The 1,069,200-nt window shown below is 41.2% G+C and overlaps 24 protein-coding genes, 3 non-coding genes and 1 pseudogene across 54 annotated transcripts; 16 read left to right on the plus strand and 12 right to left on the minus strand.

Annotated features, from left to right (window-relative positions):
* The first annotated feature begins 942 nt into the window (after positions 1 to 942).
* Positions 943 to 3,198, plus strand: Dnajc5g (DnaJ heat shock protein family (Hsp40) member C5 gamma). The gene is made up of 5 exons (XM_026414907.1): positions 943 to 1,055; positions 1,469 to 1,730; positions 1,878 to 2,022; positions 2,924 to 2,988; positions 3,182 to 3,198. The coding sequence occupies exons 1-4, from the start codon at positions 943 to 945 to the stop codon at positions 2,965 to 2,967; spliced, it is 564 nt and encodes a 187-aa protein (XP_026270692.1). The 3' UTR covers positions 2,968 to 2,988; positions 3,182 to 3,198.
* A 1,838-nt stretch (positions 3,199 to 5,036) lies between these two features.
* Positions 5,037 to 23,039, plus strand: Trim54 (tripartite motif containing 54). Its single transcript, XM_026386506.2, has 9 exons — positions 5,037 to 5,524; positions 18,185 to 18,357; positions 18,863 to 19,034; positions 20,792 to 20,887; positions 21,541 to 21,774; positions 22,103 to 22,125; positions 22,237 to 22,361; positions 22,479 to 22,571; positions 22,892 to 23,039. The coding sequence occupies exons 1-9, from the start codon at positions 5,357 to 5,359 to the stop codon at positions 22,900 to 22,902; spliced, it is 1,095 nt and encodes a 364-aa protein (XP_026242291.1). The 5' UTR covers positions 5,037 to 5,356; the 3' UTR covers positions 22,903 to 23,039.
* Positions 23,040 to 23,126: 87 nt separating this feature from the next.
* Positions 23,127 to 24,290, minus strand: Ucn (urocortin). The gene is made up of 2 exons (XM_026386622.2): positions 24,218 to 24,290; positions 23,127 to 23,954 (listed from the first exon to the last, which is right to left on the minus strand). Exon 2 carries the CDS (start codon positions 23,939 to 23,941, stop codon positions 23,558 to 23,560), a length of 384 nt encoding a protein of 127 aa, XP_026242407.2. The 5' UTR covers positions 23,942 to 23,954; positions 24,218 to 24,290; the 3' UTR covers positions 23,127 to 23,557.
* Mpv17 (mitochondrial inner membrane protein MPV17) lies at positions 23,953 to 36,226 on the minus strand. 4 transcript variants are annotated; one of them, XR_003300290.2, is made up of 9 exons: positions 36,155 to 36,222; positions 35,592 to 35,666; positions 28,575 to 28,690; positions 28,251 to 28,343; positions 28,071 to 28,166; positions 27,845 to 27,877; positions 27,542 to 27,594; positions 27,206 to 27,367; positions 26,261 to 26,347 (listed from the first exon to the last, which is right to left on the minus strand). XR_003300290.2 is itself a non-coding variant. In XM_026383978.2 (8 exons), exons 2-8 carry the CDS (start codon positions 35,659 to 35,661, stop codon positions 26,278 to 26,280), a joined length of 531 nt encoding a protein of 176 aa, XP_026239763.1. In that variant the 5' UTR covers positions 35,662 to 35,666; positions 36,155 to 36,226; the 3' UTR covers positions 23,953 to 26,277. The 4 variants fall into 4 exon arrangements, 1 of the variants encoding a protein (XP_026239763.1); XR_003300158.2 differs by having other exon boundaries at positions 27,184 to 27,367; XR_003300319.2 differs by having other exon boundaries at positions 26,267 to 26,347; positions 27,219 to 27,367.
* Positions 36,227 to 37,783: 1,557 nt separating this feature from the next.
* Positions 37,784 to 62,491, minus strand: Gtf3c2 (general transcription factor IIIC subunit 2). Of its 2 annotated transcripts, none has more exons than XM_026400879.2 (20): positions 62,238 to 62,491; positions 52,367 to 52,452; positions 51,587 to 51,854; positions 51,102 to 51,423; positions 50,062 to 50,344; positions 48,755 to 48,849; positions 48,060 to 48,137; positions 47,820 to 47,918; positions 46,911 to 47,138; positions 46,654 to 46,765; positions 46,330 to 46,438; positions 45,210 to 45,235; positions 44,920 to 45,049; positions 42,206 to 42,350; positions 41,948 to 42,109; positions 41,666 to 41,753; positions 41,290 to 41,418; positions 40,465 to 40,617; positions 40,210 to 40,317; positions 37,784 to 39,249 (listed from the first exon to the last, which is right to left on the minus strand). In XM_026400879.2, the coding sequence occupies exons 3-20, from the start codon at positions 51,828 to 51,830 to the stop codon at positions 39,133 to 39,135; spliced, it is 2,628 nt and encodes an 875-aa protein (XP_026256664.2). In that variant the 5' UTR covers positions 51,831 to 51,854; positions 52,367 to 52,452; positions 62,238 to 62,491; the 3' UTR covers positions 37,784 to 39,132. The 2 variants fall into 2 exon arrangements, with proteins under 2 accessions (XP_026256664.2, XP_026241960.2); XM_026386175.2 differs by having other exon boundaries at positions 39,159 to 39,914.
* A 4,617-nt stretch (positions 62,492 to 67,108) lies between these two features.
* Positions 67,109 to 71,728, minus strand: Eif2b4 (eukaryotic translation initiation factor 2B subunit delta). 7 transcript variants are annotated; one of them, XM_026409948.2, is made up of 13 exons: positions 71,601 to 71,728; positions 71,181 to 71,224; positions 70,732 to 70,867; positions 70,338 to 70,544; positions 69,991 to 70,073; positions 69,720 to 69,811; positions 69,387 to 69,501; positions 69,122 to 69,198; positions 68,839 to 68,941; positions 68,462 to 68,589; positions 68,164 to 68,341; positions 67,463 to 67,643; positions 67,109 to 67,352 (listed from the first exon to the last, which is right to left on the minus strand). In XM_026409948.2, the coding sequence occupies exons 1-13, from the start codon at positions 71,629 to 71,631 to the stop codon at positions 67,153 to 67,155; spliced, it is 1,575 nt and encodes a 524-aa protein (XP_026265733.2). In that variant the 5' UTR covers positions 71,632 to 71,728; the 3' UTR covers positions 67,109 to 67,152. The 7 variants fall into 7 exon arrangements, with proteins under 7 accessions (XP_026265733.2, XP_026265652.2, XP_026265956.2 ...); XM_026409867.2 differs by having other exon boundaries at positions 70,338 to 70,547; XM_026410171.2 differs by having other exon boundaries at positions 70,338 to 70,547; positions 70,732 to 70,863; positions 71,601 to 71,645.
* An 82-nt stretch (positions 71,729 to 71,810) lies between these two features.
* Positions 71,811 to 77,500, plus strand: Snx17 (sorting nexin 17). 2 transcript variants are annotated; one of them, XM_026410527.2, is made up of 15 exons: positions 71,812 to 72,109; positions 72,533 to 72,607; positions 73,556 to 73,673; positions 74,177 to 74,241; positions 74,523 to 74,633; positions 74,740 to 74,830; positions 75,003 to 75,090; positions 75,336 to 75,405; positions 75,706 to 75,798; positions 75,890 to 76,093; positions 76,207 to 76,332; positions 76,474 to 76,551; positions 76,720 to 76,794; positions 76,883 to 76,924; positions 77,009 to 77,500. In XM_026410527.2, exons 1-15 carry the CDS (start codon positions 72,047 to 72,049, stop codon positions 77,120 to 77,122), a joined length of 1,413 nt encoding a protein of 470 aa, XP_026266312.1. In that variant the 5' UTR covers positions 71,812 to 72,046; the 3' UTR covers positions 77,123 to 77,500. The 2 variants fall into 2 exon arrangements, with proteins under 2 accessions (XP_077648236.1, XP_026266312.1); XM_077792110.1 differs by lacking the exon at positions 72,533 to 72,607 and having other exon boundaries at positions 71,811 to 72,109.
* Positions 77,501 to 77,611: 111 nt separating this feature from the next.
* Positions 77,612 to 80,924, minus strand: Znf513 (zinc finger protein 513). The gene is made up of 4 exons (XM_026410341.2): positions 80,799 to 80,924; positions 80,398 to 80,550; positions 78,854 to 79,441; positions 77,612 to 78,769 (listed from the first exon to the last, which is right to left on the minus strand). Exons 1-4 carry the CDS (start codon positions 80,851 to 80,853, stop codon positions 77,943 to 77,945), a joined length of 1,623 nt encoding a protein of 540 aa, XP_026266126.1. The 5' UTR covers positions 80,854 to 80,924; the 3' UTR covers positions 77,612 to 77,942.
* Positions 80,925 to 81,494: 570 nt separating this feature from the next.
* Positions 81,495 to 101,549, minus strand: Ppm1g (protein phosphatase, Mg2+/Mn2+ dependent 1G). The gene is made up of 10 exons (XM_026389721.2): positions 101,247 to 101,549; positions 86,992 to 87,061; positions 86,000 to 86,085; positions 85,617 to 85,749; positions 84,552 to 84,967; positions 83,809 to 83,967; positions 83,258 to 83,492; positions 82,740 to 82,869; positions 82,410 to 82,512; positions 81,495 to 82,111 (listed from the first exon to the last, which is right to left on the minus strand). Exons 1-10 carry the CDS (start codon positions 101,364 to 101,366, stop codon positions 81,908 to 81,910), a joined length of 1,656 nt encoding a protein of 551 aa, XP_026245506.1. The 5' UTR covers positions 101,367 to 101,549; the 3' UTR covers positions 81,495 to 81,907.
* Positions 101,550 to 102,749: 1,200 nt separating this feature from the next.
* LOC113176090 (U6atac minor spliceosomal RNA) lies at positions 102,750 to 102,874 on the minus strand. Its single transcript, XR_003300037.1, has one exon. It is a non-coding gene; the product is annotated as a U6atac minor spliceosomal RNA (small nuclear RNA).
* Positions 102,875 to 127,383: 24,509 nt separating this feature from the next.
* Nrbp1 (nuclear receptor binding protein 1) lies at positions 127,384 to 137,797 on the plus strand. Of its 2 annotated transcripts, XM_026396449.2 has the most exons (19): positions 127,384 to 127,505; positions 130,650 to 130,879; positions 131,055 to 131,177; positions 131,356 to 131,457; positions 131,852 to 131,941; positions 132,096 to 132,136; positions 132,498 to 132,592; positions 133,070 to 133,093; positions 134,095 to 134,178; positions 134,369 to 134,427; positions 134,588 to 134,686; positions 135,728 to 135,860; positions 135,999 to 136,104; positions 136,249 to 136,299; positions 136,396 to 136,531; positions 136,713 to 136,766; positions 136,860 to 136,923; positions 137,114 to 137,169; positions 137,256 to 137,797. In XM_026396449.2, exons 2-19 carry the CDS (start codon positions 130,670 to 130,672, stop codon positions 137,358 to 137,360), a joined length of 1,632 nt encoding a protein of 543 aa, XP_026252234.1. In that variant the 5' UTR covers positions 127,384 to 127,505; positions 130,650 to 130,669; the 3' UTR covers positions 137,361 to 137,797. The 2 variants fall into 2 exon arrangements, with proteins under 2 accessions (XP_026252234.1, XP_026252313.1); XM_026396528.2 differs by lacking the exon at positions 133,070 to 133,093 and having other exon boundaries at positions 127,388 to 127,505.
* Positions 137,798 to 137,992: 195 nt separating this feature from the next.
* Krtcap3 (keratinocyte associated protein 3) lies at positions 137,993 to 139,495 on the plus strand. The gene is made up of 7 exons (XM_077791840.1): positions 137,993 to 138,020; positions 138,139 to 138,323; positions 138,421 to 138,480; positions 138,638 to 138,844; positions 138,955 to 139,089; positions 139,196 to 139,308; positions 139,432 to 139,495. The coding sequence occupies exons 1-6, from the start codon at positions 137,993 to 137,995 to the stop codon at positions 139,301 to 139,303; spliced, it is 723 nt and encodes a 240-aa protein (XP_077647966.1). The 3' UTR covers positions 139,304 to 139,308; positions 139,432 to 139,495.
* Positions 138,800 to 176,320, minus strand: Ift172 (intraflagellar transport 172). 2 transcript variants are annotated; one of them, XM_026392624.2, is made up of 49 exons: positions 176,158 to 176,320; positions 172,656 to 172,799; positions 172,340 to 172,452; positions 171,554 to 171,593; positions 171,203 to 171,268; positions 170,910 to 170,989; positions 170,623 to 170,710; positions 169,653 to 169,867; positions 168,624 to 168,747; positions 168,113 to 168,208; positions 166,444 to 166,605; positions 166,047 to 166,100; positions 165,764 to 165,867; positions 165,508 to 165,593; positions 162,291 to 162,403; positions 161,008 to 161,175; positions 157,192 to 157,328; positions 156,913 to 157,020; positions 155,026 to 155,110; positions 154,702 to 154,794; positions 153,935 to 154,012; positions 153,262 to 153,510; positions 153,070 to 153,148; positions 152,759 to 152,879; positions 152,145 to 152,289; positions 151,541 to 151,630; positions 150,863 to 150,960; positions 150,608 to 150,743; positions 150,408 to 150,524; positions 149,811 to 149,953; positions 148,581 to 148,674; positions 148,169 to 148,233; positions 147,793 to 147,973; positions 147,477 to 147,586; positions 147,255 to 147,384; positions 144,882 to 144,980; positions 144,594 to 144,703; positions 144,397 to 144,460; positions 144,098 to 144,184; positions 143,699 to 143,815; positions 142,816 to 142,926; positions 142,398 to 142,517; positions 141,605 to 141,700; positions 141,349 to 141,408; positions 141,171 to 141,269; positions 140,479 to 140,632; positions 139,949 to 140,040; positions 139,671 to 139,763; positions 138,800 to 138,822 (listed from the first exon to the last, which is right to left on the minus strand). In XM_026392624.2, the coding sequence occupies exons 1-48, from the start codon at positions 176,194 to 176,196 to the stop codon at positions 139,674 to 139,676; spliced, it is 5,250 nt and encodes a 1,749-aa protein (XP_026248409.2). In that variant the 5' UTR covers positions 176,197 to 176,320; the 3' UTR covers positions 138,800 to 138,822; positions 139,671 to 139,673. The 2 variants fall into 2 exon arrangements, with proteins under 2 accessions (XP_026248409.2, XP_026248558.2); XM_026392773.2 differs by lacking the exons at positions 168,624 to 168,747; positions 169,653 to 169,867; positions 170,623 to 170,710; ... (4 more) ...; positions 172,656 to 172,799; positions 176,158 to 176,320 and having other exon boundaries at positions 138,803 to 138,822; positions 166,444 to 166,636; positions 168,113 to 168,202.
* On the plus strand, positions 150,091 to 150,163 carry Trnaa-ugc (transfer RNA alanine (anticodon UGC)). The gene has a single exon. It is a non-coding gene; the product is annotated as a tRNA-Ala (tRNA).
* A 2,037-nt stretch (positions 176,321 to 178,357) lies between the features above and the next one.
* Fndc4 (fibronectin type III domain containing 4) lies at positions 178,358 to 181,285 on the minus strand. The gene is made up of 7 exons (XM_026405682.2): positions 180,975 to 181,285; positions 180,663 to 180,806; positions 180,463 to 180,578; positions 180,016 to 180,220; positions 179,470 to 179,559; positions 179,038 to 179,162; positions 178,358 to 178,850 (listed from the first exon to the last, which is right to left on the minus strand). Exons 2-7 carry the CDS (start codon positions 180,754 to 180,756, stop codon positions 178,815 to 178,817), a joined length of 666 nt encoding a protein of 221 aa, XP_026261467.1. The 5' UTR covers positions 180,757 to 180,806; positions 180,975 to 181,285; the 3' UTR covers positions 178,358 to 178,814.
* A 1,955-nt stretch (positions 181,286 to 183,240) lies between these two features.
* On the plus strand, positions 183,241 to 204,675 carry Gckr (glucokinase regulator). Of its 2 annotated transcripts, none has more exons than XM_026403755.2 (19): positions 183,241 to 183,300; positions 183,569 to 183,724; positions 183,903 to 183,971; positions 184,586 to 184,654; positions 185,053 to 185,126; positions 185,475 to 185,541; positions 185,718 to 185,771; positions 186,851 to 186,945; positions 189,959 to 190,064; positions 191,390 to 191,508; positions 191,891 to 191,989; positions 192,188 to 192,285; positions 192,610 to 192,686; positions 193,051 to 193,147; positions 193,331 to 193,428; positions 193,527 to 193,610; positions 200,325 to 200,474; positions 203,566 to 203,700; positions 204,373 to 204,675. In XM_026403755.2, exons 1-19 carry the CDS (start codon positions 183,241 to 183,243, stop codon positions 204,541 to 204,543), a joined length of 1,878 nt encoding a protein of 625 aa, XP_026259540.1. In that variant the 3' UTR covers positions 204,544 to 204,675. The 2 variants fall into 2 exon arrangements, with proteins under 2 accessions (XP_026259540.1, XP_026259713.1); XM_026403928.2 differs by having other exon boundaries at positions 200,325 to 200,366.
* Positions 204,676 to 212,632: 7,957 nt separating this feature from the next.
* Positions 212,633 to 253,824, plus strand: Spata31h1 (SPATA31 subfamily H member 1). The gene is made up of 9 exons (XM_077791735.1): positions 212,633 to 212,776; positions 234,395 to 234,473; positions 235,755 to 235,809; positions 236,003 to 236,098; positions 236,436 to 238,283; positions 239,100 to 239,107; positions 239,432 to 246,220; positions 246,545 to 247,057; positions 247,526 to 253,824. The coding sequence occupies exons 1-9, from the start codon at positions 212,633 to 212,635 to the stop codon at positions 253,642 to 253,644; spliced, it is 15,651 nt and encodes a 5,216-aa protein (XP_077647861.1). The 3' UTR covers positions 253,645 to 253,824.
* A 324-nt stretch (positions 253,825 to 254,148) lies between these two features.
* Positions 254,149 to 287,368, plus strand: Znf512 (zinc finger protein 512). Of its 4 annotated transcripts, XM_077791786.1 has the most exons (16): positions 254,149 to 254,247; positions 254,775 to 254,833; positions 264,091 to 264,171; positions 266,529 to 266,564; positions 266,747 to 266,931; positions 267,724 to 267,819; positions 268,242 to 268,325; positions 268,816 to 268,940; positions 269,319 to 269,405; positions 269,801 to 269,899; positions 271,117 to 271,284; positions 273,530 to 273,724; positions 279,899 to 280,000; positions 281,085 to 281,147; positions 282,277 to 282,375; positions 285,278 to 287,368. In XM_077791786.1, exons 1-16 carry the CDS (start codon positions 254,218 to 254,220, stop codon positions 285,584 to 285,586), a joined length of 1,818 nt encoding a protein of 605 aa, XP_077647912.1. In that variant the 5' UTR covers positions 254,149 to 254,217; the 3' UTR covers positions 285,587 to 287,368. The 4 variants fall into 4 exon arrangements, with proteins under 4 accessions (XP_077647912.1, XP_026260922.1, XP_026260988.1 ...); XM_026405137.2 differs by lacking the exon at positions 264,091 to 264,171; XM_026405203.2 differs by lacking the exons at positions 264,091 to 264,171; positions 266,529 to 266,564 and having other exon boundaries at positions 266,744 to 266,931.
* A 3,027-nt stretch (positions 287,369 to 290,395) lies between these two features.
* Positions 290,396 to 293,410, minus strand: Ccdc121 (coiled-coil domain containing 121). Of its 3 annotated transcripts, XR_003301575.2 has the most exons (3): positions 292,813 to 293,410; positions 291,284 to 292,309; positions 290,396 to 290,707 (listed from the first exon to the last, which is right to left on the minus strand). XR_003301575.2 is itself a non-coding variant. In XM_026397097.2 (2 exons), the coding sequence occupies exons 1-2, from the start codon at positions 293,166 to 293,168 to the stop codon at positions 291,367 to 291,369; spliced, it is 1,299 nt and encodes a 432-aa protein (XP_026252882.2). In that variant the 5' UTR covers positions 293,169 to 293,410; the 3' UTR covers positions 290,396 to 291,366. The 3 variants fall into 3 exon arrangements, 2 of the variants coding, with proteins under 2 accessions (XP_026252882.2, XP_026252999.1); XM_026397097.2 differs by having other exon boundaries at positions 290,396 to 292,309; XM_026397214.2 differs by having other exon boundaries at positions 290,396 to 292,309; positions 292,809 to 293,001.
* Positions 293,411 to 293,466: 56 nt separating this feature from the next.
* On the plus strand, positions 293,467 to 315,898 carry Gpn1 (GPN-loop GTPase 1). The gene is made up of 14 exons (XM_077791991.1): positions 293,467 to 293,583; positions 294,230 to 294,323; positions 298,114 to 298,153; positions 299,486 to 299,552; positions 300,362 to 300,399; positions 301,343 to 301,421; positions 301,788 to 301,882; positions 303,265 to 303,310; positions 303,739 to 303,885; positions 304,519 to 304,601; positions 305,703 to 305,742; positions 307,722 to 307,812; positions 312,564 to 312,671; positions 314,812 to 315,898. Exons 1-14 carry the CDS (start codon positions 293,473 to 293,475, stop codon positions 314,895 to 314,897), a joined length of 1,125 nt encoding a protein of 374 aa, XP_077648117.1. The 5' UTR covers positions 293,467 to 293,472; the 3' UTR covers positions 314,898 to 315,898.
* An 89-nt stretch (positions 315,899 to 315,987) lies between these two features.
* On the minus strand, positions 315,988 to 327,892 carry Supt7l (SPT7 like, STAGA complex subunit gamma). 3 transcript variants are annotated; one of them, XM_026379524.2, is made up of 6 exons: positions 327,669 to 327,892; positions 326,797 to 326,900; positions 325,587 to 326,199; positions 321,357 to 321,681; positions 320,095 to 320,332; positions 315,988 to 318,495 (listed from the first exon to the last, which is right to left on the minus strand). In XM_026379524.2, exons 3-6 carry the CDS (start codon positions 325,997 to 325,999, stop codon positions 318,233 to 318,235), a joined length of 1,239 nt encoding a protein of 412 aa, XP_026235309.1. In that variant the 5' UTR covers positions 326,000 to 326,199; positions 326,797 to 326,900; positions 327,669 to 327,892; the 3' UTR covers positions 315,988 to 318,232. The 3 variants fall into 3 exon arrangements, with proteins under 3 accessions (XP_026235309.1, XP_026235235.1, XP_026235378.1); XM_026379450.2 differs by having other exon boundaries at positions 327,626 to 327,892; XM_026379593.2 differs by lacking the exon at positions 326,797 to 326,900 and having other exon boundaries at positions 327,626 to 327,892.
* A 194-nt stretch (positions 327,893 to 328,086) lies between these two features.
* On the plus strand, positions 328,087 to 382,799 carry Slc4a1ap (solute carrier family 4 member 1 adaptor protein). 3 transcript variants are annotated; one of them, XR_003299932.2, is made up of 15 exons: positions 328,087 to 328,840; positions 329,070 to 329,265; positions 331,367 to 331,489; positions 333,390 to 333,450; positions 333,780 to 333,919; positions 336,659 to 336,819; positions 337,562 to 337,631; positions 337,990 to 338,176; positions 344,970 to 345,081; positions 347,253 to 347,490; positions 349,633 to 349,719; positions 351,066 to 351,133; positions 352,727 to 352,796; positions 354,530 to 354,759; positions 382,746 to 382,799. XR_003299932.2 is itself a non-coding variant. In XM_026379294.1 (14 exons), the coding sequence occupies exons 1-14, from the start codon at positions 328,178 to 328,180 to the stop codon at positions 354,577 to 354,579; spliced, it is 2,226 nt and encodes a 741-aa protein (XP_026235079.1). In that variant the 5' UTR covers positions 328,087 to 328,177; the 3' UTR covers positions 354,580 to 356,027. The 3 variants fall into 3 exon arrangements, 2 of the variants coding, with proteins under 2 accessions (XP_026235079.1, XP_077648116.1); XM_026379294.1 differs by lacking the exon at positions 382,746 to 382,799 and having other exon boundaries at positions 354,530 to 356,027; XM_077791990.1 differs by lacking the exons at positions 352,727 to 352,796; positions 382,746 to 382,799 and having other exon boundaries at positions 354,530 to 356,027.
* Positions 359,521 to 359,624, plus strand: LOC113175580 (U6 spliceosomal RNA). Its single transcript, XR_003299994.1, has one exon. It is a non-coding gene; the product is annotated as a U6 spliceosomal RNA (small nuclear RNA).
* Positions 382,800 to 394,878: 12,079 nt separating the features above from the next.
* On the plus strand, positions 394,879 to 395,431 carry LOC113192427 (cofilin-1 pseudogene; annotated as a pseudogene).
* Positions 395,432 to 425,568: 30,137 nt separating this feature from the next.
* Mrpl33 (mitochondrial ribosomal protein L33) lies at positions 425,569 to 434,524 on the plus strand. Its single transcript, XM_026411660.2, has 4 exons — positions 425,569 to 425,656; positions 426,481 to 426,499; positions 428,798 to 428,904; positions 434,222 to 434,524. The coding sequence occupies exons 1-4, from the start codon at positions 425,569 to 425,571 to the stop codon at positions 434,269 to 434,271; spliced, it is 264 nt and encodes an 87-aa protein (XP_026267445.1). The 3' UTR covers positions 434,272 to 434,524.
* Positions 434,525 to 436,313: 1,789 nt separating this feature from the next.
* Positions 436,314 to 523,902, minus strand: Rbks (ribokinase). 3 transcript variants are annotated; one of them, XM_026393936.2, is made up of 9 exons: positions 523,084 to 523,279; positions 505,902 to 506,034; positions 492,280 to 492,343; positions 491,293 to 491,355; positions 487,397 to 487,561; positions 476,136 to 476,227; positions 469,724 to 469,912; positions 459,713 to 459,819; positions 436,472 to 436,556 (listed from the first exon to the last, which is right to left on the minus strand). In XM_026393936.2, exons 1-8 carry the CDS (start codon positions 523,170 to 523,172, stop codon positions 459,751 to 459,753), a joined length of 864 nt encoding a protein of 287 aa, XP_026249721.1. In that variant the 5' UTR covers positions 523,173 to 523,279; the 3' UTR covers positions 436,472 to 436,556; positions 459,713 to 459,750. The 3 variants fall into 3 exon arrangements, with proteins under 3 accessions (XP_077647820.1, XP_026249644.1, XP_026249721.1); XM_077791694.1 differs by lacking the exons at positions 459,713 to 459,819; positions 523,084 to 523,279 and adding an exon at positions 523,837 to 523,902 and having other exon boundaries at positions 436,314 to 436,556; XM_026393859.2 differs by lacking the exon at positions 459,713 to 459,819 and having other exon boundaries at positions 436,314 to 436,556; positions 523,084 to 523,278.
* Positions 523,552 to 920,143, plus strand: Babam2 (BRISC and BRCA1 A complex member 2). Its single transcript, XM_026391012.2, has 12 exons — positions 523,552 to 523,655; positions 527,046 to 527,197; positions 566,797 to 566,873; positions 613,399 to 613,493; positions 655,152 to 655,346; positions 672,861 to 672,935; positions 744,041 to 744,150; positions 835,085 to 835,184; positions 838,487 to 838,557; positions 841,694 to 841,776; positions 890,908 to 891,061; positions 919,761 to 920,143. Exons 2-12 carry the CDS (start codon positions 527,070 to 527,072, stop codon positions 919,822 to 919,824), a joined length of 1,152 nt encoding a protein of 383 aa, XP_026246797.1. The 5' UTR covers positions 523,552 to 523,655; positions 527,046 to 527,069; the 3' UTR covers positions 919,825 to 920,143.
* A 48,069-nt stretch (positions 920,144 to 968,212) lies between these two features.
* Positions 968,213 to 989,308, plus strand: Fosl2 (FOS like 2, AP-1 transcription factor subunit). Of its 3 annotated transcripts, none has more exons than XM_026383868.2 (4): positions 968,213 to 969,128; positions 979,172 to 979,423; positions 983,164 to 983,271; positions 985,587 to 989,308. In XM_026383868.2, the coding sequence occupies exons 1-4, from the start codon at positions 969,027 to 969,029 to the stop codon at positions 986,103 to 986,105; spliced, it is 981 nt and encodes a 326-aa protein (XP_026239653.1). In that variant the 5' UTR covers positions 968,213 to 969,026; the 3' UTR covers positions 986,106 to 989,308. The 3 variants fall into 3 exon arrangements, with proteins under 3 accessions (XP_026239653.1, XP_026239724.1, XP_026239806.1); XM_026383939.2 differs by lacking the exon at positions 968,213 to 969,128 and adding an exon at positions 969,519 to 970,243; XM_026384021.2 differs by lacking the exon at positions 968,213 to 969,128 and adding an exon at positions 970,881 to 970,980.
* Positions 989,309 to 1,069,200: the final 79,892 nt, after the last annotated feature.

Consider the following 1,069,200-nt stretch of genomic DNA (forward strand, 5'->3'; position numbering starts at 1 on the left):
GGGGGGCTGGAAGCAACGCTCAGCCCAGGGCCTGCGGGTCAGGGCTCCCGCGAGCGAAATAAGTCTCACGGCCAACGTGGCCTCTCTGTGTAGCTCTTCCTGCAGCGCCAAAAACCACCCGCAGTCTACTACCCAGCGCGCAAGCGCAGTGGGCCGAGGAACCGGCGGTGTGAAGTTTCACACCTAGAAAGATGGAGGGTGAATGAGGCCTGCCTGGTTTAAGAGCCCTACTGGGAGGTAAAGGGCCAAACCCAGGAGGGAGAGGGCACAGAGCTGGAGCTCCCCTTCTGCTTGGTTCTCCCTGCCGAAGGTCTCCCAGGCCTCCACCCTGCTCTCTTTGGTCCTGTCCCTGGCTCCCTCAGTCGGCCTACCCCGCAGCAACCCCTTTCGGATCACCTATCTAGCCCCTGAGGCATCCTTCTGCTCTGTCCCCTACCTGATTTCTAAGGGGCAGGGATGGGGTGGTTTGAGGGCCAGTAGCTGCGGGTGGGGTCGGGGGAGGACAGAAGTCCCTGGCCTACCTGCAAGCCCCGCCCTCTGACCCTGCATTGGGACCCCTGCCCGCCTTAAACAGTGGAGGATTTGGTCTGAATTGTTTCTTCCTTGGCTGTTGTGGATCTTCCTGATTCTGGACCCAATCTTTAAAGGGGCTGGGGCCACCCTGGTCTTTCAAACCTAGTCATCATGAACTTGGACATGAGTGGGGCTGTTTACTTAAGACAATAGGAGCTCTAGACAAAATCAGGTCCTTCCATGGCTTCCTCTACTTGCTTATGCCTCTCTAGTCTGTGGGGTCGCTGGAGGTCTGGGTAGATGGGGGATCCTGAGAAATGTAAGGGGACGACGTCTTCTCTTTAAAATTCCTTTCTGGTCACCTGCACTCTCCTGGTAGTCAGAGTATCAGCTCACTAGTGTCTTATTCTTGTCCTTTTGGCCCAGAGTATGGCTCATGTGGATGAAGCAGCCCGCAGGTTGTCCCAAACTGGGACAAGTCTCTATGCAGTGCTGGAGCTTAAGAAGGGTGCCTCACCTGAAGAGATCAAAAAGGCCTACAGGTTCAGACCCCAGCTCTTTATTGAACCTTGAGATTTCCCCCACTTAATCCCTGTTATTTCTACCTTGATTTCTGACCCATTTGTAAACCCTCCCAAGAAGTCTTTTTTAAAAAATATTTTTATTAGTTGTTGATGAAATTTTTTATTTTATTTAATTATTTGTATATGGTGCTGAGAATCGAACCCAGTGCCTCACACATGCTAGACAAGCACTCTACCACCGAGCCACAATCCCAGCCTCCCCAAGAAATCTTTATTTGAGGGACAAAGGAGGCTATCAGCCTCTTTAACATGATATGAGAAAACTTTTAGACCTTGACTACTTACCTCCATCCTTCATACCACATTTCATGCATTCCTCTGCACTAGCTAGAGACCTATCCCTGCCATTCATTCTAACCTTCCCTTCCCAGCCATTCCCCATCTCCTCCCTACCCTCCTTTTGGGTATTGCCTGGGTAGGAGACTGGCCTTGCAGTATCATCCAGACAAGAATCCAGGGAACCCTCAAGCAGCAGAAGTCTTCAAAGAGATCAACACAGCCCATGCTATACTGAGCGACCCTAAGAAGCGGAAAATCTATGACAAGCATGGCTCATTGGGAATATACCTGTATGATCATTATGGGGAAGAAGGAGTCACATACTATTTTACACTGAATAGTTGTTGGTTCAAGGTACACAATTTCTTCCTAGTCTCTGTCCCTCTTCTCAGACAAAAGTTTCTATTGTCTCATTTTCTGGGTGTGAGGAGGAAGGAAGGAGGGGAGCTTGAGTGAAATACAGAAGAACTGCTGGATTGAGGGCCACCTTCTACCTTTTAGACACTTGTCCTCCTCTGTGCACTGCTCACTTGTTGTTGTTGCTGCTGCTGCTGCTGTTTTTGCTGTGGAGCCCTACAACCACCTTCTGAGGAGACAAGTAAGAGGAAATATCAACAGAATGTCCGTACTCAGCCTAGGAGAGCAGGTGAGGACCACAGGCTGGGACTGAGGTCAGATCTGGATCAGGAATGAAAGAAATGATTGGGGGTAAGAAAGACCTGTGAAAATGGCAGGTCAGCCTCTAAATATGGCAGTTTCAAGTCTGGAATTGAGGCAAAGTGAAGAAAGGGAAGGCATTTGATATTTTTCTGTGGACCTCATGCCACAGACTGACAGCTTGAATATAATGTTGGCCTCTCCTGACTGTTAAGCTAAGGAATGAGGTGGGAGAACAATAGCTGAGGACAGGTTCGAGGTTGCAGTTTATTGTATCTGCTCAAAAGAAAGATGAGCTGAGGTTGTAACACTTGTGCAAAAATGAAGAATGATATGTCTGAGATGATTCCTACCCCCAATTGTTAAAACTTTAAAATGGTGGATTGGCTGAGGTTTACACCAGTGCCACCTTGTGATGCTAATGAGTAACTGCAAGGTAGTGGTTTTCTCATCTGTATATTAAAAAATCGTTAATAGGAGGGCACAGTGAAGCACCTCTATAATCCCAGCAGCTCAGGAGACTGAGGCAGGAGGATCACAAGTTCAAAGCCAGCCTCAGCAAAAGATAGGTGCTAAGCAACTCAGTGAGATCCTGTCTCTAAATAAAATATAAAATAGGGCTGGGGATGTGGCTCAAGCGGTAGCGCGCTTGCCTGGCATGCGTGCGGCCCGGGTTCGATCCTCCAGCACCATATACAAACAAAGATGTTGTGTCCGCCAATAACTAAAAAATAAATAAATATTAAAAAAATATATATATATATAAAATAAGGCTGGGGTTGTGGCTCAGTGGTCAAGTGCCCCTGAGTTCAATCCCCTGTACCAAAAAAAAAAAAAAAACCACCCCAAAAATGTTTACATGTATAAATATGTGTGTAATTCCATCATAGGAGCAAGAAATAGCTCTTCAGATGATGACGATAGTGATGATTAATAAAATATGAAGAAGATTGAGGTATGTACACTGAAAAGCAGCAATAATTAAAGAAGAAAAGCGTATAAGCTAACTTGAGATGAGTCCTTGGTAGAAAGTTTATATCTTTATAGCATGGGCTCCAGGTGTTTATATCCTTACATAGAGGGGTTGCTTTAAATTCTGCATGATTTTTCTTTGTGATTAATAAAGTGCCAACTTCTTCTGCCATTAGGTGCTGGCCCAGTTGAGGGTGCCCTCTGCTACCCAGTCCACTGGACATTGAAGAGAGGAGCAAGTAGCCCTGTCCTGATGTTGACCCCAATTTGACTCCTCTTATAAGAACCTCTACATTAAAAGCATTGATAATGTCCATCCCAGTAAGAACACCATCGCTGCCCTCTATGGTACCACTAACTCTGGCCATATGGGGTCTCTCAGCTACTCTTCATTTTAGCCCCAGTCCTACTTTTAATCTGTGAGAGAGCAGTCCTCCCTTCCCTACCTGTATGAGGTCTCAGGCAGTGATGGCAGAATTTTCCTGAGGATTCTTTTCCCCGGTGTCTGCCTTGGCATTTAAGCCAATGTCAGCCAGGACCCTGAACCACTTGCAGCATCTCCACCAAGATTCTGATAGTAGAGCATGGTGGGTCCTATTCCTGGAGCTGCTGCACCAGTTAATCCTCCTTTGCTGCAACTCGTAGCATCAATCAGCCTCATTTCTAAGCCAATACATTTCTCTGAGGCTGGTGCCCATACCATGGGTGTTGCAGCCTCATCTATGCCACCAAAAGTCAACTTGGGAAACACATGGGTGCATTTGAGACTTATGGGTAGCCATCCCATCACGGATTCTCCTTGACATCACTTACCAGCACAGCAGCCATTGTTAGCCCTGGTTCATGGGGTTGACTGCAGTCCCCATGACAGTGCCTGCTTGCCTCTGTCCTTCACCAAATCTTGTGCATCTTATACATTTTGTTCTTAAATCAGGGACTGAAACATGATGGGAAAAGCTTGTGCTTTACAATTGTTCCTTCCCCACTCTTGCCTCTTTGGCATCCTCTCCACATCATTTATTTCTCATCCATGCAGGGTCAGGGGTGAGGCACTTCTCTTCTCTTCTCTCCCTTACTGGGGAATATCAGTAAGGGAATATTAGTAAATAAAAGAACTTTTGTGCAATCCCAGTGCATGTGTTGGGCCCGAAAAAAGACAAGTTGTGCTGTAATAGAGAAAACGGCCAATTGCTGAAAAAGACAAGACCGGTGCTTGCATCTGGGATGAGCCCGGCATGGGAAGTAGAGTCCAGGACAGCGGTGGAGTTGGGGCCAAAGTTTCCCAGAACCTAGTGACTCCAACTTCGTCAGAGCTCTAAGATTTCCCCGGATACTGATTCCCTGGTGCCCAAAATAGGTCCCTGGCATTCGAATCTCCCAGCTTCTCCCAGTTTCCAAGCAAATTTGGTCTTTGGAGTGGCCTTAGTGACGTGTTTGTGGACCAGAATCACACTTCTCCAGGGGCATGCTCATATGACCTGGAGCAGCAGCCACCTCTAGCCTCTGTAGCTGCTTTCCTAGGGTGACATAAAAAAAAGGGCTGGGCAAGAACAATCACAGGCCTGAAGTTTGGGACAAGAGGCTATCTCCCTAGTCTCTGGTGCCTCTCTTCTGAATCACACAGTCTTGCGGAGGAGTGCCAGGGTCACTGGCTAAGCCTGAGGAGAAGACTGTAGATCCAGCCAGGTCTTTCCTCCCACCCTGAGCCATGTGTGGTGCTTCTCCCACAACCTGATTTAGAGACTGCCACTGACTGTATGAAGAGGCCATGCCAGAGCATAGGGGTCCAGGGCTCACAGGAGCCTTCACAGCGAGAGCCAGTGAGGAACCCACACCTTTGCTGGTCACTACGTATCAGTAGTGACACTTGCCCCGGTTGTTGCTCCAGGGAGTCACCCATTCCTGAGTGAGTCAGGGTCACTTACTCTGCTGACAGCTGTGGCTCGCCTTACATGAGCTAAATTGGGAGTTGGAATGTCACACAGATGCCCCTTGTCTCCCCACCCCCACGATAATATTAATCTCCTCTCTGGGGAGCAAGGGACAAACAGTGCTGCCCAGAGTGAACCAGAGTGGTTTGGGGAACAAAAGGAGAATCGCCCAGGGAGGGAAGGATAAAGCTACATGTGCCTGGCAAGGACACCAAGCAAAGAGCAGACGTGTCTGGAGACAGCCAGGGCAGGACGAGTTTCAGAGGAAGGGACAGAAGATAGAGCAGCACTATTTTAAGAGGGAGCACCAGAAGGGAGCCTAAGAACCCACAGATAGTCTGAGGTGAACAAGGAGGGTCCAGAGGCAGTAGAGAAGGCCAGGACCAGGGCCGCAGCCAGGGCCAGCAGAGCACTGAGGGGATGAACTTCACCGTGGGCTTTAAGCCGCTGCTCGGGGATGCGCACAGCATGGACAGCCTGGAGAAGCAGCTCATCTGCCCCATCTGCCTGGAGATGTTCTCCAAGCCCGTGGTGATCCTGCCCTGCCAGCACAACCTGTGCCGCAAGTGCGCCAATGATGTCTTCCAGGTGGGCTCAGGGCAGGGGTGGTGAGGAACCCCAGAGGGTGCTGGGCAGAGTGCTCTGGGAGGTGGGTGGGGCCACGGTGGCTAGGAGCAGAAGAGCTGGGGTCCTAGGATCCCAAAGTAAGCATGAGTCAGCATTTGCCCTGCAGGCTGGCAAGCATAGCCTGTGCCACAGTGGCTAGAAGGCTGGCATCCACAGGGGACAGTGTGCCCAGCACAAACTGGATGGAGGTGGTCTCACACTGGCCTCTGTGGGAGCCGCACTAAACTCTGCATTCAGTTTGGGGTTTCAGATTTCGAGATCCTTGTGGAAACTCCAGAGAAGAAATCAATGAAATGCTGAAACATTCAGAATGAAATAATAAATCCTGTGATGAAGCCCCAAATGATACCAGAATTACAGTAAAGCCCAAAGCATCAGTTTTGGGGGACAAAGTTTGACCTAATGACAGGATACTGGGATTTCTCCCCAACTTCAGCTCACACCTGTAATCCTTCTAGACTGTTCAGTAAAGAGGCCTAGAGGCTAACAGCTATTGAGGTCAAGACTTACCACACAGACAGAAGGCAGAGAAGAAATTCCCCAAAGTGCAGCCAGTTTTGGTCCATCTTTGGTCATAGAGCATAGTTGAGCAAAGTCACAGATATCATTTTGGTACTGATTTCAAAAATAAAAGCAGCATATACCAGAATGGTTTATAAATGGAGGTTCAAGTACAGATCAGAGGTTGGGGAGAGTGATGGGCAGTTTGTGTGTGTGTGTGTGTGTGTGTGTGTGTGTGTGTGTGTGTGTGTAGATGCATGGGTACACCCAAAACCTTGAAAATGAAATGAAAATTCTTATCTAGATAAGAGCCATTTGGCTTAGTATGCATTTCAGTGATAAAAGCATCATTAATAAGTCTTCAATATTGTTAGTATGAGGAAATGTGCCAAGCACACAAGTAATTTATTTCTTTTTCTTTTTCTTTTTTTGTGTGTATATTGTGAGTTGAATTCAGGGCCTCAAGCATGCTCTATCATTGAGCTACACTCTAACCCCAACACAAATGATTTTTTTTTTTTTTTGTATCAGAGATTGAACTCAGGGGCACTTAACCACTGAGCCACACACACACAGCCCTTTTTATTTATTCACTTATTTTTATTTATTTTTTGAGACAGGTTCTCATTAAGTTGCATAGGGCCTCCCTAAGTTGCTGAGGCTGCTCTCAAACTTGCAACCCTCTTTTCTCAGCCTCCCAAGTTGTTGAGATCACAGGTGTGTGAAGTGATTTTTTTTAATTTATTTTTTAATTTTAGATGGACACAATATATTTTTTATTTTTATATGGTAGCTGAGGATCGAACCCAGTGCCCCATGCATGCTAGGCGAGCGCTCTACCTCTGAGCCACAACCCCAGCCCAACCCAAGTGATTTTTAACTTAACTAAGAAAATACTTATCTTTTAGGTTCCTTGGGGCAGATGTTTGGGGGAAAAAAATGGAATAACTAAACCAGGCCATCACACATTATTGCCATCTCCACTGGGTGTCCACAAACCTGAAGTTTCTCCTGCTATCTTCCTGCTGAGACCCCTTCCCATCTCCTTTTATTCTGAGTGTTCAAATGTGGCTCCAGAGCCATGCCTTTCCCTCTCTGGGGGCCTAGACTGAATGCTATGCCCCCTCACCCCAGGCTTCAAGTCTTGTCCACCACCTTGGTATTTCCTTTGGTCTAACTAACTCTCCCAGGCTGAGATGCCTGGGAAGGAATTGCAGAAAGACTTTGCCACCCTTTCTTAGGAATTTATAGTGAAATATCCTCTCTTCTAATGAACCTGAAATATATAAATCAAAGAGAAGTTTGCAAAGTTAAGTTAACATGTCCTTTAAAAAACTGGCCAGCATGTTAAAATACAAATCATACAGTGTTATCTGACAGTAGGACCCATGAAAAGAACCTGTATACAGAGGCAAGAAGAAGTTGAAGTGTCCCCCATTATTGGAGGCAATCCTCTGTATACAGGAGCACTGTTTGGGTTCCAAGAAGCTCTAGAATACTGATATGGGCCCAGAGAGACTCGGAGATGGTCTGGGTCAAACCCTATGCAATATCAGGACACATTGGTTTGCTTCTGTAGTCCCAGCTACTTGGGAGGCTGAGGTGGGAGAATTGCTTGAGCCTAAGAGTATGAGGCCAGCTTGGAAAACACAGCAAGACAGTGGCTCAAAACCAAACAACCAAACAACCAACAAGCAAGCAAACAAAACTTGTGCTGACTCTTTGGGAAGTAACATGATTCCCAGGACTCAGGAATGGTTTTATGGGTCTGGAGTGGTATACAGCATTGGAAGTGCAGAGCACCCCTGGACCCTCCACAGAGAGCAGAGAACATCTGCCTTCCTTGCTGCTTTATTTGGGAGGGCTTGGGGGAGGCTGACCCAGTTACCCAGCTGCAACTATGTATATGCCTCCTGGCAGAACTCAGCAGATCTCTGTCTGAAAGATGAGCATATTTAGTTTTTTCACACATTGCCTCCACGTTTTGACAACTCCAGGCATAATCAGATTGTTTTCTAAGTATGGCGACAAGAATAGGACTTTGAGTTCCTCTATCTTCAAACCACTTAGGAATAAAACCTTTAGAACATTGCCTAGAAAGTTAACAGTTATGAAAGTGACACCAGTACACCATATTTAAACTTTCATATGTACATTTCTTCCAAGCACCATAGGAGTTTATATCATGAAAAATGAATCTGCTACTTACCTTAGCCCCTCAGTTCTCTTCACCAGATAGAAGCAACCATTACCAACTTTCTTGGGAATCCTTCCAGGAAATGTTCACACTTAGGTCCATGTTTGCACATATAAACATACTTACACTGGACTAATGGCCTTGTTCACTTTGCCATGCTTGTTCCATAACCACACATTCAGCTCTCTGCTTTCCTCTTTTTTTAATATTTTTTTAGTTGCAGATGGATAAAATACCTTTATTTATTTGTTTATTCATTTTTTATGTGGTGCCAGGGATCAAAGCCAGTGCCTCATGCAGGCTAGGCAAGTGCTCTACCACTGAGCCCCAGCCCCAGCCCTCTGCTTTCCTCTTGAATAGTGGTCTAATGTTCCATTGCAATGAGTGGACCACAGTCTATCTAATCCATCCTCTAGAGCCTGTAGGTGGTTTTCAGTTTTTGCTGGGCTAAAAACTTCTATGATGGACAACAAATAGGAATTGGGGGGAAATGTGACCTTGTAAAATGAGGTTTGCTAGACAGCCAGGAAGAAAACTTTGAATAAAATATTTAGTTGAAAGTGTTGAACAGGATTAAGGATTTGGGAGAAAATCAGCCATAATCCCCCTTTAACCAATCTAATTTTCTTCTTCTCCTCCTTCTCCTTCTCCTTCTTCTTCCATATTACTTTCAAGTCCTTATCCCCACACAATATTTTCACATAGTTGCCATTATAATGTGACTACTTCTCTTTAGAGCTGTAACACATCTCTCTTTCTCCCTGAACTGAAACAGAAAACAGTAAAATATGACATTATCGCTCTCTAATTTCTCCCTCCCTCTTTCTCTGCACTTGCGCCCACTCAGCCACTGAGAATTTTGACTACAGCAAAGCTGTTGGTGTGGGAATTTGACACAAACATCTTCCCATGTGTTTCTGTATTTGTAAACTCTATTCGCGTCTGAACTACTTTAAAGCAAGCCTTCAGTTTATTTTTGTATCTGCCCCCACTTTACTGTGGGCACTTACTTGTTTGAGCTGCAACCTGTTGTAGCTCAGCAGAAGGTCTTGTAAGAAGGTTGCAGCTTTTATGGAGGAGGTTCTGCTACAGAGGGACTTGCAGAGAGGAATAGCAATGAAGAGACCTCCTTCTCCAGAAAAGGGTGGTCCGACAGAGAGGAGACCTTGGTTTCACTCCAGTCCTATTCCAGCTATCAGTTAATTGTCTGGACCTGGTGTCACCAGGTAGAAGCTTCCGGTGAAAATCCCAGCAGCCTGTCTCCTGGATCCCACGTACCTGCTGCCCAGGTCACTAGAACTTCTTAGCTCTGCCTTGGGCAGGTCTCTTGTATGAGAAACTGGTTCACCAAAATTTTGTAGTTGTGTTAACCCACTAGCAGTGCTCTAACTTCTGTAGGGAAGAAGCTTGGTTTCATGGGAACAAAAACCTAGACTGAGGTTTAGCACTCCTGGCACCACTGTCATTGGCAATTTGACACATGACACAAAGCAAGAGGCTAGCTGGGCACAGTGGCATACACCTGCAATCCCTGCTACACAGGAAACTGAGGCAGGAGGATTATAAGTTCAAGGTCAGCCTGGGCAATGTAGTGAGACCCTGTCTCAAAATAAAAAGGGCTTGGGCTGGGGTTGTGGCTCAGTGGTAGAGCACTTGCCTAGCATGTATGAGGCACTGGGTTCAATTCTCAGTACAGCATATAAATAAATGAGTAAAATAAAGGTTCATCAACATCTAAATTTTTTTTTTAAATAAAATAAAAAGGGCTCAGTGGTAGAGTACCCCTGGGTTTGATGTCCAGTACAAAATACAAAGAATAGCCTGTTTACACATCTTTAGATTAAAAGGGTATTTTAAAAATGATTTTAACACCCTTGTAATTCTACCAATCTGCTTTCACAAATTCAAGAAATATGATTTTTTTAAAGGATTTTCCATTCTGTCCCCAGCATTCCCACTTGGCCTCCTCTTCTGCTTCTCTGTGGTCCGTTTGGTAGCAGGGCTCAGTTTGTCACCCCGTGAAGGGGCAGGGGCTCTTCAGTCATGGCTAGCCCTCTTCTCAAAATCCCTGTTAAAGCTGCTGCTCAGCTTTTACTGAAACCTGGATTTTTCCAAGGCTTTGCAACTTTTCTCCAAATGTCTGGACTTCTGCCCACCACATTCCTGTAGTTTCTCCAGTGTGTTCTGAGGTCTGACTCACAGAACCTGCCTGGTCCACCATTCCTCACTGGCAGATCATCAGGTTGGCCTTGCATCCTGGGCCTGTGTCCCACATTAGCCTCTCCCTGGTCAGGTAGAGAAGAGGGAAAACATTCTGCAATAAGTATGGATTTCCCAAAGTAGTAGCAGTTACAGAGATCTTCCTGGATGGAACATTTCTACCAGAGGTTATGGAACCTACAATAGAAGGCACCATGCAGCCTACAAGAGACAGCTAATGGCATGGATGCCAGCTAAAGCCTGAACAGAGCCAGAATTAAATCCACTTGGGGGGGTGGTGGTGTTAGGGATTAAACCCAAGGTATCATGCATGGTAAGCACATGCTATGCTGCTGAGTTGCACCCCCATCCCTGTTCCATTCCATTTTATCCTTCACAGTGAAGAACAAACAGTTATTTCATGCCCTGTGGTTCTGTGTGATCTTTATTGTTAAGGTCTAGATTAGGATTGTTACTATTTCCTTTGTGTTTACACAGTGATTTATAATTTATAGAGTACCTTTGCAGACAGGATTCCATTTGAATTAGATAGAATGGGTCAGAGAGAGAACAGAGGAAGCAGGTTACGGTCACACAAACAAAGAGATAGGGTAGGGACATAAATCTAAGTGTTGAGTTCTGTTTCCTAGAGTGATAGAATTTCCTCTAAACATCACATTGTTGGCACATAAAATTTTACTTCCTGGGGATGACTCTCTTGTCTAAAGGTAATATTTAAGGAAAGAACATACATACAATAAAGCTTATCAGTTATATTTTGTCTTGAAACAGGAAAATAAACAGAAGCAGAATGTAAGATTTTGCTAACTGGAAATTAGTTGGCAGAGAGATTTTTAGCCCAGAGTAGAGACTGTCGACTATGATGATATAGTAAGGAGATTATCATCACTACCCTAGAGCCCAAGATTCCTATTTGTGATGAGAAAAAGAAAAGACTTATAGTCAGAACAGAGAGTAATTTCTTTTTCTTGCCATGGAACTATTCAGTCTATGAAATCTACGGATCCATTCCAAGACCGATGTTTTTAAATGCATATATATAATATGGTGTTTATTTGGGAAACCAGTTGCATTAGAATGCAGAAGCACCCTCAACAAGGGTGATATTGCTGCTAAAGAGGCAAAACAATCTTATGCTTGTTATGTATAAAGCACACAAAAAAACATGCAGTATACAAGCAGTGGATCTGTGGTGTAGACATTTAATGGGGCAAGGGGAGCTATTAGGAGAAAAATGCCTAGCTGTTTGAGGTGGGACACCCCCGTAATCCCAGCAACTCAGGAGGTTGAGGCAGGAGAATCACAAGTTTGAGACCAGCCTCAGCAACTTAGCAAGGCCCCAAGCAACTTAGTGAGAACCTGTCTCAAAAAAATAAACATAAAGGACTGGGGATGTGGCTCAGTGGTTAAGCACCATGAATTCAATCTTTGGTATTTTAAAAAATGTCTAAACAGAATCTTAGAGAGGGCAATAAAGAAGGAGGTTTGGAAGCAGGTGCAGTGGCAGATACCTATAACCCCCAGCAACTCAGGAGGCTCAGATGGGAGGATCACCAAGTTCAAGGCCAGCCTCTGCAAATTAGTGAGGCCATAAGCAACTTAGCAAGACCCTATCTCAAAATAAAAAAAGCTGGAATGTGGCTCACTGGTAATGTGTCCCTGGGTTCAATCCCAATTCAAAAAAAAAAAAAAAAAAAAAAGGAGGAGGAGGAAGAGGAGGTTTGGGAATTACTAAATTGTTTATGTGCTTCTTTTTAAAAAAATTTTTTTAATTGTTGATGGACCTTTTATTTTTATTTATTTGTATGTGGTGCTGAGAATCGAACCCAGTGCCTCATGCATGCTAGGCAAGCGTACTACCACTGAGCCACAACCCCAGCCCCTGACATATGTGCTTCTTGATGAACCCATTAAATAATGAGATTTAGCAGTGGCCTAATAACTACTGTAACTTAGAAGTAGTGTAAGTGTAAACTGTTTTTTGAGATTTCAGCAACAACTGTAACATGATATGAAAACAACTGTGATTTCTGTTGGTGACAAAGTCACAGGTGCTGCTAAAACTCCTGTTTTGCGCCTGCATTCATCACTGAGGGAAATGCTCCGTTTCTGCTAAAGATTAATGAAAATAAAGATGTAATTCTTCTCCCACCCAAGTTCATAAACTCCCTGAACTCCATGGATCTTTTGGTGTCTGTGGCACCCAAATTAAGTACACCTGTGTTGGGGACATCAGTGTCTTCCCAAGTACCCTGGCTTGCAATTCCAGAGTTGTCTTTGACTCCCTCCTCTCCCCAACACCCCAAATCCAAGTGACTGACCAGTCCCACTGATCCCATCTCTGGTCTCCCTCATCCCTCTAGTGCTGCCATCCCTCTAGTCAGCCCTGTGGCTGACCTTGACCATGGCACTTGCTTCCTAGCTGATCCTTGCCTTTAGCTTCTGTCTGTCTCATCTATCCACATTACTTCTGTTTGATTAATATTTACCACCTTTTCACTCCCAACTTAGAAACCCAGCCTACAAAATCAAGTTCACGTCCTCACCTTGTTCAAAGTTTTCCACGATAAACCCATCTTTCCAGCTTCCCGCATGCTCCTCTGTTTGTAACATGAACTTCTACAGTCCCTCTGCTCCTGAAACTCTTTCCAACCTGCCATCTCCTGCTGTCTACCCTGATTTCAAGTCCGTTACAAGTGGCATCTTCTCTTCATACTAATATCCTTCTAGTTGTGTCCCCTGAAGTGTTTTGTCCTGTTGGCACCGTTATATGGCATTCTAGCGCCCCCTTTTGTGTCATATCTGAGCATATCATTTTTTGTTAAAGGAAGGAATTTTTTTAAATACCTTTATTCTATTTATTCATTTGTATGTGGTGCTGAGGTTTGAACCAAGGGCCTCATATGTGCTAGGTAAGCACTCTACAGTTGAGCTATTGCCCCAGCCCCGAGCTTTGCATTTTTTAAATTAAGGGAGACCCCACCCCAAATCCTCATAGAAAATTTTGAAATCATAAAAAAGAAAAAAGGGAAAAGGATGAGACCCACAACACTACTACTCAATAACAATTACTTCAAAACTATTTAATTTTTGTTTTATGTACTTAATCATTTGTAGCATATACAGAGAAACTTGGGAAATGCCAATGAATACCAAGAAGAAAAAATTGAATCACATGTAAATTTATACTGTATATATAGATTTGTATCTTTATTTTAATTTTTTTAATTTAATTTTTTTTTAATTTTGGGGTACTTGAACCCAGGGGCATTTAACCACATCTCAGTACTTGACTATTCTATGTACATCATATAAGATAAATTCCACGACAGTTGTCCTTTTGTATCTGGTTTATTCGCTTAGCAGAATATCTTCAGGGCTGGTCCATGTTGTAGGCAGGATCCTGATTACTTTTCTCTCTTCATTTCTGCTATAATCCAAATGGCTTTTAATGGCATCATCCATTCTACTGTGCCAGATGTGGGAGGATTCTCTGTTAAAAATGTCGTTTGATTCCTCTCCTTAATTCTGTTAGCTCTGTTTAACTCTCCAGCTGCCATCACTTAGATCTCTTCTTCAATTAAATAGACTAAGTTTTCTTCATTTCTTTACAAACGTTAGGTTGAAGTTGTATTGATCCTTGAGAATGTCTTCTTCTGGAAGAGTCCTTTGTCCTTTGGGCTCCTCTTTGAATAGGGGGTTGTTTTATCTGCCCCCACCCTGTGAATTCTTTTTTTTTTTTTTTTAAGTGAAAGTGAGATTGAGCTGGGGATGTGGCTCAAGCGGTAGCGCGGCCCGGGTTCGATCCTCAGCACCACATACAAACAAAGATGTTGTGTCCGCTGAAAACTAAAAAATAGATATTAAAATTCTCTCTCTCTCTCTCTTAAAAAAAAATAAAGTGAGAGACAGAGAGATAATTTTTAAATATTTATTTATTTATTTTTAGTTTTCTTTGTTTGTATGTGGTGCTGAGGATGGAACCTGGGCCCACGCATGCCAGGCCGAGTGCGCTTGAGCCACATTCCCAGCCCAACCCTGTGAATTATTGACTCACCCTGAGTGTTCACCTTGTTTCTTTTGCTGTTTCAAATGCAAACTGGCTGGCGGGCCGGATGTTGTCATCAGTTTGCAATCTCTGTTTAGTCATTTAGCTTCTCTGGTGAATAGAGGATATGACCTGAATTAATAGGTAGCTGAGGTCCCATTTTGGCTACGTTGTCTCAGCATGTTTTTCACAGGGAATCCAGTGAACTGTCTCCCGTGGAGGTATGCACAGATCCCTGGGAAGTGCTCTCCCCCATGAGACCTTTCCTTTTCTTCTCACAGACAAGTAGGTCATTCTGGTTGAAATCTCTGCCCTTACATGCAACACGGTACCCAAGGTTTTGATTTGATGGGTCATCTTCTGTTTATATAACTTAAATAAGTATGCTTAAATAACTTCCATCCACAGTTGCATAGATGATTTTCATCTTGTGATTTCTTTCCTCTGTGAAGGACAGCTATTTAATTCTTCAGAGTTCCAGAGTGCCTGAGTTCAAATGTCATCTCTGCCACCTTTAGCTGATATCCACATGCAGTTTATCTCACTTCTCTGGGCCACAGTTTTCTTTGAAATGGGGCTAGTAGTAATATCTGCTTCAGAAAGTTGATATGAGAGCAAATCTGACTTAAAGTAAGTTCTCAATAGTTGTTAGTCACTGTCATTACATTTCTTGTAGGGGTAAATGGGTGCATGTTCATCTTTTCACTATCTTTACAAGAAGCTCCACAGGATGAAATTCAATAATGTCGGAAAAGTCCAGGGCACGGTGCTTGACACATACAAATCCTCAAAACAATGGTAGAATGTTAAGTAATGAGTCTCCTGCACCTGTTTCCCAGGGAGAGGACAGGTACAGGGAGGAATGGAGGTGGAGAAGAGAAGACATCCCGGAGTTTGCCTTTGCTCTAGGCTAGATGGAGGTCCCTTTTCCTCTCTTCCAACACTTAGTGAGCATCCCTATATCCCACCATGTGCAAATCAATTGTGAGTAAGATCTTTCCAGGAGCTTGCAGCCTTATTGTTCTTTCAATACCTCCTTACCCACTTGGATTCTAAATATTGATAGGTAATTTTATTAGGCAGACAAAAGTCTGTGATCATACTCTTTAACACATTCCCTAAATTAAACCCAACAATAGTCATATAATCCTAGTTACTGAGAAGGACAGATGCACAATTCCAGCTTGGATAATCTCAAATTCCAGGCTTATGATAGCTAAAGTGTTAATTTCTTATGACTCTCAAGAAATTCTAAGAAAAATGTTGGATGCATAGCACATGTCAGTTACTCTCCCCAAGCTAAGCTGCCCACTTCACATATTTGGGCCGTGTTTCCTGCCTAGGACCCTTGCCACCAAAGGAGCAAACAAGTCTCCTGACTTGGGTACACCTTGTGTGTGATGGGGTGCTGCTGTGCACACCAAAGAGTCCTTCCAAACTGGTCTTTCAGTGGTGTGTTAGGATTTAGAGAGTTTCAAGGAACACATTTGTAGGAAACACATCTAAAAATGCAAAGTCAAAGGTGATTATTTTCTCCATTTCTCTCTAGGAGTGAATGGCCTTCCAGCTTGTCAGGTTGAAGTGCTGGGGGTGTAGCTCAGTGGCAGAGCATTTGTCTGGCATGCACAAGGCTCTGGATTCAATCCCCAGAACCAAAACAAACAAATAAAGTCAGGCATGCTGGTACGTGACTGCAATCCCAGTTATTCAGTAGGCTGAGGCAGGAGGACTGCAAGTTGGAGGGCAGCCTGGGCAACTTAGCAAGACCCTGTCTGAAAATACAAAAAATAAATAAAAAAGACTGGAGGTGTGGTTCAGTGGTAGAGAACCCTGGGTTTAATTCTGAGTACCAGGGGAAGAAAAAAAGAGAAGAAATAACAGTGGCTTGAAGAAGGAAAAATATGGATGGGCAGTCTAGGACTGCTTCGTCAGAGACCTGCTTCTTGATTTTTTTTAATATTTATTTTTTAGTTATAGGTGGACACAATATCCTTATTTCATTTTTATGCGGTGCTAAGGATTGAACCCAGGGCCTCACATGTGCTAGGCAAGCGCTCTACACTGAGCAACCCCATCCCTGCTTCTTGATTTTGTTGTCATTCTCAACCTGTATCTACTACCTCATGGCTCAAGATAGCTGCTTCAACTTGACCCATCCCATCTTCATTCCAGGCAGCAGGGAAGAAGAGGGAAAGTAGGACATGCACCTCCCATTAAAGATACTTCCTAAAAATTATACCAAACATTTCTACTTACCTCCTAGAACACAGTCACTGGCCACATCCAGCTGGAAGGGAGGCTTGGATATGCAGACTTTATATCACTTATCTTGCTAAAACTCAGGGGCTCTATTGAAGAAGAGATGAATATGGGGGAACAATGTGCAATCTCTGCCAGTCTTTCATCTCTACTTCTCTCCACAGATTGATTCTTTTCTCCTTCCTGTAGACGGGCCTACTCTATTCATAGTTTCTGACCATCACACTTTCTGGGATGGCCACAGTGTACACTCTTAGCTCCACCCACAAGCCTTCTTGGTTCCAAAGCAGCACATGATGTAGCTAGCTCGGTCCCCGGGTCTTAATTCCAAGTTTCTGGGAGAACAGTTGATTGGTCCTCAGCTCTGAGCCAATCACCTCTGGTGGGTATGGCAGGGCACTCCCTTTTAGAATGGGATGGAGCAATTCTCTGTTAGCCTGCTTTCCCTATGATCATGCCCCTTGCACTAGGTGCAAGTTGTCCTCTTGTCCTCAGGGCAAGGGTGCATTGTTGTTGTTGTTGTTGTTGTTGTTGTTATTATTATTATTATTATTATTTTGGTTCTGGGGATTAAACCCATGGGCACTTTACCACTGAGCTATATCCCTAGTCCCTTTTATTTTTTTTTTTTATTTTGAGATAGGATCTCACTAAATTGCTGAGGTTCTTGCTAAATTGCCCCAACTTGTCACACTCTCACCTCAGTCTCCTGAGTCACTGGGATTACAGGTGTGCTCCACCTCACCTGGCTAAGGGTGCATTTTCTTCACATACTTAACCCAGAACATAGCAACTACTTGGCATACTCCATATCTAATGTAAAATGAATAATCCAATTTAGTTTTTAACTACACAGGTTGAATGCTTGACAAATTTACAGAGTAAAAAAATAAAAAAGTGCCAGGGGCAGCCCAAGAACCAGGACTCCTGACTCCCAATGCCTGAAGGGACCTTCCAGAATGACCTGGTTAATTATGGTTTCTCTGCCTCATTGTTCAGCACTTGCATTGTGTGCACTCCTGCCTAAGACTGCAGAGACTCTCCCCAGACATGGCCCAGAGGGTCCTAGTCTAAGGAACACTGGCTGCATGGCTCAGCCTTCCTACCAAAGCTTTGAGCTGAGCCCCTCTGCAGAGATCTCATCCTCACTCAGCCTTAGCCAAAGCTGCAGGGATGTTCAAGAGCTGGGCTGAGTAATGAGATAAAGGCCAGAAACCAGCTTCTGGGCCACCTTTCCCTGAGCTGCTTCCAGGGGAAGCCCAGCCATAGTAAAAAAGAGCTAATGCCTCCCCAACCACAACTGTCCTACTCCCCAGCCCCCAAGACCCTTCTTCCTTCCTCCTCCAAGTTCCTGCACCCTCACTGTCTTGTTCTCTCGTGCCATCTGTTTTCACAGGCCTCGAACCCTCTATGGCAATCCCGGGGCTCCACTGCTGTGTCTTCAGGAGGCCGTTTCCGGTGCCCATCTTGCAGGCATGAGGTGGTCCTGGATCGACACGGTGTGTATGGCCTGCAGCGAAACCTGCTAGTGGAGAACATTATAGACATTTATAAGCAGGAGTCTTCCCGGTAAGCTGTTAGGGACTCTTGCCTCTCACCTCTCACAAGATCAGGGCCAGGGACTCTGCCAAGGAACCCATCAGGGCCAGAAGGGAGGGAAGGGAACAATCAACTGCCTCTTCAGTTTAGAGAGGAGAGGCCCGGATCCACAGAGGGGAGGGACTTGGCCCAGATCATGCTGGGATGCCAGACTCTGATTCCCTGGTAGTACTTCTCCTTCACCCTCTCCTCTTGGGGTGGGGCTGGGAGTCTACCAGCAAGACTCTTGACCTTGCCAACCCTCGATGACTTCCTGTCCTATGGGACAGTCTTGCCCCCAGGAATAGAGACTTGTCTTGGATCCAGATCTCCTCTACCTCTTAGCTGCATCCCCTCCCCAAATTGACATGGAAACCACTCACCCACCCACAGCACGAGCTGCAGGGAGGTAATGGCAGTTGAGTGGAGACTCAACACTCTGGGCTCACCTCCCTGGCCCCTGACCCTCACTGCCACCCTGCTTGCTCCCCTCAAGGCCACTGCACTCCAAGGCTGAGCAGCACCTCATGTGTGAGGAACACGAGGAGGAGAAGATCAATATCTACTGCTTGAGCTGTGAAGTGCCTACCTGCTCTCTCTGCAAGGTCTTTGGTGCCCACAAGGACTGTGAGGTGGCTCCACTGCCCACCATTTACAAACGCCAGAAGGTATCAAGCAGGGAGGGGAGTTCGAGTGGGAGCTTAGGACAGGGTCAGCCTTTTCGCTCCACTTGCTTGTGCAGTCTAGCGGATCAGGCTAACGGCGCAGTTCTAGGCCTGATCCTGCTTGGCCCAGAGTAAGTTACTTGACCTCTCTGGACCTCACTTTCCTCAATTATAAAACAGAAAGTGGAAATACCTACTTTTGAGAGCTGTTATAAGCATAATATTAGATAATGGATGAAAACAGATTTCAGTGTGGTGGACTAGATATGCTCAAGGTCCCCTCCCTATCACACAACTAATTTCTGCATAAAGCATAATTTTAAAATTAGATTGGTTGGCACATAGGAAGTGAAAGGAACCTCCAAGTGGAGTGGGGCAGGGTGAGGAGGAGAGAGCCAGATGAAAACAGAGCCCTTGGCAGCCAGCAAAGACACCATTTCCCAGAGGGTCGATGCTGGCAGTGTCACTGAGCTTGACAGAAGAGGCGATGCCTTCAAATCTCTAAAAGGTGGGGGAACTGCCTCTAAGACTTCCAAGACCCCAGGTTAAACTGAAACCCTGGAGCTAACATCATCAGCTGCGCCACCTGGCCTTTGACAGGAGCAAATGCAAATTCTGCCTGGAGGAAAATATCCTCAATTTAGCACTTAGGTTTTGTTGATTAAAATCAACAAAATATTAGTTTAAAATTGAAGATACACAGAAGAATGTACTCCATGAGTGAAGTCAGCAGAAACAAAAATTATAATTCGGGGGGCTGGGGATGTGGCTCAAGCGGTAGCGCGCTCGCCTGGCGCGCGTGCGGCCAGGGTTCGATCCTCAGCACCACATACAAAGGAAGATGAAGATGTTGTGTCCGCCGAGAACTAAGAAAAATTAAATAAATGTTAAAATTCTCTCTCTCTCTCTGTCCCCCCCCTCTCTCTCACTCTCTCTTTAAAAAAAAATTATAATTCGGATGCTTGAGGAATTCAGATATTGGAATTATTTTTATAAAATATTTCGTAGTTGTTAATGGACCTTTATCTTATATGTGGTACTGAGAATTGAACCCAGTGCCTCACACATGCTAGGCAAGTGCTCTGCCACTGAACTACAACCCCAGGCCCAGATGTTGGAATTATTAAAGAATAAAAAGTCACTATGAAAAAATGCTTTTTAAAAGATGGGATATTTTTTAAAAGCAATTATAGAACATTAAAAGTGACCATGAGCACCAAATAGAACTTTTATAAATTAAGTTACAATTATTTAAATAAAACATTCAATGGATGAATTGAATGAAATTTCTCTGAAGAGAGAATTAATGAATATGATAAAAGGACTGAAAAAAACGACTATAATGTAGCACTGGGAGGTGAGAAGGTTGAGGATGAGAAGGCTTAGCATAAGTCTTATCAGATTCCCAGGATGAGATAATAAAGAGACTAGAGAAGAGGCAATATTATCTGAATGGATATCACAGAATTTTTTCAGAACTAATGGAAGACAAAAATCTACAGATTAAGCACCAAGTCAGTGCCTGGCACATGGCAATATTAGGAGAATGTTTATTCCTTTTTCATTTGGTGGTGGGTCTCTCCTCTCTACCTTCTTCCAGATTTCATAAAATGCGTCTCCATACCTCTTAAATAGTTTCAAGCCTCCTAGATCTTTGATGTAGAGAGTTCAGTCTTCTAGGCAGCACTGGCTGGGGGTGACAGGGGTATGACTGCAGGACAGGTTCTCCAGCTCTAAGAGCTGACCTTTGTGTGTGGTAGAGTGAGCTCAGCGATGGCATTGCAATGCTGGTGGCAGGAAACGACCGTGTGCAAGCAGTGATCACACAGATGGAGGAGGTGTGCCAGACCATTGAGGTGAGCCTGGGCTAGGGAGGGAGGAGAGGATGGAAAGTGGCTGGCCTGGAGACCTCAAGCTCCAAAGATAGTTTTTCCTCTCTGATTGCTGGTCAAATTGGCAAGACAGATTCTGGGCTCCTGGAAGTGGTGGAGTGTGCTTAGGCTGCTGGATTGAATCCCAGATCTGCTGCTCACTAGCTCTGTGACTTTGGCCCAGTTATTTAACTTATCTGTGCTTTGGTTTTGTTTTTAATTGCATAAAATAGTGACGATGATAATGATATACTGGCTGTCTCATTGGGTCTTTTTTTTTTTTTTTTTAATGGTGCTGGGGATTGAACCCAGGGACTTGTGCATGCAAAGCAAGCACTCTACCAATTGAGCTATATCCCCAGCCCCTGACTGGCACTTTTGTGAATTAAATGGAATAAAGCCAATCAAAACCAAGGCCAGGGATATAGATAGCACCCAGGGAAGCTACTTTGAGATGTCATGTTATCTAAAAGATCTGGGTTGGATACTGGCCATACCCCTAACTCAGGTATAGTCATGGTCAGGTCACTTTATTTCTTGGCTCTCTGTGAGTTCTGTTAAGTGGGGAGCAGACGAATATCCAGCTCTCTCAGCTATAGGTCCCAGCCACACCTTCCCTCATGCTCCGGGTCTTTCAGGACAACAGCCGCAGGCAGAAGCAGTTGCTAAACCAGAGGTTCGAGACCCTGTGCGCGGTGCTGGAGGAGCGTAAGGGCGAGCTCCTGCAAGCGCTGGCTCGGGAGCAGGAAGAGAAGCTGCAGCGCGTCCGCGGACTCATCCGTCAGTATGGAGATCACCTAGAGGCTTCCTCTAAACTGGTGGAGTCAGCCATCCAGTCCATGGAGGAGCCGCAGATGGCACTATACCTGCAGGTTGGCCCCTGGGGAAGGCGGCAGCCCGGCACAGTGGCTGAAGTCAGGGGGGCATTGGCACCTGGAAACCCAAATTCAGGTCTTATCTCTTGTACCTATTTGCCCCCATGAGCCTGGCCAGGTCACTCCCTCTGCGGTTGCTTTCGCCTAACGACTTGTGACATGCACTAAACGACTTGTGATATGCACTAAACGACTTGTGATATGCACTAAACGACTTGTGATATGCATTCCCACCTACCCTACAGGACTGTGGTAAGAATCAGAAACTGGGCTTTGCCGGGGCTAGCCCAGCACTTACTCTCACCCTCTTTTTTCTTCCCTGCAGCAGGCCAAGGAGCTGATCAATAAGTAAGTAGGCTCCGCGGGAAGGGAAAGGAAGTGGCCTAGCGGATTCCTCTGGCTCTGGGAGGGGCTAAGGGTACCTGGGCGTTGCCCGCTGAGCAGCTGTGGCCACCGCAGGGTCGGGACAATGTCGAAAGTGGAGCTAGCGGGACGGCCGGAGCCAGGCTATGAAAGCATGGAGCAATTTTCTGTGAGCGTGGAGCACGTGGCCGAAATGCTGAGGACCATCGACTTCCAGCCGGGTGAGGGAGCCAGGGAGGGAAGGAGGGACTGCACTTCCAGAACCTCAGTATGGGGGTGAAGTAATATGATGTCCAGAACAGCAAGGACTCCACCTCAATGGCTTTCTTTCCTCCCAGGCGCCGCTGGGGAAGAAGAGGATGAGGAGGTGGCGCTGGACGGGGACGAGGGCAGTGCAGGACCAGAGGAAGAGCGACTGGACGGGTCAGAAGGTGAGAGTGGCGCAGAGGGACTTGGTGCGTGGTCTGGCTGGCACTCTCATGTTCCGTCCTCTGGTGATTGCCTTCCCAGCCACATCAGGGCTCACCGACAGCCCCCAATAAAGTGCCATCTAATCCCAGTGCTACAAAAGAGCGCCCCCTAGCGTGAAGAAAATAACGCTCTTTCCTCCCATTCATTCTGGGGCTCTACGAGATCGGGTTGAGTTTGCAAGAAACCAACCCGGTGACTGGCGAAAGGCAGTGAGCCGAGCTTCGGGGCTACCATTGTTCTTGGAGTCACCCGCCCATCGAGCTTTCTTTGCCTGGCACAGGGCTGCACTGACCCGATCCCTAGTCGAGAGCCCACGCGCACGGAACCTGGCGCCAGCGTCCTGGAGTATCTGTACAGAGACCACCGCCGCCACCCACTTTGGCGCCAGGCGCCAGGGGAAGGCCTCAATAAAGGAATTTTGCGTCCCAGATGCGTATCTCGTTTCGCTGCCTACTCCCCCATTCAGGGCTCCGGAGGCGACTTCGCCACCAACGCGCCCTTCCCCGCCTGAGATCACTTGGGGGGCAAAAATGAAATGAACCTCTATTTGAGCACCTCCCTGATGCCCGACGCGGACTCGTGAGCCCAATGACCTGGGGTCGAGGGTAGCGTGGAGGTTGCGGGACCTCTGAATTTAGGAATTTGGGAGAGGGGGAGGTAATGGGACCCCTAGAGACTTGACTGAAAACAGTTCTCCCTGACCTTCTCCCCATCAAGATTGGGGCCTCTCCTGCCTCTCCCACGGATTCCCTGCTGTGCTTGCCCGAGCCCCCACGACAGGAGTCAAAGGCTCTTAAGCACTTTTATTAAAAAATAGACAAGCAGAGGTGCTCAGAGCGTCTCTGGGCCACTCTGCATCGCGGGACTGGGTTAGTTCCGGTCGCGCACCTTTCAGCCTCGGGGTGGGGGAAGGGGTCAAGGTTTTCGCAGTCCGGGACTGGGCGGATCACTTGCCCACAGAGTCGAATATGATGCGGTTTTGCTCCGCACGCTCACGTTGACTCTGCGTCCGGGCCAGCTCCAGCAGGGTCCGCAGCAGGTGGAATGTGAGGTCGATGGACAGTGGAGGGTCGTCGCGTCGCGGCCGCTCGCCTGCAGTCCGGGATCCCCATCGGGTGAGCCCAGTGCGGCGCGGGAAGCGCTCTGCCAGTAGCAAGAGAAGAGCGCGAGCCCCACCACCCTGGTTCCGCGCCCCGGCGCTCCATCGAAGACTCGGGTCCTGGACCTCGGTCCCAGCTGCAGCCGCCGGGCTCCACTGGCTGCCCCCGGGACGCAGCTGGGCCAGAAGCAGCAGCGCCACCAGCAGTGCTGCGTGTCCCGCTTGCTTCATGGTGCCACCGGCCCTAGACACACGGGTTGCGCAGGGTGAGGTGCGCCTGGGACAGCCGCAGGTGGTGTGACCCTTATCAGCGCATGCCTAGCATCCCCGCCAGGACCCTCCAGCTTCTGCCCAGTGCCCCAAGTCTGCCTCCCAGCCCCAGCCGCTGCGCCAATCCAGTTCCACCCCTCTCTCCCTTCTTCCCCGCCTCCCGGAGGGCCGCGGTTGGTGTGCTGAGCACTGAGTCTTGGTGCTCAGGCAATCTAGACGGTCGCTCCCTTCACTCACAGGTTATCGGAGAGTGTCTGCCTGATGCAAGACGGAGCTCCAGTCTCTGTCCCTCGGGCTGGACTGAGGGCTCCTTGGGGAGCACAGGGTCTGTCCCGGGACTGCCGCCAGCCTTATATAGCGCTAGGACAGCTCCGACTGACGTCAGCCAAGAACATGAACTGATTGTAGAAGCAATGACAGCAACTTTGAGTCCAGAGGTTTCGAGCCCCCAGAGCGGTACATTTCTTGACATTTGACTTAGTGTCCCTAGGGCTAGCACTGGAAGCAGCATTAGAATTGGAAGAGTGAGAAACCGGCTCCTGAAGTCTAGGCCATGAAGATTGCTCTACGACCCGAGTCCTTCTCCCTGTCTAGAACAGACAGCAGAGACTAGAGCTGGTTGCCACAACAGACTAACCTGGGTTCCTGGCCTCTGGCACACAGAAGGGAGGTGGGACCGTGGCGCTGTCTATGGTGCTGACCCTGTCTTTAGATGCGAAGAACTGTCAAGAAGCCTGGGGGAGAACTCTGGGATGCTCAGATCCAGTCCCTAGCCCATTATCAGGTTGTAGACTGGGGGAATCCAGAACCTATGCTGGCACTCAGCCAACACTATAGGCAGCCCGCCACAACTTAAGTATCCCCAGACTCTTGACCTTATTATAGTCCTGGAATCTAAATTCTACAGCTGTCTGAGCACCAAACACGAGGATTTCTGGCTGGGCCATTTGTTTCTGAGTTTCTTCAAAGTGGAAGTTTAACAAATACCAGTTTTTCTCCCAGAAATCATAACAGCAGTATTATGCCTTTGCCCCTGTAGTTAAGATCAGTAGGCAGGAAATAAGAAAATTGGGTTCAAGTTTTTATTCTGCCACTCTTGGACAGGTTACCTCACTTCCACAGACCTTAGCGTCTGCATTTGTAAAAGAAGACTTGGAGGATGTAGGCTTCTTTCCATCAATAGCTATTTTTATAGTTTTCTCCTGGGTCTTACTCCTGACCTCTGCACGTTCCAGATTATGTATTTAAAACATTTACTGAAGCACAATAAAGAGTTTGAAGGGATCCCAAAGAGCACTAGGGTTGGGAAGGGCTATAGTAACAGACATGTAAATGAAAAGTTGGCATGAGTGGGAATAAGACTATGTCATGTGCCATAAACAATGTTTCAGTCAATGACAGACCACATACATAATGGTGACCCTATAAAATTGTAATGGAGTTGGAAACTCCTATCCTACCACCTAGTGACATGGTAACTGTTTTAACATCACAGCACAATGCATTAATCCTATGTTTGTAGTGATGCTGGTGGGAACAAACCTACTGCATCACCAGTTGCTTTAAAGTATAGCATGTATGACTTATGTGCAGCACATAAAACTTGATAATAATAATAAAGACAATATTACTGGTTTATGTATTTACTCTACTTTATCATTATTTTATGACTCAAAGTTTTTCTTGTTGTTGTCTTTTTGGTGCCAGGGATTTAACCCAGGGGTGCTTAACCACTGAATCACATTCCCAGCCCTTTTTATTTTTTGACACATGATTGCTTGCTAAAGTTGGCCTTGAACTCCTGCCTCAGCCTCCTGAGTTGTTGGGATTACAGGAATACACCACAGAACATGGCTTTTCATTATTTTAGAGTCTTCTCTTATTTAGCAAAAAAACCTTTATGTGGTGTTAGACTTAGACGGGTAGCAATCCTCATACACCTCATATTTACCATGTCTCTTCTCTGCATCAAGAGGCCACATCAAGTGACTGATCTATACCACCTAGGTTTGTGTAAGTACACTCAATGATGTTTGCATGACAATGAAATTGCCTAATGATAGTTCTCAGAACGTACTGTTGATAAGCATTGCATGAATGTATTATAAAGGGCTAGTGATTTTCAGAAGCAATTTACAGTTTAAAATGAAATGTCCCATTTCAGAGTGCTCATCTCATCAAGTTCTGACCAGCACTTCCACCCCCATGGACATTGATATGACCATTTTGAGGAGACTGTCTGACAATCCCTGGATCATGGTGAATCACTGCAGGTGGCAATGATGAAGCAAGGCAGGCTAGAACTGATGTGCTTTCCACGACAGGTAGGAGTTCCAAATGACAGCAACACACTGGACAACAGCCAACCTAGGAACAGGAATGCATTGTGAGGAGGGAGACTAGGAAGCATGGAAGGGGGAGCAATGGAATAGGATAGGGAGAGTGCAAAGGAAAAGGAGGCAGCATTCTGAGAATTTCCAGATTTGAGTCTTCTTCCTCCAGCCCCTATGGAGGGACTACGTGGTGCAGACCAGAACTAGCTCAGATTCTCATTCTCTCCCAGGGCCCTGAATTCCAGATGAAGGTCTCAACAGTTAAGAACCCAGCAGTTCTTGTCAGGCACAAGTCTGTTATTCATAACCTGTCCAGGCCCCTTCAAAATACATTTATCTGTCCATCTTGTACCAACTGAGGAGATTCCACCTTCCAAAAAATTTGCTACCTGTGTATAAAATAGAACCTTTTCTTGTTTGCTTTTTGTAGTGCCAGGGATCAAACCCTTGTACACACTAGCCAAATGCTCTACTACTAAGCTACATCACCAGCCTTTTAATTTTTTTTATTTTGAGACAGGGTCTTTTTAAGTTGCCCAGGCTGGCCTCAAGCTTGCAACCCTCCTGCCTCAGCCTTCCCAGTCACTAGGACCTTCTTTATTTTAACTTGACTTTGCTCTAGTTTCAAAGACTGCTGCAAAGGACACTTATGTTTAGAAATTGGTTTGTAAGTAGGTATTCCTTTAACTATGCTATTCATGAAAAATTTGACCATGTCTTCTCGGAAGAGTTTCAGAGTTTTTCTGTTTCCAAGATACCTCACCTGCAAGCATTTTTAACAACTCATTTTGAGTTCCACACTATTTTTTATTGTCTCTCAGCAAATGACCTTTATTATTAAAGCAAAATAATGCTTTGCAGTAAACTAACCTGGCAAAGCCTTTAGGTCTACCTTTCTGTCTAACCTAGGATGCAGCACCCCAGTGAGGCACTGTCTCTGCAGATATGCCATCAAAGGTGGAGAGCTCAGGTGGGATGGAGACAAGAGTTGTAGAAGCAGGATCCTCCATAGCAAGATGATAGAAGGTCAGTGGGGGACACTCTGGAACAGTTTCTGTAAAGGGCCAAAGGTTATGAATAAAATGCTTGGATGTCTGAAGAGTTATGACCAGAGCAAAGTATACTGGTGGAGGTCTAAAGGAGGTGAAGGTTGAAATGAGAATCATTTTTTTTCCAATTGTTGGTAACATGGATCTTCCCTGAAGGGTGGGGTGGGGGTCTGTCATACCTGTAATGCAGGGGGACTAGGTAGAAGTTGGCTAACTGCACAGCAGGCCAGAGCTACAAAAAGAGAAGGCAAAAGTTGAATGGCTCCCTCCCCGACAGGACTTCCAGACTCACTGCCTCACCTGGCCCTGCCCTGACTGCTGCACACAAGAAAAGACTGGAAGTTAGTGTTTCTCTGAGCATAGGGCCCGAAGGGGGAATGAATAATCCCAAGGGAAGGATTCCTATGCCAGGAGAACCCCAATCCCAGGGCATTTCTGGACTTAAGGGAGCAAGAAAACAGACAGAAGGGGTCAGTTCTTACATAGTAGTTGGTGAGGAGGGCATCAGGATAATCCTGAGGAGACAAAGAAGGAACAAATTCACACTTGTACCTCTAAGTGACTGCTACCCCCCCCCCAACATGAATATCATATACAAACTTCTGTCCCAAGAGCACACCTCTAGCCCCACACTCCCTTCCTCTCCTGGCTCTCCCTGCCTCCACGTTTTCCTGGGGTTGCCAGCCTACTAGCCACAGACTCACTTACCCTCCGTAATTTGGCCCAATTATCCTGGGCTGACAGTCCATTGAGTGTCCCCATCAATGGGAGGAAGCAGCCTAAAAAACACGGGGCAAACCCCCCCTAGGGAAGAGAAATTAAAGCTCTGTGAGTTACCCCATGTCCTAACCCAGCTCGGCCTTCCAAACACCCTTTTCCTTCACTCACCTGATCCAACAACATCTTCTTTAGCGCATCCACCTTGGTGGTGCCAGGGATGAGCCGGTCCAACACCTTGTACCAGCCTCCTAGTACAGGGGCCTGGAAGTCAACCCCAGTTGGGGCCGCAGGATGCAGTGAAGGGGCACTTGATTTTTATGCCACAATGTTCTTCCCCCAAGTATCAGAAACCAAATCTCAGGGGAAGCATACACTGAGACACTATGAAGGCTGCAGGCTGACCTAGGTGTGACAGGCCAAGGGAAACTACAGGATGACAAAGAACTAGACCTCTAGTGAGTTCAGTGCAGCCTTGCTGTGGGCAGAACTTACCACAAAGCCACAGCCCAGGGACACCATGGTTAGGGTTCGGCCTGTCTGGTGTTCCTGCAGACCCCGCCTCTCCACCAGCTGCTGTGAGATAATGTCACCTAGGCCCATCAGGGACCCTGTGCAGGGTACACAGATGTTGTCAGGATAGCTCCAAAAATTTAAGTCTGCTGACAGAATGAGGCTCTGGCACTCTGAGCCCCAGGACTTCATTCTGGGCAAATGACTAGCCCCACCTGCTACCACAAAACCACCTGTTCTTCAAGAATGGTGACACCTCATGTATATCCTGAGTAGGCCAGAACCCAAGAACTCTGCACTGACAGGCAAAGGGAGGTCAAGTCAGGAAATAGCAGATAGAAGAAAGAGAATTTAAGGTCCTAGGACTGAAAATCATAGACAGAATTAAAAGGGCCTACTAGATCATTTCTTTTCCTTTCTTTCTCTTTTGGTACCAGGGATTGAACTCAAGGGCACTTAACCACTGAGCCACATCCCTAGTCCTTTTTTTAAAAAATATTTTTTAGTTGTAGATGGACACAATACCTTTATTTTGTTCATTTATTTTTATGTGGTGCTGAGGATCAAACCCAGTGCCTTGCATGTGCGAGGGAAGCGCTCTACTGCTGAGCCACAACCTCAGCTCCGTATCCCTAGTCCTTTTTATTTTTATTTTGAGACAGGATCTCACTGGGTTGCTTACAGACTCATTAAGTTGCTGAGGCTGGCTCTGAACCTCTGATCCTCCTGTCTCAGCTTCCTGAGTCACTGGGATTACAGGAATGTACTACCATGTCCAGCCTAAAAGATCATTTAATCCAAACTCCTTATTTTATTTAATACTTATCATTTGCTAAATTTAAACTGAGTTAAAATAACATTAATTTATTGTGTAAAGTTATTTTCATCTATATTTTTTATTTTAAAGTAAGTATTAGCAAAATGCAACATGGGAATATAAAATAAAAGCCACCCACCTCACAGTCACCTAATAAAACCCATCTGATCCCAAATCCATTATTTTAGAGGTAAAGAATCAAAGGTCTACGATCTCAAATAACCTGTAACTGAAGAGGCAAGCCAGAATGAGGAGGCTTGACTCCTAGACATATGTTCTTTCTAGGACACTGTACTACAAATAGATCATGTATAGAATAATAAAGAACCCTGTTTCTTTCTCCCTCTGCCCAATACAAGACTTAGCCCACAGCCTTTACCTTGGTCTTGGGATCTCTATTTGCAGAACACAGCAAGGATAACTCTTTTCTAAGACATTAGTGCTCAAATGGTCCTGGGTGGGAAAATGATTGAACTGAAAGAGTTCCCAACAAGAAAGAGTCCTGGCCACCTTAGCACTGTCAAATCCAGACTTCCCCATTTGTACCCTCAGACTGAGTTGGCAATGGGTATTAGAGCCATTTCTCCCCAGGCCTCTGCTTCTGCTTCCCCCTTAATTATACAGACACTCAGATCCATGCAGCCCCAGTGAGACATCCACACTCAAAAACCAAGACAGAATCATCATTGTTTACAGAGCCCCCATCAGTTATGATGGTTTCTAGCAAACACACACTTATAGGGGCCGCTTGGGATTGACCATCTGATCTCCAGCTTGCCCAACTCTCTCACTGAGTAATGAAAGTCCCCTCCAGCCACAAAGCCACCACTGTCTCTATGCCCTCAATTAGCACTGGGCAAACACATCCTGCAACCCTGTTCCTTGGCCTGGAACTGGCTCTGACGTCCATGCTGGCTGCATGCTCAAGGCACTGCTCTTCTCTACCACCCTCTGCACAGCCCTGCCCTAGCAGCCTGGTCAGAGGCAACAGGGGAAAGCTGGGGGCTAGGGCTGGGGACAGGCATCCCTAGATGATCTGGGCTGCTGACCCCTGAATAGCTCTGGTCCCCAAGGTACAAACTATTTCAGATCAAGGCACCCCTGAAACTTTCAGTCATTCTTCCCAGAATACTGGTAGACATAACCTCCTCAAGTGCAAGCACAAAATCCTAGACACTTTTGTTTTCTTATTCCTCACCATACTTAACAGAATCCCTGGCAATTGTACAGAAATAAATAAAGGAAAAACATCAAAAGCATGATCCCAAACAACAGGAGTGCTCTGGGAAAAGGCATGAAGAATGTTGGACTCAAGGTGTAAAAATCACAGGGAAGTGAGGGCTTGCTCCCTGCTCTCAAGTAGTTAGCATTTAATTCACTATGTCTTCCCCCAATGTGGGGGCACTGGCTGTGCTCCCTGGAAGGACAGGGAGCTTCTGCAGCCATGCATAAAGGAAGAAGTGACCTTGGGAAGACCAAAGGCACTTCTTTAATGAAGGCACTAACAGTCTGACAGTGTACTTTGGCCAGATGGTTACAGATAACAATGAATGCTCACATAAATCTCACAAAAGGTCTGGAGGTAGAGGGAGCAGAATTGGGACAAATCCAGGCCAGGAGAGCAAGAAGGCCAGCATTCCAAGTAGAAGCTGAGACAAGCTTGGAGGTCAATGGGCAGCCATGGGCTCCTGTGGCTGCTCCTCTGCAGTGGTTCCTGTCCAAGCAAGGTCCCAAAGAGTTTACATATAAGAAATGCTTCCTAAATGAATGCATTTCCTATTCTTACTCTCCAATATTCAGCACCTTTGTTCCCTGTCACCTTGTAGGGAGGGCAGGCAGCAATGCTCCTGGGGAAAAAAAAATAGTTAAAGAGAGGTATATATTTCTACTCTTCATGACTTGCTGACAGTCATCTGACAAGCTAAAGGCAGAGTTGGAATGAAAGTCCAAGTTCCTGAGCTCATAATCATGGAAGCCCACAGCCATTGAGAAATATGGATTCTAGGCCCCAAACTGTGCACATCAAGCCCGAGGGACTACCAAGCGACATGGCAACAACAGGAATGAGTAGGCACAATGGCTGTACAGCCCCTGCCAGGTCTTTCAAATAGAACAGCACCCAGAAATTCATCCTCTGCCCACAGATGATCAGGGACTTGGACCTACCTACAGCAACTCCAGGATAGTCTAAGGCTTTTCCCAAACAAAGAGAAAGACCTACATTTATGGCTCAAGTGACCCTTTGAGCAGGAAGGAGTCAGATATTCAGATTCCTCATTTCATCCTTCCCAACCCAAAGCCCAAACAGACCCCAAAACCCCAGGCTCTGGGAGACCCGAGACATATTTTGCTAGTTTTGAGCTTCTATGATCTGGCTCCCTGCTCCTTCGTCTTGGGATTTGGGACTAGAGGGCTGCAGGAACATAATGCCCAGAGCCCTGATGGGGCAGGGCAAGGGGCTGCTGGGCCGTGATGCCCAAATGCCAGAGCTGGGCACAGAGCCCAGCCTACAGATGCTGGTGCAGGTGTGACATCATGCCCTTGGGTAAGTGCCAGTTCTCATGCCGTCACTCCCTGCTAGAACCAGGGGAAGGAGGTAGGAGAGCCTATCTCTGGGCATAGATCTACTTGGACCCATCCCCTGCCCATTAGTAAAAAAGTCCCAACTTCCACACCTTCTTCCAAGGTATATTTTGTTCCTCCACTGGCTTTTGTGTGGAATCCTATGTACAAGAAAATAAAGCACTAATGGAAGATGAGAAGACAGAGGGACAGGAAGTAGCTTCTTGGAGTGAGAGAAAGTGTGCCCTCGAGCACAGGAGGCTGGGTTGGCAGATAGACACTACTGGCAGGGGGCCAGCAGTACTGCCCACTCAAAAGCTTCCCTAACTACCTCCCTGGCTGGGGTAGGGACTTGACCCTGGGTAGGACAGAGTACATCCTCTGGAATGGGTCTGAGGGCTCTCCTCACACCTGGCCTTAGCCCATCCTTCTGCTGGAAAACAAGACAAAGTGGATGGTTCTGATGCTTGCCAGATTTCTAAGCTCAGACCAGCTGGGACAGCACTCAGCATCCTAAGGACCCCATAGTCTCAAGTGCAGGGCAGTGCAGTAGGTAGTACTCTAGGTTCTAAAGACAGCCCTATAGTGACCATATAAGACCTCAGCACATGGCACTCCCTACTCTTGCCTTAATTTCCTCTTCTGTAATATTGTGGGTAGGAATGGTCTTTAAGGTCTGTTGAGCTCTCACATCCTGGCTTAAGTCAGACTTTAGGGAAACCAGGGTCTACAGGAGCTCAGATGCTCTCATAGTAGTACTAGGGTGGCCGAAGATGAACAGAACTGGGCCCTGGGCCCACTGGAGACTGGAAGGGCCCTCAAGAAAGGAAGGGATAAGGCTGACTCAGACTCTACAGAACATGCAGCCAACCTTTCCCTAGGCTGCCCTGTTCCTGACTCTGGCTTGGCCAAAACTGGTGTATTAGACACTTCCGTTGAACTATTTCAGATCTTGGCTCACTTATCACTTGGTCCAGCCATTACTGTAGTACAACCTAACAGACCCTTGCTTTGGGCTCATGCCATACCTGGGGACTCACTGTTAATGTCTTCAGTGACTATGCTTGTGTAACCTGGTAGTGGAAGGGGAGCTAACACTTCCTAAGGTGACACTTTGGCCAATGTGAGACTGGAGCTAGGGAATGAAGTTCTCTTCTTTTCTCCAAAAATGACTATTCATCCAGACAGTCCTAAGAAGCATTTCAAAGAGGTTCTTAGTTCCAAGAGATTGAGCCACAGTGAACAGAATAGTGGACAATTTAACCATATATCCTTATTCTGGTTCTCCCTCTTTTCCTCTGTGGGATTACTTCCTACTCCCTAACAAAGTACCTGCACATAAGTTTTCTGCTCTACTTTTTGGAAAACCAAGGCTAACATACTATTCATGAACAGATTTATGGCAACTGGGACAAACTCAACCCACTATAAAAAGAATGGCTTGTTGTGCTTGGGTTGACTCATAGAAAGGGTCAAACCCCTTGAGCCTTGAAGTCTGTTGTGGATTTTTAAAAGAATTTCCACATTGATAATCCTTACACTGACCCTGTGAAGTCCTAAATCCCTTAAGAAAAAAAAAAAAACACTCTGTGTTAAGGGCTAACTTTAAATAGATCAACTCAAGTTCTAAATGAGGAAACTGAGGCCCAGTGAAGTTTATTGGCTTGTGCTGATTAAAGCAGTTATAAAGTACTATGGTTCTGATTTTCATATCTTGGTCTTTTTAACTCCAATTCTGAAATCCGTTTTCCAGTGTGATGAGCTAGTCCATGGGACCTTAGGAACTAATTGTGCTGGGGTCCAAAAATGGCTCAGTAAGCTAAACCATCTTCATTTATAATTTGGTCCCAATATACCTAGCAGCAGTGATAGACTGAAAGTTTGGGGAAATTTAAGAAAAGTGCTAGGAAGCTTCAGATTGTTTCAGGAATGAGTTGTCAGCATAGATTCAGAAAGATTGAGGGTGTGAAGCCAAAGGACTCTAATATCAAAAGACCAGACCCTTGTTCCACCACATTTTTGCATTTGGGACCCTTTTCAGCTTTAGCTCCTATCCTTGTCAGCTGCAAATTCACTGGGTATGGAAACACAAAGGCTATCATTCCCTCCCTCTCTATTCTTGATGACCACAAGGGGGAATCTTCTATCTGGCAGTTATGGGCCCTGAGGGAATTTGAGGCTGGGCAAAGGGCCCAGCGTGTCAGTTCCCATCACAGCCACACAGTCCAGCATGAGTCACCACACACGCAGCCAGGTGAGTCATGCAGGCTGATGGACACTGAGGACAGGACAAGAGGTCTTTGGGCACAGGAGGCTGAAGAGAGGCCCAAGGAGGGGCAAAAGAGTCCATCCATCTCTTGGTCAGTCACACAGAGAAGTTGCAAATTTTTGTTTGAGTAATAGGATACCAGTTCCATCTTAGCTTTCAGTAGTGCCCTATCCCTTCTAAAACTCTTTCTTCTCAGAATCCCACAGTCCTCACATAGGCAAGGCCTCATCTTACCCTGATCACTCTTTGCACTGCCTGATAATTTTCCCTTCTAAAGCTTATCTCTGAGTTATCTCCTTGCATTAGCTAATCTGCAGAAAGAAGATAGTAACAAATGTAGGGATATCCTTGGGTTACCTTCATGAAGTTGCTATCTAATCACTGGATTAGAGTAAAAAATCCTTGGTTAGAACAGTGTTTGGGGATATACACATAGGTAATAAACAGTAAGAAAAGCAAAAGAATGATATAAACAAAACTCAGAGTTCTCATGGAATATGTGAATTAGGGAGAGTGCCACAGGAGATGCCAAAGCTGAGTACTGATACAGGAGTGATCAGTTTTAGTACAATGTAAACTTCAAATGTATATATTTATTCTGGCGCATATTTCACAATAAAAATGCTAAGAAAAATAAACTGGAGTCTTGATATCAGCACTTACTGGGTATGTAATCTAATCTGGAGTCAAGTAATTCTAACTCTGAGCTTTGTGGAGCCCCTGTGGTACGATGCATATGAAAGTGCTTTGCATTCTATAAAATGTTAAAGGAGGGGCTGGGATTGTGGCTCAGCTGTAGAGAGCTTGCCTAGCATGTGGGAGGCCTTGGGTTCGATCCTCAGCACCACATAAAAATAAATAAATAAAATAAAGATATTGTGTCCAGTTACAACCAAAAAATAAATATTAAAAAAAAATTTAGGGGCTGGGGATGTGGCTCAAGCGATAGCACACTCGCCTGGCATGCGTGCGGCCCAGGTTCAATCCTCAGCACCACATACAAAGATGTTGTGTCTGCTGAAAACTAAAAAATAAATATTAAAAAAAATTAAAAAAAATTTTTTTTTAAATGTTAAAGTGAGTGTTTTAGGTTTCCAAGCGGGTTTTCCTGTAGCAATGTTTTTATCCTTGAGATCAACTGCTCAGCTTTTTGAGAACTTTCGTATCCTACTTTACAGGTAAGCCAACTATACATAACCCGTTAGAATAGCTTTGGGGACAGAACAGATTGAGATGACAGTCAACACTTCCGGGAGGCTAAACAGAAGCAGGAAATAAGGGCAATACCTTGGAACGCACCCTTCTCCCTAATCAGCCTGCTCTGTTCCCACTTTGGTTCCCAGACACTCACCAGCCGTCAGGACCTGGACTTTCCACGGGTGAGCAGCCAGGGCCCTTTGGTACGCCCGCCAGAGTGCCATGCCTTCTGTCAAGTCAAGAGGAAAGGGTCACTCCCACTGCCCTACCCACGATGAGAAAGACACCTGACATTTCCCTCGCACCCACTCCCTCTTTCCACTTCTGATACATAGGGAATGGGCAGAGGCTTCCGGAGGGATGATTCCTGACAGTGTCGCCTTAGACAAGTGGAGAAGAGGCAGACTGTGCAGCTATGGACACCTAGTGGCAGCCAGCCCTAGTTCTGAAACAGGGCTGGGTGGGTGTCTCCAGCCCCAGCCGAAACACTCAGAACAGGCTTTTTCCAGCTTTCACTTTGAGCCAGGGTCCTCCGAAAAGGAGACCCGACAGACTCCAGATTCAGACTTAATTGAATTTGCCCGCATTTCTCCCGGGTGCAATTCCAACTGAAAACAGGACCCATCGTTGCCTGGGCCTGGAATGGTCACGTGCCCTATGGGGCACTGCAGGTGCGCGGCGCTGGGAACCAGCGACTGTAGATCACCAGCCACTCACCTGAACCCTAGCTCTGCGCGCCGCAGGGCCTCCCGCGTGACCTGAGACGGCAACTTCCGCCGCAAGCACCGCCCCTTCCGCTTGGTGTCCTGTGAGCCCTCGCAGCAGGCGCAGGACTGGAATGTCACCGGGCCACGGAATCCCATGGAGAGCATCTCTGCTGGGTCACCCACTCTGTGAGCAACCCCCTCCGGGGAACAGCGCCGAGCGTTAGCATGGGGTTCGCCAGCCCTTCTGCCCACGAGGTTCGACCTCTGCCTGTCTCTCAAGCCCCGGCTTCTATGGGGTCTAGGGGGACCCCACTTTACCGCCCACAGGGCTTCCGCAGAGCTGGCCAAGGTCCTGACGTCCTTCTTAAATCTCAGGAGTGGTATTTTGGAAACAAGTATAGTTCAGTGCGAACGTGCGTTATTTTTTGTCTCTAGATTCTTCATTAGCCTAGCTCCTGAGTGGGGAGAACTAGAACTTGTTCAGATTTGTCGTCTTCATAACTAGTGGAGTGTTTTGATCACAAAGTCCCTTTTGGAAATGCTGCGTAAGGATGACTTCCATGGAAAGCACGGGAATTACAGAACTTCTGGAATGAATTTAGGTACTAACACGCCTTGATCTTTACTAGACTTGCACTTCAGTTTCATCATCTGTAAGAATGATGGGGTTACACTGTTTTTCAAACTGGGATCCTCAGTTCTAGGGGATGTTTGTGGAATGGGGGATGGGAGGAAGATTATCACTAGATTCTTCTACCTAAAATGTTTTGTTCTTCAAAATATATACTTCTGGAAAGTTATTTTTAACAAAGGGATTCATGACTATTTGGAAACCAATAGGGAAGGTGATCTTTTAATCCCCTTCCAGCTCTAACATTCTAAGATTTTGTGACAGTAGTGTAGAATTCTTCCTAGGGTGGTGGGAATTTCTACAGTATGCCTGGCAGGGAATTCAGCAGGCTGTGCCTTTGCTTATCTCCAGGTAGCTTACATTTCAGGAGGCAGACTTGCAAACTCTCTACCTGCCTACCTCCAGGCCCGGTTTACTCAATTCCTATGCAGGGGAATCCTCTCTCAAACACTGGAGAAACAGAATAAGGATGCAAGAAAACTCAATGTTACAAACATTTGACTAAAAGTTTCCTATATACAAAACACCATGGTAGATTGAGCTTACACTAGCAAATTTAATAGGAGACTAAATATGGTAGTTTGGGAAGTTATATTCTCAAGTCAGACTGAGTCAAAATCTCAGCACAAGTACTTTGTAGTTACATGTCTTGTTCAGATTGCTTAACCTCAGAAACTAATTTTTAAGTAAAACAGCAATACCAGACTGGGGTTGTAGCTCAGTAGTAGAGCACTTAGCATGTGTGAAGCACTGGATTTGACCCTCAGCACCACATAATACAGCCATTAAAAACAAAAACAACAACAAAAAACAAACAACAACAAAACAGCAATACCTACCTTACAGGACAGAAATATGCCAAGTACCCAAAATATGAGTGCTTAACATTTATCTTTTTTCCTCCTTTCTTGGAAACACATGGGAAGAATGTTTTTGTTTTTTTTTTTTTAAACGGAAACTCCTTAGTGAGGGTGAAATTTCAACTTTTTTTTTTTTTTCCAAGCCGTACTGGGGATTGAACCCAGGGCCTTGCACATTGCTTAACTCTTGCTCCACCCCCAGAGGTACACCCCTGAGCCAGGATCTTGAAGGATGAATAGATTAAGTTGGAGACAGAAATGACAGTACTAGAGAAGGCAATAATGTGAACAAAAACACGAAGATAGAAGGGTGCAGGAATGGAGTATAAACTATATATATTGAAAGGATAGGTTAGAAGTTAAGTGGCCTGGAGACAGTATTTATGGGAAAGAAAAAGATCAAGACCTGAAAGCATCATTCTTATTTTCTTTTGGAGGTTGAGATTAGGGCTGACACTCAACAGCAGGAGCAACTATGGCTGGCACCAACCTACAACCTAACTATATGTATCACCAGGTCCACACATTTTCTATTACTGGAAATAGAAAAGGGGCTGCTGAATGGCATCAAGAGGTTGCTCTGTAGAGCAAAGCTTCTCTTAGTGCAAGGCACTTTCCTGTCAGCTCAAAAAGCAAAACTGGTACAACTTGAGTTGGGTTACAATAGGAGGGTGCACGCTTGGTGCCTCTGCACTGATGTGAGTTATGATTCCTTGGCTGCTAAGGAACCTGGGTTTTCTGTTTTTCTTTTGTATAGGACAGGGACTGAATTACTCACTTGATTGCCTTCTTAAAGGTTTTCTGATATATGATAAATTGACTAAATTAAACAGGAAGAAATTTGTTCCCAGATATATGACCAGTTTGGAGCATCAGAGGTCTTTGTTTCAGGCAGACACTAAGCTCTACTCCCTCCAACAGGCTTCCCCCTCCCCATTCCTTTAGGTCATCTAACTACTTCCCTCCATCTGCTTCCCTCCAAACCACAGCCATTATTCCTATGCATCTTAAGTCTATGGTTTTCCTATTCTACCTTGCAGGGATCAATTTGTGCTTAGGAGGCAATATCATAGTCACTACAAGTCTACAGTATCCCACAAGAGGACTCAATATCAAGATAATACATTACTGTACTTATTATGTTCTAAACACTTCCTATATGTAAAGTTTAAATAAACGTTTTTAATAAGTCAACAATGTGACCATATCATGAAGGATCAAGAATCATGACGTGTAAAAGAATGGTTGAAATAACTGAAGATATTTAATCTAGAGGAAAAATACTAGGGAAACACATGATAGCTATTGTTAAATACTTAAAAGGGCAATCACAGGGAAGAATGTCTAGATTTCCTAATACCCAAAAGTAAAATTAATAAGAGGTATACTCTGACTTGATATAAAGGAAGATTTTTAAAACACGACTGTCTAGGAGTGTTCAAGTAGGGTCAAGTGACCAATGATCAGGAATAGTTCATAAGCAGGAGCAAGTAAGAGCTAAGCCACTGTTCTACTGGTAGGGTGTTTGTGGTGTTCTCCAGTTAAAGAGGTACTATGAGCAGCTTCAGTCCAATAAATTACTGTCACTCCTCTTGGGCTTGTGTGTTGGTTACTCTAAAGAGGAAGTTTGGGAAGGCAGTAACATTGGATCCTCGAAGACAGACAGAAGCCTTCATGCAGATAAGTCTTTGTGATTCTCCAAACACCCACTCACAAGTGGTCTCAAAAACACCCAGTACCTTTACTTAGCTTTACCCACTTCACAATATGCTCAATATGAGCAATTGGACTCCCAAGCCTATGTTAGGCCTGAGTGTTACTTGTGAGCCATAGTTTTAGGCTTAAAAGCCTTTGTGGGGGGAGAGCCCCCCTGCCCGCAGGGGACTGTGACCATAGAAGTCAGTAGAAGGAGAGGGATCTAAGGAGTCCTGGGGAAGCAGGCCTAAAGGTCCAGTCCTAGTGCCATCACTGTCCAGGAAGGCCCCAGTTCCTATGGCTCTGCGCATGGAGGCCATTTGTTCTTGGCAGATTTCATTCCAAGGGTCCTGTGTGGACTAAGACTAAGGATTGGACAGAAGGCGATGACTGGCTGGAGGGAAGTTGGGCCCTTTAGTTGGGGAGGATGATTGGAACATAGCACTGAAGTGTGCTCGGCTTTCAAGCTGCATACGGTGGCCCAGTGGGGAGGTGAGTCCACGGACAAAATGGATCCGAACCAGCCCTGACTGCCCCCCAGATACCAGCCATCCATAGGAGTCCAGGTTTGGGCTGAAACGTACCTATATGAATAGAAAACAAGAGAGAGGCTCACAGGTGATGTTTTAGGGCAACTCTTAGCTCTGTAAGAAAAAAAAAAAGTCACAATCTGAGAAGGCAGGACTATAATGAGGTGGGAGAGGTAGGAATAAGAAGCCAATGAATGAGGTATGTCTACTATATTCCAGAGGAGGTTGCCAAAGCTACTTCTCCTCATTAACCATCTATATTGCCTTTTTATTTCCCATTTCATTGATCATAGACCCAAAGTTGGGGAAGAATGAGTGGAGGGTGGGGAAGATGAGACAAGGTTCTTACCTTATGAATAGCCTCGAGCTGCAACCTATCCAGGCACAGCTGAGAATGCCCTTCTCCTTCCTGCATGCGCAGCATTGGTTCTCTATGGAGCAAATTGTGGAAGGAACCCTGGGGATGGAAGTGGAACAGGAGAGAGCAAGCAGCTCCTTAATTTTGCATGTTTGTGATGGAACTCCTTAGGATTTCCTATTATACAAGGACTAAAGTTTTCTACCTTTTCTAATACTACACCCTATTTTCCTGGACTTGACTTACCAAATCTGTGTCTTGAAAGAGCAAATAGTGATGGTTGACAGTTTCAGCATAAGTTCGAGCTGTGGGAGGATTGGGGACCCCAGATAAAGCAGAAGAGTGGTCTTGACCTTCAGGACTGTCCTGATATGGCATCAGATCAGCTTTATATATAGGCTAAAAAGGAGACCATAAGATTAAGTTCTATAATGCTGAAGACAGAGCTGGCAGCAGTGGCACATGCCCATAATCCCAGCTACTCAGGAGGCTGAGGCAGGAGGACTACCAAATTTGAGGCTAATTTGATCAACTTGAAGAGACCCTGTTCAAAATCTTAAAAATTTAAAAAAGGGCTGTGAGGTAGTTCAGTGGTAGAGTGCTTATTTAGCATGTGTGAGGGCCTGGGCTCAATTCCCTGTACCAAAAAAAACAAAACCCCCCAAAATCTGAAGACAGAACAAAAGTAGAGGAAATTGGTTTGAGGCAGGAAAGTCTTAATAATGGAAAAAAGTAGTATATTTAAATATATGCTCAGCTGCAATAGAATAAAAAAGATTGGGGCTGGGGTTGTGGCTCAGCAGTAGAGCGCTCGCCTAGCACGTGTGAGGCCCTGGGTTCGATCCTCAGCACCACATAAAAATAAATAAACAAAATAAAGATATTGTGTCCAACTACAATTAAATAATAAATATTTTTTAAAAAAAGATTGTACATAATTCTGTGCCAAGACTTTCAGGGACAATGTCAGGGCTTGGAGACTAAGTACTAATTCGTATTCTACAAGGAATTGGGAGGGCAAGTGGTTAAGATCCAACAGATGGTGTTGCTGTTAGATGTTCATATACGTACAAATCTTCGCTCTGCAGGTCGCTTGACATTTATTGGGTTCGATGCCATATCAGGCAATATAGCTGCAATGAGCTCCCCAGATATATCTCCTGCAGCTATTGTCCCAAGCCAGTCAGATCCTGAAAGACTCTAATAAGAAGAGACAAATTTCATTAACTTACTCATTTCTATGAATTGATAATAAGTCTACAGTCAGAGGACAGAGAGAATGCAGAAACAAAACTGAGTTTACCATAACCCATGTCCCTGATGATACAGTTGCCATATATCTGAATTCTCCTTCTCCCCAAAACCACTGTCACTTCCTGACTACCACTAAGGAATAATAATAATGACTATCCTTCTGTGTAATGAAGACTGCAGAAGACAGGCTCACCCAAACAGTGCCTTTTCGAGGAGCTGTGAAGTAGGCCTTGAAGCCAAGATAACCAGCATCAATATAATGAATTCCACAAAGTCCATAACTGTATGAGAAAGAGAAATAAAATAAAACCTTCCTTTTTTAAGATTAGATTAATATCTTCTCAATTCCTTCCCAAAATCAAACTGCCTCAGCAAAGCAGCTCAACGTATCTCTCCCCACAACAATCTGGCATGCCATGCAGCCCAACCCTTAGGGTCTGGCCCCAGAGTTCTTCCTATCTCCATCTTGCCGTACGAGGCATAGCAGTTGTCCTGAGCCACAGTGACACCATTGTAGGGGACCAGCCAGGCTAGCTCTGTACTCAAGAAGCGCTTGATAGAATTGATTGGTTCATAAGGTCGTCGAAGGTCCCAGAATTTGATTTTCCGATCACTTCCCGCGGAGACTAGGAAATGACTGTAAAGATGGGAGAAAATCAAAGCTAAACAAACCTGGAAGAGTTAGCCTGCCACAGTTTTCATCTTCCCCCTCCACAGATCTTCTATTCTATACCTGTTAGCTTTGCACCACTGAAGTGTACGTACAGCTTGGTCATGGGCTAGGAAACACTGGAAGGGGTAGAGCTTTAAGGAGCCATCAGAGAGCCGTATTCGCTGAAGGGGCGAGTTAGTGGGAAGGTTCCAGAAAACCACCATGCCTGAAGTAGGAATAGAATGTGTAGGCATTAAAGGCACTTTCTCACTGCTTTGTTCTAATTTCTTTCTCTGGGGTCCTAGGACCCTGGTCCTCTAACCTCAGATGCAAACTGCAATAGAAGAATGTAAGGATCATGATAAGCTATTCAATACTCCCTCTATGGTTTAAAGACTCAGTCTGACATTTCTGTTGCAATTCTCATCAACAAAAAGTAATAGCATAGCCTGGAATCTGCAGTTGAAAGATAGGCTCAATGTTCTTAATAATCTCTACTGCCTATTAAATCAAAGTAAAGAGTTTTTTTTTTTTTTTGGTTGTAACTAAACACAATGTCTTTATTTTATTTATTTATTTTTTATGTGGTGCTGAGGATCGAACCCAGGGCCTCCCACGTGCTAGGCAAGCACTCTACTGCTGAGCCACAATCCCAGCCCTAAGAGATTTTCTTTAAAACAAGCATAAATACTCTAGGAAAGGGTTGGTATATTAGAGCTCAGGGGTCAAATACAGCCGGCTGCCTGCCTGTTTTCCCTAACAGTTTTTTTTTTTTTAATATTTTTTTTGTTGTAGTAGTTGCACACAATATCTTTATTTATTTATTTATTTTTATGTGGTACTGAGGATTGAACCCAGGGCCTTATATGTGGTAAGCGAGCGCTTTACCGCTGAGTCACAATCCTAGCCCCTTCCCTAACAGTTTTACTAGAACAGTCCCACCCATTAATACACCCAATGTCTATGGCTGATTCCATGTCATAATTTGCAGAGTTGAGTTTCTAACAATGGTCAGCCTGTTTACAAAGCCTATAATTATTACGACCTGAGTCTTTACAGAAAATATCTGCCAGCCAGGCATGGTGGTGCATGCCTGTAATCTCAGCAACTTGGGAGGCTGAGGCAGGAGGACAGCAAGTTCAAGGCCAGCCTTAGCAACTTAGCAGCCAAGAGCCTATCTCAAAATAAAAGAGCTGGGAATGTAGCTCAGTGGCAGAGTGCCCTGGGTTCAATCCCCAGGATATATATATATATATATATATATATATATATATATATATATATATATATATACACACACATATATACGTTTACATATATACATATATACATATATATACATATATGTATATATGAAAATTATCTGCCAACTCTGGTCTAAAACAAGAATAGACAAGGAGACAAAAGCAACAAAATGTGGAGGAAAAGAAAACAAACAGACAAACAGAAACTAATTTGGCAGACCCCAAATAAGCTGACCCTTGACAATGCTGGCAAGAGAGAAGGTACTCAAAAGTATAACTCTGATAAAAATAAAAGACAAAGAAATAAAAATCGTGAAAATAAAAACTGGGAAAAATATTGGTAATTAAAATCCATTTTATATGTAAACTCAGGGAATGTAGCACCCATGAATCTTTCTCAAGAAAAAATTGACAGTGATTTATAGGTAAGTAATAAAAATAATTCAATAATGACAGGGAGACAATCATTAAATCACTTAGGAATTAAGATACAGAATAGCATGAAGCAAATTCATTAACAACTTAAGAATACTTTCACAGAAGAAAAACAGAAGATGGAAAGAGGGATAGTAAAGGAAGTTCAGTGCTAATTTTCTTATCTTCCTAGAAGAAAGTATACTGAGGATGTCTGAATAGGAAATTGTTATTTAGAAACAGCTAATAATTCCAACTTAATGTTATTCATCATCTTTCTTCTTCTTTTTTATTTTTATTTTTTTGGTACTGGGGATTGACCCCAGAGTGCTTAACCACTGAGCCACATCCTCAGCCCTTTTTACATTTTACTTTGAGACTTGCTAAACTGCTGAGGCTGGCTTTGAACGCTCCATCTTCCTACCTCAGACCTCCAAGTTGCTGGGATTACAGCTATGTGCCACTGTGCCCAGTATTTTTTTTTTTTTTAATCTTAAAAATAACTTTGAGGAACTAATGTCTCCTGTGGTGAAGAAAGATTTATTAGGAGTTAGCTAATCTTTCAGCTCAATTTCAGTGTCTTTTTTTTTTATGAACTGTAGTTAAATTTAATACCTTTAAATTTAAAGTAGCTTATATAGTATGAGCTCATTTTTTATAAAATCGTCTTTTAATCTTTGTATATGCATAAAGAACTGTATGAAATTATGTTCATCTACTCTTATTTTTTTCTGATTAGAAAAATTCTATTCATGGGGCTGGGGATGTGGCTCAAGCGGTAGCGCGCTCGCCTTGCATGCGTGCGGCCCGGGTTCGATCCTCAGCACCACATACCAACAAAGATGTTGTGTCCGCCGAGAACTAAAAAATAAATAAATATTAAAAATTCTCTCTCTCTCTCTCTCTCTCTCTCTCTCTCTCTCTCTCCTCTCTCAAAAAAAAAAAGAAAAAAAAGAAAAATTCTATTCAAAAATGTATCTCTCTTTTTTTACATTTCTTGAATATTTGTAATTATATATAAAATGCCCAGTTCTGAACCAAAAAGCAAGCATATATGACAAAATTAAAGAGCAATAGCACGTGCGTGCGCACGCTCTCGCTCTCTCTCTCTCTATATATTTTTTTTTCTTTTTTTACCATTATAATATCCAGCAGCCAGGTGGTGGTGGGGCCTGGTGGGCATCCAGGCCAGGCTAAGGCACTGACCACACTCAGAGGGATCTGAAGCTTGCATAGATCCCACCTGAAGGGTTGCCACACATTGTACCTGAAGGGACAGAAGAGAATGGGATTAGGGTTAGGGGTAAATCAGTGTTTAATTTAGCAGGAGGGGGTACTTTTCAGAAACAGGGGACACACTGTGGAATTAATAAGATAAGGCTTTAAGAAGATGAAGTTTCAGCTAAGGTAGCAGGTTCCTCACTCACCTTATAGATGGCGGGCTTCATCGCATCTGTGAGGGAAGAAAAGCAGTAGCTGATGTTTTGGATCCACAAGTCTGAGCTTCTACTCAAGCCTTGCTCTAAGATCAGGACCCCACGCTTTGGACAATGACCTTCCCGCATCATTTATTCAGAAATTTCTTTTCCCACCATCAACTTTCTGACCCTACCTCCATCTGCCCCCATCTTCTTTCTTTCTTTCTTTCCAGTTGACAGTACCCTTCCTCCTATCAAAACCATAATCCTTCCATTCTGGTCTCGTCCTCTCTCACCATTTCCAGAACTTTACTCATTTGGTTATTCTTTCTTTCTTCTGCATTATCCACTTGCTCTCCACCTACTGGGTCATTCCCACATTCCCATGTAAATGCCCTATAACCTCTTCTATAAATAAACAGACAAAACTTTCTTTTACCCTTTAATCACCCCAGCCAGCACTCTCAATTTTTTGTTCCCCTTCATAGTCAAATTTCCTAAAGGAATTGTCTACAATGACTGTCTTCATTTCCTCACTTTATATTTCCTCCTCAACCCACTTCTCTACCACACCAACAAATATGGGACCTTCTCAGGGCTCAAACCTAGGTGCCTTCTTCTTTAAATACTCAGTACTATTGAAATACAAATAGAAGCTATCTTTCCTTGACCTATTCCTCTGCTTTCTCAGCTTTAACTCTAATTCTTTCCCTCTCCTCACAATCAAAACCAGGCTGTGCATGTGTATGTGTGGGAAGTGGGTGGTAGTGGTGAGGGTAGGAGGGATGAAGTCAGAGGGGAGATGAGCCCTATCTGTCAGCCTCAGCTTTTAGCAGCTCTTTACCCAGCCAATTAGGGGATGAAGCAAAAGGGGGAATAGCCTAAGGGTAAAGAAGAATAGCTTAGAGGGGACGATAGGAGCTAATGTGCTAAAAGACTGCAGTTACGAGCCTGAAAAAGGAAAAGCAAGCTCAAGAACAAACGAGAAATCACAGTGGGGGTTTGGACATGACTAAGTAAGACTTTGTGCTAGAGACTGAACCCAGAGGAGTTTCAGGGGAAGTGGGTATGCCCTATGAAGCTCTGGCCATTGCTACTGCAGCCCCATTCTCCTTGTTGAATTACTTACCTGGGGGTTGCTGAGCCAGGAGGGCCTCAGGATGCGGCAGACTAAATAGCAGCACCTTCCCATCTGAGCAGGCAAGAGCCAAGAGACCCAACCGAGGCAGGAGAGGAGCCTAGAGGGCAAGACCAGATCTGTGCTGAGGCTTGCTGCCTTCAGGCGCCTCTCAGAAAACTTTTGAGGTTCTGGTCCCTGGGATACGACACAGAGTTGCTGGAAAAACACTGTCTACCACACTCCAACCTTCTTTCCTCCGATGCTGAGAACTCCCAGAGTCCCTATTTCCTAGCTTCAAGTCCCATGGCCAACTCATAGTCAACTGGGAAGTACCTTTCGAAGGGTGCCTGGAAGTTCCCATGCTCCACTGGGGCAGAATTTGAGGTCCCAGATACAGCCGTGATCACAAGCAATCCCATAGACAAAGTGGGCCCTGTTGCCAGGACTGGAGACAGAAAGCATGTGGAGACAGTAGGTAGGAAGGAGGGGCCTAAGGCTGCCAGAGCTGTTTGAGCCCAATTCAAGCCCTCCCTCCATCCTTCTCTCTCCCTCATATACCCACCCATGGCAGCGTCCCAGCCCCACCTCACCAGCTTTCTTGCTGCAAAGTCCCAAGGCCCCAGAGCTGCAGCAACCCAGGGCCTGAATGAAGCTGACTCAGTGGGTGTGTCTCGTTCATATCAGGGCTTGAGAAAAGGGCAACATATTGCGAAGCTGCTGACCCCTCTGGCACTGGGCACCAGTCCAGAGCCCAAAGTGGTCCCCCTGTGAAGAAGGACACATCCCAGCGCTCTGGATGTGCTGTGATTGAGCTAAATCTAGAGAAAAGTCAAAGAGAGAATGGAGAAAAAAGTTAATAAAAGGTAATGACAACAGAACGGGAGCTCTACCTGGAGTATGACCTGGCTTAAGCAAGGACCTGAAAATCAAGAAATCTACAGGTAAGCACAGTACTTAGCTACCACTTGTACCTCCCTCCCTTCTTTCCCAAACTCTTTTTTTTTTTTTAAAGAGAGAGAGAGAAAGAGATGAGAGAGAAAGAGAGAATTTTTCAATATTTATTTTGTAATTTTCAGCGGACACAACATCTTTGTTTGTATGTGGTGCTGAGGATCGAACCCGGGCCGCATGCATGCCAGGCGAGCGCGCTACCGCTTGAGCCACATCTCCAGCCCTTTCCCAAACTCTTTATAGATCTAGCTCATCTTCAAAGATAAGAGGCTGTTGATTCTGGTTTACTGCAATGTTCTGTCAAGGACTGAATACTTGTGACCTTGTAAGCTGGCTTGACTCTGAGTCTCCTTAGCTTCTCTCAGTCTGGCTGGCAGCACTGAGCACTAGAAATTAGACAAGATTGACCAGCTCCAGCCAGAACCTCTATTCTTGGGACCAAGTAGACCAACTTCAGGGAAAGTGAAGGGCTAATGTGTCATCCCTTTCAAAAATTCATCTTCCCTGTTTCCCAAGAATCAGAAAAAAGGTTGAGCTGCAATCATCACCTGTTTATTCGGTACAGTGTGCCATCCTCAGGAAGCCCTTCACGTTGTACAGAAAATAGCGGAGACTTCTCCTCCTGGGGCAAGTACGGAGCTGCCTCACTGGGGCAAGACAAAGAAAAGAGCCTGAATTTGGATGAGTTTCACCCATCCCAGGATTCCCATCATAAACCTAGAATCCTCACTCTTCTGTCTCCAGTCATGTCACTCCTCCTAAGCTTCAGAAATGTCACTTCAACTTACAGTTCAGACAACAAGTGCCACTTCCAGGCTAGAGGAATCCATTCAGCAAACTCCCAGAATGAATGTTTCTGTTCTCGGCTGGTGAGAGAGAGAAGTATCAGTGGAGGAAGAGAGAGATTCTCTAGCAGCAACTCTAACACAACTTTCTTAGGATCAGAAATGATCTGTTGTCTGTACTGTCCAATATGCTAGCTGCTAGGGGCAAGTGGCTACTGGGTCCTTGAAATGTGTCCAGTGCAACTAAGAATTGTAACTTTCCAATTCATTTTATTTATTTATTTGTTTGTTTGTTTATTTATTTATTTATTTAGTGGTGCTGGGAATCTAACCCAGGGCTTCATACATGCTAAGCAAGTATTCTACCACTGAATTACACTCCTGGCTCCTAAGAATTGTAACTTTCCAATTCATTCATTTTTTTTATTCATTCATTCATTCATTCATTCATTTATTTAGTGGTGCTGGGGATCTAACCCAGGGCTTCATGCATGCTAAGCAAGTATTCTACCACTGAATTACACTCCTGGCCCCTCATTTCATTTTAATTGAAGAGCTCTAGAACTCTTGCCTTTGTAGTAGTGCTTTTTGGTAATGAATATCATTACCATGCTCTGCCCATTAATGCTTCTATCTTTTTAGATCATCTTTGCATTCCTGTCACCCCTTCCCCCACAGCCTCTGTCCCCAAGTCTCACAGGTCCTTGGTGAGATGGAGGCACTTCCAAACAGGGGCCATGATGTAATTGGGTAAGCCATTGGGAGCCACTCCCCGGCAGTGTGGCTTCTGCTTCTGAGGATGAAATGGGAGAAAAATTAAAGGGAGAGAATTTTCTAAGCTAGAAAAAGTCCCAGAAGGCAACTTTCTTTCCTAATTTTTGCTTTCCTGGCATTAAATACCCTACAACCACTGCCCTATCAGCATCTTAAAAGATTTGTGTTTCAAACATTAAAGGGACTTCTCCACTTCTGCTCCTACTCCTCTATTAGAACTGTATGTTCTGCTGTCTATTGTCTGTTCATCTTCCTTACCATCTCCAAGGCATTTGGATTCAGAGGACTCCCATATACTTCTTAAAACCTTTGCTCCATGGGACAGTCACCCCCTATTCCCTCCACCTCTCTAATATATTTTTTTAGGCTCTTCCTCCTCTGATGGAACTGGTCATTGACGGTATTCTCTATATACATACTCTTGGAAACTCATCTCATGTTCCAGGGCTTAGATTCACCTTTATGTCTAATTATAAAGTTTACATCTCAGTACTAACATAAAATTGGCTCAGACCCAAGTTTTCTATAAGTTCTAGATCTATATGATATTGGGGTAAGCCATATTAGCCTGCAGCAAAAGAAAAATCAGTAATCAGTTAACAAAGTTCTTGTCTTTCCACACATACAACTGGATACTCTTGAGGCCACTGAGTTGTACATTTTTCAGTGGTTAAAATGTTAAGTTTTATCTTATGTATATTTTACCACAATTAAAAAACAAACAAAACTCAGCATTGTTGTTGGCTCCTACCAATTTTAGTCCTATTATCCTCTCTAGTTTGATCTCCCTTAAAATTTTATCCAGGCCCTATCCTTCAGCTGCAATATATTTATGGGAAAACCATTATTTCTGACAAGTTTGTATTCACCCTTCAAGACCCACCTCATTATCATTCTTCTATGAAACCTAAACAGTTCATCACCCTCCCACTATATGCCTAAATCATTTTGTTCACTTCTAGTATAGCACGCACTGTCGCACTGTACTGCAAACCTTGTGAAACAGGGCTCTCATTCATGTCTATGCTTCCTAGCAGACAATATTCAGTTAAAAATAAACAATCTTGCTTACTATATCCCTTGCCCTATAATCTTCCTAATAGCTCAAAGGACTTCCTAATAGTCCCTTTTCTTACCTGTCTTGGCCAACATAATTACTATCCTTTTAGGTATCTGGCTAACCCCTTAAAAATCCTATTCTCCCATTCACTTTCTTGTCCATTCAGGTTACCCCTGAAGTGGATCCTCGTGGGTTGCTTCGGGGTGCCACAGGCTCAGGGTCAGATGAACTCTCGCTTGGAGCCTCACTTTCTTCCCCCTCTTCAGCCTCAACCTGGAGCACAAAGTCTTCATCCTGTGCAGCAGTATTCTCTTCTCCACCCTGACAGATTGCCTGCTGCTGGCTCTTCTTCGGTTTGGTAGGGCTGCTCACTTTGGGGCTCTTAGGACAGGAGACTGAAGCAGGCAGGGCAGAAGAGAGTTCTTCAGCCAGTTCCTGAAGATACAGAAGTGCCCTGTGGGATAGGGCAGAGTCAAAGCCATTCTTGTAAACACTTAACTGAGAACCCAGAAATCCAGACCTGGTTGATTCTTATCTCACTGGATCCTCCCAGTAACACTATGAGGCTGCTATTAATTTCCCTTTCCATGTTGACAGATGAAGAAACAGTAACTCAGGAAAATTAAGTGATTTGGCAGAAAAAAGTCAGATAACAAATGTAGAATCTTAACTCAGATCTTCCAAGCCCAAATCCAGTGCACTTTTCATCTACTACAGTCAAAGAACATTTAGGGCAAGGGGAAAGAAAGGAAGGGCACATAAATAATGAAATAAGCTGGGTGGTAAACAGCAATGAAGAACTGGGTGAAGTCTGTGAAAAAAAAATGTGATGGAGTACAAGGTACAGAAAGAAGCCTCTTGAATTAAAAAAAAAAAAAAAAATCAGAAAAAAAAAGCCTGCTGTGCTGAGAGCTAAAGGATTGCCCTTGGGCTGGGGTTGTGGCTCAGTGGTAGAGCGCTCGCCTAGCACGTGCGAGGCCCTGGGTTCCATCCTCAGCATAAATAAATAAAATAAAGGTATTATGTCCAACTACAGCTAAAAAATAAATTAAAAAAAAAAAAAAGGATTGTTCCCATATCCCCAGAGTGTAGGTACCACCCCTGCTTACCTGATACCTACTCATAGTCTTCCCATCTCTCCAACATCTGTCCCATTCCCATCCCTTCAATCACTACCCCCCCTCCACCAAGCTGTTCCCCACAATCCTTACACTTGGGCAGCCCTTCGGCGGGGTCGTTCCCCAGAAGGGGTCTCAAAGTCCTCAGGGGGCCTCTTTGAAGGTGGAGACTCTGGCTGATCTAGGCCTTTTGACAACTTCAGCAGTAGCAGGTCTCCTTTGGACTTCTGACTTCTTTTCTTAGGCATGGGGGCAGATAGAGGGTTGGATTGATCTAAGAGACCAGGAATCAGAGGGGCTGATGGAAGTTTACGCTGCTGGGGCCTTTTGGGGCCTTTTCGTGTCCTACTACCTCTCTTCCGGGCAGGCTTTGAGGCCCTAGGCTTTGAGACCTTTGACATCTCTGAAGAAAGATCTGTAGAGAAGAATATGGGTTTGTGAGATGAGACCAGAACTCAAACCTCTTTGGAACAGATTATACTGCACTCAGATTTGTAAAATCCTGTGAGCTCAAGCTGTTTTCTTTCATCTTAAGCTAAGTATAGGGAGATGAAAAGATGAAAGGAAAAGGTACACACCTTGCTGTTCCAGTCTGGAGAGGCTCTCTGGCTCTGGAGGAAGACTCCTCTCATCAGGAGAATCCTCAAATCCAGGCAAAGAGGGAGGTAATGACATCTCTATGGAAGCCTCCACACTGGTCGTTTCTGAGGCCTTGACATCAAGCTGGTTTAGCACTTCTCGTCCAGGAGAGTCTACCACAGTCATGCTTCCCACGGGGCCGGCCTCCCCCAAGGCAACACAGCCGACCCCATAGGTATCCATCAGCACCCCCCAAAATGGCTGCACCTACATACAGAGACACACCAATGAGCAAAAGGCAAAAACTGTTTGTATAGTCTCAGATTTTTCTCTTTTCCTGCCCTTTATTCCCTTATCCCACAACCAGAAACCCAAGCTTCCTGATCATTCATTCATTCAACAATAATTACTAAGCATCTTCTATGGCAGACACTGGTTATATGACAAGACAGACAAGGTCCCTGCCCTCATGGAACTTTCATTCTGGTGAAGCAAACAATAAACAGTCTACCATTTATCAAATGCTTACTATGTGCCATACATAAGAGCTTTATATATATTATTTAATTTAAAGCTCATACATTTTTTTGTAAGAAACTGCAGTGAATGCACAATTAATTAACCCCACACCTTGAAAGCCAATAAAATGAAATATACATGCCCCACCAACCTCATGCCCAAATAGCAAGAAAATAATGATTATGCATCTAGGGAAAGGTAACAACTTTCTATAACAGACTACCAAGAATAGCTGCCACTCCAGGCACAGAGATACATACCTATAGTCCCAGCTACTTGGGAGGTTGAGACAGGAGGATCGCTTCAGCCCTGGAGTTCAGGGCTGGCCTGGGCAACAGAGCAAGACCTGTGTTTCATAAAACAAAACAAACAAAAAGTGAAAAGGATAGCAGCCAGACACTATAAAACTTGGACCAAACTGAAGGACGATGCCTAGAGCTAACATCCATTTCTGTGAATACTAGTGAAGGTACAAATTCATTTGAGAATAAATAACAGTTCTCTGGAGTCTGGTTATCAATCTTTCACTTGAAATGGAGAAGGGGGCTAGATTAGGAAACAATTAAGGAACATCCTATTACATTAAAAGACCATTTCCACATCAAAGAATGAACTAAAACTACATTTTCATAAATATTTTCTTTGAGCCCAGAAAATCAGATGTGCAACCATGGCCCAAAGTAGGCTAATAGAGGGAGGTAATGACACTGACCACCAAACCAAAAACGTGAGCAACACAGAACTTTGCAGAGGTCCAGTTTTTTGGCAAGAATAACTTGCTTGCCTGTGACAAAAGGAGACATATAGTTTAGCTACATATGGAACTATGGACAGTCCTAAATGATGTACCTAAATGATGAATTCATCACCAGTGGAAAGTACAATATACAAAATAAAGTTCCTATTTATCTCCTTTGAATAAGATAGTTTAAACAGATTGTAAACTGTAACAATAGCTAACCCTCTAACTCAGCTGGTGAGGATACAAGGTAACATCATGTTCCAAAGATACTTTATAACAGTGTCAAGATACATACATACAGTGAGAATCAACTCATGTTGTAAACAGAAGCCCTGACAGAACTAACCCATTCAAAATAATTAGCAAAAAGGATCCAACTGAGTCCTATGCACAGATCCTACAGAAAGAATTAAAAAAAAAAAAAAAAAAACACAAATAAAGGTGAAAAGTACTCTTTTGAAGAACTGCTCAGGCAAACAAAACAATTTCCAACAAAAACTTCCATACCTTGAAAAAAAAAACCCCATAAGACTATGGAATCCAAGAAAAGAAATCAAAGAAGAGATTAACAAAACGGAAATGTAAAAAGTAACCTGGCAACCAGGCGTGGTGGTGCAGGCCTGTAATCCCAGTGGCTCAGGAGGCTGAGGCAGGAGGATCATGAGTTCAAAGCCAGCCTCAGCAACGATGAGGTGCTAAGCAACTCAATGAGACCCTGTATCTAAATAAAATACAAAATAGGGCTGAGGATGTGGCTCAGTGCTCAAGTGTCCCTGAGTTCAATCCCTGATTCACCCCACCCCAAAAAGTGTTTCATTTGTAGAACTAAAAACAGAGTATAGTGGGCTGGGGATGTGGCTCAAGCGGTAGCATGATCGCCTGGCATGCGTGTGGCCCGGGTTGGATCCTCAGCACCACATACAAACAAAGATGTTGTGTCTGCCGAAAACTAAAATTAAATAAATAAATAAATATTAAAATTCTCTCTAAAAAAAATAAAAAATAAATAGAGTATAGCATACAAACACACATTTTTAAAATAAATAAATTATATACATATAAATTTTAAAATATAGATAGATATATCTTGGTTGTACTAGGGTTTGAACTCAGAGGTTCTCTATCACTGAGCTACATCCCTGCCCTTTTGTATTTTTGTTTTATTCGGAGACAAGATCTCATTAAGTGCTGAGGCAGAATCAGACTTGTGATCCTCCTGCCTCAGCTTCCCAAGTTGCTGGGATGAGGGTATCTGGCTCATAGTGTAATATATTGCTTCCAAAATACTTTGCCACAGAAAGCTCAATTCATGTGTGTATGTGTTTGCTGGGATTTGAATCCAGGGCCTTGTGCAGCAAGGTAAGCACTCTACCAACTGAGCTATATCCCCAACCCAGGAACCTCAAAATTTTTTTTAAGATCACACAATAAGACTGAAGACCATGAAAAAAAAGAACAGAAGGGGGGGGGGCATGTTGGCAGGAAGAAGAAACAAAGATGACAGAAGCAAAATTTTTAAAAACAGGGCTGGGGATGTGGCTCAAGTGGTAGCGCGCTCGCCTGGCATGCGTGCGGCCCGGGTTCGATCCTCAGCACCACATACCAACAAAGATGTTGTGTCCGCCTTAACTAAAAAAAAATAAAATAAAAATATTAAAATTCTCTCTTTCTTTCTCTCTCTCTCTTTAAAAAAATTTTTAAAAAACACAGGCATCATGATAATAAATATGTATCAGTAAGTTCATCCATTGAAGAATAAAGATTCAAATTGATTTAAAAAGCCTAATAACTATATGCTTTACATGACACATCCCAAACAAAAGAAGTCAAAAAGGTGAAAGTAAAACGATAAAATTAAAATATAAAAATAAATAAATAAATAAAATAAAACATATAAGGCAACTGGGCATGGTGGTGCACCCCTGTAATCCCAGAGACTCAGGAGGCTGAGCAAGATCACAAGTTTGAGGCCAGTCTCAGTAACTTAGGGAGACCCTGTCTCAAATAAAAATCAAAAGGTCTAGGAATATAGCTCAGTGATAAAGTGCCTTGGTTTAACCCCCAGTACCAAAATAAAATAAAATAAAAAATATGTGTGAGCCAGGTGCAGTGGCGCACACCTGTAATCCTAGCAGCTTGGGAGGCTGAGGCAGGAGGATCATGAGTTTAAAGCCAAACTCAGCAAAAGTAAGGTGCTAAGCAGCTCAGTGAGACCCTGTTAATTAAATAAAATACAGAACAGGGCTAGGGATGTGGCTCAGTGGTTGAGTGCCCCTGAGTTTAATCCCTGGTATCTACCACACACACACACAAAAAAAAAAAAAATCTGTGTATGTATGTATACATATAAGTGTGTTTACATATACATTATGCAGGGCAAATGTAAGCATAGAGAAAACAGGAGTTTTGACGGTTAAATTCAATGGAAAAATATTAAATGGAAGAGAAAGTGGAATACTTTATAATGAACATAAATTCAAATCATATAAAAAGATAAAAATGTTAAAAACATTAAATAATGTAACTTTCAAATATATAAATCAAAATCTTCAGAAACACACTAACAGCTTCTTTTAATTATTGACCAATCAAGTAGATAAGGACAGATAAAGATGAATAAAATAACCACTGACCTTTATATTGCTAAGGTTCAATTGCAAAGAACAGAATTCTTAGGCTGGGGCTGTAGCTCAGTGGTAGAGCGCTTGCCTAGCATGTGTGAGGTACTGGGTTCGATCCTCAGCACCACATAAAAATAAACAAATAAAATAAAAATATTCTGTCCATCTACAATTACAAAAACTAAAGATAAAAAATAAAAAAAGAACAGAATTCTCTCTAATCTTTTCAAGCAGAAAAGGATTCAGTATAGTCTATCAGTGTCTTCTCAATACCTCTCCCAGTGCCACTTCTATACCAACAGTCTATTAAGTGGCTCACCTACAGCCGCAGCAGCAACACCTACCCTAGATTTATTGAGTCAGAAACTCTGGATGGGGCCAGCACTTTGAGTTTTAACAAGTGCTTTAGGGGATTCTGATGCATGTGCATTTCCAAATCCCTTGCATAAATGACCACTGGGACAGATGGGGGAAAACACTAAGGAACAGAAATGCTTGTCAAATTGGAAAGTTGTTTTTACAGCTTTGGGTTAAAAAAACCAGACAGCCTTCCCTATGCTGTGATGGGGAGCCACCTGCTGAACCAAAGCACTTGCCACAGCTGATGGTACCACAGACAAGCTGGCTCTACAATAATGAGAAAGTGACTAAATGAAGAAGCCACTTCTGTCTCACCCAGAACCAAGCACTGCCACAATCTGCACCAGCAAAATGCATTCCTCCTTAGCCTGCCTCTCCCCCCTCTAAACTCAGGTCCAAATCCAAGCTCTCCAAGAACACATTTGTTTTGTGAATGATGAATCATATTCAGAATCTTGAATGCAAAAAAACTGTAGGAAATACATTTCTAGGTTTCCAGGCTCTCAAGTGGAAGTTGTTCATTCTCTCTGATCCCATTTACTTCAAGGTAGAAAGCAGGATCGGTGTCTTCTCAATTCCTCTCCCAGTGCCACTTCTATACCAACAGTCTTCCCTCTCCTTTGAAACTCAAAACATTCAGCTCAACCACTGTTACTCCACTATCATACCCTGAACCTCATCAGTACTCCATATCTCTTAACCTTCAGAATCATCAAGATATCCCACTGGTGTGTGTGGGGTGGTCACAACTCCCATCATTATACTAGACTACTATTACGATATCTATTCTTCAACTCTATCAAGACACTATCCCTTATCTCTCCAGTTTCTCCCTAGGTCTGCCAGATCCAATCTAGTTTAAATCCCTTCATTTCAATCAGATTCTTATTGATATTAAGAATTTCGTTTCTTTTTGTCTTTTTATCCCATAGAATTAGAAAAATTTAAGCCCTGGATGAGCCAAATCATCCTTTTTTCTCCATTTATACACCTCAGGCATTGGGTATTGGCAACCCCACTTTCTCTCATCAGTTCCCTTATGTACTCTCCTCAATTCTGATTCCCTGGTTTTCTGCAGATGATGTTGCTTCTGATTTCTGAACAAACATCAGATGGAAAATACTTCCATGTCCTAAGTAATCTAATACTTCCTACACCTGATGTGCTCATCTCATTTGTGTTCTAGCCCTATTTCTCTACCCCCAAAGGAAACTTGAGTTAGTTTATCCTCTTCCTTTCCACTGGTTCCTTCTAAACAGTGTTTAAGGATGTTTATGACTCTCAACTTACCACACACAAAAAGCTATCTTCAAAACATATTCCTCCCAACTAATATCCCTCACCTCCCTCTCTCAAACTTTTTTTTGGGGGGGCGGGCAGGGAGTACAAGGGATGGAACTCAGGGGCACTCAACTACTGAGCCACATCCCCAGTCCTATTTTGTGTTTTATTTAGAGATAGGGTTTCACTAAGTTGCTTAGCACCTCACTGTTGCTGAGGCTGGCTTTGAACTTGTGATCCTCCTGTCTCAGCCTCCCAAGCTGCTGGGATTACAGGCATGCGCCACCATGCCCAGCTTCAGCCAAACCTTTTTTTTTTTTTTTTAAACATATTTTTTAGTTGTTAATTGACTTTTTTTTATTTGCTTACTTATATGTGGTGCTGGGAATTGAACGTAGTGCCTCACACCTACAAGGCAAGCACTCTACCACTGAGCTACAACTCCAGCCCCTAGCCAAACTTTTTAAGTTGACTGTCCTTGGTACTTTAATTTCCCTGCTTTATCCTAAGTAGGCTACTGCCCCTAGCTCATCACTAAAGCAAAAATTGTCAATAATTATTGTATCATTCATCCAATGAACACTTCTTAGCCTCTTTAACTTGACCTCAGCAGCACTGACTACTTAACATTTCTTTCTTGAAACAGTTTCCTTCCCTCTTCTTTTTCTTCTCCCCCAGCCCTTCTTTTCTTTCCTTTTCCAGTCTTGCAGAGTTGCCAAGCTGACCACCTGGCAGCCAACTCCTAGGCTCAAACAATCCTCCTGCCTCAATCTCCTGAGTATATGAGGTTACTGGCATGTACCACAATGCCAGGCCACCAGTCTCTTTTTCTTTGAAACAATTCAAGTACAGCTACCTTCCAGATTTTTACAAATTTTCCTTAATCTTTTAAAGTTGCTTCATTCACACCTGTTTGGCAGCTTTTTTTTGTTTGTTTGCCAACTCACCTCTTTTGTTTTTTCAAAATATTCAATTAGGCTGATTTCTTTTTTAGAATTGTTTTTTTTAAACATTTATTTTTTTAGAAGTAATTGAAAAAAAAAGAAGTAATTGAACACAATACCTTTATTTTATTTATTTTTATGTGGTGCTGAGGATCCAACCCAGGACCTCCAACGTGCTAGAGTGCTCTACTGCTAAGCCACAAACCCAGTCCCTAGAATTGGTTTTTTACAAAACTTAATTGATACAAAATACTTATAAATTATATGTGTAAAATATAAAGAATAGCAATAAAGCAAACACCTATGTATCTACCATGTTTCAACTTAGTTTTAATAGAAACAATAACTTTTTCATACTAAAATTTCCTTAAAAGCCTGGTGTGGTAGTGGCAGAGGCCTGTAATTAAGAGGCTGAGGCAGGAGGATGTCAAGTTCAAAGTCAGCCTCAGCAATAGCAAGGCTAAGAAACTCAGTGTGACCCTGTCTCTATATAAAATACAAAATAGGGCTGGGATGTGGCTCAGTGGTTGAGTTCCCTTGAATTCAATATCCCAGTACCAAAAAAAAAAAAAAAAAAAAATTAAAAGTCAAATATATTCAACATTTACATAAAGACAAATCATCTCATGCACAAGGCCCTGGGTTCAATCCCCAGCACCACCAAAAAAAAAAAAAAAAAAAGAGAGAGAGAGAGAGAGAAATCATTTGACGTTTTAAATAAAACCAATACAATGACTCTTGATAAGCATATAACTTTTACGGGCAGCAAAGTAAGTAGGCAGTCAGGAGAAAAGTCCACAAGCTTCAGTGTGCCTTAGGCATCTGTCTCTAGACTTTAGAGAGGAAATGGAATGAGAGTTACCAAAGGAAACTAGTTAAATGAAGGGCAGTTTTTTTTTTTTAATATTTATTTTTTAGATATAGGTGGACACAATATCTCTATTTTATTTTTATGTGGTGCTGAGGATCGAACCCAGTGCCTCACGCATGCTAGGCGAACGCTCTACCTCTGAGCCACAACCCCAGCCCCTGAAGGGCAGTTTTTAAAAAATAACAAAATAAGTCAGGCACGGTGGTACATGCCTATAAAATCCGAGTGGCGGGGGGATAGTAGAGGATAGGAAAGGTAGCAGAATACAACAGTCACTAATATGGCAGTATGTAAAAATGTGGATGTGTAACCGATGTGATTCTGCAATCTGTATTTGGGGTAAAAATGGGAGTTCATAACCCACTTGATTCTAATGTATGAAATATGATATGTCAAGAGCTTTGTAATGTTGTGAACAACCAATAAAAAATAAATAAATAAATAAAATGGACACATAAAAAAAAAATCCGAGTGGCTCAGGAGGCTGAGGCAGGAGGATTTTAGGTTCAAAGCCAGTCTCAGCAACTTAGCAAGGCACTTAACAACTCAGCAAGACCCAGTCTCTAAATATAAAAAAGGGCTGAGGTTGTGGCTCAGTGGTTGAGCACCCCTGGCTTCAATCCTCATTAAAAACAAAAACAAACAAACAAAAAAACACCTATTTATACCTTAAAGATTTTCCATACGAATACATACACACTGATCTTTTTTTGTTTTGTTTTTCGTACTGGAGCTTGGGATTGAACTCAGGGGCACTCAACCACTGAGCCATATCCCCAGCTCTTTTTTTTTTTTTTAAATTTAGATATTAAAATATTAATTTAGGGCTGGAGTTGTGGCTCAGTAGTGGAGCGCTTGCCTAGTATGTATGAGGCACTGGATTTGATCCTCAGCACCACATAAAAATAAAACAAAAAATAAATAAAGGCATGCTGTCCATCTACAAGTACCAAAAAAAAGAAAAATTATTTTTTTTTTAAAAAAGCTAACATTTGGAAAAAAAGGAGAACCCACTTATATCCCACCACCAACTGTATATCACACCCTTGCCAATCCCCACCCCCCTCAACTGGGGATTGTACCAGCCCACTTTATTTCTGCTACAGGGTCTTGCTAAGTTGCCAAGGCTGTCCCTGAACTTGTGATTCTAATGCCCTGGTCTCCCCAGTTGCTGGGATTACAGGCATGAGCCACCATGATTAGCTTTGCCAATCTTCTTAGTGTTTGACAATCTGATAAGTTAAAGAATTCTTCCTTCTTGTAATTATTTGCATTGTTCTGATAATAACTGAGGTTAGCAACTGGTTATTTTTGGTTTTGGAACTGAAAATTAAACCCAGGATCTTGCACATGCTAGGCAAGTACTCTAGCTACCAATAAGCAATGCCCTTTCTATTTTATTTCATTTTGAGACAGAGTCTCACTAAGTTGCCCAGGCTGGCCTTGAACTTTCAATCCTCCTGCCTCCACATTCTGAGTAGCTGGGATTATAGTCATGTGCAACTATATCTAGTTAGCAACTTATTTTTACATGTTGGACATCTATATCTTTTATGAATCATCTGTACGTATAAATTTGCATATATTCCTATAGGGTTTTTTATCTGTGAGGTGTTATTTATGTTGCGAATGTGTTCCTCCTGTATAATTTTTACTTTTAACTCTGTTTACATTACTTGCTTAACTGGTTTTCAGATTTTATGTGTTAAACTCCTCAATTATCTCTTTTATGATTTTTAAAAATATTTTTATTTTGGGGGGTATAAATGGACACAACACAATGCCTTTATTTTTATGGGGTGCTGAGGATCGAACCTGGGTCCCACCTGTGCTAGGGGAGCACTCTACCAATGAGCCACAATCCCAACCCGATCTCTTTTATGATTTCTTTTTGTGTCTTTAAAAGGCATTTCCTACCTCACTGATATATTTTCTTCTAATTATTTGTCTAGTTTTGGATGTTACATGTGCCTTCTTAGTCCATCCAGAATTTTCATATAAAGGTGATATGAGTATGAAACATTTATACTTTAAAGTTTCACAACAAAAAAGAGTTTTGCCAATCTCATTCACTACTGTATCTGCAACTTGGTGAGGTAAATGCAATAATTGACCCTTAACCTCTGTCAATTGAATGACTGACTCCTCAACATTCTTCAGTTCTCATGAAGGCAGCAGTAGTGTGTAGTGTATTTTCCATTTATTATTTTACAATACAAATTTTGAACACACGGTAAAGGAAGAGATGTTTAGTCAATTCATAGTACAGTTTTTGCATCCCAACCTGTCTGGTTTTCTTGCTGCTCCAGGCTGCCAAGCTGACCTTCCTTCCCCCCAGAGGAAAAAATAATTAGATAATACTGTACCTCAAGTATGGAAATTAAAACATACTAGTTTAATACACTGTTTCCCAAAGTATTCTTATGGTGCAACTGGTGGCATGCAAGATGATTTTAATGGTATGCAAACTAACATTTTTTTAACTTGCATAGAAAACTGTAGCCCACGATTTCAGTACGTATTTAAAGTTTAAAAATAAACCAATTTAAATGAAACTATTATGAAAACAACAGTACAGCTGTTAAGGATGGCAAAAACAGTGATGTTGGCAAAGGAATGACTTCAATTTGAGTAAAAATACGCTGGGGCCAAGAGGTTTGGTCATATTTTACACTCCTCCAACAAAGTGAATTACTTATGGTGGGCTAAAGTCACCACCTGTGTTCCCCCCAGCAGATTGCCAACTTGCCACAAGATAAAAGAACTAGATAGGGAAACATAACTGGCCCTTGGCTGCGCCAATGGGGTTACAGCGCGCGGGGCACAACCCCCGGGGTTAGAAGAGCCTCCTCGAGCAAAAGGCTGAGATACCGCAGGAAGAAGCGTCTGATTGCAGCCACCATAGAGGCCGCCTACCATCCCGAGCCCTGGCCGTGGCAGTAGCTTTCGCCACCTGCCTGTGCGGGAGGAGAACCCTGATTTCCCTAAGACTTGAGGACTACTGTAGGTCCGCTAATCCAATGGACGCGATGTAAGAAAGCAGAGGCTGGGACACAGGCTGCAGCGTTACGCACAAAGCGTGAGGAAAGGGCAAGACCCGGGGCTTGCAGAGATGGGGATGCTCGATGGCCACAGTGGGCAAGGAGGTAGGCACGATGGCTTTCTGTTAAGAGCGCAGAGGCCGGAGGGCGCGCTGCCGTGCGCAGGGGGAGAGTAAAGTCAGGACTCCGTCCTTAATACCCTAGTGCTACCGCAAAAGAAGGGGAGGAGTAATCGCTGGGTCCCCCACACACCCCGCTGCGGTACACTCACCCCGCCAAAGTCCTTCCGGAAGTCCAAGTTCGAAGATGGCGCCGCCTGTCTGGTCGCGGTTTTATGACGAATCTCTTAGCGGCTCTCCCTCGCTACTACCCCACCCCCCGCCCAGGCTCAAGGTAAACACGCGCGCTCAGCCAGGAGTTGGTGCCGGGCTAGGCTTTTCCTTAGACTTTGAGTTCCATAATGCAGCGCGCTGGTCGCCGAGTCCTCGGCGTGGGCGGGACTCCAGTGCGTCTTCCGCCGCGCAGGGCCGCTGCAGAGCCTTCTGGGAATTGCAGGGACAAGGGCCTTCTCTGCGCCTGCGCAGCCGGGCGGGCTCCCACGCCGCAGAGCTTCGCGCCCGAGCACTGTATCCGCCCCTTCCGCACAGACTAACAGGCCTGTGACGCGAAGCACCCGGCTGCGTCTGAGAGTCCAACTGCAACCCTACACCGTCCGAACCTGGACAGAAATGCGGAGATCAAGAGACCCTCTCCCACGGCCTCCAGCGGATGAGTCTGGTTTCTACCACTAGTGAAGTCAGGGATGCACCCGAGACAGGAAGAAAATGAAAGGGGGCTAGGAAAGAGGACAAAAAGGAGTAAGAGCAGTAGAAAAGTCAGGCCTGGGACAGGGACGCAGCTCGGTCTTGTTCAGAGGCTTTGCCTTACTCCCTCATTGAGTGGTGTGATGCCGTGGAAAAGGGTGTGCATCAAGTTTCTGTCCTTTCCAGAGGTATTTAAAGCCGCATAAATTTAACAGATCTCCACACACCCACTAGGAGAGAGCGCAGGAGATATCGACATGGACAGGAAGAAGTGGAGTCAGCCAAACTTTCTCTTCCCAAATAATATAGCCAATTAAATTTCCTTCCTTGCACAAAACATTTAAGAAAAGTATGGGAGAAGCTGGGCACCATTGCTAATGCCTGTTGTCTCAGCTACTCTTGAGGTCAAAGAGGAGGATCGCTTGATCTAGGAATTTGGGGCCATTCTGGGCAAAGTAGCAAAACTGGTCTTATTAAAGAAACAAAAAATACTGCAGGTGTTAACTAAGATCTAAATAAGGAGATATCCGTTCCACTCCTGTTTCACTCCCTTAGAGGCCAACAGTCTTGAATGGGTGTCTTCTTTCTCTTAGGTGTTAGCTATCTCTTAAACCCTTGTGTGATGGACAGCTCTGTTTCTAATATTTAATTCTATAATGAACAAATCTGTCTTTAAATCCCTGCTGCCTCAGATTTGGCTATCTTTGACTTAAACCATTGTGAAATCTTTTTAAAATGAATAATCATTTATTTTAGAACAAAACAGTCATATGGCTAAAAATTCAAGATACAAAAGGGTATAAAGTGTCTTCAAACTGTCTCTAGCCACACAGGCATTTCTTATTATCTGTCCAAAGCGTTTTACTTTTATATGTATCTTTCCCCCTTTTTCATTCAAACAGCAACTAACTACCACATTGTCCTGTATCTTCTTTTAACTGAGTGTATTTTATATGTGGGAGGCCAACCTTACGGGTGACTGAGTTACATTCCCCAGCTGGGTGCTGAGGCGCTCAGTCACAGAAATGGGTGTGCCTTGCTACAGCCCCATGGGTGAAGCTATGCTCATCTGTTCCTTTGTAATATAACCCCTTGCCCTGTTTAGGATAGAATCTTCCATGGAAGTGCCTTGTGTGTGTCCCCTCCTCTTACTGTGCCCTTGGGTGTGGCCTACCCAGGTGTCAGTCAACCTGCTGACAGTGGACATCATGAAGATAGACTCAGCCTCCTGAAACCTGACCCCTTGCCTCATTTGAATAGCTTCTCCTCAATAAAAGGGGTCAGCGTGTGTTCTTCCTTGCTCTCTCTTTCTGCGGACCCTTAAGGTCAGAGGAGCCGTCACAGCAACCCCAAAGAAAAAGGTACTTGTGTCTCTTTTATGGTTATTTCGTGCAGCCCAGTTAGCCCAGTTTAACTAGAGTGACCCCTGAGCCTTTTAGTCGTGAGAACAGAAACCCAGCATTTTATAGATCTATTTCTGTACATTAAAACCTTCTGCATTCTTTATTACTGCCCAGGATTTAATTTTTTGAATGTAATATGGTTTAATTAGTACATTACTGATTCTAAGGGGTATTTAGGTGGCTTCTAATCTTTTGCTGTTATTAACAATGCTGCTATAAATAACTTTGTATCTAAGTTACTTCAAACACTCAAGTATATGAGTAGGATGAATTCCTAGAGGTGAAATTGCTGGATCAGTTTTTTTTATTTATTTGTTGGGTAGCAGAGAGTGAATCCAGGAGTGCTTAACCACTGAGCAATATGCCCAGTCTGTTATTTTGAGGCAATCTCACTAAGTTATTGTGGCTAGCTTTGAATTTGAGCTCCTCCTGCCTCAGCCTCTTGAACTGCTGGGATTACACGTGTGTGCCATGGCAACTGGCTTTATTTATTTATTTAAATATTTTTTAGTTGTCAAAGGATCTTTTATTTATTTATATGTGGTGCTGAGGATCGAACCCAGGGCCTCATACATGCCAGGCAAGTGCTCTACCACTAAGCCACGACTCCAGCCTGGCTTTATTTATTTTTTTGTGCTCTGCTGGCCCTCAAACCCAGTATCTCATGCTATGCAAGAGCTGTGCCACTGAGCTACACCCCCAACCCTGAAAAACAATCTTTTTTGTTTTCTATTTTTTTAAGTTGTTTTTAGATGGTGTTAGCATTGAACATACTAGGCAAGCACTCTATCACTGAGGTACAACTAGAGCCCCTGAAAAACAATCTTAACTAATATATTTATTTCTCTAATCTCTACTATCTTTCTAAAGCATAAAACTGACCCTGCTTAATTTTGATGACTGATTTCACACTGATCTTGAAAAAAAAAAAAAAAGAAAGAAAACGGGAAGCCCCCCCCCAAAAAAAAAAAAATCAAGACATGCTCATTGTAAACCATTGGCAGTAACTAGTGACCAATTCCTGAAAACTGGCAAATAAAAAGAAAAACTTAAGTATTTATCCTGCGTTTCCAGTATGAACTGTAGTTCAGAATAACTAACTGATGAGAGGTAGTTCTTTATAGATTATCATCCAGTAAACATACAAAGAATGATAGAATAATCACCATTTTGCATCTCCCAAAGAAATTATTCAGGCAACAATCATCAGTGGATGAAACCACTAAATGAAAGGTTTGGGGAAAGCTTTAAAATGCCTGGACCCAATCATCACTGAACATGAAACAACCATTGTTTGCTTCCTGATGAGATACAATATAAAGCATACAGAACCACTTATTACTCTCCTTACCCAAAAAGTTGAAATAGAAACACAGAGCAGAGAATAAATTAATACTACGTGAAAGCAAACAAATACAGAATGTGGAACATTTTATACTGATAATTGACTGGGTTTCTATAAGTCAATACCATGAGAAAAGCAGGACTTTTTTTTTTTTTTTTAATGCTACAGATTGAACCCAGGGCCCTATACATGCTAAGCATGCTCTCTACCACTGAGCTACAACCCAGTCTTTTTGTTGTTGGTCGTACCTTTTATTTTTATGTCATGCTGAGAATGAAACCCAGTGCCTCAAATGTGCTAGGCAAGAGTTCTACCACTGATTGAACCCAGGGCTTCATGAAAGCTAGGCAAGCCTTCCAGCATGGATCTGTATCCCCAACCCTTTTTATTTTATTCTGAGATAGTCTTAAGTTACCCAGGCTGGTCCTGAACTTGTGATCTTCCTACCTCAGCCTCCCAAGTCTCTGGGATTACTGACATGAACCATTGCACCTGACTCGGTCTCCTTTTGTGATGCTTAAAAATTTTTAATAAAACATGCACACAAATGGAAAACTTTCCATTTTGAAGCTAAGCAGTGATTCAACTCAGTTTAGCCTCAATTTGGAGCGCTGTCATGCTTAAGCCTGTTCTAACCTCCTTACACTACTTGACTCTTTTAAATTGGCAACTTGTTATAAGGCCAGTTTTTGTGTTCAAGCAATCTCCTCCGTTAATTTGCCTTCTGATTGTTTTCCAAATGGGAAATGACTTAACCTTTCAGGGATTGGGTCGAATGTTACTTGTCAAGTCTTCACCAACTTTGCTAAACCAAATGGCATCGTATTTTGGTGTTTCCAAGGAATTTTGTTCATACTACTAGAATTTATCTCATACTGTAGATATGATTTGACTATCTTCCTACATCATAAAAAAGTTAAGTCTTTGGATTCAGACTGCCTATGATCACATCCTGGTTTAGCTGTTTGCTAGCTGTACTACCCTGGACAAGTAACTTTCTATGCCTTAGCTGTGTTGCCTCCTATTTTCTCAACTATAAAATATCATTTATTTCTTGGCAATATATTGATTTTTCTGAGTAGGTGATAAAGGACTCAGAGCAATTTCTGATACACATTGAATACTTAACAAATACTAACTTATGGGCTGGGGATGTGGCTCAAGTGGTAGCGCTCACCTGGCATACGTGCGGCCCGGGTTCGATCCTCAGCACCACATACAAACAAAAATGTTGTGTCCACCAAAATCTAAAGAATAAATATTAAAAAAAAAAAAAAATTCTCTCTCTCTCCCTCTCTTAAAAAAAAAAAAAAAAAGAAGAAGGAAAAACAAATACTAACATTACTAAGGTTAGGACTCTTATTTGTCCATGTGTTTCTCTTAATACCTAGTTCAGTGTCTGACATGAGATGCTCAATATTAATGACTAAAGATCCGGATAGGTTTTGATCTCCATAAGGACCCTCACCTTGGCCTCAAATCACTGGCAGTCACCTGAGAGGGTCTCTACAAAGGCCTAAAGTTATCAGCAGGCACAGATTCTTAACTTAAATGGTGGAAACACTAAAAGAAATACAAAGGAGCAGAGCTGTTGAATGTAGGGCATATACTGTTTATTGAGCCAGTGTTTCCCCCTCATTGGTCACTGCTCTTGACTCGTAGGACAACAGGAACAGAACTGCAAGGGATCATGCCCAGCTCTGTGATCACCAGATCCACAAGCTCTGGGGGAGTCACATCATAGACCAAATTCAGCAGCCGTAGAGATGGGTGGTTCTGCCAGTTAGCCAGGGCCACATGTTCTCCCCGCTCACACTGCAGATCATCAGGGTCATCTGCAATGGGAAGTACACTCTTTTTATCCATTTAGGAAAGAAGTTGTGGTTTAGTTTCCCCTTTACCTCTTTTCTTGGGTGCTTGGAAGCTTCTCTTATGCCCTGCTTACCTAGCTCATTAGAGACAAAGGCATCAGTTTGCACACGCTCACAGAACTTGTATGTTTCACAGCAGACCAGGACTGGGACGTTATGGGCTCGAGCCACCAAGGCCAGCTGTGCTGTCCCTACCCGTGACATCACAGATCCATTGGCCAGCAGTGCATGAGCTCCCAATAGCACCTTAGAAACCTTTTGTTTTGAACAGTAAGGAAAGGGATGAGAAAAAATGCCATGTTATATCAATGCAGAAAGTTCCCCCATTTCTGCCCAGGACAGTAACAAATCTTAATGCTTGCTGTTTTTGGAAAACACCTAACTATTGATCCACCAAGCCTCCTACAGGAAATCTAAACCTTAAGGTTAGTTTTGTTCTGTTGGTAGCTGCCAGGTTAATATAATGTTCTTGTAATAGCTACATTATACTAGAGCATACTACATTATACTAGAGTATCTAGTAAGTATAAACAGGGTTATATTATTTTTTTGGACATAATACCTTTATTTTATTTATTTATTTTTATGTGGTACTGAGGATAAAACCCAGTGCCTCATACGTGCTAGGCAAGCACTCTACCACTGAGCTACAACCCCAGACCTGGGCTGTGCTAGTCTAATGTTTTTAAATAACTAAATCTAAAGAAGGTGGGATTATGTCTATTTATTACACCATTTTACCTCCAACCTTGGAGTCCCTTTCCTCTGCCCTCACCTCTGGGAGCACATAGGAGGCAGCAGGAATCAGCAGATAGGAGGCAGGGACTCCAGCACGGACCAGAGAACGTAACATGTGCCTTCCCTCTAACCGGGGCCGACTGTCCACCACTACTACCCGAAACCGCCGGCCATTAGACCAAGCCTCCTGAAGAATTCCTGATACCAAAGATGAGCTAGAAGGGATGCAGAAGAGATTCAGTTATAAAAAGTCACTAGTTTTCAAAGGCAAGAGGATAATCCTATCTTCCCACCATTCCACTCCCCAGTTTCTTAGTCATGGAGTTGGATCATACCATCCATATACCAGAATCACATCTCCATTATTGATTTTCTTGTAGGCAAAGCGTGAAATTGCCTGAGCTGCAAGCACAATCTTCTCTTGCACATACCGATCAATGGCTGCTCCAAGTTCTGACTTGGCCTAAGTGGAGTATGATGTTTAGAGAACAGGAAATGGATACTTTTCTTCCTCTAATTGTCATCTGGATGCTTGAATTTATGTATAACAATGGGCCTGAAGGGAGCCCACAGGTAGCACAAGTAAGAGATCAAAAACCTCCTTAAGCCTTGCTTAGGGCAGGTGGCCTGTGCTGGCCTTCCTGAGTGTTCCAAACATGCTTCTAAATCATAACTACAGGTGCATGCCTCTCCCATTCCTCCTATTCATCACCTCTTCTTCCCGCTTGGAGCTGCTCACACTGGTGATTTCCTTGTTGAGGAACTTAATGGCGTTGTACATGCTCGCGGACAGGGGGCGGCACTGAGTCAGGAAGCTGCAACAATAACACCTCAGTTTGTGCAACTTGTTAAAACTTAAAAAGCTGTCACTTTTTTTTGGAAGATTCTTAGAAAATAAGACAGAACATAAAGTGAAACAGAGTAGAAAAGCAAGAGAAAGAGGACCTGCAAAGGCCTGGATGAAATGGGAGTGGACTTGTAGTGGTTATCCTTACCTGATATAGGGTTTTAGTTTATTCACAAGATCCCTTGAGAGCTCTTCATTGGGAGGTGTTGTGTAATCTTGAATCACCTATAGAGTATACAAACCGATCAGCATAGTGTTCCTCAATAAAGATCTCTGAAAGGGACGTCAGGGTAAGCTTCAGTGAGGAAAATGTTCTGAGGGTGGGAGTCATTCCCTTTTCATCTAAGAGATTACCTCGGGTGAGAGAAGCTGGGGTAGTTTGGGGGGGTCATAAGAGAACAGGATGGGCATACCTGCTGTAAGGCACGAAGCAGGGCAATACACCGGGCATTGGAGCCACTGACCAGGCCCTGGGAGTACTGAAGGCCGAGTCGCACCATGGCTGGGTGGATCACAGAGGATGGAATGCTGATGGGATGGCGGTGTCACATACTTTGCAAGGGAACTTGAGCACCTATTGCCCCCTTGCCCCTGATGAAAAGGAACTTTCTTCGCTAATAGACTCCCCATTTCCTCTAGAGTTTTGTCTTGAGTTCATATTTCCAAATATCCCATCTCAAACTTTCAGTCTTTTAATGACTGAGTTACTAAACCTCAGATTTAAATGTTATGACACAGGATCCTACCTCATATACTGGGTCAGGAAGTTTTGTCTGCTGTACTGGGGTAGGTGGGAGAAGAGACTGACTTTGGATCCATAATCCTTTCGTGTAGGAACCTTGACAAAATGGGAATAGGACCAATGGCCCAGAGTTTAAAACAATGTGATGAAGCTGGGAAGCAAGTGAACAATGACACTACTTTGATCCAAGTACCCATCCCTTCTCCAGGGTCTCACTTTGCCCAGAACAATTTTCCTCCCTCAGCCCTATCTACACAAACCAACCTACTTCCTACCTGTTGCCGCTCTGTTTTTTTAACAAGCCTTCTCAGAAGTGTGGAGTCCTCAACCTGAGTGTGCTCTGGGAGACGCTTTACTCCTAAAAAATAATGGCTGTTTTCAAGATATAATAGGCCTCGAAATGGGTAATTTACTCTTAGGGCATAAGGCACATCAAGAAAAATAGGATATAGGGGCATGGAAAATAAAGTAGAAGAAGAAATAGGGAAAGGATGGGGTTGATGGAAGAATTTTGAACTTTGGGTTCCAAGGTGAGAATGGGAGGGAGAAAAGTGTTTTACAAGGGGAAGCCTTAGCTAGCACAGAATTAGGAGCAAGAGATTTTGAAATGAGGGAAAAATACCTGAGGGGATTTCTCCAGCTGTGCTGGGACAGGTCTGAGGAGGTGGCCCTCCTTGTTCCCCTTTTCTTGCCTGTTTCAGGGCCCGCTCAGCCTCCTGTTTAGCTCGACGCTCAGCACGAAGTTCAGCCTTACTCCGACCAGCTGGAACTTTCTCCCCAGGAGTGCCCCCCAACTGAATGCCAGTTCCTGGCAGTTCTCTGGTTGTGCCTACTAAAGGTAGAAGGAAGAAGTGCCCAAGCCCCAGACAGGTGATTTCTACCCTAACCAAAACTTCTCTTTTAATTTATCTGAACCTTTTCACTTTGCATTTGCTCAAACCAATTTTGTGTCCTATCACATCAACACCTCCCTCTAACCAATTTCATACCCCAGCCCATTAAAAAAGACCTCGCACCTTGACACTGTGCTGTAGATACAGCACAGCCAGTTTCTGGTTCTGCCCCCTTGTCCTCCTTCCGTCTCTTCTTCTGCTGTTTCTTTTCCTTCCGAAGCTGCAGCTTCTCTTCTTGGGTCATCTCCCTCCCTGCTGCCTAAGACACAGACATAGGACATTGCTCTTCACCCAACAGTTCCAATGATGAACCAACACTCTTGGATATTTAGAAGATTCCCACAAGGTTAGGTACCTAAACCTCTCTCACATCCACAAGCTAACTTTTACAAGCTTACATCCCGTTCAGGGATGGAGGTTTCTCCTCAACTATCAGACTGAAATACCATTAGGCTCTGTAAAAATTTCGCTGTTTTAACTGAGAAACTGAACAGGATGGGAGATAGGGTAGAACGAAGCAGACAGTCCTGCGTAGCATTTGACAGGCAGCTTGGAAGGGCACCCTCACTTACCCTAGGTCGAGGCGAAAGTTCCTCCTTCATTCCGGATCCCGAGTCTGAATTAGAAAACAGGTCACAAAGTGAGCCAGAGAGGCTCCGAGAGGGTTTGGAGGGACTCGCACTCGGCGCAGCTGGCTGCTGGGTTGGCATGACCACGGCTCCGCCGCCAGGCGCGAGGCAATCCAGGGATCCGCGTGGGGACGCACTGCGCGGCAGGATCAAAGGACAGACAGGGTGGGAGGAAGGAGGAGTCACCCACCCTTCTCACGGGAACCAGCCGGGACGCAGCGTGGGGCTGCACCCGAGACTAAGCCAGAGGCCGGCGCGGCACCGGAACGGAACGGAAGGGCCCAAAGGAGCTCAGGGCCCAGCACTAGCCGTCCGGAGCTCGTCGGCTTGCGTACCAGTTGGTGCGCCCGGCCCTTCGCTCACCCTCGAGAACAGCCACAGCCACCGCAGCCATCGCGGACCGTCCTAGGCTCCGCCCACCGCAGTCACCGGGCTTGCTTCGCCTACACTGGGACTACAGCGCCACCCGGGCTGGAGGTTCCACCACCGACACCCACTGCGCACACTACAGACGAACTACAATTTCCGGAGGTGCATCGGGTCCCGCCCCGGACTACGGGTCGTGATGAGGGCCGTCTCAATTTTGGGCTCCCGGTCCTGACAGCCTCCTTCTGCCTATAGACTACAGTTCCCAGAATGCTGGGGTCTCTACGCCCAGAGCCGACGTCCTACCGTCTTCCCACCACGGATCCCAGGCCCCCCAAAATGGCGAGTGAAGCCGCGGGGACGTACTGAGCAGCGGAGGCGAGCGTGGAGAGCCGCTGGGGCCCTCACAATCCGGACCCCGGAGGGGCCCTGCCATAGGGAACATGCACTTTTCCATTCCTGAAACCGAGTCCCGCAGCGGGGACAGCGGCGGCTCCGCCTACGTGGTGAGGAGCAGCCAGAGCTGGGCCGGGGCGGGGATAACGGGCCGGAGCTCTGGGAGCGGCCTCCAAGGCCTGGCAGCCACTCTTCGGGCCAGATCCAAGGTCGCTACCACACTGAGAGCGTTTGTCGTGTCTCAAATTCGTGTAGAAGTCTCCCCAGCTCCAATAGGTCCTTTGTTCGACCAGTCGCCTCCCCTTGCTAGGTTGTGGCTGCTCTGGTGGGCGTCTCAGGCCTGTGGGGAGGGAGACTGTAGCACAAGTGTCCCCGTTTCCCCAGGCCCTTCTGCTTTCCCTGGGGAAAACAAACTAGCAGGGGATCTCGGTGCGTTACTCTGAATGAGCTGTGCCGGACAACTTCCGGCTAGGGTTCTCGAGATGTTGCCAGGACTGCCACCCTAAAATGCCTGCCTACTTTTGCGTCCTCAGGCCTATAACATTCACGTGAACGGAGTCCTGCACTGTCGGGTGCGCTACAGCCAGCTCCTGGGGCTGCACGAGCAGGTGGGACTAGCACTCCTGCCTGAAGGCAGCTTCCAGCTCTTGCCTGCACATGGACATCAATATCTCCATTTTTTGCTTCATCCGGTTCCTCTTTAATCACTGCCAAAGGGAGGGTGAAGTGCTTTATCTTTTCGTCTGACATTTTCTGGGAACTCCCCAAGGAACTTCATGTTTGCCACAATAACTGCTCCTCCCTATACTTATCATCCTGCTTCCTGCTTTTCTGTACCTTCTTAACTGTTCTTTTAGCCTTTGCCTCTGCATGGAAAAACAGAACTCTCCCTATCTACAAAAGCACATTCCTTCTGTCATCTGAGCTGCAATTTTAAATTCTTTTCCTGCTTATACAAACCATTCACTGACTTCCTTGTGTGTTCCTTGGCTCATTTCAATGTGTATAGCTGTTCCAATTATTCTTATGTGTGCTACGATGTATTTCTGCTTTCCTTACCAGATGGTGAACTCTGTATGTAACTCAGTAGAGTGGCCTGGTTCTACTGATAATTAATTGCACAACCCCAAGCAAGTTACCTAATTTCTTTGAACCTCAGTTTCTACAACTGAAACATGAATTTCTTGATCCATAAAGTGTCTTTAAGTCCTATTAGCTACTTTATGAACTTACTTAGTTATGGCATAACTATTTGTGCACATAAATGTCCCTGAAAAGTCCTCTGCTTCCTGTGAAGGTTCAATGAAGTCTTGTTAGATAATAGAGGGGCTCCCTTTAGGACCTTTTTCCACAAAAACCCTCCCCACCATATGAAGAGATTGACTTATACACACTAAGATAGAAAAGAACTTGTATCTAAGACAGTTCCATTGAGGTGCTAATTCTGCCACAGGAATTATTTCCCAGTTGACCAGAGTAGATCCGATGAACTCTGTCTCAATAGCTTCCTTCATTTTCTGTGTTTACAAAAGGGTTGTATCTCTTTCTCTATGTAGCTTCGGAAGGAGTATGGGGCCAATGTGCTTCCTGCATTCCCCCCAAAGAAGCTTTTCTCTCTGACACCTGCAGAGGTAGAACAGAGGAGAGAGCAGTTAGAGAAGTACATGCAAGCTGGTGAGTGATTGGAGGAACTTTAGACTATTTTGAGATTATAGGGAGAAACTAAAACAGCTGGCTCTGTAAAAGTCCTACATGAATTTCTACATGTGAGAAGCCTCTTGTCTGATCTGTTATTTAATGTTAAGAGCAAAGTAGGGATTTTTAAGTGTATACTAGCAAAGCAATTTGGGCACTAACACCTATGAGAAATACAAGTATTACACTAAATAGTCTTAAGGCAGTTTAGTTTGGTGGGGAGAAATTAATTTCTATCTGATGTGCTTTAGATTAACATCATTGTTATTTCCCTAGTTCTATAGACTGGACTCAACTAGATGGCAGCCAAGGGTGGGGCAGGTGAAGAATTTATGCAAACATTGAGTGAGGTGAGGCCAGCTGGGGGATGTGGCAGGCCACCATCAGCCCAGGAAATGGGGTCGGGGGGACCTACTAAGAAGAGGATTGGGGGAAGCCAATGAATCCTAAAATACTAGAATATCATTCTCTTGTTCCCACAGTTCGACAAGACCCATTGCTTGGGAGCAGCGAGACCTTTAATAGTTTCCTTCGTCGCGCACAACAGGTAAGGTTTTAAGTGAGACTAGATTTAAGGGAAAGATTTGCTGGAGGGCCATGTCATTTTAATGGTATGGTTGAGAGGAGTCATTCTGGAACTTTGATAATGGAATGGAGTGTCTGCTGTACCACTGAAGTCAAAGGCAAGGAAAGCTCAACCTATGTTTAAGCAGCTGAGAATGAAACACAAAAGGGGACTAGAAATAGAGAGTTGCAGACGGAACAGAGCTGGTCTGGGGACAGGTGTTAATAAGGCAGAGCTTCCCAACCTCATGTATGCTCACACAGGAGACACAGCAGGTCCCCACAGAGGAGGTCTCCTTGGAAGTGCTGCTCAGCAATGGGCAGAAAGTTCTGGTCAACGTGCTAACTTCAGATCAGACCGAGGATGTTTTGGAGGTAAGGTGCTTTTTCAGCACTGCCCCTGCACCATCTGCACCCCAGGTCCTGGGCTTGGGGAAGACTGGGACCAGCCAATAGGATGAGCTGTACTTCCTGTCCCCAGGCTGTAGCTGCAAAGCTGGATCTTCCAGATGACTTGATTGGATACTTTAGTCTCTTCCTTGTTCGAGAAAGAGAGGATGGAGCCTTTTCTTGTGAGTCTTTTTAGACTTTACTACTTCATTGTGCTTCCAGTAGTGAGTTTCTGCCTCCCTGTCACCCCTTAGAATGGAACATTTTCTCACGGTGCTTCTTTCTTGTTTCCTTTTTTTTTTTTTTTTTGAGGTTCATCACATTTTTCCTTTTTTTTTTTTTTTTAATCCATAGTTGTACGGAAGTTGCAAGAATTTGAGCTGCCTTATGTGTCTGTTACCAGTCTTCGGAGTCAAGAGTATAAGATTGTGCTAAGGAAGAGGTCAGGGCTGGGCCTGAAAGTGGGGACAGTGCTGAGTGTGATTATTGGGCCATATATGGAGACAGAATAATCCAGACAAGGGAGTAGTGCCATGTGTTTATACCAGGCCTCCCAAACTTCCTCTCACTATCTCACCATTAGCCTGAGAGTTCCAGATTGCTCCTGTTTTGCCCCATTTTTCCATTCTATCTATTGCCTTACCCCAGCTTAGCCCCATTACCCCTTTCCACCCCTTGGCCTCACAGTTATTGGGACTCTGCCTATGATGACGATGTCATGGAGAACCGAGTTGGCCTGAACCTGCTTTATGCTCAGGTGAGCTTGGAGCTGCATCAGAACCCTTGCCCTGAAAATGACTCTGGTGTCCCACTTGCCTAAGAAAATATTTGTCTTTGTGCTCACTTCTTAGAGATATTCCTAGAATACTGTCAGGACTCTTATTAAAGCATCTCTAATTCTCCCTACTTTTATTATAAGTTGATAGGGTCAAGGTCTCACTTTAAAGAGGTCACTCAAGTGTGGGGCTAGGGTCAGACTCAACATTTCTAACTCTGGACACTTTCCAGGGGGGCCACTGACTGGAGCCCCCACCCCCATCCCTTGTTTCAACTGTAGACGGTGTCAGATATTGAGCGTGGGTGGATCCTAGTCACCAAAGAGCAGCATCGGCAGCTCAAATCTCTGCAAGAGAAGGTCTCCAAGAAGGAGGTGAGCTCTTCCTGGCTGTCCTTGCATGGGATTGCATACTCTGAGCCTCCACTCCCCCTTCTAATCCAGGACACATGCTGACATTTTTCAGTTCCTCCGCCTGGCTCAAACCCTGCGGCACTATGGCTACCTGCGCTTCGATGCCTGTGTGGCAGACTTCCCAGAGAAGGATTGTCCAGTGGTGGTGAGTGCAGGCAACAGTGAGCTCAGCCTCCAGCTCCGCCTGCCTGGCCAACAACTTCGCGAAGGCTCCTTCCGGGTCACCCGCATGCGATGCTGGCGGGTCACTTCCTCTGTGAGTAAGGTGGGAGGGAAGGCTTCCCTGGGTCGGGGTACAGCAAGCCTTCAGCTTCAAGGATGGGCTGTAGTGGTTTGGAAGAGGTAGCCTAATTCTCTTTCCTCTCTTAGGTGCCACTGCCTAGTGGAGGTACAAACAGCCCAGGCCGGGGCCGGGGTGAGGTGCGCCTGGAACTGGCTTTTGAATACCTTATGAGCAAGGACCGGCTACAGTGGGTTACCATCACTAGCCCCCAGGTGTGAGACCACCCTCAGACCTCCTCTGGAGCCCCTTAGATAACCATCTAGGGCTTCCAGGACTCCATGTGAGTGGGAGCCCTTGTCTTAGGGTGCTGGGCTCAGGATGAACACCTTAGTCAACAAGCTCTCTGCTCTCAGGCTATTATGATGAGCATCTGCCTCCAATCAATGGTAGATGAACTGATGGTGAAGAAATCTGGGGGCAGTATCAGGAAGGTAAGCAGCAAGCAGGGACCAGGCAGCTGAGTGTGGGGACAGCGCTGAGTGTTATGCTCTCCCTACCTTTTGTCCCGAGGTTTCTCTTGAGGGGATATAATTAAGATTCTGACAGAAGCGATCCTGACTTCTGTGACCCTGATCAGCATATTGGATTTTTGTCCCCAGATGCTGCGCCGGCGGGTAGGGGGCACCCTGAGACGCTCAGATAGCCAGCAAGCAGTGAAATCCCCACCACTGCTCGTAAGTATCACCCCGGGTCATTACCCTGGCTTCCAGACTTGCCTTACCTCCCCCAGTGAATCTGATAACTCTGCCTCCTCTTCCCCAGGAGTCACCTGATGCCAGCCGGGAGTCCATGGTCAAACTCTCAGTGAGTTAACAGGGTTGGCGAGGTTGGTGTCTGTAGGAGTCCTCCAGGCTCAAGCCCTCTGACCCCACCCTGCCTTTGTTACAGAGTAAGCTGAGTGCTGTGAGCTTGCGGGGGATTGGCAGTCCCAGCACAGATGCCAGTGCCAGTGACGTTCACGGCAATTTCGCCTTCGAAGGCATTGGAGATGAGGATCTGTAATCTCCACTGCTTGGATGTCTACCCCAGAGGAATTTACAGAAATGTGCCCTGTGCCCCCAAGCTAGGGGGAGTTTTCTCCTTTTCCTTTCCTATCTCTCCTTTTCCTTCTTGGCCAGGGGCCTCCTAACCCATTTTCCCTCCCTGCCGGGCTGGCTGCACAAAGAACTGCCCTCTTTTTTCAGAGCAGGCCCTCGATGCCAAATTAACATTTAGTATTTTGCACAAAGTCCAAGGGACCATGGCTACCTGCCTTGGGGAGGAGCCAGAGCTCCCCCTGGTCTGCTTCTGGCTTCTTAGGGCCATGGGCAAGGGGATGGACAGAGGTCTATGTATGGTCTGGCCCAGCTCCTCATTAAACTCAAGCCTGACTGCTGCCTACCTCTGGTTCCCTCTCACTGCCCCTGCTGCCCCCATTGCAGCACGGACTGCTGTGCAAAGGACAAGGCCAAAGTGCTTGCCATTGCCAATTCAGCGTAGACATGGCTTTGTTAGTGTTTCCTTTATTATAAAGCACTGAAATAAGTTAAATAAACAGGTGGGAGGCTGGGCAGTCCCCAGCCAGTTCTTCCACAGCCCCTGAGAGCAGTGGAGGTGAATACAAGGCCCTTCTCACTGAGCTCATGAAGTGCATCAGTCAAGGCAAGGCCCCCTGGTCCATATGGGCCCCTACCCAGAGAGTTTGGGCTGGTCCATATAGTGCCTAGGTTGGTCTGTGGAGCCCCTGGCCAGCGGGGGAAAAAAGAAGTTGGCTTCTGTTCCATCTGTATAAAATGCAGGAGGAGCAGGGCTTATCCATAGGGGCCCTGGGGAAGGACCTAGTTCAAGGTGAGTCTGTATGGAGAGCCCGGCTACCAGCAGTGCCCAGGGCTGTTGGACCCCGAGTGCTCAAAACAGAGGGTGGGCTATGAGGTGGTGCCCATCCCTCTGTGGCAGAGAGGCCAGGCCCTCCTGCCCCACCATGGCCATGCACCTTCTGGTGGCGCTTGTAGTTGTCCCAGTGGCCTGTGGTATAGGCGCAGGTGGCACAGCGGAAGGGTTTCTCGCCTGTGTGCCGCAGCATGTGGCGTTTGAGGTTCATGCTCTGGTTGCAGCTGTAGTTGCAAAGGCTACATCGAAAAGGTTTGTCGCCAGAGTGGATACGACCATGACGTTTGAGGTTGGCCAGGTTGCCACAGGCATAAGGGCAGAGGGGGCACTTGTAGGGCTTCTCTCCTGTGTGGACACGCTGGTGCCGTTTCAGGTTATCCAGATGAGCAGAGGCATAAGGGCATCGGGCGCAGCGGAAGGGCTTCTCACCACTGTGCGTCTTCATGTGCCGGGCCAGGTGGTTGGGATAGTGAGTGGCAAAGGGGCAGAGGCTACAGGCAAAGCCTTTGTCACTGGGGCCCTGGGGCACCCCACTGGCACCCCCTCCAGCCTCTCCTCGCATGCAGCGCCCACACATGGCAGATCCCAGCCGACTACCCTCACCCTCCTCCAGCTCTTGTCCACAGCCCCGGCAGGTCCAAGGGAACAGCAGCTCTGGCAGTGGTTCTGATCCAGTCCCACACAGGCCCTCCCCTTCACCCCGCAGCTGCCCACAGTCTGGCAGGAAACTGGCACCACCTGGTGGCACATGGAGACTCAAATCTGGAAGGAGCAGAGCATCTGTGGGAACAATGAAATTTGAGCTATTAATCCAAGTACCGCTAGTGCTCCCCACCACAGGATCTTTGGTCTCTGGCTTTTTACCTTCAGATCGCCGGGGCACTGCTCCCTCCTGTTCTGTGGGACTGGGAGGCCGGGTTGGTCGTGGAGCACAGCAGCGGAAGCCACAGGTCGGGCAGGGAGGAGTGGGGGGCCCTGCATGGGTACGCTGATGCCGCCTCAGGTTGCCCAGGCTGCTGCAGGCAAAGGGGCAGTGGGGACAGCGGTAGGGCTTCTCGCCAGTGTGGGTGCGGGTATGTCGTGTCAGGTTGACGAGCTGGGCGGAGGCGTAGGGGCAGCGGCCACAGCGGAACGGCTTCTCCCCGCTGTGTGTCTGCATGTGCCGCTTCAGGTGGCTCGAGTAGTGGGACACGAAGGCGCAGAGGCGGCATGAGTACAGTAGCCGTGGGGGCAGCGGGGGCCCCCCACCCGGCCCTCCTGCCCCACAACACGGCCCCTCACCTGTCAGCCCCCCACACAGCTGGCAGGCTGGGCCTGGCCTCTCACCCCTGGCCTCCCCTGGACCCCTGGCTGGCTCCTCAACTTCACTCTCAGCACTTAATGCTCGGCCGCCCCCAGACTCGTCGTCGCTCAGCCCGTAGGGAAGCCCAGGCCTGGCCCCCAGAGAGTCTCCTGGCAAGAGATACATAAGAAAAAACATCAGTATGGGGTAGGACCAGCTCCAAACTCCCTTTTTTCCACCACCTATGGTCTCACTTGCTTAGCCCCACCTCACCTTTCTCTTGGCTTTGATAATCCTTTTAGTTCTCTCCTAGGGATTAAGGTCTCCCTTATAATGCCTCCATAAAATTCAAAGTGAATTGTCTACCTCTGAGTCTGCACTAACCTAATGTCAGTAGAGTTGAATTGAATGGAAAGATCAAGGGCTCACAGTAGATTGCAAACTGAGATGATTAAATAATGTAATTAATCCTTGAATAAAAAAGTTAAAATAGGTCTCAGGAAGGACCTGGGACCTTTTTCTATTCTATTAACTTCAAGTACAGAGTTAATTATAAAATAAAACCCACCTCAGGAAAGAGGCAAAATTTGGAGAGAAGCACAAACAAAGAAAGTAATGTGCATTACACTTAAGGGATAGGTTCTCTTTTACTTGAGTTCCTTGAACGATTTTCAAAATATCCTTCATAAGTGAGTGGGTAATGTAATGTTAGGGTAGGGTGATGCTAAGATCACACAAGGAGGAAGGATATTTAAGGGCAGAAGCTATGAAGTCAGTACAAAAGGAGCTTGAGCTTCAGGTGAAACAAAGTTAAGAGCAGACCTAAGTACTAACTAAAATGATTAAAGAGAGGGCTTTCCCAAACCTCTTTACAGTACCCACACAAGGAATGGACTAGGGAGGATATTAAAAGAGTACTTAACCACCTTCCTCAAACTATCTTTGACCAGTCTCCAGAATTTCTCATCAAAGTGATGGAACCATAAGTAAAGGAAGTAATAGCTCCAAACTAAAATCAGCCTTGGGTTGTGGCAGGAAATGGTGTTTTGGTCGCTGACACTAAACCCTACCTAACCTGTCTCCTAAAGGGCTACTAGTCCTTAACCAAGTCCCTAAAAAAACCCACCTTCTGAGTCTCTCTCAAAGCCCATGAGCTGGTCGCTGTTGCCGTCACCTTCCTCCTCCTCTTCCTCCTCAAACTCCAGATCCTGGCCTAGTAGCAAATCACTTTCCAACACCAGTGCCCCGGGTCCTTCGTCGAGAGAGTCTTCTGTATCCACTAAAGAAGGGAGGGGGCTTATGGTTCCTCTCTCCCAAGTGGTGCCCATCGTCCTCACCCAGGGAGCCAGCCCTCGTGGACGGCGCTTCCCGTACTCGTTGACCCTCTTGGGTTCCCTTAGTACCTGAGTGGGAAGCTAAGAGCCCAGGTCGCCCGCCCCATCCCTCAGGAGGCCCCCTCCACCATGACCTGAGCCCACTCCACTGACCCCACCCCCGCTCCTCCCCCCAAAGCCCCTGACCCCTGACCTTTGACCCCCTCGCATTTCACGGGCTGCGGGTGGCTTTGCTTCCTTCGGGGCATCGTGACCGGCTCCAGCCCGACGCGCCTCCGGCCCCACGGCCGCCCGGCCCCGCCCCTCCCAGCTCGGCCCCTCTGCCCGCCCCTGCTCTCAGGGCCCTCGGGCCGCCCCCATGCAGAGGCGCAGGCCCTGGGCAGCCCCCGGCCCTGGCCCCGGCGCCCAGCTCAGGCCGCTCCCGCCGCCGCCGCCGCTTCCATTCATGGAGCCCCCTACCCCCCTCCGGAGACCAGCTGGTACCTCCGTACCCGCTTCCGCTTCCGCTGCCGCACAGCCGCACGGGAGGCGTAGTCCGCGGGACGCACAGTGCTGAGAATGGCCCAGCGTGACCGGGAAGTGATTGTGACGCGCCACAGACAAGCCAATCAGCGGCCGCAGAAACCGGGCCGGCCAGCCGGGCAGGAGACGCCCTGCCTCTTCCCGGGGGGAACTGGGAAGTCATTCCGACTCCAGCAGGCTGTGGGGGCGCGCGACGTCAGACCGGCCTGCCAGGCAGGAGCTGGCTCTGGAGTTAACGCCCGGCCCCTGTTCCCCCTACCCATGCGCGCGACACACAAGCACGCGCGCAAACAGGGAGGAGCTCGCTAGATGCTTCTAGTGCGGTCATGTCTCAGGCCACGGCAACAGAAAAAAAGGACACCAAGGGCACAATTAGGTTTTGGCCTTTAGTCTGAAAAAGTGTTGATTGAAAGTGTACAACAGAGAGCGGGTGCAAGCGGCTGGGGGCCATGGTGCCGCCAATAAAAAAGAATGTCCTTAAATAAAGTGTTCACAGAGTAAAAACCAGAACCGCCAGTCCTTCCCTCCAACACAACATGAGCACAGGCACAGAACCGGTGATGAGCCCGAAGGAGCAAGGAGGCTGGGGAGGACAGCAGAGGCTCCCGGACTGCTGTGCGGAGGGAGAGCCCTCTTTGGAACAGGCTGGCCGAGGAAAGCTACCCAGCTCCCCCTGCACACCTCATACCCACTGCTAAGGCTAAAGGAAAAAGACAAAACTCAGTCTCAGGTCCGGAGGGCTCAGAAAACAGTCTAGATGGGCAGGGATCTAGATGACTGCTAGTCCCGCTTGGCCTTCTTCTTGTCGCTGTTGCCATTCTCTTCTGCTCCCTCAACAGAGAGCACCTCCTCAAGTTTCCGCTTGCCACTCTCTGGCTGAAGCTCTGCTGTGTTTCGGGGCTTGAAGCAAATGATGATGCAGGTCATGTTGTCACACCCTGTACCATCCCCAGAAGTGTCTGGTGCCAGGCACTGATCCAGCAGCTACAAAAGGGATGGGGCAACTCAGCCACAGGATTTGAACACCTTCCTGGGAACCTACAATCCCACAAGAGGGCTGGCACTGCTAAGACAAGGTGCCAGAAGGAATGGAAAGGACAACAGATGTCATGAGGAATAAAGCTAAGTCAGGGACGTGAGGGAAGGTAGAACTTTCTAGTCAGGATCTGGTGCCTATCAGTAATTAATAGTTCTCCCAGGGTCTAGTCTTAGCCCAAGTGAAAAAAAGAAAAAACCTTGGCTGTGCAGATTAGCACCTTCTCTTCTCCACCCTTAGACTCACCTCTTCCACGATAGATGACAATAACCGAAGCTCCCCATTTTCATCACGCTGGCTGATCTTTGATTGAATAAAGTCTACAACTTCCTGGCTGCTCATCACATTCCTGGGGTCAAAAACAATAGTCAAAATCTTCTTTGGTCCCACCAAGGCAGAGTAGAGGAGTGTGGACAGAGGCCAGGACCCAAACTAATGTCTACAACTAAAGAAATTCTCCTCAGCTCTGCCTTGTCTTGGTCTTGACTCACCAAGAGATCTCCTTACAGCAGCTCTGAACCCTACAGAAGTATCGCTGCAGAAAGAGCATGTGGAGGGCATTCTGCCAGTGCTCACCAGATTCCATCACAGGCAATGACCATGAATTCATGGTCATCTGTGAGAGTCAACACCTTGATGTCTGGAAGGGCTGAAATCATCTGTTCCTCAGGTGGCAGGTTCTTGTTTCTCTTGTAGAAATGGTCTCCTAAAGGAAAAAAAGGGTTGGCTGGCATGGAATTTGAATACTTTCCACAAACTTGTGTTTTCAATGTTAAACCTTGTCATTGCCATTCATTGTTTTCATAGTTCTACAATCCAGTGAAATGGAGAACTGGGTTCTAGTTTTTCTAGTTCCAGCCTTATGGTTGCTGAACTCTTAATTCTCACATGTCTTTTTCATCATCCAGAAAGTAATCAAGATAATGATATCTCCCTTAGCTATTTCACAAAGAAAAATTTAAGGACAGAGGTAGAAGATGTGAAACTACTTTGAAAGATCCAATGGCTATGAAGATTAAATAAAGTTCCCTATTAGGTAGTCTCAGACTGAAAACAAAACCCCAGAAGTCTTTCCCCAGTTTCTTGGTCCTTACCAATAGCTCTGGAGAGGTTCAGGCCCCCATTGACTCGTCCATCCATGGTGACCTTGCCACCAGCATTCTTGATGCGTGCTAGTTCCACTTCATCCTCTGGTTTGTGATCATAGGACATGTCTAAAGCTTTGCCAGCCTCAGACACCACACAGCGAGAGTCTCCTGCATTGGCTACAATCAACTGCTTGCCTCTTATGAGAGCCACCACCGCTGTCGTGCCACTGTCAGAGCCAGGCTTAAGAGGAAGAAAGGAAGCATTATAGGAGCTTTAGAACGACAGTCCCTCCTTGGTGCACTCCTGACCAGTCACCTATGCTATGAAGCTTTAATAAACAGGAGAAGCACAGATTTCATCTCTCCAGAGATAGCAACATGTTCCCTCCCCTTTTTTAGATAATTCTGCCCAAAAGATTTACTACCTAGTTCCCCTTGAAGAATAAATCCACTTGACCACAACTGAAGATAACAAAGACATCATCTCAAAATAAATATTAGAGGATCTGCATCTGCCTCTTGGCTTTTCCAGACTCACTGGTCCCCTCCCCACACACCTCCTCTTTGCCTTCCATCCCAGGCACCATCATTTCTTCTTCTTCCTCCTCCTCCTCCTCTTCATCATCATCATCCTCTTCAGCCTCCTCAGTGTCATCTTCTTCTTCCTCATTTTCTGCCTCCTCACTGCTGTAGCCATCCTCTTCTTCACTACATTCCTGCCAGGAGGAGGATCCCAGGCTGCTGAGACTGGGATGATGCCCTGCCCCCCTACCCCCACTCATACACAAAACACCAAGAGGCCCTAACTCAACACAGACCCTCAAAACACTGAAAAATACAACTGTATGATCAAGCAAATCATACAGTGGGGGAGAGAGGGCCCTCAGATGAATGTAACTGATATCCTGAAGTATACTCAAGCAGTCACCACCAAGAAGCCCTAGGAAAGGCCAGGGCTGCCAAAAAGCACCTTCTAGGCAATGTGGCCAGAATATAAATTATCCAGAGACGGAAACACCTAAATATCCAAAGTAACAACTACCTTCTTGTTCTCTCTAGGAGACAGACTCTGAAAGGCCAGAACTAGATCTTTCTGTTATAGTATCAACAAAGGAAGAGATAAGAGGGCTAATGGTTCGTGTAATGGTAGAGATGATGCCTTCAAGGGTAAAGCTTAGAATACAGTGGGTCTTGGGGGATGATGTCAAAATAAGAGAAGGAAGAGAGTTGAAAGCTACAATGGTAATCGAACAAGCCCTCTCTTCAACTTCATCATCTGCCTGCCCTCACAGGCCCTTACCTCACTGTCTTCCTCTTCCTCCTCCGCCTCATCTGACTCATCCTCACTGTCCTCAAAGAACTTGGACTTAGCAACTCGAGGCAGCTTGTCAGAGGCTGAAGAGCAGGAAGGCCCAGCCTCACCAGTGGGAGTGCCAGGCTCACCAACTTGGCCTGCCTCAGTCCCACGTTCGGAGTTGGAGGAAAGGCCTGTGTGGGCCTTGGCTGTGGGGCCATTTTCCTGTGATGGAGTTTCCCTAGATGGGTCCTCAGGTCCTGCCTCCCCATTGAGGCCCTGGGACCCTGGTTCCTCGCCTGTCCCAGCTCCAGATTTGCTGTGGGGAGGGCCCTTGTGACAGTTCTGCCCGTAGCGTGTCAGCAGTTCTTCAATAGTCATGGTAGCCTCTTCATGCAGCAATGCAGCCTCCTCATTGTCCACTGCAGGGAAGAGGCTATATCAGAGCCCCCATGCCAGACTTCTCATGGGATAAGTCTCTCTCACTACACCAAAGACATCCGCACAGCCTGAATTTCAACTTCCCCACAACCTCCCACTCCTGAGGCTCCTTGCACTTATCAGGTCTCAGAAGAACACCTCCTAGCTTCCTTCTCCTCCACAGACCTCTTTTGGTCTTTATCTTTTACCTGCTTCTTAGTCAAGGGAATACTAGTTACTGTATTTCCCCTCTCATTTTCGTTTGTTATTGTTAAGCTGAAACCCCTACTATCCTGGCTGAGAACCCAATAAGCCCACGATGCTACTTTAGGCCTAGAGTCCAGGCTTAATTACTGGCTACTGGGGCTAATGATTACTCCAGTCTTAGAAAAAAGGTCACATAAATAACAACAGGAACCATGTAGACCCATCACAATGCCAAAAGATAATGTATATAAAAATGCTTAGAATTATGATACTAAGCACAACAAGATTAATTCTCTCCCTCCTTTTCAAAACCACATGGAAAACAGGAGAACACCATAGGGTTCGTCATTGTGAGGACTCCCCAGATCCCTAGGAAAAGCCATTCTCTCTCAGAATTGATAATAAAATGCTAATTTCCTCTCAAATAGAGTATGCCACACTCACCATCATCTTCATCAGCTACTTTTTCTTTTTCATCTTCATCCTCAGTGGGTCTCCCAGCAATCTGTGCCAACTCCTTAATGACTTCCTCAGTGGTCAATTTGGCATCAATAGCCAAGAAGGCATCTTCTAAAGCCTGAATATAAGCAAAATGGTATGAAGCAAGAACACACTGGGAGATACCCACAGACATATAAAATAATTCAGAGACCTGGAAATAAGAAGGCAGACTGAAAAAGACCCAAGTGGGAAAAAACTTCCTTTAGGTAGACACATAATTCTTTAAATAAGCAACAGGTAGAAGTCAAAGAGAAAGGGAAAGCCAAGGGTTAGAAAACAAGGGAAAATCCATACAAGTGGCAAATGAACAGTGTAGGAAAACAGACCTTCTGTAGCTTGCCTTCCTTATAGGCCTTCTGATCTTTGATGATATCAGGAAGATATTTGGCACAGTACAAGGCAACTTCCTCCCCTAGAAGAAAGGTTAGGTTATCCAAAGTACTGCTTACCAAACACAAAGTGATATAAGTCACACATGATGGCACTTGCCTATGATCAAACTACTTGGGAGGCTGAGGCAGAAGGATTGCAGGTTTGAGACCAGCTGGGGCAACTTACAAGACCCTATCTCAAAATAAAAAAAGGCTGGGGGATGTGGCTCAGTGGTATAGCACTTTCCTAGCATGTGCTAGGCTCTGGGTTCAATCTCCAGTACTACCACCAAAAAGAAAAAAAGTGAGCCAGGCACAGTGGCACACACCTGTAATCCCAGTGACTCAGGAGGCTGAGGCAGGAGGATCGCAAGTTCCAGGCCAACCTCAGCAACTTAGCAAGGCCCTGTCTCAAAATAAAAAATAAAAAGGACTAGAGATGTAGCTCAGTGCTAAAGTTCCCCTGGGTTCAATCCCCAGTACCAAAAAATTTATTTTAAAAAATATATATTTATATACCATACTAAAGTAAACTCCAAGGGTAGAGGGGAACCAACATCTTAGCAAATCTAAAACCCATTTGAAGAACAATGTTTGGGAAGTTCTGACACAGAAAATGAATTTCACCAACACTGCTGCTCTCAGGGTACATTAATATGTCTTCTCTTACCTGTACACTTAGTTCTTCAGTTTAAAAAAATAAATAAATAAATGATAATTTAGGAAGAGGATATTTAGATGAATTCAGGAGTGGGTATATTATTAACCAAACAAATACCCTATGGGGGGAAGGAAATGGCAGGAAAAAAAAAAAAAGGCAAGAAATGTTATCTCAGGGTCAGAACCCTGGAAATAAAAAATATAAAAAGCTATTCTTGCCAAGTCAAGTCTGCAAGTCTGGGAATTGGTGATCCTACAATGTTACCAATATGATCTGCTAAAGTTACCTCCATGTCCATCGTAGACAGAGAACATGGCTGTCTCACTATCCAATTCAGGTATACAGTTGTGAGCATCCTAGGAAAAGAACATAATCAACATGTCTCAAGATCAAGAACATTCTTCCTCATAAACCTCAGATCATAAAAATTGGGTTTACATCTTATATCATGAACCTGGCTGGCCTAAATGGCCTAGGAAGAAGGAAGATGTAATGATAAAATAAGAATACAAAAGAGAGATTGGGAAGGAGGAAAAGTATGGAAGGGGAAACAAAGGAAGGGAAACAGAATCAGATCACTATTTCTACAATCTAGCAGCCTCTGCCTAAGAGATCACAGTCCAAATAAGAAAATATTTAGCTCCTCTAACCAAGACCTAACCATTTTGGACTTGTGAGAATTATAGGAAGAATCAGGGAGGAAAAAAAAAAAAGAATATTTAAAGTTATTTCCAGACTCATTCTTTGAGAAATCAGTGACCTTCAAGGAAGAAAATATTAAGTCAGCAAAAACAGACAAGGCCTTACCAACCTGAAAAGTTTCTAGGAGAATCCTAAAACACTAAAAGTCAAATAACTAGAAATTAAAACTACACACATACTTAAACACACACACACACACACACACACACACACACACACACACAGTTATCAAACTGTTTCGCTGAACACAGTGGCACAGGCCTATAATCCCAGCAATTCAAGAGGCTGAGTCAGGAGGATCACAAGTTTAAGGTCTGCCTCAGCAACTTAGCAAAACCGTGTCTCAAAAATTTTAAAAATTGGGCTGGGGATGTGGCTCAACTGGTAGCGCACTCGCCTGGAGTGCGTGCGGCCCGGGTTCGATCCTCAGCACCACATACCAACAAAGATGTTGTGTCCGCCGAGAACTAAAAAATAAATATTAAAAATAAAATTCTCTCCTCTCTCTCTCTCTCTTTAAAAAAAATTTTTTTTAAATGAAAAACTATACTATGTTTAGTCCTTGTCAACTATCAACTAGAATTTATAACACTCCCTACCTTCAGCCTTTCCACCTCCTACCCTTGGGTATACCACCTAAAGAGAAGCTGGTAATGGCCTTGACACACTAATGTTTTGTTGGAAGGCAAAGTTGGATCAAATTCTAAGATCTACATAAAACTATGTGGCAGCTTACTTTGCCCCTTCCTGAAAACAATCCAACCAGGCTGGAATGTGGCTCAATGATGGAGTCTTGCCTAGCATGCATGAGGCCCTGGTTTAATCCCCAGCAACACTTAAAAAAAAAAAAAAAAAAAAAGGTAAAGAGTTCACAATATATTGTGATAAAAAAAAATTAAAGGGGCTGGGGATGTGGCTCAAGCGGTAGCGCGCTCGCCTAGCATGCGTGCGGCCCGGGTTCGATCCTCAGCAGCACCACATACCAACAAAGATGTTGTGTCCGCCGAGAACTAAGAAAAAATGAATAGATGTTAAAATTCTCTCTCTCTCTCTCTGTCCCCCTCTCTCTCTCTCACTCTCTCTTTAAAGAAAAAAAAAAATTAAAGGTATCTGTATGTGTATATCAGCATGGAAGCTCATACATCAAACAATGGAAAATGAGATTTTGGTAATAATTATTATTTTCTACTTTTCAACATGTGTTTTCAGCTTTTTGTAAAATAAGCCACACTGTTCCATTATAAATAATCGTAAAATGAACCTATGAACTGGCCTTGAATCACCATTCTACTACATACGATTGGTTATCCCTTAGTATCCATGACAGACTGATTTCAGGATCCCTTATGGATACCAGAATCTGTAGATGTGCAAGTCCTTTATACAAAATGGCACAGGGGATGGGGTTATGGTTCAGCAGTAGAGTGCTCGCCTAGCACATGTGAGGCCCTGGATTCAATCCTCAATAGCACATTAAATAAAATAAAGATATTGTGTCCAACTACAACTAAAAAAATAAATATTAAAAAAAGGCACATAATTTGCATATAGCCCATACACAACCTCCTGTTTACTTTAAATCATTTCTACATTACCTATACTAACAATGTAAACGCTATGTAAATAGTTGTTACACATATTCAGTACAACCACAATTTTTTTCTGAATATTTTGATCTAAGATTGGTTGAATCCACAGATGTGGAACCCATGGATATGGAGGACAAACTATTCTGTATGATCTCTGGCCAGCTACCTGTGGTGTGCCTTAATTTTATTCTCTGTAATATAGAATAACAACACCTGCATTTCTTATGTTATCGTAGGATTGTTGTGAGGATGATCAAAAAAAACATGTAAAAACCTTCCTAAACTGGAACTTGGCTTTTAAAATATATATCCTACTTTGAAATTTAGCACCTGGTTCACAATTTTTTCTCTACCATTTTTCTCAAAGAGAAATGACCACAATCAAGATTCATCTTATATAGAGATTTTCTCACTTCCTAGAACTATTCCACATTACTCTCTCTTTTACTTCTTGGTGAGGTTTTATTTTTTAATTTTTAGTTGTAGAAGGCATAATACCCTTATTTTTATTTATTTTTATGTGGTGCAGAGGATCGAACTCAGTGCCTCACACATGCTAGGCAAGTGCTCTATCACTGAGCTATAACCCCAGCCCTCTTGGTGAGATTTTAATCTATATTCTCACTTGGAACAATTCCATCTTCTCAGAGCATTTCAATTTCCCTTCACATCTTTGTTTATGACCTTTACCCTTGGCTTTCTCTGTCTCTTTCTGAGCCAGAGCCAAGTACTTCTACACTGTCACTTAGCAATCTAGAATAACCCCACCAACTGCTTTCTTTACCCTTGAATCAGAAGGTATTAATCACTAAATATTACTAATCATAAAATGCATGAGATCATGTTGACTGTGACCACCACTTCCAGTCAACATTTTTTCTTATTCTGTAGTGACTCTTAGTACACTTAGTATACACAGCCAGTTGCAAACCTTTCCCACTCCACTGAAGTTCAATGGTATTATACTCCAGAAATACCTCATCTTCCCCATTCTACCTCAAAGCTACTTTGTAGATTTATCTAGCCTATCATTTACCTCTGGCTCCTCTCTTCCTAGATTAACATTTTATACCTCTAATCTAAATTTTTTTTCAGTCAAGATCTTACTTTATGAGAAGGTAATAATCATAACAGTAATCCAAATAGCCCTTTGGCCTTGGATTCTGGAAGAAACTGTAGTTATATATCTCCAATTGCCTTTTTCTACAGGAAATTTCTTCTCTACTTCAAAGTTCTTATAAACTCAGAACTCAAACCAGTTCTTTCTCTACAGCTCTTCTTCCTTCCAGTGGGTGGGGATAATACCTAATAACAGTTATCCTTAACTTCCTGGCTGTCTTTCACCATTCACCACTGAAACTTCTGAATTTTCCTTGATAGCTTTCATCACATAGTTTCTGAATTACTTTCCTTTAAAGCACTTAAGCATGTTCCTATCCATTTTATAAACTAATCTCTTAATTCCCAAACACTCCCCAACTACTCCTTTCTTGACACTGACACTCCCTTCCCTCCCCAGCAAAGTAGAAAGCAAGTCTACCTAGTCATTTCCTCCTATCCCTCCAAACGTTTTCTTCTCCCATTTTTCTATTATACTCTTTTCTTACATCACCACCTCCAAGAGACATTTCCAAATCACACTAATGCTCTAAACCCTTTTTGTATTTCTTGCCTCTCCCATAAATGAGCATTCAGCAGATGCTACCTTGTATTGTCAGCTAATATTCCATGGGAGAGAGAGGGAGTCTTAAGTCCAAAACTGGATTTAAATCAACACGAAAACAAAGGGTATATTTTAAATCTATAACTCTGGGGCCCTTATACCACTGCAATACAGCAGACTTTCTACCTCTGCCCAGGATGGGGCCAGAGTTTAGGTATGGTTTGCTGCCCAGAAGTTCATACTGAAGGCTTAGACCCAGTATAGCGGTAACCTTAAAGAGGTAGAGTCTAGTGGAAGGTAATTCGGTCATGGGGCTCCATTCTTATGAATATTAATGCTGGCTTGCAGGAGTGGGTCAAATCTGGTAGGAGTATATTATTAGTTCCTACAAGATTGGGTTGTCATAAAAAGAGGGAGCCTAGCCTCTCTGAGCTCTTTATTCCTGTCTTGCCAAATAATCTCCTCTACTTGTGCTCCTGCAAGCTGCCTCACCAGAGTCAGGCAATTCAAGCACCATGGTCATTAACTCTATAAGTGTGAATTAAATAAATCTGTGTATGGAGAAGGGTATTAGGGATTGAACCCAGGGTGCATGCTAAGCAAGTGCTCCACTATTAGTTACATCCCTAGCTGTCCTTTAAATTTTTATTTTGAGAAAGAATCTTGCTAAGTTGCCCAGGCTTTAAATTTTTATTTTGAGAAAGAACTTGCAGTCCTCCTCCCAGCCTCCTGAGTAGGTAGGATTACAGCCAATGCTCCTGGGTAGCTCTTTCTTATAAAGTATCCAACTCCAGGTATTTTTTTTTAATATTTATTTTTCGGCGGACCAAACATCTTTGTTTGTATGTGGTGCTGAGGATCGAACCCGGGCTGCACGCATGCCAGGCGGGCGTGCTACCGCTTGAGCCACATCCCCAGCCCCTACTCCAGGTATTTTTGTTGTAGCAACACAAAATGGACTAAGACAGATGATGAGTTCTCAACTGTCCTAGGACAACTACCTTACTTAATGAGGCCCGACCCTTCATTTCCTAGATATATCCTCACACAATAACCACTATGATGGTCTAGAAGAGACTCACCTGAGTCAAGGCTATTAGTCCTGGCCTTGATGAATCATATCCCACAGTTCTTCTAACCTCCTATGCAACCAACACATCCAGGTTATATTCCCTAATGCCAATCTCAAGTTACAAAAAAAATGCTCCTGTTTTCTCAGAATCAACCACTTTGATTTATGACACATACATTTATCTAATCTTTACATATCAAGATAAAAGACTTGAAGACAGTTGGAAAGGGAACTACGTTTTGATTTTAAAAGTCTTCCAAAAAAAAAGTTATGTGAGGTCTGGGTTTGTACTGTTCGGCCCTTAAAAAAAAAAAAAAGATAACAACAATTGTTAGTGAGGATGTGGAAAAATTGGAACCTTTGGAAACTGTTGGTAGGAATGCAAATTGGAACAGCTCCTGCTGAAAACATTGTGGCAACTCCTCAAAAAATTAAAAATAGAATTATATTATGATGCAGCAATTCCACTTCTGGGTAGTACCCCCCCATTTGAAAATGATATCAAAAAGATTTTCTACACCCGTGTTCATAGCAGCTTTATTCACAGGAGCCAAAAAGCAAAGGCAGCCCAAGTGTCCAATAACAGATATGGACAAAATATGACATAGACACTTAATGGAGATTATTCAGTCTTTGTTTTTTGGTACTAGGGATCGAACCCGGGGGGGGGGGGGGCTTAGCAACTGAGCAACATCCCCAGCCCTTTTTATATTTTATTTTGAAGCAGGGCCTCACTAAGTTGCTCAAGACCTTGCTAAATTGCTGATTCTGAAATTGTGATCCTCCTGCCTCGGCTCCTGAGCAACTAGGATTACAGGTGTGTGCCACTGCACCTGGCTCTCATTCAGTCCTAAAAAGGAAGATAATTCTGACACAGGCCACAACCTGGTCAAACCTTGAAGAGAGTATGCTATATGAAATCAACCAGCACACAAAGACAAATACTGTACAATTCCACTTATATGAGGCAGTTAGAAAGTCAAAATCACAGACACACAAAGTAGAATGATGGTTGCCAGTGGCTCAGGAAAATGGGAAAGGGGAATCATTTAATGTGTACGGTTTCAGTCTTGCAAGATAAAAAGTTTTGGAGATTGGCTGCACAATATCAATGTACTTAACACTACTAAACTGCATATTTTTTTTTAAGTAATGAAGATGTAAATTTTGTTATGTATATTTTTACCACAATTTTTTAAAAACTAGCCAGGCCAGGTAATGCAATCCAGTAATCTCAGCAACTCAGGAGGCTAAAGCAGGAGGATCATAAGTTCAAGGTTAACCTCAGCACCTTAGCAAGACCCTATCTTAAAATAAGAAATAAAAAGGGCTGGGGAAGAAGTTCTGTGGTAAAATGTCCCATGGGTTCAATCCCCAGGACCAAACAAACAAAACCTTTTAACAAAGAAAAGCCTACTCAGATAGCTTCATTGGTGAATTCTTCCAGATTAAAAATAATAATAATAATAATCATTAATATAGTTGGCTCTCTACATCTACAGGTTCCATATCCCTGGATTCAAATGACTGTGAATCAGAAAACTATTCAGAGAAAAAAAATTTCATCTGTACTGAATATATGTAGACTTACTATATTAGGTATTATAAGCAATTTAGAGGTGATATTTTGGTATTGACAGTAGCTCCTGGAATATATACCTTTTGTGAATACCAAAGGACAACTATAGCAGTTCATCCAAAACAGAAAAGGAGGCAACACTTCTCAATTCATTCTATGAGGCCAAATTATCCGATATCAAAATCAAACAAACATATCACAAGAAAACTATAGACCAATATCTCTTATGAATATAAACACAGAAATTCTCAACAAAATAGTAGCAAACCAAATCCTGCAACACTTAAAAAGGATTACACACAATGACCAAGTGGAATATGTAAGGTTGGTTTAACATTCAAGAATTAATATATATCATATCAACAGAATAAAGAACAAAGCCACATGATCTCTCTTTTTGGCAGTTCTGGGAATGGAACACCCCCCCCCGCCCGCAACACACACACACACACACACACACACACACACAGGCACTCTACCACTGAGCTATATCCCTAGCCCTTATCATTTTTCATTTTGAGGGTCTCATTAACTTTCAGAGGTGGCTCCAGAACTTGCAGCAATCCTGCCTCAACCTCCCTGAGTCACTAGGATTACCACATCATCATCTCAACAGGTAAAAAACATTTCACAAAATTAAATGCCCACTCATCACAGGAGAATAAAAGGGAATAAAAGAGGACTTTTTCAGCCTGTTAAAAACTGAGTTCATCTACAAAAGCCCATAGTTAACACACTAGCGAAAACTTTCCCCCTAAGATCAAGAATTTTATCAAGGATGTCAGACTTTCACCACTGTACTTGGAGGTCCTAACAAGGGCAATTTGGAAAGAAACATAAAAAGCATTTATTTAGATTGAAAAGAAGAAAGTAAAAGTCTCTATTTGCAGATAACATGATCTTGCATAGAAAAAAAAAAAAGACACCAGGAAATCCTGTAAAATCAACTATTAGAATTAATAAATAAGTTCAGCAAAGTTTCATAACATAAAATCAATATACAAAACTCAATTGTATATCTATCCACTAGCAATGAACAATCCAAGAGGTTAAAAAGCAAATTTATTTATATAATAGATCTGAAAAATCTAACCAAAAGATCAAAACACCAAGAAATAAATTTATATGGGCTGGAGTTGTAACTCAGTGGTAGCGTGCTTGCCTAGCATGTGTGAGGCCCTGGGTTCAATTCTCAGCACCACATATAGATAAGTAAATAAAATAAAGGTCTATCAGCAACTAAAAAATATTTTATTTTTTAATTTTTAAAAATATTTATTTATTTATGTTTCTTTAGTTTTCGGGGGACTCATTATTTTGTTTTTATATGGTGCTAAGGATCAAACCCAGTGCCTCACGCATGCTAGGCGAGCACTCTACCACTGAGTCACAACCCTAGCCCAACTAAAAAATATTTTTAAAAAAGAAAGTTATATACATCACCACAAAAAAAGAGGGGTTAAATTTAACAAAAGAAATAAACGAACTCTGAAAACTATAAAGCATTGCTGAAAAAAATTACAGATCTAAATAAATGAAAAAACAGTTCATGTTTATGAACTGGAAGACAATATTACTAAGACAATAATACTACCCCAATTGATCTACAGATTCAGTAGAGTATGTCAAAACTCCAGGTACCTTTTTGAAAAATTGACAAGCAAATACTATTGACATGAAAATGTAAGGAACCCAAAAAAGAAGAAACAAAAATAAATTTGGAAGACTCATACTTCCCAACTTCAAAACTTACTACAAAGACACAATGATCAAGGTTGTGTGGAATTTGCATAAAGCCATATAGATCAATAAAACTGAATTGGATGTCCAGAAATAAGCCCTCATATATTTATTTGATTGATCTTTGACAATGATGCCTATAAAATCCAAGGAGGAAAAAGAATAAGTCTTTTTACCAAACAATGCTGAGACAACTAGATATCCACGTGGGGGGCAAGGGGAGTTGGATCACTTACGCCATACGCAAAAATTAAATCAAAACAAGATCATAGTTGTAAATGTAAGAACCAATAATACAAAACTGTTGGGAGAAAACCTAAGAATAAATTTTTGTGACTTTGGTTTAGGCAAAGCTTTTTAGATATATATTCCAAAAGTACATAAGACAAGGTGGGGGGAACAGTTAAGTTGGGCTACATCAAAATTTAAATCTTCTGTGCTTCAAAGGACACTACTGAGAAAATGAAAAGGCGATTCAAAAAATGGAAGAAATATTTGCAAATCATACACTTGAGACTTGTAACCAGATATACTCTTACACCTCAATCCAATTAAAAATGAACAAAGACCTATATAATCTCAGCAACTCGGGAGGCTGAGGCAGGAGGACCAAAAGTTCAAAGCCAGCCTCTGCAACTTAGCGAGTCCTTAAGCAACTCAGTGAGATCTGTCTCTGAATAAAATATAAAAAAGGGCTGGGAATGTGGCTCAGTGGTTAAGCACCCCTGGATTCAATCTCTGGTACCAAAAAAAAAAAAAAAAAGGGACAAAAATCTAAATAGACATTTCTCCAAGGGAGCTATACAAATGGCCAATAGGCACACTAAAAAAATGCTCAAACATCAAAACCACAATGAAATTTCACTTTATATGCACTAGAGTAGCTATTATAAAAAGACAAGTGTAAGTGAACATGGAAAAAATGGCACACTCATATATTACTGGTGGGAATATAAAATGGGGCCGGCCACTTTGGAAGTTTAGTAGTACCTCAAAATGTTAAATGTGTGGTTACTACATGGCTGTCAAAGGGGGAAAAAACAAATTTTTTCTCCTTATTTACTCTACAAGGTAAAATAATTAAATAATTGTGACCTCAAGGTGTTTCCTACTTACCAAGCAAGTAGTCCTTAGGCAGTAGACATTATCTGAGTGTTCTCTAAATCACCTCAATTCTGACACTGTCTACCTAGATGGAGATGGCATCAGATCCCACAGGGTGAGGGCACAGTCCTACAAAACTGCCCCCCACTCCTAAAACCAATCACAAACCCCAGGTTGTTTTACTTGTGCTTCAGATAAACTGGCAAAAAATCTAATTTTCTACTCTCCCTTCCTTGGATTAAAATAATTTGCTAAAGTGGCTCACAGACCTCAAGGAAACACTTATATTTGCTGGTTTATTATGAAAGATAATACAAAGAACCTGTGGCACAGTGATGCACACCTATAATCCCAGCAACTTGGGAGGCTGAGGTAGGAGGATCACAAGTATGAAGTCTGCCTCAGCAACTTAGCAAGATCCTGTCTCAAAATAAGAAAGAAAAAGGACTGGGGACTAGCTCAGTGGTAAAAGGTTCTGGATTCAAGCCCCAGCATTAAAAAGAGAAAAAAAGGGGGCTGGGGTTGTGGCTCAGCCGTAGTGTACTCGCCTAACATGTGCAAGGCCCTGGGTTCGATCCTCAGCACCACATAAAAATAAATAAAATAAAGCTATTGTGTCCAACTACAACTAAAAAATATTTTTTAAAATAGAGAAAAAAATACGGGGCTGGGGATGTGGCTCAAGCGGTAGCGCGCTCGCCTGGCATGCGTGCGGCCCAGGTTCGATCCTCAGCACCACATACCAACAAAGATGTTATGTCCGCCGAGAACTAAAAAATAAATATTAAAAATTCTCTCTCTCTCTCTCCTCTCACTCTCTCTTTAAAAAAAAATAGAGAAAAAAATAGATGAAAATACGTATAAGACACTGATGTGGGAAGGTGAGCATGCCACCTTTAAGAATCTCACATTCAGGTACTCAGAAGCTCCCCAAAGCTCTCCTTTCAGTTTTTTGTTGTTGTTGTTGTTTTTAAGAGAGAGAAAGAATTTTAATATTTATTTTTTAGTTTTCAGCGGACACAACATCTTTGTTTGTATGTGGTGCTGAGGATCGAACCCGGGCCGCATGCATGCCAGGCGAGCGCGCTACCGCTTGAGCCACATCTCCAGCCCTCCTTTCAGTTTTTAATGGACGTTTCATTATATGGGCATTGTTGATTAAATCACTGGCCAAGGGTGCTCAACGTAAGTGGTAGTAGCTCTACCTGTAGGGTAGTCACCAGTCAATTCATGAACATATAGTCACTTTGGTGACTTTAAAGATTTTAATGGTTATATGTCAGGAGACAGGAAAAGACCAAATATATATTCCACAATATTGCACCCGTCAATTCCAGTCTTAGGTGTATACCCAAAAGAAATGAAGATATATTTTCACAAAAATTTACTCATGAATGTTCATAATATCATTAGTCCTAATGGCCAAAATGTGGAAATCCAAATGTCTCAACTGTCATATGGATTAAAAAAATTATGTACACACATGCAGATACAATGGTGTATACCTATAATCCCAGCAGCATGGGAGGCTGAAGCAGGAGAATCAAAAGTTCAAAGCCAGCCTCAGCAACTTAGGGAGGTCCTAAGCAACTTAGTGAGACCCAGTCTCTAAGTTATATATATATGTGTGTGTGTGTGTGTGTGTGTGTGTGTGTGTGTGTGTATAGCAGGACTGGGGATGTGGCTCAGTGGTTAAGCACCCCTGGATCCAATCCCAAGGAACCAAAAAAAAAAAAAAAAAATTTCACATGAACACACACACCCACACCCACACAGTAATATTAACAACCCTTAAAAAAAAATGCTTAGTAAAAGCAGTCAAGTATTAAAAGTACATATTGCTGGGTGTGGAGACACAGGCCTATAATCCCAGCAGCTCAGGAGGGTGAGGCAGGAGGATAGCAAGTTCAAAACCAGCCTCAGCAACTTAGGGAGGTTCTAGGCACCTTAACAAATGGCACTGATTTCAATTCCTGGTACCAAAAAAATAAAAAAAGGCTGGGAACATGGCTCAGTGGTTAAGCACCCTTGGGGATTCACTTCCCAATATCCAAAAATAAATTTTAAAATTAAATAAAAAACAATAAGGCACATATTTATCATTCCTCTTAGATAAATGTTTAGAATAGGTAAATCCACAACAGTCTACAGAAAGCCATCAAACATCACGGATGTTTCAGATTTACTTCCAAAGATTTGTTTCCAGAGAGCACAAATGTTAAGAGCAGCTTGGGGGGCTGGGGATGTGGCTCAAGCGGTAGCGCACTCGCCTGGCATGCATGCGGCACGGGTTTGATCCTCAGCACCACATACAAATAAAGATGTTGTGTCCGCCGAAAACTAAAAAGAAATATTAAAAATTCTCTCTTTCTATCTCTCTCGCTCTCTCTTTAAAAAAAAAAAAAAAAAAAAGAGCAGCTTAGGAAGCTGAGGCAGGAAGACCAAAGTTCAAAGACAGCCTCAGCAATTTAGGAGAGCCTGTCTCAAAAATAAAAAGGACTAGAGATGTAGCTCAGTGGCAAAGACCCTGGGTTCAATTCCAAGTACCAAAACCAAGAACAACAAAGACTCACTCCAACCCATATAAATTTTTGTTCTTTTTGTTAGATTTTGCAGATCTATTATATAAATAGATTTGTTTTTCTAACCTCTTGGATTGTTCATTGCTAATGGATAGATACACAATTGAGTTTTGTATATCGATTTTATTCCTGCAACCTTGTTGAACTTATTTATTAATTCTAATAGTTGATTTTACAAGATTTCTTTGGATTTTTTTCTATGCCAGCTATGGATGGCTGCCTCAAGAAAAGGGGTAAAACAGTTCTAATACTGAATCTATGCATCAGTCAGAATATTAGAAACCTTTGTAAGGTGTACTGGTATGATAATTTTACCTTAACTAACTCATTAGGGCCAATATATACAGTAAACAGACTTAATTAAGTCTTCATATAGGTTAAGTGTTCTATAGGAATTAAGTTTCTATAGGTTAGTAGGAAATGAAGCACACTGTATATATGTTTAAAACCATTGAGCTATATCCCCAACTCAAAAGTATACTTTCTGAAGAAAAGATTCACTTAAAAGGATACAAGTCATAGTTATTTTCTTGCAATAGCAAAGAAACTATGTTATACTTTAGGGAGAGAGAAAAGGAAGCCAAAACAGGATCTCAAACTACTCCAAAAGAACATAATTAGGTATATTTAACTATTCAAACAAGGGTGGGTTCAGAAATATCACATTAGAAGATTCAATGCCATCAGTTAACCCTCAGAAGGAAGACTAGGATCCAAGAAATAGTCTAATAAGATCTCTCTCTACGCACCAGGAGAACCAAAAACAAATAGAAATGGCCAGCAGAGAAGCTGAAGCACAGAAACCCTGGGCCCAGGACCTAGAAACAGAATATCCATGCAACTCAATTCATAAGGAAAACTAGCAGGGTGGGAGGGAAAGAGCTCCAAAGAAATGGAAAAACCATTTCCATTCCACAGAAGGAAGTGGAAAACTTGAAGAAAAAGCCTTGTGGAGGATATTCATCTCGAATCTCAAACAGAAAATGCCATAGAAATGGAACTTGCAGACTTCCCACCCAAACTTCAGCCTTACATTTAGGCTTTCCCTTTTAAGCTTTATCTGGTCACTTCTAACTCAATTACATTTACCAAGCACCCATTTATACTGTGCTGGCTGGGAAATATGAATTTTATGCTTCAGTCTGTCACATATGATGTCTAGTAAGTGCACTACATCGGATTTTTTTTTTTTTTTTTTTGATCCTTTAGACTCTTTCCACCAAGGCACAAGTGTCCTAGTCTTTCTGGGACTCAATTTCCTAGCTGTAAAATGTGGCAACCAAACCAGATGGGAAGAACTATAGGATTCCCTCCATTCTTGAAATTTTATACCTAGTGACAGAACTATTATCAAAGTCTACTGTGGGTATAAAATTTGAGTCCAAGAACAAACCATTTAAGTCTACACTGTCATTCCAGAGCTAACCACAGGGAGGAGCGAGGGACTTGGAAAAAAAAATTCCCAAGGGAGTTGGTATTTGACTATTACCTGAAAACTAGTAAGTGAATAAACTCTCAATTCCAGAGAGAGAGCATTTCTCTAGCCCCTCTACCTAGACCTCACAATGCGCTCCACAAAAGTATGGATTGTCCGTCTTTCTCCCCCTTCGTTTCTAGCAGTTTTTCCTGTTCTTTGTAATTTGACATCCATTTCTCCAACACTACTCTTTTTTATGTTTCATTTTTCCAAAGTGAAATTTTCTTAAAAAGAAAGAAAATTTGTTTTCAGTAGATCGTGACGAAAAAATAATAATAAATAATTGAAAATCAAAGAAACTGAACTATAACAAATGCAGGCAAACGACAAGTACTGAATAAGTTTTAGAGAAATCCCGAGAAAAAGAAAATTCCCAAGAGTAATAAAAAAGTAAGTCTAGTGATTGACATTAATTTGTTTTCCAAAGGTAGTAAAAGGCACCCAAAACAGAGTACAAAAAAGTGACAATTCTTGGAGGTCAAGCTGAGTGTCTTGAAATTAACGTGCGATGCCCAAGGCCAGGCGATTTAGGTGTTAATAATTAGAGACTTTTGCCCGGCTTCCTTTCACTGTCAAGTTCCTCGCCCAAAGAGGCCTGCACATCACACATTTTAAAAATAAAAAAATAAAGTCATTCCCATCTATTTGGCTCTTCCTGGAAAAAACAAACGAATAGAGAGTCCCTCTTTCCATCTTTACTCCAACACAAATCCTCACACCACTCATGAGCCTGGAAGGCTGGGTGGCACGAGAGGATGGCGCGAAGACATGGGAGAGAGGGCAGTTCAGTGGGCGGAAGGTGCCTCTCCCCACATGGCAGAGCCCTTGCCTCCATTGGCCACCGGTCCACGGTCCCCAAGCACGGAGGTCCCTCTCGGCCCCGATCTTACGCGCGCTACCGCTCCCCAAACTGCCGCGGCAGCAGACTCTCGACTGGAGACCCTTTCCCGGGGAGGACCCCATCTCCCCGACTCCCTTTCTCCGTCTGGTTCCCGCCGTGCAGCGGCCAGCCTATGGGCCCCTGCCGCCTCACCTCCATGGAGACGCGCCAGCCTTGCATGGCGGAGAAGCCATAGGGCAGCGGAAGGCGCGGGGCGCCGACCCCGTCCCCGGAACACTTCACTGTGTTGGGCTGGGAAAGGTAGGCACCCATGGCGGCGGCTGGCCGGCGGCCTCGGGGACAGGCGAATGGGGCGCGACCCGAGCCGGCGCTGGAGCCGGAGCCCCGGGGGCGCGCGTGGCAGAAGCGGGCCCGGCTGCGGGGCCGACGCAGGGTGCCGGTGAAAAGCGCGAGGCCGGCCAGGAGGCGGTAACGGGACGGGAGTAGTGAGGGAGCGGAAGCGGAAACGGCCCCGCTCCAGACCCCGCCCGGCCGGCGCGGCGCGGCGCGGCGCGGCGCTGCAAGCAGTCATTTCCTTAGCAACTCGCCCCGCCCGCGGGAACAACGGCCCTCCCAACCGTCGCTCCCGCGAGACTAGCGCGGCCACGCCCGCCAACGGCCGCGGCCCGCCTCCCGCGGTTAGGGGAGGGTGGCTCGTCTCGTCCAGCTGCCACCCAGTTGCCCCCCGCCTCGTTCCCTGGTCTTGGACCCTTGGCGTTTTATGTGAAGCTTCTTTGTGTCTGATGCGGCGCTTCCGGTCCGTCCTGCAGCGTTATCAGCCTTGTGGTCCCCGCCCCTGCGCCCTCAGCCTCGGCAAACCCCGCCCGATTCGGTTCAATTAAAGTTGACTAGTATTTGTTCCCAGCTTACACGGTTTTGGGCCAGGCCCTGTGTGAAGCCTTTATGAGAAGAATGTGAGTCTTCTGACAAAGGAAGATGAAGACCTCGATCTGTGACATAATTCGAGTTAATACAATATAAAAATATTTGGTGCAGACCTCTGGGTGAGAAGAGATCAAAGAAGGGAGGAGGATTGTTGCTTGGCGGATTAAAAAGATTGAGACCCCAGAGAAAGCGCCTCAAGATTGCCTTATGCCAAGGGGAAAGGGAGTAATGTTAGTGTTGAAGGAGTGAGGAAAGAATGTAGACTTCATTTGGGAGGAAGCTGACTAGCCTTTGGAGAAGGCTAGTAATATTAGAGAGGTCTAGAGATGGTCATAAGCGCCAAAATGGGTAACTTGGACTTCATTGTCATCCATGCGCAATCTTTTATTCTTTTTTTTTAATTGTTGGTTGTTCAAAACATTACATAGTTCTTGATATATCATATTTTACACTTTGATTCAAGTGGGATATGAACTCCCATTTTTACCCCATATACAGATTGCAGAATCACATCAGTTACACTTCCATTGATTTACATATTGACATACTCAAGTCTGTTGTATTCTGCTGCCTTTTCTATCCTCTACTATTCCCCCCTCCCCTCCCCTCTTCTCTCTCTACCCCCTGTACTGTAATTCATTCCTCCCCGTTGTATTTTCCCTTTCCCCTCACTTCCTCTTGTATGTAATTTTGTATAACCCTGTGGGTCTCCTTCCATTTCCATGCAATTTCCCTTCTCTCTCCCTTTCCCTCCCACCTCTCATCCTTGTTTAAAAACGATGGTTAGATGCCAGGAAGTAGGTGGCAATGCCTTAACCGTATGCATGCGTGTTGTCAGGCCGGAGGGCCTCTTCCATCCTTGTCAAGTGCTAACCTTCTCTCCTTTCATACAACACCATGCGCAATCTTTTAGGATCGTTGGCCTAGTCTTTGTGCATAGAATACACTGAAGAGAGAATCGGGACTGTAATTGGTTCAAGGGCTTTTAAACTGAGATGAGCTGGGACTGGGGTGCTGGCAGTTTGCTTCTGGAGTAGATAAAATGAAAGGAATAAATTAGATAATAATAAATCTAGCCGATAGTAGATTGGATTCAGGGGATGGAAGGGAAAGGAAAAATTCTCCAAACTATGAGAAGATCCATTTATTTAAATACATAACTAATCATGGCCTCTCCCTCTTGCTCTTAGATAGTCTAGATTCCTTAATTACTAGCAAATCACTAGAATGGACCTTCTAATGAGATTTCTTAACATGGTTTTACAAGACCATTTATGCTTGAATGGATTCTATAGTATGTCTCTCCTATTTCCATTTTCCCTACAACTCAGTGCTTCAGCACTTCTGCTGTGGATGCCTTCAAACCCATGCTTTCTCTTCTTTGCTTTCACCCTTGGAACACACCTCTTCATTGACCCTACTTGGCCATCACTTTCTCCAGTAAGTCTTCTCTAATATCTCTGTATTAGTTTAGATCCCCACTTCTCTTTCCTGATAGATCAGACCATAGTGTCCCAGTATACCTAGCACAGTTCTTGTATATTCTTAAGAGTTGGGTGAGGTATGTATGCTGGAGATTGAACTCAGGGTCTCATGCATGCTAGGCAAATGCTCTACCTCTGAACTACATCCCCAACCCATCAATAATATTTAAATATTTATTGAATTAATGGACAACACCAGGGTTTTGGCTCTGACAAAATTTGGAGGAGCCATTAACAGAAAATAGTGCAGTTGTGGATGAGTGTGTTTATTTCAGGAGAAAACAGTGGGTTCCGTTCAGGGTAACATATACAAATATTGAAAATATTAGATTGGGGCTGGGATTGTGGCTCAGTGGTAGAGTGCTCCCCTAGCATGGGCGGGACCCAGGTTCAATCCTCAGCACCACATAAAAATAAAGGCATTTTTTTTTTTTAAAGAGAGAGTGAGAGAGGAGAGAGAGGGGAGAGAGAGAGAATTTTTTTTTTAATATATATATATATTTTTTTTAGTTCTCGGCGGACACAACATCTTTGTTGGTATGTGGTGCTGAGGATCGAACCTCGATCCGCACGCATGCCAGGCGAGCGCGCTACCGCTGAGCCACATCTCCAGCCCAAAAATAAAGGCATTGTGTTAAAAGAAAATATTAGGTTGGAGTTAGGCCAGGAGAGTAAAGTTTTGTTTTATTTTGTATGTTTTGCCACATTCCCAGTACTTTTTGTTTTTTTAAGACAGGATCTCACTAAATTACATAGGGCCTGGCTACAAAATCTTTACCTTTGGTTGTGATGTGCTGAGTCTGACCTCAAACTCGCAATCCTCCTGCCTCAGCCTCCCAAATAACTGGGATTAGAGAGAAAATATTTTAATGAAGCTTACAGGTTGTAATGAATGGGGATAAAATCTCTGACCTAAGCATAAAATTTCTCTGCTGCTGCTACTTTTTCTTTTCTGGTTTTTTATTTTCCCTAAGAATGGAATGTGGCATTGTGAAAACAGCATGAGTTTTGCCATGGATCACCTATGAGACCTCTTTAACAAATTACTTATTCCCTCTCAGGCTGAGTTCCTCATCTGTAAGACAACGTCTAATTATCAAAATGGCTTTAAAGAGCTTAATGTAAAGTGCCCAGTTCTTCCTAAATGTCATATTGTTAGCAAAAGACTACAATTTATTAAGTAGCCATGTACACATGCTAAATATGGAGTAGAAATCACATCAGATTATTCTCTCAAAAAAATAGGAGACGGTTTGAAACAAAATGGAAGAAAAACAGACAAGAAAAAAGTGGAAAAGAAAATAATGATGAAAAGAAAAACTAAGCACTGGAAAAGTAGGGTGTCAGGAACTAAATAAATACTAAGGGGGCTCATGGAAAGCTGTGGGGGGAGACAAAAAGAATCAGATGATTATCCTCCTACCCCTAAACCCATTCATTTCTTCCTAAATCACTACAGAACACTTGCCAAAACACAAAAGATTTCATGTATTGAATGGGGTATGGGGGGAAGGGCACAAAATGAGACATTACACACAGATTGATAGTCCTTTAAAATGAGCTGCAAAAATCTGACTAATCAAATATTCTTAAGGGGCTGATCTGAACAACAAAAAAAAAAGTACCTCTACAATATATACCATATTTGATCAACAGCAAAGAATGAAGACATGGGATTGATTTGTTGTGGATAGGAAATAACCAATTTTAAGAATTTGGCAATTCCTACACGTATTCACAATATTATCTGAGTATCACTTTTGCTTTATTAAAATCACTAGATAGTTTAGTAGCCATTTCTTCAGACTGATCGTTCTATCAGGTAACTGACATACTAATCATTTTTAAAAACCTTTTTTGTCTGTTTCCATTTGCCTCTCATGAGAAAAAGGAGAAAAGAAGATGCTTTAAGGCAGTGTTTTTTAAACATAAAGGACTGGGAATTTAGCTCAGAGGTAAAGCTCTTGCCTAATGTGTGAGAACCTGGGTTTCATCCCCAACACAACAACAATAAAAAAAAAAAAGCAGAAAAGGAATCATGAAAACTTATACATTTTCATATCCCTTGGAATTCAGGGGACCCCAATCTAGGCAATAGTGCCTTTAAAGCTAAAAGTTTTAGCTTTCAAGTATAAAGTGACACCAATTCAATTATAAATGGAAACAGAAACTCAGGATCACTCAAAAATAAAAAGTGTTAGTTCACATGATCCAAAATATACTGATGTGCTTATATTTTATTTATTTCTATTATACTTACATTTGTATTATAAAAATTAAAACATCAACCAGACATGAGGGTGCATGCCTATAATCCCAGCAACTCAGAAGGTTGAGGCAAGAAATTCAAGGCCAGCCTCAACAACTTAGCAGACCCTGTCTTAACATTAAAAGGGGGGGGGGGGACTTGGAATGTAGCTCAGCAGTAAAAGGCTCCTGGGTTCAACCCCAGTACCACAGACACACAAAAGTTAAAAGCTTTTAAATTCTTATGGAAAATTCAAGGTGTCTTGAAAATACAAAACCCTCAGTGGGCAATAAAACAGATTGAGAAACATGACCTGCATATGAAAAATGTTATCCAAAGAGTGAGAAAAGGGTGAGAAGGTGAGATGGTGATTCTCCCTAGCTAACCCCAACTCCAGGCTTTTCTTGGGATTCCTACTTTTTGTTGTTGCCGATGGTGTTACTGGGCTGTGAGCCCAGGGTGTTGCAAATGCCAAGTATGTGATCTACAACTGAACGACATCCCCATCTCTACTTCTGTTTTTGATCCTTCCTTCATATAGTTTCATAACTGATTACACTATTCATAATATATTACCTTTGGAAATTCAGCAGTTTGGTTTGGTCTAGTTTAGTTGGTGGCATTGCTGGGGGTCAAACCCCTGCACACTAAACACGTGCTCTACCACTGAGCTATTCCTCCAGACCTCAGCAGTTTTTGTTTGTTTGTTTTATAATTTTTCCTCTGAGAAATAGCAATTTGATATTGTATCCCTCCCTGGAATGATTAAAGGTGAAAGACTGATCACAGAGTCCATTTCTTAGGTTTAGGGCTAATCTTATCTTCCCCTTTGTATTTACAAATTTTAAAGAGATGGTGTATTGCATATATTTTTACATTTTCTGTATTCTGTAACAGCTTTGAAAACCCTTTGAGAAGGAGAAAGACTACCCCTCCCAGGGGTAGACAGTCCTTAGAGATAACAAAGAACTCATCCAGGAGCATGCCTTTGATATACAATTTGACCAATCTGGAGCTAGATCTCCTTTATCTGGTCTTTACACCCCAGGAGCCAATATTCTTCCCTAATCATCCCAGGCAATTAGGCAGTACCCCAAATGCTTAGAACCAGTCGTATAAAATCTTTGCCTTGCCCTGCCTTGCCTTTCCCTTAGAACTGCAATAAAGGCTCTGGCCTATATTTTCCCCTTGCTACTGTCCTTCTACCTAACCAAACTGTGGCATTTTTCCTGTAAGACTGCATGGCATGTGGCACCTCCTCTCTACCTGTGGGTATAGAAGACTTTGTTTTCTTGTGCCTCACCTGTGTCTCCTCTTGTGGTCACACCTGACAGTCACCTAAAAGAACACAGAACAGGTATCCCAAAATTGAGACTTTGAACTCAGAGAAATGTTATATTTTATAGTTGCATTGTCATATTTCTAGAAGATGAGACATAAATCTTGAAGCAGTCTGTTTACTCAGGGAAATCATTAGAATGGACCCTGTAAAATATATAAAGGAAATACCTTTTTTAATATTTATTTTTTAGTTTTAGGTGGACACAATATCTTTATTTTATTTTTATGTGGTGCTGAGAATCAAACCCAGTGCCTCAAGCATGCTAGGCAAGCGAGCTACCACTTGAGCCACATCCCCCACCCCAAAAGGAAATATTATCCTAAAGAAAACCATAAAAGGATCATTAACCCGTATTCACATATGTCATCTCAATATGCTGGAGTATTATCTATTTCAATAACAAATTTTGTCCATAGCAGGATGGTGCCCTTGCGGGGAAACATCTTTTTTTTTTTCCAAAATAGGGACAAAGACAGAAATGTTTTTTTAAAGTTTCAATTTTCTCTTAGGTATCCTATGTATTTTTTATCCAAGTGTTGTGCACAGGAGATCACATGTTATCTGAGAGACTGAGAAAAGGTTGAGAAGGTGAGATGGTGGTTCTCCCTAGCTAACCCCAACTCCCGATTAGAGTGCCAACCTAATTCCCACACTTCATGCAAGAAGACAGACTGGCTTGGACCACTAGTCTCTCACAGGTGGCATGCTATAAAGTCAGATTATCCAAACACTGGAAAGTGTGAGCAATTCGTGGGATTGCATTGGCCAGGCCAAGGTAGAGATAAGTGTTCTTCCTAAGGAAAAGTATGGTCCCTTCATTAGACACTGTAGAGTGGAAATAAGCAAATTATGGACTGAAAAAAAAATATCTTTCAGATGGTTGGCTTGTCACTGGCATTAGATTTCCAAGGTGTACCACAGTCTGGAGATTCCTGGTGGGAGTAGCAGGCAGGGTGAGCCAGCTCTGTTATCAGGAATCTGAAGAACAGCCACTTCTAGTGGCAAAAGTGAGCTATTCTTTGCTTGTTGTGTCTGGCCTCTATGTGTCCCTCTCCTCTCATCCCATACTAAGTAGGAATTGAACCTAAGGGTGCTTTACCACTAAGCTATCCCAGCGTGCGTTCTCTCTCTCTCTCTCCCTCCCCCTCTCTCTCTCTCTCTCTCTCTCTCTCTCTCTCTCTCTCTCTCTCTCTCTCTCTCTCTCTCTCTCTCTCTCTCGGACAGGGTCTTGCTAAATTGCCCAGGCTGGCCTCAAATTTGCAATCCTCCTATCTCAGTCTCCCAAATTGCTGAAACTATAGGCCTATGCCAGCCACCACACCTGGCACCTTTCTGCCTTGTTAAATGGAACAGCCTGAACTGAGCTGAGTTTTGGGGAATAAGGTGAGAAGATGGGGGCTCAGTGATAGCATGTGCAAAGACTTGGATTCAGTCCCTACCACCAAAAAATTAAAAAGTGAGATCTATGTCCATTGGGGTAAGGAAGAGTTGGTATGAAGCCCAGAAGAATCAGTGGTCTGGAGCATGGCAAAAGTGAGAGTAATTTCCAGGGAGGATCTGTGGTCCACTTAACCATTTCCTAGGGACTCCTCATAATCTCTGAGTAAGAGTATTCCTTTGCTGTATAGGCCCGTGAGAACTGAGGGCTTATAGGCTGAATCTGGTGGATTGGCCCAAGAAAACCCTATTGTGTTACCTAGCAAAGTTCTGTTGTTTTTTAATGGTTGTCACTAGGGCAAAACGTCTTAAAACTGAGGGTCACAGTGAAAAAAAAAAAAAACTATAAAAAGGTCTGGGGTTGTGGCTCAGTGGTAGAGCCCTTGCCTAGCATATGTGAGGTACTGGGTTCGATTTTCAGCGCATTTAAGTAAATAAAGTCCATTGACAACTAAAAAAAAAAAAAAAAAAAATGACCTCTGAAGCCAATGACTTGGCTCTACAATCTGCTAAAGACTAAATAATAGTGATGGAAAACCTGTCAACTGGAATCCTGCTACCGGGTCTACCAAAATGGCTTTTTCTCCACTTCACATGTGGATCTATCTCCTGGCTTCTCTCAGTGATGGCAGACTGACCTGCCACTTTGTGTGTTTTTAACCTTACTGGTTATAATTTAAAGTTATGGAATACAACAATGCAGCTACACTTTTAGAAAATCCAACATGAAAGTTTCTTTTAGTGAGATTAATTTCTTAATATCTATTTATTCATTTGTTATTTTATTTATTTTTGCTGGTACCCAAGAGTGTTCTACCTTTGAGCTACATCTCCAGTCCTTTTTATTTACTATTATTATTATTATTATTTATTTTTTAAATTTTGAGACAAAGTCTTGCTAAGTTGATGAGAGTTTTGTAAAGTTGCTGAAGTTGGCCTTGAGCTTGCTTTATCTTCCAAGTCACTGGGCACCCTATATCAGACCCTTCTTACTTATTATTTTGAGACAGAGCCTCACTGAGTTACCTAAGCTGGCCTCAAACTTGCAATCCTTCTGCATCAGCCTTCTAAGAAGCTGGAGTTACAAGTATGTGCCTCTCTGCCCAGCTACCTCTCACAGTGTGTGTGTGTGTGTGTGTGTGTGTGTGTGTGTGTGTGTGTGTACATACTATTAGTTGTAGATGGACACAGTACCTTTATTTATCTTTATGTGGTGCTGAGGATCGAACCCAGGGTCTCACACACATGCTAGGCAAGTGGTCTACCACTGAGCCACAATCCCAGCACCCCGTTCACAGTTTTAACATTCACATATACTATAAATATTATAAAATCTGGAGTTATCAGTGTTTGTATCTGCATCTTGAAAAGATCTCAGCTTTAACTACCTCTAATCTCTCTAATCTTATTATGATTATTTATAGATTTAATTTCAACTTTTTAAAATTTTATTGTGCTAAAATATAAATAACAAAATTTACTGTTTTGTTGTTGTTGTTGTTGTTGTTTGTTTTTGTTTTTTTGGTACCAGGGATTGAACTCAGGGACTTGTCCACTAAGCCACATCCCCAGCCTTGTTTTGTATTTTATTTAGAGACAGGGTCTTACTGAGTCACTAAGAGCCTCATGTTTGCTGAGTTTCTTCTGGCTTTGAACTCACAATCCTCCTGCCTCAGCCTCTGGAGCCACTGGGATTACAGGCATGCACCACCGTGCCTGGCAAAATTCACTGTTTCAACCATTTTTAAGTGAATGGTTTAATGACCTGAAGCATATTCCAGTTGTAGTACAACCATTTCTGCCATCCATCTTCACACATCTTCAGAACACTTTCTTTCAAATGGGAATTCTGTACCCATTAAACAATAACAGACATTATTATTACTCTGTGTATATATGTGAATGCATGACCAATGTGATTCTGCAACCTGTATACTCAGAAAAATGAAATATTATATACCATCTGATTCAAATGAAAGATATGTCAAAATCATTGTACTGTCATGTGTAACTAATTAAAACAAATTTAAAAAAATAACAACTCTGATCCAGCCACAGTGACACACACCTGTGATCCCAGCAACATGGGTGGTCGAATCAGGAAAATTGCAAGTTCAAGGCCAGCCATGGCAATTTAGACCCTGTATAAACTTTTTAAAAATATTTACTTTTTTAGGTGTAGTTGGATGCAATACCTTTATTTAATTTATTTATTTTTATGTGGTGCTGAGGATCGAATCCAAGCCCTCACACGTGCTAGGCAAGCTCTACCGCTGAGCTACAACCCCAGCCCCAAGACCCTTATAAATTTTTTTTTTAATTGTTTAAAGAGCTGGGGATGTAGTTCAGCAGTAAGGCAACCCTGGGTTCAATCCCTAGTTCAAAAAAGAAACAACAATGACAACAACAACAACAAAACCCAACCCAAACAATAACTTCATTTCTCACTCCCCCACTCCCACAAGCAACCACCACTATCTTTTCTTCCTCTTTTCCCTCTCTTTCTTCCTCCTTCCATCCTTTTTTTCTTTCTTGCTTTCTGTGCTGGGGATCAGACTCAGGACCCTGCATGCTAGGCAAATAAATGCTCTACCACTGAACCACATCCCCAGCCCACCATGATACTTTTTATGAATTTTACTAATCTGGGTACCTCATATAAGTGAAATCATACAATATGTATCCTTTTGTATCTGGCTAGTTTCCACTTAGCATACATCTTTAAAGTTCATTTATATTGTCCATTGTATAAGAATTTCATTCTTTTTTTAAGACTGAAGCCTGTGGAAGTTGATCACACTTGTAATTCCAGTGCCATGTTAGACTGAAACATTGAAGGATCATGAGTTCAGCGCCAGCCTCAGCAACTCAGGGAGGCCCTAAGGTACTCAATGAGACCCTGACTCTATAAATAAAATGCAAAAAAAGGGCTGGGGGTGTTGCTCAGTGGTTAAGTGCCCCTGGGTTTAATCCCTGGTACCAAAAACAAAAACAAAAAAAGAAAAGAAAAGAAAGACTCTTTCTCTCTCTCTCTCCCTCTCTCCCCTACAAATACACACATGTGTGCACTAATTTTTTCTTTTTTTCTTTTTTTTGTTTTTATTGGTGTTTTACAGTTTGTACATAATAGTGGGGTTCATTTTGACATAATCATAAATGCATATAGCATAGTTTGCTCATTTTCAATCCCCAGTACCTCCCCTTTCCCTTCCCTCAACCCTCCTGACCCCCTTCCTCTGTTCTACTGGTCTTTCTTCTATTATTTAGTGTTTTTTTTTTTTAATTGGTGCATTACAGTTATACATGAAAGAGGGAGTCATTGTGATGTATTCATACATGCATGTAGCATAAATTGGTCACTTTCATTCCTCAACTGCTCCATTACCTACCCCTTGTTTATATATTTTATGTATGACACATTTTGTTTATCCATTAATTTTTTGATGGCCATTTGGGATATGTCTACCTTTTGGCTATTGTAAATAACACTTTTGTGAACAATGGGATACAAATATCTGCTTGAATCCCTGCTTTCCATTGTTTTAGGTGCATAGCCAGAGTGGAATTATGTAGATCATATGATGAGCATGTTACTTCACCAACTCCTCTTAAAGAACTCATTTTTTAAAATATACTCTCACTTATTTATTTTTATGTGGTGCGGAGGATTGAACCCAGGGTCTCGGACTTGCCAGGTGAGCGCTCTACTACTGAGCCTCAGCCCCAGCCCTAGTTCTCCCTTTTCAATCAATATTTGTTAAAATCTTTTCATTAATCTCTATATTCACAGTTATTTCTTTAACCGTACATCATCTTCCCTTCCTAATAATAGTTCTTCCTCCCCTCAAGATCCCAATGTCTCTTGATATCTATCTCCCCACCCCCCTCACTCCCCCCACTCCCCTCACTCCCACCCTCACCCCATCCCCCATGCTGGGCACTGAAAGATTTTTCTCTTAATCTCTTATTGTTTTCAGCAATTTCCTTATTATGTGCCTCAATGTGGTTTCCTTCTTTGTTTCTTCTGTTTGAGGTGCATTGAGATCCCTGAAACTGTGTGTTTCTCAGATTTAAAATTTAAAATTTCTATTTTGTGTGTGTGTGCTTAGGGTTGAACCCAGGACCTAGTGCATGTTAAGTATATACTCGGTCACTCAGTTACACCCTCAACCCCTCCAATTTTAAAGTTTTTGACTACTATTTCTTCAACTATATTTATGACCTTCTCATCACTATTTCTGAGACTATAGTTGCATGTAGGTTAGAAAGCTTGATATTGTAGCATTAATACTCCAATGATTTTTTTCAGACTTTTTTTTTAACCTCTGTGAGTTTCATTTTGGATAGTTTTCATTGTAATGTCTTTGAGTTTACTAATTTTTCACTCTGTAATATCAAATCTTCTGTTAATTCCATTAAGTGTTATTTTCTTTCATTCTGTGTGTGTGCACACGTGTGTGTATGCATGTGTACATGTATGGAGATGGGTCCCAGGGCCTCACAAATGCTAAGCATGTTCTCTACCATTGAGCTACTCCCCAAGCCCTTTCATTTTTGATATATTAATCTCTAAAAGTTCAATATGTGTCTTTTTGTATCTTCCTTTTTTATTGTTACCATGCTCATGCTTTCCTCTATCTTCTTGAATATAAAAATATGTAATAGCCATTTTTTAATCCCTTAGTTGTTTCTGGAATTTTATTTTGTTAATTTTCTCATCTGTATAATTTCTGGGTTGATTCCTTTTTTCTCCTTATTATGTATTATATCTTCCTGTTCTTTGCTTGCCTACTAATTTTTTAAAAACATCTTTTTAGTTGTCAATGGACACAATAACTTTATTTTATTTATTTATTTTTTAAATGTGGTGCTGAGGATCAAACCCAGTGCCTCACACATGCAAGGCAAATGTTGCCACTGAGCTACAACCCCAGCCTCCTGCATAGTAATTTTTTAATATTTATTTTTTAGTTTTCAGTGAACGCAACATCTTTATTTTATTTTTATGTGGGTGCTGAGGATCGAACCCAGTGCCCCACACATGCCAGGCGAGCGAGTTACTGTTTAAGCCACATCCCCAGCCCCTGCCTAGTAATTTTTTATTGAATAACAGATATTGTGAATTTTCCCTTTTTGCTCAGAAACAGTACAATCTTTTTAAGGCTTAGTTTTAAGTTTTGTTAGGATTTGTTAGGTTGATTCACACTAGAACAAATTTTACTCTTCTACATGGGCACTACCCTTCTGAGGACTCCATTTGATGCCCTATGCATTAGGAAGCCTCTGCTTTCTGGCCAATGGGAACACAAATTATTCCCTGGCTTTCATGCATTCTGGAAGAGTATTCCACCTACTCTTTTTTGTCCCAGACTTTGTAGTTTTCTCACATGTAGGTTTAGCTCAGTACTCACACAAAATCTTGAAAGGATTCTTCCGTGGGTCTTCATAGTTCTATCTCTGTATAGCTCCATCCGTTCTGGTAATTCTCCCCTGAAAATTTTAGCCACCTGAACTCCAGAATTGATCTTCTCAACACAGTGAGTTTGTCAGGCTATGTTAGGGTTGTTAGGGTTCCCACTTTCAACACAATGGAAATGGTGGAGGGAGGGGAGAAAAGAAGGAAGGAAGAAAGGAAAGAAGGGGTTGATCCCAGGGACACTCTATCACTAAACTTCATACCTAGCTTTTTTTTTTTTTTTTTTTTTTTTTTTTTTTGAGAAAGGGTGTCACTAAGATGCAGAGGCTGGCCTTGAACTTGCAATCCTCCTGCCTCAGTCTCTCAAGCCAGTAGGATTACCTGCCTGTGCCACTTCACCCAGTTTACAACCTTATTTTTATCCTTGAAGTTGAGCAAATATTCCTTTCATGTGCTGCAGTGTGTGTCTTAGTCCATTTTCTATTGTTATAACTGGATACCCAAGACTGGGAATTGTAAAGAAAAGGTTTATTTCTTACAGTTCTGGAGGCTGAAAAGTCCAAGGTTGAGCAGCTGCATCTGGTGAGAACCTTCTTGCTAGAGCAGATTGTATGCTGAATCCTGAGGCGGTGTATTGCATCACATGGTGAGAGGCCTCATCCAAAAGAGGAAGCCAAATTGATTTTTAAGACAGATTCACTCTCAAAATAACCCATAATGAGGCATCATTACTTAAGCCCCTTTAATAATCTTACCTAGTGCCACCTCTTAATATTTCATAATGGGGATTAAATTTCAACATGAATTTTGATAGGGACATTTAAACCATAGCAGTGTATATTTGTTTTATTAGTCCTAAAGGCTTACTTTTAAAATTTAATAACTAATGTCTTTTGTCAAGTGCCCCTGAGTTCAATCTTGGGTACAGACAAAACAAAACAAAACAAAACAAACAAAAAACCCCACAGATGTATTCATTTACATGGGGAACAGATAGATGAACTTGGTCTAAAATGAAGCTACCTACAGCTTTGTTTTCTTCTGGAGACTGTAGGGAAGAATCTTTCTTTGCTTTTTCCCACTTCAAGAGCTGCCTGCATTTCCTGGCATCACTTCAATCTCTTGCTTCAGTGGTCACATATTCTTCTTTTCTGTAGGCAAAATTTCCCTTTTATATGGACATTGGTTGTTACTTTTATTTATTGATTTTATTTTTTTACCACTCAGCACTAAACCTAGAGGAGCTCTACCACTGAGCCACATCCCCAGCCCTATTTTGTATTTTATTTAGAGACAGAGTCTTACTGAGTTGCTTAGCGACTTGCTTTGACCAAGGCTGGCTTTGAACTCATGATCTTTCTGCCTCAGCCTCCCAAACTGCTGGGATTACAGGCATGTGCCACCATGCCCGGTTCCCAGTCCTTTTTATTTCTTATTTTGAGACAGAGTCTTGCTAAATTCTCAGGCTGGGATCCTCCTGTCTCAGTCTCCCAAGTTTCTGGGAATATAGAAGTGTGCCACCACACTTTTGTTTGTTATTATACTGCCTTCCATGGTCAAAACTAAATCAATATTTGTTTAATAAAATTATCATTATATTCAGGGCAAACTCTGATCATCCAGGATAATCTCCCCGATCTCAAAAGTCTTAATTTAAACATGTGCAAATCTCTATAAGTAACATTTACAAATTTCAATGATGAAGGCATGGATATCTTTGGGGCTTATTTTCCAGCCCAAAACATACCTTCCCAGGTATTTTTTGTCCATGAGGTCAATCAATCCTTTATTCATCTATGTATAGATGCTCCTCCACTTATGATGACATTGCATCCCAATAAAACAATTTTAAGTTGAAAATATTCATAAGTAGAAAATGCACTTAATACACCTGACCTACCAAACATCAGTTTACCAAAACTGCATGTTGTCTGCTCTCATGATTGCATGGCTCACTGAACTGCCCAGCAGATTACTACCCTGGGAAAAAATAAAAATTCAAAACATGAAGTATTTTTTTTACTAAATGTGTATTGTCATTTGGTACCTTTGGAAGAAAATATAAGGTGAGCCAGTGTAAGATGGAGACTATCTGTACTTCATATATCTGTTGTTGGATTTGTCAAGAAGTTACACAGATATATTTTCAAATAAATATGAGCTCTTTAAGGAACTTTGTCATATTTGTTTGTTATTGTACTGCCTTCCATGGTCAAAACTAAATCAATATTTGTTTAATAAAATTAAAATTTGCTCTTTGATTCAGGCCTGGCAGGACAGCTGTAAATTGTGAAATAACGGAGTCTTAGACTACTAATGATAAAGTGAACTCCAAAGCCCTTAAAGTCTGAATCTGTTTTTTTCAGTGAACCATTTTAGATTTAGGAAAGTTGTCTTTTTACTACAACAAAGGTAAGTTAAGTATGTAAAGCAAATTAAAAGGTTTACATTCTGGGTTTTGTTTTGTTTTGGTTTTGGTTCTGGTGATTGAATCCAGGGCACTTTACCACTGAGTTACATCCCCAGGCCTTTTTATTTTTAATTTTGAGACAGGATCATTTGACTGCCAAGGCTGACCCTTGAACTTATGATCCTTCTGCTCTAGTTTCCTAAATTGCTGGGATTATAGGCCTGTGCCACTGCACCTGGCTGCATTAGGATTTTTTTTAAGAGAGAGAGAGAGAGAGAGAGAGAGAGAGAGAGAGAGAATTTTGTTATTTTTTAGTTTTTGGCAGACACAACATCTTTGTTTGTATGTGGTACTGAGGATCGAACTCGGGCCGCACGCATGCCAGGCGAGCGCACTACCGCTTGAGCCACATCCCCAGCCCTGCATTAGGATTTTTAGCCCAGAAAAAACTGTGGAATGACCTGATAATTATTTTAAACTTACAACATTCCTGTGAAGCAAGACAGGTATTATCTTTATGCCTATAAAATACAGAAAAAAATAATAAATGAATTTGAATCTAACATAATGGAACACAATTAGGGAAATCATATCATCTCAGTGAATTCTTAATTTAGATGGGATGTGTTTATGAGATTTTGTTTTCCTCTTCAGTGACCCTATTTATGTTTATCTTGGAATTTGGGTCAAAAAGAAAGAAGTTGGCTCAATTCTTTATTAAATATTATGATATGACTACCATAATAGAGCTAAACAAGTCCCCACTTAATGAGAGGCCTAAAAGATGAGGCAGTGCCCTAAGGGATCATTCCTAGACAGGGATCGGGGTGGAGTAGGTGATGGTTATGACCCTTCAAACTAATAGAATCTGGCTACCCGTATCAAATAATTCGTAGACAGAAAGCCAAGTCTCTTCCCACTCCCACTCCTGAGATTCACAATTATTTGATCCAGGGAGGGTCTTGGGGATGTGTATGCTTTGGAGCACCTTAGATAATTCATAATTATTAAGAGATCTAGGTTTCTCTAAGTTGGATGTCCTATAGGAATATAAATGCCAAGCTTGGAGTAAGGAGCATTTTGATCATGTTTTCAATTTGAAGATACTCTTTTGAAAGAAAGGATCCACACCATATCCCTTGAGGGATGATTAGATGAAGATATAGTTATTGAGTCTCATATTAAAAAAGAAAATCTTAGGGCTGGGGATGTGGCTCAAGCGGTAGCGCGCTCGCCTGGCATGCGTGCGACCCGGGTTCGATCCTCAGCACCACATACCAACAAAGATGTTGTGTCCGCTGAGAACTAAAAAATAAATATTAAAAATTCTTTAAAAAAAAAAAAAAGAAAATCTTAGGGGCCAGGGTTGTGGCTCAGGGGTAGAGTACTCGCCTGGCACCTGCAAGGGCCTGGGTTCGATCCTCAGCACCACATAAAAATGAATAAAATAAAGGTATTGTGTCCAAATACAACTAAAAAAACAAATATTAAAAAAAAAGAAAGCTTAAGTAACCAGTTTTTCCAATTACCCTGATCTATGGAAACCAAGACCCTGAAAGAGTCTGTATGGTTTTATTGGTGCATGTGATTTTCACACCACCAGATTTACTCATTATTAATTTAATGATTTGCAGTAAAAGACAGGTATTGTGGTGTACACCTGTAATCCCAGTGACTTGGGAAGCTGAGGCAGGAGAATCTCAAGTTTAGCAATTTAGCAAGGCCCTCAATCAACTTAAAAAAAAAAAAAAGACTTCTCAAAATAAAAAAAGGGGGACTGGGGATGTGGCTCAAGCGGTAGCGCGCTCGCCTGGCATTCGAGCGGCCCGGGTTCAATCCTCAGCACCACATACAAAGATGTTGTGTCCGCCGAGAACTAAAAAATAAATATTAAAAAAAAAATTCTCTCTCTCTCTGTTTAAAAAAAATAAATAAAAATTAAAATTAAAAAAAAAGGGACAATAAAGCTTAGTGGTATAGTGCCTCTGGGTTCATTCTCCAGTACTGGGTGGGGTGGTGGGGAGGGGAGATTTTTGTAAATTCAGAGTTGTACAACTGGTGTGTCACAATGCAAGCTATAGTCAACTTGGAAGATCAGACTATCAGGTCACCTGAGAAGCTTAGAATTAGAGGAAATAGAAATGTTTCAAGGAAAAAAGACAATTAGGTTGCATCAAACTAAAAAGCTTCTGTACAACAAAGTAAACTAATAACAGAGTGAAAAAAAATCTTATGGAATAGGAGAAAATATTTGCACTGATAAAAACTTTACATCTGATAATACCAAAACATAAGGAACTAAATTCAATAGCAAGAACACAAATAACCCAATTACAATGGGCAAAGGAACTAAATAGACATTTCTTTTTTTTTTTTTAATATTTATTTTTTAGTTTTCGGCGGACACAACGTCTTTGTATGTGGTGGTGAGGATCAAACCCGGGTCACACGTATGCCAGGGGAGCGTGCTACAGCTTGAGCCACATCCCCAGCTCACTAAATAGACATTTCTCAAAAGAAGATAGACAGATGGCTAATAGGTAGATGCAAAAAAAAAAATTCCACATCACTAATCATCAAGGAACTGCAAATCAAAACCACAATGAGTTATCACCTTCCACCTATTAGAAGGTGATCATTTGTTATCAAAAAAGACAAAAGGCGAGAAGGAATCCTTGTACAATACTGTGGAAATGTAAATTGGAACAGTCATTATGGAAAACAGTTTGGAGAGCCTCAGAAAATTAAACAATAGAGCCAGGCACAGTAGTGCATGCCAGTAATCCCAGCAACTTGTGAGGCTGAGGCAGGCTGATCACAAGTACAAAGAGCCTCAGCAATTTAGCAAAGCCCTAAGTAACCTAGTGAGACCCTGTTTTAAAATAAAGAATTAAAAGGTAAAGTGCCCCTGGGTTCAATCCCTGGTTCCAAAAATAAAGATAAAAATAGAACTACCATATGATCCAGAAATCCCACTGGATCTCAAAGAAATGTCTGCACTTCTGTGTTCATTGCAGCATTATTCACCATAGCTTGCTCCCAAGAATATAGAAATAGCTATGATATGTAATCAGCCTAGGTGTCCATTGGCAGATACATGGGTAAAGAAAATTATACATGGAGCTGGAATTGTGGCTCAGTAGTAGAGCGCTTGCCTAGCACCTGTGAGGGCCTGGGTTCAATCCTCAGCACCACATACAAAAATAAATAAGATAAAGCTATTATGTCCAACTACAACTAAAAAATATTTTTAAAATAAAATTATATATGTATAGATAATAGAATATTAATACAGTCTTTAAAAAGAAAAAAATTCTGTCCCTTGTTACATAATAATATAGAGGGGGCTGGGGATGTGGCTCAAGCGATAGCGCCCTCACCTGGCATGCGTGTGGCCTGGATTCGATCCTCAGCACCACATACAAATAAACATGTTGTGTACACCGAAAACTAAAAAAAAAATAAAATTAAAAATAAATAAATAAATTTAGAAGACATTATGTTAAGTAAAATAGGTAGGCTCAGAAAGAGCCTATCTATTTTGATGATCTCCTTTATTTGTGGATTCTAAAAGACTCAAACTCCTAAAAGCAGAGAGTAGAATACTGATTGTCAGGGACTGGGGAGAAAAAATGGGAAATACTGGTCAAAGTGTAACAAAGACTCAGTTGTGCAGAATAAATAAGTTTTGGAGGTCAAATGTACAACATAGTGACTATAGATAATGATAGTGTATACTTGAAATTTGCTGAGAGTAGATCTTAAATGTCCATATGTGTGTGTGCATGCGTACGCACACACGTAACTATGTAAGATGATGGAATATGCTAAATAGCTTGATTGTGATAGTCACTCCACAATGTATACATATATCAAAGCACCATATTTTACACCCAAATATCAATATTTGGAATTGAGATTGAATGCACGGTCACACTATCACTGAGCTACATCCCCAGGTCCTCTACCTTTTCAATTTTATTTTAAGACAGGTTCTTGATAAATTGCCCAGGCTGGTCCCAAGGAATCCTCCCACCTCAGCCTCCCAAGTATCTGGGATTACAGGTGTGTGCCACTATGCCCAACATACATTTTTGTCAATTATATCTCAATAAAGCCGGGAGTATAGCTCAGTGATTAGAATGCTTGCCTTGTATGCATGAGGCCCTGGGTTCAATCTCTAGCACCACCAAAAAAAAAAAAAAAAAGATTTGCTCCTTAGAAACACACACCACACACACACACACACACACACACACACACGGACACACTCACGGACACACTCACATACATATACAATCCAGGAATAAAGAAAGTGCCTTGAGACTACCCACTTCCCCTCACCCCAGCTTTTTTTCTTTCTCCAGTACTGAGGATCAAACCAGGGCCCTATGAATATTAGGAAAGACCTCTATTACTGAGCTATACCCCCACCCCCTATTTCACATTCATTTAATTAACTGTTCCTTGGGCCAGGTGCAGTTGTGCATGCCTATAATCCCAGCTGCTCAGGAGGCTAAGGCAGGAGGATCTTGAGTTCAAAGCCAGCCTCAGCAGCATCCAGGCGCTAAGCAAATCAGTGAGACTTTGTCTCTAAAAGGATTTAAAAAGTGGTGTATATACAAAGTGGAATATTATTCAGCCATAAAGAAGAATGAAATCCTGTCACTTGCAGCAAAATTGATGAAGCTGGTAGAAGTTATGTTTAAATGAAGTAAAACAGACACAGAAAGACTAATACCACGTTTTCTCTCTTGTGTGGAAGCTAAATTACGTCAACATGAATGTGGAATAGTGAGTAGTAGAGGCTGGAAGGTTGTGTGTTGGGGGGAGAGAGGTGGATCAAGGGAGGTTGGATTTGATCATTACATGCAGTATGTATGTATAGAAATATCACACTGAATCCCATTAATATATAGAATTAATAAACATTAATCAAAAATAAAAATGTAAGTGACATTCAATATTATCTTGGAACTTAGTCAATAGGCAACTACTGGAGATAAATATAAATTTAATTTAGGTGATATATTAGAAACTCATCAATGGATATATTTTCTAAAGGATTGTAAAGAAAGAACAACAGATATAATTTTGGGTCTCTAAGGGGCTGGGGATGTGGCTCAAGCGGTAGCGTGCTCGCCTGGCTTGCGTGCGGCCCAGGTTCAATCCTCAGCACCACATACAAAGATGTTGTGTCCGCCAAAAAATAAAAATATTTAAAAAATTGGGGGGCCTCTTGATGACTAGGAGGAGGAATAGAAGGTAAAGATAGAAGAGAAAATTTAGGATGAGAAGTCAAGGGCTGGGGCTATACTCAGTTGGTAAAGTGCTTGCCTTGCATGCAAAAGGCCCTGGGTTGGATCCTGCACGGAAAAAAAAAAAAAAGGATAAAAAGTCAACAGAGAAATGAAATAAATCATCATTATGAAAAGGAAGGGGGCTGGGGATGTGGCTCAAGTGGTAGCGCGCTTGCCTGGCATGCGTGTGACTCGGGTTTGATCCTCAGCACCACATACAAACAAAGATGTTGTGTCCGCCGAAAACTAAAAAATAAATATTAAAAAAAAATTTTAAAAAAATGAAAACGAAGGGAAGAGAGAGTTTTAAGTCAGAACTATTCACTGGTTCCAAAGCTATGAAGATCGTGGAGAATAAAGAATGAGAAAGAACTGGGCAAGGTGGTGCACACCTGTAATTCCAGCAACTTGGGAGAATGAGGCAGGAGGATTGCAAGTTCAAGGCCATCTTCTGAAATTTAGTAAGACTCTGTCTTAAAATTAAAAATTCAAAGAACTAATATGGCTCAGCTATAAAGCACCTCTGATTTCAATTCCCAATACAACATACATGCAAAAAAAAAAAAAGAATGAGAAATATCTTTTGGAGTAGATCTAATAAAATTAGAGTAAAATTTGAGGATCAATAGGATGAAATTCACATTGTAGGGAACTAGGAAAACAACAGAATTTTCCTAATATATATAAAAAGTTCTTATAAGCCAGTGCAGAGGGGAATCAACTCAGTATAAAAATATGTAAAAAACTTAAAGAAGGAACTGAAGGAGGAAATATAGTTTCACAACAAAAACATGAAAAGTTATTTCACTTCACTTATAATTAGCCACAACCCCAGCCCACATATTGTTATATTTAAAAAAATTTTTTTTTAGTTGTAAATGGACATAATACCTTTATTTTTTTTTTTAATGTGATGCTGAGGATTGAATCCAGGACCTCACACATGTGTAGGCAAGTACTCTACCATTGAGCTACATCCCTAGCCCCTCACATTGTTATTGGACACCTTTTGAACAATTTGGCAATATCTATTCAAATTTAAGAAGTTCTTAGTTCATACCCTGTCCCCTCAGAAAGTGAAGATTTAATTTTGACCTTTTAATATCTCCTTTTATCTTCCTTATTAACTTTCAAACAGGATGACGTATTTTGGATGGGGGATTGGGGGTCCTGATTGGTTGTTATTGATTTGATAAATGCACACATTCCAGACACACACACACACACACACACACACACACACACACACACATACACATACACATTAACAAGCAGGGTGCTCAGTACAAGTCAGCATGTATAAGCTCTTTAATTTTGTCTTGTTTTTAGGTTATTTTTTAGAGCAGTTTTAAGTTCACAGCAAAATTGAGAGGACGATACAGAGATTCCCCATCTACCCCTACCCCTGAACATCCATAGTCTCTACCATTACCAATGGTCCTTATAAGAGGGTACATTTGTTCCAATTGATGAGCCTATATTGACACATCATACTTAAAGTCCACAATTTACCTTTGGGTTCTCTTTTTCACATTCTATGGGTTTGGATAATATATAAGCGTATAACATCGTTATGGTATCATACACAGTATTTTAACTGCCCTTCAAATGTGTTCTGCATATCATACCTCCTCCTATCTCCAAATCTTTGGCAACCACTGATCTTTTTAATGTCTTCATAGTTTAGCGTCTTCTAGAATGTCACATGACTGGAATTACACAGTATTTAGCCTTTTCAGATTGACTTCTTTCACTTAGCAATATGTTGTAATTGGGGTTTCTCCATATCTTGATAGCTCATTTTGAAAAAAATCAGTGTATATTCCATTGTCTGGATATACCATAGTTTATTTTTCCACTCAACTACTGAAGAACATATTCACTGCTTCTAACTTTGGGCAATTATGAATAAAGTTGCTATAAACATTCATGTACAAGCTTTGATGTGGACATAAGTTTTATCTCTTTTGGGTAAATAATAAGGGGTACAATTGCTGGATCATGTGATAAAGAGTATGTTTAACTTTTGGTTTTGATTTGGTGCTGGGGAATTGAACCCAGGGTATTGCATGTGCTAAGCAACACTCTACTGCTGACCTGTGCCACAAATCCTGAGTATTTGGTTTTGTAAAAAATCACCAAACTGAACATAGTTCAACTCCACATTATGTACAATAACAAAAATGGAAAGTTATACTCCATGTATGCATGATATGCCGAAATACATTCTACTTTTCACTAGGTATAAGTGAAAAGAACAAATAAAAAATTTAAAAAATAATAATAAAAAAAATCATCAAACTGTCTTTCAGTGTCTATCACTTTGCATTCCCACCACCATAAATGAGAGTTCTTATTGCTCCACTTCTCCACAATTTTTGGTGGTGTTAGAGTTCTGGATTTTGGTCATTCTAATATATATGTGTTCTTATCTTTTGACTCAGCAATTCCATTTGTAAGAATGTACAAACATAATTTTCACAAGCAGGCAAAGATGTATGTAGCAGAATATTTCACTGCAGCTTTATTTATAATAATAAATGTTGTAAATTACTCCAATATCCACTAGTAAATATTAAATGTTGGCACATATGGGCAAAGGATTACTTTATTAGTAGAGTAAAAGTCTTGAAATACTTTTTAGCGGTATTTGAATTGCACTGAAAAAAAGATGAAAATATAAATTGAAAAAGATGATGTAATATAAGCTTGTTTTCATTTTATATTATATATATTAATATGTTCATAGAAAAAGAAATGGAGAAAATATATATCAAAGTTTTAATCATTTTGAAGAATTAGTATTACAAAAGATTTCACTTTCTATAATAATTGATTTATATGATTTTTGTGAGGATTAAATGAATTGATACATCATAAGGCAATTAAAACAGTGCCTAGCTCACAGAAGCTACTGTCTAATTTTTTAATTTTTTTTAATTTTTAATATTTATTTTTTAGTTCTCGGCAGACACAACATCTTTGTTGGTATGTGGTGCTGAGGATCGAACCCGGGCCTCACGCAAGCCAGGCAAGCACGCTACCGCTTGAGCCACATCCCCAGCCCCTCTAAATATTATATTATACTGAAACATATATATTTGGTACTGGGGACTGAACCCAGGGGCACTTAACCACTGAACCACATCCCCAGCTCTTTTTTATATTTTATTTAGAGACAGGGTCTCACTGAGTTGTTAAGTGCCTCACTAATCTGCTGAGGCTGGCTTTGAACTTGAGATCCTCCTGCCTCAGTCTCCAGAGTTCCTGGGATTACAAGTGTGCCTGGCTGGTAAATGCATTTTTAAGCCCGTTCCTTGCTGTCCTGGCTGTTCCCAAGTCTGCCCTACTTGTTTCAGGAAAAAGTTATGGCAGATTAACTTCAAGAACTACATCACTACACCATTATCATCAGAGATAGCACAGTTGAAATTCATGCAGGGAGGATGCAAAAGAGCAAAATACCCATGGTATATCTTTGTGGAATATCAGTTTTACTGCAAGATTTGGAAGACATGAATTTACTTGATTTCCAGGGTGGAGACTTTCAACCCTGGAGATGAACTCTCAGAGAATTCCGTTGAGACGGTGGCAACAGAAAAGCCAAGAAAACATCAGGAAAGCACAGAATTGTTTTTGAGAGCTATAAACTTGCTTCCCTAATCATAGCTATCATCCTATAATGAATTTGAGGGAAATGAAGAATATGTCCCTTGAACTTCAGGTGCCTGAACTGGTCCACTGGGGGCCCTTTGCTACAAGACATCACTCTCTAATGCATGAATGTAGAATTTTTTTCTTTCTTTCTTTTTTTTTTTTTTTTTTTTGGCAGTGGGGCTTCAACCCAGGAGCACTTTACTACTAAGTTATGTCCCCAATCCTTTTTTTTTTTTTTTCATTTTGAGACAGGGTCTGACTAAATTGCTGAGGTTGACCTGGAATTTGGAATCGTCCTGTGTCAGCCTCCAGAGTCGCTGGGATTACAAGTGTGTGCCACCATGCCTGGCTTGAATGCAGAATTTTAACATAATAGATTTAAGACAAACTTGAAATTCTGTAATGTTCGAAAATATATTCAGGTTTTCTATTGATGAGATTTCTTGAGCTGTTAATGCCCTTATTGATACAAATGGCCACATGTCCATTTTGTTTATAACGTCATGTTTCTGATCTTTCTGGGGAAAAAATGCAAAAGAAGGTCCATAACTTTCATTATATTTATAAATAGACGTTTTGAGTCCTCTCAAAGGTAAAAGAAGGAGGAAAGATTATTATTATAATTTACTTTAGTTGTAGGTGGACACCAATACCTTCATTTTATTTTTGTGTGGTGTTGAGGATGGAACCCAACGCTTCACGCATGTCAGGAAAGTGCTCCACCACTGAGCCACAGCCACAGCCCAGGAAAGATTAATTTTTAAAATAAATACTTTGAGGTGAAGAAGAGAGAAATTGAGTGTTTGCCAGATTTCCTTTCTCCCGGTGAAGTACCATTAGAGATTCTCTTTAAGGACGTGAAATTTAGTGATTATGACATTCCCGAGTTCGGATGATTGATTCATCCTCCTCCCTTCATAATACATTTCTAATGGCAGAACCAACTTCCATTCCTCAGGCTCTGCGTTTAGTTTTCACAGATTAATGACTCACGCAGAATCTATCATCTTTTCATTCCATTTTCGCGCAGCTAATCTAAATTCTTTCCAAATAGCTTTTCAAGGAAGACTTTGATAAATCTGTTTCGTATTCTAGGTTTATTCTCCACCCTCCGTATCAGGGATTGAAATTAGTGGCACTCTACCACTGAGCCACATCCCTAGCCCTTTTTGAGACAGGGTCTCCTAAATTGCCAAGGCTGGCCTCCAATTTGCGGTCTTCTTGCCTCCGCCTCCCGAATAGGGCGTGGGGTACCACCCCAGGCTACATTTATCAATTTAATTTCTTAAATACCATAAGGCCTCTGATTCTTCTTCTTCTTCTTTTGCATTTGTCAACTATCAATAAATAATTTCAAAGATAACTTCAATGAGTTCATTCTTGTGAGGACCAAATGAGATAACATCTGTGAGAACCTCTTGCAAAGTTTTGGCAAATAGTGTTATGCAGAGTTAACTATCAATTTTCAACGTTGTGATTTTTTTTTCTTTTTTAAATTTTTATTGGTTGTTCACAACATTACAAAGCTCTTGACATATCATATTTCATACATTAGATTGAAATGGGTTATGAACTCCCAATTTTACCCCAAATGCAGATTGCAGAATCACGTTGGTTACACATCCACAATTTTACATAATGCCCAATTAGTAATTGTTGTATTCTGCTACCTTTCCTATCCCCTACTATCCCCCCTCCCCGTTGTGATTTTTTTTAAAGCTTCCTGAAGAACTGGTGTCCAGTTGCACTGTCCCCAAATAGTGAAAGTGGGTGGGCTCTTCCCTCCAATGAAAGCTATATCTTTTGATCCTTTTGTCTATTCGTGAGATTAGAACTGTCATGGCGCCTTCAAGAGGAAGAAGGCCTTCCCCTACTCCAGCACAATCACTGGGGGGCACCTGGACTGGGCGGAGGGGTGGACAGCGAAACAAGCTTCGGTAGGAACCGAAAACACCGAAACCTCGGCGAGGCTTCTGCGGGAGCGGCGCAAGGGGAGGAGACCCGGCTGAAGATCAACCTTCGAGCGACCGTCTGGGGCACCGCCCCCCACCGCCCTGTCCAATGGAAACCTGGCGGCGGTGCGGCACCGCCCATCTGTTGGTCCGGACGCCGCGAGGGCGGGGCCCGCAGTTCGGTTGCGCTGCGGAGCGCAGCTGTGAGGGAGTTGCTGTGATCCTGGGCCGCGGAACCCGAGCTGGAGCAGAAGCGCAGACTGCGGGCGCGGAGTCGGGAGGTGAGCGCCCGGGGAATGAGGCCCGGGAGGGAGGGGCTCGCGAGAGGACAGAGGGGTCGACCCCGAGCCTCAGGACGGCCGTGCTGCAGGCGGCCTTGCTCATTCGGCAGCCAGGCCCGGCTGGGCCCGATCCTCCTGAGCGACCTCGGCCCCGCTGTCGCTGCCCGCCCGCTCGTCTGCCCGCCCGGCCTCCCTGGTGTGGCGCCGGCGGCGGAGGCGGCGGCCCAGAATTCTGCGGGCGCGGGTCGGGAGACCCCAGCGTTCGCTTGGAACTCCGGCTGCGAGAGGCGGGGCCGGCGGCGGGGGCGGGGGCGGGGGCGGCAGTCGCGTCCCCGCGGCCTGCGGAAGGAAGCGCGGAGTCCCGGCCTGGCCTGCTCGCGGGGCGGCGCGCCGATGGCGCGGGGGCGTGGCCTGCGGCCTGACGGCGGTGCGGGGCTGGCCTTTGATGAGGTGGCCGCTGCGCGCGCCCCCGCCCTCCAGGCAGGACTCCCTCCCCGGCCGCCGCGCGCTTCCTGACCCTGGCGGGGCGACCTGTTGGAGTGTGAAATTCTGAGGGCCATCTTCCACCCTTGCTTTATTTCCGACCGGACGGTTCTGCGGGCCTCAGAGGTTTTCTGCAGTCTGCTCAGGGTGAGGACTGAGGTCTGTGACTGAGGGCGTTGGAGAAGTTGACGTACAGAGAGCTTGCAGTCTAGTAATGATAGGCCCCGGGAACAACTTTGCAGGACTGCCAACGCTGAGCGAAGTGAACGAACCGTGTGCCTCAGGGTGGCTGAAGGCGACCAGGAGAGCCTTGCGATCCAATCCGCCTGTGATCTTACTGAGCCTCTAGATACCCCTGAGCAGAACCCCCAGTGTTGCAAAGGTTTCTTTATCAATAGGAGGGGCACTGAAGGATCTTGGGCTCTGCCCTCGTGTTCCTTATAGGGGCAAGACTGGGAGGAAGGAGACAAGCACATTCCTGGGGCATCTATTTCTTTGATGACGGTTTGGTTTCTCCTCTGGTGAAACCCAAGTGGATTAGTTGTCTGTGCCCTGGGTCCAGAAGTTTCTTCAGATCCCATGGGCTACAGCCTTTCTGTATTGAAATTCCATTAGTATCTCCTATTGTAATCTAGTAATTTTACTAAAAGATAGACACATTCAGCTGCTTTAGGAAGTAACTGATACAGATGTTCTTACTGTTTTCTTATTTTCTGGGGAAGAAGAAAAACGATCTCTAGCCCAACTTTTCTAGTTGATTACTAAAACAACAGATACTATAGTAGCTTTCTAGGCTGACAGAGTTGAATCTCTCTAGGATAGGCAAGAACCTAGAAATTAATATAAGAATCTCTTGTCAGATTGTTTTTTTCTGTAGTGCTTTTTTGCTCCTTGGTATTCGCTAGAATACAAGTCTCCTGACTTGTGTTAAACTTCCTTGTACCTTGGGGGAGAGATGGACAGAAGTGAGAATCATTTTATCTTTATTTTGTATTTATGTGGTGCTGAGGATCGAACTCAGTGTCTCATGCATGCTAGGTGAGCACTCTACCACCTAGCCACAATCCCAGCCCTAAAAGATTGATGTCGATTGGAGGCTTCTGGCATTCTGAAATGACTTTGAGGTGCAGATGTACTTTCCAGGATATTACTTTCATACAGAACAGCAATCCCTTAAGCCCACAGATTCAACAGCCTTGTTCTTAGAGGTGAAGAATAATATTCAGTGATTGTCCTGTGACTTTTTGCATGGGTAAATGACATTATCTTTTTCCTTCAAGTACTATACCCCTGAAGAAATGTTATATTGTATAACACTTTTTCCTATAAAAGTTAGGTCTTGAGCTTTTTAAATTTTTATTACTTTTAGTTGTAGATGGACACAATACATTTTATTTTATTGGTGGTGCTGAGGATTGAACCCAGTGCCTCACATGAGCCACAACCCCAGCCCTGTCTTGAGTTTTTTGTTCCCAAAAGAAATACCTATGTTAGATCCAGTGCCCAGAGAATGGACACTTCAGAACCTTTGAGCAATGTGAATGAAATGAAAACTAGAAGTTTAAAGTCTTAGATCTGCCTTGAATCTGTGGCTTCATAACTGTGGATATCTCATTTATTTTGTTCACTGTTGTATCTAAAGCACCTGCCCAGTGTGTGATCCACACTAAGTGCTTACTAAACATTTGTTGAATAATTTTTTAAAATGTTGCTAACCAATACCCATTTGCCATACTCTCACATCATAGGGAAGGTCAGGTCATCAGGGATTCAGTCACCACTGCCCTGGTGAGGTCATCAGGGATTAAGTCACCTGGCCTAAAGGTAGTCTCACCATGAGCCAGCAGGCTTGTTCTGTGTATAGGAGGGTTTGGATAGTGGATGCCAAGGTTAATTCAGCTGTCTAAATCAGCTAAGGGTTTCAGTTGGATATGTTGGCTGGGGGTGGTACAGGTTTAGCCTTAAGGATGGTTCTGTAGAACATTTTGGAGTCTGGAATCATCTGTTCTGAATATCACCTATGTATCCTGGTTCTTGAGCACAGGGCAAATAGGGATATATGGGGATTCAATGGGAAGCCTGTTGGATGAATATTTGCTGAGAAAGAATGGAACATCTGATTCTGCTGTTCTTTTGGACCTTACTAAGTGGGGTTATGCTGCCATAAGTCTTGTGTTTGTCACTCTTGAGTGAGTCATCTTCAACTAAGATAGCTCCCTTTCTGTAGACTGGAGTTAGAGTAGTTAATTTTTCAATGTTTAGATAGGAGTAATTCTGATTTTGGATTTAAAGGAGACAAGGGGAATTACTTGTTTTATATTTCTTTGATCCTGCAGATGAGATTATTAAGGTTATTAAATGTAGATCCATCTTTTTGTTTCTTTGGTACCAAGGATTGAACCCAGGAGCACTTAACCAACAAGACACATCCCCAGCCCTTTTTTTTTTTTTTAATTAGAGACAGGGCCTTGCTGAGTTGCTGAGGGTCTCAACTGAGTTGCTTAGGGCCTTGCTAGGTTGCTGAGGCTGAGTTTGAATTCGTGGTCTTCCTGCTTCAGCTCCCAAGTCACTGGAATTACAGGCTTGCACCACCATGCCCACCTTGTAGATCTGTCTTGACCTTCTCTGCCTTCTCCCTTTGTCCTCAACCAACCAATGCAGGCCTGAGTGTTTGTTCCAGCATGTCGGAGGGGGAGTCCCAGACAGTACTCAGCAGTGGCTCGGACCCAAAAGTAGAATCCTCATCTTCAGCTCCTGGCCTGACATCAGTTTCGCCTCCTGTGACTTCCACAACTTCAGCTGCATCCCCAGAGGAAGAAGAAGAAAGTGAAGATGAATCTGAGATCTTGGAAGAGTCACCCTGCGGGCGCTGGCAGAAAAGAAGAGAAGAGGTACGATGATAATGTTACTCTTGGGATTGTAAATTCTAAGAGAATAAGGACTGGTGGAGTAGTCTCAAAGGGGAGATCAAACTTTAACAGTTTGGGGATTAGGGGAGGATCATATGGAGTATTAAAATAGAGAAGTCATGGAGTAACTTGGATTTCTATTTGAATTGCTTCTCAGGTAAATCAGCGGAATGTGCCAGGTATCGACAGTGCATACCTGGCCATGGATACAGAGGAGGGTGTGGAGGTTGTGTGGAATGAGGTACAGTTCTCTGAGCGCAAGAACTACAAGCTGCAGGAGGTAGGTGATGGTGAAAGGAAGCCACTGAATGGTTCTAAAGAGGAATAGATGTCAGGCAGCTGGCTATGAGGAGAGCATGTTGGGGTTAGACCATTTCTGGGGAGGAATGGGAACTGGCTTTTTAGAATTATTACAGTGATTTGTGAGCTCCATTATCCCATTGTCTCCCTTGTTCCAGGAAAAGGTCCGTGCCGTATTTGATAATCTGATTCAGTTGGAACATCTCAACATTGTTAAATTTCACAAGTATTGGGCTGACATTAAAGAGAACAAGGCCAGGGTAAGAATTTTTTTCCTGGTATTTCCTGAGTTTAACTGCAAGATTCTAGCTACATTTATTGTTCTTTTTATGCTCAGTGATCGAAACTGAGTAGTTTTGAAACAACTGGAATCAGCTGCTGTGGTGGTGAGAGTAGAGCTTCAGCTGCCACCCATGCCTGTTATCTGGATATAGATGGAGCAAAAAGAGTGAATTTTTGCTTCCTTTATCCCATAGGTTTTATTGCTGAGTAGTTTTCATGGTGCTAATCAATCTAACTAAAGAAACAATGCTAAGAACAAAAGGAGAGAAAGTTGGGAAAAAATTACAAATTTAATATATATCCGTGTAAATATTTTCAGGTAAGAGATCATTTCTACTGTAAAGCCTTATAATGAGTGCTTTTCTTCCCCAGGTCATTTTTATCACTGAATACATGTCATCTGGGAGTCTTAAGCAATTTCTGAAGAAGACCAAAAAGAACCACAAGACTATGAATGAAAAAGTATGAAGGGAGGGCCAAGTTTTAGGCTGGTTGGGATTTTAAAAGATTGTATTAATTATAAATCTGATTATGGAGGTTATGGAAAGATGGAAAGACTGGTGGGAGGGTTAAGAGAGGGAGTTATTGCTGACCTTTCAACCAAATTCTCTTCCAGGCTTGGAAACGCTGGTGCACACAGATCCTTTCTGCTCTAAGGTAAGTAATATTTGCTTAGTTTCTTTCCCATATTTCCTAATGTAGTTCCTCCAGATTGTAGGGTACTACTCTGATGTTCTATTCTGCCTTTCCCCACTTTGACTGATGTACTGTCAAGATTAGGCCCCCTACAAGTTTTGTAAAGGGTTTCTCTTATTGTCCTAACTGCAACACTGTCTCCTGCCTCTTTCTCTTAATGCTTATACATCTATTTAAATCATCAGGCATAATCCAGATTCAGAGTTTGGGGATTATCTTTATGGTGGTCAGCAGGAAACCTGACCCTTGCTTCTCTTAACCCTTGGGTTCCCCTTGCCCTTAATTTCCCAGTGGCCCCTCTAACAGCCCAGTGCCCCCACAGCTACCTGCATTCCTGTGACCCCCCCATCATCCATGGGAACCTGACCTGTGACACCATCTTCATCCAGCACAACGGACTCATCAAGATTGGCTCTGGTGAGGGGAGGGAGAGGTTCTGGGCAGGGGAGCCTCGGGAATTTGGGAACTAGGGGGTAAGATGAAAAGAATGGGAGAGAACAGCAAAATTCTGAGGTGTGGGCTGGTGATAATAGATAGGATCTTGCTAGAGATACTACATAGAGAACAGCTAATTAGTGGAGATGGGATAGAGTATATAATTTTGTACCTTTTTTGGAGGAAGATTGGGGTTAATACAGAAATATTGATAGGAGGTTGGGAAAAGGCAAGAAGTGGATGTGAGATCTGATTTGAGCCCCTGGGCCCAGACCCAACCAGAGGAGGTTCCGGGCTGTGCCTGCTGTGAGTGCTTTCATTTGCTGTGTATTTGTGTGCAGTGTACATTTCCGTGTGTTGTGTTTATGTATCCATTTGTCTGGGGCTTGGCTGCTCCATCGCTCACAACTTTTCTCTGTTTTCCTCCCTCCCGCTTACGGGCTGCTCTGTTCCCAACAGTCTTTCATAGGATTTTTGCTAATGGTGAGAGCTCCCTCTGCCCCACTTGGGGCTCTGTTTGTGCTCCCTTTGCTCCCTGTGCGGCTGCCCAGTGCATGCAGTCGTGGGAGCAAGGCCTGGTCCCCTATCTCCCCTGCCTAATTTTGCTTGCTTAGCTTCTGCCCTGCCAGCCTTCTACCTGCTTGCCCCTCCATAACCTGCTTGTTTCCTGTGGATTCTGCCTGGCTGGACACTTACTCCTAGATTCATATTCCCCCTCATCATCAGGCTGGTTCCCCAAATCATGCTGTGCTCCCAGATTCTCTGTGACTTGTAATCATTGTTATGATTGGAGTGAGTCCAAATAAGGCCTGGCCCTGGTTCCTCGTGCAGCCCTGTAGCAGGCAGCGTTGAGAAAGAGAGTAGAACAGGGGTCTAAAAAGTTTTGGTGGACTCAAAGTAAAACTGATTCAAGGGTATTGATTTAATTCTGAGTTATTCTTGAGTTTCTGGCAAAGGTGGGTAAGAAGGAGGCTAGCCTCCTCAGTTATATTTATTGCTTCTTCACCATTTTTATCCAAGTTCCTAAGGTCTCCAATCCTCTCAGATTAGGAAGGGCTGCCTTTTGTTTTATGTTAAATTGAAAGGTGGATGAAAGAAATAAAACTGAATATTTTCATGGTAATCGGAGATTAGATAAATTTGGGACTATGGGAAGATGAACAGGTCACAAGTGAAAAATTTCCCTTAGATATATTGCTTCTTGACTAGCCCAAAACTAGTGTCTGTTAATGTTATCTGAATCCTTTGTTGTTCCTGAGTTTGGGTCCTCAGATATGAAGCAGTGGGCCTGAAAAAGGGGGAGGTAGGTAGAGTCCATGTATGGTCTGTAGTTCAGGATGAGAAAGGGGATAGGTTTGTGTCTGCTAAGGGTTAGAAAGGAGACTTCAAAAAAAATTTGGCTTTTGGGGGCCTCTCTCTCTCTCTGGAGTGAGACTATGCTTTGTTGATGGTGGTCAGATTATGGGTATCTTCCATACTCCCAGTGGCTCCTGACACTATCAACAATCATGTGAAGACTTGTCGGGAAGAGCAGAAGAATCTACACTTCTTTGCACCGGAGTATGGAGGTGAGGCATCCTGGCTTCTCTGTCCTGTCCTCATGCCCTGGTGTTTTGCACCTTATAACCTGAAGTACAGTGGTAATACAACCAAAACTTATATAGTCTACTTTACTAGCATACAATTATGTTTTAAAGGCCTATCTGCCACTGCTTGTCCTCAGTCCTCTGTTTCACTAAGTCCTTTCTGTTTTCCTAGAAGTCACTAATGTTACAACAGCAGTGGACATCTATTCCTTTGGCATGTGTGCACTGGAGGTGAGGAACTAAAGAGGGAGGGGGGCAAAAAGAAATGGTGAAATTATAAGACAGAAGAGGGAAATAGAGGACAAGGAAGATGCTGATCTTGAGGGAGTGACTGTGGGAGCACTGGGGTTCTTAGGTCTCTCCTTTTCCTTTGGATTCCTCCTCACTGCAGATGGCAGTGCTGGAGATTCAGGGCAATGGAGAGTCCTCATATGTGCCACAAGAAGCCATCAGCAGTGCCATCCAGCTTCTAGAAGACTCATTACAGAGGGTAAGGCTCTTCAGGATTGCTGCCTTCTTAACTGACTTTCAGGTGTCTTCATATTTTTCTTCACTTAGACTCTTTGAGCAGGAAAACATAAAGCAGAAAAAGACAAAAATGTAAATTTCCCTAAGAGGTGTCTACCTTGTTTTTGTATATATACAACGGGTTAGAGCTTAAGATGGTAATATTGGGGTTAAAAATTTTATGTTAATTGAAGAGTGTCTAAATGGAGGTAAACTAATTTGATGGTTACTGTACACAGTTGCTAAATTCTCTTGATATTTGAAAGCAAAATAATCACTTTAAATTAATCAAATCAGTCATTTGGGGATTTCATATTTATATAGTTTTAGTTAGAAGATTCCTGGAAATAATGACTTATTGAAAGGACCTAAGGACTATGAATCGGTAGATAGACTGACTATAATAAGTAGAAGCTGGACAAGAAAGTCCAAACAAGACTAGTTTGTAACTCATTAGAGATAAGTATAACGGGGAACAGGAAAGAAAAGAAGAAAAACTAGAAGTCTTGAGTGCAGTGTGAAATAAGTTAGTTCACATTGTGGTAGAATATTCAAGTGAAAAATGAGATATCAGACCTTATTGCCTTTAAGACTGAAAGTAAGAAAGGTTATATGTCATGGGACCTCCAGGAGGTAAAAAAGGATTAGCATGGTTAAAGAAAGCATGGGAAATCCAGTGGATTTCAGTGATTGTAGTAGACAAAAAATTGTGATACTAGGCCTGGGAAATAAAGTGAATTTTACCACAATGGGTAAAATTTGGGAAGGGAAAAGTTGAAAAATATTTAAAAGATTGTGGTTCGAGAATAAAAAATAATTAAGACCAGAAAGACAGTGAATGATATCTTTTGATATACTATCTTATATTTTCAAACCCCTTTCAAGTACATTTGTCAGTGTTCTCTCCACAAGTGCTGAACACCTAGTGTGTGCAAAGCCTTGTTCTAAGTGTAATGAGAGCTTTAAACATGAACTCGGTAGGCTGCTTGCCAAATGCCTGCTCCAGTTCTTATCTCTTTTTTAGGAGTTCATTCAGAAGTGCCTGCAGTCTGAGCCTGCATGCAGACCAACAGCCAGAGAACTTCTCTTCCACCCAGCACTATTTGAAGTGCCCTCACTCAAACTCCTTGCTGCCCATTGCATTGTGGGTCACCAACGTGAGTCCCCTTGACCCTACTAGGAATTTTCTTCCAGCTCTCACTGGCATGCTCTCTTTCTTCTATTTCCAAAGAGATTCTTTGGCCCTGTGCTTCCATTCCACTATTTATAACATTCTACTCCATCATGCCCTCCAGACATGATCCCAGAGAACGCTCTGGAGGAGATCACCAAAAACATGGATACCAGTGCTGTACTGGCTGAAATCCCTGCAGGTCCAGGAAGAGAAGCAGTTCAAACTTTGTGAGTAACCAACTGAGAGGGTCTAAAAGGGACAAATGGGTCACTACCACTCTGAGGATCTGTAAAATGCTCGTTCTCAGGGAAAGGTTGAGTCTGCTGTTTTGCTTGTTCCCTTACTTTCATTATCTTTCTTTTCTTCTTTAGGTATTCCCAGTCACCAGCTCTGGAATTAGACAAATTCCTTGAAGATGTCAGGTAAGGGAAGAGTGAGGCAGGCTTCCTTAAGGAAGCAGGGGCAGGTGTCCTAAGGCACTCCAGAGCCCCATGTAACCTGTCTTTACCTCCTTCCAGGAATGGGATCTACCCTCTGACAGCCTTTGGGCTGCCTAGGCCCCAGCAGCCACAGCAGGAGGAGGTGACATCACCTGTAGTTCCCCCCTCTGTTAAGACTCCAACACCTGAGCCAGCCGAGGTGGAAACCCGCAAGGTGGGGGCTATGTAGGTGTGAATGTGTCCATGGTCACTGGGGAAGAGGCAGCTCAAATAAGCCTTACCTATTAGAGAAAAAGTGTGTGTTTCTGTCCTCTGGTCATCATGTCGTGTGGCCTATGAAGGCTTCCAGGTGTGACTGCTTTCTATTCCAGTAATTGTCCTGTCTTGTGTCCTAGGTGGTGCTGATGCAGTGCAACATTGAATCAGTGGAAGAGGGAGTCAAACACCACGTAAGGCTCAAGGCCAGGACTGCACAGGACTGGGTGGGCAAAGGGTGGAGGAAGAGGAGCCTTATTTATTTATTTATTGGTCTTGTTCTCTAGTTAACACTTCTGCTGAAGCTGGAGGACAAACTGAACCGGCATCTGAGCTGTGATCTGATGCCAAGTGAGTCTCTCCTTTTGCTTGAAGGATGGAGGGAGGGCCTGTGAGTTTTATCTTTAAGGGACATATTCAGGGGTGGGAAGATGACAAGTCAGTAAAATATTGCTCCCACAGAATAACTGTCTTAGCCCCTAAAATTTGAAGAGCTCTGTGTCCCTTCCTACTATACTCAGCCCTCCTGTTTCTTTGTCAGATGAGAACATCCCAGAGTTGGCAGCTGAGCTGGTGCAGCTGGGCTTCATTAGTGAGGTGAGGTTCCTGCCTGCCTTCCTCTACCCTGGCTGTCTCCCTGCCTTCTCTCATCTCAGCCCACCTCACTGAGCTCCTCTTCCCAGGCTGACCAGAGCCGACTGACTTCTCTGCTGGAGGAAACCCTGAACAAGTTCAATTTTGCCAGGAACAACACCATCAACTCAGCCGCTGTCACCGTCTCCTCTTAGAGCTCACTCGGGCCAGGCCCTTATCTGAGCTGTGGCTGTCCCTGGACATGCTGCAGCCCTCCTGCCCCTCCCCCCAGTCAGTATTACCCTGTGAAGCCCCTTCAGTCCTTTATCATTCAGGAGGGCTTTGAGGGCTCCCTGGTTCTGAGCATCGTGCTCTCCTCCCCCTTTCTTCCTCCCCTCTGCACTTTGTTTACTTGTTTTGCACAGACATGGGCCTGGGCCTTCTCAGCAGCCGCCTTCTAGCTGGGGGCTAGTAGCTGACCTGGCGGCTCCGCCCAGCCTGTGTGGGACCGGAGGCCCATGGGCACTGGGGGAGCCGAGTTCTACAATCCCGCTGGGGCGGATGGGCGGGAGAGAAAGGTGGTGCTGCAGTGGTGGCCCTGGGGGGCCATTCGATTCGCCTCAGTTGCTGCTGTAATAAAGTCTACTTTTTGCTAAAACTGTCGTGTGTTTGCGCCTCCCAGGGACAGTGCAGCAGATTGTGCAGCCGCCCATTGGGGCGGGGCCCAGGTAGAGCTGCCTTAGGGCTGTGGAGGCTGGGCCTCAGGTGGGGGGCGGGGCTGAACTCACGGTTGGTGGGGCGGAGCCAGACCCAGGTAGAGCCGCCGGGCGGCTACGCGACCCACAGGATGAAGTGCTACCGCCTCTGCGTGTTTGGTAACTTCCGCCCCTCCCCTCCGTCCCCGAGACCCCTCAGCCTGTCATTACAGGCGATAGCTGGCCCTACGTGCCACCTGTCCCTCCGGGTTCAGGTCTGCCCTCCCCCGCTTTACAGATGCAGCCCGCGGGCCCCGGCGGCTGATGCGCGTGGGCCTAGCGCTGATCCTGGTGGGCCACGTGAACTTGCTGCTGGGGGCCGTGCTGCACGGCACTGTCCTGAGGCACGTGGCCAACCCCCGTGGCGCTGTCACACCGGAGTACACCACCGCCAATGTCATCTCTGTGGGTTCAGGGCTGCTGGTGAGAGCCTTGGGGGGGGGGGTCGTGACGGGGTGGGGGGCGGGGAGGGAGCGACGTGCAGAGCGCCAGTGGGCCAAAGGCTTGGTATTTTCCGCAGAGTGTTTCCGTGGGACTTGTGGCTCTCTTGGCATCCAAGAACCTTGTTCGTTCACCACTGGTGAGAGGGGACTTCTGGAGCTTGAGAGGGGTAGGGCGGAGGAACTGTCTCAGCTTTTTCAATGTGAAGAAGGAGCCTCAAATAGAAAACTGTCTAGTTATTGGCAGACTTTGCTAGGCCTAGGCTGCTCACCATTATTAATCTTCTGCTCTGCCAGCACTGGGCCCTGCTGGCCCTGGCTCTAGTGAACTTGCTCTTGTCTGCTGCCTGCTCCATGGGCCTTCTCCTTGCTGTGTCACTCACTGTGGCCAATGGTGGTCGTAGACTTATTGCTGACTGCCATCCAGGACTGCTGGATCCTTCCATCCCACTGGACCAGGGGTCTGGTCACACAGACTGCCCCTTTGACCCCACAAGAATCTATGTGAGTGCTTTCTTGCCATTCACAAAGCCTTGGTCTTGCCCTTTTAATTTCCTCATTTGCGGCTTATGTCACATTCCCTTTTAGCCCTCATCCTTGCTTTTTGCTTTTAGGATACAGCCTTGGCTCTCTGGATCCCTTCTCTGCTCATGTCTGCAGCTGAGGCTGCTCTATCTGGTTACTGCTGTGTGGCAGCACTCACCCTGCGTGGAATTGGGCCCTGCAGGAAGGAAGGGTTTCAGGGGCAGGTAAGGAAGAGAAACCGGAAGGGTTCATTCAATACAGCCAGTCTGTGTTACAAAGGAGTTGATGTATCATTCAGGGCCATGGTACAAACTCCACCCTCTCCTGCAGCTAGAGGAACTGACAGAGCTTGAACCTCCTAAATGTAAACAGCAGGAAAATGTGCAGCTACTAGATCAACATCAAGAACTCCAGGAGTCACAGAAAACCTGGGTTTAGGACAGGTAAAGGGCCCTGAGAGTGGGGGTCTGGGTTAGAAAGGGGACACGGAAGTGTTCTTGGGACCAGGGCTAGTTCTTTACTGTGCTGCTCCTCTCTCTGACCTGGATTGGTTCTTCCTTTATCAGGCAGGTGATGTTCCAAGGCTCAGTCCACAAGTGTTTTCCACTAAATACGGGGCCCTGACACCAGGATGGTATCGATAATTGTAATAAAAGAACGTCTCTTTTTTCTACTTGATTATAATTCTTTTTTTGGGGAAAGGGTACTGTGCGGGTGTTGGGGGTGATTCATCAAAGAATACAGTGGTATCAATTTCTTATAGAACTTTAATGAGGGAGAGGCTCAAACTCTTCCTCAGTTTTACCAGTCACTGAAAGGAAAAGCTGGTGCTGGGGAGCCCTCCACACCACTGACTGATGAATTTCAGCACATCCTGGCATACTGGGCTGTGGGAGGTCTGTGAGTAAAGGGAAAGAACATCACAGAAACTCATTAGAGCTGGTACAGAGGACATCAGCTTCATCTCCATGTCCTGGGGAGCAAATGCAGGGTCTGCACCTATCTTCTGAAAGAATCCCAGCCTTTCCCAGCCCCTCCAGCAATGCTGTTCTCCCTGCCCGCTTTCAAGTTTCCCTCTCTAACCTTAATAGCCATAAGAAACTTATTCCAGTTGTCCTTGTTAGCAGCCTTCCCTGGACGCTTAAATTCAATTTTGTTCCTCAGAATGGGGTAACCTGTGGGAGAAGAGAAAAAAAAGAACTAGAGTTTGAGAGAGATTGAAGAGGGTGGAAATAAAGAGAAGCCTGGGGATAAAGAAGGCTATCATTTGTTTTAGGTGCCCTTTACTAAATTAAAGTGAAATGATGTCTTTTTTTTTTTTTTTTTTGGTTCCAGAGATTGAACTCAGGGGCACTCAACCATTCAGCCACATTCTCAGCCACATTTTATATTTTATTTAGAGACAGGGTCTCGCTGAGTTGCTAAACGCCTTGCCGTTTATAATTTATTTATATGTGGTGCTTTAAACTCGCAATCCTCCTGTCTTAGCCTCCAGAGCTGCTGGGATTATAGGTGTGCGCCACTGCGCCTGGCAAAATAAAGTTTCTTGATCCTTCTACTTTCCCCTCCTTTCTACGTGCCATAGGATAAGGGGGTGCTGTGGGGTTCTATACCTGTGATAAGGCAGGGAAGTGCCCGAACTCCAGTGCTTGCTGCCACTAGGGAAGCCTCATAGGCACCACGCTCATCCCGAGGCAGAACCTGCTCCAGCCGCTGGTCCATTGAGACTGTGAGTACCCAGTCTCGAACCTCTTCTCTCTGGGCTTCCTTGTGGGGACAGAGGGAGCAAGAGCTTCACAGATGGTAGGGAAAATGGCTCGGGGGATGGGATTTCCTATACCCTCATCCTGTACACCAGCTTTTCAGCCATAAATGATCCTCCTTGAATTGAGGGACAATAATGAGAGCTGAGGTCCTTCTAAAGATGGCAACCCAAAGCTGTCCTCCTTTCTTCTATACCCTAGCTCTTTTTTATTTTTATTTTGAAACAGGTTCTTGCTAAGTTCCCTAGGATGGTCTCAGACTTGAGATCTTCCTGCCTCAGTTTTCCAAGTTGCTGGGATTACAGGTGTGTTGCTGGGATTACAGGTGTGCGCACCCCCTGTAGCCTTTTTGTAAATATTTTTTGGTTGTCCATGGACCTTTATTTTATAATTTATTTATATGTGGTGCTAAGAATTGAACCCAGTGCCTCACACATACTAGGCAAGCACTTTACCACTGAGCCACAACCCCTGCCCCTGTCCTGCCTTCTTAATGCACTCCTTTGTTGACACCTTCCCATTTTCCAACCTTGCACCCTTACCGGTATGTGCTGCTTGGCTGGTAGTGGCACCTCAAATGGAATGTCTGTATCCTGAAAATCAGAGTGGTCAAGGGCATCCAGAGTCCCTTCTTCGATTGCCTATGGCACAGTGGACACCATAACATAAGTATAGCTTGTGACAGGCAAAGCCTCCCAACCTCTGCACATGATTCCTTACATCGGTAAGATCCAAAAAGCGGTTGAGGAAGATGAAGGCCATGTTCTCCCAGCCAACTGCCTATGGCAAAAAAAAAAAAAAAAAAAAAAGCAAATGGGAAGAGCAAGCTGAGCTTGGATGCCACTGGATACAGGGACACACTGCAAGCAGATATAGGAGACCTGTATCCACCCCACACTCAGCTTAGCTCAAGGGATATTCTCTATCTTCCGACTCTGTTCTAGCTTCAGCCCCACCCTTCCTTGTTCCAGCTCACCTGGGCAGCAATGCCTGCTTCATAGAAGGCCTTATCTGCAGGTAGTAGCTGGGTGTGACGCAAGAGTGAAACAGAAAGCCTGGCAGCCACAGTTTCCTAGAGATTGAAAGCAAAGCTTTAGGATCTTGGCACTAGTGGCTGAGCTACCAGATGAATGATCCTGTAACTAATAGCCACAAAACTATAAAACTAATAATCAGTATTAAACTGTTCTGTATCTCAAGCTGTTTGGCTCTTAGTTTCTTTCACTGGCACAACAGAACTGGGCCTAGATTATTTCTAAGCTTCCTTCTATTTCTAGAATTCTGTCATCCAACTACATGAAATAAATACACAGCAAATTATCAAAAATAAGTCAAAAGCGTGTATACATGGTGGGGATGTAGCTCAGAGGTAGAATGCCCCTGGTTTAATCTTTAATTAATAAATGAATAAGTAAATAAATAAAATAATGTGTGCATTATATGGGTTGAATGAAGAAATCATGGAATTTGAAGGTTTAAACATACTAAAACTATACTGGAGATGTGGGTCAGTGGTAGGGTGCTTGTCTAGCACGGGTCGGGTGCTGGAGATCTAACAACGAAAAAAAAAATCTGAAGCTGTATGGGCCTCGAGCCCTAAGAAGGTCAAGACAGTATGGGAAGAATACCCACTTCAGCAAAGGTTGAAGACTGATTTATATAGAAGAGGGGAAGTCCAAGAATCTAAGCTCAGGAATCCAGAACTTGGATTCATTCAGCTTCTTAGGTTTGAAGATGCCTGCACCTCATCTCCCCGCACTGCATCTCACCAGCTGTTTGATGCTCTGGGCTGCAGAGCGAGTGGCGTAGTAATGAGCAATCAGCAGCATCGTTTCAAACTCCTCATGAGCTGGAGAGTTGGCCTCACTGGATTTCACCAGGTTTTCACACTAGGGAAGGAAGAGAGCGAGGCTGGCTCAGGGGTCAGAGAAGGGCCAGTGTGACAGAGAAGTCACTGATGGCTACCTGGACAGAGGAGAGTAAAATACATCTTGAGAGTAACAGTTTATGGTTTATGTGCATGAAAGAAGAGACTGGGATGGGGACAGGTGGAGGAGTTTTTCTTTTTTGGCAGTATTAGGTAGGAATTGAGCCCAGAGCCTTGTACATGTTAGGCAAGTGCTCTACCCATCACATCCCCAGCCCAAGAGAAGCCCTTTTACGCCATTGTGGACCCAACTTCCTCACCAGATTAAAAAGGACATCCCGAAGATCGGCCCAGCTATGATAGGCCTCAGCACTGTTGGTCCCAGGAGAGCTGACCATGTCCGTGAAGATTCTTTTGTAGATGTTGAAGTTCTAGAGGTTGAGGGAGAAGGGGGATCAGAGTGTGGGGCTCAAGCAAGAGAGAAAGTCAGTGGAAGTGGAGCCAAATGGAGGAGAGTGTTTATGTGTGGGATTTTTCTTGGGGGGGGGGGGGTGGAGTACTAGGGATCAAGCCCAGCCAGAGGTGCTCTATCACCAAGTTATATCCCCTGCCTTCTTTACTTTTTATTTTGAGACAGAATCTCACTAAATTGCTGAGGCTGGCTTGCCTCAAACTTCTGATCCTCTTGCCTCAGCCTTCCAAGTTGATAAGATTGTAGGTGTGCCACTGTGCCCAGCTGTGTGTGTAGAAGCAAAGGGACATTGATGAAGAAAAGTGCTGATTATCTTAAGAGAGAGAAAGTAACTACTTATAAGCTGGTACTCTTGAGTTTGGGAAAATACATGAATGAGAATGCAGTCATAATATTAATGGACTAATATTCTAGAGAGCTGTGTTTCTCTGATAGGAGGGCAGTGTTTATTCTCTGAGGAAAGTCAATAAGTAAGCCTTGGAGGGGTGTGCAGGACTCCTCTGAAAGACAGGTCCTTGGGTACAAAGAGCACAAATAACTCATTGAATGTTTCTTCAAAGGGTAAGTCTTCTTGAGAGGTTACACATCAGGAGAGGTTGGATGGGGACTCTGGCCATGATGTTCTCAAAGGGCAGAATCCTTTGAGAAGACAGTCCCTGAAGGGATGGGTAATTCTAGAGGAAGAAAGAATCCCCTGGTGGAAACATTTGCCTCAAGGAGAAGGCTGGTACCTGTGGATTAGCAGGAGCTCCATGTTGCACATAGAGAGCCAGTGCCTGGGCAGAGCCACCCTCCCGGATCAGGTGAGTTGCATACAAAGCCACGTATTTGTGCAAAATCTTGTAGTTCTGTCCAGGGATGGAGGAAAAGCACAGATGAGGGTAGGGATTGGTAAGACAGGCAGGGAGGAGGTGGTAACTTAAAGCCATGGACTTGTTTAGGAGGCAATGGGCATATGCAACTCTGACTCCAATATCAGAATATGAAGCAGCATCAGACTGTACTTTCTGGTTCTGATTAGGATCTCTGGAGATTAGATTCTGGTAGAGGTGAGAGAGGCAGCTCTGGAGCTGGCAGAAAATCAAGGGAATATGTAGAGAGGAGCTGGAATGGGGAGGAGAGAGGAGCACCTGCTTGGTAGCTGTTTCAATGCATTTGTCCCACTGGCCCTGCTCCACATACAGGTCCAAAGCAGCAATCACGTCCACACCCACCAGCTAGAGAATAATGCAAAAGATAGTTCAGAAGAGATGACCAGAGGGAGAAAAGAAAACTTCTCACCCACATTCTGCTTCTAATCTTTTTGTTGATTTTGCAACACTGGGGATTGAACTCAGGCCTCACACATGCTAGGCAAGTGCTCTACCACTGAGCTAACCCTCCAGCCTTGTTTCTGCATCTTGTCTCTCACTAACTCTTCAAGTCTCACCGAGTCCACTTTGCCCTGGTTCTTGAGGAATTCCTTATAATGCTGGTCCACATAGTCTTCATACCTGTGAAGATGGGAAATGGATAGAGATCCCAAGCTTCATTATCTTGGGATGAAACCCTCCCCCAAAGAATGTTTTCCCTGTATTTACAAAAAAAGTAAAACAATTTCCCAATGAGAAGGGGTCATGAGCTTACCGGGGATCTAACTCCTTGGCCACACGCTTAGCCTTGTTCCACTCTTCACCCTCAATGAAAGCATCAATTGCTTCCTTGACAAGGTCTAGGTTCAGATAGAGCTCTGCAGCCTAAACAGTGGGACATCAAAGTGGAGACCATCTTTCCCCTGGACTCCCTAGTTTCTTCTTGGTGAGCTCTCCCTCATTGCCCCAGAACATTGCTGCACCTGCCAGGAGGCAGGTGTGATGTCACCATTCCACTGATCTCTGTGGACCTGTTTTTTTTCAGTCGTAGCACTCTACTTACTGCATTGTGCTTTCCAATTCCAATCAGCTGGGGTCCTACTGCCCGAATTACTTCCAGACTGCGCTGAGGAGGCAGAAACTTGATGGAGAGTTCAGCTGCCTGAGTGGTTGAAAAGAAGATGGAAATGAGTAGGAGAAACAAACACTACTAGGGCTCCTTGGTCTCACCCCTTTCATACATTTTCCCCTCCAGATGCCAACTTTCTCTCTGTGTTCTCCTTCACCTTCTACCTTCCTGGGCAAAGCCTGGTTCATGACTTTTTGGTTGGCCATCAGTGGTCTAATCTGTTCTGTTCTGTCTACTGTAACTCTTCCAGACACTTCCTTTGCTGTCTGAGGTCACTGCATTTGGTGCTGGTACCTGTGATAAAGTGGTTTCTCAAGTTCTTTGTCACAAATAGAATCTTGGTATTATGGTATATAGGGAAATAACTTCTTAAATGAATAGTCCAGGCATTCGGCAATTATTTGTGTTGGGCTTTTACAAGTCTCAGTTTCTTTACTTACATGCACTAGATTTTGAAGATAGTACCAAAAAAAAAAAAAAAAAAGAATTAAATCTCTTAACAATGTTAAGCTTGATGAGTATATGTTGAAGTGGCAATATTTTAGATAAATTTGGTTAAATAAAATAATTATTATTTTTTAACATGGCTTCTAGAAAATTTAAATTATATATGTGGTATACATTTGTGACTTACACATTTCTAGCAGACAGTGCTGGTCTAGATGATTTTGATGATTCCTTTCAACACTTAAAACTCAGTCATTCTATAAATCCAAGCATCCTAGAAGGCCACTCTCTTTTCAGTGTGAGATTGATATCTTTCCCAGATTTTAATTTCCACAAGATGCAGTTTAGCTACAGTCTACCCCCTGCTCTTTCCCTCACCTATTCTTGCCTTTTTTGGCCTGACAAACCCTTCAAAGTTTAAACAGTATTTCCCTCCCCCGCCATCCTCTGACTAATCTGAAGAAGGGCAAGCCATGCAAAAACCCCATAAACAGTGCTCCAGAGTAAAACACAACAGATATTTATAAATACTTGCAGATTAAAATTGGCTAGACTCTCATAACCCGTCATCAGCCATCTTTCTACTTCCTTTGTTCAAATTTCTAGGGGCTATTCAATGATAAGACCTCAGAAACCTAAGAGACATCTTGCAGGGGCATCATCACACCAACATTGAATTTAGAGGGACAATCTCAACTGTCCATGATTCCCAGTATCTGAGGTACATTCTTTAAACTAAACATGCATCCTGATTGTGATACGTGTGATGGTTATTTTATGTGTTACCTTGGTATATGCAGTGTCCATATCTGGTCAAACATTATTTTGGGTATTTCTATGAGGATTTTTTTTTTTTTTGCTGAATTTGTTGTTTTATAGACAGTAGAGTGTATTTTGTAGAGTGTACTTTGACATATTATACATATATGGAGTATAGTTTCCCATTCCTATCGTTGTATGTGATGTGGGGTTAACTGGTCATGTATTCATATATGAACATAAGAAAGTTATGTCCAATTCATCTACTGTGTATGAGGATGTTTTGGGATGAGGTTAACATTTACATTGTAAAGCTGACTGCCCTTCCTAATGTGGAAGACCACAATGAAGTGAAGACCTGAACAGAACAAAAATCTTGGTCCTTCCCCATGTAAGAGAATTCGTCCTGTCTGGATGTCTTTGAACTGGGAAATTGGCTTTTTACTGTTTTCAGACTGGAATTTATACACGGACACTTTCTGCATCTGGAGTCCAGACACCTTCAAACAAGAACAACACCATCTGCTTTCCTGGGCTTCCAATGTGCCAGTTACCCTGCAGACTTGCCTACTTCCATAAAATTGTGTGAGCCCATATCTTATCTCTCTCTCACATACACACACCTATTGGTTGTTTCTCTAATATCATTTGTCTTAGAATTAGGGAAATGTACTGGACTGGCTTAATCTGCTGGAGGGTTCTTTTCAGGAGCTCTTGGGTAGAAGAGGCGGAACACATGTTTTTGTCATGGCCTCTCTCTCTGGCCATGAGTCTGGACTTGATTTTCCAGCTCTGGCCCACAGAGATCTCACCTTCCCTGAACTCCACTTTAATTCATATCCTTTAGTCTCTTCTCAGGTACAATATTAATTAATTGAGACATGTCTTCCTCTAACTTCTAATTTCTGGCTTTCAGAGCTCTGTCTTACACCCCCCTTTATCATCTTTATAGGTTCTGGCTCTAGCATACAGCAGGCCCTCAACAGATATCTGTTATCTGATTAAAAACAGACACAGGAGGATCAAGACGAATGTCTGAGAAGGTGAACTGAGCACAAAAGGACCCAGGGAAAGGAGAGCAGGAAGGTCTGGCGCCCTCACCTTCATCCAGCACTTTTCCATCAGGCTGCTGCTCCCAGAGTCCCGCACTTTGAGGTAGCAATCAACTGCACGGCTATACTCTCCAGCCTGCTCCCATTGTCGAGCTTGTTCCACAAGTCCCTCCACGCCCCTGTGGAGATGAGGGGGCACGGTCTATCCTGTGCACCTCATGACCTCTATCCTCCAGCACTGCCAATGTTGCAGGGACCTCTGGCTTCATACCTGGTCCCCTTCTTTGTAGCTTCTCTTTCATATTCTTCCTGCAAGGCCTCCAACTGACCAGGTACATAGTCCTTGCAGATCCGAAGAGCATCACTCCATAGTCCAGCTTCCTACTCAGAATTTCAGGTATCAGGAGGGCAGAGGGAGGTATGGAATCATCCTACTGCCACATAAAGACCCACTGATTTCCTGGCCCTCTCTTGTTATTGTTTGTCTTCCCACTTCTCCAATCTTTTAGTACCAGGGCCAGCATGGCTCTCTATGGTCTCTCATACTCTCTCACCCTCCCTTCGTGGCCCCAAATCCAGTATCCCACCTTATAATAATTGAGGGCAAGGCCTGGTCTCTGGGCCCGAAGCAGCAGCCCTTCTGCTTTCTGAAAGTCCTTCTCTTCCAAGGCTCCCCGGGCCTGTCCTACAAGCACCTCCGCGACACTGTCTGGGTCATGGGCCTCGGCCACACGCTGAGCTGCTTCCCAATTCTGGTTGTGGACAAACCTGCCCCATGGGGAGACAAAAGAGATACTGAGTATAAGACTGAGGCCTTAATAGCAGGATACAAACAGCAATGTCACTGAGGGGGAGTCAGATTTTTTGGTACTGTTTATTGGTCTGAATGAAGGTGAAGATGACCTGAAAGATCCTGGGGCTATGACTGGGAGAACAGGATAAGGAATTTATGGGGTAACTTACATGAGGACTGCCTCCTTGGGTTTACCAGCTCTGATGAATTCTGCTTCAGCCTCTTCAAACTTACCCTATGGAAAAAGAAAGGGTAGCCACATGTGATGAAAGGATGGCTGGCATTATAGGCAGCCAGGAGATAGGAGTTTGAACATCTGGCATCAGTGGCTAGGGGCAGAATAGAGTGGCAAAATCATATCTATGCCAGGTGTGGTGGTGCATGCCTGAAATCCCAGTGGCTTGGGAGGCTGAGGCAGGAGGATCCTGAGTTCAAAGCCAGCCTCAGCAACTCAGCAAGGCCCTAAGCAACTCAGCAAGACCTTGTCTCTAAATAAAATGTTTTAAAAAGGCTGAGGATGTGGCTCAGTGATTAAGTACCCCTGGGTTCAATCCCCAGTATAAAAAATAATAACATCCATACCTCATCCTCCAGGTTCAAAGCATATCTGAGATGAATCTCGGGGGTTTTATGCTTGAGTGCTAGCCGGGAAAGCTCAAAAGCAAACTCAAAGGAGCTGAAAAAGAAGGTACAGACAGGGGTTTGCTTACTTAATACTTATAAAAAGCAAGAGAAAACAGAAAAAGACCAAGAATTGACAGGAGAAAAAGGGATAGCCTTTTAAATAACGGATATGAAGTGATAAGAGAATCATGGAGAGATATAAAAGAAGACAGGCTGGCAGCCCTATGATGATTACATCACTGTCACCATGGATCCAGAGGTACCTGGACAAGTCTATGCTTTCCCTGAGATCAGAAGGAGGGTGGGCAGACAAATAGGAAAGGCAGAGGCAAGGAGGGCTCCTGCTGCTCCACACCCTCTCCTGAGCCCCGTCACATTAGCAAAAAAAAAAAAAAAAAAAGGCTTCTCCAAAGACAAGCAAGACTACCCTCAGTGATCTGATTCTGTTCCTGGTCTTTGTAACTTTTGCTTAAGAAAAGCTCATTTTGGGACTGGGGTTGTGGCTCAGTGGTAGAGTGTTTACCTAGCATGTGTGAGACACTGGGTTTGATTCTTAGCACTGCATATAAATAAACAAAATAAAGGTCCATTGGCAACTAAAAAATATTAAAAGGAAAGAAAGAAGCTCATTTTTCTGGGCACGGTGGCACATGCCTATCTATAATCCCTGCAACTTGGGAGGCTGAGGCAGGAGGATCATGAGTTCAAAGCCAGCCTTAATACGTTAGCAAGTTCACAGCCAGCCTTAGCACGTTAGTAACTCAGTGAGACCCTGTCTCTAAATAAAATATAAAAAAGGGCTGGGGATGTGGCTCAATGATTAAGTGCCCGTGGATTCACTCCCCAGTACTAAAAAAAAAGAATATTTCATTTCGCATTTAACAGACTCACACGTCCATTATCCAGAACTAAGTTACTGCTCAGTGCAGTCCCAGCTTTCCAAACTGCTCCCTTTCAACCGTTCTTAGAACAGCCAAAGATGAAACACTGAGTCCCCAGAAAATGGGAGCAGAGTTATTAATTTATTCTTATTGTTTTATTGTATCCTTCCAAGGATCTCTCCTTACCACATTTCTTCATTCTTGACTCAGCTTTTGGAAATATTTCTCAGTTAAACATCTATTTTCTTTCTCTATGTAGGGGCTCTGATTGGGATGGGGCCAGTGGAGGATAAACTTCAGGCCTTACCAATTGTCAGCAGCATGGTCAATAGCAGCCTCCAGGAGTCCCAGCTTGTTAAGCAGTCTAACTGCAGCCTCTCCTCCCAGGCTCTTTGCCCAAAGGTAGGCCACATGTTTGTGGGCATTAGCTCCACCATGAGCCTTGGCCACCTGCAAAACAATGTCATTGGACAATCCCCCACTGCGGAGTATGCTCCCTTCTCATCTCTGACCTCCTGACCTCAGCTCTAATGAGGATAAGGTATATATCCTAAACCACCAACAAAAAAAGGTCTTTATGGGGGGCTGGGGATATAGCTCAGTTGGTAGAGTGCTTGCCTTGCATGCATAAGGCCCTGGGTTCGATCCCCAGCACCACCAAAAAAAAAAAAAAAAAAGGTCTTTTAACTTGAATTGAAATGCTTAGGGATCATGGTTGGGCTTTAGGAAGTCCACAAACCTTTAAAATTGTAAGTGAAATTTTGTGTATACAGATGTGAATATGTTTCTGGCAAAAGAGGTTCTGGTCTTCATTATAATTTCAAAGATGCTATGACCAGTTTAGAATTAGTCACTTGAAAGTGGAAAAGAGGAATGGTGGTACCTTGTGGTGTGTACTCCTTACCCGGTAGGCCTCTTCCCAAAGCCCACTGGAGCGGTACATGTTCACTGTTGCCTTCCATTCCTGGGCCTCAAGGTAGTGGTACTCAGCTTCCTGCAGTCGGCCTTCAGCCTCCAGCTCCTACAGGAAGATAGATCAGGATAGAGAGGAGGCAAGGAAGCCTGGCTGGAGAAGAGCTGGGCAGGACCAAGAGAAGGGCTCACCTTGCCCAGATGGAGGTGTGTGTCACTGAGTAGATCTGGGTGGTGCTTCCCTACCAGGCGGATCATGTCATCATACAACTTGTGTTTTTTGAACATGGTGATGGCAAGATCAGGCTCTTCCACTGTCACATACAGCCTGGGGACAGGAGATACATCAGTGGCCTCCTATACCTAGATGCCTGCTGCCATTGCTTTTGGGCAGAGGGCAAGCATCCTCAGATCCCATCATCCCTTTTTCTGGCTCTGATGCCTCACCTCTCAGCCTCACGGTACTTGCCCTGCTTCTCCATTTCCTGGGCTTGTGTGATGTACAGCACAGACACATCTTCTGGTCTCATGCACTTCATTGCTAGCTGTGCAGACATATAGATCCTGGGTAGCCTCAGGAGCCAATTCCCAAGGGAAGCAGGTCTTCGGGGGAACCTATCTGCTCAGGAACTCTGAACTCTACCCGCAGTCACAAGAGTTTGGTTACCATTCATTCTAGTCAATTCAGGGAATTCCAAGTTCATAAGAAGCAGAAGCAAACTATATTCTGCTAAAATACATTTTGAGATCTTTTCAAGAGAGTTTGTGAGGCTTTGTACTGGGGAGCATGTGCTCCAAATTTTATGTTCCAACTGCCCCCACTGAGCTCTAGAGTACAGGCAAAAAAACAAAGTTACAAGTGACCAAAGCTCAGATCCTAAATCCACCTGCTCTCTTATGAATTATACTCAGAGTCAGGAGCTTCTCCTCATCTCTTCTTTCCCCTTGATTAGGGAATAAAATTATCCAGACTATATTTTGGAACTCTTTCTTAACTTTCCAGGAACCTAGTAAAGGAGGGAGATCAAGTGAAAGAGACCTAGTGAAGGAAATCAGAGACCAAGGAATGAGGCAACATAATCACTAAGAAGCCTTCTTTCATCATGGATTTCACCCATTTTCTACCTTGTGGGCTTGCTCCCAGCGGCCAGCCTGGGTGTACATGTCTATGGCATCTTTGGTCCGGTCTCCCTTCGTATAGAGCTCCTCAGCAATCTGCAGTTGGAGAGGCAGATGCAAAAGGTCAGAACAACAGAGTTAAAGCAGCTTTTACAAAGAAGAAACTAACTCCAGATGGATTGATAGAAAGACTTGGATACTATCTTATAATAATAGAGAAGAAACAATAAGTATAGATGAATTGTACCACCTACTATTTAGAAAAAAGACCAGCTCAAAGCAGTATGAGAACAATACAGTGGAATTTTAAAGGGCCTCACAATACTGCAATGCAAGGCAATTCTTTGTAGCTATGCTGAGTTATTCATAAAGAATACTCATGCTGGCATAGGAAGAGTTAGAGATCACCCTGTACATCTGGAAGGAAGGTCTGTGTCATGCTGGGATGAAACTGGGGAAGTGAATCATTTTTCTTCCTACTTATGATGGTAGTGCTGTTTGGGTCCCAGAAAGAAGGATTTGGCAAACTGGACTCTACTTCCTGTTCTGGGTGCTCCTCTTATTCCCCTATACTGCATTGCCTCAAGCTACAGAAAGGACTTTTCCTTACTTCATACTCCTGCAGAGATGCATAATGCTGGGCCACGCGAGGATAGTATTTGGACGCAGTGTTTCGGTCCTGTAGATCTAATATATAAATTGCTTTCTTCCACTGGCGGGCACCCAGAGCAGCTTCAATTGCCTTAATGGAGCACCTGGCATAGTAGGGAAAGACATAAATATGTATGAGGAAAGAGGAAAATGAATGGAAGTAAAGAGCCCCCTCATTTATTTGTAGTACTAAGCACTGAACCCAGTGGTACTTTACCATTGAGATACACTACCAGCCCTTTTTTTGTTTTTATTTTGAGATATGGTCTCATAAGTTGCCAAGGTTGGCCTTGAACTTGTAATTTTCTTGCCTCAGCCTCCTGAGTCACTGGGATTCAGGTGAGTGCCAATATATCCAGCTAAAGTGCCCCTTTAAGCACATGTCAATCTTTTTCCCCCCTGCAGTGCTAGAGATCAAACTTTTGCACGTTAGGCAAGTCTTCTACCACTGAGCTACATCCCCAATCTCCAATTACATTTTTAGATCTTTTCTTCTAGACTGTGGTATCCTCCCCTGCCCCAGTGCTTCTCACTTCAGGCCCAAATCTCTATTATACCTCCATGCTACCATACCTGGCTTCAATGTAATGATTAATTGCTGCATCAAGCTGCTTCTGTTGCACCAAGTGGTCCCCCCATGCCTCCTCTAGTCTCACCACCTCCACTGGGAAGGCCAATCGAGCCAGCTCTACCGCTGCCAGGGACAGAGACACACTGGGCTCAGAATTACAGGGATGGAACACAGAAAAATAGGACAGGGAAATGAAGCATGGAGAATGGGTAAGAAATGGAGAATTGAAGCCAGTCAACATTAATAGATACTCCAAAAGAGGTGCAGAAAACTGGGTGAGCACAAGTGTACAACAGTAAGGGACAGCTTATACCTTTCATGAATGCATTGCCTTTACAGTAGCACTCAAGGGCCCGCTGTGGATTTCGAATCTTCTCAAAGAGGTCACCTGCCTATTAACACATAGGAATGTGTTAATAGAAGGAATGCACCCCAAGACTCCTCTGGGTGGGAAATGTGTACACAGTGCAAATGATAAGGTCTAGGAAAAGGAAATCAGCCCTACCCTTTCATAGAGCTCCCCCTTGATGAGAGCTGTGGTGATGTGCTCCACCAACTCTGTGTTGGCCAGTAGCTCCTCCCGGGTCAGTACCAGCCGAGCAGCTTTGGCAGGGAGCCCAGCTTTGAGGTAGAGGCTGATGGCTGCTAGTCCATCCCCTTGGCTCTCCTGTAGTTCACCGGCTCGCTCCTCTTGCTGTGTGTCCATCAGCCACTGGTAGTAATCCCGGCGTAGCTTCTCCAGGGCTGGGTGTCCCTGGATATACACAGAGGAAAACTAAAAGTCACATCCCTCCTTCTTGCCCTTCTGCTTCTCTTGCCTCCCCAGTCCTTCTGTAAAAGTGAAAATCTTCCCAAGTCACCCATATCTTTATTTGGGGGGTAGGGAGGATGGGGTACTTTGCCACTGAGCTACATCCTCAGCCTTTTTTGAGGCAGCATCTCTCTAAGATGATGAGGCTGGCCTCAAATCTGCAATCCTCTTGCCTTAACCTCCCAAATGGCTGGCATTACAGGCATGAGCCACTGCACCCAGTCCCATGGGCCACCAGTATCTCAACTTCTTACCTTGTCAGGTCCCAGCCCCAACACTATTCTAGTTCCTACAGTCTCCTTGACAAAAGGAGGTTTCTGAAATTGGTGGGACCAAATTCTGAACAACTGTAGAGAAGACACAATACCTTAGCCTCAGCCACAGCGATACACTCATCCCAACGGTGAAGCTCCTGGTACATGTCCATAGCCTCCTCAACCGCATTCTTGGGGAACCAGGCAGAAGAAGGGACACCAGAAAGATATGAGGGTCAAAAACCAGTGTTCCCTGGTCAGCCTGTTTAAGATGCCTGGCCACGAGGACTAAGAGCCTCACCCTTTACTTATTGAATAAACAGAGGTAGATTTCTCTTTCTCTCTCTTTGTTTTGTTTTTATTTGTTTATTTGTTTGTGGGGGTCAAACCTAGGACCTTGTGCTACTAAGCACATACTCTACCACTGAGCCACACTCCTAGCCCCAGAGTTGGATTTACTATGAAACTAAAAGAAACCTAAGTTTCTTGTTTTTTACAGGACTCCTTATTTCCACAAAATCTTCAAAGGCAATTTTTCTTAAAAGAGGGCTCCTCAAATTGTATAAGTTGGGGCTTCACAAAGCCTGACACTACTCTTGTACATAAGAATTGCAGAGAGAAGCTCTTGAATAGAGGGAACATTGTAGATTGTTTATAAAAGGAAGAAGAAATTGAAGACCTAAGGAGGAAGTCTGTGAGATTAAAGACTAATACAAAAGAAGGAAATAAGGAAGGAGGGAAATTAATTCTATAACCCTCTAGAAGCTCTCCCTCAAACCTCTGGGGAATGCTAGTCAGTCAGTTCTCTTTCCTTCTCTGATTTTGCCTCCACTTTCCCCCATAGATTTTCTCTTCTGTCCTGTTCCTCTTTTCCTGTTACCTGTTCTAGAAAGATCATTTCAGCCAGTTTGTAGTTCTTCTCCAGCATGGCTAGACGTGCTCGGACCTGATAGAAATCTGTTCCTTCTCCACCCTGCAGGGAAAAAGAAGGTTTTGTCATTCTGTCTGTGGGTTGAGACAGGAAGGCAGGAAAGACACAGGATGATACACTTAAGGAGCAGTTCCAAAATGGTCCAATTGAGGGTAGAGGAGGGATGGACAGGGTGAAAGAAACTAGGGATAGCTAGAAAGTTAGGAATCACAGGAGTGAATATTAAGAAATCTCAGCTTGGGAAACTAAATGAGTCAAGAGAATAATACTTGCATATTCCCTGGACACCTGATCTGCAATCTCATTGGTCTCATGCAGGAACCGGGCTTTTGCTACATGGCCCAAAGCAGAAAAGCACCTACAGCATGGAGGCAATAATATTAACAGTAATGTTATCACACAACTATCAGTAAGCCACTGGTTCAGCAAATACACACTGAGCATCTACTATGTGCCAGGCACTCTTCTTGTCACTGGAGGCCCAATGGGGGAATAAGGAAGATGAAGGCCCTACTCTCAAGAAACTTCCATTCTAGTATAGACAAATAATAGTAAGCAAAAAAACAAGGAAAACTTGAAAAGATGAAAAGTAAGAAACACCAGGGTGATTCTGTCATTAGTAACTGAGTGAATGATTGAAGTTGGTAGTCAGAGTCTGAGAAGCTAATTTTTGAGCTGATAATTGAGTATGAGAAAGAGCTAGTCATGGCAAGATGGGGAAAAATCATTTCAGGCAGAAGGAATGACTAGTGAAAAGGTCCCTAAGAATAAACATGGATGCCAGACTAATGGGCAAGTAGCTAACAGGCACAAGAAGAAAGCAGAGGCTGAATATTTGCAGGGCCACAGAAGTCTGGTCTGTTTTTTTTGTTTTGTTTTGTTTTGTTCTTTATGGACAGCATCTTTATTTTATTTGTTTGTTTATTTATTTTAGAATTTTTTTTGGTAGTTGTAGATGGACAGAATGCCTTTATTTTATTTATTTATTTTTTATGTGATGCTGAGGACTGAACCCATTGTCTCACAAGTGCTAGGCCAGTGCTCTGTACTGAGCTATAGCCCCAACCCCAGGAGCCTGGGTTTTATACTAAGTATTAACAGTAAGCTAGTGGAGGGTCACAAAAATGACTACAATCTAACTTTTTTTTTTTTATGGTACTGAGATTGAGTCCAGGGGTGCTCTATACATGAACTATATCCCCAATCCTTTTTTATTTTATTTTATTTTATTTTTGAAGCAGGGTCTCACTAAGTTTCTGAGGCTGGCCTTGAACTTGTGATCCTTATGCCTCAGTCTTCCTAAGTTGTGGGATTAGAGGAGTGTGTCATTATACCCAGCTAACTTATGTTTTAAAAACAAAATTACCTCATCTGCAGTAGAATCAGTGAATTGTAGGGGTCCAAGACTAGTATCAGTGAGGCTCATAATACTGCAGACAGAAAATGGCAGTGGTCTGCACTAGGGGCAGGTAGTAGGGCTGGACCAGATATCAGATATATCAGGATATATTTTGAAGACTGAGTCCTTAAACTTGCTCAGAGTCTATGGGGGTAATGGGGGAAAAGGGATCAATGATGGTTCCTAGCCAAAATAGCAGCTGACATTTATTGAGCACTTATAACACTATAAGCTCTTTGCAAGATTCTTTCATTTATTCTGCTGTTACCATTATTCTGCTGTTACCATTCTTCTTTGCCATTCTATGAGGTAAATATTATTATTATTTCTATTTGACATAGAGAAAAATAAAGCACAGGTTTTGAAAGGGTAAATAACCTCTCTAAGGTTACACAAGCTGGTAAGTGGAAGGGAGGTTTGAATTCAAGGAGGCTAGAATCTAAAGTCTTATTAACTCCTCTCCTGGAACATCAACATACATGGGACTGAAGGGTTTGAGTGTTAAAAACTCTTAAGGGGAATCTAGTTGCAAGAAGGGGAAGCAAAAATAATAAAAGGCATTCCCTTATGATCTAGGATAGGAGGGTGTTGGGAATAAATGCCCCATAGAAGGGCTCTCGTACTTGTTGGCAACAGAAAGAGAAGCAGTGCCTACACACTGGGCAGGAGCAGCCCATGGGTAAACTGCTCATGGGGTCAGTCCCTATGAACCCCATATCAGGCTAGCTGCCAGGCACCTCAGTTCTACACATCTGCGTTACCTCTCAGCAATGTGTAGCTGCCTTGCCTCTAGGGCCAGTTTACTCAAGGTTTTCCACATTGCCTCTGTTTCTGGGGTCATTTCCAGGGTCTCCAAGAAGGCTGTTGCCCTGGAGAAAAAAGAAAACACAGGATAAGGAAGGAGGGCAGGATCTAGAAGACACAGAGGAATACTGGTGCTGGGGCATAGGGAGGGAAGAGGCCAGGTTATTATTCACCCTATTTACCCTTCTCAGACCCAGACTCTCCCACTACCACATTAGTTATCAGCAGCCTCTTACCGGGTGTAATTGCCATCATCAATTGCTGTTCCAAACTCAATAAGGCCCTCATCCAGCGTGTAGGCAACGGTAGTCACACCTTCTGTCACCATCACCTCTGTCTTTCCCCCGCCCCGCTCCAGACCTATAACATCTCCCTGTAAAAGTTCATAGCCCCATCCCCCCAAATTCCAGGTTAGTGTTTCCACCAAATCAACTGCAGAACAGACCCACCCTCACCCAACTGTAGTGCTCACACGTGGAGGGAATTATACTTGTCCTTATTTTCCTAATCTTTTAGTTTCTACCAATCAGATAAAAATGCCTTATCTATGCAGTATCAAAAGTATCAAAGTGCACTCGAAGATGCAACAGCACCAAAGCAAAGTCTGGAGGTAAGACTTTTAAGTATGGTATCTGCTTCTTTAGCAATACCACAGACTAGGTATTCTTTTTTATTTTTCGTACCAGAGATTGAACCCAGGGGTGCCTAACTATCCCCAGTTATTTTTCTTTTTGTTTTTTATATTGAAACAGGGTCTTGCTAAGTTGCTTAGGGCCTCGGTACATTGCTGATGTTGGCTTTGAACTTGCAATCCTCCTGTCTCAGCCTCCCAAGCCATTGGGACTATAGGTGTGTGCATCATACCTGGCTTGAAATATACTTTTAATGGAATATAGTTTTTAATGCATTGTTGAGTTCACCTGAAGAAATCACTAAGAATATTCCCTACCTGTATCCTACCTAACCCTCTCAAAAAGAGATCAGACAGGAAAACAAAATTTGATATGATAAAAAGTCTGAGCAGGAATAATGGAAACTGAGCAAGGGGGAAAGTGAAGTTGCCCTGAAGGCAAACACAGTATCAGGAAAATAAAACTAGAGCCCTTCAGTGGAACATGGAAGCTGAAAGAGACCTCTCCTTAAATGTGGGGTCACTCTTTAGTGAAGGCAACAAAACCGAGTGATCAGATAATTAACATGCTGATTCCTGCAAAAGCAAATGTGAATTATTTCTCGTAGAAAACATGTCCATGAGTCCAAAAACTTGTCTCAAAGTCCCAAAAGATTACACTGAATACACGAGCTCACAACTAAAATATCACCAAAATACAAAAAAAAAAAAATTATGAAAGAGCAAATGGTAATTAAATAGCAGTTTTAGACCTTCAAGAATTTTAGATATTAAAAATAGCAGTTATAGATAATGCATTGAAAATTTTTTTTAAAAAGTTACAGATTATAAAATAATTATGAACTAAGTATGAAATGCTTAAAGACCTAAAAGACAGAATGGAAAATTAAGCAAGAAATATAAGACTAATGCTAGATATGGTGGTGCACACCTATAATCCCAGCAACCCAGGAGGCTGAGGCAGAAGCACTGCAAATTCAAAGCCAGTCTCAGCAATTTAGTGAGGCCCTAAAAAACTTAGGTCCTTTCTCAAAATAAAAAACAAAAAGGGATGGGGATCTAGCTCAGTTATAAAGTGCCCATAGGTTCAATTCCCAGTTTTAAAAAATAGAAATAAGAGACTATCAAAATAGTAAGGCATATTAGAGAAAGAACCAAACAAAATTTTATGAAATATTTAACTTCTGAAGTAAAACTTCACTAGATGGTTTATAACAAATTAGACAAGAATGAAAAGTGCATTAAAGAACTGAAAGGTGGGTAGGTCTTAAGAAATTATCCAGAATGTAGCATGGAGCTACATTCAGAAGAAAGGAACTATGAAAGAGAAGTTAAAAAAGCAAAAAAGATAGAATAAGAAGTCTAACATATGCCCAATAAGAGTGCTGATAAAGAGACTAGAGAAAGGGACAGAAGAAGCAGTGTTTGAAGAGATAATAGCTAAGAAATTTCTAAGACTGATGGATAAAAATACAAATATTCACAAATACAGGAAGCACAATATATATCAAGCAGAATTAATTTTTAAATAATTTATATCTAGGTGACTCAGCAAGTAGAGCTTGTACTTAGCATGAACAAGACCCTGAATTCAATCCCCAGCACTGTGGGAAAAAAATTATATTTAGCTGGGTGTGGGGTGCATGCATGTAGTCATAGGTGGATCACTTGAGCCCAGGGATTTGAGGTTAGCCTGGGCAATATAATGAGACTCTGCCTCAAAAAAAGAGAGGAGCATGATGGCACATGCCTGTAATCTCAGAAACTTGGGAGGCTGAAGCAAGAGGATCACAAATTCAAAGCTAGCCTCAGAAAATCAGAGAGGCCCTATCTTAAGATCAAAATAAAAAGAGTTGGAGAAATATCTCAGTAGCAATGCATCAAATTCAATCCCCAGTAACACCCCCCACACACAAAATAACAATAAAATAAGATAATAAAAAGGGCTGGGGATTTACTCAGTGATACAGCGCCTTAGGGTCTATCCCTACTACTGCAAAAAAAGACAGTAGGAGAGAAAAAATTTGTATCTAGAGATGCTGCAGTGAAACTTCAAAATACCTAAGAAAAATAAATAGAAGATTTTAAAAGCAACTAAAGAGGGGCTGGGACTGTAGCTCAGTGGTGGAGCATTTGCCTACCTTGTGTGAGGCACTGGATTTGATCCTCAGCACCACATAAAAATAAATAAATAAATAAATAAAAGTCCATCTACAACTTAAAAAAAAAAAAAGTAACTAAAGAGAAAAAACAGATCACCTATGCAGAAAGGGCTGCTAATAAATCTGTCAGAATGACAATGGAAGTCAATCATTGGGATAACATATAGAAAAGGTTAAGAAAACTTAGAACTGTCAACCTAGAGTTGGGTACTGAGTCCAAGTGTCTTTTCCGAATAAAAACAAAATAAAAACATTTTCAGATAATAAAAAACTGAGTACTTCTCAGTTTTTAAAAATTTCTTGTCTTTTGCTAAAGAAATTTTCACAAATTTCTAAATGATATTCTTTAAGAAGAAAAATAATTCCAGAGGGCAGACTGGTACTGCAAAAAGAAAAGGTGAACACAAGAAACTGATACCAGGATGATAAATCTATATTCTACCTGTACAGATAATGTCTAATTTGAGGATAAAAAAAAGATTAGAATTAAAATACTGGACAATAATTGCAAAAGCAGGATAGGTTGAAGTTAAAGCCTTTTAAAGTCCTTGCATTATTTTCAGGGGAGAGAGGGTTACATGCTGATTAATTTGAGACTTTAGTGCTGATTAACTTTATACTTTCAAGGGTAATTTCTATAGTACTAGGATGTATAATCCCCAAACCTCAAAGTGAAAAAAGCGTATTTTTTTTTTAAAAAAGACAAATTTTAGATTTCAGTCTGAAATGAGGCAACAAAGTAGAAAAACAGAGAGACAGAAAAAGAACCAAAACAAAGCATCAAGTTTCTATCCACACTCACACCATCATACATACTAGCCTAGCACAGGGTCCCATGTCTCTTCTCTGTTCATAGATTCCTCTCAGATTTTGAAAGATTACTGTGTGTGTATGATGTTTTGATGGGACAGCAAAGAGAGTTTTACTTGCAATCTGAGATAGAAAGGAATTCTGATGACTTAAAACATTGAACAGCATAGAGCCACCCTTCCCACCAGGGATCTATCTTCCAGCCTAGAGAGAACTCAGTGAAATCCCAAGTCCACTATAATGAGGAACCGTATACCAAGGGTCTAATATAATATCAGGAAACTGAATAAGGATAGTTTTGGAAGCCAGTCCATTAATGGGGATACCTGCCAACTGCATCAGAGATTATGGATGGTGGGCAGAGAAAACCAAGTAATCTTTATAGTCTCCTCAGGGCTCTAATTAATAAGCCTGACATAATGTCTGAGGTTCCCTTAGTGTCAACATACCCTGATAGAGGACATGGTAACCCTCTCAGGTGCCTCAATGTTGTACCACACACACAAGCTGTTTCGGTTCTGGGCTACCAGCACATCACTCCCAGGAACCCACTGCACATAGGAGCAGAAGTTGAGGATCATTGTCTTAGTGCAGCTTTCAATATCATACAGATGCAACTGAAAAAGGAAGAGGCAGACAGCATAGTTAGAAGGGGCTATAGGGGAATTTTTTTCCCTTATGATAAAATGATCTGACCTACCAGTCAGGTACATGCTGAATTTCAAAGTTTATTGATCTACCCCTTAAAGTTTATGCTGAATTTGTATATCTTGACTCTGGCCAAATAAGAGATGACCAAAACAGTAAAGATATACATCTAAGGAGTTAAAGTTAGGTGAAGATCAGATTTTCATTCTCAGAATAACTCTGGGCCAGAATTACCAAAAGGAAGGACACCAGACAAATTAGGTGATATGGAAATTTGTAATGTGACTTTCACTGAAATCAACAATCACTAGATTGTTTCTTTGACTCTAAGGTTGAATTCCTTGGTGATGTCATCCAAATATACATACACACATACATACACATACACACACACACACACACATGCGCGTGCGCATATGTGTGTGTGTGTGTGTGTGTGTATTTATATATTTTTTAAATTCCAGGGATCGAACTCAGGGGTGCTTAACCAATGAGTCACATTCCTTCTATATTTTGAGACAGGGTCTCCCTGAGATGCTTAGGGCCTTGCTAAGTCACTAAGTTGCTGAATCTGGCTTTGAACTTTCGATACTCCTGCCTCAGCTTCCACAGACACTGGGATTACAGGTGTGCACAATCGCACCCTGCTGGTAACATCATATTGAGAGGAGAATCAATAAGGGATTAGGAGGAGACTCAAGCCAGCTTCAATGTCTTCAGGAACGTGTGGCTGAAGAGCACTGGAGCAGCAAATCTGGGCAAAGATCAGCTAGGCACCAGGAGGAGGAAAGCAGACAGGGAGGTTTCATGAAGACATAAACTTGTGACTAATAAGAGAGAAATCAGCTCTCAAACTCCCCTCTTGATATGGTTACCATCATAATACAGTCTCCTCGAGGGTAATACAGGACAGTCTGTGATTCTAAATACAGAGAATATTGATTCCTCTATACCTTTTGCTATGCTAATGGCAAACAGAACAAAGAAATTATGCCCCATCTTGCCCCCACCCAACCCTGGAAACAACTTATCTCACACCCTCTATGGGCCAGCCAAGTCCTAAGGCCAAAGTAACCCTTCTCACACGAAGTTTCCGGTCCCTGAAGAGGAGTTTGTGCCCAGTTTCATTAAGTTCCAGCCAATCCACACGGCTCTCATGGCTGATGGTACCAATGTTATAACCACCAATCAGATCCACTATAGAGTAAAGGAGAGAGAGGTAAGAAAGATTCCGCATAGTAATATACTAGGCAAGAGGTAGTAGGTAAAGGTCTGGTCTTAAAATCATATGTTGGGCTTTAAGAATGTTACATCATGGCTGGGGCTGGGGCTCAGTGGTAACGCTTGCCTCGAATGTGTGAGGCACTAGGTTCCATCCTCAGCACCACATAAAAATAGATAAATAAAGATATTAAGATATATATATATATATATATATATATACACACACACACACACACACACACACACACATACATATATAGATACATACATACATATATGTGTGTGTGTTAAAAAGAGAGAATGTTACATCAGTCTAAGTGTGTCACAAGGAAATGGAAATAACCAATACAGTAAATTGTGCTAGGATGCTTGAAAAATTATCTTATCTAGTATTGTAGATGGTTTTGTTTCACTCTATAGTTAACTCAAAAGGTCCAGATCTATCAAGGAATGTGATTCCTCTCTGGAACTCCTGCATTTTACCTCATAAGATCAGAACTACTGTATAAGCAGTTTCTACTACTTATGAAATCCTCTGGAAGGCAGCACTGAGCACATTAAGGATGAGCCAGTTTTTGTATACCAGTGAGAGAAAGCTAATGAATGAAATGATGACCAGATTTGCTCCAACAAGTTACTTGCACATTTGTGTGCCTATGGTATAAGAGCTCTGAAGGGTAAAGAATGGGAAAAGCACACAGACAAAAGTAGGAGAAGCCTGTGACTAAAGTTAGGCTGCTCAGTGCAGAGGATTAATATTTTAGTTTTATCTGAGTATTACAAACAATATTAAAAAAAATGATCACATCTAAGGCAGACCACTCAGGGTTGGCTGAGACGCTTTCAGAGTCTCCTGATCAAAGCTATTCACATCTCCTACTGATATACATTATTAATGAGCAATGTGCCTGCTTTTGTTACATAAAAAGACCAAATGTCAGCTAATGTATATTAATGGGAAGATCAATTTAAAGGAAATTTTCTTTTAATTAAAAATCAAAATGATCAAGTCATGTTTTAATGCCCCAAATACAAGTAAATCATAGAATGCTAGAACTTCATGAACCCTGATATCGTATACAAATTATGGTGTACATACATTTTTCTCATAGAGGGTCATTATTTTATTAAACACTCAAAGGGGCTGGTGACCCAAATATGTAATAGAAGAACTATGTTGTTCTACATACATTGACAATGAGAACTAAAGAGTGACTGGACTTCTATAAAGTCTCATAGCTTATTATTGTCACTAGAATATTGGGCCTCTTGAACTACATTATTGTTTCCATTATAGATATTTATATTTCTGAGCTCAGGAAGCTGATGTGAAATATTCATGAAATGTAAAACTACCTTATGAATAGGCCCACATGTATATGGAAACTTGATTTATGAGAGAAATGGCATTACAAATTAGTGGGTGAAAAATGGACTTTCAATAAATGGTTAAACATATGGAAAAAAACAAAATTAAATCTACCCACATTATACATAAAAATAAATTCCAGGTGGAAAGTAAAATTTAAAAATCTTAAAATACAGGAGGGAATAGGGAAGAATTTCTTAAATAGGACCTCAAAAATCACAAACTATTTTTTTAAAGTGATCAAATAGACTACATTAAAAGTGTCTGAACGCTAAAACACTCAAAGGAGAAGAAAAACAAGCCACAGTGCAGACAAGATATCTGCAATGCAAATAACCATCAAGGGTTACATATGCATATTCAAAGAACTTAAAAATCATTAAGGAAGAGACAACTTGATTTTAAAAATGGATAAGGGATAGGAACTGGCAGTTCACAAAGAAATCCAAGTGATCAGTAAATAAATGAAATTAATAGAAGGAGATATTGTTTCATATACAGCAATGAGCCAAGTTATGAAGTCAGGCAATTTCAGTATTGGGGAAGAGACTGAACAATGGCAACTCTAATTGCGAGGGTGAGAATACATTGGTACAATCTATTTGGAGAGCAATTTGGAAATATTTAGTGAGTGAAGACACATCTCCTCTATGATTCAGCAATTCCATTCTAGGTATAGATCTTAAAGAAATGAATCACTGTAATAGTGAAAAATCAACAACTTAAATGCTCAACAATAAGAGAAGAGATAAAAGATATAAGGCAAATGTAACAAAATGTTAGGATTTGACAGAACTGGGTATGGGTAAATAAGTAATAATATCATTACTATTAATAGCTAACACTTTTATGTGCTTATTGTACATCAGTCTGAGTATTTTTCATATGAAGTAGGCACTATTTTTGTCCCCATTATTGGATAAGGAAGTTGAGGGACAAAATGGTTAAGTAACTTAGGTAAGATAACACAGGTAGCAAGCAGAGAAGTGGGATGGTTTGATTCCAGAGCCCCATTCTTAAATATATATTGTATAGGTACGTTATCCTCAAATTATTGAGACATTTCATGACAAAAAAATATAAAGTAAGATTTATAATTGCAAAATATAAAAATATAAAGTAAGATTTATAATTGCAAACACTTGTGAAATGCAAAAAAAATTCTGTCATTATTAGTCACATGGCAAACTATACAAAAAAAAAAAAAAATAAGGACTTTTCCAGTTCTAAAAAAGTCTATGATTTTGGGGCTGGGATTGTGGCTCAGAGTGAGAGGGTTCACCTTGCACGCATGAGGCACTGGGTTCAGTCCTCAGCACCACATAAAAATAAAAATAAAGATATTTTGTCCACTATAACTAAAAAAATAAATATTAAAAGAAAGTCTATGATTCTGTAAAGTCTAAACAGGAAAACTTATAAATTTTCTAATAGTTCTTCTTCCCAATTTGCAGGGTCTAAGATATATCTCTAGAGAACACAATAGTTATATGGGCAGGTTTATGCAATAAGTACCCAATTGTGTACATCTAAACAAGGTATAGAGACACACATATGGACTCAAACATTTCACATAATCTCTCTAAGAATGGGATTACATATTTACCTGGTGCCTTTGACTCCTGGATTCTCCACTGAATATAATCCTGTGATATGGAAGTGTAATACAAACATCTCTTTTGTTGTTAAAAGTATGATAGAATCTTACCAATAGCAATAGTCTTAATATCAACAAGATAAGCCAGTTTCTTATTATCTTCCATTCCTCGCTGGTGCCTCTCATTAATACGGACACTGAAACATAAGAGGTGAGGTAAAGCAAAATGGGCTTAGTTGGGGATTTTATTGAAGCCTTTGAAGTACCACATGGGATGGTTTTTAGAGTAACCCGAGGACATAGAATTTAGAAGTCCAAAAGAAATCCTTTTGGCTTGTTAAGTATTCAAAGAACCTCATGAGATTACCTGATGAGGTGAGGGTTCATGAATTCAGTGCGTACAGAACCTAAGGTGTCATTACTCCCATATTCTACCAGGGTTAGCTCTCCAGCATTGAAGATCATGCAAACCTGGGAAGAATGGGAAAGGAAGCATGAAGAAAAACAGTGGAATTAGGTGTACTGTATTCACAGTGACTCCCACTTTTCTCCTTGCTATCTTACTATCCCTTGTCACTTGCCCTTCTTCTGACACAGGAGCTAGAAGGGGGCTAATCAAGATGGTAACAGTGAAATCAAGCTCTACTCACATTCTCATTTTCAAAGAAATATTTCTCATTGCCACCAGATCCCTGCCAGGCTACCTGTGAAGTGGAGGAGAAGACATAAGAATGTAGATAATTATCCAAGGTGAGGCTGAAAGAATGACAGATGGGAAGCAGGGAGGTCAAATTTAGAGAGGCTTTGGAACCATGCAAAAGATGCTTTGTCAGATTTTGCTTTGGTACCTATGTTTCTGAGAAATGGCATAAAAACAGTCCAACTATGGAGATTCTTAATCACTCCAGAATTCTAAACCTCTCATTCCTGAAACCAGGTCCCCAGAATATTAGAGCTTCCTGAGGAGTTCCTACCCCAAGGGCCCTGGTCCCCAGGAGTAAAAAGCCAAGATGCCCCATTACCCACCCTTCCATTCTTGGTTCCTACCTCACTGAGGCGATTAGTGTTCAGGTCTCCCAGAAGCAGTGTGTCTGACGTGTGAGCCACCAAGTAACGCTCCTTTCCCAGGATTTTCACTTCTTCCACCTCATAGCCATAGTGTGACTTGAGCACCACCCGTGTTCCTGATGATAGGTTCTTCACAATCACCTTGGTAAGGGACAGGTCCGAGCTCCTTAGGCTTCCCCAGGCCAAAAGAGGTGTGAATGTGTTGTGGTCTTTGCCCACCTCCATAGTGCTGAACATAGCTAATACCTGTTTCTTCACCTGGCCTAGGACATTGTTGGCAATGATGATACCTTACATTTACACAGAGCTTTAATATTCGTGAAATGCTTTCATATATTATCTCTTTTGCTACTCATAATACATACAATTCTGAAAGTTCCATTGGGTAAAACCAATCACTATGTTTATATAGCATTTTGTGGAAACTTTTTATAAGAGTTCGAGAGTACTGTTATTATATTCTCATGTAATAAGTTATAAGAGAGTACTGTATTACTTATTATCATTATTAGGTTCTGGGACTTTAACCCATGGACGCTTTACCACTGAGTCACATCCCCAGCCCTTTATATTTTTTAATAGTTGTGGATGGACATGCCTTTATTTTGTTTATTTTTTTATGTGGTGCTGAGGATTGAACCCAGTGCCTCACACATGTGAAGCAAGCGCTCTGCCACTGAGCAACAGCCCCAGTCCTTATTTTTTATTTTGAGACAGAGTCTTGCTAAGTTGCTAAGGGAGTCTTCAAACTTGCAATCCTCCTGCCTCAGTCTCTTGAGTTGCTGAGATTATGAGTGTATGCCACTGTGTCCAGCATGTACTTTTTTTTAATATTATTTTTTGATACATGTCCTTTGCTATAATGATTTTTTTTTGAAAGGCTAAAGAATTGCTAACATTTTGGCACATACTATCACTTAGCCTTCATATATATATATATATATATATATATATATATATATATATATATAAATATTATATATATACATATATAATATTTATTTAGTTAGTTAGTTGTAGATGGATGCAACACCTTTATTTATTTATTTTTTATATGGTGCTTAGGTTCAAACCCAGTGCCTCACAAATGCCAACCAAAGTGCTCTACCCCTGAGCTACAACCAGCCTACAATGATCTCTTTAAGAGAAAATATCTTACAGATAATTATATTTATATTCTCAATGCCTAATGGTGCTAATACATAGGATAGAAAGAATAAAATGTTTCTAGAGACACTAAAAGAAAGAGGGAACCAGTGAATAATAAATGAAGGAAAGAACAGAGGTAAAGAGAAAAGTAGGCTGGGGAACTACAAATTAACTTGCAACATCATATATGAGCATTCATGGGTCCTAAAACAACAGAGTTTACTTGCCCAGTTTATAGTGGATAGGCAGCAACATTTTAAACAAGGAAGATGGAACTGGCAATCTCTGTACTTCTTAAGCCTGGTGATTAAACCTCTTCTTACAATATGGTGGTGGGAGAACTATAGCAGGAAGGTTGCTAGTGAGTTTCCCTGACACATTCTATCCCTCAGAATAGCTCTGTCAGATGAGTGAAGCTTAAATTTGATACTGTGGTTGTGGCTAGCAGGCAGGGAAGTGTTAAAAAGGTGAAAGAGCCAAGCAAGATCTTGGTGTTCACCTGGCTAGGTCCCACATATGTTAACTCGAACTTGTTCTTGTAAATACTCCTCCGAAGACAGCAGTCAAACTGTTCCACCCCACCACAGAGTGTGCCCTAGAAAGGAAAGTGACAGCATAAAATGTAAGACACACAGTACACTGGCATGGAGAGGCTATCTAGAGACATCCCCCAAATCTATGCTTTAAAATCTAGAAAAGAGTTGTTACAAAAGGGTTGGTGTGTTTCAGAAGTCCAGAAGAAAAGAGGCAGCAAACACAGGCCTCGAGGACATCATACATGCATGGAATAATGAGGGAGAAATAAGCCCTGCCTACCAAACTCTGTCCTTTGGAGCCTCTGAAAAAGGATATATCTCCCTCTCTTGGCTTTAACACCAGATTTTTAGATTGGAATTAAAAGGAAAGACGAGATTCTCTAGTGCCAAGGGAGAGTGTTTTAGGGTAGGCAGGATTTTTTTTCCTAGTTTGGAGAAAGTCACCAATCCAGAAAGGGGCTACTAGTAACATACTGCACAAAGTCTTGAGCCATCCCGCTTCCAGGCCAAGGCAGTGACAGTGTACAAATTGGCAATCTCCTTGGGCTTGGCTTCTTCCCAGATGCTTCTTCGAGGGCTCCAGTTGAGTACCCGAAGTCTGAAATGAAGTATGTGACTTTTAGAAGAGATGAACATTGAGCAAAAGAGTGAAAATAAACTAGTAACTGAAGGAAATCAATCTTGCTATATCAGAGAAGAAAGGAAATCAGAGAATAGACAAGCTAGGCAGTCTACTGAGGGAGGACAAAAAAGTGGTAAAGGAAGTTGGGAAAAATCAAGGCAAAATGTAATGGAATAAGAGTGATGGGAGTGGAGAAAACAACAGATGAGGGTAGGTAAGAAAAATGAACAGTCAGTAGTACAGAAATATAAAAAGAGAATTGGAGAAATGGTAGGAGTAAGGGAAGAAAGAAAAGAATGTGAGGAGATACATACGATAGAAGGAGATAGAAACCAAGACTGACAAAGCCAGGGTAAATCATGCTCCCAAGAAGTGATTGGTCCCAGACCCTAGCTGTTTATCTAATGTTAATATTCACTATGTTCATTCATTCATTTCTTCATTCACCAAACATTGACTGTATATCCTGCACTAGATGCTAATCTAAGCACTGGAGATAAGAGGGTAAGTAATAAGCCCTTCTCTCAAGGATTCTTCATTATAGCCACAGACACAAGCAATAAACTATAATATAATGTGATAAACTTTAAGCCAGTGGTCTGAAAGGAGCAATGGCAACACAAAGAAATAGGAAATGATTCTGCTGTAGAATCCCAGGAAGAGGCACAGAGACAAAACACAAGAATGGTACATTTAGAAGTGCCAGTATGCCAAGGCATGGTAGAAACAGGAAGGGGAAAGAGCATGATTTATAATCTGAGAATCTCCTTCAAAATATACTTGATTCTGACTAGTCTCTTACTCTGGTTCAGAATAATTTGACTACAGCAGAGGGTTCACAGGAAAAGGAGGCAGAGGATGACATCATAAAGCCGACCTACCTGTCATAACTTCCAAGCACAACGGACTGACCCCCAGGACTTGCTGCAGCTGTGGTGAACTCCCTCTCTTGAGGGTCACGGCTATAATCAAAAGTCTGCAGCACATGGCCTTCCTTTCCATAGGCCACAATCCTCCGATCACAGCCAGCAGCTACAATGCTGTTGGTGGCCCAAGCCAAGGCATAGGGTGGGCATGGGTGGTTAACCAACTTTCCCTAAGATAGAAGTAGAGGGTTCTGCCCTGAAAATTCCTCATTCTCAGTACCTCATAACCCACTTGACCATCCTACCCTGTAGAAATATTTCTTCCAACATTTTCCCACCCCAACACATCTTAATCCTGAAGATTCCACAAGTTACCTTTCTGTCTCACATATATACACACAACATATAAAGTTATGGCCTTGAGTTCTAGGCCATATTCACAAAATAGTGACATGCTGGAGATCTCTAATATGAACCTAGCAAAGCCATATAAGGGAGATGTCTTGCACATTAACCAATATAGTCTAGGCCCACAGAGAGCATATGGTTCCTCCTTTTTTTTAGGAGGGCTAAATTTAGTTATTATATGAGTAATTTATAGGGTAAATGATTCAAACAATACTGAATTATACAGAGCAAAACATCCATGTTGTCCTTTTCTAAACAGTTAACTTTTTTCTTATGAATTTATATATGTAAATGAGGATAATTTTCATTTTTCTTTCCCCTCAGAGTCTTTATTTCCCTTTGTCTTAAGGTTCTCCAGACCTGAATCATCCCTTCTTATAAATAATAAACTCCAGCTTTCTGAACATGATTCCTCTCTGTGGCCACATCCAACTCTTTCTCTCCCTGAGATCCTCAGATCTCATCCTCCAGCCTCTTCCCCTAGTGCTTCAATTTTAGTGCTTTAGATGTCCAGTCTCCTCTAGGAGGGCTCCTGAAACTTCCTTTAGTCCTATTCCAGGGCATCCTTTATTTATACCTGTGACTCTCCGGAGCCTTCATCATCAAAGAAATACCTAACGATGGTACCATCTGCATGACCAGAGAGAATCCCTTTCCCAGAGCAACTAAAAAACAAAGAGAGAAAAGGAGTAAAGGTAAGAAGTAGAGGAAGAGGTTATTCTGTCTCTCCAAGAAAGTTCTCTTCTCTGTCAAACCCTATTCTATATGTGGTTCCATATTTCACACTATGATCTCCCAATCTAGACCTCCAACAGCTTTATCCTGACATTTCCAAGCTCTCATGATATTCTCTTTCTTACTCACTTTGTTGTCAGTGACACAACATAAGAATCTGTTCCATAGATAGTAGATGATTTATTAGTTTTAGTGTTTGCTAAACGAACCTGAAAATGGAAGAATGGATACAAGTCTGGTTAGGCAACTTTCAATTTCACCCAGGCCCTAAGAAAAAAAGCAAAATGCACAAAACTGGTCCCTATGTATTCTCTATCCCCAACACACAACTTGGTCTGAAGGGAGAAAATGAATCATATTTCTCTTTCCAGACCCATTATCTCCACCTACCACTTCTCTCGTGTCTCCCTTCCCTCCTTTACCTTGCCTTCAGCCAGTCCAAAGACAATGATGTATTCTGCAGGCCACTGCAGACAAGTAACAGCACTCTATGTGAAAGAAATGGTGAAAAGGGTAACTCTGTTTGTGTGGCTTAGCACAACCTGGCCACCCCACCACACACTACCATCCTAGTCTTCCACAGGGAAGGAAAGAAGGGGACACGACTGGGCTCATAGAAGGAAAGCAAACGAGCTGCCAGGCAACCTTCATCCTTGCAGTAGGAAAAGTCATATTGACATGTTATAAAATGCCAACTCCTGGTTACATTTACAAGCAGATATATCAATATGTTTTGCTCAAGTTAAGCTCCCAGGGACTGGTCTGAACTTTACCGTCTGGATGAACTTGTTGCAGATGACTTTCTTATCACCCCTGCCAAATAAAATGAGAAAAACATTAAAAACCACTTCGATACTGGGTGAAGTATCGAAGTGACCCATACCTGTAATCCCAGCAACTTGGAGACTGAGGCAGGACAATCATAAGTTCAAAGCCACCCTCAGCAACTTAGTGAGGCCCTAAGCAACTTAGTGAGGCCCTAAGCAACTTAGTGAGGCCCTAAGCAACTTAGCAAGACCTTGTCTCAAAATAAAAAATAAAAAGGGCTGGGGATTTGGCTCAGAGGTTAAGTGCCCCTGGGTTTGATCCTCAGTACCAAAAAAACCAACCAAACAAACAAACAAACAAAAAACAAAAAAACCCACCAAAAACCCACTTCCATATATAAATTGCCAAAAATGATGCTGAGGCAAGGAAGGAAAGACCAGATAACTTTCCTGGTCCTAGTGTATCCTGCCCCCCCCTGGAGGAGTTCTTAAAGGAGGCATGAGAGAGACCCTGAAAATCTCTAGAACAAAACAGCAAAGAAAAAAACATCACACTGGGTGTCAGGATCTCATGGGGGACTTCTGGTGACCTTAGACTCATTACTCAGGATAGGATTGCAGAACACATGGGACAGACAAAGGTACTGAAGCAACAGCAACAGACTCCAGAAAGTTTCTGCCTTCCATGCCTTGCTTTTGCTCCCCGTCCTCTCTATTCTTCCCCAACTGAGGCATTTTTCATGCCTTCCCTTTCTTTTCTGGGCCATCCCATGCCCCAATCTCTGCCCTCACCAGTCTTCTCCAATCTTGTAGACATAGATGATGTTGTCAGTTTGTCCTATGGCAATTTTAGTGGAATCAGGAGAAAAAGCCATGCCCTTTACCATATAGCTCTTCCTGCCATACTAAAAGTAAAAAGAAAAAGATAATGAGTATACATGAAAGAGATAAGGAGAAAATGTACATGTTTGCTCTAACAGGCTCGATTCATACTGAGAAAAAGAAGTGTAGGCCATTTCCTAAGCCGATGGCTAGGAGGTAGGTTAAGAAGTTTTCCAGGTTTGTAAAGCTACCTCAACGGGTTAAGGTACACACAAGTACTCTTCACCTTCATGTCAGCTGGTTTGGTGGAGAATTTATCTCTCCGCTCCCCATGTTCATCATACAGCAATACCACTCGGTCCACTGTGCAGACAGCAAATTTGGCATTGTTCTGGGACCAGGCCATGCAGGTCACCTTTGCAGCTCCATCCTGTAGAGCAAAGGGATATTAAAAAAAAAAAAAAAAAAAAAAAAAAAAAAAAAAAAACACCAGGTGCTAGTCTAGAATGCCAAAAGTGTTTCCCATTCCCTTAGTTTTATTATGATTTTGGTCCATTTTCTTCCCATCACAGTGTTTTCCTTAAAATAAAAAGACACATATGTTCCATTCTGGTTTCCAAGGCTGTCAGATCCTGGACAATGTGCTTTTTTTGTTTTTAATGGATACAATACCTTTATTTTATTTTTAGGTGGTACTGAGGATTGAACCCAGTGCCTCACTAGTGCTAGGTAAGCGCTCTACCACTGGGTTACACCCCCAGCCCCAGCAATGTGCTTTTAGACTCATAATACAAAACATTAAGTCACTTATACCAATCTATCCCTGCAATGGCCTCCTTGTTCCCTTATATCCCAGGACTGATACTGAAATAAATTTAATTGGTCTAATAAGTTTTAGTCTTTAGCTACTTATTAAATTAATGTTTTTGAGCACCTACTGAGAAAAGTAAGACACACCCAGCCCTAGGATCTCATAAGATGATATGAAATGGAAAAGTCCCATAAGAGAAGTACATACAGAATGCAGTAATAATTTGGAGAAGCCCAAGATAATTTTATGCTGAAGTGGTCAAAATTTTGAAGAATGAATGCAGTTGAAAGGGAAATTACCTGGAATAGAATGAAGAGCATGAGCAAAGGTGAATTCTGGATGAGAAAAAGTAATTTAGTTTAGATGAATAGAAGAGACAAGGCAGGAAACAGACTGAGGCCAGATCAGAATGGATCTTTGAGGACAGGCTAAGGAGTTTGAGTTTATTTTGCAGTAAATGGAAAGACAGAGAAAGTTTTGGAATGGGAAGTTACATAATTAGAGTTGAGACTTGGGATGAGCAATGCCACTTTTCCCCTCCTTAACCACTCACTTCACAGAAGCCCAAGTTAGAAGTGATCAGCACCTAATGGATTATTCTTTTCATGTCTGACCCTCCCACCACCAGCTCTGGTCTTCTATTTTTCTATCCCTAAAGGTTTTCCTCCTTGAAATAAAAATTAAAATAGGGCTGGAGATATAGCTCAGTTGGTAGAGTGCTTGCCTTGCAAGCACAAGGGCCTAGGTTCAATCCCCAGCACCACAAACAAAATAACCTAACTTTGGGGCTGGGGTTGTGGCTAAGCAGTAGAATGCTTGCCTAGCACATGTGAGGTTCTGGGTTTGATCCTCAGCACCACATAAAGATAAATAAAATAAAGGTATTGTGTCCAGCTACAACTAAAAACAAAATTAAAATAATAGCTTCAATCCTGTTGTGATTAATTACATGGAATCTAGACCTCTGGCTTAACACATTGTCAATTTTTACTCCTAACCCACTTACATCCAATATTAGGCTTTTTTGACCAAACCCCAAAGTAGAGCCAGAAAATGGTTACACCACCACCACCACTGTCATCCTCCAACTCTTCATTACATTAGGTTAGAAGTGCTGAGGACAATTCATCAACTTTGGCTGATTATCGTGCTCCATGGCTGTGCCTGATCCTGGGCATGTGGCCCTACCTGCATCATGACATCATCTTATTTTAAGAGACTGAAGGAGGAATCCATTTCCAATTTTTCCATTAGGACAAAGCAATTTTTAAACTATAGATTCTGGAGCAACTTACTGAGTAAGAAGCACAACTTTCTTTTTTTATAATTTCCTTTTTATTTTCCAAATGCCACATTCTCTGTGAAGTACCATAATCAATTAATTCTCCTTCCTCTCTCTCCTCCTTCCTCTCTCCCTTCCTCCCCTGCCCCCTCTCTCCCTCTTCTTCCCTACTAGAGATCAAATCCTGGGGTTCTTTACCATTAAGCTATATCCCCAGCCCTTCTTTATTTTTGGTACTGGGGATTGAACCCAGAGATACTTCACACTGAACCACATCCCCAGCCCTTTTTATAATTTATTTACAAACAGGGTCTCACTAAATTGCTGAGGTTGGCTTTGAAATTGCAATCCTCCTGCTTCAGCCTCCAGAGCTGCTGGGTTTATAGGTGAGCACCACCACATCCAGCTCCTTTTTTATATTTGACTCACTAGGTTGCCCAGTTTAACCCTGAACTTGTGATCTTCCTGATTTAGCCTCCCAAGTAGTTGGGATTACAGGTGTGCACCACCATGCCTGGCTAATTCTTTTTCCACATTTTGTACCCCACTGGACTGTTGTAGGATTAAGCGAGATAGAGAATAGAACAATAGCAGCTAACTTTTGTGTGTGGGGGGTGCTGAGGATTGAACCTAGGGCCTTGTGCATGCAAGGCAATATATTTTCCAGCCCTAAGCAGCTAACTTTTAACAAGCACTTCCATAGAGTAGCATTTTAATAAGTGCTTCACACACATTATCTCATTTTACCTCACAATTTCAAGATAGAGCTGTTTATGCTACTTTTACAGATGGGAGAAATTGAGGCACAAAAAGGCTAAGTAATTTTCCCAAGTTTCTATACACAGTTTGTAGGTGGCAGAACCAAGATTTAAATCTATGTGTGTCTGACTATAATCACAATGCTAACATTTTTAGTTATGCTGCCTGGGTGTATATTGAGCACTCAATTATGACAGATATTCTTACTACTGGCCTTATGGTAGCCCTTTCAATTCTGAATGTTCTCTCTTGTGCATCAATTTGCACATTGCCTTTTTTTTTTTTTTTTTACAGTTTGCAATTCTCTTTTGTGTATATTACTTCATTAACTCTCACCCAAGTCTCTAAGTTTGCTAGTATTGTAAGCTGGTGGAGTGCTCAGAAACTGCGTGATAAGGCCTAAAGTCAGAGGTCATACGGCTAGATTAGTGGTGGAACTGGGACTTGGATTCTGGTCTTTTAACTCCAAAACCCACCCTTTGTCCGCCATGTTCAGGGTTCCTTCCCTAGTGCCCAGCCTCTATGAACTGGAGGCGACGAAACTTCATGATCAGAATGAAGGTTCAATCTTCCACCCTTCCCTCTTTCGGGTTTGCACCTAAAGCGCTTATTTCCTTCTGTGTAGAATTATGTTCGTGGCCTACACGTGCAGGTCTTCCTCTGGAATGAGGCTCTTGAAGGCAGGGGCAGCGATTCCTTAGAGCCCCAGCACCGAGCCTGCTGTACAACGGATTATGAAATGTACGGAAAGCTACGGTGATTAGCGGTCCACCTCGCCTACTGAAGGCTGTACAGACCCAGCGGAGTCCGCATCATCGCTAGATCCTTTACAGTCTTCTGCGCACGGCGGGCGCTCATCATTATAAACTTCAGTGCCCCGACTTTTATAGGAACGCACTGCGTCTGGGGGGAGGGAAGAGGCACGCAACTCCTCACCTGAGGGCTCAGCAGGGTCCTCAGGTGCTTCAGCTGCATGACGCACACCTGTCTCTCAGAAGCTACAGACAGCGACAACTCCAGCGGTTACCTGGACAACCCGCCAAGCAGCCGATGCGACTAAGCTGCCGCATACGCGACCGGAGCGCCGCGCACGACGCAAGGTCACGAAATGGATTCTCGGCGAAGCAAATAGCGTGCGCAAGCGCAGTGAGCTTTTGGGCGGGCCCGAGAGGATTCTTGACGAATCCTCTCCTCAACCAATCCCGTTGCTGCATGCAAACCAAAGACCAAGTCCCACCCACAAGCCTTCAGCGAGTCCCCGGCTCGCAATCATCTTGCTCTTTGATACATTTCAGCGTGGCTGAGAGTGTTCTCAAATTCTCGGGGTGGGTGACGCGGGCGAATAGGACAAAGAATAAACACAAATAAGTAACCCGACTTGCACAGGATGTGTCTGCGTGGTACTGGGCAAAATATTAATCATACATTATATTGATAAAGCTCAAAGCTACTTTTAAATAGGATCGCATTATTCTATCTTATATATCAGGGGTGTCCCTTGCTCAAGTTAACACAGCCAGTAAGGGGTGGGACTGGGACTCAACCCAGATATGGAAGATTTATTTATTTATTTATTTATTTTAAACAGGTTTTTTTTTTTTTTTTTTTTATAAAGAGAGAGTGAGAGAGGAGAGAGAGAGAATTTTTTTTTAATATTTATTTTTCAGTTCTCGGCGGACACAACATCTTTGTTGGTATGTGGTGCTAAGGAGGATTGAACCCGGGTCGCACGCACACCAGGCGAGCGCGCTACCACTTGAGCCACATCCCCAGCCCTGGAAGATTTAAATACTCTTTATATTCCTTCTGGAGTCTTAGCTCACTATCTCCATGCGAGGTCACTATAGCCTGTAACACTCCTGTCCCAAGAAATGATGGTTTTCAGAGTCTGAGGGAAGTGTTTTAGAACCAGTGGCCAGGGAAATGAAAGATGCCCTACTTGGGCACTGGATAATGGTGAGTTCAAGATTGCTGCTTATATAAGGATGTTTTATGTGTCAGACCAGAGGTCTCCTGATAGGTTAAAGCTTGCACACCTGGGGTTGGAGATTGGTTAAGTACAAAAGGTACTGATTTCTTGATCTTTGTTAGGATTAGGGTGCCTTTCAAAATTTTTGGTTTAATTTCTTGTAACATATCAGAGAGATCAAAATGCAGTAAAGGAGTTACTCATAAGCCTCCTGTGGAATGATACAAGATTGAGTAGACTTATAACTCTCCTGAAAGTGTCACATGTTCACTTCAGACATATTCTGGGTTCAGAAGCCTCTCCTCCACAGTAGTCACCTGTGTCAACAGGTATTTCTCTTACTCCCACCAACTCCTTCTTGGAAAATAGGGAAGAGTAGAGGATAGCCCCTATTTTCACAGGAAACAAATACATCATAGAGCCAAAATTATAATTCTTTTGGCATGGAACCCCCCTCGATTTTATTTCTAAACTCCTCCTCTGAATATGGTGGCAGGTTGTGTAAATTTATGCATTACAATTATTACTGACTTTGAATGAACAAAGGTAGAGATGGAGATGAAGGGAAAGACAAAGGCAGGAAGAACAGGCAAAAGAATGTACAGGATAGGAGAATGCAACACAGAGGGATCCATTAGTGTAGCTGCTCTTTCATTAGTCCCCAAGACACTGCTCAGTCTTTTATAGGGTTGACAGAGGAGTCAACAGAATTATGATGTAGAGATGGGCCAGCGATGTAAGCAGTGAAGATGACAAGGTTACTGGCTCTGTCATATGACATAACTTAATTTCCATTAGCACAGGAAGAATTTTGTCTTTTCTAGTATTATCCCTTCTCATTCAACAAAGCAAAGAAACTGGGGCTCTAGTTTTCTATGCCCCTTCTTCCTGGTCTCTCTACACTCATTTCAGACCAGAGAATTAAAGCAAATGCCTCACAATACATCTGCCCCTGTCAAGTTGGTGATGGTGTGAGATGCCCATGTATAGTCAAATATAAGTGATGAGGTGTGGAGATTATCTTCAGCGTACCATAGAATATAAACTCAGCTCCAGTTTGTTCAAGAACCTTTATTGGAAAAATGTCCAAGGAGTGAGGTCACCAGCAGCTGGAGGGGCTGCCAGGTGAGGGGGGAGCACCAGAGGCTCCATGGAAGACATTGGAGTAGTGCAGTGCAGCATCTGCCTCTAGTCCCAGGCGATTCCTGTTATTGGTTGGGGAAGGGCTAGTACCCACAGAAACACCCCTCTCTAAGGCCCAGAGGCAAGATGTGAGAGCAGCTGGGGATGCCAAGAGTCCTGATGCAGGTGAAATGGGGCCCCTATTTGGGACCTAATGGGAAAGGATTGAATAAATGACTCTCCCTGGGCCTGGGGTATGGGAGATGCTTCATCTGATATCCGCTCTCTAGGTCCGGAGGTGCAGACTCTAACCGACCTACCTTCTGTCCCTGCTCACGGTGGAAAGAGGATAGGCACCAGCTTGAGATCATGGGAGTGTGTTACCCTCTGGAGTCTTGGTTAGATCACCTTTATATACTCTCCCTGATCCCACCCCATCCCCATCCCCAGGTTGTTACTGCATCTTTCTTCTAGTTCTGTATCTTCACTCACATATCTTCACTCAAACGTCAATGGTGTTGATTGATGATGATTTTTTCTGTGAAAGAAAGTGGCCTGGGTCTTTAATTTCAGCAAGGTAGTAGATGCCATCCTTTCTCTTTGGCCTCCTCCATCCCAGACCTTCCATTCTCCCCTTTTTCCTGCCCCTCTTTGGTCTCATCCCTTTCCCTGGCTGCTCCTCTGGGCCCATATTATCCTTCCCACCTTCATTGGCCCAATATCACCTGTCTTGTTCCCACTGGCCTTCCCTGAGGACTCTGTTCTGGCCCCTTCCCCTTCTCCTTGGGGTTGTTGTTGGAGTCATTGTCCTTGATGATGTCATACTGACGGCAGAACAGCCCGATTACAGCTGAAACACAACAATACCATCTAAGCCTTGATGGCAGCCTCTCCACTCACAACCTTGAGAGTAACAACATACCCACACAACTTCTAGAAATTGGATTCCTGGTGTCCAGGCAGTCTTTGTCTCTGGGCTCTCAACAGCCTCCTCTCATTCTCTTTAAACTTGTCTTGATGATCCTCCCTCAAACAAGCATCTCCCCATGTAATTTTTCCCACTCCATTTTCTCCTAACAGAAAAACCTTCGCCACCTCCCCCCTTCACTGAGTCCCACACCCTAAGTACTTGGTCCTCCAACCAGCAGCTTACTCACCGGCCCACATGAGCAACACCACCACGATGATGACCACTTCACCTGTCTGCAGTGGTCGCTCTCCATCCAGCCCCTCCACTGTGATGTCACCTGAGAAGACAGGAAACAGACTCCAGAGTTACAGAGGACTCACTAAAACTGCAGAATGGAGATGCTGGGGATTAGAATCAGGTTGGACCCATCATAGTGTGGCCCCTGGAGTTGTAAGGTAGCCTATCCCTGGGAGGAAGCCATTGATGGACAGGTGGTTAGAGACCAATAGTCAGGAGGGCTGCAGGTCAGGTACAGAACTCACTCAAGCAGGCTGCAGCTGAAATGACAGGAGGTTGTGTGAAAGGAAGCTTAGAAGCCCTTCCCCCAAAGAATTCATTAGCAGTGCGTCTATACCCAGTCCCCTGCCCACCTGCTTTTCCTTCCTTTCCTGGCAGTACAATGAATAAATCATCCCTCTATTCATCTAAGCTAGATGATTGCTTGCCTTGGGGAGCAAATATGAGGTTATAAGTCAGGTAAAAAGCCAAAGAACTCATTAGCCCAGACCCTCACCTGGGCTGGAGCTGTTGGAGGGCAGTCGGTCAGAACCCTTGAGAGTTCGGAAGTGCACCCGGGGCCCTGGGGGGCTCTCTCCCCGAAGGCCAATGCTCCTGACCTGCACTGTGTAGTCGCTGTCTTCAGCCAGGCCCCAAAGGGCACAGGCCCTAGTGGTGGTGTTCACCTCCCGGATCACACGCTGCCCAGGGCCATTCTGCCGCTGCAGGGAGATGATGGGAGAGGAGGGCAGCCTCACCCCAGTTCCTGGCCACAGGGCTTAACCAGGGCTTCCGGACTATCCAAGCACTCCAAGGGAGTAGGGTGAAAATGGCAGCTTGAGCCAAGAAACACCAGCTCCCAGATTCCCCCACCTCTGGGAGGGGAATTTAAAGGGTGGATATAATGAAGGAATGTGCAGAGATCCAAGGACACAGGTCGGGGAAGCAGAAGGGTGATTCATACTTGCTGGGAAATGGAGTAGCCAATGACGATGTTGCCTTCCGGGACGTCCCAGGACACAGTGGCCGAGTTGGCTCTGAGGTGAGTGACCGTCACATTCACAGGAGAGGGAGGTCGGTCTGTGGGTGCCCAGTGTTAACAGGTTAACAGGTTTCACTCACTCACAGCTCCGGTTGACCTCACCCCCATTGGTCTTTACTCACCTGCTCGCACAAAGCCCAGGTCACAGCTGACCAGCAGGAGGACCGTGGGGCTTAGATATGGGGAGAGAGGCATCAGCGAAGCCATGGTCCCCATAGTCCGTTGAGGGGGCACTGGAGCATCCGCTTAACATCCAGGCGGGGCTCCTGGAAGAGGCAGGAGTTGTGAGGGTCAGAGGCTGCCCAGAACGCATGGTGGGCAGCAGCTCTCCCAGGCTTCCCACGGCCCACAGCAGCCCGGTTTTCCGCTCGCCTTCCCCGCCCCCGCATAACCCGCGGCAACCCCAGTGCGCGGTTCTCCCTGCCCACACCCACCTCCGCCGGTCCTCGCGATCGGTCAGGCCTCCGGGGGCTGCTCGGTGCCCAGGGGGCGGCCCATCCTCCGACTCTGGCGTTGCCCCTACCCCATTCCGGCACTGGCCTTGCGAAGCCGGCAGCGCGAGGCCGAGTTGCCGGCAGAGGACAGTGGCGGAGTAGGCACGGCTGCCGGTCTGCGGACCCCAGAGTCCGCGCGGGTCGCGCCGTCTGTCCCAGAGCTGGGGGCGTTGCCTGCGCGGCCTGGCCGCTGGCCTGGGTCCCCGGTGCGGAGGGCAGTGCGGCTCCCTCCGCCGGCCCCTGCAGCGGGATGTGACCGTCCCGGCCAGCCAGCCGCCGCCTTCTGCAGAGCTGGCCCCGCGCGCTCCGCCGCAGCCCGTCCGGGACGTGAGGGCCCGCCCCGCCCCGCCGGGGTTCTCGCCGCCGTCATCCCCCCTTCGGCCCCCCCACCTCGGTTCTCTCGGGGCTCCTCCCACGACCCTCCCAATGGCGGCCTCCCGGGCCCCCAATCCCTCCTCCCCGGACTCAAGCCGATGATCCGGCGGGGGCGCGGGAAGAGATGCAAGTGCGAGGGTCTTGGGCACCTGGAGAACCCCTCCTTCCCGGGGAGGAATTAGCCAAGTTGGGAGGAGGGATTCCACCTCCGGTGCGGGCGGGGACTGAGAAGAGGAGTGATGGAGATAATTGTTTCAACAATCTATTACTTGTAGACTGCGTCAGCTTTTTAAGTCTCATTCATAATCTTATTTGATTCCCTTCGCTTTCTCATTCATTCTTTCATTTATTCGGCAAATATTTACGAAGTATCTCCTATGTGTCTGGCATTATGTTAAGACCCAGTGATGAAGAGATTGTTAAGAGTGCTGGTCTTAGAGGGAGAAGTAAAGAGCAAAGACTTATGGCTGGCTGGCTATCTCTTGTCTCTGTCTTCTCTGTCTTGTCTCTCAAATCTTCCTGTCTCTTAGTTCTGCCACTTTCTGTGTGGTTTTAGAGAAATTGGTTAATCTGCATCTTAGTTTTTCCACATATAAAGCAAAGCATATGAAACCTAATGGGGTTGTTGTGAGGATCACATGAGACAATATTGGGGAAAGATCTCTCTAAATCTTATAATACTATGTGAGTGTTTATTTTTGATTTGCACCCTGTTAGTTGTTTCATTCATTCAGGAAATGAAAGTCCCTAAATTATTTCACGCTTTGGCCTAGTATAATATCTGGAGATTTTAGGTGTATCAGTTCAGCCAACTGTGTGATTTTAAGCAACTAACTGCTAACTGAACTTCTCTGAGTCTGTTCCACGATTTGAAAAACAAGGGATGTCAAACAATATTGACCTTTTTTTTTTTCCTTTTCCCAGTCTTGGTGATTGAAGCCAGGGTACACCACTAAACTACACCCCAGCTCCCCCAGCCTCCCCCCATACTTTTTGACAGGGTCCTGCTAAGTTGCCAAAGCTGGTCTCCAACTTGTGATCCTCCTACTTCAGCCTCCAGAGCCGCTGGGATTACAGGCATGCACCACCATGCCTGGCTTAATATTGATTTCTTTGTGTTGATATATTCAATGAGATACTGTATGTAAAAAGAGCATGGCTCAGAGTAAATAAATGTTGAATAACATTGTATTTAGGGCAGAGTCTTTTGTTCTCATTGCAGTATTTCTATTTCTGTAGCATTCCCCCCCCCCATACTCAGTTCAGTTTGTGCACACCTGGGGCTCTGAAGCTTCTGTTGCTTTCCTTTCTGAGAGGAGAAGTAAAAATGGGCCAGTAGAGCAGGAAAGAACAACAGAGTGCTGAGCATGTGATCAAGCCATGGCCCAGGTCCTCTGACTTCTGCTGATCCAAGGACCCTGACCTCTGGCCTCTTGGGGCATCCAGAGATTGCCCAGAGATTCTCTCTGGACTGGGTATTGTCCTGCTCTCCCAAGCTTGAGGTCTTCCAAAGAAGAGAGCATTGTATCTAAAGGGAAAGAGTAATGAACCTCTGCTCTTCCTCTTCTGAAAATATAGAAGGGGCTGGCAAGTTTTGAGTGCATACAAAGAGGACCCCAGAAGCTCCCCCAGAGTGCTGGGAGCCTAGTAACCAGGAAAGAGTGGTGTAGCCAGAGATGCTGGGGGAGGTGCTCAGAGAGGCCAGGGTTCTTGGGTTAATCATCTCTGTGGCTCAGATAAAGCCCTGCCAATTGGAAGCAGAGTCATTGTGACCCGAGGGGTTTGTGTGGCTGAAGAGGCAGGCAGAACAGTGTGTCCATATTAGAGGACCATGCCAGGCACAAAACGGTTTCAACACGTGATTGAGACCCCAGAGCCTGGCGAGTGGGAGGTGAGACCCTTCTTGATATTGGTCTTCTGCACTGACTCCTTTCTCTCCATCCTGGGTTTCTGCCCGTTCCTTTTTCCTTCCTATTTTCCCTCCTGATCTTCCTTCCCTAATAGGCTCAAATAATCAAGAGAAGGCTAAGGTCCTGGTGTGTGAGTATTGGGGGTGTGTGTGTGGTTCAAACACTGTCTGCTGCTACTCCTACCTCCAGCGCAGCAGGCATGAAGGAGGCATTGGCTTCCTGCCCCATCCTTATCCCCTTCCTCTCTAGTTGTCTGGGTATGAGGCAGCTGTGCCAATCACAGAGAAGTCAAACCCACTGACCAGGGACTTGGACAAAGCAGATGCCGAGAAAATTGTTCGATTGCTGGGGCAGTGTGATGCTGAGATCTTCCAGGAGGAGGGGCAAGCCATGCCCACATACCAGGTGACCCAGCCCCAGCCCCTGGACACAGTTGATAAAGATGCTAACCCCAGCCCCCTCTCAGCCTCTGCCCTCCCAGACAATGGCTCCTGATTTTGGAAACCCCGAGAACCCTCTCTTCTTCCATCCTGATCCACTGACCTCCCTTTCTTGGCTTCTGATTCCTGCCTCATCCCTGTAGAGACTATACAGTGAATCAGTTCTGACCACCATGGTGCAAGTGGCTGAGAAAGTTCAGGATGTGCTGAAGGTACTGATGATTTGTTTGTCCCCTGCCTACGCTATTCTGTTTCTCTCTTTCTCTTTCTTTGGTCTCCATTTCTTATTTTATGGATCTTAGTTGTCCATTCTTTCAGTCCTCCCTCTTGGATCCTTATTGTAATCTTATTAATAAATAATAATAATAATAATAACTATTAACTGCATAATACTTTATAATTGACCCTGCACTTTCACATCCATTATCTGCACAAAGACTTGTGAAGTTGGTGTTACTGTCTGTTTACTTTCAGATGAAAAAGAAAAGACTTAGAATAATCACAGTAGTTTGCCCAAATGCTAATAATTATTGGATAATACTGCTTTTAAGTTTTTATTTGAATGACAAAGCTGCTCTCAGCCCCTTCTAGAATAAATTAGGGACTGAATAAATAGCTATGTCAGAGATGGGAGTCAAACTGAAGTTTCTTTCTCCAATCCAGTGTTCCTTTGACTACACCACATAGCCAATGTTGTGTTCAGTTTTGTGATGCAAGGAGGGATAAGGAGTCCCTTGAAGTCTTCTTCCATTAATGACAAAGAAAAGAAAGTGCTTCCCTATATTCCAGCTGGGTCCTGGCAATCTAGATATCTTTCCTTCCTCAGGAGCCAGAGGAGGCGCTGGTGGTACTTAGTGGAGGGGGCACCTCTGGCCGGATGGCATTCCTCATGTCAGTGAGTACCCTGTTCCCCAGTTTTCTTTCCTCTCTCTCCCTTCTGCAGATGATCCCCCAGGTCCATGAAAGTCATCATAGCTAAGTTTCTAGGTGGACCCTTCATTAGACTTGGGCTGCATGCCTCACTCTCTCCTCCAAAAGTTAGATCCCACCATGGAGTCCCATTTCTCCTGAGCCCATTGGAGACCCACCATTCTATTGGTAATGTCTCTACATCCCATGCATCCCTAAATAATCATCTCCAACTAGCATCTTTAACTGGCAGATTCCAAGTAGGAATGAGCTAAGCACTGGCCTAAGAGATAATTATACAGTTTTTACCCTCTAGGAGTTGAAAGTTCAAGTTACTTGTTCCTTCACTGTCTTTACTTCTTCACATATTCTCCCTGTTGACAGGTCTCCTTTAACCAGCTAATGAAAGGTCTAGGACAAAAACCTCTTTATACCTACCTCATTGCAGGGGGTGACAGGTAAGTCACTTTGGCCTATAAATGTTTCATTTGGCCTGAATATGTGTTATTTTAGAACCTGAATTTGAATGACTTTAGACAAAGATTATTTCCAAAATACCTCAGTCCCCAGCATTCTTTATTGCCTTACTTTTGGCCTACTTTACATACTTAGGTAATCTGACTGGCCTTTGTAGGTATTTGAGTGTTTCAACTCTATGGAGTGTCTATCATGGTGCCCAACAAACAGTAGGTGTTCATTCAATGATTGTTTTCCTTCATTCCCTTCTCTCAGCATAACTTGCCCTAAATAAGCGATAGACTTCTGCTTTACAACCAGTGCCTCTGACCTTAAATCTGGCCTTATAGGTCTGTGGTGGCCTCTAGGGAAAGGACAGAAGACAGTGCCCTACACGGGATTGAGGAACTGAAGAAGGTCTGTGCTTCCTACTAATATTCAACCAGAGAACTCTGTCTGTTCCTTCTCATGGGGACATAAAAGCCCCAACATTCAGATCAAGTCTGTCCTGGCCCCGATAACTAATATTACTATTGGGTGGGCCCAGGAGTCCTCCCAGTTATTTAACTTGCTCATCTTCCTGCCTGCCCTAGGTGACTGCTGGGAAAAAAAGGGTGATCGTCATTGGCATTTCAGTGGGACTCTCTGTAAGTGTGAAGGCAGGTTGAGTGGATCAATTTTACAAGAAGAAAAGGGATGGGAATGGAATAGTATGGAAGGTAGACAATGTGGGTGCTAGAAAACAGAAAATTTGCACAAGGAATTTTAATTAGTTTTACTAATTTAGATCCAGTTGTATGAATGTGGGAAGAGGGAAAAGAGATCCTATCTCAGAATAACTGTGTATTGATCCATCATCAATCAAAATATATGGACTAGTCCAGGGGTCAGCAAACTATGCTGGCAGCCAATCTAACTAGCTGCCTCTTTTTGTAAACAGTTTAACTGGCACATAGCCACTTGTGTTTTCATACAGTTTACAGCCTCTTTTGTGCTATAGCACTAGGGACGACTAGTTGGACAGAGATCATAGGGCCCACATAGCCTAAAGTATTTATTCCCTGGCTCTTTTCAGAAAAATATGTCCCTTGGGCTAGTCCTTTGCTACATGAACTTTAGTCCTTGCACCACCAACATCATCACCTGGAATTTATTAAAAAATTCAGGATCTCAGATTCAAGCCTAGACCCACTGAGTCCAAATCTGCATTTAACAAGATTCTCAAATAATATGTTTGAGAAGCACTGAACTAGGGACCCCAAGGTTCCTGTCAACTCCACAGCTCTCAATCAGAGAGAATTCAGTGAGCAGAAATCTAGATCCCAGCAGTGCATGCCACGGAGGAAGGCATACAAGGAGAAGAGGATACTGATTTCCAGAAGCTTGCAGTTTAGTTCAGTAATTTCCAAACTTTACAGAATAGAAAATTTCCTTAGAAAAACTTACTAAAAATGTAGGATCCTTAGGATATCTGTTAAAAATGTGCCTCTGCTTTAAATTTAAATTTTTTTCTTTTTGTGATGCTAGGGATTAAACCCAGGGCCTTGTGCATGCTAGGCAAGCACCCTACCACTGAGCTACATCCCTAGCCCCCAATTTAGGATCCTTTTAATCGCTAGGAATCTCCCTTTTGAACAAGCATTCTGGGGGATTCTGATGCACAGGGGCCTTGGAGCAACACTCAGAGTAACCCCCTCCTCATGTCCTCCTCTCTCACCACCATCAGGCTCCCTTTGTGGCAGGCCAGATGGATTACTGCATGGACAACACAGATGTCTTCTTGCCTGTCCTGGTTGGTTTCAATCCAGTGAGCATGGCCAGGTGAGCCTTTTGTAATGACTGGCCAGCCCTGGGGGAGGTTGGGGCCGACATGCCAAAGTTTATAGTACAATCACAAAAGGAGGACAGATGGAATAGTTTTGTTTGCCAAATCTCAGAATACTAAAGTAAATATGGGGTACCCCTAAGTTTATGAAGTTTTTTTTTTTTTTTTATTGGTTGATTGAATTATTCTCCCCTGGTTTCAGAGAGGATGGAAGGCAGTTTACAAAGGTTACATAACAAATACACAAGTTGGCATACATTCAAAAGAAGGATTGAAGAGTTAAGGAAAACAAGGGCGAGCAGAAAAATTGGGGTGAGGAGAATGCATACCACAAAGATCTGTGCTTTTATTTAGGGTGAGCACCAAGGGTCTTTTCAAAGTAGCAGATGCCAAGTAGCACCTACTCCTATTTATTCAGCTCTCTTATTTTCATTCCCAATATCTCACATCATTCCAAGCACCCTTTTGTTCCCCTCTGGCTGTTCAAATCCACCCCCCTCTTCCTTCCCTGAGAGCCCTGTGCTGTCAAACAACCTCCCTCTTAGTCTTTATCTAAATGGCCATTTTGTCTGATATCAGAGAAAGTTAACCAATAGTGTGCAGATGTGGATCTATACTTAGGGTGCCTGGGTATTAACAAATAAGAGGGAAGAAAATTCTTAGCCCCTTATGTTAGAGATCTGATTTTATTGATTTGGAGGTAAAGCCCCAAAATGTCCATTTTAAAAAGTGTCCATGGAGATTCCACTGTACAGCCAGTTTTAGAGGAATCTGCTAAATAAACTCTTGGAGTGGGCCACCCGATATGACTGAGGGCTTCCTGTCACTGAAAGGATCACAACATTGGCTTTTTGATTATTTTAGAGCAGCTTTGCATGTTTTGTGGTGGTCTTGGGGAGGCAAATGAGTTGGGTACTTTTGGAGGTATTTTTCCAAGTTTCAGACTCTAGATTCGTAGTATAATTCCTACGAAAGGTGTAAATGAGTCTGAGATACTCCTAACCCTGATCCTTTTCATGGAGGACTCTCCTTCACCAAAAATATATCTGCTGCAGTGGATGCTAATTTCAGGTCCTGTGACTAAGTGAAATGAAGAATTTCAAACAATGTAGGCGTGGAGATCTTCCAGTTGTTCCTTAAATCAGTGACTCCCAAACTTGGCTGATCTTCAGAGTCATCTGAGAAGCTTTTAAAATATACTGATTTTTGGGTTCTGCTCCAGAACTATTGGTTCTGAATCTGAGGGTGAATATGACATCCAGAAACGGATAATTATTAAAAACAAAACTCCCCTGGTGATTTCAATATCCAGTCCAAGTCTAGGAGTTTGAATTTTAAATCACACCATATAGACATTATTTCATTTCTTTGCTTAAGTCTCCTCTTTCTTAAAGGTTCTAGGAAGTTTTAGAAATAGCCTGAGGATAAATGGTTAATAAGAAATAACTTTATGCAATGGATATAAAATACGCAAAACTTGTCTGCTTTAGAAGTCACAAAAGAGCTGCCGGAGGCAGGAGGATCACAAGTTCAAAGCCAGTCTCAGCAATTTAGCAAGACCCTAAAACCCTAAGCAATTTACAGAAGTCCCTGGGTTTAATCCCTGGTACAAAAAAAAAAAAAAAAAAAAAAAAAAGAAAAAAATTGAAAAGAAGAGAAGGAGAGGAGGAGAGAAGGAGAGAAGGAGAAGAAGAGGAGTTATACAAAAGAAAAAATATATCAAAATAGTTCAAGAAGGGAGAGAATCTTTGCAGGGATTGAAAAGGGGAAGTTAGGGATGTGATGTGCAGAAGTGACTTTTTAAGGTCCTGTCACAGTAGGTGATTCACAAATTGTTCCCTAGCAAGCAAATACAGGAGATACTCATTCTTTGACATTCTATGATTTGTAACTAAGCAGATAACAAGCCTGTAGCTCTCTTATCTCATTAACACATTGCTTTGTTCTTGATTAATTTATTCAAGGAATGCCTGCCAATTGTCAGGTGCTATGTATGCTTCATACCTTGCAGCTAGCCAAGCATAGTGTCGCTTGTCTTCTACCCCAGTGTCTTGGTTTGGCTGGAGAATCATAAGTTCAAACCTAGCCTGACTCTGTCTCCAAAAAAAAAAAAAAAAAAACAAAACCAAAATTACAGTCTTATTGGCACACACCTGTAATCTCAGCAACTCCAGAGGCTGAAGCAGAAGGATCTCAAGTTCAAGGCCATCGTCAGCAATTTTTCAAGGCCAGCGTCAGCAATTTTTCAAGGCCCTAAGCAACTAGCAAGGTCCTATTGCAAAACAAAAAATAGCTGGAGGGCTGGGGATATAGCTCAGTTGGTAGAGTGCTTGCCTCGCATGTGCAAATCCCCAGCACCATCAAAAAAAAAAAAAAAAAAAAAAAAGAAAGAAAGAAAGAAAGAAAGAAAAGAAAAGAAAAAGAAAAGTTAGTGGTGGGGGTTTGGAGATATGGCTTAGTGCTTAAGCAGCCCTGGGTATAAATTCCTAGCACCCCCCAAAAAACAAACAAACAAACAAATAGTATCTTGTAGCTTGGTTCCCTCACTATGGACTTATCCCTCCCTCCTCCTTTGGAAGGATTTCCAGAATGTATTTCCAGCAATGGGAAGGGCTGCTAAAGGACCCTAAGATAGAAGGCAATTCTGACATTTGGCGATGGGCATTCCCCTAGTGGGCCACAGAGAGCAAGGTTAGGGTGGCCATGGCTGTGGGTTTTATGGCAGTAGGGCTGATACTAGGGCCAGGATACAAGGTTCTTGTCTCCTGCTAGAACTTTAAACTTGAGTATTAGCTTTGCTCTGCTAAAAACTTTGCTGAAAGTATTATTAATCCTATCCTTGGGGTTCAAGGACACACTACCCCATGAGCTCCAAAGCATATCTCTCTACAAAGTTGTTGACCTCTGACTCCAATCTTAATGTGGTCATTGACCCTGACTCCCAGTGGAAGCCCTGCCTTTAGATCCTCACAGACAATTCTTCTACCTCTGTGTCTCTCTGGACTCCAGAAATGACCCCATTGAAGACTGGAGTTCAACATTCCGGCAAGTAGCAGAGCGGATGCAGAAAATGCAAGAGAAACAGGAAGCTTTTGTGCTCAATCCTGCCGTAGGGGTATGGCCTCTCTCTCCTTTTTCTATGCCCTCCCTCAAGCATCTGGGAATTGCTGCTTAGGGCCTCTGATTTGTGGTTCAGTTCATCTTGCTCAAATTCCTGAGGTATTGTGTGTCATCTAGCATGTCTTAAATGAAATCCTATTTTCATTTTGAAGTGTTTTATCTTTATTCCAACTCTGATTCTCAAATCAATAACTATTAAACACTTCAGTGATCTAGGGTAGCTTTTTTCCATCTGGGTATAGACAGCCTGGTCTAGCCATTGTTGTCTCATTTAGACTCTTTCATATATTTAAATTTCAAATATGGGATGCTGTTCCATTCCTGTCTTTCTGCATCCTCTCCAGGATGGAGCAGGCCTTAGCCTCTGGGCTCCTATTTAATTTTTGTCTATTTAATTTTTGTTTTCCTCTTTTCTGGGTTGCGGATGCATCTTACTGGTACCATCTACCCTTATTCTGGCCTTAGCCAAAGCCTTGCCATTGCCTCCCTCTGCCTGTGGTGGGCACATTTATGACATTCTCCTTGATCTTCCTTGTGTGAGATAAGAAGAGGAAATTCCATACCACAGAAGCTTTCCACCACCTTCTCTCTTCCATGCTCATCTCTTCCTCCACTCTACAGGCTCTCAATCTTCTTTTCTCAATCACTGCTTTTTAAATTATCTTTGCTGTAGTTTTTGGAATGCTGTGTTACAAATCGGTACTATTGCAATGGCTGCTTCATGGGTTTGTCCAAAGCATGGGAACTGTGACATTTGGGTTGACAAACTACCATAAAACATGGTAGTTGAGTATTAGCTTTGCTCTGCTAAAAAACTTTGCTGAAAGTATTATTAGTATTAAAGTGGGGAGAAAGTTTCAGAAAAAAAACACTCTCTGTAAAAACCCTTGACTCAATTCAGAAGAGACCTCCTCCCTGAGAATCCTGAAGCACCACAAGGATGACCAGAGGTAGCCTTTTCCCTCTTTATTTCAGTTAAGCCTACCCAAGCATTCCTCTCCACAACACACTGGAAGCCACCACTATTGAAAGCATGTTCAGGGACACTAACCAGAGTGCATCCCCAAGGTCTTTAACCAGGATACATGCTCAGAGGTCACTAACCAGAGTATATGCCCAAGGTTCAAACCAAGATACATGCCCAGGGGTCACTAACCAGAGTGTATGCCCAAAGTCATTAACCAGGGTACATATCCAGGGGTCACCTACCAGAGTTCATGCCCAAGGGTCACCAACCATATTCTGTGTCCAGGGTCACTAACTGGTGGACTCCAGGTTCCTTCCTCTATCAATCCCTTCTGAGTATCATTGCCTCCTCAGCCTGAGGGTCTCAGCGGTTCCTCCCGGATGAAAGGCGGAAGTGCCACCAAGATCTTGCTGGAAACCCTGTTGTTAGCAGCTCATAAGACTGTGGACTGTGGCATTGCGGCATCTCAAAGGTATGAAGGATCTGGGCAAGAGATAGATCACAGTCAGCTGGACGGTGGAGGGGGAAATGGGAGGACCAGGTCCAGAGGTTATTAACTTGGGCATGATCCAGGTCATACGGGCTGGAGACCATCCCGTTATGGCCAACTTCCCTAGTCTCTAGTCTAACTCCCAGATGGTTCACTTACTTTCTCATCTACTCTCTGATCCCATCCTCCCCAAAATCTCTCTTGATGCCCTTACACCTCTCTCTGCTCTTTAGTTTTATGCCCACCTCACCATGGACCAGCAGCTTTAGTTTTATGAGAATTGTGCCTTTCCCTAGATGGGGTGGGGAGTACCTAAATTTCTGAGATGTTGGGCCCTCCTGGGAACTGTTGACTTTTCTTCTAGATGCCTCCTGGAAATCCTCCGGACATTTGAGCGGGCTCATCAGGTGACCTACAGTCAGAGCTCCAAGATTGCCACCCTGATGAAGCAAGTCAGCACCAGGTATTTGGATTTGTGTTTGGAAGGGTCATCCTAGGAGCAGGGGAGAGTAGGAAATCTGCGAGATATGGTAACATTGGGAGGTGAATGGATCTACCTGAAGGGTCATGGTTGACTCTTGTTTGTTTACGCCTATGCTCTTCCATATGTATTTCTGACCTCTGGTGATCACTCATGTCCTGATCTCTGATGCATTGTCAGCCTGGAGAAGAAAGGCCGAGTGCACTTGGTTGGCTGGCAGACCCTTGGCATCATTGCCATCATGGATGGAGTAGAGTGCATCCACACTTTTGGCGCTGGTGGGTTCCCAGTCCCAACATTCTTCCTGATTCCACCTGACTCCAACTAATTTGTCCACTATCCAGATATTTTCCTGCCAACCCATGGAGGATCTCACAGAGGTTCCTCAGTGTCCATCCTGCCCTACCTAAATAGGCATTTCAATCAAATTATTCGTCCTCAGTCCCTGATCTCTCAACTCCCACCTCTGCTCATGACTATGGCCTCCCACATGGGTAACTCCTCGCCCACACCCCACTTTCTGCTTTTCTCCCAGCTCCTAAAGCCTAGAGTCTTCCTTTCCTATAAACCCCATCACTTCTCTTTGTCTTTAAACTTTCCAGATTTCCGAGATGTCCGTGGCTTTCTTATGGGTGATCATAGTGACATGTTTAACCAGAAGGCTGAGCTCACCAACCAGGTCAGAGGAAGACAGTTGGAGAAGTTGTGAATTTCACTGGTGTGCAGGGGGAGGGAGAATAGGGGAAGGTGAGGGTGGAAGTGAGAATACGATGGGATAAACTGTCCAGAGAAGGGAATATGGATTAGAGGTCACTAGGCTTTGAGGCAGCTCGGGGGGTGTGGACGGCTCTGGTTTTACTTCCTAAAACCTGGCTCCAATCCACTGACTTGCTACATCATCTTGGGCCAAAACACTATCTTTCTGAACCTTGATTTTTACATCTGTAGTCCAAAGGGCTGCACTCATGTCCTCTAAGTCTTCTTCAGTCTTGTGCTCTAGAGTGTTCTCATGGAAGGGACTCTCCCATCATCTTCTGCCCCAGGGTCCCCAGTTCTCCTTCTCTCAGGAGGACTTCCTGACTTCCATCCTGCCTTCTATCACGGAAATTGACACTGTACTCTTCATTTTCACCCTGGATGGTAAGAGGGGAGGTGGGAGTGAAGGGGTGAAGGGCTGGAAGTGGTAGGGTAGCAGAGAAGCTGTCCTTTCTCTGGATCTTAGGACACCTGTTAAGAGGGAGGGATGGGGTAAGTGTCCTGACTGGAGCTCAGGGTGGCAGGAAGGAGAGTAGCACATCTTTCAACTCTGATGCCCACCCCTAGACAACCTCATGGAGGTGCAGACACTGGTGGAGCAGGTGAAAGAGAAGACCATTAACATCCAGGCCCTGGCACACAGCACTGTGGGGCAGTCTCTGCCGGTGAGGCTCCAGCCTTGAGGAGGGGACGTTGGGTGGCAGTTATAGCCAGGCCTTCCTGGACATGCTACTCACTCCTGCTCCTCTCTGTTTACCTTCAGACCCCTCTGAAGAAGCTCTTTCCCTCCATCATCAGTATCACGTGGCCACTGCTGTTCTTTGAATATGAAGGGAACTTCATCCAGGTAAGGGGGATGAGAAAGTAATATCCACAATGAGGGGATAAAAGAGGGAAGGATTCCAGAAATTGAAAACCCAAAGCAGGAGGAGAGAGACATCTAGCCCCCCTGCCAATTCAGCCAGACAAGTTCTTGAGTTACCAGGTCACTAGACAGAGTTTCCAAGGCAAAGAGCTACTGGGTTCAGGTCCCTCTAGGAACAATCAAAACGGGCAGGATTACTTAACAGATGCTCATTTATCCTGCCTTCTATCACAGAAATTGACAGGTTAATTGTGGATACTCTAGTTATCATCACAATCTAAAAACCTTTAGGGCATGGCTTTTTGGCAAGATATTCTAAGCTGGACTTAGTGTATATATATTGCATTGATATGGTCCCCTGCTTGATAATGAAATTATAATAAAAAAATTATAATCCAGGACAAACACTGATAATAATCATAGAAATAATAATCAGATTGTGTACTTTGCATTTTAGTTTAGAATGGGCATCAGGAAAACTGGGTGCTAGTCCAGCTCTGCTGTGTAACCCAAGGAAAAAAGCAATTTTACATCGCTGGGTCTTAGTTTTCCCACTCACCATCTGCCCACTCTCCATGGGGCAGACCCAAGACCTTGAAGGGTTGCCCTGGAGGGATGTGGTCTCTCATCCATTATTTGAACCATCTCCTTCAGGAAGTTTCCCCACTTGACCAGACACAACTGGCTGCTGCCTCACTGGCCCAAGAAGTCTGTGGAAAACTTTTTTCCCCTGAGCAGTTCTCATTCTAATGTACATCTTTGTCTTCTCCTCCAAGTGGTGTGCATTTGTTACCTCTCTGCTTCTTGTCATGCTTCCCACATTCATTGTCTCCTGTGAGATTTGCCTGTCTTCTAAAAAGTCTTCTCTAATTGATCTCGTGTCACCTTGGCCTTCCTTCATGTTCTCTACCTCTCCACACATCTAGGCTCCTTGATGGCATCATAATCCCTAATACACAAAGTGCAAAGTTTCTTGTTTCCTCACACCCTTTGAACATTGGGTAGCATATCTAAAGATATGTATTGGCCATTTGATCCTTTTTCTTTTAGTTCTTCCTCTCTTTCTAGTATATTCTCTCATTCTTTTTAGGAGTTGTTTATTTTCTTTCTGGTTTATAAGGAGATATATAGACCAAGTAACTTTTTTTTTCTGTTTTATAGTTTTCCAGCTTGTTATGTTTCTTTGATTTCTATGTTTTTGATATGGAGATAAGTTATTTAAAATTTTCTGTACTCAAATCTATCCACTTTGTTAGTTTTTATCTTTCTCTAGATGTTGAGTTTACCTTTCTAAATGGATTGGAATTGTTTAAAAGAAGGAGGCTTCCATTAGGGCTTGTGAATCTTTAGTAGTAGAAATATTTTTTATGTAAACTACACTCAGATTTTTATTTTGAAAATTTCAAACTTGGAGAATAATTTGCAAGAATAGCTCAATGAACACTCACAGGCTTTTCCCTAGATTCACTAACTCCTCTGGCCACATTTGCTTTATCTCTTTTCCCTGAATCGTTTGAAACATAGCTGGAGCTATGAGGGCAAGTCATCCCAATTACTTTAGAATGTGTCCCCCAAGAACAAGGACATTTGCAATATAAATATGATACAATTATCCATTCAGGAAAATGACCGTTATTGCACTTCTATTAACTCATATCCAAGCTATATTCAAATTTCCCCAATTATCACTGTATTGTTTTTATTTTCTGATTCCAGGATCCAATCAAGGATAATGCGTTGCCTTTATTAATCAGGTCTCTTTGGTTTCCTTTAATAGTCCTCAGTTTTTCTCTTTTTTGATTCTTATGACAACGACATTTTAGAAGTCTAGTTCAGGTATTTTCCAGAACATGCCTCATTTTGGATTTGCCCAACTGTTTAGTCATTATATTCAAGTTGATAAGAGTACCCACAGGTGGGGTTGGGCCCTGTCACATCAGGAGCAACTGATATCAGTTTGTCCCTTTACTGGTGAGGCTATATTTGATCATTTGGTTGGGAAGATGTTCATTAGATTTCTCTGCATCCTGTTGGTCAACAATCTTCACCCATAGTTTTAGCATCAACTGATGATTCTTGGTTGAACCAACTATTGTGGTTTTAAACTGGTGACTTTTTATTTCTATCCCTTCTAGGTATTTTCATTGGTTGGCATTGTTCTGTAAAGAAAACTTTCTCTTCACTATGCACCCCATCTGTGTGTGTTTAGTGTCATTTTGGACTCATAAATTTTTTGTTTGTTGTTGTTAAATGCATGTGTATGTGTGTCCGTGTGTGTTGAGGTACTCAGGGCCACTGAGCTACATCCCCAGACCTTTTTATATTATTTTGAGACAAGGTCTTGCTAAGTTGCTCAGACTGGCCTCAATCTTGGGATCCTTCTGCCTCAGTCTCCCAATAGGCTGGGATTATAGGTATGTCCCGCATTAAATGTGTCTTAATACATTCCTGTTGTTACCTGTTGGTTTGTGTGTGTGTATGTTTTATTTTGTTTTGATTTCGGTACCAGGTATTGAACTCAGGAGCGCTTTACCATTGAGCCACATCCTCAGCCCTTTTCATTTTTGAGATAGGTTCATGCTAAAATTGTTTAGAGCCTTGCTAAGTTACTAAGGCTCGAACTTGTGATCTTTCTGCCTCAGCCTCCCAAATTTCTGGAATTACAGGCGTGTGCCACCTCAGCCAGCTCATTTCTCTCCTTTTTTTTAAATTGGAGTGGGGAGCACTGGGGATTGAACTCAGGGGCACTCAATCACTGAGCCACATCTCCGACCCTATTTTGTATTTTATTTAGAGACAGGGTCTCACTGAGTTGCTTAGCACCTCACTTTTGCTGAGGCTGGCTTTGAACTTGAGATCTTCCTGCCTCAGCCTCCTGAGCCACCGGCTTCACAGGCATGTGCCACCTCACCCCGCTCATTTCTCTCTCTCTCTTTTTTTTTTAAACTTATTTATTATTTATTTGGTTGTTGATGGTTTTTATTTTATTTATTTATATGTGGTGCTGAGAATCAAACCCAGTGCCTCATACATGCTATCCAAGTGCTCTGCCACAGAACCACAACCCTAGCCCATCATTTCTGTTTTTTTTAATTAATTAATTTATTTTTTTAGTTGTAGCTGTCAATACCTTTTATTTATTTATTTATTTATATTTTTAAGAAATATTTATTTTTTAGTTGTAGTTGAATACAATATCTTTAATTAATTTATTTATTTTTATGTGGTACTGAGGATCAAACCCAGGGCCTTGTATGTGCTGGGCAAGTGCTCTACCACTGAGCCACAACCCCAGCCCCCATTCATTTCTCTTTTTAATGCTCAAAATTAGAGCTCATTCAGGTTGGTTCCCTGGGGCATGTTTATATCCATATTTGAACATTCTTTGTTGTGTTTATTTTTGCAAAACAAATACAAACCACCACCAACAACAACCAAAAACCTTTCTTAAGCCAAGGGTGGCATACCTTTTATATCTTTCCTGTTTTGCTTAACAAGATATTCTGAAAATGATTCCACTGCAATTAAAGCTCTCTTTCTCATTGGTATTTAGCTTTTTGGTATGTGCCCATGTATAATAGTTTGCCCAGCCAATCTCCTGTGTAGGGCATTTAGGTTGTTTAGAGTATTTTGCTACTGCGAACGATGATGCAATGAATGTGCATGTATTTTTGTAATCTTACAAGTCTTTGGGGGGATAAATTCCCAGAAGTATTAGAACTGGGTGAAAGGGTAAATACATATGTAATTTTGTTAGATATTGCAAAGTGATCCCCTATAGGACTGTACCATGTTGCTTCTCATGCCAGCAATGCTTCTTCCACGTAGCTTTTCTGAGAGTGTTAGTCAGATTTTCATCCCTGTGACCAAAATACCTGACATAAACAACTTAAGTAAGGAAAGGTTTATTTTGACTCACAGTTTCAGAATTTTCAATCCAAGGTGAACTGGCTCCAAGGCAGAAATATGTGGAAGAATTTGGCAGAGGAAAGCTCATAGCAGGGGGAATCAGATAAAGAGACAGAGGGAAGAGTCAGGGACAAGATATAGTCCCCAAGCACGCATCTAGTGACCTACTTCTTCCAGCCATGCACTGCCTGCCCACGGTTTCACCTCCTCCCAGTAGTTCATTCAAATTATTAATCCACCCAATGGATTAATCCACTGATGAGGTTAGAACCTTCATGAGCCAGTCATTTTCTAAAAGCCCTTCCTCTGAATATTGCTGTACTGAGGACCAAAACACAAGAATTTGGGGACTTTTCAGATCCAAACCATAACAGAGAGTACTGTCCAGATTTTGCCAATATGATAGTTAAGAAATATCATTTCTGTGTAGTTTTCATTTGTATTTCTTTTATTATGTGTGAAGCTAAGCACTTTTCACCTGGTTAAGGGACTTTTGTGAATCTTTTTTATTCCCTTTATGAATTGCATGTTAATGCATTTTACCCCTTTTTCTGGTGAGCTTTTAATCTTTTTGGAACCTGACTTTGAGTTATTTATAAAGACATTAGCCTTTAAAAAAATTATTTTAGTTGTAATGGGCACAATACCTTTATTTTATTTGTTTATTTTTATGTGGTGCTGGGCATTGAACCCAGTGCCTCATGCATGCTAGGCAAGCACTCTACCACTGAGCCACAACCCCGGTCCCAAAGACATTAGCTTTTTTCTGAAAAAAAAAAATTTTTTTTTAGTTGTTAAGGTACCTTTTATTTTTTTATATGTGATGTTGAGGTTCAAATACAGTGCCTCACACATGCTAGGCAAGCGCTCCATCACTGAACTACAACTCCACCCCAAAGACATTAGCCATTTATTTATGATATATGTTGTAAATATTTTCTCTAGTTTTTAACCATGCAAAAATCTTTAATTTGGGGGGAGGAGGCTGAGGTTGTGGATCAGTGGTAGAACACTTGCCTAGCATGTATGAGGCACTGGGTTTGATCCTCAGCACCACATAAAATAAATAAATAAAATAAAAGTATTGTGTTCATCTACAATTAAAACAATGTTTTAAAAATCTTTAATTTTTTTGAGGTTGACCTGATTAATCTTTATTTTAGTCTATCCTTTCCTAAATGACTTGGGATACTACTTGTATCACATACTCAATTTCCATATTAATTGGTCCATTTCTGGACTTTATGTTTTGTTCCAGGGGTCAGTCTATTGATGTGCTGGTATTATATATTTAATAATAGAGACTTAATAGTATGTTTGTTATCAACTAGGGATACTCCTCCCTTCATTTCTATTTAAAGATTTTCCCAGTTATAATTACAGATTTACTGTACTTTATAAACTTTAAATGAATGTATATCTAAATTATGTAAAGTTTAAAATGTTTTTGTGTTAATCATATAAATGGTTAGTGGTACAAATGGCTAAGAACATAACTCACAGTTAGCTGACCTCTGTCCTACAGGGTAGTGTGATATGTAGCCATAGCATGAATGCTAAATAATAGCCAGCCTTGTGCTGATTGGTCAGAATGGTCAGATTTCTGTTTTTGTATTCAGTGTCCTTGGCAGTGTTTACAGTATACCCTCTTCCAGGATTTTGTGTGACTAGTTATTTCAGGGGTTCCAGAATAAAAAAGAAAAATTCATAGTGATGTCTTGTTTCCTCAGCCTTCTAGTACTGTGTGACTCCTCTCAACATGTTGGCTGGATCCCTGTTACAACAAATGCAGTAATAGATAAGGGCCACAGTGTGAACAAGATATCCTGGCTAAGGTCAAACAACAGTTGATACTCACAGTACCTGTCCATACGTTTTAATTTTCAACATGCTTTCACATGCACTCTCTCATTCATCTAGGAGATAATTGTGGCAAAGTAGGAAATACCTTCATCATTGAATCACAAGACCTGGATTTAAGTCCTGATTCTGTTTCACTATCATATAAGCTTATCCAAGTTAGTTTATTTTTGACTTCTAGTTTCCTCATAGGTAGAAATGGGATAGAAATACCTATTCCAGCCAAGCTCAGTGGTGCACACCTGTAATCCCAGCGACTTGGGAGGCTGAGGCAGGAGAATCAAGAGTTCAAAGCCAGCCTTAGCAAAAGCGAGGTGCTAAGCAACTCAGGGAGACCCTGTCTCTAAGTAAAATACAAAATAGGGCTGGGGATGTGGCTCAGTGGTCAAGTGACCCCGGAATTCAATCCCCAGTCCCCCAACTCAAAATAAATAAATAAATAAATATCTATTTCGTAGAGATAATGTAAGGATTAAACGAAATTCATTTTTCAACAAACATGTATTTATTAGGAGCCATGTGTCAATCATTATCAAAAGGTCTGGGGCTCCGGAGCAGAATTAGACACCATCTCTGCCTTCAGGGAAACTGTGGCTTAGTGGATGAGTCCAAGGACTTATATCCTCCCTTTTCTGGTACTCAAGGAGCAAAAAGAAATTTTTGGCAAGAGCAAAAACCTACTATGGAAGGACTCAGAAAAAATATTTGCCCAGGGTTTAAAAACACAAATGGGTACAGCTGTTAGGTTTGCTGAGATGTTCTGGTTTACACCCATTATCCTAGTATTTAAACCCTGTGCTGCTTAAACAAGTGTCTTTTAGTTCCTGGTTTTCCACCCTTAGTTCTTGTCTAGTAATGCAGCCCTTTCTATCCTGCTGCTATCCCATCTTCTAATTTTCCGTTTCCCCATGTGTCTGCCATTTTTAGAAGTTTCAGCGTGAGCTAAGCACCAAGTGGATACTGAATACAGTGAGTACAGGGGCCCATGTTCTTCTTGGGAAGATCCTACAAAACTACATGTTGGACCTCCGCATTGGCAACTCCAAGCTGTTCTGGAGGGCACTGGCCATGCTGCAGGTAAAGTGATGGGGTGGGCCTGGCCTTAAAACCTAGGCTGCCATTGGAAGGCATTTTGCAGAGGCAGAGAGATGTGTAGTGGTAAGGGCTGATTTTTCTGCTTTGTGCCTTTCCTTCTCCTTGTGTCAGATGCATCCCCCCCTCTGAGTGTGTGTGCACACATTGGTTCTTGTTTGTGAAACAAAAACTAGTAGGCAAGATTCTTTCAGCTACAAGTATGTAACACAAACCCCATTTATACTGGTGTAAACTAAACAAGGCAAATGATTGCTCCTATAGATGGAACAGTCTAGGGCAGCCAGATTCTCTGATGGTGGAACTGAGAAACTTCACCTCTTACCTCTACTTTCTTCTGTTGCTCTCATTCTGGGACAGATCTTCTCCAGTAGGTGGCAAATTGACCATAAGTAGTACCAGTCTGATATCCTTGCCAGTTTAGCAACCCCAGCAGGAAAAGACTCCATCTGTCCTGTGAGTCCCACAAATGCCTGGGGGAAGGCTCTCATTGGCTTGTCTTTGGTCCCCTGCACACCCCTGAACCAATCACTGCCCAACCTGATTCGTGTACTTTCCCTACAACACGATGATGGAGGAAAGGGTGGGAGGTAAGTTTCACAAAACTTGTGGCCTGAGCATGGGAAAACCATAGTTCTCCAGAGGAAAACAAGATGCAGATTCCAGAAGGAGGAGGAACAGATGCTGAGCAGCTAGCATGAAGGATGACCTTGAAAGTAAAGTTGCCAATTTTAGCAAATAAAAATTCAGGTCAACCAATTAAATTTGAATTTCAGATAAATAACGCTTTTTTTTAAAGTATAAATGTTCCATGCAGTATTTGGAATGTATATGATTTTTTTTCTCATTATTTCACATACAACTGAATATCCTATATTTCTGTTTGCTAAATCTGGCAACCCTATGTGGAAAAAAAAATCAATATATCCAACATTTAATGAGCACCCATTGGGGTCCTGAAACAACCCATGGATCTACTGAAGTCCAATAGAACTTCAAAGAAGATGGGGTTGGTTTGCACTGTAGCAAGCAGAAGGCTTCATGGAAGAGGTGATATTTGATTTAGACTTGGTGGTTTTGACTTGGATAGTTGAAAGGCAGAACTGTATTCATATTAGTAAACACATTAGCCAAGGGTCAGAAGGAGGACTAGGTGTGCTATGTAGGGAACACAGACATGACTAGAGTGGAGAGTAACTTTACATAGTAATGAGGGATTAAAAAGGAGCAGGAAGAGAAGGGATTGTGAAAAGTTAAAGCCATTCAGGAATTTGGACTTGCCAAATATACGTAGATCTGTGCTGTCCAAAACAATGGTCAGCAGCCACATATGATTCTAGAACATTTGAAATGTGGCTAGTGTGAATTTTTAATTTTATATAAAAATTAAAGTAGTGAAATTTTTCTTTCTTTTTTGGTACTGGGAATTGAGACCAGGGTTGCTTAGCCACTGAACTACATCCCCAGTCCCCCCTTTTTTGGTAAGTTTTATTTTGAGACAATGTTAGGGCCTTGCTGAGTTGCTGAAGTTGGTCTCCAAGTTGGAACTCTCCTGCCTCAGCCTCCCAAGTTGCTGGGATTACACTGCACCCAGCTGAAAAAATTTTTTTCATTAAATGCAACATTATTGTGTTTGTAGGACTGAACTTCACTTTTTAGCCTTGCATATCAAACACTCAAATTGAGGTGTGTTGTAATTGTAAATAAACCCCATATTTCATGGGGCTGGGATTGTGACTCAGTGGCAGAGCACTTGCCTAGCACGTGTGAAGCCCTGGGTTCAATCCTCAGCACCACATAAAAATAAGTAAATAAAATAAAGGTATTGTGTCCACCTACAACTAAATTTTTTTTAATAATAAAAAATAAATTTCAAAGATTCATTACAAAAATATCATAAAATATCTCATTCATAGTTTTTAATATTGCTTATGAGGTTGAAATAACTTTAATATGTTGGGTTGAATAAAATGTATTAACAATGATTTCACTCTTTTTTTTTTTAACGTACCTATTGGAAAACTTAAAAGATTCATATGTGGCTTGCATTTTATTTCTGGCAGTGCTAAGCTAACAGAAGGATACTGACAAAATGGAAGCATTATTTACTGATAGCTAGACAGCAATGTGCAGGGTGGATTTTATTAGGAAAGAAACTGGAGGGAGGGACTTCAGTTTAAAATTGCCTATCTATGGGGTTGCTGGGATGTCGTTGCAGAACTAATTCATCATTAATTCCAGTTTAACCCAACCTCATGGCCCACCACCAACTTCTTTTTTGTTTTATTTTATTTTTTTTAAATACATGACAGCAGAATGTATTACAATTCTTATTATACATATAGAGCACAAATTTTCATATATTTGTATAAAGTATGTTCACGCAAATTCACGTCTTTATACATGGACTTTTTTTCATTACAATTCTTATTACACATATATACCACAATTTTTCATCTCTGTAAAGTAGGTTGACACCCAGTTCATGTCTTCATACATGTATTTTGCATAATGATGTCCATCACATTCCACCATCCTTGCTAATCCCCTGCCTCCTTCCTTTCCCTCCCTTCCCTCTTCCCTATCTAGAATTCATCTATTCATCCATGTTCCCCCTCCCTACCTCATCATGAGTCAGCCTCCTTATATCAGAGAAAACATTTGGTGTTTGTTTTTTTTGGGATTGGCTAACTTCACTTAGCATTATTTTCTCCAACGCTATCTATTTACCTGCAAATGCCAGGATTTTATTCTCTTTTATTGCTGAGTAAAATTCCATTGTGTATATATGCCACATTTTTTTAATCCATTCATCCACTGAAGGGCATCTAGGTTGGCTCCACAGTTTAGCTATTGTGAATTGTGCTGCTATAAACATTGATGCACCACCAACTTCTTTAGCCCAGTTTTTCTTTACATTTGGGGATTTCAGGATTGCCCAAAGGGACAAATTCCCTGTAACCTCTATAGTCAATATTTAGGATCCTAGCCTCCCAATTCCCCAGTTCTTTCTTCTCTCCATTCTTAGTTCCCTTGGTCTTCTAGCCGACGCTGATCTTAACCACTTCTTCAACAGCGGTTCTCTGGGCAGTCCAAGGCCCGATGCATTGAGAGTCTCCTCCAAGCGATCCACTTTCCTCAGCCTCTTTCTGATGAAATTCGGGTTGCTCCCATCTCCTGCCACATCCAGGTTGCACAGGAGAAGGAACAGGTAGCCTGCCCTCTGCTGGTGACTCAACAAACACTTACTGAGTACTTTTAGTATGTCAGGAACTTTGCTTAATATTTGGTTTACAAAATTCAGTGATATCCTGCTGAGCCTTCTCTCCAGGAGCTCCCCATTCATGGGGAACATGACAGTGCAAGTGATAACAGAGGTGTGAAAAATATACCAAAAAGGAATGCTCCCTTCTGGCTTGGAGGGGAGTCAAGAAGAAGAGTGGGGTCTTTGAGCTGGATTTTGAAGGATGAACAGTTTACTGGGTTAAGATGAAGTTTTCTTTCTGCTCTTTTTTTGTGTGGGGTGGGTGGGTACTGGGGATTGAACTCAGGGGCACTCAGCCACTGAACTACATCTCCAAACCTATTTTGTATTTTATTTAGAGACAGTGTCTTACTGAATTGTTTAGCACCTCACCGTTGTTGCTGAGGCTGGCCTTGAACTTATGATCCTCTTGTCTCAAGTACCTGAGCCACTGGGATTACAGGCGTGGGCCGCCACACCTGGCTTCCCTCTGCTCTTGAGCCACCTCATTACCACTTTCTAGTATTGAAAACATCCTATTTTTGCATCCAGCCTGAGGGATGCTCTAGCTTCTCCAGGGTTCTTTCTTAGATGACTTCACTTTCTCTATCTTTACTTCTCCTTGCCTCTTCCCCACAGGTAATCCCTGTAGCCTTGCTGAGCCTTCTCTTCAGATGCTCCATCCCTGAGGCTCAGGCACACCTGGCTGCAGCTCCCTCTGTCTGTGAGGCTGTCAGGAGCGCCCTTGCTGGGCCAGGTCGGAAGCGCAGGACAGACCCCCTGGAGTCTCTACAGCCTGCTGTGCAGTGACCTGGCATTTTCGGGTGTGAGGGAACCCAGCCCAGCTGAAGGGGACTTGTGCCAGCAGCACATGTGGTAGGAGGAAGAAATCCAGTTTCCAGGGGCACCAGCAGCACTTGGTGGGGAGAAAGATTTTCTCCATCTCAGGGGAGAAATTCTTGCTCTTGACTCAGTGTCTCTCACTTCCACTGGCTTTTTCTGATTTTAGAAATAAAACTAAATTCCTGTTTTGGAAAGTTATCCATCAAAGTCAGTAAGTCAGACTCAGTAGACAAGGGTGGGACAGGATGACTGGCTTGAGTTGGTCCTAATGGCAGATTTGATTTTTTAATGATTTGTCCTATTCCTTTGCCCCCTAGTCCAAGCCTCTTCCGACATCCCTGTATTCTCTCTGCAATAGGCAGGCATGCCTGCACAAGTTTGTGACAGACACATAAACAAGGAGAGGTGGGAAGTTTTAGGTCATTCCTGGGAGAGAGGGAAGGAGTTGAGTCCCTAGCATAGGTGTCTCGAGGGGGCAAAATTGCGACGTATGCAGTCGAGGGGAGAAATAAAGAAGGTCCACGTGCTTCTGCCCCTTTCAGTGCTTTATTCACTCAAACTACTCAATGCAATTTCACTCTATAGATTCTTTAATATATATATTTTAGTTTTAGGTGGACACAATACCTTTATTTTTTATTTTTATGTGGTGCCGAGGATCAAACCCAGTGCCTCATGCATACTAGGCGAGCACTCTACCACTGAATGCATCCTTGTTTCAGCTGGCTGAATCCCTGTTCATCAGCTCTATTATTTATACTAAATTTGGGGGCTTTTGACCCCCTTTCAATCCTTTACTCTGTTTATCAAGGTGAGCGGAAATAACTTGTTTATGGCCATACTGGAGGGCTCTGTGGGTATGCCTGGTGAGACTGCAGGTTTCAAACTGCAGTTTTTAAAATGGAGTTGCTTAGGCTCAGGCCTAAGGCAATCCTCACAATAGGTCACCCAGAAAAAGGCAATCCCAATTAGTCATGAAAGGCGGGGTCCTTATTACTGGAATGAATTTGGCATCCTCACATGAGACCCATTGAATACTGAAAACCTCTGTAGTCTGTATTTTATTTTAATTAGCTTTTTTTTTAGTTGTTGACAGACCTTTATTTTTATTTATTTATTTATATGTGGTGCTGAGAATCGAACCCAGTGCCTCACATATGCCGGGCAAGTGCACTTCCACTGAGCCCCAGCCCCAGCCCCTCAGTCTGTATTTTAGACTTCAGCTGTTGCATGTTTTGACAAAGCAAAGGTCCTCCTTTCCTCCCAGATCTATGCCAGCTCTTCAGTACCTGTGACATATGGCTCCAATGGCAGAGAGCTGGCTCCCCCTTTTGGCAGAGAAATATCCACATGATGGACACCCAATAATGCTTCTGGAGATAAAACCTCCCCAATTAAAGAAGAACTTTCAGGCAGGGGGGTGACTGCTAAGGGGCCAGTTTTCAGTTTTATGAGGATAATCATGTTCTTAAAAGCAGCCATAGGCTCCTCCATATATCCGCAGGCTTCCAGATGTGTGGAGGGGTCTATGTTTTCTTGTTCTATATGTTCACATTGCTGTCTTAGATTTTAACCAAATCCCTTCCCCCAGTACCACTCTTACAGTGCCTTCTGAGTGCCATAGCATTGCCTTTCATTCTACATAAATACTTCTTCCTAACTCTATCACTCAAGATGGCTGAAATTAGGCCAGGATGCTATGAAGGCCCTTTGCTTCTCTTTACCCACAATGTCTCCTGTGCTTCTTCACTGGATAAACCCACCTCTCATCTTGTGACCATGAGCGAGGTCATCAGAGAAGATATCCAGATTTCTAGAGCCCCAGGCAGAGCAGGCTTGATCCTATAGATGATGCCAACATGTACAGTAGCCCACTCCTGCTTGTGGCTGGGAGATAGTACAGGATTAGATTTCCCCCACACTGGATGCAAGAAAGCTCTAGAAGCCTCCAGTTCTTTGACTTGCCAAGTTCTTGGATAGTAGAAAGATATCAAGTGAATTTAATTCTTAAATAGTTGGATGTGATATTCAGGTATTGTGAACAAAGTAGAGTGTGTGCCTTAACCTTGGGAGACATTGGAGACTAGACATATTCTGGCATTGCAGAGGACACAAAGATGACTAAGCTCTGATCCCTAACCCCTTAGAAACTCACAAGCACTATAAGCAATTCTAATATAAGACAGATGAACTGGATTGGAACAGCAGGGTAAGTACAGAGAGCTGCCAGAATTATTTTGGGAGATTACAGGGTAATCCAAGAATCACCAAAAATTTTGGAAGAAAGGAGGTTAGAGTGGGGTAAAGGAACAGTCAAAGAAAACCTGGGAATGTTTGAGACTTCCATTGGAATGCGAATCCTGTATCAGAAAGTCAGATCATTGTCAATGGAATTTGGACTCAGAAGAGCTAAAATAAAGATTCAAAGATTTGTGGGGGCTGGGGATATAGCTCAGATGGAAAATTCAAAGATTTGTTAGAATTGCTTAAAGGTAAATGGTAGGGTGACAACTTTTAACATTATTTGGAGAAAACAAACATCTGGCTGGGTGTGGTGGTGCATACTTGTAATCCCAGAGGCTCCGGGTAGGGGTGCTGAGGCAGTTCAAGGCCAGCCTCAGCAACTTAGTGCTTAGTGAGGACCTAAGCAGCTCCACAATGACCTAAGATCTCCACAATGATTGGAATATGCCAAAGGGTCATCAGAGCCAAGGAGAAAGAGCTCCTAATGGCTAAAGTTGGAATGATGGAGCAACAATACAAATAGCCTAATATTGGACTATAACACAAAGTTTTAAAAACAAATACACACAACTTCATACCCATAAAATAAATGACGGAATAAATAGAGTGTGGTGAACTGAGACAAACCTTTCCTGCACAAGAATTCCAAATAATACAAGAATCTATGCCCTTTTCAGGAAATGGAGCCTAATCACTCCATACCCCCTACATCTCCAGTGTGGCTTAAAGGAAAATAGTGGAAAAACCTGGCAAACACTACCCTCACTAGGTAATCAAGATGAGCATCACTGCTAATATCATGTACCTCCTGATATGATGTAATGAGACCATCATGCCACTCTGTGGTATTCTTCCCCCCCAAAAAAAATACATAACCTCAGTCTCTATGTATAAGGAAAACATCACAGAAATCCAAATGAAGAATATTTTACAAAATATCTGCCTGAGGGCAGGGGATATATCTCAGTGGTTAAACACTTACCTAGAAAGTGCCAGGCTCTGGGTTTGATTCCCATACTGGGGGGGGGGGGAGTGGGGAGGGGAAGGACTAAATGCAATGTGGTAGCCTGCAGTAACCCATACCTGTAATCCCAGTGACTTGGGAGGCTGAGGCAGGAGGATTGCAGGTTCCCGGCCAACCTGAAAAAGCAGGGGTGGGTGGGATGCAGCTTAGTTGCAAAGCGCCCCATGGGTTCAATCCCAAGTACCACATACATATAAAAAGCAATGTGGTACCCTTTGTTGGTTCCTGGACAGATAAAGATATTAGTGGGAAAATTTAAAATAAAAATGAAGTCTGAAATTCAATTAATGGGTAAATGTACCAATGTCAACATCATAGTTTTGACAAATGCACCAAAGCTATGTAGTATTAGCATCAGGCAAGAAAGGTGAAAGGGATGTGGGGACTGACGTACTATCTCCATAACTCTTCCGTAAAAAAAAAATACTAAAATTCCTGACTACATTAACATATAATATATGGGAAGGGGTAAATGGAGCTAAAATATTTTAAGGGCCTTGAATTATCCATCAGAGGATAAAAGTTGGATGGGCTTGGTGGCACATGCCTGTAATCACAGTGACTCCAGTGACTCCGGAGGCTGAGACAGGAGAATCGAGAACTCAAAACCAGCCTCAGCAATAGCAAGGTGCTAAGCAACTCAGTGAGATCCTGTCTCTAAATAAAATAAAAAATAGGGCTGGGGATGTGGCTCAGTGGCCAAGTGCCCCTGAATTCAATCCCTGATACTTCCCCCCAAAAGAGGATAAAGGTCTTGATTAAAACTTTGATAAATTAAGTGTGCATATTGCATTTTTAAAGAATAGCTACCAGAGTGGGTCACAATGGCATATACCTGTAATCTCAGCTACTCTGGAGGCTGAGGCAGGAGGATTACAAGATTAAGTTTAGCCTGGACAATTTATCAAGACCCTGTTTCAAAATAAAGCAAAATAAAAAGGTTTGGAGATGTAGCTCAATGGTAAAGAACCCCTGGGTTCAATCCCTGGTTCTGGGGGAGGGGGGAGATTTCCACTTGGATTTGTGTAGGCAGAGTACTTGCCTAGTATGTGGGAGGCCCTGAGTTTGATCCCCAGCACCATGGTGGGGCAGACGGGAGAAAAAGAAATAGCTGGGCACAGTGGTATGTGGCTGCAGTCCCATCTACTTGGAAGGCCGAGACAGGAAGATCGCAAATTGGAAGTCAACCTTGGCAATTTCATCTCAAAAATGAAAATTAAAAAGTGGCTAGGGATGTAACTCAGTGGTAAAGGGTGTCTGGTAAAGTTCAATAAGAGAAAGAAAGAAGGAAGGACGAAAGAAGGAAGGAAAAGAAAAAGAAACCCATTAAAAGTAGCATTGGCAAACTTTTTCTATAAAGCAATAAATAGTGAATAGTTTGGTCTTTGCAGGCTGACAGCCCTGTGTATCTACTTGACTCTGTTGTAGCATGAAAGCAGCCATAGACAATACATAAAATGGGCATGATGTATGAAGATATGTCTTTGTTTGCCAAAACAGGCAGCAGGCTAGGTTTAACTCACAGACCATAGTTTGTTAACTCCTACATGAAAAGAATAAAACCAGAGTGTCTAATTTCCAATTAGTAAAGGGGAAAATGGAGTAATTTAAAAATAGTCATCTAAATACAAAGCAAGAAAGGAGAGAAAAAGAAACAAAACAGGACAAGTTAGAAAGTACAAAGTAAGATTTTGATTTGGTATTATAGTAATTGCATTAAGTGTAAATGGATTACATGCTCTAATTAAAATCATTTTTTCTTTTTTTATTAGTTGCTCATGACAATACAATGATCTTGACATACATTTGAGTCAAATGCATTTTTTGTTCTTGATATGTCTCTTGTAATTAGCATATATTTAGATTTTGTTTGTTTTATATCCAGTATTTAAAGGATATAGAAAGATTGAAAGTAAAAATGGAAAAAAGAGCCAGGCGCAGTTGTGCATACCTGTAATCCCAGCAACTCAGAGAGGCTGAGGCAGGAGGATCACAAGTTCAAAGCCAACCTCAGCAATTTAGCAAGTCTCTAATTTAAGACAAAGTGTTTCTAGAGAGAAAGAGGATCTTCATAGTGATAAAAGGTTTAATTCACCAGGAACATATTATGATTTTAAAAATAATTACCAATAAATAAATTAAAATCTAAAGATTTCAAAGAAGAAATAAATCCATGCAAATGATTTTACATATCTGTCTTAGTAATTGATGGAAAATCAAACAAAAGCTTAGGAATAATATAGGCTTGAGCATTAAGATGAGAAAAATTGAATGAATGGACACATGGAAACACTATTTCTATCACCTGCAAAATATAATTTTTAATCATGTAGATTTTTTTTTTTTTTTTTTTTGCTACCAGGAACTCAACCCAGGGGCATTCAACCTCTGAGCCACATACCCAGTCCATTATATTTTTTATTTTGACACAGTGTCTCACTAAGTTGCTGAGGTTAGCTTCAACTGAGATTACAGGCGTGCACCACTGTAACCAGCTAAACGTGTAGAATTTTAAAAATATTTTATTAGTTATTTATGGGCCTTTATTTATTTATATGTGATGTTGAGACTTGAACCCAGTGCCTCGGACGTGCTAGGCAAGCGCTCTGTCACTGAGCCACAACCCCAGCCCATAGAATTTTTATTTTTAATTTTATTAGTGGTACTGCGGATAGAACCTGGGACTCCATGCCTAGTAGGGAATCCACAATGAGGTACATGCCCAATGTGGTAAGTAAATATTTAAGACATAAATAATATATTTTAACATATATATTATATTGGCTCATTTTGTATTACCATAACAAAATACATGAGGCAGGCTACTTCATCAAGAGAGAGCTTTATTTGGGCTCACAGTTCTGGTCCAAGGTTGAGGGACCATGCATCCGGGATGGCCTTCTTGCTAGCAGTTCTGATGTGGACAGGGTATCACATGGCAAGAGACAGGGAGCATGTTTGTGTGTGCAAGGCTATTTTGACCTCTCTCCCTCTTCTTGAAAAGTCACCAGTATTCAATGGGAATTAAATTTTAATGCATGGGAGGAATTATCCTTTTGGGGACACACTTTAAGCCATATCCAAACCATAGCACATATGTAGAAAGGTACTGGTCAAACTGCACACATATGTCTAAAGAACCCCAAACTATACCTTCAGTCCTCATCTTCTATTGAACTCCAGGCTGCATATTAACTAGTACCTACTAGTACCTGCCACATTTTTTTCCCCTCCTACCGTGCTGGGGATCAAACTCAGGGACTCTCACATATTAGGCAAGCACTCTGCCACTGAGCTCAGTTTACATAATAGATCTCATTCATATATATATATATTTTTTTTTTTAAAGGAAAGGGAGGGAGGGAAGGAGAGAGAGAGAGAGAGAGGGAGAGAGAGAGAGAATTTTTTCTTGTAGATGGACACAACACAATGCCTTTATTTTGCTGAGAATCAAACCCAGGTCCTGCCTGTGCTAGGCGAGTGCTCTACCGCTGAGCCACAATCCTAGCCCATCATTCTTATTTATTTTTAATTGATTAATTATTTTTTATCAGAGATTGAACCCAGGGTGCTTAACTACCAAGCTACATCCCCAGTCCTTTTTATTTTTTATTTTGAGACAGGGTCTCTCTATGTTGTTTAGGGCTCACTAAGTTGCTGAGGGTAGCTTTGTACTTGTGATCCTCCTGCCTCAGCCTCCTGAGCTGCTGGGATTACAAATATAGCACCATGCCCAGCTCATTCTTTAAAATTATCTTTCCCGTACTGACTGAAGAGTATTTTAAGACCATATTTATTTAATAACTTTCTTCATGATGGGCTTTCAAAGAATATTATTTAAGTTGCCTTTGTAGACTGAAACTCTTTAAGGTAAGAGACCATGTCTGTCTCCAAACAGTGTGTTTGTTAGTGGTTAAGCATCCCTGGGTTCAATCCCCAGTACCAAATAAAATAAAATAATGTCTGCTATTCAATAGTTCATTGGATTGATTTTCCAAATTAATGTTCTTATAAGAAAAGAGAATGTTAAAATCAGTTTTATTAATCTTAATTATAATAAAAATTGATTCCTTATAAATTTTGTTTGCAGTGCATTAACCTTAGAGAAGCCAGTCACCTCTGAGGGTAAAATAAGTGATGATAAAATAAGTGATATAGACTTGAAAATGAGACCATACATTCTGGGGTGGAATGATCCTCTAAAATTATTTCATCTCCCTCTGTGACATTTCTTCTGTTTTGGTACAACAGCAGCTAGGAAATGTGTCAAGCCATGGACTCAGGAAATCATGTCCTTCAAATTTTCTGAAAGTACCTACTTCAACTATTCTAGCTTTCTTAGATTTATTTGACCCTGCATTTTTTGTTTTGTAAGTTTTATTTTAATTAATTAATTTATTTATATTAGAGCATTAAAGTTGTGCATAGTAGTTTGGAACATATGACCCCACACCTGACCCTTTAGGAAGTGATTGGCTTGAGAGAAAATGTCTGTGGGGAAGAACAAAACACTTGGAAGATCTGCTCCTTTGAAACTCTGCCTCATTACACTCTACATAATGACAAGTTGTCCAGCCTAATCCTAGGAGAGTGGTAAATGAGTCCTTCCCTGTTCTTTGACTGTCACAGCAGAGCCCTGGGCAGTGCAGGAAGGGGCAGCAGATGGTGTCAGAGCATGCACATTGGCTGGATCCTGTCAGATTCACCTTGGAATTCCTATTGTGATGTCATATGGAGGCCCAGTCTTGAGGCAGAAAACTTTGGTTGAGAAGGGCATGGGGTTGAGTAATGGCGCCAATTTGGGGACTGGCTATTCCACTGCCACCATATCTCAGCCTTCTACTATTATTTAGTTTCCTTGTTAGTGGGGTCTGGGTACTGTTTTCTAGGTGCAGGGGTTGGAAGCAGGTGGCAGCTGAGACAGACTCAGAGGTATGTGATGTAACTCTTCCTTGAAACTCATTGCTCCTTTCTGTGGGCTGTGGGAGGAATTGGATAGAGGGGAGAGGGGAACTGAGACAATGCCTATGAATGTCTTCCCAGAGATTACTACAGAGCCTTTACCCTTCTATTCATTTTAACAAGATAGTGCACCTTTTATATATGGCCATGTACTAACATTGAGGAAAAATAAAACACCATCCCCACTCTCCAGGAGCTTGAGATGAAATGAGGGAGACATTTAGACAGATAGATACATGACTTCAAGGAAATAGAATGTTACAAAAGAGAGGGTGCTGGGGCCCTAGCTCAGCAGCAGAGCACTTGCCTTATATGTGTGAGGCACTGTGTTCAATCCTCAGTACCACATAAAAATAAATAAATAAAATAAAGGTATTGTGTCCATCTACAATTTTAAAAAAAATTTAAAAAAAAAGGAGTAAAGAGCAGGTGAGGGCTGGATGAGTGACTCACACCTGTAATCCTAGCAGCTGGGGAGGCTGAGGCAGGATTGCAAGTTCAAAGCCAGTCTCAGCAATTTAATGAGACCCTAGGCAACTTAGCGAGATTGTCTCAAAGAGAGAGAGAGAGAGAGAGAGAGAGAGAGAGAGAGGAAAGAAGTTTGACTATTGCTGAAGACATGGGAGGTAGGCTAATCTATAAAATCCCTTCTGGAAAACCTCAGGGTGAGTTGTGCTTCAGAGGAAAGGTAGCATTTTGAAGGTGAATGTTGTGGATAGAGGAGGGAGGAGGGTGATGTAAGGCTCTTTTCAGGAGGGAATAGATTTGGGAAAAGTGTGGGAAGGAGAAAAGTACTGATGTGTTTTAGAAGAGATGAGGACACTAAACTGAAGGGCATGTTGAAGTTCAGAGAATGCAATGAGAGAAAAGGGTGGAAAGTGGACAGGGTTTTAAATGCTGGTTGAATATTTTGCACAAACATGATTCTATATACAATTAAAGAAATTTTAAAGATTTTTAAAGCTAGGCAAAAATGCACTTAAATCTGCATTTTAGAGCAGTGTTTCTCCAACTTTAATATGCATACAAATCACCCTGGGGAGGGCTTATTTAAAAAAGTATGTTCTGATTTAGTTATTCTGGTGTAGGGTGTTGAGATCCTGAATTTCTAACAAGATCCCAGGTGATGTCGCAGCTATTGGACAGAGGACCAAACTTTGAGAACAAGGCTTTAAATATCTCCTATAAATTTATGGTAGTTTTCTGACATAAATAAGTCAAGTTAATGGTTGGTGGGAAAGAGGGAGGAAATAAAATGATCAGAGCAGGAAGAAGACATGGATTCATTTCCCAAACACTTATCGCCCACCTCCACCACCATATGCACTCCTCTAGACATGATGGGTACAGCAGTAAATGGAAGACACAAAAATCTCTGCTCTCAGGAACAAATGAAAGGGAATGAGGAAGAGAGGAGAGTGAATGTTTGGATGTGGGAGTTCGGAGGTGAGGCAGAAGGAGAAGGGACTAAACATTTTCCTGATGCAAAGAGTTAATTATAAATGTTATAATTTCTTATAAGAACTGCATTAATTTAGTGTATGGCTTGGTGTGTATAGTAAGTGCTTCACATATGTTAGGAAATGAATAAATTGCTTCTCAATTTTAACCCTGAAAGATTGTCAAGATCATGACATTTTAATTTTTGTTTGTTTGGGTTTTTTCTTTTCTTTCTTTGGTATCAGAGATTAAACCCAGAGGTGCTTAACCAGTGAGCCACATCCATAGACCCCCTCCCCTTAATTTTTTTTTTTAAATTTTGAGACAGAGTCTTGCTAAGTTACTTAGGGCTTAGTTAAGCTTTGAGGTGAGCTCTGAAATTGTGATTCTCCTGCCTCGGTTTCCTGAGCTGTTGGGATTATAAGTGTGTGCCACCATGCTTGTCAAGATCATAACATTTTAAACATGGGAACATTAGGAGTGCAGTGGGGTGCAAAAAATGATCTACAGGTTGAGTATACCTTATCCAAAATGCTTAAGACTATAAATGTTCTGGAATTTGAAAGTTTTGGAGGATTTTTGAAATATTTACATAAACATAGAATTATCCTAGGGATGGGACCCAAAGCTAAATAGGAAATTCACTTATGTTTCCTATACACTTTATTCACATAGCCTGAAGTTCCTTTCATACAATATTTTAGATAACAAAAATTTTCATGGTGTGGAATTTTCCACTTGTGGCATCACATTGGCTTTCAAAAAGTTTTATATTTTGGAGCATTTCAGATTTGGGATTTTCAGATTAGGGATGCTCAACCTGTATGACATTGGAAGTGCTTGTACACTTTAGGAGATACTCATCAGGTGTCTCAATTAATCATTTAGACCTCTGATGTCCAATATGATATCCTCTAGACACATTTAAATTGATTAAAATTTAATCAAATGCACTAACTATACTTCAAATACTCACATGTGTCTAGAGGCCATAATATTGAACAGGTTTGACATAGAATATTTCCATCATCATAAAAAAAGGGCAATACCAGCGTAGATTGTAGATGTTGGAGATAAAGATGTATTAAGTCCCACAAAGTGGTGCATGTCTGTAATCCCAGCAGCTCAAGAGGCTGACGCAGGAGGATCACAAGTACAAAGCCAGCCTCAGCAATTTAGCAAGGCTAAGAAATTTTGTGAGACCCTGCCTCAAAATAAAAAGGGTTGGAAATGTGGCTCAGTGCTCAGTGGTTAAGTGCCCTGAATTCAATATCTGGTATCAAAAAAAAGTAAGTATTAGATTGTTGGTGAAAGCTTGATCCTTGTCTCCAATGCTAATCCAATAACAAAGACACAGTTTTGAGAAAAAGGAGAAAGAAGGTTTATTACTAGCAGAGAAACACAGAGGATGCCAGTCCCGAAGGCTGTGATTCTTCTCATCAGCAGGAACAGGGAGCTTTTATAGAAGTGACTAAAAGACTACATTTCCACATGTCTCTGTCTGGAGTTGAAATTCACTTGTTTATTTGGGAGATAGTCATTTCTAAGATCTTCTGGATTACTTTGTTCCTATGGTAGGTGTGTACTCACAGAGAGATAATTCGCCTAGGATGGTGAAGAAAGGTAATTCTGTTTCCTCTGAGATTAGGGAGGGGGAGAGATCAGGGAGGAGCAGGGAGAAAGGAAGAGAAAGAATCAAGTCCATTTTAAAAATAAGTTGTAGTGACAGAACAGCAAGAGCTATATTCAAAGCAAAAGTGGACCATTGTTACATTTCCCCACTGTAAAAAATTTCTACATTCGATTTCTATGGAAAAACGGGCTATGACATCTCCAAACCACTTCCTGCTGAAAGGGGGTGAAGTTGGGGGAAGTAACCCAAAGTCCTTGTTGTCAATCATATGGGGTGTGAAGAGTTAAGGACATTTAGCATCAGAGCAGTCCAGAGGTCCACAGTGGCACATGGCAGGTGACTGTACAAGGCATACATAAGGCAGGGATCATGCTAAGACAACAATAAACCAGACAGCAAAGCATTACTTTTTTGTAAACAATTAGCATTTCAATCAGTCTCTGAAAACCATGAGGACAGTAATTATAATCTTATTGGTGAAAAACAATTCAAGTTTATCAATGTAGGAGGTAGGAAGATTTGTAGGTCTATGAGATCAGACTCAAATTAACTCAGGATAAATTTGTGACTCTAGAGTCTTATGTGATCATTATTATTAGGCTCTTCCATACAATGACTGTTCCTTTATACTTTAGGCTTTACTTTTGGTTGGACTAACACAACTGTACATCTTAAGTTATATTAAAAAAAAAGATTGTTTTTCCTTTTAAATGTCCATGTAGGACTGTGCTCAGGCTATACTCTCCTGACGGGTGTTTAAGACCAAGTTGGTCAAAACCGACCTTGTTTCTGACCACTCTTAAGAATAAACTGAGATTCCTCAGAGATCACTCTTGGAAACATGTATAAAGCCTTTTGCCTTTTTTAGCTTTTCTTTACCAGTGATGCCACTTGCCAGGATGGGTCAGGGTCTGGCTGACCACATGTGGCTTCTCTTGAAAGCATCAGGGACATTTCCTTTTCAAATGACCCTCCTCTGCAGAATGTGCACTGGTTTGCTTTCTGTTCTCTAGGGTCTTCTCCATTTCCCTGCTCAGCAGATTGGGTGACTCAGAGTTGCAGGGACCAGAGAGGGGTCCCATTATTCTCTGGGTCCTGGTTGACCTTAAAGGGCAAGGGACAAAATGTTGGCAGCTTTTTCCTTGGCCCTTTTATTTCCTTGACTTTGGTCTCCAAGTTTTTGGTTTTAAACACCCAAAAAGCCAGTTTACCAGTCTTGAAGAGGGAGTAACATGGGCTGGGGTTGTGGTTCAGTGATAGAGCGCTTGCCTAGCATGCGTGAGGCACTGAATTTGATCCCCAGCACCACATATAAATAAATCAAATGAAATAAAGGTATTTAAAAAAGAGTATTTTTAAAAAAATAAAAAGAGGGAGTAACAGGTTACAGCTTCAATATCTATAATTCTACAGTTACCCCTTTCATTTAATCAGGGTCAGTATTAGTATTAGAAGTCAGCATTATATACTATATGTCTGGTATGATGGCTTATTATCTCAAATTAACACAGGTTTTTTTTTTTTTTTTATTAGAAGAGTACCTCTGCCAAACACTAAAAGGCACTAGTTACAAAGTTTAAAAGGAAAATACAAAATGAAATTAACAGAGCAAAAACAATGTGTAATAGCTATGAATCAAGTAAAATAATTTTTAAAATCTTAAACCTTTAATCAGTTATACATTGTATCCTGTTTATTTTGAGTTCACAATAATCTTTACAACAAAATTTGATCTTTTGAACACAAGTCTAAATGAGCTCAAGTCTAGCCTATTTTGGAGCCATTCTAACATGGAGTAAGATGAGGTAGAGCCTTATATCAGGTAAGGTGGGGCTCTTGACAAATAACACAATACAATATTACTTCTAAAACATCCATAAAACAAAGGCCAAGAGAGCTTTTAACTTTCTTTTTGTGGAAAAAGTAGCAAAATGCTACCGTGTTTTACAGTGTCACCTTTAAACAGATCAGGCTGTCCTTATTATCTTTCAAAAATGCATTTAAATTCCAATTCCAGTATGAAGAGTAACACAAAATTGTATATATAACTTATTGACAATAGATTATTTTATCCAGCTATAGAAATATCAAATGACATAAATAAATCCCAACCAAGTTTGTTATTTTTATATAAATCCAAGACTTTTGCTAAATGTAATCTTAGTTTGGAGAACACTAACTTGGCAAAGTGCTCTCCTAAGCTTTACATTTATCTACATTAACTTTTAAAGTACGATTTAGAATCTAGAGTATACAATAACAATGATCACAGTTCTGCATGGGTTAACAAAAATCAAAGGATAGCCTTAAATCTCTTATACTTTTAGGAATCAGTATTAATGATCAGAAATTGAGGGCTGGGGATGTGGCTCAAGTGGTATCGCGCTCGCCAGGCATGCGTGCGGCCCGGGTTCGATCCTCAGCACCACATACAAAACAAAGATGTTGTGCCTGCCGAAAACTTAAAAAAAAAAAAAAAAAGAAATTGACTTATTCAAAGCAAATAGATATAAGACAGATCTTCAAATGACAGTGTGGCCCTTCTGTGTCAGATACAATGTATAAAAAAAGAGCGCTCATTGGTTACCTTGCCAGTAAACTTACAAATCTTTAATTTTATAAATTTTTACATAATACTTAGATAGATAGATCTCAGATGTATATATATACCTAGTCACATATATTTTGGGTGTCAACAATATTGTTATAACTTAAATGAGAGTTGTGTGTTTAACCAGTTACAAAGTAATCATTTAAGAATTTAAAACAGGTACAAACCTAATTCCTTCAAGACTTAAATTCCCCAAGTAATAAAAACCTAACAAATGCAAGAAAATTATCCATAGATAAGAGCAGATCAATGATTCAGATTTTGCTTCATATCAGTACATTGAAGTTCAAATAACTTTGCGCTAATTATAGCCAAATTAATCCCAAACACAAACTTTTTGAGATTTACCTTCCGAAAACCTTCTGAGACTTACTAAAACATTCACAACTTCTTTTCATCCTTAGTTTTGTCTCTTTCATCTTGGACTTCAGCACAAGAACATTACTTTGCCAGACAAAATACTACTTTTTTCACCCATAAACATTTCTTATACCTTCTAATTTTTTATACTAAAATATTTCCATACATATAACTTCTTTTTATATTTTCTAGTTTTGGACCATTTCTTAAATTCATATTCTGAAACCATCTTTATGAATGTTATCGGTGCATTTAATTTACACAACATATTCATCCCAGGAGAGAGTCGGACAATCCAGCAATACAAAAACTGTGCCTTAGTCTTTAGTTTCCTAGGTTGCATTCAAGGGGTTGGAGCACAGGATATTTTGGGACCTGACCTGTCTCCTTTATCATTATCACAATTTCATAAACTTTAAGTGAGTTCCCTTCTGTCACTTGTACTCAGAGATTGCTTTTAGGCCTTTTTCTTGTACTAGGCAAATTGATATGCAATGGAGGAGGCCCTTTCCACCCTTTCCTTTAGGCTTCCTTGAAGATCCCTTTGCAGAGGCTGCCTATAAAACACAGGTTGGACTTAGTTTCTGTCTTTTTCTTTTCTGGGTGCAGTTATTTATTCTGCCAGTATTCCTAGGCATTTAGTTCAGTGGGATACTATTATAGCAAGAATTGCTTTGCCCCAGTGATGAATATCTCCTAGCCAAATGAGGTGTCCTCTCAGATCTTAAAAGGGGAGACTTAGCCAGGCGTGGTAGCACATGCCCGTAATCCCAGCGGTTGGGGAGGCCAAGGCAGGAGGATCTCCAGTAGAAACTCAGTAAGATCCTGTCTCTAAATAAAATACATAAAGGGCTGGGGATGTGACTCAGTGGTCCTCAGTTCAATCCCTGGCACAAACAAACAAACAAACAAACAACAACAACAACAACAACAAAACCAGGAGACTTCCTGTCCCCAGGTCATAAACTGACAGTTCTGGAACCTTCTACCACTTCCTTTGTGGCCAGCCTTTACCCTCCCCACAAAAGGACAAAAGAGGCTGGAAGGCCGGGCAGAATTTCTATAGCCCAGGCAGCTTTTCTGGGATTTTCCCCCCAGTTTACTGACCCATAGTGAGAGGATGCCTGGAGCCAAGCTGAGAAACAATTTTGGGAGTGCCAGCACTGGGTTAAAAAGATTTAAATCTTTTAAACCCTTTCTTCTTCTTTTAAACCTTTTCTCTTTGAACACCAGAGGCAGTGCCTTTTGGCATCTTCACCTTTATCCCAGATGGTTCAGACCCCTTCTCATGCAACTGCATAAATGCCTGTACAGACAGAATCTCTTTCAGGTACTTTACCCTTGACAGACCAACTTCAATGTCAAGATTATATAATAATCCAGAAAAACCATTCAAAGACAAGATTGAGTTACTGTAAACTGATTTCGTGTAGACAGGCTTATACTTATAGGTGGTATATAACTATAGCAGCTGCTGGGACAGTCTCTCAGTCCCTCCCTTTACTTATAGGAATAGTTTTCTGGTTGGACTCCAGGCACACTCACCCATCTCTTGACTTTCCAGCAGTCAGCTCTCAAAGAGTTCACCTTATGTCCTCAGCATGGAAGTAGGGATCCTTGGAAAGCCAGGCCTACCCAAGAAAGCTGGAGTGGGGACTGCTCTCGGGTCCCATCTGGGGTGCCAAGTTTGTTGCTGAAAACTTCGGTCCTTGTCCTCAATACCAATCCAATAATGAGGACATGGTTTTGAGAAAAAGGAGAAAGAAGGACTATTGCTTTGTTAGCAAAGGAGAAACACAGGGACTCCTGTCCCAAAGGCTGTGCTTCTGCCTGTCAGCAGGAAGGGATGGGGTTGAGGGTGGGAGTTATAGAGGGGATTCAAAGGATACATTCCACATGTTTTCTGAGGGAGTTGTAATTCACTTGTTAATTTGGGGATAGCAATTTGAGATCTTCTGGTACCATCCCCAAAGTCTGGATTACTTTGTTCCTATGGTAGGTGTGTACTTAAGGAGAGAGAAATCTGCTTAGTTTGGTAAAGAAAGGTAATCCTGTTTCCCTTAAGATTAGGGAGGAACAAGAGAAAGAACCATTCCATTTTAAAAATAAGTTGAAGTGGCAGAGCAGCAAGGGCTATATTCAAAGCATAAAGTGGACCACTGTTACAGGACCTCGGAGTCTCAAAGTCTTTTCAATTTCCTTCTCCAAAACATCTCTCAAATACAGCAATCCAGATCTAGTGTTATTCTTTTTTTTTTTTTTGGAGGGGGGGAGGTGGGGGTGGATACCAGGGATTGAACTAAGAGGCACTCAACCACTGAGCCACATCCTCAGCCCTATTTTGTATTTTATTTAGAGACAGGATCTCACTGAGTTGCTTAGAGCCTCACCATTGCTGAGGCTGGCTTTGAACTCTCTCGATCCTCCTGCCTCAGATTGTTATACCAGATTCATGGGACCTCAATAGACCTCCAAGGAGCCGAATCAGATGCAGTCACACAAGAGTCTTTATTGCAAGTTCGAGCCTGGACTCACAACTGTTTCCACACAGCGGTCCCAAGGAGTGAGTCCAGGCAAATCATTTCACACCGCAGGAAAATCAAACAACAACTCTTAACATTCATTGGCACATTCATTGGCAAGAACAAGTCAGGTAAGGGTGATTATCAATCACAGAAACTACTAGGAGGGCTGCCTGGCATTCCAGATATCTTCCCTGTCTCACGATGATTGGTTGTTGCTGTAGGTCATTACAGTCAGAACTTAGGCCTCAAGCATTCTTTGGTCTTTCCAGGAACTTGCATTGCTGAGTAAAGGACCAACGTCTGGCACTGCAGGCAGGGATATCTGGCTCCACAGGCCTTTCCAGTTATTCACGGATAAATGACTCAGCAGGGTAGCTATGTGCCTAGTAACACTCTGTGGGTTTTCCAAGAACAAGGGTCCCCTCAGTTTCTCAAGATCATCGCCTCAACCTCCCTAGCCACTAGGATTACAGGTGTGCACCACCATGCCTGGCTTTAGTGTTACTCTTAACTAAGACTTTATTCTTTAACTATTTACAGTTCCCTAACTGGTTTCCTGTGAACTTTTTTTTTACAGCTTAGGTTTAGACCCTGCCCTTACAAAACAAAATGACATACACAAAATCCCCAAAGCCAATACTATCACTCTGCTACAAGTAACTAAGTCTCTTAGTACCTCACTGCTTACAGTAGCATTTCTTAACTTTTTTTGGCAGTACTAGGGAATGAATCCAGGGATGCTCTACCATTGAGTTACATCTCTGTTTTATTTTTTATCTTTTTTTTTTTTTAGTTGTAGATGAACATGCAGTATCTTTATTTATTTTTATATGGTGCTGAGAATCGATCCCAGTGCCTCACACATGTGAAGCAAGTGCTTTACCTCTGAGCTACAGCCCCAGCTTATTTTTTACTTTTGAGACAGGATCTTGCTAAATTGCTGAAGCTGGCCTCCAACTTGTGATATTCCTGTTTCAGCCTCCTGAGCAGCTGGGATTATAGGTGTGCACCACTAAACCTTGCTTCCCAACCTTCTTTGACTTTCAAACTACTTTTACCATCATAATCCATCAGCTTCCTTAGGAATTTATTAGTACTTTTTTTTTTTTTCAATACTGGGGATTAAACCCAGGGCCTTGTATATACTAGGCAAACACTTTATCCCAGCTATGACCCCAGCCAACTCCTTAGGAACTTAGGAGTCATTTCAGTGTCTGTTGAAATGTGTTAATTACCTATCATGGCATTAAAAAAGAGACCGAAAACTTGCTTTATGACCTAAACTTTCTGGAATTCTTGCATTTCACATTTCAAAAAAGTCAACTGTTTATTGTTTCTTTTTTAAAAAAAATTTACACCTACATAATAAGATAAAGAAAGCTTCAGAATATTAATCACAAATGACACATCATTCATGAATCCTTATTTTCAATAGGAAAGAAATTATTCACCATTGTGGAGTATCTGTTTAATTTTATTAATGATGCCAATTTTCTAAGTGATTACACTAATTTGCACTCCCATGAGTGGAGAATGAAGATCCAATTGCTCTACATTCTGGCCATCCTGCCAATGCTTGGCATTGTCCATCTTTTTTGTTCTAGTTACTCTGGTGAGTACTATACTCTGTGGTACTGTACTCTGGTTTTACATGCATTTACCTGAGACTAATAATACTGAGCAACTTCTCATGTTTATTGGACATTTGGAAATTCTGTTTTGCAATCTGCTGCTTCAAATCATTTGTGCATCTTTCATGATTAGGTTGTCAGTCTTATTTTTTTTTCATTATAAATTTTTAATTTTTAAAATTTGTTCTTTTTAGTTATACATGACAGTAGAATGTATTTTGACATATCATGCATACATGGAGTGTAACTTCCCATTTTTGTGGTTGTATATGATATGGAGTTATAAGTCTTTTACTTATTGATTTGTAGGAGTTCTTTAAACATTATGAACATGAGTCCTCTGCCAGATACCGGTATTAAAAGATAAATTCTCCCACTTTGTGGCTTACCTGTTCACTTGCAATGATGTCTTAATGAATAGAAGTTCAGAATTTTAATGAAATCTTATTAATGTATTTGTTTCTTTTTTGGTTAGTACTCCCTTCCTCTGACTCCTACTATTAGAAATCTTTGATTATGACATGAATATACTCTGTTTCTTCTAGAATCATCATTTTTTCTTTTCTTTTCACATTTAGATCTACATCCATCCCAAATTACTTTTTGTGTATGGTGGGAAATACGGATCACATTTTTTTCTCACCTCCACATAGATATCTAATTCCTCCAGTAAGGCAGGGATTGTAGGGTGAGTTCAGAGGAGTACTTAGACACAAAATCTAAGGGTCACTGGAAAACACAGTAATCAAGACAATATTTAATTCAGTATTATTGAAAATTCAAGGCCAGGCATGATGGTGCACAACTATAATCCCAGTCACTTGGGAGGTTGAGACAGGAATATCACAAGTTTGAAGCCAGCCTGGGCAAGTTAGTGAGACTCTATCTCAAATCAAAATAAAAGAGGACTGGGGCAATAGCTCAGTTGGTAGAGTGCTTGGCTCACATGCACAAAGCCCTGGGTTCAATCCCCAGCACAACATACACAAAAATAAATAAATAAAAATAAAAGGACTGAGGATATAGCACTCTATCCCATCCCTTTCCTCTAGCACTATCTATTGAAAAGATCAGCATTTTCTCATTGAGTTACATTGGTGACACTGTCATAAATCTGGTAAATGTATATGTGTGGATCTATTTCAGGACTTTTTTTTCTTAGATTGGTCTTTATCTTTTTACCAAAACCTCCCTGTCTTCAATAATGTAGCTTTGTAGTGTCTTGATATTTACTCTTACTATAAGTCTTCCAACTTTGATCTTTTTTAATAGGTCTGGCATTTCCATAAACATTTTGGTCTTGTTAATTGTCACACATAGCATGTAGGGGATTTTGATTGAGTTGTATTGAATTTATAGTTCAGATTAGGGATAACTGACATCCCAAAAATGAGTTTTCCAGGTCATGAATGTGTTCGTCTTGTTTATGGACTCCTTGATTTCTCTCAATAATATTTAGTTGTCAATAGATGGTTTCTGTAAACTATATAGCAAATGATTTTTTTATTTTTAAAATATTATTATTTATTGTTGGTGGGTGGGTACTGAGGATTGAACCCAGGGGTGCTTTACCACAGAGGTACATCTCTAATTTTTTAATTTTTTAATTTTTTAATTTTAAGACAGGGTTTTGCTAAGTTGCCAAGGCTGGTCTAAAATTTGCCATCCTCTTGCTTCAGCCTCCCAAGAGTCTAGGAATACAGGCTTGTGCCACAATACCCAGAATTTTTTTTCATTTTTAAAGGAAATTTTCAAACAAATCAAAAGCACATGAAAGTGTATAAATGAATCTCAATGGCAATTGTCCAATTTCAACTCTTTGCCACATTATTTTGAAGCAAATTTCAGATTATAAAATTTCATTTATAAATGTTATAGTTTGTGTATCTAAAAGATAAAGGCTCTCCAAAAAAGCTTGATCAAGTCAGGTGTTGTGATGCACACTGATAATCCCAGATACTCATGTTCCAGGCCAGTCTATGTGACTGAGTGAGACTATCTCAAAATTTTAAAAGGTGTCAGGGGCGGGGTGGGGTGGGGTGGGGTGCGGGGGTGGACAGAGATGAAATTTAGCTCACTGGTAGAGCACTTGCTTAGCATGTGTGAGACCCTGGGTTCAATCTCTAATACTTTAGGGAAGGAAAAAAAAAAAGTACCTAATAAGTCAGGTAATGGATGGTACCTGTCTGTAGTCCCAACTACTTGGGAGGCTGAGTCAGAATCATCTCTTAAGGCCAAGAGTTTAAGGCCAACCTGAGTAATGGTGAGTGTCTATCTCAGAACAAAACAAAACCCTGAATTGTAATACCATTATTTATTACACGTTAAAAATTAACAATAATTCCTTAATATCATCAAAACCCATCAGTATTAAAATTCCAATTGTCTTATAAGTGACATAAATTATTAAAGTCTGTGTGACTCAACACCACATATTAAGATTGTTTGGTGCTGGATATGGTAGTACACATGTGTAATCTCAGCAGCTTTGGGAGATTGAGGCAGGAGGATCACAAGTTCAAAGCCAGTCTCAGCAATTTAGCTAGGCCCTAAGCAATTTAGCAAGAAATTGTCTCAAAATAAAAATAAAATAAAAGAAAAGAAAAATAAAATAAAATAAATAAAAATAATAAAAAGGGCTGGGGATGTGGTTCAGTGGCTAAATGCCCCTAGATTTAATCCCCGGTACCAAAAAAGAAAGAAAAAAACTATTCATGCGTTTCTTTCTTCTAATTTTTAGATACTCCATCTTTCTATTATTCTTTCCATCAAAGTGTTGAGGAAATACATTGTTGGCCCCTAGATTTTGCAGTCAATGGTTTACTGGTCAAATGTCAAATGCACATGTTGTCATTTGACAGGTTCTGTTGCTTTTTTTTTTTTTTTTTTTTTTTTCCTAATTAGGTGGTATGGTTAGGATGTGGTGTATTCCTGCTTAAATATCTGTTGAAATTTGGTAAGCAAAATAGCAGCATTGGGAGGTAGGGCCTTCACTAGACTGGATAAATTCTCACAGGAATGAGTTCTCACTCTCTCAGGACTGATTAGCTATCAGGGGAGTTACCCACCCCCATCTGCTCTGTGTTTCTCTTCTACATACATCCACTTGCTCTTCTGCCCTGAGTTGAAATTGTATGAGGACTTCACTGGAAGCTGAGAAGATGCTGACACCATGCTCTTGGACATCCAGAACTGTGGGCCAAAATAAATCTCTTTTCTCTATAAATTAGTCACACTTATTCTGTTCAAGTAACAGAAAATGAAGTAAGACAGTGGGGAAGTTGTATCAAACATGTCAGAATTAGTTTTTTGGGGGAAGGATTAGTTATCAGATAGGTGATGATAACATCAGGAGGTGGTATGGATTGGTGTGGATTCTTAAATGTCATTTTCTAGATAATGCTGAAACTTGGAAGTACAATAAATTTTTCTATGTTGATCTTCTACCTAGAGGTCTTGCTAAATTTGCTTATCAATTCTAATTGTTTATCTGTAGGTTTTTGAAAAATATTCCATATAATTGTATCATATATATATATATATATATATATATATATATATATATATAAAACAATTTTATTTTTCCTTTCCAATCCTTATGCTTTTTCTTTCTTTCACCTTATTGAATGATTGGGACTTCCAGTACAGTGTTGGATAGTACTGGTATAGTGTAGATCTCCTTTTTGTGTGTAAAGGAAAGTTTTTAATAATTCCCTATTTATATATAATGTTGTTATGTTTTTTCAACATTATCAAATTAAGGAAGTTCCTTTTTCTATTTTGCTAAGAGTTTTAGTATGAGTGTTAATTTTTTCCTTTTTTAAATTTAAAAATTTTAATGCACACCCATAATCCCAGTGACTCGGGAGGCTGAGGCAGAAGGATTTCAAGTTCAAAGCCAGCCTCAGCAATTTAACAAGGCCCTAACCAACTTCACAAACTTTGTTTTTTTTTTTTTTTTTTTTGCAACTTTCTCAAAATAATAAGTACAAAGTGTTGGGGATGTTGCTCAGTGGTTAAGCACTCTTAGATTCAATCCCTAGTACCAAAATTAAATTAAATTGAAATTTTTATCACTTTATAAAAGGCTTATGTTTTATTAAGTACTTTTCCTACCTCTATGGAGATGGTCATATGGTTTTCTTTGTTAATTCTATCAATTTTCTGAATTAAACAGAGATTTTAAAATAATAAACCGGTGCGTGTAGTGGCACTGCATGCAGGAGAACTGTGAGTTCAATGCCAGCATCAGCAAAAAGCAAGGCGCTGAGCAACTCAGTGAGATCCTGTCTCTTAACAAAATACAAAATAGGGCTGGGGATGTGGCTCAGTGGTCAAGTGTACCTGAGTTCAATCCCCAGTACCAATTAATAATAATATATAGATAAAATACAATAACAAACCAACTGTGGGCTAGGTAGTGGTTTACACTTCTAATCTGAGCAACTTGAGGCAGAAAGATCACAAATTTCAGGCAATCAATTTGGAGAGACCCTAAACAACTTAGTAGACCCTGACTCAAAATAAAAAATAAAAAGGGCTGGGGATGTAGCTCAGGAGAGTGTTGCTGGGTTTTAGTCCCCAGTATCTACCTCCTGAAAAAAACAAAACAAAACAAAAAAACCCAACTGTCAATTCCTAGAATAAATAAAACACTTTCTTGATGTCATTCATAATATTTTTTATATGTTACTGGATTGAGTTTGCTGATATTTTGTTTGGGGTTTCTGCATCTATGTCCATGAAAAAGATTGACCTGTAATATTCCTCTCTGGTAATGTCTTCATAAGATTTTAGAATCAAGGTAATCCAATCCTCCTAGGAGCAGAAGCAATCCCTCTTTTTCATCTCATTACAATAACAGATATCTCTAATCATTCATTAAATTCTAAGTTTTTTTGACGTTCAAAGAAACAAAAATTCTCCATAAAACACAAGAACATGGACACAACTCAGCCAAGTTATTTGCCACCTTTTCATCTTTGTCCAATAATCTGTTTCTCATTTCTATCTCAGAAATCATCAAGAATGGTCTTTACTGTCCATATTTCTTTTTTTAAAAAGTTTTACATGAAGTTTAGTATCTTTTTAAAAAATATTTATTTATTTTTTTAGGTGTAGATGGAACAACACAATGCCTTTTATTTTTATGTGGTGCTGAGGATCGAACCTGGTCCCGCCTGTGTTAGGCGAGCGCTCTACCGCTGAGCCACAATCCCAGCTTCTACTGTCCATATTTCTATCAGCATAGAAATATGATGCTGATGGAAGCTTTCTCTACAACTCTTCTACTTTTTATTTCTGAACTCTCAACAGAATCACTTTTGTAGGTCTATTCATATCAAAGTAGAATTTTTCTAGCAGGAACTTCAGAATTCTTCCCACCTCTTCCTATTACATACTTTTAGGTATTCATTACCCTGGTACACCTACTTGAAAACCAATTTCTGTCTTTGCATAAGTTCCTATAACAAAATGCTAAGTGGCTTACAAGTAACAGAAATTTATTTGACATACTGTGGAGTCTGGGAAGTTCAAGATCATGGTGCCAGCATGGTGAGGGCCCTTTCTTAGTTGTTGACTGCCTATTTCCTAATGTCTGTACATGGCAGAAAGGGTGGGGGATAACTTTGGAATCCACTTTATAAGGACACTAATCCCACCTCATGACCTAATCAATCACCTACAAAGGACCCACATATTAATAATATTACCTCAGGGCTTAGGACTTAAACATTTATTTGGAAAGCAGGGTGGGGAAGCATAAACTGCTGATCCATTGCAATGTCCTTTATCATGTTGAGGAAATTTCTTTCTATTCCTAGTTTGTTTACTACTTTTATCATGAATGGGCATTGGACTGTCAAATGCTTTTTCTGCATCATTTGATATGATCATGTTTTTCCCTTTATATTATAATATTACATTGATTTTTTTTAGTTGTCAATGGATCTTTTATTATTTTATTTATTTATTTATATGCAGCCCTGAGGATTGAACCCAGGGTCTCACGCATGCCAGGCAAGCACTGTACCATTGAGCCATAACTCCAGCCTAGATTTTTTTTTTATGTTGCATTCTTGGAGTAAATCTTGCTTTCACAACTTCTATTCAACATTCTTCTGGAAGCTTTAGCCAGATCAATTAAACATGCTATGTAGTTTGCTTTTTATTCTATTTCCCTTTGTTGTTGTTGTTTATTACTCGATTTCACCTTCAAATTTGAAGGGTAATTTCACTAGTATAAAAGTCTAGCTGGGCATGGTGGCATACACCTGTAGAATACCAGCAACTTGGGAGGCTGAACCAAGAGGATCACAAGTTCAAGGCTAGCCTCAGCAATTTAGCGGGCTCTCAGCAACTTAGCAAGAACCTGTCTCAAAAAATTAAAAAAGGAATGGGGATAGAGCCCAGTAGTAAAGTGCCCCTGGGTTCAATCCCCAATACCCAAAACTTAAATAAATAAAATTAAAATAAAAGGGGATTGATGGGGATGTAGTTCAGAGATGAAACACTTGTTTAATACAAAAAAAAAAGTCTAGGTAGGTATTTATTTTCTTTTAGCACATTAAAGAATATAATTCTGTTGTTTTCTGTCTTTATTTTTTTTTAATTTATTTTTTTAGGTATAGTTGGACACAATACCTTTATTTATTTCTTTTTATGTGGTGCTAAGGATTGAACCCAAGGCCTCACATGTGGTAGGTGAGCGCTCTACTGCTGAGCTACAATCCCAGTTGTGTTCTGGCTTTATATAAATATAAATTATATACACACATATATACATATCTATATATACATATATACTTCACTCTCTCTATATATATATGTACCTATATATTTCTCTCTCCCTCTCTCTGTTACACACACACACACACACACACACATATTTTAGTAGTAAGGATTGAGTCCTGGGTGATCTATCACTGAGCTATATCCCCAGCTCTACTTATTTTTTATTTTGAGACAGGATCTCACTAAGTCACTGAGGTTGGCACTGGCCTCCCAAATACCTAGGATTTATAGGCTTGTGCCACCATACTTGGCTGTTTCCCAATATTTCTAACAATATATCAACTATTCATCTTATTACTCCTTTGAATATAATGTATGTTTTATCTTTGGCTGTTTTAAAGATTCTTTGTCTTTTCAGCATTATACAGTGAACTTAAGTTTGGCTTTTCTTTATGTTGTTTGATGACACCTCTTGCATCTAAGGCTTGAATCTCAGACTTTCTAAATTTTGAAAAGTTCCAGTTATTTACTTTTTTAAAAAATATTTTATTTACATTTTTTAGTTTTCGGCAGACACAACATCTTTGTTTGTATGTGGTGCTGAGGATCGAACCCGGGCCACACCCATGCCAGGGGAGCACTCTACCGCTTGAGTCACATCCCCAGCCCCTCCAGTTATTTACTTTTAAAAAAGACTATTTAAAAGCAATTTTTAGATTCATGGCAAAATGAAATGTAATATTTATGGGGATTTTATTGAAGCCTAGGATGAAGGTCTTCCTTAGAGAATATTTCATTTACTTTGACTATGGCATTATCAATGGAGGACTTAAAAAGGTTTTGGGAACCATTCAGATGGCATGAACTTGAGCTTCAAATTACACAAAAGCCAGCCTATTGTTATAGCTTCCCAAGGACTTATCTCTAGTCCCCTAAACTTTTTAGTGTGAAGGCAGCTTTCCTTGCAGTTCCTTTGGGGTTAGCAGTGATAGCAAGTTTGTCTCTCTTGTTTTTTTTTGTTTGTTTGTTTGTTTTGGTACTGGGGATTAAACCCAGAGGCATTGTATCACCAAGCTACATTCCTAGCCTTTTTTATTTTGTGACAGGGTCTCCCTTAATTGCCCAGGCTGGCCTCAAACTTGTGATCCTCAGCCTCCCAAGTAGCTGGGATTAAAGGTGTGTGCCATGATGCCTAGCACAAGTTTGTAATTTTAATGCTATTGTGAAGGAGATATTTTATTATTTTAAGTGATATCTTTATAGATTTTTGCTGCTATAGAGAAAATTATATTGACATCTGTAAGTTGTTTGGGTATTTGCAAATCTTGGTGAATTCTTTTTTTTTTAAACTAAGAATTTAATTCAGAAGCACTTAATCACATCCTCAGCCCTATTTTATTTAGAGACAGGGTCTCACAAAGTTGCTTGGAACTCCTGCCTCAGGCTCCTGAACAGCTGAGCTGGTGGGATTGCAGGTGTGTACCACTATGCTTGGCTTCTTGACTGCATTTAAAAAAATTATTTTCACCCTGATTTTCCTTTTTTTTTTCCCCACAAGAGCTAAATTCTGCATTTAAAAGAATGTTGTATTTTATTCAGCATTTCCAGGTGTTTTGTGATGTGTTTTCATATTATTTAGGTCTATAATATGTATTTGAGATTAATATGTACACAGATGTCAGGCATATATGGTGGCTAATCCCTGCTACTCAGGAGACTGAGGCAGAAGGACTGCAAATTTTTTTTTTTATTGGTTGTTCACAACATTGCAAAGCTCTTGACATATCATATTACATACATTAGATTGAAGTGGGTTATGAACTCCCAATTTTACCCCAAATGCAGATTGCAGAATCACATCGGTTACACATCCACAATTTTACATAATGCCCTATTAGTAATTGTTGTATTCTGCTACCTTTCCTATCCCCTACTATCCCCCCTCCCCTTCCCTCACATCTTCTCTCTCTAACCCATCTACTGTAATTCATTTCTCTCCTTGTTTATTTTCCCATTCCCCTCACAACCTCTTATATGTAATTTTGTATAACAATGAGGGTCCCTTCATTTCCATGCAATTTCCCTTTTCTCTCCCTTTCCCTCCCATCTCATGTCTCTGTTTAAAGTTAATCTTTTCTTCTTGCTCTTCCTCCCTACTCTGTTCATAGTTGCTCTCATTATATCAAAGAAGACATTTGGTATTTGTTTTTTAGGGATTGGCTAGCTTCACTAAGCATAATCTGCTCTAGTGCCATCCATTTCCCTGCAAATTCCATGATTTTGTCATTTTTTAGTGCTGCGTAATATTCCATGGTGTATAAATGCCACATTTTTTTTTTATCCATTCATCTATTGAAGGGCATCTGGGTTGGTTCCACAGTCTAGCTATTGTGAATTGTGCTGCTATGAACATCGATGTGGCAGTATCCCTGTAGCATGCTCTTTTAAGGTCTTCAGGGAATAGTCCGAGAAGGGCAATAGCAGGGTCAAATGGTGGTTCCATTCCCAGCTTTCCCAGGAATCTCCAAACTGCTTTCCAAATTGGCCGCACCAATTTGCAGTCCCACCAGCAATGTACAAGTGTACCCTTTTCTCCACATCCTCACTAGCACTTGTTGTTGTTTGACTTCATAGTGGCTGCCAATCTTACTGGAAGGGACTGCAAATTTAAAACCAGCCTGGGCAATTTAGCAAGACCCCTTCTCAAAGTAAAATAAAAAGGGTGGTGGATATTGTTCAGTAGTAGGGTCTTGCCTAGCACATGCACGGCCCTGGGTCCCATTCCCAATAACACACAGAAGTGTATAATATACATATATATTTTTTACATTTTTGAAAATATAGATGTTGGGCTGGGGATGTGGCTCAAGCAGTAGTGCGTTCGCCTGGCATGTGCAAGGCGCTGGATTCGATACTCAGCACCACATAAAAATAAAATAAAGATGTTGTGTCCACCAAAAACTAAAAAATAAATATTAAAAAAATTCTCTCTCTCTCTAAAAAAAATATAGATGTTTATATATACATACACATTGGTATATTCATTTCACATATATAGGCATATATGTAAAATGTATATATCATATATATGTGTGTATGTATATACTCTAGTATATGTATTTCATACATATATTCATAATTTTTAAGTATATTTATCTGCATTGATGAACCCAACCAAATTCCATTTTAAGCTTGGGAATCATCTTGTTACAAAGTTATAAAAAGTTCATTTCTTTTTTACTATAAAATACTAAGATTTCTATTTGGCCTGACAACCTGATGTTTAAACTTGTTTGAAATTCCTGCCCATGCTCTGAACTCACCCATGACTGGGTCTCCTTGACCAGATAATAACCCTCTCTGAAACCTCAGCAGTGCCTCATAAATTCTCATGTTGGGATCTGAATTTACCCCTACCTTGAAATATCATGCCATGTAGGTCATTAATCTGCTATCTGCCCTTGTATTGTTTGCCAGAACCCTGTTAGTTACAAGTTCCCAAGACACCCCACTTTGTAACTTTTTGTGCTATATAAACCTCTTCTTCCCTGAGAGCTGGGCTGATCTCTAGCCTGGTTTTGGGAGACAGTCGCTGGCCAGCCTTCTTTGTGTACACAATATAAGCTTGCTTTAATTTGATCTAAAATTGGAGTTGGTGATCTTTTCTTTGCGTCGTGGTTCAACAGCATTTCAAAATTGGTTTTCCTTTTGCCTTTTATTTTTAATCAATGATCCATTGTGGACATAAGTTCTTAAATAATATACTAAATAATATATGACTAAACAGAAAGTCAATTAAAAACTGTCTAAAGGTTCAAAATTACCATTGCAGCCAGAAGGTATTTGGCTGAGTAGTAAATTGTGTTATTGAGTTCTGAGTGTTCGTGAAGTCCCCACTAAATGTTGTGTAGGCTCTTTTGATACTTTCAGGAGACTGATGCCTAGGTTTAAAGAGAAGAAATAAAGTGCTTTATTTAAAATGGTAACAAATGTTATTACTGTCTTTGAAAAGACCTGTATCACCTTTGCAAAAAACCTAGAATTTACCCACCACTCTTGGGAAACTATGACCTGTAGAACAAAATTAAAATTCTACTATTAGGCACAATCTTGCTTCTACCTACCTTTTCAGCCTTATCTCCCACAACTTAGCAAAAGTGCACCTGACAACTGTGATATGTTGATCTTTTCAGTGATTTTCCCATTTGTCCTCAGTGATCTTTTTTTACCTAAAAATCTTCTGCTGATTCTTCAAACTCTACTACAAAATGGCAATTTATTAAGTAACTTTTCCTTTCTCACAAGAAGCTAATCACTCTTCTCTGCATTCCCTAATTTTTATATTTCTGTTATAACACTTACACATGGTATTTTAACTTATCTGCTTAGATGTCTATTTTCCTTACTAACATAAGTTCAAAAAGTATAGGAATTATATTTATCTTTGTAGTTCAGCACCCGGCTTAGCAAGTACTCAAAAGTCATAATTAAATAAACAAGGTGGTAATTAATGATATGGTTATAGATGCCAGCTGTATCAATATCTGATATATAAGATATATTAATATCTGCTATATGTGAGATGTGCTGTCAATAAATCTCCAACCTAGAACATAACCCAATTTTATTTTTTTTCCTTTTGTGCTTCTCTAGACTTCAAACCAGCATAAATCGAAAAAGATCCAGAAACCCACAGGTCAGAAAAGTCCTATCCTTTACTCTTCAGTTCAAGGCTAATGATATATCAACTGTGGATCTGCTTTAAATAACAGAGGGAGGTTGAAAAAGAGAATATAAACGAAGGGAGTGTGCCTATTCTTTCTAGCATCTCCACTTCCAATGAGACAGAAACAACTCCATAATTCCTTCCATGATGGCTTTCCTCTTGCTTCCTTTTTTCATCTACTTTTATGCAAAGCCCAGTATGGGAAAGAAACTTGGTCACATAAGAGAATGGACAAAGACTCACTACTAAGAGTTTGGTGAGGGAAATTTCAATATATTTTTTTACTAAAAGTTTGGTTCTTGTCCTGGATGTCAATCCAATAATGAGAACACAGTTTTGAGAAAAAGGAAAAAGAAGTATTTGCTACCAAGGAGAAACACAGAGACTCCTATCCCAGAGGCTGTGAGTCTCCACATCAGTGGTAACAAAGAGTTTTTAAAGAGGTGGTACAAAGGTTATATTTCATGCGTTTCCTGTCCTGGGTTGTAATTCACTTGTGAATTTGGGAGACAGTCATTTCTTAGATCTTCTGGCACTATCCCAAATCTGAATTACTTTGTTCCTGTAGTGGGTATGTGCTCAAGGGCAGATAACTCTGTCTAGGATTGGAAAGAAAGCTAATACTGTTTCCCCTTAGATTATGGATGGGAGTTTAGGAATGACAGAGAAAAGAAAGAAACATGTTTTTTAAAAATAATCCACTGGTGGACATGGTAGCACACACCTGTAATCCCAGAAATTTTGGAGGCTGAAGCTGGAGGGTTACAAATTCAAAGCCATTTAGCAAGGCCCTAAGCAATTTAGCAAAAGACTTGTCTCAAAAAAAGAAAAAAAAAAAAAAGAGCTAAGGATGTGGCTAGGAACCTAGGAACCTAGGAACACTCCTAAATTCAATCCCTGGTAACAAAAATAAATAAATAAATCACAGGTGCAGAGCAGCAAGGACTGTATTCAAACATGAAGTGGACCTGTTAAACCTTTATTTCCCTACCATAGATGCTGGGTAGACTCCTTTGAAGGAAAAGACAAATCATCAGGACCTCTGTTTTACCACTCCAATGTCCTATTCCCATGGCTATTCCTCCTCTTCCCAATGGCTGACATCTACTACATAATGAAGGCAACATCTTTTTTTTTTTTTTTACTTGAGATCTGATCTCTACCACTCATTAACTTTATAACCTTGGGCATGACTTCACCTTTGTTTCCGTATTTGCAAAATGAGGAGGTTGTGCTAAATGATATAAATAGTCACTTTGCTAATAGATTCTTCACTCCTATTCCCAGTTCCACAGTTGGAAGAAAACATCAGGATGGATTGCACTGAAGCTAATCCAACATGGTGAGTGAGTGAAGCCTGTCTTCAGCCTGTACTACCGATAAATTATCTTAATCATAAAATTTAGGAATAAATACCTGAAATGCTAACTTCCTTCATTGTAATTGTTGTCTCCTTTCTAAGTTGTTTCTTATTGTTTTGTTTACTGGTATTTTAATATCACTTCAATCATACTGATATATTCTGTTACATCCAGTATTTCAGAACTCCCTGTGAGCTGGACCCAGGAATATATACTCTGGTCAATGGGGAAGAGTCTTCAACATATCTTCCAACACCTGGAAAATGCAAGGTCAGGGAACATAGTTTCTGGTTGGGGGATTGAAGATGGAAAAGCATTTAAAAGGATTTAAGAGGGAGGAAGGAAGAGAGTAAAGGCGGGAGGCAAAAGGGAAGGAGAGTTTTAGTTCTGGCAGTGAGCAAAATTCTGGGTTCAAACTAGTTTAAGGATCATATCTGAGTAGAATGGGAATGTTGTTTCTCTTTGTCCTGGTGGAAGAACTCTTTGTACATGTAAATGATGTTGGGGAAAACAACTTTTTCCCCCCAAATCTCCCCTGAAGCCAAACATATTTTTCCTTTTCTGATTCCAAAGCAAATAATTGGAAACTTGTCTCTTTATTTCTTAGATCAAGTCTTATGGAACTGGGTTTGCCTGAACCCCAGGATGTGACTTCTTCCTCCTCTTCCTCCTCCTCTATTCTTGTGGCTCAGGAGGCTGTTCTACCCAGTTGTGACTGTATGAAGGCAGAACTTTCTACTGACAATGTTATCTCCTCTGGATCATCAAGCACCAGCTCCAGCCTGTCTTACCTTCCTATCTTTTCTGAAGGAAGAACTTGGCAATTCCAGAGCAAAAGTTTACCTGTTTCTCCTCAAAAGCAATCATCAGTATTCAGGAACCAGGACACATCCCTGCCCCCTTTTTGGCTATCAGAGCCTGAGAAATCAGAACTTTTTCAGAATTTGGCAGCTCTTTCATCTCTGCAGCCTCAAAATTCTTTTATTAACTCTATTTTTGAATCCCAAGGTCACTGCAAACAACAACAGAAAACAAAAGATAAGAAAAGGAGCAAGAGTCATCTGGTAGCAGATGAGGGGCCAAATTCGGTTTCAGATGAGAGACCACAACTCCCAGGTTGGGCTCCACTCCAGCTTTCTCCTTTGGCTAGAGGAGAGCTAGAAGGGCATATGTCTTGGAAGGTCTGTACTTTGCGGGAACAAATAGTGCCCTCACCTGTGAAGGAATCATGGGCAATGCTGAATTATTTAATACAAGCAGGAGTCCCTGGACCAGAGAATACCCAAACTCAATTATCTATGCCTATTCATCAAAGCACTGAACAAAATACCAATAATAAATCCCCAGACCTTCCATCATTTCAGCTCCATGTGAACATTGGTGTGGAATCTGGATTAAATAGGACAGAAACAAAAATTTCACAGTCATTTATCTCAAATAAGCAGTTACAACCTGGGGATGATCCCCAAATTCTTGGATCTAAGCATTTAGTTAGGTCAATGGGCTCTCCACCTCCCAGAAGTTTAGGAGTTAACATAATTCAAGAAGAAGCCACTTTATTGAAGAAGGACCCAAAGCATGTGCTAGAGCTTAGTATAGAACAGAGAGTCATAGGTCTTCCAGAAAAAAGGATACAGCAGCATAAGACACAAGTGACTGATGTGGAGCTGACCCCAAGGTTACCATATCAAGTCACAGATAACCTAAAGGTAACTCCATTGGCATTGCTTCAGGTCATGAATTCAATGGGAATGATCCCAGAATCACATTCAGATGTGATAGAATCTATGAATTTGTTTCCACAGCCGCCAAATCAAGTTGTAAAACCAATCCAGCCCAAGGAAATAATGAGGATAACCCCCAAATCACCAAATCAATTAATCAAATCAATGGAGATAACCCCAAGTCCTCAGCAACAAGATGTGGAATCAAAGAGGATGAACTCCAGACGGAATCGGGTCCCAGACAATGTGAAGATAACTCCTGTAGCATTGCTTCAAGTCATGGATTCCATGGGGATGACTAAAAAATCGCATCCACATATCATAGAATCCATGAGAATGACCCCAAAGCCACAACATCGAGTCATGAAGTTAGAGAAGATGGACACATTGTTGGACCAGAAAACCATAAAACCAGAAGAGATGAGTCCAAGGCCACAAAAGACAATGATGCAAACTGTAGAAATGAGTCCAGGGCCACAGCATAAAGTCATGGAGTCAGTGAGCATGACCCCGGAGTCACAAAGTCAAGCCATGGAACAAGTGAAGATTACTCCAGAGCCAGTACATCAGTACACAAAACCATTGGAAACTGTCTCAACACCATTACATCAAGTCATGGATTATAAGAAAGTAACTCCAGTGGTGTTACTACAAACCATGAATGCCATGGGGATAATTCCATTAGCACAGCCACATGTTACAGAATATGGGGGTTTGACCCCAGATTCACAGTCTCAAATTACAAATTTGACCCCAAGGTCAACTCAACCAGTTGGTTTAACTTCTTCCCTTAGCCCTCCTACAACTCTTGCCCCACTAAAAGTTGTAGAATCTGTGATTTTACCTCCAAAGCTACCATCTAACCTCACAAAATCAGCAAGAATGATTCTAACACCATCATATCAATCTGTACATTCTGTAAAGGTAACTCCCGTAGCATTGGGGTTGCCCTTTGGAATGATCACAGTACCACAGTCACAAGTTATAGAATCTCAGAGTTTGACCCCACAGCCAATATCTCAAGTCAAGGAATCTTTGGAATTGACTTCTGGGTTACAGAGCCATGTGCACAACTCAGTGAACATGACTTCACAACCACAGCATCAAGGCACAGAATCTGTGTCGTTAACTTCAAGAACATCTCATCAGGTCATGGATCCTTCAAGGTTGAGCCCATGCTGTCAAGTCCTGGAATATTCAGAGATGAGCCCAAGGCAAAACCATAAAGTAACAGAAACTATGGGGTTGACTACTGACACACGGCTAAAAATGAGCAAATCTACACAGCTGACAGAGTCACACCATCAAATAATGGAATCTTTGGGGACAATCCCAGGAAAAATAGGTCAAGGTACAGAATTTGTAGGAATGAACCAAAAGCCACTGCATCAAGTCACAGAATCTGCTGTAATGACTACTACATCATTGCTTGAAGGTGTGAAATATATGGAGGTGAAGCCAATGTCACAAGTTAAGATTATGGAGTCTATGAAATTATCCCCAGAATTGCAAGATTTAAAATCTGAGAACCTGGTCCTAGGACCAAGGTTGCAAAGTATGAAATCTGTAGATACAACCACAGGTTTAGTTCCGCAAGTGGCAAAATATGGACAGCTGACACCAACTATAAAATCTACAGGCTTGATCCCAGAGTGTCAATGGCAGAGTATAAAATCTGAAGAGTTAACCTCCATACCACAGCTGCAACAAGGTGAGAAATCTATGCAGTCAGCCCCAGAGTCTCTGCCTCAAGATGTGGAATCTATCCAACTCGCTCTAGGACAACAACTGCAAAGTGTAAAATCTGCTGAGTTAACCCTAGCACCACAGTTGATAAGTAGGAGATCGATAGATTTGAGCCCCCATTCACAGTTTCAAGATAGAGATTATGATCATTTGGACCTACCACCAGAGTTTAAAGATACAAAAACTGTGGAATTGACCCTAAAGACACCACTGGAAGATATAAAATCTATGGAGCTGACCCCAAAACCATCAGTACAAAATATCAGCTCTGAGAAGACAGCCCCAGTAGCATTGTCTAAAGACGTAAAAACTCCCCAAATGGTAGAATATAGAAGAGTAATTCCTGAGTCACAAGTGCATAGTGTGAAATTTGGGGAAGTAATTCCAGGTATACAACTTCAAGCAGTGAAATCTGTAGAGTTGAACCTCAAACCAAATTATCAAGCCCTAGAGCCTGAAAGATTGACTCCATGGCATCAAGTCTCAGAATATTTAGGAATGATCCCAGAGCCAGAACATCAAGGCACAAAGGTAAAACTTACCTCTGACATTTGTCACCAGGTAGGAGAATCTGTTGGGTTGACACAACCATATTTAGAAATTACCCCAGTGCCATTAACAGAATCTATGAAGATGAGTCCAACATCATTCAAAGACACTTGTAAGACTGTGTTCCAACTTGTAAAAGTGATGGAGGAGACTCCAGAACCTCAACACACAATAAAACAATCTCTGGACTTGATACCAGGATCAGAGGTGCAAAATGTAAAATCAAAGGTGTTGACCCCAGAGCCACAGTCCCAAGGTAGGAAATTTGTTCCTCTAAATACACAATCACATTCAGAAGTTACCAAATTGTCAGAGATACCCTTAAAGGCAGAATCTGAAGATGCAGAAACCATGGGGTTGGTATTCTCTCAAGCTGATAAGACCCAGAGGGCTGTCCCAGAACTATATTCTCTGGGGTTGACTCTAGGATCAGAAATATGCTATGAAAAATCAGGGTCATTACCACAAAACTTGAAATCTGTTAAACTAAATTCTGAGCCACCCCCACTAGAGGTTGGATCTAAAACTTTAATTACAGGATCAAAACCATATCTTAGAGACTTGATCTCAGGGCCACAACTCCAGGGAGTAAAGTCTAGGCAAATTGATCCAGAGTCTCAGTGGAAAGGTGCAAAATGTGTGCATTCAGTCCAACAGTCAACTACCAGAGTGGCAGAATCTGAGAAGCCAAAACCAGAGCCAGGGATACAAGGTACATTATTGGAGGAATTGACTAAGGGGGCACAGAAACACAGTGTGAAATCTGCATATTTAAATCTAGGCCCATGGCAGCCAAGTGTCAAATCTTCTGGAATGACTCCAGGTCCACAGTTGCAAAGTGTTAGATTTTCCAACTTATCTCCAGATACACTTCTTCAAGAAGAACCTATGGATTTACTCTCAGGGGCCCCACATTATAGTGTGAAATCTGATGAAATGACCCCAGGTTCCCCAGTACAAGAAATCAAATTGTCTGATTTTATCACAGGGACAAAGCATCAAAGTGTCAAATCAGTACCACTGATTCCAGAACCACAGCCTCAAGGTGTGAAATCTGTGGAACTAAGCCCAGGACCAAGCTTGCAAGATGTCAAATTTTCTGATTTGATCCCTGAGCCAAAGCATCAAAGTTTCAAACGTATACAGTTTATACCAAGGGATGAGCTTCAAGATATAAATTTTCTAGGGTTTGTACCAGAATCATCTTTGCAGTTAAGCCAACAGCCACAGGTTGAGGATATGAAATCTGTTATGTCTACTGAAGGATCACAGTTTTACAGAATGAAATCTATGATATTGACCTCAAAACTACAAAGTGAAAAACCTGAGGAAGAAAATCTAGAGCTATGGCAGCAAGATACCAAATTTTCTGGATTGACCTCAGGGCCAAAGCTTCAAGGTGTCAAATTTGGGAAGCAAACCCCAGGGTCAGGGATTGAAATGACTCCAGAGTTAGGGCTGCCTGATTACAAATTAGCAAATGTGTCTTCAGGGCTTCCAGACATTAAACAGGCTGGGCTTAACATAGGGCCATGCCTACAAGATGTTAAATTTTTGGATACAACATCAGGAACTCAACCTCAAAGAGTGAAATCTTCACAGTTAATCTCAGGGCCACAGCCTCAAGGTGGGCAATTTTTGGAGTTCACCTCACAGCCAGAGAGGCAAGGGTCTAAACCAGAGTTTTTAGTACCAGAACCACTGTTTCAAGATGTAAAATACGTAACAATGAACCAAGTGCCACACTTTGAAGGTGAAATTTCTTATAAATTAGTCCCAGAGCCACAGATAGCACATGTAGAATTTATGGAGTTGATTCCTAGGATGCTGTTATCAAGTGTAAATCATTATGAGTTGGCCAGAAGACTACAGTCACAAGGTATAAAATCTGAATTAGTCCAAGTACCACAGTTGGAAAATGTAAAACCTGTGGAACAGACTCCAGGCTCAAAGCTTCAAGACTTAAAATCTGAGAAACCAATCCCAGAAACACAGCTAGAAGATAAGATATCTGTGGAACTAGTCCTAGAGCCACATTTGGGAAATACAAAATCTGTGCAGTTAACACCAAAGCCAGAGCTGGGAAAAGTCAAATCTATGGTGTTAACTCCAGGGCCACAGGCAGAAAGTGTGAAACCTAAGGAGCTCACCCTAGCTTCAAAGATTCAGGTTTTAGAATCTGCATCACTACCTTCAGGACCACAGTTGGAAAATATAAAATCTGTGGTCTTAATGCCAGAACCATGTCAGGAAGGTATAAAATCTATGGAGATAACTCCAAGTTCTCAAAAGGAAGGTGTGAAACCCATAAAGATAACCTTGGGACCACAGACAAAAGATTTCAACTCTGTGGAATTTGCCCCTTATTGCAAGGTTGAAGATATGAAATCCATGGAGTTGACTCCAGGTTCAAAAATTCAAGATTTGAAAACTGTGGAGTTGGTCCCAGGTATACAAAATCAAGATATAAAAGCTATGGAATCAAAACATGGCTCAAAGATGCAAGATGAGAATTCTGTGGCTTTTGTACCTGAGCCATTGCTTCAAGGTGTTAAATCTATGGAGATTTCTCAACAACCGGAACTGCAAGGTATTAAGCCTAAGGAATTGGCTTTAGAGCCACAAATGCAAGATTCCAAATTTGTGGAAATTACCCCATGTTTTAAGATACAAGATTTAAAATTTGTAGAGGAGACTCCAGATTCACAGCTGCAATATGAAAAATCTGTAAAGTTGACTCCAACAGTAAAAAGGCAGGTGAATGTAACCAGAAGAGAAGGAGTTCAAGAAGTAAAATCTGTGGACTTAGCCACAAGGCAACAGTTTCAAGGGATGGCACCTGTGGATTTAACTCTTGGGCCTGAGCAGGATGACCAGATATTTGTAAATTCACTGGCGAGGACATGTGTGGATTTAGAGCAACCAAAAAGGGGATCTGAGTCAGAAAGTATAATATCTTTGAATTTAAAAGGGCCCAAATCTAAAGGTATAAAATCTCTAGACCTCAACTCTGAGCTACCACTGAAAGATACAAAATCATTTGAATTGGCTCCAGAATCAATTATTCAAGATGTAAAAGAGAGAGAGTTCAAATGTGAACCTCAGCTGCAAAGTATAAAATCTTCCAAGTTGATCCCAGGACCACAGTTGTACCAAGTGAAACCCTTGGAGTTAACTTTAGAGCCACTGCTTCAAGATGCGAAAATTGTGGAGTTAGACAAAGGGCTGCAGTCTGAAGGTATAAAATATATTAACTGGATACCAGAACCAGAGTACCAAGGTGTGAAATCTGTAGAATTAAACTTTGGGTCACAATATCAAAGTGTCAAACCTGAAGAATTAAAAACTTCAGAAGTGATGCCATCTGAATTGTCTATAGGGCCAAAATTTCAAGGAGCAAAATCTATGGAGCTTAATCATGAGCCACAGTTGCAGTGTATAAAAACCTCTACACTGACTCCAGGACCAGAGGTACAAAAAAGGAAAATTTTTGCATCAACCTCAGAGCCACAGCTTCAAGGTGTGAAAACTGTGGAAATACACCAAAGGCCACAGCTTAGAAGTAGGAAATCTGTGCAGTGGATACCAGGACCTGAGTTCCAAGGCCTGAAAGCTGTAAGATTAAATCTTGGGCCACTATCTCAATGTGTTAAATCTGCAGGATTGAAAACTTCCATAGACTTGAAAAATACAAAAGTATGTGAACTGACTCTAAGGCCAAAACTTCAAGGTGCAAAATCTATGGACTTTAACCTTGGGCCTCATGGTCAGTGTCTGAAAACTCCTGAGTTGTCCCCAGGACTAGAGCTGCAAAAAGGGAAAAAAATTTCAACCTCAGAGCCACAGCTTCAAGGTGTGAAAGCTGTGGAGTTAGACCAAGGGACACAGTTTGGAAGTAAGAAGTCTGTTCAGTGGATTCCAATATCTGAATTCCAAAATATGAAATCTGTGGTAAATCTTGAGTCACAATCTCAGAGTGTCACAGCTCTAGAGTTAAAATCTTCAATACAGTTAAGAGATGTGAAAACATCTGATTTGACTCAAAGGTCAAAGCTCAGAAGTGTACAACCTTTGGAATCACTCCAGGAGTATCAGCCTCAAAACTTCAAATCTATTGATTTGAAATCTGAGCTGCAGTTGAAAAGTACAAAATCACGTGACCCAACCTCAAGGTCAAAACTCTGTGATATAAAATCAATGGTGTTCAAATCTGGCCTTCATTTGCAAAGTTTAAAATCTTCAGAGTTGACCTCAGGACAGCTGCAGGAAGTGAAACCCTTGGAGTCATCCCCAGGAACAGAACCTCAAGGTGTGAAGTCTCTAGTGTATACACAAGAGCCACAACTTTCAGGGGTGAGATCAGAGATAAAAAGTCAAGGACCACAATTACAAAATGATAAACTTGTAGAGTTGAACTCTGTAATACACCTGAAAAGTATGAAATCATCAGAATTGGCTCTTCAGACAAAGCCTCAAGGTATGAAATCTGAGGAGTTCAACTCTGGGCCCCAGAGGCAGAGTGTAAAATGTTCTAAGTTGACACCTGAGACAAAGTCCCAATATATGAAAGGTACTGAGTTAAGCCCTAGTTCACAGTTGAAAGGTATACCATATTCTGATCTGACAGAGAGAACCAAGATTCAAGGTGTCAAAGCTGTGGACTCCAAACCTAGGCCACGTTTGCAAGGTGTAAAATCTAATGAGCCAATACTGAGGACAAAGCCTCAAGAAGTAAAATGCGTGGAGTTGAACTTGGGCCCACAGTTGCAAGATGTGAAATCTTCTAAATTGATCACAGGAATAAAGCTTCAAGATGTAAAATCTATGAATTTCAGTTCCAGACTACACTTACGAGGCGTGAAATCTTCTGAAATGATCACAGGGAGAAAGCTTCAAGATGTGAAATCTGTAGAATTCAAATCCACTCCAAAGTTGCAAGGTGAGAAATCTGATTTGACCCTGGGGAAGAAGCTTCTAGGTATGAAATCTGTAGCGCTAGACTCAGACCCTCAGTTACAAGATATGAAATCTTCTGAGCTGATCATGGGTATAAAACTTGGAGGTATAAAATCTGTGGAGTTCAATTCTAGAAAATTCCTTAAAAGTATAAAATCTTCTGAAATGATACCAGGGACACAATTTCAAGTTGTTCAATCAGTGGACTTCAACTCTGGATCACAAATACAAGGTGAAAAATCTTCTGAGTTGATTGAAGGGATGAAATTTCAAGATGTGAAGTCTGTAGAGTTTGACCATGGTTCAAAGTTACAAGGTGTGACATCTGAGTTAATACCAGAAGCAAAGCTTCAAGGTGAGGAATCTGTGAAATTCAATTCAGGCCCCCAGTTGCAAGATGTGAAATTTTCTAAGCTGATCCTGGGGACAAAACTTCAAGATATTAAATGTAGAGGGTTCAGTTCTGGACCATACTTACAGGGTGTGAAATCTTCTGAAGTGATCCCAGGGTCAAAGCTTCAAAAAGAGAAATCTGTGGGATTAATTCCTCAGCCACTGTGGCAAGATGTGAAATCTCTTGAATTGTGTCTAAGTAAGGTACAAGATAGGAAATCTTTGGGGTTCAACTCATTCCCACAGTTCCAAAATAAGGAATTATCCAGGTTGACACCATGTATAAAATCTATGGAATTTAACCCAGGAGCGAAGCTCCAAGGTGTGAAATCTGATTCCATAAACCTTCCAATAGAGATCAACCATGGCTCAGAATTACAGGTTGTAAAACACTCTGAACTGCCCTTGGAATCAAAGATTCATAGTGTGGTATCTTCTGAATTCAGTACCGGAAATCAGCCAAAAGATGAGAAATCTCATAAATTGAGTCAATGGCCACAGTTTCAAAGTGTAAATTTTATGGTTTTCAATCATGAGCCACATTTGCAAGGGATAAAACCTTCTACTCCAGATGAACAATCTCAGAAATTCAAGAATAAGCTTAAATTGAAAGGTGAGGAATCTTCTGAACTGAATCAAGGGTCACAGACTCAGTATAAAAATTTTATGGCATTTGACACTGGGTCACAGTTAGAAAGTTCAAAATCTTTTGAATTTATACCTGGGTCAGAGCTTCAAGGAGTAAAATCTCAGATGTTCTGCTTTGAACCACATTTTCAAGGTGTGAATTCTGTATCCCTTCCAAAGCCCAAACCCCAGTGTGAAAATTCTACTGGGTGCCACCCTGGGCCACATTTTCAAGGTGTAAATTCTGCATCCCTTCCAGAGCCCAAACCCCAGTGTGAAAATTCTATTGGGTGCCACCCTGGGCCACATTTTCAAGGTGTGAACTCTTCTTCTGTTCCAGGGCCCAAACCTCAGTGTGTAAATTCTATTGGGTGCCACCCTGGGCCACATTTTCAAGGTGTGAATTCTGCATCCATTCCAGGACCCAAACTTCAGTGTGAAAATTCTACTGGGTGCCACCCTGGGCCACATTTTCAAGGTGTGAATTCTGCATCTCTTCCAGAGCCCAAACTTCAGTGTGAAAATTCTACTGGGTGCCACCCTGGGCCACATTTTCAAGGTGTGAATTCTGCATCTCTTCCAGAGCCCAAACCCCAGTGTGAAAATTCTACTGGGTGCCACCCTGGGCCACATTTTCAAGGTGTGAACTCTTCATCAGTTCCAGGGTCCAAACCTCAGTTTGTAAATTCTATTGGGTGCCACCCTGGACCACATTTTCAAGGTGTGAAGTCTTCTGAGTTAACTCCAATTGCAAAATTTCAAGGTATAAAGCCTCGTGAGTTGAATTTAGAGAGGGAAAAAACTATGATAGTTAACTCTGGACTACATTCACAGGATTTGAAATCTGAACTGACTCCAGGGTCAAGGTTGAAATCTGAACTGACTCCAGGGTCAAAATTTCTAGGTTTAGCACCTATGGAATGCAGCCCTGGACCACATGTACACTGTGTGAATTCTTCTAAATTGAATTCAGAGCCAAAATTAGAATTTATAAAGTCCATGGAATACAAACATGGGCCAGTATTGCAAGATATTACAACTTTTGAATTGACTTCAGGAATAAAAATTCCAAGTATGAAATCTGAATTTCACCTAGGGCCAGAGCAACAAGGCATAGAATCTGTTGTATTCAACTCTGTACATCATGTACAAGATATAAAATGTGAATTGACTTCAGGGACAAAGTTCCAAAATGTGATACCAATGGAGTTCAACTCTGATCTTCAACTTCAAGGTACGAATTCTTCCAACTTGAATTCAGAATTTGAACGCATAAATTTTAAGTTTAGTCCAGGGCCACAGGTGCAAACCATGAAGCCCTCTGAACTGAATCTTGGGTCAGAATCTCAAGGTACAAAATCTGTTTTGTTCAACTCTGGGCCCTATTTGCAAAGTATGAAATCATCTGAGTTATCTGCAGAAACAAAGTTTCAATTTTTGGAGAACCAACTTGAGTCAGGGCAGCAAGTTGTACAATCTCTGTTCACTTTGGGTCCTCAGTTAAATGGTGTGCAATCTTTACACCTGCATACAGATGTACAGTCTACAGAGATGAGTAAACAGCCATTGGCTTTTGGAGAGAATTCTGTAAAATTGATTTCAGGCCCTGGGCTGCAGGACTTGGAATATGGGGTATATGCAGTAGAACCACGTTTTCAAAGAGTGAAATCTGTGGAATTAAACACAGAGTCACATCCTCAAGGTATGAATTCTGAGAAGTTGCCTTTACACCTCAAGCATCACAGTATGTTTGCACCAAAGCCATATTGTCAGGCTATGACATCTCTGGAGTGGAAACCAGGGCCACAACTTCAAAGTGTAAATTCTTTAGGGTTGACATCATGCCTCAGTTCTCAATGTGTTAAACCTGTGATCTTCACACCGAACTCAGGTTTTCAAAATGTAAAACCTGTGAATCTGAGGCCAAGGTCCCAGCAATATGAAGATATGGACTGCCAAGAGTTGACTTTAGGTGTAAAATCAATGATGTTGACACCAAAACCAAATAGTGAGTTTCTAACAGGACCAGCATTGGCTAGTGTCAAATTTTCAAATTTGTGTCCTGAATCACAGCAACAAGATGTAAAAACTTTGGAGTTTACTCCAGAGCCAAAGTTGCAAAGTATAAAACATCTGAAATTGTCTTCAGTGTCTCTGCAGCAAACTGTAAAATCTGTGGAGTTAGCACCTAAGTCACTGCCTCAAAAACAGAAATCTGGTAACCAAACTCCAAGAAGTGATCAAACCACAGAATCCTCTGAAGTTATCTCTGGCCCAGGGAAACAGATTGTAGAATATTCAGAGATGATCCCAAAGCCAAATCAGCAAGTCCCTACAACTGTGAATTTTAATTCAATATCAATTTACCAAGCCCCAGAATCTCCAGAAATGACACAAGAGTTGGCACAAAAAGACACAGAAACTGTGGAGAAATCTGTGGGATTGACCTCAAAGCCAACAGATAAAGCCACAGAATTTTCAGAAATACCTCTACAGCTAGATCTTCAAGTACCAGAATCTGTTGATCTGGCTTCGGTGCTAAGGGATCAAGGCTCAAGATCCTTAAAATTAACCTCAGAGAAAAGCTACCAAATCCCAGAAACTCTGGGGATGCTCTCTCAATCATGGCCTCAAGTTAAGGATTTGGGGGAGTTATATATAAAACCATTACAGCAAGTTATAGAACCTGAAGGGATGATCCAAGAATTTAAGCATCATGCTACAGAAGACATAGGGTTGATCTGTGAAGCAAGGTTGCAAGGGAAAGAATTTCTTGGAACAATCCCAAAGACAATAAGTCAAACTACTGGATATGCTGAGAACTCTCCAAAGCACTATCCTCAAACCTTAGAACCTGTGGGGATGATCTCTGAGAAAAGAATGCAAAGGGAAAAAACTGAAATATCATTGCCAAAGCCATCATATCATGTCCCAGATTCTGCTTCAGGGATGACACCATGGCTAGGACACATTCAAGGTCCTGAATCTGTGGAGCTTACTTCTGAGGAACCTATGGAATTAACCCCAAAGTCACAACATCATGTGGGATCTTTAGGAATAACATTAGGGTTAGGAGATAAAGTCCCAGAATCTGTAACTCTGATCTCTAAGCCATCACTGGAAATAGAGGAATCTTTAAAGTTGGCTCCAAAGCAAAAAAGTCAAGTTGTGGGACATGCAGAATCTATAGAGCTCAACTCTGAGACATGGCAGCAAGATAAGGTATCAAGTGGGCTAACAAAGTCACAGAATCAAAGAAGGAAAAATTCAGGGATAGCTCCAGCAGGACCACCGAGTCAAATTATAAAAGGTAAGAAGATTAGTCCAAAACCACTGGATCATGTCACATCACAGATTCAACTTGCTCAATCAGTAGGGGTGATGCCAGCAGCTCCCCCCAAAGTTGTAGAATCTGTGAAAGTGACCCCTAGGCCACCACTTAAACATGCGGAGTCTGTGGCAACACCAGGGCCAAAACCTCAAATGGCAGAAAATATTGAGTTGACTACAAAACATCAAGACATAAGATCTTCAGAGTTGACCTCAAGCCCATGGTTACAGAATATGAAATATAAAGAATTAATCACAGAGCCAACACATCAAATTTTGGAAAAGATTGTGTTAACCCCAGGGCCATTGTATCAAATTGTAAAATCTGAGGAATTAGCACCAGGACCAGTTCCTCAGGTTGTAGGCACAATAGGAGTAGCCAGGGGATCAGAGATTTATGTAATGGATTATTTGGATTTAGTCCCAATGCCTTATCTTCAAGAACTGGCACAACCTGTAAAATTAACTCCCAGGCCAAGTATTCGAGTGATGTCTGCAGAATTAGCCTCAAAACAAACATCTCCATTTGAGGAACCAACAATATTGACTCATGAGCAAAAGTTGACGCCTGCAAAATCCTCAGAGATAAAAACAGAATCTCCTAAAGTTATGAAATCTGAGGATTTGAATCAAGGACAGATGTGTCAAAATTGGGACTCTAAGGAATCAATGTCAGAAGAAGAGTCACAAGTAAGTGATTTTTTCTTAGAGTCCCTAAACAGCTCTTCAACCCCACTCATTTCAAGTTCTGTCAAAACATCTGAATTAGGAAGCCTTTGGGGTTCTGGGATCTCAGAAGTATCAAGAGCTTTGGATATGAAGAACCTTGGGACATATATTTTGCAGCCAGAAGAGTCCTATTCTGACTCTGTTATGATGCAGCCATCATCTCTTCTCTGGGACCTTCAAAATGAACCCTCTGATAATATAGTGGACATTGTGGAAACCCCACATCCTGAGACTGTGGGAGTGGATATCACATCTAAGGAGATAACTAAGAAGCAGCAGATGGAGAAGTCAGAGGACTCACTCCAGAACTATTCCCAACATCCATTACGAAGCCGGAGATCACCATCTGGGACTTTCCAGGGAAGATCAGGGTCTCAAAGAGGTTCTGCTCGGCCTTTCTTGGGCAGACAACAGAATGTCTGGGAGAATCATGTCAATAGGCAGCGACTACCTAGAAAATATCTCTCTGCTATGCTAATGCTAGGGAATGTCTTGGGGACGACTATGGAAAAGAAGCTTTGTTCTCGAATATGTTTAGCAGAAAGAGCCACTACAGATATCTGTAAGTCTATTCAGAATTTATTTGGGGTTCCAGCTGAACTGATGGAATTTTCCCAGAGCCTGCTAGAGAATGGTCCATGTACTATTTCACAGCATTCAGTGGTCAAAAGTTACATTCAGAGACATACTTTATGCCACAGTCCTGATCAAAGAGGGACTCTAAGGATGTGGACACGTGGTTCCACGGCTTCCATAATACGGCAATACTCTGGGACCAGATTGGGCACAAAGAAAACAGACTCAAAGCTCAGTAATATATCCCAGGAAGTCACTCAGCATATGCCTATCTCATATGCCGAGGGCCAGCTTCCTGCCCTAGCAAAGTCAGAGTCTTCTATCAAGATATATTATAATAGGGAGGATCCTATTTCCCAGGAAGAGAGTGAAAACACACAGAGTGATTCACACAGAAGAATTTTTAAGTCCCAACACTCCTTCAAGCCAAGTTATCTTTCTCCGGTCAAGACTGACTTTTCAGAACAGTTTCAATTGCTACAAGAACTGCAGCTAAAAATAGCAGCAAAACTCTTAAGGAGTCAAATACCCCCCAATGTGCCTCCACCTCTAGCTTCAGGTCTTGTCCTAAAATACCCTATCTGTCTACAGTGTGGCCGATGTTTAGGATTTAATTGCTGTCATAAAATACACACCACTTTTGGGCCTTATCTTCTTATCTATCCACAGATCCACCTTGTAAGTACTCCTGAAGGCCATGGTGAGATTCGGTTGCATCTTGGCTTTAGGTTGCGGACTGGAAAAAGATCCCAAGTTTCAAAGTATCATGGAAGAAGCAGACCCATGACACCAAATAGTCCTATAGCACCATCAAAAAGGAAAGCTAAAATTTATACTCCAGTTTCTAAGAATCCTACTCCCACGAGAGATTTCCAGTCTAGAGCTTTCCAGTCCCCTGCTCCTGTACAAGTCTATAGCAAACAAAGGCAATGGGGTAGCCCTGGTCTAGTAGGAAAGACAGAAATTGGAGAGTTTGGGCAGTATGAATTGTCTCATGTGCACTCCCTATCAGAGAGTGACTCTGTAAGCTGCTATCAGGATGAAACATGGGCTCGAGTGAGAACCCAAAAATCCTGGGATTCAAAATTTCCAGTGAAGAGAATCAACAAAGGAACACCAAACACAAACACTGGAGCCACAATACAGAGTCCCTCTAAGGAATTCCCAGCCCCTTTAAAAAGAAAGAGGACTGTAGTAGCTCATACAAGTTCTGCTTCCTTAAGAAGACCAATTAAGAAATCCCCCCAGCCCAAGTTCCTGCGACTGCTCTTTCAGGGCCTCAAGCAGGCATTCCAAACAGCATGCAGAATGATAGCTTCTTTTGGACAGAAGCCTGAGGACAGGACCAGGCCAGATGATCTGTGGTCAAGCAAAAGCTATGATTCAAAACAAAAAGCCAGAGACTACTGTTTACCAAAAGATAAAAAAGGAGACGGGACACCAGTTATCAAGCAAAGGCCACCTAGTCCAAGCACTAAGAAGGAGGACATATTGTTGGAGGACACAAACCAAAGCAAATCCGCCCCACAGTCACAAACAGAGAGCCCTTGCCCATCCAGACCTCTCCAGCTGCCCAAGCCCACAGTGTCCCAAAGAGAGGTCACTTTACAAACTGCTACTTTCAGGCAGACTTTGGGTGTAGTTCAAAATGACAGCAGCAGCAGTGCCAAGAAAACCCTCCATAAAGATGAAATTTCCAGTCAGAAGCCCAAGAATTTGCTCAAATCCGAAACCAGACTTCAGGTGAAGAGAAACCGGAAAGGCCCTCACAAGGAGGCCAGCTGCCACCAGGGGGACAGAACCCCACAGAACGCCCCTGACAAGAGCCAGCGCAGCCCTTCCCACAGAACCCTTTCCAGTGTCTCTGAGAGGAGCCATCAGGGACTCTCAGAGGGGACACATCGCAGTCCCTTGAAGAGGAGCCATCACGATGCCCCAGAGAGGAGACGCCACAGTCTCTTAGACGGGAGTCAGCAAAGCTCCTCAGAGAGGCCACCTCACAGTCCCTCAGAGAAGAACCATGTCAGTCTCTCAGAGGTGGTATGTCCCAGTCCCTCAGAGAGGAGCCGTCCCAGTCCCTCAGAGAGGAGCATTTGCAGTCCTTCAGAGAGAAAGCAGCATAGACCCTCAGAGAGGAGCCCTCGCAGAGCCTCAGGGAGAAAACATCACAGTTCCTTAGAGAGACGTCGAAGTACCTCAGAGAGGACTCAGCGCACTCCCTCCGAGAGGAGCCGTCGCAGTACTTCAGAGAGGAGCCATCCCAGTACCTCAGAGAGGAGCCATCCCAGTACCTCAGAGAGGAGCCGTCGAAGTACCTCAGAGAGGAGCCGTCGAAGTACCTCAGAGAGGAGTCGCCAAAGTACCTCACCCAGGAGCCACCGCAGTTCCTCAGAGAGAAAACGTCACAGTCCCTCAGAGAAGAGGTGTCGCAGTCCCTCAGAGAGGAGACTTCGCAGTCCCACAGAGAGGAGCCGTCGAAGTACCTCAGAAAGGAGCCCTCGCAGTCCCTCAGAGAGGGGCCGTCGCAGTGCCACAGACAGGAGACGTCGCAGTCCTCGCAGTCCCTCAGAGAGAAGACGTCGCAGTCCCTCAGGGAGGAGCCGTCGCAGTCCCTCAGGGAGGAGACGTCGCAGTCCCTCAGAGAGGAGAAGTCCCTCAGAGAGGGGCCGCCGTCGCAGTCCCTCAGAGAGAAGCCGTGGTAACTTCTCTAAGCTATCCTTTGGCAGTCCCCCTGGGATAAGAGGACACAGTCCTTCTGGGAGAAGCCATCACAGTCCCTTTGAGCTGAGGCAACACAGGCCCTCTGAGAGGAGCAAGCATCGCCACCCTGAGAGAAGCGACCACAGTGCCACTGACAGGACCTGTCACCGTCCCTCTGAGAGAAGTCAACGTCGTCATTCCAAGAGGAGACACCGCGGTCATTCTCAGAGAAGACACCGTGGTCACTCTGGGAGGAGACACCGCGGTCACTCTGGGAGGAGACACCGCAGCCACTCTGAGAGGAGACACAGCAGCCACACGGAGGGAATCCATCAGAATCTCCCCCAGGAGAGGCTCAAGCACAGCTCCCCTAAGGAGAGGCCCAGACATAGTTTGTCTAAAGATTCCAAGAGTTACTCAGCCATGCCTCCCGCAGACCCAAACGACAACTTCAAAAGCAAGACGAGTTTGGAGGCCCGAAGCTAGTAGATGAGGAGAGCTCTGCCCCTGCTATAAATCGTCTTCCTTGAATTTTCACCCTTTCCCGGCTTCTTTCCTGCTCAGCCACTGCCTCCAATTCCTGCACCCTCAGCAATGAAAGGGCTGCTTGATCTCTCTACCTGGGGGAGGGGGACAGAGAATGAGTCTGTAATTTCTCTAAGATCAATAAAGGGGCAATAATTGATCTCCATGTGCATCTACAGGACCATGACCCGGGTGGGTGCGGAAAGCTGGGACAAGTGTTGTCGTACAAAGGGACAGAGCACCGGGCGCGAGGCCCGGGCCGGCTGGTCTCCAGACCCCGCCCCCTCGCTGGAGCCCCGGGCTCGCGTTCTCCCAGGCCCCGCGCCGCAGTGGGGGGTGGGGTCTCCGGAACCGAGGGGGGCACGTCACGTGACTCTCCAGCCGCAGCCCCCTCGGAAGCTGCTAGGCGGAAGTAGACGTTCAGAACCGGGCTAGGCGGCGCCGAGGCCACATCCGGGAGAGGCGAGGAGAGCGGAAGTGGCGTTGGTCTGGCCGGAGCCCTTGGGTGAAATTGTTAGGCGTGGAGAGGGAGTGATGTCTTCCAGACTCGGTGCAGTCCCCGCTGTGAGTTCCTTGGGGTGACCATGATGCTTTAGAGGGAGCGCTGTCGAGCCTGGAGCACGCGGCCCCTCGCTTTTGTCCCGTGCTCAGAGTTGGTTTTTATCAGACCCCATCGTAGGCCCCACCCTTTTAGATCAGATCCACCTGCCCCCCTCTTTTTTCCCCACTTTTTTTGCTTGTTCCCCACCTCCCTGGATTCAGTTCCTCTCCAGATTGCCATTAGTTTCTGTTTCTTTTACATCCCCCAATGCCGCCCATAGTCGTTGTCGTCTTTTTTCGCCTCCCTTTTAGAGCCTCTGCCTGGGACAGAGCTTTGGGAATGGGGGAAGATGAAGGCGCAGGTATTGTCACCCGCCTGTGCGTTGTAGGAAGGGAGCACCGTATACGTTTCCTGAAAAGTGCTGCCTTTTTCCGTTTGAGGTAGTTGCCCCGGGAGAGCCTCATTTCTTCTGGGCACAAGGGGGGAATCATCTCTTTGTGGTCAAGGTCCAGAGGACCCTAGCCCTCACTCTGTGCTTATGATTTGCTAGACCCCGGGACCCACGTCCTTTAAGCAGCAGAGGAGCACCAGGATCGTGGGAGCTAAGAAGTAAGTGAGGTTTTTCTGAGGTCTTTTTATAATTGTGTCGCCAGCGCTGTCCATTGGATTGATGAAAATATCCCGTGTCCGCACTGCCCATTATCGTAGCCACCAGCCACGTATGACTCTTAAGCACTTGAGGTGTAACTAGTGCAACTAGCAAATGGATTTTAATTTTTATTACATTTTAATTAACCAAATTTAAATAGCCACCTGTAGCTAGTGGCTACTGAATTGCACAGTGCAGGTCTAAACCTAGTGTAGTGGAGGAAAACAGCTTGCAAAAAAAAACAAAAACCAAAAAACCAAAAGAACAAATTATAATAAAAATAGAACATATGATTCAGTGGTAGTCCAGCATTTCTCCCCACATGAAATTCGTGCTCATAAATACATTGCTGATCTTGGAAGGAAGAGAAAATATGGCTGGGAGAAATTCTTGTATTTTCAAACTATTTGGCTGCAAGGCTGGCTTATTATTTTGTATGCTGAATGTGCTAAGTTTTTCATAGTTAAAAGAAAAAAATTTGAGACTCATTAGATGGATTAATTCATTCAGATAACATTGACTAAATGTCTGCTTTTTGCCAGCTGTGTATTTAGATATACAGAAATGGAAAACAAAAGTAGAAATCCAAAGAGGGGATTTGCAAAAAATCAACAAAATACAGTGTAATAACTAAATATTTTAAAGTAAGAATTTAATATAGCTGTTAGGGAAAGGGAGTGAAAGTCTGAGCAATAACCACAATAGATCATCTGTAAGCCTAGGCTTGAAAGTGGAGGAAAGATGCAGTTAGCCAGGAGAAAGGATTTTTCAGAAGAGAGAACAACATTTGAATAGGTAAAAAAGTAAATGGGATAGCAAGGTGTTCTATATGACTGGAATGGAGAATGGGGGTTAGCAAAGTGGTCATTCAAAGAGGTTAGCCAGATCATGAAAGGTCTTTTTTTTGTGGGGGTGGGGGGGGAGGGTACCGGGATTGAACTCAGGGGTGCTTGACCACTGAGCCACATCCCCAGTCCTATTTTGTATTTTATTTAGAAACAGGGTCTTACTGAGTGTTAGCGCAGGCTTTTGCTGAGGCTGGCTTTGAACTCGAGATCCTCCTGCCTCAGCCTCCCAAGCCCAGCTTGAAAACAAGCCTTTTTTAACAGCATGCTCAGGTGTTGGACTTTTATCCTGGAAGGGAAAGGTCACTCTGGTAACTTTATGTAAGATGGATTAGGAAGTATGTTGGAAAACTGGTTCAGAGGCTATTTTAGGAACAAAAGAGGAATGAAGAATATGTGGGGAACAATACATAGGAAATATACATGATGATATAGGCTAGAGCTAAGCAAAAGAAAGTTAGGATGTCTGTGGGTTTCTGGCACTGGCAAACAGCTGAAGGTTGGAGTAATTCACTGAACTGGGAATTTCTGAATGAGGAGCAACATTTGGAACAAACATAAATGGATTTGGACCTCAGGTGAAGGGCTGGTCTGAAATGAAAAATTGAGAATTATCCGCTATAAAAGTTAACTGAAAACATATTTTTTTCTACAAAATGAGTATTCATGGGCTGGGGATGTGGCTCAAGCGGTAGCGCGCTCGCCTGGCATGCGTGCGGCCCGGGTTCGATCCTCAGCACCACATACCAACAAAGATGTTGTGTCTGCCGAGAACTAAAAAATAAATATTAAAAATTCTCTCTCTCTCTCTTTCTCTCCTCTCTCTCTCTCTCTTTCTCTCCTCTCAAAAATAAAAAAAAAAAATGAGTATTCATGAGATCTTCTAGGGAATGTGTTTAAAGCAATATTTCTCAATGTGTACCTTGGTTTACCCAGGGATGATTCTTAAAAAGTATAAACATGGATGGGCTGCCATCCATTAATCAGAATCCAAATCATTGGGATTAGGGTGTGGGAATCTTTATTTAACTAGCTTCTTTAGAAATTGTAAATTTGAAGAAACAAAGGTGAGAAGAGACTAAAAAAGAGTAGAGGATGAAACCATGGAGAATATTAGCCTTTATTTTAATTTAATTTTTTTGGATTGAACCCAGGGGTGCTTAACCACTGAGCCACATCTCCAACCCTTTTTATTTTTTATTTTGAGACAGGGCCTTGCCACGTTGCTTAGGGCCTTACTGAATTGCTGAGGCTGACTTTGAACTTGTGATCCTTCTGCCTTAGCCTCCCAAATTGCTGGAATTACAGAATTGCTGAGAATACAGGCATGCACCACCTGGCAAACCAGCCTTTATAAAGATTTTGTAGAATTAAAGAAGTCTGCACACTGGGTGCAGTGGCACATGCCTGTAATTTCAGTGGCTCGGGAGGCTGAGGCAGGAGGATCATGAGTTCAAAGCCAGAAGAAGCCAGGTGCTAAGCAACTCAGTGAGACCCTGACTTTAGATAAAATAGGGCCGGGGATGTGGCTCAGTGGTTAAGTGCCCCTGGGTTCAATCCCCCTGTACCATAAATAAATAAATAAATAAATAAATAAATAAATAAATAAATAGTCTACAAAGAGTACTGGGATGAACTAAAATACTTTTTTTTTTTTTAAGTGAAATCTAAATATTTACATGTAGAAGAATGAACTAGAAGGTCTTAAAAAGACCTAGAAGGTCAGAAAAGGGTTGAAAATTGGCTTAACTTTTCATCTTTGTAATCAGAAGCAGAGACTTGCCACATTGGTGATAAATTATAAAATCACCATAATTATGATAGCCATTATATCATAACAAAGCTTTTTCTTGTTATGTTTATGGAAAGGGAAGTTTGAGATTAATCTGGTTTCAACAAATGGTCAAATGTTCTGAATTGATAGTATAAAATATTTAATGGTTTTTGTTGAGTCCTTTACAAACAAAAGACAGACTTAGAGACAGGGATTCCCTAGCCATCATGACTTAATCTCCAGTATATTAATCAAGTTGATCATATGATCAACTCTGGATCTTTTACTGTGTTCATGCTTATTCATGAGAAGAGATATATGTATTTCTGTGTCTTACACTAAGAAACTTGTATAGATGGGGCTGGGGATGTGGCTCAAGTGGTATCGCGCTCACCTGGCATGTGTGCGGCCGGGTTCGATCCTCAGCACTACATAAAAACAAAGATGTTGTGTCCACCGAAAACTAAAAAATGAATGTTAAAACTCTCTCTCTCTCTGTCTCTTAAAAAAAAAAAAAAAAAGAAAAGAAAAAGAAAAGAAACTTGTATAGAGTTTCCTGAGAGTAGTCACATGGGACTTGGCTGTTACTGCCTGGTTGGTACAATCAAAGACTTTATTGAGAAATGATTGATCCCATTGTTTAGGATGGTGGGTTTCAGCCCTAAAGGACTGCCAATTTCCATTTGAAGTATAATTGATATAAAATAGACTGTACTTATTCAAAGTGTACACTGTGAGCTGGGGGAATGTCTTGGTGGTAGAACATTTACCTAGTGTGTGGCAGACTTTAGGTCTAATCCTTACAAATAAATAAATACTACCTTACAATCAGTTTGTTTATAAAATGCATCTCTGAAACCATCATTATAATCAAGATAGCAAACCTTTCTATCTAACCCCAAAGTTTTTTTTTTTGTTTGTTTGTTTCCCTTTGCAGTCCATTTCTTTCTCCTCTCCCATCCTTAGGCATTACAGTCCTATTTTCTGTTTATGTACAGTGGTTTACATATTCTAGAATTTTATAAAATGAAATCACATAGTGATTCTTTCTCTCTCTCTCTCTCTCTCTCTCTCTCTCTCTCTCTGTCTCTTTCTTGTGCCAGGAATTGAACCCAGGGTTGCTTAACCACTGAGCCACATCCCCAGCCTGTTTTTACTTCTTAATTTGAGACAGGGTCTCACTAAATTGCTGGGGGTCTTGCTAAGTTGCCGAGGCTGTCTGAACTTGAGATCCTCCTGCCTCAGCCTCTCAAATCACTGGGATTATAGGCTTGCATTGTCGTGCCCATCTCATAGGAGTCTTATATGGACAAATATTTCCATTTTACTTGATTAGTACATAAAATAGTATCTCCCATCCTAGGTTGACTGGATTATGTGGCAGAGTATGTTTATCTTTTTATGAAACTGCCTATGCAAAATAGTATCATTTACATTCACACCAGTAACATAAGAGTTGATCCTTTTAATATTAGCTAATTTAATAGTTGTATAGTGATGTGACTTTAATTTTTGTTTTTTATTCATTTTAAATGATGTTGAGCATCTTCTCATGTTCTTGTTGGTCATTTGTTTATCTTCTTTTGTAAAGTATTTACATCTTTTACCCATTTTTTAAAAAATGGGGTTGTCTTTGTTTTAATATTTAAAAAAATCTATACTGAATATAATTTCTTTGTCTAATAAATATGTCTTGACAAACAAAATCTGGTTTGTTTTTCATTCTCTGAGTGATGTCATTTGAAGGACAAAAGTTTTAAAGTATCATTAAAAAATTGTTTCATTTGCCAGGCATGGTAGTATTCGCCTGTAATCCCAGCCACTCAGGAGGCTGAGGCAGGAGGATTGCAAGTTCTAGGCTAGCCTCAGCAACTTAGTGAGGCCCTAAGCAACTTAGTGAGACCTTATCTCAAAATAATAAGTAGAAAGGGTTGGGGATGTGTCTCAGTGGTTAAATGCCCCTGAGTTCAAGTCCCAGTACAAAAAAAAAAAAAAATTGTTCATTTATGTTTCTTGCTTTTTTATTCTCTTTAAGAAACCTTGCTTCCCCTAATTGCAAAGATTTTCTCCTATCTTCTAGAAGTTTTATAGGTTTTTATACATTGGTCTTTGACCCATCTAGAGTTAATTTTTGTGTGTGGTGTGTGGTGAGGGTCAATGTCAATATTTTTACATTAGTATATTTAACAACTGTTGAAAAGGCTTTTCTTATTGAATTGCTTTGATACCTTTATCAAAAATCACTTGAAGCTGGGCATGATGGTGCACACCTGTAATTCCAGCTTCTTGGGAGACTGAGGCAGTAGGATCACAAGTTTGAGTCCAGCCTGGGCAACTTATCAAGAACCTCTTTCAAAAATTTTTTTTTAAAAAGGTCTAGCTACACCACACACATATATAAAAATTCAGTTGCATAGAGTTGGAGATTATAGTGCATTGGTAGAGTGCTTGCCTGGCATTTGAGAGGCCCTGGGATCAGTCTCCAGAACCTAAAAGAAAAAAAAAAAATCAGTTGAACATGTATCTGTATAGGTCTGTTTCTGGATAGTTCTTATTCTGTTCTGTTAATGTTTAGAGTTAAAGTCTTGAAATTAGATAAGGCATTTAAAAAAAATAATTTTAGTTATTCTAGGTTTTTTACATTTTTATATAAATTCTAGAATTAAGTTGCCAGTATCTATAAAAAGAAACATGTTGAGTATTGATTGGTATTATATTGGATCTATAGATTCATTTGAGGAAAATGCCATTTTAACATTTTTCTTATTTATGAGCATGAGGTACTTTGCCATTCATTTAGGTTTTCTTAACACTCTTAGCAATGTGTTGTAGTTTTCATAGTAAAAGCCTTTGGATGTCTTTTGTTAGATTTGTTAGTATTTTATGTTATCGTAAATGATATCATTTTTACGTCACTTTCTAGTTGCTGGTTGCTAATATATAATAATTGACTTTTTTTCCCTTTCCTTTTCTCCCCCTTTGTTACTGGGTATTGAACCCAGGAGCACTTTACCACGAAGCTATATCCCCAGCCCTTTTGGTTGTTGAGGGTCTTGCCTAGTTGCTGAGGCTGACTTTGCATTTGTGATCCTCCTACCTCAGCCTCCTGAGTTGCTGGGATTACAGGCCTGAGCCACTGTGCCCCACTTAATAATTGACTATTGTATCTAGCTTTGTATCTTGCCACTTGCTAAATTCCCCCCCCCCCTTTTTTTTGTGGTGCTGGGTATTGAACCAAGGGCCCTGTGCATATGAGGCAAGCACTCTACCAGCTGAGCTATATCCCCAGCCCTGCTAAATCCCTTTATTAGTTCTAGTAATTATTTGCAGATTCCTAGTATCTTTCTTTGTAAACAGTCACATAACCTGAAAGTGTGGACAGTTTTACTTTTTTCCTTTTGATTTTTTTTCCTTTTTGTAACCTTATTACAGTGTGTTTCAACATGAAATAATCTGATCCTTGAGGTTTTTTTTGGGAGAATTTGACAATTTCAGTTTAATAGCTGTAGGGCTATTCAGATTTCCAGTTTGTTCTTTTTTTTTAATGTCAGTTTAATTTATTGGCAAAGAGTTATTCGAATTATTCTCAGTACTTTAATGTTCATATGATATGTGATAATAACCTCTTCAATTTCTGATATTACTTATGGTATCTTTTTTAAAAATTTGATCAGTCTAGCTATAGGATTCTCAATTTTATGATCATTTCAAAGAACCAGATTTTCCCTATTGTCAGTTTCCATTGTCTAGTCCATCGATTTTTCATTTTTTCTTCTTTGTATTACTTTGCTCTTCTTAAGTTATCGTAAAGTTAAAACTTTAGTTATTAATTTTTAGTCTTTCTGATACATGCAATCAAAACTTAAGTTTCCTTCTAAGTACTTTAGTTTCAGCCACACTTTTTTTTGTACCAGGGTTTGAACCCAGGGGCACTTTACCACTGAGCCACCCCAGCTCCCCAGCTGCCTCCCCCTTTTTAAAAAATTTTTTTAAAATTATAGATGGACACAATATCTTTATTTTTTTGTGGTGCTGAGGATCAAACTCAGTGCCTCACATGTGTAATGCAAGCGCTCTGCCACTGAGCCCCAGCCCTCCCCAGCCCTTTTTTATATTTTATTTAGTGGACAGGCTCTTATTGAGTTGCTTAGTACCTTGCTGAATTGCTGAGGCTGGCTTTGAATCCTCCTGCCTCAGCCTCCTGAGCTGCTGGGATTATAGGCATGGGCATGCGCCACTGTGCCTGGCTCAGCCGCACATGTGTATAAATTTTTCTTGTTTCTCCAAATATTTTCACATTTCTCTTGCAATTTAATTTTTGACCTCTAAATTATTTAGGAGCAGATTATTTAATTTCTACATAGTTTTATTTTTTAAGTATTTTTCTTTTTTTTTTTTCAGTAGTTTACTATTATTGGTTTCTGATTTCATTTTGATGTGGTCAAAGAATGCAATGTTATTTTCATTCCTTTAGTAAAAGTTTAAAGTTTATGGCCCAGTCTGTAATCTTTCTTGGTGTGAATGCACAATGCATTCACTTGAAAAGAATGCATATCCTGTATGTTGGGTGTAGCATTCTATGAATGTTAGTAACTCAAACAAGGTGGCTACTAATGTAGTTTAGTTCATTTATGTGTTCGCTGAATTTTTGTCAGAATTCTACCAGTTGCTGAGAGGAGAGATTAAAATTTCCTAAAATTGTGGAATGTCTATTTTCCCCTTTAATTCTGTCAGTTTTTGATTCGAGTACTTCGAGGCCCTATTATTAGGCACATACAACAGGTAATTATGTCTTCCTGATAATTTGACATTTTTGTCATGAAGTGTCTGTCTCTGGTAATCCTGTCTGTCTTGAAGTCTGTTTTATATGAAATTAAAATAGCTACTCCAACTTTCTTATGTTTGCTGATTATCTGGGATAGGTTTTTTAATTCATTTACTTTCAATCTGTCTATGTCTGTATTTAAAGTGTGCTTCTTGTAAGCAAATATATTAGTAGAGTCTGCCTTTTTATTGATTATTTTAATCTCTGATTTTTACCTGGAATGTTTAGACCATAAGCATTTAAATTAATATCGGTATATTTGGATTTAGGTCTGTCCATATATTATTTGTTCTCTTTCTTACTTTTTTCCCTTTGTTGTTCTTTCAGAGTATTTGAGTGCTTAGTGTCCCATTTAAATGTATTTACCATAACTGGGTTTTTGTCTATGTCTCTTTGTATTTTTTTAAGTGGATCCTTTAGGATTTATAATATTCATGTTTATCCTTTAACAGTCTATTTAGATTTAATATCTAACACTTTGCTTAATTGTAGAAACCTGGGCTGAGGATGTGGCTCAAACGGTAGCGCACTCGCCTGCCTTGCGTGCCGCCCAGGTTCGATCCTCAGCACCACATACAAAGAAAGATGTTGTGTCCACCGAAAACTAAAAAAAAAAATAAATATTAAAATTCTCTAAAAAAAAAAATTGTAGAAACCTTACAGCCATATAGATTCTTTTAATCTTTTGCCCACCTCCCATTATAGTATAGTTGTTTTATGTATTGTACCTTCATAACATATATTGAAAAACTCTACAAGATAATGTTAAAATTTTGCTTTAAAATTTTAAAAATACTTACCCAGTGTTTACCATTTCTGTTGCTTCATTCTTGAAAATCCAAGTTTCTCTCTGGTATCATTTTTCATCAGCTGGAATTTCTTCAGCTTTAGCATTTCTTAAATCTCTTAGTTTTTATTTATTCGAAGAAATATATATATAATATATATATATATATATATATATATTTTTATTTGTATTTTTTTAGATAACTTCATTTTATTTGTTAGAATATTCTTTTGTGTGGTGCTGAGGATCAAACCCAGGGCCTCACACGTGCTAGGCAAGCACTCCACTGAGCCACAACCCCGACGCTGCCCCCCCACCCCCAAAATATTCTTAAGTGTATTTTCACTGAATGTAGAATTCTGAGTTGACAAATCTTTTCTCTCAGGATCTTACAGATTTATTTATCTGTTTATTTATACTGATTCTTTTTAGTTATACATTGCAATAGAATCCATTTTGACATAATTATAAAAGCATGGAATATCTCTTGTTCTAATTCAGTCTCCTTTACCTCTCCTTTCCCTTCCCTCCCTCCACCCCCTGGGATCTTACAGATATTGTTGCATTGTCTTCTGGCCTCCTTGATTTCTGTTGAGAAATCCATGATGGTGTGAATCTCTGGTCCCTGTAATGTAAGATGTTGCTTTTCTGAAGCTGTTCTCTAGATTTATTTTCAATCTTTGCTTTTAAGTAATTTTGTTTGATTAAGATGTGTCTGTGCGTGTTTTCTTTGAGTTATTCTACTTAGTGTTTGTTGAGCTCCTCGAATCTTTTAAATTTATGTCTTTCATTAAATGTGGGAGGTTTTTTATCATTAGTTTTTCCAAATTATTTTTCTTTCTCCAAGGAGAAGAGATGGTATCTCTTCTCCTTGAACCACAGCTACACTTAAGTTAGAACTTGGAGATTGATCCACAGGTTGTTGAGTCTGTGAACTGTTTTTTTTTTTTTTTTTTTTCAATTTCCTTTTTCTCTTTGTTCTTCAGATTGGATCATTTCTATTGCTCTGTCTTCAAGTTCACAGACTCTTTCCTCAGTCATCTTCATTCTGCTACTGAACCCATGCAGTGAGTTTTTATTTCAGATATTGCATTTTTCAGTTCTGAAATCTCATTTGATTCTTTTTTATGCTTTCTGTTTGTTGATAATTCCTGCCTTGTCTTTCATTTCATGTGTGTTTTCCTTTATAAGCAATTTTAATAGCAGCTTGAAAGTATTTGACAGTTCTGGTATCTGTTGATGATCTATTCCTTTGAGAATTACATTTTTCTGGTTTTTTGTGTTGCATGATTTTGAAACTTATCTTTAACATTGTGAATATTATTTATATAAAGTTTGGATCCTATTGTAATCTTCTATACGAATTTTGCTGTTTTTCTTTTAGCAGGCAGCCTGTTTAGGTTCAAGCCCTAAGTTCTGCCTTACCTTCTGAGAGCAACAGTTAAAAATCTCAAGTTTTGTTCTTTACATTTTTGCTATGATGTAAATGGGGGCTCATCTCATTCACAATAGCCCAAGAGTTAGTTTGAGATTTCTTCAGGTGTCTCAGATTGTCAGTTCTCTAGGCTTTTGCTGCATTGTTTTGGGTCACTTAGTTCAAATTTTATTTCAGTTTTCAGTCTTTACTAGACTGATTTTAATATGCCTCTCACATATCTTGCTAAGGTTAGGCTGTGATTTGTATGGCTTCAAATGCAAAATTATGGAATCGCCTTCTGTGCCTTTCTTCTCTCCAGAATTTTCCATACTCTTGCCAACAGGGACTCCTTTTCCTGATTATGTAACCAGAAAGTTGGGGTTTCTGTTGGAATTTAAGCTGCCCATACTGCTCTGCACATAGGCCCAGCATTGTTGCAGAGTCATGAAACAACTGGGAAACTCATTCCATATAGGTAACATCTCTCAGTTTTTACTCCCCTGCATAATCCACTGCTTTTGTTTAATATCAGAACCCAAAGTTTATCATTGTAATCAGCAGGAAGGATGGGCTGAAGTGAGCTTATGCTACCATACCAGAACCAAGACCACTCTATTGAATTTGTAATACGGGACCTCGTGCAGAGAACTGAAAATTGTTCTTCCCTACTCATAGGATACTGAAGCCATCTTCTTTTATGTTTATGCTGATTTCCATCCCCTTCCTCCCAAAGGAAACCATGTAAATAAGTGTCATGTTTGTCCTTAAATATTTATGAATCCTTTTAAAACTGGAAGAGCTGCTTTATATATGTATTTATTTTTAATTTACTGAGATGACATTGTAATAGATTCTTTCTATTTCTTTTTTCATTCATCAGAGAATGCCTTTTAGTTAAATTCTGTGTGTAGAATTGGCTTATTGTGTCTGACAACTACATAGTATTTCATAATTGGTATCTATCACATTTTATGTATTTTCCTAAGGAAGGTCACCTGGGATAATTAACTTTCATTCTCTACTCTTACAAATGTAAGATATGTGTGATTTTTTTTCTCCTCCCCAAGATTGGGGATTTAACCCAGGGGTGCTTTACCACTGAGCTACTCCTTAGTCCTTTTTTTCTTAATTTATTATTTTGAGAGAGTCTAAGTTGCTATGGATCTCACTAAATTGCTGAGGCTGGCCTTAAATTTGCAATCCTCCTGCCTCAGCCTCTTGTCACTGGAATTACAGGCATGTGCCACCATGCCCTGCTTATTAATTTTTTTAGAAATATTTTTAAAATTTTTGATGAACCTTTATTTTATTTATTAATTAATTTATTTGTGGTGCTGATAATTGGACCCAGTGCCTCAAATATGCTAGGCAAGTGTTCTACCACTGAGCTACAGCCCCAGCCCCTCAGTAATGTTTTTTAATTGATATACTCACTAGTCTTAGATTTAGGAATCTAGATCTAGCTTTTTATCAGGAGTCTCTAAACAGTGTAACTTAGGCAAGATAGCATTTTATCTTCAGCTGTAGAAACTAAGCATTGTATTGCCAAGTTAAGACAAGGCAGCTCTCATTATGGTTTATAGAGGAGACTGAGCAAGAAGGAAGATGGATCAGATTAGTGTCTATAGACTGGTTTTTTCCCTTTCTATTCTCAGAGATATCCTTTAGTTACTGTCCCTCTAGCAGAGAGAGAGGGAAACTTGGACATATCTAGTTACTGATCTAGGGGATCTGAGAGTCACAGAATACCCAATTACATTGCTTAAAATTTATTTTTCTTAGATAAATCCAGGAAAGAATTTCTTCCTTCTATTGCAAAATGGACTGCTTACTCTTTCTGATTATAATGAAGTATAATAATAATTATATATGTTGTGTTAGACTGATAAATGTAATTTTTAGATTACAATTTATAATTTTTTTAAAAATTAGCCTTCTTTTTATATATGTATATATATATTTTTAGTTGTTGATAGACTTTTATTTTATTCATTCATCTATGTGCAGTGCCGAGAATCGAACCCAGTGCCTCACACATGCCAGGCAAGTGCGCTACCACTGAATCACAGCCCCAGTCCCCAAATTAGCCTTCTTAATAAAATAAAATTAGCTGCCTTAGTTTTTTGCACAAGTAGCCGACTTGATTATCTTCCTATGATAAAATAATTAATAAGGGTTTTACTCCAGACCCTCATTGGTACATGATTTTTGTGTCGTGTTAGTAGCAGGACCCAGTGCTCCATAAAGGATAATAGTTTCCAGTACACTATCCCTCACGATGATTCCTTAAGCGGCTCATCATCTGCCTCTTCATGTGAACCAGTGAGTGATTTTCCAGCATCCTTCCGAAAATCTACCTACTGGATGAAAATGAGGAGAATCAAACCAGCTGGAACTTCTCGTACTGAAGGTATCAGAATTAATGTCTGTTTCCAAAGACAGTGTGCTCTGAAGTTATATTTTGAGATAGTTGCTATAAGTGATTCTTTTTTTTTTTTTTTTTTTTTTTTTTAGTTGTAGTTAGGCACAATACCTTTATTTTTATGTTGTGCAGGGGATTGAACCCAGTGCCTCTCACATGCCAGGCAAGCGCTCTACCACTGAGCCACAACCCCTGCCCTATAAGTGATTTTTAAAGTATTAAATGCCACAGACGTTTAACCTCATTAGTGATTAAAAGATTTTAACATGGTAGGCTATTTCGTACTGTTAGCTTCATGAATTGTCTAATAGAGTAAAATACTGCTGACTCTACTCTTCTAGTTTAAACTTCAAATCAGCCTTCTTCTATATGGGATTTGAACTTCTTTCCTGTGTTCTGGTTTGCTCTTTTTTTGCGGATATAAGGGCTGGATAAAGAGTCATGGAGTATATTCTAGAGAGTCACAGTCACAAGTGACTGGTAGCTCTCTATCTTGAACAGTTCTTCTACTTCAGTGATAGCCTCAAATCAAGAAATAAAATATTTCCTGAAGACTTTTTTTACTCTTAGGGAAGAATTGATGATTCCAGAGTGGAGGGTCAGTCAGTTAATTAGAAATTACACCAGTTTTCCTAAAAATACCACAACACTTCTTTGAGGCCTGCATTCACTAGTGATCTTTCTCTTTCATAGTCTTGTGAATGATGTCTTGAAGACAGACCCAGAAGTTCATTTACAAACTGTACTGAGTTGGTGTTTTGTTTTTGTGTGATATTTCAGGGTCAGGTGGAGTATCAGCAAAAGGAAAAAGGAAACCCAAGCAGGAAGAAGATGAAGATTATGGTGAATTTCCTCAGAAAAAGCATAAGCTTTATGGTAAGGAGTTCATTTTGCTACTTTTTCCTTGGGTCACTAGGCTTTATTCTTCGAGGATAAAAGAGAATGAGACTTTGGGGGCTGGGGTTGTGGCTCAGTGAATAGAGTGCTTGCCTAGTATGTGTGAGGCACTGGTTTGATTCTCAAAACCATATTATAAATAAGTAAATAAAATAAAGGTCCATCAACAACTAAAACAAAAAGAGAGAGGTTTGGGCCTTTGGTTTGGGCCTTTATTGTCTTTAGAACCCTTTGAATTTGGGGGTGGGAGTAGCTTCATCCTAACTTTTGTGACTTAAAGGAGGCAGGCAGTTGAATGAGTGGGGTTTTGTGACCAGGTGAAGGGGAGGGAAGAGATTTTGGTGTTAGGGAGGGGTTAGTAAAGGTAACATGTTGAACTCCATGTCTCCATCTTGTGTCAGGGAGGAAGCAACGGCCTAAAACTCAGCCTAATCCCAAATCCCAGGCTCGTCGTATTCGGAAGGAACCACCAGTTTATGCAGCAGGTATGCTTTCTTTTGGAAGGTTTGCGGGATGTAGTATAAACTCTGGTTTATTTTTGTTGTCCATGAGGAGTGATGTACTCGAGCATTTCTTTTTTTTTTCTTTTTTTAAAGAGAGAGTGAGAGAGGAGAGAGAGCGAGAGAGAGAGAGAGAGAGAGAGAGAATTTTTAATATTTATTTTTTAGTTCTCGGCTAAACACAACATCTTTGTTGGTATGTGGTGCTGAAGATCGAACCCGGGCCGCACGCATGCCAGGCGAGCGCGCTACCACTTGAGCTACATCCCCAGCCCTCGAGCATTTCTTAAGGAGGCATTTGTTAAGTGTTTTGGAAAAAGATAACTTTTAGAAGTTATATACAGGAAGAATCTGTATAGAATAGCCAGGAAGGGGAAAAACCATTTTATGACACTTTTCCTAAATTGTGAAATTATGATTTTTGTTTCTTGAGAATACCGCAGATCACAAAGTGTCATTTTTCTCTCCTTTGTAGGCAGTTTGGAAGAACAATGGTACTTAGAAATCGTGGATAAAGGCAGTGTTTCCTGTCCTACCTGCCAGGCAGTTGGGAGGAAGACCATAGAAGGTTTAAAGAAACACATGGAAAACTGCAAACAGGTTAGATATCTTATGGCATTTCATAATGGTTAGGACTTTTTACCCAAAATTTAGACCTGGTACTGTGTATAATATGCTGAATACAGCAGGTTAGGGGGAAGCATTGTGTGGCAGAGAGAATGTAGACTTTTCACTTGACAGACTTGGGTTTGAATCCTCACTTAGCTATGTGTTAGTTGTGGCATTTAGCTTTTTATATGTGGACTTTAGTTTCCTCTTTTGTAGAATGGAGAAAAAATAACTACTGTGGGTATTCCATATGTGGATAAGAAAGAAGTAATTAATGCATGCTAAGTGTTTAGCCCACTGCATAGCAATTTGTGGTATTCTGTTTCTCTGTTGAACAGTGGAGTACTGAGTACTATGTTTTTCTTTTAGGAAATGTTTACTTGCCATCATTGTGGGAAACAACTTCGTTCACTGGCAGGGATGAAGTATCATGTCATGGCGAATCATAATAGTTTGGTAAGAGTGTCTTCTCTGTGAGCTCATGTGGTGTGTGGATATCTTTTATTAGGTGAGTGTTCATATCTCAGTGCAGATGATTGAGGTTCTGGGACCTCATAAGTGTGTAAGAAGACTCTATTCAAGATTTATGCACAATGAAACCATGGAGGTAGACCGTAGATACTTGTGTGGGTAGGTTATCCCCAAAGGCTCATATCCTGGGAGGAAGAGGCTCAGACTCTTATTTATATTCTCTTTACTTCCTTTGTCCGTCTAGAAGATGGAGAAAGCTAGAAATTGGATAAAACCAAAATATTAGCTTAGCTGCTAATCCAGTTCTTCATTTTCTGTGTTTCTTTTACTGTCTGGCATTTCCATGAATCATCTACTTATTTGCTTCTCTTGATTTCTAGCCCATTTTGAAGGCTGGAGATGAAATAGATGAACCAAGTGAGAGGGAACGGCTTCGAACAGTCCTAAAGAGACTGGGAAAGCTCAGGTGCATGCGTGAGGTAAGAGCTCAAGGACAGCAACTCCTCCCTGGAGTCCCAGGTCATTGTCTTTCTTTTGTTGTTCTCTATTTCTCCTTCTTTTCCTTTATGGACTTCCTAGTTCTTACAGCATATGATGGCCCCTGCTTCTCTAGGTCTCTTTAATTCATTTATAGTTCTTTATTTTCTTTCTCATCCCCCAAAGTCCCCTCCTCTTTGTTTAGAGGGATTTCTTTACCAACTTTTTTTTTTTTTTTTTGGTGTGATGAAGAGGATCCAAGTAACCTCACTGTGATGAACAACTTTAATGTTGCTGGCTGTTTGATATTGGGGTGGGGTTGGATCATAGACCAAGCAGGAAACTATGATACAAAGTAGGTGCCTGGTTATAATTCAGCAAATGCCAACTGTATTAGTCAGCTTTTTACTGCTGTGACTAAAAGACCTGACAAGAACAATTTTAGAGGAAGAAAAGTTTATTTGGGGCTCACCATTTCAGAGGTCTCAGTCCATTTCTTGGGGCTCAATTAAGACATGGTGAGTGTGGTGAAGGAAGGTAGCTCACATGATGATCAGGAAGCACAGGGAGGCTCCACTTGCCAGATACAAAGGTATACCCCAAGTGCATATCCCCAGTGACTCTTCTCCTCCAGGCATACCCTATCTGCCTTCAGTTTCCACTCGGTTAATTCCATCAGGGAATTCACTGGTTGGGTTAAGGCTCTTATAATCTAATCGTTTCTCCTCTAAACCTTCTTGCAATGTTTCACACATGAGCTTTTGGGGGCACACCCAAATTACAACACTAAATAAACTGATTGAATATCATGGCTCACAGATAGGACATCCAGGGAAAAGGAAGGATTGTACCAAGGGAAATGTTGGAGAAAGTCTTATAACATCACAGTGTTTTTTTGTATTTTCTGGTGGTGAATGTTATAGCTTTTTATAAATTTAGGGATCATGTCAAAAGATTAAGATTCTAGCTGGGTGGGACGGCATGGCACATGCCTGTAATCCCAGTGTCTTGGTAGGCCGAGGCAGGAGGATCACAAGTTCAAAGCCAACCTCAGCAACTTAGCAAGGTCCTAAGCAACTTAGTAAGACTGTGTCTCAAAATTAAAAAATATAAAGATCTGGGGACGTGACTCAGTAGTTAAGCACCCTTGGGTTCAATCCCTGGTACCAAAAAACCCCAAGATTTTAGATTCTAATGTGGGTCTGTTTCCTGTGTTTAGAGTTGCTCCAGTACCTTCACCAGCATTATGGGATATCTATACCATGTTAGAAAATGTGGCAAAGGGGCTGCAGAGCTGGAGAAGATGACTCTGAAGTGTCACCACTGTGGAAAACCATATAGATCGAAGGCTGGACTTGCATATCACCTGAGGTCAGAGCATGGGCCTGTGAGTATTGACTCCTCTCTAGACCCTTTTTTGGGGTTGTAGTTGGTGGTGTGTACCTCTACCTCTTTCTGTATATCTTAGTTTGTCCTTTTGTGTCAACTTTTAATCTTTGAATGCTTTTGTTTTCTCTTTCTAATTCTTTTTCTCATTCTTATTTCTGACTTTGGAACATTATTAGGTTAGGGAAATGAAAATTCAAAGTATAGTCCAGAGCTGGTGATGTTGCTCAGTGGTAGAGTACTAGCCTACCATGTACAAGGCCCTGAATTCTACCCTGGTACCACAGAAAACAAAACAAACCAAAAAAACTAAAGTATATTTAAGGAAGAAGTGAATGTTTTTTATTTTTCCTTGGTACTGGAAATTGAATCCAGGGGGCTTTTTCTATTGACCTGTAGTCTCCTGCCCTTTTTATTTATTTATTTATTTTGAGATAGGGTCTCATTAAGTTGTGGAAGCTGGCCTGGAACTTATAATCCTTCTGTCTCCCAAGTAGGTGAAATTACAGGGATGTACCACCACATCCAACTTTATTGTTGCATCTTTTAAACTAAAAGCATTCCCCTTTAATTGGATTTTTTTGGACTCTGTCCAGCTTGTCTCTATTCTAATTTTTGTTTTGTGTAAATATGTGTTGACTTTTTTCCCTTAATTACATTTCCAAGCTTCCCTGTTGTGTGTTTTTGAGAGTCAAGTTTATTAAGATATAATTTACATATGGAATATTTGCCCTTTTTTTTTTTTTTTGGTGATGCTGGGGATTGAACCCAGGGCCTTGTGCATAGGAGACAAGCACTCTACCAGTTGAGTTGTATCCCCAGCCCAATATTTGCCTTTTTAAATGTACATTTAAAAAATGTACATTTTGGCACCTGTATTCATGTAACCACCACTGAACTACACGTCCAGTGTAGTTTTTTGGTACTGGGCATTAAACCAGTATAAAAAAATATAAAAATATTTTTTATTTTGAAACAAGGTCAAACTAATTTGCTTAGGGCCTTGCTAAATTGCTGAGCCTAGCCTGAAACTTGTGATCCTCCTGCCGTAGCCTTTTGAGCCATGGGATTACAGAAATATACCATGACTCCCAGTAGCCCTTTATTTTTCATTTTGAGAAAGGATCTCACTAGTTGTCAAGGCTGGCCTCAAACTTGGAATCCTCCTGCCTCAGCCTTCCGAAGTTACTGGGATTGTATGCATGTGCCACAGTACTTGGAGGTAGTTTGTGTTTAGTGAAGTGTCTGTTCAAACCCTTTGATCATTTTTTGGGCAGATTTTGGGGGATTTTTAAATTGTTTTATTAAGTTGTAAGTATATTTAGTTATTCATATATTCTGAATTCAAGTCCCATCAGATATATCATATTTTACAGGTTTTTCAAATAACAGAATTTTACATTTCAATAAAGTTCAATTCATACTTTTTTTGTTTTTGTGGGTTTTGTATTTGTTTATGTAGAAAATCTTTTCTTTTTCTTATTTGTAATTTTCTGGTGTTGCTGTAATTCACCACAAACTTAACGGCTTCCACAACACAAATGTTTTACATTAGTTCTTTAATTATTATTATTATTTTTGGCAGTGGACCTTGAACCCCGGGGCGCTTAACCACTGAGTCACATTGTCAGCCCTTTTTTTATATTTTGTTTAGAGACAGGGTCTCGCTAAGTTGCTGAGTCTAGCTTTGAACTTACAATCCTCCTACCTCAGCCTCCCAAGCCATTGGGATTACAGTCATGCACCACTATGCCTGGGTCCCCTGCCTCTTCTGCTGCATCTCTCCTACTTAAAGTCAACTGATTATGGACTTGAATCACATTTAAATAGAATTTCCTCTTATCATCACCTAGATTAGTTTGATTGATTTATGACATTAGCCTAGCCAAATTGACACTTTATAATCACAAAAATTTTTTCCCACAGTTTCTTCTAGAATTTTTATAACTTAATATTTTACACTTAGAACTGTGGTTGTTTTGAGCTAATTTTTGTATATAGTGTGAGGTATGGGTTGAAGTTTATTTCTTTGTATAAGAATGTGTCTTGATTTTTGACCACTTTTACTTAATACAACAGAATAGATTTATTTTATCCTGATAAGAAACTTTTTTACCGGTAAAATATGCTCTAATCTGGTGGGCTCAATGTTAGTGGTAAAGTTAGTAAATAGCTCTTTTGCTACTTAGAGCAGAATGGACAACTTTTAATTGCTGGCCTATGTTTTGTGTGTCTCATTCTTGCAGATTTCCTTCTTTCCAGAGTCGGGACAGCCAGAGTGCTTAAAAGATATGAGCCTGGAGCCAAAAAGTGGGGGGCGAGTTCAGAGGCGTTCTGCCAAGATAGCTGTATACCACTTGCAGGAGCTGGCCTCTGCTGAACTGGCCAAGGAGTGGCCTAAGAGGAAGGTGCTTCAGGACCTGGTACCTGATGATCGAAAGGTATGGTAGAGACTTGTATTAATTTTGGAAACATTATGTTTAATATTGTGTTTACTGTACAGAAAAAAATCCAGTGTACTTAAGTTCATGATAAGCAACATTTAGCTTCTTTACCCCTGGAGTTGGAGTATATCTGATTTAGCTTAAGTGTTTGGGGTCAGGTAAGGCTTAGCATAATAGTCTGTTTCTGAAGTTTCTCAAGTAGCCCTCTTAATTTTGTATTACTTCCAGAGAGAACCTGAATTCTCGGATTAGATTTTTGCTTAATCTTTGTCTAGTATGTTTCTGGTTTGTTAGTTCAGATATAGTAGTTTACGTTTAGTTTAGGTAAGTGGTTTCAATTTGGTTTTGTAGCACTAGAACTTCCTCCCCACCAAACAAAAGTTTATGCAAAATACCAGTATATAAGCCGGGTGCAGTGGTCCACACCTGTAATCCCAGAGATTTGATAAGCTGAGACAGGAAGATCATAAGTTCAAGGTCAGACTCAGCAATTTAGTGAGGCCCAAAAGCAACTTAGTGAGACCTTGTTTCAGAATAAAAAATAAAAGTGTTGAGGATATGGATCAATGGTAAAAAACCTCTGGGTTCAATCTCAGTACCCCCATCCCCTGCCCCCCCCCCAAAAAAAGAAAGAAAAACGACCAAAGCAGTCCATAAAATAACTTAAAAGCAGATCTGCTCTGGATAAACTGAAGGTCATGAGCCCAAAATTTATCTATTTGGCCTTCCCTTTTATACTTTCATTACTCCCCTACCTGACCCCTAGTATCCTTTTGAGGGATGCTAACCTGTTTGAAAGTCATTGGATTAGAGTAGACCTTAGAAGAAGGAGCATCAGTCAAGAGGAGACAGAGGCCATAGACTCTGGGATCATCAGGGAACAGTTTGAGGGCATGTACAATATACAATTAAGGTCTTGTTACTCTCCAGAGTATCATGAACAGTTTATATTTGGCCTAGGACATTGACTTATGTGACAGGAATGTTATGTCTTAGAAGAAATAAAGTCAAATCCTAGAATCTAACACACCTCTGTTTTGGTCAAAAAACCAGTCCTGTCCAAGGAATTGGATCTTGTTTTTAATATCAGAGCATCCTTTTTTTGTTTCAAACTTACTTCTTTATTTTTTTTCCTCTTGCTACAGGCTATCTAAATTCAGTTTAAATGTGAACTTTGCACAGTGATGTGTATCTTGTGATATTACAGTCAAGTTTCACTGAATCTGGTATGTGGTAGGGAATTTGAAATAAATATTTAATTCATTGATAAGATTTAATAGTCTTATTTAGCAGATACTCTCCTAAAAATCACAAAACAGTTTTATATTTTTGACAGTTATGGGTAAAGGGCATTATTTTATTTTATAGCATAAAATTTAATTTTGAATAGATAATATATATTCTACTGGTTCAAAAATTAAGTGATGATAAACATTGAGCTATACCACTCTCACTCTCTCCTTGTTATGATTACCTCCTCTGATTGGCTTCTTGTGAATATTTCTAGTGTTTCTAAATATACATGTAAGCAATATATATTTTCTCAAAAAAAATTATTTTTTGGTACCACGGATTGAACTAGGGCCACTTAACAACTGAGCCACATCCCCAGCTCTTTTTTTTCTTTTGAGACAGGGTCTTGCTAAGTTGCTGAGGCTGACCTTGACCTCTTTAAGTTGCCTCAGCCTCCAAGTTGCTGGGAATACAGACATGTGTCACCACACCCTGCTCAAAAGTTTTTAGTTTTGAAATAATTTTTAGATCTATAGACCAGTTTCATAGTATAGAGTTCCCATGCACTCTTTTTTTTTCATTATTATTTTTTTAGTTTTAGGTGGATACAATATCTTTATTTTATTTTTATGTGGTGCTGAGGATTGAACCCAGTGCCTCATGCATGCTAGGTGAGCACTCTACCACTCTACCACTGAGCCACAACCCCCTCCAATGCACTCTTTACTCAGCTTCCCCTAATGCCAACACCTTAAATGGCTATGCCACAGTATCCCACATTTTATTTAGTTATTGTATCACCTTAGTTTTCTTCAATTTATGGTTCCCCTCTTTGTCTCTATGTCCTTGATGCTTTTAAAGAAGACTGACTGGGCTGTTTTATAGAATGTTTCCCCACTATGGATTTGTATGCTGATTTTGAAAGATCAGCTTGAGGATTATATTTTTGGCTACAATACCACCACCCAGGAAATATTGGCCTTCTTTATGCATCATTTCAGAAGGTATATGATATTGATATGTCCTTTTTTTTTTTTTTTTTTTTTGGTTCAGGGATTAAATCCAGGATCTCATAACCACTGAGCCATATTGCCAGCCCTATTTTTTAGGTTTTATTTTGAGACAGGGTCTTGCAAGTCTGTAGGGCCTCAATAAGTTGCTGAGGTTGGTCTCGAACTTGCAGTCCCCCTGCCTCAGCATCCTGATATGTCTTTTTATTGACAATAGTAACTAATCAATTGGGTAAGGTGTGTTTTTCAGATATCTCCAGGGTTAAATTAAATAATCTTCTCCTTAATTACTGGGTATTTTGTGGGGAGATTTGAGAATATGAAAATAACCTGTATCTTATCATACTGCCCACTTATTAGTTTATACTAATGATTTTTGCCTGTAACAAGTATTATTATAGTATTTACCTAACGAAGATTTTTTTGTTTCCATCATTTCTTCTACAATTATTAATTGAAATTTATATCATTATAGTCTTCATTCATTATCTCTGGGGGATTGATTCTGGAACCTCTCAGTTACCCAAATCCTTAAATGCTTAAGCCCCTTACATCAGGTGGCATAATATTTGCATAGAACCTATGTACTTCGTCCTATATTTACTTATTTGTTTTTTAATTATTTTGGTGCTGGTATTGAGCCCAGGGGCACTTAACCACTGAGCCACATCCACAGCCCTTTTTAATTTTTATTTTGAGACAGGGTCTCATGAAGTTGCTAATACCCTGGGTAAATTGCTGAGGCTGGCCTCAAACTTGACATCCTCCTTCTTCAGCCTCCTGTAAGCCCCCTTGCTGGGATTACAGACATACACTACCTCACCCAGCCTCCTATAACTTTAAATCATCTCTAGACTAGTTATAATACCCAATATGGTCTAAGTGCTGTGTAAATAGTTGCTATAGTATGTTGTTTAGGGAATATTGACTAGAAAAATGTCTGTACGTGTTCAGTACAGATGAAATATTTTTCTGAATATTTTTAATCTATAGTTAATCGATTCAGCACATGCAGAAGCTAAGGATGTGGGGATGCCAGCAATATACTCATAGATACTTAACTTATTATTTTGTATAATTCATTGTATTATTTATTTTGCCGCTCAAATTGTCCCAGATTTAGGTACTTTTGAAAGATATTTCAAGTGGGCCTCTGTGTCTCTTTGACATTCCCCTATCATTTTTTTGAACAGTTTTAAACTTTTTACACTGTGCTCAGCTTGCATTTTTCCTGCCCACATCTGGAATCAACCATTTTCCAAGGAACACTCCTTCCTTTTTAGAGATTATGTTTATAAACTAAGACTTTAGTGGTAGGTGTGCTCTTTCCTACTGGGCTTTCATTGTTTCTGGGCTTTCTTGGTACCTAGAGCTAAAAGGTATATATGTTTGTATATTTGTGTATGCACACAAAATCCATATTTATTTCTATGCCTATCTGTATGTATATTAAAAGTCATAATACCTTTAATTCCAGTCAACACCTCAAATTTCATTCTAGTTTTCCTCTTCCTTATTTGTTACTCCTTTGTCCAAAAGGAGTTTTTATGAGATAGATGATCATATGTCTATATTTCCCTCTTTTTTTTTTTTTGCACTCTGCTCAGATCTGACTCTTGTTATGTCCAGTATCATTACACATTTTCTCAAATCTAGTATGACATCCAGTAGTTTCAGAATTGCTGACACATTTCCCTGTAGAGTAAAAGAATTACTGGAGAATGTTTACATGCAGTTTTTTCACCCTTAGCCTTATAAAATATATAGTAAAAGTACAGTTTTCCAAATTTACTTAGCTTGATTTTTTTTCTTCCTCACCCCCTTTATTATGCTACTCATTTGTAATAGGTTCATGTTTTATTCTCTTATATTTGCGTTCTCCCGCTTTTCCCCTCTTCCTCAATTTAAATCATTTATTTTTGTAAATTTGTGTAATATTACCATATTTCTAGGTCAGACTTAAAAAAGATATACTTCAAGAAGAGTCACAAAAAAAATCACAAAAAAACAAAAAAAAATAAAACAAAAAAAAAAAAAAAAAAGAAGAGTCACTACTCCTTCCTCCAACTATTCCATTTCCATTTTCCTTTTCTTTCTGTCTGTTCCCACCCACCTTCAAAGATAACCAAACCCATTAGTTTCTGCTTATTCTTTCTAAGCATTTTAATGAGATGGATGATCATAAGTCTATATTTCCCTCTTTTTATTTTTCTGTGTCTCTTTGACATTCCCCTATCATTTTTTTGAACAGTTTTAAACTTTTTACACTTTTTACACTACGCACACTATGCTCAGCTTGCATACCTACTCTGTGCTCTGGTTTTTTTTTACACTCTATTCTATTTCACTCAATAATACATTCCTAGAAATCACTCCATGTGTATTCACAGAGATTGTCCTCATTTTCTATTCTTTATTTCTTTTTTAGTTGTAGTTAGACACAATACTTTTATTTATTTTTATGTGGTGCTGAGATCTAACCCAGGGCCTTGCATGTGCTAGGTGAGTACTCTATTGCTGAGCCATATCCCAGCCCCTCATTGTCTATTTTTAAGTGCTACTTAGTACATAATTTTTATAACTAAGGTCGTTTATTGTATAAAAGTAATATTATATAAGTATTCCCCTTTCACCATAAAAGAATTTTAGATGGGCTCATTTGTACTAGCTACTGAGAGAATAAATGCTTATAAATAATACCTACTTTCTGCTCTGGTTTAGCTTTACCAGGGCCTCTTTCAGCTACTTTTTTTCCCCCATTACCTCTCTGGGCTTTGATTTGCTTTTCTCAGAGTTCCAGTTCCTTTTAAGATACTTTATTGTTGAATCATGGAGACTGCTTGCCAGAAGTAAAGCTCTTATCCAGGTGGACTGTGCAGGAACTATCTCTGCAGGTGCTGTCTCTGAAAGCTCCACTTGCAGTTGTTGTACATGTAACTCATGTCAAAGTATGTGAAAGGAGGTCTAGAAATTATTCTGCTTTTGCAGATAAGCAAAGATTACATGTTATGTTTCCTAGTTTCTTTGCATCTTTTAGATTGAACTTCAGTTGTTTTGTTTTAGAATTTAAAAAATATCAAAATTTAGCATGTTATAATTGAAGAATAGAAATACAGATTAAGGGCTGGGGCTGTGGCTCAGTGGTAGAATGCTCGCCTGGCATGTGTGAGGCACTGAGTTCGATCCTCAGCACCACATAAAAATAAAATAAAATATTGTGCTCAACTATAACTAAAAAAAAAGAAAAGAAATACAGATTAACAGAGAAAAACATTAAAATCATCCCAAATTTGATTACCCAGAGAATACTACTGTTAATATTTAAAAGTTTATGGCTTCTTTTTATCATCTACATATATGAATGACTATATGAATACATCTTTATAGTCCTGTCTCTTTTTTCCCTTCTTTTACGAGGTACTGGGGATTCAACCTAGGGGTGCTCCACCATTGAACTACATCCCTAGCCCTTTTTATTTTTTGAGATGGTGTCTAATAAAGTAGGCTAGGCTGGCCTGGAACTTGGGATCCTTCTGCCTCGTCCTCTTAAGTAGCTGGGATTATAGGTGTGCACCACTGTGTTCAGCTCCTTGTGCGTGCACTCTCTATTGCTCCTCCTCCCTTTGTCGTCCTCCCTCAAATATTTTATTTCTATGTATATGCTGTACAGCTTTAAAAAAAAAAAAAAGAACAGAAGAATGTTTTAACAACAATAAAACTTTATATCCAAAAGTCTTCTAAGCCTAAATGAAGCCACTTATATTTGTCAGTTTTGGGTACTTTAGAGGGTCTTACATCTTAGATGTTTTTCTATATGAAGATAAACGTGGATTACTGAAATATATAACCTAAAGAGGTGGGTGTGAAGCTTTTGGGATATTTTCATTGGGAGTTGCAGTCCTGCAATAAAATGTTTCTTATCTTCTAGTTAAAATATACTCGCCCTGGGCTACCTACCTTCAGCCAGGAAGTACTACACAAGTGGAAGACAGATATCAAGAAGTATCATCGTATTCAGTGTCCTAACCAGGTAGTTCTTTCTCTTTCATTAATTCAGTAAATGTTTCTGAAGGTCTGCTCTTGTTTTCAATTATTTATTCCTTCATAACAAAGCCCTTGAACTGTAGTGGCTTAAAACAACAGTTATTTTTATTTCTTCACAATTCTGTAAATGAATAATTCTTGTCAGATGAGCAGGCCAGTGCTCGGCCTGGAATGTCCCAGATGGCTTCTTTGCAGTTGCATTCAGCTGGGAACCTGGCCCTCCATCTGGCCTCTCTTTTTAGCAGGATAGTTGGACTACCAGCAGGGTCACAATGACTGTTCTAAGAACAGGAAAGCAGAAGCTGCATATCTCTGAATGCCTCACTTTAAATTTTCACAGCATTACTTTCATGGCATTGTATTGGTCAAAAACATCACAGGGCCAACCCAGACTCGGAGGGTAAATAGACTGCACTTCTTGATGACAAGAGGGGCAGAGATTTTTTAGCCATCTTTAAGATTGTAATCACAACTATATAAGCAATACTTAGGAAGAAATAAATAAAAGGAGTAGGAGACACATTTGCACTACATAAAAAGGATTTTTAAAAAATCTAAACATATGGGGCTGGGGATGTGGCTCAAGCGGTAGCGCGCTCGCCTGGCATGCGTGCGGCCCAGGTTCGATCCTCAGCACCACATACCAACAAAAGATGTTGTGTCCGCCGAGAACTAAAAAAAAAAAAAAAAAAAAATATATAAAAATCTAAACATGGAATTTTCTGTATTTCTATTAAGTATCACAGAAAATACCAGGAAAAGAAATGGATTAAACTTTCCTGAACAATTTATTGACTTTCTTTTCTTTTTCCCTTTTTTTGGATCCACCTGTAGTCTTAGAGATCATATCCAGGGCTTCATGCATGCTAGTCAAGTGTTCTTCCACTGCATTATATTGGCATTCCTTGTTTTCCTTCATGCTTTTGTGACTCACATGTAGATTCATTTTGTGTTTGTTTTGGGGCACTGTATATTGATCTTCTAAATGTACAGTTGATCGTATAAATGGCCAGATTGCTAAGAGAAGGATGTTTTTGGTGTAGCCTTCACCTTATTCTTTTCTTTTTCAGGGTTGTGAGGCTGTCTACAGTAGTGTATCTGGCCTTAAAGCTCACCTGGGCTCTTGTACATTGGTTTGTAATTTTTTAAAATTAATATCTTAATATATCCTTTAAAATAGTCTGACATGGAAGAGAACTCAGTTTAGGTGAACAGCTAGTCATCCTGTTTACTGTTATCTTCAGAGGCTGCTTTAAAGGCTTCTGTGTTGCAAAGATTCTTGGTCTCATGTTGGATGGGATTCCAGGGTATGCCCAAGACACAGAGAAGGCCAACATAGCTATACGCCATACTCAATAAAGGAATTTGGAGAAAAATACATGAGTTCTGAGTCCCTACCAGAGATTCCCTCTGAGCCTCTCCCGCACTGGACCTGTTCTGTCTTATTGGACCTTAACTTTCTGGGGAAAAAAGCTACATGTACTTATCTGGATTGGTGAAGATCTTCCAAACCTATTTGAACTATATGGCCTCTGGGGATGGGAGATGGGATAGGGTGTCAGACTAACAGCCATTCACCTCACTGAATCTTTTCCATGTTGACCCAGGTGTCCTACAACCCACGAGCCATGGGAAATGCTGCCACTTTCCAATCTCATTCAGAAGTATCTCCTCACACAAAATGAGCACCATGGAAACCTGAAGCTTCAGGAGGGGAGAGAAGTCTCAGTTGAAGCCAATAAGGGAGTTGTAGGCATCCCAACCAGATCTGTCCAGGAATGCTTAGGAGTTTGTCATCTTGATCCTAGTTTTTGAGTCCTTAAACTAGGCATTATGGATGGTATTCTTCTAATTCTGGATTTCCAAGACACTGTTTGCAGCAGTGGATTACAGTGGGAAGAATTGCATATTGGTGCTTCTGGTGAACTTGGGGAGTTTGCTCATTTGGGGGAAGAACAAAAGAACCTGAAAGTGAAGTGAAAGGAACCTGAGAAAGTACAAAAATGTGGCATGGTACATAATATAGAAGTAGAAAGACATCAGGTCTTATTGAAGTTGGGTAGGTATTTGAATAGAATTGCATTAGGACAGATTTGCATTGGTGAGAGTCTAAGCTGGTTTTCCTAAACATACTGCTGTTTTGGATCTTTTCCTTTGCTCTAATAATATCTCCCTTTTCATCTCTAACAGTCCCTGCACATAATCCAGGTGTGTGTTCCTGAATTTACCAATAACTTTATTTTGTTTCTCTTTTGGAAATAGGGAAACTTTGTGGCTGGAAAATACAAGTGTCTTCTATGTCAGAAAGAATTTGTATCGGAGAGTGGTGTCAAGTATCACATCAACTCTGTCCATGCTGAGGTGAGGTCTCTGCTTTCCCATAGTGGTTTTGTAATCCTATGTAAGCCGCAAGAGAGGTGGACTTTGTCCCTGATTTTATGGTCTAGGACTGTCAAAAGAAAGTAACTATGGTACCAACTGAGACACTAAAGCTAAAATACTCTCTAAAATTAGACATAATTGTGTTTTTCTATGAAAATACATGAAATCACTATAATTGAGAGCATCCTTAAGCTCTTCTCTTAAATCCAGACAGATCAGGAATTGGGGAATTATGTTGAATTTACATGTTTGACATTATTGTTTCAAACAATCTCCATACACACTGTTATGCTTTCTGGTATTCTAATGTCTATTAGCAGCCTATTTTTCTATTTATTTATTTTGTGGTGCTGGGAATCAAACTCAGGGCTCATTCATGCCAGGCAAGCACTCTACCACTGAGCCACATTCCCAGCCCTAGCAGCCTATTTTTAATGCTGTTTAATATACTGCATAAAACAGCTATAAAGGAGGGCTAGGGATGTGGCTCAAGTGGTAGCGCGTTCGCCTGGCATGTGTGCGGCCCGGGTTCGATCCTCAGCACCACATACAAACAAAGATGTTGTGTCCACCGAAAACTAAAATAAATAAATAAATATTAAAATTCTGTCTCTCTCTCTCTTTAAAAAAAAAATTCTCTCTCTTTAAAAAAAAAAAAAACAGCTATAAAGGATTATTGCAGATTCCATATATCATGTTAAGTGTAAATGATTCTTTTGATATGTATCTCTAAAAGATAAAAATTTTTAAAAACATATATCCACAAACATCATTATGCCTAAGAAGAGTTACAGTGATTCTTTAGTATCTTCATATATTGAGTCATTATTTAAATTTCCCATAATTGTCTTGTTTTTTCCCTTCAGAATTGGCTTATTCAAATCAAAATCTAATATTTGGTCCATATACTGCAATTTTTTGCTTTTATCTAGAGCATTTGCTATTGTAATAGATATGGAATGTGAGCCATGTATATAAAGTTTTTTAGCAGCTGCATTTAAAAATATATAATTAAAACAGGTAAAATTAATTTTAATACTTTATTGAATCCAGTATATCCACAATATTATTTTTAACATGTCATTAATTAATAAATTATGAATGAGATATTTTCATTTTTTTCATGCCAAGTCTTGAAATTTGGTGTAAATTTTTCATTGAAAGATTATTTCAGTTTGGACTGACCGCATTTCAAGAGCTCATTAGCTACATGTGGGCAGTGGCTGTTCGACTATGCAGGTCTAGAAGCTTTTTTCTGGTTGCCATTTACTGGTTGGAGAAACTAGATCATTCATATTCTGGATTTTTTTTTTTTTTTTTTTTTTTTTAAAGAGAGAGGAGAGAGAGAGAGTGAGAGAGAGAGAATTTTTAACACTTATTTTTCAGTTCTCGGCGGACACAACATCTTTGTTGGTATGTGGTGCTGAGGATCGGACCCGGGCCGGACGCATGCCAGGCGAGCGTGCTACCGCTTGAGCCACATCCCCAGCCCCCTCATATTCTGGATTTTGCTGATTGCATCCTCTGGTGGTATTCTTCTATCCTAGCTGTTTCATATAAATTGATAGTTAGATCTGGAAGATTGATGACATCACTGATTAGATTCAGTTCTTTTTGTATTCTTTTACATTTTTGGCAAGAATACTTTCTAATTTGATTTCATATCCCTTACCCATTAATTTTTTTAATATTTATTTTTTAGTTACAGGTGGACACTATCTTTTTTTAATTTTTTATTCTAATTTGTTATATATGACGGCAGAATGCATTATAATTCATGTTACACTTATAGAGCACAATTTTTCATATCACAATATCTTTTATTTTATTTTATGTGGTGCTGAGGATCTAATCCAATGCCTCACGCATGCTGGGTGAACGCTCTACCTTTGAGTCACAACCCTAGTCCTACCCATTAATTTTTTAAACTGAAGCTCAGAGAGGTTAAGTAACTTGCCTATAGTTACATAACTAAAACAGAACTGGGAATTGCACTGAGGAGCACTGGCTGCATAGTTCATGTTCTTGGCTGGTGTGGTGGTGCATGCTTGTAATCCCAGTGGTTTGGGAGGCTAAGGTAGGAGGATTGCAAGTTCAAAGCCACCTCAGCAATTCAGTGAGGTCCTAAGCAACTTAGTGAGATCCTGTCTCAAAAGGAAAAATAAAAAAGGCTAGGGATGTGCCTCAGTGGTTAAATGCCCCTGGGTTCATTCCTCTGTGGCCCACCCCACCCACACCACACAAAAAAAATCATGTTCTTGTTCACTACACTGTCATGAAATAAAAATCTTCTGTGGCTCAGTGCTTTACATCTCATCATGAGATTTATACAAAAGAATGAAATGGGTGGGATGATGCTCAATAAAAAGACTTTGTAGATCATTTACTAAAAGTACCCATAATTGGGGCTGTAGCTCAGTAGCAGAACGCTTGCCTAGCACATGTGAGGCACTGGGTTCGATCCTTAGCATGGCATAAAAATAAACAAATAAAATAAAGGCATGCTGTTCATCTACAACAACAACAAAAAGTATCCAGAATCATGTATTAGGTTTCTTCAATTTAAAATATAAAGTTCTGGGGTTGTAGCTCAGTGGTAGAGTACTTGCCTCCCACACATGAGGCCCTAGGTTTGATCCTCAGTACCACATAAACATAAATAAATAAATAAATAAATAAAAATAAAGGTATTGTGTCCATCTATAACTAAAAGAATATTAACAAAAATAAAATATAAAGTTCTAAGGTATGACTCTGTATACCTGTTTCTTCCTTACTATTTTATGCCCTAACCACGTTTTTTCTTTCATTCTTCCTATACCCCTTCTGTATGTTCTTTCTGTGTTTCTCTCTAGATGACTTTTCTGTTCTGCCTCTCTAGGATTGGTTTGTTGTAAATCCAACAACCACCAAAAGTTTCGAAAAGCTGATGAAGATAAAGCAGCGGCAGCAGGAAGAAGAAAAGCGGAGGCAGCAGCACAGGAGCAGAAGGTCTCTTAGAAGGCGGCAGCAGCCTGGCATTGAGCTTCCTGAAACTGAGCTGAGTCTTAGAGTAGGGAAGGATCAGAGGAGGAATAATGAGGAACTGGTCGTGTCGACCTCCTGTAAGGAATCAGAGCAGGAGCCAGTGCCCGCACAGTTCCAGAAAGTAAAGCCCCCAAAGACGAATCATAAACGAGGAAGGAAATAGGTAGTCAGTGAAAGTGCTCCTAGGAGAGTGAATGTGATGCTCTTGTCACAGGGAACTATGTGGGGAGGCCTGAGTGGTGGGGCTGAGCGAAGATGCTTTCAGCTATTCGTGTAAGGCTGTGACTTTCTCAGCTCCTTTCTCCTGTGTAAATTTCATTGTCTTCTCTACTAACTCACTTTCATTCTCCCTCTTTCCCCTTTTAGTAGGTTTTCCTACTATTCCTCTTTGGAGTCCTCTTGTTTTTCTCTTCTCTTGCCCAAAGAGCTCCCTCTTAAGGCCAAGTATATGCCCCTCTTGCCCTATTCAAGATTAAGAAACCTGTTTGGTTGTCTTTTCCTTCCTGGGGTTTGAATGTTCTTGGAAGCTCCATTGATTTAGTAGCCATTCCATCATCTAGCTTATAAAACAATTCCAAACGAATTTTTTAAAACCATACTGGTTTATCATTTTGTATTTGTGATATTGTTATAGAAGCTAGAACTGTTGTCACTTATATAGTAGGTTACCCTGTCCTCTTGGGAAGCAAAACTTTATGGAGGCTGTTGTGTGTCCTCAATATGGTTTTAGGATTGAAAGTAAGAAAAGGACTTAGTAAGAAAAAGTTAGAACCTCCCTCCACTGGTTATACTGGGAAATCTTTCTACCAGGTAGCAGTGACTAACTAGACCCACAGGCATGAAAAGCAGCCTTAGGAGTAATGTGGCCCAAACATTAAAATGACTAGAAAGAAAAAAGTAGAAGCAATAAATACTGCTCCAAACTTTCTGGGGCCTGAAGTCTCATCTGTTGCAATGATGCCCTCCTGAAGCTTGCTTTTGCTCCCTTGATTCTAAGGATTGAGAAATGTCACAATGCCCCTGACACAGTAGCCTACTGCTCCTGGTAATGCCATTAAGATTGGAAATCATGGTGCACATTCCTTCTGCCCTGGATTTTACCTCACTTGTTAGTCTATAATCCTGCTAAGTCCTCATCCATTCCTTTAGACAACCCTGTGTCTGAATTTTCTGAGAATATTGTCCTTCTATCCTCTTTTATATATGAAGTTCTATCCTCTTTATATTCTGACACTTTGACACCAGATGTAGATATTAATCTGGAGCTGGAAAGTAAAGTTCTTTTTCTGTACCTCATACTTACCTGGTAATGTTTAATGGACTCTTCCCCTTTGAAGGTGGCTTTCTCTGGAGTATTGGTTAGAGCAGCATTGTGTTTCTGGATTCTCTTTCCCCTTTTGCATAAAATGTTGGTCTTATATATTCTTGCCTATTTTGTGGCATATGCCACTTAAAAAATTAGACTTGATGTGGATGAATACTACCTTTCAAATTCTGAAGGCTATTACCACCCTTTAACTCTGTTGTTTGTGCTCCTCTGAATAGCTTTAACATGTGGGCTTTTGTGAAGACCACTTTCAAACAAGGGAGCATTGAAACCTGGATTAGATACTGCCAGAATAGGTAGTTTTGAAACAAGTGAAGGAAATGGAATGTCTACACTACATTTTTATTGGTAGTTGCATCCTTAAAACCTTTCAGTAGATGAGGGTTGTCAGGGAGGAGAAATGAAGAAGCTATGTTAATTTCTGGTGAGTAAGACTTGGGGAATGTTTGGCAATGACAAAAGAAATAAATGGCTCTCTCTTAGAATGGTGTTTCCAGTTGTTTTTTGATTTCGACCTGGACCTGCTGCTTGACTCTTTGCTGGTGCTGTATGTGGGGCTAAGAAGATGGCTGGAGGTGGGGATGAGTCTGAAATAAGTCCATATGCAATTGTCTCAGTAGTTCTATAACTCCTCAAATGAAGAATTTGAGGCTAAAGTGAAATGATACAGGAAATATATTGTCCTGTTTCATCCAGGCCCCTTGTAGTACTCCTATTCTGTTTGCTTCTCAAGGTTGAGGATCAGCAGGAGTCAATATAGATCATCCTCATTACACTACTCAGTTTTTTAAAAAAATTCATTACAGTAACTAAGTTTGGCGGTATTGAGTATATCTAGGATGTTTAGTAGTATAAACTTTCATGCTCAATTTTGGAGTGTTAATTGGCCTAATCACTTTGAAAGTGATTTGGCAATATCTAGTAATAATATAATCCTGAGGCTGAACAGCTTTGGTCCTGGGTATAGATAGAGAAATTAGTTTTGCTCACTTTAGCAAGAGAGTTGAACAAGGTTGATTATTGCAGTACTGTTTACAATAGAGAAATATTGAAAATGTGTATCAGACTACCTATCCACCTAAATCTGCTCTCATCTTCTGAAGTTATAGGCCTGTAGGACAAATGGCTAGACTGCTTTTCCCACTTTCCTGTCTTCTGGCAGTAAAGGGCTTGCCAGTTGAGTTCCCTCTATGGAATGTGAGTGTAAGTGATAGGTATCACCTTCCAGGCTAGCAGTTTGAAGACAGTAGTGTACCTCTAAGCTCCCTTTCCCCTTCTGCTATCTAGACACAGATGATGTTGGGGAGAACACAAAATGGAAGATAGTTGACTCCCTGAGTCACCCTGTGAAGGAGAATCATATGTCAACCAAGAACATTTATCTGAGACTGTTATGTAAGCAAGAAATAAATGTGTATTTGAGACATTATATATTCTTGGGTCTTTTTGTTAGTCTACTATAATATATAACCTTGTCCATCAAGAAGATGGATAAATTGCAGGGCAGTTACACAGTGGAATGCAAGCTATAAAATTAGCAAGGGCTTCTTGTTATTATGAATAATTATCTCAAAAGTGATGTCTGGTTAAAATAAGTTACAGATACTTTGTACTGATTACATAAGGTTTAAAAACATGGAAAACAATGTTCTATAGTATTTATTGCTATAAATATGAAAACATGCACAGGAATGTTAAACACTATATTTGGGATAGTGTTTCTGGAATCTAGAGGGACTTCAACTGAATTTGTAATTTAAGGTTGTGACTTGCAGCTTTCTATATATATTTTTTTATATTTCTGTAATATTTATTTATTTATTTAATTTTTAAAAAAATTTTTAGTTGTTGATAGGCCTTTATTTTTTATTTTTTTTAGAGAGAGAGAGAGAAAGAATTTTAACATTTATTTTTTAGATTTTCGGTGGACACAACATCTTTGTTTGTATGTGGTGCTGAGGATTGAACCCGGGTCGCACGCACGCCAGGCGAGCGCCCTACCGCTTGAGCCACATCCCCAGCCCAATATTTCTGTAATATTTAAAAGATAGTTGATACCAAAAAGAATACTGTATTCTACCTCCTCTTTGTTATTTATTTTTTTGTGGTGCTGGGTAATGAACCTTACCACTAAGCTACATCCCCAGCCCTTTCTTTATTTGTAATTTTTGAGATAGGGATCACTAAATTATCTAGGCTGGCCTTGAACTTGTTTTTTTTTTTTTTTTTTGGTACCAGGTATTGAGCCCAGGAATTCTTAACCACTGAGCTACAATCCCTAGCCTGTTTTTTTTTTTTTTTTTTTTTTTTTTTAATTTTGCAACAGGATCTCATTAAGTTGCTCAGGGCCTCACTTAAATTGCCGAAGCTGGCTTTGAATTTATGATGCTCCTGCCTCAGCCTCCTGAGCTACTGGGATTACAGGTGTGAGCCACTGCCCTGGCTTCTTGTGATCATCTTGCCTCAGCCTTCCAAGTATTATGGGATTATGGACAGTGCCACTGTGCCCAGCTTACTTCCTTCTTAAAAGGGAACCCTTAAGAAATTTTACTTCTGTTTTATCTTAATTTTGATTTTCTTTCACCCTATAGTCACTTCTTACCCAGCAAAAAGTACCACTGTGTATCCAGAAGCTGCAGCCCAAAACATACTTTTTGTCTCGTAATAGCTTCATCTTCTTTTGCCTATATTCTTTAATCATTCCCCAACTATACTTGGGCCACATGCACCTTTCTGTTCTTTGTACTTAATAAGATTTTTCTGATTTTAGGGCCTCTGAATCACTGTTACCTCTGCCTGGAATGTTTTCTTCCCCAGTTGTTTGCACTGTAGACTTTATCATTCAAGTCAGCCTAATTTTTATCTCGGACACTTTATATAATATAATCACCCTGTTTAATTTTCCTCAGATAAAAAGTAGATTGACATCTTAGTTGGCCAGCCTACTGCTCACATTGGGGTATGAACTTCAAAGTAATTTACTAGGTTAGATTCACCTTACATGTCAGGCCCTTGTTCTGAAAGGAATGGCCACGAACAATATATTAAATCCATTCTCTGGAATGATAATAAATTAAAATACTGAGATCAGATGGAAGTTACCCACTCCTGAATGAAGATACTCAGGACTGCAATGGCAGAAGTGAAATTAATAGCAGAATAGTATAAATGTAAGATCCTAATAAGTATTTTCTAACTATCAGCCTGAGAGAGATGTCTTCCTTTTTTTTTTTTTTTTTTTTTTTTATATTTTCTAGTTGTCAGTGAATCCTTTCCTTTAAATGCAGTGCTGAGGATCGAACCCAGGGCCTCACATCTGCTAGGCAAGTGTTCTACCAGTGAGCCACAACTCCAGGCCATTCCTGGGGTTTTTACATCCACAGAAAATAGAGCTTTCAATTTGTCTTGAATCCCATGCCTACAAGTTCAGACTTTCTGTATTTTGGCTCACAAGTAGGGATATTTAGGTGAAGGCAACTACATGTGTCTAAAGTCCTAATTTCTGAATTAAAACTAGTTTTATTATTTGCACACTAGTATAAATAAGACATAGAAGTGGAAAATAAGAGTGATGAGGTAAAAAAAAAGTCCAGTTATTGAAATAATAAAAATCAGTGTATAAATTATAAGTAGGCTTTTATTTTTAGTTAAAACATTGTTTAATAATAAACTACATACTTAAAACCAGAAGTTAAAGGCATATTGAGGGAGAATTTTTTAAAATTTAATTTTAAATGAATTTATTTTACATATGAATGAACCCAAAAACTCAGAAATTTTTAAGTTTTTCTGGAAAATATAAAGTTGATTATATCTTCCATTAGAGAAGCAATGTTAAAATATGGGATCAGGGGCTGGGGATGTGGCTCAAGCAGTAGCGTGTTCGCCTGGCATGCGTGCGACCCGGGTTCGATCCTCAGCACCACATACCAACAGGGATGTTGTGTCTGCCGAGAACTGAAAAATAAATATTAAAAAAAAAATATGGGATCATACTCATATGTGCAAGGATTCACATTCCAATAAATCACTGGTCTAGCCTCAGTCAAATGCAAAAAATACAATTCCTCTAAAAGAAAGTCTACACTAATTTAAAATTAAGAGTCCTAGTTCTAAATGAGCATAAATATATGGAACATACACATTACAAAGGAACTTTGTGTACCACAAAGTACATATGTAAGAAAAAACTCATGACCTGAAATACTTAGAATTTTTGTCATCTTTAGAATTTCAAATGCTGCTACAGAAAATAAATGGAACAAGACTCAAGAAAGAAAAAAGGTATCCAAATATCTTAATACTTGTAAAACAGTATTTTAAATTAGTCTTTTAAGGTAGTTGTATTTTTTGTATTTATGAAAGACTGAGGCTAGACCAGTGATTTATTGGACTGTGAATCCTGGAACAGAGTATGATCCCATATTTTAACATTGTTTCTCTACAGGAAAATATATTCAACCTTGTTTTAGAAATTGTAGTGATGAGAAATATCAAAATGATTTTCCACAACGGATATTTTAGCCTACTAACCTGCAATCCAAAAGCCTTCTTAGTACGTTTATGTAGTAACTAAGAATATTTGCTCCAATTCTTATTTCATGTTATTTTAGCAATTACTTTGGATTTAATTCTTTTTTGGTGCTGATAGGGCTCAATGTGGTCTTTGTAGCACCTTCTTTTGGGCACCAGTGAGGCCTTGCTTGCAGTCTTTGCTTCCCCCTGATTAAGCATTCCTGATACCACTGTTCCTGCTCCAGCTGCTGTTTCTGGTTTTCTAACTGGCTTCGAGCAGCCTTCAACTTCTTGGATACCTCGAGTAGCTGCAGTAATTCCTCCTGTAACTGTAGGTTCTCTTTGTAGACCCCACGGCAGAACTCAAAACTAGACTTCTGTGCTATGGACTCCAAGGTCTGTGCCTTAATAAATATTTTTCTCTCTCCTGACTGCTTCTTGTATGGATCAGTCAGTTGCTTCTCCAGGAGTGCTTTTTGCTGGAGGAATTGCAAGTGTGCTTTCTGGTCCTTTAGTGGTGTTTCAGCTTTGATTTTCTCTTTCTCCTTTTCTAAGGACTCTATTCTCATGTCCTGTTTCTCCTTTATTTTTGAAATGTTCTTCAAGGCCTTCAACTGCTCTTTTAAATTGGCTTGTGTCTTTTTCCCCTGCAGTTGTTGTGCTTTAAGGTCTGAAGTTTGCTTTGCATATTTGGAGGATAATTCTTGTCTCCTTTTTTCTATGGCCCCACATTTTTGAAAATACTCCTTCCAGAGGTCTTCATGTAGCTGTCTACAGTGCTTGTTTTTCTGGGCTAGGTATTCCAGAAAGAATTTGCTGTCAGCTTCAACAAGTAACTTTTCCTTGTGTAGTGCTCTGCATTCCTCCAGTACCAGGTCCCTGCGGATTTGAACTTCTTCCATTTCCTTGTTTAGCTTCTTCAGTGCCAATACTGTCTTTCCTTTAACCCTTTTCTCCCACTTTGTTAGCTTGTCTGGTGTGAAAAATTTATGTAACATACTTAGATATGTTGATGTATGAGGACTCATGTGGGTCTCAGCAAACCTGAAGAACAAATGAGACATTTGTCAGTTCTTAGTGACAATTTAGGAAATAAAAATAAACAAAACCCCCACACAATTGTCCTTTATTCCTAAAAAAAAAAAAAAAAAAAAAAAAAAAACAAAACTCTTCCAGCACCTATTATATTCCAGACACTATGCAAGTTATGGAGGAAACAACTAAGTGTAGAGATCAGTAATGTAGCTTACAATCCTCAGAGATGTACTCCCTACAGTCCCGGGAGGTATTAGGTCAATTTTAAAAAGGAGAAAACAGGTTCAGGAGTGTAAGTGATTTGCCCAAGACTTAATGCTGTTAGCAAGTGGCAGAGCTTGGGTATGAAATACTGACCTTAGGAGTTACAGAACACTGTAGAAGCTACAAAGGGTCAAAGAAACAAACGGGTTGATGGGACTATGAATAATTTTCTCAGCTCTTTGATCGTATTTCCCGTTTCCAAGAGCCCTTCCGTGCAAACGAAGCTACCTCTCTGTATACCTACCTACCTGCTCCCGGAATCCAAGCGTTCACTAGGGCAACTCTGTAATTCAGTGAGGGTGACTGCGGAAGACCGAGCGCTAGTGTCAAGGGTCCGGCGCGGCTGGAAGCTTTCATATACTGGAGGTTCTCGAGATCGTTTCTTTCGGTGGTCAATGAGACTCTGCTGTACCCGGCAACTCCGGAGATCGCACACTGCCATACTTGTGGCTGGTACAGATATTAGCAGTTTAAGCACCTCCGGGGACAAATGAGGCCTAGCAGCCGCCCCTCTAGCAGTTTGGTATCCCGCTGCTTTGGGGCAGACAACGAGGTGCTCCCTTCTCGTTTTCGAACACCGGGAGTCCTGCCCGTGAGATGCCATCTCCTCTAGCCCTCCTGGGACTAGGGCTGTGCCCCTCTCAGTTCCTACTCGACTACGTCAGTGCCCTCTTCCTGGCTACCTACAGTCCTCCTCTAGTTTGTCCAACGTCCCCACCTCCCCGCCACTGTCACTAGTTGGCTCCAGCGGGGTCGGACGCACAGAACACGCTCCCGCGTCGGCCCAGCACCTCAGCCCTCGGTTTTCTGCAAATTGGATTCTTTGCACAATCGCAGTCTCGAACATCGCGGAAGACTCTCTAGGAGGGCAGCGTCTCTATGGTGGGGTGGGCGGGGCCAGGGGAAAGATGGCGGCGCCCGTGGCAGCGGCGGATTCCGGGACTTCGGGAACTTCTAATCTCCCTGTGTGTCTGTTGGTGCTGGGAATGGCAGGTTCCGGAAAAACCACTTTTGTACAGGTGACATATATGACACGGTCTTTGTAGGGGCGCACGCGAGGTTGCCTGTGGCGGGTGGAAGGCCAAGGAAAAAGGGAGGTCTCTGGATATTTGGAGGGTGCTGGCGCGTGGCTTTCAGGGGACTTCCTATCTACTCCACTTTCTTCTGCGAAGTCTCAGACCCTAGTCTCCACCTGCATACCTCAGTGCCTGATTAGTTCAGTTTATCATGTTTTAAATTGTCCTGCTCATAAAATTGCCAACTTTTTGAAGGCCGGAGCTTATAAGTAGCTAGAGATTAATACACAGCTAGCACAGGTTTTCAGTGAAAAGTTGCCAAAGCATTATTTCTTGTGCACCTCATGTTCTAAGCAGTGAAAATGAAGTTGACAAGGTTCGTGCTCTCATTTTGTTAACGTTTTCATGAAGAAGAAAACCGTAATGTGCATCCATAAGTGATCTAGAGCATGGGAGGCACTGTTCGATGGGGATAGGGTAGCATTTGAAATGAGAATTGAAGTTGTGGGTTGGACATAGCTTGTGGATATTTTAGGTAGAAGGAAATAGTGCCGAAGTTTTCAGGTAGAGTGGATAAAAGAGTGGAAGTTCTCTCGGTTCCCCTTACCCCTTTCTTCATCTTCCTCCAACCCTCTGCGTATTTCTGCAGAGGCTTACGGGACACCTGCATAGGCAAAGCTGTCCACCTTACGTGATCAACTTGGACCCAGCTGTACACGAAGTCCCCTTTCCTGCCAATATTGGTGAGTAGACCGTCCCAAAACTTGTATGAAGTGCCTAAAAAAAAAGCTTCCATCCTGAAAATCTCAGTGCCTTCAGCTTGCTTGCTTCCTTCCTTCCCCCCTTCCTTCCCCCCTTCCCCCCTCCCTTCCCTCCCTCCCCCCCTTCCCTCCCTCCCTCCCCCTCCTTCCCTCCCTCCCCCCTTCCCCCTTCCCTCTCCCTTCCCCCCTTCCCCCTCCCTCCCTCCCTTCTCCCCTTCCCCCTTCCCTCCCTCCCTTCCCCCCTTCCCCCTCCCTTCCCCCCTTCCCCCTCCCTTCCCCCCTTCCCCCCTCCCTCCCTCCCTTCCCCCCTTCCCCCCTTCCCCCCTTTCCCCCTTTCTCCTTTGACTTGATTTCCTGGAGTCCCTAAACAAACAAACAAAAAAAATTTGATACTAGGAATTGAACCCAGAGGTGTTTTACTGCTAAGCTATATCCCCAGCTCTTTTTATTTTGATACAGGGTCTTGCTAAGTTGCACAGGGCTTTGCTAAATTGCTTGGAGCTTGTGATCCTCCAGTCTCAGCCTCCTGAGTTGCAGGGACAACAGGCTTGTGCCACTGTGCAGGGCTAGGCTTGTTCCTTATTCACATTTTTCTCTGTTTACTCCTTCCTCTTGAAAGGGTAAAGTTTCTAAGCTGGAAAGCTTGAATGTAAAAGATTAGGTATTATTAAGTTCCTCTGTTACACCCAGATTCCTGAGATAGTTAAAACAACGCCCTACTGGCCGTTTAGCCTAGGGCCCTGTGCAGTTCCTCACAGGGCCCGAACCAATCAGTTTGAATGTGTAACCCGCTTACGAATGACCAATCACCCCCGCCTGGCCGGTTCCCACCAATGATTGTGCCAATCACATCTCAGAGTTGTTGTTCAATTTCCCTGCACCTCATGATGATTTGTTCTGATGTATGCAAAGCCCACTGCCCTCTCCAAAAAGTGTACTTAAGCTCCACCTGACCTCCGTTCTGGGCTCTGGGCTGCTCTCCCTTCTTGAGTGAGCACAGAGTCCCAGCGCGCTGGAATGGATCCCCAATAAATCCCCTTTTGCCAATTGCATGGAGTAAGTCTCTTGTGTGGTCTCTCCCTCCGACGCTCCGCCGGCCGGACCCCTCTTACACTCTTTCCTACATTTATTTGTGCCCTTCCCATTCATCTTTATCCCTCCCCTCTTTCTAACCCTAGTGTGCCAGGTTATTGTAATTTGGGAAAGTGAAATGACACAAAGTCAGTCCATTGGAAAAAAAAATTCAGTTTAATAAACATCTATATCATAAACCTTTCAGTTGACTTTAATACATAGACCTTTTCCACTTAGTTCCTTTTCTCAAAGTTTATCAGAGTGTACGAATTCTTTTGCTATTGTTCACTCACTAATCTGTAGGACCTTTTTTCCACTCCCAAAGTTACATAGGAAAATGTGTGTATATATGCATTGTAAGGGTCCCGCGAAGCATCGGTGGAAGAGACCACATAAGAGACCGGCTTCATGTAATTGGCAGGAGGGAGTTTATTGAACCAGCATGCTGGGGCTCAAGGCTCACTCAGGAAGGGAGAGCAGCCCAGAGCAGAGGTCAAGCAGAGCTTAAGTACACTTTTTGGGGAGGGGGGGGCTTTGCATACATCAGAACAAATCATCATGAGGCGTGGGAAAATTGAACAACAACTCTGAGACATGATTAGCACATTCATTGGTGGGAACAGGTCGGGCAGGGGTGATTGGTCACTCCTAAGGGGGGGGGGTACACATTCAAACTGATTGGTTATGATTGGTTCCGGCCCTGTGACAAACTGCACTGGGCCCTAGGCTTAATGGCCAGTAGGGCATTGTCTTAACTATCTCAGGAATTTCAGGTTCTAGGTGTAGCAGAGGAACTTAACAATACCTAGTCTTTTACATTTTAATTCAGGCTTTGCAGCTTAGAAACTTTACCCTTTCAGCATCTCTGCATTGTTCTGAGGAGAGGCTCCCAATATTCATCAGATTTTTAAGAGGAGTTTGTGACTATAAAAAAGATTAAGAATAGATGTTGGATGTGGTTGTGCACACCTTTGAACTCTGTGACTCAGGAGGCTGATGCAGGAGGATCACAGATTTGAGGCCAGCCTGGGCAACTTAGCAATAACCTTTCTCAAAATAAAAAATAAAAAGGGCTGGGTAAGTAGCTTAGTGTGGAACACCCCTGGATTCAAGCCCAGTACTAAAAAATAGAAAAAGAAAAAGAAAAAAAAAAGAGAATGGGTGAGTGGTCCAGTGTGATGATTCTTGATAAGATCCAGTAGTTCTGATTTTTAAGCTATTATTGTGTGATAAATCTGATGCTCTCCCTTCTGATGAAGCCAGAATTTGACAGGCTGGTAGGAGAGGGTCAGATCTGAGATCAGAGGAATTGAAATGTTAATTCCTTCAGAGCCCTTCCTCCACCCTATCTAGATAACCTACCCCTGCTCCAACCTGTTGCTAAAGTAACCTGTCCCAGGAATTGCCCTTCCCTACTGGGAGTTATAAATTTGTAAATTAATGTGTCCTGGGCTGTTCCATCTGCTTCTCACCTTTTGGTCATCCCACCTAGAGCATCTCTTGGGCCTAGTCACTTACTTTGGAAAGACAGAGATAAGGGAAACAGAGCAGGAGAACAAAGGAAGTCTAGGACATATAAAAAAGGCAGAACTGCCTGGCTTCTTGGGAAGTGGGATACCAGTATACCAGCTATGGCCCTCTTCTCCCTCTTGGGAAAAGTCTGTATTACCACTTTTTAAATAAACCTTTCATTATATGCTTGCCTTGGTGTGCTTCTCTAATATTTTACTTCAACATGTGAGGGAGCAGTGAGGCAACCAAGGTATCACTGTCACTTCTTAATCCTATTAAGCTTCTTGACCCCAAACATAACATATAGAGGAAAACTTTATATTAAAAAGCAGATATGATTTGGAGAAGAGTTGGGGAAAACATTTCTTATCTTCTCACTTAAAGGGTAGAATTTTAACAGTTGATGGGGGAAAACAATAGGCTGGTGGTTAGGTTTAGGTAGTTATTAGTGGGTTCATTTTTAAAAATCTTGTCTGTATTGTTTTTGTCACCAGGAGACAATTAATTAGTTACAAATGTTTTTTTCTTTTTTTTTTTTTTTTTTTTTTAAAGAGAGAGTGAGAGAGGAGAGAAAGAGAGAGAGAGAATTTTTAATATTTATTTTTTAGTTCTCTGCGGACACAACATCCCTGTTGGTATGTGGTGCTGAGGATCGAACCTGGGCCGCACGAACGCCAGGCGAGCGCGCTACCACTTGAGCCACATCCCCAGCCCACAAATGTTTTTTTCTTGACTTTAGCTTCTCTTTTTCTGGGCATAGGACTACTGATATTTAAATCGTATAACTTTTCACCTTGTTTAAGTCCATCTCTACCGTAACTTGAGAACTCCTAGGTAATGTTTTTCATGGGTTACTTGGCAGTTGTCTTTTGTAAGGAAGGAAACTAGGATAGAAGTAGAGAAATTAGAAAAAAAGAATGTGGAAGAAAAACTCAAAAGGTTAGTTTTAATTTCTTGCTGGTAGGGAAGGTGCTAATAGGGCAACTTTTGTCCTTCTATTTTATCTTCTTATGGTCTTCTTTTCTAATCACAATTCGATGATCTTATCTTCAAAACTTAGAAAATATGTGAAAAGTTACACAGATTCCAAGAGAGAAATTTTTTTTTTCAGAAATGACTTGAGAGACCACATTCACTGTTTTTTTTGTATTAAGTTTCAATTAATTCTTTTCTTCCCCCCATTCAGATATTCGTGACACTGTGAAGTATAAAGAAGTCATGAAACAGTATCCTTTTCTGTGGCTACTATGGTGTTGACCCATTCCTGACTCCTTGCTACGTGTTTTATGGTTTTGAGAGTTTTTTTTTTTTTTTTTTTACATTTTCTTGTTGAAATATATAAGTAAAAGCATTGATTGTTTCAAAGTCATCTATTTCCTTTCTTCGTCCCTCCCTCCCTCCCTTCTTTCCTTCCTTTCTTTTTGAATCCAGGAGCACTTAACTACTGAGCCACATTCCCAGCGCACCCCCCCCACTTTAATATTTATTTTTTAGTTGTAGTTGGGCACAATACCTTTATTTTATTTTTTTAGTTTTTTATGTAGTGCTGAGGATCAACCCCAGGGCCTTGCACATGCTACATGAATGCTCTACTGCTGAGCCCCAGCCCCAGCCACTTTTTATATTTTCTTTAGAGACAGGGTCTCACTAAGTTGCTTAGGGCCTCATTAAATTGCTGATGCTGGTTTTGAATCTGCAATCCTCCTGCCTTAGCCTCCTAAACCACTGGGATTACAGGCATGCTACTGCACCCAGCTAAAGTAATTTTATTAGGAAGATGATTTTTAGGGTTTTTGTTATTGCTGTTTGTTTTTTGCAGCGCTTGCAGTCAAACCCAGGACCTTGTATGTGCTAGGCAAGCACTCTACCATTGAGTTATACTCTTAATCCCTAGGAGGATGGAAGATGAATAAAGGAGAAGTATTGTAGTTGATTAGAAATAAAATTTAGTCTTATGATTTCGGTTTTCTTTCCATCTCCGAAGACCACAGACTATTGTAATTAGAACAGAGAAAAATGAGGGGCTAGCTAGCACCTCCTTGGGTCCCACAAGGTGGTTTTGCCTTGGAGGAGAGATACATTCATTGATTACTATCTCTTCAGACTGGAAGGCTCAAAATGAGTATGTTTAGTGGAATTAATTCTTAGGACCTTGCTGTGTGAAATGTGCACTCTCCTTATAAGTAAGTCTAGGTAGGAAGATTAATTCTAATCATCTTGATTAGTTGCTTGATTAGTGAGGATCAGTGCAAGGAGTGTTATGGAGATGGTTTTAATGGCCAAAGCCAGTAGGCTGTCACTGCCTGATAGATATGTTTATTACATTTGGATCACTTTGCTTTCTTCATCTTTCCTGGCCATTCCTAAAGTGATAAATGAATGGGAAAACCTTGATAGCAAATGTTTGCCTGTTAGACAAAGGTTATATGATCATCAAGGATTACTTTGCCAGCTTTAAGTAATGGAACACTAATATAATGCTGCGTAGATAAATAATGCTCTGGTTATGAACTTCATAATCTAATCTGTGCAATTGAAATCCTCAACTGAGTGTCTAGATATGGCCTTGGGCCCAACGGTGGCATAGTGACCTCTCTCAATCTCTTTGCTACCAGATTTGATCAGGTATGTCTGTCTTTACATTTATAGACATTGCCGTATAAAAAAAAAATCCTGACTCTTACATGCCTTATCTTGATCACATTTCAGCAAACCTGAACAGAGCAGCAAACCTGAACAGGAAAATAGAAAATAAGTTAGCGTTTTGGTAGACAGAGAATTAGACTAGGAGAGAATGACCAGTATTGTGAGACAGTTCTCATTTAATATTTGTGATAGCCAGCAAAATAGATCTGACACCTGGGTTCTTTTCCTGATCTTATTGGCTTGTTGTATTACCCTGAAGATGAGATGAGGTCTGGGGAGTAGAATGGGCTACCAGGCATGGAATGGCAGATAATGATGCTTTTTACTTGTGACAGATGAGTTTTTTAATAATCATTAGGTTTTTTACTCTTATGAGATAGGCCATTGACATTTGACCAGAGCCACCTACTATTGGTCTCAGATACTCAGGAAGCTGTGGCAGGAGAATTGCTTGAGCCTAAGAGTTTGGGGGCTAGCCTGGGTAACACAGCAAAACTTTCTTTAAAATAAAAACTGGTTTTTTTTTTTTTGGACCAAAGTGCCAAGATGTATAACTTGACCGTGACATGTCTATAATTAAGCCTCTTAGGTTCCTTGAGTTGTGCCCAGAATGTTGTAGTGCTGGTGATGTGGCTATGTTTCTTTGGCTCAATGAGTTTATTAGTTGGTGTCCTAAGAATGAGAACAGATTCAATAGGGATGTTTCCTATGAGGTGTGTCACCCTGGAAAGGCATATGATTTTGTGTTGAAATCAGTTCCTGTTGTAATTGGTATGTCTTCCTTTTAGGTGATGAAATTTATTGAGAAGGCCCAGAACACATCTAAGTAAGTGATTTCAGTTGAACACCTATTTATTATCCTTTAGTTGACATATTTCTAGGCTTTTGAGAGGATCTGGGCTACCATCAAGCTCTGAATCTAACTTAAGATGAAGTCATTATAAGAGGGGAAAAATAAAAAGATCTTGGAATGCAAGAGAGGCACACTGTCCCTCTCTTCTCTAAGAGGACTCACTCCCTTAAGAGTGTTCCCTTTCCCTTTTCCTATCCCTTCAATAAATTCCTGCCTGTTACAAGTAAATAGGGCTGGGGATATGACTCAGTGGCTAAGCAGCCCTGTGTTCAATCATCCCTGATGCCAACAAAATAAAACAAAGGGCTGGGGATATAGCTCAGTTGGTAGAGTGCTTGTCTCATGTGCGTAAGTCCTTGGGTTCAATCTCAGCACCACAAACAAACAAACAAAAAAATAGCTTTATTGGAATCAATTCACACATTACCTAATTCATCCATTTTCAAGTGTATAATGCAGTGACTTTTAGTACTCACAGAATTATGCAGCCCTCATCATACTCATGCCCTATATTGTGCATTTCTGTTTCTGCATCCTCACTCTCTCTCCCCAACAGTCTCCCATTCCCAAGCAACCAGATGGTTTCCCAAGAGATTTGCCTTCTGGTTTGAGTCTCTCATTATTAAGTGATGTGTTTCTGTAATTATCAATTTCCCCTGTGATCCTTTGTTGCACTTCATAGTCTTTTGCTCCTGTTCATGTAGCATGAATATTAGACATGGAACAAAGTCTGGAGGAGTGTGGTATGCCTTATTAGTTGAGGACTGTGGCAGGAAATTAAACTTGGTAGTGTACAAAGGTTATTCCAGTCTTGGATCACCAGATATCATTGGCTTTTAATTTTTATTTTATGTGATGGAATATCTTTTAGCAATGTGCAAATACAACACTTTATTCATGGTCTTTCTTGGCGTAGATATGTCTTGATTGACACACCTGGGCAGATTGAGGTATTCACCTGGTCAGCTTCTGGGACAATCATCACTGAGGCCCTGGTGAGTATTCTGGGTCTTGTAGCTAGAGGGCTAGACTGACTTAGCATCTGTTTAATTGCCTGGGATTGTACTTGAGGAAATTGCAGAAGCTCTGAACGCTAAAGTGGTTCTCCCTCACTGAGATAGGTAGAGAAAGAGCTCCCATGCCTATTCCCAGCCACTTGGGAAGATGAGACAGGAAGACAAGATGAGAGGATTGCAAGCGTGGGCAACTTAGTGAGACCCTGTCTCAAAAAATAAAGTGGGGATGTAGCTCAGTGGTAGAGCACCCCTGGGTTCTATCTCTAGTAATGCCATAAGAAAAAAAATATATGGGAATAGGTCATGAACTCTTTGACCAAGCCTTTAATTATTTTGTGGCTTTAGGCATCCTCATTCCCAACAGTTGTCATCTATGTAATGGACACATCGAGAAGTACTAACCCAGTGACGTTTATGTCGAATATGCTGTATGCCTGCAGGTAACTGATTATTGGTGGGCATAGTGTTCCATCAAAGTATGCGGCCTCCTCTTCCCTTCTGCTTTTTTGTTTTTAAGTCCTGGTTGTTTACTCCTGAACTTGTGCTTATTTAGATTTTTCTGCTCAGTTGAGTGGCTGTGAATAGGGGCCAGGTCAGAGAAGAAAAAAGGTACATGTGCTATTGGCATTCTCTCTCAGCTCCTTCTTATCTTCCTCCCTTAATTGTTATAGAAATAGGTGCTGTATCTGAAACTCATGGTAGTTGTTCCAAACTTTGTGGTAGTTGCTCCCAGTTGAATGAAATCCAACTCTGAATAGATATGAGCCTTTTGGTCTGAATTATGCTCTTGTGTTTTATAATAGGTACAGGGAAATGGTAGCATTAGGAGATACTATAAATGAAAAGGTTTTTCTATAATTCAGAGTGCACAGGTTTGCTGCAAATGTTGTACCATTAGGAGAGGAAGAATTTGCTCACTAGACTATGTCAGTGCATTAAGGCTGAGGAGCAAGGCAGACTGTTATGAAAACTTAGAGAATTCATTTTGGAACTACACAGAAGCCATCTACCAACATTTGTCCATCTGATATTGAGTAGAAATGTCCATTCTTGTTGAATGCTAGAAATCTTAGAATTGACAGCATTATTTCATTTTCATACTAATTGTTTGAAATACAACCATTTGATTAGCCTAATTATGATAATCTGTTCACAATGTATATGTAGATAAGAACAGCACAGGGACTGGGAATGTAACTCAGTGGTAGAGCACTGGGAAGTCCCTGGGTTCAATCCCCAGCACTGCAAAAATAAACAAACAAACAAGTAAATAAATAATAAAGATCTGCTCTTTCCATGTATTTTATTATTTGTACACCTTAAATATATATAATTTTAATTGTCAGTTATGCCTCAATAAAACTGGTAAAAATATTTAAAAATTTTTAATGTGTAATACAATATTTTTAAGTTTCTCCCTCAGCTTTGAGATATGAATAACAATTAAAAATTGTATATATTTCATGGCATTGGAATTAAAGGAGACAATACATATAAAAGTAAGCATAGGGCCTGGACCATAATAAGGTATTAATAAATGCACATTTGCTCCCCTGGAAACAAAAAAGACAATTATCTGGTAAACAATTAAAACCAGGATCAGCAGCAATGCATTATTACTCTGAGAGTGAGTGCCTTCGTTCGTGCGTGTTTGTGTGTTGTTGACATTGCTGGTTGTTTACCTCTGCAAGAGACTATGTGAATGCCTTGTTTTTACGTCTGCATCCATTCTCTTTCTCTTTACGTAGTCCCAACAGACTGACACCAGGCAAGCAAGAATTTACGTGCTTTAATTCATTCTGTCTCAATGTTTGATTTTCAGCATCTTGTACAAAACCAAGCTGCCTTTCATTGTGGTTATGAACAAAGTAAGTGAATCTTCCATATTTTGATTTCAACATGTCTTTCATTAGAACCTTGTGAATTTTAGGTTTAGATGGGTGAGAAGAAGGATTATTTAGGTCCTGGAGGACAGATTCAGGTTTCACTGAAACTGGGTCATAGGCACTTCTAGGAAATAGATTCAGTCAAATGGAATGAATGTTTATGATATTGGCTCTTATCCAGAGTGATTTTGGGATAGAGTAGCCCCTCAGAGCTGTGTAAATAAGGGAGACACAACCAATCTATTGAACGTAGCAGCTTGTTTTACTAGAAGAGGAAATGGGGAAGGCAAAGAAAGAAAATGCATGAATGATATGCTCTTGTGGTCACCACTTGATTGAAGAAATGATTTTGCCATTATCTAGTATATAACCTCATCTCTGGTTGCTAATTTGACTTCTTTCTGGTATAGACTGACATCATTGATCACAGCTTTGCAGTGGAATGGATGCAGGATTTTGAGGCTTTCCAAGATGCCTTGAATCAAGAAACTACATATGTCAGTAACCTGACCCGTTCAATGAGCCTGGTGTTAGATGAGTTTTACAGCTCACTCAGGGTAAATTTTTTCCCTTGGATCTTACTGACATTCTCTTCAGATTATCTCTAAACCTATAGAACTGTCTTTGAACCTAGCTTAGAAAAGAAGTTCATTACTTTCTGAAAAGTAACTTTTAAAGCATTGTTCATTGAAAACTGGAAGTTGTAGGCTGGGCAAGTAGCTTAGTAGTAAGTAATTATCAGTAATTCTACTTATTCTATAGTAGAATTCTTGCCTAGCATATGGATTCATGAGGCTCTGGGTTCGATCCACAACAAAACAAGACACAAAAAACTGTGGAGGTTTACAAGATAAATAAGAACCCTACCTTCAGAGAGTTTTGGGTCCGGTTTAGGATAGAAGACTTTATACAGAATTAAAATATTGTAGTAGATGCCTTGGAAAGTTTAGCCTGATTCTTGTGAGGACAGATCAAAATGAGAGACTTTGGAGGGTATAGCAAGGATAAGATTTATGTAAGCTAAAGTGGGTGTTGGTTGCAGAGTATGTTGATTGCTTGGTTTGTTAGGGAATAAATCATAAGTCCTGGTCCTTGTTATGACAATTTTATGATATTTGAATGAAATAGGGCAAAACCATTTAAAAGTATACAGTAGTTTCCTCAGTGGTTTTTATGATGCTTTTTGGCAGGTGGTGGGTGTCTCTGCTGTTGTGGGCACTGGCTTCGATGAACTCTTTGTGCAAATCACCAGTGCTGCAGAAGAATATGAAAGGTGAGAACAAAGGAAGGTTCTAATGATGACATCTTTTAAGTAACCCACAAATCTGATGATAGCAAGTTTTGCCAGGTAAAGCTTTTCATCATATATGCAGTATGTTTGCCTTGCTTATGTGTACTGGACCTGACCATACCTAGGAGTAACAAGTCTCCATTAACCTCTTTGAAAAATAGAGGTATAATATCTTCATTGTATTGGCTGATTAAGAGGCAGGGGTCGCCAGTCTTTTTCTGTAAAGAGTCAGTTAATAAATAATTTAGGCTTTGTGGGCAATTAAACACTTCTGCCATGGTAGGACAAAAGCATCCATAGCTAGTTTATAAATGGTCAGTGCTGTCTTCATAGAAAACATTATTTATGAGGTCAGGCATTGGGCAGTGTTTGGCACTAAAGTCCCTGTGAGATTTATTTGAGAAAATATGTGTAAATCCTTAGCACAATTTTTGACACATACTAAGCACATTTCCTAATAAATGGTTGTTATAATTATTGTCATTGTTAATAGTTGAATTTCATTTACCTGAAAGAAAGGGAGTGGTCAGAGCACCTGTACACATAAGGCTATGGCCTGATAGGCTGCTTGTTAGCATTCTCCTTTGGCTTTATATATTGTAATATACTGACAACCACATAACCACATTTTCAGTTTCAGACATATTTTCATTTCAATCATCAGACAAGGGTGTGTATGTTACCAAAGCCTCAGGATAGACTCTTTTCTGTATCCTTTCATGTTGTGATTCAGGTACATCACTTTGTTATGCATTGAACTTCACGAACAAAACAGGCCTGTGTTTTTTACACATCTCACACATTTATCTCAAATAAATGTTAAACTCCTCAGTCCTGGTCTTCTCAGTGCTAAGCTTTGCAGCCCAGCAGTCAGGAGTTCATTTCTTTCCTCAGTTTTCAGCTTGGGGCAGTTACCTTGGCTTTAAATTTCAAGGGATAGACTCAATGACTTAAGACATGGTACATTGGATGTTCAGTGATGTCAGATCTTATGACAGAGTCATAGGAAAATACAAGTTATAGGGGTTGGGGCAGGCAGGTTGGATTATTAAACAAAGAAATTTAGAGTGTTTTTCTTTCCAGGGAGTATCGTCCTGAATATGAACGTCTAAAGAAATCGTTGGTAAGAAAAGATGCTGTTGCACATGCCTATAATCCCCAAGCTTGGGAGGCTGAGGCAGGAAAATTGAAAGTTCAAAGCCAGCTTAGTGAGGCCCTGTCTCAAAAAATAAAAAATGGGGGGCTGGGGTTGTGGCTCAGGGATAGAGAGCACTAGCCTAGCATGTGCGAGGCACTGGGTTTGATCCTCAGCACCACATAAAAATAAATAAATAAAATAAAGGTATTGTGTCCAACTACAACTAAAAAAATTTAAAAAAAAATGGGGGGCTGAGATTGTGGCTCAGCGGTAGAGTGCTCTCTAGCATCTGTGAAGCACATAAACCTTAGCACCACATAAACATGAATAAATAAAATGAAGGTATTGTGTCTAATTACAACTAAAAAAAATAAATATTAAAAAAAATGGGGCTCAGTGGTTAAGCACCCCTGGATTTAATCCCTGGTACTGAAAAAAAAAGTGTATTTTAGGGCCATTAAAAAAAAAAAAAAAAACTGAATCTGAGTGCCTTGGTACATACCTGTAGTCCCAGCTATTGGGGAGGCTGAGGCAGGAGGATTGCTCAAGCTCAGTAGTCTAGGCTAGCCTGGGCAGCATCTTTTTAAAAAACACAGAAAAAAACCCAAAAAACTTTAAACCTCCTGACATCAATGCCACTTTTTTTTGGGGGGCGGATGGTGGTGCTATCCTGTGTCTCTTATTTAACTTATTTTTCCAACTTTATTGAGGTATAATTGACTAATAAAATTTCAGTGTATCTTTTAATCCTTGTTAGTCTTTTTTGGTTATATTGGTTTTGTTTGAGACAGGGCTTCACCATGTTGCCCAGCTGGCTTTGAACTTTCAATCTTCCTGCCTCAAACTCCTGGGCTCAAGCAATTTTCTCATGTAGCTAGGACTATAGGTGTAGGCCACTGCATCAGGCTTTAAATACTTAAGTTGGTAAATTTGTGTTTGTTTGCAGAAAGTTCCCTTAATTATTTTTCTTTGTATTGGAATTTTTTAAAATGAGATTTTTCCTGTTGCACTACTAATAAGCTCTTCTTATGCCCCACCTCCATCCCTACTCCAACATAAATTTAAAGGCTACTTGTAGAATTTTGCCTTTAAAAAGAAAGGTGGCTCACAACTCTTCTAAATGGCCAAATATCCTGTCCTAAGAGAACCTGGGGTCCTTCTTGCTAGGTCTACTAGGAGGTTCTTTGGATATGTTTTTGTATCTTAATTTCTGAATTCTCTAATCCAGCTTGAAGAATAATCTACTCTGAATTTATGCTATCCTCTGGGCTCACACTACTCAGTGTTTCTGCCCCTATGTCAGCCATCCCTATTTGCTTCTAGAATTGTATGATTTTCTGTCCTCACTTAGAAGTCTGGCATCTAATTTGGCTCCTGTTGTGGTTTAGATTAGGTGTTCTGAAAAAGTGTGAGACAATGCAAGAAAGTTTAGAGGTGAAATGATTGGGTTAGGAAAGTTTTAACATAATCAGTGCATTGATTTGCTGATAGGGATTAACTGTAGGCAGGAAGGATGTGGCTGGAGAGGGTGGGTCACTGAGGGCATGCCTTGGGGGTATATATTTTGTCCTTGTTGAGTGGAGCTCTCTGCTTCCATGTTGTAATGGCCTAAGTAACTTTCCTATATCACACTCTTCCACCTTGGAGTTCTGCCTCACCTTGAGCCCAAAGAATGGAGTTGGCCTTCTGTGGACTAAGACCTCTGAAACTGTATACCTCAAAATAAACTTTTCCTCCTTAAAATTGTTCTTGTCAAAAAAAAAAAGAAAAGAAAAGAAACAAAATTGTTCTTGTCAGGTATTTTGGTCACAGCAATAAGAAAGCTGACTATAACAGCTCCTTTTTAATTTCATTTTTTGGTGCTAGGGATTGAACTTGTACATTAAGCATACACTTTGTCATTTAACTTCCACTCCAGCAGGGATCCTCTTTTAATGTGATGACATTTTCCCCTATGTATATAGGCCAATGCACAGAGTGAACAGCAGAAAGAACAACTGGACCGCCTTCGGAAAGATATGGGCTCTGTAGCCTTGGACACAGGGACTGCCAAAGGTATCGGAAGAGCTCTTGGTATCAGAAGTAAAAGGAAAAAAAGAGAGTGGACTAATTTTTTTTATTCTGCAGGAATATGCCTATGTGAGAGGGAGAAGGTGAAAAGGATGATGGAAGTATGGAGATAGCAAATGGCTTGGAAAGGCAAATACCTGAAAATTGTATTAGAAGCTATTCTAGATCTCTACCACTTATAGCACTTAAGAGTTTCTCCTTTAGGAAGTTGTTATTTCTTGATTTTGCTTTTCTTTGGCATGATAACTGATGTTTGCTGTGACTTTTTTTTCCCTACAATTTTAACCACTTTTCCCAATTCTTTTTCAAGTTTTTCCAATTTTTTTAAAAAATATTTTTATTAGTTATTGATGGACCTTTATTTATTTATTTATATGTGGTGCTGAGATTTGAACCCAATGCTACACACATGCTAGACAAGTACTCTACCACTGAGCCCTAGCCCCTCCAGTTTTTCTTGATGTAATTTTAGATTTATAGAAAAATCGCGTGAATAATAAGTAATTGCCCCAATTCTTCAGATTCCCAAAATGTAACGTTCTACTACATAACTTTTTATTATTTTTTCTGTGTGTGTATACATATAGCATTATATATATATATATATATATAATATTTATATATATATAAATATATATAAATTTATATATATATTTATATATATATATATATAAAACCTTTTCCTGAATCATTTAACTTACTCTTAAAGACGTGATGCTCTTACTTTAAATAGTATCTGTTTCCTAAAAACAAGGATACTATTTCATATAACATCAGCACAGTAATAAAAACATTAGGAGATTAATATTGACACAATACTATTATTTCATATATAGACCTTATTTAGATGAAGCCATTTTCTCTTTCAAGCAGGAGAAAATCCTATATGTGCATTGCAGTTAATTCTCATGTGCCTTAATCTTCTTTAATCTAGAACAATTCCTTATTCTTTCTTTCTTTTTTTTTTTTTAATATTTTATTTTTTTTAGTTATCGGCAGACACATCTTTGTTTGTATGTGGTGCTGAGGATCGAACCCGGGCCGCGCACATGCCAGGCGAGCGCGCTACCGCTGAGCCACATCTCCAGCCCCCTATTCTTTCTTGTATTTCATGACATTGACTTTTTTTTTCCAACATAAAGTATCAAATATAGGGCCTGATCCACACTAGGCAAGCACTCTATGGCTGAGCTACATCCTCAGCCCTGATAGTGATAGTATTTAAGTATATAGGACTGTTGTCTTATAGAATGTCCTTCAATTTGGGTTTATCTGGTATTTCTTAATGATATGATTAAGATGGTTAATTAATGGCAGAACCTTATAGTAGTGAAGCTGTAGGGTTTTAAATGTTTTTATTAGTGCATTGTAGTTATACTTAATAATTGGTTTTATTTTGATATAATCATAAATGCATATAGTTTGCTCATTTTCAATCCATGGAAGTTGTGTTTTTTAATATATCATGTGAGGAGTCACCTGTTATTGTAGGAAGTAGAGTCTACCAGGTTTTCTCATCACTAAGCTATTATTTTTTCCTTTTTTTTTTTAAGAGAGAGAATTTTTTTTTTTTTTTTTTTAGTTTTCGGTGGACACAACATCTTTTTTTTTTTTTAAAGAGAGAGAATTTTTTTTAATTTTCATTTTTTAGTTTTCGGTGGTCACAAATCTTTATTTTATTTTTATGTAGTGCTGAAGATCGAACCCAGAGCCTGGCGCATGCCAGGCAAGTGCTCTATCACTTGAGCCACATCCCCAGCCCAATTATTTTTTTCCTTTGTAATAATAATTTTTGGGGTAATGCTTTGAGACTATGTAAGTACTCTTAATTTTCAAATGTTCACCCATTAGTTGTTTTTTTTTTTAATATTTTTTAGTTGTCAATGGACCTTTATTTTATTTATTGATATATGGTGCTGAGAATCGAACCCAGTGCCTCACACATACAAGGATTAGTTTTAATATTACTGTCATCTGTGACATGTTGCAAGTACTTTGACTCTCTTTAACAATTATCTTTTGACTTTTTTCATGGTATTATTTTATCATGTAATAATTTTTTTCATGGTATTATTTTATTATGCAACAGTTTTTGTTTTGATTGGATGGAGTCAGATTTTTCTTTATTGTTTCTGAATTAAGTCCTAGTTAGGAAGTCTTTACTTAGTCTACACTAAAGGAAATTTATCCATGTTTATGGTAGTATTTAGATGTTTCATTTTCTAAATTTGATTTCTTACTGGTGATGGTATGAAGCACACCTCTCTGTGTTTTTTCATCAGCAGGTATATCTGCACTATTGATTTAAAAATCTACCTTTTTTTTGGCCTGTGATTTGAGATGCTACTTGTATAATATGCTGAAGTGCAATGTGATCTTGGCTGTTTCTGAACTCTATATTTTTTCCAGTAGTTTATTTACTTATATACCTCTACCATATTGTTTTAACCATGTAGCAAGTTCCCCATGTGTTTCCCTAGCTATTTATTATTTATTTATTTATTTTTCCATGGGCACTTTAGCTTATGGAAACTTGCCTAGTTCCTTAAAAAAAAGTTTTTTTTTTGTATTAGTATTGTGTTATATTCATTATTTCAGCAAGAACTTACATTTATATGATCTTGAGACTAGACCTACCTAAGAACAAGAAATGTTTTCATATTTGACAGATCTATTTGTGTCTTTCAAGAATGTTTTAGTGGTTTCCTCAAGTATGTGTTGGATATTTCTTGTTAAATTCATTTCAAAGGTTTTGTCTTCTTTGTTGCATTGAAAATAGGATTTTCTGAACCATTTTGTCCTCTATTTGGTGTATGTTTGTATGTAAGAAGGCTTTTGATTTCTGAATATTGGTCTTTTTGTCCTGCTACTTTTATTGAGTTTTTTGCTGTTTGAGTTAATTTTAGTTTTATCATTGACTCTCTGGGGGTTTCTAGGTTGGTGCTCAGCCACCTACCAACAAAAACTGCTGGACCACCCTCTAAGTGAGTGTGGTATAATGTGTATAGGATCAGTAGGATCAACTTGGGTTGATTTTTTTTTTTAACATTATGCTCCATTTAACATTTATTTCGGTAATAAGTTGGATGTACTTTCATTTTTTCTTTGCACCAGCAATACTGGCATTTTTTCCCCCCTCTGGTATATATTTGTTAAAGCAGTGCAGTTTCTGTTTGTGAAAGTATTGGTTGATGTCTGGAAGAAAAAAAATCAAAGCTGGAAATTGGGCTTACCAGTTAACATGAACTCACCTGTGCCATCCTTTGCAAACACCTCAGAATCACGAATTTCTGTGTGTTAGGGGCCTTCAGAATCACGAATTTCTGTGTGTTAGGGGCCTTCAGAATCACTCCTGAGTACATGAAATGGCAAGTGATACATTTGTGGCTACATAGGATCTGCTATATTCAGCTAAGCTGTTCAAGATTAAGAGAGTTTCAGTGGGTCATTTGAGGAAAGTCACAGTATAATTGGATAACTCTCAGTTGGGCACAAAATGAGCAATTTTTTAAAAAATGTTTTAGATGTTGATGGACCTTTATTTTATTTATTTATTTTTATGGGTGCTGAGAATCAAACCCCAGTGCCTCACACATGCTAGGCAAGCACTCTGCTACTGAGCCACATCCCCAACCCCAAAATGAGCATTTTTTGTCAGCCCATCTTATCTTCTTTTCAGGACCATAGGCCCCTTGAGATTTGTGTCCCTCAATATTGCTGTCTTCAGCCACCCTTATTCCCTAGTTGAGCTCTTAAAAGCCTCATAGGCTCCTGAAGAGAGAATGATTCACCCCACAGGCTGAATCCCTGTCAACATACTTAATTAACTAGACTTTCTTCTGATTATTGGGGCTCAGCCCTTTACTAGTTTCTCTGAGTAGGAAATTTTACCTCTATCAGTATATTTGATTTTCCATTGTTTATTTTCCCTGCCTTTCTTGAATAATAGCTAGCTTCTCTTCTCTGTATCATTCTGCCCTGTATTTTCTTCAGACCCTCTCTGAACTTATATTCCACCAGGAGACTTCCTTAGCACTCCATACTTTCACCTTGAGTTATCAGCACTAGATCTGCTCACATGTCTTTAGCCTTCATAGGAAAAATCATTACCCTCATCCAAGCTGTGAGCTAGTGATAAAAAACACTGCTGCTCCTAGGAAAAGTGTCTTGGGTTTTCTTGAACTAAAAAAAATGGAACTCCTTACACTCATGAAAGTACTTGGTGAATTAAACTACTATAGAAATGTTAAGTGTGGTTAACAGTACATTTAGGAGGAGCATAATCCTGCATTTATGTTTATCGTGTACACTTTGATCTTATCATTATAATCAGTTACTGACTGGGCATGGTGGTGCATGCCTGTAATCCCAGTAGCTCAGAAGGTGAGTTCAGAGCCAGCCTCACTAAGTTAAAATATTTAATAAAATATTTAAAGGGCTGGAGATGTGGCTTAGTGGTTAAGTGCCCCTGGATTCAATCCCTGGTACCAAAAAAAAAATATATATGTGTGTGTGTGTGTGTGTGTGTTACTGATTCAGAATCACCTTTCTTTTTTTAAATTTTTATTATTATTATTATTTAATATATTAATTTTTATTTTTACGTGGTACTGAGGATCGAACCCAGGACCTCACACATGCTAGGTGAGCGCTCTACCGCTGAGCCACAACTCCAGCCCCAAGAATCACCTTTTTGAAGAGACACATATACTTATCAGTAGGTGTTTTCACTCTAGAGAGCGGATCTCCTGTGTTGGACCCCTCTGATTTAATCCTGACTCGAGGAACCTTGGATGAAGAGGATGAGGAAGCTGACAGTGATACTGATGACATTGACCACAGAGGTAAGAAGTGGCTGAGGTGGCTCATGAAAAAGAATAGCTGCATTGTTTGCTCAGGAGTTTCTCATTGTTAAGAGAGGTTGCTAGTAAAGAGGGAAAGAGGAGACAGTAACGGATGCAGTACTAGCAAAGTTTCCTATATTAAGTGTAGGAAATTTTAGCCATTCCTACTGAATGGCTAAGATAGAGCTGACTTCATGCCTTTTATTTGTGTTGTGTTTTCTTATCCTTATGTCCTAATTCAGTTTGAAGAATTCAGGATTTTGGCTAGGATTGTGGCTCAGTGGTACAGTGTTCGCCTAGCATGCATGAGGCACTGGGTTCTTTCCTTAGCACCACATAAAATTAAAATAAAGAGGGCTGGGGTTGTAGCTCAGTGGTAGAGTGCTTGCCTTGCAGGTGGGAGGCACTGGGTTCAATCCTCAGTACCACATAAAAATAAAATAAAGGTATTATGTCCATCTACAACTAAAAAAAATATTTTTAAAAAAGGTATTGTGTCCACCTAAAACTAAAAAATAAATATTTTAAAAATAAACAAATTCAGGATTCCTTTAGGTTGCTATTAGTTTCTTTTGTTTGTGGTGGAAACCAGGACTTTATACATTCTAAGCACCCACTGTCGCGCTCGCCTGGCATGCATGCGACCCGGGTTCGATCCTCAGCACCACATACAAACAAAGATGTTGTGTCCACCGAAAACTAAGCACCCACTGTACTATATACCCAGCCCCACGTTTTAAGAATACATAAGGAAGTCTTAGCAGAGACCTGAACAGTCAAAAGTACTCTTAACAGTGAGCACAGAATGGGTCTGGAAGCCCAGTTCCACTTGGTATAGTTTTTAGGATTGTTAGCAGGATATAATTTGTTAAACAGCTCCAGGATGTAGGTCCTAGCTCCGACAAAGAGCAAACCTTTTTACTCTCAAACTGGGAGCTAACATGAACACTGCTTTATTAAATCAGATTTATTGAGATGGAACTTACAACCAGTAAAACTAATCCCTTTAAGTATACAGTTTGATGAGTTTTAGCAAACATTTGTCATTACTATGATAATTAAGATACAGAGCACTTTTCTCTCTCCCAAAAGTCTTCTCATGGCCCCTTATATTTGGTCTCCTTCCTGAACACCTAGTTCCTGGCAACCACTGGCTAATTTCTGTTCCTATACTTTTCTTTTCCAGAACATTCCATAAATGGAATCACAATAGTCAGTCTTTTGCAATAAATTTTTTCCACTCAGCATAACAAATGTGTGATCTTTTCATAATGCTGCATATATCAGTACAGCAGTAAGTTCTGTATTTTATATATTTTTTTGATACCAGGAATTGAACCCGGGGTGCTTAACCATTGAGCCTCATCCCCAGCCCTATTTTGTATTTTATTTTGACATAGGGTTCACTGATTTGCTGAGTGCCTCACCAAGTTGCTGAGCTTTGAACTCTCAGTCCTCCTGCGCTGCTGGGATTATAGGCATGTGCCACTGCATCCGGCTATGTTTGTTTATTTATTTATTTATTTTGCTGAGAAATATTCCATTATTTGAATTTACTACCATTTGTTTATCCATTTGGGCCAACTGGAGCTGTTATGAGGTGCAGCTGCTATAAATATTTTGCCACTAGGTGTGGTAGTGAACATTGGTAATCTCAACAATTCAGGAGGCTGAAGCAGAAGGATCCCAAGTTTGACGTTAGCCTCAGCAATTCAGCGAGATCCTCAGCAACTTAACCCTCTCTCAAAAATAAAAAATAAAAAGGATTGCAGGTGTAGCTCAGTGGCAAAGTGGATTCAATCCTTAGTATCAAAAAGAAAAACAAAATCAACCAACCAAACAAAACAAAACACCATTTTACAAATAGTGTTATGTGGACATGAAATACCTATGAAGTGAGACTTCATTTAGCCACTAATATATAAGGGAGCTCTTTTCCCCTCCCTCCTTATACTGAAGCTATACATTTTGGCAACATGGTAAGTAGAGCATGCTTCTGGGAGACATTTTCTTATTGTGAGAAGCGAGCACCTTAGTTTCTTAGAAATGAAGTATTGTTTTTAATGGGTAGATGACAGGAGCTCTGATCCACTAATCTACTCAGAGTTTTAAAAGAATCATCCTTCTTTTTCCCTTGCAGTTACAGAGGAAAGTCATGAAGAGCCAGCATTTCAGAATTTTATGCAAGAATCAATGGCACAGTACTGGAAGAGAAACAACAAATAGGAGATTTTAGGAAATTTCAGTTGATTCTAGAAGTCCCAGATTCTGGGACTCCATATGAAGAAACTATTCTTATTGCTGATTCAGGACTAGGATGAAGAACAATTTTCTTCAGAGTAGCAGAATTTTTCTTTTGAGAGAATCTTATGACTCAGAAGAAGTCAGGGAGATGATTCTTGGAGCTGGCAGGTAGATATGTCAAGTCTGCCTTGGCCTTTCACTTACATTTATGCAAGGAACGATATACTGACTGCTTTTGGAAGCTGACATGCCTTCAAGCCTAAGTTTTATCATTTGAACTTATATACTTCTGCTGGTGATATAATACAGAGAGAACTTATCCTGGCAACCACTTTAGATCTTAGCCTCTACTTCCCCAGCACCATGTCCTCAGCTTATAACTGAGGACATGGTGCTGGGGAAGTACCATGAGTTGTTCTTTTAATAGAAAGGGAGAGGGGGACACATAAGCTTGTCCAGGGTAGCAGTAGAGTCTCCTTGGCAAGTCAGTGTTATGAAATATGTCTCACACTAGTAGCTCATTAGAGGACACCAAGTTTGTTGAAGAAAGTGGGCAGAACGTAAGATTTCTGAATAAGAATTCTCTTAAATGGTAACTTGGATAAAGAGTTTCTAATTATAACTTTATTCTAACCCTGCCTGCCTGTCATGATTTCAAATTAGAAAATTATATAGTAACAAATAGATTCCCTTGTAATTGAGGCTTAAATTCACATGTCTAAACCTGCCTGTTAAGGGGGTGATATTTACTGAAGCTTCCCACATATGCATAAGTGGAAACCAGGTACAGAGTCAGGCCCTGTTTGTATTGACTTTGAAGTTAATGCAGAGTATCCTTGGTGATTTATTGAAAGGCTATAGACTTTAGTCAGGTGCACATTCCATGCATAACAACCATTATAAGGGTTTGGCTGCTGACTCATTGGTTCTCAGAGCACAGTCTCTGGACCACAAGCATCAGAATCACTTGGGAAATTGTTAAAGGCATCTCAAAACCTACTGAATTTGAAGCTCTGGGAGTGGGGCCCAGCAACTTGTTAATAAGCCCTCCAAGTGATTCTGATGTACATGAGTTTGAGAAACACCTCTCCAATTCAAACAGCCTATGATAATTTCAGGCTGGGTGAATCAGGTACCAATCTTCATATGATTTACTTTATCAAAATAGCCTAATTTAAACATTCTAAACCAACAAAAGTTATTTTACCATTAACTACTAATTTCAATATTCTGTACTTAGCAGGAACCATTGGTCTAAAAATTTGACTGGTTCTTTCAGGGGAAACCATTAATAATAAAAGTCTTGATTTTTCTCTGTAGTGCCTTTGATCACATTTTCTTCCTTAAAAACTAACCTGTTTCCTCTAGGCTGTCAGTCTATAAAGGCAAGGAGTGTCTTAATCATCTTTGTATCCCTTGCATAAGATCAACATATAACAGGTGCTCAATAAATGTTTGCTAAATGAATGAATCAAGTACCCAGATGGCAATGTGATTAATAAACAAGGGGAAATGAAGTTAAGACTAGAACAGGAAGGCTTTAGTTGAGTGTGCTGACTTATAATTAGCAATAACTTATAAATTATTTAACAGTTAAAATATAACCACATTTTCTTGGCATTCACATCTTATTCTCTGCCTGGGACACTTAAGGCACTTAATATACTAATGAAAGCTGTATCTTAACTTTGGTCTCTTAAAGGAGTGGTCTAAATTTTATAAGATTTGTGTTCTGCATTAGATAACCAAAGCAGTTTATTTAACATGCTGGTATCCATGACCAAATTATTTGCTTTTATTCCTAATCATTTCAATGCTACATCATTGATAAATGTGGGTTGAGACAGCAACCATATGTGTTGGATGAGTAATACCAGTAAAGTTGTTCAGATTTGATGTGAAGTTGAAAGGTATATATTATTTTTTTTTTCAAGGCTGCCCATCTATATTAGCAGAAGCACAATGTGTAAGTTTGGAACTCTGGCAGAGCAATGGACCACTGATGACCAAGCAGATAGAACAAAGGAAATAGGCAAAGTCAATCCTATTCAGCCAAGTTTGCTTCATTCACAAAGGAGAAAATGAAAGGAACAACTGGAAAATAAATGGTGAAAATACTGGGTTGGGTGTTGAGAGCCACAGCTGAAGGGGCCCCAGCAAACTTCCAGCTGCCAGCTGATGATTGGTTCACAGCGGCCCCAGCAAACTTCTAGCTGCCAGCTGATTGGCTCCTCTGCGTTGATGCTCATTGGGCTGTTTCCCCGCCCTTTCAGACCACGCAACTGCTCATTGGGGGACTTTTTGGCTCCGCCCATGCGACCCAGCCATTAGCCTCAAGAGCAGGAGGAGTTGGGGGGGGGGGGTTGAGAGGCTTGTGGGAAGCTGGTGGTGGCAGTTGGGCTCTGAGGGAATTCCTGAAGAGCTCCTGTGGTGTGGCATGTGTTCTAAAAATAAAGTTCGTTTCTGCTTGATAAGTGGCTCGTGAATTGTGCCCAGCCAGACTGTGGCAGCTGGGGTTATGGCTCAGCTTGCCTAGCATGTGCCAGGCCCTGGGTCTGATCCTCAGCACCACATAAAAATAAATAAAATAAAGGTATTTAGTTCAACTACAACTAAAAAATAAATATAAAAAAAAAAAGTCTTGAGTCAGTAGAAATATCAAAATAAAGGCAAAAAGGATGAGAATCGATGGAATAAATCTAGAGAATAGGCAGGTGACATGATTGGGCTATTTGAATAAATAAAAACGCTGTTACATTACCACAGACCTCTGATTTTATAAAAGACTTCATAGACAGCAAAATCACTTTACAAAGATTAATGATAGATAAGTTTTGCTGTGTTTAGTTTCCTATGAGGAATTGGTACTGGATTCCCAATGACTTGAATCAAAAGAAAAAGTGACATCTGATATTGGCATATATTCCTGAGTCTATTCAAGTACAGTGTAATAAACATCTCAGTATTCCTCTGTGCAAGGTAGGTCAAAGTGGTATGAATCTTCTCAACTGTGCAATAGAAATGGCTGCAGAGAAGCTAAGAAATATGTAGTTACGTAGTAAAGACAAAAGTCGGGGACAGACGATATATATTACCATTGTGATCCATGTGTGAATGGTGGCTTTGTTGTTAATGAAAACTATAAAACATGATACCAAAATAAAATGCAACTTTTTTGGGTGAAATCCTGTTTCTCTGAAATGAGGAAAACCCACTGTGTTTAAGAATCAAATCACTGTTTATAGAAACAAATTAGACTACATCAAGGTTTTCTGTTGGGTGTTGTATGACTGGACTGAAATGTCCCTCTTTCACTTTTATATTTTCCTCATCCTCTTCTTGCAGTGCTGGTTGAAAACAGGGGAGGACCCCATGAGGCTGTCAGTGGAGTGGGAACCATAGCTGCTGTCTGAGTCATCAGGGCTCTGAGGTATTCCAGCTTCACTCATGCCTGACATAGGCTCCTCAAAGACATCACTGCCCAATACACCATGGCCAGAGACATTGCCTTCTTCACTCTCTTGGGGCTCCATTTTCACATGAGCCAGGTTCCAAAGAGGAGAGGCATTTACCTCTGCACCTAGAAATGTAGGCAAAAAACACACACCTAGTGGTAAGCCACCAAACAAAGGAGAATGAATATCCCACCAAGGGTCCACTAATATACTTTGAGCTCAGTTTTCACTCTAATTGTGTACTTGGCTGGAGAATGTGGTTGTTATTCTCTGCTTCAAAATGTCAAAAATATCTTCCTTATTCTTCTACCTTACCTTTATCTCACCTACTTGCATTTTTCCCCAAACCAAGGAAGTAAAACAATACAGGTGGAACAATCCCCTGCCTTGTCTCAGTGGCACGAAGGCAGGCCTTGTTCAGTTCATTACTTTCCCTGTCCTTCCTTCCTTTTATGGGGTTATCTTATGCCTCTTCCTTTTGTTTGGGTGCCTTTGATGCTCTCTAAGACTATGAATACTTATTGATCACTACAAAATGCTGAAAGCAGTTCCCTTCCTCTTTCCGCTGACAAGAGACATGCTCCCTGTGTCTTTGCCTGTCTCCCACCCCATGTATTCCAGCAAAGCTGTTCTGTGATCATTACTTCTTTTCTATGGTGAAAGGCTCTCTTCCCTATATTTTCATGCTTGTATGTTTGTTTTTATTTTGCTGTACTGGGGATTGAACCCAAGGGCACTCTACTACTGAGTTACATCCTCAGCGCCCCCCCCGCTTTTTTTTTAAATTTTGAGTCAGGTTTCACTAAGTTGCTGAAGCTGGCCTCAAATTTGTAATCCTCCTGCCCCAGCCTCCTGAGTTGCTGGGATTATAGTTGTGTGCTAGTGTGCCCAGCTATTCCTGACACTTCCAACCAAAAGTATGGCCTTAATTCTATTGGGGCCACATTTGAGGATTTGTTATCTCAGTCAGTTGAGCATTGATAAAGTGACTGTATTTGTAAATAACTGAATGCCTAGATTAATTTCCAATTTAACTGACTCAAGTTATGGTACTTTAGGTAATCATAGCATTTATCTGGAAGAAGAGGCCATCTGCCTCTAGCTGGGTAGCCTTGTTTCAATCTCCAATTTCTTGGAGTATTCTAGCAAGGAAACTCAAGTTTATCCATCTATCTGGCAGCCTCCTGATTCATAATTACAAGCATCAAGAAGGACTAACACAGAAGACTAAAGAAGAGATATCTACCCAATCAGCAGGATCAGCTAAATCCACCTTGGTCAACAGGACAACACACATTGCATCCATACCCTAACTGGATGGGTTTTTAAAATTTTGTTTTTGATGTTGGGGATTGAACCCAGGGGAACTTTACCACAGTTACATCTCCAACGCTTTTTAATTTTGAGTTGGGGTCTTGCTAAGTTGCCAAGACTGATCTTGAACTTGTAACCTGTCTCAACCTCCTAAGTCTTTGGGATTATGGATGTGCACCACTGTGCCCACCCTGGAGATTATTTTATAGAATGCCTATAAAGTTGTGCTAGTCCTCTGCTCACTAATTAGAAGAATTTTGCTATCTCTAGATCACTGAAGCTATATTTGTTTTAGGACTTTCCATTCTGCTCACTCCTATTTTTGTTCTCCCACCTGATTCCAAAATGCCACTAAGTTCTTAGATTGGCAGATATCCTAGAATCAAAATGAGTATGTTGATTTCTCTTACTTGAAGCCTGTGGGGAAGCTTCCACTTCCAGATTAGATGGGAAACGCTCACTCTGAGCCCCAAGGACTCCCATGGGCAGGGACTGGTCTCCAGAAGCAAGGTCAGCCTCCAGTTCCTCACTGACAGGAAAGGTGATGTCACTCACAGGTTCCTCCTTGATCTTCACGGGTTTAGTGTCCTCTGTGGCCTTCTCAGGATTGACAATCCTTTCATATTCTTCAGAGAGTTGCTTACTAATCTGTTGGCAAGCAAGAGTTAATTTTCCAAGGATATGTTAGAAGCAAGTTGGAGAGTCAACTTGCAGCATCCCATGGAAAAGCCAACAGAATATGAGTTAACAGATGAGATTTAAATTTCCACTGCTAGGCTGGGCATGCAGCTCAGTTGATAGAATGTGCAAGGTTCTGGATTCAGTCTCTAGCAGAGTATAACAGTTAACAACAAAACAATTTCCACTGTCAATGGAGGGAATCTATTTAAAGTAGTAAGTTCCGATTTATGTGGCAAAGATATATGTAGAAAATTTGTCAGAAAATTGTGTATCATTAAATGGAAGTTATATAAAAGCAAAACACTAAACACAGACTGTTTTACAGGTAAATCAGAACTAGGATAAAAGATTATATTTTTGTCTACAAAAACTAACAATTGACACTTGTACTCTGGGTAGATAGTGAACAATGTGGGAAATCTGTATCACTTAGCTAAGTCTGTTGATTAGTGTTAATAATTAACAATTAAATTTTAGATTTGGGGAAACTTGAAACAATGCTTAAGGCTCTAGGGGTTGGAGAAATATCTGTAGTCTAACAAAAACTGGTGCCCCCATTCTGAGGGCAATATCACCTCACCCTGTCTTGTTTTTCATAGCACTTAATGTTACTGAAAACATTAGTTTTTTGTTTATCTGCCAGATTCAGGAACTTGTTAACTGCCATATTCCACAATGTCTGACTCACAATTAACTTCAAGAAATTTTTGTTGAATAAAAAAATGCTAACCACATTCTCAGACTCCATATCCTTGTGTATAACTTCTTCCAGAGAAATTATCAATGAACAGGGCCATCCTTGATTTAAGGAGGCTGCTGGTACCTGCCAGGTCAGTGATGAGGCCAGTGGAACACAGTGAGGGCCATGAGAACAGTATAAGTTCACTGTTCCCAGATACTGTGCTCTATACTCCAGAGCAAATATTGTGGGATCCTGCTGAACACCCCTAAGCTGGACCTCTATGCCCACTTCTCCACCATGTCATCTCACCTGTAGCATGTAACTGTGATAGTCCTTGATGCGGTGTTGCCAGAACTTCTGGAGGGAGAGCACACTGCCAATACCCACTTCATGGAATACCTGCTCCATAACATCAGGGAAAGGAGTGTGTCCCAGCCGGGCTTCCCGATCCACAGCAAAGCGCAGCAACTTGGTGAACTTAAGGCAATACTCATGTGCCACATCAGTTAGTGTTTCCAGGACACTTTCATTAGCACATTCAAAGCCTGCATGAGCCAGGATTGTAGCCACTGCCTGGTAGAGGAGCTGCCGACAGGACTGCCAGCTGAGTTCAGTCACAGGTTCCCCTTTCCCACTGAAAGTAAAGACACAGTAGTGTTACAAGTGACCTATCCTGTTTTCCTGGAGGTTTTACAATTCCAGTCCAGTCACTAGCCCATATTTCCAAGGAAATTCCATCTAGGTATGCAGCTCAGTTTCATCCTGCTCTCAGGGCATGTCTCAGCAACCCCATTACAAAATTTGAACAAGGAATACACATCTATGATAAGCAGTTCAAAGGTTATCTAGTAAAAATGAAGCTTCTTCTCCTACCAACTGCTCAATTTTGATCACTTCTAAGATTCATTTTAATAGTACAGTTCAGATACTGCTCCATAATACTCTAATTTTTCACCACAACATTAGTTTCCTAGGTAATATTTGTTTTTGTTTTTGTTTTGGTACTGGGGATTGAACTCAGGGATACTTGACCACTGAGTCATATCCCAGCCCTATTTTGTAATTTTAGAGACAGGGTCTCACTGAGTTGCTTAGTGCCTCACCATTGCTGAGGCTGGCTTTGAAATCACGATCCTCCTGTCTCAGCCTCTCAAGCTACTGGGATTATAGGCGAGTGCCACCACACCTGGATGTTCTGGGTAATATCTGAACTTCCAGAAGTGTATAGTTCCAATTAGAAGATTCGTAAACAATTGTAAGAGAAGCTCTTTAACTGAGATGTCAAATCAATTTTATAAAAGCAATTTAATACACACATACCTAAAAAACGTTTTCAACCTATCCTATGCTGTGAAATGGTCCATATTATTACATTCCTATTTGTCAAGTACGGAAACTAAAGTCAGAGGGGATGACTTGCTAGAGGTTGTTTAGGTATCGTTACTAAAATAGTGGAGCTTCTGATTTCAGATCCCATATTCTTCATATATTTGCCCCTAACCATTATGGCAAAATGTTAATTTTCCCCCCCCCAAAAAGCTGTCTACTTGACTAAAAATAACTTTTAACAAGCTTTTAATAAGTTACTGCCCCTGAAATTTCCCATCTTGCTTCTGTCCCTCTTTGACAAAGGAATTTATTGTATAAATAAAAATAAAACACAGCATAAAAAACCATTAGTTCTTTGTCCATACCTGGCATATGTACATTGTGCCTGAAATATCCATTTTACTATTTTCTCTCTAGTAGCAACTACTGCAATTCACATAATAGTTTTTTTTTTTTTTTTTTTTTTTGTGGTGCTGGGGATTGAACCCAGGGCCTTGTGCATGCAAGGTAAGCACTCTACCAACTCAGCTATATCCCTAGTCCTCATAAAATAGTTTAAAAATATAAGACAACCAATGGCCAAGTAACCCACTTAATATTTCCATTATCATCCCCATAACCGGGCTAAAAAACTCAGGAATGACTAAAAAACAGCTAGACCAGTATCACTTTACTTGATTCATACATGAACTTTTTTCAATAGAAAAAAATTGGCACCCTATACCTGTTGCAAATTATTTTTGTTATATAGTTTCTTCAAATATGCATAAAACAAAAATAAGTATAAACTTTTAACAATCACAATTCTCATTAACGATTAAAATAGAAATTTGACACACAACTACAAGAGTAATGAATGTAATCCCAGCTACTGGGGAGGCTGAGGCAGGAATATGGCCAGTTTGAGGCCAGACTCAGTAACTTTGTGAAACCCTGTCTCAAAATAAAAACTTAAAATGGGGATGTTGTTCAGTGGGAAAGCATCACTGGGTTCAATTCCTAGGACAAAAACTAACCCCCCCCCCGCAAAAAAAACCAAAACCAATAACAACAAAACTCTACAAAATTATAAATGAAAGCATCAATTTAATATGATGGTCAAGTAGAAACTACATTGCCTTCAAAATGTGAATTTGGTACTGACTGCTACATAGCAGGTTTTTTGATAGTATTCATGTTAGTTTGTGCATATATGGAATAACACAGTTATCCCCCTCCCACTTTCACTATTCAGTGATGACTGGCATATGTACATTGTGCCTGAAATATCCATTTTACTATTTTCTCTCTAGTAGCAACTACTGCAATTTACATAATAGTTTTTTTTGCCATGCTGGGGATTGACAGAACCTTTAATTACACAATGTGTTTTGCCATCATATGGCCCGACCACAACCCTTACATATTAAGTTTATTTCTGTTTTTTTTTTTTTTTCTCTTATTAGTTTGAAACAGTTAAAACAGTAACTATTGGGCTGGGGTTGTGGCTCAGCAGTATCACGCTCACCTAGCACGTGCAAGGCCCTAGGTTCGATTCTCAGTTGAAGTAAACAAAATAAAGGCATTGTGTCCAACTACATCTAAAAAATTTTAAAAAATAAATAAAATCCCCCCTCTTCTTCCTGACGGGGAGAGTCACAGCCTTTGGGACAGGAGTCCCCTGTCCCACTGTCCCAAAGGGGACTGTTTCTCCTTAGCTAGCAAAGCAATAAACCTTTTTTAAAAAAAATAGTAACTATTGAGCTGGAGTTGTAGCTCAGTGGTAGAGTGCTTGCTTAGCACATGTGAGGCCCTGAATTCAGTCCTCAGTACCACATAAAAATAATGAAAATAAAGGTATTGTGTCCATCTACAACTAAAACATATTTTTTTAAAGAAATAGTAACTATTATCACGAATAGGCATATGTAATAAATGATATATGTAATATTCTTGTCAAACATCTTTAACTTGAATTTAAACTTGAGGATATAACCAGCAAATCCAGTAAAGAGGACATTCTACAAGACCAATGACCTGAACCTGTAAAGATAGTAAAGAGCCATAAAAATCATATGCAATGCATGAATCTTTGAATTGGGGAAAATATATCTATAAAAGATATTTTGGAGACAACAGGAGAAATCTAAATACGGACTTTTGAAACAACATTATTTAATATTCATTTACTTTGGTGTGGTGATAGTATTGTGCTTACGTAGGAATATTTCTTTATTCTTAGGATATGCATGCTAAAGAATTCAGGGGTGAAATTATTGTGACATGTAAAACTTACTTTAAAACGTTTGGCATAAGCAGTATGTGTATGTGCATAACATGTATTTATTGTGTGTACATGTGTGTATACAAATTATACATGCATAATGTGAGAAAGTTAATTAATCATTGTTGAATGTAGGGAAAGGGTATTTGGATGTTTGTTGTACTACTATTTGAACTTTCCATAGGATTGACAAATTTAAAATGAAAAAGAAAAAAATTTGAAATGAAAAGAAAAAATGTAACTGGCATTCTGAAATCTAGTAGTAATGCTAGATTACAAAGCAGTCATTCAGAGGATCTGGACCAGAACTTCTCAAACTTAAATGCCTATATCAATCTCATGAGAATCTTGTTAAAACTGCAGATTCTGATTCAGTAGATCTGGGTGGGATCTGAGCTTCTGCATTTCTAAAAAGCTCCCAGGTGATGCTGATGCTCCTGGTCTTGGACCAGATTTTGAGCAATAAAGATCAAACATTTTGGCATTATTGTTTCTTAAACAATGTTATCAAAATGAAAATACACAATTTAAAAATTCTTCTATAGACTTGCAGATTCCTAATAATACGAGAATAAGTCCATAAAATCCAATGTGAAGCTAAACCCATAATATTCATTTTATATTAAATAAACTAGACTCTGAAGTCTACAAGGCCAGGGCCCTTTCTACATACCAGTGTATTATCTTGCTCTTAGTAAAGTGCTTGGCACATAGTAGGCACTCAATAAATTTCTGTTGTGTCAGAAAGTCTGTAACTACAGACTCTGGATTCTGAAGATATGGGTTCACGGTAGACACTTCTCACTAATTGGAGGAGCAACCTTGGCCAAATCAATCACTCTTATCCTCAGTTTCTTCATGTAGAAATGGAAATTCTATTATAGGCTTAACAGCATTGCTGGGAAGATTACTTGAGAAAAATAAGATACAGCAAAGTTTTGCCTTACCGATAAAAGTCACTCTCTGGGTCACTGTGCCGGATCTGGAATGGTGCATTGGGATTCTTACAATCTAAAGGTAGGAGATCATCAGGTAGAGGAGGTGACCCAGGGCAGGAGGGAAGAGGTTCACTCTCCTCAGTCTTTACACCTTCCATCTGTTGTTGATTCTGGGCTTGAGCAGCAGCAATAAGGTTGCGAAGACGTCGGTTATGCTGGATCAACTGAATGGTATGGATGGTGAGGCTGCATGGCTCTGAGGGGATGTCTAACATAGTGGGGGGCTTGGGTTTGTTGGCTGAGGGTTGGTGCAGGGGTGGGTCATGTACTTCTACCAGACGGAACTCTCGTGGGAGCAGATCAAAGGAACTTCTGTTGGTCTGGCTTGAGGACATTGGTATCTCTCCCCAGTATCTCAACATTTTTGGAATAAGAAGGGAAGAGCTCTCAGGTTAATGTAGAAGCTATCCTAAAAATAATGTTTAAATCTCTGGCAACTGTAGGTTATAGGCTTCTATAGTGAAAAATATGAAGTCTAGCCAATTATTTACATAAAAAGCAAGTTAAGAACACTTCAAAAAATGTCAGTATTGGCAAAACTGTAGGACCAAAGATGTTCTCCCTGGAGAAATGAAGAGAAATAAAACCATTAGATGTAGACAAAAGACACACAAAAGACAATTCCTACTAGACTGAACCACAAGGTAGAATCTGAGTTATTAGTAAATTAAGAGCTGCAATGGTGTCTGGGACTTAGTAACCATGTTTTCTATTTCATTTCACTAACTCATTACCAGAACTACCGTCATGACAAATTCTAAACAATTTGCAAGGCATGATACTTAAATATGAAACCTGGAGTATTTCTCAGAACATTTTGACACAACTGTGCTAGATCAATAGGAGGAAGGAAGTAGTAGGAGGGGTTCTTTTTGTGTGTGTTAAGCATGGTAACATTTAACTGATCCTTGTGGGAAACTTGTGAACATCTAATCTAGTCTCATGCTTTCAACTTTTGACATATCTAGGGAAGAATGTAAGATCTCTCTGCTTCTCATTGATATCCCTTACTCTGGTCTCTCTTTGTATCTAATCATCATACTGCAGCTAGAAAATCTTTTAAAAACTCAAATTTAATGACTTCCCATTGCCCACTGGAAAAAGTCAGAATTTTTTTGGCTTATCAATCAGCAAAATTCACTATCTGGTTTCAACCCACCTTTCTAGATTCATTGCCCATATGTCTCTTCAAGTTTAACAAGTATTTATTGAATGTCAGGCATTATGTGAGGAAATGAAAACCAATAGTGCAAGTTCTCTGTCCTGAAATGCGAGAGAGAGAGGAACAAAATACTTGTGTTAAGTACTGTTCTAAAGACATAGACCTGTTACAGTAGAAGCAAAAAGAAGGAGCTCCCTGAACTAAATGGCCACTTTAATTCTAACAATATCATACTGCTCCAAAGCTAGGCATTCCCACAGTTTTGACCCTTTAAACTGTGATCTCTGGCAGAAATGCTCTGCCACACAGAATACAAGTCCCTAGCAGACTTGTATTCACCCATTAAGTTACCACCTTCCATCACTTCCCCAATACATATCCCTAATACATATGCTAATGTTCATTGCATGCCTCTGTCACAGCCTTTATCCCTTAATTTTAATCTGTATTTAATCAAATTTCTTCTTCCACGTATGGGAGATTATGGCTATAATTTGGGTACAGAGTCTGGCATTTATTGATACCTTATTATGTGCTGGACTTCACCTTTATTATTTACTTCAATTCTCCCTAGAACTCTACAAAGTAAATGCAAATATCCCCATGTTTCAGATGCGGAAGTTGAGGCGGAGTCTTGTGCAATGTCACAAATACGGAAGGTTTAAAGATCAAGACAGTCTCCAGAGTCGGCACTCAACCACTAAACTATGCTACCTCAATAATTCATTTCGGAAAGGAAAAAAAATGAATAAACGAAACAACAACCACCAAAAATCGCCCTCTTCCCTAACGTCACCGAAAAGACTAGGAAGGACAGGTACCGAACCTAAGGAATGCCCAAGTTCCTGGGGGGGGGGCTCCTCGGTCACCGTCAGCAGGCGCAGGCGCCAATCACAGGATCCGGGGGACGCCTGACGAGAGGGCCGCCGGGAGATGGGCAGGTGGGGGTCTGAGGCCAGACGATGAGACGCCACAATTCACTGCCGTGTTCCAGGAGCCGGCTGGGGGCCTGTCCGACTCCGAGAGGTTGAGCGAGGGTCGGGTCAGGCCCGGAAAACTGATTTGTTGATTAGCGGTCCAACACTGTGCCGGAAATGCTTCTATTCTATCAGGCTATGCCACAGGAAGTCATTACAATCCTGTTGCAACCTCTAAAGATGTCCCCATTATGTACGGCACTACGACAGCCTTTTCCTGTCATTATGACCTGCCTGGGCCACGCACCCCTTTACAAAGCTCTGGGACTTGACGGAGCAACCGAATCATCCCTGCCCAGAGAAACCGCTTCGAGTTGGGACGAGGGCGACACGGTCAGGAACGTAGAGAGCGAAGGGTGAGGATTCCTAGGAACATATTTCGACATCGCACTCGGTTAAGGATGGCAGATATTCCCTCTCTGTCAGAGCCTCCAGTGTCGCCAGAACTGAGTGGCGACTTTAAGAAGCCAGCCCTGCCGGCGACCCCAGCAGTGCGGAGTAAGGCTCCGACCGCCAGTCCCGCAAACCTTGAGGAGGTGAAGAAGGAATGGCCCACGGAGCCGCGAGACTCGGACTCTACGGAGCCTGACGTCCCGCCGCCTCGGCGGGACAGCGGAGAGACTAGGAGTGTCCAGGAAGAGCAGCTGCGTCCCCCCACCGCGGTTTCTTCCCCTGGCGGCCCGGCTCGAGCTCCCCCGTACCGAGAGCCGCCGTGGGGCAGCCCAGCCACGGCCCCCTATAGCCTAGAGACCCTGAAGGGTGGCACCATCCTGGGCACCCGTAGCTTAAAAGGGACAAGTTGCTACCTTTTTGGGAGGCTGTCTAGCTGCGACATGTGCCTGGAGCACCCTTCGGTGTCTCGGTACCACGCGGTGCTCCAACACAGGACGTCCGACCCGGACGGAGAATGCGACGGCCACGAGCAGGGCTTCTACCTCTACGATCTGGGAAGTACCCATGGCACGTTCCTCAATAAAACTCGAATCCCTCCCCGCACTTATTGTCGAGTCCATGTCGGGCACGTTTTCCGCTTTGGTGGTAGCACCCGGCTCTTTATCCTGCAGGTAAGTAGAAAAACCAAAAATTGAAATCTCGAGACTTCACCATGCTGGAATCTTGAGCTTCATAAGCTTTGGTTGAGGAAGGGTATTCTCCCAGTCAGCAGTGACAAAAGTGGAGAAATCAGTCTGCATCCTATTTCCGGACCTTTGTACTTACTGCCTTATTTCTGAAAGTAACTCATTCTTGAGCTCTAAAAGTTTGTTTTGTTTTTGTTTCGGTGTGGATCATCAGGGACCAGAAGACGACCGAGAGGCAGAATCCGAGTTAACAGTAACACAGTTGAAGGAACTGCGCAAGCAGCAACAGATGTTGTTGGAGAAGAAGATGCTAGGAGAAGATTCGGATGAAGAAGAGGACATGGATAACACGGAAAGGAAGAGGAATACTAGTAACCAAGATGATGAGATGGGTTGTACCTGGGGAATGGGTAAGAAATTAAAATTGCTGCCTGAGGTTAATATTTTGAGTTACTGGTGGTGTGATTTAATGTTTTTTATATATGACTTTTCATTACTCTTTCAACTAGGACAATTTGCACACCAGGTACCCAAATTCCAGAGAGTCATTACCTTTACTGATGTTAAAAAAGATTTAAATCAAAGACACTAGGATGTATATACACACACCCCTCCTCCTGCCCCATTCCCTTTCTGGGAATTGAACCCAGGTGCACCAAGCTATATTCTCAACACCCCCCCCCTTTTTTTTTTTGGTGCTGGGGATTGAACTCAGGGGCACTTGACCACTGAGCCACATCCCCAGCCCTATTTTGTATTTTATTTAGAGGCAGGGTCTCTCTGAGTTGCTTAGAACCTCTCCATTGCTGAGGCTGCCTTTGAACTCATGATCCTCCTGTCTCAGCCTCCGGACTGGCTGGGATAACAGGTATGTGTGGTGACCCCAGTGCCAACCCTTTTTATTTTTAGATAGGCCACTTGTTTGAAATCCTCCTGCCTCAGCCTCTCTGAGTAGCTGAGATTACAGGCATGTCCCACTGCACCCTGCTTCTGTGGCTATTTTAAAATGTGTTTTTTTTAAATATCTTTTTTTTTTTAATTTTTATGTGATGCTAAGGATCGAACCCAGTGCCCCGTGCATGCCAGTTGAGTGCGTTACTGCTTGAGCCACATCCCCAGCCCCCGAAAATGTGTTTTTAATTCACTTTCTGTTTGAAACTTCCTGAGCATACAATTATGCTCAGGTGAAAATTACATTTTTCACCATTTAAATATATATATTAAGTGGGCTAGAGTTGTGGCTTAATGGTAAAGCACTTGCCTGGTATGTGTGAGGCCCTGGGTTTCAGCCTCAGCACCACATATAAATAAGTAAAATAAAATGAAGGATCCATTGACCAAAAAAAATACTAAAAAAGAAAAAAGATATATATATTAATTACTGACCTCATTGCTATTCAATTATCACTGGAAGAGGTGTAACTACATCCAATCAAATAAAATAGAACGTTATTCAATATAGAATATTCTCTTGAATTTTTGTAGTTTGTTAAAAATACCCCAAAAGGTAAACCATCATTAGAGAAAGCTGGTCCCTTAGCCAAAGGAATGAATTGAATTTCCCACAAACACTGTCATTTTAGAGGATGGATATTCAGACAGTAGGACTATAAAAAAAGGAGAATATGTCCTTAACATGTAGGATGGAGCACAGGGTAAATATTCTGAAATTATTTGTGCTAAGTGCCAAAGTTAGGAATCACTAAGGGAGCAGTTACTGAGACTTCCATATACCTTTGCTATCTAGCATGGTAGCTACTACCACATGTGGCTACTTGTAACATGTAACATGGTTAGTCCAAATTTTTAAGTTTTGTAAGTGCAAAATTACACTGGATTTCAAAGACAGTGTGAAAAAAGAATGTAAAATATCTTGGTCATGATAGTCTTGTTACATATTGAAATGACAGTAATTTAACCTGTTTTTATTTTTTCAATATAGTTAATAGAAAATTTAAGATTAACATGTGGCTTTCTGTTGGACACCACTGATTTCTTAGTTTCTTGGAAGACTTTATAAGTTTATAAGCAGAAGGGTTTTTGAACTGGAACTTAAAAGAAAGGAAAAGTAGCTCCTATGAAGCTGAGTGTTAGAATTGGTACTTAGAGTAAGGACTGAGGATTTTAAGGTAGTGAGTTTACCAGTCTTTTTGACAGATAGGAGAAGTACTAAGAAATTATATTAGAGATAAAAATATTAGACCTGAGTTTGAGAGAAAGAGAATGCCAGGCTGAGGAACTCAAAGTGTGGTAGATAAATTTTGCCTTTAAAATAAGTGATGGAAAAAAATTAAGGTGCGACGGAAACAAGCTTTGACTTGTCATATAATTTAGAAAATCTGAAGATACTCATAGTGCTGGCTTTGTGGCTATTTCACTTCCCACACCCAACTAACTTTCTTTTCATCACATATAACTATATCTTTATGCAGAATAAAAGAATATTGGGTATATTTCAGACAATGTCCTCTCATGTCTCATTATTTTTCCATTCTTTCTTATATCCTGCAGGAGAAGATGCTGTAGAGGATGATGCAGAAGAGAATCCCATTGTCTTAGAGTTTCAGCAGGAAAGGGAAGCCTTTTATATAAAGGACCCAAAAAAGGCTCTCCAAGGTTTCTTTGACCGAGAAGGTACATAAACAGTTTCTGACTTAACAGTAAAATGAACTTCAAACTTAGAAATGCTTTATTTTATTTGCTGCCTTCCTTGTTCAGTTCTTGCCCTTATAGTCAGTTGCTTCAGGCTTATTTTTGGTTTATTGGTTGCCGGGTTTCTGTTCTTGTGACTAAAAGGCTCAGGGGTCACTCTAGTTAAACTGGGCTAACTGGGCTGCACGAAATAACCATACAAGAGACACAAATACCTTTTTCTTTGGGGTTGCTGTGACGGCTCCTCTGACCTTAAGGGTCCGCAGAAAGAGAGAGAGCGAGAACACGTGCTGACCCCTTTTATTGAGGAGAAGCTATTCAAATGAGGCAAGGGGTCAGGTTTCAGGGGGCTGAGTCTGTCTTCATGATGTCCACTGTCAGCAGGTTGACTGACACCTGGGTAGGCCACACCCAAGGGCACAGTAAGAGAAGGGGACACACACAAGGCACTTCCATGGAAGATTCTATCCTAAACAGGGCAAGAGGTTATATTACAGAGGAACAGGTGAGCATAGCTTCACCCGTGGGGCTGTAGCAAGGCACACCCATTTCTGTGACTGAGCGCCTCAGCACCCAGCTGGGGAGTGTAACTCAGTCACCCGTAAGGTTGGCCTCCCACAATTGGTTGGTTTGTTTTTGAACCCAGAACCTCATATATGCCAGGCAAGTGCTTTACTACTGAGATATACCCCCAGTCCCAGATTTATTTTGAAAATAATAAAAAATCTTGTTAGCTTTTCTTCCAATCTTAGAAAAAGAAAGTACCTTTTTTCTTAACTCATCATTCTTCTTAGAAGATCTTGGACTTTGTTGATAGGGAAATTGAGCCAATCCTTTATAATTTTTTGTTTCTAATGCACCTGATCGTCATAGTTCTTAACATGGATTTCAACTTTATGTGATTTTAAATGTTTCCACAGAAGATTGTTTCAGTAGAGGTACTTTAAGAGAACATCTAGTATGGCTCAGCGCTAGAGCGCTCGCCTCACACATGCAAGGCCCTGGGTTTGATCCTCAGCACCACATAAAAATAAATAAAAGTTATTGTGTACAACTATTAAAAAAATAAAAATATATTTATTTATATGTGTGTTATGCATATATGTATATTATTTTACATGCACATGAACACACATACACAGAGTCATTCCTGTGCATCCTCAGGGATTGATTCCTCCTCATCAGGATACCAAAATCCAGTGATGTAAGTGGCATGGTATTTGCATATAACCTACTCTCAGCCTCCCATGTACTTAACATCATCTCTAGATACATACAATATCTAATATGTGTAAATGGTTGTTATACTTATTGTTTAAGTAATAATGACAAGAAGAACAAGTCTACATGTTCAGAACACAATTTTTTTCCCCTCTGAAGATTTGCAATGGATTGAATTTTAATAATATGATATATAATTGTGTGTGTGTGAGAGAGAACTGGTTGCTTTCTATACTTAATATTTATGCTTCTAAAAATGAACTGCAACAAAAGAACTTAAATCTACAACTTATAGAAAGTGTGAAAACTACTATGGAGTGAACAAAACTGTGTATGGAGAGTTGGTTTATTTTTGTTTGATTTTTAGTGGTACTAGGGATTGATCCCAGGGCCTTGCATATGCTTAGCATGTCATCTATTGCTAAGCTGCCCACCCCCCTAGCCCAAGTTGATTGTTTTGATATGAGTTTGCGTTCCTCTGTATCATGCTCATTCTAGTTTTATTATCAGATGGTAATCCCTAGGAATGAGAAGTAAAATGTATTGAAATTTAGTATTCAATGTGATATGGAAATTTGATTTCCTCATTTAACCTTTGCTCTCTTATTGTATCAACCCCTAATTTTTAGATCCTATTTTTAAAATTATATTTCTTCCACAGGAGAAGAACTAGAATATGAATTTGATGAACAGGGACATAGCACTTGGCTCTGCAGGGTGAGGTATGTTCTTTTTTAGTAATATCTATTTCTGAAAAAGACCCAATTTCAGGTTAATTTATGGTTGTAGATAACAACCCAAAGAGTAACTTTAGTCTAAATTTTAGACTATGCCTAAATTTGTGCCTTGATACTATAACTACACTTATGTTATTGGAAGGGGGATGAGATTCGTAAGAGGTAGAAGGAAAAAAACTTGAAGTCTAACCTTGGCAAAATAGAACAAAATTGAGAAATTGAAAAGCCATCTAAAAAACATGACTGTCATCACAGCATATTAATTGTTTTCATATGAATTGGAGCTTTAATTCCTTCTAATTCCCCCAATGCAGATTACCTGTGGATGATTCAACTGGGAAACAGCTGGTGGCTGAGGCCATTCACTCAGGAAAGAAAAAAGAAGCAATGATTCAGTGCTCACTGGAAGCTTGCCGGATCCTTGATACTTTGGGATTGCTGCGGCAGGAAGCAGGTCAGCATATGGGGTCAGTTTTCTTCAAAAAGGAAAACTTAAAAGGCAATAAAATCTCTTTTCAGGAGGAATATGTAAATTGTATAGAATGTTTTAAAGAAAAAATTCCCTATCTCAGTATCCTAAGGTAGCTATTGTTTATGTTCTTCCAAACATATTCTATACATACGTGTTTAGAACTAGATCCTGCTGAGGTTGTAACTCAGTGGTAGAGTGCTTCCTAGAATGTGCAAAGCCCTGGGTTTGATATTTAGAACTTTAAGAAAAAAAATAGAACTAGATTCTCTAATAAGAAACATACACTTGTCATCAATGCAGTCTTGTTACTTATGCTTTTTTTTTTGACTTTCTTAACATAAGAATGTGTCATGGATTATTTGTATCAACACAGTAGATTTTCCTCATTAAGAAAAAAAAAAGTGGCTAGCTGGGTGCTGCGGCACACTCCTGTAATCCCAGCGATTTGGGAGGCTGAGACAAAGGGATCACAAGTATGAGGTCAGCCTCACCACTTAGCAAGGCCCTCAGCAACTTAGTGAGACCCTGTCTCAAAAAATAAAAAGGACTGGGAATGTAGCTCAGTGGTAAAGAGTCCCTGGTTAAATCCCCAGTACCAAAAAAAAGTGGGGGGCTGGCTATACAATCATTTATTAATGAGGTCTATATTATATTTTCAAATATCCTAAAATTTATTATTATTATTATTTATTTTTTTTTGGGGGGGGGGTATTGGGGATTGAACCCAGGGGCTCTTAACCACTGAGCCACATCCCCAGGCCTTTTTAAATGTTTTATCTAGGGACAGGGTCTAGGTGAGTTGCTAAATTACTGAGGCTGGAGATGAACTAGCTATCCTCCTGAGGCTGGTGATGAACTCACTATCCTCCTGCTCAGCCTCCCAGCAGCTGGAATTAAGGCATGTGCCACTGTGCCCAGCTTCCAAAATTAATTTTTAACATTGCCAAGTAACTTATGGCTGTCTTTAAACTGTCAAAGGATTACAATAAAATGTACCTGTTCCCTGCCCTAATCCTGTTCATTTGTCGAGTTTTTCAGCTTTTTTCAGACATTTCTTCTGGCACTTAAAAATACCTGTATTCCCAAGAAATAAGAATATAGTGTTTTATTTTGAGTCACTTATTTTAGACATTACCTATTGACTCCATTTAATTATTCAATATTTATTTGATTATGTTGATACAAATAATAGTCACAGCTCAACAGTTTTGTTTTCCCTAAAGATAATGTTTATGCTTTTTTCTCCATGTGTTTGGATTTGTTTTTTTTTATTAACCTCTTTCCTATTCTTCTCATACTTTTCAATAGGCTTTCAATATATTTTTTCACATTGTTCAATCATATTAATTATCAGTTCTGAGTATTTTTTGAGACATTCCTTCTGAAGAGTATTACTTTCCTTCTTTTAGACCTTTAGGCATATTGCTTTCTAGATCTGCTGCAAGACTGTCACCTGAGACTTGACTTGCTATCATCCTTGAGGATTTCCTTTCACTTTCTCTAGGATTGGATTTTCTGTTTCTTAATTCTCATATTTCTTGGCTTATTCCTTTGTTTTAGTGGTCTTTTTCTCATTTATCTTTTTCCTTTTTTATTTGCTGATTTTTTTTCATTACTCACTGATTTTTAAGAGCCTTTTGCTCAGTAAACTGACCATTTGTTTTAATTTTTTTAAAACATTTATTTTTTAGTTGTAGTTGGACACAATACCTTTGTTTTATGTATTTATTTTTATGTGGTGTTAAGGATCGAACCAGGGCCTCGCACATACTAGGCTGAGGCCCTGGTTCGATCACTGAGCCCCAATCCTAGCCCTGTTTTATTTATTTTATTGTTGTAAAATGTACATAAGAGGGCTGTATCTTAGTGGTAGAGTACTTGCTTAGCATGTGCAAGGTCCAGGGTTCAATTTCCTGCCAAAAAGTAAAAAAGTGTATGTGTATATACACGTGTATATATATATGTGTGTGTGTGTGTGTGTGCGCGCACACGCGCGCGCGTGCATGTGTACATATATATATATATATACACGTGCCTGTGTGTATATATATACGTATATACACATATATGTATGCACACACATACACAACATAAAATATACCATTTTAAATATATAATTCAGTGGCATTAGGCGTATTCACATTGTTGTACAACCATTACCACTGTTCATCTCAGAACTTTTTAATTATTCTGTGTTGCAACTGTACCAAGTTCTTTTTCCTCTCCAGAACCTTGAGAACTACCATTCTATTTTTCCCTGTGTGAATATGACTACTTTAGGTACCTTGTATAAATGGAATCATAGAATAAGTGTCCTTTTGTGTCTGACTTATTTTACTTAGCATCATGTTTTCAAGGTTTAGCCCTTTTTTGTTTGTTTGGTTGGTGGGTTTTTATTTTTTTTTTTAAGTGTACCAGGGATTGAACTCAGTGGCACATCCCCAGTCCTGTTTTGTATTTTATTTAGAGACAGGAGGGTCTCACTGAGTTGCTTAGCATCTCATTTTTGCTGAGGCTGGCTTTGAACTTTTGAACTCCTGGCTCAGCCTCCTGAGTCACTGGGATTACAGGTGTGCACTACTGTGCCCAGCTAGCCCTTTTTTTGTGTGTGTGGGTTGGCAGCTTGTGGAAATCCTGTTTAATCTGCTTGCCTTTTTTCTCTTTATAAAATTTATTTCATTATTATTATTCATTATCATTCTTTCATTTTATGACCTCTAGTATCTCGGAAAAGGAAAGCCAAGAACTGGGAAGATGAAGATTTTTATGATAGTGATGATGACACATTCCTTGATCGCACTGGCCTTGTGGAGAAGAAGCGTCTTAACCGAATGAAGAAGGCTGGGAAGATTGATGAGAAGCCAGAGACCTTTGAATCACTGGTAAGTTTTACTTATAAAATAAGCTGTGGTAGCATGTTTGTTTTTGTTTTTGTTTTATAATCAATGCATTATAGAACTCTCTTTTGTGATAATTATAATTTTAAGGTAGTATCATTAAAATCTGTAATCTATAAATTTAATGATAACAAACACTAGTCTTATCCAAGATGTTGGAAATAAAAATATGACTTGCTGCTAGAAACTTTGCTCCAGGATTATATTAATCCATTAATGAACTTTTTTTTTTTTTAATATGATATTCCCCAAAAAGAAAAGAAAAAGTTCCAAATTAGGGCATCCAAGGTAAAATTGACTTTAGGACTGTGGTAGTCAAGAGGAATCGAAAGGATTTTGAGAAATATAGTATAGTGTCAGTCTGGAACAGTATATCTTTCATGAAATTATCATAAGGTGTGGTATGCATTTAACACTGTGTAGTAGAATTCAGAGCTTAAAACATTATCCAACATCTGTTCTTTCGATTCATCAATGAAAACAAATGCCTGGAAGTGCTTCCTTTGAAGTAAAATCTGAGTTACTTATTCTGTTTAATTCTGAATTCTTTCATTTAAAAATTAATTCAGCTAGAATTAAACCAGTAAAAAGTAATAAGGAGCAGATTTTGCTGGACTTTTGAACTAATCCGCTTAAAGTTTGTAGTAACAATAGTGAAAATATGAGGATGATAAACAGTTGCAAAGAGGGAAAACATTTGCTAACCCTGTTGATCTGGATGTTACAGGTTGCAAAGTTAAATGATGCTGAAAGGGAACTCTCTGAAATTTCTGAGAGGCTCAAGTCCTCAAGCAAAGGTAAGGCTGTCATCAAATACTATTGAGCACCTAGTATATATAGTGCATTGTGTTAGGCTCTGGTTAATAACATATATAGAATATGAAGGTTTTCTAAGGAGCAGTATAGCATTTTGGAGCTAGAAGGAACATTGTAAATCATTTGGGCTAACCTCTTTATTTAACAGTTGAGTAGAATGAAACTCATTCTAAGTCATTTCCCAAGGTCACATAGCTATAATCTGTTTTCTTATTCCTAATCTCAGTGATCTTCTCTAACTAGCTTTATATAAGTGATTTTTTTCTCTAGAAATTTTGGCTGAATTTAAAAGTATTTGGAGTAATCTGCCTAAATATATATTATCCCTTTCTTGGACAGCTCTGTCAGAGTCCCCACCTCAGGATTCTTTAGATGCATTCATGTCAGAAATGAAATCAGGGAGTGCATTAGATGGTGTGTCCAGGAAGAAACTTCATCTCAGAACTTTTGAACTGAGGAAAGAACAACAGAGGCTTAAAGGGTTAATAAAAATTGTAAAGCCAGCAGAGATTCCAGAACTAAAAAAGTAAGTAATCCGTTGATATTTGGAATTTTAAATAAATGTGGTATTTAATACCCTGAATTTCTCTTTTATCTTCTTAAATAATTATTATAATTATAGAATTTTTTTTTTTAAGCTGTGCTGGAGATTGAACCTAGGACCATCATGCATGCTAGGCATGTGCTCCCATATCCCAGCCTAGCACAGAAAACCTTTAAAGCATTGGTCTTATAGAGTAACTAAAACCCCATTTAATTTGTGAACTATGGATTGTTGGAGGATTTTCAAAAGAAACTATGTAGATTCCTGATTCACTGGAAGGCTCTAAAGTTTTTTACTTCATCTTTTGCTGCACAATAAACTTTTCATAAAAACAACATGCACAGAAACCAAATTAAGACCTGTGAGCCTTACATGTAATGCACACCTGTAACCCCTATTTGGGAGACTGAGGTAGGAGAAGTTCGAGTTTGAGGCCAGCCTGGAAATTTAGTGAAACCCAGTTTCAAAATTAAAAAAAAAAAAAAAAAATGGGGAGGAGGGCCTGGGGATGTGGGGATACAGCTTAGTGTTAGAGCAGTTGCCTAGCATGTACAAGGCCCTGGCTTCAATCCCAAGTACTGGAAAACAAAAAAACAAAAACAAAACTATGAATGATAAATAGATAACCAACAACCCAAGAGAAAAATAGGGAAAGGATATCAACCAACAGGCCTCAGAAAAAGAAATACAAATTATTCCTAACTATATGAAAATATGTTCGACCTCACTTGTTGTAAGAAAAATATAAATACTATAATGTAACATATTTTTTATCCATGAAATTCACAAAAACTCATATATACTGTGCCAGTGAAGCTATGACTAAAAGACATTTCTTGAAAGGCAAATTATTATTATTTTGTTGTTTTTTTGCTTTGTTGAAAGGCAAATTGTGATTTTTCCCTATACAGGGCAAATTGGCAGTTTCTATCCTGGTTGCAAATACATATGACCTTTGAGCTAATTATTATTAGATGTAATTATAATTTCTAGAAATTGGTTCTTCACATTCTTAGGAAATGAACAATATATATTGTAGCATTATTTATAGTAGTAAAAGATGAGAAACTACCTAAATATTTATCAAAGGGAATGGGCTAACTAAATTATAATATACATATATAATTGAATATTATGTAGCTGTAAAAAAATAGGCAACTAAGTAAAATGTGGAAACATTGTCAGATATATTAAGTAACAGAAAAATGTGCATCAAGGATTGTCTGTGGTAAAGAAAGAATACATCAGTAGGCCATTGCTTGATTATGTGTATGATCTGTTTAGGTCAGGTTCTCTAAAAACAGACTCTAAGATAGATATTTGTCTGCAAGTGATTTACTGAGACAGTGCTCTTGGGAGAAATTTGTAGAGGAGTGAGGGAGCAGGATAGGTAGAGGAAGAAGCTGGGCAAAGAAGTAGTTTCAAGATCTGTAATGGCATCACAGATGCCTTAGAGACTCGGAGCTTGGGCTTTCGCCACCCAACCTTTTATTGACCATGGATAGTTGAGAAAGGACACACAAGAATTCTGAGAAAGGTGCAAGTGTGGACCTTTAGCCATCAGTGTCTGCGGTACTTGGTTGTCCTCATTAAGAAAATCTGAGAAGGATTCCAGCAGCATATGCTACTGTTTATCTGGCAAGGTTTATAAAAAGCTGATAACAAGGGGTTGGGGTTTTGGCTCAGTGGTAGAACACTTGCCTAGCATGTGTGAGTCACTGGGTTCAATCCTCATTTATTTTATAAAAATAAATAAATAAATAAAGGTATTGTGTCCACAACTAAAAACAAATTTTTAAAAAAGCTGATAACAATATGCAAATATGGTACAACAAAGCCCACTATTTTGAATAATTATTATGCACTAATAAAGAAAAAAAAAGGTTTCAGGTGCTTTGGTACACACCTATAATCCCAAATACTCAGGAGGCTAAGGCAGTAGGATTACAATTTTAAGTCCAGCCTGGGCAATTTCGCAATAGAAAAGTATTGGAGATGTAGCTCAGTGGTAGAGCACACCTGGGTTTGATCCTCAGTAACTCTCTGCCTCCCCTCTCAAAAAACTTTTTTTTTTAATGAAGCTGATAACATAATTGACCCCTGGGAATGGGAACTACAGTGGGTGGGGGTCAGCAAAAAGAGAAAGACTTTTCACAATATAAATACCTTTATATACTTTCTGAGTTTTGAACCAAGTGAGTATACTTTCTATTCAAATATATTGATTTTAAAAAGAAAATGCTATGTCAAATATCCATACTGCTGTAGGTCTAAATTTATTGTAATATGGTTACAGTTTTAGTTTTAAATATTAAATAGCAGGAAAATTAAATATCATACTAACAACTGGAGATGTGGCTTAGTGTAGAGTGCTTGCCTAGCATGATTGAAGTCCTGAGTTCCATCTCCAGCATTGCCAAAAAAAAAAAAAAAAAAAAAAAAATCGTATTATCATCATATTATCAGTTTTGTTGTAGTGAAGCTATTTCTTAATAAAAGCAAATCTATCCCTTGTGGGTGGGGAGAAACATCTCACTATAGATGTGTGAATATTTCTTTGGGTACATTAGGCATATAGCAGGCAAAGGTTTAAATGCCCTTTTTATTAGAAAAACCCCAGTTCTAACAATGAATGTGGAGAGAGAGAAGAGGGAGATACCTATGATGAGGGACCCCAGGAGCTGGACCCTGATTTACTTCTGAAACAAATGGCTGGAAGTTGTGAAGTAGGATGTAGCTTGCCATCTTTCTCGTTTTTCTTTTCTTCTTTCTAGTTGTAAATCTGGGGTTAAACCAGCAGAGCTAGGTTAGAGCTCACTAGATTAGCCTGGACAAGGGCTTGACACAGCTGATTTTCATAATCAGGAATGATAATCTTGTAAAATAGTTTTACAATTTTTTTTTCTTTTCTTCTAATGTTGGGAATTGAACCCAGGGCCTTGGGCATGCTAGGCAAGTGCTCTACCACTGAACTATATTTCCACCCCCTTCCATAGTTTTAAATTGAGTCTGTACATGTCATTCTTGACATTCTTTTCTCAGGAGTGATAAATCTTGGACTTGGATGCTTCTAAAAACCACAGAGCAAAAGCACAAATTGGCTAACATTTACTAGACATTGAACTCAGGGGCACTCAACCACTGAGCCACATTCCCAGTCCTAGTTTGTGTTTTATTTAGAATCAGGGTCTCATTGAGTTGCTCAGTGCCTCACTTTTGCTGAGGCTGGCTTCAAACTCGTGATCCTCCTGTCTCAGCTTCCCAAGCCACTGGGATTACAGGTGTGCACCACCATGCCTGGCTTACAAATTGTCTTTTAATTCCTATATTTATCATTCTTAAGAACCAGTTGAAAATTGTTCAATTTGTGTGAATTTTTTTTTTAAAGCAAAATCTCTTCCTTTAAAGGAAGGAAGCATAATCTAGAAGTGAATTTTGTTAACTTTGCATTTGGGAAATTATTGGGTTAGATTAATTCAAATTCATTTGGAGACATCTAGAAGATTATCAAGTCATTTCTTTTTTTTAATATTTTTTTAAAGAGGGAGAGAGAGAGAGAGAGAGAGAGAGAGAGAGAGAGAGAGAGAGAGAATTTTTTTAATATTTATTTTTTAGTTATTGGCAGACACAACATCTTTGTTTGTATGTGGTGCTGAGAATCGAACCCGGACCGCACGCATGCCAGGTGAGCGCGCTACCGCTTGAGCCACATCCCCAGCCCCTCAAGTCATTTCTAAGTCAGATTTTGAGGATAATTTATGAGTGAGAGAGTATGTATAGGGGCTGGGAAACGATCCAGTCTTTCAACTTGACAGTATTTAAAATTTTATTCTATATGGTCTCATTAAATTTTGAAAATGTAGAATAGATTGTTATAGAAATAAACAACCCCCAGGAGCACAGTTCAGGTGGGATCTCAAAAAGTAGTACTGGCTACATGGGTTCATCCACTTCTGAAGGTGGTTAACTGCAGGAAGTTTCTTATTTTCATTAGATAATACTGTTCAATATAGCACCCAATAGGTAGGTACATGTATTATTAAAGCTAAAATTTCTTTTTTTCTTCTGTTTTTTGTTTGTTTTTGTGGGCTTTTTTTTTTTTTTTTTTTTTGGTTTTGTTTTGTTTTCAATACTGAGATTGAACCCAGGGGTGCTTTACCACTGCGCTACATCCTTGGCCCTTTTTTTTTTGTTTTTTAATTTTGAGACAGGGCCTTGCTAAATTGCTGAGGCTAATCTCAAATTTGTGATTGTCCTTCCTTAATCTCCCAAATTGCTGGGATTATAGGTATGTGCCACTGTACCTAGCTAAAATTTCTCTAAACAACATTAACTGTTCAGTTTTTCAGTTATACTAGCCACATTTCAGGTGCTCCGTAGCCACATGTGGCTGGTGTCTACTGTATTGGATAGTGCAATATAGAAAATTTTCATCATTGCACTTCTGTTGGACTCTACTCTAGTTTGTCAGTAAATACTTAAGTCCCTCATCCCTATTATGAAATTTGTAACCTGATGGCATTATATAGGAATATCTACATATTAAAAGGTACCTTCTCAAGCCAGGTGCTATGGTACAAATTTATATTCCTAGCTACTTGGAAGTTTAGGCCTTAAAGTAAAATAAAAAGGGCTGGGGATGTAGCTCAATTATGGAATGCTTTCCTAGCATGTATGAGGCCCTGGTTCAGTCTCTGGTAACATACCTACACATACAAAGGTGGAAAGACAATAAATTTGTGAATGTATGTATAAGAGAAAATAAATAAAGAGCTTAGTGTTATCCATAGATTTAGGCATCTACTGGGGATCAGAGAGGACTACTGTGTAGTGATTCCTAATCCTAATTCCTAATCCTAATCACAAATGTCCAGTTAACCAGTATGACATCTAAATTACCTAACTTAATGATGGTAAGAAATAGGTTCCACAGAGTTAGACTTTCTAGGTTTAATTCTCAGCTCTAGCAATTACTTATTGGGTATTTTGAGGCAAGTTAATTTACTTCTTTGTTCATCACTTTTTTCATTTGTAAATTGGAGGTAATGAAGATGCAAAGATTAAATGGATAGCACTTAAAAGTGCTGGTATACGTATATTATTGTCATGATTGTCTTAAGTTTTACTATTTCTGTTGTGTCTAGAAACTATTCATAACATTGTTTTTGTAAGTAAGAACTCAGGGGACATAGGCAGGGTAAACAAATTACTTGTGAGTTTAATTTCACCTTGATCATCCTTTAACTTGTTAAGTCAGCCCCTTGGGTGGTGTTCTGAGCTAAAAGACATGTTTCCACTTCCTCTGGAGGCTCCCTTCTTGTTGGTGGTCTGTGTGGTTGCCTGGTTTCTCTTTTCTTTCCCTTCTTGGCTACTGGCCTAGATGCTCTCTACTTCTCCCTCCACTTCTCACTTCAGAGTTGAATTTCCAAAGTTTCTACCTAACTTGCCTCCCAGACTTATCCTCCAAGCAACTCCTAGTTGTGTTCCTCTCTCCTGCTCTTTCATTTCCTTTGAGCCAGTCTTTGCACATCCTCCAGACTAGCCCAGTCATTTAATAGCTATTAAATATCTGCTATTTAATGTAGTAGAAAAACATCTGTGTTATTACCTTTCTCTATGAGGCTTATAGGGATGGGTGCAAAGGGTCATGATTTAGCAGAGGGTATTTCAGGGTCAGGCAGGCAGGATTTTTCTGGTGGTCTTAAGAAGGGAATGGGTTCTGACACTGATAGGGAGAAAGGTGGTGAAGCTGGGTCCCAAGAATGCCACTAGGGAAGGGGACAAGACTTAATTCAAAGATGGCAGGCAGCAAGTGAGCTTCAGAATAGGCCAGGGTAGTCAGTTTCTCATAAGGTCTAGAAGTGTCAGTCCTGTCCTTATATTCCAGTTTGCAGGAGTGTCTCATGGTCCAGGTGAAGGCAACATGGGGCTTTTTTCCCTGGTCTAGTTTGGTTCTTTTAAGTTTTCCTCTGTTTCCTTAAGCCATCTCCTCATTGCCTTTGTGACCTCTGCTTACTTTCCCGTGTCTTCATACATCTTCTAATTATTGCCTTTGCCTACCTCTCATTGTCACCTTTGCTACTCTGACAAGTTCAGTGTCTTGTTAACTGCTGTCTTTTTTGTTTTTACTGTTCTCTTCCTTCTCCTTTCTAATTTCTGCTGTCTCTTCTTTTTTATTCTTTTTCAGCGTTACTCTCTTGGTCTTGGCTTTTATAACCATCTCTAGCCAATTAGAATGTTGACAACCTCAACAGTTGCTCTCTCTTAATTATGCAAGCTATCCTACCTACCCCCCACCTATGCACACACTTCCTTTTTTTTTTTTAATGTCTTTGCTCATAGCACATGGTTATGGTTAAGTGTGAACTCTGGATAAGTAAAGTAAGTCACTTCAGAGATTGGTGGGAAATAGGGCTTTACACCATAGATCCATCTCCTGCTACTTAATGGAAATGGGGTCATGCTTAATGTATTCTCCTTTACCAGTGACCTTTGTACTATAGTCATCATTTGATGCTGACTGAGCATGTTGTAATTTATTCATCTAAGGGAGCAGTATCATCTTGCCTTTAATAATTCTGTTCATGATAGTCAGCAATGTCATTGTCCATTCAAACTCTGCTTGTCTGAATACCTCCTTCTTGTTGTATGCTCCAGATACTCATTTTGTAGTCACTTTTGTTTTACCAGAAGTTCCTTTGTCAGTGTTACAATATTTATAGATAAAATCTTGGACTCACCAGAATAGATATGTATAATTGTTCTTTCTTCCTAGGACTGAAAGTCAGACTACAGATACAGAAAATAAAGCTAAGAAACTTACACTGCCTCTCTTTGGTGCCATGAAAGGAGGAAGCAAATTCAAGTTAAAAACTGGAACAGTAGGGGTAAGTTGTGAGTCAAGGAAGAGTGTTAAACTTTTAACTGGTGAGTTATCCCTGAGCCAATTTTTATTTTACAAGTGCAAATGACTCATTACACCAGTGTGTTAAAAAGAGTTATGGGTTTGGTATAGTCATATCTTTCTCAGAATTTGCTTGTTAGCTTTTTCTGTTCAATTTAGAATTATAAGAATTGGCAAATTAATTCATACCAGTCAATTTGTAAGTAACTGATTTGTAAATTCAAGTAATAGTTTGTTAATTTCAAATGAATATTGGGTTTAGAAATAGATCTACACTGAATGCTTTTTTTTTTTTTTTTTTTTTTGGTGGCGGGGGGCAGGGGGAGTAGGTGTAGTAGAGATATGGTCTTGCTAAGTTGCCTGTGCTAACCTTGAATTGTGATCCTTCTGCCCCAAATTTCCAAATACTTGGGATAACAGGTGTGCACTACTACATCTGACTCAGTTAAATGTTTTTAACCTGGTGAATGGATGTAATAGTCAGACTCAAATAATATTAGGAATGTAACGTATATGCTTGTCTCTGCCATATGATTTTCCATACTCTGTTTAATCCTTCCAATACCTTACAACTTGTGGGAAATACTATGTCTTAAAGAAGAAAAAACAGGTAAAATACCATATAACACCATCAGATCCATCTTTTCTCCTAAGTTTTATGATCTTTCTACTCTTCTGTAATGTCTCACTGATGGTTGTTTTTGCTTTACATATATTCCTATTTATAGACTTAGCTTTTAAAAGTTTTTTTTATCACCCTAAAGAACTGAACCTGTGGGGTATTAGTTTGCTAGGGCTGCTATAACAAAATGCCACAAAATGGGTGGCTTAAAACACACAAATTTATTTTCTCACAGTTCTAGATGCTGGAAGTCTTAAGATCAAGGTGCTGACAGAGTTGGTTTCCTTCTTGACTTGCAGATGGTTGCCCCCTCTTGCTGCTCTTTCACTTGATAGTCCCTCTGTGCATTTGCACTTTGGGCGTATCTTCTAGTGACACCAGTAATATTGACTTAGGGCCCTGTCCTAAATGCCTCATTTATTATTTTTAAATGCAGTCACATTCTGAGGTCCTAGGGATTAGAACTTCAAAATGTGAATTTGCAGGATATGGAAGTAGGGAGGATTCAGCCCATTAATACCTTGTATTGGGATATACTGCCCTCTGGTGGCAGAGATGAAGTCTCAGCTATGTGTACTGAATGAGTTGTGTGGTTTATGGAAGAGGGAAGCTTTGGGTTAGGGGCAGTGTTTATGTTTTAAATAGACGAAAAATGCTTTCCTAAAATAACTTTCTTAGAGGATTACCAAACTAAGTTATATATATTTTTTAAAAAGATATAAACAAGGTATACTTTGAAACTTCTGTTCCACAAATATGATCAACTTTTCCTAATAAGTGCTTACATTGAAAGGCCTTGATTTAAACGTGCTTTTCTGGATATGGTGGCATATGCCTATAGTTTCAGCTACTTGGGAGGCTAAGGCAGGAGGATCACTGGGAGCCCAGGAGTTCAAGGACGGCCTGAGTGACATAGGAAAACAGTGTCTTTAAAAAAAAAAAAAAAATTATGTTGCTTTATACTTTAAGAAATGTCTTCCTATTCTTCAGGATCAGTTTTACTGTTTTACAAGTCTTATTTCCTTGAAATTACATTAAGTCTAAAAGGAAAAAACAGTATGATGACTTCTTTCTTGGGAATGTGTGTCTGATTTATTCCCTAGAAGATTTTGTAATAAATTAGGGTCCTTTAATATTAAGAGGTCAAATAGGATAGAATTCCTACAGCTATTGCTCATCTGGAATAAATGTTTTATTTCCCTCTGAGCTGTTTCAAATGTTTCAAACCACTGCAACCCACATTGCTGGGAATCAAACCCAGGGCCTTGTACATGCTAGGCAAGCACTTTACCATTGAGTTACACCTCAGTCCTAAAAATGTTTTGATTCTATAAACTAATAAACATACTTGTTAAGAGTCCATAGATGGATACCATTTTATGTGAAAATTCTACATCCAGCCTGCTTTTGCAGGATTTATCAACCTAGAGAGTTAGACATCCTATGCATTTGGTTTAACCTCCTGGAAGAAATTTGCCTCTTTTTTTATCATTGTGTAGAACCACACATTTGTGGTTTTGTTTCCCTCACAGAAATTGCCCCCCAAGCGTCCAGAACTCCCTCCGGCTCTAATGAGAATGAAGGATGAGCCTGAAGTAGAAGAGGAGGAGGAAGAAGAAGATGAAGAAGAAGAGAAAGAAAAGGAGGAGCATGAAGAGAAAATGGAGGATGGAAACAGCAGGTTGCCACAGGAGATAGAGCCAGAAACTTCAGTGCAGGAAATGAGTTCTCCCATAGATCTCACATGTTCTAAGGAAACAAAAAACCATGGTAATATCTTTCTCCACCCAGTGCAATTCAGAGGGCCAGTTGTATTACTTATGAATAGGGTTAAAAAAGCAAACTAGTTCTTGTCTATGAGTTTTGACGTTATATATTTGAGACACTGACTCTGTACTAAGGAAATGTAGTTAGTCCTCTTCCTTTGACTGCCAGTCATTGTTTATTCTATTCCAGTGTGTTCCAGAATGATAGAGGATTGAAATCCGTAGATTCTGTCATCACGGCTGCTGAGGAATGACCCTGAGCTGATGCCACTGTAGAGGTGGAGGGCAGGGGAGTAGTGTGAGTGTTGGGGCTTGATTAGGTGATCTCTGGATGAATCTCCCCTTACTCATTTTTCTCCCCACCCTTAAACAAGCCTAAGCCTAATGAACTAAAGTTCTCAACAAGAATCATGCCTTATTCATCTTTTTGTCTATAGTATCTAAAAGAGAATCTGGCACATAACACTCACCTTCATGAGAAAAGATTTAATGAAAAATATTGAGAGAGGGAATTGATTAATTTGAAAATAATTTTTGTGATTATGAAAAGAATATTTATGCATTTTAGAAATTTTAGATATAAAAGTACAAAGAAGAAAAAAGAAATCTTTCCAAATCTCAGCTCTAGAAATTACTATTTATCTTTTAGTCCCTCTTATTCCTTATTAACTGTAGGAGTTATTTTCCTGCAGGTTGCCAAATGGTTTAGCAAGATTAAGATCTCACAAAAAATAGGGAATGTGAGGAAAAGTAAACACTGGTGTTAAATGTGTGTGGGAATGTGTGCATATCTACTTCAGAGAGACTACACTGGTGTACTTACAACAGTAGGCCTGGAGTACAGTCTTCCTCTTGAGTCACCTTCAACTGTGTCTGAGGAACAGAAAAGTTACTGTTTCCTCACCTATTTGCCTTCTTTGTTTAGTTGTTGGCAAAATACTTGCCTTTTTAAAAATATACTTATATGTAGTTTTGTCTGCGCCTGGGACTTTGGGCCATACCAGTAGGAAGGGGAGCAATAAGTATTATATTTTATTGTTTAGGGACCAAAGTATACCTGTGTATGAAAATGGAATAGGTTTTAAAATCTGATTTATAAACTTAAATTGGTAAATCCGTGACTGCTGAGGGATTGTTCCAGGCCTTTTTTCCTCTACTTTTTTATTTTTACAGCATGAGGATCCTATTTTACATGCTATTTTTTAGCCTGTTTTTTCCCTATGTCTTAAAATGTTTTTTATTTAATTTTGTTTTGTTTTGGTATCAGGGATTAAACCCAGAAGTGTTTAACTACTAAGCCACATCCTCAGCCCTTTTTCTTTTTTGAGACAAGGTCTTGCTAAGTTGCTTAGGGACTCAGTAAATTCCTAAGACTATCTTTGAACTTGTGATCCTCCTGCCTCAGCCTCCCAAGTCACGGTATGGCAGGCATGTGCCACTGCACCTATCTTAAAATGCTATTTTTAAATGTTGCTTTGTACTTAGGGGTAGGGCATCACTTGGATGTGTCATAATTTATTAACTTTTACTTATTAAACATACAAATCACTTCTTAATGTTTGCTATTGTAAACATTTAATCTTGGTGCTTGACTCTGGTTTTTTTTTTTTTTTTTTTTTTAAATATGTTCCTGGGAGACACCAAGAAATATGTATATTTTTAAGGCTTTTTGTAAGTTTTGCCAGTAAGTTTACCTCAAAGTTGGCTGGGTTTTTTAAGTGTAAAATTGGTCTTGTTTGATATCTAGAGAAATACATTTATTGGAAACCTCATTAAAGTTAGTTGAAGCTGCCAGGCACGGTTGCACATGCCTGTAATCCCAGCAGTTTGGGAGGCTGAGGCAGGAGGATCTCAAGTTCAAAGCCAACCTCAGCACCTTATTGAGACCCTCAGCAAATCAGTGATACTCTGTCTCTAGATAAAATACAAAAAAGGGCTGGGATTTGGTTCAGTGGTTGAGTGCCCCTGGTTTCAATCCCCAGTACCAAAAAAATAAAAAAAGTTAGTTGAAGCTGATGACAATAAAACTAGATTATCATATATAGGCATAGATTCTTTTGCTTTTTGTTTGTTTGTTTTTTTTTTTTTCTTGTCTTTCCACCATTAACTAAATAATAACAGTAGGCTTTGGTACTGTTTTTTGTAGAAAACATGTCTCAAATCAGCCACATGGAACAGAATAAAAATTATCAAGAGATTAATGAAACATCTTCATCATGCAAAGAACCATCAGGTAAGTAGCGTAGCAGATTCTTTTGCCTCTCTGTGTGCAGATGCATCCTAACTTTAAAAGGAGGGGTTGGCAGCTGACCCTAAGGCAGCATAGGAAATGGCCATATAGACCCTAGGTAGGTGCAACAACCAGCACCCTGAATGAAATTGGAGTATGTGAGAGGTTTGTGTTTGGTGCTATCTCATGTGCCTTTTACTCCTCTTCTCCCTGTCCCACAATGCACCTGATGTCTTGATGCTTCCCTCTAGCCATACAAAGCCTACCCCAATTTTACATCTCCCAGTTGAATATGTCTTACTATGGAAATGATTCCCAATCTATTAAATTGCTTGAAAGGTTGGCAGTGCTGAGGATTTTTGTTGGGAATTGATCACATAGACATTCCCTGCCTCACATATACCCAAAATCCAGACTCCTAAAAAGAAAGCAGGTTCAGCATTAACCACACTATTTGTACAGTAGAGGCACATTGAGCCTGGTAAAAAAGGATTGCTTGCTGGGTGCAGTGGTGCTCACCTGTAATCCCAGCAGCTCGGGAGGCTGAGGCAGGAGGATTGGGAGTTTAAAGTCAGTCTCAGCAACTTAGCGAGGCCCTATGCAACTTAGTGATATTTAATATTTTAATGAAATATTAAAAAAGGACTGAGTATGTGTCTCAGTGGTTAAGCACCCTTGGGTTCAATCCCTGGTACAAAAATTAAAAAAAGTGCTGAGGATATAGCTCAGTTGGTGGAGTGCTTGCCTCACATGCACAAGGCCCTGGTTCAATCCCCAGCACCACAAAATAAATAAATAAATAAATAAATAAATGAATAAATAAATAAATAAATAACAATAAAACAAAAGGGACTGCTTTTATCTGGTTTTACTTATAATGTGTGGAATAATAAAAATAGCCTCATCATACTCATCATACCTCAAGCTTGTAACCTTGTTTTAAAAACTAGGGATATCAGTGAAAGAAAAATGTTCTCCTCTTAATATGTATTTTTTGTGTGTGTGTGGCAGGGGGACAGGTACTAGGGATTGAACCTGATCAGGGGCACTTGACCACTGAGCCACATCCCCAGCCCTATTTTTTTTTTTTTTTTTTTTTAGAGACAGTGTCTCACTGAGTTGCTTAGTGCCTCACTTTTGCTGAGGCTAGCTTTGAATTCTCTTGCCTCAGCCTCCCAAGCTGCTGGAATTACAGGCACAAGCCACCATGCCAAGCTCCTTCATTTTTATAGTAGTAGATTGTCACTGATGTTTTCTTCAGTAATTTTAACACTGTCTTAGGAGAAGATCTTTCTTTGTCTATTACTTTTTCAGAAAATAGTTATTATCATTTTTCCCCCTTAAATTAGCACCAAAGAATGAATATGAGAAAAGCAGAGATGAATTGAAGAAAAAGAAAGCTCCTGGTCCAGGCAAGGTAAGTACTTTTCTTTGAAAGTTGAAATGAATGCTCTTATGACAGACCACATCTAGGAGTGTGAATCTTTGGAAACTGACAGAGTTCCCAACAGCCTTAGCCTCCTCTCCTAGAAATCTGAATTCTTTAATTTTTATATTTTTGAATTCTGTATTCTTGTCTCCATTCACTCTATTCCCTATAACTGCTCACATACATGCTACTTTTTTTATATTGTGAATTTTTCTTCATATCCTAATATGCTATACAGACATTTGAATAACATGCTGTTTTCATCTTTTTATTACACAAAAGATATAAATACACTCCATTTTGTATCTTAATTTTTTTTAATCTATCATGGAAATCATTCTTTATCAATATATCAAGAGCTTCTTAGTGCATGAATATACCCTATTTAGCTAGTACCCTTTAGATAGACACTTGAATTGTTTCTAGGCTTTCATTACACCAGTGCTATAGTGAATAATTTTATGAATACGTAATATTGAATGGATATGCTAAGTTCCAAGAAGTACAATTTCTGGGTTGTGTTGGCAGGCCCAAGACACCTCTCTGTAATTCACAAGAGGTCTCATAGGACTCAACATATGGTTGTATTTGCAGCTATGATTTCCTACAGTAAAAGGATACCAGGCACAGTTGGCAATATGAACAGGGTTGGGGTGGAATCTGGGGTAAACTAAGTATAAGATTTGAATGGTCCTTTTCAGTGAAGATACACAGGACATGCTTAATTTCCCAACCAATAAGTTGTAACAATTGTGAAATCTTGCTAACTAGAGAAGCTTGTTAGAGACTCGGTACTGTTTTTGGTGGGAATGGATCATATAGGCATTCCCTGATTGGCGTGTACCACAAATCCAGACTCCCAGAAAGAAAACAGATGTTCAGCATAAATCACATTGTTTGTACAGTAGAGGCACAATGAGCCACCTTTATCAGTTAAGGTAATAATAATAATCCTCCAGAAGCTGGGTGCAGTGGCACGCACCTATAATTCCAGCGGCTCCAGAGGCTGAGGCTGAAGGATCACAAGTTCAAAGCCAGCCTCAGCAACGGTGAGGCGCTAAGCAATTCAGTGAGACCCTGTCTTTAACTAAAATACAAAATGGGGCTTGGGATGTGGCTCAGTGGTTAAGTGCCCCTGAGCTCAATCACCAGTACCAAAAAATAATAATAATCTTCCAAAAACTCAAGTTCCAGACACCAGCCAAAGATCAATCCTATAAGCAAGCTTTCAGAGAATAGCAGTTATTCTTGCTCTGTTAATTTTTTTACACTTAGGTCAAAAGGCAAATGCCAGATTTCCCTCTCCAGAAGTTATTTTGTTAAGCACTTATATCTGCCTTGTGTTTACTGCCCCTTTTAAAAAGCATGACATCACTCTCACTAATGAAAGCTCAGCTTGTTGAGGCTTTATGAGGAAAAAAAAATCAAGACTCAGACAATGTTCCCCCAAATGGATTATTAATGTCCACATCATTAATGAAAACTGTGCTTAGTTTTTGTTTGCGAACAGGCAACTGTAAAGCCAGTAATTTCTTAGAGTTAAAATTCTTTTGAGTAAAATAGTCCATATTTTCTTTGCAGTTTCCCCCAACACTTTCTTCTAAATATCCCGAAGATGACCCAGACTACTGTGTGTGGGTTCCACCTGAAGGTATATTTAAAATTTTTTTTTCCTTTCCTCTTAGATTTCTTTATGTATTTGAATAAGTCATACATGTATAAGGTTCAAAATAATAGTTACAAGACTATGTAGTGAAGGTTTCCCTTCTGCAAGAATATGTAGATTAAAAGATCTGAGAAGACATATCAACTAAATATAATCTGTGCACCCTGTCCTTACTTTAAAACAGCAAATAGCTGTTTTAAAAATTATGAACCAGCTAGATAATTTTGAACACTAGCTGGATATTTGATAGTAAGATACTAAGAAATTATTGATTTTTTTTAAAAAGTGAATGATGTTGAGTTACGTTTTTTGAAAAAAGTCCTTATATTCTAGACAAATATACAAAAGCGTTTATAGATGGAATGACATCTGGGATTTACCTTAAAATAATCCAGATAAGCCAGGCACAGTGGTGCACACCTGTAATCCCAGTGGTTTAGGAGGGCTGAAGCAGGAGGATCGCTATTTCAGAGCTAGCCTCAGCAAAAGCAAGGTGCTAGGCAACTCAGTAAGACCCTGTCGCTAAATAAAATACAAAATAGGGCTGGGGATGTGACTCAGTGGTGGAGTGCCCCTGAGTTCAATCCCCATTACCAAAAAAAAAAAAAATCGAGAGAAGGTACTGAAGTGGGGGGTAAGAGATAAAGCAGGATTGGCCACATATAATAATTATTAAAGCTGGATAAGGGGTAGATGGGGCTTATTATATTTTTCTATTTGCTTTTGCATATATTTCAAATTTTCTTTATCAACAGAAACAAAGTCTTCTGTCTATGCCTCAGCTATTCATTTTTTTCCTCTAAAAACAACAAAATATATTATCAGCTTCTTAATAATTCCTATATATTAAACAAAATGCCTATATAGACAATAAAACACATATTTCACCACTTTGCACAAGTGGAAGCATCTTCTACTCCTTGCTATTTTGTGCTTAGCACTATATAGAAAGCCTTCCATAAATACTTAAAAATTTATCATTTTCTTTTTACATTAGCATAATTTTTTTGTTTTTGGTTTTTTTAATGGTGTGGCTATACCTTTACTTATTTAAATACTGTGTTTCCAGTCTTTTGCCTTTATAAACAACTCTGCAAGAAGTAACTGCTAATATAATAAGTGAAGTATAGAGGTCCATTTATAGAAAAAACTAATATAAGTTAACATACTAGATCACAGTTATTTTTAAGATATTGTAAATTGTATTCTATAAAGACTACCAATTTTGTGTTCATACATGCACACCTAGGGCAATATATTAGATGCTTATTTCTTCATATGCTGATTATATGTTGTGTTTTTTATGGATGTTATTTTTGTTTACTTATTTATTTATTTTAGTTGTGAATGGACACAATACCTTTATTTTGTTTATTTATTTTTCTGTGGTACTGAGGATTGAACCCAGTGCCTCACACATGTGAAGCAAGTGGCGCTCTACTACTGAGTCATAACCCCAGCCCCTATGATACTAATAATAAGTTACTAATAATCAGAAGAAGTTTAGTTACTAGAAATGTTTGCTTCTTATCTACTAATAAATGTTAGGATAGACATGAAAAAAGGACTATATTCCAAAATTGTATACAAAAAGTAAAGTTTCTATCATGGAAGGAAACCTCAATATTTATTTTACTTAGGCCTACAAATATGTGAATATCTTTTTTCCTCTCGACTTTGAAAGAGTAAATATCTTTCCTTTTTATACTTTGATTTAGGCCAAAGTGGAGATGGCAGAACTCATCTTAATGACAAGTATGGCTATTGATTACATCAGAGTCCCAGAGGAAGATCTTGTGGACTATGTGACATTGAGTATTTGGAATAATATGTGAAGTTGAATGGCCAAAGAAGTTCAGATGATCTTATGTAAAATCTGGTGACTGACTTTTTCTTCCATGCTCTTGGCTTCTTGAATTTATCTTGTTATCCAGTTCTCCTGATTTGGGTATTTATGTTTAAAAGTATTTATGTTTGTATATATGTATGTGTGTGTGTGTGTGTGTGTGTGTGTGTGTATGAAGGGAACCATATATCTTGAGAAATAGTAAAGTGAGAAACAGGATGCTATTATAAAATGAAAAGTCAAAGTGCCCCTAATACTGATTTAAGATGATAGCCTGTTTGATTTAAGATTTAGGGACTGTGGGTTAGAGGTGTAACTTGTCTAACATGCTTGAGGCCTCGGGTTCCATCCCCAGAAACACAATTTTTAAAAAAAGATGGAGAATTGTGCTTTCCTGAGTATTAGGCTATGTCTGGCAGTTAGGGTGTAGAATTCACTAATATTGCTTCCTCAGATAATGTGAAATATGAATATTTCATGGATCTGACTCTGGATGTCCTTGTCATTCTTAGAACTAAATTTAGATTGACAGTGAAAGTTTCCTACTGCCTCCAACTCTAATCCTCCCTCTACATTTGAGAATAGACCCTGACTTATCAGGACAAAGTTAACCATAGCACCATCTCATATACTCAGGCCCCAGTCTGATAAAAACTCAGCCCATTGAATATCTTGGCTCTGACTAATCAATTAGTCATCCTCCTCTTACAGAAGGGTGCAAATATTGTTATGGAATGAAAAGTTGAATGTGTTCTGCCCGGTGTGTGTTTTCTCACCTCTATGTTTTCTCTTCCTCTTGGGAACAAAGAAATGTAAAAAGATGTCTTACTCTACCCCTTTTCCCCATGATTAATGCCTCACTTTACTTCCATAGATAGAAAGCGGGAAAGTGAAGGGATGCAGCAAGGTAGAGAGCATTTGGGTTAGGCTTAAGGCAGACATTGGGGAGAAATGCTCTGGCCCAGCCAGAGAGTGAATGAGACTGGTTGCTTTCTTATAATGGATTACGCAGTATATACAACAGTAGGCAGGAAGAAGTAATGAGCCATTCCAGTTACCATGGCAGATGGGGGAAGTTCTGGTCTACTAAAAGTAAGTCCTTCATCTTTCAAAAGAGAGTGTTGGTATGCTGAGAAACTTACTTTTGACTTCATTCAGACCAATAGGGAGAACTGATTGATGATGTAAGAAGTGTCAGGAATTTGGGGGCAGTGTTCGTGACATTTGGATTAAAACAATGGACAGAGGTCTGAGGCACATCAATGGTCTTTGCATATGAAAGTCTATTCAAACACAGTTGTATGTGTGAGCCTAATATTTGAATGGAGGAGAGGACGTGTGTAGTAGCTCCAATCCCTGCACCTTCACTTCACCCGGAGCAAAAGTGAGGCACTAAGCAACTCAGTGAGACACTGTCTCTAAAAAAAAAAATAGGGCTGGGGATGTGGCTCAGTGGTCAAGTGCCCCTGATCAGGTTCAATCCCTAGTACCTGTCCCCCTGCCACACACTCTCTCTAGCGTAGCTGGAGCTGGGTCACAGTAGGCTTTCCCTCACCCAGAAACTGGAGATTAATGTGTGCTATGCTTGTCTCTTAGGACATTTGAGAAGATCAAATAATGTACATGAAGACACTGAATACCATAATTTGCTATAAGGTGTGTCTCTTGTATTTGCCCTCCCCCTCTCCTCCAGTGATCCTAAGGAATCCCAGGAGCTATAGGAGGATAGACAGCTTTAGGAGGACAGATTTCTAAGGTTCTGGGAACAGTAGGTATGCTTTCGTGTCTACAGAAATCCCAAGTGGGATTCCACATGCCAAAATAAAATCTAAATATGTAATTTGTGGGCAATGGATTTGATTTAAATGACCTACACGTGTTTCTTAGCCACCTTTTACTAAATAGGAGACTGGGAATAGGACTAAATTCTCTGAGTCTCAATTTGTTATCTCAAGCAAGGCTAGCAAAGCTTCCTGCTCCTAGAACCTCAGATGTACTTAAGGATTGGATGAGATGATGGAGGTGGATTTAGTACCGGACTTTATAGATGTTAGTAGTTGTTATTTTAAAAAGGGGACACAAGCCAGGCATGATAACGCACACCTGTGTAATCTCAGCAACTCAGGAGAAATTTAAGTTTTTAGTTATAGTACTTGGATCTTAACTGCAGACCAATTGAAGCAGAATCCCTGAGGTGACCCCTTCTACAAGGGGTCTCTGATGTACAACCCAGAGTGACAAACCTCGAGAGTACTTTTTTCCTACAGCCAATTTTTTTCTATAAGGGCCAGGTGTTTTAGGCTTTGTAAGCTGTATGATTTGTTGCATGCAACTACTCAGCCCTGCTTTTGTAGTACACTTGTAAATAGCATTAACAATATATGAGTAAGTGTGACTTCTTTCTAATGTGTTTATTTATAAAAACAAATAGCAGGCTGGTTGGCAGACCCCTGGTCTAGACTGATTCATCTTCAAGGTCTTATTTGGTTCAAAATGTTCTCTTATATCTTTTTTTAAAAAGCATGTCCCAGTTCATGCATATTTGGAAGATTTGTATTCAGAATACCAATTATCTCCTCCTGAACATATGGGTTGCAGTTTATGGTTACCAGAAGTTAAAGTAAACCAGTCTCTCTGCCACGAGACCAGCCCGAGCTTCATGAAAGAAGGTTCGGTTCATAAGAAATTGCTAATGAGTTTTAAATTAAAGAGACTCTAATTACCTTTAACACAGATCCAAGATGGCTTCTCCTAGCTCCCACCTCCAGCCACCTAATGCGGTGGTGAGGTTTACAGAAGAGACTAGTTAGAGAGGGAGAACATGCCAGGGAGTGAGATTTTATTGGAGAACAAAAAATTCCAGGGAAAATCCCATCCAATGAAGGTTAAGGGGGGCAGCATCCCAAGGTCAGGGGCGGAGATTGGGTCTTCAGGTCAGTGGCCAGGCACGTCTCTGCACAGACAAGCCCTCGGACTTGAGAAAGGGTGGGGAAGGCTTTTAACACTGCTGTGTTTAAGCGCCTCTCACCCAGCCAGGGAGGTAACTCAAATCACGTGCAAAGATCGCCTCCCACAAGTCTCCTTTTCTCAGAAATAAAAGTAAGGTTATTTAGTCATTAGAAAAAAATACTTGGTCGCAGCAGGAACACAATAGTTAACTGCAAGCAGGGTGTCCCTAGTCAGCTGTCCTGGACAGGAATTCTGAACCTTGAATTCTCCATATTCAACCTATAGTGTGGAGAAAGAGTGAAAAAAGGTGAGAAGACTCGGGGACCAGTTAGGAGCCAGTGGCAGCAGTCCAGCTGAGAGATTATGATGGCTTGAATTCAGTGGAGATCTAGAAGGAAAGAGACACATGGATCTTAGCAATATTTTTAAAAGTAGAATGGCTGAAGTTGAGTGGTGGGGTTGTGTAGGGTGAACGAAAGGAATCCAGGAAGATTCCTAGGCTGCTAATTTCCACATCTGAGTGGATGATGGGTCATTCATTGAGGTAGGGGAAGTAAGAAAGAAGGACTGGTGTAAAAGTGGAGGGGTCATGAATTCAACACTTTGAGGCACCTAAATAAAATGTCCACCAGGCAGTTGAATACATAGGTCTGGATCTCAGAAGAGAGGGCCGAGGAACAGTTATGGCTGTCCAACAAATGAACCTCAGCATTGGGATGGGGAGATCCAGTAGGATTCATTAGAATCTAGGTGACCGACAGGAATTATGCAGAGAAACCACTGTCTTGGTCAGCTGATCTTCCTATCTTGGTGCAGGGAACAAAATTTTTTTCCTGGTTATAGGTACTCATTTGTTGTAAGAAAAAGATAAAGTGTGGTACCATAGTGAACAATGGAGAAAAAATATCAGTGTATGTATTTAACATCAGAATAAGTCTCTTGATTCACATAGGAATTAGGGGCCTAAAACTTACCTAAAAGGTCAAAACTTTTCTTAACTGTTTTTTATTTAAAATTTCCAAAAATAGCTAAGATTTATTTAATGTCCCCAGTGTGTCAACACTATGCTAACTGCCTATATGATTCATTTAATCTTAGATCACTGAAGTAGTTCTATAGTTGAGGAAACTGAGGCCCTGAGAGTTAAGACTTGTCTAAGGCCACTCAGTAGTCTGTGAATTAGACTGAAGCCCAAACAGTCTAATATCTAAGTCCGGCTCTTAACCCTCCAGTACATTGCTTTAACATTTTTAATATACTGTGTTTTAATTTTTTTATTTTTTTAAATATTTATTTCTTAGTTTTAGGTGGACACAGTGCCTTTATTTTATTTTAATGTGGTGCTGAGAATTGAACTCAGTGCTTCACACATGCTAGGCAAGCGTGCTATCACTTGAGCCACATCCCCAGCCCAATATACTGTATTTTTTACAGCAGTTTTAGATTCATAGCAAAGGTGAACAGAAAGTACAGACTGTTTCCATCCACGCCCTGTGCCCCACACATATAGTTATCCCAGTCCCTACCAGAGCCTGCATTTGTCACACTCAAACCTACACTGATATGTTATCACCTAAATTCCATAGTTTACTTTAGGGTTCTCTCTTGGTGATGCACATTCTGTGAATTTTGATAAATGTAAATGACATATACTCACCATTACAGTATCAAACAAAATAGTTTCACTGCCCTAAAAGTCCTGCATGCTCCACCTGTTCATCTTTCCCTCCCCACCAATCCCTGGCAACCACTGATCTTTTTACTGTCTCCATAGTTTTGCCTTTTCTAAACTGTCATATTTGAGTATTACCTTAATTTTTAAAAATTCCCTGAATAATTAAACAGGCCTCACAGAACATTCTTTAACCTTTTACTAAGAATATTTTCTTTTCTGAAATAATATTTAGTGAAGAGGTGCTTGCTTCAGCACCATATATACTAAAATTGAAATGACATAGAGATTAGTATGGCCCCTGCACAAGGATGACATGCGAATTTGTGAAGCATTCAGTTTTTTTGTGATTGAGTTCTACGCAGGGCCAAGTTCAAGTTCCCTGGCTGCCAGAAGATACACATCTCAATGAAATGGAATTTTACCAAGTTTAGCTGATGAATTTGAAGATATGATGGCTGAGAAGTGGCTCATTCCTGATGACTATAGGATCAAATATATCCCCAGATGTGGTCCCCTGGACAAGTGGTGAGCTCTGCATTCATGATGGCTTCCACTGTGTTATCCCTTTCTTAATCACACCAATAAATAATTGTTGTAACCAAGAAAAAAAAAAAGAGAAGAAAGTATTAAAAGAAGCATAGTCATTTTAAGGATATTTAGAGAAAAGAGAAGAAATGAAGCATGTGTAAAGAAAATTCAAGATATAAAAACCGTAGCATCACTGGGCACAGTGGCACATGTCTGTAATCCTAATGACTCTAAAGACTGAAACAAGAGGATTGCAAGTTCAAGGTCAATCTCAGCAATTTATGAGGCCCTAACCAACTTAGTGAGACTCTGACTCAAAAGGTGCTAAGGGTTATGGTTCAGTGATTGTACGTACCCCTGAGTTCAATCCTCAGTCCCCCCCACCATATGCACACACACAAAAAACTTAGCATTGCCATGACATGAATACTGGTAAGGTCCATTTATTTCAGTGGAAAATTGGGATTTCATCTTGGGAATGGATCACTTCAAGTCCCATCTTCATATCATAAGCACAGACTTTGTCATTTGTATTGTAAAGTAACCCCTTTCCTAATTTAGAAACCTGTTCTTTGTGGCTTCACTGCTTAGTAGCCTCTTGACGGAGCACAGCGTGAGAATAGGCTGGGATGATGGGAGGGATCTTGAGGATCACTCATCATACCACCTTGGTCTGCAGAGGAAGAGACCTGGGCTCTGAGAAGCTGCGGCTCACTCACAACTGCAGTCCCCATCTACTCTCTCTAGCGTAGCTGGAGCTGGGTCACAGTAGGCTTTCCCTCACCCAGAAACTGGAGATTAATGTGTGCTATGCTTGTCTCTTAGGACATTTGAGAAGATCAAATAATGTACATGAAGACACTGAATACCATAATTTGCTATAAGGTGTGTCTCTTGTATTTGCCCTCCCCCTCTTTCTTTTATGCCTTTCTCTGGGGGTTAGGAGTGATTTTCCCAGTGCCTTCCTCAGTCCTCCCCTCCAGGTATGCATAGGGTTACTGTGGGCATTTGAGGTCTCTTTTGTAATTGGCTCCTGATCAGAGTACATTTTCAAAGTATTTTTTAGAGAGAGAAGATCTTATGTGACATTCTTTTAGGGCTATGTTCAAATATATATTCCCTTAAAAGGATCACTGCTATGAGGTTTTTGTTGATTCGTTGTGTCTAAATTTTGTTTTCTTGGACACAGCACTCCTCACCAAGTGGAGTGGCTTTGGGTGGCTTCAGGGCAGTAGTATCCAATAACAAAAACATTAAGAAACTAGTGAAGTAGAAAGGCATTACCAAAACTTTGGGAAGGGAAAAGCAGAGTAAAGAGATTAGCTATAAGACTCTTGCTAGAATTAAAACACCTCGAGAACAGGGACTCTTGGTAGGTTTTTGCATAGTGTCTGGCACATTCAATTAATATTTCTTGAATGCTTGCTGTGAATATTTTCCCTGGAATTGTCCCAATTGTTTAGGAAATATGAAGCCTAGCTATCTCCTTGAAGTCCACACCCTTACCCATTACTACTTCACTGGAACTGGAATGAGTTAGCCATTTTTAGAAATATGACACAATTCCCAACTGACTTTGAAGCTGTTAGCCACAGTCTAAGGATCTGTTGCTACTATTGAAATGCTGCCACCTCCCGGATAGGGTGTGACAAGTGGCCAGCAGCTGTGGACGGATTCTTGAGAGAGGGAACCAGAGGGACGCCTGCCAGCCCTGTGGCAATAAAAAACAGGAATCAGTCTTGGGTAGGGGGAGGGCTGAGTTCCCATACAGTATTTAGTCCAACCAAATGCTGGACTGCTGGGAAATGACACAAAACTCTGACTTTTGGTGTTAGGAAGATGGGTCATAGCATCAAACTGGTATGGTCCCTTGTGACTGGCTATTCAAGTCCTGAGAATCCTCACTTGATGTGGGCATTGAGAAGAATTTTCAAGACAACTTCTGGTGCCTGAGCAGACTTTGCTCTGCTTTGGGTTTAGGTGTTTGGTACACCATATTTCAGGGTGGAACTGAGACAAATTCCATAGGAGACCAGAAATTTTTCTCCCCACTATGATCTGGCATTGATGATGATGCAGGTCAGAGGACTCAGCACATGATGGGACAGTGATTCTCACTAAAGGTAGCTCTGCCTTCATCTCTCAAGTCTATTTTAATTTCTCTATGTAGAGGTTTTACATTTCTTCCTTTGCCTTGCCCACTCTTCTAATCTGAGCTCCCCTCACCTCTTAGAGGTCTTCCTTCTTGGTCTCTACCTAATTAGCTCTCCTCCACATAATCTTAAATACAACCATGAGTATAATGCCACATTTTGAAATCTCTAAAGGTTTTCTAGTATCCAGAGGGTGAGATCTAATTCCCTTGTGGCTTTAAATTCCCTTACAGAGTTCCTGTAGTTTTCATCATCATGACCCTACAATGCCCTTATCCTCCCTCCCTTTATACCACCTGATACTCTAGCAATTACAGATTGTTTGCCCTAGACACACCCTTTGCTTTTTCTTCTGCCTATATTTTCTATCAAGGCTTTGCCCTACCAGCCTTGAACCACAGTTTCTTTGTCTATTAAGTAGAGAATATAGTACCCACCCAATAGTATTGTGGAGATTAAATAACTGAAATATTTGTAAAAACTTTAGCCATTCCCAAATGAAGCTGATATTAGTGTCATTATGGTCTTCTGTGCTTGTGTTTGTTAGGTAAGACCACATATTTTTTTATTGTTGTTCTGTTTTGTTTTTTGGTACTGGTCCACATCCCCAGCCCCATTTTTTATTTTATTTAGAGACAGTCTCATTTGAGTTGCTTAGTGCCTTGCTAAGTTGCTGAGGCTGGCTTTGAACTTGAGATCCTCCTGTCTCAGCCTCCCAAGCCACTGGGATTACAGGCATGCACCACTGCACCCAGCTAAGGTCCTGTTTTTTTAAAATAGACTTTATGTAAATACTGTGCTGTGTTATATAGGGACTTAAGTATCTGCAGATCTAGGTATCTGCAGAGGGTCCTGGCTCCAAAACCCCATGGATATTGAGATGACTATACTTGAGATTTATTTATTAGCAGAAAATTGCTAATATTTAGCATCTTTTTCAAAAACTGGAATTAAGCTAGGCATGGTGGCACACACTTTAAATCCCAGTGACTAGGGAGACATCACAAGTTTGCAGATAGCCTCAGCAATTTACCAAGGCCATGAACAATTTAATAACACTCCGTCTCAAAAAAATAAAAAAAAAAGGCTGCAGATATGACTCAGTGGAAAAGCACCTTTGGGTTCTATCCTTAGCACCTTCACCCCCAAAAAACAAATGGAATTAATACATTGATTCTTAAATCTCTTTTCCAGTGATTTTGGAATACTTTGAGAGTAGAGTTTTAGGTTTACAGCAAAATGGAGTGGAAGGTTGAGAGATTTTTCCATGTATCCCTGCCTTCACACATGCTTAGCCCCCCATTATCAACAACCCTCACCAGAGTGATACATTTGTTATAATTGGTGCACTTACACTGACACTTGGGGTGATGACTTGGGGCAAGGAACTATTACTTCCCATCAAGTAGTTCTGGATTTCAGCATCTAGCTTTCACTTGGGTTTTAAGTCCTCTGCTCGCCCTGGGAAATCCTGATCTTTGGCTCGGGTCTCCTCAGGTCTGCCATTGTCATATACACCCCTTCAGAAGACTATGCAACCATGGCAGGGAGTGACCATACGAGGGCAGTAAAGACCTGTTACTGTGCAACGAACTTGCACATGTGGCTGAAAGATGATAAATAAATGTTTGAAAACGGAACAAAGAGTAAAATAAAATCAGAAACACAGGATTCCGAAGGAGTCAAGGGCAGCAAGCGATTCAGCTCAACAGTGTCTCCCTGGGCCCAAGACCTGAAGTAGCAAGGTAGCCAGGGACATTGTTGAGGTCTAAAGGCTGCTTTCCAAATCTCTTCCCAACCTGTGTTACTGTGCTTAGTTACCCCTTAAGAAAGTCATTCTCCAGTTATGATTCAAATATTTTGTGGAGGAATTAGGATATCACCTATTTATTCCTTATGTCCTGTATTGCAGCTTTATAGTTTACAGAGCATTTTTAAACACATTTTTTAATCTGAATCTCTTTTTATCAGTTTTGAATGGCAGAAAGAGGAGATATTATCACTGAAGGAAAAGGGGATTGGAAACATGAATTGACTTGATCAGAGGCATACTGAGTTTGTGGTAGAACCATGTCTAGATGAGTTTCTTTAACTCCAGAGCATCTGCTTATTCCTTCTAGATTTCAGTTGTCCATGTTTGGAAGTTGAGGTTTGCTTGTTTTATGGTGCTATTGCTCTACCACTAAGCTACACTTCTAGCCCTGTAAGCTGAGTTGTTAAGAGCAAGGACTTGTTCCCTGACTGGTACCCCTTAATCTTTAGGGCTAGGACTGAGTGTGTTACATAAGGTCTGTCCCTTAGGATTCTGATCCTATAATTTATCTCTTGTCCTCCTTAATTCAATGATTCTTTGACTTTAAGGCACAGCTCTGACAAAGATAGCCTTGGCCTTTAGTGATACTACCAGCTGAGCATTTCAACAAGGGCACCCATTTGGCTGGCAGCCTTTCAAGGTTCATCCTTAATGATGCAGGGATGGTGATGGAATAGAACATATTAAATATATATCAAAACACACACGATTGCGAAGAATGAGGTCAACTTTTAAAGTGAGTCTATTTAAGGAAAACATTAAGTAAATAATAGTATGGTGATATGCAAAAGAAGAAAGCATGAACTTGCCAATGACAAATTCAAGGAATTGTGATGAAGTAGGAAGATATAACAAAACTAATTAGTCACAAAAATAATTCTAAGTTTGGCTCTGTCATTCTTAAGCCATGTAACCCTAATGAAGCTGCTGACCTTAAATGAGCCTGTTTCCTCATTTATGAAGTCGAGAAAGAATTCCTACCCTCCTTCCCTTGGAATGTTGTGAAAGCATGTTAAAGCCTGGAATGTACCAGGCTAATGTCTGGTGCTACTGATATCCTAAGTCCTTTTTACCCACATTTTTCCAGGACCTCCTCTCTGCCACCACAGAGTATGCCTCCCACCCAGCCTCAATTTCCTGGAAGCCCAAGGACTGATTCCAGTTCAGTTTGTTGTCCACACCTGGGTTTGCTATTCTGAAGGTGGGGAGGAGGGAAGGGCTGGAGAAATGCTGGAATCAGTCTGGGAACAAGTCCCAGCACATGTCACTGTTTGCTTTGTCATCCTGATTCAATGACCTCATACTAGGAAGGGAGGAGCAGCAGGAGCTGTTCAGTTCCAGATACCTAAGGCGGCTTCTGACATCTACTGTTTTCCTTGGCATGAAAGAGCAGGCACTGGGCTGTGATTTTTAAGGTCTGAGCTAATCTGGGAAGTGAAGAACAGCACCTCCTGGAGCTGATCAGACTCCTCTTCTTGGGAGTTGCTTTGAACAAAGGGGTAGAGGGCACTGGAGAGGCATCAGAATCTGTGCTGTTGCTCCTGCCCCTTGGAGGGACTCCAGAACACAAGGTCTATTCCTACATTTTCATCCTTCTTAGTACTACCTGAGTTGAGTGCTAAGAATGGGCATATTGCCCAGTTAAAGGAGAAAGAGCCTGGGGCTTGGACAGCTGCTGAATTTGTTCTTAGCCTGATCCTTATAGGATAGCCAACTAGCGTTCACAGAGGCTCCAATCCAGAGAGCATCCTCATCCTCATGGGCTCACACATTCACTAAGCATTTTGACAGCATTTACTATGTACCAGGTCTTTTGGAGAAATGAGGCAGTCATGGTTTTACCACCAGGATCCCTTATCCCACCCCACCTGGCACCCTGGGCTTAATTGAGGTTTAAATAATTTTGTTGGCTGAACAATTTGGCTTCATTAATTATTAATTTCCAGGTTTTTGATAATAGAATATTTGCATAACTAAAAATAAATGTTTCAGATCAAATTTTGTCTTCATTGGACTTACCAGCTATTTTTAAAAGTAGCTGGCAAGCCAGGCTTGGTGGTGTATGTCTGTAATTCTAGCTACTTAGAGGCTGAGGCAGGAGGATCTCAAAATTTGAGGCAAAAAAAAAAAAAATAGTGAGGCCAGCCTGAGCAACTTAATTAGGCCCTGTCTCAGGAAAAGAGAGAAGGGAAAAAAAAAAAAAGTCTGGGGATGTAGTTCAATGGTAGTGCTCTTGCTTAGCATGCATGAGGCCCTGGGTTCCATTCTCCAGTACCACACACACACAAACACACACACACACACACACACACACAGCTGGTAGAATACAGGGGAATGAGTTCAAAATTTTAGAGTCTTCAGCTGGATTTTGAGGGATAAGAGTTCATTGGGCTGGGGATGTGGCTCAAGCGGTAGCGCGCTCGCCTGGCATGCGTGCGGCCCGGGTTCGATCCTCAGCACCACATACCAACAAAGATGTTGTGTCCGCCGAGAACTAAAAAATAAATATTAAAAATTCTCTCTCTCTCTCTCTCTCTCTCTCTCTCTCTCTCTCTCTCACTCTCTCTTAAAAAAAAAAAAAAAAGAGTTCATAGGTAGAAAAAAAGAGGACACTACAAGCAGAGGGAGCAGAATGATCCAGGTTCTAGCCCCAAAACCTGTCCCAAGGCCAATCTGTTGTATTGGACTGTGTCTTGAGCTCAAAGGCGTTGAACATTATATAATGTATTTTGTACTGGAGATCAAACCCAAAGCTTTGCACATGCTAGGCAAGGGCTCTGCTACTGAACTACATTCCCAGCTCTTTGAGCTTAGTGGTTTAGAAACCAGAGTTTAGAATAGAATTGATGAGGGTGGAGATGAGAACCGGAAATCGTATGGTTAAGTGTTCCAGTTTTTCCACATCATCCTTTTGAGAAATGGAGGCAGGAAATCCCATTGAAGTCCCTTTGGTTCCCAAGGGCAGAGGTGAAAAGAATATAGCAAAGGGTAAGCCAAAATTTTGCCCCAGAGCTGGCCTCGAAACCTGTCTCCCATCTGACTGCCCCACCCCGTAGCTCTAAGAGCAAACCATTTATTTTGTATGATTTAAAAAAACTGGCTCATCTCATAAATGTTCCAGAGTCAGAACAGGCTGTGCCATGGCTGAAATAAACCTGCTGAACAAATAAACAAGACAGGCTGTGGGCTGGGGAAAGCACTAGACATGGGCCCCATCAGATCCAGACTTCAGCAAGGCTCTCCTGAGTCTGGGCCTCTGCTTCTTCCCTTTAACAGGAAGGGTGAGATTTTGGGGGTCCCTCCAGCTCTGTGCTCTAGGCAAATCATACAAAGGAGAAAACTATGAGCCTTCTTCAGAAGCCTCCTTCCCTCCACATCAGGAGGCTAGGGGCTGAAGAGGGCGATCTCTTCATGAACAAACATTGGAACCAGAGCTCAGCCATTCTCTTGTTCATTTATCATATACTACCTGAGAGTCTAGTCCCTGCTAGGTGCTGTGCTGCCCTGTCTCTCAAGGTACATACAAGGAGTCATAAATGGGTTAGCAGAAGAGAGAAGACTGATAGTTCCTTACACACACCTATCTCTTGCCCCCTGTCCCTGTGCTTGTTCCTGCTGTTCCCACTGCCCAGATTGCCAACTCCTCCCTTCTCCTTCAATTTCAGTTTAAATGTCATTTCCCTGACCACATTATATATGGTAGGGTACCCCATCTCTCCCGTCACTCTCACCCTTATAGAATTTGCAGATCTTTGTAAGTATATATGTCTGCCTGTGTAGTTTGTCACTTATTTTCCATCTTTCTGGCTAGAATATAAATTACACAAAGGCAAAGATTCTATTGTGTTTATCACTTCTGGACTCTAAGCAGCATACATTTATAGAGTACATGAACAATTTCTTGGCAGATACCATGTTTTTTACATAGTCTTCTTCATTTAGTCTTCTTACTCCAAGAAAGAAGCATTCTTTTATCTTCTTTAGAGTAAAGTTCATTAGAAGCCTCTGGATGGATCTTACAGTTGGAAGATTGAGAGATTGGGTTCAAACCTCCTCTTCAAGTTGGGACTGTTTTTACTTCACCAAACTGCAGGGACAGATGATATGAGGCTCTGAGCATGGCATCTGAGCTCTATTTTTTTTTTTTTTTTAAGAAAACAAAATTTTTTTTCAAACCCAGGGGCACTATGTCACTGAGTGCCACATTCCCCCACCCCCTTTTTATTTTTATTTCCTGGGACAGGGTCTCACTAAGTCGCTTAGGGCCTTGCTAAATTACTTGGGCTGGCCTCAAATTTGCAATCCTCCTGCTTCAGCTTCCCAAGTTGTTGGGATTACAGTCATGCACCACCACACCCAGTTTATTTTGACATCATTTTAATTTACCTAAAAGCTGCAAAACCAGTACAAAGAACTCTAGTGTATTCTTCACTCAGGTTTACCAAATGTTAACATTTTGCTACATTTGTTTTAATAACTGAGTGTATATATACATATTTGTACTTATTTTCTTTCTTTTTAACCATTTGAGAGTAAGTTGCAGACTAGCAATTCTTCCCCCTTAAATATTTCAGTGTGAATTTCTCAAGAACATAGATACTTTCTTACATAAATCAGGGAACTTAACATGGATATAAAGTTATTACTTAATATATAATGCATAGTAAAGTTCATTCAGTTTTCCAATAATGTTCTTAACAGAGATGGTCCAGGATCCAATCCAGATCACACATTCCATTTAGTTTCATATCTCTTGAGTTTTTACCATAGAACAATTAGTTCCTCAGCCTTTCTTTGTCTTGCGTGACATTGATATTTTTCATGAATACAGGTCAGTTCTGTAGTATGCTTCTTGGTTTGGGTAGTCTGACTTGGGCTCACAATTAGATTCCAAGTTAGGCATTTGCTGGCAGGAATCCCACAGAAGTGATGTTGTATTTTCAGTGTGTCATATATCAGGAGCCATATGATGTCTCTGTCTTGGGATTGATGATATTAACTTTGATCACTTGATTTAGGAGATGTCTGCCTGGAAAAGTTACTCTTTCTTCTTATAATTAGTAAATAATTGGGTGAAGGATCATTTAAGGCTGTGAGTATCCTTTCCTCATCTAACTTTTACTTCCTTTGATGATTCTTGCTTGAATCAATTATTAGTATGGTAGTTGCAAAACAGATCTTAGTTCTGATTTTAAGGTTGATGTCTATCAGGATAAATGGGTAGGATGGAAGGGAGGAGGGAGCAAGAGACCTAATTCTAAAAACACCTGGTTTCTCAAATGTCTACTGAAATAGGAAGTGACTGATATTAATTTCCTAACCTTACTAAGTAAAAAGTGAAAGAATGACATGGGATTTTTCATGAAAAATAAAAGATGTTCCTTACTAGCCAGGTGCTGTGTGTACACGACTGTAATCCTGCTGAGGCAAGAGGATCATAAGTTCAAAGCCAGCCTCAGCCACTTAATGAGACCCTAAGAAACTTAGCAAGACCCTGTCTCAAAATAAAAAAAGAAAGGGGGGGCGGCCGGGATTGTGACTCAGTGATTAAGTGCCTCCTGGGTTCAATTCCTGGTACCTCTCCCCTGCAAAAAAGAAAAAAGTTCATTCCTAATGGAATAATGATTTCCATTTTTCTAGCACAGAATAACTCCCACACACCACACCAACCATTTAGAATTCATTATTTGACTCAGTCCTATGAGACTGTATTGTTGCCTCTGATTTATAGACAGGAAACTTAAAACTCACTCAGAAAGGTTTAAGTGAATTTACCTAAAGTCATACGGCTAGAAAGTAGAAGAGTCGGGATTCAAATCAAGATCTATTGGGCTCCAAAGCCTTTACTCTTTTCCCTAGGAAGAAGTCTTTTTGTGTCATGGTAGTCAGCCTCCATACATTCCAGGCAATGCCAGTTTCCAACTGTTTTCCAGCCTAAGGGTGAGTTATGCTGCAAAAGGGAATGTTAAATATGGGGGTCTGAAGCCTGCAAAGAGGCAGGTGAGGCCCTCAGTATAGTTAGTTATGGCATCAGCCAGGTGGCTCCTGATTTACAGACATCACTGCTCCCTGAGCAGCCCCATGGCTGGCAGTGGTCTGAGAGGACCTCCCACCAATTCAGCTATGACCCCCTGTAGCCCAAGTGGCAGAGCCATCCCTAGACATTGACTCATCAGTTCCCCTTGCCAGGTACTGCTGCATCTCCTGTGCTTAGAAAAGCAGGAAGCTGAACTCTGACATTTTAGAAAGTCTTCGAACAATACCTTGATTGAGGGGATTTTCCAGTTAACCCTGGAGAATTTCATTTAACCAAAGGCTTACTGTATTCTTGTTCTTTGAAATGTGGTAATTCACGTACACTTCGTGTTTATGATAATTCTCATTAATCAGTCAAGTCAACCAAAAGTGATTTCTTCACCAGTTAGGATACACCATAGAACCACAGAATTACCAAATTTAAAAGAGCTTTGAGACTCATTTAATAAGACTTCATGGTATAGGGGGAAACTAAGGCCCAGAGGGGATAAAACTCATTCACATTTATATAGCCTATTACTGGCACAACCAGAACTAGAAATTCTCAGTTCAAAGTGCTTTCTGCCACATCAAAAAAAATTTTTCTTTAAAAAATGTTTTTGTGGTTGTGGATGGACTGACTGCCTTTATTTTATTATTTTTTTATGTGGTGCTGAGGATCAAACCCAATGCCTCACAAATGATAGGCAAGTGCTCTGCCACTGAGCCACAACCCCAGCCCCCCCACATCAAAAAATTTTAAGTCCAGGGTTTCCTGCAGGTTGAATTTAGACTGCAACCATGTTTTGTTTGGGTGTCATAGTATTTTGGAAATTGGGAGATTTCATGTAAAAATCCAAATTTGGTGAGTTTTTGTTTGTTTTGTTTTAAAAGTAGGAAATATGGCCACACTGGGCCTGATGGCAGTGGAACTACTCATTCCCCCTCTAGACTGAGGCACTAGAATCTAGAAGCCACTTCCTATCACTCCCTGTCATCGTGCACCTGATCTATTTCATGACCCACCTGACCTACTAAGCACCGGAATTTGGCTTCTGTGCTTTCTGGTGAAGGGTGCTCTTTGGTTTAAAAAAAAAAAAAAAAAGGAGGGGGGCTAAAGTGAGTCAATTGAAAAACAGGGAAGATAATAAGATAATAAGAAATTAGAAGCTCTTGATATGGAAGTGATCTATGTTAAAGGATGGAGAAGCTGTGGGCAGAAAAAACATCCAGGGAGCTACTGGAAGGAAGAAATGGATGCCAGAGATCCCAGAGGAGGTATAGACAGGATTTGATGCCTGCATGCAGGTGGGAAGAGAGGGAAAGAGAAGAATCAAAGCTGATGGAACCTTTGTGTTGGATGATCAGAGGAATGGTTATGGCCCAAACAGAAAAGGGAAACCAAGAGGGAAAGCTGGTTCAGGGAAAATAAGAAACTCATTTTTAGGTATGTATTATTGGAGATGACAATAGGGCTTACATTTAAAGTTGTGCAGTGGGCAGCTGAATTTGGGACTGGAATTTGAGAAATCAGAGCAGGTAACCTAGAAGAGATAGCTGAGCCCATCAAATTCAATGTGATCTCTTCTCCTGAAAGGCAGAAGGCCAAGAACAGGGAACTCAGTGCAGCATGATGAATACTGGAAAGTGGCCACTGTTTAAAAAATCACAGAACAGCAGAAGGAGCCAGCAACAGATAAGGAATCCGTGAGGCAGGAAGAGATTGAGGTTGGGGTATCACTGTAGAAGACATAAGGCAGAGATAAAGAATAGAAACATAACCAGAGAGTATCCTAGAGAAAATGGAAGGTGGGAGGGAGGTATGTTTGTAGGTTGTGCTTTGTAGGAGTCATGGGGGGGGGGGCAGTGAAGTGGCCCTCTTTTAATAACTATGGAAAAATGGGGGAATCAAGATCAAGTAGATTTCAAAGGCTGATTCTCATATTAGCTACTCTGTATGTGCCTGGGAATGGGCTCCTGACTTCTCATTATTCCAGAGATAGCTCATCTCACATCATTTCCTTAGTTTGGACTTAACTCTGTTTTAGACCATTTTTAAAAACATTTACTTCATAGTTATAGGTGGACACAATATCTTTATTTTTATGTGGTGCTGAGGATCAAACCCAGTGCCCCACGCATGTGAGGCAAGCACTCTTCCTCTGAGCCACAATCCCAGCCCCTGTTTTAGTCCATTTTGACAATGAAACAAAATACTTTATACTGGGTTCTTTATAAACCACAGAAATTTACTTCTCAGAGTTCTGGAGGCTGGAAAATCCAAGATCTTAAGGCACCAGCAGATCTGGTGATCTGGTGAGGGGCCATTCCTCATAGATGGTACTTCCTACGAGTCCTCATATGGTAGAAAGGGCAAACAGGCTCCCTCAAGCCTTTTTGTTTTTAAATAGGAGCACTAATCTCATTCACAGAGGGAACACTTCTGATCTGATCACCTTCCAAAAGTTTCCTGCCTCTTAGTAATGTGGGGGTAGAAGTTAGGTTTTAATATGTGAACTTGGCAGTGGGGAGGGTGAGGATGCTCTCATAGACCATACAGCTTTAACTAAAATGTGCTTGCGCGCGCGCGCGCGCGCGCACACACACACACACACACACACACACACACACACGATGTTGCCCATGCTGAGGGGCAGCAAATTATGTGTAATTTAAAAGATGCAAACTAGGCCTCTTCCCTTGATAGAGGACAGTTATGAGATGCCTTCCCTTGTACCATCTCATTTAGTCATGTGATGAAGCTTTATTATTAGAATTTCCATTGTGTAAACACAGTAGAAGTTCTGGGAAGTCAAGATAGGTGTTAAATTTGAACCCAAGTCTCTTGGAGTCCTAATGTAGGGTCCTTTCCACTACTAGATGCCAGCAGGACCCTGTTAGCAAACTAGCATGGAAACCTGGATATGCTACTACCCTTAGGAAGCAGTGTACAATCTAATCTTCACTTATCCACTTGCATGTGAAATGCTTGCCCATAAAAATACATCTTTAAAAACACACATTGATTATAATGAGGGAGATCAGAGGGTAGGAAGAGAAAGAAAAGAGTAATGAATCTGGGTGGGTGAAACTCACAAGAAGAGATAGATGTATGCAATTCCTGGGACTGAGCTGCGGCTTTTAACCTGGAGCCCTCGGATCCCCAGGGCTGGATGGTCCAACTTCAGGAGTTGCACACACCCGAAATTACAAGCATCATTGTAGTGACTTGTGTGCGTGTGGGTTGCTGTGGTTATTTTCTAGGAGCAGGGCGCATACTTCATCAGATTTTCAAAAGGGCCCTTGCCCAAAAAAGTTGAGAACCACTGACGCGGAAGCATGTACAGCCCCTTCCTGGATTCAGAACACAATGGCACAGTTTATACCCGGTGCCTGTCATTTTTTTCTAAATTCTCGCCTAGAAATCTATTCCAACTAGACTCTTTCTACCCAGGGGGAAAATCCCTCCTCCTGAAATCCTATTTTTAGGAAAGCCTGGCCAAGTGACTCCCCGCAGTCGCAGGGGTGCTGCGCAGGCCAGAGGGTGCCCGTGGCCCTGGAAGGATCAGCCGCGCCGGCGGGGGCTGCGGGCGAGCGGATGTCACGGCTTACCTCAGAGCCCGAATTAGAAGCCTGAAAAAATCACAGCAGGAAATAATGTGGTGCCTAAAATAGAAGCATCAACTGGGAGAGAGGCCGGGGAGTAGGTGGCATTTGAGGCTCCTGCCGCGTCCCCCCAGCGGCAGCCTGACGAGCAAGCGCCTCGGAGGCGTGAGGATGTCACACGGCCCGGCCAGAGGAGGCCGCCAAGGCCCAGCCGCTGTACTTATGGCTGCTGGAGGAGGGGACTTACTACAGTCACACTGGCAGGTGCCCCGCCAGTCTCCTCCAACCTTCCCCGCTCCCTCCTCCTGTCCCCCACCGTTCCTCCCACCACCTTCCCTTCAGCCCCTTCCTCCTCTCTCAACTTCCCACCATTTCCTCCTTCCCCTCCCTACACCAAGCCCCTCCCTTTCTTCCCAGTCTAGCCTCTGCCCCCTCTGCTCTAGGCTGCCAGGAGGCCCTTGGTGCACCCTAGGCAATCAAAAGTCACTTAGCAGCAGCTTCACCAAGGTCAGCCTCCTCTCCTGACTGGAGTAATTCCTCCATCATCCTGCCCTCAGCGCCCTTGCCACCTCTTTGGGAGAGGCTGGCAGGGCTAGTATTCCTTCCCTGGGCCCCTGCTTCAGGAAGGCAGAGAGAAAGCCCAAGCTTGCCTGCTGACCTGGGCTGGCCACAGGATATTCCTCAAATAAGTACCCTGGTTGGCTGTGAGGTTTGCTAAGCCAGAGGCACTCTGTTACCAGGCTGTCAAGGGCAAAGGGCAGTGGACAAAAATAAGGAGGGCCAGCACTTAAGAGTTTACCCATAATTCCATAATTCACTTCAGTTACTCCTCAGGACACCATGAGTTAGGAATTTCTATCATTCCTGTTTTACATATGAAGAAAGGGAGACACAAAAAGATGAATTAACATGGCATGTTCATAAAGCACGCTGGTGGCCAGGGAAGTTTGACTGCAGCATCCCTAAACATCCTACTGAACTTGAACAGACCTGTCAGCTTAGTGCTCTTGAACTTGAATTAAGCTTCTCCACTTAGTGTTCTGCTACTCAGCTTTTCTAAAAAGTAATTGATAATAAGCATTATAAATATGTATGCTTGGAAATTTCAGATTTTTTTAAATCCCATATTCCTGTATTCTTATTTTTACCTCCTGAGTGTCCCCCCCAACCACTACCACCACAGCTGTTTTCTACTGAAAACAAGCTCTCTTGGTTTTTGCTAGTTTGAGATGCTGTGAGTCCTCGGTACCATCTGGAATGGAATGGGCATTCATTTGTGCTTGAGTGCACTGCCCACACACATGTGTTCCACTTGTTCCCTCTGCCTCTTGCCTTTGTGTCACTCTGGGGTTAGTGGTTTATGATTTACCAAACATTCATAAAGAGGTATGTGGCTAATGTGGCATCACACAAGCATTGTTCCCTGGAGTCTAGATATTATTGGGATAAATGGTGAGAAAAAGTGACTGAGATTGTGGGTAAGGGTGCAGGGACCTCCAAAGACTAAAAGAAATGTCAGAATAAAAAATATAGGGCTAGGGTTGTAGCTCAGAGGTAGAGCACTTGTCTTGCACATGTGAGGCGCATTAAAAATATAGTTAGCATGCATTAATATGTTCTGAATGCAAGGTTTTGTTCTATATATTTTATAAGAATTATCTCACATAAATGGTAATAAGAATCCTGTGACATGAGTATCATCACCATTTGATAGAAAACTCAAGTCATATAAAGCTTAGAGCTAGGGTTCTGATGCATTTAATCAGCCCACTAATTGCAAACAAAAACAGGGTGCTGTTTTTTTCGTTTTTTCCCTCCAAAATAGAAATATCTTTGTCTTTTTGCTAGCTTTGAGAAGGTTTACATGCTCACTGTGAATGATTAAAATGATACAAAGTACATAAAGAAAAAAATAAAAGCCTTTCTCCATAAGCCCCCTCCTCATGGACCCACATTTAAAGGTTTCTGATATTGCCATTGTATTGAATCGGGGGATCAGAAAGGTATAAACATAAACATTTTGGCCATATACTGAAATGGACAAGTTATTTTATTTCAGCCTTATAAAATGAAAGGTAAGGGTGTAGTAATAGGCTTCTGTATTGCTGGTGACAGTTTAATTAGTACAATTTTTTTTTCCTATACTGGGGATTAAAACCAGGGTTGCTCTACTGCTGAGCTACAGCCCCAGCCCTTTTCATTTTGACTCAAGGTCTTCCTGAGTTGCCAAGCTGGCCTAGAACTTGTGATCCTCCTACCTCAGCCTCCTACCTCAGCCTGTTGCTGGGATTACAGGCATTTCCACCAAGCCCTGCTAATTAGTACAACCTTAAAGCAATTTTTAAATATATATTGAGTGACTTAAAAATATTCATACCTTAAAAAAATTCATACCTGATACTTTATACCAATTCTACTTATGAGAGAGAGCCTATCCCAAAGAAATAAATAAATGAAAAGCTAATATGTAATATTTTTATATTCAAAATTTTGGCATAACTTCATTATCCTTCAAAAAGAGGTTAAACCAGGTGCAGTGGCACATGATTGTAATCCCAGCAGCTCAAGAGGTTGAGGCAGGAGGATTGCAATTTTAAGAGCAGTCTCAGCAACTTAGCAAGGCCCTGAGCAATTTAATGGAGACTGTCTCAAAATAAAAAATAAAAAGGTCTAGGGGATATGGCTCAGTGGTAAAGTGCCCCTGGGTTTTATCCCCAGTACCAGAGAGAGAGAGAGAGAGAGAGAGAGAATGGTTAAATATGTCATAAAAAAAATTAGAGCCCTCTCCTTGCTAGAATAACATGCAGTCATTTAAAATTATGTGTAAAGGCTCTAATAATATGATGGAAATGTTTAGAATATAAAGTCAACTAAAAAAAATACACAGCCTGGTACTGTGGTAATATACCTTTAATTCCAGTGACTTGGGAGGCTGAGGCAGGAGGATCGAAAGTTTGAGGCCAGCCTAAACAGATTAGTGAAGCACTGTGGCAAAACAAACATGAAAAAGGCTGGGAATGTGGAAAAGTGCCTCTGAGTTCAATCCCCAATAACAACAACAACAAAAAAAAATATATATATATATATACACACACAGATACACACATATTTATACTGCATGATTAAAATTGTATAAAAGGAAATAATAGCAAAATGTAGAGTCTAGGGCTGGGCTCAGTGGTAGCACACTTGCCTGGCATGTGTGAGGCACAGATTCGATTCTCAGCACCACGTATAAATATATAAATAAAATAAAGGTCTATCAACAACTAAAAAAAAGAAAAAGAAATAATAGCAAAATGTTACCAGTGGTTGTATTAGTATATGGAGAGTAATGTGGTTTTCCTTTTTCATTATTCCTGTAATGTGGTTTATTTTTGTAGTAAAAATTATATCTGCTTAAAGACTAGAAAATAGATGGAAATTATCAAAGAACTCTTATTTCTTCTCTCCTCTCTGAATCTGAGATTTACTTCTAAAATGAAACAGAATTAGATGACTTCTAAATCATGCCAGCTCTGATATTATATATTTCCTGATAGTCAAGTGACTCCCTCTGTAATTGATTTAGAGTCAAAATTCATCTTACCATTATGTACAATAATGCACCAATAAAAAATATTGAAAAAAAAACAAAGTCAACATTCAAGCTACGTGCACTTATAGTCCTAGCTACTTGGGAGGCTGAGGCAGGAAGATCCCTTGAGCCTGGGAATTTAAGACAAGCTGGGCAGCATAACCAAGCCCCATCTCTTAAAAAAATAACAAAAAGCCAAAATTCAGTCACCACACTGAAATTGAACAGATCAGAGTAGAACTTGTTCTGTGACCATTAATTTAGGTTCTGCCTACCTTTATCAGAGTATTCATTCATTTAAAAAAAAAAAAAACAAAGTTGTTTGGATCTGCATAGAGGTTCAATCTAGGTTCAGTGTTCCCACTAGAAAGACATTTTTTTTTCCCTTAAAAATAAAGATATCTTTTTCATTCCCCACTGGGAAGGAGAGAATCCCAAACTTGGCAGTCCCAGAACTGGATAATTGGGGCAGCGACTTCTCAGCTTATCCCCATTTTGAGGGACTGTGTCCCAGCTTGGCTCTTTTATTCCTCATTCTATGAGCTGGGATACCAAAAAAAAAAAAAAAAAAAAAAATGGTATATGAGGCTCCCATGGCCCTGCCTTGCCCACTCCTCTGCAGTGGCAAGGGATGGATGGAAACTGTTTACTAGGTGGAGAGCTCCTTGAAGGCAGGGACCAGGGTTTTATCCTGGCACCTGAACATGGAATGAATGAATGGGTTATCAACTTAAGTGTGAAGAAAGCCCATTGCATGGGAGATCCAGTAGGAGTTCCATGTATCTGTGAAATAAGTAAGGCTAGCAGTCAGAAGAAGTATATTGTGAGGTCACTGATCTGGAGGAGTTGGGGGTGGGGGTGTGTTTAGGAAGGCACAAGGCTGGCACAGACTTCGTCAGAGCCCTGAAAGGGGCTGAGTGGGCTCTGACTCAGCTCCATGAGTCACTCACTGTACTGCTGTCTCCATCCTCTGGGCACATCCTCTGGACCATTGAGCTCAGCCTTAAGTGGAGGAGGGTGAAATTTGGGCCTGCACTTCCAGATGAGTCACCTAGCTGAGCTGGAAGGAAGGGGTTGAAGCACCACCCTCCTGTCCCCCATCAACACCTGTGCTTCCTCAGGGGTTCTCATGCAGACTCAGACCTCATGAGTAGGTTCTAGTTGCTCCATTAATAGCCTACCTGGCTCTGTCACACTCCTCTGCTCAATCTGCATAATTTCCATGGTGCCCTCACAGAGTTGATTCCTGGGATTCTCATGGGCATCTCAAGTGAGCTTATAAAGAACTTTACATGGCTGCCCCATACCACTTGTCATTCTATTCTTTACCTCCCCCCAAACCTTTTCAGTTTGAAAAGCAGTTTTATATTCCTTGTCTCATTGATTCTTCTGAGACCCTGGGCAGCAAATACTGCCATTCTACAGGGAAGAACATGGAAGCTCCAAGAGGCACAGGAACTAATGAAGGGATTCATGAAGGGCCTTGAAGGGCAAAGGCATGCCACAGAAAGGGCAGAGCTGGCCAGTGGAACTTCCAGGCACTGGGTTGGGCAGTGGGCTGGGGAAGAGGGACAGTGCTGGCCATTCTGTGACATGACAAAAAATATAGCTGATTGGGAGCAAAAGACAGATGAGGTACTTTGTCTTTTCCTTATGATGAAAGGGAAGCCATTGCAGGGAGCAACATAGGTTTTAAAAACTTGTCTTGGGTGGAGTGTGAGCAGGGAATTGGAACAGGGCCAGCCAGGAGCTGGCTCCACAGTTCAGGGAGGGGCTGGCCTGGTCTGCCTGTGGGCAAGTGCAGAGGAGTCAGGAAAGGAGGGGGAAGCACTCAGAGATCTTCTGGAGGCGGGCCAGGAAGGCCTCTAGGCTGGTGTCACACAGGCAATTGAAAGTAGGGGTCTGAGGCTGTTACCCCTGAATAAATTATATATATTTACTCCACTATAAAGGACCTGGCATGCTAAGTAGGATACAATCCACATGCAGATGTGATTGTTTTCAGTCAGGGAATGACAATGACTCAGGGTAGAAGGATGGTCACTAGGGCCACCAACCCCAAGGAGCTGAGCAAAGGCAGGTGCAACCTCTTGACAATGCTCCTAATAGAGGAAGTCCTTTTGTAAAGTTAAAGCACCTGCCCACCCATTAAAAGCCCTATAAAGGAGACAGGTGACTCTTGCCTCTTGGTGGCTCAAGAATGAAACTATGTTCCTGTTCCTCCCTCCACCCAACTTTGGGCTCTGCAGATTACCACCCAGGAATGAGGACACAGCCCTGGCAGATAGGCAGGCAGCCAGGAAGGGGCCTCTTGGGAGAGTTCCTAGAACTTCTGGTGGAGTGTGGCTCTGGATTGTAGAGACAGGTCTGGGGTCCTTGAGCCCTTTAGCCCAAGAGGGTTGGGGAGGGGTTAGTATTTCCAGATAAGACCAATAAAAATAAATAAGGCCAATAAAAATAAAGAACAGGGCTGGAGTTGTAGCTTAGTGGTAGAACGCTTGCCTCACAAGCATGAGGCACTGAGTTGGATCCTCAGCACCACATAAAAATAAATAAATAAAAATAAAAATACTGTGTCCATCTGCAGCTAAAAAGAAATATAGAACAGACACCTAGTTAAATTTGAATTTCAGATAAACAACAAATAATTTTTATAAGTATATCCCAAATATTCCATGGGATATACTTATATAAAAAATATCTGATGCTTATCTAATTAGGTATGTGTCCTTTATTTGTATTTACTAAATTTGGCAACCCATAAGGGATGCCTTACTACTTCTGCATACCAGGGCCTTGGGAATTTTTCTCTGTCTAGACCATGGAAATAACTAGCTTATGCATGTCCTGGAACTTATGTGGGCTTCAAGGTCACATTAGGAGACAAGCCTGTCTCTGATGGCCTTTCAGTTTCTGGCTCAGCCTAGCAGTCATCTTGTAAACAGCAGTCCACTTCACGCTTTGACTATAACCCTTGCTGCTCTGATCCTGTGGTTTATTTTTAAATTGACATTCCCCCCATCCTTTTCCCTCTCCCCCTCCCTACCCACAGGGGAAGCAAGATTAACCTTCCTGTCCTAGGCTGAGTTATCTGTCCTACAGCTCATAAACCACAGGAATGAAGAAATCCAGACTTTGGGGCTGGCACCTACAGATTTAAGAAACAGCTATCTCTCAAGTCTACAAATGAATTATAACTCCTGACAGGGTACAGCTGGAGTGTAGCCTTTGTATCCCCTCTTTAAAAGCCCACTGTTCCCCCCAATACTTAGAATCATAGCCTCTGGGAGAGAAGCCCATTTTTTTTTTCTTCTTTTGTACCAGGGATTGAGTCCAAGGATGCTTAGCCACTTAGCCACATCCCCAGCCCTTTTTATTTTTTTATTTTGAGACAGGGTCTTGCTAAGTTGCTTAGGACCTCGCTAAATTGTTGAAACTGGTTTTGAACTTGCAATCCTCATACCTCAGCCTCCAGAGCCACTGGGATTACAGGTGTGCGTCACTGGGCCCATCTAGAAACCAACTTTTCTAGCAAAGCAATAAAGCTACTTTTTCCTTTTTCTCAAAAACCTTGTTATTAGGTTGGCATCAGGGACAAAGACTGAGCTTTCGATATCAATCTAACCCATGCTACTGTGGCCTTCCACAATAGATAGATGAATAGCTGTCACCTCTGATCATGATCATGTGACCTAACAAAGAGGGGATCAAGGTTCCCTTTCTCTAGCCAGCAGCATCTGCCAACCTGTCACATCCTGGCCCTGATGTAGGTGCCCCAGAAGCCTGTAGCCCTCATTCAGTCAGAACTTATACCAAGGTCCAGTTCAGAGGGCTGTGTAGGAAAAGGGAGCTGAGCTGTCCTAAGTCTATGCAGTACAGATCATGGAATTCATTTGTTAAGAGGCTAGCTGTCAGGAAATAGCAGCACCACAGCTTGGCTGGACCCTGCAAAGTTCAAGGAGTTTGCGTTCTAACCTCATTTGGATCAGACCACATTGGATCCTCACCATTTCATTGTCCCATGAGCAAAGATGGTATTCCAGTTGCATGATGCATGATCTGAGACTGACAATAGTTAAGTCTTCCCCTGTAGTCACAGATCCTATCACATGTGAGCACTGAGGCTTCACCCCTACTCAAAGGAAAGTGATTAAGGATGCTGGAACTCCAAGGAGCCAGTTGATGCCCTGGGTGGAGTTTCTTGGTTTCCACAGTAGGGTACAGCCCTGAAGTCCTGCCAAATGGGGTGGCAGACCTGTAATCCTAGCAACTCTGGAGGATGAGGCAGGAGGATTGCAAGTTGGAAGCCAGCCTCAGCAACTTACTGAGACCCTGTCTCAAAATAAAAAATAAAAAGATCTGGGGTATGGTTCAGTGGTTAAGCACCCCTGGATTCAATCTCTAGTACCCAACAAGCAAAACAAAGAATCAGGCTGAAAAGCCCTGCCCTGGCTACCTGCAAAAGACAGAAGGCCAGCAGTTCCTGTGCGCACATCTGAACTCTACCTGTCCCACAGGTGAAGTGGACAGATGAATCTTGATGAGGACCTGCCTGGGGCAGCAGGACAGGGTGCTATGAGAGCTGTGAGTGGGGAGGGAACCTGGAGTAACTGAGAGGAGGGCACCAAACCCACAGTCCTCCTGCTCCCCAAGGGGAACCCAGGCTTTCAGTGCTAAGCGCAAGAGCAGGTTAACCACAACAGAGTCTGTGGATGTTAAAGTAAACTTTGAAGAGGAAACAGAGGAGTGCACGGCAGATATTGCAGAGGTAGAGTTGTATGTGTTCATTCCACAAATATTTCCTGAGTATCTGCTACATGCCAGACACCATTCTAGATACTGTGGAATCTAGCAGTGAGCACCGATGTCTCACAGACAGTCCTCTTGCTTGAGAGTTGACTGTTTTGACTCCAGCCAATGTAGTGTAAAACCCAGACCCTTGACAATCTTCCAAAAAAAGTATTTTCTCACCAAACATGGAGCAGAGGGTTAATTTTACTAAAGATTTACTGGGTCATGATGACAGGCAGTTGCTCCTCTCACAGCCTGGCTATGAGGTCCTTCTCCCAGGTCTCTCTTGGCCATGGGCAGGGGGGAATCACCTCCTCTCCTCCAGCTCCAGCCCCTTCCAGCAGTTTGCTTCACAGAGGCCTGGTGGTGTTCAAAGGGGAAAACATTTCTCTTTGCTCTCTCACAGTTGGGGTCAGAAGAACACAGCTTCTTTCCCCCACGATCCTCCTTTCTGATATAAGGCCATTGATCTTATTCCATTTCTGCTTCTGGGGTGAAATGAGTTCACACCTAAGAATGGTTGTACCCACAACACTCTAGAACAATGGATTACATCAATCACTGATAGCACAGCTTCTACCTCACAGTGTTAGGTCAACCAGAAAACCAGGCTCCATGTTTTAGATGTGGGGCGGGGGGAGTGTTGAACTGCTGCCCTTTTATTTTGGATTGGATATACTTCAGCACCTCCTTCTCACTCTTTTGTTAATAAAATAAAACAATAAACACACACTGCAATAGAAGAACACTGACAGCCTGTGTTTATGTGTTTATGTTGCGTCTGTCTCTAAGAAGCTGCAACTGCTATGTAGATTTTCAACAAAATGAGTTTTCCCTCAGTGTTGGGGGGTATGATAATTCAAAACAAAACAAAACAAAAAAAGGAGGGCAGATTCTTTCAATATGTCTTTTAATTGTTGCTCTCTTCCTTTTTCTTTCCCTTTTTCTCCCCACTCCTCACCCCGCCACCCCTTAAAACAGGCATTGACCTGCTTGCGGCCATCTCTGACAAGGCCTAGACAGAGAAACCAGGTTCTGAAACTCTGTTCCCTGTAGGAAGATTCCATCAGAGTCAGCACACTGCTCTTTCCATCAGTTGTTCCCAGTGGCTTTGTTCTTTTGCTCTGCTTTTCTCTCCCAAAAAAGGACCTCAGGGTGAGTAGAACCCCCTGAACACGGCACCTGGGGGAGGAACATGTAAATTAGGAGACTAGAGAACAGGAGACGAAAGAAAACTAGAGAATCTGTGTGAATCTAGAAACAATCCTCATCTGTACATTTTAATCAGAAATTCAGTCTTTTGGGGCTGAAAGTAACAGAAACACAACTCTTATTAGCTTGAGCCCCAAAGGAGAAGGTGTTGGCTCACATAAGCTTACTGTGGACACAGTAAGGAAGGAATGACCAGGTTCAGGACCCAGATGTCCTCTGATGTGGGAGTATCTAATCTGACTTTAAATGTGGAAATGTGGATACTAATGCTACTTCTCAAAATCCAGACTAAGGAAACATACTGGAGGATGTTACTTGAAGTATTATTTACAGGGCAAAATTAGGAATAATCTAAATGTTCATGTTTAAGCCATGGCATATTTTGTACTCTGAAAATGTGGAAATTGTTCAAAAGAATGAAGTTATGTACTAACTTAAACCCCTAATACATCTTGGTAAATGAGAAAAGTAATTTGTAGAATGATACATACAATATGGTCTTGCTCAAGCATCAGCAAAAGCAAAACCAAAACCTTGAAATAGTACTAGATATTTCTATATGTGTGTTTGCAACATATATTTTTCTTTTCTTTCTTTGTACAGTGCTGGGGATTGAACTCAAAGCTTTGTGTATGTTAGGCCAGTGTTCTGTCACTAATCTATATAATTAGACTTTTGTATTTTATTTTGAGACAGGGTCTCATTTTGTATCATAGGCTGGTCTTGCACTTGAGATCCTCCGCCTCAGTCTCCTGAATAGCCAGGATTATAGGCCTGTGCCACTCCTCCTGCTTGCAAACATATCTTTCTAAATGAATGCAATGCACAAAGAAAGGTCTGAATTCACAGACCTTCATTTCCTCCAAACAGGTAAATTTAAGGGGTTGGGATTGAAGCAGACTGTCAAGTTCATTTTTATTTTCTTTTAATTTTTTAAAATATTTATTTTGTTTTAGTTGTAGTTGGACGCAATACCTTTATTTTATTTATTTTTATGTGGTGCTGAGGATCAAACCCAGGGCCCCACACGTTAGGCAAGCGCTCTATCGCTGAGCCACAACCCTAGCCCTCTTTTTATTTTTTTGGTGCTTGGAATAGAACCTGGGGCTTCGTACATGCTAGCATGTTCTCTACCACTAAGTTACATCCCCATCTCTTTGACTTTTTTCAATGATAACATATCCATTTATAATTTATATACATAATTAATTTTTAATTAATTAATTTTTAAAAATTTAAAGGAAAAAGATGTGGAAACTTTCTGACTGGATCAGCTTGGGTCATCTGACTTTTCCTAGACCAATCAACTACAACCAAAGGGCCACTAGAGTTTGTGATTGCCCAAGCTGTTTTATAAGCTGTGAACACTGGTGCAATACACAGATTGGCAGCTCCCAGTGACATGTTTGAGTGAGTGATATGAGAGCAGTTCCCCAAAAAAGGGAATAAATATCGATAGGGAAAGCTTTTGGACATCATTGTTTTCATAAGTTTGTGCGTCATCCAAATCCAAAGTATTTTGTTCAATATATTTCTATTACAATACAGGTAGAGCATCTCTAATCCAAAAACTTTTAAATCTGAAATGTTCCAAAAATCTGAAACACATCACAGATTGTCCACATTGGTGACCCAGTGACTTATGACTCAATGGTGCTTCCTTTCTAGGTGACAGGGAGTTTGCAAATGCTCCCCTAGCCCATGTCAGAGCCACTGGGCAGCAGTGGGAGACCAGCCACTATGCAAGAGAAGATGGTGAGAAGGGCAGTTCACCCAGGGCTGGTTCATCAGAATCTTCTCTCATCCGAAAAGTCTGTCCCTTATCTAGGGGTGAGCACGTCCTCTACCTTCACCTTGTAGTTGTAGAAGTATCAGTCAAAACGTTTCTGAGGAAGCTTACCATGAAGAAGAGCAGAGTCCCAGGGACCAAGCATTGGGGACCCCACAACAAGCGGGGCAGGTTTGTAAAGAGTCCAAGAAAGGAAGAAGGGTGTTCTGAGGGAAGAAGAGGGGTTGAACCCAGGGTCTCCCACATGCTAGGCAAAAGCTCTACCACTGAGTGACATCTCCAGTTCTTAACTCTGTGCTTTCATTCTCGCTCTTGCCCCAGCCCCAGTGATCACCACAAACCAGGCTGCATTTTTCAAGTTCGATGGGTTTTTCTAGACAGACAAACTGGGGAATTTTAGGGCTGGGGATGTAGCTCAATACAGCTGTTGCCTAGCATATGTGAGTCCCTGAGTTCAATTCCCAGCATTGAAAAAAAGAAAAGAAACAAATAAACTTTGGAATATTAAATGCAACAACCAAACCCATTTAGGTGCTGAACCTTGGGCTGGGTTTGACTCAGCTGAATTTCCCACAGGGAACCAAGGGGAAGGGGAAAGGTGTATGACCTTAAACTGCAGTCTCCAAGCTGAGCAGATTTCAGTCTGCATTTTTAGATTACACCTTCTCTTTATTCCCCATCACCCTAACCCCTTACCGGCACTGTCACTGAGCCATTTCACTCCTACCACTGAGACCCTGCACCAACATCCACCTCCATCCCTCGCTGTGGTCATATTCCAGCATTTATGAGTGTCTTCATTCATTTAATATCGAATACCGACTATGTGCCACATACTATGCTGTACTGATGTTAAAAGACACACCATCACCCTCAAGAAGCTTCCATCTACCCAACACCCAACTCAAGGGACCACAGAGGTCACCTAAACTCATCTGGGTGACCTAAAGATAGCGTTGCACTCCTTTCCAGAAAAAAAACACACATGCACAGAATATTGCCTACACTTAAGGGTGGCACCAATGCCCTGGAGCCCATTTATGATTGGAGGGTCTGTGTACTCCACAGTGATATAATTCAACCCTCTCATTTAACATAATCAAAATGGACTGAATTACCTGACAGAAAAAAAACTCAAGACCTAGAGAGGAAAATGTCCAAGGTCACACTGTGGGTAAGGAGCTGAGTGAGTCCCAGAAGCCAGGCCTCCTTGCTCCCCAGATGCTGCTCTACCAGGCTTTTCCCATCCCTTGTTGGCTAGGAGAAACTGGATGGGGGGAGCGCGAGTGCCCTGTGCCAGTCCCCTTTCCAGCTGCCATGCCTGGGATTGCCAAGCCCATAGCCTCCCTTTTCCAGCACCTCTCTGACACCTCTGGGAGGGGCCAGTGGCCAGGAACTCCCTCAATAGTGGCTTTGACCCTGACCACCCCAACTTGTTCCAGACATCAGGGGAAATGCTCTAGAGTGAACAGGATGTGTTTTCCTACAAAATCATTTATCTCACCAGATAATTTGCATATGTGTGGGGACATAAATGTCATTCCTTGCCCATTTCCTCCCTAAAGAAAAGGGTTCCCATCACAGCTTTCTTCTAAGAGAGGAGGCCACCATGCAGGCCCAGCTCCAGCCCTGGAAGATGATGCCTTCCTGATGGGGGTGGGGACTGGGGGATGAATGCAGAGGTGGGGCCAGAGGTTAGTCAAGGCACCCAGAAGTGATCTGTAATAAGGCTCCTTTCTCGACCTCTCTTTTCTCAGGGCTTGGCTCCTAGGAGAGTCCCAGCTTTAGCTCTGGCAAATGACATGCTCCTGTTACCCCAGGACCCTGGGTATCCCACGTTGTTCTTTATTGCACTTTCTTGGGGCTTAGTTATTGAATATTCAGTTGCTACCGAAGAGGATTGAGGCTGGGCATGGTGGCATACACCTGTAATTCCAGCTACTTGGGAGGTTGAGGATCCTAAGTTCAGGGCCAACTTGGATAACTTAGACCCTGTCTCAGGGGGAAAAAAAGAAAGAAGGAATGAAGGAAAAGGGGCTGGGTTCAATCCTTAGTACTAGGTGGAAAAATAGTAGGAAGTGCTTGTGCTATGTTTCAGACATTGATTTAAGCATACTACATGTGCTGAAAATTCACTTAATCCTCACAGCAATCTATAGAAATTGACTCTTATTTTTCCATTGTCCACATGAGAAACTGAGGTTTAGAAAGGTTAAGTAATTTGCCCAAAGTCACACAGCTGGTAAGAGGCACTGACAGACTTTAAACTCAGTCTTCCTGGCTCCAATATCTAGGACTCTAAGTACTATGTCATAAGAGAGATATTTTGAAGGTTGTAAGTCTCTTTTAACCCTTGAAGGCAGTGTCGTACTATAATGTTGGTGTGACATTTAAGGCCCTTTATGATCTTCTTCCATGATCCACTTGTGGAAGCAGCACACGAACATGCGGGGCTGGTCCCCACAAAGTTTCATTTGCTCCAACAGCACTTTCTCATTTCTCTGTTTGAAACTTTTCTTGAGCCTCTGAGCTTCTAACATGTTTGGTTTCAACAGGGCAGGCCCTTCTTTTCTTCTTTCCCAAGGTAGCTTTTATCAAATTGTCCCCTCTAATTATTGGTGAATAATAATTAGAGGGGATAATTTGATAAAATTGTCTCTTATTTCTAGGTTTCACTTACTTCCAAGGGTTGGGTGTCTATCTTACTCATGTCAGAATTCTTAGCTTTAAGTTTAGTGTCTGACATGTGGAAAATACTCAGTAGATGCCTGTTATGTACAGTAGACAAAATATGTTACAAAATAATGTGTTCATATGCTAAATACTGTGTAACATATACTATGTATACTGTACATAACCCAAAATATTAGCTAATAGTGATTTTTTTCACAGAATTTTAGGGGTTACTGATTTTTACTTCTTTGCTTATATAAGTATATTTTCCATCATGAACATGAACTACCTTTGTAATAAGAAGCAATGCATTATTTAAAAATTGTTGGTATATAAATAATAGCTAACATTTATTGAGCACATACTATATAAAAATTAAGAGCTTTGCCAGGCACAGTGGTGCATACCTGTAATCCCAGCAGCTCAGGAGGCTAAGGCAGGGGGATTGCAAGTTCAAGGCCAGCCTCAGCAATTTAGCTAGGCCCTCAGCAACTTAGCAAGACCCTATCCCAAAACAAAATCTTAAAAAAAGAGTTGGGAATGGCTGGTACAAAAAAAAATACATGTGGAAAATACTCAGGGGATGTGGCTCAAGCGGTAACGTGCTTGCCTGGCATGTGTGGGACGCTGGGTTCGATCCTCAGCACCACATAAAATAAAAATAAAGATGTTGTGTCCACTGAAAAATGAAAAATAAATATTAAAAAATTTCTCTCTCTCTTTAAAAAAATCTATAAAAAATACATTAAGAGCTTAATGCATACTGTCTCTAACCCTTACAAAAGTTCTCCTAGGTTTGTACTATTGGTATTATTACCATTTTACAGATGAGGAAACTGAGAGGTCAAGGTTATAGGATTAGTAAACAGTGGAGTTGAGTCCTGGTCTGTCAGACTACAGAGATGTACCACAAACTCTCTATAGACCAGCCTCTGGTAGAAGATGGGTAGATGACTAAGTTTCTCTCTTTTTAAATATCATCTTTTAAATTTTGAAATAATTTCAGATACAAGAATAGTACAGTGAATTTCTGAATATCCTCCCAGTTTCAACAGTGGTTAATGTTTTTTACCACATTTTATCTCTTACTTTCTTTGGTTCTCCATGTGTACATATTATTATATCAGCTTGATTGAGGTATAAGTCACATGCCATATAGTTCACCCAAATTATATAATCCAGTGGTTTTTAATATACTCACCCAAATATGTGCGACCATCACCACAGTTCCATTTAGAACCTTTTCATCACCTCCAGAAGAAACTCTTTACCTTTCAGCTATTACTTTCCTACACCCCATCCACCTGAGCCCTAAGCAACTGCTAATCTACTCTGTCTTTATAGATTTGCCTATTCTGGAAATTGCATATAAATGGAACCATATGTCATCTTTTATGACTCACTTTTTTTCACTTAGCATAATGTTTTCAAGATTCATCCATAACGTAGCATGTACCAGTACTTCATTCCTTTTTATGGCTGAAAAACAGTCCCATATATGGATAAATCACATTTATCAGTTGATGGACATTTGCGTTGTTTCTACATTTTGGTTATTGTAAACAATGCTGCCCTGAACATTTGTGTACAAGTTTCTGGGTGGACATGTTTTTTCGTTTCTCTTGGGTATATAAATGCTGGGTCATACAATATCCGTGTACACTTCAAGCCTTGTCCATTGGCGGATGCTGAGGTCAAGTCTCTTGGCTGCACAGGGAGGGGAGAGACAAGCCCTGGTCTCTGCCCACTTTCTGCAGCCACAGGATCCTACAGCAGGACGCAGGGAGGGGACACGGGCTGTGGAACATTCCTCACCTGGAAGATTCACTGGGAAGTGTCAAAGCAAAGAAAGAGGTTGTGTGGGCTTCTTCCGGGGCCTTTCCCAGGGACACAACGGGGCCAGCCATGCAGGAGGGAATGTCTAGGAGTGGGTGCGGACGCAAGGGTTTCCCGAACCTTCTCTGAAGACTCCGCGCCTGGGAAAGCCGCAGCGAAGGGTGGGGGGTCCGGGGTCGGAGGGTCGCGAAGGCCGGTGGAGCCGGGAAGGCGCGGCCTGGCTGGGAAGGGCGGGTGCAAACGCCCGCGGCCCCGCTCGCTGCAGGGCGCTCGGAGAGGCAGCGAGGGGAGCCCGAGGAGCCTCCCGGGCTCCCAGCCAGAGGGAGTCCCTTCCGATGGGGCTTCGGGGATTGCTGTTTGTTGTGGAGAAGAACCGCGAGAATCTCCCTGCTGCCCCCCAGCTCCTGCGCTCTGCCAGAGGGAGGCCGGAGGTTCCTTGGTCCCTCTGTGGCGTGGCCCTTGCTCCTCTCCCTTGCAGGTGACAGCCCTGAGCCCACTCCTGCCCAGTTTACAGCATGGGTGACAATGGCTACCTTCAGGGAAGGGCAGGACCTCCATGGTCCAGCCATCCAGATATGAAATGGGCATGAGAGGCAGTAAAGGTGAAGTGGCACCCCCTTTCTCTACAGAAAAGCCCTCTTCACCATGGCTGATTTTAGGACTGACAGCAAAGAGTTTTTGCAAAAGTGTTCAATGTAGATAAACTTCCTATTTTCCTGTCGCCCTGTTTACTTGGCCACTGGCCGGGAAGATACCAGCACTCCAGGTGCTGGACACCCCTTACTAGTCTTTCACAAACATATCCACTATAGTACTTTGAAGAAATGTGCAAACAAGGCCTCTGGCCTTGAGCTGGGCTTCACAGAGATGTCTACATTTTTTAAGATAAGTTACAACTGGGCTCCATGGTAACAGCTGGCAGGGGGAGGAAAGAAGGGGAGAAGAAGCTCTCCCCTTCTCAGGTGTTGTCCTTGAAGGGTTAACTTGCCCCGAACAGTGAGAGAAAAAGCTGCTTTTATGTGAACTTCTGCAGACTGTGAACTTCTTCTTTTTTTTTTTTTTTTTTAAAGAGAGGGGAGAGAGAGAGAGAGAGAGAGAGAGAGAGAGAGAGAGAGAGAGAGAGAATTTTCAATATTTATTCTTGTTGGTATGTGGTGCTGAGGATGGAACCCGGGCCGCGCGCATGCCAGGCGAGCGTGCTACCGCTTGAGCCACATCCCCAGCCCCAGACTGTGAACTTCTGAGCCCTTCCCCTTACATGCTGGGTATAAAACTCTGAAACTCCCTGAACTCGGGGTTCAGGGGATTGATTGATTACAGAAAAAGCTGTGTCCTCTGAACCTGGCTGCAGCCAAATAAAACTGTTTCCTGCTGTCTTTGGTGCCTTGCCTCCTTTGTCCCTACAGCAAAAGGAGCGAGTGCTCCGAAACCTGTGGGACCCGTGGCCATGCGCACCCCCACCTGATGACCTGCAGACAGGTTTTGAAGTTTGGAAAAGTTCACATGCAAATCAAGATTTCTGATTTTTCTGGACAAATAAAAAGATTTGGTAACATCCAGCTTGTGTTTCACGCGGCAGCCATTGCTGAGCCAGGAAGCCTCCTGGCACCTGGCAGTTCCCACCCTCCTGTTTGTTTAAAACTCTCTGGTCCAGGGCCTGTGAGCTCCCTGGGTCCTCACCACCACCCTGGGGGACGACAGAAACATTAACTCCAGGTTATACCGGAAGAAAGCAAAGAGAAGTAAGCCACTTTGCCCAAGGTCACTGCCAGGAAGAAGCAGGGCTGGACTCTTCATCCTCCGCCTCCCTGGTCCTTCCTCTTGGCTCTCCCCTCTGCTTTTGCTTTTCATTTTCTCTCTCTCTGAGAGCAGGTCCTCCCAGCAGCAGTTGGATGGACTGCGGATGTGAACAGCAAATGACAACGCCTTAGTGACAAAGTGTGGGGCCTTCTAGGCCATTGCAGAGTCCTGAACTAGGCCAAATAGCTCTTAACTGAGACTCTGGAGAGGCACTTTCCCAAAGCAGGAAGGCTTGGTCAAGGAACCCACAGTAAACTCAGGCAGGCTAAGGAGACCCGGGCTCCGGTCAGCCTCAGTGGTGCTCTCCTTTCCTGGCTTCCCTCTTCTCATGGAAACTGAGGGAGAACAGAGCCAGGACCTCCTTAGTTTCTAATCACAGTTCAGTCCAGCCAGGCTTCGTTGAGCAAACTCTGCTGGTCACTCTTACTTTCTCTTCTTGGAAAGGCTTGCTAATTCATTTCCTGTGTGGGTTTATCAATACTCCCTAGCAGTTTTTAGAAATGAATCAAGGAACAGTATCTTAGGTCTCAGAAGGTTGGTGGGAGCCATTGGAACTGCTTTCTAATAGTTCAGCCATCTACGGCACTCTACAGTTTATAAGACCCTTTCACATCCATGCGTATTATGTAGTTCTCACAATCTTCTGAGCCAGATAAGAGTAATTTGTAAGCATGGTTCATATAAGTTAGGGCACAGAATTCTCAGTTCCTCTCAGTCCTGCAACTTACCTTGAACAAATTCAAGTCATTTTATTTTTCTTTTATTTCCTCATTGATAAAAAACAAACAAACAAACAAAAATCTACCTGAGGCAAGTCCACTGTGTTTTGTATCTCCAGGGAGTGCTGTTCATATCAGATATCATGTGATTGGTTCCCTGGGATTGTGCCATGGGTGGAACTCCTCTAATATACATCACAAGGATTAAATGACATAATTTATGCATTAGAACAAGGCATGGGAGACAGTAGGTGATTAACAAATGCTTATCAGGTGAGTGAACTCAGTCATGATGGATTCTGAGGGACACTCACAGGAAGAAGGAAGTAGTACTGGCTCCCTGTGGCTGTTGTTGCTTTTCCTGCCCATTTTTCTGTTTCTTGCCAAGTTGCCCTTTGTCCCAAGTCTCTGGACTCCCAGCCGGCTGGAGGCACAGTTATCTGTGGAGCCTGGAGTGCTGGGTCTGGGCTGTGTAATGACCAGCCTTCCGCTTGCTTGAAGTTTCCGTTGGGGAGCTGGAAGCCACAGAATCCAGATGGCTAATTGCTTTGTGCCTGTTTCTGCAAATCACAGTGATTCACTGTCCCTGCTGAAAACATGCTCTCTTTTCAAAGATTTAATGGTTTCCAAAATTAATTTAGCCTCATCTGTTATCCCCCTGCCCTTCTGCACTGTCCCCTCCCCACAAAGCTTTCCTTCCTTTCTCCCTGCCCTCCCCCCAGGATGGAGCTTTCTGTTCCACAAAGCTGGCTTTGACTCTGAGGGCCCTTCCAGGGTCACCTGAGCACAAGCCCAGTGTGGAGCAGTTGGCTGGAACCCCAGGAGGGAAGGGCTGGTGCCAGTGGCACACTTACCTCCCACCATCCTACGTGCCACCCAGCAAGATACCCCCAGACAAGAACTCCAGCAGCGCCCTGTTTGCATTGCTTCACTCCTAAAACTCCCAAAGAATCACCTGTGTTTTTACACGTGAATTCTTGTTTGTTTTTGGTGGCACATTATGTGTCCAGGAGACTTTGGCCAGAGTCCGACTAAAAGGGCAGAGGTTCAGGGAGTCTGCCTCCTCTCATACTGACTCGCTTCCTGATCATCTTGGGGCTTCTGTTCTTTCCCAGTAGCATAAATATTACCTTCCTCCAACTTCTGCTCCCTGTTTATGTATTTGATAAGCATCTATTAAGCCTCTCTATATGCCAAGCATATGCTAAGGACTGGGAATACAGTGGTAAAAAAAAATGTAATCCTGGTCCAGTGACTCAATCTAGAGAAAGAAAAGGCTTGAGATCTACAAATCTTTCTCTTTCTAATTCTACTGGATTTTGCTTTATATATTTCAAGGCTGTATAGTTAGTTAAGCATATTGAAATTCCCAATTATGGGGCTGGGGTTGTAGCTTAGTGGTTGAGTGCTTGCCTCGCATGTGTGAGGCACTGGATTTGATCCTCAGTACCACATAAAATAAATAAATAAAAGATATTAAAAAAAATTCCAAATTGTACCTTCTTGTTGAATTATTGCTTTTATCAGCATGAAGTGTCCCAAATACTTTTTACCTTAAATTCTATTCTATTTTGCTCATCAGCAGGGGGCTGGTTAGATCAATCATGATAGATATCCACAATGGAGTAGTATACAGTTGTGAAAAAAGAAGAGATAGCCCTATGTGCTATTTAGAATGATTTCCAGCATGTCATTAAGATGAAAAACAGCAGGGTGGAGAAAATATGTATCATATTCTACTGTTTAATTTATATGTATGCGTATATTTGCTTATATACCAAAAAGCAGAATAAATCATATATCAAAAGAAAATTGTGATCCCAGGGTTTTAGGAGGCTGAGGCAGGAGGATCACATATTTGAGGTCAACCTCCACAGTTTTGCAAGGCCCTAACCAATTTAACAAGATCCTGTCTCAAAATAAAAAATAAGAAGGGCAGGAAATGTGGCTCCATGGTAAATCACCCCGGAATTCAATCCTCAATACCAAAAAAAAAAAAAAAAAAGCAAATAAAATGAGAGGGTGAGGAAACAGGAAGATGTTGGTTAAAGGGTACAAACATTCAATTATAAGTTGAATAAGTTTTGGAGATCTAATGCAGAGCATGGTGACTATATACAGTAACATTATTAATTTTTGTTGGTGGTGGTGTTTTAGTTTTGGTACTATGGATGGAATCCAGGGGGCACTTAACCACTGAGCCACATGCCCAGCACTTTTTATTTTTTATTTTGAGATAGGGTCTCACTAAGTTGCTTAGGCCTTACTAAGTTGCTGGGGCTGGCTTTGAACTTATGATCCTGCTGCCTTAGCCCCCCAAGCTGTTGGGATTATAGGCATGCACCACTGTGCCCATCTAAAATACTGTATTGTATACTTGAAATTTGCTAAGAATAAATCTTAAGGGTTCTTATCACACACAAAAAAGGGTAATTGTTAGATGTTAGATGTGTTAATTTGATTGTAGCAATCATTTCAAAATATATATGTAATTATGTATATATATATATATATATATATATTTCACCACATTGTGTGTGTGTGTTAGTGTGTTAGTGGGAATTGAACCCAGGAATGCTGTACCACTAAGCCATATCTCTAGCCCTATTTTGGGGGGGCATTTACTGGTACTTGGCATTGAATTCAGGGGCACTCGACCACTGAGCCATATCTCCAGCCCTATTTTATATTTTATTTAGAGACAGGGTCTCACTGAATTGCTTAGACTTTGCTTTTGATGAGACTAGCTTAGAATTTGTGATCCTCCTGCCTCAGCCTCCTGAGCTGCTAGGATTACAGGCACGTGCCTCCACACCAGGCTCTCTAGCCCTTTTTATTTTTTATTTTGAGACAGGGTCTTGGTAAGTTGCCTAGGCTGTCCTGGAATTTGTGATCTTCCTGTCTCAGCCTCCCAAGTAGCTGGGATTATAAGTATGTGCCAGCCTCAAATCATCATTTTATTTACCTCAAATAGATACAGTTTTTTGTCAGTTATGCCCCAAATAAAATTTGAGGGGAAGGGAAGAAAACATAAAAAAGTTGCTCAGGAAAAATTTTTAAAAATTTAGGGCGTTCAGTTGGATCTCGTCTTTGTAGGCTCTTCTGGCCGTCTTCCTTTCGCTTCCGGAAACATGGCTTCTGGTGTGGCTGTCTCTGATGGCCTCATCAAGGTATTCAGTGATATGAAGGTATGCAAGTCTTCAACGCCAGAGGAAGTGAAGAAGCGGAAGAAGGCAGTGCTCTTCTGCCGGAGTGAGGACAAGAAGAACCTCATCTTGGAGGAGGGCAAGGAGATCCTGGTAGGTGATGTGGGCCAGACTGCGGATGACCCCTACGACACCTTTGTCAAGATGCTGCCAGACAAGGACTGCCGCTATGCCCTTTATGACGCGACCTACCAGACCAAGGAGAGCAAGAAAGAGGACCTGGTGTTTATCTTCTGGGCCCCTGAATCCGCACCCCTTAAGAGCAAAATGATCTATGCTAGTTCCAAGGACGCCATCAAGAAGAAGCTGACAGGGATCAAGCACGAATTACAAGCAAACTGCTATGAGGAGGTCAAGGACCGCTGCACCCCGGCTGAAAAACTGGGGTGGGGGGGCAGTGCTGTCACCTCTCTGGAGGGCAAGCCTTTGTGAGCCCCCTCCAGCTCCTTGCCTGGAGCATCTGGCAGCCCCAGACCTGCCCTAGGGGGCTGCAGGCTGCCCCCTTTCTGCCAGACCGGAGGGGCTGGGGGGATCCCAGCAGGGGGAGGGCATTCCCTTCACCCCAGTTGCCAAACAGCCCCCACCCCCACCCCCGGACCTTCCTCCTCCCTCCATCCCTGTTCTGGCCTTCCCAAACTGCTTTTGATCTTCTGTACCTCTTGGGTTGAAACAGACCAAGTCTTCCCCCAGGCACCCAGTTTGGGGGGGCCTGTATTTTTTTAAGGACACCCCTATTCCCACCTGTTCCTCCCTCATCCCATGCTGCCAACTTCTAACCGCAGTAGTGACTCTGTGCTTGTCTGTTTAGTTCTGTGTATAAATGGAATATTGTGGAGATGATCCCTCCCTGTGCCGGCTGGTTCCCCTCCCTTTTCTCTTGGTCTTGAACATTCATGGAAGCAGGACCAGTAAGCGAGCTTCAATTAAAAAACAAACAACAACAACAACAAAAAGACAACAATAAAAAGGCTTGTTAATGCGGTGAAAAAAATAAAAATTAAAAATTTAGAATTTTCACTTTGGGAAGTGGCAGACACTGGACAGAAGAGTCAGGGATAAAAGTTAGACTGCTCTAAATAGATAATTTTACAGATTTGACATTGAATTATGTGTATATTATATATGACTATAAAACAAAATTAAAGTGGAAAAATTAGTTCTTAAAAAAGACAATAATAACTATGTAAGAACTTGGTTTCGAAACTCAGAATTAAATTTTAAGAGGTTCTAAAACACAGTACTTTGATTGTATGACTATTGAGGGATATACCCTGTGGGACAACAAATAACAGCAAAAAAAATACTCCTTTTATCCAGGCGCATGGGGCATACTTGTAATCCCAATGGCTCTAGAGGTTGAGGCAAGAGGATAGCAAGTTCAAAGCTAGCACCAACAACAGCAAGGTGCTTAGCAACTCAGTGAGACCTTGTCTGTAAATAAAATACAAAATAGGGCTGGGGATGTGACTCAGTGGTTGAGTGTCCCTAAGTTTAATCCCTAGTACCAAAAATAATAATAATAATAATACTCCTTTTAAAAATCATATTTTAGAAACATTATTGACATTATAATTCTGAAACTATTATATATGGGGCAGATGAAACAAATAAACAATTATGTTAACATTATGAGGATCCAAGATTTTCAGGGTAAAGAAAAAGAGATATAGGGCTGGGGTTGTGGCTCAGCAGTAGAGCTCTCACCTAGCACATTCAAGGCCCTCAGTCCAATCCTCAGCACCACATAAAAATAAACAAAATAAAGGTATTGTGTCCAACTACAACTAAAATAAATAAATAAGTAAATATATTTTTTTAAAAAGAAAAAAGAGATATAGAGAGAAATCAAAGTGAAGTGAAAATCTCAAATATGAATAGGAAATATAAGTGTGGACTTGGGATCAGTTTAAAATAACCTATTTCCTATCAGAGTCAATTGAGAAGACCTGGAAACAATCATCAGTCTAGTAATAATGAGCACCCTCTAGCCCACAGATGTGGTTTCTAAATTCCATGTCAGATAAAAGGACCAGGGCTCCCTGGGGAAATTTTTCATGCTTATCTTATATATTATCTTATCCTGTGTGTTACAGGATACAAATATGAAAATTTTGTGAAACCAGATAGAAGGAAGTTGCCAAAGACTATTAGGATCAAAAGAACCTCGCACCAACTTGTAGAGGCTCCCATTGGCCAAAGATGTGATAATTAAGCATCGATAGAATGATAACTATCGCATTATTCAGAATAGCCAAGATGTGGAATGAACCCAACTGTCCCTCCACTCCTCCCTCCCTTTTTTCAGTCTCTCTCTCCATAGATTGTTACTTTAACTCTTTTAGCTGTTTTCTTCTGATAATTTCTGCACGTTAGGCAAGTGCTCTCTCTACCACTGAGCTGGACCTCCAGTCTGCTCGTTTTTTCAGCATATGCTTATACTGATATATTTCTCCATACCTCAGGAGCACAGCTCTACCATGGTGTCTGATGACCTTGCATATATCCAAATAGTCCTGTTTTGTTAGCTTTTTGTTGCTGTGACCAAAGTGCCCAACAAGAACAATTTAGAAGAGGAAAAGTTTATTTTGGCTCACAGTTCCAGAGGTGTAGTCCCTTGTCTGCTGAGTCCATTGCCCTGGGACCAAGGTGAGGCTGAACGTCGTCGTGGAGGAAGGGCATGGTGGGGGGGTCCTGCTCCATTCATGACAGCCAAGAAACAGTGGGAAGGAGAAAAGGGCCACAGGGACGATGAACCCTTCCAGGGCACGCCCCCAGTGGCCCACCCCTCCAGCCACGCCTCACCTGCGTACAGTTACCACCTAGTCAAGTCAGCCCATTCAAGCAAGGATGGACTGATTTGGGTATAGCTCTCATCATCGAATCATTTTACCCATAGACATTCCTGTATTAACATGAGAGTTTGAGGGGACACCTCATATCTAAACTACAATTCTTATCAGGGGCAAAGAACTGAACACAAATAATGTGAGACTTGGTGAGATACCGTGTGATGGTCTCAGAACACAGGAGGGTAGGAGACTTGTTAGGAGCTGCTAAGAAACCACGTTCCACCCACCTCCTATCTTCCCTTCCATTTTCATATTGCCTTCTGGATTTTGAGGAGATATGAGACTTTCTGCCCTTCCTCTCCCCACTTTAGGTAATTAGTTTTTTCACATTCTTGATGTTCTCTAGTTTCTGTTAGGAAAAACTTGACACAGGTGATGCTGTTTTGAAACATGTCCTCCGTCTTAGAACAAGAGTCCCCTCCTGGTCACTCTGACTCAGCCTGACCTAAACCCCAGACAATACTCTACCCTCAAACAAAGAAAGGAAATTGTTACCTGGGACTGGAATCCTGAAAACACTTGGTTCAACATGGAACAGTGATCACTTCAAAGAATGGAGGTGATGACCATAGGACCCTTCACTGACAACCGCCTAACCACAAAAATTTTCCCACCCCCAATAACCACTCCAGGCCAGAGGCAAAAGACAGTCTCAGTCTCCACTAGGCCCCCTGCCACAGGTTTGTCCTGAATAGACCTAAGTCACTGTTGAGCAATCTCCTCTCTCGTTATTTCCTTCATTTGCTTCTTTCCTTACCATTTCACCATTAATGATTTTATATTTTCCTCCTGATTTTATATTTCCTCATTCCTTGAAAATTCTCATCTTTTTTTTGGAAGAAATGGCTTTTAGACAACCTTTCTACTTTCTCCAGAATTTTGTTTTGTTTTGTTTTGTTTTGTTGTTGTTGTTACTAGAGATTGAACCCATGGGCACTTCACCACTCAGCTACTTTTATTTTTTATCTCCAGTTCTTCTAATTTTTTATTTTTATTTTGAGACAGGATCTCACTGAGTTGCTTCAGGGCTTGCCAAATTGCTGAGGCTGGCCTCAAACTTTTGATCCTCTTGCCTCAGCCTCTCAAATTCATGGGATTACAGGCATGACTTCTGGATCTCCAGAATTCTTATTACAGGAATCCTGAGGTTTGGGGTGTATGTAGCTCAGGGTTAAGTGCTAATCTAGTATGTGCAAGGCCTAGGGTCCATACTCAGAGCTGAAAAAAACAAACAAAAAATCTTAACATTTCTTTTCTTTCTTTTTTTTTTTTTTAGTTGTAACTGGACACAATATCTTCATTTTATTTATTTTTATGTGGTGCTGAGGATCGAACCCAGGGCCCCGCACATGCTAGGCAAGCGCTCTACCACTGAGCCACAATCTCAGCCTAACATTTCTTTTTTTATCCCATTTCTTTTGTCTTTCTTACTCTGACTTAGGAGACTTCTTCATTTTGATTTGGAAAATCACTTTGTCCCCATACCTCAGAAGAGCTGAAGAATATAAAAGTGCTTGACTACTCCAAAACTCCTCAGCAAACATACCCTAAGCCCATCTTTCAGTCACTGGTTCCTTTTGTTTTAGTGGCACCCTTTTGTGGTGTGTGAAAAGGATCACAGGGAGCTGGCTCTTTTGGCTTGTTCTTATTTTTGCTCTCTGTATAAGTAGGAAACTGCCTAAGTCTAGAAGTGGTTCTTATCTTTGCTGGTTGAATCTGCCAGGCCTTTCCTTGTCTTGAATGCATGAGTTTGACAGATAGTATCTATTGATTTCCTGCATGATAATTAAAATTTTAGTTTTCTTACATTTTCCCTTTTTCATAGTCCCATGTAAGTGTAATATGATTTTTTAAATGAAATAACTAGTCAATGTTTATGTTTTCATGATTTTAAATATTATTCACTGCCAAACAATGGCATCGTATACCTGTATTCCTTCCAACTTTGTGTTTTTCCTGCAGTTAATAGTTATCACAATTTTTCTTTTGCTTCCCTTTAAAAATAGCTATTGATAATATTTTTGAATTCTTTAAGTACATCTGTTAAATATCTAGCAAAGTTTTGTTTGTTCATTTAGTACTGGGGATTGAGTTCAGAGGTGCCCTGCTACAGAGTCATATCCAGGGTCTAAGTTGCTCAGGCTGGCCTTGAACTTGCAATTGTTCAAGCCTCAGCCTCCAGAGGAGCTGGGATTATAGGCATGCACCACCATTTCTGCTTCTAGCAATTTTTTTCCCCCAAATGTTCAAATGTGTCAAAAAATCTATCACTACCCCGTCCCTACACACCCCATCACAGGCACACAGCTGGAGGCCTCCTTTCCAAACCTACTGTCATCTTGATCCAATTTGCATGGGTTACTCTACACTTGGGGCTCAGGTGTCATCTTAGGACTTCTCATCAGTGTTCCCTTTGGGTTGCCACTTCGTTTTCTGGAGCACCTTTGTTCCTTGTTCTTGGCTTAGTGTTTCATTTCACTGAATCATATCTCTTACTATCTTCCTAAGAAAAGCTGTGTGGGAGGTAAAATTTTTGAGTTCTTACGTATCTGAAAATATCGTTATTCCATACTTATCCTTTATTTGGCTAAGTATAGAACTCTAGGATAAAAGTGATTTTCCCTCAGAACTTGGCGTGCCCAGTACTACTTTCCCCAGCATCATGCACTGCAGTTAAGATGTTTGATGCCCCCACAGATTCCTCCTCCTTCAGACATGACATGATTTTGCTCTCTAGAAGTTAAGTTCCCATTATCCTGGCATGCTGAATTTATTGCTTTGGTATTTTTCCCCATTGTATTGAACATATAGTGGGCACTTTTAACTAGGAGATTTATATCTTTCACTTCTGGAAAATTTTCTTTTTTCTTTTTTTTTTTCTTCAGTGGAATTGAAGATTGAACATGGGATGTCTTATGACTGAACTACATTCCTAGTCCTTTTGATTTTTTCATTTTGAGACAGGGTCTTTCTAAATTGCTGAGGCTGGCTTCTAACTTGGGATTCTCCTGCCTCAGCCTCCTAAATCACTGGAATTATAGATGGGTATCCCCACGCCTGGCTTTTTTTTTTAATATAGAATTTTCTATAGATGTTGAAACTCCTTGAATCCTAACACTCTTTCCTAGGTTTCATTTTTTTTTATTCTTTTATTCTGCTTTCTGGGAAGTTTTTCAACTTTATTTTCCTATGGTTTTGTTGAATCTTTTGTTTTAGCTACCCCATTTTTAATTTCTCAAAGCTTTTTATCATCTTCTAATCATTCCTTTTCCCCACCAATCTATTCTTTTTACTTTTTTTTTATTTCCTTTTTTCTTTTTGACCACCGAGTCACATTCCAAGCCCTTTTTATTCTTTATTTTGGGACAAGGTCTTGCTAAGTTGTTTAGGACCTTGCTAAGTTGCTGAAGCTAGCCTTGAACTTGCAATCCTTTTACCTCGGTCTCCTGAGTTGCTGGGATTACAGGTGTGTTCCACTGCATCTTGCTTTTTTCTTTTTCTTTTGGTACTGGGGATTAAACCCAGGGCGCTCTATTTTTTGAGACAGGGTCTCATTAAGTTCTTAGGCTGACCTTGAACTTTCAATTGTCCTGCCTCAGCCTCCCAGGTCTCTGGGATAATAGGTGTGCTCCACTGTGCCTGGTCATCCTATTCTTTTTCATAGATGTGCATCTTCTTTTAGATCTCTGAAGCTATTAGTTAAATATATACATAAAACTTTGAAAATATTTTCTTCTCACATCAGTTCTATCTCCTTTGAATTCTTAATTTTTTTCCTGTTTGCTTGTTTTGGTATCTCTCTTCGTGTATGTGTATATATAGTTTTTACTTGTAGGTGAACACAATGCCTTTATTATTTTTATGTGATGCTGAGGATGGAACTCAGTGTCTCACACATGTGAGGCAAGCGCTCTACCACTGAGCTACAACCACAGCCCCTGGTATCTCTCTTTCTGTGGGATACTTTTTACCAATGATTGGTGATCCTGTATCTATCCAGTCATATGGAATATGATTGGCACCTCTGTGGGGGGGGGCAGGGTTTTTGGTGGGCTTTATACTCAGTCTAGTTCATTGGGAAACCATAAAAAATAAAACCTTAGAAGAGTTTTCTCTGGGGTTAGTAAGTTTTTTTTTCCCTCCAATCTGACAAGAAATGCCACAGTCTGGCTGGGTACAATTCAGGAGCCACTTGTCAAAAGAAACTAACTTTATTTTTAGAACTACACACGCCAAACAAAACAGCTCCTCAGGAAAACCTTCAGAGCCCAACTGCCACCACCAGCTTCCCACAAGCCTCTCTCACAACCACCAGCCTCTCCACCTCCCACAATCCTCCTGCTCTTGAGGCTGATTGGCTGGGTCACGTGGGCGGAGCCAAAAAAGTCCCCCAATGAGCAGCTCCGTGGTCTGAAAGGGCAGGGAAACAGCCCAATGAGCATCACCGCAGAGGAGCCACTCAGCTAGATGTTGCTGGGGCCACTGTGAGCCAATCATCAGCTGGCAGTCTGAAAGTTTGCTGGGGCCCCTTTGGCTGTGGCTCTCAACATCTCCCCCTCTCTGTTTAAACAACAAGCATGTGGCTTAGGGACCGTGCCTGCCTTAGGTTGTCCAATAGTACATATGGTTCTTACCCGTTATCGGATGAGCTGACCTCAAGGCGTCAGCCTCCTGTCTTAGGTTGGTACCATTGCAATTGGATCTTACCTGTCACTGACTACTGGTCCAGTATACAGCCACACCTGTGGAGAGGTCTTTGTACCAGCATGGGGGTGAGGTTCTTTGCCTCACCTCTGTTGGCCCCCAAATTTTAGCTGAACGATCATGACAAGCAGAAGGGAGGAAGATATACCAAGCCAATTGACGGCTCCTTTTGGAAAAATTGTACCACCGATGACATCATCAGCAAAAATACCCCAACACTACCACAAGTCGCTGCACCAACAGATAGTTCACAATGCATACAGGTGAGTTCACAATGCATACAAGTGATACATAGTCCAGGCAAGTTCTGCAAGCAGTTCAGTGATGGCTATTGCAGAAGCTGTAGATTGGTTTTATCTTTGTCTTCACCTGCACTGGGATGAAGATAGGAATTCTGGCAATAATGGCTAAAGAAAAAATTATGTAACATTCCAGAAGGCACTAAAAGAAAACAATTTTCTTAACAATTTACATTATCTTGAAGAGAATTATTAAATATAATGAGAAGGAAAGGTGAAAGTAAACAAACAGATCTGTTAACCTCCTTTTTTGTTCACATATTAAAACAATTCTCAACAGCTGTTTACCCAATTTAAATTAAACCATTTAAATCACGTGAAAAAAAATTTGAATCCATTTTTTCATGAGCGCTCATCATATATGATATATGGAATATGTACATTCAAACATATAACACAAAACACAAGTGTGCACACATAATATAATACATACAACACATAACATAATAGTAAAGGCCTTATAACTTTTTACAGGTGAAATCTCCATTGCAATGTTTAAAAACTCTATAGTCAAAAAATAGAACTGATCAGCAAAACATTAACCTAGGTCTGTATGAGCTCAAAAAACAAAATAGAACTTCATGATATGGGAAAGGGCAATAATAAAATAGATATTGAAAAAAGCATCCTGGTTCTGTTGCAGATGTAAGAATAGCCAAACTGGAGTTCTGGATATCAGCTGTTATGGATTTGAGCCAAATCATCTTTTTGTTGGTCTGTAGAAATCACTTTAGTTAATCTCTCTGGAATCCAAATCGGCTGCTGTTCTTCCTGTGGAAACACACAAACAGACCCCCGACTCCAGACAATTACTGGATCAGAACCTTTCCATTGTCCTGTTAGAATATCCTTCCAAAGTACCTTGGGCTTATGTACATTTTTTGGACACATATGCCTTTCTGCAGCACTAAGCCCTGATGAATCCAAATTTAAAAAGTTTAGAGTAAAAAGGGTTATTTTAAGTTTATCTTTGGGGAATATATACCCCTTCCCAATTCCTTCTTTTTGCTTTAATAAGTACATTTTAATAGTTTGATGAGCTCTTTCAACTATGCCTTGTCCCTGTGGATTGTATGGGATTCCTGTTATATGAGTAATGCCAAATGTTGAGCAAAATTGTTTAAAAGAGGTAGAAGTATAACCAGGGGCATTATCTGTTTTTAACTGTTTTGGAACGCCCACAGTGGCAAAATTTTGTAAGCAATGAGCTATAACATTTTTAGTTTTTTCTCCAGCATGAAGGTAGCCCATCAAAAATCCAGAATAAGTATCAACTGTAACATGCAAATATTTTAATTTTCCAAATTCTGGCAAGTGTATGACGTCCCCCAGCTATAGTAGTTTATTATGCTTGTGTTAAAATAGATTCTATGGGCTGGGATTGTGGCTCAGCAGTAGAGTGCTCCCCTAGTATGGGCAGGACCTGGGTTCGATCCTCAGCACTACAGAAAAATAAAGGCATTGTGTTGTGTCCATCTACACCTAAAAAAATAAATATTAAAAAAATAGATTCTAATGTTATAAATGATTATTTTAATTATATTTTTATAATCTATCATGAATAGTATAAATATGTGATAGTGTATGTTTATGCTTATATTATTATAGAAATAATATTAGTGTAATTTTTATGTTAATATAAGACAGAAGTATTTTAACCATCAAATGTCCACTTTTCCTTCCCTTGGTTCCTGAAACCTGTCACCCTAAACCTGGCAGGGCATGCATTCTTACTCAGGGAGATCCAATTTTTTATGACAACTTGTTCAAAAGAAAGCATTTTTATCTTTTTACAATAAAGTATTTAGGAAAAAGAAACAATTCAAAGTAAAACATTTAGGACCCAAGAGTTTATACTGTCAGCTTGCTTTGGGAAGGAATGGCATCTGGATAGGGTTGGTGCTGGCCTTCCCCCCTCACAGAGCACAGTGGGAAGATTCTGCTCTCATGGAGGGCTGTGGCAGGGACCAGAGATGACTAGGCCAGTGTCACCTGACTTTGTAGCCTTTTGAGAGGGAGCTCAGTGGGTTCTTTTTTTTTAATATTTATTTTTTAGTTTTAGGTGGATACAATATCTTTATTTTATTTTTATGTGGTGCTGAGAATCAAACCCAGTGCCTCACGCATACTAGGCGAGCACGCTGCCACTTGAGCCACATCCCCAGCCCCCTCAGTGGGTTCTTGAACTGGCTTGGATGCTCTTGGTAACCCTGCCATGGAGAGGAATAGAGTATAACTCCCATCCACCTGTTACCTGCCTTCAAGGTCGAGGTCCTTCTAGTTACCAAACAGGAAGAGCCCCAGCACTGTCCTGGCCTCCCTGGGTTCCTTCTCCCAGGGTTTGTGAGAACTCCTGGATATTTGCACACTTCCAGTCACTTCTGCTGGCGCCTGAGGAAACAGCCCCTGCCTGAACTCCCCATGGCACAGCTTGAACAGAACTTCCTACCTGTGAGATGCCACTGCTTCCCACAGCACACCACCTTTCACCAGACACCAGAGCCCTGCTCCACACCTCCTCACACCACCTTGCCTCCTTCCCAGAGGAGGAGGTTCCCATTTTATCCCTGTATAACCCAAAAACCTATTAAAATATTTTCCTAAAAATAAAAGGGATTACTCCCTTGAGCAAGTTACTTCTACAGGTGACAGGGGAATTGGAATAAAAATCCAAACCCTTGCAGCTTCTCATAGCAAGCAATTTGTCCCCCTTTTGTACCACTGTTTTATTGTTGATGTTTTGTTTTTTAAAACAGCAGAGGTCACTTTCTGCTATTTACGTATTTAGAATCCAGAGACAAAGCTTGAAAAGGGGGCAAGGGCTGGTTTGGGGGGTTATGGGAGACACTCAGGAGGAGGGAGTGAGGTCAATGGGCACAGGAGTCAATAGCTTTTTTATACTGGAAACTTTCCTTTTGGGGTCAGATGCAATGATTAAGGTCCAGGTGTCAGCTAGCTCTAGGATCATGAGCAAATCTTGGAAGCACCTGGAATACGTGGATTTTCAAGCCTCTTCTAGTCTGAAAACTGCACACTTTGTGGAACCTTTGCTCCCAGGTGTGGTTTCCACCTGCCTCTTCCTGGATTGCATCAGTGCTGCACGAAGATTCATTCCCCACCCCCATGGCACCCACGCTCCTTTCTCCCCCTCCCAGAGCTCTAGATAACATCCTTTTGTTCTCCCTGTGACTCCACACCCTTGGGGGCAGGGAATGAGGAAACCTCCAGGGAAAGTGCTGCCATATCTGATAGAGGGAGGAGAGAAGAGGGGCAGCCCTGTGCTGTGTGCCTTCCAGGTAGCTTGTTCCAAGGGCCACCACCAGTTCACGAGGCGTTTATGGGCTGCCCTTCCTGCCAGCGGGGAGGGCTTGGGGATGTGGTGGAAGCCCTGACTCACAGATTTTTATTTTGGGTATTCAGTAAGGATTTTTTCCCTAAGGAATTCTCCAGTGAGGTGTTGGGTACCTTCCAGTAGCTTCATAGCAGACTCAAAATTGGGCTCAAACTCCTTAGGAGGGCATCCGGGATTCTGCAGAATCTTGTCCCAACCTTCCTTGCTAATCCTCTCCACGGACCCAAGGAGCTCTGCCTACATAGAACCACCTACTATTTCCCTGGATATGTCATTCATTTCCATGCCTCTGTGACTACTTTGCATATGCAATTTCCTCTGCCTGGAGTGCCCCCTGTCACTTCTTGTCTTAAAGCTTGGCATGGTGGTTCCTACCTGTAATCCCACCTACTTGGGAGGCTGAGGCAAGAGGACCACAAGTTTGAGGCCAGCGTGGGCAACTTAGTAAAGAAGCCCTGTCTCAAAGTAAAAAATAAAAAAGCTCTCGGGGAGGGGCTGGGGTTGTGAGTGCAGCAGAGCAGTCACCTAGCACGGCCGAGGCCCTGGGTTCCATCCTCAGCACCACATATAAATAAGTAAATAATTAAGATATTGTGTCAACTACAACTAAAAAAAAAAATTTTTTTTAAAGGTCTGGGAATGAAGCTCAGTGGCAAAGTGCCCCTAAGTTCAATCCCCAGTACCAAAACAAACAAAAACTTTATTTCATGCTTTAAAACCCTACTTAAAATTCAGGTCCCTCTTCAAAGCCTTGCTTGACTCCCCAGACTGGGTTGATTGTTCTGTGCTTCAAGGAATAGGGTTCTTTTCCTGCATCATTACCCATTAGGGCAATTATTAGGATTTGCATGCTTATCTTCCTCCTAGTTGCTCCTCCAGGGCAGGGACTGTGTCATTTACCTTTTGCCAACCTAGTACATAGTGCCAGGCCCTAATAATTCCTTAAGTAATAGTTATGGAAGGATAAACACTACTTCTTTTGGATTTGTTTATTTTTGAGTAGCATTAAGAGAATGCTTCTGTCACTATGGATAGTCCTTGGCTTACAGTGCCATCCCTCCAGATGAGTCATATAATCATGAGTCTATGTACTCACACAGTATCAGTATGGTACTCCTCAGGTAATCTTACATCTGATTTCTTTTACACATTAATCCTATGGGTAGTTGTTGTTACCATCATAAAATAAGAAGACTGAGATGCCAAAAGATGAAGCATCATGCTCAGGTAACAGGACATGGTCCCCAATGATGGAGGTCAAGTATTCTGGCTCCAAGATTAGTGCTCTTTTGCCTGCCCCAGAGATTCTCAATAATAATCTGCCTTTGAACCAGCAGATTAGCATCACCTGGAAACTTGTTAGAAATGCAAATTTTAGGTGCCACCTCAGACCTATCAATTAAAAAACTCAGAGGGTGGGTCCAGTAATATTTTTTTTTTAAAAAAATATTTATTTATTTATTTTTTTAAGTTTTCGGCGGACACAACATCTTTGTTGGTATGTGGTGCTGAGGATCGAACCCGGGCCGCAAGCATGCCAGGCGAGCGCGCTACCGCTTGAGCCACATCCCCAGCCCCCAGTAATATGTTTTAACCAGGCTACAGGTGATTCTATTGCAAATTCAAGAACCTTGGCCCATATCACAGGTGCACCAGTGGTTGCCCAGAGCCAGGGGAGGGCGCTCCAAGGCAAACTATCACCCCTGAAACAGTCCTGGCAGCCAGGATGGAACTTGTTGGACAGGATGGAAGGGGAGGAAAAGCATGGACTGAGAGTTAGGAGCCAGAGTTCTGGTCCCACCAGTTCTGCAGCTATTGCTTGGTGATTTGAGGCACATTATTTAATATTTAACCTCTCTTAACCTCAGTTTTCTCATCTGTAAAATGAGGATGTTGATGGAATGTTCTCATTTCTAATTTCCCTTTAGATTCTGATATTCATTTCTTGCTTGGAATAATATATTGTCTGTACCAAGAATGGAATGAAGAGAGAGTGTGGAGTGTGACTATTCATTTTTAATAGATTTCCACTCCTAGGCTTTTTTTTTTTTTTCTCTCTCCCAGTATTGGGTATTGAACCCAGGCCTTGGGCTGTTGGGCAAGTGCTCTACCAACTGAACTACTCCCCCATACCTTTTTATTTCATTTTGAAATATTGTCTCACTAAGTTGCCCAGGTTGGCCTCAAACTTGGGATCCTCTTACCTCAGCTTCCCAGGTAGCTGGGATTACAAGTGTGTGCTACCATGCCTGGCAGATTTTTTCCATTTTTGGAAATGGATAGTCTGGTCAGGCTGATGCAAGCTAGTTGGGCAAGTGACTACTTCTTTGGGCCTCAATTTTATCATCTATAAAATGGAAATATTGTTTCAGAGGTCCTCTGAGATCTTCCAGCTCTAATGTTCTGAAATTCTAGGGTCCATTCTGGCTAAGGTGGAAGGCTCAGAGGTTTTGCTTGTCACCCCACGCATGCCCAGGCGGAGGTGGGAGGGAGTCCACTCTATCAGGACAGTGGGGTGGACTCTGGGGCAGTGGAGGACTTTTCCTTCATGGACTTGAACTTGAGGACAGCCTACTAGGTGGAGCCTGGCTGGAAGGAGTGAGGTAGCTTCCCTGAGACTCTGGCCTCCCTGAGTGGTTGCCTCACAGGCTCTTAACTAATCCTCCTTACCACTTCCTGGGGTGGGGAAGGGCAGGGCAGATGGGTAGCAGCTGATGCAACAGGCACACCAGGCTTATGTTGTTCTTCGAGGACAAAGGCAAGGTCAGTAGGGGTGAGCCAAGGAGGGCTGCAGCTGCAAGGTCCTGCACTTAGCAACTTCAGCTTCCTCTTCTGTCCTTGATCTTCTTCTTCTCTCCTTATTACTGAAATGGGATTCACCCTCTGAGCATCAGAGCTGATACATGATACTTTATGTTAGGATTCGCCCTCATTCATCCATTTGCGCTCTTTAACCTGCAGCCGCAAACAACAGCCTTGCCGGCTGGGAACATAGACTGTGGGGGTGCCCAGAGTGGGATGATAGTTTTCAGAATCTGCTCCCACCAGACCATGATTCCCATGAACTCTTCCAGGAGGAAATAGATCCAGCCAGGAGTATCAGAGAGTGTCACAAGGTCCAAAAATGCTCTCTGTATGGCCAAAGCCTCAAAATATGCCCAGGGGGACGGCCATTTCCATTCAGGCCCAGTCTCTCCAATAGAAACGACACTCTAGGCTACTTTCCCATCTGCCAAGAATTAAGATGCCTAGAACATGTAAAGTCGTCTAATATTTTAAATTAAAATAAATTCTGTAGTAGGGAAGAGATGGTGCATCAAGTCTCTGAGAAAAGGCAAGTTGCTAAATATCACACTGGAGCCAACTGGATAATAAGAACTATCCTTTCATCATAAATTACAGAGAACTTAGCTGAGGCAGGAGGATCACAATTTAAATGCCAGCCTCAGCAACTTAGTGAGACACTGTCTGAAAAAATAGAAAGGACTGGGGATGTAGCTCAATGATAAAGAGCCCCTTCGTTCAATCCCCAGTAACAAAATACATAAAAATTATAAGTCAATTACAAAAAACTTTATCTTACTAAAACCATACTTTAAAACTGCATATTCCCTGGAAAAGATTCAAGAAAGAAAGTCCAAGTGCAAATAGGTCCCACATCATTTGTACTTCTCATAAGTTACTGAGTATTTACCATATTCCAGGCCCTGTACCAAGTGATTTATATGAATTCTCATATTTCACTCTCAAAAAATACTATTAAAGTCTATTTCTATCTCCATTTTATAGATGCAGAAACTAAGGCAGAGAGATTTGAGTAAGTTGCCTAAAGATGTGCTAACCTGTTCCCTGGAGTCTGGATCCTATTCTCATAATCATCAGAGAAGCACACATATATAATAAATATGTGGGATACAATCCTCCAGATCACAAAAGGATTCACCAGAATATTCTCTAAACCCTAAATCTCCTATAACTTTAATAAATAAAAACACATAATTTATTTATTTATTAATATTTTTATTTTATTTTTATGTGGTGCTGAGGATCGAACCCAGTGCCTCATACATGCTAAGCGATAGTTCTACCTCTGAGCCACAATCCCAGCCCCCATAATTTATTTTTTAAAGTTTCTTAATGTCCACCTTTTAAACAATATATATATACATATACATATTTTTTTTACTATAACATACAGAATTTTGCTCTTCATGGGAAATCTCACTCCTAAGCTTTTCACTGAATCAAGTTAATTTTGATATGATAATTCTGGCAATAATTAGTTAATGATTAATTTTTTTATTGGTATTGAATAACTAAATTTAGAAAGGTGCCTTCGGCAAGGTAGTTTATAATTTAAGTATGAATTTTATAATTATACTTTCATCCGCATATAGTCATACATAATCAAATTTAATCAAATGGACAGCCTGAAAGAGTCCAATTATAGTATTAGTGTGATAGAGCAAGAGTTAGGGGCTTTCTTCTTGCATCAGCCTTCAACTTGATTTATAGATGTTTTATCTCATTAACCTTTAAGTCATAGAGGTAATTAGTGACTCTGGGAACAGCAAAATGCACTGAAGCAATCACGTAGCTCTTTAACTTTACCATGCACCAGATTAAACCGGACCCAATTATTCCAAATCATGGAAGGCATCTTTTGAAAGGATTTGCTTCTTTTTTTTTTTTTCAAATGGCTCACTGTATCAAAAATCAAACTTGATGTAGACCCTGATTTCCTCTCCTAACTGCATACCATATTGCATTAAAACCATTTAAATCCTTCAAAAGTACCTGCTTTACAGAGAGAAGAGATGCAGAGTGTTGTGATTAACCCTGTTTGGATCAAGTTTTTCCAGGACCCCATGGAGAGTGTCACTCTGAGGACAGCATTGTCTGCCTTCCACCTGCAGTTAGAGATCAGGGAAGCTGGATGGGACCCAGCTGCTCAGGAGGCCTCCATCTTGAGGTTGGAAATATCCCTTAGGTACTAGCAGACTTGGAGGCATTCTTTCCTCTTCCTTTCCCTGTTCCAGCTTCTGAGACATAAACCTTCACACAACCGAGACAGGGACCAAGACCCTGAGGTCTGAGTAAATACAGCCTTTCTTCTCTCCCAGCCTTTCATGGGAGGGTTCTGAACTGCTTGGCTCCCCACTTTTTGTGGCTGGATTAAGGAGATGGTTAGTATGGAATATTGATAAAAATCTACCAGGCTAAATTAATCTGCAGAAGAAAAAGCAGGACCCTACTCTCTGGATTGAGAATGGGATAGGTATAGCTAGCTGCCAAGGGGACTTTGGTTCCTAAAAATGGCCACCTCTTCAAGACACTTACTGAAAACTAACATTATTTTAGGGCATTTGGAGTTAACTTTGAGTAGAAAACCACATGAAAGTGAACCTTCATAAGGGAGAAAGAAGGCTCCAGTTTATTCAAGTTACAGTTCTAATAATTTTCCAAGACAGGAAAGTGATTTGGGTAGAAAAAACAATGGCTTACAGTGTGCTTTTCAGAATTCTCATGGTCTTAGAGTAAGTCTATGAAGTTAGGGAGTAGAAGGATGTGATGTTATCATAGTGGGGGCTTTGCCTGCCCCACACTTTTGGGTGAAGCTGAGATTTCTTTTGGGTGATTCCACGTGAAGAGCAAACTCCAATGCTGAAGGCAGGTGACACCAAATTTTAATTTCTTTTTTTGGTTTAGTTTGAAAATGATCTACTTTGTTAACATATAGAAGAATTTTTTGTGTGGGTTCTTGCTCTTTAAGTGCCAAACTGCTGTTCTAATGCCTTTTGACAGATCTCCAGCTGAGTGACTCAGCCCCAGTCTCATGGACCCTCCACAGGCTCTCCCTCCCTCAGGGATGCAGGTGTGTCCCCACTTGGGGCAGAGGCCAGGAAACTAACCACAATCTCCTGGCTATGAGACCAGGCTCCTGCCTTGAATGGCAAAACAGGGTGAAACACAGGCAGGCAAGAACCCAAACCACAGAAGCTCAAGTTAGGTCACTCTTGTGAACACGACAACTCCTTGTCTCTTTAGGTCAACAAAGTAAAACACAGGCCCATTTGAAAATGATTTTCAAGGACTGAGTGCATGACTGTGGCAACTTTCTGACTGAGGAAATTAATTGGCCATTCTTTCTCACAAGCCAACAGAGGTACTGGGGTATATTCACATGGGTCTGTAGCAGGAGAGTTGAGTACTTGGCACTTAAGTCACTTGTTCCATAAGTGGTGAGCATGATGTTGATTTCTTGTTTCCTAATCACATGCACCTGGCAACTTGGGAGAATGCACCCTCGTCAGGAACCATCTTTCAAAGTCCCAAGAGAAGCTGCAGAGGATTCTTTTTTTTTTTAATATTTATTTTTTAGGTGGACACAATATCTTTATTTTATTTTTATGTGGTGCTGAGAATCGAACCCAGTGCCTCACACATGCTAGGCAAGCACTCTACCACTTGAGCCACATCCCCAGCCCTGCAGAGGATTCTTTAGGATTGTCCCTCTGTGGGACCAGGCTTTTGGGGACAGTTAAAAATGAAGTGAGGCTGGTCGCAGTGACTCAGGAGGCTGAGACAGGAGGATCACGAGTTCAAAGCCAGCCTCAGCAATGGCAAGCACTAAGCAACTCAGTGAGACCCTGTTTCTAAATAAAATACAAAATAGAGCTGGGGATGTGGCTCAGTGGTTGAGTGCCTCTGGGTTCAATCCCTAGTACACTCCCGCCACTCACCCCAGCAAAAAAACTGAAGTGAGGATCAGGCCAGTGGAGAAGAAGAATAGTGGAAAATTATTGTTTTCAAATGGTTATTCTTGGGAACTCTGTCATGGCTGGAGTGGTAATTTCATTTTATCTTAAACATGGGATCCAGCCCAAGGTGGAGGTAGATGTGTCCTTGGGAATGCACAATTACTGTCTATTCTGTTCACTGTGGGAACAGCAGTCTTATATTCACAGTATATTTTTAAAAATCATTAGAAAAAAAGACCTAGTATTTTGAAGAATTTGTCAGAAATCTATGGCTCTATTCTTTCTAAGGCATGATGAAAATGGGTACAATTTGGCTGAAATCCTAAATTTTTTCAAGTTTATCCAGAGAGTCTGCATAATATAATATAAAGAAAAAACAGAGATGCTTCCTTTTCTAGACTGGAATCCCTGAGGTCTAGGAATAATGATTACTTCAAATACATTCCTCCAAGGTTAGTTAATAGTAACACTGTTGTTCTTTGTAGGATTTAACATTTGCCAACTCACTTATTTTTTATTTTTTGATATCAGGGATTGAACCCAGGGGTACTTATCCACTGAGCCACACACCCAGCCCTTATTTATTTATTTTTTTAAATTTTGAGATAGGGTCTTGCTAAGTTGCACAGGGCCTTGCTTAGTTGCTGAGGCTGGTCTTGAACTTGTGATCCTCCTGCCTCAGTTTCCTGAGCTGCTGGGATTATAGGTGTGTGACTGACTCAACTCACTTATATCACAAGGAATTTGGACTTAATCCACAAGAGCCATATTGGTTGGCTTTGACCCTGGGAAATGTTATATTGACATCTATTTTGAATGCAGGGGAGGACAAGATTATTCTGAGTGTATCAAATTCTACCCAGTATAAACATGATTTAGGCAGGTTCATGGAATCACCCTACAGACCACATGAGTTATTTCTTAGCCTGGAGCATCTCTGGTCACCCACTTTTTCACTGGTTGGCCACCCACTTTTTCACCTGGTTCTTATATCAGAACTGCCCGAGAAGGCCAGTTTATTTATTTATTTATTTATTTATGGCAGTGCTGGGAATTGAACCCAGGGCCTTGTGCATGGGAGGCAAGCACTCTACCGACTGAACTATATCCCCAGCCCCTAGGCCAGTTTATCTCTGTGGCTGATTTTCCATGTAGCCTTTTAAAAATAGTTTTTCATTTTCCTTCAAACCCAGAGCTTTGTGCATGCTAGACAAGCGCTCTACCACTGAGCTGCATTCCCAGCCTCTTGTATGTAGCCTTTTAATATTCACAGATGAGATGACATACTCTTGCCTGTCATGGCCAAGAGTTCTGTTCTCTACAAGCATAAGGATCAAGCTTGTCTTAGACAGGGGCAGGAAAGACTTCCGTTCTAGTGGTTAGCATCAAGCTGTGGTGATTTCTGGCCCTACACTTACCTCAAGCTCTGGCTCTAGAAACTGGACTCTTGTCTATTTATTTGACAGATATATTTAGCACTTATTATGTACCAAGCACTGTATCAGGCTAAAAAGTATAGCGGTAACCAAAACAGATGCCCTTCTCTTATATTCCACATTATTATACTTCTCAAACTTTAACATGTGTTCAAATCATCTGAGGGCTGTTAAAGTGTAGATTCTGATTCAGCAGGTCTAGGGTGGAACCTGAAATTCTGAGTTCCCAGAAAGATAAGAAAGAGTTCCCCAAAGATACTGATGTTGCTATCTGAGATTCCCCTGGGATTATACTTTGAGCACTAAGGAGTCACAGCCAGCAGCATGGGCAGCATCTACTAACTTTTTTTTTCCATCTACTAATTTAATGGAAAAGCAGAATATCAGGTCTCACTTCAGAAACCACTGATGGTGACCCTTTAACAAGACCCCAGGGTTGAGAAACCCTGATCTAGAACATGATTCCCAAAGCACATAGCATTATGAATTGTCCCCAGACCATCCCAACCTGACTGAATTGTGTCATCTGGAGATGAGACGCCAGGTGATTCTGATGGGTACCCGGTTTGAAAACAAGAACATTTTAAGAGGAAACTTTTCTTGGTTTATGGGACCTCACAAAGTAAACAGCCTTAGAAATGATTTGATGATGGGACTGGGGTTGGGGCTCAGTGGTAGAGCACTCGCCTAGTACGTGCAAGGCGCTAGGTTCGATCCTCAGCACCACATAAAAATAAATAAATAAATAAAATAAAGGTATTCTGTCCAACTACAACTAAGAAAAAAAATTAAAAAAGAAATGATTCAATGATATCATGAGCTCTTCTGAAGTTTTACAAATCCCACTCTAAAAAGGAAGGGCCAGGGCCCCCACTCAGCATCATGGGGCTAGTAAAAAGTGGCATCAGCCTTTAGGTGGTTTTTAGTTCTCATTGGCAGCCTCTCCTGCTGCTGAGGCCCAGCCTCCCACCCACAGCAGGAATGCCTCTCCTTGACCATGACCCCAACGTTTTCCTCCTTGGGTTGAGCAATACAGTCCATTACCTCTAAACTGCCACACCTCACAGGTGTTTTATTTCAGTACCCACATGCTAGTCTCTCTCACTCTTGTCACTGACCAATCAAGCCACATGTTCACTTGGTTGACTTTCCCCAAAGACTGATTCTGTCAGCCTTTGATAGTGTTTGCGGCTCTTCCTGAAGCAGGTGAAGCATGTAGGTGGGAAGGGTGTCTGATGAACTTCCATTCATCTTTCCAGAAGGCAATTATACTTCCTGCTTTCGGTCTTCTGTCTCAGAACTTCTTCTTTTGCTAAGGGTTTCGTAGCCTTCTAGAATATATGTGAGCACTACTCTTTGCTTACAGCTTCAGGTCTTCCTCATTCTTTCAAATTGGCCAATTTCCCCACTTTCCTCCCTCCCTTACCCGATAAATTGCTGCTCATCATGCAATGTGAATTAAATGGACACACCTGGAACTTATGTTGTATGATAGTGGTCTTAGCCTGGAATCCATGAATCCCTGGCTCAGTACTTTTTGATCTTGGCTATATTTTTGAATCTTCTGGGAAATTAAAAAAACTCATGGGGGCTGGGGACATAGAGCAGTAGAAGATCACTTGCCTCACTTGCATGAAGCCAGCACCACAAAAAAAAACCAAAACTGATGTCCAGAATTCATTTACATTAATTGAAGAAGCCTTGGGGATAGGAAGCAGGCATGAATAATGTATAAGATTGCAGTCAAGGTTGAGGACCACTGGAAAGTGCAGGTGCCAGGCATGTGGTGCACGCCTGTAATTACAGTGACAGGGGAAGCTGAGGCAGGAGGAGCACAAGTTCAAAGCTAGCCTCGGCAACTTAGTAAGACCCTGTTTCTAAACAAAATATTAAAAAAAGTCTTGGGATGTGGCTCAGTGGTTAAGTGCCCCTGGGTTCAATCCCAAGTACCGAAAAAAAAAAAAAAAGAAAGAAAATGCAGGTAAAATTGTTTGTGGGTGGCTTTCTGGAAAAGCTGACCTAGAGCTTTTATTAATTTATTTTTTGTGGTACTTGTGATTTAGTCCAGGAGCATGCTACCACATCCCCAGCCCTTTTCATTTTTTATTTTGAGAAAGTGAGTGAACTCTGCATTAACATAGACCACTTGTTTGTGTCCTTCCACATGTCAGAATTGTTTTATGTAATTTTTTTGTGGTGAAGGGATCAAAACCCAGGGCCTTATGCAAGCTAGGCAACCACTTTACTGTGGAGCTAAGTCCCCATGTAATAGTGGTCTACTTTATGTGCTTTGAATAAGTCCTTGCTGCTCTGCCACAGCAACTTATTTTAAAATGGACATGTTCCTTTCTCTTCCCCTCTCCTCCTCCTGTAAGGGACCGGTGAACGACGGAGGAAGAGACCACCAAGAGACCGACTCATGCAACAGCAAAGGGGAGTTTATTGCAGATCCAGCGCGCTGGGGCTCCGTGCTCACTCAACAAGGGAGAGCGGCCAAGAGCCTCGAGCAGGGGTTAAGCAGTGCTTAAGTACACTTTTTGGGGAGGGCGGGGGCTTTGCATACATCAGAGCAAATCATCATGAGGCGTGGGAAAATTGAACAACTCTCAAACATGATTAGCACATTCATTGGCGGGAACAGGTCAGGCGGGGGTGATAGGTCAGTCCTAAAGTGGGGTATACATTCAAACTGATTGGTTTAGGCCCTGAGGTGCCTACGTACTAAGCTTCTCGGGGTCCGGGTTATCAAGCAACTAGGTAGTCAAGGTTAAGCAGCTAAGTGGTCAGGGGGGAATTTCAACACACATATAATGGGCAGTTCTGGGTATTGTCTTAACTGCCTCAGGAATTTCAGGTTCTGTGTGCAGTTCAGAAACTTTACAATACCTGGTCCTTTACATTTTAACTCCGGCTTTGCAGCTTAGAAGCTTTACACTGCCTGGTCCTTTACATTTTAACTTCAGTTTCTTTTATCCTTTCACTCCCTAATCTCAGGGGAAATAGAATTACCTTTTATCCTGGGCAGAGTTGAGCACAAACCCACTACAGGAATGAAGTAATTCAGACTTTGGGAATCGCACCAGAAGATCTCAGAAATGACTATCTCCCAAATTAACAAGTGAATTACAACTCTGGACAGAACCCGTGGAATGTAGCTTTTGAATAGCCTCTTTAAAACCTGTTCCCCCATGAGGAGAATCATAGCTTCTGAGACAGGAATCCCCTGTGCCTCTCCTTTGCTAGCAAAACAATAAAAACTTCTTTTTCCTTTTTCTCAAACTGTGTCCTTATTATTAGATTGACACTGGGGACAAGGACCAAGCTTTTGGTAACACCCAGGTCCATAACTTATTTAATATAAATTCACAAGTTATTTTCAATGGTGGCAATTCATTGAATAATTGTGGGTCACCTGATGGTCATAAGCTGTTCTCCAGTAAAATACACACATTAGTGCAAAAGGACCAGGCCAGATGCAAACTTTACGGATTGGCTCAGCACAGCTTTTATTTAGGAATGAAATGACGCCTCTGATGGACCCACTTTCCTGGTGGAAGATGAGCCCCTGGCTAAAGTGGGGTTTAGGGCCAGTTTAGGGTGGGATCAATGCTTTGGTCTCAGAAACTGTCATTTCAGACTTGATGGAAATTTCCTCCTTAGGGCTTGTCTTGTCACTGGGAAAGAAAGTGACCCCTTCATTCCTTCTCCTTGGGCCACATTATTTGGGGTTTGTCTTTTTCCATATCTAACACACACACACAATTTGTACCTTAAGGTTGTGCCAGGCAGATGGTGGTTGTTTACTTGTACAAACAATGTGTAGTTATTCTATCTTGGCACTTTTGCTCAAAATGGAGTAGCTTGTGGCAAAATACTGCTTTACAAAATGGAGTCACCTAGGGTAGGAACAGCCTGAGAACTGCTTACTGTTCTATATATCATGGAGTAACTCAGAGGAGGGCATAGCCAGCTATCCACTTGTAGGATCTCATTAAGTTTCTGAGACTTGTCTCAAATACAAGATCCTCCTGCCTCAGCTGCCCAAATCCCTTGGATTACAGGTATGCACCTCCACACTCAGCAGGAAGAAGTTACTTTCTGATCAAATAATGAAGGTTGAAAAGCCAAAGCTTTTAGCAAATTGTCAAAGGCATCTGGGACACAACCCTCCATCCTTTTCTCCCTCTCAAAAAGGTAATAAACATGAAGAATTTGCAAATTGTTAAGGAAACACCAAATAAATGTGTTAACTATTAAACAGTCATTAATATGCACGGCAGGGAAATGACTATGGGAGGGGGGCCTTTGGGTGGGATTGGAGAGTCACTGCCTCCTTCCCAATTAGGCAAGAAAATGGCATGATCTCAGATGCTGCTACTACAGAGTCTGAATGCATCTCCTAACTCTTAAGGCTTCCCGCTGCACACAGAACTAAGGCCTGACTCCCAACTCTACAATCCTGCTTCCCTGATTACCTGGCCCCGGGCCTTCCTTTCTAGTTGACCTACTTCACTTATTCCCACTCTACAACAGAAAGATGCTCACAGTCTATTTTCTAGGTCTGTCTGTACCTTTGCTTTTGTCCTGTCTGTTCTTCCCACTAGGTATGGTTGAGGAGACAAAATGACCTGAGGCAGAGTTCCCTGGTGTAAAAGGTGGCCAGTTCCTACTTGTCAAAATTGTGAGTAGCACAGCATCTTTGTCTTCGGAAGTCCTGCTTGAGTGGAGCAGTGACATACAGAAAATCAGAAGCCCTTAGATCCCAGAGTAGGGAGCAGACTGGTGACCCCAGGAGCACAGGGAAGCCAAGCAGGTACTCTGAGGTCAGAAGGTACAGGGTCAGAAGATTCCCCAAGGGTACTGACACCCAGCAGGCCCCAGTGAAGAGAGATGGGCCAAATTGGGAAGGGGGCAGATGATGAGAGCACTGAATATCTACCTGAGGATATCTGCTACACACAGATTGAACCGGTGGGTGGCCCCAGCTTTCATCCTTATTCCTTCAGGAAGTCTTTGCTGTAATACTAAACAATTGAGGCAGAGCACCTAATTTTGATGATATCTGATCTGCCTGGAGGCAGCCGAGCTTGTAAAGGTAAAACTCTCTGCAGGAAGCCTGGGCTTCTCCCACAAAGTCACCCTTCCATCACTACCCATGTTCCCAGGTCCCTGGGATAGGTTAGAAAACCAACATTACTAACACTATGGCAAGAGCCTGGATGTGCTCCCTGACTACCAGGCAGGCAGGATGTAGGGGTGACAGTGGGCTGGACAATGGGCAGTCAGGGTCCCACCAGCACAGCAGAGGGAAAAGGCACAGGCTCCAGATCCCTGGGCTTGAATCTCATCACTAAGTGATGGCAACAGTCTCTGCCAACACAGTGCAGATGCCTGGACCCAGAATGGGTGTTCTCTTCCTTCATCTGCTTCTCTGGGCTGGGAATCCAGGCTGAACAGCTCCATCTCCATCTTTTCCTCCCTTTGGCACCCCATCTCCCAAAGTTGGTGCTCCTCCTCTAAGGCCTGCACCTTTTACCTCTGGACTGCCGCAGTACTGTAATGGTTCTGCACTTTTATAAGGTACAGAGGGCTTATTATGTAAATTCAGGTGAAAAAAATAATGAATTACATTTGTATTAATAAACATTTTAATTAACACTTACCAGCTGCCAATAGTGTGTGAGGTGTAAGTAGCAGGTGGATGCTGCATGAACTAATGAAACTAGAAAGCCATCACCTCCTTTCCACTTTATTCAAGAATTTAAACCTGGCGTTGTGGCGCAAGCTGGTAAACCCAGTGACTTGGGAGGCTGAGGCCAGGAGAATCACAAGTTTGAAGCCAACCTCAGCGATTTAGCAAGGCCCTAAGCAACTTAGTGAGACCCTGTCTCTAAATAAGATATAAAAAGGACTGAAAGCTGTTGGGAGTCTTCCTGAGAACTCCCCGGGCCTTTCAAACATGGCGGTGGGCAAATTGCCATTGGGCAGCTAGAACTCCCTGGGCCTTTCAGATAAGGAGCCCCTAATGCAACATGGCGATGGGCAAGTTGCCAGTGGGCGGATAACAAGTTGTTTTGAAAACCTTTTTTTTTTTTTTTTTTGAGAGAGAGAGAGAGAGAGAGAGAGAGAGAGAGAATTTTTTTTTAATATTTATTTTTTAGTTCTCGGCGGACACAACATCTTTGTTGGTATGTGGTGCTGAGGATCGAACCCGGGCCGCACGCATGCCAGGCGAGGGCGCTACCGCTGAGCCACATCCCCAGCCCTTGAAAGCCTTCTAATTGGTCCTCCCGTCTTCCGTGATTGTGGACAGCTCATGCCCCCCATGAATCTTATGCAGGGTGGACGTGTGTGCACCGTAGGTGATGATCTGACCTTTACTATGATTGGCCCCGGGAGCTTCCTAGTTTAAGATAATTGACTCTCACTTTCTATATAAGCTAGAACCAGCTTGCAGTAAAGTGCTTCATCTTTGTCACTGCTATCTGTGTGTGTGCATTTTAATCTCTAACGACGAACCTTGGCCTTTCAAAAGCTGTGCATGGTGGTGCATGCCTTAATCCCAGCAGCTCGGAAGGTTGAGGCAGGAGGATGATGAGTTCAAAGCCAGTCTCAGCAAAAGCGAGGTGCTTAGCAACTCAGTGAGACCACTTTCTCTAAATAATATACAAAATAGAGGGCTGGGGTTGTGGCTCAGTGGTAAAGCACTCGCCTAGCACATTGGAGACCCTGGGTTAGATCCTCAGAACCACATAAATGCACAAATAAAATAAAGCTATTGTGTCCAACTACAACTAAAAGATAAATATTAAAATAAATAAATAAATAATATACAAAAATAGAGCCGGAGAGGTGGCTCAGTGCCAAAAAGAAAAAAAAAAAAAGGACTGGAGACGTGGCTTAGTGGTTAAACATTTCTAGGTGCAATCCCTGGTACCAAAAAACCAAAAAACCAAAAAGAAAACAAAAAAACAGTTCACATGGTATCTTTTTTTGTAAGTATTTATTTTTTAGTTGTAGATGGACATAATACCTTTATTCTATTTATTTATTTTTATGTGGTGCTGAGGATCGAACCCAGAGCCTCCCACATGCTAGGCAAGTGCTCTACCACTGAGCCACAAGCTCAGCCCCAAACATGGCATCTCTTTTAAAAGTATTTCCTGAACTATGAAACTATTAGCAGTATAAAATATGCATCTTGTGTGCAATTTAAATGTAAATATTAATAACTTAATATTTGATGCCTCTCATCTCAGATTTATTCATTTATTTGTTTGACAAATATTTGTGGATGTGGCAGACATTGTTCTAGGCCCTGGAGATACAGCAGTGAGAAAAAAATAGACAAAGCTTCTAATCTTAAGAAGTTATGTTTTGGGCTGGGGCTGTGGCTCAGTGGTAGAGCACTTGCCTAGCACATGTGAGGCACTTGGTTTGATTCTCAGCATCACATAAAATTAAAGAAATAAATAAAATAGATTGTGTCCATCTACAGCTAAAAATATTTTTTAAAAGTTCTGTTTTGATGGACACAGACAAAAAGGAAATCAACAAGTACACAAATAAAATTAAATGACAATAAGTGCCATTGAATAAAAATATAAAGCAGAGTAAGTAGAATAGAGAGTTGGGGGTAGAGTTCAAGAACTGCTATTTTACGTAGGGTAGGTAGAGAAGTCCTCACTGATGAGTTGACATATGAGTGACAGGACTTACTGATGGATGTGAGATAAAGAGGTGACAAGTTGTTTTTTGACTAGAACAACTAGAATAGAATTGTCACATAACTGAGGTGGAAGAAGCAGTAGAGGACGCAACACAAGTTTGAAAAATTGATTTTGACATGAAAAAATCATAGGTGATGCTCTAAACTTCATATGGCAACATGTTGGGACCATAGTTATAGAGAGTATCTCTTTCTGTGAGTCTGTCCTCATGCTTTTGCCTCTGCCTTTCCATGGAAACCACTTTTGTAAAGACCCCCTGAAAGCTGCCCTGCCAAATCCCATCTCAGGACTCATATTTTACTTGATATTCATCAGTATCATTTTACACAGTTGTCCACTCTCTTCTCTTTGAAACGTGCTCTTCACTTGGTGTCTAATATTCTTTCTATGGTAAGGCAGTGTGGGAAGGAAGTTGCCCAGAGTGGGAACTATGGCAAGGGTTGCAGGACCTTGTGTGTGTGTGTGTGTGTGCGTGTGTGCGTGTGTGTGTGTGTGTGTGTGTGTGTTGCCTAAAACTTTGAACTAGAATCCAGGGAAATGGGGCTAAAAGAGAGTGTGGCCATAATGTATTGTAGAGCTTCTGGCAACCATGGAGTCCAGGATTCTGAGAATATCTCTTCAGAAATGTAGCTTCATTTTATTTTTATATTTGGTATCAAAGACTGAACGCAGGGGTGCTCAACCACTGAGCCACATCCCTAGTCCTTTTTAAAATATTTTGTTTAGATACAGGGTCTTGCTGAGTTGCTTAGGGGCTCACTAAGTTGCTGAGGCTGGCTTTCAACTTGTGATCCTCTTGCCTCAGCCCCCTGAGCTGCTGGGATTATAGGCATGCACAACCACAGCTGGCTGCAGCTTCATTTTATACTGTAAACTTTTGAGTTAGATTTAATTTTAATAAAGATTCCATGACTTTATTTTATTATAATTATTTTTAAAATATTTTTTTGGTTATTGATGAACTTTATTATTTTTGTGTGGTGCTGAGGATTGAACCCAGTGCCTCATGCATCCTAGGCAAGCACTTACCACTGAGTCACAACCCCAGCCCCTCCACAATTTTAAATAAAGTTTAAAATCAACTAATCTAGATGGGCACAGTGGCACACACCTGTAATTCCAGCAACTCAGGAGGCTGAGGCAGGAGGATTGTTAAGTTTGATGCCAGCCTCAGGAACTTAGCAAAACCTTAAGCATTAGCGAGACCCTGTCTCAAATTAAAAAGGGGTTGGGGATGTGGCTTGTGGTAAAGCACCTCCAGGTTCAATCCCAAGTATACCTCCCACCCCACAAATCCACTAATTTAGTCTAATGACTGTGTATTAGAATGTATCTTTGAGAAGGAGGAGGAGGGAGGCGGAGGGAGGAGAAAAGGAAAAGAAAATAGCGCACCTTGGGGAAATAGCTGATTCCAGGTTTGGTTTAGGGGAAGAAAGGGAACATGTCAAAAGAACATAGGATTAGCTGTAAGAGGCTCCTAATGATCAAATTTGGGGAAATCTGAGCATCAAAAAGAATAACACTTTGGATGATTATAAAACAATGAGTAAAAATCTATTAAGATGATACTAAAAAAAGTTAAAGGGGAAGAACATTTTTGTCACCATTGAAAACAACTGTTCATACTCTAATTATTGATAAAGAGAAAAAATAACTTACTTTGCCTTTTTAGGAGGATCATTCAGCCTCAGGTAATGGTGGAAAGTTTTTCTCTACAGAAACAAGCCAACTAATAAAGAAGAAGGAATGATAGAAATTAAAAAGTCGCCATTGTGCACCCCCAAATGAAATTACAGAATGAAGAAAGGATCATAAATGAATGCCTAAAGCCATGAGATTAAAATTTGTTGTGGAAGAGAATATTCTTATATACCAAGGTATTTTTCCAGAGAAAGCTGCAAAGAGAGAAAGAATTGTATTGGATAGCATCTCCTATGAAGTCCCCTTATTCTAAGCTGAATTTTCTTTTAAATAATTTCATTGCTTTCAGTCAAGATAATCCATGAAATAAAATCTTATTTGTATAGGTCTGTAAAACTTAATTAATAAATTAAAACAGATTAGAATAAAGCCCCAAGTCCTGATTATTAGTTGGGAAATGAAGTTACTGATGAGGTCCCTGATGTTGGAGGAACCCAGTCCTTGCAGAGACATGAAGAATTAATGATGACAAAGTGGTAGGTCTCCATGACTAGCAGGAAAGGCACTGGTGTTTGTAGCAGGTCTAAGATCTGGGTTTAAATTCTGACTCTACCACTTACTAGTTTTGTGGTATTAGGCAAGTTATGAGAGTGCACCCGATCACAGTTATTCAGCCCTATTGCCACGCACTGTGCTGGGTGTTTGGATATGGCAGTCAAGGATGCACAGGGGCCTGCTCTCCTGGAGACCCGACAAGTAATTCAGGAATAGAAGGTACTCAGGTGCGGTTCCTGACTCCAAAGGGACTGAGAATAGGTCTCAACAAGATGGATGGAGATAGAGTTGAGTAGGAGGAGGCTTTCTAAAAGGGGAAAACACTTTAGTGAAATACGTGGGGGCTGATGGTCTGCTGATAGTCCACATAGCTACCGAGGCTCTAAAGCAGGTGGTTCCCATTATTTAACGAAACAAGTAAGGAAAGCGCCTAATTCTGACTCAGGGGTAGGAGTCTGGGCGCGAATCCTGAATGCTAACGATGGCCATTTCCAGACGGTGGTTCCAAATTCTACTACAACACGCAAAGAACAATCAGCCCGGCTGGGGTTGTGGCTCAGCGGTAGAGCGCTTGCCTTGCATGTGTTGAGGCACTGGGTTCTATCCTCAGCACTGCATAGAAATAAGATGTTGTGTCCATCTGAAACTATATATAAAAAAAAAAAGAACAGCTTTTTTTTCCACATCTTGGAGCCTGTGGAGGCCTGCTGGGAAAAGGACTTCTGAAATGCAGATACGTCTGGAAAGTTGTGGTGCAAAGCCATTTTTGATGGCTATAAGCGGGGTCTCCGGAACCAAAGGGAACACACAGCTCTTCTAAAAATTGAAGGTGTTTATGCCAGAGATAAAACCGAGTTCTATTTGGGCAAAAGATGTGCTTATGTGTTCAAAGCAAAAAACAAACAAACAAACAAAAAAACAACAACACAGTGACTCCTGGTGACAGACCAAACAAAACCAGAATAATCTGGGGAAAAGTAACTCGTGCTCATAGAAATAGTGGCATGGTTCGGGCCAAATTCCGAAGCAACTGAAATGGTGTGTGATGCTGTACCACTCAAGAATGTAAACTAATGGAAAATAAATAAAGATGGATTTGTGCTCTTGTATTTAAAAAAAAAAAAGAAGAAGAAAAAAGAAAAAGAACGGTTAAAAAACAACCAATCAGCTAAACAATGTACGGGTTCCAGGTGGGGGCGTGGCTTCAGGCAGCTCCTGGAAATCCTCTTCCGGAACCGGCCCATGCCCCGGAAGCAGTTGTTGGTTGGGCGCTTAGCGCGTCACGGAGACCCCAGGGGTGCGGTCGCCATGTTCCTGTCGGTGGTCTCCTGTAAGTGCACCTGGAGGTGGCGGCGGGGGCTTACGGCGAGGGCGAGGGGGCCGTGAAAGGGCCCCCGGAGGATGAGGGGCGGGGAAAACGAACCGGCCGGGATGTTGCTGGTTCGCGGCGGCCTCACTGCGCGGCCGAGTGAACTGCTGGGGTCTGCGGGACTAGTCTGGATTCACTTAGCTTTTGCGGGACTTTAGAGTCTGGTCAGGAAGCGTGGGGCGCTTTCCCTCAGGTCTCTGTAGGGATGTGTCGGAAGAATCACAGGACGTCCCGGTTGGGAAGGACCTCAGAATTTCTAGCTCACATATTTCGTGCCCTAAAGGTGAGGAAATCAATCCGGAGAGGAGCAGTAGATGGCCCGAAACAACACAGTTGGGCAGTGGAAGCAGGCTCCCGAGTCAGTGCTCCCCTGCACCTGGCCGGCTTCTTGTTTAGACTTACTTTACCAACCCACCTAAAACGACGGTTGTTGCAGTTGCACAGGTTGACCTGTCAATCAAGACGCTTGTTCCATGCAAATAATTTAAACTTTAAAAGAGGAGGAAACAATGAAGTAGATGCGACCTTAGAAAGATTTAAAACGTTTCCAGTCCATCTGAAATGATGGTACAAAGCATTATATTCAGAATAGCGTTGATCCGATTGGCTCTTTTACTCTTTCAATAAAATGCTGTCGGGTTCTCAATATCTAGGGTGAAAAACGATGATATACTTAATGAATTAAATGTTTTTGGTTATTACTGACGTTTGTATTAACTTTGCATAAGATAATAAATTTGTTTTTATTTTCTTTCCCAACCTTTTCTCTACACATACACAAAAAGTTGCCAAGAGCAAGTCAAAGTAAGTGAAAGTTTTTAAAATTGAGCTTTGCTTCTTTATGTTAGTTTTTTTTCAGTTCAGTTGCTGCTAATGTATCCATGTATTAAACATTTAATCTTGATTTTTCTAAAAGTTGTTTTAAGGGTTATTTGTTGGATTTTTGTTCTTAGAGCTCTTTTAAAAACTGCAGATGTTTCTGTATTTATGATGTTGTTACCTCTGGACAAACTTGTTGTAAGTGGAAAATATTATAGCCAAAAATGGATTTAATACACCTCACCTACAGAACACTTGTGCTGCCTGTGTGCTGTATCTTGCTGCTTATTACTACCTTAAGAAATGATCAAGATTTGAAGTTTGGCTTCTACTGAATGCTCTTCTTTCATATCATGGTATAGTTGAAAAACAATAAGTTGAGAACCATCTTTATTTCCCTCCTGTCCAATGAAGCAGCTTCTGTGAGCATTCCTTTTTGCTTAAAGAACTTTCATGTCTTTTCTAGGCCCAGGGTTTATGAGCTTATTTTCTTGTTTCTAAACAAACCATTGGTGTGCTGTTTGGACTATCACCTTGTTTTCTATTTCCTCAAACTGGAGACCAGGGGCCATTTGTCTGAATCTAGCAGAATAAGTTGTAATCTGGTTAAATCACAGGGCCTGTTTTATGAGTTTTGTAATCTTTAGCATTCATGGTATAAGCGCTTTAAAAATAGTAAAGAGTAAAGATTCCATGATACCACAGAGACTAGAAATAACAGACTGGTAAAGATAAATTTTGTAAACAATAACTGAAGGTTTTCTTTTAAAAATAAAAATTCTAATGGCTGTTTTAAAACAGCCTTTTAAAACAGTAAGATGTTAGCTGAGCATGGTAGTGCATGTCTGAAATGTCAGCAATTTCGGAGGCTGAGGCAGTTAGGATTGAAAGTTCACAGCCAGGCTTTGCAATTTAGCAAGGTCCTAAGCAACTTAGCAAGAACCTGCCTCAAATAAATAAATAAAAGTAGCTGGGGATGTCTCTCAGTGGTTAAGTGCACCTGGGTTCAATCTCTGATTTAAAACACAAAGCAACCCTTAAAATTAGTTTTTTTTTTTTAAATTAAAGTTAATGAAAAACATGTATCTAAGTGTTTTTCCCCCCAGTACTTTTTATTAAAAAGATTTTTTTTTGTAGATGTAGTGGACAGAATGACTTTATTTTATTTGTTTTATTGTTATGTGGTGCTGAGGATTGAACTCAGTGCCTCATGCATGCTAGGCAAGCGCTCTACTGTTGAGCTATAGCCCCAGCCCCCTTTTATTGATTCACAAAGTTTTTCCTACAGTGCTTTTTATTGATTCACAAATTTTTTCCTACAATTCGTTTATGTCAGAATTTCCCACTGCTACGTTCTGTAAGTTTCCCATGCCTTTGGTTTTTGTTGAGGTATTCCCTGCCTCTTGCGTTCTTTATATCTTGTGACATTTGTCATATATGTATTGCCTTTAGACCCTATACACCAACTCAATTTTCATAGCATACCTTTATTTCCTGGAGGACACAGACAGATACAGCTTTATATTTTCCATAGTGCTTTTCTCAAAGTAAGCACTTGATTGAGATTTATTGTCCATCTTAGCTATAATCAACAAATGTATGCCTCTTTGGAAGCACCATGTTGAACATTGAAAGCAATGTAGTGATGTGGAACGTGGTCTAAAGTGTTTCAAATTTAGTTTGAAAAATATATGAGAAATGACATGGTCTACATAGGGAGACAAGACACATGAAAAAGTATAGGAGAGTTAAAAGGTCTTTATTGCATGAACTTCATCCTTTGGATGACTGTAACTTAAAGTATGAAGGGACAAAAGGTTTGCTATGTAAGTGATATAAAACTTTCTGTTTCTTTATTTTGTTCCTTCCTTAATTGTGCTCTTATCACTCATACTCTAGAATAGAGAGGGCTCTTATGAGACAACCATTTTTACAATTGCCTCACTTGGTAGCTGTGATCATCAGTACTTTTCTATTAATACCCCCTCCTCATGGGTTCCTCATGAGAGGTGGATGTCTGAGGCTAGTTCCCCAATGTGGCTTGATTGTTCTTACTATTTTCATAGGTCATTACCAAATCACTGTGTGTTAGATCAAACCCCCCAATTCAAACCATTGAAACTGCCCTATGGGAAACATAGGCTGTGTTAGAACCAAACTTTCTCAGGGTCAACTAATGTCCACAACTAATACAACTCCTCAAGCTTCTCAAAATGTGCCGTCCACTTATGACTGAATTTAGTCCATTTCCTCAGCTTGTAACAGCTTACTTTTTAATCTTAGAACCCTTCTGGTGAAAATGGTGAGCCAAGCTGGGACAGGTTTCTCCTTCAACGCCAAGAGAAGCCGACTCCGGGAGAAACTGACTCTTTTGCATTACGATCCACTTGGTAAGATTCAGAGAATTACTGCACCGTAGGTTCAGATGCTTTTAAAGTCTGTTGCCTTGGAATATACCAGGACACAAAGCCAGATTAAGACCTTGTGCTCTTGGCACTAGATTCAAGTTTAAATAGAATATGTCAGGGAAAATCTCCAGGAAGAGATAATTAACTAACGACATGAAGGTAAGAAACCAACCATGTAAAGAGAATAGGCAGTATCCTGCTAGAAACAAAGAGAGTGTCTTGCGAAGGGGAAGGTATGGTCTAACAGTGGAAAGTTATAGGGTCTAGATGTAAGTTAAGGAAATGTAGTGTCTTTTTTTTGGTTTTGAGAATAGGAAATATTATTTTCCATTTTGTGCCCTCCATTAAAAGACCATCATGCAATTTTAAGTGGTGTGTATTTGTCTAAAACAGACTTGTGTTCCCAAAGCCAGATAATCTGCTCAAACCTGATTGCTGTTGGTGGAAGCCCATCCTGTTTCTGCATTTGATGTGAAGGTTTATGCCAAAACAAAAACCAAAACCTGGCAAGCAAAATTTTTTTTTTTTTGTTTTGTTTTGGTATTGGATATTGAACCCATGGGCGCTCATCTGCTGAGCCACATTGCTAGCCCTTTTCTTAATTTTTAATTTTATTTAGAGACACGATTCTCATAGATTGCTTAGGGCCTTGGTAAGTTCCTGAGGCTGACCTTGATCTTGTGATCCTGCCTCAACCTCCCAAATTGCTGGGGTTACAGGTGTGTGCCACTACGTCTAACCATAATTGCTTCTTAATAATATTGACAAAGACTATGTTAATGTCAGGAAGTGCTTTTAAAAAGTTCTGAGAAGTCCATTTGTCAGCTTAAAATTGCTTGAGTTCCATTTGTTAGTAGAAATACAATTTCCTGCTCATATTGCTGATCATTCATTAACATAATAAAAAGGGAATTCTAGTTTTATACCTGAGAATTAGGAGTCTGAATATCAGGATGATTCCTCATGTGGTAGAAAAATTAGTAGAAGAATAGTTTGATAGCTAGATTAGTGTTGTGTTTTTCTGCCTGATTTCTTTGTATTAGCTGGTGAAAACTCAAAAGTGGTGAACTTTATACTGAAGTAATTTTATTGTACCATGTTAACTCCTTTAGAGTTTGTTTTTTAGGAACTTGCACACTACTAATAAATATTGATTGAAAAACCTTTTGCAATAATAGGTATGAAAAGGTATTGGAGTTTTCATCCTTAGTATGGAGTAGGTATCGGGAACTTATTTGTCACGTTGATTTTAAGATTGGGAAAAGAGGGCTGGGATGTAGCTCAGTGGCAAAGCATCTCCCTTGCATTCGCAAAGCCCTGGGTTCGACCCCCCAGTTCCAAAAAAGACAAAAGAACCCCACCAAAAAAAAAAAAAAAAAAAGATTATAGCCATAACTGGTTTTGATCATAAGTTCAAAAAATGGGAGAAAAGACTCGTATATAAATTTTAGATACAATTAGGACTTTCTAATAAGGAATGGTTTGAGCCTTGATAGCACAATTTTTGTCTTTTCTGAAGAAAAGGATGTTCTGGGATAGTAGACTACCTGCCTTTCTGTCCACTTATTGGATCCTTTGCAGACTTTTGTGATGAAGATGTTTGCCTTGGAGCCTGTCGCATTGCCCAGGGTACCTAATAGCTTGGCAATTTTCCTAGCATATTTTACTGACATGAGTTAAGTTAGTTTGAGGATAATGTTTTGTTTTATGAAGGAAATCAGGTAAGGAAATAAATATTCCCAGTTATTTGAGCATTTTCTAGTAAACTCTTTGGCAAGAACCAGCTGTATCTGCTCCTGTCCTTTCAGACTCAACTTTCCTAATGTAAAACTAGATGCTAATATCCAGGGAGGAAGGATTAAAGCTGAGGCCTAAGCTTATTAAACTTTGTTTATCATAAAGAGAATGAAAACTTGTCAGTTTTAATTCCTTGGGTGACTAAACAAGATAATATAGACTTTAATTGAAACAGAATAGATTTAGGTTAGCTGAAGGGAAAGAACTTGACATATTAATTCTTCTATGAATTAAGCAGCAAATATTTTGACAGAAAATTTATGTTTACGGTTGTGGATAGCATTGTGTCATTTCAGCTCAGTAAACACATATTGAGTCCTTCTGTGTATCTGGAAACAACTCTATAAGTGAGTTGGAGTTCTCTCTCAGGGAAAGAAATAGGATAGAGTATTTTGGGAAATTTGTCCAGGGACTCAGAGCTACAAATGATAGAGCCAAAGTTTGAATCAATGATTCTAAACCCAATTCCCTGTTCTTTCTGTTATAGGGAGCCAGTTTGATCTTTCTAAACTTTTAATTTTTTAAAAAATCAGAACTTTCCCCTGTGTTCAGCCTAGTATCTAAGATCATGAAGCCTCACTGTGATTCCTGCCACCTATCACTTTTCCTGCTTTAGTCATCCAAATGCTGCTCCTTTAAGGGCTAAGTTTTACTCTGTTGGGCCTTCTGTCACTATTACTTTCACCTTAATCTTTAGGTTCTTAAAGGGTTTATTGGAAATTCATATGGGTACCTCATGAGTACTAAATCAGGAACTCTTTTTTTTGTGTGTGTGTATGTTGGGAATTGAACCCAGGGGCTCTTAACCACTGAGCCACGTCCCCAGCCCTTTTTATTTTATATTTTGAGACAGGGTCTCACCAGGTTGCTTAGGGCCTCTCTAAATTGCTGAGGCTAGCTTCAAATTTATAATCCTCCTGCTTCAGCCTCCTGAGCCACTGGAATTACAGGCAGGCACCACTGTGCCTGGCTTTTTGTTTATATATTTTTCCTAAGACAGGGATTCACTATATTGCCCAGGCTGTCTTTGAAAGTGCAATCCTCTGGCCTTAACTTCCTGGAGGGTTGGGATTATAGACAAGTGCATCTCATACTTTTGTAAACTTTGCATTGTCTAGCACAGTTCCTTGGAATAAAATGTTTGTTCTTTTGAATTAAAGGAATTACTACAGTGAATGAAAGAATTTTCCTGAATAAAACCTTGTTGTATTAATCTTATTTGTTCCTTCTCTTGGTCATTTAAATAATCTCCTGATTGCTTCTCAGTGAGATAAGTCCCCTGCCTCCCTTTGTTTTCTTTTTTGGTGGTGCTAGGGATTGAATCCAGGACTTTGCAGATGCTAAAGTACTCTTATCACTGAGCTACAATGCCAACCCTCCTTTTAGCTCAACTTTTGCCTTCGTGAAGAAAAACACACAGAAAATATTTCTAAACAGCATTATTTTGGAAAGTGTGTTGTGTCTTTACTAACATCTGTAGTGCTTTGTAGGTCCTCCTTAGAGGAGTGGAGTCTTAGGAGGAGCAGTTCTACTTATATTTTAGATGATATGAAGTATGCAAAAAATATCCCATATATTCAATGTCTGTATTATGTAGTATTCTTATTCATTTCTTAGGTGAAGTTCTGTTAACTGGTTAATGGTTTTTAAATTCAGCTGCCTTTTAGAATTGTCTAAGGAGTTTTTAAAAATGTTGTTTTCTAGTCCATTTCTAGCTCTACTGAACCAGAATTAGTGTAGGGGTGGAGGTGAGAAACAAGAATCTATTTTAAACAAGCTACCTAGCTATTTTTTTTTTTATAGTTATAGGTGGACAGTATGTCTTTGTTTAATTTTTTATGCAGTGCTAAGGATTGAACTCAGTGCCTCATGTGTGCTAATAATAAGCAAGTGCTCTGCCACTGAGCTACAGCCCTAGCCCTATTTGGCTAATACTTAATCACACTTTGGGAATCTCATATATAGAGATTCTGTCCGTTGTGATAAAGAAGAAGAAAATACAAAGCTAAAATTATTTTGTATGGTAGAGACTATTGGGGAGTTATTAGGTCACATTCCTTGAGTTCCTGAATCTTCCTTGGGTGCATTGCCTTTTTTGGCAAAGAGGAATCAAGTGGGGTGAGTGTAGGGGGAAGTGGTTAGAAGTTAATTGTGGGTTCTAGGGCATTAGGGGACTCTGGAACCCTTATTTTCCTAGCATGTAGCGTGTGCGCGCGCGCCAGGCTTCTGTTCTCACAACTAAAAGGCTCAGGGGTCACTCCAGTTAAACTGGGCTAATCGGCCTGCACAAAATAACCATACAAGAGACACAAATACCTTTTTCTTTGGGGTTGCTGTGACGGCTCCTCTGACCTTAAGGGTCTGCAGAAAGAGAGAGCATGCGCTGACCCCTTTTATTGAGGAGAAGCTATTCAAATGAGGCAAGGGGTCAGGTTTCAGGGGGCTGAGTCTGTCTTCATGATGTCCACTGTCAGGTTGACTGACACCTGGGTAGGCCACACCCAAGGGCACAGTAAGAGAAGGGGACACACACAAGGCACTTCCATGGAAGATTCTATCCTAAACAGGGCAAGGGGTAATATTACAAAGGAACAGGTGAGCGTAGCTTCACCCATGGGACTGTAGCAAGCACACCCATGCACGATGACAAGACCCTTGTACCCAAGAAGGGTGGGGAAAGCTCTGCCACATTTCTGTGACTGAGCGCCTCAGCACCCATCCGGGGAGTGTAACTCAGTCACGTGTAAGGTTGGTCTCCCGTGTGTGAGTGTGTGTGTGTGTGTGTGTGTGTGTGTGTGTGTGAGAGAGAGAGAGAGAGAGAGAGAGAGAGAGAGAGAGAGAGACTGGGTATGAAATCTAGGGCCTTGTGTCTGTTATGCAAGTGCTCTACAACTGAGCTACATCCGCAGGTAGCTACCTGACTTTATCCAAGAAGATAGGGATCCCCCATCCCAGGGAACTATATTCTTGTCATATTTACAATGTTGAGATTTTGGTTATAATACTTCATTACTAAAGTAAGATGTTCCTATTTGGGTTTATTAGAACAGCTCTGGAAAGTAGAAGTACCGTGGTATTTACTCTTTCCATTAGGCTGCCTTTTCTTCCTTGTCCTGCTCAGTTCTTGCTGCTCTGGTTCTGGGTCCAGCTCCCAGCCTGCTCTTGCTTACTTGCTCCTGGAGTGGACCTCAGCTGGTGAAGACATTGAGTGTTTCCATGTTTGTCACTTTCTTTTTTAATGTGAATATTTCACACTGATTAAAGTATGACCTTGTGGAATACTAAGGATGCTACTAATTTGCTGGTGAGTAGTCTTTCCCTCTAGTCATTTCTTGACTCTGGAATTGAGGAACTGAGTTTACAGATCACCTTCAAACTCATGACAGAGGAATAGTAAAATGTGAGAGAGGAGAGGTCTTAATGGCCTAATAACATATTTTTATTAAAAATGTTGATGACACTTTTTAGTTTTCTTCTACAACCCTTTTTTCTCCCCCCACAGTGAAAAAAAAAGTCCTCTTCACGGAACAGAAAAAAATACGCTCTCTCTGAACAATGGATTGAAAATGAACTTGATTTATAAATGAGAAGACTGAGGGCGGGGATACTGATTCAGAAATCCCACAGCTTGTAATAAAAGAAGAGGAAATGGCGTGGCATCACTGCCTCCTGTGATTTCAAGGCCATTGTGAAGGGAAACAATGCAGTGAAAGAAAGTTCTTCATATTAGGACAGACATCGTTGCTTCGCGTTTATTTATCTTTCTGGATATTTTTATAGCCCTTAATAAAAAATATTAAAATAGCCTGTGCCATTGTCTCTTAGTGATGTTTTCCCCTCCCATTTAAAAATTTAAAAAGCAACCACATTCCTAAGAAAAAAACATTGTTTCATATTTTTCCATGGTGAGACTTATGCAAGAACTTCTAGATTGCTGCTTGTATTTTATAGAATGGACAGAGCAGCACTCCAGGTGATCTTGAAGACCCCCCCCTCCCCGTATAATGATGGAATTGGGTGACAAGGATGAGCAGGAAGGACAACAAAGGAAACTAAGAGAACTTCTGTTTGTGATTTGTGCTTATATAAAATTAGGAAAAATGCCATTGGTTCGTATTCTCAAGTCCAGATCACCAAAGCAGTACCTAGGATTTTTAGACAGTTTCAGACTCCTTTATCTCCTAGATCTCTTTTTTTTTTTTTGGTGATACTGGGGATTGAACCCAGGGCACAGTGTGTACTAGGCAATTGCTCTACCTCTTGAGCTATGTTCCCCAACCCTAACTTCCCCCTTTGTTTTTGGACTGGGGATTGTACTCACAGACACTTTACCACTAAGCTAAATTCCCGGTCCTATTTATTTTGAAACAAGGTCTTGCTAAATTGCTAAGAGTGGCCATGAACTTGTGATCCTCCTGTCTCAGCCTCTTGAGTCACTGGGAAAATAGCTACGCACCACCATACCTGGCCATTCCAGATCTTAAAATTTTATTTTGGGACAGGGTCTTACCAGGTTGCCCTGACTGGCCTCAAACTTGGTAATCCTCTTGGCCCAGATCCATATATTTTCTTGCATAGGCTACTGTTACCCTCATATTTTCAAAACATTCCAGTTTTCTCCTTTATTTCTCAAAATTCTGGCTGAAAGGATTATTTTTTATTTTTGTCCCCTCCTTCTCTTTGAACTTTGCTGGTTCATATCCTGTCCTATCTTAAGCACTTGTATGGGAGAAAGATGAGTGCCTGCCCTGGCCACAGCATTGAGAAGCAGTGCTGTTCCAAAGTAGCAGGTGTTCCCTCCCTATGGCCCAATCTGCCTCTAGAGGAAAAGCAGGCACAGCTCTCTGGAAATGGAATTGGATGTGAACAGTTGTTGAGTCTTAAGGGCTTGTGGCATTATAGTCAATCAGCTATTTTATGGCATCTTTTGTTAAAGCTGTGGTTCAAAGCAGTAACAGGTGAGATCTCAGTTATATTTAGATTGAAACTGTACACAATAGAGTCTAGGGTTACAAGAGAAGTCTTACATGATCCTAATTAAGCCATGTGAAGGATTTGTGTCCTGCATGAATTGCTTTAAAAAACAAAAAGCCTTAACATCTGACCTAACAAATGTGTATTCAGCCCTTAAGCTGAACGAGGCCCACAGGGTGTTTACATTTTAAAAAAATAAGTTGCTGATATATAAACAATATCAATAAATATGGAAACTTTTGGTTTATGTAGAAAACCTGAAGTTTGATAATACTTGAGCTAAAGAATGAGTATTGGCCACCTCTAAGTACTTGGGAGATTGAATCCTTATTCCTTTTCTCCTTATTGAACATTCTGTTCTCTGGCTCTAGAGGCTGGTATCCACCACCCCTGCTGTATGGTGCCACATAAAATTATCAATCTACAGGCAATAGAATATGCTGGTCCTGAGTAGTGATAAGTTTTACACAGATCCTGATTGTGGAATCTAATTATAGTTGGTTCTTGTGAATGTATGAAAAGCAAAGGATCATCCTTATAAATAAGTAAATGAAAACTTGAATGTGATTCCTAAATGAACATAATATTTACAAAGAAGAGAGAGGACATTTTCTAGTAAGTGTTAGCTAGGAATGGTCACCTCAGGTTCATTTTATTTCCAGGTATCTTTACTTGAGGGATAACAGTAATCAGAACAGAGTAGGAGGAAGGTCTTTTTTGTATGGATAAGATGACTGTGTTCCTACAGCTTGTACACTGACTGCTGCGATGAAATTGGATCTCCTGAGCATTTCTTCCAAGGACAAACTTGGGTAATAAGCCATGTAAAAGGCCAGAGCTCCCACAAAGCTGTCACCAGCACCCTGTAATGAAAAACACAGTTGTGAAGATAAGCATGTGGTCAACCTGTTGTCCACACTGTATAGTTTAAAAACATAATTTTAGAGTAGTTTTAGATTTATAGAAAAGGGACAAGGACAGTGGCGTTTCCATATATCCCACACACAGACCTGTTAATATCTTAATGTGGTACATTTATCACAATGATGAAATGGTACTGATATATTAACTGAACTCTATTAGGATTGTGTTTTTCCTTCGTATCTTTATTCTGTTGCAGGATCCCATTTAGTTGTCATGTTAGACTCCTATGGGCTGACAGTTTCTTTTTTTTTTTTTTAAAGAAAGAGTGAGAGAGAGTGAGAAAGAGGGAGAGAGAGACAGAGAATTTTTTAATATTTATTTTTCAGTATTTGGCGGACACAGCATCTTTGTATGTGGTGCTGAGGATCGAACCCGGGCCGCACGCATGCCAGGCGAGTGCGCTACCACTTGAGCCACATCCCCAGCCCCTGACAGTTTCTTAGGTGGTTTTGATGACTTGGATAGTTTTGAGGACTGATTAGGTTTTGTAGAATCTGTTTCATTGGGATTTGTGTATTTTTTCCTCATGGTCAGGCTGTGGCTATAGTTTTGGAAGGAAGACCACAAGAGTAAAGTGTCATTCTCATCGTATCAAGGGTAGATACTGTCAATATGGCTTACCACTGATGATGCTAACTTTCATCACTTGGCCAAGGTTTTGCCACTGTAGTCACTTTGCTCTCTCTCATTTTTTTTTCCTCGCCCTTTCTTCCTTCCTTTCTTTCTTCCTTTGTTTCTTTTTGTCTGAACTGAGAATCAAATCCAGCTTTGGCTAAGTTGCTGAGGCTGGCCTCGAACTTGCAACCCTTCTGCCTCAGCCTCTCCAGTTGCTGGGATTACAGTCATGTGCCACCACACCCGGCTTAAAACAATTTAGATGTTACATGATATTACTTGAAAAATTATTCTGGTATTCAACAGATTCAGGGGGCACTTTCCAGTTTTCCCATTTGCTAGTTCTTTAGACCCAAGAGTTTTCATGACAAATCTTGAGGCTGTTCTTCAGCCTTTACAAAGAGCCTTGATTGGCATGAGATTGTTTTAGTTGCAGCTGAAGTATTCAATGAGCTATGTGCCCAGCACAGTGATGGGTACTAGAAAAGAAGCAAAATCCACTGTGGATCAAACACTAAACAGTGGCAGAGCTTATAAATGCAGTTGGATTTTAAGAAAGGATTTGAATAAAGCCTCCCTGAAGGGAGTCCTTATAGAATGAACCAGACTTCTAGAGAGAAGGCAGGCCTCGAAGAACAAAGACCCCAGAGGCGGAAGGAACAGAGTGAGCTCAGGGAGTGGCTTTAAGGAGAACCACATTTCCCTTTGTTTACATAAAGCAGTCAATATTACACTTGCCAAGGAGTCATAGAAAAGCTTACATAAGTGTTTCCTTCGTGCCTCAGTGCTGAACAGTGTTCACCACTCTTGTCTGAAGGATGCAATGAAAAAAGATATGATTCCTAACTGACCTCCATTTCAGCATAGCAGTAGATATGAGAAAACTCTGAGCTGCATGGAGGATATATTATGAAATACCATTAGAAAGTCTTTGACGTACAAGAGATGGACAACACTACAAGATATGAAAAGGAGTGGCAAACTCTTAAGATTCTAAGACTTTATTTCTCCTCCTTAAATTATACACAACTAAATTCCAGGTAGTTAAAAGGTTAGATATAAAAAATAAAACAATAAAAATAATAAGATGAAAGTTTAGGTGAGTATTTGTGTAACTCTAGGAAGCAAGGCCACAAGTAAACTAGTAAACCCCCAAATTCATAACAAAAAGGGAAGTATTTTAAATTTTTAAATTAAAAATTATATGTCCTAAGACACTAAATAAAGTCAGATGTACAAAAGCACAAATTTGATGAAAATTCTTCCAATACACATGACATCTCTAATGGTCAAAGAACACCTTTCAACTGCTTGCAAAAAGATACAGACATGCAGATTCAGAAAAGGAAATGTAAACAGTAAACAATAAACACATGAAAATGTGCTCAATGATTAGGAAATATGTACACCCTTTAACTTGGCAATCCTGCTTTGGGGACTCTCCAGCAGAAGTAAAAACTCCTGTATTTTGTGCATAATTAGGGGTATATGTACAAATATGCTTATTGCTGCACTGTTTTCCAAGGAAATCACTGGAAATAGTCAATGAAACAGGAGAATGGATGAATAGACTAGTAGATTTTTAATTTGGAAAAGTATGCAATTATTAATAAGAAAATGTCAGCAATTTGGAGAAATGTCCTTTAGTTAAGCCAAAAAAGATATTTGAGCATAAAAGATATTTTCCCATGGAGGGAAAAAAAGAAGGAAAAAAGTAAAAAAAAAAAAGTCATATGAGTATGTATGTATTTAAGAATTCAGAGAATGAGGACAAATATGTATCAAATTATTGTATTTTTTCTTATTTGCAAGGTATGGGGGCAGTATTTTTCCCCTTTATATTGTTTGTTATAAGCTTGTACATTTTTCAAAAAATGTTAATAAAAATGTTTAATGACTAGGTAAGCCATGCCTCTGTGCCTCCCTCACTTTGACCTTTCAGCCTGATCAGAGAAGAGCACAGGGCCGAGGGGAAACATTCTAGCATCATGGACAGGAATTAGTTTTAAATATTTAAAACTAATTGTTAGATAATGGGATATTTATTTGGCTACAGAAAGTTTAAAACTGTATAATACCACATGTTCTCACTCATTTGTGTATATGAGTAAGTCAATCTTGTAGAAGAAAGGAATGGAATAGTGGTCACTAGGGACTGGAAGGGCAGTGGGGAGGAGAGATGGATAGAAGTTCAGTAGGGGTTCAAACAACAGAATAGAGGAATTACTTCAGGTTCTTCTTTGGCATAGTAGGGTAACTAATCATTAAAACAATATATATTTCAAAATGACTAGAAGAGTATCACATTCCCAGCCATAACAATGATGCATAGTGGAAGATAAGGCAAGCTTATTACCCTGATTTGACTGTTACACATTAGGTACATGTATTGAATCACTATAAAATATCCCATAAAGATGTGAAAATGTTATGTCTCAATAAATCAGATTTTTTTTTCTTTTTTTTGGAGGGTACCAGGGATTGAACTCAGGGGCACTCAACCACTAAGCTACATCTCCAGTCCTATTTTGTATTTTATTTAGAGACAAGTTCTCATTGAGTTGCTTAGTGCCTCACTTTTGCTGAGGCTGGCTTTGAACTTGTGATCCTCCTGCCTCAGCCTTCTGAGCAGCAGGGATTACAGGTGTGCCCCACTGTGCCTGGCTCAGAATAATTTTTTTAAAAGTTAAAAAAAAATCACATCAGTATCTGAAAACATTCTGTATAAAACATTCAATTGCTTTTCACTATTGCTAAGGCCAAGGAAGCATAGTGTTTAGTGGAGGTGTGTGTGCTGCAAGCATCTTTAGACAACAAGGATTTTTACAACTTGATTTCCCTTCATTCTCAGTGCTACACAGTGCTGATAGAAATTGCAAAGATAAATTCTTCCTGTCTTAAAAATGAGGGGTTTTCCCACAAAGAAACTCTAGACTAGATGTTTTTACTGGAGAGTTCTTGCAAACATTTAAGCACAAAATAATATAAATTCTATGCAAACTTTCAGAAAATAGAAGAGTCAAGGGAATATTTCCCAAGTCATTTTATGAGGCCGGCATTATTACTGTGATACCAAAATCAGACAATGGCATTGCAAGAAAAAAAGAAAAAAACAAACAAATAAAAAACCAGATCAATATCCCTAATGAACAGAGATGCAGAATCTTAATTTTTTTAGCAAAATGAAAAAAAGTATGTGTGTATATAGATAGATATAGACATATATGTACTTAGAAAACCAAAATACAAAAAAATTAAAAAATGATAACTAAAAGATAAAAAAGTTTGAGAACCTGTTTCATATGAAAGGAGACTAAAACAGCAAAGAAAATTAAATGTAACATATAATCTTTGATGGGATCTTGGAAAAAAATTTTAAAGAATACAATTGGGACCTTATGGGATTATGCACATAAGATCATTTCAGTGTTAAATTTTCTAAATTTGATAACCACATTGTAGTGCTGTTATGTTCTTGTCCTTGGGAGATATATCCTGCAGTATTAAGAGGTAAAGAGTCATGATGTCCACAATTTACTCTCAAATGGTTCATCAAAAAAAAAAAAAGTGTGTTTATATATTTTGAAAGACAGTAATAAAAGAAATGTGGCAAAATGCTAACAACTAGTGAAACTTGGCTAAGAGTATCTGGGATTACTGCAACTTTTCAAGTTTTATCTTTTAAAATGAAAAACTATTAAAGAATAAAGAACTGAAAGAACCATCATCAGTCATTCTTTGTGAATTTGCAAATGGGATAATTTTTGTCTCTGGATGATTTCTCTCTTTTTAAAGATCATGTGCATATCTGCTACAAGTCAGTGTGAAACAAACTGAGAAACCTCCTGCTCATTTGGGACTAGCCCATCTCACAGAGGAGTCTCCTCTGCAACTCAGGCCCAGGCAGTAGCACCCACCTGCAAGTTGAGGGGACTGAGAAGAATACTTTCTGCTGTGACAGTGGATGCAGAAAAATGAGATTACAGCTATTAGTGGCAAGTACAGCTGTAATGGTAGGAACATGCCAGGACTACAGCTAGTTTCTTTTGTTTTTTACCAAAAAATGGAGGTGAGGCAACCCCCATGTGTTAAACTCTTAGGAGAGATCAGACATCTTGTCTCTATCTTTCCTTGATGAGTCCTTAGAGTTACAATGCCTTATCAATACTGCACATTCAGTTAATGCTTGCTGAGGAATTACTCCTAGTTGCCTGGTCTTGACTTCACCAGAACTGAAATGCAGGGGGTTCCATGTTTTTTCACAAAGAGGCAGCAGTTGGACCATGAAATTTCCAAACACAAAGATGTAGAGTGGCACCTGGATGACGGGGCCATCAGGTCAAAAACATGAAGGCCCATCTGAAAAGCCCCATTATGTCTAATAACGGAAAAGCTCCTTGAAACTGAATCATGAGAGGAATCGAAAAGTCCTTCTACTCCTTGCAGAGGAGTGGAAGGTAGGTAACTTTTACTCTTTGCTCTGTAGTAGGAAGCAACCTGGGTGGGGTGTGTGTGTGTGTGTGTGTGTGTGTGTGTGTAACTTCATTTCTTCTTTATGACAGTCCCACTTCCCCTGAAATGACACTAAATTATTTGTTCAGGATCATATCAGCTAGTTAATGGCAGAGCTGCAACCGGCATCCAGACCCAGCTGACTCCATGCTCTGTTAATATTATACCACCTGTAAATGTTTGTTGGAGGCAGGCAGCAGGGAGGAAGGACTAAGGGAAGGAATCACCAATCTCTTTAAGTATCTTGCGTCTCTTGGTATTTCTCAGGATCCTGAATACCTTGTTCTGTGTGTTTTTTGTACAGGTCTGTGACATGAGACAGTCTGAAAACTCTTTGTCCCCTATGTCTCTCCCACTGCCTTTCCCAGTGCTTTGAGTTGACCTGACATAGTGGTTCTAGTTCCTCCATGTGTTCTTCCCAAGATCTCTTCCAAGGTGGCCCAGCTTGAACCACATGTTACTTTTCTGTTAGTGAAAACGGAGGTTAGGTTGTCATGGCCCAGAGTTCCTTGATAGTCCCATTGTTGAATCTATTTATACCACAAGGCTTTCGAGTGCTGTTGATTCACATCTTCAGTATAACTATTTTTATACATTGGTATGATTTTTTAAAATGGAAAGTGCTTTAAAAGTGGAAGCTGTATTGTATCACTGTGATTTTCTTGTAAGTAAAGTACTTTCCAATCAATCATTCTTGGAATAATGGAACAGTTCTCATTGATACAACATGATGGTTTTAACCTTTTACTGAAAATTATTTTTGTGCCAAAAGGGGTAATGGCATAATCCATTTTCTTTCAAACAATTAACCATGTGGCTACTATTCATCACCTTCTCAGAATGATTTCCTCTTAAGGAAGAGCTGCTCTCACAGAATGGATGTGGCATTCTGAAATCCTTGCTTTCCTGAGGCCTTCATACTCCTGGGTTCTGAGAAGCTCTGATCTGTGGTACCCATGCAGGCAGCTGGAAAGGACAGCAAAACATGCCCCATGGCATGCCAAGCCATCTAGTGGGGTGAGTGGAGAGGCGGGTTGAGGCAGTCACCAGCAATGGTGGGGCAGGGATGACACTCAGGAGCAGCTGGAGAGATGACTCCAAGGGCAGTAGCTAAGAGATGGGAGCTCCTAAGGATAGCACCCCAAAGCCAGGGTGTGAGGTTAGGTGGGTGTCCTCTGCTGCTAGCCCCCAAGATAGTGTTACCATGGAGATAGGACATTATCCTGTCCTTTCTTCTTCCCCTTATTAGACTATCAATGCCCACCTCCCTATTCTCCTTCACTGCCCCTTGCCTTTCTGGGGCCCTTGTCTATGACCATGGTCTGAGCTCTTGCTAAATGGACCATCCCTTCTTATCACTCAGGGCTTGGCTCTCAGGTGAAAGAGAGAAGCACACTGGTGCTCTGTGGAGCTGGGCAGTAAATGCTTAAAAATAGTGGAATGTGCTACCTAGCATGGCATGCCCACGTGTTAGTCCAACTCCCAGTGGTCTGCGGTGGCTTTTTTCTGAGGTCCTGCTCAGTCAGGCTCTCCTCTGGGTGCTTCCCATGTTATTACCTTTATTTTTCACAAGGACTCTGTGAGAGGAAGAATTGTGGTGGATGGTTCTGCCAAGTGGCACTATAGGAGGGTACCAGCTGAGGGGGTGAGCGTGTGCCTGCAGGACATGCTTGGCTCCCCAAGCTGTGAGCCTACACCCCTGTGGGTACAAAGTGCTATAGAGGCCAGCAGCACCCCTGTGGGGTCTTTATATTAAAGGCAAGAAATAAAATCCAAGGTTAAACAAACTGTCCAGTGTAAAAGAAAAGGTAGTAAATGACAGTCAAGATTTGTACCAATGTCATCTGTGAAAGTCCAGCAACAGAGCAGGCGGGAAAGCTATTTTGAGGATAAGAGATTGGGATTTTGGGTTACTGATCAATTTTTCTCTCTTCCTCACTTCCTCTCTTTCCTCACTTCCATGCCTAAAGCCTTTTCAATGTTTCTCATCTTTCTTAGGATAAAATTTTAGTTCCTTAACATGGCACACATAGCTCCCTGAACCACTTTTCCAGTTCCACTTCTTACTTCCTATTCACTTGTGGGTCTTTGTTCATGGAGATGGCTCCACACACTCTTCCCTGGACTAACTCCTATACTTAATTTCTAAGACTCAGGCATTAGCTTAATCATTACATATTTATTACTTGGCACTGTGTTCACTGTGTTTTCTTTAGTGATGAAGAATGACAGGCACAGGAGAGTGAGACCGTGAACCTCTAGTGATGTTCGAATGTTTCAGATGAAGGAACAGAAAGTCTGACCTGGGTAAGGAAGGAAGAGAGGTCAGGAGGGGCTCAACAGGACAGGAGAAAATGGAGGGAGCCAAGGAAAGTAAGAAGAGTATAGAAGAGACAAGAGGAGAATCTGGGGTTTATTATCACGGGACTGAAGAAGCTCCAGGCAGTTATTAACAGTCCTGGAGGTCATTGTGGGAGTGGGAGGTATTCTCATAGTACTTTTGTCATCCTCTGTGATGGCTGATCTGGGGCAGAGGGAAAAATGGTGCTGCAGATACCAAAGTCTTAGATAAACAGAGACTGTTAAGGAAACCAGGTTAAGTGCTATACCTGAATTACATAAAACTTAGGATGCAGGAATTTTTCAGGAGGGTAGAGAAGGGATGGCTGGAAGTCGCAATGGATGGGTTTTGGCATCAGGAACGGCAGTCACCTGCCAGGGCTTTACAGAGAGTTAAGGATGCAAAAGAGTTTAGTGGGATCAACAGAAGCCTAGGAGGAAGTGTTAGCAGGGTGAAAGACAGTGTGAAGTTGGTCACAGAAGCAGCACATTGCAGAACTCGATCCCCCTGGGTCCTTTGAATTTCTTTGACCCTTCCTTCTGCCTTTATCATGGGCCCCTCTGTCTCCCGCCAGAACACTGATACTGGTTTCTCTTGGGCTCTGTGGTAGGCTCGCTCTCCTCATTCCTCATCATTTCCTGGTGTCTCAACTGCTATAAATATGATGAGTCATAAATCCATATCTTTAGCTCAGACTCCTTTATCCTTGGATTTGTTCATCTATCTGTAAACTTTCTCCACCAGGCTGGTGTCTTCTGTAAACAACTCTAATGCAACATAACCAAACCAATGGCACAGCCCTCTTTATCTTGTCAGTCATGGGACCTCCATACTGAAAACCTGAGAGGTCTTCTGGATTCCTCTCTCCTGCATACTTACCACGTTTAAAACCAGAATTCTCCTCCAATCTGTCCTCTTGTCTCCATCCTTATTCACACTGCGCTGCATCATGTTCATATCCCCTCCAGAGGACTTCATTACCTTCCCACCTGTGGTCTGGTTTGTCCCCCTCCACTCCATCCTCAACACTGCTGCTAATCTGGCCACCTCACTTCCATGCCTAAAGCCTTTTCAATGTTTCTCATCTTTCTTAGGATAAAATTTTAGTTCCTTAACATGGCACACAGCTCCCTGAACCATTTTTCCAGTTCCACTTATTACTTCCTATTCACTTGTGGGTCTTTGTTCATGGAGATGGCTCCACACACTCTTCCCTGGACTAACTCCTATACTTGATTTCTAAGACTCAGGCATTAGCTTAATCATTACATATTTATTACTTGGCACTGTGTTCAAGGCACTGTGCTTTTGCTGATCCCACCAGTCTAGGTTAGTTACCCATTTCCATGTTCCCTGCCCACCTCTCCAAAGGTAGGAAGATAGTCTTCATCACCTCCACATCCCAAGACCCACTGCCATCCAGCCCATGGCTGAAATACGTGCTGACTGAATTAGACACTGTTAGGAAGGATGCCAAGTGATAGCTGAGAAGCACACTCTGTCCCAAGAACGCCCTGTAGGAGGGAGGGCAAAGGACAGGCTTGTGAAAGTCCCGGTTGGCCAATTCCAGTTGATAGAAACTAGATGAGTTGGAAGGAATGATGGGCAACAAGAGTGGCTGGGAAAACCCCCATGTGATGAAAATCCCCAAGGTGAGATGGTGTCAGGCGGCAAAACAGACCCCAGACGATCTTGCAGGAGTGATATCATCGCCCAGGCTTCACTTGTTAGGAATCTGAGCCCACGCGGCATGATTCAGAGCCCACACTGCCAAGGGACCCTCACAGTTAAAGCCCGTGCATTCCTCCCTGATGTCTTCACACATTCCATCTGACAAGCAAACACCACTTTCTTTTCTTTTAAGAACCTCTCCCTGCACAAAGCGATTCAGAGCCTGCACTGCGGGCCATGGATTGCTCAGCCAGCTTTGTGGTTTTAGAAGTCCGAGGAAAGCAAATGATGAAACATGACTAAATCCCAAGCCAACACACTGTTTTTTCTTTAAAAAGGATCTTGCAAGGGGTTCAGGAAACAGGGAGAGTCAATGTAAACTGCCAGGGTCTCTGGTACCTTCTACCACCATGCAGGGGCCTTGGATCCCACCTAGAGGGTCAGCCTTGCTGTCTACACTGGGTTTGGGTTAAAATTTCCTGAGGAAAGAACAGTTCATGGAGGGTTATGCCAATTGCTGCCATAGCTCACCCTTAGGCTACTCTGGTGGCCAGTCCTGCTCTGATATGGTATCCAAATTCTAAGAAGGGTGTCTGCCTTGTTTCTGGGTGCAGAAGGCTGAGGCATGATTATCTTGATTGGGCCTGAGAGAGTAAAAGTCACTCTTTGTCCTCAAAGGGTTCATTCCTCACTGGCAAGAGGTATGGGAGTCATGAACCTTGAGGAGGTGGCAGAGAAAGAGCTTTTAAATCCCGTTTCTGTCCCTTCTTGTTAGCTCTGTTATATTAAGAATGGCAGATTTGGGCCTGGGTTGTGGCTCAGTGGTAGAGTGCTTGCCTATCACAAGTGAGGCACTTGGTTGGATCCCTGGCACCACATAAAATAAGAATGGCAAATTCCCTGCAGTGAAGTCCCCCTGTTATTTATTATTTTTTTTTAACGAGGTGCTAGGGATCAAACCCAGTGCCTTATGTGTGCTAGGCAAGTGCTCTACCACAGAGTCACAACCCCAGCCCTGTCATTTTTAGTTCTATTCACACAACTGGGAGATGTTTTGTCAACTGGAACAATGTTGCAGATGGTTTAAGGACAGACAGACCTGGTTTAAGTCCTGATTTTACCACTTGCCAGCTGTGTGACCTCTGGCAGGTTACTCAACCTTTCTGTATCTGTTTATCAGTACAATGTACCTTAGAGGGCTGCTGTAAATACTGAATTAGATAATTATGTCAAAGGGCCCAGCACAGAGCCAGTGTGCAACAGGGGTGGGGTAGACTAGGTGGTACCATCTCAGAGGCCCCTTACTTTGCTCATGGTTTTAGAGTGAAGGCGTAGGTCTGAAGGGGCCAGACAGGGTTCTAAGGAACACAGGGGGCTACCATCCTAGGACACTATCTGAAGGATCCTAGGGCAAGGGGATTGGCTTTCTGTTCCTGGCTTGGAGGAGAACAAGGGTGGCCAGGGAGAAGCGGAAGACAGTATCCTGTAGCCTTTGATTATAAGGGAGGTCCTGAGAGGTCCATCAGTGGTCCTCTGTATGTGCTTGGATCTCTGAAATCCATTCCCTTATGGGCCAGGGGACATACTCTGGGGACCTTAGAGGTTGTGAGGAGGAGACTGAAGTCATGTAAGATGAAAAGTATAAAGGTTCCTTTAGTCAGTGTGAGACTGGGGAAGCCTGGGAAGTCTCTTGCTTTCGTTTGGGGACAAGGAGCAGAGAGTGAGCAATGAGAGGCTCAGAGCTGGGTTGGGTGGGGCTGGGGACTGCCTGGGAGGGGGGTCACCCCCTGCCAGGAGCCCTGCACCTGCCCTGCCCTGCCCTGTTCTCTACTGTCAGACTGAGGGCTAACACCCAGGGAGGAGTGGTGCTGAGTCCTGAGGGTTACAGGCAGGCTGAAGGGATGGTGTGAGAACAACATGATTTTGGAGGGACATTCCTCTAGCAGTACTGGAACCTGAAGTCAGGGCTTATCCTGGTTAGTGATGGACATCAGGCTATCTGATCCACCTTTTCCATGTGACCAGCCTCACCACTCATCCCAGGGGTGAGCAGGAAGGCCTTGCCTACTAAGGCCTTTGTTTCATCAAGGGTGTGCATTTTCAATTGAGGCCACATCTCCAAGGGGGCAGAAATCGGTAAGAGGGTAAAAAAAATTTTTAGTTATTACAATAATTTGTGGCTTTCAAAGAGTCACAGTATACAACTGTATGTGCATGCCTCTGTGTGTGTGTGTGTGTGTGTGTGTGTGTGTGTGTGTAGTATATATGGTATTAATATTTATGGGGGAAGAAAGAGGGCAATTGGAAAAAATCTTAAAAGGCTCTTTGGGGTTGGAGTGGGATAATAATGGTAAAAAAAAAGGGGGGGGCTAGGAAACACTGAAGTAGGGTCTCTTGTTCCAAAGAATTGCCAGTGGCCCACTCGGGTCTTCTGGCACACAAAGAGGCCCTAACCAGCAAGCTCTGTGTTGCAAGGCATATAGGGCAGGTGCTAGTGGCCCTTGCTTTCTTTCCACTGAGCCTGTAGTTCCCACATCTCCCAATCAATTCCTCTCCTGTTTGCCTCAGTTTACAGTCCCCACCTCCCTGGGCAAGGCCCAAGTCCCAGTGTGAGGAATTTAGCAAGAAGATGAAGACCAGGGTGGCTGAGTACCCTCCCAAGGCAGGAAAGGGCAGAGGCTGCCTCCTGTGCAGATATGACAGAGGGTTCGATGGTGAACAGACAGGCGACGCTGCTTACACAAGAGCCCAGTTCCACAGCTCACACCTGAATCTGTCCATCTTATCAGCATGTATTTATCTCATAAAGATGAGATCACATCCCTCCCCAACCTCCACCTTCCCAAACCAGCATAGTTTATGACCATCAAGATGGACAGTGAGAATCCAGATTTCCTATCATTATTGTGTAAGTGCTGCTGATTTTCATTCTAAATAAATCTGTAGGGAACATGACAAACTATTATGTCACAATGTCCATGACTTTGCCTTCTACTGTCAGCCACTTTAATTTATAATAGTTAAATTTCAATTATTAGGCTGAGATAGTCCACTTTTAAAAGTATTCTAATTAATAGAGTAAACATTCTCTGACTTGATATATTTTAAATAATCAGTATTTCAAATTAATCAAGTATGAAACATGCAGCAATGTTTTGGTATTATTTTCATTTGTCTTTTCAGTACGCATAATTTTTTCTCTTGCTATACAATTTACTGGCTATTAGGTTTTTTTTTCTTTTTTGGTTATTGTTGCTGCCAGTTGCAGGGATTGAACCCACAGCCTTGTGCATGCTACAGCCTTGTGCATGCCACCCTGGTCTTCATCTTCTTGCTAAATTCCTCACACTGGGACTTGGGCCTTGCCCAGGGAGGTGGGGACTGTAAACTGAGGCAAAGAGGAGAGGAATTGATTGGGAGATGTGGGAACTACAGGCTCAGTGGAAAGAAAGCAAGGGCCACTAGCACCTGCCCTGTAGCTGAGCTACATCCCCAGCTCCCTCCAAAAAGACAGGTTGAAGATATAATTCAGACCATACAAGCCATCCGCTTAAAGCATACAATTCGGTGTTTTTAGTACAGTCACAGGGTTGAGCAACCATCACCACAATCTATTTTAGAAATTTTCATCCCCCCTAAAAGAAACCTCATAGTCCTTCATTCTTCCCTCTACTCCCAGGCCTAGCAACCACTAATCTACCTGCTGTCTCTACAGAGTTGTTAAATAGATAACATTTTTGAGTAAAATCATTTCATGTTTTAATTCTAGAGTTGACCAATAGCATACTACGCCACAATTAACCAATAATTTAACCCTAATTAACCAATTATATTCATACCTAATCTCTTGATGTTAGCTGGCACTTTGTGTGAAAAGTGAAGCTGATACTGGCCCAGTGGGAACTGCTCCGTGTTACTGAAACTTCCTTCCTAATAAGTACCGAGGCAACAGGCTTAGCTTCCTTCTTACTCAGAAGTGTTCACCAAAGTTTTCAAATTAAATTATAAATGCATCAGGAGTTTGCTGTTTAACAATTCCTATGGTGAAATTGTTTGTAAGAGCTAATCTCTGAGGTGAAAATCAACCCACATTCTTCCCTAACAGACACATTAACTGGTCTGGTTTATAAATCTCAGTTTCTATAGATTTGGTTGGCTCGAGGGATTTTCTTTTCAGTTTTCTGTAATGATTAATGTGTAGCAATAAACTTCCTTCTTAAAGGTCAAGATTCCCTTGCACAGCCCTGTAGTAGATGGTTTCTGGAGAGACCCTTCCAGGGCTGGTATGAGCCATGTATTGGGCATGAGAGCCTCAGCATTCACACAACACTGCCCTCACTGATCCTCAGAGCTTTCCTGAGACTCAGAGAAAACAGCATGTCTGATCATGGCTATATTTCCTAGCCTCTTGCAGTCACTACTCCGGCAAAGGTTTTCTCTCAACTGGTGAGCTGAAATGGCCAAATCTTGAGACCCATCATGTCCAGGACACTATGGAGACAGAAAGGTGGATCTGGCTAACAGGCCTTTTCCCACTCACATCCTTGAATGTAATGCTGGCACCACAGAATACTGCCTGCAGAATGATTTGACTTTCATGTTTACAGAGCACTTTCTGGTTTACCGGGCATGTTTGCAGATGTGATTCAATTTGAATCTCATTACAGTCCTGTGAGGTAGAAGGGTGAATCTTTCATTTTCCAGATGAGAAATCAAGTGTAAGAAATGGCTTGAAGACATGGTGAGATGGCACAATTAGGTTGCCTTTGGTGAAAGCATAGTTCCATTAACTGTCCTCTGGGGAGGCCATACATGTCTTCCATCTTTGCCAAAAAATATTTTGAAACTTTTTTTGGAATACCATCAAAAATTGTAGCGTATCTTTGAAAATCCTCCCTGGAAGCAAACATGTCTTCTAAACCGGAGTTTCTCAAACTTGAGCAGAGAGGTCAGAATTGCGTGGATGGCTTGTTAGTTAATACAGGCTTCTGGGCTCCACCCCCAGCCTTTCTGACCTATTAAATTCAATGTGGGGCCCAGGAATTGCACTTCTAATGAATTCTCAGGTGGTACAGATGCTGCTAGTCTGGGATGTCAGGGGCCACACTTTGAGAACCACTCTCCAGAGGAATTTATTTCTGGAAAGACTGAATCACTTGAAACCAAGTCTAGTGATGTAGAATCAAGCTAGGGAGTCTACCACTGACCCCAAACAATAGGCAACTGTAAAGAGCAAAACTAGCCCTGGTGGAAACCTGATTGAGGAGCTTCAAACAGGTTCTGAACAAAAAGGCAGCTGGATAGAAGTAAATGTGAAGCTCCCGGGACTGCTTTACAGGGAAGGACACTGGTGGATTCGTGCCAAAGGTTCCTGTGAACCATACACAACAGTACATTGTTCAAATCTATTTTTGATTTTCCAGCTTTGGAAAAAGATACCATGGAGGTGACACATTAAAGAATCAGTATCCAGGGGAATCAACAGCTCATGACAGCAGTTAAGCAGGCAGAGGTCCTTTCTCGACTGCAAACATGAAGGGAGTGGAGCATGAAGGGAAACCAACTCTTTTCTTCCCTGGCTTTTGCTATTGTGATTAAGAATGGAACCAGTGAAAAAGTTCAAATTCAGATGCCATTGATAAACATGTAACATTTTATGGGGAAAAAAATCCCAGTGGAAAAGAAAAAAATGAAATACATTAATACTTAGGCTGGGAGAAAGTCAATCTTTCATGTCACAGCAGGGAAAAAAGAGGCGGAGGAATGCCTAAATATTGGTTCTATTTTAATTTCAACTCTACATTACATTAAACTCTCCTTGTACTCCTCTTTAATTTACAGCAAATGCTGACACAAATTGGTGTGCCTTTTCTTCTTTGACATCAGTATTCCTCTTGAATTATGTATTTCTATCCAGAATGAGGTTTATGGGGCTAAAGTATTCTTTCATTTAGATAGATGAGAACAGAGAAGGATCAATGGGAGGTCAAGTGTAAAATCAAAGTAAGGTGGGGCTGAGGTATGTTCAGGGCACCATTTCACTGCCCACAGAGACTGTAAGTGGTATTAAAAATGACAGTGGCCTTTCCATTTTCAATATATTGATTAAATTTCAACTACTGTAGAACAAGAAAAACTCTGCCAACCTTCATCCCAGAGCTTCCAGATTCTCATGTATTAGTGCCCTACTAGTATTTATAACCATTTGCAAGAGTACAGGTAATCACAATAATCGCCCCACTGGGATTTAATCTAAAATTGAAACAAAGACAAAAAACTTCCTGTTAAATGCAGTGTATTTGGCCACCTCACACTTCACACATGGGGCACGTGGCTGTGGTGTTGACTGCATCAGAGATCTGGCCCCACTGTTGGTGAAATGGCTCCTGATCCAAGTTAGCCAATGGTTCATACTGACAGAGGCCATTTGCTGGCTCCATCTGGGCCTGCCTATGTCCACTCAGGTCCACTCTCAGCTTCATCAGCTGGTGATGGCCTCTGAGCTGGTCAGTCACACCAGCACTGATGTAGAGTGTTGTGATGAAGCTGTTTTGAGCTAACACTTGCATCCTAATGACTTCATAAAAAGGCAGACACACTGTCTCCTATCACTGAATGATATGCAAAGCAGACATGCCTGAGTCAACTCCTTTCTTCATTTCCCCTCAACCAAGCCTGGGTTTCCCACTGTAAGCCATCCTCAGTTATCTCTGAGAATCCTCCCTCCATTTAAAAATCCCACCCATCACCCACTCTATTCCAGGAATAGGAACTGAGGAAAAGCTGTTTACATGCTGCCTGATAATTTTAAAAAGGAGCATTTCATGTTTTTCTTACAATTATATTAACAATGTAAAACCTCCCTGTCAATATGGTATATTAAAGCTGAAACTGGCTATGCCCAGCAACCGTGTCATGATGTTACTTCCTCACTGGTTCATTCCTAGTTGGGCCAGTGGTTGGCCAGCTCAAAGAACATATGTGGGACACTGTCAACCTGGAGTGAGTAGGCCACAAGTACTCTGCCTCCTCAGGTTCCCAGGCAGGGCCCGAATGGCAGTGCTGGCGGGCGCTGCCCTCAGTCACAGCCCTTTCTCTCTGCTGTATGGCTAGCCACAGAGGAAGATGGCCCCTCGAGACTGAAAACTGTCTCAAACCCCCATTCTGCCCAAAATGTCTGTGGTGAATTAATTTATTCTATAATTAATGAAAGACAAATGGAATCTTGGGTACGAGCTAAAAATGGAATAAAAAAGGGCCCATTCTTCAGGCAACATTAATGAAAGCTTTGTATATAAATAACTTAACATATCGGTGAATAAATGGCACTTAAAACTAAAAGGTCTGTTAGTGATTCACTCGTTCTAAAGACTGGCCCTGCCTTCTGTGGTCAGCAATCTTTTTTCTTTGTGACTCCACTCTTTAGACAGAAAATAGTTAATCCAATATGATTTAGTATCTTACAAGATTTGCTAGAACATCTTCTGCCAAATGTTCATCTTTTAACAGCTGCTTTTTAATTTCAGTGAGAGGTACTTGAAATACAATCATTGTTTTCTGTGAAAATTCCATGCTAGATAATATAAAGCTACAGATTATTAAACAGCAAAGGCATTTGATAACATTAGCACCAACCGCAGGTTCCACTTCTGCTGATGCACAGAGTTTTGAGTAATTAGTCATTGCACAATATTGTATTTATATCCTTTTCTGCTTGAGCTGTTAGGCCACAAAATCAGCAGGCAGTTGCTGTTATAAAAGGGTTCTTTGGGTTATTTATAGTGTTTTTGCTTTCTTAAAGTTGCTGCTTCACTCTTGGGTCTGGAGCCAGGTCCACACTGTGAAAATGAAGGAAGGAACTGAGCAATTGTTCTGTGACTCTAACTATCCTGAAAGTTGATGTGGGTGATTCACAGCAAACTGTATGCCTTGGCTGGGACACCTGTATTTTTATCTACACAACCCAAATTCATCACATGCTGGCCAATCTGTCACTTCATCGGGAAGGAAGCATAATTACGTGAGGCCGTGTTTCTATTGACAGTAAGCTAGCATCTAAAGCGTGTGTGGTACGGCACAGTATCTGAACTGCGTCACACTGCAAAAGCTTCCTTCAAATGTTATCACTTTACTTATTTATTTATTTGCACTGGGGATTGAACTGAGGGATGCTGAACCACTGAGCCACATCCTTTTGTAATTTTAGGCCTTTAGGGCCTTGCTAAGTTTCTGAGGCTGGCTTTGAACCTTCAATCCTCCAGTCTCAGCCTCCCCAACCTCGGGGATTACAGGTGTGTGCCACCATGCCTAGATTGTTACTTACTTTAAATGAAAGCTATATTTCTGCTCCAAATTCTTGTCTGTTATGCAGATAAGTGATTCCCCAAAATGGGGAGGCATGTATATATGCCCAGTGGAAAAGCATGTGGAAATTGCCTGAGATTTTTATCTTTTGTAAAATATATGGGTATCTCCCTATGCTACCTGCAACCACTGATGATACTCACAATGGAAACAGTGGTTCAGGAGGCTGAGACAGGAGGATCATGAGTTCGAAGCCAGCCTCAGCAAAAGCGAGGCTGCTAGGCAACTCAGTGAGACCCTGTCTCTAAGTAAAATACAAAATAGGGCTGGGGATGTGACTTAGTGTTTGAGTGTCCCTGACTTCAATCCCTGGTACCCGCTTCCTCCCCTCAGCCCCCCGCCAAAACAAAAACATGAGGAAAAACACTGAGACTGCCAGAATATTTGTTTTTTTAAAAACATTTTTTAGTTGTTCATAACACAATACGTTTATTTTATTTATTTATTTTTATGTGGTGCTGAGGATGGAACCCAGGGCCTCACACATGCAAGGCAAGCGCTCTACCTCTGAGCCCCATCCCAGCCCCCAGAATGTTTGTTTTAAACATGAAATGACCACCTAACTTAGTCTCCCTCCTCCCACTTTTTTTTTTTTTTTTTAAGGAAATGAACTACTGTTGCATCTTCTAAATTTTTAAGAGCTCTCATACCCTCTGCTCAACATGCCCATTGCCGCTTCTCCAGTCTAGGCCGCCATCATTTCCTACCCAGATCAATACTGCAGCCTCTGACCTGTTTTCTCCGCCTCCAGTCTCATAATTTCCAATTTCTTCTTTATATTACAGCCACATTAATCTTTCTATGAAGTTTAAGTAGGACCCAATCTATCCCCTGCTTAAAATCTTCAATGGTTCCCCCTGCCCTTAGAAGAAAGCATTAACCCCTAATATGGAGGATGTGTGGAGTGAAGGCTTCACAACCCATCCCTGTCCTCTTTCCACCTCACCCTTCTGCATTTAAAAATTTTTTTTTTTTAGTTGTTGGTGGACTTTTATTTTATTCATTTATTTATATGCAGTGCTGACACTCGAACCCAGTGAGTCACACATGCGAGTCAAGTGCACTACCACTGAGCCACAACCACCACAGCTCCTGCATTTTTTTCTTGTACTCTGAACTCATTCCAGATAGAGCTCCTCCTACCTTCCAGGTGTGTGACGAGCTGCTACCACTCTTCCCCGCTACCCCCTACCAAGCTGCCTCTGGCATATCCCTCTGCCCACCCCTTCCTTTCCCCTCTCAAGCAGGTTCCCTGGGCTCCCACAGCACCCAGGGGCATCCCTGCCTCTGCACTTCTCATTCTGACCCTGTGGGCTGCATACTCTTCTAGATTCCAAGCTCTCTGTGGCCAGGGGCTATCTTACTACACCTGTTACACCAGCCTGTGTCCTACGTGTGGTGTGCAGAAACTTCAAAGTGCGCTGAATAAATGGGTTCATAGTAGGAGCTCATCACCCCATTTTGCCATACTTTCCTATAGAGGAACTTCTCATTTCATACCCCCCCACCAACCCTTTTCCTTTTCTTTTATTCTTTTCTCTCTGTTTGCATTACTGGGAATTGAACCCAGTGCCTGGCACATATCAGGCAAGTGCTCTACCACTGAGCTACAGGCCCAGCCCTTATTTTAAGACAGAGTCTTGCTAAATTGCCCAAGCTGGTCTTAACTTGCAATCTTCCTACCTCAGTATCTTGAGGAAATTTCCATTTCTTTTTAATTTAATTTTATTTTTTAATCTGTTTGATGAATTTTTTTATTAGTTATACATGACAATACAATGATCTTGACAATTCATACATTTGAATCAAATGGGGTATCATTTCTCATTTTTCTGATTGTATAAGTTGCAGAAATCACATTGGTCATACACTCACCTATATACATACAGCAATAATAATGTCTATTTTATTCTGTTGCCTTTCCTATCCCCCCTTCCCCTCCCCTCCCTTCCCATCACATCTCTCTACCCAATCTAATGTGATACACTTCTTTTTTTTTCATTTTTTAAATATTATATATATTTAGTTATAGATGGACAAATACCTTTGTTTTGTTTATTTATTTCTATGTGGTGCTGAGGATCGAACCCAGGGCCCCTTCATGTGCTAGGCGAACGCTCTACTGCTAAGCCACAACCTTAGAAGGTTTCCATTTCTTAAAGAACTGTTTCTAGCTCTAGAGGCACGTTTTGTTAAATAAATCCTGGAACTCCTAGAATGCTCTGAGAATAAGTTGACAGGTAGCCCAAGGATCCTGACTGTGGTCACTGGATGTGATGAAACCCCACTTAACCTCCTCTTTCGAGCAACATTGTGGCCTAGAGACCTGAAAATCCTCCAGATGCCCAGGATGAAACAGAAACCTCTTCACTGTAACTATGCCTAACTAGAGGATTTTTCCAGAATCCAAAAACAAGAGGCAGAAAGCTAAGTGCATGAACTATGGCTGTCCTGGGGGTGGGGGTTTGTGGTCTTTATAATCTTAAGGCTTGGGTTTTTATGCTCATGGACAGACAGAGGTGGGTTTCAAGCAGAGTGAGATGCTACAGTCAAGGTTCCTATAGAAGCTGGTTCTTTGGGACTAGTGAGGCAAGCAGTAAATATATGTACTTGAAGCAAATTATAGTCACTTATAATGTGGTCTAACGATTAGATTTCTATATTCTAACACTAAAAGTTAATATAGAGAAGGCCAAATAGAGGAGGAGGATTTTTCTAACTAGGAACAGGAAAGTTATTTAGTAGTTATAAACATAGTCTTTCTTTTTCCAGTTTTGGTTTGTTTTGACCAAGAGAAGAAAGGAATATAAAGATTTTAATTTTTAGAGAATCTCTCAGGGAAGATATACTCTGGATTCCTTCTATCCCCAAATCAAATGCTTTTTTCAGGGGTGGACCATTGTATAAAGCACTTTTCTTTATATATTTTGAAAGGAATAGAAGTAGGACGAGGAAAGCAAGAGGGACTCGCTTTAAAGATTTAAACTTTTATGGGGCTGGGGATGTGGCTCAAGCGGTAGCGCGCTCGCCTGGCATGCGTGCGGCCCGGGTTCGATCCTCAGCACCACATACCAACAAAGATGTTGTGTCCGCTGAGAACTAAAAAATAAATATTAAAAAAAAAAAGATTTAAACTTTTAACTCTATTCTATTGTATTCTGTACACACACAAACCACCACAAACACACACACAAGGTATTTGTGCCGCTAATAGTTCATTCAGACACAGCACATGTCATCAGGACAGGTAACACACAAAGTGCACGTCACCAGCCTACAACCTGCACCCCTAGGTTCATACAAAGGGCAGGCTAATGTCCAGCAGGTTGTGAACCGCATACCATTCTTCCATTCCCTTGCCTACTTCCACCAGCAGTGATGGGCACTGGGGCCAAGGGGACAGTTGGATTCCAGGTAATTTTCTCATCTCCTCATAGTTTCAGGTTTCCCCAGGAGACACCCACTCTGTGGAAGGCACTTGGAAGACCTACAGCAGAGTCCTGCAGGTCTGTCTCGGGAAGACTACTTGAGCAGCCTAGGAAAACAGACAAGGAGCTGACCACGGGCTCACTCCCACGCTGTCACACTGAGAAGTGGGGCTGAGGTGTAGGGTACAAAGATAAAAAGCCTGATCATGGATGAGCAAGCAAGCTCTGCCATATCATGCCTTCCCTTCCTGTTGGGCAGAGGGACTACTTCCTGCCCAGGCCCAACTATTATCTAGATTCAAGACGTTTCTCTCTTGACTTTTGCCAAGGCTTAAATTATTGTTCCTTCACTTCTATGCCCCCTTCTCCATGGCCACACGCTACCTTTAGTCTTATGTCATATCTGAGTCTGGAAGTAGGACCAGTGCCCACATCTCTTCAGGGAGCCCTAGAATGTGGGGTACTGGGGACCTGTAAATGCATATCCAGTCCTGGGGGACAGTACTTTGGGAAAACAGAAAAAAACAGCCTCACATTTGGCCTTGGTTCAATTCTTCCAAGTGAAGATGACATTTCTGGTAAGCAATTACAATTAGATTTTTAGAGCCCTGGGTTTTCAACAGATCACATGCAGGATTAAGAAAGATAATTTCAAATATTGAATTCTGCCTGATTAGCTAATAAATGAGGTGATGTGCTGATGTGGAAGTAATGTAATAGAGCCAGTACGGCCCCCTGGGCATGGCAGATGTCTTGTGCCTTGTCTACCGTCTCCTTAGCAATTACCTTGTCCTCCACCCTTTCTTTACAGTCAGTGAACTTCTCTTTGCCTTCTTCATCTTTTCTGGCAGCCAGTGTGTGCAGAGTTTGCACAGAGTTTTATGATATTATTCCCAGGGCTGGGAGGGCTATTCCAGAACCTTAGTTTTCTTTGTTCTCTGATGCCAAGTTCAGAGGTGTCATTCATCTTCTCTAACTTCTTCTTCTTCTTTTGGCCTGGCCTTTATAAAACTGCAGGTAAAACAATCTGATGATATGTTTTCAAATGGAAAATGGGGGAGAATTACTTCATTTTCAAATCACTTAAAAAGAGCGTTTGTACCTCAGATTCTTCTTTCTCTAGGCATCTTAAATGTGGAATGTGAGGAATGTAAACAGCCCTGAAGATTCTAATCCACTGAGAAAACTGAGAAGTGACTCTTGTGCTCAGACTAGTTATTTTCCCAGAAGGAAACAGAACTCTTTCTTTATTTACAGAGAGCCATTATTGTAGACTAAGCATTGTTTTCAGCATTGAATTTCCCAAAAAGACTCTCCAGGCTAGGCTTTGAGGATGGGTAAGAATTTGCTAGACAGGGCAGTGTGAGTATCCCCCCCTGCCCCCCCCATTAGAAAGCTAGTTTGGAAATGTTAAAAAAGAGGAATCACATTGTCACTAGGCTTTATAGTTAGCAGTTCAGGTTCCTAATTAAAGAAGTGTAGTGAAAAGATTATTTGATTATAGTCTTTCAAAGTAGTGTCTCTCTCTCTCATCCAGTGACAAGAATGAATGGAGGGGCTGGGGATGTAGCTCACTGGTAGAGGGCTTCCCTAGCATGCTTAAAGCCCTGGGTTTGACCCCCAGCACCACGAACAATTAAAAATACATAAATAAAACAAATGAGTCCTGGGCTGGGGTTGTGGCTCAGCAGTAGATTGCTTGCCAAGCACTTGTGAGGTCCTGGGTTTGATCCTCAGCACCACAGAAAAATAAATAAATAAAATAAAGATTGTATCCAACTACCAGTAAAAAAATTAATATTTAACAAAATAAAACAAAACCCAAATGAGTCCTGTCATCCATTGATGTACCTAATTAAAAAAAAAAAAAAAAGAAAGAAAACAAATGGATGTGAATTGTGCCAGAGTCTTTGCTCTCTGGAATGGGCACAATCCTGCCACACCACTCCCAGGTATTCCAGCCCTTGCCCTGTGGAGAGAGAGGCTGGAGTGGAATGGTGGTGGGACCTGAGTGCTCTCTGGCTCAGGTAATGTCCATTCTGCCAGACAGCGGGTGGAGCAAGTTCCTGGTACAAGTTATCTAGTAACCCCAAATGGTCCACATAAAATAAATAATGGGATATCGCAAGACACACTGATGAGCTAACATTTACTGAGTGCTTACGTGAGCCAGGCACTGTTCTCAGGGTATGCGTGGATTATTTAAGTGAGTTCACAGGGTACCGTATAAAGTAAGCAAGGCCTTTTCAAGATCTGGCAGCTTCTGAAGATCTAGAGAAAAAGGAGCAATTATAGAAGCCTGTATCATGACAAGTGACAAGAAAGTCAGTGCTGGAATGTCAAATAAGAGAGAGTGTGAAGGCTAGGCAGACTGTCACCAAATCAAGAAGCAGAGCAGTGAGGTAGAAAGTACATGGCAGTTGGAGTCAGTCAGACAGACAGGTAGACCTAAAATCAATCCTGGCTCTGCCACTCACCAATTGTATGTCCCCAGGCAGGTCATATAACCAGGAGTCAGTTTCTTCCTCTCTAAAACATGCAAGAACCCATCTTACAGGGTTGTTCTGAGAATGGGAGGAAATGCCTGAGAGTCCAGCCTAATGCCTGGCAAGTAGTACCCAGCTTTTATTATCAGCCCAAAGGGTCCTTGTGTTCCAAGGATGAAGGAATTTTAGAGGTCACCCACTCCAGAGAAGTCATGTTTGGATGTAAACATGAACCCCAAACATAAAAAGTCATTTGCCCAAAGCAACCTGGCTGGTTAATGTCTAAGTCAGGATTAGCACTCAGGACACCATCTGTCCTTATCCACAGGGCTGATGATTACAGCTGAACCATTTCAAACCCTTGAGACATTTCACTAAAAAGGTGACTAGGCTGATCCTGTTGGTGTCCCTCTGATTGTTTTCTCCTTACAGGATAGGTGATTTTCCAGCATTCACATTAGTCACTTCCAAATGGGTTTACTTGCTTCCATGTGTGCATTAGTCTGCTAGAGCTGCCAAAACAAAATGCTACTCTTAAGTGGCTTAAACGACAGTACCTTTTTTCCTCACAGCCCTGGAGGCTGCTAAGTCCAAGATCAGAGTGCTCATTCTGAGGCCTCTTCTCTTGGATTGTAGGTGGTCACTGTCTTGCTCTGTGCTCACATGACTTAATTGTTTATTTTTCACATGTGTTTATTGGACCAGGACGCTACCCTATGACCGAATTCAACCTTAATTACCTGTGTCTAGCCCCTATTTCTGCATACAGTCACACTGGAGACAGGACTTCAACAAGTGGATTTTGGTGGGGGCACAATTTAGTCTATAGCATTGTGTCTTGTGTTCTCCCTCCCTCCACAGCCATTCCACTCAGGACTGTTTCAAATAGGAGGGAGCTGAAAGGTGAAGCAGATGTACTATTAGGTGCCTAAACATGAGGTACCGAATGCTGGGCATGGTGGTGCACACCTGTCATCCCAGCTGCTTGGGAGGCTGAGGCAGGAGGAGCACCGGATCAAAGTCAGCCTCAGCAATGTAGCAAGGCCCTAGGCAACTTAGACACCCTGACTCTAAATAAAATATAAAAAAGGACTGGGATATGGCTCAGTGATAAAGTGACCCTGGGTTTAATTCCTGATACCAAAAAAAAAAAAAAAAAAAAAAAAGTACCTAAAATTTAAGTACTTAAAAATGAGGCATCATCTCTGGGCTGGTCCCCTTATCAACTCCTCCTGGTTACCCATTAATCAAATCCAAGAGGTGTGGCAAAAGCCAAAGTTCAGATGGTTCAATATATTATTAATTGTGAGAATGCGAGTTGAAGAGTTAAACTGAGGTATATAAGTAGATTCATTCAGAAGGAAAATTTGAACATGAGGAAAGTTTCTCTGAAGATCAGTCATACATCTGAATGATGAACAGAAACAGTGAAGCTCTGACATTTATTCTGATATTTCCAAGGGGAACTGTATATAGTAACATATTTTTGAGGAAACGTCTTTCTTTAGAAAGATTAAGGGGAAAAAAACCTGTCAAGTATGTAGTGAAATATCCAGATTTAAGAAGCCTCCAGGGTCCTGAGGATGCAGATCAGTTTTTTTGGTATCAGGAGTCTTCCATTGTAAGTTGTCCTAAGTCAAAGGGCTACTCAGTCCAGTCACAGAGAGGTTTTAGAATGCTTGAGAGGTTCCTTGTGAGACCAGGAATAAACTGTGACCAGTAACTAGCTCCTTTGTGAAGATAATTTGTGAAGATAATGCGCAGCACACACTTGGAGAAATGATCTCACCCATCTTGTTTGGCTATGTCCCAAAGTCATATTTACTCCAAGTTACAAAGTAATACATGAGAAATACGGGCTTATAGAAAAACTTATAGAAAGCAGAAGTCCTCCTTTATCTTTTCTTCCCACCAAATTATTCCCCTTCCCATGAATAATGATCAAAACAGTTCAGTGAGGTTTGTTCTAGATTTTAAAATATGCATTTACTTTTAGATATCTGGAGAGTTGCTTTTAAATAAATGGCACCATACTATGAATATTTAACCTTCTCACACTGATGATAATGTAGACCTGTCTTCTCAGTTTCTCCTTTATTACAAAGTTGAAACCAATATTCTTAAGCAAATATTTGTATATGTGAACATATCTGTATGATCTCTTAAAAGGGGATTTACTAGGTCAAAGGGAAAATATATTTTAAAAAATTATATTCTCAAATTGCTTTCTGGAAACAAACTGCTTTCTGGACTTATATTTGCATTGGAATATATGATATGAGAGTATCATATCATATATTTGCAATTTGACATTATCAATCTTTGACTTTTAAATTTTTATTTTCTTGTTTATTTTTTGTACTAGGTTGAACCTAGAGGCACTTTACCACTGAGCTTCATCCCTAGTTCTTTTTATTTTTGATTTTGAGATAGGGTTTTGCTTAATTACTCAGGTGGGTCTTAAACTTATGATCCTCCTGCCTCAGCCTCCTGAGTCACTGAAATTACAGGAAGGTGCTGGTTCAGCCTTTAATTTTTGCCAACCTTTTGGGCATTAAAGTGGATCTCACTGTTATTTTAATTTGTATATTCCTGATTTTTAATAGTTCAGCTGGCCTCATTTCTTTACAATTTTATATTGATTTTTCTGTGAGTTGACTATTTATATTATTCTAGAGAAATATTTGATTTTTTTGAGTTGTAACAGCTTTTCGTAATAACACACATTAATCCCTTAATGTTGTAAATATCCAAATCTGTTGTTAGTAGACATTAAATGACAAGTGGGAGTGCATAGAAAAAAAAAAAGGAAGGATTTAAACCAAAAGGTTAACAATGATTACATCTAAGAGATAGGACCTGATTATATGACTTTCCTCTTTTTTTTTTATTAATAAGCACTTTATTACTGTTTTGATTTCTTTCATTAAAATGCCTATTTCTATTCTAATCATATTTCTAAAGATGAGCAAATTGGTTGAATCTTTATTTTCCTGAAGGTGTTTCTATCTAAGATTCGGTTTCATAATGCCCTGTAAACATCACATGCATATGTAGTTTGATACATGTTTTTTGCATTTGAAAATATTCTTTATTGTAAGTGGTTTTACACAAATACTTAGTAGTAAAAATTTTACAATTACGATAATGCAATTAAAAGTTTTAACCAAACAAAAAGTGACTTGTATAAGTTAAGCAGTGAGTCTTCTGAGATATTTGTAATAATATAACCTGATGATTCCATAATTTTCTCTATAAATAATTTTCATGTTTTTTTTCTTCATTAAGACAAATTTCCTGAAGTTCCCTCTCTTTCAATTTATATTCCTTGTTTAAAACCAAGTATTAACTGTCTTGGTTTCCATACCTTCTCTTTATCAAGTTTTGCAAAAAATATTTTATTTCTTGCTCTTCTGAAAATTCTTGGTTTTGATTAGAAGCCATACCAATAAAGACTAGGTTTCTATAGATCTCTAACATCACATCTCCATATAAAGTCTGCTGAGAAGGGTCCAGGCATTTCCATTTCTCTTCAGAAAAACCAATGGCCACACCCCTTAATGTCAATGGTTCCATTTCCTGGCTTTCCTGCTTAGTGTTCCCCCCTATAGTCTTTTTCAGCTCCTGTGTAGCACAGAAACCTGGGGCTCCAGATCTAGGATAGTAAACAGAAATGGATTCATATATGACTTTTCTCTTTATCCCTTTTGTGTATGTGTTTCCTTTCCTCCCTTGAACACAAGAATACATTAATTGCACAAGCAAAAAAAATTTCAACAAAGCAATTAATGTGGTACAGGAAATGGTGAAGGTTTTCATGACAATTGTAAATGCAGATTTATTAAGAAACTTTGAGTGAGGTGGTATCGATGGAGTAAGTATTCTAATGTAACAATAGTTACTTCTTTGACAAAAAATTGATATGGCAGCTAAAAATTAGCCTTACTACTTGTAGTTACCTATTCACATCCAAGATTCTATCATTGTTTACCCATGTCATTTTATTCTCCCTCCCAAGTATCAGTGATCAACAGTGAGGGACACCCAAACATCTTGCCAAGTTTCTGGACAAAAATGTGCACAGGCTCTATACAAAGACAAAATGGCTTCTGAGTCACCAGCAGCCCTCAAAACCCTATTAATTATTAACAAATGCAAAGAAAGTGCATGCTGATCAGAAAGAAGGAAGTAAGAGGGAGGAAATGTGGTCTGCTGGGAGACACAGTGCCCATGTAAGAACTCAGAGTTAAATACTATTTAATACGGAATTAAATAGTCCTCCCAGCAGACAGGAATGCCCCCAATTGCCTGGGTTGGGAAATACCTCCTAAGATCACTTAAGGTTATCAGTTCTTATTACATGAGGCAATACCAGTTTGACCTTCCACTAGCTCTAGTGGCACGGGTGCAGGGTAGGAGAAAGGTTACACTGAGATGGGAATAATGAGCCAGGCATGTTGGCATATGTGATCCCAGCAATTTGAGAAGCTGGGGGAGGAGGATCACAAATTCAAGGTGGCCTGGGAAACTCAGTGAGGCCCTGTCTTAAAATAAAATAAAAATGAAACAAGGCCTGGTACTGTAGCTGAGTGGTTGAACCCTTGCCTAGCATGTATGAAGCCCAGTACTAAGTTCAACCCCCAGTACTGGAAAAAAAAAATGATGGGAATAGTGACCCCTCAGATGTTGGGCTTTCACAGACTAAATTGTTACTAATTGTTACTAAGAGGTGCATCCTTGGGAATCTACCCTTAAGAGCAGCCTAGATGGCCAAAGGCCAGACCCCAGGGAATACACCAAAAAGGAACCAACTTGGAAATCTGTAGGTAACCTGCCAACTTGTGATCATCTCATAAAGTGCTTTCCCACAACTTCAACAGAAACTGTCTCCACTTCCTACTGGTGGAATCTCTAGAGCAAATTCTCAACCCTGACTAGTCCTCAGAGGCAACCAGGCAGCTCAGCTGATGTTCCTAGAGCCTCACCAGCAATTCCGAATACTACAGGACTCAAATGTAATGGATAGAAAGACAGGTAAATAAATAGGGAAGATGTATCCCCAAAGCTCCTAGCTTTTGTTTACTTTCAGCTTATTTATATATCCTGAATTATGGTGCATTACTATAAAGCAAGCAACACTTGAGAAGGCAGATTTAGCATATGGGTCGAATTCTTGAAAGGACAGTGTTATTGTAGATCCTAGGACTTAGCCATTTACATATAGAAAAGCAATTTATATATCATGAATTTTACAGAGCTTATAGGGTAATATAACTAATACTATATTACACTACCATGATAATCCTAAAATATTATTACCATGCCTAAGTCTGTATGGTAATGCATACAGAATGTACATCCAGTATAATCCCAAATACAAAAAGTAAAGCCTTTAGGTTAGAAAGAACAGAGTGAGGACATGAACACCCTGTCGCTTTGAGGCTAAGATCCAGATAACATATAGAAATGGGAAAGGAGATACATCTGTCATGTCTTCCAAAATGAGCTGAGGACATCTGCAGCTTCTGCCATCATCTCACTGTAGCACAACGGCAAAAACAGATGTAAAAATAGAAGTGATATATTCAACTATTAACAGTGAAGCAAAACTGAATATAGCAGCCTGCAGCAGCACTGACGTAAAATGGGGAACAGCTTCTTCTGGGGCAGGCTGTCTCGAGTGGACAATGTGCCAACGAACTAATGATGTTCTCTCCATCCGTGTCATCCCTGACGTCTTCAGAAGGGATGAGGAGGAGGAGACAAGCGAGAAGGTCACAAACTGACTGCAGCAAGTGATATTCTCCTGACTGCAAAGTGAAGGAGCCCATTTGTTGGGAAGGAAACCCCTCCCCCTGGGAGTGCACCACCCACTGCAGCGCCTCCTAATGAAGTTCATGGGCAGGCACACAGCTGTGTGCAGCCTGTGGGAGCTGCAGTAGGGAGAGTGCTGGACAGGGGGACAGGAGAGCACAGAAAAAGATGAGGGAATTTCTAGAGCCAGGAAGTGACCACGTGGGTTTTCTGTCAGTGTCACCTCTGCTCCACTGGGGAGGAAGCTGGGAGCCCATTTGGCAGGTTCTGCAGAGCAATTCACAGGAAGAGAGGAAGACCCTCTATCAGGAGAATATTTTCATTAATGGAGCGCCTGGAGCTTTTTGGTTGTTTATTATTACTTGACTTTATTTTTTTCTAAATTGAGACATCATTCATATAAAACATTCTCTCTAAACATGTATACTTGAGAGTTTTTAGCATGCCACGAGAACTGTTCAACCATCACAGTAATTGCAGAGCATTTTTTATCACCACAGAAAGGAACCCTTACCCATTAATAAGTCACTCCCCCAACCTCTCCAGCTTCAGTTTACTTTCTCTTTTACCTATTCTGGATAGTTCATATAAATGGAATCATACTGTATGTGGCCTCTTATGCCTGTTTTCCCCACTTATCGTGAGGTTTTCAAGATTCATCCATGCCATAGCATGAATTAGTACTTTATCCCTTTAAAGATAATAACTTATTATCTAATAATTTAGCCACTTAGACAGTGGCATCTGGCACATTCACAATGTGGTACAACTTCCATATGTTTTAAAATCTTCCCATCACTCCAGAGTAAAACCCCTTACCCATTAAGCAGTATCTCCCCATTCCCTCCTCTAGCCCAGAAACCACCCATCTCTGGGCTTTACCTATTTGGGGAATTTCATATAAGTGGAATCATATAATATGTGACCTTTGTGTCAGATTTCACTTAGCATTACGCTTTGGAAGTTTATTTTTTTCACAACACGTGTTAGGTATTCCTTTTAATTGTCAGTAATATTCCATTGTATAGCTATATCACAATTTGTTTATCCATTCATGTGTGGATGAACACTGGATTGTTTCTAATTTGGAATAATGCTACTATGAATATTTGTGTACAAGTCTTCATGTGAATACATGTTTTCATTTCTCTTGGGTATATATCTAAGAAGTAGAACTGCTGGGTCATATAACTCTCTATATTTTACTTTTCCAGGTACTTCTGGGCTGTTTTCCAAAGTGATTGTATTATCTTACACTTCTACCACTACTGTATAAGAGTTCATATAAATGGAATTTCTCCAAATCTTATATAACATTTGTTACTGTCTGTTTTTGACTTTGGCTTTCCTAGTGGGTGTGAAGTAGCCCCACTGTGTGTTATTTTTTTTGTTTTAAAATCAAAGCCACCCCTATACATAGTTTAAAAAGATAAGGCTCAAGTATAGATGCTCCATTCCTCTCCATTTCCATTTCCACAAGGCACATACTTAAAATTCTTTCAGTGGTTTCTCCTGGTATTTATCTTATATTTCTTGTATTATGCTTCTACTGTTATTTTAAAATCCATTTTAGATACTATCTCTTGACCTCCAACTATAAAAGATGAGCATTTATTGTATGTGCACAAAAACACATACTCATTTTATCCTTCCTTCTTTGCAGTATGATTACAATCTTCATTTTTGGTTAAATCAGTAATTGGCATTTACATTGTTATGATTATGCATTTATAGCCATGTGATGTACAAAGATTCTACTTTACTTAATCATACTTTTTCCCCCTTAGATTTCAGATGACCTAGGAGGAAAAATCTGCCTCATGTTTTCTATTTCCTCAATTATCTACATACCAATTACAAATTCATTTTCAAATTCTGCAAGAAGACTAAAAATCACTCTCTATATATTCAAACACATTGGACGTTCTATTTCTTTCTTTTTTGGGGAAACATGTAGCCAAAGCTCATTAGTATTTGTTGAAGGAATGAATGAAGATAACTAGCCAGAATAAAGACCTAGAGCCAGAAAAAAAATAACAACAACAACAACAAAAAACTTAGACATTACTTCTCCCCCCTGACCTTCTGGGTTACAGTATTTACAAGATGGGTTCACTTTAGAGGTGAGAGACATTCCAGGCCCAGAGAAGTGACTGGACTTGCCAAAGCATGAGAACAAGAGTTCAGAAGGAACAGGGCTGGAACACCAGTCTTCTAGGCCTTAGAACCCCTACATCAGGTTGCTTCCACAGAAAACAAAGGGCATTTATCCTGAAGCGGATGTGGACTTTGGATCTTTATCCTTTAAATATATTCAATTCCCTGAAACCTAAAAAGTAACTGCTTGTGCTAAGAATCCAAAAGAAAGGGCACAAAGAGTATTATCATAATTGGTAAACCCTCTTAGTGCTCATTGCTGCATTTAATATCCTCAAAGCTATAAATCAGTCAAGATCTATGAAATCCAAACTTTCCACATGAAATTACTCTGAGGATTATTACTATTAATTTGAATTTGAATATTGCGAAGTCTAGTTACTTCCTAACAAAGTCCCATGCCCAAGCAGTGCTGCGTATGATTGTGGCAGGTATGAATTGCTTTGGTCTGACCAGCATCTACTTCCCCATCCTCGGATAAGAGTTCTTTGATTTTGATACCATGGTGTGGAACATGATGTCAGCATAGAGCTGCCATGGACCATATTGGGAGAGGACCTGCCTGAGCTCAAGGGCCACTACAAAGAAAGCAGAACTGACAGGGACAGCACATGAAAAAGTCTCCATACCCTGCTGCGCAAATAAAATCCTGTATTTGGATTGTGCTTCTGCTGCTTACAACCAAAAGGAGTAATGACTTATACAGACATTGTAAGGAGAGGCTGAGCCACTTCTGAGTATCAACCTCCCAAACTCATGTTTTGAGACAACTAGGACATTAATTTCATATTGATTTCTTGTACTTATATTTTTCTAAATGTATTTGTTTCTATTACATCATCTGATTCCCCAGGCTTTTTTTTGGGGGGGGGGTAAATGATCCACATTTTAAAGTTGTGTCTCAGCATAAAAACAACTCAGAACATATTTTATAAATTATCACATATAACTTCCTTACAAATAAAAACCCTAACATTTTTCTTTTTCCTCCACTCTAGTTTCTTCTCCCTAAATTTACTTACTTTTCCAAGTCAGCTCTTTTAAATTTTAATACTAGACAATTCTTATTTCCGTAGCTATAGGGGAACCACACATCTTTGTTCTAACTGGTTTCATTCCTACTTTGTAGCCATGACTTTTCCACTCAGCACACTTGTCCCTCCACAGTGTCTTACACAAAAAATGTCCGGGTGGATTCCACAGACCGTCTTTGAACACCTAAGGCCTATGATTAAAGTAGGGGTGAGGGGCTCCAGCCCTGCTTTCTCATCCTCCAGGCACTATCCAGTCATTGCCAATGACGTAGGATTATACTTACAGCTATTTGTGTACTGTCCAGAGTCCAAGCTTCAGGACAGAATTCACCTGTTCTTTACTAATGCTGAGCACCTAGCATATGACTGGCATGTGGTAGATATTCAATAAACATTTATTAATTGAATAAATTAAAATAGGCAATACAGGTATAATTTTACTGATATTCTGATTTTATGGATAAGGAAACTGAGGCACAGAGACTTTTAGTGACTTGTATAAAGTTCCACAGTGAGTTAGAGAGGGGTTAAGATACAGTTCTCCTGCTTGGTTGTTCTTCTCTTCTACCACATCACTTCCTGAGCATATATCCCATTATCAAAAAATTCAGGTATAATATCTTAGTTATTAAATAAACGAAGATTTTCAAGTGCCCAAAATGATTCTTAAAGTTTAAGACCTACCGTGGTATCCACAGCCTTGACCTTTTCTGTGGGAATGTGCTTTGGGACAGGTTCTGTCTGGGACAGCAACACACATCCTTTGTCCCCCAAGGTGATGATTACGACCTTGCAGCCCCTTGCCAGGAGTACCGTTGCAGCCTTCCCAGCCTCCTCTGGGTTGCCCACCGTGAGGCCTGTTAAAATCTCAGCCTGGAACACACAAAGGAGAAGAAACAGTGGTGAGAATGAGTAACTCAGATCCACTTCCAGATTTGCTTTTCTTAACACAAATGCAATGGGAACCTTGATGGATACCAGTGTAGGAAAATAAACAAGAGAGAACAATAACAATGACAACCAAAACTAGCTAAAAGACATTCTTGGGATAATCAGGGAAATATGAATGTGGCTCAGATATTACATGACAGTACAGAATTATTGAGAATTTTTTTAAGCATGATAGTGGTATTGTGGCTCCCTGTAGGAGATGCATACTGAACTTACTCTCAATGAAAACACAATTCTTGTTTTTAGTTACTTTTTAATAAAAACAAAACCCAAATATATCCTGGGGAGGGAGAAGCAAACAGCAAAATGTTAGTACCTGTGTAGGTGGAGTGTTCACTCTATTACTCTTTCAGCTTTTCTGCTCATGGAATAATTTTTATGAAAAAGAGAACAAAAGGAATTCTACAAATAGAAGAAGGAAAGATGGGAAAAAGAAAGAAAAGAAAAAAGAGTCATTGCCAATGATGTAGGATGAAATTGTACATATATATATATATATATATATATATATATATATATATATATATTTATTTTAGCATCAAGGATATGATTCTTCCAGGGCCATGGTGCCTTTCTCAGTTACTAGTTAACTGGTTACTAGCCTTCCTTGGCTGCAGATGACTCACTTTTTTTGCTCAGTTGTTTATACTGGAGCCGCTGAAGGCAGAGAAGAGAGGCACTGATGGCAGAAGCCTTAGCATTCACTGACTCTGTGACCTTCCCTGGGTCACTATCCAGTATCTCCAAGGAATCTCTCTGGTTCTGAGATAGGCAGTTTAAAAACCACTAGAGGAATTACATGGTACTTTTTGACTCAGAAAGTAGATACATTCTCTGTTTTTGCTATTACAATTTAACCATACACTACCTCTTCTGGAGAATGGATCTATCTTCTTTGCGTTTGCTCATGCCCAAATCAATGCTTTTTGTCATCTATAAATCATTCCACAAGTGTCTGCGCATCCTGAGTTTGCATTTTCCCAGTAGCACAGGTTAGCACATGCTTCACCAACTTGACCATGGACCCCCCTCTTACCATCTTTTGTATAGACCTTTTTAGTCTGGGTTGGTTATACTTTGAGGTCTTTCTTTCTCCCCACTACTGGGGACCAAACCCTGGGTCTTTTTTTTTTTTAATAATTTTTTTTTTTTTAGTTATAGTCAGACACCACAATACCTTCATTTTATTTATTTATTTATATGTGGTGTTGAGGATCGAACCCAGCACCTTGCATGAGCTAGGTGATAGTGCTACTGTTGAGCCACAACCCCATCCCAAATCCAGGGTTTACATGCAAGTACTCTACCACTGAGCTACATCACCCGCCCTTTTTGTTTTATTTTGATATAGGGTCTCACTAAGTTTCCCAGTTGGCCTTGAATTTGTGATCCTCCTGCCTCAGCCTCCTGAGTAGCTGGGATTATAGATGTGTGCCACTGTGCCCAGCTTCTGATACTATTTTTTTAAAAAATAAATTTTGCATTGGTCTTCCTTACTGGAATCACTTACGTCTATTGAGTTGGATGGTCTCTTTTCAGAAATACCAACTTGTGTCTTTAAAAACTTTTTTTTTAAATTTAAATTTCATTTTTGCAATACTGGGAATTAAATCCAGGGACACTCTACCCTTGAGCTATATCCCTATTCCTTTTCATTTTTTGTTTTGAAAGAGGCTGTTGCTAAGTTGCCCAGGCACATATCCAACTTGTGATCCTCCTGTCTATCTCCCAAGTAGTTGGGGTTACAGGCAGGCACCTCTACTCCTGGCCTTCTAGAAACCTTTTAAAAACTACTGTTTAGGGCTGGGATTGTGGTTCAGTGGTAGAGCATTTGCCTAGCATGAGTGAGGCACTGGGTTTGATCCCCAGCACCACATTTAAAAAACTAAATAAACTAAATAAAGGCATTATGTCCATCTACAACTAAAAATATTTTTAAAAAACCAAAAACTATTGTTTAATGAAAAAAATCTTTTAACATAGGAAATAATGCATCCAGCATCCATTTACCTATCACAGACTTTAACAAATTTTAACATTTTATTTGATTCAGATACATTATTATTATTATTACTATTAGGGATTGAACCCAGGGCCTTACACATGCTAGCAAGCAGTCTTCTACCAAGCTACATTCCCAGCCCAAGACAGTTTTCTTTAAAGAAATTAAATATCTCTCACATAATATTAACAATTTTTTTTCTCTTGTGTTGGTGATATGATTATTCTTGCCATTTACATTTAATCTTTTTTCTCTCTGATCATTTAAAAATATTTTTGTTTTTATTCCCAGTTTTATGCAGTTCCATTAAAATGTACCTAAGTAGAGAATCAGATTTGTTTATTTTACATGGCACTTTTTTTTAATATGTATTTTTATGGTTGTAGGTGGACACAATACTTTTATTTTTCTGTGATGCTGAGGATCGAACCCAGTGCCTCACACATGCCAGGCTAGCGCCCTACCACTGAGCTACAGCCCCAGCCCTCCATGGCACTTTTATACACTTTTGACCTGAGGACTTGTGTCTTTTCTCAGTTTTAGAAAGCACCTTGCAGATTTTCCTCCAGTATTGCTTTTCTTGAGTTCCCACAGTTCTCTTTTTACTCCAATTAGATGCAATGGGGCCCCTCAAACCTCCATCTCTCTTTAATATTCTTCTTTAATATTTAAAATATTTTTCTTTCTGCCCTGCTTTCTTGGTGAACTGAATTTTCTATCTCTAAGTGAATGGATTAAGAATCTTCCAATTCACTACTTCCTTATTCCAATGTGTTTATTTATTGCAGTTCTGGTGATTGAACCCAGGGCCTCAAATATACTAGATAAGCACCCTATGACTGAGCTACATAACCCAGTCCTAATGTTTGTTTATTTACTTATTTATTTGAATAATTTTTAGTTGTAGATGGACACAATACTTATTTGTTTTTATTTGGTGCTGAGGTTCGAACCCAGTGCCTCACACGTGCCAGGCAAGTGCTCTACCACTGAGCCATAACCCCAGCCCACCTAATGTTTATTTTTTCATGAATGATGTAAAATTTTTTTCAGTGACCACTTTTGTTTTCAAGATGTCTAATGAGTTGTTTCTCATATTTACATATTATTGCTTTGATTCTGTTTTTCTTTCACAATTTCTTCTTCAACAAACATTAATCATGTTTACTTTACAGTCTTTCCTTGCATTGTTTTATTATTTGAATTTCCTCTTCAGACTGCCGACTCTGCTGGTTGCTGGTGTGTCTGCTGCTTTGTGCGCAGGCTCACTCTCCTTGCCGTCAGAAGGAGAGTCTTCATAGTTCACCTCCCACCTGGCCGATCTCTACCTTTCTAGAGGTTGTAGGGTTTTATTTATCAGGCGTTCACGGATCTCAAAACCAGAGCAAGGTAATATACTGGTCATAAAGAGTTCCTGCTTTGCAGTGATTGGGACACTGACAATGAAAACTCTTAAGTCATCGTTGGTTTCCCTCCTCCTCAGAGGCAGTGTCTCTGTCCCTCCTCTGGTGGGAGCCTTAAATATTGTAGCCTTGTGGAAGGGGTAGCATCTTCTTCCACCTCTTATTGTTCACAGGCCAGCCAGGCCAGCACGATTGGTTTCCGGCTGTGGGCACCACTCGTCTCCCCATGTGGTCCACTTTTAGTGCCGGTTACCTAAGGATGTGAGATGCCCATCACTCTCCCAGTTTCCCAGCTTCCTGTATAGCACACCAAGGGCTGAATGCTCTGTGAAGCTGTTATAATTTGATCTGTAGAGTTATTTAATTTTATTTTGAAGCTTCTATCTTTTTATTGTTTTTGTGTGTGTGGTGCTGGGATTAAATCTAGTAGTACTCTACCACTGAGCTATATCTAGCCTTTTTAATTTATTTTGAAACAGGGTCTTGCTAAGTTGGCCAGGCTGGCCTCTAACTTGCAATCCTCCTGCCTCAGTCTCCAGAGTTGCTGGGATTACAAGTGTCCCACTGTGCCCAGCTCATTGTTTCTTCTCTTTCCTTTTTTAAAAAATATTTTTATTGTAGATGGACATAATAACTTTATTTATTTATTTATTTTTTAATGTGGTGTTGAGGATTGAACCCAGTGCCTCACACATGCTAGGCAGGTTCACTACTACCGAGCCACAACTCTAGCCTCATTTAAAAAAAAATACTTATATATCAATGATTTGGGTTTGAAACAGAGGCAATATCTTAGGCATGAATGTACATTATTAGTGAGAATTATTTGAATCAATCTATAAGAACATTAAAACTTTTAAAGTTTTTCTTTTTTTTTGATAGAATTTTTGAAACTAATTTTCTTAAAGACCAGTGTTCATGCATTTAATAAGCATTTACTAGGTGCCAACTTTGTAAGGTACAATGTAGCAGATGTTATTTTCCAAAGATAACCATATGAATGTTGTGCATGCACTTTTTACACTATGACAATGCAGTCTTCTGTTGAGAGATGGGGTACCAGGGTGAACCTTCCTTCTTCAACCAACACAATGGGACAGAATGATGCTAAGTAAAAGGCCAACATGACTTCTGTCTGTTGCACTCTCTCTTTCTCGATGCTGGGATCTGGGAAAACAGCTACCATATTGTGAGGAATCCCAGGACACAAGGAAAGGCCATGTATAAGTGGCCCACAGCCCTATCATGCCCCCAGCTAACAGCCAGCACCAAACTGTCAAGCATATGCATGAAAAAGACTTCAGATAATTCCATCCCTCAGCCTTTGAGTCTCCCATGGAGGGCCCAAACATTATGGAGCAGAGATAATCCATACTGTGTTCTGTCTGAATTCCTGATACATGGAAACTACGAATGACGATAATTATTGTTATAAGCCAATTCATTTGGGGGGGTAATTTATTACTCAGCAATTGATAACATATACACATAGGGATGGCTACCGGGGATACAAGTGAATAAGACAGGTGCCCTGTCCTTATGGAACTTGTAATTTAATGGAGAAGATAGGAGGACTGAATAAATAAATTTAGGCTGTGATGAGTGTTTAAAGAATACCTAGAGTGCTGTGTAAGTATCTAGCAGGGAAATCTGAGCCAGTTTGGCAGTTGAGGGTAATGTAACCTTTTATTGTGAAATGGTCACTCTCTCCCACAATTCCTTTTTCTTAGTCCAATGCCTCGCTATGTTGGTTGCTCGAAAATATTGCATAACCTATTGTGGTTTGTTAAATTAGTTTCCATGTAGCAGTCTTCTTTTTCGTGTCCTCTATGTTCTAAAAGATGAAATTATCAAAAAAGCAGGTCAAGAAATCTAGAGACTTTCATTCAGCCTTTGAACTAAATGGCAAATGACTTTACAGTTCATTAATGATGTTCTCTATGCGCATGTCGCATTTGCCAATGTGTTTGCAGGTCCTGCATCCTAATCATGGGAGAGAGCTCTGGTCTAATGCTGTCTAACCTATAAAAAGAAAGAAATACTGAATTTTCTTCCTAAAAATACTGACAATACCCTCATATCAACATACTGGGAGAGATTTTGTGCAGATGTGTACATTATGACCCTCAGATGGACTCAGAGGCTGCCACCCTTATGCAGTGGCCCCCAAGGACTTTGCTGCGGCATCATGAAGAACCTTTGTCCACCAGTGCTGTCACGGGGTCTCACCACAGAAAGCAGCAGTCACGCTAGGAGTTGTATACTAACTAGGGTCATTAGATAAAACACAGGAAGCTCAGCTAAATCTGAATTTCAGATAAACAACCAATAATTTTATAGTGAAAATATGTTTGGTATATTATTCACTGACTATCTGAAATTCAAATTTATCTGGGCATCTGTATTTTTATTTGCTCAACCTGGCAACTCTAATGCTAATTAGTTCACAGAATATGAAATAATTAGAAAAGAAAACAAAACACCAGAGTGTGAGGGCAGGAAGGGGACTAACTAACGGGTTTGATAAGTACCACATTAAGGAGGTGACTCAAAGAATTCCCCCAACCCACAGAACTTACTGATTTCTTTTTCTTCACACCCCAGCAAACTGAAAAATCTGTGTTCATTATGTCTAAGACACGTGTGATTCAATCGACGTAGTTCATCCTGCCTCTGCTTTATCCCCTTACATGCAAGTCTTCCAGTTTCTCAAAGAATGGCCACCCCAGTTCATCCTTACCTCGCTTTCATTGCAGCAGAACACGTCCGAGAGGCTGTAGAACTGCGGATCCAGGTCAGCAATGGCAGGAGCTGGATTGAACAATGTTTTCACTACAAAGGAATGGGAAAGAGGTTCGATGGTTATCATTTTTAACATGGTGCATTTACAGACATTTGGTAGGACAAATCCCTGATTGCAATCATGTTTGCATTCATCCGATTAAATATCCATTTAGTACAGATGTGGAGAAGTCTGAAATCTCAGTCTCCATGATAGTTGAGCACCAGTGCCTTCTTATTTCCATTTCCTCTACTTTTTTACTTTACATTTCAGCTTCAAGGGCAAGCATCAATATTTACAGCCAAGGTGATCACAGAGTTAAGGTAAGGGCAGGGAAAACATTAAAGAGGAATAAAGATGTTGTGGCATGAAAGGTTGTGAATGAGTCTGAACAGGTGGGTGAAGATTTTTGTGGGTTCCTGTAAGTGCTTAGTTGCAAGGCTAGTTCATAAATCCATTTTCTAGGAAAGAAAAAAGAGATCACAGAAAAGAAACAATGAAGAGTTCAAAATTTTCCTGAATTGAGTAGTATGAGGAAACTCAGGTACATATATATATTTTATATACCCATGTGTGCTTCCCAAATATGTTACATCACACAGACACACACACAAGCTTACCCTTTTGGCTTTTGTGAGCAATCTGGGAATGTTAAAAAAAAAAGATTGAGAAAGGAGGAGAAATTAAGTCAGAGGCTGAGTGCTGGCTCAGACTAGGAGGTGACTCGAGAAGGATGGGTGGAGATAACTATAGTGGGCAAAGGAGAAGGTCACTGCTATCACAGTGACAGAGAAGTGCATTTTTTATAGGAGGAAAACAAGGCTGAGAGATGAGATCCTGTGTGGAAGGCCCTCCCTGGGATGTCATCTGGCAGGGTCCCTACCCAGGGTCCTCTGACTTTAAGTTCAGGGTTTGGTCCTCTCTAAAATAGCTTCTGTAGGCCAGAACTCAACTCTAAGCAATACATGCCTCCAACCTCAATTCACCATATCTTGAAATAGCCTTTGGTGTAAAATTTTAAATTATTTTAAAGTCTTCAAAAATTTTATTTGCATGAAGAACCTTCTTTGCCACAACTCAGGTACACGTGTATTTTATATGCCTCCCAAATATATCCTGCAGTACACTAAACTGGACTGGCTGGTCTTCTTTTCCTCAACCCAGGTCCACTGACTTAGATGTGAAGTAGTCTCATCTGTCTATAGATGGGTAGAGTAAATTCCACTAGTTGCGGTTCTCCAAGATTATCTCCAGAACAGTGGCTTGGAAACCTGGCGCCTATCAGCATCAGGGAGAGCTTGCTCAAGTGCATGATTTCTTTTTTTTTTTTTTCTTATCAGCTTTATTAAGGTGTATTTAAGAAATGTACATTGTGTGTATTTTGGTGTACAATTTGATGTTTTTATTTATGTATATATTGTTAAGTGTTTATATCAGGTTAATTAACATATCCATCATCTCACACACATTTTTTCTAACAGTGAGAACATTAGGATCTACTCACTTAGCAATTTTCAATCATTAAAAAAAATGACATACTTAGTTAACATGCTATGCAATTGCAATCCAGAATATTCATATCTTTTAAAAATTGTTATTATTTATTCTAATTTGTTATATATGACAGCAGAATTCAAGTGCATGATTTCTGGACTCCACTTCAAACCCACTGAGTCAGAATCTCTGGGGGTAAGAACAGGGTCTCCAGGTGGCTCTCACATAGCCGCTTGGAAGTGACCTATCCCACATTCATGGAAAGATGCTAATGAGCATGTGGCTGATGGAAAGAGTCCACCACTGTAGCCCCATGAGGCTGCCTAGTCTGCACCCTCTTAGGTCTTATATGATGTTTTGGTCCAGCCAGTGATCTTGTCCTGTATGGGCTAACACTATTTCCACATTTTTGTTATTGTAGATTCCATAATGTCCACCCACAGAAATCCTATTGTATATTTTTGGCAGCTCAAATTTTTGCACAGGGCTATTGTGCAACTTCAATTAGAAAATGGACATGAAAGCCCTGGGTAAACTGTAAAGTGTTGTACAAATGTAAAGGATTATCACTGTTATTATATTGTCCTTTACACACAGCCCAACACCCCCGCCAGTCCACCCATCCCTCTGCCTTCTGTGTAGCCTGGCAACAATCTCCCTCATTGGCTCTCTGGCTTCTGCGATGTCTTGGAGACGTCAGTTATGCATAAAGGTCCTCATTGTCCAGCATTTGAACACACCCACTTACTTTTTAGGTTTTCTGAACAATATATTGTTCCTTATTTGCCTCACACCCACCTAGGGTGATCTTCAAATTGGTACTCATTAGCATCAGAGCACAGGTTAGAGCAAGGTACCAGTATGGAACAGCAGGGTACAGTCATTTCCTTTTTCTTCCCCTAAAAGATGTCTGATCTAGCAATTCCTTTTCTTCCTTTATTTTTTTTTTTTATATCAGGGATTGAACCCAGGGGTGCCTAACCACTGAGCCACATCCACAGCTCTTTTTATTTTTTGAGACAGGGTTTTGCTAAGTTGTTTAGGGCCTTGTTAAGTTGCTGAGTCTTGCTTGCAATCTTCCTGCCTCAGCCTCCGGAGTTGCTGGGATTACAAGTGAGTGCCACCACACTGGGCTAGCAATTCCTTTTCTAAATCTATGCTCACAAAAATCTATAGGTATTCAAATATGATACACAGTGATGCTCATGGAGCTCTGTGCTAGAAAAATACAAAAAGAAACCTACACATCTAGCAAATGGATTGGTTAAAATCATGACATATTCGGGGCTGTCATGAGCGGTAGCGCACTCGCCTGGCATGCATGCGGCCCGGGTTCGATCCTCAGCACCACATACCAACAAAGATGTTGTGTCCGCCGAGAACTAAAAACTAAATATAAAAAAAATCTCTCTTTAAAAAAAAATTGACATATTCACCTGATGTAATTCTCTGCAGCAGCTAAAAAGAATGAAGTAGCTCCTTCCTTTGTGAGAGAAAGATTTCTATAATTTATCCGTACGTGAAAAAGGAAGGTTTCTACCAACTATTCATTTTAAATAAAACACATAAAAACATAACTACATGGGGCTGGGGTTGTGGCTCAGAGGTAGAGCGCTTGCTTAGCATGTGCAAGACCCTGGGTTTGATCCTCAGCACTACATATAAATAAATAAATAGAATAAAGATAGTCTGTGTAACTACAACTAAAAAATAAATATTAAAAAAACAACTACATACGTAGTTACATTTCTATACTTGCATAAAGAGAAAAGTCTGAGAAGTTACTGAATAAGTAATTAGTTATAAAAGGCTAATTGGAATAAATCTGAGTATAGACTAAATGTTGTACATCATGCAGTTAATCTTCCATCAAAAAACAGGTACACTGTTAATGAAATGATATAACAGCTGTATTGTGCAGTGGAGGGTAAAGAGTAATGAGTTGGGGTACAGATGAAAAAAACCCTGGTCATGTCTTGACATTTGTTGAAGCTAAATGAGAGCACATATGGACTTACCAATATAGTATTCTATATCCTTACATATTTGAAATTTTCCATAACAAAAACAATTTTAAGCTGGGCATGGTGGTATACACCTGTGGTCCCAGCTATGTGGTAGGTTGAGGTGGAAGAATCACTTAAGCTCATGAATTTGAGACCAACCTGGCTACCACAGTAAGAATCCCATTTCAAAGAAGAAAAAAATATTTAAAAACCTCACAAATTTTATTTTGTTATTGTTTTGTTTTTAGTTATATATGATAGTAGAATCTATTATGATATAATTATACAAGCATAGAATATGTCTTTTTCTAATTAGGACCTCATTTTGTGGATGTACACGATGGTGGGATTCACTGTGGTGTATTCATATAGGTACATAGGAAAATCATGTCAGATCCACACTGTCTTTTCTTTCCCTATCTCCCCATCCCTTCCTTTCATTCCCCTTTGTCTAATCCAATGAACTTTTATTCTTATTCTCCCCTACTTATTGTGGGTTAATTTCTACATATCAGAGAAAACAAGTGAACTTTGGTTTTGGGTTCTGGCTTATTTTACTTAGCATGATAGTCTCCAGATCCATCCATTTACTGTAATAAAATGTAATAAAGTCATTCTTCTTAAGGGCCAAGTTTTGTGTGTGTATATATGTATATGTACATATATATATCTCACATTTTATTTATCCATTCATCTGTTGAAGGGCATATAGGTTGGCTCCATAGGTTAGCTAATTGTGAACTGAGCTGTGATAAAACATTGATGTGGCTGTGGCACTGCAGTATACTCATTTTGTTTATTTTTATTTATTTATTTTTAATTTTTTTTTTTAGTTGGGGATGGACACACAGTATCTCTATTTATTTGTATATGGTGCTGAGGGTCGAACCCAGTGCGTTATACATGCCAGGCAAAGTGCGCTACCACTGAGCTACAACCTGAGCCCCCAGTATACTCATTTTAAATCCTACATTTTAAATATATACCAAGAAGTGGGATAGCTGGGTTTAATGGTGATTCCATTCCTAGTTTTATGGGAGATCTCTATGCTGCTTTCCAGAGTAGGTAGGTGCATCAATTTGTAGTCCTATCAGCAATGTATGAACATAAGTTTTTCACCATATCTTCACCAACATTTATTGTTACTTGTATTTTTGATAATTGCTATTCTGACTGGAGTGAGATGAAATCTCTGTAATTTTAATTCTCAATTCTCTCTAGAGATGTTGAACACTTTTTCATATATTTGTTGACCATTTACACTTCTTCTTTTGAGAACTGTCTGATCATTTACTTTGCCCATTTATTGATTGGGTTGTTTTTTGGTGTTAAGTATTTTTAATTCTTTATATATTCTGGAAATTAATGCCCTGTCTCAGATGCATGTGGCAAAGATATTCTCCCATTCTATATGCTCTCTCTTCACATTCTTGATTGTTTCCTTTGCTGTAAAGAAGCTATTTAATTTGATGCCATCCCATTTATTGATTCTTGATTTTACTTCTTGTGCTTTAGGAGTCTTGTTCAGGAAGTCAGAACCCAACCCTGACATGGTAGAGTATTGAGCCTACATTTTCTTCTACTATATGCAGGGTTTTTGGTTTAATTCCTGGGTCTTTGATCCACTTTGAGTTTTATGCCCCAATAGTGGAGAATCTTCATACAACCAACAAACTCTTCTCAATATCAAGAATCAAATAGAGCACACACAATAATACTGAATGACTTTAACATATTTCTCTCATTACTAGATAGATCTTCTAAACAAAAAATTAATAAAGAAGCTACAGAACTAAAAAGTAAAATTAATTTAGAGACTATAGAGAATTTTTCATCCATCAATGACTGGTTACTTTTTTTTTTTTTCAGCAGTACATGGAACTGTTTCTAAAATAGACCATATATCAGGCCACAAAATAACTCTTAACAAATAAAAAAAAATAGAGTTAATACCCTGCATTCTATCAGATCAAATTGAATAAAATGATAAGATAAAAATAGAAACTATTCTAATACCTGGAGACTAAATAATTCACTATTGAATGATGAATGGATAGCAGAAGAAATCAGAGATGATATAAAAGAAAATACTTAGAGGTAAACGAGAACAGAGAACACTATGAAAGCAGTTTTAAGAGGAAAGTTCATAGCACTGAGCTCATACATTAAAAGAATAGAAAGAAAAAAAAAAGGGAGAGAAAGATCAACTAATCTAACACTTATATCCCAAGACCCTAGAAAAAGAATAAGTCAATGCTCAAATCAATAGAAAACAGGAAGTAATTAAAAACAGTGCTGAAATCAATGAAATTGAGATTTTAAAAAATTAAAAAAAATCAACGAAACAAAAAATTGGTTCTTTGAATAAACAAAATTGATAAACCCTTAGCCAAGCTAACCAAAAGAGAGAAAAACCTCAAATTATTAAAATCCATGATGAAAAAGGAAACATGACCACAGACACTAGTGAAATAAGAAGATAATCAGAAACTGTTTTGAAAATTTATAGTGCAATAAGCTAGAAAATCTTGAAGATATCAAACAAATTCCTAGAGACATATGACCTACCCAAATTGAACCAGGAGGACATAGAAAATTTAAACAGACTAATTTCAAGTAAGGAAACTGAAGAAGCCATCAAAAGCCTACCAACAAAGAAAAGCCCAGGATCAGATGGATTCTCAGCCAAGTTCTACCATACCCACAGATTTTAAACAATGATTACAATGAATTTAAGTATCAATAGCTGGAATAAAGAACTTTATAATTGTCCATAAATATTGTATAAAAATCGATCACATCTTATTTGCTTGTATTTTACCGAGGGACAGCATTCTTAACTGGATACACATGCTTACAGTCTGATACACAGTTTAGAGTAACTAAATTTAGGGGAAAAGTGGAGATGCCATTAAAAAAGACTCCTCTTGGTTCCTGCTTCCATAAATGAGCAGAAATACTTTACTATGATGAAGAAGCATGAAGAATCAGTAGACGTGAAGTTAATCAAAGAGGAATGCAAATTTGTAAGACAAGATAGAAAAGATGATGTCATTCTGGGACTAGGCAGAACTAGAGAACACACACTGCATCATGGAGTGACCTGGAGCTGCAGAGGTGACTGACAGCATCCAACAATAATTATTATTCATTACAATGTAAGATGGACTAATCTCCTGGTTATCTTGGCCACATGTCAATGGCTGACACAGCAATGTCAACAAGGAAGAGGTGAGGCCTGGAGGAGCAGTTGGTAGGCTAAAAGGCAGGGTAACAAGGTGGAATCTATTAATGGTTTTGGGGGGTGGGGTAGGTGAAGGTGTAGGGTTGGACAGTTGATGACTCTAAGAAGTAGCTCAGAGAAACGGATATAAAAATCACCCTAATCAAAGAAACCACGAGAAGGCTGGGATTCCCAAAACATGGGCTTGGTTATCTCTTACACTAGAGGTTCTTTTTTTGCAACTTGAGTATCAAAATCTCTCCAAACTTGAGCCGTGTGCTGGACAATGTTATTGTGAAAGTCTAGATGGCCAGCCAAGGAGTTGTGTTTGCCAAATGGAAAAGGACTAAAGTCGCATTAAAAGATACATTGTATCATACCTAGGATTTAATCTTGGCAATCTTACAATTTCAATTATGTATAATTGTTCCTGTAATGTTCCATTTGCTTTGAAATGGATATAAAGACCAGAACCAACATGCATAATTTCATCACAAGCAGCTCTGCAGTGGCCCCCCTCACTGCACTGTGACCTTGCGGGGATGGGCACTATTCAGGGGTACCGATTTTTTTTGATGTTGTAGGTGATGCTGTGGTGAAGACAGGAGAGAGTTTTCAGACAGAATATTCAAAGATGGAGGGAACATTTCCTTTTTATTTTTTAAAGAATATTTTTAGTTGTAGATGAACACAATACCTTTATTTTATTTTTTTATTTTTATGTGGTACTGAGGATCGAACCCAATGCCTCACATGTGCTAGACAAGTGCTCTACCATTGAGCCATGACCCCGCCACTACTTTGTATTTTAATAATTGATAGATAATCTAGTCATACAAGGTATATAATTCAAATTTTACTTCTTGGAAGCAGTGAAGCTATGACAATAAAGTCAGACTATGACAATGAGAACTTTACCGTCTTTCTTGAGGTGGCATAATGCTGATCAGCACATATGCCCTGGGCAAGACACTCAGAGCTCGGCAGATGATTAGCTTTGCCTGCTTTGCTCTGTGATGAGTCCATGGTGACATCAATGAATTGAGAACTCCAGTTCTCTTGTTTCACAGAAGAACTGAAAGCCCTGGGCAAGAAGTTGCTTTCTTGATTGAGGTTCCCTATTTGCTTGTGATTGATTCTGAATTAAAAACCATTCTACATGAATTACCAAACCATCACTCTCCTTTTACTACACCACAGACTAAGTGCACACACATGCTAAATAAACATGCATACACACATGTACACGCACACACACCCCATTCATAGTGTAGAATCTAAGGTGCACTTGGCTGTTATCTACCAAACAGTGACCAACTGACTTGGTCAGAGAAAGGTGCCCGATTCGGCAGAGTTGGGTGTGTAAATATGTGCTTGTGTGTGTGTGTGTGTGTGTGTGTGCTGTACTGCAGTGTGTGGCAATGCATTGATGAAACTCTAGGGATTCTTCACTGTTTTTTTTTTTTTTAATTTTCTTTATTTTTTTCCACATTTTAAAAAAATTGGTGCATTAGAGTTGTACATAATCATGGGATTTGTTGTTGTAAACTTGTACGTGCACTCTTCACAAAAGTAGCAAACACTTTCCACACTTAGGCTGTGCACTGGACAGTGTTAAAATGTATGGATTTTACTCTTCTAGAGAAAATTCTTCATAATGGCTTAGTTCCTTAAAGTCAATGGCATGTGGCACTTTCTTTTTAAAGTGTGGTCTAGGAGACAGAACTTGGGTCTTATAGTCTGAAATTATATTTCCACACGTACTAAAAGTGTGATGTTGGTTGTACAACTTCCTAAGCCTCTCTGAGTCTCAGTCTCTTCACCTTTAATCCTGAGAGAACAATGGCTGCCAAATTTCTGTCATAAGGTTTTTCTGAAGATCAAATGGGCAAGAAAGAACCTTATAAGGTATAAAGTACATTTAAATGCAAGGTATTACCACTTCCAATATTATTACGCAATCATTCCCCCACCCCCACAGCCATGTGTGGTTTTGCTGTCCACAGTTTTACTCAAGGTCAATCAGGGTCTAAAAACACTAAATGGAAAATTCCAGAAATAAGCAATTCATAAATTTTAAATTGTATCCCATTTTGAGTCGTGATGAAATCTCACGTCATTCTACTGCACCCCACTGGGAATGTGAATCGTCCCTCTGTCCAGCCTCCCCACACTGTATCACCTGCAAGTTAGTCATTTAGGAGCCATCTTGGTTATCGAATTAACTGCTGTGGTCTCATGGTATTATACTGTTCAAGGAACCCCTTTTTTACTTAATAATGGCTCTAAAGTGTAAGAGTAGTGATGAGGTAACTTGATATTTGCCAAATAGAACTTATAAAGTGGTTCCTTTAGGTGAAAAGGTGAAAGTTCTTGAGATAATAAGGAAAGAAAAATTTTTATGCTAAGATCACTAAGCTCTACAGCAAGAATGAATCTTCTATCCATAAAACTGAGAAGAAGGGAAGATAAATTAGCACAGGTTTTGCTTTTATGTCTCTCAAACTGCAAAAGGTTTGGTCATAAAATGTGATGAGTGCTTAGGATGGAAAAGATTACTTGATAGAGCTTGGTACTACCTAAGGTTTCAGACATCTTACTGCGAATATTGGAATGTATTTGCCCCAGTTAAGAAGGGACTACTATACAGGAAAGATCATGTAGGTGTAATACTTAGGTACATTGGCTCTTAGCCAAAGTGTGAAATAGGCTGGGTGGTCATAGCCCACTTTAACCTATCCCTCTTCCTAATGTCCCAGGACTTCCAGCTCCTCAGATGGAACAGCTGCATGGCAGGTGACAGAGGAAGCATTTCTGGATCCCACCCAGTGACAGCCTGAGGTTAGGCTGCCTGCCCAAGAGGGTTACTCTAGCCTCACCTGTGAGAGGTAAGCTCACTGTGGCTGTACCTTCCTCTCCTCCACAAGATGGGTGGGCAACAGGAACTCAACTAGGATAGAGGAAACAGTGAGAGACATGGGACAGTGGAAAAGAAAGAGAAGTTACTTGAGAATATATTTTCATCTACCCAGAGACAGGAGGGGGGTGAAGGGCACACTGGATTCACATCTCCTGAGAGGAGCGCAGTGCAGAGAATGCCTACCAGGAGCATTAGCCTTTATTTGTGACACTTCCAGAAAATGCAACCAAACGGGTTTTGGCTTAGAATTCTTTCTGACAGCTTCCAGTCCATTAAAAATACAGTAAATGTCAGTGAGAATTTGCCACGGCACATTGTTTTGCCAAGAGGAAAATTTGTTAAATCAGGACATAAACTTTCTTCAAAAAATAATTTCAGTGATTTATTTTCCATTTATTGCTATATAGAACACCACACACACACACACACACACACAACATACAGTTCTTCTTCTTTTAGTTTTTTTATCTTGCTGAGAAAGTCTTATCTGGAAAAGTCAATATGAATCTCTATTTTATTCTTACTATAAATCAAAGAAATAATGTCACAACATCAAACTGAAGCCACTGTCTTAGACTGGCTACTTTTTATTTTGATTTTTTTTGACCAAATAGTGCTAGATCAGGATATTATCTAAATTTTTAATATAAAGAGAGAAGTGAATGGAGAGAAGAAAACTGGGATTTGTTGGCTTGTACCATCCCATGGTTGGCATCACATTTAATTTCATTCCATTCTTAGAATAATCCTGTAGGCATATTTCCATTTGCATTTTACAGACCAGTTCAGAAAAAGCAGCAAATTCTGCTAAGACCACAAAGCTTACAGGGACAGAAATGGGATTCTATCTCAGAAGATGCTTTTCTCACTAGGTAGTGGAGAAAAGGGAGGAGGAAGTATAAAAAACCTGTTTGTTATTTGCCAGAGGAAGAGGAGTGGGTGGGAGAAAAGATGAAATAAAATTAACCTCAGGTTGATAACTGTTGGGTGACTGGTTTCATTATGCGCTTTGCCTGTTTTGGTAGGTTTAACCATTTCCGAATCAAAGATCAAAGAAAACAGCTGCTTTATACACCTTGACAATGTAGAAAACATTACATACAAATAATCTTTGGTTGCCTATTGAGAAAATGGTAGTTTTACAAAAAGGAGAAAGAAAAAATCTTTGATTCCTTTTGAGGTTTATTAAAGTGTAACCGGGTAGTGACTGGACATGACAGACAGCTTAACTGTTGCTCCTCAGTGACTGGACATAACAGACAGCTTAACTGTTGCTCCTTACTCCTCAGGGGGTACCTTAGCCAATGCTCCTTCAGAGATTAATTATTCCCTGTATCATTCTGCTAACAAGACTGTAGATTATACTGTGGGACGTTGGAGATGTTCCTCATGTTGCTTCTGCCCTATTTGTAAGTCTTTCTAACGTTATCCAGAACTACAAGACAGTGAATCTCACAGATGGAGGAACGAATATTTTACTACAGAAAAGTATTGCTTTGCTTAACTTAAAAGGTTAACTTTAATTAAGACAGCGATAAAAGCTTTTAAAGAAAGAGTGACAAATATGTAAAATTACCTCCATTGCTACGGGCCATTGTCAGAGCTTCCAAAGAAGTTGCTGGAGTTATTTCTAGCTGGCAGATCATGACTTTGGCTTGGCTAATGACACTGGCTGCTTCCTTCAGGTCTTCAGTATTCAGAAGTAAATTTGCTCCTGCCACTATGACGATGATATTCTGGCCTATAAAGAAATCCTACATATTTATATTAAAACCAAGCAAAGCCAAGCAATGATATTCTGCAATGTTACAATCATCTTTATAAAGTTATTATACAAAATGTATTGTAAGTATTAATTTTGACATTTTCAGGACATTCAGGTTAAATTTTGTGTTTCAAATGTATCTTTTAGAATGTCTCTTGAGACTCGTATTATTCAGATTACTTTTTTTAGGAGATACAGTTTTGCTATGTTTTCCAGATTGGCCTTGAACTCCTGGGCTTAAGCCATCCTCCCCCCTTGGCCTCCTGAATAGCAGGGACTACAGGTGTGTGCTACCAGGCCTGGCTTATTCTGATTACTTTGAGCAAATTTTTTTTTTTTTTTTTTAAAGAGAGAGTGAGAGAGGAGAGAGAGAGAGAGAGAGAGAGAGAATTTTTTAATATTTATTCTTTAGTTCTCGGGGGACACAACATCTTTGTTGGTATGTGGTGCTGAGGATCGAACCCGGGCCGCACGCATGCCAGGCGAGCGCGCTACCGCTTGAGCCACATCCCCAGCCCCTTGAGCAAAATTTTTAAAAGGTTTCCCTTATTAATATTCCTATGTATAAAGAATGCTAGTTAATGAATTTTATAAAACATACTTAAAAATTTACTTAATGGGAAATGCTAATAAATGTATATGACAAAGATTCTGAATTATAAATGACAGATGCCATATAGATGAGTGTAAATAGGAATAAACTTGTATAAGCTCAAAACTAATGCTCTATTGTACGAAAAAATAGTTGATGTATGAACCCAATGGTATTCTAAGAAGTCATTGTGACAATCCAAACACATTTTATTCTATCTAGCAGACAGAAAATTATACCAGATAAAAGACTATCTAGCCTATGCTATACCAGAACAAACTGAGGCGACAGGACCAAGGAATTGATACATTCCCATCACCTGGGCTCACTCTATAATCCCCCAACATGGTGGAGGGGCGGTGGTGCATTTCTCTCAGGTGAACTCTTAAGAGCTGTGTTCTCCAACACAGTAATTACAGTAGCACATGTGGCCATTAAACACTTGGAATGTGGCTAGTCTCAATTGAAACTGTGCTTTAAGTATAAAATACACACAGTGGATTTCAGACAGTACTGAGAAAAGGAGGTAAAAATCTCAACTTTTAAAACATTAAAAAGGTTTTAAATTTCAAATGAAACTTTTGAATACATTTTGAAATGGTAATATTTTGGAGTTAGTGGCTAAGTAAACTGTCAAAACAAAGTTTACCTGTTTTGTTTTACTTTTTAAAATGTGGTTCCTGGACAATTTAAAATCCCCCCTGTGGCCTGCATCTTCTTTCTGTTGGACGGCACTGATCTAGGGGAATGAGTTGCAGCAGGCATTTTTTTGTGCTCCAGGCTGCTCGTGATGATCTTGTATAGACATGACCTAAAATTACCTCTCAGCACAGAACAAATTCTAGCCTATCATCGTACCACAGATGTGTTTGTTGGCCAGGAGGAGGAGGACTTAATAAAGTGGGGATGGTTTAGCACAAACCCAACCTTGGTCCTGGAAAAAATTCAAAATACCCACTTGCTGAAAGACAGCATCTCTGCTTCCTGCACTGGCCTAATTCTCTCTGTTGGAGGCAACTGTAGCCTCTGTGTTCTGACCTCCAAATCTGCATTTCTGGACTGGCCTTAACTACTGAGCAACAAGCTCAAGACTACAGCTGTCTATTTTGTGGCTCACTTCTTCATCCCTCAAGTTGAACTTTCAAAATGCAACTCAGGATTTTATCTTGTGTACTCGTGTACTCAATCTCTCGACGAAAGGAACCAAGTGTCCCATTTCTGCATTTGTCCTAGGTCTTCTGCCATCCCTACTCTTAAAGGCACTGCCACCCTAAGAACCAGGCAAAGACTACCATAATAGGCACTGATACATAATGTGAAATTATACCTCTGCATGGAAAATGCAGGTTTTGTTTCACAGGTAAAGAAAAGAAAACTTGAAGCTATCCCTGGAACAAAATAAAAGGTTTAAGACAAGGAATGAGCTGATGTTGGCAGCAATAATTACTTAAGAGGTAGCTTAAAGTAATGAACACAGACTTTCTATTGTTTGAGTGAAAACTTTGATCTACTGTCTTTAAATGGAATTTTAAAAATTATTGAAGCTTTAGGGATCACTTGAGTTAAAAATCCCACACCTTCTATGCAAAGTGATATTGTAAAACTGCGTCACACTAGTCCCCTTTTCTCTGTGGTTTTACTTTGCATGGTTTCAGTTACTGTGGTCAAATATGGTCCAAATATATTAAATACTAAATTCCAGAAATAAACAATTCATAGGTTTTATTTTATTTTATTTTTTTAAAAATTTTTATTGTTGGTTGTTCAAAACATTACATAGTTCTTGACATATCATATTTCACACTTCGATTCAAGTGGGATAAAAAAAATTCATAGGTTTTAAATTGCATGTTATTCTGAGTAGCATAATGAAACCCCATTTCACTGAGCTCCAGCCCATCTGGGATGTGGATCATCCCTTTGTCCAGTATCTTGTCCATACATACTACCCACCAGGGTAGCGTTTGATTTTCCTATCAATTGTTGAGACCTTGCAGTGGTCAAATAACCTTTACACAGTAGCCCAAAGCTACGATGCCTACGTCATTCATCTCACTTTGTCTTATCACGCAGGCACTGTGTCATCCACATCATCACCCAAGGGGTGAGTATAGCACATAAGATTTTGAAATAGAGAGACTACATTCATATCAATTTTATCATAGAAAATTGTTGTAAAATTTCTGTTATTATTAGTTATTCTTGTTCATCTCTTGCTGGTCCTAATTTATAAAATAAACTTGATCATTGGCATATATGTATAAGAAAAAAAAACATGGTCTATATCGGGCTCAGTACTACCCACAGTTTCAGGAATCCACTGGGTGTCTTGAAATGTATTCCCCCACAGATAAAGGGGGTGCTGTGCAAACAAAAGAAATATCTTGATAAATCCTAATCTAACACAAAACACACTGACTGCCTATAATGTCTAACTAGGTCTGTCCTAGGTGCCCATGAAATGCTTGGTCTTTAAAAAAAATCTGTGTAGGTGTTTTTATACTTAAAACAGTTGGCAGAAATTATGAAAACCTAACTTGAAGGCAATCACTTTTTTTTTGGTAGTCACTGTTTTTAAAGATTAATGTTTTAATTGTGGTAAAGCCTCGAGGTGCACTTAGTTGTATAGACTTTTGAAATTTGATTGCTGTTTAAAGAGCAGACAAAATTGAACACTAACGATAAGTTAGAAGTGATTAGTTGCTGCCATTTACTCAGTGAAGATTCTATAAATATGATCCAGCAAACTTTCTTTTGCACCTATTTACATTTACTTACCGAGTGTAATGGAAATAACAGATGAATACTTGACTGCTTTTAGAGACAAATGTCAATTCTGAGTTCACATGAAGGATGATGGGAACATAACGGAATACAAATATTTGGGGGAATTATAATGCTTCGTATGTGTCAGATGAGTAATGACATATTTAAGCAATCAATATGGGGAGTATAAAAAAGGAAAACATATTTGGATTGGAAAATTCACATTTGGCCGTGAAATGGTGGGTGGGTAAGAGGTCCATAGGACTGGAAGCAGTGGGTGCTTCCAATCTAGCTCTGGAGATGAACTATCCGTTTTAGGAAATGACGCTCTAATATGCGAAACACATACCTTCATCATTGACAATTATAGAAGCAGCTCCTGTAGCAGCATCTTTAGTCTGATATGTAAATTCTACAAGAAAAGAAAAAGAAAATTACAATCACGTACATACAGCCTGGCATGGATAACTTATTTTAACAATTTCAATGCAACACTAATCCTCAAAAAAAACTTTTTAACCTTTAACCATCTGGAATGAGTTAAAAAATAAGTAATTAGTGCTAATTTATACCCATCACCTATACAATGAGGAAAATAGACATCTTTACATTTAGCAGCACCTTTTCTGTGCATTAATAACAACCTATCAAACCAGCCCCACTTCCAGTTCCCCAAATTATTCATAATTGTATACATATGCATTTTTCTAGATCAACACATTTCTTTTCTTCACTGAAAAAACGAGAGACTTGAGATAAAAAACCAAAAGGTCGAACATATAAAATGAACTTTTTTATTTTCTTCATTCTCATAAGCTTTCATCTGGTCAAGAATTGTGGTCTGGCATGTAAACATAAATGTTGATCAGGGAGCCTCTGGCAGTAGGAAAGAGCTCAGAACTGGAAACAGAAGACCTCCATTCTAGATCTGGCTCTAGTTCCAACTTGCTGCATGCTCTTGAAAAGCCAGAGAACCTCTCTGACCTTCCATTTTCCCTTCTGTGATCATGGGTTCAGCCTTGATGATATCTGTGATCGGTTTCAGCTTTAACAATAACACTTTTCTTAAAATAGCTTTTGTGAACTTATCACTTGGTTTTCCTTGTCATTTGTCCATGAGATGAAGGTTCATAACCTCCTCTCACCTGATTTCTATCTGGAGGAATGTACGTTAAAGAACCAGGAGACATTTAAATAAGACCAGACAAAGCTGTACATACAAATTCCATGGCCACCAAAGGAGGATGTAATAATTCTATTCCATGTTCAATTTTATTGAAACAAGATCACAGAAGAAACTTATAAACATTCACTTTTAAAAAAGATGAAAATTTACCTGTAGAAATACCATTCTGTTTAAAGTTTTCTATATAATCATTGCCAAAAGAATCCTTGCCAACCTGTGCCAAAGAAATGGTGAACGTTAGATCTTTTACATTTAGTAAAATGCTATAGTGTAGTTTTTAGAACACTTAGCATTTTAAAAGGGCATATCTGCACAGTACTTTATAAACATTAACTAATTAATCTTCTTAATTTAAGATGGGAGACTTGATTTCAGCCCAAAGAATTGTTATATACTGTATTAATGTTTCACTTATATCCCACCTAAAATGTGACATATTTAAAGTGAATCACAAGTTCTAGAGCTTCCTTCTCCTTTTGATCTGTTCATCTGACAATTCCCATTGAGACAGAGCCATCCTCCATCATCAATCTTCAATATTTATGAGAGTTCACTATAAATGAGGGCATCTTTGAAATGACTTGCCTGATATTCTAGAATCTCTCTATCTTTTCTCTGACCTTGACATGGGAGACAAAGAGAAGGGAATTTTAATAGCTCTTGCTAAACTGGGTAACTTGGTATAGTGGAATACTATTGTTTCTACATGCTACTTACCATCTCTCTATTAATGGCCCTTTGATTTTTTTCTTTACACCTCTATTTCTTTTTCATTCATAGACAATCTAAGAAGGTTGTCCAAGGGTCCCAGGCCTGATTAAAAAAGTAAGTATTACCACTCTGAGTGGGTGTATGACCCAAATTAGTTCACTAAGAGTCAATCCTGGGGATTTTATGGAGACCTCGAGGGAAGACAAGTCTTCCTCCAGTGGGAATGCTTACTATGAGATACCGTAATCCTGGAGCCCCTGGAGCACCATGTGCAGCCAGCCTACATGGAAACAGACACATAGCAGACAGGGGAAGGGTGAAGACACGGGAAGATACAAACTCCTAATAGACTAATGGGTGCCTAAGCTGCCCTAAGCCAGCTCTGCCACGGGGCATTTCAGTTATAGAAGCCATTTCACTCCTTTATAGTTTTTTTTCTTAAGTTATTTTGAATTGGTTGTTTATTGTATCGTCCAAAAAGTCCTGACTAGTCTAGAGGGCTAGTCCACTTGCTCTGACCCTGAACCATAACTCGAGTGGTTGTGCTTCTGTCGGGATCGTCAGACCAACCTACTGCTTTGTGGCCCACTTTGGTCACTGGGTCTCTCTGTCAGAATGAGTGTGAATCCTAATCATCTGGTTAGTTCCGTAGCTCATCTGCCTAGTCAACCATCCCCAGAGGCCAGGCCTTTAGGTCTAGGCTCAAGCCCAGAAGACACTGCAAGGCCTGTGACATCAGCTACTTCCCATTCACATTTCTATTGCCAGTTCTGGCTTCCTGGTGCTGTGATGGCTGCACCATCAAGATGCTCTGGCATCCTCTGTCATGCCACTCTGATATACAGCCATTTGTCTGACTGCCACTTTGGCTGGATCTTGGCCTGACTTCTAAGTTGAGTCCATAGCAGAATTATAAACTGGTGGGTGAGAGTTGAATCTGACACTTAGATGCATCTTGTTGGTCCTACTATTTTTTAAGATATACTTTATTTTTAAAGGTGATTTTAGGTTATTAGCAAAAGTAAGTGTTAAGTACAGAAAGTTCCCATGTACCTGCTGTCCCTCCCATCGCCCGGTCCTGCATCCCTTGTCATCAACATTCTGCACCAGAGTGGCATCTTTGTTAAAACTGATGAACCTACACCAAAACATCATGATCTCTCAAACTCCACAGTTTACATGGGGTTCATTTTTTGTGTTATACACACTCTTTGAGTATCCTGTAGATTTGGATGAGGGTATAATGACAGATACCCACCATTACAGTATCATAAAGGATAGGGTAAGTATCATTCCCCTAAAAGTCCTCTGGTCTCTGTCTATTCATCCCTCCCTCTCTCAGCCCCTGGCAACCAGTGATCTTTTCACTGTCTCTGGAGTTTTGACTTTTCCAAAATGTCATATTGTCAGAATCACACAGTGCCTTTTCAGACAGGCTTCTTTCATTTAGTAATATGCATCTGAGGTCCCTCTGTATCTTTATGTGGCTTATGCACATTCCTTTTTAGAGCTAAATAATATTCAGTTGTCTGGATGGACCACATTTTATTCCTCCTTTACCTGCTGAAGGATATCTTGTTAGAGTCCAGGTTTTGGCAAATATGAATAAAGCTGCTGCAAACTTCCACGTGTAGGTTGTGTGTGATTGCCTTGCTATTTAAAAAAAATTTTTTTAAACCTGGTGATGGGGATTGAACTCAGGGCTTGTGTATGCTAAGCACATGCCCCATCACTGAGCCCCTCAGTCCCTTATTTTAAATTTAATCAGCAATCATATTTACATATTAAGAGATTACCCAAAACAGATTTCCAGGAGGTCCTGAAAATCCAGAGATTCTGGTGACACTGGGATCACACTCCTACAAGGCAGGAACTAAGAGGTGATGGCCCCCAAAGTAGGCACAAGTTCTCAAGTTCATTCAGCCCTACTTGGCCTACACAGCTCCTGTTACCTGCCTGGTTCCCCAGGCCCTAGGCTTGCCACCTCTTCACGGTACTTCTAGTTTTCTGTTCTGCAGGCAGCACTAAGATTTCCTGGTGAATATGTTCCTTCACAGAAAACTGTTTCATTTTGGAGCTATCAAGAAACATGGGGATTTACTTAGGTTAAGATCCTAGGGAGTCAGATATTGTGGTGCACACCTATAATCCCAGCCACTAGGGAGGCTGAGACAGAAGGATCGTAAGTTCAAATTCAGCTTTAGCACAAGCAAGGCACTAAGCAACTCAGTGAGATCCTGTCTCTAAATAAAATACAAAATAGGGCTGGGGGTGTGGCTCAATTGTTGAGTGCCCCTGAGTCCAATCCCTGGTACCACCTCCCCCCAACCCCTCCCCCCACACCAAGAAAAAGATCCAGGGAATGTGGATAAAATGGTCTGAGCAAACTTTGGGATCAGCTAGAGCAGGGGGTTGGAAACTCCTTTAATGAAGGGCCAGGCAGTATATATTCCAGGTATTATGGGCCACATGATTTCTTTTGTAAGTATTCAACTCTCTGTTATAGTGTGAAAGTAGCCAAAAGACAATCAGAGAAAAATGGGTGTGGCTGTGTTCTAATCAAGCTTTCTTTACAAAACTAGGCAGGTAGGTAGGATTTGCTCTGTGGGCTACAGTTTCTTGATTCCTGACTTTTTTTTTTTTTTTTTTGCAGGGTACTGGGGATTGAACTCAGGGATGCTCGGCCACAGAGCCAAATCCCTAGCCTTATTTTATATTTTATTTAGAGACAAAGTCTTGTTGCTAGGTGCCTTGCTAAGTTGCTGAGGCTGGTTCTAAACATGCAATCCTCCTGCCTCAGCCTCCTGAGTCACTGGGATTACAGGCGTGTGCCACCGTGCTCGTCTGATTCCTGACTTAACTGGCATATCTGATACCTTCTTCCTTAAAGAACACTCTTCCTTTTGATCTTTTTCTGGCCTAAATGCTGATTAGGCAACAATCTCAAACAATGTATACTAACTTCTTACCAGCAGAATTCAATATGTACAGGGAAGTACAACCCATATAGCAAGCAGTGTCGTGGGGAGGGTTTCCTGTTGGAAGGAGCTCATCTATCAGTGGTTTCCCTGATGGAGGCCAGTTATTTATTTGCTAGGTGAATGCAAAGGCATCTGGTTCAACAGGTTAAAGATTCATGCCAGAAACTAAATCTTTGTTCTCTCATCTTACTTTATATAATAACTCTCTCCCGTGGGCAATCAAGGTGTCACACAGCTGGGAAAAATGTCCCTATAAAAACATGGCAGGGATTAGGAAAAGGCCATTCCTAGGCATGAAGAGCTTGATAGAAATTAGAGCAATGAAACTTTTCTTCTCCTTTTTAACAGTTTTATGCAAGCAAACTCTATTAAAGGTGAACAAGGGCAGCCCTAGCAAGTGGAGGTGATGATACAGACATTACAGAGTAGGGGATTAGGAAGAATGTTTCAGGGCAGAAGGAAACCATAGAGCCTGCAGCTTTGCCGTCAAGAAACTGAACATCAAGGAATAAGAAATACAGAGGCACTGTACAGGTGGCATAGCATGTGCATCAGAGGCATAATTAGGAAGAGATTTCATGCTCAGAGTGCACTTTGGAGGCTTGCTGTAACTGAATCTTACTTAGAGGCTGCCATCTCTGTCTTCTTCCTGCTCAGGGAATGACTTGATTTCTATATCCCTTGGTGATGGTTATTATTTCTGATTTATTCCAACATGAATTCCCTGACAAATCTGTTTGGCTGGTCTAGTTTTAAACTCTTAAGTGAAACAAAATATTTTGCTTTTGAGGCTTAGTGGTAGAGCTCTTGCCTAGCATGTCTGAGAAACTGGGTTCGATTCTCAGCACTGTGTATAAATAAATAAAAATGAATAAAATTAAAGTCCATCAACATCTAAGAAAATATTTAAAATTTTTTTTTGCTTTTGTTTCTTCGATATTCCATTGTTAAAAACAGAAATCAGATAACTAAAAACATAGTGGAAAAGTAATGACACTGCTAAGGATTAAGAGAAGTCAACCCTAGTGCCATTAATTTTGCATCTAGTCATGGTGACCCTTTATAAAATAAAACGAGGAATAAAAAGCCTAAAAATAGGAAGGTGATTTTTTCATTTGTGTTATGAAAACCAGAATCCTTTTCCTGCTAGCTGTGTGATTTGGGGCAAGCCAATTTAATTCTCTCTAGACCTCAGTTTCCTTATCTAAAAATCACAATTTTGCTGTGAGGAGACAAGAAAAAAACTATATGAAAACATACTTAGAATTGTAAGGGATTAGGGAAGGCTTCTGTGCTACCATCCTCCTCTTCCTCCTGAGGGCAGTGAAGCTGAGGCTGCTTCTCTGGGGGTTGGGGGAAGGGGACAGGACTACTGTTGCTTGATTTTCCTCCACTCCCAGTGCTGGGGATTGAACCCAGCACTTCATACATACTTGGCAAGTGCTCTACAAACAAGAATTCCACCAACCCTGAATTCTAACTTAAAAACCACTTTCCCATCCATCTGGTTCCAATTCTTCCAGTTCCCTGTTTTCAAACAGAAGAACACTTGATCATGGAAGCAAGTACTTATGAGGTTACATTATTATTATTATTATTATAAAAACACAACAACTGCTATTAATGATTTGGTTTAATTAATACTGTTCAATGCAATCATTTATCTTTATTTTTATGAGAATAATATCGCCAACTGCAGCATCCGTGCCTTGGGCATCAGGAATAATCTTTAAGTGTTAAGTGTTTCGAACTCACACATTAACATGTGGACAAGAGCAATGGAAATCTGTGTCCTTTTTAAAATGCTCCTTTTCCATTCTGCATTATAGGGTTGCACAGATAATACATGTAATGTTATATTGAAAGAATGTCCTCTTCCCTAATTCTTCACCCTCAGAACCTTTTACATATTTATTTACTCATTTATATTTCTGAAATTACTATTTTAAAAAAAGTTGAGAGAAGGGTATACCTCCCTATCCCTTTTGCTTCCTTTGACTCAAATTTAAGCCTCTTTCCCAGTTATTGGAAATTGATAACCAAAAGTCAGAGGAGTAGAATCCAAGCAAAGGCTTTGTTTCCTGCCAACGAGAGCTGAGAGAGTATCTTGAAAAACATGGTGAATAACACAAATGGGAGTTCTGACAAAGGAAGCTGGTATTAATGGACTTAATATAAGATGATTTTAAAGAAATCTTTGGAGGGCTTCTTCTGTTTCCCCGGTCACACTTTGGCCATCAAGTTGATAAGAAAACTTTAAATGTAAGCATCTTGGCCATGAGGCAAATGGTGCATATGGGAGTCAGGAAACTTGGAGTCTAATTTCAGTTCTGCCATTATCAAGCTAATTAAAATTCTTTGCATTTTGCCTCAAATTGTTCTGTCTGAGCCAGGCTGTAGGGTGGGGGACTGGTGTGAATTCTCTCTGGCAGGCAGGAAACCAATGGTTCTCAACCTTGTCTGCACATTGGCATGTGTCCGTCCGGGAGCTTATATAAGTCCTGACGCTGTGGTTACACCCCAGATCCATTAACTCAGACTCTGCAGCTGTGACTGTGGCAGGCTCCCCAGGTGATGATACTAGGTGGCCCAAGTGGAGGACCACTGGATTGCAGAAAGCTGAACAAGTGTCTCTAAAGCTTTCGTTTGGAATAGATGATGATGGAGCATTCGGGCCTGGGTGGTTCTGTGCTGGTAACTCTGCTAAGTGGGACAGGGAGAAGAGTGGCTTTTGGAATCTGCTGGGGTGAGGGCCCCAGCAGGCTCCAACACTGGGATCAACATATGGTGCAGCATAGAAGTTTCCTTAGTGTTTGCTGACCCAGGTCTCAATTTCAAGTAGCCCAGGTGTGCCACCCCTTGCTTCTTTTGCTTCCATCTTTCTAAAATTCATACTTATCACCCTCCCCCGGGAAAAAAAAAGATTTCTGTTTTTCAGAGTGGTCCACGGAAAGGAACTATGAACTTGACATTATCACTTGATTGTGTTAGAATACAATGTGAGTACAAAGACACGTTTATTTCCTTGTCTTCACTTCTGAGGACTCAGGAGTCATTTCTTTTCTCCTTCACCTACTCAAGCCTGACTTGTTTTCAAGCAGCAATTGAAGGTCGACCTTCCTCCCTATTTTGGCTCTCATTAATCCTCTCATTTCTGGTACTCCTACAGCATTCTTAATCAGTGCCATAATTTATTCAATGCCATCAGATATTCTTCGCAATTTCGTATTTGTAAGTTTAGGCTTCCTACACCTTGCTGGAGACCCTAGCCTGAAATATTGGGATCCCTTCCCAAGCCTGTATACTAGAGGTGTTCCTATTAGGAATGGACCATCTTGATTACCTTTCTGTTCATTTTTCTTGGACCCTTCTTGTTCCTGAAGGGACATGACTACAAGTACTCCCGTATTCTAGTTGTGGCTGCAGGATGTTCTACAAGGTTCTATTCCTACGGGCCCTCTTGAAGGCACCCTCACACTCTTTTGGCTGCAGCAGTGAAATACTGTTGGGCAGAAAGATTCTTGAAAACTCATATAACCTGAGTAGCTTATCTGTGTATGGCTGTTCCAGGCGAAAAAGGCTAGATCATCTATGGTTTCTTCTGTGGACAAGGATTTAAGCCAAGGCGACTCACAGAACCTAAGTGGCACCTCAGGAAACCCTAGGCCCAGCTCTGCTCTAAGTACTATAGAGCAGCGTCAGCCAATGGCACTTGGTATAGTGGTGATGTGCTCTACATCACAGGCCCTAGAAATACAGCCTGTGTGGTTGAGACATCCAGCTTTTAGTTTTGTTTTAATTACATTTAAATCTAAATGGCCACATATGGCTGGTGGCCACTGTATTTGACAATGCAGCAAGGTTCATGGAAGACAAAAGAGCTGTATTTATAGAAGCAAGGGTGCTTCCTCCAGCAGAGCTGCTTCTTTCAATTGACTACTGCAGGTTCTCTGGCAGTGAGGCTGGGCCTCAGAGTGGCTTCTGCCTTCCAGAACTATGCTCAGTGCTGAGGAGGGAAACTTCAGTTAGCTCTATGATACTAAACTACTATACATTTCTACATTTTTTCTTCTGGTACTGAGACTGGACCCAGGAGTACTTTACCACTGAGCTATTTCCCTAGTCCTTTTTAATTTTAATTCAATACAAGGTCTCACTAAGTTGCTTAGGACCTAAGTTATTGAGGCTGGCCTTGAACCTGCAATTCTCCTCCTCGGCCTCCAGAGTTGTGGGGATTACAGGCAAATGCCACTGTGCCCAGAAAATTTCTACTTTTAAAATGATTGAAAAAATGGTTCTTTAGGCTGCTTGGAATCCTTGAAAGGCAGACCCCATCTAGTAATTCCATCCTTCAATAAATATTCAAGGTAAATAAAACAGAAAGGACTAAGGTATCTTGCCCAAGGTCACATGAAATTGAATACTTTGCTGAAGAAATTATCATGGATATTAAAACAGGTTATAGATTTTCAAAGAGCATATATGAAAATATTAACAATAAAACAAAGATGAATGTCATTTAACCTTTATGATTCAAGACCTTTTGTGACTTTTCAGTGCCGGGGGGGGGGGGTTTATGACGATCAGCCAATTAAGGAGATGATTGTATTGTTGCTATACAGCAAAGCCCAGAAGTTTTTTTTTTTTTTTTAAATAAATCCTTCAGATTAAATTTTTTTACTTGTCATTTATCATCATAAAAGATAAAAGAAGTGCTGGGTGAGGTAGTACATGCCTATAATCTCAGCAACTTGGGAGACTGTGGGAGGAAGATCTCAAGGTCAAGACTAGCCTGGCAGTCTACTAAGACTCTGTCTCAAACTGAAAAATAAGAGACCTGGGATGTAGTTTGATGATACAGAGGCCCTGGGTTCAATCCCTAGGAACACAGATGTACACACACACACACACACACACACACACACACGATACAAGAATATATACAATATCAGTTATTTAAGCTGCTGGTTGTTTAAATCCTGGATATAGGAGGGTTTACCTTAATAATAATCTTTAGTATATAAAGCTAATGTAATAATCACCATTATTGGGCCTGGTCATCTGGAAGAAGTGGTAGGTTTGGGTCATCCCATTATTTTATTTCATTTCCGTCACTTCTTCCTATGTAAGGTGACATAAGGTACATACTATTTGTTTTGTTGGGGTCATAAGATCCCCTGTGTTTGGAACTCCAGTCAGCACAGCCGAGTGGTTTTGGCCTGTTGCCCTTCTACAGAGTTAAGGAAAGGACAGATTTTACTTCATTATATATTACCTGAAAGGACCTGATTACTAATTTTTGATCTCTGAAGATGAAAACCTCAATGTGCAGCCAGCTGATGTTCCCACATCATCTAGCACAGAAGGCAGCTTGTAGGGTAAGCTGATGGGCACTCGAATGAACTACTTTTCAAGTGCTCTGTGGTGAATGTCCATTTTTTTTTCTTGTTTACAACCCATTATGAATTAATAATTTTGTAAAATATAATAGTGAAATAGAAACAAAAGGGAACCCTACAAAATACAAGGTCTGATTTATTATTACTGTTATAGTCAACAACTATAACATTACCATGTCAAATTGCTATAAATGATTCTCTGCAGACTTTCAAAGCCGTGACAGCCTGCAGTCTGGTACAGGCCTGAATGAACTTGGAGTAGCATTGCCCTAACCTACTGCCTGACCTTTCTGAAGGGAAAACAGATGGCTACCTGTATTAGAGAGTTTAGATAGTCTCAGGTTTGTAGGAGGGAAGACCAGGCAATGTTTGAAGGTCATTCCAGTTTGCTGATTCCTGACCTGGGTCATTTGGGTCCATTTCTGCTCATGGCTTCCATTCACCTGCAATGAAAGCAGGGCTTCTGGGCTCATTCGTGTCTCTGTGTCTTGGGCTCCTTGTTCAACATGGTTCTTCTAAACTGCCTGTTTGATGCTTGGAAATAACTCCCTCCTCCCCAACATTTAGCTTCAATAGAAAGGAGGAGGAAACATTTACAATATCTCCCTGGATTTTCAATCTCAAAACACCATCTTCAATTGTCATTGGACTGTACAGTTTTAGCCCATGACACAATTTCTTTTTTTTTTTTTTTTTGTACTGGGGATTGAACCCAGAGGTGCTTTACCACTGAGCTTCATCCACACTCTTTTTATTTTGAGCAAGTGTCTAAGTTGCTGAGGCTGGCCTTGAACTTGGGATCTCCTGCTTCAGTTTCCCAAGTTGTTGGGATGACAGGCATGTGTCATTGCATGTGCCACCTGGTCATGACATAATTCTTAACTACTTCAAGTGTTTCATTACTTATGTATCACTGTGCAAATATTTTATTTTATTTTTGCTTTTTGCAATGCTGGGTATCAAACTCAAGGTCTTTTTTTTTTTTTTAAAAAAAGCTTGGTTGAAAGTATTTGAATGGACTGAGACATGCACATAAGTAACAACCACCTTTTTAAAATAATTTTTTAATACTTATTTTTCAGTTTTTGGTGGACACAACATCTTTAATTTATTTTTATGTGGTGCTGAGGATTGAACCCAGCGCCCCGTGCATGCCAGCCGAGCGTGTTACCGTTTGAGCCACATCCCCAGCCCCAAACTCAAGGTCTTGTACATGCTAGATAAGTACTCCACCAATGAACTGCATCCCCAGCCCCTTACAGTTTAAATGTTGATGTGACTCATACTTTTCGTCACAATATCTTGACAAATAATTCTCTTTAGCAATATAAGCATTTTTGCCTGTGCCACCAAACAGTCTTGCTTCATTAGAGCTTGACTTCTAACTTTTTATAGAGTAGGGATAGGTAAATTAATGTTGCTAAGAAAGAGGGAATTTTCTAGTTTTCTTTTCTCCTATCTGTTCATTTTTATCTTGATTAATTTCATGATTTTGGTTTGTTTTAATCAGGTTTTTTTTTGTTGTTGTTGTTGTTGCTGTGACTAACCAGAACAATTGTAGAGGAGGAAAAGTTTATCTGAGGTCTCATGGTTTCAGAGGTCTCAGTCCATAGGAAGTTGGTTCCATTCCTTGGGGCTCAAAGTGAGGCAGAACATCATGGTAGAAGAGTGTGGCAGAGGAAGGCAGTTCACATGATGATCAGACAGCAGAGAGAGTGACTCTACTTACCAGATACAAGTATATACCCCAAAGCCATGCTCCCAATGCTCCATTTTCTCTAGCCACACCCAACCTGCCTTCAGTTACCACTCAATACCATCAGATGATTAGTCCACGGATTGGGTTAAGACTTTCACAACCCAATCACTTCTCCTTTGAACCTTCTTGCATTATCTCACACATAAGCTTTTGGGGGATACCTCACATCCAAACCATAAAAAGGTTTCTAATTTGAATTTATCATCTTTAAAAACTTGCTATAACCTGTGGTGGTGCATAACTGTAATCCCAGTGATTTGGGAGGCTAAGGCAGGAGGATGACATGTTTGAGACCAGCCCCAGCAATTTATTGAGAACCACAGCAACTTGGCATGACCCTGTCTCAAAATAGAGAATAAAAAGCAATGGGGATGCAGCTCAGTGGTAAAGTGCCTCTGGGTTCAATCTCCGTATCCAAAATAAACAAATAAATGAAAATAAAAAATTACAATCTGCTATAAAGCAAGTTTAGCCAATTTGCTTAATAAAAATATAATTTAAGGGCTGGGGGTGTAGCTCAGTGGAACAGTACTTGCCTAGCACGAGTGAGGCACTGGGTTCTATCCTCAGCACTGCATAAAAATAAATAAATAAAATAGAGGTATTGTGTCCATCTAAAACTAATTTTTTTTTTTAAAATTAAGAAAAATATAATTCACAGTGGAAAAACTTCATGATGAATGGATAGATAATAATTTCTATTATAAAAATAGTTTTCTTTTAAGAAGTCTAAAAATATAATACAATTTGGTCAAACTTTTAAATAAATCCCCATCTAAGGGTTCCAGGGCAGCTAAGCAAAGTTGCCCTGCAGAGGTTTTACCTGAAGTCATGTTTTCTTATTCTTTACTCTGCGGGCTAAATTCCACTGTGGGACAAGTATGAGATGACTGTGCTGGGGCCACAGTAGATGTGAAGAACTTTTGAAACTGTTGAGATGCTAACATAAACCATCACACTCCAGAAGAAGACAGACAGCACCTGTGCTTCAACCAGCCTCCTAACTGGAACATTTCCCAAAATACAGCTCCCTGCCATTCCTCTCACATCCACTCATCTGGTTTCATGATTCATTTCCCAAGTTCAGTTCTACAATTCAAATATTTCTATTTTGTGTTTCTCTCTTTGCCTCAAATTCAACAAACCTAAAATAAAATCAATCTCAAAATCTCAGAGTTGGATGAGATCCCAGGGGACATCTAATCTTGACTTCAATGGCTACATGAATAGTTTCTATAAGGCTTCCAAGAGGGAAGTTTCTCTAATCTCTTATTTCACACCTCCAGCTCCAGGGAACTCCCCTCTTCCCAGGACAGCCATTTTGGGAACCCAGCTTCCAACACCAATTCTACGTCCTGGGTTTTCCTGTCAGGAAATTATATCATCCTCTTTCTAGCTCTTCTGTCCCCTTAAGTCTGCAGTATCTGATTACTCCTAGACTATACTATTTAATCAAGTATGGGATGGATAAGGCCTAAAGCTTTTCCCCAGCCCCTTCTCAGAGACCTTTAATTCCTAGAACACAATTAATTGCTGATTAATTGTACTGATAATTAAAATTAATCGAGAAATCAACCTCAGCAATTAAGGATTTTTTACTTTGAATGTTGTACTTCATGTGATGTTTTTGACCAAATAGCCACATGAGAATTATATCATGTAGCCATAAATTAGAAAGAGAGCTACAGTTCATTAGTAGATGAAGTGATAATTGTGTAGTTTATATATCACTTACAGACTCCTGCTGAGAGAAAAGTGTTGTGTACAATGTGAAATGATATTTCAGAGAGACTTTGGCAAAATCTGCACAGTTCACAGAAGAGGACTCATTTTTTAAGTCAAGTTTTTTGTATCTGCTACTCTGTAAACCTAGCCTGTTATTTCCTGTATAAAAACAACAATAGTGAATAAATACATTTTTATATTTAAAGGTAAAAAACCCAACATAATCTACCTTTCCTGTTATACTAGTAATGCTAGCACTTCAAATGACATGAAAGATGCAAAATTTGAAACTTTTCATTGATTTTCAAATTATTCCAGTAGGATGAATAGAAATAGAATCCCTGAATGTTACATATCATTTCTCTCCACACCTGAACACAGACGTGTGCCAAAGGATAAGTTATGTGTAGTTCATTAAGGTCCAAATTCCTTTCTAAGATATGGCACTGGAAGAAAATGACTTCGTGATGAGTAAATCACCAATTACTGGACTAATTTTCCAAAAGCTGTGTTGCTGCAAAGAGACCTGCTAAACACGGGGTGAGTCATGCTGTTGTTTAGAAGCCCACCAAAGAAGGCTATTCCGTCGAATCTCACACTTGAGTTAAAAACGTGTTCCACTCAGGGAGGGCAGCACTAAGTTATTTGAGGACTGCTACTTCCAGCGAGGTAGAAACTAGTAGAGAGGACAACAGCCAAATGGCGGACACCGGGCAAGGGTTCATCCATCAATCACTTTGGCTATGGATGGATGGATGGACAAATCGTGGTATAGCCACACAATGGGATAGTATTTGTCCATAAAAGAATAGGATTACTGATAAATGAGGCAAGGTGGTTGAACCTCAAAAACAGCATGTTCAGTGAAAGAAGACAGTCACAAAATGTCACATATGACATATTCCACCTAGATGAAATATTCAAAATAGATAAATCCATAGACATGGAATGTGGATTGGTGGTTTCCAGGGCAGGGGTGGGGGTGGGGAAAGAGGAAATGGGAAGAAGCTGCTTAAAGGGTTTTACTTTGGAATGACCGTGATATTCTGGAACTGGATAGAAGCATAAGTTGCACAACACTGTGAATATCCCAAATGCCACTGAATTATTCATTTTATAATGGCTAAGAAAAATAAAAGCAACAGATTTGTCTTAAAGCCAGACTGTTGCTTTTAGAATCCTCACCATTGGGCTTACCTTGCACACCATGGACGTCTTTGCTCCGAGCTTAGCAGCTTGGACACACTGGTTGGCACCTTTCCCTCCAAAGCCAATAAAAAACTTGTGTCCTTGGATGGTTTCTCCAGTTTTTGGCAAACGAGAAGTCATACTATTATAATTTAAAAAGAGAAGAAATAAAGCACATTGGTAACTACAATCAATTTAAGTTCTATAGAAGCTACCTGGTGCAGCACTACATAGCCTTAACATTAAAACTGAGAGTTGACGCAGGGGAGATCGCCTCCCTCTTCAGGGTGACATTCAGAGTTCCTATCATTGCTGGCATGGCCTTGACAGAACTCTCTCTCTATGCAGTTGGACTTTGGGGGACAGCTGCTGGGGTGCACTACATCAGGGTTAGTCACAGGTACTTCTGTTTCATACTCCCTCCCCAGTGGCTAGCACAGGGCTTTATTCACAGTGGGAGGTACTAACTGGGATGAAGTCAACGTGTATTTCTGTAGAGGATTAGCAGGTCACTTCTATAAGAGGTGAGAGGTATACTAGGATTTTAGTGATCATGTACAGGACCTAAGGAGAAGAGGGAAAGTGTAATTCCAGGCAGGCAGGAAAAAATTCTATTTGTTGCTGGGTGCTGGTGCAGTGGCTCACGCCTGTAATCCCAGCAACTGTGGAGGCTGAGGCAGGGGGAGTGCAGGTTTCAGACTAGCCTCAGCAACTTAGAGAGGCCCTAAGCAACTCAGCAAGACCCTGTATCAAAACAAAAATCAAAAAGGGACTCAGGGCATAGCTCAGTGGTTAAGTGCCCCTGGGTTTAATCTTCAGCACCATCTTCCCCCAAATTATTAGTTTACTTGGAGGTAGAAATAGGAGCAAGGTATTGAGGGGGCAGGATCAGATTTGGGTCCTAGTCCATCTTGCATGCCACATTATTCCATGCATTGACTAACAAAGAACATCGATTTAAAGCAATGGATCCTAAAGAGCTATTTAGTTTTTAATTTTTATTATTGAATTTTCCAAACATTAGAGTAGAGAAAGTAGTGTATTGACTCCCCTCATTCCTGGCACTCATCATCCAGACTCAGTAACTATCCACCCATGGCCAATCTTCTTTCAGTCCCTACCTTCACTGACTTCTCCAAAAGCTAAGGACTTTTTACCATGTTATTGCCTAATCATGTTTGTTCCAATATAAGATTTTTAGCACCTTAAAGATGGAAGATGTGGGCTGGGGTTGTGGCTCAGCAGTCGAGTGCTTGCCCAGCATGTTTGAGGCCCTGGTTTTGATCCTCAGCACCACATAAAAATAAAGATATATATATATGATGGAAGATGTGAGGAAACAAAATATTTGGAGGAGGACAGCAAATGATTGACTATAAAATGGAAGAGGAGTTCTGGGTATAACAGTGAATGGAGATGGGCTCTAATGGCAGGAGGACTGGGTGCCTGGTCACATAGAAGAGGTCCAAGGGCCAGATGGAGCAGTTGGAGGAGGGTGGTGTGACCAGAAAGGTTAATTTAGGTAGGAAAGAAAGAGGTAAATTTGCAATGGTACATCTACTGAGAACTAATGAACAAATTATAAATTCATATTAATTTTCAGGCTGTGATGTATCTGAAGTCAGTATCTTATTACATATCATTACATTAGAATAAAGAACAACGCCAGTTCCTACAGGTCACTAACAGCTTGCCTGCATATGGGCTGATGTATAGTTGATGCCAAGAACACATAATTTCTTCAAAAGATGAAGCTCAACCTGTGAACCTTCTTTATGTGGTTCTAAAAGTGTCAATAAGTTGGGCTAAACTATTCCATTCCCTAGCAGTATGCTGTCAAATATGGTTGAAATTCAAAAGAGACTCATCAATAATTTGAAAACATCCCACTCCTCCCCTTTTCAATTCTATTTTTACCTTGGATTCTAAATGCATTTATAGTACTGATGAAAAAAAATATACATCTAGAAGGTTCACTTCTGAAAAAGGTACTCAATCAAGAGAAAAATTGTTTTAATGTAATGTTATTATCCTGTCATTTAATTTAGCAATGACAAGTGATGATGAGATTTTGATTTGCATCAGAAATCTTAAACATTTTAGGATTCTGTTATGAACAGGCAATGATGAGTAATCTGTGTGATTGAGTAACTATGTGAATTCTTGGCTTATTGATGCTGCTACAAACAACACTCATAACAACCTTATAAAGAAAAAATATCCAATGTGGCTAAAAACAGGCCAAATAACTTAATTAGCAAGACTGTCACTAAAGAAACTTATGGCTCTCACTATATTTATATTTATATCTGGGTCACAATTTGTGGTTTGAATAAAATATCTTTTATTATTAGCTGTGGGAAATCATGAGAAATGTATCATCAGATTATTATTGGGATGTATATGTATGCAGGGGAGGGTGGAGTCAGGGTATAGTGGGTGTCTGATGTGGAAGCAGATGGCTGGAATTTAAGCTCATTTCTAAATAAATGATATTAACACAAGCACTGTATTAATTCATCAATCACTGAAATTCTTCACTCCTTTGGTATTTTACTATTTTCGCTTCCTTCTGCATCTTTCCCCTGCTCTTGCTTCTTTCTTTTTCCAGTTGTAGATTTTCCCTATACAAGGACAGGGATAGTTTACTAAGTTCTCCATTTTATCCAGAGGGACTGTCACTTAGCAGACATTGAACAGATAATTGCTGACAGAACAAAATCATTTAAGAGTCTCCCTTTGTCTCTTTTCTATGTCCCCCCTGTATACCATCCATTCTTGCTTCTGAATCGAGGATGCTGAGGTGGTGATTAGGGGAAGGTGAGACTGGCAGGGATGACTGTACAAGTGCCTGGCAACAACAATTCCCTGTTTAACCAGATCTTGCCCACTGCATTCCCAATTTTAGTAGCATCCCCTTCCATAAGCAAAAACTGTCTAAGTCATATTATTATTCCTTCATTCATGCAATAATCCAAAAATGTTGATTCAATGTTTCCTGATGTACAGGACAAGATCAACCTGCTAACAATGGGATAAAATCCAAGCCTAATAATGCAAGTAACAGATGAGTGAAAAAAAAAATAACAAATTCTTTATAGAGCAAGGAGCTTATCATGATCTGGTTTCTGTCTTTTAAAAGGAAAAATATATCTACAGTAATGCTTGGCCTAACCAGAGGATTTGTTTTGAGAAATGTGTTGTTGGGTGATTTTGTTGTTTCTGTCACAATAAGCTCTTGAGAGATCACCTTTGTATATTAGTCCACGGTTGACAGAAATGTCATTATGCACTGCATGACTGCATGTTCTCATATGATATGTAAATGCACAAAAAATGAAATGTTTATGACAGAAATCCTGGTGGGTCTAAAATTTTCATGTTTTACTTTATATAATTATGCACATGTAAGTGTATACAACAAGAATATATTTGTGTATTACGGGATACCATTCATCACTACTAATTCATTGTCCTTCCTTATTTTCCAGTCACCTCTTCTTCCTGTGCACCAATTGGATTCTTGCAGATGAACCTCTTGGAGCTCTGCCAGGGCTGCATGCTTTCTACTCTGTTTGTTTGCTGTGGCTCTTTGGGCTGTACTGAAAGACTGAACAACCAGTTACTTGGAGGAATGTCAACTAGAGCATGTCAAATATCTTCATATGGGCTCTTCCTGTTTCCCTGCTTCAATTCCATTGCCCCCTTATTCTTGCTTCCTCTATTACATTGCTGAGTAGAGTAGGTGCACTAACCCTATCTTGTATGCTATGCTTCTGTTTAACATAAACTAAAATATTTTATTGCATATTTTTTTTATAAAAGTAAATTTAAAGAGTAAAGAATGGAATAGAGAGAGCAATTGGAAAGTTAATTACAAACAGACAGAAGCATTTCTGAATTTTAAATCCTAATTTACTTTGAATTAGGCTTTCCTAATTTTTGCCTTATTGAAATCATGAAATTATGCTGATGTTTAAGAAAGGAGCTGAATAGAGCACAACCCCCTGGATTCAAGCATTACTCTTCTATCTAGCAGGGTGTTGAAGACAAATTAAAGTGCTCAAAGGGTGGAGGGAGGGCAGAAGCAGAAAAACACTGTTGCTACCATTTAAAAATTAAAATAGTATATATTTCTGAAGGAGGGAGAAATCCCACAGAGAAAAAAACACCCATAAGAAATACATTTGAATCCGAAACAAATTCAGAGTTTTAAAAATGTTATAACATTTTTGAATTGGACAGAAATGACCAAGTGACACATGGCCCTGTGCTCTTCCCTGCCATGAGAGGTCTCATGCTTAAGCCTGAGTATTTGAGGCAGGAGGCCTGAGCCTCTTGTGATGTATTACTTGACAGCTTTTCCCTCTTTGAACCGGCTTCTTCTCTTGCAAAACAGTTTAATAATACTTGTCAACTCCTGAAATGCCTGGGTTTTGTGCTTTGAGTTAATTCACTGACAGGTGTTACCAGAACAATTTATCAATTGCTTTTAACTTCTTGACAATGAAGTAGTTGTTTCAGATTCTCAGAGATTATTCAAACTGAGGGAAGGAACGACCTGGTGATAGGGAATAAGTTTTTCAACCAAAGAGCCATGCTAATAATGGCTTCAGCCCAAAGTCAAGGAATATGTGGCCTTTTGGCTTTTGCATGGGTCTATTCTTCTGGCAGCAAGCTTCTGACACACTGTAAGCCTCTACAATAGGAGATCATGCTATTAGTTAATACCCAATTAAAATTCATCACACTAATTTATTATTCTTACTGCCTGTATTCTTCAACCATATCTGTCCTTCTCAACGTTTGTGTATGTCATATTTAAAAGGCTGAGAGTAATTTCAAAATCAAGTTGTCACTTGCAACAACATGGATGAACTTAAAGGACATTATGTTAAGTGAAATAAGCCAGGCACAGAGAGTTGAATACCACATGATCTCATTTGTTCTCAGAATATAAAACAGTTGAACTCACAGGAGTAGAAGTAGAGTTGAATGGTGATTGGAGGCTAGAGGGGAGAGGTGGCAGGGAACAGGGGAGACACTGGCCAATGTATATAGTTACCATCACATGGACAAAGCAATGATTCACATCCCAGGTGGGATGGAGTAGGACTGCATGGGTTTTCTGGTTGTAAATTCTTTCAGCTATTTTCCTGAACAAAGTCTATTTCTGCTTCATATTTAAAGAGTGTAGAATTCTATGCTTTTATTTTTAAAGCACTTTATAGATTTTATTTTCTCCTAGTTTACATTGACAAGAAATCAAATCCTTGTTCTTCTATTATATATCCCCTCCAAATGCTTGTATTTTTTTTTATAATGGACTTGCACCTGAATTTGATTAGAATGTGCTTTAATGTAGTTTACATTGTATTTTTCCTGCTTGGAGGTCATTGAAATTCTTAGACTTAAGTTAACCTCCAAACTAAAACCTTTATAGCTTTCATAAAATTTGAAAAAATTTCGGTAATTATTTCTTCAAATATTTTTGTGCCTCTAGCTTTTGTTTCTTAGGCTCTAATTATACTTATGGCAGATCATTTGTCTCCCAGGTCACAGAGGCTCTGTGCAGTTTTCCTGTTTCCACTTAGATCAATCTTTATCATTATGTCTTCAAGTTCACTTACGCCTTCTGCCATTATATTCATTCTGCTGTTAGGTCCATCCAATTTTTAATTTTGATACTGCATCTTTCATTCCTTAAATCTTGAACCAGTTCTTTTTTGTATTTTCTACTTTTCTTATGTTCATGTTTTTCTTTGCATTTGTGAGCACATTTATAATGGCTCTTTTTCCCCCTTTACAAAAGAGCACACTACCATTGAGCTACATCCCAAGCCCTTTTTTTAGTTTTGAGACAGGTCTTGCTAAATTGCCCAGGCTGGCTTTGAACTTGTGATCTTCCTGCCTTGGCCTCCTGAGTAGCTAGGATTACAGGTGTGCGCCACTGCCTCCAGGTTATAAAGGCTCTTTTAAAGTCCCTTTCTACTAATTCCACTACCCCTACTATTTCTGCCGCTCTTTTGATTACCATTTCCCCCTCCCTCTTCCTCTAGGATCAAATTTTCCTGATTATTTGCATGTCTAGTGACTTTTTATTGTTGTAGTGAGGACTGAACCCAGGAACTCACACATGCTGGGCAAGCATTCTAACAATGAACTACGTCCACAGCTTTATTTTATAATATTTACTTATTTAATCTATTTTTAAAAAATTCTCAGGAGTTGTGAGCTTTGCAAAATTTCTCTCTATGCAGGCCCATTTAATATCTAGCAATAGACTCCAGGGAACTTTGAGGCAGATTTTTATTTAAATTTCCCTTGGTCAGCTCCTTCTGCTCCAGTACACTCTCCCACACATTCCAGCCTCCTTAGCCTCCCTCAGTTACGAACTTTGTTTTCTCAAGCATCAATGAATCCATGCTTTCTCTGAATTCCTCCTCTTTATGGCAGTGTCAGGAATATGACTTCAGGACTCACCTTGCCTGTTTCTTCTTTCTCCTGAAACAGTTGTTTTCTAGTTGTTAATGGTGGGAGGATACATCTGGTAGAAGTTACTACAAATTGATCAGGAGTAATATTTTTGAGTGAATAGCCTATATCTTAAAATTATGTTATGTACATAATAAAAAATTCAATGAAGTAAAATCAGGGAAAAGCTGTGTACTACTGTAGCCCTAGGAGAAAAGTAAACCAGTTATTAAATTTCCAAGTTGGAACACTGAAAATGTGGTGGGAGCCCTTATAATCTTTGTCCAAAAATAATGGTCTGAATACTTTATAAAGAGGGACACGTTATTTTTATTTTTCCAATGTGAAATGAAGGACTGAGTAGATGAGGTTTTAGAAGAGGCATATAGTTAGTTCAAAATATTAAAAACATTTTAAAATAAAAAATACTATCTAATGTCAACAAACTATTTTGGATAAGCAAGAGAAGGCAGGAGAATTACATATGTGTGCACAGGGGAACAGGCAGTGGGGACTGGCAGAAGGTATGTATGGGGCACTGCAAAGTGGGAAAACCAGGATATGGAGAAATACAGCAGAAAGGAGACTGTTGACAAAGACATTTGTCAAAGTTCCTAATGAATAACTTTTAAATTCATTGAAGACAAGAAAAGTAGGAATTTATGTAATAATAAAAACGATAGTGACAAATTACAGAACCAATGTTTTCTTTTCAATTTTGCCAATTAATTATAGTAAATTTTAAATTCCAAAATGACTTCTGTTACCACATTATAATTATCTGGGCTACATCTTCCTGCCATCTGCTGGTATACTTTAAAGAAATAGAAAACGGATTTTAATTTTATCCTAAACAAAACAGAATTAGAATGATAAATCAGCATAGGAAAAAATAATATATGCAGGAATTAATTATTAAATTTTAATTTATCTACTATTCTTGGTCTTTGGTGATCACGACTCTTACATTCCTATCATGAATAATCAAGAACTGATTATATTATATTTGCACTTAATACGCTTGTAAAATAGATTGGGGGTAGGCATTAATATCTATGTTTTAGGGAGAAAGTGAGAATTCAAAAAAGAAATGGCTTATGAAAAATCTCTGAGCTGTTAGGCGGTTGAACTCAATTTTAATTCAGGTCTTCTGAGTCCACTGCTACAGTCCTTAAAGTATGCTGTGCTACTTTCTTTGAAAATTTATATTCTCTCAATTTTGACTGTAATTGTGGATATTCAGTTCCTATAACAAGTATTTTTTTTTAAATATAGAATTTGTAAAAGAGCATTTCAAAAACCAGATTCTGTACCAAAAAACACTCAAAATTTATTCCATCCCACTACTCCCTTGACTTGAGCACTAAGTGGTGTCAAAGGAGAGCGGCAGCTTCCACTGCAATCTCAAGATAGGGTTCGATCCTGAACTCTTCCTTGTATTTCAAATCCTTTGCACATCCTCTCCTCTGTGCCTGAAAGTTCTTTTCTTGTTTCTTAGCTGAGCTAAAACATTCTCATCCTGTAACATTCAACTAACACATCACTTCCTCCAGGGGTCCTAATGTAACAAGTCCAGGTGGGCTTAGGTGCCCTGCCCTATGAATCCACATAAGTTTCTCTCATGGCATGGTGTTTACTTTTATCATCACGGCTTAAGTCTGTGTACACATCAATAAACATTTGCTGAAATGATACACTGTAGTGGCAGATACTATTTTTTGAATGCAAATTGTACCATAAATACTGACCACCAATTCATTTAATCATTACAATAACCCCAAGGAAAAGGTACTGGTATTTTCATCTCATTTTACAAACAAGGAGAATAAGAATCAGAGAGATTAAACAACATACCCTCAAATAAACAAAACAAAAATATACCCTTGTTCACTCACTAGAAGGTAGCGAAACCAAGGCTGGTCTGACTCTAACAATCATGGTAAGACAGTATTCAAATGTATCTATGTGTCCCTGAACCTGTTTATATTTCAGATTCTTTTTATTTCTTGTGTAACTTCTGGCAATTATAATTCTAAAGAACCTAGATACTGGGGTGGGAAGGCCAAATAATGGTGTTCCTGTCCTAGAGTTCAAAAGGAGTTAATAGACAACATATTATCAAATATAACTCTTCTTAAACTCTTGGATATACTGCTTTTTGTAAACTACAATGTAACAGAAGAGAACATGCAATTTCAGATGAAACATGAAATGTCTTACTTGTACTCTACAAGTTTGAAAAACAATGTTCTACAAAGCAGTTTATGTAAAATAGTATGTTTGAAATGAATCCAAATACATTGGAACTCAAAATATATGTGAATGAATTACATTCTCCAGTGAAAAGACAACATTGTATTTATAAAAAAGTAAAAACAAACAAAAGACTAATATCTAGCTATGTATTTATAAGAGACACATATATAAAGGTTAAATTATAAAAGGTAGGAGCTGGGCTCAGTAGCACATGCCTGTAAACCCAGTGGCTTGGAAGGCTGAGGCAGGAGGATAGAGGCCAGCCTCAGCAGCTTATCAAGACTATCTCAAAATAAAAACAAAAAAGGCTGGGGATGTAGCCATGGTAAAGCAACCCTGCATTTATTTAATACTGGGTGGCAGTGGTAGAGTGGGGAGTAGGAAAAGATATATTAGCAACCACCAAGGAAAATAGCTCTGGATAGATTAAATTAAGCAGGAAAAGGCAATAATTCCAGACTGAATCAACTAATAAAATTGCCTCAAAACATATAAACCTTAATTTACCAACAAATGCCATAATCTCATTTTTCTTTAAGGCTGAGTAATATTCCATTGTATATATGCCACAGTTTCTTTATCCATTCATCTGTTGAAAGGCACCTAGGTTGGTTCCATAGTTTAGCTATTGTGAATTGAGCTACTATAAACATTGATATGGCTGTGTCATGTAATATGCTGATTTTAAGTCCTTTGGGTATAAACCTAGGAGTGGGATGACTGGGTCAAATGGTGGGTCCATTCCAAGTTTTCTTTTTTTTTTTTTTTTTTTTAAAGAGAGAGTGAGAGAGGAGAGAGAGAGAGAGAGAGAGAGAGAGAGAGAGAGAGAGAGAGAGAATTTTTAATATTTATTTTTTAGTTCTCGGCGGACACAACATCTTTGTTGGTATGTGGTGCTGAGGATCGAACCCGGGCCGCACGCACGGCGGGCGAGCGCGCTACCGCTGAGCCACATCTCCAGCCCCCCATTCCAAGTTTTCTTAGGAGAATATTATGCTAAACAAAATAAGACATTCCCAAAGAACCAAAGGCCCAATGTTCTCTCTGATATGCAGAAGCCAATTCACAATAAGCAGGGGGGATAGTGGTATTTTGGACTAAATGGAGGGGATTGAAGGGAGGGGAGGGGATGTAGGGGTAGGAATAATAGTAGAATGAATCTCACATTATTACCCTATGTGCATGTATGATCACATGACCTGTGACTCTACACCGTGTACAACCAAACTCCCTCTTTTGGCATTCTGCCTTCTACTGTGTGATCATGTAGAGCATGAAGGCCCTTGAGAGATGTGGGTCCCTTGATCTTGAATTTTCCAACCTCCAGAACTGCTAAGAAATAAATTCAAGCATTTATTAATTCATGCCACAAACATTTACTGAATAACTCTTTTATTTTGAAAAGACTTAAAATAAACAAATGCTTAATTCTATTAAGTACAAAAAGGACCACTAATTTTCTAATTATCCTTAACTATTCTAGATAATACCTTGCTTATTTCTTTATGGTCTTAACATAAAACCAAAGAAATATTTATAACTTTAATTAGGATAGCCTAATGGACTTTAAAATTGAGTTTCTAAATGGGGTGTGGTGTCCTTGGTTGTAATCTCAGCAACTTGAGGCTGAAGCAGGAGGATCACAAGTTTGAGGTTAGCCTCAGCAATTAGATGAGACTCTCAATAACTTAGCAAGACCCTGTCTCAAAAAGTAAAAAGGACAGGGGATGTAACTCAGTGGTAAATTGCCCTGAGTTCAATACCGAATACCCTTCCTCCATCCCTCACAAATTGAGTTTCCATAAGATTTTTGGTAGAGTATTTGGCTGAAAATTTCAGTAATTGAAAATTAGATCTGTATTTATTATTTTAAAATGAAGTCCTTTAATGAGAAAAAAAATCCAAATATTGTTAGCACAGTGTATAAATTGTAACTTTTCAAATCAGTGGTAAAAAAGCAGATGTAAAATATAATTAGTAGGTGGGCATGGTGGCTCATGCCTGTAGTCCCAGCTACTTGAGAGGCTGATGGGGAAGGATCACTTGAGCTTATGAGTTCAAGACCTGACAGGGCAACATAGCTAGATCCTGTCTCAAAAAATTTGTAAATGGTACTTAGGAACGGTTGCATAAATTACTTTGTACAATATTACAGAAGAATTGCATTGGAAACATTTTTGTTTTTGCCACAAGGAAAAAAGCCAACACCTAAAATGTGATGCATTTGGGAAACAAACAAAACCAAACTAAAACACAACATCCCAAAACAAAAAAACCCAAACCTAAAACAAAACAAACAAACCCCTCAAATTTTATTTAGAAAACAAGTCAACCATATGCATACAAAGATAATTTATAGTTGCCTTTGTAGCTATATAAGAAACATTTCAAGTCAAGCTAGTCATAAAAATTGTTAAGAAAATAAAGCTGGGCAGACAGAAATCTTTTAAATGCTTATATGAAGACTTCAAGATCTCAAAGTGCCTTCAATCAACTGTTATAAAACCTTATACAATTCAAAGAAATCTTATCTTTGGAGATCATATAATAAACTAGTAATTTATCAATACATAGCAAATACTAAAATGTGATTGAATTTATATTCAATGGGGCAAATTAGGATTTAGCATATCTACGGAAGGAATACATTGGAACTGTCAGGGATCCTTTTGGACACTCACTCTGCCTTCAGCACTATCTCCTTCAAGAAGTTTCCTTATGCTTCCATAGAGCCTGCAGGCACTTGCTACATCAGACTACAATGGTATCTTTTTGTGTTGGCCATCTTCCTTGGGCTCTAGGTTCCTCTAGATCATTTTACTAATTGCAGCATCCCTAGCATCTAGCAATTCCCATAGCTCAATATTATACACAAGGTATCAAAACACTAGGGCAAAATTCATCACAGATGAAAACGTTGTTTTCCCTAGAATAGACATGAAGAGTCAGGGCACACAGACTTGGCAGAGGGATGGATTGCTAGACTGCTTAGCAGTAGTACCTTGTAGGTGCACTTTCTCTGTCATATGTTCATATTCACTTTTTTTTAACATCTATTTTCATTGAAGAGATCAAAATTACCACCTATCTCATGGATGATTTCTTTGATGTTAGGCAGAAACATGTTTACCAAAATATTATTTAAAATGGTAACTGATGAGCAACTTTCACGATCAAATTAAGGAGCAGAAATAATGAGAGGGGGATATATTTCTCTAATATTGGGAGGGTATGATAAGTTTGGACCTTCATTCCTATGAATTTTATTTTACTACAATTGTGATTGTAAAACAGATTTTTCTGATCTAAATAGAAAGAGGCTTCTGGAGGGACCCAGGTTAGAGATGACTATGGCAACCTTTTCTAGGTAAGGAATCAAATTTTTTTTAAAAAAAAAGTAATCTAGGGGCTGGGGTTGTGGCTCAGTGTTAGAGTGCTTGTCTCACATCCATGGGGCATTGGGTTTGATCCTCAGCACATTAATAAATAAAATAAAGGTTTTGTGCCCATCTACAACTAACTAACTAACTAACTAAATAAATAAAAGTCTTTACAAAAAAAAGTAATCTTCATCTGTTTTACCTGTAAAGGCTTCCAAATTCACTAATTTCACTATCAAATCTTTTGATCTTTTGAGAACTAAGCAACAATTTCCTGATTTGCCAAGGATTAAATTTAAATGCTCGGGAGAACATGAGCCTTCTCTCTAAAACCATTACTTTTAATTGACAGTATGTTAAAGGATAACATGAGGGTATTAGTTGACATTATAGTCTATTGCAATGGAAATGTGTTTGTAGTAAGATTGTCTCAAACAAGTTTTAGGGGTACAGAGACTTAAAGGCAGGAAATAAATCATATGAAAGATGCATCCTCTAAATGTTGAAGTGCCACAGGAGTTCAGATCCTCAGTGAGCTCATCTTGCTTCCTGGTTTTAAATACTATCTACACACTGATAGCTCTCAAATTTATATCTCCAGGTCAGTCCTCTCCTCTGAACTCCAAACTCACACATCTGTCTTCTGGATCTTTAATAGGTACATCAACCCTAGGATGTCCACCCTGAGCTCCTGACACAGTCCTCTCCCTGCCCAGTTCTGCTCACAATCTTCTGCATCTCAGGAAAGGTCAACTTCCTCTCCCAGTTGCAGAGGCTGCAGAAATCAGGAGTAATCCTTGACCTCTCACTCCTCAACAAATCTTATCAACTCTACCTTCAAAATATAATCAAAAGATGCTCATTTCTCCCCACAGTAGAGCTTTCAAGCTACCACCATTTCTTGCCTGGATCACTGGGCAAGAACCCGTCATCCTGAACCTGTCTCCCTGCTTCTGCACTTGTCTTCTTAGCTTTTTTTCTAACATAGCCCCCAGAATGATCCTATTACAATCTCAGTCAGATTATGTTACTCCTCTGCTCAACTCCTCCAGTGATTTTTCATCTCATCGAGTATGACCCAATGTCCATTGGTCACTTATTGCCCTCCTCTTTTCCTCCATGCTGGACTTCCTGCTGTTTACTGCACAGGGCCTTTGCATAAGCTATTCCCTCTGCCTGGAATGCTCTTTCCTCAGGTATATTTATGGATTGCTTTCTTTCCTCCTTTAGGTCTTTATTTAAAATCATCTTTCAGTGAGGCTTTCTGTGGTCATTGATTTATTCTTAGTACTTCCATCCTCCTTTCTTGCTTTCTCTCTGTGGCATTTGTTTAACATACCATATATTTTGCTTATTTTTACTGATAGCATCTGTCTCGCCTCTAGAATATAAGCTCCAGAAGGTAGAGATTTTTTGACTGGGTATCCTTTTCTCCTAGAGAATTGCCTGATACATAGTGTAAATGTAATAAAAATGAGTTGGATAAATAACTTAAAAAAGGTGATGTATGTCATAAGAATTAAGGTCTATTAATGAAATCATGATTAATCAAGCTATGAACCTAATTTCTAAAAATGTATCTTATGTTGTTAGGTTTTCATGGAAATTTGTCTTTGGAGCAACTTTTGTCTTTATTTTCTGTAAGAACAGGATTGATTTATCTTTGCAACAAGAAACTTTAGAGATAAGTGTTCAAGAAGGAAGAGGATGGTGATAAATATAGATGGATATTAAATAATGCCTATTGTTTGTCATGTTGGATGAGCTAATGATTTTTTAAAATTATTATAACATAGCACTTACTATTCATAGCAGTCTGAAGTTAAAAATGAAAAAAAAAGTTGCTCATTGATTGAATTAGCAGTGTCTGGCACACAGTAATGTAATATATAAAGAAAGTTGACTTGGATACAATCCAAACAGCTTAGCTATTGATGTAGTTTTATTTCCGAAGTGATTCTACAGTAAAGGCATGGCATCCAGGTTGGTTACAGTTAAACTCTAGAAGAAAATAAGGAAGAATAATGAAGATACTATCTTTAGACCCAAGAATTAAAAATCCTTAGTTGATATTCTTTATCATATTATAAGGGAAACACTTAGTGAATACACAGACTAAAAGCTTTCATGTAAACAAGTCAAGATGGCGCCTGGCATTTTGCCAGGGGGAGTGGTTTGTGAGGTGGCGCCAGCGAGCCATTAAGTGTGGAGATTCCTTATTGGTTGACTGCTGCATCTAGTTTATGTTAATTAAGATAAGCTGTGTGGAATATATATATACCCCTTCTGTCCTACAATAAAAGGCTCCCACTCCTGCTGTATCAATATACACAAGTTTTTCGTCACCCCCTGGTTATTTTGCTGTAGCCGGACTATGGCACTTTCATATGAACCACAGATGAAAAGGGCAATGTTACTAGTCAGAATTAGAGGTAGAAAGACAGAATGGAAAGATAAGGGGTGGGAGACTTGAGTTTCAGCCTTCACTATGCCATTAACTGGCTATATGACTTGGGGTGGGCTGTTTAAGCTTTCTTGGTTACCTCATCTGCAAAATGTGAGGCTAGACTGATCAGATTCAAAGGTTCCCTAAAGGTTATACAATTGTTTGATTTCAAAAAGAAACTACAATAAAGTAAGGAGATTATCCTGAATTATTGGCACCCATTGTAACCTCAGGGTTCCTTTAAAGGCAGAATGGTGAAGAGTGAGAGTGATGCCACATGAGAAACAGACCAACCACTGCTGTCTTCAAGGACAAAGGGGCTATGACCAACTGAGGAACACAGGCAGCCTCTAGAAACTGGAAAAGGAAGCCAACAGTCATTGCTAGAGCTTTGAGAAAAGAGCCCAGCCCTATTGACACCTTGATTTTAGCCCAATGAAACTTGTATTAGACTTCTGATGTTCAGAAGTATGTAAAGGACAAATCTGTTAAGATTTTAAATTTGTGATTTGTTTCAGGAGCATTAGAAAAATACAATGATATGCATTGTAACCAGCAAAGTTGGCCCCAGGTTCATCACAGATGCAGGATTTTTATAAAAATCCTACATTCAGGCTAAGCATGGTGGTGCATGACTAATTTCAGTTCTTCAAAGGCTGAGGCAGGGGGATAGCAATTTGAGGCCAGCTTCAGCAACTTAGTGAGACCCTAAAACAACAGTGAAATGGTCTCAAAAAAAAAAAAAAAATGAAAAGGGATAGGGATATGGCTCAGTGGTTAAGTGCCACTGGGTTTAGTGCCTTGTACCAAAAATCCTATATTCAGAAATTTTGGAAAAATCTTCCTTATGATGAAAGGGAAGCCATTGCAGGGAGCAACACAGGCTTTAAAAACTTGTCTTGGGTGGAGTGTGAGCAGGGAATTGGAACAGGGCCAGCCAGGAGCTGGCTCCACAGTTCAGGGAGGGGCTGGCCTGGTCTGCCTGTGGGCAAGTGCAGAGGAGTCAGGAAAGGAGGGGGAAGCACTCAGAGATCTTCTGGAGGCGGGCCAGGAAGGCCTCTAGGCTGGTGTCACACAGGCAATTGAAAGTAGGGGTCTGAGGCTGTTACCCCTGAATAAATTATATATATTTACTCCACTATAAAGGACCTGGCATGCTAAGTAGGATACAATCCACATGCAGATGTGATTGTTTTCAGTCAGGGAATGACAATGACTCAGGGTAGAAGGATGGTCACTAGGGCCACCAACCCCAAGGAGCTGAGCAAAGGCAGGTGCAACCTCTTGACAATGCTCCTAATAGGGGAAGTCCTTTTGTAAAGTTAAAGCACCTGCCCACCCATTAAAAGCCCTATAAAGGAGTCAGGTGACTCTTGCCTTTTGGTGGCTCAAGAATGAAACTATGTTCCTGTTCCTCCCTCCACCCAACTTTGGGCTCTGCAGATTACCACCCAGGAATGAGGACACAGCCCTGGTAGATAGGCAGGCAGCCAGGAAGAGGCCTCTCTGGGAGAGTTCCTAGAACTTCTGGTGGAGTGTGGCTCTGGATTGTAGAGACAGGCCTGGGGTCCTTGAGTCCTTTAGCCCAAGAGGGTTGGGGAGGGGTTAGTATTTCCAGATAAGACCAATAAAAATAAATAAGGCCAATAAAAATAAAGAACAGGGCTGGAGTTGTAGCTTAGTGGTAGAACACTTGCCTCACAAGCATGGATTTGGTGACTTATTTTTACTGTCATCCTTTGGCAAAACAAGATTTAGGGACAGATGAGGTCTTACTGCAGTATGCCTAATAATTTTTTTAATGACATAAACCCTCATTATAATAAAACACTGTTCACCCACATATTAAACTGAAACAATCTGAGAAGTAGGATTTCCTTAAAATATTTGATTTTTTTCATACAATTAATTTTGTAGTTAGAAAATCAATTTTCATTAAAAAAGATGATAAATCAGAAGGATCTGTTCTCCAAAGTCATGGACCTAATTCGTCTATCTTCATTTAGCACGTTTTCGGCTCCTGTTTGATTATAAATTTTTAGTGGTTGTAAAGATTGTTTATGGATTTTTGTTTTGACTCACACTTTGGTTACCATAAGGTAATCCGTGATTACAACAATACTGAAAAGCAAGCTGTAACCGTAAAATACGGCAGGAATGCCAATAATCAATACAGTGAACGGTGTCTTTTTGACCCCTGCTTAACTCATTATTTTACATAACAAGCTCAGACGAAGAATACCCAATTCAGATAGTGTTTCGGCTGACAAAATACTTAATTTAGTCCTCACAACAACCCTGTGAGGTAGGCCTATTCTAGGAGGTAGGATGACGTGGCAGTCACCTGGCAGGTCACGGGGAAGGCGCAGCAGCCTGGCCAAGGAGACAGGCATAGGTCTGGAGGCGCTTCTGATTATACTGGAGCCTTCACTAAACCCTGCCCTCCTCATCCCTCTCCTGCCATGTATCTTTACAAACCCGAATTCTCCCTTTTCCAAATAAGAAAGGCGGGCTGCGGGTTGGGGAAACCTGTAGCTCACATCCAGGGCGACCCTGTCGGTCCCCAAAGTCCCAGCGCTAGGCGCTGAGCACCGTCCACCCCCTCCCGAAAGTCGCTTGCCGACGACAGACTAACCTGACCAGGTCGGTCACGCAGGAGCCCACTACTACCACCGCCGCCACCTCCTCCTGACACTGCCTCCGGGGCTCCCCAGACGCCGCCATGGCTAGATGAGGTGCTGTCCAACTTGGACTGTACCCTTTGCACTTTGCCCGACCCTTTAACCAGAGATGCCGCTCCTACCCTCTTATCGAAGCGGGCCTTTCACACGCCTACGCGGGTCGCCCACCCGAATGCCCGAACAACCCCGCCCGACAACGGCCCCCAGTTCTTTCAGGAATTGTCTCCCGCACCGCCTCATGTTCCAGGACCCTCCTGATACTACGAGTGCCAGGCTCCTCGCCACGCGCGAGGCAGGCGCTGACCCAGAGCTTTCAGGCACTGCGGGGACGCCTTTCCGAGCGCCAGGCGGGAGCGGCACGGGGGCGCGCACGCCGCCACACTCCCGAAGGGGGCGGGGCGGGGCGTCCGGGAGCGCGCACGCATCCGGCCCGCGGTGCGCGTTCAGGTCGGTGCGTCGGTCGGGGGCGCGCTCGGGTAACCTGTACCCCACGTAGTCGCCGGTTACCGATCGGACTAAGTTCCAGGTACCAGGACTGGGGCTGGTGAGGGGAGGTTGGATCCCGAGTCGCACAGGTGGCGCAGAGATCGATGGCCAGAGGGCTTGCCTACTCTTCCTATAGAGAAGGCCCCCTGTTTCAAAGATGCCCTGCTCACCCCCATCACGCTAGTCCACTCAAGAACGAGTCCCCCAAACCTCAGAGTTACCTGTCTCCCTTTCTGGTCCACCCCTTGGTCCCTAATGAACCCTCAGGGTGATCCCTCTTTCCTCTTGATGAGGGGATCATACAATTTGGGAGAAGGGGGAGCGTCCCCTTTTAAATGTTCTTGGAGTTGGGTGGTCATTCTTTGAGTCTGAAACGATTTGTTTTTCCTGATTTTGCCCCTTGGAGAAATTGCTTCCCCAGTGTGACTTCCCTCGTGTGCTGTATGACGTTGATGTGACGCAGCAAGGGGGGGCCACCCCTTTCCGTTCCATGACGTCAACTGGACACGTGTTTCCGTGCTTGTCATCCTATCCTAATTGCAAGAGCCTGGACAGTGCTTTAGACGTCTTTGTATTCCCCAGGCAGCCTACCAGAAGACCTGATGTGACCTTATTTTGGGGCAGGAGATCTTTGTAAAAATGTATTTTTGCATTTTCCTTATGCAGTACGTCAAAATCAGGAAATACAAATTGCAGAACTGGCATTCAAAAGAGGCTGGCTACCCCAAATTTCTGGCTATCTGGAATCTGTTACAATATTGCCATTGTCTCATTTGTCTTATTTAGGGGGAAGTGGTCCAATCCATGTCCCTGCTCACTGCACCAAAGGACCACCTTGTTTGGTTATTATTCAATGACCCGATTTTGGAACCAGTATTCTTTCCCTCTTTCTTAGATAAGTCACACCTTCTCATGATTGAAAAAGATGTCAATCCTGCATGGAATCTAGCACTATCAAAAAAAAAAAATAGTACTATGACTGTTCCAGAAATAAAGCCAAATTCATTCCCTCAGTGTCATCCTAAAGTCATGACACTTGCTGAATTGTTCACTGTTAGTATGGTTAGCTTCTGGTTCAGGTTTAGAATTTAACTATTGAATCATTTAAGCCAACTTCCGCAGTAGGTCCACAGTAGTCTAGTTTGTCTCTGGTTTTGAAACAATCATTTATTTAAATTCTGACTGAGTCTTGATGTCAAGAAAAAAAAATCACCTTGATGTTTTTTAATTTATGTGATCTTTTTAACTTATGTTATTTGATAGGAAGACAGGAATAGTGGACTTTGAGAATCCTCAAAATTCGAATTTGAATTTAAATTCTTATCTGTTTGCCATGTTTGTGACTCTGAATAAAGCATCTTGCTTGCAGAGCTTCAATTTTCATGTCTGTAGAATGGGGACAGTATTCACCAGGGAACAGAGTTGTAGGGGGAAGTGAATAATTTAGGAGGTGAATAATTTAATCTGTCAGTAGTCGAGATTGAAAATTTGTTGATTCCGTTCCCCCCCCTTTCTTTTTGTAGAAACGAGAGGTAAAATAATAGTAGGTACTGTGGGGAAAAAAAAATGGAAGAATAATATCTGTGAGATCCTTATGCTTTTTTTTCTGAGATGAATATTTGTGTGTTTTGCTTATGATCTAGATAAGCATCCTTTCAGGAACTGTGACATTAGTGGATAGAAATAAAGTTAGAAATGTTGCAGAATAGGAAGAAAAGCCTTCAAAATGATTATATGGATTAATATACTGTACAACCCCCCACAGTTATCCATATCATCTGCAAAATGGGGATTAAAATACCTGCCTTACTACCCAGGTTGTTAAGAGCAACTGTAATAATGTATGTGAAAACTCTTTGTAAGTGATAAAATGTTATAAAGTAAAGGTGATTTCTATGGTTGATAGTATAATGCATAATTTTTTTTCCTTGTGATGACAGTGGTGGAGGTAGGTCATCTGCTAAAGAGTTAGAATAGGAGCTTTTTTATATTTGCAGAAAAGATCATTTGGGAACTAAACACATAAAGTATAAAGCTTTTGCTACCTCAGAGGTACTTCTTGGTTTCATCACTAAAGAGTCTGACAAAGTTCTTATTTTTTGACAGATCACTGCAGCCCTTCCCTTTATTACTGTCTGAAATGAAAAACAAATACTAAATACCGAAAATAGTATTTATTGTAATTTTTTCAACATTTGTATGTTCTCATGTGGCATAATACATGAAAAACTAGAATGAGAATATCAGTTTCTTGTAATTGTAACTGGATGGAAACTTATTTGTTTTTGATGTGGGATTATTCTTTCATTTCGAGGAAGAAAGTGATCATTTAAATTGAATTATTCACCTCGGAAAGTAGGCTTTCATTTAGAATTCTATTAAGAGGAATTGATGTACTCCCATGAGTTTCCAAGTAATTTAGATATGATTTATTGGTTTTGCTTTATATTTTCAAGTATAAGGACTTCTCAGTGCCTTAAAGTCGAAGACTGAAAGATTTGTATTAGTCTGTGTTGCTTAGCATCTACATAGGTGTGTGTTTTCATGATTTAATTGTTATGTAGATTTTTTCCTCTCATTTTGTTACATTTATTCTCCTGCCAAAATTTTTATGGGCATATTATATTTTTCCTATCCTTAAATATTTTTCTAGCATTTGTCCTCTTACTCATTTGTAAAATGTTACTGAATGCTTAGTGTTTGCCAGATACTTTTGTTAAAACACTAAAGATTCAAGTCCAAGTAGGGGCAAGCACATAAGCAGGAGGTTAGAATACACTGTGGAGGAAGGTATAACAGCTGTAAATAATTTCTGGTAAGTAAGAATTGCAAGCTGATTGTGCTTGTTTTAGAATTTAAAATATTATTATCAATTTTTTACTCCTTGTGGGGATACCAAAGAAGGGCTTCTTAACTGAGTGGAGTATTTTTTTGTATGTTGGGAGATAATTGCTAGTGAATGCTTCTTGGTCTGAACTGAAGTGGGAGAGGCAGTAAAAAGATAGAGGGAGACAGCTTGTTGTTGTTTTGAGATAGGATCTGTGTTGTCCAGGGTGGTCTTGAACTTGTGACCCTCCTGCCTCAGCCTCCTGAGTAGCAGATATTATAGGTACATAGCACCATGCCTGGCTAGAGTGGAACAGCTTTAAATAGAGTAGAGCAAGAATCATCTTCAGAAAGGAGGAGAGAGTTGTCCTTCAAGGGTTCTGTCTCTAAAAAGCAGTGGTGCAGTCTATGTCCTGAGTGGCTGAGCAGCAGGGAAATGATTTCTTTCGGAGGGTCATTGCAAGAGGCTCCTTAGAGGGGGAAATGAAGTATTTATTCATGCAAGGGAAAATTCTGAGGGCTGTGCCAACTTTTAGGAAGCTTTGTTGTATCTAATTTTTTGTTGTTGTTGACTCTGATCATCATTCTTTCCTTTTGCTTTCAGTGGTAGCTTACAAGTCAAGTTAAAATGTCCCCAGAAGTGGCCTTGAACCGAATTTCTCCAATGCTTTCCCCATTCATATCTAGTGTGGTCCGGAATGGAAAAGTGGGATTGGATGCTACAAATTGTTTGAGGATAACAGACTTGAAATCTGGGTATGTATCAGAACCAATTCAACCTTTTCCTAATAATAAACATTTCTTACCAGAGTCATAAAAATGAATACCACAAACATTCCTCGAGTCATGAACTCATCATGTGCTGATTCAATTGCTTTTTAAAAAATATTTATTTTAATTTTACTTTATGATATTGTGGGCCATTGTATGACCAGAATGTTCATTTCCCCGCCACCCCTCTGGCTTATCTCTTTGTGAACAGTGTACCATGCAGGTTTTAGCAAGTGTGTTTTTATTCATTGGCTTGCTTCCTGTTTACTGCAATCCAGAATACATGATAAGAATTGGACTTTGAGATTTGGCATCTGACATAATTTTATAACCTCTTTTAATACAAAAATTATAATAGTAAGTCAAAATGAGTTGTTCCTCATACTGGGGTTTTTGCACCTAGAAATGTTGTATTAAAAAGGAAACACATTTTATTTTGAAATAAAATTAGATTTACCAAAATGTTAGAATACTATAGGAAATTAGCATCATTTCAATATTATTAATTATTCTACAGCTCTTATTTGAGTTTTGTTGGTTATCCCTTTCATGTCCTTTTTTGGTAGAAGAATCCAATTCAGAATACAAATTGCATGTGGTTGTCAAGTGCCTTTAGTCTCTCTGACATTTGACAATTCCTCACTCTTTCTTTGTTTTTAATATCATTGATACTTTCAAAGAGCACTGATTATATATGTTGTAAAATGTCCCTCTATATGGTTTGCTTAATGTTTAATATTTTCCTTTTATTAGTGGGAGAAATACATTTATTTTCTCATAGAAGAATATAGACATATTGGACCATCTTAAGCCTCAAAGTAGGGAATACCTGATGTTCATATCTTTTTACTGGTATGTTAAATTCGATAACTTGATTAAGATTGTGTCAATGAGGTTTTTTCGACAGTGAAGTTATCTGATTTTACCTTTGTAGTTGTGAGTACCTGGTGGAGCAATGCCTTGAGACTCTGTAGATAGCTTGTTTCTCATCATATCTTTGTCCATTAATTTCAGCATCCAAAGATGGTTCTTGCCTGCAACTATTACTCTGGTGATTTTCTAGTTCCTTCATTCTTTTCATATTTATTAGTTTGAATTCCACTGTAAAGAACCATTCATTGTCCCTTCTTTCTCAAGTGTTTGATTATTCAATTTTTAAAAAAATATTTTTTAGTTCTATGTGAACACAATAGAATTTTATTATATTTTATTTATTTTTACTGAGGATAAAACCCAGTGTCTTACATGCGCCAGGCAGGCACTCCACCACTGAGCCACACCCTAGCCCTATTTATTCAATTTTTAACTTATGTCAGTATTAATTTTTAGATATTTATTTCACTGGATGGGTTATAATTCAAGCACAGATAGTTCCTGACTTATAATCATTTAATTTATGATATTTTTATGTTTTTAATATTTATTTTTTAGTTGTAGTTGGACACAATACCTTTATTTTATTTATTTATTTTTATGTGGTGCTGAGGATTGAACACAGTGCCTCGCATGTGCTAGATGAGTGCTTTACTGATGAGCCACAACCTCAGCCCCCATGTTTTTTTCCTTACTAGAAATGTTGTATTCTTGATTGTCTTTTGGTTTTCCATGTTAGACTTTTTTGCCTTTTACCTTCTACAAATCTTACTATATTTTGACCAAGGTGAGTACTTGGATATAAAGATATAGACTTATGTTCTTCAGTAGTAAGATAAGAAGACTGGAGTTAGATACTTGGGATAGTAGAATGCTTTTTTCAAGACTTGGCATTATCTTCTATTTCACTAATTAAATACTTGTTAAACATTTACTATTTGTTAGTCTTTTTGCTAATGTTAGGCATGTATTACTCCTTTCTTTGTTGAGGAAAAAGAATGTGGTAGATAGAACTCTGGAGGAGTTGATAGGAAGAAGGTTGTAATTTTTTTGCTACTTCAAATCTAGAAGTTATCTATATACATTAGAGTATTTAAAAACTGTCATCCTTAGAATAGTCAATGATTAGAAATTGACTTTCTGTTTTCTTGTTTAGAATTTTGTGCCATTTAGTCAAGCAACAGGCTAGGTACACAGGCTTCTCAACTTTCACATGAAAGTTCTCTCTTCCGTTGCTATTATTACTATTACTATTACAAGGATGTGGGGATTGTAAATCGGAGGCTATGTGTAGGATTCATTCAATCTGGATTTCCCAGATGATTATAGACAAGCTAGATACAGATCAAGCCTCCTATATTACTTCCTTTAGATGAACTTTATCTCTGAAGTCATTGGGATTAGATCTCAGGAGGGTATTTTCCAGTAGCCTATACTGTAATTTTTGGCCTATAGAAAGTAGAGTGATATACTTCATTTGCTGTGTGTTCATATCTTATCATTTATGTTGCTTTGATTTCATTTTTCTGGGATCTTTAAATCAGTTATTGTTACTTCTGGGTCTGGGAATAAAGATTTTCAGATGAACTGTGGGGCACTTTATAGAGTAACTCTTTAGGTTTTATCCTCCTTTGAATTTCTTTCTTTTTCTGATTTTCCTTTTAAAATTTATGTTTCTGCTTTGTGCTCATTTCTCTCTTTCTGTATGTTTTTGGAGGTCTGGTCTTTTCTTAAGTTCCTTTGGTTCAATGAGATGATGAACAATTCTACTTATTTTCTCTTCCTTTCTGCCGCATCTCTTCTCCTGAAACCAGCATATCTTGCATTTTACTGCTCAGATCTCACACATTAAGGATTTTCCTCTTTTCTAGGAAGGGGTAAGCTTGGAGAATCAAAGGCATTTCAGGTGTGGATTGAAAGCTTAAGTGTGTGAAGTCAGAGGTGGCTCCCATTTTCTGACTGGATCTCAGTTTCTTTATCCATAAAATGAGCAATCAGATTAGATAACTAAGGTTTTTATAGGCCAGAAATTCCCATGAAAACAGTCTAAATGTCCATCAACTAATGAACAGGTAAACAAATGTGAAAGAAGCTTGTCATAAAATGTCACACATTATATGATTGCACTTCCATGGATATCTAGTATAGTCCAGTCCGTCAAGATAGAAAGTAAATTAATGGTTGCCAGGAGCTAGGGGAATGAGAAATACTTGATAATGGGTATGAAGTTTCTTTTTGGGGTGAGAAAAATATTCTAAAATCAGATAGTTGGTGATGGTTGCACAATTCTGTGAATATACTAAAAACAACTGAATTGTATACTTTAGAGTAAATGTTATCACATGTGAATTATATTTCAGTAAAGCTATGGTGTTAAAAAAAGTAACCTGACAGTTACTTTTAAAAGAAGCAGTGATGTTTGATGGCTGTTTGCAGATAGGATATAGAAATAAGTTTTTCTTTTTTAGTTTGTCACAACATTCTTCTCAGACGTGAAGACCTGGCAGGGAACTGATGGCCGTGGGCTGGAGACTGCTTTTTGTCAGGTGGTACAAACCTGAACTTCTCACTTTTTATGCCTATCCTGAGAGACGATTTTTATCAACATTAAGTCATGTTGCTTCTTTCTGCAGATTCCCTTTTGGGTGCTCCCAAATTGCTGAATATTTAGTTGAGTGTTTAAATGCAAATGGTTGAGCTGATGAAAAAAGTCTAAAATGAATCCACTAGTCCTGGCCCTGTCTGGACTAGCTTTGCCTGAAAAATATTTGAAATGGCATTTAGTGATATTTCCTATTGTGTTAACTTTCTGTCATGATAATAAAATACCTGAAATAATTGACTTTTGAAGAGACAATCCTTTACTTGGGTTTGCAATTTCTATGACCAGGTTGACCCATTGCTTTTAGCTCTCTGGTGGGGGTGCTTGATGGCAGTTGTGGGGAAGCAGGTGGTTGAGCAAACTGCTTACCTCATGGCCAGGAAGCAAAAGAAGAAAGAGGTTGGAGTGGGGTCTCCTAATCCTCTCTGGGGACATGCCTCCCTAACCTAAGGACACCATGGAGCTTTCACAAGGCCCCTCCTCCTAAAGGTCCACAGCATCCTTCAGTAATGCCACCCTGGGGACCAAACCTTTAACACAGGGACCTTTGGGGAACATTCAACATCCAAACTATAGTATTTATGGAATTTTGTTTCTTTAGTTTTAAAAAAAGAAATAAAAATATCTCAACTAATTTTAGCAAAATTGCTCTGCTGAAAATGATGTGAAAAATCTTGTTAATTCAGAGCATTGTTGATGTCTTCTTAAAAATGTCTATTTTTTTTATTGGTGCATTATAATTATACATAATAGTGGGAATCACCATGCCATACTCGTACATACACCTCACATAATTTGTTCAATCTTATTCTCCAGTACTTTCCTTTTTCCTTCCCTCCTCTTCCCTCCCCCTGATCTGTTTGCTCTGCTTTACTGATCTCTCTTCCGTTGTTATTATTATTATTACAATTAGTGCATTATTTTACACATACATAGAAAGAGTCATTGTGGTGTATTTGCACATGGACATAGCGTAGTTTGGTAGGTTTCATTCCCTGGTACTTCCCATGCCTTTCTCCACTCCCTTCCTATCCAACCCCTCCCTCTACTCTATTGGTCTCCCTTCTATTTTCATGGGATCCCTCTTTCATTCCCCCCCCCTCCAGCTTCTACATATGAGAGAAAATATTTGACCCTTGACTTTCTAAGTCTGGCTTATTTCACTTAGCATGATATCCTCCAGTTCCATCCACATACCAGCAAATCACATAATTTCTTCTTCTTTTTTTTTTTTATGGTTGAGTAAAGCTCCATCATGTACATACCACATTTCCCTCCTCCATTTGTCTGTTGAGAGGCACCTGGGCTGGTTCCACAACTTGGCTATTGTGAATTGCAGAAATATCTAGTTTTTATTAACATTAATTATGCAGATTAATGAGATCCACTGTGATATTTCCATATATGCATACAGCATACATTGATCATATCTGTATCCACCGTCTACTCCTGCACTCTCCCATGCTTCCCTGTCCTTGGTGATCATTATTCTACTTTCAGGTTGACATTTTTTTTGTTTGTTTTTATTTTTTCAGTTTTTGCACAGGAGAGAGAACTTGTCTTTCTGTGTCTGGCTTATTGTGCTTAGCATGATGTTTTCCAGTTCCATCCATTTTGCTGCAAACAAAAGGATTTTATTATTCTTTATCGCAAAACAATTCTGATATATATCAGTGTTATTATAAAAATATTTTCTTTATCTGTTCATCTCTTGATGGGAATCTAGACTGATTTCATATTTTAGCTATTGTGAATTGTGAATAATGGTACAATAAACATGGATAGGCAGGTATCATGCTTTCTCTTTCTCACTTTCTCTCTTTCTCTTTCTTTTTATGTTACTGGAAATTGAACCTAGTGGTGTTCTACCATGATGTTAAATCCCCAGTCTTTTTATTTATTTATTTTATTTTGTGATAAGGCCTTTCTTGCTAATTGCTCAGGCTAGGCTTGAATTTGTAGTCCTCCTGCTTCATTCTCCCAAATAATGGGATTATAGGCGTGTGCCACTGCTCCTGGCTCAGGTGTCTCTTTTGTGCTGATTTCATTCCTTTGGATGTATAATCAGGAGTATTTCCTGTAGAAGCTGGATCATATGGTGGTTCTATTTTTAGTTTTTTGAGTTCCTTTTTCCTTACATCCTGTGAGTATTTGAAATTTTTTTTCTCACAATTGCCATTCTAACTGGATAAGATGGTATCTCATTGTACTTTTGATTTGCATTTCCCTGATGGCTAATGACATTGAGCATTTTTTTCATATACTTATTGGCTATATGAACTTTCAATAAGTGTCTACTCAGACCATTTGTCCATTTTTAAAGTGGATTATTTGGGTTTTAGTTGTTAAGTTTTTTGAGTTCCTTACAAAAATATTTTGGATATTACCCTCAGATGAATAGATGTAGGTCGTTTCTTCACTCCTATGATTATTTCCTTTGCTGTGCAAAAGCTTTTTAGTTTAACATAATCTCATTTGTCAATTTTTGCTTTTATTTCCTATGCTTTTGGAGTGTTATCCAGAAAATCAGTGCCTGTACCCATAGGTTGAAGTGTTTCCTCTAGTAGTTTTAGAGTTTCAGGTCTTACCTTAAGATTCTTGATCCATTTTAAGTTGATTTTTGTTCAGGCTTAGAGATAAGAATCAAGTCTCAATCTTCTACGTGTGGATATCCAGCTTTCCCAGAACCATTTGTTGAAGAGGCTGTCCTTTCTCCAACGTATGTTTTGGCACATTTGTTGGGAATCAGTTGGCTGAAGATGCGTGGGCTATTGATGGCTTTTATATAGTACTTGTCTGAAAGATTCACAAAAGTTCTTTAGAAGCTTATTAACAATTTTTCTTCCATCCTTCTGTCAATCAAAGTGAATTCTTCAAGTTTCCATAACAAAACAGTGGCAGAATGAAGGAAAAGAATAGCTTCTTTTTGATGTCTCCCTTTTGGCATTTCTCTTTCTTGTTGTTTTGTTGTTGCAGGGCACCAGGCATGCTAGTGGTGGGCGCTCTCTTCCACTGAGCACTATCCCTAGCCCTCCCTTTCTGTTTGATCTGTAATGATCAGTGTTATGAGAGTTGGAGACTTTTTTTTTTTTTTTTAAGTGCTGGGGATTGAACCCAGGGGCACTCAACCACTGAGCCATATCCCCTGCCCTTTCTGTATTTTATTTAGAGACAAGGTCTTGCTGAGTTGCTTTGGGCCTTGCTAAGTTGCTAAGGCTGGCTTTGAACTTGGGATCCTCAGTCTTGTTACTTACTGTATGTAGCTGCTTACCCTGAAGAGATAAGGCCTAAGTACTGGTATAGTAGATCTGGTTTATAGGGGGATAGTAATCAAAGCAACAATTTTTTAAAATATTTTTTAATGACATTTAAATCTTTCAACCTTTTTTAAGTCTATGTATCTTTCTAAACTCTGTTGCTAGAGCATCAGTATTTTTTTTTAATATTTATTTTTTAGTTGTAGTTGGACATAATACCTTTATTATATTTATTTATTTTTATGTGGTGCTGAGGATCAAACCCAGGACCTCGCACCTGCTAGGCAAACGCTCTACTTCTGAGCCATAACCCCAGCCCAGGGCACCAGTGTTTTAAGGACAGAATTCTTGTTTATTTTTGTGCCTTAAGATCTGCCATGGTATCTTTCACATGTAGTATGTAGAGGAAGTCGAATGAGGGAATGGATGGTTTAGGGGTTTTCCTAGAGAGGTGGTGTGGTTTGTTCTTGTCTTGGAAGGCTGTTTATTGGCTTGGTAATATGTCACTTAAATTCTGTTAGGCATAATTCTTAAAAATGGTATTCCCTGACAAATGAGTTGATGTTTTGGAAATGAAAGTATGTTCCAGAATTGGGTTTATTCATTTAGGTAAAATATATACTGAGATCTGAAAGGTCCAGACTATTATTTTTAGGGAATTATTCCATGAGTTTACTGAGTGTTTATTAATTCTCTGCTCTGCGTTAAATTGTTCACAAGCGTGTGCTATTTGTAGGATGCCATATTTTGTCATTTTCAGTGATTTTTGTAATCTTGAAGATGTCTAAGTGTCTGTTCAGCATTCTGGAATGATGCCTGGCAGCTATAGCAGGGAAGAAAGCAGAGAGGGCTCATTGCAACCTGTGGCAGCTGAGCCTTCATATCTTTTTTCAGCATATTGCAGTGACTCAACCTTACTGGCACATGGCTGTGTTTGGGGCATCTGCTGTGACATCTCATCCACCCACAACTACCTGTTGCATTTTTTTGTCCATGTTCTGTATTTCATTACTTAGTTAAAAATAGATGCTCAGTGTAAGTACTTGATTACTAAATAGAACAATTTAAAACGATGAGTGCTGTAAGCTTTGAAGACGGATCTCAGTCTGGCTGCATTAGTCTCCGTAGCCGGCAGGCTAAACCTTTCTGTATTAGTCTTGTGTCTGGAAGAAAGCTGCTGTCCTGGGTGTCAATAGTTTAATTTTGAAGTTGTGCAGTTTTTAATACTTTATTATATACATGCCCACTTGGCTTTTCCACATCACTTTCTTTTCTTTACTCTTCTTTCATCTCATTTTCCTTTCTCCCTGTGCATTTCTTCATACTTTCTGAATTCATTACACATAAATGTATCTCTAAGCAATATATGATATTATTTTGTATGTTTAAAAAGTTTACAGATGATATTATAAAATACATATTCTACATATTCCATCTGCAGCTTGCTTGTTTTGCTTTCCCTTAAGTTAGAGACTTATCCATGTTAATACTTATAGTTTTAGTTCTTTCATTTGTACTATTATATCATATTTCATTGTATTTCTCCTATTTTTAATTCATTGTTTTAATTTTTTTAACAGAATGCCATAATGAAAATTCTCTCACATAAGCATAAAGAAATATATATGAGATTATTTTCTGGGGCAAAGTTTCTAGAATTGGTATGTTTACCCATTAGTGGTTGTAAAATCAATTGAGTGAGTCACCCTCACATTTACGAAATGAGTAAGAACAAAATGGAAAGTCTCAGAATGTGTCACACATAGTAAGAATAAGCACTGTTTTGTGACTTTCATTTTAGTTAAATAAGTAAGTATGTGTATACTGGATGACAATGACAAATATGTGTGTGATCAACAAAGTTTGAAAGCTACCCCTCAAGGGTATATTCCTAAGAGTAGAATTACTGGCATAAGGTTGAATGCGTCTTTTTAAAAAACAGATTCGGCCAGATTGTGTCAACTTCCTCCCACCACAAATGAATGAGAGTTCCCATTCTTTGAAGCCTCACCAATACTTGGTATTGTCAGACTTAAATTTTTGCTAAGCCGATGAATGTGAAATGGTATCTCTCTATGGTTTTTAATTTTTTAATTTTTTTAGTGCATTATAGTTATGCATAATAGTGGGGTTCATTTTGACATATTCATAAAGACATATAACATAGTTTTTCCTCCATTGCAATTCCCAAAACTATATCCTTCCCTGTCTTCCCTTCCTCGATCCTCTTCCTGTATGCTCTATTCATCTTCCTTCTATTTATTTATGTTTTAATTGATGCGTTTTATATATATATATATATATATATATATATAATTGGAATGCATTGTGGCATATTCATACATGCACCTAGTATAATTTGGTCAACTTCAGTGGTTTTAATTCATATTTCTCTGATTGTTAATATGATGATGAATCTTTTCATATGCTTATTGCAGTTTGAAACTCCTCTTTTGGGGATATCCTTTGTTCATCTTTTAAATGGATTGTTTGTATATTTGTTTAGATTTTTAAAGTACTCTGAATTTTGGCAGTTAATGTATTATAAATAACTGCATGCAGTCTATGACTTTGGTGTTATTCATATCCAGGAATTTTAATTTTAATAAAGTCAAATTTATCATTATTTTCCTTTTCAGGTTTGCACATGTGTGTGGCAGGGAGGAGAGAGAGAGAGTGAGAGAGGGAGGGAACAGGGAGGGGAGAGTTTTAAGAAATCCTAGCATATCTAGAAGTCTTATATCTTCCTCTAAGAATTGTAGTTTTCATTTTTAAATGGAAATTTGTTTATTCTATAAAATGTGGTGTAAGATAAGGATAAAGGATTTTTTTTTCTATATGGATAATTTGAACTTGTGATCCTCCTGCCTCATGAGCTGCTGGGGATTACAAGCATGTGCCACCATTTTGGCCTCTTTAGTGTCTTAACTATTACAGCTTAATAGAATGTCATGATAGCTAGTAGGACAATTCTCTTCATTCATTTTGTTTGAATTTTTAAAAGTTGTTTTTCTTAACCATACATTCTAAATGCTTAACCATATATTGTAAATACTTTTTCAATAGGCTCATTTAAATAGATGTATTCTTTTCCTCCAGGAAACCTATCATAACTCAGTTAACAAAAACCACTTTTTAATTCAGTGAGAAAAGTAAGTGAGAAAACTAAATGAGAAAAGTAACTGACTTGGTGAGGTGCTGGTTGAGAATTTTTGGTCAGGAAAGTTCTCTCTGAGGAGATGACATTTGAGTTGAGTCATGAGAAATGGGAACAATCAATGTGAAGAGTTAGGGGATTTGATGTAAAAATAATCATGTGCAAAGGCAAGAAGAATCATGTGATTGTCAGGGGGGAAATTAATTGAGAGGGAAATGAGATGTAGTCACCAGCTAGGTTATATTAGCCTGGTGGACTGGATTTGGAAACTTGTGTTTTCTTCTGGATAGAATGAGAAGTTATTGAAGGATTTTTTATATTTTAAAACAAAAAACTGGTTGTTATATGGAAAATGCCTTATATAGGATATGGTATTCTAGTTAACTAGCCATTACAGTATATATACATTTTTTTTTTTTTTTTTGTGTGTGTGTGTGTGGTGCTGGGGCTTGAACCCAGTGCCTTATGCATGTATGGCAAGCACTCTAACAACTGACCTATATCTCCAGCCCTGGCCATTACAATAGACTGGGTGAGAGATGAAGAAATCTTAGAAAATGAGGTGACAATGGGGCTAGAAAAAAATGAATAAATAGGGTTAAAAAGCTGTTTAGAAGGTAAAATAATAATAAGGATATTGAATTTGGGTTTTAAAAATTTTTTTAGTTGTTGATGTACCTTTATTTTTTTTATTTATTTTTTTTAAAGAGAGAGTGAGAGAGGAGAGAGAGAGAGAGAATTTTTAATATTTATTTTTTTGTTCTCGGCGGACACAACATCTTTGTTGGTATGTGGTGCTGAGGATCGAACCCGGGCCGCACGCATGCCAGGCGAGCGTGCTACCGCTGAGCCACATCCCCAGCCCCAATTTTTTGTGTATTTATATGAGGTGCTGAGGATCGAGCCCAGTGCCTTACACATGCTAGGCAAGCGCTCAACCCCAGCTGAATTTGGGTTTTGAGAAAGAATCAAGAATGGCTTCCTGGGCTGGGGATGTGGCTCAAGCGATAGCACACTCGCCTGGCATGCGTGCGACCCAGGTTCGATCCTCAGCACCACATACCAACAAAGATGTTGTGTCCACCGAAAACTGAAAAATAAATATTAAAAAAAAATTCTCTCTTAAGAAAAAAAAAAGAATGGCTTCCTGTTTCTTAGCTTGAGAAAGTGGGCAGATAATCATGCCATTTGCTGACCTGGGGAAGACTGGTGTAGGAACTGCTTTAATCTGGGTTGATGACTCTGTGGGTCCGATACTATTGTCATTTTAGGTGTTTTCTTTGTCTTTCTTGTTTGAATCTCATTTCTTATTTTCTTGTTTTGTCTTCTTGCTTTATTGAAGCATATACTCCTGTAATATCCCAAGAAAGGGAGAGGAGGAGATAAATTTTGGGGGGTTCTTGAAAGTTTGAAAATGTCTTTATTCTTCTTTTAAACTTGATTGATAATTGGAACAGGTGTAGAAGTCACCTGCAGAAGATTGTAATTATTTCCTTTTCAAATGAGAGACCCCCCCAACACATGTACTTTCATAGTTCCATGGATGCAGGATCTTTTCTTATGTTTGTAGGGATGTCAATTATAGTAAAAAATTCTTCTGGACCTTGTGTTGTCTCTTTTCTGCTCTGTCTTGTCGATGGCTTTCCTTGTTCTGATGATTCTTACTTGTATGTGTTTATTAAAGAATGAGGCTCTACAATGTGAATTAGAAGCCCCTTGGGCATGGGTTGAGATGATACTACTGATCTTTTCTGTAGTACGATCAGGCAACATCCAGGCCTTTTTATTGGGTAATTATCTGGAAGACTTTCTCTGGGCTATGAAATAAAAGTCATGTAGGTGCATATATTCTGTGCATCAACAAAATTTCAATTATTGAGCCTAAAAGCATGCAAATTTTTAGATGACATATTTAAAATACTAGAATATTATATTTACTTACATATAAGGATATATAATGAGAGTGCCAATTCCTCTACATTTTTAATAACATTAATATTATAGATTTTGTAAGCTTATTTTCTAATTTAATAGATGGAAATGGTATCTAATTGCTCTTTTATTTCATCTTATTGCTGTGTGTGTAACAATTCATGCCATTTGTTCATGTTTTTTTGGTGGGGTACTCGTCTTTTTCTTATTCATTTGTAATACAGTCTTTTTATATATATGTTATGAAATTTAACCTATTCACAGTATATTACAGATATTTCTTCCCAGCTTTTAAATGTTTTTCAATTACTTTATTTGAAATGTAGAAGCTCTTAAATATTTTTTATTTTTGAAACAGTAATAAATTATTCTATGTAAAAAGAAAGATATAAAAGGGTGATAAGTGGACAAAGTCTCCCATCTACTCCTTTTCTCTAATTTTCCTCTCTGGAATTGCCTTTTTCTTCTAAGGGTACTCTTTGTATATATAGGTCTTCTTTTTTTTTTTAACCCCCCTTTCTTTCTGTATAAGCAGTAGCAGTGCTAGATTGTTGTAAGAATGGCCCTGGTAAATTCTGCCTTTGGATATAATGTTGCCATTCCTTTCACCAAGACTTAGAGTTTCTTACCTCCCTTCTTGAGTCTGGACTGGCTTTGTGACTAGATTTTGCTAATGTAGGATGTGGGGTGATGTGGGACTTCTGAGTCTAGGCCTTAAGAGGCCCTGCAGTTCCATTTCCACCATCTTGGAATAGCATTATTGCCATGGCAGTGTAGTCTGTGTGAGAAAGAATGGCCTGCATCCCAGCTATGCTCATCCCACAGCCATCCTGTCTAGCAGGCCCTCTTTAAGACAGTGTGCAGGCTGGCATAGGGACTTCCTTCTAAGACGAGGATCTCTGCTGGTGGGGGCAGTGAAGGAGTCATAGATGTTACAAGGCAGAATTTTGGCTAGAGCTCAGGGGGTTTCTGTAGGTACCATAAACATCTGAAACTCAGTGACAGTATATGGCGTTTATATTTTAGAAATCTTACTGAGTTCAGTTTGTCCTTCAGAAGCTATTTCTCGGATGTTTTCAACCAGAAGAAACAGGCTCCACTTACTCTTTATGTCCCAGCCCAACTTTTCAAGGTGCTGTTAAATGGGGTCTTCTGAAATTTTTAATTTTGCATTCTGTGCTTAGGATTTTAAGTATGGTTATTGGTTTTGACCCAGTAAACCCTGGAATTACTGACCTCAGGAACTGAATTTTGGGTAGTAAGTACTAGGATAAATCTGGGTCTGGGATTTTAGGTGATTTTGAATCACCTAAAAAAAAAGAAGTTTTTTTTTTTTTTTTTTATGGGCCGTAATGACCTTATTTCAGGGGAACTTGATTTGGTATGGAGGCTGGGGTTGGGGAAGAAGTGAAGGGAAGTAGCCAGTCCAATGTATGAAGAAAAGGGAGCGGAAAATTCATAAAGTCTAGGTCTAACTCTACTTCATATTGTTCAAGGCAACAAAACAAGAATCACCCCACTGTTATCTATTGTTTCTTCTATATAGTTTTAAGGTTGTACTTTGGGGCTAGTTCTTGTTTCATTAGGATGAAAAATTTGCAAGCTTCCTTGAGTTTAGAAGATAGGTAAGGATCTTTTTAAAAAATTATTTTTGTAGATGTAGATTGGCAGAATGCCTTTATTTTATTTGTTTATTTTTATGTGGTGCTAAGGGTTGAACCCAGTCCTCACACATGCTTGGCAAGTGCTTTGCCACTGAGCCACTGCCCCAGACCATGGATCTTTTGGTGTATATTTATATGCACATAAATTTGTTATAGCATTCCAAATTGATTATTCCTGTACCATCACTTACATGTTAAAAGGAGCCTTATGTTCAAGTAAGAGAGATGGAATAGCCCACTTTTTAGCTTCCATGTTGCTTGAATAATATTACTTTTTGGTGCCATGGTGCTTGGGAAATAATTTTATAACCTTCCTTCTCAGGGCCGCATTTCCTGAGTAATTTGGTTATCTTTGCTGTGGCATGTTATGAAAGTTTTTATCCTACTGACCTTGCTGCTCTTGACTTTTTCAAAAACATATCCTTTTTGTTTTCTGAAAAGGTTTTAATCTTAACCTTTGCTCTTGCCAGTTTATGGATAACAAATCTTGAATCTAGTGGAAGTTTTGGAGGACATTTTGAGGTTCCACTTTTAAGTGGGTATAATGCCTTCAGAATAATTTTTTTCCTTTTATAGCCTTCTAAGACTTTTTTTTCATTTAAAAAGCATTACATACATTTTTTTTGTGGCTAAGTAAATTATTAACATATTGGTTCAATTTTGAACCTAGCAAGCACATACTTTTTAAAAAACTTGGTAAAATATATGTCACATCAAGTTTATATTTTAGCCATTTTTTAAAGTACAGTTCTGTGGCATTAAGTACCTTCACAAATGTAGCATGTGGCGATGCACATGTGTGAGACTTTTTTCATTTTTCAAACCATACTATACTTATCAAATAATAACTTCCCATTTCTCCTTCACTCAACCATAGGCAACCACCATTCTACTTTCTGTCTCTATGAATTTTACTACTTTGGGTACCTACATATAAGTGGAATCATGCAGTGTCTGTCCTTCCGTGACTAATTTTAATTAGCATAATATCTTTAGGGTTCATCTATATTATATCATGTGTCAGAATTTTCTTTCTTTTTAAAGTAAAGTAATATTCACGTGTGTGTGCTCATGTATGTATATAAATAGTAACACATTTTGTTTATGAATTCATCTTATGGTAGTCATCTGTCTGTTGCATCTACCTTTTGACTGTTGTAAATAATGCAGTTGTTAGTAAGGGTGTACAAGTGTCTGTTCAAGCCTCATTTTAGTTCTTTCAGGTGTAGAGTCAGAAGTAGAAATGCTGGATCATATGGTAATTCTATGTTTTGTTTTTGGAGGAATTGCCATACTGTTTTCTACAACAACTACACCATTTTATATTCTTAACAATAATTCACAAGAGCTCTAATTTCTCTGTATTCTCACCAACATACTTGTTACTTTCTGTTTTTTGTTGTTTGTTCATACACACACATACACACACACACACACACACACACACACACACACACCGAACCCAGGGGCGCTTAACCACTAAGCAATATCCCCAGCCCTTTTTGTTATTTTGAGACAGAATCTTACTAAATTGCTTAGGGTCTTGCTAAGCTGTTGAGACTGTTGGACTTATCATCCTCCTGCCTCAGCCTCCTGAGCTGCTGGGATTATAGGCATGTGCCACTGTGCCTAGCTGTTTTTGTTTTTGATAATAGTCATCCAAATGCATGTGAAGTGGAACCTCACAGGGTTTTGGTTTGCATTTCTCTAATGGCTAGGAATATTGAGTATCTTTTTTTGTGCTTATTGGCTATTTGTGTATCTTTTTTGGAGAAATGTTTATTCATTTAATTTAAGTACTCTTTGGCTACTTAATTTTTTTTGTTATTGAGTTATTGGATTTAAAAAAATAGATTTTATATTTCAATTTCTTGTCAGATAGATGCATGATTTGCAAATAACTTTTTCCATTCCACAAGTTATCCTTTTACTCTGTTGATAGTGTCCTTTAAGGCATGAAATTTTCACTTTGACAAAGTCTAGTACTCAATATATATTCTTCACTTGGTAAATTGAGCCTTGGGGAACAACTTTTCAGGCCTGCCCCTCTCTTAGCACTTTCTGTACTTTCTTCTCTTTAAAGGCTAGAAAAAACTGTGCTAAAAGGGAGAGGAAAGCCATTTATTAATGTACCTACTTCCCCTGGAGAGAATTAGTGATTCATAAAATTTTATATTGTTAGGATTATGGTAGTAGTGCATAGAGTATGCTAAGACATCGGCTGACTCAAGCAACTCTATATTCAGCAGTAAGGACATAATATATACCTGTTGCAAGGAATAATGTTATCATTGTAATATAAGTGTAACATAAGTGTTCCGAAAGATGTTCTTGCATATAATCCTTACACAACAGTAGTCTCTCGCTTATCTGCAGTCTTGCTTTCTGTGGTTTTAGTTATCTGCAGTTAATCATAGTCCCAAAATGTTAATATTTGTCTTGACTCTTGAGAGTGACCATATTCACATAACTTTTCTTGTATATATTGTTATAGTTGTTCTATTTTATTATGAGTTATTGATGTTAATCTCTCACTGTGCCTAATTTATAAATTAAACTTCTTCACAGGTGTGAATCAGTAGGAGAAAACAGTATATATAGGGTTCAGTAGTATCCATGGTTCAGGTATCTACTGGGGGTGTTGGAATGTGGCCCCCAAGGATAAGGGGGAATACTGCAATTATTGTCTTATAGAATGAGTTTTTAAAAATCTTAGAGAAGGTAAAAAAGTAAATCAATTAATATTGGTATAAATATTACCCTTTTGTATATGTATAGATGTTGTATAAATCCAAATATACAGTGAAAGATTTGGAAAAATTTTTAGCCAATTAATATAGTGCTTAACGGGGAAAAGAAAGGAGTGTGAATGTTGAAGGGGTAATTGGTGCCTTCATTTCTATATTATTAGAATTTTACACTTTTTTTTACAATAAGGACATTTTATTATGATTTGTATGAAAAAAGTGAATATGGCTTAAAATCAGTGTCTGCTATAGGTCAAGTGAGAATAGAAGTTGAAATTTGGTATTTGGAGAAAAGACAGATTTTGGGATAGAAAATAAAAGAAATGGATTGGAGGAGAAATGGAATTTAAAAGAAAGCATTTATTTTTTTAATTAATTATATATGACAGCAGAATGCTCTTTGATTCATTGTACACAAATGGAGCACAACTTTTCATTTCTCTGGTTGTACATGATGCAGAATTGCACCATTTGTGCAATCATACATGTACCTAGGGTAATGATGTCCATCTCATTCCATCATCTTACCTAGCCCCATGCCCCTCCCCACCGCCTTTGCCCAATCCAAAAGGAAGAATTTTTGTCACTTCTTTGTGCTCTTCCCAGTGTAGGTTTATCTGTGTGTGAGTATATAATCTATTTTGTAGAAATGGTAAGACATTGGCTAACATCCTTGGAAAGAATGTAAAATTTATTTCACTTGTGAATTGGGTAGTGGATTCTGACCAAGGCCCACAGTGGATTCAGAGCCCTAAATAGACTTAATGTCCATTATTTATTATTTATTTTTTCTAGAAAGAAATGAATACTATTAGCACTCACAAATAGATTAAAATTCTTTTTCTTGTGCTGTATTTGCTCCCAGTAAATTTGTGAGGAAGTTTAATTTTCCCCTTAAATTTTTTTTCAAATACATGAGGACTTAAGAATTTGAGAGGTTACTAAACTCATTCATGGTTACTTTTCTGATAAGTAGTGGAGGGCTGGACTGGATTCCCAGTCTAATCTATCAAATGTTATACATATTTTTTCTCAAGAAAATATTGGCCAGGAAAAGATAGGTATCACTTAATAATTCAGTACAATCTAGAGTGGGTTTTCCTGACATCTACATTTAGGAAACATCTTTGGGTACGACCACTGAAAGAAAATCTAGTTACTGTTTAGAATTTAGATAGAAATTTGTTAGGAGATGAAGACTAAAAAATCAAAACTAAAACTAGCTCATTATTAGAAATGATTTAGAGGAAGGATATGTCAAAAGAATACTCGGAAAGAAATGAGTTTGTTTCTAGGCAATAATTTACCACACCTTGGATAAATCTCAGAGCACTAGATAATCTGATAAGAATTTGTTAATGTCTAAAAATTAAAGAATATAGGGGAAGGAATACAATATAATCATTGAACCTGGGGCATAATTGGAATGCATGTAGTTATGTTAAGAATGTGATTGATTTACTTTTTGACCTAAAGTCTCAGTCTCCTTTATTCTTTTTGTTTGTTTTTTTTTTCCCTGCCATTATACATGTTATTGAAGGGCTAAAAGCTTGGATGATGTTGCAGATCTTAATTAAAAGTATGATGCAATTATTGGCATTATGGAATAACTTCTTACAGCATAGTACTGTGTATTTATTTTTTCCTTAAAATAGTGTTCATCATATTTTGTGTAATAAAAATATTTTTTGGAGTTGTCATTGGCAAGTTTTTATAATTATATTTATTATGTACTTCTTTGCACACATTTATATAAGAAATTAAAAGGAATTTGTAAGTCAGCAAAGAATTCCAAGAACCAATATATAATTCAAATAGAAGATTGGCAGTATAGGTAGATTGGCAGAATTTAAGATACCTCTTTAATCTTTTGAACCTGAATTCAGGATGTAACAGGCTATGATTCAAAAACAAGTTTTGAACCTGAATTCAGGATGTAACAGGCTCACTTCAAATGTCATTTCAAATGTGAACGCCTGGGATTTAAAACTGAGCTATAGCCAGGCATGGTGGCACATGCCTGTAATCCCAGCGGCTTGGGAGGCTGAGGCAGGAGGATGGTAAGTTCAAAGCCAGCCTTACAATTTAGTGAGGCACTTAGCAACTCCACGAGACCCTGTCTCTAAATAAAATACAAAATAGGGCTAGGAATGTGGCTCAGTGGTTGAGTGCCTCTGAGTTCAATCCCTGGTAACCTGTCCCTTCCAAAACAACACAAAACAAAACAAAACAAAACAAAACAAAAACTGAGCTATACTACCTTCAGAATTTCTAAAAGCTTATGAGTTACTTGCAAGGATTATGCTAGCATTCATCTTGCAAGGTTAGGTGACCCCTGTGATTTGAGTCATCAAATTTGTTAATATTATCATATGAAGAATAAATCCAAAAATATGTTGAACTATATCTGGATGAAAATGAATTAGCATGATAGGTTCTGAGTAGTCAGATAATCTGATGATAAATTTTAGGCAGTGAACTAAATTGATATTGATCTTAACTTAGTTGGGATATGAAAAGAATACTCAGAAATAAGTTTGTTACTGTTTGGGAAAACTAAGATGAATATGGAGATTGGGGGACATCAAAGTAAAGCAGTTTATCTTCACATCCAAGGACCTTCAGCATCTAAAGAATCATTAGTGAAGTGTTTCTCAAATTGTCTTTGATGAAAGACTAGAGTTTAAAAAAATTTCCAATTGGTTATGAACTGATAGTTTATAAAATATCATAAAGATGAATTGAAAAATAAAATGAAAAATACAGGAAACACTATAACATTTTTTTGTTTTTGGTATCAGGGATTGAACCCAGAGGCACTTAACCTCTGAGCTACCCCTTTTTAAATTTTTTTATTTTGAGGCAGAATCTGGCTGAGTTGCTTAGGGCCTCCATAGAGGCTGCCTTTGAACTTATGATCCTCCTGCCTCAGCTTCCCAAGCTTGTTTTTGGATTCATTACACTTAATATATTGATAAAAAAGTTTAAAAATTCCTACACTCAATTTCTGTACTTTTCTCATTGTGGGTTAATAATAGTTCATAGGCCAGAATTGGTCCATAGACCTCAATTTGAGTAGCACTTGTATAGAAAGGTTTTGGCATTCTGACAATCCAGGAGTTGGCTTTTTTTTTTTTTTTTTAAGAATTCTATCTCACAAGTGAGACAATAGATTTTGGATAATCTAAATTAAAAAAATATGATAGATGATTACAAGAATGAAGACGTCTCTCAATATTCCCCAGATTTTCAGTTAGTTGGGTCAATAAAACTCAAGGGATCATCATTACTTTGCATTTGCTATTACTGAAAAAAAAACATGACTTTTGAGTAAAGAGAGAATGTTTACAATATTTTTTTTTTTTTTTTTTGGTAATCACTGTCTGTAGTGTACTATCTGTATCGCTCAAATTTACTTTTTATAAGAAAAGCACATACTGGGTGCCTGGTAAGTGTGAGGCAGTGTGGTAATACCAGTGTAAATAAAGTGTATAGCTTGAACATCAAGGGAAACACATTGAAGCTCAAGATTCCCTTGAGAATCTGAGGCATCAAAGCATGCCAAGGTACCTACTCTCCAGTCTTTTCCTCTATGGGCAGGAACTTAGATATCTGAGAAGTAGGTAAATAGTGTACAAATGATATAAAATATAAAGCCCCCAGAGTTCAGAGTATAGGGGTATATTCTACTTAGAACATGTTTTGGGTCAAGCAGCAAAAATGATGCTTAAAAAGGTTACAGGAGTATTTTTACTTAAAGTTAACAGTGTTTAACAATTTTTTATAAAATTACATTGTATATTAAATGTAGAAAAATAGCATGTCAGTTGACTTTGGCCCTTATAACTTTTATTAATGTGAGAATTACCAGCATTCCCACAGTTGGAATCACTATCAATCCACGACATTTATGTAATTTGCTTGACTTTGCAGTAATCTTGGAGTGTGCTTGTCCACTCTAAGCCTATCCTGCTCACCAGTGCCAATTCTGAATGTTAGCAGTTGCCTCCTGTGTGCTGGCAGTTTCTGTGAGAGACACTAAGAGGTCTGGGGCTTAATGCACCCAATTTCTTTTTAGAGCTTCCAATCAAACAGTGTCTGATTCCTAGGTTATGCAACTGAAGGGCAATTGTGGGGAATGTTTTTCCTTCCACTCTCTTGACCAGATCCAGCGCATTCTTAAAGGCCCTTTTCCCCAATAAGCCTTTCTTGATTACTCCAGTAAAAAGTGTTTCTCTGCTCTCTCAAATGCAATTGCACTTATATTCTTTAACCACTAATTTGGCAATTAATCATGTTAATTGCTTTGTGTCTTGCATCTATTGTTGTCTTGAATTGTTATTTAAGTGGTGTCTTGACTTTCATGGTTTGTTTTTTCTCTTCTGATTGTGCAAATTTCTTGAGAATGGTGATTCCTTTCTGTAACTCTAGTGCAGTGATCTCCAAACTTTTTTGATTATCTACCTGTCTTTGTCCCTCATGGCTACTATAACAAAATACTTCACAATGGGTAATTTATTAACAACAGAGTTTTATTGTTCAGAGTTCTGGAGACTGGAAAGTCTAAGACAATAATGCCAGCAGACTGAATGTCTGGTGAAGCCCCATTCCTCATAGATGGTGCCTTCTGTGTGTGTCCTTATGTGGTAGAAGGTCAAGGGGGTAAACAAGTTTCCTCAGGCCTCCTTTATAATGGCACTGGAATCAATGAGGCTTCTCAAGACTTTATCAGTTCCTGCTTCTTAATACCACACATCAGGAATTAGGTTTCATTATGTGAATTTTGGAGGGACACAGTCTATGGCACATCTCAGACCATTTGATTAGGATCCCTAATACATGTACTTTTATTTAACTATGAAAATATATTTATATATTATAAAAATACATAAAATGTAAATTTTATGTATTTTTCCCATATATTTATTGAATCCCCACTGAATATCCAACATCATGCCAGGCACAGAGTATCTGACAATGAATTAGATAGACTTGGGCTTGCTTTCATAAGAGTATATGCTCATTTTTCTTTTTAAATATAAATGAAAAAAGTGACATTAAGATGAAAGAAGCAATATTGTTCCCTCAGGGCACTTGAACAACTGTATGGCAACCAACCCCAAGTGCCAGGATCAACCTGTATGTCACATATTGGTGAGGATGAATTTCTTTTATTCACAGCACATGTATATTCTGCTTTTCCTTCCCCAAGATTCTTTTCTGTACTCTAGTGAGTTGTCTTCCATATTCACCTGAAGATAGATAAGTCACCTGTAGTATTTTCGTCACAGATGTTCAGTAAATAGTTGTGAATTTACTGAACATCTGTGACTGGTATAGAAAAGTTGGAGAATAAATGTGAATCCCCAGTAACAAACTTCTGGAAAACTTTCTAGTTCACTAAGAGTTAAAAAGAGTTCTAAAACAGAAGAAATTAAGAGCCTGAGAATAGACTCCTTCAAAATGACTTATTGTCACTGGAAGGGAAAATATGAACCTGCATATACAGGTGGCTGTGTTGAACCAAGACCCATAGAAAATTCAGCTCAAATTATTGTGATCATGGCTAAGCCCAGAAAGTGTTTTTCACACTTCAGTGTGCATTAGATTGCCTGGAGGGCTTGTTAAAATACAGATAGGTAAAACATACATTTACATTGTAATAAATATTAAAATGTGAACATCTGAGGTTTTTCAAGTTGGTGGAATAGAGCAGGTCACTTTCCTGGCTGCTCTGTGACATGAAACCAAGAAAGCATACAGTCAGCTTCTCAGCAAGTTGGATGAACAAATAAAGAAGGGGGCAGTGTCTTTGCTGGAATTTAAAACTGGACACTTAAAACAGATGGGGTACTCATAGGCTTGGATATAGTAAAATAAGGAAGAAATCTCAAGTGACATAGCCATTGCTGCAGCCAGGCTGGAAGCATCAGTCAGAGTGATTTCTCTGTGAGCAATGTGGAGGGATAAAGGAACACACACTTTGAGGAGGACAAGGCATGTCTGGGTATGGAGCATTTAGAGATCAAGGACGTTGCCCAACAAACCTGAAAGGTGTGCTGCACTGCTGCAGTCTGGCTGGGCACAATTCAGGAGCCACTTGTCAAAAGAAACTAACTTTATTTTTAGAACTGCAAACGCCAAACAAAACAGCTCCTCAGGAAAAAACCCTCAGAGCCCAACTGCCACCACCGGCTTCCACAAGCCTCTCACCCACACAAGCCTCACCACCTCCCACAATCCTCTTGCTCTTGAGGCCGATTGGCTAGGTCGTGTGGGCGGAGCCAAATAAGTCCCCTAATGAGCAGCTCTGTGGTCTGAAAGGGCAGGGAAACAGCCCAATGAGCATCACCGCAGAGGAGCCAATCAGCTAGATGTTGCTGGGGCCACAGCCAAAGGGGCCCCAGCAAACTTCCAGCTGCCAGCACTGCACAATAACCTTGTGCAGAAAAGAAGCCACCATCTCTCTAGGCAGCATGCTTCAGACAAAGAAAGGAACCAGAAGCTGAGGGAGCTGATTCCTAGCAAACCCATGTTTGGCCCCAAATACAGGTCTAGTAAACACACATTGCACAACAGAGACTGTGCTTAAGTGATGAGGTGAAAATCAAATGTGGAGAGAGGGCTACACAGGGACAACTGGTCATAGAAACCCTCCTAGCTCTTCCCCTCCCCATCCAAACTGGCTGTTTGCAGGACTGGGTGGGGGGAGAGGCATCTGGCCCAGATGGAGATTGAACCCAAAACCAGGATATGGGGGTCTGCAGGTGATATACGGGGACTACGAATTGGCTCCTCTATCACATGAGTAGAACCTAGGGGAAATCCCTGGAGTACAGTCTTCCAGCCTGGAAGAGATTCTGGAACAAAACAAAACAAAACAAATCAAAAACAACAACAACAACAAAAACAAACCCAGCAGAAATCATCAAAATAAAGGAATCAAGAAACCAAATTAAAAATTTGATTGAAAGCACCCACAACAGACTAGATCACTGGGAAGACAGAGTTTCAGACAATGAATGCAAAATATATAATATTGAAAACAAAGTTGCTTGTGGCTGGGGTTGTGGTTCAGTGGTAGAGCGCTTGCCTAGCACTTGTGACACACTGGGTTTGATCTTCAACACCCTATTAAAAAACCCCCATAAAATAAAGGTATTATGTTCATCTTTAAAAATAAAAGATGTTAAAAAACTATGAACAAAACTTCTGAGAAATATGGGATAACTTGAAGAAACCAAATTTAAGATTTATTGGAATAGATGAGGGCTTGGAGATACAAATGAAAGGCATGAGCAATCTTTTCAATTAAATGATATCTGAAAATTTCCCAAACCTAATGAATGAAATGGAAAATCAAATGCATGAGGTTTAGAGGTCCCCAAATATACAACATTATAATAGACCCACATTAAGGCACAGTTATAATGGAAATGCCTAATATACAGAATAAGGATAGAATTTTAAAGGGTGCCAGAGAAAAACAACAGAGGGAAAACCAACAGAGGGAAACCAACCCCAATCTTGGCTACCTTTCAACTCAGACCCTCAAAGCTAGGAGGTCTTGGAATAATACATACCAAGCTCTGAAAGAAAATAGATGCTAGTGAAGAATAGTATGCCCAGAAAAATTAAGTTTCAGAATTAATGATGAAATAAAAACCTTCCATGATAGACAAAAGTTAAAGAATTCACAACTAGAAACCCTGTACTACAAAATATACTCAATAAGATATTTTATGAAGAAAAAATGAAAAGTAAAAGTGAAAACCAACAAAGGGGGAACTATACTGATTTAAATTAAAAATAGAAGTAAAATGACTGGGGATAAAAGTTGTATTTCAATAATAACATTGAATGTAAATGGCCTAAACTTATCAATCAAAAGACATAGACTGGCATATTTAATTATAAAACAAGATTCAACAATATGCTGTCTCCAAGAGACTCTCTTCATAGGCAAAGACATCCACAGACTGAAGGTAAAAGGATAGGAAAAACCATATCATTCACATGAATCTCATAAACAAGCAGAGGTTTCTATCCTCATATCAGATAAAGTGGACTTCAAGCCAAAATCAGAAAGGACAAAGAAGGACATTTCATAAGGTTTAAGGAAATTAAATATACATCAACAAAATGTAACACACAATGAGGGGGAGGGAAGAACAGAAGTTCATTGGATTAGACAAAGGGGAATGAAGGGAAGGGAGGGTGGATGGGAATAGGGAAGACAGTAGAATGAATCAGACAAACTTTCCTATGTTCATATGTGAATATTTGACCAGTGTAACTCCACATCATTTATAACCACAAGTATGGGAAGTTATATTCCATATATATATGATATGTGAAAATACAGTCTACTGACATGTGTAACTAAAAATAACAAACAAAAAGTAAAAAATAAATTGAAAAAAATGTGAACATCTGTGTCAGCCCCACTCAGGTTAGAAATAAAGTGTTGGCAATACCCAGGAGTCCCCCATGTTCATATTCCCAGTTACCACTTCTTTCTTCCCCCACTGATTAAACCAATGTGCTGATTTTTTTTTGACATAACTTTTTTTAGTTGTAGGTGGACACAATATCTATATTTATTTATTTATTTATTTATATGTGGTGCTGAGTTTGAACCCAGTGCCTCACACATGCTAGGCAAATGCTCTATCCCTGAGCTACAATCCAGTCCCACTATATTGACTTTCATGGTAATCACTTTTTTGCTTTTGTATAGTACTTTTTATCACTTAGTACACAAAATGCTACAGTTTTTTTTCTAGTTTTGAACTTTAAATAACAGAATCATAGTTATACATTGTTTCATCAATATATTTGTGAGATAAATCTATATCATTTCACATAGGTATGGTTTATTTCATTGCTGTACATCTTTATTTATTTCCCTGTTCTAATAGTTGATGGGCATTTGTTGCTGAGTTTGAAATTATATTTTAATTGTTCAGTGTTTGGGGTTATTTCAAAGAATGCTACTGCTGTGTGCATTTTTGTCCATATCTTTGGTGAGAATGTGTATACGTTTCCCTGGGGGGGGGTTTGTCTAGGATTAAAATTGCTAGATCATAAATGTGCATGTATTCACCTTTAATAAACACTGCCCAACATTTTTCTAAAACGATTTTTCCAATTTATTCTTTTATCAACAGTGTGTAAAATTTCTAGGCATTTACATCCTTGTCAATAGTTGTTTTTATCAGTCTAATTTTAACCATCCTGATGGGGTTGTGGTTCCTCATTGCAGGTTTATTTTGCATTTCTTGGTACTAATTAGATTCAGCACTTTATCATATGTTTATTGGCCCTGGATCCACTTCTGGGAAGTTCTTCTTTAGGTCTAGAAACTTGTCTACTTCACGTTTTTGAAGACATTATTCTATTTAGCCCCTTTCCCCAGATGATCTTCTTAAAACATTTTTCTTTTATTTTCCACCTGTTCTTTATTGTTATGGATGATGTGAAGCAAAGGTTATTTTATATTTTCCTGGGGTCCAGTTGACCGAACATCATTTAAATTAACACCCATAAGTCAATTGTGTTCTTATATACCAATAATGAATCTGCTGAAAGAGAAATTAGGAAAACTATCCCATTTAATTCACGATAGCCTCAGAACCAAAAACAAACAAACAAAAATACTGAAACAAAATTTGGGAATCACTCCCCTTGAAGATACTTTCTTTTCTTTTACTGTTCTGCAGAGCGGCCTTTACCATAAATTAAGCATCCAGGTTTGTGAGACTGGGTTGGGTCTTTTTATTCTGTTCCACTTGTGTATTTGTCTGAATATAGCATGATTATATTTTGATAAATAAAATTTATGATAATTTTTGATATCAGAGGTAACAAGTTTTTTCAAATTTAGCATTTTAACCATTTCTTAAATGTTAAAATAAAAACTTCTGTGCAATAAAAATATTCAAAATGTTCTACATCCATCACTGATATCCCTCTTAGTAACTCTTTAATTTTCCCCAACTGAAATTCTATACTATTTTTTTATAACTTTATTTTATTTATTTATTTTTATGTGGTGCTGAGGATCAAACCCCCAGTGCCTTGCATGTGCTGGGTAAGTGCTGTACCACTCAGCCCCAGCCCCAACACCCTCTATCCTATTTTTTAAAAATATTTTTTATAACTTTATTTTATTACTTTATTTTATGTGGTGCTGAGGATCGAACCCAGTGCCTCACACATGCTAGGCAAGTACTCTACTGCTGAGCTACAACCCAGCCCTGAAATTCTTTTTTATTAAATACCAACTCCCTGTGTTTACCTTCCCTCAGCCATTGGTAACTGCCATTTTACTTTTTGTCTCTATAAATTTGAAAATGGAAGCACATAGTATTTGCCGTTTTGTGACTGGCTTATTTCATGTAGCAAAATGTCTTCAAGGTTTATCTTGGTTGTGGTGTCAAAATTTCCTTTCTGTTTAAGGCTGAAGAATATTCCATTGTAGATATGTATGTATCTAAATTTTTTTAAAAAAATTATATATTTAATGTGTATAATTTGATGGCTTGAAATATATATATATATATATATATATATATAGTGAAATTGTGTTATGTATGTATACCACATTTTGTTTATCTGTTTATCCATAGGTGGACCTTTTGGGTTCACTTCTATCCTTTGGCTGTTGTGAATAATCCTACCACATTTTTCAGGAGAATCTTGTCTATGTTTGGTTCTTGGCATTCTATTTATGTATTAGAACTCTCTTTTCAGGTTCTGGATCATTCTGAGAGAACTGACATCTTTTCAAAATTAGTCTTTTAATCCACAAACATGATATCTCTATTTATTTGTTTTCTTTTTTTTAAAAAAAATTGTTCTTTTTAGTTATACATGACAGTAGAATTTTGACATATTCTACATACATGGAGTATAACTTCCCATTTTTGTGATTGTACATGATGTGGAGTTACTCCGGTGGTGTATTATTTATTTTATTTATTTTTCTTTTAAACAGTAATAGCTTTCTGTATAAAGATCTTGCACATCTTTTGTGACATTTATTTTTATATATTTGATCATTTATGTTATTTTATTTTTCTGAGATGCTGGTGATCAAGCCCAGGGCCTTGCATGCTAGGCCACCTTTCTACCATGCATTACATCCCCAGCCCATTTGATGTTATTTTAGATGGCATCTTTATGAAAGTTTATTTTCTAATTGATTTTAAATATTATATAGAAATGCAGTTGATTTTCTGCATGTTCTTTGTCAAGCAACTTTGCTAACTCATATTATTTCTTATTATGCATATGAAGATTTAAAAAAATTTTCTACTTGCATGTACTTTCTGCAAATAATATGGTTTTATTTCTTCCTTTTCAGTGTTTGTACCTTTCCCCATACTCCTCTGTCCTGGTTAGGACCTCTAGTACAAAGTTGAATGAAAGTGGTGAGAGTAGGTATCCTTGTTTCATTATCTCCAGAAGAAAAACCTAATATTTTATTATTAAGTCTGATGTTGCTATAGGTTTCTTTTCTTTTTTGTAGATAGTCTATCAGATGAAGGATACTCCTTTTTATTCTAGTTTGCAATAGAGTTTTTTTTTAAATCATGAGTGGATATTTAATTCTATCATTTATTCAAATTGGGATAATCCTACTCAGTTTTTCTCCTTTATTCTGTGAACAGAATGAATTAAATTTGCATTTTAGAAAAGAAGAAAGGTTAAAAATTAATGGGCTGAATGTCTATCTAAAAAAGTGAAAGGATTTTCCCCATCCTAGTTAACTGTTAAAAATGGTATTTGAGCCATCATTCTTACTTAAATTATATTGTAATTGAAACCACACTTTTGTTATAGGAACACCTACTGACATTTAAAAATTCTTGCTACTCCAAAGTAAAATTGAAACTTACTATTTGTAAATGGAGATAGGGCATAGAATCTTGGAATAACTTGATGCCACATGAACTGGCAAACACGTTTTCTTGAATATTTTAATTTTGTAATTTTTAAAACATTCTGGATGAGTCATTTATTTTGGTAATGGAATTTTGGAATCTAGTGCTAGGAATTAAATACATCATTTTCTAGTAGGGTCTAGGAATAGTTTTTAGACTTTGGAGATATAAGGTTATATTAGGAATATTGTATGTCATAGGTTGATAGTCCCATGTCCCTGGAGAACAATGTAAAAAATTCTGCTTTCTTTTTACCAGTTTTAATTCTTGACTTTCCTTGGAGAAGAGTCTAAGACTTGACTTTGTGGGATTTGATAGAGTCAACTAATTGAGTTATAATTTCCTTCCAACGTTGTCTATGTAAGATTTCTTTTTTTTTTTTTTTTTTTTTTAAAGAGAGAGTGAGAGAGAGAGAGAGAATTTTTAATATTTATTTTTTAGTTCTCGGCGGACACAACATCTTTGTTGGTATGTGGTGCTGAGGATCGAACCCGGGCCGCATGCATGCCAGGCGAGCGCGCTACCGCTGAGCCACATCTCCAGCCCCATATGTAAGATTTCTTGAATCAGAAGTTCAAGTGCTTTGCATTTTGTAGGTTATTTAGGTAGATGTCAGGATAACCTGTGTCAAGTCTTTTAGCAATATATATATATATATATATATAATATATGATATATAAAATATTTATAAATTATTATATATAATATATAAAATATTTATAAATTATTATATTATATATAATAATTTATAATATATTATATATAATATATAAAAATATTTTATATATATAAAATATTTCATATATATATAAAATATTTTTTAGTTATAAGTGGACACAATATCTTTATTTTATTTTTTTTTATGTGGTGCTGAGGATCGAACCTGGTGTCTCACACATGCTAGGTGAGCACTCCACCTCTGAGCCTCAACCCCAGCCCGGTCTTTTAGCTTTTTCACTGTCTGGAAACCATGATGATTTTGAAACTGATTTGGTCAGAGTCAAGTTACTGATATTAGATTTAAACCCAAAACCAAAATTAATTCTATAAAATGAAAATGTGAATATCAGCTAACAATTATTCACCTCAGTTTGTGACTTAAAAGTTACCTAGGCAATTATTGGTCTTCTAGTCTATTTTATTTCATAGGCACCTGTTATTTTAGGTTGCCAAAGCTGAAAACTTCCTTCTCAGCTGATGTTAAATATTGGTCAAGCACAAACGTCACTATCAAGAAAACAGGAAGCTGAGTTAGGAGAGCATGCCAAATGGTAAATTAATAGCCAGGGTAAAGGAAACTGACGCAGACTCAGGGAAGGAACCCTGGATTTGTTCTTTTTAGGTGGCTTAAAGAATAGAAATGGTCTAAATCACATTTTTCCAGAGAGTGTCAAATAATAGGTTTAGCCTTAAGCCAGAAAGAATGTATTTTCTTGTGTTTTGCATTGTCTTAAGAATACTAATTTGGGCTGGGGTTGTGGCTTAGGGGTAGAACGCTGGCCTCACAAGTGCAGGACCCTGGGTTCGATCTTCAGCACCACATAAAAATAATAAGTGAAATAAAGGTATTGTGTCCAACTACAACTAAAAAATAAATATTAAAAATAGAATACTAATTTGTTAAAAGTTGTAGAATACTTTCATGTTGCTTTTTAAATCCACATTAATTATTTTTTAAAAAATACTTATTTTTTAGTTTGAGGTAGACACAATATCTTTATTTTAGTTTTGAATGGTGCTGAGAATCGAACCCAGTGCCTCACGCATATAAGTTGAGCATGCTACCACTTGAGCCACATCCCCAGCCCCACATTTATTCTTGATGTCACTAAAATCCTACATTGTGAAATTGCCAACTTTCCCCTTTTCTAAGAAAAGCTTAATAATTTGAATCATGGCTCAGTAACTAGAAACATAAAATTTCTTTCTTTTTTTTTGTGGTATTGGGTTTGAACTCAGGGGTGCTCTACCACTGATCTACACCCCCAACCTCTTTTAAAAATTTGATCATTTAAGTTGCCAAGGCTAGCCTCAAACTTGCAATCCTCTGTCTTGGCTTCCTAAGTCTCTGGGATTCATAATAGCTATGAACACATAATAAGTATAAGAGGAATCAAATCTAACTTTACTTTTCACCATTTTTAAAGAGATTATTTAAAGAGTTTCCTAAATCAACAAATAGTGGCAACATTGTAGATCCTAATCAACTTACAGGACTTTATTTTCTCTTTTGAATCATTGATTTACATATAGACAGTTCTTATACTTACTGATAAATAATTTTCATTAGTGCATATAGTAAAGAACCTCTTTTTGGCTATGTTTTGTGAGCTTTTACTTTGCATTATTATGGGTACTTAACAAAATATCATTTAAGAATGTATAATTCACATTTTTCACTAATTCTGGTGATCTTCTCTTTAATTATTGAAAGATGGTTTAGTGGAATGATTAAGAAAATTGACCCTGGAACCAGGTTTGTTGCTTACTAGCAAATTACTTCTCATCTAGGTGTCTCAGTTACCTCTTTTGCAAAATGGAGATAGTAATAGTACTCATCTTGGAAGGTTATTCTGAGTTTAAGTAGTTTAATCGAATTAAAAAACTTGGGCAGCCAGGGATGTGGCTCAAGTGGTAGCACACTCGCCTGGCATGTGTGCGGCCCCGGGTTCGATCCTCAGCACCACATACAAACAAAGATGTTATGTCCACCGAAAACTAAAAAATAAATATTAAAAAATTCTCTCTCTCTCTCTCTTAAAAAAATAAAAAACTTAGGGCAGTATCTGCCACATAGTAAATGTCCAAAAAAAAAAAAAAAGTTAGGCACTATTATTCTTTATTGTGAACATAGAATAATTTTAGTTAATGTCTTCAAGTTAAATCCTGGTTGCATGTACAGCTCTTCAAAGGGAAGCCCCTGCACAAACAATCACACTTTGCTTTTCTCAGAGGTAAGGATGAGAATATCATTTCAATTCCGGTTAAATCACCAATTTTTGTCGTAAAAGATCACAAAACTGGAGTCAAGGCTTAGGCATTCATAGAGGTCAGTGTCTTCCTGTTGGATACCAGTGCTAGATGCTGGAGATTTAAAGATCATTGTAAAATATGGAGGCCACGGAGATTGCAGTGTGGCTGGAGTGCCCTGAAAGTGGCTTATAACCCAGTGCTCTTACTGAGTGCTTTTACAGAAGCCTGGAGGTTTCAGTGTCATCTTTTTAATTTAGCTGATGATTATTAGTATGTTCTAAAATTTTGCCAGTGCTGCACTTCACAGAAGAAGAAATACTATTGGTTAACAAATATATGAAAAAAATGTTCATCATCTCTAGTAATTAGAGAAATGCAAATTAAAACTATACCAAGATTTCATCTCACTCTAGTCAGAATGGCAACTGTCAAGAATACAAGTAACATAAATGTTGGTGAGGATGTAGGGAAAAAGCTACACTCACTCATTGCTGGGTGGGTCTGCAAATTGGTACAACCAATCTGGAAAGCAGTATGGAGATGCCTCAGAAAACCTGGGATGGAACCACCATTTGACTCAGTTATCCCAGTCCTTGGCACATACCCACAGGACTTAAAATCAGCATACTACAGTGACACAGCCACATCAATGTGTATAGCAGCTCAATTCCCAATAGCTAAGCTATGGAACCAACGTAGGTGCCCTTCAACTGATGAATGGATAAAGAAATCATGTACAATAGGAAGGGCTGCAGAATAGAATAGACAATATGATTGATGTATGTACATTCCATGTATGTATTATATATCAAAATGCATTCTACTGTCATGTATTACTAAAGAAAAAATAAATAAAATTAAAAAAGAAATCGTGTACATATACAGAATGGAATATTACTCAGCCATAAAGAAGAATGAAATCATGGCATTTACAGGCAAATGGATGGAACTGAAAACTATCATTCTAAATGAAATAAGCCAATACCAAAAACAAGGCTGAAGTTTCTCTGATGAGTAGATGCTACTAACCCACAATAAGTTGGGGAAGGGGGAAGGAAGAATAGAAGTTCATTGGATTAGACAAAGGGAAATAAAGGAAAGGAGGGAGGATGGAAATAGGAAAAACAGTAGAATGAATCAGATACAGCTTTCCTATGTTCGTGTGTGAATACATGACTACTGTAACTCCACATCATGTACAGTCATAAGAATGGGAAGTTATACTCCATGTATGTATAATATGTCAAAATACATTCTACTGCCATGTGTATCTAAAAAAGAAAAAGTAAAAAAAAAGCAAATTAACAAAAAATTTTGCCTGTGTTAGATGAATAGCACTGTGTTATATGCTGTGTTGGTCTTTTTATTTTATTTTTTATATTATAGAACAATTATTGGCATCAAGAATTTTATAATCTGGTTGAGAAAACAAAGCACAATTAGGAATTAGATAAATAATACTAGGAATTTTATAATTAAATGTAAAATAAAAACCTGTAGAGATGAGAGTGTTCAAAATTTATTATGCTTATTTATTTTATCAATGGTCAACTGCAATTTCTATAACAAAGTTCTAGAGTAAACTACCTCCTTTGATATCAAGAATTCCCACTTGGGCTGGGGTCTAGGCTTAGTGGTAGAATGCTTGCCTAGCATGTGTGAGACACTGGGTTCAATCCTCAGTGCCACATAAAAATAAATAAATAAAATAAAGTATTATGTCCAATTGTGTCCAACTTAAAAAAAATTAAGTTTTTTTAAAATGTTGTTTACATTCTATCTTCCATGTTACTGGGATGAACAGAGATTATGAAAAACAAGCCAATGTCACATACACAAAGGTTCTTTTAAGATCAAGTAAAATCTTAAAAGATTTTAATTCCTATGTGATAATTCCTATGTGCATAATCTATAGAATGAGTTTAACTCCCTTGGTTCTCCCACATATTTAAGTTTAAAGTAGTGCATTACTAGTATATTGAGTTAAGTTAAAATTTGCAAAATATATTTAAAATCCTTTTTATACTCTGATACCAAAATATGTTGTCACTGCTATATTCTCAGATCTAAGCACAGTGCATGGTGTATAGTAAGCACCCAGGAAATGGAGTTGAGGAACAAATTTGAAATTACCATTTAATTGTCACCAATTTTTTTTTTTTAGAAATCAACTCCTTTAATATGTATGTTTTATTTATTTTTTTATTGTTGGTTGTTCAAAACATTACATAGTTCTTGATATATCATATTTCACACTTTGATTCAAGTGGGTTATGAACTCCCATTTTTACCCCGTATACAGATTGCAGAATCACATCAGTTACACTTCCATTGATTTACATATTGCCATACTTGTGTCTGTTGTATTCTGCTGCCTTTCCTATCCTCTACTATCCCCCCTCCCCTCCCCTCCCCTCTTCTCTCTCTACCCCCTTTACTGTAATTCATTTCTCCCCCTTGTATTATTTTTCCCTTCCCCCTCACTTCCTCTTGTATGTAATTTTGTATAACCCTGAGGGTCTCCTTCCATTTCCATGCAATTTCCCTTCTCTCTCCCTTTTCCTCCCACCTCTCATCCCTATTTAATGTTAATCTTCTTCTCATGCTCTTTGTCCCTACTCTGTTCTTAGTTACTCTCCTTATATCAAAGAAAACATTTGGCATTTGTTTTTTAGGGATTGGCTAGCTTCACTTAGCATAATCTGCTCTAATGCCATCCATTTCCCTCCAAATTCTATGATTTTGTCATTTTTTAATGCAGAGTAATACTCCATTGTGTATAAATGCCACATTTTTTTTATCCATTTGTCTATTGAAGGGCATCTAGGCTGGTTCCACAGTCTTGCTATTGTGAATTGTGCTGCTATGAACATCGATGTAGCAGTGTCCCTGTAGCATGCTCTTTTTAGGTCTTTAGGGAATAGACCGAGAAGGAGAATAGCTGGGTCAAATGGTGGTTCCATTCCCAGCTTTCCAAGAAATCTCCGTACTGCTTTCCAAATTGGCTGCACCAATTTGCAGTCCCACCAACAATGAACAAGTGTACCCTTTTCCCCATATCCTAGCCAGCACTTGTTGTTGTTTGTAATTGTCACCAATTTAAAAAATTATTTTAAAATCATTTTTGTTGTTGAAAGTTTATTGAATTTTGGAATATTGCCATTTTTCTTTTTCTTTTTTCTTTCACTACTGGGGATTGAACGAAGGGCCTTGCACATGCTAGGCAAGTGCCCCAGCCCTGAAATATTGGCTTTTAAAAGCTTGGATCTAACTGTATGTGAGGATAAGTTGCCATTATACAAATATAATTTTGACAATGCCAGTATCTTTTTCATACATTGTAAGGAAATGGCTTTCTAGATGTATGAATTTCCCTTCCTATTAATTATCTATAACTAATTTCTGATTACAACTGCCTGGGACACTTTTAGCCCAGCCCAGCCATTCCCAAAATTCTGACCAAAGGAATCATGAGAGATTAAAAATGTTAGAAATGTGAAGCTTTGTGGGCTGGGGTGTGGCTCACTGGGACAGTACTTTCCTAGCATATATAAGATACTGGGTTTGACCCCAGCACTGCAAAAAGAAAAGAAAAAAAAAACAACGGAAAAAAAGAAATGTAAAGGTTTTCATATACTTTACTTGAAGACTCTTATCAATAAATCACCCTGTATTCTTTCCTTCTGAAAAGGAATGAGGTATTTTAGGAGAAAAAGATAAATATGGCCAACATAACTTAACCTTGTTTCCATCAGTCAAATATAAAAAGGATGTATTTAAATTAAATATTTTTAAATTAAAAATTTAAATTGTTAAATATTTTTAAATCTCCCTAGTCAAATATGAAAGAGTGTATTTAAATTAAAATATTTAACAATTATAAAATATTTCATATTTATTATAAAGCTAAGAACAATGTGAAAAAAAATGACAAAAAACTAAGAACAATGCAGAAAGCCAACCAGAAGAAAGTTGTAAAGGCACCCAAATCTTGGCATGTTTTGGTGATTCTCCTATAATCTACTTTTGTGTGTAGACATACACACACACACACACACACACACACACACACACACTTCTTCTTTCTGTAAGTGGAATTACACAGTTCCTGTGTGTTTTTTGATCTTTTCTAACCCATGCTGTTTTTTTTTTTTTTTTAATTGTTGTTGTTGTTGTTCCTGGTACTGGGGATTGAACTAGAACTTGTGCTTGCTAAAGCCTATACTCTACCACTGAGCCATACCCCCTACCCCCCATGCTTTTCCTTGATTACCAAAAAAATGAGTGCTCACCTTGACAGTGATTTGGTTTTTCACAGTAAATTAAATAATAGGATCCAAACCAGTTTTAGACAAGAGTAATTTAAGAGGAAAGATTTTACTTGACCTTAAAAGAACTTTTGTGTATGTGACATTGGCTTGTTTTTCATAATCCCTGTTCATCCCAGTAACATGGAAGATAGAGTGTAAGCAACATTTTCAATAATGTCTCAACATTTATTGGAGGAAGAGCTGAGTACTGCTCAGGAGAAAGAGACCTGCTGATGGCAGCTTCCTTTGTCATCCCTTGGCTCCAAATCTGTAAATTCCTTTCAGCAAATCAGAAGCTCTGCAGCCTACTGGAGATTATACCTTTTCACTTGAGTGTGCTCCTGTCGTGTCCCCTCCCCAATCCCCGCTGCCACTCTTTCCCGGGAGCGATCTTTCCAATATCATATAGCATTTTTTTTAGGCGAGTTTTGGTAAATTTTTTTCTCATACCTTTTCTTCAGTGTTTAATTGGCTTTTGTAGGTTGGCCCACCCATCTACCTGACTCTGTTACCGTAGAAGATTTGGTTACCATCTTGCACTTCTCACTCTTGGCTTGGCTTCCCTTTCCCCTAAACTTGCACCTCTCTTGCTCCCTAGGTAGCAAATGCGTTTGTCTTCATTCCCATTGCTGCCAGCCTGGTCCTGGTATTACTCATCTTTCTTGCTTTCTATGGTGCCCTCTCTGGTCTTCTTTCCATTTTTTTTCTTATAGTCTTTTTTAAAACTTTTTTTTTTTGAAGTTGTAGATGGACAGTATGACTTTATTTAAAATTTTTTTTAGTTGTAATTGGACACAATTCCTTTATTTTGTTTGTTTGTTTATTTATTTATTTTTACATGTTGCTGAGGATTGAACCCAGGGCCTCACACGTGCTAGGTGAGCGCTCCACTGCTGAGCCACAACCCCAGCCTTACCGTCTTTTCCTTTTTTTTTTGTACTGTAGACAGTAATCTCTTAAAAACATTTAGACAAATGTTATTCTTATGTCAAAAACCATCATATGTGCTTGGCATAAAAACTGAATTAAGGTCTGGGGATGTGGCTCAAGCGGTAGCGCACTTGTCTGGCATGCATGGGGTACTGGGTTCAATCCTCAGCACCACATAAAAATAAAATAAAGATGTGTCCACGGACAAAAAAACTAAAAAATAAATATTAAAAAATTCTCTCTCTGTCTCTTAAAAAAAACTGAATTAATTGTCACTGATTGCAAGACCCTGCATTATTGACATATCCCTTGCTTACGTTTTGTCTTCATCTTTTGCTGTTTTCTCCCTCATTCACTGTGCTCCAGCCTCATTGCCCAGATATGTAAAGATTTCTTCCTAGACATATCAGACTTGATTGTGCTTTCACACCTTGCATCCTCTGTTTCCTCTGCCTGGGATGCTCTTCCCAGAACCTTTCATGGTTGGCCCCATAGTGTTATTCAGGTTTGGAATTTCTCCTCCTCCAGAGGTCTTAGTTGATTTTCCATTGTAAAGGATCTCTCTCTCTCTCTCTCTCTCTTTTTTTTTTTGATAGCACCCTGTTTTATTTTCTTCATAACATTGAGCAATCTTAAACTGTCTTTGTCTCTTGTTTTATCATTTCTTCTTCCCTTAATAAAGTTGAAGTACCTGCTGTGCTTCATAGATTGTAGTCCTGTGGATCGTGGCCACCCATATTCCTGACACCTAGAACTATGCTCAGTCTGTCTTATCTAATTTGCAAACAAACATACAAATAAACAAAAAAACAAAACCCAACAAGGGTGAATGAATCACTCAGATGGAGAAGTGTCCTTTTCAACACCCTGTTCTTTCTAGAACCACCTGTGCTGTGGTAAGGGAGGAAGGTGAAATAGCAGGGCATAGAAACACTTTCCCAATCCTGGTGAAGCATAAAATAAATAATATAAAGTATGGCCCGGCAGGGAATGTTTAGCAATTTCACATGGAAGGGGTGTAAAATTTGGTCCTTGAATTCAAACAAACTAGAATCAGATTAATCTTGAGGATTTTCTGTACTACTGCTGACTTCAGTCTTTAAGCCATATAGACAGATGAGTTTATCTTCAAGCTCCAAAACACCGTTGTCAGCAGTGTTTTCCATCACTTTAAAGCATTGCAGGTTGGATGCTTGTAGAGTCATTACTATCATTTGATTACCTTGTATATTTTATAATGTTGGAATCTTTGTGTTTTCCATAAATCCTTTAAAATAACTTTTGTGTTGTGGGCAAGAAAACATTTTACTATAAGTTGTGCATTCCTAATCTGGAAATGCCAAATCTAAAATCTTTCAAAATTTAAGACTTTTTGAGTGTCCTCATGATGCCCCAATGGAGAATTCCCCTTCCTGCCCCCTCCTGTGACAGGTTGCAGTCAAAATGCAGGTGCACTAAAATTACTACATAAATTTCACCTTAAACCTATGATGTAGAAGGCTTATATGAAACATAAATGCATTTTGTGTTTAGATTAGGGTTATATCCCTAAGGTATTCCATTTTGTACGTGCACATATTCTAAAATATGAAGAAATCTGAAATCTAAAGCACTTAGAGAGTCCCTAACATTTTGAATAAGTAATACCCAACCTATAGAAGGGAAATGTTTTGGTATCTTTTAATAAAATATTCCCTGAAGAATATTTTATACTGACAGTAAATGAAGAATGTGTTTGAAAAATTAAAATAGGTTACTATTCAGTTACTAAACTTTGTTAGTTTTTAATCTAAAAACATTTTTTTTGGTCCTTGAATATAAAGAGGAATAATCTAGTGATTTATGTTAACTATATCTGAGTTAAAGTTTCTTTCTCATTCTTTTTTATTTTATGTTCAAATGAAAGAAAATTTACTTTTTTTGGATAAAAGTAAGTCTGATATGAGACTGAGATAGTTTTTTTAAAGCCAACATTTCTTGAATTTATCTTCATATGATCTTTACCCTTCAAAGTGACCATCTATAGAAGTTGTACATTTATTCCATCTGTGTTTCCATTTCTTAAACAACTTTTTGTAGGTTCATTTTCACAATTGCTTCAGAGTCAGTTTTGGAATTAGGAGGGAAAATTAGTTCTTTTGCATTACTCAATAAATTGAAAGCCTCACTTATTTTTTTTAATATTTATTTTTTTTAGTTTTCGGCAGACGCAACATCTTTGTTTGTATGTGGTGCTGAGGATCGAACCCGGGCTGCACGCATGCCAGGCGAGCACGCTACCGCTTGAGCCCAAGCCTCACTTATTTTTGAAATGAAGGGCAACCTCTATTGGGGTGCCCTCCTGCCCCTGCAGGAGATCTGTTTCTATTCTTCACACTTGAATAATTCCTACTCCTTTCACCCTTAAAAAAAAGAAAGATCTAACTTCCTTAGTTGGCTTTGTGATAGCATTTTATTAGCTTATGAGGCCAGTACTCTTGTTATGCAGTTGAGGTTCTGACTTGTAAGATCATAAGATGTTTTGTAAAGTAGATGTGTGTGGAGAACAAAGAACATTGCAGAACTTTGTGAAGTAGTAGATTAAAAAAACAAAACAAAACAAAACATTGTGTCCTTGATGATTAACTCAACCACCTCCCTTTTAAAATTTACATTTTACCCAAAACCAAGTATAATACATTGTGCTTTCCTGCAGATGAAAGTTGCAGTGTGCCAAATCTAGATAAAGCATCGTACCTTTGTGGAAAGAAAGAAAACCATCTGGTCCCACAAAAAAGGCCCAAAGTGGGCTCTTTTCTGTTCTGAGAGAGCGAAAGCTAGGAGTCTAGTTTAAAATATGACCATAAAATTACTCTTATTTTATAATTCTTGGCAACAAAGACTAGAGACCTGTTTTGGATCATATATATAGTTTTAAAAGTCAAGATATACTTCTTTGAAGGAAGTAGTTGAAACTGTTGATGTTATTAGAAGGCATGTAAGTTTTATCGTTAGATAAATGAATTACTTGTTTTAGGTGAAGACTTATTGTTTTAACCTCTGTGATTAAAGACTTATTTTGTTCTGTAAACCAGTATTTTTAACTTTTTGTCTATAAAGTTCACTTTTTATTTACTTTACTAAATATTATAAATAGGTGAGCTTTTAAAAAGTTCATTTAAAAAAATCTTTTCTTCTCTCTTTTTTTAAAGCTGTACATCATTGACTCCCGGACCCAACTGTGACAGATTCAAACTGCACATTCCATATGCTGGAGAAACATTAAAATGTAAGAAAATTATGACTGTTTTGATCAAAGTAGAGATTATGTTGTTAATTATTGGACTTTGCACTTTAGTTTTTATTTCTAGCCATTAAGTGTTCTCTTTTGCTTATGATCAACTGACATATATAACTTTTCTTATCTGTCATTCAATCCTAGCTCTGTTAAAAGGAAGGCAGTTGACAGGGAATAAGTTGTAGGCAAATGGGCATGTACAAATATTCTTTTTAAAAAATATTTTTAGTTGTAGATGGACATTATATTTTATTTATTTATATGTGGTGCTGAGGATTGAACCCAATGTCTCACATGTGCCAGGCCAGCACTCTGCCACTAAGCTATAGCCCTAGCCTCAGATATCCTTAATGTTTAGGCATGCACAATAATTCTTACGTGTGTGTGTGTGTGTTATGTGTTGTGTATGTTTTTTCCATAAGTAGCTCTTCTGTAATACCCCAATAAAGAGATCCACTGCTTTAAAATACCTATTTAGAGAGTTTTTAGGTAGGAATGGCTGCTATTCACCAGTATTTCTAACCTTCTGGAGCCACTGATGCCAGGAACCATTGTCACTGATATATTTCCAGTTGTCTCCTGACTGTGAGAGTTCTTAGGCATGTTAACATGTTATCTCTTTTATAGTAAGGGTCAGAAATGCAAATGACCTGTGATGGCCAGAGTTGTATCATGAATGAGGGAAGCAGACTGTGTTGACACATTGGGGCACCTTGTCTCTGAGGGGGTAGCTACCTCTCTCGACCCAGAAAGTAAAGGTCACAATTTTTGTATGAATTCAGTTTTAGATGTTGGTTACTTTTTAAAAATCAAAAATCTAGTGGGGCTAACATTATGCAGGCTAAATTGAATGTGATGGGACCATAGGTTTCTTACCTTAGCTAGATAGTGTACAAGATGTACCACTGGATTTAGGTTACCCCTTAGAGCATCTCACCTGGGTAGCATCAGCCTTCTCTGCCACTATTACCAGTGCTAAGGTGCTATCCTAGTGTAGAACTGACAAGAGCTTTGGTTGGTTAGTATCAGTAATCTCATCAGGAATTTTTTGTCTTGAACCTACAGCTGTGGTGAATAGGGCATTAAAATCTCTCTGTTCTTAGGGAGGAATATAGTGCGTAGACATTAAAGATGGGCCAGGTGGGTAAACTGGTTTTTGGATTCTGGATATGTTTTACCATTATATTCCATGAGGGGCCACATCTTAGCATTCTCTAGAATCACTTTGTATTAATTTACCAAATGTAGCATTGAATGAAAAATTTAGGACATGCTGATTTGTTAACTTTGCATTATTTGACCATTCTATAAAAAATATTAAAATATAAAAGAATTTCACCTGTTTGAGGTAGTAGGACAATATTAGATTGCTACTTGTTGTGAAAATATATTAACTAAATTTAAAAGAAATGATCAAAGTAGATTACTCATATAGTTAAAAATGGAAATAGTTGCTCAGTGGTAGAGTACTTGCCTAGCATGTTTGAGGCACTAGAGTCTATCCTGAGCACCACATAAAAATAAAGAAATAAAGGTCTTGCATCCATCTAAAACTAAGAAAAATATTTAAAAAAATGAAAATAACACTGAAATTATTTTGTGTAGGAGAGCTATAGTCTTCTGTCCTGTAAATCCCTCTCCCAGTCCTGTTTTCTGAGAGAACAACATATAATTAAAACAAGAAAATTGTTTTAGTTTAATTCTTCTGAGTTGGTCTCCATTTCTTTAAGTAATATGCTTTTGCCTCTGTTTTTTGATTTACATATTTGAGACATTATTATATTTTCACTTCCTCCCCTGATAAATGAGGCATCAATTTATTTTCATCCTAACCTTTATGTCATGCTTCCCCTTTAATGTAATTATATCACTGTTGACGTTCTGGTGTTGGTTATCCTGTAACTTAATAATTTTTTACTTTTTCTTGCTGTGCTGGGATTGAACCCAAGACCTTTCACATACTTGGCAAGTGCTGTACCACTGAGCTACTTTCTTAGTCCCCCAATTTTTATTTTATTTTTCCAAAGATCACCTTAAACCATATATTTTATAGTTAAATGAACAGACCCTAAGAGTTCTTAGTAAGTGCCAGGCACAGAGTTAGCATTGTTATTACTTAATGATAATTGCTGTGCAATAATGACAAACACTTATTTGGTTTCCTACGAACCATAGATAATGTCTTTTGGCTCTTATTCCTCTTTCTTTGCCTTCCTACTTTTGTCTTCTATTATTTTCCTTTTGCATTTTAAAAAAATCGCTTTAGTTGTAGATGGACATAGTACCTTTATTTTATTTTTATGTGGTGCTGAGGATCAAACCAAGTGCCTCATATGTGCTAGGCAGGTGCTCTACCATTGAACTACATCCCAGCCTTCCTTTTGCATTTTCATGATTGATAATTTATTGTTTATTCTGAATCTATAATTTTCTTCAGTACTTCGTTTATAAATTGCTTAAGTGATTACGCTGTAGGCCTGCCCCTGCATAATAACCAACATGAAATTTGTCTTTATTATTCATTTTTTTTTTATTTTATTTATTTATTTATTTATTTATTTATTTATTTTTATTGGTCGTTCATAACATTACATAGTTCTTAATACATCATATTACACGGTTGATTCACGTGGATTATGAACTCCCGCTTTTACCCCGTATACAAATTGCTGTATCACATCAGTTTCCCTTCCATTGATTGACATATTGCCTTTCTAGTGTCTGATGTATTCTGCTGTCTGTCCTATTCTCTACTATCCCCCCTCCCCTCCCCTCCCCTCCCCTTTTCTCTCTCTACCCCTTCTACTGTAAATCATTACTTCCATTTGTATTATCTTGTCTTGCCCCTCCTTTCCTCTTATATGACATTTTGTATAACCCTGAGGATCGCCTTCCATTTCCATGCAATTTCCCTTCTCACTCCCTTTCCCTCCCACCTCTCATCCCTGTTTAATGTAAATCTTCTTCTCAAGCTCTTCGTCCCTACCCTGTCCTTGTTTACTCCCCTTATATCAAAGGAGTCATTTGGTATTTGTTTTTTAAAGATTGACTAGCTTCACTTAGCATAATCTGCTCTAATGCCATCCATTTCCCTCCAAATTCTATGATTTTGTCATTTTTTAATGCAGAGTAATACTCCATAGTATATAAATGCCACATTTTTTTTATCCATTCATCTATTGAAGGGCATCTAGGCTGGTTCCACAGTCTTGCTATCGTGAATTGAGCTGCTATGAACATCGATGTAGCAGTGTCCCTGTAGCATGCTCTTGTTAGGGCTTTAGGGAATAGACCGAGAAGGGGAATAGCTGGGTCAAATGGTGGTTCCATTCCCAGCTTTCCAAGAAATCTCCATACTGCTTTCCAAATTGGCTGCACCAATTTGCAGTCCCACCAGCAATGAACAAGAGTGCCCTTTTCCCCGCATCCTCTCCAGCACTTATTGTTGTTTGACTTCCTAATGGCTACCAGTCTTACTGGAGTGAGATGGTATCTTAGGGTAGTTTTGATTTGCATTTCTCTGACTGCTAGCGATGGTGAGCATTTTTTCATGTACTTGTTGATTGATTGTATGTCCTCCTCTGAGAAGTGTCTGTTCAGGTCCTTGGCCCATTTATTGATTGGGTTATTTGTTATCTTATTGTCTAATTCTTTGAGTTCTTTGTATATTCTGGTTATTAGGGCTCTATCTGAAGTGTGTGGAGTAAAGATTTGTTCCCAGGATGTAGGCTCCCTGTTTATCTCTCTTATTGTTTCTTTTGCTGAGAAAAAACTTTTTAGTTTGAGTAAGTCCCATTTGTTGATTCTATTTGTTAACTCTAGCGCTATGGGTGTCCTATTGAGGAATTTGGAGCCCGATCCCACAGCATGTAGATCATAACCAACTTTTTCTTCTATCAGATGCCATGTCTCTGATTTAATATCAAGCTCCTTGATCCATTTTGAGTTAACTTTTGTGCACGGCGAGAGATAGGGATTCAGATTCATTTTGGTGCAAATGGATTTCCAGTTTTCCCAGCACCATTTGTTGAAGATGCTATCCTTCCTCCATTGCATGCTTTTAGCCCCTTTATCAAAAATAAGATAGTTGTAGTTTTGTGGATTGGTTACTGTGTCCTCTATTCTGTACCATTGGTCCACCCGCCTGTTTTGGTACCAGTACCATGCTGTTTTTGTTACTATTGCTCTGTAGTATAGTTTGAAGTCTGGTATCGCTGTACTGCCTGATTCACACTTCCTGCTTAGTATTGTTTTTGCTATTCTGGGTCTTTTATTATTCCATATGAATTTCATGATTCTTTTATCGATTTCTACAAGATATGCTGTTGGGATTTTGATTGGCATTGCATTGAACTTATATAGGACTTTTGGTAATATCGCCATTTTGATGATGTTAGTTCTGCCTATCCATGAGCAGGGTATATTTTTCCATCTTCTAAGGTCTTCTTCTATGTCTTTCTTTAGGGTTCTGTAATTTTCATTGTATAAATCTTTCACCTCTTTTGTTAGGTTGATTCCCAAGTATTTTATTTTTTTGGGGGATATTGTGAATGGAGTAGTTGTCCTCATTTCCGTTTCAGAGGATTTGTCGCTGATATACAGGAATGCCTTTGATTTATGCGTGTTGATCTTATATCCTGCCACTTTGCTGAATTCATTTATTAGCTCTAATAGCTTCTTTGTAGACCCTTTTGGGTCTGCTAGGTATAGAATCATATCATCTGCAAATAGTGATAATTTAAGTTCTTCTTTTCCTATTTTTATGCCTTTAATTTCTTTCGTCTGCCTAATTGCTCTGGCCAGTGTTTCGAGGACTATGTTGAACAGAAGAGGTGAGAGAGGGCATCCCTGTCTTGTACCAGATCTTAGAGGGAATGCCTTCAATTTTTCTCCATTCAGAATGATGCTGGCCTGTGGCTTATCATAGATTGCTTTTACAATGTTGAGGTATGATCCAGTTATCCCTAATTTTTCTAGAGTTTTGAACATAAAGGGATGCTGTACTTTGTCGAAAGCTTTTTCTGCATCTATCGAGATGATCATATGGTTCTTATTTTTAAGTCTATTGATGTGGTGGATAACATTTATTGATTTCCGTATATTGAACCAACCTTGCATACCAGGGATGAATCCTACTTGATCATGGTGTATAATTTTTTTGATATGTATTTGAATCCGATTCGCCAGAATTTTATTGAGGATTTTTGCATCAAGGTTCATTAGAGATATTGGTCTGTAGTTTTCTTTCTTTGAAGTGTCTTTGTCTGGTTTCGGAATCAGGGTGATGTTGGCCTCGTAGAACGAATTTGGAAGTTCTCCCTCTTTTTCTATTTCCTGAAATAGCTTGAAAAGTATTGGTGTTAGTTCCTCTTTAAAGGTTTTGTAAAACTCTGCTGTATACCCATCCGGTCCTGGGCTTTTCTTAGTTGGTAGTCTTTTGATGGTTTCTTCTATTTCCTCTATTGTTATTGGTCTGTTTAGGTTGTCTATATCCTCCTGGCTCAATCTGGGCAGATCATAGGACTCAAGGAATTTATCTATGCCTTCACTATCTTCTATTTTATTGGAGTATAAGGATTCAAAGTAATTTCTGATTATCTTCTGTATTTCTGAAGTGTCTGTTGTGATATTGCCTTTTTCATCCCGTATGCTAGTAATTTGGGTTCTCTCTCTTCTTCTCTTCGTTAGCATGGCTAAGGGTCTGTCAATTTTATTTATTTTTTCAAAGAACCAGCTTTTAGTTTTGTCAATTTTTTCAATTGTTTCTTTTGTTTCAATTTCATTAATTTCAGCTCTGATTTTAATTATTTCTTGCCTTCTACTTCTTTTGCTGTTGTTTTGCTCTTCTTTTTCTAGGATTTTGAGATGAAGTATGAGATCATTTATTTGTTGGTTTTTTCTTTTTTTGAGGAATGAACTCCAAGCAATGAATTTTCCTCTTAGAACTGCTTTCAATGTGTCCCATAGATTCCGATATGTTGTGTCTGTGTTTTCATTTAACTCTAGGAATTTTTTAATTTCCTCCTTGATGTCTTCTAAAACCCATTGATCACTCAGCAACCTATTGTTCATTCTCCAGGTGATGTTTGATTTTTCCTTTCTTCTTTTATCATTGATTTTCAGTTTCATTCCATTATGATCAGACAAGATGCATGGTATTATCTCTACCTCTTTGTATTGTCTAAGAGTTGCCCTGTGACATAGTATATGGTCTATTTTTGAGAAGGTTCCATGTGCTGCTGAGAAAAAAGTGTAGCTACTTGATGTTGGGTGGTATAGTCTATATATGTCAATTAAGTCTAGGTTGTTAATTGTGTTATTGAGTTCTATAGTTTCCTTATTTAACTTTTGTTTGGAAGATCTGTCCAGTGGTGAGAGAGGTGTGTTGAAGTCTCCCATGATTATTGTATGTTGGTCTATTAGATTCTTGAACTTGAGAAGAGTTTGCTTGATGAACACAGCTGCACCATTATTTGGGGCATATATATTTATGATTGTTATGTCTTGTTGGTGTATGGTTCCCTTGAGCAGTATGAAGAGTCCTTCTTTGTCCCTTTTGATTAGCTTTGGCTTGAAATCTATTTTATTAGATATGAGTATGGACACTCCTGCTTGTTTCCGCGGTCCATATGAGTGATATGATTTTTCCCAACCTTTCACCTTCAGTCTATGTATATCTTTTCCTATCAAATGCGTCTCCTGTAGACAGCATATTGTTGGGTCTTGTTTTTTGATCCATTCTACTAGCCTGTGTCTCTTAATTGGTGAGTTTAAGCCATTAACATTTAGGGTTATTATTGAGATATGGTTTGTTCTTCTATCCATGTTTGTTTATTGATGTTACTAAACCTGATTTGTTATCCTCTTTGACTACTTTCCCCCCTTTACTGTCCTACCTCCCATTGTTGGTTTTCAATGTTATTTTCCATTTCCTCTTCCTGTAATGTTTTGCCAAGGATTTTTTGAAGAGATGGTTTTCTAGCTGCGAATTCTTTTAACTTTTGTTTATCGTGGAAGGTTTTAATTTCATCTTCTAACCTGAAGCTTAATTTCGCCGGATACAAGATTCTTGGTTGGAATCCATTTTCTTTAAGCTTTTGAAATATGTTATTCCAGGATCTTCTAGCTTTTAGAGTCTGTGTTGAGAGATCAGCTGTTATTCTGATTGGTTTACCCCTAAATGTAATCTGCTTCCTTTCCCTTGTAGCTTTTAAAATTCTCTCCTCATTCTGTATGTTGGACATCTTCATTATAATGTGTCTAGGTGTGGATCTCTTATGATTTTGCACATTCGGCGTCCTGTAGGCTTCTAGGATTTGGGATTCTGTCTCATTCTTCAAGTCTGGGAAGTTTTCTTGTATTATTTCACTGAATAGATTGCTTAATCCTTTGGTTTGGAGCTCTGTGCCTTCCTGTATCCCAATGACTCTTAAGTTTGGTCTTTTGATATTATCCCATAGCTCTTGAATGTTCTGCTCATGGTTTCTTAGTAGACTTGCTGAGCTATCTATGTTCTTTTCAAGTTGAAATACTCTGTCTTCATTGTCTGATGTTCTATCTTCTAAGTGATCCACTCTGCTGGTAGTATTCTCAATTGAGTTTTTAAGTTGGTTTATTGTTTCCTGCATTTCTAGTATTTCTATTTGTTTGTTTTTTATTACCTCTATCTCCCTGTGAAATTGATCTTTTACTTCCTGGATTTGTTTGTCAATGTGATCTTTCATTGTCTGATTTTGCTGTCTCATGTCTTCCTTGAGACTCCAGATCATCTGAAGCATGTATGTCCTGAGCTCTCTATCTGACATTCCATCTGTTGCAGCTATTACCTCTTCTAAAGTTGAGTTGACCTGCATTGCCTGTGGTCCTTTCTTTCCTTGTCGTTTCATACTGCTGGCGTTTCTTTCTGCTTGGTGAAATTGTTGTGTCTTTGATATTTTCCCCCTCTATTTATTTATATTGCTCTTGTATAGTTGAAAAATCACCCTTGCAGGGCAGGTAGTGGCTGTGATCCTCCTCCAATTAGTGTGATCCGTCTACCATGGTGGCAGGCCCTAGGTCTGCTTTGCTGGTCGGTCAAAGGTCCACCTACCCAGCAGGCGCCAGGGGCACCTGTGTCACTCCATAGGTTGCTGGGCCTAACCTCCCGATGGGTTGCAGGTTGGCCTAGCTTGCAGGCACTGGGGGAGGGGCCGGTTCCGCCCCTCAGCAGGCTTTGGGCCCGCTCTGCTGGTGTTCACAGTCCCCCGCCTACCTGCAGACACTGGGGGAGGGGACGGGCCTAGCCCTCAGCCGTCCGCCGGACCTGTCCTAGTGGGTCCGGTCCGCGTTCCCCGCCGGCGCGTGTAGCTGCTGTCACTTGGCTGGTTGCTGGTCCTGACCCCTTTATTATTCATTTCTATTTTACCTTCTTTTGTTGAATGTAGGTATCGTGGGTTCTCTGTTTTGTAGAATTATCTCTTAGTAAACAGGTCACCTACTTAACTTACTGAAACCCAGTCTCAAATAACTTGCTCAGATTCCATACTTCTCTCTCCCTTTTCTGTAGCCCTGATGATCATGTTTTATTTCCATGTTCACAATTTAGATATCTTATGTTCAAAGAGCTCTTTCTTGCTCTCTGTTCCTTTTTTACAGCATCTTGTTCTATTTTAATATTTATGTTATCTTTTAAAATATTTCAGATACTAAAACTTAGAGATTTAAAAAATTTTTGTTACCTGAGTTATTTTAATTTTTCACAGGGAGTATATTTTTGTTTAACATCTTTTTTCCCTCTCTTATTCTGTAAGAATAATAAAAGATATCCATATTTATTTGAGGTAGTCAATAAAATACTGATTAGGGGTTTTTATTAATTAGGTGAGCAGGGCTTAAGGAGAGTATAATGAATTATGGGCCAGCTAATAGGATGAGGGACCCTATGTGTCATATTTTGTAGTTCAACTGTTTTCCAAATAATTGGTTCTGTTTATTCAGTGAATCTCTCGTATTTTTGCACTGAGGATACAAAAGTGGCTACCATTTTGGGGGTGCTATATAGAGTATTCCCTGAGGAGCTTTTAGTTAATATCCTTGTTTATAGCCCAATGCCTTACTCTTGCCTCCCTTTACAAGTTGGTAGGGGTTTACCAGTACATCTGGCTTCCTTATCAATAGCCTACACCTCACATATTGCAGGACAAGGCGTCCTTTGCCTTGTCTTGTCAATCACTATGTTTTCATCTGCATTCTGCCTTCCAGAAATTTGTTGAAATTTCTCATCTACTGATTGCTACTTTCTCCTCTTTCTCTTTACCCTCCTGTTATTTTGAATTTTATCTACCTATCTTTTCAAACAGGATGGGGGAACTCAGAAGAAAGAAGAAATAAATGTATGTGGTCAGTTCATGGTTTTGAGACAGAAGTTGTGTGATTTCATTGGCATCTTTCTAGCTGAATGAGTTTCTGTTAGGAAGCATTTGCTAATATTCTGTATCTTCTCATTACTGTAACATTTTCACAGGAAATCTTTTATAACATTTATGATTAGTCCTATTGCTGGCATTCATTTTGTTGTAATTTTGTTCTATCATGATATAACTTTTTTTAAGGACTTAATTTAGGCCATTGTGTGCTCTTTAATGAATGAATGAATGAATAGCCATTATATATTGGGATTCTTACAATAAAGAATCCCAAGTGAGTCTAAAGTAAGTCCTATGCTTAAGCAGACCAAATAAAAGAAAAATGTAATTGATCATGGAAACTATGCTTCAAGTTTACTGAATTAGATGGATGACATTATTTTTTCCTTCTGAAAAACTTGACTTAATTTAGGAATGCTTTCTGAAGAATGTTGGCCATATGCTTCAGTGTCAGGGAGTGCAGACCCAGAGGAAGATTTTATTTATCAGATTAGTGGAAGGTGGTGTTATGTATAAATTTGTTGGCGAAATTCATTTCTTTGTGAAGGTGTAGTATATAAGGTAGCACTTTGCCTTTTGTTTGAAAAAATTACCCTCTCAAATTTGCATCCTTTGGGGTACCCCTGTACTTTAATATGGAGGCTATCTCAATAAGCTTATTCAAATTTTCAGACAGAATTTGTTTTTTAAAATTTGTTGAAAATATAATAGATTCATCAAAAATAAACAAATCAGCCACATAAATTATGAAATATAAGTCATTGGTCTATGATTATAAACATTGTGAAATACACATTAACTTAGAAAATCAAAATACACCCTTTGAACATGTAGTTAACACTCAAGTAAAGTTCACTTGAGTCATCTTTATTGGGCTTGTGTTTTTCTACCTGCCCACATAAATTTGTTCTTGTCAGTGCTTACAAAGCAAGATTGTTTTATGTTCCTTACTTTGTATGATATTTAGGTCATGGTCATTTAAGATTTCTTTATTTGTAACTTATATGAAAATTATTTCAAAATTAGTTCTGGTTATAATCTTTCACAAACATTTCTAGGAGGGTTTGAGTCATGGTGTGTTGATAGTAGTTGTAATGTAGGACAATTAGATATTTTATTACCCTCAGTAATTAGTATAGTTTCTCTCTTTATAATTTGAAATTCATGGAAGTAGAAAATTTACTATATTAACCAGAATTTACTGTAAAGAAAAATCATAGCAAGTAATGAATCTTTAAAAACAGTAACATACTGCTGCATTGCTTCAAAATTATGTTAGCCTCACTCATTTTTTCTTAAGTCATTCTTTTATTAGAAAAATTTTTACAAAGATGTAGACTTAGGTATGTTTTCTACTCCATCAATTTTTATAACCTTAAATTGATTATATCCAAGATCAGTAATGTCATAGTGGTTAATTATCACAAGACTTGTGATTGAATTGAACCTCTTATAACCAACATAATATTCATTCATCTTTAGATGAACAAATACAATTCTCAATAACAAACATTTTAACAAATGTGGTTTGCTAACACAAACATAGTTAAATGTACGGTTATATAGTTTTACAGTCCTTGGACGATAACTATCACAGCAAACAGAAAAGCTCTTTGACTTTTAAGAAACAGGACCTAGAATGAAACTTAATTTTGTTTCTAAGCAAAATTAGTTCAAAATTAGTTCTGGTTATAATCTTTCACAAAATTAGTTCTTTACACTCTTAAACGATTTCTTATTTAAAGTTTCTCATTAAATTCCACTGAAAACTTGTGGCATGCAAGTTAAACTATAATTTTAACCAAGGTTCAATCAACATATTTGGAATTAATTGAATTTTATTTCATAACTTTAAGCTTAGTGAAGTTAGAGATGGAGGCTGTTTTGTTTATTTAATTGTATCTTCAATTCCTAGTGCAGTAGAGATATGCAGCTAAATATTTGTGGAAGGAATGGAGTGAACACATGCATGAATTAATGAATCGTAGCATGCAGGTTTTTGTTGATTGTAGTGTTAAAAGAACGCAGCATTCTGTCACTTGTATCAGCCTTTTGCCAACAGAAATTCAGTCTTTAGAAGTTATTTATTATACAAAGAATTTGTAATTGGAACATTGCTCTTAACAATTCAGAAAACAGGAAGGACATACAGTACTTTGCAGATTTGGATTCTGAACCAATTTTGTCTTTATATATTTTGCTCTGCCCTCTGAAAGCAGATTAATGAAATAGCATATAATTAAAAATTTATATTTCAAAATATTTTGTATATTAGAAAACACTCCTTGTCCAAATCTGTTTCATCTGTGAATAAAGGAAACTTTGTGCAGTTAATGATGAGAATGAAAGGTGAAAGAGAGGGCATATTTCTACCTATGAATCCGTGAACTGATTCCTGCAGAATTACCCATATTCAAAATTAAATAATTGAAATTTTAAAAGCCAGAAGATTATAGTACATTAGGAATGATGGTATTATTTTCTCAGCTCTTTTAATGTGAAGAGACAACTGCTGGCTAGAGAGAGAGTTGCCAATTTGTATAAGATACTCTTGGAAAATGTCAAAGGATAGAGCTCTTAACTGAAGAGAAGTCCTTCAATCTCACAGTCATAGAAGGTACAACTTACACTTACTTAAACAGGAGTGGAAATGTGGATCTTCAGTGATCAGGATTGATGTGAATAACATACACGTTAAGGTCTAAGACAGCACCACTGAAGTGGAGAAAATTTACCAGCGACAGCAAAATTCACAGAGGCAGAGCCATAAGCTTCATATAAACATGTATTTGTAAAAATAGCCATCCTATCATGCTCTGTAGAATTTAATTCTAGAAGAAATTATTGAGTTTGTTTTTTGTGTGCATATCTTATTTAAATAGGGCAGGGAGTGAGGCTGTTTTGCTCATGTTTTTTTTCCATTCTCTAGCTTGGTGCCTGACATTTATAGAGGCTTAATAAGTGTTTGTGGAATGAACGAACCATGTTCTTTCTTTGGATCTGGCAATGATGAGGTTTGATGAGGAAGTGACAAAACTTAATTCTGCAAGTTCTTTGAATAACACTGTTTATGCAACTATGAAGAGAGATTATTGAAATATTATAAGTTATATTGAGCAAGTCTGTGGCCAGTAAATCAGTTTGCTAACATTGGTTTCAAATTTGAAATTATCTTTTGTTTAAAATTTCTGTATTTCATACTAACAATTTATTTTAATCAGGGACTGTTTGGTTATAAGAAACCCATTGGAACGAACCTAAATTAAAGAATTTGTTTATTTATCTTTATAAGTAATCAAGCAAATTTTATGGTGCCCAAAGGCAGAAAGAATAGCCAAGTTTCACAGGGATCAGAACCAAGGTCTGGAAGGCTAGTAGACACCATAGTGGCCAGGCAGCATCTGTGTTCTGTTGTGCAATATAGTCTATTGTCACTTTATTTTTTTCCTCCCAGATTTCTCTTTCTCTTCACACTGGGTAAAAATGACTTCCTAAGCTCCTACATAGTGACTTGATTGCAGGCCATCAGAAAGGAAATCACTGAGTCTAAATTCCTAGGAGAGGGCTTCTGACTGGTGGCTTGGGCTAAAAAATATCCACTTGTGTCACAGTCATATGGCCAGGGGCTTTGGGTCATTTATTATCAGGCTGGTTGCTAGAGGTCAGCTTTAACATAAGGTATGCATAAATTGGGCAGGTACTTTGTTATAGGAAATCGCGTTTCTAAAGCACTTCTAAATGAAACTACTGACATTTCCCTTTGTCTTTAATGGAGCAATACTGTTGTTTATCATCTGAGAGGAATGATGAATATTTATCAAAACCATTTGTGACAGAGTGAAAAAGTCATGCCAAAAAGTTCTCCCCAAAGGTTTCAAAGTTGAAATTCTTTCCCTTCATAGGACAAAGTATGAAAAAAAAATTCCAATTTGGATAATACATTTCTCTCATGTCTTCAGAGGTTCAGCGTAAAAGTACTATTCACTTCCAAGTATTCAGTTTTGCATTACTAAATTTAAGTATGCAGATTTTGGAGAATGAAACCAATTTCAGAACTGCTATTGAAATGGAATGCACTATTTAATTAAACAGTAGCCAAACATAAATGCAAAGATTTTTATAGAAAAGTTGCAAATAGCATTTTAGAATTCTCCTTTACTAAATCTACTCAAATTCAGCTTCATTTTTGATCCTTACCTCCTTGAAGGGTTTTCCTGCTACATGTGTGCATGTGTTTGTGTGTGCTAGCACAATGCTTATTGGCATCTCAGGTCTATTACATGTTAATTTGTTCTAAGAAAATAGTGTAGCAAGCTTAGAATGTGCTTCTTTTTCTGTCCTTGGCCCTCTAAAAACTTGCTGATACAGCACAGAGTAGAGGCACTGAGGGATGTGGAGATGATGGCTGTCACACAGAAACTGGTAACCAACCTGATGGCACCTAAGGACCAGTGGTTCTTTGGGGAAGTTTGTGCATCAGCTGAAAAAGATACCAAGGCTCTATTGATTTCATCTCATCTATAAGAAATTTGTACTTTGCTTTGTTATTACACCGTACATTCTGAACTTTGACCAGTAGGTCCCAAAGCTGACTGGTGTGGCTATAGCTGCTGCTATTTTTGTTGGGATGACAACTTACTGTACTGTTTAAAAGAAACAATCTATTTGGGAAATGTTAACCTAGTAATCTTTCTGCTTCAACCTCTCCTTCTTCCCCTCCAGTATTTAGTGGGCTGAATTCCTTAGCTTGACATTCAAGGCCAGTCAAGTCTAACATTCTGGTTTCCCAGTCCACCCCAGTTGGAGCTCAGCTAACAATAATGCATGTCAAAAGCTGTGGCACAATGGATTTGCTCATTGTGCTTCCCCTGAGGCCCTGCTTTTCCTGCTTCTGCTTTTGTTCACACTGTTTTGGCTTTAGTTGGACAAATCAAGCAAATAATAAAATAGCTTGTTTTGTGACATATGTATGATGTTTCATTTGCACTCACAAATCTGCCATCATGATGGATGTACTCTCCATTTGGGAACCTCTTTAGGCTAGTTCTCTTCTGTCTCTTGCAAGGAGAGTAGGAGTTAACTGTTTTTACTATGACTTGCAGTTGAGCTAAGTGAAAAGTTGGGCACTGTGTCCAGGGACTTAGCATTTTGCATCACGGTGAGAGGCACTGTAATTTTCTTTAGTAGCATAGTCCATTTTACTTTTATTTTTATCTTTTAAAAAAGATTCACTTACTTAAAGATTATTATTATCTAGCATTCAAGGTATTTTTAGAGGCTAATTAGGGAGGCAGGTCACCTTTGATTTAGTGACTGTTCTAAAAAACGCTCACTGAAAGGCAAGTAAGAAGTGCTAATTTTGTGGATTAGACATTCTCTCCCTTAGATTTTTCAGGATTCCTTTGCCTTGCTCTTTTGGAATATTTTATTTTATTGGAATTCATGGACTATTAGAAATACCTAGAGTAGCAACTAATATTATTTATTTAAATTTGTAAAATCAGATTAGTTATAGTTAATAATACATATATAATCTGGGTTTAATGCCAATAATGGTTTATTAAGAAGTGACTGATATCATTGCTAAGCTAACTTGTAGAGCATGATTTTAAGGAAAATAGAATTAGCCTACATTAGTTCATTTAATCAACACAACTTGGAGGTGGAAATTTATATCCCACTCTTTTATATCTTTTTGATATTGTGGTATGATTTACATACACTAAAATGTACCCATTTTAAGTGTAAAGTGCCATGCATTTTGGCAGCTGTAAAGACCTGTAACCTAGACCACAGTCAAGATATAGAATGTTTTTTTCCCTCGACAAATCAAGTCGGTCTTCTTCAGCACCCTTCCCCTAACTCCTGAGTCTTAGCTTTTCTCTGAAACTATGCAACACTTTTGCCTATTTTAGAATTTTATATAAATGGAATCATATACTGTGAATTTGGGGTATAGCAACTTTCATGCAGCATAAATGTTTTTGAGATTCATCCATATTGTTACTTTTATCAGTACTTTGTTTCTTTTATTATTGAATAAAAGAAAGTATACAAAGTATAACATTGTATAGACCTACTGTAGTTGTTTTTGTTTTTTTGTTATTCATTCATCTATTGAAGGACATTTGGATTGTTTCCAGGTTTTAGCTATCTATTGTGAATAAAGTTACCACTACATTTTTATAGATGACTTTTTGTAGAAATATCTTTTTATTTTTCTTGGACAAATACATAGAAGTAGTCTGATCATGTTTTAAGCCTTATAAATATGTGGTTAAACTGTTTTCCAAAGTAGTTGTGCCATTTTACATTACTGATAGCAATTTATTGAGTGTTCTAGTTACTCCATATTCTTGCCAATTTGATATTGATCCATTTTGACCTAATTTTGACCATATTTTTGTCATTAAACCACGTTAGGGTGGTTCATTTCTGAACCTTCCATTGTATTTCCTTGGTATGTGTGTCCTTAACCAAAGAACATCACTCTCTTGATTCCTGTAGCCTTATAGGATGTCTTTAAATAAGATTGTGTAAATCCTATAACTTCTTTTTTAAAGCTCTTTGTTGAAAGTTACAGAAGTCCTGCTGAACAGTGCATTGAATCTGGAGGTCAACTTGTGGAGCTTTAATATCTTACTAACATTGAGTCTTCCAGTAGATGCAAATGGTAACCTGTCCATTTATTTAGGTTGTAATTTTTTTTCAGCAGTATTTTGTAGTTTTCAGTGAACATCTCTTAAACAGATTTTGTTAAATTTACTTCTACATATTTAATATTTTTGTCAGTTAATTATATGATTTATTTACTTTGTTTAATTCTATTTTTTTACACATTTTTTGGTGCATTATCGTTATACATAATGGTCGGGTTTGTTACATATTAGTACATGTATATAATATAACAATATAATTTGGCCAGTATCACTCCCCAGCACTTCTCCCCTCCTTCCTTGTCCCTTTCCTTTATTCTATTGGTTTCCCTTACTTTTCATGAGATTCCCCCACCTTTCTTTTCTTTTTTCTTCTCTAGCTTCCACATATGAGAGAAAACATAAGACTCTTGACCTGAGTTTGAATTATTTTGCTTAACATAATGACTTCAAGTTCCATCTACTTTCTTGCAAATGACATAATTTTATTTTTTTCTTTATGGCTGAAGAAAGTTCTTTTGCGTATATACACCACATTCTTTTTATCCATTCATTTGTTGATGAACATCTAGGCTGTTTCCATAGTTTGTCTATTGTAAATTATGCTGCTGTAAACACAAATGAATGTATCACTGCAGTATGATGACTTTAATTCTTAGGATAAATACTGAGGAGTAGAATAGCTGGATCATATGGTGGTTCCATGCCTCATCTTTTGAGGAACCTCCATACTGATTTTCTTTGTGATTATACTAATTTACAGTTCCATCAGCAGTGTAAAAGTGTTCCTTTTTCTCCTCATACTCTCCAGCATTTATTATTGTTTGTATTCTTGATGACTGCCATTCTGACTGGTATGAGATGAAATCTCAGGGTAATTCTGATTGGCATTTGGCATTTACTTAATTGATAATGGTGTTGAACTTTTTAAAATATATTTTGTTGGACATTTGTATTTCTTCTTTTGAGAAGTGTCTGGTTTCATTTGTCCATTTATTAGTTATTTGTTTTTTTTGGTGTTAAGTTTATTGAGTTCTTTATATATTGTAGATATTCAAAAGAATAGCTAGCAAAGATATTTTTTCCCATTCTGTTGGTTCTCTCTTTCCATTCTTAATTGTTTCCTTTGCTGGGCAGCATTTTAATTTTATGCCATCCCATTTATTAACTCTTAGCATTATTTCCTAAGCTTTAGGGGTCCTATTGAGAAAGTCATTCATATGAATATGAATCCTTCAGCTTTATTCTTTTTTCCAAAATGGCTTTGGAAATTCAAGTTTCTGGAATCAGCTTGTTTTTTAGTTTTGTGTTTTTTAGTATTTGATGTACTGGTCTTGCACTTTTTAAAATGCTTTTATTTTTAATTGCTATTATATAGAGAAATAGTTTTTTTTTTGGCGGGGGGGGGGGTCTATTGGTCTTGGATCATCCAAGTATGGTAAGCTCATGTCTGAGTTATATTTTTTTGTCGCTTTCTTGAAACTTTCTATGCAGAAAATTTTGTCATTTGTGAATTCCAGTTTTGGTTCTTCCTGTCTAGTCTCAATCCCTTTTATTGCCTTAGTGCACTGTCTGGAATCTCCAATGTGTTATAGACTGAATATGTTCAGAGTAGACACTCTTACCTGTTACAGATTGTAGGGGAAAAGAGTTCTTTTTTTCACTATTAAGTATAATGTTGGCTGTATGTTTTTCAGAGTTGCTCTTTATTAGGCTAAGTTTCCTCTATTCCCAGTTAATTGAAAATATTTTATTTTATTTAGTATTTTAAAATCCGGAGTGAAGTTGGATTTGGGTAAATACTTTTCTTCATCCATTGAGAAGATTGTATTTTTTTCTTTTTTAATGTTATGAATCTAGTGTATTTCATTGACCAGTTTTTGAGTATACAAACTACCTTGCATAACTGGGTTAAACTCCAGTTGTGATGTTTAATTCTTTTTACATACTGTTTAATTCAATTGAAGTTTTAGAAAGTTTGCATTTATGTATAATTTGTGAATTATACTGGTTTATAGTTTCTCTTTTATTTTTCTCCCAGTTTTTAAATCATAATTAAAATGATGTCAGAGCTGGGCATGGAGGCATGCTTGTAATCTCAGTGGCTTGGGAGGCTGAAGCAGGAGAATGGCAAGTTCAAAGCCAGCCTCAGCAAAAGTGAGGTACTAAGCATCTCAGTGGTCAAATGCCCCTGAGTTCAATCCCTGGGACTCCCCAGAAAAGATTTCAGAATAGAATGAATTGATAAGTAAACACTTTTCTTAATTTTTATGAATGTTTATGAAGAATTTATGTTATGTTTCCCTAAATGTTCAGTGGCATTTATCAGTGTAACAGTCTGGGCCTAGAATTTTCTCTCTCTCTCTCTTTCTTTCTTTCTTTCTTTTTTTGGCACTGGAGATTGAACCCAGGGGCAACTTACAATGAGCCACACCCCCAGCCCTATTTTGTATTTTATTTAGAGACAGGGTCTCACTGAGTTGCTTATGGTCTTGCTAAGTTGCTGAGGCTGGCTTTGAACTGTCGATCCTCCTGCCTCAGTCTCATGGCTGCTGGGATCACAGGTATGCACCACTGCACCTGGCTAGGATTTTCTTTTTGTAAAGGTTTTAAAGTACAAATTAAATTTCCTTACTAGATATAGCACTACTCATCTTATCCACTTCATATTGCATGAGTGTGGCTAGTTTGTGTCTTTAAAAGAAATTATCCATTTCATCTAAGTTGCTGAATTTTTTGGCATAAAGTTTTCATAATATTCTTTTATTTTTACAAATACATGTAAAATCTATAGTGGTATCATCTCTGATTTCCTAATTTTGGTAACTTGTATTCTCTTCCCATTTTTTTCTTTAACTTCCTGGTTAATAATTTATCATTTTTATTAATGTCCTCAACCAGCTTTTGGTTTCATCCATCTTCTTTGTGTAATTGTCTTTTATGTTTTATTGATTTCTAATCTTTTAAAAAATACTTTTAATTGTAGATGGACCCAATATCTTTATTTTATTTACTTATTTTTAAGTGGTGCTGAGGATTGAACCCAGTGGCTTACCCATGCGAGGTAAGCGCTCTACCATTGAGCTACAACTCCAGCCCTCTATTCTAATCTTTACTATTTCTTTTTACTTTTGAGCTTTACTTGCTATTTTTTTTCTAGTTTATTATGGTGGCAGCTGAAGACACTGATTTGATACCTTTCTTCTAATGTTAGTGTGTAGTGCTGTAAATTTCCATCCTAAGTATTGCTTTAACTACTTCCTACAAATTTTTTCATGTTGTGGTGTTTTCATTTATTACACTTTCTAATTTTCTGTTAGATTTTTTTCTTTCAACCTCTGGCTATTTAGAAATGTGTTATTTAGTTTCTATAAATTTCTGGATTTTTCTATTATTCTTTTTTTATTGATTTTGAATTTAATTTCATAGTGGTCATAGAACATACTTTGTATGACTTCAATCATTTTAAATTTTTCAGACTTGTTCTATGTCCCATAATATGCACTGTCTTAGTAAATGTTCCATGTGCACTGAAGAATGTGTGTCTGTTATTCTTTATGGAGTGTTCTGTAAATAAGAATTAGGTCAAGTGGTTTAATAGAGATGTTTAAATATAACATTGCTTCTTATTTTCTCTTGTTTTCACAAAGAAGGACATTGAGATCTCTGAGTATATTAGGGGTTTATGTTGTTTAAGTGTGTACTCTATTGATTTCTGTCTCGTTGTTCTATTACTTGTTGAGAATGATGGGGAAATTGCAGACTATAATTTTAGATTTGTCTACTTGTTTTTACTTTTCTGTCAATTTTTGCTTCACATATTTTAAAGCTCTGTTAATCATATGCATAAACATTTAGGATCATTATATCCACTTGACTTGATTCTCTTTGCCCTTGGGTAAAATCTACTTTATTTATATTAATAAAACATGGTACAACTTTTTCCATTCTTTTATTTTTAACCTATATTTGGGGCTTTACATTTAAAGTGAGTTTCATAAGGCAGTATATAATTATGTCTTGCTTTTAATTCTGACAGTCTTTTTCTTTTCATTGGTATGTTTAGATCATTTACATTTAATGTGATTATTGATGTGCTAGGTTGATCAGTGATTGAGTTATAGATAGTATCTTGAGACAGCATATATTGTCAATAAATACCTATATTTCTAATAATTATCTTTGTTTTTCAGCATGATTTTCTTTTTTTTGCAAGATTGTAGCACTGCCAATTGTGTCTTCATATTAGAAAAGAAGGGACATGAACTTTTTCAGAGTAGGTCAAGCAGAGATTTTGAAATTCTAGTTTGACCTCAGAATGAGGGGGGTTTACTGCAAGTATCCAGAGGGATTTGATATCCTCTATTTTCAAGTAGTCCTTTTTTTTTTTGCCTCTTTAAGGACATTAAATTGTTCTTATCTCTAGGATATTTCAAATAGAAATTGGTATATAACCTTTTGGGGCATGTTATGGGCACTTCAGATGGAATAGACACTCCAGATGGATTCTTGTTGCATAGCAGGCTTTACACGGTGTCATCTGATCTCCCTTGATTTTTGTTGGGGAATATAATTGAGATTTCATATTTCATTCTCCTAAAAGAAACCATGCTTTATTTTCCAGTATATAATATTCATATTTACTCGTATGTATTTAAACTTTAAAAATATTTCTCTATACTTGTGTATATATGTAGATATTTATTTTTGTGTCAGATGTGACTCTTCCATATCTTGAAATTAAAAAGCAAGACTTTTGTTGATTTAAAAAGTCTAATTCTTGATTGAATAGTTCTTTTAATACTATTTCCAGACTGCTGTCAAACCTCCAACTTAATGAAATCCTTCTGTACATTTCAGATTAGGCAATATAATCATCTTTTGATTTTTTAGCCATTTCTATATCAGCACATGGAAAAGAAAACCATGTGGCTTTGCCCTTCATTATTTCTCTTTTGATACAATTCATATTAATATCTTTAGTGACAACCCCACAAATTTCTTGTTTTTCTTCTATCACTGACAATTGGCTAGCTCCTAGAAGAAAAGGAACAAAATGTTTTGGTATGATTTATACTTTAGTAGTGGAGAATTATAGCCATTAAAAAATAAGCAACTTATCCTAAAATATAGTTTAAAAAAAAGAAGGTAGATAAAAGAGGATTTGGGAAGCTCCAGGGAATTTTGTAGATGTGGGATTTCAGATGAGGATCAAGTACATCTAATATGAGGGGAATCAAGGGATAGGGAAGGGAGATGATGGGAATAGACCTAGTTTGAGGAGAAAGAGAAAGGGATTTAAGAAAAAATGTTATTTTTGCCTGAATAAAATTTATGTTTTCCCCTGTTTTGAGCCTTAGATATTGGAATCTTCTCCTTTATTGTCTTGTTGTGTGGGAAGCCGGTTAGATAGTGGCTACATTCAGTGTATAGAAAAGTTACAACTCATTTCTAGTTAGTTCTTCCTTTGTACTTAATGCCTAAACCTCTCCATCTGGAGAAATGCCAGTTTGCCACTAAATTTAAATAAATAAGAACATGTCTCATCAATAGGGGTGGCAAATTTAGCCCCTCTTCAGAGCACTGAGCAATTTATGACCATATGTTAAATACCATAAAACAGCTTTAAAGATTTGGTCCCTGGCCATTGCCAGATTGTACCGTAGGAGTGCAGCATCACTGCGAGGGACTGGGAATGTTTCCTCCGGCCCTTGGAGGCCTCAGCAACTCACTGATGTCACAGCCAGAGAGGCCTGTTTTCAAACATTCCCTTTTTAAAGGTGAGATACTAAAAGATTCCATTTTGGCATTTGGGTGCAAAGAAGGCAAGACTTCTTTTTGATTCTTCAGGGTCAAAATTAGTATGGAAAGTGTTGTGTGGGAGAGTGAGTAACTTGGCAGCAGTGAGTGCAGAAGGCAAGTCTAGGAATAGGTAATAGATATCCTACTCATTCTTTTTCTTGGAGCATGAACTGGACTTTTACATGGCATAAGCTAACAAAATACCGCATTTCTTACTCATTTTCTTTTTGCCAACTTTCATGGAATTAATATTAATATTAAAAACATTTTTTTAAATTTCATACCAAAGAACTGCCAATTGTAAGGTTTTCTTTTCTTCCAGGAGGATGACTCATTATTTGGTGAACTCCAAGTATTAGTTTTTCTTCTTACCATCCTCACCACCCATGACTCATATATGGCATTCAGTGGGCCCACCACTGACAGTATGAAGGTGTGTGCCAGCTAGCATGTGATGTGTGGTCAGGCAGTGCTCTCGGACCTCAGATGGGCCCTTAACAGATGTGAGGAAACCACTGGCTCCAGCAGGGAGCAGTGCTATTCAACAGGAATAGTCACCAAAAAGCTTTGTACAAGGTTTTTCTGACTGTTCTTTTGGAAGGATAGCTCTTCCTACAAAGGAAGATGATGAAATTTGGCTGTCAAAGGTCCAGGATTCCTAGCCTTCTTCAATGTGTTAGTGCCAGCCTGAGGGTTGATTTCCTGTCAGTTCCTGTGTGGTTCGCACTACATCCTCTTTGCAGCAGATCAGTATTTTCAGTCATCCATCATAACTGCTCTCCTGTAAGTTTTTGGCAATGTGATCTCAGCTAGCAGAAGGCAGCTGGCATATTTCTCTAGGAAGGGCAGCTGGAGCGCTCCCGTCTCACCCTTCCTACGTCCAGGAAGCACACCATTGTTACTTGTTGCTGCTTTCTTCCTTTGAAAGAACAAAAAACTTCAAACTTGGGTAAATTCTGAAGGTGCTGGCTGGCAGTTTGAAACGACCCATCCATTTTGTTGGTGTAGGACATATACTTGAGTGATGTCGTCTGGTTTTTCCATAAGGTAGACTTGTGTATCAGAGGTTTTCTAAACTCCAGTTGTTAATGAAGTCATGCTTGAATCTTAGAGTCACAAAAGGATTTTTTTGTTTTGTTTTGTTTTGTTCTAGGCTTTAATTTTCAAATTCAGTCTAATTACTTAGGCCATACTATTGCCCAGTTACTTCTCTTAATTTTTTCTTCCCTTTAACACTGGAATTTTTCTGTTCATGTTATCAGCATCTGTTGGGTCTGTTCACTTGGGATATGCCTTGGGTATTTGCATTGGATTTTCAAACGATATGGAACACAGAGATATTTAAAGCACATTTCTTCATTGTTGAGTGTTAAAATGAAAGTATCATTTTAGTTGCTCCAGGTTATCATGCATAGTGGGTGAACCATGTTGTGACTTAGAAAAGTAAGCAATTTTCCTCCTTTCTCATGACTTAGAGGTCACATCTTAGCATCCTGATTTTCTTTCTGAGGAATGGGAATTACCTTTAGCCCATTTAAAAAGGGAATTCAAACTCAGGCATGGATTATTTTAAATGGTATCCTTAATCATATGTGATGGCACATATCTTTTCTACTTTTGAGTCTTCTTTTTATCTTTAGAAAAAGCCTGATTTCAATAGGGTTCACTAGCATCCGCTCTTGTTTTTTTTTTTTTTTTAATGTTCTGACTCATATGAATGAAGTGAAAGGAAAGATAAATTTTGCTGCTTTATTTCAAAAAACTGAACATTCTGAAGGTGGATTTTATGTTAGATTTGGGGACATCAGATAATTACATTGTATAAGCAGACCCAAATCTTGATAATGCAGTAGAGATGGCATGAAAGAAGAAATCTGGATTTGAGATATGGGAAAATATGATACTCAGATTATTTCTATCAAAACAAATCTGTAGGGGCTGGGGTTGTGGCTCAGTGGTAGAGTGCTCGCCTAGCATGCACGAGGCACTGGGTTCGATCCTCAGCACCACATACATGTAAAATAAAGATATTGTGTCCACCTAAAACTAAAAAATAAATATTAAAAAAAGCCAAATCTGTAGTCTTTGAAATAACATGTTATTAAACTCTAGGCGCAACCCTCCACCTGTGATGTCTAAGGTCTCTTGCAGTGTATAACATATGTAGTAGACCATCAGAAAGTATTATAAATGAGTAAAATAGTAATACTAAAACATTATGTTTTTTAAAAAAACATTTGCTTTTTTTTAAATCTACATTTTTTTTACTGATGTATTATGATTGTATATAAAGGTGGGATTTATTAAAATATTAGGTCTCATGTGGAAAATCTTAAATGAAAGAACACTGATTTGGGGACCCATTAGTGGGACAAGGAAGTATCTAAGGCTTTAAAAAAAAAACATCATTTCTGTGTTGAAGAAGGAAAGGAGAACTGAAAAGGTTGTATAGACCTGCTAGGTAGATATGCATAGTAATTACAAAGAACTCAGAAAAAGAACTTGTCGAAGTAGTTTGCCAGCATTTGGGCTAGAATGGGGCTAACCAGTTTGACCTTCTAAAGGACAAAATTTTTTTTTTCTTGGAAGGATTTTTAAAAAATTTGTTCTAATTAGTTACATATGACAGTAGAGTGCACTTTGATACATATAAAGGACAGTTCGTTTAAAAAAATCTTTATTTATTTATTTTTATGTGGTATTGAGGATTGAACCCAGTGCCTCATACATGCGAAGCAGGCACTATACCACTGAGCTACAACCTAGCCCCTAAAGGGCAATTCTTAACAGGTTAGTCTCTTATTTTAGGGTGATGAATATAGTACATTGGGAAGGAAAGGATAAGTTGAATTTGTCCTTAGTGTGGCAGGGCTTTTGATTTTGTCCTTGGGATGGATCTGATAAGCAGATCATGAAATGATTAGACATAAAATGTGTTGTTTGACAATATGCCTATGATTTGTCATGATGAAAGAATGAATAGTACTTAATGTTGAAATCAGGCAGTTTGGTCATCTCGGTATAGAGCAAATTGCAAAATTTTCTTCTTCAGCTAATTTAAAAAATTCTTCTTACCTCCTTCTTTCTCCTTTAAAATTTTTTTAAAATGTAATTTCACTACACATGGGTAAGACAAATTCCAGCTAATTGCAGGGATGACCATCTCCTGCGTTAGGGAAAGAAAAGTGGATCTCAAAGCATTATGGTTCATATATGGGACAAGGAAGTATCTAAGGCTTTTTTTTTTTTTTTTTTTTAAAAAAAGCATCATTTCTGTGTTGAAGAAGGAAAGGAGAACTGCAAAGTTTGTATAGACCTGCTAGGTTGATATGCATAGTAATTACAAATTACTATCTGTCTGCCCATCTAGTTATTATTGAGACCCTACTTAGGGTGAGTTTTGAAGCAGTGTTTGAAACCTTCATTGTTTGGTACCATCATAATTTTTCCAGCATTATCTTTCTCTTTATTCTGTATTCTACTAAACCAAATTACTCTGACAGTCTGTCCCTAGCCTTCCTTTTCAGCTCTCTTTGCTGTCCTCCCTTTTGAACATTTTGTTCCTTGGTACACAATTTGCTAAGTTTTGCTAAGTATATTTCAACTGCTCGTGAGTACCTTTTTATTATTTCTTTGTTTAAGCATACTGTTCTAATCTGTTTTCTGTTGCTATAACAGAATACCTTAGTCTGAGTACTTTATAAGGAAGAAAGAGGTTCATTTCACTAATAGTTCTGGAGGCACAGGAGCATGGTATAGGCATCTCTTGGCTCTGATGAGGGCCTCATGGCAGATGCCATCATAATGGAAAGAAAGTATATTAAAATGATGAGTGGCAGATACAGAAGAAGGAATCAAAAGAGGTTCCAGGCTCACTTAGAGCAGCCCACATTTGTAGAAACTAATTGAGTTCTGTGAGATTTGACCCATTCCCTCAAGATAGAGTTAATCACGTTGCTGAGGGTGGGCCCCATGACCTAACTTCCACTACCACCTTAACACTGCCACACGGAGGACCAGGTTTCCAGCACCTGACAAACCATCCCCAAACCATCACCTCTACTCTGGACAATGCTAACAGTAGATATTTTAAAATGTTGAGCATGATTTTAGACTGAAAGGATTTTATCAGTCAAGTAGGAGACTGGGAAGTTGTATTTTCCAAAGATGACTACAGCAGAATCCCCTGCCCACGAGTTCTTTTGTGCCACAAAAGGACTTCTTGCTGTACCTTCTTTATGGGGTGGAGTAATTTCCCTCCTCTTGAATTTGTGCTTGTTTGACCAATGGAGTATGGTATAAACGATGCCATATGGCTTCTGAGGCTTGGTCATAGAGGCACTGGGGCTTTCATCTTGCTAGTGGGAACACTTGTGCTGGAGCTTTGCACCACTGCATAAGAAATCTGACTACTTTGAGGTGGCCATGCTGTCCAGTAGCCAAACCACATGAAGAGGCCATATGGAGGTGCTGCACTGGGCAGTTGTCTTGGGGTTATCCAGCCCAGGCACCAGACATGTAAGTGAAATCATATTGGTCCTTTCAGGCTAGCTGGATCCCACCAGCTAAAAACAGTGCTCTCAGTGCTGCGGGGAGCAAAAGAATCATCATCTGCATTCTGCCTGTTATTTCTGTCCCCCAGAGTCTTGTGAGTGTGATGAGATGGGGGTGGCTTTAAGCCTCTGAGTTTTGGGTAGTTGGGTAGGTAGCAGTAGAGACTGGAACACGGACACTGGAGAATAGGAGTCGAGGAAGAGCCTGTCCGTGTGTAGGAGAGATGAGGATGAGAGCAGAGGCACAGAAGGAAGTCTTCTGAGGCAGGGGAGGAAAACTAAAAAGCAATAGATAAATTTTGAGATGTGGAAAATTCATATTTGATGACCTATTACTGTCAATTTTATCCTCATACCCATATTCACTCCCCGCCCCCACCATGAAGTTGGAGTTGAGGTCATTATCAAGAGGTAGAAGGTTTGCACAGGGCCTGACTGCTTGGTGGAGAGTATCAAAGATAGCACAGAATACTGGCCCTCAGCTTTCTGCCTTTAACAGATAACTCATGAGGAAAGACACAGCGGTGACTTTTCATTATTATGTGTGGTATGGTCTGCCTTCCTCAAAATTTTGTGTGCAACCTAAACTATCAGTGTGAAGTACTTTGAGTCCTGCAGAAGTAGAGGGGATCTTCCCAGAGGAGTTCTTGGGCCCACTTGTAGCTCTGTGTTGATGGGTTCTGAACCTCAAGATGACTCTTGAGGGTTATGAATAACCAAGAGCCACTTGTGGTTTTGTGAGATGGAAGGATCCCACTATTTGAGTGGGATTTGTAAATAGGAGCTTTCTTGAGAGGAGAGGGGACCAGATCTACAGTTTTAATTCTGAAGCTTCAGAGGGCTTTTGTCCAAACAGAGGACTCTCCAAGTGCTGTTAATTGAGTGGCAGAATTGTTTCTATGAAAGTTAGAATTGTTTTCTGTAGTATCCAGCAGTCTGGTCACCAGCCACATGAAAGGCCATTTATTGTTTCTGTGAAGGGTGACGTGCTTCATGTCTGAATGCAGTCCCAAGAGCTTGGAAATCCTGCAAGTTTTAGACATTTTGTGAAACGAGATATCTTTTGTTGAAACCTTGAGGAGAAATACTGTGTAGTCTCATTAAACACTGTTACTGGGTGACAGAACGGTGCTTTCGTGACAGGATAACCACAGTGTGCCCAATCCACTTCATTACTGTGGTCCGCGGACAGGCTCTGCCCTGTCTTGTAAGGGTAGTCTACTATATTCCAGTCTTGAGGCATGTGAGGTGCCTCTATTTCACTGTTTCTTAATGCTTTATCTTTTTTTCCACTGTGTTCCGGTGACCTTGGCACTTCTGAGATGTTGTGACTTGTGTTTTGCTCCTTTCTCCACCCCTTCCCTGAAAATTGCAGCACACGGACTTACTTGCTCTTGCAGACCCTGCTTGATTTGTTGCTTTCTGACTTGCGCAATTTTCCTGGCAGAAGCTCGACTGTCTCTGTCCTTTATCATCAGCTTAAATTTAAGTTATCAGAAAAATTGCCATTGTGATGCCATTGCTTTTGAAAAAACTGCTTATTTTCTGTTGCTTTTTTTTCCCCCTTTGTACTTTCTATAAAGTACAGACAGCTTATGTGACTGTAACTATTTTTTCTCAGGTAGTAGTTTTATTTATTCATTTTAATTTTTTCATTTGTTGTTTCTGAAAAGTGTTTTCTTAAATTTCAATATTCATTCTTGTTTTTCAGCATCTTTATTTTTCATCCCATTTCAATAGACTTTTCCCCACTTTTGGACTCACTTTTGTTCATTGTTTAGTTTATTGTTTAGATCTGTGGTGTGTGAACTCTAAAGAATCCTTCATTGCCACTTTTTTTCCTTCTTTTTTCATCTTTCTTGATCCACTTACTGGACCTTTCAGAGCGATTTGACAGTAGAAAGTATTATTCAGTTTTATTTTTCATGAATTCCACAGGCTAATGCTTGGTTTTTGCAGCTTGTGAACACGGGTCGACTGCGTGATCTTGTGGACAATGTGTGGTGGGAGTTGAAGCCCAGGGCGCAGTCCCAGATTGTCCCAGATTGTCCTTGGTGGCAAGTGTGATTCTGCTGCCGCTGCTCTGGTTTGTGCCTGTGTGTGCGGTCAGCAAGGACTCATTGTTAAACAATGAAGTCACAATTGAAAGAAAGATCAGTGTGGTTTCTCCCCCCACATTTAGCATTCTGTGGTTATTTCTCCTGATATTTTGGTAAGTGTTGTTTGGGTCAAACTGTGCCACATCAGCCTTAAATTTCTGCTTTGTATGGTTCAGCCAGGAATTAGAAAGAAGTATTTATAATCAAACAATATTCTCTGTTTTCCAAGTAGTTTTACTTAAATGATCTCCTTTAATCTCCCAGCAACTTTCTGAGGGACAGCTGGCTATCTTGGTTTGCATGTAAGAGAAGAGTCACAGGGTCTGAGTGACTCGACTGATTGATGCCCATGTAGCTGGACAGTCAGGGACCCAGAACTCAAAATTCAGAACTTCTGAGTCCCAACTCACTATTTTTTTCTACTGGAGTGTGTTATAAAATAAATATTATTTATTACCATACATTTATAGTCGGCTTTGCAGTAGAAATAATTAAGAGCAAATCAATGTGAATAACCAGTAGTTTCAGGTGAGAAAGTTATGCAGGAAATAAGAATAAGCAGTGGCTTTGCTGCATAGAAAGTAAATCCAGCATTAAATGCCAATGGCTTCTGCCACACATCAGCTCGGAAAAGTGGTGGTCAGTTGGCCTGATTGGGAAGCATGCTGGTCAGCTTTAATCACTATACCAAGTACTTGAGATAATCAATTTACAAAGAGAAATGGCATATTTTTGCTCCAGTTTCTCAAATGGTTTGGTTTTTTTTCTTTAATATGGGAAAGATGAAGGAAGAAAACTTAAAGGTCAGGACAATTTGAAGGTTAAGATAATAAGGTGGATGAAATATATACAGTTAAACCAAGCATTTTGGGTGAAAAAACTGGGTTTTCATTTTAAAACATTTAAAAAATTTATTTAGAAATGAAATTATCAAAAGATTTTAGCTTTAACATATGCTAAAACCAGTTTTATTGTATGAATCATAAGGGATCTGAAAGAAATTAGATATGATCAAAATAAAATTTAATTAAAATAGAATATTCTCCCCCTCAATCTACTAGTCTTGCTGCAACACCTCTTAAGACATAGCTTTGTCAGAACTTATGTCATCCTTATAATTAACTGAAGCCAAAGAAATATATATATATATATATATGTGTGTTATTAGAGCTGAAGACCTTTTCATGTCATGTAATTTACTACTTTATTATAGCAATTTCTCTAGTAGTATCCTCGGCAAGTGGCTGTATAGCTACTGTCATTAATTGGAATCTTATTATCCATGAGATAGTATTACACTGGTCATTCAGAAAATATTTTTGTCTTAGGGACAAAAGAATTTTCTCATCTGCATGGAAGTTTCATGGTCTTGAAACTTGTTTCTTGTCTGAATTAGTTACCCACACCAATTGGTTACCCGTTCCTTTTGTAGTGGTTATCTTTTTGACACATGGAATTACTAGTATTACCACAAAAATCATCCGGGTGAAGAAATTTTAGGTAACGACAGCAGCCTAACACAAATCAAGGTCCCAATGTTTAAAGAAAGGGGAGATGTATTCTTAAAGTCACTGTTTTATCTTTATAATAGTAATAGGGTAAGACAAGAGTTACAAATGGAGAACATTTAAAAAGTGTTGTATCTTTAGTAGACCACATGGGTTTACTTAGAAGCAGGTTATGCTAAACTAACATTCCCCCCCCATGGTAGATCAGCTGACAAAGCAATCATTTCAGCTGAAAATTAAAAACTTTTCCTGTGATGTCTTTCTGGATATTTTATGTATTGTAGAGGAAAAAAATGGTTGATTGCAGTAAGTTGAACAATCATTGGAAAATCTCTAGGGTCATATTTTTTTACTATGTTTTGTTCAGCTTTTTAAAGTGATTTTAATTATACAGAATAATGGGTTTGCTCAACATTTTTGTGAATGATATAGACATACTTGATTAAATTGTGAGGTCTCAAGTTTAAAGTGTCAGCTCCTATGATATTTGACAAAATTTAAATTTATCCCAGTAGTTTAGAATGTTGGAAATGGCAGGTTGTGATAAATGTAAAGTTCATTTAGGTTTCAAAAATTAGTTTATGAGTAGAGGAAAACAGTTACATTAAAAACAGATCTGGGATGTATGGTATGAACCAATAATGAAATCTGCTGAAAAAGCTATCACAATCTGTGCTGGATTAGTGGAAACATTGGGTTCACAGCATGGAATATGGTGGTTGTGCTATGCCTATGACATAGCAGCCCATATGTGAGTATTGTGTTGAGATTTGGTTGCCACAGTATAGGAGCAACATTATCAGACTAATGTGTGCTTGACAGAAATCACGACACATTAGACAATGCTTAAAGAAAGTAGGAATGCTAGCTTTTCAAGATGGAAAGTACTGGAAATGAAGGCTCAGAGAGGTTAAGTGAATTATCCAAGGTAATTTTCTTGGCTGATGACAGAGCCAGCTTTCTACTCTTAGTTCAGGGTTGTTTCTGCTTGTCACATTTGGTTCTTCCAGAAAGGAGAACCAGTACTATCAAGGTAAAGATGTAAAGAAACTGATTTTGACTATGCACAAGGGTGTTTAATAATTGGTATTGTCCTATAATGTAAGGAACACATTTTGAAAGTAAGGAGGCCCTTGTTGCAAATGAATTGAAATAGACACCATGTAACTTCTTTATTAGAGATGCATGTTTTGAGGGATAGTTCTATGTCAGAAACAGCTGTAAGACATGTAGAGAACAATTCACCACACACTTTTTAGATATCTTGTCTTGATTAATTACTAATAATGCCCACTTTCTTATTCTACCCATTTTGGGTTATGTTTCATGTATTTTCCATCAGTCTTTACAAGATAATATTGAAGCAAATCCAAAGTATCATATCACGTCATCCATAAATATTCAATAAGTCTGTTAAAAATAAGGACAATTAAAAAAATAACTGAAATACTGTTGTCACACTATACAAATTAATATTGATTTTTTAAACCTTCCATTACTACTCAGTATTCAAATATTCCTGGTGCTGTGTATGTACAGACATACATGTATGTATATATGCAGATATATGTACAATGTCAAATGTGTGTTTTATAGTTCGGGTATTTGTAGTGTATATGTTGTAATAGATTGACAGGTCACTTAGGTCTCCTACTTATTGTCACCTTGTCCCCTCTACATGTTCTTTTGTTTTTGCCTTTTTTCTCTCATATCCTTTTTCCTGTTCTTATTTTTGCTACTTCTTTTCTTTGTTTTAAATTTATTTGTGAAGACACAGGGCCATTATGCCACCTATATGGTTCATTTCACTGTGCTGTATATCCTGTCTGAATTTGTAGTTTGATCTAGAGGCTTAGTCAGGTTCAGGTTTATTCTTTTCTTTTTGTGGTACTAGGGGTGGAACCCAGGGCCTCACACATGCTAGGCAAGTGTTCTCCCACTGAGCTACAGTCCAAGGCTTTTTATTTTAGTTTGAGACAGAGTCTTGCTGAGTTGCTCAGGCTGATCTTGAACTTGGACTCCTCCGGCCTCTTGCCTCAGCCTCCTGAGTAGCTGGGATTATAGGTGTGTGCCACCATATCTGGTGAGGTTTATTCTTTAGGCAAGACTATTTCACAGGGTAACCTGTTCTTATTAGGAGGCCTTCTGTCTGGTTGTCTCTTTTTTGATGCTGAGAATTGGAATCCAGGGCCTTGTACATGCTAAGCATGTGGGCTCTACCACTGAACTCTACCCCCGGCTTGGTTCTCTTTTCATGTAGCAGCCTTTAATGGTCTTTGCTTAGATTCGTTAATTGCTAAGAGTTGCAAAATGATGATGTTCTGTCATCTCCTCTTCATTAATTAGCTGAAATACTTCTATAAAAAGAAGGTTTTCCTGTTCAAATATTTGGTAATCTGAGTATTGTTTCTTTAGGAAGAATTGCTGTTTTCTTTCATTTTCGGGTTTTCAAAATAATGAGGTTCCTTTGCTTCTTGCAAAGGTACCTATTGATTTTTAAAATATCATTAACTCATGAGTTTAAAGTGATTTAATATGACTCAATCTGTTACACTTATTATTGTTATTGATACTTAAATTGGCCCATCTTGGGCTAGTGGAAGCTTCCTCTTGATGGCCTCTGAAGCCTTGTTGGTATGATCCCTCCAAAGCCTTTGATAGCTTTTTGCTTTCTGGCATGACCAGATGTTTCAGGCTCCTCTTGTACTTTTTATTCTGGGCCTTGGGCCAGCCTTTCCACTCTTCTCCCTGTTCCCCACCAGTTATAACTCTCATAAGAAATTGCTGTACTTTGCAAAAATATCTGGCTGCTTGTAGTGAACTGCTGAGCCAGGCTCTCCCAGGGCTCAGACTCTGCTGTCGGATTGATTGTTGGTATGTCAGGCAGCTTTTATAGCTTGAACTATTCTCCTTCATTTTAAGTTACTTTTTTTTGTTTAGTTTTTTCTTTTTTACTTGTCTTTTGGGCCCAGGTATACTGCTTCCTTTACTAGTTGTGGGACAGAAATAGAAGCATTGAAGCTCTCTCATGGCACTGATCCTTGGTGGCCCAGACTGAGTGCTGGCTTATTGTGGGATTGTCATTTAACGAGCAGAACTGTCAGCAATGTGATTTTGAAAAATCACAGAGGGCCCTGGTGAGATATTAAACATTTTGTTTTCTCTAGGCAGAACATCTATTTCATCAATGAACAGCCAGACTTCCTTCCTTAGCTTGGATTCTAGAAACAGCAGACCCTGAGACAAGGATTTGGGCACGTGTAGTTCATTTGAGTGGTGATCCCTGGAAGCACAGAGAGGGACTGGGGAAGAGAGACAGGGGAGGGAGAGTCGTTTATTGCTGTGGGCAGGTGTGCTTAAATCCCATCAGCAACCTCCCAGCTGTGGAGAATTCTCCTTGGTGTTGTTCTAAGGAGGGGCAAGGAAGTTGTTCTGACAGCCACTCTTAACTTTTGTTCTTGGGGTCATTGGCTTTCAGCTAGCCCAGCATCCCCCCCCCATTTCCAAAGCACCCTAATTTGTCCATTTCTTATGTTACTACTCCGTTTTTGCCTTATACTGATTTTTTTTCTCTAAAATTGCTTTTTAAAATAACATGTACCTATAAAATTTTTGAAAGAGTTATACAATGAACATCTGTCCTTTATCTAATTTTTCAATTGTTAAGTGATTTTTGCCATTTTAAAAAACAATCTCTCCTCAAAAATGTGTATGTATATACAGATATGGGTATATAATATCCACCTATACCTAAATCTTTTTTCTGAGTAATTTAAAAGTAAATTGCAAACATGTTGATACTTCACCCCCTAAATACTTCAAGGAAAGAACACTTTTATTCTTTAGAACCTTAGTGCCATTATCACACTCAAGAAATTTAATATTGCATGGGAGGGAAAGGGGAAATAAGGATGAATGATGTTGGCCAAATTATATTGTTATATTGTATGCACGTACCAACATGTAATAATGAATTCCACCTTTATGTACAACAATAATGCACCAATAAAAATTGAAAAAAAGAAATTTAATGTTGACACAGTAGTGTCTTGTAAGTGGCCAGAATTCCCATTTCTTCAGTTTTCACTGATGTCCTTTTAGCTTCTCCCCACCCCATAAAAGATTATGGTATTAAATTTTCTGCTCATATCTCTTTAGTTTCTTTAATATAGAACAGTTCTCTTAGCTTTTTAATTCATTTTTGGGGGCATAGATGATTTTAATATTTAGTTATTTGAGGACACTGAGTCGGTAAGTCTTTATATAAATGCTGTGATAACAGAAGTAGTAAATCTTGCGTCTGCTCAAGAATGTTAAGAAGCAGGTCTACATTTTCATCATTTTTTAAAAAAATTTAAATTTGTTGTTTTTAGATATACATGACAGTAGGGTGAATTTGGCATATTATACATACATGGGGTGCAACCCATTACAATTTTGTTCCCATTCTTGTGTTTGAACATGATGTGGAGTTATTCTGGTCATGTATTTATATATGAGCGTAGGTAAGTTATATCTGATTCATTCTACTGTCTTCCCTATTTCCACCCCCTCTCCCTTCCCTTCATTCCCCTTTGTCTAATCCAGTGAACTTTTATAGTTCCCTTGCCTACCCTCCCTTGTCACTTATGACATGAATGGTTTAGAAGAGTCCAGACCTGTTGCTTTGTAGAATGTCCCACAGTTTGGTGTGTGGGATTTTCTTTGCATGATTGCATTGAGGTTTTAAAACACCTTTGTTAAGCTCTCTAAGTAGGTGATGGTGTGGCCTCGGTGTAGTCATCAGACAGTCTGTGTCCGTTTTCCTGTTGTAGCTGCTGCTGAGTTTGACAGCTTGGTTTAAATTAAGGTGATGTCTGTTAGATTTTTCCATCATAAAGATATTTTTTCTCTGTTACAATTAATTAGCAATCTATGGAGTGATGCTTTGAGACTGTATTCTGCTTCCAAATAACATTTCGTCTGAAGGTTTTAGTATCCATTGATGATCTTGTCTTAAATCATTTGTTTGTTAGTATTTATAGTTATTTTCATAATGTCATCTCAAAGGTCACATCTCCTAGATTGAATCCTTTATTGGAACAGAATCTTTTAAGTCTTTCTATTTCTGACACCACTTACAATGGTGTATGTGTTTAATATTTTTTTTTTGAGGGAATCAAGTGAATTAAGACTATCTCTTTAAAAAATGAGAAAAAAAATCCATTAACCCAAACCTCTTACATGTGCCTTTTCCTCGAGTGTTTAGTACTTTACCATTTTTTTCTATTGCTTCACATCTCAGAATTTTTTCATAATGTCCTCTAAATGGCAATATCTCCTTTTATTCTCTGTAAGTGCAAAACTTATTTTGTACATTTAAGTCTATCTTTTAACCTAGGTCACTAGCTTATAGAAAGTGAAGTGTAAGTGCATGGTGCTCTAGAGGCCACACCTGTGTCAGGTGTGTGAGTGTATGGCTGTGTATAAAATTAAGCTGGGCTGCTAAAGTTTATTTTGTTTTCCTGCCTTTTTAATCTTTCAAAACAATGATCATTACTGACTTGCTTTAAAATTATATTCAATTCCTAACCACTTTTTAAAGCTGCAACAATTGTAGAAAAGTTTAGAAAGCTTTCTTTCTTTTTATGATATAAGATTTATTGTGGCCATTAAAAAAGAATTGATAATAAATTGCTCTAATGAAACAGCTTGTGAATATGCATTAGAAGATTATTAGGATTAAAATTTTCCGCAGTAGAATATTTATTGCTCAATAAAGGAATGCTAATTTATAGAATTTGGCTTAAAATATCATTATTGTATGCACTGAAATAAATATATGAAAATACAAGTTAAAAGTTCATTTAAAACACATTATAATGTCTGAAGATGGGACATTGTACCCTTTTCCTAATTAGTCTAAGTTTCTACGAATCAGTCACAAAGTAGAGTCCCTCAAATAAACAGATTAATCATGTAGCTTAATTTCCTGAAAGCTGTCTTATTAAAAACCACTGAAAGAATTGGGCATGTTTAACCTGGAAAAGACCAACTGAAGATGTGATCATCACCTGCAGATAATCGAGGGTCTTTTGTGTAGAAAACTGCTTAGAGCAGACTAGCATTAATGGGGAAAAGTGGTTGGTGGGTGCATTTTCTTTTTTTGGGGGAGGAACCAGGGATTGAACTCAGGAGCACTCGGCCACTAAGCCACATCCCCAGCCCGATTTTGTATTTTATTAGTGACAGGATCTCACTGATTTGCTTAGCACCTCGCTTTTTTTGAGGCTGGTATCAAACTCACAATCCTCCTGCCTCAGCCTCCTGAGCAGTGGTGGGTGTATTTTCTTTTTCAATATAAGAAACAACTTTTCCTAGCAACAGAATGTGCTGCATAATGAAGGCATGATCCCATTTTACCTGGAGATGGTCATGGGAACCTGGATGACTTTCCTTTCTTCCCTTTGCCTCATTCCCTCTGCTCCCTTCTTCCCTAATCAGTGTTTCCACTTGGTCTATGCTGTCTGGTACTGTCACTGTTAGCCACATGTGGCAATGTGGTCTGACGTGGCTAGTCTGAATCAACATGTGCTGCAGCTGTGAAGCACACATCAGATTCTGAAGTGTTAGTATTGGAAAGAATGACATTGCTCACGAATCACTTTTATATTGATTACAAGTTGAAATGGTTTGTCTGTTGGCAATGTGAAATACATTATTAGGGCCAAGAAATTTTATTAATAATTAATCATTAAAAGATGAATTATCAGTTTCAGACAAGGAGAAATCCTCTCTTTCTCACTGGTTATAATTGAAAACCCCAGAATACAGAGAATTCATGCAGCAGAGTGCCTGAGGACTCTGAAAAGGACCAAGCTGTTGATGCATTTTTGGCTGGATCTCAGATATCTTATGCTAAGTGAAGGAAGCCAGTCTCAGAAGTTATATGACTTCTGTTGTTTGATGTTCTGGAAAGGCAAAACTGAAGGGACAAGGAACAGATCAGAGCTCGCCAGGGATGAGAGTTGGTGGGAAAGCTTAAATACGAAGTGATAGCATGAGGATATTTTGGTGGTGTATCCTAATTTTGGTGATACCATATTTATACATATCTATGCGTGAGATATAATAATCTTACATACAAAAGTAAATTTTACTGTATATAAAATTTGACAACTAATTATAATTTAATTTCACATTTTTCTTTTTACTCTTTCAATGTGGATAGAATAAATTTAAAATTGTGTGACATGCATTATTATTTCTGTTGCACAGTAGTATTTTAGATTTTAGAAATGCAAAGGATTTGGGATGGTCTAGTCTTGAGTGAAAACTATTGTGGAATGAAGTCTTATAAGGAAAAGAGGCAAACCGAAATGACCTAAGTTTAGCTCCCACCCGACTTCCATCCTTTTTTCTACAGATGTTTTTTGAGAGTCTAATCCATGCTAATTATGCCAGCTCTCAGCTATGATATTTCCTTATAGTCCCTGTTTCTTCATATTGGAAAAGAAATTCTGCCTTTCAAGACAAAAAGCGTACTGTTCAGTGGAATCACTAACACATTAATCATTAACCATTGATGGTGTCCTTGAATTTGTAGGCAGAATGGCACTTGACAAGTTCTTCAACAACCTGTGATGATATCCTTATGATGAATGTTTAGGTCCATAGTACTATTGAGTAGATTTTATTGTTTAAATGATTGCACCCAAGAGGTACTGATTAATTGGAACTGTGATTGCCATCAAGGGGGTTTAGCCAATTTGGTTATGATTTGAAGTTAGAGGCAGTGTCAAGCCCAAATTGGAATCGAATCTTAGAATATAATGATGAACTGTAAATAGGTAACTCTAACAAGATTGAAATATAATAGGGATAAATTTAAAATCCTGAAATGAATTCTGAAATACAGCTGTCCCAATTAAGAATGAAGGATATGTATGTTAGCAGTAATATATATGGAAAAATCTTGGGGGCTTTAGTTGTCAGGCAGCAGAGTCACCACTGATGTGGCTGCCAGAAAAGCTACTTCAGTTTGTTGTTGTGGTGTTTGTCAGTAGGAATTGAGTATCTAAAGCAAGGTATGGATTTTATTGTTTCCGTGTTCTCTAAAGCACACCTGGAATGTTATATTTAGTTCTGGGTATTATCCTCTTAAGAGGGTGATGGACAAACTGGTGCACATTCAGAGTGGGGTGAGGAGGACGTTAAAGGAACTGAGACCAAATCAGATGAGCAATAATGAAAGAAACTGGGACATTTACCCTGGTCAAGGGGTGACTTCATGGCGAGGTTGAAAAAGAGGTCACAGGCATTGCCTTCAAATAATTGGAGGATTTTGATATCAAAAAGAAAGTATACTTGTTTCATGAGTTCTAAGAACCAGTGAGTGGAATTTTTAGAGAGGGGTGGGGGGTGGAGAAACTATTAAACTTCATTGTAAAGAAACACTAGGTGTTTGAGCTAACTCTTAGGAATGAGTCACCTCTCTAAGGTCTTTTGTAAAACTCCATTGCTTGAACCTACCTGTCTTTTGAGAATTTTGTTGAGCCTAGTATTTCTGCAAGATTCTGGTTTCTACTTCCCAGAATCTTGGAATTTCATTAAGTAGTAATTTAATCCAGCAACCTGTAAGAATAATTTAGTTTCTTCGAAACTGTTTTTCTGAAAATTATTTAAACCCAAAATAGAGTGGCATGAGAACATTTCATTGTGGTAAATAAAGGAAGGAGTCTGTGGATAGGCTGTTTTTGATATTGGGGAGTAGGACACAGGATTCACTTGGCAGCTGCGTTGACTGAGTCTTCCCAAGATATGGCTGACAACTTCTGATACAGCTGACAACTTCTGAAGTGTGTCCTCTGACAAGGCACAAGCACACAGACTACTTCATGCATGGAATTTCTGAGATTGCACGTATGTGCCATATTGTAAAGCACTGTAGATATGCATTTTGAAATAAAGGAACTTCCACTCCATTGGTTCTTCTAGTTTAGCTTGTCAATTTTGAGGGAATAATGGAAAATAAGATGCAAAATTACCATTTTGTTGTTAGGTGGTCATAATGCTTCTAGTATGTTTTTTTCTTTAACATTGCTTTATATCACCTCAGATCCTATTTTTCTTTCTTTGAACTCCTGCCTACTCTTCCATTTTTAAAAATTTATATATATATATGAATTTTAAAAAATATATGTATGTGTATTTTAGTTGTAGTGGGCACAATACCTTTATTTTATATTTATGTGGTGCTGAAGATCGAACACAGTGTCTCACATGTGCCAAGCAAGTGCTGTATCACTGAGCCTCAGCCCCAGCCCCATGCCAACTCTTCCTTTTTATGAAAAGTTGAAGTAAGCAGTATCCAAGTAACCTGTACTCAGGGTTCACATCATCTTCTCCAGGGTGAAATAAAGGAAATGCGGTGTTATTGTCCCTCCCTGTGATTTGTGTTGGTCTTTTCTCCACCATCTCTGCCTGGAGGTCAGGTACTCTGTTTCCTACTTCCTATATAACTCCCCAGGTGTCTAGTGTGCGCATCTGTGCATGGTGGGTTTTAATAAATGTACTTGACTGATTTACTGACTGTTCTCCATAGCAAGAAAACAATGCCACAGTCTATTTCAAAGAGACTATATATATTGAGGCAAAGTATTTAAGGTTTTTTTTTTTTTTAAAGTTGAAGGTAAGAGTTTGAGAATTCTGAAGGGTAAGAGTGTGAGATTATGAAAGACATCTAAATTCCTTTTGTTTTGAAAAATACTCATATAATGTTTAACTACATACAGTATAGCAAAAAATTGAGTTATTTTGGCTGCCTAAAGTTTTTCTTTTCAAATCAACTAAAAATTTTAAAAAAATACACCTAATAACTCCTCATTTTCTCTTAAAAGGACACGTTTGATAATAGTCTTGAAAAGTAAAAGATTTTTGTCAATATTCATCTTATAAGAATATTCCCTGCAGTTTCTTTGCAGAGTTCCTTTAAATGCAGAATTCTTAAGATTTCATTTCAAGACAATTTTATTTATAAAAAAATAAATTTACCCATAACCACTCAGTAAACACTTTGTAATTTATTTGTGTTTAAGATCAAATTTCTTTAAAGTGGGTCACATTTTTACATCAAATTAAAAAAATAACAGCTTATTGAATATAATTCACATACTATGCAGTTCACCCTTTAAAGTGTACAATTCAGTGGTTTTTAGTACAATGTTGTACAACTATCAACACTAATTCCAGAACATTTCCATTACCACAAAAAGAAAACTTGCACTGGTTAGCATTTACCCCCATTTCTCCATCTGCAGCTTCTGGCAGTCATTAATCTACTTCTGTCTCTGTGGATTTGCATATTTTGGATATTTCATATAAATGGAACCATATAATAATAATACAACAAATGACCCTTTGTGTCTGGCTATTTTCACTTAGCATGATGGTTTCAAGCTTCGTCTAAATTGTAGTGTGTATCTTTTTTTTTTTAAATTGTAATTGAATACTGTTCCATTGTATGTATATATTACATTTTATTTATACATTCAACATTGGGTGCATATATTACATTTTATTTATCCATTCAACACCTGATGGACATTAGTTGTTTCCATTTTTTTTAGCCATTTTGAATAATGCTGCTACAAATACTCACTTGCAGGTTTTTGTGTTTTCAGTTTTCTTGGGTGTATACCAAGAGGAGAATTGCAGAGTCAAATGGTAACTGCATGTTTAACTTTCTGAAGGACTGCCAGACTGTTTTCAAAAGTAGCTATATCATTTTACATCCCTGCAAGCAGTGTATTTAAGGGTACCAGTTCCTCTGTATCTTCACAATACTGTTGTTATCTTTTTTATTATAGCCATCCCAGTGGATATGAAGTGATGTCTTTGTGATTTTGATTGTACTTCCCTGATGGCTAATGATGTTGAATGTCTTTTCCTGTGCTGATTGCCCATATTTATATCTTGGAGAAACAATGAATAATACTCTTTGCCTGTTTAAAAATTGAGTGATGTATCTTTTAATTCAGTTGTAAGAGTTTTTTTTAAATATATATTCTACATACGAGTCCTTTATCAGACATACAATTTGCCCAGTTTCCTCTGATTTTGTGGATTTTCACTTTTTAGGTAGTGTCTTTGAAGGAGAGAAGCTTTTAATTTTGGTGCAGAATAACTTACCTTTGTTGTTTGATTTTTTAAAAAATGTCTAAGAAGCTATTAGGGTTCTCCACAGAGAGAGAAAACCCCCTCCAAAAAAGTATAAAGATATATGAGAATTGATTTATTAGGGGAATGACTCCTGTGATTATGGAGCCTGAGAAGTCTCATGATGGGTCCTCTGTAAGCTGTAGGCCCAGGATGCTGGCTTGTAGCATGGTCCTGATCCAGTTGAAAGCCTGAAAACCACGGAAGGCAGTGGTATAATTCTCAATCTGAGACTAAAGGCTAAAAAACCCAGGGGTCAGCTGGTGTAAGTCCTGGTGGGTCTTCCCCACTTAGTTCACTCAGACTCACATGCCACTCTCTTTTGAAAATATGCTCATATACACTGGTAAAATAATGTTTTAGCAGTTTTCTAGGTATTTCTTAATCCAGTCAAGTTGACACCTAAAATTAACCACCTTAGAAATGATTGCCTCATCAAAAGTTATGAAAATTTGCTCTTATGCTTCCTGAAAGATGGATGTAGTTTTTGTTGTTACATTTTGCTGATCCATTTTGAGTTTGTTTTGTATATGGTGTGACTAGTTGGGACCGAAGTGTGTAGCTATCCAGCTGTCCTAGACCCATTTGTTGAAAAGATGCTTTATAAAAATACAATTTTTAATTATGTAAAATATGTATAACAGAATTTACCATCTTAACAAGTTTTACATGTACATTTCAACAGTGTTAAGTATAGTCACATTGTTGTGCACCTATCCCCAGAACTCTTTTCATCTTGCAAAACTGATTTAGTACTATTGAACAAAATCTCCCTATCCTTCCCTCCCAAGACACTTTGTCTCCATGTCTCATGTAAGTGGTATGATGTAGTATTTGTCTTTTTGTGACTTATTTCACTTTCCATAATGTCTTCAAAGTTCCTTCATATGGTAGCATATGCAGAATTTCCTTTAAGGTTGAGTAATATTCCATTGTATGTGTAGAATACATATTTTTATCCACTCATCTGCTATTAGACACTGTGGTTACTTTCAGTTTTTGGGTATTATGAATCATGCTGTTGTGTCCAAATATCTCTTTGAGACCTTGCTTTTTATTTTTGGGGGGTCCATGGCCAGAAGTAGAATTGCTGGATCCTATGGTAATTCTATTTTTAATTTTTAAGAAGCTACCATTCTGTTTTCCATAGCACCTACACAACATTTAACATTCCCACCAATACCTGCATTAGGGGTTCCAGTTTCTCTACATCTTCACCCACATTGGTTCTTTTTCTCTTTTCATTTCTTTTTGTTAATAGTAGCCATCCTAGTAGTGAAAGACTCTTTAGCACCTTTGTTAAATATCAATTAACCAAAAGTGAGATTTATTTATTTATGGAAGATGAATTCTATTCCATTTATCTTTATGTCTATCCTTATGCTGCTATCCCACTGTGTTTATTGCTGTGACTTTAACAACTTTTGAAATTGTAAAGTAAAAATCCTTGAATTTTATTCTTTCTTTTTCAGGGTTCTTTTGGCTAATTGAATTCCTTGCATTTCCATGTGACTATTAGGATTGACTTTTCAATTTCTGCAAAGAATCCAGCTAGGATTTTGATATGGATTGCATGGAATCTGGGTAGTGTTGCCACTGAGCAATATTAAGAATTTTGATACATGAATGTGAGGTGCTTTCCCAATTATTTGATCTTCTTTAATTTCTTTCAACAATGTTTTCTAATTTTCAGTGTATAAGTCTTACATGTCTTGTGTTAAGTTTATTTCTAAGTACTTTGCTCCTTTTGAAGCTATTGTAAGTGAAATTGGTTTCTTAATTTCTTTTTTGGATTGTTAATCGTATAGAAGAAATGCAATTTAATTTTTGTACATTTATCTTGTGTTTAGCAACCTTGCTGAAACTGTTTATTATTATAAGTATTTATAATAATAAATAAACTGTTTATTATTATAAGTGAATTCATTAGGATTTTTTATATGGAAGACCATATCATCTCTGGATAGAGTTAGTTTTGCTTTTTCTTTCCAATCTGGATGCCTTTTTTTTTTTGCTCTGGCTAGAGTCTTTGATAATGCTGAATAGAATCGGCAAGAGTGGATATCTTTGAATTAGATTTTTAATATTTACTGCTCTAGAAATAGTCATTACTGCTAGTGTTCTTTTGAGAAATTGAAAATCCACCTTCTGATCCTCTTATTATAGTAAGTAACTAAAGTAATAAAAATTCTACTGGAACATGTTATTTATTTTTTAAACATAAGGCACAATAGATTCCAGTTTGGCTTTTCCAAAACTCTCATGCCTCTGCTGTTTTTTTCCTAAAAGTAACTAAAGTAAATCAACTGAAGGAATTTTAAAAATGTATTTTTAAAGAATCTCATGGATAAAAAAGTCAAATGGATTTTCTTAAAGAATCATACTTGCTGTGTGTGTTTGAATAGATTGAGTAATTAGGACATTCATGTTGTCTCTGCTAGTGCTTCTTAGCCATGGCTTGTATGAATGCCATAATTGTTAGTGCTTATCATTCATAATAGCTAGAGTTGACAATCTGAGATGATCATAGTAGAAGGAGAGGTGGTGCTTGTACTACTTTTGATAATTGAATTCTACACCTAACTTCCATAGGGTATATTTTTTTGCTTAAGCTTATTCCTAAGCTCCAGAAAGCTCTGGGAGCAATCCTCCTATCCTTTTTTCTTCTTTCTTCTTTGTTTCCTTCTTTCTTCTTTTTAGCAGTCCTTAGAATTTTCATTACAATGTTACTAGTCTGAGAAATAAAAAGTTGAAAACCATGAGACTGGCAAATAACAAGTATTTCAATTATTTTAATGTCATGCTTTCTTTATTATTTATTTTAGATTTTCTTAGTATTTAGATATTCAATTCAAAGAATGAATTTCATTCATGTTTTGAACAGTTTTTAAGTATACTCTATAAGTATTTTGCTTTGCTTTCTCAGAGACGTGAGATGAATGTAAGAATGCTTGTTTTTTGGATGGTTACAGTATGTTTAGGAAAACAAAGTAAAAGTACTTACCTTGTAGTGCTGTGTATGTTTTTTTGTGGTGCTGGGGATTGAACCTAAGGCCTTGTTCATATGAGACAAGCATTCTACCAACTGATCTATACACCCAGTCCTTGTGTATATGTTTTATTTTCCTCAATAAATATAAGCTCTTTGAGCAATAAGTATCTTTGTATTTACACAGTGTTCATCACAGATCCTCATATGTAGCTTGTGCTTATTATGATTTTAAAAAATTAATACAACAGTAAAACAATAAAATAGAATTTATAATTAAATACTCAAGTGAGTGGGATATGATAAAACTATATTATTGAGTTCAAGAAGTAACAATGATCAGTGTTTTTCAGGTTTCTTAGGGAAGGCTTTGTGCAAGAGAAGGTAATATGAGCTGGCTCATAAAGGATGGTAAGAACTGAGCAAGAGGAGAGAACATTTCTCCTGGGTGTTTTAGCATTTGAAGGGCATTCAGTGAAACTTACCAACTGGAAAGAAGATTTGTTATGGTTTGTTGATTGAGAGAAGGGTGGATAAATAGATAGGAACATATTTTGGAGGTATTAAATATAAGTTTGAGCCAGGCTTGGTGGTGCACACCTGTAATTCCAGCAGTTTGGGAGGCTGAGATGGTGAGTTCATAGCCAGTCTTAGCAACTTAGTAAGGCCCTAAGCAACTCAGCCAGATCGTGTCTCTAAATAAAATATTTAAAAGGGCTGGGGATGTGGCTCAGTGGTTAAGTGCCCCTGAGTTCAATCCCTGGTACCAAAAAAAAAAAAAAAAAAAAAAAAAGGTTGAGAAATTTGCCTTTACTTCATTTGCCATTAGAGAATCATTGAAGTGTTCTGAGTTAGGAAATTTTGGGATAAAATAGTACTTTAAGAAGACTTACTTGGTGATAATGTATCTTATGGGCTGGAGGGCAGATAGTACTAGGATTCCATTTAAAGAGAGTATGATTGAGTTCTTTTAGTTTGCCAGCTTTTTAATAGCAGGGTTATTCATAAGTACTGAAGTGTCTTTCATAAGTACTGAAGCAAAGTTTGAGTCCTTATAGGAAAAAAATCCTCATTTGCGGGGGGGGGGAAGTAAAGAGATAACTTGTTTTATTTATATATATGTGTGTATGTGTGTGTGTTTGTGTGTGTGTGTGTGTGTGTGTGTATGTGTATAGATGTTGTGTGTGTAAGTTTCAGCATGGGTCATTAAGGAATAATAGTGCTCTCCCTGGCAATAGGGTGAGGGTAGTTGGCTAGAGGGGTGGGAACAGGGACAGATATAATCACGTTTTTATGCTCGCTGAGTCTGACATTGAAATGCCTAGTACATAGAGATTTAAGGGCTCAAATTAGAACTGAAGTCTGAATGTTTAAATTTGGATATCATTATGTAGATTTATCATTCGAACAATAAAAATGATTGGACTTGTAAACTGTAGTGTGCACATGTTCAGAGGTTTATGTGCACTTATACAAATATATATACCCTGACACACTGAAACCCCAAATGGGTATTAAATTGTCCATAAACTAATCTTAGTTTTAGCAAAATGATGAGGACTGAATCTTCTGATGAATAAAGGGAAAAAAAGGAGTTAAAGAAGGAGACAGGAAAGAAATAAGAGATAGGAGAACACAAATTTGCTAATTAGAGTTTGAAATTAGTCTTACATTTAAAATACTACTGCTATCAAGCATACTAGTACTCCTGTTTCACTTGTTGAGTACTTATTCTAGACATAAATAAACTAGACATCTCTTCTCTTCTCATAACAAATTTGTGACATCAGTACTATTGTATTCCCCTTTCACTGATGAGGAAACTGAAGTCTAAAGAAGTTGAAACTTGCCCAAGATCTCTGAGCTAATAGATAAAAAGAGTTTTATTTACATTCATTTTATTCCAAGACAAGTATTCTTTCCATTATACAAAGGTATGAATGTTTAATTTTTTGTAAGGCATGGACTATGTTTATACCAAATCAGTTTTCAGTAAAAGCTTCTTAATTAGCAGGCACTGATTGGACAGTAATGTTTCCTATAAAAAGAATCAGCATGTATTTTGGATGGGGCGGCTTCAACTTTTTTACTTGGGTATTTATATTCACAGTCTATTCAACTTTTTTGATTGTGTGTTATGAATGTTAATTTAAAAGAAGATACCAGTTCTTTTATTTGAAGAATTAATCTTTCATAAGTATTGGTCTTATACATTTAAATTTCTTTAGGAAGTTTTTCTGGTACATTCTTCGGAACATCCATACGTTAACAAGGAAATAAAAAAGGCCTTCCATTTTCTTTTATTTCAGGGGATATCATTTTCAATGCCCAATATCCAGAACTGCCCCCCGATTTTATCTTTGGAGAGGATGCTGAGTTCCTGCCAGACCCCTCGGCTCTGCATGTGAGTACTTAGGCTCACTCAGATGTTATTTTTTGGTTGAAAAGAAAACAAAATTGGCTTTCAAAAGTTGCCTAACAGATAACATTTGTCAAATGTGAATTTTTTGCCCACCCCACTTTTCTTTATACCATGAAATAAGTATAACTCTTCAGTTGCCAAAATAGTTAAAGAAGAGATTTTATTCATTGAAGTTTTAGTTTCAGATGATTTCAAATCAATGAAAATCTCTAGCATATTGGTTGAAGTACTTTTACTTCATTTTAGAGAGACATATTGAAAACATTTTCTTTGTTTCAACGTGGTATTTTATGCCTGCAACCAATTTTCTAATGTTTACTAACACTTCATCCCAGGGCTGGTTTGAAGAGTATTTCTTGGCTTTTAAAGAGTCTGTCTCTCTCTCTCTCTCTCTCTCTCTCTCTCTCTCTGTCTCTCTCTCTTTCTCTCTGTGTAGAAGTGAAAGTGGCAAATTTGGATTTGTATATGTATTATCTCAGTAACATTTATAAAAAGGGTAAAGACCAGTTTCAGTGGTCTTAACTAAGCAAAACCAAAATCTTTGTAGTTGAAATAAAATATTTCTGGAATTAAAGCAGCAATATTTCTTGTCAGGATAAGGGGTGGTGGCACTTAGCAGAGCACATGAGGTTTATATAAAAGTTGTGTTTTGCATGGCTGATGGAGGAAGACACGTGCCATTTTGTTTAAAAGGTTCTAACCAGACAAAAATGACTTGTCTTTCCCTTGTCAAATTGAAGTTTGTTGTGATATCTGTACTATCAGAGGTTTAATTGTTGTTTATAACTGTGTTCTTAGTTTTGTTTTTCTGGAATCTTTTTGTGTCATTAAAGTTGTGTAATTAAATGTTTTGGTGACTTTAAAATCTTTGTCCTTCGTCATTCATATTATTAAAGGGCAATCATTAACCAAAACTTGAAGAATGATTTTAAAATTTAGAACATAGCTATAAAAATGTCATTGGCTAGAGTAGGATGGGTATGTTGTAAAATTTCTAATAATTGAATATAAGCTCTTATTTTATTTGATTTTAAACAGACTAAGTTAAATATGGCCCCTTTTAGAGGCCATGGGTCATATATTCACTCCATATTAAGGTTGAGATGCTTATCTGCCAGAAGATGAGGCAGAAGTATCACTATCAACCTCTCTTGCCTTAAATCTGCCCAGTGGAGGGAAACATATGCTAGATGCCAAAGATGTATCACAGGCTAAGTGCCCCTGGAATTTAAAGAAGGTGGTCAGAGAAGTATAGGTGAGGTTTATACTTATTCATGAAAAATAAAGGGAAAATGAAAAGTGGCAGACTATTTCAGGTAGGGGGATGACATAAGAAAATGTGAAGAAGCCATGGTTTGTGTAATGTGTTGCAGAAAAAGGTACTGACAGATTGGCTGAAATGGAAGTTGATATAAGAAAGGGCTAAAAAGGGTGAGATAAATTGGGACAAGATTGTGGAGTACAGTGACTGCTGGACTAAGTGTCACTGAAGGAAATGATAGGAGACTCTCTTAATGGCAGTGTGGTCAATATAATGGATTAAGGAGCGATCGAAGACTATAATTGAGGATTGTTATAAAAATCCAGGACAGAGAGAAGGGCTTTGAAGCTCGAATGATGTAGGAGGGAACACTATGATAGAAAAGATGCGAAAGATGTGTTTACAACTTCTTTTTTTAGAATTGTTTTTATAATTTGTAGTGCATATCTTCAGTATTGGCAAATATTGTGGGTGTAGAATTTAAAGAAAAGACCTTAAGATTCATCTTATTTCACTCTTCTATTTTAGTGCTGAGGAATTTACATGATTTATATAATTCTGTGTCAGAGCTGATATTGTAATTCTACTCTTTTGATGTTTTTGTCCCTGAGTATGGTTATCACATTTAAAAAAAATTAACTGAAAAAGAACAGCTGAAAAATCAGAGCACTGGATCAAGAGACAGATTGTAAATGTAGGGAAACACTTACTCTTTAGTGATAGTTAGTCTAAGGCCTGAGGTAGGATTACTTAAGGCTTCTTTGTGGGTCAGTGGACTGGGCAGACCTGGATAAGCAAGCAAAGTACACCCCCGATAGCTGGGTGATGTCCAAATAGCCTGGGAAGTTACTCTTGATATCTGTCAGGTTAAAATGCCATGACGGGTTCAACCATAAGGCCTCCTCCCCAGCAGACACTACCTGAGCACAGCTCACCTTGAAAGAGACTGTTCATCCAACTCTCAACAATTATGGTTTAATTCTTGGATTTAGTTCATACTTTCCTCCCTTTCTTGAAGTGCTCTCAGCACAGTGACTAATAACCTGCTTTTCTACATATGGTTCTGAATAAAGAGGGATTACATATTTCATCACCCATGGAGAGGGAAATAGAAGGCCTTAGACATTTCTACTGAACTACACATTGCAGAAGGGAATGAATATGTACCCTTAGAGTCTGGGAGTGTAGTCCCAAGTAGTTCTGTGGCAAATATAGGATTTCCTTGAAGTGTCTGGATTTTATCTTGAAAATCCATGAAAATTTGCATTTGATTCTGAAATATTTATTAATAATAATATGATATTTTACCTGTATTTAAAAATTTTTTTTAGACATTGATGGACCTTTATTTTATTCACTTATTTATATGTTGTGCTGAGAATTGAACCCAGTGCCTCACACATGCTGGGTGAGTGCTGTACTACTGAGCCACAACCCCAGCCCCTACCTGGATTTTTTAAATGTAAAATATGCTATTAAATTATAAATATTTGAGAAAAAAATGGATTCTCCAGTATGGTCCATTGTGAGACATATAGTTTTAGAGAATATATGTGATCTCTTGTATAGACCAATTTGTTTAAACCTGCTGTTTCTCCCTGGGGAAAAAAAAAGAAAAAAAAAGGAAAAGGATTTGAAATATTATAAGTAAAAGGCATACATAAGGTTTATAGAAATATGTGCAGGGTTGCGATGTTGAATAAAGTCACCTCTTTCTAAACTCCGAATCATTATTCAGTTTCCACTGAGGAACTCAAGATTTTCAGATGAATGTAAAACACTAGACAAATACCTAATGTAGAGATAGATGCCTCATAGCCACCAAAGAATCAAAAAATCATAGAGTAAGGGGCTTAGTGGTTCATTGATTCCTTATTCTGGATGTATATTGGAATAATTTGGGAAGCCTGTTAAAATAAAGTTTCCTGGACTCCACTGGACCTGGAATTAGATCCTTTGGAAATCCAAGGACTATCAAATTTTCTTGGCTATTTTTTTGAATATTTATTTTTCAGTTGTAGTTGAACACAATACCTTTATTTTATTTATTTATTTTTATGTGGTGCTTAGGATCAAACCCAGCGCCTCACACAGGCTAGGCGAGCACTCTACGGCCCTTCTTGACTGTTTTTATGTACTAGTCTGTGAACTGTTAATTGGCAACCACTGACTGAATTATATCATTTGTAGAAACTTCTCCAACAGAAGGCTGTTTGTCTTTTTGTTTTTCCTTTCTTTTTGTGGTGCTGGGGAGCCATCCCAGAGCTTTGCACATGCTAGGCAAGTGCTCTGCCACTGAGCTGCATCCCTAGCCCGGGTGGTTGCCTTGGCTTGCCATTATTTCCAGTGAGTATCACTTTCCATTTGGAGGACAGCCCTACTTTAAAAAAATAACAGTTTTAATGAGACAATTTATATACCTTACAATACACTTATTTAAAGTGTCTAATTCAGTGGTTTTTAGTATATTCATAAAATTGTGCAACTGTCACTACAAATTTAGAACATTTTCATCACCCCCAAGAGAAACCCTAAACCCACTTTTCCTGTCTTCCCCACCCTAGGCAACAACTAATCTGTATGCGTCTCTGTGGATATGCCTATTCTGGGAATTTTGTGTAAATGAAATCATATCATATATGATTCTTTATGGCTGACTGTCTTCACTTAGCATGATGCTTTCAATGTAGCATGTAACACTTATTTTTTTTTATTGTCAAATAATATTCCATTGTATGCCGGTACCACATTTCATTTTCCACTTGTCAGTTGGTGGACATTTTGGGTTGTTTCCTTGCTTTGGTTATTATAACTACTGCTATTTATGGACATGTTTTTATTTCTCTGGGTTATATCCTTCAGGCTTGCAATTTACAAGTGGCTACTCTGTTTTAACATTTGGAAGAACCACCAGAACTGTTTTCCAAAATCGTGTCTCCTAGGGCTGGGGTTGTGGCTCAGAGGAAAGTGCTCGCCTGGTATGCGTGAGGCACTGGGTTTCATCCTCAGCACCACATAAAAATAAAATAAAGGTATTGTGTCCACCTACAACTAAAAAATAAATATTAAAAAGTGCTATATCATTTTGTATCCCCACCAGCAGTACATTAGTTCCAGTTTCTTTACCCCTCACCAACACTTGTTACCCATGTGTTTAATAATACTGTTCTTGGTGGGTGTGAAGCAGTATTCCATTGTGGTTTTGATTTGTTTTTTGCCTTGATGGCTAATGATGTTGAGTATCTTTTCTTGTACTTATTGCCTATTGTATCTTCATTGGAGAAATGTCTCTTCAGGTGCTTTGTTTATTTTTAAATTGAAGTTTTTTTTTTTTTTTTTTTTTTTTTTTGTACCAGGGATTGAACCCAGGGGTGCTTAACCACTGAGCTACATCCCCAATATATATATATTTTTTATTTTGTAACAAAGTCTTGCTAAGTTGCTCAGGACCTTGCTAAGTTGCTGAGGCTGGCTTTGAATTTATGATCCTCCTGCCTCAGCCTCCTGAGCCACTGGGATTACAGACATATGCCACCATGCCCAGCTTATTTGTGCTTTTAATTATTGAGTTTTCAAATTTCTTAATAGATTCTGAATACAAGTACTTTATCACACATATGATTTGCCAAGTTTTCTCCCAATCTATAGAGTTTTTTTTTTTTTTAAGGGAGTGTCTTTTAAGTGACAAAAAAATACTTTCAATTTGATGAAGTCCATTAAGCTAAGTTTTGCTTTTGTTGCTTGTGCTTTTGGTTTTATATCTAAGAAACCATTATACAATTGAAGATTATGGAAATTTACTCTAATGCTTTCCTTTAAAAGTTGTATAATTTTTGCTGTTATATTTAAATCTTTGATCCATTTTGAGTTAACTTTTTTTTTTGGAAACTGGGGGAAAATGAGGTATATCCCTTTTTTAAATTTTTACAAAATTTTTAAATTAGTTATACATGACAGTAAATGTACTTTGATACATCATATATAATGGAGTATAATTTCTCATTCTTCTGGTTATATACTCCCATCTGTCGTGTGGTTATATATGTACATAGGGTAATAATGTCTCATTCATTCTACTTTCCTTTCTACCTCCTCCCTTCACTCCCCTCTATCTAAAGTAACTATTCTTACCTACCCCCAACCCCACATTTGAGTTAACTTTTTGGATGTGATTGCGGTTGGCAATGAACTTAATTGTTTTGCAAGTGGATATCCAGATGTCCCAGCACATTAGAAAGACTATCTTTTCTTCATTGAATTTTTTTGGCATTTTTTGTCAATCCTCTTTTAACAAAAATGGTTATACATGTGAGCATTTATTTTGGACTCTCAATTCTATTCCATTGATCCCTCTGTGTACACTTATAGTACTGTGACTTTGTAATGAGTTTTGAAATTGGAAAGTGTGAATTTTTCGACTTCTTTTCAAGATTGCTTTGACTTTTATGTGTCCCTTGCATTTCCATATGAATTTTAGGATAAACTTGTGAGTGTTTACAAAACATCTAACTGAAATTTTGATAGGAATTATTTTGAATCTATATTTACTTTTTAAAAAATTTTTCCAGTTGTAGTTGGACCCAATATCTTCCTTTCTTTCTTTATTTTTTTATGTGGTGCTGAGGATCGAACCCAGTGCCTCGCATGTGCTAGGTGAGCACTCTACTGCTGAGCTACAACCCCAGCCCCTATATTTACATTTTAATGATGCTAACCCTTCCTATAATCAGAACATGAAATGCCTTTTTATTTATTCAGGCTTTCTTTAAATGTTTCAACAATGTTTTATAATTTCCAGACTGAGTTTTATACTTATTGTGCTATATTTATTCCTAAATATGCTACTCTTTTTGGTGCTATTATAAATGATTTTTATTTTCATTCTCAGTTTTTCATTATTACTATATAATGAGTTGATTTTTGTATCTTAACCCTTGTATCTTGTACCCATATAGTTCTAACTTTTAATGTGAAGTTTTTCTACTGAGCAAAAACATCTTTTTACAGTCATATGTTCTTTATTTTTTTTCCTGCTTATTGAAAGGAGATACATTTGTTGAGAAAGCTGGATTACTATATATTTTGATGTTGAGATGTGAGTATAAAATGGTGATATTTAAAAAAAAAATCTTAACTGATCTTATAGCATTTCCCAAGCTAGAAGTGGAAGCAGCTTTGCAGTAAGCTCATAATATTTTTGAAAACTAATTTTAAAGTCAACACTACAAACTCTAGTAGATTTTCTTTATTACTTTATATTATATATGCTAATAATTCATTCATCAAACTGTTTAATTCAATCCTAATTGAATGTTAGAATGGCACTAGGCCAAGGAGATGAGGCCTGGGCTCTGCGCTAGCAGTGTTCCCTGGATAGGAGGGAAGAGACAGATGCAGAACTTTAACAGTGTGAGACGATCATGCAGATGCAACATTACTACATAGAGGAGGGAACAGTCATTTTGTTTTGATGGTAATCATGGAAAAATTTTAACAAAAAACATGAAAATGATCCACATGTGTTTAGAAGTATTTTTCAGGGCCTCTTAGAGTTGATTCTTGATTTAAGAGGTTGTTATTTGTAGAGCTTTTTTGCTGTTTGTACTTTTGCTCTTAGCCTCAAGTCTTAAGATTTGACTGACTGAAAAGGCGCTCCTGCAGTTATAAGTTAGTGTGTTAGTGGTTATTCGTCTACTGAATCCTGTTCTATCTGTTGTCATACTGTTTGGGGTATAATATTATGAATAAGGCGTAGACTTATTGGTGTCCTCCTTTACTAATGCAAAAGCATACAAATCAACAAAAGACAATTGAGAAAACTCCTATTCTTTGGTATTGATTGGACACTGTATGTCCATTGTTGTGTAATGTAGGATTTTGCTTCAAGGAGGCTAAATTTTAGAGGGAAAGATACAGATACATGAAAAAAACCCATAGATATTATGTAATTAGATGTTGGAATAATTGCTACAAAATGCTATGAGATAGTTGAGTAGTGTTTTAACATATACTATATGATGCAAGAAGAAAGGATGCTCAATAAATGAGGCAGAGGCTTCATTATAATGAGAAATAGAAATTACTATAGGTTGGAATTATGGGATTAAAATCACTTTGAAGAAGTTGGAATTTGTGCTGAGCCCTAAGTGATGGGCGGGTCATGCTCTGTCACCCAGTTGCTTCTCTCACCTTGTCTCCTTACACTGTGCTTCTTGCTGGCTCCTCTCTAGCCACACAGGCCTCCAGATATTTTAAGCATGGCCACCTTAGGGCCTATCATTAGGAGATCTCCAGTTCCATTTACTGACTGAAACTCTTGTTCCAGTTATCTGAATGGCTTGTTCCCATCCTTTTTTAAAATGTCATTATATTAGAGATGCCACCCCCAATGTCTTTGTATAAAGTGGTAGCTCCTTCCCATTATTCTCCAACATTTATTATATTTTATTTTCTTCAGTGCAGTTATCACTGTTTGATGATGTTTACTTATTTATTTATTTGGATGTAGGGGCCTCTTAGGAGGCAGTTAGATCATTGGGGTTCTTTCCTTGAAGGGAACTTTGGGATTGTAGTCTGTCTCTATCTCTTTGCTTTCTGGTTAGCATAAGATGAACAGATTTGCTCTACCACAAGCTCCTCTCCATGATGTGTTCTGCCTTACCACAGGCCCCATATGATGGGCCAAATGACCATGAATTAAAACCTCTGAAACCATATAAGCTGTTTATCTCAGGTATTCTGTCACAGTGATAGAAAGCTAACATATTTGGTGCCTGTCTCTGCTGGAGTGATCAACTGCCCTGCTTTGCCTGGGACTAAGGGTTTTGTGGGATGCAGGGCATTCAGTGTTAAAATAGGACAGTCGCAGGCAGACTGGGATAGTAGATCACCCTTGTCTCTTTACTGTAGTGACAGCTTCATTAGAGAATGGATTGGTTTTGCTCACTGCTAGCAATCAGAAGAGAGCCTGGTATGTTAAGGGGCAAACATGTATTTATTAGATGAACATGTTTCCTTTCAAGTTATGTCTTCCTTAAAGGACTTGCTGGTTTTTAAGAAAGAAAAATATACTTCAGATTAAAATTTCAAAACAGGAGCAAAAAATTTAATGTTGGAAAAATTAGGGGGATAGAAATCAGCTCACATAACCTCCAAAGCAATGATTTTTGGCCTCTGTTTTGCAATACCCTTGGTAAGTTCAGCTGCTTCAAAAGGCATTTTGAAATTCTTTCCCCCCAAATAATGATAATTCATTTTAATTCAAAATAAACTTGTATCAAGGAGGAAGGGTGGATTGTAATTTAAATGAGAAGAGCATGTTGCAATCTCACTATGAGATTGGAAACCACTGCTACCTGAATTTCTAGCTTGAAGACAATAAGGGCTATTTAGTGGTCAGGACAAATTCTTCAGGGTAGTGCCACTGCAGCTACTATTCACTGGTGGATTGAGTCTTCCTTAACTCTTCTCTGCTTGCATGAAGTGTGAGTGTACTGACACTGTCTCACTTTTCCTCCTCTGCTCTTTACTGTGCTATCTACATCAAGACACCCTTTGAATGAATTCTTGCAAAGTAGTTCCCATCCCCTGTATACATGAAATATATGCTACAACCGTACTAAGCTGAAATTGACTGACTGCATGTCACACTATTGAAAAATGCCATCCAGACATGTGGTGCTCCTATTCCCAGACACTTCCAAGTGTCTTGGCCTACAACATATTTTAAAATAGAATGCTTTCTCATTTTTCAAATTCATTTTTCCTGCCTTATTTGAGATCTATAAAAGACTTATCATTGGTCTTAAGTTGAACATATTGCTCAAGACAGATAAGTAAGAGGACTGCAGCCTCGAGTATAAGCACTGGGATGGAGGCGCATGCATAGGGTCCTATGCGAATACAGAGAGGAGCGCTTTACCACAGCCTGCCTGTTTACTAAGCATGAAGGCCTTAGAAACATTCTGCTTATTTGTACATAGCATGTATTTTAGTGTGTACTATTAATGAATAACATAACATATGGAGGAATGAGTACACAAATCACAAGTGTATGCTATGATTTCCAAAAGTGTATATCGTTTTCTTTCCCAAAAGTAACACATCTATGCAACTAGGTCCTTGATCAAGAAAGAGACCATTTCCAGCTTTGGGAGGCCCCCACTCGTACCCACTTCCATCTATTTGATCTCCCTGCCTCAGAGGAAATGCTATGTTGACTTACATTACCATTATTAATTTTACCTCTTTTTGATCTTTATACAAATGGAATCAAACAGATGTACTTGTGTGTCTGGCTTATTTCATTTAACATTTATTGATAGTTTTTTTGGTTATTATTCATGCTCATTGCCAATAATATTCCACTGTATGAACATACCACAGTTTATTTAGTTATCCCTTCTACTACTGACTGACATTTGGATTATTTTCTGTATTTTTGCTACTGTGAACAGTGCTACTGGGAACATTTTTGTGCATGTCTTGGTGACTATATGTATGCATTTCTGTGGGGATTTGTTGAGGGGAGAACTTGCCAGGCACACATGGTATAGAGGGTAAGTCAGTTTGAGATGTCTCAAGTTAGGTCCAGCTAGAATACAAATCATACTGGTAATTGGAATAGGGAAAATTGAATATAGAGACTTATTGGCTACTTAAAGGACTAACAGAACTAACTTTAAAGAATGAAGATGAGCAGTATACAGAGTAGCAGTACCTAAGAAAGAACCAACTTGGAAGACCCATTCTCCATCCCTCAACCCTGCTCCCTGCCCCAAGACTGAGATTTCCATCTGCTTGTTGGAGAGGGTATAGTTGCAGCCCACTGGAAGTTGGGGACCCTCATTGGGGTGCTGGAAGCCAGAGCTGGTGCTGGTGGCCTACTGGATGTTAGTAGCCTGGGGCTGTTGAGTAGAAATGAGTTGTATAGAGAAATAGGCTGGAGGGTGGGCACTGCTGGTGTCGGCATGCTTCTGGCAACTTCACCCAAAAGTACCCCAGCTTCAGTGTGAGAAGTTCTTTCTCTGCTGTGACATGCACTGTCCCTACATCACATGGCAAGCTAGACATTATATCAGGTGGCAAAGGAAAATGTTTACAGGGTCCAGCCCCAGTTTCATAAACAGGTTAAAGAAGGGTGGATTGGGAAATCGAGAATCAATAAATGAGTAAGCGACCCAAGTGGTAATGCCAGACTTATTTTCCAGTTTAGTATTTTCCTCTCTTAAACCCACCTAAGGAGTTCTTAACTTTGGATAATGTATTATTCAATTCTCTAATTCTCTTTGGTTCTTTTCTATAGGTTTTCAATTCTCTGGTGAATTTCTTTTATCTTTTTACTTATATTCTACACAGTTTCTTCATTGTCTTGCATATCTTAACCATGCTCTTTTTTCAAGTCTTTATGAGCTGGTTCTAATATCTGGACCACACTTGGATCTGTTTGTTTTGCTTGCTTTTGTTTTTAGTTATCAGTCACATGGTTCTGTATTTGGTATTTCAAGTAGTTTTAAATAAATGTCAGGTATTCCAGTTAAAAAATCCAGAGATTGGGCTGAGAATGTAGCTCAGTGGCAGAGTGTGCACTTGGCATGTGTGAAGCTCTGGGTTTGATCCCCCACACCAGAAAAACAAACAAATAAAAAAAACCACTCCAAAACAAAAAAAAAAATTACAGAGGCTCAAGGATGCCAGTTTCTTCTGGAAAGAGGGTTCATTGTTCTCTGTGATAGGCACACAGGCTGATCATCTCCTCCAGACGGGTACTTTGCTAGTTGAGGCTGTTTTATGGCTTTGGTAAGGCCACGCCTATTCCTGAAGGAGCGCTCCAGGGGTTATTGGGAGCCTGGAATGGTCAGTGTTGGCCCATAACACATCTTAAAACAAAATGCCGTGCTATTTATCAAATATTTGAACACATAAGTAGTGTGGATCTTCACCCTCATGGAATCCAGATTCTAAATTTTGTCTTGCAAAATAGCTGTGTTCTGCTTTTCAGATGCGTTTTCTTAAATTTTAGCCTCTAGTCTTGGACTGTGCCAGAATTCATCAAAGTCTTGAGGGCAACTGGCTGCATGTTTGAGGTCTCTCAATACTCTGCCAACAGTTCCCATGGTTTTTTTGAGCCTCAGCAGCAGCTCTGTGACTGGATGTGGACTGGATTCCCAGCTTCCCTGCTGTGCCCAGAATTTGCAAATATTCATAGGGTGAAAGCAGCTGCAGAAGTCAGCTTCTCTGAGGTTCTCTCCATACTGGATTTTCTGACCCCTCAGTTCTTATTGTTTCTGCTGAGAGCAGATGCCTTCCAATTGATTTCTGTATTTTATGTTGCTTTTGAGTTGTTCTTATTGAGAGTGCTGGTCTTTACAAAGCTGCTGTATCCCCATAGCAGCATGTTATTTGTATTGTATTTGGAAAGCATATGATTTTTATCCTTTACTTTCAAAGCAAAAGTACAAAAGTCTTTAGTGAACCATAAAATCCCATATACTTTTTTGGTAAGAATACAGAATCAATCAGAATTAGTAATTAATAAAATGTTTGATGCTAATAAAAATGGCCTCTAAAATTAATTAATAAAAATTACACAGCATTCCGTAACTACTGCTTCTTAAGAAAGCCTAGATTTTCCTTTAAGGCAAAATTGGCTTTAAAGGATAATGGCTATTCCAGCAGATGGCTTTCTGGGACTACTATGAATGCCAAGGCCATTCTTGTCAAGCTCATACTGTCCTAGGTTCTTCAAGAAGTTGTGAAAGATCACTACTAATTAATCTCAGTTATTGAGTGTTTACTGAATCCCAGGAATGTGCTTAATATATAATATATATTACTTCAATCTTCATTACACTTCTGGAAATATGTATTACTTCTCTTCTTTTAAGAAAAGGAGACTGAAGCTTGGAGAGGTTAAGAAAAGCACTTAAGATCATATAATTAATAAATGAGTGTCTGAACCCTTAGTGCACACTTTTTTCATTTTGAGACAGTTTATCCCTATGTTGCCATCTGGTCATCCACCTCTGTTTTCTGAGTCCTGGGGCCACACACCACCACACTCAGCCCTCCTTCTCACTACTACCTCTAGTGCCTTCAGTGTTTTCTTTGTCTGAGAATCTGGCTCAAGGGAGAATGCAGGAAGCTCATTAGTGTTTTGTTTTCTGATGTTTAATCAAATCAATGTCCATTCAATCAATAAATATTTATTGAACATCTAAAAAAAAACCTGGATTTTTAAGCTTCAGTAGATTTTCCTAGTGTAGAATAAGAATTTTACTTAGATAGGGTAACTCTGGTTCTCTTAGTCAGATGCAACTTGTAATCAAAGGATGCATCAAAAAATGACCCAAGAGAATATGAGAGAATTACTAGAAATTTTGATGGAAAATTGGCTTATGCATTGATAAATTAAAAACTCTTACTTGTATTTCCACCATCATCTATTTTAACTTATCAGTCATGGAAGCATTTTATGAAGTGGGAAGGAAGTCGATGTTATTCTTTTTTAAAAAATGTGTTTCCTAAAGGGAGGCAGTGGAAGGCTTCTGATTTAAAAATGATGATTTATGATTTCATCTATTTTTCCAAAATTGTTGCTATTATAGCCAATTGTGGATTAAGGAGAAGATTATTAATATGCATACACACATATAATTTTGAAAGCATGTGGTATAAACAAGGCTTTTAAAAGCATAGTTGTAGAAAAACAGAACATCTTGAAAGTACAAACAAGGTACATTTAAAATGTTCACACTCATAAGACAAATGATAAAAAGGCAAACCAAGTTATTTTTTGAAATCCAATGGCAAATATAACATTTAGCAGATGTTGCCAGTTTTGATTTACATGACTGAATTTGTAAAATATGCCTTTGGGAAAATGAGGCACTGAGTTGAGTATAAACCATTGCAGTTCAAGAATATGCTTATCTAGAGGAGCTCTATAATGATTGGTTGCGGAGATGATCCTTTACCTTTGGTTGGTCCTCTGTTTTTGTCATCCTCTCATTATTATTTCCTATTCTCTCCACCATTCCCTTGGAAGAGCTGGATTTTTAAGTTATAATAATGTGGGTTTTTTTTGGGGGGGGGTACTTGGGATTGAACCCAGAGGTGCTTAACCACTGAGCCACACCACCAGGTGCTTCCCCCCCACCCCCACCTTTTTGAGACAGGGTCTTGCTAAGTTGCTGAGGCTGGCTTTAAACTTTCAATCCTCCTGCCTCAGCCTCTTGAGCTATTGTGATTATAGGTGTGCACCACCATGCTCAGTGTATTTTCATTGTTAACATCATGTAAAATGCAAAGATGTACTGAGAAATACAGCTTCATTAGAGACGAGTGTTACCCTTTTAGCTTACTTCCACTCAATGCTTTTCTGTGTCCTGCCCATGCACTTACGTCCTCCACATTTTTCAATGTATTTTTACTTGATGGATTACCATAGCATTTCTCCTAGATATTACAGATTCACCTGAAGCATCTTTTAAAATTGGATTCTATCCTTTTGTCCTGCCCCTGATTGTTAGTACCTCCTCAGGAATGTAAAAAAATTATCTCAAACCAGCCCTTTCTCTTAAATGTTGTTACTCATAGAAAACAATGAGCACCATTTAACACTGTTGACTTAGTAAAATGGTGGTAACTTGTGAATTTGTAACCCTATTTTCCCTTACTGTGAATAAGTAATAGTTGGCTATGGTTAATAACTTACTGACAAGCCATCTATTAATTCATCATTTTAAGTCTAATGTCTGTGAACAGAGATTTTGCTGGTGTTTCTCTCTAGAGAAAAGTGTACGTGTTACTAAACTAACGTCAGAATTGTTCCTGGTCAACTTGTTAGCATTGAGTAATAGAGGAAGAACTACTTTTCAGGAAGATTTTGTTTTAATTGGAGAAACTGGACGCAAACATTAAAAGAGAAATGTTATACAAGTTGTAGTATAGTGTATTGTCAAAGTACAGTCACACACCTTGCTACTGATTGCTTATCTTTTAGTCTTCTCTGTAATTCCAAGAGCATTTTGAAGACTGAGATTCTTGTATTACTGATCTTTGCTTTTCCTAATACCTCTGATAGCAGGTACCAGTAAGTACACACTAAGGTTTTGTATTTTAATGAACGAATGTATTTTTGTACCACATCAGTGGTGCAGGAATCCTGCTAAAGTCATGATTGTTTGAGCCCTGGGTGATTTGAGGCTTTATGGAAGAAAAAGAGTTTTAGCTGGGTCTTCAAGCAGGAGTAGGATTTAAAAGATGAAGAGAGGAGAGACTAACACTGTAGGCAGGGGGACAAGCTTCAGAGAAGGATGGCATGTTGGAAGCACTGAGCAAACCAGTTTGCTTAGAGTAGAGTTTGCTGTCATAGGCAAACACTAGAAAGTACAGTTATAGAGGTAGGTCGAGGCAAATTCTGAGAGGTTTGGAATACAAAGCTAAGGGATTATTAATTGCTAGTTTATGCTGTGATTTTAAGAAACTATTCCAGACATGGGTTTTGTTTTCCTTTTTTCCTTCCTAATATGGTTTACCAGCATGTTAAAGCTTTTGTGAGCTGCTCATGAGCTGAGGATCATATTTTTCCCCTTAGGGTATTGAAGATTCCAGGAATTTTTGATGGTATGACTTTTTAGTCACCTACTGTTAAGTGTACATGTAGAAATAGTTATGAACTTCATGTGGATATAATAGTTTTTCAAAGTCAAGTATTATGCATTTTTAAAAAAATGTACAGTTGATTATTGATTATATTTCTTTAAGATGTCTAAATTTTCCACTTGCTTCCAGGTTGGTCTTATAACTAGCTTGTTCTGTGTGCTTTTGGTAAATAGGGTCTTATAAGAGAAGGGCTACTTTAAAAACATTTTTAAAAATTTTTAAATTTATTTTTATTTATATATGACAGCAGAATGCATTACAATTTGTATTACACATATAGAGCACAATTTTTCATATCTCTGGTTGTATACAAAGTATATTTACACAATTTATTTCTTCATACATGTACTTTGGATAATAATGATCATCACATTCCACCATCATTTATAACCCCATGCCCCCTCCCTTCCCCTCCCATCCCTCTGCCCTGTCTAGAGTTTCCTCCTACCATGCTCCCCCTCCCTACCCTACTATGAGTCAGTCACCTTATATCAGAGAAAACATTCAGCATTTGTCTTTTTGGGATTGGCTTACTTCACTTAGCATTATCTTCTCCAACTCCATCCATTTACCTGCAAATTCCATAATTTTATTCTCTCTTATTGCTGAATAATATTCCATTGTGTGTATATGCCACATTTTTTTATTCATTCATCTACCGAAAGGCATCTAGGTTGGTTCTACAGTTTAGCTATTGTGAATTGTGCTGCTGTAAACATTGATATGGCTGTGTCCCTGTAGTATGCTGTTTTTAAGTCGTTTGGGTATAGACCGAGGGGAGAGAAAGCTGGGTCAAATGATGGTTCCATTCCCAGTTTTCCAAGAAGTCTCCATACTGCTTTCCATATTGGTCCCACCAGCAATGTATGAGAGTGTACCTTTTTTCCCACATCCTTGCCAACACTTATTGTTGTTTGTTTTCATAATAGCTGCCATTCTGACTGGAGTGAGATGAAATCTTAGAGTGGTTTTGATTTGTATTTCTCTAATTGCTAGTGATGATGAACATTTTTTCATATGTTTGTTGATTGATTGTATATCATCTTCTGAGAAGTGTCTGTTCAGGTCCTTGACCCATTTATTGATTGGGTTATTTGTTTTTTTGGTGTTTAGTTTTTGAGTTCTTTATATACCCTAGAGATTACTGCTGTATCCGATGTGTGAGGGGTAAAAATTTGCTCCCAAGATGTAGGCTCTCCATTCACCTCCCAGATTGTTTCTTTTGTTGAGAAGAAATATTTTAGTTTGATTCCATCCCATTTATTGATTCTTGATTTTAATTCTTGCACCACAGGAGACTTATTAAGGAAGTTGGGGCCTAATCCCACATGATGGAGATTAGAGCCTATTTTTTCTTTTATTAGACTCAGGATCTCTGGTTTTATTCCTAAGTCCTTGATCCATTTGGAGTTGAGTTTTGTGCATGGTGAGAGATAGGGTTTAATTTCATTTTGTTGCATATGGATTTCCAGTTTTTCCAGCACCATTTATTAGTTTTAGAACTTTCAGTTTTAGATTTACAGAATTATTGCAAAGATAGTACAGAGAGTTCCTGTGTAGCCCACATCCAGTTTCCTTTATTGCTAATTTCTTTGATTACTGTGATACATTAGTGACAAATAATGAACAGTATTGACACATTTTTATTAATTGTGTCCAGATTTTATTCACACTTTCTTAATTTTTCTCTTATGTTCTTTATTGGTTCCAGGATCCCATATAGAATACACGTTACATTTAGTCCTCATGTCTGTTTAGGCCCCTCTTAGTTGTGATATCTCATACTTTTCTTGTTTTTGATGACCTTGACAGTTTTGAGAAGTAGCTGGTCAGATTTTAATTGAATGTCCCTCAGCTGGAATTTGTCTGGTGCATTTCACATGGTTTGACTGTGGCTATGGGCTTTTGGTTGGAAGACCTCAAAGTTACAATGCCGTTTTCATCATATGATGTCAAGGGTACACACTATCAATGTGAATTTTTACTGTTGATATTAACCTTGATCACTTTTCCTGAGGGACTATACTGTTTGAAAGGGAGTCAGCTCACACAGCTTCTATTTTGAATGTGGAGAGTTAGGTTCTCTCTCTTTGAAGGAAAAGTATCTACAATAAGTTATTTGAAATTCTTCCACATGGAATATTGTTTATTCTCCTTTGTTTTTCAATCTTTTTTATATCAGTGTCTACTTATAGTTATTTATTTTGTGTTTTATAATCCAAAACTGTGTTGTTGATTTTATTACTCAAAATTTTCCAGTTTTGGCCTATTGTTACAGTTGGATTTTTGTTGTTGTTGTTGTTGGGTGGCCTGCTTTGCTTTGCTTTACTTACCACCCTTCTCCCCTGCCTCACTCTCTCCCTTCCTTCCTTCTTTTCTTTTCTGAGCACTTTCTTACTTCTGATACTGTGAGGTACTGTAGGCTCATCTATTGTAATATTATCTGACCCAGTCCTGAAATCAACCATTTCTCCAAGAAGTCCTGCTTTTTTTTTTTTTAATTGAAGAAAGATATTAGAAACCAAGATCCATGCTGTAGGTATGCTTGCTGCTACTGGGGTGTGATTGCTTTTGGGTCCTCTCAGCTAACAGAACAAAGAAGTGTGTATGTGATACACACACACACACACACACACACACACACATGCATATATATATTCATATATACAACCATCTGTATATGCATTATATGGATTTCTCCAATTCCAATCTTCCACCACATGGATTGTTCTAGGATTAGTTTAAGATCCAACTTGTTTAAATGCTGGTCTCTGCTGTTTGTAAATTATTGCTGTCTTCTCATTGATTTGCTGATTCCTCCTACAAACATGTATCAAAGCCTTCTACTAGCTGATAGGGATGCAAAGATGAGTGACTCATTGATGTAATCACAGTTTCTTCGTTACCTGTTTATTGAACACCTCATATTTTAGGCACTGTGCTCCATTCTCACAGTTCAGTGGTGGAGGAAATCAGGCTATTGATGGTTATAAGGCAGAATGTAGCTGTGATATAAACTAGAAAAGGAAGGTCATAACAAAATTCAGATGGAGAAGAAATTACTTCTGGAAGGGAAATCACATGATGAGTTGTAGTAGTTGGAACTTTTTGGGATAGTATTGGCATAAAATGCACCCATATTGGTTCACATAATAGAAAAGAACCAGTTTACATCTAGCTTGGCTCATGACTAATTTTAAGGCTCTAACGTTGACATCTGGGACTTGCTCTGCCTTCTGCTCATGCTGGCATTGTTCTCAGTCTCATCATAGCATTTCCCATGATCTTTAGGCCAACATCATAGGTGAAGAAGACAGTCTTAGAATTGGGATTCACGTGGGTTATTGTATTCATGAACATTGTTGCTCTGGGGGATAGAATGTTCTGATTAGCTTAGTTTTGTGCATATGTTCCATTCTTTTCATAGTTATTAGTTTTGTGATTATTAAGTTGTACATCTTTATTTTGTAAACATCTATATGCCTGCTATGTTTTATAAAATAATGGATATATCTCACATACGAAAATTAATCATTGTAATTCTTCAGGTTCAGGAAGTTCAGTTGATCCTAAACAGGCTACCTTTAAAGCAATTCACACTAGGTACAACATGGCAAAATTACAAAAACAAAATACAAAATATTCAAAATATCTGAAAACAGCCAGAGGAGACAAAAGGCAGCCACTAGATTGTTAGCTGGCTTCTTAACATCAGCAATGGGAGACAGAAGTCGTTTTAATAATAACTTCAATGATAAAAGAAAACAACTCACACTTAAAATTCTATATCTAGCAAAAATATCCTTAAAGAATTTAAGTGAAATAAATACAAATTCAGGTAAACAAAAGTTTGTTATCAGCAAATTTTTATTAATTCTTCAGGGAGAAGAAGAAAAGCCAGTTGGAGGGACAGAGATGCAGAAAAGAATGAGAAGCAACAAGATATAATTAAGGGAGATAGCTGTAAAGATGGCATAAATTTGTACATCATTCAGAGGGCATTTTAGTTAGAGTTGTTTTATACATTTTAGTGGGTGTATATTACATTCCCAATATACTTCATGTAGGCATGAAATACAGTAACTTTTTTCTTGTGTTTTCTGACTTGGGAATGGAGAAGTGGGTGACTGGGGTGGGATGACATTTAAACTTGGTTTTACAAGCAGATAATTGAAGATTGACCATGTCTGCCATCCCACCTACTTTTCTTTTTCTTTCTTTCTTTTCTTTCTTGTAGTACAGGGGATTGAACCCAAGGATGCTCTACCACCTCCCCCTGCTCCCCTCCACCCTCGGGGTCATAAGTCTGTTTTTTATTTTTGGAGACAGGGTCTCACTAAGTTGCCCAAGGCTGGCCTCAGACTTTTGATTCTCCTGCCTTAGTCTCCAAAGTCCTTGGAGTTACAGGTGAATGCCACTGAGCATTTTACTCTCTGTTCTTGTATTGCTGCATATAGTCTTATGATTTTTTTCTGAGGACATCTGGAATATATCAATGGCTGAGTCCTATCTCCCAAAGATTTGAATTTAGTTACTTAGTCTGGGGGAGAGAGCCTGGGCAATGGCTGTTTTTTGAGAGCCAATAGTAGTATATAACCAGAGTTGAGAACCACAGGTAGTGAAAATGGTATGGGTGAAGCATAAATGATTCTAGTCTGTTTATGGGATACCGGATGCTGGTGGTTATGCTGCTCAAGGCACTTAGCATCTGTGCCTTATTGATAAAACTGATAATATTAGTACCTTTCTCACAAGGCTTTTGTGAGGAATGAAGAAGGTAACATTTGAATGAAAAAAAAATAGAAACAAAAAGAAGTTTGGAGACCAAAATGACCAAAGGCAACACATAATCATAACAAGAAAGAGCTCAGTGAATGTCTGTGTGTACAGAGAAGTCTTCTAGTTCTCCTTTATAATGGAAGCAACTTATTTTGATTTTTAATCTTATATTTAAACTATTAATACAAATGAGTTGTTGGACTTACTAAAAGTTTTTAGTTTGGGGATTATTATGCTGTACTTGAGTTAGCTGCAGGGATGGGAACATTAACAAAGGAAAAAGGAGTCTTAAAATTTTGAACTTGGTTCTAATATATGCTGTCTCCAATATTTTTTAAAGACAAAACCCTTAGCCATTAAAAAACATTTTTCAGAGAAATTATCTGCATCCGACTGAGAATTTTATGCCAAATTGCAGCCCCCACAAAAGCTTTGGAGAGCCAAGATATTCAAACCTGCGAAATGAAGTGCCAGCTCTACCCTTACACTGTTCCGATGTAATCCTTTAACCACAGAGTGGTTTGTAGCCTAGCATTTACAATGACTCAGGAGACCCTGTATACATTTAACAAAATGTTTTAAAGTTGTTGAGATTTGAAAATACCATAGAAGTACAATATTATTATAAGCAAAACATTCAACACATTTACTGCATTTTCTTGAATGTGTTTCAAGAACACTTATGAAGCAACCAGATTGAAAAGTAAAAAGTCTGAATTATTGTAGAATTTTAAAAAGAAGGGCAACTAATTACTTAGAGTATCTAAAGTAGTCTATCAGAGATCTTCTGTCACTTTTTAAAATTAAAGGAGTCCTTTAGGATATTAAAATATTGATTTGTAAGAGGAGTGAGTGATATAACAATTACATATAATTGGTATATATAAAGGTACATTTAAAAAAGAACTATTTGTTAATTTGGAGATGCTTACAGCTAACATGTTTAGCTTAGCCAGTCCCTATGTGAATAATTTAAAAATAGCAAAATTTATCCCAATGGTATTTGATTTTAATTTAAAAACATATTTGTTATATTAAAAGTATAAAGTATCAATTTATTTTAGTTTCAATCTCTACCTCAGTACTAGTCCTAAATCCAAATTCACTAAATCTACTCTTTAAATAAAAAATACTTTATAGTCAGGAAAAAGATTAAAATGTTTATTATTTCAAAGTGAGTTTGTTATATTTATACTGATATATGAATTGAACTGAATAGAAATGATTTTGGAATTAGCTATATATTTATGATATATATGTATTTTTCTAGTATCAGATAATTGGTAACAGTAATTTTCAAACTTTTTAAACAATTGAGATGTTGTTTATTGAATTAATGACTAACTTCCTGAAGAGAGACCAGATACATCTATTATTTTTCTTCCTTTTTTAAAATTTATAACTATAAGAATGGAACTATAAACTTTTGTGTTAATTTTGCAACATGCCCTATGAGAAAATTTTTGTTTTCTAAGAAAGCAATGTTATTTAGAATAAAGGATTAATGAAGGTTTTGAGAATTAAGAAATTACTTAGCCAGATTGAAGACTTTAGGTTAGTATACTGACAGAGCTTTTTAAAAAAATTTGTTCTAATTAGTTATACATGACAGTGGAATGCATTTTGATACATTGTATACAAATGGAGCTCAACTTCTCATTCCTCTGGCTATTCATGGTGCAGAGTCACACCAATAGTGTATTCATACATGTATATAGGGTAATAATGTCATTCTCATTCCACCATCCTTTCCATCCCCATAGTACCACCCTTCCTCTCACTCCCATCTGCACAATTCAAAGTTCCTTCATTCTTCCCTCACCCCCGCCACTGTGGATTAGCAGCAACCTCTTATCAGAGAAAACATTGGGCAGCCTTTGGGATTTTGGAATTGGTTTATTTCACTTAGCATGATAATCTCTAGTTCCATCCATTTACCTGCAAATGCCATCATTTCATTCTTCTTTAAGGCTGAGTAATATTCCATTGTGTATATGTACCACATTTTCTAAATTCATTCATCTGTTGAAGAGTATCTAGATTGGTTCCATAGTTTAGCTATTGCGAATTGAGTTGCTGTAAATATTGTGTGGCTATGTCACTGTAGTATGTATTTAAGTACTTTGTATATAAACCGAGGAGTTGGATAGCTGGGTCAAATGGTAGTTCCATTCCAAGTTTTCTGAAGAATCTCTATACTGCTTTCCATAGTAGTTGCACCAATTTGCAATGTATGAGTGTACCTTTTTCCCCAAATCCTCGCCGACACTTTTTATTGCTTGTATTCTTGATAACGTGACAGAGCTTATTTAACATTTTAGCATCATGCCATGTCTGTAAGTTTGTAATTAGCCATTTTTAGAATCTAAGCATAATGCTCTGTTAAATTTTTATAAATCAAATTAACTACAACTATTATATATCCTCATTTGAAAAAGCTTCCTCTTTTGGAGATTTTTAAAATCATGTTTAAAAGAAGGAAGTGTTGTGTATGAAACCCCATGGACCTGTCACCTGGTTTCAATAATTATCAAGTTATAGTTTTGTTTCATCTGTACTCCTGTCCACTTGCTGCCTAAGATAGTATTTTGAAGCAAATCCTAAAATTATGCTATTTAATCCATAAATATTTCAGTGTGTTACTCAAAATAATAAGTGATCTTTTTAAAAGCATAACCAAAATACAATTATCTTTTTTTTTTTTTTTTTTTTTTTTGGTACTGGGGATTGAACTCAGGGGGACTTGACCACAGAGTCACATCCCCGCCCTATTTTGTATTTTATTGAGAGACAGGGTCTCACTGAGTTGCTTAGTACCTCACTTTTGCTGAGGCTGGCTTTGAACTTGCGATCTTCAACCTCCCAAGCCTCTGGGATAACAGGCGTGCACCACAACCGTGCTATTATCTTGTTAAAAAAAATTTAATAGCAATTCCCTAGCATCATCAAATGACCACTGTTTGGATTTCTAATAGTTTGAATTAAGGTCTATGCATTGTGATTGTTATATTTTTAAAGTCTCTTTTAATTTATAGGTTTTCTCTATCTTCTTTTTTTCTTTACAATTTATGGTTGAAGAAACAGGGTCAGTTGTTCTATAAAATACCATAGATGCCATTTTGCTAATTGTGTTCTCATGGCATAGTTTTTAAGACACTATGTCCCAGATATCTTTCATCTTCATTCACCTGGTGCATAGTCACAAACCAAAAATAACTCCTGGCCTCACTCCACCCATAATATTTTGAATTTTGTGAAACAGCTGTGATAAGGACTGTATGATTTACTTATTTATTTATTAAAAATATTTTTAGTTGTCAATGGGCATTAATTTTATTTATTCATATGGGTGCTGAGAACCGAACCCAGTGCCTTGCACATGCTAGGCAGGTGCTCTACCACTGAGCCACCACCCCAGCCCCTGCATGCTTTATTTTATATATGAGCCATAGAGGCATCTTCTGTTTGTATTTAGACACTATTATAACTGAATTAGAATTTGTAGTATTACTGGTTATGTCAAAATGAGATGAATATGCATATAGGAAGTAGAAAAGAACTATCCAAAGCAACAGAAGGGCTGTAAGATCCAGTATCTTGGAATCATTTATTTCAAGGACAGGTAGCAGCTGTATTCGCTTAAATCCCCTGAATGATATCACTCATTTAAAAAAGGGCAGTATTATATATTCTTATAATAATAACCTTGATTCATCAGGATAGGTTAATTATATTAAATATGGTTTATTTTAAACAATAATAATAGCAACTAGAGAGTTGGTATTTTGGCACTTGAAGGATTAAAGAATTAGATACCAAGGTTGAAACATAACAGTGTTATGGTTAATCTATAATTTCTGTTAATAATATATGTAATGTTTACTTTTTAAAGATGAGAATCATATATAAAATTACAAAAGTTCTACTTTATCAATGAAATAAGGTATGCTGATTAATTAAATATTCATACTCATAAAAATTTACTGTATATGCTATACTTGAATCAACATTTTAAACATAATTGAATTTTGATAAAATACCCTTTACCCTAAAAATAGAACATAATTTGATCTTTGATCATCTTCTTTGATGATTCAGAAGCATTTAAGGAATTGTTTGTTGCATTAGGATTATTATAACTAACCTTAATTATCATTGTATTGTAGCTGCATAGCAGTTGATTAATGCAGAATCCCAAAGTAATGTTAGATAGCTTGAGTGAGAGTCACAGAATCACTTAAAGAGACCTAACAGGAACTAGTATTCATGTATATATTTATGTTTGGCTGCATATGTAGACTTATGTTTACCTGTGTACATAGGTATACATATTACTGTTACATTTATAATGTATATTGTTAAACATACACATATATATTGACTTGTGACATGTGCAGCCATTACCACTACTAAGGAAGCTGCAAATGGAAGGAATTTGATCAGAATTTACCAAGAGGAAATTGGCTCCAAAATATAACGATTTTGGCTGGAGAAGATAGTGATCCTGGCACAGTATACTCTCTATTTCCTTGTGAGAGCTCCAAGATTAAAAGAATTAGCTACATAGAGGCAGATGCTTGGTAGTTTTCTGGAAGCACAATTATAAGGTTTATGAAAAACAGGAAGATCAACATCTCATGCAGGTTTTTTGAACTGAGAACTGATTTTATGTGCTATTTTGTATCCCATAGACTCTGTCTTTTGAGCCATGATAATTGTACTTTGTTTTTGTATCTGTTTTTTTTAAAGCATTCTTATTTTAAGTGTGCTAGCCTTTGAAAAGAAATTATATTTTAGAATGCATGTGAGATACTATGTTTCAGACTGTTCAAACTTTTAGTGATTGATAACTGTAATTAGTCATATTTCAATATTGCACTTTTAGAATTACTGTGAGTTTTCTTTTGTCTACTTCTGTTCATAACCATCAGATAAACTTTGACTCCCAATAGCCAGTATCTTTATTGACTCTGTATAATTTTGGGATCCTTTAATATACCTAATTTAGTTTATTTGAAGTGTACTGATGATCAGTTGAAAAATAATTTGAGTCCCCATGTTTTAGTCTTTAATGTCTGACATAGTATTTTGTAAAAAATGAATCAGATATTGTCTCTGTTATCAGATATTTTTATAGTTACCCAGAAAAGCGGTTATTACTTACACGTATTAGTGGGTACATTGAATCAGAGAACTTTCTTTTTATCTTTAATTTTCAGGGACTGAAGAACTCTAACTGCTGTCTCTGCTGCATTTTGCTTATGTGACACTGATAAACACCTGATGCATGCAGCATACATGAAGGAGCCATGGAAGGAACTAAACAATTTCTTTAGGAAATGCCTTAAAGTCTTAATTCAGAGGTTACAAACAGATGTTTGAAGGAGCCAGTCAAATCAGACAAAGGAGTGAAAAAGCCAGATATAAAATAGCCAGAATTAGTGGGGATTGTGACCTACTGAAGTGTGTATGCCTTGTCTAAAGATTTTCAAATAAAAATTTTGTGTGGGTCAAAGAAAGCATGTCTGCAGGCTGAGGCTGCCAATTTGTAAATGCTCCATAATTCCTTAATATTATTGGCACCATCACAAAAACCTTGGAGAGAAAAGATGATATTTAAAATTAAATGCAAATAAATATGTCCAATTTAAGAATGATCACACCATTTAGAAGGGTGTTTGGTGCTTTTTCCTGGGTCATAGATGACTTGAAATCAAGGGTGAAGGGATCCTAGGAGGAACTTGGAAGATATTAAAGATCCAGGCACATAAGGGAGTCAAGCTTAGTAAAATTCATTGCAGTAGGAGAAATAAAAAATGAGCACAAATGACGTAGGCTCTCTATTGTTGAATTTTGTCTAGTCTGTTTCCCCTCCCCCATCTAGGGGCAGCTCTGGATTCTAGGTGTTAATCATTGTTAGAAGTAGGTCAGACATCTCAGGGACATTCTCATACTTCCCAGGAAACATGGTGGCAACCAGTGGAAAGCTCTATTGAGGGTGGGGGGATTGGTTATCGTTAACTCATTGGATCTTAAGTGGAAGGTCTAATGAGTTTGTGTGAAATTATTTTGACCTTTAATCACAAGGAGAGTGTCTGTCAAAAAGATGGTTAATTTTTTTAGGATTCAGCCTTGCTGTCTAATCATGCCTAATCATGCCTCCAAAAATCACAACACAGATTCTTTAAGGCCAAGTAGTAGATCATACCCCAGGCTCTTTGAATCAGGGTTTCAAAGGGTAGGACCTGTGAATAGGCGTTTTTAAGGTGCTTTCACAGTTGTTTTTGGATAGCCAGTTCTGGAGTTAGAAAGGTTCATATACTTGCTGCAAGATTGCATTCTGGCAAGCTTCTGTTGAGGGATTTTTTTTTTTTTTTATGTTGTATTGATTAAGAAGAGGAACCCTATTCTGTTTGATGGCAGTGGGTTAGTGGTGATAGAAATTGGTAGGGCTTTGTAAAGGCTCCTGAAGCACATCATTGGATGAGGCATATCCTTGTGATGACTTGTGAAAACATTGGAATGGATGCTTTTCTTCAGTTGACTGTGAGGGTACCAGTTTTGAAAGAACTGGAAAGGATTGGCTTTGGTGCTGGAGAGGTCTGATGAAGTGAAAGTAGATGGAAACAGGGACGGATTGCTAAGTTGATATATGGTTCAAGGCAGCAGGCACTGTGGCCACTTTGTGGGGGTCCATTTTAAATCTTTCTGGAAAGAGAGAGTATGTGCAGAAGATGTAAAGGTTTACTGGTCTAAGGCACACATTCCCAGCTTGGAAGGGAGCCTGAATTCACATGACTGCTTGCTTACACATGCTGAACAAGTGAAGGTAAGGTAACAGTATCTCCTGGTTAAGGGACCTCAAAGCTTAAGGATGATGAAAGCCTGGGTACTGCTTGTTATATTCACTCCAAGACAAACATCAATAATCGAAGTGTCTTTATCTGGCCTGGACTGCTTGTTCTCTTTCCTTTAGTGGATCTATTGGCTTCTTTAGCAGTCTCATGTTATTTCCCAATCAATTGCCTTCCTAGTGTTTGAAAATCTCTGGGATGGGGAACAATTCAGATACCTGTTTCAAATACATTTGAATTTAAATCCATTACATGAATTGTAATCTACAAATGTCTAGTTCTCTATTTTTTTTTTCCTTTTTATTTGTTTTTCATTAGCAGAAATCATCGTAGTCACTGTTGGGTAGAAATGCATTAAGTTTTTTGGTAGGTTTTCCTACAGATCAATAAAAGAAGCTATTCAACATTTTTCTGTAGCAGAAAATATAACTATCCAAACTGAATATATACCTTCACTTATAAGGGCTCTTACAGCTGTGCTTAGTAAGAATTTCTGTAAACCTCTTTGTCCTAGAGAATATAAAATGGCAGTAGGTGTTACAATATATCAGTATTCTTTCCTCCTCCTCTCCCTGTTCTTATTCTTTTTTTAAGCAACAGAAACCTGAATCAAAGTGGCTTCACCAATAAAGGGAATTCTTTGGCGTACAGAACTTAGAAGCCCAGAGTTGGATTCAGATAAGGTTTGGTGCTCTGGCTGACATAATGCCATTTAAGTTTCTTTCCATGTCTTTTCTTCTCTGCCTTCCATTATGTTGCCTTTTTGTCTCTGTAGCCACACAGCTGCTCTGGCTTCTTCTCTTATGAATACAAAACTGTTATTCCAGTTCAGATTGTATATTCTCCTTCTATGACAAGAAGGCAAACCTTTGTTTCTCAACAATCCCAGCCGACATCTTCATTTATCTCATTTTGGTTTGATGGGATATGTGCCCCCAGCTGAATCAGTCATTGAGGCTAGGTATATGGGAAACATTGGTAGGGTTTGCACTCAGAACTAATGGAGCTTTGCTGGAGATTCTTACTCAAAACCCATCCTGAGAATGGGGAGGGGTTGTTTCCCAAGGGAAATTTGGGCTGGTGTTATAGGAGGAGGAATAACAGATGTTGGATATTAAACAATGGTTGCCTTCTAAATATAGGTCAAGGTCAAAGACATTATATGGTCCTGGGTCAAGGGGGTGGAGTTTTTAGGGAAAAGAGTAAAGGCACTGAAAGCTCCTACTACTATATAAAGTGCCTCTGTGGATAACTTTTCCTTTAGTTACTCATTGCTTTTTCTTTCTTCCTCTGGTGGCTGCCCTTGGCTGTTACAACAGGAAGAGCTGAGCTAGCCTCCTTTCTATTGGAGTTTCCTCTGTCCATTTACACACAATGGATGGCATTACTACATTGGTGGCTTTAAGGTCACTGGCCAAGAAGGTCCTTAACTGGGAATTTTACTGAAAGGAGGAGGTTCTGGCAAATACTACAGGTTTGGAATTAAGTCCTGGGATGTCAGCTAAGATGAAGAGAAACAGATAATATAAATCATTGTAGCCGGGAGCCTAGTGTGGCTAGGGAAATCATACAGGGCAGGGGTCAGAAACCAGGTGTCCGAGCCTGCAAGTGTTTTTCTAGTTATAAATAACAACTTGGTTGAAGCTCTTTGTTCTGTCTTGTTCCGTTCTGCCCAATCCTGTGGGTCTCTGTGATTACCATAGGTGAAGGAAATGAGGATCTACCATGAGATCTGGTCCTGATTGAGACAGGAAGTTATTATCTTGCTGTGGGGAAAGGCTAGGAGTCCTATAATGTCTTGATTCATCTGTGGGTATAAAACACTCAGGACCAGCAAAGGATTGATAAGTTTGATCCTTCATTGAAACTTTTGTTTGTTTTTGTTTTGAGACAGGGTCTCTCTGTGTTGCCCAGACTTTCCTCAAACTCCTGGGCTTAAATCTCAGCCTCGGCCTTCTGCCTTAGCCTCCCAAGTAGCTGGGACTATAGGTGCACACAGCTGGACCCAGCTCTTCACTGTGATCTAAGTAATTTGTTCCAACTTTAAAATCTATGGACAGAATTAGGATTCTTAACTTTCAAAATTTGAAAGCCTTCTGAAGACTTTTTCTAATGAAAAGTGAAACATTAACAAAGTGTTTGCTTTAACTAAATGATTGCAGTTAATTTCTCGTAAAGAAACACAGAAGCACACATTAACTTAAAATAAGCTCACACTGTTGTTTCTTGTAGTACAGCCAGGAAAAACAGTAACAAGCTGTCTCCTTCAAAATCACATCCCTGGATGATATTCGAGCAACCTGGAAAATTTAAATACATCCCCAGGAAAAACAATTTGAATTAAGTTGAAATCATATTTGCTAATTTCCTTTCTGCCATTGCAGTATTGTCACAGAAAGTCCGAGTAGCACTGACTGAAAAAAATATGTGACTTCAGTGGTCCAGGTAAACAGCAACATTAATGTCAGAGCCACAGCCAGCCTGGGCTGCAAAAAAGATTTTTAATATATAATGAGTTCAATTTTCAAATTTTAGTTTATACTGGCATTTTGATCTATGTTGAACTTATTTGTATTTTTTAAAAAATATTTTTTAGTTGTAAATGGATCTTTTATTTATTTATTTATATGTGGTGGTGAGGATCGAACCCAGGGACTCACACATGCCAGGCAAGTGCTCTACCACTGAGCCACAACTCCAGCCCCTATTCGTATTTTTTTGAGAAACAATAGGTGTAAAACTTGAGCATTTTGGTATCAAATATGGTATTTAAAAGGTAGCACCTTAAAATTATGTGGATTAAGACAACACCTATGGAAGAAATAAGAGTAGATTCAGTTATTATTCAGTCTGGAACTCCCAAGCTACTTACATTCAGTAGTTTCTGTGTTTTTAGCGTTAGTTCTCTTATACATGTTGTAGGAAGGGCATTGTTTTTCTCAAGTAGTTGTAATGTCAAGAAAGACAGGGAGGCTAATGAAATTTCTTTTCCTCTGAAGGTACGCTTTCCTTTGTTTTCCTATCCCATTAGGGGAGTTTCCAAGAGAGAAAGAAATCTACTTACTTTCTTCCTCTTAATATATAAGGAAGGCTGGAGCAAGGGATGTACTGTAAGGTTTCTTCCCTCCTGTATTCTCTCCCACCCTTGTTTCCTCCCATCTATTCATCACTTCTAAAGACAGAAACATTGCTTAGAAATGAGCTGCGTGATCCCCGTGACTCAGCTGAAGTGGAATTAGCATGGAGTGGGGCTGTGTCCTTCTCTAAGAGCAACTGAAAAGTAGTTTGTAAGAGCAACTTCTGATGGGCAAGAAGAGATATTATAGGCTTTTGAATTTTTCTAAATGGAGTCATAGGTTTACTTTTGGAATACTTTTACATATTTTGAGTTTAAAGTATTGCTTATGAATGGGAGAATGGGAGAAGCTCTAGTGATTCTGATACTCTAGCACAAAATTATCATGATAGAGAAATTTTGGGGTGATTTGCCAGTAGGTTCATATCTTGATAAATATTTGAAATTACCCCAGATCTCCCCTGTTAGTTGGAAGTTTGGCATACCTAACAATTGGGTAAGGCTGCCTACTGTTCACACTTAGGATTTCTTATTTTACTTTTTCTCTTTCACGAGTTTTGTCATTACTATCACAAAAATCACATTTTTCAGCTACTAAAGTATTTGTGTATTTTGTCTAAGAATTACCCTTGTCCTTCTCAAGGATATATAATTGTCATGATCTATATTGACAGAAGAGTCAAGATCATATTATCACTCATTGCTAGAAGATTTTACTAATTATAAGCCAAGGAATGGACTGGTAGATTTTATCCTGAAAGTCAATTAAAAACAACAACAACAACAACAACACATAACACACACACAAATGGGAGGTTTGAGGGGCAGGTCAGAACCTTGGAGAGCTCTATATGCTTTGGCTGAACGAAGGCTTAAAAGGCCTGGAGTGCCTCCAACTTATGCAGATCCTGGCTCTAGCGTTACCATTGAACACAGGTCACAAATCACTATGTTTCATCTGTACCTTCGATTTAACAGTTTGTTATAATTCCCAAGTTGGTGTGAGGACTTAATCTAGCTGTATTTCTAAGACAACTTTTTCTGGCCCGCATTAATCCCAGAAATGACCTTATATTTATGTCTACTTTGCTATTCATTTGGATAATAGAGATCTGCATTTTTTCTAATTAGGTTCCTCTGTGTTTTTAAAGACTGTAATTATCAACTTCAAACATCACAACAACAACCTCAGACCTCAGACTCAATAAGCTCTGCTTGCACTAGTCAAGAGAATTATTAGAATATTTGAAAATAAAGCCACTGAGGATCACAAAGCTACCTTGTTTAATTTTTTGCAATATATTATTATATTTTACTTTATTTTTAGTTAATTAATTTATTTAAGTTAGGTATATATGACAGCAGAATGCATTTTGATTCATTGCAAACAATTGCAGCACAACTTTTCATTTCTCTGGTTGTACACAATGTAACATCACACCATATGTGCAGTCATACATGTACCTAGGGTAATGATGTCCATCTCATTCCACTATCTTTCCTGCCCCTATGCCCCTTCCAATTCTCCTTCCCCTTTTCCCTATCAAAGCTCTTCCATTTTTCCTATGTCCCCCCCAATTATGGATCAGCATCCACTTATAAGAGATAACATTCAGCCTTTGGTTTTTTGGGATTGGTTTATTTCATTTAGCATGATATTTTCCAACTCCATTCATTTACCTGCAAATGCCATAATTTTATTCTTTTTTAATGCTGAGTAATATTCCATTATGTATATATACCACAGTTTCTTTAAACATTCATCTAGTGAAGGGCATCTAGGTTGCTTCCATAGTTTAGCTATTATGAATTGAGCTGCTATAAACATTGATGTGGCTGTGTTACTATGGACTGAGGACTTAAAATCAGCATAGCTGGGTCAAATGGTGGTTCCATTCCAAGTTTTCTAAGGAATCTCCATACTGCTTTCCAGATAGGCTGCACCAATTTGCAGTCTCACCAGCAATGTATGAGTGTGCCTTTTCCCCCACATCCTTGACAACATTTATTGCTGTCTATATTCTTAATAACTGCCATTCTGTCTGGCATCAGGTAGAATCTTAAAGTAGTTTTGATTTGCATTTCTCTAATTACTAGAGATGTTGAATGTTTTTTCATGTTTGTTGATTGAATGTATATCTTCTTCTAAGAAGTATCTGTTCAGCTCTCTAGCCCATTTATTGATTGGGTAGTTTTTTTTTGCCTTACCAGTATGTATGTCTATGAGTGGACCAAAGAGTACATGTAGTTCTCTTCCCTTTTGGCTGCTCCATTTTGTTCTTAATGATTGAATTTAAGAATAAAATCCAAAAACAATAATTTCAAGTTAAAAGTGTAGTTGTAGGAAATGAGGTAGGCAGTGCTATGTTGTCGTCCTTGTGAGTCACATGACCATAAATATTTGAAGTATGGTTACATGGAAGAGGAGTAGACTTACTCTGTGTAGTTTTAAAGCTGATTTCTCTTAATCTACTTCTTTTCCTCCCAAATTCACATTATATTATTTCTACCTTAAAAAGTAGAAGTTGCTATATTTAGAGAAACTATGAAAAGTAGGTTTTAAATAGTTACACTTTAATTATTTCAGATGATATATTAGAGGAGTTCAACATACATAACTGTGCTAATGTATGGTATAGATTTTCATTGCTGATAGTACTCAGTGCTCTTACAAATAGGTCAGTCAGTAGCAAATTTATTTATTTTTGTTATCTTTTGTATTCTCCGGATGAAGTGACATTTAAAAAATTCATGCTTGTTCAGTTACTGTTCTGTTAGAAATGTAAAATGTCATTGGTCATTTCCTAAGACTTCCTATTCAAATGAGTATAATACAAAATAGTAAGAGTTTTGATTTAGACAAGCATAAGAAATCACTACAACTGTGACCACTACATTTTTGCATATTGCATTAGCTTTAGGGAAGTGTTCTGTGAGGCTTAGAATTTAAGAAATAATGAGTTCAAGGTTACTTGAAGCATAATATATTTAGGGTTAAATGATGCAAGATTTATTCTCCAGAAGACTGTGAAACCAGCTAACTTTTGGTAGGTTAGAAGAGACAATTGAAGTCTTATCTCATAAAATGTATAAATGGCAAATGGAAGAGAATTTCTTAAATCTTGAGGCTAAAAAATAGATTGAAATTAAATATGTGAAGTATGCTATTCTGCTTTTTAAAAATTATTTTTCCATTATGAAAGTATGTGCACGTCTTATATATACACACATATAAATATACCCTCAGAAAAATTAGGAAATATGGAAAAATAGAAAGGAGGAAAAAATCCTTCTACATTTCTGGCAATTTTTCTGTGCATAAATGATTTTTGCTGTGGTGGCTTGGAGGGAATGGAAGTAACCAAAAGTTGTGATCATTATATATATATATATATATATATATATATATATATATATATATATATATGCAGATGTAAATCTGTGTTCATTTAATATTTTAACAAAAGTATTTTCATGTTACTACAATATGTGCTTAGAAACACTGGTGGCATCTTATTCCTTCTGATGACTTTTAACAGTTTTTGAGACATTTCATGATATTATAAGTGATTCTATGTTCATTTTTGTTTATAAATGACTTTTGTACATTTTCCTCCCCTTTATCTTGAGTTGTTTTTTAGATTTTTAGAAATGGTATTGAGAATTCTAGAGGTACTGAGAAAAACATTTTCAAGATTCTTTTTTTTTTTAATTCTTTTTTTTTTTATTGGTCGTTCATAACATTACATAGTTCTTAATACATCATATTACACAGTTTGAATCAAGTGGATTATCTTGAATAGGTATTACTATGAAGTGAAGCTACTTAAACCAGTTTTTATTCTTATGTGTAAAAGTACCCATTAAACTGTACCCTCACCAACATTAGCCCTTTGTTGAAAAAACAGTTTGAAAAATTTATATTACTGAGTTTCTCATAATTTTTGCCCCAATTCTCCTCTCTTATGGGGAGTGCTGGGTGAGGGGTAGGACAGATCAGGAGTTCGATGGAAGCAAGAAATAATTAGTAGAGCTTTCTGGAAGTGAAAGTCAGGCTAATGAGTGCAGTCAGATACTGATTCGGGGGTGAGTGATTGATTGAACCCTGAGAGCAGGTGATGGAGCCTGAAAGAGTAGGGGAGGAAGTCCAGAATGGAAAGGCCACAGTAATCTGTAGGGGTATTCAAGAAGGGTCAGACATTGGTGTCCTGTGCAGTCCCCATGGGTAAGGGTAGTCTTCTGGGGAGGCCATCTGATCATTTATGTAGGGAGAGAGACTATTTTCTGTATACTCTTTTAAGCTATTTGAAAAAAATTATCATGTGCATATATTATTTTTTTTCAATGAGAAATTAGCTTTTGAAAAAGGAAAGATGAGGAAATTACATTTCTTTGATTACTAATAAGGTGGTACATTTTCCATATGTTATTAACCAGTTTTGATTTCCTTTTATTTTATTGATATGCTAGACAGTTGAACAAAATTTTATAGTAAGAAGTTTAAGATACTTTTCTTGTTTTATTTTTAATCTATACCTATACTTTATCCTTTTATTAATTGAAAATTTTATCAGAAGATTATTTTTGTAAAAGAAAAAGTTTTTCTTGGGAAGATTTTTCTTCCCTTCATTAGGCAGTGATAGTTCCAAGTCTCCTTTGTTCATTTGCTTATTTTCCATATTAATCTCTCCAAAGTAATGAACTATGGGTACATTGTTTCCCAATATTTTCCATTTATTGACGTCCCTGTGTGTGTCGGAATTTGCTTTGGTGTAGCTGAAAAGCTTGGGTTTTGAACAAGTGAGTCGAGGGTGAGGTAGTTCTCTGAAAACATTGCCGAGTCCCTGTCTTTCTGACATAAGGAAGCTCAGATGAAGAGCTGAGGATTGGATTGGCCCACTGGAGTCTTTAGGGTTGCTGACTTGGGAGTATACAGTGTAATTGGAGTGTAATTATGACAGAGAAATGTGAGAAGGATGAGGGTCACATGAGCTGGGGCATCTCTCTGGTCAGGCAGCCTGGGCTGGGGAGTCACAGTAGGGAATGCACAACTACTGCTGCACACGAGATTGTCATGACAGCTAGGAGGCAGGTGCTGATTCTTTGGTTAGAAACTGGTATTTTAGTAAACTTAATGGGGGGAGAGTCCAGATTTAACATTTACATTTAATTGTTGTTGTCTACATATGAATATCAGCAGAGTTATTGGACCTCTACAAACAGAATTAGTTTACCTCTAGTTAACAGGTCTCTAAAAAGAGTCTCTAACATAATACCTTCTCTGAACAACATCACAGGTGTTTTAGTGAGAATGAATCAGTTTCTACCTCAAGATACTAATGAATTATTTTTTTCCTTCCGTTGTATATTTTAATCCTCATTTAAAAAATTTACATTAGTTTTTAAATTTTTATTTGTACGTTTTAGTTATACATGACAGTAGAATGTATTTTGGCATATCAAACATATATGAAGTATAACCTCCCCCCATTCTTGTGGTTGCACATAATGTGGAGTTACGCTGGTCATGTATTCATATATGAACATGGGAAAGTCATGTCCTTCTACTGTCTTTCAGATTCCCACCCCCAACTCCCTTCCCTTCATTCCCCTTTGTCTAATCCAGTGAACTTCAATTCTTCCCTCTTATTCCTCATGTTTGGATTCTCTTTTTTACTCCCTTTCCTTGTTAGTATGTATTGTGTCCTAGCTGATGCTCTGTGGCCATCCTCATTTCAAATTTCTTGGTTTACATGTTACCCAAATTAAGAAGAAGAAGAACTTTGTGAAGAGAGAAACACACTTATTTCTCCTTTCTTTGTAAAGAGGTCAGCTAAAGTTTTCTTCCTCCTGTCCTCTCCCTGAAGGAACTTTGGGCATCTTTCTTTATGTCTACATGAGAGAATGGAAAGTTAAAATATCCTGTATTTCTCGACTTGTTTTGAAAGTATGTCTAGTTTTAAGGAGTGACAAAAACCCTTGTATATTTTCTGTGTTCTCCCTTTCTAGGTAAAGTGGTTCCAACCACAAATTACCTAACAAATCAAAGTGGTCATGTAGCAACAGTAAAGGGATTGATGAGGTTGTTTTCCAGTGAAGTGTGCTTTGAATGGCCAAGAAGGTCAAATGAATTTCTAGGTATTGGGAGACTGTATTTTAATGGAAAAGGAGGGGCAGGTTGGCATGTCTTTTCTATGCATTTAACAATTAGATTGAATCACTTGAAATGAATTCAAGTTGGTAGTGATGTTTGCCAGCATATATGTTTTGATGATGATGATGATGATGATGATGATGATGATGATGATATGTGTTTGTGTAGGTGGGTGTGTAGGCTTGTTTCTTGCCAAGCTGCTGAAGCGGTAGAATTTAAAAAATATAAATGGAGGTAACTAAAAGCTTTTTCTTTTTTTCACTCTAATACTGCAGCAAGAACTTGGCAGAATATTTGACCAAGAAATGGAGTATTGTATATTTTTCCTATTTATCAATGTTTAATGATATCTGAAGGAAAGCCATAACCAGCTATGTAATGATCATTTTAAGTCTTATACTTTCTTGTTATATTTCGTTAACACTTTGAATGGTGTCTTGTATAGCTCAGAAGGAATTTCAGGCAGTTGAGGTCAAAAGGTTTGCCAGGGAAGACTTTGCACTCTTTTTATCAAATCATTTTTATATCAAGATGATGCTTTTATTCATTGTCCAATGCTGAAAGACTCACCTTCCTTCATTCAAGTCTTTATGTGAACATCTGTGAAGGTCTGTGTTTCCTATAATGCAAGAACACTTTCCCCACTGTCATTTAGTTCCTGTAAGTCAACCCAGTCAATAAAATACCATTGTCCCTTGGTATCTGTGGGGATTGGTTCCAAGAGACCCTGTGGATACCAAAATCTGAATATGTGCAAGTCCCGTGTGTAAAATAATCTAATATTTGCATATAATCTATGCACGTCTTCCTGTGGATTTTAAATCATTTCTGTTGTTTAGATAATAATGACAGAAAAAAAAATCTGTGCATGTTAGTACAGAGGCATGTTTTTTTTCCTTAGTGCGTTCAGCCCATGGTCGGTTGACCTTTGGCTGCTCTCCTTTTAATGAACGCATCCCTTTACTTTTTGTTTGGTTTCTTTTGATAAAAGCCATGCTTAGTTTGTGTTTAAGCAATATAATGTAGTCTCATGGTTCTAAAAGTGTGGTCTGCAGACTCCTGGGGACTCCTGAGACCCTTTCAGAGGTCTACAAAGTCAAAACCATTTTCAGAATCACATTGAAATATTATCCACCCCGCTGCTGTGCTAGTATCTGTACTTACACTACAGAAGCTGTGCCAGGTACAACTGATGCCTGAGCCCTAATCAGGGCAGTGCATACAGTGACACTGCAAGTAGTCACTCTGTTCTCTAATGCTGCATATTCTTGGGGGGAAAAAGTTCACTTAAGAAGGTCTGTAATGAAGTTCTAAAAATTACAATTTTTTAAAGTCTCAGTCCTTGAGGAAAACCCCTGTTGTGTTTGAGTTGCAAGTTGAATTAGTTGCTTTTTGTTTGTGGTGCTGGGGATTGAACCCAGGACCTTGTGCATGCTGGACTAACGCTCTACCAACTGAGCTATATTCCCAGCCCCCATGTGCTTTTATTCCTTTGTCCTTGAAAGAATGATTGATGGGTGAACTATAGTTATTCAGACTTGAGTAGTTGACAGACATTTTCTCAAAAACAAAATGAGGGGGCTGGGGTTGTGGCTCAGTGGTTGGGAGCTCTCTTAGCATGCATGAGGCACTGGTTTGAGCCTCAGCACCTCATAAAATTAAAAATAAGTAAAATAAAGCTATTGTGTCCATATACAACTAAAAATATTGAAAAAAAACCAAAGTGAGTTTATTACTTCAAGGTAAACGACTTGACAATTTTTTATCCTTCAAGTGAAACTTAGTGCTTTGGAAAACTTGTGTTTACTACCCTGAGGTTAATATTTTTACACTGTTTAAAAACTTTTCTGAAGAGATTGGTGTTAGTATTAATGAATATGATTTATTTTACTTTTTATTTTCTTGTGGTACTAGAGATTGAACCCAGAGGCTCTGTACCACTGAGCTACATCCCCAACCCTTTTTAAAAATTGGATTTTGAGAACTTCCTAAGTTTCTGAGGGTCTCATTAAGTTGTTGAGGCTAACCTTGAACTTGCAATCTTCTTGCCTCAGCTTCCTGAGCTGCTGGGATTACAGGCATGTACCACTGTGCCCAGCTGATTTGTTTTTTATATTATATGAATGAAATTTGTGAGCAATGGGAAGATATGCATAACTCAATGAATTAATATTTCCTAAATGACCAATGCAGGGTGTACAAAGTCATAAATGAGTAAAAGATTCATTCAAAGGATAGGATAGATGAATGGAATTTAATGTAAGAATATAAAATATTTATTGATATAGTTTCAGATTCTACATTGCAGCTAACCTTTAAGAAAATACCACTTGTTGAGTGTCTTAATTTTTTATTGCTTAGAGATGGTCTTGTTGTGTTGCCCAGGCTGGCACTGAACTCCTAGACTCAAGTGGTCCTTCTGCCTCAGCTTCTCAAGTGGCTGGGCCAACAGGTGTGTGCCAGTGTGCCAGGCTCTACTTGTTGAATTTTGGGGTGGTATCAAAGAATATTTGAAAAGTCTATTTAAAATACTCCTTTTCTCAAACTGCCTGTTAGATTGAGGCTGGATTTTCTTCATATACTTCAGCCAAAATAACATACTGCAACAGAATGAATGCAGAAACAGATATGAGAATCCAACTTTTATTAAACCAGACATTAAAGAGATTTGTAAGAATGCAAAACAATGCCATCTTCGTACTGTTTTTGAAAATAGAGTTATTATTAAAAATTTCATTCATATTAACATGGGTTTACTTTTAAAAATGAATTAAATATTTCAGTTTTTACCTGTTTTAATTTTTAATACAGTATATATTAATTATAGTAAATATGAATCCACATAACTCACAGAAGTTTTATGGGCTCTTTATGTAGAAGTTTCCTGAGACTAAAATGTTTGAGAACCTATGGTATAGTTATTTAGAGCAGGGACTTGGAGACAAATTGCTTATGGGTAGAACCCAGCTTTATTGTTCAATAACTTTGTGACCTTAGGCAAAATACTACTTTTTGTCTCAGTTTCCTCATCTGTGAAATGAGATAATAATATAACTTATAAGGTGTCCATAGTGATTAACTTGAATATATGGAAAGTTTTTAGAGTTTTTTATAATTTGGCAAGTTATGCAGTTACTACCTGCTGAACATTTGTAATTTATTGGTGTTTTTTTAAATAGATGTTATAGTTCTAGATTTGTAGAGTAGGTGTTTTTAGATATTTCCCTGGCCTGTTAATCAGTAAAGTCCCTGATATCTTCAGCCCTCCCCTCCCCGCTTTCCTGTAAGTCTTTGGTTCTGAACCTTTGCTGCTTGTTAGAACTTTTAGGAAGAAAATTCCAGTACACAGGCCACACCCTGTTTGACCCAGTGAAATCAGAATATGTTGTGTGTGTGTGTTTGCGCGTGTGCATGTGTGTGAGTGGTAGGGGTTGGCAGGGTAGGGTCCAGGCAATGGCTAAGGCTCTTCCGTGATTTCTTTGTGAAGTTTGAGAATCCCTGTTCTAAAGCCCGGCCCCCTCTCTGCCCTGAGATTCTGCCTCCTTTCCTGTTTCTCAAATAAGTGGTTATTTGAGAAACAAATAACATATGCATCAGTAGTTGTTTGTACTGATGTCTGTCTTACCCCTGTGACTCAGTGCTTGGAGACACTTGCCTTGCTCTTCATACTGCTATCAAGGAAATTCCTTTTCCTTCACCCTCAGCTCGAAACTTAGCCAGCAGCCTCAAGGATCCTCTGCTCTCTCCTGAGTCCTTCTCTTTATTACTTGAGGATTTTAGCATGTTGCTCCTGGGCACCCTTTCAGCATTACTCTTGTCATGATTCTGGGTGATTTTAATGTTCATATAAATGATTCTTCTAATACCCCTGCCATTCAATCCCTGACCTCCTCTCCTGTCATGATCTCATCCTTCACTCTGCCTTAGCCATGCCAACCCTTTTTGGGGGTAGTACACCAAACCGTGTTATACCTATTATACTACCTCCATTATCTCCAGTGGCTAGCAATCCATTCTCTGAGCACATCCTTCTGTCTTTCCAGTTCTTTCTTTTTTGTGACTCAACTCCCAACAACTCTTTTGAACCACCACCAAGACCTGCAGTCCATTGGTCCAGCCACCTTTTCATTAACTCTCATTTCCCTTAAGAACTTAATTTGGCTTTATCCTGGCTAAATGACTGTGGTTCATGATTATAATCATTCTTTTGCAACCCCTCTAAGATCTCTTCCCCTAGAAAGCTCCCTAGTACTTGTCTGCAAAATCCCAACCTTTGTTGAATCCAAATCCCCCCTCCTCTACATCTATACTGAGCAGTGGATTGTAGGTTAGCTGGTCTCACTTACAAATCTCACCTCCGACCTCAGCGGGCTTTTGGTGCTCTCTGGACTTCCCGCTGCATTTCTCCAGTTCATTTGTTTTTCTAAATGACTATTTCATACTTTTGTTTTGAACTTCCAGTATCCCATCCTGCTTCCTCACTTTCAGAGATCATCATCTTCTTCCCCATCTCATGGAGAAGATGTCAGCCATCAGAAGAGAAATGCCACAAGCTCCTGCCACCAGGTTGAATGGCCCGCCTGCTTGTGTACTTGTTCAGTTGGCCTTTCCTCTGTTTTCTGGGGATAGACTCTGCTCATTTCTAAGGGCAGCCCTCTTGGAGATCCAATCAATCGCTGCCCGCCCCTGGATCCCCACCTGCCTCACTATCCTCTGTCCTAGTATTCGCATCTTCTCTCTGTTGTGTCATCCGTTTTCCCTGTCTGCAGGAAGACTGTGTCAGGCCAGGGACCTCCATATGAAGCATACCCTTGACCCCGCATTCCTCTCTAGTTCCCAGTTTGAACTGTTTGTACTAGCTGTCTGCAATTTCTTTCTCTGCATTCTCTTAAACCCCTGGTGACCAAGCTTTACTCTACCAAATAGTATTTGTCGGTGACACTACTGACCTGTGTGTACTAGAGCCAGTATTGACTCCTTAGTCTCGTTTTACTCATCAGCACCATTGGACACTTAATGATCACTTCTTTATCCTTGAAGAGCTCCCTTTACTAGGCTTCTGGAATAATATGCTCTATTTTTCTCAGTGTCATTTATCACATCTACTATATTTATTTATTCTTTATTTTCCCATTAAAATGTAAAATCTTAAGAGTAGGAACTTGAACTGTTTTCTTCCTTGCCTTGAACAGTGGCTGATACATGATAGCAATCGATACATATTTGTGTAATTAATGAATGTGAGCCTACAATTAATGTGTACTTCACAGAGTTTCACCCATTTCCAGAAACTTTCCTGGTCATAAAATGTCCTAGTTATTTCTTTCCTTTTTTCTGTTAGATATGCCTTTCTTAATTGTATTTCCCCTTGTTTCTAATCTGTTCCTCTCTTTTTCAGGCTGAACCATCACCTTTGTGTTTATAGTTCTGTGAGACTCTCATGTTTACATCTGCTATTGCTGATGCAGATGGCCTGTGGATCTGGAGTTAAATTACTGTAGCATATTATGCTGAATTTTAGTGCCAATGGAAAAAAAACGCTAAAATTGTAAAAGAATAAGAAACAAGTTCTGTCTTCTGGGATATTTAGGTTTCTTATTTTGTTAACTACCCTTCTTGACATTTTTTGATTGCCTCCTATTCATGGCCAAACTCCTTGATTTTTCTGCAGAGTTTTGGAAAGTGGAGAAATCACCAAGCTCACAAGACCCTTCTAACTTCATCTCTGGGGTCATGGCTAATTAAGAAAAGTCTATCACTGTGAGATTTTTATATCTCTTTTTCTCTGTATTGATGTGACATGGGATTTGTATGAAAATCGTTTTCACCTGTCATATTTATGGCTCTGCAGAACCTCGCCTCCTGGAACCCTTCAAACCCGGAGTGCCTCTTGCTGGTGGTGAAGGAGTTGGTGCAGCAGTACCACCAGTTCCAGTGCAGCCGCCTCCGCGAGAGCTCACGCCTCATGTTTGAGTACCAGACGCTGCTGGAAGAGCCTCAGTATGGGGAGAACATGGAAATTTATGCCGGGAAGAAAAACAACTGGGTAAGGTGTTCAGAAAATGGGGGAGAAGTTCTTTCATCTGTAACAAAATAAAACAAAATGAACTAACCAATTTAGATGTCTATTCATGGTAAACAACAGTCATTTCTTTAGGTAACCTGTGCACTTTGTCATAGTTTAGAGTTAAAAGGACCTTAATGTTTATCTGGGTTATTGTTTCTCAAAGATATCAACTGGGAACTTTGTAAAATTCAGAATGTCATCCCCAGTCCCGGATCTTTAGAAGCTAGGGGCAGAATCTGATGCAGGTGACCCATGCGCGTCTCTCTCTCTCTCTCTCTCTCTCTCTCTCTCTCTCTCTCTATATATATATATATATATATATATATATATATATAAAATTTTTTTAAAATTTAGCATCAGGGATTGAACTCATGGGCACTCAACCTCTGAGCCACTTCCACGGCCCTATTTTGTGTTTTATTTAGAAACAGGGTCTCACTGAGTTGCTTACTGCCTCACTATTGTTGAGGCTGACTTTGAACTTGCTATCCTCCTGCCTCAGCCTCCAGAGTGGGCCACATTTGGAGATGTTAACAAGTTCCCCTTCCCTTTCAAGGAGGGATTTCTCCTCTATCCCAGTCAGATAAGGAGGTCAGTGGTTCTGATGGCAGAGTCTTTAATATTTCCTTTATAAGAGCCTTTAATACTTCCTTTTTATAATTTCTTGACATTGTATAATCCTTTTATAATACAAGTCAGATCATGTAACTCCTCTGCCCAGAATCTTCAGATACTGTTCTTTTTCTCTCATGGTAAAAGCTATAGTCCCTCCAGTGGTGTGAAAAGCATATGATTGCTGTTGCCACTGTCCTCTGTCCATTGTTCTTTTGCTCGCTGGGTCTCCTCCTCTCTCATGCTCACCTCTGGTTGCTCTGGCATCTTTGCTGTGCTGCAGACACACCAGCTATTTTCCTGCCCTGGGCTCTTGGCATAAGTTCTCTGTTCCCTGATTCAGTTCCCCTAGATATTCACACGGCTTACTTCCTTCTTTCTTCAAGTTTCTACTAATGTGTTTTCAGTAATGCCCTATTAACTCTCCCGCCCCGCCCCCCCCCACCTTTTTTATTTTGAGATATAGTCTTGCTAATTTGCTCAAGGCCTTGCTAAGTTGCTACGTGGCTTTGAACTTGGGATTCTCCTGTCTCAGCCTCCCAAGCTGCTGAGATTACAGGCATGTGCCAATGTTCCTGCCTCCCCCAATTGAAAAAAAAAAAAAAGAAAAAACTTTCTTGAGGTATAATTTAGATACCATAAACTTAACCTTAACCTGTTTTAATTGTACACGTGAGTGATTTTCTTTGTAATTTATTTATTTATTCATTCATTCATTCATTCATTCATTTTTAACTGATTTTTTACAAAATAAATGACAGTGGAATGCATTACAATTTTTATTACACATATACAGCACCATTTTTCATATCTTTGGTAGTATATAATGACACCAATGTTGACACCAATTTGTGTTTTCATACATGTACTTTGGATAATGATGTCTATCACATTCCACCATCATTGCCAACCCCCTGTCCCCTCCCCTCCCTTCTCCTCCCACCCCTCTGCCCTATCTAGAATTCATCTATTCTTCCCATGCTTCCCCTCTCTACTCCACTATGCTTGTCGGTGATTTTTAAAGTAAATTTGCTGATTAAGCAGCCATCTCCATCAGATCCATCACCCCAGTAAGATCCTCATGCTCATTTACAGTTACTCCTGTTCCCACCTTCAGTGCCAGGGAACCACCAAACTAATAGATTTTCTTTTCTGACTATTTCATGTAAGAGAATAATATAGTATTTGGTATTTATGATTGGTTTCTTTCCTTCCGTGTGATAAGCTTGAGAGCCATTCATGAACCACATGTCAGCCCTTCATTTCCTTTTATGGCTGAATAATATTCCACTGTTAGACATACAACATTTTGTTTATGCTTTCACCAACTGCTGGGAATTTGAGTTATACTTTAAAAAAATATTTTTAGTTGTAGATGGACACAATATCTTTATTTTATTTATTTATTTACATGTGGTGCTGAGGATCGAACCCAGTGCCTCATATGTGCCAGGCAAGCGCTGTACTGCTGAGCTACAACTCTAACGCAAGTTTCTACTTTTTGAATTTTATAATAATGGTTTATAAACATTCATATACAAGTCCTTATAATACCAGTTCTTAAAATTCTCTTCCCTAAAAATCTCTGCTCTTCTTTTTAAGGTGTATCTTTTTAAAAAGTTATATGTTGCTGGGTAAAATGATCATTTCAGAACTTTGTGGCTTAAAGTGATAATGTTTACCCTCATAGCTTTTGTTTATCAAGAATCTGGGTGGACTTTCTACCAACCCTCCCAGGCTGCACTGGGGTATTGGCCAGAGCTTTAATCATCATGTGGCTCCTCTGGAGAGGGATTTTTTACAAGCTTATTTATGTAGTTGTTGACACAATTCAGTTCCTTGTGGACTGTTGAACTGAGGGCCTCAGTTAAGTGCTAAATGTTTTCTGGAAGCTTCTTTGAGTTCCTTGCCTCTCCTTAGGGCTTTCCACAGGACAGCTCATAAGATGGCAGCTGGCTTCACCAGAGCAAGCAATTAGGAGACAGCAAGAATGTGTGAGCAAGACAGAAACCACAATATTTTATAACCTGACCTCGGAAGTGACATGCCATCACTTTTTCTATATTCTGTTTATTAGGTCCAGCCCACACATAGGAGAGGAATTACATAAGAGTGTGAGTGCCAGGGACCATTGGGAGCCACTTAGGGGAAGCCTGTTACACTTATTATTATGTTTATGGTTTGTCTCTTCCCATGGGAGTTTAAATTTCTCGAGGGCAGGGGTCTTTGTTTTGTTCACTGATAAATCCTAAATACCTGAAGCAGTATTCCATGAAAATTTGTTGAATTAATTAATGAATAAACTCTAGTTAAGCATAGAATAAGTTTAGGTACTCTTTTCTTGTTAATACTTTTAGATTTTACTTAGTCTTTTCTTAGGTTAAGTATGTTCTCACTTTTAGTCTTTAGCTTTTTCTTAAAGGATATAATTTCCAAGGTCTTCCACATGATTAATACCTTTGAATTGGCATGACTAAAATTTATTTTTGTTAAAAATCTTTTTAATTAAGTTTAAAAATAAAGTTTTTTTTCTTTTGTAAATTATTTATATTATAGTAAAAGACACATAACTCTAAGCCATGGTTCAGTACTATTAAGTATGATCTTCATATTGTTAGACAGTTGATGTCTAGAACATTTTCTTCCTGTGAAACTGAAATTCTGTACCCTTTAAACACTAATTCCTCCTTCCCTTATACCTTGGCAACCACTTTTCTATCTCTATGATTTTGACTCCTTTAGATGCTTCACCTGAGTGGAGTTATATAGTATTTGTCCTTTTGTGACTAGCTTATATCACTTAACTTGATGTCTTCAAGATTTATCCATATTGTAGAATGTGATGGAGTTTCCCAAATTAAAGCTGCACAGTATTCCATTGTGCACATACATCACATTTTGCTTATCTAGTTATCCCTTGGTGGGCCTGAGTTGTTTCCACCTCTTGACTAGTGTGAATAATACTGCAGTGATCATAGATGTACAAATATCTCTTTAAGATCTTGCTTTTTTCGGAGTGGGGGTACCAGGGATTGAACCTAGGAATACTTAACCACGAAGTCACATTCATAGCCCTTTTTATTTATTTTTTTCAATGAAGTATTTGGTCATTCTCCCTTAGTATTCCACTAACTATGTACTCCTTTCTTAGTCAGAATCTGTGTTAAATGATTGGGTTTAACTCCTGTTAGCCATCAGGTGTCTTATTGAATGTCACAAGACTTTTCCTTCAGCCCTGTTCTGTGGACTATTTATTTATTAGGAGCTTACACAGAGTCATATAAGGCATGAGTTTCAGTTTTTCTGGTAGCATAGAGCTTGAAAAGATAGCTATTATGTAAAATCATGAAAATTTCTTATTGTAAAAGATCATAAAATCTTGAAAACTATTTTTGTGTGCTGGAATGTTGCACTAAACCAACAACATTCAATTTAACAGGGTTAACAAGCTAGTATAGGGTCAATGTACATTTATGGGAAGTCTACTATGCTAGGTTTTGGGTAAATAAAGATGTGTATCAGATATTTTATGCTTATATCATGGCTTATGCTTCAGAGGGTGGTAAGGTTTAGTTGAAAAGATTCAATGCATATTTGTAAAAAAATGACATAGCAAAACTCGATTATGTTTCAAATGTCTAAGTGTTCAACAAGAGAGCCGACCGCTGCGGAATAGAGGGACCAAGGAAAGTCTTTTCTGGTGACCCAAAACTGATCTAGGTCCTGAAGGAAGATGGACAAGGCACTGTCAGTGGAGGAGGTCAGTGGGTCACGTGGCTGGGGAAAACCTAGAGGCATGGTGTGGTGTACATGGGGAACAAGAATTATGAGCACATTTAAACTGATTGGTAAATCACATCTATTGTTATAGTAGCATGTTGAGGCCTGAGGAAATTTTTATGTGAAGTAAATTGATGTTTATTAATTAAAACATGAAAATTATTATATTCTCTAAATAAAACACTAAAAGAATCAATGTGTTCTTCCTGGCCTGTCAGTCCATGTATTTTGGTTTATCTGGTCCAGGGTCCTTCTGATGAATGCTTTTCTATAATGAACCCCAAACTGTGCATGATTACCTAATACCTCTGCACATACACAGTTCTCTAGCCATGGTAGAGGATGCTTTTCACTGTGGTCATCATCGAATCCTTCTGTCACACAGGTTTATACTCTTAACCTTTCACTTTTTTTTTAATTGTTGGTTGTTCAAAACATTACATAGTTCTTGACATATCATATTTCACACTTTGATTCAAGTGGGCTATGAACTCCCATTTTTACCCCGTATACAGATTGCAGAATCACATCAGTTACACTTCCATTGATTTACATATTGCCATACTAGTGTCTGTTGTATTCTGCTGCCTTTCCTGTCCTCTACTATCCCCCCTCCCCTCCCCTCCCCTCCCCTCTTCTCTCTCTACCTATACTGTAATTCATTTCTCCCCCTTTCCCCTCACTTCCTCTTGTATGTAATTTTGTATAACCCTGAGGGTCTCCTTCCATTTCCATGCAATTTCCCTTCTCTCTCCCTTTCCCTCCCACCACTCATCCCTGTTTAATGTTAATCTTCTTCTCATGATCTTCGTCCCTACTCTGTTCTTAGTTACTCTCCTTATATCAAAGAAGACATTTGGCATTTGTTTTTTAGGGATTGGCTAGCTTCACTTAGCATAATCTGCTCTAATGCCATCCATTTCCCTCCAAATTCTATGATTTTGTCATTTTTTAATGCAGAGTAATACTCCATTGTGTATAAATGCCACATTTTTTAATCCATTCATCTATTGAAGGGCATCTAGGTTGGTTCCACAGTCTTGCTATTGTGAATTGTGCTGCTATGAACATCGATGTAGCAGTGTCCCTGTAGCATGCTCTTTTTAGGTCTTTAGGGAATAGACCGAGAAGGGGAATAGCTGGGTCAAATGGTGGTTCCATTCTCAGCTTTCCAAGAAATCTCCATACTGCTTTCCAAATTGGCTGCACCAATTTGCAGTCCCACCAACAATGAACAAGTGTACCCTTTTCCCCACATCCTCGCCAGCACTTGTTGTTGTTTGACTTCCTAATGGCTGCCAATCTTACTGGAGTGAGATGGTATCTTAGGGTGGTTTTGATTTGCATTTCTCTGACTGCTAGCGATGTTGAGCATTTTTTCATGTACTTGTTGATTGATTGTATGTCCTCCTCTGAGAAGTGTCTGTTCAGGTCCTTGGCCCATTTGTTGATTGGGTTATTTGTTATCTTATTGTCTAATTTTTTGAGTTCTTTGTATACTCTTAACCTTTCACTTCTGCTCTAAAAGTATGAGCTTTTAAAAACCTGAGATGCCTGTTTTTTACTCTCAGATAGTACAAGAAACAATTTAAATTCATGTAAACTTTAAATCCTTGTCAGCCCTCTGACAAGCCTGCTAATTTGAAATACAGTGTTTTCATTCTTTGCAAAGTCATTCTTCTTTTTTCTCTCAAACCACCTTTCAGAGAATTTTGGCAAGTTCACATTTGATAGTAAGCCTTAAAAAAAGGGCAGAGGAGAAAGAAGACCCCCCCAAAAAAACATTCCACTCTTTATTGCTTAATTGTTTGCCTTTGTCTTTTTATGAAGTCGTTTCTTTTTATTGCTTTGCCATTTCTTTATTGAGTTTTCTGAACATTCTATTCCTTGTCTGTGCTGATTTTGTAATTTTTTGGAAACACTCAAATTTTTTAAACAGGTGATACATTTGGATGTAAGCTTATATATTCAGAATGAAAAACATGTATTATATGCCTGCATGATAGAGTTTAAAAAAATTTTTTTTTCCAGTACAGGGGATTGAACCCAGGGCTTTGTGCATGCTAGGCAGGCTCTTTGCTATTGAGCTGCACATCCAGCCCTGTAGATATTTTCTTAATACTGATTTATGCTTATACAGTGGAATAGAAAGCAACCCCACCCCCTTTGATGTTGTATCTGACCTAAATCCTGCCAAGATTTTAAAAATCTGAAGTTTATACACTTAAGGTCTCATAGCATCTAAAAATACTATACAGAGAGGACAGGAGCCATTTCCTGATAGCACCTCTCTTGAGTAATATCTTATGTATCTGTCAGTCCCCCTTGCTGTGATATTATACTTGAAGGGGAAGATCTGAGCAGTGACAAAGGGCGAACTCCTCCAGGACAGAGTCCATTCAGAGATATGCTACATAAGGTGATCTGAGAGGCAGAAGCCTTGGATTCTAATTCTGTTCCTAGCTCTTTTTGTGTGACTATAGGTTCTTTATGTGACACTTTCATGGAGATAACTACACTATTGCCCCTAATTTAATTGCAGAAGTTAAATTAGATCTTGTATGTTGGAAACAGAGTTAAGCTCAACATAGAGTTAAATAATAGAAAGTATTAATATTATTATCATCATTAGTTTTTTTGTATACCCTTGAAAAAATTATTATATTCAGTGCCCAATAAATGACAGTCCATTGATTATTCTTATATTATTCTTCAAAATACTGTTAATCATGAAGTTACCATATGTGGATCAGCAGAAGGTGTCATCACAAAGGTGTGGATAAAGTGTGAAAGCCAAAGTGCAAATGAGTTAAGAAAGAAAGTTGCTGACTTTGGATGGACTTTTAAGGATGGAAGAACAGATTTCATAGCTTCAGGAAAAGAAATGGAGAAGTAAAGCCATAAGGTTTAGATGACACATAGTTGGAAGAAAAAGAAAAAAGACCTATTAGCTGGAAGAGGCAGTGGGATTCCATGGTCATGCCCACTGACCTGGAGGTATGTATCAGTCTGCCTGTTAGGAATGTTTTGGGTTCCTGTCTTTTGGTAGCTTAAGTGTCTCTTCAGGTGTTTGTAGCAGGGAGTATCTACTTTAATGTGGGGATTAATGTTAATGAGAAAATGTCTAGAACCATCTTATTCACCAGAGAAGCCCCAAGCCATACTGTGAGCACTGGGGAAATGGCTAGATCAAGTTGACATGTATGTACACGTAAGCTACACACAGGAATTTTGAGAGTTAGTATGAAAAAAATCTCAGTTTTTTATGTTGATTGTATATGGAAAGGCTAATGTTTTAGATACATTGGGACATAAACATTTCAACTGTTTCTTTTTACCATTTTAAATGTGGCCGTGAGCAAATGTTAAATAGTCTTAAATGACCTATGTGGCTCACGTGTGTGCTTTTCATAATTTTTCTCTTGGACAGCACTGGTCTAGCAAGATGGGAGAAGGAGAGCAAGAGTGCAAAGAGAAGGATCAAAATATCTGGTGGCTGGGGAGTGGATGGCCTTTTTCTTGCTGGAAGGGTTTGTAGTAGGTGTTCTGCTGATGCCAGCCAGTCTCAGGTAGAAGGATGTGCAAAGGTCTCTCATAATTTCTCTTGAATTTGTGTTGCTTCGGGGGTTATACTCTGATGACATTTGACTTGGGGATAAACGTGTGGTTGTTCTTTGAAAAAACTCTAGTGTGATGGTCAAACATGCATACTCTTAGGAATTGACTAGAATCATCTCTTTTGTTTTTTAACTACATGGAACCATTAGGATTTGGTTGTTATTTGAAATTAGTGGACCCATTACAGAGGCTCTCTGTTTTTGTTGAGGAATTTGCTATACTGAATTGACCTGTATGTCAGCAAGACATACAGGTCAATTCAGTTTTTGGTTATGGTTCATGCAGCTTTTATTACAGATTTGGTGGTTTATTACTGAATTCCACTTAAAACATGCTGGGCAAAACAGCAAAATTTAAAATGTGGTGAAGTCATTTTAACAACTAGTTTTTAAAAATCATTTTTATTTATTTTTCTGTTCATTATAGTTGTATATAATGATGGGATTGGTTGTTACATATTTGTACATGCACACAACATAAGAATATAATTTGGCCAATATCACTTCCCCCAGACTTCCCCACTCCCTCCTCACCTCCATTCTCTGGTTCCTTTTCTTTACTGATAGCCCTTTGATTTCCATGAGGTCTGCCCCCACTTCATTTTTCTTCTCTAGGAATGCTTTCTTAGAGTCTTGCTCACCGTGGTTTATATATCGTATATATCGGCTTTTTTTTTTTTTACATTATTTGTAAGATGTGTACCTAAATTACCTTATATGTCAGGGCATTAAGGTAAAGATGATAATTTCTTCAATCTGTCTGACACTTAAAAGGAAATTCATTTTTTTAAATTAAATAATAGAGATATCAGTAGGAAATTTAAGTTTCTTTTAGCTGCAGGAAACATTAAGTGGAAAAGACTTTGTTTTACATAAGCATATGAAACACACAGGAAACCTTTTCAATTTCCTTTACACACTTCCAGAACTGCTTGTAAGGAAGGACTAGAATTGTACCACCTCCTTGTGTCATGAGGCTGCTTGCTTGTTGGAAGTCTTGGGTGCTTTACCCCATAACCCCAGCGGCCATTCAGATGTGGTGTATACCTTGCTGTCCACACCAAGGACATGGACAAATACCTGTAGCAAAAAGCAAAAGATGAAGAATCTTCTATACAAAATGTCTTGTTTTTGGAAATGTACAAATGACTCAATCTGCTTTCCCCTTCAGAAAATAATTGAAAAACTAGAAAATAGTGGGAATAGTGTTGATTAGATCTGGGAGGCATATAAACTAAACAGAATTCTTCCCTAGGGATTTGGAGTTAGTACTGAAATGGGGAAACTTGTTTCTTTATGAATTAGCTGGTCTTTGACATGTAAATCTTTTTTCTCATGTCATCTAGTCAAAATAATCCCAAACTGGCACATAAGAATTAAAATGAAGCAAAGAGACTGCGGAGATAAGAGATAAATAGAAAATTTGGAGGCTATTAGAATCCTTGGAACTAAGACTGGGCTGTATTTTTAATTGTAGGATACCTCATCTCCTTTTTTTGGGGGTAGAGGGTACCAGGGATTGAATTTATAGGCACTTGGCCACTGAGCCACATTCCCAGCCCAATTTTGTATTTTATTTAAAGACAGTATCTCACTGAGTTGCTTAGTGCCTTTGCTGTTCCTGAGGCTGGCTTTGATCCTCCTGCCTTAGCTTCCTGAGCTACTGGGATTACAGGCGTGTGCCTCTGTGCCTGGCTACTTCATATCCTTTTAATTAATTATTTTTTATTTGCTTAAGTTATTTTAAATTGGAATTCTGTCACATGAAACTTAAGAGTCCTAACTAAATTTTTCCCAAAGGATCCTATAAACATCTCTGTCAAAGCACTTATCACGCCATAATATTTTGTTTGTCTTTCTAGTCAAAATTAACTTTAAGGTCCTTAAGGACTGCTTTAATCTGTCTTAAGATCTCTATTACCTAGCCTACTTCTCAGTGCAGTATGTTTTCATTCTCAGGATGAATGAATGGATGAGTGAACACATGAGTTGTAAGCATTTCCTTACATACATTTTTACTTCTAATTTTTAAATTACATAAAAATTTTCTTGAATTGATAATATATTCATATTGTTTAGTATTCATTATTTTCTGTATACACCCAAATCATTCCACTTTTCTTTCACTCTTCCACTTGTTAAGTACTAATACAATTTTTTCTAGTATAGCTTTACAGAATTTCTTTTTACATGTATTGGCAAATACAAGTATATTGTGCCCCTTTTATACATATTATTCATTATTTTGTGCCTTACTTTTGACTGACTTAATATCGCTCAAAACAGATTTTTTTTCATTTATGTACCAAGAGAATATCTTCATTCTTTTTTACAATTGTATATTGTTACACTGCATAATTGAAACATAATTTATTAAATCTGGACTCTGGTCTTGGCCATTGTTTCTGATCTTTTCCTTACAAACAGTTCAGTAATAAATAACATTGTATCAATGTCATTTAGCATGTCTATAAAATAAATAACTAGAAGTGGAATTGCTGGATCAAAGATTATATGTGTTTATATTTTATCACCAAAAAGCTCCATAAAGTTTATTTATACCAGTTAATGAACCCAGTAGCAATATATGAAAGTGGTTGTTTCTCCACACTATTGTCAATAGTGTATTAACAGATTTGTAGATTGCTGTCAGGTTGCACTTCTTTTAATGGCCAAGTAGCTCTTGCTGACCTAACCCTTCCACAGGTAACGACTTATAGCTCTGGACAAAAATTAAAGCCACTGCCTGAAACTGCTGTAGAGTCAAAGCAGGCAGATCATGGGTGGGGCCTGTTACTTGGAAGAAGGGAAATCGGGGCCTGGGTTATAAGACAATAGCAAAACAGTGTATAAGACCATGGAATTATAGGATGGTAGAGGAGAAGGAGAGAGAGCAGGAAACCACTTGTTGAAATAGTGCCCCTAGAATTCCAAATATGGTGAAAGACATACATTTACAGATTCAAGAGGCTCTAAAGCCCCAACTAGAATAATGCAGGGGCAAAATAAACAAGGCACATTGTAGTCAAAACACTGAAAACCAAACAAAGAAGAGATCTTGGGCTGGGGTGTAGTTCAGTGTGGCATCTTTTTATGTAGTTAAGAGTCATTCATATTTCTTTCCTGATATATCCTTTGCCTGTTCTCATAGGCTGGTCAGCTTTTTTCATCAAACTCTATCTTTGTGATAGAGTTGCACATTTTCTTCAGTTTGTCTATTGTTGATAGACCTCGATGTTGATGTTCTTTTGCTATTTGGAAAGTTTTTATGTTCTGGAGCCAAGCTTATCAGCCCTTTCCTTTAGGATTTCTGAGTCTGAAGTCCTTTTAGAAAGGCATTCCCTGGTACGAGGTTATATAGATGTTTGTCGTTTCTTTTTTTTATGGTTTTAGTTTATGCTCTGAAATGCTTTATTCATTTGGGCTTTATCCTGATATTTTTTTCCAATTAATTACCTAGTTATCAATTATATGCCAATCATATACTATCAATCTTATACTGGGTGTATTTGAGCTTGTTTCTTGTCTTACTTTCTGTTCCATTAGTCTCTCTGTTGATTTAACACCCATAATAGCATGCTCTAATTCTTAGTTTTGAAATTCACTTTACTATCTGATGTAGATATTCCTCTCTCATTGCTTTTCTCTTTCAGACCTTTTCTGGTCACTTTTTTTTTTATGGGGGTGGGGTACTTGGGGTTGAATTCAAGGGCACTTGACCACTGAGCCACATCCCCAGCAGTATTTTGTATTTATTTGGAGATGGAGTCTCTGACTTGCCTAGTGCCTTGCTTTTTCTGAAGCTGGGTTTTGAACTTGTGATCCTCCTGCCTTAGCCTCTGAGTCTTTAGGATTACGATGTGCGCCACTGCACCCAGCTCCTGGTCACCTTTATTGTGTATTTTTCCATGTGATGTTTTGACTTGGTGTTTTAAAGATTTCCTCAAAATCATAAACTCCAAACCCTAAATTGGGTCATATCTTCAAGAAATATGCTCTCAGAGCACTCTGTCCTTTCATATCATTTATTAAATGTTATAATTTATAGGAGTGATTATTTTGATTAATGTCTGACTCATCCACTGGACTATAAGCTTCCCAAGGGCTGCGGTCTTGTCTCTTTTTACTCATTATTTTGTGGTACCTAGCATAGTGCCAACACGTTTTAAGTTGTTAATTCATGTCAAGAATGCACAAATACACCTTGATTCTTAAGGTTGAGCTCTGTGACTCATTATTCTCTCAGTGATTATAGGCAGAATTCTTGACTATACTTGGCTTCAGTTTTCTCATTTTTAGAGCAGGTGTAAATGAATTATACCAATTGAACAGAATTGGGGGGGGATAATTAAATAAAATATCTTAGAAAATTTTTATAGAAAATTTTTATATAATTAGACTAACTATGGCTTTCCCTTTCACAGTTACACATTTATGTATATGTCAAATAACAGTCTCCAGAATTAGGCTTATAGGTTGTCAGTTTGAAGAATCACCCTTACCAGATTGTCACCCAACTAAAGTTAAGTCACCCTTTGCTGTATCTTAGCTTTTTAAAAATTTATTTGTCTATATATGGTGCTGAGGATCGAACCGAGTGCTTCACACCTAAAAAGCAAGTGCTCTGCCACTGAGCTACAGCCCCAGCCTCTGTATCTTAGCTTTTAACTTATCTTAGTGGTAACAGCCAATTGCAGCTAAAGGCTTATTTGTTGACAAGAAAAATGTCTATAAGAAAGGAGGCTTTCCCCTTATAGGACAACCTGAGCGAAGAGTACATTCAGCAGGAGAGGTCTACCTGTCACTTCCAAAGGAGAAAACCGTGCCACAGCTACTCCTATCAAAAGAAAAGCTTAGGCCTAATAAATTGCCAGCACCCAGAGCCTTGTTAGTTGAAGTTACTTGCCAACGTACCATAACTTGAAAAAAGGAAGGACACACATATTTATTGCTAATGCTGGGGAGATTGCCATTAAGGCAGTTGGCAGAAAGACTGACATTTTAACGGTCATAGGTCAGGTAATTTTCTGCATCTATCCAAGAGAAGATTTAACCAAGCACTGACCAAAAAAGAAAAAAAAATCAAATAATTCTGTTCACTTGGCTGCATCTAAATGTCTCATTTTCAGCTTACAGGAAAGGTTGCTGTGGAAGCAATCTTTGACGTTACAATAAAGTGACCATAAATTGCTTGAATAACTGTGGAAACGTCAAAGACGCACAAAAAGTCATTGTCTGAGGTAGAAAAGGATTTTTTATTTATGGTTTCCTTTTCATATAATGTTTGTAACTTAAATTTTACACGAAAATATGTTTTAAACTGTCATTTGCTTAGTTTCACAGAGGCAGATTAGCTTGCGGGCTACAAGGAGACTCAACAGTAGAACCGAAAAGTGAATTCTTGAGTCTTAGTTCCCAGCATTACCAGTGTGATTAGAGACCAGTGCCGAGTCCTCTTTTCTCTTTCGGCAGCAAAATAAATCTGGTGGGCTTGGAAGTTGGAGATCATAAAGTGCTTTTTATGGTTTCTAGTAGAACAAATTCCCTTCATAGACCTAAGTTTCTTTTATTATGACTTTAGTTTTGTACATCAGCCTCTTGCTGATAAACACAAATTTATATCAGTCCTGGGACCAACATTTCTTTTATTATGACTTTAGTTGTGTAAATCAGCCTGTTGCCAATACACACAAATTTATATTAGTCCTAGGATCAACATTTTGAGAAGGGATAAAGTAGGGATCATCTGAGAGTTTTTAAAAGAATGTTGGTTTAAAATAGCTGGGAGAATAAAAATACATTGTACAAACTAAAACAGGGCAAAAGAGCTAAAATGCAGTTTGTGGACAAAAATAACTAGCAGTTCAGATGAGTCCAAGTGCTAAATATGTAATTATTTTTCCTATTACCTTATATGTGCAAGAGTTCTTTTCATTTACAAAATCCTACATTTCATTTGTTTTTTTCCAAATGTGCGTGTGTGTGTGTGTGTGTGTGTGTGTGTGTGTGTATGTGTACACACATGAGCTATTGAGTTTAACAGGAAGTTTTGAAATTGCCACTTGAACCTATAGATTGACATTTTATACTAATAGTTAGAAATGGATGTTTTTTATTTGTGGGTAGTTTGCCTTTATAAACTGGAAATGAAAAATAAATGAGTTTGATTTATTATCATCTCTCTCGAGTTCCCTTCCTCAACCACTTTGAAGCTCATAGTGCGTTTTAAAGAGCTGCCTTTACACCCCCAGAAATGACTTAGGAAATGTTCCACATACTTGTAGTCTCCATTTTAGTGTTCACAGATTTTATGAATGGTTTTTGGCACATTCTGGGGGGTTTCAGAAATTGCTCACACTAGGGAGGAGTCTTTCTGGGTGACCTTTAATCGGTATTAGTGCTTATTTGCTTCAGTAACACTGAACTTCTCGTTGTTCCCTGCCCTTGCATCAACCCTCCTGACACTTGCTGTTCTCTTTCTCTGGGATGTTTTGGTTCTTCACCTCTTTTGCATCTTTATTCAATTTTTCCCCAGAGTACTCTATACAGAAGCCAAATCTCTACCATTAGAGATTTTTGAGCAAATGATCATGGTCTGACCAATGTATTGAAAGAATTATTTTGCCTCTTGAGATGAGAATAAATTACAGCCAAACAAGAGCTGAAGCAGTGAGGGGTATTTGTGATTGTCCAGCCTTTAGATCTTGGTGGCTCAGACCAGGTGGTGGTGAGAACTGGTTGGCTTCAGGATGTGTTTTGGAGGTGGAGTAAGTAAGATTTGCTGTCTCTCTGAATGTGGGGTAAGAGAGAAAGATAGAAATCAAGATGACTCTGGAATTTTTTGCCTGAGATATTGAAAGATTGGAATTCCCATTTATTGAAATGAGGAATAAATATCAAGGGAAGAGCACAAAATCAGGAATTTGATTTTGTTTATGGTAGGTGAATAAATGGAACTTGGATTAGGAAAAGGTCTGAGATGGAGATCAAAATTTGGGAGTCATCAGCACATATTATTTAAAGTCATGAGCCTAGATGAGCTCTAATACAGTAAAGTCGTTTTGGAGTTAAGCCCAGATGTACTCCCATGTTTAGAAGTTGAGGAGAGTGCAAGTGGAATAGAGTAGACCGCGGAAACCAACTGAAGGAAAGGCATAGTCAACTGTCAAAATGCTACTGACAGAACACTAAGACGAAGATTGGGAAGTAAATGACCATTGGATTTGGCAGTGGGAGGCCATTGGTGACATTTTAAGCTGTTTTGCTGGAGTGGTAGTGAGGAAAGGCTGGTGGTAGAGAATAGTAAAAGAGGAAATGCAGACCTCAGGATAGACTCATTTTTTTAAATAAGAAATTATTTATGAGGTAGAACAGAGAAATGAGATGGAAACTGATGAAAGATATGAAGTCAAAGAAGACCTTTTATTTATTTTTTAATGATCTTTTCATGCTGATGGGAGCAAATAATGAAAGAAAAATGGAGTATAGAGGAGATAGAGAAGGGGTCAGTGGTTGGGAATATGTATTCTTTGATGTGTTTCTTCATAGCATTGTTTATGGCACCAGGGGGAGAAGATTTTTCTGTTTTCTATATCTTCATCTCCCACTGGTTAGGTGGTGTTCTTATGAATTCCCATTTAACTCCATGCTGTTCTATGTTGCTTTTATACTTACTCCTTTCAAAGTATGATCCTTGTTCTTAAAAGCAGACTCAGGTCCAGCTATGTCCTGATCTAAAGAACCACACTTGCTAGGATATGTTAGCTTTAGAGTCCTCTAGGAGTTATACATAACACCAGAACCACAGCTTCTGGAAATCTTCAACCAGAATTATATCAGGATCTCACCAATCTTCTCTGAAACACCAGAGCTTAGGTCTGTAGGTGGCCCTTAAGTATTCTCCCCTGCCCTGGGTTATGGGTAACTGACACATAATGACATTGAATACTGAGAGTAGCTGCTCAGCTCTGAGCATCAGTTCTGTTTCTCACCTTTGGCATTCCCGGTGGTACAGTGGCATCTGGGACTCTATCAGGCTTCCCTGGGCTTTGGTATTGTAGACTCAATTCTCATTTCTCCCTTTTCTGTCACAAGTTTAGGCTTGTTTTGTTTTGTCCTTAGCCTGAGGTTGATGCAAGTTAAAGATGTTGTAAGAGGTAAAACAAACAACTAGGCAGATGTTAGTTATCATTGTTATCTTCTGAGCTCAAGGTTTATATTTCTGCCTGCATTTTCAAGGTTTTAGGTCAGAATTTTAAAATTGGGGTCAGAACCTTGAAGCCAGTTCCTGAGGGGCTTGTAGAAAGAAGTGATGGCAGTGTGGAATTGTGTCTCTAAGGGGTGTGCATGGGTGCCTATTTGGTTCATCCCTTCATAATAAATATTTGTAAATGCATCCTTTGTTTAAAGATGTGTTTTGGGAAATTGGCATGGCTCATTTTTTAAGGTGGGAAAACAGAAGATACCGGGGCCTCTTTAGTAGACACAGTATGAAAAGCATAGAGGATATTCTTTAGAGTAGTTCTCAAGCATCCCTGGAGTTCTTTGTTGAAACATGTAGTAGGGGAAAATCCCAAGCCATGCTGCCTGTTTGCAGTGAGAAAAGGTGAAGAACCAAACCCTGCCACTCATACAAATTCGTTGCCACTGGAAGCTCCTCTTCAAGACCATGACAAAGTTAAAAAGAAATATCACTTCCTAGTCTTTTCCAGCATAAAAATTAAGAAGGAAACTTTTTTCTCTTACTCAATTTTTTCTCTTAGAAAATAGAAATAAGGCTGGGATGCAGCTCAGTGGTGGAATGTTTGCCTAGCACACACAAGGCCCTGGATTGGATCCCTCACATAGCAAAAATTACCAAAAAAAGTAGCTGTTATTTATAACTTAATTAAATATTTTAAATAACTAAACCTCTGTACATATTTCTTTTAGAGGTGAGTTTATAGATGGAATTACTGACAGACATTAGTTAATGATAACGATGTTAATGGACATTCAAGAAATTGACAACTTATTTGAAGGGTCCACTCAAGTACTTTGCACACATTGAAGTTTGACCTTTGTATATTTTTCCAAACAGACTCTATAAAATAAGGTGACATATGTCTTAGCCTTGAGAGATATAAATATTAGTGACAGGCTACATGTTTTAATAAAAACAAATGAATCTAAGGGATAGGTCTGTTCCTATTATTTAAATTTTTAAAAATAATAATTGTACATTCATGTATTTTCATGCTTTTAAGAGAAAGGTAATACTGCCATATTATTGTACATTTAAAGTGCAGATTCAAATTATGCTTTTTAGTAACTAATAATTTCAGATTTCTTTTTGACCCTATCTTGCCTTTCCCACTTTCTTTGTTTGCCTGGTGTTGGGAAATCCAAATTGAAAATGCAGGCATTTTGAACAAGTTGAATGAATTGTGGCCTTGGCTATAATTCTCTCTCAAATTTTAAAAATCTTATATCTTTCTTTCTACAGACTGGTGAATTTTCAGCTCGTTTTCTCTTGAAATTGCCAGTGGATTTCAGCAACATTCCCACATACCTTCTCAAGGTAAAAATATATGATTATCAGCATAAGAATACAAATGGTACCATTTAACTCATTATTTGTAACTGGTTTGTCAGCAATGTATTCAGATGATAAATTCTACTAAAAATGTATATAGGAAGATTCATTGAACTATTTGTTTACCTAAAAGTAAAATAGTAACCTTAAAAGTCATTTAGACATGAGTTTTTTGTATAAGGTATAATTATTAAACTTTGGAAAGATCAATTTAATTTTATTGGGGTGAAAGATTCTTAGAAATTGTCTAATGCGTTCTTTCTTTAAATATGATTGCATATTAACCATGCTCTGTAAAGGACATTTCATTTTATGTCAGCAGGTAAACTCAGGAACTTTCAAAGTTGGGTTGTCTCAGAGACTCACACTGCGGTTAGACTAGTGTACCTGGCTTTCTTTAAAATGTGATGCAGGCAAAGTATGATCTAGGGCAGCTATTTTTTGGGGAGGGGTCTATAATGTTTTACAGAGAAAAGATTGACCACAAGGCTGTGTTTAGCAGAGAGACACTAAATGGACCAAGTAGCAAGTTCTGAAAAGGAAGCTCTAAGACATAGGCCCAGGTTCATTCCAGATGAAGATTTTGGTGGTGGTTTAAGATTTGGCTGGCTGTCCTCACCCCCTATTTCAACCTGAGGTTATTTAATTTCAGTATAATGTAAGAAAAATTTCTGCCTTCTAATCTGATGATGTTCAGAGAGCTAATGGTATTTATAACCATCTAGTGAGAAGACAGAAGAATCCTTGTAGAAGTTTCCCTGCATATTATAGTAGTGAATAAAAAATAAGCAGTTATTAATCTTGATAATGGTTAAAAGTATGGTTTGGTAGAATATAGTCTATAACCATAGAAAAGACTAGGGAACCTGTTTTATACATTCCATTGAAGAGAGAAAATTCCCCCTTTTTCCCCTTAAGTAAAACACGAGATTTTTGTGCCTCATTAAACTTTTATTTTTAGTTTCCAGTTGACTGGTTTTCCACTTGGTATCCAGTGGTTGTGAAGTCCAAGTGACATTGGAGGTCAGCAACTTATATCAGTCTTTCCACATTGGGAAATATACATATTAAATCGGTGATTACCAAGAATAGTTAATTTGATTCCAGTAATTATTGTGCTCTATTAGAGTAGCAAGCAGTCTCCTTAGAAATCCCATTAACAAATATTTAATGACCTCTTTCATATATTCCAGTTAAAGTCTACTTCAGCTCATTTTGAACCAAATACAACAGTTTATACAAGTACATTGTTCATACAAGCATCATAATCCATAATGTACAGTTCCAGTATCTTTGTTTAGATTTGTTGGTCCTTCTCTATTTGAGTAGTCTTCCTGTTTATTTGACATTGATTTTGCTTCTGCTCATGTTCTTGAAGGTCAAAAGAAAGAAATGTGTTAGCCTGTAATCTGCTTTTTTCTCTTTAATATCATATTCCATATTTTCTGTTTTAAGTTTATATCATACTCTACTTTTTCCTTGTCAGTCAGATAAGAGAAAGCTGGAACCTATATGCCAAAATTATAAAGTCTTTTTCTCCCCTGAATTATTATGAAATGATTTTTCTCCTATAGATGAAATGCCATCGTTGCAATGTTAATGTCTTTCTGGATCTTTAGTTGACACAAGGAGAATAAAAAAAAAGTACCAAAAAGGAGAAGGTTTTGAATAACACGAAACAACAAAATAAGTAAAACTCTTACTTTAAAAAAATAAAACAACAACTGCTTAGGAATTGCTTTACATGTACTTTTCGTTTGAATGCTCCTGACCTAATTACTTGTCCTAGAATTGATAGTCCAAAAGTATAATAAGCTTCCCCACTTCTTAGGGTTAGGATACTCTTTATCAGCATCAGTGTGGTTTCATCTAATCATTCCAAGCAATTAAATGGTAAAGCAGAGCTTTTAAATATAGAGATAGCATGGACTTTGACTACGTTCACAATTTATTTGCTACAGTAAATTTTCATTTCACTATGATGAAGCCATCATCTATTCAGAAGTTTAGATTACCAGTTACACCTATCTTACCTACTAACAGGAATGTAAGAATGAAAAAAAAAAAACACTGAATATTCAGTGATGTGATTTTGCCTAATATTATACTCCAGGTATATATGGTTTTTAAATGATTAGAGTGAATATATTTAAAATGAAGCCAGGCTTCAGAGTCTGAATTTTATTCTTGGTTGAGTTAAGTCAAAGGGTTAGATAAATCATTTACATAAAAACTCAGTAAAAAAAATATTCTGTGTTCATTAGGATTCTTTATTTGTGGGTGGTATAAATCCAGCATGAACTTGTGTAAACCAAATGGGAAATGTACAAATCCTCTGCTCCCATAGTCCAAGAAGCAGGAAACAAGACTCACTGTTGCATAGTCTAAAGATCAAGATAGACCAATCTTTCCAAGTCTGTACCACTTTGGCTCAGTTACATACTCTTGAACTTTTCAACTGGTCTCTTTGTTGGGGAGAAAACATGGTCCACAGAATAAAAGGGAGATTACTGAAATCATTAAAGTGTAAGTATTCATTACAGTATTGAACCAAAGAAAGATTATTTTATAATTATATGCAGTTGGCCCTCCATATTCATGGGTTCTGCATCAATGGATTCTGTATCTGTACATTTAGCTAACCACAGATGACAAGTTATTTGAAAAAAAAAGAATTGTGTTTCTACTAACTGAAAAGGCCTTCCCCCCACCCCCCGGTTGTTATTTCCTAAGTAATACAGCATGTTAATTATTTTTTAAGTTGTTGATGGACTTTTATTTTTTATTTTATTTTTTAAAGAGAGAGAGAGTGAGAGAGAATTTTTTAATATTTATTTTTTAGTTTTTGGTGGACACAACATCTTTATTTTATTTTTATGTGGTGCTGAGGATCGAACCCAGTGCCTCATACATGGTGTATGAATGCTTTGCCACTGAGTCACAATCCCAGCCCAATTATTTATATAGCATTTACAAGGTTCTAGAGATGATTTAAAGTACACTGGAGGGTCTGCATAGATTATTTGCAGATACTGTGCTATTTTATATAAGGGACTTCAGCATCTTGTAGATTTGTTTATCTATGAGGGATTCTCTAATCCCCTATGGATACCCATGTTTCTGTTAAAGAAGAGCCAATCACTAGAAACGGTTCCTTTTAATTTTATTAAGGTGAAAACTGACATGCATATTCTCATCTTCATTTTTGTTCTGAGAATCACTGAACCTAACAATGTAATGCTAATAAAAAAAGAGCCCTTTTCCCCTGGGAAGCCATACTCCATAGTGAAGGACCTAAAGAAAAGGTTCTAATTTGTCTAATAAAATTTTTATCATCTAAACAAGAAATATTCAGAAACTAAGAATATAGTATTTTAGAGAGGTAAGAAACATAATACTAATAAATGTGTTTGTATCTCTCAAGATAATGAGCCAATTTTATACAGGATATAATAAAGTTAAAAATCCTAGAGTTAGGAACCCCTTCAGTAGAATCATAAATATGTAGGGAAATTACTCCATCCCACTGGACTGGATGGTTAAATAGGATTTACTTCTTGCTGGTGGTGGGTATGGCAAACATAACTTTGCAAAAAAAATCAGTGATAAACTTTTCTGTGTTGGATAAGAAAAGATCATATTTCTAGGTAGTCTAAATAGTTCTGGAGTGTCTCTGAACTGGCCCTAGCCCTGGCCAGGCCAGAAGCAGGGCTGTAACAGTTTACTGTGACTGAGTACTTGGACTTCTGGTTTCTGCAGTAATCTTATTGGCACCATTCGACATGACATAGTGAGCCTGTTCATCCCGAAGGAATGCTTGCTGAAATTTAGTCCCACCATGGAATCTGAATCATGACACTAGATAGAAATGAATTTCGGGTGAAAAAGCTAAAATAGATCGTCTATGTTAGGAGGTGAGGCAGTCATCCTCCTGAAGCCCCTGTGTCAGTACTGAACAGTCAGGGTGCAATTAGTGCCACATGTATGTCATACTGCCAAGGAGAGGCAGAAAACAGGGTTAAGGTCAGATTATCAAGATGCATTGAAGAGACTAGGCCAGGCAGAGAATTATAGTGAACATCCACATTGTTAGTTGGTTCACACCATCACTGATGTTGGGGAGGCATCCGAGGGTCCCTCTGTGCTGAGATGATCTGGTCAATATAGGAACAGCCTCTTCAGCCTGAAATTGGCTAGCAGGTTACATACTTGTAGTCAGCCTGCTTTCAGTCAAACTTAGGAGAGCAAATGTTCCTGGGACCAGGCAGGTACAGAGTCACTCCGGCTTGATAAATATCATATAGTAGGACTTGGTGAGAACTGTAATGAACTTGCAAGTATGTGCTGCATCCAGAGGCAGCAGCTGCTATACAGCTGCAGAGTTGTTTTCCATGTGAGAGTATGGGCCTGGCGTTGCCAGATCTGCAGATGTTATTACAAGGAACTCAGAAGCTTGGGGTTTTTTATTTTTCTAATATGAAAAATGCTGCCTTTTAAGTGATGGCAATGATAAATATTTTTTTAAAACATTTTATGGGCCAAACGGAGCACCTCTGTGTGTTTGTGATCCTTGCTCTGAAGCCTTACACTCTGATAACCAGCTGGGCAGCAAAAGGCACTTCTGCCCTTTCCTTGATTTATATATTTAGTATGACAATAAGGGGGATTTTGCTATGAATGACACAGCAGATGAAAGGAGGAGGACCTTGAACTAGGGTTTTACTCAATATCCTGAGCCCCACAGTGTCCTTTGCTGCTTGCAATAACTGTAGCAGAGTCCCTTAAATGGGCAGGGTTTGTTTTCTGTGTGCAGTACTATGCAGGACACTTAAGTGTTGATTTTGACTCAAACTGACACTAGGATTAGACAAACCACAACAACCACACACAAAAAAAGAAATTTTAAGCTTAATCATTATTGTCAAATATCTTTTAAGATATTTGGTGAGCTAACAAACATTAATTAGAAAATAGTTAAGTACTAACTTGAATGCTACATGTACAGTAGGCTTTTAAAAAATAAAAATGCATTAGAATGGTGAGGGAGATGTAGGACCAAGTTTGGGCATAAGCTTGACCTGTGAAGAGTGTGGCTTTTTGCAGCTGGAAGGTGTAAGGGGACAGCTCAAGTGTGGGTGACGATGCAGCCAGTGGTGGGACTGTTGGATGTATTTAATTCGGACACTGTGTAGTAATCTAGAATGCAAGAGAAGTTTCTCACAAGAGACTAACGAGGGATAAACTGGAAAGATAAAATTGTAAAGGTCTTGATGGTAGGAGATAATTCAGACTTCTTAGGCAGGTAGTCTTCATTCTCTTATGCTGGGATTATCAGGGTCACTACTTCCTATTTTGTTTCCTTGGCTTCATTCTCTCCCACGTCCAGTCTCCCTGTAGTATTGGAGTAGTCTATTTTAATCTTCTCTTGAAACCAGTTGAATTCTCCTTTGAAGCCTGCCTCCCATGTAGGGTAGAATCAGACCCAGGAGCAGGCAGCCATACTCACTATCCTGCCAGTGCTGCATGATTTCCAGAGGTACTGCTTTGCTTATGCTCTTACCCCCTGCTTTGAAGCCCCCATTAAAAAAATCTTTTCTTAGAGAATTTATTTATATGACATAAGAATAGAGAGCCCAAAACCACACATTAAAAGTAGTTTAAATTTCTCGCCCAAGACTGTGTGTATTTGAAACTTTTGACTTAATATCTAGTTTGAGTTACTTGCAGCAAGGAGGGGGAGGGGCACTAAGAGGTCAGAATGAAAAAGAGAGATAATAAAACCAAAGTGAGCCTCCTGAAGGAGGAGGTTCAGCACACACCTATGGGAAGCTAAAGCCTGAACCTGGAAGATCCAGTGGAAGAGAACTGTCATAGAGGCAGAAGGTCAACATGAGCCCAGAGTTGTATAAGCCAGAGTTTTAAAAATATTCATAGAGGGCTGGGGTTGTGGCTCAGCGGTAGAGTGCTTGCCTAGCATGTGTGAGGCCCTGGTTCGATCCTCAGCACCACCTAAAATAAATAAATAAAATAAAGATATTGCATTCAACAACAACTAAAAATAAATTAATAAATAAATAAAATATTCATAGAGAAGGGAATGGCCAGATGCCATTGAATGAACCAAGAACATTTGAGAGTGAGAGTAGAGAGAACACTCTCAGAAGAATGGGCAGGATAGAGGCCAGATTATTGGTATTAATAAACTTGTAACTGATTATTAAAATATCAGTAGGTATTTAACAAAAAGTATTATAGGAAGAGAAGAGAAACTTAAAGCACTGAAATGATCAAGTGAAATTGTCTAGAAGAAAGAACTGAAATGATAGTTTCAGATAGATATACTATCCCAAATAATTATACAGTTTTTTTAAATGAGTTTGTTTAAATTCACAATATTCTTGAACATAATAATCTTATGGATGTTCTTCCTTTGGAGAGTTTAAAGAAATGTCACTGGGCTACTTCTATTTCAAGTGATGCTATCATTCTTTCATATAGTTAGTAAAGCTAGGTAATGGCATTGGTGTCTTAAAGTGTGTGACAGTCACGTTTTGTGACTTCTCACCAATGATTGAGTTTTAGTAAATTGGGAGTTTAGAAATTTCTCATTCTTCTCACCTTCCCTTATGATCACTGGAGGATTTTGCATTTTTTTTTACATTAAGGAAGAGGCCCTAGAACTTTTTCTGGGGGGTTATCATTGCATTGTCCTTCATAATTTAGAATTGTTTAGAAGTCCATTTGGTTTCACCTATTTCCTAGAAAGGAAATTGGTGCTTTCCCCAAAATATTCCCTTTTATTTAAAATTAACAAGCTTCTTCATTTGATAAGTGTTGATTATAATTATTTCTCAGCAAGCAGGAGATAGAAAACATAAAACACCCTCTGATCCTCACAAATGAGTATAAATTCAAAGGCTGACCTCACAGAGATTTGTCTCTATACCACACATTAAATGATCCCTCTGAATTTGAGGTCTTTTAGTTGAGACAGTTGTTTTGGGATCCAGTAAAGTCATGATTAATAAGCAGCTTTTAGGACGAAAGACTGCTTTAAGTCACTCTTGTGCAATCTGTCCTTAAAGCAAAGCAGTTGTCTGGAACTTGAAAAAGCATAAGAGATTCCTGGGGCTCCCTCATTATCTTATTTTAAAGGAATAGTTTCTGCTTAATCAAATAGGAATAGACATGCTTTTATAAAAGTAGGAATGTACACCTAGAAATATGTTCTAGAAAAGTTGGGTTGCATTTATTCCTGGAATAAGCCTGATTTATCATTACTAAATCTGACCCAAAATTTGCATGTGAAATGGTTTGAGCATTTACTGAGTGGGGAAATGTCCTGTATTCCTGCATCAAGGAGGGGACCCATGACCTTCAGTTAGTTGTCCTTGCCCCACCTTCCTTTTCCAGAAAGAGAAGCGTTTAGAGAGGAGTTCTCTCTAGCTGAGGGGCCAGCAAACTTCTCTAAAGGGCATGATAGTAAAATTTTGGCTGCTGAGCCATATGGTCTCTGTCATAACTATTCAGCTCTGCTGTCACAGCACGACAGCAGCTACAGAAAATATGTAAATGGAAGAGTGTGGCTGGGTTCCAATAAAACTTTATTTTCAGAAGCAGGCATTGGACTGGATTATAAGGGCAGTAGTTTGCTGATCCCTTTATGGATTATGGAAGGGCATATTTCTTCATAAAGGCACCTGGTGCATCATAGATAAGTAAAAGGATTTGGTTCTTTGAGTGAGTGGTTTTATACCACGGCTCTGTGTTAGCTTTCCATCACAGTAATGAAATATCCAAGATGATCAATTTATAGGGAGGAAAGTTATTTTGGCTCATAGTTTGAGTCCTTTGCCACTTGCCCAGGTTGCTTTGAGCCTGTGGCAGCATAGTGCATCATGTCAGGAGTGTGTGGCAGAGGAGGCTGCTCACCACATGATGCCAGGAAGCAGAGAGAGAAAGAAAAGGAGCGACCTGGTTTAGTCAGCTTTTTCACTGCTGCAACTAAAGGACCCGAGAGAACAACTGTAGAGGAGGAAAGGTTTGTTTGAGGGCTCATGGTTTCAGAGGTATCAATCCACAGACAGCAGGCTCCATTCCTTGGGCCTCAAGGTGAGGCAGAACATCATGGCAGAGGAAAGCAGTTCACGTCATGATTAGGAAATGGGGGTTGGGGGGGAGAGAATCTCCATTCTTGAGATAGAAAATATATACTCCATAGCCACACCCCCCAGTGAACCACTTCCTTCAGCCATACCCCATCTGTCTCCAGTTCATCCAGTTATCCCATCAGGGATTAATTCAATGATTAGATTAGATGTGTAACCCAATCATTCCTCCTTCGACCCTTCTTTTGGGGGATACCTCACATCCCAACCATAACAAGGCCTCAGTCTAAATGTCCTCTTCAATGTTAGACCACCAGTGACCTAATTTCCTAATTTCATTAGACCCCACCTCCTAAAGGTCTTACTGCCTCCCAGTAGTGCCACAGGCTGGTGGCCAACCTTGGGGGACTCTTAAGATACAAACTATAATATCTTTTAAAAAATATTTTACTAGCACCTTCAATGCTGTTGAAATCTTCCTCCCTCCTTTCTTCTTCCCTTTCTTCCTTTCCTTGTTTCCTCCCTTCCTTTATTCTCTTTACTCTTTTACTTTATATCATGTTAACATGATATAATTTACTTATTTCTTTTTCATATCTTAGTTTCCCCAACTGTTAAAATAAGGTCAGCTATTGCTGTGGTATGAAATTTTGTGTCCCCCCCCCACACTCCAAATTCACATGCTGAAATCCCAATCCCCAAGGCAGCGGTATTAGGTGGAGCCTTTTGGAAGGTGATCAAGTCATGAAGGTGGAATCCTCATGAATGGGATTATTGCCTATATAAAAAGAGACCACATAGAGCTAGCTAGCCCCTTCCACCATGTGAAGGCACTATCTGTAAATGGAACACCAAATCTGCTGGTGCCTTGATCATGGACTTCCCAAATTCTAGAAATGTAAGAAATAACTTACATTTAACTGTTCCATTTAACTAGGCTATTTATAAATTTATACTATTATAATAATCAGCTAGGCACACCACACAGGATGATTGGGCATGTCCATGAGATAACAAATATGATAGTACTTAATTTACTTTTGTTATAGTTTGGATCTTGAATGTGTCCCAGAGACCCAGGTGTTAAAGATTTGGTCACCAGGGTAGCACTATTGAGAGGTAGTGGAATCTTTAAGAGGAGGGATCTGGTGTCGGTAGGTCTTTAGGTCATTGAGGTTGTTCCCTTTAAGGGGATTTTGTGACCCTTGTCCTTTCCTTGTCCTCTCTTTGTTTCATGTCAGTGAGGTGAGCTGTTTTACTCTGCCACATGCTTCCACCATGGTGTGCTGCCTTGCCACAGGCCCAAACCAAGGGGCCAGTTGATCATGGGCTTGAATAAACCTGAACTAAAAGCCAGAATTAATCTTTTCTGTTTTTAAGTTGATTTTTTTAAGATATTTTGTTTTAGTGTGAAGAAGCTCATGAACACAACTTCTGAACTTAGAGTAGATGTAGAGTAGAAAAGATTCCAATATTACCAAGTAATTTAATTTTATTTCAAGCATTGAATTTATTCTGGACTAGAAAGAAATAATTTAATTGAAATTAAGATACTTTTATATTTACTACTTCACTTTTCCTCTCTCCTGATTTCCTCCATCTAGAATTCAAAGTTCAAACTTTTACTTGTCTCAGATACCCAGATGTCACTTAGAATAATTCTGCAGTTTTCTTGATGAAGAGCAGTCACAGGCAGCTCTGTGAACTTTCTCCTTTTGTTCGTCTTTTCTTGTTTTACACTTTATTTTTGTGATGTGCTTGTGTTTTTGTTTCTAAAATTTCAGTTTTAGAATGTATCTATCTCAAATGATTATCAATTGACTATTCTGTTACTCTGTCCCCATGTAGTGGTAGTTTTTCAAGTGTACTCTATTCTGTCATAGAGCATGCTTCAGTAACATGAATCACATACAAATTAGTCCATATGTAATTGATAAATAGAAGTGTGTCAGTAAAATGCAAAAGTTGTCATAGTTTATAGTTGATCTTTTAGCACATCAGTATTTTGACTACTGCATAATAGCAGCTGGATGCAAAGTACACTAATATGAATGACACAGAAAGCTGTGGGGGTACGTTGTATTACACAGTGCCCATTCACCCCATATCCTCATGCTTGGCTCGGTTTGCCATACGCCCTGTAACTAAGTATTTATTGCACCTTTTTTTCTTATCTTGGTGGAAAAGAAACAAACACAAGACAGTGAGCCAGAGCTGTGCTTTATGGTATCATCATATTGTCCAGAATCTGCTTCCCCACTGTAACTTCAGATGACCATGCCCCTCTATTTTTTTCCATAACTCAGCAGTTTCAGTCTTTTCTTGTAGCTGGTTTTATCATGTTACTTTTATGCGAAAAACTTCAAAACATTGTTGAGAGAAACTAAGAGATCTAAACAGATATATCATATTCGTATGTCTGAAGACTCAAGATTGTAAGATGTTCTTTCTAAATTGGCATATGGATCTGACACAATCCTAGCAAGTCAAAATCTGAGCAGGCTTTTTCGTAGAAATAGACAATCTGATTCTGAAATTCAGTTTGAAATACCAAAGATCTGGAATTGCCAGAAACAACCTTGGAAAAGAAGTGAAAAACTGGAGAACACACTGATTTCAGGGCTTACTAAACAAGTCCAGTAACCAAGTCAGTGTGTTAATGGTCTAAAAAACCAAAAAAAATATCAGTCTAGATCATTGGAATCCAATAGAGTATCCAGAAATGGACCCACAAATATATGGATGACGGACGGATTTTATGCAAAGGCAATTCAGAGGAGAAAGGATAATCTTTTCAACAAATGGTGCTGGTACAATTAGATATCTACCAATAACAACAACAACAACAACAACAACAACTTCAGTCTATACCTTTGTAAAATTAACAGAACCCATCATAGACCTACATGTGAAGCCTAAAACCACAAAACTTCTAGAAGAAAACATAATAAAACCTCAAAACGCTGTTATTTTTAAAATATGTTTTAATTTGAACACAGTAAATAGCAACAGAGTTGACACAAATGAAAGTTCTTTGAAGATTTTAATACTTATGAAAAGGAGACCTGAACAGTTTGAGAATCACTCTGTGGACATTGTAGCTTATATTTCCCTGTGGGTTCAGAGCCAAACCTAAACGTTTCCAGGATTGTTACATGCTAAATAATAATAATGCTAAACCAATACTTAAAAGTTGTAATATTGTCAGCTCTTATCAGAGTAGAGGTGGCATCTTCACAAATTGCTCTTGGAAATCAATCCTACTCATAAACTACTAGCATCAAGGATTTAGTGACAGTATCATCCATTTAATCACATTTGATGAACACGAAAGTGTAGAAATGTGAACGGCTTGTCCCTTGGCTTCTGATATCTGCTATTCTGTGCCATGACTCACAACCAGCTACTTATTCAAGGAATATATGGCTTAATGTCACTGGTAGCATTTCGAGAAGGACTTTGATAAGAATCTTGTCATTGTTAGAGAGGGCTATGGTACATATTCCTAGGAAGTGGCACAGTAGATGTTTGTAATGTTTGTTGGCCTTTCATCTCTCTTCCTGTTCTTCTGAAAATAGTATCCCATGTTCTTTTCCCTACTCCATCTGTTATGGTTTGGATTTACGGTGTCCTCACCAAAGCTCATAGGTGAGACAATGCAAGAAGGTTCAGAGGAGAAATGATTAGGTTATGAGAAGCCTTAACCCAATCAGTGAATTACACCCCCCCCAGTGGGATTAACTGAGTGGTAACTAAAGGTGGGGAGGGTGTGGCTGGAGGAGGGGGCATTGGAGTTGTGGCTTTGGAGTATGTATTTTGAATCTGGCCAGTGGAGTCTCTCTCTCTGCTTTCTGATCATCATGCGAGCTGCTTTTGTCTACCACACTCTTCTGCCATGATGTTCTGCCTCACCTCAAGCCCTGAGGAATGGAGCCTGCTGCCTGTGGACCAAAATCTCTGAAACCGTGAGCGCCTAAATAAATTTTTCCTCCTCTTCAATTGCTCTGGTCAGAACTTTTAGTCACAGCAGTGAAAAAGCTGACTAAAACACCATCTACTTGATTTTGGTGGGACCATTCATCACAGTTCTCCTGCGTAGTGGGGATTAATCTAAGAACAGAATTACATGATCCAAGCTTCCCTAGTCAGAGTCCTTCTTAGGACATTTGGAAACTGAAATAGTAAGGGAAAGTCTTTTCCTTTGCTGTGACATTTATAAGCTGGAAGAGTTGAGTCCAGGACAGCAGGCAGTCGTGTTCCTCCTCATGTGGGAAAAGCCTCTAGACACACTGTCTAGTGGAATCATGTAAGCCATATATATAATTGAACATTTTCTAGTAACCACATTAAAAGAACAAGTGAAATTAGTTTTAGTACTATCTTTCTTAACCTATTATATTTAAAATATTATAAAATGTTAATATGTATAAATAAATATATAAAATATACCATATTATTTGAACATGTAATCAAAATAAAATTTATATATTTGTATATAGACATATACAGTGCCAAGTCTTTGAAATCTTGAATTTTATCCTTCATTACCTCTTGATTCAGAGGAGTCACATTACAAAATGCTCAGGGGTCACATTTGCTTAGTGGCATCCATGCTGGACACTGCAGCTCTGTGTAGTGGATAAAGGAAACTGACTTGGACAAAGAGGCAAAGATGGGAGATGAAGAGAGAGAGAGAGAGAGAGAGAGAGAGAGAGAGAGAGAGAGAGAGAGAGAGAGAGAGAGAGAGAGAGAGAGAGAGAGAGAGAGAGAGATAGTTCTGTCAGTGGTAAGGTTTTTGGTTTCAGTTCTTGAGGTCTGAGGAGCTAATTTGGCTCAAGCTTCTATAACCAGGCTTTTCTTTGGAGTCTTTGAGCCTCTTTCATAGCTTTCTAATAAATACCACTTTTTTTTTGCATGAGTATGAGTTGGGTTTCTATCCATTATAATCAGAAAAATCTTGACTCATACAGTAAGACATTGTTATCCCCATTTTTTTAAGATGAAGAAACTTAAACTGAGGTAAATGAAGTAGGTTGGTTACCCTGAATTACCCTGTGTATGGCAGCCAGTGTGTGGCAGCCTGGTCTCTTTCAGTCCACTCTCACTCTGCCACCATAGATTATCCTGGAAGCTACTTGTGGAGCAGGCCTTTTCTTTCAATGAAACATGAAATCCAATACCTAACATAGTTACATGTTTGGTGCCTAATGTAGTTCTTTTAGCCTCTGATTTAATGAAATTGTGAAAATGCTTGTTTTATGGTAGGAACTTTTTGGTGGAGTCTCAGTACTCGTCCTGTTAACATTTCAGCAAGTTACTTGGCAGTGACTGGAACCTAGTTCAGTATCACACTTCTTGTGATCACATGCATGCTATCGTAGACAAAATGGAGTAATCCAACCCCGTTTCATTAAAAATATATTATAGCCCATCCAGGGAACTTTACTGGCACCTCTAAACAATGACATCATTAAAGAATGAGACTTATGAGTCTTGTTAAAGCTGCATAAGATCTGTATTCCAATCTGAATAAAATTAAGCAAGTCTTCAAACAATTTCAGAATGATTCAGTCCAGTAGTTGCCATGACTGACTTCAGTTGCTGTAAGCTGGATATCGACAGAAGGCTATTGTTTTCCATTGTTCCGAATCCTCCTTTTGAATGATTCCAAAATTCTAATTTTGAGTTTATAGTTGATCCATTTTAGAAAGGTGTCATAGATCCATATCCTTGAGAATTAACACAAAGAAGGCTGAGCTTTCATGCTAGGGCACCCAGGCAACCTATAATCGCAGTAAAACAATTTATACTTGCTGGCACTCAGCTAAAAGTTCAACTTAATTTATTTGCCTCATTAGCACACTATCAAAAGTTTCATTAATAAACAATAACATAACAAATTAAGGCAGTTTAATTTTAGTTTGCAGTGTAACAAAGCTGTGCAAAATTAAAATCTACAAAGCAAGAATGCTAGCTTGTTTATAAGTGTGAGGTCTGAACCTGCTGCCACTGTCAAAATTTCTCACTTGAAAATTTCATCCCTGCCTCTTTTATGCCTTGTATTAATTTTTTTTAAGATAACTAGGTTTACACCGAGCTTTCCTATTTGTCATGTCTTCATACAACTCTAGCTTTTCACCCATAGGTATTATAAACTGGCAGTCAAATTTTAGTATCATAGAAACTATACCAATGAGATTGTGGCTGTGACAAGAGCTACTCCTTTGGTCTGGTTCTTCTTTCATCTCCCCTCTATTTTTCTGAGCACAAATAATCTGCTTCTTTCCTTTCTAGGATGAGGGAAAGGAAACTACATCTCCACATTCACACACGGCTTGAGAGACTGTGGGGTAGCTAGCAAAAGTTCTACTTCTTGACCAGGGTAATTCTTCTCAATGGTCTTTGTTTTTTACTGATTTACTAAGCTATAGATATGTTTTGTGTTTTTTGCAACAAAAAGGTAATTTTAAAAGGAAACAGATGTAGAGGGTATCAAGGAATTATATGTTCTCTTCATTTGTTCTATTTTTGCCTTTTACTGAGAAACTCAGGGCCATGGAATCTATATTATTGTGAGAAAATCTCCTTCAATCATCCTTTGAAAGGAATCCACTCATCCCTTCAGCAGTATTTATTGAATTGCTCTGTGAGTCAGGAGCTGTACTGGATCCTCAAGATAAATGTGGTCTATATCCTTACTTGATTAGTAGTCATACCAATAATACCACAAGTTAAAAGTCTACTTATTCTTTCTGAAGCCATTACTAAGCCTTGGTAGACATTTATTGTTAGGTAGTATATTAGTTATCGATTGCTGCATAATAAATTAGTCCAAAGCTTAGTGACTTAAAACAGTCAACATTCTGGGGTTTTCTGTGTTATGTATTCAAGATTCATTTAGTTTGGAGGTTCCAGCTCAGCCTCTCATATAGTTGCAGTCAGGATGTTGTCAGGGTCTATAGTTACCTGAAGTTTTAAAGGGTGAGTGGACCCACTTTCAAGATGTTTTACCCACATGGATATTGGCAGAAAGGTTCGATCCCTCATCACATGGACCCCTCTTAGGCTGATTGTGTGTCTTCACAACATGGCACTTGACTTCCTCCAGAACAAGCAATCAAAGATGGAACAAGGAGGAAGCTACAGTGCCTTTTATGATCTGTGTCTGAGCCATGTACTCTCATCTTCCCTTTATTCATCTACCTCTAGGAAAGTCCTAGGGGTGGATGACCTTGAATTCTGATCAAGGAAAAATGAGATGATTGAGTGTAAAATGGCAGATTGAAGGGTTTGAACTTTAAAAGGTCATTTAAGGTTTTAAAACAGGCAAGGTACAGAGTGGAACATTAAGATGTCACTGGGGAGGCTGCATGGAGGGAAGGAGCCTAGGTTAAAGGAGACTGTAAAGGGCCAGGAGTGAAGTGATAGACTGGTGCAGTCCAGTGGAAAGGAAGGACGGGTGTTTGTTGAAGCTCCTTGTGGTAGAATGGCTCTAATTCACCTCTGGGCTTCCTTGCATTCAAGCACAGTGCCCTGAACACAGACAAGACAGTCATCCCTTAGTATCCTCAGGGATTGGTTGCAGGAGCCCCACAAATACCAAAATATGCATATACTTAAGTCCCTTATATAAAATGTTATATTATTTGCATATCTTATTCATATACTCTTGTATACTTTGAATTGTTTCTAGATTACTTATAATTGTTTCTAGATTACTTATAATTCCTACTATTATGTAAATGTTACACAGCTAGTTGTTAAATTGTATAAGGAATTTATGGGAAAAAGTCTATGCGTTCAGTTCAGGTAGAGTATTTTTCTTTCCCTTCTTTTTTTTTTTGAGTATTTTCAATTCTTGATTAGGTAGATTGAATTTTTACATGCAGAACCTACAAAAACAGAGGACTGACTGAATATACTCATTGAGGATTTTCTTCTAAGGAAAAAACATTGTGTGTGTGTGTGTACATATATATGTACATATAAAATGATTTAATGATAATATAGTTGAGTGAACCTTTTTCTATGTTTTTTTTCCTATAGAAACATTATGATCCACAATTATAGCAATTAAAATCTTGAATCTAAAAGAAAAATAAAAGGAAATATAATTCTAGAAACCATTCTGTTTTTATTCAGCACATATATTTTGCTTGGTATGATGAGACTAGCCTAATAAAGAATAGAAGCAGACTTCTGATTAGGTAATACCCTGCAATTATTTTTATGGCTATTGCATTCCAATCTTCTTATGCAATATTTACAGTGTACATGTGTAACAAGGGCACAAAATGCAAGTTCTAACAATCTCAACCATAAATCAGAACCAAGTCACGCAATGTAATTTTTCTCTTTGTGAACTCCTTTAGCTGATGCAGATGACCTTTGTTAAGAATATATAAAATGCTACATGTACAACTTTATGGTCGATTTGGGATTTCAAGTTCTAAAACCTGATTACTCCTACCCCATAATTAAAGATTCTGCCAAGATCAGATATTGGTTTAATTGTGAATATGGTGAAAAACTTACATTACATTTTGAAAAAACAAAATGTTTTAAATATTATATGAGTGTGATGAGAATTTCAGCAGATTATGACTACAAAAGATTATGATTCAGCCTGCAAACATAACCTATGGAAGATCATCAACTGTGCAGAATGAGCTCTGCCAGATGACAGATCTTACCAAGAAAACCTGCCAATGAAAGATAGAGAATGCTAGAAGAAAAAGAATTCCGTTGACTTTCAACATATGGCCCCGACACTGACATATCTTATAGTTTTTAGTGAATAGCAACTCAGAATAACTGGGTTGATAAAAACTAAAAAAAATGAGTACATGAATTTAGAAAACTTCTGCTCTAAATTTTTTTTTCACTTTTATTTCAGAGGATGTTTTAATGCAGAGTATGTGTGTGTGAAAGAGTGACAAAGGGTTACATCTTAATTCCAGTCTCCCCTTTCAGGATAGTAGAGACTCTTAGCAAACTGAAAATGAAGGCAGCTAACCATGTCCCCATGAGGAAGTTCCACATGTCTTGTGTCCCCTTCATTGGCTCTTGTCCTTACATACTCATAGCGATTATTCTCTTCCTCTGTATTCTCTGAAGGAATCTCTCTTTTTATCCCCTTGAAGTTTTTTAATGATTACTTAAAAACAAAGAGGCCACTAGAGAACACCCGATTAATATTCTTGGTATTAGGTGGATTATGCAGTATATCTGAATGTTCTGGAATTGTCATCTCATGTATTTATTTTCACTTTTATTTAATGTTTATTGAGTACCCACTGTGTATCAGGCATTCTACCAGAGAAATCTCTAGTTGACAGATCAAATCCTATCTGGTTGTATTTCCAGATCTCTTTGGAACAAAATAGGTCAAAGAGTTACAGGAAGTTAAGCATCCAGTTCAAGCCCACTTTTAACATTTCCTTCCCTGGAATGGAACCGATTCAGATAGGCATTTTCTCTAGAGAACTCTTAATTCCTCCTAAATGCCATCAAGTTTGTCCCTCCACCATGGGAATTGTGGTATTCATTTAGAGCAGGATTGGCCACTTATCCACAGGAAGGTTGGCTGTTAAGTGGATAAATGCAGACACACAGGAAGTCAGTATTCCAGCGCCGTTGCTTTCTAATTGTGTGCCTTGGCTTTCTTGTCTGAAACAAAATGAGGCCATCACTACCTACTTCTAAGAGGACCTGCTAAATGAGTTAATACATGTAACTGGTTAGTTTAATGACTACCACAAGAGTATCTGTTGTCATTCCTGTGACTATGATTGTTACAAAAATTAATTCTGAAAGTAATGGCAGATATTTACTAATTATTATGATTTACACAACAAATCCAAGCTTAGATGTTACTTGGGATAAACGTATGCATTAAATGCACCCTTAGATATAGTACTAGATAGCTTCATTAAACTTAATATAATCAAGTTTCTTTTTCATTCTAATTTTCCTTACTCCTCCAAGAAAATTTTAAATTTGTATAACAGCTTTCTAGGATCTATTTCTCCCTGCTCTGGGGTGCTGTGGGAGCTGTCCCCATTAAGTTTTTGTCTCTCTTTTTTTTTTTTTTTTTTTTTTTTTTGGAGAGAAGCTACTTGTCATTGCCTACCTCCAATGGCCTGAATCTTAGCTTTAAAATAAATAAATAAACCCAGGGAAGTTTCCATTTTGTTCAGTAGAAAAGGAGCATCATTCTTGACTGTCCTATCTCTAGCTCCAGGAAAAGCCCACTTACTACTGCAGTCCTTAAAGTCCCTTTCTTTTTAATCTTAGATTGTCAGCAACTAGGCTTTGCACTGAAAGATGTTCTCCTAAGGAGGTCACACATTCCTCTCTTTATATGGACACTTAAAACCTTGAGAACAAAAAATGTTTCATATGTAAAGTTCGTCTCAAGTGGAGAAGTTATACTCAAGACTTGTGCACTTAGGTTTTTATAAGCTATACCAAAAAAAAAAGATGTGAAATTTCAGTGAAGCCCTGGGTAAGAGTTCATGCTTATAGTCAGCGTCTGACCTGCACACCCACCACCTGCTGGGTATTTGACAAGTCACTCTACAACCTAAACCTCAGTTTCCTCAATTATAAAATGAGAATTGTAGTATCTGTCCCAGATGTCACTAGGTCAAGAGTTCTTTCTTGACTCCGTGTGCACTATTCCAATCAGAACCTTCCTCTTCCCCCGAGAGTGACACTGCACTGACCGCTAGGAAGAAACCTTATGGACGGTCGTTTTCATTTCCTCAGTGTGTGTCTCTCAACTAGGGTAAAGTCTTACCTGTTGTTTTAAGTTGGGTATGTCTTTTTAAGTCTTTTCATCTACAGGGCTTCCCCCTCTATTCTTTTCTTTTCTTTACAAGTTTTTGTTGATAAACATACATTATTTACTTATAGTTTCTTACAGTCTGGATTTTGCCAGTTGGATTTCATTATGTTCCTATGGATTTGTTGCAAATTAGCAGCTGAAGGAAGGGCTTCCTAAGACATGGATTCAGTTCCTTTGGCAACACTGTAGGTGTGGTATGTTCTTTTATCCGGACACATATAATATGCGGTTGTCACTCTTTCTTTGATGTTTGTAGCTGTTAGTGCTTAATATGTAGATATGTGAATTCATCCAAGGGTTTCAAATGGTGATACTATAAAATGTGCTATTTTATCATTCTCTTTTCATTTACTAGCTTGAATAATTTTATAAGGACATGTTCCCCCTTTGTCTGCTATTTGGTTACCCAGTGGTGCAGTTCCTATAGGAAAGGTGGGATGAATGCTTGACTCCTGTCCTGTATTTGCTCAGTTTTCAAGGTAATGAATTGGTGTATCATCCTTCAAAGCAGACTAATTATTTATATATTTAAATTCATCTTGGGCTTATGACTTTAAATATGTTTGATGGGTTTCAATTTATTGTAATTCCTACCCCTATTTAAATTCAGATCGCTTCATCTTTGGCCAACTGTGGCCTCTTGAAGTTGGCTCCTGAGTCCTTTTGACACAACGCCAGGAGACTTTGATATCTGGGGTTACAAGATGTTTGAAACTCATCTTGCGTATTTCCTGACCCAAATCAGAAGCCAGCTATTGCCCCTGAAAATCCTGGCTTCCTTTTAATGGGGAATATTTTACTCTCCCAGGCTAGGCTCTTGGAGTGCTCATTGCTCCTAATTTGATTTTAGTTTTATCTATGTCTTTTTGTAGTGCAGAGCTAGGAAATACTTATTTCAACAGGCTTAAGAAACTTTTATTATAGAAAAATTTGAATGATACCATAATGTAACCTGTCATCTAGTTTCAGTAATTATCAAAAGGCTAATCCCTTTCAGCCATGTCCTCTCCTTCCTCTCTCCCATGCCCATGGATTATTATCTTTTTAAAATATTTTTTTAGTTGTAGATGGACACCATATCTTTATTTATTTTTATGTGGTGCTGAGGATTAAACCCAGTACCTCACATGGGCAAGGCAAGTACTGTACCACTGGGCTCCAACCCCAGCCCCCATGGATTATTTTGAATCAAATCCCATATATCATTTAATTCCATTTAAAATATTCGCTCACGTTCAAATTTTAATGCCACCCTCTGTTTTTCTTCTTCTGCACCACTGAGGTTGAGTCCTCTGTGGCAGACCTAGCTCTGCCACTTATCAGGTAGGACTTGAAGTGTCTCTAGTCCTCCTCTTCTCATCTCTCAAGTGAGGGGCTGTTCTAGATGATTTCCAATGCTTTGTATACCCTTAACCTTTTTACCTTAACCTGTTTACTTTTCTGTTTTCTTATAAAAGATGATCATTGTGAAAAAAGAAAAAAGTGTGTAAATGTGCATAAAATGGAAAGGGAACAATCCATGAAATACCACCTCATAAAAGTGACCATATTAATACAATGATACCTAACATTTCAGACTTTCTGGGTAATTTTCTTCATTGGCTTCTTTGAGTGAACCATGTATTGTAGACCTGCCTCTTCTTTTAAAAAACAAAACAAAATAAAAAAGGTTGTATTGTATTATTGTTTGTATACCAGATTTTAAAAAATTTTGTATGTATTGTATGTATACCAGATTAAAAATTTTTTTTTTGAAGGGAGAAGGAGGGACTTTTATAAAGAATACTGCAGTGAACAGCTATGAACACACATGTATTTAATTGCCAATTTATAGTAAAGTCTCAGAAGTGATATTGCTGGGTCAAGGAGTATCCAAGAGTTTTTATACAGATGTGTTTATATGTATAAAAAGCATATATAAATATATGTATATATATATTGACATAATTTTTTTTAATCCTGGAAGATTTTATTAGTTTACATTTCTTCTAAGTTTTATGTTTGATGCTTTAAGTCCTGTATACACTTGTTGGTACCATTAGGGGTTGGATGGTGGACAACTCGGAGCAGACACGGATTTAGTTGTGTGGACTGCCATTCCCCTCCCCGGGGTTTTTCATTTTTGGCTAGGAAATTTCTTCAGAGATCTATCCTATGCTTCATGGGACATTTATCAGCATTCCTGCCCTCACCCACAAGATGCTAGTTGTACTCTACCTGCCCTTGAGTTGTGAAAAACCAAAATATCCCCAGACATTGTTAGATGTCTCCTAGGGGTCAAAATTGCCCCTAGTTGAAAACCATTGACTCTTTCTTCATTCAACAGATACCAAATACCTTTTATTCTGAGAGAAAGGGGTTAATATCAGGACTTAAAAGCACAAAATTGAGATTTAGCCCTTTATAGATTTATGTGTTTGTGAATAAAGGAGGATTTTTACTTCCCTAATCCCTACCAAAGAAATAGTGCCATAATATGCTATGGATAAACCTTAGTGGATGATTTCCACTAAGGATGACACACAGTTATCTAGATTCTCTTTCTCTTCTTTTTTTACTGACCCCCATGGTATTAGTTGGGGTGAGGGAAGATGAAAGCTTGAAGTATTTATGGGAATAAAGCACAACCCAGAGGCTCTCTCTCTGTGTTGATTTAGGTACGTTTAGATTTCCAAGCTCTTACATGAGATATAAATTTAACTAAATATGAATTTAGTTAAATAAGTACATACGTCTGCCAGTATTTTGGGTGGGGGGTGGAGAATGTGAGGTTTGATATAGACCAGAATAAAGGAGGGAAATATTTGAAGGAGCCCCTCCCCTAGGCTGTGCCTAGAGTTAGCCATAGATTTTTACCTGTTCAAGGACCCTTGAGACAACATCTACATTGAAGATTTAAGATTCCAAAGTCTTAAGTTACCCTCTTGCCTCCATATTTCTTTCTTTCTTTTTCTTTTTTAATGGTGTTGGTGATGGAACCCAAGGCTTCACGCATTCTAGGCAAGAGTTCTGCTGCTGAGCTGGACTGCAGAACCCTTTCTAATACAGAGTGCACCCAGTACAGCTAATACAAGTTCTGACAAGTAAGCCCTTTTCCTGGATCACAAGGAAACCTGGGTCTAGCAGAGTATGTTAGGACACACAGTTATCCAGATTAGACAAAAGCTCTGTTTAAAAGCTTAGAGGATTGTTTTGTTTTATTTTGTTTTAAAATGCAGATTAACTGGAGCTTCAAGCTCCTAACAAGTTGTAATGGAGCTGTACTAGTTTGGTACCCCACCCCTAGAGTAAACAGTGGCTACTGTACTGTAGGCATTCTCTACTAGAGAAAGAGAGTTTGCACTTAGGATAAAAGTTGGGTCATTAAAATTGACATCTAAAATGTTTTGAGTTTATATTCATACAAGCATTATTTCCAGTCTACCATTAATGAATGTTATATCACATTAAATAAAAGTTAGGTTAGATTTCAAATTATAGCCAATATAAAACAAAGACTGTGTATATGTGTTTGTACATACATGTACTGCATCTTATAGGATATCATCTGCTTTTGCTTATTGTGCAAGCTTTGTGTTTTACAGTTTGTAATATGGAAAATCATTTTAACCAATATTCAGATGTTCAGTAGGCAGTATTTGCTACGTACACTTCAGAAGTCACTGCAAGTAGGCAGCTAATTAGGATTTTTTTTTTAGAATTAATCATTCCTAAAACAATAATATAATTATTTTCACTTCAATTAAATAAGATTTAGAACTTCCTCATTATCTCATGTATTTTTCTTTTATTATATGGTTTATTTTATATTGTACACATTGTATATTGTAGATTATTAGATTTAATTAATTTTTTGAGGTAGAAAATTTCATCTCTGCTTTTGTAAAATTTTAGATCAAGAACTTTTGTGGTAATAACTTTTGTTTCAAAAATTTAACCTATAGTTTGAGATCATTTAAATCATAGATGACCACTTAGCATTTGTTTGGTCCTGAGGATTGAACCCAGGGGTGCTTTACCACTCAGCCACATCCTCAGCCCTTTTTATTTTTTTAAAATTGGAGATAGTGTCTAAATTGCTGAGGGCCTCACTAAGTTGCTGAGGCTGGTCTTGAACTTGTGATCCTCCTGTCTCAACCTCCTTAGTTGCTGAGATTACAGACATGTGTCACCACACCTGGCCCACTTAGCGGTTTTTTAATTAATTAATTAGTACCAGGGATTGAACCAGGGCTGCTTGACCATCACTGAGACACATCCCCAGCCCTTTTTGTATTTTATTTAAAGACAGGGTCTCACTGAGTAGCTTAGGGCCTTGCTAAGTCGCTGAAGCTGAAGCCACCACACCTGGCCCACTTAGCGTTTTTTTTTTTTTAATTAGTCAATCTGTTTATTTTAATTAGGTATATATGATAGCAGAATGCATTTTGATTCATTGTACACAATTGCAGCCCAACTTTTTATTTCTCTGGTTGTACATGATGTAGCATTATACCATATGTGTAGTCATACATATACCTAAGGTAATGATGTTCATCTCATTCCACCATCTTTCCTGCCCCCATGCCCCCTCCCCACCCCTCCCTTCCCTGGAGGAACTTTGATTGGGCCACTTAGAATTTTTATGAAAAGTTTTATCATTTCAACTTTTTTTGTTTGTTTGTTTCAGAGGAAGGTATCTGTGCTGTGCACTCTTCAAGGGCGGACTCTAGGCCCTATTAAGCATATGTTATCAGAACCTAATTTAGGTAATCAACAAGGTTTTATCAACTTGACAAATTCTTTGATTAATTGAAAATTGGCAATAGGAATAAATGACTTAAGATCTAAATATTCTTTTTTAATTTATTTTTTTGTGTGCGTGCATATGCACTTGATACTGGGGACATAACCCAGGGATGTTCAACTGCTGTGCTATTTTTAAATTTTTATTTAGATACTGGGTCTCACTAAGTTGACAAAACTAGTCTTGAACTTGTGATCCTCCTGCCTCAGCCTCCAGAGTTGCTGGGATTACAGGCATGTGCCATTGCACCAGGCCAAAATCTGTAAATGCTTTCTCTGGTGGTATTGTCTTTCATTTTAAAAGTTTGACTAGACTTTTCAGCCTTTGGGTCTTAGAAACAAACACTAAAATTACCCAAAGCTTTGCCTACTTATTGACAATAGAATTAAATATAATTAGTAATTAATGGGGAGGAGAGACTAGTTAGTTATAAAATACATGTTTGTTACAACAAAGCCCAACCTGCTATATTTGAATATCTTCTTACAGAATATTTAACAAAAGTTTCTTTCCTTTAAGGACTAAAGTTTTAAGAGAGGACTGCTGCTCTTTGTTCCTATATATTTTATGAATTCAAAATATTTTTATAGCAAGTATAAGATGCTATTAAAGTTGTGTTAACTTTTGGCTTTTATTCCATAGCATAATTATCCTTGATTACAGACTTCAGAGAGGTAGTATACAAAGGCACTGTTTATTTCATAAAAATTTCACATCAAGTTCTAGAACTTAGATTCTGAGAATAAAGGCTGTTCTTTTTAAGATAACTTAAACCTAAATAAATGTAATTTCAAAGAAAGATTAAAGTAAGTTGTGTGTGTGTATGTATGTATGTGTTGGGGCTAGCCTGTCTTAGGTTTTGAAGAACAAGTATTGGCATGGGCTGTGAATACCCAGAATATCTAGCATTTTATTATTTGACCATATCTCTTCTATTTCTTTCCTAAACTCCCTTCCCAATCTCTTAATCCCACCTCAAAGAAAATGTTCAGGAAATAGAGTGCCATATCATGCTATGAGACTGCCTTTCCTTTGTTGTCTAGAGTGCCAGTATCTTGGGAAGATAGGGCGGTGTTCAATGTAGTTTTCATGAAATCATTTATATGTCCAGAAAAGGGAAAAGAATCAGGATGACAACTGGGTTTGTGGCTTGAGTAACTATGTGCCTTTTACTTAGATGGAAGGGTAGGATTGGGTGGGGTACAAATTTGGGGTATGGTGAACAGTTTGAGGAGTTGGTCAAAAATTCTGACTTGGAAATGTTCATTTGGACTTGCAATTTAGACATCTCAATGGAGATGTCCCATAGGTAGGATATATAAATCTCAAGTTCAGTGTAATAGAATTCAGAAGGGAGACTGAGATAGAATTAAAAACTTAGAAGTGTTGGCATAAAGACATTACTTATGTCTATTGAAATACCCAAGGTCACCTGCCTGGGGAGATTCTATATAGGAAGAAGAGCCCCAAATCCTCATCACAATCTAGAGGTCAGATACGAGAGAAGTCAACAAAGGAAACTGGCAAGGATGTTTGATGAGATGGTACAAACCCAGGAGAGGAGCATTACAGAAGCCAAGAGAAAGCATGTGGCAGAAAAGAGCAGGCTTAGCAGTATTTGTGCTGCTGAGCACTGTCTGAGAGGAAAACAAGGTGTGCAGTATGGCAGCCAACTTGCTGATTTGTTTATTTGTTCATCATTAAACAAGTGGTGCTCAAATTACATTTAGCTTACAGTTATTCATTTTCATGTCAGTTAAATAAATTAACATATTTTCGAATAAGTTGGGGAATATTGATGTCACTCCTCTAGTAACTTACAGTCTAATTTTAAATTTGCAGGGAGGAATAAATGGCAATAAAAATAATTTCTTAAAAAGCCCTGAAGTGGGGGCTGGGGTTGTGGCTCAGCAGTAGAGCGCTCACCTCGCACATAGGAGACTCTGGGTTCGATCCTCAGCACCACATAAAAATAAATAAGTGAAATAAAGGTATTGTGTCCAACTACAACTAATATATATATAAATTATTTTTAAAAAGAAGCCCTCAAGTGTGCCAGTCTCCTTAAAACAAATTTCAGGATGGGAAGGGTAATAGGTTAAGGGGTGTGAGGGGCAGGGGCTGCATAGGCACTTCCTTTGCATCTAGTGTTGTATTTCCTTATCTGCACGGGGAGAGGTTGGCATTCATTATGTCAGGGTCTGGGGAACTTCATCTGAGGAGAAAACAAACTCGCATGTTTCTCAAGAAAGTCTTCAGTACTTGATGACTCCAACGACAGAATTTTTTCTTTTTCTTTTTGTTGTAATACGAGTGAGGCAAGAATTAGAGATAAAAATAAAAGCCCTTTGCTTCCTTTAGTCAGGTATGTAGCTTACTAAAGAGCAGTTTTATGCATATTGAATTGCATTGTTTTATTGATGTATACTTGATTCTATGTAGTAAATGAGCACAGCATTTCAATGTGGAGAAAGGATGACCATTGTATATTTTCTTAAGTAAAACTTTGAGCTCTCTACTTAGTCAGGTATCCTTTCTTTATAATTCTTTTTATGGGAAATTTAGAGTCTAATTACATTGTTTGGATTTACAGTGCATATTAAGGAATGTAATTATCTGTAAATCTGAGCACTACCTTTAATTTGAAGTAAGGGTGGGTGGATTTCATTTTATCGATTGAAACAGTATCCTAGACACTAGGAGATAAGCTGGTTGTGCTTAGGTTTTCACATGAGCCCCTTCTGAAGAAGCCAGAATATCTTTTTTTAATATTTATTTTTTAGTTGTAGATGGGCACAATACCTTTATTTCACTCATTTATTTTTTATGTGGTGCTGAGGATCGAACCCAGGTCTCGTGTGTGTGAGACGAGCGCTCTACTGCTGAGCCACAACCCCAGCCCCAGCCACAACTCCAGCCCCCAGAATATCTTAATATTTTGATAGCAGTCTTTTGTAATTAAAATTATTTATACCATTTTACAAATACCTTATCTAAAAATCAATCATTAATTTTGTCTAATAGTGAACTTTATACGATAGATACATTTCTATAGATTTAGGGTACATTACTTTGCATTGTGAATTCTTAAAAAGGAAGTGCAGGACTCATTATTCAAGAAAACCTTCAGCCAGTCCTTTTATAAAATGAATAGTCTTGTGTAAATTAATGTTTTAGATTACATTTTTTTAAAGTAGTTAAATTTGGACGCCCTTCATCATATTTGTCCTTATTTAAGTGGTGAGAAGCTGGGGAAGTTAAGAAATGTCTTTAAGCTTCAGGCTTTCTATCTCCAATCCAGAATTAAACTAGTTATAATTTCTGAAGTTCAGCATTAAAATTCTGTGATGCTCATTTGAAAAATAACAGTACCATCTAGCATTTAAGGAAAAGTGTAAGGGACCTGTGTATCCTTAAATGGAAACAACAATTAGAGTATCAACAAAAAAAAAAGAAGAGAGTAGGTTTGGTCTCAATACCTATATTTGTTTGTTGGGTAGATTCAGAATCCATATATCACCTGCATCAGGAGGGGAAAAGCATCTCTGGAAGTAATGGGAGAGATGATGGGTACTGCTTTAGATGAGATGCCATCAGATGATGACTCTTTGTGGTGATGGTTATTGAATAATGAGTAAATAAAACAAGTAATTATGTTATGAGAGATCAATAATTGCCCTGGGTTATCAGTTCCCTATAGACCATGCTGTTAAGAGCATGGTTCAGATAATTGAAAGAAAAAAGAATATCGAATTTAAAACTTGTTAAAACTCTGCAAATCAAAACTACTGTAAGATTTCATCTCACTCTAGTAAGAATGGCAGCTATTCAGAATACAAACAATAGTAAGTGTTAGTGAGGATGTGAGGAAAAAGGTACACTCATACATTGCTGGTGGGTCTGCAAAAATGGTGTAGCCAATATGGAAAGCAATATGGAGATTCCTTGGAAAACTGGGAATGGAACCACCTTTTAACCCAGATATCCCTCTCCTCCGTCTATATACAAAGGACTTAAAAACAGCATACTACAGGGACACAGCCACATCAATGTTTATAGCAGCACAGTTTTCACAATGGCTATACTGTGGAACCAACCCAGATGCCCTTCAGTGGATGAATGGATAGGGAAACAATGGAATATTACTCAGCAGTAAAAGAGAATAAAATCATGGTATTTGCAGGTGAATGGGTGGAGTTGGAGAATATTATGCTGAGTGAAGGTAGCTAATCCCCAAAAAACAAATGCCGAATGTTTTCTCTGATATAAGGAGGCTGATTCATAGTGGGATTGGGAGGGGGAGCATGGGAAGATTAGACTAACTTTAGGAGGGGAAAGGGGTGGGAGAGAAAGGTATGGGGGCAGGGGGGGTAGAAATGAGGGAGAAATGAGATGGACATTATTACCCTAAGAATATGTATGAAGACACAAATGGTGTGAATATACTTTGTATACAACCAGAGATATGAAAAATTGTACTCTATATGTATAATATGAATTGTAATGCATTCTGCTGTCATATATAACAAATTAGAATAAAAAATTTTAAAAAGTTAAAATTACCTTAGTATTCTCATTTTTAGTAGACATCTGTAAACATATTAATTTTTATTATTTCAATGAAGTCCCTATCTGATTAATCAGTGACCTGATTTAGTAAACATTTGTCAGGCTTTGTCTTTCCTGGAAATATGTTAAGCTTGGAGCATGTAAGGTACTTTTTCCTCTTCTAACAGCATTCAGTTAGAAAAGTGTCATGGTAATATTGTGAGCACAATAGTCTAAGAACACGAAGAACCTTCATCTGGATCTTCTGTAACCATAAAAGGCAATGTGTCATGCTTTCCTGTTTTGTATGGAAGAGAAGGGAGTAAAAAACACCAAAAGAATTTTTATTGCATAGAAATATTTCCTTCCTTGCAGTTGGTGAAGCAATAATGAGCCTACAAAACAATCTTCCTATAGCAGGGGAAGGGAGGGAGGGAAACATAGTGAAATCACACAGCTGTGCAGGCTGGTCACAGCTCCTTCCTCCAGCCAGGGTCCCTTCTACATATCTGCATGACACCCTCTCTTTGCTCAAGGGCAAAGCACCCAATTGTGCTGCTTCTCATAGCCCAAGACAGTAGCTGCCACTTTTCTAAAAAAGGCGCTTGCCCAAGTGTGGTACAGATAATTAGTGACAAAGACTAGAGCGACACTCACCTGGTTTCCCATCTGTGGTTGAGACCAGACACGTGCCCACTGTGTTGAGAGGGTGCTTTCTGTGAGGAAAATCACTCAGTACAGAAAATGATGCTCTTAGTATATCCCGTGGTAACTTTAACTGTATAGACCTTGCACTAAAAACGATTGATGTCCCTGAACTGTGCATTTGATAACAACTAAAAACAGTTGCTGCACTTTAACATGACCTAAGAATCCACCTTTCCACCAGCCTAATTTACGTGTAAAGAGAAAGAAAATAGAGGAAAGAAGATTTATATTTTGTGCCCCCCTTTCTTTCTCTCTCTTTCTTCCTCCTCCCTCTTACCTTCCCTCCATTCCTCCCTCTCTCTCTTCTTCCGTCTCCCTCTCCTCCTTCCTTCCTCCTTTCTATGCTGGAGCCCAAGGCCTAGCACATGCTAGACAACACTCTACCCACCCCAGCCCCTGCTCACATTTCTTAATGCTCTGCTACTCCGACTTCTTTTTCTGTTTCTTTCATTTTGGCTTTAAAAGAATTTAGGTTGATGACCAGAAATGACCATGAATCCCTTTTGAACCAAGTTAGGACACTCAGGATTTCTTGTTTCAGACCCCATTCCTTTTCACAAGATTAAACCTGCCTCTTTCTCTGGGATTGGATGGAGGTGCCGAGCTCCCTAAAATGCACACAAATGTTGTATCAAATGTTCTAAAGATGTCATTTCATGCAATTATTTTTTTAAAATGTTTATGTACTTTGTATAAGAATTAGAGTAATAATGCATAATACATTTTATGCTTTTAATAATTAATTAATAGTAACAAAGTAGAGACAGCCTAGATTCATTTGTGTTCTTTGGAGGGCAGGAAACATACTGAGATGAACAGCTGCCTAAGATTTTGTGATATGACCATGGCACACTGCTGTGGGGAAAAACAAACAATAACACAAAATAAGCCATTCACTGTGTTATCAGTAAATTGAAAGTGAAGAACAATGGGGTTTTTTAGCATAATACATTTTGCAGTTTGAAGTTCAACATGTTTCTGGGAAGACACTACAGTGCCTTCTCGGTATTATGCAAATAAATGTGGGGTGGTAGATCTCTGATGTGGTTGAGAATTGGTATCACATAGCTTAAAAGAAATATTTTAAAGATAAAGAAGGAAGAACAGGAGTAGTAGAAGAGGGGACACTATGTCATCTGAATTCAGTTAGTGGTTAAGAACAGCAAGGACTATCAAGTTGCACTTGAGTTCTAGTCTGAGCTTTGTCACTGACTCTGACCTTGGGCAATGTTATGGTTTCTATATGAGGTGTCCCCCAAAAAAAACTCCTGTTACTGCAGGAATATTCAGAGGTAAACAATCAGATTATGAGAGCTGTAGCCTAATCAGTCCATCCTAGTTTGAATGGGCCAATTGGGTGGTAGCTATAGGCAGGTGGGGCAAAGCTGGAGGGATGGGGTCACCTCCCTTGAAAGGGTGCATCTTCCCTATATCTCCCCATTTCCTCTATGTTTCTTGACCTCACCATGAGCTGAGCAACTCTTTTCCTCTGGGTCCTTCCTTCATGATGTACTGCTTTACCCTGGGCCCAGAGCAGTGGAGTCAACCATCTGTGGACTGAAACCTCTGGATCTGTGGGCCCCAAATAAAATTTTCCTCCCCTGAGTTGTTCTTGCTGGGCATTTTGGTCATAGCAACACAAAAGCTGACTAAAACAGGCAAGTTATTTAACTTATTTATGCCTTTGTTTTCTCTTCTCCAAAATGAATATAGTATCTTTCTAAAGTCTGGTTCTGAGCATGAAACAATATGATCATGTAAAGCAGTTCCTAAAGCATATAACTCTCCAGATGATGATTCAATGGTTATTATTTTGTGGCACCTTGATTTAAAAGCTTTCAGAGTTATTTTACTAGCAAACTCTTATACTAGATTAATCCAGGCAACATAATAGCAACTGTGTTCTTTCACTTGGAGACATAGTCTGTCATTCTCATGTTTATTTTTTCTTGCTCCCTTATATCGATTTACTCCATCATCCTAAGTGGAAATTGATTCTTCCCATTGCTATGTTGGCTTCACCTTTTCTTCCTTCTCCTGACTCTTGTTAAAGTACTAAAAACATAGTCATTTGTCCATCTGCACCATGCTCTTCAACTAATCATTGCTGATTCCATTACCCCTAGGACTCATTCCCACTTTGCTAGAAGACCTGGGTTCCCTCTTCTGTCCTCTGCCAGCATCTTCACCAAATTGTCATGTAAAAAATGATCCATTCCTCTCTTCCTCCCCCCCCACCCCCATATCCCTGAGAGATGCCAACCAAAATGTTACACAGCCACATTGTGTTCCTGAGATCTGACTTAGCCTTTAAGTAACCAAGCATGTAACTCTTGCCTTTGTCCTGTCTTTATAAGGTGTTCTTGAAAGATGGTGTTTCTTTACTCATATGAATATATGTGGTCATTCAGTGGTCTTCATTTATTGGGTACAGTGACCTACACTAAGTAGGTAGTAAGGAAAATTAGAAAGAGAATAATAAAACACATAGACCACCTTCCCTTTCCATAAATTGAAAATGTAGGCGACAAACATACCTAATTTCAGTAAAGCTTTATTATTATGTACTTGGTTTTAACCATGAATTTGGTTACCTTAAAGGCATTCTGTTCTTTCTTGTGATGCAGGAGTTAAGATGCAACTTGATAGTAGCATGGCTCTTTTTCTTCTGTTGTAGAGCTGGGATAGTTGTTGCTACACACACAGGTAACAGGGACACACAGTAGCAACCAAACAGAACTTTCACTTGTATAAATGACTTGAAGGGGTCAAAAGGTCTCTGAAGACTGAAGAGAAAAATCAAAGCAGGCTGTGGAAAGGGAGAGGTGTCATTTGGTGAACTAGTGTGCAAAGGACATCTCAGGGATTTGAGTGACAATTTCAGCCAGTATAGCTTGAGACCAGGTCTTGACTCTGATGTGAGATGAGGGCAGGTAGGCATTTCTCTAGAGGAAAGTGTATATGGCAACCATTGTAGAGCTTATAGATAAAATGTGCCCATCACATTTTTTTTTGTTTGTTGAATTGTATTTGAAAGTAGAACTTGGATGTAACTGGCTCAGTTCTTTTCCTTCTAGAGCTGTGAGTATTAACTAAGGGGCATATGGAAGAAAAAAAAGATTTGCCATGCGAGTGCCCTTGTATGTCTTTATTTTGAGTGATTTTCCAAAGAGAGTGTTGACGGCTTCTACGTGAGCTGTTGGCATTGCGTCTGCTGCTGGGGAGAGGAATCATGGGGGCTGGATGCAGTGAAGGAGTGCAGAGAGCCAGGCTGTGGACCCTGACAGTTCTAAGACAGTTTAGGGGCATGGTCCATGAAAATTTTATCTGAGGAGCTTTTCTTCCTTTTCACAGTCTTAGGAAACCATGATAGAGAAACTTAAGGCAACCTTTAGTGTCCCCATTTTTGACATTTTCCCAGTTCTGTGTGATTTATTTTAAAAGACAGAATATGTATTCAGGCACTCCTACTGTCATTTTAGTGTATCATTGGAAGCAAATAAAACTAATTTATTCTTTATTTGGGCTCCAAAAAATTAAAAGAAGATAGGGACTAGTATTAGAAACAATAAAAGGAAAGTATTACCATTCCAATTCTACAATTTTATACTTCTGAGCCTTTCTGTTTCGTGCTTTTCCTCACTCAAATGCCACTCTAAAGTGCCCCCCCCCACTTTTTGTCAGACATAATATAATGTTTTAAGTGCCAAATATCGGTTTGGGATGAATAGAACATTACCCGTATTATGTTAACAAATACACAAATGTAAATCATTTTAAGGTGCGTATTAAGCTTTATTGGGCACAGAGTTAAATATTTTGTCTCTGTTAATGTTTAACTCCAGTAATAGTAAATCTTTTAAATCCACCAAAACATGAAGTCATTGCACAATGAATGGTACCTTATAAATGTATTCCTCAGAAGTGATTTATGCATCTGACTTTTATGGCACTGAATTTCAAAACCTCGTAAAAAAGTCATTTTAGAGAAATGTCATGCTGACCTGTGTTGCGAGAGGTAAAATTTGGCTATGTGATCAACCTCAACAATTTGAGTTTTAGCTACAGATGTACTTGAAGTACTTACATATTATAGGTACTCAATGAATGCTTGTTAAATGAATGAATGTTACTTAAGTATTTATGACCTTTTTAAAAGTTGAGATTTTTTAGTTTCAGGTGACTGAGAGTATTTCTTAGGTGTCATGCTATTGATTCTTTTTGTGCTGCCCTTAAAAACTTCAGCATTTCTAGGGTAATGCCTCAGAATCAGCAAAAACTACTTGTATTTAGTTTAAAAATTCTTATAAAATCATCCTTAATATATGGCAGTTTTAATATTTTGGCATCTCCTACACATTGACTTATCACAGAAGATTTTGTCTTTATTTTACTTTAAATGAAGTACTGTTTTCAGAGATGATTTCCTTAAATCCATCTGCACTGAAAAAATGTAATTAATCTGACATTTTGTAAAGGTTTCATTGAATTATATTCTTGTCTTATGCTGTAGAGGAATAAGTACTTATACATTTTCAGCTAAGATTAGCTTTAGGATGTGTTAAGGAAAAAAGATAACTACATATTTTATGATCAATATATTTTAATTAGTCAATTTTCAGATGAACCTGTCCATCTACAAATTATAGACAGGATATGCCCAAGTGTGGAGAAAAAAAAATAAGGCTTCAAGCTTAAATAAATAGAAGAAAGAATTTTAAATATATCTGTGAAAAGCTCACAGCTAAGAGTATGCCGACTGTGTGTGACCCAGTGTACTGACACATTCACATGGGGAGGAGTTGATTTGGGCTCTAAAAACAAACAATTCTCCTTTGAATTCATAGAACAGGTTTTTTCCTGTTTCTAGTTAAATTAATTTTATTTTGTTATTTGTTTATTAAGCAGAGTGAGTTAATTAAGACCCCAAAGTAAACATGCCTGCATCTTGGAGGAATTTACGATTTTCACTTTATAGAGGGACAAGTTTGTGTGTAAATACTTGTTTAATGCATGTGTTCACCTGTTTCAGGGCTGAACAAATTTTATTAAGTCTGCCATGGCCTATAGTTACTTTTGTGGGCTGATTAAAGTATTCTTTTGCCTAAAGGAAGAAGTATGTTGAAATATGTTTTGAAGCGCCTTTATCTCTTTTTCTGGTCCTATGATTCTGTTATTTGACTGCCATAAAACTTAGAAATAAAAATATAGGAACTTAGTAAAGGTGCACTTTCCCTCCCTTCCAGTTAATAATTTCAAAAGTTCTTAAGACAAGCATGAAAACACTCCTATAAAACTCGGGTACATCTTCCTGATTTCAATGTAGATTCTTGAATTATTTCTCATGGCTTCATGTGTCTTCAGCATATCTGTATAGTCATCTCCCTGGGTTTCTAACTTAAGAAAAAGAAACATTTATCTTGTTTTGGTTTTCTTCTCATCTGCCATCATACTTGGACAACCTCTGATCTTTTTTTGTTTCAAGAATGCAAAATTAATTTTAATATAAGCTTATGCAAATCTTAATTAGCAGGAAGCAGTCTCATTAACTGAGGGCTTAACTCTGAGAATACCAGGTGGTGAGCCATCTTCTTCATTGGAGATCCTCACATGCCAGGCTCAGTAGGTCTTTTCTGAAGGAGTTTTCAGTTTTTCCAGAAAATAAGTTTCTGGTCTTATGTCCGGGTCTACAGGTTGGGTATAAGAACATTCAGGCCTGGCCACTGCCATGCTCAGGATCAATTTCTGGTTTCAGCCATGATGTTAGGAACTGGAGTAACACAAGCCCCATTTTTACCACAAGAAAAAAGATGGACAGACAGATTTTCATGACTCATCAGATAGCTAAGGTCATAGAATAAACCATTTTTCTAAAATCTGACCAGAGCCTTTAGTAAGACCCAGGACATAAGACTTGCTCACCTGAGGCAGAATCCACTGGGTGCTTGTAGGAAGATTAAACTAGAAATTTTGATGAATTGTTGGAGGCTGAGGTTGATGAGAATGTCAAGTTTCTGGGGCCCATAGAAACACACACTTTTGCAAACATTTATAGACTTTAAATCAACACTCCTCTCTTCAGCCTTGCCTCTGACCTCAACTTGCACAGAACCTGGGAGCTCTGTCTTGCCTCGTGGGGGCATTATCAATATCAGCTTTTCCTTCTCATCAGCAATGCTTTCTGCAGTTTAATCTGTCATCCTGACAGAAGCCTCCATCACAATATACTGTTAAGTGAAAATAGCATTGCAAGAAAGAGGGTGCAGTATAATTTTAAAATTTGGTTTATATTTATACAAAGAAAGTATGACTTATAGAGATTAAGTCCTAGTTTTTGGGTGATGTTTTCTATTTGTATTTTCTAATTTTTCTATAATGCTGAGTAAAAAAGCACTTAAGAAAATTTTCAGAAAACAGAAATATATGGTTTTTTTTTGTGTGTGTGTGTGTGTGTGTGTTTGGTGTTGGGAATTGAACCCAGGGGTTCGTGTGCACTAGGCAGTCTACCACTGAGCTACAGCCCTAGCTGCAAACATGTACTTGTAATTAATCTCTGCTACATAAGAATCTCTTCAGTATGTTTTTGTCCAGCTTGTTCTCATCTAGGTGTTCAGAATCCTAAATGACTAAAATCAGAAATCTGCTCCTGGCACTTGCCATAGATCTTTATAGCAGGACTTCAGTGATAACCTTAAACCTCACTGTCAGGATCCCTTGCCCAGCCTTCGGGCTTCAAGTGGAACTGCTCTGTAGCTGCAGATGTGGCTGAAAGTGGCCCTTGGGCTTCTGCAATTATTTACTCCTTCCAGGTGAGGAGACTTTTGTAGGACAGGTTGATAATTTAATTCCCAGGAGATTTCAAGCTGTTTAAAGCCAATGGTGCTCAACCTTGACCATTCTGGGAAGCTTTAAAACCTCCCAGTCAAGGCTGCATCCCAGACCAATTAAATCAGAGCCTCTGGGACAGGGCTCAGCAGCTATAGTTTTTAAAGCTCTCTGTCGATTTCCACGTACTGCTAGGACTGGGAGATGCTGCTGTAAAAGAGACATTTTCATTCCTCAGGAGCCCTTTGGAGCCTCAGGGCCAACCTGGAAAAGTCATCTCTGTAGCTACTGTCATCTCAATATGGTTCTTGTGGGGATTTTGTAGCCACTACAGGGTGTGCTCACTCTGGTTGTGTGCACAAATATGCCTCCATGTGACAAATCTTAAGCATAAAAAGGAAAAGCCACCTTTCGTTTTCCATTGTATTCCAAGTCTCTAGAACAGTGCCTGGCCCAGTAACTTGTGAAAAGATGTTGTAAAATTAGTGCATTCAAGTTTTTCCCCCTTTTTATTGGAAAGGGACACAGACTTAAATGGTCATGGCATTATTCCAAATTCCTTGATTTTTATATTTTTAAAACTGATACATTAAAACAAAAATTGTATATATTATGGTGTACTATGTGCTCTTTTAATACATGTATACATTGTGTGATGTTTAAATTAGGGCAGACATATCTATCTCCTCATACATTTCTCATTTTTGATGAAAACATTCAAAATCCTTTTTGATATATACACTGCATTATCATTATCTGTAGTCACTACTGTGCAACAGCACACCAGAACTTCTTTCTCTAACTAGAACTTGGAATTCTTTGGTCAACCAGTTTCCTTGATTTATAAGAACTCTGCCAGCCCCCAATGACTGTGATTTATTGAGGGAAGACCTCTTCTTAATTCCTGTGACCTGCACATATTGAGTACCCATTGTTTGCACAGGGCTGTGTTGGGTGTGATAAAGCCAATATCCTCAGGCCTGTACCTAGAAGGAAGAAAAGTGCAGAGAGCCAAACCTATGGAGAGATAACAAACCCGGATACAGAAGTGCAAGTCACTGTGAACCAGATTTATTTTTCCGTTGACTGACTATGGCTTGGCTACTTTCCTGTCAGCCAATGTTCTAGATGGCAGTGGTCCTGAAGAAGTTTAATAATTTCTCTGATATTACCAACTTATTTAAAATTCAGCATTAGTGCTTGCTTTTCATTCTTCACAAATGTATTTTGAGCTAGAGCTCAAATGATAGATTTCTAAGTATTAAAATAGATGATGAAACCCATAATTACTTTTGAAGTAATGATAAACAACCTGATGAGGAGAAAAATGGATGGTTATTTTTATTATCCTCATTTTACAGGTGAGGAAACACTTTTAATGCACTATAAGTGACTTGCTCAGACTCATAAAACAGTCCTAGCTCATCTAGGGCCTCAGCCACAGTCCTGTGACTTGAAATCCTATGAGTAAGGTTTTCCACTCGCTACATAAGGGCAGAGTGGGTCTGGTTTTGTACTTAGTTAAGGTAAATACTATGAAAAAATTTGGTCACAACAGATTATCTCCAGTGCTGCTATTAATGTTTGTTTTGAAATTACCTTGCAGTTAGCATTGTTTAACTTTGTGCTGTTTTCGTGTGTGTGTGTGTGTGTGTGTGTGTGTGTGTGTGTGAGAGAGAGAGAGAGAGAGAGAGAGAGAGAGAGAGAGATGAATTAGAATTATTTTACAGAAAGATCTGGAGATTCGGATTTGGACAGTCTTTTGGTGTCTTCGGATGAGTTGGCAGAGCTACAGATTGAATACGTGTAGGCAGGGTTTTTCAGTCTCCAGTGGTCACATAATCTTAAAATAATTTTTACCTGTCTCTGTTAACAGAAATGATACTTATAACTTCTTAACTTCTAATACATGAGTAAAAGGTAGTAATCTAGAGATGGCCAAATGGCAGAGTGCACATATCAACCACAAAGAGCTTAGATCCTTGAGAAAAGTAAATTACCTCTTGTAGTTTCTATTCTAGAAGTTGTTTTCAATTGCTATTGGTTTTCGTGTAGATGTCACCTATCAGAATATTTAATTTTAGACTTGAAATAGGTAAGTATGCTTCTAGCTCAGGATCACTCCAGGAGGTGTAGTTCTTTAAGATCTCTCCATCCTTTAGGCTACAGGTCTCTTCTAATTTACCTTTGGAGAAATTAGTCTGTGGATTGTATGTATAGCCAACCAAAGGGTCTGTAGCTGAAATAAAAGTTCTCTGAGATAAAAGTCAAAGTTTCAAGTTCCAGATTTACCATTGCTCTTTGTGTAAACTTGATCAAGTCACTCAACTTTTGGAACCTGTTTTCTCACCATGAAAATTAGGATATTATTATTTATCTTTCTGTTTTCCTGGATTTTGGAAGAATCAAGGGACATATTTGAAAAACATTTTCTTAATTGCCAAGTGCTATATAAAATGTTGAATGTTATTGTTTTTTTACTTAACATGATGATAATGTTATTTGCTTGAATCATGAGACTTAATATTTTCCCCTTGTTACACTTCCCTTACAAATTGAATTTTTAATATCAGGTTTTATATAAAGTCAATTTGTTTTCACACTTGAAATGTTTTCCATTAGAACCTCTTGTTTTCTAGTCCTAAAACAATGAAAATGGGGGTCTGTGCCAACCAAGACCCTGTGCTGATTTAAAATGATATATAACAATAGTAGCTCCTTTGATAGTCTTTTAAACAAATGGATAGGTGATGCTTAGGTGTCATTCGTTCAGGTTTCAAAGTCTGTATTGCACTGCATAGGAAATGCCAGGAAAGGTCTGGGGTTGGAGGAGAGCGGGGGAATTTGGATGGTGGGGGTGAGAAGGAGTGCATCTCTGCCTGTGTTGCTAATGGGCTGGATGATGTTGGACAAGTTATTTCTCATTTCTGGACTTGAAAATATCGAAGATGTTACAGTTGATGATCTCCAGAGCTCTTCCCAGCTTTAGACCTTGGTAAGCCTGTGTTGAAATATCAAAAGAATGTGGGAGAATTGTAATTGACTAAAGATAATAAACTTAAGGCAGTTTCCTTTGAGTCAGAGAGGTATGAAGATGAAAGGTAAATAATTGCAAACATTTCAAACAGACTCTGGATCTAAAATGAAATATGGCCTAATTTTCTCTTTAGACAAACTTGGGGAAATATATTGTCAATACATACTTTGCATATAATATGCCTATGTAATAAGTTCTCTAATTGTCTTACACATGAAATTTAGCAACCATTTTCTGGGTTTGAAATTTTCATTCTTCCATGTTGCTAAAATCAGCTATGAATTTCAGTCCTTCAAGGTAGTTCAGTAAAACTGGTTTCTCTGAGCTCAGAGTAACTTCAAATTATAAACCATTATCTTTCGTGAATGAACACAGATATAAAAAAATTTAACAAAATATTAACAAAAACTGAATATTAATTTTTAAAATATAACAAGATATCATGACCAGGTAGACATTTCCCTTTACATATAAGGTTAATTTAACCTCTAGAAATCAATGTACTTAATGACATTAACAAAATAAAGGAGAAAAACCACATGGCCATTGAACAGAAATGAGAAAAGGATTTGGCAAAATTTCATTTTATGTTTTTTGGTACTGGGGATTGAATTCAGGGGTATTTGACCACTGAGCCACATCCCTAGCCCTATTTGTTATTTTATTTAGAGACAGGGTCTCACTGAGTTGCTTAGTGCCTTGCCATTGCTGAGGCTGGCTTTAAACTCGTGATCCTCCTGTCTCAGTCTCCTGAGCTGCTGGGATTACAGGCGTGCACCACCACGCCTGACTTTGGGCAGAATTTAATGTTCATTCATACTTAAGAAAAAAAAAAACACCTCCCAGAATTTATGGGTAGAAGGGAACATCCTCACTTGATGAGTGACATCTATGGTAAGTCATTGATTTATATCATATTTAATCATGAAATATTGGACTTGTTCTCCTTCAGATCAGGAAAAAGGCAAAGATGTCTACATTCACCTCTTCTATTCAGCATTGTACTATATGTGCTAACCAGTGCAATAAGGCAAGAAAAAATAAACAAAAGTCATAATAATTGGAAAGGATGAAGGTTTTAAAACTGTCTTTGTTTACATACACTATAATTGAATATCTAGAAAATACAATTAAATTTATAACAAAGTTTGCCAGAACAAAAATTGAATTTAGCAAGGGCACAGCATACGAGGTTAGCATGAAAAATAATTTATTGTATTTCTATATACTAACAGAAAAAGTCAAAACAATTTCTGTATACTAACAGAAAAACAATACCTTCTAAAATAATATAAAAGCAGAAGATACTTAGGAAAACCAAATGTAGATGATCTACAGAATATAAATCTATAAAATATGAAATCTACAAAATATAAATTACATTTTAGAAGATCTAATAAAGAGATATATATCATGGGGTTCAAAGCCATTGCTGAGCCATTGATCCAGGAACCTTCAGAGCACCTACTGGATGCTTTGAAACAGAAGCTTGTCTCCAATCTCCCTCTTTTGTTTTCCCTACCCTCTCTTCCCTCCCTCCCTCCTCCACCCTCCTCCTTCCCTTTCTGTCTCACACACACACACACACACACACACACACACACTCACACACACACACTCATAATGCAAACACAGTATTCTGATCATTTGTATGTATTTATTCCTTCCACCTTTATTGGACAGTGGGCTCTTACAGGGTCAGGATCATAGGATTGTGCTGTCTTGTCTTTATATTCTTAGCGTCTGGTCCCTGGGTGCATGGTACTGAGCGTGCTATGGAGGATCATTGTCCTTTTTGATGGTATTATCTTCACATTTTTCTTCATGATTACCATCAAATTATTAAAAGATGACTCTGGAGGAACTTAATGCTTTAGCTAAAATATAATTTCCTCTTATTACATTTAGTCTCATTGAATTTTAATCATTATTTTGATCCAGATGTGAAGAGTAATTATCTTTGTTCTTCAAATATGTATAATATTTTACTATTACAAAATTCTTTTATGAAAAGTGTTTTATTTGCTTATCCCAACAATTCCTTGTGGTAGGCAAGATAGGAATATATATATATATATATATATATATATATATATATATATATATATATATGTTTTTTTTCATTATCAGAGAAGGAAATTGAGGCTCACTTGTTCAGGGTCCCATAGCTAGTAAGTAGTAAAGTGAGATCTAAACCCGTAGCTTTCTATTTCAAAATCATTTTTTTTTTACCACACCACTCATCCCCACTAATTTGGCACACCTGCCCCCTTTTTGAAGATGACAATATGTCAGCATAGTGTTGGCACTCTGTTATCTTTATTCCTTATGTGGCCACACCTAGCTTTGGGCTGAGAGTCAGCATCCATGTGTCCTGTAATGGAAGCAAATATAGAATATTTGGGGGTTTTTTGTTGTTGTTTCTTTTCAACTCTTAATTTAGCCTGAATTACTTAGTTTTGTTGTGATTTAATCTTTCCTTTGTTCACATGTTCCAATCATTTATACATCCAGCAAATGTTTATTAAACATCTACTTTGTACTTTAGGTATTGAATAAGACTGGGTCTAAGCCCTCACAGTACTCATAGTGAGGGAAGTAGATAAGAAATCAATTATTATAATAATTAAGAGCAAAATACAGACTATTTTATTAGATATTTAGACCCAGTATAAGAACCATTAATATTGCTGAGAGAGATTGGGAACAAGAGTACATGGGAAACTAGCGGGGAGAAGGGGTAGTTTATAAAATGATAGCCCAATTCTTATCTGCTCTGAGCCACTTGAGGGACTCATGGTAATAGCCAGAAGTGTTTTCTAGCCTGTTTCCACTGGCAGGACCTACTTCCAACAACACTGGCAGGTCTGGGTTGGATTATCAGAACAATGGGCTAACTTCTGCCCCAATTTCATTTAAAACATGTAAATCAGATTTGAGAAAGTTTTGTATAAAAGTTAAAAGTAATACAGGTATCTGTTTTTATGTAGAGAGGTGATCATATTTAAATTCAGTTTTAATGTGTAGTAAGGATGATTCGTGGTCACTACAATAAATGCTTTATTAATTCAGAGACTTTTTTATTAATATTCATGACTGTACCTGGCCCAGAGGAGATGCTCAATAAATGTTTATTGGATTACAATGAATTTTGAGGGATTTAAATAATTATAGATATTTATAGATTGCATTAGCTGCAAAGTTTAGTGTTTAAGATATTTATCTTGTTCTGCCCTAAGTATCCCATCTTAAAAAACTGTAAGCTTAAGCATCCTAACAAAAAAACAGAGTTTGATGAATACTATCTTATTACAAGTTAAATGTGGGTTAAGTCATATGATTATGAAATGTTATGAATAGTAAAGCTTTACAAATCATCTAATTCAGCCTTAAAATTAATGTAAATAAGTAGGTAATACATTTACATGACTGAAAGATACATAAAAAGGCATACATTGGAAAAAAACCTCACTCCAATCTCATTTCCAACTATTCCATTCCGCTTTCAGTCCTCGATAGTTAATCACTTTTGTTAATTTCTTGTAGATCTTTCCAGGATTTCTTTATTAAAATACAAGAGTATATAGTCTCTTCCTTACTCAGAAGATGGCATACGATATACACTACTCTGTGTCTCCATTTTTCACTTAATAATCTATCTTGGCAGTCTCTTCATACCATCATATAGCTCCATTTTTTTCTTTTCTAGTTTTTTCACAGGTGCTTAGTAGTCTATTGTATGACTAGCATAGCTTCTTTAATCCTTCCCTGTAGATACCTGAGTCGTTTCCAGTCTTTAGGGATTATAAATGGTGCTGCAAACTAATAGCCTTGGATGTGCATCAACTCCTTTATATGCTGATACATTTGTAGGACATATTCCCAGTAGTAGGGTAGATGGATGTGTAATTGTGATGGCAAGCTTCCTCCATGATAGTCCCTCCATTTTATATGTGAGGAAGCCAAGGCATTGGATATTACCCAACCATTAGGAATGGCAAAGCCAGAACATCCCTCTTGGCCTCCCTAGACCACGTCTGGGTCAGGAACCTTTCCTCCATGTTGCATACTAGTCTGTACCCCCTAACAGAGCTTTTGGCACTGATGTTGGAATTGTTGGTCTACTTATGTTTTCTTGCTTTCTATAAATTCTGTGTGTGAGGGTAGAGGCCATGTCTACAAACTCACATGTGATACCCAGCACAGGGCCTGATCAGTTAGTGCTTAACAATTATTTGCTGGATGAATGATGAATGGAGACAAGTTAGGTCTTCTGATTTGTAGTACAGTGCTCATTATATTCCATTCCATATACTCATCTTTAAAATCCACATCAACCATACACACAAATGCAGCATAGGAGGAGACATATATTTCGAGCTGTTCACATGAAAAAGACCTAGAGTCCAAACCTCACATAGTACCATGCTTCATTAATTGAAGTGCTGTCTCCAGAACAAAGGAGACAATTATAGCACAGCTCTCTCTGAGGCTGTAAGTAGTATAGTCCTGGGTGCTACATCCTCAGAGGCCTGTAGGTAAAGAAGGCTAATAGTGGAAGGTGATTAGGCTATTGAGTGATCTGAATTTCTACTGACTGTTTAAAGAACCAAGGCTGTTTATGTAGGAAAAGAGGCAATGTAAAGAACACTTCAAGATATTAGGTTTTAGGTATTTTGAAGAGTTTTTTTTTCAGAATAGAAGATTATTTTTTATATTTCCAGAGGGGAAAACTAGAACTCTGATTAAACTTACAGATAGGCATATTTTAAGCCAGTGTAACTAAGCCTAAACATGAATATATTGCCTTATAAATCATTTGGCCTTTGGGTTCTCTTCCCAAGGAGGACAAAGGCAAGCCAAGACTGACAGTGAATGGGAAGTAGCCCAGTAACACAAGGCCTGGACCCTTTTAAAGAGAGAACTCCTCTCTAGGGGAGACCAGCCGAAGAAAGAAAGCTGCTGTTGATTTCCACGGGGTTCATTTCAAGGGGTTGCAATGTCAAGAGAACATTTCTGAGGCAATGCAAGAGATGTTAGAAACAGGATTGAGGCCTGTTAGTGAGGAATTTAGCACCCTAAGTCAAGTGATCTGAAGTTCAGAACTCAACTTCAGTTTCTGTGGGTAACTAACAGAAGAACTAGTTGTGCATGTGTCACATATGCTAATGCATAGGGGGATTGCAAGTCTGATGGTAATGAAGATAGTTCTTTTTTTAATATTTATTTTTTAGTTGAAGTTGGACACAATATTTTATATATTTATTTTTACGTGGTGCTGAGGATCGAACCCAGGGCCTCACATGTGCTAGATGAGCACTCTACTGCTGAGCCACAACCCCAGCACATTATGAAGATAGTTCAAGGGCTATTGAATGCTAATCATAAGAGCAGTAACGAAGAAATAATGTCAGTAATTGAGTACTTATTACAAGTTGGGCATTTTATGCTCCCAGAAAGCCAAAGTAGATATTAGTCCTCTTTTTCAATGAGAAACTAAGGATCAGGGAACTTTAATACATGTTAGAATCAGACATTAAGTACTGGAGTTTGAATTCAAACTCTGATTGAATTCAAACCAAAGCCTTTCCTCTTCTTTTCTGACCTATTGCCTTTTTCTAATTGTTCACTAGAGGGAAAGAGTCTCCTAAAATGCCAGGTTGGGATTTTGGGTCAGGACCTGGAATGGTTTGAATCTAGCTTTTGACATCACAGCTGGGTGACCAGGGATTGGAAGGACCTCACAGGAAGATATTTAGGCTAAACAAAAATTGACAATGGCTGAACCTTATCAGACATGCCATTATAAAAAAGAAGAAGAACTATATCTACATCCTGAGTTGTACAAATCTTAGAAATCTGTTGATATACATTTAGATTCCCATTCAGAAACAGGAAGTTTAAAACAATTTTAGGTATTATGGATCTGAAAAAGAAAAAAAATTAAACTCTGGTAGAAGAAAATAAAGAATAACTTTCTGGGGTGGCGATAGAGTTGGGAAAAGGTATAGAAAGAACACTAGATCTAGGCTTTGGGGTGGTCTTGGTGGTTGGAGCCAATAGTTACCATGTCCTTTGACTTCTAATATCTGTAAACTATCTCCCCAATATTTTTCATAACCACTTCCACGTATCTGTGGTTTACACAGTTACCATTTTTCAGTAGTTATAGAACATTCAGTTATGTTAACATGTTATAGTTTTAAAACTGCCCTTCTTATTAGATATTTTAAATTTTCCTTTCCTTTCCTTCCCTCCCTCCCTCTCGCCCCACGTTGCTTGCTTGCTTGCTTGCTTCCTTCCTTCCTCTGTCCCTTCCTCACTCAGTCACTCACTTTCTTTTCTTACTTCTAATAGTACTGCTCTAAACATCTTGTGCTAATTCCTATTTTTTTTTTTTACCTTTGGATTATTTCCTTAACATAATTCCCCAAAGTAGAATTATTGAGTCAAAGGATAAGGACTGCTTGTTAAGTATTTCCTGGTTGCATTCAGCAAAGTTTAGATTAACTTATAGGATTCCCAACAACGTGAAAATGTGTCTCCATGTTTAATCAGGACTGTTCTCAATTGGATGAGTCAGGCCAAAAATGCTGCCCTGATAAATAAACTGACTCATTGGGTTGGATGATGAATCCAGGAAGGTAACAGTGCCTGGTAATGGGAAGGGGTTTGAGCTGGTAGAAGGAGAATTACAGTAATTGAGCATGGTAAGAACCAGATAGGGCTAAAATTGTAGAGGTACTGAGATGGCGGGCAGCAGAGGACCTGGGGACGGGGAAATAAAACTCAGATTCACTCACCAGAATAGTAGAGAATGAGATCTTGTCCATAAAGACCTCATGAACCCACAAACATAACCAGTACCAAAATATGGGACCAACTGGGATATGGGCGGGAATGTGGGACAGGGAGCTTTTTATCTTCTAATTTTTCTCCTGATTGGGTTTCTGATGTTTTCATTTATTTTTACTAAGTTAATAGCTACACAATAATAACTTCAAATGATGTCTCTTTGCCTTGTCAAGTTGCACCTTTTTATGGGTGCATCTCCTTGGACTGCTTGTTCAAGTAAATGTGGTTATCCATGCTTTTTAATTATTTGCCATCTCTTCTTTTGGGTCTTCTCTATTCTTTGTCCTTTTGATATTTAATATTGTATTTGATCTACTTGGGGGTGTAGAAAATTTTCTTTTTTAATAGTGTATGAAAATGTGTGTCATCCTCTTCTACTTTGGAGAGGGCAGTTATAAAGTTCTTTCTCTTCTGAACAGAATAAATACACTCGTCTCTTTTCTTCTCTGCCCATCTCCACTCTCTATCCTGCACATGAGCTTGTTCTTGGCCTGCTGTTCACGCTCCAGTTGCTCACGAGTACTTTCTCCCTTAGTCATACGATTGCTTCTGTCTTATCACATTCTACCCTTCCTGCTTATTTCTGAGTTACATTTTGAGTTTTTTTTTATTTCAACTAATATCATATCTTTTAAAATTTTTTTAAATTTTCTTTCTTTTTTTTTTTCGTTTTAGGTGGGTACAATATCTTTATTTTACATTTATGTGGTGCTGAGGATCGAACCCAGTGCCTCATGCATGCTAGGTGAGCACTCTACCACTGAGCCACAACCCCAGCCCCATAATACCATATCTTTTTTAAGAAATATTTTTTTCTATAAACTTAAAATTTGATTGCTTGAAACCACTATTATAACTTCAGTGTTTTTCCTTTGGTATATTTTGCCTACTTTTCCAAAATGCATTTTAGTACAAATATCAAGTTCTGTAAAATCAGTGTTTTATTAAATCTACATAATAATTTAGGGAATGTTGTCATCTTTACTATATTTAGTTTTCCCAGCATGGAACAAATTATATTTCTCCATTTATCCATCTTTCTTTGATTCTGCTGTCAGACTTTATGTCATCTTTGAGTAAGCCTCCAATTTTCTGATTTAAATTAATACCCACTTATTGAATTTTTTTGTCAGTATTATAAATGGGGTCTCTTCCATTGCATTTCTAGTTGTGGCCCATAGTATGTAGTTTGTAGTAGTTTCAAATGGATTTTTACATTGCAACTTTGCTAAAATCATTTTTGAACACTAATTATTTTAAGTTGATTAAAAAAAATTTAGTTACAGATGGACACAATACCTTCATTTTATTTATTTATTTTTCATGTGATACTGAGGCTTAAACCCAGTGCCTCATACATGCTAGGCAAGTACTCTACCACTGAGCTATGACCACAACCCCTTAAGTTGATTTTATTGAGTTCTATAATCATGTAATTTTATAACTTAATATAAACTATGTCATATATAAAAGTTTTTCTTTTCTTCCTATATTTATACTTTTAAAATTCTTCTTTCCTTTCTAATATCTATTTACTTATTTACTTGTGTGAGTACCCTTGCTTTCCTAAGAACTAGGAAATAAATGAATCAGATTACCCTGTGAAAGTTGCAGCCAGCACATAAATGGATTGAGGTAAAAACATGATATTCTCTTTGAGAAGAAATGGATCCCAAGTGAGCAACGTTGGACTTGTTTGAATGTGTTCTTGTACTTAAAGAAAGAAAAACCAAAGCTAGGGAAAGATTAGGGAAAAAGAACATCATAGAGTCAAAATTTGGCAGTAACTAATTCAGCATATCCAAATAAAGGACGGTTTTGCCAGTGAACTTAGAATAATCTGAAAGTAGAGATGGATGCAGGAGGATATATGTAGCTCACGGAGTTTAAGCACTCTCGGTATTCCTATTAGTCCTGTAATACTAAGGTCACCTCTAGGGTGAGATGGGTGCATCAGGCTCCATTAAAATGCAATTCTCCTATCTACCTTGCCTTTTTCTGACCTGCTACTCACTCAGAAAGGGTTTCTCTTCCTTACAGAAAGAGAATACACTGAACTTAGATTATTAATACATAAGAACTTAGATTATTTTTAGTACCTAATTACTTGTTACCATAATAAATTATTAAGTTATCATTCTGATTGCATAATGTCACCTACCTATGGACCATGGCTCTGCAGTTAGTGAGCAGATGACATCAAGTTTCTGGGGCCAGAAGCTTGAGCCCAATTTTTAATTCTACCAAGAACACAAACTGTCCCCCGAAGTTTCTGGGAGAGTCTGATGTGTTTGCTCTAACAAAGATCTTAGAATGTGTGTTTTACTTTTCTGTGGGCATTATTGCACTAATGATATGATTTCTATATTTTCTTCATGTGATAGATTATATTGTTTCCCTTGTGTTCATTCTTGCAGTCCAAGAATAAACTCTGCTTGTTCAAAATGGAAAATTATTTTAAATGGTCTTTTGTTCTGTTGATTAAGGTTTTTATTTAGTTATTAAAGCCATACTCATAAAAATTGTACATATCTATTTTTGGAAAATAAAACTATATTTGTCTTATGAAGTACACTGAAAAGAAGAATGTTCTCATCTATTTATGGAAAGTTTAAATCATTCTCTGACAAACTCACTGGGTATTGACACCTTTTAAAGCAGTTAATTCTTAATAGCATTTCTTTTGTTGTAAATTACCCATTCATGTTGCTATTTCCTGATACTGCTTGCAATTTTGAATTTTTATCTATTTCCACTTAATCATTAGATTTATAGCATATAACCCAGATTTATAATGACCTAATTTTTTAAAAACCTGTTTTCTTTTTTTAAATATTTATTTGTTAGTTGTAGCTGGACATAATACCTTTATCTTTTTATTTTATATGGTGCTTAGGATTGAACCCAGGGCCTTGCACATGCTAGGTGAGCACTCTACCACTGAGCCACAACCTCAGCCCCCAAACCTGTTTTCTAACTTACTCACTTACGTGATTTAATTTGAATTTTTCTCTTTTGGACTGGTGCTTATATTTATTTTGTGTCTTTTTTTTCTTTTAGTTTTTATTTGTTTGCCTTTCCTAATTTTAGTTTGATATGGATTCTTGGCTCTTTTTCTTAACTCTCTTAGATAGCCCTCCCCCCCTAACCCCCTCCACCACCAGGGATCAAACCCAGGGCTTTGGGCATGCTAGGCAAGTGGCTGAGCCACATCTCTGTTCACTAGATAGGGTTTTAATTGTTTTGATTTTTTTTTCCTGATTAATATAGACACTTGGAAAACTGTCTGATTCTTCTTAAGATGGTGATTTTTAAGTCTTAGTAGAAATACCCTCTTGATGGGTATATGTGTGTGTGTCTTCTTGCAATTGTGATTAGATCCTTTTGAGTATTTCTTTCCAATTTTCAAACTCAGTAAACGATTTCATTACATGTGACTCTTTGAATAATAATAACAGGAAGCACAAACAAGTGACACTGGAAAGGAGACATGGCTAGACTAGAGAAGCTGATACCTGTTGAGGTTTTGTGCCTGCAGAAACAAAAACCAGGAAGTTAAGTGTCAAATGAGGGCAGAGAGGTCTATTGGCTTTTGTGGTGGACCACTGAATTCAAAGCCCAGGGATGTGTGCAGGCCTGGCCAGGAGGGAGCAGGTTCCCAGGAGGCCGCAGTTGTGGTGCTACTCATTCATCATGGGCAGGAACAACCAGACAAGAAATGGATCCTGCACAGACAGGCCAGGATTTACCAACAAAAGTTATATGCATAGAAGGTTAATGAATGGTATCATTTCCAGGAAAATGGGCCAGGCTCAGTGTCCACAGCCAGGAACAGGTAGGTCAGATAGTCTAAGATGATCTAGGATAATAATGACAATGATGGTAGCTGTAGGAGTGGCTAGTGTTACTGATAACAGCACTTTTATAATTCTTCCCATCTTACAGTTGAGGAAACAGGCCCGCCAGGTTTTAAGTAACATATCCAGCCAGGTTGACATAGCAAGGAAGCAGTGGAGCCATGATTCTCACTAGGCTAACTCCAAAGTCTGGGATCTTTCTACTGCACCACATTGCCTAAGGTCTAACATGTATGGACACGTTCACTCGATGAATCAAACAATGACACAGCAGGGTTATCGCTGCTGAACCTAGGACAGAGGTTGTATGTTTTTCAGATCAGGTTTTCCATACTTGGTGTGTGTCAGCAAGAACTGGCAGGTATACAGTGGCAGAGTGAGGCAGGACCTCCCAAATTCCTGCCACTGAGACAATTATAATTCTAATACTTTTTGACTAGTTCCCTGCACCTGTGTTAGAAGTGAGGCGTGTAAGTTTATGGAGCAAAATGAGGGCTGAGATAGAGCCTCTCTTATCAAGTTGTGAATCAGGGGGCCTTTCTGGTAGTTGTTCTACCTGGTCTAAATGAGGAACCTGCAGACCTCTGGCATGCCCCAGATAGTGAGCAAGCTACCTAGTTTTGGGGAAATATTTTGCTTTATACTTATTTTTCTCTTACCTTCTTAGAAGGTACACTGTTTGTACATGTTTTATGCTAGTCATGCTGTATTAATATATAGATGAATGTATATAGCTTATGAATAAATATATAGAAGCATATTGATGTGAAGCTCAAACATTTTTTTACCAACAGATAAGATTTAAAATATTTGGAGGTGAGTATTCTAGGACAGTAAACCCCAAACCTGGCTCGTCAATCCAACTGCCAGCTAAGTTTTAAGAAGTCCATATTTCCTTGGCTGACGTGACCTTATTGAATCATAATCCCCAGGAGTAGTATCCAAGAATGTGTCTCTCTTTTTTTAAACAATCACTAGAACTTGAACCACTGCATTAGGTAGGGAATGGCCCCTAAAACCTATCTCACTACTTTGTAGTTGCTGGAAAAAAATCTTGGTGCCAATTGTTGTAAATAGATCATTGGAAGCAAGATAGCAACTCCTGGAATAATTTGAGGACTGCTAATGAATTGGCTTACTTGTTTAATGTTTGTGATCCTATGTTGAAAATAAGCTCCCAGAGGAAGACCCGTATCTAGTTTGTTCTCTACTTGTTCCTAGAACAGTACCTAACACATAGAAATGCTCAGAAAATATTTGTTGAATGAATGAATGAATAATAAAACCCTTTTCCCACTGTGTTTTGGTAGTAAATTTCCCTTCTTTCCTCAAATACAAAAGAACAAACTGGTTTTATCTGTGCTGCTGCAAATCTGATTGACCTGATAAAGTCCTTGGTTGTTCCTCTGGACAGATTGTACTTTTTTAATGCCCCAAATTACATTCATTTTCTTATTTTATTGTATTTTTAATACCACTTAAGAAAGTAGTGGAAATTGGAAGATGATATAGAGATTCACTTTTATTCTACTTCTCATTTCAAGTCCCTGTGTCTTTAAGGAAAGGGCTAAGCTCTAACTTGGTCATTCTCCAGATCCAAGAGGAAATGGATTGTAGCAGTTGTGCCTTTGTAGAGCAGATGTTTTCGTTGGAAAGGCTATCAGCCATCTGACTCATAATAAATCCTCAATTCCAGTAAATTCCCAGTTTTCAGTTACAGTAGGTAGGATGCAGGAAAACAGTGTCTTCCACTTTGGGATCTTTGAACTTGTTTCGCATATTACCACTGTTCCCGGTGCAGTACAGTGTGTGAGATGAGGGGAGGCCAAAGCAATTCCAGGAATAGACTCAGTCAGTTGGTGTTTTTGAGAGAGGCCATTGGAGGTAAACCAAAGCCACTACCCTCCCTGACCTGGTACTGACAACAAGAAACATAACTGCCCTGCATTTTCCTTTAAGTTCCTGGATTAAAATCATTCCTGAATTATATTAATTTGACTATACTAATTTGAATAAACAAATTGCTGTCTTGATTCTTGTGATTGATTCGCATACTCTAGGTTTTAGTTTTGTTTTCTGTTACGCCTTTTCTTTTCCTTAGACTTTGAAAGAAATCATATGTCCTTATATGATATCTTTCATTTTGGAGTATTGTTTTATGGGAAAGTCTACTCAATACATATAAGCTTTTCAGACTCCTAGTAAGGCTTCACAGCCAGTGTTACTGGTGAATAAGTCCAAATTACAGATGGGACGTTGAATGTGTCCCGTTTTCTATTGTGGGCTTGATGGAGAGATTTATTATTGACTTAGTGGAGTAGCTTCTCTTCCTCCTCCTCTGCTGTTGTCTAGCCGTCAGTTTCTATTCCCACCATCACTGTAGAGGGAAGAATGCCATAATTTCATGAAAATGAAGGATTCAACTCCCATTTCTTTTTTGGTCCCATTTCTCCATTCAGGGGCCTGGCTTTCATTTCTGAGAGTCTCTTAGGAGATCTGTTTCCAAGTGAAACATTGGAAGTTTTGGAATCAGAAGTTCACTTGTCTCTGCTCCTAGTATTTCCCAGGTTGGTCTTTGGCTTTTCTTACCCAACATCAAGTCATTTGCAAGTAGTAACTATTTGGTTCTATACACCTCCCGAGTCATTTGTTCTTCTCATTTTTAAGTGATTAGTGGTCATTGTAAATTCCATAAACTCATTTAACATAGAACATTTAAAAAACACTTTTTTACCTTTGTATTCTAACGCATGTTTGTAAACATTCAGAACTACAGTGGCATCTCTTTGATGAAATAGAATAAAAGGAAGAATGAGTAGTGACCCTGATGACAATTGGTATGTGAGAGAGTCAAGAGAGGGAGGCACAAGATTCCGACTGCAGCATAGCAAGGGGAAGGTGGAGCAGATGGTTCTCTGGAAACTTGTCTTATTCTTTTTTGTCTCCCCTGTGATGAGCACCAGGGTGGCCTGTACTAGGGAGGTCCTGGTTGCAGTGGGGAGAGCATGGGCTGGGAGTTAGAAGACTGAATTTGTTTCTTGATGCTCTATTTACTATATGAAGACTGGACATTTTGCCTAATATCTTTGGGGGAATTTTTAAGTTTGCACAATAGAGATGATAACAGTGTCCATCTTAACAGGTTGATGGGATGTAATTTCATGTGTGACGTATAGCACCCAGCCAGAAATAAACCTGTGAAGCAATGTCTGTGAGAAACACTGCTAACTAACCTAGGTGTGTTGACTTTGGACATCAGATCCTGTTTGCAGAATGCGGGGAGGCTGGCCATACCCTCTAGATTGCTTCAACTAAACCTGGTGGGATTCTGTATTTGGGGAAAATAGCAATATTTGGGGAAATTACTAAACCCATGTAATGATCTGAGAATTATACATATTATGCAATTAAGTATGTGTTCTGTGAAGCTTTAAAGCATGAGTAATGTGTTTCTGTTTTATATTCCAGCTTCTCTTTCCTTTTGGTCCTCTTTAAATTTTTTTTAATATTTATTTATTGATTGATTTTTTTAGTTGTACACAATAACTTTTAAATTTATTTTTTATGTGGTGCTGAGGATCGTACCCATGGTCTACGCACATGCCAGGCGAGCATTCTACTGCTGAGCCATAACCCCAGCCTCCTCTTTAAATTCTTTTAAAAATTTTTTTGAAACAATCTCAAATTTACAGTAGAAATATAAAAACAGTAAAAGCTCTCTTTTTAACAAACTATTTAAAAGTAAGTTGTTGACATAATGGCTACCACTTCAAAATGCTTTGGTATGTTTTTCTCATTAGTAAGGACTAATAAGAAATAATTGCATAAATGACTAAGTAATTGTCATAAAAATATATTTTACATATAAAATATATAATGTGTACATAATATACTTTATATATGATGTATTTTATCTATTAACTTTATATTCTGTATATTTCATATAAAATGTATATTTAAATGTATATAAAATTATTGTTATTTTATATCATCCAATTCTAAGACCCATTTAGATTTTACCAAGTGTTCCAGTAATTTCTTGGTCACAGAAGCATTCTGTCTAGAATCACATGTTGCCTTTAGTTGTAGGTCTCTTAAATATAATAGATCCTCAGTTTTTCCTTGACATTTGCACCATTTTTGAAGATGAGCCTGTTACTTTCTAAACTGTCTCTCAGTTTGGGTTGCCTGGTGTTTTCTCCTGACTAGATTCCGTGCATACATGGGCAAAGAAATATCTGTGAAGTGAGGCTGTGTTTTCTTCACGCCTCCTCTCAAACAGCACACCACAGCCATTTGCCTTGTTACTGATGGTGTGTTTGTGTTCAGCACTTGTTTAAGGTGGTATCTATCATAGTTTAGATATTTAATGTCCCCCAAAGGCCCATTGTATTACAGGCTTGGTTCCCAGCCCATGACACTATGGGAAAGTAGTGGAACCTTTAGGAGGTGGGGCCTAAGGGAAGGAAGTTAGATCACTGGGGCGAGGGATCTTTGGAACTCCAGCTCCTTCCAGTTTCTCTTTTTGCTTCCCTGCCACCAAGAGGGGAACAGGCCTCCACCACCACACACGCCTGCTCTGATATATTATGTTGCCTCAGGCCTAAAGCAACAGGGCTAAGAGGCCATGGACTATTGCTATGAAACTATGAGCCAAAGTAAGCCTTCTTCCTTATAAGTTGGTTATCTCAGGTATTTTATCACAGTGACAGTAAGTTGAGTAACATGGTGTCTACTAGGCTTTCTACCACAAAGTCACATTTCTCCCTTTTCCATTGGTACATGTTTTGTGGTAAGGTCTTTTGAGATTACATAAATGTCCCATTTTCACCAAATTAGCTATACTAATTTATAGCAATATGGATTCATAATTTTCTTATTTCATGGGTTACTGTTAGTTGCTATCTTTTTTTGATGCTAAGCATTGCTTCTCTCTTTATATGTATTGAGAAACCATTTTCAGGTAAATGCCTCCAATTGCAATTGAACTCACTGGGTTCTGTTTTTCCTTCTATGCATATTTGTAACTTCTTCCTCTGAAAGCAATGAATCTGATTCCCTTAGCCTCAATATACTATTATAACATAAGGTATAGGTTACATGTATGTCCATCCCTCTGTGTGTGGCCAGTCTCCCATTGTTGCTGCTGCCCTCCTCAGGTGGACACCCTCCTCCCTCTGCCTGGGTTCTGACATGTTGCACCAAGTTGCTTTTCTGGGTGGACCACTGTAGATCTCCCTCCTCACCCCACAGTTAGCCTTGCCCTCCTTCAATCCAGCTTTCCAAAGCTCTTAGGATATTGTAAATGATCTGGTGATGTCACTGCCCACCTGTAATCTCTTTCCACATGACTCTTAAAATGAGCTCCTCAACTAAAACATATCAAGGTTGTTCATAGTCTGGCCCTTGAACTTGTTCAGACTCAGCTTTTACCACTTCTCCCTAATATCCAGAGTTTCGCCTTCCTGTATAGCACTGTGGTTGTGTTCTGTGCCTTCTACCAGTTTTCACTTTTTTAAATTTTTTTTTTTTTGGTACCAATGATTGAACCCAGGGGTGTTCAACCACTGAGCTACATCTTCAGCCCCCGCCCTCCAGTTTTAAAAAATTTTTTAGTTGTAGATGGACACAATACCTTTGTTTTATTTATTTATTTTTATATGGTGCTGAGGATTAAACCCAGTGCCTCATACGTGCTAGGCAAGTGCTCCATCACTGAGCCACAATCCCAGCCTTTGAACCACAACCCAAGCCCCCTCTTTTTATAAATGAAAGGGTCTCACTGAGTTGTTAAGTGCCTTGCTTAGTTGCTGAGGCTAGTTTTGAATTCATGATACTCCTGCCTCAGCCTCCCTAGCTGCTGCAGATTATAGGCATGTACCTCTACACCTGGCTTATTTCCACTTTTTATTCCCTGGCATAACTTGGCTTCCTTCCAACTAACAACATTGCCTCCAAAGCCTTACATGACACCCCGTTTTGCCCTCTCTTTAGTGTACCTGCTTTGTCCTGCCATAGGGGAACCCCTCTCTTGGAATGCACCTTTATTGTAATAGTTTTAACCCAATGGTTAATTTACTAGCATACTTTTCCCACACAACTGTTAAGGTTTTCAGGGAATATATTCTCAGTTCATCTAGGCAGTGCCCAAAACATAGGGGGCACATGTTTGTTTAATGAATGAATAAGTGAATTCTGTATTAATGAATTCTGGGGCCAGCCCCAAGGGCATCCTCAGTGTGATAGGAGAAAGGAAGTGACTAAAACCAGAAGAGTAATGATCTGCAACATACATTGGTCTAGCCATAGTTTATCTGGAGAAAAAGCCCAGAATTGTTGTATTGAGGCATTAGAAAGGTCTTTTTTGTTGTTGTTGTTGTTATTGTTAACATAGTTTTGTTTTTTAACACAGTTTGTGAAACCTGCTTTGGATTGTTCACAGGTTTTCTTGTGTCTTTATCAACATTTAATTAAGTAATAGACCCCCAAAACCCAGCTTAGGGGCCCAACCTATTCTGCTATCCTAATTACATTCTTTGATACCTATTTAGTGTAAACTTTTTTCAGTAAGTTGAATCCACGTTCCAAGTGAATTAGAAATGTTAAGCTGTTAATCGCTTCCCTGGAGAATTACCACTTGCTAGGAGCCTTCGTTACTTTCATCATCATTTATGCATCGTGAAATGTCACAATTTCTGCTCATAAGCACAAAACTGCACATGTTCGTCAATTGATCTATCTTAAACCTGCTATTAGTTTAGAAATTAAAGAAATATTCTTCACTAACTCAGGCCAATGATAAAGCCTAACTCAATTTATAATTCTTCTAAATCTGGCATCAGCACTTCTATAATTAGTAAAGTTCTTACAAATCCACCTACTCAAGAGTTATGCTAAGTCCAATATTTATAGTTTTTCATTTATGGAGCTATTAATATAGTATGTTTTCCCTCATGAATATTTTAATTCTTCATAATTCACTGTAGAGACACTTTTCATCTATTATTCCTCTATAGGATTTTGCATTTCCTTTTTGATTCACAGAGACCTCATTTAGTAAGTAGCAAAGAGCTTTCAAAGCAAATTTGGATCTAGGAGAATGATGTAGTAGAAAACAGCACTGTGCCTGGGTTTGGGTTCCTGCCCTATGACTAATTAGTTCTGCACATGGGAGAAATAATTTCTCTTATCTCAATGTCTCTCAAAGTCAGTGTGTTGGAATCAATGGTTACAAAATTTTCTTTTTATTTTATTTTGTTTTTTGGTGGTGCTGGGGATTGAACCCAGGGCCTTATGCATGCGAGGCAAGCATTATACCAACTGTGCTATATCCCTGGCCCCTAAACCTTTTTTTTCTTAATCGGCTGGAAACTTTTTTACAAGCAGAATCTTTCTGCCAATACCTGTTCTGTTGAACAGAACTGTGGCCACTGCAGCTAAAGTGGGGCCAGAGACCCCAAAGCCCGCCCATTTGGTTTCCCCTGGGTTGCTCTTAAGGCACATACTCTTAGAGAGTATGTGTGCTCCCTAAGTTCTCAGAATGCAGGATATAGATTGTGGACCCTGATTTTGAAGACCCTTATTACCTTTAACATTTTCTATTTTATTTATTCCTTATCCTTGTCAGGACCATTGGCACAGATTCACTGGTATCATTGATCCCAAGGGGTTGGTCTCACCAATGCCCCTTCTTTTTACCTGGGCCCCTTTCTCTGACTCATGCAGACCATGTGGATGTGACTGGTTAGAAGAATGTTGGAAAAATACCTTATTGTATATTTCAATTTCCACTGTGATTCTTCCTCTGTTTTGGGTTTTTGAAATATGCTATAAAATCTTTCTTTTCTTCAATTTTTAAGTTGTACATTGCATATAACAAACATTAAAAGTCTTTCATCTGAGCCATTTTCAAGTGTACAATTTGGCAGTACAAAGCACATTCATAATGTTTTGGAACCATCACCACCATCCATTTTTATAATTCTTTTCATTTTGTGAACTGAAACCCCAGAACCATTAAACAACTCCCTATTCTCCTTTCCCCACCACCAGTCCCTGGTTACCATCATTCTACTTTCTGTCATTATGATTTTGACCGTTCTAATATTGCATATAAGTGGAATTATACATTATTTGTTTTTTAAAAAATAATGTTGTATTTTTTATTCCTTTATTTTATTTATTTATATGTGGTGCTCAGGATTGAACCCAGTGCCTCACACATGCTAGGGAAGTGTTCTATCACTGAGCTACAGCCCCAGCCCAAGTATTTGTTTTTTTGTGTGACTGTCTTATTTCACTGAATAATGTCCTCAAAGTTCATTCATGTTTTATAAGGATCAATTATATGTCTCTGTGCCATAATTTGCTAATCTACTTATCTGTCAATAAATACTTGGCTTTCTTCCATATTTTAGCTATTGTAGTAATGTTGGTATGAACATGGGTGTGCACATGTCTTTTTGAGACCATGTTTTCAATTATTTGGGGTATATGCCCTGAAATGGTATTGCTAGAACATATGGTAATTCTATTTTTAATTTTTTAGGAACCATTGTACTTTTTCCATAGCACCTGTACCATTTTATACTCCCATTCATAGTGTACAAGGGTTTCAATTTCTCTACATCCTTTCCAACACTTGCAACTTTCTGTTTTTCATTTTGTTTTGTTTTGGTGGCTCTCCTAATGGTGTCCCACTGTAGTTTTGATTACAGTAGAGTGTCTCATCATGTGTTTATTGGTTATTTGTAAATCTTTGGAGAAATATCTATTCAAGTTCTCTACCCATTTTTAAATCAGGTAGTATTTTGTTGTTGTTGAGTTTTAGGAATTCTCCATATATTCCAGATATTAATTTCTTATAGGCACATGACTTGCAAATATTTTGATTTGTCTTTCTATTCTATTGATTTTGTCTTTTTTTTTTTTTTTGGAGGGGGCGGTACTTGGGATTGAACTTGGGCACTCAACAACTGAGCCACATCCCCAGCCCTATTTTGTATTTTGTTTACAGACAGGGTCTCACTGAGTTGCTCAGTGCCTCACCGTTGCTGAGGCTGGCTTTGAAGTTGCCATCCTCCTGCCTCAGCCTCTGGAGCTATACTACCACACCCAACTGACATTGTCTTTTGATGTAGATTTTTTTTTAATTTCATGAAATTTGATTTGTCATTTGGTCTTTATTTCCTGTATACTTGCTTTTAAGTCCTAAACTTTGTCTAAGATACCTTCCACTCTCCTAACCCAGTGAAGCATACCATTCATCTGTATTATTTTATTACACATCACAGTCCATTACTTCTCAGTTCTCTCTTTATGTTTGGATCTATTTTCGTTTCTTTAACTGCCAGTCCTTTAAGCCAATGCTTCTCAAATGTTAATGTAAGCACAGATTATCCAGAAATTTGTAAAAATATCCCCAAAGTACAGCAGTGCTGATAGTCTGAGCACCAAAGCTCAGGGTAGCGTCATTCATTCATAGATGTTATGCCACTCCCTCATTGCGGGGCTGTTCCTGGTACTCTGTCTCTAGGTGTTTTGAATTAGATAGTCTGAAATATGAAAGAGGCAGGATGATCTTCATTGGAAAACATCCACAGCTTTTAACTTATCATCCTGCAGCCTAAGAAAGCCAGAATCCTTCCTTACTTCTTGCCTCCTTTAGAAGTTCTCTGTCGGCCAATTTGGAAAGCAGTATGGAGCTTTCTTGGAAAGCTGGGAATGGAACCACCATTTGACCCAGCTATTCTCCTTCTTGGTCTATTCCCTAAAGACCTAAAAAGAGCATGCTACAGGGACACTGCTACATCGATGTTCATAGCAGCACAATTCACAATAGCAAGACTGTGGAACCAACCTAGATGCCCTTCAATAGACAAATGGATAAAAAAAATGTGGCATTTATACACAATGGAGTATTATTCTGCATTAAAAATGACAAAATCATAGAATTTGGAGGGAAATGGATGGCATTAGAGCAGATTATGCTAAGTGAAGCCAGCCAATCCCTAAAAAACAAATGCCAAATGTCTTCTTTGATATAAGGAGAGTAACTAAGAACAGAGTAGGGACGAAGATCATGAGAAGAAGATTAACATTAAACAGGGATGAGAGGTGGGAGGGAAAGGGAGAGAGAAGGGAAATTGCATGGAAATGGAAGGAGACCCTCAGGGTTATACAAAATTACATACAAGAGGAAGTGAGGGGAAAGGGAAAAATAATACAAGGGGGAGAAATGAATTACAGTAGAGGGGGTAGAGAGAGAAGAGGGGAGGGGAGGGGAGGGGAGGGGGGATAGTAGAGGATAGAAAAAAAATAGAAGTTCTCTGTCATTCTTCTTGGGGGTACCCATTCTCTTCTGCTTTTTTAATTGCGTTTCTTGTAAAAACCTAATGCCAGACAGAAAGTATGTCAGTCTGATTAATTCATTCCCAACACCTAGAAGTAGTGGATGAGTTCTTTAGCCTCTCCTCATGGGGCTCCTGACCATTAATCCTGCAAGATCTCTTACTGAAGTCAAGAAAACCTTCTCTCATTTTCATGTGTTTATATCTGCTGCTATAGGGGAAAACTGATTCTTGCAAAAAAAAATTTTGACTTTTTTTATTCTTATCAGTGTCTTGCACACATGATTGATAAATCACAAATGAATATCGACTTAGTGACATATATAGCATGTGGCATCGAAGTTTATTAACTTTGATTCAGAAATCAGATTATAAATGGCAAAAATATTGCTTTTGCCTTTCTGTACTATACAGTTTGACCATTTGGTTAGGGTTTAAGTCTGAAGTTTCTTCTTATCCTAGGGGATAAACTGAACCTAGTAGAAAATTACTTATTCTCCCCAAACTCATACTAACTGATTATATTGGAAAATCAAGTTAATACTTTACATAGATCTCTGCTGCTTCTGATAGGGATGCCCATTTGTGAAATTCATTTTTGAATCCAGTCTGTGCACTCATTCATACATTTATTCATCAAATATTTATCACTTGCTTCTTTCTGTGTTAGGCACCATAGTAGGCACTAGGAATATAGAAATTAATGAAGCAGTCACTACTCTTAAGGAACCCAATCAGATTAAATGATGAGTGCTTATGTAAATAACCTTAAGACACAAAAGAAACAATGAAATATTACTGTATGAAGGGTGCAAAGAATCTGGAGAATTTCAAAGGAGAAACCATTAAATCAGATGATAGGGTCAAGGAAGTCTCAAGAGAGGATGTAACATTTGAATTGGACTTTGAAGAAGAGAAATTTTTTGGATTAGACAAAGGGGAATGACAGGAAGGATGGGGGATTCGAATAAGGCAGTAGAATATATTGGACATGATTTTTCTGTGTTCACATGTGAATACATGACCAGTGTAATACCACATCATGTACAACCACAGGAGTGGAAAGTTATACTCCATATATGTATAATATGTCCAGATACACTCTGCTGTCTTGCATATCTAAAAAGAACAACTTTTTAAAAAATAGTAATTAACACAATTAAAATAAATAGAATAGATCCAATTTGAAGATTTGGGGTTGGGAGATGCCAGACTGGGAGAAGGCATTCGGGATGGAATGGTGGAGTAGAGACCTAATAGAAGGACAGCGCATCACGGGAGCCATGCTAGGGGTAGTAGAAAAACAATATAGCTTGGAGGAGCTTGAATGTCAGCCAGGTATAGACAGGGGAGGGCTTTTGAGGCTGGGAGAAAGGCCCAATATTTACACTGCTTCTCAGAGCTTATTTTTTACCCAGGACCTTTTCTGTATTCAGTTTCCGAGAGAGATGGCTCAAGCCTCTCATTGTTTCAGAGCTCCAGGGTGCCCTTTAGGTTCCACAAATAATAGCAATATGTTCATCCAGAGATCACCAGTCACTTCAAAGAGGGAGTTTCTCGTAGACTCCATTCTCTGTTTAACACCTATGACTTATGCTGGTCTCCAGTTAATGAGGATGCAGTGCCAGGTGGCTGAAATAACATAGAAATAACCAGTTGCTTAGTTGTCATGTGCACCAGACAGTCTGAGCCAAGTGACCTGCTGGGTGCGAAGGTGTTGTTAGCTTCTAGAGCCCGTCTGTTCTCACACACAGAATCATTTGGGAAGGATCTTCAAACCCCAGAACTCCAAAAAAAAAAAAAAAAAACCCCAAAAAACAAAACAAAACAAAACAAAAAAAACCTGGGGAGGATAAGACTGAGTATAGCTTTAATGGTAGCAAGAATGGCCTGGTAATGGAAAGCAATCTGGAAGGAGTAAGAAAAGCGAAACTAACATTTAATGAACATCATCTTCATGCCTGCTTCTGTGCTTGGCACTTGCACATACATTTGAAAAAGCTGTGCAAGCCTATTGCTTCCCATAATGCCCACATTTGGCATATCATATGGAAAAAACAAAAGCACGCAATCTCTTAGGGAAAAAAATTTCTATAGCTGAAAGTTCACCATATTTGGGCAGCTCTTAAGTTGCAGGACACATTTGCGAAACATTTCATGTATTCAAATGGCATGCCGCTGTGGACCATCTGCCTTTAGCATGGTCACATCTTACACCTTTTTGTTCTTTGGGTGAAGAGAAGCAGGGAATGTGAGATGTTTGGAGGCCCAGGATGGGTCATGGTGCTGCTTCAAGTCTTACCAAGGTGAGAGGCAGCGAGTCCAAAGACAGCCTCGTGGCAGCCACAGGCCGGCGCTTCGGGAGATGGTTTTAGCAAAGTTTTCCTCTGGTGCTCTCTCATCTTTGTCCTGAGGGTCTTTTCTAGGTTCTGATTAAAGCCCAGCATTCCATAGTGTGTAATAAGTATTCAGATGACCCTGGGATAAAAGCCTTTTTTTTAATCACTCAATTCTATAGATTTTGATTTGCCATGGTATCATCTATTACCTCAGTTTAATAATTTACAAGAGAAAAATGTTGGTTATAACTGAAGGAAAACCACTTCAAACCCCTTAGGCGTATAGGGCAATTTATTAGCTTTCTGAAGCCAGGAACTGATTAAATAGCCAAACCACAGCAAGAGCAGGGACACAGCTGGACAGAGACCCACAGGAACCAAGGATGTGGATATTGCCAGGACTCTGGCCTCTCTGTTCTCTGCTTTTCTCAGCTGAGTTGGCTTTATTCTTCCACTGCAGCCCAGCCTCTTCCATGTGTGGGAAATATGGCTGCTGATTTTTTTTCCCCCTGCCTCTGCAGAGGAGCTGGCCCACCCTCAATCAAAAATCTTGAAGAAAGGACAAGCCTTGCCCTAAACTCATCAGCTGTTCCCAGGGGTTAGAAACGGACAGCACTTTCAGGAGCTATAAGGATCAGGGTTGTCCAGAGGACTGGGCCAGGTGGACAGAATTACGGATGTCCACTTGATCAACTGCCACCTTAAAACTTTTTCTGTTCTTTACAGAGCGTTATGTAAAAAATTTAGGAAAGAACTTGACCTAAATCCATCTCACAAAAATTGAGGGGAGGTCTGTAAAGTAGAGGAAAGGGACCAGGGGAGGGAGGGGAAGGGCCAAATATTGGCCAAATTATATCGTGTTCTTGTACAAATACATAACAAAAAATCCTACCATTATGCAAAATTGTAATGCACCAACAAAACATAGGAAAGAATAAAAATAGACTTGACCTTTTCTCTAAGTTATGGAGATGTACTAAGGATGTGGGAAATAGTGTCCATCACTATTCCACATGTGGTCAAATAAAAGCTCACTAATTGTTTTCACTTGTTTTGTTGGATTCTTGGATAAAATCTGGCACAAGGTTCATTTCAGTAGGTCTGCATAAAATCACAATTCAGAGATATTCCCAAATGTAGTTCAGTATGATTTATAAAACAGTTAAAAGAATTGATGCTTTAAATTCCAAAGACTCTTTCTACATTCATTAAGAGCACAGTTATTAGAGCAATTGGGGGAACCCCGAGCTCTCTATTCTTTCTCTAAAAGCTTTGGTGTGTAGAGAAGTTGGCAGGAGTGAGGAAGTCATTCGCTGCCAGTGAGTACCCTGGCTGTACCACAGGGCTTTCCCCACCTAGCCTCTCTGGCCTCCTAGAGAAAAAGGCTCCACTGTGCACACTTGCAGAGTAGCACCTTGACCATTCAAAGAGATCTAGTGGCTGTGTCTGTTAAGTGTAATAACTGATGGGACAGTATTTGACCGACAGAATCGTGATCATCATTATTTTAAAAGAGCCAGGATTTTTCCCTCAAAGTTTATTTGTACAACATGTGTTTCAATTTAGCTTTATAAACAGCAGCTACAACTAACATATTAAGGGAAAGTACAGCTTCACAAGCAGATTCCTGAATAAATGAAAGCCACAAAATGATCTTTGCTTATGAAAATAAACAAAATAAAAAATTTAGAAAACCTAACTCCAAACTGTATCGTGACATCTAGTAGTAATGCACTCAGAATGTCACTTTTGGAAAACATGGGCAGGTGGCAACAGCTCTATGGTGTCCTGAACTTACCCTGGAAGAGCTGGCTATTTCGAGAACATTGCAGTTATCCCTTCCTGACCTGACAATCAGCGCTCCTTATTTTCACTGAGTAGAGTTAGTTAATCATAGAATGTGCTTAACCATACATTATTGAAAGAAGGTTGATATTATGGCCTTAGAACTCCACGGTCCTCATGGATGTCCTTGGAGAAGCTATTCTCCTTCCTGGAGTCTGTGTAAAGATCAGATGAAAACATTTTATTTGGCAGATGACCTCTAGCCTTTATTCTTTATATATTTATGCCTTTATGAACTTCAGTTTCTTATAATGTTTAGCAATAAGCATTAAAATACATAAAGCATATGCTTTTTTGTTTTCAGTACCCTGTCAGTGCCTGTTGCATTCAGGGTAGTCAATTCTGGATAACAAGGAATAAGAAATGTTGTTCATACTCTTTTGGAGCATATAGGATGTAGACATTAAGTGGAGAAAAAGTAAATGTGTAGTAACTCTCTGATACCATTCCTGCATGTAGATTTATGAATTTCTTATACTTTATTTTTTGACCATTGATACTGAGTCTTTTCCCTGTGCCCAACAGTGTGCTGGTGGAATGAGATATGGTATTGTGTTTGAGTCCAGGTTCTGAGTCAACATGCTTGAGTTTAGTACTTATCTTCTCCATTTAATCTGTTTCTTCATCTGCTAGTGAGAATAATAATATAAGGTTTTTATGAAGATTATGTAAATGTATCTAAAGCACTAAGCAAAGTGACTGCTGAATAAACACTGAGTAAATGTTAGCTCTTGGATAGGAAAGAGGATATAGGTTTCTACCCTGTCCTTAAGATATTCAGGGTATTTAGAATTTAAACCTACAGTGCTCAGACAATATGAGGAATTCATGAAGCAATATGGTGGAAACTACCATGGATTAGATTGTAATTAAAAAGAATCTTAATGGAGCTAGTGAATTTGCAATCAATTAAAGAAACTAAAACCACTGTGATTAAGAAAAAGAGAGAAAGAGCTTTTGACAAGGAGAATGGAAAATGCAAAGACCCAGTAAAACATAAGGAAAGTGGCCCAATTAGGCAAAAAGAATACTCCTATTTCCATTTGGAGAAACCAAACCAAAAGTGACTCTCATAAATGCTACCTTCATAAAGGATATCAAAATACTAAAATAGTTTTTTAACCATGAAATCAGTATGTTGTGGAGATAGGCCACGACTGAGCCTCCAGAACCCCTAGTCCAGGGCCATAGGACCCTGCTGCCTGGAAAGAGCCAGCCACAGCATTGCTCTCCTCATCTGTTTGGCCCAACCTGACTCCCTCACTTTGGGGTTTGTTTTGCTTTCTGACTAGATTGCTTTCTCTGGCACTTGTACATTTCCTAGCACTTTTATGAAAAGGAAATGACTTGATTTCTACAAGGACCAGTGTCATTGTGGGGCAAAGACCCCCTTGCAGGGAGGCGAAGTTTTTATGTACATTGATTTCCTTATTCTTGAATATTTCTTCCGTTTAGATTTAATTCCGTTCTTACCATATTCATTATCATGTCTTAATGCCAGTAGAATCTCAATTTAAATTTTGATTGGGGCTGCTGTTTTGATACACACAGTGAGTTAAGAGGATTTTTTTTTTTTTAATCTTAAAGCTCTGTCTCAAGAAATGAAAGAGCTGCTGCTGATTCTCTATAAGGCCCTCTATTACTGCCCTTCTCAAATTTTCATTCCATCCTCCCTCCTCATCTCCTTTCTCTATTTTAATTTTTATCTAGAACATTTGTAGCATATTATATACTAGTTAAATGCTTGAGTGAATGGTAGCACCGTAAGAAAGTCTTATTTTCTCACTTGAAAAAATTGATGTGAAAAATCTACATTTATGTAACCTGATGGTGACAAATCTATATTATCTAATACTGGAAACTCTGAAGTACAGAACTCACTCAAAATATGCTTCAGCTTTAGAAAGTTTTAGTTTGCATACAGCTTGTCAAAAACTCACAGCGTCTGTATGAAGAGATACTTACCTACACCTGGCTTTTGGTTACCCTAGGATCATGGTTAATCCCACGTCTCTTAATACCACTTAAAATGTAACTTAAGTAGTGCTAAACAGAGTTTGATATCATATATAGCAGCTTCTTTATAGTCATTTTTATAGTCATTTATGCCCACAGACTGGTTTTACTAGTAATGGTTATATATTTGTTGTAAGTCCTTTTGAATTGAGAAATACAGTGGCTTTTTTATAGTCTTATGTGACCTTGCAACATTTTAGTTCACCTAATGTTTATCAGCAATTAGTTAATTGGTAGTTTGTGCCTACATTGACACTAATATTCTCAACTTATAAGAACTTATTTAATGGCTGCTATCTTTATTTGGAATAATTAGTATATCAAAGGAGTGCAGCATAATGATAGATTAGACTTGTATTTATTTTCATTTCCAAGGCAAAATGTCATTTTCCTATACTCTTTTGATATCCGCAAGGAGCCTCTCTTGAGAATAGTTATATAAAGGAATCATTATGATCCAAGAAATATTGTCTCTTTTGAATAGGTGTGTCCTCAGCTGGTACCACGATTCACATTTGAATGTTCTTTAGTAAAATCTTAAGTAGTCATAGACTTAAGGAACTACAAAGATAAATTGTCAAATCTTCCTAATTGAAAGCATTTTCTATTTAATTCCACCAGTTTGAACCTTAAAACCCAAATTATTTCTCCCATTACAAAAGCAAGCTCAGTGGTTAATTTTCATTCATTTACTCATTCTTTCCATCATTCTTGCATTTTTTCCAGCCAATTTGATGTACTGTGTTCCAGACACTAGGGATGCAAAAATGAACAGGAAAAGCTCCCAGACTCCAAGGGGCTCATCTATCGTGAATATTCACAAGAAACCACAGGAACCCCTTTCTGTTGTAGTCAAGTCAAAGCCACTGTTACATCTCAGCAGCTGAATATCGTGACTATTATTGCCTCCCCATATATAAATATATGAGTGCCTCGACAGGCTTTTATAAAGGTGGAAGGCAGTATTCTTTAGCTTTAGCAGATTCGGCATCTTTCCCTGCATTTTAGCCTGTGGCAGTTTCAGATGGCACAGATAGAAAGCCCTGAAAATGTATACTTGTACACTTAAAAATGTCCCTTACTACGTTATAACCATCCTCTGTTTTTCAAATGCTGCCATTAGTGGTTACAATAATCATCTGTAATGTTAGCTTCTAAGAACCATGGTACAAGGACTTCTTTTCTAATTTCCCAAATGGGAGGGAACACATGTTCAAGCCTGTTAGAGCTGCAGAAACTGGAAACAGCACTGTGTGTATTTGTATTTTTGGAACTCTTTAGGCTTATTTAAGCACTCAAAGTCAAACTTAGGTATCCATTAGGAATCAAATATCAATTCAGGGAAAACTCATGTACTACACCAAGAAGAATAAAACATATTACAGAAATTCATGAAATGAACTCCTGGAAACTAACTAGTTTTATATTCAGACCAATGTTTCATGTACTTTTTACAGGATGTCAGATGATAAATGTTGATGATGTAAGCCAGGGTCACTCCTTTTCTGTGGATTATTAAAGCATTTCTGTTCTTTCCTAAAATAATAGTGAGATAGATAGGGAGTTACAATGTAGGAAAAGGAAATTATTATAAATTATCCATAGGTATATGGAATAAAGCTGCCAGTTAAAAAGATTTCAGGCTGGGTGCAGTGGCACACACTGGTAACCCCAGATCCTGGGGTGGCTGAGGCAAGAGGATTACAAGTTTGAAGCCACAGCTTTTGTGATTTAGTGAGACCCTGTCTCAAAATTAAACCAAAAAAAAAAAAAAAAAAGAAGAAGAAGAAGAAGAAAAAGAAAGAAAAGAAAAAAGGCGGGGGTGTGGTGCTGATGCTGGGGATATGCTGGGGATGTGGCTCATCCCCTGGCTTCAATCCCTGGTACCAAAAAAAAGGCGGGGAGGGGGGGTCAGGGAGAGAGGAGGGGAGGGTGGATTTTAGTGGCCCCTGGATTTTTGTAGTGTGTTTTTACAGGGGTTGGTAATTTGTTACTATAGTCTTCAGCCTCAACCTTCCATAAGGAAACTTCTCCATTTTCTCCCTCAGTTTAGGGGGGAAAAATGCCAAAACCAAATAAAAACCCAAAGTGGTGCTTCTTATGTAAGAAGGTATTACATATCTACATATAAAATTAAAATAATGGTAGATGAAAAACTAGAGAAATAGTTATATAACCTCAGGGTTATTGACCACATTCAACTCTGTAAGAATCTAATAATTTTTAATAGTTTTTTTTAAAGTTGTAGATGGACACAATTTTATTTATTTTTTTATGTGGTGCTGAGGATCGAACCCAGTGCCTCACATGTGCTAGGCAAGCGCTGTACCACTGAGCCACAACCTGAGTCCCCAAAATCTAATTTTTTGTAATGACAGAGAGCCCCCAGAGTAAAAAGTCAAAAGCTAGACTGAGAAAGAGTATTTGTAATAGCTGTGTTTGCAAAGGGCTAATAAGCCTACTAAATAACAATAAAAGAACACGTATATTAAAAATAGGTAAGGAACTTGATGAGGAAATTTATAGAAGAAATTTCAATGTCCAAGAAACATGTGAAAAGTTGTTCAGCCTCATTCTTGAATCTAAATTGTGATACCATTTTCCAGGTCTCAGATTTCCAATACTAAATCTAAATAATAATGGCCAGTGTTATCTAGTTTTCAAGATGAAGGAGATTAAACTCTCTTATACTGATACTGAAATTTATGGTGCTAAATGTGAATTCCTGCAAATTTTTCAGAAAATAATTGTTTTAGATTCCACTGAAATATAAAATGTTCATATAATCTTTAATCCAAAGAGCTCAGTTTTAGTTGTTGATTAAGAAATAGAAAGATACATACATACAAATACACACACAGGAGTATTTATTGTAATGCTCTTAAGTGGCTAAGAATTGCAGACACCCTGAAAGTCTGAAATCCATGCCACAGAATGTCATGTGGCTATTTAGAAAGCAGTTGGTAGAACAATGTGTACAATATAACTCCATTAGGAAAACAAAACAGAAGGTTAAAGAGCTGTTTACATGTATGTTTTTATGAGCACAGACAACTGACCTACACATGGTTAATACTGCTTACCTTGAAAATTGGTGGGTGAGTTGAGTGTGGAAGAGCTTTTTCTTTATAAACTTATATATGGCTTGATTTGTTAAAACCAGCCTAATTTTCGTAACTGAAAAAATTTAAGAAGTTTAAAAAAATAAAGAATGGAAACTGAAGGAAAGGCAGCCAAAGAAGTAGGAAAAGACCAGAATATCATTTTTCAGAAGGAAAAAAAAATTTAAAAAAGAGTCTCTAGAGGCAAGTGATCATCCATGCCAAATACTGTGTGGAATATCAAGTAAGAAAGGACAGAGAAACTCTGCTGTGTTTAGTGGGTACCCTTGGAAATCTCAAAATGGTAGAGTCATTGGGCTCTTCCCATGATGTAGTGGGCTCAGGTCTGAGGGGGTCAGGGAGCAAAGACAACTCTTTCTAGGAGAAAGACAAGAGAATCTGGGGGACTTGAGAAAGTCCAGCATGCTGCCTTTTTAAAAGTTCTAGTTTTTCGGATAGGAGAGACTTTATGGTCCTTTTCCCTGTGTATACATGTCACACGTGTGTATCTTATGGGCACAGTAGGAGGCAGAGCAAGGAGACTGACCATGTCAGAGCTGAGTCAGGTGAGTGTGCTGACCAGCTTCCCAGGCTGCAAGGAAAGAAGGGCTGGGATTTTAGACAGATGAAGGACATTGTGTCTGAAGTTCTCAATGTTTAGGGGCAGCCAATCTGAAAATCCAGGTTGGGACCACCTGCCTGGTATAGCTGCTGAACCTACTTGCCTGAGGACTGATAAACTGATCCAGAAATACAGATCAATTCTTTCTGATCCCTGTGGGTGGAAGGTGAACAATTCTATTAAGTATTTAAAATTTTTATATTCGAATTGAGGTCTCTACCAAGTTATTAAGGGTTGCTAAAGCTCTGTATGCACAAATTAAAATCAACATACAGTTCAGTATCTTATTCAGAACCCTGGCAGCCACTTGGTGCTTGGCAGTAATCATAAAACCATGCATGAAGTTCTAAGTTGCACAGCTCTGATCCAGGAGACTTCATCAGTACAACAGTGTTGGCTTAAATTGGTTATGATACTCAATTGCTGTTATTCTCCCTCTTTAATTAAAAATTATAGTACGTTTAGCTTTATCATTATCCGTTTAGCTTGTGGTGGTCCAAGTGTGCATTGGCACATTGATCAATAATAAACATATTTGGATCAAAAATGTTTTGTCCTTTAAGATTCTTATAACTAGGCATTTAAAGATATGTGTCTTGGGCTGGAGATGTAGTTCATTGGTAAAGCACCTGCCTAGCATGAGCAAGGCCCTGGATTGATCTTTAGCACCATAAAAAATATATATATATATAAAATATGTGTGTGTTTTGTGGTCCCCTGTCAATCATCTATGGTCACTTTGCTGAAGTACATGTGTACCTAGCCCCCCTGCTGTTTGCTTTTATGGTGATAAACTTCGGGGTGATGCTTCCTGGGAATTTCTGCTATTTAAATAACTTACAAAATACTATAAAGGTAGAAATAATAAGATTACTGGGTATTGTAACCTTTTGTTCATGTTTTAGGCTGTAAAGCATGTTTATAGCAATATGTTTACTACAGTTTGTTAATTATGGTTTTTTGCCAATTCTTTGTTAATGCCGGATTTGCTCCTCTCCTCTACCTGGAATGTGGGAATGAGTGAAATAGGTGGGGGTCTTGTGCCTCTCCAATGGTGGCAGGCTTTGGGCGAAAGTTTGAGAGCCATCACTCCAAAAAAGTTATGAGGTATGTGGGAAAGGATGTGCTGAGCTGCTCAGTTGGAATATGGGGAACTCACAACCACAGCTTCAGGGCCAGGGGACTGTGAGATGATATTCAGAGAGCAGGTGCTCATGATGTTGTCTTTTTCACTTCCTATCTAAGGATGTAAATGAAGATCCTGGAGAAGATGTGGCCCTCCTTTCTGTCAGTTTTGAGGACGCTGAAGCCACCCAGGTGTATCCAAAACTGTACTTGTCACCCCGAATTGAACAGTAAGTGTCAGGGTCATTAAAGTTGTGTAGCCTGATGCTTCTATTTGCTAACCAATGTGTTTCACTCTCTTTTGCCACTTATGAGCTCTTAAAATTATTTCTCTTTTTTAACCTTTGATTCCTTAAAGACTTGTTGCCTTAGTTGTTTTGATTGAAGAGTATGCAACTGTAGTATTTTAATGAGTCTTATTGTATTCGTTGTATGAATATTGTGCCTACAGATACTTGAGAGAAAAGCAGGTAGAGTCCAAAATTGTGACTTCCTCCAAGTGTCCCTTGGAGTTCAAATAGTTGTAACCTAAAGAGGACTTCTAAACAATATCTGACTTGACTTTACATGTAATCATTAGAGTTATTTGTAAAACAAAACTAGTTGCTTTAAAAAATTAAGCAGTTCATTCAGAAATTAGTAAAGGTAGTTTTAAAAGCAGATGGTTTTAAGTTGGGCATGGTGGTATATTTCTGTAACCCCAGCTACTTAGGAGGCTGAGGCAGGAGGATAACAAGTTCAAGGCCAGCCTGGGCAATTTCGTGAGACACTGTCTCAAAATAAAATTTAAAAGGGCTGGGAATGTAGATCAGTGCTAAGCACTTGCCTAGCATGCATGAGGTCCTGGGCTCCATTCTCATACAGAGGGGATAATGGAGTAGATAGTTTTAAAAGATGATTTTTGATTATTTCTTTTAAAAAAATAGCTGTATATAATTTTATCTAATGTTCAACTACATGGTAGAAGTAGTTTGCTATCTCACTTGTGTTCTAACCAGTGACTTTACTCATTGGTATTGAGTTTTTTAAGGACAGGCTTCACAATGTGCTTATTGTTGGCTAAATGCTTTAGAAGCTTATTCTACTTCAAAGGAAGCTGAGGTTCATTGAAAATGGATTATAAGCAGATTTGGTTGGGAACTTCTAACAGGACAGATTTTTCATCAGCAAAGAGAGTTTTTTAGACTCTGACTGAAATGTATTATTAAAGTTCTCTGTAAGTCATTTAGTCAGGGTTGACTGATTTCTGTCTGTGAGTAGATGTGGTCACCATCCAACATTCATATACTGAACCATTTCCACCCGCTCTGACCTTAGCTGCTTTAAGTTATGACTCATGGATATCCCATCTTACTGATATGATATGGCTGCTTATGCCAAAATGTGGGAGATTATAAAGATCAATAATCTACAGGCACGCTCTCTTTCATTTATATATCCCACAGCATCAAAACAGGATTTTATAGTGGCAGGTGCTTAATGATTGTTTGGTTTTGAATTGAAAATACTGACCCATGTTAGTAAGAAGCCATGGGTGGGCTGCTGGAGGCAGTGCAGTAAAGTGGGACGAGGTTAGGGGTCTGGAGTCAGGCAGACCTGGTTTCAACCCAGGTTCTGCCACTCACCAGCTAGCTAAGTATTCAACATCTCTGAGCTTGTTTCCTCCATCATAAAATGGGGATAATAATACCTATTTCATAATGTTGTTTTGAGGATTATATTAAATACTGTTCATAAAGCATTAACTGCAGTACCTGGCAGTCTAGCAAACACTGAGCAAATAGTAGCTATTAGTGTTGTTATTATTACTGATACAGTTCATAGCAGGAGAATGAGTGAGCAAGTATTTGGCAGGACAAGCTGGGGCAGAAAAGGAGAAGATTGGTAAATAAGTGAGCAAATGCTAGTTCTCCAGGAACCTCTCAGTATGTTCTTTTTTTAGGGGGTGGGGGTACCGAGGATTGAACTCAGGGACACTCACTCATCTACTGAGCCACATCCCAGGCCGATTTTGTATTTCGTTTAGAGACAGGGTCTCACTGAGTTGTTTAGCACTTCACCTTTGCTGAAGCTGGCTTTGAACTCATGATCCTCCTGTCTCAGCTTCCTGAACTGCTGGGATTTTTGCACCAAGCACCCAGCCTCATTAATGAGTTAAATTAAGAAGATGTTTTGGTGGTGAGAAAAGAAAGTTAATGAAACAATCTCAAGATGCAGGGGAAATGAACAGATTCATTAATTAGTACACAGGCAAGAAATTTCCAACCCAGAAAAACATTTTTGCCAACAGCCAGATTATTTTTCTTTAAAGATACTATACCTCATTTGCCAATAAACCCACTAATAACGTATTCTTACTCTAAAAATATTTAGATACAATGAGATAAATTAGTAAGAAAGGACATATTATAAAAGTCATTTTTCTTATTTTTAAAATCTACCTTTCAATATGTTCTCCCTCTTTTTTAGGTTAAGAAATGGCTACAGCATATCTTTCTAGATCAGTTGCCTGTTACTTACCCTCAAAAAGACTGTCCTTTTTAGCCGGGCTCATTTGAAGTTTTCTAGTTCTCTTCTACTCTCTTGCCTCTGTGCCTTCTGCTAAAGCTGTTTCTTCCACGTACCAGGTCCTTCTCTAACCTGCTCTTCTTATTGAAATATACATTTTCTAATCCTTATTCAAATGCTGTCTCTACGAACCATTTTCCCCGAGCACAATTAATCTAGCCTTCCCTGGAGCCCTTTGTAACACTGAATTTATATTAATCTTATAATCTACCCACATTGCTTTAGTTTGTGACATACATTTTTAAAATCTTTTGCTAAACTGCAAACTAGTACTAGAGTATGAAATGAGTCTTGTCCGTCCTTTAATGCCTTGCGTAACTGTGGTGCATGGTAACAATGGCCTCATTGGCAGCCTTATAGGTTCCTAAGAATTTCTTACACACACAAAAAAATCGGAAAGTGCTGAATAAAAGGAAAGGTCTTAAACTTTTCCTGGTTGACACAACTTCAATTGGTATAACTGTACTTGTAATATCAAAGTAAACAACCCAAAGTTCTTAGTATCCTTAAATAAAGGTTTTCAAAATGAGATTTTTAGAGAAGGGGTAAAATAGAAAGTAGTAAGCTTAGGGTACGACTTTGTAAGGGCTTACATATTTGCTAAAGTTATTGTAGCAGTTTCCCCTTATCTGCAGTTTCACTTTCTGGGGTTTCAGTTACCTGTGGTCAACTATGATCTGAAAATATTAACTAGAAAGTTCTAGAAATGAACAACTTACAAGTTTTAACTTGTACAACACTCTCAGTAGCATAATGAAATTTTGTGCCATACTGCTCAGTTCTGTTCAGTTCTATATGTGAATCATTCCTTTGTCCAGCGTTTTTATGCAGTATATGCTACCTGCCTGTTAATCACTTCATAGCTATCTTGGTTACCAGATTGGCTATTATGGTATCAGTGGGTGTGTTCAAGCAACCCTTATTTTAATTAGTAGTGGCCCCAAAGTATAAGAGTAGTGACACCAGCAATTCAGAGATGCCAAAAAGAAAAAAAGGTGAACGTTCTCAAAAAAAAAAAAAAGAAAAAAAGAATTAAAAAGCTGTATGCTAAGATTGCTAAGATCTACAATTTAAAAAAATCTTCTATTTGTGAAATTGTGAAGAAGGAAAAGGAAATTTGTCATAGTTTGTCGGTTGTAACTCAAGCTATAAAAGTTGTGATCTGTCATGTTGTTAATTCTTATTGTGTCTTATTAAACTTTATCACAAGTATGTATGCATAGGAAAAAGCATAGTACATTTAGGATTTGGTACTGTCTGCAGTTTCAGGCATTCTACTGAAGGTCTTAGAACACATTCCCCATGGATAAAGGGGAAGGACTGTAATGCAGAGTCCAGAGCATAGAACAGAAGTAATGACATTTCAGGAAGGCCTTGGCCATGGGATAGGTTTTAAGAACTGAGTCAAGAGGGGTTGGTACCATCTTTGATAGTGTTAAGCTCTGTTCTGTTACCTGGGTCTCATACTATCTGGTCAACTCACTGCTATCCAAGCATTAGTTATAGACTCAGATGTGGAAAGTTCTTTTAGGAGTCATGGGAAACATATCCCATGTGTAATTGCCCAAAGCTGATGCCCACCTCTTGCCTTCACTGAAGTTTGTGCTTCTTTTGACTTCTGCCATGGCTCTGTCTAGGAAGTCCCAAGCCCTGTGCAGCAGGAGGACCAGTAGCCTAATCCACATTCGTAAAAATTATCTGGTGAAGGCTTGCGTTCCCATGTCACAGTGTCCAGGCAGAGACAGATCTTGAACTGGGAGGAACCCTATTCTGGTCTATCTATTAACGTCTTCCCCAGCTTGTCTCTGCAGTGGGTAAGGACATTATACTCACATTAATTAGTGCCAGAAATTGGAAAAGAAAAAGACTTTGGTTCTTGTCATCACACATAAGAAAAAGGATCAATTTGTCATATCCTAAAGATTTCTAAAGACACGAGAACCAAATGTCCCTATATTAGACAATCTCAAAGAAATGGAACATATGTTGGATCCATTGGTAAAAAATTCCCCAGTATATTATGATTTGATGAAACTCTGAAATGCAGTCCCACTTCTGAAGTCTCTGTTCATCCAGGGTCTAGGGATAGCTGTCTGGTGCCCGTGGCAGCCCTGCTGAACATGGCTGCTGCCCATATGTTGAGATACCTGTTGTTTTCCATTCTCCTACTGCACATGTGGATGGCTTGCGAAGTCAGTGATTCTGAGAAGAACTTTGTGTTCTTCATGCACAAGGGACATTTATGAAATAAACATATTTCAGGCTTTATACATTTGTTTTTCAAGGAAACAAAATTATCCAGTTGAATTAGCCTCTGAGTTCTGTTCACTGAAAATAATAAATTGTGAGTTATGCAAAACAAAAAAGGAAGAAAGAGAGAAGGAAAAGAAGGAGCTCTAGTAGTCAGTGATGCAAAGTAGATTTTGGTTGACTATTAGGAAAAAGAAAAATATAGTTTCTAAACCAGTTGCCTTTTCTTTTTCCTGGCAGAAAAGCTGTGGATTTAAAGGTTACGCCATCAGAGCTGGCACTAAACATGCCCTACCTTTCCCTTGTTCCCAGACTGTTGGAAGTTCCCACAGTGAACCCAAAGGTTAAATGGGCATCAGAGACTATGCAGTCCTCCCCTGCCTGCAAGGTGTGGGCCCTCTTGGCTCCAGCCAGCTGGTGGGAGTGGTTTGAAGAAAGCCAGCATCGTCACTCCCTGTGCTGTTCCCACTCAGTGCATAAAAAGACGACTTCAGCCCCTGAGGCGGACCAGGTGGCATCTTTCACAAGTACAGAATTTGTTTTTAGAACTTTTTGTTGTTAAGTTACGGTCTGCCTTGGAATAAGTACTCAGTTTACCAGCCCATAAATGCTCACCATTAGCAAGGCTGCGCGCTGCAGGCATGTGTGCGCTCATTCCTGAAACACAGCAGCCCAGCAAGAATTGGCCAAGGGTAAGGCCCTTTACTAGGTGCTTTGGAGACTGTCAGCATATGTGCAATATGGCCCATGGCCTTAATTTGTTTATTGTATAGCAAGGGGGATAAGAACAAACTTGCAAGTTGCAACTTTTCATTAATAAAAATGTCACAGTAAGATTTGGCATCAGAAGCCTCTGTCCCTCCACTGAATGGCCGGCCCTCTTGGTTCAAGTGACTTAAGCTTTTTGAGCTTTATTTCTTCTTCTGTAAAGGGGGCTACAGAAGCTTCAGTTGTGTGCTCAGTGCTTCTTGAATTATGTGGGTACTGAAGAAAATACTTATTCTGTAAGAGGTTGAGGGAGGAGACATTTTCTTTTGGCTTGGTGGAGAGGGACCTTTGGAAGCTTTGGAAGCCTGGCTCTGCCAATGTAATGTGGCTTCTCTAGAGATTAATTATATAATTCTGTAACCATAATAAAGATGCACTTGTTGAGTACTTTAAAATGTTCACATTACTTTTCATTCTACCCTCCTCAATGATCCTCATGGTAGTGTTCCTAGCATGTGTGACCCATTCACAACATGGTGTTCTTAGGCCCTTCCTGGTTCTTTTACTGCCTTTACTTCCTTTTTTCAATTCATTAAATTATGCTAAATTGTTTCCCCTGGTTGTATTCCCAAGCCATTTTCATGGCCTTACTTTTTTTGTGGATGACCCCCAACTTCCCCTTTCTACTTTCTAGTTACATGATTAAATGTCCACATGTTCAATTGCCCGCCCCCCCCAGTTTAAAATGTCTAAAGCTAAACTCATCATTCCCCCAATGAGTTAATAACATTTCTTCTTTGCACCCTGTTTCTTTTTATGATACTCTTCCTCTCTTCTGCTCAGATGCTGTACCTCAAAGTCACCCACCACATCCCTCCCACTCTGAGCTGGCCAATAGTTTTGTATTAGAAATCCTCTTCTCATGCTGTCTTTCATTCTTCATCATTCCTACTGGCATTACCTGGCTCAGTCCTTCATTGCCCTATTTCCTGATGGCCTTTTAACTTCCCATCTCTTCCTGTTTAGCTTCCAATCAACTCCCAGTTTTAACTTCCAATGTATTCGTTTCCAGCACAGAACTGATACTCTTCCTGAAGTAAGTTCCAATCATGAAATGTCCTTGCACAAAACTGTCCATGCCCACTGGACTGGTACGCAGCTCTCAATGTGACTCTCCTGCATCCTTTCAAGGCTTCTCAATGACCATTTTCTACATGGAATCTTCTTGACCACCACCACCTGCCTCCTGTATAAGACAACAATTTTCCCTCCTATGTTGGTGCCTCTTATTATCTTACTGTCTCCCTGGACTGTAAATACCTTAAGGATTGGGCCTCTGTTTCCATCAGTTGAGGGCCAAAGAACTTTAGCCCATCTCTAGCCAACCTGGCCCTGCCCAGGGCCCTACTAGAGCTCAGTCCATTTCTCACTGATGGGACTCCTCACAGGAACAAATAGCTGAGATCCATGTGCAGTAAAGCCAGGTGGTCTCCATGGTCATCTCTTGTTGCTGGGCCTTTGACTCACCAGCAGGTTAGTTTCCTTCATGGTCCTCTGGTCTTGTTTCTGAGAAATGGAACCAAATGGAACTTCATTTGGTTCAAGTGGGTCCTCAGCTGAGTCCTGGAGGTGGTGAGTGTGGTTTTGTTCTCCTGTGCCCTCTCATCTCCCCCTATTATGGCCTCTCCTGCCTCCTTTCCCCTGCTTTTAAGCTACAGTGTCCCTCTTAGGACATTTGGGCAGCCTGTAACCCACAGAGGCTGGAATAAACTGAAACTTAATAAGGAGCCTGCAAAAATATAAAGGGAGCTGAAAATTAAAATAATACTAGAAATTATGAGTGAGGATATTAAATTCAGATAAAATAGTTTTTAATGCAATAAGCGAATCTAATATATTATTTTACTGAAATGTACTACTGAACTTAATATTTAACATAATGGAATATTTTCATGTTCAATGCTCAAAAGAATTTTAGAAAAATTATATAACTGAGTACAGATAAATTTGAAAGAAAAGGTAATTCTTGTCTTTAAAAAATTCCTCTATTGTTGAAAAAAAGGAGACCCCTAAATCTCTTGAGGTGATTTTGTGTCAGGATATAAGTAGTAGAACATCATAGTAAACCTGGTTTAATTTAGCCTTACTAATGTTTACTTGAGTCAACTCAGATAATCCTACAATAAATGTTGTGCTCCTGGAGAGTTTTTTTCTCTTTGATAAATATACAGTCCAGAATATGCTAAGACAACCAGCTGTCAGGAGAGAGGCATATTTAGTTTTGGTGGAAAGGAGATGTCTTAGCCTCTAGGGACTTTAGATGTTCGTTTTACTAGTCTGGGAGCAAGGCCAAAAGGGTTCTTCATGACTTAGAATGGATTTAGAAAAGTTTATCAAGTTTTCATTAGTGAACTTGGCCCTATATTTTGCCTGTGCTTCCCAAAAGATCAAGAGCTCAGCCTCTGCTTTGAAATATTACCAAAAAAAAAAAAAAAAAAAGTAGAACAGAATTTAGTTGGGGGAGAAAAATCAGCCCCCAAATATCATATTTTTGGGAACATTCTCATGTAGAACTCCCACCTCACCAACCGCTTAACTTAGTGATAGCTCAGTATTTTTATTTAGGCTTCTTCTCAGAAAATATGCATTTAGAAAGATACGTGTAAATCTGCGATAACTCTGATCTCATTGGTACTTTTTTCTTAAACTCACTTGACCTTTAAGTTCAGTTTTGGGGTTATTTTCTGTCTAGAGGCAGTTCTGTGCCTTATTTCTCTTAAATACTGTCCTCTCTAAAGTATAATGATTAGCTGAAAGCTGTAAGATGTATTGTGTCTTCATTTAAAATATCAGGCCTAACATTTTTCTTCTAAACCTCTCAAGGGTTTTTAGCAGTTTTTTCCTATAACAAAGATGAGATTTTTATGATTTTCAGTGTAACATTATTTTTTTAACAGCAAAACTCTGAACAATCATTACTATTTTATGCAGTCACTGCTTACTTGTATTTATTCACAAACAGGAAAATGTCCTTTGTTGGAGAGTCCGAGATGTAAAGTGGCAGTTAACAAAAACATTGTGCCAGAGTGTAGGTAGAAGCAGAGAATTTAGAATATGGAAGAAGAAATGCCCTAAAATGTTCCCAATCTAATGGAAGATACCAGCCCTCAGAGGGAGGAATACAGTGAATTTCAAACAAGCTAAATAAAAGAAATTGACACCTGGTTGCATCATAATGACACTGCAGAACTCCAAAGATTGAACACAGAATTGATGTATGTTTAAAGGAAGAGCAAATTGACACAGACCTCTTTGAAAATCTGATGAGAGCAATGGACTTCACAGAAGCAAAATGTTTAGTTGTGAGAACAACATACCTGCCTAAAGCCAGTTTCTGCAATTCATTTAAGGATCATTGTTCTAGATTTCTTCATCTTTGCTGCTTCCTATACTGTCTCATGCTAGAATAATTAGTGTAGCTTCAAATCTAATATCCAAAGTACAAATTATCATCTAATGGTTCCTGTCTCCCCTGCCCCCCAGATTCTCCTATGTTCTTTATTTTCATTAATGTTTTTTTTTAAATCCTTCTAGTGACTCTGACCATGAAACCAAGGTATGTATGTATTTTGACCTTCCTCTTGCATTGTTTCCTATCTTAACAGCAACCAGTTGATTTTACTTCCACATTGACCTCTCCCAACCTTGTTTCAGGCCTCTGTGTAGCTTACTTTTTGCCAGATTGATCTTCCTGAAGTAGAGCCTAGGTCCTGCCATTCCCTTTATGCCCCATTGCTGGACAGGCCATGTTTGCTTGCCTACCACACTCATGTCCCTGTGTGCCATCCAGCCACCTGAACCTTGGGGTCCAGCCAAGGTTTGATGCTCTTGGGGATTCCCCTTCACTTGAGGGGAATGTAACTATCTTTGTTTTAAAGTATTGTGTAGCAGAAGATCTCTAGGTTACCTAGTCAGCCATGTTGTCTGCCAGCATTGTGTTTCAGTTGTTCTGCTTTTCCACAAGGATTGAAGACTGGGATTATGGACGCACTCTGAATGGTATTCTAGGAAAATTCTAGCTGCATGGTTATTGAAACACTTTCTAGTTCTTCTTGTGTTTTTAGATTAAACTTGTGTTCTTTGAGATCACATATCTGAGTTATTATTCTCTCTAACTAGACAACTGACTGGTTTGCTGGCATCCACTCCTTCCCTACTTCCATCTAGTTCCTATATTGCAAAGAAAGGGGTTAGGGGAGGGAGAGAGAGAGAGGTTTTTAAAAAAACCCAAATCTGGCAGGGCATGGTGGTTACACATCTGTAATCCCAGATACTCAGGAGGCTGAGGCAGGAAGATGGCAAGTTCAAGGCCAGCCTCTGTAATTTATCGAGACCCTGTCTCAAAAAAATAAAATAAAATAAAAACATTTTCATCATCCTAACAATTGGTGCCTATTTGTAGTTAAGCCATCCTGCCACCTCATTTAAAAGGTATTGACATTAAAAACAGGTCATCACACTTAACAAAGACTGGGATAACTGCCCCACAAAAATAAAATAATTTTAGCTGGGCACAGTGGCACACACCTGTAATTGGAGTGGCTTGGGAGGCTGAGGCAGGAGGATCACAAGTTCAGAGTCAGCCCCAGCAAAATCGAGGTGCTAAGCAACTCAGTAAGACCCTGTCTCTAAAGAAAATACAAAATAGGGCTGGGGATGTGGCTCAGTGGTCGAGTGCCCCTGAGTTCAAAACCTGGTATTCTAAAAAAATAAAAATAAGTTTAAAAAGCTGGGATATATTTAGTGGTGCAACACCCCTGGGTTCAGTCCTCAGTACTGCCAAAAGAAAAGAAAAGAACCACCATGAATCTGATCTCATCATTCTGTTACTTAAAAGCAAAGCTCCTTATTTTTCTTCACAAATGATCACTCATCAGTGTGTCTAACCCAGTGTTTCTTCAGCCTCTCCCAGCATATATTTTTTCCTACCTGTATTCAATCTGTCATCAAATTTTAGTACCTTATTCTTCATACTGTCTTTAAGTCTGACCTCTACCAGGTCTTTAATTGCTCCTAGCCTTTTGTTTCAGTTCCCTTCCCCTTTAATCTTTTATGTCAAATACTCAATGGAACGAGAAACCAGGATATAAAAAAGGTGGCTTAAAATTATGAAACAGTTGGTCATCGACACTGTGAGGCAGTTATCCCAGTCCTTGTTAAGTGTAATGACCTGTTCTTAGTGTCAAAACCTTTTATATGAAGTGACAGGAGGGCTCCACTACAAAGAAGTAGCAATTTTTAGGGTTATAGGACTGTTCTGTGCCATGATTGGGGTGGTGGGCACAATTCTAAGCATAGAGCTATACCTCATCAAGAGCAAACTGTACTGGAAGGTGGAAGATAATTTTAAAAACAGTTCACAGACTCCTAGAAATGAAAGTCATACTTAAAAAAAAAAAGAAAGTCATACTTTTTGTATTTCATTCTAAATAATTGATGACTTCATAATGCCTTTTTAAATATGCTTTTATTAATACCAAGAGTGTGTAGACATTTGGAAACGGATACATATATGTACACATTATGTATATTCTCGATGCATGTGGATGTGTGTATATATGCATGTGTGTGCATGATACTTGTAGCTGTGTGTATGCATATGCATAGATGTGTATGTACACACACACACACACACACACACACACACATTGTCTTAGTTAGCATGGACTTCTATAACAAAACACCATGGACTGGTGACTTAAATGACAGAAATTTATTTTTCACATTTGTAATTGTCTAGAAAGTCTAAGATGAAGGTGCCAGCAGATTTGGTGATGGCCTCCTTCCTGGTCTGCACATGACTACCTTCTTGCTGTATCCTCCCATGGCAAAGAAAGGCACTGGTATGTCTTCCTCTTCTTATAAGGATCCTTATCCCCTTGTGGGAACTGTACCCTCATGACCTTTCTAAACCTTATTACCTCCCAAAGGACCTTGCTTCTGACTACCATCACATGGGCATCACAGCTTCAACATGAAAATTTTAACAAGCATTCAGTCTTTAATGACACATATATGTATACATAAGTGTATGACCTACACACGTACACACAGCATTTATTCTGTCTTCAGATCATGCTGAGTGCACAATAGGTTAGTAAGCCTGCTCTGTAAACTCCAAGGCCCCATGGTGCCATAAGACAACAGACTGGGAACATTTTTATAGGGGATATACAATGAATGATCATTTTTTCAAGAATACTTTGTTTGGATTTATTGATACTTGCTTAAGTAAGAGCACATTTTAACCTCTTTCTTTCAAAGTAGCTAACACAATTACTATGTTAGGAAAGAATTTGTAAACCCGGTTGTTTTGTCTCATAGTGGGACAGATCACGAAGAGCCCTGCCACTCTCTAATGCCTCACTGCCCAACACAGACACCCAGTTCCCTAATTTAGTTGGTAGTAGGGACTGAAGAATCCCAGAAAGAGCAAGAGTCCAGGGTATTGAACCAGTGTTTTGGAGCTTTCCTCTGATGTTTTGGCCTTGGCCTCCATGAAGCTTTTGTGGTTCACATCACTTCTCCCAGGGCTCCTGGTTCTCAGGTGGTCTATCTTTTCTCATGTCAGTAGATTTCTTTTGACACAGTGATCTGAATTGGTGTATTGTGAGAATAAAGTATTTTATTTGGTTTTCAGAACAGAATGTGAATGTGGACAAGGGGATGTATGTCAGTGGAGTTTTAAAAATGAAGTTGTTCATCTTCTCCATAAAAAGTATACGGTGTATTTTGTCCACAGCTTGGTTTCAAAGGGTAATTATTTAGTCCCTAAAGTAATGGCCTTGTTCCTGATTACAAGTGTTTGGTCTAAGTGGGTAATGACTAAGGCTCTTAATGTGTAAAATTCATATATAAAGTGGAACTCCTTATACTGTTGTTGGAGGAGGAAAGGTTCTAATACCAGTGTTGTCAGATTTTACTGTGTGAAGTTTTATTAGAAAGCATGTAATTTGATCCTGGTATGTCTGATTTTGAGTTCCATAATAGAGGGCTAATGATTATATTGGAGTTTTTCTGTACTTGTTAAAATTCAGACACGCTGTCTTTTACTAACAGCACTAATGACTTAATGAATGGAGTAGCCTTTGGTTGAAAACAAAACAGATGATGAGTTAACATAATATTGTCAATAGGGCTGTAAGAGGGAGTGAACATTCCATCTGTGAATATTATCTTTTATAGACAGTTTCGACAAAATAGAGGTCATTCCTGAGAAAGTCTGAAATCTACTTCCTCGCCAGATTTCAGCTGAACCAGACCATTAATTTGAAGAAGTTCTATACATCAGTGGAAATTTTATTTTACTGACAGTCTTCTTTTTCCGACAGGCATAGAACTTTCCCCTCCCGCCTTTTAATCCTTGCCTCCCTACTCCACCCCAATCTTTTAAAAGTATGATGTAAGATTGAGCTGCTTTGTGCCAAGTTTTCATCCTGGAACAGATTTTTATAGCCATGTTTCTCTGAGAAAAGGAGTTTATGACCAAATGGTGATAACGCTTCCATGTTTTCATTTCCTCCTCTGACCTAGTATTTTTTTCCTAACTTAAACTTCGTCAAAGTTTAGTGTGACTAACTTAATGTGTTTAAAGCTAAGGAAAACTGTTTTAAAAACTTTTAAGGGTTTATCAACTATAATGTCATATAAAATTCCTTGCAAATAAAAAAAACAGGTTGTAGACATTGTCATTTTAAAATTTTAGATTTTTCTGTTCACCTAGAATAATAAAAAAAAACCCTCAGAATATTCGTGTATAGATACGAGTTATTTTGATGTTTGGTCTTTGTTTATTTCTATTGTTAGGGTTATTTACCAGAGACTATGCATTTACTTCTTGCATATTTCTTTTTTTATTTTAGTTTTTGGTTACTGGAGATTGAACTCAAGGGCACTAAACCACTGAGCCATATCCCCAGCCCTATTTTGTATTTTATTTAGAGACAGGGTCTCACTGAGTTGCTTAGCACCTTGCTTTTGCTGAGGCTGAACTCGTGATCCACTTGCCTCAGCCCTGAACTCATGATCCACCTGCCTCAGCCTCCTGTGCTGCTAGGATCAGAGGCATGCGCCAACATGACTGGGTGCAGACTTCTTTTTTAAAAGAAATAAACTGGTACAATGCAAATGGTGGAAACAACCAAAATGGTTAGGAGTGTTTTAGTGGGGAAATAACCTTGATGTCTAGCAATTGATGAATGGATGAAGAAATTGGGAGATATATATATATATATATATATATATATATATATATATAGAGAGAGAGAGAGAGAGAGAGAGAGAGAGAGAGAGAGAGAGAGAATGAATATTAGTCAACCTTAACAAAGAGCATTATGCTTAAAAAAAAAAAAGCCAGACACAGAAAGAAAAATACTGCAGGATTTTACTGATATGTAGAATCTTTTTTAAAATATCAAGTACATTGAAATAGAGAACAGAGAATTGAAGAGGACAAGGAAGTGGAGAGAAGTAGTTTAGAGAGTACAAATTTGCAGTTATGCAGAATGAATGAATTTTGATATCTAGTATATAGCATGAGGACTATTGTTAATAATATCATATACCAAAGAAAAAGTAAATAAAGAAATAAAGAAAAAGTAAAAAGCTAAGCATCAAAACCATGTTATTTACTTCTGTTAGGAGAATGCATGCGCATATGTGGATATCCTAGAACACTCCTGAACACCTTTGTCACATGTTTTAAGTGTTCAGCTTTTTTTAGGGTTGAACATTTTATTTACATTAAGTTTTAAAAGCTTTTCATTTGTTTTTTTTAAATATTTATTTATTTGTGTATCTTTAGTTTTAGGTGGATACATTAATTTGTTTTTATGTGGTGCGGAGGATCGAACCCAGTGCCTCATGCATGCTAGGCAAGCACTCTACCACTGAGCCACCACCCCAGCCTAAAAGCTTTACATTTGTGATGCACAAAGATATGAGTGCTGCTGCTAGAACAAGTTTTCCTTTAGCGTTCCTTGGTTTAGAAGTTGTGGAGCTTTACTATTAATTCATTTGGTCCTCACAACAACCCTGTGAGGTTGGTTACTACCAGTGTCCCCATTTTATGGATGATGGAACCAAGATTCAGAGGGGCTCAAAAAGTTGCCCAAGACATACACTTCCCAAATAGTGGCACTGCCATTTGACCTGGACAGTTTGACTGTAGCAGGGTTGACAGTAGAGATCAATGGAACTTTAGTCTTATTGGTAATATTTTTTAATTTTTTTCAGGGTGAATTGGCATTCTAATTATAAAATTAAAATTAATTCATTAAAATGTAAAATAACCAGATTGGAAGAAATTTACTAGATATTTACAAAGTCATTGATGACTGACATACTTTTTGATGGAATCTCTGTTCCACATTCCATGAATGATATTCTTTGCAGGGCAGCTGAACATGTTCAGATTGGATGACATACTAGCGTATAATCCCTCTTTTCTACCACTTACTTTCTCAATCTTGGCATTGTTGACATTTTGGACTGGATAATTCATTTTGCAGGGATAATTCATTTTTATTCAAAGACACTCAGCAACATCCCTGGCCTCTACACACTAGATGTCAGGAGCATCTACCAACCCCTTCGGACTTGACATTCAACATTGTCTATCCTGGGCAGAAGAGAGGGTTAGGGGCTGGGGCAAAATCATCCCCAACTGAGCACCAATCTGGCTATGGAACTTTGAAGAGCCTAATTTTACCTATGCTAATGAGCTTCAGGGAATCCTTCATTCATAGTATTGATGCTTTCCCTTTAGTATGTTTAAAGATTGTCATGCACAACAATTAGAAATTAAAATCAAGCCTTGGACCTTCAGGACTCTCCAGTTACTCTGCTCTTGCCACCATCCCTCCAAACTCCAGGACTCAAGACACTCAGAGCCAGTGCGCCATGTCGCTAGCCTGCTTTTCTGCCTTCCTCCTGTTCTCACTTAATCTCAGAAAGGAAGCCTGCAGGTCTCTACTTGGTACCATATTTAAAGTGTGTTTCTCCGTTTGTGTCTTTGATCTTTTTGCTACTTTCCATCCTACAGATAAGTATTTCTTAGTTCAGGGAAGTTTTGTGTTTACATTTTTGGGCTGCTTTTTATAACCTTATCAGAAAGTGCCCCACTCCCAGCCTTTTAGTTCCAGTTCCAAAGACTGACATATCTTGAAGACTATCAGGGCACTGAGCCCAGTTCTGCCTTTTACCCAAATTCTCAGTCCTCGGAAGGTAAATGTAGTTCAGCCAGAAGTGGAATCTTCGTCTCTCCCTTAGGGGCCACTTTACCCTCTGTGCTGGCCCCCCCTCTCCCCATAAAGATGAAATATGTAGTGATAGGCAAGGCACACACGAGTTCAGACATGGCTTGGTAGTAAGATGGGCTTGGAGGTGAGCCCTGACTTCCACTTTCTAGCTGTGTGAAGTAGTGTAAGTTACTCCTGTAACTCAGTTTCTTCACCTACAACCCTCAAAGAGTTTTGCAAGGATTAGATGAAAGAATGTGTTTGAACTATTTAGAAATGTGCATGGCATGTCATAAACACTTGGTACTTGTTAAGTTGCTGTTCTTATTACTGTGATCACAGCCAGCATCACTATCTTCTTCCTCCTCCTCTTAAAATGTTCAAGGACCTCTTTTTCAAAACTCCCCTCAGATGCTGAGCGTGGAGACCTTAGGTCACGTCAATGACCTGAACTCATTTAGTGTAAGCTAGTGGGAAAAATGGAAGAATAGATGTCTGAAATGAGGAACTGAAAATTTCTATAAAGGAACAACTCTTGAGTTTTGGGGGGAATCTCATGAGACTATCCATGGTCCCCCTTGCCCCAGATCATTTTGCATATTCTGGGGATTCACAGACTTCCTGACATATAATCCCATACCCTTTAGGGATTCCCTGACCCTGAATTAAGAACCCCTTCCCTAAAATTTCTAATTGAGAGAGCAGGGAGATGTCTGCTGGCCACAGTGGTGAGCAAGCTGGCCAAGAATGAGAATCACAGACAAAAATAATCCAGAAGCCACTGAGCCCCAACAGTGACAGCACATTACAAACATTACTTTATTCAATCTGCATGATAACCCTGTGCTATAGAAAGTACTGGCCCTCTGACATATGGGGATGTTATGGCACAGAGGTGTTAAGTATTCATCAAAGGGCAACACTGAATATGTGGCAGCATCAGGATTCAAAGCCAGATCTGTTTTTTCTATGCTACCTGCCACTTCCCTGGAGGGCATGCCAGGGTGTTGGAGGCAACAGATCAGGGCTGGGTGTCACCTGCATCAGTACAACCTTGGGATTTGGTTGAAATCAGATTTCTAGGGATGCTCACATTCTGAATCTTAAGTTCTGGAGATGGGCTCAGGAACCTACGCTTTTATCAAGTACTCTGGGTGATTCTTAAACTCACTAAACCTTTGAGAATCTCTGATCTTTCTTGTGTGACATATCTTATGGAAAGTGTTGGCCAGAATAGAAAGACAGAAGAGGAAGGACAGAAAGAGCTAAGAGAATGCCCTCCAAGTACTTGTTCCTTTAGACACTAACCTCCTCTCCTCTATCACAGCCCTCACTGTTTTAATCCAGGCTCATATTTTAAGTAGTTATCATCAAAGTCAATAGTCATCAAATCCAGACTTGGGTCTCACCTTTCCCTTGCCAGAATCCTGGCTTCCTATTTTACTTCTTTCCTGACTTTTATCACCTTTTATAGGTTGTCTTCTGCTCATGTTTTAGTGACCCCTACCTCTAGAGGCCCAGAGAAAAATACACTGGCTGAAATCTGAAATTCTCACCCTAAGTTTAAGGCGTTCTGTCATTCTTTCCCTGTTCTTTACTACTTTGCCTCAGACTACTCTAAATTTTCTTAACAAAACTTTCATTAAGGTGTAATCCATATGCAGTTGCCTAATTGAAATGCCCAGTTGAGTAGTTTTAGTATATTCACAGAATTGAACAGCTATCACCAAAATCAGTTTTAGAACATTTCCATCACTCCCCCAAAAGAAATCCCACTCCAATTAGCAGTTGCTCTTCATTTTCCATCAACCTTCCCAGCCTCTGGCAACCACCAATCTACTTTCTGTCTCCATGGCTTTGCCTATTTTGGATATTTCATATAAAGTCTAATCATACAATGAGTAGTCTTTGGTGACTGACTTCTTTCTCTTAGCATCATTCATATTTAAGCATATATCAATGCTTCATTCCTTTCTGTGGTGGAATTCTCCTCCATCATATAGATATATCAAATTTTGTTTATCTATTCATCAGCTGATGGACATTCCTGTTTCCACTTCTAGTCTATCATGAATGATACTGCTGTGAACATTCAAGTTAGTTTATGTGTTTTCGAATTCCTTGGGAGGGATGCCTATTCAGATCTTTCACCTATTTTTAAATTTTTCTCTTTATTATTGAGTTATAAGAGTTTTTTTTTTATATTTCCTGGGTACTAGACCCTTATCAGATATATGATTTGCAAATATTTACTCTCATTTTCTGTGTTCTTTTCACTTTTATGTTGTCCTTTGAAGTCAGTCAACTATTTCTTTAAGCTTACTTGTTGATGTTCCTTTTAGCTATTGTTTCTATCAACTTCCCACTACAGTCATATTTGAAAGTATTCCAGTGTGCGTATTCAACATTTCCTACATTAGATCATTCAAAGATCTAAATTGCCATTTCTTATTCCCAGAACATTTAAAAATACAAATTACTAGAATAAGATATATTTCATGCATGTATAATTTTATCAAAATGGATTCTACTGTCATGTATAACTAAGAAGAACCAATAAAAATAAATAAATTTTAAAAATTCTGATTACTAACCTAAAATAACCATTACAGGATTCATATTTGGATTGGAAAACTCTTTAAAATTAAGAAGATGGCAAATAATTGGGTAGAAAAATGGGCAAAAAAAACATGAACAAACTTCACAGACAGGGAAACATGAGTGGCTCCTTAAGTATGGACAGTTATATCATCCAGGGGCCTTAAAATATCAAGTGACTGGAACTACGGAGTGAGTTTGGATCATTGCTCAGACTCTGGGATCTTAAGGCTGATCTGGGTTTTTGATCAGAACTAGCAGGCCTAGGAAGTTTTAACCCCTGGTAAATCAATTATCATCCTTGTTTGGATCTTAATTTCCAGAATCACTACATGTATCAAATTTCCAGCATTTCTAGGAATTTCAAGTAAAGTCAATGTGGGACTTTTCCACTGAATTCAAATATGAATTAAGTTTTCTGATTTCAGTAGATTTTTCTAGGCCCAAAATTGGACTAGGAGCAGAACAGGACATTCTAAAGGTTTTGCCCACTCCAGATCTAAAAATTTGGGTTCTTTTTAGAGATCTGAAATGAGGAATTTTTTCACTTTCTTTTACATCATTTGCATCTTATCACCTTTATGATCTAATGCTCTCTTCTCCAAAGAAATTAAATTCTTTAAAAACATTATTTAGATATTTTGCTCAATCTTTTTATTTATTTCTTTTTATTTTTAAGGAAGAAAGGACAAATGGCAAGAAATACATTAAAATTTATCGTTTTTCCCATTAGGAAATTCTTCCAATAGTGTGCCAAATTCCATGTGGATGTTACACTTGCTTTGTTTTGTGTTTCTGTCCGGTGCAGCACAGGGGATTTGACTTCCTTGGTCCTTGCCTGTGGGATAAGTAACTCCTTAGTAATTGAGACCACTTGATACATCTCCATACATTTCTGTATGTCCCATAAAGGGAGTACTATCCCAATTGAGAAAGAAGGTAATCCACAGTTCCAGAGGGTGGGCTGAATACCTTCTTATTTTGTTTGAGAGTCTTATTTGTGTTCTTAGAATAGATTTCTAGGAATCACAGAAATACTTTTCACTTACTCTGTGGTTGTCTGGTCTATTACTTTCAGATCAAGATCTCCTCTGTTTTAATGTTGCATATTACAGAAACAATGACATGTAGCCCAACCTGGCATGCTTTAGGTTTGGCTCTCCCATTCTTCTGCCCCTTATCTGATATGGTGCCCTTCAAATGGGCTCCACCAAGGTTTTCTGCTTTGATGCTATAATATGGTTACTAAGATTGTTTTTTAAGCTTACTAATTTTTTTTTAAATCTGGGCAGCCCCCCACTAATAAGTTACATTCCAAATTGCATGTGTAGGTTGGTTATTTGGACTCTGAACCATGTTTTGCCATGGAAACCATTTAGTACATAGTTAGGTTACCAAGGAAACTGGATGTACTGAAGGAGTCCATCGAGCCACAGTGCTGCCTAATCACATTTTGTGGGACAGAACCCAACCCTTTTTCTTTCTTTTTGGTGGTTTTAAGTTGGATAGCTTGCGCTGTTGGGGGATGAGCCAGCCATGAGCCCCCAAGCAGACTGAACCCACTCAACTCATCCTACGTAAGTTCATCTACCGGAAGACCCCAAAGCCCAGTCAGATCTTCTATCTATAAAGTAAAAGTGCAAGGTAAACATCAGCTGAGCTGTCACTCAGTTCCGGATTGTTACCTGGAATAGCACTGAGCAGCTCTCCTTGTTGCTTATAATACTCACTATACATCTCAAAGCCAAGGGAACTGGTATCAGAGTGAACACAGTGCAGAAGAGGGCTTTCCTTTCTCCCTTGTGTTTCCAAGTGTCCTTGCAATAAATGATTGTCTCTCCAGGTAGTCTGTGTAGACCTGATGTCATCCAGAGAAAGCTGACTAGTTCAGACTGGATATGGGGCTTATCCACAAAAGCTTGTTCCCCTATTATCTAGATTCTTGAGTATTATAGCAAGGCATTCCCCTGTTATATAATATGTCACTCACCACAGTGAAGATTGGAACTGCGAGAACTAAGACAAAGAGTGGAAACTATTAGAGCATATTATTGTGATGTATTTATTGAGTCTTTTTCTCATTATTTTGTTTAATTTTTTATTTTTTATTTTTGATACTAGGGATTTACCCCAGAGGCACTTTACCAATGAGATACATCCCCAGCCCTTTTTATTTTTGAGACAGGGACTTGCTAAATTGTTAGGGACTAAGGTGCTGAGGGTGGCTTCAAACCTGTGATCCTCCTGCCTCAGCCTCCTGAATTGATGGGATTATAGGTATGCGCCACCACGTCTGGCAAGTCTTTTTTTTTTTTAATTAAATTGTTTATTGTACCTGTTTATACCAGAGCTTGCCCTGTTTCAGCTCTTGTGTGTCATATCCTAGGAATCTTCATTTGGTATCCTCCCAGTCAGAGTGATGGCTTCCCTCCTCCTGTCTTATAATCACCCTATGGGCCATCCTTATTTTCATCTTTAATTTCCCATTTTTGTATGCTTAGTAACAAAAATCTAACTTTATATTGTATTCCCTGCTTTCCAAAGTGTTATCTTAATGATTATCTGCAAGCTGGATAGGATAGGCATTGCCAACCCTATTTTCCAGAGTTCAGATTAAAACTCAGGTACTTTAAAGGACTTGCTTTCTCTCACAGGCTGTCCCAGTAGAGCTGGAGTGAGAGCCCGAGACATCCCAGGCCAGGCTTCTCTTACCGTTGCTGTCTCCCTCGGTTCCATTTATTCCTTGCTGGATGGTTGCTGGCTGTCTTTGGATTCTGTCTTTAGTGCTCATCCTCTCTAGGGGAGAGCTAACCTCCCATGGCTGGCTGCTGTAGTCAGTGTTCTGGGTGTTTAGGCCATAGCACGCCTCTCTCCTCAGCAAATTGGCACCTTAGGACAAGCTCTGCTGTAGCATATTTATTAGTGAATTGGTACCTTTGCATATTTTATAAAGTGAATGAATGCCTTCAGGTATTCATCTTGATGGTTAATAATCATATTTTGTTTTATATAGTGTCTTTTCATCCAAAGCATATATTATCTTCCATTATATAGGGAAGGCTGCTTAAATGACTTGTCTAAAATATTAACAGTAACAGCAAAAGAGGAAAAGAAGGAAACAAATTTCTTTGAGGAGCTCATGTGAACTAGGCACTGGACTGTATATTCTTTGCATATATGATCTCATTTCATCCTTGCAAAAATTGTATGAATTAGGTGATGATTTATGTTTTACAAGTGAAAAAATGTGGTTCCGACCAAGCTAAGTAACTTAAACTATAAGTGCAAAGTAGAGGGGTATTGAAACCTAGCCTTCTCTGACTCCAAGGACTCCAGTGTCCTTGCGAATTACAGTTTTTGATAGGGGACCCATGGTAACCACTCTCAGAGGCCTGGCTATACCCCCAGCCCCAGTCATATTTTTATATAGTTCTTAGTTACTGAGCTATAACTAACAACTATCTACTAATATACAATAAACATGAAAACAACTATAATTTGGCACAAGATAGAAATACGCTACTAAAATTTGGTCCCTTCCTTTAATAAATTAAAATTTTTATTATTGACTACCTAATATATTGCTGGATTTCTCTAAGTAGAAAATTCAGTTCAAACTTTTTCTTGGAAAGGAGAGCTTTCAGGCCCTTTTTGAAACTTTGGCCCTTTGGTTGTCGGTCGTTTTTAAATAGAGATTTCTCCTCATTTCATGAACACTGACGCCTCCCCGGAGAGTGGTCAGGTTTGCATGGTGTGGCAACCAGATTATGTACTCAGACTACGAATCAGTGATAAACCTCATCTGCCAGTAGCTGTTTTTATTTTTTTTTAAAAATGGCTTTAAGTGGAGTAATCCAAATGAATTCATCATGCTAGAGCACATGAGTCAACATTCTGAGTGTCGTGTTTTCCATTTAAGCTCTAACAGTGCCCAGAGCTCTGCTCCTCCATGCTCAGAAGATCATACCTGAAACCCAACAACCTACCTCATTAATAAAGAGCCATGTGCCCTTATGTACCCTCAGCTAAGGGCTTTAAGCCCCTCTGCCCAGGTCCCCTGGGACTTCCAGGTCATTCACCACAGGGCTTTAAAATATTTTTGCCCTGATCACAGCTTTGGTTTCCATCTGAGCCAAACCTTCCCCAGGGAGAAGGTCACTCAACTTCAAGGAATCTTTTTCCTCTCTCAAGTCTAGCCTCAGCATTTTTGTTTGTCTTTGTTTTTGGTGTGTGGAGGGGAATGCAGGAGTTGAGAGGAAAGGAGGGGCTAGAGCCTCACTGCTTGACAGTGCAGGTGTCTGGGTGAGTGGCTAGGGAGGCAGGAACAGGCGGGGGAAGAATTGGAGATCACCATGAACTGGAGAGAGCCAAGGAAGAGCTGCTCACCCACTCTGAAATCGTGCTGTCACACCAACAGCAATACTGATATGTGGGCTTATAAAAATAGAATGGTACCAGAATACCAAAACCAGTATTGTCATTACTGGTGAATTTCTCTTGTGGAGTTGAGGAAGGGAAGGCTTCATGGGAGAGGTGTGATCTGAGCAGAATCTTAAAGCTACCAGGCATTGAGTCTAATTACAGATCCACTTCTTTTGACTGGTGATTTATGCCAGGAGTTTGACATAAAGTTTATGAGCTGTTCCTTGCCAATAGCTCAGTCTTTAATTTAGTTGTGGAATGAGGGATGGATAGTTGTTCTGCAAAACCATCCTCTTCATTCAGCTACATCTCTCCTATCCCTATTTGTAATAAAACCTTGCAGTAATCACTTGAGCAGTTTTGTGTGTTATTCTTAGTGGGTAACACTTCGATACATTAACACCTCATAACATTTTGCTTCAAGTTTTTTTTTTTTTTCTCCTCTCTCTCCGTGACTTTAGCATTTAAGAATGCAAAAACACATTAGGATTTTGGATCCTATTCCTTGGATGCTCCTTCTTACAGAGGCTTATTCACAAATTGCTTTTTTTCTTTTTTTTCTTCTCATTTGCTTTCTTTATTGGGCATTGTTTGCTACACCTGTTTTCTGGGCTGCTGGTTGGTGTATTTGAAAACACAGTATAAAATAGGTAGCAGCTACTTTTGCTATCTAAAAGACTTTTCTTCTGCTGCATTCTGATCATATGCATGGGAATTTCCTGATAAGGCATTTTGGGAAACAATTTCTCATTTTTGACTTGGTCAAGAATTTGGAATTTGTAGTCTAAGTCGTAGCCTATAGTTGCTATTTAGTTGAATCTGTGTTTAAAAGTAATGTTTCACTTGGTGTTGCTGTCTTTCAGACTTATAAATCTTTGTTGACATATTAAGTCAGAATTTTGCTGTCTTATTAGCTGGCTTTCTGGACCCAAAGCAATATTTCAGATGGGCAGTAGGTACACCTGAAGATCAGCCTTGGGGACTTGGTAGTAGTATAGATCCCTTGAACCCATCCCAGACCTACCAAATCAGAAATTTTGGAGCTCAGAAATCAACATTTTCACAGACTTAACAGGGAATTGAATAAATAGTAAACTTTGAGAACATCTACCTTGAAGTTGACTCAGTTCTTATTTATTTGGAAGTTAGTACCTGATTTTCTCCAGAACATTCAGTTTTGGCCTTTCTGCAAGTCTTTGATTTGAATTCTCAAAAGACCACTCTTGAGAAGGAGAAGGGGGCTAAACGTTCCCTGGGATTCTGCAAAGTTACAGAGAAAGACTCCAGCAATATCACCAAAGCCCAGGTCACAGGTCACCTCATGCCTCCTGGGCCTGGCTCTTTAGAGATATGTAAAGACAACGGACCTACACGTGACACTTGGAAATCACCTTTCTGGGTCATAGATGACTACTTAGTACATTAGACATTAGAATATAGCTAGTCTAAGCTCTGGAGCCTTATAATAATAGTAATTAAGATAATGATACTTTGTACTTCTCAAGTGTCTTTAAACTGAGGCCTTAAAGTGCCATATTAAACAAAGTATGCAGCACCTTGGCAAGAGAGGTCAGTGTTAAGTTCCTCATTTTATAGCTTCAAAATCTAAAGCTGAGTATGAAAATTTAGCTTAGACACTTCTCTTGGATAGTAACACATTCAGCTGGAGAAATGGAATCTTTCAGAGGGAACCTTTGTAATTTGGGGCATTGGAGCAGTAGGTGTAGGGGGAGTTCGCTGTTTTGGCATTGCAGAATATCCTCAGTGCAAACAGCTATATCTGGTCACTATAATTAATGCCTTAATAGCTAGAGGTGTTGGCCTGGAAAACACCATCATTTTTCTTACTAGCATTTCTGTGTATTAAATCCTATATTATTCTGGCTTCTTCATTCACCTTTCTCTGATCTTCCCTATTTTTTAATCATTTCTAGACTCAATGTTCTAAACAATAAAAACTACAAGTGTCTTAAAGATCAATGGACAGGCCATGTGATTGTTTTACTGGACAAGGTACTTGTGATAGTAGTGAAAGTTTAAATAAAAGAATTGTTCAAGGGGCTGGGGTTTTGGCTCAGTGGTACAGTGCTTGCTTAGCATTTGTGAAGCACTGGATTCCATCATCAGCACCACATATAAATAAATAAAGTTATTGTGTCCATCTACAACTAAAAATATATTTGAAAAAGAAGAAGAATTGCTCAAAATGGCACTGAACATGTTTATGGGAGATGTGACAACAATTGAGCCATGTGTAGAGTTCTTATATTTGGGGCTTTACTTCCTTTCTCAAACAAGTATATATTAAATGAATTAAATAGAATTGAGAATCAGTTGAGATACTTCACAGACCTTGTTTTAGTTATCACCATTTTTTCTTCTCAGTTTTCTTTGTTTAATAAAACCTAATTTTTGACCCTATAGAATTTCCTTGCTATTCCTACCTTTTAAATGTTTTCCCATTTGCTTTCTCTGTATTCTTCCTATTACCTCCTTTCTCACTCTTTTACTTTTATAAGCTAATACAACTTAAGTATTTAAATTTTCCAGAAAAATAAAATTGAATCAATTTTTTAAAATTTTGAAGGTAGAAAACTTTTGAAAAACAGGCTAAATCGAAGGATAAAGAAAATGTACTTGGAGACTTCTGGAATATTGAACTTTTTGTTTTAATCACTTCAGCAGCTGTAGAAGTGGATGGTTCCTTATTCTCACAGTTGTTTTTTTTTTTTTAAGAATTTTTCTTCACAACACCTTTATTTCATTTGTTTGTTTTTATGTGGTGCTGAGGTTTGAATCCCAGGGCCTTACACATGCTAGGCAAGCATTTTACTACTCAGCTACAGCCCCAACCCACTATCCTCACAGGTTGTTTTTTGTTTTTGTTTTTGTTTTTTTTGGTGACTTGATTTATTTCTCAGTATCTAAACTTTTCATTTCAGGGTTCAAGCAAATATAGGTATTTTGAAAGGCTGGGACATTCTGCACCTCTCTATCCTCACATTTAGCTTGGTCATCTGAGCTTAAAACTCAGCTTCAAATATATGTGTAAATAGTGTACCTCTTATGCATGATTTTTGGTGCCGCCAGCCTTCCAGATAAAATGAAAAGCAATTTCTAAGATAAGTGAAGAAGAATCTGAAGAGAAAAGATAGAAAATTTATTTACTTTGTTCAGCAAACAATTGAACAGCACACAGGGGTCATCTCCGAATGGAGCACACTGTATTTTGATGCAAGCAAATGAGAATTCTGGTGGTTATGCATCATTTCCTCCTTTCTTCATTCCAAGATGACCAAGCTAAAGGTTCGAGATAATAGATGTTAAAGTGCTGGGGTAACATGGCAGGGACCATACAAAAGCCTTGTGTTAATGATTTTTTATCAAAATAGCTTGGTTCTACAAATGGCTACTGAGAATCTATAAACAGATATTTGTTTGCTAAGGGGCAGGTGTTGGAGATACTGGAGAAAGTATAGACAAAAGATAAAATGCTTTCCTCATTCTTCTAGAAAAGAAGTAGGGGGAAAGGAAGACCAAACTACCAAATTCCACAACCAGATTCCCCACATCTACCACCAGATGGGGCTGTCAGCCATAGGTGGCTCGGTTGCTGTTCCAGGGGATTTCCTGTTAGATTATCAGAGGCAGAGGCAGAAAGTGTGCAATTATTGTTCCGTGTATAAAAATTTAATAATGTGGAATACGTGCATTTAGGCAAAATATTTATCTCTATGTTCTAGGTCACTTTGTTATTGTAGGTCTACCTCTTTATCTGAGAAGAAAAGTAGAGTAATTCAATTAGATTTATTGGTGAAATAATCCTGCAAATGTATTTTCATGAGTACCTACACCCAGAGTTAAGAGAGTTAGCATGAGAAAAGCTATTTTGTATTTTCTCTGCTCATAATTCTGCCTTCCTTGTTAACTTCTACTCCTCCTTTAAGATTGATCTCAAGGGGCTGGGGCTGTAGCTCAGTGGCATGCGCTTGTCTAGATGGGTGAAGAACAGGTTCCATCCTCAGCACCACAAAAAAAATAAATAAATAAAATAAAGTTATAAAAAATATATTTTAAAAAAAGATTGATCTCAAATGTCACCTGCTCTTGATCATTTCTTACCACTCTTCTACCATTTAGTTTTAGAAACACCTTTTTTTATGCTTCTGTTTGGCTGTTTATGCTCAATAATAGTTGGTGTATAACCTACTGAATTAAAAATATTTTTCTACCTATCTGTGCCACTACTTGGGAGATTCTTGAGACCACATATTTTGATATGTTATTTACATTTATATACCCACTGCTGACTATAAAACCTGGCAGGTAGTAGTCATAGAATAAGCAAGTTATAAATATTCATGAATTACAGTCTTTCATAGACCATTTAAAGAAAACTAAGTTATTAATAGTTCCTGAGTAGTCTTCCCCTAGATTGTAAATAATCTATCAGGAGTGATCCTACTAAATCATTGATTTTAGAAAACTTTTAGAAAAGAGAATTTATGTAAAGAGAGAAGGAGTATAGGGTGAATTTCAAAGACTATCAAGGCAAAACTTACTATAGGTCTACTATCAATGCAGCAGATGTATGGGATTTTTTTTTATTTGGAATTTTAACTTTGTGTCTTATTTGAAATACGTTTTTATTAAATGAATTTAAAGTAGTTCAGAGACATCTGTGAGTAGTAGGCCAAACTTCATTCTATATTATACAATTTTAAGTGGAACTTAATGGGAGAATATGATTCATTCCATTCAGTTCAATTGATAGAAATGTGTTTCATAGCCAGCTTTACTTTTTAAGTGAATTATGAATTTCTTTTTAGAAACAAATGCATTAATCTATAATTTTTAGACTTCTGTGAGAATGAAAATAATATGCCCTTTTACTTAAAGAAAACTACATGATTTTTTTCCCTAATAAAAATAATACCTCAGTTATTTCCCTGTGTATGGAAAATTTCCATCTCTGTAACTTGGCTGGAAAAGTTTCGCCTGAGCAGTTTAGAAAACTGGAGAAAAATATTTCATCATCTTCAACAAACATTTATCAAGTGCCTCCTATGGGAAGGGAGTATTGCTAGTCCCCTGGAAAATACCCACTTAGCCAAAGGTGAGACTCTGGCAACCCCTGGGAAAGAGTTTCAATCCCTGGACTCAAGGAGAGGAATCTGAAAGCTGAAGACCCTATTTTAAAAACACAGTCAGCCATTTTGTTTTACACTGCCCTTGGAAAACTTAGTTTAGGTATTTGATTTTTACACATAGCGTATGTGAAACAGTAGATGAAAAGTGGTGGGCTCCTATGGATATGCATGCTTTGCTAGCACAGAAAAGCCCAGCTCTGATGAAACCAAAAAGAAAATACCTTAACTGGCGTTCCCAATTATGACCCCTTCTCATCAATCAAATTTGCATCTAAATTTATTAATTTTGTTCAGCAAATTACTTAAGGACATGGGCTGTGGCGACAGATCTGGGTTTTAATCTCAGGCCACTGCTGATATATAATTGTGAGTAATGTATCCATTTATTTAAGCTGAGCTTTTCTTCTTTGTTTCAGATATATCATGGAAACAATTAAAAAACAAGCTCACTGGAAAAATATCTATCAAGAATATAAGCAAGGCTGGGCACCATGGCACATGCCTGTAATCCCAGTGACTTGGGAGGTGAGGCAGGAGGATCGTGAGTTTAAAGACAGCCTCAAAAACTTAGCAAGATCCTAAGCAACTTAATGAATTTATAAAAAGGGGGTGGTGGTGTTAGGGATGTGCCCCTGGGTTCAATGCCCAGTACCAAAAAAATTAAAAAATAAAATTATACATATTATATATATATACACACACACACATCCATATGTATGTGTGCATATATATGTATCTGAAAGTTAGTACCCTTTCTATATAAATCAGTCAGAAGAACATTTAAAATCCAAGCAGGTAAAAAGACAAAGAATAATGTCATTCCAGTTGCAAAAATAGAAATAGAACTATTGATGAATATGGAATGATATTTACCCTCACCTATGAGATTGCAATTCAAAATAAAAAGAAAATATTTGGGGCTGGGGGTATAGCTCAGTTGGTAGAGTGCTTGCCCCGCATGCACAAAGCCCTGGATTCAATCCCCAGAACCACCCCCCACCCCACCAAAAAAAAAAAAAAATTGTATCAGGTTTAAATCAACAAGATAGTAAAACTACTTAGATTAACTCAATGAAAAGCCTCCCATAGGAGGAAAGTACAGAGATCTGAAGGAAAAACAGAAATGAGCACTTGTATAGCATTCATCATAACAGGAAAGTTAAAAGAACTGTCTTGCTAAGCTAGCTCTACTGTCTGCTCAGCATGGCCCTAATGCAGAGTCCTGGTATGACCCTCTGCGCCAACTTTCTGGATCTCTGTGCCTTGTTCCCAGTAAGAGTTCCTAGGAGCATTCATCTCTTATAACTGGCAATATCCACGCTTAAGTTTGCACTCTGACTTGACCTAATCCTATATTTCCATCATTATTTGAAAGTCACATTCTTTCACATTCATTCTCAGACCAAAATAGCTTGGGACTTCTCTTCTACTTATTGATCCTTCTTGCCTAATACAGCTTTGCCTACATTCATATTATTTATTATTGGATAATTTATGTTTTGAATTTTTACATAAGGTTTGTGGGAGGGTTTTTTAAATTAAAAAAAACAATCTATAGTTGACAAAGTAGAATATTTTTGTTTGTTCTCATTAAAGATTTTTTTTCTTTTCTCTGAAGTTATTGCTGGTGATTTAAGCTGTCTGACAGACACAATTATGCTTATAGTTTATGCCTTAGGAATTTTTTTGAGCCTTAACATCATCCATAAGGTTCTCTTTTCACTTGAATGGCTGAAATCAAAAACAATTTGATCTGAAATTCATACATTCTGAGGGAATTAATCTATGTCAAAACCCATCTTATGGGTTTTGTTTGTTTGTTTGAGAGGAAACGTGAAGTATAGATATTCATTCATTCCAGCAGCATTTCTCAAGTGCGTCTCCTAGGAGTCTTTCCCTAGCATCATTTAATCTCCCGTGCCAGGTACTCTATTGATACTGTTTGGGAGGGGATCAGGTAATGGAATAAGGATGACCATGTCCAATCTCAAGAAGAACTTGGTCTACTGGCAGAAGTAAGCACAGCGGTACCTAAGTGGGACTATGCACTGATTTCTGACTGGAGATGTGCACCCAGAGCCACCCAGTAGAGAGAGCTAGGAACTCCATCTTCTCGGAGGTCCAAGAGGGACTCACATAAGGGGCAACATCTAAATGGAACCATGAAGGAGGTGTAAAAATTTTCCAGTAGGTGAAGGAAAGGGCGAACATTCCAGGCTGAAGGGACGGGTGAACTAGGAACGGAGGTAAGAGTTCCCCTGGCATTTTTCAGGATATCATGAGTGGACTAGTGTGTTTAATCAGGAGTGATTCTCTCTGAAATTCAATAAATTTTGCCTAAAATTTAAAAAATGATTGTTTTCCATATATTCAGTTTTGACTAGCCCCCATGCACAGAGCTTAGGTGATTTGTACTCTCTGTGTTAGAGTGGCAGCCAATGCCCCTCTGTGTCCCTCAGACTCTCACCCACCTCTATTAACATCTCTTGCCACATGCTATATTGAGAGCATTCCCCCCTGTTCTCAGCTACCATGTTGGACTGACAGGCAGCACTTCCAAAATGCCTGTGCGTACTCACCTTCTCATAGTGTGTGGGGCACATAGTCCTATAGATGTGGGGTTTCTTTTTTTGTGGGATTTCATTATTTGCATTTCGTTTCATTATTCCTAATAAAAAGTTGAATCCAAAGGAAAGACTTTCTGAATGCTTGGTAACTTTTTTTTTTTGGTGGGGGGCGGGCAATAAGCAAAGCATTTGCACTTGCAAATTATATATATATATATATTTATATACATATATATATATTTTTTTTAAGAAAACTGAATTACGTGAACATGGAAAGGGACACATAACTATTTCATTTTGTTCTTTTTTTTTCCCCTCTAAGAAAGAGTAGGGAGGTGGGACATAGTAGTAAAATAGTGTGGGCAGATGAATAAAGGATGTGATGGGGTGGGTGTTAGAAAGAGAAGTGTTAGAGTCTGGAAAGTACAGAAGTTTGTGGTCTGCATACAAGTTGTCAGAATCCGATACATGAAAGATTTCTACTTTCCACACTTTTTTAAAGACATAGCATAATTTAGTTAAATTTCTCAGGACTACTACAAAGTTAAACTATGAAGCAAGGTTCTCTGTCAATTTATTAATGCTTACTTGTGATGGTCCCAAGTTTTTCAGTTGTGCGGAGCCAGCTTTCCAACAGATTCCCATTAGAGGAAAGGCACATAACTGAGAAATTGTTTAATCCAGCCAGACATCTTCAGGGAATTAAGGGTAGGCAGTTTTCTTTTTAAGTGGCTTATAAAGCATTTAAAGAATGTATTGTGGAGCAGAGAGCACATGCTCAACTGTTTCCCTTTTGGGGAGAGGAACACTGGCTGGCACACTCAGGGTTTGAATTGCTGGAACCTGGAGACTGCTCTATGACTCTAGGGTTCCTGGGTGGCTCCAAAGGGACTAAGGGCTAGAGGAAGCTGGTGGTCCATTCCGAGCCGATGTTAGGTTTTCATTATTGGGACAATTTAAAGGAGGGTTATCACAGGTTTACCCATCATTAGCCAGCTCCATCCCTGTGAGCTGAAGGTGAGGCAGAATATCATGGCAGAAGGTCATGGTGACAGAAAACTGCCCAGCTCACGGCAGCCAGGAAGCAGAGAAGGAAAGGGAGGAGCCAGAGGGACAAGAGACAATCCCCAGGGGTGCACCCCCAAAGAACTATGTCTTCCAGCTGTGCCCCACCTGCCTATAGTTACCACTGTTGCAACCCTTTCAAATCCACTGATCAGGTTACAGCTCTCAAAATCTAATCATTTCACCTCTGAACATTCCTGCATTAATACAGGAGCTTACTGGGGGTCTTCTCATATCCAAGCCACAAAGAGCCTGAACCTGTTTCTGGCCAAAAGACTCCAGAGGTTGGCACATTGCTGGTAGGACAGCAAATTGGTGCAACCATTAGGGAAAGCAGTATGGAAATTCCTCAGAAATCTTGGAGTGGAACCATCATTTGACCCAGTTATCCCAGTCCTCAGTTTATATCCAAAGAACTTAAAATCAGCATACTATAGTGATGCAGCCACATCAATGTTTATAGAAGCTCAATTCATAATAGCTAAACTATGGAACCAACCTAGGTGCTCTTCAACAGATGAATGAATAAACAAACTATGGTATATATACACACAATGGACTATTACTCAGTCTTACAGAATAATGAAATTATAGAATTTGCCAGTAAATGGATGGAGCTGGAGAATATCATGCTAAGTTAAATAAGCCAATCCCAAAGTACCAAAGGTTGAATGTTTTCTCTGATATGTGGATACTAACTCACAATAAAGGTGGTGGGCTAGGGAAGAATAGAGGTATTTTAGATTAGACAGAGAGGAATGAAGGGAGGGAAGCGAGTAGGGGGATCGAAAGGATAAATCAGATGTTATTACCCTATGTGAATATGTGATTACATGACCAGTGTAACTCTATACCATGCACAACCAGAAGAATGAGAAGTTATACTCCATTTATGTATGATGTGTCAAAATGCATTCGATTGCATGTATAACTAATTAGAACAACAGCAACAAAAAGACTCCAGAGCTTGGTACTGGGGAGTGGGGGCAAGAGCTAGGCTGGGAGTAGGTGGAAAGCAGAAATTAGATATAGGCCCTCAAGGAAATTTTATTTTATTTTCCCCATTTTCAGAGTCTCTGGTTTGGCCCGACCTTCCAAAGTATCTCAAAGATCCTTCTTCCTTTTATTCTGGAACTCCTTAGAACCCACACTCTCCTTCCACTTTTCAAACCAGGGATAGCTAGAGCTGTGTGGTGGAGCTGGGCAGGATCTTACCCTGAAACTTCAGAGCAGTGCTGAGGCCCTGCACACACTGTACAAAAGGGAACACAAGTGGTGCATGTGTCCTTTTTGGCACTTGTCCCCCTCCAGATGGGTCTTTTGTGGTCAAAATGTCCTGTACAGCAGTTACATATGCCATGTTGGCACAGCTGCAGCTCATTCTATTTCCATTTTGCAGTTGGGGTAAACTGAGGGATGAGATCTTGATTTGATTTAGAGCCAGAGATAAACTCTGATAGGCCCAGAACTAAACATTTGGACATCCTTTTGTTTGCTTTCCATTTAAATGTAATTCACTAGATGATACTGTTTCCTCTGCCTCAATTAGTATAAATTTAAATTTTATTAACTGCAATCATCTCTTCAAACCAATTCCTAATTCCTAGAATGAAGACTAGTGATTTCAAAGGAAACCTTTTGAATGTATGGCCAGGCAGCTTGGAGTTGTAATTATTGAAATGGGAATTTAGAAACTTGAAATGTTATACTTTGGCTTTTGTGTGTCCTCCAGTATGCCTAGGCCCAAGAGGGGACAGTGTTGAGGTTCTGAAGTCCATGACTCATACTTGGGCAATAAATGTAAAGGGCACCCAAAATGTACTGTTTTCTGTAGAAGAATGCTTGTGAGAAACTGTATTTTTGAATGAATGGTTAAATCAGACTCCAAAGCCAGACAGACCTGGTTTTGAATCCTACCTCCAGTATTTAGTAGGTGTAATTCTGGGAAAGTTCCTTGACCTCTCTCAGCCTTAGTTTTGCAATCTGTAAACTGGGCATGAGGATTAATTGAATTAAAGCATGTATAACTGGAGAATAGAGTCTGGCATGTTCTATCCACAGAGTGAGTACCTGGGGACTGACAGCTGCTCTACCTGGCTTGGCAACAAGGTGCCAGGCTCCTCACGTGGTGGTGTTACAACACATCACCTCATTTCATTCCCCACCGACAGCCAGGTCATCTCTTCCTTGCGCAACTAGAACAGTATGAGTAGAACATTTGAATTTTTAAGCATCTTGACTGAATATGACACTGCATTGGTGACATTTTGATAGCTGTCATTGCATGGTTTAGTTCCAGCATCTTTCAGCACATTCAGAAGCATCAACCTTTACATGTTGGGGCTTCTCCAGCAGCAATTATAGCCACAAGTGAAGAAAAGCTATACATGTTCCCCTAAAATATCATCGAGATTTGTGTGATGTGCCTCTGGTGACAAAGATTTGTTTAACTCCTAGGTGTCAGCACCGCCCCCCCCCCCCCCGCTCCTCCAGATAAAATTAAACTGTAGAGTAACCATTCAATCCATAAGTGTAAGAATAAATTGGTTTTTCAGTCATGATTCTGTAGAAAATCAAAATGTGTCCTTAATGCCTTTATTTATACATACTCTTATTGTGGGCGTGTGGACAGACAGAGTGGGGTGCCCCAAAGACAAAACGTTGGAATTGTCTTTCTTGGCCAGTCTGGTGAGATCCTTGCTCATTCCAGATGCTCCTTGGCCTCAGCCACTCTGCATTCTTCATGACCTTCTTTTGAGTAGAAGGTTTGTGCCAGTTCTTCCTGTGGCCACCTTAGCAGGTAGACCAGGAGAGGTTTTATAATTAGCATTCCTAACAGCCCCAACTGGACACTCTTAAAATAATTCTGTCAAGTGTGGTCTCTTGTGTTATATAGGATACATCAGTTGCTGGCTGTCCCAGAGGCTTTGGAGACCCAGAGAGCTACATGCCTGTGGGTAGGGAGGTGAGGGGAACATTTTTCTAGACTTGAGGCAGGGCCTAGAAAATGTGTATCTGAAACAAATCACATGTGACTTAGACAGCTAGGGCACCGTGGGTATCAAGGCTATAAAGTCCTTGTGTGGATCACACAGGGCTAGGAACAAAGGTCTGGGAAAGAATCATAAGGTGGTCACCCCTGCCTGTCCCTTCCATGTGGTGTTTGTTGTGTCAAACACACCTGAGTGAGAGTTACCCACCCCTCCCCCTCACTGGTGTCAGCAGAGTGCATCCTGGCCGGGAAAAAGCCTCTTTCTGGGCTGTCTGAGCTGTGGAAGCACAAATAGCAACCTCGGGCACATGAGGACACAGACAGGCCGCAGAGCCTGTCAAGGGCTCTGTCATGTTCCGAATGAACAGATGTTTATCCCACAACATTTTTTTTTCTCTCTTTGGGGTTTGTCCAATGCATTAAAAAAAAAAAATCTAAACTGTTTACACTAATTATTCCCTTTTGCTGCCTTTGCTTGTTTTGTTTTGCTCTTTTCTTTTTCCCATACATTAAGGAGGAGTATTCGTGTGAGGAAATTCTGCCCAGCTGCTTTCTGGAACAGACCCTTCCATAGCTTAAACTAGGAACCCTTTGTTCTTGGACCCGAGTGGAGCTCAGATTGCCTCGTCACGTGCATCTTGGCCCGACTTCCCCCAAGTTTATAGGCTTTTTAAAACCTATTTCCTTTTTGCCCCATAGATAATCAGCTTCCATGACTTTTCTTCAGTAAATAACTCCAGATCCCTCCATTGTTTCGGGTTCTCTCCTGTGGTTTAATCAGAATTTTATGCAGCAATCAGTTATTAAGCATTATTCAAATGTGGGTGGGTATCATACCACGGTATGAGGTATTAAAAGAGAAGTTAAGCCCTTTCTTCTTTCATTGGCTCATGTTTTCACTTATTTTTTCATTTCCTTCATTCAAGAAATATTTTTTTTCAGCTCCCACTGAGCATCAGGTACTGCTCTGGGTACAGAGGAATCCATGATAAGCAAAAACATACGTGGTCTTTGCCTTGAAGTACTTCACATTATGGCGGGGGGTGCATATAAAGAATTAATTGCAATTCAGAGTGATACATGCTCTAATAGTAGAGTGTTCAAGGTTCTTTAAGGGATGGGAAGGGTGTAATTGGCTCTGCCTCAGGCATCAAAAATAACTTCACAGAGTACTTCACATGTGCATATTCTAGAAGAGAGAATGGCATATGTAGAGACAAGGAGGCATGAAAGAATATGTTTAGAAAATGGTAATTGGTTCAGTGGGGTAAGTATCTAGGGTGCAAAGACAGGGGACGCAAGAGATGAATCTGGAAAAGTAATCTGGGCAGCCAACTTGTTAAGGTCATTTCGCATGTATTTAGAACTGAGGAGAGGGGTGGTGAGGCCTTTTAGGCAGAGGCAGTGCCTACACAGTGCCATGGGCTGATGTGTTTGTGCAGAATCTATATATCACCATGCCAATCCCTAGTACCTCAGAATGTGGCTGCATTTAGAGACAGGGTCTTCTGCAGGAAGCCACCTGTGAATTACATGAGAGTCTTCTCTCGGGATGGTACCAGGGAGATTTAGATTTGGCATTGCGAACTCTCCGTGGCTCTCCCACGACACTATATTGCCTAATGCATGTGACCTTTATCTCTGCTCTGCTAGGAAGAGAACTCATAGTAGCTCTGGAGATGGACACAACCTGTTGGGAACTGAACAGCTCACCCTTAGCCTTTTTTGGTGAAGAACATTTTATGGAAAGCCTTTGATGTTTCTTGATATAAACAAAGCAAGTGCCTGTTCCATTTTGCCAGCGTCTAGAAGCTCAGTCCGTCTGATCGGCTTGCCTATCCTGTCCCTGCTTTTGAAACTATTTTCTGTGACCTGTGGTTTGTCATTCTTTTTTTCCTAGCTTTTATTTCTCAGCCAGCCCATTCCACTGAGGGGAACCCCATTTCTACTGCCCACATGGGACACAGGTGAGAGCCTCCCAGGGGTCATTGAGTTTAAATGAGGTCATTACGATGGGCCTTACAAGAAGAAGAAATTAGGACAGGTGCACACAGAGGGAAGACTATGTGAAGACATGGGGAGAAGATAGTCAGCTATGAGCCAAGGAGGCCTCAGAAGAAACTGACCCTTGTCAATACCTTGAGCTCCCACTTCAGCACCCAGAATTGTGAGAAAATAAATTTGTTATTTCAGCTACCCAAACTAATACACTTGGGTTTATGTTTCATGTAGGTAAATGGAGTTCGGATGAGAGAGGGTAACTTGAGGTAGGAGGAGAAGTAATGGGAGGCTGTTGCAAAGATCTAGGTAATGATACAAGGGTTGAGTGACCAAATACTGTACTAGAGACTTAGCCTTTTAATTAAGAGAGTGACTACTGTAGAAAGGGACACTTTGAGGGGAGTAAGGGAGAGGAGCAGATGCCAAAATAGTGAATTTGGATTTGGATCACTTTGCTTGTGGCCTTAGTGGCTCACCTGTATTGACTACATCAAAATGTGCTTCTTGTCTTCTGGCCTTTGGTTGGTTTCAGTAACAGGAGATTAGAAGGTGGGAAGAGACAAAGGAGGGATGTTTTGCACTGACTCCCTCCTACTGTGTGCACTGGTGTGGCCATGGTTAGAGCCCAGAGATAAGTAATGTCTTCCTGCTGTCCCTAGCCCTGGGGTGCTTCTCTTCTCTTTTTAGCTTCCTTTAACCCTGTTTGGAACTTCACAAAGAATAGCTTCAGTAGACTCTGTTCAGCCTCCCCTTCAAGCACACCATCCATTCCTTGCCATCATGGTGAGTTTTATGTGCCTGCTGGATCTCTAGGTGGAGATATCTAAGAGACAGTTGGAAGTTTAGGATCAGAAACTTGGAAAGAGGTTGAGGCTGGATATAGATTTAGTATCAACATGTAGGTAGGAGTTGAAGCTATCAGTTGCCAACAATATAGTATAAAAAGAAAAGAAAGGGTCTTGGTTGGAATGCTGGAAAAAATAAACTTTTCAGGAATTGGCCGTTTTTTGTAGCAAATATATCACTTATGCAGTTCTTCATTCTGATTGTGTGAATAAATCCAAATGAATCATTCAGACTGAATATTCTCATTAGTCACTAGTTACATAGAAACTGAAGTTTGACTTTGTCATGAAAAAAGGAATTGATAGCCAAGGAGCAGTGAAATCAGTTTCAGAGAGAATATTTAAGTGATATAACCAAGGAAAGCATTTTAAAGCATCCTTAAGAATTTCAGAAATACATTTATTTATAACTAATTCATGCATTTAATGACAGGTTATTTTAAAATATCTGTTTAAGCAGTTTACAAAATCCCATTGGAAGGCAGTACTTTGATGGCTGAGATTTAGTTACTCCATATATTCCAAAGCAGTAAGCCTAATATCACCTATAAATTTGAGATAATGATAATGTTCAGATGCTACATGTTTTTCCTACAGTCTCATTTAATCTGCATTTATGCACCGTGAAGTAGGTACCATTAATATCTTCCTCATTACTGATGATGAAACTGAAGCTTAGAGAAGTCAATGATTTTCCCAAGACCACACAGCTAGTAAATGTTAGAGTCAAATTCTTCTATTTATCCAAATGAGTGAGCCTTTTCCCTAATACTTGGAAAGATTTTCTTGGACTTCATCCAAGGGCTTTTTGTTACAGAAGAACTTAAGGAGCTCAGTGCAATGAACTTTCACCTAAAAAGTGCTCCTGTGGTCTAGACTTGGAAGATGCCTTTAATGAAGGTCTAGCACACACACCATTGACCCATTGTATTAGAAAGGCCAGAATTTCCTGTTATTTGGCTAGTTTAAAAGTTGTTGCCTTTGTATCAAATATTTTAGTCAGATCTGATTTTCTTGGATGGCCATGTCTCATTGGCCCATATAGTATAATCAGAGTTTATCTGGTACTTTTATAAGTCACAGTCTGCTACTTCTGGAAGTCTGCTTGTGGCTTGGTATCATGGGAGTGTGCCCAGTCTGTTTTGTGTGATCATTGGTCACTCCTGGTGGCTATGAATTTTTTCCTCTCATTAATTCCAAATTTTCCCTCTTTTGAGGTTCAGAAAAGTGAGGAGCATGAAAAAATTAAATCCCTTTTGGCCTGAGGTCCTTATTACCTCTTTGTCCAGTGCCTTGTTAAGTGTTATCAGCATATTTCTCATTCCCAGAAGACATGAAGTCTAGTTCTGAGCAAGTTTCACATCTCCAAGCCTAAAACTTGAATGGTTTCATGTCAGCCCCGTGAGCAAGGTGGAATGATCTTCAGGTTGTTTTCCTTCATGGCCTATCCAGGTGCAGGTCTAGTTTCAGATCTGCTCCCCAAATCAATGAACTCCACCAAAGTTTCAGAAAGGCATCTGCACTGAGAGAAGGGGCAAACGTATTCCTCAGTCATCCACAGGTTGGACACTAAGGCCCTCTCTTGTTCTTCTGAGCCTCCAGCTCAGCTCCAGTTATGTGGGCTGCTGCTTATTTCACTGCCTACATTGAACATGGACTTATTTAAAACTTCATTACTTTCAAACTCCAGTAAGGATTGTGGATCAGTTTTTAAAAGCACTTTTTTTGAACCACATAATAGGAATTTATTTCAAGATGTGGTCACAAAGTAAGCCTGAAACATATTACTTTAATTATTGTTGTAGGTGTCTTTGATTAAGAGGGAAAAAAAATCACTTTCTTCCTAACAACTTTTTAATTTTACTCTATGACCAGACAGTATCGATAGCATTGTTCCTTGTTAAAGCCATTCTCGATAGTAATTTGACAATATGTCTTCTAAACTTTTAAAAACCACATACTTACTAGTCCAGGTTGATTCCAACCTAGGTGGGGTGCTTTTTAGCTGACAAGCATTTATTTACCTATCTTTTCTGTTTTTTATGACCTCTTCAAAGAAATGATATAAACATTCAGCAATAATGGTTTAAGTTAGTATTTGATGACACAGCAGCATAACAGAATCTTGGCAGCCATTTTAAAAGTATAACTAATGACCTGGGAACATACTTCTAATATAGGGCATTCCAAAAGTCTTATTTTAAAAAAAATTATTTTTTAGTTGTATTTGGGTACAATACCTTTATTTTATTTATTTATTTTTATGTGGTACTGAGGATGAAACCCAGGGCCTCACATGTGCTAGGCAAGTGCTCTACCCCTGAGCCACAACCCCAGCCCCAGTCTTTTATTTTTAAGCTTGAATAACTTCGGAAGTATAAATGCTTCAAACTTTCAAAATGCATTATTTGACAGTTTAACTTCTATTGTAATTTGTGAATTTTGGATGAATTTTGTTTTGCTTAACATCAGAAAGATTTAAACAAAAAAAACCCTGAAAATTTAGTTGATTTTATAAGTAATGTATATTCTATAATCTTAGGCACAAAAATTGTAAAACAAAAGATAAGTAGGGGTGGTACATAATTAAATTAGAATTTTAAACAATAAGTACAGCTTGATTCAAATTATGTAAATACTATGTACTTGTATGCATTGGAAATAAAAAATAAGGCAGCTATGTATCACAATAAATAGCAATTCTCTCTGGGTTGATGGGATTATGAATTGTTTTCATTTTCCTCTTTGCTTTTCTATTTTTCAAGTTTTCTACAATGAATGTCTACTTTCTCTTCAGAAAAATATTTTTAAGTATTTTTAAGGATAAAGCTAATATTTTGACTTACTCTGATGCCCAAAGTATCATAATCAGCATGTACAAAAAGCTGAGATTATCAACTTCTACCAGTTGCCATTAAAGTAATTTAACTATTAATGCTGAAAATAAAGGACAATTAAAATATTAGAAATCTTTCTTCCTAAAATAGCTGAAAGCTATGCTCCATATCTTTAGGTTTGATGGATATAGTACAACACATTTAAAAAAGTTATTTTTAGATGTTTGCAAACTACTATAGATTCAGATAAAATGAAGAGCAATAAAGGGATGTTAGAGGGCTTTCTGTTGTTGTTATTGTTTGCATTTTATCATTCTAAGAGAATAAAGATTTATAAGAAGAAGCTCTAGAGGAAAAGAATTTAACTTTGCAAGAAATTCCTTTCTCACATTTTTAAATATTTTTGAAGTAAATAAAAATTATTTTAAAATATTTTGAAGTAAGGAACATGATAAAAAAGGAAGGATATTCACTGCGAAGTGACTTTCCTCCAACCTTGGCCCCCCAATCTTCCAGTTCCCTCCATGAAAGCAACCAGTTACCTGTCTGTGTCCTTCCACAAATGTACAAGAATATACAAACTGTTCTGTGGCTTGTATGGTAGTAAACTGCTTTTTTTTTTTTTTAAATCAATATATCTTGGAGAGTGTTCCACATCAATCCATGCAGATCCATTGCATGGTTATAATGTATTTTGTTTAACCAGATTCTTACTGATAGACATGAGTGTTTTCTCTTGGTGGTACACAACTAACAATGACTATCTTTATATGTGCACTGAGGGCTGCTATTCTAGCAGTCACATCTATGCACTGGTGAGAAGAAACGATGGGATTCTCGTATTCCTGCAGTATTTGGTAGTTACCTTACTTGACCCATGTGCTTTAGAATGGTCTCATTTTAGAAATGGTTAATTATCTACTGCTCGAGGTGGTCAACCACGGCATGCATTTACAAGGTTGCCACAAAGACATGATCAGTCCCTGAATGAGCTTGCCCTCTCCTGTTTTCCTGTCCAGGAGCTCTTCTCATAATAAGGATAAATAAGTAAATGTATATGTGTGTGTGTGTGTGTGTGTGTGTGTGTGTGTGTGTGTGTTTAGCAGTTGGTTTTCTTACTAATATTATCTGAAGACAGAGTAAGGAACAAAAATCTCATTGTGTTCTAATTTTTTTCATGTTTAGTGCCTTATGCCTATTTAAATTCAGACTGTTGTGGTTGCTATTTTTATTTACCCTGTGCTTGGAGAACCTTCTAATTCCATATTAATTAATAAGTGATGTCATTGATGCGTGTGGGCCTGATCTCTTAGGCACATGTAGCACCTGGAATGTATAGCGATTGCTAAAAGACATGTCAATGAAGATTAAGATTGGAGCCTTATTTTCTTCATATTGTAAAATTAATTTTATTTTCTTCTTGTTAGCTAACTTAGAAATGATGGCTATTTTATTTCTTTGTGTAATTTTAGAACAAGGAACTTTCTTAACATGTTATGTGTTATTTTAGTTCAGGGTTGTGATTAAAAGGGAAGAGAAGCCAGAGGAATTCAGGAAATGTAACCCTGCTAATAAAAATTACTGACTTTTTTTTTTTTTGGTACTGGGAATTGAACCCAGGGACACTTTACAACTGAGCCACATCCCTAGTCCCTTTTTATATTTTAGAGTCTGGGTAGCGCCAAGTTGCTTAGGGCCTCACTAAGTTGCTGAGACTGGCTTTGAACTTGCAGTCCACCTCTTTTGTGCTCTGTGTGTGTGTGTGTGTGTGTGTGTGTGTGTGGTGTGTGTATGTGTGTGTGTGTGTGTTTACATTTTCCAGCATATGATCCTTAATAGATCTAAGCATTCCTTTTTTTCTGGATCTGATAGCACGATCAGATGAGTATACTTGTTCAGGTTTTATGAAGATTTAACATCTGCAATAACATGCATGGGTTTTGTCCTCGTTTTTAATTGTTTCTTTGTCATTGTATTGATTTTTCTTTTTCTTTTTCCTTCCTTTTTTATTTTTACTTTTTAATTTTTTAATTTTTATTGTATTATTGATTTAAAAAATTGACAGCAAAATGCAGTACAATTCTTATTATATGTGTAAATATACAGCACAATTTTTTTATATCTCTGGTTGTATATAAAGTATGTTGACACCAATTCATGTCTTCATACATGTACTTTGGATAATGATGTCTATCACATTCCACCCTCCTTGCTAATCCCCTGCCCCCTCCCTTTCCTTCCCACCCCTCTGTGATTTTTCTCATCACAAGGATAAGAACAAGTTCTTATAAGAGTTTGGTGATGTCCTCTAAAGGGTTACAGAGCAGGCTGGTGCATGTGTTTCATGGCCTTCGCCCCCTCACATACACCTTTAGCCCCAACACACCCACCCTGCATATTCTGCTTCTGTGGCTCCTTCAGACAAGCGGAGCACTGTAGGAACACTGGGCCAGAAGTCCGGGGCTGTGGGACTCTGCCCAGGCATGTCTGTTTTCCCCAGGTTATTCTGGAGGTGCCTATTCTATCAGCTTCTGCTTCCTGCAGAGAAAACTTTGTCTCAGCAAGGTGTGGCTGTTCTCAGAGCACTGTGTGTATAATGGTGTGTAATGGGGATCGACAAGTGTTCCTGTACTCTCTTGTTGAGTAGAAGAGATCAAGTTAAAGTATCATCAATAGACCATTCCAAGTATCATTTCTGGGACTTATGCTTAAAGCAACTTTAAAAATCTATAACCTCTTGAATTAGTTGGCTCTGCCATAAAAAAATACAAAGATAAGATGGCCAAAAACAACAAAAATTTACTTCTTATAACTCTGGAGGCTGGAGAGTTCAAGATCAAAGTATACTTGATTATTTTTTGGTGAGGCCTCTCTTTGTGACTTGCCCAGCCACCTTCTCCCTGTGTCCCACGTGGTGGAGAGAGTGAATTCCTGGTGACTCTTCTTATAAGGACATTAGATCCCATCGGATCAGAACCTTACCCTCAAGGCCTCCTCTAACCCTGGTTACCTCCTCAAGGGCCCCATTTCCAAATACCATCACATGAAGGGATAGGGCTTCAACATTTGAAGTTTGGGGACACATAGACATTCGTTTTTATGACATATCCTTTGGATTTGTCTTGTGGAACTTGCCCTGGTACAAGTTACCATTAATTTTCACAAGTCTTTAAAGTGAAAACTGACTAGTGCTGTATAAATAAGTGGCTTTATTTACCTTTTCTCCTTGGGTGCATGAAAATCACCATGTAGTCCAAGACTTGAAGCTTCATAAGACTTGGACTCAGGACCAGGTCAGCTGCCAGATCCCCAGGATCCAAACAGGCCTGGGAGGAAGTGAGGAGTGGGTTTTTGAATTAGGTACTTGGGCTGCCCTAGTGCTCAGAGCACTGGAAAGTATATTTGTACTCATTAAAAGCAACTGCAGTACCCCAGCACAGCTCCAGTGATCTGGCTGCCAGGTCTTGAGCACAGCAGGGGTCAAGACTTCTGGATCCCACTGAGTGTGGTTTTAATATGCACAGACAGACTTCACGCTGGGCCCACAGCATCCTGATCTTCCCTTGCTGTTTTTAGACTTTTAATTCCGTTTAGGCCTAAATGTTGGATTGATGTGATACTGTCCTTTCTGTTTATCAATGCATCATTTGACAATGTACTGCCAAGAAATCAATGACAGCTCTGTATTACCAAAGAAAATTTCTGACAGCTTAAAGCATTCTATGATACAGGTTGGTACATGACCTTTGGGTTTGCAAGCCTTGGATGTAATCCAGAAGAAAACAAAAAATGAAGACAAGATTGAGAAATAGGATTTATGAAGGTTAAGAGAATTAGGAGGATGAGAAAAAGAGAAAGATTAACCATAAATTCTCTACTTATATAGGTTTCATGTGAAAAACAAAAGAAAAAAAATGTTGAGGAACAGGCTCTTTCTTAGCCACTTTGTCGGAAACAGCTTCTCTCAGGAATTTTAATTTTCCCATTAGTCTTCATAATAAAATCAGAAATGTGATTCTCTAGAGGATTGTGTTCCAAGCCTTTGGAAAGCCATTTGTTCATCTAGTAAACAAAAGGGGATACAGCAGTGAGCCAAAAAGACAAAAAGCCCCTGTCCTCGTGGAGATTCCGTTTTAGCTCATGGTGGTAGACCAAAAATAAACAAAAAATATGGAGAAAAATAAAGCAGGGAGGAGGGCTGGGGAGGGGCAGGGAGGGCTGCAGGATGAGGTTGCTATCTTAGATCAGGGAAGAGCTGCACTGAGAAAGTGACATCTGAGCAGAAGAAAATGCCCGTTGAGTCTAGGGAGGAGACTCAGTAAGCACCCAGGCCTGGAGTGGGAGCTCACTGAGCATGATCAGGGGCCCGCAAGCACCCCAGTGTGGCTGGGGGGGGGGGGCGAGCCGGGAGGAAGATGAGGCAGGAGTAGTGCCTTATGGGCCCCTCTGAGGACATTGGCTTTTACTCCTGGGGCTTTAGGAGTCATTGGGCTGTCTTAAGCAGAAGAATGGTGTATCCGTCATTGATCAAGAACTCTCTGACTACTTTCATGAGAGTGGATGAGAGGACAAGGATGGAAGCCAGGCGATCAATTAGGAGGCTCCTACAAGAATACTGGTGTTGTGGCTCAGTGGTCGAGTGCTTGCCTAGAGGATTGTGTTCCAAGCCTTTGGAAAGCCATTTGTTCATCTAGTAAACAAAAGGGGATACAGCAGTGAGCCAAAAAGACAAAAAGCCCCTGTCCTCCTGGAGATTGTTTCAATCCTCAGCACCAGATAAAAATAAATAAGTAAAATAAAGGTATTACGTATTTACAACTAAAAATTAAAAAAAAAAATTTAAGTACACTGGTGGGAGTCAATGGTAGCTTCGAGCAGGGCAATGGCACAAGAAATCATGATAATTGGTAGGTTTCTGGAGATACCCAGGTGGTTGAGATTTGCTGATAGATTGAATATGAGGGGAATTAAGGCAATATCAGGGATTTTGTTTGATTAGTTTTCACTGGCTCAACTAGTAGAATGGAGTTGCTCTTCACTGAAATTTTTAAAAGTCCATGGGAAAGCATGTTTTATCAGGAGTTAGGTTGTGAGTGCATTACATGGGGATGCCTGTTCGCCCTCCAGTTGGATGTGCAACACTTGCCACTGGATTTGTGAATTGGTGCTTGGGGAGAAATTGGCCTGGTGAGGCACAGTGGGGAGCTATTGGTAAATAGGTGGCATTTAAAGCCATGAAGCTGGATGAGGTCATGTTGTAAATAAGTGTAGATGAAGAAGAAAGAGTCCCAGAGTTCCAACGTTAACCAGTCCAGGGCCAAGGTCAAAGTCAAGGGTCAGCAAACTTTTTCTGTAAGGGCTGTATAATAAATAGTTTATAATCTGTGGGCTGGTTATTCAACTCTGCCATTATGGTGCAAAAGCAACCGTAGATGACGTGTAAGCTAACGAATTCGGCTTTGTCCAGTAAAACTGTACAAAAGCAGGCAGCAGGTCGGATATGGCCCATGGGCCACAGGTGGTGACCCCTTGGTATGTGCTAGCACTTGTCTTTATACCAGGACTTTTCCTCCTCTTTCTTAGACTTTAGAACTTTCTCTCATTCCAGGAGTTCCTTCTATTTAGTTGGTCATAACGTACAATAAAACCAGACTAGAATGTTGTATTTTACTATTCAGTTTGTCTAGCTTATTCCAACAGAAAAGTCCCAAATTTTAAGAGTTTGCTTTTAAATTCTGTGACTTTTTATTTTTTAATGCATTTGTATGAGAAGAATTACCTAATAATTACTGTAGATATGAAAATATGCAATCAACAGAGTTACAAAGAGACAAATTTGTATCAGGAGACATTTAGGTTATATATAAGTAATATTATTTTGATGGTAAAGGTTTGTGAAATAATTTACCCAAGATAGTTCATGAGATAACTATCTTAAAAAATGTTAGTTTTCTTTTGTTTTTATAAGGGTTATTTATACAATCAGAGGTAACTTGTATGCGTTTTATAGTCAAAGGACAAAGACATAAATATATGGCACTGAGTTTCCTTTTGATCAATGAATTCAAGTATCTGATGATAGGTCAATTATCAGATGATAGTTCAAAAGAAACCTCTGCTGGTTGGTATATCAGGTGGAAGTGAAAATATATATTTTCAAAGACTTGGCATAAATAGAAGATCCTTGTAATTAAATATTGAATAGTAAAAAAGTTTGCTAGAGGCCAAAAAAAACCCAGGATTTTTGTCCTTCAAAGAAAGTTTAATTAGAATCGGTTATACTCCATGTATGTATAATATATCAAAATGTGCTCCACTGTCCATGTATATCTAAAAAGAACAAATAAAAAACTGGGGGGGGGGGAAGGAGTATACAGTTTTGTCTCATGTCACTTTTGAGAAATTAGTTCTTTAAGATGATGACTTTGACATAACGAAGTTTATCACTGTGTTACTTGCCTAGAAATATATATCTATCAATTGATAGCATCTCAGTGTACTAATGCCAATAATAAAGTTCCCAAATATCATGAAGACCAACAGTTGGTCTACACTTCTCCTTGGGGCCTCATAACTTTAGCATCTCAAAGGATTCAGTGATATTTGGAACCTTGGGCCTTATTCTGAACTTTTAGAGAAAGAGTCACTGTAAACCTTCTTTGGTTTGCACAAGCAGGCCTCCTTTCTGCTCTAGTCAGCCTTCCCTCCCCCACCCACAGTTATAAGTTTTCTGGAAAAACCAAGTATGGACACCTTCAGATGTTATCTGAGGTTCAAAGAGTTGTTTCCTAAGAATTAATCTCAATTTCTCTCTCTCTCTCTCTCTCTCTCTCTCTCTCTCTCTCTCTCTCTCTCTCTCTCTCTCCTTTTGGGAGGATGGAATATATCAGAGGTTATGACCTTATACTCAGGAACAAGGGTTCTCCTTCTGTAAGTTCTGGGTTCCAGCCTTTGTACTGAGCACTGAGTTGGGGTGGGGGATCAGCTACAGAGTTATTACAAAGACTCCGCAAATTCATATGTATACCAACTGTTGTTTATAGACTAAATCATGTCTAACATCTGTGTACCATTACTTTAAAAATGAATGTTGACTCTGCTGTGATTAATAAGTTGGAGTTTTATTTTCAACTGTCACTGCATCCAAATTTCTTTTTGTCATTGTATTTTCTCATTTCACAGATAATTAAAGTATAACTGCTATCATTTGATTAGTCTGACAGAGGTTTTGATGTATAAAATGTCCCTTGTTCTTGAAAAGGTTGGGAAGCACAAATTTGGTGCATATTTCCAACTTGCTTGATAAGCTAGGAGACCAAAACTTGAGGAATTACTTTCTGCCTTAGGATTGTGGAGATTGTATTAAAGCAGGAACTAGCTCCTGGCTCTTTTTTTTTTTTTTTTTTTTTTTTAAGGTATATCATCCTAATGATTCCCAGTCATCCCAGGTATCCTTATGAATTAGGAAAATTCTCAAAACATGCTTCTTCCCTGAATGTAAATGAAGGTCATATACTAATGAGGCATGAAGTAAGCAAACGAACAATAGCTGTACAATGCCACCCATGCTGGCACCTGGGCTTGCTTTGCAGAGATTGAGCATTTCTCTCGTCCATTGCCCACCTGATCATGGAGCCCGTCACCAGTTCTGCTGGACAGGTGTTCACTCCGTTATAATTCTTAAGCAATTTTTACACATATAATCAAACCATCCATGTACCATTTCATGTTACTCTGGGATAGAGGATGCTACACACAAATAATATACATTGATTTGTTTGCAAGAGCTGAGGGCAGGTGTCAACATCTGTTGGCCATGGTAGTAGTGCACAAAATGTATCTCCTGTGTGTGTGTGTTTGTGTGTGTGTGTGTCCTTTTCTTGTTTTTCTTGTTTTGTTTTAAGAAAACAAAAGGGAAGACCTCCTATCATGGAATCATGGTATAGTTGTTTGCTCACAGGTATGCACATAGGACAGACACACGTAACTCCTTCCTTCGTGCTCTTCTTATTGACACCAAACTAACTCTGTTGAGCCTGTTGAGCAATCAGAGTTTGCATTTGGGCATAGGGGATAAGTGTGTACTTGCTCAGTTGGATCAGTAACACCATCACTGTTGTTAGCCTTCTTTTGTAAATGAAAGTAGTCTCTGGCTTACTTGACCAAAGATCCAGGACCATTGTGGTATCCAGAGCCAGAACTGCCTTCTGTAGTTCACTTTTCCAGGTGTGTGTGTATCTGTAACTGTCAATGTCTGTCCTTCTCTCTCTCCAAGTATTTTTAAATTCTCGAAATATTTAATGTATGCTGTTTATATGTATGAACTGTGAAATATTAAATGAACCTTCAGATTAAGTATACACACACTGTTTTGTGAGATGACTTTAAATAAGCCACTTATTTTCTTGGTTTATAATGAAATGGAAAACATTTATACTTCTACTGTCCTAAAACTTTTTACACTCCCATGTTTATGGAGACTGAAAAGAGTAAATAAGGTCATTTAAATTATAGGTAACTCTAATCCTATTTCTCAGGTCTTTAAAGAGGTTAAAAATAACATAAAGGCAGGTGTAAAAGATGCTTGTCAGCTGAAAAGACACTCCCCGCTTAAAGAAACATTAATATATTAAAACTCCATTTCTTATCAGAGCATACTTATATCAGAACAAAACTTTACAGATAAATTCATCTGCCCGCAGACAGAGCTACATAACCGAACCCCAGGTGGATGTTTGTGTTTGGGTCTGTTTCTAGGTAGAGTGATCTCATGTTCTCTCTTACCACAGAATTGTGCAACATTGATACACACCTGTGTTTTGATCTTTGAAATCTGTAGTGGTAACATATCAAGCAATTTTAAATAGCTTCATAGATGATCCAGAACGCACGTCTGCCAGAAACGTCCTTGGGCAGTTTCAGAGCTGACTTGCATTCCTGTAATACTAAACTTAAGTCATTTTGTTAAAAAAGAAAGGTCTCAGGTGCTGTCTTTCCCTGTCTTTTGTTTGAAGGTATACTGGTGTGTGACTAATCACCTGCCAGGGGTCAGTGCCTGGATTCTCCCCAGTTGAAAGAGACAAACTATACAGAAAGTAAAGCAGATGTCCTGGATCACCGGGCTTCTTTTATTTTACAAATATTTGAAGTATTTTTTTTTCCCTTTGAAATATATCTTTTTTATAAAAGTTATTTTCAAAATGTGACTGTTACAAAGAGTGCCTGTTACAAGAGTTGGTCTTAGGAGTAATATCACTCAGTTATTTCTTTAAAAGTTGGTGAAGACCCGACTGACTTATAAAGTTTCAGGGTTGGATGTCGTGTGGGAGAGGGTACAGAAAATGAAAGAGTTGAAGCCATGATTCCTTATTTTAAACGAGAATGACTCATGCATGCAAATTAATGCAGTTCTGTCGCACATTCAAATCCATGGTTAATTCCTACCTTAGCTTGCCATCAGATTTTCAGGGCAAAATATTGATGTAGGTACTTTTTCCACCATATTTATTTTGTTTTAACTTTCCTTATGGACAAGTTCAAAAGTAATAGAAATAAAGAATATAGAAACCTCAGGTCTCCCTACCCCACTTCTTTTATCTGTGGTCCATCTTGTACCCTACACACTTCCCAGCCCCAGTCGCCTCCACTGGATTTATTTTGAGGAAGTGCAGAAATCTGTGATAAGAATTTTTGTCTTCACAGGGACATTTTAAAGGTTTTAACTGTCACACACATAGGAACAAAAGTTAGAGAGAGGAACATTTTAAAGAAGAAAATGGAGAGGAGAAGCAAGGCACATGAAAACAGTGGTAAGGAAGGGTGTAGTCTGGCCTAGCATTCTCTACTATTGGACGTCACATCCTGGATCACAAAGAACTAAATGTTTTAATAATGGGAGGCAGGTTTTTGACTGTGTGTCACTGGCAGCTGTGCCCCTGTTTTCTCTCATCACTCCCCAGTCTCGGATGCACCTCTGCAACTCAGCATGTATCTTGCCTGTAAAAGTGGAAGGAGGGCAGGAAGGGAGCTCATTTAGACCTATAGAGAGTGGCTGCTAGATGAGCATGTTGAGGGCAGGAGTCACATCTTGCACAGTGCTCAGCACCTAGGTGGTGAATAAGGGAACTCATCCGTCTGTAGAGCTCTCTTTGGATAAGTGGATGCCATAGTTTGGATCTGGAATGTCTCCTAAAGGCCCTTGTGATAAAGGTTTGGTTTCCAGTGTGGCATGATTGGGAAGTGGTAGAACTTTTTAAGAGGTGGAATCTTAGAAGTTGGGAGGAAGTTACATAGTAGAGGTCATGTCCTTGAAAGGGATATAGGAATCCTGGCTCCTCCTCTTCCTCTTTTTGTTCCTGGACATGAGGGCTTCCTCTGCCCCACATTCCTGCTGTGATGTGTGGCCTTGCCACAGACCCAAAAGCAACATGGACTGTGAGCCAAAGCAAACTTTTCCTATTTTTGAACTGATTATCTCAGTTACTTTGTTACAGTATTGGATAGCTAACATTGGAGGGAGGAGTTATGGGTCTCTTTTCATGTACAGTTCCCCACAGGAGTGCTTGAAAAACACAGCAGAGTCATGGAATTTTTTAAAGATGCTTCGCTATTAGTTTATAATTTAAAAGAATACAACTCTCACTCTCCTTGACTCAGGCAGTTAGTATATATGAGTTCTTTGGAGTTGAACCTTAGGATTGGTTGCTTGGTATCAGAAATAAAATGCAAGTCCACCATCAACTGTTCATACCATTGGATTTATAAATATCACCACATTGTACAATGAAACAGTTGATTTTAAACTATTTTTTCTGAATTGTGATATAGTGACAGCTTTATATAACCCCCCCCCTTGTTTTTTTGCCTGTTACTAATGATTTCTGATTTCATTTTCAAGAACATACTGGATAGGAAATCCCTAGCATTCCCTTTAGTGAGTTTGTGTTAAGCAGCTATCTGTCAATTTCAGTGCTACATATGGCTGTCCCAGCCATTAGCTTATAGTCTCTGTTAACTACAGCCTGTGATGTGAGTTGAGATGAATGACATGGAGACAGTCAGAAATGTTGAGGCTCAGGTAAGAAGACCATGTAAATTGAAAACATGGACAAGAACCTCAGTATCTTATTTTCCAAGTTGAGGATTATAGTCTCTGAGATATATGCCTCTAAACAAGCAACACCAAAATGCCTGCCTTATCTATTGGTTCTTGATGCTTCCTGTGCTGTTTTTTTCTGGGCAAGCATCACTTTCTCTGTTCTACCTACATATTCTTCTCTGTGACAGTGGCATAATGTCCCATCCCTCACTACTGGCTTACTACTTTAAAAATGTTGTTGATGGCTCCTTTAATTGTTTTCTATTCTTTGTGGTGGATAAACTTGAAATTAATTTGCTTTGGGTGAGGGAGCCACATTTCAAGGCTTATGAACAAGCCAACTACATGCTTAAATTGTACTGAGAAGTGTGTAGGCCAGAAACCAACAATGGACCTGAAATCACTGGAAATAATTCTTGGATATCCAAGGGTAAAATTTGGCCTGTGTCTTATAAACAGCAGCCTGCATCTTGTAAACAGACTCAGTCAGATACTAACAGCTATTTGTCAGAATTGTACGTGCCAGAGACTGAAATGGAAAGTGGACAGAAGCCATCATTGAACAGGCTTCACTAGCAACAGGCTCAAGGCCCTTTGACTTCTTCCCTTTAGATACATAGGGGATGGCCTCTTCAATGATTTCTTCCTTGTGAGCTCCCTGAGGACAAGGAAGCAAGCCACACAAAATTCCTTAAAACCCCTTACTCCATGTTGAGTACAAAAAACACACCATCAACATTTCAATATTTGTTTCTTATTGCTTAATTGTAAGTATTGAACACACACAGAATAGAATCACAGACACAGTTTTATTGGTTTAACCTTATGGGTCCCTTTATTAAAAAAAAAATTATCTCCTGTTTTCTTATTAACATCCTAAGCATTATGGATTTATAAATAAGTATGAATCATAGTTTTTACTCCTAAGGGGCTTACCATTTAGTTGGGAGGGGAAGACACAATTAAGAGGCAAATAACACAGTGGTATATTCAATAAGGTTTTGAATCATGTGATGTAGTTCGAGTAGATGGTACTGATTAGGTATCAGAGGCAGTGAGAGCCAAGGGAAGACATCAGCATGGGCCGATGATGTCGCTCTTCAGATCCTGGCACTTGGTAGTTGCATAGAAAATGTTTTCTGAACAGAAGGATGGAAGATTACAGATAGGCAGAATAGAAGGTCAAATTTGCATCCTTTCTGCAAAAATGGGTTGTTTTTGTTAAACTAAGTACATCCAAAATATGAAGTGCTCAAGGATAAATTTGATAAAAGATGTATAAACCCTATATTCTAAAAACTCTAAAAGTGAAATTAAAGCAGACCTAAATAAATGGAAAAATATATCATTCAGAAAGCTCAGTATTAGGATGTCAGTTCTTCCCAAATTAATCATTGATCTAGAGATGCAAACAGTCAAACATCTCAACAGATGTTTTTGTAGGAATTCATAAGCTAATTCTAAAATGTATGTATAAATACCAAGGACACAGAAGAGCCAGAGCAATTTTTAAAGAACAAAGTTAGAGGAAGGACTTACACTACCTGATTTTAAGACTTCGGGCTGGAGTTATAGCTCAGTGGGGAGTGCTTCCTACACACATGTGAGGCACTGGGTTTGATCCTCAGCACCACATAAAAATAAAGGTATTGTGTCCATGTACAACTAAAACAAATTTTTAAAAGACTTATATAAAGCTACAATAATCAAAGCAGTATTGGCATAAGAGAAAGATAGATAAATGAAACAGAATAGTAAGTACCGAAGTAGACCCACACGTAATTTTGACAAAAGTGACACAATAATTCAATGGAGAAAGAATAATCATTTCAACAAGTGAAGGTGAAACAATTGGACAGTCGTAGCCAAAAAGCTAAGCCTCAGTCCTTTGCCCACACCAATTCACAATGGATTTGTAGACCTAAAGGTGAAAGCTAGGATTGAACTAGCACTGCGTTAATCCACTTAGAATGTTATAACAGTCCTATAGACTGGGTGGCTTTTGAACAACAGAAATTTATTTCTCGAGATTTGGAGGCTGGGAATTCCAGCCTCAAGGCACTTGCAGATTGGATTCTGATGTTGGCTGCTTCTGCATAGATGAATGTCCTTTCATTGTAACCTCACATGGCAGAAGGTAGCTAGTTCTAGCTAGCTCTCTGTGTTCTCTTTTAAGAGGGCTCTAATCCCACAAGAACCTTCATGATCCTTGGAGGTAGGATCTCAACATTTGAATTTGGGGGAAACCATAGCAAACATCTAGAAAAAAACATTGGGAAATAATCTTTGTGATCTGGGGCTTAGCAAAGATTTGTTAGGTATTATACACAAAAAGAACGTGTAATGTAAAAGAAAAATCAATAAATTGTCCTTATCCAAATAAAAATGTGGGCTCTTCAAAGGCACTGTTATCAGAAAACAAAACAGTAACCCAGCAGACTAGAGAGAGAAAAAAATTGCAAAACATTACCTATTTATCTATCTGCCAAAGATCTTTCCTCTAGAGTATACAAAGAACCCTTACAACTTCTGAATAAGACAAACAACTCAATAAAATTTAAGCAAAATATTTCAACAGATATGTAGTCATCGGGGAAGTTCAAATTAAAGCCACAATGAGATAATACTATACACCCACTAGAATGGCTAAAATTAAAAAGACTGACCAAAATAAGTGTTGGCTAGGATATAGAAGAACTAGACCTTTCATGGGAATGTAACATGGTACATTAATTTTTAAGAAAAAGTTTGTCAGTTTCTTACAGTTAAACGTCCTCCTGCCATATAACCCAGCCATTTATTACTAGGTACTTTTGTCAAAGGAGATGAGGATTTATGTTCCATCAGGTGAATATCCTTAATATCTTTATTTATAGTAGCTAAAAGGCAGAAACAACCCAAATGCCCATCACAGAGAATGGCTAAACAAATTGTGGTACAGCCATAGAATGGAATATTATTCCTCAGGAAAATTGAATGTACTATTGATACAAACAATAAAGTGGATGAATCTCAGAATAATTATGCTGAGTGAAAGAAACTAAACCAAAAAGTGCATTTTGCATGATTCCATTTATATAAAATTCTAGAGAATGCAAACTAATCTATATTGACAGAAAGCAGATCCGTGGTTGCCTGGGCCAGGGGGTGGTGTAGTTGTGGGAGGGAGAGATTACAGAGAGTAAAGGAAACTTGGGGGCATGCTGGATATGTTCATTACCCTGATTGTGGTTTCTTGGATGTAAACATATGCCAAAAGACATTAAAATTGTGCATTTTGAAAATGTGCAGTTTACTGTACATCAGTTATTCCCAAAAGCTGTTAAGATTTTTTTTTAATTATTATTTTTATTTGCATAATGACAAATCAAAGAGCTGTTTCCAACATGAGCTCAGTGTGTCCTATTGATGTTGTCAGAAGATTGTACTTGAAACCAGGTAAAGAAGCTAACATCATATTTGTAAGTCTTTGTAATTTGAATGGGTCTGTTTTTAGCTTGAGTTTGCATTTGTTTGAAGCAAATTGCTCTTGAGCAATAGTTTTATTTATGGTACCCATGGAGAATGAATTGGGCACATCATTAAATTAGATTTTGATTTGTGTTTAATTTGTTTGAGATAAAGGTTAAGTTCTTCTGCCCTCTCAAGACCCTGCTCCCCAGGTAATGGGCAAGGTGCTGGGCTCACACACTGCTACTAGGCCCAACTCCACCCTCACCAAGAGTTTGAAGGCCTAGTGTAGGGCTCTGGTTCTGTCACTCAATGAATATGTGACCGTGGCAATTCAGAGTCACTGAACCTCATTTTCCTCTTGTATAAGATTCTGCCTCCCAGAATTGATAAAAGAATCACAGAGCCACTCTTTAAAAGTTGTAAAGTGGTTGAAAACACACACAGTTATTGTTATTTCTGTTGTTAATCCTGCTCAGGAGCTCTGAATCTACTTATCTGTTGCTCAAGCAAACCAAAGGTGCATAATTTTATATTTTATGTGAAGGAAAATAAAACTATCATGATATAACCTCTGTGTAAAAACACATCGCTAAGCTAGGTGTGATGGCACATGCCTATAATTCCTGTGGCTTGGGAGGCTAAGGCAAGAGGATCGCAAGTTCAAAGCCAGACTCAACAATTTAACAAGGCCCTAAGCAACTCTGCAAGATCCTGTCTCAAAATAAAAAATAAAAAAGGGCTGGGGATGGGGCTCAGTGATTGAGCACCTGGGTCCAATCCCTTATACCCAAAACAATGACAACAAAGTCATTGAAACTTATGACACTAGTGCTATGAACACACCACCTTGCTCCTTCAAAAGCAGTTCCCTCCTTCTTCCCTCTCTTCTCTTCTCTCCTTTGCTTCCTTCTTTTCTTTTGTTCATTTAATCAACAGATATCTCTGATCCCTGCCAAGTATCAGTTCCTTCAGGGCAATAGAAAGAGTGGGGAAGAAGACAGATGAGTCACTGCCTCTGAGGAGCTGGATTCCCATGGGGGTAGAGTGCATTTTGACAAGTGATCTGAAAGGAACATAGGATTCGCCCTGGAGCACCTGAGAGGACCACTGACCCAGATCTGGGGAGTCAAGGGAAAGAGACCTGAGAATAAGTAAGCGTTGCAAGAAGGGAAAAAATGTTCTAATCAAAGGGAACAGCATGTACACAGGCCTGGAATGTGCGTTGTGTCTGGAGTTGAGTGTGAAGGCAGGCAGGCGGGAGAAGGGTAGGCAGGTATGCTAGGGACAGATGGGCTGGGGCCTGCTGAGCGGGTGAGAGCAGCCGGAAGTGGACATGATGGACTGGCCATGTAGCCGACTTTGCTCACAGCTCCCAGTTTTTTGTGAAACCCTCTGGGTGGTCTTTAGGATTAAGAGGGTTGCTGACCTCTTTCTAGGTGAGATTTTCTTGGATCTCAGTTTAGCTTATGATGACCAAATTGGCTTTGTTTACATTGTTTTCTGAAAAGACAACCAAAACCTTTCCAAATAAAGTGACTATTACACTGGTTAGTGAAACCATAATTTTCAGTGTATCCCTCACAATTTGTCGTATGGTTCCAACATAGACATTTTAAAAGGAATCCTATACCAGAGAGAAAATTTGGCACTAGCAGAGATGAGAAAGGTTTGAATACAGGGAAAATTTTGGGGTCAATGCAATGAGGTTTCTTTTGCTTTTATTTTTGTTGAAGAGATGGGATTTCTTCTTGTTTTGATGCTCAGGCTGGCCTTGAACTCCCATGAATGAACTCTTGGGTGATCCTCCCTCCTTAACCTCCCAAGAAGCTGAACTACAGAAGCACAACACCACACTCTGAACTCGGGGGTTTTTTTGTTTCTTTGTTTTTTGAGGGGGGAGGATGAATCTAGGGCCTTGCACATCCTAGGCAAGAACTCCACCTCTGAGCTATACTGCCAGCCTTCTTGATTTTAACAGTAGAATAAATAATTTGGTTCCCTTCCCCACCCAATGCTACACTTTCATTTAAACAAAAATGACAACAACAATAAAAAACTTTGGAATAGCTATGCTAGCTTTTGCAGGCCACAAGAGCCCTATTAAGAATGTGACCTTGGCTTTTGCTTGTTTGTACTTGTGTTGGTCTTTCCTTGATCTTTCTATTTTATTGCTTTAAATTTCTTTGGACAGGATCTCTTACTATACTTTTCAGATGCCTTGGTTTTGTGTGGGCAATAATAATATAAAATCTATACGGAATTTCCCCAGTTATTGGGGTAGCTTCTTTTTGATTTTATATGCAATTTTATATCTGGGAAAATTTTTCCTATGACATGATAATTCCAAAGGGTAAAGGTTATGAACCTTCAGGAACAAACTTGTGGACTTTTTCTTTATCAACTGAGAGCACAGTTTCCATCCTTGGGGTACAGATGTCCATGCAGAGGACCATGGTCTTTATGGACACCAGAGAATTGTTGTTACAATAATTGGTCTGTTTTGATATATTATATATACATATGTATATATGTACACAAATAAAATAAGATGAAAAAAATGAAACCAAAAAGTAACATAATCTCAGAGGCCAGAAATCATATTAAGTAGGATTCCAGAAGTTTAGGCTGTCACTAAAGATAGTTCTCAGAAAACCCAGAGCCAGCTTCCTAACCAGATATCCTCAAACTAAACTTTTGATAGCACTTGGGTATAGGGGACAAGAACCAAATCCAAGGTTTACCCAGGACTGGGAGTCCAATAAGAGGGTTCCATAGAAAATTGGACCTCAAAAAAATTCTCTCAACACAGTTGTGGAGTGTTGGTAGAGGTACCTTCTTGCTCCACTTTCAAATACCTGCTCCTTCCTTCCCTTCCATCCCTATAGCTCCAGTGATTAGGTGCCCCAGAAACCTGAGTTGTGTCTCTGACTTTCAGATATTAGAGTTTGTAGTTGGCTGAAATGTTTTTCATTAATATCAATCTCACCTCAGCCATTTAGGTGAGCAAAGAACCACTATGGCATCAAAACTCTTTGGTCTAGCTGGGCACAGTAGAGCATGCCTGTAATCCCAGCAGCTTCAGAGGCTGAGGCAGGAGGATCGTGAGTTCAAAGCCAGCCTCAGCAAAAGTAAGGCACTAAGCAACTCAGTGAGACCATCTCTAAATAAAATATAAAATAGGGCTGGAGATGTGCCTCAGTGGTTGAGTAAGTGCCCCTGAATCCAATCCCCAGTAACAAAAAACAAAACAACAACAACAACAAAAAAAAAAAAAAAAAAAAAACAACTTTGGTTTTGACCTGTAGGATATAAATGAGAATAGAAAAAAGAAGAGAGCCTTTTTAAAAAAATGCCCTAACAGTATTTGAAATTGATCTTAATGATAACACCACTGCTACCACCCCACAAAATGCAAAAACCTAAAGCCAACCTTTGTGGACTCCAGGGAGGAATGTGGAGGGTGCAGGCCAAGAGGGTGGCAACTGGGGCAGCAGAACAGAGCAGGGAGCATCCTGACCAGGGCAACACAACCTCCAGAGCAGCCAGAGGAGAAAGTAGGCCACTGACCTTAGGGATCCCCACAGGGACACCCTGGAAATGTGGGCTCAGGAGTTCCCACTGTTTACATAAGATTATTAAAATGCAGTATTTGTGGTTTGTTGGTGAATTTGTGTAGCTGTTACCATGGTTCTACTCCAGCATACCTGTAATGCCTTGCTTTGCACTTCTTGGATCTGTTTTTAAAATGAATGTTAATCCCTCTGCTGGGTCAGCATTGAGGGCAAACAATTGATTTCAGAAGCACTGTGCCAGCCGGTGTAATCCTAGAAGCAAGGTGGCATGTGTTGCATTACATGCTGAGTTGACTTCTTGGCTGACACACATCCTTTGCTCTTTCATTATGTGCTTGTAGCAAGTTGCATGTTTTACGTGCATACACTTGGCGAGGCTGGCACAGGTAAATGCCACCCAGCTCTTCCTGTTCTCAGCCTGTATTTGCTGTTTGGGCGGCTGTGAGTTTTTCTGGCAGATTACAGTCTTTGTTGTTAAATTTTAAGAAATCATGAATGACTTTGCTTGTTTCTGTATACCCAACCACTAGAATTGTGCTTGGCAAAATAGTAAGTGCTCAATAAATTTTTGAACAAATTAGTATGTTGTATGAGCTGCAGTGAGTGTGCAGAAGATACAGCCGAGACTAGCTGAGGCCGAAGAAGCATTCAAGAGCTGTGTTGTTCATAAAGCAGGTAAAGAATAGAAAACCAAGTCTCATGCTCTGGGTCAGGTCAACAGAGGGTTCTATGAAGATAGTGGGCAGTGATTGGCAGGTTGAAAAACCCAAAGACTGATTTGTTTCTGGCCATAATTCAGTTGCCATTGTTAGCAGGTGTGGAACAAAATACCCTGAACCAAAGACCTAAATAAATGTTCTTTGTCTAGGATTGACACTAAGGCGGAGTATAGGTGGAGCTAGACAGTTCCTAACACCCTGTTATTTTGTAAATTAAATATTAGGAAGTCCCTGTTCTCTCTTTATGTGCTAATCAGAGTGAACTGCTAATCGCAGTTCGAACTTTTATGTCCTCTACCAAATGTGTGAAATGTGCCTTTTAGGAAAATACAACACGTTTCCTTTTTTGTTTACCGTCTTCATAGCTGGCTTAACACTGACTTTCCAAAACAACTTTTCCCACCTCTTAGACCATTGACAGCGAACGCCACTGTCAAGAAGACAGGACAGGACACTGAATCTTCATTCTGTTCTTCTCCCTCCCTTGTCATTGCTGGGTCTCCTGTACTTCTTTTTCACAGATCATCACCATTTGCATTTCACTAAGTATCTCTCTGTGGAATATGTCTGTCCCCTAGCACCCTCTACTAATAGAAGGCTAAAAAGGTTCATTTGTTAGAGAAGTGAATGAAATATGGTACTACCTATAGATACCAACCCTCTTTTTGACTCCCCATTAATAAAAACAGTATATCATTTCAGAGGGAAGAAAAGACGAAGAGCTGTCCATTTGTCACCATACCGCACACACACTCAATTAGCCACAGGGCAGAGTGCACATTAGTAGGCAGCTTGGGAGTTTGCAGTGGCAATTAATCGGCCTTGTCATCCATAAATAATAGTTTAAATAACTTCCTTGTCTTGCTCACTTGACTGAAACAGCCAATCAGATTCAAACAATAGATAGCATCATTGACCTTTCCAAAAATAGGCTTAATAGTTCAGTGTTTGTCTTTTGTTATCTAAAACTCTAGGCTGTCTACAAGGTTGCCAGGGTTTTGTGGGTTGTTCTGTTTTGTTTTATGGGAAGGGAGAGGACATCAATTTCAGTACCAGGAATTGTGTCCTATATTCCATTTTTTAAAAAAGCAATTTTTTAAATTAAAGGGGAGCTGCTTCTTTTTGTAAGGGTTTAACTACAAAGAAAGAAATCCTAGTATGCATCGCAATAGCAAAAATTTAAAAATTGCCAGATTTTGTAGATTAATATGTATTTCATAGTCTTTGGTTGTAATATCACATAATGATTGTTTTTCACAAAAATATCAGTCTCTTCAACACACTCAGCCTCACACATACATTTTCATGTATAACTCTTTTACTGTATGTGAAGCTCTCTGCAGAACGCTGATCGTGATGCTGTTTAGGGAAAGCCAGTGTTCACCTAAGGAGGAGGTGGAACTGGCCCAGGTGTGGCATGGTGCGCTAACACTCTGTGTGCGTGAGGAAAAGCCTTTTGTTTGTGGTTTTAGCTGTCACTAAGAGACCATTGTTAATTTTGCCCAAAAGCTCTTCTGCTGGTTGAGGTAGATTTTTAATATAAAGAGAAGAGGAAAAAATTCAAGAACGAATTTAGCCAAACTCTTTAACATTTGGCTGTATCAGGAATTTCATCTCCATTTTGAAGCCTCAACTAATCCCCCACAGCTTCTTGCCAGAGATTTCTTAAGTCTTGGGACTTACAAAGACGCTGGCAAGAAACCATAGTCATCAGCAGGAGCAGGTTGCAAAATGAAGACAGAGCCTCTGTCAAGACACGGGAGGATTAACAGAGGCCAGGCCACCAAGTGGAAATGCAGCCCCGAGTGGGGAGAGATCACTGTGGTCACAGCAGACACCCGCATTCCTTCATTCTGGGAATTGTGTGGGGTCAGCTCTGGGCCCAGCTGGCTAGAAGACAACAGGTCAGGGGCATCTTTGCCAGAGGAAGTTAAAAGCTTTTAAATTGAGAGTGCTCCAAGGTCCCAGAAAAGTCTCTGGATACAGTCCCCACCTCCACTGTGATGTGTGTGAGACTAGCTAGAAAAACTACTGAGAATGAAAATAAATCTCAGAGAAGATACCAGAAGGATTTGGTCAAGTACTACTTTCTGGAATGTAGTTCCTCACCAGGGGTCCCTTCTGCCTTCCTAGTACTGGCTCATTTTAGTCTTGCCCTATTAGTACTCCTCAGTTTTGGCCTCTCCTTTCTCCTACCCTGCCTCCTCCCACATCCCACCTTTCCCCCTTTCCTTTCCTGTATTCTCTTCCCTCCTTCCCCCACCCCTGCCTTTCCAGGTCCTTTCTCTTTTCTCCTCTTTTCATTTACAATGTAACTTTCTCCCAATAGTATCAAGGATTACTTATATTCTTTCAATGTTGAATAAGAAGTTTCCCAGAAAATCTACTTTCACTCCATCATTTAATGCAGAAAAGCTGGCTAACTTGGTTTTCCAAAGCCGAACTCAGGAATGTTGCTGTAAGATATATGACAGGAATATTTTAGTTGGGAGTTTTTGTTAATTCAGTACATGCAGCTAGGGGAGGAAATGGCGTTGTCTAACTTTTCTGCAAATTTAAATTTGCAAAAAATAATGAATCTCTGAATATAAATAATCAGAACTCCCATCCTCTCTTTAAACTTAACAACAGAAAAAGAACGAATAAAAAAGACCAACAGTGCCACAACCCAAATATATGCCTAGAGTATTTCAGTCATGGAAGTTTCCTTCTGGTTTGTACTGTGGTAGATTATGGCAGAGCACCAGCGTGGATCTGGTCCCTGAACCTCACCTGTGTCCCCATACGCCCCCATGGAAAGAATACATTCTTATTGATGAATCACTGAGGGATACATCCTGTCTCGTGTCTAGGGTAATGGTGTGCCAAAATTAACTTGTACTAGAATTAAGAAAGCCGAAATGAAGTGTCAGTGTGACTTAAGGTGACAGATTTTACTTGGACCTTTGTAATGTATTCACTTTAATTTATTTCTTTTAAGTCTCTATGAATATGGTCTGCCAAACCTGTCTTATATTTTAGGATCCAGTTTCTCATTCTAAAACATTGATCAGTTAATTTCACAAGAAAAGGTCTCACCCCTCAAGACTACTGAGAAACGATTTTGATCTTCACTAGCAGTTAAAAATCTCTGTGCAGGTCACCAGCACCCCATAGCCTACTTCATGTCATCAATCAGGAATTTTAGGAAGAACTTCATGGATGAACATCAGCTAATTTCTGCTTCTTTGTGTAGGTGTGGGGTCTCTGGAACCTAGGGTTAGAGATCTGAATTCCCTGTGCTGGTCAGCCAGTGGCTGGCATCCTCTCAATCTGTGTATAAGGCTCTACTGTTGCCTTTTTTTTTTTTTTTAACTTCTCACCAATCCCCCATTTCTGTTCTATTTATATAAAAATATAGTGTGCTGTTGGGTGGATTGATATGAGGTGCTTTTCACTGAATGGGTATATCTTTTTTTAAAAAATAGTTATTTTTTAGTTATAAGTGGGCACAATATCTTTATCTTTTTTTTTTTTTTTAATGTGGTGCTGAGGATTGAACCCAGTGCCTCACGCATGCTTAGGTGAGCACTCTGCAACTAAGCCCCAGCCCCAGCCCCCAGATGGGTATATCTCAATTCTCATTCTGCTTCTTACATTCACTTGACCCTGTATTTTTAAGAGCTTTCCTTTTACATTTAGGTTGTTGGAGCTCATTGTCACATGGGTCCCCTAGCCAGCAGCTACTGCATTTTTCTTTTCGTCCCTGTGATAATGAACATCTGAGCGTTTGGCTTGCTGTGGTGAGCACCCTTACAGCACCTTGCCAATTGCCCTTCCAGAAAGGCCAGCACAGAAGCCACCAGCAGTGCTAAAGGACGCTTCCCCACTGCCCTGTTAACGCTTCGTATTTTTCAAATTTATGGTTTTTGCCACTCTTTATGGCATCTTGCTTTAAATTGTATCTCTCTGATTACTGGTAAGTTGCTCATCATTTTATTTATTGAGGCTCCTTCTGTGAATTGCTTGTTCGTGTTTTTGACCCAGTTTTACATTTGTCTCTTGTTTATTTGCTGGATTTCCTTATATACTCTGATGCTAGTCTCTCATTTGAGTCTTTGTTAGTATCTTCTCCCTGTAAGTCATCTATGTGTCTCTGATGTCCATGTTTGAACAGAAATCCTTATTAATTATCCTATACTTAAGTTTGGTAGCTTTCTGAAAAAAATATATAATTTTTTATTTGCCTTGAGCTAGAGACTGGCAGTAGAAGATATGGAAATTGAATATTGGGCCAAGACCTTAGAGAACTCCAGGATCAACCTGATCTCTGAAACAGAAAAAGTTCAGAATACATTTCCTAAGAACGTTCAGGGAAAGTCTAAGCATGGGGACTTAATAATTACCAATTATCTATACCGGGACTCAAGTCTCTGTGGGAATTGTACTGCCTCTTTGTTTTCTCTTCACACTTGGGGACAGGATCATTTCAAACACTCAGATAAGGGCAAAAAGGTCACTCATTGCACTGAGTTATAGTAACTGAATCTGAATTTTGATTCAGTGGGAAATATTTGAAGATAAATATCTTGTGCCTTAACAATAATAGTGACCATATTTTATATTTTTAGCAAACCTACAGTGATTACCACGAATCATGTATATTCTGAGATTTGTACATTTATTATCACATTCAATCTGTATATCAACCTGACGAGGTAGGTATGGCAGAAATAATGTTTTGAGTTCACCAAATCCCATCTCATATTTCTCCACCTAAGCACAAAGTATATGATATCTCCAATCACCCCAAAGTTGACCTGGTCATGCAGGTAACTCATTCTTATCAACATGACATGAGCAGAGTTGACAGTTATTCTCAGGTTGGATTGATACAAAGGTACTATTCATTCCAGTCACTCTTTTCTTGGGCCAGCCTGGATCACTAAATCATAAAAAAGAGGTGTCCAGGACAGTCACTCATTTGTGCAACAGGCTTTCCATGAGTTTTTGCTGTGATAAGATACTGATGTGAGAAGGTGGGAGGAGTTTGTTACTGCAGCATGTCTAGCCTTTCTTAATAAATTAAGAACTGTCATTACCCTTACTTTATAGATGAAGTAAGCACAGAGTGTTTAACTTGCTCAAGTTCCTTCCAGTTTAAGTCTGCTGTCTTAGCTTCAACACAGTTTTTCCTGTAAAAATTAATATGATGTTAAAAGGTTCCAAATCTTTTGTACAGAATGGAGTAGCAAAGCTAAATAACATTCCACGTTTTTTTAAAAAAAGATGATGACCATTCAGTGATGTATATGGGTGTGTGTGTGTGTGTGTGTGTGTGTGTGTGTGTGTGTGTGACTTATAACAATAATGGACAAATATAAATTAATCCTAGAAGATACTAGAACAATTTGGCTAGTTCTAGAGAAGTAAATTTTTTGCCAACACTAAAACTTTTTAAATGCTTAAGATACTGTTACTATCTTTTTCTAATTGGGCCATTTATTCTTCTGGGTGCTTGGGATAGGTTTGAACAATACAGACAGAAATCTAAGCCCTCGTGTTACTCATCTTCTAGCCAAGGAGGAAAGGATGGGCAGGTATTGGCAAAACTGCCAGGTTGTAATAGAGAAGGTAAAGCTTAAAAGTAAATGAGTACCCTCGGGAGCCTTGAGTGCCACTCTGAGGAATTTGCTTGTAATTCAGCAGGAAGTAGGGCCAGGAGTCTCCTAAAGAGGGGGATGACACACTCAGAGCTATGGACTGCTTCCAGTAAACAATGGAATTCAGGAACATTAGAACGATTAGTAATGGAGAATAATCAGAACTGTCATGTTTCTGAGCCTTAGTTTTCCTTCCAATGCTTGGTGGTGGTGGTGACACAGCCATGATGAGGTGGTGAGTGGGGCCAAAATCTCCCAGTGTGCCACTTGCTCAGCTATTCTTGCCAAGCCGTGCGCCCTTTGCTACGTTCCTCAATCCAGAGGAAGAGCACCTCTTGCCCTTCATCTTCCAGGGGTGGCATCCTTTTATAGTTTGCATAAAGATTCCTGTAGCAGCCTTCCTTAAGGGGCAGCACTAGCATTTGATTCCAGTTTTACCTAACTACAAATGCTGTGTGACTTTGCCATCATTCATTCCTCTTACAGTGCTGTTTGCCATGACTCTTACAATACTCTTTGCTACTATTTACATCTATTACAACAGCCACCCCCACAGCTACTACTACTGGGAAGGAGGAAAGGGAAAGAATTGGCATCTGATGTTCCTTGAGTGCTTGTTTTGTGCAAGTCCTGTGTTCAGTGACTGACGTTTTTTCATTTAATCTTTGCCATCTCCCTGGGAGGTTGGTACTGGGACTTCTTGCTTAGGGACAATAGGAATGGAAGCATTTTTCAGACTGCATATTTGAGGACTTAACCATTATACTAGCATCTCCCCTGGATATTTAAAGATGAAACAGCTCATAAAATCAAACAATTGTGCTATTACAAGTCAGATAAGGCAAAAACAACAGCAAATGTGTAAAGCAAACTTGAGGAAGGGATAGTACTGATCTAACTCCTTGTCATGCTGGGTGCTCAATGACTGTTTAGCTTTATTTGTACCTGCAAGCATTTTGAACCCTTGAGGGAAAGAAAATAAGGTTAAATCAGAGGAGGTTAAAATAAATGGAGATTTTTGTGCAACATCTGATGGTTATTTCTAGATGCTTGTAAGGGGTTTTAAATTCAATGTAATGGGCTGTTAACCAGGTCTAATTTCAATTCTTTCTCTTAAAACAATTATGTCTAGTTCACTGCTAATTACTCTGATGCTTCTCTGTGACTTAGGACCCTGATCTCTGCTGGTTTAGTTTTGTTTGTTTCTGTGCTTCACAAGTGGAACAAAGAGAAAGAATACATTTTCCCTGAACATGTCATTATTTCATCAAGAGCTGTGAGAGGAGGAAGTGCTAAAGGTTGTGTGTGTGTGTGTGTGTGTGTGTGTGTGTGTGAGTGTGTAAGAAAGGGATTGATCACCTGAAGCAGATCTCAGTGGGCTGTGAGAGGAATATACTCAAGTCAGATAGTTAACTTCCAGTTCTGCTCTCTAGAGTTCTTTGCTTGTCCAGAACAGCCTGGTCACGGTCAGAACTCATGGGTGAGAGGGATCCCAGCTTAAACTATGGTGTCTAGACCAGACTGTTTAGTTTATGAAATATTTCCTTACTAGATGTTCCTGTAAAAGGAAAAATTGAAAAGCTAGATTGTTGATTTTAGTTTATAATTACTATAGGACTGAGGTTTTAAAACTTTTTGAATTGTAGAGAGTTTCTAACCCTAACTATGCAACTTAGTACCCAGCCCAGTGACCCAGTCTTTCCCATGTTTGGAAGGGGGCTCCTAGGCACTGCCTTCTTGGCAAATTCTTCATTGTGCATTTCCTACAATTTCTGTTTATTTATTTTTTCTTTCTCTTGCACATCTACTTGAGTGCTCACTGTTACCTTCTATTCTTCAGAACATTACATAAGTTTCTAAGCAGTTGTAGCCTACCAACAATTAGAGCCTCTAAGTGTTTGCCTGGGATTTAGCAAACCTACCTTGTTGGGCAGGAGCCCTGGAGCTGACAGGTGGAGGGTTGTGGTAGCAACTTCTAACCTAGTGTATCTAGCTTCAGCAGCTCCTAATGAACTGAGGCAGGCTTCATCGCCCCTCTTTCTCCTTTACTCTTTGGTACCTTTCTCCTGAGAAACTGGATCCCCTGTCAGCTCAGTTGTCCACAGTTTGGTTGCTGGCACCATCCATTCCCACAGCTCAGAGTCTGCTTATTGGCTAAATGTGACAAGGTGGGTGTGTTGTGTCCATATCAGGAAGTCAACATCCCTCTCAGCCTCCTGATTCTGCCGTCTAGTGGGGGTGGAGTTGGGATGCTGATTATTCTGTTTGTTTCTGGGGTGACATTGTTTTCTAGTAGCTACGTTGGGTGGAGAAGTTTATGATTACCTATTAGCAATCTGCTAGGGTTGGCATCCCACAAATTGGAGGTGGGAACCTTGTCCATAACAGAGACTTTGGACTTTAGCCTGATCTTCAGAATCCCTCTAGAAGGTGTGGCCTGGGGAATAAGAGTTACCTTGATAAGAAATAGCAATAATTTCTAAGTTTCTAGATACTGGATTAGAAGCATTGCTAACTGAGGAAGAGGAAGGAGGGCCTGTCAGACCAGTAGAACCCGATGTATGTACTAAAATTGGACTGTTGTTGTCACATGACTCATTGACGCATGCAGCATACATTCACTGAGCACCCATGTGTCAGACACTTGTCCAGCCACCAAGGGTTCTTTATTCCTCAGGGCCGTAATTGGAACTGTTTGTTTTTTCTTAGACATTTGGCCTGCAATTATGGTTTCCTGCCATCCAGAGGCAGTGATTTTGTTGATCCAGCTGCATAATCCAACCCCAGGGACGGGAACACAGACATATTTTACCTGAGACGGAGATTCTAGTGTGCTTTTCCTTTCTGGAAATCAGACTGTTTAAAATAGTTTTATTTGGGGGAGTAAAATCATCCCAAACTTAAGGCTAGATATCTCTATCTTAAAGAAATGGATACAGAGAGAAGCCTAAAAGAAAGCAAAGGTCTAGGTATAATTAGACCTTTGCTGTTGTAGTTGTTAACCTGTGGCTCCATTTCCACAGTGTCTAAAAGAGAAACTCCCCATTCTTGTTTTGCACTTCTGTCCTTGGATATAGAAATCCCTGGGTTTATGTACGATTCACAGGCACTGTGGCTCCCTAAGTCCTTCTGCTTGTTTAGTATTTAGCTTCTTGAACACAAACAGGGGGCAGAGCTGCTGTGGTAGACAGGGGAGGGCCTTCCTCTCTGGTTCTCCTACCTGCTTTCCTGCCTCTTATGAATTTTAGGCGTGCAGTACCTACAGGTGTATAGGAACCTAGTCCTATAGCTGCAAAGATAAATTAGAAAGACATGTCTCTACCCTTAAGCTGCTCACAGTTTGGGGAGGGAGAACAACATAGGAAATAGTACATTTCAGCACCGTGAAAGTGCTGTGTTTGAGTTAGGAGCAGAGTGCACTAGAAGAGCGAAGAGAGTGTTGGTAACTTCCTGGAAGGCCAGAGAGAGGGTTTAGGTGTGATGATGGTCGAGTCTGGATTAAACAAGGCCTCAGATCCTGCCAGGTGTCAAAGGTGGTGGCAGGAGATAGGATTTCACCTTCACAACTCAAGAAAGGAGCAAGATGCCCAAAGCATGAGTTCCAGGGACCCCCACCCCCACCCCAGTGAAAAAAGAATCATTTCTATCTTTCACTTGAGAGAGAGAGAGACTGATTCATAAAATGTGAGAGGAAGGGAAATCAAAGGCAAGCAAGCAGGCTCCCTCCTCCTCACCAGCAGAGCCAGTAGAAGCTCCTGAATTGCTGTTCCATGAGGAAAGTACAGTAGAAGGACTTAAGTCATGGAATACTTTGGGGTCAGTCCCTTATAAATAAATCTCCATAAAGATAGGAGAAAATGTGCTTCTGCAGAGCAAATGTACTGAAATAATTATTCTTCTTATAAGATGTTTTAGACATTTAAGAAGAATACCTTACAGAAATTTTGAAACACATACAGAGTGATTTCATCCCAGTGTTAATTCTCAGTTCCATATGGAAACAAAGGACAGTGGCAAAGACATCACAAATATTTTAAATCTGATTTTAGAATATAATCCATATGATTGGGTTTTCCAGGTTTACTATATACTTTTATTGGATCAACATTAAAAAGAGTTTTAACGTTGTGTTTTTACGTTTGTGTATCCTGAGCTAATGGTAACCAAAATCTTCAGAGTGGACACAGAGTATCATTCTGATTTCCTAACTGGTCACCAAGAAAAAGAGAATATAGTCAGGTAGCTTTTAGAAACTCCAAGAGATCAGCTGCTATCTTTATACTGAATTAAGTTGGAACTTAAAATATTTTTTTGATTAAGAAAGTTTTCAAGTATACATAAAATCAGAGAACATGTAAAATTGATCCCCAAAAGTCATCCTCCATATTTAACCACATTTGGCCATACTTATTTATTTATTCTTCCTTCCTTTTTTTTTTTCTTTGAAGGAGGGCTTATTAAAATCTAGCATTTTTATTTCACTTTAAATATTTCCATATGTATCTTTAAAAAGTAAAGAAAATGTTTTGCTTATCAAATACCATTATCACAAATATAAGTTACCAGTACCATAATTGTTCAATGCCATTTAGACTCAGTACACATTTAAATTTACCCATTTGTCTCACAAATGGGTAAATTTGGTTTGTTCAGAGCAGGAGCATTTATTGTTTTATCCCACAAGTCTTTTAGTATAGAACAATCTTATTTTTTTCCCCTGATTGAAGAAACCAGGTCAGTTTTCTTATAGAAATGCCACATATCCTATAGATACCCATTTACTTTCTCATGGTGTTATGTAACTTATTTCTCTGTCTTCTGGTATTTCCTGTAAATTGGAATAGCTTGAAATTTTTGAAATACCTGTATTTTTAGAAAATGTTAAAAGTCCACAAATTTAATTTCAGTCATGTGATTTCTTTTGTACTCATTTATTCAAAAACATTTGAGTGCCTCCTTTGTGTCAGGTACAGTTCTAGGTGCTGTATTTATTGGGTCATACTTTATACTTTATTTTCCTTTTGTTCTAGTAAAAATTAACTCAATTCCTAGGCTTCTTTTTTTTTTCCTCCAGTACTAGGCTTAGTGTTTGCCAGGCAAGTGTTCTACCACTGAACTACATCCCCAGTTTTTTTCTTTTGAAAAAAGGTCTCACTAAGTTACCAGGGCTGCTCTTGAACTTATGATCCTTCTGCCTTGGCTTCCCAAGTAGCTGGAATTACAATGTAGACATTTATGTTTTAATTTAAATCAGCAGATACAGTGAATTTTTCACCTTTGTTCCCTATCAAGCCAAATCCCAAATAATTATATTTTTAATTTTATGTATCTTTTAGAATTTTCTCTACATTAACAAGATAACATGAGTTCCAAAAATGTCATTTTTTTGTAGTATATCTTTCATATCAACATGAAAAGTAATTTGCAAGACCAGAGTCAGTTGGTTGATAAGTACATCTTCTTTGTAATGTTGAAACTAAGCTCTTCTAACCTACCTCCCTTTTTTAAAGGGAAAATAATGATAATTTAACTTTTAATGATAAAATAAGAGAGATTATTAAAAATTATAGAACACATTGCCCAATGTCACCTGAAAGCAGTGTTATTGATAGTACTATTAAAATTAGTAGTGTTAGCCAGGTGCAGTGGCATGTACCTATAATCCCTGCAATTAGGAAACTGAGACAGGAGGATCGTAAGTTTGAGGATAGCCTCAGCAATTTAGTGAGATCCTGTCTCAAAATTTAAATAAATAAATGGACTTCAGATATAGCTCAGTGGTAAAGTGCTCCTGGATTTAATCCCCAGTACTAAACAAATAAGTAGTAGTAGTAATAGTAGTAGTAGTAGTAGTAGTAGTAGTAGTAGTAGTAGTAGTAGTAGAACAGTGTTCCTAAAAAAGGACCTACTGAAAATTGTAATTTCTTACTACTTTTAATTTGAGTGACAGCCTAGAGGCCTGCCAGTTATTAAGCTTTTTTATAGAGATGTCTATTCAGAACTGGGAAGAAATTGAACACCTAAAGGGGTGACTTAGAACTCAGTAAGATCTTTTCTTGATTTGTGGCAGTAGTTTGCATAAAAAGTAGAGGGTTAGACCTACTACTGCTTTGGAATGTACATGCAGATTGTCAGAAAATAAATGGAATTTCACTAAAGTATTATATTTGCAACATAGCACATTTAATGAGACCAAGAAACAAAGCTATATATGTTGAGAGATGGGGAATGTGTAACATTAATAAGGAATGTAACTAACTTCTTGCTAAATAAGAACTAATTAATTTCCACTACTTATTTAAATATTTACTTTATTAAAATATATCTATATTCTGTTCCTTTTCAAATAATAATTGAAATGACTTAAATAAGATGCATATTATCTGAGTTTGGAAAATAGGAATAAGCAAGGGATATTAAAATTAAAACACACTTTGGGGGTTTTGTTTGTTTTTATTTTTACACTTCTCATTAATAAAGTTTTTGTTATTATTCTTCCATTTAAGAAACACAAAACACTTCATATTTTGACATAAAGACTCTTAAGAAGCTAATAAAAATAGTACAAAGAGTATCATGCATCCTTTACCTGGCTTCCCTGAGGGGTGACATCTTACATGGCTGTGCTAAAATATCAAAAATCAGGAAAATGGCATTGCTACATTACTAATAATAAAACTACAGATCTTATTCAATTTTTAACAGCTTTTAACCTGCATTAATTCTATATGTGTTAAGTGTATATAGCTCTGTGCAGTTTTATCAATGTATAGATTCATGTAACCAATGGTTTGCATTGTTTAAATAGTTCTCTTTCCTTCTCTCTGGAAAGCAATTGAAAGTGGTACTGTGGTATTGCATTTTTAATTTTGGTTTCTGCATATTCACTGTTAGTGTGTAGCAATACTTCTAATTTTTGTATGCTGATCTTGTATCCTACAACCTTACTGAAATCATGTTAATTCTGTGAGCTTTTATTGTTGATTTCTTGGAATTTCTGCATAGACAGTTATGTCATATGCAAATAAGGACAGTTTTAATTTTTTCCTTTTTGATCTATGTGCCTTCTTTTTCTTGCCTTATTGCATTGGCTAGGCCTTCTGATACTATGTTAAGTAAAAGTGGTGAAAGTAAACATTCTTGCCTTGTTCCTGATACTAGGAAGCAAAAAGTTCAGTCTTTTGTCATTAAATATTACATTTGCAGTAGAATTTTTGTCGATGTTTTTTATCATGTTTAAGAAATTTCCTCCTATTCCTAGTTTGATGAGAGTTTTATCATAAGTGGTTATTGGATTTCATGAAATGCTTTTTCTGCTTCTGTTGATATGCATATATGATTTGCCATCTGAAATCCATCCTGTAACTGCTACCTTTCCCAGTTACTCAAAGCAGTTCTCAAATTGCTAATTCTAAAATGTGATAATTTAAAGAAAAGGAAGATTCCAGAGAAGGCAAGAAAACATTTTTGATGGGAGTCAAGAAGAATTGATTAGATATTTGTTAAGCTCTAAATTTTGCAGTTCTTCCCTTTCTTTTCATTCCTATAATATTCATTGAGGTAGGTGTAGTGCAGAGGTGTTAAGAACAGGCACTTTGGAGTCAACCTTTCTTTCAATGTGGTTCTCATCATTTAATAGGTATAAGCAAATTACTTGTCTAAATTCCAGTTTTCTTACCTGAAAAATGGGGCTACTATCTTATGTTGTCTCAGGAGATAAATGGAGATAATGCATGTAAAATGCCTTGCACATTATAGGGTTTTATTGTTAGCCTTTGTTGCAACATTCACTTGTTTAACAGTAATTTATAAACTCCCTTACATCCAAAGCATTGTGCTAGACATGTGGGATAACACTATTATATGAAGTACATATGTAATATTTTTAAAATATTTTTTTAGTTGTAGATGGACACAATACCCTTTATTTTATTTATTTATCTTCATGCGGTGCTGAGGATTGAACCCAGAGCCTCATACTTGCGAGGCAAACGCTCTACCACTGAGCCACAATCCCAGCCCCAGATGCAATCTTAGAAGAATTTAATTTCAAACATCCAATAAGATTGAATAAGTGAAAATTTTTTTCTCCTTCACCCACCCAAGAACACTTAGTCTTTGGTTCTACCCCTCTTCTCCTTTCCTTTGTCCTTTATCTTCTCTTTCTTTTGACCATTCCTTTTTCCTTCTCTCCTCCTCACCTTTCTATATTTTGGTAATAATCATCTGTTGCTTGCTCTCATGGCTATGTTCTCTTTCCTTTTCTCTCTCATTTCCCTTTTTTAATTTTAATGTGCTTCATAATATCCTTAATCTCTTTCATTTCCAAGGAACCTCAGGACAGCCCCTCCCCATGTCTTTCTCTCCTGTTTCTGAGGCAAAAGTGACTATGATCATGGCTAAGCTATCTGAGAGACACCTGAATTCAAAATAATAATAATAATAATATTAATAATAATAGTAATTAATGGTATTAGTCTCTAAGAGCCTTGATGATGCCCAGAATCCCTTAATAGCATCTCCACTAAATTTGCCACTTCTCTTCTGATTATCTTCTAATTAAACTTACTTTTCTTCAAATAACAGCATGAAGATTAATTTTTGTTTAATTGTCACATGTTCAAAGAATTCATTTCTATTATTTTCTCAATGCAAATTTATAGTATTTCATCTGTTTTATGAATTTTTAAAAAGCTTTCGTGGGTTGGCCCAAGAGTCTAACCTCCTTTACAACATAATCTCTAAAGGCAAATGCATTCTCCAGACTCCTAACAAACAAGCCTTTAGGGACCCACTTTGTGGGTAAATTGGGCACTCCCTATACTAAATGTTCAAACTTGCAGAGGATTGCAGTCCTTGCAGGTATTTTAAAGAACCAAACCAGCCCGTAACTGCAATATTTAGTTCATCTCCTTGGAAAGAAAACCATCTAATTAGAGTTGCCATGACAACTCTGTTTTCCCGCAATATAACAGACCTATTGATCTGAAGTTAAGGTTGATGGAGCAAGTGTATGTTAGTGACAGGAGCCACCATTCAAAATCTTAGAGAGTCTGGCTCCATTTCCTGCTAGTTTCCTTTCTAATCTGTGTAACTCAGACATTTACTAAACACTTATTGTGTTGATAGACCATGAAATAGTCATCAGAATAAGAAACAATACAAAATCCTCTTGTGGACATAGGATAAAATCCAGACATCTTGCCCTCACCTTCAGAATCTTGCCCTTGCCTGCATATTTGATCCATCTCCTCCTACTTCCTCTTGTACCCTCCACTTTGGCCACATTTGTCTCTTTCTGTGCCTCAAACTCAGCTCCTTAATAGCTCAGGGCTATTGTACTCCCTTTCCCCTCTGCCAGAATTTTTTCCTAGATGCTTACATGTTGGCTCTACTTTATCATTTGGGTCTCAGTTTAAATTCATTTCCTTGAGATGCTTTTCCTGATTGCTCTAAAGTTGCTTCCTACCACCTCCCCACATATTAGTCATGCACTTTGACATTCTGATATTTTATTTTCCTGTTTTAAATCATTTTCATTATTTATTATCTCTTACTATAAATTCAATAAAACCAGAAGCCTTATTTGCCTTGTTCACTGAATGAATGAATGGGGAATAGAGTGGTTGCATTTCCTGGTGGTCAACAAAGGCCTTGTTACTTTTCTTCAAATAACAGCATGAAGATGGGCACCTATTGAGGTATTTTAGATAAGGTGATAAACATGTTTGAGCATACTGGCGATCAGAAGGCATTTTATATGTTAGGAATGAACTATATACTAATGCTATATAGTGGTCAATTATCCTTTGTTTAACAAGAGGCTTTTTAAGCATCCGGCTGAACCGTGGGGTGAGACCACTTGAAGACTCAGTGAACATGAAGGGTCTTATGGGTGGGATTCAGAATGTGAAGGAAGCAGTTCATATTTGAGCAGACAGATAAAGGAAGCTGTTGTAGATTGAAGAAAATAAACAGTGGGCTTAAAGCAAAAAAAAAAAAAAAAGGAAGAAAATCTAGCCTGTTTAATCAGTTTTCTATTTAAAGGAACATATTTAATGTTAGTGTCTGAGGATGGCCGTGGTTGGCTGGGGTAGGGAGGGATATGTAAATTGGTCAGTCAATTAGACTAGAATGTTTTAATATCACTTTCCTTCAGGGCAAGTATTTTTTAAGTTAATTAAAACTATGATTGTTTTCAAGCATTTGGCAATGAGTACCCACAAAATGAATTTATTTTTTATTTAGTTTGAGTATTGTTTCTCTTTCTTGTAAAAGAAACAATTAAGCAAGTACAGAAGCATTAAAACTCAGTTATAATAAATAACATTTAAAAACTATGTTTATTTATTTATTTATTTTTTAGTTTTAAGTGGACACAGTCTCTTCATTTTATATTTATGTGGTGCTGAGGATCGAACCCAGGTCCTCATGCGTGCTAGGCGAGCACTCTACCACTGAGCCACAACCCCAGCCCACTTGCTAACTATCTTAAATGACTGATTCTGGAATTTAATTTTCACAGTAGCACTGTGAGAGTTAGTATTATTATCCCCATTTCACAGATGAGCGGACTAAGGCTTAGGAAAGTTTTAAAGTACTTGTCTCAGGTCAGCATTTTTTTTTTTAAAGAGAGAGAGAGAGAGAGAGAGAGGGGGGGGGGTTTTAATATTTATTCTTTAGTTATCGTCGGACACAACATCTTTGTCTGTATATGGTGCTGAGGATCGAACCCAGGCCGCATGCATGCCAGGCGAGCGCTCTACCGCTTGAGCCACATCCCCAGCCCTCAGGTCAGCATATTAAGTGACCAAATTGGATTTTAAACCTATGGGGCCAGTCCATTTCCAGAGCAAGGACTGTTAATTGTCTTATTTTTCGGGCTTATTCATACTTGGCTAATTTTTCAAGTTTTTATTTCTTCTTATGTTATATATCATTTTGCTTTCATTTGGGATGATGATTTCCTTACTAAAAGTTCGTTACTTGATGTTCAGTCTGTAGATATTTATTATTTGCCTACCATGAAGAGATCTTATAGCACACCATTAATTGAAAAATCATACTCGTTGCATTACATTAAGAGAAAATGGGACCGGGGTTGTAGCTCAGTGGTAGAGTGTTTGCCTAGCATGTGTGAGGCACTGGGTTTAATCCTCAGCACCACATAAAAATAAGTAAAGAAAATAAAGATCCATTGACAACTAAAACACATTTTTAAAAGAGAGAGAAAATGAACTTATTGAACTTGTATTTTCTTTTCCTGAAATTCTCTGTATGTGTTATATAACAGGAGATCTACTATAAGTATGAAGATAATTTGCAGAGTTTGAGGGATAACTTTTTGCACTGGATATTTATACTTATAATAAGAAATTGCCAGAATGAGGACCTTCCTTATACCTTTGACCCAGAATTTCCAATTGTGCACATTTGGCCCCCTTGCCTTATCATTTTCTCTCTGTGTTTGTATTTCTCTATTATGCCTATGTTTTTCTGAGCCATTCAGGAGAAGTTGGGGACATAGTGCACTTACACCCATAAAATGCTTCAGAATGTATTTCCTGAGAACACAATCTCTTACATAACTACAGTGCAGTTATCAAATCAGGAAATGTAGCATTGACACAGTACTATTATCTAATCCACAATCCATATTCTAATTTTGTCAATTGTTCCCATAATATCTCTTTTTGCTATTTTTTACCCTGGTCCAGGATCCCATCCAGGATCACACATTGCCTTCAAGTTGTCACGTCTTTTGGGTTTTTTTAGTCTGGAACAGCTTCTTAGGCTTTATCTTTTTTGACTTTGATGTTTTTGAAGAGTATAGGCCAGTTATTTTGCTCCTCAATTTGGGTTCACTTACTGCTTCCTCATGATTAGATTTATGTCACAAGTTGTTGTCAACGATGCCACAGACATGATGTTTTGTCCTGAGAACATCATACCAAAAGGCATGTGATGTCATTTGTCCCGGGCTTGACAATGTTAACCTCAATCCTTGGGTGAAGGTAGTGTCCACGAGGTGTCTTTACTCTGGAGAGCTCACTTTCTATTCTATCAGAGAAGACCTCAGGCAAACTGTAATCATGGGGTCCTACTATAGTTCCCCCTTACTCTTGGGGTCACTCTGCAAGATGACTTTCTCCATTGCCAAGTGGGAAGTGGAGTAACAACCCCCCTCTTTGTGGGGTCCCTGTTACTCTAGAGCTTCTATCCCCCGCAGGCAGGCCCTGCTCTCTTGGTTTCTCCCCTCTCTGCCTTTCTGATCATATTTCAGGGGATGTGCCCACCTAGTACTGTAACCCTCTCTGCTTGTGCTTCTCTGACCTGGATGGTACCATCCTCTTCCTCTTCCTTGGGACAGTGAGCTTCAAATCTCAGCTCTGATGAAAGGACAGAGGGGAAACAGAATTTACTGAGAAATGCAAAGTACATAGATTTGGTGTTTAAGTCAGTTGGGAGTGTTTCTTAATTTTTGTTGCTCTAGACACAAAAATATATGATGTAGCACATACTATTAAACAACTTGCTCTTTACCTTTAACAATGTAACATGGCCATTTATGTAAGCCTGGAGCTGCAGGTCACTCTAATTGTTTTTGGTGACTGCATGTGGCTTCATTGAAAGATTTCACCAAGATGTGTTCAGTTCCTCAGTCCACTTACTCAGGTTGCTTTTTGAAATTTGTTGTTTACATTTGTGATTGTCCCTACCCTTGTGGACTTGTCTTTATTCCCTCCTACACTTGGCCTCCCTCTTCCCAGGAGGCAGAAGATACTCAGAATAAGCCAAGTGGGTATGTTGAGTCTGCTAAAGGAAGAAGCATAATAGTGGGAGGATGAGATATGAGTGATCTTGAGGGTTCTCTTTGTTCCAGTGTGACCCTGATCCCAATTAGTCCCTAGTAAAATAAGGAAGCTTCCAGAAAAGTGAGTCACTCTGAGTTAGCCCCAACCTGTATTGAGAAACAGTCTCAGTCTAGCTGGTGAAGGGAGGTGCTGGTGTGAGCCTGGCCCCTGGGTTCCCTCCTGAATGGCTGGAAGCTCTGAGGTAGCCCCTATGTATTACAATCCAGCAGCCCAAAAGTTGTGGAGTCATCCCTGCCTTTCTCCTCAAATCTGTGTCTATATGGAATTCTATTCTTTTCATTGCTGTGACCCAAATACCTGACCAGAACAACTTAGAGCTCATGGTGTCAGACGTTCAGTCCATGATTGACCGACTCATATCACTCTGGGAAAATGAGATGGAACATCATGGCAGAGGGCATGGTGGAGAAGAGCTGCTCCCCTTATGGTAGCCATGAAGAAGAAAGATAGAAGATCTGATCCCCAAATGCACACTCCCAATGACTACCTCCTCCAGCCATATTCCATCTATGTAGAGTTACCAGTAACTCTACACAGATGGAATATTATTAATTCATCAAATGGACTAAACCACTGATTAGATTATAGCTCTCATAATCTAATCATTTCACCTCTGAACAATCCTGCATTGTCTATCGCATGAGCTTATTGGGAGACACCTCATAAAGAGTACTAGAACTTCTGAGAGTTAGAGTGTGTTGAATCCTTATTCTAGGAGGTCTATTCAGCATTTCCTTCCATGTGAGTCTGAGTGACATTGCTTCATGTCCTTTGATGTCACCTATGCAGTGTTGAGGCATTCACATCCCACAGTGGTGGGACTAAGAGCTATGGATCAGCCTGCCACCTTTTTAATGTCTTGTTTACATTCCCTTTCATGCTATATAATATTGCTCTTTTAGTAGATTTTGAATGTTTTGGTTTTGAAAGCTTAAGAAAATAGTTGTAATCAAAATTCTCAAGCAGCCAAGAAAATGGTTTCCAAAAAAGTTATTAGATCAACTTCAGCTGTATCTGGCCAATTAAGTTGGCCTTGACCTCACCTCTATTTACAGAACCCCTTCCCTTCCCAGCTAATCCTTTCTTCTTCTGTTGTATCCTATGTCATTGGTCTACAGAAAGTAAACACAGCCACTACTGGAGTGGTCAGGCCCTATACATAGCCCAGGTTCCCCTGAGCCCTGAGAACCTGGACTCCCCAGGCTTCTCCCTGCTGCATCCAGGGGGTGTAAGCCCTTGTTTACTGCCATAGCTGTTTCAAATCATCTATTTTAGAGAATCAGATAAGAATAGTACTTAAAACAATAGATTTTTTTAAAATAAAAGATATAGGTAAATAAATTATGACATTCAAAAACAGGCTCCCAGTTTTGCACAGATGGCTATTAACAGAACTGAACTCCCACTTTCTCTATTAGTAAGTAAACAATTTCTTTAGTAAGATAAAATGTTTGCTAAATGACAGAATCTACAGAATACCTCTTAATTTTATTAAAATACTAACTTAGAGCCTCCTCAATCCCTCACCCTTCCAGATTCCCAGATGTCCTTTCTCATCATCTTTTCCCTCAATTTCCTCTTCCCAGTTTGCTCCAGAAAATGGCTTCTCTTGCTTGCCAGGTGGTTTTGGAGCATACTCTCTATAGAGGTGTGGTGGGTCTTGGAGAGGAGCATTACCCCTATCCAGTATGTGTCCTACTTCAGCAGCACAACAAACAATGTCCTCACCTTTGAGGGCATTTCCTAGGCAGTGGCTGGCACCAGTGCCTGGCCTCTGGCCACTGAACGTGTGTATGTGTGTTGGGTGTGTGGCAGGGGTACTTCTGAGCAAGCACCAGCCTGCAGTCCCCATGTCCCCGATCTGCACTTACCTTCGTTGTCCACCCCCTTGACTTCATCATACTCTCTGTCCTGCCGGGCAGCTCTGGTATGTGGGGCTGGGGGTGGGAAGGGAGTAAGGGGGAAGGCAGAAAGATCCATGGGCAGCTGAAATGGGGTGATTTGGCTCTTAAAGGTGGAACTGGGGCCAGGCTGATTGTTGCCAAAATTGGGACATCAGCAATTTTGCCTATTAGCTAAGAAGATCTTTAACTTTTAAGGACAGAGAACTCTTCCACCCGTATGTTTGGCACCGTGTTTCTCACACTGGGGTGGGCCAGTTGGAAAATCTGTCCGTTAGCCGTTATCTGGACCAGCTATGGGGTTTTGTTTTTGTCATTATTGTTTTCAACTAGCACATTTCTCCACCCTGAGATTTTTAATAGACTACTTAGTAGAACAGGGGAAAGATGTTTCTCCTCCTGCCCCTTCTTTTTTCCAAGAGAATCTCAACACAGTACTTGGGTGTGGAGAATCCCTGCCTAGTATGTTGGCCGTTGATGGTTTATATGCTCTACAATGTTCGAGAACAGCCTGATTCCAATTTTAACCAAACTGGCATGTAAGCTAAACCAAAACAACATAAAAACAACAACCTTCATTTTATGAACCACTTAATTTACCAAGCTAGTCACAAAGATAAAATCACTAAATTGAAAGTGCTCTACCTGTAACTGGTGTTTTCCTTAATGATGAATATTAGCAGGTGCTGTTAAACATTAACTATAACACTCATGTCCTGAGGACATAGAATGAGACTTCTAAACATTTTGGTTTGAAATCATGGCACCTTATTTTAGTCTCTGGATGGTTTATGTGGTGGACATGTGTTCTTAATTAGCAAAGAAGCAAAACAACCACTTTACACAAGCCCATTTGTAAATAGCTGTAGATATCCTGAGTGTCACAGAGCCAGACCCAGGTGATGCTGCCAGTAACGTGAATATATCTAAAATTGTTGCAAGCAGATTCAGTCAAACCCTTCTCTGGCTTACTAAATTTGGGGTTGCTCATGCTTCAGCTTGTGGTACTTGGAGTGATTGCCCCTCTTGCTTTAGAAACGTGCCTAAATGGTGGTTGCCTTAGGCCTCTGCTGATGACCTGGAGCTCACACAAGACCTTGAAGTTTTGGCCTGGGTACCAGAGAGGAGCAAAATTCCCATCCTAACTACAGGCCTGGCCTAAGGTTAGCAGCAAGACCAACATTCTGTTGCTTCATTTTCCTATTAAGCTCTGGGTTGCTGATGGAAGCAGAATTCCAGGGCTCTGACACACCACCACATTGTTAACACGATAGGGAGGATTTGATTATGGGAGAACAAGTCCAAAAACGGTAAATTGACAAAAAAAAAAAAAATGGGGCCTTGCTTCTCGAGGCAGCTTTGTGGTTGCATTCCTTCATTTGATGTGGTTCTTCCTTCTGTGCCAAACGGTGCAATGTGGAAAAATGATGAAGTTGCAAAAAGTAAGGGGAGGGGACAGGGAGAGATCTGTTTAGTAAGAAGAGAAAGAAAACAGAGTGTAGGGATCAAAGACAAGAATACCTGTTTCTCCAAGCAGGAAGAAGGAAGCAACCCAGGAGTCCTTTCCCGTGCTCTGGGGAAGACGGGAAGACTGAGCCCTGCTGTCCACTGGTGCCTTTCAGGCCCAGCTGGGAGAGACAGGGAGGCCACTCGTGCTGGTGGGTGAGAGGATCAGCCACCTGATAAAAGGCGAGACTGAGCACGTGGGCTCCCCAGAACAGGGGGCCCCGGGAGGCGGGAGGGGAGCTAGGGCTGCCTTCCAGGCTCAGATTGTGCAACTGAACGTGTTTTCACATTTGATCATTTTAACACCAGCCAGCCTTGGAGGCGAGTCCTAAAGAAGCATCGCGATCCAAACGAGGGAAAAGGTTTCCACACAGGAACAGGGTTTTATTTATTTACAACTTTAAGGCTGGACAGCTTTTCTATTGTGTGGTTTGTGACTTCCCAAAGTGACATTTTCTGAGTTTTAAAATTATCTCTTTTTGCACTGTGAAAAGAGCATATATGATTCATCTTAATATTTCTGAAGATCAGTCACCAACTAACAGCTAGCATTTTGGGTGGGAGGAAGGCTTTTGTAGGCAGCTTTTCACCTAACATAGAAGTAAAAAGCACCAGAATATGCCTCGAGCTTCGTTCAAAATCATAAAAATAGCTCTCTCTTGCACGGTTACAATCCAGTACCATTGTGAGAACTCCCACGGTTCACACACTGCCTGATGTTCACCTCGCCCGTGCCTGAAGAAGCCCAGTGATGCTTGTGGCTACAGCCTGGCTCCCAAGAGGTTCCACCAAAGCACATGCTTTTCATTTCTGCTAATGACCTAATCTAGGTCTTTTTGCCTGAATTTTTCCTGGATATGTGTCCTCCTTTCATAATCTGTACAACGATCAAATAATTTTGTAATCCTAGATCAAGAATCAGCAAGCAAAGGCCCCCTGGGCAAATCCAGCCTGCAGCAGTTGTGCATGGCCCGTGAACTTTGAATGATTTTCACGTTTCTAAATGGTTAGAGAAACATCTAAAGAATAATGTTTTATGACTCGTAAAAACCATAAGGAATTCGAATTTCCATATCCATAAATAAAATCATATTGGAACATAGCCGGGCTCATCTACTTACATGTTCTCCATGATGGCAAAGCCAACATTTGACCCTTTTCCAATCCCTGCTCTAGACCCTTAAGATCTTCCTCTCCACAGTGACGGTTTCAGAAAAGACATATCCATCTATTGATTTTTAAAGTCCATTTTGTAGATTCAATTCCCACTAACTCTTCCCTATATTCTACTTTAATACAGATTTACTATCCCTTAACTTAAATACGTGGGACCAGATGTGTTTTGGACTTTTTTTCAGATTTTAGAATACTTGCATATACATGAAGAAATATCTTGGGAATAGGACCCAAGTCTAAACCCAAAATTTATTTCTATTTCATATAGACCTTGTACATGTGGCCTGAGGTTAATTTTACATGATATTTTCACTGCACTCATGTTTTGACTATGACCTGTTACATGAAGTCAGGCTTGGGACTTTCCACTTGTGGCATCATATCAGGACCCAAAAACTTTCAGATTTCAGAGCATTGTGGATTTCAGAGTTTCAGATGAAGGATGCTCAATCTATACTATAATGTTTATTGTGTCTTAATATAGCTTGGCATTATTCTTGTTTCCAGGGTTATAGAAGTGAACAAAATAGGCAAAGATTCCCATTCTGGGAGAGTTTACATTCTATTGATGGGTGGTGGGGGGAGACAGTGATCAAATGTAATATGTAGAATATCTTATGGAGGTACAGGACCTGAAAAGAAGTCCACCAGAAAAGAGGGGCACCAGAGTGGCAGAGGGATATTCGGGAGCATAGGAATAAGAGCAGGTGAAGAAGCAAGTCCCACAGACGGCTGGCTAGAGAATTCTCAGCAGAGTTAACAGTGGAAGAACTGGGCCAGTGTCCAGCAGCATTGGCCTCTCCATGGAGGCAGTGATCCAGATGGGCAGCTCTTGGTGGGCTCGGCCAGGCTAGTTGAATGTGGGGTGAGAGAGAAGAGGCAAGATGGCTGGCTGGGGTCTGGGTCTGGGAACCAGGAGTTGGGAGCTGCCATTACTGAAGTGGGATGCATGGAGGAGTGCTAGGTTTTGTGGGTAGGGTTTGCCTGTGAGTTAAGTTCGAGGTGTTTTAAATCTCTAAGTGAAACCTGTGAGTAGGCAGTCAAATAGGTAGGCCTTCAGTTCAGAAAAAGTCTGAGCTACAGATGTAAATTTGGAAGTTTTCAGTGTAACAGCTAAATTTTAAGGAAAAAGACCAGTTGAGATTCATTCTTGAAGCCCAGCCTTTTTTTTTTTTTTTTAAATCTCCAGTACATCTCTCACTCCGTAACCTAATAAAATTTCTTTCTAACCTCACTTTGTTTTCCAGTACACAATTGACTTTGCACCAGGATCTTCCATCATCTTTCTTGTTCCCCCTCCCGGCAGATGCCTCTTACCAGGAGATATCCTAGGCAGCCTGAAGTACTAAATATGCCTTTCTCAATGGGCCAGAAAACTGCCCAGTGTGGCCCATGACCACAGTCTGCCATCCACACTGAATTCCTGGCCTGTGATCCTCAACCTGCCTTGCTAAATACTGTGTCCTCCTGACTTGACCCCAGTCTTGGTTTACCTGATCCTTTGCCCTGCTTTCTGGTTATCTGAATGTGATCACACTTCATTTTCCTATGTAAACACTTAGCCAAAAATCACTTTTTAAAGTCTTTTCCATTAATGTCTCATCTCCCATACCAGACCTTAAGAGCATGCCTGTTTCTTTTACCTCCCTGTTGTTTACAGTGCCTTTCAAATAATCAGTGACCTGACCCCTAGGAATGGAAGGCAGATTTGCTTTTACCACTCCTCTCCCTGTCCCCAGCCCATGTGCACTGTCAGAGTGAGGAGCAGGGCAATATTCAGAAGGTGGTGTGAGGACCACCTGCATCTGCATCCGTGGTTAAAATGCAGATGTCCAGGCCCCATCTCAGACCTGCTATACCTGATAAATTGGCTTCTCTTGGGACGGTCCTGGGTTTATGAGTGTTAAACAAGCTGCCCAAGTTATTCCTAAGCAAACATGAAAACTGCTGGTGCAGAGAAATATTACAATCCCACTTTCATTTTCATTTTGGGCAAGTCATCCATTCCCAGCCTCAGTTTTCTCCTCTCTGCGATATTAACACTTGCTATGTGCTTTGTAAAGCTGTTGTAAAAATCAAGCAAGGAGCACTTTGGAAACAAATTATAAAGTGCTGAGTACTAGTTCTCTGGCTAATCTCATCTTCTGGTGTCTTTTTCATTTTTGTGTGTGAGCCAAACTCCAACTACGTACAGAATAGTCCTTTGAGCCCAGAAACCGGCAATGTCTGCATGCTGTTCTTGTGCCTAGGCCTTCAGCAAATGCCAGCTAACAGGAATCGGGTGAATGCCTTTCCCTGCCCTGGGAAGACCAAAATATTTTTTTCTTATTCTCTGCCTCTGCCTTTGGCCATCATTAAAACCTGTGTGCAATGAGAGGGAGGGATTTAGAAAAATGTTCCTAAGTTTAGTTTAGGGTAACTATTGATTTCTTTAAGCATTGATTTTTTTTTTCCAGAAAAAGTGCTTTAAAGGTAATTCATAGGAAAAGTAACTCATATAAAAGTAGAGTAGTAAAGACTTTGAGTGGAGCTTCAAAATTGTAAATTTTTAACAAATTTACAGTAAGTTCACTTGTTTCCGACCACTGATATTTGAAAATAGTTTCATTCCTCAAATAGATTGCAGTGGAATTAACTGCAGATCACAGACCAAGGAGGGTAAAAGCTCTTCTTTCCCTTAATCTGTTCATGTCCTGAGTGGCCGGGCATCGTTCTAAGTAGTTCGTACCAAATCTGAGTATAACAACATCTGCTCAATCCATTGTTGTTTGGGGGGCCTTACTTAAACTGCTTTTCCACATGCTAACAAAATCCTGATGGTGGACATCTGTTAAGATTACTGCCCCTTAAAGGCTTTTGTGAGATGTTAACAAACTTAAAAAACACACATCTCTGAACAAAGACTTGGTTCGTGTTCATGTTGTTAGACATACTCTGTTTGCAATTACAGTACTCGCTTCTTTTGTATTTCTTAAAATGTAAAATTTCCTTGCTTGAATTCCACCTCTTCTCTACTAGAAGGTGTCCACCAAGTCCTCTGGCCCCCAGAGTTCTTCCAGGTTTCCAGGAGTTTCTTTTCCTAGAATGAAAAGGGCCCTAATGGCTTCAGCTCATGTACCTAAATAAGTGTTCCTGGAAACAGCTTCAAGGGCTTGGTCAGCCCACATGTAGAACCAGATGTCTGCAGATTGGGATGTAGAAGTCCAAAAGTGCTAATCAAAGACCTGAGAGTGGGCAAATTTAGGTCCGAGAGACATGGAGTTAGATGTGTCCTTGCTGTCATCATCTGCATGACCTTAGAAAGGTTATTTAGCTTCTCTAACTTCCAGCCCTTTCATCCATGAAATGGAATGATACTTTTCTTGTAGGTTGGAGAGATGGATAGATGATACCATATAGGAGAAGCACTTGGTCTAGTGCCTGATCAATAGTTAGTGCTCAGTAAATGGAAACTTTGTTCTATGGAGAATTCATTTACCAAGTCCCCTTTAACTGCCGTTTAAATTATTTTTGTTTATTTTATCCCTGGGTAGAGAGCAGCTGATGAAACTCACCCTTATAGTATGCCTTTATATTTTATTTATTTACTTAAATATTTTTTAGTTGTAGTTGAACACAATATCTTTATTTTATTTATTTATTTTTATGTGGTGCTGAGGATTGAACCCAGGGCCTTGCACGTGCTAGGCAAGCACTCTACCACTGAGCCACAACTCAGCCCTGCCTTCATATTTTTAAATTACTCTATTTAATAATTCCATAACCCTCTAAGTATTTTAACTTAGCAATTTCAACTTCTGTAGACTTTGCTCCAAAGAGGAACATTTTCTGAGCATTTAATCATACTGTTGTCTCAGAACATTTCCATTTTTATATGTCTCTCTAAAAATGGGAAACAAGAAATGGAACACAGTACTCTAACAAAGACCTTGCTTATGTGAAGTGTTATTTAGTGAAGTACTAAATCTATCACAAATATGCCATAGCCAGGTCTGCACTGATGCTTCCCTGGGCCCCTGTCCAGTGTACCTCCCCAGACCTCCTCCCCATCCTGATCTCCTGTCTGTTATTTCCCTCTTCTCTTGTGCTCCTTGAGATTTTTCCATACTGGACTATAGTTTGATTTTTGTTTAGCTGAAGGACTGAGAGCCTCTGGAGATGGTTCACAGTTGAATCTATAAAATGATAAGAGAGGACTGATAAGAAGTCTAGAAAATTCTTTACTAGAAAAACAAATCCAGTTGGAAAACCAGACCCTCTCCTCAATTTATTATTTATGTCCTTCTGGGTTTTTAGAATCTGTAAGTAACTTTTTAAAAATCCCATCAGATTAACTTGTTGTAAGATATGTTATCTTAAGATAATAGAATGTGAAATGACATGGTGATGAATTTTATAGGTAAAAGTTTTGAAGACAGTTAGCAATCACTTAGTCGACTATTCCACTAGTTCCACACCATCTTTCTGTGAAAGAATTCCTAATGAAAAAAGGACACAGGCTTTGGAACCAGAAAGATCTGAGTTCAAGCCCATCTCTGAAACTTATTTATTGGGTTATCTTGGACAAGACACTTGAACTGTTAGAACTTCAGTTTCCTCATCTATAAATTGGGATAATTAGATCTACTGAATAGGATTGTCATATGATTTAGAGATTATGAATACCTAGTAGAGCACCTGGCCAAAGTAGGTACTCAGTAAATAATAGGGACTTGTTTTATTGCGGTGGCTCTCCCAGCAGGCCCCCAGGAAACATACTCTTGTATCATACAGTGCCCCAGATCCTTGAGAATCCCTGGCATTTGTCTACCTTGAAGGGACTTGACAGTGGAGTCCTAGTCACACAGTCAGAATGGGAAACTTGAGTTCTTAAACAGAGCTGGGCACACAGTGAATGTTTGTTGATTGGAGTGAAGGCCTTGCACCTTCCTCTGGCCTTTCCCTTAGCTTGGAGGCTAGAGGCAGCTTGGGTATATTTACCTTCTTGAAGTTCCCCATTTCCATGCCTCAGCCTCTTACACTCCCCTGAATCATGCTGTGGTAGAGGAGCCAGGCCAACTTTCTGACCCTTAGAACCTTAAGGCAAGGGAAAGAGCAGGGCACTAAGGCTGACCCAGGTGTCTCTGAAAGTACCTTTTCATGACCCTTAGACTCAAACCAGAGGCATTCTAGAATAAAGTTTCTTTTCAGGTGCTTGGTGTCATCTCTGTATCAGTGTAATTCTTATCATTATTCTGACCCTCTTTCAATGCTTTAAGGGATTGGTATTTTCTTTTTTGCAAGTAGTATTATCCCCAGCTGCACTGGTGAGAAAGTTGAGTAGAACTAATGAGACAAAACTTGACAGAAGTAGGAATGATGATGGAGAATCTCTAGCCCTCTGGTCTTCTCCAGTCACAGTTATGTTTTGCTTATTTTATTTGGGGAGTTGCTCTTTCGCGATGGTCAAAATCAAACCCCATTGACCCAAGTCAGACTTTCAGACAGCCTGTCTCCCCTCATTTTTCCATGTCACAGTACTCAAAAATGATTCCTTCGCACTGTCATGCTGCCGCCAAATCAAGGCTTCGATATTTGCAGACAGAGCCAAGTTCATAAAGGTCTCTGTTAACTTCATCTGCATGGAAAAGAATATATTAATACCTTCCCCGGAGATAGTTCTTAATGTTTATCCTTTAGAGCGCATAAAGCAGAGCTGGAAGTGCTTTTCTGGTTACCCTTTGGTCTAATTAATTAACTCCATTGGTGGAAAAGCTTTTCAAACTGACTTTATCCTTATCCTTATTCATATCCACAGATTTACTTTCATTTCTAAGAATTATTAACTCATTTCATGGTTCACATTAGTCCATGAAGTCATAGAAGGCACTTTCTATCAAAACAGCCCTCTTCACCCTTTTCTCCTCCCAAGTTCAACCTAAAACCCTTGACACCCCGATTACTTTTCCTCACCTTTTTGTCCCTGCCTGCTCCCTGCCCCGCTCTAGAGATCAGAAGCAGTAGCACCAAGTGATCCCTTTCATCTGTTCCTCACCCCGCCCCAGCCCTGGCTCAGCCAGGAGGGAATTAGTCAGGCCCTGGGTCTCCTGCCAGCTGCATTCCTGGGGGCATCTCAGTGAGCCCTGGAATCTCTGCACAGGTGAGTTTTCTGTTGTACATGCTCAGCCTGTTTCCCCCCGCCCCGCTTCATCAGTATTAACTAATTAGAGATCACAAGACCTTACCTCCACCTTCCACCCTTTAAAAATAGAATAGATCTTTTATTTCATGGCACTTGACTTTGTTTATTCAGTATGGTCAGAGCAGCATTGGAGCTATAGCAAGCCTGTTAAATATTTACCCATGAGGCGGATATTTATACATGAATCAGCAGCGCATATCAGTGTGTGACACTGAATGCTAGGTTTTGTACCCTTACAAGCTAAGAAACTACTGAGTTAAACAAAGGGTGAAATAAGCATCCTTTAAAAAATAAACTCAGCTAAAATAGACTGTCATAGGTCCTGAAGTGCTTCACACAAGGAGGCCTGCCCTGCATAGCTGGCTGAGTCACTCAGAGTAGACATGCTGGAGTGGTTGGCCCATCACATCCAGGATCTAGTGAATCTGATTGTTGAGGGTTGGGGCGGCAGTGGGGGTGGGGATACTGGTGCGTGATCAGCTGGAGGAGGAGAGCTCCCCTGGCTGCCGAGCAGATGACTGCAGAGAAGATGAACTGTGCCTCAGGGTCTGCCTTAGCCTTGGTCTGAATGCCCCTAGGGGCCCTTTGTCCTAACCCAGCTCAGCACTCTCACACAGCCCTGGACACCATTCCCAGCACCCCCCAAAAAATTAAATAAATAAAAATCCCCCTCCCTCAAGGAGGCAACTTATTTCATCAGAAACAGCATGGACCCTGGCAGCAGGCAGCAGGCAGCAGGTTGGGGTCCCATCTTGGCGCTACTACTCACTGGGTGTGTGAAGCTGAGGCAATTTCTGTGCTCTCCAGGCCTTTTCTTCACCTGTGAAATTATAATGGTAATTCCCACTTCATTGAGTAGGGGGGAGGGATTAAGTTAGATAATATGATCGAGCAATGAGTACCAGGGCAAGGTCTTAGTCATCACTGGAGCAGGGAGCAGAAACAGGGGCCTGGCAGCAAAGCGGCGGGATTTCTTCGTACTTCTACATCTTTCCTTCATTCTAGGTAATTTTTGCCTCGTGGCTATCTTTCAGAATGACACAAATCAAGCAGAGAGAGAAACAGAGAGATTCAAGTTCAGAGGATCACCCACAAACTAGCTTCCTTCCTGGTGTGCAATTCAATGAATGATTAAAGACTTGCCCTGTAATATGTTATATAAGTCAAAGCCCATTACAGTCAATTCCAAGGAACCATCCAAATTATTTCCTTTTTGGACCAGTGTAATGTGAAAGATTGGTTCTCTAAATAAGATATGAGCAGCCTGGAGCTTGGCATTGTCTATGTTTTATGGATGTTTAATGAATAGCCACAAGGTATAAATAATGGATTGATTAATTTATTTTTGTCCTGTAGAATCTTCTTCTTGGTCAGTTTTCCATCTTAATGGAATCATTAGAACCTTCTACTGGGATGTGTGCCTTCTTGCATCTTTCCTGCATGCAAAGAGAGGACAAAAAAGCCGGCTCTGGTTCACAGGAAGTCATGGGAATTTTCCCAGAGTTTAGGTTACATCTCATGCAGCATCGACTCCAACAGTAGCAAAAGGCAGTGATGGTGCTGCTGGTTGTGTGCAGTTGCAGAGCGCAGATGATTCGTTAATGTCATACTGAGGCAAAGGCTGTCCTATGGTGCTCTCGGTTGTCAGAAGAGCTGCAGTTCTAGGTTTCATCTGAGTAGAAAAAGTTAATATCGAATATTTACACTCGAATACTTTGACTCCTCACATTATCTGGACTTTTGCTTGTTGGAATTTTTCATTCCCATAAACAAGCATAAAATTTATCTTTGCCAGAAAAATTAATTTCAGAAATCCACTCAATGTAGAATGGGTCTGGAATCCTTTTAGTAATTAGACATGTTCCCTGTGTCACAAACCCTAGACTCAGCGAATCCGCCCTGACCTCTTTAGGAATGATTTTTTAGGCAGTTCTTGGGGCACACTTGTTTTCCATTTATAACCTTATAAGTGTGGGGACTTGGATAATGAGTAATCACAGAATTAAAGAATTTTAAAGGCTTTTTTTTTAACATCCCACCATATTACAGAGAGGTTTTAAGGGACTTATAGAAATATGTATATTAAAATAAAATTAAGGAAAACAAATGAGGGCAAAAGGAAAAATTAAAGGTGGTAAAAGAAATGCAAGCTGTAAAGTTCTGAACAATATTTCTTCTAATAATTATATGCTGGGTAATTTAAACTGAAAAAATTTCAGCTCCATGAAAATTCTGGAAACTATGTCTGAATCATCGTGTTTTAGCATTTGGATCAATGATTGTTGACTATACCTTGTTTAGACCATACATTCTCCTTATATGCCTTTAAAAACAAGGTAACACAGCTTATAAGCTGGAGAACTTTAATATACTTTTATAATGTTATGTTATATCTTCATTTTAGTATAGTACAGCTGTTCCATGAATAATTTTCAATGAATTGGGCATAAAGAAGAGTCTAAAAGTATGTTTCAATAACATATTGGTAAGCCAGTTTACCTGGGCCAAACAAAACTTGCTAATTTGTACTGTTGGGTGAGAAGACCCTCAGTTGTTTTTAATGATGTGCCACATAATGTAATATAGAAATTTAATAGTAAAGTAAAGCTCTTTCCCATCATTATTGATTCAAAGCAGTTGCCAGCTGGGCTTTGACTGGAGAATCCACGTCTGCTTGGCAGTGTCCCTGCCTGTGTTGCTCTAGCCCTAAGAACAATGTCTTGTACTCTTTTCTTTTCAGTGCACTTGGAGGCTCCTCAGCTCTCCATATCCCAGCTTTTCCGGGAGGAGGATGTCTTATCGATTATGTTCCTCAAGTATGCCACCTACTCACCAACAAGGTAAAAAAGCAAGTACCCTGACTCCTCCAGCTATGACTCCTCCAGCTGTGACTCCTCCAGCTGTGATTCCTTCAGCGTGGACCAGCACCGTCCTGTATCCTCAGACTGCCTTCCTGGTTTCGTCTTCCATTTGACACTTTCATTCCTACTTTGAATTACAGTTCATCTGTTTCTTGTCCTATTTCTTTGACTTCTAAGACTGCTGACCTCATATTCCAGTCTTATCTTTATCCCTTAACTCACACTTGGAAATTTAAGTCACCTTTTTCATGAATTTCCTTTATTCCCTAAGTTTTTGCTATGTCTTGTATCTTCTTGTGGTTTTGAATTTTTGAACCCCTTCATTTCCCAGTTATCTGGTACATGCATACATCTATGCATGTTTGCCAAAAATTACTATCAGAATAGTTCTTTAAAACTGCCTTCATTTCTTTCTAATTTTTTGGTAACTCACTTTTTAATAGTCAGTCCTTGGTGCTTCCTGTCAGGTCTGGAAGCAGTTTGCTAGACTCTTCCTCCACAGGGCAAGATTCCAGTTCAGCTGGTCTTCTACACAGGCATGTCACTAAAGCTTTATTTTAGGTGCATTAATGAGCTATAACATTGCCAAGTAAATGATTTTACATAATGGTGGTGGTCAACTATTTCCAAAAAATATAAGAATATATTTGTTAATGTCCAATCAGCATATTTAGCTGAAAACTAGAGGTGTTAATGCATAATCAACTCTCTCTTTACCTTCCCACATGGATTCTGACTCAGTTTATTTTAATGGTCAAAGTACTTCTCTCTCTCTCTCCCCGCCCCCTTTCTCTCTCTTTTTTGTACTAGGGATTAAACGATTAAACCCAGAGGTGCTTAACCACTGAGCCACTCCCCTGCCCTTTTATTTTTTATTTTGAGGCAGGGTCTTGCTAAGTTGATGAGAGCCTTGATAAGATGCTGAGGCTGGTTTTGAACTTGTGATCCTCCTCACCCTCCCGAGCCTCTGCAAAGTGCTATTTTCTTTACTCCTGTTGACTTGTGTATATTAGCTTGGAAAGAGATCTTTTGTTTATTTGTCTCTCCTGGTTCAAAACATTGTTCTTCTCTATATAGAAAAGACTTTAACAGAACAATAATATTTCAGAGGCTTCCATATTATTTTTCAAATGTCAGAGAAACTAAAATCTGGCAACTCTTCAGTCTGTGGGCCTGGCCCAGATTCCAGGGCATTCAACTGTCTTGGAGTGGCGGCTTCTCATGAGACCAAATTCCCCTAGCTGCTGCCCTCCTGCAGGACTGAGGGGAGGGCAGGATTCTTATTTACATTCTGGGCTTTGCACTGCCTTCCAATCTGTGTCCCAGAATTATAGAGAAAAATGCAAATTGGGTCTTCCAGAACTGAGAAGAAAAGCCTTTTTAAAGCTCTCCAATTGAGATTAATTTCTAGTCATATATTTTCCTCAAAAAATTTTTTATCATTTTCCCAGAAACATAAGAATCAGTCAGTTTTTCTTATCTGTTTCCCTTTCATTAATTTTACTTGTCTTTTGAAATTGGTGTTCTTCTGTTTGCTCCAAACGAGGACAGTATGGGCTGCTTTTAGGAACAATCTCTTCAAATGAATTTCCATAATTACATTGGAATCTATCTTTGTAGCCAGTTTTGTTGTGGGTTTCTGTTAAAATGGTTTTCTGTTTTTAAAACCAAGTACACAGAACTGTTTTCATCCCCTTTTTAAACAAAGCCACTTAAGCAAACTTATCATCTGTTTTTCTTTTCCGAAAATAACATTTCTGATCCTGCATTAAGCCTGCAAAGTAAGCACTGTTTTTATAAATTGACATAAAACCCCTATTGTATAAATAGAATTGTTTTACTTTTAAAGGGTGCAGCATGGCTATCAGTACCAATTGTGTCAAGGTTATTCCAAGCACTTTATCTTGAGCTTTCATTAGCCAAGGAAATGCTGTTTGGCTATAGCCAGTATAAACAATTTTGGGGGTCTCACTTTCCCACTGTTTCTTTCTACCATTATGAAGACATTACAAAAAACATGTTTTCATGTTGGAGGCTGGTGCATAAATGACTGACTTTCAACTACCTAGCTTAATGAGTTCACATTTTTAAATAGAAACTGTCATTTGATGATAACAAGGAAATATAAAAAGGCAAAATAAAATCTCCTATTGTCATATGTCTTATTCTGAACACTTATTTCAATTTAAAATCTAAAAGATTTTAAAAAGAAAGAATAAAGCATTATATTGCCTTTTCAATAGGAGTTCAAGATAACCAAAAAAAGAGAGAAAAAAAAAACCACCCCAAATTAGTGAGAAAAAGGGCTTCTTTGCAGAGAACATCAGCTTATAAATGCAAAGGGAATGATAAAGTTCAAAAATCACCATTTTGCAGGTCATTATGAAAAAAAATGATTCAAATAAAAATCTCCCAACAGATACTAAAACCATTCAGTGAATGTTTGATGATGATGATGTATTAGGTGGTCACCTGGGGTGGGGGATATATTAAGGGTGATACTCACTGTGACAGGGCAACAGCCCTCTACAGTGGCGTGATCTGGCTGTCATCATCTTAATCTTAATCAAGTGATCCATTGATGCCCCGTTTTACCTATAAAACCTTATTTAAATTTCAATTTATAGGAAATACATAAGGTAAAGGAAAAAGAAAATTTATAGGAAATACATAAGGTAAAGGAAAAATACATAAGGTAAAAATACATAAGGTAAAGGAAATACATAAGGTAAAGAAAAAAGAAAGGAAGCAGTTAAGAGAATTGAGACATTTTCTAGGCAGCTAATCCAGTTTCTTTGAAAAGTCAGTGTGCACACACAGACATGTACACATACTTGAGGAGATGCTATTATTCTTAATTTAAAAGACTTGAAGACATTAAAACATTAAATATCTCATCCTTGGGTTGTATGCTGCTTTTTAAAAAATGCTTTGGGAATAGTTGGGAAATTCTGAAAATGGACAGGGAACTAGATGATATCAGGAAATGACTGCTAAATTTGTTAGATATGATAATGGTATTATGATTATGTAGGAGAATATCTTAGTTTGGGGGTTACATACTGAAGTATTTAGGGGTGAACTGTCATGATGTCTCTAATTTCCTTTGAAATGTTTCAGCAAGATTGATTGATAGGTTGATAGGTAGGTAGATCCTTGGATAAAGCAACTAGGCAAAATATTCATAGTTGTTGAGTATGGATAGGAATCTTTGAAATTTTTCATAATAAAGCATTAAAATTTTTTCTGTGCTAATTCTCAGTTTTGGGATCCTATTCCAGGTGCAGTATGTGATTCAAGGATATCATAAAAGAAGAGAGTACATTGCTGCTTTCCTCAGTCACTTCGGCACGTAAGTTCTGCTCTGTTTAAACCCATGTACCAACCATGCCCTCACTTGCTCATGAGCCTACTATGGAGACTTGATTAAGAAAATAGCATTTAATTATTACATATGAGATCTTTGCAATGCCATTTTGATTCTTTTTGGCATGTTGTTTACACTAGAGTTCCTGGGGTGACATTTTTTAAAGCATTCTTTAGCAAATAATAGAATCAGATATCTCCCCCACCCCCGCAGCAGCATGTCTGCCCCCTACCCCAGCAATAAGCAATAATGGTAGTACTGCCTACAGTAATAATGGGAGCAAAACCTGCAGTAATAATGGTAGTACTGTCTGTAGCAATAATGGTAGTGATGCCTGCAGTAATAATGGAAGTAAACCCTATAGTAATAATGGTGTTAATGCCTGAATTAATAATGGTAGCAAAACCTGCAGTACTAATGTTAATAGTGCTTATAATAATAATGGTAATAATTCCTGCAGTAATAATGGTAGTAGTGCCTGCAGCAAGATCCACAGTAATAATGGTAGTACCTTCAGCAGTGATGGTAGTAATACCTGCTTGTTGTACAGCTTTTTGTAGTTCATACTGTGCTTTCACCTGTCTTCTCACAGTACCCATGAAGTGAACCAGGCAGGCATTTTTGACACATCTGTGAATCTGTTGGAAGTTCAGTAACCTGATAGAAGTCACACACCTAGAAGAGGGGAAGCCAGGGCAGAAACTGAAAGGACAATACTGCCAATGGTGCCACACAGATTTGCAAAGAAAATCTAACACTATGGGCTGGGGTTATGGCTCAGTGGTAGAGTGCTCCCCTAGCATGCGTGAGGCACTGGGTTCCATCCTCAGCACCACATTAAAAAAAGAAAAAATTGTGTCCACCTACAACTAAAATAAATAAATAAATAAATAAATAAATAAATAAATAAATATCTAACACTAGACACAAAAGTGAGTTGGAAGGCCAGGCACAGTGGTGCACTCTTGTGATCCCAGAAGCTCAGGAGGCTGAAGCAGGAGGATCATGAGTTCAAAGCCAGACTCAGCAATGGCTTAGCAACTCAGTGAGACCCTTTCTCTAAATAAAATACAAAATAGGGCTGGGGATATGGTTCAGTGGTTGAGTGCCCCTGAGTTCAATTCCTGGAAAAGGAAAAGTAAGTTGGAAGAAGGTGCCATGTGGGAAAAGGGGAAAGCATGTGACTGTAGGGACAGTGGTACCTCCTGCTGCTGCTGTCCCATGTGTCTGCCCTTTCCTCCTCTGCCAGAGGCCATGACACTCTGTGGCCCTATTTACTTTTATGCTGTTGGCGCCTTATCAAGCTTCTGCTGAGGTTCAGCTCCATGGAAGAGGCAGTGCCTTTCCCTCGGGTCTAAAGAGGTAGAGCTTTCTGCCCATTGAGTGGAACTGAGCACTAAGGATTTTAATGGTCTCATTATACCCAGCCTTATTCCAGAGAAGTTGGATAAATTTTATACACACACACATGCACATGCACACATGTATGCACACACACACACACACACAGTAACAAAATTTAAATTTTAAATAATAGAAGAAATTAGGAACTTGGGAATAGGTAAGAGAGAAGGAAACCAAGAATAAGGCCGGAAGCTCCCTGGGGTATCATTTTCAAACTGGCACAGTTAAAGCAAAATGTCTGACTCCCCAAAACAGTGTTAAGCAATTTTCTTATTATCCATTATGGAATTTTCCTTACTCCAAAATAGAAATGTCAGTATCCAAGCAACATGACTGTCTTTTACATGACTCTCTAATAATTGAGATTTTTTTCTGTTTTATTTATCAACATTTTGAGGAAGTATTTTTGATATAGTGACTACTAAATGATACCTTTGATCTTCCAATTTTTGAATAAGATTATCTTTAGTATATATAATTGAAAATGGTAGAAGCTAGCACAGTGCCCTCCAAAGGACACAACTTTCCTGGGGTACAAGAAAATTATGAAAATTGCATATGTATTTGTTTTACAATATCATTATTTTTTAATGTACATGTCTGTGTATGTTTTATGCACATATTACAATAATATAGTAGTACTTATATACAATTAGTGCTAAATTATAAATAAATACTACTGTGTTACTGTACTGTGAGCATAATAAAAAATGTGTGCTTATTTTTGCCTTTGGGTACGGGACCTAAAAAGTTTAGTTTTATAAGTTTTATAATATTGGGTTAATTATAAATAAATTTATAAAGAAAAATAAAATTGGTCAACAGAATAGTTGACTTCAGGCACATCTGAGTGATATACCAGCCATCTTTTGAGCAAATCCCTTAGCCCTCAGGATCCTTGTTCCTTTACCTTTCCAAGCAACACAACTATCTCTTCCTATGGGAGATCATCAATATTGATGGTCTGACTGGCCTGATTTGGCCAGGGAAAGGACATTTCTAAGGACAACAAAGATCATCTTGGGAGGATGAATCACTCCCTTCCAAAGATTATGGCTGATATTGTCACATTATAGTAGTGATACCCCCTGGCACAGTCTGCTCTTGAAAGAAGTAAATGGGGCCGACAGACCAGCACTCTGCTGGCCCCTGCACTCACCACTCTCCCATCTGACATTGCTACTATCTTGAGTCCATTGGGGAGGGAGGGTACAGCAAGATAAAGGATTCCACATACTTTGGAAGAAAAGTAATATATGATTTCAAACTTAATATTGTCATCGTTCATTGCTGTGTAGTCCCAAGTGAAAGTAAGACTTTAAAGATCATTGTACAGATAGCATGGTGACATTTTGGTATTATGAGGTCATTGCTGACCTGATTTCTCAACTTTTCCCTTTTACTAGCTAATATTTGCATTTTATGGTTTGTTTTGTTTTTCACAACCCTGTAACGAAGTTTACAAATATTAAGTATACTCATTCTACAGATGAGGAAACTGAGGTTCTAAAGGTTAAGAGATTTGCTTATGTTATAGCAAACAGTAAATAGAAAAGCTGTGACTTAAACCTAGAGGCAATACCTTTCCCATGATCAAACTCACTGGAATCCATACAAGATTCAGTAGCCCTGACATCACCAAGATATTCTTCACTTGGCTCCCTCTCTTCTATACCATATATTTATGAGGGTTTTTGTGTGTGTTTGTGTTACTTAGAGGAGTCGTGGAGTACGATGCAGAAGGCTTCACAAAACTCACTCTGCTGCTGATGTGGAGAGATTTCTGTTTTCTTGTGCACAGTGAGTATACTTTTGCTCTCAGCATTTCGGCATACTTTTTTAAATGTCCAAATCACATGTAAGAATCAGTATAAGATCCTTCAGTGTCTGACTTGGTCTCTTACTTTACATATGTACATAATGGTATGATCACTAGGGTGATTTTACCCTTCAGGGGACATCTTTGGAAGCATTTTTGATAGTCATGACTTAGGGAGGACTATCATTACTGGTATTCAGTAGCTAGAGGTCAGTGATACAGCTAAACATCCTGTAATGCATAGAATGGTCCCACTCATCAGAAATTATTGAATCTAAAATGATGATATTGCCAGGTTGGAGAAGCCCTACCCTAAATAGATTTCCTTTTCTTTTCTTCTTTTTCCTTTTCTTTCTTTCTTATTTTTCATTTTATTTTATTATTTATTATTTTTTTTTATGACACTGAAGATAAAACCCTGTGGTGCTTCACCACTGAGCTACATCTACTGCCCTTTTTTTATTTTGAGACAGGGTCTCACTACGTTGTGGGTTTTCCTAATTTGCCAAGGCTGTCCTCAAACTTGCAATTCTCTTGCCCCAGCCTCCCAAGTTGCTGGGGTTACAGGCATGCACCATTGTACCTGGCACTAGACAGATTTCTATTTCAGAATATCTTTCTAGTGGCAGGTCTCAAAACTTTCAGAATTACTCAGAACCTACTTGCTTTGATTATTTGGTTACCATCCTTACTAAGTGAAAAGTCTACAACTGTGATAATGAGTAAAACATAACTTAAAGCTGGGCAGCATTTTAATACAATCCCAGCATAACTTCTCAGTGTTTTTCCACAGAGGAGGCAGATTTAAGTGGTTGTTATATTGTATTAATCAGTCAGCCAATAAGCATTGTCCAGCTTTCTCTAAGCAGATAATATCTTTTGATCTTATTCCCTTTGTTTCTTTTTTTGTTTAGTTTATTTTTCTTATAAATATGTCAGGTTCAAGTTGCAAGTCAAGGACACCTTCATTCTCTAGTAATTTGATATGCAAAATGCCTAGTCTTCAAGGCCAAAGAGTCCCAGCTTTCCCGGCTCAAGTGAGAAAAAAGCGGTGGGTTTGAGTTGGCTTCACTCAGTAGGTAGCACTTCCCCTGTCCCCAGTGCACCATTAGGAAGGAACACTTTTTAGCCCCACATAGCCCAGACATCAGATAGTGCCAGGATACTGACTTCGGAGATTTTCCCTTCCCAGTAGACCTAACTTCCTGGTTGTAATTTACTTAGGTTAAAATAGTTTCTAAATCCTTCCCTTTTTTTTTTTAACCTGATTCCACACCACCAGATAGTAAGAAGCCCCTAAATGCCCAGTGTCAGAGGGAAGAGGGCCTCCAAGAGAAACCTCATGTGGCATTCTCCACCTGGAGCTAGCTGAGAGCTGGCTGTCCCCCTGGCAGCTGGCCTCCCTGCCTTTCCATGTTACCCAAACAATCTCCAAACTGCTCTTGTCATGCAGTGCTTTGTGTTGAGTTACAACTCTAGTTCATCAAATGTTGGGGCTATCTTTTCAAATGCATCTGAAAATAAAAGCATGTTATTTAGCATTATTTATATGTGTATTAAACAGAGGATTGGGGAAAAGATTTTCACCAAGGGTCTACCTGGTTCAATTCACCAGGACAAGTCTCTATCGGCTAGGTCTCCTCGTGTGGACACTCGGAACCTGGCTGCCAGGTCTCATGGAAACACTGGCATATGGAGCTTAACCCACAATATGGGTCCAAGTGGAGGAGGATCTTCACACTGAGCTGCTCACCACCTTCTCTGGCATTACTGATCTTAGCCAAACACGATGCTTCTGGCCACCACTTTTAACTCTCACTTCATATGTTGTTGTCTTGGTTTGTGTTCTGAGCCTTAATTCCTTTGTGAGATCTCACTTGCTATTTGCCACATCCACTTCATGTCATCCCCTTGGAACTAGCGATTCTATTTCTAATCCCACCCCAGACCCTGACTGCATCCTTGATATATTTCTGATGACTTGAGATAATTGTCTGATCGTCCTAGCCCAGCTCAGCCAAAGGAACCTGTACCCTGTCTCAAATGGTGGTGGCAACAGTCAAATGCCTCCCAAGTGGCTTTGGAAAACCCCGTTGTGGCTGGACATTTACACGTGGTAACTTAGAAGAATGCTTCAACCATTCCTTTCCCAAAGTACCACAGCATCTTGTCTTTTTCCTGAAACTTACTTTTATTTCCTAGCCATGGTTCTACTTTGAGTTGCTATCAGATCATATCAGATATAAGGAAAAATATACATTCTTGACATTGTTCAATTCTAACCTGTGTTGGCAACATACAACTCAAAAATTACTACTCTGGTGGTGACATACTAGTCTGTTTTCTGTTGCTATAACAAAATACTTAAGTGGGGTACTTTATAAAGAAAAGAGATGTGTTGAACTCATTGTTTTAGAAACTATTATTCAAGATCAGGTGCCCAATATGTTTGGATCCATTTGTCTGGGTCACAACATGGCAGAGGAATAGAAAGGGAAACAGCTACATGCAGAAGGATCCAAGTGCATTGGGTGGCCTCACTTACTAACAATCCATTACCATGAGAACTACATTAATCTCTTCCCAAAGCAGCACCCCCAATGACCTAATCACTTTCTACTAAGCCCCACCTCTGCATGGTCCCAACACCTCTGATATCTCCACACTGGGACCAAGCCTCCAGCACATGAGCCTTTGGGGGCAAACTATTTCCAAGCCATAGCAGCTAGCAAGAGGAAATTGTAATTTTCTTCATGTTCAGGAATAGAACAACATTCACCTCCCAGCCCCTGCCAGCTCTCTTGTCAGTACATTTAACATTTATAGAATTGCTTTTGCTTTTGAGTTTCCTACAGAATATTATCTCCGTGATATTGTGTATCCAATATTTCTTACAGTTTCTTCTCCATTTCACTGTCTTAGTTTTCCCAAGTTAGACATGCAGAATTAAGTCCCAAAGTCATATTTTGATTTGGTTTGGAATTACCTTCTTCAGAAACACAGAATCCCTAAGCCCCCATGAGAACAGCTACAGTGACCTTGGGATTTAATTTGCTTTTTTCCAAAGTGTTTCCTCAAGCTGCCATTCCTTTCCTCCCCAGATCATTTGTTCCTTGTCCCCTAAGGTCACTGCCTTGGCTCCTCCAGCGGATAAGACCTCATATGAATCAAGGGAGTTTGATGCAGTTTCCTGCTCCACCACTAACTCATAGTCTGTCCTTAAATAAATTATTTCCACCCTTTTGCTTCTTTCTTATCTAAAATGTAGAACTTGCTGCATCAGAGTGCAGCTTGGTTAGATAATGTGTTTTCCTCAGTCATGTAGTTACGCATCTGACACTTACCTTCCTTTGGAAGCATCTGCTTGCTTGGTTACAACGCCCAAGGGACCATTTGTTCCTTTTTTTCCTTCCATAAAGATGGGGAGGTGAATATGGGGTGGCAGAGACTTGACAAAGAACACTGCAGTGAATTATTCTGGGATCTCAAGATGTGAAAGAGGAGGACGGAAGTGCCTGGAGATGGAGCCAGTCTTCTGGCTGTGGGTGGCTCCACTCCCTTGTGGAGGCTGGAGACCTAGCAGGACATGAAATAGCATCTCTGCTCCCCCTTCCCCCTGCCTTCTCCCTGGACAACAAGATAGCTGCCACCTGGGCAGGTGTAGGTGGTCATTCTGAGATTTTTGGATGCCAGAGGAAAAAGGCACCCCTGTCTGGAGGCAGGAGGCTCTGACCTCAGACTGCTCGGGTGTGGGCAAGCAAGAATGGGAAAGCCATCGTGCATATTTCGGGACTCTCAGGAGGCACTGCAACATCCTGACATTCCAGTGGTTCCAGGAGTGGGGACTGTGGCCATGATGATCTCCATGGAGCTTTCCTATCCACTTACACCTTCCTCTTGCTTCATCTACTACCAGTATCTCAAGAATGGGAACTGTGGCAGGTTCAAAACTTGCTCCCATCCACAAGCTGTTTTCAGGAGGGTTCCTGGCCGTCATCTGAGCAGTGTTGGTGGCAGTTGAGTAGGTAACTCCATATTGGCCAAATTCTTCTTCCCTCTAGAGGCAGTAGTTACCTTTTGACAGCATTTTCAGAGTGCTAGATGGCAAGAAAGTCTTCCTAACTATCAAGGCGAGAGAGCACAGCACAAGAGCACCTATGGGGAAAGACGGCTTCTTTCCAGGGCCCAGCCAGCTGCACTATAAGTAGGAGCAACAGGAGCAGCTGCCTGGAAGGGAAGAATGTCAGGAGCTGGGACTTCCAAGGCTGTGGGAGAGGACCTGTGGTGTGGGAAGTTCTTCTCATTACCTCTAAGTCCTTGGGTCATCAGCCTGGGCCACTGGCCATGTCTTCCTAGGTAACGCCTATTACACCAAACCTGGCCTCTTCTCTTCTCTGCCCCCAATTCCAATCAATTTCACTGAGTTCTCCTTTACTGAGAATACCTACTATATGCTCAGTACTATGCCTGGTATAAGGGAATACAAGTAAAAAACTCAGGCTTGGACTTAAGATGCTTACAACTTAGATTATGTGTTAGTGTATAACACAGAAGTTGGAAAACTACAGGCTGTGGGCCAAACCCCACCCTCAGCCCTTTTTAGTACAGCCCTGGAGCTGAGAATAATGTTTACATTTTTAAAAGGATTGTTAGAAAACAGAAGAAAGAAACAATGTGCAACATTGTATACGGCCAACAAAGCCTAAAATATTTATTATTTAACACATTACAGAAAAAGTTTGCCAAGGCCTGGTCTGAAGACCCAGCAGGACATGAAATAGCATCTCTGCTCCCCCTTCTCTCTCTGCCTTGTCCCTAGACAGCAAGACAGCTGCCACCTGGGCAGGTGTTGGTGGTCATTCTGAGCTTTTTAGTTGCCTACTGGGTCTAGTTATGAGAAAAGAGATCAGATAAAGGTGAAGTACAATGCTGTGCATTTTAAAACAACTATTTTTGTGACTGGCCTATTACCTGCAAGGCACAAGGTGATGTGTAAAAGAGAAAGACCTTCATGTTACATAATGAGAGAGAGTAAAGGAGAGAGATTGAAGCCCTCTCAAATGGAGTCTAATGTGAGAGATGACAAAGAAGTACATGAAAATATATAAATTGCAAATTTATGTGATGAAGGGCTATGCTGGGGGAGACTGTTGTTAAGATAGTTAGGAAGACTTCATCTGAGACCTTGAGGGGCACAGGGAGCCAGGGAGGAGGTGGCAGGGACAGGAATGCACTGGTGCAAAAGCCCCACGGCAGCCACACCTTGCCTGAGTCTGCCAGGCCTGGGGCACAGAGCAAGGGGAGAGGCTTTCATTGATTTTTTTTTCTTTAGTTATATTTTTTAGTTACTTTGTCAGCAGATTGTTGTGAGATTGCAGTGCACATCTTTTTTAAAATTTATTTATTTATTCTAATTTGTTATACATGATGGCAGAATGCATTTCAATTCATAGTACACATATAGAGCACAATTTTTCATTTCTCTGGTTGTACACAAAGTAGAGTCACACCATTTGTGTCTTCATACATGTACTTAGGGTAATGATGGCCATCTCATTCCTACCCCATGACCCTTCTCTTCTTTTCCCTCCCCTTTCATTATCTAAAGTTATTCCATTCCTCCCATGCTCCCCACCCCACCCCCATTATGGTTCAGCATCCACATATCAGAGAAAACATTTGGCCTTTGTTTTTTTGGGATTGGCTTACTTCACTTAGCATGATATTCTCCAACTCTATCCATTGACCTGCAAATGCCATGATTTTATTCTCTTTTGATGCTGAAATGTTCCATTGGGTATATACACCAGAGTTTCCCTATCCAATCATCTATTGAAGGGCATCTGGGTTGGTTCCACAATTTAGCTATTGTGAATTGTGCTGTTATAAACACCGATGTGGTTGTGTTCCTGTAATACACTGTTTTTAAGTCCTTTGGGTATAAACCAGGGAGTGGGATAGCTGGGTCAGATGGTGGTTCCATTCCCAGTTTTCCAAGGAATCTCCATACTGGTTTTCAGGTAGGTTGCACCCATTTGCAGTCCCACCAGCAATGTATGAGTGTGTCTTATTCCCCACATCCTTGCCAACACTAATTGTTGTTTGTATTCTTGATAACTGCCCTTTTGACTGGAGTGAGATGAACTCTTATTAGAGTAGTTTTGATTTGCATTTCTCTAATTGCTAGAGATGTTGAACAGTTTTTCGTATATTTGTTGATTGATTGTATATCATCTTCTGAGAAGTGTCTGTTCAGTTCCTTGGCCCATTTATTCATTGAGTTAATTGTTGTTTTTTTTTTTTTTGGTGTTAAGTTTCTTGAATTCTTAATATATCTTAGAGATTAATGCTGTATCTGATGTGCTTGTGGTAAAGATTTGCTCCCATTTTTCTGCAGGCTCTCTATTCACCTCACTGATTGTTTCTTTCGGTGAGAAGAAGCTTTTTAGTTTGAATCCATCCCATTTATTGATTCTTGGTTTTAATTCTTGCACTATAGGAGTCTAGGGCCTAATCCTACATGATGAAGATTTGGGCCTACTTTTTTTTTTCCATTAGGTGCAAGGTCTCTGTTCTAGTGCCTAAGTCTTTGATCTACTTTGAGTTGAGTTTTGCACAAGGTGAGAAAGAGATGTTTAATTTCATTTTGTTACATGTGGATTTCCAGTTTTCCCAGCACCATTTGTTGAAGAGGCTATCTTTTCTCCAATATATGTTTTGGCTTCTTTTTCTAGTATGAGATAATTATATTTATGTGGGTTTGTCTCTGTGCCCTCTATTCTGTACCATTGGTCTACACATCTATTTTGGTGCCAGTACCATGCCATTTTTTTTAAGAGAGAGAGAATTTTTTTAATATTTATTTTTTTTTAGTTTTCGGTGGACACTATTTTATTTTTTTTATTTTTATGTGGTGTTAAGGATCGAACCCATTGCCCCGCACATGCCAGGCGAGCGGTTAGCGCTTGAGCCACATCCCCAGCCCACCATGCCATTTTTGTTACCACTGTTCTGTAGTATAGTTTAAGGTATGGTATAGTGAAGCCTTCTGCTTCACTTTTCTTGCTAAGGATTGCTTTGCCTATTCTGGGTCTCTTATTTTTCCAGATGAATTTCACGATTGCCTTTTCTATTTCTATGAGGAATGTCATTGGGATTTTGATTGGGATTGCATTGAATCTGTATAGTGGTTTTGGTAGCATGGCCATTTTGACAATAATAATTCTGCCTATTCAAGAACGAGGTAGGGGGCTGGGGATGTGGCTCAAGCGGTATCGCGCTCGCCTGGCATGCGTGCGGCCCGGGTTCGATCCTCAGCACCACATACCAACAAAGATGTTGTGTCCGCCGAAAACTAAAAAACAAATAAATATTTTTAAAAAAAGAAAGAACGAGGTAGATCTAGCCATCTTCTAAGGTCTTTTAATTGCTCTGTAGTTTTCATTGTAGAGGACTTTCACCTCTTTTCTCTTCGAATTGATTCCCAAGTTTTTTTTTTCTTTTTTCTTTTTCTTTTCTTTTTGTTTGTTTGTTTGTTTGTTTGTTTAGGCTATTGTAAATGGGGTAGTTTTCCTGGTTTCTCCTTTAGAGGATTTGTCACTGATGTACAGAAATGCCTTTGATTTATGGGTAATGATTTTATATCCTTCTACTTTGCTGAATTCATTTACTAGTTCTAGAAGTTTTCTGGTGGAATTTTTTTGGATCCTCTAGGTATAGAATCATGTTATTGGCAAGTAGTGATAGTTTGAGTTCTTCTTTTCCTATCCATATCCCTTTAATTTCTTTTGTCTGTCTAATTTCTCTGGCTAGTGTTTCAAGAACTATGTTAAATAGACATGATGAAAGAAGGCATCCCTGACTTATTCTAGTGTTTAGAGGGAATGCTTTCAATTTTTCTCCATTTAGAATGATTTTGACCTTGGGTTTAGAATGGATAGCTGTTATGATGTTGAGATATGTTCCTATTATCTCTAGTTTTTCTAGTGTTTTGAACACTAAAGGGGTGCTATATTTTGTCAAATGCTTTTTCTGCCTCTATTGAGAAGATCATATGATTCTTATCTTTAAGTCTGTTGGTGTGATGAATTACACTTATTGATTTCCTTATGTTGAACCATCCTGCATCCCTGGGATGAATCCCACCTGATTGTGGTGCACTATCTTTGATACATTTTTGTATTCGATTTGCCAGAATTATTATTGAGAATTTTTGCATCTATGTTCATTAGAGATACTGGTCTGAAATTTTCTTTCTTTGATGTGTCTTTGTCTGGTTCTGGAATCAGGGTGATATTGGTCTCATAGAATGAGTTTGGAAGTGCTCCCCCTTTTTTATTTTATGGAATAATTTGAAGAGTATTGGTATTAGTTCTCCTTTGATAGTCTTGTAGAACTCAGCTATATATTCATCTGATCCTGGGCTTTTCTTGGTTGATAGGCTTCTGATGGTGTCTTCTATTTCATTACTTGAAATTGATCTTATTTAACTTGTTTATATCATCCTGATTCAATTTGGGCAAATCATATTACTCAAGAAATTTGTCAATGCCTTCAATATTATATATTCTTTGGAGTAAAAATTTTCAAAATAATTTGTAATTATCTTATGTATTTCTTTAGTGTCTGTCATGATATTTCCTTTTTCATCACAGATGTTAGTAATTTGAGTTTTCTCTCTCCTTCTCTTCATTAGCATGGTAAAGGTTATCAATTTTATTTATTTCAAAGAATCAACTTTTTGTTTTGTTAGATTTTTCAATTCTTTTTTGTTTCAATTGCATTAATTTCAGCTCTGATTATTTTTTATTGATTTTTTTTAAAAAAATAAATGACAGCAGAATACATTACATAATACATATACAGCACAATTTTTCATATCTCTGGCTATATATAAAGTATGTTGACACCAATTTGTGTCTTCATACATGTACTTTGGATAATGATGTCTATCACATTCCACCATCCTTGCTAATCCCCTGCCCCCCTTTTCCCTCTCACCCCTCTTCCCTATCTAGAATTCATCTATTCCTCCCATGCTCCCCCTCCCTACCACACTATGAGTCAGCCTCCTTATATCAGAGAAAACATTCCATTCGGCATTTGTTTTTTTGGGGATTGGCTAACTTCACTTAGCATTATCTTCTCCAACGCTATCCATTTACCTGCAAATGCCATGATTTTATTCTCTTTTATTGCTGAGTAAAATTCAATTGTGTATATATGCCACATTTTTTAATCCACTCATCTACTGAAGGACATCTAGATTGGCTCCACAGTTTAGCTATTGTGAATTGTGCTGCTATAAACTTTGATGTGGCTGTGTTCCTGTAGTATGCTGTGTTTATTTTTTTAATTGATTTTTTAAAAAAATGACAGTGGAGTGCATTATAATTCTTATTACACATATACACCACAATTTTTCATATCTCTGTTTATATATAAAGTATGCTGTTTTTAAGTCTTGTGGGTATAGACCGAGGAGAAGGATAGTTGGGTCAAATGGTGGTTCCATTCCCAGATTTCCAAGGAATCTCCATACTACTTTCCTTATTGGCTACACCAATTTGAAGTCCCACCAGCAATGTATGAGTGTACCTTTTTCCCCACATCCTCGCCAACACTTACTGTTGTTTATCTTCATAATAGCTGCCATTCTGACTGGAGTGAGATGATATCTTAGAGTAGTTGTGATTTGCATTTCTCTAATTGCTAGAGATGATGAACATTTTTTATATATTTGTTGATTGATTGTATATCCTCTTCTGAGAAGTGTCTGTTCAGGTCATTGGCCCATTTGTTGATTGGGTTATTTGTTTTTTTGATGCTTAGCTTTTTGAGTTCTTTCTATACCCTAGAGATTAGTGCTCTGATGTGTGAGGGGTGAAAATTTGCTCCGAGGATGTAGATTCTCTGAGATGTAATGTTCAGTCATTTATTTGTTGACTTTTTCTTTTAAGGAATGAACTCCATGCAATGAACTTTCCTCTTAGTACTGCCTTCATAGTGTCCCAGAGATTTTGATGTGTTTTATCAGTACTCTCCTTTACCTCTAAGATTTTTTTTTAAATATTTATTCTTTAGTTGTACACAATACCTTTATTTTTACTTATTTTTATGTGGTGCTGAGGATCGAACCCAGGGCCTCGCACCTGCTAGGTGAGCGCTCTACCGCTGAGCCACAACCCCAACCCGCCTCTAATAATTATTTAATCTCCTCTTTGATGTCTTCTGCAATTTAGTCTCCAGGTATTGGTGTAGCTTCTATTTTTTATTTTATCATTGATTTCTAATTTCATTCCATTATAATCTGATAGAATGCAGGATAGTATCTCGACTTTTTTGTATTTGCAAAGTTGTTTTGTGGCATAATATATGGTCTGTTTTAGAGAAGAATCTATGTGCTGCTGAGAAGAAAGTGTATTCACTCATTGATGGATGAAATAGTCTATATATGTCTGTTAAGCCTAAGTTATTGATTATATTTTTGAGTTCTGTATTTCTTTGTTTAGCTTTTGTTTGAAAGATCTATCCAGTAGGTGAAAGAGGTGTGTTAAAGTCACCCAGAATTATTGTGTTATGGTCTGTTTGTGCAGTGCACATCTTTAACCTAACAATCTACTTCAGGTTAATAGTGAATTAATTTTGGTGAAACATAACATCTTTTGTTTCTTTTCCTCCCCCTAATTTGTGCTATTAATTTTTTATTTGGTAGCTACATCAATAAGCACTAGAGTATAAACACAATAGATATCTATTATTTATATAAAACATCTTATATTTTTAAAAAAAGAAAAGAGAAAAATATTCGTTTTATATTTTATATTTCTATTTCCAGCATTCCTTTGCAGGACTTGGGTTGCTCTGACACTCTGTCTTACAGTTGTGTGCGGTGGCTGGATGCAGGCTCCCTGAATTCTGAGTTTCTTCCTCTGATTTTTTAATTGATTTTAATGATTAATATTGACACAGATTTTCTTAATGTTCTTTTTGTATCTGTCTTTATTTTTCTCTCTGTTCATTCACTTGTTCATTCGTTCTAAGTTTACATTAAGAACTGCAAATAGTTATTTTGTTTTTCAGAGGGCTCAATTTCTTGTAGGACTTTTTTAAGCTAGAGGAAATGGACAACTTCAGACTAATTCTGCTCATCATTTAAATAATTCTTTCCTTAATCAAGGCCAATAAATTAGAAATCAGGACAGCTTTTGAAATTTTAAGTAAAAATCAGAGGCTTCTGTTTATTGCCGCAAATGCCCCTTCCAAGCTCCAATTTTGTCGGGCTCCATGATTCCTAGTATAACCCAGGAAATTATCTGCATTGATGTTCTACTGTCGCCTCAACCACTAAGAGGTAGGCCATCATGACAGCAGCCTCTCAATTCCTGGCAAAATGGTGTGGCCTTTCGTTTCCTTGCCACTGCAGCAATGTTCTACAACAACCTTGCAGCATATTAACAGTCAGCAAACAAGAGGGCTACTAGATAATCAGTAAAACCAAATCTGTAATGTTTCTCAAAACTCACTGTTTTGGATACAGATCACTTTTTAATGAAATGAATATGTTTGAAGAGCACAGCAGAATTGGTAGCGATTAAAACTAGGAATACAATGTGGGTATTGAAGTTTGTTTTAAACCCAGTCTATGAAAAGTATAAAGGGCTGGGTTCAAGGTAGACCACTTGCCTAGCATGTGTAAGTCTCTGCCTTTTGATCCCAAGACAGCAAAGGAACACACACACACACAAAGGCAAAACAAAAAATTAATATTCTAGTACTAGTATCTCATATCAGGGATACAAAAAAGATTCTAGTATTAATATTAACTATCAAGGCATCAGGAACTAAAATTGATTATGAACAAAAAGTGAAACCAGTCAGTTCTCTTTATGGTTTAAAATGATAAAGAATATGGAAAAGATAAAAGATGATCTTTCCAAATGTCTTTTTGCTCTGAGTATAAGAACTACTGGGTTCTTTTGATATTTGAAACACTTTGGTTAATTTTTATTCCTTCCTTGAAGGTGGTTAACCCTACTAGGCCAAGTGGTTTTCATTTTTGATTACACACACCGGCACGCCCCGCTCAGAGTTCACAGCTCAGAAGAGTTCAGATCTTTTAGCAACCAATACCAGAGTTTTGATTCAAACTGAAACTTATTTTTCATCTTTAGAATTTACTTTTTAAAAGTTTGCTTTACGAGTTCTGACACGGGGATGAAAATTTATTTCATTAATCTTCATTGGGGATATTCTCTTTATTATAATACCTTGGATTTACTTGGTACCTTTTTAAAGATCTTAAAGGATTTCTTCTGGGGAAGGACTTATAAATCATATGCACAATGATGCAGTGATTCCCCACCCCCACCCCCGTGCCCTCTTATGTTGTGTGAGTCTTTTCAGTTGTAATTATGCATTAAAGTAATCACAAAAGTGAGTTTTTCTGATTTAAAAAAAAAAGGTCATGAAAACCTTCAGAGATTTTGACTTTAAAATGTAGGTATCTTGTAATTCCAGGCACTTAGGGGGCAGGATGATCACATGTTCAAGGCCAGCCTAAGCAACTTAGTGAGAGACCCTATCTGAAAATAAATAAAAAGGGCTAACGATATGGTGCTCAGTGGTACAGTGCCCTGAGTTCAATCCCCAGGAAATTAACATTATAATCAGAGAAGGCATCTTACTTAGTGAAATAAAGTATAATTTACAATATTGATTCAGGAAAACCTTTTCTTATAATTAATATTAAAGTATTACTGACACTGGTGAAGAATGAGCTTTTTTTTTTTTTTTTTTGCAGTCCTGGGGGATTGAACCCAGGGCCTCACACATGCTGGAAAAGCTCTCTGCCACTGCACTACATCCCAAACCTTTTTATTTTGAGATAGGGGTCACACTAAGTTGTAGAGGTTGGCCTTGAACTCCTGCCTCAGCCTCCTGAGTAGCTGGGATTATAGGCACTCATGGTATAGAAGATAATGGTGATGATAGTTAACAGGTATTCATTGTATACTGTGCCCCAACACTGTTCTTCATATTTTACGTATTATTATTTAATCCTTCCAGCATCCTTCCGAGGGTAATAACCAGATTATCTGGTGTTACAAAGGATAAAACTGGCACAGCAAGATTAAGTGACACTTAGAATTTAAAATCCAGAAACTGATTCCAGATCTCATGTGCTAAACTGTATTCTGATACTACTTCAGATAATTGGTTGACTGCAAGTCAAATGTGTGTAGTGATTTTCAAAATCCTTAGAGCATCACAAGAGAACCTGTAAGCCCCAAGAACAAGAGCACAGAGGGTCAATGTGGAACCACATACAGAGATATGGAGACTATCCTCATCTCTGAAGAATATGAGTAGACATCTCATCAAAGACATTACCAGCCAAAGACAGAGAGACGTGAGGCTGGATTTTTTTCCTCAGTGGTGGTAACAACTAGTTCAGCTGTTATCCCCTGCCCCTGTTTGTTTGTTTTTAAGTAGAATCCAAACAGTTCTGTGGACTGGATCTATCTAGAGTGCCTGTGGATCTTTCTAAACAACAAACCAACAACAACAAAAACACAAAACCTTTTAACAGAAATTTGAAACTAACACAAAAGTAGGGAGAAAAATATAATGAACCCACATGTGCTTATCACTCTTATTGTAGTTTTATCTACCTTGTTTATTTGCTTCTTCCCTCCTTTTTAATTTAATTTAGTATTTTTATTTTCTGGAATATTTTAAAGCAAATGTGAATATCATATCATGATATAAATACTTTAACATGTTTTTCTAAAAGGTAAAGTTTTTTTTTAAAGGATACAATATATCCACAATAACATTGTTACATTTAGTTTTTTACTAACACCTAATTTCCATCTACTTCAAACTTCCCTGTTTGTCTTAAATGTGGTTTTTAATGTAGATTTGTCCAGTCAGGATACAGTCAGGATTCAAAGAGCTATGGTCCCAAATAATGGACATCACTACTCCTTTTCCTTTCCCATAGTTTAATTAAGGAAATATGGTTAAGAAACTATTAAGAATATCACTTCACCCTAGAACTATGGAAGTCAACATCTTACATCTATATGTTATGCTTCCTTTTTAGTAGAATTCTTAGCACTAAAATAGGCAATTAGAAGTCATCTATCTATCTCAGGAGTTAACATTTTTTTGTACCAAAGACCTCTTGGGTCAATTCTATAGATTCTTTCTTTCCTCCTTCCTTTTTTTCTTTGCTTCATTCTTCTTTTTTCTTCTTTTCTCTTCTCTTCCCCTTTCCCTTCTTTCCCTCCTACCTGCCCTCCCTAAGGCCTGTGCATGCCAGGCAAGTGCTGTACCACTGAGCTACATCCCCAGCCGTGGATCTGTTCTTCAGAACAGCGTTTTTACATGCATAAGGCCCTGGGTTTGATCTCCAGCTAACACTGCAAAAAATATAAATTACATATATCATATTATAAAGAAACTCATTATATTAAACACTTTTAGCATATCTTTAAAAAGCTGTGATGTGCTTCTAATTTCAGAATTTCATGGGCTGTATTGTTCCTTTAATTTGAAAAACAACTCTAAGACACTTTGAAATACATTCTTGGGCTAGGTTGTATGGTTCTCCATAGTTCCCTAGGTTTTATACTTTGGTTTAAGGCCAGTTTTAGAAACCAGTGAATTCAGGAAGATTAATTCAGAAAAGTTTTATAAACACAACTGTTTGTTTTAAACCTAGCTGGAAAGGTTATAACTTCTCTCTAAATTATCCAGAAAGCATGCATCACTTTTCTTCAAGAAAGACAAGGTCAGAACATGGCATTCTAAAATGATCTCTCAGACTACATAGATTAACTTCTTGATTATAATTAAATAAGAAACTTCAGCAAAGCAGGGAAAGGCTGCAATATTTTTATCCCATGTATGACAATTATACATACTCAGGAGAGGACATTAAAATCAACTGGATTGTAATTACGTTTAGAATGGAACTACAGGATAATTTTCACAGTCAGCTACTATAATACATTGTTGGTTTAAACTTCAAAAGCAAAAGCACCAACACCCCCAAGGATCCCTCATCTATACATATATAAGTAGGAAACAAATACCTGAAGGGATTAATGATTTAGCTTTGGCAGTTTTTGAATACAGTAAAGCTTCATTAATTTGGAATTTGCAGGACTTCAGTAAGGAAGAAAGGATGGACTAAGGAAAATCCATCCTTTCTGATGAGAGTCATAAATGATACACATTCAGGGTGACTACATGCCACAAATGTTGTTTACTCAGCATTCAGCCCTGCAAATGGAGTCATTTTTTATGTGCATTGATTACTAATGTAGTCTTGTCTAACTTTTTAGGTTTGGTACATGTATATTATTTATTGATTTACAAATTATATAATTTATTAAAGGTTTTATTTATTTATTTTTATGTGGTATTGAGGATTGAACTCAGTGTGTCACACATGCTAGGTGAGCACTCTGCCAGTGAGCCACAACCCCAACCCTTATTAAAGGTTTGATTAAGAAAAATATGTTGTAATAAATGAATTCATCTAGGTAGCTTGATATAAATAAAATCAACACCCATAAATCCTCTGAAAGAGAAACTAGGAAAACCACCCCATTTATAATAGCCTCAAAAATTAAAATAATATACTTAGGAATAAACTTAATGAAAGAGGTGAAAGACCTCTATGATAAAAACTACAACACACTAAAGAAAGAAATTAGAGAAGACTTTAGAAGATGGAAAGGTCTACCTTGTTCTTGGATAGGCAGAATTAATATTGTCAAAATGACCATGCTACCAAAACCACTGTACAGATTCAATGCAATCCCAATCAAAATCCCAATGACATTCCTCATAGAAATAGAAAAAGCAATCATGAAATTTATCTGGAAAAATAAGAGATCCAGAATAACCAAAGCAATCCTTAGCAAGAAGAATGAAGCTGGTGGCATTACTATTCCAGACCTTAAACTATACAAAAGAGCAATAGTAATAAAAACAGCATGGTATTGGCACCAAAATAGACTTGTAGACCAATGGTACAGAATAGAGGGCACAGAGACAAACCCACATAACTACAGTTATATGAGACAAAGGCGCCAAAAACATTCATTGGAGAAAAGATAGCCTCTTCAACTAATGGTGCTGGGAAAACTGGAAATCCACATGTAACAAAATGAAATTAAACCCCTCTCTCTCACACCATGTGCAAAACTCAACTCAAAGTAGATCAAAGACTTAGGCACTAGAACAGAGACCTTGCGCCTAATGGAAGAAAAAGTAGGTCCAAATCTTCATCATGTAGGATTAGGCCCCAGCTTCCTTAATAAGACTCCTATAGTGCAAGAATTAAAACCAAGAATCAATAAATGGGATGGATTCAAACTAAAAAGCTTCTTCTCAGCAAAAGAAACAATCAATCAGTGAGGTGAATAGAGAGCCTACAAAATGGGAGCAAATCTTTACCACAAGCACATCAAATACAGCACTAATCTCTAGGATATATTAAGAACTCAAAAAACTTAACCCCAAAAAATAAATAACCCCATCAATAAATGGGCCAAGGAACTGAACAGACACTTCTCAGAAGATGATATACAATCAATCAACATATACGAAAAACTGTTCAACATCTCTAGCAATTAGAGAAATGCAAATCAAAACTACTCTTAAGAGTTAATCTCACTCCATCAAAAGGGTAGTTATCAAGAATACAAACAAAATAAGTGTTGGCAAGGATGAGGAGAATAAGACACACTCATACATTGCTGGTGGGACTGCAAATTGGTGCAACCAATCTGGAAAGCAAGTATTTTCCTTGAAAAATTGGGAATGGAACCACCATCTGACCCAGCTATCCCACTCCTTGGTTTATACCCAAAGGACTTAATAACAGCATATTACAGGGACACAGCCACATCAGTGTTTATAGTGGCACAATTCACAATAGCTAAATTGTGGAACCAACCCAGATGCCCTTTAGTAGATGAATGGATAGGGAAACTTTGGTGCATACACATAATGGAACATTACTCAGCATTAAAAGAGAATAAAATCATGGCATTTTCAGGTAAATATCATGCTAAGTGAAGTAAGCCAATCCCAAAAAAGCAAAGGCTGAATATTTTCTTTGATATGAGAATGCTGACTCATAATGGCAATTGCAGGGGGAGCATGGGAGGAATGGAAGAACTTTAGATAGGGTAAAGGGGAGGGAGTACATGTATGAAGACACATAGGGTGTGAAAATACTTTGTGTACAATCAGTGACTTAAAAATTATGCTCTATATGTGTAATAAAAAATGAATTGCATTCTGCCATCACATCATGAGTAACAAATTAGAATAAATAAATAATTTAATTTAAAAAAAGAAAAATAAGTTGTTATGTAGCGATATAAAACTTGTTAACACCATTCATGAACATGGTATATGTTTCCATTTATTTTGATCATCTATAATTTCTCATAACAATGTTTTATAGTTGTCAGTATGTAGGTCTTGTACATCTTTTGTTCAATTAATTCCTAAATATATTTTCAAGCTACAGTGAATGGAGTTTTCTTAATTTTCATATTCTCATTGTTCATTGTTAATATATAAAAACACAGATGATTTTTGTGTATTGACCTTCAGAAGATTCCTTAGGATTTTTATGTATGTGCTCATATCATCTAGAAAAAACAATGGTTCTACTTCTTCCTTTTCAGTGTGCCTGCCTGCTTGCCTGCTGCCTCCCTTCTCCTCCTCTCCTTCCTTCCTTCCCTCCCTTCAGTATCCTCCAGAACTGATCTATACTGGGGTCTATTCATTTGTGTGTCCATTTATCCCTTTGTTCACTATGCATTGAGCATTGCTCTGCGTCAGGCACTACCAGACTCAAAGATACCAGGTGATATCTGCTCTGAAATGCCTCACAGTCTAAACATATCTAAACAACAATGCACTGTTATTTAAAGTAATCAAAGAGTTTGGGGGAGTGGCTTCTAGACTACAAATGATCTTTGGCTAAACTTCAACCCTTTCCCTCCATTGGAAGGAAAGTGAAGGGGTTATCTAAACAGTTCATCTCACCCAAGGACAAATGCAGTGTAGCTCCACTTATATGAGGTAATAAGAGTTGACCAGTTCATAGGGGTAGATAGGAGAATGGTAGAATGGTGTTTTGGGGAGCTGGGCAGAAGAGGAATGGGAAGTTGTGTTTAATGGATATGGAATTTCAGTTTGGGGTGGTAAAAAAGTTCTGGGCTGGGTAGTGGTGATTGTTGCTCAACACTGTGGAGGTACTTCATGCTACTGGTTAAAATGGTAAATTTTATTATTTTAACCACAGGCAAAAAAATAAAAAACCATATTTCGTCATCAGGAAGGCATCTTACTGGCAGCACTTCCTCAGACCCAATTTGGTTTTTTCTCATTTAATTAATTCTCACTCAGAGGTCACTGGAAAGATAAAAAGTGACCTCCACTAAAAGTTAATATCATTGATATATATCAATAATACCACTTTATTCATTATGTGCAGAGTCCTATGCTAAGTACTTTACATTTCATGCTTCCATATCATTCTCTCAAGAGCCTCATAAAGTCGAGCTGCTTGTTAGTCCCATGTTACAGAAGAGGAAAGTAAAACCCTTGCTAGAAGTCCCATACTCAGAAGTTGAAACAGCATTTGAACAGAGCCCTGATTCCAGATCTCTCGTTCTCAACAGTTCACCAAAGCCCCCTAGTCCATGACCTGGGGCCCACTGCTGGGTTAAGGATAGGCTACTCTCTCCTGTCAGTCCTGGGGGAGCTGGAACCCTCAGTCAGTGTCCTGCCAGCCTCTCATTTTTCCTAGTGTGCCATAAAATAATATCACTTCTGGTTAAGTATCATGATTTGAAAGAGATTGGCAAGCACCGTACAACCAACATTCCCTCTGCCCAGTGAGAGGGTCTTACATAGAGATGTGGTCAGGAGAACCCCAACCTCTATATAGATGCTGGGTAGGGATCCTCAGTTCCAGTTCCTTTCTTTTTTTTTTTTTTTTTTTTTTTAAAGAGAGAGAGAGGAGAGAGAGAGAGAGAGAGAGAGAGAGAGAGAATTTTTAACATTTATTTTTTAGTTCTCGGCGGACACAACATCTTTGTTGGTATGTGGTGCTGAGGATCGAACCCGGGCCGCACGCATGCCAGGCGTCCAGTTCCTTTCTTCAAATGAGGTGCTCTGGGGCTTCCCCAGTGCTGCCTCTGCCCATCCCCAACCCCGCCTCTGTGAAGCTGTCCCATTGTACTGTCAGTCTTTTGAACTCTCCAAGTGTTGAAAAGGTGGATTAAGGATTCCCTGTCTCCAGGGAAACCATAGTACCTGCCCAAGATCAGCAAACTTTGCATACAGGTAAGCCTAGTAAAGATAATTGCCCAAAGGAATCTATCAGTGTGACTGAGGCCAGGCAACCAGCAATTACATTCGAATTTTGGATGTCAAGGGCCCTGCAGTCTCTGATGTAGACCATTGTCTCCATGCAGCTTTGTTTCCCAAGAAGCTGTAAGTTGAGTTCCAAGCATTTTCTCAGATAGTCTTTCAGGTGTGAAATTGAGCCTTCTTTAGTTTTAAAGGCCTTAACTTTTATAGAGATGGGTTTGCCTTCTGTACCCTCAGGTGAAAGCAGAATTGAACTCTGAACATTTAAACCTATTCTTTGTGTCCTACTGGTCACTAAAGAGGCTGAGCTGGATGAGAGTCCTTTCCTTAGAGACACTCACAGCCTAACATATTCCAAGGCCCTGAGGCATTTCCCAATGAACACTGACCCCCCTCCCCCTTTAATCTCTTTGGCTGAACTAATATTCCTCATTTTTCATCTGGCTATATGCTTGGAAACCTCATGTATTGTAAACTGTCTCCTGTGTCAGACAAGTTAAAAGAATTTGCAAAGTTTATCCTTAAGCTCTTGTTTGATTGAGACCTCAGAAATGAATTGTGGTCTCAACAAAAGCATCTCCAAATGACATTGCCTTTGTTTAATGTTGGAAGACCTGAGTGGGCCAAACCTCTCAATTCCAGTGTTGTACCACAGCCAGTCAATGAGAAGGTAGAGGCCATTTCAGTGGCACGGGGCTTGAACACTGTATTTATAAGATGAAAACAAGCTCTGTTGGCTTCTCACCAAGGAGACACAGTACTTCAAAAGCCTTGTTCTTCTGGGAGGTGAACAGCCCAAGATTGCAGACTCAGTGGACTCCACAGAGAGTAAACAGAAGGAGACCATACACCCTCATGTTCAAAGGCAGTTTATTCCAACCCCATACGTTGTTTTCATCATTCCAGAGGCCACAGGGCTACAGAAAACCAACCAAATCAGAAAGAATTGCTTCTTGATTTCAGCTTTTCAAGTTTGATTCTTTTAACCACTAGAAAATCCTTTGAAACAACCTGGGTTTAGCTTTGATATTCTGAGAGAACATTGTTTTTTAAGCCACATATGACCCAAGTATGTGCTATGTAGTAGTCATAGCAAAGAAGAGGAAGTTAGGAAGTTAGCTTCTGTTTCTTTTGTCCTGTCGAGAACTCCACCAGCCTCATAGATGGTAATAATACAATTAAATGGGTTGGTAGTCTTAAACAAGGAAACCAGAGAGGCAGAAAAACTGAAAAGCAGGGTAGTTGCTGCAGTGTCCTTTCTCCAAGAGTCCTGGATCTCTGTGACATTGAGGGACAAAGAGGTAGGTCATAGCCACGATTCTCTGGCACATGCAGGTTTATTCATACACACACATAGACGTACACACACATTCCCACTCACATGTGTACACTCTTGTGATAATATTGAGCTAACTTTTATGTTCCTAGAACTAAGAAAAACAGAAAAGTAGCTGTCCTTCTCCTTCCCACCCCCAAATATACGGGCTCTCCTAAGAATGTTCCTTTTTATATTTTTTTGTATATTGAACAGCAGTATATTCACCTCAGTGTTTATAATGCACAGTGTCCCTTCACTCTCACCCCTGTCCCTTCTTCTCTGTTCCTTTTCTCATCACTTTGTTCTTTCTAAAATTTAGCCTTTCAGATGAGAGAAAGCCAAGCATATATTGTTAGTTTTCTTCTTTCTTATATGAAAAGTAGCCTAGGACACACTCCACCTGCACCTGGAATGAGTCCTTTCCATGCTTTGCTACGTCATGTGTGATTCCTAACCTCCCCTCCACCGTGGTGCTGAGATAATAGAAGGCCAGAACCTTAGCTTTACAGCTCTTCACTAATAAACTTACATTTATGACATGCTTCTGTTGTTTCCCAATTGTTATTAGAAATGTCTCTTAATATCAGTAATAAGACCTTACACATTTCAAAGTACTTTCCCATTTATCATCTCATTCCATTTGATCTTCCCAAGTGGACAGGGCAGATATTGTCCTTGTTTTTAAGGGAGCAAACCAAGGGTAACTGTTGACATTGAGTCAGACATCTAAGTCTTAAGGCTTCTCTTGTCTTGATGCCACTTTATGTCTGTTTTTCAAAAACAAGGGAGAAACTGCCCTCCATAGTTTTGTTAGTATTTCTTGGTATTTATCAAAAACCATAGTAAATGGGTTTTTTTAAAAAAAAAACAAAACACTTTTTATTTTAAGGTAATTACAGTTTCACATGTAAGTGTAAGAAAATAATACAGAGTCTGTGTACCTTTTACCTATTTCCATCAATGGGAGTATCTTGAACAACCGTGACATACTATCAACAAGCAGGATATTGACACCTAGGCAATCAAGAGGCAGAACAACTCACCTCTACAAGGATTCCCTCCTGACACCATTTTGTCACCACAGCACGACATTTGCCCATCAATACATGAGGCAGAGACCTCCCTGACCACCAGCTCTGACAACATCTTAGACAAACACACACATACACACATGCACACACACACGTATTTTGAAATAGAGGTTGTATTAGGAAAGTCTGTCAGCCTTAGCAAGCAAGCCCATCCTCTGCAGCTAACACAGTAAAGGTTTATTTCTTGTGATATCAGTTCAGTGGTGGCCAGCAGGGGGTCGGAGAAGACTCTGCTTCCTGCAGGACTTCTAGGGCCCAGCTTCTTCTCTTTAGTGGTCCCCCAGCCCCTGTGGCCTCGGCATCCTCCACCACCCCCTCTGTTTCAGGCTGGCATGTCAGGTGTGGTAGGGCGAGGATGAAAGCGGCCAGAAATCAGTCATATGGCTCCACCTCACTGAAGAAGGCTGTACCCAGGAGGAAAAGGAAGAGATGTTGATGAGCAAATGTTCAAGAATAATCATGGAAGCCTCATAAGTTGTGGTTAAAAACTAGAGGAAACCCAGATGTTCCCAGATGGGAATGGATAAATAGTGTTATCCAACCACAGTCTTTTAACAACTGTGAAAATGAGACTATGTCTACACACAATGAAGACAAACTATTAGAAACCTAATGTTAACTGAAAAGAGGAAGCTAGAGGAGACATTCAACCTGGTAGAATTGTTATATATATAAAAAGTCCAAAACAGATACAATTGATTATTTAGGACTATAGAAATCCTCATTTAAGTGATGTGTATGTGTGGGTTAAAAGTAGTCTCTGACATGTATCAAATAATGCACAGTGATTTTTGAAAGAATTAACTTAAGCACTATAATTAGTAGTGATAAAAATAAATCTGTATCAGTTGTAAGAATGTAGCAAGGAACAGCCCCATCACTGGAAAAGATAATTCTTATTTATTGATTTTCCTAAAGCTGTGGAAGGGACCCACTCTGGTGCTGGACGTAAGATCAAGTGCTAGCCCCAGTGCCCAGAGTCTAGTTTTGCAGTTTCCATGAATCAGTTACACTCATCCATTGATTCTGTTGCCTTCAGGGTCTGTCGTGATATCTACTGAGGAGATCTTTTCCCTGCAGAGTGGTCCTGCAGAAACTGTATTGAGATCCTTTCTAAGGACATGCAAGTCTTACCTATCTAGATCTACTCAGTAACCACCCCTTAAAAAGTATCTCATACCTACAAAGATGCAACCAAATCCAGCACTTCAGCAGACCAAAGTTGAGGCTTGGAACAAACACAAGTAATTATTACACAGATATCACCAGAGGTGCTTGCCCAACTTCCAGAGTAACCAAATTACTTAGTAAACATGCAAATCTCTTTTATCTTAAAGTGAAAGACCTATTTGACCCACCACTATAATAGTTGCCAGCAGTGATCCATCCCTTAGCTGGCTGCCAGCAACTGTCTGTAAATAATCAATCTAGAAAGCCCTGGGGTTTGCTGCTTTTTCTTATCCTCCTCCCCCCTCCTCTGGTCTTGGAAGTTTGGGTCTTTGCATTCTCCACCCCTGTAGGGGATTCTGTGCTTTCTGCACCCGGAATGAGTCAGCATCTGGATGCATACCCACATTTCCATGGAAATGGACTGAGGTTATCAAAAAGCCCAATCTGTTCAACCATAGATAAAAATCAAGGCATTTTATGGCAACCCAGATAGTTAGCTCAGCAACCACTCTCTGGAACATACAGTACAAGTCCTTTGGGAAATACCTAGTTGGGGAGTGACTTTTAGTCTCCTGGGTAAAATGTTCACTTCACAGACAGCAGACCCTTTGTAAGAGGGAAACAGGCTCCGTCAAAACTGGGTGGTGACGAGATAAAAGGCAGGCCACTCCTGTTTGAATGTTTGTCATTTTGGTGGGGATTTTGTTTAACAAGGTTCCTACCTTATCTATCTTTTTTTCAGATTTATAGCTCCAGAGCCCATAAAAGGGAGGCCACAGATGTGAGCTATGGAAAGATTAAAAACAAACCTGGGCTAGTCTGTAAAAATTATCTTGAGATATTTTGGATTTTTGTTTTATGGTCTTTTTCTTTTCCCTCTTCTTCACCTTCTTTAGCATTGAAGATCACTCAGGGGCTCCAATTGTATTTGACTAATAGTACTCATCGTACTTGGCTAACTGTCATATTATGAAAATGCTGGAAGGGATATTGCCTTGGCATTATTTATAATATGTATGCAGTTTTCCACTCTCTTCTGGGAAACAGGGTTAACCACTATTATAATTCAATTAGAAATTATTTTATTGTACACCTGTCTTGGGCAAGGCACACTGTCAGGTGAATGAATAAGATATGGGCCCTCCATGATGAAACTTAAAGTCAGAAAATCATTATGTCTTGCCATTCTGGAAAATAATTTTTAAATTATCTCCAAAATAAAGGGGACCAGATCTAGGAAGAAATGCTTTAAATGGTGGTATCTGGCACCTTCATCCTCACCCTAAGGTCTTCATGAGTTGGAGAAGGTTTTAGCCACTACTGTATTTGATCATATCTGGACCAGATAACTACCCTTGTCTGACCCAAGAGCCAGCCTGTTATTCACCCGGATGTCATGAATCTTTGGTCTGTTGATATCTTCTGCTACTTCTGTGGAAGAGACAGAATCTTGGCCCTCAATCCAATCATACTATTAGCTGTCATTTATGAAACACTTTAAGATAAAAATCATAATTGCCATTCCACAACTGGAAAGGTAGAAAGCAAGGAGGTTTAGTAACTCACTTAAGATCCCACGGGTGATAAATGCAGAACTGGATTTAAACCAGGTCCCAGATGTCCTAATTCAAACTCAAGTCTTTCTGTTCTGCTTACCTTTCTGTTCTGCTTACTCATTCAACAATGCACCACTGTTATTTCTCGATCCTTTAGTGATATGATCTTGCCCTATTTCTCTGGGATTCAGGAATCAGGTCTGCAGGGGATGCAGGCTTACTGAGTTGACATATACAGATTATGTTCCAGAAAGTTGGAGACAAAAGAGGATATGGAGTATCTTACTTAGTTTTCCTAGGTTGGAAGATGGACATCCATAAACACAGTTAGAGCTGCATGAAATGCTTGAATGGTCTAGCAGAGTTGGAGATGAGGCAGCTGCCCTGCATATGTGGACTTCATTGGAAGAACATGGGCCTAGCAGTCCTGAGGGGACCCTTTACCCCAGGAGATGATTTTAAGATTTAGAACATTTATTCACCCAATACCCCAATGGAGGAGATTTTGGTAAATGCAAGGTGATTGGGTGTATTTGATTTGGTGGGGCTGGAAGCTAGACCAGGGTAACTTCCTGCTGCATCAGGGAGTTGTTCCTTCAAGGTCTCCCCACCCAGGTAGTGACCCAGTATGACCTCCTCTCCTCAGGACACTGCCCTCACAGGGAATGTTGCACTTGCAACTCTAGTGACATGACTTGGTCACAATCTTCAGGTGGTTTATTGTTGTTTTAAAATAAATTTTGAGAGATATATGAAGGAAGCAAGCCCCTTCAATATCTTTACAGGGAGTAGTCCACTGACATATCAAACCAAAAAAATCCCATGGTTTTAAAAAGTATTTTAGATAAATACAGAAGGCATGTATCACTCTAGATTCATCCTTGATGGAGCTGTTAGTTAAAAAGGAAAGGGCCATCCAGACAGATTAGCTAGACGATGTAATATCAGACAACTCCACATATCACTTTGAACATGGTAGGTTTAAAATGGGTTCTTAGATTTCATTGTATGTATTTGTGTTCCGTCTTGATAATTACCTTAGCTTATGATGTTTATGTGAATCAGTCACAGTTAACCACCTCAGATGATCACTCAGTCAGTTCAGGCAATTGGTAGAATCTAGAGGTGGTTTCTACTTTCAAGGGCACTAACTTCCTGTTTGCCTGTGTGTAGAAAGAAGGAAAGTACAGGTACAGAAACATTTTGGGAGGGGATGGGTAGGGAGAGTTGTGTTGGTTGGTCGAAAATTGGGAGAATTCTTTTGGGAAAGTATCCAAGAGGAGGTGATTTTAAGATCCCGCTTTGAAAACAGAGTATGGTTGATGAACAGAAGACAAGAGATTCTTTCTATGATTTAGACCAGTTTACACACAAAAGGAGCAACAGGGGTCTAGGGCCACACCATGTTCAAAACTGTAATTGAAAAGCCTGATAGAAATCATTTATCCACAATAAAATTGTAAACACTGAAGGAAATGTCAAGGTTTTTGTTTGGGGTTTGGAAATGTGTCAGCTAAGTTTAGTAATTTGGATAACCCATGGGGAAAATGACCATTAAGGGAAAATCCTCTCAAACTTTTAGCTTGAGGGAAGGAAAGTGGAGCAGGGGCTGGAACCCTATATAATAAAAGTGGCACCTTTTTGCTTAGAAAAAGGCTCAAGGTAAGAACACAAGTTTGGCCCAGCTCAAGAATTCAGACCTCAGTATAAGTCAGAACAGTCAAATGCAGTATGGTTTTTATAGAAGTTTGCATTTTTCCAAAGGATGGTAGAGTAGCAGAAAGCTAAGAAGGAGGCATTGAGGTTGACTGCAGAGGGCTCCCCAAGATAAACAAATAGTTACAGAGCCCCTGTCATGTAGAAAGTACACGATGATCCAAATGGTGTCACGTTGCTCATTGTCTAGCAGTCCTGTGGGGACCAGAAGGGACCTCCCTTTGCTCCAGGAAGCTGGGGATGACTTCACAGAGGTGCCATTTGATCTTGATTGAAATGATCGACACAGCCCCTGAGACAGGAGAGCTGGGGAGAGGGCCCTGTGGCACCAAGCCTCTCCTGGAGTGGGGAGAGGGCAGCGCCCTTGCCTCAGGAAGTTGTCCTCACAGCCACAGTCTTCTGGAACGCCACACGATTGCTCTGCTCTGGCTGGGGAGGAGAAAAGAGAGCTGACCCAGGCTCGTGGAGCTGGTGTGGGAAAGAGCTCTCATCCAGTTCCCCAAACTGAACCTCTGCTCCACCCAGCTTTTAATGGCAGGACTGGACTCCTGGGAACCGAGGCTCTGAACCTTGGGATGGTATGTTGTTTCTCCTTCCCTCCTGACCCTCTGTCCACTCAGGCACCACTCGGTGCAGTGTGGTATCGTGCAGTGGCTCCTGCCCCAGCGCTGCATCAGAACCCCCCAGAGCCTTGAAAAACTCTGACCCGCTTCCTCCCCTCCCCTCCACCATGAATCCAGAAGGAATGGGGGGAGGTTAGTTGCCAAACTTGCATGTTTTAGAAACAGCTTCCTAGTCAAGGCTGCTGCAAAGCTAGTTTTGAGAACTGCACAGATGGCAGAAAGAACACTGTTCCCACAGTGAGAAAACTGGGTTAGGCTGGCCAAGGTGGCGCACGCCTGTAATCCTGGCTCCTCAGACGGCTGAGGCAGGAGGATTGCAAGTTCAAGGCCAGCCTCAGCAACTTAGTGAGGGCCTAAACAACTTAGCAAGACCCTGTCTCAAAAAAGAAAAAGAACCAGGGATGTAGCTTAGTATAGCCTAGCATGTATGAGACCCTGTGTTCAACCCTCAATATAAGAGGGGAAAAAGAAAACAAAAAACAGATTAGGTTCTCAGCCTCATCACATACTGTCCCTGAGATTCTGTCTCTTCATCTGTGGAATGGAATTGCAACTTATCTTGACTGATATAATCATGAGGATTATATCATGAAAGCAAATTGGAACCTATCACATGCTTTAGAAATGCAAGGTGTTAGTTATTCCTGTGTTTGTAACTCCCATGGCAAACACACCAGTTAATACCCAATCACTCACTCCAGGGTTATTTTTACTGACTAGCTCTTGTGTTCTGCCACTATATTTATCCTATCAAGATACCACCATCATCCCTGGCCCCTCAGGAGACCTCCCCGGCCCAACAGGCTTCTCTCCTGCACAGCTGCATCTTACTCTGACCCTCCTTGTGTCTCTTTGACCTCCTCATCTTTCTTGAACATGTCTCCAGTTTTGTTCTTTAACCTGAGCATCTTCTCACCCAGTAACAAACACTTGATCTGAATACCATAATTATGAGGTTCTAGCATACATCATCTTGGATGGTCCTTTAGTTACCATGTGTGTTGGCTTCGTCGTTCTGGTTCATTTGATCACTGAGATCCAAAAGTAAGTCTGAATCATGTTTTAAGGTATTAGTGTGCACCATGTTGTGCATCATGGTGAGTAATTGGCAGGGTCACAGCCACTGCTTGCTAAAGATGGAGAGCTGGGGATCCTAGCACTTTGCAGTCTACACAGCACCTAGATGCACAGGGTCCTTTCACTATCGCAACCCTGAGATGTACATGGTTCTCCCTGATTTGCAATAAGAAGGTTAGAGAGGTTACAAGCCACCAAACCTTGTGTCCCCATGGGGAGTGTGGCAGAGCACACAGTGGAGCACGGACGTGAGGTGAACTGCTCCTGGGTATGGTGAACAGGCCACAGCTGGGACTGGGGACCAAGGCGAAATCAGCAAAGACCTTGCAGAAGTGACCAGATGCAACATGCTACAGTAGGTGTCACAGCAGGGGTGCTACTCATGCTGCTGAGGAGCCTAAACTCAGGTGACTCTGACTGACCTTGTTGGGTAAAGTCAAGTGAACAGGAGTTGGAGGGACTTAGGTGACTCCTCCTGTACCCTGGCAGATGCTAGGCAGTAGACTCTGCTGCCCACTTCCTGGGGGATTTTCAGCAGGACCCATGATTTCATCTGTGTATTCTTAAGCACACCAGTAACTGGGAGAGACTGTTCACATGACTGTCTAAATGAGTCCAGAAGTTCTGATCCCCTTAGAGAGAAACTGGAACAGCAGAGCAAGTTTCTAGGCTCGGTGGTATCAGTAATTCCATTCCTGGTCAAACCCGAATGAGAAACCTTGCCAGTTTGCTGTCGCTAGAGCCAAGTGTACATGAACACTGTACATGAACAGTGCTTTGATATTTCGGTATCACTCCCTAATTTATGAAGGTATAAGCCCCATGCAGGTAACCAGCTTCTGCCCCAGATTGAATTCCTTGTACTTATTGCCTAACTAGGACATGCCTGGGGTGGGGCTGGTGAGCACTGGCAATGCCAGGCCCAGAAAGGCAAGCTGAAGGCCAGTGGGCAGGCCTGAGGGTTGGAAAGCTACACAGTAAATGGGTGGAGTACCAAAGCTTAGTTGAATGTCTAGAGAATTCAGGGTGTGGTGCGGGATCAGCTCCTGGGACAGCAAAGATGAATATTTAATACATATGCATTTATTAGCGTGGCTAGGTCTTTTGTCGAAAATGCCATAAATTTACAGTTCAGGATTTTAAAGTAAACAGAATTACTAATTCTTCTCTTTCAATAACCAGGATGCACTCCTCACTGAAATCAAAGTCTTTGATTAATCTTTGCCTGAAAATATTAAAATTCTAGTTTCCACAAGCTTTTAGGAAGTGCTTTCAAAGAATTCCTTCCTCCACTCGAACCCCATACCCTAGTTCATGTCAAAGGTTAGGAGTAAACCATATTTGCTTTAAACTATCCGATGAAATCCTTTTCCCAGTCAACCAAATTTTGATTACAAAGAAAAGAAAAAGGACAGAAAAATGGGGGCTAATATGACAACAAGATTTGTACCTTCACAAGTAAATATTACAATTTAGCTGGGTAACTACTTGTGGAAGCTTGTTAGGTCAAAGTGACTCACTTGCGTAGATGAGGTTATTTTTAGAGATGTAATTTGTACTGTTTAGAAAAGAATAAAGAGACGGTAAAAGGCTAGATCGCTCATTATAGTTTACAGAGCTCATGAACCCCAGCATCCATGCAAAAGATGACTAAGCAAGGGGTCGGTTGGTACTTTCTCTCAAAATTTTACAGACATTAGTCATCCACTTTAGTCTGCAGACAGAGCATCAAGGCATCGAGGTACCTGTGACTCAGCTCCCATTTAGAAAGAGCACTAGAATTCAATTCTGATATACTTTTGCAGTTAAGTAGTGAGGAAATTACATACCAAAGCAAAATGTGCCTTTGTACCACACAGCCATGAGATGTTTTTAGCAAGGATTGATTGATCTTCATCTCTGGCCTTTGTGATCTGTGCTGGGCAGCGTGGCCATTCATTCTGCTGCTGCACATTGCAGTGCCGCCCTCTTCCCATTGACTGCACTGACCCAAGTACCCCATGGGAAGCTCAGCCTCCCCCTTCCCCACTAGGAGGTCCAGCGTGAAGGCCCACTTCCTTCAGCAAGAAATGTGTATGTGTACATGCGTGCACACATGGAAATAAATCCTCAGCCTGCCATATTTTTTTAAAGATTTTTTTTTTAGTTGTTGATAGACCTTTATTTTATTTATTTGTATGTGGTGCTGAAAATCAAACCCAGTCTCTCACACATGCCAGGCAAGTGCTACCGCTGAGCCACAACCCCAGCCCCCCTCAGCCTACAATCTTGACATTCTGGATTTCATAGACTGGCAAAAATAGCTTCCAGGGGCTTCTTCCAGAGGCTTCTTTACATATGTCAATGATTAGAAGGAAAAATTCTATTTTCCTTTTATTTTTAAGCAGCACACAAATACACACACACCTAAGGTTTCTCCTCATAGCAGCCTTGTCAAAGGAAATGCCATCTTTCTGCAGGGCTGCCACTTTGTTTTCAGGGCAGGCCTCTGCTGACCAGGTGACCTTAAGGTGCAGCTTCACGTGCAGATCTCTCGTCATTTCGCACACAGTGATTACACAGCCTATTCAGAGCTAAGCCCTCAGAATATAATTTGTCCTTTCAAATATGAAGATCTTGGGGCTGGGGTTGTGGCTCAGTAGAGTGCTTGCCTAGCACTTGCAAGGCCCTGGGTTCGATCCTCAGCACCTCATAAAAATAAATAAAATAAAGGTATTGTGTTCAATTACAACTAAAAACTAAATATTTAAAAACAAAACAAAAAAAGAATATGAAGATCTTTTGCAGTTTGCAGACAAACCCATTGATTATTCATAACCAGCAAAGATTTCATTTATTTATCAAAGAAACACAGGCATGATTACAAAAGCAAACACTCCAGAAAGAGATACAATGAAAAACAAGGGCACTCTGCCCCCTGCCTGCCCAGTGACAGCCACTTTTAACCATTTCTGTCACTTGGCAGTTGCCTCTGTGACCTCTGTGACCAGCTGTGTCTGTCACAGTTACCAAGAACGTCAGGGCGTGCAGAGGTTGAAGTCCTATTGTCAAGGGAAAAAGCCTTGTGTACATGCAAGTCAACTCAGCAAACATTTGAGTATCTACTCTGGACCCAGCCCTGTGTCAGGCCCTGTGTCACAGAAGTGGGTGTGTCCACTAGGAGTTTGCACTCAGGTGGGAAAGACAGACAGGCAGACCCAGACCTACAAACACCATGTGGAAACTGCTATATCACAGGTGCATAATGCAGATGTATAAAACCCCTTCTGAAGGGTTCTACAGAAATGTCCTAGGGCTCAGACTTTGAGTGCATATGGAAATTTTCTAGATAAAGGGGAAAGGATGTCCCAGACAAAGAGAACAGCAGTCTCATGGACTGATGTAGTGCATTCTGAAGAATAGAAATAATGCAGAAAATTGAATTTGGAGGATACATGAGTGAGAGAGTAATGGGGAGATGAGGCAGGAAAGAAACGGAGCTGATGATGAAGAGCCTTATGCGTCAGTTGTTGAAAATATATCCCGTTACTGATGGGAGCCCTGGAAGGATATTAAACAGGGATGTGGCATTCCCTCAGTTACGTTCCAAGTCTGAGGGCAGAGGGAAGATGAATGCAAGTGGGAGGAGGCCGGGGGTAGAGAAGCCACTTTAGTAACTAGTCCAGGCAGAGAATGTGAGGCACCAAAGCAGTGGGAGTAGGGAGAGAGCGGAAAGGCCAGATTCTAGAAATACTTCAGAGTGGAATCAGGACTCAGCCAACACTCACATTTGGGGTGAGGGAGAGGGAGAAACTGCAGACTGCTGTGTACTTCCCAGCTCTGGTAGCTAAGGAGGACCAAGATCGGGAAGAAAGAGAATGAGTTTAAATATATTGAGTCTGGGGTGTGAATGTGATAAGCAAATGGAAATATTCAGTAAGTAGCCAAAAAATGTGAGACTAAATTTTGTGACCCACATAGTGGTGGCAGTTGAAGTCTTGGGGCTGGTGGAATTCCCATAGGACCAATCTGTGACATGAGGAGACTGGACACAACTCTGGGGAAGACTAGCAGCTGGGAGAGCAGGAGAAGATGCCTGAGGGAGACCAGTAAGCAGGAGACGGGGGACATGAGGAGCAGGAGAGAGGGCATCAGGAAGGCAGGAGGGGCAGAGTTTGTGAGGGAGATGAGAGGGGCAAGCATTTCTTCAGTCATGGTTGTGGTGAAAGAAATGTCCACGTGTGAGCACAGGTGGAAGCCAGGTGTGACCTGATAGCTGATGATGGAGTTCACTGAATACCAATCCTCTTTCGAGAGTTTGGGGAGTTGAAGGAACAGAGAATGAGCTGTAGCTGGTAACAGTGATAATCAGGGGGACTAGTTTTGGGGATCATAGAATCTTCAGCCTGAGGAGAAGGAACTGGTGAAGGAGAGGTTAAAACTTCTTGGCAATAGAGTTCAGCCTTCCTGAGAAAAACATGGTGGAGTGAAGCACATAGGTAGGCCCACTACCAGCCACCCCTGAGGACCACTAAGGAATTTGTACTTTGCTTTCTCTGCCATTTGGGAGGCAAAGAGTAGAGCTGTCCCTGGATTCAAGGTGTAGTTGGCACTCAGTATGGCCAGGCCAGGTCATGGGTATACCATCTACAACTTGTTATGCTGGAGAAAATTGTGGCATTATGAAACAGATGAGAAGTAGCTGTTCTCTCTGCCTCAGAACCTAAGCAGCATTTAATGCATCCTCCTTTTAGTTCTACTTACACTGTATTGTGATTAGTTTTGCTTACTGACTTTTCCCAGTGATCAGCCTTGTGAGGCAGAGTTTATTTTTGCTTCATCCCAAGTTCCCTCCTGTTAGCCCAGGGTTAGTGCACACAGGGCAACTCAGAGGTCTTTAAGTGAACATACAAACTCACATACTCTTTCTTATTTGATTTCTAATAATGCAATTAGTCCTACCCACACACCAAACCAAACTGATATTTAAATAGTTGAAATCCCATAGGTCATTCTATGCTTTGCTAAATGAGGCTTTATCACTCACTGGTCAAAAGTCCTATGGTCGAGAATGCTCAGACGTGTGTCTGTGTGTGTGTGTGTACGCATGTGTACCCCTTAGTAAAGCCCAGGGTTCAGGCATCTCTCCACCTGACCATGCTGCTGCCTCTTTAGGCACTACTTTGCAGATATCAGTTTATTTATTTATTTATTTTTTGAGCTAACGTTAAGTGATGACTTAGCAAGTTGAACAAAGAACCAAACCAGTTTTTCCATGGAACCAATTAATAACATACCTAAAATGAACCACTTGGCCTCTAGCAACAAAGAGATTCCCATCCCAGAGTGTTGGTGAGGGGTCACGGGTGAGGCGGGGCAGATAAGAGTGACTGTCCTATTGTAAGAGCAGCAGTCAGGCTTAGCAAGAAGGAGTTACTGTTGAGCCCACTGCTGAGTCCCCTGAGGAATACTTAGGTTTAAGGTACTTTATTTTAAAGCCCTTTGGACCTGGGTTCCTTTTTACTTCTAATCTGATCATTTCACCTGTCCTCATATGCTCTGTGTATATGAACTTCAACTTGTCTATTCAGATCTTGGTCTTTTGGACTGAATTGTAAGGGCTGTATTACATTCTTTAGCAAGAGGCTCAATAGGTCTCAACTAAATGCCCCATCAGCATTCAGGAGTTGTGTTTTTATCCAGAAAACCTTGCTAGTCCCTGTACACTAGAACAATGGGTGGAATTAAGACCATTAAATGGGTGTCAGTGTATAGGACAGATTGGAAGCCAGTTCCTGCAGGCAGAGGAAGCTTTCAAGTTACTTCAGGTCCTCGCTGATTAGTATCTGGAGGTGACCTCCCATGGTGGTGTGGGAGGCATAACCAGCTGCTCTTAGGTTTAACCGAAGGTGCATCTAGTGGTAGAGAGCAGGTTGATTTTTTAAAAATATACATTCCCACCTCTGTTTATCCATGGTGGAAGTAAGAGGAACCTCCAATCCCCACCAATCCCTACCAGCAGGACAGTGCCCTTTTGGCAGTCCTCTCCAGGATGTGGGCCCTTCCAGAGATGGAAGAAGAATGAAGAGTCAAAGGCGACTCGGTTTTTGTGCTTAGTAGAACATGAGACCCATCTTGGCATATGGTGAGTGCAGAATAGGCTGTAGCTTTTATTTCAGGTCTGCGGTGCCAGTCTTCCCCAGTTGGTAGCAGAATATTCTAGTGGCATCACAACCTCAAGATTTTAAGTCTGAGGGCTTAAATTCAAGGTGAGCTTAATTTTCACAAAACTGATTATAAACAATCTACTCTGTGTTTCTTAGGGTCAGAGTTCCTGACTGTAAGAGTAGTAGTAGGCCCTAGAAAGCTACCAACTAGATGATGTTGGTAAAAGTAAATTTAAGCCATAAATCTTATATTATGATATTCTCTGGGCTTCTGGAATGATCAGATTAGAGTGTAGGTGAGCATTCAGGGGAGGATATGGAGATTTTGAACTCATTAGAGGGTATTTTTAGATGGAATATTCTGAAGAAGAAAGCTGAGGGGCCAAGCCTTCAGGGTTAGCAAGTCCCTCACTGGAGCTTTGGGTGAGAAGGGGTGCTGAGCAGACTGAGAAGAGAAGGCAGTAACAATTTTGAAAGGAAGGGAAACAGCAGGTCAGTGCAGTGTTATGGAAACTGGGAGAAGAACAGGAGTGAGCCACAGTGTCAGAGGCCATTAGAGCCCCCTAGATAGGATCCTAAAATGTTTTACTAATCAAAAGGAAGAAGACAAGGAAATGGAAATGTCCAAAATAAAATTCTTAAAAATCTGAGATCACTGTACCCTTGAGCTTAACTTGTCTGAAAGACAAGTACACCATGACCCTCCTCCCTGTCTGTTCTAACTGTTCATGTCAGTCTCTGTCTGTTAGACTTTTGTGCTTTCTTGGTCAAAGGCCAGAGAATTTGCTTGCCTGTAGCAACCCCTGACCAAGATGGTGGATGAGCCAAAATGCCCAAGGAGAAGCTCTTACAAGAATGTTGGAGGCAAGCAGTAAATCAAGATATGCAGCACTTGTGCTAGAGAGTGCATGGGCTCCAGATCCAGGGGACAGAGGTTGAATCCTGGATCCCTCTCTTCTTCACAGCATTACAGCCGTTCTCTGGCTTGCCCCAGGGACAGGCTCACCTCCTGGTTAGAAGGGACAAGACAGAATCATACAGAAGAAAGCACCCAGCGGCAGCTGTAGGCATTCAATAAACAATGACTTCCTGCCTTTTTCTTATCATTTAAAAAAATTCTTCATTAAAATAAAAAACAAAACCCACCATGAAGGGATTCTTCAGATTTGGGTGAACAAAGAATCCAAATCCATACTATAAAAACAGTCATTACAAGATGGTTATTTGGCTAGTAGCCAACTACAATGTACTTTACTGGACTCAATGTCAGGACCCTGGTATCTTCTATGGGGCTGTTTATACAGTTGAGGCAGATCACACCCCTGTAGAACAATCTCCTCACTTTTAAAATGCATATGATTTCCATGCCCCTGCTGAACTGCAGTTTGGGTGTATCTTCTGCTGTGACAAAATATGGAGATCTGGAGATTTACTGGGTGTGGTGGCACACACCTATAATCCCAGAGACTAGAAGGCTAAGGCCAGGAGTATAGCAGGTTCAGGGCCAAACTCAGCAACTTAGCAAGGCCCTAAGCAACCTAGTTAGACCCTGTTTCAAAATAAAAAAAATAAAAAAAACAGCTGGGGATATAGCTCAGTGGTTAAGCACTCCTGGGTTCAATACTTATACCAAAAAAGGGGGGGTGCGGGGGCAGATACTTTAGTAAATATCTCACCTCTCTACAACTCAGCTGGGACTCTTGAGCATCTTGTCAATAAGCAACTAAGAGGAAGTAGACTGAAGAGGGTCCCAAAGTCAGTGTGATTCACTCACAGGGCACCCCAGGCCTCTCACCTTCTATCAAGCCTGATGGGCTAGTTCCCAAGTCTTGGGAAGTTTAATCACTCGGAGTTCTATGGTACACAGGTACGTTACCATTGGAGGAATTCCAGGAGGATAACTGAATGGCCCAGGGCCAAAAGCTGGAGAAAGCCAAGAGCTTGGTTTCCTGGAGGAACCAAGAAACTACAAATAGCAGGTGCTAGTCACCTGGTTGAGCCTTAGCGTCATGACTATGTGGCCCACTTTAGGAACTGATATTCATAATTTTGACTTTGAGTCATTTAGAAGGGGATACAGGAAAAGTAAATATGAAGGCTACTTTAGAAAGATTTCTATCAAGAACATAAACAAAAAACTTTTAGAACTTTCCATAACAAACCCTCAGTTATCTGGAAAGCACAACTATTAGGACTAGTTTGCTGAGCGGAAGTGTGCTTTTCTTAGGATGATACTGAGCCAATGCCTTTGATAGAAAATTATATTATTCCTTTAAATTTGATGTACAAGTCAAGCAGCTCATTTACACAGGGACTTGTCTCAACATGATCACCTTATGTTTACAGTGTATTCCCTTTGAGTTATGGATGAGAATAACATGACAGCTCAAAAACCTCATTTTAGGCAACAACCATTCCTTTATCTCAAAGGAAATTCTCATTGGAATTTCTGTCAAAGAGAACATTAATTTCCACTCCCCCATTTCATTTCCCACCTGTTCTTTTAGGAGAAATAATGACCAAGGAGCTGGCTAAAAAACAATGACAAAATAAAAACAAAACATGGGTAATTCAAAGATCTAGTAGGAAGTTCTTAAATTTACAAAAATTGATTATATTTCTGATCTTTTCTGAGAAATAGTATCACTGACCAATAAGTGTGCCATCCAATAAATAAAAGCTTAAAGGAAGCACCCACAGAAATGGGGTAAGCACTGGCACAATCGAAGAACAAAGAAACTGGCCAAGTTTCCAACGGGCTGCTTCTCTATTCACATGTTTTCTGGTCTGTGGCAGCTTTTGCTACAAGACCCCATGTGACCTGAGATTCTTCAGGGCTATGATTTTTTTATTTGAAGAAAGAAGACCATAGAATTAAAAGGGAAGAGTTCCTAAGGACTACAGCAGTTGCCTCAAATAAAAAGGAAGCCATTATTAAGTTGAAAGCTGAGTCAAAAAAGCATGACTCCTTTTGATCAATTATTGTATTTTTTCACATCTGGCTATATTTTCCAAGTGGCTAAAAAAGATTATATAGACTCAAATTTGCTTTTAAATTACTTCTAGAGAAAACAAGTAATAATAGGCATCATTTATGAATACCTGCTGTGTGCTAAGCATTCTACACATACATTCATTACAAGATGTAAACTACCCAATAACCTTGCAAGGTAGGCGTTATCCCATTTTAAAGATGAGAAAACCTAGACTCAGAGAGTTTAGTAAATTGCCTGAGGTTACCCAGGTTATAACTGGCAGAGTAGGAGTCAAGCCCAGATATGTCACATTCCAAAGACCATATTCCTTCCAGTATACCATCCTGTTCTGACATTCCTTTAGGTCCCAGCCTTTTTCATCCAGCACTTTCTGTGTGCCAGACACTGTATAGCATGCTTCACATGCTTTATTTTTAACCCTGAAGCTAGAGTTTTTCCAGTTTTACGGATGGGAAAAGGGGCTCAGAGATGTCAGTTAATCTGCCAAAGCTGTGCCACCATTAAGGGGAACCTGGTGGTCCTCCTCCAGAGCACACACCTTCCCTTGGACATTTGAATTCACCCAGAGAAGCTTCTTTAATAATAAATAATAACTTATTTCTGACTTGTGCATTATACCAGGCTTCTCCATTCTGGAGGAATTTCACTGTGTTAGGCCACTTGGAATGAGTGGCATATGAGTTTCCCTAAAAATGTCCAAGGGCAACTTTGCTCACAGAAGAGTGTCCGCACTCCTTTGCTCTGTTCAGAGTACTCCACAGGGTGGCTTCTTTGTCTAGAGCCCTCCACACCAGACATTTGCTGCCAACCTGCGTCCTGTCTGCACTGATCACCTACGTTCCCTGGCACGCTTGTCCTCGGCCCTGACTGTTCAGTACTGTTCCCTCTGCCTGGATTCCCTGCCTTTCTCCCTCCCTTCCCAGTCATTCTCCTCCTGAAACTTCTTGTCAGAATCCTAGCTGTCTTTCAAGGCCCTGCTCTAGCCATCTCCTTTACCAGACCTCCTAGCAGCCCCTCGGTGGGATCCATTTCCACCCCAGTCCCCTCCCGTGCTGCCAAGCTCCTCTGCTGATCCCCTTCCCATGGCCTCCCTTCCCAGGAATGGTGGATGTAAGTGTGAGCTAGCAGGGTGACAAGAAAGAGCCCTCCTTGGTTTGACTTCCCTTGAGCTGGTTCATGGTGGATGTGCAGGGGATATTTGTCAAATTGGATACACACTGATTTCTCTAGAATATAAAGGTCATAACTAGATCCTTTTTTTTTAATAAAAAAACTAGATTAGTTTGAGGAATTTTATTTTCTTCTTAAATCCACATTAGTCATCCTTCACATTGGGGTAGTCACAATATTTGCAAATTTATACCTAGCTAGTTTGTTCCAGTTTTGTAAGATGCTATTTAAGCTGACCAGTGTCAGCCCCCCTGCCTCAACCAAAGACTCTGCCTTTGTCCTTTTCTTTCTAGTCATGTACATTTGGTACATTGTCCATGAATTTTTTTAAAATTAGAAGCTTATGACTTTTTAGAGATTTTTGCCTAGCTTTTAAGTGCTAAGGATTTTGCAGTTGAATATATTTTAATTTACTTAAAGATTCTTTTAATCAAACTCTTCCCTAATTTAGTCAATTTCTTTTTTTTTTCAATACTCCCAGGCCAGGAATTTATTTATTGTGATTAAATTCTTTTAAAAATAGATGTTAAAATAGTACTTCATGCTATTTCTGGTGTGGCATTCTCTCTTGCTGGATTTCTTACTGCCAGTCATAATAACATGCTCCTTGCCCATATGTCTAATGTACACCTCACTGTGGTGTTTTGTGCCAGCCGGTTACTAAGTGTATATTGACAATCTACTGTGTGTCTACCCCAGTGGAGAGGAGAGCACATAAAAATAATATGCTGAAATGGTCAGCAGCCCAACTGAGAAGTGGATTATGTGAACACAGAGGATGGGGGAAACACTGACTGGGCAGGCATGGCGGGCTTCCTGGAAGAAGGTGCATCTTGGACTGTGTCCAACAGTTAGAAGAAATAATAGTCCAAAGGGACTCAGCAAGGAGCCAGGCCTGAGGAGGCAGTGTCAGAGCAGTAGAGGGGCCTGGATCCTAGTGGGGAGCACGTCCAGTGGACACCGCACCCAAATGGCATGGCCTGCAGGAGGTGCAGAATTCAGCACATGGCCCAGCTCCAGTGTGTGGACCCTCTGTTCCAGTATGACCTGGCCCAGGGAACATGCTCATGAAGTGAGTGAGGGATGAAGCAAGGGGACAGAGAGGCAGACGGGAGTGGAAAGGGTTTCCATGCTGGGGACTCCTTGGTTCTGGCCTCAGCTGCTGGAACTCTTCTTTCATCCTGAGTGAGCACTCCTTGGGAGCACAGGTTGGGAGCATACAGAGTTCTAGGACAAAGGCCTTTCTTGTCACCTGTGCCTTGATGAGAGGAACCCAGATGACCCAGAAGAGCAAGGAGGGGCGGCCTGCTCCAGCTTGGCCTGTGAGCTCCTGAGACCAGAGGCCCCTTCCTTCAGGAGAGTCGTGGGAAAGCAATGAAACTGGTAAAATAGAGCAGGTTCTGCTGCTCTGCAGCAAATGTATGTGGATACCAAGAGAATCAAATGCAAAGTAGGAAATTTTTAGTCTATACAGTACTGAATGCTTTATTGACTTCTTCTTATTTGATGGAATATTCCCCAGATTCCAATTCTGAATCATCCTTTAACCTTCTAGAACCGACTCAGAGTCCATCTCCTCTGCAGAACTTTAATTCAACCTCAAGCAGAGTTCCCCTTTTCCTTTGCATGTGCACCATGTGTGTGACCCAGCTGTTCCCTGCACGTGCTAAACTGTAGTGAATGATTGACCTTTTCCAGATCTCCTTTCCAGACCAGGGGCTCACAGGCATGGACACCCTTGTTCTTCCTGGCATACTGCCAACTTTTGTTTCCTGAAGACCATTGTATTTTCTTGACCCTCTTAGTATATTATAAATGCTCCCATTTTTAAAAGTAGTATTTGTTTGAGGAAAAAGAAAAAATAGATCCACAAAGATCCTATTAAACATACCCACATACTTTACAGACTAATCAAACACACCCAACTTTGGAAGCAGAAGTAGTGCCAGTGTCTTAGCAGCCCTGAGCTCCCGTGAGCCTCACTGAGCTATCCCAGTGAGTTCAATGTTAAGTGCCCCTTAGTTCCTTTTTTCCCCCTTAATTTCTTAACAGCTTTACTGCCTAGTGAATATCCATGAATAGCTAATAACTTCAAACATTATAGTATATCATTGATAATGTGTCTGGTTTTGAACTTTATATAAATAGAATCCCACTGATTGTTTTCTGCTGTTGTGACTATTCTTGTCTTGGGAGGTGTGGCTGAGTAGTAGAGCACGGGCTTAGCAAGCCCAAGACCTTGGCTTCCTCCCCAGCACCAAAAAAAAAAATTAATTAATTAATTAATGTCCTTTTTCTTAAAAAAAAAAAAAGGTTAGCTACTTAAAGTTTGCATGTGTATACAGAGTACAAAAACAAACACCCATGTACTCACCCTAGTCAAATCTTAATATTTTACTGAAGCTGATTTTGATCTTCTTTTAAAGAAATGGCACAGTCTGTTCAAGCCCACTGTTTAGTTAAAGTCCCTTAAATGCCCCTCCCAGATGCATCCCATTCCTTTCTCTTTCCCTCTTACTCCCAGAGATAAGCACAATCTTTTAACTTGGTTTGCATGTTTCTATACTTGAACTATGTAGGTATTTATAAATAGTATATAATAATACATACATTATTTGTGTTTTATAGTTGCATTTTGAAGTGTTCATGTGTAACTTGCTTTTTTCACTGAACATTGTGTCCTCTAGATTTATGTATGTTGGTGCATGTAGTCCCAGCTTGTTCCTTTAAACTGCTCTAAGGCATTCCATTGCAAGAACATACCACAATGTATGTGTCCAGTCTCCAGTTGATAGACATTTAAGATGGCTCCAGTAGTTGTTATCACAAATGATGTTACAACAGGGCTCTGCCTATAATACACATGTGGCAGATTCTGGGTGTGAGTCATGGAGTACATGCATCTTCATTTACTGTACAAGAGGTTCTAGCACTCACTTGTCATCTGTGAGTGGGAATTCAGTGTCCCACACGGGACATTATCTGGTTTTTACACTCCAGTAGCTATGAAATGAAATCTCATTGAAGTTTTCATTTGCATTTCCCTTATATGTTCCTTGCCGTTAGTTCAGCAAACATTTATTGAGTGTCTCTCATGTGTCATGCTCTGTGCTAAATTCGAGGAATACTAAAATAACTAATTCACAGCCCCTGTCTTTAGGGGCACACAGTCCTCCATGGTAATTTCTGCCTGGGGAGGCATGGCAAAAATCTCCTGAGGTCTGGATAGGACCAAGCCTCTGTGGTGTTCAGTTCCATCCATGGTGATCTTAATACCAACTCACAGTTCAGAACCTCTGATCTGGTGGGAGAAGGAGCCTAGTGAAGTTGGTCTAGATTCATTTCACTGGGCAGAATGAGAGAACTTGGATCTCCACCAGTCAATACCATGGCGCCTCTTTGGTCTTGAGAGTTGTCTTATAGATTTATGTGAATGTCTCATTGGGTATTAGAATGATTAATTTGTATCTATAAATTACCTCAAAAGCACATGCCAGTTGAGCATGGTGGCACACACCTGTAATCCCAGCTACTTGAGAGGTAGAGGCAGGAGGATCAGAAATTGGAGGTCAACCTGGGCAACTTAGCAAGACCCTGTCTCAAAGTAAAAAATAAAAAGGGACTGGAAATGTAGTTCAGTGGTAAAGTACCCTTGGAGTCCTATCTAGTACCACCAAAAAAAAAAAAAAAAAAGGCAAATAGCAAGCAAAATGAAGGGGCCAGATGTCCTAAAACTTCAACTCTCCAGGACTGCGTAAACCTGGAAGCAAGCTAACAAATGACAGAAGCAGAAAAGGGGATGGGGTGGGGGGTGGCGGTAACAGTCTAAGGTGCCCAAGGATGGCAACAGGAGTTCACAGTACATTAGCAGTTCACCGCACATTAGCAGAGCACCTGCTGCCCACCAGGTGTGTCCAGGGATGTGTGGTTAGGTGGAACTTGCCTTCAGAAACAGAGACACGTGCACAGTGAAGTGGATGAATGAGAGACAGTGCTGAGACAGAGTTGGCTTTGGGAAAAGGGATTGACTATGAAAGGGAAACAGAAATAAAGAAGAGAAATTCTGTAGTCAGAGGTCAAAAGTGTGCCACATCCTCCAGCCTTGGGGACCTCAGTGTGCCACATTTAATGGCAGTCCAGCTCTTAACAGCAGACAATTGTGGGGGCACCTGTGAGTCAGCAGCCAAGTCTTCCTTAGACCTCAAAGCCTTATTAGCATGTCTCTTGTCATCAAGAAAAGGCTAAATTATTTTTAGTATATTTACTGGGATGCAAAAGTATGTACAAAACTTAGAAGAGATTTCCATCAAAAGAGTTCAAATTTAAGCACCTAATGGCTTATGCTGTAGTGACCACAAATTTCACAAATATGGAATAGTGTGTAAAGCTACCAAAAGAGGGGAAGAAACACAAGGAAAAAGGATATAGAGGAAAGGAGTTAACATTTGTTTAGGACATGCCCAGTTTTTGTTTAATCCTACCAATAAACACAGTGAAGTAGGAATTAATATCCTCATTTTACAGGCAAGAAAAAGGGTTCAAAGAGGCCAAGTATTTTGCCTGTGACATGACCACTAATAAATGCTGGGGACTTTTTGATCCAACTGCAAGGGTATATAATGGATCTTCTTCCATAAGAGAATTTTTAGCATATACAGCAGAATTCAGGAAGCATTTAGGCTTCAGTCCAGTAATATGAAAACCCCAAAGGTAGCCTGTTTATAATGACCAGATCATACAAAAGAGAATGAAAATTTGAAACCAGTTTAAACTAGTAAAAAGTAAAACCAGTTTAACAAAAGTTGTTAAATATCCTCACTCCTCACCCCTGAAATGGAAGGCAGTGATAAGAGGAGACATCATTGGTTTTTTAGTGCCTTGAATAGGGGTATTTCTGAACTGGAAAATTTTACTTTCTTATTTTTTGTAGGAGAGTTATTTTGGTTATGTGGTGTTTAATTTCATTGTGGTTGGAATCTGTGCATCTCAAAGATCTTGTGTGTTAGTAAGACGGAGATGGTCAGTAATAAATGGCTGTTTGCCCAAATTGGTTGCAGGATAGCCTGGGAATGAGATGCATTCAAACTGCTCTTGGGAAGAATCAACCTCAAAGGGAATCATCATTGTGGGGCAAGCTTACAAGTTAACAAGGGGTCAGAGCTGCCTCAGAACGAGGCTTCGAGGAACTGGGGAGGCCGGAGAACTCTGGCCACCCCAAAGTGGATCCAGGAGGATCTTCCCTACCTTCCCCCTACACAGGGAAAAGCTAAGGAATATGCAGTTTGCAAGGTCTGAGGAAACAATTGTGTCTTGTGAATAATGATAAAAATATTTGATGATGTGACTTCCAGAGAAGCAAGTATGGTTAACCCCTCATTTGTTTGGCATTTTCAAATTGAACTGTCTCACAAAACTGAATTTTCCAGACAACTAAAACTTTCCTATTATGTGCCTTAAATGTTTTTTTAGCCATGTTTGGTGGAAATATATTTGAAATAGATTATACAGTTTTCCTGTCTTCTTAAACAGAAGCTATAAGTAATAACATTTCCTTAGATACCTTGAGTGGTATTAGACCTGGTAATACCGGACTGGTATTAAAAGAGATTTAAATAGTAAAGATTTGTAATTGTCTGGCAAAGCAAGAAATCAAGAGCTGGGAAGTTCCAGGGATGATGAATTCAGTACCCATGATGCCAGACTGACCTCCTCCTGGTCACAAGATGAGTGCCACATCTCCAAGCCTCAGGACCTTACACGATGGGATTAAGGCTAGAATGAAGTGAGTACTTCTCCTTACACGTGTCTTTAATTAGAGAGGAATATATTTCTCAGAGGACCCCTCACCAACTTCCTCTCAGGTCCCACTGGCAGGAGTGAGTCACATTTCCATGTCTTAGCTTTTGGGAGTCTAAGAGCAAATATCCAAGTGTTTTCAAACTCTGGGTGGGAGGAAAGGCTCTGTCCACAAGGAAGAAGGTGCAGAATGGCTGTTAGGTAAGCAGCTAAGGATGCCTGTCACAGTTACCAGGAAGGAGTCCATGTCACTGACTGGTGATAGCTTCAGGAGTGACTGGGACATGTAGCACTTTCTGTTCCTGTACAGAGAATCCCCAGGTGGATTCTTTTATTTCTGCTTTTATTTACTATTCTTACCCCTTCCCTTGCACCAGACTGCTAGTTATCACTATTTGATGTCAAAGTGCCTTGTTCTCATCTTGCCATCGCGAAGATATGCTTTAGTCTTTTCTGGAAAAAAAAAAAAAGAAATCATATAATCAAATTTGTCAGAATGATGCCTGAAATGTGCTCAATGGCTGACAGGCTGCCCTGTGAGTCAGATGCATAACATGGTGTTTCTTTTGGTCTCTTGGGTCCTTTTTCCATTGTTGAGGTATTTGGAGAAATGAGGGGTTTTCTAGAGTTTTGCGAATTTGGGTGCTGACTTTCCTGGCATTGTCTTATGGTGAAAGGATTTAGGGGCAGATACGCTTCTTTTCTAGGGAGGGTGAGCTGCAGCTGCCCACCTGAACCTCACCCGGGGCTTAAGAGAGGCACACACTTTATCAGTGCATTGAAGTTTCTCTCAAAGCTGTGTGACTGGTTGTCACCTGGAAAGCACCACTAGCTCTGGGACTCTGTGTGACCAGTAGAACCTGTCGTTGCAGCAGCTGTCCAGAATGAGGCTAAATCATTCTTTCCTTTTCCCAGGGCTCTATGGATAAGTCTGGAAACTAACTGCTCAGTTTGTGCAGAATTAGATATGTTTGGTTTGACTGAATTCAACAAGTTTTTTTAAATCTATTTATTTCTTTAATTAATTAATTTATTTTTTGCAGTATGTGTGGTTGAACCCAGGGCCTCCTGCATGCTAGACAAGTGCTGAGCTACCTTCCCCAGCCGTTTCTATTTTGAGTCAGGGTCTCTCTAAGCTGCCCAGGCTAGCCTTGAACTTAACATCCTCCGGTAGCTGGGATTATAGGTGTGCACCACCACACTGGGCTTCAAGTTCTTGAAGAAAGAAGTTACTGAACAAGTGAGGACCATCCCATATGTGGATAGAGAACTGACCAAAATTCAATGTCTGTGTAGGAAGGAGGAAAGAGGAAGCAGCTGTGGAGACAGTGGTGTCAATAAGTAACTGAATCAAAGGGAATGATTCTGCTCCAACCATCAACTGAGCTAGCAGGTTCTGAGGAAGCTCGCTGTTAAAGTGTTGGAATTTGGGCTGGGGATATAGCTCAGCTGGTAGAGTGCTCGCTTCACATGCACAAGGCTTTGGGTTCAATCCCCAGCACCATCAAGAAAAAAAAAAAAAAGTTGGAATTTGATATAGTGGATACTCTAAGCCCAGACTGCTTAGAAGCCAGCAGCTTCCCTCTCAGAACAAACAAGCCATTTAAAGGCCTCAGATCATTATTTTCCTGGGCATCAGAAAATCACAAGTTAACCTATAAGCAAAAGTGACAGAGACATTTGAGGGTAAGAAAGACAAGTTTTGGGGTTTTTCAATTCTTACGAATTCAAATCATTCTTAGAAGAAAAATGCAAAGAATTTCTCATAAATATTTTAGTTATTAACTCATACACAAAACATTTTTAAAGAAGCCCCCCTTTGGTTGACCATTAACTGATATAGATAGGATATAACTTAGTCTAGCAAGATGTGTGTATTTAAAAAAATTTATTTTCTCATACGTGAACTAACAAACGTGGATTACTAGTTTTATCTCTGACTGACTCTTTCTGTTCTAATAATCCAGTTACGGCATGCATAGAGAAAATATTCAAGTTCTATTTTTGGCTTCTACTACACTTTGTTAGACAAATCTCCATGGAGAAACAAAATATAATAACAAAATAATATTTAAATTTTTAAAATTTAAAAACTGAAAATCAATGCTTTGGGGAGTTCATAGTCAGGAGATCTTGCTGGACTAGGTAAATAAATCGAATTCACATTTTGACTTGTTACTGATACCAGCTGGGCATTTGGATCAGAGAAAATGGTTCAGAAATAGGTGGAAAATGATGTTTCAGCATGTCAAAATACTAATACCAGCAATTCATTTCGACAAAATAAAACAAGAATCAAAAAAGTCTGCCACCCAGATAGGGTGATGTATGCCTGTATTCCCAGCTACTTGGAAGACTGATGCAGGAGGATCACATGAGACCAGAAATTTGGGACCAGCCAGAGCAATTGAGCAAGACCTTGTCCCTTAAAAATTTTTTTTCAAGCCAGGTGCAGTGGTGCACACCTGTAATCCTAGCAGCTTGGTATGCTGAGACAGGAGGATTGCAAGTTCAAAGCCAGCCTCAGCAATAGAGAGACACTAAGCAACTCAGTGAGACTCTCTCTAGATAAAATACAAAATAGGGCTAGGGATGTAGCTCAGTGATCAAGTGTCCTTGACTTCAATCCCTAGTACCAGAAAAAAAAAAAAAATTTTTTTTTCAAGAGAGAATGTATTCCCAGGCCCCAAAAGTTAGTAGCTTGAGAATCTCATTGTTCTTGATATTGAGTAATGACTCTATTTAATTTAAATTTATTAATTATTGCCATTAGATTCTGTTATTTTAAATCATTGCTCTTTTGGATTTTTATTTGTTTGTTTTGGTACTGGAGATTGAACCCAGGGATGCTTTAACCACTGAGCTATGTTCCCAGCCCTTTTTATTTTTTTATTTCGAGACAGGCCCTTGCTGAAGACTCGCTAAGTTGGTGAGGCTGGCCTCAAAGCTTGTGATCTTCCTCAACCTCCAAATTGTTGGGGTTACAGGCAGACGGGTGCAGCTGCAAAACTTCTAAATCATTGCTTTTTTATAGGCCAGCTTGAATGCTAAATGCTTTTATGTTATTAATGATAGCTTTGGAGGTTAATCTGAATCTCGTTTTTCTTTGGGAACTTGTATGTAATATAATAACTACAGTTGAAGTCAAAGTAAAGTATATATGAAGGTATTTTTCTAAAATTAATCACAGGAAATTAAATGAATAATTAGAAAAGATATAAAACGTTTAGAAAGCAATATTTGTTCAAAGTGATGAAGATATTACAGGTCAAGCTTTGTAATATGAAAGGGTCCAAAGGGCTTTTTGAATTGAGTCATTTATCATTTCTGTTAGACTTTTTCATATTTTGCTTTGTTCCTATGTGCTGAGAAATCTCTGCTTTGGCATGGACAGACATGTATTGAGACTGCCCTATTGTGACTCTTGAAAAATGTGACTAAAAAGTGGACATCCACAGTCCTGCCACTGTTGTTGGGTTGCAGCGTGATTCATCTGTAGAAACCCCCTGCAGTGCTGAGTCAGACACCTTCAGGGTCAAGTGCACTCAGAGTTCTGAGAGACCCTACTAACTGGATAGTTTTTTGTTTCTTGGGATTTTTTTGTTGGTTTTTCTTTTTTTTTTTTTAAATTTTGCTGTGAACCTAACTTCCTTTAAGAAATCATGTTGGGTGCTTAGAGGGCTTTGTCCAAGTTGAGTGTCACCCACGCTGGGGTGACAGATGCAGAACTGTCTAGTATATACCTTTTCATATGCCTGCCTCAGGTAGCCATAAGACCATTCACCTTCTTCACAGTGGAGACTTTTCTTACTGAATTGTAATTGTGACGTAGTGAGTGTAAGCAGGTGATTCTCCTGTCCTTCAGAGCAGGAGGTGGCCTTGTCACATAGTAGGAACCTGGGATTTGAATCATGGTTCTGGATTTGACTCCTGCCCCTTCCTGCCTATGACATTGAGTCTCAAGTTTGCTCATCTATTAAAGGTACATGGTCAAAATAATATCACTTTCATAAGGTTTTAAGTAACAAATTAGACAAAGTATGTAAAAAAGTACTCTGTGAGGTTAGAAAACTCTATACAATTTTTTTGTATTTTGTTTTGTTTCAATGATGTGCCTGTTAGCATTTCACACATTCACACATCATCCACCTTAAAGAATATGCTATTGAAACAATTAGTGTTTTTAATGGTAGTTTACCTCAACCGAAATTGGCACGTCATTTTATTTTTAAAAATTGAGTTAAAGAACCACAAAATGAAAAGAATAATATGTGTGAACAGTGAGGATTAGAATCCGCCGTCCTGCACCAGCAGCGTATGCAGTGCTTAGATTGGTCCCTGTTGTGTCCCATTAAGGAGCCCCCTCTGATTTAGGAGATATAAATAAATGTCATAACACATATGGAAAAAATGGAAACTGCTGAGTATCAAAAATCACTGCTTGATTGGAAGTAGCGTGATAACTTTATTTTTTCTGGTCTAGTTGCCATATATAGTTCCTACGAAAGATGATCACCTGCCCTCTTTATCCCTTTTCTACATCCATTCTGGCACAACAGCCTCTGTCCTACCTCCCCCACCAAATGACAGATCCTGCCTGGCCCTTGAAGAGTTGATGGTGTGGTAGAGACTTAGAACAGTTTCACAGCAGCCTCTGCAGTGAAAGAGTGGACAAGGCAAAGGCCAGGGAGTTCAGGGGGCAGGGGGCCTGCTAGCCTCTGCCTGGCCTCTGCCCAGCCTCTGCCCAGCCTCTGCCTGGCCTCTACACCATCTCATGTTGTTTCTCAGCACTTGCGCCTCGAGCCCCATATTGCTTACACTTGCCCTCACATGGGACTCACCTCTTTCACTAGGTTTTGAACTTCTTAAATCAGGGAGGACACCTTGTATTTCTTGGTCCTCCCTCCACCCATGTTATCTAAGCCTCAGCCAGAATTTGTGGTTCCAATAGTCTTGGACCCAACATTCTTGATTTAGCCAAAACAGTGTCATAAGATGTGTTTATATCTAACTTGCTTTTCCTCTCTTCTGTCTTTCCAGTTGACCTGCCTTTGTTTTTCCCTCGAGATCAGCCGACTCTGACATTTCAGTCAGTATATCACTTTACCAACAGTGGACAGCTTTACTCCCAGGCCCAGAAAAATTATCCATACAGCCCCAGATGGGACGGAAATGAAATGGCCAAAAGAGCAAAGTAAGTGAATCCATTATTATTTACTACAGAGAGGAACATTTTGCTTATGGTATCCAGGGGTTGCAAAGCTACTAGCCACTGGCTAACTCCTACCCTGTGCTTATTTTTTTTTTAATATATAAAGTCTATTGAAATACAAAAAATGCCCTTTTTTTTTTTTAACCTGTTGGCAGTGGCTGCATTCATGCCACGTGGCTGAGTAAACAGTTGGAACAGAGACCTGCAAAGTCAAAATTATTTACTATTCAGCCCTTTATAGAAAAAAATTGGCCAATTCCCTTATCAGGAAGAACCCAACCTTTGTCTGCAATATTTCCTTGCTCCACTGTTTCTCCTGGTCTCTAAAATTAGCCATACTTTTTTTCAAATGGGTTATAGGATCTATCAGAAATTAACCTATTTAGATTGGAGAAGAAGTACTAAACAAGAAGTAGGGTTGTGGGTAAATGGTGTCAATAATTCAGATGTTTATAGCCACTTTCATATTTTTTTGAAAAATGGAAAATTTCAGCTGACAGTAAACAAGTAAAATTATCACTAGTGGTCAGTTCATGAATGCAATAGCTACTTTTTTATATGGAACTGAATCTCTCTGAATTATATATTTAATTGCATTTCCGAAGTGCATTTTACAGGCATTGCCCAAAGTGGGGCCTGCACATTTCTGGATAGAGTAAACAGATACCCAGATTGCTTAGACTTGCGGATATCGCTGTACAAGTAGCAGTTTGATGAAGGTTCAAGTTGACTGATGTTTGGGGCTTAGAGGTACAGCAAGGCACTTAGTCATATGAAATAGGTAAATTCAGAAATGTGTTTTTGTGTAGGTAAGACTTTAGTATCTGAAACATCAGTTTTTGTGAACCCTGGCCTCCTCGATTGAAACAGCAGTGGATTGAAATGGTAGTTTCCAAAAATAAGTCCTAGAGTGGCATGTGGTTATTACTTTATCACTCTGAACAGCCATATGCTCACACCTGTGATCCCAGCTGAAGGATGAGCAGATCCAAGGAGTCACACAAATGAAGACTACCTATTAAGCATCCTGTTCATTTGCTCATCTGGTATTTATTAAGCATCTACCATGTTCCAGGGTTCATGCTCCATGCTGAGGACATAATGATAAACAAACTGGAAATTGTCCATGGCCTCATGGAATTTGTAACCTAGCAAGGGAGATAAATCATATCAAACTTCTGACAGTTTAAAGCCTGACCTTCCAAGCCGAAATGTTCTCAATTTCCCCTGATATCCCTTTCCCTTCCAAAGGAGCTCCTGGCATCGCTCCTACTCTCTATGGTAAAAGACCTTTACTGGTAACAGGCTTGGGACTCCTTTATGGCAGAGTGGCTTGCTCTAGAAATCCAGACCACCTAGATTCGTGTATGGAACCCAGTGTTGTTAATGCATACTCTTTCTCCCTGTATTGTCCCTTTTTAATCCTGACACCCAGTCTGAAATCCTATTTAAAAGGGAAGAAAGCAGCATCTGGAAACATCACTAGTACAATCATTAAGATTTCCATGTCTTGAAATAAACTTGAAAAAAAGGAACCATAAAGTGAGTCCTGTGCTGGAGCATGGCGGCTGTTTAGTTCCTGGGCTTCCCCTGTGTGTGCACGGGATCTGCCCTTACAAGACAGGCCGTTATTTGTGGTATGTGCTGTGGAGTCTGAACCAGACGTGTCTTTGTGGTTTCCATGGCAAAGCTATCTTGGTGTGTGCATGTGTTTGTGTGAGTGTGTTTCTTAAGTAGATGTTTTAGCATGTATGAATCGAGTCTTAAAGGAGCTACCGACCACAAGCCTGTGATTTCAGTATAGAAATATCATAAGTGAAGCCTGTTTATCTTAACAGATTGGTTCAGAGTTTCAAGAGACATTTGCTTTATGTTAACACCAGTCTAAAGAAAACATCTGAAGTAACGTTACAAAATCTGCTTTCTACTATAGTGAAGATGGATCCATTTTAAATGCAGTCAAAGAGAAAGCCAGCAGCCCATGCTAGCAAGAAATAATTAAAGACTCTCATCTTCAAGTGAGCTGAGTATCCGCACTGGGCTCTGTCAGAGGCCGGCTGATGGGTAAACAGCCAAATTGCTGTCCTGTAGTATAGGCGGGAGGTTGCTGGAGAAGTTTGGAGAGAAAGGCTAAAAAGGGAGAAAGGTCAACTTCAGCATTCCATACATGCCCTGTTTCCTTCTCTTGTGAAAATCCTGTACACAGTACATAAAAGGCTATAATTCACTTGGAGATCTCTGCCCATGACATAAACACTCTCACGGTTTATGAACAGCCCTGGAGCCCATTGAGTGAAATCAGCTGTTTATTCCCTCCTGTAGAGCATAGTTCTGGACATGTGAATGCAGAAAGGATACTACCTGGCACTGACCAGGGCTTCTGCCACAGTGCTTGCCCTTGCTCATGGCTCTCCAGCAAATCTTCTCTTCACAAGTCAGATATCCTTTGCTGGAAGAGCACAAGCTCTAAAGTCATGTGTGTCTCTGTTCCTACTGCAGGGTATAATCCTGTGAGCACCCTTGGGCAAGGTGCTTAACCTCTCAGAACTTCATCACATGATTATAGAGCTAGGAATTTAGCTCAGTAGTAGAGCATTTGCCCAACCTGTGTGAGGCCCTGGGTTCTATCCCTAGCACTGGGAAAACAAAAAACAACAACAACAACCAAAAAAAAGGAGAATTATACTTCCTCCTGTTGGCTGGTCCTGCTGTGACTAGTCAATGAGTTAAGCTATGGAAGGCCCTGTGGTTTAGCTTCTGCTCAGTCCCTCAGTGCCTCTGCTCATCTTTCCTCCCACCCTGTTTCTGTCTCCTCAGGCCTATTCATCCTCTAGCCTTCTTCCTTGTGGGTTTTCTCGTGTACTTTCAACTCCCAGACAGCTCTTTCCCTCTTCTTCCCACTGTCATTGGACTGCTTTGGAATCTTTGTATTACTTTTTGTTTTTGTTTTGTTTTTCACATCTTTTTATGTGTTTCCGTGTGTGTGTGTGTGTGTGTGTGTGTATTATACTTTATACATATATATAGTATAATTCACTTGTAATTTATAACACTGTAGACAGATTTTATATAGTTTTCAACTTACAGTGATTCAACTTAAAATTTTTCAACTTTACCATGATATGAGAGCAAGGACATAGAAACCATACATCTAATTTTTTATTTTTTATTTTTTCCTGGGTTAGCAACATTTAGTACAACTCTTTCTTCCCTTCAATAAATCAGCCCACCCACCACTCACCCACCTCCCAGCCACCACCTCCCTCCCCTACCCCTTCCTGGACAACAGCAAGGAATTGTAGCTTACAGGCAAAACAATTGGTACTCTTAAATGTGCGTGTTGCTAAGCTGTGATGTCCCAGAGGTCAGGTATATGAATGCATTTTTTACTTATAGTATTTTCAATTTACCATGTCCTTATCAGGAAGTTATCCCCTCATAAGTTGAGGGGCATTTGCTGCTTATGTGGATAAGATACACACATCTTTAAAATACTAATGTCTTCTTAACAAAGTGGTCATTATGAAATGACTATTTCTGGTAATATTCCATGACTTGAAGATTGCTTTATTTGATGTTAAAATGTTTCCACCATCTTTCTTCTACATATTTTTACATGTCTTTTTAATTTCATCTCTGTGTCATAAATATGTCAGGAAAACTTTTTTGTAGAACTTGATCTTTTTAATCTAGTCTGATAATCAGGAAAACTTTTTGTAGAACTTGATCTTTTTAATCTAGTCTGATAATCTCTGCCTTTTAATGGGAATATTTGGCTCATTTACACTTAATATAATATAAATGAGCTCATTAGGTTTAAGTCCTACCATCTTGCTATTTGTTTTTTGATTTCCTGTTCTTTCTTCCTTTGCTCCTCTCTTCCTGTGTCCTTTTGCTTTACTCAAGTACTTTTTAGTATAGAATTCTTTCTCTTCTATTCAGCTATTTTCATTATTTTATACATGGACAATACATCTTTAAATTGTCACAACCTAAAATGAATTAATATTACAAGGTTTTACATATAATGTAAAAGCCTAAAATAGCATGATTCTCTTTATATCTTGAATTAGATTTTATGCTATTATATTTGTATGTTTTACTTTTACTTTTACATATCTTATTTTTAAAGATTTTTTAAAGGAAAAATTGCATTCCATTTTTATTCTGTAGTTTCCATATAATAGATAATAGGGAATCATTTCCTCTAGAGAAAATTTATTTTTCACATCTTCCTCAAAAGAAGCCATCAGAGAGACAATACCCAATCTATAGACCAAGGGTGTTAAGACTTGCAGTTATCAAGGGAAGAGCAGCACCCCTACTGCATCAGGTGCCTCTGCCTTACCCCTGCACCCTCATACACTTTCACAGGACTGTCACTTCAGCTGTACAGAAATCCTTACTGCCCTTCAGGCAGATAAAAAAGACCTTAGGCTCAGAGTGATTAACTTACTTTCACATGGGCACACAGCTGGCTTCTAGTGAAGATGACTTCTGACCTTTCTGCACCCCCACACCCAGGCAACAGATACAGTTTCCGAGTCTATCATTGGTCTGAGGCCCCTTCCTCAGAGACCTGGTATTTGAGTAACATGCCTATGGAGAAGAAATGTATGGAGCAGTTGAGAGCACTGAGCCTGAAGTTAAGACAGCTGGGTTTAAACCCATTTCTGCCTCCCACTAGCTATGTGTCGTTGGGTAAATACATAATCCTCCTGAGTCTTTGTCTCCTTGTCTATAAAATGGTGAAGGCTAGCTCAGTGGATTACTATGAATATCATATATGGCATATAAGTTTCTGTGTTGCTAACAACCACCATAAACTTACCATCCTAAAACACCACCAGTTTTTAATCTAGTTTTTCTGGATTAGAAGTCCTACACAGCATTCCTTGGTTCTCTGTTCAGGGTCCCAGATAACTAAAATCCAGGTTTGGGCTAGGGCCATGATCTCCTTGAAGCTTAGACTTGTCTTCCAGGCTCATTCAGGAGGCTTGGCAGAGTTCAGTTTCTTGTGGTTGTAGGACTAAGGTTCCTATGTCCTTGCTGGATGTCACTGGAGACCATTCTGAGTACCTAGAGGCTGCCCTCATTCCTTTCCATGTGGTTCCCTCCATCTTCAAGTCAATAGTAGTACATTGAATCCTTCTCATGTTTCTAGTTTCTGACCTCTGTATCTCTGACCTCTGTACCCAGATTTTAAAGATCCAGTTGATTAGGTCTCTTTATCTCTTTCTTAAAGTCCTCTGTGCCATATAAGAAAATCTAATTATCAGAATGAAATCCCTTATATTTGCAGTCCTGGGGATTTTACAGGGAGTGGAGAATCTTAGAATGCTTCCCACTGCCTAGAGTAACGCAGGTGAATTGTCTGGTGCAGTCTGGCATGCGTTGAGTGTGTAGTCAATGTTAACTATCAGTGTCATCATCCCGTGGAGGAAAAAATTAGATAATTTTAGTTAAAAGATAACAGAGCCAACATAGATACCTTCACATATACCCTAGTAAACAATTCCCCCAGTCCCAGGGACTTGGCCAGAGATTTTCAAGTTCTAGACTGCCTGTCCTCAAGCTGCTATCCTCAGGAGTTTTATCTTCTTGGTACCAACACAACAGTTTGAAAAGTGGAAAAATTCCATCCTTCACTTGCTTGATCTACATAAGACCAACCATCACTTAAAAAAAGGAAAAAGATCTCAAGGTATCTTTTACACAGCTTTAGACCTGCCTAGAAGGGAGCAGATGACTTTTTATAATTCTTTCCAGTCTAAGAAATCTGAATAGCTGGAGTAGTTTTGTTTGTTTTCTTCCATAATTTTCTTTGTATTAAGCATTAGGTTGATCGTGGAGGCTGGAGTAGTATCTTAAAATAGAATTTAACCCCCAAACCACCTACAGTATAATGGCTTGTCACACATAAAAATATTATTTAAAAGGAATCACTAAAGAATATTTCAAAAAATAGCTCCTTCATCAATACATGGGAGCATTCATCTTGCACCTCCTAAAGTCAGTTGTTATTTCCCATCTCACCTCAGGGTCAGAAAGGGATGTCATTTTCTTATTTAGAAGCCTATTCAGATGCTCCAAGGCATTCTGTAACTTCCCATATGTTACTCTTCACCAAGCAGACTTATTATTTCTCATCCAGTTGTTTTTCCAGAATAACTTTCTCTCTTAAGACTCTTTTTAGAAATTCTACATTCTTGACTTTTTTGATTATTTTTCATTGTCATTACCCTAAGATTCTAAGAGATACCATTTTTTTTCAAACTTTTCATTAGCTGCCAAATACTTTAATCCAGTCTCATGTATTATTCCTCTAAATAAAACAACTCAAAATAGAGCTCCTCCCCCTGATTCAAGAGATAGGAGTGGATGTTCCCACCTGATTTGCACCCTATCCCTTACTATGGCCCCTGAGGGCCTCTTTGGTCCCTGGGACTCTGGAACTCAGTGTAGAAATCCTAGTCCTGACAGTGTCTTCACCGAATGGTCATAGGAGTCCTGAGCATGAGAATTCTTTGGGGACAGGATGGTGCTGGAGGGCTGTCCACACTGTGCAGTGGTTAGAGCGTGAGGCTGTGTGTGTGTTTGTTTCTCCTGGAAGAAATCATTCCCTGGCTCCCTGTTGGGAGTTCCTTAAGGGGCCCACACTGTGCCTTGCTTCTAGACTGGGCTGCAGAGTCAGGCCCATCTCTGCAGTTCTCTCATGCCTGGTAAGCTGGCTGGCTGGAGCCCAGGCTGGACCTGCTCCAGAACCAGAACCATAGTTCTGCACCCATCTTCATTCCTTCTCATCCAGACCCAGCTCAGTGTTAGGGAAAACCCTGTGGAGATTTGGTAATTCACTCTTTCTCTGACACCCCAGAGTTGTGGGGGTCAGTCAGGAATTTTGACTCAAGAATTTTGGCCATCTATAATTGCTCCCTCCCCTCATCCCCTCTGCAAAGAGGAAGCTGCTGTGAACTGAGCAACTCTGGGCAGGAGGGGTGATTGGCAAATGGCAGAGCACTGAGGTAGGCAGAGAAGCCCAGCCTGGCTCCTGGGAAGCTCGGCCCCGGAGGCCCCTGTGGGGTCACACTTCAGTGACAGAACCTGCAGTCCGACCTAGCCTGTGATTCATGGGCTTTCTCTTTGCCTTCTGTTTACTGTGAGTTTCCTATGAATAGTTCCCTTTAAAAATTCCCAACCTCGTCCCAGCCAAACTCCCCCTGGGAGAGAAGAGGGAATTTTTCAGGCCCAGGCCAGCACAGCCTGGGCCGTCCAGGCACCCTGAGAGGACAGTAAGGGAACCAGTGCTGATGAGCTGGCAGGGGAATTGGGGAGAGCTGAGGCCACCAAGGCCTCCCCTTCCTGTCACCCAGGTTCCTATGTGAGCAGCTCTCCTGTCCCTCCTGGGCTTTTTCCCTCACGGGGTTTAGAAATACAGAAGCTGTGGAGAGAGAAGTAAAACAGATAAATAATGTGGAATGATTAGTTGCTTGAATTCTGAAAAAGAATCATTTTGAAAAGGATCTTCAAGGGATTTGGTCTATTTTCCTCTTAGAAGAGAGAGAAACAGGGATGGGGAGGAATCCAGATCTGCTTGACATCCAGACATCCTCTCCAAATCGCGTAGGTCAGAGAGAGCGTGTTATTTATTCAAGTCTGACATTTGTTGCTGTGAAATGATAAGCTCCATTAAAAAGCCTGGCCATCAGTTACCACTAACACAGCCTCAGCCCACTGTGTGGTCAGTCGGCTGCACAGACCCGGCTGTACCAGGCACAGGGCTGAGCCCAGCCCGGCCCCCCAGTCTCTTGTGAAGCGGAGCAGATCAGTCCCCTTGGCAGGACCCCTCAGACCATCTTTTCCCAGGCCCTCCATCTTTGTTCCTCCAAGGGCTGTTTCGAGGACCGAGCCTCCATTCATCCTGCCTTCTCAGTGGGAAGCAGAGCAAGTGTGTATGTCCTGGCCGCAGTCACACAAACCCAAAGAAGCTGCACTGAACTTGTTGACCAGGAGAGTCTCATGAAAGTAACTGGAGTCAGCACATCTTTGTGGGAGAAATTCACTTAGTTTTACTATTATGAGAACATCTGGGTGCTCAGGCTTGGTTTTCAATTGTATCACCCGCCCCTCCCTACCACTCCTCACTCCCACATTAGGAAGGTGTTCCCAGTCCCCAAGTACAGTCACCTACTTGTTTTTGAACTGTTGTCACTTTTTTTTTTTTTGCTTTGTTTTTGGGTTTATTTTGGTTTTTGTACAGGGGATTGAACACAGGGATGCTTACCACTGAGTTATAGTCCCAACCCTTTTTATTTTTTGAGACAGGGTCCACTAAGTTACCCAGGCTAACCTCAAACTTGTCATCCTCCTGCCTCAGCCTCCCAGATCACTGGAATTACATGTGTATGCCAGCGTGTCTGGCACATTATCTTCCTTCTTGGGAAATACACAGGTGTCTTAGAGTCAGAAAGGAAAGGGTAGAGGAGCTAGTTTTAGATTTCTATAATGCACTAAAGAGAACATACCTTTATTAATAGAATCAGTTGCCTTTGAAGAAACATACAGTAAGTGGAAATAATGCAAAGAATAATGACCTGGGAATTAGGAGACCTGGGTCTCATCTGGGCAATACCACTAATTTCTTGTGAGATTGTGGGAAAGACACATCACTTTTCTGGGCCTCAGTACCCTTGTCTGAAAGTACTAAACTAGTGCCTACCTTATCTGATCCATTTCTGGGATTTTAAGTGAAAAGTATGTTTAAGATAGCTTAGCATGCTCTTATTCCTGTTGAGAAACTTGCCTCTGTGCCAGAGGTCAGACATAAATCAAAAACCTTACTAAATGGAATTAAGGACACCCTGTACGTGATGCTTTTTGTACAGCCTGCATCTGATATTTATAGAACACTTCAGCTGTGGAACGTGCACACATATGCCCTGAACACACACCCTGTAAAATAATTCTAGATGCAGTACATTTTCAGATGTCAAGTTAAAACAGCTTCTTGGGAATTAGGCTTGACTGTTCAGATGTGCGTGTTGGTTTCTGACAGGTGCCGCCAGGGCTGCTCTGGGCTGTCATGGGTGATGTGGAGTCCAGCCAAGGCAGGAGGGCCAAGCCTCTTGTTTCTATCACTTCTCATTAAGGCATGAATTCTAGAAAAAAGGGAAGCATCAAAGAACGATCAGGTCAGTCATTCTGTGCAGATCACAATAAAAGCAGAGGCTTTGCTTCTGCAGAAACAGGATGCTGTCTTCTCTGTTGTCAGATCATTTAGCACAAGGGCTCTGTGAAAACAAACTAGATCATGTCTTGCTGAAGTAGAGGATTGATAGAAGTGAGCAAAATGGCAACTAGATATTGGGGCTGTTACACTTACTCAGGAATCTATAAAAGCTACAGCATTCCAGCAGGACTGCATCCTAGGAAGGTAAATTTGACAGTGGGGGCCAGCTTCAGGGCATGGAACACAGAAGGAGCTACAGCCAGGTATGATCATGCTAAGCATTAACCATTGTGGTGGAAATTAAATGAAGTCCTTAACTGACATAAAACTGTTCGCACAGTGATTGGCAGAGAGTTGACATTCAATGCATCATTTTCATTTCCTGGAAGAACTTGTTCAAGACATACAGTATGAAGATTCGAAGCCTGTGCCCTATGCCTGCTCCAAGGCCCAGCCCAAGCAACCTCTGACCTCCTGACTTTTCTCTGCCTCTTTCCTGCTGTCTTGCTCACAGTGGTGACGTTAAGGGCAGGAGATTTGTGTGCCTAGATGCTTGTTTTCATCCACCCACCTACAGAGGGGCCCAGAGAGCTTCTGCTTAATGGCTCACCAAGGAGGCTGAAGGCCTCCATGCCTATGGGGAAAACCAGGGTATTCTTGGCAGAAACCATTCTTTAGAAATGCCTGGCACCAGGTACCTTTAAGAAAAGGTGAAATGTTCCTGTGGCCAAACTTAATACCAGGGTTCACAGCAAAAGAAGGGAGCGTACTGTCATGGAGCAGGCTACAGGCAGCACGTTGCTTCACAGCTGTCCCCGAGCCAGTAGGGAAGCTACACAACATGAGGACAGAAAGTTCCAGTGTCTCCTGTCTTCCCAGACAGACCCTTAGTCATGCTGATGGAAAATGGAAGCCAAGAAAGCAGAAGTGAGGCTAGGGCCACCTCGGGCAGTCCTTAGTCCAGAGTCACTTCTGAGGGGGGAAATGTAGTTGGCTTCCTTTTATGCCATGGTGGGCAGAGCCAAGCTTCCAGGTAGAGATGCTATACTGTGGGGAGAGCAGGTTACTTATTTATTTATTTTGGAATCCAGAACCACCTACTTTGTAACAGGGTCTCACTAATTTGCTCAAGCTGGCCTTGAACTTGTGATCCTCCTGCCTCTGCCTCCCAAGTCACTGAGATTACAGGAGTGCACCACTGTGCCCAGTCAAGACCAGGCCTTAGAGCAGCTGTGATTTTAAGAAGCAGGGTGTGACAGTGGTTTCCTGGAGCTGATCAAAATGTACCTAATAAGGCGACACTTCTGTGTAGCTGCAGCTAAGTTATTGTTAGGTCCATTTAGCAAATATAAGAGCTCACTACACATAGGGAATACACAGAGCCCCAGGGATCGCCTCCCCCGCCACACTGCCAAAACTCAGACCCCAGGTACAATGCCTGCTAGTTTATTTCTGGAATGATCCATCACTGCTTGAGATTTCATTCTGGCAATGGGGCAGTGCAGGGCATTAAGCTGCCTCTCTTCCTCAGACTAATGGCCTGAGTTATCCAAATTCACCAGGCAACTGTGCCCAACTGCCTTTTTAGGGCTGCAGAGTGTCTAGCCTGCCTGCCTTGGTTGACACTCAGGTTGGGCGCACTGCAGTGAGAATTTATAGTGGCAAACTTTTGGATTAGATTTGACCCAAATCACCAGCACATTTGCCACTCATTCATTCAGTCATCCACTCAGCAAATGTTTACCGGAGAAAGGATACAAATTCCACATAATTAACTCTGTTTAAAGAAGTAACTTGCACCACATTGCAGGTAAAGAACATATTCTGTAGAATTAACTAATTCTGTAGAATTAACTAACCAGAATTCAAATCCTTGTCCTACAGCTTTCTTGTATTTTTTCTTTTGCTTTGTTTGTTTTTTACCTGTGTGGGCCTTGGTTTTCTCATCTGTACATGAGGGTAACAGTCCTCCCTCACAGAAGATTGTGAGTGTTAAATGGGGAAACGATTGCAAAACACCTGCCATATTGGGCTTCAAGTAATGGTAGCTCTCAGTACTGACTGCCATGCTAAGACATTCGGTCTTTTTTCTGGTAGATAGTAAGGACTTTTTTCTTACGGTTAGAAACTGCACATCAATACAATTGTCTGCCCTTGGTGTAGACAGGTAAATTCTACTTGATCCTTCTTAACCTTGGAAATATTAATAAAGAACTTCAGTTCTCAGCTCACACTCATGCAACATTATAAAGGAACGTTTGTCTTGAGTCCTTTCACTCCTTCTTTGCCACCTCAATGCTCAGGCTTCCTCAGACCCACTGTGGAGTTTCTTGCTGATACAGCAATTAAAAATGCAAGATGCCTAGGGACTGGAATTGTGGCTCAGTGGTAGAGCGCTTGCCTAGCATGCATGAGGCACTGGGTTTGATCCTTAGCACCACTTTTTAAAAAATAAACAGTATAAAGATATTGTGTTCATCTACAACTAAAAATATTTTTTAAAATGCAAGATACCTAGTTAAGATAAAAACTTAGATAAATAAATAATTTAGTGTGTGTTCCATCCAGTATTTAAGACTTATTCCTCCACAGGGGGGCTGGGGTTGTGGCTCAGCCATAGAGCGCTTGCCTAGCACGTGCAAGGCCCTGGGTTCCATCCTCAGCACCACATAAAAACAAAATAAAGATATGGTGTCCAACTACAACTAAAAAATAAATATTAAAAAAAAGACTTATTCCTCCTATACATTATTTGTTGTTTATCTGAAGTTTGAATTTAGCTAAGAATCCTGTTTCAAGGGACAGTTCAGCCTGCCAGCCAGTCTGCAGATTTGAGGAGGAAGGTCACATGCCCGCTAGGCCCCCTCATGTCATAACGGCTTCTCCACACAGCAGGCTTTGGGCAGAGGTTTCATTCACTTCCTGGGAAGAGACACAAAATGCTTATGGTCCCATTTGGGGATGGGAGTGGCCCTCTGACACTGGCCCTCTCTGCCTCTGGGCACTGACACACATCAGCCTTTACTTCCCCCAACTTACAGACCTGGTGGAGGATTTTCTTTTCTTTCTTCAAAACATGTCTCACAGAAGTGAAGACATCCTCTGTGGCTTGGTAACTTGTCTATCAGGGAAGAACAAGGCTCAGAGGAGGTTCACTTTCCACAGTGTTTCTTCCAGGGTTTGGGACAGCCATCAGGCGTGATGCTAGCAGAATAAATGTGTGCTGCTCCAGGAAGCTGAGGGTTACAGCATCAGGCTGGAAGGGCAATCCAGGGGGAGTACTCTGCCTGGCATCGTTAGCTCTTCTGTGTACAGCCTCAGGTTCTTTGGTGACCATTCAGGGGATCTGAGAATCCCCAGGACACTTGTTCGTTGATTTCTGAATCATGTCTCTGGATTCCATGGTAAGTGGTTCCCAGACTGTGCCTGGCACTGTGCCCTCCACACCCCACACTCAGCTCTGCTTTAACTCTCTCCTGCAAGAGAGAGTTTGTTAAGCCCTAAGAACAGACCAGTGCTGGCGGAAGCTAAGGGCACTTTCTAAGGCCAGCCTGGTCCTTGCTCGCCCAATCATGTCTCCTTGCTGCCTTCTTGCCCCACCCTGACCAAGAGTTCTATGGTTGAGATGGAAAAATCCACCTCCAAGCAGGTAGCTTTTAACCTCAGTTTCAGGGGAAGAATCTGTGCATGTAACATGAGGTGAAAATTAAAACAAAGCAGGGTGTGGGTTGGAGCAGAACAGCACCCTTGGGCTTAAGAATGACTTTGACCTCTTAGTCCTCCCAGACTGGAATGATTATCCAGCTGCCAGATAGTTCTTAGAGGAATCATTTTATTAAATGGTGTCACTGGCAAGGTGGTGTTAACCCTAAGACCAGCTTTATCTGAACACTGTAGAAGCAAACTTGACCGTGCAGGCACAGCCAGCCCACGTGGAAGTCCAGAGCAGCGATCATGGGATCTTCCACTCTTTTTATTTTCTTGTTCTTGCCACAACCTGTCATGAGACCAAGAAAACTTGTTTTGAAAATGCTTGACAGCCCAAACAACCTGTCCTCAGCCCTGGACCCGAGGGCCCGTCCTCTCTGGCCATTTATGTGCTGTTAGGTGTCTGGCCAGCTGCTGACTGGAAAAAATGAATTTGCTGTTTTCTTCTCATATTGTTCCCAGGCAAGTGCCAGTGGCTTTCCAGTTCCCTTTTCCCTTTTTTTTTCCTGCCCTTGGCCAGACACACTTTAAGACTGTACCTGAGTCTAACTGATGAGTGAACATTGGCAACATCTGCCCAGGAGGCTCCAACCCGCACGTTCTAGCTCTGCAAGCCAAGCTTTGTCCAGGGTCAACTTTCCCAATCCCATTAGGTTTAGCCTGGACAAAGGTTTCAACCCATAATTTCCCACTCGCTTCATGGTTCTCAGTGGGGAAGTTAAGCATCTTAGTCAAAATCTCCAGTTATCCAAATGGCCATTTTGTCCTCTACTTTGGTGGCTCTCAGCCTGCAGGATGCATCTCTGTTCCTCCCTCCGTGCCTTACAAGCCCAGTCCTGGTCTCCAGAGGGACCTGAAACGGCCCTATGACTGTAGGCCCTTCACTTCACCTCTCCTCTGCACAGGGAGGGGTTAGACTGGATAAAGGACTGGCAAACAGCTCAATGGCAAAGCTATGAGTACACCTATTTTTATGAATAAAGTTTTATTGGAATAAGACACACCCATTGATTTACATCTTGTACTTCGGCTGTTGACACTATAGGACAGGCTTGAATTGTTGCAACAGAACATGTGGTCTGTAGAGCTGAAAACTTTTATGTATTATCTGGACCTTAATGGGAATTTTGCTGGTATCTGGACTAGATGGTCTCTGGGTCTCCAAATCCAGTATTCTAGGCTTTTGCTCTGCAGCCGTTCTCTTACAGGAAGAGATCCCAAAGGTAACTAGTTAGGGACTAGCTACAAAAAAAAAAAAAAAAGGCCTCTTTATTTTTTCCCTGTGGTACCTGGTGATACAGAGCAGGCTTTGACATTGTTGAACTCTGAAAGGGTGAGGTTTATTTTGCTGTATGTCTGTATTTGTTTATTGGTCTGGTGACTCTGGCACCCATGGTATCCACCAGTTTGGGAAAAAAAATTCCGCCAGCTGTGTAGATTTGACTATGCTCCTTGGCATGGTTCAAAGGCAGGGCATGCTTTTGGACCCACGTGAAAGGGCATGCTGATCTGCTTGGTTAGCATGGCAGGAAAGGGAACCAAAGGCAGCCTTTGAGAACCTGTTCGTCTACCCAAACCTTGTCTTACCCCTGCTCTCTCTTAGCAGTAGGAGGGGGAGCATAGCTAAGTGGTGGGCAATTGGAAGATGGCATTAAGAAAAGCAGGAGTAGGTTTAAGAAGATGCCTTCAAATGCAGCCTAGAGAAGGAACTTCTTCCCCCAAGACCAAGCAAGATTCTAGCTTACAGAATTTGCATCCCACTGTTGTTCCCCATGTATCTGTCTGTACCAGATACCTAATAGAGAACCGGAAACACAGAACTGAATCTAGAAGAAAAGAAACCTGTGTGCAAATTAGAAAAAGGTCCCCCTTTGGGTTAATACAGTTTGACTGGTAGCTCCAGGTAAAGCAAAAGCTGACCCTTTCCCTGGACACACGTCCCTGTGCAAACACACAGCCTAGCAAGCTGAACACAGGCTAGATTTTAGCCCCCACCTGCTCCTAGGGCCCAGGTGCCACACTCCCAAATGCAGTAGCTCATGGGACCCTGCCACAGTACTCTTGCCAGCAATAGTAGGTTAACTCTAATTGGCCTTGGCCTTGGAGACCATAGCACACTGGGCTGGCCCCAGGCACACCTCCTTCATACCTGTCCCCTGCAGCAGGGCTTCGGTACAGGCGTGGCTCCCAGGCTCAGGGCCAGAGGATGAGTGCCCTGTGACTGGGAGCTCTGTAGGCCTGATAAGTTCAGGTGCTAATGTTGGAGAGCCCAACCCCTGGCTCTTCCTTGCCAACTTCTGACCTAAAACTGGCTTAGCTTAAGGAATGCACATGATTTTCCACGTGACATAGTTCCATCTCCAGGGCAGCACACTAGCAGCACAAAGAAATGTTCTCAGAGGTCCAGAATAGATGGATTCTTGGTGGGGACAAACTGACCTCACTCCCAAGGCATGGGGTTCCATGCTGCTCAGCACGTGTAATGACATTTCGCTGGGACACCTTCCTCTGCAGGATGTGTTGTCAGAGCAGTTTTGAGAAGGCTTTGATGAACTCTCGGTGGGTGACACAGCATTGTGAACTCCTCAGCTCATGCTGAGAACTGTATTCAGGCTGGTCGTGTGAATGAATCTTGAAAGATTCCTCTTCCACCCTTCTCACCGCATCTATCAGCAGGTTCCAGAGATCAGAGGCTAGAGGAGTGGGAAGAAGGAGACTGAGAGCCTGTGGTAGCTGAGGACTTAATGTGGATCTCTGTCCCTATCTCAGTTTTAAAAGACAATGAGAACACGTAGGAATGCAGTTTATCATGATCATGAGCCCCTGAAATGTGCAGAGCACATGCTAAGGAATGGTGCCTCTTGTGGGCACAGCACTTCCTTCTCTGTGACCTTGAAAGCTGGAATTGAGAAGATGAAGGATGGATATGTACACCAGCTTCCCCCATTGGAAAGGGGGAAGGTAGGCCAGTAAGGTCAACATGGGATTGGCTGTGTACAGTAGCATGGGACCATAGCTCAGGGCCCTAGAGAAAGACACCTGCCTATTGACAGATGTTCCTAATTTTAAAAACAACTGCTGCTGGTTATCAGGCTATGATGTTACTCCTGTAACATTTAGCTGCAGCGAGCTATGGTCAGACGTGGGCTTGGAGCAGTGCCTAGAAAGGCCCATGTGACGGAACATGGAGACACCCATGCCACACTCTTCCTGCTCAGTCAGCCCTCAGTGACCACAGAAGGCCCAGAAGACACTCCTGAACCAGCAGTGTGCTGATGGCCGGGCACTGACTCCCTCTGTCTTTCCCTGTGCCTGGCCTTGGGCAGGTGACTTCCCCTTGGAATCTATTTTACATGCATGATTTTTTGGATTAAAATTTGCTATTTTACAAACATTATAAACTGCAAAATACCAAGTGTCAAGTTAGTTCATTCGTGTATTCAACAAATATTGGAAAGCTACTAGGTGCCAGGCACCAGTTAGACAGTGGCTGTGGGTGTTTCAGGCCCTTGGCAATAATGGTTGTTGAATTGAAATGAAGCAGGAGTTCCTCGGTGTGTGTGTATGTCTGTGTGTGGCTGTCTGCTGGCAGTGGAGTGAGGAGGAATGGAAAGTATGAGGTTTGAGGTCTTACCATGTGCCCTGCACTGTCATCTTACCACAGCTGCAGTGGAGAAAGAAATGGAGACCCAATGACTTCCCCAGACACACAGGTAGTAAGTATTGGATCCAAATTTGAATTTTGTTCTCTCTGAGTCCAAGATCCATGTTCTCTCTGCAGCAGATAGGGAATAATTACAGGGTGTTCTCCTTGCCCCAGAATGATACCAAGAGGTTCCATCTCTAGTCTTCTCTCAATCATCTCCCAAATTAAAGGCCCAGGTCAAATCCAAGCCAAAAATGATCAGCCCTGATTGTAGATCAGAAAGTAAGAATCATGGGAAATCAAAACAGAATAAGGCTGTGTCACCACAAGCCAAACCTCCTGCTCATATGTGGTGCAGGTTTTAGGAAAGCAACAGCCTTTAACGCATGCTCGAAATTCCTTCCACAGTAAACCACTGTGAGAAAAATCTCACCCAAACACTGTGCTCTTGGCAGAGTGAAGGTGGGTGTCTTTTCAAGCAAACCAGTGAGGACCCAGAAATCACTCTAGGGAGCTCTTGGTGTCCCCAGAAGATCTAGCTGTTTGAAGATAAACTTATCAAAGGATTTCATTTGCCCTGTGCCTCCAACCCCACTCTTGACACACCCCTTGCCTCCAACCATCTGGTGCGGAAGATCATGGCATTCTATGTCCTTGTATCAGTTGCCAGCTCAGCACTGATGCATCTCTTCTTCTCATGTTTAACCCCAAGTATTTATTCTGATAAAGTAGGGTTAAAAAAGAAGAAAGAAAAAGAAAACTAAAGAGATTATTATCTGGCTTGGTCTCAATAAACTAGTCTCTGGAATTGACTGTTATTTATAGACTTTAAGAACAGATCTGTGGTAGCTCAGTGGAGGAGCACTTGCCTAGCATCCGTGAGGCCCTGGGTTCAATCTCCAGAACCCACATATGCACAAAGAATAGATCCTTGGAAGGAAGAATATTCATTCAGACAGTCATTGAACAGAAAGTTAGGGTATGTCTGTATCACCGGGATGCAGCTCCCCAACATAAACCAGTTTATTTAAAATCTGGGCAGACATAGAATCCAGGGACAGTGACACCCAGGGCATTTCTTGCACAGTGCTCAGGAGACAGCCTGTCTTCAAGGCCCAATGTGGAGCCTCCAGCTGCCCCACCACTCAGTTCTCTTGGCCTTGCTGCATCTTGAAGTCTGAGCCACCAAGTTCTGCCCAACGTTGACCACAGAGGCCAACAGCTTGTATGCCAGAGACATCTACCCACACCCCCCAGATAGTTTATGTAGCAAAGCTGTTGCAGAGAGTGGAAGCAGGCCTGTGGGCAGGAGTCCAAGGGACCCGATTGCAGTTCCAGAGAAAGAAGAACATGGCTGGAAGTACGGAGCTCTCTGTCACAAAAGGTGCTCAGGAAGATCACCCCTCAGCTGCTAGGACAGGCCCTGCCTTGCACAGCCTCCTGAGACCTCTCCCAACTGTGAGTTTCTCTGATTAAAGCCAGATGAATGGCTCAGCAGTGCACACTGGGGAACTTGGAGGCAGGAGGAATGGTTGGCCGCAGCAGGCTCCATGAATGCTCAGGCCAGACCTTAAGAGGGTAGCTTTTGCGTAGGTGGAAAGGTCCCCCAACTTGTTTCATGGCCCAGGAAAGTACCCTTTACCTGCAAAATAAAGGGGCTCCTACTTAGCTGGCTCCCAGACTTGCAAAGGAAAATTAATTATTGTTTGTGATGCACTTTAAGATTCCCCCGATGAAAGACCTTGTGTAAATGCAAATTATTATTATTGTCATTAAAGGTGCTAGACGTCTGGCCTGCTGCATAATGCCCTGGCATAGCTATAAGCAGAAAAGAAAGCAAACTTGAGGCAGAAAGTTTGCTCAATATCAGCATTGAGTGGGCCAAGGAGGGCTTGGCCTGTAAGGGGATCAGCCAACCTCCTTGGCTCCTTTCCAGGGTTAGGTTAGCATGCAGCTCTCTGCCCTGGGAGTCAAGTGTCTGTGTGTCCTCTGAGGGCCAGGGCCCTGCTCACATGCATTCCTTTAGCCTTGCAGGAACCAGCCCATTCCTATGGCGGGAGCTATCCATGAGTCTGTGAATGTTGCTTGTCTGCAGCCTTGAAGGATGGAAGAAAATGACCAGGATGGATACTGACCATCATTCTTGGAATCCTAAGTCAGATTGGGAGACAACAGGGGCATATATAGAAACCTCAGATGTGTACAGTGCCTTGCTGAGACTTACTAGGACTTTTGAGGGAACCCCTCTAGCAGAGCACAGGGAGAGGTCACTTATTAAATTACTGCTTCCACTTAAGAAACTGACACTTAAGAAACTGACTTGGATTGATACCAAAGTGATAATCAACATCAACAATAATGGGTAATAGTATACCGAATCCAGCATGGTCTCCAAAACCATCCCTTCCCTCTACAGTTGAGACATCTGGGGCACAAGACAGGTGAAGTGGCTCATCCTAGGTCACATAGCCAATGAGAAGCAGAGCTGCAGTGACTCAGTATTCCCAGTTCCTGGTCCCTATGTTGATCATGTTGGGACAATGTGTTCCATTTAGAGCCCTTTGCAGAAGTTTTACTTCTCAGCCAACCTAGGGGGTTTTATGATGCCAGATGACTTCCAAATTAAAGGAAGCTTCCACATACCCTTTGCCCTTCTGGGGCTTATTACCTAGAGAACTTTCATGGTGCCTCTCATGTCACCTGGGTGGGCTGCATGTGCCCTTCTTGATTTTTCTTTTTCTCTCCCAGACATTCAGAGTTCACTAGTCCCAAGAGCCAGATGGGCAAGCAAGAGGGAGGTCAAGTTCATCCCTTTGTCCCTCATTATCAGAGTAATAATTCTATTTAGAAACAGCTTCCCAGTGCAGGTCCCAAATGGGGGTTTAAGGTACCGGTCAACACCTCTAGACACACAGACCTACAAGAAGAGGAAGGGCCATTTAGAGGGTTTTTCAAGAGCAAATGTAGGTATAATTTCAGGAGCAGTAAATAGCTCCTGAAATTCATCACTGGGTTATTGGCAATTCTAGTGAAAATGTTAATGGAGGAGGCCAAAATTCAGCTAAAATGATGTTAGGGAGGGAAAAGACCACCAAATCAAAATATCTTAGGAATCATATATCTTACTCCCTCATGTAGATAAGAAAATGGAGGAGTGAGTCACATGACAGAGCCAGGGACGGAGCCCAAGGCTTCCATTTCAACTGCCAGCCAGTTTTCCACTGGAAATTATGGCAAGGTGGAAAGAATGTGTTCTTTGAAGTCAAGCAGCTCTGGCTTCATAAATAGCATTGCCCATTAGCTGTGTGATCTTAGAAAAGTCACTTGTCATCTTTGAATCATAGATTTCTCACTAGCAAAGATAGACGCTGACCCTGTAGTGGGCCTGTTAGAAGAGTAGATGTCAAGGAGTACAGATGAAAACCAACTCGAGGCCTAGCATGTAGTGACATCTCCTTTCCTTATATTGCAGCTTCCAGACTCTTCTACCATAGTCCACAGGAAGATATGTATATCAAATCCTAAGTCGGTGTATTTAACTCAAACAAAAGTTTCATAAAACTGTATTTCTCCCTGCCAGCGACGTGTACTCTGACCTGACCTCACTTCATTTCAGTGCTGTTCAGGGCCCACAAAATGGATCTCACAGCCCTCTGTTTAAACAAGCCCACTTTTCTACCGTGTGTGGATATCATTTATCCACACTGTTTGCCTACCCTTTCTTTCCTGGGGCCACAGAGCTACTTGTTGATGTCTAATGCAGAGACAGCATGTGCAGGGCCCTGGGCTGGGGCTGAGTGGAATGAGTCCTATGGACCCACAAAGCAGGTGGTCGGCCCTTCCCCACCCATCTACTGCACCTGTCATGATTTGAGAGGACCCACAAGGCCTCCACCTGCCAGAAGTTCAGGTCCCCCTAGCCTGTGTGGATTTGCCCCACACTTACTCCAGCAGAGCCTACCTCCAGTTCCCACTGTAAGAATAACCCTTTTCTCTAAAGATCATTGTCTCCAGAAGACCATTGCACCCACCCAGCAGGGAGGGTAGCCCTCGGCACACTCTCCTATTGAATAATCTCATCTTTTGGAATTGCTGCTTTTCGGTCTAAAGCCAGAGAGCCAGACATCTGGGGATATTATTTCAGCCACAGAGTGAAGGGTTGATAGTGAAAGGGGATGGACCACGGCCATCTTGCTGTTCCTCCCACCACATCTTTGAGGGCCATCTGTGAACACCTACCCAGGAAGATGAAGATACAGATTGCTAGGCTGACCAGAAGCCAACAGGCAGGGCCCCAGGCAGCTGAGGAAGATGTGAGCTACATGCTGAGATCTGGGATAAGCCAGATTGACTACCAGGCAAACAACACCTGAGATCCCCAGACTAGCTCTGTGGGGAGGAGAAGATTGTTTTATGCCCCATTGAGTTGAGGTCCTAAGTATTCTCTCTGTTCTTTGAGACTAGGACTAGACCACGGGTCTAGACTGATCCCTGGCAGGGCTAAGCAGAAGCCTTGAGGCATGGTCCCTGCCGGAGTGTGACTTGGGGCCTGGACCCCACACTCCACATGGTCAGCCCTGCTGGTACCAGGAGCACTTCCCCTTGAGGGCCTTCCTTGGTTTTCCCCCTTTTGCTGACTAAAAAGTGGAGGGTGATCTGTGACCTCGGTAGTGACTCACTGCCATCAGACAGTGGCCACTTCTGCCCAGCAGGTGAGTCGCCTTTCTCATGGCCACAACTGTGGTTAGGTCCTGCATTCTCCATGGGCATCCATGTGGCCACCATCATGGCCTGTGCTGAACTCCTGCTTGTACAGCCATGGGCAGAGCAGACAGTGGACCTGACACCCAGGCACACAAGACACGTGGAGACGGGAAGAGCAGATGAGCACAGGACTGGGGCTCTGCTTTGGTCCCCAGGGCCCAGGCAGCACCATGTTCCTTGGCATGCTCCCATGCCTACTACCTGGCCTTGGCCCCAGCCCAGCTAACTATGCCCCATTGTCCCAGCCTTTCTCACTGCCCATGTGGCCACAAGGCCACCATAGCCTGTCACCAAGCAGGTTAGGATGGAAGCAGTGTCCACCTGAGAGGAAGGAGATGGAGCACTCGCCCACACTCTGCCTACTAGCTCTGGGCCAGGGGCAGGCTGCATTGATCCACATACCAGATTGCAGCTCACTTGCTGTGAGGCCCTCAAGGGGAGCATCAGGGACACTGAAGATGAACTGTTCCCAGATTTGGCCTTCTATCCAGGGACTGCATAGAAGGCCTATGTGACTTATAATTGTTACCTGCCATAGTAGGTGGACCATTGCAACCTGTCCTCAGTTTTGCATCCATCCCTCAGTTTTCCCTTCCCTGTCCTGATTGACTGTGTGGAGGTTTCCTTCTGTTATAGAATTCTGCCATTCTAAAGTATATCTTCAAATAAGCCAAATATTTGCATTTGTTTGAGAAATCTGCATTGAGCTGCTATGTGTTGGGTACTAGGCTTGGGTCTGGGCATGCAGAGATGGGCATATGTGACAAGCGGTCTTATCATGCAGGGGCTTGTAGGCACGTGTGAGAGGAGGGTTCGTATGTGACAGATATATGCACACTGAGATGGAAGCCCTTGGAGAAGGCCAGCTTGTGGCCAAGGAGGCTTAGGGGCCCATTAGGATTCCCTGTCCCTGTCCTAATGGAATTCGGCCAGCTGGTCCTGTGTTTTCCTCCTTCCCTGTCTCAAACACTGCACCAAGGAACAGAGAGACCTGCAGCCCCTGGGAGCAAGTCCTGGCCACTACAGTTGCAGAAACTGGCTGCAAACTGTGTTAGCCCCAAAAGAACTGGCAAGCTCCAGACAGCTTCAGAGAGAACGCTAGGTAATTTTGATCACTTTAATATTTTTAAATACCCTGTGATTTGGCAGAAACCAGATTTCATCCCAATACTTTGATGTCTAGAAATGGATCTCTGAAACAGCATTCACTTTAACTCAGCACATACTGAAAGTATAGTCTCAGCCTTCTCACGGCAAAAGCTGTGTAAAGCAGTCTAGACAGGAATCTAAATATCGCAAACCAAGGCAGACCATGGCTAGGCCAAAGTTAGTGCCCAGTGTGCTGTGAATCCAGTGGAGGGGAAATGGAGTCCAGCTGAGGGTAAGGCCTTCTGCAGGAAGCTGTAAGCTGTGATCCAGTGTGATATCAAGCCTTTGCCTCTCAAGTGTGTTAATTCCTCACTTGACAAGCTTAGATCCCCTGCAAACAAACCAGGCCTACTCACAGGTTGGTGCATTTAGCAGGAGTGTGTATGGGGACTGTCACAACCACTTGTTTGTTCCTAAAGCCAGAGAGCCAGGCTGCCATCACCCAGGGCACTACTACAAAACAAGCTCCTCTCATGCCAGTCACTTGCTTACCAGGGCACCTGAGTCGAATGGGTAGTTGTGTCATGTGGGCCTTTGGAGAGTTTGGGGTGGGGGGCGCATTGAGATAGCACCAAGTCTCTTTGTAGAGATCCTATTGTAGGGAGGATGCTTTGACAGGAGGCGAGGACCCCGAATGAGTCAGTATTTACAGTGGTGGTTCAGGACAATGAGGACAAGGCAAGACCACGAGGCATGATTAGCGGGACTTGTCTTACACTATTTACAGGACTGCTTTGATTTTCAGACCACAATCGGTTTTCATATGACTGATTAAAAACATGTGCCGGTTGAAATCACAGCTGCAGAATAAAACTGGAAAAAGCAATGAGATTTAGATGTTTGGAACTTGCCTCTATTTGCAGAAATGACCTCTGACTTGATTTATATGTTCTTGATTTCCTGACAGTGAGGGGCATGTCCCTGGACCACTTCTCCCACCATCCCCACCCCCCAACTACATTGGCCTGGCTCTAGCAAACATCACATGTCTCATCTTACAATTGCCCAAAGAAAAGCATTTTTGAGTTGCAGAATTCAAGTTCTGTTTTGGAAGAAGACAATTGTTTAGGCTTTGGCAAAATGAAAAGGTCTGCCCAAGGACCAGGCTGACTGACATTGCCCTTTTCTTGGCAGCCAGAGCCACATGATTCTTAACATCTTTTTGGCCAATAGCTGTGACCCCCTCCCTGATCCAACCTTTGACTGCACATAAGGAGATGTCCTGCAGGTGTGGGCAGAAGACAAGGACCTGTTGGTGCCTCTGACTGCAGTTTGCCCTTATATACCAACAGTATGCCACAAGCAGCTCAGGACTAAATTTTAAAAGATGCACAATATAGCAGTGGCTTTGGCTGAGTGACCATCTTTGTGCCTCTCATTACCCGATCAATACAATAAATGAGAAGGGAGGGGCCCATCCAAGGAGCCCCAGGGAAAAGTATGAACTGAGGCAGGGACCTTAGGACCTCTCTCCACATACGTTTCTCTCTTCTGCAGTTGCACATGCTTGTGGCTGTTTCTAGAATTCCATTAGATCCAACTTGGTACCCATGGTAACTGTTGGCATTATTGATCATCTGTATGCCAGGAACCATGCCAAGTGTATACTTGGACCATCTCATTGAATCCTCACAAGAACCCTCTAAGGCAGGCACAATCAATTTCCACTTTACAGATAAAGAACCTAAAGCTACAGTCACTTGCCTAAGGGATCCCGCTAGCAAGGAGCATGGCTAGGCCTGCAGCTCAAGTCTGGCTGGCCCCAGGGCCTGTGTTCTCCACTCTTGCCACATCCAGCAGCATGTGGCATGGAGATCCTCTGCTCAGTCCTCACCTGTGTAGATGAGGGAATGGAAGCCTAGAGAGGGGCGCACTGATGCTGGGCCCCAGGACTAGAAAAGTGGAGCCTTTGAGCATCCTGACTCTGGTCCAGGGACTCTGCTCCCCTCCCTGTGCTGTGCCTGTGAGCTGAAGCCTTGGCCACCTCCCCTCCTGCTCTCAATCTGTGCAGAACCCACCTAGCCTTGGCCTTGGATCTGTTCTCTAGGCTTTATTCTTCTGAGACTTGAAGTGGACTAAGTTATGATTTTCTGAAACCCTGAGTAAAGCAGCTGAGGTCAGTGAAGAGGGTAAGAATCTCATTTGTCCTCAAGCACCCTGAGCTCTCATTTGGCCTAAAAATAGATTCCCTTCCAGTGTGAGTACAGTGAGGGGCTTAGCTAACTCCAGGCCTCTCTCCTGTGGGCCCCCCCTTGGCTACCTAATGAGGAGACTCCAGCACATATTTCCAAAGCTTACCATACATTTTGCCTTTGGGTCACAGATTTTTTAAAAAAGATAACTAGTGCCATTAGCAAGCTTCACTCTGGGAAGCTCTCCATTTTCTCTGATAAAAAGTGAAATAAATGAAAGCAATGCTTTAAATACATCTATAAATGGTGGGAGCCAGTTGTCATTTTTCCCCTTCTCTCCCCTCCCTCCCCCTCAACTGACTTGACAAGGATCCAAGTTGAGAAGCACCCACTGCAAACAGCTGGTAGCACCCTGCCTTTAAATAGCCCTCACTGCGCTTCCCTTTGGTAGCACGCAGTTTGCCCTGGCAGGGAAAGCCCGGGACACACAAGAAACTGTGGAACTTTCTGCAAATGAGAGTATGCCTGTCAAGCTTGCTCCCTCTTGCCAAGACCCTTTGGTGTAAGGAGCTTGCAGCCCCTGTCCTCAGAAGTTTCCAAGGAAAAACTGGGCTGGTGGATTAGCTTCAGGTCCCATGAGGGGTGGTGGAGAGCCCCTTGGCTGAAGACTGCCAGGCTCAGGCCAGTACCCCGGGAGATCATCGTGGCCAGAACCATCCACTCATCGGGAATGTCAGGGGCCATGGTGTAGATAAGCTGCAGCCTCTCCCTTCCAGCCCTCACCTGGAACATGGCCAGGGTGGGGGCCATCCCATGGCACGCTTGAAACAGTAAAGCAAGAGGCACAGAAGCTGACAGTGACCTGTCCTCCTATGACCCTCAGAACAAGGACCACCAGGCTTTCCCTAGACTGCTGGAAAAGCAGCAGCTGAAACATGTAAGGAATGGAAGGCTGTCACATCTGGGCAGCAGTTGACAGTCACCACACATTTTTCCAAGCGAGCATCGCCTCAGGGTGGGCCTATCACCCCTACTCACCATAGGGAATGAAGACCAGGGCTCCCCTTGGCCCACCCAGTCTCACTCCAGGTCGAGGGTTCCTTCTGCCACCATCATAGTTCCCCTGGTGCATAAGGATGATTATGGCTGGCTGATCACGGGCAAGCATTTTGGGGTCCTAAGTGTCAGAGAAGGTGACAGCTCAGCTGACTGAGTGCTTTCCATCAGGAGTGGATGGAGGAGGATGCCTTATCTGTCTTTCTCAAACAGATTAAATTTTTTTTCATTGGTACATAAATTTTACGTTGATTGCTTTCTAGGGTTGCTATCTCTCCCACCTTCTTAAACAGTGTGTGATGGACCTACTTTATCTGCTTCTTGCAAACTGGTGGCCATCATGAGCTACATTAATTAGAACCACAAAGCCAGACTGAGTGCTTTCCATGGGCAGCATGCTGAGCCAGGCCTGGGATCCCTGAGAGGAGGACACACCCCACCCCAGCTTTCCATGGGCCAGCAGTGTAAGCCAGTGAGAAGGACATGTATACATGGGACCGGGGCCCTGGAAGAAGAACAAAGAGTGTCTGCATGCAGAAGAGAACTTTCTGGTGGCCAGGGAGGACTTAGGGAGGAGGGGCATCTGGCCTGAATATGCATAAAGCCCAGAGATGAAAAATGGCACATGTGAGCAAGAGCAGGTGGCCACAGTCAGGGGAAGATATGTAGTCCTGGGCTCCTGTGCTGGACCATGGAAGGGCTTCATGACATCCTATAGTGGCATGTGGGGGTTCATGACATCCTACAATTGGGGGCCCTCGCACTTTTTCTGGGGAGATAATCCTTTATTAGCTTTTAAGAGGGGTATGAGACCCCAAAAAACATACTAGAGGTCAAATCTTTTTTTTTTTTTTAATGAATTGCAGTAGGTAATTGTCACTGACAGTCAGGCTGAGAGTTTAGAGAACATTAAGGTCTTGGTCGGGTTGGTGCAGAGACCACACTCCAGAAAGGGGGAAGCAGCTTCTACAGGAGTTTCATAGAACAGTAACAAGACCAGAGCCAGAGATATCACCCAGGATGGAGGGACATGGGATAAGAGAGGAGATTCACCACAGGAATTTAGGGAATTGTGGGAACTGGGAGCTCCATTGCAGAAGTATCAATTGGACATAGCACTGTCAGCCCTGTAACAGTGATGAAGGTGCCCTGTGGGACAGGCTGGTTTGAATGCCAGAGCAATTTCCAGGTCAGAATGTCCCACAGGTGGTTGGGAATGTGGGACTAGAAGTTCAGGAGGGGTTGGAGGACTGGAAACCAGGCTGAGGAATGCTCTGCTAAGGATGATGCAAGCCTTTGGTAACCCAGCAACCATGATCTTGACCTTGCTCTGCATGAGTGGAGAGGAGAGCAGGGCGGGACAAGCTCAAGGAAAGATTCCATCTGAAAGAGAGGAAGGAGATCGGTGATGTTCAATGTCATGGAAGTTCCAGGGAAAGAGAACTTCCAGAGAGAGGAGCCAACATTTAACTGCTGCAGAGAAGCTGTGTGGCAGCTAGGATTGAGAAAGAGCCAGAACATTCACAGAGGCCCAGTTGGAAAGAGACTCAGTTGACTTGGTGGGGAAGAGGCAGTGAAGTAGCATCAGTAACTTCATCCACTGGTCTAGAGATGCCCCCAGGCCTGTTGCGTGATGGAGGCCATCACCCCCCACCACGGGATCCCTGTTGAGCTAGCTGTCTCCTAGGTAGTTTTCTGTTGTCTTCTTGCAGGCAGTTTGGTGTACGTTGTTGCTTCTCACTACTGAGGCAAACCTGCCTCCTGCCTTTAAGGTAGCTCCGCCGCCATGCCTGATTTGCTGCTTCTGATCTTCTGGGAGCCAGAGGCCGGTAGTCAGGCTTATTAGAATCATATTCTAAATAAAACAGACTGTGTGGTGACAGGTTTTCCTGGTGGCCCTTCCCAGTCCTTGTCACTGTTCAAGAGGGAGAGATTGCTGAGTGAGCCACCTCTGTGTATGTGAAGTGTCACCATGGTTGTGTGGGAGTTGGTGGGGGGTCTAAGAGGTAAGTCTGGGTAACCAGGGCCCCCGTCTCTGCAGTTCCCTCCTACCAACAAGCCTCGGCTCTTGCTGGGTCCTTTGCCCATAATGCCCACTCCTCCCTCACAGACCCGCCCTTGCCACAGCACCTCCAGAGATGCTCTTGCCACCTGGCGTGGTATTACTTCTATGCCTGCTACCTCCTCTGAGTGTTCCCACATGGCAGGTGCCATGCCTGGGCCATCTTACGCCCCAATTCAGCACATGGCACAGAACAGGCTCAGCTCATGCACACCTCCTGGTGTGGAATGTGGCCCCGTTTCTATAGATCAGACATTGGGTATCCAGAAGCCCATATGATTTGCCCCAGATCCTGCCACGTCTTTGGAGAAGTTTCTTTTAAAAATACACAGCCCCCAGGCTGGGATATAGCTCAGTTGGTAGAGTGCTTGTCTTGCATGCACAAGGCCCTGGGTTCAATCCCCACACCACCAAAAAAAAAAAAAAAAAATAGCCTGGCTTTCTTTCCAGTGGACCAGACTGCTTATGTGTTTGAAAATAAATGCAGATCCTGTCTCTATTATAAATTCTTATTAGGTCCTCTTTGTGTATATGAAGGCAAGGGTCCAATTGAGGGGAAAGTGCAATTCCGCTGATATTTCAGACTGCTGAAATGATAGGGTGGTTGAAACAGACACTCTGTGTTATGGCTTGGATCAGGTCATTGTCTTAGTTCTGGGAAAGGACAGCAAAGCCTGAGTCCTGATGTGTCTTGAATCCACAGCCAGGAAGATCTGTGTACCTGCCCTTAAAATATCCATGAGAGAGAACACAGCAGTGAGCTGCATGCACCTCCCTGGGAAAAATCCAGAGGCTTTGCATTGGCAGAGGAGGAAAATCCACCCCAAGATGCACAAACAATAAATAACAACTGTTCTGAATTAGGGTGAAAAGCTCTGAGTTGCACTTTTTTTCAAGTTGTACTAACCACAATTTTTTTCTCCCTTCTTTCCCACCAGGGCTTATTTCAAAACCTTTGTCCCTCAGTTCCAGGAGGCTGCATTTGCCAATGGAAAGCTCTAGGAAACACCAGTGTTGAGAGGGGGCCAGCCAGACTGCTCGGCCCACATGCGTGTCAGCACCCATGGCTGCTTCCTGGAAGCCACTTGGAATTCATGGCAGTTGTGTCACTCGCACGGCAGCTTTGTGTGCCCCAGACAGCCCCGCTTGCTGGAACCCAAACTTGAGCTGGCTGGTGGTACCCCGAATCCTAGCACCCTCCATTGCTGGTTGCTCCCTCTCTCTCCCCTTCTTTATATTTCTTAGCTGGAAGAAATAAACTCACAGACCATGATGCAGTAACTTTCCAGGGAGAGTTAAGACATCATAAACGTACCTACCTTCTTCCAAAGTCTTTGTCTCCGAGACTTCTGTTAAGCTATAAGGTTGGCCAGCCCTTGGCTTTTTTTTTCCCCCTGAAATGAGCATCTTACCCATGTGGCCCTTGGAGTTGTTTTACCAGGGGAGCCCCAAAGGGAACGGGTTCTGGGCCTGTGGGGCTGATGAGGCTGCTTCTGTATTTCCAGCGCAGGAATATTGTCAGGAGGCTGGAGAACAGACCTCCTGGCTGGGCTGCCAGATGAGGAGCTGCCCCGCTCTGGGTTCACCAGGGGGCACTGCCCCCCACCTGAAACTTTGGAATCCCCAGGACGCAGAGCAGTCTGTGTCCCCTCTGTGATACAAGGAGGGGGCTGGACCAGACCATGGCCTCGGCTCATCAGAATTCCCTGGGAGGTTTCTAGTTCCTCCTGTAGGCCTCTTGAACCATATTCTTATAAACTGGGATGTGGGTGTCTGGATCTTGGTGAAACTCCCCAGGTGACTGTCCTGGGAAGTGGCCCTGACCCACTAAGCCAGCTGGCCATCCTGGATTCTCTTCTGACCTGTCCAGCAGCTGCCCACAGGAAGGTGCCTCTCTGCTTAGGGCAGCTGGGTGCCAAGCTGCAGATCCCCTGTACAGCTCCATGCCACAGTCCCTTAGGATTGTTCTGGCCACCCTCTGCATGTGGAGGCACATGCGTTGGGCTCTGCTGTCCCCTGAGCCAAGAGCTGAGGGAGCCAGAGCTTGCGCTGCATTCAGTAGGCATTTCTAGCTCTGGTTCTAATAGAGGGTATCCCGCAGCGTGGAATGGGTGAGCTCACATGGACTGGACCCTCCACATTCCAATAGCCACTCAGCCCTGGCAGTAGCCTATAGCAGGCGATGTGATCTGTTGCCCTCTGCCCCTGCCAATTTCTAGGGGTCCACACATGCTCAGGCTGGCGGGATAATTAACAACTCCCTCACGTACCAGCAAAGCTTGTGCACTCTAAGTCAGAAGTGTTGTCACAGACATGGGCCCAGTGCATCCTTACAGCAGACCTGAGATATCAGCAAGTGAGTAGAGTTGGCCCTGTCCCCCAGATAAGGAAAGAGGATCAGAGAGGTTAAGTGAGTCACCCAGGATCACCAACCAGGCAGTGCTGGCATCAGGACTGAGCCCAAGCTCCTGGCTTCCAGTCCCATGCCACCTTTCACATACTTCACTGCTCTGAGGTTATTTTTATTTCCCAGGAAAAAAATGAGGTACTATGTGTTGGTTTGTGGGGATGGAGATGATTATATGATTTTTGAGAAGACTTAGAAGACTTTCAGCAACCATACCCCAGGGGGAGGGTTTGAGCTGGTTTTCTTTGGGGAAACTAAATGACAAAAGAGACAATAGCCATTTTTATGTTTCAAATACCAGTGATTCAAGCATCAGGGTTTGTGTGATCTCTTTCTCAGCAACAGAAGCAAGTGGCACTTGGAAATGGGCAAGGGTCACCTGCATGTTTTCGAACACTTCTTGCTGGTTTCTCAGTCATCAGGGGTTGTACCTGCAGAGTGCAGCCCAGGACTAATTAGTAAATGGCTATAAATGCTTTGAAGATGAGAAGTGCCATAGAGGAGAGCACATTATTATTACCTCGTAAATCCTGTCTCCAGCTTCCTCAGCCCTTGTAATTTAAGTCAAATCTTTAGCTCAGCACAGATAAGGAAAAAGGCTCAGATGTGTTTACTAATAATACTTGGATCTGATAGGGCATCCCCTGTGGGGCCAGGGAGGAAGGACAAGGGCCCTGGGCAGCTAATGTTCAGCCATTTTCCCAGCAGCTCGGCCTTCAAGGGCACCCCCACCCACAGGCTGATGGTGTGCTTTTAGGGGAAGCTCATTTTCCGGGCCATGAACTAGAAAGAACATGAGCTTCAGGAGGAGACTTCTATTTGACTCTTGGGTCTGTCCACTTAGGATCTGGTATACATTTAACAACCAGATGATTGTGGTTACAAAAGGGGCAGGGGTAAGAAGACTTCTTGCCAGTTTTCCCATTGGTATTTTTTGCCAGTTTCCATGGTATAAACGCCCCCACCTTGACCAATTTCAAGCCACCAAGGTGAGGTCACTGAATGCAGAGGAGGAGGGTCATCATGGTGGAAGACCCAAGGGTGAGGAGTAGGTTTTAGCACAAGTCTGCTTAATTTGATTTCTGCCATCCTTACCTGTGAAGTGGGAGTAAATACCTGCCCTCCAAGGCTGTGAGAAGGACATAAAGCACCAACTGCTCTGCCTGCAGTGGCATTTGGTAAACAGTGACTATTACTGCAAACCAGAAAAAAGACTTTCTGATGTTGACTTTGGCCTTTTTCTAAAAAGTCAAAATGCCCCTGTTAGAAAGTCCTGCCAGCGAATGTGGCCTTTGGAAGCGTGGCCCTGTCTGGATTACCAGGAAGACAAAATGATGAGTCATCTTGAGTTTGAACGAATGAGAGATGAGCCGCATTGTGGGACCCCCCCCCCCCCATACACACACATGCTGTCTAACTCAGCAGGGTTCTGGGCCGCACTGGAGAACAGTGACCCAGTGACCTGCTTCTCCTCTGGCCCCTGCTTTCTCACAGCAAGGACATCAGAGCAGCACAGTTCACTGTTGCCTCTTACTCAGTTTTGGTTCCTGACGGTGTTTTGGAGTCGCGGCCTTGCCAGCACAGTGACCACACTGGCTTTGCCTTGTGCTGGAGCCTATTAATAGAACCACCCCAGAACCTGCCCCAGTTCCTGGGGACAGGCCTGACCTACAGTTCTTAATGTGAATGTTTGGTGGGATGCTCTTTATTTCTACCAATAGCATCAGTATTAATTCTTCAGTCCTTAAAAAAAAAAAAAAACAAGAAATACCACCTTTGGTTTATGCATCTATAGCTCTTACATGCAGTGACAATAGAAGAAAATTAAGTGCCAACTAGAAATAGAGGATTGGTGGATATATGGTCTTTTTGAATCCTTACAACTAAACGAGGCCATTATTATTACCATTTTTTAGATCAAAACTGAGTCTCAAAGAGGTAAATAACCCACCCAAAGACATGAGGTCAGGATACCTACTTCTTGATTTGCCCATTCCACTCTCTTCCCCAACCCTGTCTCCTTTCCCTCCACCCATCCCTTCTCCTCCTCTCTCTTTTCTGTTCCTTATAACACAAGGAATTGTCCCAGGGTCTCTGTTTCTTTCCAATTCTGCTATCCAGCTTCCCCCAGTTCAAAACATTTATTGAGCATCTACTGTGTATGGGCCCTGCATGTGACATTCACATACAGTCGTGTGCTGCATAGCAGCCTATTGGACAGTGACAGACAACACGTATGACAGTTTCACAAGATTATATTCCTAGTGACACTGTAGCCATCTTAGTTTGTGTAACCACACTCTGATGTTCATACAGCAACAGAGTCACCTAACTAAGCATTTCTTACAATGTATCCCCATTAAGCAATTTGTGGCTGTACTCATTTTTTGCGCTTTCCCACACGAGGAGAGGGGCTTGGAGTGGGGGACAAGACAAGGTCCCATGAAACTGGAGTCAGGCTCAGGTACCCTGGTTCCAAGGCTAGACTTGCCTTAGGGTATTCTGTGTGTCTGCGTGCCACCAACTAAAAGGTACTTTGAGGTAGTCTTTGCATATGTGGATAGATTATCTATGTGGCTACATAAATATCTATGAATGACAACTTATCTTCAGATGGTTGAGCCAGGGCCAACGCACAGGTGGAGAAAAAGAATTCTGACTTCAAAGTTTGCGCAATATTTGCAGGTTAAAGTCCAAAATGCACTTGTGGAAATAATGGCCTACTTGCTGATGAAAATATTTGTTACAGTTATTGAGGAAAATTACCAAGGTATTACCAAGATGGCAGAGTTCATGAACTAATTTCAGATTAAATAAGAAAAAAACTCCAAGAGACCTAACAACATGTTTTCCATCTCTAGGGTTCTTGTGTTTATTCCTTCGTTCTCTAATCCTCTTGGAAGCACCACTCTTTACAAAACGGGGAGGTCATGCCTGGGGTCATGATAAATGTTAATCCTGGCAATAAAAGTAGCCCCCAAAGCAGCTGAGGAATGTTCATCCTGACCCTCCTGCTCTGGGCAGCTGCGGTGGTGTGGCAGACCGTCTGCTCCTCCCAGACAGCCATTACTGCCTTCTCCAAAGTCCCCGGGGAACACACTCCTCCCTGGAAGCCTCCTCACACCAGAGGTTCCCTCTGGAACACGCCCTTTGAGCCACCCAAGAAAATCGATCTCTTTCAACTCCGGGACTTCATTTTTTCCCAAAAATGGAACACCCCAGCTCCTGATGATCTTTGGCTGTTTGCACAGGTGCCAATAGAGTCATAGTGAGGAGGGCACCAGGTGTCACCTAGAAATGAAGTGGTGACTGAGGGGTATTAGTGAGGACAGCTGCCCCCTGCCTCCGTAGCACCATGCCTAGTATTCCAGACCCTCTTCGGGTGGTTCATCTCCATCATCTTCTTGGTCCTCGAGGCTTTGGAGAACTGGAGCCAAAGGAAGACCCAAATTCCCTTGAACAGGGCAGTGTTCACAGGGGAGTGCCACTTCCCCAGGAGCAGCTGTGGAAGGTCACTGAAGTAGGTGCATGGAGAGGTTTTATCAGGGGTTTGTTCCGTAGTCAGCTGGGGACTGATGTCATGCCTGAGAACACAGGGTCAGGGTCAAGGATCAGCCTCACACTGCCAGGTTGCCCTGGGGGAGACACCTCAGGCTCATTCCTTCACCACACACAGGTATGCATGGTCAGGCTTCGAGTGGCTCTGGTCCCCTTCATCCTGCCTCAGTGCTCTCTCCTGGGACTCGAATGCATGCCAGGTGGGAGGAGGACTCAAGACTCTGTGCCTCTCAGTGCGTGGGCTGCTGATTGCACAACCCAGACAGCTGCCCGCCGGTCTCTCCCGCCTCTGCCTGTACTGACTCTCAGGCTGTCCCTGGGGCGTTCCTCTGGCTCACCTGCCCTGCCACAGCCACCCAGGCCCAGTGGCTTCCCACTCTCATTCACTGCAACTACCACCAGGACTCGACCCTGTCACAAAACTAACTGGAGCCCTGCTGCAATGAAAGCCAGGCGGAGGCTAATTGGCTTTGTCAAAATTGAGGCCCATGGGCTCTGGAGCCAGCCTGCCTGCCTGAGTCAAATCCTGGCTCCACCACTTACTAGGTGCATGAACTTGAACAGCCACTTGACCTTGGTTTCTTCTGCAACATGGGGCTCCTACAACCTCATGGGGCGGACAGAAAGGTTCAGTGAGTCAGAACAAGCAGTGCTCAGGGTCTGGCACGTAGTAAGTGCAGTCGTCTCGGGATTTAGGGATGACCACACACCAGGCCCCACCCCCCACACATCAAAATACTCAAATCTCTTGTATTAGTTAGAATAGTATTTGCATATAAGCATGCTATTGTATAAACTATCTCTAGATTACTTACAATACCTAATTCAATGTAAATAATATGTATACCATTGCTCTATTGTATGATTTAAGGACGAATGACAAGAAAAACATCTGCATATTCAGTACAGACGCAATTTCTTAATATTTTCAGTCTGCAGTTGGTTAAATCCACAGGTGCAGAACCCCTACCTTTATTACTAGTGCCCTTGAGGTCTGGTTCAGATTGCACCTCGCCCCTTCCTTCCTTTCCCTTTCCCTGTGCCTAAGCATCAATTGACCCCATCCCCAAATCCCTCCACACACACACACACACACACACACACACACGCTCTTTCTCTCGGTACTGAGGATTGAAACCAGGGACGCTTAGCCCCTGAGCCACATCCCCAGCCCTTTTTAATATCTCATTTAGAGATAGGGTCTTGCTGAGTTGCTCAGTGCCTTACTAAGTCTCTGAACCTGGCTTTAAACTTGCAATCCTCCTGCCTCAGCCTCCCAAGCCACTGAGATCTTAGGAGTGCACCACCACACTGGCCAAATCCACCTCTCTGTGTCTCGCTTACAGTCCTCATGCAGGTGCTGCCTCCTCCTCTCTAGGCCTCCAATGTCCCTGCTGCCAGCTGTCGCAACACCATGAGCCCCCAGGCCGGCTGCCCGAGGCTCTCCATGTGCTCACAACCTTTTCCTGAGGCCCTTCCAGAGGCTGTGCTGACCAGCTTGACCTGTGAGCCCCACTCCTCACTGACAGGCTCCTAGGACCTCCCATTTGCAAACGTTTTGTTTAAGCCACCTTAACTAAGTAATCAGTCAGTTCCCCCACTTAACCAATGATTCATACACCTGCCTACTAAGGTTTCCAACGATCAATAGAGATCCCCCCCATATTCCCCCACTGAGTGGGCATATTTCCTGTCAAATCGAGAACGCTGTCACCCAGGGGTTCCTGCTCGCTGATGAACATACAATCAACATGAGTCTTCAGTAAAATCTTGACCATCAGGCCTGGAGCCCTGCTAGCACCTTAGACCTGAACGCCCTGGGAGGCTCCCAGTCGGGCCCTTCCTGACTTTTCTGAAGAAGCAGGATGAACGCACAGCGGGGAGGGTTCCCCAGAGCAGTGTCCTCTCGCTCTTGTGGGAGCCACCCCAGGCTCACAAGCAGCTTGGTGTGAGGAGTGGGTTTCCAGGACTGGACAGGGTGTCATCAGACACTAAGAGGACTGTCCACACCCACAGGCACCAGCCAGGCTTGCAGAGGTGATAGGAAGAGATGTTGGCTTCCTGGAACCAAATGGCCTTGACTGAGGCAGGTCCAGCCTGATCAGGACTCAGGAGCCCACAGGTCTGGACTCTGACGGGTTAGGATGGGAAAAGCAGTGCCAAGCCAGGCAGCTTACTAAGCACTTCCATGCACTGGAGGAAGGAGAGGCAGGAATTAAAAGTTCTTGGACACATTCGACTGCCGTCTGTTGAGAACCCTCTCTGTTCCTGACTCTAGACCATGCTTCCAGCTGTGGTGAATCAAGGAGGGCTTCCTGGAGGCGAGGCCAGCTGGACATAGTTCTAGCCTTTTGATAGTTCCATATCTTACACTTTTGCTTTGCTTCCTTGTGGCAGTTTGGCTCCCTGGTGATAGGGCTGCAGGGTGATGCCTGGTTCTCAGGCATTTGATTTGTCTATTAAGTAACCATGAGATGCCAGGTCTTGCACTCCTTTAGAGATAGAGAGGCAGCAGTAATAAAATGTAGCAATCCCAGCTCCCCTGGAGCTTCTGTTCAGACATGGGGGAGAGCATCAAGTAGATACATGTATGTTAGCCAGTAGAGCAGGGAAGAGAAAATTTAAAAAAAAAAAAAAAAAGGCAGAAGCCGCAGGACGGCACTTTGAGCCAGGTGGGCACTGAGGCCCAGCTGAGGAAATGACATTTGACACTTGAACCTAGACTAGATGGGAAGGAGGTGAGTAAAAGGGGCAGGGTGTAGCTCTTCTCCTCCCCAAAGCTGCCCCATGCCCAGGCTGCAGTGTGGTTCTGCCTTGGTGCCCCCACCCCCAGAAACCCAGTGGAGTTTGTCCCCACATCCAGAAGTGGCAGAGAACAGAGAGCAGGGCGGGCTGGTTGCACAGAGGGGACTTCCAGGAGCCGCGGCTCCCTCACCTGTATGACCCTGAGCCCATGGAGCAGCCCACTGATGGGAATAAGCAGACCAGCTCTGCGGATGCTCCAGGGACTTCAAAACGTCACAGCTGCGTTAAAAAGTAAGCTGATGCCCCCACCTAATGCAGTCACTGCCGCCAGGGCAGGGTAGAGGCCTGGTGGATGTGCCTGGAGGAGGAGGGGAAAATACCACGAACTGCAAAGGAAACGGGCGTGACGCCCATCCTGCCCGCCCGCCCTCCCCAGCCCAGCCCCCTCCCTGCCCTGGCTGACCTGCGAGGTCTCAGGGAGAGCAGGGAGCAGGTGCCCCAAGGCAGGCCACCCTCCCCTTCCACTCAGCCCTGGAGGCCCCAGCTGCCTGAGGTGAGCAAACAGCCCCCTTGAAAGGGGGGTGCCCTTGAAGGGCCCATCACAAATCCCACCTTAAAGCTCTGCCACTGGGTCCTGGGTCAGCTGGAGGTGTTATGACCTGGCCCTGGATCTAGACAGGTGTCACAGATGGCAACCCACTTCCACCCTCCCATCTTTCCACCAAACATCAGTATCAGTGTCTTTTCCCCCTTGAGGAAGGAGCAGAGAACAGAAATCACCCATAATCGCATTCCCCTGGCATAACCACATTTATTGTTCAGGTGTTTAACAGTGCCAACAAATATTTTGTACCTATTCTGTAACAGGAAATGCCACCCCAGCCAGGGCCTGAGGAATAAAGAGGCTTCCTTCCATTCTTCTTCTTCCTATTCATCTTTAACATGTTTCAAAACAAATAAAACCATTCTGGAGCCTGTTTAGTTTTTTGCTTAACATTATTATTATTACATGTTTGCAATCTTGCTACATCTTCTCGCCCTCTTTGGAATCTCTGCTTCACAGTTCATATACTATATCCTGTGGTTTTGGTCATTTGAATTATTTCTTAATTATTTCCCTATTACACATATGTCCCATGAATAATTATTTGTACCTTACTGGAGGAAGGTGCTTGGGCCAGACTAATATTGGGAGATCAGGTGGCAGAAAAACAAGGTGCCAGTTCATGTCTCAAAGACTGTAGAAACTGAGACAGTGCTGGAATATTCCGGAAGGATTTTCCAGAATATTCCTTCCAGTGGAGGAAGCACTGAGATAGGTGACTTCAGTGAGACAAGGAGGAGGGGGCTGAGGCTTCCTGCTGAGCGGAGGGAGGATGAGGAGAAGGGAGGCAGTCATGGAGATGGAGATGGCCGGTGGGCAGGCCTTCCCAGGCAGGCAGAGGGGCCAGCTGCTGCAGAAGGAAGTAGACAGCAGCTGAAGGCTGGTGAGCAGGGGAGGCCAGGACATGAGTGATGTTAAGGAAACCTGGTCATGTAGGGGTGGGGCCGCCAGTACAGGGAGAGAGAAAAGGGAAATTCTGAAGGAATCACACCTTGGGGGCGTGATTGGCACTGGAGTAGGAGAGGATGTGGGGAAGGAGTCAACAGGAAGAGATGGAGGTCAGAAACATTTGGAGGACAGCTCCCCAAACTCTGAGACCAGTGAGCATGGTACCCAGTAGGGGCCATGTAGCCAGGGAGCTGGTGCCCAGGCTTCGCATCTGGGAGGATACAGCCAGTACGGGGAGTCTGCCTCCTTCTGCATTTTGCCACCTGATTCAAGCCCTGGGGTGGAGGCAGCCTGGAGATTGGGCATGGGCTGGCCTGGCTTGGTCCTGGGAGTGCCCGGAAACCTGGGTCTGCACAGACATGCAAGGGTGGGAAGTGGGAGGGGCTTGATCCCGTGTCAGAGTTCAGAGAGAGAATGGTGAGGATGCCCTCCCCTGCCAGCCAGGCCAGTGCAGACTCCACTGGCCAGAGGGAAGGCCTCAAGGAGTCAGGATGGTGAGTCCAGGACTGGAGCCATGAAGCGAAAACCCTCGTTCAGCCATTCACTGGCTACCTATTCATCGCCTGTCCAGACCTAGTTGTCTCTAACTGGGAATGGTGGCAGAACCCTCCTAACAAGCCTGTGTGACTACCACTTTGCTTACTATTAATGAGCCTTCAGGTCATCCCCAACTCTAGCCAGCCTGGGGACACTTGGGGGTCAGCTGGAGATTTTAGTGCCAGTGGCCAGCTTGGCTCCCTCAGGGTCACCACCCAAGGCCCTAGTCACCAACCTCAGCAGGGTGCTGTGCTGCAAAGGTAATTGAGGCCTCCCTTCTGCCCTCTCTCCTCTGGAAACCTACTGGGCACTGAGAAACCACCTCCAAGAGATAGCAGCCCACTGCCCACACAGGGAAGCTAAGTTCCAAGGAAGTTCTGGGCGCCAGAACTGGAGAACCAGGGGACAGAAAACTGGGTGGGAGCGAGGAGGGAGGGGCAGGGGAATCTGTCGGGCACCAGGAGGTGGCACCAATGGTGATCAAGGTGACTGCTTGCTGATTGTCTGCCATGTGGCAGCCACAGGTCCAAGCCCTTCCCCACATAATCTCTTGCTCTCACAATGACCCCAAGAGGTTAAAAAAAAATCCCCATTTTACAGACAAGGATATAGGAGCTCAAAAGCAACCACACAGTTCCTAATACACGTTGCAGGTGGAGGGGGCAAGCCACCTCTCAGCCCCCCAGGTAGGAATGGTGGGGTCTGAGTGGAGGAGGAGACGCCTGAGTGGGCAGGCCTTGGGCCTCACCACACCATCCAGAGTTGTCACTGTCACTCTGGGAAGAACAATGGGGACCCCAGAGTGTAGGCTCTTCCTGAGTCATCTCTTTGGGACCCAGAAGAAGGCCTGGAGCCCAGCCTTCTACTCCCCACTCCCTCAACACCCTCTGCCTCTCCCTTGGAGTCTGCTTCACTTGGATGGCTCTATCCCTGCTGCTCTGAGCAAAAGCAGGCAGGCAGTTTTATGGGGCCACCCTAACCTTTACTGTGGGGCTTATCAATGTCCTGAATTTCTTGGCTATCAAGACTGTCTGCTCCCCAGATAGATAAACTGAGTCCCAAAACCAACTGTTAGTTCAAGACTTTTTTAATGTGGTACTGGGGACTGAACCCAGGGGGACTCTACCACTGAACTATATCCCCAGCCCTTTGTATTTATTTATTTATTTTAATTTTGAGATAGAGATCACATGTGGTGGTACATGTCTGTAATCCCTATGACTCAGGAGACTGAGGCAGGAGGATCTCAAGCTCAAGACCAGCCTCAACAATTTAGTAAGACCCTATCTCAGAAAGGACTGGGGGTGTGGCTCAGGGTGAAGTGCTCCTAAATTCAATCCCAAGGACCAAGCCCAAAAGCAAATAAATTTTGAGATAGGGTCACACTAAGTTACCTAGGATAGTATCAGACTCACAATGTTCCTGACTCAGTCTCCCAAATAGCTGAGATTGTAAGTGTGCACCATTGCTCCAGGTCTAGTGGAAGGCTTTTTACCTGGCTCTTGGACTCAGCTGCAGCAAGGCCCAAACTGGATTCCCCCTGGTGGAGGGGCAGGGGCAGAGTGGAAAGGAAGATCTCAGAGATCCCATGGGAAGGCAAGAGGTCCTGGATCTGGAGGGGAATTTCCAGGGCAGGAAGACCTGTGCAGTGAGAAAGAATGGTTGGACACAAGCAGCCTGTACAAGGGGGGAGCAAGGATGAAACACAGCACCCCATCAGCTCAGCGAACCTAGGCCTGGGACTGCAGCCGCCCAAGACACACTTTTTTCTAATATGCTCACAGCCTTTAGAGGTCACCAGGATCTCTGATTCACATCCCCTCTATCAGAATGGATCCCTGGCTGGCCAAGGTGGTGGATGCAATGTAGACTATTGTAGGGCCCCTTGGGCCAAAGAGGGCGGGCATAAGGGTGCTGCCCACTGGGAGTTCCAGCCTTGGCCCTGGACTCCTTTCCTCCCCAGGCCTGGTGCCTGCTAGGTACCAGTTTTCCTAGGGACTCTTCCCCCACATTGTCCCCATTCTTCTGAGAACCACTTATACCTGCTCTAGGCTCCTGTCTCTCTGATGCTAGCCCCTGGCCCACACAGAGCCCCACTGAAGCAGCCTTAACCTGTATGGGGCTGCTACACTTGTCTGGCCACAGTAGGCCAGGGCCACTCTCCAGGGCCTCTGACCCTGCTTGAGACCTAGTGAGCCTTGTGTCCGCTTTGACCTCATAATGTGCATGCAGCATGTTCCAGGGCCAGCAGCTAGCAAGGCCCCACATGCATGAGCCAGAGCCCTGGCACTTCCTCCCTCTGGTGGGGTATGTGGACTAGGGCCAGACCATCCACTTGAGTCCCCATGCTGGAATCCAGCCCACCTCATCATTGATAACAGGAACCATGGCCATATTGGAGGTGACTATCCCCTGCCCATGTCAGGGCTGACCACAGGCAGGCCTTGAGATGGATTCCAAAGCCATGTCCACCCCCAGACCACCTTGGCCAGCCCAGAAGGTCCCAGAGGAAGGGGAATATTTTTCAGAACAGCTAAGACTACAGACAGGTGCCTCTGCCAGCCTCCTGGCATTGGGCAACCCCAGGCCACCAGACAGTCATCCATGACTGATCCCAACACTCATTCTGGGCCTGGGCTTCCTCCTTCTCCTCCCATTCCTCCATTCTGAGGCTCAGAGTTACTCTGACTGCCTGACAGACTGACCGAGGGCTCAGGGATGGAGCTTTGTGTTTGGTGCCTCCTTTCTTCCAGGGGCTCAAAGCATTTTTACAAGCGTTAATCTCCTTCATCCTCCTAGCTGTTGTCTTGTTTGCGCTTTATATTGTGTTATTAGCTGAGGTGTTGTGTTTAATCCGCAGCATCCATCGAGGGGGAATTCCCCAGGCCAGCCATGGAGGAGACAGGATGCAATCCTGACCCGTGGCTGAGACCTGAGGGCAGGTCCCACCTGGACTTGCCCCAGATCCTCTTTTCCAAGGGGCAGCAGGGCAGGTGTCTCAGGGAGACCACCAGGAAGTTGTAAGGCTGTGAACCAGGGGCAGTAAGGGCAGGACACTCCCCAGGAAGCCAGGGAGCCCAGGCTGCTGTGTGACCTTGGGGAAGTCACTGTACCTTTAAGCCCTGGCTTTATGAAAACATAGAACAGGGCTGATGGGACTCTCCCAAACATAAAACCAGAGTCTGTGGAAGTGCTTTGTAAACCCTAAAATGCTGCTGTGCTAATATCCTGGGCACTGTCCCCTCCTCTATGGCATGGGGTGGTGGATAGACAAGATGACCCCGTATGGATGCCCAGCCCAGACATCTCACCCTGATTCTGCTTCTAAGATGCAAGGAACTTGTTCCTTCTTCTGATACCTGCCTGAGCCTGAGCCCCTTGACCCAGGAGGGCAGAAGAGAGGGTGACAGAGGAAGGTGGCTTAGAAATCATGGCCCAGGGAGCCATTTGTTCTCGTATGTCTCTGGAAGGATGGCCAGAGCTGAAGGAGCTCCATCCAGAGCCCCATGCCAGGGACAACCTGGGTTATTCATTCCCTGTGGCCACAGGCTGGCCTTCAAGAACAGTGTCAGCCCTATATCCCCATCAGCCTCCAGTGCCACGCTGCTTGGCCTGTGGCTCCTCCAGAGGAAGGGACCTCAGCACACAAGCTCTTACCGTCTGCTCACTAAGCCTTACCTCTAGGTGCTGATCTGTGGGGAAGCTCACACCTCTCCACAGGGCTTACCCCATCCCTTCTGGCAGAAGAGACTGCACCTTGTCCCCAAATAATAATATAGGTCCCTAATCGATTATCCATAATTCCAAACTTCCCCAAACTCTGAAAAATCCAAAGATTTTTCATGACTTATTTAGTAAAACCTGGCCTAATCAGATACGAGGTTACCCCCAGACTTTATTATCCCCACTTAGGGTGAATATTCACACTTTAGTGAGGAAATGTTAATGTGTTCGATGGTGGGCACTGTCCCAGACCCCACTGGATTATACATGATATTAGAACATGTGTAATCTTACCTTTCTAAAAATCTAGAAACGGGTACATTCTGAAATAGGTGTCAGGCTTCTGTTTAAGACAGTGCTGAGGGCTGGCATAGTCGTGTCCTAGGCACCGCTAAGCACTTAGCAGGCTTCAGCTCACGCTGTGCCAACAACTCTATTTCCACGTCACAGGTGAAGGGACTGAAGCCCAGGAATATTAAGGAACCTTGTCAAAGTCACATAGTTAACCAAGGGGCATTGCCAGATTTGAACTCAGGTAGTTGGGGACATTGGAACCCCCAGGCCGCGCCCTTTCCTGCCTTCGGGGCCTCTGCCTTCAGGGCCTCTGGTGTCCCCACGCTGTCTCCCAGGAGCCCAGAGCCTGCTCAGGTTGAACTTGTCCAGCCCATCAGGGAGGAGCATAAACGAAATGAAGTTCCCATGGAAAGTTTTCAGACTTCACTGGATTGGAACCAGATGACCCTGTGCAAACAGACCCCACCAGCAGGGCTGGGCGGGAGCTGTGTTCTCCTTGCATGTTCCCAGCCTGTCCCCAGGAGGGAAACTGCCCTGGGGGTGCAGACAGGCCAGCGGGGAAAGGAGCCCAGGGACCAGGACTGTAGCCGGGCAGGGCTCAATGATGGGAAAGGGCGGGAGAAAATTTCCCTGACGGGAGAGAATCGTTCCCAATACTTTCACTGGCTCTGTTTTCCAATTTCTGAAGATGAACAGAGGATTTTGGGGAAGTATCTCCCAACTCTGCTGTTTTCCCTCTGTTTATCCATTTATTTGTTCTCTCCACAATCCATTCCAAACTCGGCCACACAGATGTGCAACACCTCCTGAGCTGAACACACCACGGGCTGTGCTGTGACCTGCTGCCACAGTCTCCCCTGACCCAGAAATTAAAGCCACTCTGCTCCTACACTGGGCAAGATCATCTGGGAAATTTGGGTCTACACTGGGTTTTATATGATTTTGAGAAATTATTGATTTTGTTAGCAGAAGCTAAGATTCGGTATTGTATTATGTTTTAAAGAAATTTTATTAGACTGGAGATAAAAACTCAAGTATTTATGGATAAAATATTATGATGTCTCAGACTGTTTTAAAAGTGAGAAAGGTAGGGAAATGTTGATGAGCCTTGAAGCTGAGTGATGGGCTCACGGGGGTCTTAGAGTCCCTCTTCCTTCTCTTGTGTATGTTTTAATTTTTCACCATTTGATTTGCAAGTAGAGACAGGATGTGTGAGTTTCTAGAGGGCTCATGGTTTCCCCCTTGCTCCCACCTTGGGGGTCCATGTGCTCAAGGTGTGCACAAGGTGATGCAGATGAGAGATGAGTGACAGGCACAGAGTGGCCCTGGGTCCAGATAAGCCACACAGGAGGATGAGCAGCCTCAGGCCTCTGGCTCAAATGATGGCCCCTCAGCTTATATAAGAGATAACTGCCTGCTGTCTTTAATCCCCAAATCCAACCAGTCACCAGTTCCATTTCTTGTCCCTCCAAAGTCTCTCTCAAATCTACTTACCTTGCCCTGTCCCCTCAGGCACCCACCCGTTTGTCTACCTACTCCAGCAGCCCCTGGTGGATGCCCAGGCCCCTGTCTCCATAAGTCCTCCCTACACCACCCACTCTGCTCACCCCAGGTCTTCAGTAGCAGGCAGGGACACTGAGGACAACTGAGGACACACTTGGCACTTGAGGGCTTTTGAGGTGAACAGACCTGGCCCAGCCCCCAGGTGTCCAGGCTGGGACACTGGAACAGAGAGCAGGCTCTAGGGATGGCCCCACCTGGGCATCAAGCTCTTGGACCGCAGACCTTGAGCAGCACTTTGCCTTGGATTTAGGGATCTGTGTTGGATGTCTTCCAGGGGAGTCCTGGCTGGGTGTTGGTTGTTGACCCTTACTCTCCTGGCCACCTGGAGAGGTCACTGTGGTCACAGCTGCCACTGCAAACAAGGTTTCTGAGGGTCCAATCCCAGACAACTGCAGAGACGACAATAGTGTCCTGGGGGAAGGGGTCCTTGGCTCCTCTTAGATTCCAGAGTCAGGAACTACAGGAACTACAGAGTCAGGAACTAGCTGCTGGACCGCCAGCAGCTGGACAGCAGGGAAAAACGCCACCCCTCCCCCACCTCCAGATAAGTGTCCAGAGCTGATTCCCCCAGCAGCAGGGAGAACCCTAAAGGACTGAGCAGGCAAACCTGCTTCTCCTGGAGCCCGGCCACCAGCCCAAGTCTGGATAATTGGCAAGGCATTCCTATTGATCCCATCAATCTCCACCCCAGCCTTCATGAAGAAAGGGCCTCTCCATGTCTCCCCAGTCGCCACACACAGCCTGGGCAGCCCCACAGGGCCAAAGGCCCAGCGACTTGATTTTCCCAGGCCCCTCCCACCAAGAGCAGGGCCCAGGAGGCAGCTTCTCAGTCACGAATCAGCTTGTGAGGCCGGCTCTGAGCCTGGGCCTGCTGCCAGGGGCGTGAGGCAGGGGGAGCCGGGTTCAGACACCATCCCCAGCGCCTCTGGCTCATGGCTCACTGTCCTTGGCAATGCCTCTTCTCCACCTCCAAGTCACTTGGGCCTCCGGGCCCAGCTCAGGGCTTATGGCCCAGCTCAGGGCCCTGCCTGCTTCTACTCTGAGGCCCCAAAGGACCAATTAGCCAAGGCCTAGCTCCTGAAGATGGAGGATGGAGCAGGAGTGTCGGCTGATGAAGGAAAGGGTGGCCTGCGCCTGGGATGGAGAGCTGCCAGGACTGTGTGCAGGCAGCTGTGGCTGTCTGGATGTGGCTCCTGATGTCCAGGGATGACTGGGGACAGTGTCAGGGGTTCTGGCCGTCCTGCCACCAGCCCAGCCTGCAGCATGGATGGGCCTGTTCCAGCTGAGCTCCAGAGTCCCAGCCAAGGACAAGCCAGCCCTGCCTGTTCCTCCCAGGCTCTCCCAGAGACCACCCACGTGGGCTCTATCTGCTTGGATTAGTCTCCACATCTCCAGTTCAGCGCACAAACCACTGTCTCCGAGCTGTTCCTACCTTTCTCTCTGGACTGCTAAGCCCCACAGCTGACCCTGGCAGGCATCAAGGCCACAGGGAGAGAGGTTCAAGGATGGCTTGGGACAGAGGAGGGGGGCCTCATGCTGGGGCAGCCTCCCACTGGACTGACATCTGAGGACACAGGCCTCTGAGAGGAGCCCAGGCTTGACCTGGAGGAAAGAGGGACTGCAGCTAACACTAGCTTCATCCTGGTCTTCATCTCTCTTGGCTCTGTCCCAGTGACACTACTTGCTGCCCCTCTCACAGGACCAGGGGTTCCTCTCTTGAACCATGGCTTGGGCTGGTCTTTTTCTTGAGGGTACCCTGCCAGTCTACATTCTGCCTGCTCTCACCACCCAGGGCCTTGGCTCTGCAGGGGCACACAACGCATAATTCGGGAACATGCATCTCTCTGCCTCAGGCCCTGGTCCCCAGTGCACAATGGTCAGAACCACAGGCCCTACCATCGGACAGTCGCAGATCCAAATTCTAGCTCCACTCCTTCCTAGCTGGGTGACGTCGGGCAAGAAACTAAAGCTGAGTTGTCTCATCTATAAAATGGAAATAATAGTGGCCACTTCACAGGTTGTGTTTTAACAAGGACTAAATGAGAAATGTGTGACTTGCTTCATCCGGGGCCTTGGTGCATGGTAAAGCTCAGTGAGGACAGTGATTATTCAATGCTGCCGTGATGGTGGCTGTAGTCATTGCCCACAGCATCATCTCTGAAAAGAGAGTAGTTCTCTGAGGACGGGGCAGGTCTTTTTGTGTTTTCTATATTCTTTCCCCACCTGCTCCACCACTGCGTTCCTGCCAGTGCCGTATGTGACCAGAAAGAAGCCCAATAAGAATTTGGTTCAAGGGAAAAGAAATGCCTCCGTAGCCCCTGGGCAGAAGGCAGAAGCGTTATCACTTTCCCAGGAGTGGACATAACTGAAATTGAGATGATTCTGTGTTGCCGCCTGACCCCAGCCTGCCATCCAACGTCCTTCTGAGGAAGCAAAACTCACTGGCTTCCTAGAAAGAAGGATGCAGCTCTGTGGGGCCACACAGTTGCCAAGGGCTTATCTGTGTTGGGAACAGCGAGCCCCAAAGATTCCTGGCTATTCCTCTTAGCAAAGGTAGCATTTTGCTTCCTATCCACGGAGGACCCACTCCATATGCCAGGCCATTGCTAACTGTGTTAGTCCTGAGAGAGGTTTGGAAATGGGGCTCTATAAAAAGCCCTGCTTCAAGGCTGTCAGAATAGTTAATGAGATAATAAAGGTGGGTATTCAACAGCTCTGTCCCTGACCCCTGGCATGTGCCATCCCTCTACTGTTTGGAAGCAAAGAAGCATTGGGAAGGAAGGACCTGGTCAGAGAAGAGAGGTCTCTCCAATCTCAGACTGCTGCTACCTTCCTGCCCTTCCTGTAGAAGGTGGCTCAGGGCCTGGTGTGTGCAACGGGACTGAGAAGGTCTACCCCTTGTGTTGGGCAGAGATGGCACCTGGGGACTTCAGGACAGGGTCTGGCTGCTGTAGCTCCCTGCCCTTCTCCATGAGCCTCAGCAACCCCTGGGCTGTACCTGAATGCTGCACTTAGAGAATACTGATCACCAGTGACCTGGCTGCCTGAAAACCCCCTTCAGCCATCCCAAGTCACCCTGAATCTTGACTAAGTCTGGGGATTGCTTTTCCCAGCCGAGCCACGGCCAGCTGCCCCCTCTGAACCTTCCACAATCGAGTCAGAGCAGGCGCCATTTCCTCCGGGCTGCTGAAATTCTGAGCTGTAAGTTTCTTCTGGTTTATCTAGAGGAAGGAAAGTAACGTCATGAGGTAAACCGCACAGCCTGACACCACCAGCCTGGGTGCCCCGGCGATGTTTGCTTTTCAACAAAAGTCACTCGTGTGCTTGGAGGGACAGGGAGCCTGGGGCATTCTGGTTAGAGAGTAGCTGGGGAAGACACGGGATTTTCAACATGGAACCCCAAGGAGAAAAGGTCACCCACAGTGGACGAACGTCAGAGGCCAGGCAAGGGAGGGCAGCGGGTGCTGTGGGAGCCACATCCTTCCATGTGGAAGGTCAGTCTGCTGGCTGCTCACGAGGTCTTCGGCTGGGCACCTGCGGTATTTGAGACCACATTTACCATGGGGAGCATCATACTGCCAAGGAATAATAATATCAACAAAACCTACCAGTTATGTGTCTCTGTGACCCTTTCACCTCTTCCCCGTGACCCCACGAGATGGCATCTCTGGAGGGGCACCGTCCCCATGGATTGATGGTGGGGGTGGTGAGTGCTGGTGGTTCCCTGGTCTGTGCTTCTAACTCTAACTACGAAGCTTGTTTGCCAACAGGCTGGACATCTATCTGCCTGAGGTCCGTGTGAATGGTCCCCTGGTTCAAGCCCCAACTGCCACCTACTAGCTGTGACCCTGGAGAAGCCCCCCGGCCTAGGTTTCTTCATCTGCCAATGCCCTAGGGGTAAGAGGTTACAGCGGATGAACCTTGGTCCCTGTATAATTTCATATTCTTGGAAGTGCTTTGAAAAGGCTTCTCTGGAGAAATTGGCTCCGCAGTGGGCTGGCTGAGGAGGAGCTCTGTCTGACAGGAAAGGGTGGCATGTGGAGTGGTGGCTATCTTCTGTGTAGTGGGGGCAGCTTGACTGAGGGCAGAGAGAGCTGTCCGGGAGGCTGGGTGGACAGCATTGTCCTCAGGACTCCTGGAGTCTCCGCACCCCCATTCCATGCTTTGGGGGTTGGTGCCTAAAGGAGGTTCTCCCTGTCTGCATATCTGGGTGGGAGCTTGGGGCAAGTGTGATGTGACAGAGGACCCAACAGCCTGGACTCTCCATGTGCACTGCCTGCCCTGGCCCCAGGTCCTCTATCTCAGGGTGGGCCCCCAGGCCAGCTTTGACTACTCTGAGGGCCTGCAGGACTGCAGTGCCAACACTGGGCACATGAGGACCCACCTCAGGGGTTGCCTGGCTGAAGACCACCCAGCTCCTCTCACGGGAGCCCAGGCTGGCCCGTCAGCTCCTTCCCTTTATAACAAACACCACATGGGAGAGGCAGTTCCTCCTGCCCCAGAGTGCAGAGTGATATCTAGACCCCCAGCCCAAGTCCCTCGCTTTGCAGGGGACAGCTGGGGCCAGCGAGAGGAAAGGACGGGCCCAGGGCTACACAGCTGAGGGCAGTGCAGGGGCAAGAACCTGGGTCTCCACTTTCACTATGGGGGGTCCTCTCTCCATCACTGCTGGTAGGTTCTGTCTTCATCTATTTTCTGTTGCTAATAACACAATCACAGACTGAATACGTTATTAAAAAAAAAAAAGTTTATTTTGGCTCATGGTTCTGGTCCAAGGTCTAAAGGCTGCCTCTAGTGATGGCCTAGTGATGGCCTTCTTGTTGGTAGAGTCCTGAGGCCTCGCAAGGTACCACATGGCAAGAGAAGGCAGCACGTGATAGACCTAGCTAACCTGGCTTGTATAAGCAGAACTACTCTAGAGATAGCCCATTAGCCAATTAATTCATCAATCTATTAATCATATGAATTGATTAATCCATTCATGAGAATAGAGGCCTGACTCACATTTTTTTTTTTTTTTTTTTTTTAGTACCAGGGAATAAACCCAGGGGCACTTAACCACTGAGCCACATCCCCAGCCCTTTTTCACATTTTATTTAGAGACAGGGTCTTGCTGAGTTGCTTAGGTCCTCGCCAAATTGCTGAGGCTGGCTTTGAACTCGAGATCCTCCTGCCTTAGCCTCCCAGCCTCCCAGGGAATTATAGGTGTGTGCCACCACACCCAACTAATCACCATTTAAAGGTCCCACCTGGTCGCATCTCTTAATATCTTATAGTAAGGATTACATTTCAACATCAGTTTCAGAGGAGGAAAAACACATTGAAATCACAGCATCACCCTAACATGGATTACCCACCAGATCTTCTCAAAGATGCCACCAGCAGCTAGCAGAGGGCAAGTCTGGGGCTGAGGAGCTTTGTATGGGGTGGGCTGGACTAGGGCATGGTCCTAGGAGCCAGAAGCCAGAGGATCCTGTCACACAGCGATGGCCTCTTTTGCCACTTTCCCAGGGCTGACTGGCTCTTCAGGCATGTGCATTAATCATAAGCAACTGCCTGACCCCAAATTCATCGTTCACTGGGTTGATGTCCCCATGATGCTTTGCTGACTCGTGGCCCAGGATGACACGAAGTCCCAGGGGACAAGCTTGAGATCCTGCTGGCCCAGCCAGATGCTCCCTAATTTCTCTTGCCTGCAATTCAGAATTGGTTCACATCCTCCTGCCTGGTTGCTGGGTCTTTTGGGGAAAAGAGCAGGGAGCAGTGGGGGGGTTTGGCTGACAGGCAGGGCTGCTTACAGGACCTGCAAGTTTCTCCTCCCTTCTCTGAGCCTCAGTGTCCTTGTCTATAAAACGAAAGTTCAGATCAGATGGTCTCTGGGCTTCTCCCCAACTCTTCCACCAGGTTCTTCCTCAGCTGTTCTTGGGAAGCCAGGGTAAGCGGGAGCAGGCATGGGTTTGAGGCCTATGCCCTCTTTGTGCTTCAAGAACTTCTAGAGCTTGGAGCTCACCCACCCTGACATCCCATCCTTGCAGGCCTCACTAGGGCCTAGCTGCCTGACCCTCAGTTCACTCTCTGCATGGAGCATGAAAACCAAAAGGCCTCCCAGATCCTTGAATGCCACTAACCATTTCCCAAGTGAGTGGAGTGAGGCCAAGACCTCTCTTGGCTTATCTAAGACCTCCCAAGGGCTTATCCAAGGCCACGTAGCAAGACAGGGACCGGGAGCCTTCCCATTGCTTCCCACTGCCTCACGTTTTCCCCTGAAGGAACCCTCTCACAGGAGACCTGGACACGGCCAGGCGAGGAGGACATCCATCAGCCCTTCATTGCCAGTGTCAACCCTTTAGCTTCTTGACTGCATAACAGGGACACTACTACCATCTTCCTCAGAGAACTGTTGAGAGCTTAAATAGCTCAATCCCAAAAAGTGCTCCGAGCAGGGTCTCACTTGCAAGGTGCCCAGTAATCCCTTCATTCATTCCTTCACTTATTCTGTCTTGCCTGGTTCCAAAAAGATTTGAGATGTCACAAATGAGGGAGCACAGACATAACAGGCTTGGAGGTAAGCGTAGGATTGAGGGGGAGGGTGCTAGGCTGAGCACGCTGTTGCTCCTAGGCAGAAATTCCTGCCAGGCTCTTCTAAAAGGTAAAGATTTGGGTATTAAATTCTCCTTTTCTAACAAAAAGAAGCCAACCAACTTCTCAGGAGACAAGAAGATTTTTCTGGTTCAAATTTATGAATGATCTGAAACAATGGGCAGGGTCTCCTGCTCACATTGCCCCTCTTCCTCCAAATCAAACTCTGAAAATCTGGGGTTCTCCTCCCACCTCCAGACCTCGAGGAAGATTGGGAAACTAGGGAAACCAAGAACCGCAGCCCACAGAGCAAAGCCTTCCAGGAGACGGGTGCTCAGGAAGCCAGCCATGTCAGCTTTCTGCACCCGTGGAAACTGGGGAAAAGCCACGTCCCTGAGACCAGGAGGGTCTTCCCTGTGAGGGGAGAGGGAGCCTCTTTCTCAAGGGCCACTTCCCAGCAGCCTGAGCTAGTGCCCCAGGGAGACCAGGGACTGGAAATGGTCACTGAGAAATCCCAGAGTTGCCACATACTTCCTCTTCTCTCCAATGCAGCAGGCACCAAGAGAAAGGTGAGCAAGGTGCTTTGCGCTGAGTCACCTGAAAGATTAGGGGAGCCAGCAACGAAGGGTCTCATTTCTTCTCCTTCAGAACCCCTGGGGAGTGGTGTGGTTCTGGGACCATCTCCATAGACAGGTATCACTGGAGAATGGAGCCTTCAAAGGCCCCCTGTACAGTATGTGTACACAGATGCATGCACGCTTCCTAGCTCACCACTGCAAGATTAAGGGGAATCTCCCTTGTCCTGTGAGGCTCTGCCTCATTTTCTAAAGACTCACAGAGTTCCCATTCTCCAGGAGGAAAGCTGGCCCAGTGGCTGGCCTAGCTTTTGGCTGGAGTGGGGCAAAACATGGCCAGCCACGACTCTGGCTCACACCTGAGTCATGAGAACAGTTTGCCAAGAGGGGTTCTGAAGGCAGTGCTAGACATGAGTGTGCAGGAAATCCCCGCTTGTCCCTGGACTCATCCTAGAAAGCCGACATCACTGGGGCAGGGTGGGGGCTGGGGTGGGACACAGTTAGATTTGGAGTTGGAGTGCGTGCTGGGGCCAGTGGGTGGATTTACCAGACCCACCCCCACCCCGCCCCCGCAGCCCACTCAATCCTACCATCTCTCACCTGAGTGCAATACATTCCCACTGCCCACAGCTTTGCCTTGCTAATGACCCCCCACACCTGAGCTTTGCTGCTTCCTGAACAACACTCAGATGATGCACTCTGAGCCCACCCATAGCTGAGTCTCCCTGGCTCATAGGTTGTCAGGGACTCTCACTGCCCACGGAAATGAGAAGGTGACTAGAATTTGTACCGTTGGCCCCACTCTCACCCCTCCCTCAAGAGAACTCTTTACTTCCAACCCAAAGTCTTGGGCCCTGCAGGCTCCAGGCGCCTCCTCCAGAGGGGGCCTCCCTCTCTCTCTCTGCTCCAAGCTAGGCTCTAATCCAGTGCCTGGTGTCTCTGGAAGAAGAAAGAAATCTAGACAAAAAGCCACCCAGGGAAAAGATCACAATGACAGACACAGAGGCTGGAGGGAAGCAGCCGCAAGCCGAGGGATGCCAAGGACCAGCACAACAACCAGAAACTGTGAGCAAGGCGGGCCGTTGCCTCACAGAGCCTCCATCGAGGTTCCCCACTGATGTCCGTGGGAGACGCAGGTTTCTGACACTATGACATCACTAGGATGCTCCAGCAGCTGAAGCAAACCATCCAGTGGACTTTCCAGTTACCAGAATCAATATATTCTCTATTTTACTTCAGCCTGACAATCACTGAGATATTGGATGTAAAATGGATGTAAAATTGTCTGTTGTTAGGAGGACCTCTATAAATGGGAGCTATTGTTATTGACATTGCTGTTGTTTTCATTTCCAACCAGATGGAACATTCCAGAGTAAGGGCCCTATGTCTTTCATGTGTCAGAGGCTGGGTTCCCTGGAAAGCAGGCTCTGAGAACAAGAGGCCTTGGGATATCCCTGTGGACGAGAGGCAAGGACACATGATGGGACAGAGGAAGCTGGGTTTGGATGGGGCCCAATGGCAGCCTCCGACAGTCCTGCCACATTGGGCCACGATTGTCAGGCCTTCCTGCTTTCACAGCCAGAACCTTGCAGAGGTCCCAGCCCTGAGAAGAGTTGGGATCCTGGGAAAGGCTTCCTTCTGCAGCTGAGACCTCCCTGAAGAGGCAAGTGGCAAGTGTCCACCACACTGTGCACACCTGGCACCTAATAAATATGCACCGTTGAAAACACCACTCATTCACTCAAAACCCAAGGTTGACGGGGGCAAAGTCAGGAGGCCACAGAGGTCTGAGTTGCAGGAGCCATTCAAGAATGGTGTCCTGGTGGTGACTGGAGGTGGGGAGGGATGAGAGAGCAGGGAAATACCCTGACAGGGCTGGAGGGGAGGTAGCCAGGTTGGGTGTGGTGGGGCCTGGCCTTGTCCCGTGACTGGCCCTGAAGAGGTCCCAGTGGGAAGGTGCTACAGCCGAGTGGGTGCTTCTCCTTAGAAAGGCAGGCTCCTGGGGCTATCAAATTTCTCTTCCTTTCCTGACAACTTCTTTGTGTGCAGGGTGGAGGCTGCAGGCTGGCTAGCCCTTTTAGAGTCTCCTTTTGTGGGGGGTCTTCTGCCTCCCTGGGAAGCTCTTCCTTCGGCTCTGGTGCCCCCCCGCATATCCCAGCCCCAAATGAGGGCCTCTTGTCAACACTCCACAGACTGAGGACCCACATCTGTGCCAAACCCCACCCTGGCCAGTCCAGGCCCTGGCCCAGCCCTACCACACAGCAGGTCCCCTCTTATCAGCTGAGAAACCAATCCTCCGAGAGAGGAAGCTAGTTGTTCAAAGTTAACAGTCGGTGGTTGAGCCAGGAAGCGGGACCCACTTCTCCCTCCTCAGCCTTCCCCTGCACGGTGCAGACCTCTCCTCGAGCCCCCCTCCTCTGTCTAAGGGGGACCAGCCCCTCTGTCTGCATCTGGCTTCACGCACAGGGCTGTCCTCCCCACATGGTGTCTAAGTGCTGGGCCTGCCAGAGAAAGCCACGAGGACTGGAGTGTGGACCTGGCCCAGGATGAAGTGGGGCCTGTTACCCCTCCCAGAGCTTCCCCAGGAAGTGGGGGAGCAGCCAGAAGGGCTCCCTGAGGCCACGTGGTCCTATCCTACTCCAATCACAGATAAATGGAGAGTTGTGTCCCCAAGGTGAGGAGGACACACAGTGAGTTGTCCACGGGGACAGAACAAATTTCACTAAAATTGTTCTCACCAAATTTACATGCAGCCCCCGTAGAACTATTTTTTTAAAAAAAAATATTTTAGGTCCAAATGGTCTTAACAGAGCACGATGTAAAAACAGGCTTTATTTCCTTGACTAGACCATAAACTTCTCAATGGTAGGTGGAGGGTGCTGGTGGCGGGAAGCCAAATCACTTCATTTGTGCCCCCTTTAGTTTATTCACTCATTTATTTTATTTTATTTTTACCAGTACTGTGATTAAGCCGGTGACCTCCACGAGGACCATGTTGTTCTGCGGGGGTTGGATGTGGCAAGGTTCTGAGGTGGGGATGTTGGGAAGGGATTGGATCTGGGCTCTGACCTCCTCCATGAATCCTCTGAAGGATTCAGAGCTGATGGCACTATTGGGAGGTGGTGGAAACTGTAGGAGGTGGGACCTCTGCTAGTGGGGATGTGCCCTTGGGGACTATATCTTGTCCTTGGCTCTTTCCTGTCTCTCCTTGCTTCCTGGCTGCCATGAGCTGAGAAGCTCTCTTCTGTCCCGCTCTTCTGCCATGCTGTTCTGCCTCACCTAGGACCAGAGCAGTGGGGTCGGCCAGGCATGGACTAACACCTCTGAAACTCTGAGCCAAAAGGACTCTTTCCTCCTGTAAGTTGTTCTTCTTGGGTATTTGGTCACAGTGACAAAAAGCTGACACAGATTGCAGGGAAGGGTCTAAAGGAGTCAGACTAGGAGCTGGGGAAGCTGGGCCAGCTGCCTGGCAGGGGGAGAAGGGCAAGGGGGAGGGAGGAGAAGGCAGGGGAGGCCCAGGCTGTGAGAGGCCCAGGCCTGGGGCCTCGTGGCCAGGGCCTTTCAAGGGGAAGGCAGGTGGGAACTCTCCAACAGAGGAGCAATTGCAGGGCATTCTAAGCACCATCTGTCCTCCCATCCATCCTGCAGCCAAGACCTCCTCCAGAAGGACAAAACAGAGAAGGGACAGATGCCAAACCTGGGTCATCACAGGGTGGCACAGAGAGAGAAATGCAGAGGCAACACTCCAAGGCTGAGGGGCCCCCTCAGAACCTAAGCCCCCTCCTCATCCCCTCTCCAGTCACCCTGTAGGTGAGGTGCATGTGGTGTGGGGTTTCACACTGATCTTGTCCAGACCTTAAAGGGCTGGAAGGCCCAGTGGCGATCTCTGATTTATTCCTTTCTATATCTCTCTGAGAAAATTATATTGTCCTTACTTTCCACCAGAGGCTTCTGGTGAATAATTCTCATGAGACCCCACCCCCAACAGTTAATGGTTAAGTATTTGAAGGTCTAGTTTTGCAGGAGGCCACGATCCTCTGGCTCTGCCTGGCTCTGCCACACCATCTGGGGAGTGCTGGGCTCACCCAGACCCTCACCAAGTACTTGTGCACTGTATGGGGAGTGATGGCCATGTCCAGGCTCTGGGCTTCATAGATCTGGGTTCAAGTCCCGCTCTGACCCTTACCACCTCTGTTACCTTTGGAAAGTTAAGGTCTTGGGGCTTCAGTTTCTTCCTCTGTAAAGCAGAGGTTTGCGCTGGACAAATGTCAGCTGCACCATCAGTATAACATTCTTCCGAGCCCCGGGACGGCAGTCCTCTCTGATCAAGCCCCGTCTGCTGAAGGCATCCCTCACCCTTCCTGCCCTCTTTCCCCTCCTCTGCTTTGTGATAAGGGTTTTTAAAAAAGAGTCCAAGCTCAGCCTGACTTTTCCTGCAGGTCCTGTCCCTTGAGGAGTGAGGGTCCTACCCCTGAGAATGGGAACCTTAACAGGGACCCTGAAAGGGGCAGTTACCATACAGGGCCCTGAAAGGGGCCTTTGGGACTAGGACCATGTCCAGAAATGGGCCAGATGGAGGTGTGTGGTAGTGCCTGGCTGCTTAGTTCCCAGTTTAAGTGAGGAAGTGCAGAGGCCACCAGCCTAACTGCAGGTGTAGGACCTCAGCCTTTCTGTGTTCCTCTGCCTTGGAATTCCCAGTGTCTGGATCACATTCCTGGATCTTAAGGCATGGCAGGTCACCACATGGATGCTTCCCATTCCTTCTCCTTCCTGTTCCTCTGTCAGGGCTGTGGGAATCTGGGCCCTGGATGGAGCCCGCCCCCTTCTCTCTCCCTTCCCTTTTCTGCCCCTGGGATCTGCTCAGCCTCTGAGCAGCAACCAGCCCTGTGGCACTGGGTGGTCCTGGGCTGCAGGCACTGTAGGACTCAGGTGGCCTGCTCATAGCCTGCCCTTTGCTAACCCCATGAGGCCTCACATCATTACCCATTTTATAGAAGTCCACCCTGAGGAGAAGTTCCCAGCATTTCATTCTCTTTAATCCCTGACCTTAGGAGCAAGGCCTTCAGCTTCCCCTGAGCTGAGGACAGGGTTCCTTCTCTCGCAGTTCCTCTCTGGTCTGTATCAGGCTATTCACCTTATTTAAACGAAAAGCTGCCACCTTTTTGCCACCTCTTCTGGCCAGCTGGGCCACCCCTCCTCTCCAAGTCACCATCTCTACTGGCTTCCAACCCTGGCCCTACTCTTCTTGGCAATACTCAAGTAGCTTCTTTGCCTCCACCTGGAGAGCTTTTCACACCAACTTGGGCAGCCCCTCCAGCACCCTGGCCTCAACTTTCATAACTTCTGCAATTGCATGGCTTTTCAACTTTCCTTTGGCAAGCCACACACTCCTGGCTGAAATCTGACCCTTAATCCCACTTGGAAAACTCCATTCTCAAAATCCCCTTCAGATGGCACCTGCCTCTGCATCTACCTCTCCCTGTGCCCTACAGGAACTCCTCCTCCTTCCTCCCAGTGTCTCCTCTTTCCCCTGCTCTGTGCCCCCAGGACTTGTCACTCTGCTAAACTCAGGTACATCTACTTTTCTACAATGCCAGCATCTGACCAAGACAATGAATGAGGGCACGCTCCATGCACTCATGTGTGCACTCTCTCTCTCTCTCTCTCTCTCTCTCTCTCTCTCTCTCTCTCTCTCTCTCTATATATATATATATATATATATATATATATATATATACACACACCAAATCAAACATTATATTATAAAAATACACCCTCCTCAAATAGAGTAGATTCAAAGAAAGCAAGAATGGCCTAATGCTGCTGAACTGTGTACAATAATTCATATAAATAGGTCAAAGGAGGAAAAACAACCTCTCTAGATAGAAGCCTCAAAAGCATATTTTTAAAAGTCCAACATACATACTTACATACTTCATTTTAAAAAATTTCTTAGATCAAAATAGCAGGATTCTTCTTTAACATGATTAAAGAAAAATCTATGTCAAACCAATAAGCAGCACCACACAGGATACTGACACACCCGGACACCGCTATTAAAGTCAGGCACAAGAAGATGATGCTGATGTTGGCCACTATTATTTAACAATGTTCTGGGATTGACAGCCAATGCAACTGGTTAGAGGAAACTGCCTAGAGGCAATGGCACCCCAGTAGCAATAAGTTACCAAACATCTAGGTCTTAGTTTAGTTTTCTTTTAGGGGAGACTAAAAATAACCAGAGCTTAGAGACATTGTTGACCCCAGGGCTGGAACAGGGAAAGTACACAATGAGATTGAAACATCTTTTTTTGTGCCAGAAAGTGAGGAAATACTCAAAGAAGGATGGAGACGCCAAATGACATAGGAGTCTGCCTGAAGTGGCTCCCACTGGCTGAATCTGGGACAATTTGGGCATCAAAATAAATAATTATAGTAACAAATTATAGTCCTTTGGCTAAAATAGTCATCCATGAGTAATATGGACAAAAATGAAGAAAGGAAGGAAGGAAGGAAAAGAGGAAGGAGGAAGGAAGGAAGGCATTCCTTACAACGAAATGCCAGAAAATAATGTAGGATGAGTGACAACCCTCATAGTGATGGTCAAAGCTGGAGTCACCAAAGGATGCGAAGGCTGGTGGGCAGAGATTTGATGAGGGACAGAGCATTGGTGTGGCCCTGCAGTATCCCTTCACCACCTACTTACCAAGTACAAAGGGAAAGTCGGTGATTGTACAGTGGAGAACCTGGCAGACACCAAACTGACCTGGTGTCAAGGTGCACATCACGTGGTGGCAGTCCAGTAACACACGCCTGGACGTGAGGCCCTGGGAGGAGCATAGTGTCTTTCTATGGTATTCTTGCCAAGAATGCATGCCTTGAGAGTGGACAGGGAGAAACCATTCACAGCCTTGGGTTGGGGGACATCTAATGACAGAACGAATGGCCCGTGCTCTAAGATTGTCAAAGTCACAGACAGAGAACGATTGAGAATCTGTTCCAGATTGAAGGAAACTAATGAGGCGTGACAGCTTACTGCACATCAGAACCCTGACCAGGATCCTGGACTGAAGGCAAATGAGGCATCACTGGGACAGCTGGAGAAATTTGCATGAAGTCCATGGGCTGGATAATGGTGTTAAATTAATTTTGATTTCCTAATTTGGAGAGTTGGATGAAAAACTGGAGTATTTAGGGATCACAACAAAGGTCTTTCTCTGCCTCTGTTTCTGTGTCTCCATGTCTGTCTCTCCCAGCCCCTCAGCCATCAGTCAAGACATACAATCTTCTCACTATTATGTGTAATTATAATGCACCAATTTAAAACATTTAAAAATTAATAAAAATAAAAGGCATAGCATCTTATGCCCATTTCCTTAACAACGTGCCTGCTGCTTCACAAAAAAACTTCCAGAGAAAGAACCCAGCCCAAGGGAACAAGAAACTCGGCTCTCCTTTTCTCTACTTATGCCAGGCCTTTGTCAAGGACTTTAACAAGGAGTTTCATAGGAATCTTTGGTAACCGAGAAAGAGCTATGAAGGAACCCCTCTGGGTGAGAGGTGCTTCCGGGTCTCTCTCCTGTGGTATCAGTCAAGTCCCCTCTCTCCTTGGGGAAACACATCTCAGGTGAGAGCAACATGAAGGAGCTGCCTTAAACCAATGGCAAAGACAAAGTTTCAGGAATTCAGTGAGCTGATTGATTGGTAGCTTGAAATCAGCCAGGGTGGAAGGACACTATGGAAATTTTCAAATGCTATACATCAGATTGTTGTTGTTGTTGTTGTTGTTGTTGTTGTGTGTGTGTGTACTTGTGAATGTTATTATTGTTGTTTTAAGAGCTGGTCATGAAACATTCACCAGCATACCACTGAACACCAGTGGCCCTCATTCTGTGCTCTGGCTCCTGGGGAGTGGGGCTGAGCAGCAGGACAAGTTCCTGGAGTTGTGCCACATGGTAGCTCTGGTGGGGATGCTCTCAGGCTGGGTTGCTGCTGAATACCTCTGCAGTTGGCTACCTTAATCAATTAACTTTATTCTATGTACTTAGAATGGTGCCTTATTGTGTGAATAAGTACAACCTATCTTCAAATTATTACCTCTGGGATGCTTTGTTCAAAAAAGTTATCACATAAAATATATGCATGTATGAAAATGTCATAGTGAAACCCATTAATTTTTACAATTAATTGGAGTTAATATTTATAATTAAAAAATAATCATGGTATTCACATGGCAGACTACCAAGGAGCCAGTCACAAGCACTAGGGCTCCTGACTGTCTCCGGGAAGCAAGTGGCCTCCTTCAGACCAGGTGTATCGGTACTGTCTTGTGCACTGAGCCCTTGATGGGGTCCGCAGCCTGGTACCTGCCCGCCCCCACATCTCCTGTCTTGTGGCCTCATGTTTCGCCCCCCTCTTGGATGCTCCTATAAGAATTGCTTGGGAGTCTGGCCTTGGTTCACTGCAGCCTGAATGTGACCCCATATAAGGTGACCAGAGGGGTCAGAGGAATGAAGAGGAAAAAGAGAACCTGTTCCCTGAACGCTAGAGCAATGGGGCTGCTCTAGGTCTCAACTCCCTGCTCCTTTGTGCTCTGTGCCTCCATCTCCTGCTGCCACCCTCTTTTCAGGTCCCTTGGAGTCACCTTCTGCTGGACTGGGCATGGGCTTCCCTGAACATTCTTCCTGGGGGCAGTGCAGTGGAGAGGGAAGAATCTGGGAAATAGGAGGTGAGGTGCTCCCTCTGAGTCTCTTACCAGCCAGCCCCTTGTGGACCCTGGCTGGCCCAAAGACCATATCCTAATTGTACCCTGGGAGGTGAAGGTGAAGAGCCAGGGCTGCAATAAATTCTAGGAATACTAGGTTGGCTCTTATCCCTTCTGCTCTCTTCTGACTTAACTTCTGTCTGTGCCTTGGTTTTCCCATATGTGAAATGGAACTAATCACCCTCAAAACACCCCTGCAAGGTACTAATTACTGTCTGTGAGAGGCTTTGAGATCCTTGGATAGAATAGAACAGTTCTAATAATGGATAATAACACTCTGTCCTTCTCCAAGGCCTTTCATCCGTGGATCTCAAAGTCTTTTACAAACCTTAATTAATTCTCACAACACCCTGGTGCAGGAGGCTGATGGTCATTAGCCCCATTTTACTGGTGGGGAAACTGAGAGAAGCCAGGAGACTGGCTTGAGGCCACACAATAAGTTGGCAGCCCTGTGAGGGTTAGAACTCACAGCCCCCGGCCCCAGGGAGGGGCTCAGATGATACAGGCTTCTGCCCAGCTCAGCGGGGGGTGAGGTTGATGGAGTGGCAGCCGCTTCTCCCAGTGCCCCAGGGTTGCTGTCAGAGGGAGTCTCAGCCACGGAGCTCTGGGGAGACTTGGGGAAATAGGAGAAGGCCCACAGGCACGGGTTTGCTGGCAACTGAGAAAAGAAGTCACATTTATGGGGCACCCAGTGTATGCTGCCCCTGTAAGAGGCACTTCTGTGCTATTTGCTCTCATCCCATCTGCGTGGAAGGACCTTTCACAGATGAAGAACCCAACTTGTCGAAGGAGCCATCAGTTAATGTCTCCTACTGTGGACCAGACAACGAGCTTAGCCCTGGTTAGCAGTACATACCACTAGCCAACGAGGCAGCCTACACATGATTCCCCATTACTTTAGAGATGGGGAAACTGAGGCACACAGAAGAAAACTGACTTCCTTGATGGTGTGACTGCGGACAAGCCAGTGTTCTTCCCCAGCCCCTGACTCCCTCTAACCTCACGCAGGCAGGTGAGGCCAGATGAGATCATGTCAGGAAGGACTTTGAAGTGCTTGCAGGCAGCAGCTCTGGGTCCTCCCAGGGGAAGATGAAAAGCTTTGTGTCCTGGACTCAGTGTCATCCTACAGGGAAGTTCTCAGAAGAATGGAAACAGCAGGGTCACCCAGGATGACTGGGGATCACCTGGGGACAGACTATCCATGGACTGTCCCCCAGACCTCCAGGGCAGCTTCCCATGTTCTGCCTGTGGAGAAGACCATCCTTCCTGGGACAGAGGTGTGAGTGACAGTCCCCCTGTCCCCACGACCTGTGCAGCACCAGGAGGACCTGAGGTCAGGGCTGCATTTATAACTGCTCCCCTGTCCTGGGCCCAGCATTCTAAGGTGATTGACACAGGAGACCTCTGAGGTCCCTGGCCACTCCTACAGTCCCTGATCCCCAAACGTAGAGCCACACACTCCACAGTACTGTTTTTAAAGACTGCCCCTCAGCAAGCTTAAAGAATTTGTTAGAAAGCAAATGCATCCCAGTGACAGCGGCAGGACCTTGAGGACTGGGCAGGGCGTCAGGCAACCCGGCTCTAACCCCTGGCCATCTCTCCAACAAGCTGTGTGGTCTGGACAAGGGCCTTCCTGCACCCTGTCTCAGTTTCCCTGTTGGTAAAAACCACAGTGGAAAACACCAAGGCACTAACTCCCGAAGGGACTTTTGAAGCCCAGGAAAGAAGTGCATCGGTGGTAAGGTCAGCTCCTGTCTTGGCCAGGGTGAAAGTGTGCGGAGAATACAGAGCAGAGGAGTGGGGTTAGGAATCTTTTGGAGAAAAATGCTAAAAGCCCTATTAGAATTTTGCTCACAGTTTGCTCAGTCTTGATGGAAGTAATATTTAATATTTGTATAAACATTTGACCTAAGTTAGCAAAATACTTTCTCTCCTATGGCATCTTTTTCAATCCATTTGTATCCCCAACTTTCAGATAAGAAAATTTGAGGCTCAAAAAGATGAAATAATATCTGCAGGAGGTCACATAGGATGGTACAGGGCAAACCTGGGACTCTAACTGAAATCTATCTCAGAGACATTTTCTAGAAAGTCTTGTGCCAACAAGTCCCTCTGAGGGTTGGGAATGTGGTCCCCACATGTTCAGGTGGAGGGTTTGGATCACAGAGCCTACTTACTGGGCCCTTTTCCTTCTCTTGGGGGCCCCCAGAGAGGCAGGCGAGGTCCCTTGAGGTAGGGAGCCTGCCACACAGAAGGACCCTCGGGATGGTGAGACCAGGGTGTGGCCAGCAGTGGGCGGGAGGTGCTGGAGGCTGCTGGCTGGGCAGGGCAGGGCAGGGCAGGGCAGGGCAGGGCAAGGCACTGAGAACAGGGTGACCTGGACAGCCTGACCTGTGATAATTGAGCACAGCACACAGCGGTGGTGGCAGCAGATGTGGGGAGGCCCCTCTGTGCCTGGGGCCCCCTCCAAGAGGGCCAGAGCTGGCTCCCCTTTGGGCTGCTGCCGCTCTGCAGCTTCCAGGAGGCACGTTCTTTCTTTCTCCCAGCAGAGCCTCCCCAGAGCCTGCTCAGACCTGCCCTCCCCACAAAGCGAGGTAGCAACTCCCTGGGGCAGAAAGTGTCTCTTCTGAAAGCAAGACAAGAGTTTAATTAAGCCCTAAATGCGCACAGTTGAGCCTGAAATTAGGGTGGTGGAGGGAGGAGGAGAAGGCAGTTGAGGACAGGGGGGCTTGGGCCCAACCCTGCCCCAGCTGAGCAAAACAACCTGCAGGCAAACATTCACCAAGCCCCAGGGCGGCTCACAAGGCATCTCTGACCTAGAAACAGTTGAATGCCCTCTTTTGCCCCCGGAACTCCTGTTTGGGGATGGGTATAGGGGTTTATGAAGAATTTGGAAAGTGGGAAGAGAAAAATCAGGAAGCACCGAGAGGCCACTTCTGAGGGTAGGCTCCCAGGTCCCTGGGGGTGGGGCTTGTGTCCCTCCTGCTGGCCAGTGGCAGGGAAGCTCCCAGGGCCACTGGGCTCAAGGTGAGCCAGTCAGACTGCCTGGGGCTCCTGCTCAGAGCACCGCACTGCTCTCCCAGGTGGGCAAAGCTCATTCTACTCTACCAGGAGGAACGCAGTAGCCAGCCCTTATTTGCTCTCCTGGCTTTAGGGACAAAGCAATAAGACTTGCTTTAGCCACCACTGCAGGCATCGGGGCCGTCTGTAGCTTATAGAGGGGTGCTGGCTCACCCCTCTCTGCTGTCCCCAGGTCTCCCCAAACTGAGGCTGAGACATGGAAACCACAGCCTCTTCCTTTACCTGGTAATTGATCCTCTTTTGCCCTGCAACTTGGGTTTGGTCTTAATTTGCCAGGGACTAAAGGCAAGAAGAGACGGGCAGGCGGGCATGTTATCGCTTGTCTCCGGGCAGAGGCTGTTGGGACAGAGCTCTGGGGTGCGTGTGAAAGTGCACGCGTGTAGCAGAGGGAGGAACAGATTGTACATGGGGGGGTGGCTACCCTCCCTTGAGCAGGTGTGTGGGTGGTGGTGGGGTGCTCATTGGACTGAATTCTGCTACTGAATCAGGGGACCCAGGAATGAGAGCAGACAGAGCTGCTGCATGGAGCTGACCCACCTCCTAGTGTCTACTGACTGGGAAACTGCCTGTCCCGCTTAACTCCTCACCCAGGGTTGAGGGCCACCAGCCTGGCAGGCCACCTGATGATCACCTCGCAGAGAGGCTCTGATACTCCTGGGGCCCAGAAGCAAGCTGTAGGTTCTTTGACTTTAAAGAAGCCAAAGTGGGTGACTTTGCTGGTGGCCATGGCAAAGCTATGGGAAGCCACAGCGGTCATGAAGTTGCGTTCACTTGCTCTTCCTGACTTGGGTCTGGTACACCCATGATTTCCCTTCCCCAGACAGACAGGAAATCCCGGTGCAGCTTTCCCATTACTGAAGGAAAGGCACCTTGGAGAGGTGGTGAGAGTACCCTTGCCATCACTGAGTGTGGCCTGCCCTCCCCACTCTGTATCTCCCCTCCGTTGACGCCAGGTCTAGAACAACAAAAGGGGATTCTTTCACAGTCCTGGAGACCAGAAGTCCTAAATCCTCTGGAGGCTCTGTCCAAGTGAGTTCCTTGCTCTTCAGCTCCTGAGGGCTGTGGCAGGCACACTTCAGCTTGTCTGTCTGTGCTCATCTTCCTGTCCCCCTCACTCTTGCCTCAATCTTATAAGGACTTTTGCCACTGAATTTAGGGACCACCTAGAGGATCCAAGATGATCTCGTCTTGAGAGCCCTAGCTTTATTACATCTGTAAAGACCATTTCTCCAAATAAGGTCAGATCCCCAGGTTCACATATGAATATGAACACATCCTGGGGACCACCATTCAACCTGCTGTACCACCCAGTGGTCAGTCGCCTGCCTCTCTCCAGTGGTGGCAGTTTGACTCCAACCACACCCAAAGAGGTCCGATGGTTTTTAAGTTTTTACTTGGGTAGAGTTGAAATTATACCCAGTAGAAACCTCTGCCCATTGGCCCTAGTTCTGGCCTTCACAGGTGAGTAAATAAACCCTCCATTCTCACTACCTCTGCCTCTGATTACGATGAAAAAACAAAATCCGGAAAAGGATGAACTGGGTGAATTTTTTTTTTTTTTTTTTTTTTTTTTTGCAGGGGGCAGGGTACCAGGGATTGAACTCAGAGGCACTCAACCACTGAGCCACATCCTCAGTGCTTTTTTTGTATTTTATTTAGAGTCAGAGCCTCACTGAATTGCTTAGGGCCTCACTGTGGCTGAGGCTGGCTTTGAACTCGAGATCCTCCTGCCTCAGCCTTCTGAGCCGCTGGAATTACAGGCACACGCCACCACACCCAGCCTGGCTTTGTCTTGATGTTAGATAAAGTGCACAAGCCCTGGACACCATGGTGGCTCTGTCCCTAGGATCTCATGCCTCAGTTTCCTTACCATTCTGCACCCCCAGGGCTGCAGAATCACTGTTTCATGGGACACTATTGGGTAATGCACCTGGAGATTCGCAATTCACACTGGCATTTTAAAGGCTCTGAGGAGAAACACCCTTTTAGCTTAGTATTTTCCAAATGTATTTGAAAAATATTTCTTTTATCAACTACCATCTTTTCTTATCGCCCTGCAGAACTTCTCATTATGTTGGGAAATGCTGGCCTCTGTAGCGCCTGAAGGTTTTTTTCTGTTGAGTCAAACCAAATGGTTGAGTTCCACAAGGCCAGTTCCCATCTCCAGCATTGTTACCAAGCATTTTGCTGGAGGTAACAAAGTATCCATCAGAAGATGAGGTTCAAGATTCTGGAAATTAGCCAGGTCCAATGCCTGGTGGGGAGGCTGAGGTGGAAGGATTGCAAATTCAAGGCCAGAGCTACTGGCAATTTAGCAAGACTCTGTCTCAAAACAGAAAATCAAAAGGGCTGAGGATGTAGCTCAATGGTAGCAGGTCCCTGGGTTCAATCCCCCAAAACAAACAATCAAAGAAGATTCTGGAAATCATTGGCTCCTCCCCCAAACCGCAGAGAGCTAGAACAAGGAAGCCGGGGCCACTGTGGGCCCTGCAAGAGGAAGCCAGGGGAGGAAGAAGCATTTCCAATGCTCTGCTCCCTGGGGACTAGACCTCAACCCCATCCTCAACACAGCCACTCAGCCCTCCCTCCTTAGGTAACACTGCCTATGAACCTGAGTTTTCTGGGAACTTTTTTCTACTAAATCTTTTTATCTTTGCTGGGGGGATGGGGGGCAGGGAGGGGTGGAATCTCCAGGAAGTTGGATCTTATGAAATGGGAGCAGGAAGAATACCTGGACCTCTGGGGAAAGACTGCTGGGGAGGAAGAGAAGGGTGTGTCCCGAGGGGGAAGGGGAGAGGCTGGGATGACTCATGCAGGTGATGGGTGGGGGTGGGCTCCAATCCGGGGTCAAAGAAATGTTGAAATGAAGGCTGACCCGGAGAGCAAATTGACCCAAACAGGCCTCCAAGTTTATCCTCCCTGTCCCCAAGTGAGATTATGCCTGAGCTATGGCCTTCTCCTGTCCTGAAGGCTCCAGGAGGGGCTGGCCACCCAGCCTTAGATCAGTCTTCATGGAGCAACTGTGACCTCGCTGTCACACAGGGGGTTCTCTGTGCTGTAGATCCAGTTTGGCGCTGTTCGTTGAGCACCCGTGTATCAGGCACCATGCCAGATGCTTTCACAGATCGATTATTTAATCCTGACCACCTCTAAAGTTTTACAGGCAAAGACACCATCGCCTAGGGAAGTTTAATATCTAGTCAAAAGTTGAGAGGCCAAGGAGGAATTTGATCAGGTCTCTCTGGCCCCCAGTCCTAGACCACCATAGCTTCCAATGTCAGTCAGGCAGCCCCTGGGTCCTGATGGTGAGGGAAGTTCTCCCTAGGTCCGTCTGACCTGAGTCTCTCTGACCCTCACCCAAGTTGGATCCAAAGGAAGAACCACGTAAGGACGGGCTCTGCTCCCAATCCAGCCTGGAGGGGTAGCACCCATCCTCTGGAACAGGTAGCAGTCTTCCAGTTACTGGGGTGGAGAATGTTTGCCCTTCTGTTAATGAAAAGAAATAAAGTGATAATAAATAAATGCCCAACCCAGTGCAGCGATCGGTGTCCCTAACAATAAGGCTCTGTGTTTGCTCTTGGCTGTGGGTTATATATATATTCATTGGCTATAAGCACTGCACAGGAGCCCCTGGGCATCTCAACCAGGGTGGTGCCCTGAGCATACTTACCAGGGGAGGGGACCCAGCTTTCTGCCTTTCTCCCATAATTCACCCTGGGAAGTGAGGCCCCTGAATGCCAGCTTCCAGATGCCCCAGCCACAGAGAGAGAAAAGTGCACAAAGTCCAGGTCCACAGGCAGTGGAAATGGCGTCTTGTACTTGCCATCAGGAAATGAATCTGGCCCCAGCTCTGCCTCTGCCACCCAGATGACCTGAAGCGAGCCCCTCCCCACACTGGGCTTCAGTTTTCATTTCTACAACGGTGTATGAGGGCGTTGCACCCAATGGGTCCCTTCCAACTCTGACATTAACAGGACCCTTTAGACATGGCTTCCCCTGTTGCTTGTGCTTCTCATGCCAAATACAGTGGGCACAGTGGGCAGTCAGAAGATTGAGAGCTCCAAGGACCCACCCTCTTTCTCTACACGGTGACTGACTTCTCTTCCAACCTCGGCTTCCTTTCCTTTCTTTCCCACTTTCTCTAGCTTTCCTGTGTGTGGAATTTCCCAGTTTGCAAGACATTTCCAGAAATATTCCATTTGAGCCTCACCACAACCCTGTGAGATAGGCAGTGCTGTGGGCATCAACCATGTTCCAGATTCTTCCCCAAACCATAAAAACCCTTTCAGGAATAAGGCAGTGTATACGTAAGACAGATGATGTCTATTTCAATACAGAGGGACATGTGCAGACCTCACCATGGCTCTGAGATCCTGGTGTTACTATTGTCAGCATGTCACGAGGGAGCTGAGGCCCAGAGGGGTCCAGGAACTGCCCAGAGTCCTTATCAGGCAACAGAATCAGGACTGAAACCCAGGCCCCTGGCCCTTTCTGCTGCTTTGAGCTAAGCATAGAATCGGCATTCTTTGCCCCACTCTGCAAGTAAGTGATGAAGTTTAGAGATGAAGTGACTTTGTCAAGGTTTTTATATAGCAGCAAGTGGCAGAGCCAGGAGTCAAATCTCTGTCTTTTGCCTCGAAAGCCGGGGCTGTTTCTAAAAACATCACACACAGCTGTGTCAGAAGAAAACCAAAGGACTCCCTTCTATCCTTCCTTCCTTCTTCACTTCCTTCCTTCCAGGAAATCCCCTCCCCTCTCAAGTGCTCACGTGTCTGGACAGGAAATTGCATGCTGTGCTCATTGGTGCAGATATCTGAGCTCCTGCTCCCCAGGCCCTGTGCATCTGAGAAGGCGTAGGGGTGCCCCACAGCAACTAACCCATGGGCTGCCAGCATGGGCAGTGCTGGTCCTACTGTGTGTGCTGGACTTGGGGTGCCTGGCCAAGTCTGTGAAAGTCTGCCCTGTCCTTCTGAGCAGACCCCAGACAGATGGAGTGGGGCATCGGTCTCGGACTCTTCCTCTGAAGTGCACTGGCCTTCCCCTCACCTGGCTTCCCCTTCCCCTCCAAGCTCCTCCCTCCCTCCCTCTGGGACAGTGGCAGCAGCCACTATCTCCCAGTCTCCCCTGCGGGCTATTGCCATTTCCTTCCTTCTCTACCCTGACACCTGGATGACCAGCTTGAAGCTCGATTTTCATCATTATATCTGTCCCTTAGGACATGAAAGAAAAGAAAAAAAAATTCTCCCCCTGGAGGGCAATATTCAAAATTGTTTGGAAAATGTGCTCAAAGCCTAGCCCAGGTCATGTCTTCTCCCCTCTTCTCAAGAATTGGTGGAGGAATCCCGTTGGCTTCACAGTGTGTGTGTGTGCAGGTAGAGGGTGGCTCTGGGGGTAAATGTACTGAAGCATAAAGCATACCTATCATGTGCACAGCTTGGTGAGTTTTCACAAGTGTGCACACCTGTGCAAGCCTCGTCCAGTCCAGAAATGGAACTAGGTCAGCACAGAGGCCCTCTGGCTCTTCTGTCTCCACCCAATCCTAACTTTATAAGGTCAACCACGTACTGACATCATAGATTCATTTTGCTTTTAAAACAAAATTCACATAATGGAGCAATATGTATTATAATGTGTCTCGGTCCTTTTGTTCAACTTTCTATTTGCTAACCAGCTATGGAGATGTATGTAGTATATACACATACATATATAATATACATGTATGACCTCAGTCATATACATATGTGTAGGAATATATATATATACACTTATATATAATTTGTCATGTCCCAATTTTGCTGAAATATTTATTTATTAATTTATTTATTATTAAAAAAAAAAGTTGGTGATACTTGGGATTGATCCCAGGGGCTCTCTACCACTGAGCTACATCCCAGCTCTTTTTAGTTTTTGTTTTGAGTCAGGGTCTGAGTAAGTACACAGGCTGGCCTTGAACATGTGATCCTCCTGTTTCAGCCTCTGAAATTGCTAGGATTTCAGGCATGTGCAACTGTGCCCAGCTGAAATATTTTAAATCAAAAACCCAAACACAGGGTTATAGTTCAGTACTTTGAATGCACAAGATTCTAACCCACCCAAACAATAAAAAACACCCAAACATTATGTCATTGCATCCTATGTCTCTTCAATATGCATCTCTAAATGATACGGATATTATCTTGTGTAACACAACTAATGTCATCCCACTGAACAAATTAAAAACAATTCTGGGCATTATCTATATCTAGTACGTATTAAATATACATTCCCAAATTGTGTATTTATAAAGGAAATTCACAGGTGCAGGTGAAGCTCTGCACCCACATTGTCACTCCTACCTTCCTTCCTCTGTCCTCAAGACGGCACGTATTAGCCTTGCCTTTGGCATCTAGTCCAGACCTTCTGACTCTTCCATGGTAGATTCCCAAGTCTGCAGGACACTCACAAAATGTTCAGGGGCAGCTGATTCCAACCCCCATTGGGTTTCTGTCTTTCTTTCTTTTTGGTACTAGGGATTGAACCCAGGGGCGCTTAACCACTGAGCCACATTCCCAGCGCTTTTTTATATTTTATTTAGAGACAGGGTCTCACAGAGTTGCTCAGGGCCTTGCCAAGTCGCCGAGGCTGGCTTTGAACTTCAATCTTTCTGCCTCAGCCTCCTGAGCCATGGTGATTATAGCTGTGTGCCACTGCAGCTCCCTACTCCCCCCATTTGATTTCTGAATTCCCTTCACAAGCTCCATCTCTTTTTGAACATCTGCCCCAAACTTTCAGTGACACTTTCAGGTAGAGCCATCTTCCTTAATTTGAGATCAACTCTACCTCCCTCAACACCAGCACCCTTCTCGGTCCTAACCTTGACCTCTGGGGTCATTCCAAATAGGCTCAGTTCTTTTTCTACAAGGAACATCTTCAGATATTTGGAGTTACCTCAGGACCGTTCTCTCCCCACCTGGCCCCCAGACTAGATTTCTGACGATTCTTCTAATCTCAGTCAATACCTTCAATTTGTTCTTGTTCCTGGAACCAGTCTCTCCTAGACCTGAGCCCTTCTTAAGTCTGCTCACCTTCCTACCTTTGCCTGTCATGATCCTACAGATTGCTGAGGCCAAGTTCACTGCTATTATCTTCACAAGGAGCCCTGGGACAAGCAACCGGGTCTCTTTCTCCTAACACTCCTCTGAGCCCCTCTTATTCCCCTTTTATGCAACTGTGGACCCATGACTTACCTGAACCTCAGTTTCTTTATTTGAAACTTGGGGCAATAATGTGGGCCCTGACTGCTGTCCAGGCTGTTGAGAAATAAGATGAAATCCTGCTTGGGTGACCTTTCTGAATACGTAGAGATGGTTTCTATGTAATTTATCAATGTCATGCTAATGTGAGAGTTCAGTAACCTGGTCTGTACCAAGACTTAGGGGCCAGAATGCTGGCACTGAAATCCCAGCTGAGTTGCTTTTTAGCTCTGGAAACTTGAGCAAGTTTGCCTGTCTTGACTAGTTTTCTTTATTGTGGAATGAGGATGATAATTGTTACTACCTCATAAGGTTGTTGCAAATATTAACTGAGTTAATATGTATGACCCAATTAAAATAACATCTGGTACAAGGTAAGCCCTGTAAAAGGTTTTTATAGGTGTCCCCATTGTTACTGCCTTATGGCCCCACTATTTTGTGTGCTACTCTGTATTACTCTCAGCTAGACTGTAAGCTGCCTGAGGGCAGGGCCCACCCAGACTCCCACCTTCCCCAGTAAACACTGAACAAACCCCTGGGTCCAGATTGACTGGTGGCTGAGAAACCACCAGAAATCATTTCTGATGGGTTTGGGCCCACATTATTGCCCCAAGTTTCAGGTAAAGAAACTGAGGTTCAGGTAAGTCATGAATCCAGAGGAATAAAAGGAGCTCAGAGGAGTGTTAGGAGAAAGAGACTCAGTTGCTTGTCCCAGGGCTCCTTGTGAAGATAATAGCAGTGATCTTGGCCTCAGCAATCTGTAGGATCATGACAGGCAAAGGTAGGAAGTAAGCCGACAGCATTAGGAAGGGCTCAGGTCTGGGAAAGACTGGTTCCAGGAACGAGAACAAACCCATCAGAAATGAACAGAGCCTGTCTGAGCCTCCTGTTCACCAGGGAAAGCTCAGGTGGGGGCCTGATAGCATGCTCCCCCTTATTTCCCCAGGTCCTCAGAATAGAGGGCTGAAGAGTGGGATTTCCAAGTGGGCTTTGGAGACACTTGGCCGGAGACTCATCCAGATGGATAAGTAGAAGAGAAAGCTTCACCCTCTAAGGGACTTTCATTCTCCCTTGCCTTGAGTGAATTCTGGTCTTGTGGTGCAGATGGGGAAGCAGAGGGCTGAAGGGGTTCAGTCCAGATCACATGAGCAGACAGAGCCAGGGGCTGTGCTTGGGCTCTGTTTTCCAGGTCACCCTCAAACCCTGGGCCCCCTCACCTCCTGCAGATCTGAGAACAGAACAAGTAGGGAAGTTGGCCTGTTTTTCTCCCAACAAACATTCCTTCCAGGGGTGACTTCTGTTCTGACTCACAAAGATTTCTGTGAATAGCAGCACTGGTTACTTTATCTCTGGAATGTATCTGGCTTTAAAAGAACAATAAAGAAAAAAAAAGTTGCTGAGAAGGACCCTCTTCTGCCTTCTAGGACAGCGATTACTCAGTCTTCAGGGCCCCTGGTGGTGGAGGTGGCCAGAAATGCCTAATTTGCATAGGTTTCTGAAGTCTTTCAAGAACTTCAACACGCAGTCACATATCGATTAAGGAAAGATCTCGTATACATTCTGAGAAATGTGTTGCTAGGCAGTTTTGTCATTGTGCGAACATCCTAGAGTAAGCTTACACAGACTAAGATGGCTGAGGTGGTTGTGGGTGACTGGGACATTATTTATGAAGTGCATGGCTACAATTCTAAATGTGGTCCCCAGCAACAAAAAGACTGTTGTTTGCTTGGTATTTTAAAAATTGAGGGCACCATAATTCATCAAAGTCAATAAAATACCATAATGTCCAGGGTTTTGTTGATGATTTTATACATACATATAGGCATGGGTAACCCCCACCAACACAGAGAATGTTCCATTAAAATATGATTATTATGATTGCCTGTAGAGCAACAGCTTCAGGACTTCTTTATCACCCGTTCATCTTGGTATATATCCCATACATGAAATGGGATTCATATTGGGAGAATTCTGTGTGCTACCTCTCAGGAGGCTAAAGCTGCCTGGATCCCCCTGGGACTTAAGAAGGTGGTATAAAGCCACTGGAGGGAAAGTCACCCTTGCTCACTCAGCTTTTGCCCCCAGATGCAGCCCCCTCTAGATCAGTGGTTATTACCTAGGGTTTCCTTGGTCCCCCATCTGAGATACAACACTTCTTCAAGGTTGATGGCTCAGTGAAGTTTAGGGGTGGCAGGAAGTTTGGCTAAAGAAGCTACACAGGCTACTCTGATGTTCACCGCCACTCTGGGTGATGTGTGGCACTCAGTGATATCCCTCATTCTGAAATCCTATTCATGGTAAGAGACCCTGAGTGTTTAATAGTATGTATGTAGGTTTCTCCCATTTGTTTAGTTTGTTGAATACCCCTCCCCACATCCTGCAAAACCCACTTCCACCAACCTTCTTTGCCCTTCTCTGTGCCCTGGAAGGCCAACCTCCCTGGACTGCATTAATCAGGTCCTCTGCCTTTCAGACAGAGATGGGGAAGGAGGTGGGAGAGATGGGTCTGGTACCCACCCCCACCTTCAGTGCTCTATTTCAGGCATCAAATGCTTCTCTCTGCTGGGTGGTGGTCCTTTTTCATGGCCCCTGTGCTCACTAGGCTTGATAACACCATTTCTTCCCCTTGGATGGTCAGTTTCCACTTGCTACTAGACTCCAGATGCTTCAACTTCCCTTGTTCTCCAATTCTGTCCAAGGAGATTCACCACTGAGGATGCACTTGGACTGAAACCTGCTTTTTGATGATTCTCTCCCTGATACACAGGCCTCTGGACAAATAGGAACACTGTCATAGCAGTTATCAATTACAAGATGCATCTGGCTTTCAGAAATGATAAAACACCATCAAAATCTATGATTTACTTTAAAGAAATAATGGCAAATTTATTCAGGCATGATGGATAGGGGGCAGTTTATTATTAAGCGGTAGAATTTGCTCCTAACCTTTTAAGGTTGGCAGAGCACTGGGTTTAAGATCAGGGGAGATGGCTTTGTGTTCAGGTTTAGACGCCCACAGGCTGGGCAATCTTGAGTAGGCTGCTCAGTCACTCTGTTCTCTGGCTAACCAGAGTCAACCTGACTGCTGTCCTTATCCCTGGCAGGGATGTTGTGTGAAGGAACAAGTGAGGCCACACATAGGGAAGGACTTCACAAGTGTCCGGTGCTTAAATGTGTGGGCCAGTGTGGCCCAGAGGGCGCAGTCACTCTGAATACCAAGTCACCTCTCAGGAGCCAAATGCTGGGCTAAATGGTCAAAGAAACTGGCAAAGGAGGAAGGAAGGTCCTAGAAATGCAATGAGAAGACAACCGAAGTTTACCTCCTCCCCTCCCTCATTTGACACAACCTCTTCTCAGAGCAGAGTGATGAGCTGGAGCTGTTTATTTATTCAGTAGAGTTTTAAGAAGATTTTCTAAATTAAAGCCATGTGACTGTCTATGTTTTTGAGACCAGTAAGAGAAAAAGATGTCCCAGTAGAAGACAGGTAAGGCCACAACCTGAGTAAAACAAAGAGCCTGGTGCCCTGCAGGTGTGATGGTGCACACCTGTAATTTCAGCAGCTCAGGAGGCTGAGGCAGGAGGATTGCAAGTCCAAAGCCAGCCCCAGCAATTTATGGAGGCCCTAAGCACCTCTGTGAGACCCTGTCTCTAAATAAAATATAAAAATGGGAATGTGGCTCGTGATTAGGTGCTTCTGGTCCAATCCCCTGTACCAAAGGAGGAAGAAAAAAAAAAAAAAAAAGGAAAGAAAGAAAAGAGGGAGCCCGGTGGCAGAGAATCCCAGCTGCACTCCCAGTGGTCACTACCCACTAACCGATTGCCCTGGACAAGTTACTTAATCCCACTGCAACGCGGGGAGTACAACCGGCCTCAAATGTTGTGAGGGTGACTTGAGACAGCCCCAGTTTCATAGCATCTGTTGCTCCGGGGACCCGAGGACCCTTCCTAACTGGGCGACCCCTGTAGGATTTCCCAAGAAGTGAGGCACTGAACTGGCTTGAGGCTGTGTTCTCCGTTGGGCAGGCCGTTTCCACCCAGGTACCAGCTGCCAGGGGAGGCCAGTCCTGCGGCAGCACTAGGGCGCACGCAGCTCCCGGCTTTGTCTGGAGCTGAAGGGACTGAAAGGTGAGGGCAGGTTGCGAACGCAGGCCTCTGGCGGGCAGAGAGGAGCACAGATTCTGGAGTTGGACAAGGCCGGGATCAAAGCGCTCAGAGACAGGCCGGGGCGCACCAAAGGGAGGCTAGCGACTTGCATCAGCACAGATTCCGTGATGCTCTGCAGACGTCTGGGGGCTGCTGGGCTTTACGGGAACCCACAAGAAAGGAAAAGGACTGGGGGAGCGGGCAGGGCGGGGGCGGGCGAGGGCGCGAGGGTGAGCTCGCCCGCAGGCGCGCTCCCGGCGGCGCCTGCCAGTGGCTGGGCGCGCCCGGGACGGCTGAGGCCGTGGAGGAAGCTCCTGTTCCCCTTCCCCCTCCTCCTTTTCCCCTGCATTACTGGAAGGACTGTGTGGGAGAGACCCAGAAGCACCCGGATTTCAGAGTGTAGGATGGGGGAGGGTCAGGCAGCCGCTGCTGCTCAAAGAAAAACCAAAAGTGCGTCTGATAGCGCCTCTGCGACACGCGGTTGCTCCTGGGAGGGCCCTGCGCGCCCCGATCGCACCTCCCTTTGCAGCCCCCAAGACCTTCCTAGGGCAGCCGAGGCCCTGCGTGGGGCGGGGAGGGGACAAAGAAGAGAATGGGAAAGTGTCACGATTTCTTCTTATGCGCCCTGCCTCCGTCCCCACCCCCAGTTTTCTGGGTTTTGCTGCTGCCGCTGGGGAAGGGCTGATCCGTTTTGCGTCAAAGGACTGCATTTACTCAGTCCTGCTGGGAGAGGCGCGTAAACACCCCGGCTGGCCTCGACGCAGGGAAGAAGGAGGGGGGGGGGAGCCAAGCACCCACGGCCTGTGTGCGTGTCCGCCTACCCCACACCCCTCATCTGGGCCGGCGGAGTTGCAGACTGTGAGGGGCGGGCAACCGCGGAGGTGCGAGGAGTCTGGCCGGCCTCGCCTCGCGCACACGTCCTTGGGGATGGAGCTCAGGACAGAATGTGTTTAATAGCTGTAAACAATGACCCCGAGTATTGTTTGGGATTACCGTATCTTGGGGCCCTTGGGGCGGCCAGATGCCGCCAGCCGTCCCGGAAACGCCAGCGCTTTATATAGAGCCCCGGGAAAGCTTGAGTTCCCGGCTCTGTTTTTCTTTCCTAGTAACGCCCCCACTTCACAGATAAGGAAACTGAGGACTAGAACACACCGTGTTTAACAATCCGCGATGGACCCCCATCCACACATCTCCTCGTTTGGTCCTCATAAGGACCCTTTGGGATAGAGACAGCACTACTTAAGAATTGGGTAAAATAAGGCTAAGGCAGACCCTGGACCAGAAGTCCAGGTACTGCGCTTCTGGCCGCACCACATCATCTCCGTAGGATTGGTGCTCCGGAGCAGACAAGGGCCTTAGAAGGTCATCTGTCCTAAACCCTTCATTATACAGGAGGAAACTGAGACCCAGAGAGGTTGAGGGACTCGCCCAAGATCTCACAGCTCGTAAATTGCAGAGCCTGGCGTTCGTACTCCAAGCCCTGTGCTCTTTACCCTGCACCCCGCCCCGCCCAGCGAGGCGGGAAGGCCTAGGAGTCTGGCTACGCGCGCCTTGAACTTCACTCCCAAACAGCTGAAGACAACTGGGGGCACACCCTCTCGCTGGCCTCCCCCTCTCCCTGGTGTTCTTCTGTTTAATTCTTAACAGTCTGGAGTTTGCTTATAAGGCCCGATGACTCCTATTGGTTACGTCCTGATTGCCTGGCGCAGAGGATCGCTGGAATGTCTTGACTAATTTCGTCTTCAAGGCTACTCCTAACAAATTAATTGTAGGACCGAAAAAACAAAACAAAACACAAAAACACAAAAAAAGGGAAGCAGTGGGCCGCCCAACACACAGGGAAAGATAGGCAGGCCACCCCGCCTGGCGGCGCCGCGCCGCGCCCGGCGAAGACCCGGCCGCAGGGCGGCGCGGATACCCCGCGCGCCCAGGGTTCCCGCTGCACCCAGCGGCGCCACGGAGGGCGCGGACGACCGCGCGCGGCCGCGCCCTCCCTGCAAGCGGCTCTGCGAGCTAGGTTCCCGGCCTCGCGGTGGCGCCGCACTGAGCCGCCCGTCTGGTCTCGAGGACTGTGATTGTTTTCTAAAACCTAGAGCTGAGGCCCTCGCGGCCTCTGTCGGGGCCCCGCCCCAAGCCCCTTCCCGGGGCGGGGGAGGCCGTGGTGCGCAAGAGAGCAGGCGAGGGAATCCCTCTCCCTCCACGTCACCCGAAAGCGAGGAAACCCGCACTCGCGTCCTCTAACGCAAATGACCATCTTTGGCAACGTGCGCCAATGGAACAGACCAAGGGCGCTGGGCTCGGGGGGGTGGGCGGGGGTGGGGAAGGGCCAGGGCTGCCTCGGCTCCCCCAAACCCTGTGGGCTGCCTGCTCCCACCCTGGCCACTGCCTTCCTTCCTCGCGCGGGGTGTTCGGCAGGCGTCAGCGCTGCGGAGAGCCGGGCCAGTGAGGGGAGCGCTGCGCCCGCCTCCTCCCCTCCCGCGCCTCTTCCTCCTCCTCCTCCTGGGCCTCCTCCCCCCGCCTCCTCGCGCGCTCCTCCCTGCAAGGTGGAGTCGAGGTTGACGTGAGTGAATCCACATGGTACGGAGCTGGAGAATAAAGAGTGTGGAGTTGAACTCGTGCCATTGTAGTGACTCATCTCGGGCCGAGCGCAGGGGCTCCAAGCGAACCGGGGAGCGAGCAGCGCTCGGCAGGGACAGAGAGGGAGAGAGAGAGAGAGGGCGAGGCGCGGACGCGCGAGGCCGGCCGGTCCGGGAGCGGGCGCCGGGCAAGGGGTGCAGGTCGAGGCGCCGGAGCGGGACCACGTCCCCCTCAGCGCCGGCTCAGCTGGAACCCCACCGGCCGCAGTTCAGCGGGCGCGCTCCGGAGCGGGACGGGCGCACGCTGCTTTCTCCCAGTCAAGTGTCCGAGCCGCTCAGAAACTCAGGCAGCGAGTCGGCCACAGGAAGTTTATTCTCGGGCTCATTTTCTAAAAGGAGGAAACAGAAGTTTCTCCAAGCGAGCTGCCTTTCTTTTCGCCTTTTTTGCCCTGTCTGATTTCGGGGGTCCCCGGAACTGACAGGCGAGGCTCAGCCGGTTCCTGTTCTTTAATTTCCAATTTTTCTTTGGGCCGCGGGTCCAGGCTGAGCTCCGGTAGAGCGCGGGGGCGGGAGGGCGCGCGCAGGGGAGGGACCGAGGGACGCGCCGACTTTTTAGAGGGAGGGACCGGGTGGACAACTGGTCCCGAGGCGCTCCCGGAGCAGGAAAGAAGTGCCGTGCTAGGCGCGCGGGGACACTTCCCGGGTGTCACCGCCTCCTGGTCCGCGCCGGCCGCCGTGGGGGAAAGGCAGGGAGCGAAGATTAGAGCCCGCGGCGCGGCCGGCGGACCAGCGAGCACGCAGCAGCCTGTGCGCGGCCGCGGCGAGGGCGGGGAAGAAAAACACCCTGTTTCCTCTCCGGCCCCCACCGCGGATCATGTACCAGGATTATCCCGGGAACTTTGACACCTCGTCCCGGGGCAGCAGCGGCTCTCCTGCGCACGCCGAGTCCTACTCCAGCGGTGGCGGCGGCCAGCAGGTAGGTGTGGGCCCCGGGTGCACCTGGCGGCGCGGGAGGACCCCCGCGCTTCTCTTCTTCTCTCTCTCTCTCTCCCTTGCATTCTTCGCTTGGTGAGAAAATACCTACGGGGCACAGTTGTAAGTTGTGGATTTTTGTCCTGTCTGCCCCACCCACCCCACCACTTTTATTTTTTAAACTGGAGCAGGGAATGGGCTCTAATAGTCAACAGATCCTTCCCTTCTCACTGCCTCTTATTCAGAAAAGCTCCTGTAATTGCAGGTCTCCCCGGAGACTGCTACCTCCTTCCACCACCCCCCCCTTCCCCTCTTTTGGTGGTGTACGGACAAGGAAATCTTTGCACCCACGAACCCCTCCCAACAGCCAAGTCCCTGATCCTGCGGGAAAGCCCTCTTCCTCACTTCTGTTCTCCATCAGTCTTAACTCGTTTCTGAAAAAGGCTGGGTATTCAAAAATACAGTTGGGCTCCTTCAAGTACTCCGGGAGTGAGGGCGAGGGTTGCCTCTGGGAATCAGGTGCGAAGGTCAGGAAGGAAGGGGCCGGCCTTGATTGGCTTCTGCCGCTGCTTGTGTGCCCTGCGCGTTTCCTGTAAGGGTCGGGGCAGAAGCCTGTACTGCCTCTGAGGAGCTCCTTGAGGGTCTTGGGGTACCTGGTGCAAGGAGACCGGCAGAGAGAAGTGAGAGAAAGAGACATCACTTGGGCTCCTGGGTGGTTCTGGGAGCAGAAAAACAACCTGCTTCTAAAGCAGCCAGACTGGTTTGCTCTGGAGGGATTGTGCCTGTGTTTCTGTGCCTATAAATACCAGAGAGGTACTGGTGGGGTATCTGCCCTGATCGACTTCCCACCCCCTCAGTCTCTTTGAGCCTGCCGGGTTAACACCCAGGCTTTTCTCTGCAACCTGAAGCCCACCTTGGTCAGCGTCTGTGAAATCTCTAGCCAAGTCGTTCACAGCAAGAGTTGCTCCATAAAGTGGTGGCCTTGGCCTCTAGAAGCCATCCAGGCAGCAGGGGCTGGGGTGGGCTTCCAGGGTGCACCCAGCTGGAGAATGCAATGGAAACTGGCTGTCTTTTGGATCTGAAGAGGGACACCTAGTTCAAAGTGAATCTTCATACCTGGTGAGTTCCCCAAATGGCTTTTCTGTGTCTACCTTCTGGATACTCCCCTAAGCACGTACTGTAGAAAGACTAGTCTGTGCATTGAGGGTGCAGTCATTGCACCCTTAAAATTAGCATGAAGTTGATGAGTTTAAAATCTTACCTGAAAACTTTGTTTGCTTCCTAGCCCAGTTGGAGGTTTGTGTTGACTCCAATTATCATTAATTAACCAATGGGATGGAGTCATTTATACTTAGACCCATTTCTTTGCTTTCCAATTCAACAAACCCCCAAACACCTCTTTCTATCCCAAATCAGGAAGGGACCTTTGGATTTCTTCTCTGTTCTTTTGCTAATGTGTCTGGGACATTGATCATTGAAATAGTGTAACCTCCCTGCTTGGCTTTGCTCTGACCCTGGGGCCTGGATGGGAAGTCAGACCGGACATCAGTGCCCCAACTGAATAATCTGTGTCACTAGGGCTTTGAGCCCAGGATGTGAGTGGAGGCAATTCCCTGTTTTGGAAGCAAATCAGACAGGAAACCAGTGTTAGGAAGAAGGAAAAGAACTCAGTCCAGCAGAGTGTAATGGGGCCTCATTACCGAAGCAAAAAGCAGCTGTTGGCTAATTCCTAGCATGCTGTAACACATGAGGATTTTGCAATTAGTGACAACCAGTGCATGGGGTTCTCGAGTATGCCTGCCTGTTGGACCCAGCAGCGTGAGTGAGACGCCTTTCAAACCAGAGTGATTGGAGAGGTAATGCCGCTTCCCTGAGTTTCTCTGCTGGTTCCTCAGTGGTGGTGGTGGCTAGGGGGACAGGGTAATGAGAAGCAACAGGGGGAAAGTTTTTCCATCATCACTGTGACTTTGAGCAAAACTGTTCTATGGCCCTAAGGACTGACCTCAGAGGCTTTTGTTACTTTGCAAGTTTGTGGCTATGACCCCGCCCGAGCTGAGGCTCAAGGTAACTTTATTACATACCAGATAAAACCTGTAATCACTTTATTTCTCTCAGCTTCCTTTATGGGGAGACTTTTCTGGCCGTTAGTGGATGGGCCTTCCTCCTTTATGGCAGTGCAATGGACCAATCAGTCCTCTGGTTTTCCCTCGGGCAAGTGAATATTATGTTTTTCCGGTCTCCTTGTTTGCAGGGTCTAGTATTTCTGATAAGTGTTCTGCTGGTTACTAAACTCAGAGCTTTCCTCTCCTGTCTAGCTGCATAAGATTTGATCTTAACACAAGGCAACGGGTTCCAGTGACTTGGGGGATGAGGGGGCAGACAACTCTTTGTTAAAGCCTCTGTTCTTATATATGGCAGGAACTTGAAACATGAAAAAGATTTCCTGTCACAGTTAAAGTTTTAATCTCAAAGGTGGCTCGTGGGTGATTCAGTTTTGTTAGGAATAGTTGCACCTATCTCCCTCTCCCGGGTTTTGCTTTTTGTTGTTGTGTTCTCTCTCCTAACTTTCCTAGGATAACACCTCCCAGATATATGCCCTGCCTGGCTGCCTGGCTGTTACGGTTTCAGGGCCTGAGCATTACGCAATCTAGCCAGTTACACAAACATAGGTCATTTCATAACTTGTTTTCATCAGCCAGGCCCCCTTTTAATGAAACAAAACAAAACAAAACAAAAACAAGACACAGAACTTTTCCAAGGCTACTATTTGCCTGTTTCTCAGATAACTTGTGAAAATAAATCAATTGGGGTATTTCCTTTTTGGAATCAAGGAATACCAGGCAAGCTCTCTCCTTCTCAGCCACCCTTTCCCAAGACACACACACACACGTACACACTCACAAAATTCCCCAGAGTGAACTTTTGCCAACTGTACCAGGCTGGGACATTCCTCACATCAAAGAACTTTTACCAGAAATGACTGTGATTCCCAAGTCAGCCTCAAGCATACCTCTCTAGTGCCCCCTACAGGACATTTTTGGTAGCACTATCTTGGAAATGTATTTTTCCAGCCCCAGAGTGTTAACTTGGTTAGTTTTTGGAATTCTTAGAATTTTTTCTTTTTATTTAGAGACAGATAAATGTAATATATTTAACAGTGGTTATCTAGGACCTGATTGATTTCAAAATGAGTTTCTTGCCTGGCACAGTGGTAATCCTAGTGACTCAGAGGCTGAGGCAGGAGGATGGCAGGTTTAAGGCCAGCCTCAGCAACTTAGCAAGACCCTGTCTCAAAATAAGAAAAAATAAAAAGTACTGGGAATATAAAGTTAATGTTAAAACACTCCTGGGTTCAATTACCAGTACCAAAAAAAAATTCCTTTTAATCCCCCCACCCCCAAATAAAACCTGATTAGAAAAGGATTGCTTTTTTTTGCTAACCCTATTTTGATGTCTATCTGTTTCTTAGGGTACTATACTAGCATGATGTTTTCAAATTCCCAAGGCTTGCTTTCTTACTATGTTTGTATTGGGGGGGGGTCGTAGTTCAGAATTGGTGGGAAAGTGGAAGATGTACATGAAGTGTTTGGGTGCTTTTTTATTTTTAAACTTTTTTTCTTTTTTGCCTTGATCTTACAGATGTTGTAGATTAGGATCAAACAAAATGTTATCCCAGGAATTTGTCTGTTCCGCTGATTCTTGGTGGTGGAAGTCAGCTTCAGTTTTTCATCAAAGTGGATGGGGTGAAATAGCAGTCACGTATTGTCTGAGTGGTCCTTGAATTTCTCTATCCAAAACACCGAAGGCTTTTCCATTGCTGTATTTCATCCTGTCTTCTTTTTCAAGATGAATGTAAAATTAGGAGACTTCTTTTCTACCTTAATACAAACAGCAGAACTTACACATCCAAATCCCTGTTGTCCCTTTCCCCTTGTTCTTTAAGGAGGCTAAATACTCATTTGAACGTTGTAGCTATTGGTTAGAAAGGATTTGCAGTGACAACTCATTTGGAATTGCTTTCAATACATTCTTCTGAAAAAACCCTCCCTGCTAAACAAAAGTTTTGTCTTTAAAGGGTGAATTTGATATTGGGAAGTTACCAAAAGATCTTTTTTTAAAAAAAATTAATTTTTATTGGTCCTTTTTATACATGACAATAGAATATACTATGACATAATTATTAAAGCATGGGATATAATTCCTTCTATTTCAGTCCCCTTTCGAGCAAAGTCTGATACACAAAGTCTAAGTGATCAGGCTGGGTCCACTGTAGAGTATGTCCCTGAGTCCTGTTGGCCTTAAGTCTCAGGAGTCAGCCTGGGAGAATGTGCCTGAGGACAAAGCACACCAGAGCAGACGCCGTTGGTGACAGCACCTTCTTTGTCATCTATACATTGGGCTTTATACCCTCCTGTTAAACAGGAATAAAGATACTGATTTTGGAAATTAAAGTAATGAACCTTCTGGTTTATATGTTGAAAGAAAAAACAGCACCATTACTTTGTGGATAATGTCTCATCCATGCTGTATGTGGTAACTTCTGGTGGCCACTGGATTTCAAAATGATGGCAGCTGTTCTGACTGAGGTGAATATGTCTGTGCCAACCCCATTTGGTAATTCTACCCCTCCTCAGCTCCCTGGGCTGGAGAGGGAAGATTTCAGATTTCTCGTGGCCAGTGCGGTCTCAGTCCTGTCACGTGGCTGATGTCACCAGGCTCACCCTCCTGTGGTCCTCAGGCAAGTCCTCCCAGTGAGTGAGTGCAGAGCTCCCAGGGTTGGTGGTAGTGGTAAAGGGGTGCAGTGGAGTGAACCCTCCAGGACTTTGGGGTAGGGCTTCGCTGGAAGGGCTCTGGGAGCCAAGAAACCAGGGGGCCTGGGGTGACTCCAAATCAGCCACGGTCGTTTCTCTTTGCTTTTCTTTACCCTGGCAGTGAGGTGGCAGAAGTTTGAGTTGTTCTTTCAAGTGAACCTGGAAAGGAGAAGAGGCTGGCAGGAGGCAGATCAAGGGAGATGGAGTTTGTATGCTGTAAAACTTTGGAAAATTGTGATTTATTAGCAATGATTTCCATTCTGACTTAAGCAGCATTTCCTCAGAGAAGAATGAAAGGTCAGAGATCAGAGTGATGCCCAGTGCAGGATCTTGGGAAGACTGGTTGAATTCCATTCTGAGGGCTTTGGAGGTCATCCCCGGTTCAGTAAAAGCAGAGTGTTTGCATTGTCTTGGTAAGGGGCCTCCCGGGGTGGCTTGGGAGCATTTGTCCTTGTCCTTTTTCTTCCCTTGAGCCAACCTTCTGGGATGTTGGAATTTTCCTTTCCTAGACTTCACGCCTGCCTTCCTGATGGGACAGGTCACAGAGTCCAGGCTCATGGCCTTAATACTTGGGGACTCTGACAAGAATCAGTCTGGAGGAGAAATGTCCAGGCAGTGGGCAGCCAAAAATACCAGCCCTGCCTTCTGTCTGCCCGGCTTAGGAGTCCCTGGGATAAGCCCTCTGCTGCATCCAGTCATGTGGGAAATGTGTTCCCAAACCCTTATTTGGAGACCAGCAACAGGCTGTGGGTGTGGCCTCAGTTTTGAATCCAAACCCCTGCTCTAGCGCCCCCAAAGGCTGATTTTCCAAGTCAGCAACTTCTGGGCTGAGATTTTTCTAGCCTGCTTGAGCAGGTCCTGTGATCCTAGCTCTTATCCTCCGTGGGATACCCACTGAGGAGCCCATGGCACCCCAGGGACAGGGTGCTGCAGGGTGACACTGAGGTTCCCATGCCCAAAACCCACAATGAGGCTCCTAAGGGCTTCACCTTCAGCTTGGGTTAGGTGGCTGTCTCAGTTCTGATTTTGCTTTCTTATTTCCTCTTTATTCTTATGCCGCCAACCTGAGCTGAGATGAGAACAATCCTTTAGGATTAGGGTCAGCAAACTATTTCTGTAAATGAAGTTGAATGAAACTCAGGCACTCCTGTTGGCTTACATATTATCTGTGGTTGCTTTTGTGCTAGGATGGGGGAGTCGAGTTGTGACACAGATCGTGTGGCCCACAGAGCCTGAAGTATTTGCCAAACTCTGCTCTTGGAGGGCAGTGGGGCCACTTTGTCCTTTTCTAGGCATGCATCCAGAAATCAGCAGGGCTACACATCTGAAGTATTTGGAGGCTGTGCCAGGCTGGAATGCCACAGCCACCCAGCATCTTCAGTCCTGTCCCTAAAGGAGGAGCTTCCTAGGGGCCAGAGAGCCCCAAGGGGAGCCAAGTTCCTGGCTACCTCCCAATCCTCACTGCCACCGCACACCTGGGAAGGTGGCAGGTCCCGTGGCCCTAAGGCCTGCACCTGAGAAGCTTGACTTTGATTCCTGTTCAATGTTAACTCATTTGAGAGAACCATGATTTATCTCCAACAGGACATTCGGCTGATTCTTGGGTGTGATGGCCATAGAAGGATGCCAAGATAACTTCTGGGACCTCAGACGGCTAGCCTCACCTCCTCTCTCTACCCTAGTGTCCCTTTCTGAATAATACCTTTGGAGTTGAGGCAAGACCCATCTGCCAGATCTAATTGAAACTTTTGTATGTCTCCCAGAGAGGCTCCTCTGGAGACAAAGCCTTCTTTATCAGGCCCTGTTCCCTCTGGGGATGGGACATTGTTTTCCTTGCAGTTTGGAGCCCGTGTGTTATCCAGATGGCTTTACCTCCCGTCTGAAACAAGGTGCACATGCGTTTCAGAGGCAGTCATTACCTCCCGCCTTGTTTTTATTGCTGTCTTGTTTTGTCTAGACCAAGCCACTGCTGCAAGTATCCTGGCTGTTGTATTCCGGGAAGCACATTCTGTGGGCCTGCCATCCACAGAGGGGAGGGACCAGGAGGGGCTAAGAGGCACCCCCTCATCCCAAAGGAATCTTAGTCTCCAACTTGGCTTCAGGTTTTCCGCTTGCTTCCCTAAGCCTTAAGCAGGTACACTTTTGGCTGTTGGAATGAAGGGATTTCTTGGGTGCTTTCCTGATAAGAAATCTGACACCTCTCTCGTGGAGAAGGGGGTCACATTAGACCACTGGCGCTGGGTGCCTCTGGTGCATTTCAAATCTAGAAGCTGATTTGGGGAGAGAAGTTAATGCAAAAGTTGGGTGCTTCCCAGGAGTGGGAAGCTGGCAGTTCTCCCTGGAGCTGCCCTGTGCAGAGTACACACAGCCATGTAACGATGATGACATGATAGTGGTGGTGGTGGTGGTGGTGGTGATGACGATGATGACAGTACCTTCCATTTGTTGGGAGCAGTGTTTCTCAACCCTGGCTGCACATTAGATATCCTTGAGAGTTTAAGGGGAAAAAAAAAATCCCTTTATCAGAACTCTGCCTCCAGCCAGTTACTTTAGAACTCTAATCATGAGGTTATGACATTGTTGTTTTTTTTTTTAATATAACTTCCTCAGAATATTCCAGTGTACAGCTAAGGTTGAGAAGCACTAGTGTGCTTTGTAGCCTGTGATTACGAGTAGCTGCTTATTTCATCCTTGTGACAGTGTAGGGAGTGGGGGTTAGTGTTCCCCTTTACACCCTGGAATTGAGTCCGCAGCAATGCGCCCAGGGCAAAGCTCTTTGAGGCTGAGCCAGGCCTCTTGACTCCAAGTGCTGACTCCCTGCCCCTCCCGTCCAGCATCCTGAGAGAAAGAGCTGCTGTCTGGGACCCTGTCTGTGCTTCTGCACACACTCAGACGTGGCCACCCTCCCATCTCTGTCTCGGGCCAGCCCCTTTTTTCTTCCATGAAGGTCATTTCCCACTTGAATCCTTCCTTGCTACCAGCCTTTCCCCTCCTTCACACACACCTGCTTCTTTCCAGTCGGGTCCTGTTTTAGCCCAGTTATCTTTCACTTCAGAGGCGGTTGTTCTCTGCAATCCCAGAATCCTCTGCACGGGTAACCTTTAGACTCCCAGAACCCCCTGGGTAGCCTTCCTCACAGAATCCCAGAATCCATTGCATTGGGTAGCCTTCCTCACAGAATTCCAGATCCATTGCTCTGAGCAGCTCTCTTCCTGGAGGTCAGGTTTTTCTCTTCACTGAATGCCCTTGGCCTGGGACCCTGGGGCGGTCAAGTTCCACGTCTGGTACTGGGGTCCAGGTGGGTGACAGGCGTCCCCAGCTCTGTCAGCTACAGTGAGGTAATCTAAGTTTTATTTTATTTACACAGCAGGTATCCAGATGTTGCCACCAGGGGCAAGGAGCGGAGGTGGTAGCTGCTAGTGATTCTAATCTTGGTCGGTCCGACTGGGTTAGAACAGAGGATACTGGGGCATCTGTGCTAGGTGCTGATGATAGGAGGAGGTCAGCTGGGGCCACACAGATCTGTGGGACCTCCTTGGGGAGAGGGAAAATCTATATGGACCCTTGGCCTCTGCTTTTTAGGAGGCATCTATCCAATGTGACCTGACACTGTCTGAGGGTGATGGGGCCCGACGTCAGCGCTGACGGCTGGGTTTTGAGGAAGAAAGAAGTCATGCTAAATAAGCTTGTGTGGCATTGTGTCGAAAGTCATGGCCTCTCTGTCAGGCTGAACTGGGTTTGAATCCTGACGCCACTGCTTGTTAGTAGTGTGGCCTAGGATAAATTACTTAATCTCTCTCTGACCAAATTTCTGCTCCTAAAATAGAGATAATGGCTGTTCTTACCTCAGAGCGAGAATTAATGAGATAATCTAGGTGAGACATTAACATGGCGTGGGCCATTTAGTAAGTTAACTATTATTATTGAAGTCATTTCATCCACCATTTTGGTGATGTGAGGGGAAGCTGGTGAACATTTTGGGGGGTGTATGTGGGGTTAGGGGGGTACTGGGGATGGAACCCAGAGCTTCATGTGTGCTAGGCAAGTGTTTTAGCACTAAGTGGCCCCCTGCCCTTTTTAGTTTATTTTGAGACAGGGTCTTGCTGAATTGCCCAGGCTGGTCTCAAACTTATGAGCCTCTTGCCTCAGCCTCCTGAGGGATTACAGGTGTGCACCACCACCCCCGGCTTGGAGATCTTTTTGTGGACAAAGAAATAATCTGAGGATGAGGATTCACCTGGGTTCCATTTTTTTTTTCCCTGAAATGCTGGAAATAGGGCTCTTCCTTCCCACACGCTGTCCAGTAGCTGCCTTGGAGAGAGGTCAAGCCCAGTTCCTGAGGAGCTGGCCCATTTTCATTTTTGTACTCTGTCATCATCTTATATTTTAAGTAGAATGCTTTCTGCAGCATGTTCCAGAGAGTTCTGCAACGTGGTCTAGGTATAAATTAAGAGACAAGGAGAAAACTCTGAGCTGGCAGCACTGAAGTTTACCACAGACAATGTGTGAACCCAGAGAGACAAAGATGTGTCGATAGGTAGAGCTAGACACAGCGTGTCTGCCCCAAGCAAGATGCAGATAGTGGGAAATGAGGAGGGACAAGGACATCAAGAGGAGGTCTGGCTGCAAATGCCAGCCTCATATGAGTTTTAGTCTAAGGGGTTGCAGACATCTTCTCATGGCCCTGGCCTTGCCTGGATGGGGTCATAGCTCAATCCTGAACCTCTTTGGGAAGTGACAAATGTAGACAAAGTATGCTTCTTGGTGACCTTTCTTGTTCCAAAGCTGCTGGTATGCACATTTCCAAGTCAAGGTGTCCTGAGCCAGTACCTCAGGGATTAATTGGCGAGTGACTCAGAGGCTTGGGAGGCCTGGGTGTCGCATCCTGCAGATGTGTGCCCTGGAGGGCTGCAGGGTGAGTGTGGGCAGCCAGGCATCACATGGGTCCTAGAAGTCATTTGGGGGTATGACACCATCCTCACTGAGCCCCATGGAGACGGAGTCCTGAGGACCCCAGTCAGCAAGCAGATCCAGTGTGAGGCCCCAGGAATAGTTAGATCATCCTGATTCATGGATGTGTGGGACTTTCCCAGGATTTGTCCAGAGATGCCCACCTGGGGTCCTGACCTTCCCCTCCAAGTATTGACTCTGCTATCTGTGGGCTCTGGCTTCAGTTCAGCTTACTCTGTTCTGCTCAGTGTCTCTTGATTCAATCATGCCTTTCTCCTCATTTCAGAAGTTCCGGGTAGATATGCCTGGCTCAGGCAGTGCCTTCATCCCCACCATCAACGCCATCACCACCAGCCAGGACCTGCAGTGGATGGTGCAGCCCACAGTGATCACCTCCATGTCCAGCCCCTACCAGCGCTCCCACCCCTACAGCCCGCTGCCTGGCCTAGGCTCTGTCCCCGCGCACATGGCCCTCCCAAGACCTGGCGTGATCAAGACCATTGGCACCACCGTGGGCCGCAGGAGGAGAGATGAGCAGGTACAACTCAGGACAGCAGAAAGGGGCCACGTTGGTGGCTCTGGGGGCCTCCTAAGCACAGAATGCTTTTCTGCAGACTGGTGCAGAGCAGAGTGAATGTTCTAGAAGCACAGGGGAGACAAGGGAGCTGGGCAACGAGCTAGGCATCAGAAGCAGAGCTGGAGACCCGAGACGGGTCTGTCCCTGTCATCTCGCCCACGTCCCTCAGATTCTGAGTCTGTTTCCTTAGCTGCCAAATGGGAATAATGGTTCCTGCCAGCCAGGGCTTGTTGGTGCCTGAGGGAGATCATACAGGGGAAAGCCTGTCATTGATGTAACCAAAGAAGGGGAACTGTCATGACCTGAGCCTTGACAGAGGGCCACAGGATAAACACCACTGAACCCTGGCTGTGCTGGATTCACCATTCGCCCCCTCCCTGTGTCAGGTGCAGGCCAGGCACCCAGCTGTCCTAAAGAGCCCCACTCAGGGCTGGTACCGCCACATGTTTTCATTCCTCTTCAGTGGCCCAGGCCTTTGACTTAAAGCAGGGGTCCATTTCCAGGGCCTGGAGTGTACATTCTGGCAGTACAGTGACTCTGGGGCCTCAGGAATCTGTTCAGCTGCTTTAACTGATGGGACAGGGGAGGTCAGACATAGATTTTTAATTTTTTCCTCAAGGGTCTCGAGAGATCTATTTTGGCTGGAGAGAAGTCAGAAAATATGGGGCCTCTGCTTTTTAGGAGGCATCTACCCAATGTTCTAAAGGCCCACCACCTGCATTGACAGTGAGCCAGGGCAGTGCTGAATTCCCTCATTTCTGAAGGAGAAATGAGAATCATGTGTAATACCCCAAAGAGGGAACTTAGGCCTTCAGACAGCCCCATCTGCCCGCTTCACAGCTGATACGTCCTAGGCCTGGACCCACTTGCTTATTCCCACTGGGCAGTTGAGAGAGGAAGCCTGGACTTGCTGTGCAGTGCTTCTCCTGCAAGGCCAGGCCACTGTGAGCCCAGCAGAGGCACAATACATTAGCAGTGGAGTCCCCTTTTCAAATGAAATATGAACCTGGAGAAGTATTCCTGGAATACTGTGGCACAGCATTGGAAACCCTCACCATTCCAACCCCCATCCAGTTCCACTGTGGCATCCCCAGGGAGGATATGTTAGTACAAGGCCTTTAAATATGGTTCCCAGTGGATACTGATGGATCTAGGGCCCGTAGTCCTCAGGATACATAGACTTACAGAGCTTACCACTCCAAGGAGCTAGAAGCTTCCTGAGGACACTTGCTCCTCCCAGGACAAAGCTGGGCCTGTATCTAGAATCTGTTGAAAGTAGAGCCACAATTCAGGGTCCTATGGGGGGAGATATGAATAATAGATGCTATAATAGCACTCACAGTTGCAGGTTGGGCCTCTGCTGCTGGCGTAGGAGGCGGTTGTAAATATTGCAGTAGTGATCATGTGTCCTTCCCACAGGGAGTTCAAAGTGCAAAGCTTTAGAGTTACTGATGAGCCAGATTCTCTCAGGATGTAAGTGACACCAAATGAGAGCCAGGCTTGTAAGGAGCTCTCCTGGGCTAGAAGTTCAACCAAGCAAGATGTGCCCAGCGCTCTCCATTCTCTGCTGGGCCTACCTCATAGCAACTTTAGAAGTTTGTATCCAGAAGGCACTTTGGAGACCATCTTTTCTTATTTTCCCTCTGTACCCATCTTATAGATAGACCAGTGGAGGCCCAGAGAGAAGGGCCCTGTTCAGCCACACAATGAGTTAGTAGCAGATCTAACTAGCAGGGACTGGAGTCCACCACTTTGACCTTCGCCCTGTGTTTTTCCCACCACACCACCTAGGCGTGCCCTGAGACAATCTGTCTGGAGAATTTCCTTCCTTTTTTGAGAGGGAGGGAGAGAGCCAGGAGCATTTATTCCCCCTTCAATTAGGACTTGAAACAGTCTTGTTCCAGCCTTGGGGAAGCTGGGAAGGGCAACCTAGCACCTTGGCTTTTAGGCTCCCAGCCCCAGGGTCTTTCTCCGAGGCTTAAGTTTGCCTGCCCCAGCCTCCCCCTGCGGAGGGCCTGCTACCTGGAGCCTCATAGCCCTCTTCCAGGGCTGGTTCTGGAGGCTCCCTCGGAGCCCAGAGGCAGTGACTGAGGAGCTGTGGAGGAGAGGGTGTGTGTGGCTTGTGGGTGAGTCCTGGAGCTGCTGACACACTCAAGCTGTGGCCAAGTTGATCTCACCACCCCTGAACACTTCCTATGTTGACAACTCCTGCTAGTCGTCCCTTACCTCCCAGACAGGGGAGAGGTTTCTGAGGCCAAAGGTTAACAAGGGGGAGGGAAGTGTTGAAGTGGATCCAGGCCAGCCCTTCCTTTTTACTCCTCCACCTTAGTAAGGGCTCTGGAGGGAGCATGTTGGGCCTTCAGGGCGATCCTGGTGGGAAGCTCCAAACCCAAGACAACAAGGCCTTGGCTCTCTTGGTAACCACCGCTGTTGGGCTCAGGTGGAGGCAGTTTTAAGGGTAGCCAGTGTTTGGAGGCCTTGGCCAAATGGACTTGTGACCTCCACCAGGCCTTGGGATCACCTCTGGGTAGATGGGCATGGGATAGTCCTCGTGGATACTGTGCCCTGCTTTGCTGTTCAGGACATCACAGCAGTAGACTTCCAGGTGGCCTGATCTGGGACTAGCCAGGCCTGGGGGGGTGACCAACATTTGAGCCACATTCTTCCACAGGGAAGCTTCTCTTTCCTTCCCTCAGAGTGCCTTCAGCTTCTTCTCCACATGTCCCTTGAGAGCAGGACTCATATTCCCCTTGATATCTCCTAAGCTCCCTGTACAGCACTGGACGCGTGGTACATGTGCGTCAGTGTCTGACACCTGAATGGGACATGGGAAGCGCTTTCCTTTGCCTTGCTTCTGCTTTGGCCCACAGCCATCTCCTTGGTCCCCTTTGCCTGAGAGGAGGATGGGGTCATGGCTTTGAAGGGCCCTCACCTGCCGAGCAGAGCAGGCTTCTTGTCCTCTAGTGTGAGTACTGAGTTTCACGGCAAGGAGCTAGGTGCTGAGTTCTTTGCAGGGAGATCTTCTGGTTCACAGAGAAGTCCCAAGCTCCTAGAACTGGGTCTATTGGCGGAAAAGGTGGGCAGCAGGACTGAACGAACTTTCCGTCCAGCCCAATGCCGTGCCAAGCTTCCTGGGGAAGCTGTGAGCGGCTGGCACTCTAGGTCTGGCAGCAGAAGTCAGAAGTGGAGTGGTACCTGTGTCCTCCCACTGGCAACAGAACATTTCCCTCTGGGCGGGTCTTGCCTGTGTGGGGACTCTGGGCCCAGCTACCTAACCAAATGGGGATAATGAGGCTGGCAGAGCAGGCAGGGTAATGGGGAGGAGTAATTAGCCCAGGTTTGGAAGGAGCTGCCTGAGTGGGTGGGGCTGGGGCTGGCTAGCTGGAGGGGTTCCTCTTGGCCTGGGCTATGCTCCAATCCGCTGACAGGACACATGTAGCCATCGTGCAGGGGCCAGCGAGTCCCAAACCCACTTCACCCTGCTCTCCCTCTAAACATCAGATGTCACTTTTCAGGGCAGATTCCAGGGCAACAGGTGTCTCTCAGGCAGCCAGGCCGCAGTGTTCTCTGCCCACCACACTCCTCTGGCCCTGCCTTCTCCCCTCCCAGGCCCAGAGGGCCGTTTTCTTAAAATACAGTTTTTAAAAATGCTGTGAACTACTCACCCCATTCTAATCATGATTCTGGGCTTCGGCCTCTAGCTGTCTCCTGAGGAGGAGGAGAAGCGTCGGATCCGGAGGGAGAGGAACAAACTGGCCGCTGCCAAGTGCCGGAACCGCCGCCGGGAGCTGACGGAGAAGCTGCAGGCGGTAAGGACCTCTGTGCGCACGAGGGGCATTCTGGGTGGCTGGGTGAGGGCCCAGGGCTCAGGCCCTCCGCGCCCTCCCCTTGCTCACCAGTGCCCTAGGGACGAGTCAGTGGAGCTAGAGCACCCTTCCTTTGGGCACATGGGTCGACGTGTAGCTGAATGAAAAAGTGACAGAAGGAGAAACTGGTCTTCTCCACCTGCCTGGTCCTGGGGAGAAGAACTGGACAGCCTTCTTGGGCCAGCACTTTTTTTCTCTCCCTGTCTCAGAGCTCTCTCTCTGCTCTCTTGGCCCAGCTCCTGGGTGAGGGTTGGCAGGGATGTTGGTATTGCTAGTCCACAGGAGCCCGGGCAGATCCAGACCTGCCCCTCCAGGGCTACTTCCCAGCTAGAGGCCGAAGACAGCCCCACTGGGCTGGCCTAACCTGGCTTAAGCACTATGGTTTGAGCTGGGTCAATGTCAGGGGGAATCCTGATGGAGAGAGGTCACAGGCCAGCCGAGTTGCACTTTTTTGGGGTTTTCTCATATCCCCATTGGGCAGGAGGCTTTCTCACCTTTATCACAAGCCTAGAGCCCTGGCCTTGGCACCTGAGTCTGCCCTTGTGAATCACTCTCCATGCTCCCTAATTGCCTGGACCTGGGGGCCCATGGTCCTGCAGAGTCTGGCCCCACAGCAAAGGCTGTGTGCCACGTGGAGGAAGCCCCAAGCCAGGGCTGACTCCTGGGTGGGATGTCTGCAAAGTGAGGAGATGAGAGAGACTCCGTCAGTGGTCCTCACAGTGACTAGCTAGGACGGGGCTTTGGCAAGGCTGATTTTGTCCTCCTGGATGATTTTGTCCTCCTGGATACTGTCTATCTGCTCAAGCCTCCCTTTGGCCGTCCTGCAGCCTTTGACCTTGGGCATCAACTGTGTGCTGTGTGAATTCTGTGGTAGCTGCAGTAGTGTCCCCAGGAGGTGTTAGAGCCAGGGAGAGTGGACCTGTGAGTGCCCAGCCCATCATGGGAGACTCCTTGAGCAGGGCCCTCCCCATCGCCAGCCTTTTTCTGGTCTGACACTTCAGGGAGCTATGCCCTGTGTGTCTACCTGAGGCGTTCCTCGCCACCACCCCAGAATAGATCCTCCCCTCTTCCCAGAAACCTCACACCTGCTCCCCCGCCCCCTGACCCAGCCGCCCAGGCCCTGAGCCACATCCTCCACAGGAAGCCTTTCATAAGCTCATGACGTTCGTCAGACCCTTGAGACAGATGGAAACTTTTTTTCACTGCAGAACGTGCCGCTCTCTGTTTAATGAAGCTCTTGCCCGCGTCTCCTTGTTCATGAACGGGAATCTGTGTTAGGGACAAAGTGGGGAGGAGGCTGGTGACACACACCTCTCCCCTCCCTCTGTTGCGCTTCCACGTGCATTTGCTCCCTTCTGCTTCTCTGGCTTTAGGTGAAAGAAGGGGGCTGTCACCCAGAAATCCTTGCAGGATGGTCTTGGTGTCCTCACAGGCTCACGCAGGTCTCAGGTGCCCCTTCCATTGAGCATGTGGCTGAACTGAGTGTTCTCTGCTGTTCCGACTGTCCTGAGACAGAGGCTTCAGATACTGGAGCAAAAAAGGGGCGGTCCCACAGGGATTGGCTGAGCACTTATCCAAGCCAGACACTGTCCTGCTGCTGGAGAAGGCCGTCCCCCGTCTCCTGGGCTTCAGGTTCAGTTTCCCTGCATCCACAAGTGGGCTGGCAGGAAGCTGAGGAGGAGGAGCCAAAGGGGTAGGGCTCCATCCTGTGCTGCTTTCTCCATGGAAATCTCGCTTACCCCTTGAAGGGACCCAGGGACAGTCCTGGCACCAAAGCAGTAGAATAGAGTAGAATGTATCCCACGTGAGATGCATTGAGATTCAGATCTGGGCTACTCAATGGTTAGCTCTGTGACTCTGGGCATGTTATTAAGCCTCTTCAGATCTCAGTTTCCTCATCTGCAAATGGGTTGATGATAACATCTGCTTTCAAAAACTTTTGGAGAATTGAATGAAATAACCTATGAAATGCTTAATACAGTGCCTGGCACAATGTAAGTGTTCAGTCATGAGAGCTGCAATTGCTACTTCATTTCTCCTTCAAGCCAGCTTTCCTTCTGTGGAAATAAAGGAAATCAGGAGCCACCATGTGACTCAGAACCAGTAAGGTCTGTGGCCCGGTGTGTAGCCTGGCTGCTCTCGTACAGGAGGTAATCTGAGGACGTTGCTGGTTCTCCCTTTCTTGTCTGGCTTAGAACTGTCCCCTAGTGGGTCCTTGGCAGGTTGTTGTTCCTCACACCCCCTGCTTTCCCCTGCAGGAGACAGAGGAGCTGGAGGAGGAGAAGTCAGGCCTGCAGAAGGAGATCGCTGAGCTACAGAAGGAAAAGGAGAAGCTGGAGTTCATGTTGGTGGCCCACGGCCCTGTGTGCAAGATCAGCCCTGAGGAGCGCCGATCGCCTCCAGCCCCCGGGCTGCAGCCCATGCGCAGTGGGGGCAGTGCGGTGGGCGCTGTGGTAGTGAAACAGGAGCCCTTAGAAGAGGACAGCCCCTCGTCCTCCTCAGCAGGGCTGGACAAGGCCCAGCGCTCCGTCATCAAGCCCATCAGCATCGCCGGGGGCTTCTATGGGGAGGAGCCTCTGCACACCCCCATCGTGGTGACCTCCACGCCTGCCATCACTCCGGGCACCTCGAACCTCGTCTTCACCTACCCCAGTGTCCTGGAGCAGGAGTCGCCCGCGTCACCTTCCGAGTCCTGCTCCAAGGCTCACCGCAGAAGCAGTAGCAGCGGGGACCAGTCGTCAGACTCCTTGAACTCCCCCACTCTGCTGGCTCTGTAACCCTGTGCTCTCCTCCCCAGCTCTGGAGGGGTCCTCGGCACTGCCTCCTCCCAGGGACCAGCACCTTCAAGAGCTCCAGAGCCCTGAGGGCCAGAGGAAGCCCTGCTTCCGGGCTCTGGGGGACCCAGGTGGGACTTGGCAGTGAGGCTTTAGAAGACTCGGGTCGATCCTTGTAAGCCATGGGACCTCCTCCTTTGCTCGTCTTGCAGAGAATTCTCCTCCTGGAAAGCCAAGGAGAGCTTGGTTTGGCAGACAGGACCTGTCTCTGGCTTCTGAAGAGCCTGGAGCTTCCCAGATGGTCCCGCCCCTTTGTTACCTGTTGTCTCTGGAGCGATGGTGTCCTCCCCACCCCACCAAGCATGCTCAGTGCCTTTTGGTTCACCTTCCCTCGACGTGCCCCCTCCCTCCCACAGTGTCAGTCTCACTCCCTCTTGGTTTTTATCAAATTTGCCATGACATTTCATCCGGGTAGTCTGGATATTAAAGCTCTTCATTTCTGGAGGCGTGGCAGCAGGTGACTCTTCCACGGGGGTGACTTGTCCAGAAGGGGACAAAGTGCAATACAGAACCTTCCCTCCAGGGGTACTCCCCAGTGCACCACTGCCTCCAGATGCTCTCAAGCAGGGGCCAACCTCACTGGGAGTCTTGAAAGACCTTCCTCTGCACCCTCGGAGGTGGCTTGGGATGACCGGCCTGACCAGAAGAGGGGGTGTGAGACAGCCAGGGCACCGGGGGGGGGGGGGGGGGTTGCCAAACACCTAATTATCAGGCAAGGAGTAGTGCCGACAAAGCCACCTGGGTGTCCTAGCCAGCTTCCCTTCGCCTGGTGTCTTGAGCAGGGCGTCTCCTGTAATTACTGCCTCACCATTCTGCCCCTGGACCCTTCTCTCCAGACCAGGGAGGCGTCCCTCCCAGGAACCACACATCACTCCAAGGCCCTGCTGGGCTACACCCTTCCCTGGCTCTCGGGGTGACGCCACCCACGGAGATTTAATGAGCGTGGGCCTGGACCCTCCCCAAGGGAGGCTCCTCTCCAAGCCTCAAAGGATGGAAGAGCCAGGCAGGAAGGAGGAAGGCGGTCCCTGGGGGTGGTGTCTGCAACAGCAGCAGCTGCCACTGCCCCAGCGCCCAGCCTTCCCTGCTGTGGCCCTGCAGCATAGGCCCTGTCTGCCCTCTGTGGTCATCTGCCACCTGGTGGCTCCAGTGCTTTCTCTTTCATGCTCCCCCTGCCCCATCCCAGGGTGCTCTTCTGGCCCAGTTGACAAGCTGTGAGCAGCTGGCCCATGAGCTTTTGCTTGGGGCTTGTGCGCCATTTCTGGTTGTTGAATCTTTCCAGCTGCTGAAATTGGAGCTAGGATGTGTTGCTTTCCACCACAGGAGAGCTGCCCCCTCCCACGGGTCCCCTGGCCTCCACCCCCTCAGCTTTTTCTCCCCAGAGCATGTTGACACATGTCCCTGGGAAGCGGCTTCTGGTCAGAACTGGCCTCTGTGGAGCTGGTACTCTGAGGGAGTCTCACTGTTGGTGACTCAGCTCCAGAGAGATCAGTGTCCATCCATTCAAAACGATGTCAATGCTACTTAAATCCAGTGGCAGTTACATTTCTGAGTCCGACTCTGGAGAGAGCAGGAACAGCTTACAGACCTGTTCCTATTATACCTGAGGTCACATGTGCTGGCCATTATTTAATTCCACCCCCAACTCCCCCTTGATGCACTAGACACGCAGGATGGAAGAGACTTAGGCTGAAGATATGCGGCCCAGCAGGACCAGAAGGAATGTACGCAGGGGTCAGCCACAGAGAGAGGAGATGAAAAGAAAAGGATTTTGTTCTAAACACTTTAAACGTGTTCTTTCCCATGTTCCCTGGCAGTGACGCTGCGCTCTGGTTTCCTAGGGTCTTTGGGAAAGTGCTTCTAAGAAGAAAGGGCAGCTGGGTTTCTGGTCTTAGATTAATTAATCAAAGAAGGAGGGCTAGCAGGCGATGGCCGAGGAAGCTGGGTGCTCTCAGCTTGGAAAGGCTTCATCATCTCAACTGGTCTTGGGAGCCAAGTGGGAGCTGTTTGTGTCTTTGTGCATATAGATATTTCTTAAATGGAGCTGCTTTTTGGTCTTTTATTTCTAAAATCCCCCTTTGGCCCCAGTCTGTATAGCATGGACCCCAACACCGGTCATGGTCTGTGACTTGGAGCCACGCTGGACGTTCCTGAGCCAGAGTTTGGCTTCTGATTTCAAGCTCTGCTGGCATCAGAACCTGCGGGAGGCACGGCCCCAGGGACTTCAGAAGCCTATGAGGTGTGACCTTCACGACTTTCTTGCTTTGTCTTTGGAGGTTGTTTGGCTTCCCCAAAGCCAGAGGTCTTTTGGGGAAGGCTGAACATTCACTCCTGAGTCATGAGCCTGTCCTAGGTCACTGCCTTCTGGCTTGCTCTCCAGGTTCACTCCTGCCCGCCACATACACTCACACGCACTTGCTCTGGAACCACCAGACACCCAGCCTTTGCTCCCTCCATGGCTCCAAACAAGGGGACAGCTGCAGCGGAGATGCCTTTGTGCTCAGGAGAGGAACTGCTGGGCCTTCCCTTGTCTCCAGCCAGGAGGCAGCTGGTGTGGACCTGGGTGGGTCTGCAGGTGACTGGGATGGCATGTGAAGACACCCCTTGATGGGTCAGTATGAAACACACAGTCCTTGTGGCTGCCTGGTTGGCCTTTCTGGGAATGGTCCTGCCCCTGGCTGGGTTGATGGGGACAGTTGCTGACCTAGGAAAGAGGAGGTGGTAGGTGAAGCTTAGGGAATTGCTGGAGCCAACTCCACGCTGAGAAGTCCCTGGGGAGGTTTTTCAGAATGAGTGGAACGTTCTGTGTGGGAGGCCAGGTGGGCCCCTGAGGACAGTCGCACAGGCATCTCGGAGCTGAGAGTGATCAGAGCTGGCTGCTGCTTCTCTCTCCAGCTTTGGGGAGAAGAGTCTCCCTCTGCTCCTGGTGGACTCCAGTGAAAGTGGGAGACGAACTCTGGAGCATTGGGCAGTTTTCTCCCGACCCACAATGCACCTTGCTATCTCGCCATGTAACTTCCTTCCCCGATCAGACATCCGCAGGCCCCTTTAGGGACAGAAAGAATAAATACCTATGTGCCAGGCACTGTTAGGCACTTTTCTATTTATCCTCTTTGAAACGAGGGCAACCCAAATAAAGGGCCCCCAAATGATGGCTAAAAAGAAACAGTTGGAGGTGAGAAGTTTCCAAAGAACGAGTAAGATCGGCTTCAGTCTGGTGTTTGTTCTCAAAGACCCACCCCCCAGAGCATCTGCCCACCTGCAGACCCTCCTTCTCCTTGGCCTGTGCTCATCTGCACCCCTCAGATGTCTGGAGGGGTAACCCAAGTCCCTACAGAGTTGTGGGCCCATAGAATATGTGCTGTGCATAGCTTTCTTTTTGAAACTTAGGTCAAGGGGTCTTACTGCATTCTGCTTATTGATTCTTCTTGGCATTCATCTTAAAAGCCAGCATCTCACTATTTATTGACAGGTTGTGGAGTGCGTGTGTGTGAGAGAGAGAGAGAGAGTGTTTGTGTGTGTGTGTGTGTGTGTATGCACGCATGTGTGCGTACACATTTCCAGGAGTGCCTGAGATCTCCTGCAGCTCTTTAGAAGGAAACCCATCACCCCACTACTAATTTGGCATCTTCTTGTGCTTCTAGTGTCTTGGCCATGCATCAACAAAGCGTTTTAATAGCTGACGACATGTTCCGGAGGGGCTGAGTCAAATTTTGACAGGGGTGGGGACATGGAAAGGGAGGGGGGAGAAGAAATTGACACTTATTTTATTATTTATTTTAAATGTTTACATCTTCTTTGTGTTGTACTAAGCCTGAATAGAAACGGATAGCATTAAAATACTCAATTCCTCTCCTCTCTCTCTCTCTCCCTTTTTTTTTTTTAAACTTAGGATAATGATGCTTTTTTTGTTTCTAAAGTGATTTGTGACTTGTGCTGTATAAACTGTATAAAAAGGTTCTGTTTTTAAAGATGGATTGTCATTCCTCTGGGACAGTGGCTGCCAAGAAATCTATATTGTAAGAGAACACAATGATAGATCCAGCCCTGTCCCTCAAAATTACTTTCTCTGTATTATTAAAAACCTATTCCATTTATTTTACTTTGTGGTTACTTGATTTTGAGGAGAAAAATATTCGACTGTGTATAAAGAGTAGGTATCAGGGTGTCTTTTTTTTTTTTTGCAGTGGGAGATGTATATATAGTATTTTGGTATTTAGTGGAAACTCATGAGCTCTGTGCATCTGTATTTGAGATATGTCAATGAGGTGGAGTGAAGTCTGCTACTAGACCCTGGAGGCAAACAAGTTGTACAAGGTTTTTGTCACACTATGGGGGAACTTAATGACCTTTCTGGATATCTTTTTCTGTTTTTTCAGTAATGGTGAAATGGTCCCCATTGGAGGATCTCGTACATTGACCTCTCTAGGCAAGACCCTGAACTCAAAAATCTCTGTATAGTTTTGAAAATTGAGGAGTATCTGTGCTCTGAAGCATCTCTGGTGTGTTCGTTGCTGTTGTTATTTTGTCCTGTTGTTTTACTGTATGTAACACAAGCCTACAGTATTTGCACTAAAGAAAGCTTGTTAGAAAAAGCTTGCTGCTATGGAAGAAAGAACATATTACAACTTTTTTTTCCCTTGCGGTTATTTTTTGTTGTTAGCTTTTCCACTTTCCGTTGAGTAGCATTTTGTAGAATAAAATGAATTAAGATTGAAGAGCCTGTGATGGTTGGTTTATTCCATCTTTCCCCCCATCTCTTCCTGTGGCTTCTGTTTTTCTTCTGTTCCTCTCTCACTCTGGCCCTGGCGGGCAAGGGTGGTCTCTCTGCTGGGGATGGGGCTCACCTTGAACCTCTTTTTTGCAAAACTGAGAGGTGGGTGGGCTGCTGAGAGGGCATGAGAGCCCCCTGCCATCCCTTCTCATTCTTCCCCTTTTGACCCTCTCCCAGTCCCTCCCTACCCTGTGGGGGCCCCATTCTCAGCCAGCTGCCAAGTGTGAGCCAATAAAAGTTTCAGGGTATTTTGTTGGAACAGGTTGACTCTGGAAACCCAGAAATCTTCAAAGGACAAATTAAATGCATGCCAAAGTTGTCATGGTGGTCAGATGGGATCCAGCCGCAGGAAAGACTGAAAATAACCGAAGCATGCAAATATGTGGTATGGATGCAGCTCTGGACTTTGTTTTTGAAAAGTCACAAGTTGTCAGGTGCCCCATTGTCCTGTCGACCAGGAAACCTGGAGTGACTGAGCAATATCTGTTCTGGGGGGCTCTTTCCTCACAGTGTAAATGGCAGGGAGACAAAACTGTCATCACTTAGTGCCCAGAGCTCATGCAGCTGGCTGAGAATTAGCCCTAGAAACCCACGCTGGCTTCAGTGTGCTGTAGACAAGCTCAGAGTGCAGGCCTCATTCTCTGGAAGACTGAAAGCCAGAGGGTCCCTGAAACCGAGGCCTGTCCCCACTACTTTTCGGCTGTTGAGGTTTGAAGAAAGCCATTGAAACCTCTCAGTTTCTTCATCTGTGAAGGAGGGGTCAATGATAGTATCATAATAGCACCCACTTAGGGATAACAATATCCCCTCCCTCGTCTTTCCAGTGAGCCGGTGGTGTGGGGGAACAGGACTGCTCAGAAGTTGCAGTACCAGGCCTCACTGTGACCGCTTCTGCCTGGACAGACAAGGGAACACAGAGTCCAGGGGGTTTCAGTAGTACCTGTAATTTCCTGAGCAACTGATGTGTTTTCTTGGGGCAACTGTCAAAGAGGCAGATGCTCAGAGTGTTGACATCTGCTTCTCCAGGCTGTGGTGGTGATGCTGTCCCCGGAGAGGCTCCTGCTCACATTTCTGTGCTTACATTTCTGTGATCACATCTGGGCTCTTCCATACATTTTTCATCTTCCAGCAATGCCTCAGAATCTACTTGGCTTGCTTGAATTTGCAACTCTTCACCCACATGGCAATTAGAGCAGCTGATGATTGCCAGGTACTTATTAAATGGAATCTAAGTTTCTTTGTGCAGCTGCAAATGCCTTAAAAACATCTGGACAGTTGATCAATTTTCTTTTTAATGGGGAGGGGTTCTGGGGATTGAACTCAGGGGCACTCAATCAGTGAGCCACATCCCCAGCCCTATTTTGTATTTTATTTAGAGACAGGGTTTCACTGAGTTGCTTAGTGCCTCCTTTTGCTGAGGCTGGTATTGAACTCATGATCCTCCTGCCTCAGCCTCCTGAGTCTCTGGGATTACAGGAAGAGCCACTGTGCCCAGCTTGATCAATCCTTTATGGAAAAAAAAAATTATAAGGGGTGACCTCCACTGGGTTCTCAGGCCTCCGAGTTGTCTGCTTGGGAAATTTTGCAGTCACCTGTAAGTCTAGGCTGAATTGGTTCAAACCAGTTCTGTGACCTGGGTTGATGATAAACTCTTGATTCCATTTCCTATAAATACAGACTTTCAAAGATTAAGCAGATGATCAGTGCAGTGGTAAACACGTGTAATCTCAGTGACTTGGGAAGCTGAGGCAGGAAGATGGAACGTTTAAGACCAACCTCAGCAACTTAGTGAGACCCTGTCAAAATAAAAAGGGCTGGGGATGTGGCTCTGTGGTTAAGCATCCCTGGGTTCAATCCCCAGTACTAAAAAAAAAAGTGGGGTTCTGTTTTTTCAGGAAAGATATCTTGGTGGAGATTCCTGGGACAATTCCCTTTTCTAGTACAAGAATTCCCTAACTGATCACAACTCTGTCCCTAGACTTCCTTTGTTCATCAAACCCACCACTGTGTGAGAGAAAATTAATTTCTTCTGGAGTTATTTTCCAACACCTGAGCAGCAAGGCCATTTATGTGAAGGTATATGTCAATGTCTGAGGGCTAAAATCAGGAGGAAACAAGTCTTTAAAACCCATATACCTTGATGCCTGATGCAACTTGATTATGGTACAGCCATTGGGCCCTAGGCTCCAGGGCCATGTTTGAAATGAAGGATGTGATTTTCCTTTGGCCCTGTGTTTAAAGGATGGATAGGATACTTGTCCATAGGCAGCCCAGCCCTGCTGGCCACAGAGCCCCCACCAGGCCCCACGTGGAAGGCCAGAGCGTGGAGGGGGGCCAGTGGCCTCTGGGATGTGCACCTGAGCTGGGGCATTCCCTTGGTGACAGAGGTTCTGTTCCTTCCTGATGAGACAACAGAAGATGGCTTCCCAAGACACTGTGAGCTGTTGGGACTAGTCCACTCGGCCTTCTTTATGATCAGGCCTGTCTGGAGTGGAGAGAAGCTCTACTGGGACTCTGCCCGTTGGGCAGGAGCCTCCTCCCTCTTCTCCAAGAGGCCCCCAGAGGACAGACGCAAAACCTGTTACACTCTGCGAGTTGTCTCTGGAAAGTTCCACTCACTTAAAGAAAGAAAAAAAATTGCTTTAGGCTCCACCTCTGAACTAAATCAGTCAAACTAAACACCTTAGCTAGTACTTACATTAGCCAAGACAGGGAACAAGCAAAAATACAGATATACAGTGATGGTGGTTGGTAATGGTATTCAGTCGAGTGGCTCTGAGGACACTGGGACATGGCCCTGAATGTACAGAGGGACCCCACTCCTTCCCCAAGGGCCAGGTGCAGGCCATGGTGGGAACTGAGATCTGGTGTTCTTCCGGAACACAAGACTGCCTAGTCCCTTACAACACTTAGGACATAATTTGGCATTATTTAAGTGATATGTATTTTTTTATTTAAGTGATATGTATTTTTTTTATTTAAGTGATATGTATTTTTTTAACTGAGGTTCAGTTCAACATAAAATGAGCCACTTAAAAACAAATAATTCCACATCATTCAGTTCCTTCATAGTATTGTGCAACCACCACGATCTAGTTTCAAAACATTTTCATCACCATGAAAGGAAACCCCGTACTGTGAAGTGTGTGCTCCCGTCATGCCTTTCCCTGGTCACCTGACAACCACCCATCTGCTTTCTGTCACTATGGATTTAAGTTGGGGTGGTATTTTTGGAGAATCCCAATGATTCTACTTTCTAAACAAATAAACAAACAAAGTCATGAAATATTCGCATTGAAAATAAACTAATTGCTATTCGTCATGCGGTTCCCTCTTTTCCTAACTTTTCATATGCCTTCACAGACGTGGTCTCCTCCAGTGGCCCAAGAGACAGATGTTACCGAATCTGTCAGGAAATATCAGCTCCGGGAAAAATTCCTTTTCTCTTACGCAGTGGCGTGTCTGGTACACTGGCAGTACAATCGCTACCCCCATCCCGTTCATGAGGCATGCATTCATTTCCTAAATAAAGAAAGATTAAACCTGAGAAGACAGATTTTGTTCACTCATGAAAACACACATTTTGGGCTGGGGTTGTGGCTCAGCAGTAGAGCCCTCACCTAGCTCGTGCGAGGCCCTGGGTTCGATCCTCAGCACCACATAAAGATAAAGGCATTAAAAAAAAAAACCAACCCACACATTTTCATGTTGTAAACATAAGAGAAGCACATTTTTAAAAAATGAGTGTGTACATGGCGACTCTCCTTCCTCTTCTCACACGTCTAAGGGAGAAAATCTCTCACTCATTGAAAAATATTCTTGTGTCCCTATTAGGTGCATGTCATTACACAAGGCACTCTTTAGGACAGAGTTGGACGAGACACTCTTTGTACAAGTGTGATATAAGGTGTCTCTTTGCTTCACAGCCAAATGTTTTCATGGTAAACAGAAATGAACTTCAAACTGAAGTTGCTCTTGAGGAAGTTACTGTCTGATCAGGGTTTCCATTCTGATCTTGGAGATAGGGAACCTAAGACATTTTGGCCTCTGGCAAATGGGAGCATTTCAGAGAAGGTTCCCTGGAGGAAAGCACCTGGCGCTGGAGCCTGGGAGGCCAAGTGGATGACCACAGATAAGATGGAGTGGAGAGGGAGCGTGCCTGGTGGTGGGAATGATTTGAGCAAAGACTTGGGGGAGGAAGGAAGGCGTGGATGACTGCCAGGGAGGAGATTAGAGCATGCACTCCTTTGGGAGATGATAGAGACTGAGGCTGTAGTCTTGAGGACCTTGAGTGACAGGCTGGACTCTTTCTCCAGGTACTGAGTGCCTATTCTCGTCAGGCATGTTCTTGCTACCAGGGAAGCAAGGGTCGGGGTAAAGAAGCCCGGGTGCCACCACCCCAGCCATCATCTCATGAGAGTCTCAGAGAAGATGTATAAGGTGTCAGGGGGGCAGGTACAACTGGGAATGTCCCTAATCTGGGGAGGCATGGAGGGGAGGTTAGGAGAGGCTTCCCAGAATCAGTGACATTTAAACAGACCCCAAATGTAAGTGGAAACGACAGGCCTACTTCTAGGTATTGGAAGCTGCAGAGGGTGCAGCTGAATAGGAGGTGACAGAGCTGCAGTCTTGCTCTAGACTGACCAAAGTGGGAGGTGCATGGGACAGATGGGGAGGGGAAGAGACAGGCAGGGAGGGGTGAAGCCTAGGGGAGGCCCCACACACAGCCTGGAGAGAGTTCCAGTCACACAGTCAGGAGGGCCAGAAGGTGTTGCTGGAGAGATTGAGTCCTAGACATACATCTGGTTTCAGAAATAGAAACTGGGAGGCAAGAGGAGGGATTGGGGGGCTGAGGGGCCCAGGCCCCAAGTTCAGTTTTAGGCATGCTAATTTGAAGGAGCTGGGAGATTTGCAGGGGATTTGCAGGGGTCCCACCGCTGCAGGGCTGCAGGCCTGAATTGGAAATTTCCTTCTGGGGAAAATCACCCAACCTTGTAGCCTGGTGCCACCATCAATTCATGTTTCCAGGCTGCCCCGGGCCTGAGGTCTTGGTGCTTTCCTGCCCAGGTCTCTCTCTTGTTCCTAAGAAGGGATACTCCAACTGCCTCTTCTCTTCTCAAACTGTCCCCACACACTTTCCACAGATGATGTCACCTCCCACTTCACAGAAAACGGACACCCTCACAGGGGATCTCCTCCATTTCTTATCACTGAGTCCACAAACCTACTGGCTTCTCTCCCGCCTCCCCTGCTTCTGCTTTATCAAAGGGTCCTTTTGCTCCCAAATCCCCACCCAGCTCTGGAGACCACCATCTTCCTTCCTTCCTCTCAGGGACCCTCTTCAACCTGGTCCCTCCTCCACTTGTCTTCTCATTGGCCTCCCCTGCTGCAGGGACAGGATTAAGTCTTGCTTGTCTTAAAGATGACAGAAGCCCTCCCTTGACCCACCTCCCATGTGGGCTCACTGTAGAATCCTGGAAGAGTGATCTCTGCCCTTGGCAGCCACTTCCTCACCTCCCACTCTTCTCTCAACCCACTGAAGTCTGGCTTCCACCCCCTCTGCTTGAGACTCTGCACTTCCCTGCGATGAAATGCTGCAGATACGTACATTCAGCCTCTGCCACCCCTGACCTTGGCACTGCCAACCGTGCCTCCTATGAAATGCCATTGACCTCGACTCCTCTCTTCCCACAACTCTCTCTCAAACCCCACAGCAATGCATCCTGCCACCACATCCAGCCCCTCTCCCATTATCCCAGCACAGTCCCCGCCATCCCTCAGCTGGACAACACAGCCATCCCCAGTCCCTGCTTTGGAGCCAAGACATCACACCCATCATGAGGGCTCACAGTCTGATTCCTGCTGCTGCAGGTTCCAGGGCCCTAAGCCCACACTGTCAATGGAAGTCTCCTGCCCAAAGCCTGCAGCAGAGGGACATCAGCTAGAGTCAAGTCCGTTGGCTGTGACCTAGAGCCCACATAAACAGAACCTCAAACATACCAGCTGTTATTGTCTTATATCAAAGTCTGGAACCAGCATTTAAAGGCAGCCCCTATTTTGCTCCCCCAAATTCTCTTATTCACTGTCGGTGTCTCTGGGCTTTTCCTTCTGGGAAGTTCTTCCTGGCCCACTCTTCCCCACAGTCACCCTTGAAACTGGCACTGGCCAGTAGATTTCCCTGGGGACTTCAGAGTGTTCCCAGTCTACCTTCTATTGCTGCAGGTTTGGGGACCCAAAAGCTGTTTTAGGATGTAACTCTTAAGACTATGACAGGCCAAGGTCATTTGTTTTTTCTTCAATATATTGTCTTTTAAAACAGTCTTGGGCTGGGGCTGGGGCTCAGTGGTAGAGTGCTCGCCTAGCACATGCGAGGCCCTGGGTTCCATCCTCAGCACCACATAAAAGTAAAATAAAGATATTGTGTCCAACTACAACTAAAAATTAATATTTTTAAAAAACTTGGCCGTCTTTCAATTTATCTCCTTCCAGTCAGTTTCTTAAGCAAAAACCACAGCTGAAGGTCTCACGTAGACATCATTTGAAACCACATGGGAACCCAGGGTGGTTCAAGAAGGTTAATTTCAAACCCTCCCTGTGCCTAGTGACACAGAGCCACCAAGTTTGCCCTCTGGGTAGATATTGGAGGACATCTCCTGGGCCCCAGAAGGCCCCCTCCCCCCATTTAACTGCTCCCTGGGGCTTAGCTGGAAGATGAGGCTGCACATCTGACTTCCTCTCTGGCCTCCTCTCCACCCTCCTCTTTTATTTTTTTTTAATTCTTTTTTTTTTTTTTTTTTTTTTAGTTGGACACAATATCTTTATTTATTTATTTTTATGTGGTGCTGAGGATCCAACCCAGGGCCTCGCACATGCTAGGCAAACACTCCACCACTGAGCCACAACCCCAGACCTCTCCACCCTCCTCTTGACTAAGGATCAGCGTGGTTTTTCTTTCTTTTCTTCTCTATGTAAATCACCATCAGGACCTGCTTCATGATATCTTTTTTTTTTTAAATTTGTACTAATTATTTATACCTGACAGCAGAATGCATTTCTATTCATTGTACACAAATGAAGCACAACTTTTCATTTCTGTTTGTACAATGAGCAGTCATACATGTACCTGGGGTAATGATGTTTAGTCATTCCGCCATCTTTCCTGCCCCCTCATGATATCTTAAAACAGATATCTTAAAGACAGACAGAACCTTCTTTTTCTCTTAAGACTATTGTCTGGTTTGAAAAAAAAAAAAATCTCATTTGGGGAAGTCAGAAACTAAGTGTTACCTCTTTCTCTTCATTGTTTTTCTTTGATAATCCTGATTCCACTCCCCAGATATGTAGATCTGTGAGCTGACCAGGAAGGCCACACATATAGAAATGTAAAAGAGAAATACAATTACCCTATTTTTCAAAACAGGATCCTGTTTACACATTTGAGGACTTCCTGTTTTGCTTAGGGTAAGTCCAAAATGTGTAAGAGGGTCCTTGGTCTGACCCCTGCCTATCGTCCCACTTTGGCTGATCCAACTCCAATCCCCCACTCTTCACCACGACTGCCCTGGACTTTTCTCAGTTCCTTCAACGTATTTTGCTCAGGATCTGAAAAGCTGTAGTGTAGTCTGGAAAGCTCTCTCCCTCTGTCATTGACCAACTCCTTTTCACTTCCAGGTTTCAATTTAAAGCTCAGTCATTGTCTTGAAGAGGATTTGCCTGATCCATGGCATCTGTCAAAGCACCTTGCAACCCTGTGATGATCGAATTCATGATGTTATTATTATTATCATTATTATTGCCACTATTATTATTATTTGATACCAGTGGCAGCACTTTACCAGCTTTACCACTGAGCCACATCACCAACCAAATATATATATATTAATTATATATCTAAATTTAATTTAGATACAGGATCTCCTGTATCTAAATTTAATTTAGATACAGGATCTCCTGTATCTAAATTTAATTTAGATACAGGATCTCCTGTATAGGGCCTCACTAAATTGCAGAGGCTGGCTTTGAACTCACCCTCCTCCTGCCTCAGCCTCCCAAACCACTGGGATTATAGGTATGTGCCACTGCGACGGCCTATTGAGTTCATGATTTTAAATGGCATATTAAGCCCCTCTGTTCCCTGTTGAAACCTCAGTGCAGGAGAGCAAGAACAAAGTCTGTTTTGACTTCCTGAACTCTTCTTAGGTCATCTCTGTCTCTAATCTGGATTAGGAAGATGAGTTTCTAAAATGCAAATCTGTTTTAAAATTTTCAGTTGTTCCTTTTCCCACTCTGGTTAAAGCCCAACTCCTTTCTGCAGTTTCCAGGCCCTGCCTGATCACACCCCATCTTTTCTCACCTGTCACCCCCTCTCCTACTTTCAGACTAAAACATCTATCAGTCTATTAAAGGGCAGAATGTCTTGCTTGCAGATCTTCAGATCTGCTTTCTCTTTTTCCAGTGTAGGCAAAGCACTCTCCTTCAGCTCTTAGCTGAGAGATGGATGGCTTGATTGCTTGATTGACTGATTGATTGACGTCTTCGTCCATTCCTGTTCTAGGTGTTAGAAATTGTGCTAAGTGCGGAGGTGAAATGGTGGACAAGACAGGCCTAGCCGCAGGCTCCGGCATGTTATCATCCCTGACCATCTGCACCCTAGGCTGAGCTAACTGCCTCTCTGTTGCCTTATCAGTTTTAATGACCTTTTACCAGTCTGTCTGTCCCCTGCCGGCCCATGAACTATTTATTGAATGAATCTGTGAACTCTCAAAGCACTCTGCTAGGAGTAGTTAGAAGAATAGGAAACAGCATCAACTGGATGAACCAGGCCACATGTGCTGTGGGCAGGGACACGGGGCAAGGTGACTAGGGACAGGGAAGGGGCAAAGGCAGAAGGGGCCCCCACTCTTCCTCCTTTTTCCTAAGGGAGTTATAGAAAGTTTGGTCCAAGGAAAGTGCTTGGAACCAGACACAAAAGGCCACCAACAGCATGTTCCATTACTAGAACAGGGAAACTCAAAGAGGCGGAGGGCAGATGGGTGGTTGCTGTGGGCTCCGGAGAAAGCAGGGAAGGGGAGAGAGACTGCATGATAGGAAAGCGGGGCTCCTTAGGGGGTGATGCAAACATTTTGGAGCTAAATAAAGGCGATAGTTGCATAGCATCGCGAAGATACTAACGCCACTCATCCGTTTACTTTATCATTTGATGCTATGTGAGTATCACATCAAAAGAAAAAAAAGAAAGGAAGAATGAAAAAACAGAAGAACAGAAGATCAAAAGCAAGCAAGCAAGCCCGGGGCTGATGCTGTCCCAGGTCTCCTCACGCTCAGGGCCTGGCTGGCTGCTCTGACAGGAGAAGGACCTTGCAGATCCCCCTGGTTCTTCTTGGGGTGCACGGAAGCCTGGAGCCCTGGACCTGTGTGGGCCAGGGCCCTAGGCAGGAGCATTGTGAGCTTCTCTGTCAGGGCTGGATGGGGACAGGAGAGCCTGGGCACAGGGACTTGCTTTGAACACCATACTGAGTCAGTGTTGGCGTTTACAAGGGTGTGAGCCTGCGAGGCTGGCTGAGGGGACAGCGTGGTCAGGCAGAAACCACCCAGAAAATGGAAGCAGGTCACTTTCCATCTCTGACTAAAAATGAAAGTCTCGTTCAGTGCTGGAGGGCATGCAGAATGGCACAGCCACTGTGGGAGACAGCTGGGTGGCTTCTGATGGCACCTTCTTTGTCTCTTTGGGTTGGCGGGTCCTGGTAATAGAACATACTGTAGGTGGCCTTTTGTGTCTCGCTCTAGTCCTTCCCATAGGATTCAACTGTCGTGATCCTCAGCGTGTACCCAAAGGAGAAGGCAGTTTAAGTCTACCCCAAAATCTGCACCCAAGTTTTATAGCAGTTTTTTAAAAATATTTTATTAGTTGTCAATGAACCTTTATTTTATTCATTTATTTATATGTGATGCTGAGAATCGAACCCAGTGCCTCACACGTTCTGGGCAAGCTCTCTACCACTGAGCCACAGCCCCAGGACCAATGTAGCAGTTTTATTCATATTTGTCAAAACTTAGAAGTAACCCAGATGTCTTTTGTTTTTTTTTTAAGAGAGAGAGAGAGAGAGAGAGAGAGAGAGAGAGAGAGAGAGAGAGAATTTTTAATATTTATTGTTTAGTTTTCAGCGGACACAACATCTTTATTTGTATGTGGTGCTGAGGATCGAACCCGGGCCACACTCATGCCAGGCGAGCACGCTACCACTTGAGCCACATCCCCAGCCCCCCAGATGTCCTTTGGATAAATAAATATCCCAGACAATGGGATACTATTCAGTGCTAAAAAGACATGAGCCATCAAGCTAGGAAAAGACTGGCAGGAAACACAAATGCATATTACTAAGTGAAAGAAGTTAGTCTGAAAAGGCTAAATACTGTATGATTCCACTATATGACATCCTAGAGAAGACAAAACTAGGGAGACTCTAATAAGAGCAGAGGTCACAGGGGATGGAATGGGAATCTGGGGAAATGACTAGGTGGAGCAGGGAGAACTTTTAGGACTGTGGAACCTTCTGTATTCTGCATCATGGCGGACGCACATCATTATACACTTGTTAAAACCCATGGAGTATCCAAGTTCAGGGGAGCCCTGATAAAGCTTCAGACTGTGGGTGATAATCAGGTGTCAGTACAGGCTCGTGGATCGTAAGAAACGTCCTCCTTGGGCTGGAGGTGGTAATAGTGGAGGATGCTTTGTGGGGGTGGGGGAAGGGGTATGGGAATCTGGATTTTGTGCTCCATTTTTCTGTGCACCTAAAACTGCTCTAAAAAAATAATAACTATTAAAAATTGGACCTGAAAAATTAAAAATAGAAGCTATTGTTTTTGAGGGCTTTGTCTGCCGTCGTCAGTGGGAAATTTTGCATGTCTGCTCTGCGTCTGGTTTTTGCAACAATCGCCAGATCTTACGTGAGAAAGCTCAGGCTCCCGTGGTTGGATGACTTGTTCAAGGTCGCCCAACTGGTCATGGAGGAGCCTCAGATGACTCTGCAGTGCCTGCCCTTGGTTGCCTTTCTGCCTCAGTTGACCATCAGAGTGATGATAATAATCATCTCCCCTGCCTGGGAGCATTAGATGAGCCCTGGGTGAAAGGTCTTTGTAGACTTCTGTGGTAGTTATTATTTTATTAAATGGAAGATAATGAAGTCTCCATGCAAAGGACTTGTGCACTAAGCTCATGCACAGAAGAACCCAGGGGAGACTCAAGGCTGCATGCTGTTGCTCAGAGAGAAGAAAACTAGCAAAGACCTCAGGAGGCCTGCGAGAGCAGGGGACAGAGTGGGTATGGAGGTGGTCATCTTTCACCTCTCCTCAGTGGCAGGCCAGAGCTATCCCTGCCCACCCCTGCTCACCTGGTTCACAACCCAGTCCTCAAAGAGCAGCCAGGTGAAGCCCAAAGGAACCCAGATATCTCCTCCCACTTTTTCACGCTGAGGATGGAGCTGACCCAGAGGGTTTTTGCTGGGATTTCTGCAGGCCCTTTGAAACTGGACACTCAAGGGTTTAAATCCCTTTTTGGCCACTCATTTGCTGGTGATCTTACACAAGTTACTTACCCTCTCCGAACATCCATTCTCTCATCTGCAAAATGAGGATTGTACTATCTACTTCAGAGGGTTGTCATAGATCACGTGAGATAATGTCCTTAACATAACTCAAACCTCCTAAGCATTGCCTAATGATTTACACTATCATTATGTAGCCATCCTTCTCTAGTCTAATGAGAGGGCAGCAGAACCCAGAGGATCGAGGCAAATTGTCGGGCTGTGCATCTAACTAGCAGCGAGGCTGAGCCTCCTCTGTGGCCATGGTTTCTACCCTGCCGTGCTCAGGCCCTTTCTGAGAACTCCCAACACATAGATGAATCGATAGCCTGCGCCTGGCTCTTCTATCTGTTGTCTTCAGGTCCGTGTGGCGATGACATTAGGTAACCGCAGGCTCTGTCCCAGCTCAGCCACTACCTTGTCATTGGCTGGTGACCCGGGAGGGTTTGTGGAGCTGCGCCTCCGAGGGAGGGGGCCTCCCTGTGGGAGGGGACTGTGCTCCTGCACGGATCACACCCTCTTCCTCTCCACTAGCTGTTGGGAGAGGCCAAAGCCCTTGGCCTGCTTGTCTTGCAGCCAGAATCAGTGTCCAGATGCTCCCCCCTGCTCCTGCCACCTGCCCTCGCAGAGTGGACCCAGAGTGTCAGTATCTCTTCAACGTTGTGACCTCTGTCCCCTCTGTCTCAGAAGAGCTGCCTATCTCACAGGTCTCTTCACTGCAATCCCTGAGACCCTGTCAGACGCCTCCGCAGTGTGCCACAGGGCTGGGGAGTGCTGGCCCACATGAAGCATCTCTGATACCCGGACCCTGGGCATTCAGTGACCGGCAGGTGTGCCAGCTCTGTGTCCTGGGCAGACCTCCCTGCTGGCACATCTGCTACCTTGGAGCCCTGCCAGAGCTGCCACCCCATGAGTACCACCTGTAATGTCACTTCTTCCCTTGCTTGTGCCACAGGCCACAGGCCATATTGTGGGCTCCAGGAGGTATGAGCAGGGGACTGGGTGGGAGTGGAGGCCGTTACCTGCAGGGCCCAGCTGGGAGACCCAGGGACAGTCCACAGGCATGGCCTCAGGCTGTTGCCCTGTGTACCAGGAGGTGATATGAGTCACCTGTGAGGCCGGTGCTGTCATGGTCCCCACATTGCAGGTGGGGAAATGGGCAGAGAGGGGTTGAGCAGCTTGTCCAAGGCCACACAGCTTGAAGCTGGTACACAGGGATTCGAGCCCATCAACTGGCCAGCCTGTAATCCAACCCTGCTGGTGCCCTGTAATCCAATCCTGCTGACCCCACCACCTCTTTCGTGCCACTGTCACATACCCTCTTAGCCTTGCAGCTGCACCCTCAGGACTGGGCTGTGTCCTCTCGGCAAGTGAGGGGCTAGCACCCGAGGTAGAGGGCTGTTGGTGGCAGCCCCCGCTGCTCCCCGGTTGCTGGCCCAGCTCACTCCTTCAGGGTTCTGTGCATAGTCACCTTGCTGCAGGGTGTCCTGGGCCAGGCCTGGGGCTGGTTCCCTTGAGTACCACTTGGAGACCATCAGATCTGGGGTCAGCCACCTGGAAGTCCCCAGGCCCAGCCCTCTAGGCTGTCAGAGTCCTTTTTTCTGCAATCTGGACCTGCCCTGGGGTTGAAGTAGAAGATGGGGCCGTGGGAAGCCCAGGAGTCAGGAGAAGCCTGGCGGGGGGGCGGGGGGGGGTGCCTCCAACTCTGGCCCTTCCTGCTTCCTTCCTGTCTCTCCGCTGTCTGCCTGGGCTGCTCCCACACCTTTCTGGTCCAGAACAGCCCTCTTTCTCAGCTTTGGCTCACTTATGTCTAACCAAGACTTGCCTATGCGACCGCTGGGCCGGGGCCTGCCAGGCGGTGGCTGGGCAGGTGTGGGCTGCCCGTCCCTCCACCCCCATCTCTGCCTGGGGCTGGGTACAGCTGGCCTGGTGCAATCCCAGCCTCCGGCCTCCACTGCGTGGCACACCCTGCTGCTGAAGGGCCTGCTGCTTTGGGCCAATGTCAATGACATTGTTCTTCTCCTTCCCCTTGACCTGGAGAACTCCTTCTTACCCTGAAGAACCCTGCACCAGCATCTCCCCCGGAGCCTCCAGGGGTCCCCCCGCAGGGAGCCCCTGCAGCCGCCACAGTGCTCTGCACACACCCCTCAGAACAGTTTGGGGGAGCTTTTGGTCCTGTCGATTTGTCTGCTGTCCCTAACCTTATGCCACAAGGATGGGCAGATCTCTCTTCTTCTTTTGTGACTTTTTTTTTTTTAATGACACAAGTAATTCGTGAAGATCTGCATATTGTGAAATAATAATTTTCTTATTGTGAAAAAGTTTAAAACGGCAGAGTGTAAGCCCCCGACTCGCTTCCCAGAAAGCACTACAGTCAATTTTGTTTCTGTGTTTTCCCTTTGCACAAATCTATTTCGTATTTTTATATAAACGAGATGAATCTGTATGTGTGGTCCTGTGGCTTACCTTTTTTACTTATTAATACACCACGTGTGTGATTGATAGGCAGAATGATGTTTTTCCAAAGATGTCTACATTCTAATCCCCCAAATCTGTGACTATGTTTTCTTACATGGCAAATTCATTTTACAGATGTGCCTGAGTTACAGCTCTTGAGATGGGGAGGTAATTCTAGATGATCTGGTGGGCCAACATAATCATAAGGGAAGAATGCTGGGGGGGGGGAATACATTTGAAGATGCTACACTGTTGACTTCGAAGTTGAAGGAGGGGATTATCAGCCAAGGTCTGCCGGCAGCCTCTGCAAGCTGAAAGAGGCAGGGGAGTGGATATTCGCACTTAGCCTTCCAAAGGAATAAAGCCTGATGACACCTTGCCTTCATCCCCGTGACACTTCTGGCCTATAGAACTGTAAGGCAATAAATTTGTGTTGTTTCAAGCCAGTAAGTTTGTGGTAATTTGTTATAGCAGCAACAAGAAACTCATACAATATAGATACTGCTGACATAAACAATATGGTTTATGGCAGTAATTAGCATTTCTTGAGTGTATACTATAGGCCAGATACTGTTCTAGTGCTTTGTATGGCCTATTAGTGTTCTGGGACTGTCATAACCAAATGTCACAGACTAGGTGGCTTAAACAACAGTCATTTATAGTCTCACAGTCCTGGAGGCTGGAACTTCAAGATCAAGGTGCAGGCATGTTAGTTTCTCCTGAGGCTCCTCTCCCTGGTGTTCAGAGGGCTACACTCTGGCTGCCTCTCCCATGGCCACCCCTCTGCACACACGTACCCTTGGTGTCTCATGGGTGTTCTCACATGGTCTTACCTCTGGGCAGGTGCATTCTAGGGTCTCTTCCTCTTCTTTTATGAGGACAAAAGTAAGAATTAACTAGCACTGCCGGTCCCCTTGGCCTAATTTTAATGCAATCATCTTTTAAAAGGCCCCATCAATAGCATCACGTGCTGATCTGTTGAGGGTTAGGATTTGAACATGTGGATTTTTGGAGGGACACAATTCAGCACACAACATGTATATTGTCTTATTTAATTTCCACAATAACCCAGAGAATTAATATACACAAGGAGGATTGGGGATCTAGCTCAGTTGGTAGAGTGCTTGTCTTGCATGCACAGGGCCCTGGGTTCAATCCCCAGAACCACAAAACAAACAAACAAACAAAATGAAACAAAACAAAACAAACAAACAAACAAAAAAAAAAAACAGGAAGAAAGTGAAACAGAGTGGGCAAGTTACTGGCCCAAATTAACACAGCAGGTAAGTGGTTGAGTCAGGTCCAGGAATTTCCTATTCCTGTTCTTTGTCCATTTTTCTTTGAGATAGTTGTCTGTTCTTTGAGGGTTTCAGGGACATAGGTGCTCTGTCAGCATTTATGGAAGGAGGGAAGGAGTGGGAATGGCTATCAGGACTCTTAGATGAACACAGGCCAGGGTGGGCAGAGCCCTAAGTTGGTTGTTCCTACCTCCAGGAGAGAAACATAAACCAAGCAGGTGGTGGGCAGGGGTGGGTGGGAAAGGGCAGACAGTTTGGGAGGAAGGGGGAATGTCACCTCTTGTCACCAAGTGAGCACAGCCCTGGGGGCTTTCTGAACAGGGGTTGATCTGGTCCACTTTGCCCTAATCCTAGCTCTGGGTGCTCCATGGAGAGGGCAGGGTGCTACCCTCAAAGCCCTCCACCAGAAATTCTAGGTTCTGGAATTTCCCAAGTGATCCACCCAGGACAGCTTGTGAAGCAACGGTGGCCAGGGACTCAGCCAGCTGTCTCCTGAACGCAGGTGGCTGGCCAGCACCCACTGTCAAGTCGGGGCTTGCGTCACAATTCATTATGGTCACTGTGGCGAAGGGGACAGCTGCCCATAGGGCCCAGGCAGTCTCTGGCCGGTTGCCCACATCAATATGGATGCCCCAGTTACCTTCAGGGAGGGCAGAGAATGATGGCCGTAAAGAACCCGGCTCTCCAGAAGCACCTTCCACGAAAGACCTTCTGCTTGCTGTCATCTGGGGACACACACACACACACACACACACACACACACAGACCCTGCCCTGCTCTGGCCCTCTTTCCCCAAGTCCATCCCAGGCTGTAAGAGCAGGAGGTGGATACTCAGTGACAACTCTAATTGATCCAATATGGCACCAGAGGAGGGGCATTAGGGGTCTATATTCAGACCACATTCTCTTGGGATGAACAGCATGCTTCCTGTCCTTCCTTCTCAGCTCTCCATGTTTGACTTTCCTCTATAACATTCTCAGGGAAGAGTGTTTCCCAGTTTTTGCCTGAATTCCTCCAGCGACGGGGAGCTCACCACCTTTCAAAGCAGCCTGCGACAGCCCAGGTAGTTCTCATGGCTGAGAGTCCCTCCTCACACTGTCCCAGCTGCTTCGGGCTTGGTTCCCCTAGAAAGGCCTATTCTAGGTGGCCTTTCAGACGTTCGACTTCATTCCTTGAAGGGGAATATCGTGGAGTTTTACAGGAGGAAGTAAATCCAGCCCTTCCAACTCCCAGGAAAGGTTTAGCCTAAGGTTCAGGCCCATTTCCTTCTGTCTGGACTCACACATGGTCCTGGGACGACTGCATGGTGGGTCTCTGGGCCCTTCTGATTGCCAACCCCAGAGCCCGTGGAAGGGACTCAACCCACATTCTGGGTCCTGGTGAACCATTTTTGGGTCTCTAATCCTGGAGAGAGGGACACAGTGTACTGGAGAGAGTTCTGTTCTTGGAATCTGACCATCTTACAGGCCTGGTTTTACCACTTTCAAGTTGGGATCCCTTAAGCCACCTGCTTAAACTCTCTGAACTTTAGTTTTGTCATCTGTGAAATGGAGAAACACCTATTGTGTTGTTTGGTGGTTCGAATGACATCATATATGGGAAAAATGTTTTGTAAAGCAAAACACCTTCTGTAAATAATTAACCAATTCAAATGGCAAATAAAGGAGCTTGTGGAACTCGGGACTTCTTTGTCCTGGGTCCTCCCAGGGGGTGAATGTGTGGAGCATTAAGAGGACCCTGGACTCATCCTCAAGCACTTTGGCCTGTTCTTGAACCCCAGGGCTCCTGGGCAGTGTCCATAGACCTCCGTCTTGCATGACCCCTGCAGGAGCTCTCTGTCCACAGCTCCAGAAGAGGTCTCTGAGCTCAAGGGTCTTGGCCCTGGCTTTGGAGATCTGGGAGCACAGGGTGGGGATGGGGCTTCTGCTCCGGGTTGTCAGTGGGTTCCTCTCCCTGTCTCCTCTCCTCTCCAGACGCCCCAGGCCCCAGGGCTGCTCCTGCACAGCCCCTGCTCATCAAGGGCACCATCACTCCCTGCCCAGCCTCTCATTTGTACTGAGGTTAATTCTAATCCCCAATTAGAGTGGATTTTATTGGGAGAAGCAAGGAGAGATGGAGAGCTGGGGAATCCAACCCAATGACAGTGGGGGACTCACAAAGTGAGGGGTCTCATTTAATTCGGCCTCCTCATTGAATGCAGAGGCCAGGGAGGGAGGCTGCCCTAGCTGGTCAGTGGATGGGCTGGGCTTGCTGCCTGGGAGTCTCTGATCTCAGGCAGGACTTGCTGCCTCTTCCTGGCTCTCTGTACAGACCCTGTGCCTTTGGTCCTGTAAGTCCATCTTGGCTCTCTGTATAGTTCCGTGCCCGGGGAAACATGGCCGCTGCCCTCACCTCCTATGTCACGGGAGAGAAAAGCCAGGAGCAGCACGTCACCACCTGCCTAACCTCAATCCGGTTTATCCTGAGTTGGCAGAAGCGTCCATGAAATGTGGGGCTGGGCAGGCAGCCTGTCCTTCCTCATGCCACACAGTACCTCAAGGGTAGCAGCGCTGCAAACAAGGGGACCCTGCCCAAAGGACCTTGGGAGACAGGTGGCCCTGGCAGAGGGCGGGAGAGGTCTGGGTTTTCTGATGTATGTGTGCACGTGTGCGTGAGTGTGCACATGCGGGGTGGGTGGTGGGCAACAGGCAGCCTGCCTCAGTCAGGGCACTTACCACTCCAGGGGGCAGCGGCACAGGCCAGCAGGGCTCTGCCCTGGTTCTGGGCAGGTGCTGGCTCTGCCTGTGGCCTCCCCTCCATCTGCCTCATCCTCTCTGCTTGGGTTCCCCAGCTGTAAATCAGGAACAAGTCCCATCCCTTACCTGCCTGGGGGGACATTGAGCAGGAGTGAGATAATGTCTGCTGCCGCTCACCTGCCACAGAGGGAGGCAGTCTCTAGACAGAGTCTATTTTTACCACTTAGAGCTCAGGCCAGCTCGCCCTTTGGGGCCTCTGGCTGCTCCAGGTCCTCAGGGAAATGAGATCGGGGGCCTTCCTGCCGGGACCCACAGGCCTGTTCTCAGCATGGTTAGGGAGGATCCCCAGGGCCAGCTCGGAGCTCTCTGGAGCCCAAAGCCTGGGCCTGATTAAGTCCTGCACACCCCATTGTTGAGGGTTCAAGGGACCCCGCCAGCTCCCGGCATTCTGGTTCAACCAGGAGTGGGGCGGCTGGGTGTGGCTGGGCCTAATGATCAGGGTGTGAGCCTGAAGGAGTTGGGAGCCCGGTGACAGCTGTGGGCAGATCCCCACCCACGCAGGTGGGCAGGCGGCTTGCACAACAGTCACCTGTGTGCTAGGGCCGCACAGCATTCTTGCCATGTGTTTATTTTTTAAAAAAACAAATGCTCAACTTTGAAGGCAATGGTGGGGCTAGTTCTAAATATATAAAGACATTGCATGACCACTTTTGAACACCCAATCTATTGTATCAGGAAAGCAGGTGCAAAGAAGGCAGAGACCTCGCAGGCCCTGGTCTCCCTCGGTTCACCCCTCCCCCACCATTTTCAAGGAAGCACCTTGGTGGTCACTGGAGGGTAGTGGGCAGGTGGGCCTCCAGCCTTGCCTCTGTGGAAGATGAGCTCCTGCCCTCAGGTGCTCTGCAGGCAAACAGAACTGTGGCCCAGCCGCCTGGGTTCTTCCAGGGCGTGTCGACAGGAGGCAGGGTACTGGCAGATCTCAGATCTCTGGCAGAGTTTTGAACCAAGTGAGTCCTCCAAGCAATGACCAAGTGAGATCAAAGTACTGTGTGCGAATCGGTTCTCCGATCTTGGTGGATCAGTTCTCTATTCGAGAGAAGCCGGCTTCCTCTTTTTGCAGCACATTTTAGTGAGGTTGGGACTGGGCCGTGGGGTGGCTGTTGCTATTGCTGAAATGCCTGTGCGTGACTCCCCTTTGGGGCTGTGTGGCCAGTTGAGAGTTTTCTAGCATAGAGATATTGGCTCCTGGTCATCAGAGGCCTTGAGTGGCTTGGTTTAAAAATAGTAAGCCAGGTGAGGTGGCACACACCTGTAATCCCAGCAGCTTAGGAGGCTGAGGCAGGAAGATCGCAAGTTCAAAGCCATCCTCAGAAAAGTAAAACCCTAAGCAACTCAGTGAGACCCTGTCTCTAAATAAAACACAGAATAGGCCTGGGGATGTGGCTCAGTGGTCGAGTGCCTTTAAGTTCAATCCCAGTTTCCTCCCCACCCCCCAAAAAAAACCCATATGGTGAGAATCTGGAAGCACCAGATTTTAGGATCGGAATAGAACCTGGAATGGAGGTGGTTCTAGAATACTCTAGAATCTCCTTCCAGTATCATGATGGGGTAAAGTAGAAAATCTGAGTCTTTTTTAGTCTTGCAAGTGAGACATTGTATATGGTGACAAAGGGACTAAAGCGCAGGTGGGGGCCCAGGCTACTTGTAACTTAGTATGAGAATGTGGGAGACTCCACTCTCTATTCTGAGCTTCTATTTCCCTGTCCGTGAATTGGGAGCGATGACTCCCTGTCTCAGTGTCCTGAGGGACATTTAGTAGGGACCCGGCCCCCGGGGGCTTCATCACTGCCAGGGCTCCTCCCCTCCCACAGGTAGCAGGCCAGCGGGAGCCTGTCAGTGCTCCCAAAGCCCTGACTCCCCCCCGTGCTCTTAGACCAAGGAGGAGATGGACGGCCTGGTCTGCAGGGGTGACGGGGGCTGTGGAGATGGTGCTCAGAGTCTCCTGGATAGGAGTCATGATCAGTCATGATCAGCTCTTAATTGGCCTGAATTGGTCCTTCATGGTTTGCTGCCTTGCAGGGACACAGCCTTTTCTTTTGCTTTCCTCCCACCTGGGCTTGACCGCCACACCCCATACCACCATCCACATTACCCTTGGTCCTGAGGCAGGCTTCAGTCCACCAACCTGCGGGGTAGCTCTCCTCAGTCCCCTGAGCCCCCTGCCCTGGTCCCTGGACCTGCAGAGCCAGAGGAGAGGAGAGTCCCATTCAGGGCTAAGAAACACAGTGTAGAAAGGCCTGGGCTAGTCCCTCCCTGAGTCCCTCTTTAACTTAGGCTGAGAACTTGGCAAAGGCCACGAGGAGTGTTAGCCACAGAGTCCAGGCCCTGGGCGAGGCTCCACTTCAGGGGGTCAGGGAGATGGGCGCATCCCTGCCTATCCCTCTCCTCCCCTGCTTCCTTCTCTCCACCCAGCACAGACACGTGCCTGGACAGTGAGGAAGGACTGACCTCCTGCTACTGGCAATCTCCAGGGACTTGCGGGCTCATGGGAAGCCAGGTCCTCAGAAAATGGGCTCATGGGTAAGATCTCATCCTTCCAGCTTCCGCTGGTAGACACAGACTTCAAAGTTTAAAATGGCCCATGACATTCTCAGTCTGAGAACCAGGGGCTCTATGCCACGTCCACTCCCACCCTGGCTTCTCCACTCCACCAGCACTGTCCTCCATGTCCACTCTTTAACAAGTCACCACAGCGACCTGGGGAGGGATGGGGGGATGCTGCTGAGTGGAGCAGGTAGAGGCTGGGTAGGGAGCAAGCCCAGCTTCTGGAAAATTCAAGACCTACCTCACCCCAGTCCCTTCTTCCATGTCTACTTTCTTCTGATTTATCTGGAAAGACAGCAAGTCGTCAGGCACGGTAGCCAGACACTTATGGGGACCTTGTCCTCACCTGGGACACAGGGAAATGTGGGTCAGACCCAGCCTCCCTGTTAGGGAGACTCCCAAGGCAAGCAGGCCCAAGCCACTTTAGCGCTCACATCCCTGCAGGCCATCCCTTCACCTGGGTCTGTAGGACCCGGAGGCATGATGGGGAGGGTAGGAGGACTTTGACAAGCACCTATTGGTGTTTTTACCTGGGGAGTGCTGGGAGCAGGGCAATGGGAGAGCAAGGGTGGAAAAGACCCCATGTAGAGCTGGGTGCAGCGGCACATGCCTGTAATCCCAGTGGCTCAGGAGGCTAAGTTAGGAGGATCACAGTTCAAAGCCAGCGAGGCTATCAGCAATCTAGTGAGACCCTGTTTCAAAATAAAATATGAAAAGGGCTAGGGACATAGATCAGTGGTTAAGGGCCCTTGGGTTCATCAGGGTCTATTTCTGAAACATCTTTCTCCCAATTAGTAGCACCAACTAGGCACTTCTCCCTGACAAAAATCATTATGATGTCATATAGAAAGTCACAACACTTTCAGGAGACACCGAGTGCCAGCAGTCGGGACAGAGCCAGGACATGGGTGCCCTGAGAGCAGGAGCTTGGTGGGCTGTTTCATTTTATTTTATTTTACAATATCATGGTAAAATAAACCTAACACAAGACTTACCTCGCCTCTGTAAGAAATTACATAAATATTAAGAAATCAAATTGTTTGTGTTTCAACTCCTCGTGAATAAGCTTTGCTAGATTTCAAGTGGTAGCATATTTTGTTTTTTTATTTTTGTTTTTCAAGTTCTGGCAAAATACACATGAGAATGTATCATCTTAACCATTTCTAGATGGTACAGAAATTCTACATATATTCATATTATCATGAAACCGATCTCTAGAACATTTTTAACTTCAACTTTCTACCCATTAAACAACCACCTCCCATCTTCCTTCTGTAACCTAGTAACCGTTTTTGCTTTTTATTGAGGTACACCCTACATGCAAGAGATGGGTAGATCTTACATGTAAAATTGCATGAACTTGACAGGCACATACACCACGCGACCACAACTCCAACCAAGATATCAAGCATATCCTCCAGCCCACAAAGGGGGCCTTCTTCCTTTTTCTGTCAGTCTCTATCCTCATCCTCAGGCAAACAGTGTTCTGACTTCTATCATCAGAGATTAGTTTCACTGTTCTAGAGTTTGTATAAATGAAATCACACATTACATACTCTTTTTTTTTTTTAAAGAGAGAGTGAGAGAGAGAGAGAGAGAGAGAGAGAGAGAGAGAGAGAGAGAGAGAATTTTTCAATATTTATTTTCAATACTTTTGGCGGACACAACATCTTTGTTGGTATGTGGTGCTGAGGATCGAACCCGGGCCGCATGCATGCCAGGCGAGCGAGCTACCGCTTGAGTCATATCCCATATCCCCAGTCCCTCTTTTTTTTTTTTTAATGTCTTTATTTTTATGTGGTGTTGGGGATTGAACCCAGGGCCTCGCCCATGCTAGGCAAGCGCTCTACCTCTGAGACACAACCCCAGCCCGACATTAAGTAACTCTCGTGCTGGCTTCTTCCCTTCAGCAGAATGTTGAGGTCCGTCCCTGTGGCTTTGATCAATTTTTCATTTTTCATGACAGAGTAGGATTCTACTGTACGAGGAACTACAATGTTCCACCTGTTGATGAACATATGGGAGGTTTCCATTTTTTTCTCTTATGAATAAAAGTGCTCTGAATATTGTTAGAAAAGTTTTTTTTTTGCGTGAAATGTATTTTTATTACTTTTTGGAAAACACTTGGGAGTGGAACTGGTGACTCACAGAGTAGGTATGGGTCTAACTTTATAAGAAACTGCCAACAGTTTTAAATAATGGTCGGACCATTCTATACCCCCACTCATCTTATGTGAGTCATAGTTGTTCCATGTCCTCACCAACTTTTGGGATTGTTGGTCTTTTTACATTTAGCCACGCTAGTGGGTGTGAATGTTTTTTGTATTGTGGTTTTCATTTGCATCTCCTGATTGGCACATAGATGTTGAGCAATTCTCATTTGTTCCCTGGCCATTTGTGATCTTCTTTTGTGACATGTCTGGTCAAATCTTTGGCTTTCTTTTCTTTTTCTTTGCATATTTTTATTATTGATTTGTTGGCATTTACATATTCTGGATATGAGAACTTTGTCAGATATTTGTTCTGTGAATCATTTTCTTTTTCAGAATGGCTTGCCTGTTTTCTATTTATTTATTTGTTTATTTAGTTATTGATTGATTGATTGATTGTAGATGGACAACAATACCTTTTTTATTTATTTTTATGTGGTACTGAGGATCAAACCCAGTGCCTCACATTTGCTAGGCAAGCATGTTACCCCTGAGCTACAGCCCCTGCCCTTGTCTATTTTCTTAACTGTGTCTTTTGATTAAAAAAAAGTTGACAAAGTCCAATTTTTCAATCTTTTTTTAATAAAAAAGGTTTGTGTTTTGGGGAACTTATTTCGGAAATCTTGGCCTTCTGCAATCATGAAGATTCTTCTTCTATTCTTTTTTTTTTAGAAGATTTATAGTTTCAGGTTTTTTGCTTAGGTCTGTATCCATCTCAAAATGATTTTTGAATAAAGATGTGACATAGAGTCAATGCTCGTTTTTAATATCCAATTGTCCTAATTGCCTTTAAAATTAAAAAAGACTTTCCTGCTGGTGGCACATGTCAGTAACCTCAGGGACTTGGGAGGCTGAGGCAGGAGGATCACAAGTCTGAGGCCAGCCTGGGTAAATTAAAGAGACCCTGTCTCAAAAACAATTTTTTTTTTTTTTTATAAAGGACTCGGGTGTGGCTCAGTGTTAGAGCTCTCCTGGGCCCAATTCCCAGTACTGAGAAAGAGAGAAAGAAAGGAAAGGAGGGAGGGAGGGAGGAAGGGAGGGAGGGAAAGACCAGACAAGACTTTCCTTTCACCACCGATTGACATAGTCCTTCTGATCACTGGTGGAACTCGTGTGTGGATCTGCTTGTCCACTCGGTGGAGTTTCCTTGATTGCACTGACTCTTATCCAATACCATAGTGACATTATTGCTACAGCTTTGCAACTGGTCTAAATCAGGTGGTGATGATTCCCCACGGGGCAGCATATGTGGGAACTATCACCCCATTCCCCAGCATTTCCTTGCCCTGCGCTGATTGCCCAGGGGAGAAGGATATGATAGAAGGCAGTGCAGGGAAAAACGGGACTTCCTGGCTTCCATTTTCAAAGTCAAGTCCTTAGGGGAACAGAGACACGTCTGGGGAAAGAGCATGGCAGAAAGCAGCTCCCACTCCCACTTCTAGCCAACAGCCCTTCTGAGACTGAAGAAGAACCCCCAGGATTGGGTGGAGAGAGGGGAACAGGAGAGCAGTTATGTCTGACTCTGGGGTTAGGGTCTTGGGGGTCAGCAAGACTCAGGGAGGTGATGGGGCAGTTGTAGAGCCTCCCCATGTCCCCTGATGGTCCTGGAGCAGCAGAATGTATCCTGGACCCTCAGTGTGACTCACAGAGAGCTGCACCCTGAAGCGACCATAGGGTCAGAACAGTGGCCATCCCAGCAGAGGCCAGCATGGATGGGTGGCCCTGAGGAATGTCACCCCAATGCCTGGCCTCTGTGAAACTCCTAGAAAGTCAGTCGTCTTGGTGAAGGGTGTGGGGGATCTTCAGATGACTGCCACTCTGGTGACGAGGGATCTCAACTGATTTCAGGAAGGGAAAGAAAGTATTACCTCTTGAACACGGGATGAGTTGCTTAAGATTTTTTAATCCCCATTTTTTATGGAACTTCTAACAAACCCAGTCTGATGTTAATGAAGAGGGGGAAGTGGAGAGGGGACCCAGCCCTCCTGATGGGACAGGAGCTGGTGGCAAGGTGGCAGGGAAGCCCTGGCCAGTGGATTTGCAGTCTCCCTCCAGTTCCAGCCCTGTGCTTGGGATACCAAAGTGCCATCAAACCCTTCACCCTCGTGACCTGCTCTTTCTGACTTCTAGTTCCTGGGTCCCGAGGGCTTCGATCTGGTCTTTGGTGCATTATTGTCATCTTGAACACACAAAAAGCAGATTCTGTAGGTCCCCAGCAATAGGCCTTAAGATCTGTGTGCAGCCAAGTTCAGAGCAATGGCTGTCTAGGGGAGCTCAGAGCCTCCCATGAAGACATCATCATGTGCCACTGGCCACAGAGAACATTGAGGTGAGGCTGCCACATGCCTCGAGGTCCCTGAGTGATTTTCCATGCCGGCCCAGTCCTGACTCCGCCCGTTTTAGGTATGGGGAAACTGATGCCTCAGCCCTATTTATCAAGTGCCAGGAAAGTCTAGCTTGCATGTTGTTTTGCTTATTTGAGCACGTTTAGCTTGCACTGTGTCTCCAAGAATGTTAAAGAGACATTTCAAAATGCTCTGAATTAATACATTCCTTTGCTGTGATCCCATGTCCACCAAATGTTCTGAAATGAGACACGTGGAAAATGGAAAACAGACCAAAAATATTTGCTTGACTGACACTATGGATTAGGGTGTCCCCAAGAGTATAAACACACACACCCACTGCACACACGCACCCTGCAGGGTGGGCCCCAGGATTAGGGCCCTGCCAAAGCAGCTAAGGCTGGGCTGCCAATTTCAGGGCTGCCCCTGGGCCAAGCTGTGCTGGGGTGGAGCCAGGGTGCCGGGGTCAGAGGAATGCAGTCTCGTGGAGCTGGAGGGGGGGTCCCTGTGCCTGCCCAGGCAGCTGTTGGGGCTGCCACTCCATGCTGAGAAGGGTACCCTCACTCAGGGTCTTGGAAGAGTGGATCAAAACTTCTACTTCATGCCAAATACAGCCCAGCTCCCCCTGGGGTCCTGTGGCCTGGACTCCTGGTGCAGGTCTGCGTGGCCGTGCTCAAGGGAGCACTGAACTCACTCACCCTCTTGGCAGTCAGACTGTGACGCGCCTGAGCCTCTTACTCATCCTCAGTCATCAGTTATGTTTGCAGGAGTGAGTAATTTGGGGAGGGTGGGGTGGGGGAGGACTCCAGGCTGGAGGTGGGATGAAGTTGAGGAGGCGATGTGACCCAGAAGCAGCCTTCAACCCTCTCTCTCCAAAGAGGGATCTGCTCTTAGCTCTTAGTCGGGTCCAAATGGGTGCGCATGCGTGGAGTGCTGGCAGCCTGGGGAGGCAGGGAAGCCATGCTGGCCTAGAGGAGGATGCCAGTGGGTTTTTTTCTTGACTTATTAATGAAATGTGAATTCACGTCTGTATAGTGTTTCATCGCTTTGAGAGACACGGGTGAGAGATTGCCTTTTCACTATTTGCTAGTATCCCATCACCGGGAAATATCAGAGCAGGGATTAAACCCAGGCCCTTCGATGACTAGCCTGGCCCCTGCACCTCGGGACTGTGGGGGCTTCCTCTGAGCAGAAGGCCCTGCCAGCTTTTGGACTTGTCTTCCCTTCATGATCCACCCTCCACGGCTGGACTTAGCACAGTTCTGCATGCTTTCCTATCTTGCTAGGCTCACGAGGTCTTGGCAGTGGGTGCTCCTGGGTGAGGTTCAGTTCCAGAGCATTTTCCCTTCAGGGCTCAGGAGACATGGCTGCCTTCAGAGTAGAGGATTTTCCAACGAAGTACTAGGTGGAAGAGTCAGGAGGCCGCAGGAAGGCTGGAGTGTGCTGAGTGGGTCTCCTGGGACCGGATGGTGGCCAAGCATCCTTCTGGCCCTAGGCTGAGGACTTTCGTAAAGTGCCAGCATTTCAGCTATCGACTTGCAGAGAGACCTGACATCTTGGCTCTGTGCCTTCGTTTCTCAAATTTCCCAGTCTGCTCCTCCCCAGAGAATCATTAGCACGCATCCTTAGTTCCCCGCAGGAGGAAACCCAACAGGAAACATGCCTGGGAAAAGAACTCATATTTTGTTCCACGTGGATGGTCTCTCTGGAGCTTTGCAGACATTTCCTAGGAGGCAGCCATTCCCATTCTCATACTGCTGAGGAAATTGAGGCTTCAAGGTTAAGGAGCTTGGGTTCCATCACCCAGCTCATCAGTGAAGGGGGCTGGGTGTAAATCCAGAGCTGATGGTGGGGTGGTCATTGCCTTAAACCATCCTTCTGTAGAACATGGACTCTGAGACATCTCCCTACACTACCTGGTCCCAATCTCCAACCTGAGACAGTGATCAAAGAGAAGGAGGAGGCACAGGAAGAGGACTTTCGCAGATAAGGGGCCATGATGGGCTGTGTTGTGCCTTCAGCCCTGCCAATGCATATTGAAATCCTAAGCCCAATGCTTCACACTATGATTGTATTGTCTAAAGAGATAATAGGGTCAACCTGAGGGGTCCCTACTCCAATGGTGACTGATGCCCTTATAAGAAGAGGAGATTTAGACTCGGACACACACAGGGAAGACACAGAGAAGACAGCCATCTTCAAACCAAAGAGAGAGGCCTCAGGGAAACCAGCCCTGCTCACATCTCCGAGGACCTCCAGCCTCCAGAGTGGTGAGAACATAAATTTCTGTTGTGTTACAGCGGTCCCGGCAAGTGAACACAGAGCCCTTTTACGAAGTCACTTCTGTGTTCCCAGACCCTGCACGCAGTAGGCATGGAGTCTACATTGGTTGACTTTCTGAAGGAAGGAAGTGCCACCAGCCCTGGGCCTCTCCAATAGGCAGGGACGATTCAAGTGTTGATCTTTGCAACCAGCCTCCTTCCTTCTGTTGAAACTTCCTGTTTCTGAGGAACAGAGATTTTTACAGATCCCAGAGGGCATCCAGTAAACCCAGCAGCTCTTACCAAATCGTTCTGGTTTTGATGAGCTCAGCGGGTATGAATCAGAAGTGGGCAGACTTACATTTCCCTTGAAATATACCCAAGTACCCAAGGTTAAACATTAGAGGGAGAAGCAAAACTATGTTTGGGAATGTATGGCTGGCAGGAAACAGGGGCAGAAACCAAGGCCAGGTGGAAACCATTCCTCCTTCCTTCTCTGAGGAGCAGGGGTGATGGCTGAGGCTGCTGTCCATGCAAAAGCAGCTTGACATTGGCTGACCTCTCGGTGCTCACTGGATCTCCTGTTGGAAGAATTCCAGGGCTCCTTCTGAAGCCTGTCTTCCTGGTGGCTTCCTGGAGATGTGGAGGTTTGAGACAGACAGAGAGTATTGGGATCTGCACAGCAAGGACCCCCTAACCCCCAACCCAAGCACTAGGGCCCAGGTCTGGCAACAGGATCTGTCAGGGCAGGGGTGAGGAGGTTGGGGCTGGGCAGGTGTCAGGTCACAGTGGGCCTGACTGTTTTTAAGGATATCCTGTGAGACTGGCAGGATCTGCTCAGGAGCTGTGAAAAACTGGTGACCATGCCATTCTAGCAGGGGGTCCTTGTGGTGGCAGGGAGGGGTTTGGAGGTGTTTAAGATCCCAGGTTTCTGGTGGTAAACAGCTATAATCCCAGCAGCTCTGGGGGCTGAGACAGGAGGATCATGAGTTCAAAGCCAGCCTCAGCAACCTAGCAAGGCCCTAAGCAACTCAGTGAGACCCTGTCTCAAAGTAAAATACAAAAAAGCTGGGGATGTGGCTCAGTGGCTCTGTGCCCCCAGTTCAATCCCTGGTACCAAAGGTGGGGGGTAGATCTCAGGCTTCTTATTCTGGCTCTGACACCTGTCAGTCAAGGGGCCTGGTGATCTCTGTCCTCTACCGAACCTCAATTTGTCCATTTGTCAGCTGGTGCCATCCAGCCACCCCTGAGGATTGATGGGGGTGGTATGGGTGAGCACAGACTGTAGGCTGGATAATGGAGCCAGTCCTGCCTCCTGAGCAAGCTGCGTATGGTCATCAGAGTCACACTTGCCAGCCCCCATGTTGGGGCTGCTCTCAGAAGAGGAGGGCCTGGCTGTGCTTCCCAGTTGGATCATGTTCTTGCCTCTCTCTTCTCCTCTCAGGAGCGCCCTATAGTCTCCCAAACCTCCCCATGCTCCCACCTCTGGACCTTCCAACCTGGTGCTCCTCCTGCTCCCTGGAGTGCCCTCCCGCCCTTGTCTAGCTCCCCCTTCTCCTTCTACCAGATTCCTCTCTGGCAGCCTCTCCCCACCCAGCATCCCTCCAGGGGACTCTTTCCTGGCCAGTCCCTCTGAATGGAGCCTGTCCATCTATCTACCAGGCCCCTGTCCTCCTGGGTCTCCCCTTCAGGCATTGAGCTCTCAGGCCCTGGTACTGATCTCTCCCTCCAGGGGCCTAGTCCTGGATCTGAAACATAATAACAGCTCAATAAATGAGTGTTGAAACAATTAATGGCTCGCTAAATGAATGACTTCTCGTGGATCCAAAGCCCATTCCTATAAATGAGTCATGCCCTGAGCCACCGGCCCTGCCCCCACCCACTGACCCTGGTGAAACCCTCCCCATGATGATGTCATTACCCTTGATTCTCAGAATCACCCCGGCCTCCTTCCTTCTTCTCCTTTGCTCCTATCTGCTTCTCACCCCCCTCCTCCTCCATCATCTCTTCCTGCTCCCGGCAACACATCTAAATAAGGCAACATCTACCGACTGGGAAATCCTGAGATGGGATCAGGAGATCCATCCCCAGCTGATAAGGAGAACAGATAAGACTTCTGTGGAACGTGGAGGTGTGGACCGGAGACTGTTGCCAGAGGGTGGCCTTGAACTGAAAACAGGAGGACCTGTGTCCAGGAGGATGAGAGGCTCTAGGGAGAAGGCCCTGGTTGAGGAGAATGGGGTGTGGGGAGGTGGCAGAGGCTTGGCCTCCCACAGCCCGCACATCCCAAGCCTCCCTGCTTCTGGCCCAAGGGCGGGTGCTTGGCTGTCTGGGTCCTTTGGGCAGGAACAGCCATCCTTCCCCAACCCAACTCAGAGGGCCCTGCAGGAGCCCCAACCTCCCCAGGAGCAGGTCTCTCCTTCCCTCTCCTTTTACTCCTCGTCTCCGCTTCCCTAAAAGTCACGGAGGTGTTTCTGGCACAGGTGGGCAGGAGGGGGCCGCTCGGTGTGTGCCTCCACATCACTGCCACTTGCCTATCATGCACTTTCCAAGAGAATGAAAAATAAATGAGGACCCTGTTTCTGCAAAATTGATGTTTATAAGATCCTGAAGAGAACAGATGGGATTTTAGTGATTCTTTTTTTTTTTTTATGCCACAAATATCTGAATAAAAGGCAGGATCTGAGAATATGATAATGAATCAAAGAACCATAACTTCATGTATCAGGTGGAAAATGTTTGGCAGGAATTAACCCCAAAGTGTTTTGTAAGTCAATAGAAGTAAATGAACCCCAAATCTCCAAAGATGTTTCTGGACAGGTTCTCAAGGGGCAGAGGGGCCGTGGCTGGCCACCTGGCAGCACGTTCAGCCCTGACTTCTCACTGCGTGTGCGTTCCTCCTCGTCTGTCTCCTCACTCACTGGCTGGTGAACCCTGGAGGGCGATGGCTGCTATGCCATCTCTCTCTGTCCCCTGTGCCTAGGACAGGATCTGGCACATAGTGGGTGATCATATAACTTATCATCCAAAATGGGACACTTCAAGAGTGAAAGCAGCTCTTAATAATTGTGTTAGCACAGTGGTTGTAATAAGGGACACTACTGGACAAACAGGTGTTTGTTCTCTATCCTGTGCCTAGGTACCTGTTGCGTGAATGAATGAATGAGTGATTCTTTAATGAGTTGAGGCTCTGCGTTGAGGTATCCGTGACTTCCTACATTCACTGGTGTCGCCGTCAGGAAAATTCGTCTGGGCTGGGGATGTGGCTCAAACGGTAGGTAGCGCGCTCACCTGGTATGCGTGCAGCCCGGGTTCGATCCTCAGCACCACATACAAACAAAGATGTTGTGTCCGCCGAAAACTAAAAAATAAATATTAAAAATTCTCTCTCTCTCTCTCTCTTTAAAAAAAGAAGAAAAAGAAAATTCATCTGTCTGTACGACACACACCATGGGTTTCAGAGTCCAACTTTGTTCATATCTTGCAGACAAGGACTCCACCAGAGACACAGCTGGGGCTTCCTCACCAGGAAGGCTGCTCCCCCGAGTGCCAGCGATGGAGCTGTGTGCTCTGTGTTCTTTATTGCATTAATCCTCACACCTTGTGAAGTAGATACTCTTGTTACAGGTGAGTCAGCTGAGACGTAGAGAAGTTAAATAACGTGCCAAGGTCAAGCAGCCACCAATATCAGAAATACAACCCACATCCAAGTCTGCCGGATACCAAAGCCCAAGTGGAACATGCCCCACTGGAGAGGCCGGGGAAGGGCAAGCAGGGGCTGGCCAGGCTGAACTTCAGAGAAGGGTGGCCAGGGCCAGGACTCCTCTTCTCCCTTGGATTCCCAGGGTTGGTTAGGCCCTCTTTGCTGGGCAGAAGGAGGAGGGGAAAGGAGGTGGGTCATGCCAGGTCTCAGCCAGAACAGGGCTTAGCAGGGCTCCGTAAGGAAGCAGAGGTTGGACACTTGCCCCAGCTGGTCTCCATCTTCCCTCCTGGGGCCCCTGGCACAGTCCAAGGTAGATAGATCCCTGCACAGCTCACAGGCGCCCTCTAGTGCCTGCTTCTTGCGGCCCGGTTGACCCTCTAGGGAACAGGACACCTGACACACAGCTGTCCCCTTTAAGCTAAATCAGTTAGGTCCTCAACCTAGAATTAATCTTCTAGATAGGGCCACTTCTTAGCCCGAGAGTGGACTTTGTTGATAAAGACAATAGACATAAAATGGGACTGTCCCAGGCAAGTCGAGGCATCTGGTAACACCAGCCAGGTCAGAAGCACCCCTCCCTCTCCCCTCACCGCCCCCTGAACCGTCTCTGGGAGCTGCACCCTGAAGTGAGTGGGAGAACACACGTGAGGTGAAGTGCTAGCGGAGGGCTGGAAGAATAGGTGACGGGCTAACGTGGTCGGTGAACCACCCTCAGCCCCACGTGGTGCGAGCCGTCGTCTCCTTGGTCTGCTGCTGGGAGTCCACTTCAGATGAGGAGAGGAGAAGCTGCACCCAGAGCTCCTGGGCCACAGGGAGAGGACTCCAGTTGCACTTAGGGTGGTTTATGGAGCCCAGCGTGTGTTGGCTCAAAGACCGAACCCAGAGCACCCGCCGGTGATTAACCAAGACGTCCCTCCTCTGGCAATTTTGGGAACTGCTGGGGAGTCCAGAAGGGAGGCACATCTTCAGCAATAGAGACCAACGTCTGACACCAGGCCTTCTCCCCCTGGCTCTGTGGAGGGCCCTGCTGCTCCCCAGCTTTGGGGATAACCTGCCCTGCTGGGTGCCCTCAGTGACTAACAGGCAAGTGTGTGGGCTGCCACCTGCCCTGGCTTCCAGCCCACTAGTGGCCCTCCATTTCCTCACTACTGCCCTCCTGGCTTCGCAGGAGTCCCCAGGAGGTTTGCTAAGCTGCCCTTTCCTGGGGCTCCCTGACAGGGGTTGACGCAAGGCTGCCCGTGTCTGACTGTGTCTGCACCAAGGGACCAAGGGAGGTCCCACAGGGGCTCAAGGCTTGCCCTGGGGGCTGGCAGTACCAAGCAGACAGCCACAGAAGCACAACCATTCTAGTGGGAGGCCCCCCGGGGCAAGGCCAGAGTGGAGCGGAGCCTTGGAGCACAGAAGGCAGAAGGTGCTCAGGAGCAGGAAAAAGAGAGACCCTGCAGAATGGGCCAAAGATCCCCACGGGTGGAGGTGGGGTGGGGGAATGAGGGGCTTGGCGGGGGGCTTCTGGGCAGAGTCTGGGGTCCCAGGCCGTGTGTATGTGGCAGGGTAGAGATGATTCAGGGAGACATGTAAATGACTTTGGCAGATGGTGGAGATTTGGGACTAGGCAGACACGGCTTGGAAGAGTTCTGTTTGCCAAGGGGCGACAGGGCAGGGCTGGTGCCTCGTCCAGGAAAAGGGAGAAAGCTCTGAGTTGATTTTTGTGTTCCTCAAACCAGTTTGTCCACATCTTTGGCATCTGTGCCCTGTGAAGGACCTGCTGGGAGCTGGACCTGTCTGGGCCCAAGGGTGGCCGTGCCTACGTGGGGTCACCTGGTCACTGCAGGAGTGGAGGGGGGGCCCGGACCTGCTTGCCCACTGCCCTCTGCTCCTCATTCAGCTCGGCAGTCCCAAGCCACACACCCAGGTGGGGGCTCAGCCCATCTGTGCTCAGTCACAGCAGGTCTTCTTCCCTCTGCTCAGCACCCTGGCTCTCACAGGGGGCGCCCTGCTCCTGCTCCTGCTCAGAGCTTTGCTCGCCCAGCAACACGCAGACACAAGGTGCAGCACTAGGTTTGGAGTGATAAAAGCTGGCACTGAGATCAGGCTCGGCCATACAGCAGCAATGTGGCCTTGGGCAGGTCAAACTCTTCGAGCCTTAGTTATCTCATCTGTAATTGGGAATAATAACACTTAATGGCACTTGTCTCATGGGGTTGTCACGGGGATCCAGTGAGATGATGTAGGCGCCAACACCTTGTGGAGGCCTTTCGATGGAAGGGGCTGTCATTGCTGTCTTCATTCCATGCATCACTTACCCAGGAATGGAAACGAAGGTGCCAAGTGCTGCTGACCCACGATGCTCCATTCCTCACCCAGGGGCTCTTTGTTAAGTTCTGCACACTTGGCCATAAAAATCAAAAGGACCTGAGATCCCTGTCCCCTTAGGTTGACGTTCTAGGGGAGGAACACCCACAAACCCCATTCCACCCAGCACATATTCTGGCCTCCCTCTTGCATCTGCAAACCCCAGTCAGGAAGGTTAAGCAACGTCAGCTCACTAGGAACTCTCCTCCTCAGAACCTCCCAGCTATCCCCGTGGCCTGAGAAGCCCTGGAATAGAAAAATAAGGTCATTCTGATCCCAGCTAGAACACTCAGAGCGTTGTGGCAAGAGCACGCAATCATTAAATGTAATTGCCCATTTTACAGACGAGGAAATTGGGGCCCAGGGAGGTTGACGGCCTTGCCTTTGGTCAGTGACAGAAGTGTTCATTCAGCCAACATAGATTCCTGAACTCCTGTCTGTGCCACCCACAGCTCTGGAGCTCTATTCTATTGGGGTCAGGGGACAGAAAGACATGTAAACAAGCTCATTTCAGTTGATGCTGCATTTTAGGTAGAAAGTCCTACAGGGAAATGGGAGAGAGAATGACCGGGACAGGTATGGTCAGGGGAGGTCCAGAAGAGGTGCATTTAAGCTAAAGAACCAAGCAGAGGACTGATTCTGCAAGTTACTCCAAATGGGGGTTCAGGGAAGAGACTTGAGGGCTCCCTCCCACTAATATAAAAGGAGAGAATTAAAGGGGCCCTGCGCTTTCCTGGGTAGGGGCTTCTGAGCCCCAAGTGACTGTGGCCTGAGAAGCCAGCTGGCTTTCCTTGTTACAAAGAGCCCCAGGCTCCTTGTTTTTTTTTTTTTTTTTTTTTTTTTGGATAGACCTTGTTTTTTAGAACAGTTTTAGGTTCATTGCAAAGTGGAGCACAAAGTACTGAGCGTTCCCAAATACCGCCCCCAATGCCTGAATTGGTTACAGTCAGTGAACCTGGGTGGAGGTGCCAAGATTGCCCAAAATCTATATGTTATTTAGGTTAGGCTTCACTCTTGGTGTGTATGTTCTTTTTTTTTTTTGGTACTGGGGATTGACCTCAGGGGCACTCAACCACTGAGCCACATCCCCAGCCCTATTTTGTATTTTATTTAGAGACAGGGTCTCACTGAGTTGCTTAGCACCTCGCTGTTGCTGAGGCTGACTTTGAACTTGCAATCCTCCTGCCTCAGCCTCCGGAGCTGCTGGAATGACAGGCGTGCGCCACCACACCGGCTCTTAGTGTGGACACAGCATAACTTGTGTCCACCATGGGGCAGCACAAGGGTAGTTTCACTGCCCTAAAAATCCTCTGCTCCATCTGTTCATCTCGCCTCCCCCAAGTCCCGGATTACCCCTGATCTTTTAACCGTCTCTATACTTCAGCCTTTTCCTGAATGCCATATAGCTGGGATCAGATAATATGCAATCTTTTCAGATGGGCTTTTTTTACCCAAAACATCCTTCTAAGTTTCCCTGTGTCTTTTCATGTCCTGATGGCACTTTTCTTTCCAGTGTGGAATAACATTCCCCTTGCTGGATGTAGAGAGTGTTTGTTGATGTTGTCTGTTTCGGTTTTCATTTGGCTTTTCCTGCCATGATTTCACTCTGCAAACCTTTTTGTCCCTCAAGGCTGGGGTGACACAGGGATGTGGTCAGAGAGTGGTATACTCTCCCCTAAAGATAAGGTCTTTCTGGGCCTCAAGGCTGCACTACCTCTAGTGTCCAACAGGTGGCCAAACGACCTTGTTCTCCTTTTTTAGAGACTATGACTGTGTGAGGCAGGGGTTCTTGGGGGGGATTACATGAGGGAACAAGATAGAAATAGAGGCTATTTCCCACACCCTCTCTCACCCTCCCCTAGGCAATGAGCAGATGTCATTCTTGGTTTGGGAAAGGATAAGGATCTGGAATACTTTGTCATGTCTGTTCTTCAAGGAAAGAAGAGTTCCGATATCTTGTCCTCTTACAGTATTGTCTCCTAGAGGACTAGAAACTTCCAGGAAGTTGCCATGACTTGAGAGGCTGAGGCAGGGGAATTGCAAGTTTGAAGCCAGCCTCAGCAACTTAGAGAGGCCTTAAGCAACATAGTGAAACATTGTCTCAAAATAAAAAATAAAAGGGACTAGGGATGTGGCTCAGGGGTAAATAGCTCTGAGTTCAATCCCTAATATAGGGCAGTAGGAGACACTTCCAGGGAGTTGTTCCTCAAAGAGGATCTGATCTCAAGTAGGAAGTTTCCTGTGCATATGGCTCCAATGAGTCAGCAGAGCCTTGTGGGATGAGGAGACAGGGTGCTGGGGCTGGCAGCCCTAACGAACAAATAGTTCAGGTGAAGGAAGCTGCTACTTTTTCCAGCAAGATGGAACTGTATCCATGGTTAAATGAATAAACAAAATGTGGTATAATGTGGTATATCCATACAATGGAGTACTATTCATCCTTCAAAGGGAAAGAAATACTGACACTTGCTATAACATAGAAGAACCTTGAGGACCTCAGCTTGTAGTGGCATCCCCTTCTCCAAGGGAAATCTTAATTAAGCTTCTCAGAAACCCTCACCATAATTGTTCTTAGACTCTCAGCAAAATTTTTGCAAAAGAATTTTCTGCTATGCTTGCAGAAGCCGAGTACAATCAAAAAGACTGACCCAAGGCTTTCACAGAGGTGTTTCACTTCATAGGACAATAGTCAGGGCCTGTGGAGCCGGTGGGAAGAAAGAAGAGGGGAACTCTCCCTTTCTTGGGCACTGATTTTTGCAGAGAGTGTCCTTGATTTTGTATCCAGGCCTGGTTGATCACCCAGAACAGTGGGAAAAGATGCTTTTGTGTGGATTTCTGCAGATTGTGAGGCTCTGAGCTCCTCTCCCTACACATGGGGTATAAAGTTCTGAAACTTTCTGAATTCGGGGTTCAGAGGGATGAATTGGTTTAGATGAAAGCCCTTCTGGACCTGGCTGCAGTCAATAAACCTGCTTCCTGCTAATTCCTCAGCCTCATCTGTCCTATAAGAAGCCAGTCACAAAAGATAAATATTTTTATGATTCCATTTCCCTGAGGTGCCGGAGGTAATGAAATTCCCAGAGATACAGAAAGGACAGACGCTCCTTGACTTCCAGTGGGCTGCAGCCTGATATGCCCATTGAAAGTTGAGAATGTGTTTAATACTCCTAACTATGGAACACCAGAGCTTTGGTGCACAGCACACTATGGGCCTTCCGTCCTTTCCCTTATGACCTTGGAGTTCACTGGAGCTGTAATTTCTGCCTCTGCCCAACATTGCAAGGGAGGATCAGACTACATAATGCCAGCCAGGGAAAAGATCAAAACTCAAAATTCTAAGGATAGTTTCTACTGAAGTTTCACACTGTCATAAAGTCAAAATATCATAAAGTCGGGGCTGGGTTATGGCTCAGTGGCAGAGCACTTGCTTCGCATGTGTGAGGCCCTGGGTTCGATCCCGAGCACCACATGAGATGAATAGATGAAATAAAGTGTTGTTTCCATCTACAACTAAAAACAATTATAAATTTTAATTTAAAAAATTATAAATAGGAGCATTTTGAGTTCCTCTGTGGGACAGATGTTGCTGGGGGAAGAGGGGAAGAGGGAGAGAGGAATAGTGCTTTAACAGGGGCAGGTTTCAGTTGAGATGATGAAAGAGTTCAGGAGACCATGGGGGTAACGGTTGCTTAACACTGTGAATGTACTCAGTCTATTGAACTGTACACTTCTTCAAACTGGTTAAAATGGTAAATTTTATGTATATTTTACTACAATAAATTTTTTTAAAGATTCTTTTTTTAAAAGAACTTTGTAGTCCACAGAGCTGATCATGTCATGTCACGTCACTGGGCTTCACAAGAGCTGTCTACCAGGAGTCCCTCAGCTTCCACTGAGCACTACGAGGGTTGTCATCTCATTCCTTAGAAGAGCACAGAACCTCAAGTGGGAAGACCTACGAGCGGAGCCTGAGCCTCCTCAAATATAAAATGGGGGAAATGAACGCTTGTCCTACCTGCCTCCAGAGCTGTCACAGGGTGAACGGTGTGATGTATGCAAAAGCAATTAAACTGCAGATAAGGGGGCATTAGCATCCCCGTTCTCATTGCTGATCTAGGTCACGGGCTCATCTGGGGACAGCTCTAAAGTTGCAGCACTGCCAAGCAGTAAGGGCTCTCTTGGTATCACATCATACTCACTCACACATCTTGGTATGCCCTCCCTCCTACCAGCTCCCCACTCCATCCCTGCCTGTTGCTCCCTTGCCAGTGCTGACCTCTCACCTACAAGTCTGGAAACCCAGACATCACTTCCCCCAGGAAGCCTTCCCAGAGACTCCCTCCTCTGGCCCTTACCTGAGCCAGTGGTGTCTTGAGACCTCTGTCTGAATGCAACAAATAGATAAATAAAATCATAAAGATCTGGTTGAATTCTGCTGCTGTCATTGACCATCCACGTGTCTTTGACAAAACACTAAACTTTGTTGGACCTTGATATTTCCCTGGAAATTAATGGTAATAAATTACTTAACAGGATGGTCATGGAGATTAAATAATATAACGTAACCAAGAGGGCTACATTGTGGTGGCTACTCAACAAATCATAGTTTTTCTGCTCTTTATCTGATTTTTTTCAGTCTCAAATTTTAGATATCTGTGTCATTCCACAAGCGCTTAATTGACGATGAAGGTGATGTGTCGAGAAGAAAACTAAGAAAGAGATGGAGGCTGAGTTGTACTGCGATTTTATGTAGGGTGGTTAAGAAACCACCTTTCCTGATAAGGCCTCATTTGCAGAAAACAGGAGTGAGCCAGGTAGTTATCGAGAAGATATCAGGACCAATGCAAAGTCCTGGGGGCAGGAACAGTGTGTTTGAAGAATGGCTGGAAGCCACAGTAGCCAGATCAGAGTGAGCAAGGAAGGGAGGAAGCAGCCTAAAGGGGACAGGATCAGAGAATCACATGAGTGTGTCTCTGCGTCCTCAGTGAGGTGGGAAGCTCATGAGAGTTGAGCACTCCATGAAGGAACTGGCACACGTTTTTGTCAGAGTGAAAATGGGGAGACCAATTCACAGTGAGAGGGATCCAAGCCACTATCATCTCTTGACTGAATTACCGCATTAGACTAAGAATTGATTCCACTATTTCTCCTTTATAGTGAACTTCCATTGAAAGTTTCCCTTTCAAGACCCACCTCAGTCCTCTTGTTCCCTTGGTCACTCTGAGCTGGCCACCTAGCTTCCTTATTGCTTTTGCTTTGAAGGTAGAGCCAAGAATCCATCCTTGCTGGGGTGTGAGAGAAAGAGCAAATAGCAAGGTTTGCCTGGGGGACTGAGCGTTCCTCCCTCCCCAGGGAGGCAGACCTATGGGGAGGGCAGGTGTGGCTGGGGGGTGGGGTGGGAGCCAGCTTTTTTGGTTTTGTGTTTCCATTGCCCCATTCTTCATTTGTTTCCAAGGATCCAAATTTCCCTCTTGTATTATTTCCCTTCCGCCTGAGAACTTTCTTTAGCATTTCTTATAGTAAGTATCTGCTAATGGTAAATCCTTTTTTTTTTTAATTAAGGATTTAAACATTTTAATGAGAACACAAACATAGACCCTTGTTTAACCCTCCCTCCTTACACAGAACATTTGCGGAACAGCTTGAAATATACAACATTTGTGAAGGATAAACATGATTTGGATCCTGATCAAAGGTTTCTTACCAATACCGTAACAGTCCCAGTATTGGTTGTTTTTGCTGGCAACAGATCAGCCAACTTAGCGTGTTGCTCTTGGCAACTTCCGAGGCCCCCCAAAATATGCAGCATACCGAAAGCCTAATGACTTGAGGTTGTGGTTGGTGTACACGCTAGAAGTTTCCACTGCTAATGGAAACAACTGGATACCCTCCTATTAAACATCAACTGTCAACACGTGAAGATAGGAGAACCCAAAGAAAGGACCAGCTCAGAATCAGAGTGGACAAGAGTATCCACACAACTCGGAAGCAGCCATACCTGTGCACTGTCACAAGGTGTACGCTCTCAAAATAACCATACTCACAGCAGAAAATGAATGCCTTACCCATGCAAGCTTTTCTTTCAGTGCAATTCTAATCAAATAGACTAACACGTCATACTTCTAAATTAAGCTGCAAGTGATCTTTTTCTGTGAAAGTGATGTGACTTGGTGTCAATGCTAAGCTTTCTCTACCTAACAGCAGCAATGTCATCAGCCATGGTAGAAAAGAAATGTTAATTCCTGACAGCCCATGGGCTCCCATCCAGGCACCTCCACAGAGCCTGCAGATACCTATTCTGGTGAAGTTTCAGACGAGTGAAAATGACCATTGTGCTTTGGGTCGCAGACCTTCCGAAGTATGCACGAATGGTGACAACTAAAGGACAGCAGCTCCTTGCTTACCAATAAAGTCCTAAGGCAGAGGGTTGGAGTGGAAAGAAAATGTTTAAAATGGAACAGGTTGCAGAATGGGGCTGGCATTCACAAAGAAGGTCATGCCAAGATCAGATCCATGTTGACTCAATGTTCAGCTATAATCTAAAGAACTCTGAGCCCAAAGGCCACACACCAGGCAGAGGAAATACAGGACTCACCTGATGATGTCTTCTTCAGTGCAGAACAGTAATTTCTCACAGGGGCAATCACAAGAGGGGAAGTGAGATGTCATCATGCTTTGGAAAAGATTCTCAGGGCCACCCTGACTTTTATATCACTGAGTTGCCCCTGTGTGTTGGGAGAATTCTACCTCCTCCCTTGGACCACAATTGGTTCTGAATGGAGCTCTCTGAATTCATTCCACAAATAAGGTCCCCTGATCCTCCCTGAGCATGCTTACGATTTGTGTGCTCTCCTCTCCTGAGCTGGTCCATGAATCATGGCCTTTCCTTCCCCCTCCCCTCCCCCTCCTCTTCCTCCTCCTCCCCCAACTGTCCTCCTCCTCCTCTTTCTTCTTCCTCTCTTCCTTCTCCTTCTTACTCTCCTTCTCCCCCTACCCTCCTCGTCTCCTTCTCCTCCCCCTCCTCCTCCTCCTCCTCCCTCCCACTCCTCCTCCTCCTTCTTTCTCTTTCTATTCTTTTTCTTTGGGTGGGCACTGGGGATTCAACTCTGGGGCACTCGACCACTGAGCCACATCCCCAGCCCTATTTTGAATTTTGTTTAGAGACAGGGTGAGTTGCTTAGTGCCTCACAGTTGCTGAGGCTGGCTTTGAAATCTTGCTCCTTCTGCCTCAGCCTCATAGCTACTGGGATTACAGGTGAGCACCACAGTGCCTAGTTCTTCCTCCACCTTTTCTTCCTTTTCCTCTTCCTTCTCCTTCTCCCTATCCTTCCTCTTCCTCTCCTTCTTCTTTTGTTTGTGGTACTGGGGATTGAGCCAGGGGTGCTCTACCACTGAGCTACATCCCCAGCCCTTTTTATTTTGAGACAGGGTCTTGCTAAAGTGCTCAAACTTGCAAGCCCCCTGCCTCAATCTCTCAAATCACAGGAATACAGGCACCAATAAGTGTCCAACAGATTTTTTCCTTTCTTTCCTTCTGATTTCACAGAGACTCCTTTATGAACTGATAGACTTATTAGCAGGAATGTGTGAACACTGCTGTATGGACCCAGGGCCTATAGCAGGTCATCAGTCCTGGTCAGAGGAGCTACTTTCTCAGCTGTCTGCATTGAGAACACACCACATTCTGCATTCAGATGACTCCGCAGGCTCATTATCAGTAGAAGTTGCTCCTCAAGGTTTCTTCTTGTTTGGGTTCTGATCAAAAATCCACACACTCAAAACTGGCCTTACCATTTTGGCAGCCTGCTCTGGCCACAGCTGCTGGTCTCTGGTGTGGTGGGCCCTTAGCATACTGGGCCCCCTCCCTCTCAATCATGCTTCAGTGAATTCTTTAAGTTTTCTTTTTTTCTGGAAATATTTTTATTTTAACCTGTATATTTTGAAAGAAAATTTGCTGGATATAGAATACTGGGTTGAAGGATTTTACTCTCAGTACTTTAAAGATGTTGGGTACTGGCTTCTGGCTTTCACCCACCCTTCCTTCCTTCCTTCCTTCCTTCCTTCCTTCCTTCCTTCCTTCCTTCCTTCCTTCCTTCCCTCCTTCCATACTGAGGATTGAACCCAGGACCTTGCACATGCTAGGCGAGCTCTCTACCAATGAACTACATCTCCAGCCCTTTAAAAAGTTTTTTTTATTTTATTTTGAGACAAGGTCTCCCTAAGTTGCCCAGGCTGTACTCAAACTTGTGATCGTCCTACCTCCTCCTCCTGAGTCACTGAGATTACAGGCATGTGTCACTGCTCCTGACCCGCCATCCTTTCTAATGAGAAGTCAGCAGTGGCTTGAATTAGATCTCCTGCCTGTGTGTGATGTATCTTTTTTCCTCTGGTTGCTTTCATGATTTTTCTCCTCATCTTCAGTTTTTGGTGATCTGCTTATGATGTGTCTAAGGGAGGTTCTCATAGTATTTATCTTCCTTGGGGAACACTGGGTTTCTTGAATCTGTAAATGCCTGTCTTCTACCAAATTAGGGGACATGTTGGCTATTTCAAGTATTTTTCCCCCTTACGTCCTGTAGCTTCTCCCCCTTTCCTTCTTGGATTCCACTTCTACATGCTAGACATTTTTTAAAAAATATTTATTTATTTTTTAGTTTTAGGTGGACACAATATCTTTATTTTATTTTTATGTGGTGCTGAGAATCGAACCAAGTGCCTCACGCATGCCAGGCAAGCGCACCACCACTGGAGCCACATCCCCAGCCCCTAGACATTTTGATATTGATTTTCAGGACTCTGAGGCCCTACTTCTCTCCCCATTTTTTTCTCTTTATCCTTTAGACTAAATACTTTCTAATATTTTCTGTTAATTGCATTCTGTCGTTACGATAATCTGATAATTTTTAAATTTCAAATATTATCTTTTTCAGTTCTAGAATTTCCATTGGTTTTCTTTTACACTTCATTGATCTCTCTGCTGAAGTTTCCTGTCTTTTATATTTGTTAAAAACATATAATCCCTTACCTATAAACAGTTAATTTAAAATTATGATCTGTTAATTTCAACATCTGTGTCATCTCAAGGTCAGTCTCTACTGATTGTCCTTTCTCTTAATAATGGGTTACATTTTCCATTTTCTTTAAATGTTGAATAATTTTGAATATTCTGGACACTATAATTGTTTAGTTGTAGTGACTTTGGATCCTGTTATTATATAGGTCCTAAAATTATGATTTCATTTTAGCAGGAAATTAATCTGGTGAGATCAACCTATAAGCTGTCTCTGATAACAGCTCAAATCCTAGCATGCACGGATCAGAACTTGGCCAAAGGCTTGGACAGAGTTTAAACACAGAATTTATCATCTCTCTTTTCATAGATTCCTCCTCCTTATTTTCTTCTTTTTGTGGTGCTGGGGATTGAGCCCAGGGCCTTGTGCATGCAAGGCAAGCACTCTACCAACTGAGCTATATCCCCAGCCCTCTCCCTCCTCACTTTCAAATGGCCATAGCTGCCTCAAACTACTCTTCAGGCCAGGATGACTGCCGGTTTTCTGTCATCATTTTGCCTGTTGTCTTTGACCCTACTGAGCCCACCTTCAGGCTAAAAGCCATTGAGAACTGGGAAACTTGCCTAGCACAATGGCACATGCCTATAATACCAGCAATTTGGGAGATTGAGGCAGGAGGATTTCAAGTTTGAGGCCAGCCTCAGCAACCTAGCAAGGCCCCAAGAAACTGTCTGAGTCCTGTCTCAAACATTAAAAAGTCTAGGGATGTGACTCAGTGGTTAAGCCTCCCTGGTTCAATTCCCAGTACCCAAACCAAACAAAACTGGGAAACTCATCCCATGCCCCATGCATTCCCCTTTTCAAGGATTGACTCTTCTCCAGAAAGTGTTGTTCCTCTTCAAGCCCCCTGGCCCCGCCTCTCCCTCCCTTTCTCTCTCTTTCTTCTCTGTGCTGGGGATTGAACCCAAGGGTTTTCTACCACTGAGCTACTGTTTTTCCTTTTAAGACTGGCTCTCATTAAGTTGCCAAGGCTGACCTCGAAGCCATGATCCTCCAGCCTCTGCCTCCCGAGTTGCTGTGATTATAGGTGGGCACCATCATGCTTGGTTTTCTTCTTTTCATATTTTGTTCAGAGTTTAGTGTTGTTTGCAGGGATTTATGCAGTACAGCTTACTGGGCTGCTCTGGAAGTAGAACTTCCAGCTTCCTTTTGGACTCGTTCCGTTTGAGATGTCCAGTGGATATCCAAGTGAAGATGCTCACTGGCTGGTTGGATAGACGCACCTAGTATTCTGGAGAGAATCCATTTAACCTTTGGCAGGGTAAAGATGGTACCCTTGAAGAGGTATCCTCACTCAGGGTGAGTGTCGCTGTACAAGAGAAAGAGGCCCAGAACCAAGACCAGTTCGCTCCAGCATTTAAGGATCAGCATGGTGAGGAAGAATTAGCAAAGCAGTCCAAGAAAAAAATGGGCAATGACGGAGGAGAAAACCCCCAAGAGTGTTAGCTTAAAGTCCAAGGGAAGAAAATATTTCAGTAAGAGAGAGAGAGTCAGCTGTATCCAATGCTGCTGATCTAAGTAAGGTGAGGATTAAAACTTGATCTGGGCTTAGCAACATGAAGGTCCTTGGTGGCCCCAGAGCTGTTTTGTTCAGGTGGTGGAGACAGAACCTGCTGCCATGGACAACTGATTTCTCTAGGAGCTTGGAGAAATCTTCCAAGGAATTTTAGCATCAAAGAAACTGGAAAAATGGGACTTACAGGGAATATGACATTTCAAGAAAAAGTTTGATTTTGATTTTTGACCTTGAGAAAACTTCTACTGTGTTGGTGTGCTAAGGAAGGAGAACAGAGAGGGAATCATGGGTGGGTCACGAGAGGGCAGGGGGCCCTGTGCACAGGCAGAATCAGCCTCTGATGGACTCGTGGGCAGCTCATTTGTAACATCTAACAAGGCTGCCCCCTGTTTTCTGGGGCAAATTATGTCTGAGATCAGCTGATCTGTTTTACTCAATTAAGAAATTCAGGCATCTGGAAGAGGGGCTGTGGACTTGCTCATTGCCATTGCTGAGGCACATAGGTGGTCCCAGGGGAGAGGCGCCAGAGATAATGTAGAAGGATCCAGAGAACAGATAAAGCCCTGGGGCAGACTCCAGAGGCACAGGGGGCGCAGAAGCCTCTGGCTTCCTCCTGGAGTGGAGTGGGGAGTCGGGGTCATGTGGAAATGTCAAGGTGGTGCTGTCCTTGTGTAAAGGTGAGTCTACAAGTGGCAGGACACAGATCTCATTCGAGATTAGTAGCATCTCTCTGAGGGTAATCTGGGGTCACCTCCCTGACGGGGGATGGAGCCCATCAGGGGACAGGCCCAGGCCTGTTGTCATCATGCTCCAATCAGGACTGGGCATGGTCGCCATCTTGCCCTAGCCTGACCAGAGGAGATTAATCTGAGACAGGATTTGGGCCACAGCAGGGCAGCTCCATTTCTGATCTAGTGACTTTCAAACTTTCTTTTTACCAAATTTTCATCATAATTCAGCACACACTTGCAGAATATTAGCACTTTAATGAAACAATTTGTACTTGTGATTTTGCTATGATATTTTCTCTTTTTAATATATTTTTTTAGAGAGAGAGAAGGGGAGTTGCACAGAAGATGGGAGGAGAACCTCATTGTTATACAGAATACATATATGATGTTGTAATGAGAAAAAGAAAAAAAAGGGTGTGTCACATTAGATTGGATAGAGAGAAAGGATGGGAGAGGAGGGGAGGAGTAGGGAGGATAGGAAGGGCAGCAGAATAGAACAGACAATATGATTGATGTATGTACATTCCATGTATGTATTATATATCAAAATGCATTCTACTGTCATGTGTGACTAAAAATAATAATAAATAAAAATTTTAAAAATATATATATATATTTTTTTAGTTGTCAATGAACTTTTCATTTTATTTATTTATATGTGGTGCTGAGGATCCAACCCAGTGCCTCACACATCCTCTGCAAGTGCTCTCCCACTGAGCCACTACCACAGCCCCTCTTTTTCTGTTTTTTTATTTTATTTTTTAGTGTGAGTTAAAACCAATCAAATGGTTCTCATAGTCCACTAGCGGGTTCTAACTTAAATCACATAAGTTAATTGGGCCTGATATGTCTCATTCTCTCAGGGTGGTGAGGCCCAAGGAGCCTCATACACAATCCATTATCTCTGTGTAAGCTCTCCTTTCCATAGAGAAACACATACAAACTTGAGGGCACATTTATATAAATGCACAGTTTGCCCCTTGACCTGACGTTGACTAGACTCACTTTTTTGTGAGTGGCACAGCGCTGAGCTCACCACTTCGTTCCCTGGTTCTCTCCTTATCTCATCTCCTGTACCCCACGCTTCAGGTTTCCCTGCTCAGTCCCGTGGGAGGCCCCTGAAGTTAAGTTAGTTGAATCATAGAATGTCCAGGGTGAAAAAGACCTTAAGGACCACTTGATAGGATCATCCCTTTGCTGCATCTCCGTGGTCTCCGATTCCTGTTTGATTCCTCCAGGGAGAACTCTCTACTCACCCAGGTGGCCCCTTCCGTCTTTGGACAATGATTTGGCAAAATTGATACTCCCATGGCCTCTAGTTACTGGGGTTTTATTTTCTTTCTTAATATTAGTGAGATAATTGTGTGCTTGGAACATTGCCAGGGGCATAGTAGGCACGAAGTAACTGCTTTCTGGTAGCATTATTATGGCTATATTAGTGCTAGGAACCAGTAGTAACCCATCCTGAACGACTTTTCTCTCACCGCTGTTCTTTGTATGTTTAAAGAAGCAGTCACACTGCCTGGCTCTTCTCTTTTCTGCTCTGAACATCCCCAGTTCCATCAGTCTCGTGTAGTTAAGTGTCCTTGACCCCTCATGTCCAGCTCCCTGCCCTCCTGAAGCAGGCAGGCTTCTAAGCAATTGATGCTTCTCTGAAAATGTTGGCTCCCAGAGTTATACGCTGGCCTCCTGATGCACAGGGCCAGGGCGAAGAACAGAGAGGCTCTCACCTGCCATGACCTGGATGCTCTGTGGCTAATGATGCTGCCCACATTATTAATAGCCCACATCAGAGCAAGTAGAGGCATAGAAATGCCAGCGATGGTGGAGTGGGAGGATGTGAGCTCAGAGAGCGCTCCCTTGGGGCAAGTTCACAAGTTCACAAGTTGGCATTTGGGCAGGGGTCAGGCCTGCAGCCCACCCAGGAAGAACTAAATATTCTAATGGCTGCACCAGGGAGTCTCAGGTGCAAATAGGTATAGGGTCCCTGCAAGACCTGGGAACTTGATTCTCAACATCTCTATCAGGAGGCAAGAGAGGGCGACGGGGACTTGGATGAACTTGGACAGTGCATGCCCCATCTGAAGGGAGGGGCCTGGCCTCAGCTCAAGCCATTTATGGCCAAGCAGGAATGTGGGCCCCAAGGTGTCTAGATCATCCACATTTTCAAAAGAAGCCAGAAACCTGCATTTTAAAATATAGACTCATCCCATTTTAAACTATCAACGCATGGGCCAGCAGTGTCCAGGCTGAAGGAGAAGCCTGTGGCTCGGCTGTTCTGTACCCACAGGGCTGGGAGCTGGCTGTGGGAGACTCCAACTTTTACTCTAAGTCTTTCCAAACAGTTCTCAAGTCCCTGCTGTAGCCAGGGCCAAATTCAAGGAAACAGGTACTTTATTCAAAGAGTCAGGGAAGCATGCTTGAGTCTCACATAGGTGATCTCTTTGGCAGGTGGAAGAGAAGTATAGAGTCTAGAATATGATAAGGTGGCCAGAGGGCTGAGGAGGGCTGAGGAGGGAGTCTAGTCCCCCAGCCCAGCAAGGGCATCCACCTCTTTGGAGGAGAGGAAGCTTCAGTCTTTGCTTAGCCTCTGGCTTCCTGAATGACTTTAAATTCTCCTTCCAACCATTCTGGGTGTCTACTTGCAAAGTATTTGAACATCATCCTGCTTTAGTGTATTTTCAGATATAAATCCTGCTTATCATTAAAGTTTAGCATCATCATGGGCTTATCATAGATGTTTAGAGAAAGAAGAGGACATTCAACCTGCTGACTGGTCAGATGAGGCAAACTGAGGCAGGGGGTGACTTGCCTAGTCTCACTGCTTGTTCCTTGGTTCCTCTACAAGATCAGGTAATTTTTCCCAGTGCCTGGTGTTGAGAGCCACAGCCAAAGGGGCCCCAGCAAACTTCCAGCTGCCAGCAAACTTACAGTGGCCCCAGCAACATCTAGCTGATTGGCTCCTCTGCGGTGATGTTCATTGGGCTGTTTCCCTGCCCTTCAGACTACGGAACTGCTCATTGGGGGACTTCTTTGGCTCCGCCCACGCGACCCAGCCAATCGGCCTCAAGAGCAGGAGGATTGGGGGAGGTGGAGTGGTTTGTGTGGGGAGAGGCTTGTGGAAGCCGGTGGTGGCAGTTGGGCTCTGAGGGTTTTTTCCTGAGGAGCTGTTTTGCTTGGCGTTTTTAGTTCTAAAAATAAAGTTAGTTTCTTTTGACAAGTGGCTCCTGAATTGTGCCCAGCCAGACTGTGGCATTTGGTGGCTCCCACGGGGAGCGACTGAGGGTAAGTAAACTGCTCGCCCCTGAGGGCAGGGCGAGAGGATGGGTAGCCATTCTAAGTTTCCTCTTTTGTTTTGCTTCATTTTTGTTTTAAGTTGCTTGTCCCTGGAGATGAGTGAGACGGAAGGAAAACCGCTCACATCTGAGGAACAGATAGGGAGAAAGGTCGGATGGACATTTCAGTCCCTGGAGATGAGTGAGATGGAAGAAAAACCGCTCACAACTGAGGAAAAACTATTTGCGTGTGAGGAACAGATAGGGAGAAAGGACGGATGGACATGTCAGGAGGATAGAAAGGCTATAATGATTTTGTGTTGTTCCAACTTTATTTCATTCTGTCTCGGTTTGGTTTGGTGTTATCTTGCTGGGTTGTATTATAGTAGAAATACGGGATCAGCAATTAGTAAAAAACAAACCAAAAGAGTGTTAAGTAAATTGTTAGAGCAAGGAGGCTTCCCAATAAAATCAAGAGCAGTCAGGGCATACGTTGATATAATACAAAAATATAGCCCATGGCTTTTTAAGGAGGAGTTGTTAGATATATCACAATGGAACCATCATGGTGAGGATTTAAAAAGAATAGAAAAGAACAACCCAGGGACTCTGCCAGTTGGCACATTGCCATTGTGGACGAACATATCTAGTTTGCTTAGTCCAAAGCCTTCAGATCAGACAAAGGTAAAGGAAGGAGAAGACATATTGATTCAAGTAAAAGAGGTCTCTCAAGTTAGTCAGAATGAGGAAAAGATTCAAGTACAAGAGAAGGTCTTTCAAGCTAGTGAGACAGAGGAAGGAAGTTTAGAGCAGAAAAAGCCATCAGGGGAAAAATTACAACAGGAGACTGCTAATAACACCTTTCTATCAGAGAGCGAAAGTCTCCAACCAACAGCACCACCTCTACAGGAGACTGCTACTAACAGCATTCTATCACCAGAGGGCATAAGTGTCCAATCAACAGCACCACCTCCATATGCTAAGAGACTCCCAACCCCCGCAGTTGATAGTTGGGATCCTGAGACAGGATCTCAAGTATGCCCTGTATTTGAGGTAGGAGGGCATCGAATTTACCAGGGTTTAAATTTCAAATCAGTGAAGGAGCTAAAAGAGGCTGTAACAACCCATGGTCCTCAAGCACCCTTCACTGTAAGCTTGGTCGAATCCATTACCAACTTAAACATGACACCAGCAGATTGGGCTAATATTTGTAAAGCTGTGTTAACTGGAGGACAATACCTGTTATGGAAGGTTGCCAATGAGGAATTTTGCAAGGAGACGGCTAGGCGAAATGCAGCAGCTGGTTATCCTCAGAGAAATCTAGATATGTTGTTAGGAAAGGGACCTTATGAGGATCGGCAGCAACAACTTGCATATGATCCTGGCGTATACGCACAAATTGCTGCAGATGCAGTTAAAGCATGGAAGACTTTACAAGGACATGGAGGTTTACAAGGTCAATTATCTAAGATAATACAAGGAACTAATGAACCTTATGCTGAATTTGTAGATAGGCTTATTCAAACAGCTACCAGAGTTTTTGGGAATACAGAACAAGCAATGCCATTAATAAAACAACTGGCTTATGACCAAGCAAATCGTTGGTGCAGAGATATCATTAGACCATGGAAACAGGAAGATTTAAACACATATATTAAATTATGTAGAGACATTAATGAACAAGAGCAAGTCATGGCAGCTGCAGTAAAACAGGCTTTAGATGCCAGAGACATTAATGAACAAGGGCAAATTGTGGCAGCTGCAGTAAAACAGGCTTTAGATGCCAGAGACATTAATGAACAAGGGCAAATTGTGGCAGCTGCAGTAAAACAGGCTTTAGATTCCAGGCCAAGAACATGCTACAATTGTGAACAAACAGGACATTTTAAAAGGAATTGCCCCATAGGAAGAGGGTTTAACAAAACTAGGTATCAAAGGAGTAGAATACCGGGTATTTGCCCACGATGCCATAGAGGGAGACATTGGGCTAATGAATGCCGTTTTCAAACCACCATAGAGGGTACTCCATTATATTGGGCTAATGAATGCCATTCTCAAACCACCATAGAGGGTACTCCATTATCAAAAAACGAACAAGGACAAGGTGTTTATCCACAATATCGTGGACAAAGGCATCGGGCTCCGTTGCCAAAAAATGGACAGGGGGCCCCAATGCTCCGGGGCCCCAAACCACAAATATATGGAGCACTGGAGGAACCCAGCAACCCCAGCAACCCCATCAGGGTAGTGCCCAGGGCATCAGATCCCTCATCAGACAAACCAGAGGGAGCGCAGGGTTGGACATCTGCGCCTCCGCCAAATCAGTACTAACTCCAGAGATGGGAGTTCAAATCATTCCCACAGGGGTGAAAGGACCTCTTCCCAAAGGAACAGTAGGCTTATTATTGGGACGCAGCTCTTCTACTCTAAAAGGACTTTTGATAAGTCCTGGGGTAATTGATCCCGATTATGAAGGTGAAATAAAAATTATAGCCAGTTCTCCAAAGGGTATATCAGTAATTTCACCAGGAGATAGAATAGCACAGTTACTAATAATACCAAGCCTACATGATAAATTTTCCAGTCATGCTGTAGAAAGAGGTTCCAAGGGATTAGGCTCCACAGGTGTAAATTGGGCTATGCTTTCTTTAAATTTAGATTCTCGCCCCATGCTAAAACTAAATATTCAAGGACATGAATTTAATGGGCTACTGGATACAGGTGCAGACCTTAGCATTATCTCTCGTCAAGAATGGCCAAAACATTGGCCATTACAACAAGCCACTCAAACGCTTCGAGGCCTAGGAGTGGCGAATAATCCCGATAAAAGTGCAATCGTATTAGATTGGAAGGATCCTGAAGGATGTGAAGGAACTATACAGCCATATGTATTGGATCATCTTCCTGTAAATTTATGGGGACGAGATGTCTTAGATCAATTAGGTTTGACATTAACAAATAATATCAATCAAAATGCACCCACTATTATGGCTAGACAAGGTTTTAGGAAAGGAAAAAGATTAGAAAAACAAGAACAAGGTATAGCAGCACCAATACAAATAAATCAAGGAACAGACAGACATGGGTTGGATTTTCACAAAGGGCCACTGAGACAATAAAAATTACCTGGAAATCAGAAAGACCAGTATGGGTTCCTCAGTGGCCCTTGACTAAAGAAAAGATACAAGTAGCCCATGATCTGGTCAAACAACAATTAGTGGAAGGACATATACAACCTTCTGTATCTCCCCATAATACTCCCATTTTTGTCATCAAAAAGAAATCTGGTAAATGGAGATTATTGCAAGATTTAAGAGCCATTAATAATGAAATGGTCATTATGGGACCTGCTCAATCGGGGATTCCTCAGTTGTCTGCTTTGCCAAAAACTTGGTATGTTTTAGTTATAGATATTAAAGATTGTTTTTTTTCAATTCCAATTCATCCTGAGGATAGTCCACGTTTTGCATTTACTATCCCTGCACTAAATCATGAAGGTCCTGATCAGAGATATGAATGGAAAGTACTCCCTCAAGGGATGGCTAACAGCCCAACTATGTGTCAAATTTATGTTAACAAAGTAATCCAGCCACTTAGAAATCAAAATCCTGAGCTACAAATATTTCACTATATGGATGACATATTATTAGCACACAAAGCTAAAAACACATTGCTAGAATGTTATGCCACACTTACAAACTTATTAAAAAATTATAATCTAGAGATAGCAATAGATAAAGTACAATTAAATTTTCCAATTAATTATTTGGGAGTTCTATTATCCTCAACCATGGTCCGTCCACCAAAAATTCAAATACGAGTAGATCAACTCAAATCACTTAATGACTTTCAAAAGTTATTAGGAGACATAAATTGGATAAGGCCTTATCTAGGTATTCCAACAAGAGAATTGGGACCTTTATTTGATATCCTAAAAGGTCCATCAGATCCAAATTCACCCCGAATGTTGACGCCTGAAGCAAGAAAGGCATTAAAAATCATTGAAACATATATGGAAAATATGCATTTGGATAGAATTGATATAAGTTTGCCTTTATTATTTATTGTACTATCAACAAAAAATATTCCTACAGGAGTATTTTGGCAAGAAGGTCCATTATTATGGATACATTTATCTTATTCTCCTAACACTATTCTTACTAGGTATCCTGAGGCTGTAGGACAATTAATACTCAAAGGAATAAAAACAGCAAAGGCAGTGTTTGGAATTTCTCCTAATAAAATTATTACTCCATATACTATGAATCAAATTGATGAATTAGCTAATGAGTTAAATACTTGGGCAATAATCATGTGCAAATCTAATGTTTCATTTGATAACCACTTACCATCTAATCCTTTATTGTCTTTTTGGTCATTGCATCCTGTAATTTTTCCAAAAATGACAAGAAAAACACCTATCATGAATGCTCCAAATATATTCACTGATGGGTCAAATAATGGTACAGCAGCAATAGTTACACCTGATTGAACTTTTACATTTTTAGTACCCAAACAATCAGCTCAAAAGGTAGAGCTTAATGCAGTATTACAAACTTTTGTGATGTTTAAAGATTCTGTATTTAATTTATTTTCTGATAGTCAGTATATAGTTAATGCTATAGTATCCCTTGAAGATGCTGGTAGGATTTCGCCTTCTTCTACTGTTTTCTCTTTGTTTTCCACTATACAAAGTTTAATCTGGGACAGAAAAGATCCATTCTTTATAGGACATATCAGGGCACATACAGGATTGCCTGGAGCCCTTAGTTTGGGCAATGATTTAGCAGATAAAACTACACATGACATACATATTTTCTCTATACTAGAAGAAGCTATAAATTTTCATAAAAGGTTCCATGTCAATGCTAATACTTTACAAAAGCGTTTTAAAATAACTAAGGAACAAGCTAGACAAATAATAAAACAATGTCAAAATTGTGTGACCTTTTTACCACAAGTTAATCTTGTAGTCAATCCTAGAGGACTGATACCTAACCATATTTGGCAGATGGACGTCACACACTTGCCAGAATTTGGAAAATTAAAATATTTGCATGTTACAGTTGATACTTCTTCTGGATTTTTGATGGGCTCCCTTCATGCCGGAGAAAAAACTAAAGATGTTATAGCTCATTGCTTACAAAATTTTGCCACTGTGGGCATTCCAAAACAGTTAAAAACAGATAATGCCCCTGGTTATACGTCTACTTCTTTTAAACAATTTTGCTCATCATTTGGCATTACTCATATAACAGGAATCCCATACAATCCACAGGGACAAGGCATAGTTGAAAGAGCTCATCAAACTATTAAAATGTACTTATTAAAGCAAAAAGACGGAATTGGGAAGGGGTATATATTCCCCAAAGATAAACTTAAAATAACCCTTTTTACTCTAAACTTTTTAAATTTGGATTCATCAGGACTTAGTGCTGCAGAAAGGCATATGTGTCCAAAAAATGTACATAAGCCCAAGGTACTTTGGAAAGATATTCTAACAGGACAATGGAAAGGTCCTGACCCAGTAATTGTCTGGAGTCGGGGGTCTGTTTGTGTGTTTCCACAGGAAGAACAGCAGCCAATTTGGATTCCAGAGAGATTAACCAAGGTCCTGACCCAGTGATTGTCTGGAGTCGGGGGCCTGTTTATATGTTTCCACAGGAAGAACAGCATCTGATTTGGATTCCGGAGAGATTAACTAAAATCCTGACCCAGTGATTGTCTGGAGTCGGGGGTCTGTTTGTGTGTTTCCACAGGGAGAACAGCAGCCAATTTGGATTCCAGAGAGATTAACTAAAGCGAATTCTACAGACCAAAAAGAAGATGATTTGGCTCAAATCAATAACAGCTGATATCCAAAACTCCAATTTGGCTATCCTTACATCTTCCACAGAACCAGGATGCTTTTTTCAATATCTGTTTTATTATTGCCCTTTCCCATATCATGAAGTTCTATTTTGTTTTTTGAGCTCATACAGACTTAGGTTAATGTTTTGCTGATCAGTTTTTTTTTTTTTTTTGACTATAGAGTTTTTAAACATTGCAATGGAGATTTCACCTGTAAAAAGTTATAAGGCCTTTACTATTATGTAATGTGTTGTATGTATTATATTATGTGTGCACACTTGTGTTTTGTGTTATATGTTTGAATGTACATATGTTCATATATCATATATGATGAGCGCTCATGAAAAAATGGATCCAAAAAAAATTTTTTTTTATTCATGTGATTTAAATGGTTTAATTTAAATTGGGTAAATAACTGTTAAGAATTATTTTAATATATAAACAAAAAAGGAGGTTAACAGATCTGTTTGTTTACTTTCACCTATCCTTTTCATTATATTTAATAATTCTTTTCAAGATAATGTAAATTGTTAAGAAAATTGTTTTCTTTTAGTGCCTTCTAGAATGTTACACAATTATTAATATTAACCATTATTGCCAAAATTCCTATCTTCATCCCAGTGCCGGTGAAGATAATGTAAATTGTTAAGAAAATTGTTTTCTTTTAGTACCTTCTAGAATGTTATATAATTTTTTCTTTAGCCATTATTGCCAGAATTCCTATCTTCATCCCTGTGCCAGTGAAGACAAAGATAAAACTAATCTACAGTTTCTGCAATTTTTGCTGATGATGTCATCGGTGGTACAATTTTTCCAACAAGAGTTGTCGATTGGCTTGGTATATCTTCCTCCCTTCTGCTTGTCATGATCGTTCAGCTATTTGGGGGCCAACAGAGGTGAGGCAAAGAACCTCACCCCCCCGCTGGTACCTCTCCACAGGTGTGGCTGTATATTTGGGGGCCAACAGAGGTGAGGCAAAGAACCTCACCCCCCCCCCCGCTGGTATCTCTCCACAGGTGTGGCTGTATACTGGACCGGTAGTCAATGACGGGTAAGATCCAATTACAATGGTAGGCAGGCACAGTCCCTAAGCCACATGCTTGTTGTTTAAACAGAGAGGGGGAGATGTTGAGAGCCATAGCCAAAGGGGCCCCAGCAAACTTCCAGCTGCCAGCAAACTTACAGTGGCCCCAGCAACATCTAGCTGATTGGCTCCTCTGCGGTGATGTTCATTGGGCTGTTTCCCTGCCCTTCAGACTACCAGCTGATGATTGGCTCACAGCGGCCCCAGCAACATCTAGCTGATTGGCTCCTCTGCGGTGATGTTCATTGGGCTGTTTCCCTGCCCTTCAGACTACGGAACTGCTCATTGGGGGACTTCTTTGGCTCCGCCCATGCGACCCAGCCAATCGGCCTCAAGAGCAGGAGGATTGGGGGAGGTGGAGTGGTTTGTGTGGGGAGAGGCTTGTGGAAGCCGGTGGTGGCAGTTGGGCTCTGAGGGTTTTTTCCTGAGGAGCTGTTTTGCTTGGCGTTTGTAGTTCTAAAAATAAAGTTAGTTTTTTTTGACAAGTGGCTCCTGAATTGTGCCCAGCCAGACTGCAGCACCTGGGAAGATGAGTTGCAGTTTCATCTCACCCATCCCATATACTTTTGAGATAGCATGGTATTTATGCAAATTAGGAAATTTGCATAAAACACAATGAATTTGCATAAAATATAATTTAAAGATTAGTTTCATTTAAAAATAATATTAATAAAATATTTTAAAAGGCTCAATTTATATGCAACATATAAAATAACATGGGTCATCAAAGGTTTAAAAAATTCATGCTGAGTGCAGTGGTGCATATCTGTAATCCTGGCGACTCAGAGGCTGAGGCAGAAGGCTCACAAGTTTGAGGTCAGACCCAAGAATTTAGCGAGGCCTTAAGCAACTTAGTGAGACCCTGTCTCAAAGTAAAAAAAATAAAAAGGGCTGGGTTTGTGGCTCAGTGGTAAAGCTCCCCTGGGTTAAATTTAACCCAGTACCCCCATCACGAGGCAGTCAGCACCTCACCAGGGTAATTTTTCCTGCTCAGAAGGAGAGAAGCCACCTGGGGAAAATAAAGTCCAAAGTAGTTAGTGAAGAAATAAGAGGCAGAGTTAAAGAATAGGTTCTATTTTATTTTTTTGTTTAATTTTTTTTTTCAGAGCGACCAAGAGATCTTTATTGCAGCAGTACAAAAGAGGAGGAGGAGGAGGAGGAGGAGGAGGAGGAGGAGGAGGAGAGAGAGAGAGAGAAAAGAAAGAGAGAGCAAGGAAGAACAAAAGCAAGAGAGGGAGTCAGAGAGAGCAAGAGAAGGGGGCCCAACAGGAGGGAGTTTTTATAGCCAAAATCTAATGGGGTCTCTGGGTCTGCAACCTGCCTTGTTGGTGTACAATGATTGGATCACACAGTAGTTGCTAAGGGTGTCATCTTCTACCTTCAGGAAGACGGGGCAGGGGTCAGATGTGGGTTTCTGTTGAACCAGATGGGTGGGGGTCGAGTGTTCAGCCTTGAGTGGGGTTGTGTCCAGACTTGATGCAAACAGGTGATAAAGAACCAGATAGAGGGGGGTTTGAGTTCGTGAGTTATCCTGTAGCTAACATTCATTCAGCCTGCCTTGCAGGCAACTTAGTTCAGCCTGTCCTGCACCTAACATTCCCCCCCTTTTGTTTTTCTAAGTGACATGGGGACACTTAGAAAAACAAAAGGGGGGGAATGCGTAAAATCCTCTGGCTACTTCCTGCTTAATGGTGGGTGGCGTGGGCTTAATGGTGGGTTAGGGAGGGAAAGTGGAGGAATGTTCGGGGACAGGTCTGGGAACACCAGGCAGCCAGAAATAACACCCAGTGGCTATAGACAGTTATTTCAGCAGGGGTAAAGTCCATAAAAGTTCCTTGAAACTACAAGTCGTCAATGGAATCAAACCAGTCCTGGGCGGAGGAGATCCTTGGTATCAGCCATTGGTCCTGCCGTAGGGACTCTAGAAAGTATCAGAGGTGGCTTGGTTGAATCCAGTAATGTTAAAGGTGACAGCCCAATTTCAGCTAGTGGAAGGGCAATCGCCTTGACCCATAAATTGAGAGTGGGTGGTGTCATCCTGGTGCCATGTCCCTTGGATGTTAAAGTGCCTTCTGTAGTTGGGATAGAAACTTGAGAGAGATTAATGATTAGTAAAAGAAGAAGAGGATTGGTGAGAAATTTTGAGTTTGGTGGGCGTGGTGGAAGTCCAGGACTGGACAATTGGAACAGTTGCCTTTTTAAGGTGGGAGCCAGGGAGAATGTCTAAAAGCTTGGTCACCATTGGGGTAGTATAACTGTATGGGGTCCCGTCCAGCGAGGTTCCAACGATTGAGAATGCAGTTCCTGAAGTAAGACTGAGTTACCCAGTTGAAGAGGGTCCAATTCGGTTTGTGGTTGTGCTGGGATTGAGGCAATGAATGGCGCAGGAAGGCGCTGGTCTGCATGTTCCCTGAGAAGTGAGGGCTGGACCGTTGTCTGACTGGGTAGAGGCGGGAAATCTGAACCTGGGAATGATCTGCTCAATGAGGATGAAGGCAATGGTGTCAGCAGTTACCCTGGATGTAGGGAAGGCTTCTATCCAACCTTAAAAAGTATCAACCAAAGTAAGTAGGTAGCAAAGCTTTTTGTGCCTACGCATGTGAGTGAAGTTGATCTACCAGTCTTCATCTGGCTGGTGGCTCCTCGTGTGATGTGTGGGGAGTTTAGGTTTGATGCTTCCTTGTGGGGATGCTGTAGAGCAGACAGGACAAGCAGAGTGGACCTGCTGGAGAGTAGTTCTCATTCCTAGGAAGTGAAGAGGGGTTGTAAAATCTGGAAAAGGGGTTAGGGAGGGTTTTAGGTGGGGGCAGAGTCTATGCAGCTAGAGGAGTTGGTCATGAGTTGTAGATCTTTGTCTTGGGCATCAGGGGCTGGTAGTCTTAAAGAAGTAGTTGATTGACCGGCTGGTTGGTGAATTTGTGTTCTGATCTTGCAGGAACTTCTGTAGGCAATTTAACAGATGTGGTCCTATTAGGAGAAACATAAAGAGGACTAACAGGGGTCCTGTGAGGGGGAGAAGCCAAGGCCATATTTGACTGAATATTCCCCATGGAGCCTTTTGGCCTAGTTGCTGTCTCCTCCTTTCTAGCTGTTCTTGTCCTTCATTACTCCCAGGAATGACTGTGTTTTAGCTTAACTGTTTTTGGTAGGTGTTTAAGATCAAGCTGGTCAAAATTGACTTTTTTCTATTGTTAAGAGTCAGCCGAGTTCCCATAGGGGTCACTCGTGGGGGAACTTGAGAGCAGCTTCTTAGTTCTGCTAGTACCATTTGTGCTAGGATGGGTCCAGGTCTTGCTTGATCTTGTGGCTTCCCTTGGAAGCATCAGGGATGTGTCCTGTCTCCAATGACTCTCCTATTCACAGCAAGTGCACTGATTGGCTTTTCATTCTCCAGTGGTCTCATTAATCTCCCTGATCAGGAGGTTAGGTGGCCCAGAGTTGCAAAGCTCTTTAGAGAAGTTCCCTGTTCCCTAGATTCAGACTGACTCAGAGAGCAAGAGCCAAATATTGGTTTTCTTGGCCATTTTAATTGAACTTTAAGTCTTGATCTTAAACATCCAGCAAAGTCAGTTTCACCTTAAATTAAGAGTACTGGGCTTTAGCTGAAGTCTGGCCTACTTTGGAGTCATTCTGACATGTAGTAAGATGGGAGGCAGAGCCTTATCTCAGGTAAGGCAGGGCTCTTTATAAATCTTAGGTAAAGTGTTCTAGTATTGAAGTTGATCTTTGTGTCTTAAATATCATTTTATAAAGTTTACATATAGGTTGCTTGATGTTTAATGAATACTAGCTAACACAATATGATGTTACATTTAAATTGTACCTAGTGTATAGAACTTCATATTTATCTTATTGATAGCAGGTTCAGTTATAGAAAATTAAATGATATAAATAAATCTCCAATATGTTATTCTTATAAGCCTAAAATTACCATGCAACTTTAGTTTGGAGAACACCAGCTTGATATAATTTTTTTTAAAGCTTCTATCTTAAAGACTTATATACCTGGAAAATATGAACACATTTAATATACAAAGAAGAGAATAGTACCACAATTACTATTGATGGTTTTATATTAATCAAGTTTAGCTCTTAAAGAAATAACATATTACAATATTGCAAAATAACAGTTGTTGTTTAACCATAGTTGTGTAATCTTAATTCCTTCAAGATTACTTGCTCAAAAAACTTACGTATGTAACCAACTTACGCAGACCTTCTTTATCACTTACTTAAACCCTCTTATTTACTTAATCACATAGACTGTCTTATCCAGAAACACATTTTCCTTCTATTAAATCCATACTTAGAACCTTCTAATTTCTCTTTCACATCTGTTAACTCCTTATTTATTCACACTTTGAAACAATCCTTGTAAATTTCTGAACTTAGGCAAATTATTCCATTTTAATAAGTGATATTTTGTTATTTGAAGTACACAATTAATCACATCTGTTTACCATTTCATTAAAACATAAACAATGCTTAAGTGTGTAGAATTATACTGTTGTAGGGACGGACAAGGCAAGGCACCTAAGATAGCACTGAGGATAGGGAAACAGTTTTATTTGGTTGCAGCCAGATTCAAAGGGCACCTAACAGGAAGAACTTCTGGGAATTGGACAAATGGTGTGGGAAAAGCCTGTCGCAAGGAGCTCACATACCATGCTGCATCCAATTTCAGAGCGAGTCCCAGACACACCCTAGGCAGCCCCACCACCGGAGGGAACCAGCTGTGAGCACCACTGGGAGAAGGACCAGAGGCAAGGAAGGGGCGCAGGCCCATCCCACCACGTCCCAGCAGTGCGACTTTGGGCAGGTTGAGCATGGAAGCACACAAGTTAAGTGCCTGGCCCACAGCAAAGTGGTGCTGCCATGGCCAGAAGCGCCAACCCTGCCACCCTGGGAAACTGAGGCGGCCCTGAGGTCGCACCCAGCTCGAGGACTGACTAGCCAGGAGGACTGGCCCATGGCAGGCAGGGACCTGGCGACGCTGCTGCAGCCGCAGGGGGTGCTGGGCTGCCTAGGAAGACGTGGGCCACCCGCCGACCCGCTCTTCTTGCCCCTCTCAACCTCCCCAGCCCCCAACGGAGGCCACCACCACCCGTCGCTCACGTCTGGGGCCCCTGCCGCCACCCATTTAATTATTTTTATTTGGTAAATTACCACAGCATAAAATTTGTTTTTTTATGTAAAATTTTTTATTTATATATCACAGCAGAATACATTACACTTCTTATTACACATATAGAGCACAATTTTTCATATCTCTGGTTGTATACATCGTATATTCACCCCAATTTGTGTCTTCATACATGTACTTTAGATAATGATGTCTATCTCATTCCACCATCATTTCTAACTCCCTGCTCCCTCCCTTTCCCTCCCACCTCTCTGCCCTACCTAGGTTCGTCTGTTCCTCCCATGCTCCCCCTCCCTACCCCACTATTAATCATCCTCCTTATATCAAAGAAAACATTTGGTTTTTTGGGGATTGGCTAACTTCACTTAGCATTATCTTCTCTAACTCCATCCATTTACCTGCAAATGTCATGATTTTATTCTCTTATTGCTGAGTAATATCCCATTGTGTATCTATGCCACATTTTTTTTGTTTTTTTTTTTTAATCCAAAAGAATAGGTTTTAAAAGCAGAGTGCCTGGTAGATTCTCCAGCCCAGATAGGAGCTGGAACCAAACAGCTAGAAAATGGCTCCAGTGGTTTTTTTAAGGGGGTACATCAAAGGCAGGAATAAGGTTTCAGTGGGAGGAGTCTTGCTTCTGGGTGTGGCAGGGGACTTGCAGCAAACAGGTTGATTGGCATCTTGACAAGCCACACCCATGTCTGAGAGGCTGTGTTGCTATGTGGCTGCAGCAGGTGACCCCATCTCTGGTGCTGTGTGGGACCGTGGGCAGAGCGTCTCACCAGCAGGAGTGCCCGCTGGGAGTTCCCAGATACCAGATTTTTCCACTCAGTGGCTACCGTGCTGATCTGGTCCACTCACAGTACACAGGGATGGTTTCCGACACCCCTACAAAAAAAAATTCTACATAAATTGCAAAATTTTTGGCTGGTGAGTGAATTATAAACTATTTACACTTATTGCCACTTGGTCATAGAACTTTATCAGGAAAATGGAAACTACTATCATCTCTTGTCAGGATTGGCCTTCATATATGTGGGCTCTCAGTTGTGCAGGTTTTCAGAAAACATTTGTCATAGGAAATGAGGTGCCTGGCTTGGGTGCAACCTGTTCTGGCAGGAGAGCTCTTGGTGAGCAACGCTGGGGGCAGGGTGGGGGATGGTGGGGGACGGCTGCTATGCGCCCAGCAGAGTTCCTCTTTTCCTCCTTGTTATTAATCTCAAAATTGTTAGGCGTTGATCAACAGTGTGCTTGGTGGAGGTGGGACCTGCCCTAGGAGATGGGTCCTGCTGGGTCTAAGCAGACATAATAACCTCAATGCCCTTTGCCAATGATTGCTTTAGGAGTAGCCACATAACCCAGAATTGCCCAGTGACAAATGAGTTGACTGCAGACCTCTAGGAACGATGAAAAAAAGAAAGATACATATGAAGAGAAAAGAAGAAAAACCAACAACTTTGCTTTTTCTTTCTATCTTTGGACTCCATGATTACTACTACATGAAGATAGGATGCTTGGAGATGTGGCAGCCATTTTTCCACCATGAGGGAAAGCAAAGAGAATCCTAGAGAAGACCAAATAGAGGCCAGGTTGAAATATGGATTTATGGTAGCCATAAAGGGACAGAGAAAAAATACCCAGGCACAGAAAGGTGAGGCATAAATGGCAAAACCACCCAGGAAGTGAGGAGCAAAACTGGAAGGAGCTCCCAGGCTCGGCTTTTGCTTTCTCCTACACTAGGAACGTGGAAGAAAAAAGTGCACCTGTGGTGGGAGCAGTGGGTGCTCCCAGGGTGGGGAGAGGTGGGAGACCGGAACGCCTGTGCATGCGGAGGTTTGTGTGTGGAATATTGCTTGTGCCATACACGTGCACTGGAGAAGGCCCGAGGGATTCCCCAGCCCCTCAGGAATGTTTGGAGCTGGGTGATAAGTGGATCCTTGGAATCTAAGCCATTCCCACACAGTCATTTCACTAATTTACAAAATGCTGACTTTGAGCCACATCCTTTGTCTCTTCCTTGGTGGGTGGAGACGAGCAGAATCCAGGTTGGCTGTCTTTTGGGGACTTGCAGTCCTAGGTAGAGGATTCGGTACTAGCAGAGAATCAAGAGTGGGGTCCAGCAGCAAGGGCTTGGGGGTTCAGAGACCCAGGATGGTTGGGAAGAGTTTTGTCGAGGTGAAGGGCAAGAAGGAGAAGGGATCAGATGGAGGTTTGGAGCCTGGAAGATAAAGAGAATGGAGACCCTCAGATGCAGTTTGGGAGGGTAACAGAAGTTCAAATTCTAGGTCTTCGTCTGCATTCTAATTCACGACTCCGTTCATGGCAACACTTTTATTGAGAAACTACTTTGTGCCAGTGTACGTTGGCAAGAGGGGCTACAGAGAAGCAAAGCTCTCAAAGAGTTCTGTGTCTGTAAGAGAGTCCCATGATCAGTCACAGAGTAAGAATCAACACTGTTGGGGTGGGAGAGGGTGGAGCATAGGGTGCTGCCAGGCCTGGGCAGAGGAAGAACACCCAGACGGTCAGGGAAATGGCGGAGTGGTTTATCAGGCGGCACAGGTTATGGTTTTAAGACAAAGTAAGAGATGTCCCAGTGGGAAAAGAGGAAGGAGGAGGGAAAGTGTTCTCTACTGAGAAAATACCAGAAGCAACGAGAGGCTCAGAAATGAGCACTTGTAGTACTTGGTACAATGGGGCAGGGGGCATGGGGGCACAGCTTGGGTAGAAGGTAGGAGAGGGGGCTGGGAGGGTGAGCCCCAGAAAGCTCTTTCCATTTCTTGGGGGCTCTAGGAACTTCTTAGGCTGGGGGCGGGGGCTGGCTGATTAACTGGCCCTCCACTGAGCTTTCAAGTGAGGCCCCCTCCCCCAGGACAAGAGCTCACCCTCGTCTGTGTGTGTGTGTGTGTGTGTGTGTGTGTGTGACAACTCCCACCAGACCAACCGTCCTACCAGAGGAAGCGGGTGACTGAGGAGGGACCCTGCTCAGCCCTTTGAGAGGATTCTCTTTGCTTTGAGTCATGTGGATATGGGGGAGTAGACACTTACTGTCGTGTCCTTTGTAGGGGATGGCATGAGGGGACAGTTTGCCTCCTTTGTAGACAGAGCTCAAAGATGACTGGGGGGAGGAAGGTAGAATGCAGTGGCCCTGAGCCACCTCCGGAGCCTGCCTCCTGCTCTCTGGGGACCACCAACACTACCATTTGAAGGAATGGAGGCAGTCCCTTCTGAGGTCATCTGGTGGGAGGGGACACCAGGGGCCTTGGGAAGGAAGTATCCCAGGTTAGCCCAGGAGGCTACAGGAGGGCTTCACTCTGTCCCCATCCTTGGAGGGTTCTGGCCAGATAAGACAGGTGAGGCGAGACTGCCTTAGTCACGGTGACAGCAGGACCTAGGGGACAACCTTGGTAGTGTGATTCCACAGCCATCCACCAGACATCAACTTGTAGACGTCTCTCAGGGGACGAGTCTGGAGTTGGCTAACCCTGAACTCTGAGAAAGTCCCTGGGGAAGCTGGGTTTACAGAGAGCAAATTCCTGCAAAGACAGAGTCTAGGCTCAACCCCTTTGTTCGTTTCCTTTTTTTCCACACGTATTTTCTTTACCTGCTTTAAATAACACCAGGTCTTTGAAACAATTTTAATCAATACACAATCTATAAAAGCCATAGATCTTCTCCCTTGCCCCTTCTCCACCCTTATTTTTTTCTTTTCTTTTTGGTACCAAGGATTGAACCCAGGGCCCTTAACCACTGAGCCGTATCACCGGCCCCTTTTGTATTTTATTTAGAGACAGGGTCTCATTGAGTTGCTTAGGGTCTTGCTAAGTTGCTGAGCCTGGCTTTGAACTTGCCGTCCTCCTGCCTCAGCCTCCCAAGCCATTGGGATTACAGGTGTGCGCCTCAGCACCTGGCTCTCCTCCACTCTTGCCCTTCTGGGAGGACCATGGAAGTTGGGAGGATATCCTAACAAAGTCCCTGCTCTGTGCATACAAAAATATAAACAGCATTTGGTATTGATGAGCTTTGCTTTGATTTTCTTGACAAAAATAAAATCATTCCATTTGGACAATTCTAAATCTTGCTTTAAAGAATTAAAAAGAAAAAGTCTCAGTAATGCTGTCTGGGCAGGGTCTGAGGACACTGGGCTTCTTCCCTGTCAGAACCTGCAAATTCACCTGGCAGTCTCTGGGCACCTTTCCTGTGGCAGAGCCACATGTGGCCCAGCTGGTGAGGCTGGATCCATCACTTATGCACAGCACAGCTCCCTCTTTGGACGCATGGAGGGTCATCTCTGCTCAGCCACATCCTTTTCTGGCTGCAGCCATTGTGCTGGAGGGACAGCAGGAAGCAAGGAGAGGCCCAGGTGGTGTGGGGCACTGGCACAAGGTGTAGACAAGGCACAGCACGGGTCTCCGGTTGCCGAGGCCTTTGGTGGTCTTGGGGCAGCTTCAGTCATAGGCAAGTGTAATCAGGACAGGTGGATTCTCATTTTCACGTGACAAATATCTTTTGTGTACAAAAGGGGTACTAAGAAGAAGCCCTGTATAGGGGTGTTTGCCACCTATAGCAGATAGCAGATTTGGGTGCTGTCCCAGAGCTGGGCTGTTCTGGAGCTCGACAGAGGCAGATCACCGCTGATGAGGGGGCCCGAAACAAGCCGCAGCAGCACGTGCTCCTGAGGACCCTGGGGCAGTGGAAAGCTTCCTCCTGGGCTTCTTGGGAAGGAATAGTTCCCTGCTTTCATTAATATTAAGCTGAGTCATATGTGTGTGTGCGTGTGTGTGTGTGTGGTGCTGGGGTTTGAACCCAGGGCCTTGTGCATATGAGGCAGTTCCCTGCTTTCATAAAGGAGAGACAGAAACACAGGAAGCAGCTTGCCTGGGGGTGCCCTCTGCAATGGGGCCTTACAGCGATTAGGTCAGAGGCCCCTGACTTGCATTTGGCGTTGTTGCCACCTGAGATAGGTGGGGTTTGGCATGAACCTGGAGGATGGGAAGGAACTTGTCAGCTGCAGAGAGGAGGCAGGCACGCCCAGCTGGAGGCGCATCTAGAAGAGCTGCAGAGAATGGCCTGGTGAGTGAGCCCCAGGGACTCTTTGAAGGTAAGGCCAGATGATGGGGATGGTCCTTGAGGAAGGCCTCATCTTATCTCCTAAAGAGATGGCGAGGAAGGACTTTGAGGGCAGGGACTGTGTCTCTCATCTTTTCTGACTCCCTCATAACAGCCAACGTGCGGTTGACTCACAGAAGGCCAACACGCACAGAATGTTGAGTAGGAAATGCCTTCTACCCACACGTGGGCCCTGTGGCTCTGAGAGCATGACCCCTTTTTGAGTTCTTTATATGCTCTAGAGATTAGTGATCTATCTGATGTGTGAGGGGTAAAAATTTGGTCCCAGGATGTAGGCTCTCTGTTCACCTCACAGATTGTTTCTTTTGCTGAGAAGAAACTTTTTAGTTTGATTCCATCCCATTTATTGATTCTTGGTTTTATTCTTGTGCTATAGGAGTCTTATTAAGGAAGTTGGGGCCTAATCCCACTTGATGAAGATTAGGGCCTACTTTTTCTTCTATTAGTCACAGAGTCTCTGGTTTAATTCCTAGGTCCTTGATCCACTTTGAGTTGAGTTTTGTGCATGGTGAGAGATAGGAGCTTAATTTCATTTTGTTGCATATGGATTTCCAGTTTTAGGATAGGGTTTTTTCATCAGTCATTTTTGAAAATGCCCCAGGCAATTAAAATATGCAGTGAGGTTTGAGAACCACTTCTCTAGGTCCTAAATGGCACTTCCTGATTCAGGAGGTCCTAAAGTCCCACTCTCCATAGGTTCCAAGATCCTATATTTCTAAGCTGCCGATAGTGCCTAAGCCATATTTTGCATAGAAGACCAGACCTTCTAAGACGACCGTAATTCCAATTTCCTCTTTGACCATCAATTTCCATATTGATCATCAGCCAACTAACACTGGGTGAGAATTTTATAGCTAAAGTGGTTCTGAGAACCAGGTACAAGACAGAGTGATTCCCCAGGACACTGCAAGGCAACCAGGGAGGCATGTGGCTTAGTCCCAGCCATAGGTGCATTGAGCCCAGAAAGGAGTGGCAGAGGGTCAGCAGGGCTGGTGAGGCCTGGCTTTCAAAGTGGGTGCTGCTATCTCTCGTAATTTCTGCAGTGGCTGGCCTAGAAGCTTCTAGGAGGAGGTGCTAGGCCATCTGAGCACAGTGGCAGAAAACCCAGGGTGGGCAGCAATCATTTGAGAAAAGGTGGTCCTCTGGACACCTGAATTAGATACCTGGAAGGCAGTTTCCCCAAAAAGACCAGCTGGCAGAACCCCAATCTTTATTTGCATTTTTTAAGCCCAACTTTCCCCAGTGTTTCTGTGTTGACAACATTTACAGGCATCTTTATCTACAGGGAGCAATTGGAATTAGGATCACCTCATCATTTTATCTGCAAAACCATATAGTTATCTTGAGCTTTATAGCCAAATAAACATTCCAGAGTCCTGTCCAGGTGTTCAGTTAGGTATTATAGTTTAGACAGTGGGGCGATCTCTGATTCTACGTTTTGTTTGCAAACCGGGTCTCAGATATCAGGCTGAACCCCATTTACAAAATAATTGAGAGGCACATTAGGTCATCTTTGGGATGACTCTGCATTTTGGTGGAAGGCAATGTCTCCCTCTGAAACCTCCCACTGGTTCATCTTTTTCTTTGCTTACCAGACTGTAGCAAAGTCCAATCAATGTTTGCTGCAAAGGTCCCAGAAATTTCTTTTAGTAAATTCTCATCTATTTTCTGGATCCTCTTCCTTGCCCTTTGATATATTGTGCATATAGGGATCTCCAATGTGAACCCGAATTATCTAGTCTGCTTTTCCTATTGAAAATTCAGCCTCTGATATTCTTACCAACATGTGAATTCATTGGCAAAATTCCTGGATATGACCCCAAGGGAGATTCTGAATTAAAGAGATAGTTTTCTTGTCAGAATTTTTGACAAGACCTCTTAGGCCAGGGTTTAAAGTGTATGGTACAGGCATGTCTAATTCTTGAACAGGGTGTTGTTATATTATCATTGTTGTATTATGGTGAAACACACATAAATCTACCATCTTAGCTAATTTTTAATTGTACAGTTCAGAGGTATTAAATATACTCACAGTGTTGCATAACCATCACCATTATCTATCTCCATAGCTCTTTTGTTCCAGAAATGTCAGTGTGCCAATCAAAAAAAATGCCACTTGTTGGAACTGAGACATTTCATTCTGATTTTGTTCTAATGTGCCTCTCAGATGAGCTGTTCCAGTTAAATTAAATGTTCTACCAAATGTCCACAGAAGGCCCAAATTATCCTTGCTGAAATTCTGCTCTTTAGATAGAGATAGCAGGTATAGTGGTCACATGAACACCCATGAAGACTCCTGCTGATGGCCAGTTAGAAGTGACAGTCAGTTGCTTATCCAACTCCATGTCCCAGACCCTTGACCTAATAGGCATCTCCAAACACAGACTCAACAATCTGAGGCCCCCCACAGGTGGGATATTATCAGGGATATTATTCTTCTCTCAGAATCAAAAAACATGTTCTCAAGACAAATAGCCAGAAGAGGACACTCTCCTCTGGTTTTAGGGGTGACCCACAGCAGTACTTGTCTACACAGAGGGCTCATTTGGGGAGGACTGACAATCCTCTGGTCTGTGAGGCCTGTTCAAGCAGCCGACTGCTGGGAACTGGGCCTGCATACTGTTCTACATCTTCCTCTTCATGACAAAATGATGCTCAAGAATACAGGATCAAAATCAAGGGACAGGTAGAAGCAAGTAAGGACATAGTTCCAAAGGGCAATATTACCCAATTAACTAACTAATTAATTAATTAATTTTGGTGCCAAGGACTGAACCCAGGAGTGATAAACCACTGAGCCACACCCCCAGCCCATTTTTTAAAAATATTTTATTTAGAGACAGGGTCTCACTGAGTTGCTTAGGCCCTTGCTAAGTTGCTGAAGCTGGCTTTGAACTTATGACCTCCTGCCTCAGCCTCCCGAGCTGCTGGGATTAGAGGGGTGTGCCACTGTACCTGGCTTGCCCTAACCAAATATAACCCCCCCCCCCCAGAATTAAGAAGTAAATAAATGCCAAGGAACTCAAAATAAAGAGAGGGGAGTTGATACCTATACAGAGTTACATCACAAGCAGACGTTCCGTGAGCAGCTAGGCTTACAGGACCTTGGTGGGCTCTGTGCCTGGTCAAGAGCCAAGATCCACAGTGACAAGCAGGTCAGGCTAGATCCAAATCACAGCTTCAGGATTACAGTAAAAAACTAAACAAACCCCAAGACAAAATTAGCAAAGGCTGTTTACTTACCGACTTACAGACACAAGGGAATTATCTGCATGATTTCTGCCTCACTGGGGGTTCAAAGGTGTCTGAAAGGAGCGCGCATTTTATAGAGGAAAAGAGAGGAGGTCCCGAGACAACCTCTGATGGGCAAGTGTTCTATTAGGGTGGAGGTTTTCTAAATGAGGGGACCCTAATTGACCTCGCAGAACATTTGGCACCTTGAGGAATATCTCTGGTTTTCCTGGCTTTCAGGAGGACAGTTTTAGGAGCTCTCTTCACTCTGGGTAGGGAGGGAGGCATATTGGGCCAGGTAGAGGCCAAGCAGAGCTCCCTTGCACTGTCTGGTATTTGTGGCACTAGTGGGGGCAGAGCCACTGAATCAGGAGCTGTGCAGGCAGTTACAAAGATGTCTGAGAGCTGGGTGTGGTAGCACATGCCTGTAATCCCAGCAATTTGGGAAGCTGAGTCAGGAGGATCACAAGTTTGAGGCCAGCCTAGACAACTTAGCAAGACTCTGCTCTCAAGAAATAAAGAGGACTGTAGCTCAGTGATAGAAGACCCTTGGGGTCAGTCCTTGGTATCCACCCCCCCACACACCAACACGGTGAATGCCACATGAATGCCAGCAAAGAACACAACCCAATTGGCATGTTTTTGATCCCAACAAGGTGAAATAAGTGGTATAATGGATCTGTGAGCCAGCTGCCAGAGAGGACAGGATAATTAAGCTACTGTGAAGTAGAATGTGATCCCGTTCACCAGGGCCCCAGAGGTTTGACCAGAGTGGGTCTGGATTTGTACATCCGTGCAACAATTGTTGAGCACTTACTTATGTCAGGCCCTGTACTAAGTTCTGGGGGCACGCAATGAACCACAAAGTCCTTGTGGTCCTGGAGCTTAAGGTCAGACCAGCAGGATAGACTTTGAATAAGCAACTACAAGTTCAAAGACATGTTCAAGGACATGAAGAAGCCCAGTGAGCCAGAGTGAGACAAGGAAGGAGAGTGGAGCTTGAGTCTAGAGAAGAGGATGGTACACAGGACATCATCAGCCACAGAGGCACTTAGTCTTTGTCCAAAAGGAAGTGGAAGCTGTCAAAGGGTTTTTGTATAAGAGTGTGACATCAAGTGTGCACATTGACAAGATCATTCAGGCTACTGTGTAAGAACTACAACAAAGAGTTGAAGCCACTCTTTGGCTATTTGTGTTTTGGGGTAGTCATGGCAGCTGAGCTCAGCTTGGGTGTTGGAGGTGGAGAACAGAGAGAAGTTTCATGAGGTTATTCAGGATATAAAATTGATGGGACTCAGCAACCGATGACCTGTTAGGACTGAGGGCAGCGAGTGTCTAAGGATCGTTCCTGGGTCTGTCTTCTGCCGCCATTGCTGTTCCCCACCACTGCTGTTCCCCATAAGATAACCAACAATGGAGGGAGATGAGATGACCCAGTCAGTCCTTCTGTCCTGGAGTCTGAAGAGCCTATGAAACATCAAAGTGGGGACGTCAGGTCCGTGAGTGAGTTTATGGGGTCTGAGGCTCAGAAGAGAGGTCTGGCTAGAAGTTGAAACGCAGCAATGACCAGCACACAGGTTTTAAATGAAGCCACGGGGTGCATGTGAGCACCCTGGGAAACAGGAAGAGGAGGAGAAGGATCCAGTCCAGATCCTGAGGAACTCTGGCAGCAGAGAAGGGGCTGACAAAGAAGTCTGAGGAGGAACAGTCTGGGAGAAGAAACCAGGAAGCCAGAAGTCTGCAGGCCAAGGACAGAGTTGTCCAAGGAAAGGGGGAGAGGGCAGCTTGGAGGCCTGAGCGCTCACGGAGGGTTGGATTGCACAACCTGTTGAACTTCATGTACTTCCGGCAGAGTGGTGAAAGCAGAAGTCATGGGGACAGGAGAGTGTAAGGCGTTTCAGAAAGTCCACCTGGTGGTGGGTGGAGATGATGGATGGGTGGTGAACTGCAGGAGTCCTTACCGCAATCCAGGTGAGTGGTGCCAAAGTGCAAGAACTTGGAGCCTCAAGACAATAAGGAAACCTGGGCCTCCGTGTCGTCAGAGGGGAACAATGGAAACCTGGCCAAAGGTGGCTCTGCCCAGAAGTAAAGAAGAAAGTGAACGGAAGGACACACGCTGAGATTCCAGCCACTCTGGAGAACCATGTCCCTGCGTGTTCCTGTTCCCACAGGCCCCAAGGAGGCCTCTGAGGGTCAATAAGGACCATACTCGAATGAACAAAAGCCAGGAGGTGCCATGTCTTAGATTAAGGGATTTGGCTTTTGGAACACAAAAACCAGGTCTTAACATCTGGCTTTTATCACCTGTCCTCTGGGTGACAAGAATGTAGATATTTCTATAGATTAAGCGATGGCATTTTCAGAAATGCCATATGACATTTTCAGAAATGTCATAATATCAGGATGGAGAACATGTAGAATTTGAAAACTCAGTGTCCTCTTCTGAGTATCAGCCTCCAGTTGGGAATAGGCTGATCCTGAATCCCTAAAGGACGAAAGGAGCCTCATGTTGACCAGTGGTGCCGGGAAGCAGAGGTGCAGGACAATCGCTCGTGATGGGGTCTGCAGGAAAACAGACCCTGAGGAGGCCTACTCCTCAGCAAGGCGCCCAGTCCAGCCCTGATGTCCCAGTGGCTCAACTCGGCACAGAACCATCTGCCCAGCCAAGCCTGGTAGCTGGTCTGCATCAGGGCCCTGGGGACAGAAGTCAGGGCCCCAGCCTCCCTCACCCTCTCCCCGCCCCCTCTCACGCCACAGCTCTCTCCCCAGGTGGTGCCATTAAACGTAAACAGTGACTGAAAGGGAGCTGGTTAAGCAAACAAGCTCATACATCATTGCCAAAGCCATTAACACCCACGTGCCATTCAGTGCCTCCTGGTGTCAACAGCCCAGCTCTGGCCCAAGCTGTGACGCCATGCCTCAGCAATCCCTTGCCCTACAGCCAAAAGCCCAGAGGCCCCACTCCACAGCGGCTGTGCGTGTGGTGCAGATGGAGAGTTGTCCTGCAGGTAAGCTGCCCCAGGTGGATCTGGAGAGTCTCTCGTTCCTGCCCAGGCCCTAAGTCCAGGAGATGCTTTCCTGGGCAGGCGCTCTGTTCTGAGCGCAGGCCAGGGAGGCAGGTAAGGTCAGCGCAGGATGTGGCTTGGGGCTGTGGGAGCCAGGACTCTCTCAGCATGATTCCCATGGGAAGACAGGGAGTCTTGCTTATTCCCTTTGGATTTGAAAGATTCCAGCTCCCACGGATGGGATGCAAAGGGGATGGAGGAAGGGAAAGATTAGCTGTAGGAGCTCCCGCAGGGTCTCCCTGGCAGATGGAGCATCAAAATCTACACCATTTCTCTCCCCAGGGCTCCCCTTGGCCTTGCCATCCAGGAGCAGGATGTGCCAAGTGCAGATCATCTTGGTTCTGGAGCATCCAGGGGAGAGCTTCCCATGTGCAGGGCCCACTAGACACACCATCCTGTTTTCAGGAGACCCCTGCCCAGAGTGGAGATGGGAGTGGGCTCTGGCTTAAAATATATATGTAATTGGACACCATATCTTTATTTATTTATTTTTACGTGGTGCTAAGGATCTAACCCAGTATGTTGCACGTGCTAGGAAAGCGCTGTACCGCGGAGCCACAACCCCAGCCCCTCTGTTCACTAGCACAGGGTCTATGCTGAGTGAGTCTCCATGGCTTCAACTTAGTTCCGCTGGGCTGTGGTGAAGAGGCAAGAGCTCTGGGCCCTACCTTTCATCGCTAAGCAACTTTGGACAAGTTACTAATCCTCTCTGGGTTTTAAGTTTCTTATGTGCAAAACTGGATTGAAGATACCATTACTGCAATGCTCCTGGTGGCTCAGCCCTGGGTGATGAGTGGGAAAGAACATTGGGCTTGGATCTGGGAGTCCTAAACCCAGTCTAGGCTGTTAGTCACAGAGTATCTCTGCTTCTCCTTGCCTCAGTTTCCTACCCTGTGTAATGGGAGTAAGGAGGAATGGACTAGGTCAAGCACTCTCTGGCAAGTTCTTCCCCAGTCCTGTTGTTTTCCTGCCACGGGGTGTGGTTGTCCTCAAGAAGAAGGGAAGGGAGGGGGGAGACACAGCTGGACATCTATCCGTCCACCCAACTGTGGTGGGTCAGAGGGTCCTGTCTAGTTTTCTAGTCCTTCTGGTATGGGACCAAGGAGGACATTGTTAAGGGCCTTCTACCAGCAGAAGTGGTGCTTCTTTCCTAGGTTTGCCAGGGCCCCAGTGCCCAGGCTGCCCATTGGTCACCTGGATGGGTCCCTCAGACTCAGGATCCAGGAGAGAAGGGTCACATTGCCAGACTTTGTTATTGAAGTGGGCACCTAAGCCAAAGGCTTAGTTCAGGATCTAGAGCCTTCCCTGGGCTTCCTCCTGAAGGGCTAAAGCCATCTCACCAGGCACATCTTCCAGTCACCCTGGAGAGGACTGAATGGATGTGGAGGAAGAGTCTTGGACCAGAACCTTCTTTTGAACTTCCTGTTGGGTGACCTTAGTCAGGACTTTTAACCCCCGAGGAAGGTAGATGCTATTCAATGAGACATTCATTCGCTTGAAAAGCTGAGGTCTGGCACCTAGTAGGTGCTTACCAAACACTACCTAAATCTGATCCTGGTTGTAGGTGCATTAAGGTGTTACAGATGGGAAAAGACACTGACCCTCTAGCCCTTCAGGACCTCCAGGAGGGTCCTAGAGCTGTTCAAGACCCTCCGCTGTTCATCGGAGACCAAACAGCCTGCTCACTGTCTGTGCTGGACAGACGTCCGCATCTTCCATGTGCAGGCAGGTGTGCAGGCTGGGAAGCACAGCTCTAATAAAATTCCTAGTCAGCGCTAACAGGGCTCAGGGGGCCCCTCAGAGTGTGGAGAGGGTGGGAGGTGGAGGAGAGAGAAAAGGACAAACCGTCAGTGTCTGTGTGACTTGAAGAGTGCCGGGACCTGGGTTGCAGGTGCCTCACATGTCCCCACTGTAAAGAGCAGCCAGCTAGTGATGGTCCCCTACTCAGAGCTGATGGCTGCAAGTGGGCCATGCAGTGAGAGGCTCACCTCACCCCTTCCCCAATGCCGGGAGCCTACTCTTCACATGCCCATTGGAGATGGAACTTGGGCTGTCAGCTAAGGAAACCAGGGCAGAAGGAAGAGGAAATGACTACAGGGGATAAAAAGCATCATCCGGTGCTCCATGCCTGGGCTCCCTCCCCCAGCACCTGAGTCCAGTTCTTTCCCATTCCACCTCCTGACCTCTGAGAAATAAGTCCGAGCATCTTGCCCCATATATTTCTGTGGATTTCCTTTCTAGAGGGGTCACCAGGTCAGCCTGAGCTTGCCAGCTGCCCATAGCCTGTTCTGGCATTGGTGAACTTTTGGTTTGTAGATGCAGCAGAGTACGGGGTGCTGGGTGGTTCCCTGAGAGCTCTGGCTGAGTTGGGATCGCAGCCCTGATGGACACCAGAATCTTTATAAAAAGAACCTAGGCTCAAGTTGCACTCTAGGCCAACTAAATCCAAATGTGAGGGTGCGTCCCGGTGGACATAGGTACCTTTAAAAGATCTCCCCAGGTAGCGCCAACATGTAGCCACCATGTGGAGGAATAACAGTTACCTTAGGACAGAGCCGTGACCATGAACCTTAGTGTGTTCCACTGCTATTCCCGTCCTGCTTCATGGTATGGAGAGCAATGTGCTTCTCTTTTTCTTCAGTTCTCTAATCTAAAACGTGATTTGTATTCCTTTCATTTTTTTTTTCTAGAATGTTCTGTAAGCGAATCTTCTTGTAATAGTCAAAGCCTCTGTCCACTGGGGCTCACCCTCACATTTGGATTTAGTTGGCCTAGAGTGCAACTTGAGAGTAGGCTCTTTTTCAAGATTCTGGTGTCCATCTAGGCAAGCACTCCTTCCTTTATTCTGACTTTAATTCATTTATTTATTCATTCAATGCTAGCTGCTGGAGATATAGCAAAGGTCAAGGCAGGCCAAGTGTCCTCTCTCAGGGGGTGACCATCTTTTCTGTAAGTATTTGCTTTGTCAGTCTTTGTCTTTTCATTAACAAGAATATAATATTTAAAACTTGTGGTTTCTTTTTTTTCTGGTCCTTCTTTATTTTCTCTCTTTATTTATTTATTTTATATTTTTTATTTTATTTATATTCATTTGTTTTATTTGTATTTATTTACATATTTATAAATTATATTTATTTATTTATAAATATATTTATATATATTTATTTTATATTTTATTTTATTTATTTTATATTATTTTATTTATTTATTTTATTGGTCCTTCTTTATTTTCTCTCTTACTTCTTCACTCTTTAACGAAGCGCTTCTGGTCATTAGTATCTTGATTGTAAGCAAAGCCTCTGCCCATGGCCAACCAAGCCAGTCCCACTACCAGCATTGGATGCTGTATCCTTCACATGTGTGCCTAGGTCCTGTGCTAGAAAACAGGCTACCAGTAGGTCCCTATCCAAGATGACAGGCCACTGCACACTTTCCTGTCACATGGTTACAGCTTGGCCAGCATGAGGACCTGGGTTTTCCTTGTGGGAGGAAGAGGATGAGAGGTTCCTTTGACCTACACTCTGCTCATATAACCTACACTTATCCTTCTTCCTGATGCCCAGAGCCATTAGTGGGCCTTCCTTCTAGCTGTTCCCTAGCACGAGGGAATTGTGCTAGTTGCGCCTTTGACTAGAAGAAAAACAGATATAAGTCTCATTTTTCTCAAATTCTAGAGATATCTTTGTATTTCCACTGGTAAGATAGTTGTTTTCAAATATTTTTTACTATGACCCTCCTTAGGAGATGCATATGCCCTCACTACATGAGGCTGTAACAAGTTTCCCTAATACATTACTTACCTTCAGATAATGTGTTCTATTTCATTTTCCCCCCAACGGGCTGATCATTCACCAAGTTAAATTCTTTGGATAAAAATGAGTTCTAACCCTCTTTTCTAAGGCCCATTCTGTTTTAAACCACAGAGGTCCTGAGCTAGAGGCTTGGTCTAATGCCCCCTTGTGGATTCTTGGGAAATAGCAACTCCTTAGCTTTTTCAACCCCCCAGATGCCTTCTGAGCAAGGCTTGCACTGCCACCCCTTCACCGTGGGAGTTCCTGAACCTGTGTCTGTCCCATAAATCTACAGTGGAGCATCTTAGCTTCTCTGGGAATTGTTCCCTTCACAGAAAATCAAAGAACAAAGTTTATGGACAAGTGACAGAGTTTATCTCTGGCTTTAGATGACTACTTTTCCCATAATTTTTCCCTCCCTCCCTCCCTCCCTCCCTCCCTCCCTCCCTTCCTTCCTTCCTTCCTTCCTTCCTTCCTTCCTTCCTTCCTTCCTTCCTTCCTGCTGGGAATTGAATCCATGTGAGGCAAGCGCTTTACCAACTGAGGTATATCCCCCACCCTCCTTATTTTCATAGACACATGGAGAGGCAGGTGTCACTCAAGCCCAGCTATGTAAAGGGGCCACCATAGTCCCTGGCAGGAGTGTCCATAAAGTGCTGCTGCTTTCCCCACCTCTCACAGCTGATGAGGATTCCTGGATGTATTGATGGGACTCTAAGCTCCTTCCAGCTAAAAGGCAGTTCAGCCTGGTTTATACCACATTGCCTCTCAGAGATTAAACACTTGTTAAAAAGGCATTTCTCATTTTTTTTTTCTAAATGTAAAGAGGTTAGAGTCGGGCCATGCAGAGGGCAGGAGTGAGTGCCTGGCAGGTAGAGTTGTTGTAGGGACAGACCAGGCACGGCACCGAAGAGATAGCAGGAAACAGTTTTTATTTGGCTGCAGCCAGGTTCAGAGGGCACAGCTTTTGCTATAATCAATCAATCCCCTGAACCCCAAGTTCAGGAAGTTTCAGAGTTTTATACCCAGCATGTAAGGGGGTGGGGGGCTCAGAAGTTCACAGTCTGCAGAAGTTCACATAAAAGCAGCTTTTTCTTTCACTGTTTTGGGCAAGTTAACCCTTCAAGGACAACACCTGAGTAAGGAGAGCTGCTTCTCCCCTTCTTTCCTCCCCTGCCAGCTGTTACCATGGAGCCCAGTTGTAACTTATCTTAAAAAATGTACACATCTCTGTGAAGCCCAGCTCAAGATCAGAGGCCTTATTTGCACATTTCTACAATGTACTATACTGGATATGTTTGTGAAAACCTAGTAAGGGGGTGTCCAGCACCTGGAGTGCTGGTATCTTCCTGGCCAGTGGCCAAGTAAAACAGAGAGACACAAAAATAGGAAGTTTATCTACATTGGACTCTTTCACAAAGACTCTTTTGCTGACAGTCCTAAAATCAGCCATGGTGAAGAGGGCTTTTCTGTGGAGAAAGGGGGTGCCACTTCAGAGTCAGGCTGCTTCTGCCCTTGCCCAGCATCCTCCCCACCCATCTCTAACTGGACTAAGGATGAGCGGGGAACCTGTGGATGTTCACTCCATCCAAGCAGGTGCAGTGATGTTCCTTAAAGTGGCTGGTAGCATGAGCTGGTTCCTACCAGAGAGACAGAGCTGTCGGTCTCTCATTGAACTTGTGGGCAGTTAAGTAAAGCAGACAGGTGTCCAGGTACTTAGAAGCATCTGTGCTCAAATGATCCCTCTAGACCTTGACCTTAGGTACATTTTATTCTTCCTTTACTGTGAATGCTGCCTTCTTCCACGTCCTGGGGCTAGTGCGTCAGTGCTCACATCCTAGCATGACCCAACAGCACTAGGCAGAGGCTGAGGCTCAGCCTGTGACCTGGCTACATCAGTGGTCACCCATGTCATGTTTTACCAAGAAGCTGAGAAAGGAGGACAATAACCTAAAATCAGGGCTGTAGGGATAAAGGGCTGCCCACTTCAATAGAACTATAACTGTGATTTTTCAAATATGAGAAAAGTGTCCAGGTCTGCCAGAACAGCAAGATCTGGGATGGGTAACAGGGACCAGCTCGGGACTCCAAGCTAGATCCTAGGAGTCAGATTCTGGGTCCTGCTGTCACAGGGTTGGCCACAAGTCAAGGACAGTTTAAATATATTTGTGCATATTAATCATTTTTTTGTTGGGGAAAAATGACAATTTCACTCTTACGGGATTTTGTCACTTGGGCTTTCAATTCCAGCTCTGTCTGCCCCACTTAGATCCCATCCAACATTCCCAACTTCATGTGCCCAAAGGAAACTGCTGATTGTGTCCAACTCAGTTCTGTGGCTCACGTCTCTGGCTCGAGACTCCCAATTCAACACTCAGACAATACATAAGTGGTGTGTGCATGGGCCCAATGCTCTTAGCCACCCATGGGTTTGGAGGTGTGGGGGACAAACAAACCTCTTTGTGTCATACACATCAGAGAACCGGGTGGCACTCCTCAGATATGGTGGGAATATATTCCAGACTAAGAAGAGAATTTAGCCACCACTTGGAGGGGGCTTTTGTGGTTTACAGTTGTCACAAAATACCTGCATTCCCTGGGTCTTTTATCCCCTGGCTTGCAGTGGAGAGGGTTGAAGCCAAGTTAAGGGACATGCCCAAGTTCTCATGGCTGCGGTGGATTTGGAATTCCAGTCCAGAACATGGGATTTCCCAACCTGCACTCCTCCCAGCAGTCCAGTCTCTACTGATGATTTCTGGTTACTCGTCCCCATGGAAGGTTGCATGAAGGCAGCTGTGGGGACCTGGTGTCTGTGACTAGAACATGCTACCTG

This window comes from Urocitellus parryii, chromosome 12, assembly GCF_045843805.1.
Source record: "Urocitellus parryii isolate mUroPar1 chromosome 12, mUroPar1.hap1, whole genome shotgun sequence".
Taxonomy (NCBI): domain Eukaryota; kingdom Metazoa; phylum Chordata; class Mammalia; order Rodentia; family Sciuridae; genus Urocitellus; species Urocitellus parryii.

Bases quoted from the DNA above. Each gene is read 5' to 3' on its own strand.
- Dnajc5g (XM_026414907.1), top strand. From the start codon at position 943: ATGGCTCATGTGGATGAAGCAGCCCGCAGGTTGTCCCAAACTGGGACA. The intron at 1,056-1,468 runs GTTCAGACCCCA...TTCCCTTCCCAG, and splicing joins GAGATCAAAAAGGCCTACAG to CCATTCCCCATCTCCTCCCT. The intron at 2,023-2,923 runs GTGAGGACCACA...ATTCCATCATAG, and splicing joins TACTCAGCCTAGGAGAGCAG to GAGCAAGAAATAGCTCTTCA.
- Trim54 (XM_026386506.2), top strand. From the start codon at position 5,357: ATGAACTTCACCGTGGGCTTTAAGCCGCTGCTCGGGGATGCGCACAGC. The intron at 19,035-20,791 runs GTATCAAGCAGG...TGTGTGTGGTAG, and splicing joins CCATTTACAAACGCCAGAAG to AGTGAGCTCAGCGATGGCAT. The intron at 20,888-21,540 runs GTGAGCCTGGGC...CGGGTCTTTCAG, and splicing joins AGGTGTGCCAGACCATTGAG to GACAACAGCCGCAGGCAGAA.
- Ucn (XM_026386622.2), bottom strand. From the start codon at position 23,941: ATGAAGCAAGCGGGACACGCAGCACTGCTGGTGGCGCTGCTGCTTCTG.
- Mpv17 (XM_026383978.2), bottom strand. From the start codon at position 35,661: ATGGCACTCTGGCGGGCGTACCAAAGGGCCCTGGCTGCTCACCCGTGG. The intron at 28,344-28,574 runs GTAAGTTCTGCC...GTTGACTTCCAG, and splicing joins CCCTGGGCTGTGGCTTTGTG to GCCCCTGTACTAGGAGGCTG. The intron at 28,167-28,250 runs GTGAGTGAAGGA...TCTCTTCCCTAG, and splicing joins AGAAGATGTTGTTGGATCAG to GGGGGGTTTGCCCCGTGTTT.
- Gtf3c2 (XM_026386175.2), bottom strand. From the start codon at position 51,830: ATGGATACCTATGGGGTCGGCTGTGTTGCCTTGGGGGAGGCCGGCCCC. The intron at 47,919-48,059 runs GTAAGTTGAAGT...GTCTTGCCCCAG, and splicing joins TGGCACTTGTTGTCTGAACT to TGAGGCAGCTCCGTACTTGC. The intron at 39,915-40,209 runs GTAAGAACCTTG...CTATTCATATAG, and splicing joins AGCTCGAGGCTATTCATAAG to GTACGTTTCAGCCCAAACCT.
- Eif2b4 (XM_026409707.2), bottom strand. From the start codon at position 71,318: ATGCCAACCCAGCAGCCAGCTGCGCCGAGTGCGAGTCCCTCCAAACCC. The intron at 68,590-68,838 runs GTGATGAATAGG...TACTCCACTTAG, and splicing joins GCTCCAAGCGGGAAGAAGAG to GCCAAGTCAGAACTTGGAGC. The intron at 67,644-68,163 runs GTGAGGGCAGAG...TCAAAACAAAAG, and splicing joins CCTCCTATGTGCTCCCAGAG to GTTTCTAAGGTGCTATTGGG.
- Snx17 (XM_026410527.2), top strand. From the start codon at position 72,047: ATGCACTTTTCCATTCCTGAAACCGAGTCCCGCAGCGGGGACAGCGGC. The intron at 74,242-74,522 runs GTAAGGTTTTAA...ATGCTCACACAG, and splicing joins TCCTTCGTCGCGCACAACAG to GAGACACAGCAGGTCCCCAC. The intron at 76,094-76,206 runs GTGAGTAAGGTG...TTCCTCTCTTAG, and splicing joins GCTGGCGGGTCACTTCCTCT to GTGCCACTGCCTAGTGGAGG.
- Znf513 (XM_026410341.2), bottom strand. From the start codon at position 80,853: ATGCCCCGAAGGAAGCAAAGCCACCCGCAGCCCGTGAAATGCGAGGGG. The intron at 80,551-80,798 runs GTCAGGGGTCAG...TCCCTTCTTTAG, and splicing joins GAAATGCGAGGGGGTCAAAG to TGGATACAGAAGACTCTCTC. The intron at 79,442-80,397 runs GTGGGTTTTTTT...ATCTCTTGCCAG, and splicing joins CTTTGAGAGAGACTCAGAAG to GAGACTCTCTGGGGGCCAGG.
- Ppm1g (XM_026389721.2), bottom strand. From the start codon at position 101,366: ATGGGTGCCTACCTTTCCCAGCCCAACACAGTGAAGTGTTCCGGGGAC. The intron at 86,086-86,991 runs GTAACTTTAGCA...CCTTTCTTCTAG, and splicing joins TGTCTACGATGGACATGGAG to GGGAGGAAGTTGCCTTGTAC. The intron at 84,968-85,616 runs GTGAGTGTGGCA...TCTTCCCTGCAG, and splicing joins AGTAGCTGATGAAGATGATG to TGGACAATGAGGAGGCTGCA.
- Nrbp1 (XM_026396449.2), top strand. From the start codon at position 130,670: ATGTCGGAGGGGGAGTCCCAGACAGTACTCAGCAGTGGCTCGGACCCA. The intron at 136,532-136,712 runs GTGGGGGCTATG...CTTGTGTCCTAG, and splicing joins CCGAGGTGGAAACCCGCAAG to GTGGTGCTGATGCAGTGCAA. The intron at 137,170-137,255 runs GTGAGGTTCCTG...TCCTCTTCCCAG, and splicing joins AGCTGGGCTTCATTAGTGAG to GCTGACCAGAGCCGACTGAC.
- Krtcap3 (XM_077791840.1), top strand. From the start codon at position 137,993: ATGAAGTGCTACCGCCTCTGCGTGTTTG. The intron at 138,481-138,637 runs GTGAGAGGGGAC...CTGCTCTGCCAG, and splicing joins ACCTTGTTCGTTCACCACTG to CACTGGGCCCTGCTGGCCCT. The intron at 138,845-138,954 runs GTGAGTGCTTTC...TTTTGCTTTTAG, and splicing joins TTGACCCCACAAGAATCTAT to GATACAGCCTTGGCTCTCTG.
- Ift172 (XM_026392624.2), bottom strand. From the start codon at position 176,196: ATGCAGCTGAAGCACCTGAGGACCCTGCTGAGCCCTCAG. The intron at 147,587-147,792 runs GTGGGATACTGG...AATTCTGAGTAG, and splicing joins TTGCCCTCAATTATTATAAG to GAAGCTGGACTATGGAGTGA. The intron at 144,981-147,254 runs GTGAGGGCGCCA...TCAACCACTCAG, and splicing joins TGGAAAAGTGCTGGATGAAG to GCAGCTGAACTCTCCATCAA.
- Fndc4 (XM_026405682.2), bottom strand. From the start codon at position 180,756: ATGGGGACCATGGCTTCGCTGATGCCTCTCTCCCCATATCTAAGCCCC. The intron at 180,579-180,662 runs GTGAGTAAAGAC...GGGCACCCACAG, and splicing joins CCTGGGCTTTGTGCGAGCAG to ACCGACCTCCCTCTCCTGTG. The intron at 179,560-180,015 runs GTGAGGGTCTGG...CTGTCTTCTCAG, and splicing joins CTCCAACAGCTCCAGCCCAG to GTGACATCACAGTGGAGGGG.
- Gckr (XM_026403755.2), top strand. From the start codon at position 183,241: ATGCCAGGCACAAAACGGTTTCAACACGTGATTGAGACCCCAGAGCCT. The intron at 185,127-185,474 runs GTAAGTCACTTT...CTGGCCTTATAG, and splicing joins CTCATTGCAGGGGGTGACAG to GTCTGTGGTGGCCTCTAGGG. The intron at 191,509-191,890 runs GTATGAAGGATC...CTTTTCTTCTAG, and splicing joins GGCATTGCGGCATCTCAAAG to ATGCCTCCTGGAAATCCTCC.
- Spata31h1 (XM_077791735.1), top strand. From the start codon at position 212,633: ATGGCGCCAATTTGGGGACTGGCTATTCCACTGCCACCATATCTCAGC. The intron at 235,810-236,002 runs GTGAGTGAGTGA...TGTTACATCCAG, and splicing joins ACTGAAGCTAATCCAACATG to TATTTCAGAACTCCCTGTGA. The intron at 247,058-247,525 runs GTACGAATTCTT...CACATCCTCAAG, and splicing joins CTCTGATCTTCAACTTCAAG to GTATGAATTCTGAGAAGTTG.
- Znf512 (XM_077791786.1), top strand. From the start codon at position 254,218: ATGTCTTCCAGACTCGGTGCAGTCCCCGCT. The intron at 254,834-264,090 runs GTAAGTGAGGTT...TTTGTTCTTCAG, and splicing joins AGGATCGTGGGAGCTAAGAA to ATTGGATCATTTCTATTGCT. The intron at 269,900-271,116 runs GTAAGAGCTCAA...TCCTGTGTTTAG, and splicing joins AGCTCAGGTGCATGCGTGAG to AGTTGCTCCAGTACCTTCAC.
- Ccdc121 (XM_026397097.2), bottom strand. From the start codon at position 293,168: ATGGCATCTCACGGGCAGGACTCCCGGTGTTCGAAAACGAGAAGGGAG. The intron at 292,310-292,812 runs GTAGGTAGGTAT...TTTGTTCTTCAG, and splicing joins CGCTTGGATTCCGGGAGCAG to GTTTGCTGAGACCCACATGA.
- Gpn1 (XM_077791991.1), top strand. From the start codon at position 293,473: ATGGCGGCGCCCGTGGCAGCGGCGGATTCCGGGACTTCGGGAACTTCT. The intron at 305,743-307,721 runs GTAAGAAAAGAT...CTATGTATATAG, and splicing joins AACGTCTAAAGAAATCGTTG to GCCAATGCACAGAGTGAACA. The intron at 307,813-312,563 runs GTATCGGAAGAG...TTTTCACTCTAG, and splicing joins GGACACAGGGACTGCCAAAG to AGAGCGGATCTCCTGTGTTG.
- Supt7l (XM_026379524.2), bottom strand. From the start codon at position 325,999: ATGTTGAGATACTGGGGAGAGATACCAATGTCCTCAAGCCAGACCAAC. The intron at 321,682-325,586 runs GTAAGGCAAAAC...CTTTACTTTCAG, and splicing joins CCAGAGAGTGACTTTTATCG to TGGGAAAGGGGAACCTGTGA. The intron at 320,333-321,356 runs GTGAGATGACAT...GCTTGCCAACAG, and splicing joins ATCACAGTTACATGCTACAG to ATTAGTAAGCAACTCTCTGA.
- Slc4a1ap (XM_026379294.1), top strand. From the start codon at position 328,178: ATGGCAGATATTCCCTCTCTGTCAGAGCCTCCAGTGTCGCCAGAACTG. The intron at 336,820-337,561 runs GTAAGTTTTACT...TGGATGTTACAG, and splicing joins CAGAGACCTTTGAATCACTG to GTTGCAAAGTTAAATGATGC. The intron at 345,082-347,252 runs GTAAGTTGTGAG...TTTCCCTCACAG, and splicing joins TAAAAACTGGAACAGTAGGG to AAATTGCCCCCCAAGCGTCC.
- Mrpl33 (XM_026411660.2), top strand. From the start codon at position 425,569: ATGCCCCGGAAGCAGTTGTTGGTTGGGCGCTTAGCGCGTCACGGAGAC. The intron at 428,905-434,221 runs GTAAGATTCAGA...CTCCCCCCACAG, and splicing joins TTTGCATTACGATCCACTTG to TGAAAAAAAAAGTCCTCTTC.
- Rbks (XM_026393859.2), bottom strand. From the start codon at position 523,172: ATGGCGGCGTCTGGGGAGCCCCGGAGGCAGTGTCAGGAGGAGGTGGCG. The intron at 492,344-505,901 runs GTAAGCCCAATG...TCTTTGGCACAG, and splicing joins AGACGTCCATGGTGTGCAAG to GTTGGCAAGGATTCTTTTGG. The intron at 436,557-469,723 runs GTAGGTCTTAAA...TTTTCATTACAG, and splicing joins TCAAGGCTGTGGATACCACG to GGTGCTGGTGACAGCTTTGT.
- Babam2 (XM_026391012.2), top strand. From the start codon at position 527,070: ATGTCCCCAGAAGTGGCCTTGAACCGAATTTCTCCAATGCTTTCCCCA. The intron at 841,777-890,907 runs GTGAGTATACTT...CTGTCTTTCCAG, and splicing joins TTTCTGTTTTCTTGTGCACA to TTGACCTGCCTTTGTTTTTC. The intron at 891,062-919,760 runs GTAAGTGAATCC...CTTTCCCACCAG, and splicing joins GAAATGGCCAAAAGAGCAAA to GGCTTATTTCAAAACCTTTG.
- Fosl2 (XM_026383868.2), top strand. From the start codon at position 969,027: ATGTACCAGGATTATCCCGGGAACTTTGACACCTCGTCCCGGGGCAGC. The intron at 969,129-979,171 runs GTAGGTGTGGGC...TCCTCATTTCAG, and splicing joins GCGGTGGCGGCGGCCAGCAG to AAGTTCCGGGTAGATATGCC. The intron at 979,424-983,163 runs GTACAACTCAGG...TTCGGCCTCTAG, and splicing joins GCAGGAGGAGAGATGAGCAG to CTGTCTCCTGAGGAGGAGGA.